Source organism: Delphinapterus leucas, chromosome 18 (assembly GCF_059928025.1).
Source record: "Delphinapterus leucas isolate spDelLeu-1000000601 "Yukka" chromosome 18, BTC_Dleu_Yukka2, whole genome shotgun sequence".
Taxonomy (NCBI): domain Eukaryota; kingdom Metazoa; phylum Chordata; class Mammalia; order Artiodactyla; family Monodontidae; genus Delphinapterus; species Delphinapterus leucas.
This window is the reverse complement of record NC_143146.1, coordinates 67599538-68752970: the sequence shown is the minus strand read 5'-3', so window position 1 is coordinate 68752970 and position 1153433 is coordinate 67599538. Positions and strand designations below refer to the sequence as shown.

Genomic DNA, 1153433 nt, shown 5'->3' with positions numbered 1-1153433 from the left:
GAGAGTAATGACAGTCCACAGCCCGCACGGCGACAGCCCACTTCCTCTGTGGCTGGTTTTAATTGAAACCAACAGAGCTGTGGAGCTGGCTGGGTTTTGCATAAATCATCATCGGTAATACACTTTCAAGGGTAATCACGACATTAATATACCAAGCAGGAAGTGAAATAATTAAAATTCAGCATAGTGAGGTATTGAGGTTTCCAAAATTAATCTGAAGCACCTTTCCTCAGTACAAATGAGCAATTGCTTCGATCCATAGAAAAGGACATTCAAAGAAATACTGCATTACATAGTCCATCAGCACCAAAAGAAATTCCACTCTTCTTCCTATGCTGCAAATCATCTGCTTATATTTTAATCCCTTTTCCTTTCTTCTCTGGTGGTGCAAGGTTTTTGTTGTTGTTGTTGTTTTAAATTTGTTTTACCTGCCTTTAAGCTAAATATGTGTCAAAAAGCCATGTAGATTAGAAATCCCACAAATTTGTGAGTGTTAGAGGGAAAAACTGTCCCCTTATGATCTTTAGGAAGACAGTTCCAGCACAGAGAGTGAACATGGACATGTACAACAGGGAGAAACCTAGGGTGATAAACATCTCACTTCAATATATCTGCTTAGAAGGTAATGAAGTATCCAGGCTGGATCCCATAGTGAGCCACAGGGGTAAGACACTCAATGGCTCACTTGTTCTGATGGAGTAAGCATCTTTAATGCTTGATGCTTTAAAAGATGATAAGCAAAAACCTCCCCATCGTAATATGTAATCTCATATGCAGGCAGCATGAGAACAGCAATATTTTGCAGGGGACCACACCCCTGTGTTCCAAGTCCAGGAACACCTCGACCTAGGAGCACAAAAATAGCAATCAGACATTGAGAAGGGGCTCCCTCCAATGGGCAAGATCCCTGGTACCCAGACAGCATCCCAGCTAAAAGCCAACCCTCCTCTGAGCTATAAAGCAGGTAAAGTCAGCCTCTGTAAGTTAGGAGTGACTTACCTCTTAACTCACATTGGTGTTATTTCTTTTCTCCTCAATATCACACCTTCCATTGGGAGTTAGGGTCCTAGGAGTATCTGGAGGAAAAAGTGGTAATGAACCCCCATCACCCTTGTGATAATTACTTGAACAGGCAATTTCATCTAGACTTCACTGACGAGAGGGGACACAAAGAAGAATGTCCAATGGTGGAATATCAGACACTGGGGAAGGTGAATTAGCAGTGAGACATGGGGTAGTGCCCCATGCCTCTTACATCACATTGTTCAAATCATACTCCCCATGCTGTTTGTATGTAAAGCCAATTCTTAGGACTTATCATTTGAAGCAAACACTGCCATTCCCTACATTAAAAAATTCCCTAGTGGGTTTGGTCATCCTCAGGCGATGGGGTATGCAAGAATAAGAGTAGAGTGAGGAGAGAGGAGAGTTGTCTCCCCTCCAGGAAATGTGCAAAGTGTCCTATTTATAATGGGCAGTGATGATACAGCAAGAGACATTTGCTTCCAGATTTTATTTTGGTTTTGATCAGGTTGAATTTTGATAACTTTGTCATCAAGCATAATTAACAAAATAATGTAATTATGGAATACATGGCACAGGTGAAACTTAATTATTTGGACTCCCAGGAAATGAGCTCTTACAAGCAAAGTAGCAACTTGAAGGAGGATCAGGAAACCGTGTGTCATCCTTCTCTGATTTAGTGGTGATGCCATCTGTACTGGGCTGAATCCAAGCAAGCAACCAGCCAGCCAGGAGGCTAAATGCAGGAGCAGTGGGTTGCAACCCCAGGGAACATCTGGTCCCTTGAGCAGCCAAGGCAGTTCCACAAATGGTGAGAGCGGTGGGCCTTCAGAGAAAACATTAAAAAATGAAAAGTTTAACATTTTCTCCTGCCAGCTAACCTTCCCTACTTTGGCTCTCTCTCTCTCTCGAAAATATAAGGCAGAGCCTATTATAAAATAGTTGCTGTAGACTGTTTGTGTCCCCCCAAATGCATGTGTTCAAACCTAATCCCCAGTGTAGTGATATTTGGAGGTGGGGCCTTTGGGGGTGATTAGGTTATAGGAGCAGAGCCTTCATGATGGAGATTAGTGCTCTTATAAAAGAGACCCTAGAAAGCACCTTTGCCTCTTCCTCTGGGCGAGAACACAGACACATGAGAACCAGGAAGCAGGTGTTCACCAGACACTGTACCTGCCGGCACCTTGAATTTGGACCTTCCAGCCTCCAGAACTGTGAGAAGTAAAGGTCTGTTATTTCAATCACCCAGTCTGTGGTATTTTGTTATAGCAGCCAGAACAGACTTAGACAGTAGTGATTAGGGAGATAAAGTTCTCTAGTAAACAATGCATAATTTGAGAACAGGAACTGGCACAATGCATGACACCAAGTTACTGTTCAATTTAATAAGTGAATTTACTTATTAGTTTTGTGCCAACTTGGGTCTGGACTGAGGACTGACTCCTACAGAGACCAGACCCAGAGATTACAGAGAGTTCCGAGTTTTTCCTCCCCTTAAACCAGGGAATTTTAGAAGCTGCTTCAGAGTCTGAGTCCTCAGGGGATAGTCCCAAAGTAGGCAGCTGGACAGAGATGGCAAATGGGGGATCCCGGCATGTGTTTGCCATCAGATAAAATTAACATTTGTTCACTATGGAGAACAGTATGGAGGTTCCTTAAGAAACTAAAACTAGAGCTACGATATGATCCTACAATCCCACTCCTAGGCATATATCCAGAGAAAATTCAAAAAGATACATGCACCCCAATGTCCATAGCAGCACTATTTACAATAGCCAGGACATGGAAGCAACCTAAGTATCCATCGACAGATGAACAAAGATGTGGTACACACACACACACACACACACACACACACACACACAATGGAATATTACTCAGCCATAAAAAAGAATGAAATAATGCCATTTGCAGCAGCATGGATGGACCTAGAGATTACCATGCTAAGTGAAGTAAGTCAGACAGAAAGAGAAATATATGATGTCACTTATATGTGGAATCTAAAAAAATGATACAAATGAACTTATCTGCAAAACAGAAATAGACTCACAGACATAGAAAACAAATTTAGCATTACCAAAGAGGAAAGGGGGGGAGGCATAAATTAGGAGTTTGGGATTAACATATACATACTACTATATATAAAATAGATTATAAAAAACAAGGACCTACTGTATAGCACAGGGAACTATATTCAATATCTTGTAATAACCTATAATGGAAAAGAATCTGAAAAATAATATATATATATAAAGTCATATATATATGACTGAATCACTTTGCTGTACACCTGAAACTAACAAAACATTGTAAATTATACCTCAATAAAAATAGTTTAAAAACAGTTTTAAAAAATTAACATTTGTGCCAAAATTTCAAGTAGTAACTTCAGTTTATGCAGACAGCAGAGGTACATGGAATATGGAAAAAGAATAAGCAAAGAGCCAGGTATCTTTGGAGCATTCATTGACGCCTACTCATGTAGGATGCAAATGAGTTTTTCTTTGGGTTTTGATCTTAAGTTTCACCTCAAAAGGAAAATGCCTTTTTATTTGGCTTGTTTGCAATTTTTTAAAACTTATTTTGTAAATATTTTATAATATTTAAAACAGTATATAAGGAGGACTCTATGCCTCTTGCAGCAGAAAATAATTAATAGTACTTGGCACTTAATGGCACTTTTCATCATTAAATCTCTTTGTAGACATTAATTAAGGAAGAGATACTTCATCTTTTTAAAGTTGGTGTTAGACTCCTGTCAGTGCATTTCATGAATATCGGTTGTAACCGTAAGTGAAATATGTAGAATCCAAAATACAATCTGCCAAAGTTTTGCTTCAAAGGTAAAAATAAGCCTTTGTATGTTTTCCATTATAGTTTGCCTCTTTGAATAGGTTTGTAAATAACTTTTATTCATAGCTCTGTCTTAAATAAGTTTTTTCTTTGATTATAACTACTGCGATGCCATATTAAAAAACAAGTATTTTATGAAGTATTTTGAATTATTCAAATGTAAAAGCTTCCTGAATAAAGGCACCAAAAGTACTCATGTTCATGGAGAAACATTCGTTCAGTTGGCAGAATCAGAGCAGCTCCCTGCTTTTCTTCCCTGGAAAGTAGAGGTTCATTTGGTGAGAGAGATGATCCGTTTAGTCATTCTCCCTCCTCCGCCTACAGGGACAAATGTGTTCATCTCCAGGGCCAAACTTACGGCCTTGTTTCAGTGGTCCTCTTCTTCCAGAAGTCTTTCTCTCCATTTGTTTCCAATGCCTGGAATATTTAAGATAATCCTTTTATCATATAATTTGAAGCAATAAACATTGCCTCCTACTTCTCATATAAAATAGTTGCCTACAGGCCAGGATCCTCATTTTTCTTCATTTCCATCCTCACTTGTGTTTACGTCCTTCACTTCTATCTTGGAGACTAGCTCCTGTCTCAGCCAACCTCATTCCTCCATCAGCGTTAAGCACTTCCCTTTAATTCCTCCAGCAACCAACTTCTTAAGTTTGTCATTCACATCTATCTCCCTACTCATTCTTTGCAGGCATTCTTTAAATGCAAACCGTATCTGTTGAATGCATCCCCCTAGGTACCATCTTGCCCTCTCTACATGTCGGGCTTCCCACAAGAGCAGCCTTCCACATGAGCAGCCTGCATCGTCGTCTCCGGTTTCTCTGCTCCCAGTTATTCTTGAAATAACATCATCTGCTTTCTGCCCTCACAACTCCACGCCTTGCCACCCCGTGAGGCAAACCAGCCATCACCTACCTGCCAACTCCACGAGGTACCTTCCACCTAGCATCTCCTGCCTGGGCTCCTTCAATATCATTCCTCCTGGTTCTCCACATACATGCTCAAGGCTCCTTTTCAGTCTTTTTCAGGGCTCTCATCTCCCTGAATGTTAGTGTTTGCAAGAATTCTTTCCTATGAATTCTAACCGCTGTCTTCATCCTCTCTGAGGGACTCCATCAATCCTAGGCTGCAACTGCATCTACATGTTCTAGCCCGTTCCACTCTGTTTTCCAACATCCTGTTTCCTTCGCCTGGGGTGTCATTCATTCTTGGTGAGTCTGAAGAGAACTGCTTATCAATCTTCAAGACCCAGTTCAAAGAGAGTTCTCAAATGTCCTTTCTTTCTTCTTTCCAACCTCCACTTCCCCCAACCCTGACAGAATAAGTTGTTCCCTCCCCAGCACTCGCACGGCACCTTATATGTATTTGCCTATGTGTGAATGAATGTGTGTGTGTTAATATGTCTATACCTGAAGATTTGTCAAGGAAAGGGATTCCAGCTTAATTGTCTTTGAATTCTCAGCACATAGAATAGTTGCAATAAGTCAGACTAAGATGACTGTTTCATATTAGAGGATGGGAGAGAATAATAATGTGGATTTGGTTCAAGGTTACTTTTTCTTTGTTTTACTCCCAAAGCAGCTAATGGACAATGCAAAGGTTATAAATAAGACAAGGACACTGGGAGTGAATGTAGCTCCCATTGCTTCTCTTTGTATCTTACAGAGATATGCCCAATTTTTGGTGGTACTGGAAGGCCACACAAAGTAAGACATCTGTCATGTCAGAGAAATGGAGAACTGTAATTTTTTTTATGTCCACAGCCATGTCAGCACCCAGAAATATCTTTTTCCACTATATAAGCAAATAATTTTACAGCTCAACTAAGTAACATCTAGCTTAATAGCCAGGGCCCTAGCCTCAAAATGCTTGCCGTGACAGTACTGGGTCAAACTTTGTCTATACTTGTACATTAGGGCCTAAGAATTTTCATGTTTGTCCATTTATCAGCTTTTCATGGTCAGGCCAGGCCAGGCCTATGTGATTGTCATAAATATTGAATGATTAGTTAGCAAATGAGTAAATGACCACCTGGTTAAAGTAATGCACTGATTGTGTAATCCATTGCCCAGTCACCCAGTGACAGAGGGGGTGTCTCAGACACACTGGGTATAACTAGTAAAAGCTTCTTAGCATGAATTACTTGAGATAAGCAGTTATCTGAGATAACCTAGGGACCTGAGTCCAAGAAGACTGATTGAGTTTGAGGAATGACATTTGCTTTTTCTTTCTCTCACTGTAATTCTGATATTCCATTATATTTTTAGACTGTGGTAATATGAATGATGACTTATCATGATTCCATTAAGAAACCCCCTTGTGAAGGATTTAAGAATAGAGTGGATGAATGTATGTGTGTATGCATATATGTAAGTTCATTCAGAGAAACTCAAAATTCATTCTGTTTACACTGAACTTTATTACCTAAGAATTCTATTTTATATAGTATCTCTTTTGCATACAGAATAGGTGCATAGCTACTGATAACTTCAACAAGGATTTAATAACAACATGGCCAAATATCTCTAGGGATACAAGAGAAATATAGTTATCTAAATAACAAACGTATATGAACAGACTTCTATGTACCAAGTACTATGAAAGACTGGTCTTCAGATTCTAGGAACTTACAAATGTGTTGATAAGGCAAAATATATACATGTGAAACATTAGGGAAGAGTATATAATCTTGTGTTAGATTATGTGATTCAGATGAAATTCAACAGAATAAGAATGATGTGTGAGAACACCATGGACCAGCACATTATTGGAGGAGAGGTAGACAGTTCTGGGTTTAACTCTACTGGTTAATTTTAACCTTAGGCAGGGCTTAATTCATTTCTAAGCCAAATTTTTCTTAACTGTAGGAGTAATTCATTTTTTCTACACACTTGCCCGTTCTGCACCCTCCAGAGTTTTCATCCATGCAGTGTTGGCATCAGTCAGAGTAGGTGAGGCAAAATGAATGCATAAGTATTTGACTTGTTTATGATGGTTATGACCAAACCATAGAAAGATGCACATCATCTCTTCTCAAGAGGTGTGTGTACACTCAGACTCAGCCCAACTCCTGTACGAAAAACCCAAAGTCCCCTTCTTTAAGATCTGCTGCTTTGTCATCCAAACTCCTCCAAAATCTGTCTCTCAACCTTCTCCCAATTTTGAAGGAAATATGACTACACGATTCCCCTTTGATTATTATTTATTTTTCACTTGCAAGTGTAAAATTACGACCACGATGTGGAGCCAATCATGTGAAGATAGGGGAAGTGTTTCTCAGAGGAAGAAGCAGCAAGTTCAAAGCTCTGAAGCAGAAATGAGTGGGGCTTGTTCAAGGTAGAGAAAACAGGCCAGTATATGTGGGATTTGGAGGGTGGGGGAGTCAGTGACAGGGCGTCGGGGTGGGAGAGGCAGGCAGCAGTAGATCAAGCGGACAAGTTAAGACACAGGGATTTCTTCTAGGAGCAATACAAAGCCCTGGGAGATTGAAGCAGTGAGGTGACTTGACTAGTTTCCCAATTCACTCTTACTGTTGAGTCTTCCTAAGGGGGCGAGAGCGAAAGCATGGAACCAGTCAGGAGACTGTTTCCATATTCTCAGCTGAAGATGGTGATGTTTAGCCTGAGGTTATGGCAATGGACTTTAAACAAATGGAAAGACTGGAGATCTATTAAAGAGAGATATTAAAAGCACATTTCCAACAAGTGTGATGCATTTAAGGAATGGAAAGGCCAGTGTCCCTGGGAACTGAGCCAGGAGAAGAGGGATGGGAGGGTGAGGTCTGAGCAGTAAGCAGAGATCCTATCAAAGACACCACGTTAGGAAACGGTGCTGTCACGTTTGGCAGAATCTGCTGTCAAATTAGATGTGGGAGGGCAAAGGGAAAGAGATTAACCAAAGATGGCTCATTTCCAGGTCTGTGGCCAGAGCAGCTCAGTAGCTGCTGATACCATTTACTGAGAAGAGGAAGCCCTGGTGAAGAGTAGATCTGGGGAGGTGGAATCCAGAGTTCTGTTTTAGACGTGATAAGACAGGAATAGTAAGTGCCTTGTATGGTTGTTGGACCACCTGGACGGCCAGAGGCATATACAGCACTTTACCAATGAGTCTTGTATGTGGTAAGAACTCAAAAAGCTTTGATTCGGGCTTTCCTGGTGGCACAGTGGTTGGGAGTCTGCCTGCCGATACAGGGGACACGGGTTCGTGCCCTGGTCCGGGAAGATCCCACATGCCGCAGAGCGGCTGGGCCCGTGAGCCATGGCCGCTGAGCCTGCGCGTCCAGAGCCTGTGCTCCGCAACGCGAGAGGCCACAGCAGTAAGAGGCCTGCGTTCGGCAAGGAAAAAAAAAAAAAAGCTTTGATTGTTACTTTCATTGTCAACATTACCATTCATATAACTGTCTCCATCAACTAAAAAGCTTACTAAAAGGCAGCCCCATTTTTCCATGACCTCACTATCCATCATTTACAGGCAACAACAGTGAAAGATACCTTTTGCAGAAAACGTCAGTTGGTTTCTCTCCCTTCTGCACATGCAATCATTATTTTGTGAATGGATAGGAAGTGGAGCAGAGGTAAACGAAATTTACAAAGCGCCTCTGTCTGATTTCTTTCTTTTTTTTTTTTCATGAAGATTAAGGGTTTTCCACAGATGGATTACATTCTTTCCATCGTTAGTTAAGCCCATCTTAGTGGAAGTTCTACTTAGGAAAATATCTGAGAAAGGCAGACCAATTTGACTATGCAGAGAGCTTTACTTCATATAAAAGCAGAGTATCTGTTTGAAAGGAATTAGAGATGGAAGAACTGGGAATTTCCTGCCTCTGTCCTCATCTGCCCTCACACCCACCCCTCCCCCTGCCAGCTGATAAACAGTCACCCTCTTGACACATCTATATGCCGGGAAGGGAGCAGCAACATAGAAAATAATTGCCACACACAACACATAATTTTCATTTGCCCTCAGGACATAAAATGCACCAGGACACCTTCTGTGAGTTGGTTGAGGGGAAGCAATGATTTAGATCCTCACTCTTTATCAACATCCCTGAAGCAGAAAGCAAAATAAATAACCAGTCCAATGGACATTACTTCCGCACAACGTGCCTCTAAAAATAAAAGCTGCAAAGGACAAACATCTGTCTTGAATTTGGTGCTGGATTTGTCTGGGCGGTGGGTAGACAGATGTGGATGTACTTGGCCATTCTTACCAGGAGCCAGGAAGGAAGCATAGGCTGCGGGGAAATGTCACTGCAACTTTCTTAATGCCAGTGGCTCGTCAGAATGCCTGGGTGCCGCATGCGACATCTCAGATGTTCCTCTGGCTGACGGTCAGTTCCCGGAGTCACCAGATGAATTTTTCAGGCTGATTCTGATTCATCCAAAATCTTGGGTCTTCATATGGTTCACACTGGCTGGCTGATTGTCTGCCCTGCAAGAAGCTTAATTTATCATTTTTAATTGACAAGGAAATGTAAGAAGGGCTGGGAGTCATCGAAAATGCTACTAGGGACAGGTCTGTTCCCCAAAAGGGCATTTGGCTCTTAAGGAAGCACAGATAAGGCAGGCGTATTTGGGAATGTTTGTTGCTTTTTGTGGTTGTGCCTCATTTCCCACATCACCTGTACATCATGCAAAGTGACATTTTCTCTGGTAATTACGCATTTTCTTTCAGCAGCAGAGGAAATGGTCTGTGGAAGGCACATGATTGTCAGCCCCTGAGGTAGTGCTTTTCAGGAAGCTTAAACGAGGACTCCCAGAGTCCACATTTTTTCCCTAAAGGTTATATGTTTTCCTTTTCAGAGGATAATGCATATCCGAAGTACAAGGTTCTATAAGTCGAATCTTAAAAGCTCCAAAGCACAAGTATTGAGCGTGTCAAAGTAGCCATCAGCAAAAGAAAACAGGCTGCAATCCATCCACAATGCTCTGCACATCTCGGCAACACTAGGACCATAAGGGGGCAGGGATTTGCATATTTAATATATTGATATATGATCTGAATACGCACATGAGAACAGACTCCAAGATGTAAGGTTAGGTGCAGTGTGACAAGGTGGACCATAAGCACAGAAAGTACATTAAGAAATCATTGTTCCTCTCTCTTTTTTTAATTAGAAAAATGTTATTCATATTAAAGTGGTAACCTGAGTTAAGCCTTTTTTCAGGGAGCCAACTGTGCCAATCCTCTTAATTACAGTCACACGAATCCTGTGTGAAGAAATCTACAGAGTGCCTGCTTATGCACTGTTCAGTTGAGAGGACTGTATTATGTATGCTTCAGTGTCCTGAACTGCAGGTTTACTTAAGGCTGTAAATAGTTTGATGCTCATATCGCTTTTAAGAAAGGAAAGAAAAAGACCAAATAGGCCTCCTGCCGTGGTCCCTCCCAAAGATTTGTGAACACGACTCTCCTTAAGAGTTCCAAATCTTTATCCCAGGTCCTCCTTTTCAAGGTGGAATCTGTGACAGCAAGTGGCACCAGGAATCAAACAAAAGCGAGATCTCCCTGGCCAATGACGGTCACTCTTCAGGCTGCAATTCAGAACCTGGATGCATGAAAGGAAATCACATAATTTCAGAATCTCGCAGGTATTGAATATTGCAAATTTCTCAAAGATCTTTTAGTCCACAGAGCCAGTGCCAAAGTAAACAGAGGCAAAGGGTGTGCCCCCTATGGGAGCATTTGTACCCTCCTGGGCTCTGCTCACTGTAAACTATGGCCCAATGAGGGTCCTATATTAACCCTATTATCGAGGGGAATAGGGAGGCAGGACCCGACATCCCTGCCCCTGTGCACCAGCACTATTGCCCAGGGATGCAAGGTGACAGGGAGCTGTGTGTTGTTTTATAACCAAAGCCACATGTTTCTCTGCCATGTCTTTACTCTGTGCTTTTCATGAACCCCACAGATCCTGTCACACGCACTTAGTAGAAGAGGGATTAGCAAACTAGAGCCGACACACTCAGTTCCAGAACCAGAGGGACTTTTACAGATTCCTCCAGTCCATCTGTCTCCATTTAGGAAGGGTGTGGAATGCACCTGCATTGTTTTCTTTTTTTTTTTTTTTTAACGTCTTTATTGGAGTATAACTGCTTTATTACAATGGTGTGTTAGTTTCTGCTTTATAACAAAGTGAATCAGCTATACATATACATATATCCCCATATCTCCTCCCACGTATCCCCATATCTCCCTCTCACCCTCCCTAGCTCATCCCTCTAGGTGGTCACAAAGCACCGAGCTGATCTCCCTTTGCTATGTGGCTACTTCCCACATTTGGCACTGTATATATGTCCATGCCACTCTCTCACTTCGTCCTGGCTTACCCTTCCCCCTCCCTGTGTCCTCAAGTCCATTCTCTATGTCTGCGTCTCTATTCCTGTCCTACCCCTAGGTTCTTCAGAATATATATATATATATATTTTTTTTTTTTTTTAGATTTCATATATGTGTGTTAGCATACGGTATTTCTATTTCTCTTTCTGACTTACTTCACTCTGTATGACAGACTCTATGTCCATCCACTTCACTACAAATAACTCAATTTCGTTTATTTTTATGGCTGAGTAATATTCCATTGTATATATGTGCCACGTCTTCTTTATCCACTCATCTGACGATGGACACTTAGGTTGTTTCCATCTCCGGGCTATTGTAAATAGAGCTGCAATAAACATTTTGGTACATGACTCTTTTTGAATTACGGTTTTCTCAGGGTATATGCCCAGTAGTGGGATTGCTGGGTCGTATGGTAGTTCCATTTGTAGTTTTTTAAGGAACCTCCATACTGTTCTCCACAGTGGCTGTATCAATTTACATTCCCACCAACAGTGCAAGAGGGTTCCCTTTTCTCCACACTCTCTCCAGCATTTATTGTTTCTAGATTTTTTGATGATGGCCATTCTGACTGGTGTGAGATGATACCTCATTGTAGTTTTGATTTGCATTTCTCTAATGATTAATGAAGTTGAACATTCTTTCATGTGTTTGCTGGCAGTCTGTATATCTTCTTTGGAGAAATGTCTATTTAGGTCTTCTGCCCATTTTTGGATAGGGTTGTTTGTTTTCTTGTTATTGAGCTGCATGAGCTGCTTATAAATTTTGGAGATTAATCCTTTGTCAGTTGCTTCATTTGCAAATATTTTCTCCCATTCTGAGGGTTGTCTTTTGGTCTTGTTTATGGTTTCCTTTGCTGTGCAAAAGCTTTGAAGTTTCATCAGGTCCCATTTGTTTATTTTTATTTCCATTTCTCTGGGAGGTGGGTCAGAAAGGATCTTGCTGTGATTTATGTCATAGAGTGTTCTGCCTATATTTTCCTCTAAGAGTTTGATAGTTTCTGGCCTTACATTTAGGTCTTTAATCCATTTTGAGCTTATTTTTGTGTATGCTGTTAGAGAGTGCTCTAATCTCATACTTTTACATGTACCTGTCCAGTTTTCCCAGCACCACTTATTGAAGACGTTGTCCTCTCTCCACTGTACATTCCTGCCTCCTTATCAAAGACAAGGTGACCATATGTGTGTGGGTTTATTTCTGGGCTTTCTATCCTGTTCCATTGATCTATCTTTCTGTTTTTATGCCAGTACCATACTGTCTTGATTACTGTAGCTTTGTAGTATAGTCTGAAGTCAGGGAGCCTGATTCCTCCAGCTCCGTTTTTCGTTCTCAAGATTGCTTTGGCTATTTGGGGTCTTTTGTGTTTCCATACAAATTGTGAAATTTTTTGTTCTAGTTCTGTGAAAAATACCTGTGGTAGTTTGATAGGGATTGCATTGAATCTATAGATTGCTTTGGGTAGTAGAGTCATTTTCACAATGTTGATTCTTCCAATCCAAGAACATGCTATATCTCTCCATCTATTTGTATCATCTTTAATTTCTTTCATCAGTGTCTTATAGTTTTCTGCATACAGGTCTTTTGTGTCCTTAGGTAGGTTTATTCCTAGATATTTTATTCTTTTTGTTGCAATGGTAAATAGAAGTGTTTTCTTGATTTCACTTTCAGATTTTTCATCATTAGTGTATAGGAATGCCAGAGATTTCTGTGCATTAATTTTGTATCCTGCTATTTTACCAAATTCATTGATTAGCTCTAGTAGTTTTCTGGTAGCATCTTTAGGATTCTCTATGTATAGTATCATGTCATCTGCAAAGAGTGACAGCTTTACTTTTTCTTTTCCAATTTGGATTCCATTTATTTCCTTTTCTTCTCTGATTGCTTTGGCTAAAACTTCCAAAACTATGTTGAATAAGAGTGGTGAGAGTGGGCAACCTTGTCTTGTTCCTGATCTTAGTGGAAATGCTTTCAGTTTTTCACCATTGAGGATGATGTTGGCTGTGGGTTTGTCATATATGGCCTTTATTATGTTGAGGAAAATTCCCTCTGTGCCTGCTTTCTGCAGGGTTTTTATCATAAATCGGTGTTGAATTTTGTCGAAAGCTTTCTCTGCATCTATTGAGATGATCATATGGTTTCTCTCCTTCAATTTGTTAATATGGTTTATCACACTGATTGTTTTGCGTATATTGAAGAATCGTTGCATTCCTGGAATAAACCCCACTTGATCATGGTGTATGATCCTTTTAATGTGCTGTTTGATTCTGTTTGCTAGTATTTTGTTGAGGATTTTTGCATCTGTGTTCATCAGTGATATTGGCCTGTAGTTTTCTTTCTTTGTGACATCCTTGTCTGGTTTTGGTATCAAGGTGATGGTGGCCTCCTAGAATGAGTTTAGGAGTGTTCCTCCCTCTGCTATATTTTGGAAGAGGTTGAGAAGGATAGGTGTTAGCTCTTCTCTAAATGTTTGATAGAATTTGCCTGTGAAGCCATCTGGTCCTGGGCTTTTGTTTGTTGGAATATTTTTAATCACAGTTTGAATTTAAGTGATTGTGATTGGTCTGTTCATATTTTCTATTTCTTCCTGATTCAGTCTTGGTAGGTTGTGCATTTCTGAGAATTTGTCCATTTCTTCCAGGTTGTCCATTTTATTGGCATAGACTTGCTTGTAGTAATCATCATGATCTTTTTTATTTCTGCAGTGTCAGTTGTTACTTCTCCTTTTTCATTTCTAATTCTATTGATTTGAGTCTTCTCCCTTGATTTCTTGATGAGCTGGCTAATGGTTTATCAATTTTGTTTATCTTCTCAAAGAACCAGCTTTTAGTTTTATTGATCATTGCTATCGTTTCCTTCATTTCTTTTTCATTTATTTCTGATCTGATCTTTATGATTTCTTTCCTTCTGCTAGCTTTGGGTCTTTTTTGTTCTTCTTTCTCTATTTGCTTTAGGTGCAAGGTTAGGTTGTTTATTCGAGATGTTTCCTGTTTCTTAAGGTAGGATTGTATTGCTATAAACGTCCCTCTTAGAACTGCTTTTGCTGCATCCCATAGATTTTGGGTCGTCGTGTCTCCATTGTCATTTGTTTCTAGGTATTTTTTTATTTCCTCTTTGATTTCTTCAGTGATCACTTCGTTATTAAGTAGTGTATTGTTTAGCCTCCACGTGTTTGTATTTTTTACAGATCTTTTCCTGTAATTGATATCTAGTCTCATAGCATTGTGTTTGGAAAAGGTACTTGAAACAATTTCAATTTTCTTAAATTTACCAAGGCTTGACTTGTGACCCAAGATATGATCTATCCTGGAGAATGTTCCATGAGCACTTGAGAAAAATGTGTATTTTGTTGTTTTTTGATGGAATGTCCTATAAATATCAGTTAAGTCCATCTTGTTTAATGTATCATTTAAAGCTTGTGTTTCCTTATTTATTTTCATTTTGGATGATCTGTCCATTGGTGAAAGTGGGGTGTTAAAGTCCCCTACTATGAATGTGTTACTGTGATTTCCCCTTTTATGGCTGTTAGTATTTGCCTTATGTATTGAGGTGCTCCTATGTTGGGTGCATAAATATTTACAATTGTTATATCTTCTTCTTGGATCGATCCCTTGATCATTATGTCGTGTCCTTCTTTGTCTCTTCTAATAGTCTTTATTTTAAAGTCTGTTTTCTCTGATATGAGAATTGCTACTCCAGCTTCCTTTTGGCTTCCATTTCCATGAAATATCTTTTTCATCCCCTTACTTTCAGTCTGTATGTGTCTCTAGGTCTGAAGTGGGTCTCTTGTAGACAGCAAATATATGGTTCTTGTTTTTGTATCCATTCGGCCAATCTGTGTCTCTTGGTGGGAGCATTTAGTCCATTTACATTTAAGGTAATTATCGATATGTATGTTCCTATTCCCATTTTCTTAATTGTTTTGGGTTTGTTATTGCAGGTCTTTTCCTTCTCTTGTGTTTCTTGCCTAGAGAAGTTCTTTTAGCAGTTGTTGTAAAGCTGGTTTGGTGGTGCTGAACTCTCAGGTTTTGCTTGTCTGTAAAGGTTTTAATTTCTCCATCAAATCTGAATGAGATCCTTGCTGGGTAGAGTAATCTTGGTTGCAGGTTTTTCTCCTTCATCACTTTAAATATGTCCTGCCAGTCCCTTCTGGCTTGGAGAGTTTCTGCTGAAAGATCAGCTGTTAACCTTATGGGGATTCCCTTGTGTGTTATTTGTTGTTTTTCCCTTGCTGCTTTTAATATGTTTTCTTTGTATTTAATTTTTGACAGTTTGATTAATATGTGTCTTGGCATCTTTCTCCTTGGATTTATCCTGTATGGGACTCTCTGTGCTTCCTGGACTGGATTAACTGTTTCCTTTCCCATATTAGGGAAGTTTACAACTATAATCTTTCAAATATTTTCTCAGTCCCTTTCTGTTTCTCTTCTTCTTCTGGAACCCCTATAATTCTAATGTTGGTGCGTTTAATGTTTTCCCGGAGGTCTCTGAGACTGTCCTCAGTTCTTTTCATTCTTTTTTCTTTATTCTGCTCTGCAGTAGTTATTTCCACTATTTTATCTTCCAGGTCACTTATCCGTTCTTCTGCCTCAGTTATTCTGCTATTGATCCCATCTAGAGTATTTTTAATTTCATTTATTGTGTTGTTCATCATTTCTTGTTTCATCTTTAGTTCTTCTAGGTCCTTGTTAAATGTTTCTTGCATTTTCTTTGTTCTATTTCCAAGATTTTGGATCTTTACTATCATTATTCTGAATTCTTTTTCAGGTCGACTGCCTATTTCCTCTTCATTTGTTAGGTCTGGTGGGTTTTTACCTTGCTCCTTCATCTGCTGTGTGTTTTTCTGTCTTCTCATTTTGCTTATCTTACTGCGTTTGGGGTCTCCTTTTTGCAGGCTGCAGGTTCGTAGTTCCCGTTGTTTTTGGTGTCTGTCCCCAGTGGCTAAGGTTGGTTCAGTGGGTTGTGTAGGCTTCCTGGTGGAGGGGCCTAGTGCCTGTGTTCTAGTGGGTGAGGCTGGATCTTGTCTTTCTGGTGGGCAGGTCCACGTCTGGTGGTGTGTTTTGGGGTATCTGTGGACTTATTATGATTTTAGGCAGCCTCTCGGCTAATGTGTGGGGTTGTGTTCCTGTCTTGCTAGTTGTTTGGCATAGGATGTCCAGCACTGTAGCTTGCTGGTCGTTGAGTGAAGCTGGGTGCTGGTGTTGAGATGGAGATCTCTGGGAGATTTTCACAGTTTGATATTATGTGGAGCTGGGAGGTCTCTTGTGGACCAGTGTCCTGAAGTTGGCTCTCCCACCTCAGAGGCACAGCACTGACTCCTGACTGCAGCACCAAGAGCCTTTCATCCACATGGCTCAGAATAAAATGGAGAGAACGTAGAAAGAAAGAATTAGTAGAAGTAGAAAGAAAGAAAGGAAGGAAGGAAGGAAGAAAGAAAGAAAGGAAGAAGATAAAGTAAAATAAAAGTTATTAAAATAAAAAATAATTATTAAGAGAAAAAATTAAAAAAAATAAAAAGGAAGGCTAGAACCCTAGGACAAATGGTGGAAGCAAAGCTATACAGACAAAATCTCACACAGAAGCATACACATACACACTCACAAAAAGAGGAAAAGGGGAAAAATCATAAATCTTGCTCTCAAAGTCCACCTCCTCAATTTGGGATGATTCGTTGTCTATTCAGGTATTCCACAGATGCAGGTATATCAAGTTGATTGTGGAGCTTTAATCCGCTGCTTCTGAGGCTGCAGGGAGAGATTTCCCTTTCTCTTCTTTATTTGCACAGCTCCCGAGGTTCAGCTTTGGGTTTGGGCCCCCCGCGCTGCGTGTAGGTCGCCTGAGGGCGTCTGTTCTTTGCTCAGACAGGACGGGGTTAAAGGAGCAGCTGATTCGGGGCCTCTGGCTCACTCAGGCCGCGGGGGAGGGAGGGGTACGGAGTGCGGGGCAAGCCTGCGGCGGCAGAGGCCAGCGTGACGTTGCACCAGCTTGAGACGCACCGTGCCTTCTCCCGGGGGATCCCTGGATCCCGGGACCCTGGCAGTGGTGGGCTGCACAGGCTCCCCGGAAGCGGGGTGTGGATCGTAACTTGTGTGCACACACAGACTTCTTGGTGGCGGCAGCAGCAGCCTTAGCGTCTCCCGCCCGTCTCTGGGGTCCGCGCTGATAGCCGTGGCCTGCGACAGTCTCTGGAGCTCCTTTAAGCAGTGCTCTTAATCCCCTCTCCTCGCGCACCAGGAAACAAAGAGGGAAGAAAAAGCCTCTTGCCTCTTCGGCAAGTCCAGACTTTTCCCCAGACTCCCTCCCGGGTAGCCGTGGTGCACTAATTCCCTGTAGGCTGTGTTCACGCCGCCAACCCCAGTCCTCTCCCATAGCTCCGACCAAAGCTGGAGCCGCAACTCCCAGCCCCGTCTGCCCCGGCAGTTGAGCAGACAAGCCTCTCGGGCTGGTGAGTGCCGGTTGGCCCTGATCCTCTGTGCGGGAATCTCTGCGCTTTGCCCTCCGCACCCCTGTTACTGTGATCTCCTCCGTGGCCCCGCAGCATTCTCCCTGCGCCACCCGCAGTCGCCGCCCGCAAAGGGGCTTCCTAGCGTGTGGAAACCTTTCCTCCTTCACAGCTCCCTCCCACTGGTGCAGGTCCCGTCCCTATCCTTTTGTCTCTGTTTATTCTTTTTTCTTTTGCCCTACCCAGGTACGTGGAGGGTTTCTTGCCTTTTGGGAGGTCTGAGGTCTTCTGCCAGCGTTCAGTAGGTGTTCTGTAGGAGTTGTTCCACGTGTACTGTCGCATTGTTTTCTTAAAGAAGGGAGAGTAGTTCCGGGAAATGGCTGGTGGATTTTAAGCCATGCAATCACTGTTTTCAGTGGGAAGAACTCTCAAAGTCCTTCTCTGAGGCACTGAAGGTGACCAGTATTAATGTCAGTTTCAACTGGATGATCTCTGTGAAGAGTCCTTTCTGGAATGGATTTGTATCATGCCACCAAGATGTGGAGTAACCAGTTTCAGAGGGGAACGTATCCTGAATCAGATTCTGGACATTTTTCGGGGGTGTTGTAAGAGAACCTAAAGGGAATTATGTACTGAACTTAGTGGCTTTGACCTTCTCCACCTTCCTAGAATTGAGGGAATTTGTCCACTTAAATCATCTGGCATCAGCAAAATGGGGAGTCTTAATGAAACTGGTGGAGATACTGGCTTTAAATGACTGAACTAAAGTGTCACTTTCAAAAGTGAGTGTTTGAAATCCATATGGCATTTGTAGCTGTTCATGTCTCTGCTGAAAATGAGAGTTAAAACAGGATCACATTTGCAGACCAACAGGGGGCAGACGGGAGCCAGCTGCCGGGGGAGAGACAACCTGTCTGCCAGTTGGAGTGGCGGAAGGAGGCAACCAGCCCTGCCGTAGGTTCTATTCTAGGCAAGCTGACAGACCATGCCAGCGAGGTGCCACCACGCCTCACTGCATCGCACAGACCATCAGGGTAAACCTGAAACTCTATCGGGAGAGGGACCTCACTCTCCCAGGAAGCCTGAAGGAACACACAGGAACACACAGCATCCTTCCTCCCTGGGTCCCTACTGCTATGGCTAAGGAGAAGGGGAAAACAGAGTGATGTGGGGAGCTTATTCCAGAAGCTACATCTGAAATGGTGTCACGGGTATTGCTATGAAGCCTTATTGAGGCTGTCGAGTATCCACGTATAGTCTTAGAAGGGTAAGGTTGGGGAGGCTTTTATGTACAGACCAAGCTGCCTGGCTTAGAACCTTCTGTAAGGAGGGCCCTAAACTTTGCAGAACACACCAACAAGCCACGGGCCCCCTTGTGCTAAATATTCTCCTACTCTCAATTGTACGGCCATGCAAAGACCTAGAAGTCACTACCAAACCATGACAGGAAGGTCCAAGAACATTCAATATTATTCTTCCTCTTTCCTCTCCAGCCCTAATCCTAGCCTGAAGATTATTTTTCTGTTCCTTGAAGGAGTGAAAAGCATTAAACCAGAAAGCCTCTGCCTGCTACACCTTACACATTTCACTCTTGCACAAGTCAAACCTTTGAGTGTCTGTAGCTAGTAAGGTAGATCTGGGGGCCTGGACCTTTATTAAAAGATCAGACTTAGGGGTGTGTGTGACAAGCCACATAGCAATCCTGGAAACTCTGGGTATGGAAGGAACCCCTGAGAAATGAGAGCAGAGCAACTTGACCCTTGTGTCCGAATGTGCTCACTGGGACCTTTAGAGCCCCCGTGCCTCCTTGGACAAGATTGCCAGAGAGCAGCCCATGGCCAGGACTGAGGGATGTGAGGAAGTGGCCCGGAAGGCATGTGTGTCCTAGAGCAGCGTGGATGCCGGGCAGTGAGGCACCTCGTGGATGGTTTTTACCCAGCAGAACAGGCTGTGCCCTGGAAGGCCTAGGAAGGTTCCTCCTTGAATTGGGTGGGGAAACATGAAACATAGGTGAGCTGTACTCTACAAAGGCATATGTGGTTTTATTGCACTCACTGATTACCAATGTGATTCATTTGTCTAAGCCACTGGATATCCGTGCCCACAAAATGGAGGGCATCCGGCCAAGTGTGGGAATGTTCTGATGAAGTTTGGAATTTGGGTGCAACATTTTCCATGCTCGGCTGAATTGCTGGTAGAAAGCAAAATGCTGCCTCTTGAAAAACACCCCAGAAAGAAGCACAGGATACATTTTCCCGGGATTGCTAGTGACTAAGCAGTTTACCTTGCCTAGTATCATGGCTAGAAAGATAAAGAGAGGACATTGCGTAAGTTGTATTAGCACCTTGCTTTTGAATTGCTTTTTTTATTTTAACTCTTCCAGAGCATCTTTTTCTACCTTCTTATTGTGCATTTACAACTTCCTAGTGAGAAGGGAAGACTGGTATTACATAACTTCCAATGGAGGAAAATCATACATAAGTAGGTTAGAGGTCTTGCTTTAGGATCCCATTACTCCAGTTTACCTGTATATCAGGGAATCCTGGCCAGAAACTGGGATAATTTTAAATAAAGGGAATTATTACAAAGGCATGGGCAAGGATTAGGGAAATCCCTGGGGGGTACTACAAGAGGCTGGGGCTGGGAAAGGCAATTGCTCTTACCATCCCGAGTCATGAAGGGGCAAGCAGAGGTAGAAAAGACCTAAGAGGACCCTGACAGGAGGGTGAACTCAGTCAAGGGATGCAGCCTGCCCAGAGCAAGCCTATGTGGCAGAACCGGGGTAATAAATACCCAACCCGTCTCTTCCCCACACCCCCTCTGGCCCCTGCTTATGTCCTGACCTTCCTCCCCAACCACTGACCAAACCCACCTGAAAGCCAGACGGCAAGGAAGCCTATTAGTGGAATCCAAAGAGTGGCGCCTCCAGGGAGCAATTCTGGGAAGGGAGGCTCTACAAAAGATGGTCTACAGAGTCAGCCTCAGAGAAAGCCAAGGCTTCTGGTTGCTAGTTCCAAGAACCCTCAGTGCCTCATCTTTCACTGTCATTTCCCAGATAAGTAAGGACAGGCATATTATCACCAGGGTTATAACCACCCTTGCTGGTGACTGAATGCATTCCTAGGTGTAAACCTGACAAGCGTGGGCTTTTGCTTTCAATTCAATGCAATTCAGAAAGTGTACTTGTGTCCTGTAGTGAGCTACACACCGGGTACATTCTTATGAGAGATGCATCAATTAATACAACGCTGCCCTTTCTTACTATTCTCCAAAGCACTTTTTATGTCTGGCCTCATCCCTAACACACACACACACACACACACAGGCACACACACTCAGCAGTTCACATAGGAAGATGAGAATGAAGCACAGCTTGTGTTTCTGGCTCAGATGCCACTAAGTTAATTTTAGTTGGAAAACTCCTTGACAGACTTCCAGGAAAATACCACCCTAAACAGCAGAGCTCCTGCTAACATCTGCCTGCTATTTGCTCAGTGACACCCAATGCCAGTCTCTAAGTCTGGATCCTCAAACTTCCTCTGAAATTAGTCACCTTGATGAGACTCATGATGACATAAAAGCAGCTGTTACTGAAAGGAACTGCTACATGCTTGGTGGTGATGGTAGTTGGGGAACAAGTAAATGGAAGTATGGATGGATGGCTGGATGACTGAATGGCTGGCTGGCTGGATGAATGGCCAGATGGATGGCTGGGTGGGTGAATGGATGGTGTCAGCTGGAAGATGGAAGAATTAATGAGGGGGGGGTCTACCTAACTCTTCCCTCACTATTCTTGGTGACAATAAACCTGAGATCCCTCTAAATCCTGAGGTAAAGTAGTCTCTGCCTGAAACCACTGCATTCAGAGCTGGGATATATTGTAGAATATATTTTAGAGAGATAGAGAGAGAGATGATGGATAGATAGATAGATAGATAATAGAGAGACAGATGATAGATTAGGTAGATAGATAGATAGATAGATAGACAAACAAAGCCTGAATTAAGAACTCTGGAGTCCGAGTCTTGGATTTGAATTGTGAACCAACCTCTCTTACTAGCTGTGGAACTTCTCGGTGCCTCTGCAAGGTACTGTCCCTCCCTCTGCTCCTCTGCCTATGACACAGGGATGCAGTGGCAGTGACAATTGCCTTAGGGCATCACAGGGAAGATCACCCCATAACCCCCAAGTCGTAGCCCTCTATGAAAATCAACCTTTTCACTGGAAACTGAAACCACTTTTGGCCTCTTTCTCAGGAAAAAATATTGAAGTAGGAATTGAACTCAAATATCTGTGACCAGATTTGTTAGAAAAGAAAATAACATTTAAAATAATTCTATCATTTACGATAGAAAGATTATGAATGATGCAACCCTGAGGGAGAGGAAAAAGCCTGCGTGCCCTGGAATCCTGAGGAGACAGAACACAGGGCAGAGGAGGGGGAAGACGTGGGAAGAAGAGCGGCCGGGAAGTTGATAACACCTCTTCTCGGTGGTGATCACTGATTTCAGTTGCATTTTGGCCCAAGCGCACTATCCACTGATAGAAACAGGGGGGAATCATGTGCGCCAAGTGATCTGAGGAATTCTAAGAATGTGCACCTGCTCACGCCACCCTGGCCCCAAAGATCTTTGAGCTCATGGCTGCCTTCCAGGACCCCTGAGGTTAGAGATGTTATGGTCACAGCTCCTACGCCCACCACCCTCCCTGCCCCGGGCTGGTCCTGCCTCTCCTGGCCCGTAGAGAGCCCCTTCCATTTGTCCGGGTGATTATACCTATTAGGCAGCTCTTCTCTGGACTGCTTGGAGGCGGCCTGGAAGCAGACCCTCCTGACCCAGTCTCCCCCAGCCTCCTGCCCTTCCTTGTGAAACATCAACACAGAATGATTTGTGTGAAGCATATCTGAGGACATGTTAGGCTGCCCTTCTCACTAAAACCTGGTTGCACATTCACTTGCCAGGTTTGCTTCAGGAAATGAACTGGGATGGCAGGGTGGTGAGAAGCAAGAGAAGCTGGGGAGAGGCACCCAGGCTGTACGGGGAGAGGCAGAGTAAGGAAAGCCATGGAAAGGGGTGAGAGGAGGCAGCAGGCTGGCCAGGGCCCTGGGAACACCTCTCCCCTCGAATCCAAGGAGAAAATGGTCTCATCCAGCTCGGGCAGACTCTGGCTAAGCACCGGAAACCCCGCTGCCAATACCTGCTGAATTGACTTGGATTGAACTGACCTGTATCATAATTCCAGGCACCACACCAGAAAGTACTTCAGTTTAGTTATGTTTTGTTTTGTAATGTTTTAGGAAACAAGCTATATGCAGCCTGAGAACATATTGGTTTCTTTGCTTTCTGCTCTGAAGCCCAGAGATGTCACCCCAGATCTGGAAGTCTGACATCACAGGACCGGCTGGCTCTCTCTGGCGCTGGAGCAGGTTTTTCTAAAGCAGGGTCATTTGCTGCCAGCTTGGGGTCTGGGCATGGACACCAGGACTTGGGAATGTGACTAATAATCAGCAGACAGTCTGCTTGTCAGGTGATCCTCTACTCATCTTGGGATGAAGCTGAGGAGGGACGTGTGAGAGCAACCGAGGGAAGGGGGTGTGAGCAGGCCTGGGGCTCTTCCACGTGACGCTGCCCGCCTACCATCTGCTCTCGGAGCCCTGAGCTGCACCAGCCACAGGGCGCTGGGACCCCGCGTTAGGTCACAGGAGCAGCGCTGTCTAGGTTATTTCCATCCCCCCTCTCACTACCACCACTTATCCTGACCCGCTTTTCTGGACTCAGCTGGGAGGGGTGCAGAGTGTCAGAGAAACTCTGGGCTCACACCCCCACTGGAACCTCTGGGTGCTTTCAGAGTGCCCTGAGAGGCAGACAGCCCCGGAGCCCCCTGCCCCTTCCTCCACCTCAAGCCTTCTTTAGCAAAGTTTTCTAAATCAGTGATGCTCAAACTCTCCTCAGTGGATCAGCAGCCTCAGCATCACCTGAGAGCTTGAAAGAAACATAGGAGCTCAGACCCCATCCAGATCCACTAAACCAGAATGTGCATTTTACAGGATCCCAAGTGATTCATATGCTTGTTACACTGGAGAAGCATCAACTGCAGACGATCTCCTGAAATAAACAGGACAAGTCCCGGTCACAGGATTTGAAGGAGACCAGGAATAGAAACCCACCCCGAGCCTTTCTCAAAATTTCTTTCTCACTCATGTTGAAATGTCACAGTTCATCCTTTTAGACCTTCATCTTTTGTCTAAGCTGTGCCATTTTTATTAAAATTCAAACACTGCCTGGAAGAGAATGGGTCCCTTACTTCTTAGTCAAAAAATTAAGAAATTTTTAATGGGCTTGTGTTATGTGCCCCACACAGCACAGGATGCTAGGGGTTAACGAGTTTAGTGCAAATGAATTACTTTTCCTCAGAGACAAGAGAGCTGGGCATTCAGAGGACAGCAGGCTTCTCTCTGGCAGGAAGAATTATTCAAGGGGCAGAAGAAAGAGCTCTCCTAAGACCAGCCTACCCTTCTGCTCTGTCTTCATGTGACCCAACTTGCCTCTAGGAGCTCATCAAGTCCTTGAGTTGATGCTTCCATTTCCATTCAGAGCCATCCTTTGTCATTTCAACTTAATGGAAAAACCCAACGGCATTTTGAAGACAAAATGTCCAGGTGCATACTTATTTTTAGAAGGAAATGGACCACAACACATCCATCCTGCAAAAAAGAAGCAAGACACAGCTCTGCGTCCTGAAGCAGAAAGCGGTACCTCAAGGGTGGAAAGACTGAACTTGCTGATGAATGGGCAGCTCCCCCTCTTACAGATTCTCTCCCAAGAACCGCACAGTATCCACTGAGTGTCCAGGAAGTGCAGAGTTAGTGCCAATACCAAAGGCACTGGAGGGAAGAGTAAAAGCTCTCCTCAAGCTTTCTGACTTGGTTTGGGTAACTGTGAACAATTAGCAGCTATTTCAATTTCTAGAACACATGGGATACATGATGATTTGTTTGCATTTTCTTTTTATTTCATCAGTCACTGAACAAGGTCATCTTTCATGAGGTGGAACTGTCTCTTTGACCTAATAACAGCAATAATCACAGTCACCAAGGGCTTGCTCTGTGCCAGGTGCTATTATAAGTGCTTTACAAGTTGCGAGTCAAGTTTTCCATGGCTCACTCACATTGCTGTGTGTTCTGCCAGCAGAGACACTGACTGCCTTTGTCCCGGATGATCTTTTTCAAGATGTTTGTCTAGAAAAACAGCTTTGGGAGATAAGATAGATAAGTGTCTCCCTCCAGAGCAAGGAGCAGACTTACTGTCCAATATGATAAACATTGTGTCCCTTTCTGAAGCAAAGGACAAGCATGCTGCTGCCCATCCTGAAGGATTCAGGTTCCCTAAGCTCAGAGTTCTGCAGCACAGCCACTGTGTGCGTGCAGGTGTCACCTGGCCCTCTTTGTGTCGCCCTGTGGGAGCTGGGGCACAAGAGAATGTGCTACTCTGGCTACTACTTTTGCTGCGAGTCAGAAAGTCCCTGGTCTCTGACCCAGGAGTCTCATGTCTTCTGCCAGCATCCATGAAACTTAACTTTGGCAGGATAACTCATTAGATTGGGAGCAGAGTAGAATCTCAGACTCTTCCCCATTTTTGACAGAAGTAATATCTCATTTAATCCTCTGAACAACTTTGGGAGGGTACTATTATTTCCACCATTTTATAAATAAGGAAACTAACTTAGTGTATATTCTCCTAGGTCATACATAATCACAGTTGTTATTACTAAACCATACTGACATGCTCAGTCCCAAGACTGAAATTCCTGACTGAGAGAGACTTTACTTTCCAGGAACTGTTGTCTTTCTATACCTTCTTTTTAAATACTGCAAATACTGCTGAGAATTATACTAAGTTAATTTCTACCCCTAACAATGTATATGAATTAGACATAGTCTAAGAAGTAGAATGCTAAAAGGGGACAGAGGGATACAGAGAAGAGATATGGAAGACATACTTTTGCTTCCCTATTTTTGACTAGGGCTGGCCCAGTAAATGCCCAATTCTCTCTATCACAGAGAGAATAAAGAGCAGCAGAATTCCATACACATGGTTCCCCTGCAGGTTTACAGGGGTCAGTGCATGTCTGAGGAGGGAAAACATATACTTCTCTCCTAGGGCTGCTCTGCTCTTGGCCATTCCACTGGCATGTTTCATGAATGATGACCTATCACTTCATCTGTGACACCTAGTGGCCACAATCCCCTGAGGTGTTGGCATAAATGGGGATCTGCCAGGAAGACATAAAATTGGCCACTACTATTTGTTGTCTGAAATAGACTGGATAGTTCAATGCTCGCCTAAGACTCAGTACAGGGGCACTTCTACACAGATGTAGGTAGGCAAGGCATAATGGGGGGCTTAAATATATACTATGTCTCTCATTTTCATAATCACAGGGCTGAAGGTGAAGGGGGTGTGAGGCCTACATTACTTACTCATTTGATGAGCATTTACAAGTTCCTTGGTATGGAGTTCAACAGGGCATCCAGAGATGAACGAAATATAGGCATTTATCCCACCTAAAAGTTTACAGTTTAATCCAAAACTAACACAAATAAACAATAAAACATTGCAGACTAGGGAACAGATCGCATAAAAGTAGACAAATCAAGCCCTGTCGGAACCCAGATCGGGGAGTAGTTGCAGCAGGCTGGGGAGCAAGATCTGGGTCTTCCTTAGAGGATAGATAGGGTTTTCACAGACAAGGATGAGGAAGGAGGCAGAGAGTTCCATGTTGAGGAGACAACTTAGGCAAGTGATGGGGACCTGATCGTGGAGGGGGAAAGCAAGTAGCCCAAATAGGCCAGAGCATAAAGTACAGAAAACTAATTAGGGACAGATGAGGCTGGAAAGAAGGTTGGGGTCAGATGGAGAACTGTGAATGCCAACTGGAGGATTCAAAGCTTTATTCCAGGGGGATCCAGAAACCACTGACCATAGGTTGGCCAGGGGTGGAACATAATCAGATGTTACAGAGACTTAAGGCACATATGTAGCAAAGATTCTCGTCTATAAAACCAAATCTTAGGGAGAGACCTCAGGTCAGACATCAACAAAACAAAGAATTATTATTTGCTAAACAGAAGGAGAGGAGTTACTCTTTTGAGGTGAGGGTGACAGTGACTTCAGTTTTGGGGGTCATTCACTTAGAATTTACCCATTACCTTAGTGGTTCAGTTTCAAACAACACTAACCATAATCTGTTATATTCTTATGTGGGTTTTTGGCTCCTTCACAGAAGAATTAATAGCTCTTCAATTAACTACCATGTAACATTCTGCCGAGCACAAGGTAGGTGCTCAATAAATATTTTAATAAATTACATTGGATGAAACATAAAAATAAATTATATCTCCAGTAAGTCAAGACCAGATATATCGAATGTCTGCAACAGGTGTAAAAAGTTAACAAAAACATTCACTCTGTTTCTGGTTGAATGTCTTTATCCAGAGCTAATTATTTGAATAGTCTGGTGATAAATGCAAATATATTTTTTTTTCTGGCAAATATATGTGGCTTTTAAAATTACTACATTTAATACCAGAAAACCAAGCTTACTTAACACTTCCATGTGCCTGAGACTTCAATGCCAGACATATGACCTATTTAAACAAACAATAATTAACCTAGTCACACAAATTGTAGTAAACAGAACTAAATTTAAACAATCTGATCATTTTTTCTCCCTGCTGTTACACATTTTAGTTTGCATTTTCCTGTATCAAGAGTACATACCTATATGTGTGTACACAGACCTCCAGAAAAAGATACACAGTATGATTGTAAAGAACCCAAGGAAGCTGTTAAGTCATAAACAAGATTGTGAATCTATAGAATTCATCCTATTGATTAACTCAGAATCATCAAGAGTTGCGTGCCTTTGAATGCTGAAACTTGCGTCAGTAAAATAGTGAAACTGTTCAGTTGTTGCAGACAGGTAGAAAATGTGATTCCTAAAGTAGTGTCTGTTGAAATTTTAAATAGTTTAATGAACTTAAAAGAGAGCAAAGATTCATTCTCATGAGGATTAAAGTTATCCTATCTACTGTGGAGATTTAATTAATGACCTATTTGATTGCCCCAAACTTTTAAAATTGACGTTTTCACCGCTGTTTCCAGTGCCTGCTGACCTTGTCACCTGCAGCAGGCAGACTCCCGAGGGTGTACCACCCGACAGCCTGCCCCAACAAGCCAGGCCCCACCCAAGGGCTCCCAGCAAGGCTAGTAAAGACTGGGAAAGGACAGACGTGTCTAAACTCCTTGTGGTGTAGTTTGGAGGGTGTCGAAATCTCTGAATAGGCTGTGCTTTACTTTGTGGGTGAACATTCCCGACAGGCGCATAGAGGAAGGGGAAAAGTCAGGCCCCCTAAATAATAATTGGCCAGAATCCTCCTTGTACCAGCAGGGTGAGAGTCAGGATGGTCAGCAGATGTGCTTTTGAGCCAGAAAAATCTGGGTTTGCTTACCAGTGGTGTGCCTGTGAATAAGGAATCCCACCTCCCTGCATCTCAATTTGCCATCTGTGAAATGGGGAGAATGCAGAAGCATATGGGAAGGGTCTTGTTCTGGGGTACAAACACCTTCAGATCTCGGTGTTAAAGCATTACAGAGAACACAGCTTGGATGTGCATATTTATAGTGGCAGCAAGTCATTGCCATAACCTGAATTATGATGGAAGAATTTCACCTGATTAATGCAGAGGGTCTGCAACTTGGTTTTCTCCATTAACTATTTGCTGAGCACCACTCTTCTATTTGCTGCCTTCTGAAAATATTTAACGGAAGGAGACAAAGGGAAGATCGGGAAAGGAGAGGAAACTGGGGGGGGGAAGGAAAGGTACGAACTGTAAAAACCTGCTTGTCTTCCTGCATAAACTTCATTTACTCTTCTTCCAAAGGACGAAGGTACATCAGTTATGTGGATTAGAAATGTCCTAAACAGGCATGTACAGTAATTTGAACATTTTATATTAACACTTATTCATGCAGTTCTTTACAGATGAATTGAGAGATCCTTTACAATCTAGATGAGTAAAGCTTAATGCTTTTTCTTGAAGTAGCTATCATTTGGATAGATCTATGCTTAAGTGAAAAAGGACTTTTTCAATAATGTTCATTCCATCATTTCAACATTTTAATTGTATATTTATTTTATATTTCCTAGAATAAATGAATTTATCAATAAAATGTATTCAGTCAAAGAGTACGCTTCACCTGAGCACAACATAAGAATTTTGATAAACCACCATATCTTTGGGGTATATTAAATGAAGAGATGCACAAGAGAACTTTTAGAAGTCTGATCTCCTCTATAATTGGACTTGATAGAACTGCTTTCCTTGAGAAGCTCAATAAACAGAACCACTCCCTGCTGGTGTTCTGTGGCTCCTTAGAAACACAGTGTGTGTGTGTGTTGCGGTGAGAGGAGGTCTCCAGAGCAAGAAATGAAAAGACATTGCTTTAGCACTCAGCAAAACAACAGAGCCCCAGGCAGCCATGCACTGATCCTTGGCAGTGAGAAGCTGAATGAGGACCAACTTTAAATACCACTTTTAATATCACTGAACTGTACCACTAAAAATGGTTGACACGGTAAATTTTATGTTACGTATCTTTAACCACAATAAAAAAATTGAAAAGAAAAAGAAAACAGGCCTCACACAGTTATGTGGTTGGAAAAGGGGGGAGTATTTTAATACCTTTTCAGATAACTATGGATATCCAGTCCACTGAACCAAAACTCAACAAGTGGTTAGCTGAGTTAGCTGCAAATGTAGAGTCTGAAACCTTGTCAGTAAAGTTTTGGTATCCTGGGCAATCTTAAATTGCTCACAAAGGACAGAATAAAGCTGTGTTCTCCAAGATGGTACCACTAGCCACATATGTATGGCTTTTGAGCACTTGAAACGTGGCTTAGGGAGACTGAAGAATTTTATTTTAAATTTTATTTTAATTTATTTAAATTTGACTTTAAAAAATTTAAACTTGATTCAGTTATTGGAAAAATTTTCAGTATGTTTGGACCAACTTGGATATGATCGCCTATTCTTTCAACTGTAACTGTTGTGAAACCTAAATACAGGTCAAGGTATTCGCGGTGAAAATGTAGTGCTCCGATTGAGATGTGCTCTAACTATAAAATGCACACTGAATTTTAAAGACTTAGAATAAAAGAATAAAAAAATATCTCATTGGGCTTCCCTGGTGGCGCAGTGGTTGAGAGTCCACCTGCCGATGCAGGGGACATGGGTTTGTGTCCCGGTCCAGGAAGATCCCACATGGCGCGGAGCAGCTGGGTCCGTGAGCCATGACCGCTGAGCCTGCGCGTCCGGAGCCTGTGCTCCGCAACGGGAGAGGCCACAACAGCGAGAGGCCCGCGTACCGAAAAAAAAAAAAAAAAAAAAAATCTCATTAATAATTTTAAAAATTGAGTATATTTCATATTGAGTATATGTTAAAATAATAATACTTGGGACACACTGAGTTAAATAAAATATATTATTCAAATTAAAAAAAAACCTCTGTAAAGGAACAACTGAAGGATACCTGATTCAGGTGATTTTTTTTGGTTTTTTTGTGGTACGCGGGCCTCTCACTGTTGTGGCCTCTCCCGTTGCGGAGCAACAGGCTCCGGACGCGCAGGCTCAGCGGCCATGGCTCACGGGCGCAGCCGCTCCGCAGCATGTGGGATGTTCCCGGACTGGGGCATGAACCCGTGTCCCCTGCATCGGCAGGCAGACTCTCAACCACTGCGCCACCAGGGAGGACCCAGGTGATTCTTAATTGAAGTAAGGCATCACCCCAGAGGTCTCTAGTTTGTACTCTGCCCAGAAAAAGAAAGAAATGAGAATTGTTTCCATTGGAAAAATGAATCATTAGAGGATGCATAGATAATTGGGTATAGGTGTCTACATCTCAAGAAATACACTAGCTATGATCACTCACTCCACAGAAGTGTGAGGGGTAGTAATAATAGCACTGAAAGGAAGTTGTTCATTTTCAAAGTACTCAGCATATGTTAACACATTTTGCATTGTTACAATATTATAATACAGAACCACAGTCTGCATTTTGTGGATGAGAAATATTAAAGTAATAAAAGAGCTCCTGCCATACATATATAATATACATATATATATATATAATGTATGTATATATGTGTATGTGTGTATTGACAATATATATATCTATAGATTGATAGATTGTCAGCGCCTCAATGAAAGCTCAGAAGTTTCTCCTTCTGGTTTCCTGTTTGTTTGTTAAATCTATTTAAGTACGGTTTTGCTAATAATTTGGCAATTATTAGGTAAATCTGAACAATCTGGATAGTCAAACTGATTTTTTACATCACAACAAAGATTCTAGAGCCTGAGTGATCTGCATTTCTGCCGACATTTATTTTTTAAAAATTGGGGTTTCTAGATGTTTATTTACTTAATCCAGTGTGAACAGAAATCTTTGTGCATATTTATAAGGCTGTTTTCATCAAAGCTGCTGTTTCCAATGGAGCCACAGGCAGCCAAAGCCAAATGATCAAATTACTCACACGGAACTCATAAATGAAATCCATAGATGATTTGCAAACCTCATTTCAGCCAATGGGTTTAGCTCTTTTCCTCGGCAGATCTCTCCTGAAAGCTGCTAACAGGCTGATTGGAATTTCATATCCTCTCCACTCTCTGGTGGAAGCGCTAATTAGCGATGAAAATGACTAGAGCACAGTGCACAGGGGGAGGAGAAGCAAGGGAAGCAAAGCCACTGAAAACCCTCCAGCTTCAAAATCGCACCCTGAATAATCAGCGATTGACAGAAACTCCTCACACAGTGCTTTCTCCACACTCAAGCAAACGGGGCTAAGACTGTGAAACCTTGGTGTCATGCATACACTTGTTCTGAAATTGCTCGACAGACTATATGAGGTTAGATCAAAACCTGATCTGCCATCACAGCCAGTCAGATTTCCCTGGTAGTATTAGCTATCTTTAAAACGTTTCCATGGCAACTAGTTTAAAAACATATTGGACTGTAGAGGCTCTTCCGTTACGAGTGCCAGAAAAACCCGAGCGACCTTTTCTTTTCAGAGCTCTTTTCCACCAGGAGAGCGACTCTGAGGCCAGCGAGGGTGAGGGGAAGGGCCCCTTCAGTGGAGTATCCAGGGGCCTGGGTCCACACCCTTCCAGGTTGCGGGGACGTTAGCTGGTTGGATTTGCCAGGGTCACTGCTTCTTTCCATGAGACAAACCTCCTCCTGTGCTCCTCTTCCTGAGCTCCTCTGAACCCAGCTCTGCTGCTGGACATTCTTCCTCCAGGTCCCCTCTAATTTTTCTCCAGCTCTGCTCTAGATGCTAAGGCTAGTCAGAATATGATGGTTGCAGAAGTGAGAGACAAAACCCTGTTTGCTCTATGAAAAAGAAAAGAGGAATGAATACTCAGGTCTCCTTTGTTTCACAACTATCTGGCCTTTCCATCACTGCCATGTCAGCTTGGGTTGAGGCTTAATGCAGGGACCCTGGCACGCCTGAATTCTTAACCTTTTATTAGGAGAAGTCATTAATTTTCTGTAGAGTCGGCTGTTAGGACCAGACCCACAGTGACCCTCTCTCAGGGCCAAGGTGAGACATTAATGGTTCTTAGCTAGTTCTTCACCTCCAAAAAACTCAGTATTTTCCAAGGTATTTTCTGTAATCTCCCCTAGATGTATATCTAAGTATCACTAATTCTTGTTTTCTCATCTTGGGGTGAAAAACAGCCTGGAAACTTTGGACCAGAGCTAGGTCTCTATGTAGATTGCATTGATAAATGGGGTCTACAATGTGCAGATTTGGCTGCAGCAATAGGGACCACCAATCCAAAGGTATCATCTCCCATACCCCTGAGATGCTGCAAATTCCCACTCCTTCAATTCGAGACTTTATCTTCTAAATGAGATATATTTCTGCAAGCATCAAATCCTTTTTGAATTAAGGCAAGATAGGTATGAAACAATGAATGGACACAATACTCGAGAGAGTCCAAAAATCAGATTTGGGCCCCAAGATTTTGGAGCAAGAGTATTTCACTGAAAGAGAAGTAGGAGACTTCCCTGGAACAAGTCCAGGTTAAGTCCTTGCACTGCAGGATACCTCAGAAGGGACTCTCCAGGACAGTCTTCTGGAAGGTAGAAATATTATCTTGCAGTCTTCCCAGGACCAGGCTTGTTCTGGGTTCTGAGTACACTCTTCTCTGATTTAGGCCACATCAATATGTGGCTGGTGTCCATTTCAGGTATCTTCATGAGGCATATTGATCACCATCTCAGATCACTCATTCAGCAATCTTCATTGATCATTAAATGGCTGGAATTAATAGATTAACCATTGGAAGGGCTATTCATTTAATGTGCATAGGCAGAGACAGTGAGTCTTTGGGGACCCTAAGACTTTTATCTACTACCGTGTGGTGCCTCGGGACTCTCAGGGAGTATTTTTATGTGAGAGTGTATATAGTTCAGTGTTCATATACATAAAAACTGAAATGTAGGGTACCCAGGACAATTGCATTAATTTGAACATCAATCTGAAAATTGTGGCTCAGAAGGAGCCCCAGTGAAACCTATTTTTGGATTACCTATGAAGACTTTATTAATTGTATAAGCAACATTTCAGGGAGAATGTGTAAAATGCTTATGAGAGGAGAAAAGTTTTAAGTAACTTCAAGATTCCAATTTCAAATGATTGATATACCAATTAAAAAGCATTTTCTTTTCTTTTTTTTTTTTCCCCAAATAACCTATTCTTATCTATTTATCAAAACAAGTCTCCTAAGAACATTTACTAAACACATTTGGTTATCTGTATTCTGGTACTATGTGTCCTTGGGTAGTGGGAAACTAAGGGTTCTGCATCCAATTCCAACATGTTTTTCTTTTCCCCCATTTAACATACAATCCTATGCTAATCACAAGTGCAGGTTGTCACCCGTGCTTCTAATCGACTGACTATAGATTCGAGGTTCCAACATCCCCCTCCTTAGGTTCAATTAATTTGCTAGAGTGACTCACAAAACTCAAAGAAACATTTTACTTACTGATTACTGGTTTATTATAAAAGGATGTAAGTCAGGAATAGCCAGATGGAAGAGATGCAGAGGACCAGGTGTGGGGAAAGCTTCTGTGCCCTCTCCAAGCACACCACTCTTCCCAAATTTCCACGTGTTCACCAATCCAGACCCCATCCTTTGGGTTTTTATGGAGGCTTCATTACATATTCATGATTGATTAACTCATTGACTATTGGTGACTGATTCAACCTCCAGCATTTCTCCCCTCCCAGGAGGTAGAGGGGAAAGTGGGGCGGGGACAGAAAGTTCTAACCCTCTAATTACAAGGTTGGGTTTCCTGGCAACCAGCCCATCCTTAGGTTAGCTTAGGGGATTTCCAAAAGTCACCTCATTAACAAAAGAACTTTATCACTCTTATGACAGGAAATTCCAAGAGTTTTAGGAGCTCTGTATCAGAAACAGGATGAAGACCAAATGTATATATTATATATAACATATATTACATATTATATATATTTATATATCATAAATATAATATAAATTTATATTCTTATTATAAATCACAATATCACAGAAACCCAGCTTAAGGCTAACCTAAGTCCACTGCTTGTACGGGGAACTGTGGGCATGTGAGCTAGGCTGATAGGGAGGGCCTACCAGGAGTTCATTTACTTGGGTTGACTCTTTGGGACTCTTCGTTGGAAGGGATCCACACTGGAGCAGTGGGTGATGGGAAAGGCAGCGACTTGTGTCTTTTAGAATTTGTTTCTCTGGCAGCCTCTCGGATGTTATCTGAAGACTGAGGAGAGGGGGGATGATAGAAGGTGAAGGAGTTACTATTTGCATTACTGGTACTGGCAGTAATGACTCTATCAGATGTTGGGCTTTTGTCTCATTAGGTGAGAAAATGGGGGGAAGGGTAAGGAGAAAAGTCTTTCTTCATGAGGCACTGGTGATTTCATATCACTGGTGGTTCTGGAGGGAAGAACAAGGTGGTGGTAGTCAGGATGTATTCCCAGTGCACGGGACTCATATATTTGGGTGTCCCAGATATAATCATGGACAAGGGGCCATATGGGGGCTAGAAAAGGGCTTGGGAGAGCAGAGGAGTGAGGGCTAAGGATTCAGCCAAATCCAAATATGGCTTATTACAATTAAAGTGGCATTGTTTATGTCCATAATTAATATTGCCACAGAAAATTTGATCTATCCCTGAAAATAATAAAACTAAATTTATTTTAAAAAATATTTGGAAGGGGTATAATACAGTGAAAAGAGCATAGGCCTTGGATCAGAACCAAATTCAAGCTCTGACTCTGCCAATTACTACCTGTATGACTTTGGGCAAGTTGCTCAGTGTGGCAGATGGCCGTGTGTTCACTGAAACCTGTGTTCCCTCCCATCTGAGTACACACCTTGACTATGTCTCCCACCCTCTCTGCCAGCCCAGAGTGAACATGTGAGGGAGCTCTGACAAATGCACTGTAGACAGAAGTAAAACATCCCGCTTCCAGGTCCTGTCCATTAGAACTCCTTGTGCCTGGGAAGCTTGCATTAATTTGAGCATCAATCTGAAATTAATATAACTCAGAAGGAGCCAGAATAAAATCTAATGTGGGGTTACCTTTATTAACTATATGAACAGTATTTCTAATAGGAACATGCAGAGTATCCTGCAGTATCCCAAAGGGTGGTAGAGGCTGGACCCTGACTGACCACACGGAAGGCCAGAAACGTTGGTACTGGACTCTGCAGGGGCAAGACATTAACCCTTATTGTCTTAAACACTAAAATTGGGATTTATGTGCTACAGCAGCTAGCATCCTTTACATTAATTAATCTACCTGAGATTCAATTACTTCTCACTAATAAAAAAGGAAATAATATTATCTAACAGAGCAGTTAGAATTAACTATAGAGGCACACAGTAAGTGCTAAATAAAGTAGATACTATAAAATCTCTTATTCAGGTTTGCCCTTCATTTTGATCCTTTTCTTATAATTGGTGAGTTAAATTTATTAGTGGGAAATGAATCATACTGATGAAAGCAAAGCACAGCATCAGGCTTAGGTGGAAGGAAAGAGCAATTTAATGAATCTGTATGGACAGTGGTTGCAAGATATGGGACCTTGGTACTATTCTGGTTTTTTTTTTTTTTTTGCTTTGTTTTTTTTTAACATCTTTATTGGAGTATAATTGATTTACAGTGGTGTGTTAGTTGCTGCTTTAAAACAAAGTGAATCAGCTATACATATACATATATCCCCATAACTCCTCCCTCTTGCATCTCCCTCCCACCCTCCCTATCCCACCCCTCTAGGTGGTCAAAAACCACTGAGCTGATCTCCCTGTGCTATGTGGCTGCTTCCCACTAGCCATCTATTTTACATTTGGTAGGGTATATATGTCCATGCTACTCTCTCATGTCATCCCAGCTTACCCTTCCCCCTCCCTGTGTCCTCAAGTCTATTCTCTACATCTGCGTCTTTATTTCTACCTTGCCCCTAGGTTCTTCAGAAACTTTTCCTTTTTTTTTAGATTCCATATATATGTGTTAGCATATGGTATTTGTTTTTCTCTTTCTGACTTCCTCACTCTGTATGACAGACTCTAGGTCCATCCACCTCACTACAAATAACTCAATATCTTTCCTTTTTATGGCTGAGTAATATTCCATTGTATACATGTGCCACATCTTCTTTATCCATTCATCTGTCGATGGACACTTAGGTTGCTTCCATGTCCTGGCTATCGCAAATAGAGCTGCAGTGAACATTGTGGTACATGACTGTTTTTGAATTATGGTTTTCTCAGGGTATACGCCCAGTAGTGGGATTGCTGGGTCGTAAGGTAGTTCTATTTTTAGTTTTTTAAGGGACCTCCATACTGTTCTTCATAGTGGCTGTATCAATTTACATTCCCACCAACAGTGCAAGAGGGTTCCCTTTTCTCCACACCCTCTCCAGCATTTATTGTTTGTAGATTTTTTGATGATGGCCAAAAAACGTGTGAGGTGATACCTCATTGTAGTTTTGATTTGCATTTCTAATGATTAGTGATGTTGAGCATCCTTGCATGTGTTTGTTGGCAATCTGTATGTCTTCTTTGGAGAAATGTCTATTTAGGTCTTCTGCCCATTTTGGGATTGGGTTGTTTGATTTTTGGATATTGACCATGAGCTGCTTGTAAATTTTGGAGATTAATCCTTTGTCAGTTGCTTCATTTGCAAATATTTTCTCCCATTCTGAGGGTTGTCTTTTCGTCTTGTTTATGTTTTCCTTTGCAGTACAAAAGCTTTTAAGTTTCATTAGGTCACCTTTGTTTATTTTTGTTTTTACTTCCATTACTCTAGGAGGTGGGTCAAAAAGGATCTTGCTGTGATTTATGTCATAGAGTGTTCTGCCTATGTTTTCCTCTAAGAGTTTGATAGTTTCTGGCCTTACATTTAGGTCTTTAATCCATTTTGAGTTTATTTTTGTGTATGCTGTTAAGGAGTGTTCTAATTTCATTCTTTTACATGTACCTGTCCAGTTTTCCCAGCATCACTTATAGAAGAGGATGTCTTTTCTCCATTGTATATACTTGTCTCCTTTATCAAAAATAAGGTGACCATATGTGTGTGGGTTTATCTCTGGGCTTTCTATCTTGTTCCACTGATCTATATTTCTGTTTTTCTGCTAGCACCATACTGCCTCGATTACTCTAGCTTTGTAGTATAGTCTGAAGACCAAGAGCCTGATTCCTCCAGCTCCGTTTTTCGTTCTCAAGATTGCTTTGGCTATTCGGGGTCTTTTGTGTTTCCATACAAATTGTGAAATTTTTTGTTCTAGTTCTGTGAAAAATGCCAGTGGTAGTTTGACAGGGATTGCATTGAATCTGTAGATTGCTTTGGGTGGTATAGTCATTTTCACAATGTTAATTCTTCCAATCCAAGAACATGGTATATCTCTCCATCTATTTGTATCATCTTTAATTTCTTTCATCAGTGTCTTATAGTTTTCTGCATACAGGTCTTTTGTGTCCTTAGGTAGGTTTATTCCTAGGTATTTTATTCTTTTTGTTGCAATGGTAAATGGGAGAGTTTCCTTAATTTCTCTTTCAGATTTTTCATCATTAATGTATAGGAATGCAAGAGATTTCTGTGCATTAATTTTGTATCCTGCTACTTTACCAAATTCATTGATTAGCTCTAGTAGTTTTCTGGTAGCATCTTTAGGATTCTCTATGTATAGTATCATGTCATCTGCAAACAGTGACAGCTTTACTTCTTCTTTTCTGATTTTTTAAAAATTTCTTTTTCTTCTCTGATTGCTGTGGCTAAAACTTACAAAACTATGTTGAATAATAGTGGTGAGAGTGGACAACCTTGTCTTGTTCGTGATCTTAGAGGAAATGGTTTCAGTTTTTCACCATTGAGAACGATGTTGGCTGTGGGTTTGTCATATATAGCCTTTATTATGTTGAGGTAAGTTCCCTCTATGCCTACTTTCTGGAAAGTTTTTATCATAAATGGGTGTTGAATTTTGTCAAAAGCTTTTTCTGCATCTATTGAGATGATCATATGGTTTTTCTCCTTCAGTTTGTTAATATGGTTTATCACATTGATAGATTTGCATATATTGAAGAATCCTTGCATTCCTGGAATAAACCCCACTTGATCATGGTGTATCATCCTTTTAATGTGCTGTTGGATTCTGTTTGCTAGTATTTTGTTGAGGATTTTTGCATCTATGTTCATTAGTGATATTGGCCTGTAGTTTTCTTTCTTTGTGACATCTTTTTCTGGTTTTGGTATCAGGGTGATGGTGGCCTCGTAGAATGAGTTTGGGAGTGTTCCTCCCTCTGATATATTTTGGAAGAGTTTGAGAAGGATAGGTGTTATCTCTTTTGTAAATGTTTGATAGAATTCGCCTGTGAAGCGATCTGGTACTGGGCTTTTGTTTGTTGGAAGATTTTTAATCACAGTCTCAATTTCAGTGTTTGTGATTGGTCTGTTTATATTTTCTATTTCTTCCTGGTTCAGTCTCAGAAGATTGTGCTTTTCTAAGGATTTGTCCACTTTTTCCAGGTTGTCCATTTTATTGCATATAGTTGCTTGTAGTAATCTATTATGATCCTTTGTATGTCAGCAGTGTCAGTTGTTGCTTCTCCTTTTTCATTGCTAATCCTGTTGATTTGAGTCTTCTCCCTTTTTTTCTTGATGAGTCTGGCTAGTGGTTTATCAATTTTATCTTCTCAAAGAACCAGCTTTTAGTTTTATTGCTCTTAGCTATTGTTTCCTTCATTTTTTAAAATTTATTTCTGATCTGATCTTTTTGATTTCCTTCCTTCTGCTAACTTTGGGTTTTTTTTTGTTGTTGTTGTTCTTCTTTCTCTAATTGCTTTAGGTGTAAGGTTAGGTTGTTTATTTGAGATGTTTCTTGTTTCTTGAGGTAGGATTGTATAGCTATAAACTTCCCTCTTAGCACTGCTTTAGTTGCATCCCATAGGTTTTGGGTCGTCGTGTTTTCATTGTCATTTGTTTCTAGGTATTAAGTTTTCTGAGCCTTAGCCTCCTCATTTGTAAAACAGGTATAAGAATCCATGCTTCACAGGAGATATGTGAGAATAAAATGAGGCAACAAATGTAAAAGTATCCCTTACTCTTTGGAGTTCCCTAAAATTGCATCATTTATTATTATAGATTAGCCATTTTAAACTCACAAAACCAAGCAGGTTTTTTGCAAACACTGTCTTCCCAAACAGTGTATGAATTTCCACTGGATTAGCAAAGTTGTTGCTTTATATTGTAATGTTTTTAATGTCGGTGGATACATGTGATTAATATTACCTTTCCATTTTCTAAGGTGTTTAATTTGATGAACTAACAGCAGTAATGTACTTGAAATGTCCCATTTTCCTTTTATTTTAAAGGCGGAAAAAAGACATTGCTAGCTATAAATCATGTAGGCCCAAATTGAATCTGATGGGTCAGGAAAAAGTAAGATCTTCATTTTTCTGCTGTCAGTCATTGAAATTTCCTTTGGAGAGAGATGCATTGGGAGCTGGGGCTTCATTAGAATCAAACCAGATCTTGGCATATGTCAGTTAAGCAAGTTCTGCGGCGGTGAACCTATGGTCTACTTTAAACTTCTCAATACATTTTCTTAATTTTACAATTTATAATCTCTGAAAACACCTCGTATGAATTTTATTACTGTGACTTGAAGGTTATCAAAAAGCCAGGTCTTCCTGGAAGAGCATTTGGTATGTTCCTCACATAGCCACACCATGTCAGCCATGGAGATGCCAATTTTTCTCTAGATAGAAAGTTAAAACTCTGAATATTTAAAGTACGTGTGCCTGGACCCTGAAAAAGAAAGTTGAAGTGCCTAATATCTTAAAAGAGATCATGGACACTATTGAGTGGATGCTGTTTGTAGCTGTGTGAAGGAGGTTGGGAGGAAAATACTTTTGGTTAATAATTCAGCAAAAACGTATGGAACTTTAACCAAGTAATCAGAGTGAACACAGCTATTAATGTCATATTGATATCATGTACTCCCAGATATGATGTCATGAGAGGGGCACTTCACCTCTGTGTTATTTAAACCATGCTCCCCCCAAAATAATAAACCAAAAAAAAAACCTAATGATGATAAAATCGAGGAACATTCTACAAAAGTAAGGAACATGCTACAAAATATCTGCCCAGTACTCACCAAACTATAAAGGACTTGAAAAATAAGGAAAGCCTGAGAAACTGTCACAGACCAGAGGAGGCTAAGAAAACATGAAAACTTTCTGTGATATGGTATAAGGACCCTGGATAGGATCTTGGAATAGAAAATAAGTAATTAGTGGGAAAAGTAGTGAAATCCAAATAAAGTCTAGAATTTGGTTAAATGTAATGTGCAATGGTGGTTTCTTAGTTTTGGCAAATACACCATGGTAATATAATATGACAACATTAGGGGAAACTAAAACTGGGTGAGAGGTATACAGGAGCTCTCTGTACTACTTTTGTATTTTTTTCAGTAAATCTAAAGTTATTTAAAATAAAAGTTTATTAACAAATTAAATATATGTATATAATTTTAATAAATAAATATCACTTTAATAAATTTTTAAATATTTCAATGAGTAAATTTTTATTTTAACATTAAAATTAAACGTTAATAACTAATTGTACATATATTTTTTAATAAATTTATGTATCTAAGGAGAAGACTCTAGCATTCTAGAAAAATGCTGGTGACAGTATAATTTTCGATCTCTTGAATTCACCACATAAAAACAGATGAAGCAAAATAGTAAATACTATAGATTTATAGTAAAATAGAAAACCCATGACAAAATTTACCACAAATCTGGTTGGCGTGGTGTCTCTTTGAATGTCAAAATGCCAAGCAGGTGTGGGTGAGCCACCAAGAGCCACCAAAGCATACAGTTCCAGAATCTGTGCAGGGAGAAGCAGAGGGAGCATCAGATAGATCTCAGGATAGAATCCCCAAATAGTCAACAAGTATTCACTGGAAGGCATGACCAGAGAATGGGAGAAATGCACCTGAATCCGGGAGAGGTTGTGCCCAGCCTACTAGCGGGTGAGTTCAAGAACCCTTCAGGAAGGTGTGAAGGGTCAGGGGCAGTCAGCGTCCTTATGAACAGCCCGGACTCCCTACACAGACCTACCAGGGCTCCTCCAAGACAAGGCCACTTAATGAAGAAAAACTGCTAGAACTGAAATTATAATTGAGCAAAATAAGGACACAAAGATGAAGAAAGAGAATTTCCCAATAAAAGTAAGGAGAGAACAGAGCCAAGAAATCTCAGAAAGAAGGCTGTCCTACTTTTTAATACTATATGACAAAAAAGCATAACAAAACAAGAAGAGCGTAGTCCATGAAGTGAACCTTTGTTTCACAAATCCTTCCAAAAGTTCAAAAAATTAATTTCTCAAAAGTAGGCAACAGAAAACAAGCAAAACAAAACAGGCAAAGCCATGGTGAGGTCAATAATAAGGAGCAGAATACCTATGTGGACATCTCAAAAAGTCATGCTGAGCAAACAGATAAAATCTGTACCTACTATTTCAAAACAAGGGTAAAAGACCTTTAACAACTGACATAAGACATGAAAGAACAACATAAACCAAAATTAGAGAAATTACAAAATGAAGTATAGAACTCAGTAACGAATTAGAAATAAAAGAAAAAAACCATTTCAGAATATTAGACTAAAAGTCATACCAGACTACTGGAGGGAATACAAGAGAAAATAATGTCCTGAGAGAAACAGAAGATGAAAAGAAGAAAATATTTAAAAATCAAAAAAGGAATGAAGAGATAAAAAGAGTTCAAGAGAAAGTGACAAGTATTGACAATAAACAAAGAAAATCCAAAATCCAAACAACAGAAATCCCTGAAGAAGAAAGTGAAACCAAGGAAATATAACAGGATGAAAGAATATAAACCATCTATAATCTTGATAGTGATGGTTGAAGTTGGGCTAGGTTGTAGACAGAATAATGACCCCCAAAGATGTTCACTGCATAATTCCCTGCACCTGTGAATGTGTTATCTTCCTATGGCTAACAGGACTTTGCAGTTGTTATTAAGTCAAGGATATTGAGATAGAGAGTTGAGCTACTAGTGCTGGAAAGGTAGAATGCTATTGTCAGAGATAAAATATCTGAAATTAGGATTATGAAGTATTGCAATCATTGGTGCAGACATTCTCAATCAGAGTTCCTTGAGAGAATTCAGCTTTCATGCCCAACGTATCTAAAATATGTAATGAATTAACCTCACTCCTATGAATTTAGAATGGCATTAGTTATGTACCATCTTTAAGAGATCTGAGAAAATATTTACTCAAATTATCTGCAGAATTCTATGGATCAGACGAAGAGCCCCTTTGGACAAATACTAGAGGGTATGGCCACGGGACTAATTGAAAGAGAATTTTTTTTCTTCTGCACCATGCAGCTTGCAGGATCTTAGTTCCCCAACCAGGGATTGAACCCATGCCCTCAGCAGTGAAAGTGTGGAGTCCTAACCACTGGGCCACCAGGGAATTCCCAGAATAGAAATAGAATAGAAAGCAAGATCATTAAAAAAGTTCAAGGAGCAGAGAGACCAGGATATTGATAGGATCATCTGTGAATATACTGAATTCATTAAGGTTAAGATAAGAATAGTATTGGCGTGCAAATTCCTGGAAAAAGAGTGACCCAGGAGTGGATAGATGACAGCAACAAGGAAGGGTAGTGGGTAATATAATTTCAAAATGGAAATAGAAAAAGAGGGTTTCAGGAAAAAGGAAGGGGAAATAGACAAATGTCAGCAATGAGGAGAAATGAGGAAGGCTAGCCGATCCCTCCTCCAAGCCAGAGACATAAAGGCTGTGGAAGGTGCAAGAGCCACGACTAAGGGGCTACAGTAAACAGGGTCCTTAAGAGAGTTGGCCTTTTAACCAGAGGGTGGAAAAAACATTCAGAAAATAGATGGAGGATAGAGCACGTTGCCAATAATGGACGCTCATTTCCAGAGAGCACAATGGAAGGGACCAAGCCTTGAGGAGAAGTGCTTGAAGGAAACAGAATGAAGCATGTACAAAGCCTGTGGGGCTCCCTGTGGGAGATGATGGTTGACCTGTGGGGGCCGACATACACAGGGATAAATGGCCTAATAAGATTACTTATTATGTAGGTTCAAGGTAAATAGTGCTGGTGAGTGTTGTGGAGGAGGGAAAGGTGGGTTTCAAGGATTCCCTGATTTCGAGAAGGCCTAGATGAGGTGTGGTCTTAGATCCAGTGCACGTAGATAACCTGTATGATTAAAGTTTTAAATTTTGGAGGATCACACACCTCTTTGAGAATCTTATGAAAATGATATTTTGTCTCCTCCAAAAAATGCAGATAAACTCAAAATTGTGAATATAGTTTCAAGGTAGGGTTTTCAGAGCTAAATACACCCACATGTCTGTCTCAGCCACTCCCATTTTAGATCCATGAATTCAAGATAAGAAGAGATGATTTAGACTGCTTTTTTCTGTGACAATCTGATTAAATGACATATGTTACATTTTCAGGGGACTAATTTGTTATCCTTCCAGGGAAATTTATTTGCATTTGCACGTAGACATGGTGAAGACAAGACTTACTCCAGAGACATTTTGGGACAGGAAGAGAGCTAGACTGACAGGGAAGGGCCCTTAAAATCCACCATCACTCACACCAAGGCAAAGCATCATCATTTAGGAAAAACCTACGTGTGTGCGTAGTGGTGGGGGAGTGCTTTAAAGGAACTGTACAAAGCAGCAGAAACAAATACAGGTTCTGCCCTTGAAAAACGGGAAACTCAAGGCCGTGGTTTCAGCCTGAACATGTACCTTCTCGTCTCACCTCTGCCTCCAACTTTCCATGATGATCTTGGCTCAGTCATTCAAATTCTCTGCATTTTAGTTTTAGCACCTGTAAAATAGGAATCATAGTATCTGCCTACAGAGAATTCAGGGAAGTGGTAATCTTGGAGATGTTGGTGTTAATTCCAATCAGGATGGTCTGTACACCTGTCTTCTTTTCTTTCCCAAAGTCCTTGGCTGAGAACAAGAGCAGGGAGAGCAAAGGAATGACTTGTGATGGAAAAGGAGTCACAGAAAATGGCTGGTCGCACAACCCACCTTCATCTTGGTGGAGGAGATGAGGAACGAGCTCCTTTCCCCTGGGACTTGCTTTATCTAGACTCGAAACTTCCGAAGATTTACTCTTCTTGGGCAGCTAAGAGTCAGGAAAACCAGTGTTCGTATTTTAAAGGCCAGTGTTCAAGTAGCAATTTGTGAAATGAAATGTTACATAACAATAAGAAATGGGATAGTTTCTGGGAAGGGAGGAAACAAGGTAGGATATCTTGGAAAATGCTAGCTTCTATTTCATTGAAATAAACTGGAGTTATGTTTCTGAGGAGATATTTGCACCCTTAAGAAACCAAGGAAAAGTTTCAAAATGGCTTTCCGAAAGTGGAATCTGCAGTTTATTCAGGCCCTCAATTATTATTCTGGTTATTTGAATTAGCAATTATAACATCTACTCTTACTAATTTTGCTCTTTTAATATTAAGTCATATTTTTATCCCATAGACTCCAAACAGCTAAAGATTGCAAACTTCATTGGATATCTCACCTAATTTTTGGATGACATGATTGATAGTTGTTTTCTAATGTGGAAAAATATAATTTGCATTTCTTCTTCGGTGTCAAGGTTGGAAAGCTCTTTTATTTGTCAGAATGATAAACTTGGTATGCAAAAGGTTACAAAGGAAGAAGCAAATTGGTAGAGTGACATTTTCATCTAATTTAACACAAACATAATTACAGGTATAAAAATCTGAGATGGAAATAAATTAGAATTATGCTCCTGCCATTTTGGATTCTGTTTCTGTGAACTAAAAAAAAAAAAGAATCCATTGACTTGAAAGGGTGGGATATAATTGGGCTTGGAGACCAATAAATCAAGAGCAAAGCTTTGAGACTTATCTGTATGTATTTTTACTCACCTGAAAGTTACAGACTTTCTGACTCTTGCATTCTTGGGTTGGCCTAATGAACACAACAAACCAAACCCTTTGTCTTCCTCCTTCTGGGTGTTCTTCTTTAACTGGATTTACTTGTTTTTCAAAAGACCCTTACTCCACATAGATGGAGCTTGTGGGCCTTTAGCTCTGACAATTTGTCATGTAGATTCCAGATCAATTTAGGAAATTTATCATAGAAGGCAGGAGGGGATTGCTGCTGAATGGTTACCTCTACTGTTGACACCTGGGCCTCTCCCTAGGAGAGCAGAATTTTGATTTCAAGGTCAGAGATTCTGAATTTCCTCAACCCAAATTTTCTAAAAGCCAGGAAACTCAGTATCCAGGGGAGAAAAAAATTCTAAATTCTAAATCGAATACTCTTATGAAGTAGGTGCATTATCCTCACTTTAGAGCTTGAAGTTCTTTAAAAAGTTAACAGTGAGCTAGTAAATGGCACAGCTGAGATTCTAACCTTGGTGTATTGGACTTGAGTTAAGACAATCTATCTACCTATCTGATACCTGTTATCCAGCCTAGGTGTCAATCATGTATTTATATATCATACAAGTCATCTATATTATATAGACACACCACATGCTTTTTTTTTTTTACATCATATATATTTTTGTATTATGCAAATGCATAACCAAAGTGAACCTTAAGAATCAGCAATAACAAAAATGACATGCGCTGCAAATATTCAACATCAGCTAACTAGATTTGAAACGGATGCTGTACAATTTCACCTTAATGCATTTTCCTGAGCACTATTTTGACTCTAGTTTGTACACGATTTGGGGCTGAACACAGCAGAGAGGCTGGCAGACTGGGGACAGAGCCAAGGCACCAGTGGGAATGGGAAGAGCGAGGGAAGCAGCCCTGCAGAGCAGCTCTTGGGAGCACCGAGCCCTCCTCCCCCTGCCCTCAGGTTCCGGCTCCCATGAAGGGGTAGGAGTCATGGCTGGAGGGACAAAGTGTGATTAATATCCTAACTTACACCTTGACACCTCGCTAAACTGAATCAACTCTAGTCAATTCGGGCCTTCACCTGAAGGTTGAATCATTTTCCTATTAAATGCCTGTGCTCTCTAAGAACTGCTTGACTTCCCAGCAATAATTTGCATACACCAGTCCCTACACACAGTGTGCAAGTAGGAGAGAACTCTGTAGGCACATCGCAGGGCCTCCTTGCTGCCTGACACCGCTGCAGTTGCTGACCTGGGGCAGCAGTGACCTTTGTGGATGGCTGGCCTTGCCCACAGATGCAGACAGAAAACAACCCTCCCTCCTGTAATATCGCCCTGTGGATTAGTCTTCAGCCTCTGGAGTCAGGCTGGCTGGACTCAGATCCCCGCTCTGCCATGTAGCAACTGTGTGACTTGGAGCAGATTATACAAACACTATCTCGGTTTCCTCAACTATAAAACAGTGGGAAAAATAACAGAGGCTGCTTCTTAAGTTGTTATGGGAATTACATAAAATAACACATGTAAAGCTCTTTACAAGAGTGCCTAACACATAATAAGCCCTCAAAATATGTCAGTGATTAGTATGTGCAAACTTTAGAGAATGTTCCCTCTAAAAGTCACAATATCCTACACTTTGGTAGCATGGAGAATCTCATATTCTGTCAGTAAATTCCAGATGCTATTTTCCAAAAAATATAAGAAGCTTGGCAAAATCCAAAAATCACTGTCAAGTGAAATATTTGTTACCTCTTTGCTTAAAATATTTATTACCTGTTGGAATTACCATAATGAGGATAAGTAAAAGAGATCGTTCTCTGTATTAGGCTGCCATGGTGCCGGCAACATAATTATGATTATATAAGCCACATACACAGAGTCTGGGTACACACATTGGCTTTAAAATAGTCATCCTTGCACGTATCATTTCTCACTATACCAACCACATTTCAATCATCATAATTTTTTTTTGGCCTTGCCGCATGGCTTGTGGGATCTTAGTTCCCAGACTAGGGATTGAACCCAAGCCCCCTGCAGTGAAAACGCCAAGTCCTAACCACTGGACCACCAGGGAATTCCTTCAGTCATCGTATTTTTAAGTTCCTACAAAGCAGGAGAGCAGTATTCAAAGGGCATGTAATTTAGTTGGGTAGGAAAAGCATGGATGAGTGACAAGCTAAATAATAAAACAACAGTCCAACAGATGTTAGATTCAAAGAAATATTTAGTGAACATCTATCTGCAAGGCATACATTATAGGAACTCTGGGACCCAATACAGAGAATTCAAATAGAAGAATCTGTGGCCAAGAACTCAGTCTGCTGAAGGGTAAAATCATAGTATATGAATACTTCTAATTCAAGGGAGACTCTGGTGAGTGCTAGAATAAAAAAACGATTGCTGAATGCAGTGGAAGCAATCAGAATACTAAGACCCTTGTTTGAGGACATGAGAAGCATGTGTGGACGAGAGAGAGGTTTGGGGAACAGGAAAGAATGTGAACAAGGACATGGAAACAGGGATGCCCAGGGTGGGTCTGGACTCCTCAGTGACAGCAGGGCATGGGGGAAATGATGATATAGATAGATTAAGCCGCTGTATAAACAGCCTTATACAGAAGGCTGAGAAGGACTGCCTTGACTCAAAATGAAGTAGGGAATCATTGAAGGTTTTTAAAAAGAACAGGAACATAATAAGGATGTCTGTGGGAGTATAACTTAAGCGCAGGGAGTAGCAAAGACCAAAATTTGATTTAGAATATTTGAGTCCTGGCCTCGGTCTTAACATTCTTATGACCAGGGCTTCAATCCCTCTAAGCTTCAAAATGGGATAATCCCTGCCCCACCTTCATCCCAGGGCTCCTGTGAGCAGGAACTCAGAATGAAATAGGGTGTGGTGATTAGGGTCACTTGGTGGTGGGAGAGACTGCAGGTCTTAGGACCCTATTTACTCAGTCCACAGAAGCAGTAAGAACCTGGGCTGGGTAAAAGAAGCACAGGATGTTAAAGGATCGGGCCACTTTTTTTACCCTGTTCCCAGATAATTTATTCATTCATTGTGTTCTTTTATTTACCCAATCTTACAGTTTTCTGCTGGAAGACGTTAACATTACCTCAAGAATAGCATTTTTGTATCATTTTTCGCCACTTCCTTACATGTTTGGGAGTAACCATGGTATGACAGCAGATACCACTTAAGTAGTTCTATGCTTAAATTTTCCTCCGTCATTTCATTAAAAATCAGATAAGTGTTTTCATTCTATTAAAAATGAATATAATTAAATCTTATATAGTATAAATACTATGGTATTTGAAGTTTTTAATTCTGAAACTATAAAATATCCATCTATCATCTATATGTCTACCTATCTTAATCTTTGATATATTCTACTTTTTTATAGTGAATAAATTGTGGATGCAATTTCTTTGGATTCCCTTTTTATCAACTGGACATTGTCTTCTTCCTGTTAGGAATGCACAGAAGTCTTTCAGCACCTCTATTCTTTTCTCTGTCCTTTTACAAATCCTAGGCCCTGCCACAGCCTTTATTAATGGTCCTTCAGAGGGGAATCCATCTCTAGTGACAAGCTCGGGCTCACACACAGTGCTGGTTTGTGCTTCTTGCATATGCTAACAAACACGCTCTTTCTTCCCAACGGATGTCACAGAAACACACATCTCTTAAACGTAAATAGGAAGCTGGCTTTACAAGCCGAGGCTGTAGATTTCTAGGTGTCTGTTTCCTTTATAGTGATCCTATTCTTGTTCCAAAAGGCTAGGGCTTGTCCTGTATCACCTGAATGACTGTAGAACAATTCTACCAGCTCCAGTCTCCCACAGCCCATCTCAGCGCTTCTGAGTGTCCTGTAAAGAACAGTTAAAGATTTCTTCCACATCTTGGGGGAGGGGAGGGGAAAGAAACACTCAGGACTTATTTCTTCTTGAAAATATGCAAAACTAAAAGATTCCTCAGTCTTCTGACAACAAACTCAACAAAGGCATTATGACTTTTTAAATGTAGAGTTTGAAAATATTAATAAATGTCATCAGCAGGGACACAGCCCTCACTTTCCATCCTGAATGTTACTTTACTACAAATAATGTAAGTTGGCAGCTATTACTACTTTATTACTTTGATCACTATGCAAGTTGACAGCTGGTTACTGTGGGATTTTTTGAGGTGTGGGGAAGAGAAAGTCAAGAATACAAACCTCCATGCAATTTGTATCCCCACCCTTGACCCCGCTCATTCCTGTCTGCACAGCAAACCCCATCACACGTAAGGATACAGGCTTGAGCACATACAGAAGCAAGTCAGCAATGGTGCCTTTCTGGAGATTAAGAAAAATGCTCTGGGGTCCCTCTCCACCCCCAGCTCAGTCACTTCTATCTGCAAGTAATAAAAAATTGAGCCAGAAGGGATAAATAAGTTTTCTAAGTTTCAGTCCAAGATCTTATGCTGGGAAAGTCTCCTGTCTCTCTGAACTACGTCAACCCCAATTGTTTGGTAAAGTGAGGAAGAAGTGAGTATGTACTTGGAATACGTTCTGCTACTGAGGACCAGTGAATGCTTTTTCATCAATATCAAATATAAAACTCATCTTTCCTATTTTCAAAAACTGATCATGAAAGAGAAAAACAAATATGTTAACACATATATGTAGAATCTAGAAAAACGGTACAGATGAACTGGTTTGCAAGGCAGAAATAGCGACACAGATGTAGAGAACAAATGTATGGACACCAAGGGGGGAAAGCGGGGGCGGGGGTGGTGGTGGTGGGATGAACTGGGAGATTGGGATCGACATGTATACACTAACATGTATAAAATAGATAACTAATAAAAAAAAACTGATGATGGTATTTTCTCATGAAACCCCTGATGGTCTTCGGTAATTGCTCCTGTTCTCTTGATTCAAGTGCAGTATGAACTTTTCCTAGTCACTAAACACTCTGTACCCATTTTGGCACCTGTTTTTCGTATTTCATCGATATTCTGATATAACCAGAAGAAACACTTCCTGACTGATGAAGAATAGGTGAAGTCTAGATATTCCCAGTTTTAGAGAAGCTTCTACAGAAGATTATATTTTCCAGTGGAAACCTCCTGACCATCCCCGTCAGTGTGCCCTTTCTACCTGGTTAAAACTCTGCTTGTCCTCTGAGACTTATTTCAAGGCTCATTTATTCCAAAAAGACTTCAGTAAAAACACTTCAACCCACAGAGACCATATCATTTTCTGAAAATGTGTTACATACCATTTGGGTCACCATTTGGAGCCTAATTCAATACTGCCTAATAGACTGACTTAACTTGGCAGATACTTGTCTTTGTACCAAGATGGTAACTTCCCCAGAGGAAGAATTGATTTATTTTTTTAATGTCTCAGAGAATCAAGAACACTCCTCTTCATATACATAGGAGATGGATGGGAAGAGACAGCTAATTGTCCCCATGATATCTGTTCTACTCTTCCTCAGTAATGGAACCACAGAGTGTTAGCTGGGCACATGGCTCCCTGGTAGACTGTACTTCACAGCCTTCCTTTCTTCTAGCTATAAAATGTGACTAAATTATTTCCAATAAATATAAATGATGTGTAGCTGATAACGGCTCCGAAAGATATATCCTCATCCTTATCTCCAGAACCTGTGAATATTACCTTATTTGGAAAAAGGGTCTTTACAGCTGTGATTAAGTATCTTGTGATGGGGAGATTATCCTGGATTATCTGAGTGAGCCCTAAATCAAGTCATAAGTGTCCTTGTGAGAGAGAAGCAGAGGAAGATTTAACACATATAAAAGGAAGGTAATATGACAGGCTTTTGCTGGACAAGCTTTTGCTAGTGCTGAAGACAGCAGAAGCCAGCAATAGAGATAAGATTACCCAGGAAAGATCTGCAGAAGACCATGGTTTAAAAATGTGAATCCAGGTGACATACACAGGAGACCCACAAGGTTTTTGAGAATATACCAGAAGAAACACTGCCATCTTGAAGTAGAAAGGGAAAGAAACAGAATAAAATGTAAGAAGGGTGGGTAATTCCTAAAAATTCTACAGAATGAAAAAAACTATTCATCAACAAACATATGCTACCCTTCAAGAAGAAGGGAGAATGACTCAAAACAGAGGCACAGGTGCAGAGGCAGAGGCCAGAGCTGTGGGCACAGAGGCTAGATCTGCAGAAGCAAAGGTGGAGCCTGAGCTGTGGGTGCAGAGGACAGAACTGTAGGACCAGAGAATAGAGCCTCAAGCCACAGGAAATTATTCCTTGAAAACCTAATGGAATTTTCTCTATTAGATTTCAAAATTGCTTGGAAACAGTAACCATTAGACAATGAAGACCATGTAGTATTCCAATACCAGTTTGTGACATGTATATGTTATCATGCAGTTACAGCCAAAAAGCATTAATTTTTTTAGCAAGTCCCATATTTTCTCATTTACTTGTGTTTTTTAGTATTTATATATATTTTTTACCCAAATGTTCATCCTATTTGACTTCTCTCAATATCCCTATTCTCACACCCAGATGTCGTTAAGCAATAGCATTTGTATTTCTCAAATGTTTTACATACATGTCACATTTTTTCATATTCCGATATCCTATTAGAGGTCTTTTTGGCATAGCCTAGTTTGATAAAGTAACTTCTAACTTGTCCCAGTATCTCCAAACTTTCCAATCCTACCTAGAGAACAGCAAGACCTATCTTTTTGAAGCACGATTTTGACTGTCACCTTCAATCGTTTCCCACTAGCTAAACAATAAAGAGTCCAAACTTGAATTTATCCTTTAAGTATTTATGAGATATATATGAAAAATGTAAATAGTGTTATTTCCTGTGGTTATTTAGATGGTTAATTTTTTTCTTCTTTGTGTGTTTCTATAGTTTTCAAATTTTCCTTAATCAATATGTATTATTTTATAGGCAATTTTCTTAGTTCAGGCTGCTATAACAAAATACCAAAGACGAGGTAGCTTAACAGAAACTTATTTTCCTATAGTACTGGAGGCTGGAATTCCCAGATCAAGGTCTGGCAGAGTTCAGTTTCTGGTGAGAGCTCTTCCAGGCTTGCAGATGGCTGCCTTCTCCCTAATGTCTCCACATGGTCTTTCCTTGGTGCATGTACCAAGGAAAGGGGTGTGTGTGGGCGGTCAGAGCTCTCTGGTGTCTATTCTTATAAGGTCAGCAATTTTACTGGATCAGGGCCCGACCCTTCTGACCTCATTTAACCTTAGTTACTTCCCTATAGGCCCCCATCTCCGAATATAGTTACACTGGGGATTAGGGCTTCAGTATATAAATTGGGGGGTGGGGTGGACACAAACAAACATTAAGTCTATAACAGCAATAAAAATAAATTCTATTATAACATACTTTCTCTTCTCTACCTGTTTAGGCTTTATATAGAAAACAGTTCAGTGTTATCTCAACCAGTTTATTCACAACTATGTATTCTTGAATTTGGTTCTGGACACATGAACTTCCAGCAACCAGGGTAACTGACTGCTTACTCAACAGCAGGAATTTGTGGCTTCAGCATCTCTGCTTCACCCCATGATGAATCAGCAACTCTGTCTCTGCCTCTACTGAAAAGTGTGCTGACATTGTCCCCTCCTGTTTTGATCTCAAACTTCTTGAGAGCATCTGATTGGTTCACCCAACCAGTAAAGGGCAGATCTCTACACTTAACAACCTATGATCCTTTGGTAAATGAAGGCTTTGGGCTCACTCTCTGTGCCTGATCCAGTAAGCCACGGCCAGGGTAGAAAGACCACATGCTGATTTGTATGTATGAGGTATAAAAGCATTTTTCCAGGAGAGGGTAGGGTAACTGGAAATCCCTCTGCTTGGTCTGGCCCTTATGCTGTCTTAACATAAATGCTGTCTTATTCCACAACTATTTACTATGTGTGTTTATTAAGTTGTAAGGAATGTTGCTAGTTGCTAGGATACAATGGTAAATATTTCAAGGTCCTTTCCTTATAAGAGCTCTCATTTTTGAGGGGAGAGATACACATATTAAAATGATAACTTTATCATTCATCATGGAAAATGATTCATCGTGAAATATTAGTTAACAGTTATTGATAAGGTGCTTTGGGGCCCCATAGGTCAGAATGATTAACAGAGATGTCAATGAAACCATCACATGGGCAGCAACAAAATAATCAGCTTTTAAAGAATGAATGGCTTCTAACAGGTGGAAAAGAGCATTTCAGGAGAGGGGAACAGTGTGGGCAAGGACTTACAGATGCAAAAGCATATGGCTATTTGGGAATAGAGACTATATCAGGGGAATACTTATATGCAAGTACACAGGGAAATAAGGAGGTGAGGAGTATGAAGAAAAGACAAGGAATCTAAATCTTATCTTGTAGATGCAATCTTTTCCACTAGAAATAATCTTTCTCTTTCTAAATCCCCTTGCAGATTACATGTTACTTGCTATGTTGGTGTGATGTCATTGCTGGTCTTATCTATTCCAAAGAATATGAGCATATAAAGGGCAAAATCTGTTGATTGTTTACTGTGTCTTCATTGTATTTAGCACAATGCTATAAATACAGTAGACAGTCAAAAATTAAGTATGTCAGATGGATAGTGTTTCTTAGTTCTGGATTATAGAGATAGTGTCTTGATAATTCCCCTAAAATACATGTGACCTCAAATGTTTCTTCTAAAGAAAATAAAGTTTCAACTTATTTTGATTCAATTTGGCACTGCAGGCAAAGCCCAAAGAGGAAGGAGAGTCACGTCTTGAAAATGCTGACACAGGGTTAGAGTTATCCAGCATACCATCTTCTTACTGAACCCTGAAAAAAAAGTCTGAAGTTTCAAGCAGTTATAAAAATCTGTATCACTGAGGGAAAGGATTCTTTTTTGTAATGCCCTAAGAGGTTTACGGAAAAGAATAAGTTTAAATATAATGATAACTATACCGAAGTGTGGTTTGGCAATGCCCACGCAGAAATAGCACTAAATCAACAATAGAATAATATCACTGCCGACTCATGTAAGACTGACAAAGGCAGCAGCTGACAGTGGGTATTAGAACTGATGTCAGCAGATGCTGAACTTTTAAGCCCTAAGACATCACAGGTAAGACGGATATATGCCGGAAGTGTATACTTTTAGAGGAAACATTTTCTTCAGCCCTTCCAAATCTCAGTTCACCCAGGCAAGGCCATTCAAGGATAATCAAGGTCTTACTTGCCATGAAAGTGAAAAGAAACACAGCCAGTTCAGAACAATGTGGAGCAAATCACGAGGCGCTTCCTGGGTAACAGGAGAACCGGCACTGAAGGCCATGAGCTCAGGTAAAGCAGTTTGGGGAGGGTCTTAGAAATCAGTTCAACACTCCCATTTTGTGGTTTATTTTCACAAGTCATCTTCAAGGTGCTCATTCTTGCCCCTGTCTTATGAATGAGAAATTCAAGTCTCAGAGAGATTAAGTAACTTGCCCCAGCAATTATTTAATAAGATGCAGATAAACCTTCAAATCATTGTCTCTGTGGTTCAGTCATCTTAGTGACATCCTATTAGAGGTTGTGTTCCTCACCTACTTTCAGCATGTTTACCAGTTTGGGGCCTGTTATTCTAATGACAAAGAATAGAGACAGCATCTGCATATTTGATTAAAATTTTCCATTTCTAACTTAATATTTAGTACCATTATTTTAATCCAGTTATAATACCTGGTAATAAGAAATTGACCTTTATTCCCAAATTTCTTTCTCTTTTCTTTACATATCTTTTCTTTCTTCCTTCCTTCCTTCCTTTTTTTCCTTTCGTTCTTTCTTTCTCTTTCCCCCCTCCTCTCTCTCTCTTTCTTGTAACTTTTTCGTTAACAGATGTTCCAACAGACCTTAAAACAACATTTACAGATGAAACAAGGAGCAAAAGAGAATTATTCCTTATCTTTATTCGCAGTTAATATTTAAATTGTGCCAGTAACAAATAGGTTTGAGCACTGTTCTCATAGAGAAAAGCTATGCTGGGTATGGCAACCCTTTATAACAGACATGCTGTTTCTTGAAACATCAGATCAGCCACCAAGAACTAGTTTTTCCTTCTAAATATCATCAGTGACCAACATCTTCCTTAATTTACTTAACTTCTCCATTTCACCAAAAATTGTTGTCTGTTTGTTTCTTAAAATGCATTTTTCTCTTGACCTCTGCCTGGTTCTTTGCTAAATCTACCATTGGGAGCATCCCATCTTTGTCTAAGCTCTAAATGTTGGAGTTTCTGAACTTGGTCCTGACACTTTTCTTTATATAAAATAGAGAAAGAGGATCTCATTTTACTTCTAAGACTTGAATTGTCATTTATAACATATTTACTAAATTTTTATTTCTAAGTTAGCCTTTCATTTAGACACATAAATGCAACTTCTCATTCTAGGTTTCCTCATAGATATCTCACAGATACCCTAATCTAACCTAGGTGGATCGAAATTTTTGAGTTTTTGTCCCCAAAATGCTTCAGTTACACAGTTTCTTGCAAATGCTCCTGCAGCAGTCTAGCTGTCACACCCACTCCACGCAGCCTACATCTGATCAAGCACCAAGTTCCCAATTTGTGAAGACTTAGAGAACAATCAGAGGTTATTTTTCTCACTTAAAATATCTGGCGGTAGGCGCTGTTGGCATTGGATCAATGGCTTAACAATATCAGGACCAGCATCCTTCATTCTTGTTACCTCATTGCTAAAAAAATGGCTACTTCTACTCCAGGCATTATACACCCGTTAAAAGCAGGAATAAGAGGGAAAGACATCACTACTTTCTCTGCAAGTTTTATCAGGAAAGCAAACGCTTTCCCAGAGCTTTCGCAGTTTCCTTCTGCTGATGTCCCCCCACCCCCACCCCAGAACTTATTGTATCCCTTCTCCCTCACAGCTAAAAGGGAGCCACACATAAGCAGCAAAGGAGAAGGTGAGGTCAGCCAATCTCTACACACAGATGAGGAAGTGATGGGGCAGATGCCAGGTTTGCACTGAAAGAAGGTCTGTTTGCTTTTCTTTTGCAAAGGTCTGGTTTTACATATCTTTCAGCTGTGCAGGATATTCTCTGCTTGCCCTCTAAAACAACTCTCTGCCCTTCTCACCCTGCTCTCTGCCCTGGGAGTCTGACCAGGAAGGTTTGCAGGGGTATGGAGAGGGGAACCAGCAGGATTCCTGAGAGCAGCAAGACACAGAGGTCTGCCTGGGTCCCCTCTATGCCAGACCTGGGGGAACACCACTGCTTTTCTCTGCTCCAGTTTCTGCCGGACAGCCCTGTCCTGCAGCTGAGCTCTCTTTTGGTTTTGGTAACTGCTCTCTCCCCTTGCCTCTCAGGCCATGGGATGATGATGGTGCCCCCTGACCCACCCCTGTTTGCGGCTCTGGAGTAAGGAGCATCACGTGTCTGTTTCCCTAACCAGTGCTGCACCTCTGTAAACAGCCGCTTTTCTCAACCTCTTCAATCACCCCTTTTGAGCGAGCCATCTGTTTCCTGCTCAATACAGTAATCAGTACTCTAACATCATATTACTAATGATAACAACACACCCCATACAGAATGAGACGAAAACTCTGGCTGAACATGGGCGTGGAAGCGGGAACAGCCCGCGGCCCCCATGTTCAGGAGCATGGCGCAAGCAAGGCCGTGAACTGAAAAAAATGCCTTTTGAAGTTCCCTTTCTTCCCACCAAATTCTTCACAGCCACTGAATGGGCGGAAAATGCATCCTCCCAGTAATTTGTCTTCAGTTTAAGACATTAACTATCAATTTTTCTTATGAACCAACCCAAACTTGTCAGATGGGCTTGTGCATAGGAGAAGAAGGAAACAAGAGATTTAACACAATGTGGGTCCTCACAAGGTGCAGCTGGACACACTGGTTGAAGGACATCACGCCTGAAGCCCCCGTTCCTTGGGAGCAAATAAACTTCTAGAATGTGTGTACCTAGAGGGAAGGACTTTCCTCCCAACTCCTCAGGAGTTATACAGTATTCCTTTGGAGGCCCATGCTTTTCAAAATTTCCTGAAGTCTTTATGACACTCCTTTTTACTCTTCTCTGCAAATTAGTTGACCCCTAAATTACTTGATCAGATAACGTGTGGGGTTTTGTCTGGGGTCTCTATTCTGTTCTGGGTCTGCTAATGGGTCTGTCTCCACATTTTGGTTTCTTTCTTTTTCACATCCTTTAACAGTCTCTTGGGGTAAAAGGAGGGTTGATCCTTGTGTTCCAGATTTGAATGTGCTAGAAATAGGGGAGACCAGGGATACTGATGCATTTGCATAATATAACTCTTTTTCCTACACAAACTATTACTGTCAGCTATTATTTAGATCTAGATTTTCTGTTTTCGTTTTTCTCCATGCTTTGTATATTATTGTTAATGCCCATATTTAAAAGTAAAAAATAATAGGTACATATCTGGAACTTCAATGCCTCATCCTCTGGCTACTATGCACCAGACCCTCCCTATTTGTCATATGCTCCCCCTTCCCCAGCCAAAGTTTTAATGTAAAAGTCTGTGTCTTTGTGATTACCCTAGATATAGCAGTGTCCAGGGTTTTTTTTTTGGGGGGGGGTAGGAATAAAATAATTGAGAATCATATAAATGCTGTAATGAGAATTTTCAAAACATAATTACTGTAAAAATATTTTCATAGGTTTCTCTGCCAATGAATAAATAAGTTATATTTCCTTAAGGCATTTATTAATATGCGGATGAAAATTACAGGATACAGTACTGACAGTCACAATAATGAAATACCTGAGACCAATTATACTGTTACACTCCTGCAGTATCTTAGATTTAATTTACGTGACTCACAGACACAAAAGTAGAAAACTTAATGCACTGGTGTGGCAAAGTACAGTTTTTTAAGGTGGAAATGACTTTATTAAGGAAGTCTGAGCATTATTTATGAATAAAGCAGGGTTATATTTCAATATCTGTATCCCATAATCAGGGAGGATTTTATTTTTTATCTTATAACTTTTCTCATGATTTATTTGCAATCAAGTATGACAGATCAAAGAATGCTAGAACCTTGTGGAGCTGGAAGAAATGGTCAAGTACATCTAACCAACCCTCTTGTTTTATGATAAGGAAGAGAGGACCGGGGGGTCAACCGCTTGACTCAGGTCACACACTTAGCTGAGACCAAAGCCTAAGACGGTTTTGCTCAAGGTCTAGTGCAATGATTAGTAATATTAGGCATGCTTTGAGTGCTGGATAAAATGTAGATTCCTGAGACCCACTGCCATACCTATTAATAAGAATTTCTAGGCTAGCATCCAGAAATCTGCATTTGTACAAAACTTCCCTAGGATGAATCTTATCCACATTGATGTTTCAGAACCACTTTCTGGAATTGGGTTCTCCTCCTCCAGCTGTGTTTCCCATGTAGCTTAGAGATTGGTCAGGGGGGTGTACAGAGAAGATACCCAGGGGGTTAAGTGGTGGTATGGGGCAAGGGGATAAAAGCCATAGAATAAAACGGAATATCAACCCACAGGGTCCATATTACTTGAAGATTTGGGACAAATTTTATTTTTATATTAAAGCAAACATTACATATAAAGTGGTACTGAAAGAGCCATCTGCTAATAATGCAAACATTAAGATTAAACCAGAATTTGGGGGGAGGGGCAGAGGATGAGGCTGAAAATTCCAACCCTCTAATCCCATGGTTAGCTTTTCTCAGTCTTCATCCTCAAGCTACCTAGAGCCTCCTCTCATTAGCATAAACTCAGGTGTGGTTGAAAGGAGTTCCTTATGAATAATAAAACACCCCTATGACTTTGGAAATTTCAAGGGGTTTTGAAACTCTATGCCAGGAACCAGAAACAAAGAACAAAAATATATATTTTATATATATATATATATATACACACACACACATATACATATATATACATACAATATATACACACATATATATACACACACATATATACACAAATATGCATACATATGTACGCACACATATATATAGTATTTGTATATTTTATATGTTATTGTAAATATATGTTACATATATATTTTATTGTGATGCCACAATGTGGTAATATGTTTTTCCTAATGTACTTTAAGTATGAAAACATTAAAAATATCAATATGTCTACATCCTCTTTAACTTTTTTGTCCACTATATGTAGACAAATCCTGCTTCATCTCATTTCTATACCAGGGACCATAAATACTCAAAAGAAAAATTTGTAGTTTAATGAATTTTTTTTTTTTTTTTTTTTTTGGTTTTAAGTTCTTATGAGTTAAAGTCCTATGCTAACCAGTATCAGGCTCATCTTCAATTGAAATCTTGATTGTCTCAGATTGGGCTTAAGAATTGTATTAGTCAGGGTTTGCCAGGGAAACAGAACCAATATGTGATATATTGGTTGAGAGAGATTGATTGTAAGGTCTTGACTCACATGTTTATGGAGGCTAAGAAGTCCCGTGATTTGCCTTCTATAAGATGAAGACCCAAGAAAGCCAGTGGTGTAAGTTCAAAGGCCCAAGAACCAGAGAGTAAAGGGTGTAATTTCCAGTCAAAGACTGAAGGCCTTAAACAAGGGCACTGAGGGCAGAAGATTGAGATGCATCTCCAGTCGTCAGGCGGAAAGAGCAAATCCTCCCTTCCACCACCCTTGGGTTCTATTCATGCCCACAGTGAATCACATGATGACTGTCCACATCTGGGAGGGCAATCCACTTTACTTAGTCTACCCATTCAAATACTAATCTCTTCCAGAAACTCCCTCACAGACAGACCCGAAATCCAGTCAAGTTGGCACATAAAATTAACTATCACGAGAATCAAGCATTATTTTTATAAGTTAGGCTGTCAGTACTTTTTGAGAAGGAATGTAACTAATCACTAAGATCTACGCTTACATGTCTGAAATTAAATCTCACTAGACTGAGATCTTTGAGAGCAAGGGATATATCGTATACTTTTTTTTTTTTTTTTTTTTGCGGTACGCGGGCCTCTCACTGTTGTGGCCTCTCCCATTGCGGAGCACAGGCTCCGGACGCGCAGGCTCAGCGGCCATGGCCCACGGGCTCAGCCGCTCCGCGGCATGTAGGATCCTCCTGGAGTGGGGTACGAACCCGTGTCCCCTGCATCGGCAGGCGGACTCTCAACCACTGCACCACCAGGGAAGCCCTATCTTATTCTTCTATCTCCAGAATTTAGCTGAGTATCTGGCACATATTGAATGTATAATTACTATATTATTTGAAAATATATATTTCAGGCTATTAATTTATAAACTCAATACTTTGAGTATTGGTATCCAATACTTTGGTATCCAGACATGTAGCCAAATTCAAACTGCTAAAACAAAATGATAATTGGTCCTCACACAGCACTTAGCTCTTCAAAGGTTAATTGAATTAAACTGGAATAACTTAGTGTTGTACTTTAGATTTCAAATAATAATAATTATTATTACATCCATATTTGACGTCAGATTAACAGGTGTTTTGACATCTTAAATGATAATCACATTTTCAAATCAACTACCCAATAACCCAAATTGCTACAAGTGACCTGAACTATCAGAATGTGTTTTCTCCACTTTCGATTCATTTGTTATATAATAGTCTTGCTTTTGGTATGTGAAATGATAGACCACACAGTTTGAATATTTTACAACAAATTTGAAACCATCTTGTTGACCATGCAAAGGCTCCCCCAGGTTTCAGCTTAAGCGTTTGATTTTTCCAAGTATCTCTGTCCTAGAATTATTTTTGAAGAGCTATTTAATATAAACCAATTTGTTGCAGTATTAGAGAGTCTCAAAATATATCTTAAATTGATTTAGTGTTTGGGATGGAAGCTTGAAAGAAACAGCAAGCAACACAATTTTAGATAGAAATAGTTCTGTGTCTTTTTTAGCTTGAGTAATGTTAGATACAGAAGCGAGAGGCATATAGTTAAATCTAAAATAATAACAGTAAAAATGAGATCGACTACAATTTCGGTTCCTATTGACTGAGTGGTTACTGTTTAGCTTCTAAAGACTCTGCCAAATGGGGATAAACTAGTACCGAATTCACGAGATAATGCACGTACAGGTCCTGGCCACTACCTGACCCATAGTAATCCTCTCATCCATACATTCCTCATGACCTTGGTGAATGCTACCTCCTCTGGGTCTTTTCACAGAAACAATCCTCTGGTAAGTCTTTCAGCCTCACAACATCCCCTGAATGTATATATATTCTAGTGTGCCAAGATCCCTGAGCTTTTTAATCCCCTTATCTGTCATCTGCCATGGCACTCAGGCATTTCATCTTTATCAGCAAAGGTCACCAGTCTCTCCAGGCTTCCTAGACCTACCCTAGCATTGAGTCTTCCCTAGCCTTTGGGCTCCCTGCCTGAGTGTTAAATCCTATATCTCTAAAGAATGCCTTCAGGTCAATGAATTCTTGCTTTGACAGTTTTACTCTCCAGTCCTCTTGATCAAGATCCTTAAAATCTAGGCCCAAGGGTATTCCCTAGATCCTGCTAGTACATGCTAGCTGATCCCTGCAACTCCTTCAGGGTGTAATATCCTTCTGCCCCTCCCATGTCCAGCAGGTTACACTGGGATTTAGCCCTACTTCATTGGCTTGGCATCCAAGAAAGGTGGTGGCACAATTCTTGAGGCCGGGGGCATCTGTTGCCTTGTTGAGAAGCCTCCACAGTGTCTTCCCACACTGGGGAAGTGCCAGCTCCTACAAGGGATGAGGGCCATCTCTGTAACTGTGGCAGGTCCAGAGGAGTCTACAGAGACACAGTCTTCAGGGACATCTGTCCAGATGTCCTCAACCATACTTCAGGGTCTCAAGTGTTTTCAGCCAGTAGCCTGGCGTTCATGTCACCGCCTTCATCTCCTCATTATCCCTCTGCAGGCCATCAGTACAACTTAGTCAGAGCCAGCCAACTCCGCTGTCCTTATGCACTGTCCCCCTAGTGTTTTTCAAATGTGGGAATCATTGAAGGAGTAAGGGTGTTCCCTTCCACCAGGATGTCTCCCCAGACTTAGTGAAAGGTTTAGCAGTTAGGCCACCACCGTGTGCCAGGAACTCTCTGTGCTCCACATGTAACTTACAGTGGGACTTCCACTGAACTTCTTTCTAACAAGCCAAATGGGGAGTGGTCTGGTCCCCCAAATCCTTCTTACCTTCTGCTTTCCTAGTACCAAGTGTGTCAGTTAGCGTCCTCTGGGAAGAAGACACCATGACAGAATTAGAAGTGTAAGAGATTTATTAGGGAAATGCCTGTGGAGGGTGAAGGGGAAAGGGAGCGGGCGTAGGTGCACGAGCCTCAAACCACAATACCAGCCTGGCTTCCACAAAGACAGAGCGACGCAGAATGAGAATTTGGTCGACTGCAGTGTAGCTCTGAAAAGATCATGGCCAAACCTGTAGGGGCCCGAGAGCAGAGACAGGCTGTTAGAGGAGTCCTGCATTGGGCAGGAATGGTCTGGTTCAAGGCTTTGGCCGTGTGTGGTCCTTGGCTGAGAGCAGCCCAGGGAGACAGTTGCCTTGGCGTCAGCCCTATGGTGGATCTGGAAAATGCAGCAGCTAGAGGCTCTCCAATAACTCCACGGCTTATAACAGGTGCTTTTGGAGGGGATCTGAATGAATAGGGCATTTGAGTGCTTAGAATATTCTACATTCTGACCTAGGGGGTGGTCACATAAGTGTGTGCATTTTATGATAATTAATCTAGTTGTGGACACAGAACGTGAGTTCTTTTTTACATGCATTTTATGCAAGTACATTTGTTATGCAAATAAGCTTACTTTAAAGGTGTCAAGTAAAGAATTGAAGCCACCATTCTGAATAATTCTACCTAGACATTCTAGAAAAACTTACCCCTAGAAACAACCACATAGTGAATTATAAGTAGTTTTGCTTTTATGTGTATTATTCAGAGAATCGCCTCATTTCTCCCACCACACTTTCTACGATCTCAATATAATGAGTTATCTCTGCCTGCTATACAGTAACTGAAGACACAGGCTCTTTTCTTTTTGAACCACAATATTCTTAGAACTTCTAAACTTCTTAAATACTATTTTCTTCCTGCATAATTTTAGTCTATATTGAAGCCCCACATTTAATGCATTCTTCCAGAGTTTCTGCCCAGGCCTGTGGTCTGATTGTTGCTGGGATGGAAAGTGAGTAGCTGAGAATTCAAGTTCTCTTGTACAAAATCTGTAGCTGTTCAAGTGCCTTAGACAGGATTTGGATCAGGAGCCTGGAATAAGGGCCAAGGTACCTCCCCAGTCCTGGTGGTGTAGTCCATTGACTGCTTGCTCTGACAGCCACAACTTAAGAGTCTTTATCTCAAAAAAAGTCACAGTAACAAATGGAAACATAAATAGCATAATGTGAATTCAGTACCAGCCAGAAAGCAGTTACTAAATGTGGAAGTAGGCTGCTTTAGTTTTGGCAATTTGGCATTAGGATCTCTGCTTTAGGTCTTAAAAGACACTCTGTTATTCTGGTCATGGCCCTCTCTCCAAAAGCAAGATCAAGACATTCTCACAAAAGTGAGAACATTTTCCCTTTTCAAAAAAGAAGAAGCAAGAAGTACTTTCAGAATTTCCCAACCGTGAAACTCTATGTGAATGATTTAGAAAAATAAAATGTAGAAAACCTGGTGGAAACTGAATAATTGTCCTTTTTAGTACTCTTGGACATCTTGATCAGTCTCTTTTTCAAATTACACAAATGCCTCAATTAATATTTCATTAATAAAACATCAAAAGTAAAAAAAAGAATTAAATTCGTTCTGTCTTTCTTGAAAAATGACCCCCAAATCCCATAAAATGAAGTTATAAGTAAAGAATTGCCCTTCTAAAGTATGTTTTGATGGAACTACTTTTCAAAATGCAATTACAAAGTTATAGATAACTTCATCGTTGTGACATAAATTCAACACAAGATTTTTAGAAGGATTTTTTTTCTTTCTAACAAAGCCACATTATTTAAGATTAATGTGACAGAAAACGTGCTCTATTTCTGCCCTGCTTCTGTCAGAGAGAAATTTTCAAGCTGGCTGCATCAGGTTTCCAGGGCAGGTGTCAGACCCATGTTTTTGGGTATTTGTTAATTAAAGGTTCACGTCATGATCTGGCCCCAGCAGCAAGAGTGTGACATAAGGGAGCTTTCTTCAGTTGAAAAGGGAAGAAAAATTTGGAAGAAAATTTGTAATATCCTAAAAGAAATTTCATACATCACTGAAAACAAAGGAAAGTAAAGCTAAATAGACTGGGATTGGAGTTCCTTTTTAATCATGTCAGCCTAAAGCGTTCCTGCCAGTAGTCTGAACACACCACAGATGAGGACAGATTTACCACTTGACTTCCCTAAAAATCTCAAAGCTTAAAGGAATCTGTGTAAAAGGGAAATAGTGAAGCTTAATGCATTCTGATTTTTTCTAAAGGCAGCATGTTGCTTAAACATGAATTCTCAGAATGTAAAACGTAAAGATAAAGTAGACTATCTTGAATATACAACGAATTTGGAAACGGGAAAAAAACTGAAATAGTGCTCAGAAAAGGCATGGAGTCTTTCTAGAACAAGAATATAGAATAAAATAAACGCCTAGGGTTTTGGCTTGGAGCTATGTCTATATAACAAGACTGATTCAATTATTCGGTGGCTGTTTCCCTTTCTGTTTAAAATAATCCAATCGCTGCAAAAGCAATCTGAGACCTTCATGGTTCACGGGATCCAGTTTTGAAGACAGGAAAATAAATGATAACCAAATTGCATTTGCTGATAAACCATTTCTATAATCAAAATGTCTGTGATTAAGGTAAGTAGGGAAATATTTGTTACTGTTCTTGTTTAATCCAAACTCCTTTTCTATCAAATTTACCTAGAGCGCATGCAAACCAAGTTAGCAAATAAATGATGCCCATCTCTGTTTGAAGGCAACTGCGCTAGAGAAACCGTCACCTTAGACGGCAGCTGTAAAACTGACTACCACCTGGAATTGGTACTTGGTTTTCCATCAACACTTGTAACATAAACTATATATAAGTAGGATGAAATAATTAAGTTGTACTTCTTCCTTTCAATGGAATATATACATTTCATATAACCTGGGAGTGTGGAGGAGGGGAAAGGGTGTTTATGAGATACAGAACCAACCACAGATGATACAGCTTCTGAAAAACAGAATAGATATTTCCAGCTCACTCATAACCAAGCTGCTCATCTTTTCCCAGTCAAAGGTAGGGAAGGCAAGACCATCTTTCCCCAACATCTTGTAAAAACAACTCACAGGTATTTGTGCTGAAAGCACCAGCCCAGCTGTTGAAGGGGAGCCACTCCCCAGTTTTTCCACCATGTAGTCAATCTTGGAAATTAGCCATTAGAAACAGTAGCAGTGCAAATAAAATGTAGTTGATGAGATGCACATGATCTATTGCAAGACAAAAAGTTCTTATATGGAAGAAATACGTTTAGCCATCACAGAAAAAAATTCTTTGCATGAGTATATGAACTCCAAGCTTTGACATTAGTCAACATGGAATGGATCATCATGGTATGTGGATTAACGTGCAAGCAAAAATGATCCAGCAGAACCTGGGGCTACAAAAGGACAAAGGGGGGCTTCCCTGGTGGCGCAGTGGTTGAGAGTCCGCCTGCCGATGCAGGGGACGCGGGTTTGTGCCCCGGTCCGGGAAGATCCCACATGCCGCGGAGCGGCTGGGCCCGTGAGCCATGGCCGCTGAGCCTGCGCGTCCGGAGCCTGTGCTCCGCAACGGGAGAGGCCACAACAGTGAGAGGCCACAACAGTGAGAGGCCTGCGTACCGCAAAAAAAAAGAAAAAAAAAAAAAAAAGGACAAAGGGATCCGGTGGGAAACGCTAGTCAAGCTGTTGGGAACACAGGGTTCTATCAATATCCAATTGAGAAGAGGCTGCTAGCATGGCTGTCATACCCACGCGGTATTTGTAATTGTTGTGAAGATGTATAAACTTGAACGTCCACCTGCCACTCTGGTTTGCTGGTCAGATTACAGCCTCAGCAGCAACTGTACTACAATGTAGCCAGTCCAGATTCCCCATCAGCATAATGTGATATCATCCCAGTCCCTCATGGTGTCCTCAGCTGTTTTTAGGACTTACCCAGGACACTCACTCTCTTACTTGCTGGCCTCATCATTTAAGTTGCTGCCCACAGATTTTGTGAGGTAGTCACCTCCCCTCCACCACTGCTGCTCTATCCTATAGAAGTGAATTCCAGAGGGCATGGCCAGCACCTCTCCCTCTGAAAACCTTCCAGAGCCCTGTGATTGCAGCCACTGTGTTCGGCACAGAAACAGAGAATGTTCTTCTCCTGAATTCTGTGCAATATCGTGTCACCTGGGCCTTCATGCAGCACTGCAGATGCCACGAGCAATCGCATGCCTCTCGTCAAATGGTCCCTGTAGCTTCTCAGGCGTCAGAGCGCATCTCTTGGGCCATCTGAGGAATGGAAACACTCGGCCCTCATCTCCTCACTCATCATCTCTTTCTGTTCAACACCCAGCTCTCCCTCGCTCCTCACTGCCACCCTCAAATACCTCTTTCAGCCAAAATGAGCAAACCGGGAAAAGCTGCCATGCATGGGAATGGCAATCCAGGAGAAGGGATGAAGGGCCACCAGCCTGCCACACCCAGTCTCTATACTGCTGTTTATGCTGTGATGTCGTATGAAGAAATTGCCCTCAAAAAGTTGATTCCTGTTGGGATGAGTCTCAGAAAGGCAAGGCACCCACTGTGACAAGGCGTGCACCAGTTAGCTGCCGGCAGATGCTTCTATGACTCTTGCCCCAGGGATAACGGCTTTCAAAGAGCCAGAGGCCAGCACTGCTGCTCATTTTCAAGGATCTGAGTAGGCTTAGGGTAGACCTGGATGGGTTCACCTGCAATCATCTGATTCCATGGTGCCTGGAAGACATCTAACTGGAGGTCTCCGGGAAGCTTGCTCCTTTTCATTTGTCATTTTTATAAGACACATATCTGACAAAACCTTGAGATCTTGATGTGAACTAAGCAGACCAGGGAGGAGCAGAAGCTCTGGAGACAGACAGTCTTGCGTGTGAACCCTGGCACTGCCACTTAGTAACTGTGAGCTTGGGCAATTTGCTTAACTATCCTATCCAAGCCTCAGTTTTCTCATCTATAAAATGGAGAGAAAATAATAACTAGAGTTGTCCGTGAAGACTAAATGAAATAATGCTTATGAAGGGTTTGCCTTAGGTACAGTAGGCAGTCAATAACTGTTGGTGACCATTTACCAGCACTATAGACTTAAACACAGACAAGCCTGGAACTGACTAATGCAACTGTTAATGTCTCCTTCTGAGAACATGTTCTCTAAAAGTCATCTTTAAATGAAAGTAGGAGCAGACACTAAGCACTGTCACCTACGAAGAGGAAAGATAGATGCTGCAGGCATGGCAGCGAGTCTCCCGAGGGCTGAGGGTTCTGATAGAAGCCTGTAGGAGCCGGGCCAGGACTGCAGCTAGAGTCGCTGATATGGAAGGCATTAAAGAATGTGATAAAGGCTTGGTTCCATGCCATCTTATGTAGTTGACTTAATGCGAGAGCAACAGGAAGAGGTCCGGTTATATCCGGAAGGTATAAGCAGGTCTAAGTTTAAGTTAAGAAGCATACGAAAGTCATGTTAAACACAAGGGGAACTCTTGAGTGGTGGGTGGCTCTGTACTGCTGGGGGCTGAAGGGAAAGCGATTTACTGACACTGCAAGGACCCTCAGAGGTAGAACTGACTGGCTTGGCTGGACCCACTTCATCTCCTGCCGTTGAGTAGGGAGGTGTGAGCAGGACTGTGGAAGAGACCCAGAGCAGGCCTCACAGACTTGCTGAGTGTCCCGAGGCAGGATCCACCATCCTGCTCTCCTGAGGGCACTGCATGCATTGTGCAGCTGCCCAAGAACACAAAGCCAGCCTCATTGCTCACCAGCTCAACTGAACATAAGAAACTGACACCCTACAACCTATGGAAAATGGGATGGCCTGTGTGTCTGGAGGGGGACCCAAGGAGGAGACTCACAAGGCCTCTTCCAAGGCACTTAGAAGGCAAATGGAATAGTGTCGAATGAAAAGCAAGTGTCACTCCCTCCATTTTGCAGATTGCAATCCATCAAGGGTAACCGATAACAAAAAAATAATAATAGAGACAGACATAATGGGGTTAGATTTTGAAACTTATGAGTGTGAATTTTTCTTTGCCTCTCTGAGTTCATGGTCTTTACCCAACTTGGCCCAAGACAACCACCTGCATGGGAAATTGAGATTTGTTCCAGAATGACCAGGGAAAGATTGAGGTTACACTTGGCTTCTGACACCACAGGAATGTTTAGCAGTTTAGAACTTTACTAACGCTCTAAATCCCTTTATTCTTACATTTCTTCTTCCATATTATAAAGAAAATAACCCTGCTGGCTATGTTGTGACGAGGGGAGCAAGGCAATAAGGCCTATGGTTCTACGTAGACCTTACACAGGAAACGGGGTGAGAGACTAGAGAAAAAGAAAGGGAGGAGGGGAAGGCCACTGCATTGTGTGACCGGTACATTGTACAACAAACACTGTCTGCCCTGAGCTTCAGCCTCGCCTGGGTGTGGATATCAGATACCAGGCCACGGACCTTTAGGCCCAGGGCAGCTGGGAGCTCCTGGGAGTGCAGAAAGGTCCTATACCAGCCTGTACACAGCCACACCAAAATCAACTTGGTTGTTCGGCAAAGTTAGGCAGAGACAGGCCTAAGATTTAGCTTCCCTGGACCACTCCTGGTTCCAAACAACACAGACAGGACCCAGGGATACCAGAGAGTCTGGCTTGGGGCCTTGGCAAAGAGCAGCACCTTCCCTGGGACCAGGTGGCCCTGCACTGAGGGCTTTGGAGGATGCGGCCTAGACAGGAGCCAGTTTAGAGTCACCCTCAGAACTCAGAAGGCTTCCTAGCACCCCTGGGAGAGGAGTTGGAGGCTAAGTGTCCTGCAGAGTGTGACAGACATTGACCAAGACAAAGAGGAAGAAACAACAGCCAGAATGCAGCTACAGAGGTTCACAGGATGTGAGAACTCATTCCAGAAGCCAGGGAGCCAAAGGACACCGTGTCTAAAGACCTTGATTTTGCTTATACCATGAGCTCTTTTGAGTCTCACCATTCCTACCACGTACCCAGATGACTTCTTGAAATGAAACTGGGTGCTAAGCAGATGACACAAATCTTAAGAGATAAATAGTGTCAGGTTTCTCTTCCTAAAAGACTGAGTTGAAAGTGCTTTAAGATTGCAAATCAGAATCCAAGATATTATAGTTGTCAATTGTTTTGGTTTGTTTGTCCCCAGGTAACTAGTGGCAAGAAAACCAGATTAGTTACAGGAAAAAAAAAAAAAAAAAAAGAGCCACATATTCTCTGCATATCCTAGCCAAAGCATGAGTGAAATTTGCGTCCTACTCCATAGCCGAATCAAATGAGAAGTGGGAAAGGATAGGTGAACCCGTAGATGTACCAGGAATTTGTACCTCATCAAGGTGAACCCGTGAATGGGGTGATCCATGGCAGTAGTGAGGAGTGACAGCACTAGAGGTTGACAATGTTCTTACGTGCATATTTTGAAAGAATATGTGAACATGGAATGAATGTGATTAATGAGCTCACCCTAAGAGGCGAGGCTGATACCATTTAAAAAATACTGCCCGTGTTGAAGTCATGGTCAGCAACTAAGCAAATACATCTACTGCCTGAATTCAGGAAGTGACATTTCACAGTGCTTCTCAGTCATTATTTATGTGCAGGCACCTACATCAGTTATCTGTTGCGGATTAACCAATCCAAAACTGCTAGCTTAAAATAACAAAACACTTATTATCTTACAGTTTCTGAGGGTCAGGGATCCCAGAGGTAGTTGGGTGGCTCTGATTCAGGGCCTCCCAGTTAAGCTGTCGGTGTGCAGTCTACCGTCACCTAAAGGTTGGGCTGGAGGTTCTGCCTGTAAGACGCTCACTCACATGGCTGTTGGCAGGAGGCCTTAGCTCCTCAACACGTGAGCTTCTCCATAGAACAGCCAGAGAGTCTTCGTGATGTGGCAGCTGGCCTCCCCAGAACGTGATCAGAGAGAAAGAGGCAGAAGTCACACTGTTTGACGACTTAACCTCAGAAATAACGTCCCATCATTTCTGCAGTATTTTATCAGTCCTACAGACCAACAGTAATACAACGTGGGAGGTGATTACACAGGGCTTGAGTACCAGGGGCTGGGATTACTGAGGGAATCTTGGAGGCTGCCTACTACGAGTCCTTGTAAAGGAAAAACAAATTCAACACACCTCCAATAAATTATCTGTGACTTGAACTTGCAAAATAAGTGCTTGAACTTGCAAAAACATGAAACTAAATACAAACCTCTTTGGCATAAATAAGTTGTACAAAAATACACTACTATTTTTTAAAGCTTTGTTTGCTCATTCAGAATTATCAGGCCTCATAAAAATCCAAAATTTTGTCAATCCTGGGATACACATTTTAATAAGGTATCCCTTGATAACTCTGCAACCATCTAGTTTGTTCACTGGAAGATAAGTTTCACATTGCAGTGTTATTGAAACCTGCATTAGATATCTAATCCACTTACTGCTAGAATCAACAGAAAATTCTGCATTGCTTTCTTACTGCTACATTTTTCGCTGATGAATGGCTGCAAGTTTGCCTGTGCAAAAATGGAATCTGCATAATACATTTGCTCCCAACATAAATATGATACTGGCTGCCACAGCACAAATTCTTTGGATTCCAGCATGCCTATATTCTATAGGTCCCAAAATGATTCATTTCCCCTATCCCATTTCTGATCTGAATCACCGTAAAATCTTCCTTTTCAGAATGCTATGATATCATTTGCCTTCACTTGGCATAAAAAAGATCATAAGTGAAAGTGCAAAGCAGTCACTGAAGTCGCGTGGCAATGCTCAATTTGAAGGCGAATCTCTAGATGGTACACAACATGCTTATATTAATTCTAGTCACGGAAATTGAAAAGTGACCACAACTTGTGACCTACTAATACAAATGTTTTCTCAGCATGTAACAGTTTCCTGATGTTTTGGTTTATGCTGAGAAGCCCAATCGAATGAAACAGTGTCAGTGTTCATTTATAGACATATCAGGATGTTACCCCAAGAGAGAGGAGCTAAAAGGTGTCACCAGAGATCACAGCTGTGTCTCAATCAGCAGCACGTCTCCATTAGTCCTGCAGGCATGGGGGTCATGCTGAGACCCAGGGGCTTCTGTTCTGACACCCTCTTTCTCATATTCTGCCTAGACTGTGAGACACCCCCCTGCCGCCCCCCAGGTCCAGCCAGATGACAAGTCATCGTTTCAAAGGCATAACTAAAGGGGCAGAATGACCATGTTGCCACAGTAAAGTTGGCTCGGTATCAGAAAATAGTATCCATATGTTTGAGGAGATTTTGAACCACTTGGCACTTCACTGCCTTCGACCATCCAGAAAATACACTCTGGGCCTGAAAGCTTCTTAACAAAGGATTTCCTAGCATTGACACTGAGCGTGTGGCTTTCAAGGATTAGATGGAGCCTCTGACCTCAGACATCGGGATCATCAGCCACAACCTGTTATGTTCTAAGAGTGTTTCAGGACCCCTTGGCCCTCACCCCACAGGAACCAGGAGAAGGACCTCTGACACTCGCTCCCCAGCGCCACCTGCTGGTTCGTTGCAGCTAACATCAACACCAGCCGTGGAGAGACAGAGCTCATGGGTCCGCCTGCTCACCTCCTCTCTTGCGTGCCGTTAGGAGGTGAATGGCCACTTACTCATTGAAAGAGACAAACGAATAAAATCTCTCACACACAGAGCTTGGCACGCACCCTCTTTAAGCCTCTGTCAAAGCGCAGCTGCAGAAGGAGAAAGGACCCCACCCCCGCTCCTACTTTCTGGCTAATCGGGATGTGGTTTGGGGGCTACTTTTCAGAAGGACTAGAAAGGGCTGTAAAGCATGCATGCGAAGTGCTGATGTCGACTTTGCTCCAGGACCTTCACTGTTTAAAAACATGCTTTCAAAACACTAAACATTTTGGGGTGGGTGGGGGAATGGCTGGAGACCAAGAGAAACGGCTTTGTTATGAAATCCCTTGGTATATTCTCCGATATACTCAGGATTCAGTTCTGGTAGGGAAGTTCTCAGCAATCCATTTTACTGAGGATCATGTTCATTCTTTACTGCTGAACTGATGCAGGGGATTCAAACTAAAGCATCCAAGGAGAAAGAGGAAAGCCTCACAGCAGCAGAGCAGACTGGGGGCGCCCACCGCAAAAACCGACCTGCCAGCAATAATCTCAGGTCCCCTGGGCAAGCCTCTCCATGCAGCTAGGAGACAGTTCGATTCCCCTTTGATTGCTCATGCAAATGCATCCTATCGATATCACAAAAGGGATCACTGAAAATGAACTTCCTGCTCTCACTTTAGCTGCCTGCCGCCTGGGCTGGGAGGAGCCAGCAGCGCCTAGAATCTCATTAGACCTGAAGCCGGGAAGTGGTTTAGAGCATTACATCATGAGGTTGTCAAGGTAACTGGCCAGGCTGCCTCTCTGGAATCCTGTGGTTCGTGATGACAGGTTCTCCCAACCAGGTGAGGAGCAGAGGGGTGGCCTGCAGCCTGAAGCACAACAGCTAGCAGCCAAGGCTTGGAAAGGTGATCGCAGGCTGGGCTGTGGCTGCTGCGCTGCATCTTGGGGGTGTGTGTGTGGGGGGGGCGGCAGGAACAACCCCTATATCCCCTGTACAAGGGGAAAGACTATCCTTGGTGTTACCACTGACCAGAGCTCCAGAAGAGCGCCTCCTGCCCTGTCATCACCCTGACATCTGAAAGAGGCTCTGAAGCTCATGAAGGGAACCCTTCACTCCCCGAGTGCTCAGGCCCCGGTTTCCTGTCCCTTCTAGAATGGGACCCTATGTTAGTTCCCTCAGGCCTTAAAACAAAGTACCACAAACTGTGTGGTCTTAAACAATAGAAATTTACTCTCTCACAGTTCTGGAGCCTAAAAGTCCAAGATTAAGGTGTTGGCAGGGCCATGCTTCCTTCAAAACCTCTAGGGGAGGATCTTTTCTTGCCTCTTCCCAAAGCTCACAGCCCCAGGTGTTCCTTGGTTTGCAGTAGCCTCCGTCTTCACATGGCTGCCTTCCCTCTGTGTGTCTCTGTGTCTTTACATGATGTTCTCCTCTCTGTGTCTGTCTGTGCCTAAATTTCCCTCTTCTTCTAAGGACACCAGTCATATTAAATTGATCTTAAGCTGATTACATCTTCAAAGGCTTTATTTCCAGTTAAGCGTACAAGTACTGGGGGTGAGTATTTCAACATATTTTTTTGAGGAACACGATTCAATCAATAACAGGCCCATTCCTCACTCTGTACAAAGACGGGTACACACATGACTTTCCCAGGCCCACGGCAGGACAGGCCAAACCCTGCTGCCTGACAAACTCACTGAACACCAGGTGGAAAGTCAACCAAAGTAGAGGCGTTAAAATGGAACCACTGAAGAAATGAAGGGCAACCCTGTGGCCTTGGATGTCAAGGTCACCTGATGATACTGAGCCTGACAACAGCTTCTATGGGTGCTCCTGTCTCCTTTCCTGAGGCTCCAGGGGAGAAGGTGTAGGGCAAGGAGCTCACCAATAAAGTCAGCTGGGAGGGGCTGCCCTTTCTGCAATCAGCAGACAGACGTACCCTGGCTTTCCATTCAGTAGTGTTCTCCAAGACCTCTAGATCGGGCAAAGCCTCCTCAGCCCTGTGAATCACTCATTCTGTGCAGCTCAGAGAAAACATTCCAGGTGAGAGGTGCCTGCCCTTGCTCGCCAAATAGAGGCTGTTATTTAGGGGTAGCACAGAGATTTTGCATTGTCTTTATGTCAGGAGACTGCTAGAAACTCTTTAGACAGGTGGTATTCTTGTGAATCGAAGCCACAGGGTGAACATCCCACTCTCAGAAACAGAAAAGACCTGGACACCATGCCTTGCCACTCATTTGCTTTCTCTAAGGTGTTCAGAGAGGGAAGTTCCCATGCTTTTCACCAGAAGCTAATACTGTGTTGTTTGAAACATCACCTTTCATAATTGGATTAAGGCCACGGACTCTGAAACAGCAGTTTTCTTTTTGGAAATAAGGATAGGGTTAATATCAGGTGAGAAAAGGTTAATGGGCAAACATAGGAGAGTTTAGGAGAACAGACTTGCCAGAGCCAAGGGAATGAGATAGAAACACGGAGGGATTTGCTGTTTATCCCCACATTCTGGGATTATTTCTGTCTCACATCCTGAAACCAGCTTGGTCCTCAAACTATTGTGTCCCTTTGCTGTGTGCTTTCCATATATGATCTCACAGACCCCTAAAGAGGTGGTATAACATCACGGCAGTAACTGTGGTACCAGGGCCAGACGGTTAGGCTCAAGTCCATACCCCGGCCTTCCACCTCCCCGCTTGACTCTAGGCAAGCCGGTGAGTCTCTGTGCTGTGAAACAGGAGACCTGAACACCGACTTCATAGAGCGATTGTGACGAGTAAAAGAAATAACCTGTGGAAATGCTCAGTAAATGTTAGCTCCTATTGTTAGCTATTGTAACTATTCCCACTTTATATAAAAGGAATCTGAGCTTTAGGAAGACTGATAATACACTCCGGTAACACAGCTAATTGTGGAAGACAAGATTCAACCCCAGATTTGAAAGCTGTCCAGACCCTCACCATAGCATGACTATTATGCACAATTGCTTCCCTGACAATTTGGGCCAACATCGCCTTTCGGGCTCCCTGACCTCCATTTTCAGTTCAGGCTCCAGCCTTTCAGTTTCTTCCTGAAAGTCCAGTACCCTCCTGGCTTCCCCTTTTGCCCAAAGCCCAGGGCTCCCCTTTGGAACCCATTTTCCCCAGAGAGCACCTCATAGTTCAGACCAAACCTCTCCCCTCAACCAGATGCTTTCCTTGGAATCCCCTTCTGCCAGCACTGCCTTTGAATTTCTAATGCAACAGTGGCCACGCATATCTGCTGAAATATCAACAGCTGATGGTGGTTTAATTCCTTGTCCTTCATTCATTCAACAGTAGTATAAAGGACAGGCTTTCAAGCCACTATGGGCCAGGCACCAATATTTGCACTGCTGACACGACCCAAGCTCATGGCCCCAGTCCTCACAGAGTCTATGGTCTAGAAAGGAAGGAAGACATGTGGACAAGTAACTCACATATAAGTGGTTATGAACTGGGGTGCTGTTTATGAATAATGAGCTATGGGAGTGCCGAGGTGGGGATGCTTTTGTTGGGTCCAGAAGAATGAATCTGATTTCATAAAGAAGGTCCTAGAATTGCAAAGCCTGGAAAAGAAGAAAGTGCAAAGAGAGATAGAATGGGTATAAACTTGAGTAACCATGGGGGTATGGGCCAGTGTGGCTGGAGCTTACTGAGCCTAAGGGAAGATGATGGGATATGGCTGGAGATCTAGGTAGAGTCCAGCTGGAGAAGCACTTGAGTGAGCAGTTCGGTTTTCCTCCTGATTCTACTGGTTCTCAAACTTTAGCCTGCATCAGAATCACATGAAGCCTTGATAAAAATGCAGATTTCTGGCTCCTTCCCAAAGTTTTTGATTCAGCACATCTGAGATGGGGCTTGGAAATTTATATTTCTAACATTCCCAGGTCCCCTGCTCCTGCTAGGACCACACTTTGAAAATTAATGTGGCAGAGAGTGGATTAATGGAAAACTGTCTGGAAACATCTGCGTTGTAAGTTGAGGTGCTGTACAACTCACAGTGCTGTACGTTGTAAGTACAATGCTGGCTGAGGGTTGCTGGCCTCCCCTGCAGCCCCACTCCCACCCCAAAGCAGTTGCTAATAGTTCCTCAATGTTTACGGTTGTTGCTGCATTTAAGGAAGAGTGCTGCCGTACAGCTTTTCTTCTCATAGCTGCTGGGATCAAAATCAACTCCACTGCCTCTTTCCAAAGGGAAGAAACCCATATTCCAAAGTGGGTCTAAAAATTCCCTCGTAAATGCAAAGAAAATTTCTTGAAAGAGATATGTCATTGAGAAGTTGGAAATCAAAATATAAAGGTTGCTGCATACCTCTCTGATCTTATGGCTTTCCCTCTCTTTTTTTTTTTTTTTTCCCTAGCCTGGTCACCGTGTTATTTGTCTCACATACCAGGCAAGCCTTGGGGCTTTTCACTGGCTAGGCCTCCTGCCTGGCGTGTCCTTCCCCCATATCCACATGGCTCACTCGCTTCAACCCTTCAGGTCTTTTATCATTTAAATCTTTTATGGAAAATGGTTTAAAATACCATCCTCCCTCCCCAACACACACACACACACACACACACACACAATCCCCCTAATCCTGCTTCATTTTTCTCCAGAGCACACATCACCGCCCCTCACACTGCATATTTTACTCTTTTCTCTGTTCACATTCCACGTCTCCCCCACGAAAATGTGAGCTTCATGGAGGCAGGGATTCTAGTCTTATTTGTTCGCTATGGGGTATCTAACACCTAGAACAGTACTTGAAACACAGAGTAAAAATACTTTACTATTTCCTGAATGAATCAATCAAATTGGTCCTTCCACACCCTGATTTTAAGACCTGGGCTTGTTCAGTCATTTTCCTGCCCAGGACGGCCAATCAAACTGCTCTATGTCTCTTATTAATAAAATGGGAATAATAACATCTGCCTCACCCAGATTTCAGAGTTCGGGGAAGCCAGACTGAGATCTAAATTATGAAAGGGCCGTAAAACATTAACTGTAATGCAAATTATTTTAAATTATTTTCCAATTCCCACAAAAGAATATAACATACATATGCAAAGAAGCCATTACTATGACCAGTATTTATTTTTCAGGCATACTGAAAAAATAGGCAGATTTCTTTGTTTCACTGTGTGTTCATATATAACTCTTTGTATGTGCTACAGAAATAGAAAAAAATTACGAAAGCTGCTAGCAGTGAGAAAAATAAATAGAAACAAGTCAAGTGTAAGATTACTCAATTGAGTATATTTAGTATGTACAAACAGTAACGAGTGACATTAAGTTACAAGGCAGTTCAGGGACTGTTAACTCAATATCATCTAGTAAAGTAATGGGGAAAAGTAAATGTTCATCAGTTTTATTAATATATATAACTCAAATGTCCCCAGGCCACCCCAAACTATGGGTTCGATTGAGATCACACTGACATGAATTCATAGTCTGCTGGCCTACGTGATTACAGACCCCCCTGTACAACAACAGCCCATCTGCACAGACTGCTCCACTTATCCTGAGACTCTCTGGGGTTTTTCCCATTTGCTTATGATTATTTCTCTCAGGGTTTTCTGAAGCGCCCTGCTTCCTGATGTCCAGCACCCACAGCCCTTAGAAAAGGTGCTATAGGAACAGTGCTTTCGAGACTTGAGAACAATTTCTCATCACCCCAAAGATACATACTCTCCAAAGAGCCTGTGGCTCCAACCCGAACTGGAGCCATGCTGCATCAGCTTCCAGAATGGGGAGGTTGGCCCCTCTCTTTAGGTTTTGCACCTAGACCCTGAGGATGTGCTAGAAAATGACAAATGAAAAGCCAATGGCATTTTCCCTTCCTCCATGTCATTCAGTTTAAGGCAAGTCTTATAGAATGGTTGTTATCAGAAAGCATGTCTTCACTTGACCTTAGAAAACTCCTTACTGTTGTACAAGCCATACATAGGCTTGATCTCACATTTCTTGAAAGCTTTATTGTACTTTTAGTGGTTACTCTGGTGTATTAACTTCTCTAAGAAAGCAGACAGGGTGTTGAAAAACAGGAAAAAAGTAAAATACACTCTCCAGCTTCAACAGAACTAGTCACAATTACACTTGGATTATGAGAGTGGCGCTACACACAAAGCTGTTTTCTAAAGCACTCCTGGCTTCCCCTTTGCCCACTCTGCATTCCAGGCAAGTTTGGCCCAGATGTGCTTATTTTCTGCTTGCTGGCAAGGGGACGTTTGTGCAATTCTCCATTCAAGCAGTAAAGAGTGACTCTCAATTTTTTCACCTTTGATGGGAAATAAACAATCAGGACACTTGTATCTTCTAGAGAAGCACAATGGAGGGAACAGCCCTCGTGATGATACTCCCAACAGGAATGCTGCTCCCACTCCATTTCTCTACTGTGCAGGCGCAATGCCTTTACTTCACGCCAAGCACAGGAAGTCAGTGGGCTTTTGCGTTTATTGTTATGGGGTATTCCACATCTAATAGATGGATATTTTCTTCTCAATTAATAACTCATTGGAAGGATCCTGAAATTCAAATGCTATAGAAACTTTCCCTTGAAAACATGTCTTTATTTCATTTTTCTTGATTTTCACCAAAAAAAAAAAACCCACATAAATTCACCTATGAGCTGTGATCTCTGCAATGCTCATAAACTGAATATTTGATGGTGAAAAGCCCGTGTGTTATCAGCCCAGCCTGGAGGTCAGTATGAAGTGCAGCCACATGCTGCAGCCACATGAGTTGACAGAGTCAGGACAGTCACTGTGAGTTAATGGGAGTTTCCTCTTTCTCTCATACATTTAAGGAGGAGACACAATGCCACTAGCATTATTTACCTCCAGATTTAAGTTCAAAATCTCACTATCATTTTTTGAGAATAACTTAACAACTTTACATCTTGTAAATTAAAAAAAAAATGATAAGACAAGAAAAGGAAATGGCAGAAAATTGAAGTCATCTTCTTTGATTTCTATTTTGTGTGATACTTAAAAGCAAACTGACTGGGCTCAAGGGAGATGCTGGACTGGAGATTAAAAATAACAGCAAACTGAGGAAGACAAGTGGGGAGATAAGATGAATAAGGAACCTTTATCACCCACAGCTTTGTCTTTCCCTATAACAAACAGGTTATTTCCAGTAACCTGTTTGTTTGCTCAAAGGTCTAGCACTTTTTAAGGAGTCCAAGAATGATTTGAGGGAAACTGTAAGCCATATATATTTCTGCTGAACTCCAGTCTGAAATTAGAGGTTTGGGAAAAAAAAAAAAAGACACATATAATGGAATCCAACTCATGGAGGACATCAGAAAGGGAATTTTTAAGTCATTGTTTTACAACCTAGCTATTCAAATTAGCATGCAATCATTTCAACATTTCTGAATAAAAGGTTTTTCAACCTTTAAAAACAAAACAAAACAAGAAAAACATGTTTGTGCATAATTTAGAACTTTTCGCAAAAGTGTAACCTTGGTGCATTTCCTTGTAATTTGTAAACTTATGGAAATTAATGTAATTCATTAATTCTTTTATATCTTGAATATTTCCTTTTAATATTCAATTATTTAATTGCAAAGTAATAAATGATTATTCTTCAAATCCTTCCATTTTTCCTAATTCTTTCAAAAGTAAAAACAAGATGGTGTCAATAAATGTTAATTTTTAAAATTTTTTCTTTATGATATAAAAATGTTCACTAAAAGTAATCACAAAGTCAACAGATGTTGGAAAGCATTTCTGAGATGGGGATGAAGCAGTTTAAAATTTGGCAAAAATAAGCATCAGCATCTCAATTCTAATAGATATCATGAGTTCCTAAGTATTCTCCTTGTATCCAGAGGAATAGAATAGGACATACAGGTAGTGAGAGAAAGGGAAGTTTTAAAGAATTGACTCATACAGTTGTGGAAGTTGCCAAGTCTAAAACCAGTAGGGCTGGGCAGCAAGCCGCAAACTCAGGTAAGAGTTAATCTTGCACTATTGAGGGCAAATCTGTAGGGCAGGCCATTAGACTGGAAACTTAGGCACAATTTCTGTGTTGCAGTCTTAAGTCAAAATTTCTTCTACCAGAAACCTCAGTCTTTGTTGTTAAGGCCTTCAACTGATTGGATAAGGCCCACCTACATTATGTAGAGAAATCTGCTTTACTTAAAGCTTCTTTACTTAAAGATTGTATAAGTTAATCATATCTAAAAAATACCTTTACAGCAACATTTAGATTTGTATTTGACACTATAGCCGAGCCAGTTTGACACACAAAATTAACTATCACAGTCCTGAAGGTAGGCAGTGTTCTAGGAGGGAAGGTAAGAGTTGAAGTCCCCTTATCTTACTTTCCCACAAGAAGCGGCATCTATTACTAATTTGGTCCTCATAGAAATAGACTGCTGTCTTCAAGAATAAGAATGTGTCTGTGTATGTGTGTAAAAGGGAGTTAGCAAAATAAAACACATGATTAATAATGACTTTAAGTTATGATTTCTATTTGATTTTAAATTTAAAGAGAGTATCTTTTATTCACAAGCCCAGGGATTTGACATATAAATAAATTTATATTACCGTTAGAACTGTAAAAATTTTAAAACTGTAAAAAGTAGTTTTAAAATCAAATGGCAGTCTGATAATGGTGGCTTATCTTATAGTGAACTAACCTTCACACAGATAATTATTACAAATTCTATTAACCACAACAACAACCAAAAAATTCAGCTATCTCAAGGTACTGAAAGCATCTAAAGCAGACAAAAACCGGGGACAGGAAGAAGGGAGCCTGTGAAGGAAGGGACTGCACGGTGTGAGATCCGCATTTATATAACCTCTCCTGAGGACACTCCCTTCCCTGTGAAGCACAGGATGGTTACAACTCAAGCAGAAAGTAACGTTCTTACGGTCTGAAGTGTTCTGACATGGTGGTGTTTGAGGCTATCAGAGTACAGTAGCTGGGAATTAAGGGGGAAAATCCTGGAGAGGCTGTAGCTACCAAGACACTCAAAATCTACATATAAAGCACTGGCACACCCTTGGCTGACCTGCAAATGTGCCTGCCCAGAGGAGACTAGAGAGGGTCCGGCAGAAAGCAACAGCTGGAAGGCTAAAAGAACTAGACACATGTTCCAGGGTCTACCCAGCACAGAAGACAAAGAATTTGAATTTGAATCCTGCCAACGTGTTGTAGACTAGAAGGAGAAACCTGGGGTTTTAAAAGATTGCAATCTAGTATAGCCATGTGACTTTGTTGTGGCTTTGATTTTTGTCCAAGAAGAGCAGATCAGTAATAAAGTGGGAAAATGTGGTTTAGACCACTTAAGTGTGGGACTGATGCATCGTCATGGTGAACCATGACGACAGATAATCATCAGTGGGTTCCCAGCCATGATCAGTCTGTGCCAAAGATGAGAAATATTTTCATCGAGATGCTATCTGATAAAATAGGGAGCAGCATTTTTCATTTGTAGAGTGATCAAAAATGGGGGAAAGAGAAATAGTGAATCTTGACTCATAAAGATCCAGATGCAAATGGCCTTGATAAGTTGAAGAAATGGTTATAATTTAATAAAATACAATTCAGTAGACAAATTCTTAGGAAAGTGAACCAAAACACAGAAATAAATATGAAAATAAGGCAGGAGATAGACTAGGAGAATGGTTCTTTAACTTTTTGGTCTCAGGACTCCTTCATTCCCTAAAAAGCTATGGTGAACTTCAAAGTGTTTTATTGGTATAAGTTATATATATTAGAAAGTAAAATTGAGAAAATTTTGAAATCTATTTTATTCAGTTTTAACTAACAGTAATTCCATTCTTTATTAACACGTAACTTTTTTATGAAAAATAAAATAGTAGCTGGTAAGCATAGCATTATTTTACATTTTTGCAAGTCTCTTTAATGTCTGTCTTACTAGAAGACAGCTGAAGTCTCATCTGATTTTATAGTCAACATGTTGAACTGTCACATATTTTGTAGCCCCCGGAAAATACCACCCCATAATCATGAAAGATTATGAGTGAAAACTGCAAATAACGTCTGAATATTATTATGAAAATAGTTCTGAATTTGTGGACCATCTGAAATGGTCTCAAAGACCCCTGAGAATCCTCTTTGCAGAGAATTCACGTGTAAAATGAATATTCTCAGACTCTGGGTCACCTCTGAGACTTCATTTGACATACTTCTTTTCTAGGCCTCCTTATCACCAATCCTTCAGTATCCTTCCTTACAAATATCAGGCCATCCCACAGAGTTACTAACAGCTTCCCATGAATCTACAGTTCCACACCTCTGCTCATCTCTCTTTCTAAGCAAAGTGGACAAACATGTATCATTTGAAATTCTGACCACAGGGAGAATTTCCCTTCCTGGTAACACTTGTGGGATATCCCTCAGGTAAGGTATAAACCTGCAGCATCCCACTTCAGACTGGTTCTAGCACATTGTACACACATATATCTAAATCAGGCTTGAATATTCTCCTCGGTTCCCATGATGCCTTAGTTGCAGGGTGAGGGAGAGGTAGGCAATGCAGCAAAAGCAGATGCATTAAGACCATGAGCCACCTGACCATGCAACATCCTGGTGCCTTCAGTACCTACTCAGACCTAATTTTATAACTGATGATGATCCACTATCCAAATTTATGGCTCAGTGAGTCATATAACACCCTGCTTGTTATAGAAATTCGATTTGCATGGCCATTTGATACCTCTAAGGCTCAACAGCAAACCAGGCATTATTTCTTTAAAAGACAATAAATATTTCTTGAAAAAAAGTACAGTTCTGCTCTGGAGATCAAGAGACTTGCACTGCAATTCTCCTAATGGGGCTTTGCGTGTATCCCAGTCTATCATAGTGAATACTGAATTAGATTCACTATGACATAAAGTCCAAGTAGTAGAGCTTCTTACGATGCAGCAGGGTTTACTTGCTCCCAAATGTGATAAATTATTGCCTTCAAAACCCCCAAACCTCCTTTCTTAAGTGGTGGGAGTTTTGCAAACTATAGAAACTTGTCTTCACTTTGGATGCAATATCTTGACACGCCCTGTATTACAAGAGTACCAGAAATTTCTCTGAGATGACAGGCACATACATTTTCATTGGGTTTATATTCCACCCTGGACAGGTAAATATCTTACCAAGTGTTTGGGGTCTATTGTTGTGTAACATGTCACTCCAAAACTTAGTGACTTAAAACAACAACAATCATTTCATTATCTCTCAAGGTTTCTGTGACTGGGAATGTGGGAAGGGCTTGGCCGGGCAGTTCTGGCTCAGAATCTCTCATGTAGTTGCAGTCAGATTGTGTCTGGGACTGGAACAGATGGGGTGCTGAGGCAGTTGGAGAAAGGCCAAGTATCTCTCCCTGAATGTGGTCTCAGGTCTCTCTGTATGATCCTTCTGTTTCCTTACAGTATAGAGTCTTTCTGCTTATATGGCAAGTGAAGGCTTCAAGCACAAATATTCTACCGAGTAAAATGGAAATCATTTTATCCTTTATGACGTAGACCAATAGGACACATAGCACCACTTCTGATGTGCTCTTCTGATTGAAGCAGTTAGAAAAGCCCACCCAGTTTCAGGGAAGGGAAGATAGAATCAACTCTACTTTTGAGTGGGAGGAGTGTCAGAATCCCATTGTGCAAAAAAAGTATGTGGGATTGGAGACACTACTGCAGCCATTTTGGGAAAATACAATCTACCAAATCAGGTATCAAGGTCATCTACTAATTCTTGCTGCAAAGGTGCTATAACATGGTATCATTAATCAGAGTGAAATTGAATGATGAGATGATCATGGTTTAGAATATGACGGTGAGGAGGACACAGCACAGCCCCACAGAACACAAGTGTACTGTCGTGCCTCTCAGGTGAAAGCAGATTGCTTCTAGTAGTCTCTGTTTATTAGAATCGTCTTAAAAAGTGTTTTCCGGAAAAATAGCTACATAGCATGTGCAGGGCAGTGGTGGTTTTAGAAAATAGACTACACCTAGAACAATAAGTATAATTTGAATCACCACCTGCTGGGTTTACAACAGTCCCCTGTCATTCTCCCAGACCCTTTCATCTTCTGCACAGAAAAACATTTGCCTTATTTGAGAATGTGTGTTGCAGTTCACCCTGAGGTGCAGAACTGCTTACACATAACTTTTTTAGTTAGAGGTGCAAATTCCAGAGCCGTAGCCCTCCTTCCCATAATAGCCTTCACTCCTCTTATCAGACAGTTATTTTGGGGAATCTGTCAGCAGCCAAATTTGTCTGTTACCACTATGCCTTCAGGAACCAGAGAAATAACTATGGTAGAGAAAATGTACATGGACACAGGGACCCACTGTAGGCAGACAGAGGCCAACTCCACTTGACCACTGATCTCCAAAAGCACCCACAATGATATTCTGAGTCTTAAGGGTTTATGTAATTTGAAGTCGGTAGTCAATAATGCCCACAATTTCTCAACTCGGAGTTTTTCTGATAAATGGCTGTAAATCTCTTTGAGAATACATAGAAAGACATTATTCCAATGTCTTAGGGTCTTTCTGTAAGGATTTGTGAACTGGTTCATGTCTGGACATTGAGAGAGTGACCATGACTCTCACCCATGTGACTCAAATCACACCTTCATTTCCAGATTTAGATTTTTTTAAAATTAAGCCTAACTTTACAAGCCTCCCCATTTACTAGAGTTCTAGGGATCCCATGATCAATTAACCACGAAGACCCTTATAGATCAAGCTACTGTGATGATCCCACTAGCCTACTGCTTATTTCAGTAACAGATGACAATTTTCTGCTGATTAATTACTGCCTCTGAGACTCTGCCAACTGGAGATCCTATCATACTCTAAGTCAGGGAACTAGTTTCAAAGCCAGGATCTTTTGAAACTTTCATACTGGGCCTACCAGAGACATTTGTTCCCTAGCATTTTTCAAAAATATTAATCTTTACATAGCTAATATATATTTTAGTACTTGGCTAAGGGAGTGTCCTTGGGGTCCTTTCTTGGTACATGGTAAAAGTGAAGATGAAAGAGTCATAGCAAAACTCAATTAAAAATTCCTATCTCTCTAAGTCTTTGGATTCCCCCTCTACATTATCTAAGGAATTTCTGGTATCTCAACCTCATTTAGTGGAGGCATCATTGAAACTAGCAGGAAATAGAAAAAAGTAGAGTTTTGGCTCCAGAATCTCTCACAGAAAAAAGAAAAAGGTAAAATTTTGGCCCAGGACTGTCTCACAGTGGGTTCCCAGTGTCCACAGACTCATCCCATAATTATTTCTCCAGTGTTATTATCGTATTATAAAACCTGGTAAACCAATATTTAAATTTTCTAGATTCTTTTGATGAATATGAATTAAATACGTTTGCACTGACTAGAAGAACCTATGCAAGACTTAAAGGAAGGGAGAATGAAAGTAGATTATCAACTATATCCAATAAATAGCTAGTTAAAGGCAAATATCAAAATAAAATGAGCTGAGATCCAGACCTTTGAAATTTTTCATTGCAGCTCTATTTACAATAGCCCGGAGATGGAAACAACCTAAGTGCCCATCATCAGATGAATGGATAAAGAAGATGTGGCACATATACACAATGGAATATTACTCAGCCATAAAAAGAAACAAAATTGAGCTATTTGTAATGAGGTGGATAGACCTAGAGTCTGTCATACAGAGTGAAGTAAGTCAGAAAGAGAAAGACAAATACCGTTTGCTAACACATATATATGGAATTTCAGGAAAAAAAAAACGTCATGAAGAACCTAGGGGTAAGACAGGAATAAAGACACAGACCTACTGGAGAACGGACTTGAGGATATGGAGAGGGGGAAGGGTGAGCTGTGACAGGGCGAGAGAGAGACATGGACGTATATACACTAACAAACGTAAGGTAGATAGCTAGTGGGAAGCAGCCGCATGGCACAGGGATATCGGCTTGGTGCTTTGTGACCGCCTGGAGGGGTGGGATAGGGAGGGTGGGAGGGAGGGAGACTTAAGAGGGAAGAGATATGGGAACATATGTATATGTATAACTGATTCACTTTGTTATAAAGCAGAAACTAACACACCATTGTAAAGCAATTATACCCTAATAAAGATGTTAAAAAAAAATTGTTTAGTGTGAAAATTATGTATGTTATGCTTAAATATTACATTCAAAAAATCTGTTGTACTAACTTCACAGAGCAGTAGATATAATAACCAAATGATATAATATTGGAAATTATTTTTATTGGACTCTACTATTTGACAGATGTTGTACAGAATTTTTTTTTCTGTTCCCACATAGCCCATATGATAAGCATTATTTTCCCCATTTAACAAATGAAGGGGCTAAGAACCAGAAGTGTTAAGTAGCATAGCTAATAAAGATCACCTTGACTTAAAAAAAAAAAATATATATATATATATATATATATAAAAAACCGAGATTTTTTTCCAAATTTTCAAATCACACAGAGCAATAAGTGAGAAAGTTTTTCTGCAGTGTTAATAAAATAACCTTTTTAAGTTTTAATTTTTTCTGTCTATTTAGTAATATGCATATTAGTGTAGTAGTACAAAGAATTTATAACTGTGGCAGAAAGGATGTTTGTTTTAAAAATTTACTGATGGTGTGTACATTAAAAAAAATTTGAATACCACTGATCTAGAAGACAGAGCACTAAGCCAAAAGTTATTATGTATAGTACTGTAGTTTAAAGAATAAGCAAAACTCATATATATTTTATACATACATATATACATATAGTAGAAAAAACACACCCACACACAGACACACATATATATACAGGCACATACATATTTCTGTAAGTGTTGCATTGTTAGACTACTCTGTGCCAATGGCCCAACTTTAAAGCCCTCATTATATATAAACATATAATTTGGAAAGCATGTGTTTCCATTCACCTGATCTATGATTTTGGCAACCACTGCCGTGACAACAAGTTAAGAAAAAATTTACCAATGTTCTCCTTCAAAAGAGATCTGAAAGATGTATGTAATGGATATGATGAACAGTGGAACAGAAAGACCAGGTGAAGCTCATCAGATATATTTTAAATCCTATTTTACGTTTTCAGCCAGATTTCTAAATATGCAAGACCCTTCCTGTTAAACCAAGGGCCTTAATCTCAAAGATGAATGCTTTTAACTTCCATTTTACATCACATGGTCTTGTGATAGAGAGAACAGAAGTTCTGCAGATTATTTCTGTAAAAATAATTCTGAAAAGAATGAATGCAGATCTTTTATATAAAATCACTTACATCAATGAATATTAGACAAGGCCAGTTAGTTTTCCTAAGAAATATAAATATAAATTGCCTAATATAAATAGAAATATAAATTGCCTAATAGTAATGCATTAAATTGCCTAATAGTAATGCATTAAGACAGTGCACATAGTACCAAAAAATGTAATACTGTGTACGGTGCTTTTCAGTAGCCTTTCTTATTTTCTTAAAAATAAATGGAAATTGCTGAAATGGAAGAGCAAATCTGTTTCGACTGAGTCATATTTTCTAAAGTCACAATTTAATAGAGATACTTTACCTTAAATCTCTCTGTGCCTCAAAAGTTATATAATATTTTCCTAGACATTTTCATCACCCTATCAGAGTAGAGATGATGAATCTTGAAACATAAAATCATCAGCCAAAATGACCTCATGTAGAGATACTCAAATCATAATAGGATATGGATATTGAATGATTAGGAATTATGAATATCTAAAATATTTTTAACAGACTCTTCCCAACTTTTCCCAACTAGATTGCTTCTTAAAATGCAATGAACAACTAAAATAAAATGCAGAACTGCTAATCTAAAATAAATCAGATACATTGAATATTTAGACTAGAGCAAGACCACATAAGTGGTACCGTTGTCTCCTTAGAGATAACTCACTATATAGAAACCTATGGAAACAAGTTTCTCGAGACTTTTGTTGTTCATAAGCCAATAACCACTTCCACACATCTGAATATTGCTCACTCTGAAATACGCTACTTTGAACGAATCTGCAAGCTGTACATCTCAGTCAGATTGGCTAACCTCTAGACCAGTCTTATGTTTATTGCGCTAACACTATCTTTTATTACACAATATAAATTACATAAATAGAATATATCTGAGTAACAAGGGGCTTTACTAGGAGACAAGTACCTTGATCGTACCTTATTCTGAGTACTGTGATGTATAACTGAATTCAGAATTGCCCTTCTCTGTCAATGATAATGTTTCTAATACTAGAAAGTTAAGGACTCTGTTTTCTCCTATATTTTCTTATAGTTTCTCCTTCATTTTTCCATGGATGATAATGATAACAAAGCAACAGCCCAACATTTTTAAGCAGTTCTTACTAGGTGGTACCAGATATTTTAGTGATTTCATGTATTATCTCATTAAATCTCAGAATAACTCTAGGAGGTAGGTATTATTTCAAGGTTCTATTACAGATGAGGAAATGAAAGCTAAAGAAAGGTTAAGTAAATTACCCAAAGTCGAACAGCTGTTTAAAGTGTCAGATGTGCATTCTGAGCTGTCTGATGCAAAGCCCATGCTCTTAAACACTACATCATACTGTGCTTCCTAGAAATGAAATGTCATATGTGATACCAAAGAGAGAATAGCTTTTTATAGAGTCTGATGTTCACCTCTGACTCATTTTATCTTCTATACAATTCTAATAAGGACATGGAAGGTCCTGGGGTGAATTCTTTCCAGATCTCTCATGCTGCTCTTGATGAGTGCTTGCAGAGATCAGAGATCGTGACTCACTCTCCCTCTGTCATCCTGCAAATGGGGTATATGTAACATAGTGACACCAAAATTCCAGACCCTTTGTCCAAGGTTCATGCAAGCCCTGGACTGAGGAAATACTGGGAGTGGTCAGGAGAGTATGATTGAGGAAAATAAAGAACACGTATAGAGCACTTTTTCTCTCAGGTAAAAGTGGACAGAATGATAGTCTTTAATAAATTATTTATATAATGTACATTTATGAGGCAAATTTGATCTATAAAAATAATTATCTAGGGCTTCCCTGGTGGCACAGTGGTTGAGAGTCCACCTGCCAATGCAGGGGACACGGGTTCGTGCCCCGGTCCGGTAAGATCCCACATGCCGTGGAGCGGCTGGGCCCGTGAGCCATGGCCGCTGAGCGTGCACATCCGGAGCCTGTGCTCCGCAACGGGAGAGGCCACAACAGTGAGAGGCCCATGTACCGCAAAAAAAAAAAAAAAAATTATCTAAAACAAAGGAGTATTTACAAAGAAATTCCATTAAAAATTCCATTAGGACATCTAAAATAAGATTTACCTATGAATATTATTCACTGAACACATAATTTCTAGTATTTTTTAAGTGATAGTGTATTATTTGTTTATCAATGTTAGGAACACATTTATTTTATAAATAAGAATCCCTCATATTTACTAACTCAACCCAAGTAGAATTTTTTATTACCAATTTACAATACTTGTATATTTAATCATTTAAAAGATGAGGAAATTTTTAAATAGCATTTTTCTCAGTGATTGGCAAGGAATTCAGGTAGAGATGCCTATGAAAAATATGATGCCGTTTCTCTGGTTTTCAGTGCAATATATACAAATAAAATAAAAGTAATCAATAAGATTTGTTACTGAATAAAAGAAGTTAAATCGTAAAGAAATATTAAATCTTTCTTGAATTAGAATAACACCATTTGGCAGATGATGCTGACTAAAAATAAACATTTTGTTTTATATATTTCTTGAATTTATCAATAACATGAACAATATCTAAAGATATTTTCACATAAAAGTCTTCTCTATTGCATTTTCTTCATTATCAAACTTCACATAATTATGAAATCAATATGTTTGATATTATACTATAATAATCTCAGGGACAGTCTCAGAGACCTTGGGGACAATGTTAAATGCACCAACATTTGAATTATAGGGGTACCAGAAGAAGAAGAGAAAAAGAAAGGGTCTGAGAAAATATTTGAAGAGATTATAGTTGAAAACTTCCCTAATATGGGAAAGGAAATAGTCAGTCAAGTCCAGGAAGCACAGAGAGTCCCATATGGGGTAAATCCAAGGAGAAACACTCCAAGACACACAGTAATAAAACTATGAAAAATTAAATGCAAAGAAAAAATATTAAAAGTAGCAAGGGAAAAACAACAAATAACATACAAGGGAATCCCCATAAGGTTAACTGCTGATCCTTCAGCAGAAACTCTGCAAGCCAGAAGGGAGTGGCAGGACATATTTAAAGTGAGGAAAGGGAAAAACCTACAACCAAGATTACTCTACCCAGCAACGATCTCATTCAGATTTGAGGGAGAAATTAAAACCTTTACAGACAAGCAAAAGCTAAGCAAATTCACACCACCAAACCAGCTTTACAACAAATGCTAAAGGAACTTCTCTAGGCAGGAAACACAAGAGAAGGAAAAGACATACTAAAACAAACCCCAAACAATTAAGAAAATGGTAATAGGAATATACATATCAATAATTACCTTAAATGTAAATGGATTAAATGCTCCAACCAAAAGACATAGACCAGCTCAATGGATACAAAAACAAGACCCATATATATGCCATCTACAAAAAACCCACTTCAGACCCAGGGACACATAGAGACTGAAAGTGAGGGGATGGAAAAAGATATTCCATGCAAATGGAAATCAAAAGAAAGCTGGAGTAGCAATTCTCGTATCAGACAAAATAGACTTTAAAATAAAGACTATTATGAGAGACAAAGAAGGACACTACATGATGATAAAGGGATCAATCCAAGAAGAAAATACAACAATTATAAATATTTATGCACCCAACGTAGGAGCACCTCAATACATAAGACAAATGCTAACAGCCACAAAACGGGAAACTGACAGTAACACAATAATAGTAGGGGACTTTAACACCCCACTTTCACCAATAGACAGATCATGCAAAATGAAAATAAATAAGGAAACACAAGCTTTAAATGACACATTTAAAGAAATGGACTTAATTGATATTTATAGTACATTCCATCCAAAAACAACAGAATACACTTTCTTCTCAAGTGCTCATGGAACATTCTCCAGGATAGATCATATCTTGGGTCACAAATCAAGCCTTGGTAAATTTAAGAAAATTGAAATTATATTAAATATCTTTTCAGACCACAATACTATGAGACTAGATACCAATTACAGAAAATAAACTGTAAAAGACACAAGCACATGGAGGCTAAACAATATGCTACTAAATAACCAAGAGACTACTGAAGAAATCAAAGAGGAAATCAAAAAATACCTAGAAAAACATGACAATGAAAACATGACAACCCAAAACCTATGGGATGAAGCAAAAGCAGTTCTAAGGGGGAAGTTTATAGCAATACAATCCTACCTTAAGAAACAAGAACAATCTCAAATAAACAACATGACCTTACACCTAAATCAATGAGAGAAAGAAGAAACCAACACCTCCAAAGTTATCAGAAAGAAAGAAATCATAAACATCAGATCAGAAAGAAACGAAAAAGAAATGAAGGAAACAATAGGAAAGAGCAATAAAACTAAAAGCTGGTTCTTTGAGAAGATAAAAAAAAAATTGATAAACCATTAGCCAGACTCATCCAGAAAAAGAAGGAGAAGGCTCAAATCAACAGAATTAGAAGTGAAAAAGGACAAGTAACAACTGACACTGCAGAAATACAAAGGATCACAAGAGATTACTACAAGCAACATACGCCAATAAAATGGACAACCTGGAAGAAATGGACAAATTCTTAGAAAAGCACAACCTTCTGAGACAGAACCAGGAAGAAAATATGAAGAGACCAATCACAAGCACTGAATTGAAACTGTGATTAAAAATCTTCCAACAAACAAAAGACCAGGACCAGATGGCTTCACAGGCGAATTCTATCAAACATTTAGAGAAGAGATAACACCCATCCTTCTCAAACTATTCCAAAATATAGCAGACGGTGGAACACTCCCAAACTCATTCTACGAGGCCACCGTCCCCAATACCAAAACCAGAAAAAGTTGTCTCAAAAAAAGAAAACTACAGGCCAATATCACTGATAAACATAGATGCAAAAATCCTCAACAAAATACTAGCAAACAGAATCCAAGAGCACATTAAAAGGATCATACACCATAACCAAGTGGGGTTTATCCCAGGAATGCAAGGATTCTTCAATATACACAAATCAATCAATGTGATACACCATATTAACAAACTGAAGTATAAAAACCATATGATCCTTTCAATAGATGCAGCAAAAGCTTTCAACAAAATTCAACACCCATTTATGATAAAAGCCCTTCAGAAAGTAGGCATAGAGGGAACCTACTTCAACATAATAAAGGCCATGTAAGACAAACCCACAGCCAACTTATTTCTCGATGATGAAAAACCGAAACCGTTTCCACTAAGATCAGGAACAAGACAAGGTTGCCCACTCTCATCAGTATTATTTAACATAGTTTTGGAAGTTTTAGCCACAGCAATCAGAGAAGAAAAAGAAATAAAAGGAATCCAAATCAGAAAAGAAGAAGTAAAGCTGTCACTGTTTGCAGATGATGATACTATACATAGAGAATCCTAAAGATGCCATCAGAAAACTACTAGAGCTAATCAATGAATTTGGCAAAGTAGCAGGATACAAAATTAATGCACAGAAATCTCTTGCATTCCTATACACTAATGATGAAAAGTTTGAAAGAGAAATTAAGGACACACTCCCATTTACCATTGCAACAAAAAGAATAAAATACCTAGGGATAAACCTACTCAAGGAGAAAAAAGATCTGTATGCATAAAACTATAAGACACTGAAAAAATAAATTAAAGATGATACAAATAGATGGAGAGATATACCATATTCTTGGATTGGAAGAATCAACATTGTGAAAATGACTGTACTACCCAAAGCAATCTACAGATTCAATGCAATCCCAATCAAAGAACCAATGGCATTCTTCACAGAACGAGAGCAAAGAATTTCACAATTTGTATGGAAACACAAAAGACCCCGAATAGCCAAAGCAATCTTGAGAAAGAAAAACGGAGCTGGAGGAATCAGGCTCCCTGATTTCAGACTATACGACTAAGCTACAGTAATCAAGACAGTATGGTACTGGCACAAAAAGAAATATAGTTCAAGGGAACAGGATAGAAAGCCCAGAGATAAACCCACACATATATGGTCACCTTATGTTTGACAAAGGAGGCAAAAATGTACAATGGAAGAAAGACAGCCTCTCAGTAAGTGGTGCTGTGAAAACTGGACAGGTACATGTAAAAGAATGAAATTAGAACAGTCCCTAACACCATACACAAAAATGAACTCAAAATGGATTTAAGACCTAAATATAAGGCCAGACACTATAAAACCTTTAGAGAGGTAGAACACTCCATGACATAAATCACATAAATCACAGCAAGATCCTTTTTGACCCACCTCCTAGAGAAATGGAAATAAAAACAAAAACAAACAAGTGGGACCTAATGAAACTTAAAAGCTTTTGCACAGCGAAGGAAACCATAAACAAGACCAAAAGACAACCCTCAGAATGGGAGACAATATTTGCCAACAAAGCAACTGACAAAGGGTTAATCTCCAAAATATACAAGCATCTCATGCAGCTCAATATCAACAAAACAAACAACCCAGTCCAAAAATGGGCAGCAGACCTAAACAGACATTCCTCCAAAGAAGGTATACTGATTGGCAACAAACACATGCAAGGATGCCCAACATCACTAATCATTAGAGAAATTCAAATCAAAACTACAATGATATATCCCCTCATACCGGTCAGAATGGCCATCATCAAAAAATCTATGAACAATAAATGCTGGAGAGGGTGTGGAGAAAAGGGAACCCTCTTGCACTGTTGGTGGGACTGTAAATTGATACTGCCAGTATGGAGAACAGTAATGGAGGTTCCTTAAAAAACTACAAATAGAACTACCATATGACCCAGCAATCCCAATACTGGGCATATACCCTGAGAAAACCATAACTCAAAAAGAGTCATGCACCAAAATATTCATTGCAGCTCTATTTACAATAGCCAGGACATGGAAGCAACCTAAGTGTCCATCCACATATGAATAGATAAAGATAATGTGGCACATATATACCACATAATGGAATGGAATGGAATGTTACTTGGCCATATAAAGAAATGAAATTGAATTTTTATAGTGAGGTGGATGGACCTAACGTCTGTCATACAGAGTGAAGTAAGTCAGAAAGAGAAATACAAATACCGTATGCTAACACATATATATGGAATCTAAAAAAATAAAATAAAAACATGGTTCTGAAGAACTTAGGGGCTGGACAGGAATAAAGACACAGATGTAGAGAATGGACTTGAGGACATGGGGAGGGGGAAGGGTAAGCTGCAACGAAGTGAGAAAGTAGCATTGACATATATACACTACCAAATGAAAAATAGATAGCTAGTGGGAAGCAGCTGCATAGCACAGGGAAGATCAGCTCGGTGCTTTGTGACCCCCTAGAGGAGTGGGATAGGGACGGTGCGAGGGATCTGCAAGAGGGAGGAGATATGGGGATATATGTATACATATAGCTGATTCACTTTGTTATACAGCAGAAACTAACACAACATTCTAAAGCAATTAATAAAGATAAATAATAAAGATATTAAGATAATAAAGATATTAAATAAAAATAAATAAATAAAATGGATAACCAACAAGGACCTACTGTATAGCACAGGGAATTCTGCTCAATGTTATGTGGCAACCTGGATGGGAGGGAAGTTTGGGAGAGAATGGATACATGTATATGAAAGCCAATTTTTTGAACTGAATTTTCCTAGGGCACAGTAAAATATTTCAAAATCACATAGTAACCTTAAGTAGTCCAAGCAGTTGCTGTCCAGTGAGTAACTGTTGTTGTCAATGGCATGATGGTGTGGGCATTTATCTCACTGGAAAGCATTTTTCAAAATAAGGGCTGAGCCCACATTTCCTCTCTCTATGGAAATTCCTATCTCTTGAATTTCTTTAAAGCTAGAAAAACAGCTCATCTACATTATCAAGAATGTTACTTGGACGTACAGATTGTCATGCTGAGTGAAGTAAGTCAGACAGAGAAAGACAAATATCATGATATCTCTTATATGTGGAATCTAAAAAAAATGGTACAAATGAACTTATTTAGAAAACAGAAATAGAGTCACAGATGTAGAAAGCAAACTTATGGTTACCAGGGGGAAAGGGAGGGAGGGATAAGCTGGGAGATTGGGATTGACATATACACACTACTATATATAAAATAGATAACTAGTAAGGACCTACTGTATAGCACAGGGAACTCAATACTCTGTAATGATCTATATGGCAAAAGAATCTAAAAAATAGTGGATTGTATATGTACAACTGATTCACTTTGCTGTACAGCAGAAAATAACACATTATAAATCAACTATACACCAATAAAAATTTTTTTAAATAAACTAAAAAAAAAAAAGAATGTTACTAAAATAAGACCTCCTTTAATTCTCTCATCTATCACTATCCAAGTAATTGTCTCATCTTGGCCACCCTGACAAAAGAAATTTAGCAGATTACTTCATATTTTCTGCAAAAAAAATTGCTCTACCTCATGACCCGCTTCAAATTAGTTCTCCCAAGTTAGTCTACTGGCCATATACTCTTCTCTATAATACAAAACTAAGAGGGCAGACTTTGAGATGGAAAAAGAAAATATTTTTACATTAACCATTGTCCATGACATATACCACAAATGTGGCAAAGAGATGAAAATGATGTTTCTCAGTATCTCTCACAGTTCTTAATGTTTTGTTGAAATGCGGTATTGGACAGGGCCTTGAATTGATGTTCTGTGACTTAGGTTAAATATCTAAACCTTGCTGAGTCTTGGTTTCCACGCATAGATGGTGATAGATAATAATAGAATGTGAAAAATAATCCGTGATTATTTAGGGGAGCAAATATATGTGTAAAAATTTTAGTAAAAATTAAGAGTATTCAAGTTATAATGAAATCTCTTATTGCAGTTGATGACTAGGTAACTAACTCTGCACTGCAGCAAAACCAGACATGTGTCTAATCCCCTGTTAAGGGGCTATTGCATAAAATTTGAAGAGGAAAATCATCCCTCAGTATTTAGAGAAAGACACTTGTGTAGTTTTATCCTTCTATGGTATATAGACACCCTACTGACTTTAAAGTCAATAATTTTTTTTTTTTTTTTTTTTTTACCACCCTGCATGTGAAAGGCACTGTGAGAGATGCTGAGGGCACCCACATAAATCAGACACTTAGGTCAATTTCCCCTACTGCCCACATTCTGTCCAAAGAGCTCACAATTTTCTGTTTTTTCCTTTAGATTCAGGGTCAGCAAAGTTATGAAAGCCAAGAGAACATGGAAAAAAAACTAAACCAAAATAAGCATTAATCTGGCAGAAATTTGGGGTGTAAAGGGAACTATCTAATGCAAACCAAAGCATGTACTTTGATCAGATTTAAGCAGGTAATGAAGTTCCTCTCCATAGAGAAATGAACAAACTCTGGAGTATTGTTATCTGCAGAGTTGTTCTGGAGGCTAGAAATCAAATCAAGATAATTGGCAGGATCATGTTCCCACTGAAGGCTTTAGGGCAGATTTCTTCCTTGCCTCTTCCTAGTTTCTGGTGGCTCCTGGCAATCCTTGGCATTCTTTGGCTTGTGGATACATCACTGAAATCTGTGCCTTCGTCTTCACACAGGCTTCTCCCCTGTGTCTTCTCTGTATCTCTGTATCCAAGACTCCCTCTCCTTTCTCTTATAAAAATGCCAGTCATTGGTTTTAGTATGACCTTATCTTGATTACATCTGCAAAGACCCTATTTCCAAATAAGGCCACATTTATAGGTTCTGGGAACTAAGACTTAAACATATCTTTCAGGGGGACATAATTCAACCCATAGCACATAGTAAAAGAAGGATTGTACTCAAGCATCAAATATGGGGGAAATAGTGGATAAAACAATGTGAATTAAGAATTGGTGATTAGGGCTTCCCTGGTGGCACAGTGGTTGGGAGTCCACCTGCCAATGCAGGGGACACAGGTTCGTTCCCCGGTCTGGGAGGGTCCCACATGCCACGAAGTGGCTGGGCCCGTGGGCCATGGCCACTGAGCCTGTGCTTCTGGAGCCTGTGCTTTGCAACAGGAGAGGCCACAGCAGAGAGAGGCCCGCGTACCACAAAAAAAAAAAAAAAAAAAAAATTTGGTGATTAAAGATTAGACCTATGTGTGTTCCTTGAAACCTGTTTAATTCTAAGTATGCAATCTTTTAGAAAAAGCACTATATATTATTTACATTTATATCCACAGAAAATATTAAAAAGTTGAGAGAAAACATTAAATGTGAACAAAATAATAGTTGAAATAAAGAACACAATAAATAAGTTAAGTAGTCAGATATATTCCATGAAAAAGGAATTTATGAACCAGAAAGATCATACCATCCCAGAAATCACCAGGAAATGATAAACAGATAAAATACAAAAGAAAAACTGGGAGATATAGAAGATTGAAATAGAGTGTCAACATCCAGAAGATAGAAGGCCTCAAAGGAAAGAAAAATATTTGTAAATTTTGTCAAGTCTTGATTTCTACTTCAAGTGGTAGAGTATTAAAGATTGTTTGGACTGACATCTATTAGTTACGTGTGCATTACAACCAATTCCAAATATGATTCAGCTTGATCAGTCTCTTACTATAATCAGAGGTGGTTTTTTGTTTTGTTTTTTTACCATGAGACTGCACTACACCAATTTATATTCAAATAATTTTATCTTCAATACTGAAATGTTTAACTAAATTTACAATAAAATTTACAGTAATTGCAGGTATTTTATCTTCTCTTTAATGAACATTCAGAGCTTTATGTTGATTGCATAAATTGGTTGAAAATATTGAGCTATGATTGGAATTAATTTGACTGATTTTTCTATTTGAATCATTTGATGGCACTGATATAAAACTCACATTCCTCAATTGTTTGCCAAGTTCTTCTTCCAAAAATATGGCCAATTTACTAAGAGCTATCTTTTACTTTTCATGTATACAAAGGAAACCAAAGAATCTAAAACGGGTAAAAATAAATTTAGAGGAACAATCATTTGATATAAATGAAAATTCATGTAATAAAAATTAAACACGGGCTTCCCTGGTGGCGCAGTGGTAGAGAGTCTGCCTGCCGATGCAGGGGACGCGGGTTCGTGCCCCTGTCTGGGAGGATCCTGCGTGCCGCGGAGCGGCTGGGCCCGTGAGCCATGGCCGCTGAGCCTGCGCGTCCAGAGCCTATGCTCTGCAACAAGAGAGGCCACAATAGTGAGAGGCCCATGTAAAGAAAAAAAAAAAAAAAAATTAAACACACTTCCTGCCACCGTTCATGTTAAATTACATCCTTGGACATTTTTTAATAACTACCAATTTTTGAAGTATATATTGTTGCTTCTTTAGAAAATTTTTATCTTCTTGTTTTCTTATAGTTAGTGATATCACTATGACACCCATAATGGATGGTAAATGTTCATAAATATTTTGTGTAAGTCACACAGTTATCATCACTTCCTTGGGAAACAGAAAATCAGAACTTCATTTTAACTAAACATGCACTTTCATTTTTCTTTTAGCACTTGGCTGTCAAAAAGGTTTACTGGGGGAAAAAGTATTATCAAATTATCAAATAATGAGAAGCAGTTATAGAATTATACCTTAAAATTACTGACAAAACCACTGAAGCAAGGCTGTTCAGATTGTTTTTGATATACTCTACTGCAGAACTTCTCAGCCTCTATTTCCCAGACACATTTCATGTACACCTAAATCATCACTTCCCATGTTTTTAACTGACTCCAACTGTCTCTACCAACTGGCAGCCTGGTATCTTCATGCATCGCACAGGGCATCGCACAGGCCACAGCACAGCTTGCGTCCCCCCCACACGATCCAAGTATTTACCAATGTCCAAGTACACTTATTTTATCAGTAAGTGACCTGTTTGCTGTCTGTAAAATGGAGAAGTTAACTGAGTGCGTCTGGAAAGAGCTGGAAAAGAACATGGATCTTATTCCGAATCCAGCCATGTGTTATGTTAAACTGAGAATTCTGTTTACTGTATATACCTCTCACACATTACAAGATAACACCAGCTGGAAAGACAAAGTGAAGGTCTATCAAGCCCAGCCAACTTTATTCTAATAAAACTATAAATAAGAATACTATATTTAAAAATAATTAATCCATAATGAATGTGAGACAGGATAATGCAGAGCAGTAGATTTAAACCTGTGATCATAGGCTGTCTGGCTACTGTATGTTTAAGGTTCATGTAATAATTTAGTACTAAGGATACCAAAGAGGCTTAAATTATAACTGAACAAGAAAGCTGCGAATATCACCAGCTCTTGGAAGATGAGATGAGTCCCAGCTGCCCTCTTGTTACATTTTATTTTATCACAGGAAAAGTTTCTAAAAAGAAATAAGCAGTCATTTAAAAACTACAAACTCAAAAATGGCAAATCTCACAGTACTAATTTTAAAATAAGCTTTTGCAATAAAAGCAACCTTATTTTAGGATAGCAGGTTAATAACAGAAGTATTAACCATCTAGTAATTTTAAGTCATCCAAAACTGGACACGTTTCAGATTGGCTATCAGTTTTGTTAAAACTGAGGCTAGAGATTTTCTTTGTATCTTGGAGTTTATACAGGGAAATCTGCAGTACAAAGATCCCTTTTGTCAATTCCTCTCAAAGGTATTAGAATCGTGGTTACCTGGCAGCTTTTATGATCCAAAACATCATAATTCAGCACTTCAAATTTCTAATTCAATAGAGTAGACATGCAGGATGAAACATAAGCCATTATTACAACAATAAAATCTGTTTACTAACTAAATGTAAAAGAAAACAAAAGTGAGTTTACTGAGATCAATAGTTAACCAGTTTTTAAACTCAGGCCATTTTGGGGTCATCAAGTTTGTTCCCATATGTCTCTGGTGACATGGGCTTCAGAGGACAGTGCATACCCATAAGTCCCTGAAGCATTTTAAGACTAAAAGATGGTCTTTTGCTGGGACAAGTCTTGACAGAGACAATTAGGCCATGTAAGGCTGAGACTTTTACAGATCCTTAAAATTTTAATTTCTTTTTGGGGAATTTTTGATTTCTTGCTTAGTTTCATCATTAAGAAGTTTCTCTTTAAGTTAAGGTGATGTAGCTTCCAAAAGCTATGCAGTGTCAATAACAACAACAAAATAGGTAAACTTGGGCCCAGAAATAATGAGTTTCTCCCACTGAAGTTAAGGATTACTCAGAAGATTCTGTTTTCTTACTCAGAAGCCACAGTCCTCATAAAAGCATTAGGTGTTCTCCCTGTATGTTTTAAATAAATTTTGCAAAGTGGTATGTGCCCACTAGGGATCCCATCCTGTGAACCACAAGTTCACCTTGTGAGCTCATAGTCACAGCTGAGGAGAGAAGCAGTGGGGTTGAACGCACGACCTCATCCTTCCAGGTTCCACCTTACCCCCAGCCAGATACATGCAAAATGATGTAAGAAATGAAATTTGCAATTGGGGCCTAGAGGACCTATTTCCTTTTCTCTTCTTTTCTTTTCCCACTGTGCCATCTTAATGCTTTTTTCCAGAGAAGTCTGTGAAGTCTCCTGCAGTGAGGGCTTGCTTTTGCCCAGAGTAGAGACACAGCAAACCCTGCTGACAGCTATGGAGGCAACATATTTGTAAGAAACTCCTATACTCTCTATTCATGCCGAATCACATCTCAAGAGACTATGAGTGAAAGAGTCTCTTTCCCACTCAAGAGAAGATGGGAACCTCCTCTGAGCTTGCTACTCCCCTTTAATGGATTGGAAGAGGGAGAACAGGCACTGGGTGCTCCTTTCCTACGTGTAACGAATCTCTCGATGGCTGTGGTGGACCATTGGAAGAGCCTCACAGAGTTTTAGTTCTTTTACAGAGTAGCCAGATGTCTTGCACAAAGAACCAGAGAAACGACAGCCCTCAAAGCATGGCCATGGAATGATGCTGCCACAAAGAGGCAGTTTTCTGACTTAGTTCTGCCAAGCACTCCAGTTCAATTCACTTGGCTGGTGGAACAAAACTTTACCCTTTCTTTAAGCACCCAGATAAGGGGTGAGCAGCTCTATGGGGCTTTTAATATTTCTTCCTTCAGTCCAGTTATAAACGTATCCGAGGAGGCTCCCTGGAAGAATGGAAGGGGCATTCGGGAGTGTGTGCAGCCCAGATCCTGCTGAGCCAGGAAAAGGAAACTCAGACTCATCAGAAATAGAAAGCACGTTCGCTACCTCACGTTTGCTTCCTTTTGTTGTACCCGTATGGAAAGTGCCTTGTAAAGCAAAATACTTTACAAATGAAGAGCACGACTTCTCCCCAGTGTGATCTTTGCACAGCCAACTCATGGGTGGACACTTTATCCTATTTGACTTTTTGAAGACTCTACTGTCAAACGTCACAGAACATCGAAAGCAGCTATACATACCCCATAGGCCTGGAACAAAATCACATGGAACTCCAGATCCATTAGCCTTTAAAGGGCAGCCTCCCCAACAATTTGCTCTGGAAGCCTGACATTAGCGTTCCACCAGTTTAGCCTGAACAGTAAGTTGTGCATTTCCAGAGTCATGGAAATCAAACTTCAACAGGATAGCCCTAGAGCAGGGAGAGGAAAGACCGTCCAGGATTGTGAGACAGATTGAGGTGCTTAAAGCAGTGGCATAGGAGGCATAAAGGAATTGAAATTTCAAATCACAGCCTTGAATACATAATTAACAAGCTGACTTCCTTGTATAGGAATCACCATTCTGCAAGACATTGTGCTAGAAAGGCTTCTAAAGGAAAGGAAGGGAACCAACTTCTACTGAGCACGAGCCATTGGACAAGACTTCAACATGAACTTCTCCTTTAATCCCCATGATAATGTTAGGAGGTTCACTGGAAGTACTCCTAACACGTCTTCACTTAAACTGAAATGACTGATGTTCTTTGTTCTCTCCGTATGCCAGCAGATGTCTGCAGCCAGTGGGAGGCCGTTCTGCATGTTCACTGGCTTCTGCTCTCACTACTTGAGTTCCTTGCCTGCCAAACACCAGTTGCATTTGCTCACAAGCCAGCTGCAATTATAATTAGGTAATCTAGTGAAACAGTAATATATAATGAAATAGAGTGAAAAAGAAAGAGAGCTGTTGTTTCTATGAAAACTAAGTTGCATAATCTGAAAGGACTCATTTTAAAGTCAAGTCAACAACAAAAAATTTTTTTAAAGAATTTAATCAAGTTTGTCACCGGCCAGACAAATGAAAAAAGAAAATAAAAGGGGTGGTGGTGGAAATAATGAGAGTGAGAAGAAAGATCTAGAATGATTGTGTCTAAACTGAAGTCTGAGATTTCACTCCATTTAAAAACAAAACCAAAAAAATGAGATCACTGACAATTCATCACGAGTGCTGCTTTTGCAGGATACAGGAAGGACTCCAACCTTACTCCAAAAAATGTATTAACCCTGCACCAAAATATTGGGTAATAAACATACTTCTCTACATTTAAAAATATCTCAGGTATAATGCATATAACTGCTTAAGGCTGCCCACATGAACTGATTCTTTTTCACCAACCAAATTACTGATTGTGTCACACATGAGGACTTACACTGAATTCTGAGCCCCACTTTACAGATGGGGAAACTAAGGATCCAAAAGAATACTCTGATTTCTCAATAAGCCACAGCTAGTTCACGGCAGAGGTTAAGGCTTGACTTTTTGCTGTTTCTACGATGGAGTTATAATTCTGCGGTTATGCTTTTTAGATCCCTTTTATTCTTTCCTTATCATCTCATCCTGTGTTTCAGTCCTTCTCTGAACCAGCTCAGAGCCTGGCAGGTTTCTTCCGGCCTGTGGGGGGAGGTCAGATGGAACCCAACCAAGTGCCTGAGGAAGCATCAGCACAAAGGGCCTCATCTAAGGCTCCTCCCCTGGGTTCTGTCTGAGCCCTTGGTCCTGGAGTCTTCCCTTCTGCCGACCCTATTCAGGCTGACCTCTTTGGACAGGTTTACTTAGCTCTTACTGGACCTCCCCTGCCTCATACTTCGTAACTGGCAGACTAATCCTGCCTCCCCTTCAAATCTGACCTGGCATCCTGAAAACTCTGCCTGGATCCTGTGCCTCAGACCCCAGCTTGTCTTGGAGGGGAGTTTAGGCTCCCATTGTTTTATCTCATCCACGAGGTTCCTTGTGGAACCTTTTCTTTTATTTCATGGAGGTCATGTTTTCCTATACCTCGATGAGAAGCAAAGTAGAAATTTTCCAATTTTCTTTTAATTTCAAAGCTATGCTTGTATACTGAGTCTTTAGGATATTGGTCCCATCTCCAAATACTTTCATAGCTTCCATGTTAATGTTCTGTGTTATTGCACCCTCGGGAGAGCTTTTCGTACCCCATAAATAGGCAAAGGGATCAGCCACCAACACCTTTCTTCACTCTCTTCTTGACTCCCTGTTCTCACTGCCCCTGGAATCAGGGCAATGTCAGTCAGAACCTAAAAGAAGCCTTAGGGATACTGCTAAGTGACCTCTATTTTGGGCTCTTTGATTAATCTGAATTCACAGCAGAGATGATTGTTCTCTAGGACTCTACATCTACCACACTGAACTCTATTCCACCAATTCATCACTCTGAGGGAGAAAAATAATAATGACTGAGCAAAACGGAGCAAACTTTTTAGTTTCTCTAAAGAATAATGCTGAGTATGATAAAAAACCATGGGATGTCAGGGGTTCATTCATGCACTGGGCAGGCGGAGGGCATCAATAAGCAGCTAAAACAGAAATTGATAATGGATGGCCCAGCCTAACCCTAATATTCACTGGCCCCATGCTGTCATGATGCAGCTGTACATCACAGTGTGAAATCATCAGAAATAATGACTTGTCTGTGAAAATGTTACAGGCTGAAATCCTAATGAGCTATTTAGGTAGGAAAACAAGTATTTCCATTCTTTTAGTGGGAGCTTATAAAAAATGAATTTATGGATATAACTATAATAAAAAAAATAGAAATGTTAACAGGAATATTAAGTGAAGCCTCCTCTTCCATGCATAGCCCCTGACTTGAGTTATCATAACTAGGCCCAAACCCTTGCCCCATATCCCATGAAAAAGAAATGACTTCAGCCCTTTGCCAAGAGCATTGGCTTTTACTGATTTCACATCAACACTAAGTGATTTCTAGGTTCTCATGAAAATATTCTGGAATACAGGACATGTTTTCATTTGGGATGAATCTGAGCTTGTCAGAGGGGGTAAGAAAACTTCCCTTATGTTGAGCTATTATACCTTGAGTCTATGTGTAAGCAGTTTAGCCTACCCTACATAACAGCTATGATTAGAGTACAGTTTGGGATGGGAGCGGCATGGGATGGTGAGCTGAATGAGTTGTAACAGCCTAGGCAGCCCTTCCACCACTGGATACTGTCACCTACCATGACACCGCTCCTCTACAAAATTTCATACTTTGCTCCTTCCCAGCCCAGCCAAGCTCAGGGAATCCACTTGAAGAGGCCAAAGAAGCCACAAGTTACTCCATCCCTGAGTGAACTGCTAGAAGGCTAGAATCCTAGCCATAAAATGGTAAAATTTATCTTATATATGTATACACCATAATTTTAACAATGAAAAACAAATTAAAAAAGGATAATGGCACATATTATGAATCCTTTAAAAGGTACTTTAGACTTAGTTACATATATACTTTAGGATTAAGGGCTTCAAACATCTGAATTATTCAGAAAATCTGCCTGCACAGAACCAGGCTTTTGGGGAGGTGAATTATCTGCTTGGAAATTTTATTCGCATTAAGAAAGAAAGACTGAGTAAATTTGTTGCGGTCACATTTTGGAGTGTTTTATTCAGGTTGGTACTCTTTAACTGCCTTCTTCATCCGGGATGGTTCCCTTTGTCTCGCCTGACTGCTGTGCCCACCTGGCACACCGTCTACACCATGAGTCTTCAATCCCCCTACAGCTCATTGGAACAACAGGCACAGGATTCCAAGCTGGGTCAAAAAGAAGCCTTTGCTAACGACTTTGGAATTGGGAGAAAGACAAAGAGACGGTGTGATAAGCAGTCTCTAAAAGGCTCCGAGTGCTTTCTATATACTGGAATTCCTGCCCTCTTCCCCTTGAGTGTGCACTGAACCTAGTGTCTCACTTCTCACAAGGAGAATAGGCAAAAGTCATGGTATGTCACTTCTGAGATTAGGTTACAAAAAGACAGCAACTTCTTACTCTCCCTCTCTTGCGACTTTCTTTGTATGTAAACCAGGTGCAATATTGTGAGCTGCCCTATGGAGAGGCCATGTTGCAAGGAACTGTGGGAAGTCCATAGCTGGTGTGCCCAACAACCTGCAAGGGACTGAATCTTACCAGCAGCCATGTACGTGAATTGAGGAGCAAATCCTTTCTCAGAAGAATCTTCTGGTAAGACTCAGCTCTAGTTAACACCTTGACTGCAGCCTTGTGGGAGATCTTGAGGAAGAGGCACCCAGCTAAGCCACAGCTGGATTCCTGCTCCCACAAAAACTGTAAGATTGTATATGTTTGTTGCTTTAAGTTGCTAAGTATTGCTTTTATTTTTTATACAGCAGTAAACTAATACAGAGGAACAGAAGTGTTGAACCTTTGGGGGGCAAAAATTAAAACATATAAACACGGCAGTTGAGGATGGCCGCATTATGCCATGTAAATGAAGAAGCAGGGAAACAGTTCTTAAGAGAAAGAAAACAATTAAGGATGGGCATGGAGAGAAGCAGGGACAAGAATCTGAGTGAGCATGTGTCTAGGTTCCCAGTGAATTTTCCAGTTCTCCATTCATTCCTGAGGCTTGGCTGCATTCCTGTCTTTATGTTCTATGAGGTCCCTGTACTGTATAATAAATTGCCTTTATTTACTTTATCTCAGTTGATTTTTTTTTCTTGCGTTACGCGGGCCTCTCACTGTTGTGTCCTCTCCTGTTGTGGAGCACAGGCTCCGGACGCGCAGGCTCAGCGGCCATGGCTCACGGGCCCAGCCGCTCGGCAACATATGGGATCTTCCCGGATCGGGGCACGAACCCGTGTCCCCTGCATCAGCAGGCGGACTCTCAACCACTGCGCCACCAGGGAAGCCCTCAGTTGATTTTTATAACTTGCAATCAGAAACCTAAAATCCTAGGATGCATCAAGTTGTATAGCTGTGATTTTTGAAAGCGGTCAGATACTTGACAATGAGTTTGGCAGTTTAAAGAGGCTCTTGACCTGAGAAGCACCCAGATGTTCTGAGCCACTTGACTTTGGGTCATAAGAAATTGAGCCAGCTTCAAGAGCATGTAGCTCTCAACCTCCTGCTCTAATCAGTGATCAAGCATGGCAACATCTATTCTGTATTAGGTAGTCTGGTTAATATTTGTACAGAACTTAGAGATCCCAGCTGAAACCTGTTTGAAATACACAATATTGCTGTTGATACAGAGCAAATTGTTACCCTTTCTTCAAAGAACACAGTGATATTTCTGGAGCTCTCTTATTATGTTGCACGATGGAAACACATATCCAGAGGAGGCATACTTTAATTGTTAGAAACAGCCTACCTACATAAAATGTACTATTCTTCTCTCTTAATCCAGTTAAATCACTTGGCTGTTTTCTGTTTTAAAGTCGTGTCATTGCCTAATCACTCACTATCTTAACGAAATTCAAAGCAGTTTACGTATTACAAGCTTGGCAATAAAACAGAGACTTAAAAGCAATAAACATCTTTGAAACAATTCATCAAGCCCTAAAATGGTGTCAGAATGAGTTTTGGAATAGTAAGTTTGAATTTAAAAGCCAAAATTTTCTCTCAGGCTGAAACTTAAAATTCACAAATACATTTTTATAGCCAATTTATAAACCTTGAAAAATAGCCTAGACCTGCAAGCAAACAAACACAGATGCACTGCAGTGGTTCTTCAATGGTCAGGATACCCCTTTTGGTTCTATCCAGGTGTGTATCCCCATGTGTGTGCATTATCTGGATTTTTGCCTTATTACTTCTTTCCACATATTTAACATTCATTCTGATGTTGACAGGTGCAGTTTTCACATGATGCAGAAGTGCCTGTTTGTTAATGCTTCCCCAGTTCCACTGGTTCCCAGGGTCCTCAACCATAGCGAGTGTCCCATCTACTCCTCACCTTCCTGAGGACCACGTCTCACAAACTTCCAAGTCCCGGGTGATAGAAATGACTGAAGCATGTGTCAGGGCCAGAAGATACATTAAGAGAGGCTGGGTAAGCTTGTTGTAGTCACATTTTGGAGTGTATTACCCAGGTCCACATGAGACTCTCTAACTGCCTTGGTCCCCCACGATGGTGCCTTTTGTCTTGCTTACTGTTGCTTCCACCGTGCTGGTATACCACGAATTCACAGCCCACTCCAGCTGGCTGCAGTAACACACACATGACCCAAAGGCACACTAACTCAAAAAACGTTTTAAACATTCAACAGTTGATAAATGTTAAGTATCCTCAGGCCAAATAAAACATCCTCAAAACAAGCCCTCAGGCCTATAGCTATCAACCACGGATGGGACTTTTCTTCTCTCCCAACTCAACCTTAAACCATACTTGACTGGTGTCCTGTCCCTCTGGGCCCCATCTGGCAGCTACACTTTGCTGTGTGTCACAACCGTCCATGGGCAAGTCCTTCCTACCTGCCCAGATGATTTTCTGAATAGTTACTATTACTGGGTCATAGAAAGCAGGATCTTGAGTGCAGTTGCCAGTGGGTTCTACCATTTTCAGATATCTCTTTTGGATAATAACATAAAGAGTTTCTTCTGTTCAGACATTTATGATGACAGTAAAATTGAGAATATCTGGATGACAATACTAAATATACACATATCGGTCTCTGCTGGGATGTTGCCTTACCACAGAGGCTTTCTTTGACTGTTCTATAGCAATAGCAGCTCCTGCCTCTCCACCACACACACCCTCCCTCTTGTCCTGCTTTATTTCTCTTCACGACACTCACCACCTTCTGACACGCTACTGTCTTCCTGCACTGGAATCTAACACGCTACTGTCTGTCTTCCTGCACTGGAATCTAAGTGCCAAGAGGGCAGAAACTGCTGAGTGGGCAAAGCCTAGAACAGAGCCCAGCCTCTAGTAGGCTCTCAATAAATATCTGTTGCATGAGTAAAAACATACGTTATATACAGATACTAAAAAATCAGTACGACATTGCAGTAACTTGTGATGCTAAGGCCTGATGAAGCTTAACTGGCACTAGAACCATCTTTTCTTGCTCTTTGGGATCTTTCTCTGAATCAGTGACTCATCTTGTTTCCTGCGTTCTTGTCCCTGTCACACTCATCTCTATCAAGTTGCTGCCTTGTATAATATCTGAAATATTGCTTTACAGAAAGATCTTACTCTCTGTATCACAACTACTCAAACTGCTCATTATAGGTCAAGTTGTGACCAACTCCATACCTCTAATTATCTCCATTACTGTCAGCTGCTACACAGCTCTGCAGTGTGAGAACCAAAAATGTCCTCCCTTCTCAGAAGTGCACTCAGCAAAAGTGGCAGCAGAAATGATCTAAGGTGACTTCCTCAATGCTGTGTTTTATAGTGTATGGTTTACGCATCACCCTAGACCCACACACGCGCATTGGTGTTGCTTACAGTCACGGGGCCTGCTTGCCGCTGCTACATATTCTACAGACCCAGGGCCCTGGGCTGCATGTCTCTGGTTGTGTGGGTGCCTAACCTTACACCCAAGCCTTGCAAGTACCCTGGCACTTCCCTGTGGCTGCTCAGTGTGTACAGATGTGTAACTGAGGAAGGAAGTGTGTGAATGTACTACAGAGGTAAGTTTCACCCAATAGGAGATGGAAGTCAGTAAAAATAATTCTCCTATTCTCCCTCCAGAGAGACTCTTGAGAGATGCAGTAGCAGCGTGCATCCTCCAAAGCTTTCTGGGGCACCAAGCACGCAGTTCATCATGAAGTGCAGGCATCTCAAGAACATGCTCCCTTCTATTTGCTCACTCTCCTTCCCCACCTCACCCCACTTCCTTTCTCACTCCTACATTCCTAGGATTCAGTCTTTAATATAAAGTGTTGGCACATAATCTTTATTTTAGGCTCTGTTTTTTTGCAAATTGTATATATATATATACACACACACACACATATATAAACATACCCTTTAGGGGACAGAAAATAACTTCAGTCTGAGAGCTACAAAAAAAAATGAATAAAGCAAAACAAAATAAAAGCAAAGACAAAACAGAATAAAACAAAACTCATTCTATTGCCTGGAAGTTATTATCACTGTTATTTCTCATGTCACACTATAAGAAATTTCCCCTATGTAAGGCAGCTGGATTTTGCTGTTTAATTATTTGCTCCCTACAGATATGTGAGCTTTAAAAATACTTTATAACATACAACATGTGCTCATATGCATCATCTCATTTCATCCTAAGTTAGTAGGACAGGCACTGCTGGCCACGTTATACTAAAGGGTAAACTCAGTTTTCCCTCCAGTGCCATATAAGAATCCTTTGGCAGTGAAGCACCCGAACCTGAGAATGAAATAAAGATGATGTAATCTCCATCGTGTGCTTCGAGACGGCAGGAGAAACCTGGCCCACTGAAGTTTTGTGGGCTCCTCAAATCAGACCACACTGACAACTAACATTTTAGCTTAAGTGTATTTCTAGCTCTAATGAAAAGTTAATCTGTTCTTTGGTTCTCTATAACCATATTATCTATAACCATATTATCTCTATACTGGTTATTCAGGTTTTTTTTTTTTTAATATAGATACTTTATGATTTTGGTAAAACATAGAGCTTTTCTTAAAAGTCAACTTAGAAATGTCAGTATATACAGTGTATTCAGAGCTTGGCACCAAGAAATCAGAAAGAGTGAAAAATTTATTTAATGAAGTCAAGAGTCTAGAATGATCAAAATCACAAACTCTCACAATTGGAAAGCTTAATATTTAGTTACAAGTTCCTTTAAAAGTGAATGTAGGGGCTTCCCTGGTAGCGCAGTGGTTAAGAGTCCGCCTGCTGATGCAGGGGACACAGGTTCGTGCCCTGGTCCGGGAAGATCCCACATGCCACGGAGCGGCTGGGCCCGTGAACCATGGCCGCTGAGCCTGCGCGTCCGGAGCCTGTGCTCCGCAACGGGAAAGGCCACAACAGTGAGAGGCCCGCGTACCACAAAAAAAAAAAAGTGAATGTAGGAGTAAGCAACCTGCTACTTTTAAAAGTGGCCTCTTTAAGTCAGTCATTTGGAAGTTGGAATTTATTTCCCATGAGAACAAAATTCCACATGGTGATCAAGCCCCAGACCAATTTTACAGTGCCTATTTAACCCATAATGTAGTTGAATCCTATTTCTGGGGGTTATTTGGGTGAAAGGAAGAAAAACAAAAAGAGAAAATCAACTTCCTCTGGTTTTCCTGGGTCAGAGCCATCTCCCAACAACTTTTGAAACAGGACAAATTTGGCTTTAGCCTCATTTAACTTGCCTTTCTTCAGCCCTTTCCTACCTCTCCGTGTTCCTCCTAAAAGACCTCATCAGCAGGGTGCCCACATATCACTCCACTCAGGACCTGCTCTCCCCCCCAGACCTCTCTGGGATCCACAGGATCTGCCCCTGCTCCGAGCTGCTCTCTCAGATGCTTGGGTTGAACATGATCTGCCCAAATAATCCACGTAAATGTGGGACTGCCCAATCACACACCATCACCCTCCCATAAGTGTAGACCTGCTGAAAATAGTCTCAAAAGACTAATAAAATTGAGAGGAAAGTAAAAAGATTGCCCACATACCCCCTGCTCCCACATATGCATAGCTTCCCCCATTATCAACATCAGTCACTGTATTTGTACATTTTTTACCAAGGATGAACCTACACTGACACATCATAATCACCCAAAGTCCATAGTTTACATTAGAGTTCGCTCTTGGCATTATACATTCTATGGGTTTGGGCAAATGTATAATCACATACATTCATCATCAAAACATGATACAGAGTATTTTCACTTCCTTAAAATCTTCTGTGCTCTGTCTATTCCTCTCTCCTCTTCCCCACCCATGGCAACCACTAATCTTTTTACTGTCTCCGTAATTTTGCCTTTTCCAGAAAGTCATACAATTGGAAGCATACAGTATGTAGCCTTTTCAGATTGGATTCTTTCAGTTAGTAACATGCACTTAAGATTCCTCATCACTTGACAGATCATTTCTTTTCATCACTGAATAATATTCCATTACCTGGATGTACCACAGTTTATCCATTCACCTACTTAAAGGCGATTTGGTTGCTTCCAAGTTTTGTTGATTATGAGTAAAGCTTCTATAAACATCCATGTGTAGGCTTTTGTGTGGACATACGTTTTCAACTCCTTTGGGTAAACCAAGGAGCTCAATTTCTGGATTGAATGGTAAGAGTATGTTTAGTTTTATGAGAAACTGTCAAACTGTCCTCCAAAGTGGCCACACCATTTTGCATTCCCTTCAGCCATGAATGAGAGTTCCTGTTGCTCCACATCCTCACCGTCATCTGGTGTTGTCAGTGTTCTGATTTTCATCATTCTAACAGGTATGTAGTAAAATCTCATTGTTTTAATTTGCAATTCCTTGATGACATATGATGTAGGGCATCTTTTCATATTTTATTTGCCATGTATGGCTTCTTTATTTCTGAAATTACAGGGGTCTTAAAAAAAGAAAAGCTTGGATGTGCTTTCCCTGGCCCCCATAGTAATGCCAGGGGCTCTGACAGAAGGAAGAGTAGGCCTGGATGATGACCGTCATCTGCACGCACAGGTGACTGGTAATTTGGGATTGATTATTCAGGACACATACAAATCTGTACATCTGAGCATGACTTCCGTTTAGGCAAATATATAAGCTTCTTTATTTATGAAAATATTTAACTCATTAAAAGAGTCTGACCTTTCTGCATTAAATTAAAAGATTAATATTCAGTCCTTCTCTAAGCCAGTATGGTGAGCTCAGGAACCAGTGAGGCTAGGAATTCCCCAATCCCTGGGGCCCCCACCCCTGCTTCCCCACGTCCAGGGCCTAGAATACCACTTTGAGGATGAAAGATGTTTAATAAGTGAGTTTTATTAAAGTTAAATTTGCTAAAGCTCCTACTTATTCCTCTAAAAGCCACTGAAGAAATCCAAGGGTGGGAAGAAGCAGATGCAGACACCCATTGGCAAAGCCTTTTTTCCTCCTACCTGGCAATGGAAAGGGAAAGAAACAGAACCAAGCATCATGCCTCCAACTCCTCAGGTGTCCAACCTGACAGTCCTTGGACCAAAAATGACTGTGAGTTGAAACCCAGCTAGTTTCTAACTCCCACCACAGGTAGAGAGGTAGAGTACATCAGTTGGGAGCAGGGGTGGGAAAGACGAAGCCTTTCCCGGGTGCCTGGTTAGAATGCTGCAATTCAGCACCTTAGGAGGCTGCAGGGCCCTGGAGAAAGATGAGGGGCCAGATGGAGCCAGGAGCTCGCACCCAGATCAGCAGGTGGATGAGAGAGCATCCTGGATGCCTGAGGAGCAGGCCTGGCAGTCAGGAAGGGCCCAGAAAAAAGGGCTAAGCTTTGAGGCACAATTCCATCCCAGGAGACAGCAGGCAAGGCCCTGAAGAGGAAGTCATCATGTACCAGGAGCCCCTGGTTTTGAATCAGCAACTAGGTTTTCTTAGAATCCTCCAGGAACTGCCTTCTCTCTAGGATGGGTTGTACCTCCCGCCCACATCCATGCTCTCCCCAAACCTCCAGCCTCTCATTCTCATTGTGTGGGTGATCTATTTAGTATAAAATGAAAGCACCCTTATTAACCATGTCCTGAGCACACATGTCCTGAGCACACATGTCCTGAGCACACGTGTCTTTTGTTTCTTCATTGTCCTCTTTTCAGTATTTGATAAAGCCTAGAGGAAAGTTCTAACCATCTTACTCAGAGAAGAACAGTGAGGTAAGAGCCGGGGTGCCTCAAAGAGAGCCTAGCCAGCAACAGCCAGAGCAGCAGCAAGATGCTCAAGAGGAAAAGTGAACTCAGGGCTGCAGCCTGGATCAACAGCACCACCCCACCTGCCACCTGCAGGTTCTCCTACCAGCCCCAGCCTTGGAGCCATGGGGGGGCTTCTAACTGTGCAGTCCCCTGCCAGGTTTATTGGTCAACTGTGGATTATTTTTGCTTTCTTGTGTCTTTGATACATGATCAAAAGATTGGGAGGAGCAGTGTTTATACATTTTTTTTTTTATTGATGAGGAAACTCATGCAGAATGAAAATAAACCTTATAAAATCAAGCCAGAATAAGCACTCAATTTGGCATTTGCTTTTAAAAATGGCTTAATGAGGGGCTTCCCTGGTGGCGCAGTGGTTGAGAGTCCGCCTGCTGACGCAGGGGACGCGGGTTCGTGCCCCGGTCCGGGAGGATCCCACATGCTGCGGAGTGGCTGGGGCCGTGAGCCATGGCCGCTAAGCCTGCGCGTCCGGAGCCTGTGCTCCGCAACGGGAGAGGCCACAGCAGTGAGAGGCCCATGTACCGCAAAAAAAAAAAAAAAAAAGGCTTAATGAAGGAACTTTAAGTGAAATGTAGCTTCATTTAAGAAATCATCTTCTCCAAAGAATATCTGTTGGAGAGACTAGGTATTACTCATCCCAAGTATTCAACACAATGAAGCAACAGAACATCACTGCTACACAGGGGGGCCCAGTGAGCAAAACCAGACCCAGCCCTGCCTCCTGCTTCTAAGGGTGAGCCTCCTAATTGACAGGAACTTGGAGAGAATTGCGTTTCTCTCAGCCCCTGTAAGGAGGTATTATATTCCTACGACAAGAATTCATCTTCCCTTTGAGATGTAGCATGACTTGCTCGGGAGAAAGGCTCTTTTGCACTGGGAGAGACACTGTGGGTCCCCAGCAAGCTTGGGGTGACCGTGAAATGAATAATTGCCAGTTGACCTGTGAACAGATCAGTTCTTACTAAAAACTCGCCAAGCAAATTCTGGAGCTAAGTGACATCTGTCCCTCAGTCCTGCCCCCGCAGCATCACCACTCAACGTGTTGTCATGTCAAAATGCTGCTATGCTGCTTACACTCCATTTCTTCTTCCGGAGGTTTCACTGCAGGTGCATGAAACCAAGGAAGGCCCTTCCTGAAGAAACAAGGGCAGCTGCCCATCTGAGCTAGTCACACCGATGACCTGGCTCAGCAGTGCAGACTGGCGTGGGCAAAGCTGTCGGGACCAATTGTGATGACTAGCCCTTCTGTTGCCTGGCTTATTCACTCACTCCGTCTAGACTCCAAATTCTGGAGCCTTTAGTGACTCATTTTTCAGCAAAATGCAAGTACTTTCACTTTACTTTGCCTTAAGCTCTATATAACCTAATACAGAATGTGCGCTGAGTAATACTATGAGTAGCTGTCAAAAAGCTGTTTGCAGATATCCTAGAATATCGTGGCACTTTGACTTTGATCATAATTAAATATTAATCCTCTTATTGAAAACTTGGTGGAAACGTGCATCCTCTAACCCTATTCAAAGCTCAGTGTTGACCTGAATACCTTCAACAATGTTTTTACATCTCATATTTGGTTTGCAATAGCTTAAAATGCCACAACTTCTCCTTAGGTTGGTTTGGAGTTGTTTAACTCCTGCCCATTCCTCTAAAACGCTAACACATTGTCTTAAGAGACTAGAACCGTCAAATCATAAAGATGATTGTTCAGGGCACCTTAAGGGGTCAGACTACAGAGCCAGCAGCAAAACCTTGGGGGCTTTTCCAAAAGCAGCCAACTCTAACTGTACAAACAATTATGTACAAACAATTATCATGAGACTTAACTATGTCGTGCTTTCAAACAAGCATATGTAGGCATAGGGCTGAAAACTTTAAGATTCTACTTTTCTGGGGCTCTAGGGAGAAGAGTCTACTGGTTTTTTTTTTTTTGTCTATTGGCTGTCAGAGAACCGGAGTCAGAAACAGAAAGCAATCTGGCGCAGTCGTGTTGTCTAGCCCAGGGCAGTGTTGCTTTGTTATATATCCCGACAACTTTAACTGTTCTCTCATGAGAATGGCTCCTTACCTTCACTGTGGAACATCACTCAATAGACTAATAAAGTTAATACTGAAACCATTTCCTGAGAATATACAGAAAGTTTACTTTCCTTCAAAACCCTTATTTCTGCTAATTCTGTAAGGTCGTTTGAAACGTCTGTCTGCCCTGCCCTGGAGTTTACCTTTTCAAATACATGTTTCCTATCATCTAACCAGAATTCTCTTAATTTTCTCATAAACCAATTTCTTTGATACACTGTTTTCTGTCAAGTTTCTCATTTCTATTCATTTATTATTGTCTTTTTAAAAATCAGTTTATTTACTTATTTATTTTTGGCTGTGTTGGGTCTTCATTGCTGTGCTTGGGCTTTCTCTAGTTGCAGCGAGCAGGGGCTACTCTTCGTTGAGGTGCACGGGCTTCTCATTGCAGTGGTTTCTCTTGTTGCAGAGCACAGGCTCTAGGCACGGGGGCTTCAGTAGTTGTGGCACTTGGGCTCAGTAGTTGTGGCTTGTGGGCTCTAGAGCACAGGTTCAGTACTTGTGGCGCATGGGCTTAGTTGCTCTGCAGCATGTGGGATCTTCCCGGACCAGGGCTCGAACCCATGTCCCCTGCACTGGCAGGGAGATTTCTAACCACTGCACCACTAGGCAAACCCTATTGTCTTTTTAATTTATTATTTCAATAACAGTTTGTCGTGGGTCCATTGTAAGCCAGAAACCATTCTTGGACCAAAGATATTTCAGTGAATAAGTCAGACAAGATCCGGGTTCTCATGGAGTTTATAAACTAGGGGATGATGATAGCTACAAGTATCAAGGGCTAAACACTTTACACCCAGTACCCCCTTTAATTCTCAGATCAGTCCAAGGCAGACATTCTTTTCCTTATTTTACAGGTGAGAAGAGTGAAGCTCTGAACAGCATGCCTAGGGCCTCCAAGCAGTAAGGACTGAATCCTGGACAGGCTCCGCATCCAGCCTTTGCTGCCTGTTGTCAGCATCCTTACGGGGAACCCTGTGCTACCTTTCCTCTGCTACTCCAAATTCCTGCACACATGTGGGCCTTTTACTTTCTCCTTTGACATTGCAATCACATGCCTCCAGTGATTTTATTTACTGTCTCTGAGTCTCCTCAGGAGTTCCTATTTATTCTGAACAACTACAATATTTCTATTCATGATTGCTTTCACCACATGATTATCAAATGGGAAAACATCTGTAACATTACAGGTTTCCTTCCCCTCTTAATTATGGGCTTAGCAATCAGACGAACTTCAATATTTAATATCGAAGCAAAACGCTTAATGATTACAAAGTGATGTTCCATTTTTGATGTAAAACCAGAGTTAAAGTGAACTCTAAGCAAACCAACTCTGCTTGCTGACATACGGAAGAAAGAATGCATTTAAACTCATTACAGATTATCTGCAGAACCATTTTGTGCCTCAGCTCTGATCCCCACTGTGCTTTTTTTCTTAAGATTTTTTTTTTTGATGTGGACCATTTTTAGTCTTAATATTTGTTACAATATTGCTTCTGGAGGGACCTTCAAGATGGCGGAGGAGTAAGACCTGGAGATGACCTTTCTCCCCACAAATACATCAAAAATACAACTACATGTGGAACAACTCCTACAGAACACCTACTGAACGCTGGCAGAAGACCTCAGACTTCCCCAAAGGCAAGAAACTCCCCCACGTACCTGGGTAGGTCAAAAAAAAAAAAAAGAAAAAACAGAGACAAAAGAAGAATAGGGACGGGACCTGCACCAGTGGGAGGCAGCTGTGAAGGAGGAAAAGTGTCCACACTCTAGGAAGCCCCTTCACTGGTGGAGATGGGGGCTGGACGGGCTTGGGGTGGGTGGGAGGGAAGCTTCAGAGCCACAGAGGACAGCGCAGCAACAGGGATGCAGAGGGCAAACTGGAGAGATTCCCGCACAGAGGATCAGTGCTGACCAGCACTCATCAGCCGGAGAGGCTTGCCTGCTCACCCGCCGGGGCGGGCGGGGGCTGGGAGCTGAGGCTCGGGCTTTGGAGGTCAGATCCCAGGGAGAGGACTGGGGTTGGCTGTGTGAACACAGCCTGAAGGGGGCTAGTGAGCCACAGCTACCTGGGAGGTAGTCTGGGAAAAAGTCCAGACCTAAGGGGCAGGGGTTTTCGGGGTGCAAGGAGAGGGGATTAAGAGCGCTGCTTAAAGGAGTTCCAGAGATGGGCACAGGCTGCGGCTATCAGCTCGCACAACAGAGGCGAGCATGAGACGCTAAGGCTGCTCCTGCAGCCACCAAGAATCCTGTGTGCAAGCACAGGTCACTATCCACACCTCCCCTCCTGGGAGCCTGTGCAGCCTTCCACTGCCAGGGTCCCGTGATCCAGGGACAACTTCCCCGGGAGAACACACAGCGCGCCTCAGGCTGGTGCAACGTCACGCCAGCCTCTGCCACTGCAGGCTTGCCCCGCACTCAGTACTCCTCCCTTCCCCCGGCCTGAGTGAGCCAGAGGCCCCTAATAGCTGCTCCTTTAACCCTGTCCTGTCTGAGCAAAGAACAGACGCTCTCCAGCGACCTAAAACGGAGGCGGGGCCAAATCCAAAGCTGAACCCCGGGAGCTGTGCAAACAAAGAAGAGAAAGGGAAATCTCTCCCAGCAGCCTCAGGAGCAGCGGATTAAATCTCCACAGTCAACTTGATGTACCCTGCATCTGTGGAATAACTGAAAAGAAAACGAATCATTCAAAAATTGAGGCAGTGGACCTTGGGAGCAACTGTAGACTTGGGGTTTGCTTTCTGCATCTAATTTGTTTCTGGTTTTACATTTATTTTAGTTTAGTATTTACATAAATATATATACATTTTTTCTTTTTCTCTTTTTGTGAGTGTGTATATGTATACTTCTTTGTGTGATTTTGTCTGTATAGCTTTGTTATACCATTTTGCCTAGGGTTCAGTCTGTCCATTTATTTATTTATTTATTTATTTATTTGTATAGTTTTTAGCATTTGTTATCACTGGATTTGTTTTTTGGTTTGATAGCTCTCTGCTTTCTTTTTTTTGTTATTATTTTTTAATATTTTTACTTTTAATAATTTTTTTTTATTTTAATAACTTTATTTTTTTCTTTCTTTCTTTCTTTTTTTTTTACCCCTTTTCTTCTCAGCTGAGTGGCTGACAGGGCCTTGGTGCTCCGACCGGGTGTCAGGCCTGAGCCGTTGAGGTGGGAGAGCCGAGTTCAGGACATTGGTCCACCAAAGAACTCCTGGCCCCACATATATCAAACAGCAAAAGATCTCCCAGAGATCTCCATCTCACTGCTGAGATCCAGGTCCACTCAATGACCAGCAAGCTACAGGGCTGGACCCTCTATACCAAACAACTAGCAAGAGAAGAACACAACCACACTCATTAGCAGAGAGGCTGCCTAAAACCATAGTAAAGTCAGAGACACCCCAAAACATACCACCAGACGCAGTCCTGCCCACCAGAAACACAAGGTCCAGCATCATCCACCAGAACACAGGCAACAGTCCCCTCCACCAGGAAGCCTACACAACCCACTGAACCAACCTTATGCACTGGGGACAGACACCAAAAAAAAAAACAGGAACTACGAACCTGCAGCCGGCAGAAAGGAGACACCAAACACAGTAAGTTAAGCAAAATGAGAAGACAGAGAAATACACAGCAGGTGAAGGAGCAAGGTAAAAACACACGAGACCAAAAAATGAAGAGCAAATAGGCAGTCTACCTGAAAAAGAACTGAGAGTAATCATAGTAAAGATGATCCAAAATCTTGGAAACAGAATGGAGAAACTACAAGAAACGTTTAACAAAGACCTAGGAGAACTAAAGAGCAAACAAACAATGATGAACACAATGAATGAAATAAAAAATTCTGCAGAAGAAATCAAAAGCAGAATAACTGAGGCAGAAGAATGGATAAGTGATCTCCAAGATAAAATAGTGGAAATAACTACTGCAGACCAGAATAAAGAAAAAAAAATTGAAAAGAATTTAGGACAGTCTCAGAGACCTCTGGAACAATATTAAACATACCAACATTCAAATTACAGGAATACTAGAAGAAGAACAGAGAAAAAAAGGGACTGAGAAAATATTTGAAGAGATTATGGTTGAAAACTTCCCTAATATGGGAAAGGAAATAGTCAGTCAAGTCCAGGAAGCACAGAGAGTCCCATACAGGATAAATCCAAGGAGAAACACACCAAGACACATATTAAACTAGCAAAAATTAAATACAAAGAAAAAATATTAAAAGCAGCAAGGGAAAAACAACAAATAACATACAAGGGAATCCCCATAAGGTTAACAGCTGATCTTTCAGCAGAAACTCTGCAAGCCAGAAGGGAGTGGCAGGACATATTTAAAGCGATGAAGGGGAAAAACCTACAACCAAGATTCCTCTACCCAGCAAGGATCTCATTCAGATTTGACAGAGAAATTAAAACATTTACAGACAAGCAAAAGCTAAGAGAATTCAGCACAACCAAACCAGCTTTACAACAAATTCTAAAGTAACTTCTCTAGGCAGGAAAAACAAGAGAAGGAAAGGACTTATAATAACAAACCCAAACTATTAAGGGAATGGTAATAGGAACATACATATGGATAATTACTTAAAAGAAAATGGATTAAATGCTCCAACCAAAAGACACAGACTGGCTGAATGGATACAAAAAAAGACCCGTATATAGGCTATCTACAAGAAACCCACTTCAGACATAGGGAAACATACAGACTGAAAATGAGGGGTTGGAAAAAGATATCCCATGCAAATGAAAAACAAAAGAAAGCTGGTGCAGCAATTCTCATATCAGACAAAATAGACTTTAAAGACTATTTCAAGAGACAAAGAAGGACACTACATAATGATCAAGGGATCAATCCAAGAAGAAGATATAACAATTATAAATATTTATGCACCCAACACAGAACCACCTCAATACACAAGGCAAATGCTAAAAGCCATAAAAGGGGAAATCGACAGTAACACAATCATAGTAGGGGACTTTAACACCCCACTTTCACCAATGGACAGATCATCCAAACAGAAAATAAATAAGGCAACACAAGCTTTAAATGATACAATAAGAAAGATGGACTTAATTCATATTTATAGGACATTCCATACAAACAGAACAGAATACACTTTCTTCTCAAGTGCTCATGGAACATTCTCCAGGATGGATCATATCTTGGGACACAAATCAAGGCTTGGTAAATTTAAGAAAACTGAAAACATATCAAGTATCTTTTCCGACCACAGTGCTATGAGACTAGATATCAATTACAGGGAAAAATGTGTAAAAAATACAAACACATGGAGGCTAAACAATACACTACTAAATAACCAAGAGATCACTGAAGAAATCAAAGAGGAAATAAAAAAATACCTAGAAACAAATGACAATGAAAACACGATGACCCAAACACTATGGGATGCAGCAAAAGCAGTTCTAAGAGGGAAGTTTATAGCAATACAATCCTACCTCAAGAAACAAGAAACATCACAAATACACAAATGAAATTTACACCTAAAGCAATTAGAGAAAGAAGAACAAAAAAACCCCAAAGTTAGCAGAAGGAAAGAAATCATAAAGATCAGATCAGAAATAAATGAAAAAGAAATGAAGGAAACAATAGCAAAGATAAAACTAAAAGCTAGTTCTTTGAGAAGATAAACTAAATTGATAAACCATTAGCCAGACTCATCAAGAAATAAAGAGAGAAGACTCAAATCAATAGAATTAGAAATGAAAAAGAAGTAACAATTGACACTGCAGAAATACAAAGGATCATGAGAGATTACTACAAGCGACTATATGCCAATAAAATGGAAAACCTGGTAGAAATGGACAAATTCTTAGAAAAGCACAACCTTCCGAGACTGAACCAGGAAGAAACAGAAAATATACACAGACCAATCACAAGCACTGAAATTGAAACTGTAATTTAAAATCTTCCAACAAACAAAAGCCTAGGACCAGATGGCTTCACACGTGAACTCTATCCAACATTTAGAGAAGAGCTAACACGTATCCTTCTCAAACTCTTCCAAAATATAGCAGAGGAAGGAACACTCCTAAACTCATTCTACGAGGCCACAATCACCCTGATACCCAAACCAGACAAGGATGTCACAAAAAAAGAAAACTACAGGCCAATGTCACTGATGAACATAGATGCAAAAATCCTCAACAAAATACGAGCCAACAGAATCCAACAGCACATTAAAGGGATCATAAATCATGACCAAGTGGGGTTTATCCCAGGAATGCAAGAATTCTTCAATATACACAAATCAATAAATGTGATACACCATATTAACAAGCTGAAGGATAAAAAATCATATGATCATCTCAATAGATGCAGAAAAAGCTTTTGACAAAATTCAACTCCTATTTATGATAAAACCCCTCCAGAAAGTAGGCATACAGGAAACTAACCTCAACGTAGTAAAGGCCATATGTACCAAAACCACAGCCAACATCATTCTCAATGGTGAAAACCTGAAGCCATTTCCACTAAGATCAGGAACAAGACAAGGTTGCCCACTCTCACCACTCTTATTCAACATAGCTTTGGAAGTTTTAGCCACAACAATCAGAGAAGAAAAAGAAATAAAAGGAATACAAATCGGAAAAGAAGAAGTAAAACTGTCACTTTTTGCAGATGACATGATACTATACATAGAGAATCCTAAAGGTGCTACCAGAAAACTACTAGAGCTAATCAATGAATTTGGTAAAGTAGCAGGATACAAAATTAATGCACAGAAATCTCTTGCAGTCCTATACACTAAGGATGAAATATCTGAAAGTGAAATTAAGGAAACACTCCCATTTACCATTGCAACAAAAAGAATAAAATACCTAGGAGTAAACCTACCTGAGGAGCCAAAAGACCTGAATGCAGAAAACTATAAGACACTGAAGAAAGAAATTAAAGATGATACAAACAGATGGAGAGATATACCACGTTCTTGGATTGGAAGAATCAACATTGTGAAAATGACTCTACTACCCAAATCTCTCTACAGATTCAATGCAATCCCTATCAAACTACCAAAGGCATTTTTCACAGAACTAGAACAAAAAATTTCAAGCTTTGTATGGAAACACAAAAGACCCAGAATAGCCAAAGCAATTTTGAGAAAGAAAAACAGAGCTGGAGGAATCAGGCTCCCTGACTTCAGACTAAATTACAAAGCTACAGTTATCGAGACAGTATGGTAGTGGCACAAAAACAGAAATATAGATCAGTGGAACAGGATAGAAGCCCAGAGATAAACCCACACACATACAGTCTTTAATCCATTTTGAGTTTATTTTTGTGTATGGTGTTAGGGAGTGTTCTAATTTCATTCTTTTACATGCAGCTGTCCAGTTTTCCCAGCACCACTTATTGAAGAGGCTGTCTTTTCTCCACTGTATATTCTTGCCTCCTTTATCAAAGTTGACCATATGTGTCTTGTTAACTTTGTTAATTTGTCCATTTCTACCAGGTTTTCCATTTTATTGGCATATAGTTGCTTGTAGTAATCTCTCATGATCCTTTGTATTTCTGCAGTGTCAGTTGTTACTTCTCCTTTTTCATTTCTAATTCTATTGATTGAGTCTTCTCCCTTGATTTCTTGATGAGTCTAATGGTTTATCAATTTAGTTTATCTTCTCAAAGAACCAGCTTTTAGTTTTATTTTTCTATTGTTTCCTTCATTTCTTTTTCATTTATTTCTGATCTGATCTTTATGATTTCTTTCCTTCTGCTAACTTTGGGGTTTTTTTGTTCTTCTTTCTCTAATTGATTTAGGTGTAAAGTTCATTTGTTTATTTGAGATGTTTCTTGTTTCTTGAGGTAGGATTGTATTGCTATAAACTTCCCTCTTAGAACTGCTTTTGCTGCACCCCATAGTGTTTCGGTTGTCATGTTTCCATTGTCTTTTGTTTCTAGGTATTTTTTGACTTCCTGTTTGATTTCTTCAGTGATTTCTTGGTTATTTAGTAGTGTATTGTTTAGCCTCCATGTGTTTGTATTTTTTACAGATTTTTTCCTGTAATTGATATCTTGTCTCATAGCATTTGGGTCAGAAAAGATACTTGATACAATTTCAATTTTCTTAAATTTACCAAGGCTTGATTTGTGACCCAACATATGATCTATCCTGGAAAACGTTCCATGGGCACTTGAGAAGAAAGTTTATTCTGTTGTTTTGAGATGGAATGTCCTATAACTATCAATTAAGTCCACTTTGTTTAATGTATCATTTAAAGCTTGTGTTTCCTTATTTATTTTCATTTTGGATGATATGTCCATTGGTGAAAGTGGGATGTTAAACTCCCCTGCTATTATTGTGTTACCGTCGATTTCCCCTTTTATGGCTGTTAGTATTTGCCTTATGTATTGAGGTGCTCCTATATTGGGTACATAAATATTTACAATTGTTATATCTTCTTCTTGGATTGATCCCTTGATCATTATGTAGTGTTCTTCTTTGTCTCTTGAAGTAGTCTTTATTTTAAAGTGTTTATTTTACCTGATATGAGAATTGCTACTCCAGCTTTTTTTTTTTTTTTTTTTTTTTTTCAGTACGCAGGCCTCTCACTGTTGTGGCCTCTCCCGTTGTGGAGCACAGGCTCTGGACACGCAGGCTCAGTGGCCATGGTTCACGGGCCCAACCGCTCCACGGCATGTAGGATCTTCCCAGACCGGGGCACGAACCCTGTTCCCTGCATCGGCAGGCGGACTCTCAACCACTGTGCGACCAGGGAAGCCCCAGCTTTCTTTTGATTTTCATTTGCATGGAATATCTTTTTCCATCCCCTCACTTTCAGTCTGTTTGTGTCCCTAGGTCTGAAGTGGGTCTCTTGTACACAGCATATATACCGGTCTTGTTTTTGTATCCATTCACCTGGTCTGTGTCTTTTGGTTGGAGCATTTAATCCATTTTCATTTAAGTAATTATCCATATGTATGTTCCTATTACCATTCCCTTAATAGTTTGGGTTTGTTATTATAAGTCCTTTCCTTCTCTTGTTTTTCCTGCCTAGAGAAGTTACTTTAGAATTTGTTGTAAAGCTGGTTTGGTTGTGCTGAATTCTCTTAGCTTTTGCTTGTCTGTAAATGTTTTAATTTCTTCGTTGAATCTGAATAAGATCTTTGCAGGGTAGAGTAACCTTGGTTGTAGGTTTTTCCCTTTCATCACTTTATATATGTCCTGCCACACCCTTCTGGCTTGCAAAGTTTCTGCTGAAAGATCAGCTGTTAACCTTATGGGGATTCCCTTGTGTGTTATTTGTTGTTTTTCCCTTGCTGCTTTTAATATGTTTTCTTTGTATTTAATTTTTGATAGTTTGATTAATATGTGTCTTGGTGTGTTTCTCCTTGGATTTATCCTGTATGGGACTCTCTGTGCTTCCTGGACTTGATTGACTGTTTCTTTTCCCATATTAGGGAAGTTCTCAACTGTAATCTCTTGAACTATTTTCTCAGATCCTTTCTTTTTCTCTTCTTCTTCTGGGACCCCTATAATTCGAATGTTGGTGCATTTAGTGTTGTCCCAGAGGTCTCTGAGACTGTCCTCAATTCTTTTCATTCTTTTTTCTTATTCTGCTCTATTTTGTCTTCCAGGTCACTTATCTGTTCTTCTGCCTCAGTTAATCTGCTGTTGCTTCCTTCTGGAGAATTTTTAAATTCATTTATTGTGTTGTTCATCATTGTTTGTTTGCTCTGCAGTTCTTCTAGTTCCTTGTTAAATATTTCTTTTATTTTCTCCATTCTATTTCCAAGATTTTGGATCATGTTAACTATCATTACTCTGAATTCTTTTTCAGGTAGACTGCCTATTTCCTCTTCATTTGTTTGGTCTGGTGGGTTTTTACTTTGTTCCTTCATCTGCTGTGTATTTCTCTGTCTTCTCATTTTGCTTAACTTACTGTGTTTGGTGTCTCCTTTCTGCCGGCTGCAGGTTTGTAGTTCCTGGTTTTTTTGGTGTCTGCCCCCAGTGGGTAAGGTTGGTTCAGTGGGTTGTGTAGGCTTCCTGGTGGAGAGGACTGGTGCCTGTGTTCTGATGGATGACGCTGGATCTTGTGTTTCTGGTGGGCAGGACCGCATCCGGTGGTATGTTTTGGGGTGTCTATGACCTTATGATTTTAGGCAGCCTCTCTGCTAATGGGTGGGGTTGTGTTCCTGTCTTGCTAGTTGTTTGGCATGGGGCGTCCAGCACTGGAGCTTCCTAGTCATTGAGTGGAGCTGGGTCTTCATGTTGAGACGGAGATCTCTGGGAGAGCTCTCGCTGATTGATATTCATGGGGCCGGGGGGGGGGGGGTCTCTGGTGGGCCAATGTCCTGAACTTGGCTCTCCCACCTCAGAGGCTCAGGCATGTCACCCGGCCAGAGCACCAAGATCCTTCCTGTGCTCCTTTCTGCACCAGGAGAAAAGTGTGCCCCTGTGCCGATGCTCTTCCACCTGGTTCTTCTCTTTCACATCGCTTTCTGGAGGTGGGCAGGTGGTTTAGAGTGGGTGAGCGGCTCTACTCTATGAAGTCATCCTGGGGCTCTGATGCCTTCTGCCTCGTTCTCACTTCTGTTTTTATGTTTTCGTTTTTTAGCCACGAGGCGTGTGGGATCTTAGCTCCCCGACCAGGGATTGCAACTGCACCCCCTGCATTGGAAGGCGAAGTCTTAACCACTGGACTGCTAGGGAAGTCCCACCACACTTCACTTTTTGCTCATGAATTATCCAGGAGATTTAAGTGATGAAGGTAAAGGAGAACTTTCATTGTCAATACCCCTCCACACCCCTATTTTGCAGATGAGTTGATAAACAGGCTGCTAATTATATTAGCATTTTGCAATGTATAATTCAGTGTTGCTCAGTGTAAAAACCAACTTTCCTGACTTTGAATATTTACCTTCTTGCCTGATTGTGCTTTGCCTCGAGTAAGTGTTGGAGGACTGCCAATGTTATTCTATGATAGGTGACAGATTTCAGGAATTATCAGAGTATATCACTAAGTGATCTCTTATACATTAAAATGAAATACCAGGACTGCCTAATAGATGACAACTTGAAACTGAGGGGGAACAATTTCTATGCATAATAAATTATCAGAAAGATCCCTACGTATGAATATTTATGGAGGGTCACTGAGAGTAGCTTAACTTTACCAAACCTCTTTTAAAACAGGCCACCTAAGGGTTCAACTGTGTTTGGGTTTTGCTGGTGCCATTACCATGTACGGGAGGGAGATTTTGAGATTTCTGGTTGGGTCCTGGAGGGTTACTCAGAGCAACAGAAGATAGAAGAGTCAGAAGAACAGGCCTCCCCAAAAGGTGATGTCAGACTAAAATGATGACAAGCCCCAGGTCTCGTGGGTGGGCGATGGTAAGAGATCAGAAGCTAGAAGGTTGGAGGCTGCCAAGGTAGCTTCAGCTAGCGTTGGAAGCAAAACTAGGAATAATGCAGTGCTGTGCGAGCACAGTTTTACATGTTGCTGGCATAACTGTGCATTGTCCTGATGGCTGTACCTTGGTCTAGCAAGGGAATTTATTTATTTCTTACCAGGTGCCAGGAAACCTGGTTCAGAATTTTGGTTCTCCACCTAACTAGCTGGGTCACATTAAGCTAATAAACTAACTAACCTCTCTGAGTATGTTTCCTACCAGTTACCTGGCAGGGTTGTCTAAGGAGAAAGTAAAATGTTACTTAGTGTCAGGCCATGGAGGTGCCCACTTGTCGGTTTTATTATTCACTTGTAATTTATTATCACTAATATTTATTTTCTGGGGTGAGGTAGTTTATATCATTTTTTCCAGTTGGGAGGATAATACTTCTTTAATATTAGGCTTGGCCACGCAAATTCTTTTAGCAATGAAATGTAAGGGAAATTGGTGATGCTCCTTTAGAGCAGAACCTTATAAAGCCATCAGGTAGCACTTCCATTACTCTTTTCCTACTGTCGCAAGACCAGCATACCCCAGGTGAGCTGAGTCTTTTAGCCTGAACCCTGAAATGAAGAGAACACGTAGAGCAGAGCCATGGTTGACCTGCACCTGAATGTAAAGTGAGTTAGAACTAAACCTGTGAGGTGTAAGTCACCGACAGTTCTTCGTAACTGCAGCATAAACAAGCCGAACTGACTAACACATGGAGTTTCCAGGGTTGGGATAATCTGGACAGTGGTAAAGTTTTCAGCTATGGCCCCACCTACTTTTAGAAGTTCTCCTCCAAGTTTCTCAAGTTGTCTTTTTAATTTCTTAATCACTTCTCATCACCCGCAAGTCACCCCACACTGAAACCCGCAACCATCCTATACTTCTATAGAACATCTAACTGGAACATTGTTGAGTATAGAAGTGAAGTGATACTAAGAATTCTTAAGACAAATTGTTGAGAAGACAATGCTTATGATATGTAAGGAATCCTAAGAAATTAAGCAAGTGTATGGGAGCAGAAAAGAAGGCATTTTCCTCCAGTGAGAAATCTGCAAACCCTTGTTATAGGAGTTGCAGAGAATCCCAACGTGCTTAAGACATATACTCTGTCCTCCATGAGGCTACTGGTGAAGGAAGATGAGACACAGCATAAAATGCCACAATTCAACATTCATGTCATAAATCTCACAGAGAGGTACAAACCTCTCTGCTATAATGTTCTATGAGATCACATTGGCCCTGTGTGACATGGTGTGGCCCCTCCTCTCAGGAAATGTGAGTAACCAAAATCTTCTTTCGGTGGCATTAGCTTCCCCATGTCATCACTCAGTCACCTCCACAAATTAAAATCCCACAGATCCGGTGAGACAATCATGCCGTTATTGATCACCTGGTGCCCACCTTTCCACTGGGGCAATGGAAAGCAGACTTAATAAAGTCATGGGCCTCTGGCTGAAGTCAGAGGAAGCTCATAGAAGCAGATGATCTTTGCCTTGTGCTCCTGCAGCTAGATTGCATTTAGAGTGGAAGATGATTTGAAGTAGGGAAGCATTGTGTGTTCGTGGGGGGAGGTTGGAGAGAACAGCAGAATAAAAGCAAAATACAGGAAGTTAAAGTTATCTTGAGGAGATGGTAAGCAATTCAGTTTGACTGGGGCAAAGTGTTCGTGAGGAAGTAGTGGGAAGCAAGGCTACAGTTGAGCTATTTTTGTACTGAGTCAATGAGAACTGATAAACTAAGAAGGGGTGAAGACCTCTTGGAAAGACATTCCATGTCTTTGAACAGAGACTGACCAGAACTGCATTCATTCCAATTTCTGCATAAACAAAAGAGAATTAAATGCCTTGGCTAAAGAGTAAGAATTAGAATGAAAGAGGGAGATTTTTCTATTCAAGATGGTGGCCCAAGCACACACTTTTCACCCCATTTCCTCTCAAAGAAGTACAAAAGCAACGGATCCGTAATACCGCCGAATGAGAATGAGAGTGGGCCTATGAACCAGCCAGTTTGATAAATTTTCAAAATTTGGTAAAATTTCAGAACTTTAATGAGATCACATTTGTAGATAAGAAAAGAATGTGGAAAGTCCACATTGAGCATCAAAAAATATAGATACTCTTCATGGTAAGCTCAGGAGAAGCTCAAAGCTCCAGACTGGCAAGTGAAAAAATGGGAATGAAAAGTAAGGCCAAAATATGGTGGTAATTGAAGGTCTGTCTATGAAACAACCCTGCCTGTAGTCCTTCTTCCGCCTGCTTTCTCAGGTCCCTACCAGTCATATTTACCTACCTTCAGGCTAAAATTGGGAAAGTGCTCCTTAAAAAAGTTATAATCCAGCAATGCAGGGCTGGAGGTACTAGCCTGTGGGTTGTTCAGGCCCTCCTCATTTGAGGAGAATGGAATATAAATAACAGAATCTCTGACAGTGTAAAAGTAGTGGAACTCTTCTCTGGAGGAATGTATGAAGCCTTATTTCTCCTCCTAATGGGTGTCTGGAGATACTGTCTAAAGTTGATGGATGAAGAGAGAGTTGAGTACATTATTTAGAGGTACAGAGGTAACCAAAACAAGATCCAAACTTTATAACATAAATAACAAAACGTGGGAAGTGGGAGGAGAAGGAAAGAGAAGCTTAAGTATGCTGAATTCTTCATCTTTCATAATGGGAAGTTACTGGGTATGTTAATTTTTTTTAAAGTACAGCAAGAAATATTGCTGTAATTACCTGATTTAGACATATGGGGGTAGCCACTGGAAGAACCAAAACAGACAAGTTTAAAAATCATGCCTCTGAGCAATGAAAGTCGGGTCTGGTGGGATATTTTATTTTATTTCATGTCCTTCTATTCTGTTTGAATATTTTTAATGATGGATAAATAGTTTCTGTTGAAATTAAAAATAGAGAGATCACTTGAATTTTATTCAATGCCCAGATAACAAGCATTACTAGTTAATTCTTTGTTGACCCCAAGAATTCTTAGGAAAACTACAAGTATCACAAGTCTGCTATGGATTTCTCTTCCTTCTCATGTTACTGGCCCAGCAACAGCAGATCTTGTTTGTTTCTCTGCCTTATGTGGTTTTCTTCTCTTAGAAATAAAGTGTTTCTTTTCTGCTGTGTGAACCCTACACTTGGACGTATGCATGCCCATTTATTAGCAATGTTTAGTTTTACAGTTCCCAGGAACAACTGGGCTCAATACAGAATGAAATAAGCTTTAGTTGGACAAGTCTTCAGGAATCTAAGGAAGAAAATGACAGATATTCAGTGTTAAACATGTAGTTATACATAAAAATTACTATGGCATATACCTAAAAATAAAAAAATATTTAATTGAGACATACCTAATTGCTTCAATTTTCCCTAGCATGCTTGACTATACACTGAAATTTGCAGGAGAGGGCTATGAGGGAAGATTTAAATGAAGTTATTTTCCTAATAAGATTTCAAGGAGGCAGATGTTTGCCCCAAGGAGCTGTTCAAACAAAAGAACTTATAGAAGAATATGGTAAAAACCAGAAAAAGAGTACATCTTCAGCTCTCAAATTTCTGCATCATTTTAAAGACATTTCATGGTCCATTTGAATTTCCAATGTATAATTTTTAAACTAGTGAAATTAACCTTTGTTCAATGATAAGTTTTCCACTGAGGACACCTGGAAAACTCTGAATGTTTATCCTGAAAATTCTCCTGAGAATATCACAGCTTTAAAAAATGTTAATTTATACAGATATAAACTACTCAGTTAGGCTCATGCCCAGAACAGTCTTTTCTGACAAGGGCCGCCTACCATCTGTTAAGTCAACTATTTCCATTTCCAGTGATCCCAAGTTCACCATTTCAGTTGCTGAGATTGAAATTCTCAGTCAGTCATAAATATCATTTGTTCTATCCCCCTGCCCTCCTCCTGTGTTCACTTAGGTCATGATATTTTCCCTTCGTTTTCAATCAACAAGTTTGAAGGTGACATCATAGAAAGGATGTGTAAACAGTTTCGTTTTCATGGCTGATGACTTTGAAACAACCTCTAGTTCAAGACTGATGGTACAGAAGGCTGCTATTTTCCTACTCTGTAGGAAGAAACAGGTGACAGGTGGAATAGAAAATGTGCAGTCCAGGGAGGTTTGCAGGAGGACTTGCAATTCTATACCCTTCTCCAGATCAAGGGCCATTTCACACCTGCATAGAGTCACCTCCTCAATTCTAGAAGCTCTGATAATGTCAAAGATCCCATAAAAATCAAGTGTGTAGTTACTGCAGCAGCTAACAATTTTATCAGCACTGCCTGGTCTAGGATTTTAAAATCCAGAAAGTCTCCAACAAACCCCTGAAGAGTTGGTCACCTTAGCTAAATCTCTCTAATGGCTCTTCACAGCCCTTTTTTTCCTCTTATCTTTGTCAGGGAAGTCTAGCAGTTGAGTTGAAGCCCTCCTTCTCTTGAGATTCATTCACCATGTACAGTGTCACAGAACTCCATGGAAGGACTGAAGAGGTCATTTTGTCCAGTCCCCTGACTTCAAATAGATGAGGTAAAGATTCATTTTGAAGACAATCTCTCTTAGGAAGCTTCCCTGCACTGCACAGAATCGAATCAGATGCCTTTCTTTTGCACTTCAAGAACCCAGTGCTTACTTTTGTCATCTCACTTACATCACAGCCCTGATAACTGCCCCCTTGTCTGACTCTCCAACAAATTTTAAGTTCTTTGAAGTCAGAAGTTCCAGAGCCTTCTTTGTATCCATGTTGTATACCTGGCACGCTGTGGCTTTCAGTAAATATGCTCGTCCTATAACAGAAGCCACAGGGGTGCCATTTCTATAGGTGTACGTAGACCAGCACTGCAGGCCCAGAGCACCCAGACCCTGGCGTATGCCTCTCAAAGGACAGATAAGAGGACCCAACCCTTCTCCTGCTTGTGCAAGTTTCCTCTTATCCAATAAAACCTACTTTTTAATCTATGCTTTGTGCTGCGGCAGAATTCATCATACCCCTAGGGCAAGACAATTGGTAAACCAGGTGTGACCCACCTTTTACACAAAGTTACACATTTCATATCTCTTACCGAAAAGTTCTTACTGAAAAGTACTTTTTTAGGCCAAATTGGCCTTTTATTAAGTGTTTAACGACTCCTGCTCAATAGGTGTACCATGGAGGATCCTAAAATGCATATACCTGTTACACTTCAAGGAGGCCAAGTATCATGGTAACTAAACACAAGGGCTCTGGATAAGACAGGCCTGGTCTCCAGTTCCTGATCCAACACTCGCTAGTCATATGAACCTCTGAACTTTCTCTGTAAAATGGGTGTAATAAGAGTGCTCACTTCATAGGCCACGGGAAAATTAGACGGGCTAAACAATAGTAATCAACCCAGTGCCCGGCATGTGCTGAGCCCTCCTTAATATTGGTACTGTAGCAACCTTAGTATCTAGTCACTTTCCACCTTGACCGTATACTCTTCGCCCCTGTTGAGGACGCTGCCCCGGGAGGCTGGCTCTCAAACTTCTGCTTGCTTGCTGTTGCTGATTATACCAGTTCTCTACTGTTATGTTATCTTATGCTCCAGCTCTTCACTGTCCTTCTTTTTAAGGACAGCTGGCATTTTACTGTTTCCTCAGTGAACACTCCAAACATTTATTTTTTTGCCTTATTTTCAAACATTTTAATATTATCCATTTGATACATATGAGCAGTCTTTTTTTGTTGTTTTTTCGGTACGCGGGCCTCCCACTGCCACAGCACCGCCCCGCTCCGGAGCACAGGCTCCGGACGCGCAGGCTCAGCGGCCATGGCTCACGGGCCCAGCCGCTCCGCGGCAGGCGGGATCTTCCCGGACCGGGGCACGAACCCGTGCCCCCCGCATTGGCAGGCGGACCCCCAACCACTGCGCCACCAGTGAAGCCCCAGCAGTCTTTTTTTGAATTAATTTTTCTTGGAGTATAGTTGCTCTACAGTATTATGTTTCTACTGTACAGCAAAATGAATCAGCTATACATACACATATTCCCCTCTTTTTTGGATTCCCTTCCTATTTAGGTCACCACAGTGCATTAAGTAGAGCTCCCTGTGCTGTACAGTTATGTTCTCATTAGCTGTCTACTTTATACATAGTATCAATAGTGTACGTGTCAATCCCAGTCTCCCAATTCCTCCCACGCCCCACCCTTCCCCCTTGGTATCCATACATTTGTTCTCTATGTCTGTGTCTCTATTTCTGCTTTGCAAATAAGATCATCTATACCATTTTTCTAGATTCCACATATATGTGTTAATATACAATATTTGTTTTTCTCTTTCTGACTTACTTCACTCTGGATGACACTCTCTAGGTCCATCTACGTCTCTACAAATGACCCAATTTTGTTCCTTTTAATGGCTGAGTAATATTCGATTGTATATATGTACCACATCTTCTTTATCCATTCATCTGTCAGTGGACATTTAGGTTGCTTCCAAGTCCTGGCTATTGTAAATAGTGCTGCAGTGAATACTGGGGTGCATGTGTCCTTTTGAATTATGGTTTTCTCAGGGTGTATGCCCAGTAGTGGGATTGCTGGGTCGTATGGTAGTTCTATTTTTAGTTTTTTAAGGAACCTCCATACTGTTCTCCATAGCGACTGTATCAATTTACATTCTCACCAACAGTGCAGGAGGGTTCCCTTTTCTCCACACCCTCTCCAGCATTTATTGTTCGTAGATTTTCTGATGATGCCCATTCTAGCTGGTGTGAGGTGATACCTCACTGTAGTTTTGATTTGCATTTCTCTAATGATTAGTGATGTTGAGCATCCTTTCATGTGTCTGTTGGCCATCTATATGTCTTCTTTAGAGAAATGTCTATTTAGGTCTTCCACCCATTTTTGGATTGGGTTGTTTGTTTTTTTGATATTGAGCTGCTTGTATATTTTGGAGATTAATCCTTTGTCAGTTGCTTCATTTGCAAATATTTTCTCCCATTCTGAGAGTTGTCTTTTCGTATTGTTTATGGTTTCTTTTGCTGTGCAAAAGCTTTAAAGTTTCATTAGGTCCCATTTGTTTATTTTTGTTTTTATTTCCATTACTCTAAGAGGTGGGTCAAAAAAGATCTTGCTGTGATTTATGTCAAAGAGAAACACTCCAAACATTTCCTAACATTTCTCTTGTTTCAGTTTGTTTCCTGAGAGCAGGGGCCAAACTTTACCTAGCTCTATGCCAGAAAGCAATAAATAAAAAGCGTTTTATCAGCATTATCATCTTCACCATAAAATCATCACTACATTTAATAAGAGGATTATCTTTTCTTTTTTCTTTTAATGTTTTTATTCCTTTTTTATTATAAAAGTATGAATGTATTAGATAAGAGATACCAAGTGTTGGAGAAGATGTAGAGTAAAAGGGACACTTGTGTGCTGTTGTTAATGTAAATTGATACAGCCACTATGGAAAATAGTATGGAAGGTCCTCAAAAAATTAAAAATAGAGCTACCGTATGATCTAGCAATCCCACTTCCAGCAATGAAAACAGGATCTCCAACAGACATTTGAAACCCATGTTCTGCAGCATTATTCACAGTAGCCAAGACAGGGAAACAACCTAAATGTCTGTCAACAGATGAATCGATAAAGAATGCGTGGTGTGTGTGTGTGTGTGTGTGTGTGTGTATAGTGGAATATTATTCAGCCATGAGAAAGAAGGGAATCTTGCCATTTGTGACAATTTGGATGAAACTTGAAGATATTATGCTATGTGAACTAAGTCAAACAAAGACAAATACTGTATGATATCACTTATATGTGGAATCTTAAAAATAAACCCTAAACTTATAGAAACAGACTGTAGAGTGGTGGTTACTAGGGGCTGGGGCATGCGGGTAAAGGGGAGACATTGGTCAAAGGGTACAAACCTCCAGTTACAGGAGTAACAAGTTCTGGTGATAAACCGTGTGGTGAATACAGCTAGTAATACTGTATTATATACATGAAAGTTGCTGTGGGAGTAGATCTTAAATGTTCTCACCACAAAAAAGAAGTAATTATGTGATGGGATGGAGGTGTTATCTAATGCTATTGTGGTGATCATTTTGCAGCATATAATTGAATCAAATCAACACATTTTAAACCTTAAACTTACTCAATGTTATATGTCTATTATATCTCAATAAAGCTGGAAAAATATGAATGCATTGTTGAAACTAGTCAAGTTATTCTGGAATGTATAAAGAAAAATTTACTATTCACTGCCCCCATCCATTCCCATCCCCACTCCTGACCTGAGGTACCCAGTGTTAATAACACATCTTTCCATAGCTTTGTATTGCTCCTGCAAACACACACACACATTAATGTACATATATATTCAGATGGACAAATGTGATGTTGCTCTTCTTTTTGCTCTTGCTTATTACTCTGTTGCTTTTATCAAAATTGGATTATATTATACACCTTCTTTTACAGCTGTCTTTTCTTACACAATACAGAATAGATATTATTTTAAATAACTAAATAATAATCTATAGAATGGATGTACTATAATCATTTGAAATTCTCATTATTAACACATTAAGATTATTGCCAATTTCTATTCCACTATAAATAATTCTGCAGTAAACAGCCTTGTACATACATCTTTTATGCACTGGGACTCTTATTCCTACAGCATATGTTCTCAGAAATGCGACTGCAGTTCAGAGGGCATGTACCATGGAGGAGGATTTGCCAGGAAGCTAAAGAAGCTTCAGCTTCAAAGCCCCGGTTGCACAGAGCTCTTAAATGATCCTAGAATTCATTTTTTAATTGTAATTTTTTTAAGACTAATGAAAACAGACTAAAATGAATGAAGCTAATAAAATTTAAGCTTTGGGCCCCGTGAAACCCAGAACCTGACTAGGTATTATGTTGGGTTGGTCAAAAAGTTCATTCAGGTTTTTTTGTTCAGAATGAACAGAAATTTTTAGTCAACCCAATATATTTATTTGTAACAAATACTGACAGACTATTTTCCCAAAATGTAGTAGCAATTCATGAATCCACCAACAAGGTAGGGGAGAGCCCAGTGGCTCGCACATGTGACAGCACTTGATGTTATTGTACTTCAACCTTCTTGCCAATTTGACAGGTAAACATACGGTATCTTATTCTTTTACTGTATATTCCCTTTACTTCTGTAAGTCTAAGCATTTGCTATATGTTTATTGACCATTTAGATTTCTTCTGTGAATTTTATAGCCATACTTCCACTAGATTTTAATCTTTCCCTCATCAGTTTATAGAATCTCTTCATATGTTGTGATTCCTCCATTCAAACAAGATTGGGCATTTACTATATCCAGGGCACTTCTGTGGGCTGGGAACAGAGCAGTGAACAAAATCCCTGACTTCACAGAATTTACTTCCTAGTCAAGAGACAAACTAAAAGCAACTAATCAAGAGTAAGAGGAGTACATCAAAGTGCTATCGGGAAAATAAAGCAGTGAAAATGAAGTCCAAGTGGGAGGGGATTGATCTTTTGTGTAGGGTTTTCAGGGAAGGCCACACTGATAACAGGACACATGAGCAAAGGCCTTCAGATGGAGCCAAGGGAGTATCTGTGGGAACAGCATCTCCAGAAGAGGGATCAGCATGGGCAGAGGGCCCTGAGACGGCAGAGGCTTGATGTATCCATGGAACAGCTAGGAGGCCAGTGTGGCTGGGGCCAAGGGAGCAAGGGCAGGGCCCGGAGAGGCAGGTGATGAGGGCAGGAAGGAGCTGCCGGACAATGCTGACCTCCTCAGTCATAGTAGTGATGCTGGCTGTTACTCAGCAAAATCGTGAAACAGTGAAGGTTTTCATCAAAAGAATGTCATGATTTAATTATAAAGATCTCTCTGCTGCTGGATAGCAAGTACACTGGATACCCTGTTCTCTATCACATCTATACCCATTGCGAATAGTTCCCCAATCTGTTGTTTGTCCTATGAATTTATGCTAGCTTCAACTGAGTATTAAAACAATGAAAACATTATCTAATTAGATGTTTTTTTCTTCTTGTCTTGCTTAGAAAAGATTCTCCAAACTGAAAATTGTAGAAAATTCTGAATTTTAATATTTTTGAATATATTTTCCATTATTTAAGGTAAAGATACAAGTGTTAGAGATTCAAAATCTGATCTGACACTGCAAAATACTGTCCCCTTTCTCTATGTCAGATGGTCTGGAATCACACTTAGGTACAAATTTAACTCTTCTCTTTGTTTAATTGTTTGGACCTTCTGGGATGCAAAACTATTTTATTTTAGGAAAGGAAGATAGAAAATAAGAAATCTCTGATTCAGCACTAAATGTATATGAGGATAAAATCTTGCATATAAGAATTTCTCCTCATTTCAGGACTGTGCATGAATATATAAATATATCAAAACTCATGCTTTTTAAGAGATTAAATTGTCTATAGGTACTATAAAAAGTGACTTAAAAGCAATACTAACATTTGGAGAAACAGGAAGGAAAAGCTTGTTTATCATATGAGCAACAAAAGTAAAAAATTTCTTAACACTGGATTCTGTAGTTACTCTTTCAATTATGTATATAAATTTGACTTTGTATTGACAGTATTAAAATTAATGCTTCAATAATTCAAAAAGAGTCATGTACCACAATGTTCATTGCAGCTATACTTACAATAGCTAGGACATGGAAGCAACCTAAGTGTCCATTGACAGATGAATGGATAAAGAAGATGTGGCACATATATACAATGGAATATTACTCAGCCATAAAAAGAAACGAAATTGAGTTATCTGTAGTGAGGTGGATGGACCCAGAGTCTGTCATACAGACTGAAGTAAGTCAGAAAGAGAAAAACAAATACCATATGCTAACACATATATATGGAATCTAAAAAAGAAAAAAAAAAAGGTTCTGAAGAACCTAGGGGCAGGACAAGAATAAAGATGCAGAAGTAGAGAATGGACTTGAGGACACAGGGAGGGGGAAAGGTAAGCTGGGATGAAGTGAGAGAGTGGCATGGACATATATACACTACCAAATGTAAAACCGATAGCAAGTGGGAAGCAGCCGCATAGCACAGGGAGATCAGCTCGGTGCTTTGTGTCCACCTAGAGGGGTGGGATAGGGAGGGTGGGAAGGAGGGAGACTCAAGAGGGAGGAGATATGGGGATATATGTATATGTATAGCTGATTCACTTTGTTATAAAGCAGAAACTAACACACCATTGTAAAGCAATTATACTCCAGTAAAGATGTTAAAAAAATGCTTCAATATGAATCTGAAATTTTCATATAAATACTGAATATATATAGCTGAAGTCATAACAAATATGATTGATTATTCTGATTTATTCAAAAATGTATGATACAAGAAAATTAGACAACTCCTATTATTTTGCATTTCACGGACCTATTTTTTTTTTTTAACGTACACACACTGTGCTAAAACTTTGGCTACAGGACTTACTAAATTTCAGTATGACCCAGTTCTTCTAGGTTCATGTAGACAAAGTCTAAATCATAGTAGATACAGTATTAGATGTAACTATGGTCAATGTCCTTACTAACCGAGGGGAACAATGGCCTGGATCATAAAATGAAGCATGTAATGCCCTGCTCTCTCAGTTGTCTGAGGCTGAATGGAGATGACAGCTGTCAAGTGAAATAGGGGAGTAGGTAGGATGTGCACCAGCCCTATGGTCCCTTCCCTGGGCTGAATATTCTCCTTCTGAATAGCTCCTGGACACATCCAAATTGAAATTTCTACACCATTGCTCTCTTTTGTTTCATTTTCTTCTCAGCTCCATCTTCCATACACTGCTGCTCCTCCCAATGATCTTTGGTTGCTTCTCAAGGGATGTCAGAACGATACCATCACCCGAGGGGGTGCTACTAGGGGAACAGCAGAGTGAACTGTGGCCTTTGCCACCACAAAAAGTCTGAATGAAAAATTATGGCAAAAGGTGATCCCTCTTCCTTCCAGTCATGGCTTATGGGGCAAACTATGAAGGACACTTAGCACCAGGCTTCATAAACGCCCACAGGTGTATTCTTGCTTTCTTACAGAGCTGTGGTCTGCTCTTGAGCTGACTGCTTATTAGTGCTCACGCCCGAAACACACAAGTGTGTCCTTCTGTAGTTAAGCCCTGAGGCCACTTGGATTCACTTTCTTTCTCCTTGTCATGGGTTAGGACTCAGTCTGCTTGTCTCTTCACTTTGTAGCTGACCCTGGGTGTGTGTGTGTGTGTGTGCGCACACACACACACACACACACACACAGTACAGGCAATGCAAAGAGCTAAAGTTTCTGCAGCTTCCTCCCTCTTTGCAGCCTCAAAATCAACCACACAGGCCCTTTCTGTTTTCAGACTTGTATTGTAATTGCTTTAGAAAAACAATCATTGAGAAATCAGTAATGACACAGACTCTTACAAAATGTTTACCCTCTCGGTACCCAAGTTGTTGCCTGCTCCCATTCTATCAAAAAAGCTGAAAAGCCAGATCATCTCCATCTCCCTGCTCTTACATTTGAGCTCCCTGAATGCTCCTCTGTATGTTTTCAGGTAAAGCTATCCTTTTTTCCAGGGTCTTCTTCCAAGATCTTCTCTTATTTCTTGTAGGCAAAAATCAACCTCCTCTGACCCACACAGTAGATATACTTTCATACATCTCACACTGTCCCTGAGCTCTAACTGGGAGGGGAGAAAAAGCCACCAGATTAAATCATAGTGTAATTTTTTTAAATGTTCTTTGATATACGTATCTTTGATATATATCTTAGATAGTTGCATATTTTTGAGAAATAAGAAAAATAAACTTGGCATATTCTTTGTTCATAATCAGACTCAAGAAACTACCCTGATGGGGTAGAGGAGACACAAAGGAAAACTCCAGCTGCTGGGCAGTACCTGAGGTCGTTGGGCCATGGGAGGGAGTGGGTTGGACAGGGGGCTCAGGCTGCCTGGAAAAGCTGCAATCATCAAGTGGGAGGTGGCAATGTGCCTCCAGGGTCATCCTCCTAAGGAAAGTCCCCACTCTGCCCGAGGAAGAAGCCACCTCTGGGAGAGGCTGCACATCACCAGGGCTGACAGGCTAGGGGGTGGTTTGATCCACAATCAGATCAGAAAAGGCTGCTTTGGAATGGGAGCCCCCCCATACCACCACCCATCTGTTCATATCTAGCAGGCATGCTTCTCCCCAGTTCTGAAGACAAACCACAGGGGGGCCTGGGAATCCAGAGGAATTGATGTCTGTCTCTGACATTTCCTTGCCAATTTCTACTCTATCCTTCCCTTTGGAAAATCATTATTTTAAAAGGGATGGGAGAATTTATTTTAAAAGTTCCATAGGTGACTCAATAATAAAAATGAATAATAGTATCTAGCATTTATTGAGTACTTGCTACTTGTCAGGTTGTTCTAAGTGTTTTACAAATATCAATGTGACATTAATTCTCCAGAAACCCTAATAGGTGGTTACTATTATTATTCCCATTTATATAGATGGGATGAGGTGTTTAACTCAAACTGCAGAATTTCTCCCTCCTCCCCAATCACCTTCATTCCTTCCTTCAGATAGTAAACATATATGAAGTATCTACAAGGTATGAGGTCATATTCTAAGCAGTGGAGCAACAGAGATAAAAGACAGTCTCTATCCTCAAGTAGCTGACAACCTAACAGGGGTTTACTGATAAAAACAAATTTTAAATTTTTTGAATTTATTGTAATAGATGAAAGTGTGTAAGGGTGCTATGATAGAAAAAAGGAGGCTCACCCAACCAAGATGAGGGCAGGAGTTAGAATTAGGGGGTGCGGGGTAAGTCATCGAAGATTTCCTGGAGAAGGAGATAAAGGGTGCACTAAGTCTTACAGGACGAAGTGCCCAGCGTTAGGGTCTAGGCCAAGTGACACATGGCAAGCCAGAGAAATGAGCTGGGGACCATGTCACAAAAGACGCATGCATCATGCTAATAAACTGGGATTTCATTCTAAAATTAATGAGAGTCCACAAAATAATTTTTATTATAAAGTATACACAACTTATAATTGTGTATAAAGTATACACAATAAATAAAATTTATTATTTTAACCGGTTTTAAGTTAAGTGGCACAGTTCAGTTCAGTGGCAGTAAACACAGTCACACTGTGGTACAACCTTCAGCACCATCCATCTCTGAAACCTTTTTCAGCTTCCAAAACTGAAACTCTCAACCCATTAAACAGTAACTGCCCATTCCCCCACCTTCTATCCCCTGGAAACAAGCACCATTCTGCTTTCTGTTTCTATGAGTTTGACTACTCTAGGAACCTCATATAACTGGAATCACACAATATTTGTCCTTTGGTGACTGACACTTCACTTAGCATAATGTCTTCAAGGCTCATCATGTTATAGTATATGCCAGAATTTCCTTCTTTTTTTAAGGTTGAATAATATTTCATTGTATGTACAATGCACATTGTATGTAGATATATACCACATTTTGTTTCCCCGTTCATCTGTCAAAGGACACTTGGCTTGTTTTTACCTTTTGGCTACTGTCAATAAATGCTGCTATGAACATGAGTGTACAACAATCTGTTTGCGTCCTTGCTTTTAGTTCTTTGGGGTATATACCCAGAAGTGGAACTGCTGGATTAAATGGCAATTTTTATGCTTAATTTTTTGAGGAACCTCATACTATTTCTGACAGTGGCTAAAACATTTTAAATTCTCACCAGCAATGCACAAGGGTTTCCAATTTCTCCACATCTGCACCAATATTTGATACTTTCTATTTTTTTATAATAGTGTTCCCCATGAGATAAAGAGGTATCTCACTGTGGTTTGGATTTGTATTTCCCTAATAACTGTAATGGTGAGCATCTTTTCATGTGATTATTGCCATCTGTACACCTTCTTCAGAGCAATTTCTGTTCAAGTCTTTTGCCCACTCAAAATGATTTTAAATATGGGGTGATGTGATCTGACTTGTGTTTCAGAAAGAGGCCTCTGGTGCAGGAAGAACAGTGACTAGAGAATAGAGAGCGAGAGAGAGGCTGGAGGTCATCCAGGAGTGACACGATGGCCAGAACCGCACTGGGGTCAGAATGGCTTTGAGAGGATGGACCTGGGACGTGTAAAGAGGATAAGGTTAACGGGATTTAGCAGTGTGGTGAACGAAGGAGAGAGAGTAAAGGTTTGTGCTGCTACAGCTGGGCTGGAGGTGGTGGGCCGGGGAACTCTCCTTGCAAGGGCTTTGCCTCGTTCTGTGCAGTATCTGGTTAGAGCATCTAGAGTCTTCCCCTTCTTCTACCTCTGGATTCTCTTAGTTCTTTCTCCCTTCTCTTCCTACAAGATCCCCTTCCATTATCCTTCTCTCCTTCTCTTCATGTGGTCATGAACCCCTGTCCTCATCTGGTCACAGCCCTGCTGCTTCTCGACACATCTATCTGTATCACCACTGCGTATTTCTTCACATCTATGGTCACCTCTTTTCTGGCTGTTCAGGGGAAATAAGACCCTCATGTACTTCTGGATGGAGGAGTGAAGTAGGCAGAAAAAAACCAACAGCCCCGAGGCCACAACAAGAGAAAATAAGCAAATGAGCATTTCTGTCTCTTTTGACTTCATAAATTCCAATTCCTTCTCCTTTAATGAATCAGTAACATTTCTCATACTGTTACGTAATCATTGGCTTACTTATCTATCATCCTCTCAAAAACTTTTAAACTGAAATTTTATAAATATATATCATACATATTATGTATAAGTGATAGAATGATATCAAATCCAATCTAGGCCGTTGACTGCCAAAATATATGCTGAAGCTATGAGAAAGACAAGATCCTGTATTTCTTCCTAACCCAAGCTTTTTAATTTTCCAAAAGAGAATTTTTAGCAGATATTATAATAAATATAACCAAGGTATCAAAAACATAAAATAAATGGTAAGGAAAATGTAATGAGGAACGCTCAGGTTTTGTGGTAATTAACACTGAGGAAACGAGTTACAACCGCATTAATGCTTCTATATATGGCGGAACAGTACTGAATATTATGCTAAAATGACTCTTGCTTTTTAAACTTCTTTAGATTGTTGATTATTAGGTGGGGTCAAGAAAGTAATAAAAGAGACATTTTTTTTTAGAAAAGTATGCTTTACATATGATACGGGTTATCATTATGAAATCAGCAACTTTTTGTCAGCAATTAAGATTTCATCAGAAGAAAAATAAGCTGAGACTTTTTTGGCTTTTCATAAAAATTTTAACAGAGCAAAGCTTTTTTTTTCTCCCTCTCCTCCTCCTCCTCCTTTTCTTCAGATTGAGATTTCTTTACTACACAGCAATAAAATCCAATGCCAAGTTCACTCGTTCAGCCAATAAAAGCAGGTTTTAAAAACTAGAGATTTTGTACACTTGAATTTAGAAGTTGTTTCCCTATCTCTCATCCCCAGGAAATGATCTAACATCAAAATATGAGGAAACAACCTTTTGAGTTAATAATTGACAAGGTGTTATGCTGTGATTCTGGAAAAAATAATCAACCCTACCCTCAGAAAAGTGTGTGTTCTTTCTAGTAAATAAAGTTGCAAGCTGGTAGATGACAGTTTATGGGAAGAAAGAGTTGTTTCAAACCCTCCAGCAGGATTTTACACTGAATAAATGCGTTAAATAAAAATTGCAACTGTGAGATAAAATGCCACATAATGAATGGTACGCAAGTTTCCTTTATGCAGTTAAATCAGTCATAATACGCAACAAGGCTGAAGTTGTATGTTTTAGCTTTAGATGCCAAACTCACCACCTGACCTCCAGTTTTACAAAAAAGAGTCCATTTGGGTTTTTTGTTTTCAGAAACCAATTCAGTTGCTACTTTTAGGAAAGAAAAATCTATTTCATGGTTAGTTTGGAATTAGGGGAGTTAACAGTCCCAGGACTCTATTTGTGATGCACCAGTGAGTACTAAAACAGCTAACAGTGCAACACTACTCATTACAATTACTGATTTCGAAAAAGAAAAGCCTAAAATCAGTAAGAAAGAAAAGAACTAAAATGCCAATTAAAAAAATGGAAAAGGAACATGAATAACAACTCACAGAAGAAATGGAAAAGATCGATAGTATATGAAAAAATATTCAACCTCCTAGTAGTTAAAATAATTCTAGCATACAATATGAGAGCATTTTTGACTATTAAATTAGTAAATATGAAAAGAAATAATAATGCCTGAGTGTGGCAAGGTTCTTGGGAATATAAATTACTATTTTTGAAAACCATTTGAGATATATATACACACACACACACACACACACACATAGTCTTTAAAAATGCATCCACTCTAGGACCATAATGCCCTTGCTAGGAAACCAACCTAAACAAATAGAAAATTGAACTAAGATATACTTACTAGTAGCATAAACAATCAGGCTTTAGAAAATGAAAATAGCCTAAATGTCCAAAAATAATGGAAAGCTCAAATTAACTGTGGTTTACATGTTCAGATAGACCTCATTTTACTGCACTTTGCTTTACTGAACTTCACAGATATTGTGTTTCTTACAAATTGAAGGTTTGTGGCCACCCAACATCGAACAAGTCTGTCAGTGCCATTTTCCCAACAGCACTTGCTCACTCTGTGTCTCCAGGTCACATTTTGGTAATTCTCACATATTTCAAACTTTTTCATTATTATTATATGTATTTGTTATGGTGATCTCTGATCAGTGATCTTTGATGCTACTATGGTAATTGTTTTGGGGCACTATGAAATGTGACCATACAAGGTGGTGAACTTCCCAGCCCTACCCATCATCAGGCCAGTAGCAATCACGCACCACTGGGCCACAGAGCCAGCCATACAGGGAGCCTGCCCAAAAACCAGTGGGCCTCCAGCCACTGCACAAGGCACGGCCTCACAGCCAACTGGAACAGGAACCATCCCTGAATCCAGAGCAGTCACCCCTGCCACAGCAAAGGGCCCACAGAGCCCACATAGGGGCACCCCTAGAGCATATAGCTCTGGTGGCCAGAGGGGAGTATATTGCTGGGCCACAGAAGACGTGACCTCTACAACGCTACTTCTCCAAGATTGGGAGATGTAAGTGATCTACATGATACATAGAAATAAATACAGAGAATTGGGCAAAATGAGAAGACAGAGGGATATGCTCCAAATGAAGGAACAAGACAAAACCTCAGAAAAAGAACTGACAGAAGAAAATTTTTTAGAAGGAGTCAATAGTAAATGAGACTATACTGAGGGACTGATCAGCAAACTGGAAGAAAGGACAGTGGAAATCACCCAAGCTGAACAGAAAAAGAAAAATTTTTTTTCAATAAGGATAGTTTAAGTGACTTCTGGGACAACATCAAGCTTACTAACATTCTCATTATAGGAGTCTCAAAAGGAGAAGAGAGAGAGAAAGGGCAGAAAAATTATTTGAAGAAATAATAGCTGAAAAATTCCCTAACCTGGGGAAGGAAAGAGATATCCACTTTCAGAAATCATAGAGAGTCCCAAACAAGAGGTCCACACCAAGACACGTTATGATTAAAATGGCAAAAAGTAAAGATAAAGAGAGAATCTTAAAGTAAACAAGAGAAAAGCAACTAGCTCCATACTGGGAATTTCCCTAAGACTATCAGCTGACTTTTAAGGAAAGACGTCACATCTCCATAACATAAAAGTGCAGGTGAAGTAGCACGTGATGTAGAAGTTGTAGCAAGTTATCCAGAAGATCCAGCATTAATGAAGGAGGCTACACTAAACAATAGATTTTCAATGTAGGTGAAACAGCCTTATATTGGAAGAAGACGCCATCTAGGAATTTCATAGGTAGACAGGAGAAGTCAGTGCCTGGCTTCAAAAGACAGGTTGACTCTCCTGTTAAGGGCTAATGCAACTGGTCACTTTAAGTTGAATGCAATGCTCGTTTACCACTCTGGAAAATGCTAGGGCCCTTGAGAATTAAGCTAAATCAACTCTGCCTATGCTCTATAAATGGAGCAACAAAGCCTGGATGACAACACTTTTGCTTACAACATATTTTAAGCCCACTGTTGAGACCTACTGCTCAGAAAAATAAATTTCCTTTCAAAATGTTATTGCTCATTGACAATGCATCTGGTCACCCAAGAGCTCTGATGGAGCTGGACAATGAAATTAATGTTATTTTTGTGGCTGCTAATACAACCTTCATTCTGTAGTCCATGGATCAAGGAGTCATTTTGACTTTCAAGTCTTATTATTTAAGAAATACATTTCATAAGGCTATGGCTGCCACAAATAGTGATTCCTCTGCTGGATCTGGGCAAAACCAATTGAAAACTTTCTGGAACGGATTTACCATTAAGAACATTTATGACTCATGAGAAGAGGTCAAAATATCAACAATAACAGGACTCTGGAAGAAACTGATTCCAACCCTCATGGATGACTTTGAGGGATTCAAGACTTCAGTGGAGGAAGTAACTGCAGATGTGGTGGAAATAGCAAGAGACCTAAAATTAGAAATGGAACCTGAAGATGTGATTGAATTGCTACAATCTCATGACAAAACTTTCATGGTTGAAGAGTTGCTTCTTATGGATGAACAAAGAAAGTGGATTCTTGAGGTAGAATCTACTGGTGACGATGCCGGGAAGGTTATTGAAATGACAACAAAAGATTTAGAATATTACATAAACTTAGTTGATAAAGCAGCAGCAGAGTTGAGAGTGATCGACTCCAATTTTGAAAGAAGTTCTACTGTGGGTAAAATGCTATCAAACAACACTGCACGCTGTAGAGAAATTGTTTGTGAAAGGAAGAGTCAATCCGTGTGGCAAACATCACTGCCGTCCTCAGCAATCACCACCCTGGTCAGGCAGCAGCCGTCAACACTGAGGTAAGACCCTCCTTCAGCAAAACTTACAACTTGCTATAGGCTCAGTTGATAATTAGCATTTATTAGCAATAAAGTATTTTTAAATTAAGGCATGTACATTGTTTTCTTAGACATACTACTACTGCACATATAATAGACTACAGTATAGTGTAAACATAACTTTTATATGCACTAAGAAACCAAAAAATTTATGTGACGCACTTTATTACACTATTCACTTTATTACTGTGGTCTGGAACTAAACCAGCAATATTTCCAAGGTATGCCTGTACCATGGAATATCATTCTGCTATTAAAAGTTGTGTTGATGAAATGGGGAAATGCCCATGGCACAATGGTAGGTAAAAACAAGGATATAAAATTATTAATTAATCTAATTCTAATTCTGCAAAATATGTATACCCATATGCAGAAACATATATGTCCATATATGCAAAAATAATCCTGACTTCATAAACATTAAGATTCTTATGTATATGAAGGGATAATAAAAAGAATGAAAAAACACATCAAAATTGTAATCAAAGATATCTGGTTATACAGATACAAGAAAAAGAATAGGAAATAAATATATCAAAATTGAATCAAAGGTGGTTTTATTTCTTTATTATTTTGGTATCTTTCTGTGTTTTCCAATTTTCCTGTAGTAAGAAATGTATCTATCGGGATTTATTTGACTGCAGCTCAACCCAAGTAACTTGAGAAATAAAGGAAATGTATTGGTTTCCACGATACAAAGTTCTGGAATAGGCATTGCCTCAAGGGTGCTAAATACAGGGGCTCAAAGGAGTTTATCAGGATTCCATTTCTCTTCTCCTAAATTATACTTCCTGTATTGACTCCATCTCAGAAAGACTCTCCCTTGTAGTCCCAGTTCTGGGGCTAAATATTTCCAGTTCAAGTCAATATGCCCAGCAAAACTCCTAAGATGAATTCTGATTGGTCTGCCTTGAATCACGTGCTCAAAATGATCTATTTGCATGTCAGGAGAAGACTAAGCACTTGATCAACTCAGGTCATGTTCTCTGTCCTAGACTCTCTGGGAGCCCTACCCAGACCAAATGGAATGAAAATTAGGAAAAGACAGTCCCAAATAAAAATCCAAGCTGCTGTCAAGAAAGGCAGTTAAAGGGACTTCCCTGGCAGTCCAATGGTTAAGACCCTGCATTCCCTGGTCAGGGCATGGGTTTGATCCCCGGTCGGGGAATTAGATCCCACCAGCCAAAAAGAAGAAAAAGAAGGGGAGTTAAGCAACAACTGCTGAATACAGACATGTATTCCTTACATAAGGGGAAAATGCAACTCAGTTTTTTTTTTTTTTTTTTCAAATGCAGTGCTACTTCTCTTTCCCATTAACTCTGAGTCCTTTCTCTTTTCTCAGCAGTAACATTTGTTAATCTCTTAACATCTTCACAGGATGGAACCGTTCAGTTTGCCAATGGCAAATGTATATGTATATATACTTCGTATGTGATATTTCTCGTGCATATTTAGAATGAGTGCCAAGGTAAAAATCATGTTTCCTGTTAGAATTGAAGGTAAAATTAAAGTTTGTTGTTGTCAACACTTGACTCTATGCCTTTTTCTCCAGTTGTTACATCAGGCCACGTATATGAAGTGACTCTTTTATGTTGCATTGTTGTTTTGAAGTATCATTAGAGAGACAGGGAGAGACAAGGAGAGGGAGAATGATGCCAGGCTATTAGTTTCATCTCACTTCATAGTACTATGCCTTATTCAGTAACCTCGGCAACGTTTGCCAATTTGGTAACATAACTTCCACTAGATTGAATTTGGAAATTATTTTAAATATATTCTTCTAAGTTATTCATTGCTCATTTTTCAGTTGCAGTATTTTTTGAAATGCAAGGCAGACTTTTCTTTGTAAGCTTTTTTTCACTTACCTAAGTGAATGATTTTGGTGGGCACAATTTTACTCTGCCTCATGAAGACAATTTATTCTTGAAAAACCACTTGTTATGTGAATTCTCATAAGTAAAAAACATAATAACCATTAACTTTTATGAACACCGATTTACGCTAAGACAATGCCAAAGCCTATTAAAATCAGTTCAATTACTTCAACAGTCACATTAGTTAAACAACCTAATAAGGCCTTTTTGCTTCATTAATTATACCAAATTATGGCTGTTCACGTGTTCTCATTAAGTTCTTGCAGAGCTATTACGTAATATATCCTTAAGATTATTCTTGCAAACAAAACACACTGGATACTCACTATTTAAATAGTTTAGTCTTTATTACAAAAAAAAAATAATGTCCAGGGCTTCCCTGGTGGCGCAGTGGTTGAAAGTCCGCCTGCCGAGGCAGGGGACGTGGGTTCGTGTCCTGGTCCAGGAAGACCCCACATGCCGCGGAGCGGCTGGGCCCGTGAGCCATGGCCGCTGAGCCTGCGTGTCCGGAGCCTGTGCTCCGCAACGGGAGAGGCCACAGCAGTGAGAGGCCCGCGTACCGCAAAAAAAAAAAAAAAAAAAAAAAAGTCCAAAAAATTACTGAAAATAAGGGCAAATTTTTTCACACTTGCCAAATAATTTGACATCCTTAAAGCATGAGATTATCATTGCTGTAAACTACAAAACACTAGGCCTCTGGGAGAACTTAATGCATCACTCCATCAATGACAGTGAACAAGGTGCTTCTGGTCCGGCAAAGTTCAGCTGCCCATGTGACATCTGAAATCCAAATCTGTGCTTATAAGTGCAAAGAGATGCTCTGTAAGCTAAAGCTCTGAAAACAATAAAAGTCATACCACCTGACTCCATGTTAGCGACCCAGTACCTCAGGGCAATTTTAGATTGCTTACATGACAGACACACCAAGCTATGAGCGTTATCAATATCTTTTGAAATAGTGGGTTTTTTAATGTTTCATTTGCCTGAACTAGTGGAAGATATTTGTTTTCAATCACTCAACAAAGTACCTCTACTTCCCGCCCCATTGTTTAATAAATGAAAACACGTTAACAACACATCATCAGAATCATTACTCTGTCTGGGAAACCTGCTGAATTTGAACGCCTGTGAGGGCAACCGCCACAAGCAGCCACCTTCACTACAGCCGTGACAGCAAACAACCTGTTACCTCATCTATACCTTCCAGTCCCTTTCTTCGCAACTGCCAATGAGTTGTTACTCCTCTGCCCGGCTTTATTACTAAGGACACTATCCTGAGAAAATACAGCCCAAGGACAAAGAACAGCTCTAAAACTGTAGTATCACCAACAACACTTGGATCTTTTCTCCCTTTTAAAAGAAAGTACAGAATAGGAAATGAGCTTTCGCCTTTACTTTTACCTTGTCTTGAGAGAAGTTCAATAAAGAGCTGAAAATGAAGCATGCTTTAGCTTTTAAAGGTATTGATGAAATGGAAGGGAGGGTGTTCTTCAAACACTGTAGAAGCCTCCTTAGCCATACTAATAATATTTTAAAGAAATGGCCCATAATAGCATTAAGCATTCCATGTTTTGTTCAGCCCATCTACAGTGCGTCAACAGGCTTTTTGTAAAATTGTGTGAACAAAATACTTTGAGCTGAGATCTGTAGCCTCAGCCTTCACAAGATGATATCTACAGGTTGTCATGGTAACTCACAGGGCACCATCTTTAAAAACATTAAATTCTGAGGAAGACTACACACAGAGAAATTTCTACCCTAAAAGCTATTCCCCCAGACAAATTGTCTATTAGCCTGCATATCTCTGTTCTTTTAAAGCTTTGCTTTTTTATTTTCATTCCACTGTTCAATGAATACAGAACTCTGAAACAAGTGAAAAAGAGAAAGAGTTTGAAGTCTTTTGCTATAGATTTTTCATGATAAGTTCTACATTAGTTTTGAACTGAATAAGCACCAGTCCCACCACCCCACATTTCTTCCTTTCCATTGATTTTTTATGTACATTTTCCCCTTTTATCAATAGACACAATTTTTGTTTTTTTCCTCTTAATATTGCCCTGTAGCCAATATTAAAGTGAGGGATTTCCTCCCTTACTTTGAAATTGCAAGTTCGAGATGCCAATCCATTTGTCAATAGTCTGGAGACATAGTGACTTCCCCTCTCTCCTATAGCACTTTTTTTTGTGTGCCAGTCATGTAGGATTTAGCAGGTTTGACCTTGAATCTTTAGTCACCTTCACATTAGCATTTGCTAACACTCCAGCTGGATTATAAACTATTAGAAGACAGGGAGGGTACTATAAGCTCTTTGCATCTCTGGAGTTAGAAGCACTACACACAGGGGCATAGTAAATATTCTATGACTCGGAACCCAACTTTAAGAATAATGGTACTAAAAGGACTTCAGGGATCATCAAATCGACCCCCCTTCTTTTCATAAATTAGGAGAGTGAAACAAAGAGAGGTAAATATTTTAGCCCAGTGTTATGTCTAGTTTGAAGTATTATTTTGAGGTCAGCAAAGGGGGTTCTAATTCCCATACTGCCAGTATGGGGAAAGCAGAAAGGAAGAAAACTAAGATTCTTTATTCACAAAACAGAACAGCTAATAGCCATTCCTGGTTTACATACATCATTAGGTTGTTGTTTTGAGGTTGCCATTCAATAATCCTCTGTAGCAGAGGGAATGTGTTAAGCATTGTTCAAATACGAAGCATCATTGAGGGCTTCCCTGGTGGCGCAGTGGTTGAGAGTCCGCCTGCCGATGCAGGGGACACGGGTTCGTGCCCTGGTCCGGGAAGATCCCACATGCCGCGGAGCGGCTGGGCCCGTGAGCCATGGCCACTAAGCCTGCGCTCCGCAACAGGAGACGCCACAGCAGTGAGAGGCCCGCGTACCGCAAAAAAAAAAAAAAAAAAAAAAAAAAAAAAAAAATATATATATATATATATATATATATATATACATGAAGCACCATCAAGAGAAGGGTAAAGCTCACGAGCTCAGATAAAGCTTACGAGGAAAGATGAATGGAAAAAGTAACGAAAAGAATTGTTGGTAAATTGAGCACTGTCTCATTCTTAATTCACACCATAAAAGTGACTGCATTTGGAAAGCTAATAGTAGGGAAAATTCTAATCCATGGGCTTAGGAGAGAAATTGGGATAAAAAAATAACCAGCATAAGGGAATGGGCTAATCAGAAATCTAGAATAGACAAAGAAATATAGGGCAGATTCTCCTTCTTCTCTGAATTTCTCTGTAGTTAATCCTTGATGGAAGCTATACTGGGGAGAATCCCATGTGTGTTTATGTGCCAGGAAGATTCTTGTGTTCCATTTGGTTCATTTGTATCTGTTCCAGAAACAATGGAAGGTAATGATTAAAGGGAGGGCCTCACAGGTAATTAGGGAAGGACCTAATAAAAACATGTAGAGATCACAATGATATGTGTGTGTGATTTAAATTCCTAGTATATTGATTAAAAGGAAAGTTGACCAGTAACAATTTACAGGTACATAAGGCCCTTCCAACGTACATTCTCAATGAATGTCCTCCACAAGTCTCAGAGGTAGAAGAACAGATGTTCCCCCTCCTACTGATTGATGACGCTTAGTGTAGCTAAGTGATTTATACAAGGCCACCCACTAGGAAGTTCTGACACCAAATCCAAAGCTTATATATTTTAGAGAAAGATCATGTTTTTCCTCTCCATTACTTTTGTGGGGCGCCTTCTAGACTATGTCAGTGCCTGAAGATTGCTTCATGAAGACTGGGCAGATGTGAAAAACGGAGATACAACAGCTGTTTCATAATCAGTCAACAGGTGTGGGAAAGAGATCACACCTGACTAGTTAGAACTTGTACAAAGAAGACTGGACTAAAGCAGAAATGACTGTTACATCTAAGCCAAACAGCTTTGGGAGCCATTTTAATACTAATTTTACAAGAGCAATGGCCTCATCTACAAAGAGTGGGAGATTTTAGGTAGTGGGCAGAAAGCTTAGGATTCAGTGGGGCTTCCCGGGTGGGGCTGGCAGGCTCAGAGTTTGAATCTGGAGAAAGGGGTTTTAATCAGGTCTGATCAGTATACTCGGAAGACAAATCCTCGTCAGGTACTCATCCTTTCTCCAGGGCTGACCTTGAAGTTGACAGTGCAGAGGACACTGGGTGCCTGTCCCTTTGGCAGGTTCACCTTTCTCTACTTATATGAAGTGTCAGATGCTCCAAACTTTGGACTGTCCTTCTTATCACTCTATGTTCTCCCTCCCGGAAATCTGACCCATACCCTGTCAGCAGTTATACATATATAAACAGGTAACTCCCAAATTTATACTTATAGGCTACATCCCTCCTCACAAAGTCAGACCCATGAAACAAACTGCCTACTTGAACTTTCCACATACATGCCTCAAAGGAATCTCACTCACATCATGTCCAAAATCAGTTGTGTGGTCTTCACCATAAGGCCTGATCCTCTTCCAGTGTTCCCTGTCTGAATGAATGGCACCCTCCTCCTTCCACATGTACAAACCAGAGACCCAGAAGTCACCCTTGATGCCTCGTTTTTCCTCACTCCTATATCTGATTCATCACTGAGACCATTCCTCCTCAATCTGCACCACAACCCTTCCGGTCCAAGGTCCAAGTCCATCTCTCACCTGGACTCCCAGCTTTTCACAGTTCTACCTACATCAATTCTCAAAGCCAAATCAGGTCATATGATACCACAGCTCAAAGTCCTCCTTTCACTGCCCAATGCTCTCTGGAAAAGTGTTTACACTGTTAAACGTGGCTGAAAGAGCCTGCATGTTCCCCAACCTTCACATACTCGATACCCTCAGCCTCATCTGCTCCATGGTCCACCCTTGTTCTCTCTTCTCAGATGTCCTCCACCTCAGGGACTTTGCACACACTGTTTCCTATACCTGGAAAGTATTCTCTCCCTTCCTTGTCTACTCAACACCTAGTCATCCTTCAGATCTCGATGAAGCCCTCCCTGACCGCCCAAGCTAGATCAAACCCATTTATTACAGGCTCTCTTAACATTATGTAGCTATTTTTCAACTGCAATTACATATTTATTTGCATTTTCATTACGTCAATACCTGTCTCCCCATCTAGCTGATAAGCTACGTGACAGCAGAGCTTATGTCTTTTTTGCTCACCATTCGCTATTTAGCACCAGTGTCTAGTAGTGCTCAATAAATATTTTTTTTAATACCTAACTGGCTGCCTGATCAACCAACCAACTGACTGAATGTATGAATGAATAAATGAATGTCATGGATGTATTCGGTTTCTGTAACTTGCTAGATTCCTAAAATATTAGAATCTTTATACAGAGGCAAGTCTTGACTCAGGGTTTGCCTTAAATCTTACCTTCTCCATGAGACCTACCCAATCATAGTACTTAATGCTGTGATCTGTTAGCATGCCACCCGCCAGCACTTCCTAAGTCCTATGCCTAGCTCTGTTTTTTCTCTTCTTGGTAGCATTTATCACCTTATAACACACTACATAATTCTGCTTATTTATAATTGTTCTGTGTTTTCTTAGATTCTGTATTTGTCTATTTGGCATCCATTCACCATAGGGCCAATTATATTAATTATATTTTCTTATTTTCCGTATTCTTGTTGACCTGGCATTTGTGGCCTCACTGACTGGAGAGAGATTGCCAGGTTTAGCTAATTCTTGGAGCTAATCAAGTCCTCGCCCAGGAGCATGTCTTCCATAGGCAAACTAATCAACCCAGGGTTGGGTACCAGACAATGAGGGAAAGGCCCAAACCCCAAAGCCTGCAGGAACTATTGGAACTAGCCAATTCTAAACTGCTTACCTTGCCCTGCGTTGCCTTTCCCACAATAAAGGCTCTGTCTGGGCTTTCCCCTCACTCCGTTTCTGTCTGTCTCCTGAATGACACCGGTGCCCCCCATGTGGCCCTGTGTGGCATGGTGTGGCCCCTCCGCTCAGGAAATGTGAGTTACCAAAATCTTCTTTCAATGGCATTAGCTTCTCCATATCATCACTCAGTCACCTCCATAAATTACAATTGCACAGTTACAATGTGACAATTATGTTATTATATATCATCTGGTACCCACCCTCCCCTATGGAAAGCAGACTTAATAAAGTCACGGACCCATGTATGTTTTGTTCCTGTTTTTGGTGCCTAGAGCAGTGTCTGGCACATGGTAGAACTTCAATAAATATATGTCGAATGAATGAATGAGTGATTGAATGGATGCTTCTGGTCCCACTTATAACACAACATTATTCCAAGCTTTGAGCTTCCCTGGCACAAAAATTGCATCTTACTCCCTTTTATATCACTAGGCTCTCTCTCAGTATTTGCTTAAAAGCTCAACGACTGGTGTGACTCATGTAAGCTAGTCCACTGCATCGTGCTTAAGTTTTGCTGATCCCCAGAGCTCTCAAGTTCTGAGGCCACCAATGGTTCCTCTTCTCAGTGGCAAGGCATCCTCTTTCTTGCATCTTTTAAGGGGCTTCCTTCCCAACCACAAAGTGTATGATCTGTGACTGAGAGAGGTGAGGATGTGGGTCCAGCACCCTGCCCTGCCCCTAACCCTGGGTGCCCTTAAACAAGGGAATTAATCATTATGGAAGGCATCCAATACTATCTTTCTGAGTACACAAGTGTAGGAAAGGCAAATACAGAATTTAATGCCTTCAATACAGACTACTTTAGTACCCAACTAGTTGACTGCTCAAGATCTCTATGAGTTTTATGAGTTCACAGTCCCTCTTATGATTGCCAAACATGACTGCAATTTTTTCAGTCTCACTGCACTTCCCAGCTCTCCTTCTAAACAATAAGGCACAATTCAGCACTTAACCTTTACCTTTGAGGTTTGTTGACATATATCGAGCTGTGCAACACTTAACTGTTTAGATTTCATTGATTCGAATTCTTTTACAGTTGCTATATTCTTAAAACATGTTTGAAGCCCAACTCTTGTAAGCTCACTGCACAAATGTAGTCTTGGAATTCTGGCATTCTCTCCGCATCTAGGAAGATTTTGCTCTGATGAAAATAGCTGATATTATTGAGCACTACATGCCTTATCTTATTTAATCCTTATAATAGGCAAGTCTAACTTTACAAATGAGGAAAAAAAGGTCCAGAGCAGTTAAGTCATTTGTCCTAGGTCACACAGCCAGTAACCCCTTACCCACATTACCCCTGTGGGTTGACTGAACTCAACTTAATTCTTACTCAAATCCATTCTCTTTCCTAATTGTGTATTTCACAAACACATTATGTTTATGACACATACTAAACTCTCTTGAGCCACATATTGTTGGTTAGTGAGTATAATCATCCTTATTAAAGATCAGAAGACAGATGCAGATAGAGGCTACAATGACATTGGGGAAGCTGATGGCAAGAGGAGGGTTAAAACTCATGGCCTTAGTATCCTGTTATTTTTATAAGTCCGTTGAGACTTCTCATGTTCTATTTAATTTTTTAATTTCATGGAGGTGTTCAGGGCTGAAGGCAGACTCAGATTTCGCTCCTGGATAAAGGCAGTAGCTTAGATGGCAAATTACTTTATAGACATTTTAGAGCAGGTAGCAGCAGGCATGCTTGAGGATTCTAAATTTTGCCCATTAGTATGCCGAAATACCATCAGCTGCCTAAGTCATTTTCTAATGAACCAGGTCTTTATTACGTCCCAATTGCCCAAAGTGTGTTTGCCTTGTCAGACACCGATTTTTAAAAGCAGTGCAGTCTTGAGCCACTTTAGCTAACATGGATTTCTCCCTCCTTATTCATTTGCAGTCCTACTCTCTGGTGCTCTATCTCTTTTTTCAATATATTTGAAAAAGCTTTTATTCCCTTTAATCCCTTCAGCTCTTTTTGGCACAGTCAGCAATTTTGCCGACCTCATCTCTTTCCTCTTGGCTCCAACAGTTTTTTGTTTGCACTTCCACAGTTTATTGGCAGCATGTTTTTTGACAAGCCATCTTGAAATCTAACTGAATGTTTCTTCTTGTTTTAAAATTTCTTTTTCAGAGGAACACTAGCTGGCTGGATCTCCACCACGGTCCTTTTCATTATCCTTCTACCTGCACTCATACTATAATATAAAATAAACATTCAAAATGTGCAAATTAATATATGTTGAATTAATTACAAGAAAATATTTTGAGAATATAGTAACACGTGGGGGAAAATGTTCTGCCACCAGAAGGTAATTCCTTAGATGTCAGTTCAAAGAAAGTATCATCACAATTTTCTAATAACTTTCCCGGGGCACACATATTTTTACTTTAAGTTCTAGTAAATTTCCTAAGTGTACAGGAATAAAAACATTATCAAAAAGTCAAAAATAAAAGAGAGAAAATGTTTTTATATTCTGATATGTCATCCTGATTCAAGCAAAGCAGAAAAGAAATAATTTTCTATTTGAATATCAAATTGAGTGTAAACATAAACAATCGATGTTTCCAAAACTGATGGTCATTAATAGTTAAGATAATATTATCTTTAAGAAATGCATTGGAGTTCTATTTTTTCATTCTTTGACTTAATTGTGATGCACCCCAGATTTTAAGAGCCTTTTTAAAAAATAACTGAACGCAAGCCCCTATGTTTGATACCATGACCATTTATTTAGCTTAAATACGTTTTGTTATCTCCCAGGATAGTCTGACTACATTATAGATAAGACGTGAAGGACTAAAAAAATGGGAGAATCAAACTTCATTATTCTTGTTTTGGTGTTTACTACTTACTCTATTAATAAATATTTGGAACCATTTTAAATATCAGTGCACTTGTTGCTGGTTAATCCAGAATAAAGGTACATAAAAATGAACCTGGAAAATCAGAATTTCCCTTTATTTTAATATGTTTATTAAATAAATTTAATATTTATTTTAATATTAATTAAAATTTAATTAAATTGATTTAAAAATTAATTTAATTTTATTAAATTATTTAATAATTTATCAAATAAAATAAATTAAATTATATTTTCCTACTATATGGAAAATACGCTTCATCCAGTGGAGATATAAACATTGCTTAGCTATTGCCAGAGGAATCTTTTAGAGCTAAATCGGGTTTTATTACTCTGCTCAAATATCCCTATGGTTTTACATCTCATTAGAGGGGGAAATCAAAGATGAAGAATCTGAGGCTTGTAGAAACTGACCTTAGACTGAACATTAAAGCTAGAAATGAAAACCTGCAATGGTTCCCTTCCACCCAGATGTTCTTCCCATGCTCTACAAGGCCTGCATGATTCGGCTCAGTCCTGGACTTCCACTTCTACTCTCCCACCCCCGATTCTCTTTCGGCCACAGTGGGCCACTCTGTCCTTCCTTGAAAACACCAGGCAGGCTCCTGCCTCAGGACTTCTATAATTCTTTTTGTCTTTGTTGGATGCTCTTTCCCCAGATTCCACATGTTCCACGCCACATGGCTCAATCTTCTCTCTCTCTCTCTCAAATATCAGGAAGATCCTCCCTGCAAATCCAACATAAAATTATGTTCCCTACCCCACTGCTCCCTAGCCACCCTATCCACGTTAGCTTACTTTATTTTCCCACATAGCATTTATCATCACCTCATATAGTCTATCTATCTATCTATCTATCTATGCGTGTGTTGACTTGTTCCCTGTCTATAACTTAAAGGTAAGCTCAGTGAGAACTTGACTGCCATGTTTGCCATTGTATCCTCAGAACCTAGAAGGGCCCCAGGCATACAATAGGCATCCAAGAAATACTTACTGAACTAGTGAATGACGTTGTCCTCCCTGATCTCTGGAGCCAAATAAATTGTGAAGACATAGACATACAGGTAAAACAAGCATTTGACCAGATAAAGGGGAATGACAGAGACAAGTGTTGAACTCGTTGTACTCAGCGTGAAATTAGACAACTTTAAAGGTTGAAATTGAAATGCTGAAAGTGTCAGGAGTGTGGCTTATAGTACATTCCTACCTGAAAAATGGGGTCAGGAAAGGAGGCCAGATGCATGAGCCATCTAAAAATCTCTTGCCATCGAATGGTAAAGATGCTTTCAGCAGCACTCACTGCCATCTGAGACAACCATAATTTCAAGCATGTTAGACATTTGCACTGGGAAATCCAGAAGGGCCTGAATGGATTTATGCCAACCAGAAGACATCCATCTTTAAGATATTAAAACTGAAGCAGAATTTTCTAGGCATCCTGCTAAGACAAATTTTCAGAGCAGCCTTTATAGACCCCTAAAAAGTCTATGTGTGGGAAGGACGAGGACTTGGCTATGCCTCTGGTGCTTGGGTTCCCAGGGCTAAAAGAAGAGCCAGAAATGCCACTGGCCCATTCAGCCTCTTTGTGCGGAATTAGAAAAAAGGCATCCCTTCCTCCTGGGGTTGATGAAGGCCTGTGCCCAGGTAATGTGTCCCTTGCCCAGTCCTCCTTACACAGGGGGCCATTGTTTGTGGTGACTGTGAGGATAGCAGGATGCTTTGAGACACACTGAGTTGCCTGCTGGTACTCAAGATTTTTACCCCAGGAGCCTTCCATGGCCTCCAGGGCTCCAGCTTTCTGAGCTCCCCAGCTAAAGTAAAGGACTCTAAAAGCAGCAAGGTCCTTCTCTCTCAGGTCCTTCAACTTCCAGGTGAACATTCTGTCACGGCACCTCGTGTGTGGGATCTTCACTTCCACTCTGGGCTGCCCCCACATGTCTCCTGGCTGTTCACACATCTATCAGGAGGTCTCTGTGCAAACCAAGGCCACAGAGCATCGTGGCTAAACACACTATCATGCAGTCAGACAGGCACAGATTCGAGTGCCAGGTTGGCTCATATCATTGGGAAAACCTCTTAATTTCCATAAAGCTCCATTTCTTCATCTCGAAAATGGGAGTTAGTAAGAATAACTATCTCAGGGGACTGTTTCATCTTTCAACTGTAAAATGTACTTATATAGTGGCTGGTAGATAATGCTTGTTATTACCATGGTCTGTTGGCTATTGTTCTTAGCACTATGTATGTTCGACCATAATTCATACTCAGAGTTGAAATCAAGAAAAAGTCTAAGATTTTTGCTCTGAAAAATGTAATTCCTCACCAGTGCAATATATCCTTAAATGCCAAATATAACATATAACTCTTATAATTGACTTCATAGCATATTATGTACATTTAAGTCTTTGCATTTAAAAAATATGTTAATATAGATATAGCAATTTCCTTTTGATTTAGTATTTTCCTGGTACATCTTTTTTCTAACTTTTCTGAGCCCTTTTGTTATAAGTGTGTGTCTTTAAAGAGCATATCCTAGATTTTTGAAATCCAACTGTAAAATCTCTATTTTTTTTAGGTCTCTATTTTTAATTGCAGATTTAAGCATTAGCACTTACTTTATTTAAAACTTGTGATTGGGCTTAATTTCTACTATTTTATTTAGTGCTTTCAATTTACCACATTTTTTTCCTTCTTTTCTGCCTTCTATCAATTACTGTTTGCTTTACTTTTTTTTTTTACTCTCTACTAGCTTGAAATTTATATAAGCTATTTGTTAAAGGTTACCTTTAAATTTTTAGTTTACATGCTTGACCTAAAAAAGTCTAAATTTGATCATTATCTCTCTTCCTCTAGAAAAGGAGATATCTTTTCCTCCACCTCACATGCTATTTGTGTCAATATTTTAATTCACCTTTGCCCATCTGTCCCCCAGGTTAATCATCACAGACCAATATTTTAAACAGTCAGTGCTTATTTACATTTGCCCGTCTTTACCAACTTCTTGGCTCACGGTTGTTTCTTATCTAGCAATCATTCCTCTGGATTCCATTTTCTCCTTTATGAAGTCCATTCTTCAGTAGTCCTCTCCTGTGCCTCTTGGATTAAAGCCTAAATCCCTTGTTGCTGAGACCAGCACCATCACTCAGAGGAGCTGCAGCATCAACTCGAGTTTTCAGCTCTGGTTTCCCAATCCATCTTTAGTCTTGGCAACTGAGGAATTTCATTTCTCTCTTTAAAAGAATGTCTGTTATATCACATTCTGTATTTCAAAGTATTTATAGCTGGAGTCCATTTTTATGTGATCAGATGTCACCATTCCTATACTGGGTGTACATTAGGTAGCAGGCTGTATTCTAGTGTCGGAAATGAAACAGTTTTGCCCTCCAGGAGCTTACAGTCTAACGGGGATAGTTATGAAACAAATATGTGTAATAAAGTATTTTAGGTCTTATAGATGACATAATTATCAGATCCCACACCATATTAAGCCACTTAAGAATAAATACATTGTCTTAGTTGTCTTTCCAACCTTAGTATCTAGGGAAGTACTAGCACTTAGAAGTTGCTTAATAAATGCTTGTTGCCTGAATATATGAATGAACTATAGAGATCAACAAATATTTTCACTGTTGCTTATTCATGAAAAGTAAGATGTTTATTCTTTTTTAATTACAAATAGAATTTTTATAAAGATTTAATCTTAAAGATGTTTAATTTTTATTGTACTACTAAAAATAGTTCGTAATTAGGTCCTAATTCTGTGTCAGGCGTTGTTTTCAGAACTTTCCAAGCATTACCTTATTTGAACCTCAAGATAACCCTAAAAGGTGGGACTTCTGTGGCAAAGCCTGGGTTACACATTTGAAGCTCTATTAAGGCCTAATTTAAATTAGTCTGACTCTAGCTTCTGTGCTTTGGTACCATGTATGCGTGCATTTGTCAGACTATGGGTTCAGTAGTAATTTCCAATTAGACATTATCCTTTGTTTTTACAGCTACAGTCTCTGTTTGCAGAGCTTAGCCCATTTACAACGTGATTACTGTCTTACTGATTGGTTAATTATCACTGGATTAGAAGACCCCCTTCATTTCCAATGACTCCACACCATGCTGGTTTTACTGTTGCTATGTTGCTCTGAAAGTGTACCGGTAGGACACACTTTTAATCTGTGACCCATCTCTCATCCGTAGTTCCTTTCTCCTACCACCTTCTAGCTAGGAGTCGCACAGTTACTACTACCATCAGCAACCCCAAGTACTTACAAATAAACCACTTAATAATAATCTAGAATTTTAGAATTTAGCCAGGAACCAAAATTTAGTATATTGCTTGGTAGCATTTGCCCTTAAGAATTGGGCCAGTATTAGCCTCAATCTTTTTCCTGTCACCTTTGCTATTCTCCGTGAGTTCTCAAAAAATTATTGATAGTAGTTGTGGAATTATATCCAAAATTATTTCAGCACCCTAATATATCATTTTACAGTAGTCCCAAATATTGAAATTATTGTAAGATTCTAGATGTTTTTTTACTGTCTTGGCCTTATATGCCCCTTTATTGATAATGTTCTACCTTTTCCAGTTTGAATTTTGTCTCATTGGCAGAGAAAGTGTAAACAAATGAGAGTTGAACAGTTCCACAAAGGCATGACTTACATTTGCCATCCTTGGACTAATAGTATTTCATAGTCCCTCGACACACATTTACCCAGCACACACTATTTTCCAGGCACTCTTCTAGGGGCCATGGATAGAGCTGTAGACGAAATGGACAAAAATTCCAGATTTCACAGTACCTGCAGTGGGGTGTTACGTGACATGAATGATCTTTTTCTGCTGTGAACTCTCTGGCGGCTGTCTTTAGGGGCCCCAGAAAACCTTTCCAGCCTGTTCCCACCTGCTTCATCACTACCACCAGCAGATGGACATGTGCAGACATATATGACCCTAAAGACACACCAGATTGCTCAGTATTTCAGGGCCCAATCCTGCATTTTCCTGCCTCTGTGCCTTTGCTTTGGGCATCGCCTCTACCAAGAAAGGTCTTCAACCTCCAAATCCTACCAATAATTCAAAACTGCTCATAATCTTACTGCCAGGCCATCTTTATTCGTCCTGATACAAATACAGGTCTTCGTTTCATGCTATCTCAGTATACTTTGGATTATAGTGATAGTACCTTTTATAATCTGTTTTGGATTGGGGTTACTTGTGTATATAGATAGACCCTTCTTACATTGTAAGAAATAGTCAGAACCTGGAGTTAACAGGTTCTTTTCCCTTTTACGTCTTCGAAATTCACACGGTGCCTGAACAGCACTAGGCACAGAGTAAGTTTTCAGTAATACTTGTTAACTAGAACAATTATGTCACCTTCTCTGCTGTATAACTTAATTTTTATATATTTATTCAGCCTTTTAATTCATTTACTCAAAAGGTATTTAGTTAGTGCCTACTAGATGCCAATCACTTTCTGAAGAAATTGAGGCTGCACAGGTTAGTGAAGCAGACAATAACCTTTTTTACCTAGTTTTGGAATTATTTATGTTAGGGCTCCTGAAAAATCACCTGTCTGTAAGGACTGATAAGACACTGGGGCATATTATTAAAGGAAGTGGCAGAGTTTCTTATGGAGAGTGTTAACTGCAGTCGACTTGATGTCCTGAGGTATCTGAATGAATTCTTCCCTGGAGGCCGGGGTGGAGGCTTTTATCTCAGAATGTTCCCTTCAGGTCTTCAGTTTCACGAATTAATATGCATGAGAGCAAACAACCAAGTGAGGCCATTCTCCCCCAACCCTTAGTTATTCATTCAAACAATGAAGCCAATGAAAGGTTTCTATAAAAATCATTAGCTGTGGGAATTATAGTAGATTTAACACGTTCATCAGCCCTTTAGACCTCATCTAATCTATTTTTCCAGGAGCTGAAAGAGTTTAACAACCTAGAAAGGTCAGTTCTCTGAAAAGGATCTCAACAATATCTGGATTGTTTGCATTTTGTGAGAAGGGAAGATACAAGGTAATTTTGTAAGGAAAAAAAAAATTCCTTGAATAGCAGAAAGAAATTAGCCTTTTATCTCCCACAGAATAGTACTTTGAGAATGTCAGAAGGCTTGACCAAAATGTAAGTGTATGAAACAGACCATAGGAAAGCCTGGGATTACAAAGGGGCCACCCCTAAAAAAGATAGGAAAATATGAAGATATCCTTTATCCATCAACAGCCAAGTTCATAACCCTCTGCTGTCTCTCCTCTCCTCCCCACCACCTCCGCTCACTTGCCACCTCCAAACCCCATGCAGGGTACCCAGGACACGGCCCCCAGAGGGATCCTTTCTTAAACTGACCTGACCACTTGCAGAAATTTCACCATTCATACTTCTGTACTCTCTCGAGAACCCTAACACTATTTTTCCAACTGGATGACTTCTAATGGCCTTTATTTCAGCTGTGCTGAAGTCAGAGGAATTAGCTGCTTCTGACCACTGCTTTATGCTAGGGAGATGCCTGCGTGAAAGGCTGAAGAAAATTATCTTTCTGTCACTGTTACTCAGAGGCTCCTGGAAGTCAGTCCTGTCCGGGAAAAGAGATTCAAGCGTCAGTAATAAAACTGTGTTTATCACTGAGCAGCTGAAGGGTGAACAGCATAACTGGGGATGCTTTGACGTTCCCAGAATTGCAGGAAGACTGGCTTCTCCCCAGAATGCTTCAGGATCTGTCCCTGGTCCATCTCAGACATGCTGTAAGATGTAGAAATACCTCTCCACCTCCGCATCAAGCACAGACTGCCCTCCTCCCGGAAGATGAAGCAGCTGGAAGGTGAACACTACCCTAGAACAAAATATTCCACTTGAGTCTCTGCCTTTATCTGGGCCGTTGGCAGTCAGCCCAGCCATGAAAGAAATGTCACTGGCCTGGGCTGAAGCAAGGAATTCCGTCAAAAAGGATTACAGGTAGAAGGAGCTATGGGGGAGAGATTGCACTGAGGGCTTTTGGCTGGAGGAGGGACTAGGCCTATTCTGAAATGAGAGCAGCTGCCACCCACAGAAGCCCTCAGGCATTCATCTATTTTAATAGGACTTCAGGGGAGGCTTGTCCTGGTGTGGGGTTGTTTTATCATTTATGATAACTCATTCTTCACCATAAATTCAAACATTTCCTTTCAGATTCACTGACATGTGGGGAGCGCGATTTTACACTCCCTTCACTAAACAAACACATACTGAAGGCTTACAGCGTAACAAGCACTAACTACTGCATGCTTTGAGCTTCAGCCCTGAAACCAGAGAGGGCCTGTCACACATGGGCTTTGCATTCTGTTGTGCGGGCTTCTGGGGAAGGGGACAGATATCAATAGAATAAACAAAGATATTAATAAGTCGTTTCTTATACCTTTATTGGGTAAGAAACTAAGACAGTGCTTTGTGATCAGGTAACTGGAATAAAGACAGATTTTGTTTTTTAGGATGAAGGGTCAGGACTGGTCCTGCTGAAGACATGACCTTTGAACTTGGAATTCAACTATAAGAGCAGCCACCAAAGATATGTGGACAGGAGACTGTAATGGAGGGTACAAGAGGTAGAATATTTAAAATGGAACTAAAACTTGGAGTTTAAATATGATAAAAAATACAGACTTATGAAAATGGATAGAAAAGAAAAGCTTGACATTTCATAAAAGTAGCCAGTCAAAGGAGGTAAGATATATGAGAAATAGGATCTTACAAATCTAAAAGTTTACAGATATTTTCTATATAATATATATATCACATAGATAGCTCATATTATATATATCTCAAAGTACAATACATTTTACCAAAAAGTATTTGTATGATTTTTAAGACTAAAATAGACTTTGGTTCACAGTTCACTTCCTTTAACATTTTCAAATTAAAGAGGTCATAACAACGAAGAGAGAATAGTCACCAAATTAAAAGACCTGAGATGATCCTGCCTATGCCAGGATACTGCGTACAAGAGCTAACTCCCAGAAGTCAGCATATATTTACCAAGCCACAAGAACAAATACCATTGTCCTTAAGGAGTTCAAATTCTGTTGAAATGCCTGTTATATCATAAAAAGATATCATTAAAGGCAAGACATAATGGCTACAAGTGAGATATAAACAAAGTATCCGGAAAGCATCAGGATATAGTGATTTATTCCAAAGGAACTGACAAAGGCAAACAGAAAAATATTTAATTTTTAATTCAAAGTCCATGGCAAATGATCTCTGAGAACTGCCAAACTTTTGTTATGGTAAGACATTAGGAGAGCTGAAAATAGTATCAGTAGGAATGAGCTGAAGTCCAATTCCTCCAGGTTTTACTTGTGGAGAAAAGAATATCTGAACTGAAAGAGATGCTGTTAAATCATGAAGGCCACAAGAAAGGTAGGCTGGGTGTTTTGAAGACAATTTCTTGAATTTGACTCTGAGGTGTGGTGCCAATCTGCTTTACACCCAGCTGTGGACAGCGGGCACCCTGGATTTGGGCATCGGGCACTGCTTATTTAACCTAAGGCACGCCTAGACCAAGATAGATATCTTTAGGGAAAAACATCGTTTCTTTTGCCCACCTTAAGATACCACAGTCAAAACATTGTGCAGGAATACCTGATCCTCACAAAGAGTGAGCAAAAGCGAGAGAGCGAGAGAGAGAGAAAGAGAGAAGACACAGCACCTCCCAAGAGTGCTCTGCAGAGCTGTGGTCTCTGCACGAGAAAGATTTATACAAGTAAAGGAAAGACAGATGGCCTGCAATATCTTTATTTTGGTCATTCACAACATCAGCAGAGAAAAGGTACCAAGGAGATCTGCAGAATATTTTGGTCAACCTGGTGTTTTCCAAACTTATCTGGACTCAGTCCTGTTTTTGCAATGGCTGTGGTGGACATTGCTCTTGATCACCAGTACCCAGTTCTCTTCTTCCCAGGCACACAGGAAGATCACACTTCCCGTCTGGCCTTGCAGTCAGGCAGAGTCACAGTCCTGGCCAATGGGGCTGTGAGCAGAAGTGGCACAGGAGTAGTGAGTTCTCTGTGAGCTAAACTTCCCCCTCCATGGAGAGAGTGGAGTCCATAAAACGGAGCCACGAGATTAAAGTACCCTGTATTACTGAGTCACCAGGACAAGCACCTGGAGAGAGACCCCGTCTGCAGTGAACTTTACATGAGTGAGAAGTAAACTTTATGGTTAAGCCACAGAAATGAGAAGTGAACTTTGTTATGAGCCCCGCAAAATGGGGAGTTGTTTGTTATTACGAGTATAGCTTAGCTTATCCTGATTAATACAGGCACTAGAAGACTCAGTGATAATACATTTTTGAGAATAATTTATTAAGGAAAATAATACAATTTTGAAGACTATTATACGTCCTCAGTGCAAAAATATCTGATTCCATGAAAAATGAACAGAAAATCATAAAGAGAAATACTACATATAACAGGATAAGGAAAATATGTATATATAATATATATACCAAGATAAGAAATAAGAAAGGATTCTAATATAATTTAAGTTTGGATGCTAGAAAAACAATCCAAGATGTTCTCCCATAAAGCAAGAGAAAAGGCAAATAAATGAATGGAATGAGAGAGAATATGGTAAATGTAGAAATCGAAGAAGATAGAAAAAATAAACAGTAATCAGAGACATAACTGAAGAAAATGTTTCTCAGTTGAAATTTTTAAAATTAGACGGGCAGATTGAAAGAATTTGCCAATTGATGATGCATTTAGATTTATCTTGTGACGTTCTAAATGAAAGGATAAAAGAAAAATACCACGAGATGTTGACCTGTCTCCAAATCGTGCTTTGGCTAGTGATGAGGCATCATGAAGTTTACTACTGAAAGGGCTGAAAATTTACCGGAAAGAGCACTTTTCAGTTAACTCGTATGTAGTGCTCCCTCTAGCCTGACAACTAGCAGAACAGCTTCCACCCAAAATCTCTTGCCTCTCAACTGATTTGCCAGAGACTCAATGATGAGGCAGAAAATCTGACATATGTACCAACAGAAATACAGTTCCTTCTTCCCCTACCCCATTTCCACCGCCAACTCCCTCCCTGGAACTTCCCCCTTCTACCTAAATGTCCCTCTCTTCTTTGTTATATCTGTCCTTAGTGTTATAATTACTTTACTGTGTATTGTTATTTCTCATCATGTAACATCTCTTTCTCATTATAATCAATAGGGTCATCCGGCAGATTTATTGCAAGAGCTGTTCTAGGTGCCCAGCTTTCTTCTTGGGACACTTGGCTAGTCTATCACTGTACAACTTAGTACAGGGGCTTCTTCTACCTGGTTATTATGTGTGACCCTCAGTCTCCATCAGTCCTTCCTTCCTTTTCATAGTATAAGTTTCTACACTTTTCTGTAACCCTGGTTTATTCCCAATGCCTTATACCCATCCTCCATTATTTGTGCTAGAAGAGAAAATAGTTATCTACACCGTATAGTAACGTTTATACTTAAGAGAGAAAACAGAACCACCATACGCATTGACAAAAGTATGCAAACAGTAAACAGTTAGATGGGCCTCAGAGGTCTCATCTGCTACATGAAAGGATGGATGAAGACAGAGCAAAATACATATAAAACCATCGTGAGGATAACGTCCGGAGCCAAGAATCTCGCGCTCAGCCGAATTGCTGTTCGTGTATAAAAACAGTCTCTGTCACATAACTTCCTAAGAAAAACTTCTTAATGTAATTCATTTGACCAAAAAGCAAACAAAAATTTAAGAATCTCCAAATGGGGAATGTCATGTAACCTATGAACTAGTTAAACAGAGTTAAATCTCAATAACTTTGGAAATGTGGTTACATGTTGTAAAGCAAAACGTAAACATAAAAAATTCTTCCCAAGGAAGAAACATGGTACAAAATGTAATCTTTGGTCCCACACCCGAGATGAGGTTAGCAGAGATTGGGAGTTCCTGGGGTGCAGATGCAATGACAGGCCATAAATTCCTCACTTTATCCATGGGGAGCCAAGAGACACCATTTCACTCTTGAACTTTCATAACCAGAAAAACTTAGGGGTGCATTCTTGGATCTTGTCTATTTCTTTTGCTCATTAGTAATAAGATCTGACACACTGACTTGTGTATCTCAAGTTATTTTACAAGGAATAAAAATGGTACGTAAAGGAATTTCGATTTAAAGCCAAATTCTTCTGACTTCTGGGTATTTTCAGTCTCATGCAAATCTTCTTGGTGACCCCATCCCTGTCTTAGAACTAATTCTCCATCCAGAATCGTCCAGCTTCAAGTATGCGCCCACAGAATCAGCCTCCCTCTGCACTTTTTTTCTTCATTAACCTGAGAAAATAACTTTTCTGCTTACACAGCCCTACCGCTGCCCCAAGCTTCTCAGTTGACAATCTTCCCCATATAGTTTGCATTAACAGGTTGTCTACCAGTCCGTCTAGAATACAAGGCACACAGCACCCAGCAAAACTGCCCATTTCTTCCAGGCACTTAATCCAGAGCAGTAATAAGCAATATTCCACTCACCTGTTTCTGCACCTGTTTTCCATTTCTCCCCAGTTGCTCTGATAGCTAGTTCCCGATGTAAGGCATCCATAAAAGGGATCCTTCCAACAGTTAATGCTCCCCACTCCGTCTCCTCACACTAATAAAAGCAAAAACCAGAATAATGTTAACAGTGAACAACAGCTGCCAAAAGAAACCCAAAGCAGCACACTGGCCACATTTTCTATTTGGGTTATAGTGTCTATTTGCCTAGACCGTTGCTTCTATCAGGCCTAACACCTGAGTTATGTTCTGATCTGCCAAGCTGCCTTGGTATTTAGTGAGGAGCCACAGCCGACCAATAATTTTTAATAGCTTGTCCTCTACTGATTTCAACCCACACACTAAAGCGCCTAATAAAAATTTTAAAAGGATAGGTGAAGGGACACAAGGACAACAGAAAGTTAATAGTCTTGTCCACCTCCATTTGAAGAGACAGAGAGGATTATTTCAACTTATAGGCAGAGTTTGTATAATAAGACAATTGCTGACTGCACCGTCTTTCAGCAATGGTTTTTTCTTTTGATGAGCTTAAAAATATATAAAATATAATCACGGGAAAAAAATCAGCAAGCTCATATCAGTAATTTCTGATGAGGTGTAGATGGGTGGGTTGGTTTACAAATCTGAAACCCTTGTGGACACAGTAATGAAACTGAAAAAGAAGAAAAAATTCCCAACGAGTTAATGGCACTTCTAATGTTGACCAACACACATCCCTCCCACACTTCGCTACACTACTGCAACAGGTAGAGCAAAGATGGGGCCTAAAGAAGGAGGCATAAACTGCAGTTCCAAGGTTGGGGGGGAGGAATAAATGAGGAGGTTGGGATTAACATGTACACACTACTATGTATAAAATAGATGATCAACAAGGACCTACTGCATAGCCCAGGGACCTCTACTGAATATTCTGTAATAACTTATACGGGAAAAAATCTGAAAAAGTATAGATACATGTATATGTATAACTGAATCACTTTGCTGTACACCTGAAATTAACATAACATTGTAAATCAACTATGCTCCAATCTAAAATAAAAATTAAAAACAAAAAAGAAAGGTCAGAAAGAACTGCAGTTCCAGAACCAGACCAGAGAAACTCCCCTCAGCTTGAGGCTTTATGAAAGACAGCAACTGTGCTTGTCCCTGGATTTGACTTAAGGGAGAAAGGAGGTAGCTGAGATGTATCATTTTTGAAGGAAGGGATTCATTCTAAAGCAGCCCTCAACATAGAAAACAAATACCATCAAAGGAGGCTTACCAAAAAAAAAGGGAAATAAATTAAGTCCTCCTTTGGGTTAGAAATTCTTCATAAATTCTCCAATTTAAGCCTGTGCAGTAATTCACTATCTCTTTCCATTCTCACGAGTGTTGAGGTTAGGAGGATACCTAAAGGGTGATTTCTCTTGGGCTGAACACCAGGAAGCTAAGGGGAACAGAACTGCTACAGGCATTTAAACGAGAGGACAGGAAAGGGGCGATACTCAAAGGTACTTCTGTGTCCTTGGTAGCTATGTCAAGTGGCAGTGCCCTGTTTGTGCTGAAAGATGTTTCTGGAGAGATTAAAAGTGTTCCAGGGAAAGGATTGTTCATAACACTGAAGCAGGATTTAACAGGTTGCCATTTAAACCTATATGTTCAGAAAAAGAGGCCATCAAGCTTTCTACTCAGCAAGCAAGCATGCGTTGATCACCTTGCAGGCCAAGCACAGAGCTGGCAGCACAGGGACATGAAGCAAAAAAGACATAATTTCTTTCTCAAAGATAATTATAATGTCATTGTAAAAGCCAAATACACTCATGAACCAATGCAGGGGAGAAAGCAATGTGACATTTCAGTAGAGAACTGTGCTAGGCTTGGAAGACGACACGGAGGAAAGGCCTTGAACTCTGAAATCAAGGGCTTATTTCTAAGACAGCTGGGGAGTCACGATAGGAATGTCTCTTGTATATTCAAGGTGGCTGAGGTCTTGAAAATGTAGTGGTAGGAAGAACAACTACCCCATTTGCCAGGGATCAAGGGGTTTCCCGGAATGTGGGATTTTTCAGTCCTAAAACTGGGACAGTCCAGGGAAAGCCAGGATGAGCCGGCAACTCTGTGTAGTGGATCAAGCACAAGTGTAAACCAAAGATCTTCTAGTACTGTCTCTGAGATCACAGGCAAGTTATGGAAAACTGCTCTATGTTTTTTTCTTATCTGAAAAATAGATTTAATCTATTATAGATTAAAGATAATATATTAAAGCCTCTAGCATACCGTAGCCGCATTATTATTATGGTGTGTTCTATGTGCTAAAGCAGGGCTTTAGTCAGAAAAGTCCCAATGGATTTCAGAGGAGGAAAATAATCACTGTAGTTGGGATAGGAAAGGAAAGATTCATAAGTAGAGTGACCATCTCATTTCTCTTCCAAGCTGGTACACTTTTGAATGACAAAGAGGGTATTCTTACTAAGTACGCTGAGGCAATGGGCATAAACTATGTATGTTCCAGACCAACCGGAAAGAGTGGTCAGCAAACATTTAAGGTTTGAAGGAAGAATGGAAATTAACTGGCAGAAATGTCATGAGATGCAAAGGCCAGGCGCCACGTAGTGTTTTTATGAACTGTGGTGAGAGGAGACTGATCAGTCCTTGTTAAAGGGTTCTTCTGAATGCACAGTGCATGATAAGAATAGGGATAGAAAGAAAGGGGTCAGGCTGTGGGATATTTTAAATAAAAATTAACAAGTTTGGTTTTATCTCTTATACCATAAGGAGCCGTTGAAAGTATCTGAGTAGAAGAGCAAAATGCCAAAGTAGTATATTAAGATCAATTTGGCAAATTGGAATGGAGAGAGAGAAAAAAATCAAATAGGTAAATACTAAAAGCAATATTCAGATATAAGGCTAGGTGGCAATGGTCAGGGACAGAAAAGAAATGTCTAAAGAAATATTTGGAAGAAAATTTGAGAGGGCTTGGTCAGAACTAATTAGAGAGAAATAAGAGAGAACTGAACGTGATTTAATGCATTGAAAGCTATTTGTTTAGAAAGAAAAAAACTGATACTGGTGACAAAAAGTGATAACATATTACATGTCACATAATTTTCAAAAGTATCTCAACATGAAAAATAAAATACTAGATAGATTTCTTTTTCGTTAGTTTCCTTTCACTGAGAAGCTCTCTTCAGGTGATAATATCATCATAGATGAAGATGCTTTGACAAGATGCATCCCTGGGACCTCAACTTTGTAATCTACACTGAATGACAGTTGGAGAAGCGGGCGGGTGCAGTGTTAGGCCTAGGAGTCCGGTTGATCAGGCGTGGTCTGAGACTACACATCAAGCCCAGCAAAGCCAGTTAAGGAAGAGAAAGTCAAGTTTATCTGTGGATACAAGTAGAGTAAGAAGGGCAGGGTTCAATGTCAGGAAAATCAGATCACAGAAATGAGAAACCAAGACAAGGACATTGGGGAAAAGCTATCTGGGCCAAGAATGAAAAGATGTGGGGAGGAGAAGTGAATGGAGCAGTGAAGATGAAGGCTGAATGAGAAGGAATTTGACATCTATTGAAGAGTCACCTACAATTATTCTCATGATAGGGATCGAATATGTCCCCCCCAAAATATGCCACTTTGGCATAAGGATTATTTTGAGCTGAAGGCAATTGAGAATCAACAGATGCAGGAAGTGTTCTCTACCCTCCTCTCACCTGCCTAAAAGCAGGGCATAATTTCCCTCTGAGGAAGGTACCTCCCACTTCAGGCCCCCTCCCCTCACACCCACCCTCCCCAATAAGAGTAGAGCAAAACCATTATCGTTGAAGAAGGGGCAGTTGTCATCAAAATGAGTTTGCATCAACACATCTCACTAAAATAAGCCCTGTTTTCCTTTAACTCCCCCATATATTTCCCAGTCACTTCCCCACAATTCATCCACCCTTTAAGCCCAAACCCCCTTTCTTTTGTTAAAAGGATATATAAGCCCCTGAGTCTGACCATTTCTTTGAGTTTCGCTTTTTCTGTGAGCTTCTGTGACTGTAAAAATAAAGTTTTGTGTTTTTTCTCCTGTTTATCTGTCTTTTGTTTGTTTAATTTGCAGTCCCCAAGTACCAAACTAAGAGGGGAGTGGAAACATTTTTCCTCCTGGACACTCATTTTAAAAACCACAAGAAAATCAAGGAAATTCCAACTTATCTAACTGCAAATCTCTTGCCCTTTCCAACATAATATACTGGAACTCCCTCCATATCATATTTCCTGGCAGAGGCAGAAAATGGTTTCAGAGAATGGATGCCCTTGAGGTCACAGGAGACAAGGGCTCATCAGACCGGCTGAGAGGGAAGGGAGTGGAGACAAGGCAGTTTCTGACTCTGGCAGGACAATTCTAAAGCAATTTGCCGCATAATTCCTCCACAGGTAAAATGCCTGAGGGCCAATGAACTGGCTGAAAAACAGCTAAATGACGCTAATTCTTTTTTTTTTTTTTTAAATTATCTTAATGAGTCATTTCCTTGAGCTAGTACACTGGAGTGATACACACCCAAAAAGACAGAAATATCATGTCTTCAACTCTTGTTATCAGCGGGATATAAAGTAATATTGAAGTAAGGATTCATTATAACATATTTTAAAATGTTATCCTGTCCTATTCATCTCCCCTTGAAAATTGCAAAAATAATTTTTTTTTAAAAATTAAACTCTGGAGAAATTGATGACCAGTGACAGTCTCTACAGAATAATGTGGAAATCAATTAAACAGAAGCTGAAAAATGCCTCCTGGTATAACTGATAACATGAGGAGACAGGAAAAAAATTACAAGTATGAAATTAAATCCAAAACTTCTTAGAGAAAGTGCAGAGGCTTCTCATATCCCACAGGACCAATCTGCAGAAATATTAGTGTTTGAGGAGACGAGAACCAGAGAATAACTGTTGTTTGTTTATTCTTGACAGTTTTAAAGGACAATTTCTCTTGGGGGGAACTTTCTGTTTTCCTCCTTAGAAGTTCCTTCTAAACCCAAGACTGTTCTAGGAAAGTTTTCTGGCTCTTTCTTAAACTTCGGAAATGGATTTTGCATAAACGTCCATAATCTGTTTACTTAATTGCTTCAGTAGATTATCATTTCTCAAATTCAGAGGTTTAAAAACATCACTGAACATGAAACACGTTCAGGAAAAGAAACAAACAAAAAAAATCAATGTTACAAAGATTAGACGCCAGACCAGTGAATGAAAGGCCAGGATTTTGTCCATGGTGGTCTCTGAATTGGACAAGTGCCATTTTCAGCGTTAAAGCCTATTCACTGTTGATGGGATTTTTCATAAAATGTTAAAATGGTCCAAATGCTTTCTTGAATTATAGCCCAGGCACTTTAGGCACTTAAATCTGGTTAAGCCCTGGTTGCCAGACTTTCTTAGTGCATTATCCACTAAGCCACATGCACTGCAAAGTAAACCTTAATTCCTATTAAAATTTTAAAAGTTGATAAAAAGAATTTGGTTTTGCATAAGAACAAAATTATCTGTTGTTTCACTTGCAATACTAAAGGTTTAATAATCTCTTAACATGAGAATTAAAATATAAAAGCATTTGGTACCAACGCTATAAGAACTTTTCTGAATCATGAGGATATTTCAGGGAAAATAACTCAGGAAGGACAGATACCTGGAATGCATTGCTAAAATTAAGGTAAAATTATTGTACCCCATTAAAATTTGTTATCTCCTGTTAATGAAGTTTTAAAAGACAGCACATTTATTGCAGGGGAGCTTAGGGAAAGGAAGTAGTAATTATCAGAATATATGCCCCAAATCATTATTCTACCTCATTCCTTATGCATTTAAACTGTCTCTCTCTGCTACACAAGTCTTTTGTAATAAAAGTGGAAGATTTCGATAGCCTACTTAATGTAAATCTAGATGCAATCCACAGCAAGTATTAAAAGAAGAAGAAAATCTTAAATTTTATTAGCAGAGCTTCCAGATTAACTCATGGCAGAAGGGTTAAAATTCCAAATATGTGTTAGTCTTGTTAACACATAATTGATTCTGTTTCCTCAAAGACAGTTCTTCCTTTTTATGCCAGGCATCTAGGTTGTAAGATTAGGTAATGTTCTTGAGGAATACAGTGTAGCAAGAAGTGTCTATGCAGGTTTCATTTATTTATCCCTTTCTAAAGTTATTTTTAATCATAATAACAACAAACTTTTGTGTGCCTACTATGAACTAAGCACTTTATAAGCACTATCTTGTTTAAGCCTGACCACAATCCTATGTGGTGTAAATTAATATTTTCCTTATTATACAAATGAAAAATTTGGGACTCAAAGAAGTTAAGTAAATTGTTCGAGGTAATTCAGCTGGTAAATTGTGTAGCTTGGATTTGAATCCGGGTTCAGTTGACACTTGAGTCTGTGGTTTATTACTGAGCAAAACTGCAGACATCAAATCATCTGACAAATTTCTTCTGCAGTCAGAAGACTTTTCAAATTGAACAAGCTATCTCACTAACATTTTTCTTTCTTCACTGCCTATAAATTATGAACCTGCCAGCAAAAACAGGCATAAGCTTATCAGCTGTTCCACTTTTAGCAGAATGATACTCTCAAAACATGTGTATATATTTAGAGTCCTGTATCACTTCTTTAGCATGCCTGTAACAGTTTTATGATCTATACGAGAAAAAATGTCCCACTTGCCCCTCTGGCTGACTTGTCAATCCACAGTGCCCTCCCCCAGTAACATCCCTATCTGAAAAAATAAAAAGACCCAAAGACATTTCAAATACCACTTCCGTGAAGCTTTCCTTAGCTCTCCCAGACAAAATGAGGCATTTTGGCCTCTATGCTATCTTAACACTTAGTCCTTACCGCCGCCAGAGAACAAACTACAGAGCGTTCTAAATTATTTGCTGGTGAATCGTCTTCTACCCTAGACCATACTCCAGAACTGTCTTAGTTTTCAATGAATCTGTTGGTGGACACAGTAAATCCATTTCTCAATTAACCTTTCATTTTTCTAAAGCATGTTTAAACAGCTGACTACTACTACAATTTTCTCCTCATGAACTTGCCCAAATTATTATTTTAAAAAATAAATAAAAACAATGCTCTTCACTTTATAAATGGGAAAACCAAAGAATAGTTCCAAGTTCTTTAGCACAAAGTCACAAAGTATCTGAAGCTTCTACTTGAGGAAAGACCCTTGAATAATAGAGAATGCATCATACTGTGTTTCATTTCTTGCTACTTTATACCATGAACATTACAGAGAACTCTAAAAATTGAGAAAGGAAAAAATTAATATTTAGTCTTTTGGAAACTAGTTTTGGAATTAATTTTATGCTAATACCCTAATATAATAGTTTTGAATGAGGAACCCCTTTAGAAATTAATAGTTTTGTTGCTGAAACAAAAATGTGATTAACTCTATATCATCAATTAAAATATATGGTACCACTATATCACTTCCATGCAGAAAAAATAATAAATATCTTGAAATCTGTAAGCTATATAGATCTGGTATAATCTAAAATAAAAAGAAAATTAAATACTACTTAGCAAAAGCAAACTCAGTGTTCCCTTAAGGGAAAACATAAAAATCTTTTAGAAGATTAAAGATTCGTATTTGTGCTTTTTTCTGATAATTCCTATGAATCATTCAGTCTTACTGAAATGCACAATTACATAAATAGGACACTCTCATATATATGTATGTGTATGTGTAGATTTTTATATTTTTGTGTCATCCGTATAACTAGAACTGTAAAATTTGTTTATATTAAAAAATATATTTGAGATTTTAGCCAGCTTCTATTCTGCCTAGAGCTGTGAAACAAAACGAGTGGAGATATAGACAAGATTTATATATCCCAGGAATGGAAGACTCACTATAATACAATATAGTCAGGAAATTCCAGAAACTCTAACCTAACGAGATAGCATTCTCAGGAGACCCTAAGGATGAAAGGCAACTATGTCCAACCTAAACAAGTTCCAAGACTGGAGAACTCCCAAGCTGGATGAGCACTCGGCTACTACACATGCTACCAGCAAAGTGCTTCAGAAGGGAGTTCACTTTTTTTTCAAATGGTGAAGGCAAGTACAGCATTTACTGCAAGCAAGGAAAACAGGCAGGTAATGCTCAAAAGACCCGAAGTCCACAAGGGCTTTTAGGGAAGTGTTTTGAAAAGCAATATTTGGGGTGAGGGTTGCAGCTCATGGACTTTCTTCTGATTTGTTGGTGGTGATGTCTTGGAAATCTTAATCATCAAGCTTCTGGTTCTAACCAGTCTGCGGTCTACGTACTTGTGGTCAGCATGTACTCACTATGCACCTGGTGGGGGTGTCTTTATTTCTGCGGAACGGCTCAAAGACATGCATCAAACCGTTATGTGTATAGAAGAGAGTTCACTTTTGCCCCTGTAGTGATGTCTTGTAGGGCTTGTGCATTCACAGTGGACATGCACACAGTATAGTGCTTGATTATTGTTCACAGCTAAGGAAAGAGAGAAAGATAAGCAAGTGCACAAATAAAATGTCAATATATCATCAGCAGCTGAAGATGCTGGACAACAGGTGACAAGATGAAGAGCGGGAAGCAGGGTGAAATGACTGAGCGATTTACTAACGATCTTCATTCTGTCTTTTGGGAATGCACAAGGTCATATTTCTTACCTACCCAAATAAAATTTTTATTCAACACCAGAAGCAATGGTATCCGTGGTGGATAGAAAAAATGACCCCCTAAAGACATCCATGTCCTAATCCCCAGAACCTATATAAATATGTCACCATATAGTGGCAAAAGGGATTTTGCAGATGTAGTTAAATTAAAGATCTTCAGATAGAGAGATTATTTTGAATTATCTGGGCAAGCCAAAAGGAATCACAAGGAAAGCAGGAGGGGCAGAGATAGAGAAGGAGATGTGATGATGATGACAGAAGTACAGGTCAAAGGGGCATAGCCATGAGCCGAGGAACGTGGTCTGCCTCTTGAAGCTAGGAAAGGCAAGGAATGGATTGTCTCACAGAGCCTTCAGAAGGAATGTAGCCCTAGCAATAACTTGAAATAGGACCCATAAGTTCTATTTAAGAACTCTAATCTTCAGAACTGTAAAATAATAAATTTCTGTTGTTTTAAGTCACTAAATTTGTGATAATTTGTTATAGCAGCCACTGGAAACTGATACAATATCTTTGTTGGATTTTTTTGTTTCCATTGATGTCTTTGATCTAAATATGTATTTTCTTTCTCCAGGGAGTGATCTTTGCCAGGGCCCTATTTTGTACCATAATGTACAAAATATTTATAAGTTAGTGTCAGGATATGCTTTTATACATCAGGGAGTTACCTTCAACTTAAAAGTCTAGAAATATTAAAAAGTCTTGGAAATTCTCATTCAGGAAGTACTATTTGCTAATTTCTGGGTTTTGTAATGCATTCTTCATCCCAGTTCAGCCCTCATTCTCTTCCACGCGCAGAGAGTAGGTAAAGAATTTAGACATTGTGACAGACACGATGTGGGGCAGTGCAAACAGAGTGGCATGATACCTCTGTAGAGGATTGGGGTTGTGCAGGGTTATGTGGCAGCCTGTGCCAGAGAAACCAACTGACAGGCAAAGATTTCCATCAGCCTTACAAAGCCAGTCAGGACACTGTCGTGAAGTTCTGCTGCCTAAGCAACATAAAATGCAATGATAATGAAATAAAAAACTAAACTAAGAATTTCAGCATGTCCTGTAGCAAACTGGCTGAAAAACCATTGCACCAATGTGATCTGCAGCCCAATGGATCTAGTTCCAATGAGAAATCAATTGGCTGCTATCTCTTTATCTTGGAATACTTTCACACCATAGTAGACCAGTTGACTGCTCTACCCAGGTGGGTCCACCCAAGCCTTGAAGTATTCCGTGCAAGTGTCCTCAGTAACTCTGGTAAGAGCAGGTAGATTTGGGAATCCTTTAGGGTATCAACAGTTTGTATAACAACTTGTTCCTCGGGATTCTGGTGCTTTTATTCATCTTGGACTCAGCCCCACCAGCCTCTCCACTCATTATCAGATCAGGAGCCCTGACAGCAAAGTCTATACCAGAGAACATTCCCTATTCATGTGCTCTCCCAGCAATGTGTCAGGGATTATTCTTGGCATGGTGGTGATTGGTTATCATCCCAATGGGGAAAGGAGATTTAAAAAAAAGGTAAATGAATGATTTGAAAGGCCAAGTGGAACTCAGGTGCCAGATAAATAGTTGCATTTTCCCCGGCCCCCTTCTCCCAAAGGAGGTCTCTCCACTGAAATTTCCAACTCTAGGGAAAAAGAAGAGAGGGATCCCATTACAGCTTGGAAGGGTACTTCCTGACAGCCAATAATAGTCCCTATGTATCAGGAGTTAGAACAAGGGACAGAGGATATTGCTGGGTTGTCTGTGTGGGATATAGCTTTAGTCAGACAAGAAACCCTGTTTAGTTTACAGTCAATTACATTCCTTGATGTGGATGAGTCTATTATAGTGGCCACTCAATTACCTGGAGAGCTGAAAACTATCTGTTATCAGTTCATTATGGGTTAGGTGCTCTCTCATCAATGGAGATACAGACATGGTTAGGGCAGAGCCCTTCACAGACAGGGATAAGGAGAGTTACGCTGTCCTGAGTTTAAATCCTGGCTCCATCTCTGAGTAGCTATGAGACTTTGAGCAAGTTGTAGTGTTTCCTTCTCATCTACAAAGTGAGGATATTAAAATTCCTATTACCTAATTACAGAAGTTGGATGCTGCTTCCATTGAGTACTTTATAATCCAGTAGGGAGATAAACAGGCACACAGATGCGTAAATGTTGCAAGAGAGGTGTATGCAGGTATGTGGAGGCACAGGATACCTAGCTGGAAAGGGACGTGAAAAAGAATTTGTAGGTGGTGAAAGGGCCTGCAATCCAGACAGAACACTGATTTACCAGATTTAGGGACTAAGGCTCCTCTATGCTCTTTTAGCCAGTCAGGTTCTAACAGAACATCCTACCTGTACAGCCTAAAAATGCAGGCTGACCTTTCATGGTGCTCTTTCTTATTTGAGAATTAAATTGGTACTAGTAAAACAATGTACACTCATTCATTTATTCATCTATTCATTCAGCTACTGTCTGGACAGAGAAGTAGCAGGCATCAGTCAAGGCTAAGAATTTTACTGAAATGCTAACTAACTCCAAGGCAGGAATTCAGCTGCCCCAGACTCTTCAGGGATTAATTGAGTCTGATTGAATTGATCAGCATGGATTCCTTTCTCCTTTCTCCACATAAACCTGCTAGTGTAGATTCAATGTTAATCAAAATATACTTCAAACAATGAAACTGGGCCAATTTGAATTAAGTAGGGAAACTAGGAAATAATTTCTGTAATTATAATACAATTACAGTCTATTTAAGAAATATAAATTACATTGGGAGTCCCAAACGGGATGCCCTTTTTTGGCCATTTTATTAAATGGCATAATTCAATCTGTGGTAGTAGGCCTACATATATCCAATGAGAAGCTACTGGGAGATTATCTGTTTATATTGTATTAGTGGAGCAGCATTCCTTACTAAATTGTCTTGGTCTTTTGTACAATTAGAGTGATATTCAGAACATATGACTTATTGGAATAGAATAATCGTTGTGGTTTTTCAGAATCCTAAATTCTTATTTCCATGTAACAATTACTTTGAGGGTCAGTTTCTCCTCTCTACCCAACCCTACTTTTCTCACTTTCTAAGACTGTATTTCCCAAAAGTATTCCCCAGTATACATTCTGAAAGCAACTTTTCATCTCAGAAGTCTGTTTCCAGGTAACCCATCCTAACATGGGGTTGTCAATCAAAATGGTCCCTTTGGGAAGATTTACACAAATTTTAATCATTCTGCCCTTGCTCAGAACCTAGTGAAAATTCCATTTGAGGGTCTGTTTTTAGAACCAGAAGCACATTTGAGGGGAGATCTACCCTAAAGTGCCAAATCTTTACCATCTGGGAGGTACGTATGCATATGTTTTGGAAACAGGCAAAAGTTATTCTAGGCTGAGTCTTAAGAATAATGTTTACGATTAAACTAGGGTCTACTATTTAGGGTACAAAATTAGGTGCAGCTAAAATGTGTTGGGCATAATTTGCCTAAATGGTGATCATATTGGTTTGGAAACAATAAAAAGATGCTAAAAGTGTTTTTAACAACAGCAACATCAGTGAAATAAATGTGTAGCATCCCAAGAGAATTACTTAGAATGATAAATCTCATGTCCATGTACAGCTTCTACTATTCTTATTAAAGTACCAGTCTCATCATTTTCTAGTTATGTTGAAGTTGCAACTATAGGATTCTAGTTAGAGCCTATTGTTCCCCCTTTAATTATACTTTCAGGACTAAAGAGCTTCATGGAAAAATAGGACTTTAAGACCTAGGTTGGAGAAATGAGGGGGTTTAAGGAGCATCTGGTATTTTTCCAATACAAGGACTTGAGCATATTTATAGGTTAATGGCAGGAACTGTTTCTTATTCATGTTGTTTTCTTATTCATCCCTAGCTCCTAGTCCAGTGCCTGATACACAGTAAACCATTGTGGAAGTAACTAAATTATTCAATTATAAAAGAAATGCTAGAGATGAGCTGGATTTCTGGGCCCCAGCTAGCAAAAAATACCAGAAACGATAAATAAGATGTTATAAGTATAGTAATTATATCTTGTATTTTGTAGCTTATTTCCTGTATCCATGTGCATACCTTTGTATTTTCCCCCAACTTCATATTTCCTTTAGTTATTAGCTGGATCCTAAAAGTTTAAAGGATCTGTATGCTTGTTTGCACTGATACCAGGGGCTGACTCCTCAGCAAGTAGTAGGAGAACTCAAGATATAAAGTGGGTGGGGGTGATTGCAAAGAGAAGAGAAAGGCTGAGGGATCCCCAGGACCTGAGGAGAGTGGAAGGGGGAACCTAAGGAACCACTCCAGCCTGAGAACAGGACACAGGATTTTCAAAGCAAGAAATGCTCATGGCTCACCAAACAAGAAGCACTGATGTAGCAATAATCAACAGGATATGGTTACGTCGAAAAAACAGTTGACAATTTGTGCCATGCGACATAAGGGCAGAGATCATTATACACTGGAAACATCTTCATGAGAAAGAAAAAGAGAAAGAGAGCTGTGGTTCGAAAGAAAGACAGATCATCAGATCATCAAGGACTGTACAGGAAGTACTAGAGGAAGAAAGCATTCCCAGCAGCAAGAGTGTAAGTGAAGGCTCAGAGGCAGAGGGCCCTGACTTCGGTGGCCGCCCCGTGGCAGCCACATCCTATTCACAAGCCATTGACAGAAGTTACCATGGGCCTGCTGAGCCAGATCTGGGCCAGACACTGGGACAGCTATAGATGTGCATAGATGAGCATTCCCTCCAGAGTCTTCACAGCAGGGCTGCAGAGGGAAAACCAACACACACAAAACCATTAACCCTAATCATTGTACCAATTATCTGGGAACAGAAGTTCACAGATGTGAGCGAGAAATCTGAGAAAGACTCATGGAGGAGAGATCTCAAGCTAAGCCTTGAAAAGTGGTCAGGATTTTGACAGGTTGCTGGGAGTGGAAGAAAGAGTACCACGGGGGTCAAACACAAGCATGATATGTGTTCTGCAGGACAGAAAGGGCATGTTGGATAGTATGAGGAACTACCACCGAACATGTGCATATTGGGGCTGAATTACAGAGGGCTTTGAAAGAACAAGAGGACTTGGATTTGATGTGGTAGTTGATGAAGAATCACTTCACGGATGGGCTGCAGTTGGGCGAGACTAAAGCCAGAACCACCCCCAACAGGCAGCTACATTCACCCAGATGAAAACTGAGGAGGGCCTAGACTAGCAGAAAAGGCAACAGAAAAGGGGAGATGCTAACAGACATTTCAAAAAGCCCAAAAGAATGATAAATTAACTAAGAGGACAGAAATAGAGAAGGATCCAAAGTGATGTTGCCCACAGAAATTAGATTATTGGGAAGAAAGCTCCAGCTAGAAAATATACAATAAGCCTGGTTTAAAATATATGAGATACGGCAAGGGCACAGGCTCTGGAGTAGAAAGGTCTGTATGTTTTTTTCAGTCTCAGAGCTCAGTCACCTCACAGCCTCCTGGAGATCAGAGTCTTCAGCATTTTTCCACTGTGACTTGACTAGTCTCTTGTGCCATTCAGCTGCTCCTCACAAAGCTTATGCATAATTGTTTTTGGTCCAGACGATATATATAGTAAACAATCAGGAAATCGCATCAATTGTTGGATTCATTATAGTACATCCACTCTAGTATGTTCTAAGTACTGACCTGGGCTCCTCTCTCTTATCTTACTTCATTTTTAAACACTAACCCAATGTCAAAGATATTGTTCAGCCACTTTTACAGGAAAGGAAACAAACAAGCTCAAAGAAGTTGAATTTCAAATTCACAAAATCATAGAAATGGAGCAAGAATTCTAACCCAGCTCTTTTTTGAATCCAAAGCCTATGGTCTTCCACTAAGATGCACACACAGAGAGTGTAGGTGAAAACACAATAGGAATAACTGCATGTGTGATTTAAAATATATTCTGAGAACACAGACAAAGGAGAAGTGATAAGTTGATCAAAATTATCAACAGTTCATGAATTGTTCTACAATTCCATTCCTCAGAATTACAAAGACCTAAATGGCTGCTACCCGTTTATTATTAATAAGTTATTGACATCTAATTTTGTAGATTCAGAACATCTGTAATATTTATCATTAACTATTTTAATAGCACTGATCTGTGTTTCAAAAGATAGTTTGAAAGTTAAACCTCTTTACATCTTCATCAGTAAAATCAAAATATATATCCCAATACAAACGGGCAAAGGACAATTTATAAATAAATAAATAAAATGGTCAAATTGAGTAAGTTTACAACATCATTAATAACAAAAACCATTGAAATTAAATGAGATACCATTTTTCATCTTGCAAATAGCACAGAATTTTTTTTAGAATCCAACTGATGAGAGTAAGTAAAAATTATCATTCTTATATCTTGTTGATTAAAGACAAATTGACATCATCTTTCTAGAGGACAAGTTGGTGGTACAAATCAAAATTATCAGAATAAACAAACTCTGACACAGGAATTCGTATGTATAAGAATATTCATCACAATGTTATTTAAAGTACTAAAAAATTTTAAACAGCCTAATGTTCAATAATAATGATTAAACAAAGTGAAAGGTAGCATACAATAGAATGCATGCAGTTATTAAAAAATCAAATTGTGTAAGAATACAAAATGACTTGGACAAATGATTATAGTACGTCATTAAATAAAGAAAAGCATATCTCAAAACATCATCATACTATAATTCAATTTCGTTGAGTCTGACCGAGAGCTTCACCTTAAATCTTAACAAAGATTCTTTTTGAGAAATGGGATTATATTTCCTTCCCTGTGCTTTTCCATGACCTCCAAATTTTCTACAATGAATATATACAGTTTTTATCATCAGGAAAAATGTCATGTAAAAATCTAATTATGTTAAATTATCTGTTATATATTAGCAGGGAAGCCAGGAATCAATCTAGCTCCTGCAGAAGGACATTTGTTTCCTCTCTGCTTTCTCCAGAACATCCCAAACCCTCTCTAATTCCTCTCCTTACATTCCAGAAGGGGGCAGTTTTCTGAGACGTGCACAGCTGGTTTCAGCTACTGTCCTGATCACAAACCTTTCCACAAGAATGCCGTCGTGCCTTGTTCCCTTGGGTCAGATTTTCATCTTCTCCAATCTGATCCATTAACTCATCTGTGAATTCAGCAGTTATTGAACATCTAATTTGTGCTAGGCAATATCAAGATGCCCATAACACAAAGTCAAGTAGGACATAGTTTTGACTATTACAGAGTCAGATGTAAATAAATGGTGTATGTACTATGACTGAGTTTAACGGACGCACAGAGGAGGAAATTCAAAATCAGATACAGAAGGGGAAGGAAAGCAAGGAAGAATGCTCAGAGGCAGTGACACTCAACCTGGAAAAATAGGAGCTATTTAGATCAATAACTCAGGGAAAGACACTCCAGGCAAAGGGAAGGCCTGGATAAGGCACATAAGTGAGGAAGAGCATCCTATGTTCTGAGACCCTCAAGGATCTCCATTTGGCTAGAGTACAGTGTGCAAGGGCAAGTGTCAGGAAATAAGGTTGGAAGAAGATGTTCCAAAATGTTACATGGACTATCAGAACTCTGATATTATCCTTGGGAAAAAGAAGATTCCTTAATCAAACAACTTTGAGAAACACTGTATGGTATATCCACCTTTGGTAGACTGACAGGGAAGAGAACTCTTCTCTCCCTTTCCCCCAGTATTCCTAGAATCACATTTCAGCAAACATTAAACAGAAAAATGAGAAGAGTCCAGAACATAAAGGCTTGTGAATTAAACTAAGGAATTGGCTCTTTACCCTGAAAGCTCTGGGGAACAGTGACTGCTTTCAAACAAAGGAGTCTCAGGAGCAGCTTTGTGATTTAGAAGGTACCACTACAGCATCAGTAAAGAGCACTGCAGTAAACGGATTAAGAGAAGAGACAGACACCAGTTCTCAGGAGGCTGGTACAGTGGTCAAGAGGGGAAGGAATACGTCCTGAAACTAAAGCTAAATGATAAAGAAGAAATTGCGGATTAGAGAGAATGTGACCTAAGGCAGAATATAAAATTTAGTAACAGACAGAAACATGGTGGAATCAAGATAAAGTCTGTGACAGGAAAATGACTAAGATATTTTAAGCTGTTTCTCAGTTTCTTTCTAGAGTCACTGGGGGAGTCAAAAGCAGGTCTGGAGCAAAATGCAATAAAGCTTGGACTTGTCTCACTGTGACGAGGAAATATGAGTCTGGAGGTCAGCAGAAGGATCTAAATAGACAATATGTATTAGGGGGTCATTAGAATATCAGTCAGAGATGAAACCACGGGCTTTGTTGGGCAGTACTTACAAGGAGGAGAGTGCAGGTTCAAAGACATAACCCTCAGTAACACCAAAGTTTGGCCACCGATAGTAAATCTATAGAAATGGTAAAGAGAGGCGAGAGAGGAAGGCTGAAAACCTCAAGAGAGAAATGCCAAAGGAGCCAACGCAGGAGAGTTTGAAATGGAGGTCACGGCCACTTGGATCAAATGCCAGAGAGATCTAGTGAGATATGAACTGGGGCGTGTCTATTGGCTCTGATGAAATGTAGGGTAATCAAGACCCCATCAGAGTCTTTTCAGAGTAGGTAGGATTGGAAGTCAGATCATAGAGTGAGAATGAAATAAAAGAGACAGAGAGCAAGGTGGACCTGTCCTTTACAGAGCTGACAGGGAGGGTGTTTCAGGCTCAATAGCGGGAGGGAGACGCAAGAGGGAGGGGATATGGGGATATATGTACACGTATAGCTGGTTCACTTTGTTATACACCAGAAACTAACACAACAATGTAAAGCAATTATACTCCAATAAAGATGTTAAAAATAAATAAATAAATGAAATAAAAATTAAAAATACAAAGACAGGATCGCTTGGAAAAAAAAATGTTGATGTTTTGAGTTTGGATGTTTTTGCTCTCACCTGGGAGATAACTGACTGGACGTTTCTATGTTAAGAGTGAGTGTGAGGCACAGGAGGGGGGATGTCAGTAGAAGAGGGAGGCTAAAGAAGAAAAAGAGGAGTGGTTGCTAGAGGGGTCTCTGGGGGAGTGGAGGGCATGGCACTCCAGTGCAGATGCTGGAGAACAAGAGAGAGCCCCTAGCTCCTCAGAATCTGGAGGACGGGGGAGCTGATAGGTAGCAGGGAAGGAATTCTTAAAGAATGTGCTCACCTAATGACTTCAACTTACTCAAAGCAAAGTTTTGTGAAAGGTGCTTGGAAGGCATGAAAGGGTTTAATGGAAGAAGGCTGGGTTGCAGAGAAGAATCAGTTCATCACCCAGAATCACAAGAAAAGAAAGACACCAGGAATGTCAAATCTGCCTGTAAAAAGCTTCTCAAATCAGAATCAACTCCATATTTTTTAAAATGTTGATATTAATATTAAGATATATGAGCACAATTATCAAGGTAAATTTCTTCAAACATAAAAATGTGCCTATTTATGTCAGGTGCATGCATTTTTCACACTTTTTTTTAACAAGGACTTTTTCTTAGGCATGTAGACTTGGAGAAATGTAATCTGAGCTTAGTGAACTTCCCCTTTACTCCCCCCACCCCCAAACTGGGATCATTTAAAGTTTAAGAAAACCACAAATCATATCGAGACTATACTTTTCATTTACTACTCTTGTACATTCTACTTTCAAATTCCCATGTAATAAAGTGAAGTGTTAACAGTTATTAGGGTAATAATGTTTCTTCATTTTCACCATCGATTTCCTTTTAAAAGTCTCTCTCTGAGATAATTTAAAAATTAAGCTATCGGCTACGTGGGTGCAGGTACAGGATGCATATCGTCTGACATTATAACAAAATCTAATCAACCAGGTGGATTCTTACACAATGGCCTGAAGACAGAAAAAAACATAAACAACAAAAAATCCACACCTGGAGTAAAAATGCTAAGCCTATTTACAAGTTATTTTTGGTTCTTTGATTACAGTGAAATATCATAAGTACATATGTTTCAAAGAGAAACAAAATGCACATGGTATGAAGGCAAGTCACGTAACGTGGTGCTTCTAGAATTGGCCGTAAACACCACTACCACCACTTCCAACCTATCCTTAGATAACTCAATGCTTCCTTCTAAGGGCAAAATGGTCTTGTCAGCTGAACTGGACAGGTTCAGACCTAGAATGCAAGCATAAGAGGAAAGGCCTAAGGAGCAGTCAGTCTGGGGAGGCCAGGGGCTCCAGAGAAGCTTCAAGGCTCCACAATTCAGATCTTCTCATCCTCCCTACAAACTCAGATTCTGATATAACCCAAAACAGCCATTGCAATCCACATATTTTTTTAACTGAATGTGTCCTCTTGTGGTCTATTTTCATAGCCATATTTACTTAATTTATTATCTATCACTTACTTTATTCAGAATCCACAGGGGAAGTTAACAATTTATAGAAAACCTTTAAGATAAAAGAAATAATCACCATTTAATTTATCAGGTCTGTAAACTTATATTTTCATATACTTTATTAGAGTTGTTTCAAGAGAAGCTTATCTGTAATTATAAGTGTGTAGGAGCTGGGTACCACATTTTCATATTTGATTTGCACTAACACTTTCTGGAAGACTATCTTCCTCTAGTATCAATGAGAAGGCTATAGAACCAGGTTTGAAAAAGTCATGAAAAACCATGAAAGTCCAGGCAGCCAGAAATACAGCCCAATCATGCCTGATTAGAAGTCTGGCCAGGAAGCTGCTGTCATTGCTGCTGGTCACAGCCCATCATTATCGCAGTCATGGACACCATGACCAATACTGAATTCAGAATGCTGCTACCATGGAAGCCTGCAACGTAATCCAGGGTACCATGGCCACCGGCACAGCAAGACATCCCAGTCATTCCCACCTATTTACATTACAGGCTCTGGATTCAATACCCTGGTGAGGACATGGGATGGACCAGGCTTATTCATTTGTTCACTTTATAGCAGCCAAGGAGCTGGGAAAGGGAATATCTGCCTCCCTCCAGCTTGCAGGGGATTCTCTCCAAGTAGGAAAGCTATGTGGATGCCAGGTGGCTAATCACAGCAATATCCACTATGGGCTACTACTTTGCATCCTGTGTGTCTAAAAACCATTCCTGGGGATGATGTAGAAGTGTCTTTTTACATTTAAAACAATAGGTAGGGATTTTGTTGCAGAAAAGGAGTGAGAAAGAATACTAGGTCTCTTTGCTTTTTAATGACTCAAATGTAGTTCCAAACAACATTGCAAAGAGGTGTTGAGTGTATGGAAACTTTTTGGAAGAGAAATAAAGGCCAATTTTCACATTCTAAGCAGTCTTCATAATTTGCACATTAAGGAGAAAATAAAGGCATAGTAACTGCATTACAATAAAGGCTTAATGAGCTAATGTATAATAAATTAGCCCCTGTGGAGCCTGAAGAGAGAAGATGGAGCAGCTATGACACTCCCAGCTCTACCCCTACTCTTAGGAAGCTTTAAGTCCTGATGCAGACTTCTACACAGAGGATACTCAGGAGATGTGCTCCATCTGGCCTGCCTCAGTAAAGGATAGAAAGGGAAGAATCACATTCTCACATTCAATGAGAGAGTCAAATCTTCTCTATGGTCCCTGGATTCATCTGTTCATTCACTCATTCACTTATTCAATGACACACATTAAATGTGTTCTCCATTTGTGCATCATGCTGTGCACTGGTGAGTAAGGGGACAGAATCCTTCTTTTCCTTTTGGCTGGCTTCTTTTGCAGTGTGCCTGGCCCCCTCCTACGGACACTGATGTATGTTTCTTTGGAAGAGTACACAATGCATCCTTCCAGAATGAGTACAGATGAGGCAGAAGGACTGTACATTGATAGATTTGGATCAAGAGGATGCTCAGTTCACCCCTGAAGAACTATCTCACCTGGCATAGTCTTAAACAGGTCTTCTTTTACCTGGTAAGATGATAATCTCACACATCAGATTAGGAAGATGGAAGCTACTTTTGAAATTCAAGTTGCTTACATGAACTATCCTTTTACCTCTAAGAGTTTGCACAGGTTAAGAGGACAAGTAGTCCAATCAAGTCAGAACACTTTCAGTCCCATCTACCAGTAGATACCTTCCTAATAAACTGTCCCTTCTCCAGTCTCCATATGTTGATGACCCTGATTTAAGATGACAATTAAAGCATGTGATGAAGGTGGCATGAGCCATCAATAGTTTCTTTCTTCTTTGGAATCGTTGTTATTAAAGAATTATCATATTTGAATAATATTTTATAAATCTCCCTAAGGGCTTTGTCCTGTGCCAGCCACTAATCGAAACATTGGTGACTGAATTGCAGGAATCACATTCAAAAGTAGTCTACCCTGACATGGACTTGCTATAGAAAAGGACAATTAGACAAAGTTGAAAAAACTGACCTGCAAATACAACTGATCTGTAATGCAAGAAGGAACTGATCTATAATGCAAAACTAAGCCAATAACAATGGCTGCTAATGTTTACTGAACGCTTCCTACATTCCCGCATTATTCTAAACTATTATGTCATGTCATTCCATCTTCATTGTCACCCTATGAGGTGTAGAGTGAAAGTATTCACTGCCTTGTATTTCATTTAGGGAGAGAGTGGTATTTTAGCCAGTGTTCATGGGCTTAGAGGATGGTATGCCAAATCCGGAGACGTGGAAGGCAGGAGAGCCAGAAAATGTGACCCATGAATTGCTGTGGCTGAAAAGAAAGAGAAATACTGTGAGATAAGAAAACCTAGGCAATACAGGGAACTCAACTATGCATTGAAATAGAGGTAAGAAAGAAGGGCCCATGGAGAAAGTGATACGGATTCATCATTTCAACTGAACCAGAAAAGAGACCAGCAAGGCGATAAGCAAAGAGAGAAATGTGGCTGGTGTGGTTCCTGGGGAGGGGTGAGTGCTGGAGATGAGAAGTTTAGGTTTTCATGGGCCAGGTGAGGGGAGTCAGAGCTAAGCATAGATATAAACAAGATCAGAAAAAAAAAAAAAAAAGAAAGAATAGACACAGGGATATATAGAAACAGAACCAGCAGGCTAACATGTCAGATTGGATGTGGGTATAGAGAAACAACAAAAGAAGATGGCTCCAAGGCAAAACTGGCAAGAGGCACTTTGGTGTCTGCAGAAATATGTCCACAGACCTGCCCTTTCTCTGTCCACTACTCTTGTTTTCTGGTCCTGTACCAACAGCAACCAACTGAATTTTCAAACTGTCCTACCAAGCACCTTCTTTTATATATGCTGATTTTTTATTGCTAGCATTTCTCAGCTGTCAGAGCTGCATCAGCAGCCATTTCCTGCCCAATGTTATTTACTTTGAACCCTAACATCCAAAAGTCGTTCAGCCAGATTCTCCCCTCCACAGAAGGGATGCAGACCTCAAGGCAAAGAGTGCCTCAGATAGCTTCAGAGTTCACCGTAAGAGAAATCTGAAGCCCAAGAGTCCAAACATATCTCAGAAGTGTCTGGGAAATCAAACAATCCATCTGGGAAGGACCAGAGAACCTGGAGGCCACGATGTTTATGGTAGAGGCTAAATAACTGTGCCAAAGATATCCATGTCCTGATCCTTGGAATCTGTGATTATTAGCTTATATGGCAAAATGGACTTTGCAAATGTGAATAGATTAAGGATCTAGAGTTGGGGAGATTATCCCGGATTATCTTGATCAACTAAATGTAATCACAAGTGTAGTTACAAGAGAACAAGAGGGAGATTTGAGTACAAAAGAGGAGGCAATGTGATGGCAGAGCAGAAACTGAAGTGATGCCACCACAAGCCAAGGAATGTTGGCACCATCAGAAGCTGAAAGAAGCAAGGACTGGATTCTTCCCTGGAGCCTCCAGAAGGAATCAGCCCTGCCACTACCTTGATTTTAGACCCACTAAGACTCATTTTAGACTTCTGGCCTCCATACTGCAAGAGAATAAAGTTCTGCTGTTTCAGAAATTTGTTAGTGCAGCCATAAGAAACTGATAGTAGGCTCTTTCCTCAATTGGCTAAGGGAGAGAGTTAAGCCCAATTATTAAAGAAAACAAGTACTCCTCCAGCCATGCCAGCTTTCCAATATTGATTCAAAGAAAAGACCACTTTTATGTTTTTCTCGAGAACCTAAAGTAATGCATGTATGGATCTATCTCCTCCATGCTTTCCTTCCCTTCATTCCTATCCTCCAGCCCCAAGTATTCAACTATCTAACTACACCCCAGTTTGCTCTTCCCAATGCACTGCCTGCTCTTCTGCAACTCTCTGCCTCTGCTCATGCAGGATTTCCTACCAGACCCAGAACTGTCCTGTTCTTTGCTCTCCATTCTTAAAATGCCCATCCATCCTTTGAGACAGCAGAAAACTGACTTCCTTTCCAATCCGTTCCTTTATCTACAAAATGAGTTGTTCTCTCCATTACATTCGCATGGCTTGAAATCAGCACAAATCGCATCCTATTTTTTCTTTTTTTTATATCTTTCTTGGAGTATAATTGCTTTACAATGCTGTGTTAGTTTCTGCTATACAACAAAGTGAATCAGCTGTACGTATACCTATATCACCACATCCGCTCCCTCCCACCCTCCCTATCCCACCCCTCTAGGTGGTCACAAAGCACCGAGCTGATCCCCCTGTGCTATGCGGCTGCTTCCCACTAGCTATCTGTTTTACATTTGGTAGTGTATATACGTCCATGCTACTTTCTAACTTCGTCCCAGCTTCCCCTTCCCCCTCTGTGTCCTCAAGTCCGTTCTCTACATCTGCATCTTTATTCCTGCCTTGCCACTAGGTTCATCAGTACTGTTTTATTAGATTCCATATATGCGTGTTAGCACCCGGTATTTGTTTCTCTCTTTCTGACTTACTTCACTCTGTATGACAGACTCTAGGTCCATCCACCTCATTACAAGTAACTCAATTTCATTCCTTTTTATGGCTACTATTCCATTGTATATATGTGCCACATTTTCTTTATCCATTCATCTGTCGATGGACACTTAGGTTGCTTCCATGTCCTGGCTATTGTAAATAGTGCTGCAGTGAACATCGGGGTACATGACTCTTTTTGAATTATGGTTTTCTCAGGGTATATGCCCAGTAGTGGGATTGCTGGGTCATATGGTAGTTCCATTTTTAGTTTTTTAAGGAACCTCCATACTGTTCTCCATAGTGGCTATATCAATTTACATTTCCACCAACAGTGCAGGAGGGTCCCCTCTTCACACCCTCTCCAGCATTTATTGTTTGTAGATTTTTTGATGATGGCCATTCTGGCCAGTGAGAGGTGATACCTCATTATGGTTTTGGTCTGCATTTCTCTAATGATTAGTGCCTATTCATTATCGACTCACCAGAGGCTGAGCTCCCTGAGGATGGAGACTTTGTATCCTCCTTCCCAACTGATACACGAGTGAAGGAAGGCATGAGCCTTTCTTCTCTCCCACTGTGCTCACATTCCACACTCTGCTTTGATTTCTTACTCTTCCCCACTCTAAAAATCAAGTTCATCTCCCCCATTTTTTTATCATTTAACATGTTTTAAGTTAAGTGGGAAACTCTTTCCTTAAATTTAGTTATAGAATTCACACTACATGAGAAAATGAGTAACTGCAGTGACAGCATGTTAGGTTAAATGAAAAGGTTGACAATTCTTTTTGAAAACTTCTTCTAAGTCCAAGTTTTGTTCCAGATGAAATTTGATCCTTCTGGTCACAACAATCCCAACCCACCACCTCTTTCTATTCCCTAGTAGTTCCATTTCAGTCTGACATAGAGATCCAGATATAAATCAGTAAACATATAAATGTGCAGCTATAGATTCTGCATATTAGATGTGTCCTATGTCTAGTACACGTAGTCACATGAGACATATATGCTGGGTATGGGCAGATGTATTTGTGCATCAATATTAAATGGTGAAGGAAGCACAGGTTTAATTTAATGTTCTTTTATTCTTTGCACAACCTTAGATAAATCCTTCAAAATGAGGTTTAGTTTCTACAACTGTAAAATAGGGATAATTGGGGATAAATAGCTACATTTTAAAGTTATTATGAGAACTATCAAGCATAGGTAATAAAGCCTAGCATATACTGAGTGTTCACTAAATGGTATCTATCATTAATATCCCCCCGTTAAATGTTCTCTATTCTTCAGAAGGATGTGTCTATACAATACTACCTTACACATGTCCTCAATACAAATGTGATATTGTGAAAAGATCATTAAGAAGTTGAGTGATTTGCCAGTATCTTCAATCCCTCTAGTACCCCTGACTCTCCTGGACATCTATCCAATGAGATTGAGCCTCTTATTTCAACTTTTCTCTAAGTCACTTTAGATCTATTCTTCTTCACCATCATTTTGATTATTAATAGCTTATTTGCATCACACTGTAAGTAATTCAAAAGTGCCTCATATTTTAGACCTTCTCCTCCAGAAATTTAAAGTTGGGAAGGTCACAGTGATGGGACAGACTATCAGACTATTTTACGGGGGTCAGAAAAGCAGGGCTCATTAGAAACTAGAAAATCGATGTGGGTGGACATAAGAGAGAAAAATCTGAGACAGAACCAAGACTTACTAATGAGCCATTGCCTGCGGCCTTCTGTCCCAGCCTCCTGCCTGTTAACAAGGCTGGGCTGGTCCAGGTCCTAGATCTTTCTGATGTAGAATCTGGAGAATGGGTGGAGAGGGGCTGAACAGGAGATTGAGAAGAAACCTGTAAGAACAAGTGCAAGGCTGCACAATATACATAATAAAGGGCTCAGGCAGGGTAGGGCAGAGGGAAGAAAACCCTCTTAGGCTGAGCAGTGAGAGAAGGTTTGGAGTTTGTTATGGGAAAGGCTGGGGGTGGGAGAAAGGAAAAGAAGGGGCCAACGTGGAATTGGATCCCCTTGAAAATTCTTTCAAAAATGCTGGTAAAAATCGATTTCTTTTTATTTCTATTTAGACACTAATTAAGCCTCTCCAACTTGACCTCCTTAAAAAAACAGAAGGCCTTGGTTTCATCCGGGTTATATAAGAAAACAGAGAATGCATTAATTAGTACTGTGTGTAAGCTGAGCCATTCAAGGACCCTACAAGGCTCCAACTCTCTGATTCCACAAGTTGAGGCCAGCAACCAGCAAGCGTAGACCCTGGGGAGTTCACCTCTTTCAAGTTCAATGTTCTGACCTGGTCCTCTTAAACAGCATTAAACTTAAGTTCCTGATTTAACCACGCCATTTCAAGTTCTCGGTCCCAGCCTTGAAATTGCAGTGAAGTCTGACTGCTGATTTTCAAAACGATCTCTGGCTTCCTTGCCTCTTTGACTGGCTCTCATCCTTCTGGTCTCAGTTGCTCAGGACTGGCCTAGATGTGGCCCCAGAATTCTTCTTCAGATAACCTTTACCCTGGCCCTGAGGATCTCAGATAATGTGGATGTTTTAATTAATCCAGGAAGGCCTCATGGAGGGAAGAGAATCTCATAAACTATTTGAATGAAGGCTTGAAAATTTTAAGGAGAGATTAGGACACAACTCAAAATAATTTCTTTAATCTGAGTTTGAACATCGGTGCTTAGAGGTTAGAATGGATTGAGAATGGGACTCTGTGCAAACCTGCCTTAAAATGAAAGTGAAAGCCAGTGAGGAGGAACACTAAGAAAGAATTCACATTCTGGTCCCTTGGGAACTGGTTCTTTTCCTCCATCGATATGCATTCCACTCCTTTTTGGGAACTTTGCTCCTTGGCTAAGAGAGCAGTAGGTGAGTGAGCCCCATTTTCCTCCACCATCAAAAACAGCAAGTGATTAATTAAGCCAAGAGCTGGATCGTCTTTGGATCTGGTTGAACGAGATAGCAGGCTGGAGAAAAATGCAACAGCTGTCTTCCGTTTCTCTACAGAACTCTTGCTGGAACAATTTTTTTGCCTTGTTTTTCATTTAAAATTTTCCCCAAAACGCTGCTGCTCCTTTAGCCCATCCTTTAGCCAGGCGTTTTGTGCGGGAGTGATTCAAGTGGGCAATTCGATCCTCCTCTTAGTCCCTCCTCATTTCCCTTTGGTAGACATTTATTTCTTCACTGTGCAATAAAAAGGATTTTTGAACAGGAGGGGAAAATAATCTCATTTTATTTTATCCTGTTTGGATTCAGGATAGATCTTGGAAATGTGTGTTTCCTGATACACTGATGATTTTGGAGAGGAAACCAGAAGCAGCATTTTGATTAGGGGGCATGAGAGACAAAACAAGAATATTCCCTTAGTCTTCTGTCCACCTTGTGGGGCTGCCGGCATCCTTAATCATTCTTCCCCACGCACTTTACAAGTGAAAGAGAAAAATGTTCAAAACCACATGTTTCCAAATATCCTAATTATAGGCGTTCTACACTGAACTCTCAGCTGAATGTAAACAGCACATCAAAGTGTATTCATCCATTCATCCCTAACTTTGTCAATAATTATGCCAAAGTGTAACTATGTCTCTCCCCAACCACAGGTGCACAAGTGCTCAATGTTTTCCCCTCAAACTCCACATTTTATCACTTCCCCTCTTGCTCTGTCCACCAAGAACATGCTCCTCTTAATTGCTAGGACATTTAATGAGAAAGGAATGCTCCTGAGTAGATACTTTCAAATGCTGCTCAGGTTTACTAAGGAGAGAATCGGGACTTGGTCATTCCAGCCCCTAAAGCGCTCTGACATCTGAAGCCACACTTCACAGATTTCAAATGCTTTCCTGTTGAGACCAAAACGTATGTTACAAATTTGCTATGGTTTTGTTGCCCTTCATTTCCCAAATCTGCTTGGGGCACCAGCAAATGAGACCTAAATTTAAATCCAACAGAGAGATAGATATTTCCATCTTAAATTACCAGGGCCAATTTAAAGAAATCGTAGAGGAGATGCATTGCTGCTTATTGGTTGGTGTTCTCTTTGTAGAGTTGGCTGGTCATGCCAGCCTCCATTTCAGAAGAGAATCATGTGAAGAAGGGGGTGATCTGGCCAAGTCTGCATATGTCGTTTTAGCACCTGATGCTCCCTGTACACTCACACTGTGTACCTGTCTGTTTCCTTGTGCTCAGTACTCTCTCCATGGCCCACTGGAGGCACCTGACTAAAGGTCATCACTGCAGCCTACAAAAAAGGGCAGTGCTCAGTCACATGGACACGTCCTTCAGGTTCTCTGAGGCTGAAAGGACTGCTCTTGAAGAGCTAAAATATATATATTAATATGAAACTTACCTTCCTTCCTGGGAAGTCATCATTCTACAGATGAAATTACATAGAGTATTGATGGAGTGAATTTTTTTTTTAATTTTATTTATTTTTATACAGCGGGTTATTATTATCTATTTTATACGTATTAGTGTATATATGTCAATCCCAATCTCCCAATTCATCCCACTACCACCACCACCTCCTCCCCACTTTCCCCATTTGGTGTCCATATGTTTGTTCTCTACATCTCTGTCTCTATTTCTGCCTTGCAAACCGGTTCATCTGTACCGTTTTTTTAGATTCCACACATATGTGTTAATAAACGATATTTGTTGTTCTCTTTCTGACTTACTTCACTCTGTATGACAGACTCTAGGTCTATCCACATCTCTACAAATGACCCAATTTCGTTCCTTTTTATGGCTGAGTAATATTCCATTGTATATATGTACCACATCTTCTTTATCCATTTGTCTGTCGATGGGCATTTAGGCTGCTTCCATGACCTGGCTGTGGTAAACAGAGCTGCAATGAACACTGGGGTGCGTGTGTCTTTTTGAATTATGGTTTTCTCTGGGTATACGCCCAGTAGTGGGATTGCTGGGCCATATGATGGAGTGAATTTCTAACCTCAGCCTGACCCCCTCCTGTTACCACTCTACCCTAGGCTACCTCATCTTCTAACATCAGTCACTCTGTGTTTAGGAAATGTAAATCAATTCAAATTTAAGCCCAAACTAAACAATTGCTAGGGTAAACCTGCTGCCAAAATTATTCTGGAACAAATAGCACCCAACACAATTCTTTGCCTGAAGATTTTTGATAAACATGGTTTGAATCAGGAAACATTTTTAAATAAATGAATATTAATAATTTTTGCATCCATCTGTGGTTTGGGTTATCTGTCATATGACAGATTATTTTCACCGTTTATCCCTTCTATTGGTTAGGTAATTGAAAATGCACTATAATCTGAGTTGCCCTAAGAGCACACAAAATGGGAATGAGAATGTGGGGAAGGAAAATGGATTATCTGCGTCACAAAATCTGTGCGTTAGCTTATACGGCTCTCTGCTCTATGTTCATATGCAAGGTTAGATAACTCTAGAGGGCAATCAGAATGTCCTGGACTATTCAGTGGTTCTAATTTTTTAAAGAAGGGATGAAGGAAATAGCATTATTAAACGCCTACAATGTGCCTTTGCTTTTACATATATTATCTCACTTAATACTCAACACATCCTTGGGAAGTATAATATTATTTTCATTTTAAAAATAAAGGACCTGAGACACAGAAAAGTTAAGTAAGTGGAGGAACCAATTTCAAAATAGCCCCCAAACTGGAAAAGCTGGCTACACTCAGCGTTTGTGGAAATTGTTTGTACAGACCACACATGCCCGTGAGAGTTCCTAGTCATATTGTTTATTGGGGGTTTTGTATGGCAAGACACCATTCTCAGTGGTTTATATGGATTTACTCATGAGGTAGGGACTGTGTTGTCCCCACTTTACATGGGAGGAAGTGCAGGGGCAGAGAGGTTATAAGCTTGTCCCAAATCTCACAGCTAGTGAGTATTAGGTCCAGGATTTAAACCCTGGAAACCTAGCTCCAGAGCTTGTGTTCTCTTAAAAACTGCGTTATTGAGCTACTCAGAAGGGACACAACAGATAAATGACTCTCTGTACAGGTGGTACTTGCAGCAAACCCACCAGAAATAAGGCTAAGTATTATAATAATCCCCATTGTACAGATTCAGCAAACTTATTTTACATAGTGTTATTGGCTTGCCCCATCCCATGCAGCATGTAAACTGGTAGGAATAGAAATTAAGGGTTGGAAAAATTGATCTAAGAAAAAAAAGCAAAGACTCTTTGTCTATGAAAGTAATTTTAAAGGGCTGAGGCACATCTGGTTTTGCTAAACATTTTTTCCCAGGGTCTGGCTCTTAGTAGTAGATGCTCAATAAAAACTTGTTGAATGAAAGAGTAAATAAATACAGAGTTATAATCTTGGTCTATTATGCAAAGAATTGTAGCCAATTGTCATTTATCTTTGCTAAGAACAGCCTGGAAGGTTTAGATAAGATGAAAAAACTTCCTGACACTAAAATGTGTTTCTGGAGGATCTTAAAATTTATATTCTGAAAGTACGTAAATATAAGATTTCTTCTGTTCAAAATGCAATGAATTTGATATGCTCCCATCTACAGAATAAAGGATTAAGTTCATCCTTCATCCCTCTGAGATAGCCATTCATTGTTAAATGTAAGAGACCCTATCCTAGCATATAAAGAAATGACAAGCATTTCCTGAAGAAAAGCAATTTCTGAAGAGAAATTCCTGCCAAACGTATTTCACTTGGGGAGTGAGTCACAAAGATGGCACATTTATTCACTAATTACATGTCTGTTGATTAAGAAGGTTACAGCAAATCACTTTTGAGTTATTCAAAACTGTATAAATTTTACACCTCTTTTACTTTCATTTATAAAGCTCTTTGGACTAAAAACATCCATGGTCTCCATCTAGTTTTAATGAGAGCTTTCCACATGCTTTGTGATCCTTAAACGATTACATGGTCATTTACTGATTTGGAAAATGTAATGGATGCTTTGAAGGAAATATAACTATTTAGGCACTGCTGTAGAAATTAGCGTCTTCTAAGTGACTGTGTTGCAGATATCTTTCATCCCCCAGGTCTGTGATGCTCTGGAGCAGGGCTCATAGCTGTCCTGATCGTGATTATTGTCCTCATGGCTGGTATGGCACCTCCACGGAGTAGAGTGTCAACAAAATTTGTTAGATGAATGAGTGAATGAATTCCAACATGGCCAAATACATTACATTTTTCTGATTTTTTTAGGTGAGAAATCTGAGTCTGTGAAGAAAATTAAAGAAAAATTAAAATTAAATTAAAATTTTAAAATTAATTAATTTTAAAATTGAATTAAAATTTTAAAATTAATTAATTTTAAAATTAAATTAAAATTTTTCTTCACAGCCACCAAAAAAGACAATAATAGAATATTAAGTATGAAAGGGAGTGAAATCTCTAGAAACAGACCCATTCCACTAGCTTTTAAATATGCCCTTCTTTGAGAAGCTTCTGAATCAGCCAAGGTTGAGTTGGGAAACAGCACCTGAGGTGTTTCAATGACTTTATTGTTGGGTATGGATTTCACAGGTAATGGAAAAGCCAAGGAGCCTACCGGGAGTTGTGGGGCGGGGAGGGGTGGCAGCCAAGAGACTAGAAAAGGCAAGAACCTTACAGGAAGAAGTCAGTGTTTCCAGGGCCAAGGAGTAGGCCACCTGGAGGAAGCTGGAACAGTAGGCTTACCCAGCAGGACTGACAGCCATGCAGGAGACCCAGCAGTGACTGCTGCAAACGCTACTCCAAGCAGACAGATGATGGAGAAAGACCATGATTTATCTCCTCATCTGGCCCTTCAGTTTTCCATCTTGTCTCCCCACTGGCCTCTTTGGAAGCCAGGAGACAAAGGAACCTGGGAAATATTGCTCCCTGAGTTATAGTGCAGGGAAGAGAAGGGCAGAAAACGCATGTAGAGAAAACAGGCAGACAACTCATACATCTGCACTTACGCCTTCTGACAGAGTTAGCTTCTCCCTCCTGTGTACCCGTACAGCACACTAGGCAGAGAATTACTGTAACCCTCATCATATTACATAGTTATGCTTTGCTTACATATCTGCCCTGACTTATATCTTTTGATTTCTCCAGCACTAGTACTGGGACACTGTAATTCTTGAATAAAAGATTTTTGAATGAATGGATAAATACATGATTGATTTCATTCAATTTCAACAAAGGTTTATTGAACATTTACACTGGGCCACAATGTTCTGGTGGACTCCACCTAGGTGATTTCATTCACAGAATGTTCCGAAAGGCCTAAATGCCTATCACATGTTCCTTGTCCCAAACTGTCCATTCTCACCAACAAGCTAATCGTTGGCAGTGAGTGTGATGACCCATCAACACAGATAGTGAGCTTATTTCCATGGTTATGGATATTAAAATCCAAAATATATTAAGCTGACATTGTACATGATGCTCAGTATTGTGTGGTTACAAGGGTGAAAACTCATGCCCTTGTCTTCAAGGAGTTTGAATTCTGCCAGGGACACAGAAGGACCATCCAGAGATCATTTTGATGCCTTTGCTGAGTTAGAGTTATACACAGGATGCTGTGGAGTCAGAGCTGGCACTTCACCCAGCCTGGGGATTCAGGGAAGTTTCTGGAATCTTGCAAGTGGAGTTAAGAGTCAATCAGTAAAGATAGAAAGGGACCAGCATGAGCACAGGCAGAGTTGTAAAATCGATTTCTGCAGGTTGTTCGCTCTGACTAGAGATGCGGCTAGAGGGTAGAATGAGTCATGAAAAGTATTGTAAACACTTAGTTTGCAGGCTGTGGGGAGACACCGGTGTCTTGTGGCCCACTCTGGCTGCAGCATGGAAGAGAGGTTTAAAGTGAGTAAGACTGGATGCAGTGAAAAGGTAATACAGGTCCTACAGAAACAGGCCGACAAATATCAAAGCCCATATGTAAAAATGTATTCACATCAGCACTGCTTCTAATAATGCAAACCTGAAAACTAACTAAATCGCCACTTTTTAAAGTTTTTGTATGTCAAAAACTGATTTTAACTCCCAAAATCTTATGTCACAATGGAATTTTGTATTTATGTCTGCGTGTGTGTTTGTGTTCTATACTATTTTTGTAAGAGATCCACAATTATAATTATTCAGGAGGATGGATTCAGGCTCTACAATGTTCCAGGTGCTGGATGTGAAAGCCAATCCCAGGGTTGTGAGGGAGACAGACAACCTGTTGGGCACCTCGCCAAGCCCAGGGCATAACGGGAGGGATGATTCTGTCAGCACAGAGACGTCTAACATCCTATGGTTCTCTCTGCTCACAGAACTATAATTATTTTCTCCTTGAACTTTGTAACATCTGCTTCCTTAAAGTGTGAGGCTGTGCCTGATGACACCTAACATTCCTTCTCTCATTAAAAAATCTCTCAATGACGTGGTCACCTTCTTCTAAGTGTTCACTAATTTCCCATCTGATCAGAAGTAAGTTCTTTCCTTATTGCCAGGTAACAGGAGTAAATTCCAGTCACAGTTGCACTATTCTATGTACTGAGCACCCCCTCTCCCCCAAATAAGAAGAATTTATTAGATATTCTGGAGATGGTGACTATCTTATCAATTTTGTATCTCTGGCATCTGGCCCATAATCATGGCCAGTAAATGCTTAGTCCAATTTAATAAATTAAGTTGCATTTTAAAAATTCAATTTTTTCACTGAATAGGCAGACCTCCTTCTGTCCAATCATTTTATTTCTCACCTTTGTGCCAATTTTGTATTTTAAAACAATTTTCAAAATCTATTTTTACTATCCTCCACCAAGCTGGACATCTGTTCTACATGCCACAATGACTCCAATGTTCTCATGGCCTATTATAGGTTGAATTTTATCACCCGAAAAGAATATTGAAGTCTTAACCCATGAATGGGGCCTTATTTGGAAATAGGTTCTTTGTAAATCATTAAGTAAGGCTGAGGACATTAGAACGGGCCCTAATCCAATACAAGTGGCAACCTTATAAAATGGTGAAATTTGGACACAGACACATTCAACAGGAAGAATGTATGTGAAAATGAAGGCAGAGATCACAGATCACATAAGCCACGGAATGACAGAGATTGCCAACAAACCACCAGAATCTAGGAGAGAGGCATGGAACACATTCTCCCTCACAGACCCCAGAAAGAACCAACCTGTCCACACACCTCGATCTCAGACTTCCACCCTCCAGTACTGTGAGCCAATACATTTCTGTTGTTTAAGCCACCCAGTGTGCGGTACTATGTTACAGCAGCTCCAGGAAATGAATACAGAGCCCTTCAGGCATATCATTACAGTTCTTATCACTTCTTACTTTAGTGAAATATTTACATATCCATCTCCACTTGTGACTGTGGACTCTTTGATATCAGATATTAAGTCTTAGACATCTCCATATCTTGATATCCCCTGTACAGACACACTATTGATTTAACTGTGTTCTTGATTTGCCCTGCTATACCCCCAGTCTGTATCAAATGTATTTTCTTGGAACAGTGTGTAGTCTTCTATTTCGGTTCACTGAAACATAGTGATAGCTATGAGATAATCTCTGCTGCTCTGTATTAACATTTCAAGCTCATTTTGCTTGAATTGCTCATTGTTCTGCTCTTACATGTAAACAAGTTCAGCCATAAGTTATTACTCTTGACCAGTTTCCCTGCCATTTTTCTCATGAGAGTAACTCGACACTTCCTGCACTTTAGCTTGTCTTGTTATTTTTTGTTTTTGTTCTAACCTATTATCATTTATAGAATTGTGATTTGTGGTTTCTTTTGCCTAACACTTTCTTTTTTCTACCTCTTAAATTAAAGCCTCAAAATTAAGCTCCTGCTATTTCTAGAGCACTGTACTAGATGCTAAAGATGCGACATGAAAAAAATATGGCCCTTGTTCTCAAGAGATTCATTCAGCTCCTTTCCTTAACAATATTTTCTTCTCAGTCTTCATGGAATGCTACCTGCTCTTTATCATTTTGCTATCATAAACCACACACCAGAGGACCAAATTCATTTATTTTCCCACTTATATCCTACCATCCAATTACTTCCTATAACTTCCTATCTTCTTTTCAAAGTAATGACTTTAGAAAAAGAAATAATATGCTCTATGGCTCTAAGTTCACCTGCTTCCTATTCAGATCCTCCAAATCACTAGAAATATACCCTAAGTTCATTTTTTAAAAATTAATTAATTTATTTTTGTCTGCGTTGGGTCTTCGTTGCTGCGCACGGGCTTTCTCTATTCTTCATCACGGTGAGAGGGGGCTACTCTTTGTTGCGGTGCGTGGGCTTCTCACTGTGGTGGCTTCTCTTGCTGCGGAGCACAGGCTCTAGGTGGGCAGGCTTCGGGAGTTGTGGCACACGGGCTCAGTAGTTGTGGCTCGTGGGCTCTAGAGCGCAGCCTCGGTAGTTGTGGCGCATGGGCTTAGTTGCTCCGAGGCATGTGGGATCTTCCCGGGCCAGGGCTCAAACCCGTGCCCCCTGCATTGGCAGCCGGATTTTTAACCACTGTGCCACCAGGGAAGTCCACCCTAAGTTCATTTTTGTAGAAACATGCATTCGCAAGTGGGTACAGAGAAAGCAAACGCGTCGGGTAGATGAAAATAGGAGGGCCACTGGGTTTTGTCAGGGTCCCTTTCGTTCTTATATTATGGCTTACATATTTCTCGGTATGGATTTATCCACCATCATCCATCACTGTGCATATATGTTTTGGAGGGGCAGGGGAGGGTCACTTCCTCCTGAGGTTATAGCAGGATGCTGCTCATTCACTAAGAGCACTTAGAAATCCTTCTTATTCCCAGAAAAAAAAAGCACACTGTTTCCTCTTCAAGCAGACTTTTATGTCACGTTGTACCGGTGATAATGTTTTTCCTTGTCTTTTACCCCAGTGTCACATTCATTCACTCCTGTACTACTTAACGCTGGTACTGATTTTTCCAGTACTCACTCTTACATCTTTAGAATATATTTTCATTTTTAGCATGCTTCCTGAATTACTTTCTTTTCGTCATCTCCAGGGACTTTTCATTCTCCTTAATAAGCTGGAGCACAGAGGTATGGTCTTGACACCCTTTAACCTTTTCTAAAGGAAAGATTAGTATGCTTTTAGAGCACACATGATTGATGACTATCTCAGCAGAGAAGACAAACATAGCATATATTCTACAGGTCACTGGAACAGGACTCTTAGTTCCCATACACCCTGGATTCATAATAATAATCGGAGGAGGCCAACTTTCAAGGCTCTCACACAAAGAGATCTCAGGATGCCCATGATGAAACAAAACATAAATACATCTGCTTAGCACAATACACCTGGAGGGGAATTTTCAGATAGATACTGTCATGCTCTATCAAGCTGAATAACCCTACCTGAGAAAGGTATTTTAAAATAATGACATCTCAAAGTCAGGATTTGATTAGATAAATGGATTTATAACCCTGAAAGTTTACCTGCAGAACTATAGCATTTTAACCATTGCAACAGTCTTTTCTTGGAAAAAAAGAGATATTTACTGAATATTTATAATTCCCTTTGCACTAAAGATAATGTACAGATTCCTTTCCTTGTCTCTAAATACTTCTCCCTCATTGCCCTAGATTACTTCTTTCGGCCACAGTTGCATTCTAGCCCTCCTTCAATACCAGTTCCCACCTCCTCACTCAGACACTGCCCACTTGTATCTCCCCAAACCATCCTCTTGCTCAGAGAGCTCCTGAGGCTCCACTAGTCCACAGTGCTTTCTGTATTGGTCAGCATGCACAAAGCAATTTTACTTTTTGTGCTGAGTAATTAGTCAAGGTTGGACTCAAAGTATCTGAGCTTCCTCTACTCTTCACTCTTTACTGACTTTAACATTGTGAAGCCATTGGTAGACTTATTTCCAATGCTTTTTCTTTGTTTATTTTGTGTCCTTTTATGTTTAGTATGGAAAAGTGCATATTATACTGTAAGTTCTTTAAGAATAGGGATAATACTTTTCAAATCCTCTCTACTAATATTTGACATTCCCATATAAAATAAATTGTTGGAAGTAATGGTGCCTCCTGTGTGTAGGAATGAGATGGTCACCCATGGCCATAGTCTTTCTTAAATGGACAACTATATTTTGAAGAACTTTTTTAAAAGATTGCATTACACTGTCTCAACTGAACAGTTTTAAATCATTCTACATGACTGTGCATCAGGTGTTCTTTAAGTTAAATCTAATCAGTGTACAAATTGTGTATTATTTATTTAGTGTTCATAGGGTCCTCAACAGTATATTTGGAAAATTTTACATATATATATATATACACAGATATATATATACACACACACACACGTATATATACATATATATATACACGTGTGTATATATGTGTGTGCACATATATATATAATAGATATTATATATAATATAATATATATTATAATATATATAGTATATATATATATATATATATATATATATATATATATATGAATTGAAGATTAGGCAAGGAGCTAACATTAAAAGACTTTATCTTGAGTGCCAAACCCACTGGGAATCTCCCCTTCCTGTCTCCTGAATACCTCAAATTGAACACGGTCATGAAGTAATATTCAGACAGCATCTCCTCTGTGAATCTTTTCCTGACATCCCCTCCTTCCTGAACACATAGAAACTGATCCATCACTGGTGCACTGTAACTTTTTATGAATTCCCCTGTTGGTTCAGCTCTCTGTCCTCCTTTGTCTGTGTTACTTTCGAATGCAGCGGTCTCCTCTACTTGGCCCACCCACACATTCAATAGGTTACTATTTCTTTAGTGTTTAACCATATTCAGACACTACACCCTACAGGAGGAATTCAACAGTGAGCAGGAAAGTGGGTCCTCCTAAAGGAGTGGGGAGGGCAAATAATAAACAAGAAATAATATCAAAGTGTATGATGTCCTCTAGACCTGGCAAATATGGGCTCTCAAAAATGTTATTTTTTCTAAAATAAACACCCAAACTTAGAACAAAAGGTAACTACATAAAGTCGACAGACACATAAAGAAAATATTTATTACAGGGCCTGATTGGTATGAAGTTATGAGAAGGTGATTGTGGTTTCTTGGCACATCTCCTATTTGGTATCAGGCAGAAAGTTAAATAATCAATTGTCAAAAACTTCATTCATATTTTCTTGCTGTTGCCCAACCAATGGTATTTTCCACATCAAAATTTGGAAATGGGAATAGGTAGCACTGGCTCCACCTGAAGAAGATAGAACTCCAGCCAGAGAAAAAGACAGACTCCTAGCCAAAAATAAAAACACTCTAATTAGTTGTTTCATTTCAAGATGTTGAAACAACTCCAACCCAAGGAAATCAAGGCCTTCAGAGTCAGAACAGCTCATAGAAGAGAAAAAAGATGCTTCATTTATTTAGGAGTTTGATCTGAATCCAATTTGGAATGAAAAACCTAAAACCTATTAGAATAATAAACCTGGATAGAATGTTGTTTTCCTTAATATGAAAAGACCTAGGCTTTGCACGAAATCTATTTTAAGATCTTCAATTTTTTATAATCAGGGCAGGTGTTTAAATGGTTGTATTAAATGGTTTAGTTAGTACTCAGCTTTGTTTTCTGTGAAATACTCTGTTTAAGCTGTTTGCATGCTCTTTATTAAAAGCTCAATTTTAGAAATCTTGTGGACAAATGACTTTCTACTGGCAGACAGTTATGAAGTAGAGAATATATCTGAGATAATTTGGAATCAGGTATAATTTTTTAAAATAGTTAAGAAATATGATGAGGGGGAAACTTTTAATTCTTAGGTTATAAGAATGAATTGACATTAATCTAACTAGATGGAAACTTACAAAGAATGGTTTTGTTTTGTTTTGTTTTTAAACATGATCTCTTCCCAGCTGTGAAACCCAAGAGTCTTAACTTTAAAACAAAAAGTTTGGTAAATATTGATCTTTATTATGTTTGAACTTGAAGAAGAAAGGGAAAAAAAGAGGAGAAAGAATAAAATAGACCTGCTTACAGAGAACCTTTCAGGCTACTCAAAAATGTGAAAGCAGTTTATCAAGAGATTCAGATCCTTGTAACTATTTCATCTGCATCCCCGCAGGTATAAGATTTCTAAATTAACTATAAAAAGTCCAAATGCATTGTACTATTGTCTATACTATTCATTACCTATTTAATTTAAATTAAAGGAAATTATATCAAATACTTTATTCACAGCATCTCTCCTTACACAGCCAACACAATTTTCCATGCCAAAATGCACCCTGGGGAATGAAAAAGTCTTCTGATATGAGATTTTCATCTTTCTCAACTCACTCATGACCATCACCCAAATTCTTGCAATTCTCCAAATATGCTGTATTTTTTAATGCCTGCCTACTTTGGGCACACAGCATTTTAACTGTCTGGTCAACCCCAGCTCTTCCTTCGAACCTTCATTGGCCCTTCCTCTGGAAAACGTTCCTGATATTTCTTCTTCTTCTTCTGTGCTGTCATAACAGCTTATGGAAACTTTCCTCAGTAAATAATCAGGTTGGGTTAGTTTCCACGTCCATCTCTTCTAGTAAACTCTAAAGATCAAAGACTGTGTTCCTTTCACATTTATATTTCCAGAACCTTGTGGGGTCCTATAACAGAATTAAGCATTTAATAATGTGACAAGAGAAATAAAAGTGGAGTTGGAAATCTCAGATCTTGAGCAATGTTTTCACCTTGTAAGCTTGTCTATCAAACTTGTCAACCACAAACACTTTCTATACAGATGACCCCTGGGTCTTTTTCAACACAAAAGGGAAAGGCATATTTAGGCAGTATCTAATTAATTTCTTACGTATCAATTCAAGGTACAGAATAGATGGGAAAACAAAATTGCATCAAAATAATGCCAATTTATACTCTTCTGAGGTAGAAATTACCTCAAGTAAGTACAGATCCATTAATTCTCAGATTTTAAAGACTGAATTATTTTTATCCTTTCATCAAACAATTAGGAAAGCACTTTTTAGAGCATCAAATGCCTTTAAAAATTTTTATTGAGATGAAGAAAAATATCCAAAAACTAGAACGTAATTTATACCTTCTGAACATATCACCACATAAAATGGTGCCATGACATTACGTAAAATATAAAATCAGTATTTTCAGTTTCAATCACATAATAATTCATAATGGCCAGTAAATTTTATAAAGATACGTTTTGTTATCTGTATTTGTTTTGTAAAATACAGGGGGGGGAAAAGCCATGTTAGCACAGCCCTGTATATTTTTTCTAAGCACATTCCCAAAAGCAGAAAAACCACTTTACTCAAAGAAAGCAATTCTAGAGGGGAATTGCATGCAAATGTGGCAACTGAGCTTTGAAGCTCCACATCTCACATTTATGTACACGTCTCACAAATCTCCACACGTTCAGGGCAGGGGCGCATCACATATTGTCATCCTTTTATGCACACTCGCATGGCGGGTATCTGATGGGTCATGGTTAGTCTCTTGCACCTGCTGTCAGCACCTGCTGTCGGCTGGAAGTAGCAGCGACACTGCCTCCTCCACAGTTAATAACACGCCCACTCCTCTGTCCTCCCCACACCAGTGCACCTCACGTCACCGCCATCTCAGGCACGAACTTCTACGAGAGCTGGCTTCCCGGGCTCCTCATCTTCCCCAATCTGTTCTCTCCTCTGCAGCAAGAGTGATAATTTTAAAACACAGTTCTGGGGCTTTCCTGGTGGCACAGTGGTTATGAATCCGCCTGCCAATGCAGGGGACACAGGTTCGAGGCCTGGTCCGGGAAGATCCCACATGCTGCAGAGCAACTAAACCCGTGCGCCACAACTACTGAGCCTGCATGACACAACTACTGAAGTCTGTGCACCTATAGCCTGTGCTCTGCAACAAGAGAAGCCACCGCAATAAGAAGCCCGTGCACCTCAACAAAGAGTAGCCCCCGCTGGCCGCAACTAGAGAAGGCCCATGCACAGCAACGAAGACACAACGCAGCCAAAAATAAAATAAATAAAATAAATTTATTTAAAAAAACAAAAACACAGCTCTGACCATGTCTTTGCTTAAAACCTTTTAATGACTTACACAGGACGTTAAGCTAAAAACCAGCGTCTTCGACGATCTTGCAAGCTTCCATATGTCTGTTCCCTGCCCACCTCCGAGCCATAGCCTGCTCCAAGCCCTCCTCATTTTCCACGCTCCAGACACTCAGGTGCTTTCAGCCCCCTGGAGGTGCCACGCGCCTTCCCTCCATGGAGTCTGTGCTACCTCTTCTGCCTGGGAATCTCGTCCACTCCCATCCACCACCCTAACTGCTTTGTCTCCCTCAGTCCTCAGCTTGAACTTCACACCCTAAACCTGCCAGGTGATGACAGGTCTCTCTGATACTCACCCTGTTCCCTTCAGGCCTTCCGCTTTGCCTTTAGATCATTATCACATTTTGTAATTCTACACTGCCCTGTCCATTTATATCCTGTCTTCCCCTCTAGCCTGTGAGACAGGGACTGTGGCTGTTCTCACTCCCCAGTTTTATCATCAATATCCACAGGTCCTGGCATATAGGATGCACCTAGTACAAAATGTGTTGAGTGAAAAACTGGACTTATCTAAGTAAGTATACCAAATCCAGCAGGAAAAGGGCATGACATGCCTAAGTGAACATATCAATCAAGAATTGATACAGTTGATTCTTATTATTTGTATTAATTTTGTTCTATAAAGTCGCTGTAAACAGTGAATTAGTGATACTGAACCATTGCTCCTAAGAGAAATACAGTTAGGTTTCTAGGAGCCTCTAGTCACACATTTTCATCAACCAATCAACACATAACCTTGTTTTATGTGTGTTTAAAACACCTTGTTTAATATCTATTGTTTATTCATTAACGTTGATCTCACAACAATATAACCCATGCCTGAACTAAGCTTATCTAACACACATCCTTTCTCCATAAGGCACATTCCATCCTTCTTGGGCTTAGGACACTTAGCTCCTTGGTACTATATTTGGGGACCTTTTAGACATTGAAATCACCAATAAAAATTACATAAGTGCAAAAACAGGACACTGATTAGACAGTGAAAAGGACACTTGTCCACAGTGAGCAGAAACAAGCAGAGGGTTGTAGTGTCTGGCCTCAGCTGGGACTATGTTCCTCCAGCAACTCAAATTTTTCACTGCTCTGCACATGTCCACAAATGACTGCAAAATGATGCAAATATTGATTGGGGGGTTACAAATAAATCTTAGTGAGTAGGGGAATTTGCAAATACAGGGCCCACAAATGGTGAGAATCAACTATACTCGTTAAAAGGTTTATTGCCTCTGTGGAGCATATATGTACAGGTGCGTATGTACATACATATGTACTGGACATGGATAGTAGACCCTGCCGGTTTATTCTATGCAGTTCACAACCCTCTACAGGAGTGTAACAAATATTTAATTACCATATCCAATTGGAGAGGATTAAGCCTTCTAAGACTCTCATTCAACTGACTTAACCACTTAATAAGATCCTAGCACCTCCAGTTAGGAGAAAACACTACAATATTCGATTCTTAAAAAGAATATGTAAGATGTAAAAGTACGCCAACAGATCATTAATTATATACTTATTCTTTGTAAGAACCTCAATGCTTTCTGGTCATAAACTGTCTTAGAAATAAATGAATGTGTGATTCTTGGACAGTTTCAAAACAACAAAACCAACTCTGAATTTATTTGGTACGTAAATAACCATGCCAATGGATCATATGCAAATACATCTCAAGCCCAAAGGACATTTTAATACCCTAGTTACTCTTTAAGTAAATCCACGTGAGAATTTTAGTACCTAAAGTGAAAATGGCGAGTTCTGGGCTTCCCGCCAATTTCATTTTGGGTGTGACATTTCTGACTTGCAAGATGTAATTCTTGGAATCTTATAAGCAAATTTTTTTTTTGCAGTTGAGAATGGTTTTTCCACTCACAAAATTACCTACTTCCCTTTACTTAACAGTTATGGAGGAGCAAAATTTACAGGCATGAGGAGGACCTTATGAGAGTCAGGACCTCAGCCCATCTCCAGCCCCACACCCCTCTCCTCAATGCTGGATGCTCCTTTGGAGCATGAGCACCCCACAGCCTAAGGAAGGTCACAGTACATAGTAAGGCAGGAAGCCAGTGCCACCAGATCCCCATCCCAGGTTATTTGAGGCAAAGGAAGGAATGAGTATTGGGAGGAGGTGACAGAACCCACTCCCTGCTCCCTCCTCCAGCTTCTCCAAGAGTCCTCCCTCTGGGGTCATCCCAGCCCCTTCTTCCAGAAGCTCCCTGACCTCCCTCAAACTTGCTGCCTAAGCAAACTCCTTATGCTGCTTTTATTTCTTACTTAGGATATGTTTATCCATGTTTGTGAGGAACAGAGAAGAAACAGGTAGTAGAAGGAGGGTAATTTCCCATCGTTCTTTTATCAAAGACTCACCTTCCTCCTCAATGCGGGGAGAGGAAGAGTATTTCGTCAGGGGCACACAGCTCTCTCTCGCCCTGGAGAGCTTGGCCAGCATCCCCTGAAATTTCACAGTGCAGGAACTGACTTCCCATTCTCATTTGAAGAAGCTGAAGATGACTATTGATGGGGCCCAACTCCTGCGCAGGAAATCCAGCAAGGGGGATGGGGGAGGGCCAACACACTGCCCTGTGACTGGGCCCCACGGCCCGCACTCCTAGGCCAGGCCAGACGTGTGGGCCATGCAGGACACAGGATGCTGGTGTGAGTACTCGGGCCCTGTTCTGGCCAATAGAGCTGTCTGGAGGGGCAGAGATGCCTCTGCAGAAAGAGGCTTTTGGGGGATGGGGTAGGGATCCTACCAATGCCTCAACCTGAGGAAGGAAGCACAAATGACCATACAGAATAGAGACTCATTCTTTCTTAAGGCAACTTCAGGTGAGAGGGCCCAACCTGAAACCTACAGAGGGTATGCCCCCTAAAGAGGATCAAACACAGCTTTCTACAAGGCTCAGCGTATGAATCTACCCAGCACAGTAAGAACTTCCCTAGCCCCTTACCTCTCCTCTTCCCCTCTTCCCAGTGTGCAGGAAACAGAAGCTAGTGGAGAGTGGGGGCCTACTCCAGACTGACCCAGGTCTGTGCCAGGAAAAGCCTGATGCTTTGATGTTAAACCAAGGGAGACATCTTGAATAATACTCTGCACTGGACATTAAATGTTGAAATTGAGACTATGTCTGCAACCCCAAATCACTATAAGGTTGTGCTCTTTCTAAAAATAAACAGAAAATTCTGGGATCTGCCAACATCTCCATCCAGCATCTGAGGGAAAAAACCTCCATCAAATAAAGTTTAAAGGGAGAGTGAAAGGCAAAGTAAAGTTATGCTTGTTCTAAACGCAATTCTTGTTTTGTTACATTCACTCACAGAGTTAGAAACAACAGGAAGGAAAAGGTAAGGTAGGAAACCAACTCACGGATTACCAGTCAGAGGTTTAGGAAACAAATTTTAGAGTAGAAGAGCATGTTCAGAAACTCTCAAATCTGTCTCCAGCCAGACTTCTCTGACCTAAAGCCTTGTATCTTTCACACAAAATGCCTTCCAGTCATCTCTGAAGGAACGTGTTCAAAGGGGGAACCTCCCCCAACTCAAATCACTCTCCCCCACAAGGATCCATACTCAGGTTCTTGCAGAAGCTTTTTTGTTCATACTTTCAGTAACAAATAAATGTGAAAAGGCATAGAGAGCAGTTAGTAGTTTGCTGAAGACAAAACACAGCTATCATTATTACAAGCTGGTCAAGGAAAAGAAGGAAGGAAGGGAGGGAGGGAAGGAGGAAGGAAGGAAGCAAGGAAGGAGGGAAAGAAGAAGGAAAAAAAACAAAGAAAGGGGACTTCCCTGGTGGTCCAGTGGGTAAGACTCCGATGCTCCCAATGCTCGGGGCCTGGATTTGATCTCTGGTCGGGGACCTAGATCCCGCATGCATGCCACAACTAAGAGCTTGCATGCTGCAACTAAGAAGTCCGCATGCCGCAACTAAGAAGTCTGCATGCTGCAACTAAGAGTCCGTGTGCCGCAACTAAGTCCGCATGCTGCAACTAAAAGATCCCGAGTGCTGCAAGAAAGACCCGGCACAGCCAAAATCAATCAATCAATCAATCAATCAATCAATCAATCAAATGAAAGAAAGAAAGAAAGAAAGAAAGGGAGAAAAGAAGGGAGGAAGGGAGAGAGGAGGGAGGAAGGAAGAACTGAAGAGGAGGCAAGGTGCCCAGCCCATCACACATACAGGTGTGTGCCAGGCCACGCCCATGCTCATGGCCAAAGATCTTCAGGTTGACCACACATAAGGACATGGAGTTTAATCACAGCAGCTCACTCTAAGAGCAGGCAATTCAGCACTGCAGGTGGAAACTGGCCTTCAACTTAGTAAGGAGGTCGTAGGTGGTAGGTGGATTATGTGATAGATGAAGGAGTGTTGGCAGGACGTGGCATCGGAAGATCTGTTTAAGACTTAGAGGCATCATTTGCAATCTTGAGAATTTGAGTAAGCTTTTCAATTAAGCTTCAGTTTTCCTATGTGTGAGATGGGAAAAACAACCATAACTCTGGTTACCTCACTGGAAGGTGTACAAATAGACATAGTGGGTGTCCAGATGCCTGCTAGAGGACCAAGCCACTCATTCCCCCAGCTCCCAGAGAGTTGACTGCTGGCATTCCTCTCTAAGACTTGCCATTAGCCTTTCCCAAGGTCTGCCTCTGGGGCCTGCCTACTCCAACAATTCCTTGATCCAGGTTCAAAGTATCTTCAGAATCCAACTCCATCTCTCCACCTTCACTGCTTCCACCATGAGTCATGCCTCCATCATCTCTCATCCAGATTCTTGCAATAATTTTATAATTTGTCTCTCTCATTCTGCCCTTGACCCCCTACAGCCTGAGTGATTCCTTTAAAACATGACTTAAGTCATGTCCTCCATTACCTCTCACTCCCTTACATAAAAGCCAAAGTCCTTGTGGATGGCTACCAAGCCCTACACGATGTCCCACCACTGGCTCACTCGTCCTGGGGAACCTTCTGATCTCATCTTGAAGTTTACTGCTCTCCCTCTTATTCATGTCACCCCAGCCATGCTGGGCTCCTTGCTCTTGTTCAAACGTGTCAGGTGGGCTCCAGGCTCAGTCCACACCTTTGCACCTGTGACTCCTTCTGTCTGGAATGCTCTTCCTCTACGTGACTTACTCCCTCACTTCCCTCAAATCTTTGTACAAATGACTCCTGATCCGTGAGGTCTTCTCTTGCCACCCTAATTAAAAGTGCAACACCCCGTCCTTTTTTTCTGCTTTATTTTCCTCCTTAATACCTATTATTTATCAACATACTATATATTTTACTTATAATATTTGTTTATATTTGTCTCCTTGCACTAGAATATAAGTTCTGTGATGGTAGGAATTTTGGTCCTATTTTGTTCACTGCTATATCCTCAGCACCTAATACAGAGCTGGGCACATAGTAAGTGCCCAATAAATATTTACTGATAGAACGAATAAATTAATAAAGGGTAAGGAATTTCCCTAACAAATGGTAATTAACAATTTTGTAAGTATCCAACAAAATTCAGATACGCCTGATCTAAATATATGTGAATACATATCCACACATGTAACATTCTGAACACAGTGACATTATACATCAAAAGGCACATGAAAAATCTGTAGAGTTGGTTAGGTGGTGACAGCAATGCATTCTGAGAATTGACATTATCAACATGTAAGTCCTACTACTCCATCTCATTTCTGTGAGATAGAGCCAAGGAATGACACGTTTTCATTATTGTGACGTTGTTTCTTCTTTGTCAAAGAAACTGGTGAGAAGTCTGAGAAATTCTAAGGGCAGATGTTAGCGTACAGTCTATGTGTTTTTCTTTCCCTACCATTCCTCAAAGCACCAGTGCTCTAAGCATCCAATCACATCATTGTCTTCCATACTGGGTACTAAACCTGGGTGTCCTTTCCAAATGACAAACAGTTCTTGATGGCAGAAACAAATCCTCTGTCTTCTGAAATTTGCCTGGACTCTGTCCCCACTCCAGGTCCAGCTTCTCGGAATTTAGAGTCGACTTCTCACCAAGTTGACAAAAGGCTTTGCTGGATCCATTAACAGAGCCATCTCCAGTTTTTGCTATTAGCCAACAATTTGTTGTATTGTACTTGCCAACGATGTCTTTGCTCTACCAAATTGCTGGAGTTATCATAGTTGGCAGTGGTTTAAAGGGAATGGGTCTCCCAGCAACACCTGACAGGAAAACAAATTTGAACCAGAAACTCTTTGGTTTCGGTGGCACTCAGCCTTTCCCGCTTTGCCAAATCTTTCTGTTTGCTAGCCAGTCACTCTTTGGAAAGGGATAGAGAGCATGAGACACAGAACGAGTCACACTCACTACCTTCCAGGCATTGTGAGAAATGTGACTGGTCCATCACAAGCCCTACTGAAGCTTTTGCATAAACTCCCAGGATCAATCTCCCTCTCGGCTCACAAGACAGCTCTGATTCAGACACTGTGAATAGAAGACACCCACTGACTGTCCTCCCGGATCCTCTCTCAGACCCATGAGGTCTTTGTTGCTGTAGGTCACTAGAAAAAGGAACTCAATGATTTGAATAATGAGAAACTTCAGGCCTGAACATTTTGGTGGTGAAGGGGGCTAGGAAAAAAGGAAAAATTCTAATGCTGATACAGAAGAAGGCAAAGCAATGGAAAAGCATATTCAGTTGCCCCCAAAGCAGGTACAACACCACAGAGTAGGACTTTTGAAGTTGTGGGAAGCCCTTTAGAGACTTCTTTCTAGAATAGTAAAGGGTGTGTATGAAAGACTGAGAGCAGAAGCAGAAATTCTCATGCTGAGAGTCCCTCTGCAATTTCAGAGAGCTCGCTAAGAAGATGGTCATTCTAAACTTGGCAGATGTTCAATGGGAAAGCAGCCCTGCGTTTCCCCCAGCCTCTGGACATGCAGGTTACTTGGGTGCTATTTATGTTTTGATTGACAAGTGTACACTCTGTCTAGATAAGTAGCGAAGCATCTCTTGCAATGATGCTTCAAAGGAGCAGCTGTCTGGAAAGATGAATCAATGCCAGGATAATTCAAGAGCCGATCCAAACACCAGTAACCACGGTAAACATTAACAGATGAGGCAAACACTTGAAAGAGGCGACTTACTCTGAATCCACAGTGTACTAAAGGTAAGACAGAGTGATACATATTTCTTCTCATTTATTTTTCATTAAGAGGTTCTCCAACCAAGAATTATCATCTTTAAGGGATTATCTTGGTTTCTATTATTTGTGACTGTCATATTGCTTTCAAAACTAGGAAGAGACACAGTACCTTATTTCCCATTCTCGTAAATTCTTTAGCATGGCATTCAATGTCCCTAATGATTCTGTGCCATATGCTTTCACATTCCATCTACTGCCACCATCCATACATTCTATCTAGTAAAATCTGAGGGCCCATCAGTCCTTAAATGTGCATAAACCTTTGCTTATTCTCTTCCTTCTGTCTGGAATTGCTTCCCCACAACCCCATTGAATCAAACCCTAATCATTGTCCAAAGCCCAACCCAACTGACATCTTCTTTGGGGAAACCCTCCCAAATGTCTTCCTAATTTAATTTGTTCCTGAATGTGTGATCCTCTAGTATAGTAATGACCCTACTACGGCATTTGTCATACTATGTGCATGTCCATTGGTCATGGGCCTCTTTCTTCTACTGTACAATGAAGTTTTTTGATGGATTGGTCTGTATCTTACTGATACACCTCCTGCTCCTTCATTAAATGTTTTATGAAAGAATGTATGAAGGAGAAAAAGTCAGAATCTCTTTTGCTCTCTCACTTTTCACTCTTTTGTTTACTGAACAGAAAACTACAGTAGTCCAGAGAGATTGAGTCTTGCCCTAGATAACATTATCAAAGCTGAAAACACAGAATAAAATCTAAAGTTCCTTGTTGGAGCCATGAACATGTTTTAATGTTAGGGCAACTATAGTGTGTTTTTCCCAATAACAAGAAGCAAGTACGTAATGGGGAAAGATCATAGGTGATATAAAGAAGAAAGCAGTATTTCTTAACAAAGTTCTGAAACTTTAGATTAAAACTCCAGCGTAATCACCTGCATGGTCTGCAACAGGCGTCAGTCTCTAGCAAAAAAGAGTGTTCCTTCTGGATCTGACCTCTTCTTTCCCCAAACTCTCAACACACACTGAAACCCACAGACACTACCAAACTCAAATGTTGACCATGCTTGAGTGGTACTGATGTCAGCAGAGAGAAGTCAAGGAGTCAGTTTTCAAGAGCTGGGAGCATCATCTCAGTGGAGGTTCCAGGGAGTGGGAGATAGAGGCAGGGATTTTGACTCTACTTTCCTTTATTCCTACATTATAATTCTTTAAGTCCATGTGACTGATCAACACGCAATCTTTAGCAAGTGGGAATCTTCATCCAAGAGAAAAGGAATTTTCTGATGTCAATAATTTATGTAAATTCGCTGAGTGTAAATATCTTGGAGGGTTCTAGTAATACTATTCTTATGTTTTTCATTGAATTAGCAGAGTCAAAGATCAAGGCAAAGGTTACCATCTCTTGGGCTTCAATCCCTCCAGCTCCCAGGGTTCCAGACATTGCAGGGACTGGTGGGCAAGGAGCTTTACCCGGAGGCATCCCCATATAAGTGGCTCTCTGGAAGCTACTGAAAGGGAGAAAGTGTAATTTCATCATTATCACATCAACATGCCCATTGATGTGTTTATAATGTACAGGAGCATTCCTAAAGCATTTGGCCATAACTGCTGGGTCAGTTCGCCGGCAGTCAAGATTCTCCAAGAGTGCTATGGAACAGGATGCTAATGGCATGCAGCAGTAACAGAATGTCAAAGTGATGATAGTTTAAGATACATGAGATATCAGTAAGGGTGACAGCAAAAAGACATGCAGAACCTTATCTCTGTAGGAAAAGAGAATGGCTTAGTTAAGCTAAAACGGCATTTTATTCCATCATCACCATTATTCTACCACTAATCATTATCAGTCACTGGGTCAGAGTTAATTCACACACACACACACACACGCCAATGGATATAACCGCAGACTCTGATCTGCTCAGCTCCCACTTGGTTTTCAGTAGGTGAATTTAGGAGCAGCTGGAAATATATATATATTTATATATTTAGTATATATATATATATATATAGTATACATATAATATATATTTAGTATATATATATTAATATATATATTTAGTCATGGAATTAGGGATTACAGCAAGAGTGATAAGGGTACTCAAAGGTAAAATGATTTGTGTACATGACAGTTAAGGGAATCTTGGAAGAACAAGGGTTCTTCACCAAATATAAAGTCTTAGGACCGTCATCTCACTTTCATTTGTGTTTTATATACTCTGGCTTCCACTGTCTTTTCATTCTACTTGCTTTACCTGAGTGTCGCAGCCATTTCTATGACTTCTATATATTGATGATATCCTAATATCTGAGGTCTAGACTCATAATTTTAAAAGCTTATTGGTATTGAATATTGGTGTTTTCCAGACACCTCAAATTCAACATATCAAAAAATATATGACTACAGTGGGTCAAAGATGGGTAGTTTTGATTCTTAGCAGGTGGATTATATGACTGTATTCAATGACAAAAAATTTAGGGCAGTGTTTCTCAAATTTTTAGAACCCATGGGTTAACTACTTCATTGGTACACATGGACCAATAATGTTTACATTTTTTAGGGATTCATCACAATTTTAAACAATTAAAAATTAAACATTTCATAACGGATTCACTTTGCTGTACACCTGAAACTAACACAATATTGTAAATCAACTATACTCTGATAAAAATTTTTTTTAAAAAATTAAAAAATTAAACATTTCAAATAAATACTAACAATACTTTTATATCTGCAAGAAGGATAATATTTTAAAAATTCTAACAGGTTGTTGAAAAGGAAATTTCTGTTTGTTTCAACTGAGGCCACAAAACAATAGATGCCAGTACTCTCCCACTTCAAAACGAGGTGTAAACTATTCATAAAGGAGTTTATCAAGGCCAAGAAAGAAATCTGAGATGGAAAAGAAAATATCATTGGAAAACATTGTTGGGGTGTTGTGACATTTTCCTTCTCTATCCACAAGGGGAAATGGAGAGATGGTCCACCTACCTTACCTCAAAAATAAAGAGACAAGTTCAAGAAGGTAACTCCTGGAGCTTGATATGTGACTTTGCTTGTGGGACAAAGTAAACTTGTGTCTGACTCACAACAGAAAATATAAAGGGAAGAAAACTAAGTGAAGCAGAGTGAAGATTGTCGTAACACACTTAAATTCCATTTATGATGGATCAAATGTATATGTTCCCAGTAGATGAGAATTTTATTTAAAAAAAAATCCCCAGGCATAAAAGAAAATCAAGCAAAAATCATGAAAAAAAAATGAAACTTAAGTTTTTGCACAGCAAAGGAAACTACAAACAAGATGAAAAGGCAACCCTCAGACTGGGAGAAAATATTTGCAAATGGATCAACGGACAAAGGATTAATCTCCAAAATATATAAACAGCTCATGCAGCTCAACATTAAAAAAACAAACAACCCAATCCAAAAATGGGCAGAAGACCTAAATAGACATTTCTCAAAAGAAGACGTACAGATGGCCTAGAAGCACATGACAAGCTGCTGAACATCACTAATTATCAGAGAAATGCAGATCAAAACTACAATGAGGGCTTCCCTGGTGGCGCAGTGGTTGAGAGTCCGCCTGCCGATGCAGGGGACACGGGTTTGTGCCTTGGTGCGGGAAGATCCCACATGCTGTGGAGCGGCTGGGCCCATGAGCCATGGCTGCGGAGCCTGCGCGTCCAGAGCCTGTGCTCCTCAGTGGGAGAGGCCACAACAGTGAGAGGCCTGCATACCGCAAAAACACACACACAAAAAAAACCCCAAAACAACAACAACAAAAAACTACAATGAGGTATCACCTAACACCAGTTAGAATGGGCATCATCAGAAAATCTACAAACAGCAAATGCTAGAAAGTGTGTGGAGAAAAGGGAACCCTCTTGCACTGTTGGTAGGAATGTAAATTGATACAGCTACTATGGAGAACAGTATGGATGTTCCTTAAAAAACTAAAAATAGAACTACCATACGGCCCAGCAATCCCACTACTGGGCATATACCCTGAGAAAACCATAATTCAAAAAGATACATGCACCCCAATGTTCACTGCAGCACTATTTACAATAGCCAGGTCAGGGAAACAACCTAAATGCCCATCGACAGATGAATGGATAAAGAAGATGTGGTACATATATACAATGGAATATTACTCAGCCATAAAAAGGAACGAAATTGGGTCATTTGTAGAGACGTGGATGGACATAGAGACTGTCATACGGAGTGAAGTAAGTCAGAAAGAGAAAAACAAATATCGTATACTAACGCATATATGTGGAACCTAGAAAAATGGTACAGATGAACCGGTTTGCAGGGCAGAAATTGAGACACAGAAGTAGAGAACAAACATATGGACACAAAGTGGGGAAAGTGGCAGTGATGGGGGGGTGATGGTGTGATGAATTGGGAGATTGGGATTGACATATATACACTAATGTGTATTAAATGGATAACTAATAAGAACCTGCTGTTTAAAAAAATAAATAAAATTCAAAAAATAAACCAGAAAAATGTCCAAATATGCAACATCAAATGACCGAATATCAAGAGAAGTTTAAAAAACAAACAAACTGTTAAGTGATCAGAAATTTAGAATATCAATGATTATTATTCAAGTAGATAGGTGGCAAAATGGTGAGTTTCACCAGATAACATAATCTATAAAAAGAATCAAATGGGAATTATGGAAATAAAAAATATAATAACCTAAATTAAAAATGTGATGAATGGGTTAAATGATAAATTTAAAATGGTACAAGGAAGAATTAGCAAACTGGAGATGAATCAATTGAAAGTACATAGACTGAAGTCATGAAGAGAAATAAGGAACAGCAAGTACAGAAAAGATCACAAGAAAAAAGACCACAAGAAATATACAACACACTGTAAAAAACAAAAAATCTGATGATTATTAGCTTCAGAAGAAGAGGGAAGAGACTATGGGTCAGAAGCAATACGTGAAGACAGACTGGCTGTGAATTTTGCAAAACTGACAAATGACGTAAAATGATAGAGACATAAAGATTCTAGAGCCTCTACCACTGTCAAGCAGTACAAATACAAGGAAAACCATGTCTAGATACCTCATAGTAAAACTGCTGAAAACTAAAGTCTGTAAGACAAGGTTCATTACCTTCAAAGAGCAATAATGAGACTAATAGCTGACTTTTCAACTGAAACTGTGCATTGTCCATAAGACAATGAAATGGCAGTCTTAAAGTGCTGAAAGAAAAAAACTGCCAACCTAGACTCTTATAACTAGAGAAAACAGACTTCAAAAACGAAAGTGAAAACATAAATTTATTGTTCCTATTTCATGCTATACATAAAAATCAATCCTAAGTGGACTGCAAACCTAAATGGAAATAAAAAAGAAATGAAAGAAGGAAGAATGGAAGGGAAGAAGGAAGGAAACTAACTTCTAGAAGTGAATTTAAGAGAATATCGTCATGACATTAAGGGTGGGCATATTTTCTTACACAGGACACAAAAGTTACTAACCATAAAGGAAAAGACTAAAAAGTAAGATTTCATAGAACTGGGAACTTCTGTTCATCAAAGAACACCATTAAGAAAGTGAAAAGACAAGCCCCAGACAAGAAAATATTTGGTATCCACATGTGTGACAAAAGGCTCATATTTATAACCTACAAAGAACTTCTACAAAACAGTGAGAAAAAGACCAAGAGTCCCAATTTTTAAATAATGGTCAGAAGATTTATTCAAGCATTTCACAAAAGATGATATCCAAATGGTCAGTAAGCATTTGAAAAAGTACTCAACAATCACTAGTTATCAAGGAAATTATAATTAAAACAGTAATAAGGTATAAACACTAGAATAGTAAAAATGAAGAAGATAGAAAATATCAAGTGTCACTAGGATAGGGAACCATTGGAATTGTCATCAGTGCATTTAGATGGGTACCATGTTGGAAAACTGGCTGGATCTTCTAAAGCTCAATGCACACATACTCTGTTGCCCAGATGTTCTACTTCTAGGTGTAAACTGAACAGAAATATGTACGAAAAGACATGTAAGGAATGAATATAGCAACATTACTTGTAACAGGGAAAAATAGAAAAGTTCAAATGCAGTTGTTTATGTATCTGTCCCCACCCTGCTCCATCCATACTCCTATTAAACATTGATCTCCATTTAGTCAGAGACTCTACATTGAACAAGGTCAAAATTAAAAGGTCCTTTAAACACACATATTCTAAGTGACCAGCTATCTGGCTCTGTGGTAATCTAGATGTGGGGATATTCTGGTGAGACTGGAAGAGAGAGAGGGGTTCTACATCTCTAACAAATTGATGTATAGCTACGAAAATTTTGTCCAGAAAACTTGGCTTTCTAATGATAACTACACAGTAAATAGCAGATATATTTACCAAGCATTTCTGCAATAAGCATACAAATTATAGGAGATGCACTGTCCATTACTCAGTTTAAAAAGGGTAATAGAAGTTAATAAAAATAATTTAAAAATAAAAATATTATAATATGTAAAGAAGCAGAGTATTTTCTTTTAACTCCATTTAGACTATAGCACACCCTATAGTCTTTTGGAAATAAGGTTTAAGGCACAGATACATTATTAAGCATTGTCACGATTTTCCAAATGTCCTATTTTTTATTTTATTTATTTATTTATTTATTTGCGGTACGCAGGCCTCTCACTGTGTGGCCTCTCCCGTTGCGGAGCACAGGCTCCGGACGCGCAGGCTCAGCGGCCATGGCTCACGGGCCCAGCCACTCCGCGGCATGTGGGATCTTCCCGGACCGGGGCACGAACCCGTGTCCCCTGCATCGGCAGGCGGACTCTCAACCACTGCGCCACCAGGGAAGCCCTAAATGTCCTATTTTTAAAATACAACTGAATAACATTCCTCAAATGCAACCTTCTCCTCCCGCCTTACCTTTGCTCAACACCTATTGGGTGCAGAGCCTACAAAGAGGGTAGACTCTACACCTCTTCTCTCCCTACCTATACAAGTCCGCTCAGAAGCATAGAAAGGATCATAAATCACAAGGAATTCTAAAGCCCACAGTGGCTGAACTTAGAATTCAGACAAATTCCTCATATGCCCCCTGGAATTCTCAAAAACATTTTTCAAAGTGCACATGGATGATCACCCATAAGGTGATTCCTGATTCTCTTCAAGGAAAAGATGTTGTAAGTTGAGGGTGTCTTTCATCAGTCTCCAAGGGGAAGGACCTTTGCACATAAAGACTGAGGATAAAGCTCCAACAGAGGCTTAAATCAGAGGTCAGGCTACGAGCACCAAGGATTTGGTGTAATTACAATGAATTTCACCTCCTTCAAACCCTCCTTCCACTGTTTCCAGTTGTGGAAGCTTAGGCAAGACAACTGACCCTCCTAAATTTCAGAAGTTCTCATCTGTCAAAAGGGACAAAAATGCTTGCCTTGAGAGGCTTCTGTGGAAATGAAATGAGATAACACATAAGAAATGCAGTACTTAGCCTGTTATGGCCTGGTACAGAGTAAGCAATGAATGACTATTAGATTTATTATTTTTATTGTTGTTGTTATTACCACAATAAGAATTATTATCATTCTATTATCTCAGACACCTAAAGGTAATTTCCATATTAAAGCACAACAGCACTATCATTTGGGAAAGAAGCATCCCTCGTCTTATTCTACAGCTGTAAATTTGTTTTGTCCCTCTTATTACAATATCCATTGGATCAGAAATCTTCTTAAATGAATCACAGTAACAACAGCAATAATAATTAATACATACCAAGTGTTTATAGTGAGCCAGACATGCATCTAGGGTTTCACATGCATTATCTCACAACCACCCGACGATGCAGGTACTTCTGTTATCCTCACACGATAAATTCACTAAAAGAATACATGTTATTTTTTCCTTCTATTGCCCAGACCAAGGTTTGTTGTTTGGCCTCCAGGAAAACAAAAGCCCGTTTATATTGCTCTGATGGTGATGTGCACAAGGTACACAGATGACATGAAGGAGAGGGTGCCCAGCAACGACTCCGGAGGCCAGCAAAGGCGTCACACAGAAGAAAAGCGCAAGCCTGGCCTTAAAGGATGATAAAGACTCACCAGGCAGAGCAAAATTAGAAGAGGCCAGAGCATAGAGTCCCTCTGGGGACTGGAAATACTGCAGGGGCTAAAGCTGAGGGAATGACACAGGGCAGAAAGGCAGGCTCGGAGCTAAAGTGACGGCCAGGGCCAGAGTGTGAAAGACCAGCACACCAAATTACAGTGTCTGCATTTAATGCTGTAGGGATTGTGGCAATGGGGAGCTCTGAAAGGATTTAAGCTGGGGTTTTACATGATCCTTTCCCATACAATTCCTCTTTCAAAGACCTCTCACTGGCAGCATGGAGGTTTTTAATTCTAGACACCAGGAATTACTGAATACAGAATGTATGAAAATGAGAAGGACCTGCAGGAAGTCAGTGGTAGTAGAGCTGGGAAAGAGGGACAGATTCCAGAGAGAGGAAGTAGAATGGGAAGGGTTTGGTGGTGATGGGACACGCCTGGTGAACAGGAAGAGAGAGGCCAACAAGACTCCCAGTCTCAACGACTGAATGGATGGTGGTGACGATAAACAAAACAAGAACATGGGACAGAAAATAGGTTTTTGTTTTTGTTTTTTGTTCTTGTTTTGGGGGTTATTTTTGTTTGTTTATTAAGGAAAATAATGACTTCAGTATTGAGCATGTTGGAGAGGAGTGATAAGGATTTGCAAAATTTCTAATTACCAGATTGGCAAATATTTAAAGATTAAAAAAAAAAAGATTTTGGAGGGGCTCCCAACAGACTACAGGAGTCTTTTAGTGGCTGTAACCTTGCCTTGGGTCAGCTGGCCTTGGGTTTGAGTCCTGCTGCTACAAGCCACACAGGGCTATGCAGAATTGTGGGTAAAATGTTAAATGCCTACACATTTTGGCTACAAAGTCCTACTTCTGGGAATTTATCAAAGGGAAATAATCGGGAGGGCTCAGGATGTGTGACCAAGGCAGCTTCCTGTGGCATCGTTTATAGAAGCAGGTAGTGGGATGAAGTGTTCAAAAATAAGAGAAGGAAGTCATGGCACAGCTATAAAGTTGAATCCTATGCAGCCAGTGAAATGATGCATAATCATGTTTCTTACATGAAAAGATGCCCACCCCTCTAAGGAAAAGTCAGAGCACACGTCCGCATGTCCAGAGCAACCCCATCTCATCCATCCTTCCCCTCCATCACTCTCTCCAAATGCTGCCTCTTTCACAAGACTTCTCTGACTCGACCTCCCAAGTCTCTATCATTTCACCCAGTTTATATCCTTATGATTCATCAAGCTTCTTAATCATCATGGGTATCTGTTTCTCTATCAAATGGAAACCATGTGAGAATTATGGTGACATTTAACTAATTTGTGTTAAATGAGTAATAGGTAAATACATAAATATGCCTGGTACAATATAAGTGCTGAATACTTTTCAACTGTAATTATTATTATCCTCTCCCCCTAATAACTCTGTGCTAAGTATTTGCTTTTATCTTCCCAACATCACTTTGAGATCTCTCAAAAGTCCCTTGTATATAGTAGGTAAATATGTGGGGTTGAAAATGATGAAATACACACCAATATTTAGGGAACACCAGATTATTTCTTAATGTAACAAGGAAATGGGCTATTAATTCTCTTTCTATGTGAAGGTATTACTTATCATATATACATACATATATAATAGATTAGAAGTTATTAAAAATAGGATAAGTGATAGAGTTTTTCCCTATTTAAATATTTATAAGTTTGCAAATTCTTAAAGGAGGATTTGGATAACGCTAACGTGTGCTTTAAAATTCATCTGTAAAATACTGCCTGTCAACTACCATATGATCTAGCTAGTGGAATCACTTCTGGGTATATATACAGAAAATATGAAAACACTAGTTCAAAAAGATATATGCACCCCTATGTTCATTGCAGCATTATTTACAATAGCTAAGATATCAAAACAACCTAAGTATCCATCGATGGATGAATGGATAAAGAAGATGTGGCACATATATACAATGGAATATCACTCAGCCATAAAAAGAAACAAAATTGAGTTACTTGTAGTGAGGTGGATGGACCTAGAGTCTGTCATACAGAATGAAGTAAGTCAGAAAGAGAAAAATAAATACCATATGCTAACACATATATATGGAATCCAAAAAAAAAACGGTTCTGAAGAACCTAGGGGCAGGACAGGAATAAAGACACAGATGTAGAGAATGGACTTGAGGACACAGGGAGGGGAAAGGGTAAGCTGGGACGAAGTGAGAGAGTGGCATGGACATATATACACTACCAAATGTAAAATAGATAGCTAGTGGGAAGCAGCTGCATGGCACAGGGAGATCAGCTCGGTGTTTTGTGACCAACTAGAGAGGTGGGATAGGGAGGGTGGGAGGGAGATGCAAGAGGGAGGAAATACGGGGATATATGTATATGTATAGCTGATTCACTTTGTTATAAAGCAGAAGCTAACACACCATTGTATGTTAAAAAAAAAAAAGCCAAAAAATTAAAAAACAAATCAAAAGGTAAAATTAAGTAGGCTCCTGAACAATGTTGGTCCAGAAAAGAAAAAGTGCTAAGAAATGAAATAATGAGAAGTACAACAACCTTAAAGCAGTACCAATCGATGCCATGAAAGAAACACACATACACTGATGTTAATAAAGTGACAAATGCCGCTACCTGACATTCTACCTGCCCCTCTCCAAGTAAAGAGGATTTGCCCTTTGATACTTATTACTCCTTTGCAAATTTCTTTCACAAATTCATTTTGCATTGCCTTCTCTTCTTTTTTTGAAGTGTTAGTTATGTAAAGACTAATATTATTTGAATGCAGTGATTTTGAATAATACAGAAACATTCTTTTTCCTGCATTTTCCTCTCTCATCTCCTTTGTGACTCGCATATTTTTGTGTATCTCTTCTGTTGTATAAGATGAATGCCTAATGTTCTCCCATAAAAGAAATGACATGTTAATGAGAGTTTGCTAAATATAAAAGTATATGCATGAAAAAATGGTATTTCTAGGGAATCTGGGGAGTCAGGAGGGCAGTCCCTGTTAGGTACAGGGGAGAAATTCTGGTTCTGGTTTCAGAAGAGAGAAACTTGCAATTTCAATTCCTTGAAATCTATCAGAAGCCATTTTTTCATGGCCATAGGAAGGCCACCTGATAAGGCTGCAATTGCAAATGTACTCCTTGCGCAGAATTTCTGATACACTATGACAATGGAGTAGTCTGCACACTTAATAGCGTGAAATTTGGGGAAGAACTGGCAGCCAAGTGTGTACCTAAGAAAGTCCATCCTAATTTGAGGACAGGTTTTGTTAATAAACCAGGATATAAAGGTTTATCTTCCCCTTCCAAAAAAATAACTAAATAAATAACTGCAATGGCAATAAAATGCCTTAGGTTAAGCTCTGCTTGCATTAAAGTATTGCCCACAGCACCATATCTTTTATGCTGGTGGGCAGCTCTGCTTCAGCTCCTCAAGATCTTCAGCAACATACATTTAACAGTGTGACACATTAAAGGGAGAGCAAATTTCTTTTCTTCACGCCAGATGGGAATAAGAAACGTGAGTGTTGTGCAAAATGAAATAATATCTATAAATCTAGCATTTTATCATCCCATTTCAGACTATAAAATTAGAAGATTCATCAGTTACACCTCTACTCATGAAATATAACTGCTGAGGTATGAGATCCCTGTGGGAAGACTGATACAGATAACACATTCCAAGAGTGAAGCCATACATCAGTGAGCACCACGGGATTAGCAAGAGCTGTGACCCTCATATCTAGCTGCATTTGCGTTATGCTATAGGATGCCAGGAGTGTACCAGGAAACAAAGAATTATTAGGAATCCACTTATTACCAACTCTGCAACTCTGGGCCTTCTGGAGATCTGACTTCATAGTTTCTCTACATACAAAGATATTCTCGAATGATATTAAGGTAATATTCAAAATTGCCTAAAAGATAGTTTCCTATTATTAGGACGCTACTTCCTTAAGGGGAAAAATAGGCAAGTTTTCACCTGTTTCTTCTCTCTCTCCTTTTTCCCAGTTTCTAATTCTAACCCACATCCAAGCTCTTTGTCCTCATGATTGTGACAATGACACGTGATATCTGCAAGATGATGAAAATGTTTAGAGCTCTTCCACCTTCATTATCTCATGTGATCCTCCAGCCACCCAGGGAGGTTGGAGCAGAAATGGCTTAATGACCGGACTAAGAACTGGGATGAAAACGCAGAGATTTTGACTACTTTTCCAGTGTTTCCTTTTTCTTCCTCTCTCTCTCAATATGCTGTGCGACATTTCCTTTCCCAATGTTCCAGTGATGTTAGCAAACTAGGAAAAATACATATCAGAAATTCTTTGTTTCCTGCATTCTTTTTTTGTTTTTCTTTTTGAAAGACTAGCTGTAGAACCCAAGGAAAATAACATAGGATTCTGTGGCCATTTCCTCCCTAGTTGAGTCATGTTAGATGGGCATTATGCCTACTTCAGGCCTGGAAGGTTCACCCTGACTTACCTTGTTTGGAAACGTACACAAATTAGTTAATCATACATAATAAACTACTCCAAAACCCAGTGGCTTGAAAACAGTAAGTATTTATCACCTTTGCCATTTTTTCATGGTCAAGAATTTGAGAACAACTTAGCTGGGCTGTTGACCTGGAGGAGTCCTTCATGATATTGCAGTCAGGGCTGCAATTATCTGAAGATGCGAGGATCAACTTACAAGCTGACCACTCATGTGACTGGCAAGTTGGTGCTGCCTAATGGTAGGAGGCCTCAGCTCCTCTCCACATAGTCCTCTCCCAGGACTGCGTCAGTGTCCTCACAACCAGACCAAGCAGCCCATGAGAGCAAGTGCAAGCCACAGCGCTATTTATGACCCAGCCTGGAAAGCCATATGCCATCCACTCACTGTGTTCTGTTTATCACACATGCCAGCCTGGATTCAACATGGGGTAAAACCACATGTGTGAAGAATCACTGGGTCTATTTTGGAGGTTGGTATGATTACTGTGGACTTCCCTGAGGGAGTCACCAAATATACATTGCCCCCAAGAAACAAGAATGTCCCGGGGTGTATACATCATGGTAGAGGGTTGATGTCATGTTGGTGGAGAGTTGGCACTTTTTTTCACCACCACCCTCAATCTTCCTTCTCCTGGGAACTATCCCTCCAGTGCATGGCCACCATGGGAACCACTCTGGACTTATGTGTCCCTGACTCCTTAACCACAGTTTGTTGGTTCAACATCAGGCAACTCACCCAAGAGGGAGGAGGGGCATTGAAAATAGCATCCCCCAGACTATACAATTGACTGGTCCACGTGGGACACCCAACTCATAAGCTAATACAGTCATTCCCTGGGATTTTGAACTTGAGATCCAAACAACCTTGAGGGAAATTTCCCTTCCTCTAATGGTATAGAATATCAAACTTCTCCATGTGGAGGACCTAGTCAGTAGTGAGAAAGTAGGTCAGTAGTGAACAAAGCAGACATTAGAAGAAGAGAAAATCTGGGGCTTCCCTGGTGGCACAGTGGTTAAGAATCCGCCTGCGAATGCAGGGGACACGGGTTTGAGCCCTTGTCTGGGAAGATCCCACATGCCACAGAGCAACTAAGCCCATGTACCACAACTACTGAGCCTGTGCTCTGAGAAGGCCACACACCACAATGAAGGGTAGCCCCCGCTCTCCACAACTAGAGAAAACCTGTGCACAGCAGTGAAGACTCAATGCAGCCAATAGATAAATCAATAAATAATTTAAAAAATAAAAACACTTGGAGTTTTTCAAAAAAGAAAAAAAGAAAATCTGAGCTCCTGCCCCCACCCCGGTTAGACTGTACCCTTCTCACAGCTTAGTCTGTGTCCTTTACAACCCTTTGGATTCTGTGAACCAATAAATTCCCCCTCATGGATAAACTAATCTAAAGAGTTGCAAAATTGTTCACAGTTCCACTCAGATGCAGAGAAAATATAAATTTTTTCTGGTCTTTGTGGAGAGAAAATGTACTTGACTTTCTCTAATCTGGGATAATTACTCTCTCCTGTATCTGCAAGCTCCCTCCTAATGGTATTGGGTTGAATAAAGGGAACAGAGCTCACACGGCCCTGGGGCTCTGGAGCACAGAGGTTCTTAGAGCTCCGTGGTTCCTCTGGCCTCAGGTCAGGTGTCTCTTGTCCACCTGACCACTGCTTACACCCTGACAAAATTCACAGCTGCAACCCCTGGAGTGTGTAACTCACGATCTAGCGTCTCTCTGCTTGCACTCCAGTAGCGCCTCCTCCAGTGCCCCTCAACCCTCACTGGCTACAGAGCACACAGAGCCTCAGCTGCATTCTCCTCTGAGACTTCTTGCACCAGGGTGCCTCTCTGGCCCAGCCCCTGAAGCTTCCTGGGGTATCAGACAGAAAACCATTGTCCTCTGTGCTTCCCTCAATTTACCTAACACACCTGCCCCTCTTGGGCACATGTCCAGCTTGGGCTTTTCTCTCCTTTCCATTATCAACCTGCAACAGGGAGTGGTTTCTCCATCTGTCATCCACTTAAGGCTTCTCTCATATAGAACTCTACGATCTCTTCCCCAAGCCTGACTTTCCAGTCTGCTGTGCCACTAAAATGGTGACGAGTTGTCTTCCTCTAGCCTGGGACAATAAAGGAAGACTTAGGGGATCAAGGACTTGAGAGGAAAGTTTAAACTGAGAAGCTTAATATTTGTTTTTGTTAATATGTTAATATTTTTATTTTATTTTAAATAGCCTCCTTAAGCAAGTCTGAGTTCTATAACTTAAACCCAGAGTCCTACCAAATGAGTAGTAAACCAGTCAAGTGGAAATAATTCAGTCACTCGGTCAATCAGTCAACCATCTTTTCAGCATCATTGAGTTCCTGAATCCAGGAACTGTGAGTATAACTCATCAAGTTACTCACAATCTAGAAAAAAAAAGACATACACTTGTATAAAAAGAAAAAAAAATGCAATGAATTCATCGTATGCCCTAAGAGAAGGCTAATCAAAAGGTCCCTCACAGATGGGTGGGTGACTCATTCTGTCAGGGAGGAGCGCAGCTGAGAGCAGACGGCTCGGCTCAGCAACCTGAGAAACTATTCCCTCCCCAGGCTGCCGATTCTGTTTATTAAACTTAAATCTTTGAACAAGGTGCTTCGTTAGACTGAATCCTAAGTGAGACAGGGATCATAAAAGATGACACCACTCCTTATGTCTGGACTGTACAGATGTACAAATGCACAGCAGTGTTCTGCGTGTGATCCTCGTTTCTGTGTACTTCAATGTACAACACACGTGAAATGATATTAGAATATATTGGCCAGGCCTCAGGGGCACAGGAGCACCCGCACACTACTGGGAGCTCTGTGTGGTTCTGCTTGAAGCCCCAGTAGCCTCAGGGTCTCCCCCATGTGACATCCAACACTGCTGTTTACATCTTTAGTGGCTGTCTCTGTGAGGACAGGGTTTATGTTGTTTTGTTCACTGCTTACGTCCCCATCTCAGAGCACAATCCTGACCATAGACTGAGTGCTCAGTTAGTAAACATGTGTTCAATGCATGATGAATGCACACACATTTTTAGGATGGCAATTTGGTTATATGTATCAGAAGTTCTTGATTCTCCTCAGAGACTCATCCCAAGGAAATAGTAATGGATGCATGCACGTAATTATCTACGGAAATGTTCAGGACAATGTGGTTTATGCTAAGAGAAATTCAGAAACAACTGAAATGTCAAACAATAGAGTCTTGTCTAAATAAATTATGGTATCATCTTTGAATGGCTATTATGCAACCATTAAAAACAATGGTTATAATAAAATTATCACATTTTGGTAATTCTACATTTGCAGTGTGTATATGTATAAATGTATATGCAAAGAAAAGAGATCAGAAAAATGGGCACTTGTATGTTAATTGTGGTTCTCTTCAGGTGGAAAGTTTCAGTCCATCCTTATTATCTTATTTCTGTTTCTTTTATTTTCTCAGTGTTCCAAAATGACGTATTTTTCTTTCCTTGTAAGAGTAAAGCAATAATAACAAAAAACGTATTAACAGTTTCTGAGCATGTGCCCTAGAAAGTTGGCTAACAGAATTCAGACTCATCAGTATATACCCACGTCCAGCCAGGCTCCCCCCAGTCTCCAAGGGAAAGTTATATCCAAGTGCTTACCCAGGGTACTTACGCAAGGATTTATAACATCTACTGTCCTTCCAACCTGCTCACCAAAAGATGTGTTGGGTAGCAGTATATTAGGCCAGGTACAAGCAAGTCTTTGCTAAAGCATTCCTCTACTGATGCTCATACTGACCTGGGCTAAGCCAACCCTACTGTCCCTTGTGCACACAACTACCAAAACTCAGATAGCCCTCACTGCTAACAGGAATTCAAAGGAAATAAAAACACCAACACTGGCCCATCCCACCTCTTAACAGCTATACCCACTGGCGTGCCACTGTTCGGCAGGTCTGTTGCTCTAGACCTACAGCTCACTCGTCCTAAGTCATTTCAAGGTGGGTTGGCACGCATAGCCTCTACAAACTCCCCGAAGATTTGTAATGGGTCCAGGCATTTGGTACATGGGCTGAGACTACAGTGTGTCTTCTAAAGCCACGAAAATCAACTACCAGACCGTTCTTCCCGACTCTGTAGGGAGATATTTAAGAGGAAGGAGAAGGGGAAGATGATCATATTTCCTCAGCAGAAGGAATAACTGCCTCAGGTACCGTCACAGGTAAGAGAAGTGCCATGTCCAGCTTGAATCTCTCCTAAGACTACCATTGCTGCTTCCTCCCCAGCCTAATTTATCTATGTATTTCACCTTGCCCTGACCTCAAGGAGTTCTAACTTGGTAACTCATTTTTTAAATTTTTTTAAGTCTGTGTCTTCTGTGAAAGCGCTTTTAACTCATCCTTTTTTTCTAAAGGATTCATTTTTAGAAAATGAAATTAGTGATAAAATTCCTAATGAAATGATTGCTTCTGTAAGTGATAGAAATGAAATGCCCTGACAAATCCTACAGGGTAATTGTTCCTTTGCTAATGTTTACCATCATTACCTATCCTGAATTTCACCCCCAAAACAGAGCAACACAATCTGATTAAGAAGGAACCATTTATAGTTACAAATTTCCTTCATCTTAGGTTGATCAAAGCACTCCACTGACGATAACTTGTTCTGATTCACTATAATTTTTGTGTAGCTCATTGTTATCAAACTGAGTGCTTTAATCCTCATAGTTTTGTTCTTCAAAAACTGAATTACAGGGCTTCCCTGGTGGCACAGTGGTTGAGAGCCCGCCTGCCAATGCAGGGGACACGGGTTCGTGCCCAGGTCCGGGAAGATCCCACATGCCGCGGAGTGGCTGGGCCCGTGAGCCATGGCCGCTGAGCCTGCACGTCCGGAGCCTGTGCTCCGCAACGGGAGAGGCCACAACAGTGAGAGGTCCGCGTACCGCAAAAAAAACAAACAAACAACAAAAAAAACTGAATTACAAGGGACTTCCCTGGTGGTCCAATGGTTAAGATGCCACACTTCCAATGCGGGGGGTGCGGGCTCAAACCCTGGTCAGGGAACTAAAATCCCACATGCCGCAAGGCCAAAAAAAAAAAAAAAAGAAAAAGAAAAAAAAGAAGTAATCATTTAAGGGAGGGAGACGCAAGAGGGAAGAGATATGGGAACATATGTATATGTATAACTGATTCACTTTGTTATAAAGCAGAAAGTAACACACCATTGTAAAGCAATTATACTCCAATAAAGATGTTTAAAAAAACCCTGAATTACCAATTGGGGTATCATGCAGAAGTTGTTGAAGAATCTATTCCTTTCATACTCAGCTTCCAAGTTGATAAACCTTTTTGCCGGGGTTCTCATTACAATTCTCTTGACAGGGTCAGAGCTCCTGAAGACTTGCCCAAGGAAAGTATAACATAACATGGTTTAGGAAGGTAGAGGAGAGGAGAAGGAAGAGGAGGATACTAAATTAAAATCTGCTCTGAATGCCCTAAATATGGATTCCAAGTATTTTTAATAGAAAACGACTGACTCCTCTATGCAGACTCTAAAAAGATGTCTTCTCAGAATAAAAGACGAAAGTACAGAAATTTTCCCCCAACTTAACGTTACATACGTGTTTTCCTTGCAAACTCGATACGTGACTGCCTGGCTGCTGTCAGCCTGCTGCACACAAATTATGTTGTATCAGCTTCAAAGAAAGGGCTCATGATTTCTGGGTATTCAATCTACCCCACAATGCTCTCAGGGCAGTGCCCAGTACTCCAGGAGCTTGACTAAATAAACATTGAGTTGAAAAGTATAAACTAGAAAAATTACTTCTAGCCAACATAAATAAAAATAAGCATCCAGACTTCAGTGCATTTATTCTGCCCCTTACAAATCACCTGAGGTGATTCCATTTTCCTAAGTAATAAGCACTTTCATCCCATGGCTCCAACTCTTTCTTAGAAATTGGCTGCCAATGCAGCTACACTTGGGAATTCTGAGTGATAAGCAGGGAACTAGATTCTCCTTCTGGGCTGAAAGACAGTCATTAACTAATGTAGGACCACAGAACAACAAAGAGCTTCCTTATTGTCTTTCTGGGTTTCCTAACATAGCCTGGCCAGAGCTAGGAAATGCCTCAGTTTCCATCACATTTTGCTATTAAATGAGCCCAGATCAAGAACCACCTTTTGACACACTGATTACTAGTGTTCTAGGGAAATCTCCATAGCTGGGCACTTTGTGAATCTGCCCAATTCCCCAATTCTCAAATTCCTTCAGTCTCAAAAGATTTGGGACAGTAGCTACTAATATTGTTTTACTAATAATTTTATATTTATACAGTGATTTAAATATTTAAAAACCTTTCCAAAGGCACTGCCTAAGTTTGCTGGGTCTGCCATAACAAAGTAACACAGACTAGGCAACTTGAACAGCAGAAATTTATTTTCTCACAATTCTGGCTGGTAGAAGTTCAAGATCAAAGTGTTGGCATGACTGGTTTCTTCTAAGACCCCTTGGCTTATAGATGGCCATTCTCATTGGGTGTCTCCACAAGGTCTTCCCACTGTGTGCATCTGTGTTCTAATCTCCTTTTCTTATAAGGACAACAGTCATATTGCATTAGGCCGCACCCATATGACCTCATTTTAATTACCTTTTTAAAGACATATTTCCAAATACAGTCACATTCTGAGGGATTGAAGGTTAGAACTTCAAAATATGAATTTGGGGAGGAGGGGACACAATTCAGCCCATGATAGGCATGATTTAATTTACAGACTATGAACCTAAAATTAAAAAAAAACAAAAAAACTGTATTACCAAGCTCACCAGCCGTTAGGTAGTGTAGCTAAAATTGGATCCCTGGGTCTCTGATTCCAAAGGCCATACTTTCTCCCTTACAATCTGCTGCCACTATGATGACTAACTTGTGTCTAACTGTTTAACATTTATAGACAACACATTATCTCATTGCATCACCTAAGGAAAGAAAATCAGATATTGCCCAAGGAACCATCTGGCTAAATCTGATACGTCTCTACTTTGAAAAGCCTGGGGGCAGGACAGGAAGTTCTTTTAGAATTCTCAGCAGCTTACTCTCTACCGACAGCCCTTCCCCACTAGCTAGACCTTAACACTGAGGATGCAGGAAGGGGTCACTGGACAAAAGCTTGCCTCTCAAAATTTTTTTTGCCGGGGTTCTCATTACAATTTTTGTAATGAGAACCATTTTGTCCAAGGGATAAGGATGAAGATACAGAACCATTCTGTCCAAGGGATAAGGATGAAGATACATCAGCAATGTTGCTCCCAATTCACCTGAGTCAGACCTCAGGTACTAGCTAAGTCTGAGAGTAGATGAACAGATTAAAAGATGTGCAGGTGTTCCTGAGCCCCCTGTAGAGTCAGCCCAAGAGAAGAGAACCTGTTCCCATCATTCAAAGCGCCTAAATAGCTCTTGTGTTTTAAATTCTGAGAGTACTATTTTTTGGAAGGTTAAAAAGTAAACAAGAGTATTTAAATGACTATTGACAGTTTCTTCTAAAAACAAACAAAGCAAGATTAAAGGTATGTTAGAAGACATACAGATGGCTAACAGGCACATGAGAAGATGCTCAACATTGCTAATTATTAGAGAAATACAAATCAAAACCACAATGTGATGTTACCTCATACCTGTCAGAATGGACATCATTAAAAAGTCTACACTGATGGCGGGAACGTAAACTGCAGCCCCTATAGAAAACAGTATGAAAGTTCCTCAAAAACCTAAAAGTAAAACTACCATATGATCCAGCAATTCCACTCCTGGGTACATATCTGGAAAAAAACTCAACTCTTATTGGTAAAGATACATGCACCCCAATGTTCATAGCAACATTATTTATAATAGCCAAGACATGGAAGCAACCCAAATGCCCATCAACAGACAAGTGGATAAAGAAGATGTAGCATGTATATCCAATGGACTATTATTCAGCCATGAAAAGAATGAAATTCTGCCCTTTGCAGCAACATGGATGGACCTGGAGAATATTATGCTTAGTGAAATAAGTCAGACAGAGAAAGACAAATCCTGTATGATATCACTTATATGTGGAACATAAAAGATAATACAAACAAATATATATAGAAAAATAAAAACAGGGTTATAGACATAGAAAACAAACCAGTGGTTACCAAAGGGGAGAGGGAAGGGGGGAGGGGCAAGTTAGGGGTATGGGATCAAGAGATACAAACTACTATGTATAAAATAAATAAGCAACAAGAATATATTGTATAGAACAGGGAATTATAGCCATTGTCTTGTAATAACTTTTAATGGAGTATAATCTGCAAAAATGCTGAATCACTATGCTGTACACCTAAAACTATTATAGTATTGTAAATCAACTCTATTTCAATTAAAAAAAAGATTAACAAGTGGGTTGCTAGTGACTCTGTTTGGTACACAGAAAACTTTTGTTCTGTGTGTGTCTACATGAAGTCAGGAGACCTGAATTCAAGTACCTTGTACTAACATTAGTGAGGAAATCAGGAGATCTCTCCGGGCCTCAATTCTCTCATCTGTAAAATGCAGGCTGGACTTTTTGTAGCCCTAACTTTTTATGTACAAACTCAGCTTTTGTCTTGTTTTTCAGCTTTGTCTTCACCAACTCCTCAAAGACGAGGTTGGTGCAAGATGCAAAACGTAAAATGTCTTTCCCTAATCCTGATTGAGCCAATATTATCCTGCTACTTCACCTGAATCTCCCATGTCACTCACTGGGGCAACGGGGACTGAGCTAGCAATGTGGGAGAAGGGATGAAGTCCTCTGGGGACAAGGACTAAGGTAGAAAGTGCTCATGCAAAATGCTCAGAGAAACCAGAACACTTACAGGGAGGGGATACCCAATTTCTGAAGGACACAAACCCAGGAGGAGCCAGGAGCAACAACTTCCAGGTGTGGATCCACAAATTCATAACAAGGAAAATACAAACAAGCTAAAGCAGGTTGGGATTAAAAGGATAAGGGCAGAAGAGGTGTAGCATGGAGGGCGTGCCCAACTGAGTGGAGAGGGTGTGGCACGCAGAGGGCACACCACTGTTTTCTTTGCTAGAGCATCTCCTGTTCCTAAGCTTTTCTAGAAATGTGACACTCCCTCATCAAGAGGTCGATTTTCCTTCCTCTCCCCTTGAATCGGGGCAGGTTTGTGACTTACTGGTGACCAGCAGAACACAGTAGAAATGACACTGAATGATGTCTGAGACTATGTCATAAACATTGATGCACCTTGCTCGCCGGAGCTCTGGCAGTAGCCTGAGCCTCCAGGTAAGCTGTCCAACTGCCTTGAAACTGCTATGCGGTGAAGAAACCCAAACTGGCCCATGTGGAAAGACTGCATGAAGAAGCACTGGAGCTGCATCATGAAGAGAGATTGCCCAGCCACTGCTCAGCTGCTCCTGGCCTCCTGTTACAGCTCCAACCACGGTCTGGATGCAGTAGCATGAGAGCTTCCAAACCAGCAGCACCCACTTGAGTGACTCCTGAATTCGCAACTCATAAAAGTTATGAGAGATGATAAAAGGATTGTTGTTTAAATCACTCAGTTTTGGAGTGATTTATTATGTAGCAACGGAAAACCTGTAACATCATTCTTTATTCCCCACCTCCACTCCCCAATTCTGCTTCCAATCTGAGTTCTTAAAGTTAGGTCTACAAATTCAGTTCTTTTCCTTCAATGTAAACATTTATATAAACTCAGGCATCCAGAGAAGCTGATCACAAGGTCTTAATGTTGTTTCTGCTCTCTTCATCAAGAAATAAATAACCCTAATATGATAATTTTTTCCTCCTATTTATATGCAAATTGTTTAAGAGCTGAACTGCCCCAGTTGTTTACAATTGCTTCCATATTATCCCAAAACAATTCAAAATTCAAAACATGCAATAAAATCTGTGATTTATTGGTCTCACGCTTGTTTCCTCTCAGAATCCATCTAACCAACCACGTTCCTTTGAATTTCTCATTTGGAGGAGGGGATGGCTTGCCCTTTTTTTTTTTAAAGTCTCTTCTTTTGTTCTTATCTTGGCTATTAAACAGGTTTATTTGCCAATTTGATAACTGACATCTAAAGGCATTCTTCATTCATTACTAAAATAAAATAATAATGGCTCATTGGTCTAGGACAAATGCTGAGGAAAAGGGATCACATTTTATAACATTAGGGTCGATGTAGGTAGTTGAGCTAAGAGTGTTTATCAAATCTCTGAATACAGAAAGATGCTCTTAGTAGCTAATTTTAAGATGAAGAAGTTGTTGCTTATTCTAATTGCTCTCTAGAAAGTGACTGCATGTGATTAATAAGGGAAGAAGCGGAGGTGGGTTTTCAGTGTGACTCCTCCCTATGACACGCCCAATCTCATTTTCAGTAAAGTCAACTGAAATTATAAGAAAAAAAATCACACCATTTAAACCGGTCCACATTAGCTCTTTATAACTCAGAGAAGCATGACCATTTAATGCAGTATTTTCAGCGTCAAAAAAATCCCCACCTTCCAAAAATGTTCATTTACCCTTGAAATTGTTTTTGCTCTCACCACATGACGAATTCTGAAGCAAGGCTTGAATATTTTGTTGAGTCAGTGTTGATTTAAACATAGATTGACCTCCCACATAGCCACCGTCTCTGAGTTGTTGCCAGAACTGAAAGAAACTTGAGGGAAGTGATCAGAATTCCCCTCAAAGAACTAATCTTCCCTCTGCCCAAATTGCCCTAATGTGGAAAAACTCAGTCCCTCCTCCACAGAATGTGAAATCATTTGGATTACAATGACACATCAAAGGTATTGCTAAGGGAACATTTTCTAATTTTTAGAACTCGTTTTACTTCTATCAAATGCATCGTTCTACAATAAGGAAAGGCCTAAGTTATGTCTTACTCTGCTTGGGATCTTCTCCCTTGGCCTCAGCATTTGGGGCTGGAGATACTATTTGTGGAATGAGGCTGAGGAAATGAGCCAAAATGAATTTCAGGCTTGCCAGAGCTTACAATCTTAATGCAAATTCAACAATTAGCAATGCCTCAGCTGTGAAAGCTGGAAAAAATTCCGCATATCAGATGGTGAGAGAGGCTGGTGGGGAGAAGCACTTCCATTTTACTCTTGTCATCCTGTCATCTCCTAATTCAACGCATAGCCTTGAAAGCAGACCTGGGCCCTATGGGTTATAAACTCACTCAGATAGTTCCAGAAAGGTAACAACCTTACTAATCCAAACTAGAACTGTAAATCTGTAAAAAGGCTAAGTAGGGAAAGAATTAAAAAAAATAAGAAACACTGTATCATCAGCTTCAAAAACCCCCTAGGTTAACGGGTATCACGGAAGGCTAAGAGGATCCAACTACATGACGATTCTTAAAAGAATAAACAGCTCTAATGCATCCTTGTCAATCTGAACCATTTAGCAAGTGTCCTTCTGTAACAAGGCATTTTTTGTTCGTTTGTTTGTTTCTTGAGATGTTTGAGGCAGGCAGGAAAAAAACACACACACATTACACACTCTGGGGTCATTCAGAAACCCAAGAACATTGGGTTTCCTTTCCGTCATTTCCTCGCGTCAGTCTTTTTCTAAAGAGAAGAAAAAATTGGAGCTGTGGATGTGCATGCGAATGTTTCCACCAGTCCCACTGGAAAGGATACAATGATACAGCCAGGTGAAGGAAAAGACCTGAAATTCTAAGGACTTCACGTGCTAAACACACAATTATTCATTCCTTGTGGGGTTCCCCCCAACTCTTTTCTTCCTATTTCCATTGCCAATCATTATTGATGATGCAAACTTTGTGACCATGCCCAAAGCTAAGAACCGCATTCCACTGCAACCTGTCAATCAATTGCACTGCAACCACCCTGGGAAGAAATCTTGCTATTTCCCTCAAATATTTCCCTTCATGAATTCTCCTAACTCCTATCCATCAACATAGGCCCAGCTCCTATTAAACTCTGTTCTTCTGAATGTCAGTCAAGCAAGGTCAGTATTTTTTAATAAAAATGCCCCCAATTTTTCTCTATCAAACATCTATTCAGCATGTATCTTACTTTGGATTCCTTCCAAAGCAAAGCCTGGGAAAAAATCTGAGTACAAGTAGTTTATTTGGGAAGTGATCCCAGGAAGCAGGGTATAACTCGGGGGATGCAAGCCAAGGAAGGGAGGAAAACAAATGAAGGGTGTACCAGTAAATGAGTTACCACCGTGGGCAGCCATGCCTCAGTCCTGCTGGAAGCTTCTGAAATACTGCATCTCACATCCCAGAACTGTCCCACCAAGGACCATTTAGCCATTAACTCATATCCCTCATTGTTTGAAGGTTACTCTGAGACTTTCCTCAACTCTCCAGAGCTTCTGGCCTGCATGGTGCATAGGCAGGACACACTCCGGTGGTCAGAGAACATCCTCTGGCAGAAAGAGCCAGATGCTTGAGGGAGAAAGTCCTCAGTGTGGTCAGGAGCCACCCACCAAAGGTGCAGGTGACCTTTGAGAGGGTGAGAGATGTTGATGCGGCTCCAACTATGGTGCCCGCTGCAGCAGGTACCTGAATTCCACCAAATGCTCAGCTATGCACACAGTAGGGAGCTGTGTTTCCCAAATGAGTATTCAAATATCCTCTCCTTTTATGCTCTAACTTAATTATGATCCTTACTTGTATCCTCTCCCAGATACAACCTTTAACCTAGTCATTCATTTACACATATTTTCATCTGTACATAGAGCTTCCTATCTCCACTCTGCAAACACTTGTTTTGAACCCAATTATCTCAGTGCTCGGCTCTCTCTTATGCACTGTCAAGGCAATTTACTTCAAATGAGCAAAGAGCTCCAGCTCATGGCCCTTGCTTTTGAATCTTGAAAAAGAAACTAGGATATCTTTCTCAACCAGAGGGATATATCTAGGGGTGTTTTTCAGGAGCTTAAAAAATGTTTATTTCAGATTCACATTATTTTCTATATCTTCTATTTACATACGTAAAAATGAAACATGTCCCTTTGTATATCAGCCTCTTATTCATCAGCAAATCTGAGGGCAAGAAATTCTATCGCAGCAAATTCTGTTGGTTTTATATTTAAAACACAATTGGCACTTTGTGAAAGAGCTTATAGTAAAGGCCACACAGAATTAGAGAAAAAATTAAGCATTCCCCCAAAATGTGAACTATTACCTTAAAACTCATTTTATCTTCCACATTAGATATTATCTATTGAATTTTTTTTTTTCTACCACATCATCCTCTTCTTATAACCCAGGATGGTTTACTAACCCCAGTTTTTGGCAACATACCACTGCATTGATCCCCAAAAGATTTTTCCACCCAATGGTGACTTTTTCAATGTTACTATCATTACCAAGAATTTTGAGGTGTAGACATGTGTGTCAGGGATTTGGAAACATCATTTCTCACTTTCTGTCATGCCCAAAGTACCACATATTCTTAAAGGTAGGAGAAATAGCCTTAAGGCTTTTGATGGGAGCATACTGTGGTGTCTCCTGTCTGATTCATGTTTGTAATGAACCTGCTTTTGGATTGCTGGCAATAAAAGGCACATAATCCTTAAGGAGGTCTCTCAGAGAAGCTCTACTAATTTACGTGGCAGGACTCAATCTCATGTAAAGGTTTAATGAGAACCTCATGAAGTATAAGTGTGGCTGGCATGTGTTACAGAAGGTAGCTCAGGAAAAGCAGAGGAAAACCTTATGTGCAGAACCTATATCCAGACTTTTTTAACTGACAAGGATGTCCCTAACAGAGAATGAGGGAAAAGAGCAACAACAACAAAAAAGACGAGTGCAGCAAATACTGATCCATTATTTACTTCCTGGTTATTGTAATAGCCTCTGAATATTCCCCAAAAGGAAAGCACGACATGGATAATTTATGTGCCTATTGAAGGTAATCTTCCAAGCATGAATGGCTGAAGGATTATAATTTCTTTCCCCCAGTCATCATAGGTCTCCCAGAGGTCATACAAATAACCAGCATCCTTTCATCCTAAACAGTACCAAGCCAAGGTTGAGATACGAGCCTATTAAAATCCGGTTTAAAAAAGAATTTTATTTTGCCCATGATCTCGTTCATTAATTGCTGACTGCCTTTTAAAACCTTCTGTGGAAGACAAAGAGGCCTTCAAATCCTTTCTTGGAGAATTAAAGCTTTCATTTAAGGATTCCAGATGGGCTGTATTTTAAGTATTAAAGTTCAAATACTTTAACCACCAACAGATGTAAGGAATTTTACCCAGTTATGTTGCACAATTGCCACCCAGTAGTTCTTCAATCCTGGCCAAATTGAGCATCACTTTAAACTAGATTTAATCATGGGACCCTTGACAATCACAACACAAGATATTAGGGAGTTTAGGAAATGGGTCTATTAAATGACAATTAAAGCTGTCAGCCTTCCAGAGCTTATTCTCAGTTCATTTGATCCCTAGTAGACAGTGGCATTTGACTGCTGTAAACAAAGAGGTCTGCTTGAAAGTGCACGCTGAGATGGGGGGGCTGGTGGTTAGAGCCCTGGTGATGGTGTGTGTTCAACTTTCAGGCTAACTCCAGCTGTTCCTCAGACCAAGTGACTTCAAAATCACTTCCCATGCAGCCATTTAAATCCTCCTGAAAGTCCTGAGAGCCTGAGGAGTGACTGGCTTTTCCTTTTTGTGTAAAGTCTCATGGAAATTCTTCAGGGTCAGGTGCTCTCAATCTGGCTCATACTAAATAGTGCTTTTCACCTAGAATGTGCGTGAAATTGACTATTGAAAGTCTTAGATTGTCCACACCCTTTGATACAGTATTTTTACTTTCAGGGATTTATCCTAAAGAAACAGATATCTGCACAAAGATTTATGAACAAGCGTGCTTGCTGCAGAATGATACGCGGCTAAAACATGAAGCAAGTTTGGTTTTTGCTGTTCTTCCCACCCCATTCTCCTTAACCCTCCTCATATGCCAGACCACCTTTTTCTACCTTGAAAACCTCTTCAGTGCCACTTCCTCCCAGGCATTTGCTTAAAGAGCTGTGACCTCCACCAGCCAAAAGTTTCCAAGACCTGGGTCTTTCTCCATCAAGACAGGAATAAAGACACAGGCCTACTAGAGAATGGACTTGAGGATATGGGGAGGGGGAAGGGTAAGCTGTGACAAAGCGAGAGAGAGGCATGGACATATATACACTACCAAAAGTAAGGTAGATAGCTAGTGGGAAGCAGCCACATAGCACAGGGAGATCAACTTGGTGCTTTGTGACCACCTAGAGGGGTGGGATAGGGAGGGTGGGAGGGAGGGAGACACAAGAGAGAAGAGATATGGGAACATATGAATATGTGTAACTGATTCACTTTGTTATAAAGCAGAAACTAACACACCACTGTAAAGCAATTATACTCTAATAAAGATGTAAAAACAAAAACAAAAAAAAACACCTATATATCTCCCATGCCCTGCAGTCGGCCAGGCTAGAAAATCAGATACATTTTTCCTTCTGAGGTGTTAATGGGTTAACATTACCCTCTACTATGCAGTACTTTATATTTTAAAATGAGATCCCGAAGACAATGCTATCAACTCAAAACGGGATTATACTGGGAATTTCAGAATCCAAGTAAACCCAGTAGTTAGTATGATTCAAAATTCTGTTTCCAATATATTTTCAGTACATGTACATGTGTGTGTATGTGTCTTAGTTTATCCATTTCGTTTTATTATGAAAAGATATTCATGATTATAGAAAGTGTAGGAAACAAGAAAAAGTAAAAGGAAGACGAAATTCAGCCATATTCCCTATCATGCTGAAATGACATTTTTAACATTCTATTGTGTTTCTTCCCAATCATAGTAATATGCACTAATTTATTTTCTGGAGTCATGATAACTGTGTGTGGACAATTTTTGCGTTCTTTTTTCACTTTGCTATTTATTTGAAAAATGTCAAAATAGCTTTCCCAAGAAGGCCGTCAACGGGGCCATACTTTACAGTAGTTCACCCTTTTCTTCACTCATTATTTTTCCTGCTAAGAGTACTTTAAAAACTTGGTTAATCTTTCTGGGTTTCTTATTTACTACAACCTCTACATTAAATTGGAAGCCTTTACCATATCTAGCTGGTAAGTAAATTTCCCAAGATGAAAGCACTCAAACTCAGCTGTGGAACAAGGAAAAGGACTGGTATGTATTAAAACAAAGTGAGTGCAGCCTTGGCAGGAAGTCAGGGTCACAGTCTGCAGTCAGTTGGGGTGCGAGGCTCCATGGCCCCAGCTCCCCTCCTGTGGCTGTTCAGGGGAGTGGGCAGCTGCCCTCACAAGACCCGGCCTCTGCTCCCCAGCTGCTATAAGGCATTTCTGGAGGTACCTATGGTAACATCCAAGAGGGACAAACACTGTTCTCACATGCCCTGAGGAAAGCTCATTCCTACGACCAAAAAATACCTTCCTCTGCTCCCTCCGCCCCCCTCTGCTCACTCAACTCAGCCACACATACTTCCTTGGCTCACAGACAGAATGTGTAGGGAGACTTGGGGACTCATAGTTGTTTATGATCTGGGTAGTACATTCACATCACTACTTGGGCTATTTTTGTCTAGTGTTGCCACTCACCAAGTGGCAAATGCTATATAATCCTACTTGGTAAACGACAATCACTCTTATTACAGCTTCAGATTAAATAGGAAAACTACAGCCAAATTTCTTTAAGGAAATAAGGTGGGGGGATCTAACATTGTTAGAGTCAGACCAATTAGTCATACTTTTTGAATAATGTTCAAAGAGAACATTAAAAGGAGGAAGTGATGAGAAGGGGTGGGGAGAATTATGTAGACCACAGTTGGTTTGAGTATTTCATTTGTAAATAGCATGTCATTTTACTAATGCAGTTGAATTACTTAACCACTCTATAAATGTTGGTTTATATTCAATTTAAACATGTTATAAAGAGCTTTTAGCTCTTTTCGAGCAAGCAAGACAGCCCTGTCTATTAATAAACACTTAGGTGGAGTATCAGATTTCCAGGAACTAGAAATATGATTATCTACCCAGAGACTTGGAAGGAACTAAATTCACAATGTCTGATGATTGGCATGTTTGCTGTCTTTGACATGGGATACTGAGCACATGGCATGGTGGAACACTAGGGGAAAAGGGCTCCTTTTCTCCACCAGCAACTGCTAACCTGCTTAGCAGCAAGCAGGGTGCCCTGAGCTGGCTTGTGAAAGAGGACCTGCTTCTCAAAGGGGATGCAGGGAGATGGGGGCATGAGATTCACAGGAAGTCAGAGCTTTTCTCTGAAGCCTTGGCAGTGACAGTTATGTGAGTCATTGAACTGGCCACCATTATTCTTATTAACTGCCAAACCAGGTCTATTCAGCCTTCTAATAAAAACCAGATAAAGCGGGAGACCAAATCAGAATAAAAAGGAAGAGGGAGCTGAAATGGTTGAGAATATGCATTATTATCCTCATAAATGAGCTCACAGATACGATACGTATTAGCAGAGTAGAGTGAATGGTATATTTCTTTTTCCCATTGTCTTACATCAGAAAACGTTCAAAATGGTATATCACAGTCTACAGCATTGATATTGGTGGAACAAAGGCCAATAGTAAAAAATGACAGTGGGCTTTAGACCCTAAATCTCTTTATTCTCACTTCTATATTCTTAATTTTTCTTGGCATATCTTTAAAATAAGATTACACGGTCCCACTAACACTTTTCTTTTTAATTAAGACTTTATTTTTTAGAGCTGTTTTATGTTCACAGCAAAATTGAGGGGAAGGTCTGGAGATTTCCCATATACCCCCTGGCCCTACACATGCACAGCCTCCCCTATTTATCAACATTCCCCACCAGAGTGGTACATTTGTTATAAATGATGAACCTACACTGACATATCATAATTATCCGAAGTCCACAGTTTACATCATGACTCACTCTTGCTGTTATATATTCTGTGGCTTTAGACAAATGTATAATGACATGTAACCATCATTATAATAGTATCATACAGAGTATTTTCACTGCCCTAAAAATTCTCTGTGCTCTGCCTATTCAGCCCTCTCCATCCCCCGTCCCCTGGCAAACAAAGAACTTTTTATTATCTCCATAGTTTTGCCTTTTCCAGAATATTATATAGTTGGAATCATACAGTATGTAACCTTTTGATTGTCTTCTTTCACTTAATAATATGCAATTAAGGTTCCTCCATGTCTTTTCATGGCTTGATAGCTCATTTCTTTCTAGTGCTGAATAATATTCCATTGTCTGGATATACCACAGTTTATCCATTCACCTATTGAAGGACATCTTGGTTGCTTTTAAGTTTTAATAATTATGAATAAAGCTTCTATAAACAGGTTTTTGTTAGACGCTAAGTTTTCAACTCCTTAGGTAAAAGGAGAACCAATATTGGATCACACGGTATAGTATGTTTCATTTTCTAAGAAACCACCAGACTGCCTTCTAATGTGGCTGCACCATTTTGCATTCCCACCAGCAATAAATGTGAGTTCCTGTTGCCCCACATCCTTGTCACCTTTTGGTCTTATCAGTGTTCTGGATTTTGGCCATTCTAATAGGTGTATAGTGTTATCTCATTTTTGTTAAATTCAAATTTCCCTGATGACACATGGTGTGGAGCATCTTTTTATATCCTTATTTATCAACTACAGATAACAGGTGTCTGCTAAGGTCCTTGGCTCATTTTTTAATTGTTTGTTGCTGTTGTTGTTTTTGTTACTGTTGTTGAGCTTTAAGAGTTCTTTGTATATTTTGGATAAGATCCTTTATCAGATGTGTCTTTTGCAAGTATTTTCTCTCAGTTTGGGCTTGTCTTCCCATTCTCTTGACACTGTCGTTCGCAAAGCAGAAATTTTTAATTTTAATGAAATCTAGTTTATCAATTATTTCTTCATGGATTGTGCCTTAGTGTTGTATCTAAAAAGTCATTGCCATATTCAGGGTTATTTAGGTTTTCTCCTATGTTATCTTCTAGGAGTTTATAGTTTTGGGTTTTACATTTAGGGCTCTCATATATTTGGAGTTAATTTTGGGAATGGGTGTAATGTCTATGTCTAGATTCACTGTTTTGCAAGTGGATGTCCAGTTTTTCCAGCACCATTTATTGAAAAGACTATCTTTGCTCCATTGTATTACTTCTGGTCCTTTGTCAGAGGTCTCCTGACTATATTTATGTGGGTCTATTTCTGGGTTTTCTCTTCTGTTCCATTGATCGATTTGTCAGTTCTTTCTCCAAAACCACACTGTCTTGGTTACTTAAGCATTATAGTAGATTTGAAGTCAGGTAGCGTAAGTCCTCCAACTTTGTTCTTCTTCAATATCATGTTGGCTATTCTGAGTCTTTTGCCTCTCTACATATCTTTAGAACCAGTTTGTCAATATTCACCAAATAACTTGCTGGGATTTTGGCTGGGGTTACATTGAATCTATAGATCAAACTGAGAAGAAATGACGTTATAACAGTATTGAATCTTCCTATCCATGGTCATGGAGTATCACTGCACTTATTTAGTTCTTCTTTGATTTTATTCATCCACTAACACTTTTTGGTTGCAAAAACCCAAAGGTGTAAGTAAATATGATGAGAAACAATATGTTTATATAATCTTGAAGTATCTCTCCACAGCATACTTTTTAATTTCAAAGGGCAAAATAGTCCCTTTAAAGTGGCAGACACTATCTTAAGTGATGAAAGTTAGCATCGCCGATAGTGAGACATATCAACATTGTGATGCACTGAGAAGGACACAGTATCACTATTGTGATAGTCTTACTAAAATGCATAATCTGAATTTGATATAAGGAAAACACAGACAACCACAAATTGAGGGACTTTTTACAAAATAACTGACTAGTATTCTTCAAAAGTCAGGAAAGATAAAGACTGAGAAATTGTCCCAGATTGGAGGAGACTAAGAAATCAGGACATCTAAATGTAATGTGTGATCCTGGACTGGATCCTAGGTCAGAAAAAGGATACTAGTGGCGCAATTGGAAAAATTTTAGTAAGGTCTGTAGATTAGTTAAGAGTATCGTATGTTACTTTCCTGGTTCCAATCATTATACTAAGATTACATAAGATGTTAACATTTGAGGAAGCCAGGTAAAGGGTATATTGAAATTCTTTGTACTGTTTTACTTTTAAGTCTAGAACTCTTTCAAAGGAACAGTTAAATTTTTTAATTTAAAAAAAAATCTGAAAATCTAGATATTGGATATCAGTGAAATCTGTGAGCATTGATGCATTTCTGAGAAAAAGAAAATGGAGATTTCAAAGTTGCCTGCATTTACATGAGATCAGTGGATAACTTGAGCATCTTGGCATTTTAATTAAAGAGAGAATGAGATCCACAGAGGCAGAAAGACAGACAGTGAAAGACATCCCACGTTGGTATGTCTGCATTGACAAAGCATTTCAAAGAGAACCAGGGCTTCCACTTGGAGTCACACCAAGGAGGTGATGACTGTCCTTGTCACAGCCATGTCTGTGCTAGAGAATCAAAGGCAGGCTTTTCTCTGATTGGTTGGGTCAGGCTGCTAATGAGGCAAAGGTCATGGATTGGATCCGCTCTCAGGGCCTGTGAGTGTCACTCTGTCTCTTGGCACTTCTCTGATCACAGGGAGCCAGGTGTGACAGCTCGACTGCACCAGCACGAGGCTGGCTCTACTGTGGGGAAATAATGAAAACACACACCCTCCCTAAGGTCACCTTTAAACATAATGGACATACTTGAATAGAACCCCTGTTATCTAAATATGCTTCTAAAAATATCTGCACCAGGAAAGGGGTCCCTTATTAGATTCTCTTTCCCATATTAAACCTATAATTGGGAGACCTGCAAGGGTGAAGCTGATTGGCCTCTGATGCAATCTGCAGACACACAAATTCTTGTTACCTCTTTAGCAGAAGTATGTGCTGGCTTTAAAGGCATGCACTCTGATTTGATATCACTTAGGCAGCCACCAAAGCACATAAAGAACGAGGATGCTCGCCTCGCTCCTCACAGTTAGACATCTTTCGGTTTTCATGTTCCAAAAATTATTGAGAAGGGGCTTCTAACAGCATGACTTTTCCTGAGTCTCTTGTGTTTATTAGGAGAGCTTTCCTGATGTACTTAGGATTCCAAACTGAAAGGTAAGCATGAAGGTGGAAAATTCTCAGTTCCAAGTATAAGTATGTCTTATAAAAGCAGTTAAGGAATTAGAATAGATTTAAACATATGATTAAAATTTGAAATCATAAACCCAGCAATTTGAAAGTAAATTTACTTGTGTGGTAAAAGTTTAAAAAAATCAAAGTTAGTGGGCTTCAGTCTCTTCCACCTACAGTTAGAAGAATTAAAACTATGCTATGTGAAAAGTTATCCCCTTGAGATTCTTTAAATGTGAGAGTTTGTAAACATAAAATGGCCTGGTAACAAGGAAGTGCCTTTGAATGGCAGTGCTTCCCCACTCCAGCCCTTTCTCCACTGAGCTATGGATCTTCAGGTCCTCCCAGCACTTACTGGACAAGGTGAGGTTTGGAAATAAGCAAACAAACCAAAAAAAAAAAAAAAAATTCTTTTAAATCCCTTTTGCTTCTCCTAATACCAGTGTGCTCAGTAGATGGCAGGAAAATGAGCTGTTTCACTAGGTTGAGACTTGTCCAAAGTGCCTCGTGATAACAGAAATAAAATAAAAACTAGAAACACATTCTCCATCTAAAATTTGTGAAACCACAGTCCACCTGCACTGGGTAGAGCTGAGGACAGCTACAGAAATCAATGTTAGAAAAAACAACAACTGTGGAACAGAAGGAGTAAAATCCCTCAAGACTCTAGAACCACTGGGTTGTAAATATTCTTAAAGCCAGGCTTATAAGACAAAGATGCCAGCCCATACTATGCTAAAATGGTCGTGTCATCTTTAGATGAAGCAATTCCCATTTGGCCACTCCATCGTGATCTATGTTTTCCCACAGGCAGACCTGAATAGACATCCCTGTGTTCCTTTTTATAGACTTTTGCTGTCCAAAGAATAGACTAATTTTACATTTCTATTGCCTGGTTCCTTTACCAGTATACCAAACATAAGGAACAAATAGTTCGAATTATAGTTCTCTCTGGAAATATTTATAGAAGTTTATCTCACCATACATATACATTTTACAAGGAAAGGTGGGAGAAAAAAAATTACCTACAACAAACTGGTCCATGAAATAAGATACAACACTACTGCCTCTGAGAAAAGCACAGAATATGTTAAAGAAAAAAATTTTCATGACACTGTTAAAAAAATGGTGAGGTAGATTTTACTTACGACCTTTTCAGTAGGTGTAAGGATCACTGCAGTGGGATTCTGCAGTAGGAGAGAGTGATCTGGCTCAAGTCAGAATAGAACAAGGAAAAGTAGGGATTTTACAGCCAAGGAGTGGAGTGTGGGTGAGGGTCAGTAAATGGAGAATTACTAAGAGGGTAGTAAGCTTCTTGCTAAACTGACCTAACAGGATTCTTGCTAAAGGAAGGCCAGGGTGATCAGATATTACCTGGGGGAAGGGGGTGGGGAGTGAGGAACCCAATCAGATATAAAGGATGATCGGATAGTGAGGATGGGGGGTTCTGGCTAAAACTGGGCGATGCAAAGGCAAACACAGCATCCCCAAAGTTGAGGCCTGGCTGGGAAGAAGATTCAGAGGAGCCTGACCAAAGTTTGGTCAAGGAGAGACACTTTGTCGATAACGGGAAGTTACCTCCTAGTGAGGACCTGGGCTCCCGGCACTGCAGGCTGAGCCATGAGGACACATGTGGAGGCCCAACTACTGCTTGAAAGACAGAAAAGCAGTGAGGAGCCTCATTCAGGGACTGCACGAACCCCTCCGAATAACTCACTTGACCTCTTTTTTGTACATGCTTGTACTGGGAAATCGTGAAGAATTTCTTTTCACAGTTTATTCAGCACATTTGCACACATTATGTCATTTAAAGTAAAGAGTATGGTTATCGTTTTATAAGTGAGAAAGCTGACACTCAGAAGCTGAGGTGGAGACACGGCCTGACCTGCAGAACCGTCCCTCCACTCCCCCTCTCCCGGAGGAGAGTCTGTTTCCGGTCAGCATCCTCCTAACCACAGGCACACACACCATCTGCTCAGTATTTTCGCCTTCTGTGTGTGCAGGCACCTTCGATCACCTCTCTTTTTCTCTCAAAATCCACAAAATGGACATTTGCCCAAAAGGCCCCTATCAATCTTACCAAAATATCACCTCAAACTGAATGCAAAGCATCCACTGCTTCCTAAATGATCATCTTAATAATTATAATGGCCCTGTTGGAGACAGAAGTGATTTTACAACTTTACTTTTAACCACGGGGACCAACCAGCTAAGAGCTCACATACAGACACAAGTACGTATATTACATTCAAGCTTTGAGAAAACTCGAGAAGCACCAGGACTCCCTGATCAATTTGCAGTCTGAGTGTAACAACCCCATAATGTTCAAAACTCAGGGAACCACTACAGTCCATCCGAGGTTGGTTAAATCTGTGGATGCAAAACCTGTGGATACAGAGGGACGGCTATACTTCAAAATGAAAGCACCTGAACAAACAGCAGCTGAGAAAGAAAATTTCTCTAAAACAGAAAATTTCTCTAACCCCCCCTTGTTTTAACGGAGCTTTCTGAGAATTCAGCCTCCAGTGGGAGGGAGACAGAAGACTTACCCTCAGCACCTCGAGAATGTGAGAATTCTGCTGCCACAAACCCCCCTCCAGGGAGCTTCCAGCCAGGAAGGAGAATGACCATTAGCACCAGCACCTGGATGAGAAACGTGAAAATGTGTAACAAACCTTATCAGAGCCTCCAACACTTTAACCACCAACACCCCCTTACTATGCTGATAGTATATCAACCTTTACCCCTGGCTGTTCAGAGAGCTTCTCCTTAGAGAATGCTGCTGCATGCATGTGTAATAACATTTTCTCCTGTTAATCTGAAGAAAATTCCCGATTGTCAATTTATTTGCAGGCCCTGACCACTACCACTCAGACTTCAGTTAGTCGAGGAAAAGCTCTCCTGTCAGACCTCCAGCATCACCAAGCCACAGACCTGACCCTGCTTCCCCTCACCTCCAAGATTCCTGTTATGAGAGAAAAATAAACCCCAGTTTGTTTACGCCACTATTGGTTGGGTTTTCTGCACCTTAAAGCAGAAAGGAGAGCTAGTAATTCACCCTGTTCATTCTTTTGAGTTAAGACACAAGGTAACTGCCTACCCCCTGCTCCCCAGTATGATGGGAAAAGTCATAGCTCTGACTTGGGCCCCCAAAGAAGCGCAAAAGAAAGTATAGCAACATCTGATCAGATCTATGTTCCAACTCCTACACATCCCTAACGCAGATCAGCTTATCATCTTCTTTCTTTGAACAACCCATAGCAGCTCTGGATTAATCTGGTAAAATGTACAAGAGATTTTTAAAACACTGCCACGGCTTTCAAAAACTCCTTCACCTATTGTTCGGAAGATGTTCAGATTCAGGGAAAACAAAAACTGTGTGTTTTCATAATTAAATGACACTCTCTTTCTGAGTCTCAGTTTGCTGGGGGATGTTTGAAGCGGTGATGGTAAAGGGTGGATGGAGAAATTAAGGGGAGTCCTTGGGCTGAATGTGTCCATGGGAGAGGAGGCGGCAGAGGTGGGAGAAAGCTGAGTCCTAGGAAAGTGGGCTGAAAGAAGCAGGATGAAAGGATGGCAGCAGTGAGCACCACGCCCAGACCTGTATCCCAGTGGGAAGGGTTCGTGAACTTTGAGAAATTAAATAGGAACTTGAACTACAAAGCCAAAAACTTTAAATTAACCTGTCAGTTGGCAAGACTTTAATATCATATTTCCACATTTTAAAAGCTCTGTGAAAACGATTTAAATCTCAGTATCTTCATCCACAAAATAAAAGGATGGGAATAAGTGGGTCCTAAGATTCTCTCGGCTCTGAGATCTTCTAATTCTATAATGTGTCTTCACAAGAGGATTCTGGCCATAGCTTTTTAAGTTAAACCCACACCTCTTTCTTCAGCCTGAAAAAGAAAGCCCATGAGTTTGAAAAAGATATTCTCCCCCAATGGAATAGCTAGTGCATTCATTTCTAGCCCCAAAATTGAGCCTCGTAAATCAGCAGGTTCAGTAATTCATTCTGTAAAATTTTTAAACACCCACCATGTGTCAGAGACAGGGGTTGCATTCAGGATTCAAAGAGGGAGAAGATACAGCATCTGCTTTCAAGTTACTCAGTCTAGCTTGAGCCAACAATTTTTCCAAAATCTATTCCAAATATTATTGAATAAATGAATGAATAATTATTATGACTCTGCAATAATTATTCTAAGGAGAAGACTCTTCCTTCTTCTTAGTACCCTCTGAGGCTGGTACCATAAAAGAGAATATTCTTATTTCTCTGGCTGGGTGTCTGTGTCCTGGAACCGAACAGCCCATAACGAGGGTGTGGACCGGTGTTTAATGAACATCAGAGCAGGGCACCCCTACCCATTCCAAATGCTTTCTTGCACAAACATGACTAGACAGTTATGAAGGGTTAAGTATTTATTTGTTGAAGGGTTCATATAATTTTTCCAAAAGCTGACAGAGTAGGGGAGTGAGGATGATGGATGGAATCAATTACTATGCCAATGGGCACCTCACTTTCTGGAACCTCAAAAGGAAGAGGCTCTTCTTTCAAAGGCGCCCCATATGGATGATTCGTTTTCTCCTCTCACTCCACTTCTTCTTGCTGTCTTTCCCCTTTAAGTTTCATCCCCAGCTATGACCTAACGTCACAGTCCACCCTTATCCCAGGATATCTCATACCCTCTAACAAATAATTAAGTCCCAGTACTCCGGTCAACTTCTGTTTCTTGAAAATTTCACAACCTCAGGCACCCAGTGGATAGCAAAAACTTTCTCCCAGACACAATTTCTGCTGGTGTATAAAGTGAAGAGAGGGTTTTCTAGCTCCACTTAGGAAATGATGAGCTCATGACCTTTGGATTTAGGTTGATGGTGAAGGGAGAGAAATAGCTTTCTCTCTGGGTTGTAGTGACTTTTATCCTAAAGTATCCAAATACAACAGCAACAGCTACCCCCTGACAAGAAATATAAGTGGGTTAACTTCCTTCCACTGGCTGTGTCCTTGTCCTGGTAATATTACTTTAAGAGTTAGTGTTTACATTCATCCGCCACACTGAGAATAAGGAGATATGCAAGTAGATACTGATAAACAGCCAGGAAAAGGAGTGACTCCCTTTGATGAGAGCAAGAAAGCCTTCACAGACAATGTGGCCTATTTCACTTGACATCTGAAGAAGTTCACCAGGAACAGAGGTGGTGTAAGAGCGCAAAATTTGGGGTCATATTTCAGGCAAGGGGAAAACATGAGCGGGGCACAGAGGCATGAATCTGCCTGGTGTGTTAAAGACATTAATAAAAGTTAGTCATTCTGAAAGTATTTTGGGAATCTCAGACCTCTAGCTTCCTCTCCAGTTGCTGTTCTATGAAAAGACTTCTGAAGGCCCACAGAACTTTTGAGAAATAACAATGGGAGACTCTGAGATGGTCCCCAGCTAACTTTATAAACATCCTCCCAGTGTTAAATGAAGCTGTCTAGAGGATAACAGAGGCAGAGTCAGAAAGGGAAGAACAAAGCCATTTGCAACAGTATTTGTACATTCTATGTCCCAAACAAAAAGCAAACCCCAATTATATCTGTCATTCCATGGCTTCTTAAAGTGAGTAATTCAATCTGATCTTTATTTTCCCCAAGCCACATTTAAGCCAAAAAAATAAGTTATCATGGGGCTACTCCATAGGAGGCATGAGATATATACTGCAAGGATAAAGTAATTACTAAGGTCAAGGAGTCTACAGTATAGCAGGATAGCAGGATGAGAGAGATCACTGAACTAGAAGACTGGTAAGTGCCATAAGAAAGGTATAATCTAAGAAATGAGAGATGATGTCTAAATAGAGGCATCAGTGAAGGCTTCCTGATGGAAACAGTAAGCAAGGTCATGAAGGCTGGGTAGGAGCCTGGCAGGTAAAAATGTAGAAAGAAGGCAGTTCAAGCAGAAGAAGTAGCATTGAGGTGGGAAAACCACAGACATGTATAGAATGTCCAATAAAACTTTTGGAGATGATGGAAATGTTCCATGTCTACACTGTCCAGTATAGTAGCTGCAAGCTACATGGAGCTACTGAGCACTTTAAATTAGCTAGTGCAACTGAAGAACTGAACTTTTTATTTTATATAATTTTAATTAATTTAAATTTAACTAGCCACTGTGGAAATAAACAAAGACCAACCAAATGAAAACAGGCTAAGGCTCTTTACTCAGAGTTTGCTCTAACAAGGGAGCCAGCCACTGTCAATTTGCACTCAGCATTTTGCAGGAACTCAAAGGCAGGTAGAGGAGCAGAAAAGCTTTATAGTGGAAAAAAAGGGAAGGCTTCAGGTGTGCCCTGATTGGAGGCCGTTGGCATGAGGAAGGCATAACTATTTAGCAGTGGAGCAACCTATGAGGTTGGTTACGGGTACATCGTTGGCTTTCTCTGATTGGTCCTAAGTTGGGAATAAAGACAAAAATTAGAGAAACTGTCAGTTATGAGTCAAATCCTGGCTTTGGGGGACTGTTGTTGCAGGGGTTATTGTTTCGCTTCCTGCAGTGTTGCTAGGGATAGCGTTCTGACTTCCTATAAGTGTGACATATACATAGCAGGCTGGCTACTGTAGATCATGGGTTGGTGTTCTGGGCTGTCTGCTGCAGACTGTGAGTCAGAGTTCTATTTTCATATGACGTCTCTCATCTGTATATTGATTTGTTCTCTCACCACTAATGGCTAGTGGCTATAGCATTGGACAGTGCAGTCCTGTAGCAACAAGAAATCCACTTCGGTGGAACACAGGATGTGTTTCCAGAAACAGTAGGAAATAAGGCTGAGAAGAGAGATAAGACCAGAATGTGGAAACCAGGGTGCCAGTGTAAAGAATTTGTATTTGTCTGGATATAGAGATAAAGTATCATGGAAAAATTGAGGGCAGGAAGATACATGATCACAGCTTTGCTTTATAAGGATTAATCTAATTTTAATATGTAAAAAGGAACTGAGAAAGAAGTTACTGGAAACAGGTCAACATACTATAATAGTCCAAACAATAGGAGGTGAACCTGCAGGATGCTGGGAACATGGATGGAAGGAGTGAGCAGGGGCAAAGATAATTTGGATGTACTACATGGAGTTCTTGAAATCTGACTGGATATGAAGAATTAAAAGAGGCCTGCCAATGACTTTTGAGCCCAGAGTTGGTGGAAGATTATAGATCTTTTAAGGACTAAGAAAGTTAGGAGATAGCAAGGTGGGAGACTAGGGCAAAGAGGGGGAAAATGATGAGTTTGGGTTTCAGACTATCAGCCTCAACATATTGAAAACAAAAAGTAGGGAAAACAAATCGGAAGAAACCAAAAGGAAATATGCCTTCAAACAAGAGAAAGAATCCCCAAAATTAATAAATAGATATGCCAATCAGAAATTACATTATTTTATTCAATAAACAATTATGTATTCTATGTCAGTCCACAGGTTATGCTTGAGACACAGTTTTCAGATGGTCTCAGTTAAAAGAGTTCTGTTCAACATTAACAGTAATATCAGGAGTCTTTTTTGTTTTTAGAAAAAAGACCTGATTTGGTTCTGTTCTGCCTGAGCTTTATTAGTTAATTAAAATAAACAAATATAAACAAGCATTCTTAGTAACATGCTCTGTTATTAATTAAAACAATCTTTATAAGAAGAGGACCCCCCACTCTTTTCAAGAGATTGTAATCAAGGGAATATTGGCTTCACAGGAGAGACTGAGTGCTCATCAAGGCTTTGGGGTCAACTAGCATCTCCTCTTCCTGGTTAATCAGTCTGACTTGGTTCACAGAAACTTTCTTTTCTCATCTCATTGTATTATTTTTCCTTGATGCTTTTGTGTGAAAGGATATTCAAGTTCAAATGCACCAGCTCCCTGAATAGGTGACACCTAAGCAAGCAGGACCCTTCCTACTACCCACTCCCCCATAGCTGTCATCCTTCCAACATCTCAAGTGGAAACTGATCAGTGTGGGGTCAGCTAGTTCAAAGACAAGTGACAAGATTATCAAAGAGCCTCCTCCCAAGTGGCCACCACTGTGTGAGACCTCAGAAGCCAGAGACTCTTGTTTGGTTCAATGCCAGCTATGAGGTCCCTCATACAAAGGGGACCCTCAAACCACTTTTGCTGAATGAATCACTAAAACAAAAAAGGGAAAAAAAGGCTGGAAAACAAGGTGAAAAACCTGACATATGCTACATCCTTGAGGATCATTACATCACTCATTCATTATTCATTACTCATCATTTGAGCATTTGCTGAGTACAAACTACTGGTCAGAGAGTATACTAGCTGGGTGCCTGAAAAACAGAGATAAATACTATACAGGCCCTGTCGTCCAAAAATACATTAAATTAAAATCTTTCTTATCTATGTTTTCATGTAAAGTTGACAACATATCATGCTTATTCCTATGCTGTTTAATGCACAGCACTGCACTTATACTCAAAAATCTTTATTGGAAAAAAACAGTGTTGAAGGCTATCACTGTCATTTCCCAGGAATGTCAGGCCCATTCTGTTTGTCAGCTCTCTCACTTCAGTGGTTTTTAACAAGAAGATTTGATTGAAAAGGTAAAAATACAACTCAGCTCTTTTATACCCAGAAAGTAAAGGTGCCGGTTTAAAGAACATGTCTTCCAGGCTCATATCAAAATCCAAACAAGCTAAAAATCAAATGTAAGTCCTTTATCTCAATAGTTCTCCCCTAAAAGTAAATCTTTACAGACCAGATTATATAAGTTCACTAACACGAAACTTTCCAGTGTAATTTCTTCTAATTTCATCTTACCTTAAACCAAGATCTTCAAAACCAAAACAAAACAAAAAAACTGGATGTTTAATCAGTTGGTATCAAAAATACATACTTTAAGAAAAGTAATAAAGATAGGATGAAAACAAATGCAAAATAATAAAACTGGGGTCATTTATCTTCAGTTGCCTTTTTTTTCCACATTCTAAGTATGTCACAGATAGCAAAGCATTCATAAACAGCATTTGGTTTGAATCTGTCACTACACATTTCTAGAGCAATTTCAGCTATCACTCTTGTAATATATGCTAATCTGGAGTTGAATATGGCATCAGGTGTTATAAATTCTTGTTCCCAGCCTGAAGGAAAGTATTAATGAACTGCAATTCTGATTCCCAAAGCCAAAGTAAACTATCTCACTGCTGTAGCGATCTAGAAACCAGTAGTTCTATTTGAGCATTTTCAAAATTCCAGAGGAGTCTCTAAAAGTGGGTATCATTATGAAGGCAGTGAACCAGTGCCATCCTCAGTGGTAAACTTCTGTCCCTGGGATTTTCGCCAACCTGGCAAAAAGATCACTACAACATTCAGATAGATTTATTTCCAACAGACAAATAACTCATGTACGGGAAAGTCACTTAATGCTCCACTGAGCTCTCAGACTCCTCCTCACCGCTCTGCTCCCTCAGACTGCATTTCTTGGAAGCAGAACAGGCCTTAAGGGAAGTCTCCGAAGCCCTTGGATACTCCTTCTGCGCCCTGCTCTACCCTTCACGGTGCTCTGCTTCCACTCCCTTGCAATCCCATCGTATGAATAAATGCTTATCTAGCCTCCTAAGGAATGAGGTCAGCACTTTCAGGAAGTGGCATGCCTGATGAGGCCAAGAGAAGTGGACGTTGGGTTCCTTCTCATTTCAAAGAGACTATCTTTCTGAAGGTTTTTGGCAAGTGAAACAACTCAAATTAGGCTAATGTAGTCAGAAAGGAGATTTAATCCAAACACACCACATAGCTCACAGAATCAGGAAGATCATAAAACCAGCCTGGAGGACATACACATGGAAAAGATGCCCTCTTGCATAGGAATGAACCATCATGAAAACAGCAACAAAGGGATTGGAGAAACAGCCCACCACTCCCACCCCCTTAGACTAAGACTGGCCAGCTAACGTGGACCCTGATTCCTTTTGGCTGCATTCACTGTGACCCCAAGCCAGGGTGGCTCTGATATCCATACCAATCCCAGAAGAGAAGTACAGCAACAGTATATATGTCCAAGATAAGGCCCATGAGGGTTGTTCTACGGATCTAAAATGGAAACTGACATACTGACCAGGCTCAGAATTGAAGTTGTTCAAGGCACAAGGACGTCCGAAGCAAAATTAACAAAGGCTGATAATTCATAAACTTGAAGCAAGGGAACCCAGCTCTGCCCTTATTCTTGATTCAGCAGGGGTTCAGGGGTATAAGTTTTATGCAGTAAAAAGAACAAATACTGAGAGTATGTCTGATTGGCAAGCGTTCTGTTGAGGTGGGATTTGGGGAATTGGGGAGATTTTCTAACTGGTCTTTAGGTACATGTAACAGTCCCTGGTTGGCTGCAAGGGGGCAAAGTTTCAATTTAGAGGACATTTCCATAGAGAAAGAATTGTTCAATGTCAGAGGCTGAGGGTTTTCTGTTCTGGCCATTTTGTGGAACAAGACGGGGTAGAGGAAGTCGAGGGGTGCTTTTTACAGCAATGGCCCTTGTGGCAAGCTGAATCCCAGGACAGGCATTTTCTCAAAGTCTAAGAGAAAAACTGGGTCAGGAACCAAGGGAGGCCCCGTGTGGCACAGATACAAACTAGAGAAAGCAGGTGCAGGGTGGAACTGACAACTGTTTTCCAGCAGCTTTACGCCATCTCAGCTGAGTTTTACTAGTCCAGCCGCAGAAAGAGCAGCTATCCACAGGGGAGTCTGGGTTTTCAGATATCCTGAATGCAATATTTCCATCACTTCTGGTCATCAGAACTGCAGATTGCCTTTGCATTGTGTTTTCCTCTACAGAATCAGACTTTAAGAACTCCTTGACACGAAAATAAGGATGCTACAGAAAACATGTACTATGGACTAAACGTGTGTGTCCCTGCCCAAATTCATATGTTGGAACCCTAACGCCCAATGGGATGGTATTAAAAGGTGGGGCTTCAGGAGGTAATTAGGATTAAATGAGGTCATGTGGGTGAAACCCTCATGAATGGGATTAATGCTCTTAAAAGAGTCATGAGAGAGATTGGTTCCTCTCTCTGCTTTCTGTGACATGAGGACACAGCTAGAAGTCTGCAACCTAGAAGAGGGCTCTGACCAGACCTCGACCATGCTGGCACCCTTATCTTGGACTTGCAGGCTCCAGAACTGTGAGAAATAGCTTTCTATTGTTTAAAAACTACCCAGTCTATGGTACTTCTGTTACAGCAGCCATAACAATGTCATGAATATAACAACGTGTTTAGACTAACACATCAGTAAGGCTACCATTAAAAGGATTAAAGACATTGGGCAGCCCCTGAACCTGATCCAACAATGCAAAATTATAGGATTCTTCTCCAAATTGGCCCTACAGCACTGTCTTTCAAGTTAATAGTTTACCCTCTATCATTTCTTCCTATACCTATACTGCTGTATGTGTGTATATGTGTATCATGTGTATGGCTGCACACTGGAATTGAGGATCAAGGTTGGAATGAATAGAAAGAAAAGAAAAAGAAGAACTAAGAGCTTGAGAAAATAGCTGGAAAAAAGTCTGTGTTTTCTACATAGTCTGATGTAAATTTTATGTAAATACACATACTTGGCTCCTATTTAGTTTTCAGTAAAAAACAAGTGATGACCATCACCTTTAACACCCCCATTAGCTTTCTACCATAGTCCTTACGAAATTACAGTCAACGTTCTCATGCAAAACTATCTTAAATGCTTAGTACCAATCTCTTTAATTGCCTCCTACAAATGCAAAGAAGAGAAAAATAAAAGTTGTTCAATCTGTCCGCCTGTTTAAATTAAAATTCGAACTCTGGAGGAAAGAAGTAACTAAATAAAATACTTATCACACTGAGAGCTTTAACTATTAAATATCACTGTATATGAAACGCCCACATCTTTGAGAGAAAGGACCAAAAAAACCCCATATGAATTCATCAGGATTTAATACATACTTTGAATGGCATTTGTATATTTTCTCTGATATTTTCTGAAAATGTAGAAGGGAATGTTAATTTTTCCAAATACATTTTCTTTTGCTGGTAAGCAAAAGTTAGTTTAAACAAAGCAGCTCTTCATCTTTATTAAATTCACATCTGTACACAAATTGTCCTTCTCATTTGGGGTTTTGGTGTTCCAGTTATTGCTGCTTTTTCCTTGTTGTTTTGCAGTTCCATAATGTGATGGTTGCCCTGGTAATAGAAAACTCGGTTCAAACCTTTCCATATGATAACCATCTCTATTCTACATTATGTATTGGATTTCATTCAGGTGTATTCTCCTTTCTATTTTTTCCCTTTGTGAAAGTGAAAGTTACTCCTTCCTTTGTCATCCGGATTTCCATTTTCTAAATACTTCTCTAACTGCCAGTAAGTCTTACGTATTCTATTCAAATGGAAAATTGAGTCCATGATTTTGTATGCAATTGAAAACTACACACTTGCATTTGCTTTTTAACCGTGACTGGGCATCATATTCCACCTGCACAGACAGCCACTCACACCTACTGTGTCTGGGAGCTGCCCTGGTGCAGAGATTCCAGAAGGACTATGGTCTGGGGTGCAGGGCACTCAGGAACCATGCGGTTGGGGAGCACCTGGTGAGGAGACTCCATGGAGCCCTTAGGCAGCTCTATTCCTTAGGCAGGCAAAGAGTTTCTGGAAGCAGGTAGCCTCTGCTTTTAGCTTCTGTGTGGCTGGAAGTAAGGCTGCTGCTGCTCCAATCTCTCCCTTTTCCATAGGTGATTGTGGAAGGAGGCTGTACCTTAAGTGTAAAGTGTAAAGTCTCATAAACGTAAAGAGACACCAGGTGCTGATCTGTAGCCCAGGACTGAGTATTTAGAGTAGATACTGTCCAGAATCAGCTGTATAAACGACTCAGATTATCAGCATACTAGAATGTTGGAGTTATAGAATTTTAATGAAGGAATTTGGGGTAATTTTGCCTAGGAGTTCTTTCTTAATCTAGGAGATCCCTACATTTCCACAGATAAACTGAAGTGGGTTCATGGACCACTCAAATTATATGTAAAATTTAGGGTGCAAGTGTGTGTGTGTTTCTCTAAAAAGAAAATCTAGGGCTTTTTTTTCACATTCTTATTGAGGCCTATGACAAGCAGAGCCCGTCACAGTTTGCATGGGACAGTCACATTTAGGCCCACGTGCTGGCACAATTACTAATAGTGCCCCATTTCACTCTTAAAAGCTTAGTTTAGGTGATAAATTATACGGTCTCCCTACTTTCGACCAACCAAAGGGTAAGAACCACTGATTTGGTCCAACCCTCTACTTCCATACAAAAACTATTATACTATTATTTTAAGGAAGAGGAGGTCAAGGCATAAACATTTATGAGACAGATTTATTTGAAAAAGTAAGGTGCGGTTAATAACACAAAGATTTGAAAACCAAGCAAAATTCTTCGGGCTCCCCTAAGATAATGTTTTAACTATCGGCGTCAGCACTGCTGCAGAGTTAGAAGGTGTTTTTAATCATAAGCAACAACTTGCTCGTGGCAGTATATTCTGGGATTAATTCAAAAATGAGGGAAGTCCACTTTGTTAGTGCAGTTCAGAAATTTTATTCTTTCAAATGTCCTTTTATTCCTATTCATACAGTTTGAAGAAGTAGTAAATTCTATGATCAGCAATAAACAGATTTAGTTCAAGTTAACAGATACCTGTTGAGCTTTGACTATATGCCAGACACTGTGCTAGGTCCTTATGGGAAGATAAGGACGAATAAAACCATAGGTAAGCCTGCAAAGACCTAAGGGTCTAGGAGGGAAGAAAAAAGATGTAAATTATGATCAGAATGCAATCATTTAAAATATAATTATTTACAAAGGATTAGGTTCAACTGAAATGGGAAGAAAATCCACAATAACAGTGGCTTAACAAGATGAAATTTTTAAAAATTGCTTAAATTTTTGTCTCTTTATAAAAATATAGAATTAGGCAGTCCAGGGCTGGAGTGGTTTTCTACAGAGTCAAGGGTCGAGGCTCCTTTTACATAGTTGCTCTCTCATTTATGGCCTCCAATGCCAATGTTATCATAGACCTGGATGGCTGCTCCAGCTCCAGTCATCCCATCTACATTCATGCCAACAGACAGAAAGGAAAAGAAGGAGAAACATACACATCCCCCCTTAAGGATTATTCTCAGAAGTTACACATCTCACCTTCTCTTATATCCTATTGGCTAGACCTAGCTCACATGGCCATACCTAGCTACGAGAAGGGTGGAAATGTAGGCTTTATTCCTGACATGCATGTGCCCTGCTAAGACTCATGGATTCTATGACTATAGAAGGAAAAATAAAGCTACTGTAGGACAATTAGTCATCTCTGCAACATCTACAATGAAGCAGTTGGAAAGAAGATGGCAAATCTCTCTATGCTGACAAGAAAGATGTCCAATAAATATTTCCAAGTGAAAAGGCAAGTTATGGAGTCATATGTTTGTTATCACCCATTTAACGTTTTGTTTAAAAGATATACATTTATCTATGTCTGGAAAAAGTTCTGGAAGTAACACTTGCCATTGGTTTTCTCTAGGGAATAAATGGGATTGAGGAAGAAAGAGAAGAGGAAATATGTTTACTTATTCAATATAATTCTGAATTCTTTAATTGTTAGAATGCCTTGAGAACTTGTATTCTGCCATTTTAAAAACTGATTCACTTTCCTGTACACCTGAAACTAACACAACATTGTAAATCAACTATACTCCAATAAAAATTTTAAAAAACCAAGGGGTTAAAAATACAGGATACAAGGAAGAATGCAATAAGAGTTTTCATATCAAAACAGCAAATAACAGATGAAAACCAACTGGGAATGGCTTTGGGGGGAGAGTGGGTTTGAGTTATCCCTTTAAAATAATAAGCTTTTAACTGGTACACATTTGAGGAGGAGATAATCCTGTCATAGAGTAAAGCAGGAGTTAATTCAAATAGTAAGGGATATTAAGGTGTGTCCACTCCAGCTGAATGCAGTTGCAATGGATTATCATGGACTAGAAGACTGGAAAATGTACTGAGACCAGATTACAGGGAACCTTGAAGGATTTGCCAAGGACTTTGGTTTATACCCTGAAGCTGAGGGAACTTCAAATATTTCCAAGCAAGGGAGTATCAACAACTATATTTGAAAAGATGATCTAGGTACTAATTGGAAGAATACTATGATCAGGGGAAATATTGGATTTGGAAAGGTCTGTTAGAAGGCCTGACACCTGAGGTCATGGATAGTGAGGTTCCCTATTAGGAAAGAAGCCCTGGGAATTGGAAGGACTGGACAAATTCAAAGTACATTTGGAAGATAGAGCAATAGTCTTGTTAACCAGTTTGTTTTAGGAGGTGAAAGAGGACGGTTGAGAATGACACTCTGAGTATCTCAGAAAAATGTTGACATTATTAATACAAAAGAAGAAACAGATTTATTTGAAGGAAAAAAACAATTCCACTTTGCATCTGTTGGGAACACAGGTTTGTGTTCAGCATGGAAGTGAGAACTAGAAATGTAGCATATGGAGACATCGATAATAGGTGCAGTCACAGGTGAGAACAGTGGGAGGGAAGGTGACCCAGAATCATAAGAAGAAGGAGGAGAAGAGAAGGAAAATGAGAACCTAAGAGCACAAATTTAGTCAGAAAAAGAAAATATTTCATCGTGCTCATGAATACATTGATTCTACTAATTCTCACCTTTCTATGAACTGGGAAAAGCTATGCTACTTATTTTACAAGGAAGAAAAAAAATGTCCAAGCATTCATTCATTTAATAAACATTTATTAAGCTCTTACTAGATATGAGCACTAAGCTAGGCTCTGAGGATTCAGTGTGAGCAAGTGGGTCCAAGACTCTGCTCTCAGAGTACTTACATTCTTGTGGGGTAAACAGTCAACAAATAAGAAATAATGAGTTAGATAATCACAGTTTGAGTACAATAAAAGAAATAAGCAGAGTGATGCAACAGAGTACCTGGGGGAAGCTACTTTAGAGAGAGGACTAAGAGAAGTCCTCCCTGCAAAGGTGACCTTTGCCTTGAGATTTGAAAAATAAGAATGAAGAGAAGTGGCAAAAATCATTCCAGCCCCAAGTTGAAAATAAGAGCTCAAAGCACAAAAGGACCTGGTGTGTTTAAGGAACATGAAGAACACAGTGTGCAGTTGCTTAGTGAACACATAGGAGAGTAGAATGAGATGAGGTTGGAAAGATGAGAAGATGAGCAGAACCTTGCAAACCACAGTAAATAGCAAGGGCTTCATTATCTGAAGGAAGAAGGAGCAAAGTGAAGGGTCTTAAGCAGGGAAGGGACATAATCCAATTCACAGGTCAGAAAAGGTTAAGAGTGGAAGATCAAGATGTAAGATAAAATGGCAACCTGATCCAAGGTAGTGGACTAGATATGTAGAGAAAAAAAGAACTTGAGATACACTGAAGATGAAACCCATAGGACTTGCTGTTGGAGAGAAGAGAGGGAAGAGAAAGAATCAAGAATAATTCCTACTTTTGAGGCTTTAGCAACTAAGTGGATGATGGTACCATATATGGAGAACGGAAAGACTGAGAGGGGGCTATTTTGGCACAGGGATAGTGGGGGTGTAGGAATGAGTTGAGGAGATAGCTATCAAAATCTCCATTTTGCAAATCTTCAATATTAATATTGAAAGGAATATTAAGACATCCAAACAAAATTGTCAAGTTGGCGACTAACTATATCTACAACTACAAATTTGAAATCTGTTGTAATTGTTGGATTTAAAGTCTTGGGACTGGATAAGTTTATAGATCAGGAAGAGAGAATTGACAGAAAAGAAAATCTGACCAAGAACTGAGTTCCAAGGCCAGAGGACTCACTTATTCTGGCCCCTTCCAAGAACCAGGGTCGACCTTAGCAAATTTTTTACCTAGTCAGTAGTAACGGTATGGCCAGGGTCATTTCTGGAACTTGGCTAATGGGACGTAGAGTTATGAATATATTTAGTAGGTTCAATAAGCCATATTTCTGTGGTTCACATCCTCTTCCCTGTACAAAGTTACTGCTTGCCACCTCTGTATAGGAACAACTTGCAGGAACACGCTAACCACCATCTTACTGATGGATTCTACACTGGTTGTGACAAGCACAGGTCAGTTGGCAACTATTGTGCCCTACTTTTATAAGGGAAAAACTCTAGGGCAATTTTTAACTTTTTCACCATCAGAAGATACCTGAAACATAAAATGCTTCTAAGAGTCCACAAAGTGAAACAAGTTCTGGGTAGTTGTAACCTGCCATTGAAGTACAGTTCATGGATAGTCATATGGCAATACAACTATACAAAAAGTAAGGACAAAGGGCTGCAAACACACTTTAAGAACTTTAATAAGTATTTATAATATGTGCTTTGCATAGCTTATTCCCTTAATTGCTCTAGAGAAGAAGCTGCTGCCACAGCACCTAAAACTGTTGACTACTCAGTAGGTTGAAACAGTTATGAATACGTCATTTTGATCGCTTTTTAAGAATTTAAGTGTAACAAGATGGTGTCTCCATTACAAAGCTGTTCAAGCCCTACAACCTAGATAAAACGACATTTTTAGGACGCTAAAATATATTGTCGGAGAGTTGAAAGAGGATCTTGAACATCAACAAGAAGCAAAAAAGTTTATTCAGAAAGTTACTAATTGGGCTTCCCTGGTGGCACAGTGGTTGAGAGTCGTTCGTGCCCTGGTCCGGGAAGATCCCACATGCCGCGGAGCGGCTGGGCCCGTGAGCCATGGCCACTGAGCCTGCGTGTCCGGAGCCTGTGCTCCCCAACGGGAGAGGCCACAACAGTGAGAGGCCCGCGTATCGCAAAAAAAAAAAAAAAAAAAAAAAGTTACTAATTTTCCAACACAATTTTAACTACAATTTTGAATGAAAGACATTTGTAACATCTTACTAAAGTAAGTGAGAAACTACACATTGAATTGAGCTTAATATGAAGAGTCCCTTCTTTTGTTATCTTTAAATTTATTTATTATAGAATTGAAAGGTAAATCCAGGTAAAATTATTAATGGACTCTGAAGCAAAAACAATAACGATGAGTGATGAAATCAGTAGAAATTATTCTAATCTCAAAAAGCAAATGGTAACAAAAATAATTTCATACCATCCTAAGAGCAGTTATTCATTAAGAGGAAAAGATAAATTTAGAATAGAAGCAAAGAATAAGCTTCAGATTGTTTGATAATCCTATTACTGACAAGAAGTGAATCTTAGGAGCACACTGGAAAGGAATTAAAGCTCTTGCTGATTTGAGGCAAAATACTGAGAACGTACAAGATAATATAAATCTCATGCTACGCCACTGCAAGGAGGACATTGATGACAAATGGTTAATGGGTGCTGTCGTTCCAGAGTAATTATAATTAATCACTGTACAAGAAGACGTGAAGTGTCATAAAATCTTACAGCTTAAATATGAAAGAAACTTGATAGAAGTTGCCCAAGTTAACCATCCTAAAAGTTTATATGGCATTACCAATAATGTTATAAAGATGGGAAAAAAGTCACTAAGCGAAACATAATATAAAACAATTTCTGTTCAACCAAAAGAAATACTGAACTATTTTTCTAGTCTCTCTATAGAAAATATTACAAAATCATTGTCATATAAAGAGGTGACCAAAAAATATCCAGACCAAATTGTAGGGGAAAAAAGTACTATGAAGGCATGTCCTATAGTTAATTAATAAAAAATGTTTTTAAAAAAATTTCATAATGTTTTTGGTATTTATAAACATTTAAAAAATGATTATACTTTCTCTTTCTGAATATCTACCTTCATACGTAATTTTGTATTTATAATTTTATATCCATTTTACTTAAAGAACGCCCCACCCCTACACTGGATAAGCGTCAGACCTGAAAACATGGACCCACTTCTGTCTGAAGCCTTTGAGCATTCAGATATTGGATAGAGAAAGAGGAACCATGCAAGAAGGCTGGCAACTGTGGTAAATTCTCCTGAGAGTCAAGATGAAGGTAGAGACATGTTCTTTGGAATCAGCAACTTGACCATGTTGGTGATCTTGACAAGAGCTGACTCCCAAGCATGGGGTAGATGAAGCCATACTGGAGCCGGTCGAAGAGCAAATTGGCCGTGTATAATATTCAATTATACTGTGCTGGTTATTTTCTGGTTTCCTCTTTAGATCAATTTTCCACCCTTCCCTGCCCTGTTTGGCCTTGGGAGGCTGACTTCTACCAACCACTTCACTAGCCCTGCCTGCTGACTTCCCCTTGGGTTGATCAGCTGAAGGCCATGGCAAAAAACTGGGCCATGGTTTGAGGCTGGACTCCTCGGCCTTTGATCACACAATCTGTGGGCGGCCCTTCCCTGGGCTACAGCTCTCAGCTGGGCCAACAACACCTTCGCTCTTCAGGCCTAGGGGAAGGAACTGCTTTCTGCTCTGGCTAGAACCTAGGTGCTTCACCAGGCCATACTGTTTCCTGTAACTTTACCCACTCTTCTATAAATAATTCCTTGTTAAATGGTCTTAAATTACACCTTTTAATCATCATTAATTTGGTCAACACACCCTGCCAGGGCCTGAGTGATTCACCCAGTGACATTTCTACTAATAAACCCAACTTGTGTAGCACCAGTTGGGGGCAGGCATTGAAGATCTTTACACACTCAGCTCTTGGAACAAGAATAACCAGGTGTGACAGCATAAGAGCTCCATCAGGGACAAGGGTTGGGATGTAGTCCTAAAAGCCTAAGGCAGTACAAATTTGATATTTCTAGGTGCTGCCACGATTCCTGAGATTTTCTTCTCACCCCTAATCCAAAATGTTGGCTGGACCTCATGGCCAGGGTCTCTGCTGGTTTTGTGAATAAGCTCTAGTTCTCGTGCTTGAACCCCTATCCAAGCCAAGCACCTATGCTCCTTGGACTCCTCCTCAAGAGGGTGCACAGTGCACTGCAAACCCCTGGCCAATGGCAGGGGTCCTTCATGTCTGCAGCCAGACCTTCATTTGGAGTCACAAAATTTCCACCAGTGCAGCTATGAGTATAACTCAGATCAAACACAGCTCCCACACAAAGATGAGGCTCTCTTATAGACTGAACTAAACTGGATCAAGTCAGGGTGATTACAATAAAATTTTGATTTTGGCTACTATGAAAAGGCAGACCCACAGTCAGGTTAATCCCCCAGGCCTGGCTTTCTACATTCCCAGGTGACTCCCTTCTCCCCATCAGACTTGCTGGCCCTCACAGGTACCTGATAAAAGTGATCAATTCTTATCTACATGCAAAAGAATGAAACTGAACTCCTATTTTAAACCATACACAAAAATTAACTTGAAATGGACTAAAGACTTAAATGTAAGACCTGAAACTATAAAATTCATGGAAGAAAATATAGAAAGTTCCTTGATAGTGGTCTTGGCAATGATGTTTTGGATATTAACACCAAAAGCACAAACAATAAAAGCAAAATTAGTAGGTGGGATTACACCAAACTAAAAAGTTTCTGCACAGCAAAAGAGATGGTGAACAAAATGAAAGATAACCTACTGAATGGGAGAAAATATTTGCAAATCATATATCTGATAAGGGTTTAATATCCCAAATATATAAAGAACTCATAAAACTCGAGAGCAAAAAAACAAATACTGGGCAAAGGATCTGAACAGACATTTTTCCAGAAAAGTTATATATGAATGGCCAACAGGTACACGAAAAAGGTGCTCAACATCACTAATCATCAAGGAAATACAAATCAAAACCACAATAAGATATTATATCACATCTGTCAAAAAGGCTGTTATCAAAAAGAGAGGACATAAAAAGTGTTAAAGAGGATTTGAAAAAAAAGAAAAGCCTTGTACACTGTTGGTGGGAATGTAAATTGGTGCAGCCATTATGGAAAATAGTAACAGAGGTTCCTCAAAAAATTAAAAATAGAACTATAATATAATCCAGCATACTTCTGGGTATATATACTTCTGTGTATATATCTAAAGGAAATGAAATCACTATGTCAAAGAGGTATCTGTACCCGATGTTCATTAAAGCATTATTCACAATAGCCAAGACATGGAAACAACATGTGTCCATCAACAAATGAAAGGGCAGAGAAAATGTGGCATATATATATATGTATATACCCCACAATGGAATATTATTTAGCCATAAAAAGAAGGAAATCCTGCCATTTGTGACCAAATGGACAAACCTGAGGGCATTATGCTAAGTGAGATAAGTCAGACAAAGACAAATACTGTAAGATCTCACTTGTATATGGACTCTAAAAGGAAAAAAAAAACTCATAGAAACAGAGAGTATTTGTGGTTGACAGGGGTAGAGGGAGTAGGGGAAATAGGTGAAGGTAGTCAAAGGATACTAAATTCCAGTTATAAAAATGAATAAATTCTGGTGATCTAATGAACAGCATGGTGATTATATTTAATGATACTGTATTGTATACCTGAAAGTTGTCAAAAGAATGGATCTTTAAGTTCTTCCCCCACACACAGGATAATAATGTGAGGTGAAGTATGGGTTAACTAACATTATTATGGCAATCATTTTGCAATCATTTTGCATATATCAAATTATTATATTGTATACCTTAAATCTACACAATGTTGTATGTCAATTATAGCTCACTAAAGCTGGGAAAAATTGATTAATTCTGAGAAATAATGATTTCCACACAGAGCGTATACTCTGAATGAAATTTCCCTGCTGAGGTCAGGAACTGGCTTTGGTATGGTTATTAAAACAGAAAAGGAAAATCTCATTTATACAGCATCTTTGATGTTTCCTAGCACTTTCTCTCTCAAGAAGATTATTAGAAAATGGCTATCTGATCATGTCACTCCCATGCTTTAAATCGTTCACTGTTCTCCAGAGTGTTGGAAGTCAAGTTTAAATTTGCTAGTTGAATACACAGGCCTTTTGTTACCTGAACTCAGCCTACCTCTTCAGCTTCACTTCTTGCCATTCCTGACCCAAGCTCTTGGGGGCAGCCATTGCCAACTACCTGTGTATTTCCCGAGCACTGTGTTCTGAACGCCTCTTTTGCTTACATGTGCATGCGTGATATCCCTGCTATTCAGAATCCCCTTCCTCTTCTTCTCCCTTCAAGATTCATCTCAAGCATCCCCTCCTTTGGGGGAACTTTTTTTACTCTCCAATGAATGAAGTAGTGCTTACTTTTGATATTTGTATAGTACCTCTCACATGAAATCATCATGCTTAATATTATAACAATCAGTTACTTGTTTGTCTTAATTATTAGCTTATAAATTTCTGGAGGAATTGTTCACTTTGATAGTCCCAGCATCTAAGACAGTGCCTGACATGTAGTAGCACTTAAATGTGTTCACATTTTGACTAAACAGATTAGAGGAATGAGGGAAAATTGTGGTGAGGAGAAGGGGAAGCCACAAAGCTAGGAGAAAAGACATGGATTTGTGAAAACATGAATATTTGTGCTGAGAAAGACAGGATACAAGGTAGCCTATTTCCACATATGTAACACATTATCACAATTATAAGTAGGCATATTTAAAGAAATGTGCTAGAATTGTGTCAAGAGTATATTTAAACAAGAAGAAACACTTTTGCCATAACTGGGGCTATATAAATAGACTTCCTTTATGAACTTTCTAAAATGCTATCCCTAGATTGGGACTGACATGTACACACCACTATATTTAAAATAGATAACCAACGAGGACCTACTGTATAGCATAGTGAACTCTGCTCAATATTCTGTAATAACCTAAATGGGAAAATAATTTGAAAAAGAATAGATAATGCATATGTATAACTGAATCACCGCTGTACACCTGAAACTAACAACATTGTTAACCAACTATGCCCCAATATAAAATAATTTTTTTAAAAAGATGCTATCCCTAGAAATATTGAAAAATAAGATGAAAAACAATCTTGCTTAATGGTTTGGGTAGGCATTTGTCTGGAGGAAAAATGGAAATATGGTCATATATCATTTTGGAGCTGCAAATATCAGCTAGTCTACCCGAGGCAGGATAGCACAGTGGTGGAATACAGACTTGCGATCTAACAGCTGTTCTCATCCTCGTTTCATGGCTTACTATTAACTTCTTACTTACAACCTTACTACTTTGCTAGCTATGTCACTTTTGTTACCACCGACATTATTGTTTCACATATAAGGAAGCTAAGGTCCAGGGGAGGAGCAGTGATATATCCAAGGTCCGATAACCAATCTAGGCCTGGAACCAGGTATTCAGATATGCCTCCCACTATGCTTTCCATGACAGGAGGGCTGGGAACTGAATGAACTGAATGCTGCTTGGCTCTTATACAGTACTGTAGACACAGTGAAAAACTGCATTAGGAATTCAAAACTGGAGTCATGTAACCTATAACCTTTATTTACAAAAAGGATTAAAGCTCCATTTTTATTAGGCTTCATTTTTTAATTACAAAAAGCAAAATACTTTTCTGTTGGTGGGTTATTTGAAGCCTTCCTTTCAAAGCCAAAAGCTTTAACATTATTTCCTTCTTTAAAGCTAGAATTGTTTTAAGGTAATTGAAAGTTAAGTTGACATTATGACCTCCACAAGAGAACTAAAAAATTTTGGCCTTCTAAAGTCTGTTACCTACAAGAAGCTTCATATCTATTATTTAGAAAAAGCTGAGTGGTGGAGTGTTTCAGTTTCCACCTGGATGTCTGAGGTCAGGTAGATTGTAGAAAAACCACGTGACTACAGTTCATACCCTCTGCTTAGATATGCGTGCTTTGTTAGGCAGCTGGAGCCCCAGAGCTAGGAGGTTTAAGGTTTAACATTTTTCTTTTGCTGAATACATTTGGAAATTGGTCCTTAGCCATCTTTTTAAATATCACTTTTAATTTTAAATGTTTTCTTCCAGGACAAAATGTAGCTAGAAGTTAGCTAGAAGATGAAAGCTTAAAAGATTATAAATAAAAATTATAAAGATTCATGAAATCATCAGTCCATTCATATTTATAGAGTTTGTTTGCCTCTCGTAGTTTTAAGATGATTTTTTCACAGTAAGGGTGCTGGTTTCCTCTTAGTAATCTCTGCCCTCTAAAATTCAATTCACAGTAATATTTTTCTTCCTACACTGCATAAATTAAGTCTTCTCCTCCAGTGTGATAGATTTTTTAAAAAACCTAATGACTAGGTGATTGCAAATCTTTTTGCTGTTGTTATAAACAATGCCTCATTTCTGGCTGAATATTAAGAATTTGCACTGTGCTTGCTGTTTAAAATATCTTTTAAATGTCCACAATTGAATTAAAGCCTTATGTTCAAACATGAACCATGAAGTTAGTTGGTATAACCAATGTTCTGCAACTCAGCCCTTGAAAAAATAAAAAGATTGCAATTCAAAATTACTAAGAGTCTCAACTGAAACTGGGTCTTTGTACTTTCTAAATGTCTTGATTGCATCACTATCAAAGGATAAGACAAAAAAACAAAAGAACCTCACCCACATACATAATTATTTTTAAAAAAAATTAAGCCAGGTAAAGTAGATTTCAGTGACAGAGAATATCACAAGCTTCTTTCTTTGTTTCAATTTTGTAATGAGAGCTAAGATTGTGTTTACACGTAAGTGTCTGTTTATACTTTGGGTGAATTTCTGGCCCATTCAATCAAGAACTCATCATTTCACCCAAACCACAGGATATTATATAGAGATCAATATAACAGTCAAATAGTCAAACAGAGTACTCTAAGATCTGATCTGACCTGAAAGCCAGCCCATTCCTGCAGCATCAAATCCTTACCCAATGTTGACTTAAAACAATAAAACAGCCACTTATTTTACCAGCAAAATGGATTAGGGAACAGCAAAGACTAGCAATTCAGGAAATGAAATCTATGGCAAATCACAGGCAAGTCTGGAGAAAGGAGGGGAGCCTTCTTTTATAGAGGATAAGTGGAGATGGGAGGGGCTATTATAAACAAAAAGTCCATTGGAGGAAACTGGGTGTTCAAAGTGTAGTGGCTTTTCATTGGCTGAGTTGTGACAGTCTCTCATTGGCTGGGCTGTTGCTGGGCAAGGAGGAAGTTTTCATTCCTCCTGCTGAGTAGTAAAGTGCTGCTGAGTAAACCTCCTTGCTGTTGGAGATGCAAAGGTAGCTCTCTTCCTGTTGGGTCTTCTGTTGACCCCTAGTGGTAGTTCATGAGAGCTTCCCCTTATGGCTTCCTGACTCCGACTCCATTTTAAATAGGGCTTCTGTTTATTAATTTTTACACCAAGGACACTATCACTGTGTCACAAAAGCAGTTACTATGATTTGGCTCTTTGCTACTCAACAGAGGTCTGCAGAATGCAGTGTTGACATTGCCTGGGATTGTGTTAGAAATGCAGTATCTCAGGCCCTTCCTCAGACCTCCTGAAGCACAATCTACATTTTAACAAGATCCCAGGTAAATCAAATGCACGCTAAGGTTTGAGAAACACTGGTTTATTTGATTAGCCTAAAAGTGTAAATTTTCCCCCTAATTGCCCGAAATAATACCTAGGAAGAAAATTGATCAATAGTTTGGGGAGAGAAAATTTTATGGCACCTACCATCTCCAGCTTTAGACTTTACCTCATTTAATCTTCTTTAAAAACCTTGCAAGGCAGGTTTATTTCCATTTCTACAGTGAAGGATCTAAGTACCTCGTCAAAGATTACACAGCTAATAAGTGTTGGAGGCGAGATCCAAATCAAGGTTAGTCTGCCTCCAACACACGCCATGTCTTTTCCATTAGAAAGCACACTTGCTCATTTTTTAATACTACTTAGAACCATTAAATATTTTCCATATAGGCCTCAGATTGAACTTTATCATCAAAATCCACTTATTCAACTTGCTTGGTTTGTCACTTATGTTTTTACATTCTGTGTCCAAGACAGCCCTGTACTGGTCACATCCTCAATATAGTAAGCTGAGCTGTTCATCATATTGCCTAAGGTCCATTAATGGCACATACTTTCCCCTTGACCTCAGAATTTATCTTTTTTGTAATTTATGGATGCAAATATTTTCAAGGTTTACTGCACATAAAATGGTCTCCAAATCTTATTGTCAAACACAGTGGTTAAAAATTACATAGGAATCCTGCAAATGGTGTCTCACTAGCTACATCAGTAAGAATTACCATTTTCATTTCCTTTGGAAGGGAAGTGTATGCCATATAAAATTGTCCATGCTGGTCACCAGTCATGACATTGCCCATCACCACCTACAGATAAATTGTAATTTTGTCACCCACTGAATTAGTCTCTGGATCTGGTTTTCAGAAATCTGTGACATATAAGATAAGGATTTCTTTTAGGGAAATCAGAATATTTCTGGTGACTAGTCTTCATCTTCAATTTAAATCTCTGGGCTCATAATTTTCGTTCTGAAAAAGTGTCAAATTCACTAGTGAGTGAACATAGAATCAACCAGTCAAACCTAGTAAACTCTTTATTCATAATAAAATACTCTATGACGACAAATACATTGTCACTCAAAATTTTACTTTCTTTCTGTAAGCATTTGCTTACAAGAGGGAGTAATTTAAGCAACTGTTTTGCCCTACATGCCATACCTGTGTCCCCTCCCCTTACCAATGGAAATAAGGTCATTATTGCTTTTAAATCTAATCAATTTTAGATAAACCAGAACCGTTATAGAGGCCTCCCCACACTTTCTAAGGTTCTGTTCCTCTAGAACCACTTCTACTACTAATTTCTATATAATTTCAGCTTTAACTAGAGAAGGAGAACAGCTCTGAACGATATTAAACTAAAAGATTTATTGTAGGTGAGTGGATTTTCAACAAAGGTGCCAAGAGGGATGAATAATCTTTTCAATAAGTAATGGGATAACTAGATATTTACATTAAAAAAAGAACACCAATGCTTACTCACAACATAAAAATTATTTCCAAAAGGTTCTAAACTTAAACATAAATCCCCAAACTATAAAACTTCTACAAGAAAATACAGGAGAAAATTCATGCAACTTTTGCATCACAAAACTTCTTAGGACACAAAAATATAAAGCACAAAAAAATTTGGTAAATTGGATCTTATCAAAATTAAAAACTTCTGATCTTCAAAAGACATTGTTAATAAAATGACAAGGAGGCCCAAGACCAGGAGAAGATATTCTCAATACATATTTCCAACAGAGGACTTACATCCAGACTATTTAACAAACTTCATGATACAAAGGCCAAAAATCCAGTAAGATAATAGGCAAAAGATCTGAACAATTACTTCACAAAAAAGATATATGAGTGGCCGATAAGAACATGAAAAGATATTCAACAACATCGTCATCAGAGTTGCAAATTAAACCATGAAATATCACTAGACTGACTAATATTGAAAATGTCTGACAACTATAAGTGTTGATGAGGTTATGGAGCAGCTGGAACTCTCATGCATTGCGGATGAGAATATAAAATAGTTTAACAACTTTAGAAAAGATTTTATAGTTCTTTATAAGCCTAAAATTACACTTAACCATACAACTCAAAATTCCACATCAGAAAAATGAAAACATATTGTCAAAATGAAAAATTTTACATGAATGATTACAGTAGTTTTACTCATAACAGCCAAATTGGAAGTAGTTCAAATGTCCGTCAAAAGGTGACTGGATAAACAAACTGGAGTGTAGCTTTCAATGCGGGACTAGGGTGAGGCATAGATGAAACAGGAATAGTAGAAAGTTGATAGTTGTTGATGTTGAATGATAGATACATAGGGGCTCATTATCCAGTTCCATTTACTTTGCATATATTTTCCATAATAAGTATTTTTTAAAGTAACGTGGCAACCATTTTCAAAAATTATAAAAATTATCTATTCATTGATCTAGTTACTCCCTTTCTGGAAAAGTTATTCTAGAGAACAACCAGAAGGAGGAAATAAGCTATATGCTTGAAAATAATCATCTAATCTGATTTACAATGTTGGAAAAATTGGGAAGACCCCAAATATACAAAAACAAAGAAATGTTCAAGAAATCATACTTTATAGAATAGTGTGCAGAATTATAATTCATTATGATGAATAAATAACATTTATTATGTTCTAGGCCCTATTCTGAGCAATTTAATTGCCTTACCTCATTTATTATGAATAATATGTAGGAACACTAGTTCACTGAACAAATATTATCCACTATAAGAGCCAGGATTGTGCTAGGCCCTACGAAAATAAGTGAGCAAGAAAATATTGTTTTTTAGTCTCATGGAGCTTTGAAAGTCTGTTGGAGGAAATGGATATATAAAGAAATAACTACAATAGAATGCAATTAGTTTACTGATAAGGAAAATAAAATGCTTTTCTTTTGATTTAAGCAGCAAAGTGAACACACAACTGTAGTTCCTATATGATATCTACATAAGGGCACCAGGAGTAAAGAAAAAGGCTTGACTTCTTCAGGTGATATAATTATAAAACAATTAAAATTTTTATCTTGAATTCCTTTAATTTTGCTACAATCTTTTAAGTATAATAAAATCAAATACTTATACAGCAGATTTTAGTAGCGAAAAGGGTTTATTACATAACAATTTTATTGGAATTTTAAAAATTCTAATTAGTTTAGCAAATCTTCCTCAGGCTTCTCCTACTAATCAGTGTAACAGAAAATGTATTTATTGGTCCTAATCCTCTGTATACTGAAAGTCTGATCTACTTACTCTGCTAAAGTAGCTCTCAACCTGGCTCTGCATCAGAATCCCCATGGGAGTTTTAAAAACCTAATGATGGCTGACCCTCACCCCAAGCCAATTAAATTCAAATCTCTGAGGGAAGGATCCACTGATCTATTGGAAGAGCTGTGGATCATTTCAGAAATTTTTACTTAGGTCATTACTGAGCTCTTTCCATTCAGGATGTTTGATATCCATAATTACTATATTTGGGGCTGGGAAGATAATTAAATTTACCGATGTAAACACTTCAAAAAGTAATTAAACAAAATATAGGCCTGCCATTCTTTTTCCGTATTCTAAACGTGTTTGCTCTGAGGAGTGTGAATTTCAGATGACTAACCACATACAAGGCAACGACAGGCACCACGCACAATGAAAACAGCAAAGTTAGTTATTCCCTCTGACCAGTATTTTCATCATTCCTCAATACACAGAAAAGACACCACAAAGAAAGAGAAGAGAGGATGCATGCTACCTGAAATAAACATCAGAGCTCAGACAGGAGCCCAGAGATGACAGGCTGAAATGTGGATGATCTTGCTGCAGATGAAATGACAGCAGTGACAATTCTCTCGGTCCACCTCCTTCCAAACAGCTAGTGTACCAACTTATGCTTCCACACAAAGATGAGATGACTCAAAGGGGAGATGACTCAAAGAGATGAATAGTGTCAATATTTCCTCAATCTTGTGAGCTACGTTCTCTTCACACCTTGACTCTTCCTCCATAGGCTACATGGAAAGGGGTTGTACGGCTACTTACACTCTCCTACGCTTTGGCAGGCTGTCCTGGTAAATTTTCAGAAGGGACCGGGTGGAAGGCAGGGATAATAGCTGTTTAACTTGCCTAATACGGTACTTAGCACAGTAACACATGCATGTGGATGACTAATAAGCCATGGAGTAAAATTAGCCTAATTCTGCTCAGATTTCTTGTTTCATCAGCCTTTGGGGAGACAATGATAATTAGCTGAAATAGCTGGAGAATAACACTTAATCATAGAAAACCAATGCAGAAAAATTACCAAAAACAAGTTGTCGTTGCCTAAGGTACATTTCTATCTGAGAAAAAGAGCAAAATTAAGCAACCCTGAAGTCCTCCAAGCCTTACATCCTAAGATGTTGGGATTTTTTTTTTTCTTCTCTTTTTAGTATAATCACTCTGGGCAGACATTTGACTCAAATTCTCAGATGGGTCAAGCTTTCCTCGACCTTATCAAATAATTAATGTGAGATTTGTACAGAAACCTTCACAGTTTATTTTACTCATTAATGTAAAATATAATTAAATGCACAGCAATGACTCTCAATTAATTGCTCAATTCCTTCAAGTTTAGAGATAATCACTTTTTCTTATACACATACAGACCAATACTGTTTTAGATACACTAACTTGCATAATGTTCAACGAGGTAATTAAAAACAAAAGGAAAGAGAGCAAGCTTTATCTAAAATAAACTGTTTCAGCTGCTTGAGTTCAAATTAAGTACCTTTCTGAAAATGAAAAGTGTGATTAAATAAGGGTATGGTTATAAAGTGTGGGTGGTTAGATAATCCGAATTGCAGAATAGTTACAAGCTGTGCTCTCCGCATCCTGGACAGCCCTTTAAGGCTTGTTAAATACTATTAAGGTGTCAATTAAAAGATAATTAACTTCATAGCAAAACTGACACTCAAGATAGGGAAACTTTTCCATGCACTCCAGCGGTATAACAATACTAAAACAGAAACCCAAAGAACATTAGCTGCAATACATTTTAGATGGTTTTTCTTTTTAATTTCCATGCTATCATTTTGTAACAATGATAACTTCCAAGGGCTGCAGCTCACAATCCCACACAGCCTAGGCGTGACAAGGTGTGAGACATCAGGGCTGTTTCTGACTGCAGGCTCCCTCCATCACCAGGCCTGCCGCTCCCCTCCTAAAGAGAATGAGGTCTGGTGGGTTTGAATTGTTCTCATATTTCCTTTTACTTTTGGAAAATATTTAACCAAGATTCATGACTGCTTTAATATAATGGCTATGCCAAATTATGACTTTGATTCTGCCTCCCTACTGCCTTTTTATATGATATTTAATAAAGTCACATATTGCAAAGACTAAGCCAAGAAAGAAAAACAGTTTGGGAGCACCTGTTACTGCACACCTCTAGGGTGAGAAAGGCAGAAGTAGGAGGCACACCCACAGACTGCTAATGCTAGTGTGCAGTGATGGTGAAGGCGAAATATATTCCAGCGAGCCATCTGCCTTCTGACAGAGAATCTGCAACAGCGTCAGCAGTGAAAATCGTCTCAGAGACACAGGCTGAAAATCAGCTGTGACCTCTTCAAGAGCAAAGATCAGCACCGCTTCTTCTACTACAGCTGGTTTAACATACCCCCCTCCTCCCGCCCAGGTAATGTTTTCACAGCTCTATCCTCTTTTTATTTGGCTTCACACATCCTTTTGCCTTTGACATATGAAATAGGCTGGACTATCTGAAGCCTGACTTTTAAAGGAATGGATCTGAAGCTCTCTCTTGCTCTCTCTCTCTACTGTGACTTGAAATTCAAAAGCACACACACTAGGCTGCTGGGGGATGGCTATGGGATGTTATATTTGGTATATAAGGTATTGATTGTATGAATGAGCAATGCCTTGAACTAGGCTTGACAGATGTTACCCAGAGTGGAGCTAAAACCTAAAACCTGAAATAGTGGGATTGGTTCTGCAGAGCTTGCACAGTATCTGACACACAGTAGCTGTGCAAAAAAAGTTTGGCAAGAACCAATGAAGGAGTGAGTCAGTGGATGAACGAATGAATGAATGAACAAATGAATCTACAGGGGCCAACTAGCCAAATAAGGCAATCACCACCACTTACCATTCCTGCCTGCCTTCGGATTCAGCTTTTATATACCTGTTTCTGCCCAGCTTTTCTTTTCCCTCTATATCTTCATAATACACCCCCAGACCCTCCTGTTTTTTAGGCTCATGGTTTCTCCCAGACTTTTCCTAAAAATCTCCTATTCACCCACTCCCCCTCGTACTTCTCCAAGGCCTTGTGTCCCAGTCCACCTCACATACTGCCTCCAAAGAGACTGTATAAATTGTTGATAAACCCCTGGTTTATCTGACTCAAATCACCTAAAATTATGAGGCCAAATCATAAATCACAGTCCCTGTGTCAATTTTCATCCTAACAATTAATTTCCTCTCATATTACCCCATTTTAAACTATTCTAGGTTGCTTTATGAAATAATTTATTATTTTAGTATTTAATATACCGTGGCATTTATCTTCGTAATCTATTTCTATGTGGTCACTATTACTATTTTTAAAATGCTATTGTCCATCTGTTTCCTGTAGGATGATTCTAGTTCAGAGGGTCCTATCGTGCCTACATGTGGGGCTCCACAAAGTGTTCAGAAAACAGAATCGCTGGAGTATTCAGTGGTGGGGACAGACACATGGCAAGACAATTGCAAAAAGATGCACCTCAACTGTCTTGTAAGTAATGCATTGAGCAGCACACTTTACCTTGATTGAACAACTGCTTTGAGAAAGAGATTTTTTTTTAATGTCAAGCATCAAACTCTTCAAACAATTCCATACTTCCCTGGTTCTCATTCTAATTTTCATCAGAAATCAAACAGAAGAGTCTATTCAAGGCAATACCTTTTGCCTCAAACAAATGTGATCAAAAAATGATATCCAACAATGGTATTATTTATGTTTTTGGGTTAGTTATGATTACTCAGAAGTGAGCTAAAGATGAGAAAAAAAGGAACCAGCCTCCTAGCTTGAGAACGTACATTGCTTGTTCAGTCAACTAAGAATGTTCTATCCTAAGCTTAGCTTTTACCTTGACCTCTGGTTTTCTAGTTGCTTCTGGTGTTGATAGCAGGAAATGTCCCAGCCCAAGCACAAATGTGATTCAGGCATGTACCAGCAAGCCTGGAGTTAGAGGGAAGCCTCCAGGAGACTTGGGCTGGAAATGAGAGTTAACGACAATTAATTTTTAGGGGAAATGGAGAGGAAGTGGGAGGGGCCAAAATTTGACTCAAAGATAAGAGGCCAGTCATTGGACTGAAGGGAAGTACAGTGCCCATCATTCTTATAGTCCACAGGCCCCACTCCCCAAGGACTCAGTCAAAGGACTATGACGGGGTAAAGTAGAAGCAAAAATTCTGGTTTTTTGTGTTTTGATTTTTTGTTTTTTTTAACTGCAATTGGCATGGAGAGGGCAAGATTGTCCTCCATATTTGTACCAGAAGGTACCACTTGCATTTCTGGGCCAGAAATTGATCCAGAATCTTCTATAAAATAGGAATGACAAGAAAAATATTATTTTTTGTGTGCTTATTTGGCTCTAGGCAGTGTGCTGAGTGCTTTATATACATTGTGTTGTCTAAGAGATATCAGCAGTCTCAACTTCAGGAATTCTCAGCTTTAGCCCAGGTACCAAGAGCAGCACCTATGTACAGTTCTGGTCAATACAGGAAGTCTCAGTGGCAAGACATCTTCAGGGAACATCTGTGGCATAGGTGCTGAATTTGGTATCTGTAATAGTCATCCTCCAAGATACCTCCCACCAAGCTCTCTGCCTCCTGGTATCCGTGCCCATATACAATCCCCTCCCATGTCGACTGAATACAATTAATCTGTGAAACCAGTAAAACATTGTGGAAATGTCAGTGTTTGACCTCTCAGGATAGGTCCTAAAAGACATTGCAGCTCTAATTTTTTTTCTTCTCTCTTGGATCATTTGCTCTGTAAGAACAAATGAACACTCAAACCACGAACACTCAAACAGCCCTGTGGATAGGATATGTGATGAGGAACTAAGAGCTCCTGCCAAAAAGCCAGTGACAGATTGAGGCTTCCTGCCAACAATCTTTAAGTGAGCCATCTTGGAAGCAGATCTTCCAGCCCCAGTCAAGCCCTCAGTTGACTTCATCCCAAGCCAAAAATTTAACTTCAGCCTCATTAGTGACCTCAAGCCAGAATTACCCAGCCTAGCTGCTCTGAATTCCTGACCCACAAAAATGGTGAAATGATGTTTATTAATTTAAGCTACTAAGTTTTGGAGTAATTTATTACATAGCAATAGACAGTATTATTGATTTTGTTACTTTGGTACTTGGAAGTGGAGCATCAGAATAACAAATAACTAAAAGTATGGAGATGGCTTTGGAAAAGGCAGTGTGCAGAAGCGCCAAAGACTCTGGGGAGAGTATTGGAGGGAGCCTCGTGTGCAGTGAACAGACAGCAGAAGCCAGAATGCCTTTGAGGAAGGTATGAGTCGGGGCTGAAAGGAGATGTGCGAAAAAGTCACTGGAAATTGGAGGAAAACAGATGCTGCTATCCTGCAGTTATGTGGAAAGCAGAAAAATGTACCATGTAAAATGGGATGACCTAGTTAAGAAGATTTCAATGCAGGTGTTTAAGGTGCTGCTTAGATGCTCCTTGCTGCTTATAGTAAAATGCAAGCAGAGAGAGATAAGCTAAAGGAAAGACTTAAAAAGGAACAAGGACCTTCTGGTTTTAAAAATCCCCAGCCTCTCCAGATGACTAACAAACATGTTATAATTAAGAAATGGCTTTCAGGCGAAGATGAAGTCCAAGACGTTTCCAGGAAAATATCGTCTCATACAGATTTGATATGGTGCCTCAGAGAACTGTTCAGTCACACAATAGGGCTTCTAAGAAACTTTAGGGTGAATTTCCTCAGCAATCTCAGAAGCCCAAGTTAGAGAAGGACTTATCTCAAAAAGATTTGCAGATATGGTTTCTGTCTAATGAGGAGCACACGGAGTTTTTAAGACAATTATTTGGACAGAAACACCACTAGCTTGGACTGAATGAGACAGAAACAGCACAAAATGAAAAAGAAGAAGGTTTTGGTCTCTCAAAATTCAACTTGCAGGGAATAGGCTTGAAAGCTACACAGCTGCAACCCTGGGTTAGGGTTACCTTTCATGGAAAAGGATGAGTGAGTCAGAGAGTAGAAACTAGAGCCTAAAGGGCAGATCCATGAACCACAGAGAAGTACAACTACATCCTAATCTAGCAGCTTCCAAAATATGCCCAGTTAGATTTCAGACCGCTGGTACTTGTGTGCCTCCTGTTTTCCACATTTTTACATAGAAGTGTTTATAGCAGTTATCATATGCCTATCCCACCATTGTCTGTTGGGTGTGTTAGAGGGAAATAATGTGTCTCTCTAGGTTCACAATTGTTCAGATTAAGTGCAACTGTACTCAAGGAGTTATACTTAAAAAACTATACCTGAGGAGGTGCATCTGTATCTGGGCCTGATTTAGATGATGGGATTTGGGACTTCAATCTGAAGTTGTACTGGGTTGAGATTTTGGGGGGTCTTGTGAGGGGTGTGAGTGCATTTTGCATAAGGAAGAGATATGAATCATCAGTAGCTAAAAGGTAGACTAGTTGTCAGCCTCCAAAGTGGTCCCCAATGTTCCCTGACTCCTGTATTTTATATATATATACGTATGCATATTATATATATATATATAATTTTACCATTATAAAGGATGTGTAGGACACCATTTATACTTTCTAAACAATAAATAATACAATAAATCAAGTTCTGATTTGTAGTGTTTGCTGATATTCATAATATAAATGATCCCATCATGGCTGATTTCAAGCTACCAACATAATGTCACTGAATTCAGAGACAGAATGAGATTGAGATGTGCAATAGGACACACCTATATAGTATTCTCTCCATACAGATGCAAAAGACATAAAGAACCATGAGAGTATCAATAAAAGAAAAATGGAGGAAGTGAGGAGTTTTGAGGATTTATTACCTTAACTTTTAATATAATTTTTTAAATAAGGTTTATATAGTTTAATTTTTAATAATGGCTGTGTTTTACAATTGGCTTGCAAAATTCTTAAAGGCTAACAATTAGCTCTCAAAAGTAGGTAAGAGCCAGCTTCAGCCTACCTTGAACTGAGCCTCCTGTCAACAGCGCTGCACGTGAACCATCTTGGAAGCAGACCATTCTGTCCCCACTCAAGCCTTCAGATGACTGCAGCCCCACCTAGCATCTTTTTTTTTTTTTTAATTTATTTTATTTATTTATTTATTTTTGGCTGTGTTGGGTCTTTGTTGCTGCACGTGGGCTTTCTCTAGTTGCGGCGAGCAGGAGCTACTCTTTCTTACGGTGTGCGGGTTTCTCATTGTGGTGGCTTCTCTTCTAGTGGAGCACAGGCTCTAGGTGCGTGGGCTTCGGTAGTTGTGGCTCGCGGGCTCTAGAGCACAGGCTTAGTAGTTGTGGCTCTCGGACTCAGTAGTTGTGGCGCATGGGTTTAGTTGCTCCGTGGCATGTGGGATCTTCCCAGACCAGGGCTTGAACCTGTGTCCCCTGCACTGGCAGGCAGATTCTTAACCACTGCGCCACCAGGGAAGCACCCCCACCTAACATCTTGACTGCAACCTCATGAAAGACAGAAGCATCCAGCTGAGCCATCTCTGAATGCCTGACCCATAGACTCCGTGAGATACTAAATGTTTGTTGTTTAATCCACAAAATGTCGAGGTAGTTTTCACTCAGTAACAGATAATAATATATCAGCAACAGCTGTAGCCATGGGAGAATTTGCCTCCTTAGGCAGAGGAGTGCAGGAGGAAAATGGGGAGTCCTAGATAAGTAAGAGCAACGTTTCATGGCGGTACACTTGGCATCTCTGTAAGCACCCCAAAACTATTCGAGAGAAATTTAAGAGGGAATTGGAGTTTTACCAGGGTTGTTTTTTATTCTCATATTACCAGTGAAGTAGCTGAGGCTCAGAAGGATTAAGTAGCACATCTAAAATCACATAGCCAATAAGCCAGTAAAAGGTAAAACCAGGGTTTAAACCCAAATCTAAGCCTATGCTCTCCCAGGGAGACCTTAAGAAGGTTATCGGTTTTTAGAACATGTTATTGTTTATGAATAATTTGATGCCCACCCAATCTGATGAGGGAAAGGGATTATTTCTACTTTAATTTTTTTTAATTGATATTTGTATAGCTAGTAACCAGAGCTGAAACTAGAAAATCTTCAAACTTCTAGTCTAATGTTCAAAAAAGACTACAAAATAAGTTTATTTGAGTATAAAATATGATCATGTGTATAATTAAATATTAAATGTTGTATACAGAAAAACTTGAATTCAGAATTCAAGTAAAATTCAGAATTCAATAGCCTTGTTATATTTTACTAGTCTTTCTAATTTACAGTTAGAGGCAAGAAAACATGTAACAAAAGTAAGCTTCTATGGTCAATAAATGTAGATGTTTTTAAGATTTATTAAAATTTTTACTTGTTCAAAATCAGATTTCTTTTGGGCCTTCTCCAGTTTGACCCAGGACCTATGGGCCCCTACTAATTTGCATGATTCCCACATACAGTATTAAAATATTTCCAAGCTCTTCAAATTATTCACCTTAACAGCTTTTCATAAGCATTTCAAATAAATAGTAACACGGCTTTGTTTTCCAGATGCCATTTCATGTGTCTAAATAATTCTACCAGACTTTAATGATTACATCAACTCAGGATAGCAAAGAACAAATACCAAATTTAACTTGGAACAATTTTAACGAATTCCACATTTGCTTTTCCTCTTAAGCATTTACTATTTATGACTTGGTACAGTAGGTACAGTGGTGGAAGCTCCATTAAAAAGGCCTAGAACTCTAAAGACTGGGATGCTATCTGGGACTATGTTTGAGCAACATAAACCAAATGCCCACCCCCCAGCCCCGAGAGGTGGATTGTAAGTGTGATGATTAGAGAAACAGGATGCATCCAAAATCCAATCAGGAACACCAGAATATGGCTGCAGTCCAATCAAACCGACTAGGGTAGAATCTCAGGAAGGCATAAAATGACTGTGGTCAAAGGAAATGACATCTAATTAATTGTACTGTAATTTGTAGAAGAATGTGTCAACAGAACTGGGATGGTCTTCATAAGAATCTGGGGAAAGGGAAGCAAAGATTCAGGGAAGCAGGTAAGTATTCTAGGCAGTTTCTAGCATCAAATACCTCCAGACATAAGCTAGAGAATGGTCCCATTCCAGAAATAAAATGGTCCCATTCTCCTGGATTAAACATTCTCAAACAGTTTGGTCTCAGGACCCTCTTACACCTTTAAAAATTATTGAGGACCCCAAAGAGCATTTTTATATGAGTTGTATCTATTGATATTTACCATAATAGAAATTAAAGCTGAGAAAATGTTTAAATGCAAAATACTTAATTGTACATTCCTATTAGCTGTCAGAATGACGACATCATCACAGATTCCACTGTAGACTCATGATGGAGAGTGAAAAAGGCAAATAACCTCTTAATATTATTATAAAAATGTTTTGACTTCAGAGATGCCTAAAAGGGTCTCAAGGACTTGGAGCACACCCTGTGGAGCCCTGTCCTCGATGATTCCAGTTGAACAACTGTCTAAGGGTGCGTTGACTTTCCATGTGAAACTTCCTACGGGAGAGAAAGGAATTTACCTTCTCTGCAGTCTACTCGCCTGCCTCGTTCTCAACAGCATTCTGATTTATATGCCAGACTGGGGCAATAGGCTTGTGGGAAGGGGTTTTTCTCTGAGTCTCCTCAACTGCAGTAAAACCATATCCTGGTTTCTCAAAGTTGATGCAGAACATTTCCCTCTGTAAAGCTCAAATTCAATCTCACTCTCAAACCTCACTGATCAGCACTCTCAGAAGTACTGTAAGCCACATGTTCATAGTTACGGAGCCACAGAAAAAGTTAGAGGTATGAGTATATACACTCACTGAGCACTTACATATTCCGAGTTCTACATTCTCTGCTCAGTACTTTCCATAATATGCCATTAATTCCCACCCTGTGAGTTGGGTCTTTATAATTCTCATTTTAGAGAGGGACTAACTGAAGGGTTAAGACATTACACAAGATCATACTGGGATGTGATAAAGCTGGAATGTGAAACTTTCAATAATAACAATTGCAAAGATAAACAGCAATTGATTACATTCTGAGTGTGCAGAAACACTGCTCTAAATACTTTATGTGGGTTTTTCATTTCTCACAGCAATTCCATAAGATAAATACTATGATTAATTCCCCATTTATATTTGAGGAAACTAAGACACAAATCGATTAAGTGAAATATGCAAGATCACACAGCACATAATTGGTGGAGCTTGAATTTGGCTGAACCCAGGCAGTCTGACTCCAGGATCCATGCTCTTAAACCCTACATTCCATTCCTTTTAGCAATCTTGTTTAATCCCAAACCTATGCTCTTAGCCTCTTATGCACTGCCTCTCAGGAAGTCTTCCAAAGAGATGCTTTGCAAAGAGGCACCATCTCCTGGCTGCCGAGTATGTACTAAGGCTAATCAGTTACAATAAGATCATCTTCATAACACACATTTGTATACAAATGTATATAAACAGTGCAGCTGTAAACAGTTAGGAGTAAATACACTAAATGTCTCTATGTTCTAAGGAACAAACTTGACAGAAAAACCAGTGGTTAACTTTATGGAAGTATTAAAGAATAAAAACTAAGTATAGAATGAGAGAATCCTAGAGTCTCAGAATTGTAAAGGGTCATAGTTACTATACAAGCAGAAAGGGCAGGTTGACTATGAATGGAGAGAATATTTGAATCTACGTAGAGCTTCAGACTCCACATTACTAAGCATGAATAATCTAAGGACTTTGGCAAATAAGGATAATTTCAGGCACTCTTACCCTACCTGTCTCAGGAGTACAAGTGAGGCCACTGGCCAGTTTTAAACATCCATTTATTTCTTGTGTACCCTAATTCTGAATTAGAGTAATAAGCTGCTTAACATCTTTTTTTTTAAAGTATATCACTGTTAAACAGAATTAAAAACCGGTTCTTCAGTAGTGAATTTTATGAATGCAGAATTTTTTTAAAGAGTATGACTGAAATTATTTTTTAAAGATATACCTATCACACCTTGGTTTCATCTATATGGTTATTTATTATCCCTGTTGGCAACTTTGATGATGATTTAGCACTCTGAAATCTTGCTGACTAAAACTCCATTTCCATTGGTAATAGTTCCATTTAAGTTCTTTTACAGACATTTGGGTATAAAGATGAACTTAGAAGTAATTTCTTTGATATTCTTTGATAACTTCAAAGAGGAAGAAATTTGGAATCTGCTTTTCAACTGAAAAATAAGTGCCAGTCATAACTGGTTCAATCCTTCCTGACCTTCTGTGGCATTTAAATACTCTTCTTCCAGCCTAATTCACTTTGTCCTAACCAGACAGACACTGGACTTCAGAGCTGATAAGGAGAGCTCATGCTCCACTGTACTGACTGTAGTACTATTCACACGTAGTCACAAAACAATCTTTCTCTCACTACCCTTCCTTCCTTCACTCCTTCCCTCCCTCCCTTGAAATTCTGGACAGCTCAGGTCTTCTGTTCCAATGATCAACTTGCTTACTGGTTATAAAAATGTTCTACTCCTATTTAGAGAGAGAAGCTGGGAGTAGAATACTATCTTGGATTCAACCAAGCCTGATTCAAGACTTTTCTTACTATAAGCCACATTATCAAAAATTGTTTAATAATGATTTTAAGCTACTTATACTAAAACACTTAAAAACGTGTATGACATTCTAGGCCCACATTTTTTTAAATTGGTTCTGTTTTAGGTTGAAACAGGTATGGCCAGGGTTATGGGAAAATAAAAAAAAAAAAAGATTTTAAAAAAGAGAAGGACTACAGTGAAAGGAAAACTTACATGAAGTTTTCAAAACTAATCGACACATTACGTGTTTTTGTGTGTGGGGGTGTGTGTGTCTTAGACAATGAGTGGCATATAAAACACTGGACAGCATGAACAAGAGAATTCAATATGCAGATCATATAGAGAACATACATTTCAAAATTTTTAACTGAATTTGGTTGTGTAATTAATTATCCAGACAGCAGCAGCCGATAGACTCAAGATAGAAGAGTTCAAAAGAACTAGGATAAACATCTAAGAGTTTATAACTACCATCCATCTGTTATTAGTTACATCTCATAGATGCAGGAAATCAATATGTGTTCCTCATATCAGTTACTGTTTGTCCCCAAATATCTCTTGCCAAAGCACCTTGGTGCACAGTGATGGAAGATGAACAGCGAGAGGGAGTACTCTTCAATTTTTAGTTTTCAACATTTCTACGGGATGGTGTGTTTTCTTTTCTTCCTCCTTTTGTAACAGGCTTGATGTATTATCTTCATCTGAGACCATAGTGCCAACACCAAAGAATGAACTGATAGAAGTAATGGGTCAGAGTCAGGCACTGTTCAATCTGTGATGTGATACTGTTGACAGCAACAGGGCTGCAGAACCCAGAGCACTCAGAGGCAGGTTAATGACAGCAGTGCCTGCAAAAGAACCAGCAGCAGAAGAGGCCATCATGGGACCTCCAGAGACATCAGGGTATGAAAAGATTTGAAAAACATTGATTTCATAGATTCTTTTCTAAATCAGGCCTTCGCCATCAGCTTCTGCTAAGTTTTGGGCCCATGTCAAATGATTATCTTCAATTTGTCCCATTAGTATTGAGACAGGATTAGTGGTGCCAGTCTTCTGCTACCTATCTCATAGAACACTGTTCAGAATAGTTGGTACTTGTAAAAAAGTTTAAGCAGGTAGATAAAAAATACTTTTCTATCTACCTTTCTATCTTGAATTAAGTAGATAAGTGTGAGCACCATGAAGAATCAGAAAGCTAGGAATCTTTCTTCAAGGAGCTTATAGTCCAGCTGAGGAGACAAAATACTATATCTGTCATCTAATGCTACATAACAAATTACCCCGGAATTAGAAGCTTAACATTTATTATTTCACAGTTGCTGTAGACCAGAGAGCTGAGAGCAGTTTGGCTGGGTGAATCTGTCTCAGAGTATCTGAGAAGGTTACAGGGAAGACATCCATTGGGGCTGCTGCAGATTTATCCACTAAGGTAGGAAGCACTTGCAACCTCCATCACATAGTTGTTGTCAGGCCTCAGTTTTTTCCAGGGTGGTTTACCAGAGACTTCAGTTCTTCACCACACAGTCCTCTCCATAGGTTGTCTGAGTGCTCTCAGGATCAGGGCGTGGTAGTTGGCTTCCCTCGGGGAAAATGATCTTAGAGAGAGAATGCACCCAAGGTGGAAGCTACAGTCTTTGTACAACCTAATATCAGAAGTGCTATACCATCACTCCTGCCATAGACTGTGGTCACACAGGCCAACCCTGATAAAACGTGGAAGGGGACCACGCAAGTGTGTGAAAACCAGGAGGTGGGGATCACTGGGGGCCATCTTGGAAGCTGGCTAACACAGAGACATCCTTACAGAAGCACATGTGCAAGTTCATGAATGATAATTCTGAGTGAGTGATTCAGAAACTGCATGCCGTACAAGAACATCACAGGAGGGTTAGGCTAATCAGGAAGGGGTCATGGTGCTGACAGGGCTTCCGATAAGCCTTAAAGGATCATTTAGCATTTAAACAAGCAAACAGAAGCTGGGAAAACATTCCTGTCACGGGAAGTAGCAGGACGAAAGTGAGGAGACAATTATCTACAAGACATGCTAGAGAAGCTAGGAAGGCCAGCTAAGTGTTGCTCTGACAGCCTTCCACTCTGGGGGCCAAACTAGTTTTTCAAGAGACGGTAACACTGAGTTTTCCTGCCTAAACTTCTGATTTGTTTCTCTTTGACTCTAGAAACTGTGATATACTGAATCTTTTGAAAAATAACATTAGAGCCAGAAGTGCAGGAGGAACCTCCAAGATCATGGCATCAACACCTGGAGTACCTGTGACACCAAACAGGGAAAACTCTACATAGCCTAATGCTCCCCATGCATTTTGCGCAGCACAGCGTGTGTTACCAGATGCTGAAAGAGACCATTATTTTTCAAATCAAAAATATCGTGCCGAAAAATGGGATTAATAAAACATTAATGAATTCCGATGAGCTGTTTTCATGGTGTGTATTATCTAATGATTAATTATCAATGAAATATTTCTAATCTCATTTAGCCTCCTAATTTGTGTAGATGTGAAATCAGCAAAGGAAAATGATATATCTATGTTGGAACGTTTTTCTTCTTTGAGGTTGATGTTTCATGGTGAGACGAGTGCTCAGAAGCCGCTGCATTGATCCCTCTCTTTTAGGGTGTGGGGGCACGTCTGTAATTGGCATCTGAATGCAACAGAGGATGGAAAATATAAGTCTCCCCTGCAATCTCATAGCCTGCACGCTGGTGACTGAGGGGAAGTGACTTGTTCCAACTCCTGGGTATTCAGTACATTCCAAATTTCGTTAGTTTTGCCCTTTGCTGTCTTTTTGTGTGTGGATAAAAGTTACATAACATAAAATTTACCACTTGAACCATTTTTAAGTATACAGTTCAGTGTTGTATAATAATTAACACACCAATTCCAGAACTTTTTCGTCAATTGAAAGTGAAAGTCTATTAAACAATAACTCTCCAGTTCCCCACTTTCAAGCCCCTGGCAAACACTTTTCTACTTTCTGTCTGTATGAATTTGACTATTACAGGTGCTTCATGTAAGCAGAATCATGCAGTTGTTGTCTTTTTGTATCTGGCTTAATCACATAGCCAAATGTCTTCAAGCTTTGTCACATGTCTTAAATATACTTTGGCCATGAAGAAAGCCAGGTTCCTTCTTAAGCATGTGGAATTTGATTATATCTTTATGTGAGACTATATGTAGTTTCACCTCCTATTAATATGCAGCATACAAGGATGTCATAGGAGGGGTAAGGGCTATACACTTTTGCCCCTGAAATAGGAACAGAGAAAGAAAAATAGTTCAGTTGACACTGCCTCTTGAGAATGTAGGCAAGAACCTATTATTGGGATCAGAAGTAGTGAGAAGCAGGGGTTGGAGGTGAGGGGTTATGGGTGTTTCCCCTGACCCATCTGGCTCGTACCTTTTTCACATGCTCCTGAATGATCCATTTTCTGCTGAAGTGTCTCTGTTATTGCAACCATATGGCATGAACCTCTTCTAGTCTTATGCATTTCCCTTCATTGATACAAAGTAAGAGAAAAGATTTAAACCTTCACTACACTTCACTGCTTGTGAAGATCTATGGATTTTGTTGCTATTAAATGGAACCAGAAATTGTTTTAAATCTAAGTGTGTCCCAGGCAGCAATGTTACTGAATCATTTCATGACCTGAATATCACAATATTACAATATCAAATACATACAGATAGACAGATAGATAGATCACATCACACCAAGATCATTAATTCATGTATGTCTGTGTGGGTATGGGTGTATGTACGTGTATACAGTGACATAAATAAGAACAATGGGGTTTCTAGATGAATATGAAGGACAGCGAGGATAGTAAACGTCTAAGTGAATATCTGATGAGCTACAATTGGCAAATTGACCAGTCTGATACTGTTCCTGTCTTAGACATCAGAAGAGCAAAGAGGTGTGATCTTTGCAGTGGATGCCACCTCATGGTCCACAGCTGTGAAATACATAAGAATTTAAGCAGAGAGGAAAGAAGCTTTTCAGACCTGTTTGAAGAGATAACCTGAATTCCTTCAATGATCTTTAAGAGATTCAAGTAACGTATAAAACCTCCTTTTAAAATTATTTTGGCTGTTAGACTACATTTTACATGCAGTTCTATGCAGAGGTGAGACCATGTGCAGCTCTATCTTTTACTACGGTTACGAGTTACACTTTCACTTTTTTCTCTCCATCAACATTAGAAGCATCACTATATGGTCTTAATTGAGCACATTCTCAGTGCATCTCTGTTTTTGTTATTCTGAGTAACTGATACCAACTGCTATAACATACAATCTCAAAACCTTAGTGACAACATGAATATTTCTCATGTTCAGGAATTCCTATGTGGATTTGCTGAGCTCTCTATTCAGGGATCCAGGAAAGAGGAAGATGGAGGAGGCACACACTCCTTGACTGCCTTGGCCAGGAAGTGACGTCCGTCATTTCTGCTCACGGTCCATTGCCTCAAACTACGTGTGAAGGAGGATGAAAAATTCAGGGAAGCACATGGATGTTCACTGGGCACCAAGTATCTCTGTGATAACCATGATATAATCCTTGTGTTATACAAAAAGAAGAGAGACTGTACTTATGATCTATACATATAAGGCTCTTGTGTTTGAATACGCACAGGATAACAGCAAAACCATGGAAAACACAAAATACTGTACATGCCTCTAGTCCTTACCTGCAATTCCAAATTCCAAAATGCTCTGGAAACCAAAAGATTTTCTAGTAACTAGTTTGATGGAAAAAAACTGACCTGAACTGAAGTGAGGCTATTTATAAGGATATCTGGACCTATGGTTCTCATTTAAGGAGCTGAGAACCTGAATAAAATATATATAAATAAGGAGTAAAAATAGGGATGAAATTGGAGTTACAGGTTAGATATATTTGATTTGTCCCTAAGCTTTTAGTCATCTGTCATGTAAACCTATTAGCCAACATTTATTGAGTATTTCCTGTGTAACAGGTATTGTTCTAAGTGCTTTGCTTATTTAATGCTCTCAACAAAACGTTGGTGTAAGTATTATTATCATCTCCATTTAACAGACACAGAAACAAAGCCCCAGTAGGTTTAGATAAGGTCTCCCATCTAAAAAGAAGGGAAGTTAGGGAGAAAATTCAGGCAAACTTATTCCAGATGCCCTTCTCTCAACTACTATATGACACTGCTCCCACATAGTATTTAAAATCACATTAAGGAAATCCTTTCCTAGAGTCGCATCATCCAAGTGGCAGTATAGGAGTACTCTACTGTCTATCCACCCAAAGAACACCAGACTTGACAATCGTCAACAGACAAGAGTGCCTTTGTGGAAGTCCAGTGGAAAAGTTCCAGCACATCACTGGAGGAAAAAAAAAAAAAAATTCCAATATTGGAGACACTGAAGAGGGTAAGAGGAACAGTTTCACTTTATTTATGAAAAGGTGCCCCAAGGCGGCAGAACTTCAGTGACAAGAAAGAGCTTCTCTGCCACAGGAGTTTTCTTCTATAGGGGAAAATCAGAGTATATGAGTGCCAGGCTTCCTCAGCTGTGCAGGATGCTGCCAAAGAGGCTCATTTCTTTGTGGCCCAATCCAGAACACTGAGTTGTAAACTGCATGACTGGAATGGGGGGTGGGGCCAATAAGCCCCTGTGAGAGGAGCAGCCAGGGCTTGGAATGGAATTTATCAAAGGGACAAAGATCCTACTAACTGCTTCATGGGCTCCATCAAGAAGCTCGCCTATGAGCAACTGGGGACATCTCACCTGTGGATCCCTCCAGCGGGCTCCTGGGTACCCCCAACACTCTTAGAACCACACCCACATACACACCACACCCCATGGTTGACTCCTTGTGAATGTTTCTGAGGGCAAAGGTGGGAAGAGAGAATCTTTGCAGACAGCTAGTGAGCACATGCAGAAAGTTGGCCCAAATCTGCCCTACTGGTAGAAAACACACAAACTTAAGCATTCAGCACTACCCTAGGGAGAAAGAGAAACTTTACAGCACCCAGCCTGGATTTGCAGGATCAAGAGAAGGCATACAATTTTAAGAATTCCCCTTCAAGAAGGAAGAAATATGGAGCAAGTATCTTACTGAAAAAGTCTGATAAAGCCTCAGAAATCCTAACAGGGCTGATGGAAGGTATTTCTCTTCCAAAGCCAGTCAGTAAAGACTGGAAGAAGTGACTTCTTTTACAAATGCAAAAATAGCAACACAAGGCCCCAAGAAGCATGAAAAATCAATGAACCATGACACCACCAAAAGAGCATAATAATTTTCTAATAAGCAACCCCAAAGAAATGAAGATCTGCAATTTGCTTGACAAAGAATTCAAAATAGTTCTTTTAAGGAAGCTCAGGATAAATTCCTAGAAACAGACAACCTACCAAGACTGAATCATGAAGCAACAAAAAATCTGAACAGACTAATTACTAGTAAGAAGATTGAATCACTAATCAAAAACCTTCCAAAAAATAAAGTCCAGTCCCAGATGGCTTCACTAGTGAATTCTACCAAACATTTAAAGAAGAACTAATACCAATCCTTCTCACACTAAAAAAAAAAAAAAAGAAGAGGAGGGAATACTTCCAAACTCACTTTATGAAGCCAGCCATACTCAGATGCCAAAGCCAGGCAAGGACACTAAAAGAAAAAAAAAATTGCAGGCCAATATCACAGATGAACATAGATGCAAAATTCTCAATAAAAAATCAGCAAACTGAGTTCAAGAAAGCATTAAGAGGATTGTACCATGATTAAGCGGGATTTATTCCAGGGATGCAAGGATGGTTCAACATCCACAAATCAATTAATGTGATACACCACATTAACAAAACAAAGGATAAAAATTTTATGACCATCTCAATAGATGTAGAAAAGCTCAGGGCAAAACTCTATATTCTTCCATGATAAAAACTCTCAAGAGACTGGGTATAGAGGGACCATACCTCAATATAATAAAGGCCATATATGACAAGCCCACAGCTAAAGTCACACTCAACAGTGAAACACTGAAAGCTAAAGGAATCATACTCCTTGATTTTAAAATATATTAAAAGCTATAGTAATTGAAAGTATAGTATGGTGTTGGTATGAAAACAGAAATACAGACCAATGGAACAGAATAAAGAGTCCAGAAATAAAGCCATGCATTATGGTCAACTAATTTTTGACAAAGCAGCAAGAATGCACAATGAGGACAGAACGGTCTCATCAAAAAACGGTGCTAGTAAAACTGGGTATCTACATGTAAAAGAATAAAATAGGACTCAATTTACACAATACACAAAAACAACTCAAAATGTGTTAAATACTTAAATATAAAGTCTGAAACTGTAAAACTCTTGAGAGAAAACAGAGGGAATAAGCTCCTTGACATTGATCTCAACAGTGATTTTTTGGATTTGACACTAAAGCCAAGGTAAAAAAAGCAAAATTCAACAAATGGGACACATCAAACTAAAAGGCTTCTGCACAGCAAAGAAAACAATTAAAATAAAAACGCTATCTATGGAATGGGAGAAAATATTTGTAAATCATATATCTGATAAGGGGTTAATATCCAAAATGTATAAGGAACTCTAACAACTCAACAGCAAAAAATAAAAACCCAACTTAAAAAATGGGAAAAGGACCTGAAAAGACATTTTTCCAAATAAGATATACAAATGGTCAAGAGGTATATGAAAAGATGCTCAACATCACCAATCTTCAACAAAATGCAAAGCAAAACCACAATGAGATACTACCTCAAACCTGGTAGGAGGGGTATCATCAAAAAGACAAAAGATAAGAGATGTTGGCGAGGAAGGAGAGAAAAGGAAAGACTTGTGCACTGTTGGTGGGAATGTAAATTGGTACAGCTAGTATGAAAAACAGTATAACGGTTTCCTAAAAAAATTAAAAATATAACTGTCATATGATCCAGCAGCACACTTCTGGGTATATATCCAAAGGAAATGAAATCAATATCTCAAAAAGATATATGTACTTCCATGTTCATTGCAGCGTTATTTAAAATAGCCAAGATGTGGAACAACCAAGTGTCTATCAATGGATGAATGGATAAAGAAAATGTGGTATAAATATATTCAATGAAATATTATTCACCCTTAAAAAAGAAGGAAATCTTGCCATTTGTGACAACATGGATGAACCTTGAGGGCATTATGCTAATTGAAATAAGCCAAACAGAGAAAGACAAATACCATATGGATACTAATACCTACATCTGAAAAAGAAAATGTGTATATATATATATATTCAAATGGATAGAAACAGAGAGTAGAATGATGATTGCAAGGGGTTTGGGGGTGGGGGAAATGGGGAGATGTTAGTCAAAGGGCACAAGCTTTAAGTTATAAGATGCATAAGTTCTGAGGCTTTAATGTACAACATGGTTATTCTAGTTAATAACACTATATTTTTTACTTGAAATTTGCTGAGAAAGTAGATATTTAAGGTTCTCACCAAAAACAAAGGTAACTATTCGAGGTGACAGATGTGTTAACCTGATTGTGGGAATCATGTCACTATATATATATATATATATATATATAAACACATCACAATGTATACTTTAAATATATTACAATGTATTTGTCAGTTATACCTCAATAAAGCTGGGGTTGGGAGAGACTTCTCTGACCCCATGGCACACTTCCCTTCCCCATCATAACACTTACCTCACAGATACCCTTCATTCAATAAATATCTCCTGAGCACCAATTATACATCAGTCAGTATTGAAAGTATGGAGGTAGAGCATTAAACAAAACAGACTAAATTGTTAAAACTGCCTAATACTTGTTTGCTATTTTCCATAGGACCTGAAGTTCCAGGATTCCAGAAATACAGTCTTTCCTGCCAGCATCTCAATCTCCAATGCTTAGCACTGGATTTGGCACATAATAAGCTCTTAAAATTAGCTTCTGTTTAATGAATATTACTGAATGACAAAAGCATGACACTTTAGCATATAACAAAAACCTCCCGTACTCAACTGAAAATGCTGTCTTTAGTTAAATTCTGCTATTGTTATAAATAAGCCAGTGACCACCAAAAACACCTAAGTGTTCCTTTAAAAGAAAAATTCAAACACCCTTGGTGTTCAGTGGACTTGGGTGCTACATAAAAGGGGGAAAAAGAATGAGGAATATTGTTAGAGAAAATGTACTTTGTATTGATATCTTCCATTCTTCCTCAATTCTGAGGAATAAGTCTTGCAGCAGCCAGCACACAGATACAAAAGGACACCAAAACAAAACAAAAATAAAGCCCAAAAAACTTTCTTCCCACACAAATTGCATGGTACCACATGGCAATACATTTCCATACCCAAGTCCACATGACACCAAAGGCAAGTGTTAACATAGAAAATATGTTTTGGGGCTTGGGTGATTCATCCATCAGGCAGATTTTAGGTCCCAATTTTCCTGAAGTTGCTCCTCCCAGGGATGAAGATGGAAACTCCCCAAAGTGACCCAGCCAGAGCCCTGCAATGGAGAGAGCCAGACAGCACCCTTTCCTGGTAACAAGCATTCTACTTAACACTCACCACTTAAGGTCTTTCCTTCTGGGAGCCTAGTCTCAAATGCCACATGACAAAGATGGCACAGAAATCATGCTACATCCATGTCAGGTGGGCACACACAATGGCTTCCCTGCACCCTTATCATTTTTCACTTTAGCTTTCCCTTTCTTTTTTTTACCTACTTCCCTTCTACCATCCTTGTTTAATGGACCCCCTGTGAGCTATTCATGAAAATTCTTTAAACTAGGAAGAAAACTGATTACTAAGATTTATGAGGTTATGATTTATTTACCTCTTAAGGAAAGAGGCAATCCATCACATTTTGAAAGACTAGACAATCAAGTTCTGCCTGTATTTATATGATATTGTAAAGCTGTTTTCTTGAAGAACAGCTAAGCCACCAACTTAAAGATGATGCTGACTCGCTGTGGGCAGATATTTTGGACAGGAATATTTTAGAGGCCAGTGTATTTGCCACTGAGGACATTTTCAATGGAAAATAAACTCAATAGTGTAATTATTTTGACTGAATATTGCATGGCATTTAAATAAATTCATTTGAACAAACGTATGCTAAACATCTATCAGTACTATGGACTAAGTGCTATGCTAGATGGGATGGGTTTCCTACCAACCAGGGGCTCATGGGAACTCACAGTATAATAGGGAGACAGATAACTAAATAAAAAATTATAACACAATGCTAATTGCTAAAAACAAAGTTGAAACTTGCCCACATTGGAAAGGTCAAAATCTGTCTGCATGAAACCAAAACCATGAGTCATGTCCATTTTTGACTGTTGGCATTAAAGGATTTTCAATCTTTTACAGAAGAAAAAAGGATGTTATAGGACAAACCAGATATGAATAAAAGATCTTTTTTCAGTACATAAAAAGAAAAAAGAGGGTAAAGATAAGTACAAAATGTGAGTCTACTGGTCAACCTTTTCCCTTATTTTATTTTATTTTTTTACAGTAGGTCCTTGTTGGTTATCTATTTTAAATATAGCAGTGTGTACATGTCAATCCCAAATTCCCTAACTATCCCTTCCCACGACCCTTCCCCTGCTGGTAACCATAAGGTCATTCTCTAAATCTGTTTCTATTTTGTAAATAAGTTCATTTGTACTCTTTTCAAAACTTTCCAGTTGTATGTACTATTCCATCTCAGACAACTCTTATGTTGGAAAACAATCTGATAAGTGAATTTTAACTGAGATGCTAATGGCTTGTAGTCTAAGACATGATCATACTGGAAAATTTTACACTAACAGGCCACACTTAGAAATAAAAGCCTTAACTCACTATTATGAATCACTAGAGTATCTAGCATTACATGAGTTTTATCTCCAAATCTGAATGCCCTGCCCTGATTTGTTCAAATCAAAATACTTGGGCATTCATCAACTCCATCCAGATGAAACACTGGTCTAAGCCACATGTATTCAGAAACAAATTACTTAGTAGACTACAGTTTTAAATCAAAACATCTGTGATATAAAATTCACAGTAACAAAAACAAAATGATAAGTCTATATAAAACTATTACCATCAGAAAATATGGTAATCATGGGAAAATGACTCGAGCTATATTTTTTTAATGGCCTGGGCCATATATTTGCTTTCTGTTTTCCCTTTTTTTTTTTTTGCCATACGCGGGCCTCTCACTGTTGTGGCCTCTCCCGTTGCGGAGCACAGGCTCTGGACGCGCAGGCTCAGCGGCCATGGCTCACGGGACCAGCCACTCCGCGGCATGTGGGATCTTCCCGGACCGGGGCACGAACCCGTGTCCCCTGCATCGGCAGGCGGACTCTCAACCACTGCGCCACGAGGAAAGCCCTGTTTTTCCCTTTTACAAGAAAACTCAGGACTATGATAAAGCAACTTTTAAAGGAGTAATTTAATATATTCACATCCTTAACTAGGCATATATTCAAACACCTCAACTGGGTATAACCATTGCATGTGGTAAGATTTCAACCTTGAATCAGCAACATCCCAGATCAGCAGCAAGCAGGTAGTCTGTAATTCATGCAACTGCTGCTAAGAAAAAAAATTAATAAATAAACTCAAGAAGAAACTAATGGAGGAAAAAGCATCTTTTGATTTACAGAGCAGTCTTCCAAATACCACTCAGATTAGAATTTGTACTAGCAGGGATTTTATAAATCACCCAAGATCAAGGGTTATCTGGAAATCCCATTCTAGAATAAGGCAAAGAGAAGCTCTCTAATTCTACCGCTGGAATATACAATGCCTGGCCGTCATACCTGGGCCAGGATTCTGGGAGGTGAGCCCAAGGGTGATGTAGGTAGGTCATAGTCGTAAGCCATAGTCCTCAAAACAGCAACTTGTAGACCAAGATAACTTCCTAGCAAAGTGAGAATTTTAGAAGTCTATATCAAGCATCAGATCAAAGGCGTGGTCACAGAAGTGAAAACCTTGTACAAGGTGGCCCTCCAAGCACCAAGAAGGGAACGGGGAAGCTACGTTGGAGAAAAAGTGAGATTCCCTGGCTTGCCTCTTCATAGTGTCCATTACTTCACTGTATGGGGTGAAGAAAGCAAAGACAGAGCAGATTTAAACAGAGAAGCCCTTCCAAACAGAAGTTGTACTTCAAGAAAAAAATGCACTTCAAGAAAAAAATGTTTCCGAATTAAGATATGGGGTATGCACTAGTGGGTGAAGATTAGGAAGCCCCAAGAGATAGAGTGAATGCTAAATTCCTAAATTCCTCTCAACTTTATTCAACAGATTTCCTTTCCCGAAATGCCAAATTATTTTGGTTTCACTAAACTTAATCCCAAACACAAAGCTTCAGTTCATTAAAATAGCAACACCGAATGCTCTCTGTGGCTAATTCAGTTGGTTTCAAAACTTCAGCAAAGGGCTTTCCTGGTGGCGCAGTGGTTAAGAATCCACCTGCCCATGCAGGGGACACGGGTTTGAGCCCTGCTCCCGGAAGATCCCACATGCCGCGGAGCAACTAAGCCCATGCACCACAACTACAGAGCCTGCGCTCTAGAGCCCGTGTGCCACAACTACTGAGCCCACGTGCCACAACTACTGAGCCCACGTGCCACAACTACTGAAGTCCACACACCTAGAGCCTGTGCTCCGCAACAAGAGAAGCCACCGCAATGACAAGCCCGCGCACCCCCTCTAAGAGTAGCCTCCACTTGAGGCAACTAAAGAAAGCCTGCGTGCAGCAACAAAGACCCAACGCAGCCAAAAATAAACAAATGAGTTAATTAAATTAAAAAAAAAAAAAAACTTCAGCAAAGCCCTTTTAATAGTTTCAAGCAAATTACACATCAAAATTGCTATTGGGGGCTTCCCTGGTGGCGCAGTGGTTGAGAGTCCGCCTGCTGATGCAGGGAACGCGGGTTCGTGCCCTGGTCCGGGAAGATCCCACATGCCGCGGGGTGGCTGGGCCCGTGAGCCATGGCTGCTAAGCCTGCGTGTCCGGAGCTTGTGCTCCGCAATGGGAGAGGCCACAACAGTGAGAGGCCCACGTACGGCAAAAAAAAAAAACAACAAAAAAACCCAAAAAACTGCTATTGGGGCTGCCTAGCAACAAAGCTAACTGCATAACATAAACTCACTGCAAATTGTTAGTAAAACAGATCTTTACTCAAATATAAAAGTTTTTCCCCACAAAAATATTTTCTAAATGTATGATGTAGAAATACCATAGAGAATATTCTACTAGACTATCATATATATGAAAAGTATGAAAAACTCAATATATACGCAAAATCAATTTACCTCTGGAAATTAATGCTTTAATAAATCTCTTGGTTTACTTTCTCCCCCACGTCCTGTATGTCATAATATGTTCCCTGACTTATGAACTAGAGGTGATTTCTTCTGAAACCATGAATATCTCTTTATGGCATCATCCATTGAAGTAACTGTCCTGCTGGTTAGCACTACCATCCTATTCATGGTGCTGAGTTTGATGGAAAGCCTTTAAATTAGTCATGTGAGAATTTACTCTGTCTGACTTGTTCTTATACGGATGAAGAACATAGTCTTATTTATTCCAGAAAAATATTTGTTTACATGCTAACAAATCTACAATAAAAATCAAGAAGAGTATGCATAGCCAATGTCACTGGACTATTTTCACACAAGAACTAGATAAATCCTACAATCTCATCAACCTTACGATCACTAATATTAATAGATTATCCTGTGGTAGTAGTGATTGTGCCTTCATAAATATCAAATACATTTTTTTTTTTTTTTTTGCGGTACGCGGGCCTCTCACTGTTGTGGCCTCTCCCGTTGCGGAGCACAGGCTCCGGACGCGCAGGCTCAGCGGCCATGGCTCTCGGGCCCAGCCGCTCCGCAGCATGTGGGATCTTCCCGGACCGGCGCACAAACCCGTGTCCCCTGCATCGGCAGGCGGACTCTCAACCACTGCGCCACCAGGGAAGCCCTCAAATACATTTTAATGGCATGTTCTCCATCATGAAAACACTAAAGTAAAAAACAAAATTTTATTATAGCTTTCTATAGGAATAGTTCAACCGTAATTAGTTCTTGTATGGAAACTTTGAGGATTAGGCATTTTTTCCTCTAACCTACAAATTTTCCTTCCAATCTATAAGCTTCTGAAATTTGATGATAAATGACTAATGCCCTATCAAGTTACTGGGCTGAGCATTCACTAGCGTTCAATAAATACTAATTGATTATAGTTCTTTTCCTCCTCAGTATATATCAACATCTAATATTTTTCATTTATTCCTTATCATTCACCTGAAAAAGAATGATTATAAATCAATTTATTTTATTCCTCAGAGCTTCAAATACATAAAAACCACTTTAGTAGAAAACCTGATTTCTTTAAAAAAAAAAGTAAGGTTTTAAAAAGTGGAATTTAATGTATTGGTTTTTCTGTATCCTTCATGTTGACCTGTGGAATTGTTCATTCTGCTTATAATCATTTAATTATTTGTTTAAGCCAGTATGGAAGCTGCTCACTTCCAGAAAATCACCAGTGATGTTTTAATTTATTGCCTTAACCTTTACTAAAGATTTACATGATAATCTCACCCTCTAAATCTGTCATGACTGATAAAAACTTTAAATAATCTATTAGGGAAAGGCAACACCAGACACCTGACTAGTGCTTCACATTTTAGAGCCAATTTTGATATGCAGAACTCGGAAGACAAGATGTTCATCATCCCTATGACATTTCAGAAATCCCCAATAACTTGCAATATTTTCTGCCTGGTAAACTGAATGAGGACCTTCTAAGACAATCGCCAAAAAACTGGCTCGACTGTGAAGGGCCAATCTGACCAAGAATAGACAGACCACTTCTGGTGAAAACTCTAAGGAACTGTTTTCAACCGTAATAGTGGGAGAAATAACTAGGCTTAGTGAGCAAATTGGAATTGGCTTAATATTTCAGAGTCATACCATTCAGTAGTGCTTAGATGAACACAGCCACAGCATTAAAAAGTTACAGAATTAGAAACTGAAAAGCCAAAAAGTTATCTCTACCATTCTCTAAAGTTGTAACTATTGATAAACAAAATCTGAAACAGAAAGTCAAAATAAATATAAGCCTGCACAAGAACAGTGAGAAAGGAGATTTTTGTAATCAAGAGAGAATTATTTTGCTTTTCTTTTGGTCACTGCTGTGCTTCTTCCTGCAAACACTGCTGTGTTTCTTCCTGTTGTGTTTCTTCCTGGATGCATGTGATTTAAGGACAGTAAAGTCAGAGGAAGTAGGGTATTATAATAGTTAACGGAGAGGGCTCTAGAGCAAGATGGTTTGGCTTGAAATCTTGGTTTCATCATTTCTTTCTAAAAGATTTTGGGCAAGTGTATACTCAAGATCCTCTTCTGTAGAATAAGGATAAATAACAGACAATACCATAAGTCTGTTGTGAAAATTGAGAGAAAGCACATAAAATTTTTGGTATAGTGGCTACTACATGGTTGATGCTCAAAAAAATTGTAGCTATTATTACTGCTAATAGCACTTTGAATATGTAGGTGCTCAACAGATGCTGATTGGATGGGTAGGTGGATGCACTGTTGAAATAAAAGAGTTGGTGACAGTAGGCAAACAGCTCAGTAGGCATAGACAAAAACAACCTGTTCACCATCATTTAACTGTCTGGAAAGGCTATGAATACCAGAAATGTTGAACCAGAAAATCACAGGTCTGGCAGACCAATGCAGGAGAATTGTGTTAACCAAGCAGGTCAATTGTTTCAGTTCTGGGTCTAATTTTCAATTCACACAATGTTTTGAAATGTCATTCCATAGAAATCCCTCCACACCTAGTAGTTTCCTCTTAGCCTCTTAATGTTGGCGATTTTAAATCATCTAAAAATCTATCAGACTGATAATAATGATACATGTCTCATGTTCATCACAAAACACTGACAGGTAGGTATTATTATCTCTATTTCTTAAGAAACTGAGAGTCAGAAACTTGTGATAACTTGTCCCAATCCCACATCTAGCAAATGGTAGAGCCAGGACTCAAAAGCAGGTCTTAGAGTGCACTTTTGGTGTGATTTAAACATTACTTCAACCAAAAATTACATTCAGCACCTACTACGTTGAGGCACTGTTTAGGTACTATGGATACAAATGTAAATAATATGCCACAACTCCCCTTAAACAGTTTATGATTTAATATAAGAGACAGAAAACACTCAAAACCATTCTACCATGTTCTAAGCAGCTTATGAAAAATGTGGATTTTGGGTCCCACCCAGAGCTCTGATTCAGTAAGTCTGGGATACAGGCCAGGAATCTGTACTTTTAGGTCTTCCTGGGCTAATTCTCTCAGACCACACCTGGAGAAAGGTTATACTAGAGGCAAGTCTAGGAACAGAAAGGGAGACTTCCTGGGAAGATGATTTCTGAATTGAGGGTTGAAGGACCAGTGCAAGTTACCTAAGCAGAGAGAGTAGGAAAGAAGAGAGAAGCATTTAGACAGAAAAACAGAACTGATCAAGGTTCTGAGAGATGAAACTCATTTGGGAAAATATGGCAGTTAAGTATTAACTGTGTAACTAAACTAAAAGGAGGTAGAGGGAAAAGGATTTAGAGGAAATAAACATAAAGGTACATGGGACCTTGATCCCTAGAGGCCATGGGAGCAAGGCCCAGAGTTAGAGAACATGCAGAAGGCCAGGCAGACCCAGGTGGACTTTAAGCAAAAGAGAAAGTGACGTGACCGTGGGCTGCTTCCTCCTGAACTCCTCAGAATCTCAGTTTGTACTATAGAGAGAATTGTGCAAGTTATTCCTGAATAATTAGATTTCCCTTGGAATGACCTGTTTCAGTTAAAATGTGTCTCTAAGGAGGATTTGAGCCAAGCCAGTAGCAGGCTTCTACATACAAAACACATATTTTAAGGTGAAATGGTGAATCTTCAAATTACATTTAACTCAATACAAGTTACAAAGTTAGTGAAAGTGCAGCAAAGGCAAGATCCAATTAGTAGCTCTTAATCTTCTGTGCTTTGCTTTACCAAATCGGAATTTCTTTCCCCTCAGGTATGCTGAGCAGATGTCAAATCATTATGCCAGACCTTGTCCTGCTTATAGGCCTCCTTTATCTAAACTACTATCGATATTCCCCGGGATCTGCGTACTAAGAGCTGGCCTCTTAGACTAAGTCTTCTCCATTTCAGCCATGGGGAATGACAGCTGTGCTCCACAGTCTTTGGTTTGAAGAAAGCGGATATAAAGGGGTGAATATATCCAGATGGATAGGAAAAATGACACAAAAACATGCAACCTTGTAATGGAGCATAGTTATTGATCATTGGAGAGACAGCAGGCTGACCCTTCAAGTAAAGGAGATGGAGTGGCTCAATTCCAGCAATCTGTGAGGCAAAGAAGCAGCACGTTTCACATGTAGCCAAGGTTAGCCTGCTCTGTCAGCCACAGAGGGGGCTGCCATCATGTCCCACCCCCACAGGAAAGGGCTAGGATAGGAGATGCCAGGAAGCAGAAGAAATCACCCCCTGGCTGGCTCTTCCCGTGTCTCATGGTGTTTCCCAGAGGGACACCACTGGCTTTTACTTGGCTCTGGACAACCCTTTCATTTGCAAGCCTTTCCCATTTTCTCTAATGTATTTGTCTTCCCTAGCCCCTGCATAGTAAATGCCAAAAGTGACCCCAAAACTCTCCCTAATGGGGATGGTATCTCCCTGTGGAGAACCACTAAGTAGAACTTTAAACCCTTGAAGGGACCTTCAAGGTCATCAAGGCTCCTTCCACATTTCTATTTTGTAGATAAAGAAAGTGAACTCCATTCCAGACTTTATTAAGTAGGGACAGTCCCAGAACCTGGCTTTCATGACTCTCAGGCAAACACTTATTCCCTATATCTTGGTGCTGCCAGATTCTAAAAAAGTTCCCTACCTTCCCACTGACATTTCTGATTTATACCATGTAAAACCACTCTCTTGACCACAAGGAAAATGCAAATCTCTCTTTGGCAATATGTGCTGGCCTACTTTTTTCCTGAACTTTAAGTACTGGCTGGCACTAAAGCCAATAGGTAAAAACTAGGCTTAGAGCTAAGCGAAAATCCCAGGCATCTTCAGATGGAAAGTGTGGGCAAGATTAATGGATCTTATCCTCATGGAATTTCAGAGCAAGGATACAACAAGAACTTAAAAGCTTCCAGAAAGGTGAAAAAACAAATTTCTTCAAAGAAATAATAATCAGGTTGACACTATAATTCTCATCAGAAACACTGGATTCTAGTACCAACCAACAGTACCAGTAAGCATTGCTATCTAGTAGGTAAAGAAACAAAATCTTCAAGTTGCGGGGAGGGGGACGGGGGGGCAGGGTTTAATTTTTGAAACTAGAATTCTGTATCACTCAAATGAGGAGATAAAATGCATATAGTATATGAATATATAGAGGTATTCATGCATAAATGCAATAAAAAAGTTTATCTGTCATACAAAAAAAAAATTACTTCATTTTTTTCCACCAAAAAAGTAAAAAGTCCAAGAAAGACACTGTTTTCCTAATGTAATAGAACTAACCCCATTTAAAATAAGCTAAATACTGGCTTGCCAGCTGCAGTGCACAAGGAATCCACTGGCCATAGTGCATCAAGAATGTTAGAGGGCTGAGTGTGGGGGAGGCCACACCTGCGTAGAGGAGGAAGGGTGACCTCTGGGTTTGGCCTCTCATTCACGAAGGGCCTCCCACGCCACCTCTAAAACAGGTTATGTGCACAGTCACAGAGATGTAAGGGTGAGGCTGAATTCTTGAAATTTTTGATGGTTTGAACTTCCTTCACAGAAATCTTAAATAACAGTGAACTAAATAATACAGGGATTCATTTTTTCCTCATAAAATAAAAAACTCAACATGAATGAACCTTAAGGGCATTGTATTAAGTGAAATAAATCAGAGAAAGATGAATACTGGATGACCTCACTTACATGTGGAATCTAAAAAAGCCAAACTCATAGACACAGATACCAGAATGGTGGTTGCCAGGGCCTGAGAGTTGGGGGAAATGGGGAGATGTTGGTCAAAGGGTACAAATTTCCAGTTATAAGATGAATAATTTCTGGGGATCTAGTGTGCAGCATGGTGAGTGTAGTTAACAATACTGTTTTAGGGACTTCCCTGGTGGCGCAGTGGTTAAGAATCCACCTACCAATGCAGGGGCCATGGGTTCGAGCCCTGGTCCGGGAAGATCCCACATGCCGCGGAGTAACTAAGCTTGTGCGCCACAACTACTGAGCCTGCGCTCTAGAGACCCTGAGCCATAACTACTGAGCCTACACGCCGCAACTACTGAAGCCCGCGTGCCTAGAGCCCGTGCTCTGCAACAAGAGAAGCCACCGCAATGAGAAGCCCACACACCGCAAATAGTAGGCCCCACTCGCCGCAACTACAGAAAGCCCGCGCGCAGCAACGAAGACCCAACGCAGCCAAAAATAAATAAATAAATTTATTTTAAAACATACTCTTGTATATGCTTGAAAGTTGCTATGAGAGTAGATCTTAAATGTTCTCACTACCAAAAAAAAAAAGTCATTATGTGATTTGATTGAAGTGTTAACTAATGGTACTGTGGCAACCATTTCACAAGGTACAAATGTATCAAAGCAACACATTGTACACCTTAAGCTTACACAATTTTATATGTCCATCATATCTCAGTAAAGCTGGGGCTGGGGGGAAAGAACATTCAAGCCCAAGGAATGACATAAGCAGCTGGAGGCAGGTAAGCAGTCTCAACAGAGGAAGAGTAGAAAATCAGAACAGCAGTTCTCAGCCTGTGGGCCTGGGACCTGGGGCTAAACAACTTCTGCAAGAGGTCTGTAAATCTAGGTGAGTATCACGCTCCTGGCAGACATACAAAATAGTACCCCTACACATAAATAATACTACTGTCTTCCAAATGTGTTAGGTTCCATTGTGATTAGGTAAATTCTTTAAGTATTTAAAAGAACTATTAAATTAATTTCCAGTATCTTATATTTTCTCAATAAGTATTAAAATACAAATTCTCCGTATCAAGAAGTGCACAGTTTTTTTTGTTTTGTTTTTGTTTTTTAATTGTTAAAGTGAGATTCTCATACTTGAAAAGTTTGGAATTCTTGTGTTAATAAATATCAGAGGCTCCATTCTCTGACCACAGAATTTTAAACAAAAGGATGAGAGAGGCAGGGTATATGGAGCAGCCCAGCCACACCACAGAAAGTTGAAAACAGTCTTCTAACTAGTATTTGAATTAAAGAGAAAGTCAAATACAACATTTTGTAAAAATGTATAAAAAAGTTACACATTAAAACCTCTAAACTTACAGGACACTTTGTAGCCTCTTCCAGGAAATACAAATTATCAAAGTTGATTTTAAAAGAAAAGGAAAAAGTAAATGGTCTTTAAATGTAGACAATACTGAAAAAGTTGATAAGTAGCTATATTCCAGAGGGACTCTCTCTTCAAAGAATAGATAATCCTTGTCATATTTAAACTGTTGCAGAGAATTGAAAAAGGTTTTTTCAAGACTAGCATAACCCAGATGCCCAAACTGTACAAGAAAATAAGAAAGAAAAGCATAGGCTAATATGAAAAGAATACAGAACAAATATATAGTATTTTAAGCATTAACATATTAAATTCAGCCTTCTATGAAATAATAATACACAATGACTAAGTAGGGCTTATTTCAGGATGTTTTAGTATTAGAAAAATTTAAATGAACAGATTAAAGGAGGAAAACCCATAGATTATTTTGAAGGATGACAAAAAACATTTAGTAAATTTCACCTCACTTTCATGATGGAGGGATTATATCTTAATTCTAATTGACTGGAAAAATACAGGATAAGACACCATAAATGAATTCAGTAACTTTCAGATGAATTTGACTTTCCTTAATTATAGCAGCTAATTTGATAATGGATGACTGGCAGAAGCCTTCGGCAAACTACATAGTGAAACATTAGAAAGGTTGCTATTACTTTCTAGAGTAAAATAAGATGTTGTGTGTACCCAAGGTCGTGCTGGAGTAAAAAAGAAAATACCCCCCAAATCTCTACTTACAACAATGTAGGTTTATTTTTCACATTTCATGACAATCCCTTTTCAATTCTGGCTTTGTCCCACATCATATATTTGACCTCAAAACTCCACTTCTTTGTTATTCATCATAGAGATATCCCACAAACATATTTGTATGAATATGTTCATTGAAAACTTAAAATCTATCACTAGGAGAAGAGTTTTCAAAATTATAGTAAATCCCTACTAAGCATCAAGGAAGCTTATCTTCACAAATTGATGAGATCTATGAATGCATAAGGAAATGTTCTAGAAGGATACATGAAAAAAAAATGGAGGTCATCTCTGGGCAGGTTGTAGAATTGAGGGATTGTGATGGAGATGTTCTCTTTTCTTACTTTATACTTCAATACTGTTTGAATATTGTGTACAATAATCATATATTACATTTTACTTGAAGTTTTTAAAACACTGAAATATTCTACATCCTTGTATTTTCTTTTCTTTGTAATTTGAGGTATACTTCTGTATACTCACTATGATTGCTTTATCAAGTTGTTCTGTTTCCAGGACATTTCATTTTGTGGTTTTTTGTTTGTTTGGGTGTTTTTTTTTTTTTTTCTGCTTTATTATTTGTCACACAAAAGTTTAAAATAATGATAACATCTTTGTAGGTTATATTCTTTACCGTTACATTATAACCCTCTATACCCCACTTAATTCTTTGAGATTTGAGTTCCACATTCTAGAAAATTGTAGTATCACTCCTGTTTTCATTTTGTTTGCATTTGCTGAGTGTGCTTTCCCTCTCATTTCCTTTGTACTCTTTTTTAGTTACTTTGGTGTGTTTTTCTTAGATCTTACAGAACCTTGGTTTTAAAAGTATAACTGAAGCCAAAAATTTCATGGATTTAATGAAACCTTGAAACAGTGAAATATGGTTCAAACAAGCTCTTCGAGAAGCTACATGCTTAGCTAGCCATTATGTCTTATTAGACAGATAAGGAAAACTTTAGTAGAATTTTACATACTTGTCCTAAAATTTAAAATAAATGTATACGCATTCTTTAACTTGTTATTTTAAAGTTGAATTTCTGTGTCAGCCTGTTTGCTAACAAGGGAAAAGATCTTTCCTAATATGTAAGGGTTTGTTTTAAGAGTTCCAAGAACGGTTGATTTATAACCTTGGCACAAGACTGTTTTCTATAGGAAACTATTTATTTAAACTGTTTATGGTAGAAAATTGTGTATATTCTATCATGTGGTAAACCACAGTTCTCATAGGAGATTACTCTTAACTACCAATTTATATCTCACTGTGATCTCACCAACTAGGGCTAATTAACTCTATTTCTTTAAGGGACTGTGCAGGTTTTCTGAACACAAAACATAAAGATATTTCCTTTGAATATAAATTACTTTAAAATAAAACACAAGTGGGCTTCCCTGGTGGCGCAGTGGTTGAGAGTCCACCTGCCGCTGCAGGAGACACGGGTTCGTGCCCTGGTCCAGGAAGATCCCGCATGCCGCGGAGCGGCTGGGCCCGTGAGCCATGGCCGCTGAGCCTGCGCGTCCGGAGCCTGTGCTCCGCAACGGGAGAGGCCACGACAGTGAGAGGCCCGTGTACCACAAAAAATAAAATAAATAAAATAAAATACAAGTGACTCTAACAGATTGAAAATCAAGGAAAAATCTCAATTTGCCATGTCAGCAAGACTAGTATGATTAAACAAAAATTTAATAAGTTTATCTTGTGGGTTATTTTCAAAGAAACTGCAAAAAATGAAGGATGAAAGTCAGAAAAAAAAATCCACAGATAGAGCTAAACCCCTTTCACCTTGAGACTCACATCTGCTGCCAGTATAACTGACTGGAAGAAGTTCAATGACTATCTACCGTACTTACCAAAAATCTTTGCCCCCCACCATACTGAGGACTTGTTACCATGTCTGGGTGTGTCTCTAAGAGCATGATAAAATGGTGAACTAATTCTCCCTCATGGTCCAGGCACCATGAAAGACACTGGAATATAGCAGTGACACATGTGTAAACCCTGCCCTCCTGAACTTACAGTTTAATATACTTACCTGCTATCCATCTCTGTGCTGTCCAATGTGTTACCATTAGCCACATGTAGCTATTTAAAGTTAAATTTAACAAATTTAGAATTGAGTCTATCAGACATGCTAGCCATATTTCAAGTGCTAAATAGCCAAATGTGGCTGGTGGCTACCTTACTAAACAATGCAGACAGAGAACATCTCCATCATTGTAAAAGTTCTCCTGGGCAACACTGCTCTAGACGTCTGGTACTTACAACTTGGACTGGTTTTGAAAAGGACAGGTTGTTATATATGGTAGCAAAAGAAGTTACATGATGAAAGAAACCTCGTTCCTGAATGATAAGTCTTTATGAAATGGAGTAGCCCATAAACCTGGACATCCACCTTGGACTCTTTATGTGAAAGGGAAATAAACCTCTCTATTCCTTGAGCCACTGTATTTTGTGGTCTCTTTGTTGCAACAAGTTTAAAATTAAGTTTTATCTCAGTTCTCATCAGCCCTCTTCTTCATATGCCTTTTAGTCCTCTTACCTCACTTAAGGCTGTCTTTGCCATCATATCTGTTCATCTACCATCCCGGAGGACAGTCATCCATGAAAGTAATTCACACTGTGGTGTTAATGACTGAATTCCAATGGGTAGCATGTACTGTATTAACACAATACCTCTCTTAGAATAATTTGATTATAAAAGAGAAACAGGGGTGGGGAGGAATCTCTGACGGAGAAATTTCAAGCATTTAGCAACACACCAGCGGGAGCAACATGTTGAGATCTGAAACTTTCTTCTCATTTCTCCACACTCACGGATGATTCCTCTACATATAAGGGCAGCCTCCAAATTCAGAATTTAGAATAAACATTTTTCCAAAGAAGATATACAAATAGCCAACAGGTACAAGGAAGCGTGCTCAAAATCACTAAGCATAAGGGAAATGAAAATCAAATCCACAATGAGATATCACCTCACACAAGTCAGAATGGCTACCATCAAGAAGGCAAGGGGTAACAAATGTTGATGAGAGTGTGGAGAAAATGGAACCCAGGTGCACTGTTGGTGGGAATGTAAACTGGTGCAGCCACTATAGAAAACAGCACGGAGATTCCTCCAAAAATTAAAAACAGAACATACACACAGTCTAGCAATTCCACTTCTGGGAATACATCTGAAGGAAACACAAACACTATGTTAAAGAGTTATCTGCAGTCTCCTGTTCATAGCAGCATTATTTACAATAGGCAAGACATAGAAACAACCCAAGTGTCCATTGATAGATGAACAGATAAAGAAGTTGACAGACAGATAGGTAATGGAATATTATTCAGGCATAAAAAGAAGGAAATTATGCCAACTGCAACAACATGGATGGACCATGAGGGCATTATGCTAAGTGAAATATGTCAGAGAAAGAAAAATACACTATGATCTTACTTATATATGGGCTCTTAAAAAAAAAAAAAGAAAAACTCATAAAAAAAAGAGACCAGATTTGTCGTTACCAGAGGCAGGGGGTGGGGGGAGAGGGAACTGGATGAAGGTGGTACTAACTTCCAGTTATAAGAAAAATAAGTACTAAGAATATAATGTACAACATAATGACCACAGTTAACACTGACGTATGGTATATTTGAAAGTTATTAAGAGAGTAGATCCTAAAAGTTCTCATCACAAGGGCAAGAAATATTTTTTTTCTTTTCTATTCTTTTTTTGTATTTATACAAGATGACGGATGTTAACCAAACTTACGGGAGTAAACATGTCACAATATAAGTAAGTCAATCATTATGATGCATACCTTAAACTTAAACAGTACTGTATGCCAATTACATCTCAATTAAACTGGAGGAAAACAAATTCAGGATTTAATTGCAAAATCTATTAGGTAAAAGAAAGGAAAGGAAAAATCCATTTCTTTGCTGTCTCTTTGTAAATTCTGAGAGATTTAATACTGAAAGGGGTAATCCAACTCCTGTTAAGCATCATCATTCCATGGCTATAGAGGAGGCCACATTACATTTCCACCTTTGTTAGAGCCATGCAGGAATTTGGCTCATGCAGGAATTTCAATACTTTAAAAAGCACAATACCTTCTATACAAGAATTGCTTAATAAATATTGGGACAGTCCCCAAGAAGTGCATGCATCATGCATCTTTGAATTAGTCCAGGCTGCCAGTAATCTCTTTCTTCCTGAGTCAAGGTGTTCTCAGTAACCAGCACTTTTCTCTATAAGCATCTGCCCATCTAAGACCATAGCCGCACTTCATCTTTTATTACCACACCAGCCCATGTAAAATGAGGACAAGCCTTCTCTCCTCTGTGTTATACTTAGGTAAGGTGGAGGGATCAACACAGCAGGGTTACTGGGTCCTCCTTCCTTACCCATATGCCTGTCACTGAGTCTGAGTCTGATTACACAGCTAGAACTCATAGGACAGCTCCCCCAACAGGGACTTTGCCATTGCTTCCTGCAATGTGACTTCTACAGCTCAACTCCCATCCTCACGTCCCAGGTCCCACTTTTAGACCCACCCAATCTATCTTGGATGTGGGTCAAGTTTTATTTTTCCCCATGAGGCTCCTCATCCCCAATGTAAGTCTGACATTGACTGTATCCTGTAAGAACTGCTGGCCAGCCGTGATGGAGCTGCGCTTATACAAACTAGGTCAGAACTGTTCATACTGTGATCTCTCTGGTTAGTGATATGCATCACGCTATAAACACATGAGTTGAACTGTCTTTTAAAATGTCTTCAGGAAGATTATACTATGATTTAGCATTCATACGAAAAGCTACTATATATAAAAAAGGAATGGAAACAGCAATGGAACATAAACTTGATCTTAGTAAAGCAAAAATTAGTCATTAGAAGAATGACGACAATTCCAGATTTTTTTTTTGAATTTTATATTATTTATTTTCTTATACAGCAGGTCCTTATTAGTCATCAATTTTATACACATCAGTGTATGCATGTCAATCCCAATTGCCCAATTCATCACACCACCACCACCACCCCCCCACCGATTTCCCCCCTTGGTGTCCATACGTTTGTTCTCTACATCTGTGTCTCAATTTCTGCCCTGCAAACCGGTTCATCTGTACCATTTTCTTAGGTCCCACATATATGCGTTAATATACGATATTTGTTTTTCTCTTTCTGACTTACTTCACTCTGTATGACAGTCTCTAGATCCATCCATGTCTAAACAAATGACCCAATTTTGTTCCTTTTTATGGCTGAGTAATATTCCATTGAATATATGTATCACATCTTCTTTATCCATTCGTCTGTCGATGGGCATTTAGATTGCTTCCATGACCTGGCTACTGTAAACAGTGCTGCAATGAACATTGGGGTGCATGTGTCTTTTTGAATTATGGTTGTCTCTGGGTATATGCCCAGTAGTGGGATTCCTGGATAATACGGTAATTCTATTTTTAGTTTTTTAAGGAACCTCCATACTGTTCTCCATAGTGGCTATATCAATTTACATTCCCACCAACAGTGCAAGAGGGTCCCCTTTTCTCCATACCCTCTCCAGCAGTTGTTGTTTGTAGATTTTCTGATGATGCCCATTCTAGCTGGTGTGAGGTGATACCTCATTGTAGTTTTGACTTGCATTTCTCTAATAATTAGTGATGTTGAGCAGCTTTTCACGTGCTTCTTGGTCACCTGTACGTCTTCTTTGGAGAAATGTCTATTTAGGTCTTCTGCCCATTTTTGGATTGGGTTGTTTTTTTAATATTGAGCTGTGTGAGCTGTTTATATATTTTGGAGATTAATGCTTTGTCAGTTGCTTCATTTGCAAATATTTTCTCCCATCCTGAGGGTTGTCTTTTCATCTTGTTTATGGTTTCCTTTGCAGTGCAAAAGCTTTGAAGTTTCATTAGGTCCCATTTGTTTCTTTTTGTTTTTATTTCCATTACTCTAGGAGGTGGATCAAAAACGATTTTGCAGTGATTTATGTCAAAGAGTGTTCTTCCTATGTTCTCCTCTAAGAGTTTTATAGTGTCTGATCTTACATTTAGGTCTTTAATCGATTTTGAGTTTATTTTTGTGTATGGTATTAGGGAGTGTTCTAATTGCATTCTTTTACATGTAGCTGTCCAGTTTTCCCAGCACCACTTACTGAAGAGACTGTCTTTTATCCATTGTATATCCTTGCCTCCTTTGTCATAGATTAGTTGACCATATGTGCATGGGTTTATCTCTGGGCTTTCTATCTTGTTCCATTGATCTATGTTTCTGTTTTTGTGTCACTACCATATTGTCTTGATTACTTTAGCTTTGTAGTATTGTCTGAAGTCAGGGAGTCTGACTCCTCCAGCTCCATTTTCTTCCCGCAAGACTACTTTGGCTATTCAGGGTCTTTTGTGTCTCCATACAAATTTTAAGATTTTTTGTTCTAGTTCCATAAAAAATGCCATTGGTAATTTGATAGGGATTGCATTGAATCTGCAGATTGCTTTGGGTAGTATAGTCATTTTCACAATATTGATTCTTCCAATCCAAGAACATGGTATATCTCTCCATCTGCTGATATCATCTTTAATTTCTTTCATCAGTGCCTTATAGTTTTCTGCATACAGGTCTTTTGTCTCCATAGGTAGGTTTATTCCTAGATATTTTATTCTTTTTGTTGCAATGTTAAATGGGAGTGTTTCCTTAATTTCTCTTTCAGATTTTTCATCATTAGTATATAGGAATGCAAGAAATTCCTGTGCATTAATTTTGTACCCTGCAACTTTACCAGATTCAGTGATTAGCTCTAGGAGTTTTCTGGTGGCATCTTTAGGATTTTCTATGTATAGTATCATGTCATCTGCAAACAGTGACAGTTTTACTTCTTCTTTTCCAATTTGTATTCCTTTTATTTATTTTTCTTCTCTGATTGCCGTGGCTAGGACTTCCAAAACTATGTTGAATAATAGTGGTGAGAGTGGACATCCTTGTCTTGTTCCTGATCGGACAGGAAATGCTTTCAGTTTTTCACCATTGAGAATGATGTTTCCTGTGGGTTTGTCGTATATGGTCTTTATTATGTTGAGGTTGGTTCCCTCTATGCCCATTTTCTGGAGAGTTTTTTACCATAAATGGGTGTTGAATTTTGTCGAAAGCTTTTTCTGCATCTATTGAGACGATCATATAGTTTTTATTCTTCAATCTGTTAATATGGTGTATCACATTGATTGATTTAAGTGTATTGAAGAATCCTTGCATCCCTGGGATAAATCCCACTTGATCACAGTGTATGATCCTTTTAATGTGTTGTTGGATTCTGTTTGATAGTATTTCGTTGAGGATTTTTCCATCTATATTCATCAGTGATATTGGTCTGTAATTTTCTTTTTTTGTAGTATCTTTGTCTGGTTTTCGTATCAGAGTGATGGTGGCCTCATAGAATGAGTTTGGGAGTGTTCCTTCCTCTGCAATTTTTTGGAAGAGTTTGAGAAGGATGAGTGTTAGTTCTTCTCTAAATGTTTGATAGAATTCACCTGTGAAGCCATCTAGTCCTGCACTTTTGTTTGTTGGAAGATTTTTAATCACAGTTTCAATTTCATTACTTGTGATTGGTCTGTTCATATTTTCTATTTCTTCCTGGTTCAGTCTTGAAGGTTATACCTTTCTAAGAATTCATCCATTTCTTCCAGGTTGTCCATTTTATTGGCATGGAGTTGCTTGTAGTAGTCTCTTAGGATGTTTTGTATTTCTGCGGTGTCTATTGTAACTTCTCCTTTTTCATTTCTAATTTTATTGATTGGAGTCCTCTCCCTCTTTTTCTTGATGAGTCTGGTTAACGGTTTATCAATTTTGTTTATCTTCTCAAAGAATCAGCTTTTAGTTTTATTGATCTTTGCTATTGTTTCCTTTGTTTATATTTCATTTATTTCTGCTCTAATCTTTATGATTTCTTTCCTTCTGCTAACTTTGGGTTTTGTTTGTTCTTCTTTCTCTAGTTCCTTTAGGTGTAAGGTTAGATTGTTTATTTGAGATTTTTCTTGTTTCTTGAGGTAGGCTTGTATAGCTATAAACTTCCCTCTTAAAACTGCTTTTGCTGCATCCCATAGGTTTTGGATCATTGTGTTTTCATTGTCACTTGTCTCTAGGTATTTTTTGATTTCTTCTTTTGTTTCTTCAGTGATCTCTTGGTTATTTAGTAACGTATCGTTTAGCCTCCATGTGTTTGTGTTTTTTACGTTTTTTTCCCTGTAATTCATTTCTAATCTCACAGCATTGTGGCCAGAAAAGATGCTTGATATGATTTCAATTTTCTTACATTTACTGAGGCTTGATTTGTGACCCACGATATGATCTGTCCTGGAAAATGTTCCATGAGCACTTGAGAAGAAAGTGTAATCTGCTGTTTCTGGATGGAATGCCCTATAAATATCAATTAAATCTTTCTATTGGGTCATTTAAAGCTTCTGTTTCCTTACTTATTTTCATTTTGGATGGTCTGTCAATTGGTGTAAGTGAGGTGTTAAAGTCCCCCACTATTATTGTATTCCTGTTGATTTCCTCTTTTATAGCTGTTAGCAGTTGCCTTATGTATTGAGATGCTCCTATGTTGGGTGCATATATATTTATAATTGTTATATCTTCTTCTTGGATTGATCCCTTGATAATTATGTAGTGTCCTTCTTTTATCTCTTGTAACATTCTTTATTTTAAAGTCTATTTTATCTGATATGAGTATTGCTACTCCAGCTTTCTTTTGGTTTCCATTTGCATGGAATATCTTTTTCCATCCCCTCACTTTCAGTCTGTATGTGTCCCTAGGTCTGAAGTGGGTCTCTTGTAGACAGCATATAGATGGGTCTTGTTTATGTATCCATTCTGCAAGCCTGTGTCTTTTGGTTGGAGCATTTAATCCATTCACGTTTAAGGTAATTATCAATATGTATGTTCCTATGACCATTTCCTTAATTGTTTTGTCTTTGTTTTTGTAGGTCCTTTTCTTCTCCTCTGTTTCCCACTTAGAGAAGTTCCTTTAGCATTTGTTGTAGAGCTGGTTTGGTGGTGCTGAATTCTCTTAGCTTTTGCTTGTCTGTAAAGCTTTTGATTTCTCCATCGAATCTGAATGAGATCCTTGCTGGGTAGAGTAATCTTGGTTGTAGTTTCTTCCCTTTCTTCACTTTAAATATATCGTGCCACTTCCTTCTGGCTTGTAGAGTTTCTGCTGAGAAATCAGCTGTTAACCTTATGGGAGTTCCCTTGTATGTTATTTGTCATTTTTCCCTTGCTGCTTTCAATACTTTTTCTTCGTCTTTAATTTTTGCAAATTTGATTACTATGTGTCTTGGTGTGTTTCTCCTTGGGTTTATCCTGTATGGGACTCTCTGCGCTTCCTGGACTTGGGTGGCTATTTCCTTTCCCATGTTAGGGAAGTTTTCGACTATAATCTCTTCAAATATTTTCTCGGGTCCTTTCTCTCTCTCTTCTCCTTCTGGGACCTGTATTATGCAAATATTGTTGAGTTTAATGTTGTCCCAGAGGTCTCTTAGGCTGTCTTCATTTCTTTTCATTCTTTTTTCTTTATTCTGTTCTGCAGCAGTGAATTCCACCGGAATTCTGTCTTCCAGGTCACCTATCCGTTCTTCTGCCTCAGTTATTCTGCTATTGATTCCTTCTAGTGTAGTTTTCATTTCAGTTATTGTATTGTTCATCTCTGTTTGTTCTTTAATTCTTCTAGGTCTTTGTTAAACATTTCTTGCATCTTCTCAAGCTTTGCCTCCATTCGTTTTCCAAGGTCCTGGATCATCTTCACTATCATTATTCTGAATTCTTTTTCTGGAAGGTTGCCTATCTCCACTTCATTTAGTTGTTTTTCTTGGGTTTATCTTGTTCCTTCATCTGGTACATAGCCCTCTGCCTTTTCATCTTGTCTCTTTCTGTGAATGTGGTTTTTGTTCCACAGGCTGCAGGATTGTAGTTCTTCTTGCTTCTGCTGTCTGCCCTCTGGTGGATGAGGTTATCTAAGAGGCTTGTGCAAGTTTCCTGATGGGAAGGACTGGTGGTGAGTAGAGCTGACTGTTGCTCTGGTAGGTAGAGCTCAGTAAAAGTTTAATCTGCTTGACTGCTGATGGGTGGGACTGGGTTCCCTCCCTGTTGGTTGTTTGGCCTAAGGCAGCCCAACACTGGAGCCTACCTGGGCTCTTTGGTGGGGCTAATGGCGGACTCTGGGAAGGCTCACGCCAAGGAGTACTTCCCAGAACTTCTGCTACCAGTGTCCTTGTCCGAACGGTGAGCCACAGCCACCCCCTGCCTCTGCAGGAGACCCTCCAACACTAGCAGGTTCACTGCTCCTTCCCTTGGCTCCCGATGCACACACTGCTTTGTGTGTGTCCTCCAAGAGTGGAGTCTCTGTTTCCCCCAGTCCTGTCAAAGTCCTGCAGTCAAAAGCCACTAGCCTTCAAAGTCTGATTCTCTAGGAATTCCTCCTCCCATTGCCGGACCCCCAGGTTCGGCAGCCTGACACGGGGCTCAGAACCTTCATTCCAGTGGGTGGACTTCTGTGGTATAAGTGTTCTCCAGTCTGTGAGTCACCTACCCACCAGTTATGGGATTTGATTTTACTGTGATTGTGCCCCTCCTCTGGTCTCATTGTGGCTTCTCCTTTGTCTTTGGATGTGGGGTATCTTTTCTGATGAGTTCCAGTGTCTTCCTGTCGATGACTGTCCAGCAGCTAGTCGTGATTCTGGTGTTCTCATGAGAGGGAGTGAGAGCATATCCTTCTACTCCACCATCTTGGTTCCTAATCTCCCATGTTTTCTTATAAGAACGATAACCAAGTGCTTTGTAGGAACAAAGAAAGAAAGACACCCACAACTAAATGAATCTGTGTTACATTTAGTTACTAAGGTAATGGAAAAGAATTGACAATCACACCTAAGCAACACATGCGAAAGGAGGATAAACTGCTTAGGCCATCAGAATAGATGAAGGAAAATTCTGGTGGTCTGAGCAATTTCTCCTCCCTTCACATGTGTTCATGTATTCAGTGGGACTAGCATTAAGGCATCAAACACTATTTTGTCAGACACTACCTTCTGACTTTGAACAAGAACCACTTAATTTCCAATACAAGTGATTAAATTGATAAAAACGTGAAACTGGATTTAGACAAATAGAAAACCCTAATGAAACTCCAGCATTCTCTGACATGTTTTGAAATTATATTATCAATGCTATGAAATCAAAAAATCAAAATCATGAGTCTGGGTAACAAAAAGTGGTTTATCACTGTGATACTATGCAAAATTGCCACTGGCTAAGTTTGGTTCCATGCTTAAGTGTAAGGCAAAAAAGTCTAAGAATAAGAAATCCACCCCCCCAACAAATAAACATTGCTTCCCCTGAAAAAACATGACAGCTAAGTGGCTAAATTCCATCAAAGAGGCCCAGAAGCACCCAAGTAACCCATCAAGTATGTTAGTTCTTGATGCTTTTGAGATGTGTTTAAACAGTTGTTGCAAGAACAACAAAATGATAGCACTAAACTTATTGGTGGATTGGAGAAAAATTCCAGAGAAAACAGTAGAGCATTCTTTCAAGAAATGTTGCATCATCAAGACTCTTGACAGCATGGAGAATGATACTGTAAAGAAGAACACAGGCATTGATGGATGTGAGTCAGAAGTCATTTAGAGGGCTTCCCTGGTGGCACAGTGGTTAAGAATCCGCCTGCCAATGCAGGGGACACGGGTTCGAGCCCTGGTCCGGGAAGATCCCACATGCTGCATAGCAACTAAGCCCGTGTGCCACAACTACTGAGCCTGTGCTCTAGAACCCACGAGCCACAACTACTGAGCCTGCATGCCACAGCTACTGAAGCCCACACAGCTAGAGCCCGTGCTCTGCTACAAGAGAAGCCATCACAATGAGAAGCCCGCGCACCGCAATGAAGAGTAGCCCCCGCCTGCCGCAACTAGAGAAAGCCCGCGTGCAGCAACAAGACAAAACACAGGCAAAACTTAATTAAGAAAAAAAATGTCACTTAGAAGAGTCAGACCATGAATGGAAAGCATTTTAGGAATACTTTAATTAATCCATTTCATTTACGTTTTCCTTCTAAAAGGAAAGAGTTATACATGATTTTTTAAACTAAGTTAAATAAGTCTAAAGAGGTCTTTACTATCTTTAGGTACAAAATATATTATTTTTTACTCAGAAACAAGCATTGTGCCATGGTTTAATTTGGCATGTTTTATCTTTCTAAGTAGTATGTAAGAAAATCGTGCATTTTACAACTGGTGGCACCTTCAATTCAATGAAATTCTATATATTTGTTGGCTCATTGCTTTTCTGGTTAGCTGTAACAGTTTAGACATAGGTATGTACAACAAAGATAGCCATTTTCAGTGGTGAAAATTCAACTCCAAACTCTCAATCCCGACTTTGTTGAGACCATCCAGCTTCTCCAGCAATCTCCAGTGCACACTCTAAAGGAGGGTCATTTTCCTTCACATCAAACCATGATGTTTCTATTGAGCTCTCCTTAGGAATCAAGAAGAATTGGAATCTTTGGTGACAAAGTAATGTAACAGCCCTTTACATTTGCCACAAACACACCCAAATGGGTGACATTTTTCCTACATTCAACAAGTATTTTGGAGGATATTTACTATGTTCTAGATATTACAGTAGCCAGATCTCATTTGAAGGAAACTTACTTTGGGTAGGGTCTTGCTGTTTTTGCCCTAATTGACCACTAGTCAAAACATTAAACCCCAAGATGTTTAATTACAGAAGCATGTTTTCATAGTTTTGTAATCTGTGTAAGAAATATAATCATGTGAAGGCGTAACAAAATGTAGTCGTTCTTTCATTGAATGTCACAGCAGTCACAGAAGCAGCCTGCTGACAAGCTTGATAAGGCTATTTTTAGCACATCACCTTTTTAGAACATTTGTGATTGTTAATTATGACCATTTGGAGCTCACAGATGGTATATGAAATGGTAGTGTTCTGTTTTAGATAATAAGGGTGGTGGTATAACAAATAAATCACTGTGAAACCAAAGGACAAAGTTGGTGCACAGCATGGTGTATTGGTTATTTATTACACACAGTACCTTGGCTGTTAACAGTGCTTTCTATCTGATTTCTAGTTACTGTTCCATCTGCCATTCTGGTCTCCTGTTTACACAGCTTCTATCATGTTACCTCTCTACTTATAGCCTCTGGTGTCTCCTTTTTGCTATCCCATCCACCCTGAGTTCCTCAGCTTGGATTTCAGTGCTCCATAATCAGACACAATCCTGCCAATTGAAATTATTTTCCACAGCATCCAATAGGCAATAGTCAGTGCATTCTTCATCCTGGTTCTCTATGCTTTCTGCTCATTGCTAGTTATGCTCCCACCAATGATCTCCCACATATAGTGACTATTTTCCTTCCTTCTGCCTATCAAAACTCTGCCAGTCCTTCAAGATACAGCTTAGATCCAAGACTCTCCACACAGTGTGTGTTGACTTCACCAATTGTCATCATTTTCTCCCTTGAATTCCAAGTGCAAACACCTAATTTTATATTAATTGTTCCCTGATTATGTCACCATGTAGGTCTTAGCTCAACAAGATGACAAGGTTACAAACAACAGAAAGCCTGGATGCTCCGCTGTGGCTTCCCCCACCACACCAAATGAAGATTCAGTTGAGTGTCTGACTAATACAGAAATAATTTCCAGCTAAATATCCGGAAGATAACACTTGCAGGTCCATATTCTTAAAGCAGAAGAAGCTGAATCTAGCATCTGGTGTAGAATGTTGACTCTGATCTTGTGATAATCTCAGAAATTTATGATTCTATAAACTGTCAAGGACCTCTCCAAGGTGTGTGTCACAGGATCCTGAAGTTCCAGGGCTCAAATCCTTAATTTAATAGTTGGAGCTTTACAAGGCTGAGGAAACTGTGCAACAGAAGGAAGGAATCTATCCGGGGGAATCATTAGCTTTTTGTTACAATACTCAGTGCCCTGTTTTGTATTGATTCAGGCATTTGGCATACTGTTTCAGTTATATATTATTCACTTAGCATTTTGATACTTCTACTACTGAGATAAATTAAAAAACCTCAGGAAAATGGTATACAAATTTGTATAATGAGATATAAAAAGTTACTTGATAGAAAATTATCAGGAGGTTTGATCAGTACAAAATGATTTGCATTTGGAACACTTAAATTTAGAAAACAAAAGTTTGCTATAAACTAATATAAATTTTAAAGGGAGGGAGAGAGAGAAGATAAAGGGTCCAACCTAAAGAAGACAGGAAATCCTATCAGTGAGAAGGAAAGTAGCTTACAAATTAAGTATTGCATCCATTTGTCACACTCAGTCTTGATAGGTTATCTGTCTCAATGGCCCTGATTGTGTTGCTATAGGAAAGACCTGGAGCTTCATACTCTTCTTTGGGTGTGTGTACCCCTTTTATGACAGTCTCTTATTTTGAACCTGAAATTTAACTGTGTACAAAATACTATGATGATGAAGGAGATGAAACTTCACTGGACAGTTTAAATTTGATAGCCAAAGTGGCAAGTAAAGTCAGCATGGCTTCTGATCTAACAACTCTACTGTCTTAAAGATTTCTAATACTTCAAATTAGATCAGTACTGCCAGGGACCTGACTTTCTAGAAAAGCCATTAGTAAGAGACAGTAGGGCTACCCAAAAGTGCCCTTCTCCATTGTATACTTTCTTTTCCTTCTCGTTATCTACTTTTACCTGTTTTGCTCCTGTTTTTCCAAGTAGTGTGGGTATCTCAAAATAGAAACTGTGTTTTCTATGTCTGTGGACACGTCCTACCATGTCCATACTGTGCAAGCAAACTGAAAGTGTAAAATGCATGCCTGGTGATTACTTGCGTGAGAGAAGTTAATAAATTATGTATGTAAGGAAAAGAAGAGAAAATAATCTGACTATTGAAAATCCAATTACTTATAAACAATCCCCACCTAGAAGTCATCCTAAGACACCCATTTGAGAACTTTGAGATTTTTCCACCTCAGGGGCTTCAGATAATGATGGAGATACATTAGATTTTAAGGTTGGCAGAATTTATTTTATTTTTATTTTATTTTATTTTATTTTGTTAATCCCCTGCCTCTTCTTTTTTTCTTCATGTTAATTCTCTAACTATTCGTACGAATTTTGGTTGACTCCTTTTCAACATTCATACTTTTATTCAGCTTTCAAGAGATATTAGATGAGCACCTAAGTTCTGGACACTCTGCATGGCACTGAGGATACAAACTAACATAAGATTTCTTAGTATATGAAGTAGCACATAAGAGAGTTTTTGTACAGTTGAATAAGGTTAGAACTGCTGTTACAGGAAACTGACTTTGTGCAGAAGCATTTGATAAGTCAGGCAAACTTGAATGCTATTATTTTCCACTATATTCTGTCTGAATACATGTGTATATATATATATATATATATATATATATATTTGTTGTTGTTTTGTTTTTATTCCAATCAATTTTTAGAGGACAAAGGATTCTATAAATGGAGCAGGTGTGTGAGTGTCATGTGTAATTATGTCCTATTAATTATGTCCTATTAATAGAGGTTTCCTTTTCTATAAGGTTTCTGATGATTGAGTGCTTGGTATGTGGTTTGTTTTCTAATTACAATCAATCATTTCTTACTTGAAGTCATTCTGGTAACACGTCTCTGCCACTATTTTTAGACCTAAGACAAATCATATATTCTGTACTAACTCAGAAATGTTTTTCATTGACTAGCTCTCACAAAATACTGCTTGAGAGAAGACAGACGTGGTCTCGTGTGACCCCAAGGGTTGGCTTCACTTCAAACAGAAGGAAAATTAAGCCCATTTTACCAATTAACCCACCGATGAGTAATGTGGGGAGGGCAATCTTATGCCTATGTAAATAAGTCATTTACTGTTGTGTGGAATGGACCCTCATGCCCAAAATGCCTCCCCCATACAGTCATTTATTCTTGAATTTCTTTCAATAAAAGATGATCTTTTATTTCTGAACTCCTGTTAAAATGTAAACAGTTCTGAGAGATCTAAATTCATACCAAAGTAAAAATAACTAATATCAACTGATATTAACTCTTTCCTGAGAAAAATTGTTCTGTTATTCAGCTGACTGTAAGAACCTGGAAGAATTCATCCTGAAAGGAGGAAAGGACAAACATTTGGGAGGTGCTGAGGACACGTTTCTCTTCATTTGCAATTTGCCAAGGATTGACTTTGCCTAGAAAATTGGCAGAATTTTTCCCCAACGCTTTCAGTCTTAAACCCAATCCTTCTACCTGCCAATTTCTTGACTTCCAATGAGAAAGGACTGCAGTTGACATCCAAGCCACGTGTATAATCAAATCTTTATAGAAATCGTAGTTTGCTCTATGTCTACTTATGTTTAAATTAAGTGTTCAGTGAAGTTCCTAAAGTTCAATCTATGATGTAAACTCAATTGTTCTCAACCCAGTTATCTTTCTGATAAGCTGGGAAAGAGAAACCAAGCCTCCTCAGATGGTCTTGAATTCCACTAACACAGTCTGGGCCCTTCAACCTATGGAAGCACTAGAATATTTATTAACTGAATGAATAAGTGAAAGAACAAAGAAACAAAAGAACATAAAATACAGTGGAAGCAACCTGGTAAGCAAACAATCTGTTAAGCAGACGATCTGATTACAGTATAATCATTCTCCGTGACTGATCAACAGCTATAAGCTTTAAATATAACTAAAGATTCTTCCTCTGTCAGATCCCTTCACTTGGTAGGACATACCATGACACTAGGAATGCCTACGAGTGATGATGACAGTTGCATTAAAAAGTGGCACTTCTGGGCTTCCCTGGTGGCGCAGTGGTTGAGAGTCCGCCTGCCAGTGCAGGGGACACAGGTTTGTGTCCCGGTCTGGGAAGATCCCACATGTCGTGGAGCGGCTGGGCCCATGAGCCATGGCTGCTGAGCCTGCGCTCCGCAACGGGAGAGGCCACAACAGTGAGAGGCCCGCGTACCGCAAAAAAAAAAAATTGGCACTTCTCACTCTATCTTTGCTAATGGTGTGGGTACAACTGTAGCATACTGCCTGGTGGTTCTTAGCCTTCCTGTTCATCACATTGAGAAGATCTGAGAATGACGGGGAAGGATTCTGTAGTGGTGTAAGACATTATCTGTAAAGCACCTGCGCTTCACTGTGTTTGCTTTCACCAGCTTGTGAAAAGTGAAAGCATTGCCATCATGCAGTACTCTGTGGAAAAACCTCTCATTTCACAGAATACAGGTGTGTGGGTTTTGAACAAAGTAGTTTCTGTTGCACAAGTGGTAACTACTCTATATGTCTTACCCTTGGATTTATCACACAAGGAATCAAGGTTACACTCTCTATAAAATACAAAGCAGGGGCTTCCCTGGTGGCGCAGTGGTTGAGAGTCCGCCTGCCGACGCAGGGGACGCAGGTTCGTGCCCCGGTCTGGGAAGATCCCACATGCCGCGGAGCGGCTGGGCCCATGGGCCGTGGCCGCTGAGCCTGCGCGTCCAGAGCCTGTGCTCCGCATGGGGAGAGGCCACAACAGTGAGAGGCCCGCGTACCGCAAAAAAAAAAAAACAAATCAGTTTTTGCCAGCTAAAGCTTGTTCTACACAGGAAGAATAAGAGGTAATTTGATAGAATCATAGCCAGAACATTCAAGCAAAACAATTACTCTTGTCTGAATTATTCAGGATAAGGGATTTCTCCCCTTAAATAATGGCTTTTCCAGGGTTATTTAAATAGCCCTATCAGTATCTCTAAGTGAGGCCTTATCTTAAGAATAGAGATAAAAGATTTAAGAAAAGAAGTTTAATTTTTAAATTACTAAGGAAACATGTAGTCGACTGAAAATAATTAAATAAGCTGTCGAAGTTGACTTGTACAGCAGAAAAAATTACTAACTGAATATATGGCTCTTTCAGTACCAAGCAATATAGAATTCTTTTTGGTCCTAATTTACCTGAAGAATCTTTTTGCCATCACTTAAAAGACTTTGATGTAGTCAGAATCAATCTCTCACACTCCCTTGGACTATTTTGTAGATTTTTGACATCCCATATATGCAAAATCATTTACTCAAAGTGACTAGAGAAGTGGAAAAATTAGAGTTTCATGGTTTATGAATTAGAATTTATACAGATTTTACAGCTTTGCTTTTAAACAGAGGAAAATGTTTTCTGCAGTTAAGAAATCACTCCAACAGATGGGCCTATCTCCTCTATTTTTATTTCTAGTTGGCTTACGGGTGAATTACCCTGGACATAGTTATAAATTTGAAATTATAGGAACTGCTGAGGGGTGATTTTTTTTTTCTGGCTATAAAATACAAAGAGGACACAGCTGCAGCATCTAGAAAGTGAGGGAAGCTAAAGCCATAAAAATAATACTGCTTCCTCTTCCTTATTCTGGATGCAACAGTAAGCTTATCTGGTTTCCCATTATTTATAATGATTAATCTAAGGCCACATTCCCAGAAGAGTAATTAGCCTGTCAATTACTTCAGTGCGAATCCAGCATTTCTAATTAGGTGTAACTTTACAATTAGAAGTGGCCAAACATTCAATAAAACATAGTACTGTGTATCTTACTATATTGAGGGCAGGCAGAAATACTACAGGAATAACTGGTTGATGTAACTCTACTGAAAAGAGAACTTGGGACAACTGTGAACCACCTATTGACTATGTGAGCACTGAAATTCTATCTACTACAATTCTTTTTATATATGTGTTTATAGGGTTTTTACATGTGTTTGGCCTACTACATGCTCCATCTGTAACTATCTACTTCATTCTTTATCATTAGCAAGTTCTTCACTAAGAGCTGACTCTTCTGACATTTGATATATTTCAGGCTACCCACCCTTCCTCACTGTCTCCCAATCACCTCCCATATATTGGTGTCAGTAGTAATGTTCTGAATATTAATCCTCTGATAAAATCCTTTAAGAACACATTCCCCAGAAACCACAAGGTCAAGCTGAAGCTCTTTCATATGAGGCTCTTCTTGGCCTGGATTTTGCCTACCCTTCCATGTTAATCTTGCTCCCTTTTTATGCTGCGTGCTCCAGCAATACTAAGAGAAATGGTAGTAGTTGAATATTTGTAGCAATAATATTTGACCATTTATTGAGCATCAATCACATGAGATAAAATATTAAATGTTCTATATCATTTAATGTTCATAATAATACCACAGGGCAGGTATTATTATTCCCATTTTACAGTTAGAAGAAATGGGGCTCTGAGATATTAAGTAACTTGTTCAAGTCTCCACAGTTAATAAGTAGCAGACCTAAGTTTCTTCTCTTAATCTCTGTTATACCTTGAATAGGCCATGTTCTTTCATTCCCTTAGGCTTTTTCACATTTTCTTTCATCTTACTTTAGTACCATTCACTGCCTTGCTCACCTTGTTCACTTTACAAACTCCTGTCCATTCTTTAAGACTTTCTCTATGAAGTCTTTTCCGGCCTGCCTCCCAGGAAAAGGTAATTAGTCTTCCTCCCTGTCTTCTACACTTCTGTCCCAGATGCATGCATGCACACCCGCTATTATACTCTTCATTATGCTTTATAATAATTTATCTATATATGAAAATATCTGTATCCTTATTAAGCTGTGACAACCCTCCATTAATCTTGAAACAACAAAAATTGTACCCAATAAATGTTCACTAAATTAATAGAGAAATGAATGTATTTCAGAGCAATAGAGGCACAGTATTTGTAGTGGGGCTGTGGTCCCTCAAAAGAGTTTGAAAAGCAGAATACCACTCAAGCAGCTTTGCAGGCACTCTCATATGTGATTTCTGGTATCTCTTGCTCTCTCTCTTCACCAGTTCCTACCAAGTTTGATTGCAAATTTTTTCTTAGCCCTCGGTTCTTGCATTTTCTCACGCTTTTATTTAAAACTCCTTTCTATCACCAGATACCTGAAAAGCGTGCAACTGTTCACTTTCCTCTCATTTTACCATACCTGGTTCAGGTGATCTCAATTCCAAGAATCTTCTTTAATTTCTATCAGTGAACAAATATTTATTTTTCAACTAATATTAGCTAGGGATTTCTGGGATAAAAAGAAAACAAAGCCTGTGGTTTTATGAAGCATATGTTCTAGTAATGAAAACAAGGAAAATATAGAAAGAAACAAACAAACAAAAAAACAAATTCCAGGTACACTTTCCTACTTCTATACAATACATCCCTTTCTAGGGAGAGATATGACTGTGCTTGGAAAATACAAAGCAATTTAACTATTGGCGAACTCTACACAAATGTATCTACACCCATGCTTTATTTTATACCACTATCAGCTTCCTGAAAAAAAAAGGAAAGAACAAATAGATGGGGAAATAAAAAGCAAATAGTAAGGTAACAGATCTAAACCTAACTGTATCAATAATCAAACTAAATGTAAAATGCCTAAACTCCCCCAGTTAAAAGGCAGAGATAATGTATGTTGTCAAAAAGAAATGTACTTTAAACATTAAGATACAAATAGGTGGGAAAAGAAAAAACAGAAAAAGACATAGCGTGCTAATTCTAATCAAAAAGGAAGCTGGAGTGACTATGATAATATCAGTTACTACTCTCCTTTCCAGAGAAGAGTTGTATCAGGGATAAATAAGGTCATTTTACAATGTTAAAGCAATAAATCTACAGGAGGACAGAATAATGCAAACAAAACTTCAAGATACACGTAGAAAAACTGATAAAAATGAAAGGAGAAATTCACAAATTCACAATTATAATCAGAGATTTCAATACCCTTCTGTCAACAACTGGGAATAGGGAGATGGAAAATTATCAACCAACTGGCCTGATATATTTAGAATACATCACTCAAAAACAATAGAATACACATTCTTTTCAAGTGCATATGGAAATTTTACCAAGATAGACCATATTCTGGCTGTCAAAACAAGTCTCAGTAAATGCAAATTACCCAAGTCACACAAAGTATGTTCTCTGACTAAAATGGAATACAATTAGAAATCAATAATAGAAATATCTCTAGAATATCCCAAATATTTGTGAACTAAATAACACATTTCTAAATAAACAAATGGTCAGAGAAGAAATCAAAAGGCAAAACTGAAAAGTATTTTTCTGAACTGAATGGAAAGGAAAACACATGATATGAAAATCTGTGGGTTGCCAACAAAAGAAAAATGCACAGTATTAAAACTGTATATTAGAAATGCAGAAAGATCTTAAATCAATGACCTCAAGTTCTACCTTAAGAAACTAAAGGAATAAAGGAGAAACTGAAGCCAAAGTAAGCAGAAGAATGGAAATAATAAAAGTCAGAGTGGAAATCAATGAAATAGAAAACAAAGAAAAATCTGTTTTTGAGATCAATAAAATTAATAAACCTCTAGACAGACTAATTAGGAAAAAAAAAGTGAGAAGACAAAAATTACCATTGTCAAGAATAAGAGAGGTGATATCACTATTGATTTCACAATGTTAAAAGGAAAATAAGGAAATACTATAAATTCAACAACTTAGATAAAATGGACAAAGTATTTGAAAGACAAAGAATACCAAAGCACACTCCAGAAGAAATAGACAATCTGAATATTCCTAGGGTTTTTTTCAAATTTTTATTGTGGTAAAATACACATTAATATAAAATTTACTATCTTAATCATTTTTAAATGTACAGCTGAGTGGATTAAACTCTTTCATAACATTGTGCAATCACCACCATTCTTCTCCAGGACACTTTCATCTTGCAAAACTGAACTCTGTACCCATTAAATAATGACTGCCCATTTCTCCCTTCCCTATTCCCTGGCAACCACCATTCTACTTTCCATCTCTATGATTTTGACTAAATGGAATCACACAGTATTTGCCTTTTTGTGACTGGCTTATTTCACCTAGCATAATGTCTCTAAGTATCATCCATGTTGTAGTAATGTATGTCAGAGTTTTGTTCCTTTTTAAGGCTACATTTGTTGTATGTACCACATTTTGTTTATCCATTTATCCATGGATGAACATTTAGGCTGCTTCCATATTTTACCTATTGTGAACAATGTTTCTTATGAACATGGGTGTGCAAATATCTCTTCAAGATCCTGCTTTCAATTTTGGGGAGTATATACTCAGAAGTGGAATTACTAGGTCATACGGTAATTCTATTTTTAATTTTTTGAGGAACCACCATACTGTTTTCAACAACAGCCGCACCATTTTCGATTCCCATCCATAGTGCGCAAAAGTTTCAATTTCTCCACAGCCTCAACAATACTTGTTATTTTCTGTTTTGTTCTGTTTTTTTAACAGTAGCCATACTAATGGGTGTTGAGTTTTATATATTCTAGATATTAATCCTGTATCAGAAATATAACTTGCAAATATTTTCTCCCTTTATGTAAGGCTTTTTGCTCTGCTGATAAGGTCTTTTGATGTGTGATTGTTTTTAATTTTCACAAAGTCCAATTTGTCTTTTGTTGTTTGTGGCCTTGGTGTTATGTCTCAAAAATCATTGCCAAATCCAATGTCATGAAGCTTCTGCCCTGTTTTCTTCCAAGAGTTTTATATTTTTAGGTCTTACATTTAGGTCTTTGATCCATTTTGCACTAATTCTTACATCATTCTTTTGCATGTGGATGTCCAGTTTTCCCAAGACCATTTATTGAAAAGGCTCTCCTTTTCTTATCGAACAGTCTTGGCATCCTTGTCAAAAATTATTTGACTATATATGTGAGGGCTTATATCTGGGGTCTCTCCTCTATTCCACTGGTCTATGTGTCTCTCTTTATTCCAGTACCACACTGTTTTGATTATTGTAGCTTTGTAGTACGTTTTGAAATCACGAATTGTGAGTCGTCCAGTTTTGTTCTTCCTTTTTCAAGACTGTTTTGGCTATTTCACAGGTGCCCCAGACACTTGACAGTTTGCCTTCCTTTCTCCTTCAGAGACTTGCACAAATGTCACCAACCTCCACTGCCTACCCTATTCTCTGGCTTGTTTTTCAACATAACATTTGACATTATCTGACATGCTATGCATTTTACCTATTTAGAGTACTACATTGATTATACTGATGACCCAAATTATTGGCCTTTAAGTAACTACAAATTTTACAAAGTGACTTAGCAAGACCTCCCATCAAGAGGAGGGATCTATCTCCTCACCTCTTCAACCTACTTCTCTTGTCTTTTGCTTTGGCCAAAAAAGGAAATGACAGTGAGTCGGTTTCAAGTCTTCAAGAAGCACTGTGCACTTCTGCTCTCTTTTGCTTCTCTCCTCTGCCTTCACAATAAGTACAAGCTTGGCCCAGATCAGATCCAGACACAGAAGCAAGCCCAGGTGAAATCAGCCAAGCCCAACCCTCCCAACCCTTAGACACATGAGAAATAATGATAAATAGTGGTAGTTTTAAGCTGTTAGGCTTTGGGGTAATTTGTTATGCAGCATTATTATAGCAACAGACAGCATGTGTTTTTCTATCATCTTTCTCCCCAGTTAGAATATAAACTACATGGGGTGCTTCCCTGGTGGTGCAGTGGTTGAGAGTCCGCCTGCCGATGCAGGGGACACGGGTTCGTGCCCCGGCCTGGGAAGATCCCACATGCCGCGAGGTGGCTGGGCCCATGAACCATGGCCGCTGAGCCTGCGCGTCCGGAGCCACAACAGTGAGAGGCTGGCGTATCGCCAAAAAAAAAAAAAGAATAAACTACACAGAGGCAGTAATATCTCTGTTTTATCCCTCCTGTATCCTTGGGGTCTAGAAGAGTGCATGGCTCAGAACACTACTTAATAATTACTCATTGAATGAATTAATGAATTCACCACAACTCAATAGTCAAAGCTACTACAGCTGCTCAGATGAGGATAAACCAACTGAAGGATGAATTAATGAGCTCTGCTTATCTGTTTTCCCCCAAATGCTGGGCATGCTCTGTACTAGTTACATGTTGCTGCATAATGAATTAATCCAAAAGTTAGCAGCTAAAAACAATAAATATTTATTACCTCATGGTTTCTGTGGGTCAAGGATCTGGGAATGGCCTAAGTGTGTCGTTCAGACTCAGGTTCTCTTATGAGGCTGCAGCCAAGTTGTTGACCAAATATTCTGCCATCTCAAGGCTCAAAACGGGGAGGACCGACTCCCAAACTCAATAATGTGGCCCCTTTTACAGGGCTACCTCAAGACATGGTAGCCAGCTGGCTTCCTCCAGAGTGAGTAATGCAAGAAAGAGCTATAGAGAACCCAAGACATAAGCCACAGTCTTTCTGTAAACTAATCTCAGAAGTGTATTTTATTCACAATATATTCTATTTATTAGAAGTTAATCAAAAAGTCCAATCCATATTCAAGGGGAAATGATTACCCAAGTTCATGAATATTAGAAGCTGAGAATCACTGGAGTCTATCTTAGAGGCTGCCTGCCATACACACATAGAAGCCCTCAAATTCCACTCTTTCAAAAGGTCAAGATTTAAATAATAATTTCTATGCTTGATTTTTTAAATTAAAATTGCATCAGATGCCATTATTGCATTTAATACTGTGAATCCCCAAAATAGTTTTTCAAATTTCTGGGCGTCGGAAAAATCTGGACACTAGATTTCCTAGCATGTCCAAGATTTTAGAGCAAGTATTTAATTTAGGGGTGATCAGAGCAAACAATGGGATTTAAAGGCACTGAGTAGATCCTCTTGACAAAAATTTTATGTCTCTTATGATAACTAAACTTTAAATATTAGACCTTCATTTTATTTGATCTGGAAGCACTGTTTTCAAGTCATCTGTTTCATCAATTTGTAATCCTTAAGTATCTAATAGTAGCTAAGTATAAAGCATTATGAGAGTTTAAAGTGTTATCACATTTGCCTTTTAAAACTTAGAATTTAGTTGTACTAAAACATAAGTAACACCAAGAGGGGAGGAGGGCCTCCTAAATGATCTTAGGCAGAGCAGTCCTTTTCTGCTTAAGAAAGTAAATGACTAGAAGTTATTAAACACATCTTAAATAATTGAAAAGTAACTCTACCATATCTTTACTCTTCCTAGAGTCACACTTAATTGGATCATGAAAACAGAAAAAACAAATTTCTTCTAAAATAGCATTCCCATCTCCATTGACCCTTTTAGCAGGAGCAGGAGGCTCCCCATCACCACCAGGTTCATGAGCTCACGTGAGTTAACTCATGACTGTTCTTCCACTGAGATGATCAGTTACACAGACTGCCAGGAGAGTCAGCAACATCACTAGGATCAACAAGCAAAACAAAGTCTAAATTAATGCTTGTCAGTGTAAAAACCAAAAGGGATGTACATTGCATTTCTTATGGAGAAATGTGAGTCTGCTCATACATTGGTATGAAAACTTTTTCTTCTGATCAAATAAGCTAGTCATGATGGAAACATCGTGTGGATATGTGTCAACATCCTCTAAAAAACATAGCCAGTACGTAGTTGCTACTAGAAAAGATCCTGCAGCAACTAAGATTTATGATCCCTAATGCAAGTTCCACATCAACGGAATGTAGAGTCTTGCGCTGAAAGGACAGGGGCACAGCAGACAGGAAGAGAGTAAGGCAAGAGAGATGGAAGTTACCATCACTAAAAGTGACTTGTTTTACACACACACACACACACACTTCTGAAAATCAAAGAAAGGAAAGAAGAATAATCAAATATATTGCCCTGAATATAAGCGACTTCATTTCTCATAACATGATAAATTTAAGGGGACCCAGCGATGCCCTCAGAAGGACTACTCTACTTATCCCTATTTATTAAAGAGGTGGAGAATCATTAAAATCCTGATCGACAAAGCAGTTATTGAGAGCTATTCTCACTTTCATACAACTTTCTAATACAAGATTGACCAACCAAGCCCAACTAAGCACCTATTTCATAATACAGTCACACAAGTATGTCCTCTTTAACTGAACATAGCATTCTCACTTCAATACAGTATAGTATCTGTGAGATTTTCTCCTTACATTTTTAAAAAAATTTATCTTACATTTCCAGACAGAATGAACCCTTTTCTTGAGAGACAGTAAAATAGAGAAGAAACTTGTTATCTTTGTAATGAAAGCAAAATTAAAACAACATTACATCAATTAACTGACCAGGATAATAACCTTCTTTCTCTACTTCTCCTCACATGTGTAGTGTGTCTATTTTCAAAGTTGTAAAATTAAAAAATAATAACGTATTTAAAATGCCTATCTCATAGGAGTTTATGAAAATTAATGGAATTTAAGATAGAAAGAATGTAATTAGCTTGCCTGGAATTTGGCTAGTGCAGCTAAATTAAACACCATAGCTTTTTCAACACTATGTCACGAGACCCATAAGCTTAGGGAACACAATAGCTACCCATGACCTCAAGTACAAATCGCCTCAAGAAAAGGTCCTCTCAAGTCAGATGCAATCCCTTGTCTAATGCACATGATCAGTCACCAGTTATAGGCCAGTGGAAAGAACAGTCCTTACCTCATTTGCCAAAAATTCCTTCTATAATAAATCAGCAAAAATGTACCAATTGCTTCATGTGAAGAAACCCTGATCAACTGAGCTCGAGGGTCTGTTCGCATGGGATTGCTAAACTCGGTGTTACTAGAAATCCTGCTTTAACAGCCTAACCTTAAACAACATGTGCAGAAACTCTGTAACCCTTAATATTTAGATCAATCAGAATTCCTAAAAACCTCTGCTCCCTCCAACAGTTTGTCCTACAAACTAGCGCTTTTTATAAACCTACATACAACTGCATAAAAACTAGTAATATTTTTGGAATTATCCTTGGTGGATTAGTAAAAGCATTTCTAAGACTCTCTGAATGCTGTCTTTGGACCTCAAGCTTGGAAATCATTTCACGCACCTATAAGTTTAAGGCTGAATTGGGTACTGGTCTCAATCCTGCATTTGAAAAGTCTGTCTTTGATTCCATAACCAGGGATTTTTTACCCTGGGGTTTTCCAGGTATCCATTAACCCTTCACATTTTAAGCAAAACTTGGGATGTTTTCTGTGAAGAGGGTTGTTTTAAAATAAAGAATTCGTCTGGTCTTTGTCCTGGGTTCCAGGCATGGAGCTTCTAAAACTCAGAATTTCCTGAGTGGTGGCAGTGTCTTTGTTCTTTATGAGCCCCTAGATCACCCCTGAGTTTATACTAATGAGATGGCTCAGGATGGGAGCTGTTCACCAGGAAAACGAGCCATGTGATTGGAGGGTTGGGGCTTTGACCCAGCCTGACCTCTGAAGATGGGAGGAGGGCTAGAGAGCAAATTCAGCCTGGTGACCAGTGGTTCAATCAATCAAGCCCACATAATGAAGCACCAGTAAAAACTCTGGACACCGAGACCTAGGTGAGTTTCCTGGTTGTTGAACACATTGATACACCAACATCCAGGAAGTGATGCATACTGACTTCATGGGGAAAGGACAATGGAAACTGTGTTTAAAACCCTCTCAGACCTTGTCCTATGAGTCTCTTCATTTGGCTGGTCCTCATTTGTATCCTTTATAATAAACTGGTGGTTGTAAGTGTAACACTTCCCTGAATTCTATGAGTTGTTCTAGTAAGTTGTGAAAATCCCTGAATTTGTGGCCAGTTGGTTAGAAATACAGGTTGCCTGGGGCCCCCAAATTTGCAATGGACATCTGAAGTGAGGACAGCCTTGTGTGTGTGTGTGTGGGTGTCCTTAAACCTGTGGGGTCTGACACTAACTCTGGACAGTTAACATCAGAATTGCCTGGCAGCACACTGGGGGTCCATATCTGTTGCCAAATTCTCAAAGGGCTCTTTGATCCAAATACTAACATTATAAACCACTTCTCTATAGAGTCCTAAGCAAGGAGTTCCCCAAATGAAAGTAAAGTTCTTAAAGAGAGAACTAAGAAAGGTACTTTAGCTATGAAGAACAGTCAGATGACTTCCACAAACTTGCAAAAGATCAAAAATGCTTCAGATACTTAAAAGTCAGAATAAATCTTAAATCCTTTCCACTCTAAACTTTCAAAACCAAAAATTAAATATTAAAAAAATAAAAGTGGAGCTCAAGTCTTCCCAAGACAGAAAGTTCAATACCTAACTCCTAATCTCTACCCAACCCAACCTTTCCACCCCTATTCCCTCATCACCACCCCATCACCTGCTCCCTTCCCAGTCTTCCCCATCTCAGCAAATAAGAACACCAGCTACACAGGCAATCAATCTTGGAGTCATCCTTGCCTCCTCTATTTTTCTCATACTGCACATCTAAAACACCATCAAATCCTCCAAAATGTATTCAAATAACACGTTGTGAAGCAATTATACTCCAATAAAGATGTTTTAAAAACATGTATTTAAATAGCAGACAATATCTCACTTTCCGCTACATTCCCCAAGACCCTTACACGGTGTCCACAAGATGATCACTAAAGGGACCGTCCAACAAAGTGAGCCTGTCACTTCAGGGGAAAAATCACCTAATACTCAAATATTAATTGACTTCTTCACTGCATTGATGTTTGCAGAGATGGTACAAAAACAATGGCCAATAAAACTGTGTCTTAACACAAATCCAAGCAATGGCACCGAATTGCACAATTGATCTGTATTTCTCACTGCCACACACTCATGGTGGGAGGGAGTAAGGGAGAGGGAGCTCATTTTCACTTAAGAATGTCCTTAATGAAACAGTACCAATTTTTAATTTTAATGTTATAAAATATCAACCTTTGAGTTCATGCTTTTATAATACTCGATGATAAAATAGAAAACATACATAACGTACTTTGTCACATGTTGAAATACACTTGTGCAATTGTTTGTGTTGTAAGCTCAACTAACCACTTTTTTCATGGAACACCCATTTTTACTTAAAAGAATAACTGATAGGCAAACTATCATCACTGACATTGGTTATTTGCAGATATTTTCTTGGAAAATGAACAATGAGCCTGTCACTTTTCAAGGAAAAGGAACCACAGAAAATTGGTGCCAATGATAAAATTGAAAATTTTATAAGGAAATTAGAATTTTTGAAAACTTGTATCTGTCACTGTGGGCTTGAGAGCTTCTCAACAGTTGAAAACTTTTGATTAGATTGGTGGTAATATGAGTGAATGTGATTTTTTTATATTACACAATAAAATGCATCACCATTTGGGAAATCTGCGTAACTCAATATTCAATATTTTCCAAATGACCACTTCATGATGTCATCAAATTAGGCATGAGTAAAGATGTATTCACAGTATGAGACAGACCAATGGGTATTAATGAAACAGAGTACAAAAAGCTTATTGATATATTTTTAATGCAACTATATTGCACCTTGCAAATAACCTTGAGGAACTATTACTTATAAATTTTGGTGGAATATCAAAGAAGAATATCCACTATTATCTGAAAATTCTTCCGTTTTCCAAGTACATATCCCTGTAAAAATAGATTTCCTTCATATACTCGACCAAAATAACATATCACAACAGATTGAATGCAGTTGTAAATATGAGAATCCAACTGTCTTCTATGAAGCCAGGTATTAAGGAGATTCGTAAAACTTTAGCTAAAGCAATGCCAATATTCTCACTAATTTTTTTCTTTTGGAGAATATGTTTATTTTTCATAATAATATGTTAATATATTATAGATTTATTATTGTCATTTTTAGGTGAATCAATAAGTGCATTTTTAAAGGTCTCAGTTATAATTTCACATGTACTAAATATTGATAGATATAATTAACATAAACAAAAACTTTTTGAGGTCTTCAATAATTTGTAGAAGTATGAACAGGTTCTAAGACCAAAATGTTTGAGAAATACTGCTTTATTGTTATTACTCTGTTCCAAGCCATTATCATTACTCTCTGAATTTTTGCATTAACCTCTAATAGATCTCCCTGCTCTCATCTTGTTTCTTTGCATAATATTCCCAAACCACAACTAGAGTGATCTTTTTTAAATGTAAATCAAGTCACGTCATTGCTCTGATCGAAATCCTCCAAAGACTTTCTTCCAAAATCATTTGGGGAAAAAGGTGAAGTTCTTATTGGCCTACTAACATTAGGCATGATCTTTACTGATATCCTGCCATTGGACATTGTGCCCTCACCTCACTCTGTTCCAGCCAGCCTCTTGCTGTTCCCTGAACAAGCTGAGTATGCTTTGAGCCAGCTCTTCCCTCAGCTTAGAGTTCATTTCCCTCATGTATCTACGTGACTGTCTCTTTCTTGTTTTAGGTCTTTGTCCACATTTCTCTTAACTGAAGTCTTCCAGGACCACCGTGCTCACTATTTAAATCCTAAGTATTCCCAGCTCCCTGCCCCGCTCTATTTTCCCCCCTCAACATTTATTACCATCTGGTATACTATATACTCTACCAATGTTTTTTCAGTTTATTGTCTGTTTCCCTCTACTAAAGGAGGAGCTCTTTGAAGACAGGAATTTTGCTCACTTTCTGCTGTATCCCCTGGCACATAGCAGGCCCTCCATGTATACCTGTTGAATGAAGGAATGAATGAGATAGCATGAACATAGAGAAAGAAAAATGCCTCCAAAAAATTCTGAAGAATTGTAGTCTAATAAAACAGATTCTTTGATGATTAAATTTTAAATTTAATTCATTAAATTTCAATAGCCATATTTGGCTAGTGGCTACTGTACTGGACAGTGTAGCACTAAGAATTATAGACTAGCCTCACTCTTAGGGTCCTTCAGAATTTCTAGTCCAGGACCACTGAGGTCTTCCTCTATCTGCCTAAGTCACCTAAGGTGTTCATTTAGGCTTAAAATGCAAAAGCCATCTGCATTTTGATAGTGGCCTCTTAAACAGGAACAAAGGGAACAAAGGGAACCAGAACTTGACACTGAACAAATCAAAGAAGTGGACTATTTCCAAACACACGTGAATCTAGAATTGTCATTAGGAAATGCAAACTTACTTCCTCCATGACCTCCTTTCGCTCTGAATTGGTATTTGCATCAGCTTATTGATCACTATTTGAACCAGAAAAAGTATTTGCCTTATTACTCCTTCTAAATCACTGTTGCCTTTTTTTTTTAAACAACGGATCCTCTCTCTCTAATACTGATGTTTAATGAATGAATTATTACCACTCTTCCAAAGTTAAAATTGATCCAAACGTCTAAAATGCAAAAATCTATATATACTATCATTGGATTGGAGAGATGAAAACTTCTATAAAAATGAAACAAAAATGAATTTACTAGAGGTCATCTAAACCTTATTTGGATATTCAGAGTAAGACCAAGGACAACTCTTCCTTGGAAATCACATTCCAAAGAATGTAAATCACATTCCAAAAAGTTGTAGTTTGTCCTTATAAGATATGTATATACATATATAGGTAAATGGATGAATCTAAACAAAGAATTTTAAAAATCCTTCATGTAAATTATATAAATATATATAAAAATCATGAAATGAGGAGGCCTGGATATCTTAAAAACAAACAAAAACACACAATACTGAAGCTGGTTATATAAATGGAAATCGTAATGACATTGTAAAATGGCATACTGTCTTAACCCACTGATTGTTGAATCCATCAATGGTTTAGACAGTCCAAATACTGGGTGATCTGTTATCCAGTCAGTACTTTATCCCACTGCTTCCCTGGAGGTTTACTGCTGCTGTGGCTACTATTACCACCACCACTCCCATTGGGAGCTCTCTTCTGACCCAAACAGACTGTTAACTAATCTCCTCTGAATCTACAACTCTGGAGTTACTTGATTAGTCTGCATGCTCTCTGAAAGCAATAGTTGGGGACAAGGGTGCATATTAGGAAGGAATACAAGGCCAAGGAACATTTACAGTTGAGCTGAGGCCGTCTAGGGTATTGCTGGCTATCAGAGGACTCTCCCTAAAGGAAGAATCTTTGAGATGTTTCTCAGCAAGAAAGCCCTCATGCATAGCAACAGGATGTGTGTTCATATTTCTCTGTATTTCTCCAGTCCAACGATAGTATATATAGATTCTTGCATTTTAAATGTTTGGATCAATTTTAACTTTGGAAGAGTGGTAATAATTCATTCATTAAACATCAATATTAGAGAAAAAGGATCAGTTGTTTAAAAAAAAAAGGCAACAGTGGTTTAGAAGGAGTAATAAGCCAAATACTTTTTCTGGTTCATATTTCTCTTTGTCCACCAGAGTCACTATTTTTTCATTGAGCACTCTTATGAAAAAAAGAGCTTTACCTCCTAATGTCTTTTGATCCTCACAAACCCAAGGAGGTAGTAATGGTTATTCCATTTTACAGAAAGATATGGAGTCTAAGAACCATGGCTGAAGCCCTCAAGCTAGTAAATGGTAAAGTTAGTTCACAGAGCAAGTCAGTGACCTGGAAACTTATTTCCTCATCTATGCAGATTATCTCACCACGTAGATAATGTGCACAAAAGGTCATTAGAGGTCATCTAAATATTGTGCTTCATTTCCTCCTGCCTCATAGTCTGCCTAAGTGAAGAGAAGGAACAGCTGGGTTAATTCTTGGGCTGCAACACCCAGGAGAGCTTTCAACAGAAGTCTAATTTTATATGAAAATGCTACAGGATCACTTACAGCAGAGATATCTCCCAAACGAATCCATCTTAAAGTGAACAGATCAGCAAATTATATTCATACTTAAGGAAAGAGGTCTTGTAAAGACACGCCCTAAAATATGCCATTGCTTTTCTTTGGAATGTGTTCAGGAGGTGAAAATAACTAAAGAAATCAACCAGCTTCCCTTATCACACAATATTCCCAACCATCTGCTGCATGTGCTTACGAAGACAGAGCTCCGTGCTGAAAACTGTCATCAGAGAAAACGTGAATAACCAGTTTACAACCTGTGAGAAAAAGGGAAAAGAATGCCTTCTTCCCATTGCCACAAGTTCAGATTCACAGTTAACACGTGTAGTTGTGGGCAGCTGGGCTTGTTTCTTAAAAGAGGATAACTGCGCACACCACCAAAAAAACAAAACAAAAGGGGAAAATGTGTGTGGGAGGTGGGAGTGAGATGTTGGAATAATTTAATTACTGTCAGGTGGTTTTCAAGCTGCACTGGGGGAAAAAAGCCTAAACAAGATCTATTACCCAGAAAACAATTTTAGCTACCATCTCTGCTCATTTTTATCAAATGATCTCAGAAGTTTTTAAGAATTTGACAAACTTCAGGTTGATATATGAGCCAGTTGGTATTTGCTCTGAGTGCAAAGATAGATTCAGTTAAGGCCTTAAAAGCCAATAACTTTCACTCTATCTATGACTAATAATTGTGTATTACACACTGATGAACACTGGAAACATTTTTGATAAAAACAACTCTCTGGTCTCATCTGAACAGTATGTGCGGCCCAGGGTTCAGATAGAGACTTTGGAAATTCATCACCTATTTGTGTGAGGCCCCAAGCTTTGGAGAGGAGAGCAACTCACTTTATAGGGGTAATAAGGAAAGCAGAAATGGCCATTACAGAAGGGAAGAGAGGCTTTAAAAAAAGAGAGAGAGAAAAGACATGTCTCCTTGCAGTCTAGCTAGGACCCATGGCCTCTGCCCTACTTTAGTGGCCTTGAGCTTTGAGGATGGCACTGAATTGTACCACGGGTAAAACATGAGGCAGGTGGTCTGTTTCCTGCACTGAAGAGGTACAACAGGGAACATGGTACCTGGGGTACCTCATGAGGCCCATCATGCTTCCAAAGCTCAGAGGCCAGAAGAGGAGGAACACCGGAAAGAGAGGTCCCCATGCACTGGAGGCACACGCAGCTATGAGCCCCTGTAACAACAGTATTCCACGCTCTGGCAGTGGCCTGGAGCAGGTATCAGCATGGACATAAGAGTTCCACGACAGTGACGAAAACTGCAACAATGCTCTGGAGAATTCAGAAATTGAAAGTCCTGGAATAGAAAGGACCTGACATGGAGAGTGGTAACTGGATCATTCAGGACAGGCTTCATGTAAGGAAACATGGTAGGTTGGTTCAAATCATCTTTGTAATGACAGCCATACAGGCCAGATGAAAGTCCTGAATCTGGGGGTACTGGCTTGATGGACTGACTACCCATCTCTCCCCTTGCCTCCTCCACTGCCATCTCCAACCCCACACTTCAGCTTTGCCTCTGAACTTGAAACTTGTTGAGGATTAAATAAACAAAAAATACTCTGTGAAACATAGTAAGTACACTTATCACTGTTAGCTGTCAACATGATCACAAATGTTGACATTAACCATCAGAGTACTGAAAAGATATAATATAACTGGTTAGAATATTGAGGTCTGTCATCTTGACACACTACAGGGCTAATCACACACTAATAAAAGTCAACAATTGTTGTACCGTTACAGTCACTGAAATCTAAATGGCATCATTTTGTTTGTGAATCACTGGATTAAAGATATTAGGGCCAGTGAATTCATCTTTGCATTCTTTCCCTTAGACATAGCACAGCCAAGTGCTTATTTACTTGGCATGCTCCTTGTTACTCAGAGGGAAGCACCTGGGCTGAACGGAGTCCCTTGGTTACAAGTACGTCACCAGCCGCACTTAAAGCAGGAAATACAGGACTCTCAGGAAGTGCACTTGATAATGAAACACCATGAACCAAAATTAGCCAATAGTCGGCATTACTCTTCATCCTGAAATGATGCAATTATATTTCACAAGGTGGTCAAGCAGTGGAGATCAGTCTGGTGGACATATAAGATCCCTTTCCCAGGCTTGTCACCAGTTCATGTGATTTTAAACAACCAGGTTTTAATGACTTCACAGTGTTTCAGCTTCTCTTTTTCAAAATTTCAGAAATAGCCATCAGTGGCAGGATTTATAGTTCACATGGGTGGCAAATTTACTAGACTGTAAGCTCTTCAATGCTATAGGGACAGTGTTTTTATCCTTTCTTGTTCTACTGGGTACAGCACTTGGTGCAGAAGATATTTAATTTTTGCTAAATTACTAACAGTGAGAAAACTAAATGATGAGAAAACTAAATGAGCTCATTTAGAAAACTAAATGAGCCCTATCAGTTAGTCACAAGCTGATTGGACAGGTTTTCTTATTATCTACTGGCACTATTAAGCACAGGGATGGGAAAGACTAGCCCAAGATCGCTTACGGAATCACTGGAAAAGCCTGTATGGCTTCCTAGCTCATGGAGCCATGAGCCTGCCTAAACAGGACTAACTCAGTAACACACATACTCCTTGTACCCACACAGAGAAAAACAGCTTTGTTAGATTCTAGGATTCTAAGGCCCACTTATTCCAGGTTACTTGCTTTCAGCAGGCACTGCGTAAATACCAAAGAAACAGTGCTGAAAGTAAAGAGATTTTTAAAACTTTCATTCCTGGAAAATTCATAATAATTCATAGGAATTATTATGTCTTGTGGTGGATGAACACTGCTGGAATTCTCTTTATCCTGAAAAGCACACAGCAGACAAAAGCATGGGGGCATCATTCCCAGAGAATGACAGAATCCTGTTTTATTCCCCAGTGATTTACAGTGTAACACCTGAGTGACTTTTTAAAGAAAAAGCACCCATGCTTAGCATTAACAAACTGTTAATTAGCGTGCAGGGTTGCACAGACTCTGGAGTGAAAAGAACTGGGTTTGAGATCTGGCACTTATTAGCTATGTGACCTAGGGCAAATCACTTGACCTCTCTGAGCCTCGGTTACTGCAACTATTCCCATCTCTCAGCCTTCTTTCAAGACCCAGATGAGGCCAGGTATGTTCTGAGAGGCTCTATAAACCATAAATCAAATTATATATGTTATTCATTATTGTTTTATAGATGCTTCTTTTTGTATATCTAGAAGATAAAGATCTAAATTGCAGGAAAATGCCCAATTTAAAAGCAGTAATTCAGAGAGATATGACTGCAAATCGGGAGTGAATTTCACTGTGACAGAATGACTAAAAATCAAATCGTGGATTTAGCCAGATGTCCAGGGACATCAGTGCACACCAGGAAGGTAATAATGTCTTTCTGCACAAGTCTGTTTAGAAGACAAAAGAATTTGGCTCTCAGTTATGGTGCCTCCAATATCACAGTGATCTTGGTACCCTAAAATTATAAGAAGTAGCGTTTGCTCAATGTCTACCACATTTATTTAATTTTTTTTAATTTAAACTTTAATACTATTATCTATCACATAGGCAATTAGAGCTTTTTATTCATGTCTAAAAATCTAATTTTAAAACTTTCCAGACATACTTGTGTGAGAAATATTACTGTTGGTAGAAACAAATAAAACAACTGGAATGTCCAAAGTGTAAGACACTGCCCAACAACAGAACTTCAATGATTTTATGCTTTCCTAGAAAACTATGTGCGTCCTCTGTAAAATAAGCAATTTTTCTGACATTTTTAATGGCCCAGTTCCTCTAGTCATCAAGGGACACATTTTTATGGATTTTAGTACGTTTCTATTCGCAACAACTGTGTATTATGGAGGAATATATACACAGTTACCATATTTTTCTCGAGTTTCTAGTTAACCTTTCCCCGGCACAGTTGAATTGCTGATGTAAATTTGTTAGAGAACTCTTAATTTTCTTATCTCTTTTATCTTCTGTCCCTCTCTCTTTCTCCCCTTTGGGTCTTCCCAAAACAATTGTCATGGCTCTCCTGACACTGAAGCAGGGGAAACAGATGGCGCCCCCGCTCTCCTCTCAGGGTTTCATCGAGCTGCATCTGCAGAACCCACACAGAGGGAGGAATTTAGAGTCCCAAACACATTTATGCTCCTCTAAAGATGAGGTAACTTCTCTCCTCTCTGCGCCGCGATCAAACCGAGGCTGATTCACCGTGGGTCCAGTGAGGTGAGCGGCTGCATGCTGTGCTGGGCTCCTCCCTGTGAGCAGTCGGTCTCCATGGAGACAGACGCTAAACAGAAGAATCGCGACTGGGGCCAGGTGGGGACCAGAGCAGCAGGGGAGACGCCAAGAGTCAACAGATGGGGAAAAACAAGAAACTAAAATGGGATACTCAGTCGTTTGGGTGGGAGAATTTACCTTCTAGCTGATTTTTAAAATATTTCATCTCAAAAAAATAAAATAAATAGTAGATTATTTAGGTGAGTAAAACTAAAATTTTAGTTGTTAATTACACATAATTTTCTCAGGGTCAGAATGTTCTATAATCATTTCAGTGTTTATCATTGTAGATCTGCTCGACTTTCATTAAGCAGAATTAGTAAGAAAGTAGTTGACCATGAAAACTGTTGCTTTCACTTGGCAAATAATCACATCCCCATTTAAAGCCCTGATCAAGTTGCACACACAATATGATCTATTAAGCTCTTGGCTTTCTCTAGCATCTCATAAATTTCAGAGAATGATTTCTAATGATCATATTTCAGAAATTGTCAGAAACATTTTTCTACTTTTGTTGCTTGTCGCCAAGCGAAAACAATCTTGTAATGACACCACATGTTTCAACATGCCTTTTCATAATAAGTCTTTGGGGGAAATTCAACTTATGAAAATTAAGAAAAGAGTCTGCTATTTCCCATAACATCAAAACCATAGGAACACAGTTTTGTATGCATAATACCACACGACTATAAAGCCAGCGATGGGGATGGTTGTATTTTACACAGATTAGGAGACATCACCGCTAATCAATTTTAAGTGTAGTATTACTTGCACTTGCCAATACACACACTTTCAAGTCACTGATACCATATAATTTGTTACTATTTCTGAGAACTAGGGAATAAAAGAGAAATGTGAGAGGTCAAAACAAAGTCTCAGCTTTGCCTATCAACAGTTATGCCACACATCACAAAAAGCTAATGTCCTCAATATTACAACTTCTAAAAAGCAGGAATATGTTCATTTTGTTACTTTCCACCACCAGTCAGGATTAAACTTAGTCATTAGTATTGTTTTCAAAATAAAACAGTGAATAATAACCATTGCAGGAAAAAAAGACTACTAAATGAGGTGCACTTATCTGAAATCTTAGAGACCAAGAGTGACTCGAGACTTGGGACTTGAAGAGCAGGTGTGACAGCCAATGTCACCGTAGCCAAAAGTGAAGTGAGAGCAGTGGTCTCAACCACGTTCCCTAGGGGATGCTTTTTAAAGAAATGTTCTTTGAGTTTATGCCAGTAACAGCAATGTTGTTCTGCTACATTGTCAAGAATCCTTAAATACAGAACAAAGCTGTGATATTTCGAAGATATTTCAAAAGGCCTAATAATTCATTTTACTTATGAAGTACTTGAACAACCAGGGCAAGAAAATAATTTTTGTGCTCAATGTTATAGTTTAGCTTAATTCATGATTATCAAAGTCAGTTCTTCTGTATGATTTGAGCCAAGTGAAAAAAATCTGCATGCCCCAAATAAAATTATTTTGCCCAGCTGAAGTCTTATTTGAGTCAACTGTAGATTCTGACATTATTTCCAGAAGAACCTTATTAAACTTAAAATTCTATCATCAAGAATTAAATTAGTAAAAGTGCTTCGCTGAATGAAAATCCTTGAGGAAATATGATGAGAAGAGATAAAATAGGTTAAGAGATATTGAGGTTAAGGGAGAGAGAAATATCAATTTGGCATTTTTTGGAAACATGGGCATGGAACCGAGTACTTTCCATGCATTCTATCTTTTAATCCTCACAATAAATTATTATTGCTCCCATATTATACAGTCAATCACACAGCCAATGAGGAACAGAGCCTGAATTCTAATGACACTGATGAGCGAATAGAGATGGTGGGTGGGTGTAGAGGAAAGTCTGGAGAAGATCTACTGTAGGAGGAGGTCCTGGGACAGTCAGGACAGTAGTAGGCTAGGTGTCAGAGGACAAAGCTCCAAAGGCAAAGTTCACTGAAGAGATGGCTCAAATGGCCATAACAGAATCTTAGCATTTGCTCTACTTTATTTCATGATCATGCTTAAAACACTTGAATAACAGTGGGGAGAATGATTCACATAGAGGAAACCATAAGTACCCCTTAATCTTCCCATACTTCTAAAACAGTAAAATGCTGTTGGCGGTTTATTGTAAAAATTAAGTGGGCTAGTGCTTGAGTGTGGTGAGGGTGTGTATGTAAGTGTGATACGTGTGAGTGTGTGTATGCATGCACATGGCATGTAGTATGCATGTGAATAAGTGTGGCGTGTGTGAGTGTCTGTGTGTGTCTGTGTCTATATATGTGTGGTAAAGCACATTTACCCCATTATTACTTCATGATCCTTTATTCACTCCTGTGGGAAAACAGCCAACTCTACTTGAACTATCCACCTCCTGGGAGCCTGCCCTTCAGAAAATGAGCATAGCGTTGCTGACTGGGCTCTTCTTAAAATCAAAACAGATACCAAAATGTGCCCAGTAAATCTAATGTGTCCTAGAAGCAAATTTTCCCCATTCTCCAAGAGGCCCATTTAACACTTTCTCATCTGTTTTCCGACCTCCAATATTCCCTCTAACCCACTCTAATTTTTAACTGTTGACCTCGTCTCATATTTCACTGAGAAGCTAGATACAATCATATAGGAATTCTCCCATCTTCCCAGCATCACCTCTACCTGTGTCTGTACCCAAATGGTGTGCCTTTCTTCCTGTTACAATGGAAGAAGTGTTTCTCCTGCCATCAAAGACTAACATATTTGTGCTCTGGATCCCACCCTCTCTATGCTTCTCAAGGATTCCCGCAACTCTCTTCTGAATTATTAGTGTTTTTCCCTCTCATTTCCATCAACATACAAACATGCTCTGGGATCCCCCATCTTTAATAAGTGTTCCTGTATCCTGCATCCCTCCCCAAGAACTGCTCACATTTATCTGCTCCACAACACAGCAAAACTTATTAAAGTAGTCGTCTAATATTCACTGTCTCTATGTTTTCACTTCCAATCATCTCTTTGACCCCCTCGGTAGAGCTTCTGTCTCCCCCTCCAACCCACACAACTGTTCATAACCATCAGTGACTTCCCTAATACCAAGAAAATCTTCACTTCTATGACCACATAGAGAAAATCCTAACAAATTCTGTAAAGTACTATTAGAACTAATAAATTATTATAGCAAGGTTGCAGGATACTTGATCAGTATACAAAAAAGCAGTTATTTCTATATAAGAACAGTGAACAGTATGAAAATGAACTTAAACCATTCCATTTACAATACCACAAAAAAGAATAAAATCCTTAGGAATAAATTTAACAAAAGAAATTCAAGACTTCTTCACTGAAAACTATAAAACATTATTGAAAGAAATTAGAGAAGATTTTAAAAAATGGAAAGACATCCCATATTCATGGACTGTAAGACTTAATATTGTTAAAATATCAGTAATCCCAAAATTGGTCATCAGATTGATTGCAACCCTGAATAAAATCCCAACTGTCCTCAGAGACTGTCAAGCTGACCTTAACATTCATATGGAAATCCAAGGGACTCAGAACAAACAATCTTGAAAAAGAGCAACAAAGATGGAAGACTGATACTTCCAACTTTCAAAACTTACCACTAAGCTACAGTAATCAAAACAATATGGTATGGCATATGACTAGATATCTACATTAACAGCACAGAATTGAGAGTCCATAAACGAACTCATGCTTTCATGGCCAACAGTATTTCAGAAAGGGTGCCAAGATATTTCAAAGGGGAAGGGACAGTCTTTCAATGGTGCTAGGACAACTGGATATCCACACACAAATAATGAAGTTGAACTATCTCACCTCATATACAAAATCACTCAAAATAGATCAAAATTCTAAATATAAGAGCTAAAACCATAAAACTCTTAAAAGAAACATAGGAGTAAATCTTCACGTCCTTAAATTAAGCAATGGTTTCTAAAATACAACACCAGAAACACAGATGAGAAAAGAGTAAAACAGATAAATTGAACTATATCAATATTAAACTCTTTGTACTGCAAGTGACACTGTAAAAAATAAGTGAAAATACAACCCACAGACTGGGAAGAAATATTGGCAAATCGTATATCTATTAAGATGCTTATATCCAGACTATATAAAGAACTCTTACAACTCAACAATAGAAATATAAATAACAATATTTAAATAGGCAAAGGATTTGAATAGACATTTTCCAATGAAAATATAAAAATAGCCAGTAAGCATATAAAAAGATGTTCAAGATTATTAGGAAAATGCAAATCAAAACCACAACGAGATGCCACTTCACACTCACTAGGATGGTGATAACAATTTTTTTAAAAAACAGACAATATTGAGCATTGGTGAGGATATGGAGAAACTGAAACCCTTATTCTTTGCCGGTAGAGCTGTAAAATAGTAGGGTCACTTTGGAAAACAGTTTGGCATTCCTCAAATTGTTACAAAGGAATATTTGACAGTTAAAAGGAATGATGTACCGATACGTACTATACAGCATAGATGAACCTTAAAAACATTATACTAAGTGAAAGAAGTCAGTCACATAACATATGTTATGGTTTCCTTTATATTAAATGTCTAGAATCAGCAAATCTACAGACAGAAAGTATATTACTGTTTGCCTAGGGCTAGGGAAGGGGCAACGGGTAGTGACTGCTAACGTGTATGAGATTTGGCGGGGAGTGGTAAAGTATTCTGACGTATTATGGTGATGGTTGCACAACTCCGTGAATATACTAAAAACCACTGAATTGTGTATTTTAAATAAGTAGATTTTCTGGTATGCGAATTATATCTTAATAAAGATATTAAAAAATAATCTGAGGGGCTTCCCTGGTGGCGCATTGGTTGAGAGGCCGCCTGCCGGTGCAGGGGGCACATGTTCATGCCCCAGTCCGGGAAGATCCCACATGCCACGGAGTAGCTGGGCCCGTGAGCCATGGACGCTGGGCCTGCGCGTCTGGAGCCTGTGCTCCGCAATGGGAGTGACCACCACAGTGAGAGGCCTGTGTACCTCAAAAAAATTAATTAATTAATTAATTTAAAAATCTGAGAGCCAAATGCCTCATACTTAAAGAGGGGGAGAGATACAAGATTCCAGGATAAGATGCAAAAGGAGAAACACATGTCACTTAAAAATATTTCCTCTGTTGGCAGCAAGGGCTTTAAGGGAATATTAGTCTTAATTTGAATCATACTGGTAATTCTTATATAGAAAATAATTCATAAATTATGTGAGAGAACTATGTATTCAGGGACGCCCTTCTTGCAGGATTTGTAGTTAGAATGCAAATGAATTCGAGTTACGGCAGCACTCAAACTTTTCTCCTAGGGCTATGCATTGCTTCCTCAAGAGGCATAAAGGTAACATCGCAATGAAGATGACTGTAACAGCTGAGGGAATGTCTGGCTGAGAATTACATCTGACTAGGTTTCCTCAAGACAGTGCTTCCAGCTTCCTGCCAAAAATATCTATGAAGATACAGTACTCCAGGCAAAGTATAGATTTCCTAGTAGGACGTTTTTACTTAAGAGAATTTTGTTTATTTTTTAAATAGACTTTATTTTTAGAGCAGGTTTAGGTTCACAGCAAAATTGAGCAAAAGGCATAGAGATTTTCCATATACCGCCTACCCTACATAGGCACAGCCATCCAGCACCACATGGTACACTTGTTACAATCCATGAATCTACATTAACACATCATTATTATTCTAAGCTCATAGTTAAAATTTGGGTTCACTCTTGGTGTTGTACACTCTATGCGTTTGGACAAATGTATAATGGCATGTACAGTATCATACAGAACAGTTTCACTGCCCTAAAAACCCTTTGTGCTCTGCCTATTCATTCCCCCCCTTCCCCTTAACCCCTGGCAACCACTGATCCTTTTATTATCTTCACAGTTTTACCTTTCCCAGAATGTCATATAATTGGAATCCTACAGTATGTAGCCTTTTCAGACTAGCTTCTTTCACTTAGTAATATACCTTTAAGGTCCCTCCATGTCTTTTCATGACTTGACAGTTCATTTCTTTTTAGTACTGAATAATATTCCATCGTCTGGATGTATCACAGTTCATTTACCATTCACCTAGTGAAGGACATTTGGGTTGCTTCCAAGTTTTGGCAATTATGAATAAAGTTGCTATAAACATTGGTGTGCAGGCTTTGTGTGGACACAAGTTTTCAGTTCATTTGGATAAATATCAAAGACTGTGATTGCCAGATCATATGCTAAGAGTATGTTTAGTTTTTTAAGAAACTGCTATAATTGTTTCAGTACTAAAGAGAACAACTCTAAGATTCGGACAAAAATAAGGCTGCTTTAGAACACATCAGGAAGGCCTAATATATCAATTCTAAATCACATTGTCAAATGACAAAGACCCAAACTCTAGAGAGCTTTAAGAGAGTTTTAAGGCTGTAACTTTAGACTTTCTACAATGTTGTTGGTCATTTATGAAAGCAGAAGACAAATATCCTTAGAGATGCAAGGGCTCTGAAAATCTGTTACTCAGGTAACCTTCTTTCAAAACTTACTTGAAATGACCTCCAGGCTGGATAAAGCAAATTAAGAGTTCAAGCACGGAGACATGATTGTGTAAGAGGACTCGTGGTAAATACAATTTTCCCTGCACTCCCTAATCAGAACATAATCCTGCATTGTAGGTTCTCTAGGACTCTGTACCCTGTAGATGACACTTGCCACAGTTGCTGGTGTACCTGTGATGCTGCAACTGCTCCATCAGCATCTGTCCCCCCATTAGACCATGTGGTCCTCTCGAGCAGGCAGTGTATGCTGCTGCTCACCCTTGCAGGTATCCCTCTCAACAGCATTATGCCTGTGAGGAAAACCACCTAGACACACTTATCACACCCCCACCCAAATATAATTTATTTGTACCACGCATCTCTTTTGTTAATTCTTCAAGGTCCAGGAATAAGCCGCATTTATCTCTGCACCCTAAGAGTCCCTTCACAGTGCCCAGATGAAAGAGTTGCTCAATATTTGCTAAATTATTGAAATTCCCTGCCACGCCCTCTCCCTCACCTTACACCCCTGCCACACCAAACAACCAAAAGGCCATAGTGCACCCCCATGACACTTTTGCCTCATATTCTTTCCCCACCTTCTCCACTTCCTGAACCCCCAAAGCCTCACAGCCAACTCCAACTGTCTCCTCTGTCAACACTCAGGCAGAGCTCACTGCTTCCACAGCAATTGGCCATGTAGTCCGGAAATTATTTGTTCATTTGTTTATCTTGCACATTAGATGGTGGGTTTCTGAGGGCCATGAATTTGACTTTTCCAATTGTAGGTTCCATGTTACCTAACTCATAGCAAATGTTCATTAAATATTTGCTAGGGCTTCCCTGGTGGCACAGTGGTTGAGAGTCCACCTGCCGAGGCAGGGGACATGGGTTTGTGCCCTGGTCCAGGAAGATCCCACATGCCGCGGAGCGGCTGGGCCCGTGAGCCATGGCCGCTAAGCCTGCGCGTCCGGAGCAACGGGAGAGGCCACAGCAGTGAGAGGCCCACGTACCGCAAAAAAAAAAAAAAAAAAATTTGCTAAATAAATGAACCCACTAAAAGAGCCACCTGGGCTTGTAAGTCGTTGCTTATCACAAGTGTTTTTTGTTGGGCCAGCTTGGAAGCAGCAAAATAAAAGTGGATACCATGCATCCAGGGAAGGTGTCCAAATGATGAACAGACATTCCCTAATTTATGTGAGCTTGGTTTCAGTATGCAGGACAATTTTGTCCTCTCTGTGTCTGAGTATACTGTGCTCCCAGGGTTTGGGAAATGAGCTCAGCTCAAGGGTTAGCTCCATCATACTGAAATTACGTTCTGTCTTTTGGTTATAGTCATGAAGTTTTGCTGCCTTTAAGCACTTCTTCAAAATTCTTTTTGGTATATTTTGATCCATGAGTCTATCAAAATTTCCTTCGGTCTACTGTATTAGACTAATTTTCTCTGTAATGTGAAAGTGCCATAATTTTTGGTGCTTAGAGGACTCAAAGTTTTAATGGGAAGATTTAATCCTTTAAAATTTGCTTTTTAAAGTATACTTTCTTAGATGCAGACACTATAGTTAGATTTGCTTGCTCTCTATTGTGAACTTATTTTTGCTGAGGGGTTTTTTTTTCTGTTCTTGAAAGAGTAAGATAATCTAACTCCACTTGCCTATTAATGAGGGTTTTCAGGTACAGCAGTTATCAGCAGCCCACCTGCTGAGAAACTGTTTGCACCTAAGGGAAAGTGAAGTGGACAGCCTTGCCTGAGAGAGTACAAGCAATTTTGGATGGACAAAAAGGTATGAATAAAACAAGAAGCAATATAACCTGATAGACCCATGGGTCAAAATACACTAAGACAAATTTTAAATCACTATTATAAATTACTCTGGAAAATATTCTACAAAAATCAATACTTTCAATCTCACATAAAGACATCTCACTGAAACAGGAAATGCCCAGGTATTACAAGAACAACTGAATCATTCTTTATAGGCTAATATGAATGAGGATGTCCTAGAAAGCAATCTTCAAATCCTATTTTTCACAATGTCAAATCCATTTTGCAAAATTTAAAAAGTTCTAGAAGTAGTCAAGCATTAGAGCAAGGGTTGCTCAGGATACCATTACTTTTACATAAAAGATGTTGGTTCCTGCCTACAGATGCAAGAAATAGAAACTTGAGAAATTAAAGTTCTGATATTAATCAGTCTTACCCAATTAATCATAATTATTCCTGATTTTTAAATACTCTTGTCACTTATTGATTTGATCTCAGCAAAAAGAGAGTACTAGAGTAGGAATCAGGGATTCAGAAGTCTAGTTTCACTATCTAGCTGTGTTCCCATGGGTAACCCCTTTCATCTTTTTGAGTTTCAGTTTCTCTATTTATAAAATTAAGAGGTTGAATAAAATTATTCCAGTTTTGGTTTTGTGACTAAAATTAGTTATAGAAAAATGAAATATAAGACATGGTCTGGAAATAAAAACAAGATAAAAATTTGACAAAATTTAAGGGATGGAGGAGATTTGACTTAAAAGACATAAAACAACATTCCATTTATATACTGCCACGTCATCGTCTATAGATAAGATTGGTGTCAAAGATACGAAAAGAAGAATGGTAAAACTTTAAGCAAGAAGAACAAATAAATTGCTGATGGAATGCCATCTCTACCTGATTGGTAGAGGCTGTCTATAGCAGGATATAGAAGGTCTAAGGCCAAGTCTGAGTTCAGTGGGAAAGAATGCTGTGATTTATTAGTAGTGTCCATCGTGGACTCAGGAAGAGTACTAGCACATGCAAGGTAGTTGCTACATAAACTGTAAAATGATATTTTAACCAAGTGTGTGAAGAAATGCCTGAAGACTTTAGGACAGTCTCTATTCTCAAATAACACAACAGCATATAATCCGTCACATGAATTACAGTAAAATATAACTTTAAAAAGTAAGTAACTCCTTTCACGCCCTTAACTGTCCTACAAATACAAGGGTAAAGCAAAAAGCTGGCTGCAGCTACATGTTCCCCACTGCTATTCATCTTTTCTGTAGTAGTAAGAGCTCTGGAAAATTATCTGGGCACATGGCTGCAAGAATAAGTGGTCTATTTCTCAGCCTCTCTTGCTGATAGATGGGGCTATTTGGCTAAGTGCTGACCAATGAGATAGAGCAGAGGTGATGTGACCAACTTCCGGGTTGTGCCCTTATCCCCTTCCTGCCGGTTCTGAGGCAGACTGGGTGGTGGTGAGCCATGAAGGGGACGAAGATGAGGTGACACCTCAAATCACTATATCAACTATACACTTCTTAGGGCAAGTTAGGTATGACAGAAATAATCCTCTACCTTGCTTGAGCCACTGTAATTTCAGGTCTCTCTTAGAGCAACGAAACCCATGACCTAATAAAGTAGTTACTTTGGGATATAAGAATGTGCATAAGAAATGTGTTTCATTGTGGCAAATGTGATTCAGGAGAAAGTCATTTCCATTACGTGGATATTTCCAAGAACTATCTAAGAAGGTGAAGGTAGCAGTGCAGCTACCCAACAGACTCTTACACTGGGGTTACATGGGTCAAATCCAGCCAAGCACCTGTTTGTAAATAAAGTTTTATTGGAACACAACCATGTTCATTTGCATATTGCCTATGGCTGCGCTCTGAGCTACAGTAGCAGTTGAGTCGTTCTGAGAGACACCATATGGTCCACGAAGCGTAAAGTACTTACTATCTGGACCTTTACAGAAAAAGTTTGCTGGCCCCTATCTTGAAAGATGGCAGTCTTTGCACCCACTAGAACTCTAAGTGAACTGATTTCAGATATCACTTTTTCTTATTTCCGTATGGCAGTTTGTCACATCTATTTATTAATATTCAACATCCTACTTTCAGTTTATCCAAATACAGTATTTTCTGTGTTAAAGAACTATTTAAAACTTTCTATTGATAATTTGTCCTCATTTCTCTCCCTAGTAACTGTATTTGAGTTCCACTTAACCCCAGGGCCATTTTTCACAAAAAGATGTTATCTCTTCGCAAGAATTCGTGCATCACAAAGGTGAGTAGAGAAAACCAGTGGAATAAGGCACAATCTCCTGGTTGTTAGCTGCACTCACTACCAAATTCGTGACTGATTCCCACATTCTGGTCTCACAACCAGTGACATTCAAGTTCACTCCCTGACCTCAAAGTCACTTAGAAGCAGTGTCTTTCTTTCACTTTTGTTAAAGCAAATGTATCTAAAATACTTAAAGAAAGACTGCTTACATTAAATAAAAAATGGTGCGGGTCCATTTTAGCAGAAGTTTTAGGAGATTAGCCAGTGTGAGTCCTCAAAGGTGAATTTGACTTAAAGAGAATTTCAGATGGAAAGAAAAAGTGATGGAAAGAAGAAGTGAAGAATATGCTGCATTTATCTCAATAGCAGTCGAATAATCAAAAAGAAAAGCTAATGATTGCATTTCTAAATGCAAATTAAAAACCACTCCTGTCAAAGCAGGCATCCAACCAACAGTGAGAAGTTTGTAATGTTGGCTCTAAAAACGCTGGGCTCTTGAATTCATTCTTTCAATATATTTTTAACAAGAAAAATTAAGAGAAGAATCTTAGGCCATTAAGAAATAATGAAGACCTTGTAAAAAAAAAAAAAATAGCTATAGACAAAAATTAAGAAAAGACAGGGCTTCCCTGGTGGCGCAGTGGTTGAGAGTCCGCCTGCCAATGCAGAGGACACGGGTTCGTGCCCCGGTCTGGGAAGATCCCACATGCCATGGAGCAGCTGCACCCGTGAGCCATGGCCACTGAGCCTGCGCATCAGGAGCCTGTGCTCCGCAACAGGAGAGGCCACAACAGTGAGAGGCCCACGTAACGCAAAAAAAAAAAAAAAAAAAAAAAAAGAAAAGACAGACAACTCAATTGGTGTATGTGCATAAATCCACTTATGAAAAATAAGTTGTGGCCATATTTTTTAAATGTATTTTTAAATTAAATTCATTTTATATATCCATCATCTATAACATACCTGTCTTAGTACCTGTGAGATTTCAGAATCTAATTTTTAAAAATTTATGTTAAGAAAACCCAACCTTGTGGAAAATATAAAATGTTTTAAAATTATAGTTATGCATATATTTAGAACATGTACTAATTTTATTACTCTTATTATGTCCTAGAGCTGTGCTGTCTAATATGGTAGCCACTAACCACATGTGGTTTCAAGTGTTATTGAGCACTTGAAATGTGGCTAGCTCAAATTCAGATGGTATAAAATACACACTGAATATTGAAGACTTGGTACAATAAAAAATAATGTAAAATATCTACATTTTTAACATTTTATTTACATATTGAAATGATAATATTTTAGATACACTGTATTAAATTAAATATACTATTAATGTATTCTTCTTTAGCTTTTTAAATGTAACTACTAGAAGATGTTAAATTATGTATGATGTTTGCATTGTATCTCTATGGGTCTTGAGTATCTCAGAGTACTTTCTTCCTTAGAGACAATTATCAGCTTTGGGTTTCTGAGAAACCTACCAACTTAACACTGGCAATCAGTAAATGTAAACTGTGTACTGGATATTTCAATGAGATTAAAGCATCATTTTGCGTAAACCCAAAATATGGATTTTACAGTAAATAATTTAATATGAAATACATAAATAAAATGTCCAAATTCTATTGTTCTCCTTGTTTTTTTCATTTTAATCTCATTGATTCCAAAATGAAGCCTATATATGTATATACATAGCAAGATGTGGTGTTATAGTTACAAGTTGGGAGGGAAATAGATGACTAAAACATAGAATCAACAAGAGAATGATGCCCAGGTGAGATACAATAAACTTGGGATGAAATTTGACCAAAATAACCTTTTGTTAAAGAACAAAAATTTAGCACCTTACATTCTTCATTTTTCTAGTGTTGCACTTTCACATTCAGTCTAGGATACTAGCTTGGCATAGATGGAAAAAAGGCTTCTATAGAAAAACACATCACTTCCTAAGATTCTACACTGATATGCCCTCCACAGATAATCAAGATAATATTATTTAGGATGTGAATTTTAAAACACCATATTACAAAGTACTTTTTTACTGTAACAGTTCTAAAAGGCTGACTTAATTTCCTGACCATCTAATTTTATCTTAATGAACTATTTTATTCGATGAATCACTGTTCTTGTAAGGTCTTCTTCATAACAGAACAGAATGTGACAGATAACAACATGTGCGACTGACAGTACCCGCTGCCCCCAGCCCTGTTGTTTTGAATGATTTACTCAGGATAGAGATGCTTGACCCTCCAGAAACGCAGTCCTTTGGATTTTCTTCTAAGGCCCACTTGAAAGCTATCTCCCACTGCTCTTTTGATGTCAAGCCTTGCCAAGAATAAAAGTGCTGTGTCACTCATTTCATCAGTTCTTTGCCCCTAAACAGATGAAAAGTCCTTGTTTTCCCTTCTAAGATGTCAGGGAATGAAAAGAGAGAAAAGTAATTTCAGTGCCCACAAGTAGAAATACCTGTGTGATCATTTCCGAACAACACCACTTGCTACTGAGGTCAACAGGAGAACATGACATCTGATTGTTCTGTTTTTAATTCACAGGTAAATTAAAATACTTCACATGTCCCCCCTCCCCCCAAAAAATCCATACTTTATTTTTTAAATTTAGTGAGAGAACAAAGGCAAAAAGAAGCTATGTTAAGTGTTCAGAACATGCACGTTCATTAATAGGGATCACGATCATGGGAATAACAACCTTGCCTCCTGCCTCTGACTTAACCAACCTGCAGCAGAATCTCCCTGCTACGCTTAACGTACAATTGCATGGGGGCTTTTCATATTTGCACGTTCGGAGGTGAGAAGGGCTTGTGCAGGGGCCCTGGGGAAAAATAAAGTTAGAAAAGACACCCAAAAATAATAGAGAGGACAAGATGGCCTATATCCCAATCAGCCTCTGGGACTAGGTCTAACCTTCTTCAGAAAGGGATGGAAATGCCATTTTGATAAGGAAACTTAATGAGACTCTGCATGTTATAAACTTGAGAGTCTAAGGGACAGAATATGGCTCCTCCAAAATACAGAGGTATGACTATGCGCTAAGACGTGGTGAAGCCAGCCAGGGGCGGCTGGTGTGGTGCTGGGTCCTATATCAGTGGTAGCTGAGGAAGTGAGCAAACATATGAAAAGTACCACGTTTACCTATTTCCTCTATCTGTATCATGGTCTTGTCTTCAATTTCTTCCTCATTTTCCTGCCATCACAGTCTTAAGAACTGCAATGTCAACATAATGCCTTTTTTAAAGCTGTTCATAAAAACACTTTTGGTGAGTGTGATGGGCGGGCATCACTGTTTTTGTCACAAACTCTGTGCAGCAGTGCAAGCTATAGGATAAGGATAGACAACAGCCACCCCAGCATACCAAAGTCTTCACAATGGGTGCCAGGTGCAGCCACTATAGTCGGCTGCCTCCCTCAGCTGAATTGCTGGGGTAGCTAGAAAGGGAGAAGATTAGAAGTCTCGATCAAGGGCAAAAGTGAGACAAAGCGTAGGAGACTTTGAGGAGGGGCTGAGGTCGCCAGCATATTCTTGTGGCCTCCTCATTCATACACAGAGCCTGGAGAGGTCTACATTCATTCAGATCACATGCTACTTTTCTCCCAGAGAATGAGACAGGAGTCAACAGAGCATGAAGTCAGAATCCCCAATCCCAGGAGTGATGTTATTACTGCATATTGGGAACAAGAAGGACAGAGAATAAAACTGGTCCCAAATCTTAGATTGGAATTTTTTATTTGCATATTTGTTTCAATATTTATCTCCTATTACTCAGTAGATGTGCTCACGAACATAACAGTAATAATTTGAAAATTGAATTATATTTTAAATTCTCCAGGAAATATCATATTGAAAGAAATAACACCCCTTGTTAAAACATCACCCACTAAATGCATCTATTTTTTACTTATTTATTTATCTATTTGGTTACACTGGGTCTTGGTTGCAGCAGGCAGGCTCCTTAGTTGCAGCTCACCAGCTCCTTACTTGTGGCATGTGAACTCTTGGTTGTGGCATGCATGTGGGATCTAGTTCCCCGACCAGGGATCTAACCAGTGCCCCCTGCATTGGGGGTACAGAGTCTCAACCACTGCACCACCAGGGAAGTCACAATGCCTCTATTTTGTACAATTGGATTTCTACATCCTGTTTTCTTAAAAAGAAATATAATTTCTATTAAATTCATTTTCTTTTTATTGGACACTTAATATGTGCCATGCTTTGAGCTAGGTCCTAGGAATTCCAAGATGAATAAAACACAGTCCTTGTCCTCAAAGAGGTTATGGATTGTCAGAGAAGATAGTTATGATGCCATGTGGGAAAAAATCAGCACTAAGAAAGAAGTGATTAATTCAGCAATGGTGGGGAAAAGTCTGGAAAACTTTACGACTTTGAAGCTGAATATTAAAGGATGATTAAAATTATGTCAAGTAATTAAGGGAGGGAGTGATATTCGAAACATAAAAAGAACATGCACCTGGGGGGGAATGGATGAAGTATACACAAGACCTCTCCATGTCATTTACACAACTTCCTGTGAATTTATAATTATTTCAAAAATTTTAAATGTTTAATATGCTAATACTCATATGAATGGATATGCATGGTATTTAGGAAAAATTGCCAGTAATACTGGGGGAGGAATTGAGATGGGAAGATGCTGGACAGGAAGTCAGAAATCAGCTTGTATTGTAGAAAAATAAAGCTGGCAGCAAGTGGAAGAGTCTTTTGGAACAGTGGAAACGGAGAGAAGATAAAAGACTGAAGAGGTACTTTTGAGGCAAAAGCAAAATTCTTTGGTGATTCTGGTAAAGAGAGGGAAGTGGTAAAGAGAATTTTAAGACTGAGGTGGAAATTCATGCCAACAATCATTACAGAATAACCAAGGAAGTGTTTATACAGAAAGGTGATGAGTTCAATTTGGAACTACTGAAATTGAGTCTCAACACCCATGTACAACATGGAATTGAAATTCAAGAACTCTTACAATGTGCATTTCCTATATTATTTGAGAATATTCAATTCTGCTATAGAAGACAAGAAAAAAACAGGATGGACTGAATTCATAAGAAGTGTTAAACATAGTTCTTATAACATAAGATATAGGCAAAACTCATAAGATATGTTATGTGTACATAATGAGTAAGCACGTAACTTGTGAGAGATAGGTAGAATTCATGTGATATGTTAATATAGATGGTAAGTTAGCAACCTGTAAGACATGCTAACAACTGATTAATAGAATAAAAAGCATGATAGAATAAACAAGATTTTTTTTGGAGGTAGAAAGGAATGAAAAGACCATATCACGCCATCTCTAGGATGAATACTATGTCACCCTCAAATTCAATCACCCATTGGTGACATCCAATATGGTCTCATTCTGGCCCCATCTGTACCCAAGAGGACCCAGGTACTCTACACCCATTTGTACTCTACACATAAGACCCATGGCTATTTAGCAGGCTAACTGACAATTCACAGTGATGTCCAAATGCCCTTGGCCCCGAGTATCTCCAATACAACAAGTATGTATCATTGGCCCAGGACTCCTATCTGTGAACTCTGCCTTAAACTCTGGTCCTCATAACCACACCATTAGCAGGGAGAACAACAGTGGCAAAGAGAGACAAGAGAGGAAAAGAGAGGATATGTGAGCCTTGTGAACCCCAGGTCTTAGGTACTGTGGTGCTTCTATCTGCTCGCACCCTAATCCAGGAATGTTTATTTACCCCGACTCTTCACCCTTGACTATTGTTGTATGTTTTAAGTTGATTTAATAAACTGTGTGGTCTGTGAGCTTTTCTGCTCTGTGACTTCTAAGATAGCATGCTTCATAGTGTACTTGGAACAGTCAAGATAATTCCCCATATCACAGGTCTGAACTAGAGGACTGCAATCACTGAGGTGGTTGAAATAATCCAACTAGACCCCCATTGCCTTGGTGTGACAGAGGTTTTTGATGTATGCAAGCTTTCAATACATGTAAAACCCCATAAGGCAAAATCAAGGCTCCACCTTTGAAAAAACAGACATTACTTCTTTTTGTCTACTTCCAAAACCTTAATGTAAGCCCTTTGAGGGCAAAAACCATGCTCTGTTTTCCTTTCTATCTCCACACCTAGCCTATTGCCAGATGTTTAATGTGTTTTTGCTGAACTGGAGAACAAGTTACAGTGCGTTTTCATAACTCGAACACTTACTTACTGATATTTATACGTTGACTCTGACACAGCTCATCAGTACAACCAATAAGCAATTTTATTAAAAACTGTGTGGATCAGATCATTTATCCAGACAGAGGCTGTCATGGGAAAATACTGAATTCTTCCTGGGCAGGACTGACGGAATGAAAATGACTCAATCACACAGTGGTTCAAGACTCCTGGGCCAATAATCTCGACGTGGTTTTCAACAGATTATGACAAAGATCCCCAATCCTCTATTCATTGTCAAAGCAAGTTAACAAACAGAATTTGAGACTGTGGGAATGTGGAAAAGTAAACACACGTCATATAGATTTATCTGCTGAGGTACAGTAGAGCAGAGGAGTGATGCAAATGTCAGGACAAGCCAAACCTCAACACATGAAAAAATAAGGAAGGGGGAGAAAAAAATGAAAGTCTTTTCGTTTATTTATCTGGGGTGATGGTTAAATTGAAGACACGTTACATAAATTATGGTTCATTCATATAAGGGAATATTTTGTAGCTGTTTAAAAAGAGGTAAGCAATTTATGAGCCAATATGGAACAATCTAACAGATATATGGTTAAGCAAAAGCATCAAGGCGAGGGGCAGTCTGTATAACATGTTAATATTTTGTGTTTAAAAAAAAAGATGTGGCCAGACACTGGTATGTGCATGAAATTTTGTGGAAGGATACACAGCACATTGATTAGAGTGGTTGATTCTAGGAAGGGGAACTGGGAATTGTGAGATGTAGCACAAAGCAGACTTGTTTTTTGTTTTTGTGTATTTTTACATTTTTATAATTTTACATGCACTACATTTTCAAAAAAAATAAAAATGGAGTTAAATGATTAAAAATAATGTTCTTAATTTAATGTCAGATATTTTTTAAAAATGCTTTTCCATCAAAAATCCCTGGAGGGTGCTGTGCTTAGTGAAATAAGTAAAACAGAGAAAGACAAATACTCTATGTTATCACTTATATGAGGAATCTAAAACAAATGAATGAATATAACAAAACAGAAACAGGCTCATAGAGAGAACAAGCTAGCGGTAGGGAATTAAGAGGTATAAACTACTGTGTAAATATAAATAAGCTACAAGGATAAATTGCACAGCACAGGGACTATACCTTATAATAGCTATAAGTGGAGTATAATCTTTAAAAATGTTGAATCACTATGCTGTACACCTGAAACTAATATAATATTGTAAATCAACTATACTGAAATTAAATAAAGCCTTAAAAATATATTTAAAAAAAATACAGTAAGCAAATATATTTCTACCCATATTTATATCTACAGTGTACGGTGTTCCACTGTGCAGTGGAAGGTTTTTCATTTAGGATTTGCTAAACCTCCCAAAACAGGATAAAAGACTATAATTTCTAATTATGTTGTACATAAGGTTATACATTCAGAGTACTTTTCTTTCAAGTTAATATGTCACAAGACGCTATTAACTCACTAAGCCCTATTCAACTCTTGAGGTTCCAGTTTAACTGATTTCACAAATTTCACAGATTTTAATTTATGAATTTAATTCTTTAAAATTAATTTAATTCTTTAGAAAACGTTTCTTCACAGTAGGAGTTATCACAGTTCTTCACAGTTTGGACTTATCCCCATTAAGTCCAAACTGTGAATCTGACTCTTCAGAAGCAAGATAGAGAAAAAAATGAAAGATATGCACCTTGGTTTCTCCTCTATAAAATGGGAATAATAAGAGTAACTAGCCTGAAAATACCTATAAAGCCCACAATAAATGGCAGTTGTGACTAACACATTTTAAGGTCAAATGAAGATATGCTGGTTCTGTATAAATATTTATTTATGTCCAGAAAATGTAAGTTTATTGTCTTATTTAAGTAAAACAGTAAATGCCTAATGATGGTTGGTGATGGGTACTATCCTTGTATCACAGCTTGGCAAATGTCCCTCCGAAATATCTATGATTACCTGTTTGAATCGGAAATGGCTCATCTCCTAGTGTATTCACAATTAACTGTTTCCAATGGCTTTGGTAAACAAAATAACCAAATATTGTTCAAATTACTTACATAGTTGTAAAATGTACTTCATTTAAAATGGCTTTTTAAAATGTAGGTTTGTTAAAACAAAGAAAAAGATATATTTACCTTTGAGTGATGAAGAACTGGAATTGGGACTATAAAGATAATAAGAATCTACATTTGGGGGAGGAAAAATTAAATCCATCTTCCTAAGGACTGATATAAAACTAATTTTAAAACAGTTCATCCTGATGTGGTTAAATGGACCAGGTAATCACCTGCAGTTCATTTTTTACTGCCTTTGTAAACACAGGCGGGACATCATTTATTTGGAGCTTTAGTGAAGAATCATGTTGGTGTCTTAAACATTCTAAAAAGGTCTATATTCAAATGACTAGTCCTTGAAAATAAAGACAAACCAATAGATGGCCAAGAGGCACATGAAAAGATGCTCAACATCACTAATTATTAGAGAAATTCAAATCAAAACTACAATGAGGTATCACCTCACACCAGTCAGAACGGCCATTACCAAAAAATCTACAAACAACAAATGCGGGAGAGGGTGTGGAGAAAAGGGAACCCTCTTGCACTGCTGGTGGGAATGTAAATTGATACAACCACTATGGAGAACAGTACGGAGGTTCCTTAAAAAACTACAAATAGAATTACCATATGACCCAGCAATCCCACCACTGGGCATATACCTAGAGAAAAACATAATTCAAAAAGACACATGCACCCCAATGTTCATTGCAGCACTATTTACAATAGCCAGGTCATGGAAGCAACCTAAAGGCCCATCGACAGATGAATGGATAAAGAAGATGTGGTACATATATACAATGGAATATTACTCAGCCATAAAAAGAACGAAACTGGTCATTTGTAGAGATGTGGATGGACCTAGAGACTGTCATACAGAGTGAAGTAAGTCAGAAAGAGAAAAACAAATATCGTATATTAATGCATATATGTGGAATCTAGAAAAATGGTATAGATGAACCAGTTTGCAAGGCAGAAACAGAGACACAGATGTAGAGAACAAATGTATGGACACCAGGGGGGGAAAGTTGGGGGGGGATGATTCAAGAGACTGGGATTGACACATATACACTAATATGTACAAAATAGATAACTAATAAGAACCTGCTGTATAAAAAATAAATAATTTTTTTTTTTTTTTTTAAAAAGGCACCTTGAGGAGCCTGGGTGAAGGACCACACCTGGCAGGAGACCTTTATTCCACGACTCAGGGGAAGAATCAGGATAATTTTCAAATGCAATTATTTCTGATGCCTAGCTTATTTTTAGTTGCCTGAAATCCACAGGTGGAGCCAGCCAGCAGTGACATCCATTCAGGTTAACAATGAAATAGTATGAAAAACACATGCTTTAAAAAAAAAGAAACACACAAAAACAACAAAACCCAGAAATCTCATCAAGTCCTCTGGAGTCTAAAAGGAATAAGAGAACAGGTATGTTTGGAATGAGGAAATTATATACAACCATTCTTGTTTCAAATATACTCCCCCAAATGGTTATGTTTTATTCCATCTATTTACTCGATCATTCATTTAATTAATGTTTATCATAGAAGGTGTATATTTAACATGATACAAGCACTGTTCCAAGCTGGGGATAGAATAATAAACAGTTAAGGCTGCAAAAAAAAGGAGAGAAGGCAGGCCACCATTTTCAGTGAGAGAACGAGATTCAAGACACCAGCTCACAGAGCATAGGGAACTTCACCCCATCTCACTAAGCAGCTTAGTCACGCCTTGCTGTAGGGAGAGTGACAGTTCAAGTTTAAGCTACTTAAACTTGAGAAGGTGGATGTGCTGGTGAAAGTCCCTATTTTACAAACTGAACATAAGGAAAGGAAGAAAAGTGTATCCCCTCATGAGCCCTAATTCTAATTACTATGGGTTCCTCATGGCTCACATCAATCTCCCACAAACCTGCAGCCCATTCCCTAAAACATGCCAGGCACTTTCACACCTTAGAGTCTACATTCTGTTCCCTGCCCCTGAATTCATTCCCCCCATTCCCATCCATCTTATCTTCCCCAATTGTTGAAATCCTATGCATCTTTGAGGTCAGCTAGAATATTCTCTCCTTTTAGAAGCTTTCCCCAACTCTCCATCCCCAAAGGAAAGTAAATTCCTGGCACTATTAGTTGTTTTGTGACCTTGGGTAACTGAGGCTCATTTTCCTCATCTATAAAGCAGGAATAATACCACCTAATTCCTCAGGGCTAGAGTGAGGATTAAACCATATTACCCGGTTGATGTTTAATAAATGTTATTTTCCTTCTCCACTCTAAGACTGAAATTGAATTCATTTCCTGTCTCTGTCAAATAATCCTGGGACCAAGCATATTTTCCCTTGCCTGTGTCTCCTTTCCCTGTGTTTTTGTTTGCCTTTGAGATAAGCAAAAATAACTTAGCTGTTTGCTCCAGGAAATATTTGTTCCTGTAAGATACCACTGCAAGCCAACTAAAGTAGTTTACATAACAAGACAGAGTTTGCTCATCAAGACTCATTCAATACTCTCACTCCACTGTGTGCTTACTAACCTGAAGCTACTATGTCAAAAACTCTGCTCGCTGGGAGTTTGTTTAATAAACTTAACTTTGCTTAGTCAACAGATCTTTTCAGAGAATTGACCACTGACACTTCTTTGCCTTAACTGTGATTCATCTGCACTTTGCTTAAACTTCTACTATATCACTATGCTATAACTTTGTTGTTGGTTAATTGCCTGATTATCTGCCTTCCTTTATAAAATGGTAAGCTTCAAGAAAGTAAGGTCGTGTCTTTTCATCTTTGTAATTCTAGTGCTCATCATAGCAGTTTGGCAAAAGCTGAGTTGAAAAAAAAAAAAAAAAAAAAAAGAAAACACACTTTTCCTTGACTGAATGGATGGATGAATGAACAGCTATCCTTGAGGTCACAAATCCACTTTGAATCCACTAACCTAGTGGTTTCACTCCAGGCTTCAATCTGGCTTCTAGTCAGGCTCAGCCAATGGGAAGCACCAGCAAGGGATCAGAGCGAGGCAGGAGAACAGGGACCAGGTACTTACTTCCCCAGCTCCCTGCCTGCCAGGCCATAGTTGGCAGGGGCTGCTCTATCGCGGGTTCCTCTACTAAAGCCACAGCTCCCCAGGGACTTTTCCTACAGCTGTATCTCTCTCCAGGTTCTAACAGTCACTCCCTTCCCTTTGCCCCACAGGCCTTGAAGCAGTAAATGCCCCTCCTATTGCTTGCCTTCACCATCTTTCATTAGTTTCCTAACCCTGCTTATACCCTGGTCCCTCATTAAACCTGGTCCCTCATTAAACCTCTCTCAATTATCCTATTTGGGTGTGCTGTCAGTATCATAAGGAATCCTGACTGATGCATCTTCTAGGGATAGGCCCCACGTAGAAAGAGGTACCACCATCGAGCTGGTACCTCTCGTAACATAAGGGGTAGCAAGTCTGAGTCTAACTAGGTAGCAATGCCAGGACCCCTTAGAAGGGAGATACGTGCCTCTGAAAAAGCTGTTTTCATTTATATCTTCTGGGAACCAAACTGGCCCCTAACCACTGAAACCAAAGGGTGCATTTTAAAGTTGTTTCTGAGGAAAAAAAAAAAAAAAGCTTCCCTTCTGAGTCTTCGTGAAGTGGTTTTAGGGCAGTAAAGGCCATTATACTTCAGCAAAAACAACTGCATCAAGTTATAACATTTGTGCTGAGTGGTGAAAAACATTCCAGTAGCCTCTATAGCATATCTGAATTACAGAGAGAAAAAGCTAAGAAATAAGATGTTTAGTATCCTCCCCTCAATTCAGAAATTACTGAAATTTGTAACCATATGAGGAGAAAATCAACAGAATAAGTAAATTTCTCTCACAAGCAGAAAGAGCCTAAGATTTACTCTGATTTTTAATTCAATTTGATATGTATTATAGTACTTGTTAAGGTCCTTCTGTAAACTAATATTCAGGAAAAGAGAAGGTATTTGGAATTGGAAAGAACATCGTATGTGGTATATGGAACTACAAGTCCAGGTATAAATCTTTTCAGTATTGTCGGGCCTAGAAAGGGGAAAATTATATAATGGAATATGCAAGAGAGGGCTGGAGGTCCTTACACAGATGCAAGTTGATTAAAATTAGCACTTCATGAAATTGCTTTCTTTTTTTTTCTATTAGATGAAAAGTGATTCTAAGTGGGACACAGCTATAAAAGTAAAAAGTCCTCATTTTTCAATCTACACTAAAGGTTCTTTCCAAGTGTGACCTTATTTGGTGTTTTAACCTAAGATTATAATATGCGAAGAACTTTAAGCATGTTTTTCCTTTTGCTAGTTTTGGTTCTTATGAAAAACTGCCAAGATTATCTGAGGGCAGAATAACTAGCATAGTAGAGAATTCAAACCCCAAGCTTAGGACTTACCAAATCCACATAGCTTTGGACAAACTACTTAATTTTCTGAGTCACAGATTTATCTTTAAGGTTTTGTCCTAAGTTGCTGAGAGGATTAGGTAAGCGCACACCTACGTAGCACCTTTTACAGTGTCTGCCACTGTGCACATGGCAACTCAGTAGCAGTTACTGTCACGGTCAGTGTCCATGAGTGACATTAGATTCAGTGGCAGTGCTGTTATTCAACTCTGCAAACTTTGGCTGTACACCGATGAGATGCTAGGTGCCCGCAGGAGTTTCTAATTGTGTAAGTACACAAATAACTTGAGTCAATTTGATTTGAAAACAGTAGAGGTTACAGCCAAGCAGGAATTTTAATTGAAGTTGAAATTCCCCTTGGATTGCTGATTCAGATCTATTACTACCATAATACTGCAGAGCCTGTGACCTGGTACTGCTGAAAAATCATCCTGAAAGATGTAAAGGGCCTGTTTTAAGGCTACTTTGTTCCATTAGTATTTCCACGATAATATACTCTTCTGAGTACCTTCTTCATATTAAGCTAATTGGTGCACCATCCTACCAACTTTGCCAGTTACCCCCGAGTACCTTCTATCATGTGCTTAGGTTGTTTCTATTTAAGCCACATCTGTTCTGCTGACTCACCATCATCAGAAGTACATGCTGCCTATCACTGACGTTTCTTAGAGACACACAAATTGGACTGAAGCACTGGCAATTAATATTTCTACTCTTCCCTGCATGACATATATACGATATTAAAGTGGTACTTTTCTTGTGTAGAAATGAAATTAAACTATGGAAAAAAAAAAAGCAGGATTTTTGAGACCAAAATCAACAACAGGTGCACTTTCCAGACAGGCTTGTAAAGGAGAAGAGACTAAGGCGTAATGTAGTACTTTTTAAAAATCACCCTTTTTTCTCTCCCAAAAGAGCTTAAGGCAGGAGGTAGAATAGGATCTATGACATTATATCATTGTAAAAATCCTTAAAAGAATATAATGATTATTTTATCACTTAAATGTTTTTATCATTTAAAATTAACCAAATATAATTTATGATTGAAAAATCACGGTACTAGGAGCCCCAAATTCATCAGCCTCAGTAAAGCCCAAACCTTAGCAAACCTCTTTAGAACCATACAATAGTTATTATGCATGGTTACGGCATGGTATGTAACCACACAATGGTTATCATGGCAATATAATACCGAAGTTCCTAAATGGCATCTAAGCCCATACCTGACTGTTAGAAGTTTCCCTCTTCACACCCTTCTCTCCTAAGGAGCACAATACGGGCTCCATCCTCTCCCTGTGCCCCACCTTGGCACCCTTCCTCCTCGCCTCCTTCAGATCTTTACTCAGGCATCACTTCCATGAGTGTTTCCTTGGTCGCCTTTCCTAAAAATGCTAACACTCCCCATCCCCCCTTCCTGCTTGATTCTTCTTAGCACTTTCCATCATTGAACACACTATCACACATCTCAACAGCCCTTGTCTCCATCTAATATGTAAACACCTCTTGCTTATAATCTACCTCCTCCTACTAGAATGTAAGGGTAATCAGAGATTTTTATGTTTTGTTCATTGCTATACTTCCAGGCCTAGTGCAGTGCCTGGTACATAATAAATGTCAAATATTTTTGTTGAATGACTGCAAGAGACCTTCTCTTCCTGAATGTGGAAATCTACATTTCCTTGTAAGTTCCCTGGGGCCAATTACAGGAGAATATTGTACTCAGAAAATTAACAAAAAATTAAGGAAAAAGGAAGGCTGCTCATCCTGATTCAATGTCATATTGAATCACTGTCTGACAGACCCATGCAGGAATTATTTAATCCTCCATGGGACTGTATCTTTGTCATACCATTTACTGTTGATTAGGGTTCAGATGCTGTGAAGCTACAGTGTAACTGTCAGATTTTTGTCTGATAGAGATTAAATGATTTCTGTGAAGAAGAAAAAGTAACCCCAAAGGTTATACTTTAATTGCACTTTTGGACATAAAACAACTTTGTATCTACCTGGCAATCTTTTCTTTTTCATTGTCTTTAAATGCACTGTACCTCAAATGAATTTTGAACCAGCTTTACCACTTCGCTGGTTCCCTCATCAATGAGTTAAGTAAATCTTTAACATGTGTTTATGTTTATTCCATATTTGTATGAGTCATATTTTAACATTTTAAAGATAATATTTTGGCAGTTTGGGGGGCCGTACCACAAAGAGCCTCAGATGGACGATGGATATCAGGTGAAAAGCAGAAAATCTGGTTTGTTTGTATTTTTGTTTCTTTTTCGGGTTGTCTGCAAGCTCAAGTCTGTTTTTTAAAGTGCCCACTGTAAAGGGGAATAACTCTTTACAATCTGGGCCACTTGCTTTTTGTGATTTTGAGTTTACTTCTGACTTATGGCTGATGTTATAGAACTGAATAGTCAAGCTGTTTGTCCAGCTGTTTGTCATTGAAAATACCTTTTCCTCTTGTTGCCAGAGACTGAAATACATAACTACACTGGACAAGTATTAATAAAATAGATATAAAGCCTCATAAAGGAGCTCTGTTTTCATTGTGTTGTAAATAATGATAAGCCCTTACATAAATCTAGTATTACCAGAATTCCTGAAAAGTAAACGAAACTTCTGATACTTTAAATATGCTATCACCCATACCCCAAATCCACAAACCAACCACTAGCTAGCATAAAAACTGCTAGCTCAGAAGCATTTTTATAAAATAACCCAACTTTATGTAATCAAAGTAAATCTTTGGACATATTAGACTTGTTTGATCACTTTGGTTTAAAAGCAGCTATATGTCTTCTCCCTGAATTTATCTATGTAGAGTATAATGCAAGAAAACATTTCACAGTAGATCTTTTTTCTCATGAGTAAACAATTTCATCTGAATTCCTCAAAACTCATATATGGGTTTACTGATCAGACAAGCCAACACATTTCATAAAAATTTGGGGTTATGAAAAACATAAAACTATTATTGAATAGTGATTGTGTTCTATAGTACATCAGCTTATACATAATTTTCAAGATCTTAAGATACTATTGAGTTAATAAAAAATCTTTGGATATCTGGATAATTTTTTTTAATTTATCGACGTATAGTAGATTTACAATGTTGTATTAATTTCTGCTGTACAGCAAAGTGATTCAGTTATACAAAGATAATTTCTAATAAGATAAAATACTGTAACATTGGTCTGAAAACATAGTTTATATATATATATATATAATATGAAAAACCCTGCTTAATATAAACTCAAGATAAAGCCACATTGCAACATAAGAGGCAAAGATTATAAATATATATATATATATCTCGTCTCAAGTTTGAGACATGTATATGTATATTTTCATATCTATATCTCATATAATATGTTGCAATGTGGCTATACCTTGAGGTTATGTTAAGCAGGGGGTTCTCAACAGAGGTACTGTTGGCATTTTGGACAAGATAATTCTTTGCTGTGCAGGACTATCCTTTGCATTGTAGAATATCCACATCCCTGGCCTCTATCCACTAGATGCCATTAGCACTACCCCTCCCCTCCAAGTCATAACAATCAAAAATGTCACCAAACATCAACAAACATCTCCTGGAGAAAAAAATTAGAACCACCGTGTTAATGAAAGTGTTTGTTTTTGCCATTTTAACAATGTGATAAAATGATCCACATGACTATTGGAAGTCATATTAGGTTTACTCTTCTGACTTTCTAAAATGCTTAAATTTGAAAGATCGACTCCTCATCCCCCCACCTCGTTCTGTCTGTAAGTAGAAGTTAGCTCCTTCAGCTAAAAGTTGAAACTAATATGAGTGATTAAGAGTCTGGTAGGAAAAGGGTGGCAGAGAAATATCACTGTGTATAAAAGGTAATGGGAGTGTTTATTAAGAAAAAAGGAGAGGAATTTGTCCTAAAACTAAGCATATTATTCCAAACTGGGAATGCAGACAGTGAAGGTTCAAACTTGAATGGATATATAAAATTGAAGAGGAAATGCAGAAAATGATTTTGCCGCCTTGGTTTGTAATAAACACAAATAAGAAACCTAAAAATAAGCAAGGATACATGTTCAAAATTTGGCAAAGTTGGCTCCGTTCTGATGAAGTGATTCATGTTTTAAATAAAGAAATAATTATTTTCATCCTTTATGGCCCAATATTATGTTAATACAAAATTAGAATCTGGTCTTCTTTCCATTAAAATTAATCTTGGAGTATTTGGTCTGCTCTTAACAAGGAGCAGGAAAGGTTATTATTTATCATCTATGTAATCTTCTCTTGATATCAGAGATTCCATATCTCACTAAAATAATTTTCTGTACTTTGGCTGATTTAGTAATGTTCTTTATTATTAAAAAAAATTCTCACTGAAAGAGCCAAAGTCATGATACTTAATATATTCCACTGTCACTCTGATTAAAAAGTAGTTCAGCTAAAACTATTCATGTACTCGAGCATCTATGATACTCTCTTAGTAAACGACCAAATTTCCCCAAACTTTCGATTTTTTTCTTTCAAGAGCAGATTCTAAAATTGGGGGAAAAAAATTCAAGGTGTCTTTTATACCTAAACTATATTTGGGGTTTTCCAGAGGGCTCCTGGAAATCACAAAGATTCGGGTTTTGTTCTTTGTTTTTAAACTTACGTGTCAATTTCCTATTGCCCCTATAAAAAATCACCACAGACTTGGCTTAAAACAACACAAATATATCCCCTTTCAGTTCCGGAGGTCAGAAGTCCAAAACAATAGAATAGACTAAAATCAGGATGTTGGCAGGAATGGTTCCTGCTGGAGGTTCTGGGGGGAGAATACACTTCCTTACCTTTTTCAGCTTCTAGTGCCCACCCATATCCCTTGGCTTATGGCCCCTTGGTCCGTCAGCAAAGCAAACCACTCCGACCTCTGGCTCCATCATCACACCACGTTCTCTTCTCTTTTATGTAACCCTTATGATTATACTGGGCTCACTCAGATAACTCAGAGCAATCTTCCATCTCAAAACCCTTAATTTGTCTTTTAAGGTAACGTATTTTATGTCCTGGGGATTAGGACATGAAGATCTTTGGGAGCCCATTATCCAGCCTACCGCACACCTTACAAAAAGGAGTACCAGAAATAATTAGGTCATCTATTTGCTGACCATGAGCATGTAGCCCCCAGACCTAGTGGAGCCTGAGGATTGACAATGTTAACTCATTATTATTATTATTATTATTTTTGCAGTACGCGGCCTCCGGACGCGTACTGCATAGGCTCCGGCACAGGCTCCGGACGCGCAGGCTCAGCGGCCATGGCTCACGGGCCCAGCTGCTCCGCGGCATGTGGGATCTTCCCGGACTGGGGGCAGGAACCCATGTCGCCTGCATCTGCAGGCGGACTCTCAACCACTGCGCCACCAGGGAAGCCCCGATAATGTTAACTCTTGGGACGCTGCCCTGTTACCTCACCATCAACCAATCAGAGAATTGTTCACGAGCTGATCACACACCCTGTGACTCGACTCCCTCATCTTTAAAAAGGGGAGCTCACGTCTTTTGAGCATGCGCCACCCGCTTCTCCACGTGTGGCCCTTGCAATAAACCTTTCTACGCTCCAAACTCTGACTTTTGGTTTGTTTGGCCTCACTGCGAATCGGGCACATGGACTTGGGTTCACAACACCCGGAAAGACAACCCTTAACTGTCTGCATATCTCTGCCCTAAGACACTTCCTTTTGTTCTCTGTGAGCTATTTTATTTTTTAGGCTCTGAAAGCAAGGCTTTTAGTCAGCTGAAGTCATCTTAGTTAGATCCCTTGAAGCCATCACAGAGACATATGCAAATATATGCAAATACGGTACACAACGGAGTAATTAAAATAAAATCTAGTAGCCTTAAATAGACACCAAATAACAGTCCTAGGAGAGGCAATTAATTCTATTGTTTACAACCACTCCCTTTGTTAGCTGATTTTTTTCCCAAGGGACAAATCATTTTTTTTGCTTCTCTGATAGAAAGACAAAAACCATTGCATTTATTATCTGCTTCATTTTGTCTGGAAAAGCACAGCCAAACAACCCCTATTAACAAGAGGAAAAATAAGTCAGAAGTGGGCCACAGCTTGGAAGGCTTTCAGAGTCTGGCCACTGCTCACACTTCAGCCTCTTCTCATCCCCCGACCCCCTGTCTCAACTCTCAGCTCCTTCTACATGGAATTCCTGGCGGTTCCACAATCCTACCAGCAACTACGTCAGAAGACAGTCCTTGCCTTCTGACGGAGCACAGAACCCAGTCACGGAAAGAGACAAATACGCAGGTAATTATATCACCCAGGATGCTGAGCGCAATGCTGGAGATGTGAACAGAGCATGGTGGGGGCGTGAACAGGAGCACCTGTGGGAGTAGGTGGGCGGGTGGGCGGTCAGAGAAGAGCCTGAAAGATGTTACACTTGAGCTGAGGACTGAAGGAGGTATAGGAAGCAAGCCCTGGTAGAGCGAAGACCTAAAATACATGATTTTATCATCTCTATTTGGAAGAACTACTGGGGGTTATGGGTGTGAAACACCAAGTGTAAGGCCAGGAGGTACAAGAGAATGAGGCTCCGGAGGCAGAGTGGCCAGAGCCTGGGGCGCTGGGTTTGCCACTGTTAAAAGTTGAACTCAGGTATGCTAAAAGTTCAAGAGTTTATCTGACCAAAAATCAGTTCCAATCCGGCAGCACCAAACCAGAAGTGGTTAGGGATGCTCCGCTATCAGGGGCTGGGCAGAGATTTTTATAGAGAAAAGGCAGAGTAAGGAAATTGACTGTCTATAGCTCGGGATAAACTTTTCTTCTAGGGTGGAGATCACCTGTCTGCACTTTCACAGATGGAAAGAGGGGCCAAGACTAAAGGAGCAGATCCCCAATTCAGAGGTTGTTTCGGTAATACCTGGGCGGCACTGTGGTGGCTTTAGTGGAGGCAGCAGCAGTGCATGAGAGAGGGGGTACACATTTAAAAGATACTAAGGATGGAGGGAATTAACTGGACTGATGATTTAGAGAAAGTGCTGGGATGAGAAAGGAGTCAAAGTCAATTCCCAATTGTCACCGGTAAAGCCCATTAACAATTCCCGGGAAATAAAAATAGAATCTGGGTAATAAAGTCTAACCTTTTTTTTCTTCTTGTCCTTTGTGCTCAGTCTACTTTCACTGGCTCGTAGGGTGCTGCATGCAGAGGCCGCGTTCCCAGGTTGCCTCTTCAGACCCGAGCTCCCAGGTGTGAAACGACTGCGCCAGCACCCCAACTTACGCTGTGCGCAGAAGAGCCTAGAACGACCCTCAACCCAAGATGGCGGCAGACGCCGGGCACTGCGATCTGGAGCATAAGAGGCACACCTGGGCCCGCCCAGCGAGAACCCCGCCCCCTGCCCGCTGAAGAGATCCCTGTAGAGCAGCCCCGCCCACAGCCTATTGGGGACAGCATTTAAGCTCACACCTCTCCATTCTTTGATAGAAGAATAAAACTTTCCTTTCCTTCTGAAGCGAACTCGGTCTCACTCTGTTGGCTCGAGTGACACCAGGCAGGAGGACCCTTGTTGGGGCCTGACTTGAAAGGGTTGCTAACAGAATTTTCATGCTTGGCAACTCTATAGGTACTGGTGTCTGCACTTAAAGAGGAGCACAGGGGCTTCCCTGGTGGCGCAGTGGTTGGGAGTCCGCCTGCCAATACAGGGGACAAGGGTTCGTGCCCCGGTCCGGGAAGATCCCACATGCCACGGAGCAGCTGGGCCAGTGAGCCATGGCCGCTGAGCCTGCGCGTCCGGAGCCTGCGCTCCGCAACGGGAGAAGCCACTGCAGTGAGAGGCCCGCGTACCGCAAAAAAAAAAAAAAAAGAAAGAGGAGCACAGGAACAGGATTTGGGTTTGGAGAGCTGTTGAGTAGCATCTTAAATGTATTTAGAAATACGTGCTTAAGGAGCAGAAGGCAGATGGATAGCTAGGTTCTGGCACTTGGATGGTCACGTGGAATATGTGTAAGGGGACATAGCAGTAGGGGCAAAGAGACCCCATAAGGGGCTAGTCAGCAGTTCAGGGGGAAAAAAAAATAGTGATGGCTGAAGTAGGGCAGTGACAGCAGGGATTTAGAAGTGACAGATTCAAGACATATTTAGGAAGTAAGTTGTTTTTTCCCTCTTCATTCTTTAACAGTTCAAACATTATTCATAAGCCCAAGACAATGTTAATTGCTTTTATGGAATGAGTAATCACAAACTAGAAAAAATTTGGATGGTGAAGTCTTTGGCTTGTGTTGTTAATGTCTTTTTTCCATTATGATGTCTAGAACCTTCTTAAAATTCATGAAAGAAATATGCTAAAGGAGTATTCCGGCTACCTTATTTTCTGAGAGTAATAGGCGTGATTTACCGAAGTCACTTAGCTAATTGGTAGCGGAGCTAGAGCTAAAATCCTTCTGGTTTCTAATATGGTACTGATTTCTCAACTTGGTGTATACTTGTAAATATTTAAAACGGCCTTCTAAAGATTTACAGAGCGTCAGAGAAGCTACACTTTAAACAATCCATCCTTATCCCCAAAGGTACATTAGCACTAAAATCACGAAATTAATGGTTACTTACTTACCCAGAATCAATACATTCCTTGGCTAAGATGAGTAACTGTTTTTGGACGTAACATAAAAGAGATCTGGAGAAGCCAATGCACCTGAGTGCTGTTGATAGATGGAAAGAGGAGGCTGGGGAGGCTGCAGCAGGACACAAGGGCTGAGGCCAGCTTCAGCCAAGCCAGGTCTTAAAATTGGTGGCCTGGCCAGCTCCAGGCAGGGGTGGAGATATGAAATTAGTAACTGAGCCATGAGCTTAAGAACCTAGAGTTTGGAAACCTTCAGGACACCCAGTTTCCTCGTCTGGGTCCCCATATTCTAGGTTTCCTCTAAATTCGGACCAACCTCTTCATCAAACATTTTAAAATTGATTAGCCATATGTGAATGTCACAACCTAGGAGTAGAAATCCACCCAAGAACCTGATATTCTAAAGAAAAACGTATAATCAAAAGGGTGCTATGGCCCTAGTTTGGAAGGAAAAATATGTAATGTATATAGGTTATAAAAATCCCTAAAATAGGTCAGGTTTATTCAAATTATTTTATCATGAAATGAGAAAATCATACAGAGGTACTGATATAATGAATCTAAATTGAAATGCCACATTCTTTATGAGCCACTGCCACTTACAAACGATGTCAAGAACAAGTGTTCACTAAATGCTTTCCTTTTAGAAGCTGTCTTAATGTGAAAGTGAAATACCATATACACTCACTGTTCCCATGGTAACTATTTTCTTACTAAATGGACCTGGCATAATCAGCATTTAAGACCTTCTATTTCCTGAAATGTTCATCTTATGTGAATGTCTTTTATATACAAGTTACATGTAGTGTCTTCCCCTTTTATTTTCCTCTTTTAATTAAAACTAATTTTGTTAAATTTGGTGGCTCTCTATAGGAAAAGTAATGTGGTGTATTTGTTGCTCTATTGTTTATAAGATAGATTCCTTTAATACTTTACTGTTTTCTAATGAAAACTGGCATACCTCTTTTCCCATACTGTTGAGAATTCAGAGCTTCTTTAAACATAATTCAGTTAATATATGTCCTAGATGTGCTTGGTAAATACTACAAGAAATGCTTTGTCTGTGTTAAAAGATAAGTTTCAGAAAAAGTAGAACAATGTCTCTCATAAATAAATGAAAATGCATACATGTTTAAAATTTTTATTTTACTCATTATTTGAGAGTCTCTCTCCATGACATCTGAGCCCTATTCTCAACTAGATCTCAACCTCTGGCCCTAGTCCTTGATAGGATGGCACAGACCAATTCTAGCAAGAATCTTGTTATGTCCATTTAGAGAGAATCTCCATCCTTGATATCTGATAACCCTGGCCTGTCTTCAAGAAGAATCCTGTTAAGTCAGTTTAGCAAGAATCCCTTTACCCTTGATGTCCCTGCTTATTAACTTTTCATCTGCTCACCCGCTCACTCAGCTAGTTGGCTATAAATCCCCAGCTGTCTTTGCTGTATTTGGAGTTGAGCTCAGTATCTCTCCCCCATTGCAATAGTCTTGACACCTATCATAATAGTCCTGAATAGACTCTTCCTTACCATTTTAACGTGTCAGAATATTTTTTTTTCTTTAACATAGGCAAATGTTAAAACCAGTTCAAAGGAAAAATCAAAAAGCACAAACTTAAGGGAGTAAAGGAATCAAATTGTAAATGGGGGCAAAACTGGTTTTTCTCAAGGGGCAGGGAAGTCTACTGGACAAGACAGAGTTTGCATATCTGTCAATTACCTACAGTTTGCAAACCCTGCAAAATAGCTCAAAGACGATGATCTAGAATTTGTTGTAGGGCTAGAGGAAGAAAACTGGGAAGACGGATAATACTTCATTTTCCACTGAAGTATAATTTTTGTTTCTGGAGTTGAGCATAGTGACGATAGAACAAGTCACACTGTAAATTCCTATGAGCAACAGCTCTGCAATCATACTCTCCCAGAACCCAAAGCATGACTTCTCATAATTTAGGCTCAGAAACAATTAACTGTGAAAAAGTTGGGAAAAAGTAGATATTTAACTCCAACAGGTCCTCTATGCAGTACAATCTATACACTTTTGAGGAGAGTCCAGTCCCGTGACAATCCTTACTTACAAGGCTGATGTAGTAAAGACCATATAGGATCACTTAATATGACCAAAAAGATACAAAATAGGTTAATATTCTCATTAGTAAACATATTTTTGAATTATAAGAAAAACACATTAGAAGGAAAATGGAATCTAGCTAGATAGAAAAGAAAGTGCTGGGGAGATTAACTTGAGTTCTTAATATTAATTCACTTAAGTAATTATATCATTGCACTTATTCATACTGTCTTATATAAACTTTTTAAAAAATATATTTTAACCCTACTTCATACAGCACAGAGACTGTCTATATCACCATGGTCTCCTCCACAGAACCTAGTGCTTTGCACGTACTATATGTTGGCTGAGTGCCTGAGTTGAATGAAACTCAACGAAGGCTTGTCTGTATGTAAAGTGCCATTTCCCAGACATGTTGCTCTCTATGGCCCTAATTTAATTTAAAATGTCATTTTTAGATAATATTACTGGCTATCATTTTTTGAGCACTGATTATGTGCCAGGCTCTGTGCTAAGCGTTTTACATTTATTATTTCATTTAATCTCTAGAACAACCCTATGAGGTTATTATTCTCCTTTTACCAGAGATATAATGGGATTAACTTTTACTATTGTGCAGACCTACTGAATATACACACGCATTTTGTCTTCTGCACTATCATCATTTTTCTGGGATTAAACCCAGTCCCCCCACCCCCATTTCTAACCTCTACGTTTTGGGCCATTAAAGGGGGGCAGGTGTCTACTTAAGGCAGTGTGAATGGGGCTCCACAAAGTCTTGGGGTGTACCTTCTGCTAAGTGATCCACAGGCAATTATAGCCATCTGTGGAAGGAGACCCTCACACCCAAGTGAGAGACAGCTCACCTGACCCCTCAGCTCAGACACTGTGAAGTGATTATTCCAAATGCAGGTGGCCTGCAGGTGCTAGCCCATCGTCCTGAGAGTAAAGGTCACTAGGTCCTCCTCCTTTTAGGCCCACTGACCTCCTCTAAGGACAGGCCACACACCCCACCCAAGCACAAGCCAACATTTTATTGATCTCCCTGGGCCAGGGTAGAATGAGTCATCTCTTCTTTTTCTAATAAATTGTTACGATACCAACATCTCTCGATTTTTAAGAAGCATTTTTTTTTTCACTCTCAAACAAACTAAGCTCTTGAGAAGGAAAAGCCTTGATTTTAGAAACTACTCTTTCTGATATGGGCTTCAGGTATTGCTTTAGAATTCAAAAATTGAATATCCTTCTTGTGCCTTCTTAAGAGAAGAATCCAAATTCTCCTGAGACCGTTTGGAGGCCTCTGACTGAATTGCAGGGGTGGGTAAACATTTTCTGTTAAAGGCCAGATCGTAATATTTTAAAATTTGTGGGCCACAGAAAGTCTGTGTCACATAATCATTTTTTTTACAACATTTTAAAAGTATAAAAACAATTCTTAGCTACAGTGCTTTTGTAATTTCAAGGGCTTCACTTTGCTAATCTGAATTGTAAGAAGAGACGTGTTCAAGACATTCTTTTGGCTATTTGTCTATTTTGAGCTCAAATCAGTTAAGAATGTCATGGCCATTGAGAAGTGAGTATCTGGACTTGTGAGTTTTGTATTTCTGCATGTTTGACCCATGGCTAAAATTTTAAAATTCAAATAATAATAATTCAATAATAAGCTCTTTTTCAAACATATAAATATGTTTATATATCTTTTCTGAATCTTTGTATGTCTAATTTTTAAAAGAACCTTTACTTCTTGAGTGAGTGTGTAATATTAATAAATTAGATTATAAAGTCTCTTCAATTAAAGGAGCTCTATTCTGATTGGCTTATAGAGATAAATAGTACTTACATGAGTTGAATATTCCTAAAATTCCCAGAAATTAAGGAAACTGCACTAATAATTTCAGTGTGCTAAAAATAGACATTCTTAATGAAACTAACTCAAATATTTTAAGAATTAAAGTTCGTATAATTTAGATAAATTTTTTCAAATGAAACTAATTTAATATTGTTGGTTTAGTAAAAACAGTTAAATCTTCTCTGTGATACCAGCATTAAGTATCATACAAGATTACATTTTGATTTTACTTTGGTATGTTCTTCCTAAATTTATATAGGTTTACTTATGGAAAAAGCTAACATTACTTCTACTAAATGTTTAAGATTATGAATAATGCAAACTTGTGTTTAACTAAATTAAATCATTATTCTAAAAACTTTATTTCAATATTAATTATATCTTATAATATGTCAGCTTAATGATAGTTTCCAAGATTTTTAGATCATTTAAAATCTTGGACTGATACTAAATTGAGTAAATTAATGGATATTCATTAAATACAAGATCATTTCTAAATAAGATGGGATACTGAAGCATTAATTACTAAGCATAATTATAAGTTTATATTCTTTTTATCTCATTTTTTGAGGGTATGGAGAATCTATATATTTGGGGTGTTTTAATGAATGTGTTCATTTTTCTCCACTTCAAAACCTGTACTACAAAGAATATGTAGGAAATAGGAAGTTATAGCGGTTCAATAAAAAGGAACTTTATTCACTCTGGTCAGAGCTAGCTATGGTTTGATGGTTTTATTTGTAAGATTTTCACAAAGAGCTTTAGTATCAAATATTATACTGATGTAAAACTAGAATTTAGTTTTCCCTCTGTTAAAGTGACAAAATTTTTCTTGGATTCTTGGCTACATCTTGGTTAACAGTTAGTTATCAAAGTTTATTCTTGACAGAGGACCTTCAAGATGACAGAGGACCTTAAAGATGGCAGAGGAGTAAGACGTGGAGGTCACCTTCCTCCCCACAAATACATCAAAAATACATCTACATATGGAACAGCTCCTACAGAACACCTACTGAATGCTGGCAGAAGACCTCAGACTTCCCAAAAGACAAGAAAATCCCCACGTACTTGGGTAGGGAAAAAGACAAAAGAAAAAACAGAGACAAAAGAATAGAGATGGGACCTGCACCTCTGCGAGGGAGCTGTGAAGGAGGACAGGTTTCCACACACTAGGAAGCCCCTTCACGGGCAGAGACTGCGGGTGGCGGAGTCAGGGAGCTTCGGAGCCGTGGAGGAAAGCACAGCCACAGGGGTGCGGAGGGCAAAGCGTAGAGATTCCCGAACAGAGGATCGGTGCCAACCACCACTCGCCAGCCTGAGAGGCTTGTCTGTTCACCCACTGGGGCAGGTGGGGGCTGGGAGCTGAGGCTCGGGCTTCGAAGGTCAGATCCTAGGGAGAGGACTGGGGTTGGCTGTGTGAACACAGCCTGAAGGGGGCTAATGCACCACAGCTAGCCGGGAGGGAGTCCAGGAAAAAGCCTGGACCTGCCTAAGACGCAAGAGACCATTGTTTCACGGTGCGCGAGGAGAGGGGATGCAGGGCACCGCCTAAACGAGCTCCAGAGACGGGCGCGAGCTGTGGCTATCTGCGGGGACACCAGAGACGGGCATGAGACGCTAAGGCTGCTGCTGCAGCCACCAAGAATCCTGTGTGCGAGCACAGGTCACTATCCACACCTCCCCTCCTGGGAGCCTGTGCAGCCGGCCCCTGTCAGAGTCCCGTGATCCAGGGACAACCTCCCTGGGAGAACACACAGTGCGCCTCAGGCTGTTGCAATGTCACTTTGGCCTCTGCCACCGCAGGCTCACCCCACATTCCGTACCCCTCCCTCCCCCTGGCCTGACTGAGCCAGAGCCCCCAATAGCTGCTCCTTTAACCCCCTCCTGCCTGGGCAAACAACAGATGCGAGAGGGTGATCTACAGGCAGAGGCAGGGCAAATGCAAAGCTGAACCCCAGGAGCTGTGAGAACAGAGAAGAGAAAGGGAAATCTCTCCCAGCAGCCTCAGGAGCAGTGGATTAAATCTCCACAATCAACTTGATGTACCCTGCATCTGTGGAATACCTGAAGAGACAACGAATCATCCCAAAATAGAGGCCGTGGACTTTGGTAGCAACTGTAGACTTGGGGTTTGCTGTCTGTGACAGACTAGTTTCTAATTTTTATGTTTATCTTAGTATAGTTTTTAGTGCTTGGTATCATTGGTGGATGTGTTTATTGGTTTGGGTGCTCTCTTCTTTTTTTTTATAACTTTTTTTTCATTTTAATATTTTTTTATTTTAATAACTTTATTTTATTTTATTTTTCTTTCTTTTTTTTTCTCCCTTTTCTTCGGAGCAGTGTGGCTGACAGGGTATTGGTGCTCTGGCCGGGCATCAGGCCTGAGCCTCTGAGGTGGGAGAGCCGAGTTAAGGACATTGGACCACCAGAGACCTCCCAGCCCCACATAATATTAATCAGCGAGAGCCCTCCCAGAGATCTCCATCTCAACGCTAAGACCCGGCTCCACTCAGTGAACAGCAAGCTCCAGTGCTGAACACCCCATGCCAAACAACTAGCAAGACAGGAACACAAACTCACCCATTAGCAGAGAGGCTGCCTAAAATCATAATAAGTTCACAGACCCCAAAACACACCACTGGACATGGTCCTACACACCAGAAAGACAAGATCCAGTCTCATCCACCAGAACACAGGCACCAGTCCACTCCACCAGGAAGCCTACACAACCCACTGAACGACCTTACCCACTGGGGGCAGACACCAAAAAACAGGAACTATGAATCTGCAGCCTGTGAAAAGGAGACCCCAAGCACAGTAAGCTAAGCAAAATGAGAAGACAGAGAAATATGCAGCAGATGAAGGAGCAAAGTAAAAACCCACCAGAACAAACAAATGAAGAGGAAATAGGCAGTCTTCGTGAAAGACAATTCAGAGTAATGATAGTAAAGATAATCCAAAATCTTGGAAATAGAATGGAGAAACTACAAGAAATGTTTAACAAGGACTTAGAAGAACTAAAGAGCAAACAAAAAATGATGATCAACACAATAAATGAAATTAAAAATTCTCTAGAAGGAATCAATAGCAGAATAACTGAGGCAGAAGAATGGATAAGTGACCTGGAAGATAAAATAGCGGAAATAACTACCACAGAGCAGAATAAAGAAAAAAGAATGAAAAGCATTGAGGACAGTCTCAGAGACCTCTGAAACAACATTAAATGCACCTACATTCGAATTATAGGGCTCCCAGAAGAAGAAGAGAAAAAGAAAGGATCTGAGAAAATATTTGAAGAGATTATAGTTGAAAACTTCCCTAATAGGGGAAAGGAAATAGTTAATCAAGTCCAGGAAGCACAGACAGTCCCATAAAGGATAAATCCAAGGAGAAACACGCCAAGACACATATTAATCAAACTATCAAAAATTAAATACAAAGAAAAAATGTTAAAAGCAGCAAGGGAAAAGCAACAAATAACATACAATGGAAACCCCATAAGGTTAACAGCTGATCTTTCAGCAGAAACTCTGCAAGCCAGAAGGGACTGGCAGGACATATTTAAAGTGATGAAAGGGAAAAACCTACAACCAAGGTTACTCTACCCAGCAAGGATCTCGTTCAGATTCAACGAAAAATTAAAACCTTTACAGACAAGCAAAAGCTAAGAGAATTCAATACCACCAAACCAGCTTTACAACAAATGCTAAAGGAACTTCTCTAGGCAGGAAACACAAGAGAAGGAAAAGACCTACAATAACAAACCCAAAACAATTAAGAAAATGCTAACAGGAACATACATATCGATAATTACCTTAAATGAAAATGGATTAAATGCTCTAACCAAAAGACACAGACCAGCTGAATGGATACAAAAACAAGACCTGTATATATGCTGTCTACAAGAGACCCACTTCAGACATAGGGACACATACAGACTGAAAGTGAGGGGATAGAAAAAGATATTCCATGCAAATGGAAATCAAAGGAAAGCTGGAGTAACAATTCTCATATCAGACAAAATAGACTTTAAAACAAAGATTATTACAAGAGACAAAGAAGGACACTACATAATTATCAAGGGATCAATCCAAGAAGAAGATATAACAATTGTAAATATTTATGCACCCAACATAGGAGCACCTCAATATATAAGGCAAATGCTAACAGCCATAAAAGGGGAAATCAACAGTAACAGAATCACAGTAGGGGACTTTAACACCCCACTTTCACCAATGGACAGATCATCCAAAATGAAAATAAATAAGGAAACACAAGCTTTAAGTGATACATTAAACAAGATGTACTTAATTGATATTTATAGGACATTCCATCCAAAAACAACAGAATACACTTTCTTCTCAAGTGCTCATGGAACATTCTCCAGGATAGATCATATCTGGGGTCACAAATCAAGCCTTGGCAATTTAAGAAAACTGAAATCGTATCAAGTATCTTTTCTGACCAGAATGCTATGAGACTAGATATCAATTACAGGAAAAAAATCTGTAAAAAATAAAAACACATGGAGCCTAAATGATACACTACTTAATAACCAAGAGATCACTGAAGAAATCAAAGAGGAAATCAAAAAAACATCTAGAAACAAGTGACAGTGAAAACACAACGACCCAAAACCTATGGGATGCAGCAAAAGCAGTTCTAAGAGGGAAGTTTACAGCAATACAATCTTACCTCAAGAAACAAGACACATCTCAAATAAACAACCTAACCTCACACCTAAAGCAATTACAAAAAGAAGAACAAAACAAACCCCCAAAGTTAGCAGAAGGAAAGAAATCATAAACATTAGATCGGAAAGAAAGGAAAAAGAAGGAAACAATAGCAAAGATCAATAAAACTAAAAGCTGGTTCTTTCAGAAGATAAACAAAATTGAGAAACCTTTAGCTAGAATCATCAAAAAAAAAAAAAAAGGGAGAAGACTCAAATCAATAGAATTAGAAATGAAAAAGGAGAAGTAACAACTGACACTGCGGAAATACAAAGGATCATGAGAGATTACTACAAGCAACTGTATACCAATAAAATGGACAACCTCGAAGAAATGGACAAATTCTTAGAAAAGCATAACCTTCCGAGACTGAACCAGGAAGAATTAGAAGATATGAACAGACCAATCACAAGCACTGAAATTGAAACTGTGATAAAAAACCTTCCAACAAACAAAAGCCCAGGACCAAATGGCTTCACAGGCAAATTGTATCAAACATTTAGATAAGAGGTAACACCTATCCTTCTCAAACTCTTCCAAAATATAGCAGAGGGAGGAACACTCCCAAACTCATTCTACAAGGCCACCATCACCCTGATACCAAAACCAGACAAAGATACTACAAAAAAAGAAAACTACAGATCAATATCACTGATGAACGTAGATGCAAAAATCCTCAACAAAATACTAGCAAACAGAATCCAACAGCACATTAAAAGGATCATACACCGTGATCAAGTGGGGTTTATCCCAGGAATGCAAGGATTCTTCAATATATGTAAATTAATCAATGATACACCATATTAACAAACTGAAGGATAAAAACCATATGATCATCTCAATAGATGCAGAAAAAGCTTTTAACAAAATTCAACACCGATTTATGATAAAAACTCTCCAAAAGTAGTCATCGAGGGAACTTACCTCAACATAATAAAGGCCTTATATGACAAACCCACAGCCAAAATCATCGTTCTCAATGGTGAAAAACTGAAACCATAGAAGGTTAAATTTGCATGGGTAAAAGGTAATGAATATAACTGTTTCACTAATTGTGTGCTGTATGGGGAGTTCCTAAAGAATTGCCAATGCCCCTGCTATCTGTGACATGTCTTTATTTATTAGAATCCTGGTGCTGCTTTGCCTGTTATTAGACAATAACAGTACAGTGTGATTAGTCATACTTTCAGTTATTTTTAAAATGTTAACTTAGGCACAATTTCTTTCATTTGAATCTGGCATCTTCTAAGCCAGTGGTTTTCAATTGGAGATTTGCATTATTCACCTATGGTGTCATATTCACATACAGATGTTTAGGACCTACTTCAGCTCACTAAATCTCTTTACTTGATATTCTTGATATATTCTAGGTACACTCTTACTTTATTCTTGGTATATTGCGTCAGGATTACTATATATCACAAGATTTTTCTCTGAAATGATTATGTTTATTCATTTTATAAATTAGATTGTCATGTACACTGTGTTCTTTGAAAATAGGTCTATTAGGTTTATAGATATTTTGTCTAAAGTAGTTTTTGACTGAATTTATGATCTTGTTCTGAAGGCCACAGAAACAACCAAATATTTTTGTCAGTTTCATTATTTTTAAAGTGGACTCTCATCAGATCTTTCACCTTGAAGCTTACCAGTAATAGGTTAACCACAGCAATTTTAAGTCTCCTGTCTTCTACAGAGAGTTTTCTGTTTTACACTTGTGCTTTCCTGAAAGCACCTGCAATAAGCTACAGGCCAGAGTGCTTCATCTTCAATGAAGTAGGAGCATCTCAGAGCCTGTGAAAAGGATTATACCAGGTACTTCAGGGAACAGGCCTCTGATAGCACCATTTGAACAACTTTGATCACGAATCATCAGGGAAATACTAGTCAAAACCACAATGAGATATCACCTCACACCTGTCAGAATGGCTATCATTAAAAAGATAAGAAATAACAAGTATTAGCAAAGATATAGAGAAAATGGAACCCTTGTGCACTCTTGAGGGGAATGTAAATTGGTACAGCCACTATGGAAAACAGTATGGAGGTTCCTAAAAAAATTAAAAACAGAACTACAATATAACACAGAAATTCCACTCTTGGGTATTTGTCTGAAGAAAACAAAAACACTAATTTGAAAAAAATATATGCACCCCTATGTTCATTGCAGCATTATTTACAATAGTCAAGATATGGAAGCAACCTAAGTGACCATCAACAGATAAGTGGATAAAGAAGATGCAGTGTGTATATATATATAGATATATATATACACACACACACATACACACAAACACACACACACACACACACAAAATGGAATATTACTCAGCTGTAAAAAAGAATGAAATCTTGCCACTTGCTACAACATGGATGGACTTAGAGCATATTATGCTAAGTGAAATAATTCAGACAGAGGAAGACAAATACTGTTTGACACTACTTATATATGGGATCTAAAAAATAAAACAAATGAATAAATATATCAAAACAGAAATAGACTCATAGATACAGAGAACAAACTAGTGGTTGCCAGAGGGGAGGGGGTTGGGCAAAATAGGTGAAAGGGATTAAAATGTATGAACTACCAGCTATAAAATAGAATAAGTCATAGGGATGTAATGTACGGCATAGGGAATATAGTCAATAATATAATAACTTTGTATGGTGCATAATCTATAAAAATATCAAATCACTATGTTGTATACTTGAAACAAATATAATACTGTAAATCAACTATAGTTAAAAAAAAAGAAACAACTTTGAGAACCTACCAGTGTGATGAATCAGGATTCCCAGAACTGTAGTCCAGAAGCAGTTGGAGTCAGAAGTCTGCTAAGTGAAGATAAAACAGAACAAGAACTAATGACCCAGGACTGAATGAACTGATGAGAGATAACTGTGATTTTTTGCTGGAATATTGTTACTGTTTTAATTTCCTATTTTTGTATATACAAGGAAGCACTTTTGCTTTCTTCTTAAGTGATGACTCATAACAGTTGAGTAGACTCTGCCTTTATAAAATGAAATAAAACACTTGTAAATGATATCTTACTCTCCCTAAGCCCTCAAGAATTTGGAATCACATATTGAGAACATTTTTAATGTAGCCAGTCCTATCAATTTTCTTCATAGTCATAGTTTGAAAAGCCTTCTCCATGCCAGAGTCAGATAAACATTTACCTAGAGTGATTTCTAGTTCACTTAAAAGTTGATTGGTTTGTTTTTAACTTAACGAGTGTTATGTTTGGGTGAGTTATTTCAGGATGATTATTTAGTTTGTTCAACTTGCAATGTACTAAATTTTTAAGTAGGTAGATACTACATTTTTATATTTATAAATCACTTTCAACTCAAAAAACAGCACTCCCCTCAACATGGAACAATTTCCAGGAACTGTAGGCTGAAGAAATTGTGATGCTCTCACCCTTGTTCTGCCCCTACACTCATATGTCAAAGCCAAACTATAGCTAAGTATATAAAGTTAAAATAAGGTTCTAATTTTTTTGGTGATGAATACATTAATTTTTTTTTTTTTTTAACATGTGAAGTTGCCAAGTAGAGAGTCTTGATGGCCTCAAAGGTCACTTTCAGTTCAAAGAGAAAAACTAAGACCCAGATGTATTATCCTTTATAAGCCTTTATCAGTGGATGGGCAGTTCACAGTTGCCAGAAACAATTCTGACCCTATTTTTATTTAGAAAGAAGTACCAAAAGAATATATAGAGTACGTAATTAAATATTTGTTAGATAATGATGTCCCCCCAATAGCCGATAGGGTGTAAAGGAAAATTTTGGTTTTCTCTACTCACAACACCTTTTACATCAAATATGTGAGTTTTTCTCTCACTTTAAGCAATTTCCCAACTCTCTGGATACCATGGGGTTACCCTACAACTCAGTTCTGACACTAACTATCTAGAGTTAATGCAGACCCCACAGGTTAAGGGCTCAGCTCCAAAAGATTACCCTCCACTTCAGACGTCAATCCCAAATCCAGATTGTCACCTGTACTACTAACCAACTGGCTGTAAATCATAGATTCCTACAGCCTCCTCCTCAAGTTTGCTAATTATCCACAACTGCTCACAGAATTCAGGAAAACACTTGCTTATGTTTCCCTGTTTATTATTAAGGATATTGTAAACGATACAAATGAAGAGCTGTATAGAGATACCTAATTAGGCATCCAAGAGGAGCTTCTGTCCCACAGAGATTGGGTGCATCACCTTCCTGACACATGGTTGCTTTCACCAACCTGAAGTCTCTATAAACCCTGCTGTTTAGAGTTTTTTTGGAAGTTTCCTTTCCTACATAGGCACGATTGATCAAACCATTGACCACCGGTGATTAAGTCAATTTCCAAAAGTCCTTATCTTCTTCTGGGAGGTTGGAAGGTGGGGCTAAAAGATCCAACCATCTAATTACAGGCCCCCCTCCTCCAAGAGTCACCTTATTAGCATAAACTCAGGTGTGGTTGAAAGGGGCTTATTGTGAATAACAAAACATGCTCCTCTCAGCCTTATCACTCAGGAAATTACAAGGGTTTTAGAAGCTCTGTGCCAGGAACCAAGGACAAAATCAAATATATATATCTTTTATATAACAATATCACAGGGTGTGAAACAAACATTTAGTTGAAACAATTATAAAAGGTATAATGAAAACATATGCCAGAGATCACTTCAAGTAAGGACAGTTGATATACTTAATTACTCATACATGAATCAACAGCTTTTCAAATCTTTTCTAGAAGAATAATAAGTAAAAATAACAAATACTACTAGGACCAGGAGCAATCTTCAATTAGTCCCTCATTTTTAATGATATAACTGAGGACTATTCAATCATTGGCGATATAGCAAGAAGTATGTTTCACATCCATTTGAAATAATCCAGAGCTATGCATTGTTTGGGGAACAAAACTTACCATGACAAAATATGTCTCTGTGGCTTGATGATTATTTGGGGCTGGTTGTTTTTAAGAAACAAAAGGGTCTCCTCCCCTTAACTGCCTAAAAGAATTTATATAAAAGGCCTGTTCCAAGAAGACCTATCACCATAGATTACTAAAGTGTAATATGAATTAGGTGTGGTAGCCTAGGGGCAACCTAGTAGTCTGATCAAAGTGTTATATGCGCTCCATTGTCTCTGTGTGGCCCGGAAAACATTTGTTTGCCAAACCTTTGCTTTTTTTCATTGCCAGCTAAAAAGTCTCACTCGTCATTGGGTTCTACAAGAATGGAGTCACTAGCCACTGCAGCCGCTGTCCTTCAACACACCCTGAAAGGTGTTCAGGGAGGAGATCAGAATGAGGGACTCTGTCCTCTGGGGAAAGCTGGCATTCTGCCAGCCTTCAGATAGATCTTTTCAGGAGATTTATGAGTCCGATATCTTGGATCGTCTCATATCTAGAAAAGCACTAAAATCATTAATGGAGACCTCTGCTCCTCGTGACTAGCAGCAACCTTCTGCCAACATGTGTGCTTGATTACATGTATACTCCCTTCTCTAAAATCACATATATACAGACCTCCTCCTATACCTCCTCCTATACCTCTTTGGAGCGGTTCCTCAGAGCCATCTGAGAGGCTGTCTCCCTGGCTATTGTCCTCATTTTGCCCCAAATAAAACTTAACTCACAACTCTTACATGGTGCATGCTCTTTTCGCAATCGACATCTGCCTGTAAATTGCCTCCCTTCCCTTTGAAGTCCCAAACCCACACCTGCTTCTCCTTCTCTCCGATGGTATATAAGTTTCAATTGCCTGACTTGTCTTTGGGCTCATACTCTTATGGAGCCTCTGTACATACATAATTAAATTTGATTTTCTCCTGTTATCTCTCTCATTTCAATTTAATTCTTAGGCCAGCCAGAAGAACCTAGAAGGGTAGAGGAAAGTATTTTTCCTCCCCCAAAGCATGCACTTTGAAAATCTGATGGACAGGAAAACAAAGGGGAGGAAACACTAGTACAGTAGAATGGTTTTCCCAAGACTCCTGAAAGGCTTTGGTGCTTATAAGGAAGTACACCTACCACAGAGTAAAAAAGTAATGGGGCGAATTACTGAAAGGTAATGAGGAGACACCAATGCTATGACAATGCCCTTCAAAGTCACCAATTCACTCCTTGAACTAAAACCTAGCAAGTGAAATAACAGTGAATAGGAGGACCCCAGGAATTGACAGGCAAAATAAGCACTGCAGGCAACCCACAATGAATTCTGCACCAGGAGGAATGTTTGGGGTACTCATTTGCATGTTGGTTACCAGGAAGTTCTTTCAGTTCACAGTCATTTTAAAGCACTCTTTGTCAGAGCCTGGGAATGTGCTGAAGGGTCTGACCAAAGGTGAACTGGCAATGAGTCAGTTCTCTTCTGTAACCCATAGGAGACAACATGCCTTCTATTGGGAACTTATATATTCTTTTTACATGTTTATCACGCAAACAGAGCAGAGCCTCTGACTACTGGACTACTGTCTCTCTTGTTAAAGACAAGTCCTCTGACCACGTTGACCCCATTTCTGCCTTAATCTCTGGATTCTGATGTTGTAGAGCCTCCAACCGAGCTCCCCACCTCGGAGAGAGTGATATCTCACTCTTCTGTTACTGCATCTGCTTCCTATTTATAAAGGGTGAGCCTTCAGAAAAGCAACGTTTCTTCCTTTAATCCACAGCAATATTTATTGCTTCAGGGTAATTCCAGTCTTGTCCTCTGGCAAGCTCCATTTAAACAGGCAAAGCAAATGCATTTTCTCTCCTTCATGTGAAAAAGGTTGTGGCTAACAGGATTCTGTTACTGACAAGTGTAGCCATTTTAATTATTTTGAGACAAAAATAAACAAAAAAGATAATCTTAAAGAGTCCCCTCTAGAAATTTCTTTCTCAGGGCATCTTTGCAATCAGCACAATTTAGCTTCCATCCTCACTGTTTTTTAAGTGCCTACTAAGTGCTAGTTGTGGTTAGAGTGCCCACCTCTGCCCTTTAGTCACCAACACTTACCAGAATAAAGACACAAAGCAGGTCTGTACAATAATTACATTCAGCACTTTCTAAATCTCATAAGTGGATACAGTATTCTCCTTAAGTACAGAGTACCAGGAAGGCTATAGGTTGTGTGATGGAGAATAGAGATGCAAACCAGGATGATGTGCTTATAAATAGGATGGAACAGAGGCAGTGATAACATCTCTTTTCTTTGGACTAAGGGAATGCTTTATAATGATGGCCAGATTTTTGCAATGAATACAAATGAAATAGGAGAGCCCCCAACTATTTGTCTCTGGTATATACAAGGCTAGTTCTTCCAAAATGTGGTCTTAACAGTGGAATAACTATTTTAGGTATGCTGGTATAATGGACTTCATCAGTCTCATTTCAACATGGATCTATTACCAACTATACTCAGAGGATCCTCTGCAGTTAAATTCTGGCTACTTTTACTAGTGACACTCAAAAGGCAACAATGATGTGATCTCTCAACCTCACAATCAAGGACTGTGCAGAGAAAATACATAAAAGTAGCTCAGTAGATCACATGATGATTTTTTATGCACAATAAACTGCAAATAGCCACCTCCTTAGGGAATGCCTAGCTGTGTATCTATTGCTTTTAATCCCACCTAGCTCCTTTTAGTATATTAGTTCTGCTTCACACAGGAGAAATGCAAACATTTTTTTAGCATGCAAACAACAGTAAATCACATCTTTCACTTTTATAGCTCAATGCAAATATTGAGCTATAAAATGCATTTATAGCTCAATGCAAACATTTATCTCATGTTTCTTATTATCAAAGCACCTGCTATCATGTGAGAGACACAGATTTTAGTTTTACTCACTATATAGAGGAATAAATCAAAATACAAAGAGAAAAATAACTTTGTACATACAGTTTACGACACAGTTGAAATTTGAATTCAGAATTTGTAAGGTACATTCTTCTCATAAATGTAGGTACAGCACATAGAACTCTTAGCCAATGAAAACCATAGAATGGGTACTCACTACTTAGTGAAAAGTGTGAACCTTGTAAATGTCTTATCAGTATCTTTTCCTAGAAATAATTTGCTTCTATATTCTTCACAAAATGGCCTGAACAGAAAAACTGATGACATAATTATTTAAGATCTTTGAAACAGTTGAAGAGAATCTGATGAATGGATTAAAAATTCTGTCATCTTTATGAGTATCACTACTGTAATTTGGTTATATGTGGAGTTTTTATTGAGCATTATTAATCATTCTTAAATGCAAAGACAGAAGATTCAAATATTTTTTAAAGTTATCTCTTAATGTTTGCCAGGCCACAAAAACTACTAAAATATCAGGGTTTTTAAAATATTGATGGTAATTAGAATGAGTATACATGTAGATCAAAAGAAACAAAATTTCCATAAAGCTAATATCTTTAAATACTTCACTAAATATCAAAATACTGAGTTATTTGAAATCATATTTCTTGGAAGCTAGTTGTTTACTGAGAAGAAAATCTAATCTAAGACACTGACCATTTAATTTTGGTATCAAATCACCTCCTTTTTTAAGGCAAAGTCCAGTCCAAAGTCACTGTGATTTCAAACTCTAGAGAGAAATCAATCCCAATTGAAAACTGCAGTGTTTTACACTACCTTATTTTGTAGAAAATACATCTTAAATTTTATAGGTTGATCGGAAAGCAATGTGTTTGCGAAAGACCTGGAATAAATACTAGAGCAGATAGAAACAAAGAAATGGGGTTTACTATCATACATTGAATAAGTGATGGGCTTTGACTGCCTTTTTTTTTTTCTGATTCAAAATTTTAAACACATTTCAGTTCAACTTTGACTAAAATAACATAATCAGTTTCTCTGCTTTTATTTTGGTTCCCTATCATTGCCAGTATTTCTAGGTGTGATGAGAAATAGAACTTTACAGACAAATTACAACATGACAGGGTACAGAGGAAATAAGATGGTTGTGGATCCCAGAGGAAGGGTCCGAGTTGAATAGCATGAAGGGATTGGGTTGGGAGAGAAACAAAGAAAACTGAACAAAGGGACATGTCTTAATCAGAGCACATTTAGAAATGTGAATTTACTCAAGGTAGCATAAATAAAGAGGGATCTCACAGGTTCCAAGAAAATGAAATCCAAGTTCACGCAGGGCTGGGAGTTGGAATGGAAGAAGAGGATCAAGATTGCTCTGCATCCCTCAAAGCCGCATGGCTTCCCTCCATTCTACTTCTCTATTCTGGCCTCTAGTTTTCTAGCTTTGTCTTCAAAACTATTATTTACTCTTCCTTGAATCATTTTTTTTAAATTGTTGAATGCTTCATTTACTTCATGTATTTTTTTAATATCTTTATTGGAGTATAATTGCTTTACAATGGTGTGTTCGTTTCTGCTGTACAACAAAGTGAATCAGCTATACATACACATATATCCCCATATCTCCTCCCTCTTGAGTCTCCCTCCTTCCCGCCCTCCCTATCCCACCCCTCTAGGTGGACACACAGCACTGAGCTGATCTCCCTGTGCTATGCGGCTGCTTCCCACTAGCTACCTATTTTACATTTGGTAGTGTATATATGTCCATGCTACTCTCTCACTTCATCCCAGCTTCCCCTTCCCCACCTGTGTCCTCAAGTCTGTTCTCTACGTCTGCGTCTTTATTCCTGCCCTGCCACTAGGTTCATCAGTACCATTTTTTTAGATTCCATATATGTGCGTTAGCATATGGTATTTGTTTTTCTCCTTCTGATTTCCTGAATCATTGACAGGCAGGTGGTTCTGGTTCTCCATGGTACAGATTCCTACCCTGGCTCTGTAAAACTAATTATTTCAATATCCAACGTTACCTCCATTCTGAGGGAACTGATTTCCAAGCCTCCACCCTTTTCAGCTAGCTTGAGTCAGGGGGCAGAATCAAATGGTAATAAGGTTGCCCCTTCTGGACAGTGTGTGAATCAAGATTTATAAATGGGAGTGTAGGAAGGCATGAAATGGACAGCATCTGTATACTATGGAATAGAAAAAAATCCTGGGCTTTCATATAGAAATAGCCACTTCTTTATCAGGCTTAATTGTTGTCTTGGAAGGCTGAATTTGAGACCCAGCAGTGAAGAGTGAAAATGATGAGACTGATGTTACAAAGTAATGAAATAAATTTCTGTACGAAATCAAAAGCAGGAGTCTTTGGAGAATGGCCATAGTGATATAGAATAGAATGTTATCCATAGCTTTATTATTTCTACATAGTGTAGAAATGGAAAAGAATGCCAACAATTATGCCTTGAAAACTGTAATCCCAATATGCTATATTAAAGAAATTACTATTTACAAAATACTATAACTAAATAATAGTATTTCTATTTATAAATGATTAAATGTGGGTCAGAAAGAAGGCATTCATGATGAATAATCATAGATCACAAACCAATCTGTGTCAGGTATAAAAAAATAACTTAAAGTCTGAATCTCTAATATCTCCAGGTTACTATATTTAACGTACTTAGGAAAATGAGTCAATCTCTCTCACATATTTGATACAGAATTCCTTAAATTCTAAATAACAAAATTAGTAAACCTTGAAAGTTTAGAACACCTTTATTTAGTATATGGAATATGTACCTATTTACCAAACCAAGAGTACCTTTACTTCCCTGTTTTACCCAGCATTCATTCAGAGCTAACATGTATTAATAATTCTGCATCCCAGTAGTTTCAATGGTTTTCAATGTGCTTTAAGCAATAAGAAAGTAATTTGGGATAGGTATATTAATGGAAGATCTGGCTGAAGAGGTCTTTATCTAGAACTCTTTTTCCAGATCTATGGCTTTGAAACTTCTTTGGTGTTTTATGTATTCACCTGGTATATACACACATAAATAAGTTTACATATATACATATTGCATGTTACATACATACATACAATATAACGTACAATCAGCCCTCCATATCCACGGATTCTGCATCCACAAATACAGAAACCAACTGTGAGAGACAAGCATCTGCGTATTTTGGTATCCAGAGGGGTTCTGTAGCCAATCCCCTGCAAATACCAAAGGACAGCTGTATATAACATATGTAGATACATATGAAATGGAAGTTTTACAAACCATTACTTACTCTGTCTATATGCAATATTCTCTGCTATTTTCACTACTCTTCCAATTCTATTTCCTCTTTTTTAAAAATGCTGGTCACAAGACACTAAGCTGATTTCACAAGCCACTAAGAGTTCCAATGTGTAGTTTGGAAAACACTGCTTTAGACCAATTAAACAGTGTACTTTATTTCAACTTTCTTCAATTAATTTGATATACCTAGAGACAGACTGTGTCATTTGTGAAGTGATAGCCAAGACCAATATATGACTTCTATTGGTCTACCAACCCATATATGTTCTTCCTAGTATCCATGCAGCCTTCCTCTATAAATTAACGTGGCTGGTTTCACTGTAAATTGCACAGGCATTTCCTTTATTTGCAGAAAATATCTATTTTCAAATGGAGAAAAGAATCCCCCCCAAAAGACAAACTAAATCGCACAGTGAATCTAACAGAAAGTGTTTAATGGGATCGATTGTTGGCATAGTCCAGCTTACTTCCCTCAAGAAGGGTGAATACGACCGCAAATTCATCTTCATTAATATGTTACCACTTAGTGCGGTGCTCTAGAGATGCATTTGCTAGTTAATAATTAATCAGAAAAGTTCTCTAGTGATAGTAGCAGAAGAGAGAATGAATGGGTAGATTTGCTCTGCATAGAGAAAGCTTTCCAACAATGACACCATAGCCTTAAAGACGTAAGAACAACAGCCTTTATGAAATCTGGATGGAATGATAAATTTTTAAAGATGCAATCCTTTTTGGAAAAACAGGTTTAGTCTCACTACACGGGTAATGCTCACTATTCCACAGCACCTCCCCTGTGGCTCATATATCCCTAAACCTTCCCTATCACATAATACCCTAGTTTATCCTTCAGAACGTTCCTCCTGACTGTAATTAATTATTCTATCATTATTTGCTCTATGTCTGCCATCCCCCTTGGACTGGCTAACTCAATATGGAATCCACAATGCCTAGCTCGGTGTGTACCACATCAACAAAACTCAACAAATATTTATTGAATGAATGAGTGAGTGGATGGATGGAAAAAAGTGAGTGAATATTTTATAATATTGATTATCACACTTTTTCTCCTTTCAAATAAGGTACAGACTAACAGTACCAACGGCAAACTCTCTGGGCATTTACTGAAAAGCCTGTTCCCTTCCTCTTATTCACCCAAGCCAAGAACTTTTTAGTTCTGTTCAATTTTTCCACCTTGTATCCCACTCAACTAATGTTTACTGGGTTCCTGCTGCGGGTCAGCAACTACACTATCTCTCTAATCCATCTGCTCTTCTCCTTTCCGTGTGCCACAGTCTCACCATTTCTTCCCTACGTTATTGCAGTAGCATCTTAAATCTTCCCTGTATACTGTCTCTAACAGTGACCGCCCCCCACCCAATCTATTCTACACACGGCTGCCCAAGTAACCTTCCTGAAATATATGCTATCCCCTTGCTCAAAATCCTCAAAGCCAAACTCCTAAGTCCGGCATACAAGGCCCCACCTTTTTTCCTAGGTTCATCTCCCTGACATCAATTATATACTCTCCTTACATAACAAAATTTCTGTAATACTTTGCTGAATGCCCCATGCTGTTTCATCACTCCATAACTTTGAACATCCTGTTCCTTCTTCTTGAAATATCCTTCCCATTTTCTTCACCTGATGTGAAGAAAAATTCATTCTTAAAGATCTAATGATAACTTTTCTATGAAACCTTCCTTGGTCCAATGACCCTTCTCAGCCAATTTACTCTTCTAAGCCACTGTCCTTTTCTTGTGCTCCTCATTCTGTATTTCAAGCCTACAGCAACATTTATTAAATTTTACTGTTATTTCGTCACTAATCATCAGAAGAATGCAAATCAAAACCACATGAGATATCATCTCACACCTGTCAGAATGGCCATCATCAAAAGAACACAAATAACGAATGTCGGCGAGGCTATGGAGAAAAGGGGATGCTGGCGCATTGCTGGCGGGGGTGCAAACTGGTGCAGCCTCTGTGGAGAACAGGATGGAGGGTCCTCAAAAAACTAAAGGTAAAACTACCATATGACCCAGCAATTCCACTCCTGGGTATATATCCGAAAAACACAAAGCAAAACATTAATTCAAAAAGATACACACACCCCAATGTTCACGGCAGCATTATTTACAATGGCCGAGATATGGAAGCAACCTAAGTGTCCATTAACAGATGAATGGGTAAAGAAGTTTTGGCATATATACATATGTATATATGTATGTATATATATATATATATATATGTATACACACACACACACACACACACACACACACACAATGGACCACTACTCAGCCATTAAAAAGAACAAAATTTTGCCATTTGCAGCAACATGGATGGACTTGAAGGGCATTATGCTAAGTGAAGTAAGTCAGACAAAGAAAGGAAATACTGTATGATATCACTTATATGTGGAATCTAAAAATACAACAAACTAGTGAGTACAACAAAAAAGAAGCAGACTCATAGATGTAGAGAACAAACTAGCGGTTACAGTGGAGAGGGGCAATATAGGGATGGGGAGTGGGAGGTACAAACTACTGGGTGTAACATAGGCTCAAGGATGTATCGTACTATACTGAAAATGTAGTTAATATTTTGTAATAACTGTAAATAGAAAGTAACTTTTAACATTGCATTTTTTAAAGTTTTTTTAAAATAATAAGTTAATAAATAAATACATTTTACTGTTATTTACATGCCTATTTTCACCCCCTCCATAAGACTTCAAAGCCCTTCAGGATGAATATCAGTGAGCATGAATGAAGATTTGGGCATAAATCCACTTTTCTATCTACAGTACCTATCATAGATGTTGTCTATCAGATTCCATAGTTTCTGGACACATAATCCAATTTAGCTGGTTTATGCAAAAAGGGAGTTATTAAGAGGTGTAAGACAGCTAACAAAATTTCTAGGAGAGGCAGGTTGGGCAGCTTGGCCGTTATTCAACCAACAACTCTCAGGCACTGGAACACTCTGTCCCTGGAAGGGACTCTCCTAGCTGAAATCTCACTCTCACCAATGATACGACCACTAGTCCCTTTATCAAAGCTTCTGCAGGAGAATCCAACATTGCACCACCCTACCTGCCAGAAGATTCTATCTCCCTGCATATTTACACCAACCACTCAGTACTCTTCCTTCCAAGTCTCACTTACAAAAGCATGATACTCTGCACAACTCCAGAAGTCACCATCACATCACGCAGAGCCTGTAAGCCATATGCTGAGACACTCTTCACACAGGTTATATATGCTTGAGGAGACACAGCTCACATGTGGAATCCTAGCTGCAGAGGAGTCTGGGAAATGTAATTTCAATCTCCCTGCTTCAGTAGTTCAGGCAGTCATGCTAAAAAGGAGATGGAGTGGGCGGTGAGTGAACCACTTTGCAGTTCCTCTTCCATTAATGCCTAATAAATGATGAGGGGGAAAGAACAGATAGAAGGAAGAAATGTAAGGGTCATAATTATCATCTTAATTCCTCCATATTCTGCTGTTTAAGTAATTCAAACTTAACTTTTTTTTTTTTTTTTTGCGGTACGCGGGCCTCTCACTGTTGTGGCCTCTCCCGTTGCGGACCACAGGCTCTGGACTCACAGTCTCAGCGGCCATGGCTCACGGACCCAGCCGCTCCGTGGCATGTGGGATCTTCCCGGACCGGGGCACGAACCCGTGTCCCCTGCATCGGCAGGCGGACTCTCAACCACTGTGCCACCAGGGAAGCCCCAGGGTACATGTTTATCAAACACAGCAACCTGTACCCTACCAACCAGACATCTGATCTTTTCCATCTGCTTTCATGATTCTCTCCAGAATCAATGCCATGAATAGTTAGAGGACATTTTAATGCTTTACTTACCCACATTCATTCTGTATCCAGCTTTGCTACTGCTATTCCTCTTTGCTTTTTAAAAGAGATTTTCTACGAGTACAAGATAAAATAGTATTGATTCTAAAAAGAAATGCCATATTTCCCTATAGCTTAGTTTTAAAATAAACAACCTTTGTTCAGTTCAAAAAAATTTGCATATGACCTGAGTAAGTAACATTTGACAAAATAGAGAAGTGTTCTGTTGAACAATAAGAACACTTTCTTTTAACCCTTCCTTTCATTCAAGGTCATGTGCAGCTTACATAAATATTACATGAAACCTGTTTTTCAAGGAATCACTGTCTATGATGATTTATAGAGACATAAGTCCATTGGCAAAGTCTACCTTTTCAAATATCACAAGCTTTTGTTTTCCAGCAAGAAGAAGAAAGTGACTCTCATTAGGTAAATGGAGCTATTCTTTCATGCAGGATTAAGATTTTAATGCAGTTTATGTGTGCAATTAAGATTTATCAAAGGTTTTTTTGTGTGTGTGTCAGGTGACAAGATGTGTTGCAACTCAGTTTAAAGTCCAGACCTCACTGGTTGGAAGAGCAAAAATAAGTTATGACACAAAGTTTGCATCAGGAAAAGATGGAGAATATTTTCTTTTTTATTCTCATTTAATCTTTTGCTGCAATGTGAGCTATTATAGAATCAAATAGTGAATAGATATTCTTAGCCTTAAAGCTTTTATAAAAAGAGGGCAATTTTGCTGAATATATTTGCTCTGTCAACAAACAGGTGCTGAACAACTATTATGTGTAAAGCACTTTAATAGGTGCTATTAAAATTGTCATATGTCATTGTGAAGCAGAACGTTTTCCTACATATATTAGCTGATTGGTCTGGTAAAATAAAAAAAAAATACGCTGCATGAAAAGATTTAACATGCTTTAGAGAAGTTTTACTTTATTATTAAAAATCCCATAATTACTGTCAGGGGACCTCTTATTTTTATCATTTAGAATTGACCTCAGATAAAGTACTCTAAATACATTACTTAATATAATACTACAAAAAGTAAAAATGACTTTTCATTGCCTTGCTTTTCACAGAATCTCCTTCTACCTCTCTGATAAACTCTTTAGCTTCCTTTTTGCTTATTCATTATTCAACACATTTTTATTAAGTGTCAGGCACTATGGTTGACATTGAGGATACGAAGGTGAAGAAGAAAGGAAACAGTTGTTCTTTTGTGAAGCTGATGGTCTGGTTGGGGAGACAAAAAAATAACATGACAGGTCAAATAGAGGTTACCATTGGGACACACGGTAGGGGCATCAAGACCAACATACGCAGGAGAGACAGAAAAGGGGAAATGATGGGGAAAACATCCCAGAGGAAGAGACATTTATCTCACCCATAAAGCAATTCTCTACAGTCTCATCACTACCAGAGGAAGAACACAATTTTTCAATGTAGGTTTCAAACCCAGTTTTAGGTGACTCCTTTAAATCATTCAGCTAGGTCCGTACCCATTATCCCCAACTGGTTCATTCTTGAATTGAGTCTGAGGGGGCCCTAGCAATTATGCCTCCCAAGCTGTAATGTTACCTCCACCACTATTCTTTTTTTTTTTTGTTGCCTTGGTTTTAGGAGTTTCATTTTCTAGCGAGACTGAAGCACTCTCCTAGATTCCAAACAGTTTGTCCAGGACCTTGATCCCCTGCTTAGCTCTTGCCAAATTCTCCCACACTCATTCCCACTCTTCCCAAAGATCAAAGTGCCTGTTCCTAGGTTACTTCCCTTACAGGATGGGTCCATCTTCCAACTCAGACAGAATTCATAAAAATTGCACCTAGTTTCACCTCTCAAATTGGACTCCAGAAAACAAACACCATCTGAGGAGGAAGGTAGCCAGCCACACCCCCACAAACATTGTGATACAGGAGGCACTGCTAGTTGTCTCCTCACTTGGGGTGAGGACATGTATCAGTAAGTGTTCTTTTGTTGCAAGCAACAGAAATCATTTTGAGCGTCTTTAATGGAAGAAAAAAGAAAACGCATTGGAAAGAAGTTGAGGTCACAGAGTTAAAGGAAAATCTAAAGAGCCAAAGTTCAGAAAGACCAGAAACCAGAGCTGTTCTGGGCACTGAGGCAACAGGAATGAAGGGACACGCTCTCCAGGAGGCCATCACTGGAATGAATCTACTTTGAACACATTCTGCAAGACTTCAGTTCCAGAGAAAAGGCATCAGGTCGGCCAAGCTTGGGGCATGTGCCCACCCATTGGCCAGAGGAAGACAGGTACCACTATTGACTACATCCAATGGAAGAGGAGTGATTCTCCAAAGCACAGTTGGGATGCTGTTACCACCAGAAGGGAGAAGAGACACTGAGCTGCAAAAATAAAAATGTCCACTATAGGAGTCAGTCTGGCTACTCGGTGAGTTCTCAGTGTTCCAGTCTTGTGGGTTCCTAGTCTATGTCCTTCTCTGTATTGTATAAAGTTTCAGCATACCTTCTAACTTGTTCCACGTGGGTTCCAATCTTTCAACATATGAGCACCAGTAGTCTTTTAAGATAAAACTCTCAAATAAAAATGAAATATAAATCATGGAAAAGAAACTATCTTTCTCTAGAACAATTTTTTTAGGATCAACCATGTAAATAACAATAAGAACCCACGAATAAATCTCCTTGCTATATAAAAAATAATTCTGTGTGTTCTTGTCATTTAGAGTAATTCCTTGAAAAGTCATGCCCTATACTTATCCCCTCACTCAATAGTTAATGGCCATATTAACTAATCACCCCTCTTTCTATTGAACTAAGAATTTTTTGAGCTATTTTCCTACTTGCACTTTTGAGATTCCTCCAAATAAGCTGTCATGTGGCAACACTTTAAATTACACCTTTTCTGTTTGACTATCCCCATTAACCACCATGTGAGCACAGTCATCTCGTGGTGTCAGCTCATTCTGTCTTCCTATCTTTTGTTACAAAAAGGAAGAAAATATTAAGACCCCTTTTCTTATCCTCATAATCCTTGAGTGCCTAAATGTTGGTCCTGGTGACAATCTTTGGAATGGAGTTTTTCAAGACTTGAATATGGAAGGCCTGATACTTATCACTATGACAAAGCTCAGTGTGGATGATCCTGAAGAAGAAGAAGATGACAGTAATAATAATACTAATAGATGATATGTACTGAGCCTTTGTTGTTCAAGGCTCTGCCCTGAGTACTTTACATGCAGTATGCTTCCGTACTGATGGGAATGATCTGGGAGAGAGAGATAATCACAGGAGAGAGAAGGGATTATTACTGGAGCCAAGTCCATGAGTAGATGGAGAGAGATGGGAAGATAGGATCTAGAGCTCACGTGGAGAAGCTGTCCTTAGAAACAGGGGAGTCCATCCATTATAACATGGCTAAGAGACTGGTAGATTTGGATTTGGAAAGATGAAGGAGTTGTCTTATGATGGCTTCTACTTTCTCAGAAAAATAAGAAGAAAATGGTAGAAGAGAGAAAGGTGGGTAGTTATTGGAGGTATGAGGAAAATGACAGGCAACAGAGCTGCTACTATCAACTTTAGCAGAAATAAAAGACTGTCACAATAATCTGGAGAAGAGGGGGAAACTGTAAATTTCACGTGGAACAGACGGAAGATACCCCTGAGGTTGTGCAGAACTTTTAGGAGATGACTGTGAGTTCTCACAAAGCAGGCTGGGGCAGGGCAAAGAGAAACAATCTTTTGTGAATAGTATAGCCCTACTTCTATATCCACCCCAGTAGATTGACCTTGAGAGAAATGGATTCCATGTATTTTTCTTCTTCAATCTTACTTAATTCAATAGTTAAGGAAGCTATACCATATACTTCTTAAGATAGGGTGTGTCTATCTTGTTCGCTGCTGTATATCCAGTGGTAGGCAAAATGCCTGAAGTGGAAGAGGTGCTTGATAAACATTTTATCAATGAATTGATGACTAGATAGATGGATGGATGAATAAGAAATTTATGACATTTTACTGATAGTCCACATTCATGGTTTTCCCAAATAAAATTCTGTTGCATGTGTATAGCAGTGTCATACTTGGCTTTTGCCCAAGCTGCTACTCAGAAACCAAAGGAAGTCACAGGGATGTTTTTACTAGGACTAAAAATGAAATAAATATTATATATTTTCTGTAGATACTTATAACCACCTAATGTTCCCCAACGTACTGGAATAAGTGTCCTTCTTTATCACTTGCTGGCTTAGTATGAGAAATATTTTATTTCTTTTTTTTAAGATTTATTTATATTTATTTTTTGGCTGTGTCAGGTCTTAGTTGCGGCGCGCGAAACCATCGCTGAGGCATGCAGGATCTCTTTGTTGCAGTGAGTGGTCTCTTCATCACACGGCGTGGGCTTCTCTCTAGTTGTGGCGTGCGGGTTTACTCTTCTCCAGTTGTGGCATGCAGGCTCCAGGGCACGTGGGCTCTGTAGTTTGCTGCACACAGGCTCTCTAGTTGAGGCGCGCAAGCTCAGTAGTTGCAGAGCATGGGCTTAGTTGCCCCGAGGCATGTGGGATCTTAGTTCCCAGATCAGGGATCGAACCCGCTTCCCCTGAATTGTAAGGCGGATTCTTTACCACTGGACCACCAGGGAAGTCCCAGTACGAGAAATATTTTAAAACTAAGTTCTCCCATGAGCCAGAAGTCTGCTGGAATTGTCACTCCAGGGTATGTTCTGCTCTCTTTTCTCCAAGAAGTTACTCCAGTTGAAGTGTGAATTCAGGTCACATGACTACTCATGTTGTTCTCTGTTTACCTGATTCATCTTCACCTTGGAGGTGTTCTCTTTTGGACCATGAGGGTACCTACCATACCCCTTGGATTGGTCAAAAGGGTCTAGATTTCCCTCCTAATTTACCAAAAATCCTATCTATACAGAGGCCACAGGTGTTGCTACAAGATTTCAAATCAGTGATGTCCTCTTTTAATGCACTAACTTCCCCCTTTCCAGATAATCTTTGCACACACAGAAACTCATCCTCAGAGGAAGAGCTTGTGTCTTATTTGATATCCTCAGCACTTAGCATGGTGTCTGTTGAAGGAATGAACACATGATTGACTAATGAATAGATATTGAATTATTCTAACTGAGTAACCCACCCTCGTCACTGGAACTCACTCTCTGCTCCATGCTGCACGAGAGGCACCAACACAATCTTTATCTCAATATCTGCCCTACCTTGAAAATAGAGTTAAGCATTCTTTCCCTAAAGAATTAGAGAGGCACCGCAATTGTCCTCCTAACCCTATTTATTCCCACTAAGCAGAAAAATCAAATCACTTAGGGACTCTCAGTTTAGCACTGACTGTTTTCAACTAAGAGCAAATACATTCACTGCTTCTCCCAAACTCTACACCCTCTAAAAGCCTACTTTCAATTTTCCTGGAGCTATTCCTTACCAATAATTTTATGGCATCTCCTGTACACAATTCTTCTTTCCAGCGTTTTCTTCTATAGCTTACATTAAGTCTGAAATGCTTTTAACTGAATGCCTGGGGATTGGGTAAGTACAAGCCTTGGAAATTGTGTCTAGCACTACTTCTTCGTAATAGTTTCAGATATTCTTTACTTTCGTTGAATCAAAATCAAAATAAGCATTACCCAGCCCTAAATTATAAAATAATTAAAATTATCTTCTTTGCTATTTAGTTCAAACATGGGCCAAATTCAAGACTTTTCCTATAGAAGTAAAGTCCCAGAGGACCAGATTACAAGTCAGCGAAGACTGGCTCTGTTCTAATATTCAATTTGCTTTGATTTTAAGAAAAGTAAATAACTTCTCTCTCATCTTTTTCCATATTGAAAAATAAGACATTTTCTTCCTAACATCAAGAATTGTGGCGATTGGTGAGATGGTGGGTCTTAATCACATTGAGTATCATTTTACTTAACCAGTAATAGCTTCTTGGCATCTCCAGCACATGGTTCTCCTTTCAAACGTTTCCTTCTGGAGAGACTACATTAAGGATGAAAAGCTGTTAACTAAGTGCACAGAGAAGACAGGCAGCCTTTTAAATCATTTATAGAAAGGGATTAATAACAAACATTTTTAAAACATCCCTAATTAAAACAATTCATGCTCTAGGAAAAAATAATAACACTCTATTACTCTCCTAGGGAGAGAGAGAGAGGCAGTGAGGCAGTTCTGAGCCAATTTCTATGAGTCAAGCCTTCTCCTAGGCTCTGTCCACTGCTTTTCTCATTCAAAGTCTCACGACAGCCTCTTAATGCAATGTTAGTAGCCTCATCTTATATAGGGTAGAGGCTAAATCTTCAAGACACCTGGCATGCTATTTTAATAAAAACAATAGGTTCAATTAAAAATTTAAACCTATTGTTTTCATATGTAACATAGGTAAGATTTTTGGATCTCCTATAATCAGAAATCTCTTCATGAATTCTACCTACTATTGTGGCCCAAAGGCAAGTAGCAGGGTAAGTTCACCACAAGAAAGAAGTTATGATATAGAGAAAGCCACTGTCAGAAAGAAGAAGGAGAGGAACCCAAGGGGTGTGTGGAAAGGGGAAGAAAGAGATGGAGAGAGAGGAAAGCAGTCCCATGATTGTCAGGAGTTTCCCCTCAACTTTCCGCTCCTGTCTCCCCACACCCCAGCCTGAGTCAACAAGCCAGTGAGATCCCCAGGGGAAAACCAAAAGCACAGAGATTATTTTCCCCATACTACGTTTGTAGCCTTAGAAAAGGGACTGCTTCTCTAGTGCCCTCAGCACCCACCTCCTGGAGGCTGCCCCAGGAGCTGGCAGTGGTCGTGAAGCAGAGTTAAGGTGAAAATCTGAGTTAATGCCCCTGGGCTGTGTTTGGCTTCCACGTAGTGTGGGAAAGACTAAGTCCCCACAAAGCGGTGGGAATCAGACCAGGAAACTTCCTAGAGGGAGTTGCTACACCAAGAACAAAGTGATATCATCACCAGAAAGGCCAAGGAGGCCGTGAAACTCAGCTGGGGCCCTTCAGCAGAGAGGGACCACTGAGCCCAGGGAAAAGGTCAACAGCAGATGCCACTAGTGGAAGTGGGAGCTGGTGAAACAAGGGACAGCATCACAGCACAGGTGAGCAGGGATCCAGAGGGTAACACGAAGACATGTACAGAGCCACCATGAAGATGGTCACACAGGGGGAAGAAGTCTGAGCATTTATCTACAAGCTACAGGCTTTTCAATCACTTACAGAAAGGAATTAATAACAAATATTTTTTAAAAACCCCAAATTAAAATAACTCGTGCTCTACACACAGAACTCCACACACTAACCACAATATTGTGTTAAACCAAAAGACATAGAGAAATCACTCCTGGCGGTTTAAGACTTTCTCTGCAGCACAGAAGGACTCATGGCAGTGATTCGATCTGTTTCAGGGAGTAAAGTGTTGAGGAACCAAATTACATTTTCTTTGCATAGTTCAGTCATTGTGTGAGTAAATATACAGGCCAACTACAATATGATTACAAAGACACAGTGCTGAGGGTGTGACTATCCATAAAACAAAGAGACCCCCTGGAGATTTTCCTTCTATCAGCCAAGATCGCTGGCTTCAGACAACTAAGTCAAAGCCACAAAATAAATACATCCTCACTATTTTCCTACAGTGTGTTTTTAAGTTATAAAATTCATTCTCAGTTCTGTGGTCTTAACACTCTTAGAAATTAGACTTTACCATAGAGAATATTTTCTCCAAGATCACATTCTAGACAGCCAGCCCTTCACTTGTGTGCCACCAGATTTGACCATTATGTAAACTTCATTTTTCTTTCTAGTCAAAGTGCTTTATATAAAATAAAATGTTGAGTTAAAGGGATTATGATGCAACAGACTGGACTTCAAGGGTAAAACTTGCTGTGAATAAAGAGATAATAGTTATCATCTAATCACGACTAGAGGAAGATTGTGTGTTTACTAAAATAGGTGAGAATTTTGTTATGAATATATTTGGGACAGGAAATTGTTCTGTTCAAATTGTGACATTGAGCTGAAAGGCAAACCAGTACAAAGAAAGAAAACTGTAGATATTTTTAGAAGTCCTAAGGGACATCCCTATCCTTTGATTCAATAAACATTTATTGAACCCCTACTAGGTTCCAGGTAATTCCCTAGGCACTAACAATGCCGCAGTATAGATATAGAAAGCATCTTCCTTCAAGGAATTTATATTCTGGTGGAGGAAACAAGCAATACATAACTGTACCAAAAAAAAAAAAAACGTCAAAGAGTGGTAAGTACTATGAAAAAAATCAAAATAAAGCAAGTTAAGAGGAAATAGGGAGTGAGCGGGAATTTTATAGAGAGTGGTCGGGGAAGTGCTCCTCATAAGTTAATTTTTGAGTAGAGGTCTAAATTAAGTGGGGAAGAGATTCACGCAAAGATCTGGAATAAAAAGAGCATCCATACATAGGAAATAGTAAGTACAAAGGCTCTGAGGTTGGCATGACTTTGTTATGTTTGAAGAACAGCTAATAGGACAGTATGGCTTGAATGGAACAAATGCAAGGATGATAGAAAATGAGGTCAGAAAGTCACCAAGGGTCAGTTCATGTGAGACCTTTTATGCCAAAGTAAGACATTGGATTATATTCTTATGCCAAAGTAAGACATTGGATTATATTCTAAGTGTGATAGGGAGTCATCAGGAAGTTTTGAGCAAGGAAGTATCCCTGTTTGATACCAGATTGTATCCCTGTTTAAAAAAAAATCACTTCAGCTGCTGTATGGAAAATAGACTGTAAGTGGGACAAAGTGGAAACAAGGAGATCAGCTAGGTGGTTACTGCATTAGTTCTGAAAAAAAAGATAGCTGCTCAGACTGAGGTAGGGGCAAAGGAATTGATGAGACATGGTCAGACTTATGATATATTTTTAAGACTGAGCCCACAGGACTTGAAAATAAATCAATGTTGGACATGAGAGAAAAAGAAATCCAAGTTGATTTTTAGGTTTTGGCCCCAGCAACAGATAAATGGTTCCGATATTTACCAAAATGAAGAATCCTTAGGGAGAGTCTTAGTGTGGGGATAGAGGGAAAAGTGTATGTTTTGAATTTGTTGAGTTAGAGATATCTATTAGACTTCCAAGTAAAAATGTTGGGTTGACTACTGGATAAAAACGTGTAGCATTCAAGAGGACTGGTGCTGAAGATAGAAGTTTGAGTTATTAGCATGTGGGCTGAATGAGATCGCCTGACCAGCAAGTGTAAAGAAAAATGGAAAGAGGTTGAAGGATCCAATACTGGATCATTCCAAATTGACAGATTAGGACATGAGAAGGAACCAGCAAATAAGACCGAGAATACGCAGCGAGGGCTGTAGGAGGAAATCAGGGGATGTTGTCCCCGAAGATAAGTGAAGAAAGTATTTCAGAAAAGGGGGCATAGTCCTAGTTACTGGAACTGAGAGTTTGAGTAAGCTAGGGACTGAGATTCAACCACTGGATTTGGTAACATGAAGGCTATTCATGACTCAGATAAAAAGGTTTCAGTGGCTTGAGGAGAATAAAAGCCTGATTAAACTGAGATTGATACTAGAGGTGTTAACTTGAGTGTAAGGATTAGAAAGAGAGAAATAAAACAGTCTTTACTCAAGATGATATAATTGTCCACCTAGAAAACTGAAAGAATATATAGTCAAAGTATTATAATCAATAAGAGAGATCATCAATACTGCTAGATATCGGATCAATGTGCAAGAATCAATAGGGTTACTATACAGAAAAACAAACATAAAGTGAAAACATATTAAGGGCATTTACAATAGCAACAAAAATATAAGGGTTTTAGGAGTAAAACTGTAAAACTTTATTGAAAGAAATTAAAGACCTGAATAAATCAAGAGATAAACCATGTTCATGTGTAGAAAGAGTCAGTTTTGTCAAGATGCCCATTTTTTCCATATTAATTGGATACTTCAATGCTATTCCAAATTCTCAACAGGGTTTCGCATGGAACACCACAAGCTGATTTTAAACTTATACAGATATGCAAAAATTAAGAAGAGTCAAGGGAGTTTTGAAGAAGAAAAACAGACGGTAAGACCCATAAAACTGTAATAATTTTTAAAAGGTGTGATAATGGTGCTAGAATGGACAAATAGATCAATAAAACAGAATAAAGAGCTCATAAACAGATCCAAACATATGGATACTTGATATATGGCATCACTGATCAGCAAGGAAAGAACAGACTACTCAATGTACAATGCTGGGTTAACTGTTATTCAAATTAGAAAAAAATGAATTGGATTGTTACCTAACTATATACAAAAATCAATTCCAGATACACTGAAATCCTAAATGTGAAAGGCAGATTTTAAATCCTCTGGAATAAATAGTGAGAATATATTTATAATCTCAAGATAGACCAGAATTCCTGAAACTAGACCCATCGAAAGAAAGGAGGGAGGGAGAGAGAGAGAGAGAGAACCATAAAGGAAAAGATTGAAATATTTGACTACATTAAAAATTTATATTTCTGTGATTCAAAAGTTGCCATAAACAAAGTGAAAAGACATGTCACAGCCTGAAATAATATACTTGCAAGGAATATAACTGAGAAAATATTGATATCCAGAATATATAAAGAATTCCAACGTCGATAAGAAAAACAACCTAGTAGAAAAATGGGCGAAAGTGTTAAATAGATATTCAAAGAAAAGGACATCCATAGTGCCAATAAATATATAATAAGATGCTCTATCTCACTAGTAATCAGGGAAATGTACATTAAAACCATACTAAGATACTTTTCATCCATCATATTAGCCAAAACCAAAAAATCTGACATATCAAGAGATGTAAAGAACGTAGAGAAGCAAGAACATCTCATTTGCTGCTAGTAGGTGTGAAAATTGAAACAACCACTTTGAGATCAATTTGACAATATCTTGTCAAGTCAAAGATGCACGAACACTATGACTCAGCATTTAACTGCTGTATATCACAAAGAAAATACAGGAGTATACAATGGAGACAGATAAAAGAGTGTTCACTGCAACATTACAAGGGCAAAAATTTGGAACAACATAGACGTGCATTAATAGGAGAATGAATGAATAAATTATAGTATATTTAGATAATGTATTAATACAGCAGTAAGAATGAATTATCAGTTACATAATTCGACATAAATATTAAACAAATATCATTGTGAAAAAAAAGTTACGAAAGGCTATGTACAAAGCTTAATAACCTAAAACAATAATAGATGAGTATATAAAAGACAGAAATACAGACAGACATGAAAATAATAAACACCAAAATCAGGCTAGTGTCTGTGTTACTTTGGTACTCCATGATAGGATTAGATGGCAAGAAACTTTTAGAGAAAATAGCTGTGAAGGATAAAGGGGAAGAAGCAGATGTTATCAGGAAAACCCTTCACACCCCACAGCAGGATTGTCACCTGTGAAAGGAGAGAGGGAAAGAAGAAGGATTGGGTGAGAGAGATTCACATTGCAGCAGGAATGTAAGATTGTCAAGGCGAGGCTGTTGAGGAGTCCTTAAGCCAGTCACCTTTTATGCAAGTCTCTGCACCAAAGAGAAGTGGGCCTGAACCTGTATCCCCCCCACCATGTACAGTCATTACTGGGAGAAACCTGGGGGAACTTATACAGTGGTATATTCAGAAGAGAATCATCTGGGACCATTATCAGCTATATTTCCCGCAGTAGGAGAACTGAGTATCCCAGTTTTCCCTGTGCCGCATGAGCTACCTCTGGGGTAGGGCATAAGGGAGGGGACTGTGATCCAGGAGAGACAGAAATAAGCTTTAAGTGTGTTTGTAATATTTTACTTCTGAAGCTGGGTGGTGGGGACAGAGATGTTCACTATATTATTCTCCTTAATTTAGTGGGGGGGGGCGGTGAGGAGGAAATGGGAGGTTAAGAAGCTGATACACTGAATGTAGCTTCCCTGAAAATATGCTATGATATAAAGTACAGCAACAGGATTAAGGGATAAAAATATTACAGCTTTCTTCATGCTGATCCAATTTACAGGGAAATTTGACAGATAAAGAAGAGGGAAAGTTGCAGGAACAAAGTCACCGAGTGCTGACTGGGGATGAAAGGAAGGAGTTAGCCCTAGACAGGAGCATAGTAAGTTTATCCACCCTTGAAAAGGGAAGGCTGAATCTACGGTAAAGCTGAAGATAGAATAATAGATTTTGTGGTGGGAAGACGAGGAAGTTCTCTAATGACTGCTTTTATTTTCTCAGTGAAATGAGAAGCGAGCTGATCAGCTGAGAGTAAGGAAGAGGAAAGTGGTTTTGGAGGTTTGAGGAGAGTGAAATCGCCAAGGAGTCTCAAGGGCTCACTTGAGGTTTGTGGTCAGAGATTCAAAATGATACCAGTCAGCAAAGTTGTGTGATTTCTACCAGCCATAAACAGTTGCTCAGAGGCATGCGGTTGGTCCAGAGAATGGAACATTGGGTTTAACCAAAGCGGGGTTTTGCCAGGCAAGTACAATGAAGAAAGATAAGGCCTAGGAATTTGAGGCTGCAGGGAAAGTCACTATTATAGGATGGACTACGGGAAGTGAGGATACAGTATCATTTAACTTGTTTTCCTTTCCTTTGTATTTTCTGTAAGCTGGAAGTTAGAGCTAAAAGCTTGATTAGTTTCAGTTAAGCATTTTTGGCAAGAATACTTTGTAGGTGATGCTGTGAATTTCATATTGCATCACATCAGGTGGCACATAGTGTCTGGCTGTCCCACTATTTTTGATGCTAAGATTGATCTCCACGAGAACAATAAATAACTAAGGTAACACCTTGCAAATATCCCATTTTGAATATGTAAATTTCTTAACTGTGTCCAAGAAACAAGTCTAGTTATCAAAAGTAGGATGCAAACACAAAAGGTTGGAGACCTGCTGTTTGAGAAGGTTACAGAATTTTTGACATTGAAGGACTCACAAGCCAGAGGGAGTTTTCGAGTCATTGTTAGAAGCGCAAGACCTAAGTGTGGGGAAGATTGTCAAGAATAGGAGGAAGTTATGCATTATTTTATCCCTTCCATTACTCTAAGCCTGAAACAAAATGACAGCTAAAATTTTTTCCCCCCAAAAAATATCCCTGGACAGGCTAAGTATAATTTCATAATACCACAGCATGCTGGCAAACCAACTAGTTCTTGGATTGCATCTTAAAAATAACATCAAATGTTTGTAGAGGCTCCTGCTGCTTTTTGTAAAAAGCCTGAGAGGGCAAAGGGCAAAGAAAGAAACATAATTAAAATGCATTTTATATAGCATGTCAAGGAGCTCATTGAGAAGTAGCAGTGGTTCCTTAAATAGAGAAACTGATGTCAGCATTCATTTGGCTAGCATAGATAGCAAAAATTACCTTATAACACATATTTCCTATTTCTAGATTTTTGCCATTGAGCAAGCAAAATTAATTTAATCAACATGGTATAGAGGTGTTCTACCTGCTAACAGTGATTATCTGAAACTGAAGTAGTCTTTCTAACCTTAAGGGCCGCCTGATCCTGTTGGCATAGGTACAATTGTCAACTATCAGGCCAAAGACACCCAGAGTCCCTCACCAGGCCAATGCATGAATATCTACTGTGTATGCCTAAACCAAAGGGCATATTCTGGGGTTGTCAAGATTACTCATGTATAATTCAGGCTGGTGTGTTTCGGTTCTATATTCACTGTACAACACTAACATAGGCTGCATCTGGGCCAAGAGGAATCATTTCTAAACCCAACGGCATTTCTGAATCACCAGGGAGCTTATGAAAATTACAAATCCCCAAACCTCATCTGATTGTGATTATACTGAAAAATCTATGAAGGTGGGAGCCCAGGGCAGAGTGTTCTCTATTAGTGGAATCCACTGACAGAGAAGGTCCCCACAAAAATGAGATAGTTTAACTCTGCTTTTCTCACCTGTAGGAACTCTGGCTAATTATCAGTTCAGGTCTGTACCCTCGAATCAGATTAAATGTTTAGAATTCCCAAGAAAGATTTAGTACCCAGGACTCCTCTCCAAATGGAACTATTGCTGGGGTATCTTGAACTGCTCATGGGAATTCTGTTAAGCACAAACCTTTGGTGCACTGCAAGGGCAAGAAATATTGCATCTTTTTTTTAAAATGAGAGTTTATATTTGACCTTTCTTTGTCACTTTGGTTTAGGTAGGTCCTTTAAAAACAACATATAGCTGGATTTACTGTTTTGTCCCAACTTATTGCTATCCATCTTTTGGTAGGTTAATTTAGTTTGCTTGCAATGCTCTTGAAAATTAATATAGTTCATTTTACTTTCCATCCTCTTTATGTTTTTACTTGTTGCTTTTGTGGTTTCCTTTCATCCACTTTGTTACTTTTGTTGCATGGGTCAATTACTTTTATCCCTCCCCCTCTCCCTACCAACATTAATTTGGAAATTCTCCTATGCTTTTCAAATTCACTGATGACATACAAAGGTAATAATATTACCTTCATCAAGATATTATATTTGCCAACATCTCCCCAAATCCAGAAATGAAACAAGATTGCCTTTACTTCCCACCTCCTGTCCCCTTTCCTTAGTCCTGCCCTCAACTTCTTCCTGGATTTTGCGAAGATAGTTCAGAATTTCACCTGGGGGCTGTCATTTAGTCTTCCATTACATGTCTCTTCTGTTTTAAAGTTTACTTAGCACTTGCATTGTTATTTTTCAGTAATATGATCATTATCCTTTGAGGAGGTAGATAGGTAGGTAGATAGATAGATAGATGGAGAGGTAGTCAATTGACCTTATTTTACTCTTGTTGAGAGAAGAAATATTTACATTCTTCACCATAATGACTAATATCTTCCAGTTTTTCTTAATTATACAATCTATTGAGTGGAATCCATTCTATTTTCTTTTTCAGTAATTTTCTTTCCCAAGAAGTTTTTTCAGATAGTGTCTATGAGTGGTACACTCTCTGTTTGCTCTGTTAGATGAGCAATAACTTATCAATGTATTTAGAGCTTAGATCACAGTCTGTTTCTCCCAGAAGACTGCCTTTCAGCTCTCCTTGTAGCAAATAGAAATCTGATGCTGGTTGTCCTTTCTTTGTTTGTAGCTTTCATTGAATCTAGAATTCTAAAAGATTTTCTCATGATTCTTGAAATTCAGAAATTTAATCAGGATATGTCTAGGTGTGCTTACTATGCATGGACCTTGTAAATCCTTTCGATATATGATATCAAGTCTTCTTTTCATTTTTTTTAAGCCTAGGGAAATTTTCTTCTAGAGATTATTTGTTTGCTCCCCCTCCCAATCTATATATTTTCTACCATTTGAACTCCTTTATATTCACAAATTAGGCTTCTTGAAACTATCTTCCAAGACCCTCCTAATTTATATTTCTTTGTGTTTTTTTCTCTACATAGTAAAATATTTCTTTCTATTATCTTCTGTAACTGTCAGTGATAGATTGTATTTTTTTTTCAGTTTGTTTTTAATTTTGGAAATTACAGAGGTTATTTTTTAATATCTAGAAATGTTCTTCCTATAATCTTATTGCATCTCTGTGACGGTTCTCATTATTTTTTTGATAAAGTTTTTGTACTTGTTCTATAAACTCATGTCACCTGGTTACTGAGCTTGGACTTCCTCCATCAGGTCACCGTAGCCTCTTAAGAAGGGTATGATTTTTTCTTTGCCTTCTCTACCTCCAAAACATACTCTAAATACAGTCTCTTCCCACTGTCCCCACTGCTAACACCCTAGTCCCGTTCATCATGATGTCTCCCCTGGATTTCAGTGACAGCCTCTTAACTGTCTCCAGCCCCACCCTCCCCACAGCAGCCAGCATGATCCTTTTAAATTTGAAGTCAGATCATGTAACTCCTCTGCTCCTTTTCCTGCAAAGGCTTCCCACTTCACTCAGAGTAAAAGCCTACAAAGCCTTACAACATCTGGGCTGGGTTGTTTCCCTCCTCTCCTATTACTCTGCCTCAGTCCTCCGCTGCAAACAGAAGCAATGCGCCTTTGCTTACCTGAAAGATACTAGATGATCTCCTGAGTTGCAGTTTTTGCACTGGCTGTTCCCTCCTCCTGGAAAGCTCTTACATCTTGGCTGATTCCCTCACTACCTTCAAGTCTTTGCTCAAATGGCATCTTCTCAATAAGGCCTGCTCTGACTGTTCTATTTAAAGCCATAACTCATTCTGCCCCGCAGCAATACTTTTATCCCTTTTACACTGGTTTTTTGTGTTCTATTTTCATCTTTACCATCTTACATAAATTGCATATTCTTTTTGTTTATTATTTATCTATTGTCTGTCTCTCCTGCTAGAAGGTAAGCTCCATGAAGCAGAGATCTTTCTTTCATTCACTGATGTGTCCCAAGTGCCTATAACAGTTTCTGGAGCACATTGGATATTTAGGAACCATTTGTTAAATGATTATCAAGTAAATGATTTTTAAAATTATTCGTTGTCCAAGATTTGTCAGTTTCTTTTTAGGCCACTTGTTTTTACTGCTTCTCCTCTGTGCTATTTATTTCCTCAAATATCTGACAGTCCTGAGATATCCATTCATATTTATGAATGAAAGCAGCTGGAATGGCATATCTCTGCAAGTACAAGGGTCTGTTTCCTTCAGTGGGAGGGCTGGCTGCAGGCACGTCTTTCATAGGGGTGCTTGGAGATAGACCAGATGCTTATACTTGGACCACACCCAACCCCCAGTCTCTCTGATCGGGCTAAAATGATAAGGGCTACATCCTTTGTGCCTACACCAATCCTACACCTCAACAGAGCAATTAATTTCTTTAACATACAGTTCTCTGAGTTTAGTCTGAGGATAAACACAGAGACCAGGAACTCTGTTTGTATATTGATGATGAAGGAAAGTAGGAAGGATGCCCTCCTGGCACCCACTGTATGATGTCTCCAAGTCTCTCAATGAGGAACCATTCTGCCCTGCAAGGGATAACTCTCCACTGCAGACTTATGCGCATATGTGCGATGAAATGCCCTCCAGTCTAGGTTGTTCCTCAGTATAATCACACCATTTTCAATCTTCCAGAAATTCTTTGCTGAATTGCCTGGTATTTTGATGCCCCAGCCTACATGACGTTCTTCACTGCCTATAATGACTCTATTCCGTTTTGTGTATTTTAACTAGCATCTCTGTACAATTTAATTAGAAATGTGAATAAAGGGATGTTTAGTCCTCTATCTTGAACCAAAGGCCAGATGAATCTCTGAAGAAATAGTACTACTTCTTAGGAAGAAGAGAAAATATTTACGTGAAGCAGAGAAAATTCTTAAGTTTCACTTCAGTTTCTTCTTCCTTTTTTAAACTTAGGTAAAATTACATTTAATATACTGAACTTTAAGTTAATGCTTTTAAGTATCCAAAGAGAAACTGCCTGTGTACACACTGGAGAATGCAGTCACTATGATTCCTAAGCCATTCTTGCCCAATAAATGATGATGATATTCCATACCACTTTCAAAATGATGGACAGAAAGGTGTGAGAGGTGATTAAAGACATTAGAATGATCCTACCATCCATCTTCAAACTCCATCATCACATACCTGATGCTTGTGTCATACAAATTCATGAATCTGGTTTATCCCAGAATTCTTCATAAAGATTATATAAATCCTTCACTTTAATATGGTCTTTGTATTTGCAATACCCAAAAGACAATGGCAAAATTGATTTCTATAACAAACTCTGCCATTTAAAATTACAGTGTATTTTATCCTTGGTGATAACTACAAAATAATAAGCTGACAGTTTTTAAATGTATGTCAAATTTCTTTTGTGATCAACAAATTGAAAAATATTTCTAAATGTATTGCCTAGTGATAACTGACAGTTACTTTAGTATTCTTAAATCTTTGATTCAAATATGTCAGAAATCTAAAGAAATGCACTTCAGAATAAATTTCTTGAAGATGAAAAATTTCTTATAGACTTAATTCATTCTAGTGGTTCAACTGCTCCTTGTTTCCCCAAGTTAAATGTAAAATAGAATAAACATCAACTGGATTACATTACAACAAAAGTGATACAGGAGACTGTGATGTTATATATGAATAGTTACTGCAGGCAAGTCTCTCTAGAAAAAGCACAGTTGTTAAAATGAAGATAGGGGCCGCTCTTGAAAGAGAATAAGAAGCTCTCCAAGTGATAATTTACAGTGTTTCTTCAAGGCATTGATCTAAATTATACTTACCTTGAAACCAATGAAACAGCAATGTTCAGTAACAAAGTAGGCGGCTGCCTATGTGGCTTAATTTGAAGGTTGCTCGAGCTCTCTCTTTTAATGGAAGGTCACGGTGCTTGGAATCCACAAAATCTGACCCACTCTTTGAGCCTTTCAGGAGGATCCTAGGAAATATTGAAAAAGTCTCTTGGGAGAAAAGATGGAGCTTTGAGCTAGGAGGGATCTGAAAGGTCATGTATGCCTGATTTTTGCACCAATTATTAACTAGATAATCTCCAGCAATAAACTTTCTCTTCCATTTAATGCTGTTGTAAATCAAAAATCACTCAATCTCTCTTAAGAAAGAAAGATAATTTATTTTAAATTCAGTGAAATATCATAGGAAACCAAGAAAAAACACCCAGGCCAGAGGATGGGTTGAACCCAAGGTAACTTTGGGGGGCAGTCATTTTCTAATCTCCATTTCTCCACATCTTAGAATGCCTCTGTCATTCTCCTTTGTATTGTTCAGCTTCTCTATTACCCATCTTAGACATGACCATAAATGGCAGCTCCCTATTTAGGCCTGTAGATCCTTAAGTTAGGGACTCTCTGCTGGATTTTTTTGGTTCCCTGTCCAAAGAGAAAATATCAGATGGTCTTAGCTCATCTTTTTAGGCCAGACCATCCACTCCCATCTCCGGTTACTGGCAAGCAATGAGTGGACCAACCCTGAGCCAGGGGTTCACCTTGGCCCAAAACCTGCAGCCAGGGGGAGCATGGTCACACAGACAGTAGGTCCATTGCAGGGGCCGGGGGGCAGGAGATGAAAGTCTCTAGCACACATTCTTCATCTCATTTTTTTCTTCTGTAAAATACGGGCAAGCAAACAGTTCCTTAAATTTCCCTTAGGATTGAGGTATTTTACTGACTTTTTACTTATATAAACTTAGAATGGCATATTGTCCTTCAGTGCTTTTGGGCAAATGCCACCAACTTAATTCATTAAATATAGTTGACATCTCTGGTAGTGACTGTCTTCAAATTTGATCTTCATTGCAATGTTGGCATACGTAAGCGATGGCTCCAGAAGACATAGATATTGCCTGAACTCTGGGAACACCTTCTTGAGACCAATTTATTTGTAGAAGATTTTATAGTTTACAAAGTGCTCTGTCATACATAGATGCACATCATTTCATGGGGCTTGCCTTCTGAGGCCTGTGTAACTATTGCTGCTGTATCTCCTTTGCCCTAAGGCCAGAGCTCTGCTCACCAGCTCCGCTGATGCTACTTCTTTAAGACAGAAGGCTGCCAGAAATGTGATTCATGATTCAATTTTGATTTTTTAAGTTATAAAAGTAACTCCATAGGCAATACTAGTGTTGCTGGAGGAAAACACTCAGGATGGGGGCACTCTGGGAAGTCAGGAGGCTGGAGGAGCAGTGGTCCAATCCTCGAGTAAAGGAGAAAACTGCAGAGATTAATATAGTTCAGAAACTATCTTGCAGTTTTCTGATGATCCAAAGCTCAAGGGGTTACCTTTTACCCTTCCTTATTTCAAACTTCTTGATTATCTTTCATTATGGATAAAAATCTTGGATAACTATTACCATATTTGCATCACTTCAGAGGTTTTAAAAAAAATAGCCTGATACAATGGGGAAAAGATAGTTTCCTCAGCAAGTCGTGTTGGAAAAGTTGGACAGCCACATGTAAATCAATGAAGTTAGAACCCACCCTCACAGCATACACAAAAATCAACTCAAAATGTCTTAAAGACTTAAATATGAGACATGACACCCTAAAACTCCTAGAAGAGAACACAGGCAAAACATTCTCCGACATAAATCGTAGCAATGTTCTCTTAGGTCAGTCTCTCAATAGAAATAAAAGCAAAAATAAACAAATGGGACCTAATCAAACTTACAAGCTTCTGTACAGCAAAAGAAACCATAAACAAAATGAAAAGGCAACCTATGGACTGCGAAAAAATGTTTGCAAATGATGCGACCATCAGGGGCTTAATTTCCAAGATATACAAACAGCTCATACAACTCAATAACAAAAACAAACAAACAAACAACCCTATTGAAAATTGGGCAGAAGACCTAAATAGACATTCCTCCAAAGAAGACACACAGATGGCCAATATGCATATGAAAAGATGCTCATCATTGCTAATTATTAGAGAAATGCAAATCAAAAGTACAATGAGGTACCACCTCACACCAGTCAGAGTGGCCATCATTAAGAAGTCTACAAATAATAAATGTTGGAAAGGGTGTGGAGAAAAAGGAACCCTCTTGCACTGTCGGTGGAAATGTAACTTGGTGCGTCCATTATGGAAAACAGTATGGAGGTTCCTCAAAAAAGTCAAAATAGAGTTGCCATATGATCCAGCAATACTACTCCTGGGTATATACCCAGACAAAACTATAATTCAAAAAGATACATGCACCCCTATGTTCACAGCAGTGCTATTTACAACAGCCGAGACATTGAAACAGCCCAAATATCCATTGACAGATGAATGGATAAAGAAGATGTGATACACACACACACACACACAAAATGGGATATTACTCACCCATAAAAAATGAAATAATGCCATGTGCAGCAACATGCATGGACCTAGAGATTATCATACTAAGTGAAGTCAGAAAAAGAAAGACAAATACCATATGATATCACTTATATGTGGAATCTAAAATATGACACAAATGAACATAGCTACAAAACACAAATACACTCATGGACATAGAGAATAGACTTGTGGTTGCCAAGAGGGAGGGAGGGAGGGATTGGGAGTTTGGGATTAGCAAGTGCAAACTAGTATATATAGGATGGATAAACAACAAGGTCCTACTGTAAAGCACAGGGAACTCTGTTCAATATCCTGTGATAAACCATATGGAAAAGAATATGAAATAGAATATATATATATATATATATATATATATATATATATATATATATAAACTGAGTCACTTTGCTGTACAGCAGAAATTAACAGAACACTGTAAATCAACTATACTTCAATAAAATCTTTTTTAAAAGAATAAAATAGCCCGTAATCAGTCTTCTCACAGCTCTCTTAAAGAAGTGGGTGCCCTGCAAAAGGTACCTGCTTTAGAGACTCATCCACAAACTATCGCTCTCCTTTTCTGTGGGTCCTTTCTATTCAGAAAAGAACCATCACATATAATAGGACCAGTGAATTTTGTATCTAGGATTCACCTTTAAGTATGAATTTTAGGGAAGCGGTATAAAAGCAACTAATAGCAACTTGTGTTGTACGTGTTTCTTATTAGATTCTCAGTTTCCAGACTCATCAAATATTAAAGTTCTTGGAGCAAAAATCAACCCTCCAGAACCTGAAACATTTACTTGGAACTATACTTAGAATATAAAGAGCTACAACAGGAAAGAAAAACAAGTCAATATAACCACAATATTCTGTTTCTCCCAAAATATGTGTTCTGAAAGAGAAATACCAAGAGGCAGTCAGATAGAGTCTGCTTCGCCTGTCTTTTGTTATAGCCCCTCGGACTACCCCTGCCTTTGTGCAAATGGTAGCAAGTGTTAAATTACCACCCACTAGGGGAAACCATCCTCCGTGGGATCAGGACTAAAGAGAGCCCGATCTAGTACTGCCTCTGCCCTTAGATAACTGTGTGGCTTGTGTTTCTTATTTAACCTCTTGATCTGCTTGTCTTAAAATGGGATCATGCAGCAGTAGCTGATCTACTTACTTCAATAGGCTGCTTAAGGTATAAAATAGAATCATATAAGCAAAACTATTTTGAAAATCTAAGAACTGCTATGCAAAATCAGAAATGCAGTGAAGGTAGGATATTTTTGCTCAGAACACAAAGAGTAACATTATTTTTTTGCTCTTATCCACTGAAAAGAAGACTCAATCTAACTAATTTTCTTTTCTTGGATATAAGCAGTTTGGGAAAGACCACCATCCCACCCAGCCCCTTAGACTTCTGCTGACACTTTCCTCAAAGCCCTTTTGGCTTCTGACCACAGCCCAGTCCCAAAGCCAATGCCACATGTTTTAGGGTTTTGTTATAGATAGTCATCTCCTCTGGGATCTATTTATAGGGAGTCAAACTGTAATATTTGTAATCCATTCTCTGCACACACACACACACACACACACACATCTGAACTGGCAGATTATAATAGCACCCCTTTTTAAATAGCTAATGGGACCACTTACGGTGACAGTCAGTAGCTTCTAATTATTACTGCTGAAAAAAATGTCCTTTAATGTTTTCAATTCTGCTGTCTACCTTTCCTAATACTAAAGGTCCTGAATCCCTGACTGTTCTTCATACCTCAGTAGCCTTGCAGCAAGGCACCAAATTCAAATTTTAAATACATCTGCCAGATTTTTAGTGTGCTTCTGCGGGTGCACGTATGCTGACAGGCAAAAAAAAGTTAGTCTTAATCACAAGCAATCACCTTAACCATTTGGAAGAGACACTATCAGTGTTTATATTTTGAAAAATCAATACTTCTTTCGGTATCAATAGGCAAGCAAAAGCTAGACAACAAAATTCAAACCCTGATTCCAGATCTTTATTCACAGACTGACACACAAGCATCCAACACCACTGTAACTTCATTGCAAGCAGCTTATGTTTAAATGATTAATAAAATTCCAAACACAGAAATTAAGAATTAGAATTAAGGAATTGCAAATACAAGTTTATAGAAAAAAGTCTGTCTATAAATCTTAATGGAATTCTCCAAAGAGGTTATTTAAAGTATAAAATTTAGACTGCTGCCCTACATTTTAAGCAGAATAAACATTAAAGCCTGACTAACTTGATCATCTGCAGGAGTTAGAGCCTCTACAAACATGTGTCTTCTATCAGGCAGACACTCAACAATTAAACAATCCTGGAGTTGGAACGAAATTGGAAGATCCCTTAAGAGTACTAAATGAGATAGACAGTATAGGTGAAATGTATATACAAGAGCCTAATACACAACCTGGCAACTTGTAGGCACTCAATAACTAATCGAATGGAATCTATTTCATTTGTCACTGACTGAAAGTAAATGTTTCAGACAAAATACCTGCAACAAGAAACACTTTCCCCATAATTCAGAGGATACAGATCAGTGAACACATACATTAAACACACAGTAATAGTATCACAGAAGTAGACAGCAGCACTGGCTTTAGAGTCAGAAAAACTAAGTGCAAGTCCCAGCTCCACCACTTACCAGCCATCTGACACTGGAAACTTCACTTAACTTGTCCAAATATCCAATTGTTTACTTGGAAGAATGGGAATAATAGAATCTCTTCACATATTACATAGTGTTATTATAAGCACAAAAACAAGTGAGATAAATTTTTGGAAAGAATAACATAAATCTAAGATACCACTGTCATTTTTGTTACTGTACCAGTGTAGTTTTACCCTCAACATTCTGAAAAGCAGGTTTGAAATATGACAGCTTCAGCTGCAATATTATAGGAAATTTGAACAGAGATGTGGAAATTCGTACATGCTTGTAAAATACTTTCCCAAAGGTATACTGTATTGTAAGAATAATAAGTCAATATAAATCAGATAGAACAGATAAATTTTACACTTAACACAGTAAATCGTTCAGGGTCCACACAGTTTTGATTATAGGCAAACAGCTCCATAGTAGCCTAAATAGAGAGAAATATAACAATGACCTTAAAACCATCCAGTGACTCAGTAGAGAAGTTTATCAATTCTGGAAGAGTTTTGCAAATATTTTTTGAATAATAGATAAATTGGCTAAGCTGTAAAATATAAATCAGCTTAAAAGAGGCTGATATAAATAATTTTGAAAAGAAAGTAAATGTCACCCAATTCACCATAGAATAACTCTCTGAAAAACGTGTAGATGTTTTAAGGTATCTTTATGTGTGATTTAGCCTTTTATTTAAAAATAAAAGGTTAAATCACACATAAAGATATCTTTGCAATAACTGGACATTTTATTTTTCACAATAAAATGCTAAACTATGAAGCATGGTTTCCTAGTAACAACAGTAGTACTAGGTAAATAAAATCGAATTCAGCTTCTAGCAATCAGCAACAATTCAGCTTCCAATGAAAGGTTGAAATCACATAGATGCTTGCTTTTTCATTTCCATTATAGTATTGACTCTCCAATGGTAGAATTATTTTTTTAAAATTTGGAGGAGACATTGAAGTGGTGCCCCAATGTTCCCTGGACAAGCTTGGTCCTTCCTGGTCAGTGTGTACTTACACTCAACAAGGTCGTCTTTACCCAGTGAATGAAGGAGGAGGCTTCCTACATGGCATAAATTTTGAAGGACCAAGACCAACCTCATCTCTACTCACTGATGTCTGAAATTCCACACTTAGAGGGAGTCTTTATTTTTGTTTGACTGGGGTTCTTTGTTTTGTGGGGTTTTTTTTTGTTGTTTGTTTTTTTGCCTTTTATGTAAGGCTTCTGGTCCTAAATTTTAAAAATTGCAAATGTTCCTATATGCACCCTTGTGTCCCAAGTATAAAATCTGTCCAAATTAAATGCTGGACATGTGTAAGAACTGTACTAAGAGAACAGGCAGAAACTGATAGATAAGAGATATGTGTAAATAACTTGGTAGCTGCTACTACTAACATGCTATGAGCCTGTACTGCTCCACAATAAGGAGTTTAATACTCAATTCATGAGAAAATAAGTCTATAGACATAATTTTTCTACCATACTTAAAAAAAAAACTTTGATACTCATAGCCAGTCATCTATCACCAATCACCAGCAGAGAAAAAAATGGTGTGTAAAGAAATAACACTGGAAAAACCCAGAAATATGATCTCTTAAAAGTTTTACATTTATTCCTTTTGATATGTAGAAACAGGAAGAAATACCATATTTTCTCCTAGGAAAATTATTGTTCCTGGGAAGTAATGATATAACCTATGCTATTGTACAAGCCTCATCATGTTATATAGGAGACCCACCATTTGTTCATGTTTGAGAAGACCTATTAGTTATCTACTCAAAATTCATTTCTCTCCAAACATCTTCCTTCCTGGAAGATCCCTGATTTGGTTTGTTTCATTTGTCCACCCTACTTCCTACAGTCAAGTGCTTAGGAAGGATATTCTAACTCCCAGCTGAGGAGTAAATGCTGAGTACTCTATGCTAATTATGGAAACCTCTTGCCAGACTACCTTAGAAATGGGCATTTGGTACAATTTTGATCAAAGAAACATAAGATAGAAGTCTACTCTGGAAATCTCTTCACTGATTTAAGAAACAAAAAGACACAGAAAAAGATACCCTTTTATAGTAGAGTGTTTTGTCTAGGTGTAATTCCTGGAACTTCTGTGGCTGTCTCGTGACCAAGAGGAACACTATACTAAAGATGAGCCAGTATAATAAAGATGGCAGGACATAGAGATGAAAAGAACTCAGATCCTTTATGTCAATGAGCTGCTGAATTAACCAACTCTGAAGCCGATTCATGTCTGGGCTTCTTACTATGTAAGGTAATACATATTTTTACTATTCAAACCAACTGAGCGGCATCCAGTTGCAAATTTTCTATTATTTGCAGTCCAAGAGCAAATGCAACTACTACAGAACATATGTTTATCACAGCAAAACTCTTGAGAAGTCTCTTGTAATATCCTTATGGATTTGATGAAGAAATGTGGATTAAAGGATAATTTATTTTAATTTAATTTAATTGATCGATTTAAAGAAACAGCTTTACTTAATTTGAAGCTGAAGGACAAGAATAAAAGAAACAAAATTGAAAAGTTAATGGAAACTATTGAAGACCAGGAGAAAACGTGAGTCCAGACCCAATACGACAAATTATTAAGAAACATTTTAGGAGGAGGTTTGCTCTCCTAATTCAGCCTCGCTCTCCTTCATTTATAACTTGTTCATATATGATTGTGCACATGCAAAACGCACAACCTAACATTATACACAGCCACAGCATTTCATGCTCTTCAGGACTTTCTTTGCAAGAGCACTAACTAGCATGAATTATGCTTTAAACAATAATCACTGTGCATTTGCAATTACTGTAGAAATCACTGACAGCCTGGACAGAGTACTTCGTACTTCAGCCTCTCTGAAAAGTCCTGTGCCATGATGATGGCAACGTAGAATACTTGGAATTAAAATCTAGTCTCTATATAATTTTCTCACCCTTCAATGGACTGTTTAAGATATTTTACCTCCCAATGCCTTCTCCAATGCCACTCCATGTTCCCTTTTACTAGTCATGCATATAAACATGTTAAAGCATGAGGTGCAAGATTTATGCTTATTCTTAACCATACACAACTAAGTATCTATTATATGTTTTCTAGAAAACTTAGCAATTCAAAAGAAATCATATGTGTTAAGAATTAAAGCGATATGTCCAGTTCGATTGAGGGGGGAAATAGAGATGCATTGTTTTCAGAGTACAGAGAGGAAGCCAGAGTTATGACCTACCAAGGCTTTGTTCAGAGTCAAAGGCCCATTCACTACAAGGCAAAACTGGCTAACAAAACACTGATTAAATAATAAAAACAAAAATACTAGAGCTTTATTTTGTTATCACAACAAGCCTCCAGGTTAACTCCTCCACATGGACTGAGCTCTTCGAAAACATTCTTAAACCTCCTCATTTAGATTGGGTTGTAAAATCAAACTGAGACCTGATGTGAAAACTGAAAGCCTGAAAATTCATGTATGAGCCCTAGAGAAGACAAATTTAAATTATTACTTAGAATTTTAGAAAATGTGACTACAAGCACTTGAGTAGTTATTTTCATCTAAGCTTAAATGATCCAGTCAAGAGGTCACCAACCTCTATTCTCCCAGACTCTAGTAATCACTGCCTCATTCGGCTTTAAGAGAAAATTATTTATAAGAAATATAGTGTTAGAGATATCCAGGATAATAGCTTCTCTGTGTCATGTCTTCTATGATTTATGGGAGATTTGTGCATTGTTACAGTGTGTTAAATACAGAAAAAGGAAGAATGAACATTATATCAAACTACATGTGCATATGTAACGGAATATAGGAAAGTTTCAAATTCTAAATTTTAAAACTCTATTCAATAATAACTCACTGAGCACACACTCTATGTACTGTTGTGTATTTTATGCTGTGTACTGATTTTTTTTAATCACATTTATCAGAGTCCTACGCTCAAAAAAATCTTATAACATCCTCATAAGGGAAATATAATTGAATGGCTAAGAGAAGTGGTTGTCAACCTATTTTCAGCCATAAATATTCAACATGAACTAGTCACATCACATATTTATGGACCATGGGCCTGAGCCTAACACCAAAAACGATACGAATTTTGGGGAGCCTGGAAGTGAATGACTGTATTTTGCATATGGCAGTCAGTCCAGAGGGCAGATGGCAGACTCTGGAGGTTTAAAAATATTGGCTCCAAAGTTTTTGACACATCTCATATCTAGAGATGGGGTGCCCACCCCATGAACCTGGGCAGGCTTGTGACTGCTTCAATTAATAGATAGACAGAACGTGACACTCTTTTGGAGGCAAGGTCTGAAAAGATCACACTGTTTCCACCTGGTTCTCTTTTGAATTCTTGCTCTTTGGATGTGTCCTTTCAGGACGCTCTCTGGGACCCCAGGTGCTACATTGTGAGAAACCCAAGCTCACGGAGAGCTGGCCTGGCTGACAGCCCCCTGCTGACTCCTGCTTTTGAGTCATCCAGCTGAGATGCATATATGTGAGAGAAGAAACCTCTAGATCAGTGGTTCTCAAATTTTAGCATGCATCAGAGTTACCTAAGGCCTTGTTAAAACATGGAGCCCAACTGCTAAAGCTTCTAATTCTGTAGATCTAGGGTAGGACCAGATAATTTGCATTTCTATGTTTTGTGATGATTCGGAGACCATACTTGGAGATGCTGTAGAAGACTGGAGCCATCAACCGATGAGACCCCAACATCATGGGACAGAGACAAGCCATCTTTGCTCTGCCCTGTCCTGGCTCCTGGCCCACAGAATTTATGAACAGAATTATTCCACCTTTTTCCATTGGAGAAGGGATGAATGAAAATGAGTAAAATGACATTCATTATAAGAAATTTTAACTCACTTGAATTGATTTAATTTTTTTTAAAACACCTTTATTGGAGTAGAATTGCTTTACAATGTTGTGTTAGTTTCTGCTGTATAACAAAGTGAATCAACTATATGTATACATATATCCCCATATCCCCTCCCTTTTGTGTCTCCCTCGCACCCTCCCTACCCCACCCCTCTAGGTGGACACAAAGCACCGAGCTGACCTCCCTGTGCTATGTGGCTGCTTCCCACTAGCTGTCTATTTTACATTTGGTAGTGTATATATGTCCATGCCACTCTCTCACTTCGTCCCAGCTTCCCCTTCCCCCTCACAAACTTCAATGCCTTAATGACTGGCTTTAATTATTAATGGGATGCAGCACAGTTCACAAGTGATTACAAAACATCACTGCTTACTAACCACATCTGGGAGCCTCCCCTCCTTAAGAGAATTGGCTTTGGAATCAGTAGAGCTGGCGTTGAATCTCACCTCTGTCACTTACATGTTAACAGGACAGCTGGTGAGGGAGGGGGGGGACCTATGGAGTTTGTGTGCCTGCGTTTAAATCCCAGATCTGCCACCTTCCAGCTCTGCATGACCTGACACAAGATATTTAACCTTGGTTTCTCCATTCCTAGAATGGCATGAGAATGTATCTATGATCATTAAATGTGATACTGCCCTTAAAACAGGCAGACTTCTCAGACACTGAGAAGTCACTCTGTAAATACCTTTTGAAATGTTACATGTTCTTAGATAGGCTTTTTACCACTCTGAGAATAGAGCTTCAGGATATTAGAACCAGAATAACAATATCTAACTCACTAAGGTGATTGTTAGGATTAAATAACAGATGAACAATGTACTCAATAAATGGCAGTTAACTATTATTATTATTATTATTGCTATGAAACAGGATACCACCAGGTACAGAAAGCAAAAGTAAGCAAGTTCTACTCCAATAAAATACAGTTTGCATGTGGGGGTGAGATGATTGATAGAAATACACAAAGTACCTTAGCCTGGCACTGATCAAACAGTAAGGGAGTATGTGTTATTTAATGTTCAATGTAGAATCAAAGGGATCCCTGAAAGTCCATTCACATATGCTCTGAAACTGGATGGAATAAGAACTGCACTAAATCATCACAGATTCTGGCCACTGTCCTCTTAGTGTCAGATCCTGGCAAATGTGAATTAAGCAGCACATAGCTTTGTTGTTTCCAAGCGACAGCATCTACTCCTCTTTCTCTCCTTTGTACCCAAAGTACAGGTTCTGGGTACCATTCCCACTAGACCTTGTGTAATGAGTTATTAGATGGGCAGCAAATCCTTTGGAATATTAACCAATAATGAAGATTTTAGCTAATAACTCTGAGATAATACTTTTCATTAGTGAAGAAGGACTTTAAAAAGCAAAGAACCTTCAGGGACTCACAAAATAAATCTACGGTAATGTAATGATGGTTGAGGAGACTGCCATTTTGAAGCAAGGTTTTCTCAGTTCAGTTAAATCATAGCACAAAGGAGGCTACTCTCTTCCAAGGCTGGCCTACTGATTACAAATTTTACAAGGCATAAACATAGCTTTCTTTAAAAAATTATTTCTTAATCAAGATGTGTTTCATTTTTTATATAACTAAAAAAATGCTAGAAGAAAGTTTAGGTAAATATTTTCCTTCTCTCTGGATGGGGAAGAATTTTCTAAGCATAAAGAAATAAAGGAATCACAAAGTAAAAGATACATAGATGTGACTACATAAAAATTGAAAACTTCCATTTGTTAGGAAACACTGTAAGCTAAATTAAAATGAGAAGTATCATCCACAAAGCATTTATATCCATAATATAAATAATTTATATAAATCACCAACTAAAACTTTATCATCCCAATAGAAATATGGTCTAAAAATATACACAGATAATTTTCCTTATTAGTAGAAAAATAATTACAAATTGAAACTATACACCATTTTCCCCTTAGCATAGTAGGGAAGATTCTGAAATACGTTAATAAATATTTTATGTTGGTGAAGGTTCATTAAGACTGAATTCTTATACCCTCTCATAAAAGTGGTCCAATTTTTCTGGAAAATAGTTTGGCTAAATAAATGAGAATTCATAAAAATGTTTTCAGTCCTTGATCCAGAGAGCCCACTTTTAAGGAAACTTTGGAAAATTTCCCTAGGAAATAATCAGAAATTCAGTGAAAAGATTAGGTATAAAGATAGTTACCACAGCTTTATTTGTAACAGCAAAATGTATAGAAAAACATATACTCAACATTAAGGATTAAATAGAGTACTGTATGTTTAGAAATAACATGCAGTCATATAAAAATTTCAAGTAGTCCTTAATGATTTCAGAAAATTCATACCAAAAAATTAGTGGAGAAAAAATGAAGATACAAAACAGGATTCATCAGGGATAGCTTTTGAAATTTTTTGGTACTGGTGTCTGGAGTGCTGCATTGAAGGGTATTCTGAAACAGCATCTGGGCTGAGCAGGAAAGAAGGCTGTGATCACTAATACCTGCCATGGGCATGAAAGCTGGGGAGTAGCCACACACATGCACTATATCTGCCATCCCTAGTAGTACGTGCACTGTGGTCCCATCATTTATCAGCATATACAGGTGCTGTGTTAGGTGTGTGCATGTGTGTGCAAAATCACTTCATTTTAACCCCATGATGATCTTTAGATTGTGATCCTAGGGTGATTTGGTTTTGTCAAAAAATATTTTGGTATTTATCAAATTTTCTACATTAAGTACATATTGGTTTTGCATTAATTTCAAATTGTTTTTTAGATTTTCAAATTGTTCAAGTGATTCTTAGATTTTTATTTTAGATTTTCAAATTGTTCAAGTGATTTTTTTTAACAGGATGTTACATTTGCTCTGGGGAAAGGGACAGGGGTTGGGGAATAAAAACACAGGCCAATAAATTTTAGAGAGGTTTTGTAGGTGCTTTCGTTTCTTTTTCCAGGAGTTACATGTATTATTAGAGTTTGGAATATCTCTCCCAGTACAGGTGAGCTCTAAATCTCTTGCAACTTGGTTATGAATAAGAATGTGACCTTTTGTCTCCTATGGAAATCCAAGCACTTGAAAGAAGACTTCTGTGAATGAGTTAAAAAAAAAAAAAAGAATCAATTTTTTTCAGTATAAATAGCCAAGGGCCTGGAAATAATAAGACCACATTTGAAAGTGCCAGTCTTATGGTGAGCTTTTAAAATTTTGAAACAGTTAATGACATTTTTCTTTTTTTACTTTGTATACTGCTGAGTCATGCCCACTCTTGAAGCTGGTTTTGATATTTTCAAAGCTCCTGTTTCTTTGCAGGAAGTAATTACCAGGTGAAGAAGCAAGTGAGTGTGGTTTCATGGCTGAATTTCTTCTTCCTCCTGTGGCTGGGTCGCAGAATTGGAAACCATAAGCTTCAGAGAGTCAGGGACAAAGGGCCCAGATACAGCTCTCTTTAATTAGTTCTGTGACATGAGACAAGTCATTTTCTCTGTTCCTTTTAGAATTTCCACATTTGTAATATGAAAATATACTGTTACTGTCCTCCAGGGCATGATATGTGAGAATAAATTGAGTAAAAGATGCAAGATGTATAACCCAACAGGAGGCCATCCTTCCTATTGGGTCTCTCTCCCAGATGACAGTGTACAAATCCCTCCGAAGGTGTTAACTGATAATTAGGATGTTAACCAGCAGCCAGGAAGTCAGTGATGTTTTAGTTTCTAAAAGTGAATTAAGTGGGATTTTCCCAAATTCCAGAGGTGGACAGTGTCAGCAAGATGTCCAGTGCTGACCCCAGGGAGCTGGTGGGGAGGATATCTGGCTATTCCCACAGACTCACCCAATTCCTCCAAACTAAAATCCATTAAGACAATCACATGTTGCCTTTTATTGATTCGTATTCAACCACAGCTGAGTGAATTTGTCACCTTGCTCACAGCTGATGTTTGCATGTCTCTGCTCCTTTAATATGCATTTATGTTCCTAGGAACACAGATACATGTTCAGATAAAATTAAGTGCCAGTGTCAAGAGTGGCAACAGTCTGTTTAAGAACCAGTTATTGGATAGAGTCTATATAACTAGTGTCTTCTTGGGGAAAACCTAAGTATGCCAGGCATATACCCAGATCTAAATCAGGACCACCATATGTCATTGCACAGCTCCCTTTACCTTTTCTTCCTTACTTATATCTGTATCCCTAGTAGCATTTAATAAATGCTTACCCTGTGCATGCTCTGGGCTACACCTACTATTCTTGGATGGACAAACAAGCAAGATGACAGGAGTTTTCATGGGCTGCATTACATCACTTTTAGAAGCATCCCTCTTTCCAAATTGTGGACTTTTAAAAAATTATCTAAGCTCAAATACCCTAAAGCACGAAAAGCCTCACTTTGCACTTGTTTAAATTTCTGATGAAGTATATAAGCTAGATAATTTTACTTTACATACAAAATATTGTAATAGCATTAAAACTACTCCTTGTTAGATGGAAAGTTCCTTCTTTGGAGAGATTTAAAATTTTTAATATAAGAACCCACCAAGATATATTCATGTAAGAAACATGTGGTATGGCATGTTATGTAAAATTAAACATATTGCTGAAACTTGATTCTCTGTCCCATGGGTAACTATTTCTTTGTGACTAAAGTTTAATAATGTCATCATGGAGCATTAAAAAGAAAAAAAAAGCTTAGAAAAAAGGTGAAGAACCTTTTAAAAATGTTTAAATGTTATCTTTGTAGGTGTATCTTTAAAAAGAAAAGACATTTCACTAAAATTGTTTTATTAGATTTTTATGTTTTGTTTGGCATAAGTGACGTCTATCCAGTTGTGCAGTTTTCTAACCAGCGGACATCATTCTTCATAAATGGAATAATAAAACCTAAATCTTTCCTCTTCTTTTATTTTTTTTCTCTTAGCTCCTAGATATTACTATGATTTCTTAGGGAAAAAAAGAGCGCCAAATCTTAAATCATCTTAACACCAAGTCACAGGTGATTCAGAAATTGTTTGATTTACATCGATCACATTGAATTATCTCTGTGATATGATCCTATACTTGAAAGGAGATAGGTGATCCTGTGTAAAGCCAACCAAGCAAGGGATTAAAAACCCCTAGCCCAGGGTGCCAACAAGGCACCAATTAAGCTTAAGGAACAGGAAGAAGATGAGCATAATTGGCAGCAGGCTGCTGAGTCCCCAGAAGACACAGGCACAAGGGAACAAACTAGCATCAGGAACCATAAATGGGATAAACAGAAGGGGTATGGAAGGTGTAAACAGGTTTGAGGCTGAATCTGGGTTTCACTACATGGATTCTTTATGTGAATAGCTTGATCTGGTAGAAAGTGTCCTCCACCTCGGACTGGCAGCTTCTCAGTTGAAGTGGAACAGTGTGCAACACCCTGATATCTGCATAAAGCCTCGGAGGTAGGCTTTCTTTTTTCCATGTGGGCAAATGGCCACTCTTTATAAGGGGCTTCCTTTGTGGCAGACTTGGGACACCAGAAAGGCAGACTGAGGGAATTCTCCCCACCTCTCCCCTCCTCTCTCTGTTCTATTCCCTATTCTGATCAGACCTAACCTTTTGGAGTGAATATAAAGGCATTAGTATAAATATCAGGCTAATGTTAGTCTGACAAATTTGGAGAACATAGTCAATGATTTAGGAAATAGGCTTAAAGGGAATATGGGACAAATCACACATTATTTCTTCACTTACTATATATGTATGTATGTATGTATATACATACATACATATATATGTATAATATTTCAAAACAAGCATTTATTTATTTATTTATTTATTGCGGTTCGCGGGCCTCTCACTGTTGTGGCCTCTCCCGTTGCGGAGCACAGGCTCTGGACGCACAGGCTCAGTGGCCATGGCTCATGGGCCCAGCCGCTCCGCGGCATGTGAGATCCTCCCGGACCAGGGCATAAACCCGTGTCCCCTGCATTGGCAGGTGGACTCTCAACCACTGCACCACCAGGGAAGCCCCAAAACAAGCATTTATTGAGCATCTACTATGTACCAGGCTCAAAGGGCATTTGATGTGGTAAAAGAGATAGACGTGTTAACAAAAATGTATTTCCATAGTGTGTCATGAGTGAAACATTAGAGATAATAACAAGATATAAAGAAACACACAAGAATGAAGTGATCAGATCCTACCAGGAGGTGGGACAGCTCCTCAGGGTGATCTTTGAGCTGAGTCATTACGGTAAACAGAGCTTGCTTTGAAGATGAGGGTGGAATGGAACTCAAGACAGAGAAAAAGGCAGATCCAAAGGTGCAGACGAATGGGGCAGTGATGATGTACTCTGGGACTCCAAGTAGTTCAACATGGAGGAGAGACTGCAGTGTGGGTAGAAGAGGTGGTGCAGGATTCTGTCGGCCAATCTAAGCCTTTGGACTTTTTTCTGTAAACAAAGGATAGCTGTTGAATTATTAAATAAGGATCCAATCTGCAGATTAAAATGAGTATTCTGGAGGCAGAGAGGGGGATAGATTGAATGGGATGTAGACTGGGAGGCTAGTTAAGCAGGCCATTGTTAAAGTTCCTATAGGGGGTGTGGGTGGCCTGAGATGACTTTAGACTAGAAGGTGATTTCAAGAGGAAAATCATTAGATCTTTAAGCTCCAAAATGTGTGGTTCTCAAGCTGAGTGCTGTATGGGATTCAGAGAAAGAGAGTGATGAACTAGAGAGGCTGGGAGGCAACCTTCGTAAGGAGAGAAGAGAGGAGAGGCGGTGAGGGTGGGATACCTACGCAAAGGCACTTACTGTGTTATGTCTAATAGGAAATGATGCCCTTTACCTAGAACTAAAACCTATTACCGTAGCTTGAAACAATTAAGCCTATTACAATGGTTTGAACTGGAAATAATTGTAGCACTATATTATGGTGTTGAAGAAAGAGAAATGGAAAGAAAAGAAAGCAAAACTCATTTTATATAGTTCATCTTCTGTCACTAGGGTTCATGTCCTACTGTTGGGGTACCAGGACTAAATCTCTCTGTTTCCAGATTGCCTTAGCTGCAAAGGCTCACACGTGGCCAGTCTCAGAGGCCAGTCTCAAACCACCTGTTCAGCTTCCCTGTCATTCCTCCAGGGACCAGAATGAGCATGAGATTTTTTTAAGAAACATCCTCACAATCTACCACGCCTTTGTCTTCAGGAATCCTTTGACAACCTTAGGCAACAATTTCTTGAGAAGTCACTGTGTTCTGATCTCCAGCCCTTGGCTCCAGCTTTATATGCCCAAATGGAAAGAAGCCTTGTGTTAACTTTTTCCACCTGAATCTGAAAGAACAAACTAGGCCCCCGCCTGCTTGCTGGTTCCCTCTAGAGCTGAAGTTTAGGAAGCTCATTCTGGATGCTGAATGAAGAATGAATTGGAGAGAAACAAGAGCAGTAAGCAAGCAATGGTTGCCTGGACTGGCTGGTGGCTGTAATGATGAAGAGACAAAAATATATCTGACAACTGTTGATCAGGATCTCAGGGGATGATTGAAAGTGGGTGATGAGGAAGAGTCAAGGAAAACTTCCAAGCTTCTGAGCTAAGCAACTGGGTAGGTAGCAGTTCTGTTTACAGGGGGACATAGGAAGTTTAATTGTAGACCTTGTGAAGTTGAGGCACCCAGGAGACCATTAAGTAGAGATGTCCAGTAGTTTGGACATTCGTGTTTGGCAGTCAAAAGAAAAGTCTGGACTGGATAAAATGATTGCAGTATCATCAGCCTATAGATAGCAATGCTAGGATCTCCCTGGGAGAGTAAGTTGAGCACAAATAACCAGAACCCAGAGGAAGAGCTATATTTAAAAATATTGGAGAAGAAAAGGAGCTTTTGGAGAAGGCAGGGAAATACTACTGGAGAGGGAGGGAGGAGACAAACCAGGAGAGTAGAATTCCTAGAAATGTCCGAGAAGGTTAATGCTATAAAATAGTGCTGAAAAGTGAAATAAGATAATTACTGAAAAGTGTTCATTAGTTTTAAGGACATGGAGGCTACTGGTGACCTTGTAGAGAGCAGTTTCAATGAAGCAGTAGAAAGGAAATGATGTACAGTGCCCGGTGGAGAAAGAGTGAAAGAAGAAAAGGAGAGACCAACTATAGAAATGTATTCACTAAGTTTGCCTGTGAAGGAGAGGTGGGGGAGGGACATGTAATGAAGATAGGGTGTGACTGAGAAGATGAGACATAATAACATTAATCAGAGAGCAGTTCTAAGGCAGCCTTGCATACGAATGTGAACACATGTGCATCAGCCCAGTGACAGTGGGGTACGGAGGAAATCAGAGTAAGGGAGCAACTGTCCTGGGCTCGGGTGACTGCAAAACAAGTACCAACGTGTCATAGGAGTCAGGAGAGAAGAGCTCAAATTCTCACTCTGGCACTGACTAAAGTTTCCTCATCTGTGAAACGGGAATAATCCTTACTTTGGGAGGACAATCTATACAAAAGTGTACTTGCCATCCAGTAAAAAGTTATCATGAATTAGCTTTTTTCTTCCTTTGCAGGTTAGAACAAAGATGCAAGAAGACTTTAACAGTAGAATGTAGATCTGTAAAATATAGAAACCTCACATAGAAAAAGAATTTTTGCATTTTCCTATTTAAAATGCACTAAGCCAATGTTCTATGATAATGTCAAGACTGTATATTTCACACCACTTTAAATTTGTTCTGTTGTTTAATTTTAGTCTCACAATACCTCTGTGAGGGAAGGAGGACAAGTATTATTATCCCTTGTTAAAGAAACTGGGGCATGCGGAGGTCAGGGAACTGCCCATCCTCGACGGTTAGCAGTGAAGGTTGGACTAGTACCGGTCCCTGGAGTCAGTGCTTTGTTTAGAAGCCCGTAATATACAGATAAAATATACAGATTAAAATATACAGATAAAAGCTAAAAGTCTCAGTAGTGCATCCAGAATAATATTTAAGTGGGAAATTTATTTGGTACTTACTCCTGAATTTTCAGAAATGAATACATTAAGTTTTATTCCTGTCATCCCTACGACAACTAATTCCCTGGGAATGAATCCTCTTTGCCTCTGAGACTGAACAAGTGTTTGCCTTTAAAGCTAAGATGACCTAGGAGCAGAGAAGTTTAGTCCTAGTAACACAGCAGCAGGGCAAAGAAAACAATAAACCCATCCAAGGGTGACACAGCAACCCGGAAGAGGAAGCTTGGTTAAAACATCCAGAAGAGAGAATTTTTAGCAAAATGGAACTCAAAAGAAGACAGATATCAACCCAAACCAAAACACTACTACTATTACTACTGCTACCATCACCAGCAACAGCAGCAGAAGTAGCAGCAACAATAATAGTAATAATAGTATAGGGGAGAATTCAATTTCACCACATATCAAAAAAAAAAAAAAGACATTTGGGAATAAAAACCTATGCTTTTCAAACTTAAAAAAAAAAAAAGAAAAGAAAAGAAAAATGAGACCCAAATGAGTAACCTAGAAAATCAAGCGGAACAAAAAACGCAAAAATTACAAAGGGCTAGAAATTATGAGAGAAAACATGAGACTAAATAGATCCAGGAGACATAATTCAAGGAATTCCAGGGGGAAACGTTGCATATTGAGAAGAGGAGTAATTATGCACATAAAAGAAAAATAATGTCCCTGAGTTGATGGAAGAGAATAGATTTGAAGGGCTCACTAAGTTCCAAGCAGGACACACATTTGGCATATGCAGGTAAAATTCCTGAACTTAGGAAAAAAGGGAAAAACTCTTACAAGAGTTTTGTGAAAGAAAGTAAGTTCAAAACAAATCATCAGAAAGGTCTGGCTTCTCATCTACACACAACAGAGGGATCCAGAAAATGACAGACCACTATCAGCTGATGGAGAGAGAAAAGGACAGAACTCAAGAATCCTAAAGCCATCCAAGATGCCATTTACCAACCAGGTTGAAGGAAAAATATTTGCCAAAAAGCAGGAATTCCCAGAATTCCCAATGAGAGGCATACTGGAGATAAACCTACAACCAGACAGCAAATTAATAAGAAGGACCGCAGGAAAAGGAAAGATGAAGATGAAAGGAACAGCAGTGAAGGTTTAACCTCGCAACATGCATATTTAAATTTAAGTAGATAATAACTGCACACAGGCAAAATATATCCTAAATAAAGATTCTTGAAATAAAACAGCTATGCCAAAAGGGAAAAGCTAGTAATAGTTTGGAAAGTAAAATATAGTATGCACATGAAAGGAGCTTTAACCTCTAAAGAACTCAGAGAACTACAAATAACGTAACAATCACTTAATTAACAATAACTTAAAATGTTGATGATATCTATTGCTGTTAAGGATGCTATAAAAAAAGGATTTTCAACCAAATTGGTGAAAATACAAATACAATAGCATTGGGAGGGGACAATTTGTATGTATATTAATTTTTTATTGTGGTATAATTGACATATAACATTATAGTAACTTCAAGTGTACAACATAGTGATTCAGTATTTGTATATATTGTGAAATGATCACTACAGTAAATCCACCACACACAGTTACAATATTTTTTTCTTTTTATGAGAACTTTGAAGATTTACTCTCATAGCAACTTTCAAATATGCGATACAGTATTACTAACTCCAGTCACTACTATAGTAGTATGGACATTTTAACAATATTAATTTTTCCAATTGATGAGCACAGAATATCTTTCTATTTGTTTGTGTCGTCTTCAGTTTCTTTCATTAATGTCTTATTGTTTTCAGTGTGCAAATGTTTCACCTCCCTGGTTAGATTTATGCCTATATATTTTATTCTTTTTTATGCAATTGTAAATGGCATTGTTTTCTTATTATTATTTCTGATAGTTCATTATGAGTGTGTAGAAATGCAACAGATTTTTGTATACTGATTTTGTATCCTGCAACCTTACTGAATTTATTTATTAGTTCTAACAGTTTTTTTGGTGGAATCTTTAGGGTTTTCTACATCTAATATCATGTCATCTGCAAATAGTGATAGTTTTACTTCTTCCTTTCCAATTTAGATGTTTCTTTATTTCTGTTTCTTGCCTAATCACTCTAGCTAGGGCTTCCAGTACTATACTGAATAAAAGTGGTGAGAGTGGAAATCCTTGTCTTAGTCCTGATGTTATAGGAAAAGCTTTCAGCTTTTTACTATTGAGTATGATTTTTAATTACACATGTCTTAAGCCCAGCTACAATGCTCCTAGGAAACAAAAAATTTCCAGTACATATAAGAATATGGTTTTTACACAACATTCTTTTAGTGGCAAAAGATGGAATCAAAGAAAACCCATCCATTTGTGAATAGTTGAATGAATTACAGTATATCTACAACATGGAATAGTACACAGTCACTAAAATGATGAATTTGAATTAGATCTTTACCAATTGATTTGGACTGATTTACATGATGTATAGTAAATGAGAAAAGCATAACAAACTATATATAATAGGATATGTTTTTCTTAAGATGAAAGTGACTCTTCTAAAACCTTGATTACTATATGTTGTGTGTGTGTGTGTGTGTGTGTATGTTTTCTTTCAGTTCCTCTAGATCTCTTCACATGATGTTCCCTGCCTAGAATATTCATCCCTCCAATTCTCTCCTTTTATCAAGTCCTGATCCCACTTCCCATGTCCAAATTCAGTCCACTTTTTCAGGAAGACTTCCCTAGTCCCCTAGCTGAAGTTAGGCCCCTTTCTTATTTGCTTCCTTATAGTTTCTCTCCCTTTCACAGTTCTCATGCGTATTATAATAATTATTTTTAATTACTTATCTTTCCCACTAAGGTAACCAGGGACTGTGCAACCAGGGATTGTCTATTTCATTCACCCTCACCTTCTTGCATAGCTCCAAACATATACTAGGGGTTCAAAGATCAATTAACATTGATCAGATAAATGAACCTTGTAAGGTTCTCAAGGACCCAGTCCATATCATTACTTGATATGTAACTTCTTCCACAACTGGAGAGTGGAGTCTAGACTCTATTGCCTCAGCAAGAACTATTATTGAGTAAATATATGAATAGATGGGAGTAACTATCATAGTTATGATACATGAAAGATCTAACTGCCTCCTATACTAGACTTAAATAAGATTCAAGATACTAGACCACTTATGGATTTTAAGGGAATGAGAGCTAGTAAATAAGACTTTTATGGCTATGTTTTATTTACTAAAGTCTGATTTGAGACAAATTGATTATATCACTTTTCCTCTATAGTTCACTTGAGTGTTGGGGGATGAATATACTTATAACTAGAGCTCTTACTGAAGAGATGGGTTATGCAGCCCTCCACATTTTGTGACAACACATCCCCACCCCTACATGCAGTTGCTTAGATAAGGCATGGACACCAACCCAAATGTGTCTTATTCTCCTTCTTAAATTTGCAATTGAGAAACTGAGAGTCTCTAGAGCCAGAAGAACATACACGACCAGGTCAAATCGTTGCTATAGCAGGGCAAAGCCAATGACAGGCATACATGAGAGAACAGAGAGACCAATGTATAGCAGAGAGTAGCAGATAAACGGAGCAGACATGCAAGGATGATGGATTATCTAGCACCATGAGAGATGAAGAGAGCAATCTCATTTATCTATCCACCCATTCAAATATTTGCTGAACCTACTAGGATCCCAACATTACCATAGGTGCTAGGGATTCAACAGCAAATGGGACAATAAAAGTTCATGCCTTCATAGGCTTGAGTCTTATAAAAAGGACTGAGAGGAACTGATTATGATAAGTGTCACAAATGTTATGATAGGTTAAGTTCAGGATGCTATGGGAACATAAAATTGGGGAATCCAATGTCACCTAGCCTTAGGGCAGACTTTCCAGTTCCTATCCCTTTGTGGCCCTATTGTATCTCATTTCCTGTCTTTTGATACCTATGAGATCCTCTTTATCCCTTCCAGAATAAGGTCTTCTATTCACCTGAAACAGTGCATTAGATATCAGACACATTTTGTTTGCCCATCACCCTTTTTGGTGCTGTCGTTTTAGGAACTGTCCCTTCTCTTCCTGGTGGGGAGGGGGTGTTGCACAAAACCCACTCTGGATGATTCAGAACCCTTTTGTGGAGACTGACAGAAGAATTGAGAGTCTCTGTCCTTCTGAGATCTCAAGCACAAAGGGCCTTACAAGGTTGGAGATTGTTGGGACCATTCTCACCACCATTTGGAGGAGGCTTGCCTGAGCATGAAGACACCACAGAGGACAGCAGAGCCAAGAGATGCTGAAAAAGATGAAGATTCCTGATGACATCTTTTTCAACATCTCTAAGGCTTTCTAGTTATATGAATCAATAAATTTCTTTTTTTTTTCTTAAGCTTAATTAATTGCTTTCAGTCATAACTAAAAGTATCCTCATTATTCAATATCAGCTCATCTGGATAAACGTCTGTGCCAGGAACAAATAATCCTTGACCAAGATGGTTTAGTGGGGTGGGTGGTGGGGAGGACAAAATTGACTCGCCTTGTTTTTCCCTTACTCTTTCCCAGGTTGTAATAACTCATTTGCATAATATAGTTCCTCACATAGTTTCCTATGGCCCTCCTGCCATTTCTGTGAAGTGGCTATTATGACTCCCATTTTGCAGTGGTGTCCTAAGATTGATCAGCTACAAAGTGATTGATTTGGTAGCTGGAATGTCATTCTGGCACCAATGCACACCTCTGATTCCTGCTCCCCCTGAATGCGGTCCCCCCATGCCAATGCCACTATAATCAGCACTAGTCCCTTGGGATGGCAACTGAAAAATGCCCACTGGGAAATTATGAATCTGTGTAATTATCTTTTTGAGGAATTAAAATCATAGCATAAATTTTATCATCCAGCTAGAGTTTAATTTTCATATGCAAATTTTGATAAGTTAATAGTATGATCAGACTTTTTAAGAACCTTAAATCATGCCAAGTTATTTTTTTAATGCAGCAGATAAATGCCTATTTTTTGGAAACTTGGCAAAAATATCTGGAAACGGTTACAGCAATAACCACACATAGGTATCCATCACACGAGAGACAGAAAGATCGCTTTTGTCCAGATTCCTTCGTCTCATAAATATACAGGAGTTCTGAGCTAAAAATAAAATATATAAGACTGCCACCATTTTTTTTTTTTTTTTTTTTTTTTTTCAGTACGCGGGCCTCTCACTGCCGCGGCCTCTCCCGTTGCGGAGCACAGGCTCTGGACGCGCAGGCTCAGCGGCCATGGCTCACGGGCCCAGCCGCTCCGCGGCACGCGGGATCCTCCCGGACCGGGGCACGAACCCGTGTCCCCTGCATCGGCAGGCGGACTCTCAACCACTGCGCCACCAGGGAAGCCCTGCCACCATTTATTTTTTAATGAAAAATTTTCTGTACTGCTATGAGAGTGGTCCTTAAAGCTGTGGGATTTGGGGGACAGAATACGTTTTTGCTCTATTACCCTAAAACAGTCCAAAGAAATATTAAGTTTGGATTGAAACATTTAAAATACTATTTATTTTAAAATTTCACTGATGATTAAGTTTATGTTAAAATAAATTGCTGCACTTTATTTTCTCGACAACTTAATAAAACTAAACTCTCTCTTTCAAACTCTATTATATTTTTAGTCCCTTAGAATTTCACTTGGATACTACCTTGTTATTTTTGTGTCAATTTTTGAAGAATGACATCAACAATTATATGCTTGCAAGCCCTCCACTAAGTAACCTGCTAAAATAAGTCAGAGGCCATCAACACTCAATACTTTTACTTTGGTGAACTATTAGGTAGAGCTTTATTTTAAAATCTAAATCTTGCCATTTGCTATACGTAACATAGTCTGGGATCACATATTAAAGACATTGAAACACAATGTTTTCATTAAAAGATTACTCTAGTTACTATATGAAGCAAAATTTAAAAAATTTAAAAATTCTTTTCCAAGCCCATTCTGAAACTCTTTTTTGGTTATTACAAGAGAAATCTAGTTAAGAATTTTCTGAACTTCTTTTTCATCTCACCTATACAAAGATTAAGCATGAAGTAACACACAGACACAGCGGACTCAATTCTGTCTAAGTCACTGTCTCCACAGTATGATTTTGAAGATTCCTCCTCTCTCAGAATTGAAGTCACTTAATGCTATCTGAAAGCAGGCACCTTTGTACCTCCTTGCAGTGTCATTGTCAACTGCTCACACCTGCCATAGATTAACAAATCAGATTTCCTATTAGAGTGAAACACTAAAGGAATGGAACAGAGAATCAATGAATTTTGGTAGAAGAGTAGAAGAGAGGGAAGAAGAAATGTAGAGAATGACTGCACGGAGCTTTGAGCCGGCCGGGAGCATCAGAAAAGCCCTGGGCCACTAGACTCCTGGGACTAGGGAAGGGACTCAATAAAAGGTAGGAAGTGTTAAAGGACCTAAAGAGAAACCCACAAGAAATTTCCCTGACTTCACATTTCTGAGGGCACTAATTCTATTTAGTAACATTTTCAAAATGTAACATCAGGATCATGACATTGAAAACAGACTCTGCAAGTAAGGGGAAAAAATTATTCCCTTAATTACGCTCACGGAGATAGTTGGCTGACTTCAGCAATGGAAATTAATTTATTCTTTTTTCCATTCTCTCATATGCACACTCTGCTACACCTTACTGAACAAGCTGAAAATTCAATAAATAAATGCATCCATTAATGATTTAGTATAACCCAAAAGGAAAGGAAAGCTGCCGGAGCCATTCCACAGGCCTCCTACTTTGCCGAAAACAATTACAATGGTGCAGGGCGATGGTGTGAACCCGACAGTGGGGGACCAGGGATGCTGGGATAGTGCTGTTCTTGCAGCTGCTGCTGTTAGAGCAACACTGAAGTAGCCACCTCTCTGGCCTTAGAATTTGCACACCCACCGTGACTGAGAAGAGAGGAATTTAAATATATTCATGTTAAGGGTTCTTCCTTCTTTCCCTTCATTATGCACCAAGAGATGTTCTAGTAAAATTCAAGACATCAGCTTGGAATATGTTAATGCTTATAAATTAAATTGTTCACAGAAGGTGATCAATTTTTAATGTTTACACTCAAGATGTTCTTTTTAATTAACACTTAGCTACATCTGTACTCTCTGTTCGCTGCAGAGAATGTCTGAACTTGCAGAGAACTGCAATAAGTTGTAAAACAGACTGCAGTAATTTTCAAAGTTGTACCCTTCAACTAAAGAAAAAGGGCTTAGCTTCAGAGGGCTGACATCATAAAGAGAACTAACTCACTCTTAGGAAGAAGTGGGCAGCTACTCTGTGTATGTATTGATAGATAGTTTTAGAAAGTTCCCTACATTCCTCATATGGAGATGGAAATTACCCATTCATTAATGCCTATGATGTATTCTGAGGCATAAATGTAAAAATGAAAAGTAATTTCCAAATTTAATGAGCAAAAGTTCATTAAATAAGAATCCACTGATTATAATTAATGTTAATTGATCACTTGTTAGCTATATAGGACTATTAAAAAACAGATTGTTTACCAGCTTGTGGCCTTGAGAAATCCACCTACTCATAAATATAGGAATAACACCTGTATGATGATTTCTTATGATGATTAAATAACATATGTAAAGTGCTTATCAAGGCTTTGTATATATTAGATACTAAATAAATACCAGTTTCTCTCTGGTGTTATCACCATGCTTTTTTACATTGTGCTTCTTTCTCTAAAAATGGGAATAAGAGTGTCAGAAAAAATTTACATATATATATATATATATCTCACTGTGGAGAATGTTACTTCTGATACAGTCTGGGGTCCTGCTCCAAGACAAAGAGAATTTAGAGAAGCAGACCTGGGATTCTGAAGTCTTCTGCAAAGAAAAAAGTATGTGTCATTTAAAGAAAAACTAGTCTCAGTAGAAAACAGATATTCTCGACAATAATGAACAGAATGGTTTTCATGGTGGCATTGCCAATTCTATAGAAAGTAAGAGCAGAAGAGTATGAAAAGAGTATAAAAGAATAATTTTTTAAAATGTAATGGATTCTTCTCATCCTTATATTCGATCTGAATTGCATTTTTTTAAGGCTCTGTAAGAATATCTCTAGCAAAGAGATTTCCAAGTTTTCCTAGTTTGATGGGAGAGGAAATTTCAGGCTTTGAGTAGATAGTAATGAAGAAGAATTGGCACAAAAAAGGGTGGGTGGGACCAAAACAGATTTTGCAGACTGATGAAAGTGTGATTTTGGCAAAATGGATAGAAATTTTCATCACTGCATATGCTCGAACTAGCTGTTGGACTGGTAAAACATTCAATTATAAATGTATAATTTTTACTATTGGTGCACTAACCTGCCTAGGAAGTTTTCAAGGTACATCTTTTGGATAAGCATCCTAAAGTGTGAGTTTCTCCATCTATAAATAACTTCCTCCTTTGTGTAATTCCAATAATTCACGTAAGTCTTACTTTCAGATGTCTATGGAAAATTTTGGTATATGACTTATTAAAATTATTATTTAAACCCAGAAAAAGTCAATGGTGCCCTAAGCAGGACAATGAGTGTATATATCCTTAGAACCAGAACTGTGAGGGAGCTTCCTGATCCACTATTTCTGGGATACCCATCATAATTCGCCACATGTTAAACTAGAAAAAATTGTCTTTACCTAACCAAAATTTAATCTTCTTGTAGTCTACCCAATTTTTCAAGTACTTTCTAAGTAGTATTTCATTTCGAACAAAATTTCTAACAGCAGGACAGAAGATGGCTATCTCAGGATTTATTTTCTGAAGTAGATGATTCAAGAGGGTTAAGAAGAAGGCATACAAATAAAATAATTAATTACAAATTAATTTTTGTTAGCCTGACAATTACTTTTAACTCTGCAGATTTGTGGAGGAAATGATAATACTTTACAAATAAGAAACTTGGATCAGCAAAAATTCTATTGGCTTGGGGACTTTAAAATGGTTCACCCAGGTCTTAATTAGCACCGAACATTCCTTAAAATTTTTATTTTCCATTTTGTTAAGCTATTTCATATTTACTTTCTATCATATTTGAATCAGTATAAATCAAACTAGCTAGTTACACCATCTAACCTCTAGAAGAGCAAAGAGCTAAAGTCTAAAATAATAACCCTGATCAATGCTTCGTAACCTTGCTGCACTGTCAGATTCAGCTGAGTAGCTTTCAAAAATATGTAATACCCACATCTCAAACAGGCCATAGCCCAGTATTAGCAGTTTTAACAACTCTACCCAGTTGATTTTAATATGCAGACGGGATTAAACACCACTGCTTGTGCTACCTTTTTTAGGTAGGAAAGAGCCCTTCAAAGGACTATCTCTGTCCATCCCAGTTCCCTGAATATGGAGAGTACTCAATAAGTGTTAGGTCCTTAACCATTTCAATTCATCAGGGGTTGGCAAAATTTTTCTGTAGTAGGTCAGATAGTAAACATCTCAGGTTTTGCAGGCCGTAAGGTCTCCATCACAATTACTCAACTCTGCTGGTCCCTATCGCAACTCTAGATGCTGTCATCCTGGTGCAAAAGCAGCCATAGACCGACGGCTGTGTTCCAATAAAACTTTATTTATAAAATCAAGTGGCAGATTGAATTTGGCCCATTGGCCACTGGCCATAGTTGGCTAACCCTGCAATATATCACCTCTCAATTCAACTCTTACAGCCTTTTGCAATTTTATCATTGTAGCTTTATTTTATAGTTTAAAAATATTATTTATTGCAAAAAAGATTGCCATGGATTAAATAACTAAGTAACCATTATACATGATTATTAAAGAAATTGCATAAATAAGAATGACCAAAATAATAGCCTCTGCACTTTGGATGAGATTACCATCTCTAATGATGTTATTAGTGAATTTTATTAAGCTTTATCTAGGCTAGCTAATATAACTTTATAAACTATGCCTACTGGGTACAAAGTGATTAAACAGAAATTCTCTTGTGCTAGTACTATCAGAGAAAAGGAGCTATTTAATTGTTTTCAGAAAAGTACCATGGTCAATGGTAGGAAATACAATGGTAGATATACATAGGGCCTCTTTCCTCTCCAGGAAAGACACTGCCAATCAGTTATAACTGAGGCTGGATGTGGCCTTGCAATACTTCTTAATATTATTCCAGGCAGTCACCACAAATCAGAATTAGCAGACAAGATGAAATCTATGTGATGTTCTTGGCACAAAAAGAGATGTTTTTCCAGCTCAGACAACAAACAGGAAATTATTCTTCTCTCCAAGAGTATAAATGTCCTTCCCATCACTGCACTGAAGAGTGTGCTGATCTTGCAGAGGGAACACAGAACTACGTGTTCATGTTAGTAAGGCAGAAAACTTCAGCAAGCCACAACTCATCCAAAGCAGGTAGTGAGAAAATTCCCACAGAAATCAATCAATTAAAAGTTCTGTAATTAAAGTTTTGTAATTTGAGCTCATGCAAAAGGAAATAGTAAAAACTTCTCTATAATGTATATAAAATAAAGCTTGAAGCAGAGACTTGCGGGCAGCTGGTATGAGACTAGAGAATGTGGGGCACACAAAAGGTGATCCAGATGGGACCAGAACTTTTCACTTAGCCACAGTGTCATCACTGGTGGTTGGCACTGGCTATCACCTGGGCAACTGTGGTTCTCCTCCATGTGGCCTCTCATCCTCCAGCTTATAGACCAGTTTCCTTATGTGGTGGTCTTAGGGAACATTCCAAGACATCAAAGACCAAAGCTGCAAGGCCTTGGAGTCCTAAGATCCAGAACTTGCACAACACTGTTTTCCACAAATCGAAGCAAGATTCAAGGGGTGGGAAAAAGACTCTACCTCTTGACAGGCAGCTCTACAAAATATCGGGGCTATCTTTCCCAATCTGCCACTCAAGGTGGAGCCGTAGTCTTATTAACACATTCTTCTGTTTCTTCATAAAATCCTGAGTTAAGCTCTTCCAATTTCTAAGCATGAAGAGCAGGACCAGATGGCCTCTCTGACACTGTCTTAAGATTCTGATGCCCAGAGTGGTCAAAATGGATGAGGTTGGTCTAATAAAATTCTGTCATGATGAAGCATATTTCTATCTATGAATGCCACATCTTACACATTTACCCTCATTTCATATTCATTTTGTAAAATCCTATATTAAAAAGAGAAAATTACCTTAAATATTTAATTCCATGGTAAGCAGGATTTCTAATTCAGAAAAAAAATGTAACTTTTACTTCATTAAAATAATAGATTGAAGCCCATGAAGAAAAATTATAATTTTCTACAACTCTGCTACTTTTTTTTTTGCAATGCAGTCCTTTTTAGTCACTAAAAATTTACTACCTGGCTATAATAAGGGAGAAGCAAAGTTAGGCAGGCAACATGACCAATTCCCTGATATCTTAGATGAGAAACAGAAACAGGGAGGCTAAGGGTCTTGCTCAAGGTCCCAGAGGTAGCTAATGGCAAAACTGAAGCCATGAGACAAAACTTTCCATTCCCAAACAGTGTTTTTCCCATTGCTCGATTAGAACAGTTACTTGGATCCAGAAAAAGTCTTTATATCTATAGGCCTTGCTGCTCTGGCAAGATTGGGGATCAGCAAACTTCTGTAAAGGGACAGATAATAATTACTTTAGGCTTTTCAGATCATAAAGCCTCTTGTCAGAACTACTCACCTCTGCTGATGTAGCACAAAAGCAAACAGTACATTAAATGAACATTACTGTGTTCCAATAAAACTTTATTTATAAAAACAGGCAGCAGGCCAGGTTTGGCCCACAAGCCATAGTTTGCCAACTCCTGTGCTTGATTTAAAGTTAAAACTATTAAGACCCCCATTCTTCACCCTTCTAGTATCCTTACCCTTACCATGTCTTCATTATGGGTACATTTTGTAACACCTTTGCTTTGAGCTTGACTGTGTATTATGGATTGAATTGTGTCCCCTCCCCTCACAAAAAAATTCATATGCTGAAGTCTTAACACCCCGTACCTCAGACTTTATTTGAAGGTAGGGTCTTTAAAGAGTTAATAGAGTTAAAATGAGGTCATTATGATAGGCCTAATCCAATATAATTTCATATATATATATGTGTGTGTGTTGTATGTATATATATATATACACACACATACATATATGTGTATATATACACATACATATATATATATATGTTTATACATAGAGAGGGGAAATTTGAAGACAGACATGCATACAGGGAGAACACTGTGTGAGTATGAAGATGGCCACTTATAAGCCAAGGAGAGAGGCCTGGAACAGATCCTTCCCTCACAGCCTTTAAAAGGAATCAACCCTGACAACACCTTGATTTTGGACTTCTAGCCTCCAGAACAGTGAGACAATAAATCTCCATAGTTTTAAGCTACATAGTCTATGGTACTTTGCTACAGCAGTCCTAGCAAACTAACACACCGTGTGACTTGCTTTGCCCAGTGACGCATGGCTAGAAGTAGCAGTGTGCCAGTCCCCAGCCCAGGCCTTAAGAAACTTCACACTTTTTCACCTGCCCTCTTACACCTCTTCCACTGTTACGAGAAGAATATTCTCTAAAGCTATCCTGCTGATCTAAGGAGCCTGGAAGCAGAGCCACTCCAGTCAAGCCTAACCTCCAGCTGACCTGCCAATACAACAATAAAATGTTATTTCTGTTAAGCCACGGAGTTTGGGGATGGATTGTCATAGAGCAAAAGGTAATTGATTCAAAGGTTAAGTTTAGCATTAGATAAGTTCCCAAATAGGGCTATAAACAACTAATTCAAGACTCTGACTTTCTTTTTCCTTGCATGTGCTTTGCCTGTCCACTGAAAATTTGTCAACTACTGAAAACACTGTTCACCCGTTCCACCCCCACACCCGTTTCTTTTTTCCTGTAATGAAGATAGTTATGGATGAGCACCTGAATGCATTAAAAATCTACTTGCCTGTTTTAACTCAGGCCAGCAAAACTGCTACGTAGTTCCATTCCTTAACTGCAGTTGCAAAAATCTGCACTGCTTTCAGCAGCCTAACTTTATCAGCTAGGCCATGTCTTTTTTTGCCAGGTTTATTGATATATAATTGATGAACAAAAATTTTACATATTTAAGGTGTACAATATTATGATTTGATAGACTATTTCTTTTTTTAAAATAAATTTATTTATTTCATTTATGGCTGTGTTGGGTCTTTGTTGCCGCACACGGGCTTTCTCTAGTTGCAGTGAGTGGGGGCTACTCTTTGTTGCGGTGTGCGGGCTTCTCATGGCGGTGGCTTCTCTTGTTGCGGAGCACGGGCTCTAGGCTCACGGGCTCAGTAGCTGTGGCTCGCGGGCTCTAGAGCGCAGGCTCAGCAGTTGTGGCGCATGGGCTTAGTTGCTCCGCGGCATGTGGGATCTTCCCGGACCAGGGCTCGAACCCGTGTCCCCTGCATTGGCAGGCGGATTCTTAACCACTGTGCCACCAGTGAAGCCCCAAGGCCATTTCTTAAGAAATTTTGAGATGTATCTATAAAAATATATACTGTTGTTGTTGTTGTTAAGTAAATAATGCCATCCATTTAAAACAGAATTATAACATATTTTTTGAAGAGATACACAGTAGATTCTTAACCTCTTTGGTATTCTCAGTTTTCAGTAAGCTGCCTAACCTCTTCAGTCTTAGTTTTTGATCAGCTGAATGAAATCAGACTAGTCAGTGTATTAGTTTTCTAAGGCTGCCATAACGTATCCCCACAAATTGGGTGGCTTAAAATAACAAAAATGTATTGTCTCACAGTACAGAGGGCTAGAAGTGCAAAATCAAGGTGTCAGCAGGGCCATGCTCCCTCTGAAACTGAGAGAGTCGAATCCTTCCTGGCCTCTTCTGGCTTCTGATGTTTGCCGGCATTCCTCAGTCTTCCTTGCTTTGCAGCTGCTTCTGTCTCTGCCTCCGTCTTCACGTGGCTGTCTTCTCCTTGTGCTTCTCTCTCCTCTTCTTACAAGGACACCAGTCAGATTGGATTAAGGGCCCACTACATACTGCCCACTGAAGTATGACCTCATCTTGACTTCACTAATTATAACTGCAACAGCCCTATTTCCAAAAAAGGTCACTTTCTGAGGCAATGGAGGTTCAAACTTCCATATAATGTTTTTGAGAGGCCCAATTAAACCCATAACAGTTGATTTTCAGTTTTGTTTTGCATTGTAAACCCAGCACCTTTTCAGATGTGTTTTTGCCCAGAAGTATAAATCAGGAAAATCGTTTGAAACACAGCTGTTCTGGTTAAAGGAACAGTAGGCACTCAAAAGCCTGCCCATTCACCCGCCAAACCCCCTTTTCAAACTCACATCTCCAGCAGTGCCTCAGAAACCTTGAATCATGATTTTAAGACCACTGGTCTATGTCAACTCTGGCTTTGAATGATTTTTCTTACAAATAGAAAATATTCTGAAAGATTACTTTTTCTCTCAATTATTGTGCTGAATAACTCTTTCAATTGGAAAATCAAATTTTATACCCCTCGAAATAGTTACTATATAAGTGATTAAAATTTCTCTAAGAAACTACATTATTAGGTGGCCAATTCTGTTTCATCTCATTTCTGCATATACCTGATAGATTTATTTTAACTGTGCAGTAAAGAGTTAACTTAGCAGGTTTGGGATATTCAAACCCTGTACCTTCCAAAGAAATGAATGGCCCTTGACCGGCTACTGGGGGATAACCTCTAAACCCTTGAAATATCCTGCCTGATAAGAGTGTCTGTATACCTGGGGCTTTGGGACTTGCCTGGTAGTTGAACAATGTCATTTATAGTGGGGGTCTTGGGCCGTGTTGAATCAGTATGACCTCTGCGGGGAGTTAGAGACGGAATAACTAAGGTCGGTCACACGGGCGCTCCATGCCTACGTGACCAACCCCCAATAGAAACCCTAGACAAGGCTTGAGTGAGCTTCTCTGGTTGGCAATACTCTGTGTGTATCGTCACATGTCATTGCCAGGAGAATTAAGCTCTGTTCATATGACTCCACTGGGAAAAGACAACTGGAAGCTGATTCTAGTCGCTCCTCTCCAAGCTATGAGCTTTTTGCCTTTGCTGATTTTAATCTGTATCCTTTGGCTATAATAAACCATAATAGTGAGTATAACAGCTTTTCTGAGTTCTGTGAGCCCTTCTAGCAAATCACTGAAACTGAGAGTGGTCTTGAGACCCCCAAACACATAACTACCTGTGCTAATATACCTGAATGGAAAATGCAAGATTGTGATTAACTTCTCCATCAAGTATATATGTAATCACTGTATACTGCTCTGTTGTACATTACAATCACTTAGGTGTGATATGTATGTGGAAGGTTCCCAAGCCTATGTGTAAGTAGTCAAGTCATTGAAACCAGCGAGATCCTGAGTCAGGGCCCCCCACTTTGATAAAAGGATATCGACATTACCATGGGCTCATCCAGTCTTTTCAGGGCATGGATCTGACCTTAACCAGTCCCACAGAAAACTGCACTCCAGGCTCTTGCAAGACCCAGGGTTCACAATGCCAGCTGAACCATTTAATAGTTATGAGACTCCGAGCAAATTCTATAAAATCTCTGAAACTTTGTTTTCTGCATGTAAACAGAAAAACAATAAATGTCACACTGCATTATTGTGAAGTTTAACAAAGATGGTATATGTGTGATTGAATAAAGTTTAATAACAGAGGATGGCTCTTAACCACTAATCTTGCTAAAGAGGATCCTGTCTTTCTCTCTCATCTACTTCCCCTTCCTTGCCTTCCAAGGAGGATTCTGCCTTTGCCAGTTCATTATTTGGAATTTGATGGTGCAGAATCAGAAGAGAGGAAAGGACAGAAAGAGGAGAGGTACACAGGCTAAGGCCAGGGAACAGGTTTTTGCAGGAAGACTCTGAGAGAAATAGGTCTGACAGACCTGCAGTAAGGGAGAAAGTAGATAGGAGATAAAGAGCAGAATTTTAAGAAGTGTTGAATCCTCTTCATAATATTTGGGGATCACAAGTATAGACCTGAGTAACCTCAAACAGTTTGCTGCCCAATTTATATCAAAACCCTAGTTGAGAGAACTGAAACAGAATAATGTTTGAAGAATAGTCTATTTTTCTGTAGATTAGAGGCCAGATCAGATCATAGAAAACTTCATATGCTTGTATTTATCTTGCTCCCCCAAAATTCTTTCACTGAGTTCCACTTGAGTTCTCTGTCCTTAACTTATATTGAGGGAATTATAGACTCGAAAATATATTGTAACTTGGGGACATCTTTTCCATGTGATGTCACACTCCAGAAATGTCACTCAAAACCCAATGTCACACAAAGTTGTTTCCCTAAAGATCTAATATGTTTCTTCCTCTGTATACTGATAAACACATATGTTTTGCTATCATTAAGATCAGTCAAATTTCTAGTCCAACATTTGTAATGATCTAAACCCTAAGTTTTATCTATTTGCATTTGAACTGCCTTCTTCATCCTTTTATGATGAATAAATCAGGCTATTGCGAGTGGAGGAAGATAATACCACCAGAGCATGAAGATTCTGAGGTTGCTGGAAAAGGACAAGGAGGTTAACAGACTTCCTTTACATGTGTGTGTGGTGGGGGAGAGGATATCAGTGGAAGTAGCCTTCAGACAAGCAAAAATAAATCAACACAAATTTAGGAGCTCCAGGAAGCCAACAAGAATAGGGCATTTTGATGGAGCTTTAAGAGTCAGGGCTATGTTATAAAGCAGAAATTAACACACCATTGTAAGCAATTATACCCCAATAAAGATGTTAAAAAAAAAAAAAAGAGTCAAGGCTAAATGAAAAAAGCTTCTTGTAAAACTTGACCCAGCTTAAAACATAAGTGATGAAAACAAGTATAGCATTTTGGTTTTAGGATCTATGCAAAGAATTCAATTCAGGATCAGTAGCTGCAAAGTGTACAGTTTTGATTTTTAAATACTAGGAGATTGAACCCTGGAGCCCCACCAGAAAAGACTCAACATGCTTAAGGATTTAGAGAGGTTTAACCATCTGGGGGTGAAAAAGTTTGCAACTGAACAATCTAGATGGTTAAGTACTGTGCCACACACAGAAACCATAATTTATTTCTATGATTATTTTAAAAGAAGAATATTCTTGAACCATTACTGACTCTAGGATGCAATACAACGAGCCTTCTTTTGAGGGTCTTTTTATTGGTCTCGTGAACAAAATCCAGCAAGTCCATGTCAGTTTTCCTTAACATGGTCATGTTTATTTAAGTTTAGTCAAATGAACTAAAGATAAGACAGAATCACACCCAAGAAGAACCTTAGACATCATCTAGCCCTACTCCTTCATTTTATAGATTTAAGACTAAGATTCACAGAGGCCAGAATCAAATGTCCCAGCTAATGGCAAAGAGCTGAGGCCTCTGGATTCCAGAGCAAGCTCCCTGTTCTGTGAGTAGAGCATCAGTCTGTTCTGCCCCAAACACGACCAATGCAAGTAATACAATTGCGATTGAAGCTATTTCTGGTGCAAAAACAAAGACTCCTGTCTCTACCATTCCTCATATCATACAACAGTTCACATTTGCCTTTTTTTCATAGAAATTATTTCAACTTTAACTTTTTTAGTTTTTAAATTCCACTATAATTTGCATATTCTATAAAATTCCCAGGCGACTTTATTGAGCATATGTGTTGACAGTATAGACAAATTTCATCTTATGACTTGTTACTACATGTCTTTCTTTATGAATCTCCTCAGTGTTTTTTCATGACTCAATATTTCCTTTTAAATCTCTTTGGACCAGTATTTCTATATTTTCGCTAAGGTTTGCTTAGCACTTTCAAACTCAAAAATATAACCTGTAACTATGAATCTTTTCCTCAGCAGGATAAGCATGCTTTGTAGTTCTTTGGCAACTAACTCTTTCCCTTCAGCTCCTTTCACTCCAGGATATTTGCAGAAAGTTTTATTTGTTCTTATTTTCATTCCATAAGTAACTCTTCTACCCATGGAGCATCCTCATTCCAAGTTGAAGGACAGATACAAAACAGAATCAAAGTTGTATTAAAATATAGCAGATACATTTTTAGGATCATTATAAATGCTTGTTTTGTTTAGAAATTTTGTGCGTTTAATTTTTTAATAACACAATATCGATACCATTTTAAGAACACACTGCCTATGTTTCCTATTGTAATAGAGCCTATTATTTCTTACTTAAAAAAATTGTACTTTTGCTGTATCCTTAAATTCACAAAGAATGATAAATCTTTTTTTTAACATCTTTATTGGAGTATAATTGCTTTACAATGTTGTGTTAATTTCTGCTGTATAATAAAGTGAATCAGTTATATGTATACATATATCCCCATATCCCCTCCCTCTTGGGTCTCCCTCCCACCCTCCCTATCCCACCCCTCTAGGTGGTCATAAAGCACCGAGCTGATCTCCCTGTGCTATGCGGCTGCTTCCCACTAGCTATCTATTTTACATTTGGTAGTGTATATATGTCCATGCCACTCTCTCACTTCGTCCCAGCTTACCCTTCCCCCCCACCCCCCTGTGTCCTCAAATCCATTCTCTACGTCTGCGTCTTTACTCCTGTCCTGCCCCTAGGTTCATCAGAACCTTTTTTTTTTTTTTTTTAGGTTCCATATATATGTGTATATGGTATTTGTTTTTCTCTTTCTGACTTACTTCGCTCTGTATGACAGACTCTAGGTCCATCCACCTCGATAAATCGTTTTTGCAATGAGGAGTTAGTCAAAACAGGTAACTAATTTTCTCAAACTCTAAAACTATGGGAAACCTTTTGTAAGAATTAAATTCACAGAGTCTTAGATGAGCTCAAATCTGGAAACTGATAGCAGATATAGGAATTCCTCAGAATGGCTCTTATCTCTTCCATTTTTTATGTCCCTTCCATGAGATTTATTAACATAAATGAAGCTATTAGATTCTATTTTGTTTTTTCAATACTCCTCTCTCCAAATTTGTCACCATTTAGAATTCACCAAAAGCTAAAATTTGGATTACTGCTTTATCACTAAAAAGTTTCTAAATCTGCTACCACCTGTAAGATCCCTTCATGAGCATGTTCTCTTCGAAGAGATCAAATTTGTGATTAGGATGAATTTCAAGGATATGATTTTTAACCATCTCCAGAGTTTTTCCTGGAGCATTTCAGGGACACTTGTCTCAAGGAAATGTGTTCTGGAGTCAAGCCAGGGTGGCCACAGCCCAAACAGCACAGGAGTTATTTTAGTGCCCTGTGATATTTTCATCCCAATTCTTTGTCCTCCTTTTCTGTAGTATCACTTTCCGGATTGTACCTCATACATAAAGAAAGGAATAGGAAAGTGCCAAGGAAAAATAAATATTACTAGAGGAGAATTTAAAATATGGTTAAACGGTTGTTTACTTATTTTTCTAATCAGAAAATATCTCTTCCTCTATGTATGTGTATAGGTATATACATATACACATATACATGTATATACATATGTTTACCTATACACATATATGTATAAAGATATACACACATATGAATTAAAAACCTATATGTAATTAAGCTACAGTTTCACGTTGCTTCTGAATACCATTGATCTACATACACAGAAGCTTTTAAAATCATGAATCTTATTTAACTTATTTTGCTAATTTATCTTAAAACTTAATTTACATATTAATAGTTACCAAAGTGTGTGCTTTTAATGATCATTTACTGCTTATTTTTTCTTGTGTGAAAACTAGATATTCTTCATCTTTTATTTTTTTTGGCTCCACGCCCTTCACAAACACAACTCATTTCCTTCAACATTTTCTCTCACTGCACACTATGAGTTTCAAACTGCAGGAAAGAATGCTTCATGAATATTTTGAAAAATCTTCTGCTGTAAACTTTCCCTCTCCCCCCATTTTGGGTTTCTGCGTCTTCCTACACACAAAAAGGGAACGTGCCATTACTTTTGGAAAAATTAAGATTCTAAAATCTTTTTCCCCTCTTGACAATTTCTCACATGGACTCTGAGTATTCATATCCTCACATCTAAAATTTGCAGAAAAGTATTTTTAAGTAACAAGCTTGTATCAGTTATCTGAACCACATTTTAAGTTTCTGTTAGTCTTCTCTTAACGTTTATTGTTTTATATTTTAGTTAATATAGCCAAAAACAGTTTTATTGCCTTTGATGATATTTTCAAGAGGTCCAGATACTCTTCTGATGCAATGCTCTTCCAGTTCAAGAAAAAATATTCAATTATTCCTCAAATGAGTCTTCCTACATCATTGAATCAGCTACCTATAATATTTGTATACTAAATTCCCTTAACCTATTTTCTAGGCCTGTCATTTTCTCTTATGTTGTTGTAATTAGTTTATTTGTTCTATCCACAGCGGGAGACGTTGTTTTGGTTCATTCTTAGTTGCTTTATCGCTGCTCTTCACAGCTTCCAGGAATATGTTTAGTTCATCTGTAGTATGAATTGGTTTAGAACTTGTCTTTCGTTGCCATAGCTAATCTTTTTCTGCAACCCTGTTTTCTCCTTTATTACTTCTCAAGAACAGTGCGTGTCAGCTCATTTACATGTTCAGGTCAGTCTTCTGTAATTATTTCAGGGATCACAGGTTTCTTCTCCAGGTTGTTGAGTCCGTTTTCCACTTTGGTGTTGCAATACCTGTTCACTGGGCATGGCGTTTTGAATAGGCCTCATTGCTTTTGGAACTTAAATTCTATTAAATTCTTTGGATTCTGTTGTTTTCCCTTTTTACCAGACACTTTTCTATTATATATGGAAATAAGGGATAATCTGATGCTATGGTGTTATTTCCTCCACTGTACCATCTTTTTACAATGTCATAGACTGGTACCGCCAAATACAGTAATTTTTTTCTATAGTCATGCTTGATTTTTTCATGTTAACCTCTTATGATGATCACTACACAGTGTATTAAAATAGATGCACGCATCATTTCCAAAGTATTTTTCAGTCCTCCAACAGACTTTGCCTGGTGCTTAAGGTTTGGACACTAAATGATAATGATCTATAATATAAAATAATTCATGTTCACAGATTTCTCCAAGTAGGTTAACGAGTAAATTTAGAGGCAATCTTTTTCAGCCTAGCAACGTTTCTTCGTTAGAGCACAGTACAGCTGCCACCCCTTCCTTGCTGTGATGCCAGGAGCTGCAGTTACTGAGGTTAAGCACATTCTTGAACAAGTTAGTGTTCAGCCGTTAACCTTACCAAGGTGCAGCTTCAAGCCCCAGCTACCTGGCCATGTACACAGAAGGGTTAAAATGTCTTTCGTTTTGTCGCTGACTGGCTTTCCTTGCCGTTAAAACTATAGAGAACAGTTGGAGTAACTAAAATATAGACCCTATTTCAGAGGTTAAAATGGGCCACTCCTATGTTTTGATTTGTGTTTTATTTTGTCTCCACAAAAAGACCTCCTGCCTCTGTCTCCTTCAAGCAAAGTGGCAACTCTGCCTTGAACCACTGTCCTTTCATTCTCTTCCCCAAAGCACTGTAAACTCTAAGCTCCTCTGACCCATATCTGTAATCCAAGAAGATTTTCTTTACATTTGCATAACTTAAAGATGTCTATTTCCATCATAAAGAGACAGTTTGCCTGGAAGCTGTATTGGAGTTTCCACCTCCCACCTAATAAAAACTTCTTGCAGTTTTTAAATAATGAAATTTGAGAGACTGGGGAGATTACACTCTCATCCCTGCTCCAGTTTTCTTTGAAGTTTGTGGCATCTGGGAAACCTGATACAACTTCTCATAATCTGTGAGACCTGCATTACTGCATCCAAGCAGTTTTCACACCATTCAACAAATGTTTGTTGAGTGCTTACTATGCACCTGGCTCTGTTTGGGATGCATCAGTGAACAAGGAGGACAAAAGTTTCTCTGCTCATCCAGCTGGTGGAAGGAACACTCACCCTAAATGAAATGAGGAAGCTATGTGTGTGTGTGTGTGTGTGTGTGTGTGTGTGTGTGTGTGTGTGTATATATACGTATATATATATATATATATACATATTAGATTACACATTAGATGTATATATGTATATGTATTAGATAACTATAAGCACTAGGAAGAAAAAGTAAGGAGGAGGGGGAGGTGAGGGGTCAGAATGGCATGGTGATAGCTTTGAGACTCCATGTAAAGCCCTAAAGGAAGAAAGAGTTGCAGGCAAAGGGAGAAGCCAGACAGGCCTTGAAGAACCCAGAAACTACAGCTCTCAGATCTCTCATGACTAATATTTTCCTCAAATCAAGAAAAATGTGATATAAAATTAAAGTATAAGATTTTTCATCTTCTCAAGCTTTCTTGACCCCTATTGCATCTGAGATCCCTGAGCTGTTTTAAGAACTCCTTAGGACACAGAGGGTTTCAGAAGCAGCCTTCAACTTTTCCTGGAGCTTAGGCCAGTTTATTCTAAGAGCCACCATTTCATATCTCTTTCTTCTAAATAGACCATAATCAAACACTTTTTGGACCTATTTTGGTTTTTCTTACCCCACCCCCTACCCCCACCCCTCACTGTGTCCCTAATTGCTTAGAAGCGACATCTCATTGACAGCTGCAAGGCTGCAGACCTCATGCCAATCTCACCCAAATGAAATCATTCAGCACCCGAAGGAATCTTGGCCTTCTGGACTCCGGTTCTGGCTGAGAAATCCGTGCCCTACTTTGATGGCCTGAACCACAGGGGAAGAAGGTCACTTACAGGAGTTCCTACTGCTCTCATTCCTCACCTCCAAAGCTGCCTTAATACCAAGGAAGGCCTACAGATCCTGCCCCTGTGCTTCCAAGCCTGAAAATTCTGGGAGATCAAACAGAGTGAAGAGCCAAGGGCACTTAAGAGTCACAGTAGATCAAGGAAGGGAACTCAAAGGTTAGCATGTAAATGAGCCAAGTTGGATGAATGGGGCCTGCAGCAAAGCTAGAAGCTTGCAATCTTTAGCAGGGGGAGCCAATTCTCATATCCAGCCAGTGGTTGCAACGTGGCAATAAAAGTCCAGTGTGGCCAAATCTGTTTTCTAAAGGAAAGACAGAAATCTGAGTGTTTGTATGAGATTTCCTGATGGTTTTAACATTGGCAACTAGTGATTCAAAAAAACAAACGGAACCACTGTTGAATGAGGCCAGATCAAATTTGTCTGCAGCCTGGGTTCTGCCTGAGGGGCCCCATTCTGTGATTTCTGGATCCCTCAGTCATTGCCTATTTCATGGTGTTCATGGGAGACTGAAATTCAAAAACAAGAGATGGAGAAAGGGTGGTAGGTAATTTCTAAGTTGCATGCCAACTCTGATTTAGTATAGCGGCTGCTCTGAGCATTATGTTTAGGGTTCTGAGGCTATTTCTGGGTCAGCAGAAGAAATATCGTGTTGAATTATCAATGTCGAATGATGGTGCGTAAGACATGTATTTGCCACTCCTCAGCCAGACTATCCACTTGATGGCTGGGGTGAGGGTGGCAGAATAAATGTTTTCAGCTGCCCCCACTTCCTCAGCTTGTCATTTTAGGTGTGTTTCTCTCACATTCCCCAGAGCCTGGGAAAATAGGTGCTGACTTTCAAAGAACAGGGGGGGTCCTGCCAACCATCAGGTGCCTTTGCTTGTAACTCATGACACACAAACCACGTTAACATATTCATCCCTAAAGGAGGAGGGCAACCTCTCTGATCTAACAGTCACACACCTAAGGCATAATTTATTCAGTTTTTGTGACGTAAAAATATCACAGCAAAGTACTACCCTAGACCAGTCGGGTTTCAGATCATCAAATATTTTCAACTTTTCGAGCTGATTTTAATATACCAAAATTAATTGCATTTCAGCATTAGAATGCTCTTTAAGACGAAGTCCAGGTATTTTATTTTATAGAGAACAATAAAAACCAACACTGGAGAGCAGCCTAAAAGACAGTTATTTTTAGCATTTTAATTCTTGATCAGGAGACCAAAACCAAGAAAGTAACTGGAAAATGTTATCCTCCACAAGAATATCTTAGAGGTAAGGGTATTTCGGTGCTTAGAAATATATGTTTAAACATACATCCATTTATATTGAACTCCAGAAGGAATTTCTTTATAGGAAAACAGTAGCAAACCTATCAGATAAGTTCTTATCTGTTAATTCACTCTGTTTTCCATCCAATAAATCCTCTACCAAAACTCTACGCAAAATAAGGGAAGGTCTGTGAACTCCCAGTTTCCAATAATTGCTAACTCAGTACTACAATAAACTCTTGAGTAAATGGAGAAGACGGTAGACGGCCTATGCGGGATTTTATACCCTACATGATGAAGGCGTTTGATATGAGAAAGCTTCTTCCCACAACCGCAAAGTCTCTTTCCCATCAACATGATGTTGATGTCTAAAATTCTGATAGAAAACTATGCATTATCTATAGCATGGTCTTCCACTTATTTGATTCTGATTCTATGGGAGAATTTTTTTTCCAAATCTGTAAGTTTGTAGGGTGCTGACAGCACTGCAAAATCGTGTCTGTAGACATACAAGTGAACTGTCTGATGGAGGGAACCACCCTCCCACCTGTGGAAAACACAGTTTCGTCCCCATAAGTACATTCATTTCAATAGTCCTGATCTAGAAATGTATCTGTTCTTTTTGATTCTTCTTTGAATTATTCTTATAGCATCTGCCTGGTTCTCTGACTGATCAATGAGTTAACTAAGATCTTTAACACGTTTGTTTTATATCTGTCTGAGAATCATGATTTTCCCTCTTTGAAAAGTTTCTCTTGACAGTACTTACCTCTTAGATTAATGTAAATGCAATTCTTGATAAGTAATATCAAAATTTATCCACATTTACAAAAAAATGAAAACTTCCAACAACATTGTACATCAACTATACTCTGAAACATTTTTTAAAAGAAACTTCCACCCTGATTAATTTTTTGTGTGACTTTACTTTATCCTACCAAAACTTTCACTGAGAAATTTGTTTACAAAGAGTACATTTCACAACTAAGCAGATTCCCACTCTGTGTTTTACATGAAATCGGATTTCACCCTATGGTTTAGAAAAAGTAACAAAGAATAGGAATAACTTGTGAAAAATTTTTTCAATAATTAATGAGCATTTGCTCTGTTCTAGCCTTGTTCATTGTTATAGGATGGATTATGTCTCCTCCCTGCTCCAAATTCATATGCTGAAGTCCCAACCCTCAGTACCTTGGAATGCAACCATATTTGGAGTTAAAGTATTTAAAGAGGTGATTCATTTAAATAAGGCAATTAGGGTGGGGTCCTAATCCAATATGAAAAAGAAGAACCACCAGGGGCTCACATGCACAGAGGGACAACCTTGTGAAGAGGCAGAAAGACAATGGACACATGCAAGCCAAAGAGAGAGGCCTGGAACAGATTCTTTATTTATGGCCCTCAGAGGAAACTAACCCTAATGGCACCTTTCTCTTGGACCTCCAGCCTCCAGGACTATGAAAAATAAATTTCTATGGTTTTAAGCCATGCAGTCTGTGGTATCCTGTTACGGCATCTCTAGCAAACTAACACATTCATATGTCAGATCAAGGGATCCAGGATGTGTCTCACTTTTGGAGAGACCTTTTAAAGGCTGCCCAAGAACAAATTCACTTCTCCAGCATTCACTACCCCAGGCAAAAGCCAATCAAAGCACGTGCCCCAAGTCCTCAAAGAGTTTCTCCAATGTAACATCCACTGTTCACAGGGTGACTGAGCCAATGCCTCAGGCTGCCATGCCCAATGCTTCCTTCAGTAAACCTGTCTTCCAATTCAGCTTCACTGAGGTTGATTTGGTCCAATCAACCTCAACCCTGCTATGAGGACAGGCTCTCACTCAGCCCAGTCCTGTCTTCCAGGGAAAAGGGCAATTCCAGATGATGGAGAGTCCATGGCATGGGTTGAAGTAATACAGCGGTAAATTTAGAGGTGAGGACTTTCCATTGACTAGTCACAGGAGAGTTGAAGTCCCCTGGGATAAAGCAGGACTAGAAATGAAGAGGAAGATCTGGAGAACATTCCCATGAACATGGAAGAGTAACCTGAAGGTTGATGCAGGAAATGGAAGAGAGTGGAATAGTCTGGAATAAGCAAGAAGACTGCATTACTCTCCTGCCCTAAAGGTATTATAGTCAGGAGAGGGAGACATATCAGCAAACAGGTAATTAAAATATGCTCTGATGTGTACATGATCAGGGTATGCTAGGGGAGCCCATGAGAGGTATTTGGACCCCAGGCTGGGTCAGTCAGAGTGTGAAGAAGGGAAGGATTAAGGGAGAACTGGGCAGTGTTTGTCCAGCACGATCCAGGGAGGAACACTAAATGTGGCTAAGATGAACTTTCCAGTTATGGAAAAGCATGTCTGCGAGTGGAGTAGAGATGATTGACTAGGCCCTGCCATAGACTAATGAAACGTTTCCCTGTGCCCACTAATCAACACTCTCATTATTAGTTTATCTTACTAAGTGCTCTGATTCCAGCAAAGGAACACCACCTGGGATGGAAAATACATGCATTCCAGCTTCTAGAATTGAATATCTCACACTGTAACTTGCTTCGGCCTCTTGTGAGTAGATTGCCATGAATCATCTTTCCTGAGGCTTTTCAGCTCTGAGAAACTGACAAGGGCTGAGGGCCAGACTGGAGGTCTTGCAAAATTCACCACAGGTAATGTCACCTGTAAGGCCTCCTGAGAGACAGAATATTAGTGTTCTTCTGGCAGCACCCTAACCTGCTCTAGAGCCCCTATGCAACTTTTGACAGTGGGTGTGTTGAATATGGACTGGATGTCACCAATGAGCTTGGTGGAAACATAAAGCCCTTTTATGATAACACCTACTTTCCTCTGACGAGCCCTGTTATTGCTCAGTAGCAGAAAAACTAAATTTGGTCCAATCAGAAAACTTAGTCCAGACCAATAAATTTTCCAATTGCTTCTGACTTAAAATTGAGCATCTCTCGGAAAATATTCAATCCAATGCAGGTATGATTCTTATTGTTCCCTGTCACTGTCCAGCCTCTCTGCCTACAATTCTCCTCCTCTGCAACGGACTTAACGTTTGTGTCCCACCAAATTCTTATGTTGAAATCCTAACCCCAATGTGATAACCCCAATGTGATGGTATTAGAAGGTGAGGCCTTTGGTAGGTAATTAGGTCATGACGCAGAACCCTTGAATGGAGTTAGTGACCTTATAAAAGAGACCCCAGAGAGCCCCCTAACCCCCTTCTACCACATAAGGACACAGTGAGAAGGTGGCCATCTATGAACTAGGAAGCAGCTTCTCACCAGACACCAAATCCTCCAGTATCTTTATCTTGGACTTCCCAGCCTCCAAAACTGTGAGAAGTACATTTCTGTTGTTTATAAGCCACCCAGTCTATTGTAGTTTGTTATAGCAGCCTGGTTGAGCAGTCCTATAAGGAGAACGCTTAGCGGGTAGTCTACCCCATAGACTTAGTATAGAAGGCCTTGTCTCCACTGGAAGCCTCTTGTTGCAGGGTGCCTGGCAACCCAACCAAGACCTCAGCTACCTTCCTTAGTTGACCCCAAGCCCACAGCAGCCTATGAATTTCCCCAGGCTGAGCTTAGCTCCAGAGGAAGCTGACGGTGATCTTTGCCTTCTTCTGCTTCACGTTGCCAGCTCATCAGGGCCGTTCATACTCCAAAGGCAACAGAGGACTCTGCAGTCTGCTCCTTAACAAACTCTAGAAATGGCGTACCTGTTTCTTACTTATTTGCCTATAAATGCAAAACTAAAAATGATGGTTTAGAATATGGTGTCCATGTGTAGACATGTGGTCAGAAAAAAATCTGGGCACTCAGATGCCCTTTTTCTTCTTTTTATTCCCCCTCCCGTCCTTCCTTCCCTTCATAGTCATGCTTCACAAGTGTTTCTGTGCTCACTTTCTTTACTTCCTCTCCTCACATTCACTCTTTGTGCAATCTGGCTCCATTCCCTGAAACTTCTCTCCGTAAAGTCGTCATTTATCTTCATATTGTCAAATTCAATGACAGTTTATGTGCTGGTCTCCTTTGACCTCACTGTGGCATTTGACACTTCTGTCCTCTCCCTCCTTAAAACTCGCCTTTAGCATTAGTGGCACCACACTTGCCTAGCTGTCCACCTCCTTCTCTGATCAGCTTTCAGTCTCTTGCAAAGCAGGCTCTTCCAGTGATGCTCCACTGATGCTGCCACCACTGCTTCAGGGCCTGATTCCTTGTCCTGTGCTCCTCCATCCACATATGATCTCATTGGTCACCATGTTTAAGTCTCTGCTCTCTTTCAACGACCACTTATGACCCAGTGCCTCTAGCCTCTTATGCCCAGCTCAGACACCACTGCTGGGCTCTGGACCCACAGAGTCTGCTCTGAATTTGACATTTCTAACTAAAAGTTGTCTAATCACTTCCTACGCAACATGAATTAACACCCTTTACTCCTTCTGTATTCCCCTCACTGAAGGCCCCCTCGTTCCCGCAATGACCTATTACTCCAGTCATGCTGGACTCTGCCCCTCCTACCCTGAGTTGGGTTTTAATTCCTAAATGTATGTTAGGACTCTTTTCCTGCTTGCCTGCCTGGAGTGTTGCCCTCTCAGCCTCTAGGCTGTACAAACCCTTTCATCTACCCAATCTCCAGAGTGATTTTTCTAAAGCTGTAAATCTGTTCGTGTGAGGTCACTTTCCTCCTTCAAACTCTTCAGGCTCCCGTCACGTTCAGGACAGAGGTCAAACTCCTCAGCCTGGCAAACAAGGCCCATCACAATCCAACGGTGAGAGGTTCATACTCTGGCATCACACTTACGAGCAGTGGGAATGTAGAGAAGTTACTTAACCTGTCTATGCTTTGGTTTCCTCCATCTGAAAACAGAGACATGAATAGCACTTATGTGATAAGATTGTTGAGAGGATTGAATAAGGAGGCATGTAAAGCAGCTATGGCAGTGCCTAGCATATAGCAAGTAACTCACTTCTGATAGTAGCTATCTTTATGACCATCCTTCTAATCCTTCTCTTTCCTTCCCTTTGGTCATACTGGTCTACTTCACATTTCTAAAAATAGCTTGTGATTTCATTCTTTTGGGCTTTCCTACCCTGTTGCTTCTTTTGCTTGTAATGCCTTCCTCCCATTCTTCATCTAGCTAACACATACTTTAAAAACCTATTCTCATGTCACTTCTTCCAGGAAGCCTTCCTTGACCTATCAACTTCAATCCGATATAGCTTCTCCTATCCTTTCGTAGCTCTTTTCAGAAACATTTATCCCAGCACTCAAAACCCTGCATGAGACCTGGTTATATGTCTGTCTCCTATACAAAACTGTGGGTTCCTTAAAGACAGGATACAACTTTGCATCCTCAGTTCTAAGAGCAAGGCTTGACACTGTTGAAACGGGGGTTCAATAAATGATTATTGGGTGATATAAAAAACTAACCATTTCTTTTCATCAGATGCTCAGAGACTCCAGACCACCTTTGCTTCAGAAAAGCAAAATTATTACTTACTGCTTACTCCAAAATTATTTTTATCACTTTCCTTCCTCTATTAAAAATCCCAATTTCTAAGCAGCACTACTAGCTTACTGTCAGTGATCAAACTGAGCTAATCAACTGATAATTAATTACAGTTCAATATACTACTAAAGGGTATTTGTATTTTCAAACAAAGCACTTATTAAGACAACAGAAAGACTTTCCAGTGATGAGAAGTATAAAGAAGTATACTTCTTATACTTCTTATACTTAAAGAAGTATAGCAGGAGGAAGGGGGGTAGTATGATATAGTGGGGAAGATAAAGTTTACCAGGGAATTTCTTAGTACTCTTTAAATAACATCAGGTGGGTGTCCAGCCTCCATAGGTAAGTAAGGCTGATGGTTATTCTATGAGGGGTTTGGCTAGGAAAGCATCAAGAAAGTTTTCATAATTATGCTAATTGCTGAGACACTTGAGTGATACCAGTGACAAAACAGTAGTACGACCATATAAAGGAATAAAATCTTGATAGATGCTACAACATACTAAGTGAAAGAAGCCAGATACAAAGCGCCATACATACATTATTTAATTCTGTTTATATAAATGTCCTGAATAGGTAAATCCATAGAGACAGAAAATAGATTAGCAGTTGCCAGGGGTTGGAGCAATGGGGAGTGACTTCTAATGCCTACAGTTTTCTTTTTGGGCTGATATAAATGTTCTGGAATTAGACAGTGGTGATGGGTGTACAACCTTGTGAATATACTAAAAGTTGTATACTTTAGGTGGGTCTATTTTATGGTATGTGAACTATATTTTAATAAAAATATATAAGAAAAAAAGTAACACACCAAAAAAAAAATTACCAATAGAAAAAACAGCATTAGTTATTTATCATTGCTATTAGAAGGTCCAGAAATACAATCACAGTTTCTAAATATAAAGGATCATGTAGCCAGCCGTTTTAATAGCTTACATAAAGTATTTTTACATTTCTTTTCACCAGTTTCCTGTAAGTCTTCTGCTGTATTGTAACCACTCGTTCACAGACTCTAAAAACTTATTTCTATTAGTTTATAATGCTCTCAATTTAGCTCATTTAATAAAAATAAGCCCTTTTGGATTAGGAACTCACTCTTATGACCTCATTCAACCTTTATCACCTTCTCACAGGCTCTAAGTCTAAAAAAGTCACATTGCGGGTGAAGACTTCAACATACGAATTTTTGGAGAACACAGTTCGGTCCAGGGATGGAAGAACAAGAGAGAAAATAGCGTTACATGGACCCAAGGCCCCTGTGGTGCTGAGGCTGCTGGAGTGCTCTTGTGTTGCAGCTGTGCTGCTTCCACCCTACAGGAAGCTGTGCACCTGCATCCCACGCCTCCACAGGAGCACAGAGGCTCGAGATGCCACCACTGCTGCCGCTGCCGCTGAAGCCGGAGCCTACAAGTGCTGTGCTGCGAACTCTGCTGGTGAAACCACTGCCTGGGCAGGAACCCAGGAGCCTGCATGTGTCTGCTTGCTGCTGCTTCTACCCAGAAGTGCTGCCACAAGCAGGAGAAAATGGTTTCTTTCCCCCTCCGCTTCCCCTAATTTCCCATGTAATGCTTCCCATGAAGCACGGGCAGGACCTAAGTGTAAACTCTCAGGCAAGAGAATCTGGGAAATATCATTTGCCAACTTTCAACCCGCTGTGATTCAAAGGAGACAGGAGTGGGGAGGAGAGCCAACAGCCATATAACCAGAAGAGCTCCTATGATTACTGTCCTTTTTTCATGTGATTTGTCCCACACGGGGCATCAGCTCTGCTTTTTTGTTTTCCAAGCCTTCCTAAAAGAAAGCTGTTGTATGTAGGAAACTTTTTTTGAAGGTTTCATATAATTGAAGATATAATAACATAGGGAGAAAAATCTCAAGATTAGATACTAATTATGATTGTTTCCACAAACCAAGGGGAAAAATAAATACTTTCCTAGGGGTTTTCTGCTGGTCACACTTTCTAGCTTTGCTTGTTTCCCCTGCTCAAGGTCTACCTCTCTCCATCCCCTGCAGCCCCATATCTCTTTTTCTCCAAGTCACACCCCACTCTCCCCACCCCAGCCCCATACTTCCCTTACTCTGCCTCTTGGGAGATGGTAAATCAGTCTTTATTGGACAGAGCAGTCTAGTTTTCTCACTCTTACCCATCAAGGTACTTTTAAAAATAAAATATCCATCCACCTCAGGAATGAATTTTGCCACACCACTCTAGATGGAAAAAGCAGTAGCAGTCCATTTTTGTCCTAAATGATCATTCCTTCTTTCAGTTATTCTTATGCTCTTTCTTTGATGCAATTTTGATAATATCAAGCCTCTTCTTATTTGAAGCAAATTATACTTTGCCCTATACTGTATGGTACCATCCACTCAATTCTGTGTTTCATCTGCAGTCGTGGCTGTAACAGCATGCATCCTTAGTTTTACAGTAAAATAAAATGTATACATTGTTGAAAAGCTGGTGTACCTGGGAAGGTTTTCAGCACACCAACTGAGAAGCTCTGAAGTAGGAGATAATTGCAAGTGTGGCAGCAAATACAATGAATAAGACATTAGTCCTTACTTTCAAGGAGTTTCCAATTCATATAGAGAAAATAAGACCTACAGGTAAAAGCTATAAAATAAAGCAAAATCCGTCAAGGTGAATAAGGAAAAAAAGCAAAGAACCATGGGATTTTGGAAAGGGCTTTGGGAGAAAGTGGCCCCTGAGCTGAATCTTGGGGGATGGGTTTGGACAGACACGAGAAGGAGGGAGAGGAAGGTGTGGGTGGAAGGTTGCTATAGGAGGGAACATGGGTGCAGAAGAACGTGGACAGGTTCAAGAAATGGTGAGTAGTCAATATAAGAAAGTCTCGAAATTCTAAATGACCTGCATGAATTTTTCATTCCTACTTTTATGTAATTTCTCCATAGGGTTAACCATCACTGCTTTACTGATGAGCCAAAAATCTAGATGTATTGCTTTCTTCTCATCTACCTCCTTCAGATACATGAGGTGGAGGATAAAACACAAGCTCATAAGGGATAGAGACTCTTCACAAAATACCTGGCAATCCTCTAGGGGGCAAATGGGTGCTAAAGCAAACAGGGTTCACCAGAGAGTCTGGGTCAGGGTGAAGAGGAAAGTCCTGAGAAATTTAAGACACGCCACTTCTCTCTTGTGTTAGAAATCAGTTCCTCTTACCTTACTCTGTTTGGACCTATGAGTCTCCTCTACCTCTCTCTATTGACTTCTGATCCTCTCCAAATTGGTTAACTTGACTCTGCTTTCCACCGTTCCTGGCCTTGTTTCTCTATGTGATAATCTGTTTGATTTCATATCCTGATATCCATTACTCATCTAAAATGCTGTTTCCAAATGTAACCTAGAAATCTAGAGTAGATTCATGATTGCTTCTCTCCTTTAGAAGTTCTCAGTCCTGGTTGGTACTAACCCTATAGAAGGCAATGGAAATGGTAAGGAATAGTGGTGTTGGCTGGCACAGTCATTACAGGATGCCACCAGCATTTAGTGGGGAATGGGGGGCAGGAAAGCTAAAAGTTTTATAATTCTTGGGATAGCATGACAGAAGAATTTTCTCATCTAAAATGCTAACAGTCCTCCTCGTTGAAAAATATTGCTTTTTTTGATGTCTTTTTTTTTTTTTTTTTTTTGGTAAGCTTATTAAACAGGCCCAGGCACTTCAGCAGAATTGACCAAAATTATTTCCCCTGACAGTCTAGCATCATGCCTAGTATATATAAATGTGTGTGTGTGTGTGTGTGTGTGTGTGTGTGTGTGTATGATGAGGGGCTGAAGGGAGCTTGTGGATGTACTAATGGATTTATTGCCATGGTCCAGGAAGGCAGAAATGCAGGCCTAGATCCCCAGATTAATCACTGCCTGCTCAGCACGTTGTTTTCCCTCATAAAGTCCTCATGGGCGTTTTGCAAACTGTCTTTATCCATCATCAACCTGCTTCCTCCCTGCCCCCCACCCCATCAGGACACAGAAAGAACCATAGCATAATGGGGACCAAAATACCGCTTCATTAATGGCAGAAATGCCTAACACATCAGGGAGAGTCTATAAAAAGTTTAGATTAGAGGCTAAGGTTTATGTGAGGTGGCCCATGCTGAACTTTCTACTCCTATTCAGACTACACTTCCACCCCCAAACACACAGATACAACTTTGCAAGTGGCGGAATTGGGGAAGAAAGTTAGAGAAGGAAAGATACTGGCTATGGAGCTAGGATAAGCCTTAGTTTAATTCATCAACTTGGTCTCACTTATCAGCCAGAGAAAAGGGTAGAAGGAATCAGAAATGGAAAAAGAAAGAAATCTGACTATTCCTTCTCAAAGATGTGATCCTATTGAGTCTACATCCTAGAGAGATGAAAGAGACAGAAGGTACAAGAGGATGAACAAGGCTGGGCTTCCTAACTCTTAAGTATAGAGGTTCCTAATGCGAGCGTATTCCTACTTGGTAGAAAACCATGATCTGAAGAATCACTTTGTCCCTGACACTGCATTTCCTTACTTCCTTTGGGGATATGAAGAACCAAAAAGAGGCCTCGGAAGATGAGTGGAAGAACTCTTCTGCGCTACCAATTAAGCCTTTTTGTGCATTTTGATTAACGGTAACCATAAACAGCATAGTAGGGTGTCTTGAACTGAAATTTGGCTTGGAGGTATGAGAGGCATTCTAGAAAGAAAAATAAATTCATATGAAAAATTATAAGGGATGGGCATAGTAAAGAAAAGAAAGGTCGACTAGCTATCTCGGGATAGAATTGGAAGTATTTGGTTAAGAATCAGACGTGGAAATTGGGGAGAGGAAGCAATCAAGTTGATTACCAGTCTTCAGAGTGGGATTGTTCACTAAAATGCAGAATATCGGATGCTGAACATGTTTGGGGAAAGAAAATTTCTTTCTGGTACCATGTTAAATCTAGATGAAGTGAGATATGCACGTGAAGATGTCCAGGAGGCCACTGCCATGTGGGTCAGGCACTCAGGGAAGAAGTCTAGACCATTTATTTCCCTGTTTGACAGTAAACTCCTACTTACTCTCCAGGGCCCAACTCAAAAATGTTTTTCTTTTCACTGACCCATTTGGGCAGAATTCCAAGTAACTGTTGTTGCCAGCACACTTTATTCCACTTCTGACAAAGAGTTCATCACAGTTTGTTGCTCCTAATTATTTTCATATCACATGAAGTCCTGGAACATGATGGATTCATCTTTATAGCCCCAGTACCTGGCACAACCTCAATAATGCTTTATTGAAACAAAATTAATTGATATTTCGTTAAACGGTTGGTAGACTGTTCTGGGAAATTTGGTAACATGGCTGATACTTAAGGCAATTAGTAGGTTAGTAACTAGACAATACTCTCCAGTCATTGGTCTTCTTTTTTGTTCCTTGAACAAGCCACACTGACTCCCGGTTTTGATCTCGGCACTAACCGTTCCCTTTGCCTGGAATGTCATTATAACAGTTCTTCATATTGTCACTCCTTATTTTCATTTGGTCTCCTCAGAGAGACACTCCAAGCTAAAGGAATGCCATCTCATCCAGAACCTTCTATCTTCTCACCCTGTTTTGTTTTCTTCATCACACATATCACTACCTGACATATTTATTTGCTTGTTATCTGTAGCCCTAAGATACATCAGTTAGGTCCATGAGAGCAGAGAACTCCTAGGGCTTATGCACTAGGCTAGACCCCTAGTGCCCAGAACAAGTAGGCCTTCGATATTTATTGACTGAATAAATGAAGCAGGTCATTGCCAAGGCACAGAGAAGATGTTGCAATGAACATTTGCAAAAACTTTTGGATTTACTCTAATTTGAATTTGCACACTGTGAAATACAGGCTAATGTGGTGACTTACCATGTCTTCATTATTTTTTTCCTTTCTACCTGCAGTTTTCTCACTTAAGCAAATCCTGAGGCAAAAACTCAAGAACGCTGCTGTCCTTTATTTCCACAGCTGAGTTGCTGTGATTACAACTTCAGTGATAATAGACTGGATTTTATCTAGGATCTCTTTGTTAAAGATTTTATCTTATTTAATGCTGCCCGTGAATATTAACAAAATATAGGCACGCCACTACTGCAAGTTCAAGAATCACCTATACAGTAACAGGAAAACAGAACATATGAAAGAACCATATGCACGACAATTGTTGCTGCCTCCAGAAAGATGTGACCAAGACTCTGTAACACCCTAACTGCGCAGTTTGTAAATTGCCTAGTTAAGTCTGGACTCAAACTGTGTTACCCACTTTTAAACTGTGTTAAATTTCTTAATACTTTAGAGTTGCTAGGGTGAGCCCATTTACTGTGACAAAAGGATTACCTTTAATTTGGTCTTTTACTTTAAGTAAGTAATATTTCTCCTTTAATGATTCTAACAAAAGAGGGCTATAGTTTACTGCCTACGAATGAGAAAAAGATATCTGAGGCATATTGGATTCTGAGAGGAGACCATGAGCACATGTACACTGTAGCCCATAGCAAGTATTGGGAGGCTGTATGAACAAATCATTAGGATGATGGGGCCTTAGACACCAATCTCAGATTATGAGTACATATTCATAAGTAGATCCCAGCATTTAATAAAATTAAAGTTGATAATTTGAAAATGTTTTCTCCTAATTTACATATTAAATGTTTACCTCTTAAAAATAATAATAATAATTTCGAAATCAGTATTCATCAAAGGCTTGGCAATCAGGGAGTAGCTATTAAAGGCTGATTTTTTAAAATACCAAAAGGATATATATTTTTTCAAATTGCGTTCATTTATTTGTTTACCTATTTTTAAAGGTTCTTCTTCAACCTTTTTTCTTATTCTTTTTGGCAATAGAGTGCTAATGTTCTCTTCTGTCTTTTTTGTTTCTTTGTTCCCATCTTCTTCAGGAAGTTCGGGTCGATGCCAGCAGCCATTCTCTAAATTTGTCTCCATCTTTCACATTTCATTCTTCAAAGATCTCTTGAGATTTCTGGCATCGGTGCTCCACTTAATTGTGCTTTAGAATCTTTAACTGGTGGTCCAGTCCCAGAAGACCCATCAAACTTCACATATCTTTACTGACAGACAGACATTGGATTTCTCATTGATTTCATTGATCTCTTGGGAGGTGTGCTCCCTGAACGCAGCACTTTACTTTCACTGAAAAAGACACAGTTAGGTGATATTGGAAAGGCATTTCTGAATTATAAGGCAAGTCCTAAAATTGACATTGGGTCAGTACTCTTTGTAGAAAAGATCCTCCTTTATTTACAAAGTGAAATTATGTTATTCCTTACAACGACATCAGAGACAGGTTTGCTGTTATTTACATTCAGTCTCCTGCCCTGAGTCAAATAATTAATTCCTTCAGGAAGGCATCTTGGAAATGAACTTATTCTGTACCCTGTGGACAGAGACTAGGATTTCTTTGGAGGTCCTACAATTACTTCTTTGGAGGCCCTACAATTACTTCTTTGGAGGCCCTTTAGCTATATCTCCCTAAAAACTACCAGGGAACATAATAGGCAACTATAAGATAATCTTGCTTTTTTGGAAAGCTCTCCATTTGCTTATCTCCATACTTCTCTGTGCCTTACTTCTGAATCAAACTTCCTTCCCTCCCAAACTTTTCCACTGTGGCTTCTGGAAACATCATAGGATATTCACTTCATTTCTTTGCTTTCATTAAAATTCAATTTTCTCTATGGAGACATTGCTTCCCTTGAAATGTATTCAAGTGGAACCTGGCCGTTTTCCTAAAAACTAAGTTATCACAGGATTTAAAAGTAGGTTTGCTTTTAGCTCTACATTGCCTATTCTGAATCATTGCTCCTTACCCTAACATAAAAACTCCTTTTAAGGATCTTTCCATACAGCTACATCACCTTCTAACAACAACCACCACATTAATTTCCAGAATTTCCTCTCCACTTAAGTCCCATCAGTGTCTTATTTGGCTTCCCTTCCATACCCACACGTTAACTCATCCAACATCTTAATTTCATAGGTCCTTGATTTCCTCAGCTTTGACAGCCTGTACTTCTTCATCAACTCAACCTCCCACCACCTATATCCTAGACATTTTATGGACCCAACTGTCCCATATCAAAAACCATAAGCTTCAGGATCTTTATTCCCGATTCTTATTTTGATCCTCAAAAATATCTTATTCCTTACTTCTATTTCACTTGCCTGTGACCTCAGAATGATCTAGACCTTTTATCTATTTTCCAAATTTATCAACTGTTCCTGTCTTAATTTTCTTATTTGACTAAATCATGTGATACATGATAAAACACATGACACATCCACACTCAAGCTTGTATCTTTAACTTCCTTTATCATCTGACATGAATGCCCAAAAAAGTCCTAATCCTGCATCAATACTACTGTGGACCTTCTTGTTCCTGTACGCAAGCTGCTGAATACTGCTGGAGAAAAGCCAGCAGCCAAGAAGCTGGTGCTACCACAAGTGTGCAAACTCTCACCTCAGCAGTATCCTCAAGATGACAATAATCCTTTCATGTGATGCTATTCTGCTCCCTCTCCCACCCTCTATTCACACTTTTAACACTACTCGGGGTTCCCCCTCCACCAGACGTTCCTCTATTTTCAGTAGACCATCTATCTATCTCATCTTCTTTCACCTTAAAAGTCCTTATGTAAATATGCACTCAGACATATGAAACAAAATTTTAGCCTCTTCCTACCCACCCCTTCAAAACACTTATCTTCCTGGGCTGTTTTTTACTTCTCACCTATCTCAGTGGAATTTTATCCCACCTCCTGCCTGTGGCTGGTTCTTTTCCTGTGCTTTGGATACCACTTCTGCATGCCACATTTTTTGTTTGTTTCTCCTTTTCTGATATTTAAACTTACTCTTTTTTTTCTGTATCCTATTTTTTTTATATAAACAGGCCCAAGTCTCTCCCATCTTAAGAACAAATTATTCAACCACATGTCCATCTTTAACTTTTACCCACCCATCCATTCTTTCTTTCAAAGTCAAGCTATCTTTAAGATGCTTGCTCTTTCCATTGGTGATAACCCATTCACTCCTGAATCCATTTCTGGTTTTCACACCTTTCATTCTATGGAAGAGGTTCCTGCTCCTTTGCTCAGTTCCATAGGAACAATCCAATGCCTTTTTCTATGTGACTTTTCTCCAGCAATTACAATGTTGACCACTTCCTCTTAAAACTGTTTTCTTTCTTGACTGGCAACACCAGTCTCTGCTGCATTGTCCTTCCTCTGAGTCTCCTTCCAGGCTGTCCTTATTCTCTCCATCCAGTGAATGTTGCTTTTCCCCCAGAATTCCACCCTTAACCAATTTCTCTCGGTACACAACCCCAAGGGATCTCAACTATTTTCTTGGCTTCAGCCACTTGATGGTATTGATATACTCTGACAACTTCCAGTCTAGTTAATTCTTTGAGCTCCAGATTTGATGTAGATAACTGCCTACCGGCAGCTCCACTTGAATATTCCGCAGTCACTTCCAACTTAGCAATATGTGGAAATTATCTAACCTATAAATAAGAATCACATAACCTTCCCAGATTCTATTTCTGGATATGTTACAGCTATGAAAGACACCATTAGTCCAATCAAGTACCCTGTGAGTGACCTTAAATCCTTCCCTTCCCTTATTTCCTCACCACCTCACCCATCCTCTTTAATAAGTCATCAAGTCTTGTTAATTCTATCTCAGTCTATGTAAATTTGCATTTAAGTCTCCATATCACAAGCTCACACAGTCTTTCTACTCTTTCTAATCTCTCATTAGACCTGTTCATAGTCTCCTAACTGATCTGCCTACTTCCAGGCTTGCACCTCCCAATCCAGCTACTTGCTGTTGTCAAACTGATTTTTCTAAAATGCATATCTGAGAATGCTAATTCCCTGGGGGAAAAAGTCAGTGGTTCTCAATCAAAATCATGAATAAAATTCATACTCTTCAACAAGATATAGAGGCTCTTCATCCTTCTCCAGCTTCATCTCTTAAGTACCTCCTCAGGCACCCTGTTCTCAAGTTGTTCTAGCTACTTGTAGGCCATCAAACATGCCTTATTCTCTCAAGACAATGCCTTCACCCAAGTGCTTTCATCACATGGAAAATACCTACTCTTTCTTTAAGACTCAGTTCAGTTATCTTTTTCTTTAAGAAGACTTGCTACCCTTCTCCACCTTGCTCTGACTATGTCTATATGTTCCCTTCAGACTATGCTTGTTTTCATCATATTACTTCTTATCATACATTGTTTTGTAATTATTTATATTCTGTCTCCCCCATTAGACTGTGAGCTCCTAGATGCAAGTTATTCACCTTTGAATCTCTAACCCCTAGCACAGCGTCCTGTATATTTTTGGTGCTCAGTAAATATAAAAGAATCAATTTGGAACAATACTCTTCACCACTGCTTACAACTCAGTATTACTATAAAGAAGTTTAGATAGAATCATGATAAGAAATTAAGAAACGCCAGAAATTGTTTGAAACATTACAATCTTTATCAATTTTACCTCAGAGAGGACAACCCCTCATATTATAAATCTTGGGGTCATTCCCAGAGAAATACAAAAATAGATGACACAAAAAGGCCATTCATACATTTTGAGTTCCTCATTCCTTAATTTACATGAGATTAAGACTGGGATGTTGTCTTTATTTTATCGAGCTCAGTAATATAAAAAATAGATATCCTTTTGAAAGATGTAATTTTTTTATCAAGTGAGCTTATAAACTGGGAAGTAAATGATCTTGTGTCCTCAATTTCCTAGTCTTACCTTAAGTCCAGAATAATACTTCCTCCAAAAAAATCATGGGAAACTTAGTACGAGTGTTCTCTGCTTTGTGATAGGCTTTCCAGTGACTTTTGTTACTTTTAATAGAATGCTTAATTAAACCAGTCATATTAGTTAAGAGATAGCTTTGACTGATGTGTTAAATGTCTAAATTAACAGTAAGTCCATAAAATGGAAGCTTGTTTCTTTTTCACTTAACAGTCCAAGCTGGTATTATGGTTCTGTTTCATGGAGTCATCAGAGGATCAGGCTTCTTGTTATTTCTCTCTGACTAGGGTGTCGCCCTCATCTGCATGTCTTAACACGGCTTGTGACCAGACCCACTAACCACTGGAAAAGGGAGAGGGGGCGTGCTATTAAGGCATGTCTTAGAAGTTGAACACCTCACTTCTGTTCACTTTTAATTAGCTAATAGTCCCTTGGAATAGTAATTGCAAAGAAGCTAAGAAGTGCAATCTTTATTACAGGAACCCACCTAAAAGTTGGGGTTCTATTAGTAAAAAGAGAGACTGGCATAATACTAGAATACAAACTTTTGAGAACTGAGATTGTGCATTTTTGTGTTAGTAGACGCTTTGTAATTCTTCTGTTAACTTAATGACCTTTTATATACTTAAAGAGTTAACTTGGGTGCATACTCTCTCATCTTCCATTTTCATCAGGGCTTGTATCTGAGAAGGGATAATGGGACTCTGTCAGTAGAAGGGAGCTCAGATTATCAAGTTCAATACTTCACAGCCTGTCTTGGTCCTGAACCCAAATGTTCTAGAACTAAAGATGAGATATTCTCACTATTTTTAACCTCCTAGGACTGGAGAGCAGGGACTACAAGGAAAAAAAAAAAAAAAAAGGAAGAGGCTTTCTTTTAATTTCTTACAAGGTTTTTAACTTCTTACAAGGTTTACAATAGCAATGTAATGGATATTTTCAAAAAACACAATAGAAGAATCTTACTGAAGAAACCATGACAGGCAGCTTCATAAGAATTTTGCTCCTAAATCCATGCTTTTACTATATATACTTACAGGTCAGGCTATTCTGAGGAACTGCTATTCATTTCTCAAATAATTCAAATAGTTATGTTTTTCCATAGGTAATTTACATAAAATTATTTTTAGAAATCATGATGAACTTCAATCTGTCACCTGATTATCTATGGTTTAATTCCTCTGGAAGCAATTAAGTCTGTCTGGACTCTAGCGATGATGATCTCTAATTGTGTAGAGCTCTCACTTGTTCACACATTTAGAATTACTTTCTATGTCTTTTCATCTATGACATCTTCTAAGGTTAGATGGTTTGGATTCAAAAGCCCCCAGATACATAGTACTTGAATATCTATTAAACAGGTGGGGAAAAGGAAGAGTATAAGTTGATGCAAGAAGCATAAACAGTGTTCTCAAACACTCCACCTAGGTTGCCTTGTTTCACTTCTACTTTCATATCTCATGATTCAAAATCCTGGGAACCTGTCCCCGGAACACCACTTCTCACCACTTCACTAATCGTAAATACCTAGACCCAATACATCAGGCAATACCAGATGCTTGAAAAAATAAAACAACAAATAGCCTCATAAAAGCAGCAGCTTCAACATATTTGAAGATATATATACATATATATATATTTTATTCCAAGAGTATAAGACTATTAACTGATTTTTTAAAATTACATAATCTTTTAATGTTATACTGGTCTGTGATCAGTACGTGTTTTTTTACATAAAATTTGAGACATACTTAAAGAGATCATGTAGCTGTAAATTTTTAGTCAGAAGGACAAAGTTCTAGATACTATGTGAGGAAAGGAAAAAGTATAGTTGGCATTTCTTTTCTTTGCCAGTTGTTATTTCTTAATTATACTAATTTTCAGGCCACAAAATGAACAAAAGGATTCATGTAAACATGTCACTAGGCATTAAACGTTCATTCATTCATTCATTCATTTCACTAGTGCCTAGCAGAGCCACAGATGAAAGGGGAAGTAGCTTGCAGGCAAGTGAGGAGACAGACAATTACCACCCAGGTTCTGAGGGCTGCAGTGGAAGAGGGTGATAAGTAAACTAATGAACTCTTGTTATGTTCTAGTCATTGTGGGAGATGCATCTCATAAAATTAACGCAGTTAATCTTTATAGAAACTCCCTGAAAAAAATATTATTAATCCCCAAAGAAACTAACATTCAGAGAGCTGAAGTGACTTTCCTAAAGTCACAAAACCAATATGCAACACAGCCATGAATGCAAACCGGGCCTGTTTCGCATCACAGTTGTACTCTGTCCACTAAACGCAGTGGTCTCCTTGAACTTTGCAAGGTGCCATGGGTGCCAAGACTTTAACCCTGCCTCGGGAGACAGAGGGACGGTCATGAAAAAAGGACAGCTGGAGTCAAGTCTTGTGGAATAAGCATGAGTCCTACAGGCAGACACAGTTGGGAAAGGCTTTCCAGACAATGGAAAGAACATGTGAAAGACACAGAGGCTTGTAAGAAATGTCAAGTTTAGGGAACTACAAGTACTTTAGCAAAAGAAAGCCATTGTAGACTCTAGAGGCAGGCTGCCTAGATTCAAATTCCAGCTGCTACACCTCTTAGATGTATTGATATATATTTGGTGAGTCTTTAACTTCCTTTCCTTACCTATAAAGTATGGATAATAATAGGAACTACCTTATAAAGTTCTTGGGGATTAAATGACATAATGTATGTAAAGTACTTTACATAATGTCTGGAACCCAGGGAGGGCTCCGTGAATATTACACATTATTATTCTGAAATAGCTGGAATATAATGTACAAGGGAAACAGCGATAGGAGTCAAGTTTGGGTTGAAAGGTCAAGGCTCGATCATAAAATGTCTCCTATTTTATATCATTGGGGAATATCACTGAAGGATTTAAAGTGTGTGTTTATGTGTGTATGCATTTTTTATAAAATTAGTTTTAGTTCATTTAAAAATACCTTTGTGATGTCAGTGTGAAGAACAGATTACAAGAGAGACTTGGAATCAAGGAGACTGACTCTGATTGCTGCAATAATCCAGGGAAGGTACCATAAAGATCTGAACTTAAACTTGAGTCAGTGGTGATGGAGAGGAAGGACAGGCCTAAAAAAAATTACTTAGGAATTAGTATCGTAGGACCTGCTTAACAGAGAGCAGAGGTAGGTTAGAGGGGTTTGTGGCGCCACTCACAGAGATGAGGAATATAGGAGAAACATGGTTTGAAAAAGCTGCTTATAAAGTAAAGTCATGTCTTCTTAAAACAGTAAAGAGAAATCAGCCCATTCAGTCAGAAATTACTGGTACTATTCTGTTTGAAAGAGCAACCCAGAGAATCTTGTTTAAAGTTAAAAATAAAGAAATTTGTTGTCATTAAGAAAGTTAGTCACGGGAAGATAAAAAACACTTAACATTTTAGTGGATAAAACTAATAACTGGTTTATTCACACTCAACTTTTATATATTATTCCCCAACATACACAAACACAATACTTTTAGGTTAGGTATAAATTCACAGAAAGAGAGCACACACAAAGAGGTTAGATTATATTTATGGTTTTATTAGTAAAGAAGGCAAAACTGGGGGGCCACATTAAGCAGAGGCAGATGCTGCACACCCCACCACAGAGTCCCTTGGCTCCCAAAGTCCCCAAGCGGGAACATAAATGCAGATGACACTGTCAGAACAAGACAGGGTCTCACTAGATCTATAAGGTTGTTTTCTTGCTGTGCCAATGTATTTACTCTGTGCTTACCTACCTAAGGAGAACTTACACCAACACTTTGCATACTTCTATTTACAGGAACATATAAAAGAATTTTGTCCCCTGGTTTGTGACCCCCTACTCAGGATCAACAAAGCAATTCTCTTGGAGAAAGCTCACTTTACCATAATTCTAAGTCATTTTCAGCATTGAATAAGCACTAACTACCTATAATTAAGTGGGCTGTAATACAGTTAGGGAATTTGATTGCAAGTATTTATTTCTAAAACAAATCCTTTAATTTTGACACATTAAATCAAATGCTAGTTAACATGAACAGAGTCAGATTTTTGGTGAGTAGTAACATGTTTTGATATCTGGAACATTAACTGACTTCTCAATGTCCTGTGTGCTAACCTTTTCTTGAACTGCTAATTATTCTCTAGAAAAAAAATTTCCAATAATAAAATGTAGTAAGAATAAGCAGGATATGAAATATTGATCTGATAATTATTAATCAAGATGTTAATGTATTTGAAATTTAATACTTCCTTCTCGATATGAACATTTATCTAGTTCATAATTTCAATGAAAGGGTACGTCTAAAGAAAACTGTTTCATTCTTCAATTACAAGAACTACACAAAGCAGTTTCAGCACCAGGGATAGTAATCTTCCCTGATAATAGTGAATGCCATAAGACAGATGAGTAAACGCGAGATGTCCAACTTCAAATTAATTGCTAGATTTATATGAGTGAGTATAACATGATAGTAAAGAGCACAGTCAAAAGGGAAGCATTCAATGAATGCTCTGTTGTTGTTATTGTTCTTGCATTATTCTTGTTACATGTGAAGTTGATGCAATAAAAATAGTTACATTTCTCCTTAGTCACAGACACCCATAATATGTGGAAAATTAATGACCCCAATTAAATATTTCTTGTTTTATACATATTAATTTAAAATATAGCACAACAATGAATACCATTTCTTGATAGTATCAAAATACAGAAAGAAAAACAATGAAGTCATGAATTAAAGTTCTTTACTCAAATTAAACTTTACTGCAAAAGTTAAAAAGAAAAAAAGCACAAAATTTTAAAGAAAAATTATCTTCGCAAACATAACCATAAGATTCTTATGTATTATAATTTTCCATAGAAATTTTAACCGGTATATTTTTCCTGCATGCTTTGAAGAATAAAACAATTAGTGGACTGCTGATAACCAACTGTAATATATTATTTGACATTATGTGTATTTCCAAATCAGGGTAAAAAAAAATACTAAAATCTCTAGGAAGTTAAACTATATTTAGTAATTTACAGAAATAACCAAAAAGTGTTAATGTCCACTCCAAAAATTACTGCAAATCTATGTATTAGAATTTCCTTACATTTCAATTTTTAAAATATAATTGTTCTGAAAATGTTGGTCAATATGGAAAAAAGACATTCATATGTGAATAGACATATATGAACTAATGTATCATCTTCATTAGAAACCAGGTAATCTGAGTTCTGCACAATTTTGGATATGGACGTTTATTTGTTTATATACAAGCAACAAATATAAAAATTTTGATGTCACCAATGCCCAACCTCTTTTTAACAGGTGGGACCGTCTCTATGTTACATATATGATTATTAGACCAATTTACATTTTAACAGGCATCTAAGTGTGATGCTGGACTTGGGATACTAGAACTCAAAAAACCCGATTACCAGGAATGCATGGTGGAATGGCTAGAATTCAGGAAACATACAGATGTATAAACAAATAGTTAACCCAACAGCCTTAACAGTTCCCATTAACTGAGGACACAAAGTTTTGGGAAGAAGAAATGCATAACACTTGCAGAAAAAACAACTTGAGGCTAAGACCTGACCCCCTCCATGTCATGCCTCCATCCTGGAGAGAACCAATGCTCAGTGAGCCTGGCCTGAGGTTCACTGATGATCACTACAGCAGTTAAAAAGTTAAAACAGGTTAAGAAGTCTGTTCTTACTTCTTTAATGGTTGAGTCAACTAAATGTTGAATTTGTATCACATTGTTGAATTTACTGAATTGTTAAAATCTTCACTTTTAATTACTTTCCTCCTTCTTTCCTTTATCCAAACATTTATTGACTGTTACCATGTATCAGTCAACAATCACGTTATATTGCTGAAGGTTTTATTTGTAAGAAAGACATAGTTCCTGCCTTCAAGTAGCTGCCAATCTAGTGAGGGAAAAAACATATAAGGAATGACTACACCACCATAATTTTTTGCATATAAGTAATTACCATCTAAAAGTATCACCTTCTGAAATCATATCATTTACCTAAATTTTACTAATTTATTGTCTGTGTCCTTTATTAGAATGTGAGCTACATGAAGACGGGAACTTTGTCTTATTCACTGCTCTATTTCCTGTGCCTTGGAACCATCCACACCTCGCAGAACATACTCAATAGTTACATGTAGTAAGGAAGATGTTCATTTTCTTCTAGGCTTTAAAAAAATTATATAGTGTGTGTGTGAATGAAGACTGCTTATTATATACATGAATTCAATGTATTTCTCTCAAAGTTTTGGCTAAGTTGAACTTTTTAAAAAAGTTTTCTACCCTTATCAAATAGGACATCTGTGTCAAATAGGACATCTATGTTATATTATTCAACAGACATACCATCTATTAAATATAGAATTCCTTTCATTTATTTAATAACAAATATGCACTGTTAGAAATAGGTAATGTCTCTTTAAAGTTGTCCTGTTTCATAGTTTCATTATTTGAGACTCTTTGTATGCTTTCTGATGAATCTCTAATGAATATTACAGAGCTGCTACTTGTTTATATAATAATTTTGGAGGAATAAGGTCATTAATTTATTAGTCTATATGAAATTTCACTTCTGGTTAATGCTTACTGAATAGTAGATGGTCATAAAGCTTAAAGGATTGATGCTTCAATTATATTGACTATTTCATGTTTATAGTTCCTATGTTATAAGTTCGACTGCATCGCTTCTCTCACTCTAATCTGTGTTATACATGATTATATTTCCTTTGGCATTTTCCTTATTTAAACATCAAATAGATTGCATTTTACAGTTCTAGAGTGCTGAGACCATGTCTCTCTAGTTCACTTTCAAAACAATTAACAGTACTGTTTACATGTGAAAAGTTAATATATGTTTTACAGTGATTCAATATAAGACATTTTCAGTACAGGCATTAGTAGAGGTATTGAGATAATGAAAGACATTATGAATTCTATAAATATTCCAGGTTAGGACAATTCCAAATAACGAGTAGATAGGAAAAGAAAGTAGAGATACAAAAATATTAGTTGTCAACTCACATTTTAATAACTGGGAGCTATGTGGGTAACCTTAGCAATTGCTAAGAAGTTTATGGCATATGAATGATGCCATTAGAGTTGTGGGTTACTGCCTGTCAATGTCAAAATTAAACACACATAACTAAGAAATAATTTGAAAAAGTTAATCACATGAAGTCCCACTGTCTCTTCAAAAAAGAAAATCAGGGAAAAAAATCTCTGTCTTGGCATCAACTTAAAATACTAAACTTTATTTACAAAGAAAGCAATAACAAAAAGTTTAGTGAAAATGAAAAGTAGAGAAACAGATATTGAAACAACAGGACCAAACTTGGGTTTAAACGCTCAGATGCATTTTGGTAGACTATTTACTTGTGTGGGTTAGTAAATTATAAAGGATTATCTTATTATTTGCTTATTCTTTTGGCTTTTTTATCTTTATAAAGTCTCAGAGAAAAGTTCCTAGTTCAGAATATGCCTTCTCTCCCTATGCCTAGTGAAAAACAAAGAAAAGATATATTGATAATTAGGTTTTATGTACTTAACAGAGATAAAACATTTAAGTTTGAGATAGAAAGGGAAATTGTTAAAACTCTTGTAAATACAGAATATGTATAGCTATTTAACAAAACTAAAGAAGAAAATACTGTTCTATTTGCTCTCTGAAGAAGGGACAGTCAGGTCAGTGTACGAAGATAAAATAAGGAGATATTAGTGTACTCCATTATATAATTTAAAAACTCACAAAATTCTGCTGTCTTTTTGTGTCAATGTACAGTCACAATTTCTACCATCTATTGAGTACCTATTACAGGCATTGTTCTAAATGCTTTATGTGTTTAATCTCATTAAATACTCCAAGTAATACATGTGAGGCAGCTATATTTTACAGGTATACAATGAGGTTCAAGGTCTGTTTGTCCACATTTGAACCCAATCCATCTGATTTCAAAACCCTTCTTTTAGCCACTATACGCTACTTCAAAGGATTATTTGGGATTAGGATGGGAATCTTAAGACAAAAAAAACAATGAAATGTTTGGTAAAAATGTCTTATTTTGGTAGAAATGTTTTATTTTATAATGTAACCACGTGAGCTTTCTGTTGTGTGTACTAAGGAAAACACCGTGGTATGAATTATGAGGGCAAATCATGTGGCCATCATCTTTCTATGCTTCACTGAATGCAAACAGCCCTGAAACACGCTCTGTTATTTCTTCTTGCCACTGCAAAAGAAATCAGGCTGAGCTTGTTTTAATGGAAACAAAGAAACCAGTGATAAAGCTGTAGCCAACATAGGACATTCCATCTACTTCTCACAAACTTAGATTAGCCAAACAGAAATAAAGTTTTATATACACATTCATGTATATGTAACAAATACCCAAACACACTGAATGTGATGAAGTATCTTGACCCTTAAGACATCCTTTAACCTTATGATTATCTGTGCTACTTAAGATTCATTTTCACATTAACAACAAAGAGGCTGTATATAACGAGTTTCCCAAAATGTATAAGATTAAACTCTCAGATAGAAGCTACAGTCCAGGTAGTCTGTTCCACTTTTCCTTTCCTTTTCTTTTCTGATCCTAACTCTTGTGTATAAGTGAAGACAGATATACTATAGCCACAGAAAACCAAAACATAAACCTCAGATTGCCTCCATGTATTACCTGTTAACTGACCAATGAGGTGGTTCCATGTATATAAATAAATAAATCAAGACATTCCTCCACTGGTTAATCTATGGGCTATGGCTGCTGGCACCGTTAGAGAAAGGCTCTAATCCAAAGCTTTCTTCACCAGGACTATGCTCAGACTGAATCTATGCACTGCTTCTTAGTTGGGCTAAAGCTGGTAAAGAAACTCTTTGTTTCTTTGCAGAGATTCTATTAAAGAGATAACTATTCTAAAGAACTCTTGGACACTTCCTCACAGCATTCTTTTCCTCCTTCTACTCAGAGTATGTGCTTTTTTATTATAACTATATAGACATACAATGACAATACTTTCAACAGGGACTAGGAGATTAATGGTTAATTAGACACATAACAAAATCTTTGCCAGAAAAGCATAATAAGGAGTGATATATTAACGGGACTATGTGATTAAATTTTGGTTAATCTAAATGAACATAATTAAAAACTATTTATTCCAAGTAATTTTTGTCTAGAATTAAAATGAATCCCAGGAAACAAAAAGGCTAATGGAGGTTTTTGAACCTTTATAGGCACAGAGATATAAAACCAGGTTGACTCTAGAGATCCTCTCTTGGTGGGCTTTCACCAAAACATGCAAAAAACATGATGACTTTGTTCTTTTTTCCATGAACTTGCCCAGTCTCATTATCTCTCATCTGGCAAATTTGGTAGAAATAAAATAATGGCCTTAGTCTAGGTCCCAATGTGGCCATGTAGGATAGAGAACAAACCTGAGGACTTGACCCGCCATAACCAGGATCAAATCCTAATTTTGTCACTTCCTAAAATGTGAATTGCACAACTGACAACCTCTCTTCATACTGGTTTCCTCATTTGAAAAATGGGGACAATAATATCTTACTTCAAGAACTGAAGTCAGGGTTAGAAATAATACATGTAAAAATGCATGGCAGATAGGAGATGAACAGGCTATGACAGCTTTAATGGTTAAAAATAATCAACTGTAAACCTCATTCTTTAACATACTTGCCTTTCTCTAACACACGTATACCAAACACAACAACAACGACAGTGTATTATTGGCTGTCATTGTGTAAAAGAAAGAGAAATTTACTGGTTATTGTTCGCTAGTATGAAAATAATTATACCTGTACATTTAAAAATTTTTCAGTGAAGGGGGTTTAGGTGACTACATATATTGTCATGTGAGTTTATTACTCTCGGCAAATGAGGCAAAGAGGATGGAAACTATTAATTTATTTAAGTGAAATTATGCCAACTTATATGCTACCTGGGGGGAAAAAAAACAGAATCATTTTTTTTTTTAATGCTGGAAATGCGTAGAAAGTTTCAGATCACCCTTCTCTAGGTGCTACCATGAATTTATTCATGAAGGTGGCATTTCAGCTGGTAGGAATTTCAGTAGGGGAGACGAGGAGGACAGTGCTATGGACAGAAGGAAAAACATGAGTAAGCCAACGAAGTATAAAACCACTATGTATTAACTGGGGACAAAGTAATTTGGGTTGGCTAAAGCATTGTTTCCCAACCTGGGGACCTCAGAATTATTGAAAGTGATCCATGAATACCTATATACTAGGAATTGTTTGTGGACAGAATAAATATCAAACACATTTATGTTACATGCATGTATGTTAGTTTCCTAGGGTTGCTGTGACAAAGTATCATAAACTAAGTGGCTTAAAACAACAGAAATTTATTCCCTCACAGTTCCGGTGTTTAGAAGTATCAAGGTATCAGAAGAGCCATGCTTTTTCTGAACACTTTAAGGATGAATCATTCCTTCTTATAATGAGGTTATAATTCCAGTATAACCTCATCTGAACTTGAATACATTTACAATGGCCTTATTTCCAAACAATGTCACATTCCCAGGTACTGGGGGTAGGACTGGAACATATCTTTTTGGGGGACACAATTCATCCCACAACTGTGTGTGTGTGTGTTTCAAATACATGTAGATGTTGCGGTTTTAAAAAGGTAAAAATATTCAAATAGCATTATTAAATTGTTAATACTTTTCATTACTGTACTTTTCTCAATCAATGGATATTAAAAGAATAAATCTCTCAGGTAAGAGTCTAGGAGTCTGCAAATTTTTTAATGATGAAAAGAGCTGTGCACACACAAAGAGGTTGCAAACCACTGTTACAGGGTTCTTGTCAGGAACAGAATGAGGTAAAACAAGAAAGCAAGGTAAAGTAAAGTATGAAGGGCCTCTGGTACCAAGAAAGGGACTCTGGGTTTAATTTGTTAGGCAAAGGGAATTACTAGTGATCTGAGTGGGTGGCATGTATGCATGTAGAAGCTAATGTGATAAATAAATTAAAAATTATGAACCACATCAATCTGTCCATCAGGGTGGAGCTTTAGGAAAATTACTTGTGTATATGATGGACTAAAGAAGCGTGAGAGTGGAGACAAGGAGACCAGGTATGAAGTGAGCAGGCTCTCACCTGAATGAAGGATGAAATGCATGCTAGACAAATTGCCAAGGAAGAATGGACAGAGGCATGGCTAATCTGATGGTGAGTAAGCATGTGTGTGGTGCATTTGTATGTAGATTTATGTGGATGTTTGAGGGTATATGTGTACATTGGGATGTTTGTATGATGTCTAGTTCTTTTGAAATTCAAGAGTACTTATAATTTCTGTACCATTCATTTGATATTTTTAATGCGCTGACTTGCTGATTAACTTTGTATGTGTAAACACAGTATTTCTCTAAATGGAAAATTTGAAAACATACATTTCAACTAGTTTACTTTCTTGCACACAGTAGGCACTTAGATATTTGTTGGTTGGCAAGCATCAACCAAATTTGTTAACAAATATTTAATTTCTATTGTGTGTCTGTGTTTCCTGTTTAGGAGAAAAAGTAGTGGAGTGAAAAGGTAGTACTAATAGTACTTGGAAGAAACTGAAGTTTAAGTTTGGTGAAGAAATTGTAAATAGGCACTTAGCTAGTCTAAATGGTTTCAAGTCCCTGAGGCAGGACAAATTATATCCATTGATCCTGAAAGAATCTGAAAACTAGATCACTGAGCAACTCTCAATGGTCTTTGAGAACTCATAGAGAAGTAGATGTGCCAGAGGATTAAAGTGCCAAAGGGAGAAAGAGGAGATAAATTCTTGAAAACCCACAGCAAGTAGCTTAATACTGCCTCCAGGTGAGATTATAGAATGGCTCATTCATTAGAAAGGGAGCAGTAAGTCCTGTTATCAAATCAAACACATTTTCTTATTTGTGAAATAGTTGTCAGAAAACTTGATTAACAATTCACATCTATGTATTTTTACTTTAATTTTGCTCAGATACAGAGACACAGTGTATCCAGACTTCAACTAGCCAGTTGTCAATGTCCCTTTTGATATCCTTTGGGACAAATTATACCAAACAGGTACTTAAATCAGTGGTTTTCAAACTTTTGGACAATGACTGGCAGTGAGAAATAGATTTTTCATATTATCTGGTAAGCGCACATGTACATATGTATGTGTGTCTGTGTATGTGCATGTGCGTGCACATAACTAAAATAATGGATGTGCTGTGATGTTTTCCATTCTATATTTTTCTATTATATTTCATTAAAAAAACAAACTGCTGGTTGTAACCTACTAAATCTATTTCATGACTCACTAATGGGTTGGGACCCACAGTCTGAAAAATGTGAATTGATTTCAATCAGAATGTTTCTAGGAACTACAGAGCTGTTTTTATCCTATTCGATAAAATATTTAGATGAAGATATAGAAGGATTGTTCTCAAATTTGCAGATAATAAGGTAATAATAAGAAGACAAAGTTTTTGCATGATATAATCAGGATTAAGAAACTCCTAGCAGATTAAATTTAAATAGAAAATTAAATAGAAAATTTAAATAAAATAAAAATTAAATTAAATCTACAATAGATATGTACAATTCTGCACTTTATAACTCCAAATCTACTTGTAAAGCTACAGATTGGATATGTGCTGCTGCCTAGGAGCAGCATGTCTAGAAACAAAACAAAACAAAACCAAAACAGAACCTTGGTGTTTCAGTTCACAATAATTTTTTTTTTTTTTCCAGGTACGCAGGCCTCTCACTGCTGTGGCCTCTCCTGTTGCGGAGCACAGGCTCCAGACACGCAGGCTCATGGGCCCAGCCACTCTGCAGCATGTGGTATCCTCCCGGACTGGGGCACGAACCCGTGTCCCCTGCATCGGCAGGCGGACTCCCAACCACTGCGTCACCAGGGAAGCCCCACAATAATTTTAAGATGAGAGGGGAATGGAACCAAAATTGTTTGAGAACCTACTACATGCGAAACATGAATCATTGGTGTCATGTTGCTGGAAAACCCAGAACCAAAGCAAAGCAAACTAATTTGACTTGGGGATACATTAACAGGAAATCTATTTCTAAAGATGGAGGTTCAGGTAAGAGTTTCTCTCCATTTTATATTGTCTAAACCTACCTAGGACTTGGAGTACCCTGCTCAGATAAAGGTTAGAGGAAAGCAAGAAACTTGCTCTTTAAAGGACAGGTGAAGGGAATGGGAACATTTAGCCTGGACAACTGCTGTCTTCATTCCTTTTTTTTTTCGGTCGCAGGGCTTGCAGGATATTAGTTCCCTGACCAGGGACTGAACCCAGGCCCACAGCAGTGAATGCACCGAGTCCTAACCACTGGGCAGCCAGGGAATGCCCATTCATTCATTCATTTTTAAAACACCTTTATTAAATGTAAGTTATAAGCCAGACATGTTATGTGCTGAAAACACAAAAATACTTACAGCTTTGTCTTTCCCCACAGCCAATGAAGGGAAACATTAATTATCGACACTTGCTACTATGTTAAGTAACTTAAATGTATTATGTCCTTTCATCCTTTAATCCTATGAATCTCTACTTTGGGATGGCTAAAATAAGGCTTTGAAGAGAATTCATTTGCCCCAGATCACACAGATAAGTGGGTGGTGGAACTGGAATCCAAACCCAGCTTCCACTGAGTCTGGAGCCTGTGTTCTCAACCATTACACAATGTTGCCTCTTGAAACTCAGATTCAGGGCCTTCTTATCTTTGAAGGACTGTCCTTTGGAAGTATGGGTATGCATCTATTAAAGCAAGAATCTATACAAAACTGACATTCACCACATTAGATATATTTTTTTAATCTGGAGATTTAAAAATGAACATTATAGGTAGCCTCTCATTATATAGCTATCTTTCCTTTCAAAATATTGTTAATGCAAATGCTAAGTTACTGGTACATCTGTAAGAAAAGAAGGTTTGTAGACTAAAATGAAACAGACCTGCTTGAATTTTTAAAAGTTTATGCTTTGGGGGGACAGTATCGAAAACATGTAACTGTGCAATTATAAAGCCTTGTAGGTGGTTATAATTGTTCCTACATGTGTTTACAGGTCATTCAACACAGACTGTTCCTGTATCCTAAGGGTACAAGGACATATTTACTACATACTGGCTGCTGAGTTGAAATTATTTCATTGAATTCTCACTTCCTTATGGGATAGATATTCTAATCCCTGTTAGTGAATCAGAAGACTGAGTTCAATAACTTGAGGAGATTGCACAGGTAGTAATTTGTGAGTGTGATTCAAAAGACTGTGCACTTTGCACAGTACCAGCAACTTCGAGGAGCTGACAGGGAACTGGAAACACTTTTTAAAGACTAAAAGTAGCAAAAGGTAGAACCTGCTGCCATATATATGAACAGTGGGGTGAAAAGAAGCTAGTGTGATGACCTTTCAACCTGGATTTACATATGTAAGACAGATGTATCATTTTAAACTTGCAAATGAAAATAGTGCTCGCAAAAGTAGATGCTATTCACCTGGGACAGATAAAATGCTATAGGTGGATCTATGCCACAGGATTTTTCAGTGACAGCATATCTAAGTCACACTATTAAGGTTTAGAGGTGTCATAAATTTCCCATACACTTTTAATCTTTCTAACATTTTATAATTCCCTTGCTATTTAATTTAAATGGACACACCAATCACCACTCCTTTCAGAAATTTTTGCTTAACTATTTTAATAATTCCATTACTTCAGCACAAGTTTAAACAAACACACACAACCAGGAACTAATCCTAAGCACTGGTCTTGAGGAATTTTGTTATACATGACCTGTGGTACTTTAGAATTTTAATGTGCTCCAGTATCCTGGGAGTTAACTTGACTAGCCAATCCAATTAAATATGAGTAATAACAAACCAGATTATGACAGATTTGTATATTGACTGTTTTCACTTGAGATGACAAAATGACTTGGATATACCTCAAGATACCTAACAGTTCTGGTGTCTTCCAACATTATCTTTATTGAAAAGGGTATACCTCATGAAATATTAAAGAAAATTACATCCTTCATTTCGAGGAAAACAGCAGTCATGCCTATATAGTTTTAATTCAACACGAGCAGCAAGACTGCTGTATACATTTTAATTTTTTAAACTAAAAGTAATTTTTTCATTCTATATATGTGAAGACACAGAAATCTACTTTTACCACAAATCTAGGCTGGCAGAGAATTACCCATATTTTAAGATAATTCCCAAATCCTCTGAACTATACATGCCTAAGAAAAAGGGAGGCATCATTAACTGGCATCATACCTGAGGATGGTTACTGATTTTTAAAATGTGGCATTTGTGTATACCACCAAAATACTACCCCACAGTGTCACACAGTGCAGCCTTTTTAGTCTGGGAGGTGAGTTCGAGAACTGTTTGTTGTTCAGAGCTCCATCCAGAGTGGATCACTGTTTGACAAGTTCTATTTTAAGTCGTGCCTATGTGTGCAGGTGTCAGCCTCTTTCACGGCTGTAGAAAAAGAGCCCTATACTCCATCTGTATCCTTCCCCCGACAATGCAGGATCATTCCGCAGAGCGCGTTTGCTTCTGCTTTGCCAGCCACTTTTTCACTGGGAAATTCCAGGGGGGCCCGGCAGGCTGGAGTGAGGGAAGGGCGAAGAGGGGCAGAAAGAGGCCGTTTGCCACTCCCCTACCTTACAAGGCACCTGGCACTGGCAGTAGCAGCTGCTGGATGCGACGACGAAGATGATGAACCTCCTCCTAGCAAGAGGATATTGAGGGAATTAAGGAGGTGGCAGCGAAGGCGAGACACACACTCTGTGTCCTTCCCCGCAGGGAGAATCCACCCTCCAGGGAAAAACTGTGAGGAAGCCACCACCCGCCCCGCCTCTGCCAGCTCGCCCCAGTGTCTGGCAGCGGTCCCCATGCACCTGCTCACCTGTCTATCCGTTCAGGGTGGTTGGGGGAGGGACGAGGGGTGTCTGGCTGGGTGGGTGGAAGGAGAAGGAGGGCAGGGCAAAAGAGGGGGTGCACGAGGGTTCCGCCCCCCGGAGGCTCTGCGCAGGCGCAGTGGCCGGTACCGCAGGCAGGGGGCGGCAACATGGCGGAGTGAGCGGCGGCGTCGGGGCTTCACAACAACAGTGGCGCCCGTAGCGGTGGCGGCAGCGGCGTTAGGAGCATCGGCCACAGCCTGAGCTTCAGCACCGGCCAGCGCCGCGGCCAGCTGCTCGCGCCTCAGGGCTTTTCGGAGCGGCGGCAGCATCTCCGCGGGGGGCGGGCCGGGCCGGACGGACCGGGAGGGGGAGCGAGAGAAGGCAGCGGCGGCCCCAGCGGCACAGCTGCTGGGCGGGCACTGCCGCTCGCCGGGCAGCGGTTAGCGGCGCCGCCACCGCCGGGAATAAGCTTCAGAATAATCCTCCGCCTCCGCCGGGGAGGGCGCCGGAAAGGGCCGGGCTGAGGCGCACGCGGGGAGCGGGCGCGGCGCCGCGGCGCTGGTGGATGCTGGGGCTCCGAGGCGACGGCCGGGGGGCGGGGGCCGAGGCAGGTATAACGGTACCGGCGGAGGCAGCGCCACGGCTCTTTCCTTCTCCTCAGGAGGGGGGCAAATGGCGAGCGAAAAGCCGGGCCCGGGCCCGGGGCTCGAGCCGCAACCCGTGGGGCTCATCGCCGTCGGGGCCGGAGGCGGAGGCGGCGGCGGCGGCGGGGGCAGCGGTGGTGGCGGCAGCGGGATGGGGGAGCTGAGAGGGGCGTCCGGCTCCGGCTCGGTGGTGCTGCCCGCGGGGATGATTAACCCTTCGGTGCCGATCCGCAACATCCGGATGAAATTCGCAGTGTTGATTGGACTCATACAGGTCGGAGAGGTCAGCAACAGGGACATCGTGGAGACGGTGCTCAACCTGGTAAGGGAAAAGGCGTGCTCGCCATCTGCCTCCCAGCCCCCATGGCCTCCCTCCCCAAACGCTGGCTCCCACCCCTCCACCACCCCCGTGGTCACACACGCAGCGCGTCCCTGCGAGCCCAGATCGTCCGGCGGGTATTGCTTAGCGGGTGACCTGCCTGCGCGCTGCCCAAGCCACGCCACCTCCCTGCTCTCCTCCGGTCCTCTCTTGCCACCTGAGCGCAGAGCCCAACTTAACACCGCTTATTATCACTTCTCATGACTATGAGTCGTCAATTGTTCCTTGCCGTGCAGGTTTTGGGTTGACTTGAGAGTTTAGTTAGGGGGAGCGGAAGGTCTCCTTTTCTCTGGGGTTCTTTCTCCGACACTCTTAATTGTCCGTGGTGTGGCTCTCTGAGGATGGAAGCCTTGTCCCTGGAGCCTAAATTCCCCGGTGCTGCTGAAATGCGAGAAGCGCATTAAGTCCAACTTGAGCAGCTGGGAGGTGTTTTCCATTGAGGAGGAAAAATGATGCAGTTTTGCATCTGCCTTTAAATATATTACGAGGCTATGTTGGAGAGTGTTGTGGCTGTATCTCCCCCCCCCCACCCCAATCTCTTTTTAGGTAGCCTTCCTTTCTTTGTAATATTGCCCTGAATATGCTGACCTCTTAAGTAATTTTTTGTGCACATGAGATGTTAAAATGTGAGGACACTAAATCATACAGGTTGATTTCTGTGGTTGCCTTCAGAGAGCATGGCATGTGGATAAAGATTAGAGGAAAGGTGTTAAATTCAACCCTAGGTTTTGGTATCCTTCGTGATAAGAAAGAGTTACTGCAGAACTGTGTATGACTTAATGTTTTGCGATATCTATCTACGGAGAGGCTAAGAAGCGTTCAAGATGTCAGGGGAAGACATGGGGAGGAAATAAAGAGAGGAGAATCATAGATTTCGGATAATAAGACTAGTTCATTTAAGATTAATTCATGTTTTAATGCCTTGTAAGTGCAGTTTTTGCTGCAGCAAAGCTTTTTAAACAGTTTCCTCTGCAATACCTAGTCTTTGACTAAATGTAAGGTTGGGTTTTGGAAGGCAAGCTTAAATCAAGAGCAATCAGTTGGCTATTGTATTTGGTGTGGAGTCACAGGAATATAAAAATTTGCTTGCAAGGAGATTTTATCACACCCATGCAGTCAGAATTTTCAGCTAAGCAATTATTTTTATTTGATCTATTGGAAAACTGAAAGAAAGCTGCAGCTACAGCAGTGGTGCCCTGAGACAGGGACAGGGATTAGATAATGTCTTTGGTTTCTGTACCTCTTAAATTCACAGAAGAGTTAAAGCTGTTTTTTTTTGTTTGTTTTGCTGGGGTGTCACGTCAAAGATAAGAGAATATTTGACTTTTCTTTGTTAGATTTATGCCTGTTTAAATACCAAACACCTCTTTGTACTTCTGTGTACCTATCAAACAAATCACAAAAAGTCAGTGTAAGTTTGGGGGGCTGTCACTGTGTTGGTATAACCAAATTCTTTTTGAGACACTAATAGAAATATTGTTTTCTTGGGTGTTTTAATTATAACCAGTACTTGCCCTTTTTTTTTTTAACGAGATGAAATCTCAGAATATGTTAGTAGGTTATCAGGTACTGTATTTATGTAAATTTGAAAGGAAACATTTAAAGGTGTTTTTTTTACAGATTTCCAATACCATTTTTACCTTAGATGGTGTGATATTAGGTTATTTTTAATAAGTATTTGTATGCTTACTTAATACATTTTAATGTGATAAGAGGCAATAGAGGCTCCCACAAGCTGAAAATTGATTCGAATGTGTAACCAGTTTGGACTCTGCAGCAGTAGCAATGTATGCTGGATCAGTTCTTAACAGATGGGGTTCTATAGATATACAGTAGGTTAAGAAAGGAAGTGAAGCATTTCTTTTGAGGTAAAAAAGAAATTTAATTCTCTTCAGTGCAGTGAAAATCTGGCATGAAGTCTCAACATGCAAACATTATTTTAAAGATTAACTTTACTGTTAAGCTTTATTAGAATAATCAGAAATAAGGTAATACTGACATGGTATATCCCCAAATCCATTTAAGACATTGTAACTGCGTTACAAAGACATTTTAATTTTTGGCATAAAGAAAGTTATGTTTAAAATTTCTTTGTACGTACTTAAAGAGTACAATTGATCTTTAAATGGAAACTTTTGGGGAAAAGAATGACAAAAGGAGCTATTTACTATTAAGTTGTTAATTATATTGATTGTGGAATACACATTAGTCATTTGCAGTGTAGTATTTCTTGAATGGTAGGTTTAGTGCTTTATCTTTCCAATATACTCATGATGAAAATGTCATGTGAAAATTTAAGTTGATTGAGAAAATATTTGGAGATCATAGGCATTTAAAAAATAATTATCAATACTTAATTGTATTTATTTAATGAGTAAATCAGTAAAATCCATTTAGGGCACTCAGTGACTTGCTAAAGGTTGGAAGCCTCTAATATTAATCTCTAAAATGAGTTTTTTCAGTTTTCAGTCTTAATTTAAAACATTAAATTAAAAAGTAGGTGGAATAGTGAAATATTTATCACAGTGATTTCTATGACAGAAAAGAAAGGAAGGAGAACTAATGAAACTTCAAAACAAAACGGTTTCTACCTTAAACAAAACCCTGTCTCAGTCACCTTTGTCAGAATATTTTTTTTTCCTTTTTTTCCTGTACGTTATTTTTCTTTATATGATGAGAATACTGATACTTGGTTGTTAGGTTTCTCACATATCTTGCCCAAAGAATTAAAAGTTTTGCAGAGTAAAGTTGAAGTATGCATTAAAATATAGGACTCCTTTAACACAGCCATGGTTGTAATTTTGGGGCTCTTTTCTTTTGCCAAAGGTAGAGGTCCATTTCCACTATTAGGTGGACTGTGGGAGTTTGTTGAAGAATCACCATGGAATGAGAAATAAAATGAGTAATTTCCATTGTAGATGAACGTATTTGTACAATGATATTATAGTTGACTTGAAACATTCAAATACAAGGTGGACAAGATCAGGAAGATGAGTAAGTTAGTTTGTAAATAAGTTACAGTGAGAGTGTATTGTCAAGGATTTTGCGTTGTAGCTTTACCGATGAAAAAAACTGATCATCAACAAATTTGGCTTTGGGAGGTATTATTTAATGTGGCAGTATAAGAGCATTTAACTGTAGAAAAGGAACTTTGTTGGTTGTTTCAGTTATAAAGCAGGCATACTACTTAATCCATTGCTTCCTTTGTAAACACACTTAACATATGTTTATATAAAGTTTTTCCTTCCTTGAAGTAAATTCTATGTATACATAATGTGTTCTTTGTTGATAACATGAACATGTCTTCTTATCACAGATTTTAATATAAACTTATTTTTAGAAAAGATAAAATAAGGGATTAATATTTACTTAAAGAATTGACAGTAGGACTTTTTTGAATAGCTCTCTTAGGTAGTATAAATCTATAACATTTAATTTGTAGTTATTTTTTCACAAATTGTGCAATATATTAGTGTATCTTTGGCTGTAGAAAATATTTCCTCTGATAATTTTATTTTTTTATGTTCTAAGTGGCATACTGTATATTGTATTAAAAGCATAACAAGATACTTTGAGGGGACTTTGTGGACTAAGGGCCTCTCTTCTCTTGACGTATGGATCATGGTATTATTGTTCAAAGGAAATTTGAAAGTTATTCTTCTATACTTGAATGTGACAGTAACTTTTCTTCCTTAGAGTTTTTTCACTTGCAGCTTGATATAAATATCTTTAAAATTATATTTTCAAGATATTTTAAATTTCACAAACAAAAGATATGTTTTTGAACTAAATTTACTCTAAAAATATGTGGTTGCAGTTTTGAATCATGAAGTCCTTAACATTAAGTCCTTAATATTAATAAAACCACATTTATTTATATTAAAAGAGAATTTCCTACATTTTAATTTAGGTTGACATGTAAGTCTTTTCATATTAATTTGAATTATATTTTATTCTTGTTATCAGGTATTGAAAATTAAATTGAGTGCATGTGTAAATATTGGAAGTTTCAATACCTTAAGGAGTTCTGAGGTTTTCCTCAAAAGTATTAATTTAGTCATAAATGACATTAAGCAGCATATATTCTATAACAAGTCTGTTATCAAGTTATATTAATTTTAAATAAGTATTTTTTATATTGCTAGTCAGTTTTTGGCAAATACTATGTGGCTAATTAAATGTATCTCAAGGTTCCCTCATCTTTTGCTATACATTTTTCAAACAGTGTCAAGAAATTCATTGGTTCCAGCAAAATCAGCTCCCATTTTGGATCACCGATGTAGCGGTATTATACAATTCAGTCATCCACATTTTTGACTATTTACTTTAATATTATTTTGCATCAGTTAGTTTCATAGATTTTTCATTTATTGCCTGTACTTCTGATATTTTGTGCAATGTCAGCATATCTCCTTATACAAAGATATACCTATCATTCTCTAGTATTTTGTATAGTATTTAGTTATTTATACATGTTTCCACTCGTATGCTGTGAACTCTGTGAGAGCAAAAGCCTATATTATGTATATTTATTTTTTGTATTTCTGGCTCTTGGATAAATTAAGTGCATTTTGAGTATGCAGGACACCATTATTAGGCAGTAGAGGACAAGTTTCTGAAATTCTGTTCAACAGTAGGGTCCAGACCCAAGATCTTGAAATAAATTAGACTCCTGTAAGGTTAATGTATTGCCTATTCTTATAATTAGAAATATTTGTTGAATATGTATGATGTTCTCTATGTAGGCATTACTATATATGTAAATATTATTTTGAACTGACATCTTGGAATAAGAATCTGTTAATTATTTTTCAATATATGTATGTCAAGTATATATACATGTAACTAAGATCACATTATTTTAAACAAAGAATAATATATATGGCATTGAATAGAAATTAAAACAAAAATGTAGCCAGTTGTCATGTTACTAGGAATAGTGGGCATTTCTTGTTTCTGTCTGTCTTGCATACATTTTCCCTTTTTGGTAATAGTACCTCAATTTTCCTTTAATGAACCACTCATCCTCCATTCTTAGTTCAGCTGGTTCAGGTGGGTTCAGGTGGGCTGGTGTATAACCCAGACATGTCCAGAATCACCATGATTGGTTCAGGAATGAGCATTTAACCTGAGGGGAGCCACAGGGTGAGTCACAGGACTTGGGAACTCTTCCTGTTGGGGATGTTGAGCTGGTAGACTCATCCTATAGCTGTAGGTACCTGTATTAGAATTTGACCAAGTGTGAAACCAAGAGAGATAAATATATTCTTGATTCTTCTTGAGCACTTGGAGTTCTCTGTGTCTGTGGTTATTATCTTCTAACCATTAAATTCTCTCTTTCAGAGTTTATTATTGTTATTAGCTTTAAGTCAGTTTAAATTGGATTTTTGTCACTTGTAAATAGAAGGAATTCTTACTAGCGTAGACATTAGCAACTGGAAGTGGGGTATTGTAGGAACAGACCTTGAATGTTGAAATGAAGTGCAAGGCAGTAAGGACTGCTTTCCCCTAGAAATTCCTTAAAAGGAATTATGGAACAGCTGTTTCGATTGTCACCTGGGTTGTCTTTGCCCATGGAGCTACTAAAATTGGAACTTTAGGGATCCTCAAGTGTGTTGTCCACTTCTGCCTTATAAGAAAGGAGTTTGCTTTGGTCCAAGCTGGAATGCTTGAGAGCACAGAGGGGAGAAAATATTGTCCTTCCAAGTAAGAGAGGCCTTTTCTGCCTGTAGCTACCATACAAGAGAATCAGAAAATCAAGAACCATGAGGATTGGAAAGCCCAATTTTGTGTGTGTGTGTAATTGTTTTTTTTTTTTTTACCCCATGCTAAAATTGGTAAAAGGAAAGACAGGAGTTTAAAGCCAGGTAAAGTTCTGTTTTACAAGCTTCTCTCAAGCAGCTCATGCATTATACTCCCAACCTCCTGACCAAAATAACAGTCCAGTTACTAAACTAAAAAGAGTTTTAAAAGAGGATGCAACCAGGGAACAAGTGATAGAATAGCTGTGCCTCCTCATCCAGCTTATTATTTCACATTGCTTCAAGGGAAATCATTAAGCAGAGTGTTTTAAGGGATGAGTAATGTGAAGGCCTATTGCTATGAGACTGAATATTGCTATGAAATTTAAAAGGTAGGTTGGTATCTTGACAAGATCTCTGGCTTTGGTTACTAGTTCAACCAGTTGACTGAAATAAATTGACCAAAAGCTTACTGAGCTTTTAGGGAAACTATTTCCAGGGCAACCTCAAGCCTGGTAAACAAAGACCTGTGCTCTTTTTAACTTCTAAGGCAGTTCTAAGCCTCAGTAAGAGGAAGTGGGTTGCTAAAGCAGTACAGCTGCTAGAAGGAAAATCTGAGGCCATAGAGGATAATGGACAAGTGAGGTCTTCTGAGATAGTGGTAATAAGTGCATCCAGATTGGTTGACCAAGAGACTCCATTCCCGTAACAGGCAATTCTTGCTACTCTGACCAGTAGTATATGGACTGTGGTTTGAATTAGTGACCATGGTTTGTTTACTGTTGATTTGCAAACTGGTCCCCGTGCACAGAGGGCAAGGAGAGACTGAAGAAAAGAGGCAGACCACTCCAGATTGGTAGCTGGCAGGTTTATTAAGCAGGGGAGCTTATGAGGCTTGTCTTGGGCAGCCGCAAGATGACTGGTCTCTGCACCTGCCTGCCAGAATCTTAAAAGTTAAACTACAGAAGCCTTAACTAAGTTCAGTCACATATATCATCCTGATGGTTTCAACAACACCTTGCTCTCGAGGCTATTTCCTTGGAAGCGTTCCCACTGTGGGAACAGTAGGCAGAGTATATATTCTAAGGACAGGGGAGGGGGTGAGGAGCCTCTGATTGCCCAGATCCAGCTCATGGGTCAGCTGACAGTCATGTCCTCTTGATTATTTCCTCCATATTTATCTTCTCCACTCTTCTAAGTGGGCATTATTATTATTATTTTTTCTTTTGCCATTGTATATTGATTAACGGGGGATAGTTAAATTTATTACATAGATATATGTTGTCAGATTATGAGGTACCACGAAAAAATGCATGTTTGGAACTGACCAAGAATAATACTAATAGCATAAAGATTTCAGGCTTGTAGCTGGATCCAGTAACTTGGCATTGTCTTTGTTTTCCTCCCTGCCTCCCAGACCCATGGTGAAGTGATGAGTGCATTTTCTGCTGTGGTTAAGATAGTAACATTGTTAAACATGGATATTTAAGAAGTTATATGTATGGAAAGAAGTAATGTATAAGGTGGCTGGGTAGCCGAGGGCTAGAATGTTGTAGATTTCTTTTGGTTTTGGCTGCATAGCATCCATTCCTTCTGCTGTTAGCAGTTCTGAATTTTTTGATTGAGGAGTCATCTCTTCTTGATTCTTGGTTTATATGGTTTGGGGTTTCCCTGGACTCCTTTCTGCTTTCCTGGACCAGGAATAGAAACTGTACTTGGCCCATCAGTAACAGATATTGGTTAAATATCTACCTGTACATCTGCGAAAGCTTGATAACTCCTTTCATTCTGCTGGAGAAAGAAAAAGATACTCATCACTGGAGTTGCTAAGATGTTAGAATGTAAGTCTAGATTTGACTGTCACTCTGCTACCATGAAGGCAGAGTATGCTCGAGGATAGAACTATCACAGAGGCACCAAGAACCAAGAGATTACCGATGACATCTTTGGAGCCTTTCAAGTCACTTATACTGCCAGGCTTTTCAGTGCACTAAGCTAATACATTTCTTGTTTTGCTTAAGCCAGTTTGAATCAGGTTTCTATTCGTTGCACTCCAGTGATTCCTAACTAATATTTAGAATTAAAATTATAAAAAAAACTTTAGGTATTAAGTATCATAGGACAAATCATAAGAAAAATAATTTGGCAAAGGGCTTGAGGCATTTCAAGAAAGAAGAAAGAGACATTGCTAATTATTACAAAAATTCATCTTCACTAAATAAGAACATAAGGTAATAGTGAGATAACCTGAAAAATAAATGATTAAAAGGAAAATTACCAGTGTTTTATCAGCAAGCTAAAATAATCTTAAATGACGTTGTTGGGCGTGTAAAATGGTACAGCTGTTCTGAGTAACATTTTCCCAATATGCGTCAAGAAGTTTAAAGAGGTTCGTGTCATTAATCCTTAGTTCTTTAGGCTAAGGAAAAATTACCTGTGGACAAGTATGAGGGTTAAATGTAGTTTAATGATATAAAAAATTAGCAATAACCTATATGTTCACATTAGGAAAAGGTTATGTAATTTTATATCTATATTATGAAATATTATACAGCCATTCACACTTTATGTGCCTCAGTTTCCTTATGTGTAAAGGAGTTACCTCATAAGGTTGTACAGATTAAATGAATTAATATATGTGAAGTGCTTGGTACAAAGCTAACTTTGTATAGTATTTACTATTGTTATTTATTTTATTTTTTTTTTTTACTGTTGTTATTTTTGTTCTTATCTTGAGCCTGATGACCATATGATCATAGAAAGAAAATAATGATCTAACTAAAACTGAGTTCTGTTTTAGCTTGGATTACCTGAGCTGGTGAGCCTGTCAGAGAAGGAATCTCAGGTGTCCACCTTCTAATGAAACATAGGGGGTCTGTTTTGAATCCCGCATAGTCTTTAACAGCGTCTGGGGTAATTTTTCCTAATGGGAAATTGGGGAACGAATAGGCGTGAGGTGACACAGCTTCCTTTGCCTAGAATTCCTTCTATCTCTTCCTTCCTTGACATGGCTGAATTTCACATCTGGATGTATACTAGGCCATGAAGGGTGATCCTGGGTAAATAATATCTCCCTCTTGGAGTATTAGCTTAAATATTTAGAAAACTACTTGAGTTACAAACGTAAGAGGCAAGTTAGGGGACTGAAAACTATTTTGTGATCAGTTGTTTTAGAAAATTATATTAGTGTATATTTTAATAGCTCTTAACTGTTTCCAGTGTACTTGCAAAATTGTGCTGTGTTAACTAATCCTCAGAATAACTCCCTTTTCAGATGCCATTCCTTCTGTACAGATGTGGAAACTAAGACTGCAGGGAATGTGAAGTATTAGACAAGGTTATCCAGGTATTAAGTACCAGAGCTAGGACTCAGGCCTTCAGATTCAAAGGCTATAATCTTCTCCATTATTGAACAAAATGTAGCTGCTTAGAAATTATCCCAAAGGCTTGCATTATATGAAGAGATGATGCTGGAAAGGGAGGGTCGGGTCCAGCCAGCATCAGTGAACTGATTCTGTGGTAGAGAATGCTGCCCATAGAGGACTCAGGACTTGCTGATCACAGGAAATAAAAATGAATGCAGGACAGTTTGATGGTTTTGTACACAAAATGATCTAATGGCCTATATTGTGAAGTATTAATTTTAGAGTTTTGGGGAATGGTGATACAGTATTATAAATGGTAACTAGCTTTCATTTGTATACCTTTTCACTAGGCAAAGTGTGGGTATTTTAGATGTTACTCTGAACAAGAAAAAAATAGTATACATTGATATATTTATTTTATATAGAAAAAGTAGATTTGTTATGTTTTAGTGTTAATCAGATGCACCACCACATATACCATGTTTGCTTGGATAGAACAAATGAGTTAACTAGAGTCTAGGTGATATAATTTCCAATAATTGTGATTCTCCTTTCAGTTCACTGAAGTAGAGCAAACATTGTTTAATAGAAAATTTTATGGAAGCGTTAAATGTCTAGGTATATTTCTCTTTAGCAACTACTTCCATTTTCTGAAAGAAATAACTTGCAGCTGATTTAAAGATGGTATATGAGTATTTCCAATGTTTTTTAAAAACTTTTCATGTGTGGGGAAGGAATTGGCATTTATAGAATTGGGGTTGATAACATACCTTATGTTTTTAAAATCCTCTACCAACTCCTTTGAAATAAATGTGGGTCTACTTTAATATAAAGTAAACCACGGCTGAAATTAAGGGGCTTGTCCAAGGTTGCAAAGCAGAAATTAGACTCAAAGCTAGATGTTCTGTTCCTAGGTTTGTTGTTCTTTAATCTTTACATGTCAAGCGCTATGTTAAGCATACAATATGCATTCTCTTATTTTATCAACTTGACCTGCAATATAAAATCTTCAATGAAATAAAAATAGTCATTGTCTTTCTAGGTTAAACTAAGTCTGGTATTTTAAAAGAGGAGAAGTATTTTCAGCTCTAATTATATCAGCAATATTTTATTATAAAATGTCATAAAATTATTGTACTTGATTTGTATTTATTTTCTATAACTTAATTACCCTTTAAAAGTCCTCGAATTTAAATTAAGTATTTAAATTATTTTTAAAGCTTATGAGATATGAGTCATCAGTAGAAGAATTTTCTTTTATTATGCTGTCTTGACTGTTACTTGCTGAGTAATCATTGCATTTTTCAAGTTATCATGTCTTCCTTTTTTTGTCTAAAGAACTCCTGTTCATGTTTCAGGAATCAGCTGTTGTCCCTCACTTAAGTGATGCCTTCTCTGATCTCCCCCTAACAGCTCTTCCTCCCATTCTGTGCTCTCCCATAACACTTTGTACATAGTTCAGATTTAGCATAGTTCAGATTGCCTGTCCTATTTTAATTATTTGTTTACTTGTCAGACTACCCTAGAGACTCTGAATCCCTTGAGATCAGAATGTTGTCTTATTCACCTTGGTATCCTGAGTACTTAACATAGAATCTAGAATTTTGTGCTGCTTAGTGAACTTGTTTTGAAAGAGGATTTTTTTTTCACATTTTATATATTTTGCTTGTTTTTGTCACTTCTGGCTTAGTTACAGATCTTGTCTTCTCAGGCTATTCTGGTTCTTTTAATTTCTGTGTTTGCCTCTTCCTTAACATTTCAGTTTTTATTTTTTTGAGGAAGGGGGTGGATAGAGATATTTTGATGTGTTTGTATATATGTATATAAGGAGTCATAGGGTCTTCAGATGTGGTGAATAGCCTGACTCTTATCACTTGCATAGGTGAGGAAAGAACCAGTTGGGTTAAGATCCTGCAGGTTTTCACAGAATTTGAATTATCACCTAGATTCCCTCTTAGTCCAGTGTTTATTTTTTTTTGTTTTTTTTTTCCACTTTATCTTGGTGCCTGGAGTTCCACTTTGCCTCAGCCCATTTGGGGTCATAACTCTCACGGAGAAGCATACCTTTTTTTTTTTTTTTTTTTCTTTCTTTTAACTCAGGCACACTCAGAACACTTAAAGTGATGATTAAATAAATTACTGAGTAATCCTAACCTAGTGTTCTATTGCCAGAGTCAAGATTCTCATTGGGAATATAAAAAGGAATTACATGGTCCCTACCTTCAGTAACTTGAGGTTCAGTACAGGAAAAAGAAGAAAAATCAGACAAATTCCATTGGCAAAAAGTGATATTACAAAGATTTAAACAAAATTCTGTGGAGACATTAATGGTTCCACTACCTTTGCTTGGAGGAATCTGGGAAGGTATCATTGGTTAAGTGACTTTGGATTGGGTCTTGAAGGACAAGTAACTGTTTCCCCGCATATAAAGGGCAGGAGTGGAAAACCTTTCCACACAGAGGGACATGGGTCATGAGGGAGTCTTTCCATGGCTGTGTCCGCTAACGTTAACTACAAACCACATCAGATTAGCTTTATTTCTTCTTGTAGAAATCCCACCCCGTTTTTTTTTTTTTTCATTCCATGAGTGTTCATTGGCTTACTTTTTTTTAAGGTCTTTCAAGCACAGGGGAGGTGATAAAATGTATTAGGTGATTAAATGTATTCATTGAGTTTTTTGAGGAGTTCTGTTTGTGTAGCTATTTGTGGTTCATGATTAAGAGTAAAGGTGGAGGAAGAGATGAAAGGAAAACTAAGGGTGTTGAAAGTTATTTTTAATTTTTTCAGCCTTATAAAATCAGAATTCTTAACAGTAACATTTTATCAAAGTAGAGCTAATGGTTTTCTAAAGTCTAGAAGGAAATTCAAGTGGGCTTGATGCAGTTCAGTATCAGGATCACCATTAGGAAGCCTTTTTTCTCTTAACTGGTCTAGTATTAGTACTGTTTTGTTCAGCTTCTTCCTCTGTAAGGAAATCCTGTTCCCTCCCACCCCCTAAAGGACAGTGGTTTCTCCTTTCTGCAAATCAAATTATAGTTTTTCCATTAGCAGCATTACAAAATTTCAAAGAATGTTCCAGAAAAAAATGTTAGACGCTAGGTCAAATAATATTATATGTAATAGTGCAGCAACTATTTATAAAATAGTATATTTACTTTCATGATTTTTAAAAGTTGAGATTTAATGATTCATCTTTAAAGTGTGACTTTTCACGCTGTAGTTTCTTTGGAGTATCTGTTCCTATGAATAAAATATGCTAAGGCGTCAATTTTGGTTTTTTCTTTCTTCTGGGTGTTAATCTGTTCACATGCTTGTTTCATTGCTATTATTGTTGAAGTCATCCCCCTGGCAGACAGCAGGCCCTAATTGGGTGGGATTGTAGTTGCAGTCTTTTAGCCATTGACTATACTAAGTTTAGATTCAAATGGAAATGTAACCCATTTTTTTGGTCTCATTAGTACCACACAGGGACTGACTACACTAATTGGTCACAGTTCAACCAGCTTGCCTGAGTGGTCTTGGAGTTGTTTTGAACCATTAACATTTTTTCATCCTGGGCTTTAGGATAAAAAGCATTCGTTTTTAGGATGACTGACTGACTTATTTTAGGGGTGGGTGGAGTAGCTGTGAAGAAGCATTTTTCTTTGTGAAAATACTCATTTAGGTACTTTTATCAAAAGTATGTTGAGCAAATAGATTTTAGTCAGATTTGCTGGGTTTTTTTCATTAATTATGTTGGGCTTTTTAAATTCTAGAAATAACGTTTAACCTGATTAGTGATCTACACTCTGAAAAGTAAACTAATGTATTTTAGTTACTGCATGACAAACTGTCATTCACAATGACAGCTGCACCCAATTACATTGAAAAATTATGCTGCCAAACTCTGAAATAAATTAAAGATGACCTGCTTAGAAAATATGGGATATAGACATTTACAACAGAGATTTCACTTCTGGTGAAAGAGTGCTTGGAGTTTTGGATCAATATGATAATGCATTCTGTATCTTAGACCCCAAACTTGTTATCTTTGTATGTAAAAGGAATAAAGGTATATATTAATGGAGAGGTAGTTTATGAGAATAACATTTAATGATTAGATGTATCACATTTGTGGCACATGTTATTAGTTGTTAAAGAGGGACTCTATTAAAGTAGTTTATTCTTGAAGAAAAACTAGAAAGTTTTGCTTTATATAATGATAGTCAGCTATGAATGTTTAATATGCACTGTTACTGAATGATGTAATTTTACAGTTGACTTAATGGTCACTTTCTAATTGTCACTATATTTAATTTGCAGGTTTTCTTGTTCTTTTGTTCATGGTTACTTCTTCTTCCTCCTTCCCCTTGCCCCCTCCACTATTTAAATACTGATCTGTTGGGTCTGAATATATACACTTATTTTCATCCTAATGCCACATATGACCACATAACCATTTTATTCCACAGATATTTTTAGAATCCTCACACCATGTGTGATGCTAAACACTGAGGATACAATGATCAAGACACAATCCCTGCCCTGGAATTTATAGCACTGCAGGGAGTCAAAAATACAGGCAATGAAATGTGTGAATTCTATGATAGAAATAAATTAGGGAATAGTGGGCAACACTGAGGGGAGAAATGTACCAAGGGAGTCAAGGGAGGGCTTCATAAAAGTGGTGATGTTTGAATTGAGTTTTGGAAGATGGCTAGATCTGCCTAGAGCTGTGCAGTCACAGAGTAGCTACTAGCCACATGTGGCTAGTGAGCACTTGAAATGTTCCATAAGCATAAGATGTGCACTTGATTTTGAAGAGCTGGTATAGAAAAATATCACATTAGTAATTTAAAAATATTTATTACATGCTGAAATCATATTTTAGATATGTTGGGTTAAATGAAATATAAATTAATTTCACCTATTTTCTTTTATATTTTTCTTTTAATGTGGCTAACAGAAAATTTTAAATTACATAACATGTAATTTATAGGGATGTCTCAAAAGTAGATTTATAGGGGACGTCTCAAAAGTAGATGAACCATTGTAAGTATAGAAAGAAGCTAATAGATATTCTAGCATGCTCTCTTTCCTTTTAATATGTCTGCTTATGCATGTGTATATATACTGCATATTCATATACTGTATATACTTACACTTACAGACACATATATACATAATCTTTATATTGTTTGAGCCACTTATATTGTGGGTTTTCCTGTTAAGTGTCAGTAAACATCCTAACTAGTGCATTGACTTAATGGCAACAATTTAAAAACCACGTATCTTTGGGGAAAACCGTGTTCTCCCTGCCCTGGTAAAAGTTGCCTAAATAATTCATGGAAATCAATATTGCAACAAATTAAAATGCACTTTATTGTCAGCAGATACTTTGGAAGGCAAATTGTAAGCATTGCTACAGAGTTGAAGAAATAGAATAAAATGTAGTTGTTTTGTAGGAGTTGGATGAAGTGCTGTTATTTCTAACATGTTTTGCTTATAAAATTTGCTAGATGGTTTCTTAATGGAATAAACAACTGCTTTTTGTGAGTTAACTGTTAAAAATTTTATGTGAAAATACACTTTCCTGAAATGCATGTATGTCCTGTTTACCAAAACCAGAAATTGAGAACTAACCTTACCTTTATATAGAGAGCAGAATATATATACTTTGTGAAGATTTACTTGTTTTATCGGAGTAAGAGTCCCCTATTGTATTTAGGTTGCTAATTTCAGTATTAATTATCAGGAGTGCCATATTTTAAATAAGACTCTGAATTGAATACTAGAATACTACAATTCTGCAATGCTAATGCTTATCTTGGTAAGATTTCGAAGATTATCTTGTTTTCAGATACGGAAACCTAGGCAGCAGAGAAGTTACTGACTTAATATTTTCCATTATGCAAAGATGTAAGGATACTTTCTTACTTTGAAATATTTTATCTTTTTCCTTTCTTCTACTTTTTCCTTCTTGTCTCCCTCGTATTTGTATTCTCATATGCCTTCGTATATGTAGTCAAAGGTATTACATGTTTACTGGAGTCACTTTAAGTCCAAGCAGTTTTTACTTTTTTCCTCAGCTAATTACAGTTTTATATCTGTTGCAGTGTTTGTAGAAAATTGAGATCTTCATTCTCCTTTAATAATAGCGATAATAATCATACTTGATGGAGATGAGAGGGAGGTTAATTTAAACATACTTTTATTTATAGGTAATTGTTAGGAGCTGAAGTGCCCATACCTAGGGATAGTATGATCAAACCTGGGGAAAGAGTGAGATTGGAAAGATGATTCTTTTCTTTAAGGATTTCGAATTCTAGAAACAGAAACCACTGTGTAAATTAGAAAAAAAAATACTAAATTATGTGATCAGGCTTTTGTGGAATGACTAATCTGAATTCAGATTCTGGCTCTGCCTTTTTTTTCCTCTTGTGACCGTGAGTAAAAGTATGTATTAGAGTACAGTATCACAGAGGAGGAAGTAATGAACTATTTGCAGGAGTCAGGAAAGACTTCAAGGTGGAGGATTCTATTGAAATTGGCTTCCAAGGGGAGCAGGGGTTTGCTGAGTAGACAGGGTGGAGTAAGGGCATTCCAGCTCTGGAACTTTAAGTCAGCACATTATAAAGTAGTAATGTCTTTCTAGGAGTGAGCTTTCCTTCTGGCAAATTCCTGCCTGTACTTTTGGACTTAGCTTAAGCTTCTATCTCTACTATTGATCCTTCTCTAACACAAAGAGAGTTTTGAGGCAGTTAAGCATTTCCATTTTTGTGCTCTATTAGCACCTTGTAAATACATCGGTTTCCCAGCACCCTCAGGAGTCACATTCTTGAAATGTAATGTGGTTGGCAAAACTGCAGTTGTCAAAGTCAAGGTCTCTAGACAACAAAGTGTAGGTAGATGAGAAATAAAAATAATGCATTAAACATGTATATATTTGTATATAAGTGTATAGAGAAAAGTTCTATAATGCAGCCGTTTCCAAAACAAACCAGGATCATCTGGTGCTTGTTTGCACCAAATATAATAAAAAAAAATACTAATTATAAGTTTTTGTTAGATGTGCTGCTAGGCTGTTGACTGTTACTGATATAATAACAGCTCTTGGTGGGGGAAGAAGAAACACAACTACATTAAATGTACACATCAGTTACGAGTTATATGTTGATTTCAGAAATGTTAAAATGTGAAAAATATTCCTTAGAATAAAGGAAATATAGTATTCTCAATTGATACAATAACTCCATGACAGAGGCATTTCTATCCCCATTTAACACTTGAGAAAAGTGAGTTTGTGAATTTGTAGCTAAGGACTTTGGGCAATGTGGAGCAAGACATTTTGGCAAAAAAGAGACATGAGCAAAGCAAAGTGTTCATTCCATGTAAGCTGATCTGATTAGATAGACTAGTGTTGTCATACTCTTTCAGTAGTTGTGGTTGTTCTATCCTGAAACAATAGGATTGGTCACAGAGGACAGCCTGTTCAGTGGTGAAGTGTATTATTAGTGGGTGCTATTTCTTGCTCCATCTTGTACCTGATTCTTTTAGGACTTTTATAACAATGAACTAACATCTTCGACTCTGTTTTTAGATTTATAAATTAATGCGTAAATGCTATTTCAGTCAAGTCAGTTTTTGTATCCTGGTTTTCTGTAAAGAGCTTGGCTGTTGTGGGACAACTAATTTGAATTCATATCCTGGCTCTGCCTTTTCTTTGGTTTGTGACCTTGAGTATCAAGTATCAATATTTCATCTCTCCAAGGCTCTGCTTCTCTCTCTCTTTCTTTGTATCTATGTGTCTATTTATCTATATCTTTTGTCTATATATCCCTCTATATATACTTCATATGTGTCTGTTCATATGTATCTGAGAAAAAGATGTTATTTTCCCTTTTATTCCTCTTAAGTGGGAACTGTATATATGAATTACATATATGACAGTTCATTATAGTAGTAAGTTTCTGCTACTATACAGAATGTTCATTTAGCACATTGCTATTCAAAATGTGGTCCACAGATCAGGTTTGCATATTTGTGAAGTGTTTCTTGGTCTAAGAGGAGATAAGGAGCTTGTGCCAGAATATAAATAATTTTGTCAATAAACACACTGTTTATTTCAAATAACTTTTTTCCCCCATAGCAAGACTTTCTTGATGAAGGAAGCAGTGTGTTAATTCATGTTCTGATTCAGTTGCCTTCTCATTGGCTGGTACTCTGAGTAGCTTGAATGGAAGGTACTTTTGGGGTACCCTCAAAGCTTAGTTTTAGTTGTGTTATTTTTCATTTGTGGTGTTAGAAAGGTTTGCTACTGTTAGTGAAAAGAATATTGATTTTGGACTTGGAGTCTAACCTTGTCTTTGTTACTAATTAGTTGGGCAAGTCGTTTACGTGTTACAGACCTTACTTTGCCTGACTGAAAATAAGGATTGGGTTAGATGACACATGTGGTCCTTTCAGGCTTTAACATGCTATTACTTTATGATTTTAAATAGTATTTTTTCCTTTTTTTTTTTAAGAACTAGAACATAGGCCTGATACTAAAGTTGACGATAAGCTACACTGGGATAGAAACATGCTTTAAGAAGCTTGATTTTGGAATAGATGTTTTTATTAAACTTCAGTCAACCATATGCCAAGAAGTTGGTTCTAAAGATAGAATGATTAATGAAACTGTTTTTTGTTTATAAGTAGTAATCTTCTAGGGGAGATAGACAAATAAATACAATTGACCCTTGAACAATATGGGGGTTAGGGTTGCCCAGACCCCAAGCACTCAAAAATTGCATATAACTTTACAGTCAGCCCTCCATATCCACAGTTCCACATCTGAGGATTCAACCAACTGCAGATCATGTAATACTATATAGTATTTATTGAAAAATTCCCATGTATTAGTGGACCTGCACAGTTGTTCAAGGGTCAACTTGAACAACTATATACAAGTAAATATATAAACGGAATAGGTGATGTGTTAGTGATATGGACCAAAAATGTTGAACGAGGAGACTTTGAGAAACTAATTATGTAGAACAGGAGTAGGCAAACTTTTTCTATAAAGATCCAAGTATTTTAGGCTTTGTGGGCCATATGGTGTCTATCACAACTACTCAGTTCTGCAGTTGTAGTAGGAAGGCAGCCATAACCAGTACTTAAAAGAAAATACATGATTTTCCAACACTGATTCTCTGGCACCAGTTAGGTGTCCTAGAATTCAGTGCAGTTCTAACACTAACTACCTGGAGTTAGCCCAAACACCACAAGTTAAGGGCTCAGTCCCACAAGACTGCCTCCATTTCAGATGCCAGCTGCAAGTGGGGCTATTTGAATTTCTGCCTGGGTGACAGCAACCCCTCAGGTTCGGTAATTTGCTAGAATGACTCACAGAACTCAGGAAAGCACCATACTGACAATTAGTTTTATTGTAAAGGATACAACTGAGGAACAGCCAAGGTATTGGAGTGGGCACACATAGCTTCTGTGCCCTTTCTGTGCTCAGAAACACATCAATGCATTCACTAACCCGGAGGCTTCCTGAACCTCATTGTTCAAGAGTTTTTATGGAGCCTTCATTATGTAGGATGGTTGATTTAATCACTGGCCACATAACTGAATTCAATCTCCAGGCCTCTACTCACATGCTTGGTCTTCCATTGGCCATCCCCTCTCTTGAAACTATCTAAGGGCCCGCCTTGAGTCACTTGTTAGCATAACCTTAGGTATGATCAAAAGAATCTAATCACGAATAACAAAATAAATTCCTATCACTCATGAAATTCCAAGGATTTTTGAAGCTCTGTGCCAGGAACTGAGGGCAAAGACCAAATATATATATATATATATATATATATTTAATTATACTATAGGCAACCTTAACCAATATGGAAATGAACAGGCATAGCTGTTTTCCAATAAAACCTTATTTACAATAAGGCAGGAAGCTAGAATTGACCTGTAGGCAGTAGTTTGAAGACCCTTGCTCTAGAAAAATAGGAAAGGCTTCTCCAAGAAAATGACATTTAAACTGTATTTCTTAAAAATTTTTTACTGATGTTATACTATTTTATTATTATTTTTAAAGTCTTTATTGAATTTGTTACAATATTGTTTCTGTTTTTTTTTTTGTTTTTTTTTTGTTTTTTTTTTTGCGGTACGCGGGCCTCTCACCGTTGCGGCCTCTCCCGTTGCGGAGCACAGGCTCCGGACGCACAGGGTCAGTGGCCATGGCCCACGGGCCCAGCCGCTCCGCGACATGCGGGATCCTTTCGGACCGGGGCACGAACCCGTGTCCCCTGCATCGGCAGGCGAACTCCCAACCACTGTGCCACCAGGGAAGGCCTGTTTCTGTTTTATGCTTTGGTTTTTTGGCTGCAAGGCATGTGGGATCTTAGCTCCCAGACCAGGCAGGGATTGAACCCACACCCCCTGCATTGGAAGGCAAAGTCTTCTGCACTGCCAGGGAAGTCCCGTTGATATTATACTATTTTATAGAATTTTAAAATGATATGTTACAACCTTAGTGATGTAATTTTAGGAAAATTTTTATAGATCAATGGCACTACCTGTAGAGAGTTTTTTTTTAAGATGCTTGGTGAGTGAGCAGGGAAGTTTTTTGACCTGTGTGCCCTGATTACTAATATGTTTTAATATCAATTGAGAAAGTCTTCAGTTCTTCTAAGACATTAATTCCTTTTAGCTCCTGTGAGTAAGAAGACTTGAATATTACCCACTGGGTAACAACTGATAGGTGTTATTCTCCTGAGTGATCATGATTTTTATTATATTCCTTGATTAGTGATATTTTGTGTAACCTGTTGCTGTTAGAATGCTGTTTTCCTTCTGTCGTTTTTATTTTGAGTTCCACTCTTTTGTTTTTTGGTGAAAGGAACTAGAGCCTTGGGTTTGAGTTTTATCCCTTTGGCTAAGGGGGCCTGTGTAACTTCCACATTATAAGAGCTGTCCAATGAGACAGTAGGAATCTGGCACTTATAACTGTGTAATGCAGTTCAAGGCATGAACATTTGAAGACTTTCAGTTTCTGCCCTTTTTTTTTTTCCTTTTTGCCAGAGTATAAACTGTTTCTTCTTCTTGCCTGAAGGTTTCACAGTGGAATGAATAATCATGCTGATAACAATTTATCAACTTATCTTGTTAATTTTACGTCTCAGTATATATGAAGTTTCAAATTTTCATGAAGATGAACATTTGGGTGGCCTCGAAATAAGGAAAATTGGGAGCAGGCCAGAACTGACTGTTTTAATAGGGATGGAAGGGTTCGGGTTGGATTTTATTCATGTGCTTAGGTGATGTGACTATAAGCTTAGGGTAGAGAGTGAAAAGAATTGCCCTAATGAATCCATGCAGTAATGATGATGAAAATGAAGGTAATGGAAAATTATCTAATACTTTAGGGCTAAAATAAAAGCAAAATTCAGAAGAATCAAAGGGAAGCTCATTTGTTGTTGTCAGTAACCACAGATGAGTTAGTAGTATCATCTTTAATCATAAAAGGGCGGGGACTTCCCTGGTGGCGCAGTGGTTAAGAATCCGCCTGTCAGTGCTGGGGACATGGGTTCGAGCCCTGGTCCGGGAAGATCCCACATGCCGTGGAGCAACTAAGCCCGTGTGCCACAACTACTGAGCCTGTGCTGTAGAGCCTGTGAGGCACAACTACTGAGCCCATGTGCTGCAACTACTGAAGCTCGTGCACCTAGAGCCCCTCCTCTGCAACAAGAGAAGCCACCGCAATGAGAAGCCTGCGCACCATAACGAAGAGTAGCCCCCGCTCACCACAACTAGAGAAAGCCTGCATGCAGGAACGAAGACCCAACGCAGCCAAAAATAAATTAAATAATACATAAATAAATACATTTTAAAAACATAAAAGGACAATTAAATGTATATGTGTGGGTCACAGCAATATTCTGTTAATCAATTACACATGAATAGTTTATTTACTTGCTCTTTCAACTGCATTATTTTTTAAATTGAATACTTATTAAATATTGTTGGTACTTAGTTAGGCTTATATGGAGATAATAATAATAATGGTAATTTTTATCTAGTGGTCCATGCAGGAGGCTAAGCATCATAATCTTCACAATAACACTGTGAGGCAAAGTCCTGTTATCCACAGTCCACATGTGAGGAAATAAGATTCCGAAGGTAAAGTTGGCTGCCTGATGCTCAAGCCTTTTAACAGTCTGTTTCTTCCTAATAGACAAAAATTTCCTAAGTTTTATAAGTGAAATTTTAAAAAATTATATACTTTCTGAGAAGGGATGGATAACATCTTATTTGGGGAGTGGAGCCTCAGGGAAAGTGGTGTAAAGAAGAGACATGCAAGATGATGTGAAAATATAAGTTGAGGCTTGAGCATGGAAGCGTTGAATATTAGGTCACAACTTGAAGAGTTATCTGAGTCATAAAGCTAATCTTTTTATTCATTGTGGCCTGTTGCAAACTATTCCACGCTGCTTTCTTCTCTGGAAAATAAAATTCAGATTTTTGAGACTGTGGTTGTGGTGTTTTCTTCTAGAGGACTTATCTAGTACTCCTCTGCTTCTCTACTCCACCTCTACTTGTTTGCATGCCCATGCTTATGGATTTAAGTGTAAACATAAGTGAGTGTAGATTGTACAAAATTATCTTAAACAGAATAGATGCTAAGATTAATCTGCTTTAAAGACCTCTAATCTACCTTGAAAATTGGAGTCATTTTCCTTTCCAGATGACGGTTCACAAGGTTCAGGATTTTTTGTTTCATATTCCCTGTGCCTGTCATTTAATCACTGTGGAAGGAGAGAGGGAAGTATAGAACGATACACAGTTAATTTAAAGTTGGGTGTCATAGCATTTTGTATAAATGGAATCTGACAATATGAATGAACTCTTTTGAGTAAAGCCTCTTTCACTTAACATAGTGCTTTTGCGATTTGTTCATGTTGTGTCTTTCATCAGTTTATTGCCGAGTAGCAGACCGTCATATGCATATACCATAGTTTATCCATTCTTCTGTTGATGGAACTCTGAGCTGTTTCCAGTTTTTGGCCATTATGAATAAAGCTTCCTTGAACATTCTTATACAAGTCATTTTGGGATATATTTTTCATTTCTTTTAGGTAAATACCTAAGAATGTAATTGCTGGTCAGAGAGATGGTGTATGCTTGGTTTAACAAGGACCTGCTAGACATTTTTCCAAATGGTTGAAACACCTTGTATTTCCAACGATGTATGAGAAACCCCCCCCTCACCAGCATTTTATGTGGTCAGTCCTTTTAGCCATTCTGATGGATGTATAATATTTCCTTATGGATTTAATTTGAACTTCTCTGATGGCTCATGATATCTAACACTTTTTCATGTCCTTATTGGCTATGTGTAAATCTTTTGCAAAGTACCTGTTCAAATCTTTTGCCAATTGTTAAATTTAAAAAAAATTACTTAGGAGTTCTGTATATATCCTAGATAGTGTTCCTTTGTCATATATATGTTTTTTGAAAACTTTTTCAGTCTTTTAATTTTCTATTTACCCAAAGTTGTCTTTTCATGAACAAATCCTTTTTAATTTTGATTAATTCACCAATTTTCTCTTTTCTGGTATTGTTTTCTGTGTCCTTAAAAAAACATTTTATTCACTACAGATCATGAACATATTATTCTGTGTTTTCCTGTAGAAGCTTTATAGTTTTAGTTCTTATGTTTAATCTACGATCTATATAAAATTAATTCTTGTGTGTGTTATGAGGCAGGGGTTCAAGTTTTGCTTTTCCCCCACATTGATATTCATTTGTTTCATCATCATTTGTGGAAAAGACTTTCTTTTCTCTGTTGGATTATTGTGGCACCTTTGTAGAAAATTGAATGATGTGCAAGTGTGAGTCTGTCTTGTTCCATTGATCTATTTGTCTGTCTTTATGTCAGTACTATGATATCTTGATTACAGAAACTTGATAAATTTTGAAATTGGGTAGTTTGTAAGAATTTCTCTGTGTTTTTAAGAGATTTTGGTCTGTAATTTTATTTTCTTGTAATGTCTTTGTCAAGTTTTGCTATCAGGGTTATAAAATGGGGTGGAAGTATTCCTTCCTCCTCTGTTTTATAAATGAGTTTTGTAGAATTCACCAATAAAATGGGTCGGCATTTTTCTTTGTTGGAGGGTTTTTTGATAATAGATTTAACTTTTTAATAAATAAAAGCTATTTGAATTTTTATTTATCTTCTGTCAGTTTGGAAAGTTTTGCAAAGGATTTGTTTTATCTAAGTAATAAAATTTGTTGGTGTAATGTTCATAAACATTTCTGTAATATCCTTTTAATATCTGTAGGATTTGTAGTGATAATCCATTCCAGATACTGATAATTTATATTTTCTTTTTTTCTCTCTCATTCAGTTGAGCTAGTGGTTTATCAATTTTATCAATCATTACAGAGAAACAGATTTGGCTTTGTTAATTTTTTCTGTTGTTTGCTTTTTATTACATTGATTTCTGTTCTTGTTTCCTTTCTTCTACTTGCTTTGTTCTTCTGTTGTTAGCTTCATAAAATGAAACCTTAAGGTCAGTGAGAGCTTTTTCATTTCTAGCACTGTATAATTCTCTCCAAGCACTGCTTTAAGCTCATCTCACAGAATTTGGTAGGATTTTAATCAGATTAGTTAGATGAGTTGTTTTGGGAGGCATTTCTAAAGATTTTATTGTTACTGATTTTTATTTTAATTTCATTGTAAGAAAACTGAGTCTGTGTGATTTCCATACTTTTTTATTCACTGGGACTAGCTGTATGCCCCCTCATATGGTCTGGTTTGGTGAAAGTACCATGGACTCTTGAAAAGAAGGGTATCCTGCAGTTGTTGGTCTTAATGTTTTAAGCTATCAGTTAGGTCAAGTTAGTGATAATATTGTTCAAATACTTTATGGTTTTACTAATTTTTTTGTCTAGTTTTATCAGTTATTGAGAGGGGTATTAAAATCTCAACTATAATTATGGAATTTTCTGCTTCTCCCTTTAATTCTTTCAGTTTTGCTTTATGTATTTTGAATTTTTTATCAGTTATATATACATGTAACATTGTTATGTGTTCCTGATGAATTGGCCCTTTTATTGTTATGAAATGTTCTTTGTTTATGGCAATACTCCTTGTCTTGAAGTCTACTTTATCTAATACTTATATTGTTGCACAATCTTTGTTATTATTAGGGTGTGCATGGTAAATATTTTTCTATTTTACTGAAACAGCATATAGCTGAGTCTTTTTAAAAATTTAAAATTCATTTGATATTCTGCCTTTTAATTGGAACATTTAGTTCCAATATTATTTAATGTAATTATTGATATCGTTGGACTTAAGTTTTCCATTTACAACTGTTTTTTGGCTGTTTGTCCCCTCTGGTTTTTGTTTCTGGGTACCTCCTTTTCTGTCTTCTTTTGGATTAATTGAATATAATTTTGAGTTTCATTATTTTGACTTATTTTTTTTAGGCATACCTCTTTGTATTCTTATTTAAATGGTTGTTTTAAGGTTTGTAATGTGTATCTTTAGCTTTGACAGTCTACTTAATGTAGTACTCTGTTGTTTAAAAAATTGTAGTCTTGCAATCATGGAGATCCATTTATCCTCTTCCCCCATTTTTCTACTGTAGTTATCATATGTATTATATCTACATAATGTATCTATCCCCACCATACAGTGCTATAATTTTGACTTGGAGCATTCATCTATATTTTAAATATATGGAAAATAAATGTATTCTTTGACATTTACCCACATGTATACCATTTCTGGTGTTCTTCATTCCTTCCAGGAATTCTAGTTTCCACCTTATATCATTTCTGTACAGTTTGAAGAACCTTTTAAAAGCATTGCTTTTAAATACTATCAACAAATCCTCGTACTTTTTTTTTAAATATGAAAATGTTTTTATTTGGCCTTCTTTTTTTTTTATGTTGAGCCTTCTTTTAATTAATTTATTTTTTTAAATTTTTGGCTGTGTTGGGTCTTCGTTTCTGTGCAAGGGCTTTCTCTAGTTGTGGCAAGCGGGGGCCACTCTTCATCGCGGTGCGCGGGCCTCTCACTGTCGCGGCCTCTCTTGTTGCGGAGCACCGGCTCCAGACGCGCAGGCTCAGTAGTTGTGGCTCACGGGCCTAGTTGCTCCACGGCATGTGGGATCTCCCCAGACCAGGGCTCGAACCCGTGTCCCCTGCATTAGCAGGCAGATTCTCAACCACTGCGCCACCAGGGAAGCCCTGATCTTCCTTCTTGAAGAGTACTTTTGCTGGGTATGGAAATCAGGGTTGACAGTTTTTCTTTCATCATTTTAAAGATGTTGTCCCGGTGTCTTACGGCCTCTTCTCCGATGAGAACAAAGTAGTCATTCAATCATTGTTTTTCTGTATGTTATGTGACTTTTATTCTCTGGCTGCTTTTAAGGTTCTCTTTATTTTGATTTTCATATGTTTGACTGCTGAAACTTGTTTTCTTGTTGACCTTTTTGAATTTGTTAATTTATGTTTTTCACCAAAGTTTGGAAACTTTTAGTCATTGTTTCTATAAATATTTTTACTTTTCTGTTCATTTCCTCTTCTTTTATTGGGGCTGCACTAACAGTTATGTTAGATCTTTGAACTTTGTCTTATAGCTCCCTGTTCATTTTTTCCCAATCTTTTTTTTCCTCTTTTTTCTTCAGATTAAATATTTAAATTGACCTGTCTTTAATTTCACTGACTCTTCTTTTCCAATCTGCCATTTAGTCCGTCCTGTGAAAATTTCACTTTAAGTACCAGAGCTTTCAGTTCTATATTTTGTATTTGGTTCTTTTTTATAGTTTGTAGTTCTCTGCTGAGATTTCCAATCTTTTCACTCGTTATGACATTTTTAAATAGCTTCCTTGAACATAGTTATAATAGTTGATTTAAAATCTTTTTCAGCATCAGGGTCATCTCATTGTTGGTTTCTATTGATTGTGGTTTTTGTTTCTTTTTTAAGATTTTATTGATGTGGACCATTTTTTAAAGTCTTTTATTGAACTTGTTACAATATTGCTTCTGTTTTATGTTTTGGTTTTTTGTCCACGAGGCATGTGAGATCTTAGCTCCCCGATCAGGCAGGGATCGACCCGGCACCCCCTGCACTGGAAGGCAAAGTCTTAACCACTGAACCACGGGGGGGAAGTCCCGATTGTGTTTTATCTTGAGTATGGACCTCATTTTCTTTGTTAATTGTATGTTAAGTAATTTTGGATTGTATCCTTCACACTGTTAATAATGCCATGTGGACATTCTGCATTTTGTTATGCTTTTCTGAATTTTACTGAAGAAAAATTAAGATGTCAGTTTACTTGGCTGAACTCAAACTGCAGAACTCTGTCTCTCATACAGTTGGCAGCAGTTGAAATCTTATGAACTTGAGTGGTTCATGATTCAGCCAGACATTTGCCCAGAGTGTATTTGGGGCTTCTTCTCTCTAGTGCTCTTCGCTTTTAGAATTGCTTCTCTCATGTTCAAACTGCTGTGATTGTTCCTAACATCTGGTTCGTGAGGTAGATTGGGGCCTGTTCCTAAACTAAAAGTCATCAGAAACACAGAATTTTACATAATGCCATTACTTTTTTACACCTGTCAACGCTCTTCCTTTATATGTCTGGCTTTGGTTGTTCTTCAGTGCCTTCAAATAGCTATTTTTTAAAAAAAAAATATGTTGTCTAGCGTTTGTAGTTCTGATATTTGCTGTGTTAAGAATCATTCCACCATTATCAGACCCTGCCTCTATCCTAAATTATAAAATGAACAAAATAGTTTACTATGCCATTAGTTCACTCAACAAATATCACAGAGTCCCTTATGTGTGCTTGACAAGTGTTGGAAATACAAATATTAAAGACATAGACCCCTCCTCTCAGGGACCTCACTTGTTTATAAACAGAAATATAAACAAGTGTGATGAATATAGTTTCTAGTTGGAAAGAAAGTAGCAAAGAAAGTGTGATTGATTCTCACTGGGCTAGGGAATATGGGCATACTGGTGGGGGTGTGTGGGAATTTAAGGAAGGAATGCATTCTGAAGGAATATTACAACTTTCTTGGAGTCTGAAGGATTAATAGGTGTTTTCAGGTAAATGGGGTGGGAGGATAGATGGACTGTGCTTTCAAGTGTCATTTTTAATATAAAGACAAAAGAGATGATGTGAAGCATAGAGCCAAGTCTGGTTGGAAATTTAAAAATCATCCTTAACTTCTCTTGCCCTTCCTTCTTCTATTATGTCTGACTTCATGATTTCCCCAACTTAAATAATTGGGTGACTGCCCCACTCATTTGCTGATTTATAAAATTCCAATATGAATTGGCCGGTTTCCTCTGTGTTCTGCAAATACTTCAGATTAGCACTTTAATGGCCCAGAAACTGGGAGGAGTGAGAGCTAGAATATAAGAAGTGCTGGTCCTGGAATTTTTCAGGTTTTCAGACAGCTGAGACAGCAGATGTACAATAGCTTGAAACCCATAGATCATGGTGGTAAGCTTCTGGTAAGAATTAATTTTTGTTTGTGAATTGATCAATCAACAGTGTTAAGGTCTGTGATCAGCTAGTTTATTTTAATTCAGCTGTTTGTACCAGAGATTCCCTCCTTGTTCTATTTGTACATAAATTTCAACAGATACTCATTAGAGGCTTGTTAGTACCTTTTAACTTCTGCTAACAGTTACTGGTTCATCTTAATGGCTAGATTAACTGTCTACATTAGTAGTTGCTGGGCTCCTCAGAAAATTGTCCCTGAGAGCCAAAGAAATCTTAACCTTCCATTTGGGGAAGGTTAGACTCAATTTTGAAATCCAGGGTCCCTTAATGGGGAGAAAAAGAGATAGAATGAAATAAACAAATCATCAAGTGTTAACTTTTTGACTTGGTTAAGAGGTATTTGAGAGAGGAATAACATCCTTCAGTGGTTACCCATTGCGCTTAAGGTAAAGCTAGAAATTCTTAGTATGACTTTAAGCCCCCCACATGATCTGATACCTGCATAACCACTCAGTCTCATCTCCTGCTACTCTTCCATTTATTATTCCTTCCTCTTCGCCCTTGCTCTGTGAATGCCAGCCACACTGGTCATCTTTTATTAGAGGCTCTTCCTGTCCTAGGACTTTGATAAGTCCTATTACCTCTGCCTGAAATTCTTTTTCTCATTTCTTTCATCTTCCCTTCATTAATTTCTCTTCTCCCAATGATCTCAGCTAAATTTTTAAGTTTTTCAGTTATTTCATAGCCTCTCCAAATAAAGTTTTAGGCACTAATGATCTGCTTCAGTGCTAGAATTTAAGCTCTATGGCACCAAGAGTTTTTATATTCACTGCTGTATTTTGAGCACCTAATATAGGCCCTTGCATATAGCAGATGCTCAGTAAACATATGAATGAATAACAGTGAATAAATCCAGATATGAATTGATTATTTGGAATTCCGTTTAGCTAATTTTCAGTGAGAAGTAAATTTTTGAAAATTAGTGTGAAGAATTTATTCCTGCCTGTTCTTAATCAGAGTGAGGAGGTAAATCTCTAAAACTAAATAACCAAGATATATGGCAAGTGCTTTTAGAGATTTATTGTCATATTACTTGAGTATGGTCCCTAGTTACAACATAATGAGTAGTGCCTAACAAGCCTTGTGCTTATTATGTAGATGGTGCCTGGTATATACCCTGAACTGAAGTACAGTGAATAACATTATGTCTTAACTTTCACTCAGTTTATTAAAAAGATGTTCGTAAATAAGAAGTATGGTAATTTTTTCTATACTCTTCATTAGGTAGATTTTTAATTTTTTTTTTTTTTTTTTGCGGTACTCGGGCCTCTCACTGCTGTGGCCTACTCCCGTTTTGGAGCACAGGCTCCGGATGCGCAGGCTCAGCGGCCATGGCTCACGGGCCTAGCCACTCCGCGGCATGTGGGATCTTCCCGGACCGGGGCACGAACCCACGTCCCCTGCATCGGCAGGCGGACTCTCAACCACTGCGCCACCAGGGAAGCCCCAGATTTTTAATTTTTTTAGCTGTTTTTATTTATTTATTTAATTTATTTAATTTATTTATTTTTGGCTGCTTTGGGTCTTCATTGCTGCGTGTGGGCTTTCTCTAGTAGTGGCGAGCGGGGGCTACTCTTCATTGCGGTATGTGTGCTTCTCATTGCGGTGGCTTCTCTTGTTGCCAAGCACGGGCTCTAGGTGAGCGGGCTCAGTAGTTGCGGCCTACGGGCTCAGTAGTTGTGGCTCACAGGCTCTAGAGCACAGGCTCAGTAGTTGTGGTGCACGGGCTTAATTGCTCCGCGGCATGTGGGATCTTCCCGGCCAGATTCTTAACCACTGCACCACCAGGGAAGCCCTGTTAATTGTTTTTAGATGTTTGAACCCAAGTTTGATTATGTTCTTTTCAAAAGATATGTAGAAGCCAATATAAGGTCACATAGTTAAAGATATGAAAAATAGGTTGAATGAAGTTGGATGGCTTACGTGAAACAATTCAGAGGGTACCTAAATTAAATTTCAGTGATGTGAAAGGGGTTTATACCAATCATTTATTATCTACTTTAATGAAGGGATGAGAAAAGAAAAATACAGCTTTCAGCAGGAGAAATTTATTTCAGATGAAAAGAAACACATTTTGAGGGTTAAGGGTGAAACAGGCACAGGAATATTCTAGGAAGTGAGGATGTTGACAGTCCATCTTTGAAGACCTTTTATGTAGAAAATAGGAAAATATTAGTTTAAAATATTTATTTCATTTAATAAAGACAACTGGCTTGGGTAAGACCTCTCAGCTATTTCCAGTTGTGATTATGTAATTGCCTAGTTTTATTTAATGTACTTGCTAGTTTCAATGGGTCATATAGAATTAGTCACTTAATCTTTTAAAAAATTTTATATTTTTATATGTAAATAATAACATATTAAAAGTGTCTTATTTATTTATTTATTTGTTTATTTTAAGATCCCAGAGAGCAAATGTGTGCATGTGTCTGTGTGCAGTGCGTAAGTGTTGCACTTTGTCTTTCCCTCTCTTTTTTTAATAGTGCCTTATATAATGGGCTTACTTTTTAAAAATGAGATATACTTTTTAAAAGTGAGAGTTGATCTTACTTGGAATTTGAGATAAAACATTTCATTTTACCGGAACTATTTAAACTTTTCCCCATGATCTATATTCTCTCTAGAAAGTCATAGCAGCGGAGAGGAACCAGTGCCTTTGAGACTTCTGTCCCAAAGAAGAGGCTTTTGCCAGAAGATATTAGTAATTAGGAATGGTTTGGGGTCAGAGACCAATGAAGTCTCAATATTTTTTAATTAAACATTTTTATAATTAAAACAATACATTCCCTTAGTGAAAAATTCAGGGTATTAGGAAGTAATAGTCATCCATAATGCTGTCCTTGAGAGTCAATATTTATAATTTGCAGTAGTTCGTTCCTTCTAGGTTTTTTGTTCATTTGTCTATTTTTTGTTTCTGTCTTGGATAGGCATTAGGCAGAATAAAAGGCAGCCTCTCCCATGTTGGTACACATTTGGGATGTTGCGACCATGGTGTAGTGTTCTGGGTTGAATTTTACACACCTCCCCCACCCCGCAAAAAAAAAGAAGGTTTGTGGGGAATCTTAACCTCCAGTAACGTAGCATATGACCTTATTTAGAGATAGGGTCTTTACAGAGGTAATCAAGTTAAAATGCAGTCATTAGGGTGGGCCCTAATCCTATATAACTGATGTCCCTATAAAAAGGGGAAATTTGGAAACAGACAGACATGCATAGAGGGAAGATGATGTGAAGAGACACAGGGAAGGTAATGTGAAGATGGTCATCACTATGCCAAGGAAAGAGGCCTGAAACATATCCTTCCTTCACAGAGTGCAGAAGGATACAACTCTGCTGACTCCTTGATCTCATACTTCTAGCCTGCAAAACTGTGAGACAATAAATTTGTTGTTTAAGCCACCTAGTTTGTGGTACTTATACAATATGGTATCAATTTGCGTTATAGCAAGTTTATAATTACTTTATGTCTTGATTTTTAAAGTTTTCTTACATTTGTTTTATGCCTATGTTAGATATACTAAATTGTAAATTGTAAATTTTCTGAGATCTGGTTTATATTTCCCTATCTTTTCCTTCTCTATAGTATATCAAATAGGATATAAAAGATGTTTGTGTGATACAAGTAGGCATGCTTTTAATGAAAAGAATTCATGTTATGTAGAAACAATACTATGTACAGTATAAAATTGGAGAGAAAGCAATCAATTTTAGGTGTTTTTCTTTTAGCTGAATGGTTATTTTATATTCTTGGAGTCTAATAGTTATACATACATGAAATATGTCATTAGAATTTTTATTTTAAAATTAGTATAACAGTTTACAAGGAAATTGGGATAAAAAGAAAACAAGAAGACATTGTTCCATCCCTGAAGTACTACAACTGCTAACGTTTTTGTTGTTTTTCTTTTAGATTTTCACCTAATACAGAGAGCATGCTTGTTTGTATAATTATAATTGTGTGTGTTTGTGTATATAAATTTAGATTTTTTTTAGCTAACATATTACAAATATTTATTTCTTATACAGCCTTTGTCAAATTTAGAATGGATATGTAATATCCTATTTAACCGTGTATATAATGTAACTTTTCTATTTTTGGATGTTTAGGTTGTTTCCAGTTGTTGACTATGACAGACATGCTGCAGAGAACATTTTAGTGCATAAATATGTTTCCATTATTAGGATTATTTTTTTGAAGCTAGACTTTTAAAAGTGAGACTTCTTAGTTAAAATAACTGAATATTTTTTAAGACTTTAGATACATATTGAAATTTGCTTTACAGAAGGACTATACAGTTTTCAAAGGAATTATTATTTCTTACATATTCTAATTTGGAGCCAAATTTGCAGTATTTATTGATATTTATAGTAAGTTGTAATGGTTATTTTTTAGCTACAGTTTCCCATATTTTTGTTCTTAATTCTTTCATCTCTTGATTTTGGAGAAGATCCTTCATTTACTGTTATAGATGAGAAAAAGAGGTTCATTATAATTACTCCTGTAAGTCTTGACCACCAGATACCATAGAGTTGAGTTGGCGTATTGAGGGACCTTGTGCAATGGGGAATTCAGGTGAAGTGTGTGAGGTGATAATTTTGATTCTTGGCACATGCCTAGAAGGTCAGATCACCATATCTGAGATTTTGGTGCATTTAAGTTGGTTTCAGATTGGCTCTGCTACCCAGAGTGTCTGACATGGTGGGTAGTGTGGGCAAATGATAATGCTTGTATTTGAGTAGTTGATAGTTTAAGGGTTACAAAATAGAATTATTATACACTGAAACAGAAGTTCAGTCACTGAATGCACAGATCTGGAGATAGGGACTTTTGAGAGCTTGTTAGGTGTTTGGGACCTCAGCTCTAGGTTTTCTTTGCCCCTGACCTTCTGGCAAGGGGACTATAGTTAACTTAGGAAACCAATGCTGAATCCCATTTCCTGAACTAGTTATAAACCCAGTGAGGATTAGGAGATAAAAGTTTATTTTACCTCCCTACCCCGCTCCAGAATATCTGAATTAGAGCACAAAGCAGAAAGACATTCTTAATCTTACCTGCTAGTGGGACCTGAGTCCTTACTACTCTGCTAGGTTTGACCAGGTTTAGCTCCAAGCCTGAGCTTTTGTTACCTGTACTGCTGAAGTTTGGAAAAGCAGGGAGTCAACCATAGATAAGTTAAGTGTCTTGCCCAAGATCATATTATTAATTTGAGATGATGTTAGAACTGGCATCTAGATCTTATGTTCACTTCTAATATACTGTTTTCGGCTGTATAACACTGTCTTGAATGTTAAAATGAAGTGCAGCCTCATAGTTACTTCACGAAGTGTGATTATTGCTAGAAGACCTAAAAAATAACTTGCTACTTAGGGAAACATTCCTGAGTAGTTAGATGAATCTTGACATTATATAAATATAAAATTACATAAGAATTAAAAATAGGTATGGTTTTTATTATTTATTTTACTATGATTTTCATCCCAGGTAATTAACTTGCCACACTATATTGAACTTTTAGCAATATTAGAGTTCAATAAATGTTTGTGGAATGAATGCTGATACCTGAAATGGTAGTCAGAAGAGTTGGGCCTTTAAAAAAATTATGTATTTATATAATCTTGATCATGATGGGATCTATACTAAAGTGAAAATTAACTTGGTTTTAGAAGTGATCTGTAGTAGACTTCTTTTGCTGTTGCTCTTTTGCGTTGTCATAGCAATAATTAGTGAAACATAAAAGTGAGAACCAACTGTTTTCTTTATTTTATAAATAAGGAAATATACTCAAGAGGTTATGTGAGTGGAATATAGGGGCATGTTGGAAAATCATGCTTTTGGACATGATTTGTGTATTTAACAGATTTGGTTTTAGGAAAGGTCACTGTTAACTGTGTGTGCGTGTGTGTGTGTGTGTGTGTGTGTGTGTGTGTGTGTATTTTCTGATTATAATGGTAAATATTCTCATTGCAGATCATTTTGAAAATATATGTGAAGAAGAAATTAAAAATTACCAGTAATCTCATTGCTCCATAGTAATCACTGTCAACACTTTGGTATTTATTAATGCCATTATTTATGTTCTGTATTCAAAGAGGCGTGGACGCAAGACCACTGGACTGCAAATCAGGAAACCTGGATGTTCTACCTGTCTATTCCTATAGCTGTTGATTCCAATTGTAGGAGTTTCATGATATCAACTTTTTTTTTTTAATCATGAAGGATTCCTTTTCTTACCTTCCCTTCTGTCTCATTTCTAATAAATTATTTTTATTAAATAAATATTACTTTGCTTTCCAGTGAGGTAAATAGTGTAACAGCATTGCATTTATCTATACCCAGTGAAGAACAAAGAAAGATGGTGTTTAGGTTAGGTCATACAGTTTTAATTCTGGGGAATATGGTATGTTAGATTTTTTTGAAGTATCAAAAGTAGGTTGAGCATTGCCCATTTGACTCTATAAAGGCCTATGGTCTCCATGAAGGGAGCAGCTGGAGTAGATAGTCTGTAATCGAATACTTTTCAGGTTTAAAATGCTGATACTGATTCCATTGCACATTGGTGTATGAACTCATTCTTCTTCTTCTTCTCCAAATGGTAATTATTTTGCTTTCTAGACCAATAAGCTAATATACCAAAAACTCTTGCCTGTGCGTATAGTTATTTTAATATATTTGTGCTGTATAATGTAAATAATTTATGAGTTACACACATGATATCCCTCAAACTTATCATTATTTTGCCTAATAATCTGTTTTATGAAAAACTAAAGTTATTCTTTGTAATATTTTTACCAACCTTCTCCCAACCAAATATTAATAAAACTGTTATCAAAAAATCTTTTTACCTTTTAAGGTTCTCACTTTTGAGGGTGAGTACTATAAAGCCGTTATTCAAAGTTGCATTCATTGCTATAATTTATGGCAGCATATCCATCTATTCTACTGTCAGATGCTTGTATGTTGTACTAACAGTGGCAAGTACTGACAGAAGGGTTTTCTAGTATCCTGCGAGTTTATATTTTCCTCCTTAGTGCCAATTCCAACTGACCTTATTATAATGAAACCAATGAGATACATCATGGTACCTTTTTCAGAGTGCCATTTGGCTTACTTTTACTCCTTTTTATGTAGACACACTCCAGCTTCATGCTTATCAGATATTTTTCAATGTAGATTTGATGAAGTCATGTGACTTAAAAAAGCACATCTCTTACCTTACTGTAGAATTAGAGCAATATTGTAAATACTTACTCTAACAAAAAACAAAACTCTAATAAAATTTAGTCCTGTATTTATTCTTCAATAATTTCTTTATAAGAGTAACGTGTTAAAATGTTGTTTGATCATTGAGAGTTATTTAATCCATTTTTGAGTGTTTCCTCCATGGCTCAGAGATGACAAAGCTATATGTAAAGTGGGTATACAAACTAAGTTTGCTATTTTAGTAATTTTAATTAATATTTTGCTGATAAAGTAATATTCTAATTAATTTAATAGGTTTATTACTTTCATTTTTGTTAAGTTTAACACTTTAAAATGTGAGTATAGATTTGTGAGTACATTCAATAATTGAAATGATTTGTATTCACTTTGACTGAAATGCTGTTTTGCTGGTAGCACTACATACCTTGAGATTAATTCTAAGGCATGTTCTCAGCTCTTCCAGTTCTGCGTGTCATTCTCCTATGGGCACTGCCCAAGATACAAACTTCTGTGAACAAGTTTCCTCTCCTGTAAACTTTGCGGAGTGCAGTGGTTCAGCATTTGGTCACCATTTATTGAGTGCTTACTTGCCAGGCACTATTATGAGTCAAAGCAATTAAACACATGGTTTTTACTCAGGTCACATTAATCTAGTTGTAGACAGATAATAAAACAATAATAATTACCGATTGATAAATGCTTTCATAAAGATAAGCACAAGGTATATGTGCTTAGGAAATGACACTAAATGGGGGATGTGGGTTAGAAAATGCTCTCCTTTAAGAAACAACTCCTGAGCTGAATCCTGTCAGCCAGATCAAGTTGATTAAAAAGGACCTTTTTAAAGCATGTACAGAGACTTAGAGATGTGAGAAAGCACGGCCTTTTCTTTCTTCGCCCTGTTTCTCCATCATTGGCTCCTTTTCCATAAAAAAATTTCTTTGAATTCCCACCCTTTTCCTCCAGTATTCTTTTACTTCACCTGAAATCTAAGTGCTTTTTCATTCTTTCAAGTCCAGTGTACCTCCAGATGAGCAAAGAACTTGGCATTCTCTAGATATTTTGCTTCCAGATCACTTTCTTTTTCATCACCTTCTTTCAACAATTCCTTCTCACCTTGAAATCTGTGCTATACCTGCTTTATCACAGTTGCTCCTATACTTATTGCCATTATCTGTTAACCTATAGGATATCCGTCGAGGACTTTTATCTCCTGGCTCACTATTTTCCTTTGTAACCTATCTTTTTCCTAAGCATCATGGATAAATTCACCTCACAGGTAAATGTCTCCCACGTAGCAGGCCTCCATTCCTGTTCCAACAACTTGTATTTTCATGCTACTTTAACAGCCAGCATATATGGCCAGACATCGAACTTTGGAATCACCAGAATGGTTGTTTTAAAAATCTTAATGTTATGATTACTTATTCTGATATCAACATACCTTTTCATGTTCCATTCCCAGTAACCTGGATTTTGCCTTCATTGAGACATTTGGTGTCTTAAACTTCTTTTCTTCATTCTTCTTTCTACCACATTCAGAGCTGATTGAATACTGTTCCAGTTAGGCACATATGTGAGAATCTTTGGCTTATTTGACCTTGCCACTCTTATTTTTTTGATAATCCCATAACACATATATATGTATGGTCTCTATACTAGCTATGAGTGTGCCTGGTAGTGCTGGGCAGGGGGAGGGGTGGGGTGGAATTACATATCTTGATTGGGTTATTAGAAATGCATGTTCTTCAATCTTATCTGCCATCTTAATGTCTCAATAATTTTTAAACGTTTTTAATTTTGGTTGTGTGTGCCCTCAGACTTTTTCTAATGCATAAGAAGACTTGTGATCAGATGTGCTGCTATAAAATAAATTTGGATATTATGCATTTGGTAATTATATTCTGTTCCTCATCCAGTCCCCATTCTCAGTAATAAAATAATAACCATGAACCCACCCTCCAACTTGTGATCTAGAATAATACCAATATCATTGAAGCTCCCTGTGTGTTACTTCCCAATCCTGTTTTCCTCATCTTCCTTGGAGTAATTTTGTGACTATTATATTTATCATTCTGTGCCTTTTTACATGGTTTTAAAAAAATGTGTACCTCAGCCATTTCTTATTCAGTTATGATTTTTAAAAAATATACTTTATAAAAATGGTAGCCAAATATAGTGAATTTTTCTTATTTTTCAAAAAATTCTCTATCATGGGCTTGAATTCATTCATTTGACCATCTTCCTTAAACCTCACAATGAAACTGTGAGATAGATACTATTATTATCCACACTTTACAGATGTGGAAACTGAGCACAGATGTATGTTTAAGTAATTTGCCTGAGATTATACATCCAGTAAGTGTTAGTGTCTAGATTTTAACCCAGGCATTCTATCTCAAATTCCAAACTCTTAAACATTATACAGTGCTCACATTCACTAGTAATCAGGGCAATGCAAATTGAACTGTGATGCCCGCCATCCATGGATATGTCTGTATCTGTTTTCGTTTTGCCCCTCTCTCTATTTACATATATCTAAAATACCAACAGATTATCTACAGAGGACTGAGAATCAGATGGATAGGACAGCACATTTCTTGTCAGCAACATTGGGATTCCAGAAGACAGTACTCCAGAACTCACTGATAAAAGGGGTAGGGGAAATAACTTTGAATCTAGAAATGTTTTATCCAGACAAATTAACATTTTATAATAGGATAGAAATAAAGACAATTTCCAGCATACAGGGACTTAGAAACTACCCTGTCCGTTGATCATTGCTGAAAGACTTAATTATGTACTCTAGCATGAGACGCAGTGAACCAAGATAAAATGGTGGGATGTAATGATGCACAAAGAAAGCAGTAAAACATGTTGTTAAGCCTAAATATAATTGAAAAAAAATTACATGGGGATTGGAAGAAGAAGTGTAGAGGAGAACAAAATAGTAATCTATGGTTCTGGTCCTGTTTGAGGAAAGGTTAGATATACTTGCTAACACTAGATTTGGCTAGGAAAAAATTACTACTACTACTAATACCACCTACAATTCACTAACCATTTAGTATGTATTAGATACTTTGTAATCATTTTACAGGTATTATAAGAGGATATATAGGTATACACACATATATATATATCTTGAATGTGAGCACACACTTGTGAAGGTGTGTAAGCAAGCCCTTCATGCCTTTATTTCCTCTGTTTTATACAACCAGTGTTTTAATTGCGCATTCAATTCTCCATCAAACTATCACGCTGAGGAGTATATCTCTCTGCCCATTGTTGGACATTAGGGCTGTAGAGTATATTCTTTAGTCTGAAGAAATGACTGTGAGCTGTACAAATTGGGACCCTGCCCTTTTATTAGTCTTTATTTTGATTAATCTGAATAACCACTGTCCCAAGGTATTGCACATCAGGGTTCTCATTGTAATCTCTGCCTTCCGACTTTAAATTTTTTTCCAAACTGGAGTAAATGGGGTGGATTTGTTTGGGGCCCTTTAATGTTGGGGGACCAGCGGGGGTCTCTATCTCTTTATTACTCAAGAATTGAGTAATAAAATTCATTGTCTGAGTAATAAAAATTGAGTAATAAAATTTGTTGTCTCTGACCCAGTAGCCTCCTGTCTTTTGTCAACATTTATGAAATGGGCAGGCTAATTTGTCAGCTTGGAAGTAGGGCAAAATCTCAGACCTTTCATAGTTCTTAACCCAGTAGATTCTGGGGTTTTGATCTTATAGGATTTGTTTTCTAGTGGAAGAGACAGACTGTGAAACAGCTGATTACACTGTGATAATTGTTGTGATGGAGAATTATAGTTAGTTTGGAAGCATCTAGCAGAAACACTTAGCTAACCTAGTTAAGGAGAGTCAAGGAAATCTTTCTGAGGGAAGTGACATGATGAGAACTAGCGAATAAGTTAGCCAGGCAAAAGACAGGGATGGGAAAGAGTTTATACTTCTTAAAGGGTTTGTGCATGATTGCCTTACGCTTTTCTTTGTTTTGTGTTTATGAATTATTTTGCTATTCACATTTTAAACTCCTGGAATACAGGTACAATTTCATATCTCCCACAGGTTTCATTCTGTTCTGTTCCCTCATGTTTAAGGTATATTTCTTCATTTCTTGTAAGCTGCATCTAGTTGAGTGTTTTGTTCTTAAAAATATATCCAGTTTGACAATCCTTGTCTTTAAATTGGAGGGTTTAATCTCTTTACATGTAATGTAAATACTGATGTATTTGGCTTTAAATATATCATATTACTGTTAGCTTTCTATTTGTCTTGCCTGTTTAGCATGTTTTCCTCACGTTTCTTGACTTTTTCTGGATTTAAATATTTTTTGTTATTTTTCATCCCCTCTATTAACTTTCAGAAGTATGTTATTTTGCTGTTCTTTCAGTGGTTACTCTAGACATTATAACATACATCTTTGATTTATTAAAGGGTGAAATGAAATCCATTCTTTTCCTCTCTTTCCCAAATCCAGTGCTGTTGTTTTCATTTATCTTAATATTTTATATCTTTCTTGACATTGTTGTTACTGATATACACAGTAAATATTTATTTAGATTTACCCATATTTTTACCCTTTTCCTAACTTTTATTTCTTCCGGCACCTGTGTGTGTGAAAATGTTTTATTTTCCCTTCATTTGTGAAGGATATATTTCTGGATATAGATAAAAGTTGGTAGCTTTTTTCTTTCCTCACTTCAAAGATAAAATGACTTCTTTTGTTATCATTTGACTTCTGTAATTTCAGTTTTAAAACAATACGTTGCTGCCTTTTTGAAGGTAATGTGCTTTATTCTCCTGGTTACTTTTTAAGATATTTCTTTGTCTATGTATTTTTAGCACCTTTTCTCTGATGTGCACAGGTATGATTTTCTTAGTATTAGTGAACTGAATGATAGAAGTTATTCTTAAACCTATGGCTTAATTTATTTAAATAGCATTGAAAATTTCTTTACTTTTGTGTGTTCAGATAGTGCCACCTGTCCTCTGGATATCTAATTATCCATATGATAGATCTAGTCATTGCACTTTATATCGTTTTTTCTTCCTCTGTTTTAATCCTTTTTATTACTCTGTGCATATGTCTGCATTTTTGGGGATGCATGTTCCAGTTCACTAATTCTTTCTTCAGCTGTTTGTTATCTGCTATCAGACTCATTGAGTTATTAAATTCATTTTTTTTTTCAGTTCTAGAAAGTACATTTTATGCTCTTATAGTTTCCTATTAGCTGCTGAAATCCTAAATCTTGTTGTTTAATTCCTTGAACACATTAGTTACAACTAGTTTAAATTCCGAGTCTCATAACTCCATTATCTAGTCATCTATGTATTTGCTTCATTATCTAGTTATGTATATGTCTGTTATAATATTTTCTTTGGCTTTCATTCCCATCTTATATTTTAATATGACTGACTACTTTTGTGTGAGGCCTGAATAAAGTACATAAAAAGTTGTGGAGCTTTTGCATGCTGATGGGAATAACCCAGTAGAAGGTATGCTACGGTGATGCAGGGACATAGATGGTTGGGAACAATTCACAGAAAAGAAGTGAAATTCAAAGAGCTTATATACCCTTTTCAACAAAGGAAAGAGGGCTTGGACTCCAAGGGACGATACTGTGTGGGGAAGTGACTAGGAAATATGTGGGAGAACAAATGGAAGATAAGGGTTATTGTAGTAAAGTTTGGTGTGTGCAGACTCATCCTGGGGCCAGCTCTCCATCTTCAGTGACAAGGGTTGCTCTTCTCACCCTAGCACCAGAGTGGTGGGATATTTATACCACTTTGACAATGGTAAATTTATACCATGCTTTCAGTTAGATAATGGGAAAGCAGAAGACTCTTCCTATATCTGTTGATTCTTAATTGCCTTCAGTTTTAAATAACCCTTATGCCAAAGTGGCATATTTTGGGGTGGCATATACTGATCCCCTTCAGTATGAATAAATGATTGACTACCATACACTGAAAGTACATGAATTATTGCTCTTTTTGCTGTGATTTAATTTTCAGACAGTAAAAACAACTGTTTGAATTCTGTGTAACCAAATATATTACATTAGTTGATGTAAATGTGACATAAAAATGCAAACTTTATTTCAAGTAAAAATTGTTTTGATATTGACTTCTGTATATAGTTTAAGCTGTAGATCAAGGAAAACTGAAGTAATTACCTACCCATAGTTGGGAATTCCTACATGAACTAGATACTGCTCTTAATATTCCTTAGGATTTCTAAGAAGTATTTGTGGAAGCTGAGTTTAGGTATATATCTTCATTTTAAGGATTATACATTTTAGGCTACATGATGTTTTACTTAGGCTTAATCCTTCACAATTATGGTATTTATAAGGGAAATTACTAATTTTTATGCCTGTGTATGAACTGTGTATTTGTGTTTTCTAAAAAGCAAAACCAGTACTTTCTTTGTGATAATTTACTATCTCTAAAAGTTTTTGGTAATTTTGTTTTTTAAATAATATTGCAATTATATTTTTAAATAATATTAATCACTTGTCATTTAGATCAGTTGATCAGCACATGGTACTAATGAAGTTAAAGTCATGAGTGTTGTTCCCATGTAAACCAGTAAGTTTTCCTCATTTTTTTCTGGGTGCCAGTCTCATCCTGGAAAAAATAATGAAATTAACATTAATTGGGTACCTGGTCTAAGCTGGTCACTGTTGGGTACTTAAAAGGAATAGCTTCTTTAATCATCTGATGTCCCTGTGAGATAGATGGTGTTACACTGAGAAGTTACTTGTGAAACCATGAATTTAGTAAGTGGCAGAGTCAGGATTTGTTCCCAAGTTGGCCCAACTCCAAGGATTTGTATCATGCTCAATTGTGGGTCAGTAAAAACCACTTTTTACTTAGCATTTAAAAATAAAACAGCGTTATAAAGCAGACACTAACACACCATTGTAAAGCAATTATACTCCAATAAAGATGTAAAAAAAAATAAATAAAATAAAACAGCGATTATTTAGCCTCGTGTTAGTGAATTGTTCCTTTTCTTCTTGGTTAAGTGTCATCCTTAATCAGTATCTCCTTGGACTCTATCACTTCCTTTAGTTACCTTTTATTTTATATTCTGATTAGGAATTTGATAAATTTCCATGTTATGGGAAGAAGAGAAATTGTATAAGGAAGGGACTGCTTAGGATATTATGGAGTGGAACTAGAGGTACAAAGTTGAATGTCATTAGGTTTGCTCCTGATTCTGTACCTAAGGGATAGGTTATTTTCATGGAAGAATTGGCAGGAATTCTTTGATCAAACAGGCCAAAGGACTATAAAGTTGAAAACTCTAAAAATGTAAATATTATTTTAAACCTCATTTTAAATATGCAAATCTCACAAAACTATATTAAATACTTGTTTAATGGATATATAATAGTTTCAAATATTATAGTGCGTCCTGTATAGGTGCTGCTCATGGATTGGTCATTAAGACAAATGTGGGTCCTATCTTCAGGGAGCTTATAGTCTAGTGTTTATATATAACTCCTGATACCAAACGTTATTATAGTTCCCCCCCACTTTTTTTTTCCTCTGATTATAAAAATAAATGATTCTCATTTTAGAAAATTTATAGAATCAGAAAATATGTAAAGATAAAAAGATTTTATAAGCCCACAACTCAGAGATACACTTTCAGAAACATTTTAATTTAGTTCCTTTTTTCTCTATGTAAATTTATTAGCACAGATGGAACATATGTTTCATGAGAAAAAAAGTTTACTTATTTGCTATATCTCATTTTTAATTTTCAGAGTCTTTTCTCTTTTTGTCTGAGGATTGTGTATATTATTCTTTTTTCTGTGAATCACATTATGGATTTATTTACCAAATCTATAATTTTTCTGTTTTCTAACCCATGAAATTCTGCTTTAACATAATTTTTTTCCTCATAATTTACTCAGACTTGCTTTTTAAAAAATTTTCCCAACCTCTTGAGTTAAATGTTTGATTCATTTATTTTTTTTGTTTTTGTTGCTTCCTAATGAAAGCCTTTTAAAGGAGGAATTTCTTCTCATTAGGATATAAACAGTCCTTTGGGAAGTCACATTCCTGTCCTGGTTTGTACTGCCAAAAACCTTTTTATCTCATGCAGCTTCTGTGAATTGTAGGAATCAAAGGTTGATGTTTTATTGTTCTAGTCACATATTTTTTTTATTTCTCTCAAACAGAAGTTTTGAATCAGTGAATCATCTTTTTAGCTTTTACCTCATCAGGCAGTCTTTGCAATTTATTCAGTGCCTTACCTGCAGTCTTTTGCAAATGATTTTACCCCCTTTGAATCTTTAGATTCTAAATTCTGTCCTTGCTATATAATAGACACCACAGCTGTTGTATACATCACAGTTGTCTTCTCAATAGAGGTTGTAATACACTGTATCCTAGAACCAGAAGATTTTAGAGATTGTATAATTTTGGCCTAGGTGGAAACTGAGGCTCAGAGGAGAAATACCCTGAGGTACCTAGAATACTAAATGAATGTACTCCTGCCCATAGGTTTTAGCAGAGCTTTGATTTAAAAGCAGGGATCTAGGGCTTCCCTGGTGGCCAGTGGTTAAGAATCCGCCTGCCAATGCAGGGGACACGGGTTTGATCCCTGGTCCAGGAATATCCCACATGCCTCGGAGCAACTAAGCCCGTGTGTCACAACTACTGAGCCCGCGCTCTAGAGCGCGAGAGCCACAGCTGCTGAAGCCCACGTGCCTAGAGCCTGTGCTCTGCAACAAGAGAAGCCACCGCAACGAGAAGCCCACGCACTGCAAGGAAGAGTGGCCCCCGCTCGCAACAACTAGAGAAAGCCCACGCTCAGCAATGAAGGCCCAGTGCAGCCAAAAAAAAAAAAAGTAGGGATCTAGCTCTCTTCCATTTTACCAGTTCGGGCCTGATCATTATTTCTGTGAGAAGGATTTCAAATAATAAATTCAGATAACTCAGGTAATTTAGATATTCAAATATTAAATGAATAAGAATTCATTCAGTAAAAAGGTTGTAGAGAAACTGTTTATTACGATCTAAGTGCTGTTGTAGAAAGATGAATTTGGTGGCGGTATTTAGTGGTAACTTGAGGTAGGAAGATACTGTGAGGAGGCAACAAAGCAATGTTGAAACTGCTTGGTGTGGGAGCTAGGAAAAATGAAGAAGGTCTGAGTCTGAGATATGAGTAAGGAAGAAATACTAGGGCTTGACATGAAAAAAGCAGAAGAGTCACAGGTAATGTGAAGGCATCAAGTGTTTATGACTGAGCCAAGAGAGTAATTAATTTTAAGGAGATAGTTTTTAGTTTTTTTTAGTTTTTGTTTTTTTGTTTATAAATTCATGATGTGTTGCGGAATGGATGATAGTCTTTTTCCAAGAAGTTGAAGTTTTGAGGGGTGTGTTTCATGTTATATATATATGCATTCTGTTGTAGCTGAAAGTCAACTCTTAGGTTTAGTTAAAACTTTTTCTTGCATTGTTTTAATTTTCTATACATTATATAAATTCTGTGCCATTTCCATTGGAAGGAAATTGTAAAGGTGCTTTCCAGTTTTGGCAATTATGAATAGAGCTGCTATAAACATCTGTGTGCAGATTTTTGTGGACAAAATCTGTGTGGACATACGTTTTTCGCTCCTTTGAGTATTATATACTAAGGAGCACAGTTGCTGGATTGTATGGTAAAAGTATGTTTAATTTTGTAAGATACCACCCAACTGTCTTCCAAAGTGGCTGTACCATTTTCATTCCCACCAGCAAACAATGAGAGTTTCTGTTGCTCCATATCCTCAGCAGCACTTGATGTTATCAGTGTTCTAGATTTTGGCCATTCTAATAGGTGTGTAGTGGTATCTCATTCTTGCTTTAATTTGCATTTCTCCAGTGACGTGGAATGTGGAGCAGGAATGTGAACCAGGAATGTGGAATGTTGAAATCTTCTTATATCCTTCTTTGCCATGTGTATATCTTCTTCAGTAAGGTGTCTGTTAAGATCTTTAGTATTTGTTTCCTTTTCATGTTCAGTGTTTTCTCTAGAGTATACAATATGCATTAACTTACTCTCTACCTTCAAATAATATACTACTTCAAGTATAGGTTAAGAATCTTTTAGAAGTATACTTATATTTCTCCTTTCTTGTCCTCTGTGATCTTGCTGTCATTGGTTTTACTTTCATATGTGTTATAAATCCCTTAATGCCTTGTTATTTTTGCTTTAGATAGTTATCTTTTAAAGAATTTTCAAAATGAGATAAAACAGTCTTTTGCATTTAACAACAGTCTTGATTTTGGCACTCTTCAATTTTTTTGTGTCATTTCAAATTTCCAGCTGGTATCATTTTCCTTCTGCTGGAAGAACTTACTTTAACACTCCGTATGGTAAAAGTCTGCGGGCAGCAAATTCTCTCAGCTTTCATTTGTCTGCAGAAGTCTCTACTTTGTTTTTATTTATGAAATAGATTAGAGTTTTCATTGTTAGGCTAGGAGTTAGAATTTAAAAGCATATAGTGGTTTGGCAATTAACACATTTAGTTTTCCTTCAAATGTCAGTTGGCTACTAGTAGCCAGGTGGATTTGTCATATATGTTTGGTATAGTCATATAAAGCAATTATAAAGATGGTTATACTTGCTTTTGATAAAGTGCAAGTTGTTTAAAATATATTTTAAAGAAGGCACTTATCGTATGATAGTTATTCCCTTTGTTTCCTCCTCCCTTCCGTAGAGTTTTTGTGATAGCAGCATTTGTTATACTCTTGGGTATAGTTATTCCTGTACCGCAGAAAGATTGTCAATATAAATTACTTGTAGAGAAGACTTGTGTAAAAGAAATAGGAAAAAAACCCAGTAATTTTCTATTTTTCTTGCCTTGGTTTGTTGGCTCGGTTTAGGATCATTAACTTATTATGTTCATGTCCAAATTATAAAGTTTTCCTGTTATTTGCTGAACACTTATCTAAAAGTCATTTATTACATATGCTAATGTTTAACATCAGATTTTGAAGGTTAGATGACTGGTGGCAGTACATATTTATGTCTTGTGGGTGATCTCTCTGGTAATGATACTTTTAATTCTTTATGATATTGACAAGACAAATTCTGATGCTGACACTAGCTTAGGGACCTTGGGCAGGTTACTTAACTTATGCTAACCTCAATTTCCTTATTTGAGATACTCATCTCCCAGAGTTATGAGGATTAAATGAGGCTATATGCATAAATTATGCAACATATAATTAATGTTCACAAAATGGTGGTTCTTAATTATCATGTTTTCACTTTTTTGTTTCTTTGTAAAATTACACAGTTATAGCTTTATATTGAAGATCTATTCTTTAGAAATTAATAATTCAAGAGCTTTATAATTAGATTATATCTGCTTCTATAAGTAATTTGATTGGCTAACAGTAGAAGACATCTGTGAACTAATAGAAAGCAAAACATAAGCTGGAAGACAGAATAGAGGAAGGAGATAAGACAAAAGCAGTTATCAAATTTTGAACACAAAATTAATTTTTTCTTTTGATGGGCCATTCTTTCTTGTTTCTTTGTGTGTCTCATAATTTTTTGTTGAAATCTGGACATTCTGAATATTGTAATGTGGAAACTCTGGAAATTCTGTTCTTTTCCCTACTCTTGAGTTTGTAGTTGCTATTGTGTGTTATTATTGCTGTTTGCTTAGTAGCTTTTCTAAATTATATTCTGTATTCTGTATAAGATCTGTATTCTCTGCCACTTTTGGCCATTGAAGGCTTTGTTCTGTTAGTTTGATGGGCAGCAGATGTTTTGACAGAGTTACCTTAAATGCCTGGAGCCAAGGAAGGGAAAAAAAGGAAAGGAAAATGCTCTTCCCCATCTTTTGCTCTGTGCTGGAGACTTCTTCAGTGTTTGGTCAGGCTGTTTACATCTCTGCTTTAGCTTTTACTTCCTACTTGTGTAGAGCCTAAAGGTCAGCTACAAATGAAAGCTTAGGGACTTTGTAGACCTTTTCTGAATGTGCGACCTGCCCTGGGCATGCATGTGGCTTTCTGGATTACCCAGTATACATGAAAGCTTTTGAAAGACCTTATAGCCACATTTATCTCCTTTCCCCATGTCTTCCTTCCCAGGCTTCCAGGTCTGTCTACTGCTTGACCCAAGTGTTGGCTTGCCTCAGGTGCTGCAGCTAATACATGTGCCTTTAAAGGCTTTCAGCACAAGTGTTCTAGCTCTAGGAACGTTCTGAGTTGAGTGAAGCAAAGAAAATTCTTTGTGTCTATCCTTGAGGGAGCTGCCAGTCAGGTTCAGACCTACAACTACAGTTCTTTGAGAATAAGGTCCCTAGTGCTTCCTTTGGAACTAGCAACCCTCACCACCATTGCAGGCTTGCGTTCTCGTGACTGTTGCCAATCTGAGGGATTGAAGGTGGGACGTGCCCCACAAAGCAGTAGCTTCTTCCTCACCGTCTTCCCTTGGTTGTTGTACATTTTTGACTTGATTCCAGAAATCTTCAGAAGTTTATTCTGCCAGTTTTTGCTAGATCATTAGTTTTTTAGGGAGGACATAGCTGCCCACTCTGGTGTTTTTTGGTGACATCACTCCCATTCTTTTTCAAAGGAAGATATTGTAATTGATTTCACTTGAAAATAGTTAGAAACTGGAAGTATATTTAAGCCTGATTTTAACAACTAAAAATTGTGTGTATTGTACTTAGTCCCTTACTTAGACAATAACATGTCTCCCGAATTTTACCTGTGAAACCTTACATATTTTTTAAGTGGTAATAGAAGAAAAAAATAATGCAACCAAGGGGTATAAACAAGAATGAGGAAACATTTTCTTTGGCTTTGTGGTCATCTCTGGAACTTTAGAAAAGTTATATGGCATTAAGAGCAATTCATTGCTAAAAGAGAAAAGTAGAGTATGGTAGAAAGTCTTTGGCTTACAACCTGATGATGGACCATGAATTTGTGAAGCTCTCCTGCCAGCCTACTTACCTCCCTTCTGTCCTCTCATCCTGCCATCTTCCCATTTCCATGTTAAATATTGAATAATTTGCATGGGTTTGTCAGTGTGCTAGTGATGTAGATATGGTTGATAGTTAGAAATGGTCCTTACCCTTACAAAGCTTACTGTAAACTGGGGGTGGAAAGAAATCTGTAAACATCTAGGATATCCTGAAATGATTGCTGTGATGTGGATGGGTTGTAATGCGAGTTCAGAGAAAGACAGTGTTTGTAGTTACTAGGAAGACTTTCTGGATTAAGTGGTATCTAAACTGATATTTGGAGGTTTAATGGAAGTTAAAATTAGGGGTTGGGAGAGAACCCTATTTCATGCATAGGGAGTAACATTATAAAGAGTTTTAGATGAAGTGAGAGATGGCATTGTGGAAATGTTTTTTATGACAGTAGCTAGGGAATGGAAAGTAGAGGAAGCTGAATGTGGGGTGTTGAACTGGGGCTTTATAAGCAATGTTATCTAGTTTAGAGTTTATCCACAGATTTGCAAAGATTTGCAAAGAAATCCAACTGGTTAATAATTATCCAGTTTGATTTAGTCTAATGTACATTGAATTATTCCATATGATCCTAACTAATAACCTAAGATTTCAAAATAAAGATATTTAAAACTCTGTACTTAAAAAATAAAAGACACTTAAATTGCTAGTAATTATAAACCTTAGTACTTTCAGAAGATAATACATTTCCAGGCCAGCATTTGATATTCTAAATTTTTCTACAGTAATTTTTATGCTTTTATGTAAATAAAACTTACTTCATTAAACAGGCTCACCAATATTTATTTTATTCACTTACGACAGATTCTTGAGTAGGAAGGGCCATTGTGGACCGCTTTTCTTGAATGCCAATACCTTTTAGAATTTTAAGGAGAAGGCCTGGAGGAAAAGAAAACCCTTAACTGTGCAAATAGAGTGTCATATTGACACATTCAGATTTACAGGAAGTCTCAATTCATTTATAAATCTCATTTGTACTATGGTAACAGTGATTTTAGGTTTTTTTTTTTTTTTTTTGGTTTAGCTTTCTAGCCTGTCATGTCAATTTTTTTGCTTTTTAAAATGTTTTCCTGTGTTTCCTTTTTTAGTGTTTATTGCTAATTTTCCTGTAATTGAGCCTTCAAAGTCTTAGACATTCTTACTGAAATAATTCATTTAAATAACTTTAAATAAACTGGTTGTTTTCCTTTATTGTGATTTACTACCTCTTGATGTTTCATTTCTTACCCACGGAAATCATTTTGTCTTCCCTCATTTTACCCATACACTGTTCTCAAAGCACTAATTTCTTAATAGAGCTACTATGACACGTCCCATCTCTGTTTTTTAAGTTTACACTCTTGACTTCATAGCAAGTTGTTTCGGTACATTTTCTAGTCTAGATTAGAATCCTGGATCTGCCACTTACTCATGTGTGACTTTGGTTATGTTGCGTAACCTCATTTATCTTCAGTTTCCCTCTCTGAAGACAACTATGCCTTTTCCTCATAGGGTTGTTAGGGAATTGTTTAAATAATAAAGACTGACTGTTTCTAGTTTTTCTTGTATGCTTTAGTTGATAAATATTGAACTGTTCATTACAAGTGAGGAATAAATATTTCCCTAATCTTGGAATGATATTTCTGCAAGCAGTTAGCCTCCTTAATACTAATGTATTAAAAATTATAATAGGAGTTAGAAAGACCATCCAAAAACATAGGTCCACTCTGTTCTAACGTTTATAATAAATGTTTTTACAGCTTCTGGCAGTGAAATCAGGGAGCCATAACTGTGCTTTTTTGTAATTAAATGATGTATAGAAAGGGGCATTGTTTTTTTAACTGTGAAAGATAGAGCCTTAGGCTTCACATAATAGCTTGATTGTTAGAATTACACATTATAATTGTTAATTCCTTTAAAAGCAGACTATTTTTTGTTACCACTGAGCCCATTTCTGTTATTTACTCATTTGATAATGGTTCTTGGGTAGACCAGATTCTACTTAAGCATTTACAACTCATTAAGGAGATTAGTCTAAAAAATTCTTCAGTGTTCTTCCATTTTAGTGTATACTGATTCTTACAGAGATTTATTCTGAGTCTTATAGACTTAAACTTTGGTATCTACTTCTTTTAGTTCAGTCAGTAAGTTGTCATTGTTTTTCAAATCTGTTTATTTCTCTGTGGTTCACTTCTGGAGAACCTCTTCTAAGTTACTAATCATGGGTTTACAAGTTTCATAGTAGTGACCCAAGTCAATTGGATATATGAATATGAAAAAGTAAGCAATGCTTGGTGAGACCATGGCACGGTGAAAATGATGCTTGAGTTGGTTTTGCTAGATCTACAAGTAATATCTAAGAGTACACGATCTACAATAATTTAGCTTTTCCTGGAAACATAAGGTTTACACTGGCTGTTTCATGGTACTTTATAAGTATGTGATCAGATGACTACAGTTTTTAGCTCAAAGTTGCGGTAAGAGAACTGGTAATAGCTAACGTTAACTCCTTAACTGAATGCTAACTATATGCCTGACTTTGTTACTAAGTGCTTATAACCCAATTACTTTATTTAATCTTTACAACAACCCTATTAGGTAGGAACTTTTATTCCCATATTGTAGATGAAGTGACAGGCTTAGAGAAGTAGCATCATTAAAGTGAGTGGTGCAGCTAAAATCAGAATCCAGGAAGTCTGAATTAGAGCGAATCTCTTAACCATTCCCATAGCTATTTTTGTTAATAAACCAGAAATAGTAGGAGGAGTTGAAGTCGTTTCACACATAGAAGTAAAACCAACTTTTAACCAGAGAGAATATCTAGGTCAGTAAAAGGTTGGAAGTTAGCATAAGGGCTTGTTTCTTATAAAGTTGAATTTTGGAGCTGTTACAGAGAAAATATATATACAGAGTATAATATTTTACAATTTGAGAATATTTTGTTTTTAAATTCTTGAATTCTAGAACTTTTAAAATATTTGCTTCTTTGTCATTAGTTGCTGTGAGAATTAAGTTATTTACTATATGTAAAGCACTTAGAATAATACTAAATGGTATGTGAGATTAGGTGGTAGTATTATTACCATTATTTTCAAATTTATATTATACAGTGTGCTCATCCATCCATATTAATGAACACCTTTCATTGATGGAAAATTAATTTGACTTCTTGAATCTAATCTCTAGCCCCTGTCTGAACCTAATTTATGTCTTCTTTTATACTTTATGTAATTTATAAGCCAAATGCAACCCTTTTTGGAATAAAGTAGAGCATACGTAAATACGTATATAGATCTTTATTTCTAGAATTTAGCACTGTTAGTGCATGGACTTTTTCTTGTCCACAGATATACTTCTAGTTCTTAGAACAGTAAGTTCTAGTCTTTAATAAATAAAATATTTGTTGAATGAATGAATGAATGAATGAATGACTTCACATTTGTCACGCATTTTATATATGGCTATTATTTTCTGCCTAAATTTTCTATTCTCTAGATCAAAAAGATATCCAGTTTGTTAATGTTCTTCCTTAAGAATGGTACTTATTACTGAATAAACTAATTAATGTGAGATTTGATCAATAGACAATAGGAGTATCATTGTATCTTTTATTACATGTGTATTTGTCTATTGCTGTAGTAAAGTAGCATTTGGGAGGAGGAATACTACTTTTGACTCACTTGGCATAATGCCACAAGTCAAATATGCTGCCATTAAATCAGCTTTCTTTCCCAGTTCACATGTTTTTTTTAAAAAAATACTACTAGATATTAGGTATTTCTCGTGTAAACATTTTTAACATTAATTCTGTTATTTCAACATTTACTGTAAGTTTGCTAATCTAGTTTCATGTTTCTTCATATTCTATACATGGAGATTAGACCCACCTATTCTTTTTCAGTTACATCTATTTTATTTGTCAGTCTAGTAATATAAAAGAAAATGAATTTTCATGTCTTGAAATTTACCCTTAGTGATCTCTGCATCTTCTAGTAATTTTCACTTTTCAAAGCCAACATCTTTTAAAGGGAATTTGCCCAGAATCCCACCTCTTAGTCATTTGCTCTATTTTACTATATTTTTCGAGATTTGAAATCACCTTTTCAAATTGAAAAAAAAAAAAATTAGACTTCTCTTTGCTAGTTTTAATTTTAACAGCACCTTTCACTTATCTGTAGTGAAATTTTCATCAAAATTAATTTCAGGCTAGAAGACTTGAAATTTTTTAAAGTAGCTAATACTTTCTTGCTAGCTTTGCTGTTATATGTGTAACCTCTCACATTATCATTGGTGATTTTTTTTCTGTTTATTTTTAGCTGGTTGGTGGAGAGTTTGACTTGGAGATGAACTTTATTATCCAGGATGCTGAGAGTATAACATGCATGACAGAGCTTTTGGAACACTGTGATGTCACATGTCAAGCAGAAATATGGAGCATGTTTACAGCCATCCTACGAAAAAGTGTTCGGAATTTACAGACTAGTACAGAAGTTGGGCTAATTGAGCAAGTATTGCTGAAAATGAGTGCTGTAGATGACATGATAGCAGGTATGGGATTATCTGACAGGAAAGTATAATTTAAATGTTTATAAAGATTCATATACTTCTCTTTATGTTCTATAGGTTATATAGTTTTGTTGAAGCTACCTTGTTTTAAAATAGATAAGTAGAAATGTATGGGAAATTTGCCTTTTATGTTAAGGGGAAACCTGAAGAATGAAAGATGACTTCTGTATTAGACAAAAATAATTACTGTTTTGGTTTTCCAGGTTTTAGAAAATCTCAGTAATGTGGAATAAGTGCTATGAAATCTATCAGAAAAATAAACAGTACATTTCTATGTAGAACTTAATTAATAAACCTTTATATAATTAAAATATCACAATACATATTACATTTCTATAAAATTACCACTTTATTAAAAGTTCTGTGAACTCCATGTTCTCCAGTCTGACATATATGGTACTATGACAGGAGGTGCTAAAAGCCTTCGGACAAGCAGGCTGTAGTTTTTGGAAGTGTCGATTTTACTTTGATATTTTTTTGGAGGAACTTTTGTGTTCAAATAAATGCAGATATATTGTTAATTAGAACATACTATTTGCATGAAATTTCAAGATAAAAATAATAATTTGGTGTTTGTTATGTGTTATTTCAAATAATAATTTTCATATCTGTAATTCTTCACTGTCAATCCTTTACCCACCTGCAAGTCCATTCTCCTCTGTAGTTAGATGCACTTCAGTAGAAATGTTTTGAAAGATGGTCCCAGAGCAACAGTTATTTCCCAGAAAATAAGGAGTTTGAAATGTTGATTCTCTTAAGCCATGAATCTTCCATATAACTTTCTTATGACATGAAAAGGTTTCATAATTCTAAAAGTGCTAGTATAATTCCTCACAATATATGATCAATATCTGATCCTTAAAAATAGTTCAGCACCAGAAAATCCTCTATAATATTTTGATCTATGCATAATTAATTTTAATATCAGTAGAACAAAACATTAAACAAGAAAAAATAGAATGAAGAATAAAGATCAGTGCTTTTCAAATTTAAGCAATATTTTGAAATTTTTGTTTTTCTTATAGAGTATATTAAAATCATTTCTAATTGCTTTTGAGGTGGCATCTATCTCTATTTAGAATGATGTAGTATTCTCTATATTGGTTACTAATGGCTAACTTCATGAAAAATGAGAATCAAAATTAAAACATCTTTTTGATGAAAATATGGTACCATCTGCAAATTTTAGCATTAACAGGAATTTATATGTATAAACTTATATGTACACATGTTGTATAGAACATCATGTGATCTTTGAATCCTCATATCTGGATTTAAGCCCTTAAAATTCTTTTTCTTTTCTTTCTTTCTTTTTTTGTAAATAAAGTGCACTTTATAGAATGCACTTTAGAAAATGAGCCACAATTACGAACATACTAGCTTACTGTACATAATTCATGAGCACTGAGAAGTAAGCTGATAGTAAGCATGATAGTACCACAGAGCTTTTCACATTTTCTGTTATACAAAGCTTCTTAATTCCCTTATCCTTTATTCTCATTAATGATAATGTGGATAACACAAATTTTTCACTTTTTGTTATTTAAGTGATGAATAAGTGTTAGAAAAATACCTCTACCTTACTTTTCCATAGAGAAATTAAAATTTAGATGACATACTAATGAAGCACCAGTAACCACCAAAACACTGCTGAGTTTTCACTCTGAGTGTTTTGTAGCATGCTAAGTTCAAAGAAATTCTTTTCATTTAATAATATGAAGATATCATATTAGAAGGTGGTTAAACATCTATAGTAAATTGATAAGAGAATTTCATAGTCTTAGTATTTTTTCTCCTTTAAAAATCTGGTACAGAAAAGACCTTTTTTATAGACCTTTTAAAATTTTATAATAAAATTAAAAACTGAGGTGCTTGGCTATCTTATCTGTATAATAAATAAGAAATCTTAATAATTATGTAATTAAATACAAACGTAATAGGTCACTTTTTGTGACATACATAGGAGATGAGATAAAAGTTTGGAAATAGAATTCTTTTAAAATAGTATTTGTAGGCATACCTTTAAGAAATCTTCTATGAAGGTTTTGTCATTGCAGCTAATTGCTTAAAAATGCTTTATATTAACTTAGGATTTTAAAGTGCTTGGTTTTTATCTAGAATTTTTTCTTAGAAGCAGATATTCTGACTAATATGTAGTAACTATGAACATTTTTATTACTTGAATGATGAATGGTCTTTCATTAAAAGATATCTCTTTAAACTATCCAGTCACAGGTTTATCGTAGAGATTGCTTACTTATAATGGTGTTAAGTAAGAATAAGTCAGTTCTTTATTGATGAAAATAACCATATTAAATTTCTAATTTGAAATACATAATAAATATTTTTAAAGTCTCAAAGTTCAACTAACTAATGTATGATATTGGATAATGTATAGTACATGTCAATAATTATTTCAACTTATCCTAACCTAACCTATTTTATTAATTGATGATAAATTGTTTATAATGTATATTTATTGTAATAACTTGAGTAGTATCTTTAATTCTTAGGACGTGCTTTAGAAATTGAGAAAATGAAGTATAAGTATTTAGATGTTTAATTTCTTGCAAAAAATGATTGATAGAGGTACTATTACAATGTCTAGAGATGAGAAAGTAATCAGAGACAAGAGATTAAATGTATAATTTTTTCTTATTATCTGGTGAGCTGGTGTGTCTCTTATATGAACATAAACACATTATCATAATGGATGTCACTAGTCAGATGTTCAAATGGTACTTCTATTTAGAGACTAGTAAGTAAGAGTGAGGGCTCTGGAGCCATACTGCCTAGGTTTGAATTTTGACTACCACTTAGAGTGCGTTGTTGGGCAGTGTGATTAAGTTATCTATGCTTCACTTTCCTCATTTTTAGAAGGGGATAATAATAATACTTACCTCGTAGGCTTGTTAGGAGGATTTGTGAAGTTAATGCATGTAAACCACTTGGAATAATGCCAGGCAAGGAGTGAGTGCCCCAAATTGTTGTTAATGGGCCAAGGACTATTTCAAGAATGTACTTTATTAAGAGTAGATAATTCTAAAAGAAAATGTGGTTAACCATCACTTTTTCATTTGAAAATAACAAATTTACAATGTTAAATCATTGTACCGTTGCATTTTTTTGCCTGCTTTTCCCAGCATATAGCAGATTTGTGTGTGTGTGTGTGTGCGCGTATGTGTGTGTATTCTGAGAATTTATAAAATCCATTTTATATAATTTTTCAAAGAGAACTTAATTGAAATGGTAATCCTGATGGGGAGAAAATCCTAAAATTCAAATATAATTTTTTGCTTATCTGATGAGTTAAAAATTGTTAATTAGAACGGCTATTCATGAGGGCATTTAGCTATAATACATATCCATATATATGTAGAAATGACAAGATAACTTTTGCTCTTTCAAAAAGTATATTTACCTTGACAGATGGCAGCTCATGACTAGAGTTCAGAATAACTTTATTTTCCTTTGAAGATCTTCTAGTTGATATGTTGGGGGTTCTTGCCAGCTACAGCATCACTGTCAAGGAGTTGAAGCTTTTGTTCAGCATGCTTCGAGGAGAAAGTGGAATCTGGGTAAGCTGTGGTCAGAGGGAAAAGTATTCAATATCAGTGCATTAATACTTAATGTTCAACAGTTCGTCTCTAGAGAGCTATAAACTTGAATTTGTAACGGAAATTGTTCCTCTTAAAGAGTTTATTAAATGATTTAAAATTAATTTTCTTTCAAGTTAGAAAACATTCTGGTGGTTAAGGTGATATATTAGGTATTTTTGTTAAATTTGTACAGTGACATTTCTTTTTCTTGTTTCCTTAGCCAAGACATGCAGTAAAATTATTATCAGTTCTTAATCAGATGCCGCAAAGACATGGTCCTGATACTTTTTTCAATTTCCCTGGTTGTAGTGCTGCGGTAAGTTTTAAATACATATGCTTGTTTTTATTTCTTTTAAGTCAACTCTGTAAAGGTATAATTTACATACAGTAAAATTCCCCAATTTAAAAAGTACAGTTTGTTGAGTTTTGAATAGTCCTGTAACCACCACGACAGTCATGATTTAGAACAATTCTGTCACCCACCAAAATTCCCTTGTGTCTCTTTGAATCCTGTTCCCTCTCCCTAGGCTGTCCCTTGCAACCTTTGATTTATTTTGTGTTTGTATAATTCTATCTTTTCATATAAATAAAATCATACAGTATGTAGTCTTTTCTGCCAGGCTTCTTTTACTTACCATAATGCTTTTGAGATTATCCATGTTGTAGTTTATCAGTAATTCTATTCCTTTTTATTCTGAGTAGTATTACATTTTATGGATATACCGCAGTTTATCCATTCACTAGTTGATGGACTTTTGGGTTTTCAGTTTTTGGTTATTGTAAATAAAACTGCTAGATCTTGAATAAAGGTCTTCTGCAGGTATGTATTTTTATCTCTTGAGTAAATACGAAAGAGTGAGATTGCTAGTTTTTATGTTAAGTATGTATTTCATTTCATGATAAACATGCAAATTGCTTTTTCTCTAGTGGAAAATTTTGCATCCCCATCAGCAGTGTATGAAAATCCCAGTTGATCTGCATCCTGGACATTGTGTCTTTTCAATTTGAAGCATGTAAATGGTTATGTAATGGCACCTGATTGTAGTTTTAATTTTGTATTGCCCTTATGACTGATGTTGAACATTTTTCATGTGTTTATTAGCCATTCTTAAATCTTTTGTGATGTTTGTGTTCAAATCTTCTGTTCACTTAAAAAAATGTGATTATTTGTCTTGTTATCTTAAGAGTTCATTATATATTTGGGGCGTAAGTTAATTTGGAAATGTGTTTGTCACACATTTCTCCCAGTCTGATGCTTATCTTCTTATTTTCTTAACAATATTTCTTGAAGTACAAAAGATTTTAATTTTGATGGAGTTCAATGAAAATTTTCTTTCTTTTATGACACATGATTTTATAATCTAAGAAATCGGTATAAACCAAGGTCACAGGATTTTTTTCTCTTATGCATTCTACTGAAAGTTGTGTTGTTTTACCTCTTATGTTTAGGTCTGTGATCCCTTTTGTATAAATTTTTAAAATATGATGTGAGGGAAGGTTGGAGGTTAAGTTTTGTTTGTTTAACGTATGACTATCAAATTGTTTCAAAGCCATTTGTTGAAGAGACAGTTCTTTTCACATTGGATTGTGTTGGCACCTTTCTTGAAAACTATCTGGCTGTGTTTGTGTGGATGTAGTTCTGAGTACTCCAATTCATGGGACACAATATATCTCTCCCTTTTTTTCATTTTCTTTGATGGTTCAGTGTTTTGCAGTTTTCAGCATGCCAGTCTTAAACATCTTTTGTTAAATTAATTCACAAATATTCCATATTGCTTTATGCTAGTATATAAAAATGCAAATTTTTTTGTATGTTGACCTTATATCCTGAGACCTTGCTAAACTCACTTACTTGTCCTAGCAGGTTTTTTTAGTAGATGCCTTTTTATTTCATTTTGTACCTTATTGCACTGGCTAGGACCTTCAATTAGTAATCGTAACAGTCTTGACTTATTCTCAGTCTTGGGGAGAGCATTAAGTATTTCACCATTAAGTATACTATTAGCGTTAGGTTTTAAGATATATCCTTTATCAGACTGAGGAAATTCTTTTCTATTCCTATTTACTGGGGTTTTTTTTTCATCATCAGTAAGTTAATATCAGTGTTGAATTTTATCAAATGCTTTTTCTGATTTTATTGAAATGATCATATAGTTTTTCTTCTTAATCTTTATTAATATGATGAATTACAGTGACTGATATTTCAGTATTAAATCACCTTTGCATTCCTGGGATAAAAACTACTTGATCGCAGTGTAATAACCTTTTTATACAACACTGGATTTGATTTGCTAACATATTGCTAAGAAACTTTGCAATTATTTCTATGAGTGATTTGACGATCTATTTTTCTTTTCCTGTGATAGCTTTCTCCAGTTTTGATGTTAGGGTAATTCCTCATAAAATGAGTTGGGAAGTATTTGTTTCTCTCTATTGAAGAGTTTGTGTAGAATTGATAATACTTATTCTTGAATGTGTGCTAGAATTCACTATTGAAGCCATCTGGGTCTGGAGTTTTGTTTGTGGGAAGGTTTTAAACTACAAACTTGGGCTTCCCTGGTGGCTCAGTGGTTGGGAGTCTGCCTGCCGATGCAGGGGACACGGGTTCGTGCCCCGGTCCGGGAAGATCCCACATGCTGCGGAGCGGCTGGGCCCATAAGCCATGGCCGCTGAGCCTGCGTGTCCGGAGCCTGTGCTCCGCAACGGGAGAGGCCACACACACACACACACACACACACACACAAATAATAATAATAATAATAAACTACAAACTTAATTTCTGTAGTAGATATAGGGAAATTTTCTGTTTGTTTTGAGTAAGCATTGGTAGTGTGTGTCTTTCAAGTAATTGTCCAGTTAATCTAAGTTGTTGAATATATTGGCATAAAGTTGTTAATCATATCCTCTATTATCCTTTTAATGTCTATGGGATATGTAGTGATGCCTCCTCTTTCATTCTTGTTACTATATTTTTTCCAGTCAGTCTAGCTGGAAGTTTATCCATTTTGTTGTTCTTTTCAACTAGCTTTCTCAGTAAGCTTGATTTCATCATTTCAATATACATGGTAGCATTGTAGAGCGTATGTGTAATTTTTGGCTAGAAGAACCGGTTTTGATTTCTGAATCCTCTAGTTCATTACTGTAGAGGACTAGCCCTTAGTGTTTCTTAGCTTACTTTCATGTAAAATATTAGCATTTTATAATGGAATAGGGTTACTGTGAGCCTGTAATGAAATAATATACTATTTAAGCACTATATAAGTTGTAAAACATAATGTAAATATTTATTGCTCTTTGGTTATTACAGGTACTTAAATGTCCTTTCAATCTCCCATTTCATCAACCATTATCCTAATTTTATATTTTTTCCTGACTATTTTGTTACTAATCTTTTAAGTTAGTTTCTACCAATTGTGAAACAAAAATAGGAACGTTAAAAAAAAAACAAAACACTTTCAAGATGGAAGCAAATCATTTTACATATCAGTTTGTTAGTGTAGAGCATATATAATATGTATGTATATTGTGGTACTTAGCAGAGAAAACACTGTCACTGTCCCTAAGGGGATGAGGGTTATTTTATATGTAATAGTTCTACTTATACACATATGTATTTCTAATACATTTTACAGAGCTGTTGTTGACCTGACATCTGATAGATTTCAGTCTAAGGTATGGGGAAGAAGAGCAAAGTGTTTTGACTGAAACATAAGCAAGTTGCTGTTTTATATATAGAATTAACAAAGTTTAATTAAAACGGAATTAATAACTGTTTTAATAAATTGCCTGAATTGCCTCAGTAAGATGGCAGTTAATCCGTTTTTAGCCATTCGATCACCAATTACCTATTGGTATGCAATGCATTTTACACACACATACACACACACAGAGATCATTTTATTTATATGTTAGTAGTAGTGTATGTTTGAATTGTTTTTGCTCAGGGGATATTGGTGGACTTACACTATCTCTTCCGCCTTTCCTGGTTTTTCCTGCATCACTCGTTTCCATAAGGGGTAGTTTGGATCAAGAGTATATCCTTTGTAGAGGAGGAAGCAGGGAAGGAACTAGAACATTTATAACTATTATTTCATTTGAGTCATACAAGCTATATAAGATAAATGATATTATTGTTGTTACATCAGTTGAGAAAACTAAGTAAGCCTCTACAGTATAACATTGTTCAGAGTCTTAAAGTAGTCACAACCTGAACCAAAATTTGCCTGCGTTTCATTTAACAATGGATTGGCTAATTTTCAGACATGTTACTTCTGCTATTGAACTGCTGAAAAATTCAGATAGGAGCTGATTTTAAAACCCTTACCATTACAGTGTGTTTGATAATCTGCTTCTGGATGAGCATGAACCAGTGGCATCTTAGTAACAAGAGGGTACATACTGTTTGGACCACTGCTCATAGCAGTGGCTTTGCGTGATTAAAATCATGATACAACTTACTTTCCCTCCAAAATAACCATATATGCTAGGCCTTCTGAATTGTATTTTATATTGTGGAGATGCCTTACTATGAGCCGGCTGCCTCTATATGAGCAGTTTGGTAATACTTACAGAGAGTTAGTTGAATTCTGCAGTGATTAGTGTAAAGGTGAATGACAAATGTAGGATGGCATTTTACGTGCTCTGTGACCTTTATGGATATACTGTCTAGATTTGCTTTTCATGATTATGGTTATTTCTTGAATTTGCTTAATTTAAGAAATAGTACACTCTTCTATTGACTGAAATAGTTAACTGAAAGCATCCTATATGAACATCAAAATCATTTTTTCTGCAAATTGCAACAGATAAGAATATAAACTTTGGAGTCAGCTAGTCCAGGAGACAGTGAGGGATATAGATTTCAGGGTCCTATGGACTCATTGGACACAATGAGGGATACCCAATTGTGGATACCAGAATATTGTAGAAGGAAATACAGAGGAAATGTGAAGGCAGCTTAAATCCAAAATCATAGAGATAGCCCAAAGGTCATGCCATTATCGCCATGGGATTAGAAGGAAATATAAAGAGTCTAGAAAATGGGTGATCAGGCACAAACGGTTGGGGAGTAAATGGGCCTGGATTCCACATAAGGCAGTAGTCTGCAAAGTTAGCTTTTGTGCCTTAAGGGAGAGTGTATGCATCAGTTAAACAGTTGGAAAAGGCTAGGAATACAATGTGCACTGTAAGAAGGAGCTGGTTGGTAGGTAACTGGAGCAGGAAGTTGAGACATACCCTCTAGAAATGGGAGAGTTCAGGTCCCTAAAACATTTTTTCTAGCCGTTACATATTGAAGACTATACTTCAGTAAAAAAATAATAAATTTAAAATACATATGTAATAAAAAAATAATTTTAAGAGAATGTCCTTGAGTAGAGGTAACTATCTTGTTGAAGAGATTGGCCATAATAAAGATCCTTATTTATCTATGAAATTTTTAGAAGTCCACAATGAAACTAAGAAAAATGCAGTCCTAGAGCCTCTCAGGTGTTTCATACCAGTTGTAGCAAGACCAAAGACTTATTATTTCATTATCACTCAAGCTTATTAGCTTTTTCTTTTGTGAGATTTTTTCTTTTTTCTGTTGTATTTTGGTTCACTAGTGTTTGCAACTGAATGTGATTTAGGACTCTCTCAGTCCTACTGTGGTGGAAGTGTAGTTCTGGAAAACTTGAAGAACAGCTTGTCTCAAATTCTTTCCTGTATCTCTTAGTTTAATGCAGCGTGTAAGTTCCAATGTAGGGCTCAGTAGACCAGATGATAAGACTGATGATATAGAAAGTGCTAGGGCCACTGGTTGGAAGTAAGAGATCTCTTGGGCATGTGGAGTAATGGGGGAAAAGAGAAGGAATGGGCTGCACTCTGCGTGCTTATTAACGCCGCTATGATAGTGCTGTCATGGACTGCCGTGGCTGGTATGAAAGGGCACTTGGGTATGCTGGTTGTGGCCAGAGGTTGGAAACCATGAATCTGACCCTGTTCCAATTGTGTTCCACAGGCATTATGAGCAAATTAATATATTTGTTAAGCTATTATTATAATTCTATAGAATCACTTCACTTTTCAATGTCCTCAATAAATATTTCTCCTGTTTACCTTGGTACTCTGAAGCAGCTATAGTAAGTGAAGTCTAGTTTAGTGAAACTTATGGAGGTATTAACCAGCAGTAAACTTGGCAAGAATTGCATTTTGCTAGCAAACAAAAAAACAAAGTAAAATATTTCCCTTTTTAAAAAGTCGAAAAAAGGCTGTATTGACAATTAAAGTGCCTGGACTAATTGCTTAAATATTAAAATCTGAGAGGACATTGTATAGGAAAATTTTTATTCATTGTTAGGGTTTGAGTCTTCATTTGAAATGGTATGTGTGTTTATGTGTTTTTGTGTGTGTGTTTTCATTTTGTTTTTATTTATGCAGCAGGCGCTTTGCCACTTTGAGATTTTTCATTGATCACATATTGATTATTTTCGATGTCTTAAGTCTCAATGCTGGGAGTATAAACTATATTTCTTACTCTTTGGGAACTCATTGGTAGACACAAAAGCAGCTTGTTAGAATAAGCTATTGTAGATTTAGGTACTAAGTGCTATGGAAAAACAATGAAAAGAGAAACTAGACTGGGGTGAAGTCCAGGAAAGCTTCACAGGAGAAGGAGATATTAGCCTGGTATTGAGGGTAATTGGGATCTTGTTGGAGGAAGTGTTTTGCACAGAAGTAGCATCATGTACAAAAAGGGGAGCTGTAACAGAACAGGTGGAACAGCTGCTGTGTTTAGATATACTTTGGAAAGTGGGGTAAGGTCCAAGAAGAGAATAAGATTGAAAGGGTTTGTTGGAGCCACAGTGTGTGTGAACAGCCTTGTATAACCTGAAGAAATTTAAACTTTATTTTATATGCAGAGGATTTTTATATGGAAGCTATATGTTATATTTGAGTAAGATCATTATCAGCAATACGAAGGATCTGTTTGGAGGAACAGATCAGTTATAAAATCATAAACGGGGGCTTCCCTCATGGCGCTGTGGTTAAGAATCTGCCCGCCAATGCAGGGGACACGGGTTCGAGCCCTGGTCCGGGAAGATCCCACATGCCGCGGAACAACTAAGCCCGTGCGCCACAACTACTGAGCCTGCGCTCTAGAGCCCTTGCACCACAACTACTGAAGCCCGCACACCTAGAGCCCGTGCTCTGCAACAAGAGAAGCCACTGCAATGAGAAGCCCGTGCACCACAACCAAGAGTAGCCCCCACTCACCGCAACTAGAGAAAGCCTGCGCTCAGCAATGAAGACCCAACACAGCCAAAACTAAAATAAATAAATTTTTTAAAAATCATAAAGGGTACTTATCTTTTATGTGAAGGAATTTAGATATCTCACAGAAAGATAAGTAAATCCACTCAGATGTTTTTTGACTTCAAGTCAAGTAATATACCACTTTCTCATTTTTTCCTTAGAATGTCTAGATTTTTTTTTATTACTATTACCTACTGAATACTATATTATTCCTTTCCTACTTGTGAGTGGATTTGAATCGTTTTTGGTCATAAATTTCAATGGTTCAGTTTCTGAATGATAAATCTCTTACTTTAGTATTAATATCATTTCTTAATACTTATATTTCTTCAGTATTTATTCCATTAACTTCTGTATTGCTTTTGGATTTGAAAATTCAGCTTTCTTTAATCAAGTGAAATATTACTGAAAACCTAACATAAACTATAGAAAACTGAAAATTCTGGAGCATATGTATAAGGGACTGTATATTGGTGAACTTGGAGGTGGACTTCTTGGAATACAGTCTGAACCATACTACGTAACTTAGATATGAAACTTGATTCATTGAATATTTGAAAATAATGCTTCTAGAGTCAACAAACAATATTAATAGATTATCTTAATATGATAATAGTTCCTATTTTTATATTTGTCCATGATTCTTTGATATTTATACCTTCATTGTTTTTTAATCTGTGGAAGCCATACTTGACCTTAGTTACTATTACATTTTCTTTAACTGATACTTTTGTATCTTTTTCCATTACCTTGTAGGCAATTGCATTGCCTCCTATTGCAAAGTGGCCTTATCAGAATGGCTTCACCCTAAACACTTGGTTTCGTATGGATCCATTAAATAACATTAATGTTGATAAGGATAAACCTTATCTTTATTGGTAAGTAATATATTTAATTTTAGTACTTTTGTCTTAAGCATTTCAATCTTGTAAATATGGAACAGTGTCAAGTGTCAAGGCAACATATTAAATAGAATAAGTAAATAAATAAATATATGTTAAAACTACAAAGATACAGTTATGTCAGTTTATTTTATTCACTTTTTGCTGTTGATTCTAGGCAACCTGCCTCACTATTTTTTCCCTCAATTACAGTTTAAGAGTCAAGGGTTACAGACCTCCTATCTCCAGTCTGCATAGTTCAATTGTGTGTTCTTAGTAAAAAAAAACAAAACAAAACAACAACAAAAAACTCCTACCAGATTTCATTCACTTTGCTTTTTGACTTAACATGGTTCTGTGAGCATAATTAAGGTATGCTTTAAAAATATTGATTTTGGTAACCATGTGAGAAGTTATAATTAGATAAGATTAATTATTTGGTAGATAACTAACAGAATGGGTTCATCAACCCAACAATGGGTTGACCTGTAAAGACTCAGAACGTGATGATTTTAGTGTACCAATAATGCCAAGTAATAAGAACATAAAAGTTTCGTTTGTTATTACTATATGTACTAGGCATTATAAGTGCTTACATGTATTGCCTCATTTAATACTTGCAGTGCTCTGAAATAAGATTGCCTGAGTTTAAGTTCTGCCTTTACCATTTACTGTTTATTCTGTGCTTTGGTGTCTTCAACTGTAAAATGAGGATAATAATGGTACATATCACATAGGATTTAATGGTAGCATAATATTTAAAGTGCTTTTTGTACAATGACTGTTCAGAAATGTGAGTGTAGAAAAATGTGAGCTATTAATAACTTGTAAACTCTATTACAAAAGATTATATATGGATAGTAATGAGACAGAGTTTTAACAAGCATCTGAACTTCCAAACATAAATGGGGATGAACTTCAGAAAGGTCATTTTGGGGGCTTCTCTGGTGGCGCAGTGGTTAAGAATCCTCCTGCCAATGCAGGGGACACGGGCTCCATCTCTGGTCCAGGAAGATCCCATATGCCGCAGAGCAACTAAGCCTGTGTGCCGCAACTACTGAGCCTGTGCTCTAGAGCCCACGAGCCACAACTGCTGAAGCCCAGGTGCCTAGAGCCCATGCTCCGCAACAAGAGAAGCCACTGCAATGAGAAGCCTGCGCACCACAACGAAGAGTAGCCCCTGCTCGCTGCAACTAGAGAAAGCCCGCACGCAGCAACGAAGACCCAACACAGCCCCAAAAAAAGTCATCTCTGAATGCTCACTGTGCCATACAAGATATGATACCATTTACGTAAGATCATATGTTGTGTACATTTAAAAAAAGAAAAGAAAGGTCATTTTGGGAGATCATATTTTTATTTCAGTAATACTGTCATTTGTCAAAACATTTACAGGTTTTGTTCTTTTTTTTTTAAAATATATATTGTGATTGAATTCACAGCTGGAGGAGTGCTCCTCTAGAAGAAAATAACTATATTTCATAGTCACATCTTGTTTCTTTTTTTGAGTGAAAATGTATTCCTTTGCTTGATTACCTACGTTATTTATCAAAATTGGCCGTGACTTTTTTTTTTGGTAAAGTTGTAAGCTATTTTCAAAGATATAGTAGAATTAAAGAGCCAGTTGATTTTGAAAACATTAACTGTGTACATGATTTCTGTATTTGTTAATTCCAGGTGGTCATTGAAGGTATATGAAATCTACTTGGTAGGCTTTTGTTGGCTATTAATTTGTTTTTATGTATTTGTGATATTTTAAATTGAAATATTAAAAGGTTCTATAGTCTTCTATTTTCCCAATTTAAATGCCTTCTTTTAGTTGTTCTAAACTTTTCATGTTTTAGTCTTTATTTGGTACATGTAATACCCCTTCTACTCTATAGGGATATAAGTTTTATTTTTATAATTATGTTTTATATTATTTGTATAATACTAATCTTTAGATATCTTGTTCTTTGTCACAGAGGATATTACACTATTCTCAGTTTTCTTTGCAGTTTTCGTACTAGCAAAGGAGTTGGTTACTCTGCTCATTTCGTTGGCAATTGCCTGATAGTCACATCACTGAAGTCCAAAGGAAAAGGTTTTCAGCACTGTGTGAAGTATGATTTTCAACCACGCAAGGTAGGTATAAGTAAATTATCTATTGAGAATGACACAATTCACCAGTCCCACTCTCTTAAAACTCACCTATTATGACTTCTGTAATATTCTCTTTTATTGGTTTTCTCGTGACTCCTACTGCTTTCCTCTTATCCTTATCTGCATTTTCTTTCTACTTTTATATCTGACTTTTGACATAAAAAGATCAGGCTCCTGACCTCTCTCATTCTCTCTCTTGCTGTGATCTGTTGTATGGCATTCTTTCAGTGAACATTCAATATGTGTTTACTGAGTGCCAGACACTGTTTGTTGTAGGCACAGGAGATATGACAGTGAACAAAACAGACAGCATCCTTGCTTTTGTGAAGCTTATGTTTTTTTGGGAATTTTTATTCAGTTTTATGATAGCTTTCCTCCTTTATTCTTATTTCCAGAGCTTTATTCTTATATTCTCATCTCCCTATGAGATATGGCCAAGTGAATGTCTTTCTGGCCCTGCAGCCTCAGAATGTGTAACATTGAATTTGCCATCCCAGTCCTATATCATTCATGTTCTTAAGTCCTCTGTTTTTTTTTTTTTTTTTGCGGTACGCGGGCCTCTCACTGTTGTGGCCTCTCCAGTCGCGGAGCACAGGCTGCGGACGCGCAGGCTCAGCGGCCATGGCTCACGGGCCCAGCCGCTCCGCGGCATGTGGGATCTTCCCGGACTGGGCACGAACCTGTGTCCCCTGAATCGGCAGGCGGACTCTCAACCCCTGCGCCACCAGGGAAGCCCAAGTCCTCTGTTTTGATTAAGAGGCTACTGTCTTCATAGTAGTGGGGACTTGAGTCAGCTTCAGCCCCTCTTTGATCTTTGTATCAGTCAGTTAAATTTCCAAGTCCTATACTTAGTATTGCTAAAATATAGCTTTCACCTTTATAAAATTCTTTACATGTTGCTTAGATTCTTCATATTGCTCTCTTTTTATCTTGTATCCTCTGTCTCCTCCTCTTCCTCCTCCTGATTTATATTCCTGATCATATTATTTCACTGTTCAAACCAATCATTTACTTCTTACTTACTACAGAATAAATTAAAAATTTTAGCCTAGTCTTTCATGATTTGGATTTTATTTTCAGCTTTTTACTTAAACCTTTTATTTTGGCAAAACTGAGCTGATATACATGCTTCACTTTTTTATCTTTTCCTTTTCAAATGTTCGGTCTCTGGCCTGAAATACATTTACTTGTCCCCTTACTCTCAGCTCTAGGTCTTAAATCCCACCCCATTGTTATGTTCCATTTCACATAAGATTTCCGTGGAATCTGTCCCTGATTTGCCTTGCTTTGCTCCGCAGATACAGTCTCTCTTTCAGCATATTATTTCAGTATTTCTTATGGCTGTTATTTCTTTTAAACCTTTATTATTCATTTATATGTGCATTATTTAGTAACTATTGAGACCAAGCTATGTGTTAGATTCAATTTTGTATTTCCTCATATGCCTAATACAGAGTATTGAACTTGGTAGACTGTCAATGATATATGTTAGATAAATAAGTAAAGTATGACTTTAACAACCAAAAACCGTTTTCTTTCCTAAAGGAGTAAGTTACATTTATTTGGACAGCTAATTTATATTGAGCAGTTTATTTCCCCGTAGTATGAAATAAATGGGGTATTACTATTGATACAGTGAGAAAAAGGGCATGCCTTGTTGTGGTCAGTGCTTCTTTGTAGGTAAGTATCCCAAAAACCTTTTCCATGTGGCAGTAAGAAGAAAAGTAGTCATGGCAATAAAGACCGAGTAATTTAGGTTGTTGCTATGTTATACACATTTAAGATCTAAAGCTTACTAGCCTTTTTTGTTGTTGTTTCAGCATAATAATGCATATTGCAAAGCTAAGTTAATTTTTGGAATTGTAGAGAATAGAGCAATATCCATGACCATTAAGAGAGATTTTATGCTTTTTGAAAAAGTGTTTTGCACAGGTTTAATGGAAAACACAGTTACTTCGAATGCCAACAACTGCCACATTCTTAGATCTTCATTCTGATCCTAAAATTTTGGTATATACTATATATAATTTATTTATAATATATTATTATATATAATTTGTGTATAATATGTAAATGTACTATATAATATACAGAAATCATGCAGTATCTTTTAAATTTTCTGCACATCTATGAAAACAATATTAAAGTATTTCAACAATCATTATTCATTCAAAGATTATTCCAAGGCAAACTTTTATATGAGCTTTGTGACTTTAATTGTAGATCTGAGGAATTATGTTACTCTAATTATAATTCTACCTTCTTCTCTCCCTTTCCTCCTTTACCTCCTCCTCCTTCTCTTTTGCTCATCGTTTTCATCTCCCTTTTCTTTCCCCTTTTTCTCCTCTCCCTCCTCTCTCTTTTCTTATTCTTCTTCCTCCTTCTTCCTCTAACCTTATTTGGTTTAGGTAACAGAACCAGTTTTTAGACTAGAGATTCAAACTTCAGAGTAACTGGTTAGTGTATATGTGTGTTTGCTGTCCTCCACTATGGATTTATAGAAGATGAACTCCCTTTCTAAGTCTAATGTTAAACCTCCACATTTGGTAATACAAAGACTTTTCTTGAGGGAGATTCAGCTGATCCTAGCAGCCCTGAATCTTGTTTCCTGAGATTGAAGGTTTCACTAAATTCAGCTTCTTAAGTAATGATGGCTTCAAGGAGAGGGATGTTGCTCTCCTGTTAATGTTTAGACACATGAAATATACCTTTGCTTAATATCCGCTAGAATATGGATATTCAGAGACCAAGTTGAAATGTACTTTTAAAAGTCTGTTTAAAGGTAAAGAATAACAAGAGAAAATGCAGAGAAACATGCAACTGTATCATTAGATATATAGATATAATTCACTCATTATCAGCTGGGGTTTACTAGAGAGATGTTTCTTTTGTTTACTGGACTCCATCTTCGTGTCACAGTAACGAAACATTTGAAAGTCCAGAGTCTAAAAAAACAAGGGACAGAAGTATAGTTCTCCATATATACACTAATATGTATAAGATGGATAACTAATAAGAACCTGCTGTATAAAAAAAATAAGAAGTATAGTTCTCCTTCCCACATGTTTAAGGCCTGGTCCCCCTTCCAGATTCAAGGGTCTTTCTTGGATATAGAGCAGTGATTTTGTTCACCTTCTTCAGGGCATACTCTACCCCTTATCCACAGGAACAACCATAACAGATTTGATGAGCCCATATAAGGTGGTGAGAATGCTTCATTTCTTTTTCTTTCCTTTTTGTTTGTTTTCTTGTTTGCTTATGATCCCATGTGTATTGTGCCACATACTGAAGAAAATATTATTTTGGATGGGGTTTTCAAATATATATTTTTATTTTTACATGAGTCTAATAAAAATCTTTCTCTTATGTAAGGGATAGTTTAATAATTATTTCTATTAAAGAACATCAATTTAACAATAATTCATTAATATATACTTAGAAAATAGCTTAAAAGTAATGATTCTAAATAAATTTATACATTAGAATGGGAGTTATATTTTCTTGATACAAATCCCACTTTTTTTCATATAAATCTCATTGCCTCTCCTCTAGAAATTCTGATTTATTAGATTTGGGTTGCTACCCAGACAGAGTTTGCCAAATGTGCCAAATTACTTAGAATTTTAGTGGAAGCTTGTTAGAAATACAGATTCGTGGAATTACCATTTTCATGTCAGGAATATGAGTTTTTAACAAATGCTCTAGGTGATTTTTCTCATCGGACAAGTTTAAGAAACAGTGGTGTAAAGAGTATAAATAAGAAAACTTAGCGTCAAGTTAAGGATCAAATAAAACTGCCATTAACTAATAAAAAGCAATTTAACCCCTTTGTTCTCTCCCTCTCCTTTTCTTTCTCTCTCTGTCTTTACATTTTTCCCCTTTGAAAAATGCATTCCCAGTTATAGGTCTCTCTCTCTATATATATCTTGTTAGGAGCAGGATCAGGGAGTGATGTGGGTTTTGAAAGGCCTTCTGTAAAGATTTTTATAAATCTTGAAAATCATTAGTATTTGATTTTACTGTTTCATTATTCGAGATAACTCCATTTTTTATTTTTTTCCCTTTCTTTAGTTTTTTCAGGGTATACCCTAGCTAAGTTGTTATCCTGCCTAATAAGGGGTTTAGCTAGACTATCAAAAAGTGCTTTCCTAGTGGTACCACTTAACCAGATGTTTGACCTTGTGAAAGTGAATGTAAACAATTAGCACATTACCTACTATGTAGTAAATTTACTCAATACATGTTAGCTACAATTGATATTTGTATAAATATCATATTACATTTTTCTGATGAATTCTTAATATACATCCTTTTTTCTTGTTCCTGTTGTTGTATTTCTTGTATAGATCTATTTTTGAGTTTCAAACTAAATGTAGACCTCAACATACATGTATAGTATCAGTATGCATATATAATCTCCGAGTTTACTCCTGTTTCCTTTAGTCAAAAAATATCAAGTCAAAACTTGTGCTCTTTGATTTAAAAAGGCACTTGTCTGTTATCTGTAGAGTATATCTTGATTTACTAAGGAAAGAGAATAGAAAGGTTAATTTTCCTATAAATAAGCATTATTCATTCTGAGATCAATTCATTCATTAAATTGTGTATTCATTTATTCACCCATTTAACCTTTAATGTTAGTGTTATGACCAAAAGCAAACTCTGTTTATAAATCCAAACTTAATTATCTGGCTAATAACTGGATAACTATATTAGTTATCTTAAGTTGATGGTACTACTACCCATTTAAGTGAAAAATTGGAAACCATCTTAGACTCCCCTTTTCTATATTAGCAGTTCCAGTCAGTTCTGTTAATTAGTTCCTGTCCCCGCTTTTTAAAATTACCAATGCCTTTGTCTTAGTGTAGGCTCCTATGGTTTTCTTACCTGGACCTTTGCTGTGATTTTCATTTATCTTCATCCACACTTGCCTAACTGCCCCACTTCCCTACTGCTGCGAGTTATGTTCCTAAACTATGGAGATGATCATTTCAGTTTCCTGCTCAAAATTCTTTAGTTATACCACATTATGCAAAAAGTAAAGGCCGATTACAAAAGGTGAACTATGGGTCTCTTTATGATCTGGTCTTTGTCTATTTTGCCTGCCACACCTGAACACTGAGAAAAGTTTTGTCAAACCACTGTGCTCCATGTACCATATTAAGTTTCTTCTGCCTGGAATGTTTCCCCCTTGTTTACTCAACTGTTCTATTCATCCTTCAAGTTTAGCCTTAAGCTTTATTTTACTCTTTTAGTGAACTCTTCTCTGTTAGCCTTCCTTCTCTGTCTTTCCTTTCTACCTACCCTCAGTTAGTCATTACTTCTTTTGCTCCCATATGTGTAATTTAGATATTATCCATTGTTTTATAGTTGCTTTCATGTTTGTTTCTCTAATGAAACCTCCTTTAGGCTGTATATGTTACATTTCTTTATGTGCCTACAATCTGGGGGACACTTGCCATGAAGTAGGCCCACCGTAAATTCTTTGAATGAACGACTTTGAGGAGTAAATAATATCAATTTTATCAGAAAAAATCCCATAATGAAGAAATAGTAGATAAAAAATAAATAGAAATATAGTCCGTGGTATCTTATTTATGGGTGTCAGATATGTATTAGGAACAGTTTTTCATAATTTTCATATATTAAAATTGTCTTTGGGCAATATCTATCTATTAATAGATATTTATTTATGTCTGTTGTATTTAGACATTTAAAATTTCTAAAAATTTTATTCCAAAATATAAAGATTGTATCTCCTATTTTACCCAGATAGCATTCTGGTTGAAATTTTTTAAACTCAATGAGTGTTAGAGAGGTAAATTTTAATTCTTATACATGTAAACTTCTATAAGATTTTTCTTAAATTTATTTTAAGCTCAGTTTCTTTATAATTTTATAATATTTAGAAACATGAGTCACTAAATGACCAACTTTGAAGATTTTCTTCTAATTTTAATCAGGGCCAACATATATGTTGCTTTCAGGTCAGGTGAAAGCCTCAGTTTGCAGTAAATTAAGGATGATCTAGAATAAAACAGCTTTAAAACAGACATGTTTTAGGGGTTAAGTGGTTTGACCTGACTTTTTTTTTTATGTAATTGAGGAAAAGTGTTGCTTGTATTACTGTCTTCTGTGAGTTGTTCAGTGCACTATTTTTATTTTCTAAATCAAAATGAATAAAATTGAATTCTGTTCAAAGTATTTCAGATACCTTGAAATGATTAATATTTTAGTGGTTAAGAATTACTCTTATGGCTTTATATTATGCAAAATATTTATGAAATAAATTGAATAGTGCTTTTAACTAATCTGAAGAACAAACTTTGTACTTTATATTTTTATGTTTTTGGGGAAAACTAGTCTAAATCTCTCTTAACTGATGAAAGCATAATTGTTTAAATATCTATAAATCATTTGTATTTTTCTGTAGTTTAGAAATAATATTTCTATATTATCTGCATTAGGCTATTAACTCCAAAGAGGCCAAGGATTAGATCCACAAATTGTTATAGAACTTAAATCATCTCATATGAAACTAGACTTTAAAATGCTTTTTGTTGACACTGGTAACTATAAAATGAGAGCTGAGTATAAACTCATTCCTTGATTCTTAATTAATAGTCACACATTATTAAGTTAAATATAATTATTCCTGGATTTAATAATTCTAAATTGTGGAATTGAAATGACCTGAATCTTATTATAAATATTAAATTTTTTTTCCTTGACAGATATCTCCTGACCATTCAATCCAAAGTAGAATCCTAGGTTATTCTTTCTCAGTTTACACTGTTCTTATCTCCCCACAGTAATCATCATGATTTTTAATTCTGTATTTGTTACTTGTCTAATGTATGGCTCTTCCACTGCTCCATAAATTCCAGAAGAGTTTGAACCTGTGGTCTGTCTGTAAAAACTGGGTATTTGCAGCGCCTGGCACAATGCAAATGTTATTAAATGAATGAGCATAAATATAATTGTATTTCCACAATTTTTGGATCTTGGTATAGTGGAAGGATGTCAGTCCAGAGCTGAAAGCATTCTTGCTCCATCTCCATCACACATTTATTCTTTATGAGTCATTTTTTTCACCTGTAAAATGAGAAATGGGAAAGGGAATTTGAAAAAATGCTAGTGGATGATCATTAATATTCCTTCAAGCAATTTTTTGTAGTGTGGGATAAATGTTATGGTTGCTTTTAAACAGTAGTAACTAAACATTACATATTGATATCCTAAATTTTTTTTCATTTAAGTGGTACATGATCAGCATTGTCCACATTTACAATCGATGGAGGAACAGTGAAATTCGGTGTTATGTTAATGGACAGCTGGTGTCCTATGGTGATATGGCTTGGCATGTTAACACAAATGATGTAAGTTTTTATTTATCTGTATTTTAATGTATTTGAGTGTTTGATCTATCACTGTTTATAGCATGAATTGAATAATAAAATAGTTTGGTAGAAACAATAGTTTTACTTAGAAATTTTTTTCTATTAAGTGAACTCTTGGTTTAATTTAGTATAATTAAATTGCTAAAAGATATGATTAATGATACAAAAAAAAAGGAAAATTGCTTGGCCAAATTATTAAGTATTAGGTCAAAAATATAAATGCAGTATTCTATTCTTTTCAGAATCTCAAGCATTAAAAGTTGTGTCTTATACCTTATTTTGATGGGAAAGCAAGACCTTAAACAGAACGAATAAGTATAACATGCGACTATTATTTACTAGATAAATGGTGATAAATACTGCGGAGAAAAACTAAGTGGGAACAAATATAAAAGTGTAGGTATAGGGAAGGGAGAAGCCAGATGGTCCAGAGATGGTCTTAGTGAGAAGAGTGGAGGGAGAAAGTCATGTGAATATTTGGAGGAAATACCCCATTCAGTGGAAGCAGTGAGTGCAAAAGCTTTGAGGCAGAAGTAGAAAGTTTATCTTGGTTTTTACTTTTTTTTTAAGGTTTTTGTTTTTTTTTTTTTAAAGACTCAAAACAAAAATCAAAGAAGAATCTGTGATGAAATGAGTTAGAGATTGCAGAGTTTGAAATATTTACTGTCTGTTCCTTTACAGAAACAGTTTGCTTGTTCTGTCCTAGAAACTCATAGTTGGGTCACATTCAATAAATATTTATGAGAATGATTTTTTTCAGAATTAGAATATTCACATGAAATTCTGCTTCATATTTGCCCTCCAAAGGGGACAGTCTTTTCTATTGCAGAGTGATTTTGTTGACTGTCATGACTCTGTAGTCATATTTAAAAAGAGAAAGGGAGAAAAGACTGATTTTTCACTTATTTGCAATAATATTCCAAGAAATGGAGAGGCCTGGACAATAACACATATACACACGTACATTATGCAGTCAGTTCTTTTTCCTACACTTTTAATTAAAGATTGGGTATTTTATGAGGAGTGTCTTTCTTTCTACCTCATTCACAATTTTTTGGTTATTTTACTGAGGCACCAAAGGGATTCCATACATATATAATGTCTTGCTTATCATTATTCCAGTGTAGAATAACCTGTGAGGTTGGGAGGACTGAACTGAACAGTGACTGCACTGGTCTGGATAGGTGGGGCCACGTATTAGGTGAGATTTAAGAAGTAGAGGTGGGAAGGGTCTTGTTAAGTGCGGTTTCTTAGGTGCTGAACTCCCCAGATGGAGAGCACTGTACCATCTGCTTTAGTCAGCAGATTTTGGTGATTATTGTTTATCTGCTTCTGCATAGTTCCTACTCATGTAAGAGAAGGAAGTGATTTTTCTTTGTGTCCTTAAGTTAGTGTAGAGAAATAGAGAAATGTATCCATAGTGGAGAAATTAGGTAGAACTTTTAAAATTCAGTCCAATGTGTTTATGGTTAAATTTGGAATAGTCATTATGTTGATTCAGATGACTTTCTGTGGACAATTACAAATAATTACTGTTTTAAAATTTATTTTACTTTTGTAAATAAATAGTTATAAGCCCTTTTGCTTTTAACCATAGAACTTGGAAAGTTGGTCAGGCGATTATTGAGTAGGTGGTTATTGTTTGTTTGCTTGCCCATAAATATGAAATATTTGACTGATTAACTTTCCCTAAAAAATCTTTAGTTGGTTTTTATTATTTAAATACTCCATAGAGTCTTAATTGTTGCTTTCTTCTGTTATTATTGTTATGCTTTATGGTATTCCTGACAATGAAGGCAGGTATCCTTAAATATTTTGTCATTACAAAGTAAAACATTTGATTTTTTTATGACTTTTTAAAACTAGAGCTATGACAAGTGCTTTCTCGGATCTTCAGAAACTGCTGATGCAAATAGGGTATTCTGTGGTCAACTTGGTGCCGTGTACGTGTTCAGTGAAGCCCTCAACCCTGCACAGATATTTGCAATTCATCAGTTAGGACCTGGATATAAGGTAGTAAAACCATCTTATTATAAATTCTATGGAAAGTTTTAGGTGTGAAATGTGATACAATATAATATATAATGATAGACTTTCTTCAATGTGGTTTAAAAGTCATCTCTGTATTTTGGAACTGAGTTATTATTATATGTTTCATTTTGTTTCAAAGGTGCTTTTTCACTTTTTAAGTGAACTTCTTCACTTAAGTTCTTCATGAACTTCTTTTATTCTTTAGAATGTTTTCTAATGTTGAAGCTGTGGCTTTTCTTGACATAATTCTGAAATAATAAATTTTATAAAACCATATTGCTTAATGTGGTATTTGAAATCTCAAATTTTGAAATATATAAATTATATTATGAACAATTGAAATGTTAGAAATAACTCGAAAAGAATAGTTAATTATTTAGAAGGAAAATGATGTAAAATATTACATGTAGCTGAAATTACTCAATTTTAGCTTCTATTCTTGTTTGTCCTTTGCAGTAGGCAAGGAAGTGGGTACAGTAGTGCATATCCTAATTTTGCAAAACTAATTATTTAATGTGATTTATCATATCCTTCTGGTTTTTTGACTTTAAAAACAAAGATATATTTAAGCAAGATATTACGTTCACATATATGAATTAGTTCTTAATGGGCAGTACACCTGGCTGAGGAAATATGTGAGTTTTGTTTAAGTCACATTAGGAATTGTGATATCCCAAGCTGTTTGGAGCTGAGAGAGAATTCTACAGTGTAAGTCAAAGTATTTATATTTCTGAAGAAGCACGTGTCTTTCATGTAAGAGTTGTTTTTTTTTTTTTTAAATTACTGTTTAAATAATCAATGTGAAGATTGTGTTATAGAAAAGGAGTACTAAACATTAAAAATATTTCTTCTTTGCCTTTGGATTTTTGGATTAACATTTCTTTTTAAATTTTTATGTTCTATATTGGACATATAAGTAACAGTTTGAATTTACCCTTATTAAAAGATATTTCTGTTCCCAATGATTTTAATAACCATAATAATATTGAATGACAATAGTGCTGTCATTTTTATGTCAAGGTGACAGTATTTACTACCATCTTTTGTCCATATCATTTTATTTTTTTTACTATCGCTAGAAATGAATTTGTGCTTGTACAGCCACTTTTTCTTTCATGGGTCCTTTTATTGGGTTTGAGTCCTAGTTCGGCCATGTGTTGGCTTTGCATGGAAATGTTTCTGTAATTCAGATATTTGAGCTAATATGCAACTTGCCTTCCTTTCATACTTCTTTGCCTTGTTCCATATTAATATGTGAAGTTGCTTTCTTCAAGCACTAACAGAGTGATGTTAAGTAGAGTGACAAACCAATGAAATATAAATAAAGGTAGAAAATCAAGAAAATACAGATGTGCACATCATAAATCCAGTATGATTGCTATAGTGAAATTTCAGAGTTGGTGGGAGCTTCTTGGCAGCAAAAAGGAAAAAGGGTTAAACATAAGCAGTTATATAATTCTCCATTCAGAAAGGCGCAAACATTGTTCTGAACCACTTTGCAAACTTAGCAATTTGTCACATGGCTCTTTCTTATCACATTCTTTTATACCAACAGTGAAAATAAGTAGTAACTCTGTGTCACCTTGTTTGTACACAAGTACCCAAGTGATGAAGAATCTATTCCTTGAATCCTAACATAGACAATAGAGTACCTACATCAGAGTCAGAACTTTTAAAAGAAAATGCCTCTAAATTTTGGTCATTTCATGAAAATGTATTTCATTAAGATTTGAAAGTTCCCAGTCTGTAGGCATAGCCTGCTGGGCCCCTTATTGTTAATGGAGGTTGACTGTAAGTCCATGGGTGCATGTATATTTTCTCAACTTGTAAATTTTAAAAGTACAATTACTATCAGGACAGGCATCTGCAAAAATTTTGTCATTAAAAAGTTATTTCTGGAAATTCAGAAAATGAAGGAAAGGTGCAGAGGATGCACATGAATATCAGACTGTGTTATGACAGGGAAAAAGGCTGAGGTGGTTCACACATTATAGTCTCAATTTTCTTGGTAAAGTAGGAGGCAAGGCCACTCCCCGTCAATGAAGCGATAGTGGGTTACAGTGGAATTTTTAAGGTGTGTAGGACATATTAATTAGTTGAAATTTTACAAATGAAGCTTACATCATTAGTTGTTATAGAGTAACACAGTATTTATATTTTTTGCCTCAAAATCTCTGGAGAAAAGAGACAGCATAAAAAAGTTGTATTGGTCAGACAGTATTGTCTGTGGTTCTGAGCTTAATGTAGATCACATGTCAACATCTGGGCTTTAAAATAAATAAAATAAATTAATTCTCCCCCAAATAATGTCTTCAGAATATCAGACAGAAGCCTGTCTCAAGTGATTTTGACCTGTGGATCATGAGAGTGCTAAATAATTTTCTTTATGTGGTTTTGAGCAGTGTAACTTGTCAGTGAATATTTTGTATTTGGTTATCTTTGGTAAATGGCAAATGAGGAAAGATATCACTAATCAGTTAAATAACTCATTAGGTTTGGAAGAAATTTGTAAAATACAGACTTTCTCAGTGTAACTTTCTGTAGTATAGTAAAATTTACTCTGAGTTAAGTTGATTTTGGAGCTCCATTTGGTTGGAGTTATTGAATGTTTACAAGATTATGAAGTCATATATAAGGTGGCCTTTTGACATAAACTTGCAGAACAGATTTTAACAAAGTTTAGATATTTCATAATCATTACTGGAGATTTCTTAATTATCAAATAACCTATGTATCAAGCAGTTAGTCTTCATTGCTTGATATTTCAGTATTTAGCTTTGTGTTCTGTCTTTCATTCAAGAAAGTGATAGCATCATGATGTTTTAACAGTTTATTATATTAGGATAAAAGCCTAACTGATAAGAGGAGATGTTTAAAACAACCTCCAGAACGAAAAATCCACTTTGGAGATTTTCCAAAACTCGTATGGAAGGGAAAGCTCCTAAGAAACTGATATTCCCACAAATAACCGTGTAAAAACGCTGGACATCATGCTGAAAAAATCCACCTGAGGGCCTTGGCGACTGAATAAAAAGCAGGGATGTTTTAGAGGGGAGTCAAAACATGGAACAAGTGGTCAGCATGGGCTGAGTTTCTCATTTTTCTATTTTGATGTACCAACTTCCTAGCCAGAAAAATTAAGGTAACAAGCACTAGGGCAACCAGCACTACAGGTGATTAATGGGCCCCTAGAAAAGAGGCAGTCGGAAAAGGGTCTGAATTCTATATTTAAAAAAAACACAGTTAAAATCTATGGCTGACCCATGAAACCATGTATGATCATGACAAACGGATAGTAGATTGTAAATAAGACTTCAGGAACTGAATTGAGATCTGAGACACCACACATAGAAGGCATGACAATCTGTAATTGTATCTAAACAAGAAAACGACCCCCCAAAACAAAATCATCTGGATTTTTTCAGAATATAGTCTCCACAGGATAATATTCAAAATGCCCAGCATACCATCACAAATTACTCATCCTATGAAGAGCTAGGAAAATGTGACTTATTCTCAAGGGAAGAGAAAATTGGTACATGCCACCTCCAAGATAACGTAGAATTGTTTAGTTATCACATGAAGACTTTAAGGGACTTTTTATAACCAGCAGTGTAAAAAAATTTGCTTGTAATGAATTAACAGGTGGGAATTATCAACCACAAAATAAAGAAATCAAATGGAAAATTTGGAACTAAAAAATATATTTAAAGTAAAAAGAAATCCACTGTTTGCTTATTAGCAGAATGGACATGAACGAAAAATAAATGAACTTGGATATAGATTGAAACATTAGAAGAGAGATAGAAAAGATTGGGGGGAAAGAACTGAAGAGATTTATGGGACAGTCTTGAAATCTAATATGCAAAGTGATGAAATAAAAATTCACATTTGAAGGCAAGACAAGAAAAATTTAAACATAAGGTTTTTCTCTGCCCTTTGGACTCCTTTCTCCCTTCTTGTGTGCATTGTGCATCTGAATTATGCATTAACCAGACCTCCCCAGTGCAGAAATACCTGCTCAACCATAAAGATCAGTTTTTCTCCTTCTATTGCCAGCCATATAACTCCTTAGAAGATAACAATCCTTTATCAATTCTGTAAGGAGTCATGCTGACCCACTACTTGCCTTGTACATGCAGACATGTTTGGTGAACTTTATATACAATGCCAGTATATCATTTCCCTTAAAGATAGCAATTGGTGCAGAACAGACTGGAGATACTGGGCCACAACTAATAGAGGTTTTTAGCTTAAATACTTAGGACCTTATTAATGCTACTAGTTATAATACTTGTATTCTGCCTACTTTACAAGATTATTGTTCCTTGTATTACCAAATGTGTTACTGAGCCTCAGATAAAATTAATGATTATTAGGCGACTTGAAATGATTGACCAAATATACAGTCATATGAGATCAATGATGGTAATAGTATAACTCTAGATATGGGAAAAAACAACAAGAGGGAACCATTTCCTGGACCATAACAGACTAGTGAAACAGGAGGTCCACAGGCTTTTGGCTGCTGTTAACAGGGCCTAGTCCAGTAACAGCACATTGAGTGGCCTGTCAACAAAATCCTCGCCTGACATGGGACTGAGTATTCCTAGCGCCATGGGACAAATTGGTTAAGAAATGCCTCCCAAACTGAAAAGGAAGGGATTGGACAATAATGTTTCCCATCATCCAGTTCTACAAGAATCAATTTGTTAGCCACTGCAGTTGCTGACTTTTAATACACCCTGAAAAAGGAGTTCAGGGCAGAGACCAGGAATGAGACACTCTGTGCTCTGGGAAAACTGGCAGAACTGGCCTTCAGATAGTTTGATATTTTCAGGAGAAGGTTTTATGAACGCAAACTCATAGGTTTTCCCATACTTAGAAAAGCACTAAAATCATTAACTAAAAGCCTGTTCCTCATGACTAGCATCAGCCTTCTACTGAGATATGCGTTTGGTTGCATGTACCCTCTTCACCAAAATCTCATATATACTTGACCTTTCCCCCCTTTACCTTTTGGGAGCTGTTCTCAGAACTCACTAAGAGGCTGTCTCCTGGGTTATAATCCTCAAATTTGGCTTGAATAAAAATTTCCACTTCTTTCTCATATGATTATTGATTAATTTTTAATTGAAAAAAGTGTGAGAGAAGGGGGCAGAAAAAATATTTGAGGAAATAATAGTAGAAACTTTCCCAAATTTGTTGAAAAACTTATATTTATAGACTGAAGGAACTCAGCAAACTCCAAACAAAATAAATTTAAGGAGTACCGCAGAAGGCATATTATAGTAAAACTGCAGAAAACCAAAGGAAAGAGAAAATCTTGAAAGCAAGCAGAGAAAAACTAGACATAAATAAGGTAAAGAATCATTTGAGTAACTGCACACTTCTCATTAGAAATCAGGGAAGCCATAGAGCTGGAGCAAAACCTGTCAACCCAGAATTTTTCATTCAGTGAATATATTCTTTAAGTTTTATAAATGAAAATTAAGATAATTTGTTGCTACCAGATGTACATTACAGACTGGAGAAGGAAAGTTGGATCATTAGGAATGAATGAAGACCATTAGGAATGCTAACTGTATGGGTAAAAATAAAATATCCTTTCTGTTATTTTCTTTAAAATAAACAAAACTGATTAAAGAAAACATTACTGCACTGTCTTTTTGGTTTATAATGTATATAAATGTAATATATATGGCAACTCTAACAGTAGGTTCTGGGGAGGGGATATAAATGGAGCTATATGGTTGCAGACTTTCCATATTTTATAAAGTGTCTGTGATATAATGATATTGACTGAAATTCAATAGCCAAGACAAAAAAAATAACAAATTTTAAATCATTTTCTTTTTTTGAAATGTAAGTATTATTTAATTTCCCTACAGCCTATGCTGTAGACCTCTTTTTCAAATCAAAGGTAACATATATTCAATACATACTTAATAGAAAGGAAAAACAAAATAAATTAATGCAAGCCAATGGAGACTGAATATGAATAAGAATCATTCACTCTTTCAGTCATTCTTTCTTTTAGTAAATATTACTATTAAATGTTGGTTTTTGGCATTGTTATTCTAGGTGTTCAGGGGTTAGGGATATGATAGTGAATAAAACAGACAAGAATCCCTGCTTTGACAGAGAAAGACAAATACTGTATTTTTTTACTTAATATGTGGAATCTAGAAAACAAAACAAATCAACAAATATACCAAAATAGAAACATATTCACAGATACAGAGAACAAACTAGTGATTGCTGGAGGAAAGATGGGAAGATGGGTGAAATAGATCAAGGGGATTAAGAGGTACACACTACCAGTTGTAAAACAAGTCACATAGATGTAATGTACAGCCCAAGAAATATTATAAATAGTATTATAATAACTTTGTATAGTGTGTAATCTATAAAACTATTGAAGCAGTCACTAAACATAGTGACTAATATGTCACTATATTATAAGTACATCTTATAATTATTATAAGTCACTGTATTATAAGTACACTATAAGTACATCTGAAAATAATATAAGTCAACTGTACTTCAATAAAAAAAAATTCCTGCCTTTATTGGGGGGAAAGAGGATGTACATTATCATGGGAGGAGACAGACAACAAAACAAAATAAAAAAGAAAAATATATAATATGCTAGATGTGATAAGTACAATGTGAAAAATAAAGCAGATAAAAAACAGGGAAAGTGGTAGACTGCAGTTTAAAATAGAGTGATTAGAAGAGGTTTTACTAAAGACCTCAAGGAGATGAAGTTGATGCCAGCCACGTGCATCTGGGGGAAGAGCTTTCAGGGCAAATGGGAGGGCAAGTCTTAAGGGCATTAGTTGGATCTGACTTGGTAGATTAAAAACCACTGTGACTGTATTTCCTTGTGACTAGGATAGAGAGAGGCAGAGGGAGAGTAGTAGGAGATAAATTCAGGTATCAATTAAAGACTTGCAGATGGTTGTTCTGACTTTGCTTTTTACTCTTGAGTGAGAGGGAAAGCCTTTGGAGAGTCTTGAGTGGATTGATCTGATATCAGTGTTAAAAGCATCAGTGGCAATAGAGAGACTAGTTAGAAGGCTATTGCAAATATTTAGGTGAAAGATGATGGTAGTTTAGACAAGGCCGATAGCAGTGGAAAGTAATGGGACTTGACTGGATTTTGATAAAGCATACCTAAACTAAAACTCTAAGAGGACAGCTTTTGGATGTATTTTGGAAGTAAAGTGAGTAGGATATTCTGTCACTATAAATATGGGAGCAAGAGAGGATTCAAAGGTGACCCAGTGCTTGAATAACTGAATTGATGGATTTGTTATTTACTGAGATGGGAAAGACTTAGAAGGACTAAGTTTTGGGGAGGAAGATCAAGAGTTTGGCTTTTGACATGTTAAATTTGAAATGCCTATTAGACATCTAAATGGAGAAATGAGATAAGTCTGGAGCTTAGGAGAGAAGTGTAGTTTGGAGATAGAAGTTTAAAGTTGACAGGATATAGACAGGATTCAAAGCCCCAAGACTGGATTTAGGTACCAATAAAGTGAGTTGAGAGACAAAAGATGACTGAGTAATGAGTCTAAAGGAAGAGGAAATGATTAACTTTCAAATGCTGCTGACAGGTTGAGTAAATTGAGGACTGAAAAATGTCTACTGAATTTAGCAGCATGGAGGTCATGAGTAATCTTGATTATCACACCTTAGGCAATTAGTTGAAGTGGGAGAAAAAAACTTTAATGAAACAGTAGTGTCCTTTCAGAATTCAAAGAGAAGCATTAAATGTTTTATAATTGAACGTATAGTTTAGTTTTGCTTGTTTCATTCTATAGTACAGGGGTCCCCAACCCCTGTGCCACAGACCGGAAGTGGTCTGTGGCCTGTTAGGAACCAGGCCACACAACAGGAGGTGAGTGGTGGATGAGCGAGCAAAGCTTCATCTGTATTTACAGCTGCTCCCCATTGCTTGCATTACTGCCTGAGCTCCGTCTCCTGTCAGATCAGTGGTGGCATTAGATTCTCATAGGAGCACGAACTGCCGTGAACTGTGCATGCGAGGGATCTAGGTTTGTGCTCCTTATGAGACTCTAATGCCTGATGATCTGAGGTGAAGCTGAGGCAGTGATGCTAGTGCTGGGGAGCGGCTGCAAATACAGATTATCATCAGCAGAGAGGTTTGACTGCACAGAGACCATAATAAATCAATTGCTTGCAGACTCATATCAAAACCCTATTGGTGAGTGGCAAGTGACAATTAAGCTGCCTCTGGTGGCAGGTTTTATAGTGGCAAGTGAGTCGATGTACTTCAATTATACAGCTGCATCTGGTGGTGGGCTGTAAGTCAGAATCCGACACTTAGTTTAGTCCACGCGTGGCCCGCCCATTATTTTATTTACCACTTCTGTATGTGCCTCTTTCCTGCCCTGCACGCTTGTCTCAGTCACAGTTTTGGTAAGCCCACAAGCTAACCCTAGCCAAAATGAGTAAAAATCAAACGTCGCTGGAGAGCTTCTTTGAAAAGGGAGAAAGACCCAATGATGAGAGAGCAGAAGACTCTTAAGAATGCCAACAAAAAGAAAGCTGCATTTAAAAGAAAAAACCAAGAGTCCTACTTAAATTATGGGTTCATTGCAACAGGTGATTCACATTCTCCAAGCCCGCTTCGTATAATATGTGGCGACTCTCTATCCAACAAATCCATGAAACCTTCAAAATTGCTTCGCCACATGGAGACCAAGCACCCTGCATTAAAAGACAAGACTTTGGAATTTTTCAAAAGAAAAAAAACGTGAACATGAAGAACAGAAGCAATTACTGAAGGCCGCCACTTCATCAAATGTGTCTGCACTGAGAGCATCATTCTTAGTGGCTAACCGCATTTCTAAAGCTAAGAAGCCCTTTACTATTGGTGAAGAGTTGATCCTGCCTGCTGCTAAGGACATTTGTCGTGAACTTTTAGGAGAGGTTGCAGTTCAAAAGGTGGCACATGTTCCTCTTTCGGCTAGAACCATAACTAGATGAATTGATGAAATAGCAGAGGATATTGAGGCACAATTGTTAGAGAGGATTAATGAGTCACCGTGGTACGCAATCCAGGATGACGAGTCTACTGATGTTGACAAGGCAACAGTGCTTGTTTTTGTGCGATATATTTTTCAGGAGGATGTGCATGAGGATATGTTATGTGCACTTTTGTTGCCAACCAACACCACAGCTGCAGAACTATTCAGTCTTTGAATAATTACATATCAGGAAAACTGAATTGGGCACTTTGTGTCAGTATATGCACGGACAGAGTGGTTGCCATGACTGGATGGCTTTCTGGTTTCACTACTCGGGTCAAAAGAGGTCGCTTCTGAATGTGTGTCTACGCACTATGTCATCCATAGGGAAGTTCTGGCTAGACGAAAAATGTCGACTGAACTTAACAACGTTTTGCAGGATGTGATTAAAATTATCAGCCACATTAAGGCACATGGCCTTAACTCACGTCTGTTCATGCAGCTCTGTGAGGAGATGGACGCAGAGCACACACGTCTTCTCTTATACCCAGAAGTGAGATGGCTTTCTAAAGGGAGATCCCTGGCCAGAGTTTTTGAGTTCCGAAAGCTGCTCCAGAGATTTGTTTTAGAAAACAGTCACCACTGGCAGCACATTTCAGTGACACAGAATGGGTCGCAAAACTTGGTTACTTGTGTGACATATTCAACCTGCTCAACGAACTCAGTCTGTGACTTCAGGGGAGAACAGCAACTGTGTTCAAGTCAGTAGATAAAGTGGCTGCACTCAAAGCCAAACTGGAATTATGGGGGCAACGAGTGAACATTGGGACGTCTGACATGTTTCAAACATTAGCAGAGATTTTGAAATAGACTGAACCAGGGCTTTTTCGCTCCCAGCTGGTGCATGATCACCTATCTCAGCTTTCAAAAGAGTTTGAGCATTACTTCCCAACCACAAAAGACCCCTGAACTGGGAAGGAGTAGATTCACTTATTCGTGAGTAAGCCAGGTGAATTGGCTTTGTCCATGCTAGAAGAGGATCAACTGCCTGAGATGGCAAATGACAGTGGCCTTAAAAGTATGTTTGAGACAACTTCAAATCTCCGTACGTCTGGATTAAAGTCAGGCAGAATATCCTGAGATTGCCACAAAAGCACTGTAAAGCCTGCTTGCATTTCCAACATCCTATCTTTGTGAAGCAGGGTTTTCTGCAGTGACAGCAAGCAGAATGAGATCACGGAGTAGACTGGACGTAAGCAACACACCTCGGGTGTCACTGTCTCTAATCAACCCCAGATGAGACCATCCAGTTGCAAGAAAACAAGCTCCCACTGATTCTGCATTATGGTGAGTTGTATAATTATTTCATTATATATTACATGTTATAATAACAGAAATGAAGTGCACAATAAATGTAATGCTCTTGAATCATCCAGAAACCTCCTTCCCGCCGGTCTGTGGAAAAATTGTCTTCCACAAAACCAGTCCCTGGTACCAAAAAGGTTGGGGACCGCTGCTATAGTACATTTCATACCAAGACGTTATCTCTTCTTTTGTGATACTCCACTCCATTTCCATCATTTTTTTCTTTTTGAGGAACTGTTTATATGTAGTTGGTTTTTTCTGGTCTCCTGATTATTTCCTTTTACTGTATCACACATATTTTTATGTCTAGTACATTTGTAAATAAAAATTTTATAGAAATAAAAGCCTCTGAGTAATATGTACTTAATGTGCCTTTGAAATATGGTTATATAAACAACTTGCTCTGTAAAAAGGGAAACTTTATTTTTAAACTATAATATTTTAAATGATTTTCCTTTTTAGCCAGTTTCTTTTGGAAGATATATACATATTCAAAATATGCTAGCATTTTTCAAGTTAATTGCATTTCTTTTTTGGAATTGCCTGCATGGTCAGTTTTTAAGTGACACAAGGAAACAGTTTCATTACTTTAGAGCTAAACTGTATTTTTGATGAAAGATGGTTTTATGACACCTATTAATTCAGCAAGCATGGCTTCAAATCTTTTCTCTTTTTCCAAAATTAAATCAATCCCTTGGGGATGACAGTTCTCCTTCAAAAATATAATTTAAAATGCTGTAGAGTTCAGCTGGTAGTGGGAATGGAGAGCCGACCCCAGGGAGCCCTGAGTAGCACCCCCATCTCCCCAAGGAGCCACAGCTGCCGCAGCTGGCCCCAGTCACCATCACTACAACCGTAAGCATCCAGGCCGAGGCCCAGCCCAGCAGCACCATGGGGAGCAGTGGCCCCTGTGGCTTCACATCTGCAGCACCTGCCTTCAGGGACAAGAAACTCATCACAGTGAAGGTTTTTGGAACAGTAAAATGGTTCAGTGTAAGAAACGGATGTGATTTTTTCAATAGGAATAACACCAAAGAAGATGTATTTGTATACCAGTCTGCCCTAAAGAAGAATAACTCCAGGAGGCACCTTTGCAGTGTAAGAGATGGAGAAACTTGGAGTTTGATGTTGCTGAAAGGAGAAAAGGGTGTGGAAGCAGTGAATGTTCCAGGCCCTGGTGGAGTTCTAGTGCCAGGCAGTAAATATGCAGCAGATGTAACCATGATAGATACCGTCCACATAATAGGGGTGCTCCACACAATTAACAGCAGAATGACCAGAATAATAAGAATGGAGAAAGAATGAGGGATCGGAGAGTGGTCCCAAAGGCCAGGCTCTACAGCAGGCCACTGTGCCCATCTTACTACGTGGAGACCCTACGGGTGTCGACCACAGTATTCCAACCCTACTGTGCAGGGAGAAGTGATGGAAGGTGCTGACAACCAGGGTGCAAGAGAGCAAGGTAGACCAGTGAGACAGAGTATGTAATGTGGTTTATAGACCACCATTCCACAAGGGCTTACTTCACCCAAGACAGCCTAGAGAGGACCACAGTGAAGGAGCTAGGGAAAATCAAGGAGATGAGACTAAGGTCAGCAGTCACCTCAACGTTGTTAAGGACGTAGCTTCAATTACCAGTGCAGACCCCCAGAAAACCCTAAAGTACAAGATGGCAAAGAGAAAAGCAGCAGATGCACCAGCTGAGAATTAGTCTTGCTGGAGGCTGAGTAAATGCACTTTTCCCATCTCTACCATCATCTGATTTAGCTATCCAACAAGAAGAAATGAATGTAAAGTTTCAGCAATAAGGAAAGGAGAGTGGCACTGAAGACCTCAAGTGCTTGCTCTTTGCCCCTTGACCAGATAGCTAGAAGTATTACCTGCACTACCTATGCAGGCTGGAGTTTTTACTATCTCTTTACTTAAAGACTCTTTGATGATGACAAACATTTTTTTTTTTAAGGCTGGTTTTTCTCAATACACCTTTAAACGTTTTTAAATTGTTTCATATTTGTTCAAGTTGAGATTTTAAGAACCTTAATTTATAATATAATAAAAGTTCACAACATGATTTTTTTTTCAAAAAAGTCAGTAAACTGCAAGCACCTGTTAATAAAGGTCTTGAAAAAACCCTGTAGATTCTGAAAATAGTTTTTTAAAAAAAAAATCCTAGATATAAGGAATATTTTGAGTAATAAAATATATGTGAGTAGTTCTAAGAGGATTCTTTGGCAAAATACACCACTCATTTGATCATACTTGTTTAGGTATATTTGCTTTAAAATATCAGGCATATTACTTTATAAGCTATACTATATTTAGAATGCTAGAATTTCAGTGAATGGCAAGAAAAGTGTTCTGTTTTTCCAAAGTTCTAGTTTTATTCCCCCAATGCAATGCCTTTAGCAGAGCCTTATTATTTTATTTTTTTCCGGTACGCGGGCCTCTCACTGTTGTGGCCTCTGCCGTTGCGGAGCACAGCCTCCAGACGCGCAGGCTCAACGGCCATGGCTCACAGGCCCAGCCGCTCTGCGGCATGTGGGATCCTCCCAGAATGGGGCACGAACCCGCGTCCCCTGCATCAGCAGGCGGACTCTCAACCTCTGCACCACCAGGGAAGCCCAGCAGAGCTTTATTTTATTACCCATATTCAAATAATTTTTACCCATTGGTCTTAAAATGGGTAATTCCTACTGGGTTTATCCAGTTAATATACATTTTCTATATACTAACAACTTTCTCCTCTAGCAGCTCTGACTAATAATGTACCTAATGACCACTGGGGGGAATAATATAATCTTAATGCCACTTTCTCATTATTCAGAGATCTCCAATTTTTAAAGTGTCATTATAAACTTTTAGATTTAAATGTATTTGAGGTGTTTCAATCTATAGCAGTTACTGTGTTTTTCTTTTAAAACTTCAAATTGCTCCAACTTTGGGTATCTCTTCTAGTTGGTCTCTTAGTCCATTTGACCTGACCCTGTAGTCTTTGATAGCTTCCTTGCTATTTCCTATGACGATGTTTCTGGCTCATCCTGAACATTTTGTTGTTTCAGTCCTGGAATCAGCCGGTACTCCAAGAATCGCTAGTCTCTATTAATGGGAAATTTAGGACTTGCTGTGTTTTATCTCTACCTCCTCTTAGTTAAATCTGTATCTCCTTTCTTCCACATTGAGACATCTTGTTGGCAAGTACATGGAGGATGTTAGAATTAGAAAAGCCTATAATTACTCATATAACAGTCTAAGAACTACAGTACCAATACTACCCTACAGACATAATTACTGAAAACAGTTTGTTTTCCATATGCTCTCTCTGTTCTCCTTGCCATTTTCTAATTTGTGAGGTATAACTGTTATGGGCTGAATTGTGTTCCCCCAAAATTCATATGTTGAAGTTCCAACTCACAACGTGGCTATATCTGGAGATAAGGTCTTTAAGGAGGTAAAGTGAAGTGAAGTCATTGGGGTGGGTCCTAATACAATATGAATGTTATAAGGAGAGGAAATTAGAACACAGACACACGCAGAAGACACACATGAAGATACAGGGAGGAGAAGTGGGTCATTTACAAGCCAAGGAGAGAGGCTTCAGAGTCCAGCCCTGCTGACAGTTTGATCTTGGATTTCTAGCCTCCAGAATTGTGAGAAAATAAATTTCTGTTGTTTAAGCTACTTGGACTCTGGTACTTTGTTATGGCAGTCCTAGCAAACTAATACAAGGGATTAACTACATTGTGAATGCACGTAGTTATTACATATTATTCTCTCTTATTTTAACTCTTAGTAGTTTTAAAGTACTTATATATTTAAGGTTCATCACATTCCTTACATTGATGTTTTTTGCCTATCTAAAGCTTATTCTACAGTTTATTCTTCAGGAAGGACTCATGGGAAGAATGTTTTTTGAGAACTGCATTTCGGTATTAGTTTATCAGGGACCATTATGTTTGACAGCCATTTGCTTTGCTATAAAGTCCTTGACTAACCTTTCTTTGTACATCTCAAATTTGTTACTAATTTTCTTCTGGCTTAAAGTATTTTTGTTGAAAGTCTGATGACAGTTTAATATGCTTTCTATTGTAAGTCACTTGCTCTTTTTGCCCACATGTTCAAAGGATTTTGTTTAAATTCAGCAATTTTGCTAGGTAGGTCTTAAATATTCTGAGTTGATTTCTCGTTTAAGTGGTATGCACTTTCAGTATGCAGTCTTGTATCTTTTTATATTTCAAGGAATTTTTTATACTGTTCACTGTTTGTTCTATTTCCTTGCTTTGGTTTTCTTCAGAGACTTGACTATACATGTTTGATTTACTTTGCTTATCTTTAATATTTGTCACTTTATCTTGAATCTTCATCTTTTTTTTTCTTTCTCATTTTTTAAATTTAAAAATAAAGTGAAACTTACAGAAAAGTTACAAGCACAGTAGTAAGCAATTTTTCCCTGAGCCATTTGAGAGTATTGCTGACATAATGTCCCATCATCCCTGAATATTGTGTTTGTATTCCTTTATATAATTCCTTTATATAATTATTAACATCAGTGTGTTACTACCTTTATATAATTATATATAACAAAAACATTCCTTTATATAATTATTAATATCAATGTGTTACTACCATGTAATTCTCAGACCCCATTAAAATTTTGCTAATTGTCCCATAATGTCCTTTTTAGGAAAATGATCTAGTTCACAACGTTTATGTTATAATGTATCTTTAGTCTGCTCAACAGAACAGTTTTTGTTCATTCTTTGTTCAGTCTTTGTTCATTCTCTGTCTCCCATGCCTGGCTAATAACCCTGTTGGGTGGACACACTCCTCACCTCTCTAGGAATTTGACACCATGTTGCCTGGTTATGCTCCTGACTCAGCTGAGGGCTCTGCCACCCTGCTGGCCACTGCAGCTCCTCACCTCTACCCCTAGTGCAAACCCGTGCCTTGTTTAGCCCTACCTGTTAGCTTTATGAATTTTCAGGAAGGCAGGAGGAATAGTAAGAGGAAAAGAGCTTCATTTCTTTGTGTTTTATTTTTTTGTTTTTTTGTTTTATTTTTTTGTTTAATGCCAGCTTTATTGGGATATAATTCACATATATTCAATTCACCCATTTAAAATTTATAATCCAAGGGTTTTAGTATATTCACAGATAGATGCAACTATCAACACAGTGAATTTTAGAACATTTTTACCATCTCAGAAAAGAAACCTTGCACCCTTTAGCTCTCAACTTTTTAATCTCTCACTCCTTACCCCATTTCTAAGCAATCACTAACCTTTCTGATTCTATAGATTTGCCTATTCTGGACATTTCATACAAATTTTGAAATTGGGAAATGATGGGTCGCTTTAATTTCCACATAAATTTTAGGATCAACTTGTCAGTTTCTGAAAAAAAGACAACACACCCACACAAAACAACAACAATAACAACAAAACCCAACTGTGATCTTGATAGAGATTGTATTGAATCTTTTATTTGGAGAATCTTACCAACTACACAATATTAAGTCCTCCAATCCATGAACATGGGATGTCTTTACATTTATTTGTGTCTTCTTAATTTCTTTCAAAGAGGATTTGTACTTTTTGCCATAAGTCAAATGCCAGAAATCTTGACTTCTTTTGTTAAATTTATTCTCTAGTATTTTATTATTTTTGATGCTGTCATAACTAGAGTTGTTCATAAATGTTATGTTTGATTTTCTTTGCTAGTGTATACAATGGATTTTTATGTTATGATTCTGTATCCTGCAATCTTGCTGAAAATACTAGCACTAATAGTTTTATCTAGAATCTCCAGTATAATGTTGAACAGAACATTAGCACAGGTATCCTTGTCTTGTTACTGATCTTAGGGGGAACGCTTTCAGTCTTTTAGCATTAAATATGTTGTTATCTGTGAGCTTTTCATTGATGCTTTTTATCAGATTGGGGAAACTCCATTTTTATCCCTACTTTGCTGAACACTTTTTAAAATAAAGGGGTGTTGGATTTTGTCAAATGCCTTTTCTGTGTTTATTAAGATAAGCATTTATTGAGATAATAATATTAACAATATTAATTAGTCTAGGTATAGGTTTGTCAATTTTGATCTTTACAAAGAATCAGCTTTTGTTTTTGTTGTGTTTTCTCTATTGTTTTTCTTATTCTCTATTTCAATAATTTTTCCTGTAATTCTTAGTGTTTTCTTCCTTCTGCTTGTTTTGTGTTTAGTTTGTTCTTTTGTTATCCAATGTCATAAGGTGGAAGACTTGGTTGTTGATTTGATGTCTTTTTTAATATAAACACTTACAGTGTTGCCTCTGAGTACTGCTTTACCTGCTTATGTTTTGGCATTTGTGCCTTTAATTTCATTCATCTCAAAACATTTTATAATTTCCCTTTTGACTTCTTTTTGACACATTTTTATTTAGCAATTTGTTGTTTATTTCCACAATATTTTTGAATTTCTGAAATTTCTTTCTATTATTGATTTCTAATTTGATTCCATTTTGGTCAAAGAAGGTACTTTGTATTATATTTACCCTTGTAAATTTAATCAGGTTTGATTTATGGCTTAACATTGCTCTATCCAATGTTTGATGTACACTTAAGAGTTATGTATATTCTGCTGTTGTAGGATGTAGTGTTATAGAGATATCTTTTAGGTCTGATCACTTTATAGTGTTATTCAACTTTTATGTTTCTTTGTTGACTTCTGCCTAGTTGTTCTATCCACGGTTTGACTTGGGAATTGAAGTTATCAACTATTAATCTTAACTTGTCTTAATGTTTCTTCCTTCATTTCTGTCAAGTTCTTCTTCATGTATTTTGGTGCTTGGTTGTTAGATGCACATATGTTATTATCTTCTTGGTGGATTGATTCTTTTATTATTATTAAATGTCACTCTGCCTCTAGTAACATATTTTGTTTAAAGTCTGTTTTCGCTTAGTACAGCAACTCCAGCTTTCTTGTGGATTGTTGATAAATTTTCCCTTTTACTTTGAATCGATTTTTGACTTTGACTCTAGAGTATGCCTCCTATAGACAATACATTGTTAGATCTTGTTTTATTATCCAGTCTAATAACATCTGCCTTTTGAGCAGACTGTTTTTCCATTCACCTTTAATGTTACTGATATAGTTGGATTTACATCTGTCGTTCTGTCTGTTACCTATGTCTCATGTTCTTTTTAATTCCTTTATTTATTCTTTACTGCTTTCTTTTGAATTAAATGAATATTTTCTATTGTAGCATTTTCATATCTTTAATGAATTTTTTCACTCTATTTCTTTTACTTATTTACTTAGTGGTTGCTATAGGACTTACCATTTAAATTTTAACTTACCAGAATCAACTTCAGATTTATACTAACTTAATTCCAGTGAGGTATAGAAATGTTACTTCTTATAGATGTATTTTGTTTTTCTTCTTTTTTGTGATATAGTTATATGTAGTACATATTACAATGTTGGTTACAAACCCAACATTACATTATTATAATTATTACTTTATATAGTTGAATGTCTTTTAAGGAAGCTGAGAGAAGAAAATCAACTGTATTTTATAGCTTTTGTTATATTAACCTAATTTTCATTTATGGATTTCCTCATTTGTTCATTTATCACCTGGACTTATTTCCTTAGCTCAATATAGCTTTCCCACTCACCTCCTTTGTGTTGTTATTAGCAAATACATTACATTTTTATGTTATAGGCAAAACCATACTTTATATACACATTATCTTATAAAATTGCTTTGAAATCTGTTAAGAGGGAAAAAGGAGAATAAATATGCATTTATACCATCTTTTATAACCACATGACTACTGGTGCTCTTTGTTTTTCATGTGGATTCAAATTACTGTCACTTTTAGCTTGAAGGACTTCCCTTTGTTATTTCTTGTAAGGTAGGTCAGCTAGCAGTAAATGATCTTAGTTCTTATTTATTTGGGAATGTATCTTATTTTCCTTTTAGATTTGAAAGCTAGATTTGCTGGATATAAATTCTTGGTTGATACTTTTTTCTTTGAGTACTTTGAATGCTTTATTCCTCTGTGTTCTGGCCTCCATTTTTTCAGATGAGAAGTCTGCTGTTGATCTTATTATTGTTCTCTTTTAAGTAAAGAGTCGTTTTTCTTCTGCTGCTTTTAAGATTTTCTCCTTGTCTTGGGCTTTCACCATTAATATGACTTTTCTGTTTGTAGATTTCTTTGCGTTTATCCTTCTTCAAGTTCATGGGCTTCCTGAATAGGTAAATTAATGCTTTTCAATAAATTGGGAACTTATCATCCATTAAATTTTTGAATATTTTGCTTTTCTTTTCTCTTTCTTCTCTACTTTTGGTATTCTCATTCTTCATACCTTAGTACAGTTAATTGTTTCCCACATTTCTCTGAGGCTCTGATCATTCTTCACTCTCTTTTCTCTCTGGTTTTTGGATTGCATAACCTTTATCTGTTTATCTTATATTTGCTAATTCTTTCTTCTGCTTGTTCAAATATACTGTTGAGACCCTATAGAGAATTTTTCAGTTCATTGTGCTTTTCAACTCCAGAATTTCCATTTGGATTGTTTTTATAATATCTTTCTCTCTTTAAAAAAAAATACTAAATTTTAATTTTATTGATATTTTAAAATACTAATTCTATTAATATTTTCACAGGTTTATTGAGAAGTAATTGCCTATGTCACTGTATAAATTTAAGGAGTACAGCATGATGATTTGGTTTACATATATTGTGAAATGATTATTGTAATAGATTCAGCTAACATCCATCAGCTCATATAGGTACAATAAAGAAAAGAAAAAAGGTTTTTCTTGTGATTAGAACTCTTAGAATTTATTAAAAAGTTTTTCTTGTGATTAGAACTCTTAGAATTTATTCTCTTCACTTTCCTATATATCAATATCTATCTCTTAATTGATATTCTCTATTTAATGTGACATTGTCATCATAACTATATTTACTTCTCTAATTATGGTTTCCTTTAGTTCTTTGAACATGTTTTTAATGGCTGCTTTGAAGTCTTTTTCTGTTAAATCTGACATCTGATTGCTGTCACTAGCAATTTCTGTTGCCTGCTTCTTCTCCCATGTATGGGTCATATTTTCCTGTTTCTATGTCTCTCAATGTTTGGTTGGGAAATGGACATTTTAGGTAATATATTGCTGCATGTCTGGGTACTACTATCCCCGCCTCCTTGTAGGGCTTATTATTTGTTTATTGACTGGATAGATTACTTTAGTGGGTTTTTTCTTAATTTTAATTTTTTTCTTAAATATTTGCAAGAACTCAGCATTGAAGCTGCAGCCTAGAGTGTTTTCTGAATAAAAATTATAAATATAAATTTTTAAATAGATGTCAGAGAGTTCATATTTTATATTTCTTCTTTGAATGCTTTTAAATTTACTTTTCAAGTAATACATACATTTCATTTATATGATTTTAGTCTTTGGAAGTTTGCTGAAGTTTGTCTTATGAACCCAAATATGTGTCCTCTTTGCTAGTTGTTCCATGTGTTCTTGAAAAGAATGTGTATTGTCCTCTTGTTACACATAGTGTTCCATATTGAAATATTATACTGAAATGTTCTATTTTTAAGAAAGCTGAGTCATGTTACTCCTTTGAGTATAATTAGTACAAAATATGGTCATACACGGGTTTTTCTTTAAAAAATTATAATAGCTTTATTAAAGTATAGTTTACATATCATACAATTCACTCATTTTAAGTATACAAGTAAATTATTTTATATAAGCTTACAGAGTTGTGCAAACATCACCACAATCCACTTCTAGAACATTTCTACCACCCTGGAAAGATCTCACTTGCCAATTCTCAGTCATTCCTCATTCTCATCCCCATCCTATTCAAACCATTTTATATAATAGTTCTCTTTTGGAAAATTCTTCTTAAAATAATAATCCAATAAATATTGATATTTATGCACAAATCTGCTTATTATACCTTAAAAAATAAAAGTTTGAAGATTTAGAAGTGATCTGAATACCACAAATGGGATTAAGATAAGACAATTATGTACATAATGGATTATATGTTTACAGTCATTTAAATTGAATCATATTTTTAAAATATGGTATAATTAATTGTGATGTGAAGTTGTATTGCTACAATTAGCCAAAGTATGGAATAATGATCTTTGTATAACAGACTGAAAAAATTAAGACCATTCTTTTTCCCCAAATAAGACTAGTTTTATTAGACATCTTACGTTATATTTCCCCAAAAAGATTTTATAACTTCCAAGAGAATATATTAAACATTTTTGATTCCTTTGTAAGCAGTATGAACTAAATGAAAGTAAAGTTTTTTTTTTACCTGATAATGGAATGTACATACAGTTCAGCAGTGTTAAAATGTAGACATGGAGAAGCTATTTACAGTGTTTCACAACACACTTCTCAGTATTTTATTCCAGTCCTTATTTTTAGAAACCATGTACTTGGAGTTCTTAAGCATCATAGGTATAATACCCCCAAAAAAAATAAACAAAAAGGGTAAGAAGTATCACTAAACTGCTTCAGACAAATTACTTTTAAAATATAGTAATCATGAGCCAAGCAGAGTGATATCTTTAGTGTTTTGCATGACTTTTTACTTAAATTTACTTAAATTTATTGAATATTATTTAAAAAGTTGTATCAGTAATTATTAGTACAGGACTTTCAGCTCAAAAGACTTGCTTGCAAGTTCAATGTGGGGCAAAGGACATGGGTGATTTCATATTCATACTTAATGGCTGCTTTGCTTCTCAAAACAAACAATTCTTTTATACATGAAGTAAATCAAGGAAAAGTGTGCAGCCTCTCTGAAAAGAGCCAAAGAAAAACATTTAAACAGACAAAAACTGAAAAGTGGTAGACTTTAGCAACAGTAGAAAGCCAGAGTTTTATGATTGGAGTCCAGAAGGAAGACCAAAATCAAGGAAGATTAAATAGGGTAGTGTATTTTTAATCTTAAACATTAGGGGGTAGATGATTTTACTCTAAATCGTGGATTTTCACTGAAGAAGGAAAAGTCATTTAAAAGTAGCTTTAAAATGACTTGGGAAAATGAAAACGATTACATTATGATGAATTTTCTCATACAACTTTACAATTCAGAAGACATTTATTAAAGCGTTTCTGTGTACAGAGCACTATTATAGGTATTATGGAAGATGCAAAACTATAAATTATCTTTAAGGATCTTACAGCCAAATAAAGGAGAAAGACATAGAAAAGCTAAAAAGTAAAGTTGCATGAAAATATAGTCATGGTATAATCTGTGAACACTAAGTCCTATGTGATCATGGAGAAGGGTTCTGATTGTAAGAACTGGGAAATGCTTGGAAGAGAAGACAGCTTTAAAACCAGTTCGGGGCACTTCCCTTGTGGTGCAGTGGTTAAGAATCCGCCTGCCAATGCAGGGGGCACAGGTTCAATCCCTGGTCCAGGAAGATCCCACATGCCACAGAGCAACTAAGCCTGTGCACCACAACTACTGAGCCTGTGCTCTAGAGCCTGTGTGCCGCAACTACTGAGCCTGCATACTGCAATTACTGAAACCTGCGTGCCTAGAGCCCATGCTCGCACCAAGAGAAGTCATCACAGTGAGAAGCCCGCACAATGCAACAGAGTAGTCCCTGCTCACCACAACTAGAGAAAGCCCATGCTTAGCAACGAAGACCCGACACTGACATAAATAAATAAATTAGAAAAAAAAAAACCCAACAAAAAACGTTCAGGGAGGCCCCAGAAGCTTTAGATTCATAAAAATTAAGTGATTTTTGTTTCTTTTGCTGGGGGAAAAATCTGTTTCCCTTTGTCACCTTTCATGAATTCATCCAACAGAAAAACACTCTTTTTTTTTTTAATCAATTGGTATCCTTTAGCCGGTTTCTTTTACTTAATGAGGATGACAATTAGAATTCACAAATAATCTTTTAAAGCCTATCCAGTTTACAAAATTTCTTGCTGAATTAATTCATTTTTAAAACATTCAACCTTCTGATTTTGTCCATAATGGAATAACTGGTACTAGATGTGCCCTACCACTGTAAATCACTATGAAAATGGGTAAAATACACAAAGCATCCGTTTTTAGACATTTGTCAGTACACACAGCACAGGCCCAAGATCCTTGAGAGGAGGAAAACATTTTGAGATGAGCTTGTTAACGACCCCAGCTCTCTGGCTGGGGCTAGTATTTTTATTGAGGCATAAAGGAGGTAGAAGCCAGGCATAGCCGGTTGGGCCTGCTGCTCTGAGGTACTGAAACAGCTGGAACTTGTGGGGCAGGGTACCAAAAAGGAGCAAGCTCTTGGGGTAAGGATAGAAGTCTTTGTCAGGGTTCCCGTGTTGAGATGCTGTGAGCCGTGGGTGGAAGATATTACCAAGAGCAGAAGAGAGATACCAGAAGTCACACAGTTGTTTGAGACTTTGGAGTATCGACCCAATTAGAGAAGGTTTATGCCCACGTCCTCGAGTGCTCAGTAATTATTAAACAAACAAATGAGGGACTTCCTTGGCAGTCCAGTGGTTAGGACTCTGCCCTTCCACTGCAGGAGGCATGGGTTTGATCCCTGGTCGGGGAACTAGGATCCCTCATGCCGCATGGCATGACCAAAACCAAAACAAACGAATGACACTAGTGGTGTAGACAATTCAGGGGTTTCCTCTATTAGATTATAATTATTCACACATTTTCCCCATCAAATCATTTCTAAAAAGTGTATCTTTTATCATTCTATGATATTGATTGCTTTTGCAATTTAATTTTTAAAACTTTCAACCTACAAAAATATCCATTCTTCTGTGCAACTACATGCATGTTAAAAAAAATCTTTGGGGAGTTCCCTAGTGGCCTAGTGGTTAGGATTCCAGGCTTTCACTGCCGTGGCTCGGGTTCAATCCCTGGTCAGGGAACTGAGATCCTGCAAGCTTCGTGGCACAGCCAAAAAAAAACAAAAACAAAAAAAACAACTTTTCTTATATTAGAAGAATGAGTTACATAAAATTACTTGATATTTGTAAATGATTGCTTAATTTGGTATGAGTAGTTTATTAACATTATGTTTAATATTTCTCTTAGATATTGGTTTGTATTAGTGATGTGTTTCTCTTGTTCAGTATTTGAAATATTGCAGTAATTATAGTGCTGGTACTTGGCACTTCTGCTAATTTGATATATGTCATTGTTATAACTTTTTAAGATTTGATTGGTTGAGTCATTTTCAACTATGTTGAAGCACTCACTTCACTTCTTGCATTGAAATACTCTATGTTAATCTGTTTGCCCTTTGTTGGCATGCTTGTGACTGTAACCTTTTTTCTTCCTCTACATTCTTTCTTATCAGGATCTGGTAATAATGATTGTAGGGCATGTGATTGAATAAAATTCAATAATATATTGAATAATTGTTATATTCAAGGAACTGTTCTAAAGCTTTGGGGGTTAAGCTTATACTTTATTTATGAAAATAATTGTATCTGTAAATGTTTATAATTAAAAGTTGACATGTATACCACAAAAGAAACATAATGCAAATACTATTAACGTTTTGGGGAAGGATGATTAATTCCAGCTGCAGAAGATTTAGGAACTCTTCATAGAGAAGGAAATTTTTCAGGGTTCTTGAAAAAACTAAGTAATGGAGAGGGTGAGCAGGACGTGATGATAGAATGTGAGACAGTGGGCATGATTGAAGGGATAGAAGCAAGGGAGTACAGGATGTGTTTATGGATTGATCCATAATCAGGCATGGCTTCATGGGAGAATACAGAGTAGATGGTGTGATTTATGGTAGAATGCGAGGGTGATTATCATAGGTTGAGACCAAGTTATTGAAGGTTTTGAATATCAAAACAATGAATTTGGATTTTCCAGTCATGTGGAATTATCAAAAAATTTGTAGCAAGAGAATGGTTTGATCCTATATATGTATTTTCCTTGAGTAGTTTGGAGATATTAGAGTTTGAATGATTATTTTTTAATGAATTCAGATGGATTATTTATTCGTTTTGAGGAGAAAATCATTGTGCAATATACAAGTGGCAACATTCTCTTAATTATACATCAGAAAATATGATTCCTTGAATATTGGAATGTCATTACTATGTTAATATCAGCATCATTTGTCACATAATGATTCTGGGGAAAGCAATAGCTTTTGTCAAATATATATTATTCTAACATAAATTCAATGAAAAAATGACTATATCCTTGACATTGGTGAAGTTTTCAGAGATTAGTGTTAGAAAAATAACATGCCTCTGCTCATATAACAATTAGATAAACTTAAATTTTTTGAGTTTAGCAGTGTTGTGGCACATTTTCTCATAATTGTGTTAAGTAATTCTAGTTTGGGTAATTAAAGTTCTGCTCAATGAGACTTTGCCTCAATAGCAACTATGTCAGTTATCTGAATTACACCGTCGTCAGTGCAATATGCCATTACCATAACATGTATGGTAAATGTTTTATGAGTAACATTTTAGAAAAAAATTAACAAAGAAAATGTATAATATTAAGTAGAAAAGGAAGTAGTAATAATAGCAGCTACCATTTTGCTTTAAAAGTACCAGGTATTGTTCATAGTGCTTTATTTATATTATTTTATGTGTTGGTTGTGTAGCAGATGAGAGGCAAATAACTTGTGGGTGATTATCTATAGGTGACAGAGTTGGGATACAAACTCAAGTCTAATTGGTTTTGAAGTTACGGCTTTTAACTATATTGTACTGTACTGTTTTTTTAAAATTTTTTAAAGCTTTTTGTCCAGTTTTATTGAAATACAATAGATACATAACATTTCTTAGTTTAAAGTCTACAACATAATGATTTGATATGTGTATATATTGCAAAATGATTTATCACAATAAGGCCAATTAAATCCATCACCTCACAAAGTTATAATTTTTTGTGTGTGTTAAGAACTTTTAAAATATACTTTCCTAGGAACTTTCAAATATAGTACTGTTAACTATAACCAACATGCTGTGCATTATATACCCAGCATTTATTCATCTTATAACTAGAAGTGTGTACTTTTTGACCACCTTCACCCATTTTTCCCACCCCTTCCCCCCTTGTCTCTGGCAATCACCAGTTCTCTGTTATCTAGAGCTCGATTTTTAGATTCCACAGATAAGTGATGTTTGTCCTTCTCTGACTTATTTCACTTGGCATAATGTCCTCAAGGTCCATCCATGTTGTTTCAAATTTCAAGATGTCCTTCTTTTTTTATAGCTGAATACTTAATACCATCTTTTCTTTATTCATTCATCCATCAATGGATACTTAGTTTGCTTCCATGTCTTGGCTATTGTAAATAACTTTTCAGTGAACATGGGGGTGCATATATCTTTTTGAGTTAGTGTTCTTGTTTTCTTCAGATAAATATCCAGAAGTGGAATTGCTGGATCATATGGAAGTTTTGTTTTTAATTTTTTGAGGAACCTCCATACTTGTTTCCATAGTGGATGCAATAACTCACTCATCAACTCTGGGTTTTTTTTGTTTTTTTTTTTTGTTGTTGTTGTTTGTTTTTTGCGGTACGCGGGCCTCTCACTGTTATGGCCTCTCCCGTCACGGAGCACAGGCTCCGGCCGCGCAGGCTCAGCGGCCATGGCTCATGGGCCCAGCTGCTCCGCGGCATGTGGGATCTTCCCAGACCGAGGCACGAACCTGTGTCCCCTGCATCGGCAGGCGGACTCTCAGCCACTGCGCCCAGGGAAGCGCTCACTCATCAACTTTTAATTGAGCTTTCGGGCTTCCCTGGTGGCGCAGGGAAGGGCGTACTGCAAAAAAAAAAAAAAAAAAAAGATCCTTAACTTAATTGAGCTTTCAAAGAAAACAAAGATGGCTATGCCAGCCTTTACCCATGATGGGCTGTTTAACAGGGAGAATAAGTAAAATGTCAGAAGTTTAGCAATATATAACAATAGGTTAGAGTCAATTTGAAATTTGTAAGCTGCTCTTGAAGCTCCTCTGGAAATTCTAGGTGGTATAGCATGGTGAACTGTGAAAATTGTCTAATTGTAGGCATCAATTAAATATGGTTACCTCCAGCATGAATTCTGGTTACAAGCAGAGACTTTGGTGTATCTAAATCTTTGAAAAGAATTTCAGATTTAAATTCTTCAAAATTGTAGATATAACAGTGTGTGTGGTCTAAAAACAGTTTTCATCTACTTTTTTGTAAAGTCTGTTTTACTATCTATGTTGTTTACCTGCATTCTTCTCCAAAGGATTGGATGCTTATATCTCTCTGTTAAAAACAGTACATATGACAGCTCATCAGAATTAGGAAGTTGTGTTATTTGATGCCCTCTCACTTCGACATGTTAACAGACAATTTGAGGATTATATAACATATTTAACGTTTTTACATGCTTCCTTTTGAGAGAAATTCTGAAATACATTTATTTATACTTTTAATTTCCTAGACTTTTTTTTTTTTTTTTTTTTTTTTTTTTGTGGCACGTGGGCCTCTCACTGCTGCGGCCTCTCCCGTTGCGGAGCACAGGCTCCGGCCGCGCAGGCTCAGCGGCCACGGCTCACGGGCCCAGCCGCTCCGCGGCATGTGGGATCTTCCCAGACTGGGGCACGAACCCGTGTCCCCCGAATCGGCAGGCGGACTGTCAACCACTGCGCAACCAGGGAAGCCCTCCTAGACATTTTGATACTAATACTAACAATTATTTTTTGTTCCATAAGCCGGGGGCCCCCAAACCCTGGGCCACAGACCGGTAGCCGTCCGTGGCCTGTTAGGAACACGGCCGCACAGCAGGAGGTGAGCGGCGGGCTAGTAAGTGAAGCTTTATCTGTATTTACAGCCGCTGCCCATCGCTCACATTACTGCCTGAGCTCCGCCTCCTGTCAGATCAGTGTCGGCATTAGATTCTCATAGGAGCAAGAACCCTACTGTGAACTGTGCATGTGAGGGATCTTGGCTGTGCGCTCCTTATGGGAATCTAATGCCTGATGATGAGGTGGAGCTGAGGCGGTGATGCCAGCGCTGGGGAGCTGCTGCAGATACAGATTCTCACTAGCAGAGAGGTTTGACTGCACAGAGACCATAATAAACAGTTGCTTGCAGACTCATATCAAAACCCTATCAGTGAGTGGCAAGTGAAAACAAGCTCAGGGCTCCCACTGATTCTGCATTATGGTGAGTTGTATAATTATTTCATTATATATTACAATGTAGTAAAAATAGAAATAAAGTGCACAATAAATGTAATGCAGTTGAATCATCCTGAAACCATTCCCTGACCCCTGTTCCATGGAAAAATTGTCTTCCATGAAACCGGTCCCTAGTGCCAAAGAGGTTGGGGACCGCTGTCATAAGCATAGAATTTTATTTAGCAAAATAAATCCTTAAAATATAGATTTATTTTGAAAGCTCATAAAAGGAGAGTTAACATTACATTTTATGTTTTAAATTAATATGGAAGACTGTAATCTTAGCATATTTTAAGCAAGGAAGTAATCTAATTTGCCATGTTTTTGCTGGTGTTGCTCATATTTTAGGATACATTTTTAAATTTAAAATGCTTCATTATTAGTGAACACTGTAGCATGTTGTTTAGATTCACTATTTCATGCATTTCACTATTGGGGCAAAAATTTGTGAGTAAACATTATTAATATGAATTCACGTTCGAAGAATGAATATCTGTTGCAGCTGAAAAGAATCAACCTATTAGCAATACCGTATTTAAAGGATTCTTATTACACCAGCATAAAATCATCTAATGGGGCTATTTATATTTGATTTACTAATTGAAGAATAATTTTTGTATAAATTTGTCAGAAATGCCCATATTTTATTTTAAAAAATTACCAATAAGAAAAGTCTGTAATTAGGAAGCAAAATCTCCTCTGGGAAGCGGTGCTAAAATAAACAAAACAAAACAAAACAAAAAAACCAAAAACTGTAGCATCAGAATAATCTGATCGTTGGATACATGCTTCATGAGTAAAATGTTTTATAAGATACTTGGGGATAGTGTTAGGATAGACCTACCTTATATTGACTTATGCTTCATAATGAACAATATTTCTGGTGAAGCCATGAGATATTTCCCACTGGCCCTAGCTACAACAAAACAATTGGAAAAGCAACAGTTATGGATGATAATAAAGATATCTGAAGTATGCACACCCAGTTCAAACCTTTTTGTGTAATCTTAATTCTTCTACTCATGATCTCATCTATAGTTTGCTATATAAATTTCTCTACAGAACTTCCTTTTTTCTTTTTACTTTTTTGACTTTTAAAAATTAAGATATTGATATGTAACATTATATTAGTTTCAGGTGTACAACATGATTGGATATTTGAATATATTGCAACATGATCACAATAAGTCTAGTTAACATTCATCACCATACATAGTTACAATTTTTTTTCTTGTAATGAGACCTTTTAAAATCTGTTCTTTTAGCAACTTTCAAATATATCATACAGTGTTGTTAACTATAATCGCCATGCTGTGTATTACATTCCCATGATTTACTCATTTTATAACTGGAAGTTTGTACCTTTTGACCCCCTTCATCCATTTTGCCACCCCCCTCCTCCTTGTCTCTGGCAACCACCTATCTGTTCTCTGTATCTATGAGTTTGTTGTTTTATTATTATTATTTTTAGGTTCCACACACAAGTGGGATCATATGATATTTGTCTTTTTCTGTCTGACTTATTTCACTTTGCATAATGCCCTTAAGGTCCACGCATGTTGTTGTAAATGGCAAGATATCATTCTTTTTTTTATGGCTGAATAACATTTCAGTGTACATATATACCACTTTTTCTTTGTTCATTCATTTATCCGTGTACATCCTTGCCATTCTCTGCATTTCTATACATCCTCACCAACATTTGACATCTCTTGTTTTTCTGATAATACCCATTCTAACAGGAGTGGGGTGATACTTCATTGTGGTTTTGATTCGCATTTCTCTGATGGTTAGTGATGTTGAGCACCTTTTCATGTACTTTTGGGCCATCTGTGTCTTATGTCTTTTTCAGAAAAATGTTCACATCTGCACATTTCTTAAATGAATTGTTTCTTTGCTGTTGAGTTGTATGAGTTCTTTTTATATTTTATATATTAACCCCTTATCAGATACATGATTTGCAAATATTCTCTCCTAGTTGGTAGGTTTCCTTTTCATTTTGTTGATGGTTTCCTTCGTTGCTGTGCAGAAGCTTCGTAGTTTGATATAGTCCCACTTGTTAATTTTTGCTTTTGTTGCCTTTGCTTTTGATGTCAAATTTAAAAAAAAAATTCCTTAGTTTAAGGTAGCTCTACTAAGCTAGAACATATGTGGCTCTTTTTCCAGTTGCTATTCCCATCATTTACACATTGTTTTTCTTAGTAAAATATCATCAACATAAGGAGGCATCACTTCTCTACTTGATTGTACTACAATTTGCTTTTGGGTTATCCAGCTCCTGTAGTCTTTCATTATTTGGTCAGCTTCCCCTGTGTCTCAATGTTCTGTATACTCTTCCCCCAAATTCCCTCAGCTAAATAATTTTATTTCTATAAATTAACTCATTTGTTTTACTCCTCTAAAATAATTAATTGTGCTTTTGATCATTGGCTCACAAAATAAGTCAAAATTCTAATGTATTTGTGAAATTTTACTTTGAAAAGATTGAGTTAGAAACAAATGTTGGGATTGACATATACACACTACTATATATAAAATAGAGAACTAATAAGGACCTGCAGTAGTATAGCTCAGGGAACTACTCTCATTATTTTGTAGTAAGTGCCACATACGAATGAGTTCTGTTCTGAGAGCTCTTTTGTAAATCTGATTTGTTCATAAGTCCAACAAAGTTAGCCTAGTTACCCAGCTTAACAGTCGGTTATATAGTACTGTACTGGAATAGGTTTATAATACTTTTCACACAAATAATACATAAAAAAACAAACACAAAAAATAAAGAAAACATTTTTAATCTTCCAGTACAGTACCTTGAAAAGTATAGTAGTCCAGTACAACAGCAGACATACAGGGGCTGGCATCGAGTGAACAGGCAGGAAGAGTTACTGACTGGAGGAGGGAGATGGTAGATCTGAAGGATCGTCAACAATAGGAGATGTTTGCTTCCGGACATCCTGGGCTTGAAATAAAGATACTGTACTACTGCACTCCATATGGTACTGCACAGTAAAGTACACAAAAGCACAACCACTTGTAGAGGATGCACCCACGTGACAGTGTACGCCAGACACGTGAATTAACTTACGTGATTGGATATGCGAACACAGTTCACATCTTTGAAAGCTCACAACTTGAAGGTTCATATGTAGGGGACTTACTGCAATGACCTATATGGGAAAAGAATCTACAAAAGAGTGGATGTAGGTATATGTATAACGGATTCACTTTGCTATATACAGCATAAACTAACACAAATTTTTTTTTTTTTTTGCCATTCGCGGGCCTCTCACTATTGTGGTCTCTCCCGTTGTGGAGCACAGGCTCCGGACGCGCAGGCTCAGCGACCATGGCTCACGGGCCCAGCCGCTCCGTGGCATGTGGGATCTTCCCAGACCAGGGCGCGAACCCGTGTCCCCTGCATCGGCAGGCGGACTCTCAACCACTGCGCCACCAGGGAAGCCCTAACACAACATTTTAAATTAAGTATACTCCAGTAAAAATTTTAAAAAATTAGCATCCAAAAACACCCAAATTTTAAACATTTTGAGCATTTATGATTTTACTGAAATACATATTAAAATAGTTGTTTTACAGTACTAAGGCAACCAGTGAAGAAGGCAGTCAGCTGGATTTTATATTGCAGTATTATTACCTAATATAGTAAACTCATAATTTCATTAAAATATTTTTAAAAAGAATTTTTTGTTTCAATTTCCTGTTGTAATTGTCATCTATTCTTTAGGGGCTTAACATGGCCATCATGATTTTTTTGTGGAGTAGCATTGATATTCACTATCTTGATAAACTTTTTATAATAAAGACATATTTTTGTGAATAAACATTTTTTTTAGTCTCAAGTGATAACCATTATAGCCATTTCTATATTAGTAATTCATGTGCCAGCCACTACTTCTATAAATACTTTTGAAACTGTTAACAAGCAAAATTAAGTTTATGTTATGAATTATTAAAGTAAAATTCTATTTACATTTAGTATCATCTGGCTTTATAATCTAATAAAATTATTTTATAAATAATCAAAAACTTAATAAAGATCAGCTCACACTTTGTGACCACCTAGAGGGGTGGAATAGGGAGGAAGGGTGGGAGGGAGACGCAAGAGGGAGGAGATATGGGGATATATGTATATGTATAGCTGATTCACTTTGTTATATAGCAGAAACTAACACACCATTGTAAAGCAATTATACTCCAATAAAGATGTTATAAAAAATAAATAAAATAAGATAAACACGTTCCACACACACACAAAAACACTTAATAAAATGAGAATATGAAGATCTGAGCATGTTTATTAGCATAATAAAATTTAACTCATAGAACTGAAGTGAGAATAACAAAATAATATAATACCACTGACTAGTGCCTGACACTTGGAAGAGTCACAACAAATTGTTTATTATGTTTCTCTTCTTTAAATGTTTCTCTTCTTTAAAACTTGAGAGTTTTATTATGTTGCATTTAAAGAGTGTTTAATTTAGTTTTGTTTTTTCAGAGCACCTTCAAGTTTAAATCTGAGAGTGATATTCATTTGGCAGAACATCATAAACAGGTTCTGTATGATGGGAAACTTGCAAGTAGTATCGCATTTACATATAACGCTAAGGCCACGGATGCTCAGTTGTGCCTGGAATCATCACCAAAGGAAAATGCATCGATTTTTGTGCATTCCCCACATGCTCTAATGCTCCAGGTGGGTGAATAGTAGCTTAGTCTTCATGTTCTCATCAGCACTGTGTCTTTATTTTACATATTAAACATTGCTCATCTAGAAATCTCCAGTTGCTTTTTGTTTTTCTTTTTTGGTTTTCTAGTTCTTTGAATGATGTTTTTGCCTTCTGCTTTTTTTTGGCAATATATTTTACCTTGGACTTGTCTCCTTAGTAGAAAATCTTTTTTTTCTTTTATATGTTCTATATCCTTTGAAATAAAATCAGTGAATTAGCTAAATAGATAATTGCAGATATTAAAAAATACTTTGCTTTAATAATGTATAACTCCCTAACATAAAAATTGCCTGAGTGTCTTTACATCCATGAGTCTCTTATTCTAAAATATGTTTTGATTTAGAACTTCATATTTTCTTTGTAAAAATCTCTCAACTTAAGATTTCAAATTTAAGTGATTAGCAAAGATATTTCAAACTTTTATTTTACATGTGGATCAAAATTATATAATTTTGATTTTTAAATTTTAAAAACAGATTTTAAAATATCTATTTTATTTAATTTTCTTATGAAGCTGGAACAAGCAAATAGTGATAACATTATGCTTCAGAAAATGTAATAAACATTTTTGTTTTTGAACATAGGATGTAAAAGCTATAGTTACACATTCAATTCATAGTGCAATTCATTCTATTGGAGGGATTCAAGTGCTTTTCCCACTTTTTGCACAACTAGACAACCGGCAGCTCAATGACAGTCAAGTGGAAACAACTGTCTGGTAAGTTTTCTTTGAATATATAAGTTATGCCATTTTTTCCTCATTTAGATTATGCATGGTGCACTTGGTGCTGTGTAAATGTATTATAATACTGGTTTTTATCCTTGAGGTGCTAATAAAAATTTCTTTAGGATTAAGGCAGATATATATTTACACAATGTAAAAAAGCCTGACAGTTAGATTTTTATAACCACAAAGGAGTGACTTCCTTGATAATAAATGAAGAATTCTTACTAGGTGTAGCATAGTGATTATAATATGAAGTTGAGGAAAAGTGTTAGTCCTGACCTTACCCTTTGCAAATGCCCATTGTTTGGATTGTCCGTGAAATCTTGTCAGATTAAATAAAATTACTAGGGTAAAGTTTATTCTCAAGAATAGTATTTAATAACACATAATTTATATCTTAAATATTGGTATTATTCTATAATGTTAGTGTCATAAGACTAGCACAATATTAAGTGATATTAGCTTTTTTTATATATAGATCATGTTTGAGAACCTAAATCTAGCCAGTAGCATACCCATGTTTTATGTATTCAGAATCTTCTAATTAGATTGATTTCATGTGCAAATTTTATAGCCTCTCTTTTTTTAAATTAAAAAATACCTCATGGGGAGGGAGGGAGATGCAAGAGGGAAGAGATATGGGAACATATGTATATGTATAACTGATTCACTTTGTTATAAAGCAGAAACTAACACACCATTGTAAAGCAGTTATACTCCAATAAAGATGTTAAAAAAAATACCTCATGTATCAAACTCTGATTTAATCTTATATCTTAGAATCATATATGTCATAAGTTAAATCTGAATTTTAATAACTATTTGTGTACGTTGCTATGTTTGGAGAATTTAAAGGGAAAGTTATATAGGTAAACATTAGTTTACTAAATAGTAATATAGGAATGCTTCATTAGTATGTACACATATACATGAGATTATCGATCATCCAATTTTGAATTTGTAGAAAAACTAGTGAATGAAACTAAGATGGGAAAAATTTAAAGTCCATTGAAGTGTAACCTATGATTTTCTCCTATTAATTATTAACAGAATTCTGTCTTAGTGTTGCTAATAATATTATCCCTGCGTTGGGACCATCTTTATGTAAAGTATAAATCTAAATATAAATGGGACCTGTACCTTTACAATAGTCAGCTGCCATCCATGGGTCATGCTTCTTTTATATCAAGATAATGTAGAGGTTGGAGTTTTGAAGTGAAAAGGAATCTTGAGGCCACGTCCTGCTGAGATATTACTGTTATAAGGTCTTAAATACTTTTATTGGGAGGCAGATCAGCTTAGTGGAAAAGTGAAACATTTAAATTCCGGTCCTAATTTAAATTCAAAATGTTTTGCTCTTTGTCATCTAAGTGAACTAGTACACATTATGATCAGTAATTTTAAACCTAGTAAGTGCTGTGAAAAGAAGTTAGAGATGAAGTAGCAATTAGAAAACTCCATGTGTAATTTAAATATTTCATATGAATTAAGTCCATAATTATTTTAACCTGAAGTATAATGTTTTGCTTTGTGTAGAAAAATTAGAAAGATTATGCAGTTTGAGATGCTATAACTAAAATGATTATAATAATTTATATCATCATGAGTAGTTATTATAAAATCTTAGTGATAAAACCATGTTTAACACGTTATCTGGTCCATTCATCCAAGGCACATGGTTATTTTTCATTGCCTGTCTTTAAAACTCATTTTAGTGTTTATATTATATTTTGATATTTAAATTGTATTTATTTCATCATGGAGATAAAAGGCAGTGGAAGGGATCAGCTTTCTGATTTTGATTTGTTTGTTTTTAGTTCTTTTATATCATTCATGTTAATTTTTCCATGTAATAACTAACTTTTTCAGTGATATATGTGTTCTTAGTTTATGGCCAATAGAAAACATATAATAAGAAATGTACCACTTTCCTTTTCAGTAATAATACATACCCAATTTCAGCCCTACCCTGTGATTCACTTATGTACTTCTTTGAATTCTTATCTAATACTTTTTCATTAATTGCTTCAAAGCCCTTGATGTCTGAGGTTGGCTCTTTAGTGGACAATTGTGTGTATCAGTAATTCAGTCCCTTGTTATATTTAGTTTTGAGGGGCACCATTTTGGTGGTGATACTGTCTCAGTTTTTAAAATGTTAAAGGCAGATTTTTAAATGGGACGTCCCCCTCTACTTGAAGAACATAAATTCTTAGCTTTAGGGCAATGGTTGATAGAATTTCTTATTTTCTGGCTATATCTTAAATTCATATATATGAATGAGAACTTAAAATGGGATATGTTATCTTATTTTTAGTTAGTTTTAAACTCTTCTAGATGAATGAGAATATTTGAACTTTAAAAATCTTGGACAAAATTTTATGTACCTTTTCTGGAAAATCTTTTTGTATAATAAATACATGCCCCAAATTGCAATGTTATCTAATTCTTGATTATTTTTTGGAGAAATTGAGCTAAACTCTAAAACAAGTTAATTCTTTGCCTTTGTGTTTCAAGCTAAAGTGTCTTAGTTTCCATGCACTTTCCTCCACTCAGTAGTCCCTGTTTATGAAACTTTTTATTGTTTATATAAGCCTCACCTCTGTTGGCACTACTTTATTATTGTTCTAATCATTGATGAATTTTACTGTATAGAGGGGGTGTAATATTAAAATAATTTATTGAAGGAATAATCTTATTTTCTGGAGCCTTTAAAAATAGGCTTTATTTGTGCAGGAGAAATTTTGTGGCTTTTTTGTTTTATCATGAAAGCTACATGTTATAGTTGTTACATGTGTAGACTTTCAAGTCAGACAGACTTGGCTTCAAATCCCTCGTTTACTATTTATTATTTACACAACTTTGAGTGTTATTAACTATTTTGTGTTTCAGTTTCTACCATTATAATATAATAATATAGAATATTATATATATATAGACTAATAATAGCTCACTGGATTTTTTAAATTAAATGCAATAAAATATGTAGATTGACATACATGCTGGTTTTGTTATTATGATGACAATGGGTTAGGTAATCTAGATTATCTCTAATACTAAATTTTATATTTTAAAATATATATCATCAATCATAGAGACTGATTGCTATAATAGGAGCCGTGTTACTTTATATTTGAAATTTTCTACCAATAATGTTATTTATAATGGAGAATTATTTAAGTGATGAAGTAGGACTTATATTTTGAATTTCAGTTGTAGTGATGAAAACTGATTGTGAACCATCTATCTATTTTCTAGATATAGTGGTTTAAAATTGAGAAATGTGTTAACTCAAGTTTTGAAGTCAGTACCAAGTTAAAGAAAAAGCTTTCAAGGGTTTAAGATGATTTTTCTTTAGCTGGTTTTTGGATTTTGTAGCTATCCCGTTAGTATTTAAATCTCCAGGAATAACACTTTTTATTGCTTTTTCTTTTAACATGTAGTTTAGCCTTTGTGAAACAAATGAACAAAAAATGAACCACAAAAGGAATAAATGTTTTTGAACTGAGTTGTTCAATAGCTTGTGGCAACACATACAGTATTTTTAATGTAATTTTGTTTTGAGTAAGTAAATCATGCCAATATGTAGTTGTTATAGTGATTTCAGGCTATTCATAATGATTCTCAAGCACCATAATCATCTTGAGTAATTCTGCCAAGTGATGAAAGCTGTTTGGAAGTTTTGTCATTCCTCAGGGATTAATACTATTTTATATTGGACTGGTCGATTGATCCCATTCTGTCCAGCGATCATTGAGAGCAATAATTAAACAAATTACCTTTCACTAGACATTTAGTAAATATTTATTTAATGTATAAATAACAAATGCTTAATAAATGATTTCAAGAAGTATAACTCCAATCTTGAAATAATCATAGCTTTTGCATTTTGTGTTTAGGAATGACTCATTGAATTAGAAATTTCATTTTCCTTTGATTTGGATGATAATATACATTGACTGTAAATGTCCTGTCTTTCTCTGACTTGGCCCCAAAACCCCTTTTGTTTGAGTGTGTGTTTCTAAATTCTATAGATCATAGAAAGCAAAACAAATCTTCCTCATTTGTTTGACTTAGGAAGAATGTACTATGAAAAAATATGTTTTCTGGCACAAGGTATAAATAGGTTTTTATATATCAAAAGATTAAAAATACACTAAGAGAGTAGTTCTCAAGCCTTCTTTTGGTGTCAGACTAAGGCTCAACCTAGTGTCCTATTATGTACTCTCTGTTCTTATGTGATGGGGCTATCTGATCGTATGTAATAGTAGCACAAGGCATTTACTGAGTACTTACTGTGTGCCAGTAGCTGTTTGTAATTGTATTACCTCATTTTATCCTGTTCTGCTGATGAGAGAGATAAAAATTGAGTACCTTGTTGAAGGTCACAGAGATTTAAGTGGTAGATTAGGACCAGAGTTCTAATTCTGAGAGCCTGATTCCAGAGCTCTCACTCTGAACTACCATGATTAACTCTGAGAATCACCTTTGCAAGCTATGGAATGATTTTAATACTGTAATGCTAACTTTATCTGATAGTAGTATGAATTAAAATAAGATAGCGTATATAAACTGTGTATCACAGCGAGTGTCTGGTACATAGTAGGCACTTAATGAGTTTTCTTTATTTCCTCAGTAAATATTAGATTGTCCATTGATGTGATGCAATTTTGTATTATTAGAATGTGTTTTAACTCTGTTAAACTCTGTTAATTTAACTGTTAATACTGTTTTAACTCTGATAAATTAAAAATCAACCACAAGTGATCATTTAAATTAATTCTTGTAATTGCATAAATATCTTTCTCAGGAAAGTGTTCTTTTTGTTTCTAGTTATAATACAGGTTGTTTGATAGACTGCTTGATGGAATGTAAGCTATAAAAAATTTAGAAAATCCCATAAAGCATTTATGTCAATGATCCTATAATTAAGAATCCTCTTGTAATGTGAATATTATGACTCATTAATTAGTTTGTTTTGTGGGCTTAAATCCAGATTTTTTCCTAAAAGCTAGCTTGCTAGCCAAAGTTATTCCAGTAATTATCTTGAATTTTATAGCCCCTTTAATAATTGAATTTTCATTATAAAGTCCTGATTAGCACCACTGTCATTTGTAAACCAACACAATTACCTGGAAATTCCAGCATTTCAGTGTCTAACAACCCAAATTTCCCCTTACACTTCAAAGTGACATAAAAATCCTTTGTGTTTTCTGATTTTTAGTTCAGGGAAAAGTGACTATTATACAGCTAATGTCAAAAATTTCTACATATTTTCACCGAACTGACATAAAAAATGAAATGTGGCTGCTTTTTGTAGGCTAAAGAAGTGAAATTAATACTTGTTTGTAATGATTGTCTCCCTTGTGGAGGTTGTTGTTTGTATATGTAGAATATAAATATTATTAGTTTGGTTTCTCGAAGTATTTAAACATTTAAAAATATATATCTATAGAATTATGTTCTCTTTATTTTCTTTATGTTTTTCAGGAAAATGTACATCTTTCACTTCTTTATATGCATATTTGCTATTTTGCCTTTTTTTTTTAAGTTCACAAAATTAGTAATGAAAGTATTCTTTGAAGTGAAACAGACACAGAAAGTATATTTGACATATGTATACCACTACTTCTATTAAAGGAGGAAAACCAAATAATTTTTTTAGTGAGATTTAACTAGAGTAAAATGGAATGTATATTGAACTCACTGTGCAAATAAATCCATAAATAAAAATTAAAATATAGTATTCTGCCTGAAACATAGGGAAATTATAGTGTAGTGTTCAAATAGCTTTCTCTTGTCAGCCAAGTTCTTTTTACTCCATGGATCCTTTACAGAAGATATCTGATAATAAAGTTTGTGGTACATCTAACAATTTAATGAGTTTGTCAACTGTCAACAAGAAAGGACATTTTGTTTCTTGTAGACTTATGACTTCTGATTCACTGACTTTCCAAATAAGCTATTTTTTATAGTCCATTTTAAAGTGTTTTTCATAATAAGTGATTGCTTTTCTACAATAATTCCTCCATAAAAAGTTTCCTTGAAATTTAGTGAAATCTGTTTTTAATGCTGTATTAGTTTGTGCTGTTTCAATTTTCAACACATAATTTTGCTCTGTGCATTTTCCCTGCCATAAAGGAAGGTTTCTGCTTTATCTTTGACCAAAAACAAACAAACAAGGCATTGTTTTGGCAGAAGGGTAACTACAAATTATTAGTTGCAGGAAATTGGGCAACCATGGACACATCTTTACTGAATTTGTTGCCTTAATTTTCCTCTAGTTTGCATATCAGCATTCTCTGTCCTTAAATATTTTAATGATATTTTGTAACTGAAGGTGCTATTTTATGCATGGAATAGCATTTATTTCTTTAACTCTTCTATATCTTTACGTTGCTTTTGAAAATAATAAGGTAAATTGCTTCATTTATTTTGTTTTTATGATATTCATGCAGTCTAAATCTAAAATAAGTATTATTTGCATTTATGAGGAACATTGCCATATGTGCGAATATTCAGAGTTCATCCTCAAAAGCTCAGAATATTTCTGATGGGAATTGGGTATAAATCGCCCAAGTGTTTATGCTGTCTTCCCTTTCTCTCCCCTGAATGTGATGACCATTACGTGCAGTGAGTGGAATCTTCAATAAAAGAATTAATAAGGCATCATCAGGAAATTCTAGTTAATTTAGTATGGTAATTTTTTGAAAGTTTTTTTTTTTTTTTTTTGATGTGGACCATTTAAAAAGTCTTTATTGAATTTGCTACAATATTGCTTCTGTTTTATGTTTTGGCCACGAGGCATATGGGATCTTAGCTCCCCAACCAGGGATCGAACCCACACCCCTGCATTGGAAGGCGAAGTCTTAACTACTGGACTGGGAGGGAAGTCCCTAGTATTATAATTTTATTGGCCTTTATTTTATTTTGTTTCTGGGTTTATGGTCTTACTACCTAGATGGACAACACCCAGAGCTTTTTCTGTTGTAGCCTTCTATTTAGGCTCATATACCCAAACTCAAACTCAGCCTTCTCCAAATAAAAACTCATAACTTTCTCTTCTGCACATTTTATATCACATTTGACATTATTTTTAAAGTTTTAAATTAATTTTTATTTTTGTTGAAGACTTTATTTTTTAGAACAGTTTTAGGTTTGCAATAAAATGGAAAGGAATAAATAGATCTTTCATATACTCCCCCTCTACACACATACATATCCTCCCCTATTATCAACATCACTCACCAGAATCGTATATTTTTTTAACAAGGATGAACATAAATCAATAGATCATAATCACTTAAAGTCCATAGTTAAGAGTTCACTCTTGGTATCATACTTTTTATAAGTTTGGACAAAAGTATAATGCCATGTATCCATCATAATAATATCATAAAAAATATGTTCACATTCCTAAATATATTTTGTGTTCTACCCTTTCACACTGCCCCCAGGCAACCACTGATCTTTTTATTGTCTCCATAATTTTGCCTTTTCAAGAATGTCATATAGCTGAAATCATACAGAATGCAGCTGTTTCAGATTGTCTCCTTTTACTCAGTAATATGCAATTAAAGTGCCTCCATATCTTTTCATGGCTTGATAGCTCATTTCTTTTTAGCGTTGAATAATGTATATTCTAATATCTAAATGTACCACAGTTTATTTTTCCATTCACCTACTGAAGGACATCTTGGTTGCTTCCAAGTTTTGGCAATTAAGAATAAAGCTTCTATAAATATCTGTGTGCATGTTTTTGTGTGGATATAAGTTTTCAACTCTTTGGGTAGATACAAAGTAGCATGATTGCTGGATTATATGGTAAAAGTATGTTGAGTTCTGTAAGAAACCCCCAAACTGTCTTCCAAAGTGGCTGTACCATTTTCATTCCCAGCAGTAGTGAATGAAGTAATAGATTATTAGTTTCTTGTCAGTTATTTAAGATCTTCTACATAGACAGTCACGCTGTTTGTAACCAAAGACAGTATTATGTCTTCTTTCCCAACCTGTATATATTTTATCACATTAGCAAGGACTTTCAGTGTCATGTTGAAAAGGAGTGGTGAGAGGGGACATCCTTGCTTTGTATCTGATCTTAGTGGGAAAACTTTGAGTTCTTCATCATTAAGTATGACGTTAGCTGTAGGTTTTTTATAGATAGTCTTTATCAAGTTGAGAAAGTTCCTTTTATTCCTAGTTTCCCGAGAGTTTTTATCATGAGTGGCTGTCGAATTGTGTCAAATGCTTTTTCTTCATCTGTAGATGTGAAAGTGATGTTTCTTTTTTAGCCAGCCTTGCATACTTTGGATAAATCCCATTTGGTTGTGGAGTATAATTCTTTTTATCTTGTTTGGATTCAATTTGCCCATGTTTTGTTGAGGATTTTCACATGTCTGTTCATGGGAGATATTGGTCTGTAGTCTTCTTTACTTACTATGTCTTTGTCTAGTTTTGGTATGAGTGATGCTGTCTTCATAGAATGAGTTAGGAAAGTAGTTCCTCTGCTTCTATCCTCTGAAAGAGATGTAGAGAATTGGTATAATTTATTCCGTAAGTGTTTGGTAGAATTCACCAGTGAATCCATCTGGGCCTGGTGATTTCTGCCTATTAATTATTGATTCAATTCCTTTAATACATGTAGGTATATTCAAAATGTCTGTTTCTTCTTGTGTGACTTTTGGCAGGTGATGTCTTTCAAGGAATGTTTCTTTTCATCTAGGTTCCCAAATCTGTGGCCATAGAATTGCTCACAGTGTCCTTTATTATTCTTTTAATTTCCATGGGATATGTAGTTATGTCTCTTCTTTCAATTCTAATATTAGTATTTCTGTCTTCTCCCTTTTATTTCTTTGTTAGTCTGGCCTAGAGGCTTATCAATTTTATTAATCTTTTTAAAGAGCCAGCTTTTGTTTTCATTGACTTTTTCTATTGATTTCCTGTTTTCTGTTTCTTTGATTTATACTCTGGTTCTTATTATTTCTTCTTGCTGCTTAGTTTAGATGGCATTTACTCTTTTTTTTTTCTAGCTTGCTAAGGTGAAAATTTAGATTAATGACTGTTAGATTATATATATATATATATATATTTTTTTTTCATTATAAAGGTCTGAGCATCCAATTCCAATATGTGGAGGCATGGTTTTCCCCCCATACCACCAAAGATTCTCTGTGACACCAGCTGGGTATTCTATCATTTAACTCAATTCTGACACTCAAATCTGACATAGCATCAGATCCCACAGGTTAAGGGCTCAGTCTCACAAGACTGGCCCTCTTCACTTTAGATGCCAGTTGTAAGTCCAGGTTATCACCTGTACTTCTGAACAACTGACTGTAGATGGTAGGTTCCAGTAACCTCCTCCTTGGACTTCAGGTGATACTTGCAAGTCCAGGTCGTTACTGGTGCTTCTGACTGACTGGATATAAACCAGAGGTTCCCGCCACCCCCTTGGGTTCAATTACTTTGCTAGAGTGGCTCACAGAGCTTAGGGAAACATTTTACCTACTGGATTACTAGTTTATTATAAAAGGATGATGAAGGATACAGATGAACATCCAAATAGAAGAGATGCATAGGGCAAGGTATGGGGAGAGGGCATGGAGCTTCCATTCCCTCTGCAGGTATGCCACCCTTCTAGTACCTCCATATATTCACAGACTGGGAAGCTCTCCCAGCCCTGTGTGTTTTTTTTTTAATGGTGGCGTCATTACATACACATGACTGATTAAATCATTGACCGTTGGTGATTGAACTCAATCTCCAGCCTTTCTCCCCTCTCTCCCTGGAGGTAGGTGGGTGGTAGGTGGGCTGGACTGAAAGTTCCAACCCTCTAATTATATGGTTGGCTGTGTTGGCAACTGGCTCTCATCCTTAAGTGAGTTCCAAAAGTCACTTCATTAACATGACAGAAGACACTTTTTATTACTGCCATCCCTTAGGAAATTTCAAGGGAGCTAGCTCTGCCAGACCTCTGTGCCAAAAATGGGGACCAAGAACAAATGCACATTTCTTATTATAAATCACAATACCACAACATTGAATGCTCTAAATTTCCCAGTAATCACTGATTTCATTTTATTCCGCAGATTTTTTTTTTTTTTTTTTTTTTTTTTTTGCCGTTCGCGGGCCTCTCACTGTTGTGGCGTCTCCCACTGCGGAGCACAGGCTCTGGACGCACAGGCTCGGCGGCTATGGCTCACGGGCCCAGCCGCTCTGCTGTACGTGGGATCTTCCCGGACCGGGGCACAAACCTGCGTCCCCTGCATCGGCAGGCGGACTCTCAACCACTGCGCCACCAGGGAAGCCCCTATTCCACAGATTTTGATCAGTTGTATTTTCATTTTCATTTCATTCAAAAATATTTTAAATATCTCTTGAGATTTCTTCTTTGACCCATGTGTTACTTAGAAGTGCACCGTTTAATGTTCACATTGTGGGGTTTTCCAGTTGTCTTTCTGTTACTGATTTCTAGCTAATTCCATTGTGATCTGAGAGTAGACATTGTGTGATTTCCACTATTTTAAACCTGTTAGATATGGTTTATGGCCCAGAATTTTGTCTTGCTTAGTGAATGGTCTATGCAAGCTTGAGAAGAACGTTTATTCTAATGTGGTTGAGTGAAGTAGTGTATAGATGCCAATTACCTCCAGCTGTTTGTTGGTGTTGTCGAGTTCAACTATGTCCTAACAGATTTTCTAACCCCTGTAGTTGTCCATTTCTGAGAGAGGGATGCTGAAATCTCCAACTATGATAGTGATTTCATCTATGTCTCCTTAATGTTGTAGCAGTTTTTGCTTTACATAATTTTATGTTCTGTTGTTAGGTATATGTGCTTTAGATATTGGTATCTTCTTGGAAAATTGACTCCTTTATCATTGTGTAATGCTGTTCTTAATCTCTGATACTTTCTCTGCTTTGAAGTCTTGTCCAAAATTAAAGTAGGTACTTCTACTTCTGTTTGTTTGATTTTTGTCAAAGGTGCAAAAGCAGTGTAAGGGAAGAAGGATAGTTGTATGCTAAAATGAACCTCAACCTCAACCTCATTAAAAATTAACTCAAATATCAGCTGTAAAGGTAAGATATAAAACTACAGAACTTTTAGAAGAAAACATAGGAGAAAACCTCTGCAACCTAGGCTATGCAAAGGCATTTTAGACGTGACCTTAAAAGTGTGATGCATACAAGGAAAAAATTGATAAATTTGACATTGGCTTCATCAAAGTTAAATTTAACCTTTTACTCTGCAAAAGAAACAATGAAAATACATTTTACAGATTGGAGGAAGATGATAGAAAATCAATTTGACAAAGGACTTATATCAAGACTACATTTAAAACTCTCAAACACTAGTAGTAAGAAAGCATGAAATCCAATTTTAAAAAATGGGCAAAAGACTTGAGCAGGTACTTCACCAGAGAAGGCATAAGGATGTCAAAATTGCACATGAAAAGATGTTCAACATCATTAACCAATTTATTTAAAACACTATGAGATGTAACTACACAGTTAGTAGAAAGGCCAAAATAAAAAAAAAAAAATACTCATGATGCCAAGTGCTGGTAAGGATGAGGAGCAACTGGAGCCTATTACTGGTGGGACTGGCAAATGGCACAGCCATTCTGTCAATTTGGCAGTTTGTTATGAAGTTAAACATATACTTACCACGTAATTCAGCCTTTCTACTCCTGGATTTGTATTTGTGAGAAATGAATGAAAACTGTTCACACAAAAACCTTTATGTGAATGTTTACAGTAGTCCTATTCATAATTGCTGTAAACTAGATACAGCTCACATGTACCCATTAGGTAGTCTATTTATTCAAGGGAATACTATTCATCAATTAAAAGAAAAAAAATCTTGATGTATGCAACTACTTAGATGAATCTCAAGAGACAATATGTTGCAGTCAAGAAGAACATATTAAGAAGATTACATACTGTATGACTATCTATATGACATTCTTGAAAAGTCAAAACTATATCCATATAAGAGATAAGTAGTTACCCAAGGTTGTTTTGGCTGTTGAGAGAGTGTGACTGCAAGGGTATAAAGGGATAGGATAAATGAGTTTTTTGTGTGTGATGGAACTCATCTTACCTTGATTGTGGTGGGGTTATACAAATCTATACATCTAACATTCTCAGAATTACATACACACACAAACACACACAAAGAAAAGAAGTAAAGTAGTTGGTTTTACTACATGATCATTTTAAAAATGAAATTAATTATGAAAAGGATAGAGAATTCCTGGATGTATATGAAGCCTAAGTATCAAATAATTATTTCATCTTTTTGTGTAGCTAGCTGTTTTAATATTTATTTCATTTATTATTTTTTTTTTTGGTAATTTCAGTACTTCTAGGGTGTATTTTTAATCCCGCTTTTATCTGAGGCTTGGCTGAAAGTAGACCCAACACCAGGAGAAGGGACTATTTGGCTTCCCTGCTGTGCATGTTTTGATCATGAAGGACATTAGAGTATGCATATATAGTTAAGATCACCTATTTGTCATTATAACCTATCTCTGTTTTTCCTTTGAAGCTTTGAACTTATTAGGTATTAGGGAGTTACATCATTAAATTTCTAAATCATTCATGTATCCATGGATTATACACGATAGTGGTGCTGCCACTAGAAACATGTCCAGAAAGCTCTCATAAAGGTGCTAGGACACTTAGAGCATTGTGATTGTTTGTTGGCTGGAATTAAATTAAAAATGAGTAGGCTTTAAGAGTTATCTCTTTTACAGTGGAGCGTTATAATAAACATCTATTGGTTATTGATAGAGAATTATGAATAGAGATGATCAAAAGGCTATTTGGTTGTCAAACTATGTAAATACTGGTAAATGCTATATGCTAACACATAATGATGTCATAAGAGGTTTGGAGTTCCTCTACCTGTACACATTTTAAAATTTTGTTTCCTTCATAAGACAACTTTTGACACATTACAGTTACAATTTTACAAATGTCTTTTTTTTTGCTATAATATATTTTGTCAGAAATAAAATAGGCTGATGAAACATAAAATTAAAATCTGTTACCAAAGGAAGGTAAAAAACTGTGATAGCCTGACTAACTTTTAATAGAGCCTTTAAAGAATGTTCTTAGATAGCTATGACAGTTATGAGGCTGTCTGCCTCCTTATGAGGCTGAAAGAAAAGGGAGAAGTTGCTGAGGAGAGATTTCATGGCTAAGGGAGGCTTAGTGATTTCATGTGCTACCCAGTGTATTTCATCTGTCCTCACATTTTACTGTACTGCATTTCACTGTTTTCCTTATTTGACTCTGCAGATAAATGTATTTTACTTATTTTGGCATGTATCTCCACTTGATGTTTGAATTGATGAATGTGACAGTTTGTGTGTCAGGGTTTATTGCCTAGGTAGGCAGTTAGGCAGTGGTCTTTTGAGATAGCATCTTCAGGAATACATGGTCTAAAAGTGACTGCTAAAGGTACGTGGAGTTAGAAGCTTTTGGTTTAGAACTTTCTAATTTTGAACTGTGAAGGAATTTAACTCTTCTAACTTATTGTGGGAATTTTTTGTGTCACTGGAAATTAATTGTGTTGAGTGTGAAATTTTCTTGGGTATGGACTTGAGTTGATTTCTTTTACAGTTTTATTCCTGCTATGATCACTCTCATCTTGGAAGAGTTTTGTAGTGAAAGAAATAGCATAGAAACTATATTAGATATTTTATATATGTATTCATCTTTTGCAAGATTTCAGTGTTTCTCAGTACTAAATTAGGCTACATAAGAGATGAAACCTTATGAAAAAGTCAAAAGAATTTCCCCCATTACTGGTACCTTAAATCTTACTGGAACTTAATCTACTTCTGAATTTATTCTGACAATTATTTTGCCTGTAGTGTTTCTTAAGAGATTAAAAACACCCTTATGTAAGTGGATGAGTTGTTGAATTTCAGGGGGAATCTTTAATTTTTACATTATTAATTCCATTCTTCTTAATATATTTAAACAGCCCATCTAGCTGAGGTGCTTTGTTTCCGTACAAAGCAAATTGAAAAGCCAGTTTCCTGTACCCTAAGAACTGCCTTTGAACTGAACTTGGGTTATATATTATATCTTAATAATTTCAGTTATAAATTAAGTCTATCTTTATGATATATTGCATCTTTAATAAAATTCCTCAAAGATAATACAAGTTTGGGGATAATATTACATGAGTTATCTACATCAGTTATTTTTAAAAAATAAAGGACAAGTTGAAATGGATAAAGTTATATTAAAATCAAGTCAAAATCTATATTTACATAAATTTTAATGGCTCCTAAAGGTAGTACGTATTTTTTTCATTAGGAACAAAAATGAGTCATGTTTATACGTAGTTGTTAAATATTATCCGTTATTTGTGGGCCAAGAATATTGTGGTAATTCTTTAATAATGTGGACCAGAAAGCTCTGGAGAGATTATTAATATGCTAAGTCGTTAGAGGTATTGTATTATTTCCTTCATTTTTCTTAAGGTATAGCCCTTTACTAGTGTGACATTTGAAATAAATTTTTCCTAATTTAATTAAAGCTCATTAAAGAATTGGAAGATGGTAATTATTTTGAAGAAATAACCCTATAGTTTATTAGTGTCATTTTCCTTAAAAGGAGACAGAATTAAAAACCCTTAACCATTCCTGAAGTAGAATTGTTACTTACAGAACATACATTATAGTACTGTCTATTGAAAAGTTTAGCAATTTGACTTTATGAGGTAAAAACCAGTTTACTTTTTGTCTATCAAATAAAATATTCCTGTGAAAATCTGTTTCTGGGTATTGCTATACTTTTCAAAAGAATGTTCTGTGTTGTGTATACTAGTTTTGGCTGACACAGATACTTGCTTTTTGGTTTATCCTGTATATTTAGATCCTCTACAGATGAACTGATGTGTCTAGACAGGAAGTGGTATGTAGGAGATATAGGAATGGGCTGAAGTATCCTTTATATTTGCCTTTGTATCTAGGGGAGTTGGAAATAGGCAAGAATGGAGAGAAATTTTGTATGGCAGTACACAGAATTTTGCAAGTTAATTGTGAGCCCTGAAGCAATCCGATGCATTTTAGTTACTGGTAAGTTTGTTAAATTATGTTTGAAAATGTACCTCTTCGAAGATGGCCATCTATTTACTATTAAGTCCACCATGTCAAATATACCTATTTTAAAGATTTTTTCAAAAGATGTAGTATTGCTATTGCATTGGGTTTTAGGTATAAATTAAAAATACTTTTGTTGGTGAATGCATTTGACTTTTCAATTGTTGTCATAGTTAAAATTGAAGTGAAATTAACATATGGGTAGTCTTGTGTTAATATTTTGGAATAATAAAATTAATATTTCTGATTTTGTAATGGAACTCCACTGTGTTTAGAAGTCTGAGTTATTAATTCATTAGATGTTTGAGAAAGAGTAGTCCTTCTGACATAAAAGAATAAGAAAATCCATGGCATCTTTGTAATTTTGTATGGTTCTATATAGAAGGGTGATCTATTGTAAGAAATACTATTTTGCATTTTTTCATGGACCATAGGAACCATAGTGAGGCATTTCTAGTCTTTCTTTTTGGCAGTGCTAATGTTTAGGAGTCTTAGTCATCTTTCCCCCTAAATCACTAACTCAGGTGTAGGTAAGAATTCCAGGAACAGATTAGGAAATTGTGTAATCTCTATGCAATAGTTTTCTTTATTCTTTTCAAACACTTAGGCAGATGTATTATGTATATCAGTACTTAAGCAGTTATTTGTGAAGTGGCTTTGACTATTGATACAATTCATGTAAATTGGATTAGATTGCTTAATAGCTGTTCTTTACAGAAACATTAAAAAAAAAATCTCAAGGGATTCTTTGGTAGTTGTGTTTTTCTTGTAAATATCCATCTTTGACTTTAGGACAAAGTAAAAGAATATCATTGATTTGCAATACTAGTTTACTGTTTTCTTTTTTGTGGCTTAAAGATACAGGGCTAGTTAATGTAATTGAATTTTAATTTCTTGTAACGAAGTAGTTTATTTACATATATACTATATTTTTCTAGCTGATATCATGTAATCCATTAAACTATCAATTTTATAGCGATAAGAATGATGTTAATTTTGCTCTTGGTTCTTTTTATGAGAATATTTCTGATTTGAACAAGAATAGCCGCATTATCAGATAAATGTGTTGTCAATCCTATAGAAACCTGAAGAGCTAGAGTAACTTTAGAAAACAGAATAACTTTAGATTCCTTTTGAGCCTTAACAATTTTCAAGTTTTCCTCATTACCAAATTTTCTTAATTTCATGTAGAAATGAGTATTTGTGCATTTAAAATATATTTAGAAATTTGTGTGAATGTAAATAGACAATTTGGGGTACATTATAAAGCAGTGTAAATGGATATTATTTTAATGCTGATAAAGTCTGGCTTAGAGTCATTTATTGTTATAAACTACAGTAAGCATATATAATGAAGGGTATATAGTTTCTTAGGAATGCTATCATGTATCGATGCTGCTGATTGAAAATTGTTCATATAATTTTGTGAAGTAATACATTATCAAAGCTTAATGTAATGCAATAATTTATTTTTCTTTTGTTTCTTCCTTCATTCCACAGACATATCAAGTGCTTTATGTTTGTCTGGAATATATCTTTGTGTTTTTATGTATTTGTGTATACATTGTGTAATCGATTGCCACTTTTTATTTCAATATGACATAAATCGTCTTATTTTCTTTGCTCTCATGAACTTTCCTGAGGGCATATACGGACATAAGTAACATGTTGCATATTTAAATACATATATATAAGTTGTTTTTAAAAACAGGTCTAAATGAAAAGTTGATTTTAGAAAATAGGTGTATTCTTCCAAAGCAATATTGTGAACATATTTTAAATTCTCTAAGCATGTTCTTCAGAAGAATATTGTGATAAAGTCTTTATTATGGAGAAGTGCAATATTTGTGGGTGTGTTTCTTATGTTAGATTTACTTCAAGCAGGGAATATATATGTGTAACGATAGACTTTGATATTTTACCTCAGAATACAGAGAAACTCCACAGTTATGTTTCTATATAATGTTTAATTTTAAGGAGATAAAACCAGTTTTTTCATTCTTGTGAGAAATATTCTTGCATAATATAATAGTCAGCAAAGTAGAGATTAAATTTGAATATGATTGTTACCTTTTGGAATAATAAAGTACTGAAATGGAACACTGTGTTTATGATCAATATTTGATGATTACGTAATGGAATTATCTGTACTTTACATGCAGTGCTACTCTTTTGGCATTCCTGGTTGAACTACTTAAAAGTTCAGTAGCCATGCAAGAACAGATGCTGGGTGGAAAAGGCTTTTTAGTCATTGGCTACTTACTTGAAAAGGTAAGTGAAATGTATTGATGGTTTTATTGTGTAGCCTTCACAGATGGACCACTGACGATCACTAACTATATTTTTTTTCTATAGTTTCCCTTTCCATTGACTGCAGAGGCCATGTTTTTGGTTAATTCACAAACATTTTTATATTATGTACTTAGATGTATGTGTAGGCATTAAACTAAATTGGGTGTTAGAAATCTATATAATTAAGAAATTTTGAATAAAAGTAGAAACTAAAGAAAAATTATTTTATCTACTTTTATTCAAATTAGAAGTATTTTCTCTTAATTATTTTTTCTAATTTCTTTGCTATATTTATATTCAAACTAAGTTTCTTACAAATTTTATCAATTTTAGTTTCAATGGATTTAATTTTTTGTTTTGCTTTATTTTTCAGTTATAAGGTCAAAAAAATTCTATATTTGATAGCAACAGAAACATTAGTTTTTGCTTTGTCCCTGCTTTTAATATATTTGAATGTTTAAAGTAGTGTTTTTTTCTGATCAGTACACAGTGTAAACAGTACAAATTGGATGGCTTTGATTTTCCTATCTGTGTCATTTATGCCCTGTTTTTTTAATGACCTTCTTTGCTTTAGTCACAACTGTACTATTATGGTAATGGGTGCTGAGTTTCTGATTATGGTCTCACAAGAGTTCGGTTATATCATGTGATTTCCTTCAAAAAGTAAGGTGGTATTTCATAAATAAAAGTATTTTTTTTCTCCTTAAGAAATAGCTATCACCATCACTAGTGCTCCCAAATCTCTCCTTCTCAGTTAAACATTAACATTCATATGACATTCAGCTGCTCTGTAAATGGAACTATTTGAGAAATAATAGAGGTGAGACCTCTACTAAGAGGAATAAACTTATTTTTCTCTTGGGAAATAAAATTTAGAGGACTTTTGGAAATAATTTTTTAACCTCAGATTGATCTGCATTTGAAATCCTTCTGTCTTTTCTTTGAAAAAGTACTTGTCTTTCTTGAAGTATTGTTGATCGTGGAATGATAGATTAAGTAGATCGATCATAGGCAGCATTTTTTTTTCAGTTACATTATAATTTTTTCAGTTACATTATTAAGATTTTCATTAAGGCTATTTGGTTTATATTTTTAATCATGGAAAACGATTTTCTTATATCTAGAGTATTACAAATTTTTTAGAAGATTTATGTTATAGTATATTTTACGTGAATTACATATTATGAAATACCTTTGTGACACTGCTGTCAGCAATCTTTGTGACAAGATTGCTGTCAGGAACTACCTCTTGAATATACTTTTCATCGATTTACTGAGGGTTTATTAGCATAATTTTAAAGTGAGAATTCTTTTACACTTAAAACTTAGCTTAAAGTTAGAAATATTGTGAAAAGTCTTCAAATCAAATAAAAAGAACATTAAAATAATAATAAGGTTTCCATCATTTTACATTCCCATCAGCAGTGTATGAAATTTCCAATCTTTTCACAGCCTTGGAAACACTGTTATTATCTGTTTTGTTTTTAAATTCTAGCCATCCCTAGTGAGTGTGAAATGGTTTATCATTTTTGTATTTGCATTTCTGTGATGTCTAATGACGTTGAGCATCTTTTCATGTACTTATTGGCTATTTGTATACTTTTTTGAGAAATGTTTATTACAAAGACCATTTTAAAAAACTATGGTATTTCTTTTTATTATTGAGTTGTTGGAGATTTTTAGTCTATATGCTAAACCTTTATTAGATATAAGATTTGCAAAGATAGTCTTCCATTCTGTGGATCACTTTATGTCTTAATTTGCATTTCACTGTTGACAAATTAAGTTGAGCATTTTCATATATTTATCTTCCTTTTGGTTGTGCTCTTTTGCTAAATACCTGTTCAGAGTATTTACCCTTTTTCATTTGGGTTGTCCATTATTTTCTTATTGATTCATGGGAATTCTGTATATATCCTGGATATGAGTCCTTATTGGATATGTATCACAAATATCTCTTCCTCTGTGACTTGCCTTTTCACACTCTTAATCATCAAATGCTTTTTATGCATTATTTGAGATAATTATTATGCTTCTACATCTTTTTCTTAGTTTAGTGAGTTACATTAGCTGATTTTCAAAATAAAATATTCTTTATTTCTGGAATCCTGTGTAGTCTTAGATCCATTCCCATTCTAGTCCTTATGCTTCTCTTAAAATGGCTTATATCAGGCGTCCCTGGTGGCGCAGTGGTTGAGAGTCCGCCTGCCGATGCAGGGGACATGGGTTTGTGCCCCGGTCCGGGAAGATCCCACGTGCCGCGGAGTGGCTGGGCCCGTGAGCCATGGCCGCTGAGCCTGCACATCCGGAGCCTGTGCTCCGCAACGACGGGAGAGGCCACAACAGTGAGAGGCCCGCGTACCGCGGAAAAAAAAAAAAAAAAAAAAAAAGGCTTATATCAATGTCACTAATAGCCTTCATATTCTTAAATCTTATGATTCTCAAGTCTTCATCTTATTTGACTTAGCAACATTTTAGTTTAACATTCTTTCCTTCTTGAAATGCTTTCTTTAATTGTATTTTGTGACAGCATTCTTTCTTTGCTTTCTTCCTACCTCCTTGGCCTCCTTTAAGTCTCTCCTAGTAGTTCCTCCTCTTCTTCCTAAAATTCTAAAGACTGTGGTGTCCTGGTGCTTAATCCTGGAAACCTTTTCACTTTTCTGTTTGCACTTTAATTAAGCTTACTATTCCCTTAGTTTTCCTTATTCTGCAAATACTCATTATTCTCAAATGTGTATATCCAACTACAGCCTCTCCTTTGAATTCAGTTCCACTTGGATGTTTAATAAGCTTCACAGATCTAAATTATCCAAACTGTTACTTTTGACTTTCCTTTCAAATCCTTCGTCCTTTACTCTTCTCTGTCTTAGTTACTAGCATTACCATTCAACAAGTAGTTTAGACCAAAAATGTTCATTCTTTTTGACTCTTCTTTTTCATGCACCAAATTCATACTGGCAGCAAATTATGTTGTCTTAGTATCAAAACATATCCAGAATCAATGACTAGTTCCTACTTAGTACTCTACTCCTTTCTATGCCCATTGATACCATCTTTATTCAAACCATCATCATCTTTCACCACTAGTTAGTTACTCACAGTCCATTTTTTGCTTGCAGTCAGACTAGTCCTTTGAAAATGTGCCAGATCTTACTAGTCCATCCTTCTCAAAGTACATTTATGTCTCTTACCTCTGACATCATCCCTTACCATTCTCATTCTTTCTTTCTCTGTTGCAGCCACACTGACCATTCTAAGGCCTCTTTGCAGACCTTTCCCTTAAAAACTAAAATAGTAAGCATGTGCTCTTCTCAGTTCTTGTGCATTTTCTTTTCACATTGCTTTGGTAATTCTTTTTGTAGGTATCCACATGGGTTGTTTCTACACTTCATTGAGGATTTTGCTTATGACACCTTATCAGAGAAGTCTTCCTTGATCACTCTAAGTAGGATAGTACTCCTTTGATAACCATCAATGACTGTTTCCCTACTCTGCTCATTTTTTATGGCATCAGTCTGACATTTTTTTAAACTTATTTTCTGCCTCCTTCCACTAGAATGTAGGCCTCAGCTTCATGAAAGCAGGGACATTTTTTTCTTACCTTATTGCTGTATCTTCTACCTAAAAGTGTGCCTGCTTCAATAAATATTTGTTGAATTGAATTAAATAAATAAAAAGGACTTACATAGTTATTACATAAAGGAATACCTTTTTCATTTTTCTTAGATTGATGTTCACCCGTTTAATTTTTAAATAATCATCTGTCAGGTGAGTAGTATAGATAATAAGGTTCCATTTTTATTTTATCATCAACTAATAACAAGTTAATGGTTAACTGTCACTTAGCTTTATCTCCTTGTCTTGGAAGATATAAATTAGTTATCAAAGAAGGTAGTCTAATGAGAGGCCATCTTATTCATCATGTTTAGACTGTTTCACGAAAAAACTTTTAAGGTATTTTTGTTTTGTTTTATGTTGCCAAAATATAAATTTGAAGAAAACTTAGAGGTAATTTGATGCATTCAGTAGTTTTTGTTGTGGTTAATAAAAAAATGATTCAAATAGCTTAAACATTAAGGAAATAGGCTTGCTAATGTAACTGGAAATCTAGTGATAGATGGCTTATCGGTCATAGTCCTGGTAGGAAACAGATGTCATGCTCAAACTTGGTTACTGAGAGGAGTTTAATGCAAGGCTCTTCACAAGTTGTGAGCATTGTTAAGGGAAGTCAGCAAAGTTTGAAGAGATGAGAGGAATGAGTGTTTAGCATAACTCAAATAGAAAGTTACTGTAACTATAGGAGAAGTGTACCTGATTAGAGTGTGGTCTTTGATAAAGGAATATAGAAAGGAATATAGTATACTCACCTGAAGGGGTGAAGCCAAGGAGATGAATGCCCCAAACTTCATTTTCTTTCTATCCTTTAATTTCCTGCTGGAGTCTCTAACTAGTCAAACCCAACTGGAAGCCAACAGACAAGGGAGCATCCCAAGCACAGAAATAGGATAGGGAAGGTTGGAAAGTGGATCAGTGCGGCCAGCCAAACATATCCAGTAAGTTGGACTTCAGGGTTTGGTTGTCTCAGTCTCAATTATGTCATCAGAGACCCGGGTTTTTTCTGTATGTCTGTTCTGCTACCTATAGTCATGATTTTATGCTATAGCTGTTATTCTTTGTGGTCATACAAGGTTGCCAGGCCGACTTGGTGCTACAAGCCTTCACATCCGGGTGGAGAGAGAGAGAGCTCCTTTCTCCCAGTTACTGAACAAGATCCTTCCCTCCAATTTGACTAGTCAGCTTAGGTCTTGGTCTACTTTGAACCTAATATTATCATGAAAATTTTTATGCTCCATATCTGAGCTAATCATTGTCTGCCCCTGCCAAACAACAACAACACACACACATAAGTGATTCACGTTGGATTAGGCTATTGAGAGCTCAATCTTGGTGTCCTGGGAGGAGCAAAATGGATACTACTTTATGATATACCTCTAACTAATTGACATAATTTCCCACAATTTGCTTAATATATAATGCATATTATATATATATATACATATATATACATATATATGTATATATATATATAATGTTTTCTGTAATAAAAATGAACATTTATGACAATCCATTCTGTTGTGGTCTGCTCTAAGTGTGGGAAAGACCTCTTTTTACTGAGTAGCAATTTCTCTCTGTAACATCCATTGCTCCTATTCGGTTTAATTACTTCAGGAGTAGATGTTATAATATAATTGTTTTTTCTAGCTTCTCAGATTATGCTTCCAAATATGTTTAGTCACCCCTCATATAGTACTTCTCGCAAATTATGTATTCAGTTACCATACAAAAGTAATGTCATATAGTTTAAATTCCAGAGCTTGTATTCTACAGATTTATAACTATAAATTATCCAAGTATATCTCTTTTTAAAATAGCTTTGCTTGAGAAAATGAAAGCAAATCTCAAAATAAACAAATATTTTCAAGCAATCAATCAAAGTAAACACATTAAAACAAAATTGAATGTCCTTCTTCCACCCTCTTCTAATCTGTGTTATATCTTATCTGTTCTGTTCTTAATTTATTCTTGAATTTGACATGAATTCAGTTAAACATTTACTGAGGAATTATGGCAGATACCAGATGGATAAAAGATGAATAAGATAGTATCCTTTTTTATATAAGGAAAGAAAGATATGTGAATAACAGTTACACAAAGCAGAAGGAATAAGTACTACGTACTTATAGGTAAAGGTAACATGCTATTGAAGAGAACATTCATTTTATGCCTGGTAGAATTTTGAGTGGGCTAATAAAAAAATACAATTTTAGAAAAATGTTTCCTGAAGGTCAATTTTATAATGAAAAACTGCTACACAACAGCATTAATTGCTATGAAAAATAAATTGACATTTTATTTTAGTAATATGGAAGGCCTCATGTGATGCTTCTAGCATATCTTTTAATAACATGGAGAAAGTTAAAACTGGTTTCCAGATTATGAATTAGTTCCTCAAATGATTATGTTCATAGTGGTCAATCTGATTTTATATCACTTTAGTGTTTTTATAAACACATGACAGTTTTTATAGGGCAAAATCTGATCGCTAAGACTATTTAGGAACAGGTTCTTACTGTTCTATTTCAGGGTTTTAGGCATAAAAGTAGACTGTATCAGATAATATTATTGAAATCATTATTACTGAATAAAAATAAAATGTATAAGATAAGCTATGTGAAATTATAACCAGTGAAGGAGATGGCTGAAGCTTTAAATAACCATTGCTCTTAATTTTATTCCCCTAAACATGAATAAAATAAAATATTTTAGAATTTAAAAGCAGTATTATTTTTTATTAAAGTTCTTTTAAAATGAGTGACCAATCTGCTTTATTTTAACTCAAATATTTATTTGTCTTTGTCCTCCTCCCCCCCTTGTAATAACAGTTATTTGTTAGGATCATTTCCTCCATCTTATGAAATGTTCATGTAAAGTTATGCTGTAAGGCTAGGTTTGAATTTTGTTGGACTATTGCTGATCTACTCACTGCTGGTGTTTTGTCAAACACATAGACTACTAATACAAAAGCATTGCAAGCCTTATTCAAACTAGCTTAAATGCCACCTTCTCAGTAAAACCTCTTTTAACCTCCCTTCTACAAATTTTCTATTCACTTCATGTTCTTTTCATACACTTGTTATATTTAACATGTTACATATTTTACCTTTTTAGTTTATTTATTGTATATCCTTGTCTTCTCTTAGAATGTAAGTCTATGTGGGCAGGTTTGTTTTTTTTTTTTTCAGTTTTCTTAACTACTCTTTCCACAGTGCCAAGGAGAGTACCTGGCAAACAATAAGTGCTCAACATGCATATTTTCTGAATGGCTAAATGAAAAGCATTGAGCTGTACCTTTAAGGGAAATGCAATGGATGCAAGGGTTTTACAAGTTAAAGGAGCATGATAGAGAAAGCAGGTGAAGCAGTCTGGCGTGCGTGAGAAATTGGCCCAAAGAAATACTTTGTTTGACTCAGTGAAAAGTTTTTAAATTTTATTTTGTTTAGGTACCTTAAGCAGTCCTCACTATTCTTTATTGTCTCCTGTCCTATTCATACATTATTGTTAAATTCCTGCATATTGTAGTCATTTGAGTTTGTTACTCCTTATGTAGAAGTATGAAAAAAATGCATGGCATGTTTAGGTCAAATTTATTGAGTTGCCCTTTTTAAGAGCATGATGAATGTAAGCAAATCATATGGGAAGTAAAATTGGTAAGAGAATTTAGTCGCTTTTAGACCTTAATTATCCTCTACTGATATTTGGAATCAATCATAGAGGTAAAGATGTGATGTGACCTGTGCTTTAGGGTTGAGTGTAGGGGGTTCTTTAGGGAGGATAGTGATACTATAAAAAGTATCATAGCCGACGAAAAAAACCGATTTGCATAGGAAGATATATTTTTTGATATTTGAGTTTGAATTACTAGTTTTTATGAAGAGCATTTTCTCTGTAATATTTTCATCTGAGATTATACTCTAGTGTAACATGTCCAGTTAAAATATAATGCAAGCCTCATATGCTATTTAAAATTTTCTGGTAAGAAGCAACAGGTGAAATTAATTTTAATAATATATATTTTTTAAACTAGTATATCCAAAATATTATCACTGCAACATAGACTCAACAACAACAACAAAAATAATAGTTATTTTGCATTGTTTTTTCATTCTAAATCTTCAAAATCCAGTGCATACATACTTACAGCACCTATCACTTAGGTCTAGCCACATGTCAAAGGCTCAGTAGACACCTATGGCTAGTGGCTACTGTATTGGACAGTGCAGCTTGAAGGTTTGGTTTGAATTTTGGAAGGTTTGTTGTTTATCTAAATACCATTGGTGATAGGTTACATACTGTGATGACACTTGAAAATTCTAGATGAGAGTACTCAGCCTAGAGATAATGTTATATTAAGCCGTGGAAGCATAAAATATCATCTAGGAAGAGTGTATTTATGAAGAGAAGACCAAAGAAATAATCTTCAGCAGTTTCCATCTTTTAAGCAAAAGACACTGAGGAGTCTGAGGGTCATGAAAGCCAAAGGGGGACAGTATTTCCAGGGAAGTGAGATCCTCTTTTTCAGGTACTATGGATTTGAAAGGTTGGGAATGTTTTATATTAAGCAGGATGCATTGCATTTGTCAATGTGCAACTCATTTTTATCTTTTGGAAGAAATGATTCATTGGAATGGTAGGCTCAATTTATTTTCACTTTCGTTTGGAGCTAGTGAAAGCACTTCTCTTTCCCATTGTCTTTGTGTGTGTGTGTGTGTGTGTGTGTGTGTATTATCATGATAGTAATTCTACTCCATTTTAATTTTCTAAGATCTTTTCTTGTTAGTCAATTTCTAAACAAATGGAATGAAACCATTCTTATCCATAACTTATTTTATTTCTTTAGCTTGAGTTGAGAGTGGCATTGTTCAACCTGAGCTATTATTTATCTATAGTTGTCCTAGAATGGGCCACAAATAACAAACTATTATTTAGAGAATTATCTTAAAATCTTAGGTTTCTAAACATAATTAAAATTTGAATAGCAGAGAAAGTATAAAAAGTTATATCTGTATATTTTCAGCTTGAATTTCTGCTTTCTTTCTTTAGTCATCAAGAGTTCATATCACTAGAGCTGTCCTGGAGCAATTTTTATCCTTTGCAAAATACCTTGATGGTTTATCTCATGGAGCACCTTTGCTGAAGCAGCTTTGTGATCACATTTTATTCAACCCAGCCATCTGGATACATATACCTGCAAAGGTATACATTTTAATCTCATTCATTTTATTTTAGTGTAATGTTATAAATTATAAATTACAGTTATTGGATCTAAACTATCCAGTAGAAAGCATTTGTTTTTTTCAGTTTATTTTACAGTCAGTTTGAAGCAGTTATATTAGGTAGTATTAGAAATCAAAACAGTAAATATGTAAATATTAAAATAAATAAAACTGTAGTTAAAAATTTTTTTCTTATGGGGTGATGAGAAAGTTCTGGAACTAAATAATAGTAATTGTTGCTTAAAAAATGTTGAAGCTGTACTTCTTACCCTATACAAAGGTGAAACCCACTTAGATTTAAGACCTAAATTTGAGAGGTAAACTATAAAGCTAATAGGAGAAATCGTTGAAAGATACCTTTGCAGTTTGGGGATAGCCCAAAAGTTCTTAAGTAAGACCTTCAAAACCTCTCTTTTTATGGGGAAAATTAGTGCATTAGATGATATCAAAATTAAAGATTTTGTTAAATGATCTTCAGAGACAATGTCAATAAATAGATGATAGATTAGGAGGTTTTTTTACAATGTCAAAAATTATCGAGGCAAGAGGAAGACATTGAATATGAACCTAAAATTAGATATTAGTATTGCACAAATGTTAAATTTACTGAGTGGAGGAATTGTATTATGCTCTATTTAGGAGAAGGTCCTTATTCTTAGGAGATTTACATTGAAGTAGTTAGTGGTGAAGTGTCTGAATGTCAGCAGCTTCCTTTCAAACGTTAGTCAAAATATATTTATACATCTATATCTGTAATATAATAGAGAGAAATAAAGCAGATGTGGAAAAATATTAACAGTTGATAAATCTATTATGATAGTTACATAACTTTTTTGTTTGAAAATTTTCAAAATAAAAAGTTGGAGAAAATAGCAATTAATAACATTCAGAATGTACAGGGAACTCTTGAAAATCAACACTAAAAAGATAAAAAAAATTAGGCTAGATGTAATGGCTGCATTCTGAAGTCATTAGATGTGATTCATACCTTTCCAAGAAAGAGAATCTGGTACACTGATTATTAAGACTAGGAAAAGAAAAAATAGCATGTAACTATTTCATGATAATTGTCATCATTGTGACGAAAATTCCTTGTATTGTGAGCATAGAGTTTTTATCATGAGTTTTTATCAATATTTTTATCTTTTAAAAAATATTTTTTAAAAGAAATTTATACATAAATTTTTTTTAGATATAAACATAAAATTTTTAATATTTTGCATACCTAAATTTAGCCTCCTTATATTCTGGTAGAAATCAGTAATGAGGGACATTTTCATGAATTTGAGCTGCATTTTATAATTTTCAAATCTCCCACATAACTTTGAAGTTCTAATTTTTATTATGGTTTGTCATTTTAATTATTGTGCTAAAACGCAAACGTGAAGTTTGTTCACTCTTTAAACATGGTGTTTAAACTTATCATCTGTATATTTACATGCTATAATCTGATAATGTGGCAATAGGTAAGAAAATTTGAAATTACATGAACTTTTAGGATCTATGACAACAATATATATATTTTTTCCAAATATGATACAGCTGGCTGATGTCAGGTTCGGTTCCTTTGAACTGCTGCAGTGTACTTTGATTCAGGGCTTTAGTCTAGTTGGCCTTTTAAATAATTTAATCTTCCTATTGGATAATTTCAATGGAACTATTGAATCATTTAAAATTATTTTATTATTAATAACTATTAGATTACCTTTAGTAAAATTTTATTATAATGTGTTGATTCCAGATTATTTTCTTTTTATAATATAAATAACACTTAATAAATAGTTATATTTCACCTCGTAATAAATGGTTCTTTCTTGGCCTTTAATGATTTATGTTTAAATTAGAATAGAATGTATATTTGTAATATAAACACTTGAGGCATTTTAAATTTATTTTAATGCTTTGTTAATATTCTGTACTAGGTTCAGCTTTCCCTATACACTTATTTGTCTGCTGAATTTATTGGAACTGCTACCATTTACACCACCATACGCAGAGTAGGAACGGTATTACAACTAATGCATACCCTAAAATATTACTACTGGGTCATTAATCCTGCCGACAGTAGTGGCATTGCACCCAAAGGTTTAGGTAAGTACAATGCTTCTACGTTGTCTGTACTATGATTGTTCTATATCCTAAGTACTATTATAGTGAACAGATGTGCATGGTTATGAAATTAACACTGAGCTATTGTCTTTCTTGTGTAGTAGACTGGTATATTGAGAGTTTTTTGTGATAAAGAAGAAGCTTATAGCTTTCGTATTAAGTTTTTGGAATAAAGACAGGTGAAAATAAATAATATTGTACCTTTTAGCCTATATGGTTGTTGTGATATAATCATAATATTAAAAACAGATGAATGATATTGCTCATGGCCAGTGTGTTCTAATACAGTCATTTAAACATTTTGAGATTGTTGCCTTCCTTTGTATTTTTACCCCAAACTTCATTCTTTGTTCTAAGTAAAGTAGAAACTAATTAATTCTTCAGTGCATTGTGTTGTTTTAAAAATATTGCCGATTTTCCTAATTATATAAAAAATACATGCTCATTATAGAAAATAAAATAATATGGAAGAAAAAAATTGTTCATAACCCAAACCCCAGGAGTAATCACTGTTACAAGTTGGGTGTGTGATCTTCCACTATTTCTCATTGCATAAATATGTGAAATATATTAACTCTTATACAGAATTCAGGTTTTCTTTTCTTTTTCTTGGATCTACATAGTAATCTAAGAGGATACACCACTTAACGTGTTTCCAAAATTTTGATCCTATGAATAATGCAGTGATCTATTTCTTTGTGTATACTTATTCCCCTCCATCTTTGATTTGTTTACAGTTACTGAGAAAGGGTGTCCTGATAAATATTGTGAATTTTTTCAGAAGTATTGTACTAGCTTACAATTTCACCAGTGGTATGTTAGTGTGCTTTTTTCTCGGCATACTCATAATAGCAATTACCATTTTATAAAAATCTGTTTGATAGGGTAAAATAACATTTTACTATTCTAATATTCATTTATTAGCTTACATTGTCTTTCATTTTACTGATGGCCTTTTAAAATTGTGTTATTCACACTTGGGTTTATATTCTGTCATTTATGTTTTTTTCCCATTGCTTTTAGACTTAAGAATGCCTAAAATTAACTGAATACTTAACATGAGTTAGAATCTATGCTAAGCACCCTACATGTTAATTTTGTTTAATCATTTACATGTAGTGTATTTATATATATATATATACATATTTACACATACACATAGGGCTATATCTATATACAACTACATTGCTAATATCACTCCCATTTTGCATTTTAGGAAACTGAAAGTTGGTACAAAGTAACAGAACTAAAATTTGAATCATGTCTGCCTGACTCAGAGCCCTAGTTTTTACAATTACACTCTGATAGAGTTTTCTCTACTCTAGATAAATCATACGTTCACAAATATTTATTTCTGCTTCAAAAAATTAATTTCTAATTTACAGAAAAGTTGCAAGAATTGTACAAAGCATTCTTATATACCCCCACCGTATTTCCCAATATTTTATATCTTACCATTTACATTTTACCATTTTATTTCTGTGTAAATATAAACATGTATATAAACATATACATTTTTTTCTGAATAAATTATAGGTATGATGCCCTATTTCTCCTAAATACTTTAATATTTATTTCCTAAAAGGTAAGGGCACTCTCTTGAGTTAATGAAGAGCAACCATTAAAATCAGGTAATTAACATTAATACAATACTAGCATCTCATACAAAGCTCCCATTCAAATTTAACCCATTTTACCAATAATATCCATTCTAGAAAAAAAAGTCTTTCTTCTTTCTCTGAATCACAGTCGAGGATCATGCGTGACATTTGGTTGCCTTGTCACTGTAATATTCTTCGATGAGAATACTTATTTTAGTATTTCCTTGTCTTCCATGGCCTTGACATTTTTGAAGAATACAATTTTTTAGAATGTCGTTTAATCTGCATTTATTTGATATTTGCTCATGATAATTTAGGTTTTTCATTTTTAGAAGGAATCACACAGAAGTCATAACAATTCTGTCTCAATGTTATCATTACAAGAGGCACGTGATGTTGAGTTGTCTTATTATTTTACTAGTGATGTTAACTTTTGGTGTCTGCCAGGGTTCTTTACTGTAAAATTCCACTTTCTCCTCTGTAATCTTAAGTATCTGGTGGAGAAATACATTGAGACTATATAAACACCCTGTTCTTCAACAAACTTTTGCCCACTGGCTTTAGTTCATTGACTCTTGTCAGAATTGATCTTTACTGTGATGGCTGCCAAATGGCGACATTTTCTGAGATATTTATTAGTTTGGATTCTGCGGTGACAAAGAAGTTGTTTTTCTCTTCCATTTACTAATTTATTTGTTCATTTCTTAGTGTCAGTGTAAATTTCATGGATTCCTGTTTAATTTGGTATTATATCAACAGTTGGCACACTTCCTCTGCGAAGGGCCAGGCAGTAAAAATTTAGGCTTAGGGAGCCATAGATCTCCACTGTAAGTGGTCAGCTCTGAACTGTATTGCAAAAACACCCACAGACAGTACGTAAGTGAATGGCTGTGGTTTGTTCCGGTGAAACTTAAAGAAAAAACAGTGGCTGCATGGATTTAGTGTAGAGGCTATCCCCTGAGTTGTATCCTTATTTATTTTGATGTTCAAGTTGTACCGGATTTGGCCAATAGGAGCCCCTTCACATGAGTCTTGGGTCTTTATGACAAACGTCCATAACTTTTTTGTACTTCCTTGCTTTCTGGTGTAGGATATTTTTGGTTCATCTTTTATTTTCCTTATCTCAGAAGCCCTGGTTTGTTTTGTAGATATGGTTTTAAGAAACCAAGATCTGGGTGATAGGTGTGCTTATTGTGTTTATTGCTCTTTGGGTATCATTGCTTCTAGGCATTCTTGTTGGACAGATCTAGGAAATATAAGCTTAAATGCAAATACATATATATGTATATGCATACATCTAAACTGATCTATCTGTATTAATAACCATGAGTTCACACAAGTATATTCAATCCCAATCCAAAACCACATGGCTCAGTCTAGCCTCAAATTGATTATTTTTACAACTTTCTTCCTTCAATATTTAGAAATCTGGCTACCATTATCTTTAATAGTTTTTAATATATTTACTTATTCTACTTTATGAAACCCACATTCTTACCCATGCACCATCACCTTCGAAGCTTTGACATCGCCAGTTGGCTCTGACCATCTTCGGTTCTGACATAAAATGGTCCTTTTCACCTCCTTGGCCCTTATTGTTTCTTTACCACTGACCATACTACTGGCCTCTGTTGTCTCCTCACCCTGACCCTGAAAATCCTGCCAGACTTAGTTGCCTCCTTGGCCCTTTCCAGCCCCTTATGTCTCCTTGGCCTCTGCTGCTTCCGCAGGTCCCCGTGCCCTTGGGTCCCACTGGCTCTGGCTATCTCAAGGAGAGGGGAGGGAAGAAAACAAATAAATATAATTTTTAAAAAACTGACGAAGTGGAAGAGTATTTCTTTTTCTTTTTCTTTTCATTGAATTTTATACTTTTTTAAAAAGTTTAAAAAATTTTTTTAATTGAGGTATACTTGATAATTAACATATTAGGTTTGGGTGTATAATGTAATGATTTGATATTTGTATACATTGAGAAATGATCACCACAATAATTCAGTCTGTCACTGTACATCGTTAAATTTGTTTATTTTTTTTCTTGTGATAGGAACTTTTAAAATTTAGTCTCTTAGCAACTTTCAAATATGCAATACAGAATTATTATCTGCAGTAATCATGTTGTACATTACATGCCCCTGATGTATCATTTCTTTTTCTTTATGGTTTAATTTATTCTTTTTAATCTATCTTTTAATTAATTTGTTCTCTTTAATCTTTTTGTTTTGTTTTGTTTTGTTTTGTTTTGTTTGCGGTACGCGGGCCTCTCACTGTTATGGCCTCTTCTGTTGCGGAGCACAGGCTCCGGACGCGCAGGCTCAGCGGCCATGGCCCACGGGCCCAGCTGCTCTGCGGCACGTGGGATCTTCGCGGGCCGGGGCACGAACCCGTGTCCCCTGCATCGGCAGGCAGACTCCCAACCACTGTGCCACCAGGGAAGCCCCTGTTCTCTTTAATCCTTCTGATTTAACTTTTCAATCTATCTGAAATTAATTTTTTTATTTAGTGGAATGTGAGGTTTTGAAACACTTAGTTTTCTATATTACAATTTTTTCAATACTAATTTGACCTAAATAATGCTTTCTTTTAACAACATTTTAAAGATAATATGTACTACACTAGCTTTTCATAGAAGTATTATGCATGTGTGCACTAACCTTGAGAAGTAGAATCTTTTTCCTTTGACTGTGATTTCACACTTTTGTCTCTGAAATTTTCTTTTTTATTTTTACATCTTTATTGGAGTATAATTGCTTTACAATGGTGTGTTAGTTTATGCTTTATAACAAAGTGAATCAGTTATACATATACATATGTTCCCATATCTCTTCCCTTTTGCATCTCCCTCCCTCCCACCCTCACTATCCCACCCAACTAGGTGGTCACAAAGCACCGAGCTGATCTCCCTGTGCTATGCGGCTGCTTCCCACTAGCTATCTATTTTACGTTTGGTAGTGTATATATGTCCATGCCACTCTCTCACTTTGTCACAGCTTACCCTTCCCCCTCCCCATATCCTTAACTCCATTCTCTAGTAGGTCTGTGTCTTTATTCCTGTCTTACCCCTAGGCTCTTCATGACATTTTTTTTTTTTCTTAAATTCCATATTTATGTGTTAGCATACGGTATTTGTCTTTCTCTTTCTGACTTACTTCACTCTGTATGACAGACTCTAGGACCATCCACCTCATTACAAATAGCTCAATTTTGTTTCTTTCTATGGCTGAGTAATATTCCATTGTATATATGTGCCACATCTTCTTTATTCATTCATCCGATGATGGACACTTAGGTTGTTTCCATCTCCTGGCTATTGTAAATAGGGCTGCAATGAACATTTTGGTACATGACTCTTTTTGAATTATGGTCTTCTCAGGGTATATGCCCAGTAGTGGGATTGCTGGGTCATATGGTAGTTCTATTTGTAGTTTTTCAAGGAACCTCCATACTGTTCTCCATAGTGGCTGTACCAATTCACATTCCCATCAGCAGTGCAAGAGTGTTCCCTTTTCTCCACACCCTCTCCAGCATTTATTGTTTCTAGATTATTTGATGATGGCCATTCTGACTGGTGTGAGATGATATCTCATTGTAGTTTTGATTTGCATTTCTCTAACGATTAATGATGTTGAGCATTCTTTCATGTGTTTGTTGGCAGTCTGTATATCTTCTTTGGAGAAATGTCTATTTAGGTCTTCTGCCCATTTTTGGATTGGGTTGTTTGGTTTTTTGTTATTGTACTGCATGAGCTGCTTATAAATTTTGGAGATTAATCCTTTGTCAGTTGCTTAATTTGTAAATATTTTTTCCTATTTTGAGGGTTGTCTTTTTGTTGTGTTTATGGTTTCCTTTGCTGTGCAAAAGCTTTAAAGTTTCATTAGGTTCCATTTGTTTGTTTTTATTTCCATTTCTCTAGGAGGTGGGTCAAAAAGGATCTTGCTGTGATTTATGTCATAGAGTCTTCTGCCTATGTCTTCCTCTAAGAGTTTGATAGTTTCTGGCCTTACATTTAGGTCTTTAATCCATTTTGAGCTTATTTTTGTGTATGGTGTTAGGGAGTGATCTAATCTCATACTTTTACATGTACCTGTCCAGTTTTCCCAGCACCACTTATTGAAGAGGCTGTCCTTTCTCCACTGTACATTCCTGCCTCCTTTATGAAAGATAAGGTAACCATATGTGCGTGGGTTTATCTCTGGGCTTTCTATCCTGTTCCATTGATCTATATTTCTGTTTTTGTGCCAGTACCATACTGTCTTGATTACTGTAGCTTTGTAGTATAGTCTGAAGTCAGGAAGCCTGATTCCTCCAGCTCCATTTTTCGTTCTCAAGATTGCTTTGGCTATTCGGGGTCTTTTGTGTTTCCATACAAATTGTGAAATTTTTTGTTCTAGTTCTGTGAAAAATGCCATTGGTAGTTTGATAGGGATTGCATTGAATCTGTAGATTGCTTTGGGTAGTAGAGTCATTTTCACAATGTTGATTCTTCCAATCCAAGAACATGGTATATCTCTCCATCTATTTGTATCATCTTTAATTTCTTTCATCAGTGTCTTATAATTTTCTGCATAGAGGTCTTTTGTCTCCTTAGGTGGGATTATTCCTAGATATTTTATTCTTTTTGTTGCAATGGTAAATGGGAGTGTTTTCTTGATTTCACTTTCAGATTTTTCATCACTAGTGTATAGGAATGCCAGACACTTCTGTGCATTAATTTTGTATCCTGCTACTTTACCAAATTCATTGATTAGCTCTAGTAGTTTTCTGGTAGCATCTTTAGGATTCTCTATGTATAGTATCACGTCATCTGCAAACAGTGACAGCTTTACTTCTTCTTTTCCAATATGGATTCCTTTTATTTCCTTTTCTTCTCTGATTGCTGTGGCTAAAACTTCCAAAACTATGTTGAATAAGAGTGGTGAGAGTGGGCAACCTTGTCTTGTTCCTGATCTTAGTGGAAATGCTTTCAGTTTTTCACCATTGAGGACGATGTTGGCTGTGGGTTTGTCATATATGGCCTTTATTATGTTGAGGAAAGTTCCCTCTATGCCTACTTTCTGCAGGATTTTTTTATCATAAATGGGTGTTTAATTTTGTCGAAAGCTTTCTCTGCATCTACTGAGATGATCATATGGTTTTTCTCCTTCAATTTGTTAATATGGTGTATCACGTTTATTGATTTTCATATACTGAAGAATCGTTGCATTCCTGGAATAAACCCCACTTGATCATGGTGTATGATCCTTTTAATGTGTTGTTGGATTCTGTTTGCTAGTATTTTGTTGAGGATTTCTGCATGTATGTTCATCAGTGATATTGGCCTGTAGTTTTCTTTCTTTGTGACATCTTTGTCTGGTTTTGGTATCAGGGTGATAGTGGCCTCGTAGAATGAGTTTGGGAGTGTTCCTCCCTCTGCTATATTTTGGAAGAGTTTGAGAAGGATAGGTGTTAGCTCTTCTCTAAATGTTTGATAGAATTCGCCTGTGAAGCCATCTGGTCCTGGGCTTTGGTTTGTTGGAAAATTTTTAATCACAGTTTCAATTTCAGTGCTTGTGATTGGTCTGTTCATATTTTCTATTTCTTTCTGGTACAGTCTTGGCAGGTTGTGTATTTCTAAGAATTTGTCCGTTTCTTCCAGGTTGTGCATTTTATTGGCTTAGAGTTGCTTGTAATAATCTCTCATGATCCTTTGTATTTCTGCAGTGTCAGTTGTTACTTCTCCTTTTTCATTTCTAATTCTATTGATTTGAGTCTTCTCCCTTTTTTTCTTGATGAGTCTGGCTAATGGTTTATCAATTTTGTTTATCTTCTCAAAGAACCAGCTTTTAGTTTTATTGATCTATGGTATCGTTTCCTTCATTTCTTTTTCATTTATTTCTGATCTGATTTTTATGATTTCTTTCCCTCTGCTAACTTTGCGGTTCTTTTTGTTCTTCTTTCTCTAATTGCTTTAGGTGCAAGGTTAGGTTGTTTATTCAAGATGTTTCCTTCTTCTTAAGGTAGGATTGTATTGCTATAAACTTCCCTCTTAGAACTGCTTTTGCTGCATCCCATAGGTTTTGGGCCGTCGTGTCTCCATTGTCATTTGTTTCTAGGTATTTTTTTATTTCCTCTTTGATTTCTTCAGTGCTCACTTCGTTATTAAGTAGTGTATTGTTTAGCCTCCATGTGTTTGTATTTTTTACAGATCTTTTCCTGTAATTGATATCTAGTCTCATGGCGTTGTGGTCGGAAAAGATACTTGATATAATTTCAGTTTTCTTAAATTTACCAAGGCTAGATTTGTGACCCAAGATATGATTTATCCTGGAGAATGTTCCATGAGCACTTGAGAAAAATGTGTATTCTGTTGTTTTTGGATGGAATGTCCTGTAAATATCAGTTAAGTCCATCTTGTTTAATGTATCATTTAAAGCTTGTGTTTCCTTATTTATTTTCATTTTGGATGATCTGTCCATTGGTGAAAGTGGGTGTTAAAGTCCCCTACTATGAATATGTTATTGTTGATTTCCCCTTTTATGGCTGTTAGTATTTGCCTTATGTATTGAGGTGCTCCTATGTTGGGTGCATAAATATTTACAATTGTTAGACCTTCTTCTTGGATTGATCCCTTGATCATTATGTAGTGTCCTTCTTTGTCTCTTCTAATAGTCTTTATTTTAAATTCTATTTTGTCTGATATGAGAATTGCTACTCCAGCTTTCTTATGGTTTCCATTTGCATGGAATATCTTTTTCCATCCCCTTACTTTCAGTCTGTATGTGTCTCTAGGTCTGAAGTGGGTCTCTTGTAGACAGCATATATAAGGGTCTTGTTTTTGTATCCATTCAGCCAGTCTGTGTCTTTTGGTGGGAGCATTTAATCCATTTACATTTAAGGTAATTATCGATATACATGTTCCTATTCCCATTTTCTTAATTGTTTTGGGTTCGTTATTGTAGGTCTTTTCCTTCTCTTGTGTTTCTTGCCTAGAGAGTTCCTTTAGTATTTGTTGTAAAGCTGGTTTGGTGGTGCTGAGCTCTCTCAGCTTTTGCTTGTCTGTAAAGGTTTTAATTTCTCCATCAAATCTGAATGAGATCCTTGCTGGGTAGAGTAATCTTGGTTGCAGGTTTTTCTCCTTCATCACTTTAAATATGTCCTGCCAGTCCCTTCTGGCTTGGAGAGTTTCTGCTGGAAGATCAGCTGTTAACCTTATGGGGATTCCCTTGTGTGTTATTTGTTGTTTTTCCCTTGCTGCTTTTAATATGTTTTCTTTGTATTTAACTTTTGACAGTTTGATTAACATGTGTCTTGGTGTATTTCTCCTTGGATTTATCCTGTATGGGACTCTCTGTGCTTCCTGGGCTGGATTAACTATTTCCTTTCCCCTATTAGGGAAGTTTTCAACTATAATCTCTTCAAATATTTTCTCAGTCCCTTTCTTTTTCTCTTCTTCTTCTGGACCCCCTATAATTCGAATGTTGGTGAGTTTAATGTTGTCTCAGAGGTCTCTGAGACTGTCCTCAGTTCTTTTCATTCTTTTTTCTTTATTCTGCTCTGCAGCAGTTATTTCCACTATTTTATCTTCCAGGTCACTTACCCATTCTTCTGCCTCAGTTATTCTGCTATTTATCCCATCTAGAGTATTTCTAATTTCATTTATTGTGCTGTTCGTCTTTGCTTGTTTCATCTTTAGTTCTTCTAGGTCCTTGTTAAATGTTTCTTGCATTTTGTCTATTCTGTTTCCAAGATGTTGGATCATCTTTACTATCATTATTCTGAATTCTTTTTCAGGTAGACTGCCTATTTCCTCTTCATTTGTTAGGTCTGGTGGGTTTTTATCTTGCTCCTTCATCTGCTGTGTGTTTTTCTGTCTTCTCATTTTGCTTATCTTACTGTGTTTGGGGTCTCCTTTTTGCAGGCTGCAGGTTCATAGTTCCCACTGTTTTTGGTGTCTGTCCCCAGTGGCTAAAGTTGTTTCAGTGGGTTGTGTAGGCTTCCCGGTGGAGGGGACTAGTGCCTGTGTTCTGGTGGATGAGGCTGGATCTTGTCTTTCTGGTGGGCAGGTCCACTTCTGGTGGCGTGTTTTGGGGTGTCTGTGGCCTTATTATGATTTTAGGCAGCCTCTCTGCTAATGGGTCGGGTTATGTTCCTGTCTTGCTAGTTGTTTGGCATAGGGTGACCAGCACTGTAGCTTGCTGGTCGGTGAGTGAAGCTGGGTCCTGGTGTAGAGATGGAGATCTCTGGGAGATTTTCGCCATTTGATATTATTATGTGGAGCTGGGAGGTCTCATGTGGACCAGTGTCCTGAAGTTTTCTCTCCCACCTCAGAGGCACAGCACTGACTCCTGGCTGCAGCACCAAGAGCCTTTCATCCACACGGCTCAGAATAAAAGGGAGAAAAAGTAGAAAGAAAGAAAGAAGGGAAGAAAGAAAGAAGGGAAGGAAGGAAGGAAGAAAGAAGGGAGGGAGGGAGGAAGGAAGGAAAGAAGGAATGAAGGAAGGAAAGAAAGAAGATAAAATAAAATTTATTAAAATAAAAAATTATTAAGAAAAAAATTGTTTTTAAAGAAAATACAAACAAACAAAAGACAACAACAACAACAAAAAAACGGACGGATAGAACCTTAGGACAAATGGTGGAAGCAAAGCTATACAGACAAAATCTCACACAGAAGCATACACATACACACTCACAAAAAGAGGAAAAGGGGAAAAAATAAATCTTGCTCTCAAAGTCCACCTCCTCAATTTGGGATGATTCGTTGTCTATTCATGTATTCCACAGATGAAGGTACATCAAGTTGATTGTGGAGCTTTAATCTGGTGCTTCTGAGGCTGCTGGGAGAGATTTCCTTTTCTCTTTGTTCTCACAGCTCCCGGTGTTCAGCTTTGGATTTGGCCCCGCCTCTGCGTGTAGGTTGCTGGAAGGCGTCTGTTCTTCGCTCAGACAGGACAGGGTTAAAGGAGCAGCTGCTTCGGGGACTGTGGCTCAATAAGGCCGGGGGGAGGGATGGGCATGGAGTGCAGGGCGACGTTGCACCAGCCTGAGGCGCGCCGTGCATTCTCCCGGGGAAGTTGTCCCTGGATCCTGGGACCCTGGCAGTGGCGGGCTGCACAGCCTCCCCGGAAGGGGTATGTGGAGAGTGACCTGTGCTCACACACAGGCTTCTTGGTGGCAGCAGCAGCAGCAGCCTTAGCGTCTCATGTTCGTCTCTGGTGTCCGCGCTTTCAGCCGCAGCTCGCGTCCGTCTCTGAAGCTCCTTTAAGCAGTGCTCTTAATCCCCGCTCCTCGTTCACCAGGAAACAGAGAGGGAAGAAAAAGTCTCTTGCCTATTCGGCAGGTCCAGACTTTTCCCCGGACTCCCTCCCGGCCAGCCATGGTGCACTAACCCCTTGCAGGCTGTGTTCTCGCTGCCAACCCCAGTCCTCTCCCTGCGCTCCGACCGAAGCCTGAGCCTCAGCTCCCAGCCCCGCCCGCCCCGGCGGGTGAGGAGACAAGCCTCTCGGGCTGGTGAGTGCCGGTCAGCACCAGTCCTCTGTGCGGGAATCTCTCCACTTTGCCCTCCGCACCCTGTTGCTGTGCTCTCCTCCATGGCTCCGCAGCTCTCCCCCTCCGCCTCCCTCAGTCTCTGCCCGCGAAGGGGCTTCCTAGTGTGTGGAAACCTTTCCTCCTTCACAGCTCCCTCCCACTGGTGCAGGTCCCATCCCTATCCTTTTGTCTCTGTTTATTTTTTTCTTTTGCCCTACCCAGGTACGTGCGGACTTTCTTACCTTTTGGGAGGTCTGAGGTCTTCTGCCAGCGTTCCGTAGGTGTTCTGTAGGGGCTTTTCAACGTGTAGATGTATTTCTGGTGTATCTGTGGTGAGGAACATGATCTCCGCGTCTTACTCTTCTGCCATCTTCCCCTCGTCCCCCTGTCTCTGAAATTTTTATATATGATTCAGTGTAAAAACATTTATTTATATTAAAAATCTCATAGTAGTACATGATCTTGGTAGCCCGTGAAATAATGTAAAGATTTGTTATTAAAAAGTTAATACTTTCCCAAGGAGCCAGTATTACCAGTCTTATATTTTTTCACCTCTATTTGTCTGCTCAAACACAAACTTACAGATTTATATGCATAGGTAATTCATATTATAGGTGTTTCAAAGACTTATTCTGAATATATCACAAACACAAAGTGGTATTATATATGTAAATGTATAATTTACATTTACATATATTTACATTTACAAAGGTACATTTACAAAGGTACAAAGGTACAAATGTATACATACATTTACAAAGGTAGAATTTTATGGGTATCACCAAGCTTAAGGAATAGAATATTACCATAAGCCTGTATATATCTATCCTTGGTCAGACATTTGTCCCATTTCCAGTCGTAGAGATAACCCCATCTTCAATTTTATGTTTATTATACCTTTTTTTGAGTCTTTATTATTTTTTACTGCACTCTTTATTTTTTACTGTGCTTTACTCCTTTGTTATTTACATTGTGTAATATCAATATATGACAGTAGTAAGTATACTGAGTGCTTACAATTAAAATGGACCAGTTACTATTCTGATTCCTTTACATATGTTGATCCATTTAGTCCTCACAAAATATCCTATCACAAAGAGCTTTTGTCCTCATCCTAACAATAAGAAACACTTATGCACAAAGATAGTATAACACTTGTCCAATTTCATTAAGTGGTGGCCAAATTATAAATAAAAGTAAGGAAATTATTACTGAAATAATGGTGCTGTCTCTAAGGAGATGGTGTGGGGGATGTGATCAGGAGGGGGGGTGTGGCTCAGAGCTGAGAGCTGGGTAGGGTGAGGCTTTATTGTATGCTGGAGCAGACTGGTGCCACCACCAATTATTAGATATTTGATGAGATGGTTGTCAAACCATTGGTGGCGTGAACTTGAAATCAGTCATGGAGGGAGTATTTATTTACTGCATATGATATAAATCAGGACCTCACCCTCCACTCTGCGCAGCTCCTTTACCTACACACCAAGGGTTGATAGGTTTCTCTGCCAAGCTGCTGTCAGTGTTCAGTTTCGTGACCTAAGAAGTTGTTATACAGGTGTTCATCTTATAATAATTCATTAAGTTTTAAATGTATATCTTCTGTATGTGTACTGTATTTCACAATGAAAATATTAAAAAAAACAAAAATAATAGCAAGTTTTGGTAAGGAGGGAAAGAGTACTTTGTACACTATTGACAGGAGTAGGGCAACAAATGTAGAAATGGGAAAGAGATTTCTTTCCCAAGAGTAGAAAAAATGGTTTAAGGGCTAATTTGTTTTGATGCGTAATAATCTACACATAAATATTTGTGGAGTGAATAAGCAGATGCTATAAATTTTACATAAAAGGATTATAGATTAAAACTTATACAGAAGCTATATAAATCTGGGTTGCTTCAAGTAAGGCTTGATGTTTAAGGACTTCATGGTTCTAGCTATGTTTCTTAAAGGTATAATTTCATTACTGCATATTATATATTACATATATATCATGGCATATTCTCATTTTTATTGGTAATTAAATATTTGCACTTATTTACTTTGAAATTTAGGTGTTCTATTGGAAATGATATGTACACTGTAACTGTTCATGCTTATTTCATTTATTGACTCAAGCATTTATTGAGTGTCATAATAATATGTATTTTGTGTATATAAGTGTCATAGAAGAAAAAAGCTTCAAAACAAATAATTACATAGAGTGTCACTTTTCTATGGTTTGTTCTATAATGTGCGGATGAAAATGGAGAATGATTTTAAACATAGACAGGTAAGAAGAAGGTGGAAGAAATATTGGGAAAACTTGGATTTGAGGGGGAAAAGGGAACCTATTAAGTTAATAAAAGTATGGAAATGTATCCATGTAAAGACTTGATATTATTTATTTAATCAATGAATAGTAATATAATTTTTAAAAAGTAATTCTTTCCCGCAAATCTGACATTTAGTAAAAAATTTGAAATTGCCAAAAATCTGAAAATAATATTTGTATTCTCTATTATTGAAATTGTACAGAATTAATACTAAGAAATATGATAATTATAATGAATATAACTTAAAGTATTCCATAATATCACAACATAATTGCATTAAGCTTATTATTAAGTAATAATAATGAGGGGTTTTATTGTTTGTTGTTTCTTTTTATTTTCTGTTTTATTCTAGATGGTCCCCGGCCATCACAAAAAGAAATTGTATCACTACGGGCATTTATGTTACTTTTCCTGAAACAGCTTATATTAAAGGTAAAACAGTTTTATGTAATTCAAAATTGCAGTATATTACATGAAAAGAATGTTTTGGCAGAGTTTAAATCATTATTGTAAAATTAGTTTTACAACCTTTAATTAATGAATTGCTTTCAATATTCTGTAAATCTTAGTATTAACTTTTGTTGAACTTCACTTTGTGCTAATACTCTTTGAGGTCCTCTATCCTAAGGGGTGTAGCAGAAATAGACAAGGAACATATATACATAAAAATTGAGCATGAAGATTTCATTTTAGAAAATGATCTGTGTTCCTGTTTGACAAGACTTATATATTTTTATCACATTAGGATTTTTAAACGATTAAGATAAATAGAAAATAAAGGTAAAATGCACAGCAGTTAATATTGTAAAGTTTTACGGTAATTTGCATTATTTTAAGAAAAGAATACATGTTTAGAAAATAGTAATATTAATATATTTAGATGATCAAAATATAATTTTTATAGTAAAGTCAGTCAAACATTAGCAACTTTAGAAGAATAGGCACAATTTTCTAAATATGTACTTATTTACCTTGAAATAATATAGTCTATGAATTATGAAGTATCTAGATATTTTAATTAAAGCATCACTGCTTTTAAGTTGTCCATATTTTATTTTAAAGTGATCATTTTGATGGCTGTCTTTAATTAAAGTTTTAATTTTAGATTTAAATTAATTAATTTTTTAAAAAATTAGGATCGAGGGGTCAAGGAAGATGAACTTCAGAGTATATTAAATTACCTGCTTACAATGCATGAGGTAGGACATGGTCTGGGTCTTCTATTTTAATAATTTTATTCAATGCGTTAGAAAACATTTATAACTAAATAAATATTGCTGATCCTTATTATGCAGGATGAAAATATTCATGATGTGTTACAGTTACTAGTGGCTTTAATGTCAGAACACCCAGCCTCAATGATACCAGCGTTTGATCAAAGAAATGGAATAAGGTATGTTTATAATATTAGTGCTATTAGTAGGCTTTAATTGAGTACAGTTGTGCTTCCCAGAATAATCCCTATTGAGTTAACTTTTGAGTGTATATAGCAAAATCTTACACATAAGAAGGGAATAGATGGAGAAAGCTGTTATTAATCTTCTAATACTCAAGGGAACTGATGAAGTGTATAGAAAATGGGTCTCAGGTCTCAAGAAGAGTAATTATATTGTTGTTGCTGTAGTAAAGACATTTTAAGTAGTGGGAAGAGCAAATATTTTGGCAAGAAGATGAGGGAGCATGGTATATTTCGACAAAAGAGAGTTCAAGAAAAGTCTATGAGTTTAGGCTCAAGAGCTAGATAGTGGCCAGGTTTGAAAGATCCATATAATGGTAAGAAGTTCAGATTTTATTTTATTGGTGATGAAAACTAAAGAATTTTGAATACACAACTGATTTGCTCAGATTTCCATTTTGCTAGATTTACAATCAGCAGTGTGGAAAATGGGTTGGAGATAGATAAAACTGATGTAGCAAGATCAGTAGAGAGATTATTTTATTCATCAGTGTTAGAGATGACGAGCTAGGACAGTGGCAGTATGATGGGAATGATGGAGATGAAATATTTTGGAACAAGAAGCCAAATTTGAAAACTAACTTTACTTATGGTGATTGTAAAGTCATTATGTAGATAAGTAAAACATAGTTTCTTGGTTAATATTCTTATTAACTTAAACCTAAAACCTAGCCCCTTAAGGAGTCTCCCTTATTATTTTTCTGGAGTCTGAGTTACTTGAATAAATAAGAAATCTAGGTTATGCCATGTGTACCTCAGTGAACTTCCACAGGTTATAAAAAGAGTTTGGAAATATTAGTAAATGTCAAGGGACTTTATTAGTGCTTCTTTTACTTGGCCATTTATATCAGCAAATAACAACTTTCTAGTCTTGAAGGACTTTCTTTTCAAATCAGAGAAGCAATCACTTTATTTCTATGTGGATATCTAACTTGTGACACCACTCTTACCTTTGAGTTTACAACCCATTGGGTTGCTAATCTATTTAAATAAGAAGATTGTACATTTAATTATTAACAACTACAAATATATTTTATTGTGAGGTTGAACTGTATGAAATTGCTGAAAACTTAAGTGACTTTACCAAATAAAGGCAATTTCATATGGCTCAACCTAATGATATAATACAAACAATTACACTCATTCTCCTTAAATTATATTTAGATTGAACACTTAGTATCCTGGAACTTAGATCCTAGTACCTGCTTCTTTTATTATATTAACTGATTAAGAAATCAATTAAAAATATACTCATTACCCTTATGAATGATACCAACCTTCGATTGGTTAATATGGTGAAATGCAAAAATAGAATCCTGCTTTCCTTGACACACTGGAAATAATGATCTTACGAGAGAGAGTGCTATTTGGTAAGCTCTTTAGAGGACTGAAATAGTATCTTAACTGTATAACATGAAAAGATTGATTGAGCACAATAAGTACAAAGGCCTTGTTGCTCATGGTTGACACCAGCTGAACATGTCACATTGTTACCAGTGTGTTCAAAACAATCACAAACATGGAAAATGTGCTACTTTAGTTTTTCCACTTAAAAAGGATGTAGAGGATGTAGGCTCTGGTTTAGAATATGGAAAAAATAGGCTTATTAGATATAAAATTTTAAATTCTGTACCCTAGAAAATAGATACTAAAGGGTGACAGTTATGTATGGGGAAATTTTTGATTAATCATAATTCAAGCATGCTAAGAAATGACCACAAAGAATGAACTTAATTTAATTCTGATAATATTTTAACTGGACTTAAGGAAGACCTTGTGGCGATACCGACCTGAACATAAAAAAATGTAATATTTTTATATCTGAAAATCTTTAGAGAAAACAATAGGTAATTTCTTTTTTCACATAGTTTAGATCATTTTCTGGCTGAATATAGTAAGCTGGGGCAAATGAATTAGGATTCACCTGTATTATTATATTGTAAGTAAACAGTCATTAATTGATTTGTCAGTAAATTTCCTATTCATACTTTATCTTGGTTTTTGTAAGAAATACTTGTCTGGTTGTGAAAAAAATCCTATGTAGCACAGATGTCTGATGGCCTTAGATGATTTCATATTTCAAATATTAAATCATAATTTCTGTTGATCTAAGGTGGATCTTATACCTTTTTACCCCTTTAACTCAGTTATTCCTAGAGAATAGGAATTCTGTGGGAGTTTCTGATTACATATCTGAGTAGAGTCATATTTTTATGCTGTGAGGTTTTGCTTTGGTTTTCAAGATTATTTTTGCTGTTGAATGTTCTTTGTTATGATTTCCTGAATATTTCTTTGACATGTATAATTTTTCTATTGTCATATTTGTCTTTTTTTTCATTACTGTTGTTGGTCCTTAAAAGTTCTGAAAATATATTTCAATGTAAATTTATATTCATTTAAGAACTTGAGGGTTTTGCAAAACACTATCTTCTGAAGGAAATAATCACTGTAGAGTTTACTTCTTCTCATAATGTATTCTTCAGTAGTATAATTTTTAAAAAGTATTATCAACAATATATTATTTTATTTTTTAAAGTCTAAGTTACTTTAAATAAAATAGATGTCATTAACTTTCAGTTATTTGTTCCCCTCTGTTAATGTCACTGAAATGAAAGGAAAATCATGCTGCATCTTCTCTTACCTGTTTTTGTGTTCAGACTATATTACTTCACTTCAAAATATAAAATGGCATTTTAAGTTTTACAAAGATATTTAATAGAATAAAGCACACCCTAATTTTATAGTCACCACAGCCACCGTCAGAGAACCTTCTTAAATTGTAGAATTAGTTGCAAAAGAATGTAGTTATTATTGCCCCCTTCTACCTTATAGAAAAAAATATTTGTTTTTATTTTTTGAAAAAAATGAGATAAAAATTTTGAAGTACATATAAGTATTATAATGAATATATCCCTGCTGTTATATAGGATTTGAAGTGACTGTGTAAGTTAGGTCATGTGTTAGTTTATTGTAGAAACACACTAGGGTAGGAACCAAGAATTGGAAATCTATGAAGAAACAAGTCTGCTTCTTCTGCGACTTCCTGTATAGCTGCTTTATTCCTTCTGTATATAGACTAACCTTTGTGAACAAAACAAGGCTGTCCTATAGTTTCTCTTTTAAATCATTTCCTAATTCAAGAGCCCAACAAAGACTAGATATTGTTTCTCAGAACTCATTCCAAATTCTCAGAAAAGAAAAATAATTCGGCAGGTAGGTACCCATGGTCCGTTTAGCCATAACCAAGAAAAAAGGTCATTAAGTACGAATGTCAGGGGAAACTCAAATAGAAGAGGAAATGTGGCTTAACTAAGCATGGATCTTAAAATTGAAAGTGTTGTTTAGTGTGCTGGGAGGAAATACTTATGAACAACCAATCACACTGTCCTTTTGAGGATGTATTTGAAGTCCAAATTTAAAGAAAATTAATGTGCTTATTTCCAACTTTTTCAAAGAATTTAAAAACCTGAGAGGTCTTTTATGTTGTATATATTTATAGTTTATTTGTAAAGTATACAGTGCTTATATTTTTAATATTCGTAAGTGCTCAAAATATCATTTATTTCTATATATTTTAGGGTAATCTACAAATTATTGGCCTCTAAAAGTGAAAGTATTTGGGTTCAAGCTCTGAAGGTTCTGGGATACTTTCTGAAGCATTTAGGTCACAAGTAAGTTGATGTTTTTCACAATGACTTGTAGAAATATCTACTGAAACTGCATTTCTACTAGGTTTGTAACACGTGAATTTGACTGGAATGATCTTACAATAGAAAATAATAACTTCTTGTGGTAAAAGTTGTAAAAATATTTTGTGAAAGAATCGGTTTTTTTGTTTTGTTTTGTTTTTTGTTTTTTTGCTGTACGCGGGCCTCTCACTGTTGTGGCCTTTCCCGTTGCGGAGCACAAGCTCCGGACGCGCAGGCTCAGCGGCCATGGCTCATGGGCCCAGCCGCTCCGCGGCATGTGGGATCTTCCCGGACCGGGGCACGAACCCGTGTCCCCTGCATTGGCAGGTGGACTCTCAACCACTGCGCCACCAGGGAAGCCCCAGAAAGAATGGTTTTTAATAGTAGTTTATAGAACAAAATCACATTTAAGTAATGTGGTTTATTCCTGTTGGCCTACTGGAAAGAAAATATTGTTCTTTTAAGGATATAATAAAATATTTCATCAAATAAAATAAAACACATAGGGTTATGATTTCAAAGAAAACTTGCTTGACACAGGGGAATTGAGGTCTCCCTGAGACCTACTCTTTTGCTCACATGCTAAGTCAGTATTTAATGTCTGTCTGTATTCTTTTCTAACGTTGAGGCTTATTGTGATTTGAAGATCCTATAATATCTCTTTTTTCACCCAAAGTCCAGAATTTAGATGCTTTTAAAAATCACCTGCTGATATAATGAATGTTTTCCATACTGTGTTGTCCTGTGCATGAATAGTCTTGTATAAATCCATTTTCTATACAAATGAGCCCAGGAAAGTAGTACTGCCGTTTAGTAATGATAGGTGGGGTTCCTCTCAGAACTTTAGAATTGCTAATTTTTTTTGGTATTTTGATTTACCAAGAGTTTATCGGTAACACTGATGAAAACTGCACAACATTCAGGTAAAACATCTCTAACATGCTAAATAGTCTAGAAGAGTAGATATTATTTTCATTTTGGTACCAAATCAGTGGTTAAGTAAGAGAGAACAGAAATATTATATATATATATATATATATATATATATATATGTGTGTATATATATATATGTGTATATATATATATATATATAGAGAGAGAGAGAGAGAGAGTAGTTCAACAAAACCAGGATTGTAGAAAAGAGTAATGTGCATCTGAGGAACTATAAGTGTACTAGGTGATAGAATACTGCAAGTGAGAGCATATGCACCATTAACAAGAAGAGATAATGATCACTCATTTAACTTTGGTTAAGTAAAGGAAATTGATTGGGAATAATTAATAAAGGATTCTAACCCTATATGCAACTTCTTAAAAATTGTCAAGAAAACACATTTTAAAATATAGAAATGTGGAAAAGATAAACAAAACTAACCAGTACATGAAGAACAGTCACTGGAAAATACTGCTATGGAGTACACAATAAGTTTGATTAAAAACTTTACCATAAGTTAAAAAAGTAAGAAATAAATGAATTGCTTCTGAGAAAGGGCAGCTACTAAACAGAATTTCAAGAAGTTGAAAGAACTGGTAGAATATCACTGAAATGTTGAATCATGAGCTAAGAAAATTTTGAAAAAAATTGGTGGAAAAAACTACCACACAAAAATGGAATTGGAAGACACTCAAGGAAGAGAAACTCTGTGGATAACATAGTAAGATACACAGAAGATAAAAATGAAAACAAAGCAAATAATGTGTGTGGATGAATATATGAGTGTTCAGAAGGATTAAAGAGAAAATGATTGATACAGAAGGCACAGAAATTCCAAAAATGGCATAAATGGAGTTTCCAAATAAGAAAAGCAGACAATGTAACTAAACAAATATTTAAAGCTATAATTCATTGAGGTCCTAATATAGATTTTGCCATCAGTATTAAAAGGGCATACTTGTGTACCAGGAAAAATTTTCCTGAAATGGTCAGTATGAAAGTGTATACTATTGGATTTAAATATAAGTAAAAAAAAAAAAAGTTCTTTTTTCAGCAGTGCACAAATTAAAGGAGAAAAATTGTCTGGCCTTAGACTTCTCTATGACAACTTTCAATATAGAAAATGTAGATACTCAAGTGGAGAAAATGGAAGCCAAAGTATCCTTTAAATAAAAAGGGTGCTGCCAAACAATTTTTAACCGTATAAGGAACTGTTTTTCTGAATAATTCTTGAGAAAATTGCTGGGGGATTAAGTTCAGCCAATTAGGATTGACTGGACAGACTACAGCCAAGTACTACTGGTGAACACTGAATTAATTTAACAGTAAAACTAAGACTAAGACAAGTGTTTGAATTAGAGTAACAGACTGGAATTCCCTTTTTGTATGCCCTAATAAGGTAGAAATGCTACCATTATAATGAATTGAGAAAGGACTAGGGAAAGGAGGCAAGTAGACAAAGTTCAGAGAGTCAAAGGATATCCATGTAAGCTGACAAATTAGAAATGCAGGCCTATTGAATAAAATTGGATGGCTTAAGAGAGAGGAAAATTTGAGTAAATATGCTGATTTTATCCTTGCTCAGAGTAGGGAAATACACTTCCTAAACACATAGAGGACTTCTTATTTCTTTACAGTTACAAAGATAAGCAGTTAAAACTGTAATGCTGACAAAATATTAAAAAACTATGATTAAAACTGAGAACAGTACATGTAATGGAAGTTTTAAAAAAATCCATAAAATTTAGGAAGCATAACAAAATGTGACATATCGAGCACCAAACATATCTGCTATAAAATAAATGTAAAAGTACTGAAAATAAAAGGATGAGTAAAACTATACTACATAAATACAAATAAAAAAAAGCAGGAATCATGATCTTAATATTGGACAAATTAGAATTCAAGCCAAAAAAGCAGTAAACAATACAAACAAAGATACTTTATAACATTAAAAGTTGAAACTTTCATGAAACAGAAATTACAGGAGAAATAATCACTAATAATTTAAAACATTAAAACAAATTTTAATTCACCCCAGTCCATAAAAAGGCAAAAGAGAGAGTAATCTAAATAATAAGGTAAATCTGATTAATATAGCTTGAAGTTGGTACCATATTGATAAAGAATATAACTTCAAGTGCTCATGGAACATGCATGAAAATTTGACATGGTGTAGTAGGCATCAAAGAAAAATTCCAAAACATAGAGACAAAACAGGCAAGATTCTCTTGTTAACATGCAGTAAAATTAGAAAATAGAAACAAAATCAGAAACCAAAGTTTCTTCTACCTAGACATTTAAAATTTATTAAACGATTTTTGTGTCAAAGAGAAATGGACACTAAAATTGCAGAATTTTTAGAAAACAACTTCAGAAAACCTGTGGGAGACAGCTAAAGAAGTGCTTAGAGGATTATCATAGCTGTAGACCAATAGAAAAGAAATAGAGAAAAAAAGAATTAAAATGTAAAAGTTAGGTAAAGAATAACAATAAATGGAAATAATAAATAGGAAAGTAGGAATTAATGATTTAGAAGACAATCATTTAAAAATCTGATTTTTAAAAATCATGATAGAAATGGATACATCACCATTAAGCAACTCAAGAAAGGGCAAAAATATTAATGTACAAAATAAATGATAATTTTCATAATATAGAAACAGTAAATCAAAAGGATTTTACATGATAACTTTCATAGCTTTCCCTAGAAATTGGTAAGACAGCCCAGTAGAAAAATAGGCAAGGATATAAATGAACAGCTTGTAGAGGGAAATTACACGTGGCACATAAACATATGAAAAGAGCTGATTTCTACTTGTAATAAGGGAAATATAATCTAAAACTAAAGTAAGACATCATTTTTCACACATTAGATGGATAGAAATATCAAAATTCAGCATCCATCTCTGTTAGCAAGGTTGTGGGAACAGCAAGCATCTCACACATTGCTAACTGGAGCATAAATTAGCATAACCCTACGTGTAGTGCAATTTATTAATTTTGATCAATGTCTGTCAAAATTATGAATACATATACTTTTTAACCCAGTAGTTCATCACTTGCACATATGTGAAATGATGGCTATTTAGAGTTATTCATTGTTGTTTTGTTTATAATAGTAAATGTTACAAGAAATCTTAAATTTCTATTAATAGAGGATTTGTTAATAAGTTATAGTTCATTTATTAAATAGAGTACTATGCAGTTATAAACAAAACCAATGAGATAACTATATATACAGATATCACAACTATATTGTTAAAAGATTATAAAAATAATATAGATGGGTATGTATTAGATGCTATTTTTGTATAAAGAAGAGAATATGAGAATATAATACTTATATTTGTAGTGAGAAAGTCTAGTAGAATTCATAAGAAATAAGAAATCAAGAAGAGTGGCTTCTAATGGGGCGTTGGTAGAAACGAAGATGGATGTAGATCATGTAAATATTTTAATCATGTGAATGTTACATATTGAAACAGTTTTTCAACAAAAAATTGTTTGAAAAACTATAAATATAAAAAGCACCTTTAAAATCTTGGAAGAATTTTCAGTATTTATATTATTAATGGAGTTGGATTAAGTAAAATCAATGACCGATTAGTTAAAATGAGGAGTTATTTATTGGAGCAATGATGGAGCAAAAGGACTAAGGCTAACACTGAAATTTAGTGTTAGTTTAACTGCTTACCTACACAATTCAAATGATTCCTATCAATGTGACTATGAAGTTAAATTTAGTAGTCAAAAAATAACACTTAAAAGAAAGCATGTACATCTTGATGGTTAATAGAGATAACTGGTTGATAAAATACAAGTAGTTCATCGGCTTAAGTTGGGCTGCCTAGGTTTGGATCCTAGATTAGCCACATGTTTCCTGAGTGGTTTAGGAACATCTTTGAGTCTCAGTTTTTAACCCTATAAATGAGTGAAATCATACTGCTTCCCTCATTGAGTTTTAAGGATAAATGATATAATAGATGTAAAGAGGTCACAGTATATTGCTATATGTTAATTTAAATAGTTAACAAAAATGTAAGAGGTACAATTTAATGTGCAGTTTTGATAAAGGTAGAATATTTCTTCATTATAAGGTATCATAAATAGCTGACACCAAATATAAAAATGAAGCACTAGCAGTATTCAAATAGCAATCAGATGTTTCTACTATAACCTAATCATTACTAGTAATTATTATTCAAGATTTGAAACAAATAAAACACACAATCAGTAGCAGGAAATAGGTGTCATTGTTTATAGGTAGTTTGATTATATATCTAAAAACCTAAGAGAAGGCCACCGCCATGATGTCGTGCCAGGATGGCTGCAAGGAGCCCACTGCTCATGGCTCACTGGCCCCGGGAGGGGATTTGGGGGGACATTCCTGGCAGCTGCTCAAACTTTTCGTTTTGGGGATCCTCCCTGTTTCTCCCTGCTTGGCACTGGCTGCCAACATATGCTTTTCCTTGGTGGAACGGAAACATTCATCTGGACGAGCTGACGAGCTCCAAGACTGACTAAAGGCAACATCTGGATGCAGTCGCCAGGAGTTCTCGTTACTTTGACTACATCTAGCAGAGATGCAGAAAGCCTTACCAAAAGCCCAGTGCATTCATTGTGAAGCTGCCCAACACTTTTAGCATACCTGGGGTCAGTTAGGAGGGCAAAATGTCCATGTGAGCAGGATGAGCTCACCCCGTGCCTTTCAATGATCTCAAACATTTGCCATCTACCCCAGGACATGCAAAGTACCACCTACATGCGAATTGGATTTCTTGGATGTGGCGGGAGAAGGGGAGGAGAAGAACATGTTTCTACCATCTTTATATAGTAAATAAGTAATAAGGAAAGACTACAGTCCATCTACTAGGGTGAAGTACAACTCCACTTACTCTGTGACTAAGCAAGTTATATAATATCGGCCTCACTCTCCTCATTGGTAAAACAAAAATAATAATAGTACCTGCCTCATGAAGCTGTTGAACACTGATAAGATGACAAATGTAAAATGGCCACACCAAGTAACTTCTCAAAGAATGTAGGCTAAAATAATTAAGTTATTTTACCATATTCTCTCTGTGTCTTCAACTTCTATGCAGAAAAGCCTCCTCCATTAAAAAACTTCAAACTTGATCTACGGTTCACCCTCACAACTAACCACATCTCCACTTCTTTATTTTATTTTATTTTATTTTGATGTGGACCATTTTTAAAGTCTTTATTGAATTTGTTACAATATTGCTTCTGTTTTACGTTTTGGCTTTTTTGGCTGCAAGGCATGTGGGATCTTACCTCCCCGACCAGGGGTTGAACCCGCACCCTGCTGCATTGGAAGGCGAAGTCTTAACCACTGGACCACTGGGGAAGTCCCACCATCTCCACTTTTTTAAATGTCCAGTTCCTTGAAAGAGGAGTCTGCACGTGTGGTCCTGCCCTAGCTCCCATTCACGCTCACCACCTGCTCCCTCCCACACAATAAGTGATGAAGATCATTCATCAACAGCCCTTGCCACCTGACTTGGAGTGTTTCCCAGGCTCCCCCACTGACATGCTGGACACAGGACTGGAGTGGGTCACTAGAATGCGGACAAACACTATATTTGCCACTTGTGAGCAGAAACTTTGAATGTGCTCACTTCCTTTACTTTGGCCTCTTTCATTCTTGTCTTCTTCCATGAGAACAGCATGGAAAAGAAAGGCTGCTGCTTTAGCCTGAGTCCTGGAATGAGAGGATGCCTTGAGCCCAGGAAAGTCCTCCAGAATTGCAGCCAAATCACAGGCTTCATTTCATTTCAGAAGACAATAAATGTTTTATTCTGTTGGGAAAAAAAACCAAAAAACAAAATCTAAGAGAATCATCTTTAAAACTGTTGAAACATGAGATATCACCCAAAGTCAGCATCTCATTTGTGTATGGAGGAGTCGTTTGATAGTGAATCTGAATTGGGTTCATGGATGAAGCTAACCTGAAGTCTGGGTGGGGTAGTCTCTTCTAACACTGAGTTTATAATTTCTGTAAGTACCTAGGATACAGGTTGGGAGATAATCCATACACTTTAATTGTCAACTGAACTGGAGATAGGCTTGACATCTATCACAAATATTGAGAAGTCTGTTCTAAATAATATATGCAGCTATTCCCACCTCCTGAAGATGGAACTTAAATCCCCTCTCCTTGAGTGAGGGATGGACTTACTGGCTAACTTCCAAAGAATAGCAAAACCTGACTCTTTTTCACTATTGAATAAGGTTAACATCACCAGTCATATGTCATGTTGATATGTATTCCCTGATGTAATATGATGAGAAGGGCACTTCATCTCTGTGACACTCTTCTAAAACATAAATAACCTCAGTCTAATCGTGAGGAAACATCATACACCCCCAGATTGAGAGACAGTCTACAAAATACTTAACCAATACTCTTCAAAACTGTTAAAAGGCATGAAAAACAAGGGATGGGAAACTGCTACAAACTAGAGAAGTCTAAATGTAAAGTGGTACTCTGGATTGGATCCTGAACAGAAAAAAAAGGTTATGGTGAAATCTAAATAAAGTCTGTAGCTTAATTAATAATATTGTACTTATGTTGATTCTTAGTTTTGACATATGTACCATGATTAGATAAGATGTTAACATATGGGGAAGCTGGGTGAATTATATATGGGAACTCTCTGTACTATCTTTTCAACTTTTCTGTAAATCTTAAAATTTTCCAAAATAAAAAGACATATAAAGTTGAGAAACCCTACCTTTGATACATGCTTGAATAGAAAGCCAAACTGTTCCTTCATGGAGGTGGCTTAATTACAGTTATTCGCAGGACAGAATTCTAACAAATGGTTCAAACAGATGATCAGAATGCCCAATGCTATACCATACTAAAGCTATAATAATTTTAGCTTCTAAAAATTTTAAAGCACATACTATTTAATGTTTACTGTGGAAATAAAAATTTCTCAACCAAGTATGTTTGTTTAATGTCTTAACTTCGAACAGTGTAACTTCTGGATGAATTCTCCAAGATAATCACACTCTAAAAGGCACTGTTGGGCTTCCTTGGTGGCACAGTGCTTAAGTGCCTGCCAGTGCAGGGGACACAGGTTCCAGCCCTGGTCTGGGAAGATCCCATATGCGGTGGAGCAACTAAGCCGGTGTGCCACAACTAATGAGCCTGCACCCTAGAATCCGTGAGCCACAACTACTGAGCCCACGTGCCACAACTACTGAAGCCTGCACACCTAGAGCCCGTGCTCCACAACAAGAGAAGCGACCACAATGAGAAGCCTGTGCACAGCCATGAAGAGTAGCCCCTGCTCGCTGCAACTAGAGAAAGCCTGCGTGCACCAACGAAGACTCAGTGCAGCCAAAAATAAATAAATAAATTTAAAAAGCACTGTTGGTAGTTACATGAATAAACATGCTATTAGTTGTTTGTTACAGGCCTGTTACATGTTGACAGCTGTTTAACCTAATAGTGTCTTTCATTTTTGGACTAGCTGAAATTAGTCCAGTTTATCTGGCAGAGCCGGTTGTCTGTTAGTTAAAAGTAGTGGTGTGGATTCTGGGGATACAGCAGTTCAAAAAGAAAGCTTCCTCCTCATCTACTCTCAACTCCAAGCTATTTGGCTCTCTTCTGCCAAAATGTTGGCTCTTGTGTGTACAAATGAGTCTTGATGTTCTGTTGGGGTACCAGTAGAGAAAAATGGCAACTCGTGAGGGATTTTTTCTCTCCCATGGGAATGACAAACAGGTGAAGAATTATGTTAGCAGCCTAAGGTAAAGACTAAAAAGCAGCAAATTTTAAGAGATGTTTTGATCTCAGATATCTCTGCCTCCCATTCTCTCTCCTCTCCTCTGTCTCTGTCTTCCAAGGAATATTAACATTGGCTTCTATTTAAGTTACCACCAGAATGCCAAGAGGTACCTGAATTGATGGGATGAATTTTCCCTGTCCTGAAGTTGTGGGAGTGTAAGGATATTGGAGTGCTAGGATGCTGGCTTCAGGACTTACAGCATGCTAAGTTTTGTACTACAGATCACTGTGCTTAGAGGGATCTTTGCCTTACAACACCTGCAGGGATCTCATCATTTAAAATTCATAGTAGGGAGATCTAAATGCAACAGTGTGAAAATGGAAGATAACAACTCAGTTGAAGGGGCATAGCAACCAGAGACAGGAGATAAGAATCATCAAATTATGTACTCAGTGAAATAGAACTAGTGTGGAAGCTATCATGGAACCTTTGAATTTTACTTTTAAAAAGTGCATCTGAGATTCAAGTGGAGCACCAAAGGTGACATTCTGCCTCTTTATATCATTATTTTTCCCTATTCACCCAAATTAGTGAACTGGAAGATCTCAAAGCATGGACCAAAAACATAAAATGAGAAACTATATAAAGGCATAGGAGACTTAACATGTGACTAATAAGAATAATTGGAGAAGAAAAACAATGGGTAAAACAAGATATCCTGAAACACTTTATACTACTGAGAACTTAGAAATGTTGGGTAAAATATAGCAAAATTCCTTTCAGATGTATAGCCGGGTACACAAAAGTAAGGGACATTCTCATGTCAAAAATGAAGATCAAACATAATAGAAGTTATAATTCTTAAGAAACAAGATCATATTGAAACTAACCATTCAGCTTTTAAACAGATAATCAGAAGTAACTTCTGGAAATGAAAAGGCACTAACTAAAATTAACAGCTCCATGGGCATGTTAAACAGTTTATACAGAAATTAAGAAAGAATTGGTGAACTAGAAGAAATGAAGAAACTATGTAAAAGCGTCACCAAGAGACAAAGATGATAAATAGGAAAGAAGGTTAAGGATATAGAGAAAGAATGAAAGATTTCATAGAATAAAATATCAATACCTAGGAATAAATTTAACCAAGGAGGTTGAAAGATCTTTATACTGAAAACTGTAAGAATTGGTGAAAAAAAATGAAGAAGACACAAACAAATGAAAAGATATACCATGCTCATGGATAGGAAGAAACAATATTGTTAAAATGTCCATACTATCCAAAGTGATCTACATATTTAATGCAATTGCTATCAAAATGCCAATGGCATTTTTCACAGAAATAGAACAAATAATTCTAAAATTTGTATGGAACCACAAAAGACCCTGAATAGCCAAAGCAATCTTGAGAAAGAACAAAGCTGGAGACATCACACTTCCTGATTTTAGATTATGGTCCGAATTTACAGTGTTCAAAACAGTGTGGTCTTAGCATAAAAACAGACACATAAATCAATGGAATAAAATAGCCCAGAAGTACACCCACACATATATGGCCAATACTTTATGACAAAGGAGCCAAGATATACAGTGAGGAAGAATAATCTCTTCAATAAATGATGTTAGGAAAACTGGACAGCCACATGCAAAAGAAGGAAACTGGAACTCCAGCTTACATATTAGATAAAAATTAACTCAAAATGGATTAAAGACTTGAACATAGCACCTGAAAACAGGGGGTAAGCTCCTTGACATCATTCTTGGCAATGATATTTTGGATTTGACAACAAGAGCAAAAATAAACAAGTGATTATATCAATCTAAAAGTTTCTGCACAGCAAAGGAAAGTCAACAGTATGAAAAAGCAACCTACTGAATGGGAGAAAATATTTGCAAATCATTTCTCTGATAAGCTATTAATATATAAAATATATAAAGACTTCATACAACTTAGTAGCAAACAAGCAATCCAATTAAAAAATGGGCAGAGGATCTGAATAGACATTTTTCCAAGGAAGACATACAACAGGTACATGAAAACATGCTCAGCATAACTAATGCAAGTCTAAGCCACAATGAGATATCACGTCATACCTGTTAGATTGGCTGTTATCAAAAAGAAAAGAGATAACAGTGAGGATATAAAGAAAAGGGAATCCATGTTCACTGTTGGTATGAATATAAATTGGTGCACCCACTATGGAAAACACTATGGAGGGTCCTCAAAAAATTAAAAATAGAACTACCATATAATCCAACATTGTCACTTCTGGGACTATATCCGAAGGAATTGAAATCACTATCTCAAAGAGATTTCTGTACCCTCATGTTCATTACAGCATTATTTACAAATAGCCAGGACATGGAAACAACCTAATTGTTCATTGACAGACGAATGGATAAAGAAAATGTAGATACTTAGATTGTAGTTTTCTCTGTTTCTATATATAAAATGGAATAATATCCAGCCATAAAAAAGAAGGCAATTCTGTCATATGCCACAACTTAGATGGACCTTGAGGGCTCTATACTAAATGAAATAAATCAGACAGAGACAAATACTATATCATCTCACTTATGTGCGGAATCTGTAGAAACCAAACTCATAGAAACAGAGAAAAGATGGGGGTTTCCCATAATCTGCAGGATAGAGACTGGGAGAAATGAGTGGATGTGGTCAAATGGTACAAGCTTCCAGTTGTAAGATAAATGAGGTCTAGAGCTGAAGTGTACAGCATGGTGACTATAGTTAACAATACTATATTGCATAGTATTTAAGAGTTGCTAAGAGAATAGATCTTAAACGTTGTCATCACAAGAAAAAAATTTTGCAACTGTGTAAGGTGATGGCATTAACTAAACTTGTAATTATTTTGCAGTATATACATGTATCAAAGCATTATGTTGTACATCTTAAACTAATGCTATGTTATATATCAATTACATCTCAATAAAACTGGGGAGGAGTGCAGCTGATAGGCATTTGTAACAAATGTACCTCTCTGTTGGAGGGTGTTGATAGTGGGGAGAGGCCATAATACATACGTGGCATACATGGGGCCACCCAGGGGAATATGGGTAATCTTTGTACTTTCTGCTCGATTTTGCTGTGCACCTAGAACTACTCTAAAAAACAAAATCTGTTTAAAAGCATGTGTTGGGGGAGAAGCTGATAGGGAAATAAGAAACTAAAACAAATTTTACTTGTTATTGGGGCAGGGGGCAGTGTGAATGAGGAGGAAAGGGTAGAGTTGGGTTTGAAACCTCTCTGTATCTTTTTATGTCATCATTATTTTTTACCCAGGTAAAAGTATTACATATTTTAAAAACTGAATAATAAAAGCTGGCAGGGCTTCCCTGGTGGCGCAGTGGTTGAGAGTCTGCCTGCCGATGCAGGGGACACGGGTTCGTGATCTGGTCTGGGAGGATCCCACATGCTGCGGAGCGGCTGGACCTGTGAGCCATGGCCGCTGAGCCTGCGCGTCCAGAGCCTGTGCTCCGCTACGGGAGAGGCCACAACAGTGAGAGGCCTGAGTACTGCAAAAAAAAAAAAAAAAAAAAAAAAAAAGTTGGCAGAACAATATTTAAATAGACCAAACTAAACTTTAAGGGAAAAAATTTAATGAAGCTAAAGAGGGGCATCATGTAATGAAAAAGATATAATTCAACCAGGAAGGTAAAGCAATGTCATATTTATATATGCTCAACAGCATAGATGAGGTATCGAAAGCAAAACTGAGATTTGAAAGATAAATCAAAACAGTTTAGAGGTTTTAACGTATTGTTTTTAAAAGAGCCATCACAAAGTATATATATATATGTGTTTTTTTTGTTTTATTTTTTGTGGTACGTGGGCCTCCCACTGCTGTGGCCTCTCCTGTTGCGGAGGACAGGCTCCGGACGTGCAGGCTCAGCGGCCATGGCTCACGGGCCCAGCCGCTCTGCGGCATGTGGGATCTTCCCGGACCGGGGCACGAACCCGCGTCCCCTGCATCGGCAGGCGGACTCTCAACCACTGTGCCACCAGGGAAGCCCCAAAGTATAAATTTGAACCAAAAAAATCCATTGGCTTGATTAGCATATACGTTCTCCTCAAGAACAGACAAAACTCTTCAAATGAGGCCATAAAAATTGACTCCATAAATTTAAATAAATTATTATCATATAGATGACTTCTCACCCACAGTGTGATTAAACAAGAAACCAGTGATAAAAATCAAACTAAGAAAATGGGGATATACATATTTTAAATAACCATAACATGACATCATTGTGCAGATAATAAAATACTTAGAATCAAAAGATATTAAAATGTTTGCATATTTATACTTTTGAGAGTTGGCCTAAGTGGTATTGGAGGCAACTTACAGCTCTAAATATTACAGTAAATGAAGAAATATGTTTTGTCTTTTTTCCCCTAGATTCTAAATGTTATGCTGAATGTAAGAGTACTTTAACATTAGGATATCTTTTAATATGGTCTACTTATTAACAAATTACAGAATAGCTATATAATCATAATAATGGGTACAAAAAGCTTTTTGTAAAATTAATTACGCATTCATCATAAATATCCTTAGGAAACCACGAATATAAAATGATTTATTTTACCTGATAACATATACCTACCCAAAACTTAACACAGACCTATTTAGTGGTGAAATGTTAGAAATAATCCTTTGCATAACTAACAATTAATCAAAACCTGTTTTTACCACTCCTGTTCAACATCATGTTGAATAATATAATGACATTTATAGGACACTGTACCTAAAGACAGCAGAATTGTTTTCAAGCTTCATTTGCAACATTCTCCAGAATATAATATAGGTTGGGCTGTAGTACATAAAACAAGTTTCAGTAAATCTAAAAGAATTGAGGTCAAACTGTGTTCTTTGACTACAACAAAATTAAATTAGAAATCAACAAAAAAGAGATTTGAGAAATTTCTAGATAGAGTAAATAGCACACTTCTAAATAACTCCTGGCTCTAAAAAGAAATCACAAAGAAAGATAGAAAATAATTTGATTTGAATAAAAGCAAAACCACAACACATAACAATTTATTGAATCCTAATGCATTGCTGATGGGAATGTAAGATTCTCCAGCCACGTTCCAAGAGGGTTTTCTAATTTCTTAAAAAATGTAGCACTTATTATACAACCAGATATTTCTATATTTAGGTGTCTGCCCAGGAAAGATGACATCATATGTTCACATCTAGACTTGTGCATGAATGTTCTTGGTACCGTTATTCATAATAGGCAAAAACTGGAGACTATCGCAAATTCCACCAATTGATGAATAAATAAATGACATATCATATGCCCATACGACGGAATACTATTGCACAATTGAAAGGAAATGAATTACTGATGCATACTATGGCATGAATGAGTTCCTAAAAACATTATGCTAAATGAAAGAAGCCAGATGCAAAAGACTATATATTGTATGATTCCATTTATATGAGATGTCCAGAATGCAGGTTGGTGGTCACATGGGGCCAGTGATGGAAGTGGGGATTGCCTGCAGGTGGGCACAAGGGAACTTTTTAGGGTGATGAAAATGTTCTAAAACTGGATAGTAGTGATGATTGCATGACTCTATAAGGTCTTTAAGAAAGCACTGGCTTGTACACTTATAAAATTTGTGGATTTTATGGTGTGTATATTATACCTCAATAAAGCTAATAAAAACTTGCAAAGCAAAATTTAAAGCTCTTAGCAAATGTAGAATAATAGTGTTATTGCCTTGGATTAAGGAAGGGTTTGTAAACTACTAAGTAAACATACATAAATCATCTAGGAAAAAGTTGATAAATGTGATCATTAAAATATATCATGTTTTAAAACCATAAAAAGTGAAAAGACGAGCCACAAAGTGAAAGATGATATTTGCAGTTTATTTGTAATACAGTGGGTTTGTATCCTGACCCTATGAAAACTCATGCAAACTAATAAGAAAAAGAAAAACCATTAGGAGAATGAAGAATATAAACAGTTCACTGAAGAGCAAACTTGATTTGGCTAATAAGCATATGGAAACATACTCGACTTCGGTAGCAATCAAAAGTACAAAATTTAAAAGTTACCTTTAATACCCACTAGGGTGATAAGCTTTAAAATTTTTGACAGTATCAGGTGTTGGCAAGGATATGCATAAGAGACTTTCAGATCACTGGTGGAGTTGTATAATTGTTACAATTACACTGGGGAACAATTTGGTAATTTTCAAAAAGATGAAGCTACTCTGTGACTAATTATTAATTGTCTCTGTGACATGGAGACATTCATGTATGTGCACAAATGTTCAGTGTAACATCATTGGTAATAATGAAAAGTTGGAAACAACGTAAAAGAATATCAGTAGGATAACAGAAATGAATTTAGGTATATTCATACAATTGGATATATTCAGCTTTGAAAATGAATTAACAAAAGTTAACTTTCATAGACCTAACATGAAGCAATAAAGCAAGTTGTAGAAGGATGTATAGTAGTGATATCATTTATCTAAACTTCAAAAATATGAAAAAATGAAATAATAAATAGTTTAGGAATAGGTACATATCTAATAAAAGTATAAAGACATGCATGGCTATATAAAAGCAAATTCATGATATCATTTACCCCAAAACATAGTGGAAAGGATGGGCTCATGGACAGGTACCTAGAAGTGCTTATTTTTAATACTTTATTTCTTAAGTTGTAGTAATGGTGGCTACATGAGTATTTATTATATGATTTCCTTTCTTTTTAAAAAGTCAGATCTTAAAAAAATAATGGGTAAGGAAAGGGATAACAGAAAAAGAATTCAGAACTTCGTTGGCATTATAGAAATCAGATGTGATCTGAAAGCACAAAATAGAATCAGTTGAACTTGAAGTTCAAAACAAAAGTTCAAAACAAAACATTAGAAGACATTATACATTGATGAGAAGCACAGTTTACGTAGATGATGTTATGGTCATAAGCCTCAAAGCATCAAATATTGCATTCAAATATGTAAGGAAAACCATTAGAGATACTATAAGTAATTGATAAGAAGCAATAGTCTAGACAGTATTTCTCCTTCAGAATGGGGCCAATTGAATAGATAACATATAAAGATATAGAGAAATTGAGGATATATTCATAAAACTTGACTCAGTAGATATATGCTCAATCTTATATGCTTTAAAAATATACTTTATGGCTATAGGATATTTACTAAAATAAAAAATCATGTCCTTGACCATAAAGTAAACAACGTGGACACAGTAGAGATTTTACTGGCACCATTTTCTGACTGTAAGGTAATAAAATTAGAAATTAAAAAAAAATTGAGCAAAAAAAAAATTCAACTATTTAGAAATTAAGAAATGTTCCCAAAAACCTGCTAGTGAAGAGAAGATAATAAAATGAAAATAAGTTCTTTAAAATTATCTATTCATCATAGCAAAAACATACTCAGAAGTAAATACGTCCAATATTGAAGAATAAAGATAATGATAGGAATGTATACTCATATTGCAGCATTGATTAAAGGACAGCAGAATAAGCTAGGAAGTACAAATTAATAAAGATGAAGACTAGCATCAAGAAAGAAAATAAAACAAAAACTGTTGAAGGGATCACTGACTACAAGAGTGATTTTATTGAAGGAATCAATAAAATGGATAAAACTTTTTCATATCTTGTTAATATAAAATGGAAAAATTTGGGAATGAAGAAGGGCCTTCAGAAGTACAGGCCAGATTATAGTAATTATAAGAAAATATGACAACATACAAGATGTTCACTTCTAGTCCTTGGTAATAACATCATTTTGCTACAAATATTTTTAAATACTTATTTTTTGGGTTCTTTATACATATACATACTACTTCTAGCATCAAATAAAAGGTGGGAAGAGTAAGATCACTAATAAACAAGGTAAAAGTACAGGTGCACAGAACATAATCCTGTTTTGCTTCAATAGTAATCACTATCTGATATTTCAACAGAACCATGCTATGGTCCTTTAGTTCATAGTTGTGTTTTGATACAATTTCTCATAAACACCGACAGATGCATGTATTATTGAGTTCCTATAGCTTATCCATTCTTAACCTCAAAGTAAAAGGCTGAAGAAATTTAGGTTAAAACCTCAAAATATTTTACAGTTCTCCTGATAGATTAAAGGAGTTTGAAAAGTATAATAGTGTCCATTGTTAGAATAACTAATGATTCTTAACTATAGAATAATATATAGAATAGTAGCCTAAAATGATCTTACTTTCAGTTTATTAGAAAGGAAATTGAAAATGTAAATAATATTTTAATGTGTTTCCTGAAAATCATGAAAAAATTTAATAGCTGCAGTAAGGAAGAGCTATACCACGTAGCTTAATTGAAAGACTCAATTAGATAGATTTGTAATGAACTGAACTTATAAACCTAATGCAGTTTTGATAAAAATTCCAAGTTTTCTTTAAAAAATTTCAAAAATTGTTGTAAAGCTAACTCAGGTGAACAAACAAGTAAAAAGTCAGTGAAAGATTAAAAAATAAGTATAATGAGTGTGTATTGTGATAAGTCTAGTAGACCTTATACTAAGGAATGAGCTAAAAAAAGAGGTGAATAGAAACCCCAGGTACACATGCTAATGTATGTATGTTTAGATATGAGGAACATTATTAAAATGTGAATTAATAATTAGCAGCAAAAAACTGTTTAATTTATGAATTGGAGTCTTACCCCAAACCATGCTTCCTCTCTCATCTTTTCTCCCCAAGCCCTAATTTTTGCATTTGACTGTTTTATTATTATTATAATACATAGGATTGGTGAAACTGCTGGTAATTTGTACCTTGATGTTGGAGTATGAATGTAAATATTTTTGGAGGTCACAAACTTCAAAGTCTCATAAAATAAAGTTAAACTTAAAAGTTTTAACCTTATAATTTTCATTACAAGAATTTATCCTAAGGAAATGATCATGCCGAAGGATTTATGTAAAAGGACAAAGTTTTGTTTATGGTAGAAAAAAATTTGAACATAACATAATGGCTAACAGTAGTGAATGGATAAATTATGCTACATTCTAGTTATAAACTATATTTAATAGCTGAAATTTTAAGACACAATATGTTGTTTTACAGGTGACAAGTTACAAATTATCTTATGTAGAATTATTTCCATTGTATTGATATCATCTATATCTATCTATCATATACTTATGTGCAACGTAATTAGTCTGAAAGAACATCAACTGATATTTATAATGATTATCTCTGGGTTATAGAATTATGGGTTTTCTTTTTTTTCTTTGTCCTGTTCCAACATATTCTCTGAATTTGTTACAAGAAGTATTTTTTGGTCATCCCCCCCAAAATACTTGTTTTGTGAAGAAGGAAATTGGGGTGTGTTTTTAATGGAATGGTTAGTAAGCTAATAAATGTGTAATTTGTATGAGATTAAAAGGTTACTCTTTTAAAAAAATCGATTACACTCAATCCAAGTGGGCAGAAATCCTATAAAATTGAAAAGGTAAAGCAGCTAGGCACTAAAGTCTGAAGTCTATTTAGGTCTTAAACAGGTTCAAGTTGTTAGTTTCTCAAATACATACCCTAGTGAAGCCTTTCTGAACTGAATACATAGAGCTGGGTCTTTCATTAGAGGTCCTCTGGGAAACAAAATCATGTGATGTACAGGGCCAGCATGACCATTTTATGCCTGAAATGATGGATGCCACTTTTGGCTATCTCTTGATTGCTATGAGACAGCATTTATTGGTGAGCATTGTTTCAAAGAAAACTGCAAGAGGAAGCTGACTCATCTTTTTCCTGGTATGTGCAGTATTCTTCAAGTCCCCCTAAGAGGTAGAATTAAGCTGCTCTGTAAACATTTACTTTGGAGGAGGTAGTCAAGAGAGCATGAATTTCTTTAGTAGTTGAAATTATGGTGTCCCAGTTAAGGAATTACTCTAAATTCCAGATAGCCTAATTTAAATGACTTTTACCAGCTCCGTGTATCAAAGAGATATATCAAGAGATATACATTGGCATTTGTTTTTCTTGATTGGGAGCAAATGAAAGTGTCAGGCTTCCTTTCCTTAGGTGTGGCTGGAGTTGGAAGAGACTAAAGCCTTCCCCTTCATAATCCCAAAATATCCATCTGTCCTGTTATTTATTATTTTTTTTAAATGACCATTTGACTTTTCCCAGTCTTAAGTGTTTTACAAACACAGCCATTAGACACTTGCACTAGCTTCCTTTTGGATTTAGGTAATTGCTGTTTCCTTCTCTGGGCTGAGGAGGATTGGGTGAGGGGAAATAGCTGTCCTGCCTCTTTTGTTGTGCAGTGTGAAGCTTGAAGGCTGATGTTAGAAGAGAGGATTTCCAGGTGAGTGGTGCCCAGATAAATGGCTCATTATTTGATTTGTGCACTAATTAAGGTAGCAATAGCTCCTGTAACAAACAGTTAAGTTTTAGTAACTTACCAAACTAGTAGTTTCTTTCTTATTCACTTAAAATCCAAATGGGTATCCTCAGCAGTTGATTTTCTTCAGGCTGTGCTTTAGAGACCCAGGCTGCTGCTTTCATCTAGTACCTCTGTGTCTTCATCGTAAGGCTCCTGTGTTGCTGCCTTGAGGAAGAGCATGGAAGAGTACATGAGTGTTTTTTCTGTAGCCCAGGCCTAAAAATGATCCACAACTTTTCTTCTCGGGTTCCATTGGCTAGAACTCAGTGGCCACACATAGCTGTAAGAGAGGCTGGAATTATAGTATAGCTGTGGGCTCAGGAAGAAAGGAACAAAAGTTTGGTGATTACCTAGTCAGTTTGTGTTATAGTTGCCAAATCCACACAGGGAACAATAGAAAATCAAGGTAAGAAATGAAATACTGAGCGTTGAGGGCCAAGAAGTTCCAGACCTTGACTTCTAAGAAAGTGACATGAATGAAAGGCATGTAGTAATTCCCTGGGCTAGAGCTAAGTGTTCCAGGAGGACTTTAATAGAGCTTTCTATTCTAAGTATGGATTTCGTAGGGGAGCAGTTAAATGGGTCAACAGTTAGATGAGCCACAGATACAAGCAGTAATGAGTTCCCTTTGCTTCTGTCGAATTATTTTGCTTTCTATTCAGTTTTAACCATACTTACAAATTTTTGTTAACTAAAGTTTTACATAGATTATTTCATAGACTTTGGACAGAAAGGATTTGAAAATTCTGTTGTCTCTGTGTTAAGGGAAACTAATAATTTAACCTAAGAAAATAACTCCGAAATAGCTATTAGAAATTTGAAAATTATAGCTGTCAACATTTATACACTGTTTTATAATTTGTATACTTAACGTTTTAGTTTGTGCGGACATTTTGAGAAGTGTTTAAATAGTAGTCTTGGTATTTTAGAAGACAGCTATGCTATAAATTGTGATTTAGTAGATGGAAGTTAGTAAACATTACTTATGTAATTCTGTATCTGCTTATAGATTTTACTGCTTATCCTAACATCATGTGATTAGAAAATCCAGTGTGTTTCCTAGTATGATTTTTTTTTTGCCCCTGTTTCTCCAGGAGAAAAGTTGAAATTATGCATACCCACAGTCTTTTTACTCTTCTTGGAGAGAGGCTGATGTTGCATACAAACACTGTGACTGTCACCACGTACAACACACTTTATGAGGTAAAAACTTAAAATGTGTGATGCTAATTTTAAATGTATGCAGTGGAAACCCTCTGTGATTGGAATAGCAGTTGGTCAGTTAATCTAAAAAGGCAGGAATCCTTAAAAAAAAAAAAGATGAACACATACTTACGTTTTAAAATTTTTGTTTAAAACATATCCATGTACATTTATTTGCCAATCTTCTTATGTTGGGCCTAGGCATTTTCTTTGAGTATGGGTTGGCTGATGGGCTTTGCACAGTTTTTCTCACATAAATCACACCCATTATGCATTATTTATTCATTCTTTCCCTCCCCTTACCCTCCCTGCTTTTCCCTCTCTCTGTCTCTGATATGTAGCAACTACTAACATTAACCTAGAGTTGAGACTGAGATAAAATGTAGGTAAGAATTATTTGTAAAAATGGTATCTGGAGAAATTTTAGATCCCATCATCTCAATTCAGAAATCCTTTTCTTAATTATTTCTAACAGATGGCCATACAAATTGGGTTCATTATTTTCTGTGAAATGTGTGTACTACCTCATTTTAAATACCAGTAAAATATTAGGAATATTCTCTTATATTAACCTTCATTTTACTTTCCTGCAGCTAATTTTCAGAGGTCCTACTTCTTTTCTCTAGTGCAAAGATTAGCAAACTATAAGCACCTGTCTTTGTAGGGCCTTGAGCTAAGGATTGTTTTTATGTTTTTAAATGGTTGAAAGTAATCGAAAGGAAAATAATGTATGACATGTAAGCCTTATATGAAATTTAGATTTCAGTGTCCATAAATAGTTCTGTAGGAACATAGCCATGCTCATTCCCTTACATATTGCCAATGGCTGCTTTTGCATTATAGTAGCTGAGTTGAGTACTTGCAACAGAGAACGTTTGTCATCTTTACATTGTTGCTCGGTACAATGCAGTAATTGGACAGTGTTTCACGTACCACCTGTATTGCCCAACCTAATATATATTTTTTAATAACAGTGTATATCCATCATGTCAAAACAAGAGAAAAGTGGACTTCACATCTCACACTTTAACATATAGTGGAGGGTGGGTTATTTTGTTATAGATGTAGATAGCAAAACATTGTGACTGTTAATACAAGGAGACTCTAGTTGTGCTAAAAGCCATAGCAAATGTAAGTTTCAACATATGAATTTTGGGGGGCACAACAAACATTCAGTTTATAGTAGCAGGCTATATACGCTCTCTGTTGCAACTGCTCAGCTCTGCAGTTGTGGCTCAGAAGTAGCCATAGAAAATATGAATCAGATGAATGTGGCTGTCTAATAAAACTGTACTTACAAAACGGTAGGCTGGATTTGACCTACAGGGCATAATTTTTTTACCTCTGGTTTTCTATTCTCATCAGTAAATTTAAGAGCCCTTTAAATAAGGCTACTTTGTCTTTTTCATCTAAGCTTAATTTTCCTACTTTGTGTCAGTCATTCTTCAAATTACATGATTTGTAAACTTTACTCTCCAGAGTGCTGCTTTTTTAAAATTATAGTAATATTTTAGTATTGCTCCAATATTTTGCCTACAGAACTGAATAAGCACTAATAGAAAGGCCTATCCTATGCAGAGCATCTTTATTCTGATATTATTATATTTCCCTAATAATAGTAACTGCCTTTTTTGAGTACTTCCTATCATAATCCCCTTGGTAAGTACTTTACATACATTATCTCAAATCTTTACAATATTGCTATGAAGCTGGTATTTTTATTGCCTTTTTAAACAGACAAACTGAGGCTCACAGGTTAAATAATTTGCTCTATGTCATACCACTAATAAATGGTCATAAAATAGGCATTTCTCATAGTATATGTACATAAGGCAAAAAATATCAGAATCTACCTTCAGTTGACAGTATTAAAGTCCTCCTCTGAATCAAAACTTTGCTGCCATATCAGATTAGGGTTCTGAATCTTAGTGTCAAATGCTGATTAACTTGTATCTTTTTTTTTTTTAAACGTTTTTATTGGAGTATAATTGCTTTACAATGGTGTGTTAGTTTCTGCTTTATAACAAAGTGAATCAGTTATACATATACATATATCCCCATATCTCTTCCCTCTTGGTTTAACTTGTATCTTTACCTTGGTTTTCTTACCTACTAATTGCTCTGGTCAATAATGCCTGTATATGTTTTTTAATCATTCTCTTTCCTCCGCAAATTTCTGACCCTTGCTTGTTTTGACCTATTAGTGTTAATAGAGTAGAAAGTCTTTGTAGTCAATGAAACCTTACATTAAAATAAAAGTTCCACATAACATTATATGTTGAATTTGAAAGATCATCATGTGCTTGTAACCTTTAAATAAAATGTGCCATGTATATATACATGCATGTGTCATTCTACTCATCTTCCTGAAAAGTGGCTCAGCGGCAAGTGCAGCAGCATCTGTACGACCATCTATATTCATCGGCACTCTCTCAGTGTCCGGATTTTATCTCTGATTCCATAACTTAGGTGGAGAAAGTCAGGGGAAGTTTGGATCTTCTGATACTGGACGTTGGATATTGGATGTTGCAGAGATTTGGAAATAATGAAGGAACTAACTTTCAGGGCCTCCATCTGACCAATTTGGCAATAATGTAGGCTTTCAAAGTAGAAAAATAATCATGGTTCATTGGAATGAAGGGCCCTGAGTTAAGTATGATACTCTAAAAAGAAAAGTTAAGTGTACAAAAGGTCAAAAAAGAAAGATGGTTGCGGTATGATTGTTTAGCACTGTTGATTCCACAAAAAAGTAGAAAAGGACTTCAACAGATGGTTTACTACTACTAACAAATCAGATTGTAATATCAGTGACAGGATGGTGGATGACTAATTCTAGATCACCAAAGTTTAAAGATTGCATCATTTTGGAGAGTGGCATCTGGTTGTAAAAAATTTAAAACTCATCCCCAATGACCCCCCCACCCCCCCAAAAAAAATGAAAACTCAAGTGATATGTTCAAACTTAAATTCTCATCAAATAGTAAGTGAAATTTAACTAAAGAAAGAAAACTCAACTAACTTGAGTTTGATTTACTATGTGAGCATCAACCAAGGCCTGTACCCCTAGCAAGAATTAGTTGGTTGATAACCTGCAGTTTGAAAGCTCATTTTATCTTCATTTTCTTTTTTGGTTTGAGGAAATTACCTTAACTCCAGGCATTGTATCAGAACACATATTACTACAACTGGAGAAAGGAATAAATCAAGTACAGAAATAATAAAGAACTCTGTCAAACCTACCATACTGATAAATGATATTTTAGAATGTGTGGTTTTCACAAAGTGTTTGGAAGTTCAGTTATTGTAAAGATTATGTCACTGTGATCTTTAAAATTCTAAATCTGATAAGATGCCTATGATAAAATAAACAGTAAATATTAAAGGACAAAGTAATTCAGAGTTTTTAGCAGGATATGTCAGACAACATTGCATAAGCTTTGAAGATCTAAAAAGCTATTTAAATTATTCTAAAAACAAAAAAAAAATTAATTGAAAAAACATCCCTATCTCCTAGTTTCCTGAGGTGAATTTATTCTTATAGATCATATAATGAAATGAGTTGGCTTTAATGAATCCTCTTTGAAATTACTCAAGGCTATTCTTTATACAAATATTTTTTTGAGAATTATAATATTTGTAAAATTTGTATCTTACATTTTATTTGCTTTATTTTTACTTTGTTACTCCATCTCTAAATTATGGATTATTATGTTTTCTTAATGATTTGTAGCACTTCCTAATACACTTAAATTTTTTTGTTAGATTGTAGAATATGTCTCCTAAAGACAAAACTAGATTTTTCTATTTAATATACTTGTAGATCTGTCTGAACAACAATATATGATTATTGATCCAATGCTTTTTTAAAATATTGTGATATTAATTTTACTTTGTAGGTTTGGATTTACTATTTCTCTTTACATACTATTCCTATAATTCAGTTCAACACTTACCGTAGACAGAGGGAGTCAGGTATGGGATCTTGTCATCTGAAGAGCTGTTTCCCATGGAAATAATGAACTGATTTTTTTAATGTATATTTTGTACTTTATCTTTTTCGGTAAGGGTATAACATTACTGGACACAGTTTTTTTTTACAAAGGGGTAGTAACTTTAAAACCTTTAAGTATCTCATAATAAAACATTTTTTTCAAAATTATAGAATCTTATGTGTAGGTAGTATGTTAAATATCATCTTATTCAAACATTCTTTTCACAGATAAAGAAACCAAGAGTCAAAAAAGTAGTAGAGCTTGTCCAAACTGTATAAATACAAAGGTTTTCTGACCCCCTGAATATCTACAGCGGCAGTTGGATGTAACAGTGGGGTTAATAGTTTGCCATTTTAAGAAATAAACCAGTACTATTCCTGTCTCGTAAGTCGAGCCTACTAATCCAAAATGATTTATGCTTGATAAGTCCGGGAAGTCAGTAGGTCAGAGAGGAAGCTCCAGTAGCTCCTGCTTAAGCCTAAAGTCTTTCTGTGACCCATGAATTACGAGATAATACCATTATAAAATAATGTTTAAATGTATAATGCTGGACTCAGATCTGTGTCCATAAATAGCATATTTATCAAGTTACCTCCATGATTTAATTAATTGTTTCCCAGCCCTGTCCAATATGATAGCCACTAGTCACATTTGGCTGTTGAGCTTGTGTGAATTAAGATGTGTTATAAGGGTTAAATACACATTGGATTTCATGTCCGTATCTGGCTCTGAGCCCTCCATCCTATTTTGTTATGGTGCGGGGGGCAGGGTTAATTTCCTATGCATGTCTCTAACCAAGTCCAGTCAAACTTCATGGCCCATCTTGAATCCTATCCTTTCATTCAGTGTTTACATCTGCATTCGTCTCTCCTTGTCTTCTTATTTATTTCCCTCCCCCTCTTTTAAAACTCACATAGGTTCTTTTTTTTTTTTAAACATCTTTATTGGAGTATAATTGCTTTACAATGGTGTGTTAGTTTCTGCTTTATAACGAAGTGAATCAGTTATACATATACGTATGTTCCCATATCTCTTCCCTCTTGCGTCTCCCTCCCTCCCACCCTCCCTATCCCACCCCTCCAGGCGGTCACAAAGCACCGAGCTGATCTCCCTGTGCTATGCGGCTGCTTCCCACTAGCTATCTATTTTACGTTTGGTAGTGTGTATATGTCCATGCCACTCTCTCGCTTTGTCACAGCTTACCCTTCCCCCTCCCCATATCCTCAAGTCCATGCTCTAGTAGGTCTGTGTCTTTATTCAGATTTGAGCCTGTCTCCTCAATATTGATTAAATAAATTTTTCTAGAAATATAGTTCTATCTAGCAACTATGTTTCCCATTTCAAACATATAGCAGAATGTTGGCACATAACTGGTTCTTATAAATACATGCTGAATTGAATTTCTAAATATATTTTTGTAATTAAACTCATATTTATATAAACTATGACATATAGTTTTCAAAACACTTTTACATATAGAGCCCTATTTGATCCTCCTACTAGCTTTATTAGATAGGCAAGGCAGTTATTACCCTCATTCTTAGATGATCAAATAGGGGTTTAAAAGGACAACAATATAAAACTGAAGGTTCTTTGAGATAAATTTTGTTTTCTGTACAATGAGCTTTCTCCTTTTTGGGGTGAAAAAGTTTTGACAGTTCTGTATCATGGAAGAGTATGGCATAGTCTGTTCCAAGCTTGTCTGCAGTTGTTTTGAATCTCTGCATTTGTAACCAGAATTCTTGGGATCTTGTTGACTGGTCTGTAGGTCTACACCAGGACTTTTTGGGCAGGTTGGTGTGAAAACTCCTTATAGGCATATACCAACCACCGATTGTTCTTTGGTATATGGTTTTCAAAGAAATTTTTACCCCTTTTGTCAGGTCCAACTGATGAGCAGTGCATGTCTCTAGTGCTCTGTTCAGAAAATTCTGAGGCACTGTTTAAACAAGGAAGTGTTTGTTTCAGTAAAAGTATGGCAGTGAAGAAAGGGGTATTTGTGCCCTATATTTATCATTTTAATAATAGTAGGTTAGTTTTTATTTCAAGTCAATACCTTTTTGATATACATTCTTAATACACCTAAGTAAATGTCCTTCCTTTTTTTTTTTTTTTTTTAAGTCTGTGCAGAAAGGTAAGAAAAATGCCACTGCTGGATGTCATGATCTTTTTCTAATCTGAAAGGATCATACCTGTCTCTTGATTAATTTACTCTCCATCCCCAACTTTTTCACAAGTAGCTATGTACAACTAAGCCTCAACTAAGTTTTATAGTTTCCTCAAAGTTTTTGTATCTTACTTCCGGTTAAACTATTTAAAAAGTTTCATTCAGAACTTAGCATGTTAACCTACACAGGAAGTTAAATCATAATATAAAATGATATCTTTATTAAGTATAATCTCATTGGATTTTTAATATATGGAAAAATAGAGGTAAACACAGGCTGTATAGTCTGAAATACAGTAAAGAGTCATATATCCATATTTTATATATAATTAAGTTATTCATTCTTAAATGTAACAAATGTTTATTGACTGCTGGCAGTGTGTTAGGCACTTTGCTAATTGCTAGGAATGTAGCAGTGAAAAAGATGTATAAGAATCCTGTACTCATAGAGCCTGGGTGTTGGTGGAAAAATTAGTAAATGGTTTAGTCTGTCTTTCCTTTATTTGGTCAACTTTTGTCATTTTTTGTTATTTGAAAGAAGTTTAAAAAAAAACTCATTGGTAAATGACAATGAGCCACATTTTTTATAAAGATTTTTCCCATATCACACTTCACTTGAAGTTATTAGGACCCAGGCTCAGACATTATTTTCTTAGTTTTTTTTTAATTAATGATGAAATAACAGTCAAATGTTTACAGTTCACACCTTAAAAGTATTAAAGATGTACACTGAAAAGTGATTTCAAACAGAGTTAATTCTTGGAGCTCCTAATTAATCTTTCCTTCTATAGATATTGGTCCTGGTTTTGTCTTTATCTGTAAAAATCTGAAGACTATAGAATTAAAGAGTTTAGAAGTATGTGGAATTCACTAGAAGACCCTTAGAAGAGATGCTTCTTTTGATTTGAACAAATTGACATTTTTTTTTTGCAGAGTCTTTGTATATCTATAATTTGCAATTATAATTTATTTCTAAATGAAATTCAAATTCTTCATCTTTCAGATTTTGACAGAGCAAGTATGTACTCAAGTTGTACACAAACCACATCCAGAGCCAGATTCTACAGTGAAAATTCAGAATCCAAGTGAGCAAACCAGCAATTCTTTATTGTAATGCAGTAGTAACATGTAACATGGTAACATGTGAAAATAAATCAAAACTTTTGCTAACCACCTCAGTCGGTATGGCGTTCACATAGTTTCATTTATGACACAACTCACCTACCATTGTGCTAAGCATTTAGTAGAAAATCAGTAAATAGTTTTTGAGCAGAAGATATGATGTAGTTATAAATCTTTACTATAATTTTTTTGTTCATTTGCAGTGATTCTTAAGGTGGTGGCAACTTTGTTAAAAAACTCTACACCAAGTGCAGAACTGATGGAAGTTCGTCGTTTGTTTTTATCTGATATGATAAAACTTTTCAGTAACAGCCGGGAGAATAGAAGGTGAGCAGTTTGAATACTATAACAAAACTTTATTTCCTAACTAATCTTATTTTCTCTCCTTTATTTTCAATCTCTTTCAAAGAAAAAATTTTCAAATCTTTCCTATTTTGCTAAATACTTTCAATCATTAGAAAAGGCGTTTGCTTCTTTTATATAATCTGCATACTTTTATTTTTATATGATTTTATTTAACTTTATGGTTATTATATTTTAACTGTATATAAATATCCAAAAATCCTTATTTAAAATATACCATCCCTTTTCCTGATAACTGTCTACTACCAACAGTAGTTTAAATGTAATGATGTTGGATTTGCTGAGATCATCTATGCTTTTCTCAGCTTGGTCTGATAACTGATTATTGTCATACATTCTAAAGCTGGTTAGCTAGGACATGGGGTACAGTATGAAGCCATGGTTGCTGCATGAGTCTTAAATTTAACAACTACTGATTGAATGTCTGCCATGTATAAAGCACTGTGCTGCACAGATTGCCTTGGTGTACAGTCATAGTGCAATTCAGTTGGAAAGATAACAGTGAAGCGATGATTAATTTCTAATATGTTAAGTGCCTTGTGAGTGCTACATGTGATGAGGGAGTAGCGAAACAATAGCTAAATCTCACTAGAAGAGTTGGGAGAGCAATTTTAAATGATAATATGGATTTTTCCAAGTAGAAGAGTGGGAAAAGTCATTCCAGGTTAAATATTAAATATGCAGAATGACTGTATACGTTGCTTTATCTAAGTCAGATCATATTTTCACTATTCATCTCAACTTCAAAATAGTAAATTCTAATATAATTTAGGAATTTTTAATGATTTTCCCCCCCACTAGATGCTTATTGCAGTGTTCAGTGTGGCAGGATTGGATGTTTTCTCTTGGCTATATCAATCCTAAAAATTCTGAGGAACAGAAGATTACAGAGATGGTCTACAATATCTTCCGGATTCTTTTGTATCATGCAATCAAATACGAATGGGGAGGCTGGAGAGTTTGGGTGGATACTCTCTCAATAGCCCATTCCAAGGTAACAAGGGATTTAACATTTTACATCATCAGGATTTCAGCTGTGGATTAAATGCCTGTAGACACTCATCTGGTGCCATCTTGTGGGCATCTTGCATTATGGCTGATTCCTTTATGCCAATTTTCTTTCTTTTCCGTTCTTGTTTTTCTCTCTTGGTTCATACACTTTTAAAGCTTGAAGTATTTTAGGGACCCTATAATTGAAACTTCAGGTTTATAAATTAGGAAGTTTACACTCTCGAGGCACCCCCCACATACTTTTCTAGCAGTTCTGAGAGCTGGCGTCTGAGCCTTTTAACCCAGACATCCCTACTCGTTCTTACTCATGAAACGGAGTCTTATATATACTTTTAAAGCCTTTTTAAAGTAACCAGAACTTGGTTTTTATTAACAAATGAATAATAAATACATTTAAAGTATTTAAGTTTAGTGTTGTTTTTAATTGCATTATCTTTATTTTTAATGATAAGAATCTATATGTTTGTTTATATTTTAAATATGGTCTGGTTTTTGGTAAAAGGAAGTAGTCAATTAAAATTTAGAGTATGTACACCTTAGATTCTGGAAATTCAGAGTTAATATATCCCATCTTGTGGTGTCATAGGAAAAGGATGTGTGTCAGAAGTTGTTGGCTTTTGATTCAGTCTATGCCACAATTCAGTTTCGTGGCATTAGGAAACTCATTTAATCCTTTTGTGCAGAAAAATGTTTTTAAAGATGCAGATAGTAAATATTTTAGACTTTGTGGGCTGTACAGCCTCTGATGCAACTACTCAACTCTGTCATGCAGTATGAAAATAGCCATAGACAATATGTAAAGAATGAACATGGCTGTGTTCTAATAAAATTTTATTTACCAAAACAGGTGATAAGCAGATTTGACCCATGAACCATAGTTTACCAGCCCTGCTTTTGGGACTTGATTTCCTTTTCTGTAAAATAAGGGGGTTTTATATTAAGATAATCTTCAGAGAAAGGTCCCTCAACCTAAAATTCTGTCATAGTATCATTTAAATATCAATATCATATGTGTCTATAGGAAGGATTTTGAACTTTTTAAAATTTTAAAGACCTTTTATTTCTGTTACAAGTTTACATTTTATAATATATTGGCACCTCACTTTTTTTGTTGTTGTTGTTGTGGTACGCGGGCCTCTCACTGTTGTGGGCTCTCCCGTGGCGGGGCACAGGCTCCGGACGCGCAGGCTCCCCGGCCATGGCTCACGGGCCTAGCTGCTCTGCGGCATGTGGGATCTTCCCGGTCCGGGGCACGAACCCGTGTCCCCTGCCTCAGCAGGCAGACTCTCAACCACTGTGCCACCAGGGAAGCCCTGGCACCTCACTTTTATCATTGCACTAATAAGTTTGAAAATAGTATTTTATAGGGAAACTCATTGCAAATCTTTGTGCAATAAATATATATTGATTATTCCTAACTATATACTGATTATTCCTAAACAAGCCTATATAAAAGTAACAAACTAAAGTAGCCTATATAAAGATAGAATTGTAAAGTTTTAACATTTTATAACTATATATTTATAGGTATGTGTTGTCTTTTTTTTACCTCACTTGTTGCAGTAGTCACGCATATGAGTCATAGAAAAATGATGTAGTAATAGTACTTTGGATATTGTATATTATTAGCCAGTTCTCTGTTTTAGCTCAAATAACCCGAATATGTCAGAGTTCAGCTGGCATATTAGCTAGGGTAACATTGAAATACTTCACCTAAAAGAAAATACCATTTTATTTAAAAAACTTTAATAATGCTGGTTTACCTGTGTTTTTGGACAAGTCATATAATAAGTCATATATGACTATTTTGATGCTATTCCAATTACTTGATGAAACTAAGCATTCGTTTTAGGATTAATATGCACTGTGTTTGAAATCTTAAAATTATTTGCACCATTTTTGCTATTATTATCATAATTTTATTTATGTCATTTTTTCTTCTTAATATATACAAAATGCCTTAATGTTTTCTTTATCCATTCCTAAGGTCACTTATGAAGCACATAAGGAATACCTAGCTAAAATGTATGAAGAATATCAGAGACAAGAGGAGGAAAACATTAAAAAGGGAAAGAAAGGGAATGTGAGCACCATCTCTGGTCTCTCATCGCAGACAACAGGAGCGAAAGGTGGAATGGAAATTCGAGAGATAGAAGACCTTTCACAAAGCCAGAGCCCAGAAAGTGAGACAGATTACCCTGTCAGCACAGACAATAGAGACTTGCTCATGTCAACAAAAGTGTCAGATGATATTCTTGGAAATTCAGATAGACCGGGAAGTGCTGTACACGTGGAAGTGCACGATCTTTTAGTTGATATAAAAGCAGAGAAAGTGGAAGCAACAGAAGTGAAGCTTGATGATATGGATTTATCACCAGAAACTTTAGTAGGTGCAGAGAATGGTGCTCTTGTGGAGGTTGAATCTTTGTTGGATAATGTATACAGTGCTGCTGTTGAGAAACTCCAGAACAATGTACATGGAAGTGTTGGTATCATTAAAAAAAATGAGGAAAAGGATAACGGTCCATTGATAACATTAGCAGATGAGAAGGATGAACTTCCCAACAGTAGCACATCATTTCTCTTTGATAAAATACCCAAACAGGAGGAGGAGAAACTCCTTCCTGAACTTTCTAGCAATCATATTATTCCAAATATTCAGGACACACAAGTACATCTTGGTGTTGGTGATGATCTTGGATTGCTTGCTCACATGACCGGTAGTGTAGACTTAACTTGTACATCAAGCATAATAGAAGAAAAAGAGTTCAAAATCCATACAACTTCAGATGGAATGAGCAGTATTTCTGAAAGAGACTTAGCATCATCATCTAAAGGGTTAGAGTATGCTGAAATGACTGCTACGACTCTGGAAACTGAATCTTCTGGTAGCAGAATTGTACCAAATATTGATGCAGGAAGTGTAATTTCAGACACTGAGAGATCTGATGATGGCAAAGAATCAGGAAAGGAAATCCGTAAAATCCAGACCACTGCTACAACGCAAGTAAGTCATCCTACATGTGTTCTGAAGATGCATTGAATAGATATAGAGTTGTTAGCACCAAAGCAGAGTAATTTCTTACCAGTCACACCATGTTTATATTTAATTATGATAGCATAATAATTTATGGAATTGAGTAGTATGGTTCTATATATAAAAGAAATTTAAAATACCTGAATCATATATCCAACTCTGCCACATTCTGTCTGTGTAACTTTGCTCAACCTCTCTGGGCCTGAATTTTCTCATACAGTGCAAGAGGTTGTACCAGGTTGAAATATGACCTTTAAGGTCTCTACCAGTTTGAACATTTTATGGCTCTGTGACTACATTTACACATTTGTATTCGAGATCCTCATTCTGAATACTTGATTAATTTTAACCTTTTGAGCTTCAGGCCCAACCCTGTTCTGTGGATTATAGAAAAGAGGACTTGGAGCCCAGATTGAACTGATAAATGAAATGAAGGGGAAGGGAAAAGGGAACTGTTATTTATCAAGTGCCTACTATGTTCCAGGCACTGTGCTATATGTTATCAGATTTAATACTCACAACAACCCTGTGAGGTAGGTAATATGGCTGAGAAAATTTGGAATTATTAACAGTGAGAATTTTCTTTATAGCCACATGGATAGGGATTCGTATGAGAAAATTAGAGATTCTCAGGCTTGGTGGTGAGGAAATGTTAGTGCTGCAGTTTGGGCCTCACCATACTAAAGCTAAAAACAGATGATGTTTTCTGATACGAATTTTAATTGTTGAGCACTGAGTTTATACTTATTTTCTAGACTAGATAATACCTTATGGTTAAGAACCGAAGAAAACTTTTAGCCTTTATGACTTGTTTTTTGTGTTGTTGCCTTGGTTTTCCATTCACCTTTTTTTTTTTTTTTTTTGCGGTACGCGGGCCTCTCACTGTTGTGGCTTCTCCCATTGCGGAGCACAGGCTCCGGACGCGCAGCCCCAGCGGCCATGGCTCACGGGCCCAGCCGCTCTGAGGCATGTGGGATCTTCCCGGACCGGGGCACGAACCCGCGTCCCCTGCATCGGCAGGCGGACTCTCAACCACTGCGCCACCAGGGAAGCCCTCCATTCACCTTTTAATGTCATCAAAGAATCATTTAACATGTGTCCATTAGAGTTAGGTTACAGAGAGTAAACCATACCTCACTAGTGTCTTTGTACTCAGAATCTTTGAAAATATATTCTGTGTATGGAAAAGATATATATATTTTTCTCTACTAAATACTGCCATTTCCATTTTTGTGGCAGTTGTGTTACAGTGATAATTGGCGGGGGATGGAAATACTGAATTAAGTCCAGGTTTAAAATAAAGGAAAGCATGGTGCATTGTTTACTGAGCATAATAATCTCTAGGCTTGCCTGGTTTTCACTCAAAGTTCACAGGCATTTATCTGGTTTTCTAACATAGAAAAGGCATTTATTTTTCTAAATTGAAGTGTTTTGAGTGAAATAGACTTTGAAGTTAACTTGTATCTGTACAAGTAATATTTCTTTTAATCTTGTGTTTCTGATTACAATTAGTTGATGACATATACCCAGTATTCTTCACTTTGAGTATAGGCTCACTTTTATAAGGAAGAAATGTGGTCTAATGTAAAGACTCATAAAGAGGGCTAGAGAGGATCTGGTTTTCAATGTGAACTTTGGTGTTAAACTTAAGTATTAGGTTACCTTGCCTAGTTTCTGAGGCAGCAAAATAAAAAATAACAATAATAGCCTTTTCTTCTCAAAAAGGTTCCTGTGCAGGGAATCACCAGGTGAATAATAAATGTAAAATGTACTAACCTACTAAAGTCATATGCAAAAGCTTTACTCACTTAACTGTACTTACTATTTTCATTTTGAAATCAGGTGTTTCTTTTTCACTCTACAAATGTTCCCCTTTTCTGTCTCCAGGCTGTTCAGGGTCGGTCTATCACACAACAAGACAGAGATCTCCGAGTTGATTTAGGATTTCGAGGAATGCCAATGACTGAGGAACAGCGGCGCCAGTTCAGCCCAGGTCCACGAACTACAATGTTTCGTATTCCTGAGTTTAAATGGTCTCCAATGCACCAGCGACTTCTCACCGATTTGCTATTTGCATTAGAAACAGATGTACATGTTTGGAGGAGGTAGAAATACTTCTTTTCTATAAATAAGACTAATTTCAGTTGAAAAATGAATATCTTAAAATTGGTGGCGTCGACTGATTAACAGCGAATTATATCATTAAAAATCCCACAGATTAAATTTATTAAAAATAATCAAACATTGAACATTTTTATATAAACATAAATATTTTCATAATGATCATAAGTCCTGGGGTGGGTCAAATTAAAGGCTAACCAAGAATTTAGGCTTAAGACAGTTAATTAGCCAATTTTTGAAATCTGGCATTGCCAGGTTATTATAAAAAAGAGTTTTAACCAAGAAAAGGTTCAGTACTGGTTCAAATAAATTTCTACATTTCTATCTTTCCCTGTTAAAATTAATACCACGTACTACATTTATTCTTGGTGATAAGATTTAACACATAGTGCTAAAATAAAATTTAAAATCAGCTTAGACATCTATTTTTAGATCTTATACCATTTACATGGCAAGTGGATATCATTTCAAATATAATCATTTAAGGAGAACAGTGAAGAAAACAGTTCAATTGTTTTATTTTTTCAGTTCAAATAAATTGAATAAGTTTCAAGAAAGAAAACAAAGTCTGCATAAATTTTAAAATTACGTTGCCTCAATTTCAATTTAATTTTCTAATAGCAAATATGCAACAAATTAATCAGTTATGAGAGTGTCATGTGTTCATGCAGATAAATTAGGTAGTTGATGTCTGTCAGTAACAGTACCCCACCATCAGTGACTTGAACAGTCAGTGGCACAATGGACTATGAGTGAGTTTCTTAACAGTGGACTTAAGTGAGTTTCTCTGCTTCTCCTAGTTATCCTTCTGAGATTCAAGGTGGCTGCTTCAGCTCCCAGAATCAAGTCAACATAGGAAACTTACCCCAACTAGAGGGCAGGACTCTTCTTCCTCTTTCACCCCCTTCTTCCTTCCTCCTCTTCCTTGTCTCTCTCTCTCCCTCCTCCTCTCTCTCCTCTTCCTCTTATTCTCTTCTTCTTCTTCTCCTCTTTTTTCTAACAGAAGCCCCTCAAGAAATTTCCTTCTTATGTCTCATGTGTCAGTAGGATCATATGCTATTCTCTGAGTCACCAGCAAAAGGGAATGGGATTATAATGATTGGCCTCCATGGAACAATACTGGTTACCAACCTAGTAGCTGTGGTGAAGCCAGTCTTTCCTCTACCAGATGTAGCTCAATAATAGAACAAACTCTAGATTGTGTTAGCAGGGAATAAGGAATAACTACCATGCAAGCAATCAGTGTCTGCCATAGAAAGTTTTTAGTTCTGATTTTATTTGGTCAGTTTGTCCTTAGTCTACTTATGTGATAGAAACAATGGTCTTTCCATTGCTAATGTTATATGCTAAGTTACCTAGGGATGGTAAATAAGGAGACTGGAATACCATGAAATATGTTACTACTAACATGAGTATCAGCGTATGGAGAGATACAGTGTAATTTACTAATTGCCATGTTAGTATCCCCCAAATGAATGATACTCAACTATCCGTCCCTTTATACTGTGTGTGTCTTTCTGTGTTTTCTTTCATGGACTCTCATAAAATTTCCCAGACAGAATTTTACATAATTTAAAAAAATGTAAAAGATAGATAGTACTTTAATTTTTAGGACAAGAGAAAACATCCTGAGATCTAAGATATGTTAGATGATATTTTGCAGTTCTTAAAAGGTGAGAATCATTGACTTAAATTTGATCATGGAGTAATCTCTTTTTTTTCTGTTAGAGAATAGTTCATATTCTTGACAGATACCAAACTAAAGCAGTGTATTTCTCTGAGAACCTATAGCGAATGTTTTGTATGGCAGAGCTGCACTGCTGACCTTTGAGGTCTTTTTTCCTTTTTTTATTCAGTAAGTACTTGAATTTTACTGACTCATTTATACTCCTCTATCGTATCACTTCTGTGGCTAGCAGTATGCATTTTCAGTACAGCTGGTCAAAGCCGGAGCTGCAGTCTGGTGATACAACAAATTGTCAGCTAACTATTCACTTGTTCTGCCTTTCAATACCAAACAACCAGCTTTGGCAAAAATAAATTTTTTTAGCCAAATTCATTGACCTAGTCATATGTCTTTGAATCAAGTTAATGCACTGTATTTTAAAAGCAGAAACAAAATAATAAATTATTATACTTGGACACACAAAAAAAATCCATGCTGAAATGAATGCTAAGTTTTTGGTAATATGACATCTCAATTGTAAGTTATTTTCTTTTCTAATAACTCCATTTGAAATTTGTCTAGCTCTTATTTTTCACTTTAAAAATGGCATTATAAATAAAATCTAAACTGCTTATTCTTAAGCCAAAGAAATGTTCATTTCTGCTTTGTTTTTCTGCCATTTTAGCCATTCCACAAAGTCTGTAATGGATTTTGTCAATAGCAATGAAAATATTATTTTTGTACATAACACAATTCACCTCATTTCCCAAATGGTAGACAACATCATCATTGCTTGTGGAGGAATTTTACCTTTGCTCTCTGCTGCAACATCACCAACTGTAAGTACTTTGCCTCCATCTAGTGGTTATGTTTTATAATTACATTACTAGAGTGTGTCAGTGGTGTTCTGTACTATAAACAAGGAAACTTTTTAACCATATAATTTAAAATTATATATATTTATATTTTCACCTCTTTTAATTGTCAGTCTTGGGTTCCAGCTGTGTGCATTTATGAACATATTTCTCTGGTAATTCTGATGAACATGCCTTAGGAAGAGCAATAACTATGAATGATTTAGCTTCATTTTCTATATATTGTTTCTCTCTCCAAATCTACATTATAATAAACTGTTAAAATCTTTGTTCTGTAAATCTTGAAGTTCTAAATACAAGTACATGTTTATTGTATGATAATTAGAGTCGAATCTAAATTTAGAAAAAGTCATCTTTAGACATTCAGTCTCATGACTTGCTTGAAATATCTTTAAACTTAATATTATTTTAAATGATATATAGGAGTATTATACTTCTGATCTCTGAGATTTAATCTTGAAGCCAGTAATTTGCTTCAAAAAGAGAATCGAATGATTGAATTCTTAGAGTGTTTCTTATTTAAAACCTAGGTACCTCAGATAGAAAAAGTATAAATGACATTTTTTCTCTACCTGAAAAATTTCATAATCCTTAAAAACCTCAAAACGCTTTATGTTAGCCATATGGCATCTTTTAGAATTTTCATGTGACATGATTTACTGGTTCAACATTTATTTTTTTAAAATATAGACTTTCTCTAATAAAACATTGAAATGTATTAATATAAGTTTGAAATAATGTTACTTATGTCATTTAAAATATAATAGATAAATAACTATATTTTAGCTGTCTTTTAAAAAATATCTCTGATTCATATTTTAAAAAAAACAGACTCTATAGCTAATTGCTCAGATGGGAAAGAATATAGAATTCTGCTTCTCATATTAACTGTGTTCTTGCTACCACATTGGAAGCTCATCCATTAGCCCCAAATATATCCTTTTTCCAGAGAGAAACTTGCTGTTTTATTAAGATGTGTTTTACTTGATGAGGCAGTGTTTCCAAATTGATCTCTGGCATTATTTCATCATTAACAAGTTTTCTCTACATGACTCTTTTTCTCACTGTCCCTTTGCCACCACCCCTAGAGCAGCACTGAAACTTAAGTATTGGCAGCAAAAAGAATGTATCCTCAGCACACCTCCCCCTCACAGGCACATATACTTCTATTTCATCTATGAATTTATTTGGGTCTCCAAAGGCAAGAAGGCTAGTTCAGCAGGGAGTGCAGCAGAACAGGTCCTAATTAGGGCCTTCATGAAATTAGCAGCTGACCAAGGAAATTGAATCAGGAAGAAAAATAGTTGATGGTGTGTGAAGAGTGCAGGTATCCTGTGAGATTAACATACCATCCCTTCTCTTTAATCTCGGATTTCCTCTATGATTTATACCAAATTCTGATAAATTGAGAGTTATATGTGATGTTAAAAATACATTCTAATATTGAGGCAGGAAGAGGCTTTGTTTTGTTTTTTCCCTCTTCTATGCATTAAAGAGTGACTTAATGATTCATCCTGCCATTTTTCTTCATCCTATAAATATTTTTATGTCTTATAAATTAACATTTGTTGTCAGGAAATTTTAAAATGTTATACTGAAATTTACTTTAAAATATAATATTGTTTTAAAATTTTCTGTAGAACAAAAATGACCTTTATAAAAAAATTAGCAGTAGACATAAAAATTTGTATAGATTTGAAATATTCACATTACTAGTCTTCCAAATTTTAAAACTAGATCTCTATCAAAATAGAGAAAATAATTAATGAAGTTTCAATAAACAATATGATTTAAATAATATGTCACTACCCTAATTTGCTTTTTTTTTTTTACATCTTTATTGGAGTATAATTGCTTTACAATGGTGTGTTAGTTTCTGCTTTATAACAAAGTGAATCAGCTATACATATACATATGTTCCCATATCTCTTCCCTCTTGCGTCTCCCTCCCTCCCACCCTCCCTATCCTACCCCACTAGGTGGTCACAAAGCACCGAGCTGATCTCCCTGTGCTATGCGGCTGCTTCCCACTAGCTAGCTATTTTACGTTTGGTAGTGTGTATATGTCCATGCCACTCTCTCACTTTGTCACAGCTTACCCTTCCCCCTCCCCATATCCTCAAGTCCATTCTGTAGTAGGTCTGTGTCTTTATTCCTGTCTTACCCCTAGGCTCTTCATGACATTTTTTTTTTCTTAAATTCCGTACATATGTGTTGGCATACGGTATATGTCTTTCTCTTTCTGACTTACTTCACTCTGTATGACAGACTCTAGGTCCATCCACCTCATTACAAATAGCTCACTTTTGTTTCTTTTTATGGCTGAGTAATATTCCATTGTATATATGTACCACATCTTCTTTATCCATTCATCCGATGATGGACACTTAGGTTGTTTCCATCTCCTGGCTATTGTAAATAGAGCTGCAATGAACATTTTGGTACATGACTCTTTTTGAATTATGGTTTTCTCAGGGTATATGCCCAGTAGTGGGATTGCTGGGTCATATGGTAGTTCTGTTTGTAGTGTTTTCAGGAACCTCCATACTGTTCTCCATAGTGGCTATACCAATTCACATTTCCACCAGCGGTGCAAGAGTGTTCCCTTTTCTCCACACCCTCTCCAGCATTTATTGTTTCTAGATTTTTTTGAAGATGGCCATTCTGACTGGTGTGAGATGATATCTCACTGTAGTTTTGATTTGCATTTCTCTAATGATTAATGATGTTGAGCATTCTTTCATGTGTTTGTTGGCAGTCTGTATATCTTCTTTGGAGAAATGTCTATTTAAGTCTTCTGCCCATTTTTGGATTGGGTTGTTTGTTTTTTTGTTATTGAGTTACATGAGCTGCTTGTAAATATTGGAGATTAATGCTTTGTCAGTTGCTTCATTTGCAAATATTTTCTCCCATTCTGAGGGTTATCTTTTGGTCTTGTTTATGGTTTCCTTTGCTGTGCAAAAGCTTTGAAGTTTCATTAGGTCCCATTTGTTTATTTTTGTTTTTATTTCCATTTCTCTAGGAGGTGGGTCAAAAAGGATCTTGCTGTGATTTATGTCATAGAGTCTTCTGCCTATGTTTTCCTCTAAGAGTTTGGTAGTTTCTGGCCTTACATTTAGGTCTTTAATCCATTTTGAGCTTATTTTTGTGTATGGTGTTAGGGAGTGATCTAATCTCATACTTTTACATGTATCTGTCCAGTTTTCCTAGCACCACTTATAGAAGAGGCTGTCCTTTCTCCACTGTACATTCCTGTCTCCTTTATGAAAGATAAGGTGACCATATGTGCGTGGGTTTATCTCTGGGCTTTCTATCTTGTTCCATTGATCTATATTTCTGTTTTTGTGCCAGTACCATACTGTCTTGATTACTGTAGCTTTGTAGTATAGTCTGAAGTCAGGAAGCCTGATTCCTCCAGCTCCGTTTTTCATTCTCAAGATTGCTTTGGCTATTCAGGGTCTTTTGTGTTTCCATGGAAATTGTGAAGTTTTTTGTTCTAGTTCTGTGAAAAATTCCAGTGGTAGTTTGATAGGGATTGCATTGAATCTGTAGATTGCTTTGGGTAGTAGAGTCATTTTCACAATGTTGGTTCTTCCAATCCAAGAACATGGTATATCTCTCCATCTATTTGTATCATCTTTAATTTCTTTCATCAGTGTCTTATAATTTTCTGCATACAGGTCTTTTGTCTCCTTAGGTAGGTTTATTCCTAGATATATATATATATATTTTTTTGGTATGCGGGACTCTCACTGTTGTGGCCTCTTCTGTTGCGGAGCACAGGCTCCGGACGCACCCGCTCAGCGGCCATGGCTCACGGGCCCAGCTGCTCCACGGCATGTGGGATCTTCCCGGACCGGGGCACGAACCCATGTCCCCTGCATTGGCAGGCGGACTCTCAACCACTGTGCCACCAGGGAAGCCCTATTTCTAGATATTTTATTCTTTTTGTTGCAATGGTAAATGGGAGCGTTTTCTGATTTCACTTTCAGATTTTTCATCATTACTGTATAGGAATGCCAGACACTTCTGTGCATTCATTTTGTATCCTGCTACTTTACCAAATTCATTGATTAGCTGTAGTAGTTTTCTGGTAGCATCATTAGGATTCTCTATGTATGGTATCATGTCATATGCCGTGACAGCTTTACTTCTTCTTTTCTGATATGGATTCCTTTTATTTCCTTTTCTTCTCTGATTGCTGTGGCTAAAACTTCCAAAACTATGTTGAATAAGAGTGGTGAGAGTGGGCAGCCTTGTCTTGTTCCTGATCTTAGTGGAAATGCTTTCAGTTTTTCACCATTGAGGACGATGTTGGCTGTGGGTGTCATATATGGCCTTTATTATGTTGAGGAAAGTTCCCTCTATGCCTACTTTCTGCAGGGTTTTTATCATAAATGGGTGTTGAATTTTGTTGAAACCTTTCTCTGCATCTGTTGAGATGATCATATGGTTTTTCTCCTTCAATTTGTTAATATGGTGTATCACGTTGATTGATTTGTGTATATTGAAGAATCCGTGCATTCCTGGAATAAACCCCACTTGATGGTGGTGTATGATCCTTTTTTTTTTTTTTTTTTTTTTGCGGTACGCGGGCCTCTCACTGTTGTGGCCTCTCCCATTGTGGAGCACAAGCTCTGGAGGTGCAGGCTCAGGGGCCATGGCTCACGGGCCCAGCCGCTCCACGGCATGTCGGATCTTCCCGGACTGGGGCACGAACCCATGTCCCCTGCATCGACAGGCGGACTCTCAACCACTGCGCCACCAGGGAAGCCTGGTGTATGATCCTTTTAATGTGCTGTTGGATTCTGTTTGCTAGTTTTTTGTTGAGGATTTTTGCATCTATGTTCATCAGTGATATTGGCCTGTAGTTTTCTCTCTTTGTGACGTCCTTGTCTGGTTTTGGTATCAGGGTGATAGTGGCCTCGTAGAATGAGTTTGGGAGTGTTCCCCCCTCTGCTATATTTTGGAAGAGTTTGTGAAGGATAGGTGTTACCTCTTCTCTAAATGTTTGATAGAATTCGCCTGTGAAGCCATCTGGTCCTGGGCTTTTGTTTGTCGGAAGATTCTGAATCACAGTTTCAATTTCAGTGCTTGTGATTGCTCTGTTCATATTTTCTATTTCTTCCTGATTCATTCTTGGCAGGTTGTGCATTTCTAAGAATTTGTCCATTTCTTCCAGGTTGTCCATTTTATTGGCATAGAGTTGCTTGTAGTAATCTCCCATGTTCTTATGTATTCCTGCAATGTCAGTTGTTACTTCTCCTTTTTCATTTCTAATTCTATTGATTTGAGTCTTCTTCCTTTTTTTCTTGATGAGTCTGGCTAATGGTTTATCAATTTAGTTTATCTTCTCAGAGAACCAGCTTTTTGTTTTATTGATCTTGCTATCATTTCCTTCATTTCTTTTTCATTTATTTTTGATCTGATTTTTATTATTTCTTTCCTTCTGCTAACTTTGGGTTTTTTTTGTTCTTCTTTCTCTAATTGCTTTAGGTGCAAAGTTAGGTTGTTTATTCGAGATGCTTCCTGTTTCTTAAGGTAGGATTGTATTGCTATAAACTTCCCTCTTAGAACTGCTTTTGCTGCATCCCATAGGTTTTGGGTCGTCGTGTCTCCATTGTCATTTGTTTTTAGGTATTTTTTGATTTCCTCTTTGATTTCTTCACTGATCACTTTGTTACTAAGTAATGTATTGTTTAGCCTCCATGTGTTTGTATTTTTTACAGATCTTTTCCTGTAATTGATATCTAGTCTCATAGCATTGTGGTTGGAAAGGATACTTGATACGATTTCAGTTTTCTTAAATATACCAAGGCTTGGCTTGTGACCCAAGATATGATCTATCCTGGAGAATGTTCCATGAGCACTTGAGAAAAATGTGTATTCTGTTGTTTTTGGATGGAATGTCCTATAAATATCAATTAAGTCCATCTTGTTTAATGTATCATTTAAAGCTTGTGTTTCCTTATTTATTTTCATTTTGGATGATCTGTCCATTGGTGAAAGTGGGGTGTTAAAGTCCCCTACTATGAACGTGTTAGTGTCGATTAATGGCTGTTAGTATTTGCCTTATGTATTGAGGTGCTCCTATGTTGGGTGCATAAATATTTACAATTGTTAGATCTTCTTCTTGGATCGATCCCTTGATCATTATGTAGTGTCCTTCTTTGTCTCTTGTAATAGTCTGTATTTTAAAGTCTGTTTTGTCTGATATGAGAATTGCGACTCCAGCTTTCTTTTGGTTTCCATTTGCATGGAATATCTTTTTCCATCCCCTTACTTTCAGTCTGTATATGTCTCTAGGTCTGAAGTGGGTCTCTTGTAGACAGCGTATATATGGGTCTTGTTTTTGTATCTATTCAGCGAGTCTGTGTCTTTTGGTGGGAGCATTTAGTCCATTTACATTTAAGGTAATTATTGATATATATGTTCCTATTCCCATTTTCTTAATTGTTTTGGGTTCGTTATTGTAGGTCTTTTCCTTCTCTTGTGTTTCTTGCCTAGAGAAGTTCCTTTAGCATTTGTTGTAAAGCTGGTTTGGTGGTGCTGCACTCTCTCAGCTTTTGCTTGTCTGTAAAGGTTTTAATTTCTCCGTCAAATCTGAATGAGATCCTTGCTGGGTAGAGTAATCTTGGTTGCAGGTTTTTCTCCTTCATCACTTAAATATGTCCTGCCAGTCCCTTCTTGCTTGCAGAGTTTCTGCTGAAAGATCAGCTGTTAACCTTATGGGGATTCCCTTGTGTGTTATTTGTTGTTTTTCCCTTGCTGCTTTTAATATGTTTTCTTTGTATTTAATTTTTGACAGCTTGATTAATATGTGTCTTGGCGTGTTTCTCCTTGGATTTATCCTGTATGAGACTCTCTGTGCTTCCTGGGCTGGATTAACTATTTCCTTTCCCATATTAGGGAAGTTTTCAACTATAATAATCTCTTCAAATATTTTCTCAGTCCCTTTCTTTTTCTCTTCTTCTTCTGGAACCCCTATAATTCAAATGTTGGTGTGTTTAATGTTGTCCCAGAGGTCTCTGAGACTGTCCTCAGTTCTTTTCATTCTTTTTTCTTTATTCTGCTCTGCAGTAGTTATTTCCACTATTTTATCTTCCAGGTCACTTATCCGTTCTTCTGCCTCAGTTATTCTGCTATTGATCCCATCTAGAGTATTTTTAATTTCATTTATTGTGTTGTTCATAATTGCTTGTTTCATCTTTAGTTCTTCTGGGTCCTTGTTAAATGTTTCTTGCATTTTGTCTATTCTATTTCCAAGATTTTGGATCATCTTTACTATCATTATTCTGAATTCTTTTTCAGGTAGAGTGCCTATTTCCCCTTCATTTGTTAGGTCTGGTGGGTTTTTATCTTGCTCCTTCATCTGCTGTGTGTTTTTCTGTCTGCTCATTTTGCTTATCTTACTGTGTGTGGGGTCTCCTTTTTGCAGGCTGCAGGTTCGTAGTTCCCGTTGTTTTGGGTGTCTGTCCCCAGTGGCTAAAGTTGGTTCAGTGGGTTGTGTAGGCTTCCTGGTGGAGGGGACTAGTGCCTGTGTTCTGGTGGATGAGGCTGGATCTTGTCTTTCTGGTGGGCAGGTCCACTTCTGGTGGTGTGTTTTGGGGTGTCTGTGGCCTTATTATGATTTTAGGCAGCCTCTTGGTTAATGGGTGGGGTTGTGTTCCTGTCTTGCTAGTTGTTTGGCATAGGGTGACCAGCACTGTAGCTTGCTGGTCGTTGAGTGAAGCTGGGTGCTGGTGTTGAGATGGAGATCTCTGGGAGATTTTTGCCATTTTATATCATGTGGAGCTGGGAAGTCTCATGTGGACCAGAGTCCTGAAGTTTTCTCTCCCACCTCAGAGGCACAGCACTGACTCCTGGCTGCAGCACCAAGAGCCTTTCGTCCACACAGCTCAGAATAAAAGGGAGAAAAAGTAGAAAAAGAAAAAAAGAAAGAAACAAACAAAGGAAGGAAGGAAGAAGAAAGGAGGGAGGGAGAGAGGCAGGAGGGAAGCAAGGAAAGAAAGAAAAGATAAAATAAAATAAGATAAAATAAAATATATTAAGAAAAAAATTTGTTTTTAAAAAGATAAAAAAAACAAAACAAAAACAGACGGATAGAACCCTAGGACAAATGGTGGAAGCAAAGCTATATAGACAGAATCTCACACAGAAGCATACGCATACACACTCACAAAAAGAGGAAAAGGGGAAAAATCATAAGTCTTGCTCTCAAAGTCCACCTCCTCAATTTGGGATGACTCGTTGGCTATTCATGTATTCCACAGATGCAGGTACATCAAGTTGATTGTGGAGCTTTAATCTGCTGCTCCTGAGGCTGCTGGTAGAGATTTCCCTTTCTCTTCTTTGTTCTCACAGCTCTCGGGGCTTAGCTTTGGATTTGGCCCTGCCTCTGTGTGTAGGTCGCCTGAGGGCATCTGTTCTTCACTCAGACAGGACGGGGTTAAAGGAGCAGCTGCTTCCGGGACTCTGGCTCATTCAGGCCTGGGGGGAGGGAGGGGCATGGAGTGCGCGGCGGGCCTGCAGCGGCAGAGGACGGCGTGACGTTGCACCAGCCTGAGGCGCGCCGTGTGTCCTCCCGGGGAAGTTGTCCCTTTATCCCGGACCCTGGCAGTGGCGGGCTGCACAGGCTCCCTGGAAGCAGGGTGTGGATAGTGACCTGTGCTCGCACACAGGCTTCTTGGTGGCGGCAGCGGCAGCCTTAGCGTCTCATGCCAGTCTCTGGGGTCCGAGCTTTCAGCCGCGGCTCGCGCCCGTCTCTGGAGCTCCTTTAAGCAGCGCTCTTAATCCCCTCTCCTCACGCACCGGGAAATAGGGAAGAAAAAGTCTCTTGCTTCTTCGGCAGGTCCAGACTTTTCCCTGGACTCCCTCCCGGCTAGTCGTGGTGCACTAACCTCCTGCAGGCTGTGTCCACGCCGCCAACCCCAGTCCTCTCCCGGCGCTCCGACACCGAAGCCCGAGCCTCAGCTCCCAGCTCCGCCTGCCCCGGCAGGTGAGCAGACAAGTCTCTTGGGCTGGTGAGTGCCGGTCTGCACCGATCCTCTGTGTGGGAATCTCTCCACTTTGCCCTCTGCACCCCTGTTGCTGTGCTCTCCCCCACGGCTCCGCAGCTTTCCCCCTCTGTCACCCGCAGTCTCCGCCCGCGAAGGGGCTTCCTAGTGTGTGGAAACCTTTCTTCCTTCAGAGCTCCCTCCTACTGGTACAGGTCCCGTCCCTATTCTTTTCTCTCTGTTTATTCTTTTTTTCTTTTGTCCTACCCAGGTACGTGGGGACTTTTTGCCTTTTGGGAGGTCTGAGGTCTTCTGCCAGCGTTCCGTAGGTGTTCTGTAGGAGTTGTTCCACGTGTAGATGTATTTCTGGTGTATCTGTGGGGAGGAAGGTGATCTCCGCATCTTACTCTTCTGCCATCTTCCCGATCCCCCCTGCTTATTTTTTATTTTATAATGAATATACAGTAAAGATACTGACATTTTGAGGTTCTACTGCCGAAATTATTACCTGTGCAGTTTTGATCTCTGCAGTTTGGAATTTGAAACTATGGTACTTATTTCTTAGACTGTTCTCAACAGACTTTGGAATTCATTCAATTGTAGAAACTTTTCTTCATTGTCTCTGTCTCTATATTTCTGTTATTTCGGTCCATTAGCTGATTGTACCTATACCTGGTTGTACAACATAGCTAATTTTACGTTCTTTGAATAAATTGCTTCCTAATAGCGAGAACCTTTTCTCCCACTTCCTACTGGGAGAAAACATGGTTGGTGTCAACTGTTGAGTAATGTCTTCTATTACTTTATTGTATAATATTCTTGCTAAAAATTGTAATGTAGTAGAGGGGAAGAGTTAGGAAGGAAGAGGTTGAATAAAGAAAGAAATGAGAACTGAAGATATGGAGCTTTTTAACTTAGAGTTTAAAAAAAAAAAGTTTATTGGAGCATAGTTGATTAACAATGTCGTGTTACTTTCTTTAACTTAGATTTAAAATATAAAAAACCAAAAGAGAATTTTGGATGGAATAAGTGAAAAAGGAAACACTGGCAATATACAGATTACCAAAGGGAAACATTGTCTTGTAGATGCCTTTAGAATTTCAATCCTTATATGAAGAGAGATAAAAACATTTGAAACTAATGTTTGAGTGATCTGTAATTTTGTTTAGGTTTGTTGAGTTCTTCAGAATATTCATACATTATATACAGATATGTATTTATGGAATATATATGAGTAATGATGGTATGCAGTGGTTGACAAATTTATTCTGTTTATGGATCATATAGTAAATATTTTCGGGTTTGTGGGCTATATGGTATCTAACTATTGAAATTTGCTGTTGTTTGCAAAAGCAGCCATATATCATAACACAGAGGAGCAGGTGTGGGTGTGTTTCAATAAACCTTTATTTATATTTGACTTGTAGGTCCTAGTTTGCTGACCACTGACTTACAGCACCATTTTCACATAAAATACAAATGTCATAGCGTAAAACTTCATTACTTACTCCTGATCATTAAAAATTCAATAGTTAGCGCTTAAGATAAATTCATTTTTCCTATTAAATAAGAGCTTGCATTTGACTTAATGAACATTTATTAAAGTTTAATTTTTAACACAATTTCACTGGTGGTTGTGATCATTATGTTTTATTAGAAGATATGTAACTTTTCCCATGAAGCCATACTAAATATTTTTAGCATTTGACACGTCTAATGTTGAAATAGTATTTAATTTTGAGTAGGTAAGTAGAATGCTAAGTATTCGTTATAATTTCTATTAAAAGCTCAACCCAGGAAAATGTCTTTTCCGTTTTTCAGTATAAGTGTGGATCTCAGATAATTTGCTCATTTTCATCGAAAGCAAACTTTTGTTTCCCAGTAATCAGTGAGACTCAAACTCGATTTTTCTTGAAGTTATGATTTAATTGAAGGCATATGGGTTTTAGCATAGGATAAATGTGTATTTTAACCTGGGTTCTACCACTTACTAGAAATGATGTCAACCTTAATTTTTTCATTTTAATGGTGTTAATTTTACTTATCCCACAGGAAGTTTGTGAAAATTAAGTTAGGTAATGTCACTAGATGGAGATGACTCTTACTGAATGTTTCCCTCCTTTACTTCCTTTTGGAACTTTTTATTCAGAATTGTATTATGGTGGAATGATCTTCCCATTTATAGAGTAAGCCTGTCACACTCAGAATTCTGAAGTTTAAAATAGGATATTTGAACCAAGTTAGTTACTATGGGTGATCCATTTTGATGGCAAAAAACTAAAATGGTGTAGTCTTGTCTGTTCTCTCCATGGCATTGGCATAGTGGTGGTTTATTTTCTGCCCTGGGACCTTATATGAATACAGTAATCCATACTAAGGATGACATTTGTGTATTGCTGTTCCAGTAGCATCACGTGAGAAAATTTGAGCTGTTTTATCTTACTTGTATGGAAATATTTCAGTGGAAACTTTAAGGAAAAAGAGTATAGATATACAAATATTTGTGTTATAATGCCACCTCAAACTTAATATTCATTGAAGAAGCAGGACTTTATTGGAGTTTCAGTTTTACCTAGATTATTTAAAATCTTATGTAGCATAGAAAATAAATTACATAGTTTCAAGTCTCTAAATTAGACCAATAGTTTTAACTTAAGTAGTCAGGGGAAAGAAATAGAACTCTTTGTATGTAGGTTGACCAGTCTTTGATTTGGGGAAGGAGCATTATTTTTGTTACTGTTGTTGAGGTTTTGAAGTTAATGTTTCTGTGACTAGTCAGTTGCATCCTCTCATTTATTTTCTATACATTGTTCAAGTTGGTCATGAATGAAAGCAAGGAATTGGAGAAAAAAATGAAGATAAACAAAACATGGATCAACTGCAAATTGCATAATCATTTAATGATTTTAAGTTGACCATTTTGGTCAACCATCCAGAACACTGAATGTTTAGAATTTCATTCAGTGTCACGTATGGTTTCATTTTCTCTGTTGATAGAAAAATAATAGAGACTGATATTTCTGGCTTTCCTAATAGTTTCATAATCCTGAGAAAGAAGAGGAACTTTTTATGTCAAAAAATGATGACAAGGACTTAATTTTAATTTATATTTTCTTACCATTATTAGAAAATGTAGCTAATAGATTTGGGAAAACTACTAATTTTCTTTGTATTTTGTTTATCTCATAACACTGATTATATTTTAGTATTCTCAGGGTGCTTTTATATGTTCTCCTGTACTACTTGAAAATAGTTTATTTTGAAATTTATGCTCACGTATAATGTCAGAAATCAAAGAATAAGAATAGTTGTTGACTTTTATTATGAAACTTAATTCTATCCAAAAATTTTTAATATACTGAATATAATTCTTAATAATACTCTGAAACTTAGTACAAAATCTATGCAATTGTCTTAGTTCACATGCGACCTCATTTAGTGTATCAGTAAGTTCTTTTCTAGCAAGGGAAAGTGGTTTTTAAGTTAGAATCACTCAAATATTTTATTATCTTATTAATTACTGGGGATTTTGTTCTGTAGGAAGGGCTCCAAATATTTTAGGAAACAAAATAGCATGATTCCTTAATGAAAATTCTAGAAGGTTGGTACAGTTTATTTTCCTCAGTCATTTCTGCTTAAACTGGTAGTGAGCTAGGGCTTTTACAGAGACATTATGTTAGTTTAGTTATTAAAATGTTTCCTTGGTCATCTTCTAGGAAAAAACTTATTTTGTAAAATAGAGCATGCATCATTTCTAATATATGAACTATATTTACATATATATTATTTGGACAGTTACTCTAATAAAAAAAATAAACAGAAGTCTATTTGATATTTAATCTTAATCATACGTAATTTATAAAATGAATATCTCTTCTGAGAATTTTTGCTTTTAATAAAATAATCAAATATAATTTTAATATATTATTTTGTGTTTCAATTTTACATTGTATTTTCATTTAATTTTAATAATTTGCTTTTCTTGTACTTTTTTGGTCTGTTGTCTGTTTTGTCTAATGCATGTCCAGGGTTCTAAGGTTAGTATTACTTCAGTAATTTTCAGGTTTTCAGTTTTAAATTTTATTTTTGCTTATTTATGAAATTTTTGACTTGGTTATATTTTGAGTTTCCATACCATCTAACATTAGGCATATCTTTGGTATATTTAAAAGATTCATTAGAAGGATTATTTTCTCAGTGTACTGATGAACTACTATTTTATTATTCACACTAATCTTTAGACTAAACTATCAGAATATAATGAATACAATAATATTTCAGTCATATGTACAATCAGATTTTAACTGGTTCCAAAGAAAGGAAATTGGTTGGAATATATGTTAAGATTTAATAATAATCATATGTGGGTGATCTTTATTTTTAAACCTATGCCATGATGTTTATATAACATTTCATCATATTTATAAATTACTATTATATAGAATTAATAAGAACTCCCTTTTAGGTTATTGGTTAAGAATGCTTTTTTGTTTAAAATTTTATTTTGTTTAGTCAAAAATAACAGTGGCAAGTTTCATGGATGATTAATAATTCTGTTTATAATTTACTCATTTAAAAATGAAAACATTTTGAAGCTTAAGCCTTGTACACCACAAAATACTTCAAAATAAGATCATTAACTAATAAAATGAGTTAGAGTTCCCGTAATTTTAGTAATTCAAAATGATGAATTTCTTTGAGAATACATCTATAGATATCCTTAAATTCTAATATTTTGAAAAGTTTTCAGAATGCTTAATGGACCTAATCAATGGTCAGATCTTCAATTCCATTATAAAACACTTATATTGATAACTGATCTTTTAAAAGGAGGTTTTATATAAAATTAATTTTTAAACTTTTATTATAAACAATTGTGTTGTGGTCACCGATTTTTAATTCATGCTATGAAATGATGCTGTATATCAGTGAAGTGCTAGCAAATGAGGAATCTTTATTTAAAAAATCCAAGTAACAAATTCATTATTTCTTTAGGTCATGGATACCAAATTGGCATAATGTTGTAAATCAACAATTGAACAAATTTTTTTTGTCTATTTACAAGCTCCTCTTAGAGAGAATGATTTTAGCTCTATTTTGATGTTAAATAGAAGGGAGAAAGGTTGTTACATTTTATACTCCATTTATAATCGTTTAGTTATAAAAGTGCTTGCAGTAGCCAGCTGTCTCTTTTCTTACCCATGTTGTACACAAGAAGTGTTTAAGAGGTCGTTTTTTAATCAGTGTTTCCTGCTGACATTTCCATGTTAATGTGAGTAGGGATATGTCTAGGTAGAATGATGGGTATAAATAATGTCAAATGGAGCATTAAATAGGAGCAGATACCTATGATATATGCTTACCTTGTAGTTGAATTTATCATTTGGTGCAGAAGTAAGGTTAATCCATATGGTTAGTGTGCCCATTTTCAGAAAATTTAAACAGTAGTATTTTTTATTTATAAAGCATTCCTTACTTTTCTCTGATTTTGAGGCACTGAGAAAATGAGGTCTAGTCATAATGAACCAAAATAATTAAAATGTTATGTAATGCACAATGAAAAAAGAGATGTTGCTATTGCTTACAAAATACAGAGTTATACATCTTATGAAACACAATGCTTTGTACCATTCCCTTTCAAAGCAGGAAATTATATTTTACCATAGACAATAGTGTAGTGAAAGTACAGCTTCACCAGTCTAGAATGCTACTGATTCTTCTTATTGCTAGTGTCACAAATTAATATCAGTAGAGGAATTAATGATCTTGAGTATTTTTACCCTAGATTTTTATTGTTCATACAAGATACCTAGTGGTTTCACTTTATTCTGAAATGGATAAGAAAGTGTCATAATTTGACAGTTGTCTCCCTTTGATGTCAAATGAAAGTGCCACATATCTTTCCTATTGCTCATCATACATTTATAGGAAAGAAAAATTAGCACATATATTTTTATAAATGAGAATGAGGATTTTAGGAAAGAAATACGAGTTTTATATCTTTGTTAACTAATAAAGTAGAACAAAACTAGTATAAATATATACATGTGATTACTTCTAAATATCTTTATGAAATGATCTTAAGTTTGGAATGTAGTTTTTACAAGTAATGATATTGAAATCTAACACTGATTTTAAAAACAGATTTTTCCTTTATTTAAAGATAATTCATAGGTAAGCTAATTAAATTTGATAACTAGCTCTTGTGATATATGGAATTAGTTTATGATTTATAACTTGTTTTGTTTACAAAATAACTAAACTACTGTTAACCTGCAGTATGTATGTACATGTATTATATTTCCAAATTTTAAACAAGATTTAAATCTTCTACTTTTTTAAAGACGGAATTGGAAAATATTGAAGTGACACAAGGCATGTCAGCTGAGACAGCAGTAACTTTCCTCAGTCGATTGATGGCTATGGTTGATGTACTTGTATTTGCCAGCTCTCTAAATTTTAGTGAGATTGAAGCTGAAAAAAACATGTCTTCTGGTGGTTTAATGCGACAGTGCCTAAGGCTAGGTAAGTGTGTTAAGAATAACGGTGCATGTTAAATAATTACAGATTACTTTTTGATACTCTGTGATACATAAAGTATTAATGATACAATTTGATGATTATGTAATGTAAAGATTATTTTGTAATTTTTCAGAATTACTAAATTAAAAAATTATAATATCTTCACTTTGGAGATTTCATGGAATTGATCTTTAATGGATTCTAATTTGAAATAAAGTCAAATATATTTTGAGTTTTTTCAGAATCAGTTGGACAATAACCTTTTTCACTGAAGTGCTTTTAATGTAAATATATTTATGAATCCTTATTTTTGGTAAACTAATACAGAGGGTAGTTGTCCTGGGCACACAAATGTATCAGAAAACCAACAACTGGTTTTATACACATAATGCTAAAGGAAAATTGACCATGCCAATCTCACTGTTTCTCAGAATGCACAGTTAGCATTAATAAACATTAGTGTACCTAATAACACTAATAAACATTAACACTAATAAACATTACTATACCTATGATTTTTTTTGCCGCTATCTTGTGTTACAAATAAAATTTAGTCCTGAAAACTCTTAGAAAATTTAGACCAGCTCCTTAGGCAGGAATCATTCTTACATCTCTTACCTTTTTTAAAGGGAAAAATTATTTATATTATTTAGTCTTTACAGGGGACCAGACAACTACTGTTTTCAGACCAAAATGGCTACTATTTTCATACTTGCCTTAAAGTGTGAACAGGGAGGACATGAGAAAGTAAGGTATTTGATAGGGAGGACGTTCTTGATATGTATTATTTTTATCCATAATTTTTAAAATTATGTAAAAAAAAAATATATATATATATAGTTGCAGGGGAGAAATTGTTTCTAATCCAAGGACGGAATAAGAACTTGATTTAAGAATGGTGGAATAAATGTACTTTTTAATGTTGTTTTGTATTTTTGTATTTTCCTGAGAGGAGTCATTTCATCTCCATTATAAGGGAAAGATTGACCACATGGAGATCTCTGTCAGCCAAGAGGTGTGGAATAATTACTGTGGGCCATCATGGCCATTTCCATTGATATTTAAGAATAGCTTACAGATTGAACTTTGTTAGAAAGAGAAATATTTTTTTAAATGCCCAGATATCTTGAAAACTGCATTTATTTGGTTATTCTGAACTTTTATTTCTGAATATATTCCAAAGCTTTACTGCTGATTTCATTTTTATCCTAATAATTCTTAGCAGATCTGTTTTTTTTATCATCCACAGGAAAGTTTTAGAAGTGAATAATAATGAAGCAAACAATTATATGTATGTGCTATTTACTGTTCTAAGCACTTTTCATATATTGATTCAGTTAGTCCTCATAGCAGTCCTCTAAGGAGGTTACTGCGTTTATACTCATTTTACCATGAGGAGACTGAGGCACAGATAGTTTAAGCAGCTGGCCCAGGATCACACAGCCCATAAGTGGCAGAGCCAGGATTCCAACTTAGGGGGCCTGATTCCAAAGTCTGTACTGTTTATTACTATGCTTTACTGCTTCTTAAAATAAGTAAGTGAATAGACAGAATGTACTTATTGAATGCTTGTTGACAAAGGTGATGTTCCCACCATGAAAATAGGTAGATATTGGGACTTGTGAGGCTTGACTATATGGATGTACCCTGTTATTGCCTGAAATGAGGAGCTGTGCTCTATATAGTCACCAACATAGTCAACTTAAGGGCAGGAGACTTATTATTTAAAAAATCATCAAATATGAATAAGTTGTTAAAAAATTTTAATTGATCCATAAATTTCAGAATTTTGAAGGTTGGAAGGGGATACAATAAGGAAGGATATATTGGGAGCTTCAAAGACCCTGTAGTATTCTGTTTCTTCAGCTGGTTGGTAGTTTATGGGTAATTTGTTTTTATTTTTTAACTACATGAATGTTTTATGTATACTTTTCATTACTGTGTTTCCTAATTTAAAACAATATTTATTGATCTGGTTGATTTTAAGAATAATAATGGGATGGAGAAAGTGGAAAGAAAGAAAAAATAGAACCAAGCAATTTTTTAAAACGTCAAGGTCAGCAATTTACATCAATAATATGCTTTCATTTTTTAAAATAGTTTGCTGTGTTGCTGTGAGAAACTGTTTAGAATGTCGGCAGAGACAGAGAGACAGGGGGAACAAACCTTCACATGCAAGCAGTAAACCTCAAGAAGCTCCCCAAGGTGTGACTGCCACAGCAGCTTCCAAGGTAATTAAGCATTTTCTATGTTAAATACAATGTACCTTAAAAATTTCTTTTTTAAGTTCATGAGAACAAAGTGACATGGTATTGCTTGATAATCAGGCAAATGGAGGCTCTGGTCCTGGCTTCTCTTCTTCAGAATTGTATTATCAAGATTACTTAACCTCTCTGAGACTGGTAATTTTTGGTTACTCAATGAAGATACTAATAATTTCTACCTTGTAGGGTTCTTATAAGGAAGGATTATATCAGTTCATAGCACTGAAAAGTTCTTAATTATTACTATTTTTAATAGTTACATATATTTTCAGAGTTCAGTATATGAATAATGCGCTTTTTAAATGGATATGCTTTTGGGGATAGAATGCCCATGGTAGTCAACAAAAATATATTGAATGCCCATGAAATGAATGAATGGTGTACAGTATTTCAGAATGCAGCAGTGATTCTCATTCTAAATTAGCTCTATTTATTGTATGTTCAACTGACCATTTGCATCACTTCAGACTTTCAGTAATGTGACTTAAGGTCCTGCATGCTTGACTGTTGCTTAGTTCAGCTACAACTTGGAATCCCTTACCCTTGCTTTTACTATTTTATCTTGTTTATTTATTACTGTTTTATTTTAGTCACACTGTAGACTTCATGCAGTTCATCAGAATTTGTTTTAACCTTTAGACTTACACATAGCTTCCCCTTTCTTGAAATGTCCGTCCTTATTTTTCACCCCAGTGACTCTGTTCCACTCTTGGCTTTAGCTTAAGTTCAACTCTCTGAGGAAAATGTTTTCTAATACCTTCACTGCCAACCCAGTCTAGGGGAAGTTCCTCTGTTTGATATTTTCATAAAACCTGGCATGTCTCTTGTCACTCACGGTACTTGTAATTAGATGTTTGATACTGAAACAATGAAGGCTCAATAAATGAAGGCATGAAGTAAAAGTTTAATTCATTTAAAAAGTTCTGTGGCTTCAAACTTTTGCAGTTTTCAGGCAGAACAGCCACACATTTAGTTCATCTGTAGTGTAGCGTCTTTCTTTTTCACTACTGTTAGAGACACATTCCTAAAATAATTAGACCATATATTATTTTATTGCTGACAAGTCTTCACAAAACCCTTCATTGCTTAGAAAATTAACTAGAAACATATCAGCAGTCATGCTTCATGTTATTTGTGTAGGCACAGGAGACTGTATGTTACTTGAGGGCATGTTCGTTTCTTATACATCTTTGTAGTTACAGAGCGTATATCGCACAGCACAAACTCTAGAATCAAACAGTTCTGAGTTTGTATCCTGGCTCTACCACTTACTGGTTTTATGAACCAAGACACATTCCTTAGTCTCTTGTGCCTCAGTTTTTCATTTTAAAGACTGGAAGACAGTTTTCCAGGCTTTAAAATGAATATGTATATATATATATATATATATATATATATATATATATATATATATATATATATCTTAATGTATAAGGTGTTTGTATGAATTAAATAAAAAGCAATAATGCGTTAAAGTACTTAGTAATTCCAGAAATGCAGTGAACATTCAATTAATACTAATTTCCTTCCTCTCTCTAGCAGTTAGCCATTCAATATATATATCATGAAATGAATAAATAAGTTAGTATTTTTGAGAGCTTAGATTTTAAAGGTGTCTACTTAATTCAGAAGATAATAGGGAACATTTCAAGCTTGTCAAGCCAAGTAGTACACTGATTGTAGAACATGGACAAAAAAGCGCAGTGAGAGGGAAATCCATAGTAATTTAGTTGAGCTAGTCATTGTGTCTCTAGCAAGAACCTTGGCAATGAAAGATGGATTATAAGTGATGGATATAGAAATATTAGGGAAAAGTTGACTTGGTAAGAAAGCACGTTTCAGAATAGAGAATCAATGGAGAGAGTTGTGGGTTTTTTTTCCCTATTTTTATTCATTTTTAATGTGACACTTGAGTAAGTAAACCTTAGTTAATTTTGGTGTGTTACTAACCTGAGTGAACTTGTATTAGCCACATGGTTTCTTTGCACCTCATTTTTTATACTTTCTAAAAAGGAGCAGTAATACAAGCTTTTCCTATAAAAACGTCTCGAATTAGATTATGGACATAGAAGTACTTTGTAAACTGTAAAATAGTATATAAATTAAAATATATACAAAGTTTCCATCTATGCTATGAATAGTATATTATTTCTTTAATCTTTCTCTGATAAAGATTATTAGCCTATTTTTACATATTAAAGCTGAGGTTCTGAGAGGTTAAGTATCTCACCTAAGGTTATATGGCTGGTTAGTCTTGGAATTGTAATGGAAGCCAAATAATTATCAACCTTCAAATACCATACTCTTCACTATTCTGTGCTGCAAAGGAGTCAGTCATCTTAAGAGTGAAATAGAATAATTCAGGTTTACAGAGAAACAGAAGGAGACTTATTTATTATTAATTAGTTAGAGTAACAGGTTACTTTATATGCAGGAATTGTATTTGGTACTTTACATATATAATCTAATCCACACAATTCTTAACATATTATGTAAGTGAAAAAGTACTAGATTGAGTTTCAGGGATCTTTGTTGTCTTGCAAGTTTGTTATGTGACATGTTACCTAAAATGTGTGGATTTTTGTGTCTTCAGCTATAAAAAGGATTTTGGTGGTAATGATCTTTAACGTCTTTCAGCTTTAATATTAACGCCACGACTAAAGTTTTTTTTTTTTGCTCACCTTTCTAATATTTTGTAGATCATGAAATGCTTTCACATATGAAATCTCATGTAATAATGTAACGTAATAATTTCATACATTATAAAAGCATGATGGATAAATGAACGCGATGACTTAAAGAGACTTATTAACTAGAGGTAGGGAATGTGAGGCTCAGAAAAATTTACTAACAAGCTTGAGGTCACACAGCAGAGATTTGAGCCCAGAGTATAAGATTAATATTTTTTATGCCATAATCTTCTAGCCTTTCTTTGTCTATAGTGGTAGCTATGCTGATAAAGAATAAGAACACTAGTAAGCGAAACCATGACAAGAGTAGAAGAGAACAGAAACAGTGCCTTGTAATAGCATATTGTTGTCAATAAATGTTGTTCAATGAAGAGAGGAGGTAAAGAATGTGGCCAGTTTAATGACTAAATTAAAGGTATTAGAAATTATACTGCTATATAAGTTTCTGTATTATACTATTTTTTCACAATTTTCTCTCTCTTTTTTTTTTTTTAAGACTCCACTAGAGAATGTTCCAGGTAACCTTTCTCCGATTAAGGATCCTGATAGACTTCTTCAGGATGTTGATATCAATCGCCTTCGTGCAGTTGTCTTTCGGGATGTGGTAAGTTATGCCTGCTTGATTTCCCAGGAAAAAACTTTCCACTGTCATTTGTGTAAAATAATTTAAATTTTATAAGAAAGCTTCATATTAAAACTAAATGTCCTAGTGTCAGGGATTGTAGATATATAACGTGCTTCTGTTTGTAAAATGGATGAGCTTAGCTTTATCTGAAAGCTTATTGATATGTTATTTTTTTTAATGACGTTAAATTTTTATTTAATTTTTGTATGGATACTAAGAATAGGGATAACTTTGAAAATTATACTTGACTTTATCTTGAATCACCTACTCCTGTCTTTTAGTATTCCTTGCTCCATCTCTAGGTACTGAATAATTTGCTAATATCAATGTTCCTTATATTATGGATAAAAGGGATTAATTCATTAAGGTGTTATTGGCAGTTACATTTGGGGGGCAATTACTTTTGAGATAAGAATCTGCATTTTAAAATATAGATATCAATGGGAATTTGAGTTAGAAAGGTTGCTTAATAAAGCTTATTGAAAAGATAGCTTAAGGAAACGGTTTCATGGAACCCTCCAATTATATGATCACTTATCTAAAGTAAGGATAGATAAGATTGGCCTTTCCACAAATTGTGTAGAAACATACACAGCATTTCACAGCAGACGCAATATTGGCAGTACTCCTTAGTATAGTTGCTGTTTATCGGCCATTTTGGATTCTGTTTTTCTTATTTTAATTGATGATTTATGAAACATAGAAGGAAGTTTATGTTTTAAACTTACATTTAATAATAAATTGGATAGAGTACTTTGTACTTGAGAAAGTGGTTAAAATATATTTAAGTCATACAGCATAATACTGCATGGTAGGAATATATGATAGAAAAATTCTCACTCTTTAATATACGTCAGTGCTTATAAATCACTAAGAAAATTACAACCATACCAACAGAAAAATAAGCAATGGATGTAAAATATGAAAATAAGGTAACAAACATATGATTTAAAAGTCAGTATAACCAGCAGTCAAAGAAATGCAAATTTAAAACAAGAGTGAGATAAACATTTTACCATTAAATAAACTAAAAAATTTAAATAATAGTACCTGTCATTACAAGGATGCATTGAAACACGCATGCATTGAAACAGTCATGATTGAATCATGACTTATCACTGGTAGGAATAGAAGTTGAATAAACTTTTTGGAAAGCTCTTTACCAACATGTGTTAAAACTTTTATAAATATTGATGCTATTACCCAGTGGTTCTCCTTAAGCTATTTAAGCCCATGTGCTCATCAGAGTTGCCTTCAGGAAAATTGATAACAGTGTAAATATCCAATATAGAGCTTAATAAACCATAGTATATTCATTTAACAAGAAACTGTGCAGCTATTAACATCATATTTTTGAGGGAAACTTAGTGACATGTAAAATGCTCATGATATATTTTAAGGGAAAGCAGCAGTATGCAAAAATACTTATACTATGCAAATATTGCATTTGTATGCCAAGTGTACATACATGCACATGTTCACCTTTTTTTAAAAAGTCTGGAAAAAAGTACCCAAGTGCTACCAGTGATTATCTCTAGGTAAACAGTTTTTATTTTGTACTTTTTTTGTATTTTCATATTTTCTGTAGTAAACCTGTATTGCTTTTATAGTTAATAAAAAATAAAGGAATTTTTAAAAATAGGAGATAAAACATATAATAGTATAAAAATCATGCTGTGAGAAACTCTATAATCTGGACTTGAATTTGGACTTGGGAAAAAAAATTACTCACTAACAGTTTAACCATTTAGAAATGCGAATTATTCATCCTGAAAAAAAACATGTTGTGGAAAGAATTTTTTTTAATGACAGATGATTTAAACATGGAGTATGTCTTCATCTCCAAGAGACCCATTCGAACCTAACATAGAAGGGGTTTATGTTAAGTGTGACATTGCATTTAAATTGTTAGTAAATTCTGAATCAGGTTATTGTGGTGGATTATCATAATTTTTCTAGTATCTATAGATGTTTTGTAACTATACTGGATAACCCAACAGTGGTGCTTATTAGCTTTCTTCCTGAAGGAAGGGAATTAGTGTTCTCAGGTGTACCTTCCAAACATCAGGGAGGTAACATAATTTGTGTTCATTGAGTTTATACTGTGTATCAGACACTTAGTATATATTACCTCAGCTTTCAGTAAAAGGTTAAGAGAAAGCTAAGACTCAAAAACATTAAGATCACACAGCTAGTGTGAGGTCGAGTCAGAATCCCAAGGTAGATCTTTGCAAAGCACTCTCTTTTTTACCACCATATTTCGTAAATTCTAAGGTACACTTTTATTTTCATTTTAAATAATCTCCAAAATTTGGAAGTGTTTTACAATTGCTATATTTTATAGTCAATTGTAGAAATTATAGTAAGATTTCTCCTTAACTTTTGAAATTTTTACGAATCAATAGTCATTTTTAGTTGCCTTAATTTCAAAACCACATGAGATAAAAAATTAGGTCTTTAAAAAAAATTATATATATAAAAGCTATCTGTTACCCACAGCATATGAAATACTAAATTCATAATATTTCAGAACAAATTTAATTGAGTTTGGTCATTTTCTGCATTACCTGTACTAATTCTGTTTCATAGTATTAAATCATCAGTAAATATTTCTCATTGTCTTTTTTTTCTAACAAATGCACATAAATTTTGAATCTTGCTCACATTGCACCTAAATGAAATAGTAATGTAAAGTGCCTGTTTATGGAGTTACTAGACTTTAATGCATGTTTGTTTTCCTTATTTCTATGTTATCTATGGGCCAAGGTAATTACTTGCAGTTTTGGCTTGAGTATCACTTTTAACCTAGCTTAGAAAAAAGGCTTAATAACCATCTATATATGATGACTTGGATATAGTCTAATCTGGAAATAGTATTAGAGGTCATTTAAATTTGTCCATTAACAATTTTCCCCATATGATGATTATTTAGGCTTTTTGGATAGAACTCTCAAGGTTATATGGCTCTTTATATTTTTGCAAAGCATACTTATTTTAAACTTATCTTCTCTACTAGACAGCAATCTGCTTTTTTAAAGCTATTACCGCTTTATCCTAACTTGGTCAGTCTTTTTCAGACCTTTTACCACGTTGCTGCTCTCCTCTGGAAAAATTTCATTTTGTCATTGAGCTTTTGAAATTGGGAGCCTCAAATATTGGCTCCCAATTCTGCACTGGAAAAATTACCTCATTTTTCCAGAGGAGAATAGTGGTGCTGTTACTTCTTTTTATCTGTTATGTGTCAGACGTTGTGTTAGCTTTTTCTTAAGCTGCCATATCACACTTTTAGCTCATATTGAACTTGTAAACAATTCAGGCTTCATGCTCCCCCATTTTTACACCTCCCCTAGTTTACTCATATTGTTTCCTGCTCAGGTAGTGGTATGTTAGAATTGTATATGTATTCCAACTGTAATTTTATTCTGTTAATTTTTTTTCAGTTACTTGAAAGTATATTTGAAACTCTTGCCTTTTTTTTATTCAGATGTTAAATTATTCTTTTCAAGCTTGTGCTATCTGCATATCTTATAAATATGCATTCTCTGTTATGGAAGTAGTAGATACTAGTAGTGGAGAGGACAAAGAATAAAATTTTGTGGCATATTCAGCAAAATCTTAACATTCTCATTTTTTGAAATTACATTCCAACCTGTAAATCAGATGATATATTTATGGAGTTTTTTATCTATACTTAGATGATACTTATTAAATAGCAGTGTATACTTAGCAAGTTTTAGTAAAAGTTAAATGTCATATTTTGCCTCCATAAAGAAGATGAAACAACAATAGTTTCTTGTACTCAAAGAACTTATACTTTAAAAGTTTTGAGTGTCAACACTGCCTTTTCATTTTATGCAGGATGATAGCAAGCAGGCACAGTTCTTAGCTCTAGCTGTTGTTTACTTCATTTCGGTTCTGATGGTTTCCAAGTATCGTGACATTTTAGAACCCCAGCGAGAGACTGCAAGAACTGGAAGCCAGCCAGGTAGAAACATCAGACAAGAAATAAATTCACCAACAAGTACAGGTACTTAATATTTGTCTAATTATTTGAATTTTCATCATCATTTATCTCCTTTTTATTTCATTTTACATCTAGATTTAAACTGGTTCTATTCATAATCACCTCAAGTATTTATAAGTAGGTGGTATATAAATGCCGATTTAATATTCTTTAATTACACAAAAATGTAGAATGATACTTCCTATATTCTCATTTTATCAGAGTTTTGGTTTTAATTTTTCTATTTATTAATACAAATCATTTATACTACTGTTTAATATGCAAATAACTCATATATTTTAAATGTATAATTTTAAACTTTATAAACATATGAAAGTAGGAGGTCCTTATAGAGTAGTTCAATATCAACAATAAGCCAAAGTGTAAATCTTTATACCCAAGATCAAAGATAGCATCCCTCTTTCTTTCCTTCTTCCTTTCTTTCTTTCTTTCTCTTTCTTTCTTTCTTTCATTCATTGTGTATAGTTATTTCAGTATCTAAATATTCTGTCAGAGGTTTATAATAAACAAACATACATTCTAAACTTTATACCAAAGTTGCTTCAACTAAAATCAAAAAAAGACTTCTAGACATCAGTGAACCGTTTTGGATCATGTTGTCTTTCTCATCTATAGAAGATGCTCATGTTGTAGGAGTTCATGCATTATCAGCTTTATCTACTCTGCTTGGAAATGATAAACACATTTTCTGGCAACTAATATTTTAATATCATGGGGAGCCTTTTATCAATTGCATTTCTTGCCGGGTGTTTACATCAAGGTTGTTTCTCTGTTGTTTGCAGTGTGACCTTAGTAACCCAGTGGTTATTTCATGTACCTCTGGATTAATTTGTAATAGAAATTATCTTACCTAAATAAATGCATATGATGTACAAATTAAATGAATATTTTTAAAAGTGAGTAGAAATTAGTGGTCAAATCTCTGCATTTTGTTTTCCATATTCATATCATATCTCATTTACTTTTTATCACTGTTGTGGAAATACAGATTATATTTAACTATAATTCTTTGCTGTTGCATGCTGTATTTATTTTTAGTATGTAAACATGATATTTCTTTGTAGTATACTTTTACTTTTAACTTTATTCTTCAAATTAAATGTTATCCTACCATTGCAGTTTATGTCTTTTGACCATTTAAAACCCTGAGACTCTATATGTTAATCAACTCTTTCTTCATTTTTAATACATGCATAACAGTCATATATGTATAAAGCAAGCAATATTTTAGTGAACCTTCCAGTTCTGATTTTCTTCTGTTTGTATGTCTCTGTTTATGTTGCTAAAATTACTCTACTTAACGAGTATATTATTTCCTTTCTCTTAATACATAACTTCTTTCCTTCCTCCAGAGATGTGGTCTTTACTACTAGTATGTTTGCATGTTGTAGTGATATAGAACTGTCTTGGATCTTCAGTGGACCATGTTGCAGGTTGTTACATGCTGGCTCAAATTTGATTCCATAATTTTCTCCACAGTTGTGGTCATACCATCTATCCCTCATCCAAGTTTGAACCATGGATTCCTTGCCAAGTTAATTCCTGAGCAGAGCTTTGCCCACTCATTTTACAAAGGTAATATTAACCTCATCTCCTGACCTGTTTGGATATTCTTAAATTTCATAAATTGTTATACAATAACCATCCATAATCTAATTGTTTATAAACAATCATACACCTCAGGTTTCAAGAAGATATAATATGTTGTATTTATACCTGGCTATTGAAAGCAAAATATAGTTTTTATATTTATATTCCATTATATTTCTTTAAGTATCATCTGCAAATTAAGGCTGCCTAATTATATGTATAATAATATGCACAGTGGTGGCATTCACTGGAGATTGCAGAAGAGTCACATCTTATTAGTGGGACTAAATTAGCCCTAAAATGAAGGCTACTATGTAATGACAACAAAAAAGTTGAGAAAAACAAGCCTCGAAAGCATCAAACTGATAAGTTACTTAATTTTCTGTCGGAACAAAATTCCAACTCTTTTTAAAGGAATACAAAAAAATTCTTCACCAAACAATGTAAAATTCAACATTAAGCATCTAATAAAAAATCATTAAATGTGCAAAGAAGCAAGAAAATGTGATGCATAAGCAGAAGAAAAAAATCAGTCAATAGAAACAGATTCAGAAAGGATAGATATAGCAGAATCGTCAGATAAGGGCATTCCAACATCTATTATAAATATGTTCAAGATGTTTTTCAATTTAAAGGAAAAAGTGAACATAATGTGAAGAAAAATGGAAGATTTTTGTAAAAGAACCAATTTGCAGTCTTAGAGATGAAAAATAAAATAGCCAAAATGATGTCTCTGGGTAAGATTAACATGAGATTAGTCTGTGCAGAACAAAGGTGAGCCAAACTATTCCCCCCCCCCCAGGATTTTCCCGTGTACACACCCTGCATAATTCCTGGGACAGTGAATATGATAGATTTTACTATTGTGACAGGGTTATGTTAGCACAGTTGCTTCTTTTTTTTTTTTTTTTTTTTGGCTTAAAACAGAAATGTATTCTCTCATAGTTGTGGAGGCTAGAAGTCCAAATCAAAGTGTCAGCAGGGCCGTGCTCTCCCTGAGGGCTCTACGGGAGGATCCTTCCTTGTTTCTTCCTAGCTTATGGTGGGTGCTGGCAATCCTCAGCTTTCCTTGGCTTGTGGGAGCATCAACTCCAATCTCTGTCTCCATCTTCACATGACCGTCTTCCTAGCTTATGGTGGGTGCTGGCAATCCTCAGCTTTCCTTGGCTTGTGTGAGCATCAACTCCAATCTCTGTCTCCATCTTCACATGACCATCTTCTCTCTGTGCCTGTGTCCAGATTTCCTTCTTTTTGTAAGAATACCAGTCATATTGGACATGGGCGCCTCTCTAATCCAGTTTGACCTCATTTTCACTTGATTATATCTTCAAAGACCCTATTTCCAAATAAGGTCATATTCACAGGTTTTGGGGGGACATGAATTTGGAGGGAACATTATTCAATCCATTGTAACTACTCAAGGGTTGGTTCATTGCTTTGTGGGTCTTTTAGTCTTGTCTTTTTTCTTCTCCTTTGATACTTGATTCGCATATTTTTAGCACAGTTGCTTTTAAGAAAAGGTGATTATACAGGTAACTCTGACCTAATCACATGAACCCTGTAAAGGCAGAGAGTTTTCTCTGGCTGGTTTGGAAGAGGAAGTGAGAGAGCCTCAAAGTGTGAGAGGGATCTGAAATAAAGGAAGTTTTTCATTGCTGAGATGGAGGTGACCATGCAACAAAGACCTGAGATCACCTTGTAGGAGCTGAGAGCACTTCCCGGCAAGGGACTGAATTCTGCCAATAACCGGAGTAATTTTAGAGAGGACCTTGAGCTCCAGATGATACCACCGTTCAGTGTACTTCATACATTGGCCAATGATATGGAAGAACAACTTATAGAACAAATAAAGCAGCAAAGTATTTCTTATTACAACTTGATGAATGGACAGATATTTTTCATAAACGTGCAAACTTTGGACATAATGATGAAATAAAGGAAAAATTCTTTTCAGCTTTATTGCTTACAAAGGCATCTAACTCTGAGTTGGATAAACTAAGAAGGATTAGACTAAATTAGATTAGATTAGATTGGAGTGTCGTCTGGAATTTGTTTTGTGTAGAAGTGTGTTCCAAGAGGTTAACTGCAGTGACTAGAATATACTCTGGAGTGGTTAACCTGATTAAGGAGCCTGCATCAAAATATCTATGCTCTGCTTTCTTTATCAAGAAAAGTTTACTATGAAACAATTTTAGCTGAACTGCATAATGGTCTTAGTGGTATAATAAAATTTTGAATTACTTTAAGGCCGATGTGGTAAATTTTCTATTCTTTTTTTTGCAATACGTGGGCCTCTCACTGTTGTGGCCTCTCCCCTTGCGGAGCGCAGGCTCAGCGGCCATGGCTCACGGGCCCAGCCGCTCCGTGGCATGTGGGATCTTCCCGGACCGGGGCACGAACCCGTGTCCCCTGCATCGGCAGGCGAACTCTTAACCACGGCGCCACCAGGGAAGCCCCTCTATTCTTTTAATTATATGATAATATGGAAGGTGATAGTAAGTAACTGTTACTGCGTGCTGTCATGCAGTGGTTACTGAGAGGAAAAGTTCTGTTGATGATGTTGGAAATACAAAGTCAATTCTTAGTGTTTTTACAGGGTAAGAAACCAGTTTCATTCCACTCTTTAAAAATTAGTAGAACTGGCCTCTTTGTCAGACATATAAACTGTGTTAAATGAACTTAGTACTTCCAAGCAGGAAAGGATTGCATCATGTATTTTTAGTGTGAGAAAAGATGAAAGAACAAAAATAAAAGTTAGAATGTTGGAAGTACACAGTTTCTATGATATCTTGCATAATTTAATAAAAATTATTTTAATAATATTATTTATTATATAATAGTTATTAATGAAGTATCTCTATCTTAAGAATGATCTTGATTTTGCTCATCTTGAAAAGTTATCTCCTATCATTTTATGTATTTGATAGAATGTCTTGTATTTTATTTTACATTAAAAGGAGATACGTATAAATAAAATTTATGGATCTGGAATCTATTTCTTTCATTGAAATATAATTTATGTTTGATTATAACTATATGGGATAAATTATTGGAAATGAGTATTGATGAACATTGAGGGTATATTTTGAAGATACAGCATTTCTAGTTTCATTTTGGGTAAAAGTATAAAATGAATACATGTTCTGAGCTCTTGAGTTCTCATTCTATCAACATAACTCTGTGACACGGCTTTCTCCACTCTGTGTGTTATTAAAATAAAACAAAAATAGGCTAGCTATATGTTATTCCCATGAGTAGTAGTATTACCAGTTCTACTTGGATTAGATAAGTTAACAAGCAAAAGTTCATCACATTATAAACTTTAAATATTTATATTCCCAGTATTTGTTCAAAATGTTTATATAGGCATTTCTTTTGGGGAATCACTCTTTGCTTAAAACTTTTTATTTATGTGTACTGAAAAAAGTTACAAGTACAGTAACATTTGTCTAGATTGATCACCTATATCCACACTTTCAGTCAACAACATGGATAGTTTTTGTATTTTTTTTCCCAATTTACCTTTGTTCTGATTGTATATTCATTGAAATTTAATTTTATGTCTATGGAGTCAAATAATACAAGCTTTTATGCTTTTATTTTCTGTTTTGAGAAGACTGATCTGGACTACTCTTCAACTCCTTCACACTTTACTGCCTTTTTTCACCTCGTTATTGAGCCTTTTAAAAAATTCTGAACTAGCTCTTTGGCCTCTCTCTTCTTAATCTTTGATAGTCCTTCAGCCCTTGGAGTATTGCGTAGTTTCTTCCTTGGACTTCTTGTCCCTAGTCATTTAGTCCAGGGGCCCCCAACTCCCGGGCCACAGGCCGGTACTGGTCCGTGGCCTGTTAGGAACTGAGCCACACAGCAGGAGGTGAGGTGGGCGGCAGGCAAGCGAGTGAAGCTTCATCTGCAGCTCCGCTCCCCATCGCTCCCCATCGCTCCCCATCACTCTCCACCGCTCCCCATCGCTCATATTACCACCTGAACCATCCCCCCCACCAACCTTCCGTGGAAAAACTGTCTTCCATGAAACCAGTCCCTGGTGCCAAAAATGGTTGGGGACTGCTGATTTATTCTGTTACTGATGACAAGTTTTAAAATAACATTATTATATAAAATAATAAAGTAATGAAATGTAATTTATATTTAATATAATACATTCATTTAATAAATATTTTATAATATAACAAATAATTTTTCTTTCTAAAAATTTCTAAGGGATTCCTATGGTTTTCAAAACAGTTAAAATGTCTTAACTTATAGTGGCAAGACTACTCTAGTTCTAACTTATCTGGATTACTACAGTCGTCTCCAAAGTGGTTTCCTCGCCTCTTGTCTTGCTGATCTTTATTTGATTTTTTTATAGTTTTGCCGCAGTTTATTTTAAAATATAAATGAGATTATGTCTCTTTTTGACATAAAAATTTCTCATAACATTTAGAGTAAAATATCACTACCTTCCTAACTTCATCTCATGTGGTTCTTGCATCTGCTCACTACAATGAAACTACCTTTTAGTTGTTTAATCATGCCAAGCACTTTCCTGCCTCGTGATGTTTGTATTTTGTTCCTAGTTTTTGGCTCTCTCTTCTCCCTATTTTTTGTATGATTGGAGAGTACTTATCCTTCAGGTGTCTGGTTAAAGGTCACCTCCTCAAAGAGGCTTTCCCTGACTACTATAGCTAAGGAGCTTCCACCCCACAACCACCTTATTTTCTTATCATGGCATCCTCTTTATTTCCCTTCTTGCACTTATACAATTTATTTATTTGTTTGTCTATTAGAATGTGTGCTTGAAGAAGGTAATTCCTAATATCTAGCATGGCACTTGGAAGTACATACAGTAAATATTTGTTAAGTAAATGGGTAAGTTATTGAGAAAGCTAAACAATTTTTAAAAAGCTGAATATTGATGGTAGCCATAAAATATATTTCATTAATAAACATACTTAAAACAGAGAAAAGAAATTTTTATTCATAGCTTGTCCTAGAAGCTGTAGAAGCTTTATGTTAACTTTCCACATTAGGTTTCAAAAGAAGAATGTTAATATGTAGGTGAACTTACAAATAAATATGTTGTATTAGTTTTCCTCTAGCAATTTATTGTCAGGGAAAAGAATTATGTTCATAGGAATTAAAATAATTAAGATATTGTGCCACTTATACGAGAACAGACATATGGCATAAACAGTCTACAAATAGGTAGGAATTTGTATGAGTATTTCATATATAATAAATATAACTTTTCTAATCAAATGGAAGAGGAAGTATTGTTTGGCAAATGGTATTGGTATTACCAAATGGGGTAGCCAATTGAAAAAATAAATTTATATCCTTATTCCATATAACAGGCTAAATAAACTCCACATGTATTAAAATTTAAAGCGAAAAAGGAAACTGAACATAATTCAAGAAAATTAAAATTAATATTTATATAATATAAGAAAAGATGTTTTAAATCATAACATCAAGTTGTAAAGATATGACTAAATAAGTTTTATTTATCTGCATGTCTGAAAATGTTAACAAAATTAAAAGAAAAAATGCAAACAGGAAAAAATTTACATTTAGTGATAAAAGTTAATCCTTAATAAATAAAGAACTCTTACAGATCAATTAAAAGAATATATGACAGTAATGGAAAAATGTAAAAAATAGCTGAACAGTTAATAAGAGAAAGGCAATGTAAGTACAAATAAGGGAAATTTATTTAAATCTACTCATAATCAAATACATTTATACTGAAACAAAACTGTACCAAAATTTTCAAATTGGGCAAAATTTTGAAGGGTGAGAATATAAATAATGTGCATTTTACATAGAATAAAAATATCCGTGATCCTTGTTCTACTAATTTTACTCTTAGAAGTATATATTAAGGGAACAATGAAAGATATGCCAATAATTTTTTTACCACTCAGTTTTTATTTATTGCATACTTAGAAATAAAGCTAACATTTATTAAATAACTTGCTACATTCATATAATCAAACACTATGATTTCAGCTTGCACATTTGTTATTTTATCTTTTGGAGTCATTTTTAATGGACTCGTAATTCATTATATGGGTACATTATAATTTATTTTACGAGTACTCTACACTGTCATTTGTATAATATTTATAGAATTCTTATCGAATACTGATGTCAAATATCCTATATATTTAATCTTATTTATAGCTGAAAATTATGCTCAGTTTTCCCTAACAAATATTTTTTTTAAACTTCGACTCTTTAAAATAAATGTCTGTTTTCAGTATTAGTAAGGGTACCAACAAAAGCCTCCCTCCTCTCTTTTTTCTTTCATCTTCTAATTTGATCTTTTTTCCAACTTACCTTATGATTCATTCATTATGTATTTGCTGAATAAATGAATGGTTTCCTATTACATACTAGGTACTGGAGATACATAATAGTGATCACAAAGTCCCTATGTTTATGAAGCTAACATTCTAGTGAGGAAGATAGACTTTTAGAAACCACACACTTAAATATATAATTGCAAGCTATGTTGTATTCTAAGAAATAAAATTACAGATTATTGTGAGAAGGTACAAAAGAAGAAACAATTTAATTTGGGGGTTGGGAAAGGCCTTATAGAAATGATATTTAAGCTTTGAACCAAACAATGAAGTCAGTTAGTTTGGGAAAAAGACTGGGGATAGTGGAAGCACATTTCTGAAAAGGTAGCCACGTATTCAGAGAAATTCCTTGGCATATTTTGGGAACGTATGTGGGTGGAACATAAGAATCAAGTGAAAGGGAAGCATTCCATGAATTTAGACAGGTAAGCAGGAACCAAATCATGTAGGGCTTGTAAACTATACTAAGGATCTGGTTTTTAAACTAAGCAGAGGAGTGTTATATTAGTGTTCCATTGCTGCCATAACAAAATACCACAGACTTACTGGCCTAAAACAACACAAATTTATTATTTTATAGTTCTGTAGATCAGAAGTCTTACATGGATTTCACCAGGCTAAAATCAAGACATCCTCAAGGCTGCATGCCTTTTTGGAGGCTCTTGAGGAGAATCCATTTTCCTTGCCTTTTCCAGCTTCCAGAGGCCACTCATATTCTTGGCTTATAGCTTTGTTTCTTATTCCTCCATTTTTAAAACCAAGAACTCTGCATCTTTCGGGCTATTCTTCTGTAGTCATATCTTCCTCTGAGCACAGCTAGGAAAGGTTTTCTGCTTTGAAGTTTGATTGAGCTGACCTGGATAATCCATGTCCTTTTTGCCATGTAAGGCAATATTCACAGGCTATGGAGATTTGGACGTGGACGTCGTTGGGAGAGAGGGGCATTAATTCTGCGTGCTACAAGTATACAATTTTACAAGAGTATTCTGGTTTATAATTTTACAAGAGTATTCTGAGTACAATGAGGGAATAGATTTAGAGGGGCATTGAGGGTAACTGAATAAACCATCGGAGACTATTGCTTTCTAGGTAAGAACTGCTATTGCTTAGGACTAAGGTGTAGCGGCAGTAGAGATTAAACAGGAAGATAAATTAGACATACTTTGGAAGTAAAATTGACAGGATATGGTAAAAGATTGGATCTGGGGCATGAGGGTATGAGAAGTTTTCAAAGATAATACCTAGCTGTCTGGTCTGAAGTACCAAGATGATAAGTAATCATTTGTCATAGCAAGCAAGAACGGAGGTAGATTATTTGAAGAGAATGACCAAGACTTCCATTTTTAGATGTATTAATTTTGAGATGTCTGTGGAAATCTTCTAAGCCTTTGGGAAGCTAAATCAAGCAAATACATTACAGGTGATAGCCTGATACATTTCTTAATCCTCATAGCACACATAAGATCTATATTTTTCAAGTGTGGTCCTTGCAGCTTTCAAAGCGTAACTAACTTGTTCAAGATAACATGGAAAACTAGTAAGTTGTGGAGCCAGAATTGAAACCTTTATCAATTTGACTACATTCCCATTATCTTTCTTATGACATATCCTTTTTAGAAAGGAAGGAGAAATACCCAAAGTACCTGAAGGGAGGTGGGAGTAAGAGGTTGTTCTTTTAGGGTGGGAGATACTGACCTGCAGATAAAGGGACCAGAGCTAGGGATGAGAGGTAGAAATTGAAGATAAGTAGAGAGAATAGCCGATAGAGTGGTTGGGATCTGTATTTTCTTTTCTCTTCGGAGTTTTGGTTAATTTTTAATGCAATTTAACTAATTTGCATTTAATATAAACAAGATATACAAGTTATATACAGATCTTTATGTTTATTTTAAATTACTCTAATGTGAATAGTTTGCTTAGTATTACTGTTTGAAAAGCAAATAAGTAATCTTGATGTAATTTTTAGTGCTATACTAACAAGAAGCTGTATGTTCCTTTCATGTTATTCCTTATTAAGGTAGTTTGGAAAATAGCAATTTGAGTAATTTAATAGGTAAGAAATATTGAAACACTTCATAAATTATCATAAAACAAGATTTTTGGCGGAAGGAATGTGTTAAATGAGGTCACCATTGTAGAAATCATGTCATTTGTTGAACTTAACCCCATATTTTTCCAAACATGCATTAGATGAACTCATTAGGTTCAATGAAAAACAGTAAGAAAAAGAGGCATCTGGCACCCAACTGCCTGTTCTGACAAGATTAAGATCGCCCAGGCTAGTAATATTTCTCCTTTGTGTACTGACATGGCCTATTGCTACAGAAACTGTGGAGAACTACTGAAAAGTTGGAAGTCTCCTGTCAGTAATATAACCTGCACAGGTGCAATCATTTATACTTTCTATGCTGCTCATGCTTAGCTTCTATTGAAGTCACTTGGGTTAAATCCTCAAAGTACTTTAGTGTTACAAAGAAGCATTCTGGAAACATGTAATTCATCTAAGCTGAAGTTTGTGCTATCATCTGAGAGTGTGTTCTATAAATGCATAATGGGAAATTAAGGTAGGTTTTTTGAGTATTGACCTGTTTTCTATTTGCAATTACTGTTATAAAATTTTTCATTGGTGTTTATTTTTATTTCTAGGTGAATAAGATCATAAACTTTACAAAACTTATGTATTTGAATAGAATTCTTATTGAAATATCAAAATTACTGCTCTCTTGAAATAATTCTTTTATCATTCACAGTAAAAAAATTAAGATTTTTATTACTGTATAAATACTTTGATGAGGCATTTGAAAATATTTTAATATTCAAATTTAATAAACTTTTAATTGTGTTTTATAATCAAGAGGTCAAAATTTATGTTGAAGTTCCATGTATCTAGCTACTGAGTTATAGATTTTAGTTGTCTACTGAGAGAGTCAGTTGAATAGAAAAGCAAAAAATTGTATAGTTGGTAGAAAAAATCTTTTTATTTGACACCTTGTGGACACAAACCAAAGATTTTTATTTTCTTAGATATTTTGTTTGCTAGCAAAATGCTTATATTTCAGACCAATACAACTTGAAAAGTTTACATTTTTGTGTAGCTCTTAATGTAAAACACATCATAAATAAAGATTCTGAGACATCATGTTAGGGTAAAGCCAAGCCTGTAGACAAGATCTATAAATTAGCTAAATTTAGACTAAGTGCTAGACTTGACTTTATGCCTTTTGACAATTAAACTCTTTAAGAAAAGTTAGCCCATGCTAGTAACTATTCCACTATGATATTTTGTTGATGTTAGAGTTCTTATTTTGTTTATGTGTTTACATTCTCTGTCCTGTTGCCATAAAAATGTCACTACCGCTGTTTAATTCTCTCCTGAGTTTTCTGCTGTAATTGTTTTCTCTCCAAGATTATGTAATCTGTAGATTAAACATGCATTAAGTAAACTCAGTAGTATCTCTAAGAGTGGAAATAACTGGCTTAGCCATCTTCCCATCCTATATTCCTAGGTAATTTCATCAATTTCCAAAATTTGATTATCACCTCTGTTTGAATGTTCCCTAAATATATGGCCATAGTTTCCTTGACTTACAGATATAAATGTCCCAGAGATTCTGCATACTCAATTAATTCATTATTTTCCTGAACAAACTTGCTTCTTTTTAGCTTTCTTCTTCAGTTAGTGACATATCACCGTTCTTTTTTTTTCTTTAAGCTAGATATTTCAGAAGCATCTTGATTCTTTCTCTTCTATATTATTCCTAATGCTATTATTCTGATTTGTCTTAATCTGCTCTCACAAGGTTTTATTTAAAAAATGCCAAATTGTTATCTTTACCTTTTTCCTTCTCTAGTGTTTTGCCAGTAATATTACCGAAATTTTCTGTCTTCTCAAAAAAACTTTATATAGTTATTTTAAGTTTTAGCCTTAAGAACAACTAAGAAAAACCTATTTTTCTTGTTGTTCATCTAGTGTTTGAATATTATTATCATGTTCTACGGAGCAATCTTTTGTTCTTTCAATTCTAACATCCTTGCCCAAACAAGCAAAACTAAAACCTATTTAATAAATATGAGGAAAACTGCCACATGACATGGACTTGTGAGAGATGTATATCTTTAGTTTCTTGTTCTAATAACCTTTCAAATCAAAGAAACAAAGAAATAAACAACAACAACAACAACACCTAAGGGCAGTTTCTGTACTTCCCTGGTGGTGCAGTGGTTAAGAATCTGTCTGCCAGTGCAGGGAAGATGGGTTTGATCCCTGGTCTGGGAGGATCCCACATGCCGTGGAGCAACTACGCCTGCGAGCCACAACTACTGAGCCCACGTGCCACAACTACTGAAGCCTGCGCGCCTAGAGCCCATGCTTCGCAACAAGAGAAGCCACTGCAATGAGAAGCCCACGCACCACAACGAAGACCCAACAAGCCAAGAATGAATGAATGAATAAATAAATAAACAAACAAACCTAAGGGCAGTTTTATAGAACTTACAGATGTTAATTTCGAAGAGATCATAGACATAGTTTAATTTGCCCTTCTTGTATTACAAAGAAGAACTATTAGTTATTAAAGTAATACAAATAGCTGCCATTTACTAAGTATCTACTTCATGCAGGAACTGCAAGTAAATAAGTGTGTATCTTATTTTCTTCTCCAACATGACTTTATTAAGTTAAAAGCTATTATTCCCATTGTACTTAGATTAGATAAATTTTTCAAGGTCATCATTTAGAATTTGGTAACATATGAAAAACTTTATTATAATGACCTTTGTATAATGAGATTTGATAGGAATTTAACATTTTAAAGATGGTTTTCTTTTTATCTATTTTAGTTAGTAATATTATATATGTTTTCATACGTATTTGTGATTCAATTTTCACAAGTTGAAATTTTTATTTATGCACAAAGAATCATCATGAGTATTCCAAAATAATTGTTCTTAAGACACATATAGGTTAAATTTGTGAGGCTCACTATTCTATTATCAAAGCATTTATCCTTTTGAACTAATCATTTGACATGCTTTTTGCAATTAACTCTTTAGAATTTTATGTATTATGTGTAATTTAAAATATATCTTTAACTAGTTTAAATATTTCAATCAGGCATTTCATTATTGGTTACTGAAATACCAAAAAAGATATAAAAGTAACTTAATATTTTTAAGGAGATATTAGAGAAGTATAATAATTTATCTTGCATGATTGGTAGCTAACAATAAAAGTATAAAAGGGGAGCTTTATATAATAATTATTTACAAGCTGCTATAAGCAATTGTGGTAGGAACTATTTCTCCATGCTTATATATCAATTTTGAAATGCCAGATGATTTATAAAAGAAACAGGGTTCTGTTGATGCTTGCCAAACAAAATGACAGGTGTATGTGGTTGATATATTTTAATCAAGTTGTGTTGTTACGCACATCCATTTAGCAGATTTTTTGTTTCTTACAGGTTTTCTTTTGCTTATTCTAATATGTGAGTATATTTTATTAATAATACTAGGTTTTCCCCGTGAAGCTTTTTGTTTAAATCAGTTTCTTTCATTACAGAAACACCTGCTGCATTTCCAGACACGGCAAAGGAAAAAGAAACACCAGCCCCTGGTGAAGATATTCATCTAGAAAGTTCCATTCCTCATACTGATTCAGGAATCGGAGAGGAGCAAGTGGCTAGCATCCTGAATGGGGCAGAATTAGAGACTAGCACAGGCCCTGATGCCATGAGTGAACTGTTATCTACTTTGTCATCCGAAGTGAAAAAGTCACAGGAAAGCCTAACTGAGAACCCCAGTGAAATGTTGAAGCCTGCGCCATCTATATCTAGCATTAGTCAAACCAAAGGCATCAATGTCAAGGAAATATTGAAAAGTCTTGTGGCTGCCCCAGTTGAAATTGCAGAATGTGGCCCTGAACCTATCCCATACCCAGATCCAGCACTGAAGAGAGAAGCGCAAGCTATTCTTCCTATGCAGTTTCATTCCTTTGACAGGTAGGTACTGAATTTATTATTTACAGTGTTCTATGCCTAGAAGGAAAATTAGAGTCTGTTAATTTAAAAATATTAGGAGGGTCTTGAAAACTTTGTATTTTTTACTGTAGATTCTTACTACAAAGACTATCAAAGTGACAGGCCAACTGGATTGATCTCATAGTCAGGCATTTTAATAATATGTTTCAAAAAAGGGGGTTTAATATGAAATGGCGATAGCACATTGAATTGGAAATAGGGAAACAGATTCTGATTATAATCTATCATCAAGTGACTGCAGTAGATTAGAGAAGTCATTATATATATATATATATATATATGTTTTATATATTGTATACATTTATATATACATATATGTGAGGAAACTGGAAAGTAATTGTTTTTTGTTTTAGGGAGAAAAGATCAAGTTAGGAAGTCAAATGTTTCTTAAATGTCAAAATAAATATATAGTCAAAATGTAATATATATTCCATAATGTTTTCTCTAAAATAGCCAAACTGCTTTGTCCCAATTAGAGACAATAATTTTTTTAGAGTTTAGGGGTTGAGGTGTGGCAGTAAAGCCATTTTCAGTTAGGATGAATTATCTTTTTCATACATAAATATGATTTAAAATTTGCCTATAAGCATTTCAACCAGCATCCTACAGATATTTCTTGAAAATTTATTGTGAAAATATGAATGGCATTAGTCATCATGTCAAATATAAAGAGATAGAATCAGGTTTGTTTTCTATGAACTTAAAGTAGTAAAAGGAGATAAAATGTTTACAGATAGTTGTCTATAAGATAAAATGTGTTAAGTGTCAGAAGTTTTTTAAAAACTAAAAAAAGGAGGGGTATAAAAGGTAGGAAATTGTTTCTTTTTTTTAATAGTTTGGAGGTTCATTCATATAGTTCCTTGGATGTTCCTTATGCCAATTCATATTTGGTTTGTGTTCCCAGGATATATGTGTATGTGTGTTTATGAGTTTGTATAAGCATAAGCATGTAAGTATTTGTATATATCTATAAATCTTTATCTATAAATAAATGGTATAATAATTTAACTTGGGGTCATAGTTTTATGTTCCATTTAATTTTTAAGTTCTATACCTAAATTTTGTTAAAATATAAAACAGTAGATACAGAGAATCATCGTAATTTGCATAAGAGAATCCAGTGAAATAAACATTAAGTAAAATATTTCTGTTTTAATTTGGATTATCATTAGAACAGTTTTTTTCATTAAAACTTAATGAAGCAGTCATCTGAGTGCCGATATTCTTAGCTACTCAAAATTTATTACACTTTTGAGGATATTGCTTTACAAAAAATAGAACTTTCCACTTGTTCCTGGTAGCATTTGTGCAAAATGCAATGAGAGTGGAATCATTCTTCTAAATTGCATAAGTAGGAATGAAATCGAGGAGCACAAAGCATATTTCAATTCTTTTTAGGAGCAGGGTCTCCAGTGTAGTTAATATATGCAGTAGCTCAAGTACTATCAAATGTAAATGATGAGGTGATATTGATGAAAGGAGGGGATTGAGGTCTCAGGGGGCGCTGATGACGGATTGAACAGAAGCGGCCTTGCACTGCACGTAACTCAAGTCTGTCGTCTTCAGTGCTCAAAGCCATAATGGGAGGTGGCAGTCTGAAATGAGTTGCCACGGCAAAGAGTATTATTTTTGAAATGCTTTCACACAAATCACTAGGCCCTGCATACAACTTAGTTTCATGCTTTAATGTCATCAGGAGGCACAAATTGGTGTGTCTAATTGTTTGCCACCTGCCAGGAAAATGAGCTGCCAGCCAGCCAGACGGGTTTGATTGTCTGTCAGCCATTCAATAGATTGAGAGTGACAACATCAAAAATTTAACTTCAAACTCTGGAGCTTTTAGCAGCTTTTCTGAGACATCATCCCCACAAGTGCTTCTGGACAACTGCATTTTTCAATTATATTTCCAATATATTGCTACCATTTGCCTTATCTGTCTTAAGGTAGCTATAATCACATTATGAAGTATATAAACATATTTCTGAAGCACTAAAGTCTGAAATTCAAGTTATGACATGTCTTTTAACATCAGATTGAATTCCTTGAAAATAGGATCCAAGAAGACAGGCTTTAGAGGCAAATCTTGAATACTTACAGTTTCAAACACAGAATTAGCATGGGTCTTACTCTACCAATAATGTATTTTTCATTTATATCTTTAGTTGAAAAATAGCTGTAAACTCAGCTGCTCATTTCTTTGTAACTAAATCATACATAATAATATTGTACAATCGCAGTGGAAATCACCTAGGATTTTCCTTTTGTTAGCCAATAGTTTATTTGTTCTATTGAAAACATGCTAACAATGTATATTCTTTATACTTATTCTAGATTGTAAGTTTGGGAATAACTTCCTAAAACAACTGATGTCAATTGAGTTATGTTAACTTATGTTTTACATGTGGAGTTTCTCCTCACTTAGGATGCCACATTGATGAATTTCAGTGTTTTGAAGTTTGTAATATCGTTTTCATTCGGTAAATTGCAACATCAAATTTTAGAAACATTTAGACTTAACTAAAATAAACCTTTTTCTTTTAGTATTAAATCTTTCATCAGGTTGTATTATGAAATATTATATAAATTTTCTTATCTATATATATGGGAAATGCTGATTCTTTTTCTTTCATTTCCTCCAGTCATCATCTATGCAGATTTAAGTATATGTCTTTGATTACAATGAGTGGCCCTAACAAATGCATATTTATGCATTGTAAAGCACTGAAAATCCTAGACATCCGCTACTGTCATTCTATGGATGGAACACACTGTATGTGTAGAGGAAATATGATTACGAAACTACAAGAGTTTTTCTACTGTTTTGTCACTATGAAGCGAAGAGGAATATTTATCATGGTTTTATTTCTAACAGAAGAGTTTAATAATCTCATAATAGAACTTATAAATCTAGTTGCAGAGTTCCCCAACAGTACTGTCTCTTGTGGTAGATTTCTGTGTAGATCTATGGTTTATAAAATAGCCTAGCTGAGCTGTATTTTTTTCAGGTATCAGTAACTCTGTAACTTTTAGATTGAGGGAATGCTTTTCTCCAAAACCACCAATTAAGCTTTACCATATCCTTTAAACTAAAATTTAACCCTGTATATCCAAATGCTTTTAATCTTTTGAGAATTTTGTATGTATCTATGATTTAGCTCAGTCTTAATTCTCCAGGGATTCCTGAGACGCCCCCTTAGTTTGGACAAAAGACAATAAAAAAAGGCAGAGGACAATATGCTTCTCTATACATTTTAACTGTCGTTATATTTCAGAAAATTATCTTAAGTCTGGGATATCACAAAAAGCTAGTAATTGTGTTGCTTCTGTGGCTAGTATACAATGATCTTATTATTTATATTTCATCCTTTTTGATTTTACATACCTGCTTGTGTTTCAGTTACTGAGTTTGATATGTTTGGGCAAATTAGTTTGTATTTTTTCCCCTCAAACTTTTAATATCCTTGCTTCCAAGTGTTTCATTCTCTGAAGAAGAAAATCTCTGAAATAAAAAATATTTTGTAAATATTATGGGACTAAAAAACAATATATATAGCCTTCATATTACTGAACCTAAACTATAAGCTTAGTCTAGGTATTCTCTCTCTAGTTTTTTAACACTAATGTTTTAAATATTAGTGCTAAGGATGACAATTTAGGATAAATAAAAAAGAAATGTTTAGTAGAGATGATGGAACCCTCCTACATTGATTTCTTTAAGCTTAGAATTAAGTCAGAATATGAAAACGTACAATTACTGCTGAGTACTTCAATTTCTGTTCTTACAGTTTTCTAATTTATTTTTAAAAAGTGTTTTGATTATATCACTTAAAGAATGAGCAAGTAAATGTAAGCTACATTGATTAAAACTCTGCCAGCCTTTACAACTGAAAGTTTCTATGATACCTAGCCACTGAAATCCCAGCTTGTATTACGCTCCAAGTACCCTGGGTATAGTATTTTAAGGCCAGTTGCCAGAAGATGCAGTTTTGACCCAGCATGGTTGTATCCTAATTTCCCCAATGTTGTTGCCTTTTTCTCTCCTGGCATTTCCACAGACAGTTCAGTGAGCTGAAAAAAGCATCTCTCTTTAAAGGGTGGACTAATGAAATACTCAGTTATTTTTCATACATCCTCTTTCTCTACGGGTACTCTAAATACTTTACAAGATAGCAATGAATAAATCATGAAAACATCATAAATAAACTTGTGATTTCTAATGAGCTGCAGTAAATTGTAATGTCAACTTAAAAGCAGAAGTAAAATTTTTTTCTTCATAGTTTCAATTTTTTCTTTCAAGATAAATGTTTAACAACAGTAAGCCTTGTTAGATAAAGAGTAATAATCTAGAAATTAGAAGAAATGGCTATCAGTAATGGGTTTCTGTAATTAGTTGTGTGACCCTTATCTGTTCTCTTTGGTTCTCTGGGACTCAGTTTCCCAACATATAGAACAATGCATCATTTCCAAAAAGTCCCATAAAGTTCCAAATCCCTAGAATAAATGAGATGGCCTTACAGTTTGTCTCAAAAGGTGGCAGATAGTTACGAACTTGGTTAAAAGACCTGAAATCCAGAAAAGATTTGACATGCCCAGTCTCAAAGCTATCACCTGTTTCCAGGTGTTCCCCCACCAAATGCACCTTCCACATTTAGGTCAGAGATGTTTTTCTTAAATGCAATACTGATGAAGATTTTGAAACAATTTCTTATTACACAGTAAAGGATGAACTTCTTAGTTTGGAATATAAAGTCCTCATCTTTCACCAGCCGTAAGGATCTATTTGCAGTCCTTCAATCTTTTATGATTTTTCATATCTCTTTGCCTCATGAAGTTTCTAATATTGAACTTTCCTCTTCTTGGCTGATTCCCATTGGTCCTTTTCAATTCAGCTTACTCTTCCCTGATAAAGCTCATCCTTTATGTTTCTGAAAGTTCTTGTGCATAACTCTAATCAGAGTTGTTATCGAAATACATTGCAGTTTTGTCTCTTGTATTTTCTTCAAGCATCTCTGACACGGGTTATGTCTTACTTGTCTTGGTATCCCCTAACTTGTCAGTGTAGTTGTATTCCCTTAACCTGTCAGTGCTCAGCAAGTGTTACAGAAAAGAGGGAGCAAGTGGAAAGAAGAAAGGAATTATTATAGGATCCATGAGTGAGATATAAAACTCACTTGTCTTAATAAGTCACTATTTAAAAGCCATTTCTTACTTTCAGTGTCTCGCTTTACACTTAGGACAGTTCTTGAAGTGTACAGATCAAATAGTATCCTTTTTACAAAACTCACATAACTAGTTAATGGAGATCCCCAAGACTCTGTCTTTGGACCACTTCTCCCATCTCTTTGCATTGACTTCTTTGGTGATTTCATCCATGTTCCTGGCATTAAATAACATATAGTCTGATTACTACCAATTTTATGTCTCAGCCCAAACCTGTCTCCTAAACTGAAGACTCATCTATCTGATTGCTTATTCAACATTACTACTTGGATGATTAATAACAGTCATAAAAAAACAAAAACAAACAAAAAAAACTGTTCCAACCATAGCAGTCCCTATCTTAATTAATGGCAGTTCTGCCCTTCCAGTTGCTTAAGGCAAAAATCTTTACGTAATCTTTGACTTTTCTCTCATACCCACATCCAGTCTTCTGCAAGTCGTGTTTGTTCTGCCTTCTTAATATAGTCAAAATTTGACCCATTGTTCACTTTGCATTTCTGATCCAAACTACTCGCATTTCTTACTTAGATTATTGTAGTATTCTCCTAACCAGTCTCCCCGCCATTTGCCTTTTCCCCCTTGTCTATCCTTAACATAGCAGCCAGCGTGATCCTGTTATAACCTAATGTTATATTGCTCCCCTGTTCCTAAGCTTTTAATGGCTGCTGATCCCACTCTGAGGAAAAGACAGCATCTTTACAGTGGACTATAAGGACCTATGATCTGAGGCCCTGTTACTTCTTTCATCTCATCTCTTATATCTCTGCATATCACTCAATCTTCTCAAGTCACACTAGCCTTCTTCCTGTTTGCTATCCCATGACACTCTTCCCTAGATACCCTCCTGGCTTGTTCATTCACCCTGTCAGTGTTTCCTCAAATACCACCTTTTGAATATGTCTTCTCTTAGCCACCCTTCCAATAATACTCGTTATTCCTGTCCATGCTTATTTTCCTCACAACACTTACCACTTGGTGTACTATATTTAATCATTTATGTTATTGTATTTTCTGTCTCTCCCTATTGAAATGTAAATTCCATGAGGGCAGAGATTTTGTCTGTTCTATACATTGCTATATCTCAGAACAGTCCCTCACACGTCAGAGTTAAATGAGTGAGCAGATCTTAAGACCACATCCCAAATCTATGGCTTTGAGATAGGATGAATTCAATGATGGAAAATTTTACACTTACATGTATTTTGTAATACACTCAATGTATTACAAAACATATAATTAATCACTCAGTGAAACATTTTGTTGAAGTGAATTAGATAGAATAGTTTTCTGGCTTGTGCTACTTTGATGATAATCTTTACAGCCTTGGCACATGTATAGATTATATGTAGTATAATGGAATTTTCCACTTCTTTATAGTTTTCAGTCTTAACGTTGTGGGACAGAAGTGTGAAATTGTATGGGAAAATATGGAAAGAATATTCATAAGATAGAATAATGTATTTTTTTAAATGTGTGTAGTGTAGAGTATTCTAGATATCCATCAGTATGACTGGCAGATCTAGTAGAAGAATGGAGTATGTTAATAGTCTAGATTGGTGGCTCAACTTTTGTGGCTATATTTTTGGAATCCAGATAAAAATTGTATGCTCACCGTAGAAAAATGTATATACTCTAAAAATTTGTGTGTTTTTATGCACCCTAATGGGGTACCCACAATGGGTACATAGACTCCTAGGTAAGCCTTTTGATGTAGGGGGGGATAAGTAACCAAGTGGAAAATGTTGACTAAGATTTTGTAAAAGCTGAAAATTTTTACTTTCATATATAAGTAGTTGCAAATACATAATAACATTCCAGAAAATAACTAATATGTTATCAACACATACTGGCAAGTATAAACATTCAAATAATTTGTAAAATATATTGCTTACGAGAGAGAATGGTCTGAGGTGTTAGGGAATGGGTAGTGTTGGTGAATAAATGATATTAAGGACCAAAATGGACAGTCCTCTGATTCTAGATAAACAATATCAGCATAATAATTAAAGGGGAAATAGTAGTTCTAACAAATGCATAAAATTATGGATTGAAAAAGAATTGGAGAAATCAGTCAAACCAGCTTCCCACCTCTCTCACCACCACTCTTGTGACATGGTCGTCCTAGCCCTTTGAACACATCAGTGTTTGGAAACTGGTGCTCATAAAAATTACTAGAGAGTTCTTTCCCCTGTTGGCCCTAATCTGGTATTTGGAGATATGTGGAAATTTCATCTTGTTTCCTTGTCAAATACCTCCAGATTTTTAAAAATTGGTGTAATTTTTTCTCACGTCTTTACTATAATTTTCTAGACTCTCAGTCTTTCCTGACATGACTTGTGTTCTAGATCTACTGTGATCCTAACTGTTCTTTTATGGACATGATGCTTTTTGTCATTATTCTTGAAATATGGTGCCTAAAACTATACATAGGACTTTATGAGGTCTGACAGTCACAGAGTATATCAGGATTATTGCTTCTTTGACTCTGGATACTGTTGCTGAGGTAGACCCAGATCGTATCAGCACTTTTGGGAGCCATAGCAATACTAATGATAGCTAAAATGTTTGGACCACTTATAATATTCCAGGTAAAGTGCTAAGCATTTTATATGCAGTATATCCTTTTATCTTTGTAACAGTCTTATGAAGTACAAACTATTATGTCTTATTTTAAAGGTAAGGAGGATGGAGCTTAGAGAGATTTATTTGCTTACTACCTTAGACATATATACACTACCAAAGTAAAATAGATAGAGGTAGAATTCTAACTCAGGTCTGTTTGACATTAAAAACTGGGCTTCTAGACACTGTACTCTATTTATATCCCTTGTTGTACTAACTACCAGACTGCTGAGTTTGCTGTCAGTGAAGTGTCTGGAGGCTTTCATGTCAATTGCTATTAAATCAGATGTTTTTAGAAGTTTTTTAGTAGAAAGGCATTTAATGTTGTTTGCATTTATTTACAAGCCATCATTACAGGTTGTTGAGATGAAAAATTTTTTCCCTCATTCATAGAACTAATTTTTCATAATACATATCTCATACCCTCAGTACTTGACAAGATGCCTGTAGTAGCCTGTTACAGAGAGCTTTTGTACAAAGTTGGTAATGATCGGTTAATCAGGAAGCTTTGGTAATATTTTTTCCTACCATCTACAAATTTGTCTCACAGCACTGTCAATCAGCCTGTGTTTCTGTATTTTAGCCATAAGGATTTTAATGAGAGATTTAGGAAAAAATATTGTAGTTTTACTAATGACTTCTTTTCAAATCAAGAATTGATCATTTTCTTTTCTTTCTAGATAGGCAATGAAATAGTTTAGAAGTTTAGGGAAGACTTTTGATGATAAATCCAAAATATTAGTTTGGTTTCTTTTCTGTTGATCTTTATGTAGATCATTGTAACTAAATACCTTATCTTGGAAGCAGAGAATTATTTCACTTTAGAAAATGGTAACAGTTATTAACATTTATAAGGCATTTCATAATTGACAAAGTTCTTTTAAATACAGTCTCATTTAATTTCTCCAGTCATACGTGAAGTGGCATTTGTCTTGCCATTTTTACTGAAAAACTGAAATTTAATATCACATAGCTTGAGAGTGATTTAGTTCTCAAGCCTTAATCTTCTAACTCCACATCCTGTATTCTCCATAATGTCACACCACCTCTCAGTGAAATAAATGAAGGTGTTCGATGAGGAATGATCAATGAAGGGATTGAAAGCATAGTGTGTGCTTTTGGAAATTTAATAAGATAGTTGAAAGTTCAAGGTTGAGTCTGATGAATTTGACACTATCCATTAAGGAAAAAAAAAAAGTATCCATAAAGAGATAATGAAGATTTTTGTCACGAGTAAAATTATTTAAGATTATAATTACTTTGGTCACAAAAAAGTTTTAAATACCCCTAAAATTGAAAATAATAATTCTTATAAATTTAGATTTTTTACATTGACAAAGTCATTTTTCTTTGAAAATCATTGGTATTAAGGAAGTTTAACCCATAGACTTATTTGACAATGAGCCATTGATATAGTTTCCTTTAAGTAGAACTTTTTAATGAGAAAATTATAAAATATAAATACATTTAAAAGACCTAGTTTAGATTGGATATTTTTTACTCTCAGTCATTAGTTTTCAAGCATTATATTTGAACTTAAAATATCTCATACATCTACTTTCTAGATAAATAAGTTCAATGAGTAATGCTTGAAAGTATTTATTAAATGGAGTTGGAGTGCTGTAAACTTTGAGAAAAATGAAGCTTCACTGAAAGGAAGTAAAGATATTTATTATGTTAAAGAAATAGTTTCTTTATCTTTTAAATTGACTACTATTCACATCCATTTATTATTTAGGGTTAACACAGATGTTAAGTTCAGAAATTTTTTTTATGAAATTCATTTAAATATGCTAACGAAACATGAGGAAATTTTCAACTTCTAAGTTCACAAACTTTAGAAGCTAAATAGATCTTTTACCAAATGTCTATTGTATCCTCCCAGTTCTCTTTCATTATAATAGCATTCCTACTATGAAAAACAACTCAATTTTGTTCAGGAAAATAAAGTTTAATTTTATTATGCCATTAGTTGTTATTCCATATTTCTTGGCTTAATATTTAGCTTTACTATGAGGAAGCTTCAGAATTTGGCTTTCAAACGTTTTTATGACTATTTTCCACATTTAGAATATGATAGAGATAGGATGAACATTATATGTATGTATATTTTCACACAAAAAAAATCCCTATATGCATATGAAAAATCTAACTTGAGCACGCATTTTTCCAGTTTTCCCAGATTCATGATTATAGACCACATGCCATCTTAAAAAAGATTTGCAAATTCTAGATTCTACATAAATGTTTGCCAAATGAATTATAATAGTTAACACACTTTACAATATATCCTTAATGTCTATATCCTTTTCACCAATTAAGGTGGGATCAGGAATTAAAAAAAGGGAAAAAGAAAGAAAAGAAAATTTGATGTTGATTACATGTATCTGCCATAGCAGGATTAGAATTCATCTTAGACCTTGTGTTATTTTTCATCATTTCTTGGCAGGAGTGTCGTGGTCCCTGTTAAGAAGCCCCCTCCAGGTAGTTTAGCTGTAACCACTGTAGGAGCCGCTGCTGCTGGAAGTGGGCTGCCAACAGGCAGTACCTCTAATATATTTGCTGCTACTGGAGCTACACCAAAAAGTATGATTAATACAACAGGTATTGTCTTTATCTATTTTTGTGATACCTCATCTTTTTCTTTCTGTTTTCTGTATCTTCATTTCTTCTGCTTATGTGATCTTAAAAATTAAAATACCCTGATCATTTAAGATTACCTTAACCTTTAAGAAGGTTATTCTTCATGTTATCTTTCAGAGTTTATGGTTATAGGGTGTACTTTTTAGTTTGAGAACACTGTGGGTTTTGTTTTGAGTCTTCTCAAAACATGATGCTATTTACTTTCAGAGTGAACTCAGTTTGCTGAAAGATATTTGGGGAGCAAAACCAAAAGATAATTTGAACACTGACATTTGATACATAAAAATTAGTAAATTGTACCAAGAATATCAAGGTATATTAAATATATTAGTGACAGAAAATAGATTTAGTGACATTTACTGGTTGAAACCTAATATGTATTTTTTACCAAGCTCCCCTGAGAACCTTGACGATATGCAAGAGCCTCAACTTGACAAAAAGTGCATGTGAATAAGAACCATTGTTTGACATTGAATTAATTTATATACTTAGATTACAGTTATATCCAATTCATTGTCCAACATTTTCCTAATAATTCTAGAAACAGAAAATTCCAAATCACTACAGATTTTAAAAGCCTGCCTAACATAACTTTTTTTTTTTTTTTTTTTTTTAAATTTCCAGAAATGTTCCTGTTGACTATTAGCTAAATAAATCCTTACCCAAATCTTTGTGATTCCGTTTTAGGTATTTATACAACGCAAGATGATCCCTGACTTTTCTTCCCTGACTATAGTAGCCTTCTCTTCTCCAAACTGTATAGCCTTGAACTTTTACATCTATTATCATTACTTAGATTATTCCCATTTTTATTAATTTCATAGCTCTTCTTTGTGCTTTCTGTATTTATCTTGTTTATCATACCACCTCAGTCTGACATATCATGAACAGCACATTTATGGGGTTGTAGTAAGTAGAATGTACTCTATCAAGCATATTTATGTTAGTAAATAAAAATCATTAATGGAATTGTGTTAAAGGACAAAACATCTTTGATTTATGTATAGATATATATATAAATATTTATATCTGACTTATCTGAAAACTTTATATAAAGTTTTTTCTATCCAGTTTACAGTCTTACTCCTTATACTCATTCTGCTTTCTAGAAAAAGGAATAAAAATGTTTTCCTTTTACCGAAATGTATACTCAGAAAAGTGTTTAAAAGATTTTTAAAATATACCAATGTAGTAGAAAGAAAAAATCTACATTTAGTGTTTATTGACTAAATCCTTACTCTTTAAGAGATAAGTAAATGAAAAAGCAAGTCATCTCTTTTTTATCTTTATTTGAAACAAGGTATGATATTTTCCTTTAATTCCTATTCTATGAATTAATAATAGATATGGGAAATGATGGTAGCTAGAAGTCCAGTGATAGTATAAAGCATATACTACAATAAAAAAATAAGTAATGAACATCCTCCTTAGAAATACATATATACAGATACACAAACACACACACAAAGAAACTGAGGGCCAACATGTAAACTGGACCCAAGACTCATTTAGATTTTGACATATACATGCTGTGTAAGTGTTGTGAAAATCCCAGTTTTATGGGAATTAGTGTTAGATAAGATAAAGATAAGATAATATTTAGGAACACTAGATGTCCCTCAACTCCACTGCTATTTAATATACTTACATGGTGTTAATATAGAAAAATCTGTTCTAAAATGGCGTCTTCATATCGTTGAGGAGAACTCATTATTTTAAAATCGGGTACAAATCTTATACTCATTATACCCCTTCTTAAGCAATCATTTTATCAAAATAAGCACTGATGCTGCAGTGCCACAAATTTATGTTGAGATAGTTTATTGCAAATTATATCTTATATGATGAAAACTAAAAATATAACAATATAGCAATAAAAACATAAATTTTTCACATCTAAATTTGCATTGTTTTATCAGCCTCATTTTCTCTAAAATTATTTTCATTTGTTGATGTCTTTTATTTATATCCCATTTGTAATATGTAGTTTTGTTTAGAGTAACATAAGTAAATAAACTGGATTTTAATGCAATAGCTATTTTTAATAATTATAAAGAGTTATTAGTGTACCGATGGCCAAATGATTTTTTAATGGCCAAATTCTATTTTGAAATTCAGATGAATATTTTTTTCAAACTCAGATAGTAATGATGTAATGAAAATTATTTTGTTAAATAAATTTATACTTAAGGCTAAAAATTATTATTTTGGGAACAGGTGCCGTGGATTCGGGGTCCTCTTCTTCTTCCTCCTCTTCTAGTTTTGTGAATGGTGCTACCAGCAAAAACCTTCCAGCTGTACAAACTGTTGCTCCAATGCCAGAAGATTCGGCTGAAAATATGAGGTATACATAACTATTTGTTTTTTTACTCCTTTTACTGCTTCCTCTCACCTCAAAAATAGTGAAACAGTATACATTAAATACAAAGATATAGTTAAGGATTCTTAAGAATGTTTAATTATGTATTTTGTGATTATATCTCATAATTGCAATGTTTTGATATTTTTAGATAGTTATTCATTATATAAAAATCATTTATTATATTTCAGTCTAAACTGAGAGATCTTGAATGGTTTTCATGATCTGACTTGCCTGAGTTTATAATCCATTGTCATATAGCACATTACTGTTTCCTGTAAGGTAGAAACATGCAAACGTGGCACCATGATAAAATTGGACATCTTTGGGGTGGTGAGTTTAAAATATAGACTTTCAAAATAAATCTGCAGAGTTATATATAACATATATAATTGGAAGTTGAATCACCAAACATTATCTTTTCTATCGTGATTAATAGATAAAAATGATTTGCAGTAGCATGTCAGAGAGAATTCCTAGAAGAGTTTGACCAAAATGCTTGGAGTTAAATTGCACATATACATACACACAGTATGTGTGTGTATTCACATTTTTAATTGAAGTGTAAAAGCTCAATGAAAGAACGATGTTATATTACTATCACTCAAGGCAAGAAATAGAACGTTACAGGTACCACAAAGCCCCCACCTTTTGTTCCTTTTTTTGCCACTATTCTTGCTCCTCTTCAAATTCATCACTCTGACTTAATACTAGATTAGTTTTGTCTTTTTTGAATTTTATATGAGTGGAGTTGCACAGTATGTATTCTTTTTGTCTCTGGCTACTTTTTCTCAACATTATGTTTATGAGATTTATCTGTATTGCCTGTAGCAATAGTTTTGTTCATGTTCATTCCTTAGTGGTTGTGTACTACAATTTATTAATCTATTTTATTGATGATGGGCATTTGGAATTTTCCAGTTTGGGACTATTGCAAATAATGCTGCTTTTTCACATAACAGTGCTGCTTGTACATTACTCTTGGGTATACTACACATTTGTATGCATATCTGTTGGGTAAATAACTGAATGGAATTGATGATTCATAGTGTTTGTGTATGTTCAGTTTTACTAGATAATGCCAGATGTTTTCCAAAGTGGTTAATGCAAGTTTACTAACTCATTAGCAGCGTATGAGAGTGCCTACTTTTTTATATCTTTAACAATACTTAGTATTATCACTTTTACATTTTAGCCATTTTGGTAGAAGTATAGTGGTATTTCATTGTATTTTTAGTTTGTATTTTCCTGATAGTTAACAAGGTGGAGCACCTTCTTATATATTTATTGGTCTTTTGGTTTTCCTCTTTTGTGATTTCCCTGTTGGAACCTCTTACTCATTTTAAAACGTTGAGTTGTTTGTCTTCTTAATTTGTAAAGTCTTTTCTCTTTATGCATTTTGAAAATGAGCCCTTTGATGATTATATATTGTATATATATCTTCTCCCATTCTGTGGCTTTTCTTATTATCTATGTGATATGTTTTGATCAACACAAGTTGTAAATTTTAATGAAACTCAATTTATCGAGTTTTTGTTTTTCAGTGCTTTTTGTGCTATAGATGAAATCTTTGCCTACATTTTCCCCATCTCATCCTCTGGCTGCTTTATTTGTGCTTTTTATATTTAGATACATAGTTCATCTGGAATTGAGTTTTGTGAATTTTATGACATAGGAGTACTATGGATGTCAAGATGACCCAGTGCCATTTATTTGAGAAACTCTCCTGTCTCCCATGCTCTGCCACTTTTGTCACAAATCAAGTGTTCCTGTATACTGGATTCTGCTTTGGCACTCGATTCTACCCAATTTGTCTGTTTGTCTATCCTTGTGACATACTGTCATAATTAGCTTTAGGTTTAATAAGGATCAGTATCTGGATAAGTAATGTCTTCCCATCCTGTCCTTTTTTTTTTTTCCAAGGAAGCCTAAGCTATTCTTGATGCTTTGCATTTCCATTTAAATTTTAGAATCAGTTTATCAGTATCCATATTGAAAACAACTTGCTGGGATTTTAGCAAGGAATGGAATTTATAGATCTGTTGCAACTGGAGTTATATTTCATCTATAGATCTCTTTCAATATTGTGACTTCCAAACTATGAACAGCTTCTATTCCTTCCATTTCTTTAGTTTTTAAAAAAAATTTTTCCAGTAATGATTTTTAGATTTTTTATGTAGAAGTCTTATATGTTTCTTATATGATATATTCTTATAATTTAAGTATTTTGTGTTTGTATCTTCGTTTCTCTAGTTTCCAAAATAAATTTATTGAGATCATTTGTTTATGTTGTTTAAGCTCAATTTAAAAATACTCGATTTGAGTGTACATTTTAACGAGTTTTGAACAGTTTATATGCCCATACAACCGCTACCACAATGAGGATGTAGAATATATTTATCACTCCATATAGTTCCCTGTGCCCCATTTATAATTTACCCCATCCTTCCCCAGGCAAGCATTTATATACTTTTTAATATCATAATTTAAATTTGTCTTTTCTAGGATTTCACATAGATGGAATCATAGAATACACTTTCTTGTGCCTACCTTCTTTCACTCAGATTTTGAGATTCATTCATTTCTTTTTGTTTATGAGTAGTCCATTCCTTTTTTTTCTGTGGAATGCGGGCCTCTCACTCTTGTGGCCTCTCCCGTTGCGGAGCACAGGCTCCGGACACACAGGCTCAGCGGCCATGGCTCATGAGCCCAGCCGCTCCGCGGCATGTGGGATCTTCCTGGACCGGGGCATGAACCCGTGTCCCCTGCATCGGCAGGCGGACTCTCAACCACTGAGCCACCAGGGAAGCCCAGTCCATTCCTTTTTATTCTTGAGTATTATTCAGTTATATGGCTATCCCACTATTTATTTATCTCTTCACTTGTTGATAGACATCTGGGTTTTTTTCCAGATTGGGGCTATTATAAATAAAGATTCTATGGACATTTGAATACAACTGTATTGTAGACATATGATCTTGGGTAAATAGGAGTAAAACAACTGGTTGAATAGGAAGTATAGGTTTATCTTTATAAGAAACTACTGAGCTGTTTTGCAAAGCAGTTGTATCATTTTATACTCCTTTCAACAATGTGTAAAAGTTCCATTTGTTCCATATTTTTGTCAACACTTGGCATTCTCAGTCTTTTTAAGACTTTATAATTTAAGACTTTTCTGGGTATTCATATCTCATTTGGATTTATTTTCCATTTTCCTAATGATTAAAGATGATGAGGTTTTTTTTCTGATATGTTAATGGACCGTTGAAATCTTTTGCTATTTTTTTAAAAAGTAGGGTTGTTTTCTTGTGAAATGCCACCATTCTTTATGTATTCCGATTATATGTCCTGTGTCAGATATTCCATTCTGTGGCTTATATTTTCATTTTGTTAAAATTATTTAGAACAGGAAGTTTCTAATTTTCACCAAGTCCATCATTTCAAAAAATCTTTTCTTTTATGGTTTGTGCCTTTGTATCTTAAGAAATCTTTACCTAGCCGAAAGTCATGAAGATATTCGCATATATTTTCTTCTAAAAGTTTTGTAGTTTTAGCTTTTATGATTAGGTCTATGATCCATTTTCACTTAATTTTTGTGTGTGTGTGGTGAGGTAAAGTTTCAGTTTTGTTTTTATCCATATGTATATCAGTGTTTCAGCACCACTGAATTACCTTGGCACATTGGTATAAAATCAATTGACTGTCTATGCGTGAAGCTATTGCTGGACTCCATACTACTTCATGATCTATATGGCTGTCCTTATGCCAGTTCCCCACTTTATTACTATAGCTTATAGAATATCCTGAAATCAGGTAGTATAAGTCCTCTAACTCTGTTCTTTTGACCGTTGCTTTGACTTTTCTAGATTGTTTGCATCTTCTTATATGTTTTAGAATGGGCTTGCCAATTTCTAAAAAAAAAAAAATCCTGTTGAAATGTTAATTAGGATTGTGTTGAATATTTATTTAAATTTAGGGAGAATTGATATCTTAATAATATTGAGCCTTCTAATCTATAAACATTGTCTATAACTCCATTCATTGAGGTTTTTAATTTCTCTAGCAACTTATTATAGCTTTCATTGTAAAGGTCTTGTACTTAGTTTTGTCTTTTTTTAATTAGTTTTTCATGTCTTTGATGATATTCTAAATTAAAATTTTTACTTTAAATTTCCAATTTTGAGTTAGAAGCCAAACAAAAAAGGATAAATACTACATGTTTCCATTTATATAACATGATAGAAAATGCAAGTAAATTTTCTTAACAGAGAGCAAATTGATGATTGTCTTGTTAATTATATCTCAATAGGACTGAAAACAAAAAAGAAAGAAGATTTCGTGTGTTGGTAGTATATAGAAAGACAACTGACTTTTGTACACTGATTTTACGTATTGCAATTTTGCTTAATCCACTTAAATTTAGTAGTCTTTGTTAGATTGTTTAGACTTTTCTCAACTCAATATTATCTGTAATTTCCTTATTATTTTCTGTGTGAAAGATAATGTCACTTGTAGCTTTAGTGTTATTTATTCTTGTAGCTTTGAGATTTCACCAGTGGAGCCATCTCTGCCTGGAATATTTTTTTTACTGGGGAGGTTTTACAAATTAAATTCTTTCATTGGATAAGTGACTATTCAGATTTTCTGTTTTCTTTTTGCATCTGTGTTGGTCATTTGTGACTTCTAGGAATTTAGTCATTTTATCTAAGTTATTGGATTATTGCCATAAAGTTTTTCATAATTTTATTATTATATTATTATTTTAAAACACTTGTAGGATCTCTAATGATGTTTCCTCTTTCATTCCTGATTTTGTAATTTATGCCTTTTCTTATTTTAGCATTATTAGAGTACCTATTGACTTTTCAATATTATAATTTTCCTCCCAGAAATTAGACATTAAATTCATTAATTTCTTTTCTGTCTCTATTACATCAAATTCCACTCTTTTTATTTCCTTTTAGTTATTTCAGGTTTACTTAATTTTCTCTTTCTAGATTTTTAGGGTGGAAACTTAGATCAGGAGTCTATAAACTACAGCCCAGGGACCAAATCTTCCTGCCATCATAAACTTTATATATAAACTTTGTGTAAATAAACTTTTATTGGGATACAGTCACATCATTTGTTTATATATTGCCTGTGACTGCTTTCACATTACAATGGCAGAGTTAAGTAGTTGCAATAGAGATAGTATGCCCTAAAATCTTAAAATATTTAGTATCTTACCCTTTACAGAAAACATTTGCCAATCCCTTGCTTAGATCTTTGATCTTAGATTTCTTCTTTTCTATTACGAGCATTTAAAGCCATAACTTTTCCACTAAGCACTGTTTTAGCTGTATTTCAGAAATTTAATGTTGTTTTAATTTTCATACAGTATTTTTTCTAAGTTTCTCTATGATTTCTTCTTTGACTTCTGAGTGTTTCAGAGGTGACTTTGGAGATTGACCTTTCTCAGTATAATGCCATGAGGTCCATCCAAGTGTGTATGTATTAATGGGTCCTTTTGTATTTCTGAGTATTATTTCATGGTATGGATGTACGACAGTTTGTTTAACCATTCACCCACTAAAAGACATTCGGGTTCTTTCCATTTTTGGCTAGTACCAAAAAAGCTACAATAAACATTTGTTTTTATGTGAACATACATTTTCATTTCTCTGGGATAAGTGCCCAGAGTGAGATTACTGGGCTAATATGGTAAGTACCTATTTAGTGTTATAAAAAACTCCCACCAGCAATGTATGAATAGTCCAGTTTCTCTTCATTTTCACCAGCATTCGGCATTGTCTTTTTTTTTTTTTTTAAGGCCATTCTGGTAGGTATGTAGTGATATCTCATTGTGGTCTTCATTTGTATTTTCCTAATGGATGATTCTGAACATCTTGTTGTGTGCTTATTTTCCATTAGTGTGTTCTCTTCAGCAAAATGTCTGTTTATATCTTCTGCCCATTTTATAATTAGATTGCTTTTTCACTTTTGAGCCTTAAGAATTCAGTATTCTAAGTAGAAGTCCTTTTTCAAAATTGTTGTTTCCAAGTATCTGCTCCCAGACTGTAGCTCGTGTGTTTCGTCCTCTTAATAAAGTCTTTGGCAGAGGAAACTTTGCATTTTTATTGTAGTCTAGCTTATGATGTCATGTCTAAGAACTCTTCACCTCACCTTAAGTACTGAAGATTTTCTCCTGTGTCTTCTATAAAGTTCTGTGGTTTTAAGTAGTAGTTTTAGTTTTAAGTCAGGGTCCCATTTTGAGCTAATTTATAAAGTGTAAGGTGTGAGGTTTATGTCCAGGTTTATATTTTTTCCTGTGAATGTCCATTTTTTGCAGCACCATTTGTTCGAAAGACCATTCTTCCTCATGAAGCGTTTTTAAGACCTTTTAAGGCAGATCTAGGGTGGCCTTTATTCTTGGGCTAATTTTGCCACTTAGAAAGTGTGCTGGATTTCTCCTGAACGCTCAGTATATCTAAGGAGGTCCCTCCTTTTTGGCTAGAGGGAACGCAGACAATTCTAGACCTGTGTGAGATGTAGAAGATGCCTGTTAGGACTCCTCCATAATTGTTCTTTCTTCAGAAGTTGTTCTACTCTAACCTTGGGAGCTTTCAGGCATCCCATACCTAGATTGTTACTCAGCCAAAGATTACTGTGCTCTCCATACACCTTCCTCTTGCATACTATGCCCTCCAAATTCTGTTCACCTTTGCCTCCTTGAACTACAGTTTTAATCTTGTCAACTGAGAAAGGTTGCTGGATTCTGTATCTGCCCTAATATGGGAAATACCTCCATGTAGGAAATCTGGGTGCTGGTGGGACTCACCTCATTTGTTTCTCTTTCCTCAGGATTTTGTACCCCACATTTTGTATGAAAATAGTTGTTCTCCGTATTTTGTAATATTTTCTAGTTGTTAGCATGGGAGGTAATTGTAGACCATCTTAACCCCTTCAAGGTGAAAAGTAGAATTTGATACTTACGTTTCCTAATTTATCTATAATTCTTTCTAACTAAGCATGTATGGACAGTCATTTGATCCATGAATGTTGGCAGTTTTATCCCCCATTATACAAATACTTACACCTTTTTATTTCTTTTTCCTGACTTATCGTATCACCTAGTATCTCCAATACAGTTTTCTATAGAAGCGGTTAGAAAAGGCATGCTTGTCTTCATCTCAAATGAAAAGCTTTGAACATTTCATCATTAATTATGATGTCTCCTGTCTATTTAATAAAGATACTTTTTATCAAATTTAAGAATTCTCTTGTGTTTATAATTAACCAAGTTACCATCATTATGGGTATAGAATTTTATCTCTAAAGAGAGGGTAAGTCATGGAGATGACCATGTGGTTTTCCTCCTTTTTCTGCTAACATGGTCTATGATATTGACTTTTAATTTTAAAAATGCTAAACAAACCTTAAATTCCTGAAAGAAATCCAGTTTCTTTGTGATGTAAAATCTGTTTTACCTTTTGAAGAGCTTATGTAAGATTGGTATTTTTTATTTGTTTTTCTTTGTTTTCTAAAATATTTGGTAGAGTTCACAAGCAAAGACATCTGATCCTAGATTTACTTTTTGGGGAAAGTTTTTAAGTTAAAATGTTACAAGTATCCCCAGATTTTCAGTTTTTGTCCTGTGTAAGTTTTGGTACATTCTGTTGGCATAATGTAGTTCATAATATTCTCTTATTATTATTTTAACATTCATATAATCTGTAAGAAAGTCCCTCCTTTTTATTCTTTATTTAAAAATAAATTTATTTATTTTATTTATTTATTTTTGGCTGCATTGTGTCTTCATTGCTACACATGGGCTTTCCCTAGTTGCAGCGAGCGGGGGCTACTCTTCGTTGCAGTGCATGTGCTTCTCATTGCAGTGACTTTTCTTGTTGAGGAGCATGGGCTCTAGGCACACGGGCTTCAGTAGTTGCGGCTCACGGGCTCAGTAGTTGTGGCTCATGGGCTTCAAAGTGCAGGCTTAGTAGTTGTGGCGCACGGGCTTAGTTGCTCCACAGCACGTGGTATCTTCCTGGACCAGGGCTCGAGCCCGTGTCCCCTGCATTGGCAGGCAGATTCTTAACCACTGTGCCACCAGGGAAGCCCCCTCCTTTTTATTCTTGATGCTTATTATGAGCTTGTTTCTGCTTTCCTTCCTTGCTTCCAAGTCTTGGCAGTGATTAATCAATTTTATTCATATTGCCATTAAGAAACATTCACTAGAGAGAAGTAAGAAGAAACTGTTAGGTTGAAGTTTATACCTTATTATCTTTTCCTTAGTGCAGTGGATCTTAAACATCAGTATGCAACAGAGTTACATGGGAGGCCTGTTAAAACACATTGCTGAGCCAATACGTAGTTCTAGTTCAAGACTGAAGGCCTGAGAATCAGGAAAGTTGATGGTATAAGTTCCAGTATGGAGGCTGGGAGGCTCAAGACCCCAGAAGAGCTGATGTTTCAGTTGAGTCTGAAGGCCAGCAAAGACCAACTATCAAGTAGAAGGGGTTTTCTCTTATCTAGCCTTTTGTTCTATTCACGTCTTCAGTTGAATGGATGAACACACACACATTAGGGAGGACGGTCTGCTTTATTCAGTCTACCCATTCAAATTGTAATCTCATCCAGAAACACCCTAACAGACACACCCAGAATAATATTTAATCAAATGTTGGGGCACCCTGTGGTCCAGTCAAGTTGACACATAAAATTAACCATTACATGAAGTGATTTTGGTGTGCTGGCTCTAAGAATACACTTTGAGAAATAGTGTTTTAAGTGATCATCTTCTAGATTGCAGCATTAATTCCTGATTTATATAAGTCCTCTTCCCAGACAATGTATGGATCTCAGTGTAGCTTAACTTCATCTACTCCAAATTTGGCAAACACACTTATACATATGTGTATGCATGTGTGTGTGTGTGTGTGTGTGTGTGTGTGCGCACATAAAATTGTAAATGCAAGGGCTTCCCTGGTGGTGCAGTGGTTGAGAGTCCGCCTGCCGATGTAGGGGACACGGGTTCTTGTCCCGGTCCGGGAAGATCCCACATGCTGCGGAGCGGCTGGGCCTGTGAGCCATGGCCGCTGAGCCTGCACGTCCACAGCCTGTGCTCCGCAATGGGAGAGGCCACAACAGTGAGAGGCCCGTGTACTGAAAAAAAACAATTGTAAATGCAACAAGAGAATATAATTACTATTTTATTGGTCAACATATTTAGATTTATCCAAATTTTTATCATTTACTTTTGCTCATCATTCCTTTTTGAATATCTGACTTACATGTGCTATCATTTTCTTTCTTCTTAAAGAACGCCCCCTTTAGTATTTCATTTAGTGCAGGCCTGACACTCCTGAATTCCCTCACTTCTTATTTAACTAAATATCTTTGAAATGCATCTCTATTTTTGAGGAATATTTTGAACCAAAGTAGAGTCTAGGTTGGAAGCTATTTCCTTTTAATGCTTTAAAGATATTAATGGGAAATTCTTAGCCATTACCTCTCCTAATATTGCTTCAGAATCATTCTATTCTTTCTCTGGGACTTGAATTACACATATATTAGATATTTTCTGTATTTCTCATCTATCTATCTATTTCTCTCTCTCCATTATTCTAGTATTTCTTTTTAACCTTAGTCCACTTTACTACTTCTCTTTTTAACTGTTTCTAATCTTCTGCATTCTTAATTTTAATTTTTGTGTAAGTAGTAGAATTTCCATTTGATTTTTTATGGGTTAATATTCTCTTCCAGTTTCCTATAGTGTCTTTAATTTTCATGTATGTGTATATATATAATAGTTGCAGCCATGGATTTTTATGTATTTTTTCTCTAATGGATTATTTATAGTTTTATTCCTACAAATTACTTAGAATCTGTAAACCCCTCTAAATGAGATTTCCTTAATATAGGTAAAAACCAATATATGATTGTGTTTTTTAAACTAAACTCTTGTGTTTTAAGTCATATTGTTTTAATCCAGGCACTAGAGCTGTAGAAATTCATCTAAAGCATTATTATATCCTTTGAGTGTTTAGTTTTCCTATCATTGGTCATTTTGTTAGAGTGGTTGATAAATTTCCCAAGTTGCAACCATAATTGTGTTCATGGAAATCAGTAATTCTCTTTCTTAAAAAAATTTGTACTTACTATCAAGAAAAATAGCCAAAGTCAAAATAGCATCATAAGCATAGTTAGTGTGACTGAAGAGAATGAAAAAGAATAAAGTGAGGAGAGAGGAATGAGTAGCTTAAGAGAATGCATTTCAGCCTAGAGTTGACAAACTCTATATTTAGATCCCAAGAATGTTCTAAAATATTAAGAAGTTATAAACAGATTATTAAGATTATAACCCTCACACTAGACTATGTAGGGCAAATTCCCCATCAAGTCTACATTTGTATTATTTCTCTGCACAAAATGTCTTAGACTAAGTGAATGTTTTTTGAATAAATGAAAACTTCCAAATGAAAAATTAGTACTTGGTGTTTTCCCTAAATTAAGTAAAATACGCTAGTTGTTTTAGAAAATAATTTGCCAAAGGACCTTGTTTTATTTCTGGTAGCTATAGGTTCCTTCCGCTTTTAAAATGAAAATTACATTCAAAAGAAAGAATAATTTATTTATTTTTATAAGCTATAAAGTCAAAGAGTTCTCCCTTATTAAGATTTTAAAGAATTTTTAACATGTTAACAGGTACATTTTTCATGTGCCTTGGGATTGGGAAAAAATAGTTTTACACTGTGTATTTATCTGAGATGATAATTGAAATAACAATATAGGCACAATATATCTTTTAAAAAATTTTTTTTTAGTAATTGGTGGTTATCTGCCAGGTGATAGAGGAGGGAGGGTATAAAGCTAAAATTTATGTTTATATCATTTCCTTTGAGAATTTAAATTGTGTAAGAATGAAGATAACATACTTTACACAATGTTTAAAACACATTATGACGAATCTATATGTCCATTTTCTTCACTATGAAAAAGTGATGATGCAACTTTTCCACTTAGAATATTTTGTTTTTGCTTGATAGAGAAATCTGGCAGTATTATTTGATAATAATCTCCTGTATTTAAAACCTTTAATCTCTTGCTGGGTAAAATGTTACATTTTTTTGCCCTTTATTAGAATATTTAAATTATGGTTGCAGAATGATTTATAAAAGCATCATTTAATGTTCTGTTAACATTTTGTAAGAAAATAGCTGCAAAAAGTCTTATTATAGGGATTCACTCACTGAGAAATATCTTTTTGTCCATTACCCTTAAGTAAAGGTAATTAGTACACATTTACATACACACATGTAATTAGTTGTGTAGATTAATCAGTTTCTATTTGATGTTTAATTTAATCACCAAGAACAGTACTTTTGCAATTCTGAAGCCTCTAAATTATTATACAGAAACCTGTAAAATATGCAAAAAAAATCTTAAACTAGGGAAAATGTTTCTGACTTCAATTAGATAGTAGTATATTATGATCCAATAGTATAACTCTGATGTGAACCTCTATAAATCTAGAATGTTTCTAAAGTAATTTTACTCAGTTAATCTTAAGTAAAAATAAATATTCATGCTTCACTCAGAATTCAGGTGCAAAAACAGTAGTAATTATATCTAGATTTTTCTCCTCTTCATAGGTTCTCTTTTACCATTCTTACTTACCTTTCCTTGGTAGAGAGGATTACTTTAGCTGAGAAGCTTCATCAGACATGATCCTGGAGATTAGAAAGAATGAATGAAATAATGGATCTAAAAAAGAAGTTCTGTCTATATTCTCTAAAATTCAGAGCTAACTCATTATTATGATGATTATTCTGTGACTTCAGGTAGTCCTTCCTTTCCTAGCTGTTTTATTACAACTTAATAATAGTAAGTACTTTCATTGAAACAGTTTTTCTCAAAACGTGTTTCCTGGATAAGCAGTATCAGGCCACCTGAGAATCTTTTAGAAGTGCAAACTGTGTCGGTACACCCAAACCTGCTGAACCTCTAAGGCTGGGGCCCTAGCAGTTTGGGTTTAAACAGGCCTTGCAGGTGATTCCAACCTACACCAAAGATTGAGAACCACTGCCTTAATGTAGGTGTTTGCTCCAGGAGTAACAGAGTAGGGGAGAATATTGAAAACTCTTTGTCTTCAGCAAGTCTGCAAAGCCCCACCCAGGTCCTTTTTTCTTGCTTAAAGTTGTTCCTCCAGAATATTCTCTTTAAGTGTTTGTGGAAGTTACTAAACCTGAGTTTCCTCTGAGTTCTTTCTCTAAAGCTGTTGACCCAAATAAGAGGAAGTAAACTTAAATTGAAGTGTTAATGATGAGGCTTTGTGTACACAAAGGATTCAGATCATGCTCTTTCCAAGTTAGGAAAGAGCATCCTAGATTATTCCCTAATCCCTCGCTATTCACTTAAAAAAAGATGGAATAGTTCAGTTTTAAATATTAATAACACATTGCAAATTATTCTGTGATTAATTACCTTTTTGTCATTTATGTTTTCCTCATACATAACAAAAATGTTGCTTAGCATTGTGGCAGAACTTTTATTACTGTAAAGTATTGTTTAATTCCTTACTGTACATGTCTTCTGTGTAGAAGAATATGTGCTCATCTAAGATTATTATATTGATTTTGTTTTGGTTCAAATATATCAGAGTCACATTTTGTAAGATTAAATACAAGTGTGTTCTATTCAAAGTAGCAGTTACAAGAGCTATCATTGTTGACCTCCCACTATGTGCCAAGCACTTTTCTATGCACTTTACATGCCTTAGCTCATTAACCTTCACCTGGTAGGTACTGTTACCATCTTCATTTTGCAGACATAGGAAGTCTAATGTCCCAAGGTCACCTAGGTAGCATACGATGGAGCCAGCATTCCAGTTCAAGTAGTCTTACTCTAAAGCACTTACTTGTAAGAGAGACAGTTGGATGTTACCAAATTATTTATTTGAGCAGAATTATTTTCTTTATCTGTGTTTTTACTTTTACATATCTTGCTCAAGGTACTTTCAAGAATGTCAGATAGTGCTTATATAAAGTCATATAACTTGAAATTTAATAGCCAGCAATATAAATAATGAATGATACAATGATTGGTAAATAAAAAGTAAGTGGGCTTATGAAATAGAAAACGCCTACTTTGGCAAAGCAATTCACCTGTATCATACTGAATTCAGTTATCCCCTTATTTGTCCTGCTTTTCAGGAAATTTTCAGGGAACTCTTGAGAACAAGAGCTCATTCTTTGTAACTTTCACAGTGACCCGTGTAGTATGTATTTGAAACAGCTTTCTTTGGTGGAAAGAAGGATAGACGAAGCCATACAGGAACTTCTTTTCTTGAAGCTCCTAGAGTTATGGACAGAATCTGTGGCCCTTGTGGGTGACAGGATCCTGATTCCTTTTCACAGTATAATCATTCTGATTTAGCAACAGTCTTTTGAGTAGCCTTATGACTGATGTGAAACTCTACAGTGTCCCTTCTACATGAAGCTGTTATTATTCAGTGGGTTAGAATTGGACTTTTATAATTTTAAAGGTTTTAATTTAGAAGTAAAGTTTATTTGACTTTTTGTATTGAACCATATTTACTAGTCTTTATGTCTTAATTTCAACAGCATCACTGCAAAACTTGAAAGAGCTTTAGAAAAAGTTGCTCCTCTTCTTCGTGAAATTTTTGTAGACTTTGCCCCATTCCTATCTCGTACACTTCTTGGCAGTCATGGACAAGAGCTATTGATAGAAGGTATGATTTCTCTCTCTATTCTAATTATTTTAGTTTCCTACAATGTATCTATTAATCATGGCATAACTTGTGCTACTAGAGGAATATTTATTGACAGAAGAATATAAAGACATTGCTTCCACAAATTCTAGTAAGATATTCATGTATGCTTTCTCCTTATTCATTAAAAAAAAAAAAGTAGCATGTTTGCACAGTCAATGCTAATAACAGAATGAAGAACTTTGAAAAAGTGTTGGAATGGGAGGCTCTGGCCCTTATAATCCCAATCTATTAGGGCTGCTGTATATCCTTCATTAGGGTGGCATGTTTACTAAGCAATGATCTCTAAAATCCCCTTCTAACTCTTAAAGTGATGCTTCAAGTGACTTTTCTTATTCACACATACCATGTGTAATATGAGGATCCTTAACTGAGAAAATGTAAAGAAATACTTAACTGGGAATTGATGAAGCTGTTATCTACTCGTCAGCAGCTTAAATGGAGTGAGGAGGCAAAGAAGATAATTAACTGTTGGGAAGATTTAATATAAGCATCTGTATTAGGAGCTTTGAAAAATATGGTTGTCTGAAGCCTTACTTCTTTAAACAGAAGTTTTGTTCTATAAATATTCATGAGCTTCAGAAAGGGGTAATCAATATCTAGATGATCCTGTACATGAATAATGGCTTTAGGTGCTATTCCTTGAATTTAGCAGGTATATATATATTTATATATATGTTTATATATTTGCAAACATACATACACTCACACTCACACACACACACACACACACACACATATTTGCTTTTTACTTCCTATTTACTGTGGAAGTTTTCCTTACCTGTTCTGTCATTGTCTCAACTGCTTTTACACAATCTGTTTCTATTAGGGGAAACAATAATAGTTAATAACCTGAATTTAAACCCTTGTTTCACTGCTTTCTTAGCTGTATGACCTTTGTGAGTTACGTAGCCATTTTGTAGCTTAGTTGCTTTCTATAAGATGTAGTCAATGATAACACCTCCCTCCCAGGGTTCTTGTAAGGATTAAATTATATAATGCCTATAAAGCTCTTAGAATAATGACACATGGAGGGCTATTCATTTTTTTCTTAATACAGTGTTCTTGCTCTAGGCCAAGTGCTATTAGATACTTGGAATATATTAGTAAATAACAAAGATCCCTGTCTTGGTCACCTTATATTCTATCAAAGAGAGAACATAAATAAATACTGAGCAAAATAAGTAATTAAATTATATAGCATATGAGGTGGTAAGTGTTATGTAAAAGGATAAGTACAACACAGGGGATTGGGATTATAGAAGTGTCAGGGTTAGGTTGCAGTTTTAAAGAGGTGATTAATTTTAAATAAGCCAGTAGTAAAAGTTACATCTCAGCAAAGACTTAAAGGAGGTGAGCCATACAGCTTACTAGAAGAGTGTCCTAGGTCAAGAGAATAGTGTAATGACCCTATAACATGTGTTACCTTTATAATAAGAAAAAAAATTCAATAAACATCATTAAAAAATTAAATCTCAAATGTTTCCTCATTCCCTAAAAGTCTTTTAATTTTTTCAGTATTTATGTATATCTTTTCCAGAAATTAACTGACAAATTTACCAAAGAAATTCATAAATAGTGAACAAATACATGCAAAAATAAACATGGAATAAAGTTAGTAATATAGTAGTGTTAGTAATGGATCCTGTACTGTTATTAGAATTGGGATGCAAATTCAGCACTGTTTTCCAGCAGCCAAAGCAAAGAAGGAATTATTTGAAGTTATATAAAACTTATATTATTGGTTCCTAAATGAGCTTGTGACAATTTTGAGTTCTAAGGAATTACTGTCAGATGACTTTTTAACTGCTGTATGTTGGTCAGTCAGAACCCCATACATGTAGCCCCCTTTCCAGAATTTTCCGTGGCCAGACATCTGGACTGTTTCTTATTTCTTCCCAGCCCTGCAGAGAGAAGGTAGGAGAAATAGCCTGTAATTGAGAGCTATTTTTCTTGGGCTTCCCTAAGTTTACCTCAAATACTCTGAATTGAGTTGAAGCAGCATTAAGAATAATCCTCTTGGATTTTTATAAAGGTGACTGTGCTAAAAAGGAAACGTTAGACCAAGTTATATATTAAGAATTCACTTTGTGTTCCCTTGATAGAATACAATTTTACTTTGTCACTTTTCTGAATCCAAAGAATTTAATTAAATATCCTATTTTTAAAACTATGTTGGTGTAATGTTCATACTCTTCTTTTGTGTTAAAGTGATTTTTCTTAATAAAATGATGATAGCAAATGGTAGATTTTTAAGTTTTGAGTTTCGTTTTGAAAATGCCATTACTTGGCACAATAGAAAGTTGACAACCTTAAGATATGGTCCTCCAAATTTCTGCTAGGCCATACAATCAAAAACTCTAGAATCCTCTGCTGTATTCCAGAACAGCATTAGGTATCCTCACCATTTAGTCATAACCTTCCTTTTCAGACTCAACTAGTCTCTGTCCTCTTACTATAGAGGACATTCCTTTAACATTCAATAAGTTACACATTGTCACATTGCTTTGTTTTTGTACAACCCTTCCTTCTGCATTGGATCTTTTTCCTTTTTTCTTTCCCCCAAATTATTCTCATCCTTTGAGTTCTGCTTCAGGTTCCTTATGCCAAATTAATGCCTTCTCTTCTGTGCTCCTGTGCCATTTTATTTATACAATATTAATAAAATTATTTTTCACTTGTAAATAGGAAGTATTTTATTGGTTTTATTAACATTGCCTAACTTAGATTCCGGTACATAATATTGAGTATTTTTTTCCTTGTACTTGAATACAACATTATTTGTGTTACTGATAATGTTTGGTAGAGGTAAGTTTTGAAAGTAAGGGAAGGTAGATAAAACTTTTGTGTTCTGTGGTGAGAATTCCTAATATTGATCAATCATCCACACCCATGCCTTGGATCCTATACTCACCCAAGGTCCATTCTTGCTCTCTGCCCCAGACTATGGAAATACATATCCTGTCATGTTCTCATTCTTGAACATGTACTCTTGATCATTCTTTCTTTTTCCCTCTCCTCCATTTCCCTTCTTTCCATAATTTGACACACCATTCCTCTCTCCTCTGAGAAGAAAAACTGTCAGACTATTGTGAAGAGCTCAGGAGAGTAACATGATAAAAATATCTTTAGTTATTGAATATTTCTGTTCAGAAATAGTGCTTCTGATGAATAAATCTCAATGCTTTTGATTTCGTCATATGTATAGGTATGGTAGGAACAAAACTGGATTTAGGTAACTGAAGATATTTTAATGTCTTATGAAAAGAGAAGACAATTACTCCTGATTTCAAGTAATCATAAAATATGTTTGAATTGAATCTTTGTTGTTTTATATTCAGTTTTTCTTGATTCACATGTGTATCCATTTAAATCTTTTCTTATAGAATAATTAATTATTGGTAGTTTATACTGTCTGTGTCCTTTAAAACACATGCTAAAATAATGTCCTTTCCTTTTCTTAATTTGTCTATAATTTTATTAGTCAACCTGTGTTAAATTTATTATTGTATGATTCTATAGTAATCAGTGTTGTTCATACCTTTTAAGTTCACTCATTAACAGTAGCTATTTTTGCATAGCTTTTGTGTGTGTGTGTGTGTGTGTGTGTGTGTGTATGTCTTCCCCTTGGCAATAATTAGTATTTTTTAAGATGATAGTTTTGGGGAGCTTAGTGAACTTTTTCTAAGAAAATTCTAGCTTTTCAATGTGCAAACTAATGTGTACAAATTAGAGTATATAATGCAAGTATCAAAATCTACCAGCTTAAGATGGCAAAACAGGGGCTTCCCTGGTAGCGCAGTGGTTGAGAGTCCGCCTGCCAATGCAGGGAACGCGGGTTCGTGCCCCGGTCTGGGAAGATCCCGCATGCCGCGGAGCGGCTGGGCCCGTGAGCCATAGCCGCTGAGCCTGCGCATCCGGAGCCTGTGCTCCGCAATGGGAGAGGCCACAACAGTGAGAGGCCCGCGTACCGCAAAAAAGAAAAAAAAAAAAAAAATGCAAAACAACCTTTGGTCCAAAATTGTTATAGTTATACTAATGGGTTGGTTACCGAACTTTTAAATCTGTTTCACTGCTCTATTATTACATGAGTACACCATTGTTTTAATCCTTGTCAATTTATAGAGGTTGTATATAATCATCACCCACCAGTCCCTCTCATCTTTTTGAATAAATGATCATTATCATTAATTTAAAACAAAACAAAATTGCTTTATTTATTTGGCTTAAGCAACAATGGAGGATGCACTTCAGAGGAGCCGTTGGGCTTCTCTTAAAGAGTTGAGAGGAGCCTATTTTAGAGTTCAGATTTAAGGAAGAAGGTCCCGTTGTAGATCCAGTGCTGACGTTAGATCTTGATAATTGTTATTCAGGAGGTCTTGGAAATACCATGAGCCTAGAGTTGCCATAGTAATAAAGAAGCAGACCCAAGTTAATTAGAAGAGAAGATGTTTGTGTGTGTGTGTTGGGGGTGAGGGCCATGTGTGTGTGTGTCTTAGCCTTAGTGCCCTTTACCTTGTTCCACCACCGCACAGAGTGGCTCTGAATATCACTGCTATGTTCCATGAGCATTACTTGTGTTTGGTTGAGAACTCACAAGAACATTAGAGATAACTTAATTATCATGGGGATACAGAAGATAGTCTCAAAGTCAGGAAATGAAATACAGACAGAGTTGAGGCAGCCTGGAAATGGGAAAGGAGAGTCAGTAACAAGGGCTACTCCTCAAGCAGTTTAACATGCATGGGATTGGAGTCCAAGATGAAGGAGGTTGAGACGATATGTGTGTATGTGTATAGCCAAATAATTTGAAAACTATTAATCCTAAGATCCAAGAAATTCAACTAACCTCAAGTGGGATGGACACAAAGAAAATAATTCCATGGAACATCATAATTAAACTGTTCAAAACCAGGTTTCAAGAGAAAATTTCAAAAAGTAGTCAATAACATTAAGCAAACCAACAACTCATTTAAAAATGTCTTGAACAGATACTTCACAAAAGATCACATTAGGATGCCAAATAAGTTCATAAAAAGATAGTCGACATTATCAGAAGGTAAATGCAAATTAAAACCAGGATGACACAACACTACAAACATATGACAATGACTAAAGTAAAAAATACTGATAATATTGTGTGGGCCCAAAGGTTTGTTCATTTTCTTCCGTAAGATGGCTCTAGTAGCACTTAGTTTTCTTTAATTCATTCAAAACAATTTTGTTAGATTGTATGTGGCAGCTGTCATGTCAGTGTGCATTTACAAAGAGACCTATCAAAATTGGTGAAGTTTTGGGTAGCCATTTTAATATTGAAGATGGAAGAAAAAAAGCAGTATATTTGGCGTATTATGCTTTATTATTTCAAGAAAGGTAAAAACACAACTGAAATGCACAAAAAGATTTATGCAGTGTGTAGAGAAGGTACTGTGACTGATCAAATGTGTCAAAAGTGGTTTGCAAAGTTTCATGCTGGAGGTTTCTCACTGGACGATGCGCCACGGTCGGGTAGACCAGTTGAAGTTGATAGCTATCCAATCGAAACAGTGATTGAGAACAATCAACGTTATACCACCTGGGAGATAGCCAACATACTCAAAATATCCAAATCAAGCGTTGAAGATCATTTGCACCAGCTTGGTTATGTGAATTGCTTTGATGTTTGGGTTCCACGTAAGTTAAGCAAAAAAAACCTTCTTGACCACATTTCCGCATGCGATTCTCTACTGAAACGTAATGAAAACGTTCCGTTTTTAAAACAAATTGTGAAGGGCGATGAAAAGTGGATACTGTACAATAATGTGGAACAGAAGAGATCATGCAGCAAGCGAAATGAACCACCACCAACCACACCAAAGGCTGGTCCTCATCCAAAGAAGGTGATGTTGTGTATATGGTGGGATTGGAAGGGAGCCCTCTATTACGAGCTCTTTCCGAAAACCCAAACGATTAATTCCAAGTCCTGCTCTGGATTCGACTAACTGAAAGTGGCACTGCATTCAATGAAAAGCGTCCAGAAATAGTCAACAGAAAATGTATAATCTTCCATCAGGATAATGCAAGACCATGTGTTTCTCTGATGACCGGGCAAAAACTGTTATAGCTTGGCTGGGAAGTTCTGATTCATCCACCGCATTCACCAGACATTGCACCTTCGGATTTCTATTTATCTCGGTCTTTACAAAATTCTCGTAATAGAAAAAAATTTCATTTCCCTGAAGACTGTAAAAGGCACATGGAACAGTTCTTTGCTCAAAAAAATAAAAAAGTTTTGGGAAGATGGAATTATGAAGTTGTCTGAAAAATGGCAGAAGGTAGTGGAACAAAAAGGTGAATATGTTATTCAATAAAGTTCTTGGTGAAAATGAAAAATGTGTCGTTTTACTTAAACTGAAGGCTGTTTTTGGCCCACCCAATGCCAAGTGCTGGGGAGAATTTGGAGCAACTGGCACTCTCACCCATGGCTTTGAGAATGCAAAGTGGCAGTCACTGAGGAAAATGGTTTGGAAGTTTCTTATTAAGTTAAACAGTCACTTATCATATGACCCAGTAATCCCGTTCCTTGAAATTTTCCCTAGAGAAAATGAAAACTTACCTTCACATAGAAACTTATACATGAATGTTCATAGCAGCTTTATTTGTGATAGCCAGAAGCTGGAGAAATTCAAATGTTTTTCAATGAGTAAAAGAATAAAGGGACTCTGGTGCATTCAAACAGAAGAAAAAAGGAACAAACTACTGATAAACCTTACTGCTTGGATGAATCTCATCAAAATTATTGTGTGGAAGAAAAACTCATCCCAAGGGTTGTGTACATTATGTTTCCTTTTTATTTTTTGAACATTCTCCATACAGATCAGTGGTGGTCAGGGTTTATGTGTGGGAAAGGGTATCACTGTAAAGGAATTTTTCAAAGGATTTCTTGGGATGATGGTGATACATGGATCAATACATGTATTAAATCTCATAGAAATTTACACGCAAAGTAAAAAAGTCAGTTTTAACCTATAATAATTTAAAATTAAAATGTTGAAATCACTGTCAGAAAAAAAACATGAGTTGCAAAAATAAAATTATCATCAGCATTTAGTCAGAAATTATTGCAAACCAGAAAATAATGGAACATCTTTCAAGTGTTGATAGAAAAGACTTCCAACCTGAAATTCTTTGTCCAGTGAAAATATTCCTCAAAAATGAAGGAGAAATAAAGACTTTTTCACACAACAAAAGATGTTAAAATTCATTGCCAACACAGCAATGAGTAAATTTTTTCAAGCAGAGGGTTAATGATACCAGTTGGAAACTTAGATACACACAAAGGAGAATGTAAGAAATAGTTAATATAGGGGTATATATGAAATATTTTTTTCATTTTCAATTGATGCAGGAAAAACATTTATTAAAATTCAATACCCATTCATGATAAAATCTCTGAGAAAAATAGGTCCCAAAGGGAACAAACCTAACCTAAAATTGGTGTTTATGAAAAACTGAAACTAATGTTATACTTAGTGAAAAACCAAGTGAAATTGGGAATAAGGGAAGGATTTTGCCTCTCACCACTTTAACTCAACATTTTACTGTATGATCTTAAGTAGTACAGTAAGGCAAGGAGTAAAAATAATAGACATACAGATTTGGAGAGGTGGAAGTAAAACTGTTTTTAATTGCAGTTGAAATTATCACGTATGTAGAAAATCCTAAGGATCTCGTGCATTGCTGATTCAGAATATAAAAGGGTACAACTTTGAAAAACAGTTTGGCAATGTTTTATCAACAGTCACGTAAAATTTGATCCAGGAATTCCACTACAGTTATCATTCAAGTAAAACACACATATGTCCACATAAAGATATAAATTTTCATACAAAAATTCATAATAAATAGAAATAGAAAAATTATATTCATTAAAAAAATGGGTAAGCAAATGCTTGTATGTCCATATTATAGATTACTGCTCGGAAATTAAAAAAAAAAAGTAAAACTACTGATACTCATAGCAAAATGCATGAATTTCAGAAATATCATGCAAGAGAAGCCTGGCTTAAACGAGTTCGTATCGTATGATTTCATTTTTACAAAACACTGGCGCAGAAGAAATCTTTTGTGTAGAACGCAGTGGTTGTCTGGGGTTAGGGATGCAGAGAAGACTGAGTAGGAATAGGCACAAAGGAAATTTGCGGGGAGCAGGTTGTACTGGTGGCTAAATAGATGTATAAATTTGTCTTTACTCAAAGAAGTGGACATTCAAAATTGTCAAATTGTATTTTATGTAAACTGTCTTTCTATAAAGTTGAATTAAAATAGAAAAATAACTTAGATGTTAAAAATGAGGGCTTCCCTGGTGGCGCAGTGGTTGAGAGTCCGCCTGCCGATGCAGGGGACGCGGGTTCGTGCCCCGGTCTGGGAAGATCCCACATGCCGCGGAGCGGCTGGGCCCGTGAGCCATGGCCGCTGAGCCTGCGCGTCCGGAGCCTGTGCTCCGCAACGGGAGAGGCCACAACAGTGAGAGGCCCGCGTACCACAAAAAAAAAAAAAAAAATGAGGGCTGAAAATTTATTCTTACTACATGAAAGTGGAAAATATTATGCAGAAGTCAAGAGGAGGAAGACTAAAACCAGACCACTTGATTTCATGAAACGTATCCTTTGGTTACCTTGGAGACATTTCAGAAGAATAGTGGAAACAGATACTGGATTGCCAAAGGCGAACATTTTGGGGAAAAAAATGACTAAACATAGACCACTTGTTGGAAAAATTTGACAGTGAAACAAGAGAGTAAAATTGATAGACATTCAAGTGAGTATTGACAATTTTATTCATGGAGGAGAAATCTATGTCTGTTAGGAGACAGAGGGAAAAAAAAAAAAACACGAAACATTGGAGATGTAAAAATAAAGATGCTTGATAGGTATAAGAGAAATAGTGCAGAAAGGACATCATGAATCAAGAAAGGCTCAGACCAAATATAGAAATTCACTTTGGAAGGGAACAGGGACACTTCTGAACTTAGAAGAATAATTTATAGAATAGGAATAGATGTGAGTTGAGGGAAATGTAAATGGAATTTTCTGCATCTGTTAAATTTACAATTTATCTGCAAGGATGTTCTCATTCAGTTTTAGTTGATTCTGTGTTCAAAAGCATAGCTCTTTTTGTATTGCCCTAATCGCTGAGCATCTTTTCCAGATTACTTTTTGCTTACAAATTAGTAGAATTTAAGTTGTCCAAAAAATAACACAAATGTTTACTAAATGTAGATGTTAACAAAGTTTTTTCCATCATAGGTAACTTCTAACATGAAAACAATACCCTCTAAAAAGAGAAATCATACTCTTTCATCACAAATAAAATATTTCAAATTGCCCAGTTTAGTATTTCAATATGGAAATCTCCTTTTAGCCAATAAAGATGATTAAAGCAAAGAAGACATGATTCATCAAAGAGAATGGTTTTACTAAAGTCTTCAAACCAGTATTAGTTTTTCATTCACTAAAATTATTATGACTCTTATCATATATTCTTGACTAGCTGAGCTGGAACTACATTCCAACAACCTAATATAAAATCAAGGAATGATGAAAAGTCAGAGAAACCTTATTTACCAGAAGAATTTCCTGAATGTAGTATATCAAGTATATTAGTATATATAATATACTATATTAAGTGTTCTGTAGTATACTATAGAAATATAGTCAGAGGTAACACATCATATCCTAGGCTCCCAGGAGAGAAATTAGAAGTAAAGCATACAGGAATGAATCTTCTTCACAGAGATAGGAGATATGAATAACAGCATATAAATCAAGAATAGACCATGAAATTGAATATTATTGGCCAAAATGTGTAGCCTGAATTTAAACGTGGGGAAACTTTTTTTAAATTTGGGGGGAGAAAAGCAATCTGGATACCAAAATTAGGAAGTTTTGAGGTGCAGGAAAGCTGTGAACTGTTGTAGATGAAAGGATGCTAATAAGCTATGACAACTAAATGTAGTGCATGATCTTTGTATCTTGGATTAAAAAAGAAGCTTTAAAAAAGTAGACCATGTGTGGCCATCTAAAAGTGGTATATCGGAACTACTTACTACAGGAATAACTCAATATGAAGAATTTGTCATCAGTAGCAGATAAATGTATCCCTAAGAAATGGATTATCTACCTTGATACGGTGTTTGGGAAATATTTTTGTTTCACGAAATAATAGATTGTAGTTACCTGTATCATATATTTCATAACATAATTTTAGAAGGGAACAGTTTTCTCTTTTGTTCTAATAAAGTTAAAATATTCATATAAATTTTCATGCAAACCAGAACGTTTTCAGAAGAGAAAATGTCCATAATTTAGAATTACACTCAGGCTGGTATCAGCTTGCATTATCTGGGCAAATCACTACATATGGATGCTCTAGATCAATTAATAACATGAAGCAAAGGTCTATATATTCCATGGAATATATAATATTGAATAACAAGTCTGTTTTTGGAGGCTACACATGCAGTTTATATTGAGGCAGAAAATAACTTATTTTTATATTGTGAAAATTGCCTGCGTACTGATTTAGATATAATGTCTATACATATGCTAAGCTACATGGGACCTTCCAGAAACTAAGCTTGAAATCACTATAGGCGTTTATTTTTTCACCCTCTCAGATGTTTATGCACATTCAAGAAATAAACAATTGGGAAAGAAAAACTAAATTGGAAAATTTTAAAGAGAAAATACACTGCTGAGTACTTACAGTGGTTATATTTTCCAGCCATTTTATATTCTTATGGACATTATATAGTTATAATATGTAATTAGTTCACAGTGTTTATACTGAGTTCATGTAGTAACTGATGGCCCTCTGTATCCTTAAGTTGCTCTAAGGCAAATCCACCTTTTTTTTAAACTGAATTCTGATTGTTTTAGATTATGAAATATGTTATAAATATTCTTTTAGTTTTATAATATTAACTTACATACTTTAAAAACTTGAGAATATTATTTATTTTTTTCCTTCTGTTTTAATAGATTCATGGAAAGCATGCACTCCACAAGGGCTCTAGGACCTGCCAGAGGACCTAGCATTAACTATGTACCCAAAACTCACTTGTGGATGGTAGAACAAATGAAATTGTTTTCTATACTCAAGTAGATTCTAGTAATTGGTCTGAATGATAAAAGAGAGGGGCTTAATTTATTTAATTTGAAACAAGCAAAAAGCAAAAATCCCTTGGTTGCCTTATTCCAACGTTGTCTGAGGACTTCACGAGTGATGGTTACAGTGACTAATTTTTAATACTGACCATGAAATAATATATTTCAGTACAATACTCCCAAGTTTTGTTTATATCCCAGAAAGCTGATATTTATCCTGATATTGCTTTGTTCCCAACTATATTCCTAAAACAAAATTTTGTAAAATAACAGTACAGCATACACAGAAACAGAATTTGGGTGCATGTTAGTCAGGTTTAAACCTGGCAGGGAAACCAGGTTTGTAAGGGAAGTGAAGGTACCAGGGCCAGAAGAATGTATATCTGTTCATGACCACTGTTGAAGATTGTGGAAAGGCAGAGACACTGACTTTGCCAAATACATATATTCTAGAGAAAAAGAAACTAGATCCTAGTCATCTACAGAAGAATTTTGAAAAGGGAGAGAGAAAATCAAAATATGATGAAGATACTGTCTGTCAGTTGTATACAGCAAGGTTTAATAGGAGAGTCTGGAGGCAGAAAGAGCAAATAAGATTTTATTGAATAAATCTAGTGTTTCAATAAAGGTCTAATGCGAACAAAAAAAAAGATTTTAAAAAGACAGTTGAAAGACAATTTCAACTCAGATAAAGTATATAAAAGTGAGGCTTTTTTTTTTCTCCCCTTAGTGCCTGTTTTATCATTGCGAATTTGACGTGTACATAGCAAAGCGGTGCAACATAATCGTCCATTTTATGTTCAAAACTAATCCCTGTGAAACAACTACCATCCTTTATTGGGACCACTATAAAAAGGAAATACTTAAAGGCTACGAGTGAAAGCCCTATGAACTCACAGGGCAGATGCTGTAAATGATTTTAATCTGTATACTACCACCACGTACTGCCTGTTGGATTACTACTTCTCATTCTTGTTTTCAAGTACAGAATGAAATAGAAATCTGATGCCTATATAACTTACCAAGAACCCATACTTTTCCATATCATTTTTCTCACCATCATGCAACTACTCCGCTAGTCCCAGTTTAGCCCAGTAAGACATAAAGGAAGTACTTAGAATCATGGATATTCAGGCCAGAAAGAAATATAGGTGTCCTTTAGTGTAGGAATCAGCAAACTTTTTCCATATGGAGCCCAAAAGCAAATACTTTAGCCTTTGCAGTCATACAGTTTCTGTCATAACTTCTCAACTTTGCCATTTTAGTGAGGAAGTAGCTGCAGACAATATGTAAAGGAATGAGCTTGGCTATGAAATTTGAATATTGAATATTCAACATTTGAATATTTTATGTTTCAAGTGTCATGAAATATTCTTCTTTCTTTTTTTTTCCCAACCATTTCAAAATGTAAAAACTATCCTTAGCTTTCAGGCCATGTAAATACAGGAGGCAGGCCAGCTTTAGTGATATTCAGACTGCAGCTTGTGATCCATTGATGATATGGCATAATCAGTAAAGCATGCCCTGACAATATTTTTAATGGCATGCCATGACATAGCATAGCAGAGATCAGAGTATCTGCACACAGTGAGAGGAAGTGATATTCTGTGAAACATTTGTTTCAATTATATATAGTAGATCTGGATGTAAAATGTATCGCTTTAGATTGTAGTTTAAAAAAAAAAAAAGTTTCAAAATCATTAATCTGTTGTTTACCAGAGAAGATTTTTAGTGTCAAGAGAGGCAAATGTCTTAGCTTAAGTTTACACAGCTATTTAGTTTGTATTCTGAAACCATGTCTTCAGATTTTCAGTTTAGATCTTCTTTGAGTTAATTAAAAACTTGATTCAGATAAAAGAATTCTGTAATGCTAATAAAATTGCCTAGTTCTGAGAGCTCAGGATAAGCCCTAATATTTTAGAACAAAGTGGGAGAACCAACTGATTTGTTATTAAATTCAGATATTTAAAAATACCTGCATTGTATTTTAAACACCACCACAACTAAAGAGAATATACACAGGCAGACTTTTTCCTGGTCCATGATCTCTGCTGTCCAGATATGTTGTTCCTTGTCTCTGGTTTCAAGGATTGAGGTCAGGCCCAGGGCATGTCACCCTTGACCATCAGTCTCCAGTCTGTCCTTCTCAGGTATCAAAACACAGTTTTCCACATTACAGATGCCCTTTAATTAGGCAGAGTTGCTACAATTTAGGTGGACCCCAGATCACAAGAGAAATAAGCCCTTTCTGCAGTAACTCTTTCCCCAGAAATCTTCTCATTTGCCAAGTGAGCATCTTTGGTTTCATGTAACTATTTCCTAGAACCCACCTTGTACCATCCTGATATTTTTCCTACAAATAGAGTCTATTTCATTATGTCCCTCAGAAATTGTAGTACTAATATAAGCTTATTATTTCTTGTCCTATTATTGCAAAGGGTAGTGGGATAATATTCCATCTTTAATTTTTCTACTGTATAATAATGCAAACCAAGATTGTGTAATTTTTTATACATGGTGAGATTCCGATCAAGTAATAATATTTTTCTATTTTAGCTATTCTTAAGCCAGTTCATAAAATGGTTACCTTTGTGGACTTTCACCAGAGGTCTAAGCTTTTCCCCCTATGCCTCCTTTAACGTTTATTTTCCTGGGTAACTTCTTTGTCCGTACTGCTTTCTTTTGTATATACGTTGCCCCTCCATGTAGAATCAGTGCTTTCAATCTATTTTTGCTTCATATCCAGTAACAGAATTTACTGGATTGCATATAAAATCAATATAAACTCTACTGTACATAATAGAATCCATGAAAGATACAATTTGGACTTGTGATACCAGTTTTAACTGCTAAAGGATTATCTTCTCCTCCTTCTCCCTCCGGAAATACAACCTGTGACTCATGATATACATGTTACTATCTCAAAAATGTTGTTCTCTCTACTCAGTAGGGTTCTAGTTATACTAAACCCAACCAAACGTAATCTTTCTTATTAAGGATATTATTTTGACTTTGAAACTAGTTACTTAAAAAAATTATACAGATTATTTCAATAGCTGTACTTTGCAACATTTAAACTCGAAAATATTCTCACATTAGTTGTGCTTTCTATTAATGTATTTGTTTTGATATATGGAGAAATCTTGCAGTTTTATATTCTGTCAACAGAGGTAGTTTTTTTATGTCAAATTAAACAGATTCTGTTTTACAAGTTGAAATATTCGTGATTGCTGATCTTGGAGTGATCTCTAAGTCAATTTTTCCCAAGAAATTAATAACTGTTCATTATTAGGTTACATGTTTCATTTTGTTATTAATTTCACCATTTTCCATATTTCCAATTTCACCATATTTCCAATTTCACCATATTATAATCACAATAAGAATTACTTTAATTACATCATTTATCTTGTTTACCAAGTCAATATCCTGTAATGGTTCTGAGACAACACTTCTTTTCTTCACACTAAACTGATCAGTTTATCTGTTGTGTCCTCCATTAGAATGCAGGATTCTCTAGCACATGGAACACATCTGTTTCGTATCTGTGCCTTGTGTACAGTAACTATGCAGTGCTGTTTTTAGAACTGAATCATTAAATGTCTTTAATTCTTGGGAATGACTAGCTCCTTACTTTTTGTCAGACATTTTTTATTACCATTTATTTGACTCCACTTTGTAGATATCCCAGTTCATACTGATTCAAAAAATGACTGTTTGCTGGAAAAACTGGACAGCTACATGTAAAAGAATGAAATTAGAACACTCCCTAACACCATATACAAAAATAAACTCAAAATGGATTAAAGACCTAAATGTAAGGCCAGACGCTCTAAAACTCTTAGAGGAAAACATAGGCAGAAGACTCTATGACATAAATCACAGCAAGATCCTTTTTGACCCACCTCCTAGAGAAATGGAAATAAAAACAAAAATAAACAAATGGGACCTAATGAAACTTCAAAGCTTTTGCACAGCAAAGGAAACCATAAACAAGACCAAAAGACAGCCCTCAGAATGGGAGAAAATATTTGCAAATGAAGCAACTGACAAAGGATTAATCTCCAAAATTTACAAGCAGCTCATGCAGCTCAATATCAAAAAAACAAACAACCCAATCCAAAAATGGGCAGAAGACCTACACAGACATTTCTCCAAAGAAGATATACAGGTTGCCAACAAACACATGAAAGGATGTTCAACATCACTAATCATTAGAGAAATGCAAATCAAAACTACAATGAGGTATCACCTCACACCAGTCAGAATGACCATCATCAAAAAATCTACAAACAATAAATGCTGGAGAGGGTGTGGAGAAAAGGGAACCGTCTTGCACTGTTGGTGGGAATGTAAATTGATACAGCCACTATGGAGAACAGTATGGAGGTTCCTTAAAAAACTAAAAATACAACTACCGTATGACCCAGCAACCCCACTACTGGGCATATACCCTGAGAAAACCATAATTCAAAAAGAGTCATGTACCACAATGTTCATTGCAGCTCTATTTACAATAGCCAGGACATGGAAGCAATCTAAGTGTCCATCAACAGATGAATGGATAAAGAAGATGTGGCACATATACACAATGGAATACTACTCAGCCATAAAAAGAAACGAAACTGAGTTATTTGTAGTGAGGTGGATGGACCTAGAGTCTGTCATACAGAGTGAAGTAAGTCAGAAAGAGGAAAACAAATACCGTATGCTAACACATACATATGGAATCTAAAAAAAAAAAAAAAGGGTTTCTGAAGAACCTAGGGGCAGGACAGGAATAAAGACGCAGATGTAGAGAATGGACTTGAGGACACTGGGAGTGGAATGGGTAAGCTGGGACGAAGTGAGAGAGTGGCATGGACATATATACACTACCAAATGTAAAATGGATAGCTAGTGGGAAGCTGCTGCATAGCACAGGGAGATGAGCTTTGTGACCACCTAGAGGGGTGGGAGGAGGGTGGGAGGGAGATGCAAGAGGGAGGAGATATGGGGATATATGTATACGTATAGGTGATTCACTTTGTTAATAAAGCAGAAACTAACACACCATTGTAAAGCAGTTATACTCCAATAAAGATGTTAAAACAAAAAATAAGTGTTATTTGTAGTAGATCTGTTATTGCAAGAAGAATTAGAAGAAATAAAAGCACCATTTAATAAGTGGGTCTAATATTTTATGCTGAAGTGTTATTTTTTTAAATGCAAAGCAATTCACATACTGACTTCTCTACGGTATCGTTATCAGACTGTATTCTGGTACGTATATAACCATATAATTTGACTCTGAATTGTGGATGGGTGTGAGTTGGATATAGAGTTTTCTGGTATAGGCAAAATAATCTTGTTAATTTAGTGAGCTATACTTTTTTGCTTATATAATCCTTGTCAAATAATCGCAATAAACTACTGCTTAGATGGAGTATATACTTAAAATAATTTCTGTGACTTTTGGCAGTATCTTAAATGTTGTTAAAATGAAGGAATTTCTGAGTTCTTTCAAGTTCCAAAAACTTTTTAGTTCATTCTTAAGAATGAATAAAACTGGACTGCTTATTCATCCCTATTTAATTTTTTTTTTTTTTTTTTGGCTGTACGCGGGCCTCTCACTGTTGTGGCCTCTCCCGTTGTGGAGCACAGGCTCCGGACGCGCAGGCTCAGCAGCCATGGCTCATGGGCCCAGCCGCTCCGCAGCATATGGGATCTTCCCGGACCGGGGCACGAACCCGTGTCCCCTGCATCAGCAGGCGGACTCTCAACCACTGCGCCAACAGGAAAGCCCAGTATTTTGTTTTAAATGGAGGATTCAGTAAAGAAAATTCAGCTTGAGTCAAATTGGAGAATTTATTGCTTTGAGCACAGATAAGGAGTTCTCTGAAAGTCTAGCTTGTTTTCTCTGAGTGCTTCAACAATTTAAGCCTTAATAAAGCTTAAACTTTATTTAAGTTTATAGGCTTAAATAACAATAAGCTGTTAGCAACTTTATTGGATAAAGTTAATGTACTCTTGAAAATAAGTGAGGTTCAGCTGACTGACCTCTACTTGAGCTTACTTTATCCTGTAGCCTTTTTTTTCCCTTTTTAGGCTTAATCACAATATTTATCAAATAATTTCCTTTTACTAATTATTTTCTTAGTTTTTATCTTTGACTTTATGAATGTATTAAGAAAAGTGATGCATAGCATTTCCATTGTGCATTATATAAGTATTTAACAAAAAAATAACCAGTGTTTTTCTGAATACAAAAATAAAGAACTTAAAGGTGTGTATTACTAAAAAGCAATTTTAAATTTAAATTTAGTTACGTTTGAGAACCTAAAATTATTAAATGTACTTATTTGAGAATGTAAATAAATGAAAGTCAGCATTTCAGTAGTTTGGAACTATAATTACACAAATCATTCATTTATACACACTGTGTCTAAAAGGAGGATCCCATATCTTATGGAATATGAATTATTGTTTTATTTTTAATAAGTAGGCATTAGTATAGCCATTTTATTCAACTCTATGTGATTTAACTGTATAACTATTTATCTTGCTTTTTTTGATTATTAATATTTCTTGAAATGAAATACATGTTTAAGAGATATATAGTATTCTTAATAATAATTCAGGATCAGAGTCTTTCTTGGGTAATGTCAAAATTTGAACCAGACATAGTTTAGTAGTTTTAGAATTTAATAGAGACTTTTGGAATTTGAAGCAGCGCAGGGAGAATAGAAGAAAGTTGATGCAGAGGAGTGATATAGGAATAGCAATTCGTTCTATAATTAAATTTAACCCAAAGAGAATTGAGGGATCCAGATGATTTATGATAGTGAAAATGTCTCTTATTTCCCTTATTTCATCCTTATTCATTGCTGTTGTGATTAAATCAGGAAGTTAAGGAAAGGGCAAGACACTCAGGTTAATCACTTCTGTAGTGGAAACTTGAGTCTAATACTATGGATAAAAGTTTTTAATAAAAACCTCAACAATAGTTGTTTTAAGTTATTTGGAGGCATAGTGCCTTATTATAATTTCTTCAGTATAATACTCTCCCTGGACACCTTCATATGTTTATTTATGTGCCTTATTTTTATAACCGGGCTTTCACTCCTTGAGATCAAAGACAGTGTCATCTCTGTGACACAGCGGTGGCTTACTTATAGTCCCTAAAATAAATTATTTAAATGAAAATACCTCAAGAGACAGCCAACCCAAAACTTAATCAGTCCCAAGTGATTGTGAAATTATAATCTATTGTTTAGTATGTGTAAATGTAAAATGGTATTTCAATGGAATGTGCAAAGAGAAGTGGAAGTCACATGGAGACAAAAAAAAAAAGTGACATTGAATACCAAGAATTTGCTGGAACATTTTCCTTGATATGACATTTTTGATGGGCTAGCACAAACATGGATTCTAAAGAATAATTTAAAAAAGAGTAAATTTACAACAGTGTTTCACATTTTACAGGTGTTGATAATAATGCCAGGAGAATATTCTCTTCAGCTCAGCTCACTCACAGAGCATGAGCAAATGTGTATGCAGGAACTATCACTGTAACTTCAGTTTTTTATTGTAATCTATCATTCTGTGGAGGAATAATCTATAAAAGAGTGTTAGGAACTTAAGTTCTACCACTGTGCAAAAATTCTTAGCAGAAGCAAAACTATAAAAAAGAAAAAATCTCCACAGCCAATAAGATTCCTAGGCTATATCAACACAATGGCCAAAAACAAACAAGCAAACAAAAATTTAGAGTTTATTTCAATAAATGAGTAAAAATGACGGTATTATGTAACTACAGTTACAGTTAATCTTGTTTCTGAGCAATCTGAACATTCTAGATTTACAATTTAAAAGCACTTAGCCAACCATTCTCATATGGAAATAGATTTTTAGTTTGAACATGTGGAATTTCCATGGGAAAAGTCACAATATCAAATTACTCTGAGGTTGCAGTTAATATATTAGTATTAATATCTTTGTTAATCTTTCAAAATATTTCATGTAAGAGAGTACCACTAATTTCTGACTCTTAAAAAGCAAAGTGACATTTCTTTTATTTTAATAAATGCCTAAAATCCATATTCAAAACCTTAGAGCTTAGGACTTCCCTGGTGGCGCAGTGGTTAAGAATCTGCCTGCCAATGCAGGGGACACGAGGTCGAGCCCTGGTCCGGGAAGATCCCACATGCCGCGGAGCAACTAAGCCCGAGCACCACAACTATTAAGCCTGTTCTTTAGAGCCCGCGAGCCACAACTACTGAGCCCACGTGCCTCAACTACTGAAGCCCGCGCGCCTAGAGCCCTTGCTCCACAACAAGAGAAGCCACCGCAATAAGAAGCCCGCGCACTGCAACGAAGAGCCCGCTTGCCGCAACTAGAGAAAAGACCACGCGCAGCAATGAAGACCCAATGCAGCCAAAAAATAAAATAAATAAATAAATTTATATAAAAAAATAATAACCAGCGCATATTTAAAAAAAGAAAAAAAAACTTAGAGCTCGATGTGTTTCGTAATTCAGATATTTCGGGATTTAAGAAAAGTAATAGGTGCTTATATGTGTATTTCATAGCATCTTCATGGACTTAAATACGTTAATATATTTTCAGTAATACATAGGGATAGTCATGCTAAGTAGAATAAAGTTTGTAAGTAGCATCATATTATTTAGGTGAAATTTTGCTGATGATTGACGTTATGACAATCTTACGAGAAAGCTTTTTTCAGAGCTTTTTGTATTTTGGAATTATAAAGTATCATAGGCATACATCTAAAATAATTTCCCCTGCAGTTTTAAAAATCTGTAGGATGTATGTACAAGTATGTGTGCCCATGTATGTGTTCTCTCCCTCTCTCACATTCACACACACACACACACACACACACCCCTATGGGTGAGGAAATAGTTTTATTGGAAGACGGCCAAGCTCATTTGATTATGCGTTGTCTCTGGCTGCTTTTGCCCTACAATGGCAAGAGTTGAGTAGTTGTGACAGAAATTTATTATTGTCCCCTGGCCCCCATCCCCAAAGCCTACATATTTTATCTGAGTCTTTACAAAAATGTATGCTGACCCCTAATGTATATGATACATCCAGAGACTTCAGTTTTATTCCTATTCTGAAGACAGTAAGACTGCCATAAATTTGTGATAACCTAGTTTTTAAATGAACTAAAGTAAATCAATGAATGGATGAACTCTCACTGTTTCTGCAGTATTTTGAAGGTGTTTTTTTAAAATTTTCAATTAAAATTTGTAATCTAAATACAAAAATAAGCTGTAATGGTTTAATTACATTTAAAAAAGCATTTTTTTAGTAAATGAGCTTAATGTTATTTTAGTTTTTTGAAGATAACATTACAGTTGTTTTCATTTGTAGTGCAGTTTTAAATCAAACTCTCTGAAACATAAAGGCAAATCTTAAAATGTCCAATCAAAATAGTATGTAATACTACTGTCATACAGAGAGAAGTAAGTCAGGAAGGGAAAAACAAATACCGTATGCTAACACATACATATGGAATCAAAAAAAAAAAAAAAAAAGTCAGAAGAACCTAGGGGCAAGACGGAAATAAAGATGCAGACCTACTAGAGAATGGACTTGAGGATACGGGGAGGGGAAGGGTAAGCTGGGACAAAGTGAGAGAGTGGCATGGACATATGTACACTACCAAACTTAAAATAGATAGCTAGGGCTTCCCTGGTGGCACAGTGGTTGAGAGTCCGCCTGCCGATGCAGTGGACGTGGGTTCGTGCCCCGGTCTGGGAAGATCCCACATGCCGTGGAGCGGCTGGGCCCGTGAGCCATGGCCGCTGAGCCTGCGCGTCCGGAGCCTGTGCTCCGCAACGGGAGAGGCCACAACAGTGAGAGGCCTGAGTACCGCAAAAAAAAAAAAAAAAATAGCTAGTGGGAAGCAGCCGCATAGCACAGGGAGATCAGCTCTGTGCTTTGTGACCACCTAGAGGGGTGGGATAGGGAGGGTGGGAGGGAGGGAGATGCAAGAGGGAAGAGATACAGGGACATATGTATATGTATAACTGGTTCACTTTGTTATAAAGCAGAAACTAACACACCATTGTAAAGCAATTATACTCCAATAAAGATGTTAAAAATAAAAAAAAATGGTAATACTACCTAGACACATATTAATATTAGTTGTAGCAGTAACAGTAAAAATTCAAACCATTATTGTTATTTCAGAGGATGTTTATTTAATATTGGTTTTTTTGTTTGGTTTTAGTTTTTCAGTTTTAAGTTAGAAAGCCACAGTTTGCTAATTGTTACGTTTTTGACCTTAATAAGTTTAGATGACTTAAACACTGAAAGTAATTTTTTACCGTCAGGAGAATATCACAGTGATGAAATAGAAAAATAAATTTCATGTTTCAGGTAAAAAAGTAAAAGAAATGTAAAAAACATAGGAAATTGATATTATGTGGATAAAGATGTGTAAGCATTGCAGAAGTCACAAAAGATACACACTTTATAGTTATACACTGTATCTCAGAATGCCGCATAACACAATGTGAAAGCTATACAGAGCAGAGAATTTCAAAGACACTGCCAGCTGCACACCACTGAAACTAAAGCAAGTGAAGGGTAGTGAGCATGCAAACTTTCTTTCCAGGTCTGTAGTTGTTATTCAACATTTATTATTAAAATGAAGCTGTTTCAACTATTTCAGTGCCATTAATGTGTACTAATTTTGGAACTTAGAAAAGTTAAAATCATTAGAAAGTTATTTAAAAACTAAATTGTCCTGGGCAGACTTGATATTTAAAATTCAAATTATCAGAATAGTCATGTCTATTTGATGGAAATTAAATTAGCATATTTTATTATGAGGAGAAAGAGAAAAACTAGATCTTAAAACTGTACTGGTGCTTGCTTCGGCAGCACGTATACTAAAATTGGAACCATACAGAGAAGATTAGCATGGCCCCTGTGCAAGGATGATATGCAAATTCGTGAAGCATTCCATATTTTTTTGTTATAAAGCAGAAACTAACACACCATTGTAAAGCAATTATACTCCAATAAAGATGTTAAAAAAAAAAAACTGTACTGGTAAGATTACTACCGGTAGTTTCCTAGTGGGACTTATAATAACTCCACAATTTTGTCCAATGCCATGTTATCTGTGCAATTTATTTATATCAGGTTTGTCAGGATTATAGCATCCATACCTAAAAAACAATCTTAAATATCAAAATTAATTTTTTTGCCTATATTCTAAATTTTGTCTGGGATGAAACTCACTTTCTTTCTGCAAACCTGCTCCTTCATTTATTTTCCTTTCTCACTTAAAGTTTTTATCATTCACACTTTGCTCCTTTACCCTGTCCTTTAATGTCATATTCAGTTATCCAGAGTATTTTATTGTCTTCTCCAAAATGTCTTTCAAACTGTCTCTGCTTGCATTGCTGCCGCCTTCAGCTCAGGTTTTCATCATCTTGACTAGACAGTTCCTATTCCACTGACAGAAAGAGATCTTCCCAAAATAGATCTAATTCTGTCTGCCCCTGCTTAAAATCCTTCAGTGGCTTCCTGTTGCCGGTAGGAATAGGATGCCATAGATGGCTCTCTTTCCTCTCTTCCTCCATCTTCATTTCACCTCCTTCCATCCTCTGCACTCCGCAGTATAGCATCCCAGTTCCATTTTACTAGCAATGTCATGCTTCTTTATACCTCTGATGTTTCTCTGTCACCTCGGATGACTTTCCTTTTTTCGCCTAGATAGGGTTAGCATCATCCAACTCAGATGTCACACTCGCTATAAATTCTCCTCAGCAGAGCTGCTCACTACCCTTTCTGTGTGTCTAACACTCTGTACTCTCTGTGTCCTTCCTACGATTCTGTGTCATGATTATTTGTTTATATAAACTCCCACTTTCCTCACTTCTTTTTAAACTTAGCACCTGGCGGGGTATCTGGCACATAAGACACAAGTTCAATAAATGCTTTTTATTACTCAGCCATAAAAAGAAATGAAATTGAGTTATTTGTAGTGAGGTGGATGGACCTGGAGTCTGTCATACAGCGTGAAGTTAAGTCAGAAGGAGAAAAACAAATACCGTATGCTAACACATATATAGGGAATCTAAGAAAAAAAAAATGTCATGAAGAGCCTAGGGGTAGGACGGGAATAAAGACACAGACCTACTAGAGCATGGACTTGAGGATATGGGGAGGGGAAAGGGTAAGCTGTGATGAAGTGAGAGAGTGGCATGGATATATATACACTACCAAATGTAAAATAGATAGCTAGTGGGAAGCAGCCGCATAGCACAGGGAGATCAGCTTGGTGCTTTGTGACCACCTAGAGGGGTGGGATAGGGAGGGTGGGAGGGAGGGAGACGCAAGAGGGAAGAGATATGGGAACATATGTATATGTATAACTGATTCACTTTGTTATAAAGCAGAAACTAACACACCATTGTAAAGCAATTATACTCCAATAAAGATGTTAAAAAAATAAATAAGTAAAAATAAATGCTTTTTGAATGAATTGCGCTCTTGTTCTTAAAAAAAACTCTTATTTTTCCTTAAAATCTTTTTTCTTCATCAACTTATATTTATTTGTATAAATATATATCAACTATATATTTCCTCAGTTAGTGATGGTTTTTAATTCATTTAAAGTTTATTGAGAATATACTCAGCACTGCCCTAGTCATAGATGTGTATGCTCTCCTCTTTTGGAAGAGGGCCCTTGCTGAAAGAAAACGTGATGTTCCTTAGAAGATGCATCCCACCTGTAAGTATGATTCCTCGCTTGTAACCGTAACGCTTCATACGCTTCACCTCCTACCATAAGGGGCACCCTGCTAGAGATGGAATTTTTCTACACTAATTTTAAGGGTCTTAATTTGCTCTTCTAATTCTACAGATGCATGAAGTCAGACCCACACATTGAATCAAATGTTTCTGACAGCTGTGTATTAAAACAGCATCACAGTACCTTTCAGTATTTCTTTTATTAAAGAAAGATAGTTTTATCCCAAAGGTCAAGCTTTTAACTTAACGTTCATTTACAGTTTAGTGGGATTTGGTGAGGTTTTGTCGGTGGTGGTGGTTTGTTTGTTTTATTGGCAGAGGAGGGTAGTTCTGAAAGTAGAAACTGACGTTTTACCCCTAGTAAGTGTAAACCCAAAAACACTGCCAGCGATTTATTTGGGTGGCAGTTCACTCATCTGTACCCAGTACGTGTTTGCTGCCTGGACCTGGACCACCTCAAATTTATCTACCTAATTCAACTTCTCGTGTACTTGTATCTTGGCCAGTCAGACAACGTTGAACAACGTTTCAGTGTAGTTCATAGTATATTCAAAAGCTTGTACTAGACAGTTTCCTCACCACTGGAGCACCTCCTATATATTCAAGCTTCTTTCTCTCACATCTTGACTCTCTACACTCCGTGGGTTCACTTTATACTGGTAAGGTAGTATGGTCCACAGTATTGGACTAGTATTTCTAGTCAGAATATTTATTCTGGTGAATATACATTTCCTGGTGAAAGTGTTCTATTAATTGGCCAACACTTCTAACTAGATTTTTGCTGGAGGGGCACATTTGTATCGCTTCCATAGGGAATACTTCTTAATTAACAAGGTAAGAAAAGTCATCATGGAATAGGGATGCCATAACTGATCCTAGTGTCATTCCTCCCATTGTATAACATACTCTATATTCTTCCTCTTAACTTTCAAAAACGTGTAATTTTCTTTCTTTCCATCTTTATCTATCTTTGAATTTTACTGTAGCGCTCCAGTCCCACTTTCACACCCCCCTATATTCTAGTCAGCCAGTCGCCCAAGCTACAAAGGTCTTTTCAGATTTTTTTCGTCCCCTGCTCCCTCTGTACTTTCTGCTTAAGCTTTTGGTCCCCATGTCTGACCAACATATGCTACCTTCTCCAAGAAAACTGTCAAAATCACCCAAGTTGGAATTAACCATTATGACCTTTCTCATTGTCACATGTTGCCATCCTGTTAGTGTCAAATTATTTAAGTAGTGCTGCAGCAAACACGAAATGGCCTTTCAAGTTAAATGACTTGAATTCAGGTCCCAGTTCCACCACTTACTGTATGAAACATCTTGGGCTAGTCACTGAATCCCTTCATTTTTTTATCTCTCACATGAGGTGATAATAACTAGTTCAAAGAGTTGTTAAGAGAATCCAATGAGACAGCATATATAAGTGATTTGTAAATGATAAAGCTCTATGTAGGTCTTCCCTGGTGGTGCAGTGGTTAAGAATCTGCCTGCCAGTGCAGGGGATACAGGTCTGAGCCTAGGTCCGGGAAGATCCCACGTGCCGCAGAGCAACAAAGCCCGTGTGCCACAACTACTGAGCCTGCGCTCTAGAGCCCATGAGCCACAACTACCGAGCCCCCATGCCACAACTACTGAAGCCCACGAGCCGCAACTACTAAAGCCCACGTGCCTAGAGCCCGTGCTCCGCAACAAGAGAAGCCACCGCAATGAGAAGCCCGCGCACTGCAATGAAGAGTAGCCCCTGCTCACCGCAACTAGAGAAAGCCCGCGCGCAGCAACGAAGACCCAGCGCAGCCAAAGCTCTATGTAAATGTTAGATAATCTTAGATTGGAATTAAAAGATGGAGCCCTTGGGAAGGTGTAGATAGTGTCTTATTAATCTCCTGAGTGCTAACACTATCCTTTACTCATGAGGAGATATCAAATGAGTTGGTTTGATTATGAATTTCTTGCCAGATGCAAAAAGGAAAAATAAACTCAACCTGTTTCAGACATAACAATTTTAAATATTTGCCTTGTGCATATATAGCCTGAGTATAGTATCACTAGATAAATTTGGCTTTCTTGAGCTTATGGTTAAAGTTATACCAAACCACGTTTATTACTTGCACCTTAAATTTTCAAATATAGGTGCTTTTATATTTAGAGAATGTGCAAGGATAATGTCATCAGACAATGCTTGTATTTTTCAATAGCTCTATTAAATGTCTCAATATCTCTAGATATCTTCAGTATCTCATATCTCTAATAAAAAATCTATTTGTTTTAGTAATACTTTTGTTAACACTTAGAAATAGTGTCAACCAAAATGATTATATATATAATTTTTGAAAGGTGATAAGTCTTCCAAAATTGCCTCTGCTTGTGTTCTCATTGTCAAATTTAAGTTTTGCTTTTTTGTTTTGTTTCGTATTGTTATTTTGAATAGGATCCATTATCATTCTGTTCATTCTAATTACATCACATTAGTAAAGCTGCAAGGGTCTATTGAGTTGAAATCACAATGGCCTTTTTCAAAGTACCTAGAGTGCTGTTTGCAAACTGCAGTTTTGTTATCCTATCATTTTGTTCTCCTTTCCTTTGAACAAAGCATTGATGGAGCATTTGTTTATGTTTTTCTTATGATGGAATGATAGTATGTGTTTGGAAGAAGCATGAATATTCTTGTTACACAGCAGTTTTTTAGAAGTTCATTTAAAATTAGTCTGTGAGAAATGAATATAATTGCATATTTTTCCTAATTTGTACAAGTTATGTATTTCAAAACTCTAGTAGACAGAATATGTGGTGAAAAATTCTTTATATAATCATTCATCATATAGCCTTGTAGTCTAATCATTCTTTATACAGCTTGACAGTCTAAAATCTAAATTGATATGGAGTACAGATTTTATTTATGATCCTTTTGCTTACTAGTCCTTGGCCTTTTATTTAGTTTTTCTTTGTCAGAATTTCAAGTGGTTGAGTAGCCAACAGGTGATAAATGTCCCATTAATCTTTCTGACTCTCTAGCTCCTGAGCATGAGAATTGCTGATCAGTTGCAACAATTGTCTCTTAAATGAGCTTTCCACATCTGCCTCTTATTTCATTAGTTAACTGTCTGCCCAAAGATCTGATAAAATGGAATCCTAGTGCCTTTTTACAACTTGTTCTGTAGGTCTGTACGTTAAGGATAGAGTTGTTAGCAGAATGGGCACAAAAGGGTATTTATCCACTACCTACAATAAATATACATGCTAGTGTCTGGAAGACATTTGAGACTCTTTATTGAAATCACCTTAAGAAGAAAAAATAACTGGTTTCGCTTTAGTTTGCCATTTAGCAACAACTAATGTAAGATCATGGCATTTCTTACTATACAGGGCTTTTACTGATTATATTTGTCTTCATATAAAAAGAAAATAAAAGTCTATTAATTTAATTTAAAAAACAGTTAGTTAGAGCTTCCCTGGTGGCGCAGTGGTTGAGAGTCCGCCTGCCGACGCAGGGGACACGGGTTCGTGCCCCAGTCCGGGAAGATCCCACATGCCGCAGAGCGGCTGGGCCCGTGAGCCATGGCCGCTGGGCCTGTGCGTCCGGAGCCTGTGCTCCGCAACGGGAGAGGCCACAACGGTGAGAGGCCCGCGTACCACACAAAATAAATAAATAAATAAAAAGTTAAAAATTTTAAAAAATATATTTTAAATTAGCAGACATCATGATGAATATACTCTCCTGATGAATATACTCTCCTCCTACCAGAGATTGTTATGAATCCTTGGTTACATCTTTCTCTATATGTTGGCACTTTAAAAATACTAACGATCATGATCTGCCTTCTTATGTTATACAGCAGTCATCTTTTTAATTGAAGTCTTGATGAATAATCAACATTTAAACTTTTTAAGAAGAATATTTTCTTACCTGTAGAATTGTAATAATAATAGCACATCACAGAATATAAATGAGAATTAAATGAGTTCTTGTACATTAACACAATACCCAGCACAGAATATGTGATCAATGAGTAGTAGCCATTATTACATATGTATTAATACATTTAATTCTTTTTTCTTCTGATGTCTATTCAGAGACTTTGGAAGCAGAACAATGGAATATTTTAGAATTATTGCATAATATGTTAACTGTATGTGAAATTCATTTTTCAATATTTTAAAATTCATTTAACAATTGACAACCTGTGGGTAATTACCTGTTTGTAAATTATTTTAATTTTGTTTTTCGGAAGAAAATTTAGGCAGGTCTTCAATGATTACTGTTCTGTGCTCCAGGAAACAATAACATAGCAAATGTCATTGGAATAAAAAGAGTTCTAACTAGCTTATCCATTTTGATAGCGACCCCACCTTGTTTAAATATAAGAAATGCCTTGACCGAATAAATAGCCCAAGTCTGAGGTCAATTTCTTTAGTATTTTTCACATCTTCTTGAATATCTGAATATTTTGAAATTAATGCTATAAAAATATGTTAATGAATGTTTCCATTCATTTCATTTTAGGAACTTTACTTTAAAGAAAGATTTTATAAGTTAAAACCTATATAATGAATTAACTTAGAATGATGATTTCTACCATTGTAATTTCATTTTGTTTTAACCTTTCTTTCTTGTAGGCCTTGTTTGTATGAAGTCCAGCACATCTGTGGTTGAGCTTGTTATGCTGCTTTGTTCTCAGGTACGAAATCTCAGTCACTTGATTACATTAAACTACATGAGGATTGTTTTGTCACTAACAAAAGAATGTATGTGAATATATATGTATATGTTTATATATTTAAAAAATTTCTATCATTTCATAGATGAAGGAAATAAATTACATAGAGATGTATATTTATGTAAATGATCTTACCATGCAAATATTGATTTAGTCTCCCTTTCCCTTCCCTCCCTTTAGCTGTCTTATTATTTCCCACCTACCTAGCCTTCTGTTGTTCCCTATTTTTTAATCTCTGCAAATATATGTATATATAATTTGTTATAGATTTTTTGATATCCATCTTTACACCCCATCCTTTAAAAATGATACAGTATTATTTATAATTTTGATGTTCGTTGTTAATTACATGGTTTCTTTTTCACTCTTATAGATAATGAAAACTAGAGGTTTTTTTGTTGCAGTAGCCAAAGTATAAAATATAGCTTATTAGTGAGGGGTTTTTGATACGATACCTTGCTGCTTTCCCTTTTTTAATGTAATTTGTATATTTAAATGTAAATTCTAAAAATCTACTTATACTATTTATCTTTAATAATCAGAATTAAAAATAGAATTATAATTGTTGGGTGTTGTTTTTTTAAGCAATTATGAGAAAATTATATGTAACATTTTTCTGATAACTAAAATAGGGACCTAATGGTCTTTCTTCTTGCCAGCTCTCCCAAGTCTCTTAGCGATCCCGATTTTCACATAAGTATTAAATATTTTGTAATATGAGAATAAAAAGACCTTATGTGTGTTTGTAATAAGTAGTTATTACATTATCTCTAATTTCCTCAGTAGCAAGGAAAATACATCTATACTGTTTCTAGTTACTGACCTGAGGTCTGGCTAAAACCACAACTAACTTCCAAATAAACAACAATATGGCTTCAATTGATCCTTTAAAGCACCAGCAGAAACAAAAGAACCAAAAACTTACCCAGTAATTTTCAGTCTCCAGGTTTACTTTCTTCAAGAATATATTCATAGGGACATCATAAGGTCCATTTTCCCCTTTTCATCCAGAAAGAATAGTAATAAGGAAGAAGTTAAAGAAAACAGCATTCCTGGCAAGAGTTCATCTGCAGGGCGTTTGAAAATTGTTACCTAATGCCAGAGTCCTGAGTTCGAGAGACATTCTGTGAGATCTGTCTGGACCTTGTAGGTTCTTGACAATGCACATTTAAAAAAACATGGTTTTATGGGGAAAATATAGTGTAAAATTTCTTCTTCCTTAGCTCTTGGTTTCACTGCAGTTCAGAGAAATAAAGAAGAATGTAGCATTAGGGTCTAGTGTCTTTGATGGCCTCATCATCTAATCATAGGTTTAACATTACTCATTTGCTGGCTCCAGGAATTCCTGCCATTAAGGGCCCTAGAGATGAAACTTTGCCTCAGATATTGATTGAAAGGAAGAGTGAGAAATTTAAGCCCTCTATGCAGTGCACTTTCAGTGTTTCAGCAAAGCAGTATTATAAACATGTCTCTCAATTTGATCTTTACGTTGAATGTTTAAAATAATTCAGTGTGCTTTAAATATTTAAGTGGTTAATTGATTAAATATACCTCATTTAAGTGACTTAAAAATGTATTTGTTTACTGAAAAAAGCTCCAGTTGTTTTATTTTCTATTAAACTGAAACTTTGCTTTCCACAAAAATGTTTTTAAAAAATAAAGAAACAAATGAGTAATCTTCCTTCGATGCAATTCAGGTGGGAGGAGTTTACTATTCTAGTTTACAATTAGCTTATAAAAGCATCTTTTGAAGATCATCCATTGTTCAACGGATGTATACAACCTTGGTTTTTGAGAACACACACAAAATGGACATGTCAGAGTTTCTTAAAATAGTCTGCTCTTTTCTCCACTACTCAACTTCATGATGATTTATACAGTACCCCATTAGCCAGGCCACACAGCAGCAGCAGGCTCCTGACAGAGTAATAATACAGTTGCTGATGCTGCGGAGGTTGCTTCGTGCAGCAGCACTGCCAGTGCCGAGTTCTCTTCTACAGAGCTAACACATCCTTTTGACAGTGGAGCTGGATCCCTGTAGAATTAGCATAGTTCTGTAAGCTATCTTTGCGCCAAGGCACAGGCAATCCTGAGGAATCTTTAAAGCTGCAGAGTTTTGAGTTTTCTTCTGTTTTACAGTCAGCCCTTTGCGGGTATTGATAGCTCAATGTTCTTATGATGAGCAGTTACTAGGACTCATAACAGAGCTGAAAATCTGAATGAGTTACTATCTTGATGAACTGCATGTATATGTTTTTCCCGCAGTGGGAAATACAGCTAAGATATTATCCACACTGTGATTTAATTATTGGTTAAAATAAGTTTTCAATGCAAATGAAATTTTCTGGTTTATTTACTTGCTTAGAATATGCTTTTTTCCCCCTAAATTTGGATAGAACATGAAAGGATAGCATTTTATTTGGATAAAACAGGTAGCTAAGGGCTGAAAATGGAAAGGAAAATGCAACATTTCTCACAGCATTAGTTTTTCTTTCATTAGATGCTTTTATTTTTATGCCTTTGATTTCGGAAATTTCATGTTAACTACTACATATTATTAAGGATATCAGCTTCTCTTTCCTTTTTATCTGAGCTCCTGAATAAACTTACTATTGCCAGTGGTTTGTGTGTAAAATATGGTCTAAATTTACATGAGATCATATTACAAGTGTCTGAAGGTACTTGTCAAGGATAATTCAGTTCATATGGACAGTCTTTTAAACTCTAAGGGACATGCCATCCAGCCTACCCCCCAGTGGAATTTTAGGTCTCTGTGGAAAACACATTTTAAGTTTTAAGATGCTATTAGCATTATCATTATATTGCATTAATTGTTCCACAGATACACAAAACATTTTTTACCATATATGGAGATTTTTCTTTTTCCTGTAGATCTTATGACATAAAGAATTAACTATTCTTCTTTCCTTTCAATTTGTATTTAAAGTGCACTTAGTAGTATCGTTAAAAAAAAATTGGGAGTAAAATGAACTGGAGTAAAATAGTTAATATGTAGTGCTTTGAAAAATCAGTGCTTAATCAGTGAATAGTTTTCTCTGGAGTTCTTCAGTATCTCACCGTCTGCTGTTGTCCTCTATCAATTTTTTTTTTTTTTTTTAAGTTTTACAATCAGATGTGGTTGAGGTGCTTTTCATTAGTCTATATGTGCACCTAATTTTTCCATTACATTATTCTGAGTGTATTGTGTTATTTGATGAAGAGCAGATTTAGTTTTCAAGTAAACTTTTTAAGGTACTATAATAGTTTCTAATTATTTCCAGATTTTTTTTAGGAAGTCTCCATCAGAGGTACTCCAGGAAAAATTGAGTGATGTTATCCCGTAGGATTTCTTTACGTTTTCATAAGTAAAGCTTAGCAGATGTCACTTGCATTTTTCTGTGCCTTATCTGTCAATAAAAAATGTTTTATAAATTGAGAAACTTTTATGTAAAAAAAATAATGTCTCTCAGTATTTAAGTACTTTCTGACTTGAAGCACTGATTAAGCAAATGTATGCTTAATGTATCATTTTTATTCTCAATAAAAACCCAAAAATGTATAAGTAACATAAAGTAGAAGTCAGCCTTGCAAGTCTCTTTAGGATCTGTGTATGAAGTTACTAACATGAATTATTTTGTGGTTTTGTTTGCCTTTATTCTTTTTTTAAATACTTCAGATTCTTAAATAAAAAGGGTTCTAGTGACTTCACTGATGTGATCAAGGCCATCTAACCCAGGACCTCTAAACACAGCACTTACAAAAGTACCACAACTGAAGAACAGTCTTCCTTTTTTAAAATGATTTAGCCTTTGAACTTCTAAATTTTTCATTTTTTCTCCAATTTGATACAGTTTAGTCAGATGTTGCAAAGATAAAGACATACTTTTCTTTTAATTATATTAAACCTAAGATTGAGGTACAAAGACATAGATAAGATGAATATAGAGGCCTACTAAAGAATACTTATTCATAAGTACTCAATATTTAAAGAATTTTTGGTGCTTAAAATAGGAAGATTATAAATTTAAGAAAACTACAGATGAACTACATTTTTCAAGCATCTTTGGAAATATGAAATCCTAATTATCATGGTGAAATTATGTCACATTTAATTATTTAGTGACTACCTTTTTATTTTAGCATTGTAATCTTTACTAAAAATTTATTGATACGTTCTTCTATTTCTTAGAGTCTAGTGTTATCCATGAAACTTTCCTGTTTATGTAGCTGAATTTGAAATCAAGGAAGAATAAAAAGTTGTGGCATGATATTTTAAATTGAATATAATCAAGTGCTAACTATATGTGGTTCAGAAAATTGATCCTGTGAACTAAAAATAAGATTTTCATGGAAGGCTTTAATAAGATGGGCTAAAGATGGACCCCTTGAAGTTAATAGACCTTCTACACGGCCTAAGCAGAGAAGGAGATTCAGTCTAAGCAAAGATCTGGCGAGAAATGAACCTGTTACGTGCTCAGACCAGTGACCAGCCTCATTTGGAGTGCATCAGAAATTAAGTAGCTAGACAGTATATGTATCTGGGTTTATTTGTGATATAGGGAATTACCCATTTCCAGGCAGTATACCTTGAGAGTATTTTCTCATATAAAATGTTATAGTATGTTGATAGCCTAGAATTGAGATTGATAAGAAATTTCTAACTTGTAAATAGTGTTCAGTAGTTCATGATACCCATACAAGATACAACACTTCCATCCTTGTATAATGATTAGTTCATATCCAACCTGAATTATAAACAGAGAAGGAAAATGATGGATGAACAAAAGTTCTGAGTTCATCTCTGTGAAAACAGTAAAATATAAGAGAAACGACAGTCCTTTTCTCATGTTTGAATTCTCATAATTCTACCAAAATTGGGACAAAAAGAAATTGGTAAGATAATTACCAGTTTCTGCAGGATAACCTTTAAGAGTGTTATAGTTTCTGTGGCACAGGAGAAGGAATGTAGTATATTCTGAGGTAAACAGATTTCCCTGAATACTGACAGACCACCTCCCTAGACTAAAGCCCCTTTCCACATTTGGCTGCAATGTCCAGCCCTTTCCTGTCTTCCCAGTTATTTTGATTGTTTGTTTTCCCCCTATTTTTATTTTTCTATATTCACATTATAGAAATTCTTCAGGCACATTACAACAACTTTGAAAAATAGTGAAACCAACGGTATATATTTCATTGTCCTACCACTTGTATATTCCCTCGCTTTTTGATGGATTTTTTCTCTTTAATCCTACATATTTCAACATACTTTGTTTTATAGTAAGTTATATATAATATCTTATAATAGGTAATTTTCTTTGTCCTCTTTTTCTTCCCTTGCACATTTCCTCATGATCATTTTTTTTTCTGTGGTTTTGTTGTTGTTGTTTAAATAATTATAGACTCACAGGAAGTTGCAGAAGTAGTACACAGAGTCCCATGTACCCTTTCCCCAGCCTTCTCCAATAGCACCATCTTATGTAAATGTAATACAGTATCAAGAGTAAGAAATTGATATTGGTACAGTACTTTTAACTAGGGTACAGACATCATTCAGCTTTCCCTATTCTTTGTCTGCATTCATTTGTGTGTATATAGATCAATGCTATTTCAATCCTTATATTGATGTAACCACTACCACTATCAAAATACAAAATACGGAATTATTACTATTACTTCATATCTTCCCAATTATTTCAAACTATTTTCTTTCATGAAGCTTTTCTGGTTTATTATATGATTTTAATCACTCCATCCTTCCCTTCAGCATTTGAAGTGCATGTATCTAGATAGTAAATATAGGTACCTGTTTACATGTTTTAATTGGATGCTCTCATAGGTGATAAAGTATGATTTTCTTTATCCATTACATTGGAGTTTCTTTCAGAGTAAGCATCATGCCAAGTATTTCCTCCTTATCTGAAGCATTTCATTCAACCAGTGGAGAAAATAAGTATTGTATAGTCTCATCAGTATATTTATTTAACATTAATTGAGATATTTTTGAATTGTAGAATTTTTTAAAACTATCCAAAAAGAAAGGCTACTTAAGGATGACAAAGCTTTAGAGTCATTCAGGGTCACATTATGAATGTTGTTCATTTCAATTATGCTACAGATTTACACCATAACAAAATTCATTTTATGTTTCTGTTGCCAGTGAAGTCTTCCGTTTTGCTCCTCACTGTGTCCTCCACATCTTGCAGTGTCCAGCACTTAGTATAGTTATTTATTAATTACTTAATTACTTAATTACTTAATTAATTACTTACTGTGTCCTCCACATCTTGCAGTGTCCAGCACTTAGTATAGTTATTTATTAATTACTTACTGAGTTAATTCATGAGTAAAAGAAGAACGCAGTCCGCAAGATGATTTGATTTATTTATTTTTGTTGTGGCAAACCATATATAACATAAAATGTGCCATTTTAGTCACTTTTAAGTGTACAATTCAGTGGCATTAATTACACTCACAATGTTGTGTAACCGTCATCATTATTTATTTCCCAGAATTTTCAACATTCCAAACCAAAACTCTGCACCCCTTAGGCAGTAATTCTCCTGATCTCCGTTCCAGACTCTGGTACCTCTAATCCACTTTTTCGTCTCTGTGTTTTGCCTATTCTCTATATAGCATATAAAGGGAGTCAAACAATATTTGTCCTTTTTTGTCTGGTTTGTTTCACTTAACATAATGTTTTCAAGGCTCTTCCATGTTGTAACATGTATCGGAACTGAATTCTTTTTTATGGTTCACCAGTATTTCATTTTATGTACAGTAGCACATTTGGTTTATTCATTAATCTTTTGATGGACAGTGGGTTGTTTCCACCTTCTGAATATTGCAAATAATGCTGCTATTAACATTGGACAACAAGTATCTATTTGAGTCTCTATTTTCAATTCTTTTAGGCTTATACCATCAGGTATAATGTATATAATTGAGTAGAATTGCTGAGTCATTTGGTAATTCTGTGTTTAATTTTTTGAGGAACTGCTAGTTTTCCATAATGTCTGTATCATTTTACATTTCTATGAGGAATGAACAAGGGTTCCAATTTCTCCATATCCTTTCCAACATTTGTTATTTTCTCTCTCCCTCTATTTTTCTTTATTTGTTGGTTTTAAAATTATAGCCATTCCTAGTGAGCATGCATTGTGGTTTTGATTTGCACTTTCTTAATGACTAATGACGTTGAGCATCTTTTCACATACCTATTCAAGTCCTTTCTCATTTTTAATTGGTTTTTTGTTGTTGTGCTTGAGTTGAAGGTGTTTTCTATTTATTCTGGATATTAAACCCTTATCAAAAATATGATTTGCAAAGATTTTCTTTGATTCTGTGGGTTATTTTCATTTGTTGATAGTGTCTTTTGATGCACAAAAGTTTTTAATTTTAACAATGTCCAGTTTATCTATTTTTGTTATTGTTACCTATGCTTTTGGTATCATGTCTTTGAACCCGTGGCCAAATCCAAGCTCATGGAGATTTCCCCTATGTTTTCTTCTAATAGTTTTATGATTTTAGGCCCTAAATTTAGACCTTTGATCCATTTTGAGTTAATTTTTATGTATGGTATGAGATAGGGATCCAACTTCATCCTTTTACAAATGGTTATCCAGTTTTCCCAGCACCATTTGTTGAAGAGACTATTCTTTTCCCATCAAATGGTCTTGGCACTCTTGTTGAAAATCAGTTGAGCATAGATGCCTGTGATGATTTTTAATGTAAAAGTAGTCCCCGCAAATTAAAAGAAAAGCAATTTTAGAATAAGTATTACAAGTTTAAATAAAATTTCCTGTTACCTCATAATTTCACTACCCAGGAGTAATAACAATTAGTCATTTAATGTGTATCCTTTTGAATTATATTTCTACACGTAAGTGCAAAATTATTTTTCTTGTTATTAGTATAAGCAAAAATTGCTGTTATAACAGCAATAGTTTACAAATTATGTTTTCCAGTTGATAGTGTAGAGCACTGCTGTCCAATCAAAATATAATGTGAGCCACATACAACTTTAAATTTTCTAATAACCACATTTAAAAAGGTAAAAAAGAAATAAGTAAGATTAATTTTAATAATGTATTTTATTTAACCTAAATATAATTTCAACATGTATGTAATCAGTATAAAAATATTTAATGGAATATTTTACATTCCTTTTTTGGCTCTAAGCCTTTCAAATCAGGCATGTATTTTATACTTAGAACACATATCAGGTCACACTAGCCACATTTCAAGTGCTTGTACTAGCTGCACATGACTAGTAGATGCTGTACTGGTCAGCACAGCTCTTTCTTCCATATATGAACATCTGTGCTTTTATTTTTTTAATGTTAATATGGTCTAAAAGTAGAACAGCGTATTCCAGAAGCCCTGAATATTGTAGGTCTTCAAGCAAAGATCAGCTAATCGTGTGTCAAAGATTCTTGCACTGGGTTAAAAAGAACAATTCCTAAGCTTCTCTACAACACTAAAATTCTCATGCTGGCTTATATGCCTATAGCTGCATGATTATTCATGAATAAATGTAAAGTATTTTAATATAACTGCACATAGCTCTGCTTCATGATAATGTTGCACACAGGGTCTTAACATTCAAGATTTAAACTGGAAGTTCCTGCTGTTCTTAAATGGTAGCATAGATAAGTGGCATAGAATAATTTATTATTTTGCCAAGGCGTAAATTGAGATCATGTGTGCTACGAGTTTGGTATATGAGAGTGTATAAGCCAGGCAGACAACAAAGCATCAACAGCTCAATGCAACATGGTTGCTCCCTATTTATCTTGAAAATAAGGCAGTTTTCATAATGATTTCTTGCTTCTGTGTAAGCATGGGTGGTAGCCACAAAATATTGGTACTTAATAGGTCTCACAAAATACATCTTGAGAAATATTAAATGTCTATTTTATCTTTAGATTATCTACGAACGTTTTTTGACAAGCTAAACTTGCATAGTAGTTTAGTAATACCCAGCACTTTTATGATAGTTGTATACAGTTTAGAGCTCTCGATGCTAATGGTATAATTTCCCTTATATTCATATTTTACTGTATCTTATTCTTAAGTTATAAAGTTTTGAGGATCACTCTCTGATACACGTATTCTTAGCTCTAGAAAAATGACATTCAAAGACCATCATCAAGAGTGATACCAACAGTACTATAAACTTAAGATAAAATAGTTGTACACCAGTCATGACTCAAAGACATAGTAAGCTCTTAAGAAATGTGTTCTGTTATATAAATGTAAATTATATTTTTCATGATAAATCATATAAATTAGAGAAAGACAGCCATTGTTATTTCATTGATTATAGACAAGTACAGGATTTTGTTTTATTGGTTTTATTTTTGTTGTTGTTGTTTTGTTTTTTCTGGCTGCACTGCGAGGCTTGCGGGACCTTAGTTCCCCAACCAGGGATTGAACCCGGGCCCCGGAAGTGAAAGCGCGGAGTCCTAACCACTGGACTGCCTGGGAATTCCCGGTTTTAAGTTTTAAAAGTTCTTTTTCTTCAAAACTACATTCTAAAAACCCTATTTTAGCTTTTACTGTTTTCCTACCTATGTAGATCTTAAAATATGAAACATTTCCTCTATTTTCTTATTTAATAAAGTTATCATTTCCTTGATTTCTTCTGATCATTTCTAGTAGCAGGTAATAAGGAAGGAGTATGCTCTAGAACTCAATATAAATGTGTTTGTATGTTGTATATATTCATAGTTATAGAAAATGCTCTGTTTCAAAAATATATTGTAAAACAATCTAAATTATTTTTAATCATAAGTACAAACATAAATATATGTGTATGTGTATATATGTTCACAAGAATATTTGTAATAAAAAGTTGTGTTAAATTTATTTATACAGTTTAGCCACATACTGAGATCCTGGGAAACCTCACTGTATTTATCTTTATATGATACACCAACTCTTCTTTTAGTAATCAACTTGGTATATTTTCATGTTGTGTAATGATTTTTCTGTGGCTGACCTTCATATCGATAATCTCTTTGTACTGATCATTGATTATTCATTTCTTACATTCAGTTTTTCCTACAATGCTTTTAGTAAGATGTTCATAAAAATAAGCAATGGAAATGAAAAAACTCATACTTTGAATACTTGCATATTTTTTTTCATTAGTTTTATTTTTTGCATACATTGAAAACACTCATCTCTGTTTTTCTCTCTGCATAGTATTTTTTACTTCAGTCCTTGTACTTATTAATTTCTCTAACATTGCAAGAATTTATAAGCATGCCAGTTATAATGAGCATTTGTTATAAAATTTTTGAGGAATATACCTACTTATTTTAGTGGCAATTAATGATAAGTAGACATGAAGGATATAGAAAGTAAAAAATAATTCTGGAGTTCCAGAAGACTTAATATCTCAATTTAACCTCCCATTTTTACCTTGAAATATTTTCCATATTTTCAAAGAATCTGAGATGGATTAAGTCTCTGAGGACATTAAGTTGGTTTACTTAATTATACACAAAACAAAAGGGAATGAGAAGTGTGCACTGAACTGACAGAGAGGAGGAAAAACCAGCGGGGGAAAATATTATGTGCTGGGTCTGATATTTCTACTGGGTTATCTAACTGCCATAAAGTGATTGTGAAGAGAACATAGGGATTTCATTGTCATCCTTCTGGAACCTATTTGTCTTCAAAGTGTTTAGTTTCAAAGGATCCTTAACTTGATATCCAATTCTTTGAAAAAGTCCTTCATCTTGAGGCAATGTTATACATCCATGTAGAAGAGTTAAAAAATTGTGACAAAACTGTCTAAAGACTTGGCAGCTGTCTGTAGGCATTCAAACCCAGTTTAGTATGTTTCCCCATGAAGATAAAAATTTGATGCCTACATTTAATTTACACCTTTTCTTATGGCTGTTCATTTTCTTCAGTAGCGGAGCCAGTGTTTGTGTGTGTGTGTGTGTGTGTCTGTGTGTGTGTGTGTGTCTGTGTCTGTGTGTTTTCTCAAATGGCAGAAGACTTTGGAATGATTTGTAGATAAGATTTTTAAAGATACATTTTTTCCTGTCATTGCCAAGAAATTGACTTTGTTGAAATGACGATGTTATTATTATTATCCTTTTGTATACATTCTCATGTATCCATTTGCCTTGTTTTAAGTAATTTCTCTAATTCTACATGTCAGAATTGTTAGGGAGCTAGGACAGTGATTAAAGTTTCCTTTCCCTGTCCATCTATATCCCATTTCTTAACTCTCAATGTAGTTTATGCCTCAGCAACTACAGCAGACACTCAGTTCCTCCTGTGTGCTGTGTACTTTTCTTGTCACAAAGCTTTGCGTATCTCCCCTTTCAATATTATACCTAATTATTCTTTTGAAACTTCTAGAATCAGTTACATAGTAATATGCATTTAAGAAATACTTTTTGAAACGTGCATCAGTGTAAAGGAATATAATAACTGCATAACCTAATTCATTGCTCACATTTTTTACATGTTCATTATAAGGTAACACTTTCAGTCTTATAAAAATATCATTTATGGTTATAAAATACCATGTCAGAGCTGGAAAGGACTATAGTAATGGCCTTAGTTTAGAGATGTAGACGCTTCAATAATTATGATGTAATTATGATGCAATAGTATACTATTTTACAAATGAGTAGAAGGAATTTAAATAATGGAACAATTTGAAGGGAAAAGTACACATCACTTCATAATAACTAAATTGCTCCATGCTGGCAAGTTAGGCACGTTGAGGTTTGTGTGTGTGTGCAGTCTTGTTGAGAGGGAGAAATGACCACAGTCAGTGGTTCTCAGCACTGACTTCACATCACAATCACTTGGGAAGCTTTATAATAATACTGATGCCTGGGCCCTACCTATCCTTAGAGACTACTCCGATATGACTGGTACTTTCTAACAACATTCCTGTTGATTTTTTTGTTCAGTCAGAATTGAGAGCTCACAGATTTAAGTGATACTATAGATTTTGGAGAAATAAATTCAATTCAACAACAAAGATACATTGAGTATGTACAGTATGCCAGACACTTGCTACTTACTAGATGTGCATAATTAGATAAAACAAGATCCTTTCTTTTATTAACAAGTTTATGATCTAGTGGGGAGAAATCACTACAAGTTATAAATAATTATATTTCAGAGGGAATGTTCCATGAGTAATAAAAGTTACATTAAGTGCTGAGAAAATAATGATGTAGGCTTGATCCCATTTTCCATTTCCAAAGTTTTAAAATTATTTTCTCTTTACACACAAGATTTATTGCTTTGCCAGCATAAATTCTTGTTATAATATTGCCCATTTTCATAGGAGTAAGATCTAAAAATTCATCTACAGAATAGCATACCTGAAGGAGAATATGCCATTTGTTATACTTTGGTTACTTTTTCCTTCACATTTCATTTTTTTCTTTACACTTACGCATATTCTTGTTTACTACCCAATACTGTATGCCGTATTTTGCCAAGAATGTAAAGAGATTAGACTTTTCGACTAAAGATGCCCTCAAAATTGCTTATTTGTGCTACTTGTACAACTGTCATTCAGAAATCATTAAACACGCTCTAAAACCCTCATTCAATCGTAAGATTTTCTGAGAGGGAAAATATACTTTATCTTGTGAGGAACGTTTTGTTGTTTCCCCTTTTTCTCTTTCTCATTTAGCATTTTTTAAAGTAGCTGAAAGAAATACACTGTGTTTTCCTCATTGCCTTATGAGATATATTTAAAATTCACCATAACAATGAGAGATTAAAATATATAAGTCTCATGCAAAATTCCGGAAAACAGCTGATGAAAATGTATGTTTAAAATTTCTAGCTTTACTGCTACTTTTATGTCTTAAGTCATTCCTTCTCTAACTCTTCTATTGAAGCAGCCCCCTGGGATTCAGTGGATGAAAGGGTGATACAGGCTGTAACCCATGCAATCCACCATAACAGGAACATTCTATGCTCTTATGTTTTAAAATTTGTATTTTACTATATTATTCTTATATTACTTATAATTTTAAATTAAATTACATGGCTTTTTTTTTTTTCCTCCCAGACTCCAGGGAGATGAATATGTGTGTCCTGGGACTTAGTATGTCTCCTGTCTGGGACTTTGATCTCATACCACAGTTTGAAAAATAAAAATTTTAAACTCGCTTTCTTAAAGAAAGACAACCGGTAACATTTTTTCGACCTTACAAATTGTTAGTATTAGTTAATGTAGTTAACAGAAATTGACTTGGTAAATTGAAATTGTCCAAACTGATTATTGTAGTTGATGAAGAATTTTGAAAATCTTCAAAAACTGAATTATACTCTTTTAACGTTAGGTGAAATCTACTTGGTCCTTACTTAGGTCAAGGCCTGCAAAATTACGCTTGTACTCCCAGCCATATCATCTTAAAACATAACCAGTAGGCTTCTGTGGTAGAGAAGAAAATATTCATGTTTGGCAAGCAAATAACTAGTAGAACCTAGAAAAAAGATACCAGGAAATATACTACTTTATACACATAATAATATAAATTTTATACATAAGGATTTTTTCTGTGTTTTCCATCTAATGTTGCTAAACTTCTAGAATTGAACTCTTTTTGCCTTAATGCTGTAGTATAGTCACTGTGCAATTTACATCATCTATTTCTTCTGGTTCTGTGGTTACCACAGACAAATAAAATATGGCTCTTCCTTCAAAGATACAATATCTAAAATCGAATCATATAATGTGCATATAAAACATTAAAAAGTGAAGTTGCAGAGACATGGAAAATACTATTAAGTTATCAAGTTTTAAACTCTTATATTAGAAAGTTGGCATTTCGGCTTTTGTTGTCTTAAAATCCTGTATCACATAAGTGTTTGATATCTACTTATGTCTGAGGAAATAACAGGACAGTTAGAGGTGACAGAAGAGCAAGATAGAGTCTGTAAAATTTTTTGCTTGGGCTCAGAGGAGGACAGAAAATTTCTTCCCTCCCTATGGATGGAGGATGGAAAAAAAGAGAGAGATCCTTTCTTCTTTTTGTGATTAATAATGCTCTTTCATGTTTCCACAGAAAAAGAGCCCAGTTAGATTATGCTTCTGTGGGAGTAGAGAAACACTTATGTTCAATTAGTTATGAGCATTCTTAACAGGAACATTTTAAGAGGTTTTATTACCTGTCATATGGCCTCGCATTTCTGATAATACCAAGAGGTGAATTGTACATGAATTGCAGCTTACCCAATAAATCACCAATAATAGTATTTATTGAGTATTACTTATGTGTCTCATGCTGTAGCTGGTGCTAAAAATTAAATATTAAGATTTAAAACCACATTTCATTTCACAAGACCAAGGCAAATAAGATCAGGGAATTTACACTCTTCTGGAAAAGAATTACACTACAGTTTACAATTGTGTTACTTAAGTCAGGGTTCCTTCCTGAATACCGTGGACTATTTTATATGTGAACAAGAAAAGAAAAACTTCTTCTACCCCTAGTTTTACTCTTTTTCTGAAGAAAGAAGAATCCTTATTCCTTCCCAGGACACCCCATTCTTTAATGCCTTCTTCAAGATTTCCCTGTCACCATTTCTCTCTTGTAATCAATGTTTCTCTGACTCTTTCATTCTCTGTGGTCTACAACTGTATTTAAGTCTCTTCGCCCTTAAAAACTATGAACTGATTTTTCTCTCAGCCTCCTATCCTATTTTTTCTTAGCTTTCACCACAGAATTCTTTGAAAGCATATACTCCGGTTACCACCTTCTCTTCCTCAATTCCCTTTCATTCATCAGCCCAGCGCAATGGGCTGCATTCTAATCGCCAGATCCAGGGAACTGTCTTGTGTGTTCGTCATACCTGACTTTTCTGACATGTGGCAACATTGACAATGTAATAATATACAAACGGTGTGATAGGTTTCTAATGCTTAAATTAAAAAATGAAAAATCTGAAAAACTTGGGAGAATAAAGTGAGAAAGTCTCACCATCACAAAAAGTTTCAAGAAAATTCTCTTGGATGAGACTCCAATCCTCCTCCCCAATGTGAGCTCTTCTTTGGTAAGAAACTTTGAGAAAGAGCAATTCTGTAACTTGAGGAAAGAGTTGAACTCAAATACAAAGCCTTTCGATTGCATTATATTGTCATTAAAGAAATTTAGGAACTATATTGCCTGCTTCTTCACAAAAACAATTCTGGAAGAAAAAATATATACATTGCAATGCTAGATTTTCATTCAAAATATGTCTTCCTTATTCAAAACCTCTCTATAATCTGATGAAATTATTTCCTTCTTGACAGTCTGTTAGTGTGCATACAAGTCTCTCCTGATTCTTCACAGAAACTGTGTTAGCTTTACAATAGTTCTGTAAACTGTTTCTTAGATCTGTATCCACCTTTTATATGATTTCTTCCCTTAGAGTCATGTTTTGGGTTGTTCATGTTTGGTTCTTTCCCACATTTTGAGCACTTGGTGGGTTTGCACTCCTTTGCTGCATTGAACTGAAGCTTGGTCATGTGACTTTGACCAGAAATGTGAGAAGTGACATGTGTTACTTCTGGGCAGAAACTATAAGAGCCAGTGATACTTAGACTTCTTTTCTTTTCCCTCCACCTTGGTTGCCTATAGTGTTCCAGACAATGGTTACATTGTCAGTCTAGCTCCCAAAGTGAGGGTGGTGATGAAGCAGAGCAGAACACGGGCAGTGGACTTGGAAATTGAACAAGAAATAAGCCTTTGTTTTTTAAGCCCCTGAGATTTTGGGGCTGTCACAACATTATCTTGTTTCTCCTGTTTGATCTACTCCTCATTTTGGCAGAGCACACCATCAGTAGGTTCTTTTTCTTTCTTCTTGAAAAAGAGTGGTTGAAAAATAAATGTTTATGCATGTCTGAAAATGTAACTCTTTTGTCCTCATATTTTATGGATAGCTTAGCTGGGTATAATGTTCTGAGTATTATGTTCCTTGTGCTGTTGAAGGTGTTGTTTTCTTTTCTACTATCTTCCAGTTTTGCTCTAGAGAAGTCTAGTGTCAGTCTGATTCTTGATTTCTTGTATAGAGAAATGTTTTTCTTGTAAGCCTTTTCTTTAACCCTGTTCTAAAATTTTATGATGACGTGCTTTGCTGGGGATGTTATGTCATGTACTTAATTCCTAGGAAATAATTTAAATTACTTTGATAACTTCCTCTCTTCCATGTTCCCTATTCACTCTTTCTACAATTCCTACTCAATGGATATTGGTCTTTCATCAGAAGATTCTCCACTTTCCTTATTTCTTTATCTCTCTTCTTATTGTTGCAACTCTTTTATCTTTTTGTTCTATTTTCTGGGAGATGTTTTCAACTTTGTTTTTTAAGCTGTCTCTTTTTATGTTCTCTTTTTAAATTTTCAGGTTTCTTTTGTTGTTGTTGTTGTCCCTAGTATCCCTTCTGTACTATTGTCTTGATCTTTGTCTTTCATGTCAGGATGTCAACTCTATGTAATGATTTCAGAAGTATATTAGTAGCTCAGGCACCAGCTCATGTGTCAGCTCTAGCACCTGCTCTAGCACCTGTAGAGCTAGAGCCAGTTCTAGCATAAGTTCTAGAGCTACATACAGCTCTGGGACCTGCTCCAGCTCCAGAGCTGAAGCCAGTAGCAATACTAGAACTAGAATCAGCTTTAGAACCAGCTATATAACTAGAGTCAGCTCCAGAGATAGAGATAGTTCCATTATTAACTGTAGCACCAGCTCTAGCAGCAGCTCCAGAGCTAGAGCAAATTCCAGAACGAGTTCTAGCAGCACCTCTGAGCTAGAGCCAGCGCCTGCACTAACTCTTGGATAAAGGTAGATCCAGCTGTAGAGCTAGAGCCAACTCCAGCACTAGCTCTTGTACCAGCTGTTTCTTAGTGCCAGCTCTGGCTTCAGCTCTAGAGCTGGTATCAGCTCCAGATCTAGAGTCATCCTTATCTCCAGTTCTCACACCAGGCCTGGCACCAGTGCCGGAATTAAAGTCAGTCCCAGAACTGGAGCCAATTCACAACCAGTTCTAGCACTACTGTCTGAGCTAGGGCCAGCAATACACCTAGTGCCAACTTCAGCAACATATCCAGCAGTAGCACCAGAGATAGAGTCTCTCCACAGCTAGAGCCAGCTCAGGCATCGCTTCTGGGCCAGTTCTGCAGCTCGGGCCAGCACCAGCTCTAGTGCCAGCCCCTGGTTCTGGTGCTGACTCTACCACCAGAGCTTTCCTTACCCTCCTCTGGAATGACACCTTTTTTGATTTTGTACTTTTGTTTTTGTGTTTCATATATTTTGTGGTTTACTATATTTTAATTTTGCAGTTCACATACAGTAGAATTTTAACTTCCTAATCATTAAAAAAATGGTATTAGTGATTAAAGGGTCTTGTATTTTTTTTTATTTTCTTGAGCCAATGTACTATACATGGATTATTTTCTTTTGAATAGTGCTATAATATTTTGCATCTGTTCTTAAATTTTTCTAGATCCTTTCTTGTCCCTTTCAACCGCTGCTTTTTCTAATCTTAAAATTGTGAATGGTTCCGAAGAATCAGCCTAGGTCTTTCTATCCTCTTTTTGTTTATTCTTCTGTGGAGACTTTTGCCTAATACTGTGCCTCAATTAATGCAAAATATATGAGGAGAGTAGTAAGTCATTTTGTTAAAATGTGGGAAAAAGCGTTGCCAACAATTGTTTTTGACAAAAATGATTTGCAAGTTTTAATAAGTTCAGTAAAATGCAACAAAGATCTTGTCATTTGGATAAAAGTTATGGCAGCTAAAACACAATGGCTTTGCTAAAAACAGAGTCATTTAGGCTTTTATTAGATCATTACTGTCCCCAGACTATCATGTCCCTTTTTCCAAGTTGTTGATTCTCTCTCCTGGGGAAATATAGATTCATGATTTGTTCTTCTAATTCTTCACAGATTTACTTAGGACAAAGAATGTACCTACTTTTGGGGACCACATTTATTCCCAGCATGTGTGCAAAGCTTTAAAAGGGAAAGTGATCAGGGACAGAGTGAAGGGTTGACATGGAGACTGTGTTTCCTCAAGCTGAATTTGTGGCCAGCACTTAATTAGTGGAAAATCATGGAGGAAAAGTCTATAGATGAGTGGCATGACTGATCAATAAGGATTTTTAATAAAAATATGTTAGGCAAGTATTATTTAGAGTACCATTGAAAGGGATATAATTTTTAATCCAAAAAATTCAATTTGCCAGCTATATTAAAAAGACCAAAAACATTGAAATCACTAGAATAATAACCAAAAAGTTATCTAAAGCATATTCTAAATATGCCGTAGGAAGAGTGTAAAACAAGCAATATTTTACAGTCACAGTGAGTTTTGTCCGTGTGATCTCACTTTCTATCTTAGTCGGCATCACTGGGAATTCAAAAGCACCTTTTTAACTAAATAATACAGGACTGCTTTTAAAGTTTTGATTTCTTGCAAAATAACATTTGTTAAAACTCTTTTAGAAAGATTTAGAAGTAATATCACGTGGAAGTTATTAGGATCAACATGATCCTTAAACCAGATGTTACTTTTGTTTACATGCTCATTTTTCTTACAGTTGGTTTGCTTTCTCCTTTTAGGAATGGCAAAATTCTATTCAGAAGAATGCAGGACTTGCATTTATTGAACTCATCAATGAAGGAAGGTAATTAATTTTACAAATTTTAGACAACTAGTCAGTGTACATTTTATTCCACTGGGTGACTGCTCTTGCCTACCATCTGTTCCAAAAATGTGTAAGAAAATATATTTTAGTTAAATGATTCATCACACAGGTACTTATACTTTAAAGGAGCAAAGTTTAAAATGTTAAACATTTTTATTTGGCGGAGGGGAAGCAGGTATGAAATAAAGGGACAAACTTTATAAGATTTTTGTGAGATCTGAGCCACGTCTTACCAAGTAGTAAAGTTGTTTTACATAGATCAAGTGAACCCAATCTGCAGTCCCATCTGCCACTCCATCTGTTTTCAGAGCCGTGTTCAGTGTTTACTCCCTCACTCAGCCCATCTCAGTTCATGTGAAATAGTTTTATTCGACCATGTCATGCTATCTAGTATCCAGCTAAAAATGTGAGAGAAGTTTAATATAGGAACTATAAAGGTCTGGTTAGGAATCTATTTATACCATTGTTAAAATGATGCTGTGGTAAGATTTTTCACTATGATTTTTCCAATACTTTATTGGCAATGGATACACTAAGACAGATATAACTGTCACCATTTTGACATGTTCAGCTTCTATCAGCTGAAGACCTGCGTCCTTTACAACTTGAGTTTCTTCTGTGATATAGTGCGTTCTTTGGAAAATAATGACTGAAGATTTGGGGTAATCTATTTCTTATTTGAAACCAGATTTAATTAAATTGATAAGGTAATAATGTTACTGTATGTAAAATTTATCTTTATCAAGGGAGGTGTCATGAAAGAATATTTTATGAGCTACTCTTTGAAACTTAGTTTGTATATGCTATAAAAACCCATTTTGAAAAAAATTAAATGCAATTTAGTATTTTTGTTCATCAGTGTATTATATTCTGAGAAATAGCCTTTGTTTTTATAACAATTCATCTTATTGTGTATTTCTCACTTAGATATTTTATGATTGAATTATTTTTAGTCATAATACTACAACTCTAAATATTAAAATAAATTTTTCATTCACTGACAAGCAAAAGATGCAGGAAAATATTAGTTTTCTTTTATAGCATAAATAATCATTTTAAACATAATAATACACTCTACTTCTTATAAAACTTTATGGTGAAAAGAATTGATAACAATTATTATCCATCTTCAGACAATGAAAAAATAGAAAAAAAAAAACTTTTGCCCAGGCGGCTCATTGTCATATCAGTTATAGAAATCTCTCACTTCACATACACCCTAGTTTTGCTAATTTGTTTCAACTGTGAAGTAAAAACAAAAATTATGCTGTTATCAGTAACTCTGAAGACTTAACAAATTGAAGCTCCAACATTTAAGATTAAGATTATAGTTATTGTCTCAGAGAAGGAGGAGAGTGAAAATTTTGCTAATAGAGGTTTTTAGCTTTTGAAACTGTTTTGTTGTTCATTGGTAGTGTTTGGAGTTTATTTTGTTTGGTTTTAGGAAAGGAGTTGGAATTATAGAAAGTAGTTATAATATTTAAAATTTTTTAATCCATGAAAACCTCAAAATACTCATAATGTTCTTTGTGCCATTCTAGATTTGTGTTTCCATTTTTTATACTAATAGTTCCTCCAATAAAGATGATTTTGGAACAAATATTGAAACATTATGGCTAGCTCTAAATATACAAGAACATCTCATGTATACATTAATACAGCACATGTCTATTCAGCACCTACTATATACCAAACACATTATAGGCACTGGGAATAGAGAAGTGAATGAGACAAACATGGTGCTAAATTTTGGAGGAAAGGCAAGCATTAGACTAGCACATACAATAACACAAGGGTGCTGTGATAGGGGTGTTACAGATACTAATGCAAGCATAAGGCAGAGCACTTAACCTAGTCTGGAGGGGTGCATTCTCCAGTTGGTGGGGTTATCAGGGTTTTCAAAAAGTGTATCCAAGCAAAACCAATACCGTGAAACAAAAATAATCTTTCCAACAAATGGTGCTGGAACAACTGGACATCCACGTGCACAAAAATAAATCCAGACAGAGACCTTACGCTCTTCACAAAACTTAACTCAGTGTGGATCACAAACCTAAATGTAAACTGAAAAACTATGAAACTCATAGAAGATAACAAAGGAGAAAATCTAGATGACTTTTTAGTTATAATACCAAAGGCATGATCCATGAAAGAAAGAATTGATGAGCTGGACTTCATTAAAGTGAAAAACTTCTGCTCTACAAAAGACAATATCAAGAGAATGAGAAGACAGCCACAGACTGGGAGAAAATATTTGCAAAAGGCACATCTAATAAAGGACTGTTGTCTAAAATATACAAAGAAGTCTTAAAACTTAGCGATAAAAAAACAAACAACCTAGTTAGAAAATGAGCCAAAGACCTTAACAAACTCCTATCCAGAAAAAGTATACAGATGGAAAATAAGCATAGGAAAAGATGTTCCAAAGCATATGTCATCAGGAAAATGTAAATTAAAACAAGGAGATACCACTACATACGTATTAGAATGGCCAAAATCCAGGACGCAGACAACAGCAAATGCTGGTGAAGAGGTGGAGCCACAGGGGCTCTCACTCACTGCTGGTGGGAATGCAGGGTGGTGCAGCCACTTTGGAGGACAGGTTGGCGTTTTTTATAAAGCTAAACATATTCTTACCATGGAATACAGTAGTCTTGCTCCTTAGTATCTACCCAAAGGAGTTAGAAACTTATGTCCACACAGAAACCTGTACATGGATGTTTATAATCATTTTATTCATAATTGTCAAAACTTGCAAACAACCAGGATGCACTTTAGTAGGTGAATGGATAAATAAATACCCACTTATTTATATGATGCATCCAGACAATGGAATATTTACTAATTAGTGCTAAAAAGAAATGAGCTATGAAGCCATGAAAAGACATGGAGGAACTTTAATTGTGTATTATGAGATGAAAGAATCCAATATGAAAAGGCTACTGTATGATTCCAACTATATGACATTATGGAAAAGGCAAAACTATGGACACAGGAAAAAGATCCGTGGTTGCCAGGGATTAGGGGGAGGGAGGGATGAACAAGCAGAGCAGAGAGGATTTTTATGGCAATGAATCTACTCTGTATGATACTGTTATAGTGGATACATGTCACTTTACATTTGTCCAAATCCTTATAATGTTCAACACGAAGAGTGAATCCTAGTGTAAACTATGGACTTTGGGTGATAATGCTATGTATTAATGTAGGTTCATCATTTGTATCAAATGTAACCACTCTGATGGTGGATGGTGATATGGGAACGAGGATGCGTTGGGGGAGGGGGGTATCTGGGTCATCTCTGTATCTTCTGTTCATGTTTGCTGTGAACCTAAAACTGCTCTTAAAAATCGCCTATAAAAAGAATGAAAGGAGGAGGTCCCCTCACCACAAAAAAGTATATCTAAACAGAATGTCATCTTAGTTGAGAACTGAGAGATGATTAGGACCTAGCTAGGTGAAAGAAAATGAAAAATAGAAGAATAAAATTCTGGGCTGAGGGAATAGTGTAGTGCAAAAGCCTGGAGGGAAGAGATAGCAAGACATGTTGCTGGAGAGCTCTTTTCACTCAGCCAACAGCTATTTCAGTGCATGTTGTGTGCCAGCCACATAGAGGCAGGCAAGGGCCATCCCTTCATGGCAAGGGTCATGCCATGGAGGGGTTTGAAAGCTGTGCTAAGGGTACAGGGCTGTAGTTGAAGAGGTTTGGCATAATCTGCAGAGTGACAAATGGATATCTGGGGCTGCAGACTGGAAGCGAGATACCGATCTGAAGTTTCAGAATCCTTTTGAAGAGAATGGTGTCGTAGAGCAACCAATAGTGGCTATGAGGATGGAAGAAGTGTACAAAGTTGAAGTATCTTTTGGAAATTAAATCTATAGAATTGCTGATAGATTGGATGGCAAGAGGAGAAAGAAGGTACTTTGATTTCTGGCTTTAATAGCTGGATGATTTATAGTGTAAGCATAGTTTACTTAGAACAATACAGAAGGAAGGGCATGAATTTGGTGAGAGATATTTTTACTTTCGGTTACACTGAATTTGTAGCACCTATGAAAGTTCGAAGTGGAAATGTTAAATTGACATCTTAGAATTTGTATGTCCAGCTCCAAAGAGACAGCTAATATGGAGATTTAAATTCAAGAGTTCTCAGTTTTTGCATGAGGTAAATGGGGGATAAGGATACAGGTGTGATGCTCAGGGAGAGTGTGTGGAGTGAGTGGAAACAAGCGGCCAGACTCTCGCTGCTGTTTCTGCTGGGAATCCTCTTTCCCCACACCTTCACGTGATTGGCTCTTCCCATCATTGAGGAATCAGCTTAAACGTCACACTCTCAGAGAGGCTCCCCTGACCATCTTATTGTGTTATCAGACTTCCATTACATGACTCTACTTTAACATTCAATAACATTGTCTCAAAATCTTTTCTTGGTTTACATGTCTTCCCGCTAAAATGTACTTCCCTTCAGAACTCGTGTCTTATTCTCTGTCTTATTTGCTGATATATCCCTGGTTTCTGGAATAATAATGCCTAGTACCTATTTTGCAATCACAAATATTTGTTGAAGGAATGAAGAAAAGAATGTTGAGTAGAATGTTTGAGAAGGAATGAATAGTCAACAAGAGGATTTGTAAGTCAGGATTAAAGGCACCACTGGAGTCATTGACAAGAGGGACATGTTGATTTCATTCAAATTTATACTGGTGAATGAATACCTACGTGCTAAAGATGCTGGGTATAGACCCAGGCACTGCTCTAATAGAGCTTTCAGTCCAGTGGGAACAACAGTGTTAGGTTAAGTAATTACTGATGTAATAAATGTGCCAAAAGGCAGATAGAGGATGGGAGCAGATAACTGAGGGAAGTAGGGAGAGTAGCTCAGATGTTTTCAGGTGAGAAGTGAGCGGGACGTGAGTATAGACAGTAAGTACTTACAACTATAAGAAGGTTGGCCAAGAAGGGGAAAGGGTGGTTGCTGGTGGTGGATAGGGTTTTAATTTGAGGGGGAGGAGGGGAGTAGAAGGAAGGATTTGAGTACTTTAAAATGCTGATGGAAAGAAGCCAATACGGTGGGAAAGAAAGAAGAAAAGTTTCTACTCAATTAAAAGAGTACAGTCTCTGAGAGGGGTGAGGCAGAGGGACAGGGGTTAGCCTTTTGTGGATGAGTATTGAGAAAGGATGCAGGCAATTAACTTGGTGGCAGAATTCAGAGAGTTTTTGTAATGATGCCTTCTATTTTCTCTATAAAGTGGCAGTTAGGGCCATTTTCTGAGAATGAAGGAAATCTGGGGAGTTAAGTGTTATACTTGAGAAGAGTAGAAAATACTGAAAATAGCCAGTGTAGAGAAACTGGGGAGTGAAATGACTAAGGAAACACAGGAGACTTGCCAGTGTTTGGGGGACCGGATGGAGGATGCTGTCTTTGCTATTGTAGTGTTTTCCCCAGTAGTCCACAGGACAAAGACGATGGGCATTGCTTTAAGACATTCACTTCTCTAACTTCGTTGAAAATAATCTCTTCTCTGAGCACCAACCCCTCCACACCCCTAATCCGGATTAGGTGCCTTCCCATGTTCTCAAACCACCTTCCATTTTCCCCTGTTTTATACTTACCATAGTGTTAGTGCCTGTTTATTTGTGGTGTATTTTTTATGGCTATTTCCACAGTGCCTATTATAATGTGGAGCATGTGTGTATTATTTGTAACAAGTTTAAATACCAGTTCTCCTAATGATAAACTATTAGATTCTAGGCATGTAACATAATCTCCCTCTGACATTGTTTCACATCTTACCTAGTTTCTCTGAAGGTTGGATGTAATATATGACATTTATTACAACTACAGTAATATAGACACTTTAAAAATGGAAGATTATTTTGGGCTTCCCTGGTGGCGCAGTGGTTGAGAGTCCGCCTGCCGATGCAGGGGACACGGGTTCGTGCCCTGGTCCGGGAGGATCCCACATGCCGCGGAGCGGCTGGGCCCGTGAGCCATGGCCGCTGGGCCTGCGCGTCCGGAGCCTGTGCTCCGCAACGGGAGAGGCCACAACAGTGAGGGGCCCGCGTACCGCAAAAAAAAAAAAAAAAAAGGAAGGTTATTTTGTTAGTTTTTCTTACTACATACAGTATATATTCAGAATTTTGCCGACTCCTATCTTTAGTTTGGTCCATTTCCTTTCAATTTAGACCTTTCTCTTTCATAAATTTGAACTGGGAGTTCCAGATTAAAAAAAAAAAATCATATTGAGATAGTTCGGATGTAGTTACAGTAAAGACACATTACTCAGTTTATCTGGCTTCTATTTGTTGATGCCGACTCTATACTAGGCACAAATTAGATTCTTTACATACACTTTTATCCCATTTGCATGGACATACAACATGTTTCTTAACTTTTTCTGATAGTGTAAAATGAAACATACAAAATATTTTCTCTTGGTTGTTAGAATATGTCTTTAATTTTCCTTGTGGGAATGAAGATAAAAATCTTTAAGTGGAAATTGTTATAAATGTTTATCCTACTTAACAGCTACATTCGTGAATATAATTCATCAATCATAGCTGGAGAAAGCAATTGTGCAGTTGTCTACAATTAACGACAAAAACAGTTGATGAATGTGCAGCTGAATTAAAGTACTCCCTAGGACAGGCTGAAATTATAAACTAGATCATTTAAAGGAATCTAACAAAGGATCTTTATAATTAAAACAAAGCAAGGTTAATGGGATGTAAAATTGCCTATAATATCTTGGCAATAATAATTGGATTTTAAATTATTAAAATATGAATTGAACTATAAAGCAAATAAGAAAGACTTCCAAATTATAGAACTTGAGTGATCTTTTGAAATAAATTAATCATTTGCCTAAAATAAACCTCTATCACTCTTTTGGAAGCCTATAGGATATAATTAATGAATATTCATAACAAGATGGAATGTATTCTTGTTTAGCACTGAATTTGACCTATGATTCACAAGATTCCAATTTTTTGTTCTTTAAAATAAGGAAAAATATATAACCTTGCATTTCTTATGTTTTGAAGAAGAGAAGCACATCGTATTCAAGTTTAATTATTTAGTGATTTTATGGCCCAAATTTGAATATCCTCGTTAATTTAACAAATGCTATTCAGTAATTAAACCAATAAGCTTTGGTTTGCTTGAGTTTGTTTCATGTCCTTGATTTGGCAAAAACTGTGTTAAAAAAAAAAAAGCACCTTTTAACACTATAAGAAACTTTTTTCTTAGAGTTGAGAATCTGATTTAAAGTTGAACCAAGAAACCCTGGAAACTCCTGGAAAACAGAAGTTCCTCCATATTTTTTCATGTAGTACCTAATTTATTCTTTTTTCATACTACTATGTTATTCATTTTACACATGTAGTAAGTTATTAAACATATTGAGGTTTGCAAACGAGGTAAAAAAAAATCTGTGCATTTACAAAATTAATTGTATAGATCTTAAACAGTATTGCTAATTTATAGACTTAACTTTAGACATTGGTGATAAATAATATATTTACCTGAAACTAAGATAAACAAATCCCATTTAATAATGGCTAGATTTCAAGTAAAAGTATTTCAAAATTAGTAATCATGTATTTTATTTGAATTGCATTTTTAACCATGTTTAAGATATATCTGCATATGTATATATATTGAGATTTTTTTTTCCTTCTGAGAACAACTTTAAATATACTTTCCTTCCAGGCACTATTATTTTAGCTTTGGTGAGAGTTAAGTAATATTTCATAAAACACTAATAGTTCTTTGTATTAAAAAAAAGAAAAAAGGGAAAGGTACCCTGTTTTTGGCATAATCATTTCTGTGCCATATTTCTTCCTGTTTCTTATTTCTTAGAGACATAAAGTTTTGTTTTTGTTGTTGTCCTTAGCTTACATATTGCAAGCAAATGCCAGCCTAGATTCAAATGATACGTCTTTATTAGAAAACTTCGATTTAGTTTCTGTGCCCATTCTGACACAACCAGGATCACTTGGTAACAGAGGAGACTAGCGTTGGCCTTTGCATTTGTGGCTGGTATGTTGTTTAAAAAACAGACACAGGGAGAAGTGAACTACCTGGTTACAGGAGAGTCAATGCTGCCATGAAGATATAGTGTGTGTGGTCAGTCCAAGGATACACTAAAGGTGAGAGGTAAAAGAATAGAATGAGCAAGCCAGAGTACGGTCATGACCTGAGCCATTAGTTTTAGTCTAGGAACTCTTCCCAAGGTGCCCAGGGAATTGAAGCATTGATTATAGGCGGATTAGTTTCCATGTTCGTAAAATGAGAACACACAGACAATTTATCTCTCTCAGTTGCTGTGTACAGACGACATGTGAAAAAACAGAATACTTATTTTATAACATGGCTGTTATGAAGAGTCACAGTCCAAGCTGGACAAGGATTAAGAAAAAGTTGTTATTTTCTAATTACCAAAAGTAGTGTAATACCTGTACAGGTATTCCTGAAGTTCTTAACACCTATGTAAATAATTATAATACATACAGAAAAACAAAACAAAACTGAATACTTATAGAATACTCATTATATAGTTTTAGCAGTGATACAAATACATTTTACATCTGGTCTTCATCTCAAAGTAATTTGTAATTGAGAAGTTAGGTTTTACATGCACAAAAAATTAAACAGTTCAAAGTGTCATAGACAGTATATAACTAAGTGCAAAAAATTGATATAAAAATTGCATTGACTTAAGAAGAAGGACCTATTTCAGTGGACAGTAATGATTGGGGAAGGCTTCTTTTAGGAGACAGAACTGAAACAAGTATAGGCACACTGCGTGGGATCAAAAAAAGAAAAAAAAAAAAATCAACCCTAGCTTTTTTTTGTGAAAATTAAGATTTAAAACAACAGAAAATACTTTTATGTTCTTTATTATCTAATAAAGCAAATATGGGCATAATTCTATGTTAAAAGTTATAATCTGTCTTTGAGCTCTATATATTACTCTTTTTCTGAGCTCTATATTATTTATATTAAAAAAATTATAAATGTTTCCAGATTTTTTAATAGTCTATTAAACAACTCTAGCACAGGAAGAAATTGAAATTTGCTGATACAGCCAGCCTCTTCCTTGCAGTGTCACTAGAAACTCTATGCCTAATTCTTTTAAGGTTTTGAGGCAGGAGGAAGTGACACTGAGGTATTACATCTGCTCCTACACTGTGTGGCCACTTTACTTCCAATCAGGGTCTGTTTTCTTGACTAAATAAATCAGGATCTAAAATTTAAGCTGTAATCTTAGAGCTTGGGCATGCACTGTTTCTTCCAGTTTATAGGATATCTGAGACAGTGCACACCCATTTTCTAATCAGAAAACTAAAACTCAGACACAAGGAAAATTTATTTGTCCAAGTTTATAACACTAATAAAAGACAGAACTTAAATATAAACTAGTTCTGCCTTCTGTCCCCTCGCTCATCTAGAGATGATGAAAGACTAATTTGTCTGACCTCTCATATTGCCTTTCCTATTGACATTTTTTTTCTTTCAGTCAAATTACAGGAATTATTTGTATTTAAAATTCAGGATCTCAGGGTTTCAGGTCAATGACAAGCAATTTAAATTATAACAAACTGCATAAAATTAGAAACTTCCTAGAAAATCGGAACTTGCTGCAATGATATCTGTCCCATTTGGAAGAGAATATTTTGTTTTGTCTCCTGACTTCTTTCCTGTATCCATGACAACTCTGTTTTAGGACAGGAATGAATATAATTGAACAAATTGTTTTCTTTTTCTATTTCCTTTGAAAAATAAACTTACAGTAGAAGATGAAGACCACTTCATTTACTTCCTATCTTGTACAGATACTCTGAGGAAGAAAATGTTCCGTAATTCCCAAGTTATCTGATATTTTTATTTACCTCTTTTTTATGTGCTAAATGTATCATAGAATTTTATAGTGTTAAACTGCCTTAATCATTAAAGTTCTGTTTCTTCTTTGCCCCCCCTTCCCACATAACCTGCTCATGTATTCATTCAGTCATCTTTCCATTTAGTCATATGTTATTGGTGAGTCCATATTTCATGACATGTAAATGCAGATCATGTTGGAAACAGATGAATAGTGATTGTACCTCATTTAACGAACTTCACAGTCTAAGATAGAGAGACTTATTAAAAGGAAAAGAGAGGGGAAAAAATCCATAAGACAGTGGGATAAATATTATAACGCCCAGAACATTTGAGAAATTGGGAGATCTCTTACTCGTATTGAGAGGAGGGAATGACAAGAATTACAGGAAGAAGAAATGGCACATATAGAAATCCTGAAATAGCATGAGTCATTAAAAGAACTAGGAAGGTTTTTCTAGAACATAGAAAAAGTATGCTAAAAAGGCAGTAGATAAGGTTACAGAAGTAGACTGATATCTATATATAATGTTTGGCTATTATCCTGTCTATTAAAAGGAGCCATTGAGGGCTTCCCTGATGGCGCAGTGGTTGAGAGTCCGCCTGCTGGTGCAGGGGACACGGGTTCGTGCCCCGGTCCAGGAAGATCCCACATGCCGCGGAGCGGCTGGGCCTGTGAGCCATGGCCGCTGAGCCTGCGCGTCTGGAGCCTGTGCAAAAAAGTAGCCATTGAAGAAATTTAAGTGTAAATAACAGTAATGGCAAAGCGAAAAATGTATCAGAAGGATGGAAGATTTGAGGGAGGCAGAGAAATTAGGAGGCTATTGTAATTGGATGAGAGATGATTAAGGCTTGAATTAAAACAATGTTAAAGTAATGAACAAACATTAAAATATATTATGGAGGTAAAATTTACAAGACTGGTGTAGGATGATCTTAAAGTCACATTTCAGCAGATTGAAAAGTGAATAAAGCTGTATGGGTAACTCAGTGATCTGAGGTTATCTTCTGCTACAGAACATTCACATCCTACTTAGGATATACTCTTTGAGGCAACATGCATCTTATAAATGGTTTAGGCTTCTCCAGGGCCACATCTCCCCCCTTATAAATTGGTGTCTCAAGGAGTAGGAATGCCCTGGGGACATATGCCTAAAACAGCAATGCTGTTAGGATTTTAAATCTTTAGCCAGGAATTAAGTATAGAACCTTGCCTGAAACTTTCATGCTAAGCCAAGATCCTTAAGAGAGGCTGACATGGTTCTAGTGGGCTCTCCTTGGTATCAAAAGAAATAAAAGCAAATACTTATCCAAGTTAGGTCTGTTGGACTCCTGATTAAGACCAGAAATGAGGTAACAGTCAAAGAGTACTAAATATATGAGAATGAAAGCCACTATGTATGGGAATCAACAAGGAAGAAACAAAAAATTTAGATCCCCGGGGACTACCAAGATTAGAATTGTGAAATACAGGAAATAAAATAGCACAAAATTGAATGAATAAGAAGAGACCATCAAAATGAAGAGGAAGATTTGAAAAATCAAAAATTATAGAATTTAAAAATACAATTTGGAAAAAACTCCATGTATTAATGATTCTTCAGATTAGACAAAGATAAAGGGAACCAGTGACTTGGAACATACATTTTGAAATTTTTCCCAGAATGCAGAAAGAGAAAGAAATGAAAAATGAAGTGATGTTAAGAGATATGGAGGTAAACTAAGAAAGTTTAGTTTACAAATCATCAGAATTGAAAAAGGAAAAAAATACAGAGTAGGGGAGATGAAATATTTTAAAAGATGATTGTTGTGAATTTTTAAGAACTGATTGAAAATAAGAATACAGTGACACAGAAGTCACAATGGACCTCAAGTAGGCTAAATAAAAAGAAATCCATACTAGATACATGGTACTGAAACTGGACAATGCCCAAAATAAAGAGACAAAAGCACCCAGAAAGAAAGAACTGATCATCTACCAAAAGGGAAAATTAGAATAACAGCAACAGGGACTTCCCTGGTGGCACAGTGGTTAAGAATCTGCCTGCCAATGCAGGGGACATGGGCTCTAGCCCTGGTCTGGGAGGGTCCCACATACCGCGGAGCAACTAAGCCCATGTGCCACAACTACTGAACCTGCGCTCTAGAGCCCGTGAGCCACAACTACTGAGCCCGTGTGCTGCAACTACTGAAGCTTGCATGCCTTAAGCCTGGGCTCTGCAGCAAGAGAAGCCACAGCAATGAGAAGCCTGCCCACTGCAGTGAAGAGTAGCCCCTGCTTGCCACAACTAGAGACGCCTGCGCACAGCAACAAAGACCCAACGCAGCCAAAAACAAAGAAAGAAAGAATAACAGCAACAAAGAAAGCTAGAAGAAAGTAACATAATACTTACAACGTGTGAAAAAAAAATTCTCAATAATTGTATATGCAACAAAAATATTTTCAAAAATTATTGGTGGGTGTGACGATAGAGTAATTTTGTGACATTTTAACTCACTCTGGTCCCAACCTTTGCTCCCCATTTCAAAGGAAGCCATAAAAATGCAGCACACATTATAAGCACTGTACCAGAGGGAGCATAATAGACCTCATTAGCAAAGAATTTTAAATCACTTACTTGTTCTGATCTGCCTGATGACTCCCTGGAAGAATGGCTTAAAAGATTTGTTTTATTTTACCTAACCTGGAAGTGGCCCTGAGTGGAAAAAAAAAACAAAACTGATTTCCTGAGGGCATTTGTTGAAGACATTTATAGGCTAATATCTTAGACCTCACTGCTACTGCCTGAGGTGATAGGCACCTCAGCTGCCTGAGGTGATAGATTAACAGTTGAGGCAAATGATAGACACACCAAAAAGCTTGGGAGGAGCAGCTGGGGAGTGAAATGTACACAAGGGCTTTGAAAAGCTCTGACATATTGCTGGAAATGTAAAAGGCCCTGCACATGCTTAACGTTGTGTTCATTCTCTGGAAAGACCTGAGAAGGCCCCAAACTCTCATCTTTTGCTGATGCTGGGACTCTATGGAAGCAGGAAGTAAATGCAAAGGTAGAGTTGAAACCTGCCTGGCTGAGTGTTCAAGGGCTGTCCAAACACACACACGGCTGCTTGAGAAATTCTGGGAGATTTTTTTGGATTCAGGCATTTAAAGAAATCTCTGTCTAATCGTTAGCTGACACTAACATAATGAAACAGAGACTTCAGTGACCACACATGACAAGGAATACAGACTTAACAAAATTATTTTAGAAAAGTCAACTCAAGTTTCCTCAGAGGTCCAGATGTAGGAATGAGGGGGGAGACCCACGTCTTCACCTAGGATTATGTATTTCCTGAGCAATTACAGCAGGCAGATCAGGAATTGAGTGAAGGTGCTGGAAAGAGAATGGTTAAAGTGTGGACTGGGGGGGATCCTTGCTTGGGGGGGAAGGAGATAAATCTGAGCAGTGGTTGAAGGACTAAGAGAAGAGAGGGATCAAAGAAGTGGAAGTTGGAAGTGAGCTTATTTTTGCCTGGGGCCAGAGAGGGACGAGTGAAGGGGAGAGAAAGCACTTAGGCTAGGAGATTGTGACCAGAGAGTAGATTGTTGGCATAAAGATTTACGATGTGAAGCTGATTATGGCCAGTGAGGTGATTTCCTGAAGTGAGGTAGAATTGAAGATTCTAAAGGAATCTTAGATTTAGGGATTTTTGGTTCCCCGTTAAAAGGTCAGAGAATTGTGAGGTACTGTGGTGAATGGTTTCCCATGTGGCTAATGAGGTCACCCAGAATGACAATAAGATAAGAAGATGCATGGAAATAAAACATCATATATTAGTTGCTATATGACTCATAAGGGTCAGAGGTAGGAGGACAGACTTTCGGACAATTGATGCAATTTCTCTGGTGTGTCTGAGGCATGAGTCTCCCCCACCCCACCCCCTCCTCTGCCACCATGCCTCTTGGCTTTGCCCATCCACTTGTTCTGTTCCTGAGAATAGTACCTATTAACCAGCCAGACACTGAGTCTCTCCTTTCCAGCTGTCTTCTGTTAATCTATTTAAATGTAATCTGCACTAATTTGCACATATTAGATTTTTTCCTGGCTTTCTTCAGCCTTCATGCACTAGACAAAGCCATTGAATGAAATACTCTAATCTCTCACATCTCTTTTCACTTTTGAAGACTATCTATAAAATATAGACCAATGATGTCATCAAAAGTTAATATTTGGAGTTTAGTCTTTCTTTAACTTCTTTTATTTTTCCAGCTGCCTCAGTGATTAAATTTAAGACTATCCATATGATTGTTTGCCCTCCAACATTATTTACATAGGAGTTTGAGCCTTTTTTCCCCAACTATTGTGGTTTCTAGCAGATTCCCCTAACCGTTGTGTCTTTGAATAATTTATGTTGTCGTTAACTTTCATGCTGAAGACTAGACCATATTCCCATTGGAATGTGCCTGTGTCCCTCTTATGTGATTGAAGAGAATACTGCTACATGTTTCCAAGTGATCTCTCTACCTGTCCTGCTGCTATGCAAGATTTTAGTGGTGCTTCCGTGATACTGCCAGGAAGTTCCCGCTGGTCCTAGAGTGACAGTCATAATTTAACCGAAATCTCATCGTGGAGTAACAAAATCTGTGTCAGAACACACATGGATTTTGGAAAGATTCCTACTGAGAACTATCTTGAATTGAGTGCTGCTTGGAACTCATTTCAAGGTAGTTCCATCTTAGAATTAAGAATCTGAGCATTTAAGTGAATTTTAGGTGTCAGTCCTATTGTCTGTATTAATTAAAGAAAGAATCCAGTCTATAGGTTTCCTAACATATGGTCATCCAGTTTTGTGTGAAAATTTACTTCCATGGCAGTGAATTTTGTTGTTCTAGCCATTTAAAAAAGTGTCAAAAATCCTTGGTTTTTAGTGCATTAAATAACTTAATTGAATTAACTGAATCATTTGTTCACAAGGCACACTATATTTAAGAGGCATTGCTGCAAAAATATAATAGCGTATTTCTTAATTATATTATTTAGCTTTATCTAAAATTTATGCATAGTTAATACTTGCAATACTGAAATTTGGTTATTGAAAAAAATTGGATTAAACAAAGCTATTAAGAATAATAATTCCAAAGGTATTTTTCTTTTCAGATTGCTATGCCATGCTATGAAGGACCATATAGTTCGTGTTGCAAATGAAGCTGAGTTTATTTTGAATAGACAGAGAGCTGAGGATGTGCATAAACATGCAGAGTTTGAGGTAAGGTTTGGGGATTGAGTTAAATTCTGCTTTTCTGTTATAAGTCGGTTGTCACCAATGGTAACCTTACATAAGGTTTTTTTTTTTTTTAAGAGAAGAATTTCACTGAAGTCATTTCAGTAGTTTTTAAAAGCTTTAGTAAATGTCAAATACAGGGCACTTATTTCTTTTTACCTCATTTACAACATGAAGAGACCCATCCTGCCCTGTTCCTAACCAGTTGGTGGACTGAAGTTGTTCTGACTTATTCTTAAAGGCAAATACAGTTTTATAATGCAATTCCTTTAGTAATTTTTCAGCATAGTTTACACCCCATTAGATATGGGTGTAACAGTGGTTATATGGAGAAACAGTTTTACCATTCAGTAATTTATTATTTAATAACGTATCTATCTTTATTTAGAGTGGCCAAAGATTATTTTAGTTCATATTTTATATTTATAATTATATTTTAGTGACAAATGAAGCAATGCCATTATATATGATATAAATGTAGATCTGTATGTATCGATCTATATATGGAAATGTAATAGTTGAAAAATCCTCATAAGTACAATTAACTATCATTTGAGTAAAGAACAAATAGCTGTCATTTCTATTTTGTATGCAAAAACTAAAGGATGTTCAAGCACTATATATTACATACTAATAGTTTTTTAAGAACATTATTCTTATATTCCTAGCATGTCAATAATTATTTGACATTATTTGTATTGTCCTAATTCAATAACATTGGTTTCAGAAATATTGAGGTGACCTGGTGTTTGGCTTAGGTTGGACTTCAGTGGTCTTGAAAGTAATATATAACTCCACCAATTTATTCTCCTAATACGACATGCGAACAAGTGTGGTGTGGCTGGAAGCCAGAGCCCACGGTTTCAGTTTTGACGAGGTTTTTATCTCAGTAAAGCAGCTCTCTTAGCCATGCAAGTTGATGTCCTAGGTCTAGTGATCTCTGACCTACCTAGGTAAAAAGCATGAGGCAGGGGGCTTCCCTGGTGGTGCAGTGGTTGAGAGTCTGCCGGTCGATGCAGGGGACGTGGGTTCGTGCCCCGGTCCGGGAAGATCCCACATGCCGTGGAGCGGCTGGGCCCGTGAGCCATGGCTGCTGAGCCTGCGTGTCCGGAGCCTGTGCTCCGCAATGGGAGAGGCCACAACAGTGAGAGGCCCGCGTACCGAAAAAAAAAAAAAAAAAAAAAACATGAGGCAGAAAAATAGCTGTTGTCACTTTAAAACCCATAACCTCTGCTTTATTTGTCAGATGAGACAGCACACACTTGTCATATGGGATTACACAACCTTATTTTGCAAAAAACAAACATTTTAAACTCTGGTAAAAGTCCATTGACAAGTGTTTGTCAAAATGAAGTTTTGTATCGCTTCAACCGTAAATAGCATCTGATGTTTATAACATTGGGTATCATGCTGTAATTTGGATGACAAGAAAAGATTGAGTTCTTTGAATATAATATGTTTAGGTATAAGATATGTCAGAACTCTAGACAAAATAAGAATATTCAATTAACTTCTGACTTCTGTTAGTAAATAAGGCTTAGATTATTAACTGAATTCCCTGCAGAATCAGTTTTGAGTTGATCATATATCTACTAAGAAAATCAGGATATTTTGTGGGAATATAAGCAGATCAATATTTGTCATGTGAAAGCATTTAAAATAGATTTTCAAGCAGCTAGATATTAGTTACAAGCTCTAACATATATTTAACCAAGGTGATGTTAAGCTAAGGGAGGTGTTTCTCGACCTTTTTCTTTGTTGCTCCCCATAAGGACAATTTTTAAATAGTTGTCATCCTAATCAGCCCCCACCTTGATTTATTGTATTGTCATCAATATGCTGCATATCTGTTTGTGTACCGTATATGCATCTGTGCTTTATACATTAAAAGAGTAAGGTTTTTTTCACGCAACCCTAATACCAGTTTTTACCCCTCGGGGATGAATGAGATCACTCTTGTTGATGATGCATGGCTAAGAGAGGTGTAGAGGCTATGAAGGGGATATGAAGACTCAGCGTTTTTAGATTGTGTACACATAAAATAAATTACTAATGTAAACCTAATTTTGAGAGTATTGTCATTGTTACTTAACGAATGTGCATTGTTTTTTAACCGAGATGATTCGATTTGTTCTTTTTAGGTTAAAGCTGTATTAGTAAATGAATTGATTACGTGTACGTTTGTGTGTGTGTGGTTTACCAAACTTATATCACTTTTAAATTGTAAAAGATTTTGTAAAAGTCATAATGTTTTATACTAGGACTTTTTGAGGAATTTCTGTATCTCTCATATAGGCCTGTAATTAAGAGAAAAAATGTATTTAATTTGAGGTGGGTACTTCACAGTTAATTTTTTTTGGTTAACCACTGTAATTGTTAAGGAAGAAAAATGAAAATTTAATTTTACTCTCCAAAGAGCTAATGAAATATTAACCTCATTATGGAGGCAGATCATTGTACTAATTGGTGATTCCCTGTACAAAAAGATGAATTGGAAAATGAATTAATCCTTCTTAGGTTACTGTAGGGTTATTTCTCTGGAAGAGATGACTTGTGGTAGTAGTCTGTATCAATAGATAATTGAAAGGAATATGTTCAGATACCTTACATGAAAGATTTTTACTTTGTAATGATGAATGTGAACTCATTATATGTATTTTTTTAGATGTACAAAACTTTTTTTGTAGTTATATGACTTGTATTACATACATGATAATGTTAAAATCTGCAGTCACTCTACCCTATACAAAAATTATTATACAAAACAAATCAAACTTATGGTTAAAGAGATATTCATCTTCATGTTTGTATTGAGCCTTTTTTTTTTTTTTTTTTTTTTTTGCGGTACGTGGGCCTCTTGCTGTTGTGGCCTCTCCCGTTGCGGAGCACAGGCTCCGGACGCACAGGCTCAGGCGGCCATGGCTCACGGGCCCAGCCGCTCCGCGACATGTGGGATCTTCCCGGACCGGGGCACAAACCCGTGTCCCCTGCATCGGCAGGCGGACTCTCAACCACTGCGCCATCAGGGAAGCCCTGTATTGAGCCTTTTTGATACACAATGAGATTGATTACCTGTGTTGCTAATACCAATGAACTTGAATACAGATAGCTGACAGGACAACTGATTATTAGGGAAGATAAGATTAAGGTAGTAGTTATCATGAGAAACTTTGAATACATTAGATTCTAGAGCTAGGAGACACTGTAGAGAAAACCTTGTTTTAGCCCTTCATTTTACAAATGTAAAAATACAGTGAAAAAAACAGAATTTGCATAAAGTGTGAAATTAAATCCAGGTCTAAATTCCTAAACTACTGCTTTCTCTTCTACACCACATTGCCATTTACAAAATGGAACACTATATATTAAGTGGCAAGTTTTTGATCTATATATAATTATCAGGAACATAACTCTTATTTTAAGTGAGATATATACTATATAGGTTAAAATAATAAGTAGGTTTACATTTTTAATAAATCATTTTGTTTTTAAAATGCTTATTTTTAGAATATGTTAAAATCAGAATTTCAGAATTGGAAGGAACCTTAAAAGTCATTAATTACTTGATTATATTACTTAATAATATTCAAATTACATATACTTTATGTATAAACATGAAGAAAGAACATATTTTTACCAGTTTGAAAGGTGATTATATATGTGTGTGTGTGTGTGTGTGTGTGTGTGTGTGTATATTTTAGAATAAACTTTCAAAAGATTACATTATCTGAGTTTTTTAAATTGAATCGGTAATTATTACCCTATAACTCAAGGTTAAATATCATTTCTTTCTTACACACGGTAGTGGTTTATTATCATGCACTGTTTGTATTTCTTTGTAGTCGCAGTGTGCCCAATACGCTGCTGATAGAAGAGAGGAAGAAAAGATGTGTGACCATCTCATTAGTGCTGCGAAACATAGGGACCACGTGACTGCAAATCAGCTGAAACAGAAGATCCTTAACATTCTCACAAATAAGCATGGTGCTTGGGGAGCAGTTTCTCATAGGTGAGTTATAAAAAACTAGAAGTAAACAGTAACTCATAGGTTAATTATAGTAGTTATAAGTAAAAAAAAAACTATAAACTTAAAAGTTCCTTACAAAATATGGTTTTAAAGTGTAAAAAATGGCTTAATTTTTCTCCTGAAATCTTTAGTAATGACTCTTGAGAATGGTTTAAAAGAAAATCTAAACTTTTAAAAGTAATCTAGTGGAAATTTTTTCTAATTCATAGTAATATGTAACATAATACAAAATTTGTTTAGGCAAGTATTTTAGACTACCATCTCTCATATATAACATTGGTGTTAGTTATAAGAAGTGACTTGTTTTTAATCTTTCAGAGCCAACTCTTCAAATTATTAAATTTATATCATTCTTAATTTTTTTATGCACAAGTAATAATAATATAAGCATTCACTATGAAGAAGTAATACATTCTTTTAAAATTTTTTCTTCTATATTTCTCTATGGAGTCTTTCTTAGGAAAGGTTTCATCTCAAATTAGGGTATTTATGGTATTATAATAGAAACAAAACCAAAATTGGTTGTTTTTGCATTACAAGTGTTTTTCTTCCTGAAGTTTTGTGAGCTTAAAATTGTTTCGTTTTGTTTTGTTGTCCTCTGCACAGTGCCTTCTAGAAACATAGTAGTGAAGCAGGTCACTATATTTAGATTGCTAATGTTCTTCATTTGTATGTCTTCGTTTTATCTTATCTCATTGACTGTTTTTATTAAGTCTCTGTCTGGCAGAGTTTAGGGATTGAGTAAATGTGGACGAGACACTAAGAAAAATTCTGGTAGAAGTGATTCTGTTAGTTAGAGAAGAACATCTAGAATATGGCCAGGATAGTATTTGACAGACTGTCCTGGGGTCTCAAGTATAAGATAGATTTAAGAAAACTTTATTATTTGAATTTAAAGTAAAATTATAACATAATGTCTTTAAAAATAGTTAACACTCTCCTTAAAAAACTAAAAATAGAACTACCCCATGACCCAGCAATCCCATTACTGGGCATATATCCGGAGAAAAGCATAATTCAAAAAGAGTTATGTACCACAATGTTCGTTGCAGCGCTATTTACAATAGCCAGGACATGGAAGCAACCTATGTGTCCAATGACAGATGAAGAAACGAAATTGAGTTATTTGTAGTGAGGTGGATGGACCTAGAGTCTGTCATACAGAGTGAAGTAAATCAGAAAGAGAAAAACAAATACCGTATGCTAACACATATATATGGAATCTTAAAATAAAAAGGTTCTCAAGAACCTAGGGGCAGGACAGGAATAAAGATGCAGACGTAGAGAATGGACTTCAGGACATGGAGAGAGGGAAGGGTAAGCTGGGACGAAGTGAGAGAGTGACATGGACATGTATACACTACCAAATGTAAAATAGATAGCTGTTGGGAAGCTGCTGCATAGCACAGGGAGATCAGCTCAGTGCTTTGTGACCACCTAGAGGGGTGGGATAGGGAGAGTTGGAGGGAGACGCAAGAGGAAGGGAATATGGGGATTATATGTATATGTATAGCTGATTCACTTTGTGATACAGCAGAAACTAACACACCATTGTAAAGCAATTATACTCCAATAAAGATGTTTAAAAAAAAGTAGTGGGGGCTTTTCTGGTGGCGCAGTGGTTGAGAGTCCGCTTGCCGATGCAAGGGACACGGGTTCGTGCCCCGGTCCGGGAGGATCCCACATGCCGCGGAGCGGCTGAGCCCGTGAGCCATGGCCGCTGAGCCTGCGCGTCCAGAGCCTGTGCTCTACAATGGGAGAGGCCACAGCAGTGAGAGGCCCGCGTACTGCAAAAAAAAAAAAAAAAAAAAAAAAAATAGTGAACACTCAATATTTGTTTCTTATAATAATAGCAATACCACCACATCTAACATTTATTAAATATTTATTGTGTGCTAGGCACCATACTAAGAACATTACATGGGTTATTTTGTTTAACATTCAGAACATCTCTATTAAGGTTGATACTGAAATTTTTTTTCATATTACAATGAAGAAATTGAAGATTTCAGAGGTTAAGTGAAACTTAGATAGTATCACACAACTTGTACAAATAGAAGCAGAGTGTGTCAATCAGGGTTCTCCAGAGAAACAGAAAAGAACCAATAGGATATATGTAAGACATAGATATAGATAAGATATAGCTATGGATATGAATATGGATATGGGAATAGATATATATAGATTTATTTTAAAGAATTGGCTCACATGCTTATGGAACCTGGCAAGTCTGAAATCTGTAGGGTGGGCTGGCAGGCTGGAAGCGTAGGCAGGATTTCTGTCTTGGGGCAGAAATCCTTCTTCTCCAAGAAGCCTCAGTCTTTTCTCTGAAGACCTTCAACTGATTAGATGAGCCCCACCCACGTTATTGAGAACAATATCCTTTACTTAAAGTCAACTGATTATAGATGTTAATCACATCTACAAAATACCTTCACAGCAACATCTAGACTAGTATTTGATGAAACAGCTGAGCACATAGCTTAGCGAAGTTGACGCAGAATTTAACCTTAAGACAGTACAATAGCACGAGCATTTTGCCCTAGCTATAGACCTTGTCTCTCTTTTTGTGTCATCCGAATTGGATTTATCTACTCAGTTATATACAGTGAGGACTATAACATTATATTGCTAATAATTCAACTGGTATAATATAGGATATTACCTTAAATGTATAAAGCTGTACATGGTTTGGTTTTAATATTTCACCAGATAATTAAAATACAGCTAAAGGACAGAGACTTCCATAGTGACAGTCATGTGGCAACGTGTCGAATGCATCCTCTGCTCAGCTTTCCCTTTATGGTAGCTCATTAGATAGACGGGAAGACTGGCAACAGGACCCCTCAGAAGAACAGGTATCCTTTGTCCTTTTCTGCACATTAACTCCCAGTGCTGATTAACTGAAAAACACACAGTCTGTCTATTATCATCCTTTACTAAGTGGGACACTGAACTCTAATCTTTCTTAGTATTTAATTAATAAGGCTCAGTTGTTGGACTGCTTCTCCTTTTTGTCTTATTCACTCTCTAGGCAATTTTATCTAGTCTCATGGCTTAAAAAAATACCAATATGTTAGTAACTCCCAAATTCTCCAGGTCTCTCTCCCTTATCTCCAGACATGTATATCTTCCTACTCGGTATCTTCCATTCGGATATCTAGTTGTCATCTCACACTAACGATGATAGAACTGAGCTCCTGAGATTTTCTCCCAAACCAGTTCCTCTTGCAATCATCTCCTTCTTAGACATGGAGAACCCCAGTCTTGCAGTTGCCCAGGCCATAACTGTTGCTCTTATCCTTAACTACTCTTCACACATCCCATATTGAGCCCTTCAGCAAATCTTATTGATTCTGCCGTAAAAAAAATCCAGCATTTGACTGCTTTTCACCATTATCTTTGGTATCGCCTTGATCCATGACACCATCATTTCTCACTTGACTTATTGCAGCATTACTTTCAACAGTCTTCCTGCTTCTGCCCTTGTCCTCCCAAAGTCCGTTCTCAGCATAGCAGTGTGGGTGATTCTTACTAAAATGTAGAACCCTTTGCTCCTCTGCTCAGGAACCTCCAGAATTATACTGTGCAAGAAGGTAACCACTAGTCAGATGTGGCTATACAAATTTAATTAATAAAAAAATTAATTTAATTTAAAATTTAGTGCCATAGGTGCACTAACCACATCCAAGTACTCAATAGAGGCATGTGTCTCGTGGTGCCCATATTAGACACCACAGAACATTTCTGTCATTGCACAAAATTCTACTGGACAGTGCTACTCCAGAGACTTTCCATGTCACTGAAAGAAAAAACCTGCAAGGACAAAGAAATGTAGAATGGTCAGAGAAGTCCATTCTGATGAGGAACCATTTGAACAAAGAGCTGTCTGAGCATTTCAAGCAGAGAGAACAGCATACAAAAGAAGGAAGTGCTTGGCCTGTGCATAAAGTAGTCAGAGGCCAGTATGGCTGCAAGGGAGCGAGCCATGGGGAGGGAAGGTACTGTCATCTGGCCTCGTTAGCTCTTTGACCTGCTTCTCCTACTACTCTCCCCTTGTACTTTTTGTCAGTCACTGTAGCTTCCTGCTGTTTTTCAAGTTTGCAGGATATGCTTGCTCTGTTTGGAATGCTTTCTTACAAAAAACCCATGTGGCTAGCTAGCTCTCCCGCTTTGTTCCAGCTTTAATTCAAATGTACTTTCTCAAAAAAGTCTTCTGTAGCCACCCTGTCTAAAATTCTCCTTCTTCCTCCAAATATTTAGTACTACATTCCTCTGCTTTATTTTTCCTTTTTCAAAATTTTATTACTAACATACCGTATATTTTACTTATTTAGCAGTTGCGTTGTTTTGTTTACCACTAGAATGCAAGCTCTGTAATGGAAGGGATTTTTATCTCTTCTGTCCACAGTGTTATCCCTAGCACCTAGAATAATGCCTGGTGCACAGCAGGTGCTAAATAAATGTTTGTTGAATAAATTCATAAATGAATGCTTGGTATATATCCTTTGATACAGTGCCAGCTACTGGTAATGGAATGGAAAAACAACTTAGTCTATTGTCTGTGACACTTTTTTATTTTAAATGGAATAATTTTATTAAATGACAAAAAGTACTTACCCCTGCATGAAATGACAGCTCAAGCTCATCTAGAAAACAGGATGAACAGTTCCTACTTCATTGGGTTATTTTAATGGTAAAATGAAATGTTATGTGCAAAATGCTTAGCACAACGTATGGCACGTAGTAGATGTCTCGTATTTGTTAGTCACTTTTTATGTTCGGCAGCTCTTTACAAAGAGCCTTTTCTTAAAAGACTTAATTTTTTTAGAGTAGTTTTAGGATTAAAACAAAATTGAGTGAAAGGTACAGAGATTTCCCATATACCCCCTCCCCCACACATGCGGAGTTTCCCCCCATCAATGTCTCCCACCGGAATGGTTCGTTAGGGATGAATCATAATCACCCAAAAGTGTAATCACCCAAAGTTCATAGTCCATCTTAAGGTTCACTCTTGGTTTTGTATATTCTATGGATTTAGACAAATGTCTGATAACATATATCCATCATTATAATATCATACAGGGTAGTTTCACTGTCCTAAAAATCCTCTTTGCTCTGCGTATTCATCTTTCCTCTCACCCCATCCCTGGCAATCACTGATCTTTTTATTGTCTCCATAGTTTTGCCTTTGCCAGAATGTCATATAGTTGGAGTCATATAGTATGTATCCCCTTCAGATTAGTTTCTTTCACGTAGTCATGTGCCAGTTTCTTCATGGCTTGTTAGCTCATTTCTTTTAGTGCTGCATAATATGCTAGTGTCTGGATGTATCAGTTTATTTATCCATTCACCTACTGAGAAGCTTCTTGGTTGCTTCCACATTTTGGCAGTAACGAACAAAGCTGCTGTAAACATCCATATGCAGGTTTCTGTGTGGACATAAGTTTTCAACTCCTTTGGGTAGATACCAAGGAGCGCAACTGCTGGCTTATATGGTAAGAGTATGTTTATTTTATGAGAAACCACCAAACTGTCTTCAAGGTGGCTGCAAGGTTTTGCATTCCCACCAGCAGTGAATGAGAGTTGCTGTTGTTCCACATCCTCACCAGCATTTGCTGTTATTGGGGTTCCAGATTTGGGGCATTCTCATAGGTGTGTTGTGGTATCTAGTTGTTTTAATTTACATTTCCCATAATGTGGAATATATTTGCTATGCTTATATCATCTGTATATCTTTTTTGGTAAGGTGTCTGTTAAGGTCTTTGGTCCATTTTTTAACCAGATTGGTTGTTTTCTTATTGTTGAGTTTTAAGTTTTCTTTAATAGTCCTTTATGTCAGCAGTCCCCAACCTTTGTGGCACCAGGGACCAGTGTCGTGAAAGACAATTTTTCCATGGAACCGGGGGGGGGGGGGCGGGGGGGGGATGGTTCAGGCAGTGATGCGAGTGACGGGGAGCTGCAGATGAAGCTTTCTCACTTGCCCACCGCTCATCTCCTGCTGTGCGACCCCATTCCTAACAGGCCGCAGACCAATACTGGTCCACAGCCTGGGGGTTGGGGACCCCTGCTTTATGTCATGTGTCTTTTGCACATATTTTCTCCCAGACTGTGACTTGTCTCTTCATTCTCTTTACAGTGTCTTTTGTAGAGCAGAAGCTTTCAATTTTAATGCAGTCCAGCTTATCTGTTATTTCTTTCATGGATTATATCTTCAGTGTTCTAGATTTTCTCCTATGTTATGTCTAGGAGTTGCATTTTACATTTAGCTCAGTGATTCATTTTGAATTAAGTTTTGTGAAGGGTGTAACATCTGTGTCTCGATTTATTTTTTTGCATGTGGATGTCCAGTCGTTCCAAAACCATTTGTTAAAAAGACTGTCTTTGCTCTGTTGTATTGCCTTTGCTCCTTTGTCAAAGATCAGTTAACTCTATTTATAGGAGTCTACTTCTGGGCTCTCTGTTCTGTTCCATTGACCTATTTATCTGTTCTTTCACCCATACCACATTGTCCTGGTTACTGTAGCTTTATAGTAGTTCTTGAAGTCAAGTAGCATTAGTCCTCCAGCTTTGTTCTTCTCCTTACAAAGAGTCTTTTAAAGTAGTTTCCCATGCCACTTAGTCACCCTCTAACTTGAAATATACAGTTATAATTTATTTATTTTATTCATTTAATGAACAGATCGCTCTTCAGCTCCTATATGTGCTAGCATAGTGGTGAGCAAAACTGACTTGTTCCCTGCCCTAACATAACTAAATTATAGTCTAGTAGAAGGGGCTGATGCTAAACAAATAATTATAGAAATAAAAGATGCTAATAACAAACTTTGGCAAATGCTAGGAAAGAAAATATAGGGTACTGTGAAAGAGAGAGTATAGCAGAGGATCTTTATTTTAGATTAGGGATTCAGGGAAGACTTTTGAAGAAGGTCGGTTTAAGCTGAGTGCTGAAGGGATGAGAAGGGGATCGTCAGCAAAGGATAGGGTGTAGAACATTAAGGAGAGAAATATTACAAAGACTCAGAGTGTAGAAATAATAAAATGAACAGAAAGGGGGCTAGTATGCCTAGAGCTTAGTGAGCAATGGGGATAGTGGCTTGAGATGAGTCTGGAGAACATATGAGCCAGATGATTTAAAGCCTTGTAGATCATGTTAAGGATTTGTGACTTTATCCTAAGTGGCATGGAACACAGTGAAGGGTTTTGAGTGGAAGAGTAACATGATCTGATTTATGTTTAGAAAGATTAGTCTGGCTGCTTTATGAAGACATATGCTGGAAGAAATAGGCAAGTACGGTCACCCAGTTTATAGCCGAGTTCACATGTCGCCCTTGCTGTAGCATTTCCTGGGTTCTCTATCTTTCCTAAGCCTGCCTCCTCATATTTTGTTGTTATTATCTGTATTGCAATTATCTATAATATATCACTTAATATTTTATTAGCAATGTGATGTGCCTGTCTCTTCCAATAGACTTGTAGCTTCCTAAGTTGAGGGATTGAATAGTACTTATATTTACACCCTTGTTCTTAAATATATGTTAAATCTGAAGTAATTTCATCTCTATCATGTTGTACTTCCTGTTTTTCAAAAAAATGCTTAATTTTAACATACAATTCTTTTTAATTTTATCTTTTGACTCAATGATGCTGCTGGCTCTAACATATTTTAGCTTTTGAATTAATATAATGTTATTGATCTATATTTCTTCTCTGAGGAAAAACTAGAGTGTGATAGCTTTTTCTTTTTTTTTCTTTTTTTTTTTTTTTTTTGCGGTACGCAGGCCTCTCACCGTTGTGGCCTCTCCCGTTGTGGAGCGCAGGCTCAGCGACCATGGCTCATGGGCCTAGCCGCTCCGCAGCATGTGGGATCTTCCGGACCGGGGCACGAACCCGTGTCCCCTGCATTGGCAGGCAGACTCAACCACTGCGCCACCAGGGAAGCCCTGATAGCTTTTTAAAAATGCACATTCAAGAATTAATTCTGTTACATAATACTTAGTATTTACAAACAGTTTTCCCTTATTTATTTTATGTTTTTGGATCATACTTCCTATGTCTTAAACTACATAATGCAAATTTTAAAATGGGCAAAGGACCTGAATAGACATTTTTCCAAAGAAGATATACAAACGGTTAACAGGTACATGAAAATGTGCTCAGCATCACTAATCATTAGGGAAATGCAAATCAAAGCCACAATGATGTATCACCTCACATCTGTCTGAATGGCTATCATCAAAATGATAAGAGATAACAAATGCTGGAGAGGACAGGTAGAAAAGAGAAACCTTGTTCAATGCTGGTGGCAATGTAAATTGGTGCAGTCACTATGGAAAATGCTATGGAGGTTGCTAAAAAAATTAAAAATAGAACTATCATATGATCCAGCAATTCCACTTCTGGGAATATATCTGGAGGAAACAAAAATACTATGTTGAAGAGATATTTGCACCACCATGTTCATAGCAGTACTATTTACAATTGTCAAGACGTGGAAACAACCTAAGTGTCCATCAATGGATGAATGGACAAAGAAGTTGTGGTATACACATATACAATGGACTATTATTCAGACATTACAAAACAAGGAAATCCTGCCATTTGCAATAATGTGGATGGACCTAATACTGTGCTGAGTGAAATAAGTCAGACAGCGAAACACAAATACTGTTTGATCTCATTTGTATGTGGACCCAGAAAAAAAAGAAAAAAAACAAATTCATAGAGAAAGAGATCAGACTTGTGGTTACCAGAAACAGGGTTTGAGGGCAGAGGGAATTGGATGAAGGCAGTCAAAAAGTACAAACTTCCAGTTATAAGATAAATAAGTACTAGGAATGTAATGTATAATATGATGACTATGTTAAGACTGCTGTGTGGTATATGGGACAGTTAAGAGAGTAGATCCTAGGAGCTCTTGTCACAAGGAAAAGAAAAGCTTTTTTTTCCATTTTCTTTTTTTTGCTTTTTGTATATAAGATGATGGATGTTAACTCATTGTGGTACCATTTCATAATATATGTAAGTCAGGCTTCCCTGGTGGCACAGTGGTTGAGAGTCCACCTGCCAATGCAGGGGACACGGGTTTGTGCCCCGGTCCGGGAGGATCCCACATGCCGCGGAGCGGCTGGGCCCGTGAGCCATGGCCGCTGAGCCTGCGTGTCCGGAGCCTGTGCTCCGCAACGGGAGAGGCCACAACAGTGAGAGGCCCGCGTACCGCAAAACAAAACAAAACAAAACAAAACAAAAACAAAAACAAAAACATAATATATGCAAGTCAAATAATTATGCCATACACCTTGAACTTACACAGTGCTGTTTGTCAGTTATTGATATATCTCAATAAAACTGGGGGGAAAAAAAACTTCATAAGCCATAACAACTTAAATTAAAATCAGGAGATTGTCAGGACTTCCCTGTTGGTCCAGTGGTTAAGACTCTGCGCTTCCATCGCGGGGGCATGGGTTCGATCCCTGGTTGGGAACTAAGATCCCACACGCTGCGTGACTCAGCCAAAAAGATTAAAAAAAAAAAATGAGGATGTACTAGGCCCTTGAGTAAAAAAATACCCACACAGCACACGCGCACATACACACGGTCACAATTTTTAGTGTGCATTTTCATATAAGCATTACTATTGAGATTTTGTTTTCGTTAGGATGTTGGTAGAAACTCACATTTATTTAGTGCAGCTATGTATCGGCAGTAACTTTGCTGTTACTTTGCATCTAATGCGTTATTTTCATTCTAACAACACTGTAAGGTAGATATTATTTTTCCCATTTTGCAGCTAAGAAATGTGAGTCGCAAAGAGAAGTTGAATAGCTTTCCCAGTGTTACATAGCTAAATAGTAGGGACAGGATTTGAATCTAGATCTGCCTAACCCTAAAGCCCATGGTCATTCCAATGATGAAATTAATTACTAGTTATTAGTTATAAATATTATCAGTTGGAATAATGAAATAAAGAGAACTTAAACAGGAATAAGACTCAAACCTCTGAGGTTTTAGAAAATATTTTTAATGTTTTACAAGTTCAAGACCCGAACTGAATTAACACTGGAACTTCTGCCCACAGAGGTCAAGATATCACCTGCAGTCTGAACCTAAGAGGGTTGATTGGCCGGAAAAACAAAAACAGACAGACAGACGTTCTCCATAGGAGATTAGCAGGATGCAATTCAAAGTTATTTAATATACAAAGAACCAGGAAAATCTTGACGTTTCTTAAGAAAAGACAGTTAACAGATACCAATTCCAATTCCCAGAGGTTGGAACTATGAGATAAAGATTTAAAAATAGCTGTTATGACCATCTTTCATGAAGTAAAGGTAAATATTCTTTAAATGAATGGAATGATAGAAGATCTCAGCAGAGTAATAGAAAGTATAAAAAAGAACCAGATGAAAATGAAAAATATAATATCAGAATAAAAAGTAAGTAAATAAAAATAAAAAATTTTAATGTAATATCTGAAATTTAAAAAATACACAGACTGGAAAAAGTATTTGCAAGTCACACATCTTACAAAGGACTTATAAAAGTATACAGGTATAAATATCTATATTTATACAAGTATAAAATTATACAAAGGACTTACAAATATATATATATATACACACACACATATATAGGTATATATGTGTATGTGTATGTATAAAGGACTTTCAAAACTTATTAAGAAGACTAACGTTGCAATAAAAAAGCGAGCAAACATTTGAACAGACACTTCACCACAGACAGTATACAGATGGCATAAGCATATGGAAAGATACTCAATATCCCCAGCTCTTAAGGAAATTAAAATTAAAACAACAATCATATACCACTACCATTAGAATGAATAAAATTAAAACAAAACAAAAACCTGGTACTGCAAGAGCTGGCAAAGACGTGAAGCAACTGGAGCTCTCATACATTGCTGGTGGAGATACAAAAGGTCCAGAATCTTTGGAAAGTGGTTTGGCGGTTTCTTATACAGTTTAACGTACACTTACCATATGACACAGCAATCCGCCTACTCCTAAGTATTTACCCCAAGAGAAATGAAGATTTACATTCACACAGAAACATGTACATGAATGTTTATAGCAGCTCTATTAATAATTGCCAACAATTGAAAACAGCCCAGGTGTTCTTCAGCTGATGAATGGATAAGGACCTGTGGCACATCCATATTCTGGAATGCTACTCAGCACTGGTAAGGAATGGACTGTTGATAATGCAGCAATCTGAAGGCATCTCAGATGCTTTCTGCTGAATAAAAGAAGGCATAACACATTGTTTAATTCCATTGATACATTCTGGAAAAAGCAAAACCTTAGGCAAATAAAACACATTGGTGGTTTCCAGGGGTTAACAGTGGGGGGAGGATTTGACTAGAAAGGGCTAACGTGAGGGAGCTTTCGGGGGGGATAATTAAACTATTCTGTATCTTGATTGTGGTAGTGGTTTCACGATTCTATGCTTTTGTCAAAATTTATAGAACTGTACACCCCAAAGACTGAATTTTACTGTACCTAAGTTAATAAATTTTTAAAAACTTAAAGGCCCCATATTTATAGATGATTCTTGAGCTGTGAATACTAATATTTAACAAACTATATTATATTTTTAATATAGAGAATTGCAATCATATTATTTATTGTTTAAAAGTTAAATAACAAGTCAGATTATCTCAGTTATATCCATGCCAACACAGGTATATCGGAACAAAATTAGATTTCCCTACAACTAATACATATAAGTGAATTAATTTTTACTAGATGTATTTTTTTAATTATACAGTTTTTAAAATCCTTATGTATATGTACTAAATATGCTGTTCTCTAATAAAGATTATGAAGTACTCAGAAGGGAAAAAAAGAAAATTTTTCCAACAATTTTCAAGTAGTTTAAAATGTCAAGATTTAAATGAGGAATGTGTTCTATAGTCAATGAAAGTTGTTGTTACAAGTTGTGTTGCCAAGATATTAGTAGGTACTGGGTTAGACTAAACAATCTACTAATTGTGAGCTCATTAACACTGTGAGATCTTAGACATGGCCAAAATATATATTTCAAATCCCCAACAAATTTCATCTCTCCTATGTCAGCAGTACATCTATATGCTTTCTTCTTCCAAGCACTGAAAATGGTTAGAATATGGATTCTTCCAGGGTTGTATATTGCTGGGTAGTTTCATCAAGGCAAAGGAGCAGGAATATTAAGATACAAGTAAGAAAATGGTTGAAGTGATAGAGTGGTAAGTGATAGACAATCTAGGATAGTTAAGGAAGAGAAGTAAAGAAAGAAGGGGATTGAAACACAGAAAATAATGGAGTCAAGAAAACAAGAGTTGATGAACTGAACTTGGGAAGCTCTAGGATGTTTGAATTTAAGACTTATGAAATACATCAATAAAAGGTTAACAAATCTAGAATGTGGTCATGAAAATAGTCAAGTGGAGTCGAGTTGAAAATCATAGTAATGAGGAGGTCAATAAACTGAAAGGATGGAATCCTGCATGTGACACTTAACGTTGAATTACCCAAGATAATTCCAGTATTTGGGATGGAAAGGAAGATTGTGAGCATCTTCTAAGTCTTCAGTAAATAAAAGGAAAAGCCTGAGAGGCTGATAGTGTACTCCAAATGGGGAAGGGACCAAGGTGGTATTACCAGATTCCGCAAAGGTCTTAAAGGAGTCTCAAAGTTCATCTTACCTTAAATTTAAAAAAAAAAAAAAAAAAAAAAATATATATATATATATATATATAGAGAGAGAGAGAGAGAGAGAGAGAGAGAGAGAGAGAGAGAGAAGGAAAGAGAGGGAGAGAGAGAGAGATGATGGCAAAACTTTAACAGCCTGTCAGATCATTTTCCCTGATAGAATTCTAATGCAGACCATAAAGGTAAGTACAATGAATTGAAAAGACTAGATGATTTTAGATCAATAAGGATTGTATGGGTCAGGACCAGAAATGCCTGTTATTTGGATGCGAAGGTGATCAAGCTGAAACCTATGTGACCCAATTGATTACCAATATCATTCTGCTGCTTTTTTTCCTAAAATATATAGATTTTTAAAAAAATTAGTATGATTATTTTAGTAAGTCTCTTCAAAGTAAGACACTGTAAAATGCTTAATATAGCAGTAGAATGACATAAAATACACAAATGATAATAATGAAGAAAATCAATAAGCAAATATAAAATAACAAATCTCACAAAAATTAGACTACTTTCTCAGGATGGAAGTCATTACTTTTAAAATAAAAATTAGTGTTTTGGATCTCCACAGTAATGAAACTTCTCCTTGGCTAATAAATGGCATAAAGTTTAAAATTTTTGACCATTTGCAGCAAGTGCCTAGAGTTAAAGTGAGATTATCACAGTCTCTCAGTCCTTTATTTGGCTGCTAATTAAAATATCCGTATACCAAACTGTAGAAAATATTTTTCAAGCAGTAACGTCTGGTATCTTGGCAGATGGCAATTTTGTTGGAATCATTGGAGATAGTACATTATTAGGCCATTGAGAAAACTTTCTGGACTCCTTTGATGTGATTGTTTTTATAAGCTTGCTTTTTGGGTTAGACATTTTCACTTAAATATCATTACATTCCCTAAAATAATATGTTCAACTCATTGACTGTTTAAAATGCATAAAAAGGCATAACAACATTTTTACAAACATTAGGAATTTGAATTCCAATAGTATTTTTCTCAACAAATATCCCCTTTTTATAACCGCATCTTTTTTTGTTGTTACAAATGAAATGGTTTACAGTGATATTGCTCTATATTGTATGCATACTAAAATTTTATGCATTAGAATGTGAAGTATTTTTTATATTTGTGTTTATAAGTAGTTTAGTGTCTTTTGTCAATTATAAGGGTTGCCTGTTTAGTTGGAAAGTGCCATTGCCCTAGAGTGCTGTATTTTGAAGTCATCTGTCATGGATACAATGTAGAGAGAGAAGACTATTTATGTTTATGGCATTTTAAGTAACTGAGTTAAACCCTTTGGAATATAGAGAAGGCGCTTATTTACTGTCATCACTGTTCACTTAATCTTGTGACCCTGACATGATAGCATTCCCATAAATCTCCCTGTGGGTAGTTCAATAAAACAGATGAACATCAGAATGTAATGATTGTCTCAGCTTTAGGAATTAACTGTGTGATGGAATAAATATGGCCCAGATAGTGATACTACAGAAGCATTTTACCACTCCCTTTCTCTAACAGGTAATACTAGAAAATAATTATTTATTATAATTTATATTCTATTTTCAGATAGCATTTGTAGTATCTAATAGTCACTGAGAGAAAAAGAAAATAGATACAAATAATATGTATATTGTGACTTTTTAAAAAGCAGTTAACATTTTTTAGCATATTTAAGATTATTAATATAATAAAATTGGTTTTTACAACGATGTTTTAATATAGCTTGATTTTATATTGTGTTTTCATTGCATTACATCCCTGTGTTAATTTTTTTCTGTATGCACTTTTTAAGTATTTGAGATTATATAACTCCTCAAACATAAAGTCTCAGCGTCAGTAGTTTTTTTATCCCACCCTTTTTATAAGCAACTAGTGTCGCATTCCAGGAAAAAGAAAACTGAGGACATTGAGGCATTCAAGAAAAAAATTAACATGCCACACTACAATAAATTAATGGAACAAACTAAAAGAACCTAACACTTCTCACTGTACTGTATGTCAGAGACCATCTCCACAAACCAGAAGAAAATCCACCTTTTCTTCAGCATTTTGAAAAAGTAAATGCTATTAATGCTCTCATTGCTAAGATAATAGATCTATAGAATAAAATGATCTTAAAGAAGTTATATTTGTCTCCCAACAACTTCCATATATAAAAAACTTTTTGTCTGTTTTGTTTGGTGTGGTAAAACCTTTAATCCTCTTTTCAAATAGGATTTCATACTTTGGCTACTATTAATCCAATTTGTATGGTAATGATAAATTCTAAACACCAAAAGTGTGCTATATAATGTAAAATCTATGGGAAAAATAATATTTATGTTTTTATACAAAGATTATTTTAGAAATATAAAAAATCTCTGAAACAAACCCTCATAAGCATTTTAGTAGCAATACAAGAAGGAAACAAAGAAAATGAAACTCTGAAGCCTGTCAGAAAAGAAGACCAATTACTAATACGATACAAGTCCCCAGAAAAACAAGATGAATCATATATCTTTACTAATTGAATCTTAGACCACTAGGATCAGGTTGAAAACAATCTTCCATGAAGAGAAGGCGGATGTGTATCATTAAAGAAATGGTCAGCTCCTTTACTTTAGGTGTAGACAACTGAGCCCTAAGAAGACTTTCTTCTGTTTTAATAGCCTTTCAAGCTAATATAAGCCCTAAAAACTTGGTTCATATGACTTTTTTTTTTTTTTTTAATTTGGCTGCGTTGGGTCTTCGTTGCTGTGCGCAGGCTTTCTCTAGTCACGGTGAGCAGGGGCTACCCCTTGTTGTGGTGCGTGGGCTTCTCATTGCGGTGGCTTCTCTCGTTGCGGAGCATGGGCTCTAGGCACGTGGGCTTCAGTAGTTGTGGCTCGTGGGCTTCAGTAGTTGTGGCTCGTGGGCTCTAGAGCGCAGCCTCAGTAGTTGTGGTGCACGGGCTTAGTTGCTCCGTGGCATGTGGGATCTTCCTGGACTCGGGATCGAACCCATGGCCCCTTCATTGGCAGGTGAATTCTTAACCACTGTGCCACCAGGGAAGTCCCCAGTTCGTATGATTTTTTCTAGAAGCTACAAATGGTAATGTCTCTTTGTAGACAGTCTTAAGACAGAAACTGTTTTCTTTCAGGTGAGGTTCTTTTCTGTTATCATTATTCAGTAAATAGTTACCAAATTGCAGTCAAACACTATATATGAAGATACTGTTCAGAGCCAGGGAATGGGGTGTTCCATAAAGAGGATTTTTATGCCTTTTGAGTTTTAACATAAATCTTAAAATTGCGTATGGCTGGCTTTTGTATGAAGAAAGACATTTGAGGGCTAGGCAATAAAATATGCCAGATATAAGCCATCAAATAGGCATTTTTAAAGCTTATAAACTAGATTTATCCAACTGAAAAGCTGAGCACGTTTTAGTGCACTTTAAGATACATTATTAAGCAGTAAGTTAACAAACATACGAAAACGACAAGCAGCAAAATACCTTGTTAACGTCTTTAGGAGCAGTCATTACGAATATGATAATTAAATAGATAATTACAATTTTTACCTTTCAGTAAATTTGATGGTGTCATGGTCAGAGTTATGTGAGCAGTATTACTAGTTTAAGGGCACTTAACTGATGAGGACCTTGTAATTGTTCCCTTGAGGAAGAGATGATATTTAGTTTAAAATAAACTTGATAAAATCAGTTGGTTTTTATGTAAATCTGTGTCATATATAGGTCTTTTTAATCCATATCAGAAGTCAGATTTTTCTTCTCTGGTTTAAGCTAGTAACTTCTTATTTACCATCTCCCAGATGACTTTCATGAAACTTCAACTTTGGCCAACTCGGATTTGATCTGTAAAATAGTAGTCATCTCACAACCTTACACACTCTCCTGACCCAAACTTTGTGACTACTCTGCTCTTCTAATTTTGGCATATAATCCAGGACCTAGAGAAATAAATTTGTCAGATTTGTCAGATTTGTCACTTTGTATTTCTTAAATTTCTTCAATATCTATTCTGTCCAACTTGAAACCATGCCATTAAAATGGTTTTCACTTTGGAATTACAGTTTCATCCATCTTCCTGCAACCCAAGATTACTTGTTTTTATTCTGGATATGTATCATTGGGTTGGCCAAAACATACATTCAGTTTTTTCCGTAAGATGGCTCTAATAGTGCTTAGTTGTCTTTAACTTCATTGAAAACAATTTTCTTAGATTGTATTGTGACAGCTGTCATATCAGTGTACATTTTAAAAAGAAAACATCAAAATTGGTGAATTTTTATGTAGTCATTTTAATATTGAAGATGGAGGAAAAAAGCGACATTTTCAGCATATTATGCTTTATTATTTCAAGAAAGGTAAAAATGCAACTGAAACACAAAAAAATGATTTGTGCAGTGTACAGAGAAGATGGTGTGACTGATCAAACATGTCAGAAGTGGTTTGCAAAGTTTCGTACTGGAGATTTCTCGCTGAACGACGCTCAGCGGTCGGGTGGACCAGTTGAAGTTGACAGTGATCAGATTGAGACATTAACTGAGGACAATCAATGTTATACCACGTGGGAGATAGCCGACATACTCAAAATACCCAAATCAAACGTTGAAAATCATTTGCACCATCTTGGTTATGTGAGTTGCTTTGATGTTTGGGTTCCACATAAGTTAAGTGAAAAAAATTTCTTGACTGTATTTCCACATGCTATTCTCTACTTAAATGTAACGAAAACGTTCCGTTTTTAAAACAAATTGTGAAAGGCGATGAAAAGTAGATACTGTACAATAATGTGGAATGGAAGAGATCATGCGGCGAGCGAAATGAACCACCACCAACCACACCAAAGGCTGATCTCCATCCAAAGAAGGTGATGTTGTGTATATGGGTGGATTGGAAGGGAGTCCTCTATTATGAGCTCCTTCTGGAAAACCAAATGATTTATTCCAACAAGTACTGCTCCTAATTAGACCAACTGAAAGCAGCACTCGACGAAGAGTGTCCAGAAGTAGTCAACAGAAAACACTTAATCTTCCATGAAGATAACGCAAGACCGCATGTTTCTGTGATAACCAGGCAAAAACTGTTACAGCTTGGCTGGGAAGTTCTGATTCATCTGCCGTATTCACCAGACATTGCACCTTCAGATTTACATTTATTTTGGTCTTTACAAAATTCTCTTAATAGAAAAAATTTCATTTCATTTCCCTGGAAGACTGTAAAAGGCACCTGGAACAGTTCTTTGCTCAAAAAGATAAAACATTTTGGGAAGATGGAATTATGAAGCTGCCAGAAAAATAGCAGAAGGTAGTAGAACAAAAGGGTGAATATGTTGTTCAATAAAGTTCTTGGTGAAAATGAAAAATATGTCTTTTATTTTTACTTAAAAACTGAAGGAACTTCTTGGCCAACCCAATATAAATCCCTTTACACTGGTATTCTTTACTTCATTTTTTGAAACATTCTGTACTCCAGATATTTTAAAGTACCTCTCTGATCTATGTTTAACATTTTAAATTTACATTATTATTAATACACAGTCCATTCCTCTTAAGTAGGTTGTGAAGATTAAAAACATAGTAAGTGAAAATGTTACTTATTATAATTCTTATGATTATTTCACTCCTTGCTCCATATTTCTCAAAAGAGGTAACTTCTTAACTTTATAAAAATCCAAAAATATTTAAATTACACCTAAAACATAGTATATCAACTCATTTCAGTGTGTTTTGGGTTTCATTTGCTGGCTCTAGAAAGTATTGTTAAGAAGAGCCTACTATTCCAGCCTTTGCCAAGAAACAAACGCTTACACTATCCAAGGCACATATTTGTTGTCCACTGAATGACCTTTGTTGAAACCTCACGTGGTCAGATGAGAATTTCCAACTGTTCACTTGACGTCTTTAACTAGGTATCCTATGACATCTTAAAGTGAAGAAAACGGAACTTAGGTGTTAACACTTTCGGTTTAGTTCCTTCCCTGTGTCTGCTTCTTTAACACATTCTTACTTGCTTTATATCCTTGCCATATTGTGTGTGTGTGTGTGTGTGTGTGTGTGTGTGTGTGTATTTTTTTTTTTCTTTTTACTTTATTGCCAAAACCCTGTGTTTCTCAGGAGTTGAAGTTCTTGATGTGTATCGGAGTCCCTGACATGTAAGAGGTGGTCTGTAAATAAATATTGCTAAGTAAGTAAGGAGGTGAATGAATGAAAGAATGAATGAATGCAGGAGTTCAAAGTACCTATAACTGGTCCCAAAGAATTCTGAAATATTACCAAATGTACCCAAAAAGAAACTTCTACTGTTTTATTTTTCTAATTTATATATGTACAATATTATAATTGATTATTGGAATATTCATCAGCATATTTTAAGCCCACAACATTTACAGAAGCTTAAAAGTGTCTTTACCGTTCTGATTTCTAATAATTTACCTTATGGCTTTCTTTTATACATCTCACTGTCATCTAGGCTAAAGCATTTATTAATTGGTGTTGCATTTTTACAAATATATAGAAATACATGGCTAGAATATTTAGTAGAAATAACCTTCCGAAATAAAACTGGCAGAATACTGTTCACTAGTAAAATTTTTCCAAGAGAAACAACATCAACTACAACGCTGTAAAGTCAGAAATTCAGCCTTTGGTTTTAAAACTTTAAGGCAGCATTTTAAAAATTACTAAAGTTAAAATGTGTTTAGTTTTTTTTTTTTTTTTTTTTCTGGGTAGCTATTATTAATCACCTTGGCATTACTTTCCTGGCCTTTCAAAAAAGTACATAGACAACTTTTGGGTACTTCTACTAGGTTGTGTTTGTTTACCTAGTTTAAATCTGATTTAAAACTCATGGTGTACATTCATTTCTTTTGATTTTTTTAATTAGCATCTAAAATATCTCTTTTGATTCAAAAGTTTTCAGTCATGCCATTTTCAACTTTAGGTCATTTCATATCTCATATTCATGTGCTCTTTTACTTTTCAGCAGGTTTTTATTTAATGAAATTTAAGATTGTTATGCTGTTTTTGTGTAATTGTTTAAAAAAAGGAAATCTTAGGAAATCCTCTCCTGTTCAAAGAATAAGATTATATCAAGCTTCATCCTCTTTGACTTTTTGTTTTTCCTCCCTCCACCTTAAATGAATCATAGTTAAACATACACATTTTCATGTTTCATTCTTTACTTCCACTACGTAAAAGACATGAGCAACAAAGTTTTTATATAATATAAACAAGGGATACACACCTTACTATGTCTCTGTTTTGCAAATACCTAGAAAGGTGGCACGTTAACTTATGTTCCCAGAAACTACATGAAATTATAGCATTTAGGAGGTTGAAATTTATAATAAATGAGAGAACTTTGGCTTTGTAATAATAAATTATCTAGAATATATAAATTCATAAAATTTAAGGAATTTTAGGAGAAACGTTAGGCATGTTTCCTAAATTTTTTTAATTTACAGTTTAATATGAGTGATATGTTTATTGTTTCCAGTTATGTTACTTAATAAATTATTGATTCTTGAATATTTGAAAGGCAGTGCTTCTTTGTTAAATATTTTTACCTTAGAAGTCTTTTGAGGGGAAACTGTCTAACTGGGATAGGATTTGTCAGGGACTTATTGGATAGTATAAACCATAAATCTTTGTTGTTGTTGTTACTTTTTTAAAAATTCCTTTTTTTTTTTAAGTTTTGTTTTTGGTCAAGAATAGGGAAAGAAAAATGACCCATCATTTCCATGCTCTAGAGGTTTTACTGCAGCAGCTGAGCAGCTCACTTTTATTCAATGCTACATTAACTTTTCCATTAAGGGTACTGCTGTAAAGCACAGAGCCTTTAAGCATTATGAAGTTGCTGTCTGGCATTTGTTCATTGATATGGCTGCTGTATTTGAATGTTGCAATCCTTCCAGAGTGAAAGCCTTCATCACTTTTTAAGAATGTTGCTTCTCTCATTTTAAATTTAGTTAAATTTCATTTCACTGCTGTGGTTTAAGAGTCTGTAAACATTCTTATAAGCCTGAATTTTTTCCTTGTTTAGAACTTCTGTCACTTTAATGACAGTATAATTATAGTGTTACTATTATTCATAAAATTCAGATTTGCAAGAGACAAATGTTATTTTAGAAGAAAGGCAAATACTTTGCTGTCACGCATGTCCTTTAGTTCATTTTTCTTTTTTTTTCCTTCTTTTCATTCATTCTATAAATTATCCCACTTGTCTAGCATTACACAGGACCTGAGGAATGGTCTCCAGGAGGCTGAAGTCTTAGGGGGGAGGCTGATGACGGAAGGAATAGGATGTCCTCTCTTCTGGATGGTTAGACTGCTGAAGGAGAGGGAGATTTAGAGTAGTGGAGAGGTTAGGAAAAAGGGTTGTGAAGTTGTGGGCACGTGCTCCAATAAAGGGAGAGAAGTTGTGATAGGCCTTCTTAGGGTTAACGGTGTGGTTCTCCACTGAGCAGCGTGTCTCCTGTATTGAGGGACCCTGTCCAGCATTTCTTCCTAGCAAATGCTTAGACCTCCTTGCTTCCTGGTGAGAGGATAAATTCTATAGTAATGAAAAGGTTATGACAATCAGTTACCCTTTGTTTCATATATAGTGCAAGAGTTAAGCGATAGGGAAAGAGCTGATAAGAACCAGGTTTATGCTGTGTGATGTTTTGTTTGTTGACAGGTTGGGGGTCGAGTTGTTTTATTTTGGTATTGGGTTTGGGGTTTTTTTTGGAGGGGGTGAGGAAGGGTTGAATTTTAACTAAACAGAGATTAAGAGAAGAGATGGACTTCCCTACCAACTGTGGGAGTGAGCTACAGTGGTGGCAGGATTGTTGATGTTGATCAAAAGGAGTGTCAGGCTAATGAGCCACAAGGACCAGCAGCAGAGATGGTGAAATGCTAGGTAGAGGAAGAAGCTAATTTAAATACTGATCTGTGATTACGGAGGAAGACATAGGGCAAAACCCAATCCCCTGCCAATGAAGGACTAAAAGGTCCATTTAGGTTGAACTGATGAGGCTGGCAGTGTGAAGGAACTATCCTGTGGGGATTAGGGTTTGCAGGATATCCCTTTCTTGTACAGTAGTAATGTCTGGTCTCTATAATTTTGATGGTTAATTTCCCCCAATACAGATACTTCCAGGCTTTTACATCTGAAGTGTGTAACTGTCGTGAAGCAGCAGAGTGTCGTTTCTCATTCCATAGCTTTGTTAAAATTTACCTCTTCCAGTGAATAAGCCTCTAGCTCAGATCCCAGTGATAGTTACTTATCCCTCCCAGATATTTAGTCTTCCAGTTGTCGTGAACTGATTTTAAATTGTTTTTTTGGCCCAGTGCTTGGAAGCCATTTGACTTCTGTCTTCACAGTAACTTCACTTAAATTCTTATACTTTCCACCAGTACAGCTCTGCCTTTATGACCTCTGTTATACCTGTCTTTCATTTACCCAGTTAAAACAACAACAAGAAAAAAAAAAAACCCACAAACATACACACAAGTACACAATTTCACTCCCTGCCATAAACAAAAACACTGATTTGGATCTTTTCATTGAAATCTTTTATTCTTACTCTGGTTGTTTCAAGCTCTTTACTAATCACTTTAGGATAGCAGCTTAGAGGAGACAGTGCCCTGTCATAGTATCTTTCCAAAGAACCATCATAGTTATTCTGATTACAGTGTAGCTTTAGGATTAGAAAAGCAAAATTGAATTGGCATGATATATTGATATCATGTCAATAATAATGATAATTTTGATAATATTATATCACAGTTGAATTGATATATCATTGAATCTTACTATCTTGGGAAAAAAGGAATTTAGATGTACAGAATGAGGAATGTGCCTGTGTATATGTATGTATGTGTATCTAGGAATAGGCCTATGCAAACTAAAGTAAACCTATTTTTATTTCATCCCACCTTGTATTTCAGAGGTCCCTGCTTCCAGAAGTCTCTTTGGCCCAGGTGACTGGCATGGCCTCTGAAAAACAAACCTTAATAAAACCTCTTTCATTCATAGGCATAAGTCTGTTTTGCTAGTGGAAACTAAAAGAGGTTCATAACTAATAAGAATGAATGTCTGTGGCCAAATTCCAGGAAATACAATTGGTCATTCTAAATATGTATTTTGGAGATTTCCTCCTATGTTTAAACTATATCATGACATTGGCTGGCCATTAAACATCCTCTGCTTTGTATTTAGCTTTGTAATTTTCGCTTGTGTATTGGTAAAGAATGCAAGTGAGGTCAGGATTTTGGGTCAAGGGTAGATTTTATTTTATAGGTAAATCAAATTGTTAGATTTGAATTTCAATAAACAGTGAAATGGACCACAGATTACCACAGTGTGAAAGAAGAAGGCAAACAAAAGGCATTAGAGGAATTAGCACTTTAAAGTATGACACATATGAAAAGTGCATATATCATGATGAAAAAGATCAATGAATTTTCAAAAGCTAAAAACGTCTGTACATTTAAAATGGATAACCAGCAAGGACCTACTGTATAACATAGGGAACTGTGTTCAATATTATGTAACAAGCTAAATGGGAAAAGAATTTGAAAAAAGGATAGATACACTTTCACTTAGCTGTACACCTGAAACTATCTCAACATTGAGATAGTTTACTAAATCAACTATACTCCAATATAAAATAAAAAGTTAAAAAAAAAAAAAGCAGTTGTCTGATAGCCAGGTCAGTTAGATATAAGAAGTTTCTTACTACAAACCAGTCATTTGGTTTTTTTGAAAACTAGAAGCTTGGTGGAATAAATACAGAATTGACATTCAAAGAAATAAATAATGTTTTTAATAAAAAGGTCTATGCAGTTACCATTCTTGATAAAGAAACAGAGCATTACCAACACCTTAGAAGCCCCACTTGTACTCTCCCCATCCCTCCAAGGTAACCACTGTCCTAAATTTAAGAGCATATATTACTTTTGACTACTTTTTATTTACATAACTAAAAGCATATAATATGAACTGTCTTGTCTGATTTCTTTTACTTAATATAACATTAATGAGATTCATCCATATTGTTGCATATAATTCTAGATTGTTTATTCTCATAGCTATATAGTAGTCAATTTGTGAATATACCCGAACTTAGTTATGAATTACACAGAATTTGACTATTATGAATAGTGTTGCTATGAACATTTTAGTACGTTTGTTTCTGATTCCGTTATTTTTTGATAAGCAAATAAGTATATGTCTGTTAGGCATATACCTGGAATTGCAATTGCTACGTCATGGTATAGGCTTATGTTTAGCTATACTGCTTAACAGTTTGCCAAAATTTTCAGTTGTTCTGCATTCTCTCCAACACTTGGCATTTTCTGTCTTTTTCATTTTGGCCATTCAGGTGGAAGTAAAATATACTGCATTATAGCCTTAATCTGCATTTTCCTGAATGCATACCTTTTTGTTTGTTTGTTTTACTTTAATGAATAGGAGTTCTAGTACAACGTTGAATTGAAATGCGATAGCGGGCATACTTGCCTTGTTCCTAATGGCAAGGAGAAAGCTTTAAATATTTTGCCATAATTGTGATATTTGCCATAGGGTTGTTTGTTTGGTTTTTGGTAGATATTCTTTATCAAGTAGAAGGAAGTTCCATTCCTTTCCCTTCCCTTCCCATACTAGTTTGCTAAAAAGTTTTTATCCTCAATAGGTGTATAATTTTGTCCATGCTTCTTCATTTATCATAGTGGCCATGTGATTTTTCTCCTTTTTTCTACTAATGTAGTGATTCAGTTGATTGGTGTCATAATATGAAGCTGTTATATCAAAGGGTGATTGTTAAACTGGATAATGTCTTTTCAAACTAAAAATTTCTCAAGAGTTTAAGTGCCTGACCTCTAACAAAGTGTTAGTACATAAATTGTTGTTTTTGTTAGCTAACTAGTAGTTCAATTAGTATGTCATTTGGGAGAATATATACCTTCTTCCATCCAAATTAATACAACGTTAAACAACTATTCTATGATATGAAACACAGCAGGCCACTGTGCTATGGTAGAATACAAAGATATATAAGAATCAGTCTCAGCTCCAAGGAGCTACAGTCTAGTTTGTGAGATCATACCGATTCTTAGGTAATTATAATATTAACATAAAGCAATACTTAATAACAGTTAAGTGAAATATTAACTAGATTGTATACTTTATAAAGAAATAGGTGAGTGTTCAGACTTTCCAGTCCCAAGGAATAGCACAGGATTAGAAACAGCCAGGCTTCTTTCATTACATTAAATGAACCAGAATAAAGTATGAGGATGTTAGTAGTTAAAGATAAGACTACAAAAGAGAGTTCAAATTCAATCAAGGAAGATCTCAAATGCCCAGTAAAGATTAGACCTGGTTGTGTAGGCAACTCAATTTTACAGATAAGAAAATAAGTCTCCCAAGGTCATGACCTGCCTGTGGTGATACAACATCAGAACTGGAGTTCTTAAGGAAAAAAATGTAATCTTCTTGATCCTTAATGAAATTTTCCACCCCTTCCAAACTAGTTTATCTGACTAATTATTACAATGGTGTTACTTTGTATTCATAAAAATAGTTTATTTCTTGTCTTCTTTAATTGTATTCTTCTATGTCTAATTATATTTAATATTCCATTGTAAAACCAAATTGATGAGAATTGGGGGGAAAAAAAATTATTCTTTAGCCATGGCAGATAGAATAGGCATTCATGTCATATGATACTGAATGTTAAAACGAGGTCACAGGGCACTAGAGAAAAAGGAAACAAGCAATATAGTACCTCTGGGTGATGAATGTGAGGGGAAACATCTTATACAGGGCACTAGCCAGGATATTTATCATTTAGTGCTGAAACTCTGGTGACATGGTAACTAGGTTTTTCTATAGTAGTCATGATACCAGAAACCCATAGAATCTCTTCATGATGACTTCTTTATCCCATTAGTTCAATACTTTCTTAAACAAGAGGCAAAGGGCCACAAGTTTCACTGGGAATGATGAAAATGCCGTTACCTATTCCCTTTTTTGTACTGTCCTTTTTATTTTAGTATTCAAAGCAAATTATGTAATTCTATTTTCTTTAACATGTATTTAAGCACCACAAGGGTTAGCCCTTATTTATAGTCAGAAGTACAGGAAACATAAAAGGAGAAAATACTAAGTGGATTTTGGAGTTAATAATTTTGTTGTTATTTTTATGTAGCATAATGTCTTTTGGGTAGTAAAATATATATTTCAGAAAACAGTAATACATATAAAAATGGTCAATAGATAGCTGTAAATGAATGAATTAATGAAGAAAATAACTGAATTGTTATTATCATTCCTTCATAAGCCTGGAAGTAAGGCATTATTCCTTTCTCATTCACTCTCTTTCTATCTCAACTTTGTAATAGGCTTACATTTTCAGAAAGTGTTGTAGTTATTTATAATATTATCCACTTTAATAATAAATCTTAATTTTGTAACATGAACTAAAAATTCATAAGTTAAATTAAACTGAAAATGAAAAGGCTTAACTTTGGCAACAAAGGAAACTTTGGTTCAGTTTAGCCCCTAGTTTAGACTTTTATGAGCTTTATTTCAAGTTTGAACTTGTACTAGAAACAAATGAGTAATCGGTTTGGTATGAACAATGCCGCCTTAGCACATGATTCTCTCGTGCCATCTGCCTTTATGTAATCTGGGGACCAGCAGTTACTGATGTGTAATGTAACTGCTTTGCCCTCTGTTGTTAAACACATTAATACCGGCAGGATGTACACCTCATTATAAGTGACCATACATGCCAGTACCTTACAAGTTTGGAAAGATTTGAATTCTAAGAGAATTCTGTAGAAGAGAAATTTAGACATAGCCTATAGAAGCGATAAGTAAAGCATTCATCAAAATTGCCCACCTAGGAAGACTCCCTGAATTAGGTGAATCAGGTGATGTTAAAACGAGGGAGGTTAGATGACTGGTAGAATTTTTAAGAGCAGTCACGGTTGAGAATCAAAGAAACTATATTGTCTAAAGTCAGAAATTAAAATGTCAGTCGGAAACAAGTTCTGTCTAATCAGAGTATAAACTGTAAATAGCATTACTTAGGGGGGATGAGGAAATAGAACAGAGGTCATTCCTTAAAGCGGAAGTAAGAAGGTGAATCTATTTCAGAGAATTACAGGGCTCCACATGTTCAAGGGAACCATCAAAGTGTGTAGTACGAAAGAACGCCTTTAAGTGAACTTCTGGGCTGACTGGAAAAGACAGAGAAGAGCACTGAGGGACCATTGCCGGTGAGCAGGTCAGGGTTGGCCAGGATATGTGATTTGTCCTCGTGCAGTCACTCTCCTAGCTCATGGACAAATTGGCAGTAAGCAGGACATATTTTACATGGCTCTGTTAATGGGGAAGACATGGAAAGAAATAGTAAATATATAAAAGTTGGTGACATGGAAAATTACTAAAATTATTCATAAAATTTGACCTTAATGACAAAAATAATATTGATAAAATTTCTATTAGTGTTTCAAAAGATAAATAGGGAAAATAATTTCAGGAAATGGTACAAATTTGTGCATGTGCATGTTTAAACATAATCTTTTATGTTGGAGATAAATGGATATTTTCTTCTGTGTTTGGGACAGTGGTGAAACAGCGAGGCAGATAGGTACTGGACTCTGATATGTTGGGCTAGCCATGTGAGAGTCCCATCTGGAAGGGTAAATCTAGCACAGAGGCCTAAGTGGTTTCTAGAGGTAACGAAGATAAAGACTGAAAAGAAAGGACATTCTAATACCCAGGCCCAGTCACGAACATACTGATTGGGAGAGCATGCAGTGGCTTACTGACTAACGCAGCAAGCAAAGGCCAGAAAACAGAAAAACCATGAATGTGATGAGTATCGATTTTAAATGTTAATGTTATATTAGCACCTTATTATTGAGCCATTTGTCATGTTCTAAAGAGTATTTACATATCCCAAACTTCCATACCTAAATAGATTCTTCCTAACTTTAGTAAAAATTACTAAGTGGTACATTACATCTCTAAGGCATTAAGTAGTACCCTTGAGATATGTAAGAGTAATATGTCTCCAGAAGTGCTTGATATATAATCAAAGGAGTAATAATTTAATCACTCAGCATGTTACAGCCTATTTTTGTCAATGCTCTCTTATTTATGCTGTTTTTTGTCAAATCAGAGTATTTTAGCACCTACAATCTAGAATTGTAAATTATTTTTAAATTATTTATTCATTTTCAACCATGTCCATTTTGCAAATGGACTACCTTTCCTAGAGAGATAAGAATATAATATTGTACCATTCCCAAAGTTAATTATGAGGCTCACTTAAGGATCGCCAAACAGAATTCAGTTTGAAGATTTTATCCACTTTTTTTAACCTTTCCCTTTCAAAAGTATATTCCTGACACTGTTGGCTCAGATACCCTAGGTTTGAAACCCTGCATTGATTGAATTACATTTTTTTCTTCTTCAAGCATTATTTTTTGTTCTTCAGGTAAACCTTTTTGAGTCTTTGCTGTATTAAAATTTTTAGTAAGGTCTATGGGAGCTCAGTTTTATTAATTAAACTTTGGTAAATTAAGGTTGACATGAGTGTATTTATGTATGATTTACAGAGTACTTTTTGATGATGGTATAAATTTTAAATATTGTTGTTTTAACTTTACAGTTCTTTTATAGTAACTGATTTTTTGTCTTGCTTTTCTTTTGTTTAACCATTTTACTTCTACCTGGCTAAAAAATACGAATCATATGTTTCTGTGTTTACAACTTTAAGAAATTAATATTTTCTTTGACTTACGTTAGTTGGAAATGTTTTATCTACGGTATGTGTCTACTACAGTAAAATCTCTTTTGATGTTATCAGTTTCATACCGAATAGTCAGGGACTGAATTCATTTATCTGACTTTGTATAAGACTCACCACAATGATATGCACATGTGGAAAGGGAATCTTAATAAATAACAGTTAACATGTATGATTTACATCATTTCCCGCTCCTTTCCATTTTCTCATTATGTTTTATATAGTTTTCTATAGAGATCCACAGTAAATGCTGTGGTATTTCATGTACGCATAAATAATTATATAAATGTGATAAGTTTTTAATATATTTTCTAAATATAAACTAGAACGTATATATTTCTGAGTATAAAATCTAAATATGTTTATAAAATATATGATATAACTTGAACTTGAATGTTTCTATTTTGGAAAAAATTTTAAAGGCAGGATTATTCCATAATAACGTATCCTTCTGCTCATTTCCTCTAGATACTTAATAGCATTTATAATAAAATGCTAATAATGTGACAATAAATACTGACCTTTTGTTTGAAAAACATATTGATTTTTACTTGATCTACTTTGAATCTTCTAGAACACAACGGATGACTCTGAGCAAAATTCCCATTTTACTAGCAGAATTTTCATTCATACAGTTGTGAATTAAGAAATACTTAAGTCTTCTGTGCCCCCAAAATATTTCTACTGCACGGCCTGAAATTCTCTCAAAATGTTTTTGTCACTCTGCTGTCACTTTCAGTTATTGATTAACAAGTAAAAGTATGTTTTACATTAAATAATAATTCACAGAGATAATTTTTATCTCTGTTTAATTGTAAATATTTAGAATAACTTAGGATAGAATAACTCTGGGATAAATTGAACTAGGACTAAATAACTGAGAAACCTAGGAGATAGTACTGCACTAGTTAAAATTGAGAACAAAGTGAAAGTAACAGTCATTTCCTAAAATATAAAAAAAATTAACTCAATATCTTGATTAAACAATTTTTGGTAACAGTGATTAACCAACAAGGCAAGTAAACCTGAATTTCATTTGATCGTTTTATTTTCTGAACCTTTGTTTAAAACTATATTGAGTTTTTTTATGATTGTTGATAAATGTGGCTGCCCTAAGCTTATAGCAGAAGATCAATGTTTTAAAAATTGAAACAGTATAGGTTTGTATTGATTAATGTGGCTAAATCAAAATGAGAGGTTTTGTAACAGCTTTCTTAGACAGGCTACTCCCCAGTAATGGCAGCCTATCAATTTTAGCTTTCCACTGATAAATCAGCTTGAAAATTGGTTGTCAAATTTTTTTTCACTGAAGGAGTGATTTTTCCATGCCCTTTAACCTTTTCTGATACATTAGATTGGTTTATAAGACTAAGCTCTATATTACAGAAAGCAGTTGTCAAATTGACATTCGGATGGATTTTCAAATGATTGTAACTCCTATTTTTATCCATGTATATAAAATAAGCATATGTACAATCATCTGTGATCTGCCTCCCTAATTGTAAGGATTGTTTATCTTGAGAAAAATTCAGCCACACATTATGAAATTATAGATTGTTCTCCTTATGGCTCTCAGAAGTTCAAAGAAGGTCAACCTCAACTGCAAGATTAGGAAACATGCTTCCAGGGAGGTACTTTAGTTTTCATTGAGTAAGGACATTGATTGTTTTTTCCTCGTGAATTGATTTTTTTCTTCTTTTTTTTTTTTTTTTTTAATTTCCTTGAAAAATACTAATGGACTAATGGGTTAATTAATGGCAACTCTCCTATGTTGTTATGTGGTTAATAGTAACTTGGTATTCTTTAGTAACAAAAAACAAAAACAAAACCTGACAATATTTCTAAGGAACCAGTATTGAGGACTTGAAATAACACTAGGAAAGATTTGATTAACAGCACAGAAAAACAGGCTTAATTTGGATTTAATGGGGTAGACTTCAGTGACAGCTGACACTGCCATACCTTCATGCCTTTATAGCCGACTTTAAGTTAGCCTGAGAAGGTATTGATTGTGAAGTTTCTGTTGTATAATTACTTTTTGCTTGGGGAAAAAAAAAAAAAAAGCATGGCATATTGATCTTGATGGGAGCTTTTGAGTAACAGTTTCCCTTGGCTAACAGTGAGTGTCATCTTTCAACAGTGATAAATGGTAATGTTCCAGCTCAGCATAATTGCTTTGTGGTGAAATGAACCTCCTATACCCTTCTCTTTTTCCCATCAAGGAGGTATAGCAATCATCTTTATCTCAAAGCCATGATTTACTGAACTAATCATCCTCTTAATAGAGTAAATTCTCCCCCCGCCCCCGAGTATGTCCAGTTTTTGCTAACTGAAACAGAAATGCATTATGAAACAATGGAATTTTTTCATATTTTAGGATCCCAAAATATACACGTTTCTAACCAACTCTCAATTATTCCTTACCTATTCTTTTACTCATCCCTCCATTCCTAGTCTACTAGGTAGCCTTTGATCTTCCTCTGAATGTAAATTAAAAAAGAAAAGATAGAGATGGTCAAATCTTATACACTTATTTTGACAATAAGAGGAATCATTAAATAAATAAATCTGTTACTTTTCTGAAATTTACTACATTTGGCAAGTATAACAATTTAGTTAATTTAGTTAAAACATGTTTTGGAAAGCCTTCTCTGGGTATATCACTTATTTTTTTACAATTTTAAGTATTATTAATCTATTTTTAGATTCTTTTTCTATGATTGTTATCTTCATTAAGACGCAAATAAATAAAGTAGAAACTAACACACCATTAAGAAAAAGATGCAAATAAGATGCTTTGAATGTGAAAAACGTATATTCCCTACCAATTCTGAAAAACTGAGATATTTGTATTATTTTGTTAGCTTTTTGACAAAGATGTTTAATGTGTTATCAATTTTTCATTAAGCCTATGTTATATTTTGCTGAAAATAGATCTGTATTTACTTGCCAGTACTTTAATATTGCCCCTGGGTAATAACTTTTAGTTAAGTAATGTTATTTAAAGAATATCTGGCAGTCATTTCAGATCATTTTAAGACCGCTGTGAAGGGTTTGGATAAAGGTCATTTTCAATGATTGTGCTTAGTTAAATAAATGTGAAAGGTTTCACAAAGGGAATCTTGCTTTTCAGTGTGCTGTCATAAATTTCCTCCTAGCACATCTGGGAATACCAAGTAAAATGTAGTTGTTTCTGCCTTGAAGGCAGTCTATTTTATATTTTCCTTCCCTTTGTTTATTTTCTCCTCATAATTCTGTTTATTCCCACAACTGAGCACAAAGGTTTCATTTTGTCATAAATTAGATTTACCACTTTTGACAGTTTGTGGAAACCCCTATATATATTCCTCCAAATGTTTAAAACGAGTAGATTTTTTTGCCTAAGACTTATTAAAAAGTATTACTTTTTATTTTTTTAAACAGTCTCCCCTCTAGTGTAACCCTGGTTCACAGTTTGCTCCCACTCTGGGCACAGCTGGCCTCTTGCTGTTCACAGCTGAAAAGTGAAATCAATGCTTGGTCTAACAAAATGCAGATGAAAGCCATTCTGATCATATATAGTCATTTCCCGTAACTTTATCAGCCATCAGTTACTTCTGTGCTCTCTGGAAATCATTGTTTATTCAAGTAAATACAGCCCCAACTTCTGTGTTGAGATGTGCTGTCTTCTAGGAAAATAATACTTCCTTAAAGCCATAAGCATTGTGAATAGCTCATCATTCTAGTTTTCTAAAGTAACTATTGCTTTTGTTCCCCCGAAGGAAACAAATCTAATCAAATCATTTATCATTTAAATGCTAGAAATTTATACTCTAAGCAGAGATGCCCCTTTATTCTTAATGTTAACACAATTTAAAATTTGGAAACAAAAAATGCTGAAATACCGCAATCCAAATTATCATTGATCTAGTATTTTCTTAAATATTTATTTGAACAGGATTGGATAGAAAGCTGTATTGTAGCTGAATGCTTCAAAGGTCACAGAACTACAACGAGTTTGATGGAAAACAGCCTTTCTCCTTCCTATTTTAAATGGTTCCTTGTTTGATTACAAGCATTTATTATAATTATCAAGAGATTAGTCTGTTGTTATAGAATCCTTGTAATGGAACCATTTAGAAGGAATATAATGGCAGTTTATTGGATTCTGCAAAAGAAAAGAGCACAGATAAAGTGGTCCTTTTTGATAAATGGTTCAACTGCTAGCTAAGATACTAATTTTATTATTCTATCTCAGTTCATTTGCCTTAGTACTTTTTGTGACTCAGGGTACAATTTTTTCTAATAAATAACCTGTCCTCTAGTCTTTTCTATGGTTTATGTCTTTTGTAGGGTTTCTGTATGTGTGTGTGTGTGTGTGTGTGTGTGTGTGTGTGTATGTTCTGAAAGAGGGAAGTTTCAGAAATAAGTAGCATTCAATACTGTTGATATGTAGTCTTTGTTTTAGAACTTATATTTGTACAATATCTTTCCTTAGATGGCTTTTTATTATTAATTTATATTTTATTTTTTAAATTATTGGTGTATAAGATGAGTCTATTAACTTATCACTTCTAGTTCATGTGTGCTTATTCTTCCAATTGCAGTAAAAACAGTCCCAATGAAATAAATACCTGAGGGGTTGTCAGATTTAAGACCAATTCAGTGCTAATGTCTTTTCTATAAAATTCAATACAGTTAGCGCTCAGGGTAGATGTATTTTTGGATTTTTCCTAATTCCTCAGAGGCAAAGATACAGGCCTTAAAAACACTCTTTCTGGGCTTCCCTGGTGGCACAGTGGTTGAGAGTCAGCCTGCCGATGCAGGGGACGTGGGTTCGTGCCCCGGTCCGGGAAGATTCCACATGCCGCGGAGCGGCTGGGCCCGTGAGCCATGGCCGATGAGCCTGTGCGTCCGGAGCCTGTGCTCCACAACGGGAGAGGCCACAACAACAACAGTGAGAGGCCCGCGTACAGCAAAAAAAAAAAACAAAAACAGACACTCTTTCTTTTGAGACTTTTTTCCATTTGAAGCCAGATACAAGAAAATCCAAGATACAATATTTTGAAAAATGCTGAAATTCAGTAAAGTGGATTTTCCTGTCCTTTTCCAGGCTAGCAACTAGAACTGCAGTGTTTGCTAAAATATTACAGTAAACAAACAATTAGGGAATCCATGCCTACAGAGAAAAGGAGCTAAGGCACTAAATGAAGTGCCAGGGTAGGTAGAAGGCTGAATTTCAGAAAAACTGGTTCTTGTGAAGTCAGAGACTAGGGTGAGGGATGGTAATGTTATTTTAGAGATTTTAAACTTCCAGAAAGCAAAGATCACCACACAGCAAGTACCTTGCACTGATAGGTATCTTGAGCATAATAAGTCTTCAAGAATATTTTTTAGAAAAAAAAATTTTTTATCAGAGTACCAAAGGAAGCACCACTTTATATATATATATATAAATTTATTTATTTATCTATTTATTTTTGGGTGTGTTGGGTCTTCGTTGCTGCACACGGGCTTTCTTTACTTGCAGTGAGTGGGGGCTACTCTTTGTTGCAGTGCACGGGCTTCTCATTGTGGTGGCTTTTCTTGTTGTGGAGCACGGGCTCTAGGCGCACGGGCTTTCAGTATTTGTGGCGTGCGGGCTTCAGTAGTTGTGGCACATGGGCTCTAGAGTGCAGGCTCAGTAGTTGTGGCGCACGGCCTTAGTTGCTCCGCGGCATGTGGGATCTTCCCAGGCCAGGGCTCGAACCTGTGTCCCCTGCATTGGCAGGCAGATTCTTAACCACTGCGCCACCAGGGAAGTCCTGGAAGCTCCACTTTTTAAATTTTAGATTTTTTATTTAGTTGGAGAATTTCAAACATATTATCTCTACTTTTTTATATGCCATGTTATCAATGTTCATATTGTTATTTTGTTAATATTGTTGCTATACAAAGTGCCTCATTAAGTTGGAGCAAATGTTTTATTCCTGAAGCTTACCTGAAAAGCCTTAAATCACTTATTATTTACCACAAAAAGCTTTATGTGTCGTTTAAAGTTTTCTAGAGATAATAACTTAGTATAAGGGTGTGCCTAGCCTTCTTTTCTTCATTACTGAGTTTCGTGTATGTTGTACAAATGGGGGAATTTGAAATTGCAGCTATATGCTATGTAAGTAATATAAAAAGGATATATAAATTTATTTATTTATTAAATATTTATTTTGGTTGCGCCAAGTCTTAGCTGCGGCACACGGGATCTCCATTGCTGTGTGCGGGATCTTTACCTGTGGCACGCGGGATCTCGATTGCTGCGTGCGGGATCTTTAGCTGCGGCACGCAGGATCTCCGTTGCTGCGTGCGGGATCTTTAGCTGCGGCACACGGGATCTCCATTGCTGCGTGCGGGATCTTTAGCTGTGGCACGCGGGATCTCTGTTGCGGTGTGCGGGATCTTTATTTTTGGCATGTGGGATCTTCATTGCGGCGTGCGGGATCTTTAGTTGTGGCGCGCGGGATCTTTGTTGCTGTGTGCGGGATCTTTAGCTGTGGCACGTGGGCTCTTAGTTCCCCGACCAGGGATCGAACCTGGGCCCCCTGCATTGGGAGCACAGAGTCTTACCCACTGGACCACCAGGGAAGTCCCAGGACAGACATAATTTAGAAAAGATTTGTGAATAATAAGGATAATTAAATGTATAAAATCATTATACATTCTACAAGTTTACCCTGTTTTTTTAAATTTAGGTCCATATTAATTTAATATTAAGCATTGCTTAAAAGAATAGTATATGTGTGTGTATGTGTGTGCACTAATATTTTACATAGATGTATATTGATAAATAAGAATTGTAGTTGCATGGGGTATATATAGATAAATAAGAAGTGTGGAAATGTGGAACATGAAGGAATTTCAAAAGGGAAATTTCTGTTCTCCCCATAATTCTTGTAAGAAGTATACTTAAAATATCCAGAAAAGTGAATTCGAGGAATTGGCACATATTAGTTGAAAACTTTATCTCTGTCATTAATTGTCAAACTAGGCCATCAGGAAGTTATTTATTAGTTCTTACTAAATCTTCTTCAAGTATAATTATGTATGTCAGTTTTGTAAATTAATATTCTATATGACTGAATTTAGTTTTTCCACAGGTCTCAAATGCATCCATATCACTTTTGATGTGACTTTCATTAATCTGACTCTAGTCATTGCTGGTGCTAGAATCTATATGTAGGAAAGACAGTAGAACAATAGCAGTCGGTTTGGTAGGAGGCATCACAAGTACATGTTGCTCTTGGATGTTATGTACCGATCAGTAAAAATAAACTTACCTGTAAATACCATTATTCATATTTTATATCCAGTATTTTTATTAATTTTATTTTGAGGAACTCTAGTGAGCTAATAAGATTATGATTTCATCGTTTATGAAATAAAGCACACAAAATATAAGGTTTGCATTTACTTGCTAGGACTATAACATGGCAACTGAGTAATACTATTGAAAAGTAAAATACACTAAAGATACTCTGCATTTGCTTAGTATTTGGAACAAATGGGAATAGGAGTTTCACTTCTAGGATTTATTACAGGTCTAATCCTTTTAAAAGCCATTGAAAACCATAATTTTTTTCATATGCTTGTGGAAAACATACTGGCTGACAAAACTTAATTTAAACTAATATGTGGCTATTTGTTGTCTTTATCCAATTTAGTGTAAATATTTATACATTTCTTTGCAGAAATACTAATTTATTTGATTATGGAGTACTAACCCAAATGCTACCAGGAGTGATACATAATACAAAGTAGCTGCGCCATACCACTTTTCTGATATCCAGAAAATTATGGTTTGCAAAACATATTCATTCAATCCCAAGGGGGTCGATAAGAACCATACGAACAATAAAAATAGTAAATTAAAGTTGCCATGAGACCCGGAGAGATGAGAAGGGAAATAATAAAGCCAGGTGTTTGGATAAATGGAACTTTCTTTTCCCTAGATAATTTCAAATTAAGAATGGTAACCTGGCCCAGAACCAAAGGTGTCGAGGCACAGAAGTTAAAGACTCGGTAGAGTCAGCATTATTCAAAAGGAAGGTCTAGATAGGGTGCAGTGTGACTGTTAATGACCTTCCAGGTCACTGTTGAACGTTCCATTGGGAATTATTTCCTGTTACAGTTGTATTGGTTGATTCTCCAGAGCCAGGACTTCTAGCTGAATCCAATTCATAATTATAATCCACATTCTTTCTGAGAAGCTACTTCTTTACAGCCTCACTGGACTAGTCCTACCACTGCGACTAATTGGATTCAAATTGTGTTTAATCAGAACAGTTTGTCCAGTTAACCTAAAGTTGAAGGCTAGCAGTTGCAGTCAGTAACTGAGCCCCGCACAGCACCTTAGAGCATTAACCTGGATCAGTGGTGGATACGTCCTGTCAAAACACATGTTTAGCACGTAAGAAAGATTTTGAACATTCTCCGGGTAGCCTACTAAACTTAAAATTGAAGAGTTCGGGGCTTCCCTGCAGGCGCAGTGGTTAAGAATCTGCCTGCCAATGCATGGGGCACGGGTTCAAACCCTGGTCTGGGAAGACCCCACATGCCGCGGAGCAACTAAGCCTGTGTGCCACAACTACTGAGCCTGCACTCTAGAGCCCACGAGCCACAACTGCTGAAGCCTGCGTGCCTAGAGCCTGTGCTCCGCAACAAGAGAAGCCACCACAATGAGAAGCCCACGCACTGCAACAAGAGTAACCCCCGCTCACCGCAACTAGAGAAAGCCTGCACACAGGAATGAAGACCCAACACAGCCAAAAATAAATAAGTAAAATAAATAAATTAAAAAAAAATTTTTAATTGAAGAGTTCCCACTAGAGTTTACTTTCATCCTAACTGAAGCGAACTGTAAATGCAATGCTACAAAAATTAGGATAATTATGTCAGAGTTTAAGAAGTAAACGATAACAGGCTTCATTACCAAACTTAATATCCTTTGGTATGCTTTTTTCTTTGACCTTTTTGTTTGGTAAAAAGTTGGAATCGAAGGCATCATCAAAACAATCATTTATTTCAGAAAATTTTCTAATTATCATAGTTAGATAATTGAAATGTAGAGGCCCTTTTGTTTATTCAGGTTCAAACATTTATGGAAAATTCTAAAAATCTTTTTCCTTATTGGAAATTTTTGTATATAAATTCTACCAGCGTATACTGATTTGCAGCTTTGAAGTACCTAAAACACTGAGACAAGTGGAAATACAAGTTTAATTTCATATTTTCCAAGTTGAAGGAAACAGGTATGAAAATACCTTATCTATCCTCGAATTCAGCTTCCCTTCCATTTAGATTTGTTTTTGATTACACAGAGCAAACCTAGACTCCAGTTATGCACCTTTAGGAAAAGTCTGTCTCATTGGCTCATGGTCCCTGTGGATATTTGTTGAACAGTAGTACACTTATCAGGGGTTTTATCTTCAACACCAGGAGCCCATTGTAGATATTTTATTGTAAGATACAGCCTATCACAGTAACTAAGCCTTACCTTTTTTTTCAACTATTTTGTATCATCATACCTAGACAGATGTACTAACTGTAGGGACATAGCATATCTTGCCCTTCTGTAAAGGAAGAGATTGTTTATTTAACTTATTTATATGTCTTTGTATAGCCAAGGACCAAAGAGTTAATTCCAGAAAATGTCTTACCTAGTTATTTTCTATCTCACTCCTCATCAATAATGGATTGATCTGTCTCCACCATACAATGGAACACTTAAGTGGAACTCTATACAGATCAGAAAACACTGCCTCTAGGAACAGAAACTTACGTATTTCTTTCTTTTTTTTGGCTGCATTGGGTCTTCATTCCTGCGTGCAGTCTTTCTCTAGTTGCGGCAAGCAAGGGCTACTCTTCGTTGCGGTGTGCAGGCTTCTCATTGCAGTGGCTTCTCTTTTTGCAGAGCACAGACTCTAGGTGTGCAGGCTTCAGTAGTTGTGGCGCATGGGCTTAGTTGCTCTGTGGCATGTGAGATCTTCCTGGACCAGGGCTCGAACCCATGTCCCCTGCATTGACAGGCAAATTCTTATCCACTGCACCAGCAGAGAAGTCCCAGAAACTTAGATATTTCTTTACCAATGAAGAAAAGAATTGTCACCTCGGGACACAAGGGAGGATGTAATTCTGTTGTGTCCTTTCTTCCTTCCCCTCCTTCCTTCCTCTTTCTTTCCTTATTTATGGTCTTACAGTAGAGCTTAAATTATGTATATAATTGATGAAAATTTATGCATCACAGTAAAGCTGTAATGTTTTAAAACTTTAGTTTTTTCAAGTTGTTATTGTAAAGATTTTCCAAATTAAATGAAAATGGTCTGATTCTAATTTACCAGTAAATTCAAAGAATTGATACAAATTTATTCTTCTTGCTATATGAGCAAGAGCTCCTATTAACCAAACTCGTAAAACTGGGAATTAGTGGCTCTAGATACTGCTGTCTACTCTGCATAACATGTGCATACACATAAACACAGAACACAGACTCAGTCTTGGGAGATTTCCAGACCTATGCTAGCTAGATTAACAAATTCTCTGCTAGATAATAATTGTGATTTCTGCTCTGACCTTTATTATTTTTTTCTGCTTATATTAGGTTTACTTTCCTCTTCATTTACTAGTTTTTTGAGATGCAAGCTTAGGTTATTGGTTTTAGACTTTCTTCTTTTCTAATATAAGTATTTAAAGCTATAAATTTATTCCTGTTCACTGCATTAGCTGCATCTCACATTTGTTATACTTTGGTTATCATCAAGTTTGAAACATTTCCTACTTTTTATTTCTTTAATAACCTATGTATTATTTATGTGTGTTGTTTAATTTGCACATATTTGGGGTGTTTATAGATACCTTGTTATTTATTCCATTGTAGTCAAAGAATATACTCCTTGTAATTTCAATTATTTTAAATGTAAAGGTTGCTTTATGACCTAGTATATATGGCATATCTTGGGGAACATACTATGTGCACTTGAAAGTGGTGTGCCTTCTTTAGTCGTTGAGCATACCCATCTATAAATTTAAATTAGGTCAAAGTGGTTGATAATATGTCTCATATGGCCTATATCTTTACTGATTTCTTGTTTACTCGTTTTGTCTATTGAAGAGGGGTGTTAGAATCCCCTGGTATCATTGTGAGATTATCTATTTCTTCCTTTAATTCTGTCAGTTTTGTTTCACGTAATTTGAGGCTCTGATATTAGCTAAATACCAGGAATATTATATCTTCTTGAAGAATTGACCCCTTTATCAAGATTTAATATCCCTCTTTATTTCAGGTAATACTCCCTGTTTTAAAATATACTTTGCCTGTTAATGACATAGCCACTCTGGCTTCTTCTTTTTTTTTTTTTTTAACATCTTTGTTGGAGTATAATTGCTTTACAGTGGTGCATTAGTTTCTACTGTATAACAAAGTGAATCAGCTATATGTATAAATATATCCCCACATCCCCTCCCTCTTGAGGCTCCCTCCCACCCTCCCTATCCCACCTCTCTAGGTGATCACAAAGCACTGAGCTGATCTCCCTTTGCTATGCAGCAGCTTCCCACTAGCTATCTATTTTACATTTGGTAGTGTATATATGTCCATGCCACTCTCTCACTTCGGCCCAGTTTACCCTTCCCCCTCCCCATGTCCTCAAGTCCATTCTCTACGTCTGCACCTTTATTCCTGTCCAGCCCCTAGGTTCGTGAGAACCATTTTTTTTTTTTTTAGATTCCATATATATACATATGCTTTAGCATACGGTATTTGTTTTTCTCTTTCTGACTTACCTCCCTCTGTATGACAGACTCTAGGTCCATCTGCCTCACTACAAATAATTCAATTTTGTTTCTTTTTATGGCTGAGTAATATTCCATTGTATATATGTGCCTCATCTTCTTTATCCATTCATCTGTTGATGGACACTTAGGTTGCTTCCATGTCCTGCCTATTGTAAACAGAGCTGCAGTGAACAGTGTGGTGCATGACTCTTTTTGAATTATGGTTTTCTCAGGGTATATGCCCAGTAGTGGGATTGCTGGGTCATATGGTAGTTCTATGTTTAAGTTTTTAAGGAACTTCCATACTGTTCTCCATAGTGGCTGTATCAATTTACATTCCCACCAACAGTGCAGGAGGGTTCCCTTTTCTCCACACCTTCTCCAGTATATATTGTTTGTAGATTTTTTGATGAGCCACTGTAGCTTCATATGCTTATTGTTTATATATCCTTTTCCATCCATTTGCTTTCAACCCATCTGTGTCTTTGTATTTTCAGTGCATCTCTTGTACACAGCATCTAGTTGGGTATTGCTTTTTAATCAATTTTGATATCTCTTTTTCAATTGGAATATTTAGTCTATTAGCATTTAATAATTAGTAATTGTTATATTAGCTCTATAATTTTAATATTCGTTTTCTGTGTGTCTCCTCTGTTTTTTTTGTTTCTTTGTTCCCCTCCTTTTGCTTTTCTTTTGGATTATTTGACTATATTTTGGAATTTCATTTTAATTTATGTATTGGGTTTTTAGCTCTATTTTTCAAGTGGTTTATCTAGGGATTATTTTATATACCTTAATTTTCAATCTACATAGATATAATAGTGTACCACTTCATGTAAAATTTAAAAACCCTGTAACCATGTGAATCCATTTACCTACCACATACCCCGCCGAGAATCCTTTGTGCTCTGTTTCTTGTATAATATATTATTACACCTGCCTACCTTAGGAATCCCACAAGAGCATATCATAATTTTTGTTTTGGCATCATATATATGTTTAAAAAATTAGGAGGGAAAATATTTATATTACCCATACATTTACCATTTCTAGTGCTCTTTGGTCATTTCAGAAGATTCAAGTTTCCATCTGGTATTTTCCTTCAGACTGAGAATTTCCTTTATCATATCTGATAGTGCAGATCTATTGTCAGTGAACTCTCATACTTTTTCTTTTGCTGCAAAGGTGATTATTTTGTCTTCTTGAAGGATATTTTCACTAGATGTGGAATTCTGGGTTGATAGTATATTATTTTTCTTTCAGAACTTTAAAGATGTTTTCCTACTGTTTTCTGTGCTCCATTTTTCCCCCCTATATGTAATGTGTTTTTTTCTCTGGCTGCTTTCAAAATTTTGTCTTTATCTTCGGTTTTCAACGGTTTGACTATGATGTTCCCTAGGTGTGGTTTTCTTTACCTTTATCCTCTAGGGAATCATTCAAATTCTTAAATCTGTCAATTTATATCATTCCAAATGTGGGAAATTTGGTGCCCTTTTTTATTTAAATAGTTTCCTGCTGCACTCTTCTGTTTTGGGAACTCCAGTTGCATGTACAGTAGACCTTCTGATATTTTACTACAAATACCTAAGTCCCTGTTAGTGTTTTCAATCATTTTTCTCTTTCTCCGTCAAGCTGGATAATTTCTACTGATAAATCTTGAGTTTAACTGAATTTCCCTGTATTTCCCTTCAGCTATTAAACCTATCCAATGAATTATTATTTCCAACATTTTACTTTTGCATTTTAAAATTTTGATTTGCTTTTCTTTCAAAATTTTCTATTTGCTGAGATTTCCTATTTTTCATTCATTATGATTGTGTTTTCCATTACTTCATTATAATAGTTACTTTGAAGCCCGTGTCTAATAATTTCAACACTTGAATCATTTTTTGGTTGACATCCATTGATTATCTGTTTTCTTGAAAATGGGTCGTAGTTTCCAGCTTTTTGTAGCTTTCTATTGTATCCCAGAAATTGTAAATGTTATGTGGTAGAAACTGGATTCTGTTATATTCCTCTAAGGGGTATTGATATTATTCTTTTAGCAGGCAGTTAACTGGGTTAGACTCAAACTGTGTAAAGTCTGTCACATCTACAGTGGGTTGTGGCTCAGATCTTAGTTCAGACTACTTTTGTCTGTCTTACTCATGCATAGTTCACAATCCAGCAAGAGACTTGAAAAGGACTTAAACATAGAATTTGGCATTCCCCTTCTCAGGCACTCTGTTTTTCATGGTTCCCACCTCACTTTCCAGCGTTCCTATCTACCTCAAGCTCCTTCCCTTTGTTCCTATGTCCAGAAGCAGGCTTTCTATCAGAGTTTCAGTCACCTGCATCATTGCCATGATTGTAGCTGCCTTGGAGACAAACCCTCAAAAATTAAGAACTTGGGCTTCCCTGGTGGCGCAGTGGTTGAGAGTCAGCCTGCCGATGCAGGGGACACGGGTTCATGCCCCCATCCGGGAAGATCCCACATGCCGCGGAGCGGCTGGGCCCGTGAGCCATGGCCACTGAGCCTGCGCGTCTGGAGCCTGTGCTCCGCAACAGGAGAGGCCACAACAGTGAGAGGCCACAAAAAATAATAATAAAAAAAAAAATAAAAGAAGAACTCAACCTGTATTGATCACTTCCTTCAATTTTAACACCCCTGCAGAATCACACTGATTTTGTTTACTTTGCACAGCCCTCAGGTTGTTGTTGTTTCTAGTTTGCTCAGGTTTTATGGTTTTTATCTGTGAAAGATTCAGTTTATTAGGAGCTTATGCCTCCAACTAGGAGTGATTTTTCATTCCTCTCTTTTCCTCACCACTCTTCCAATACGCCTTTCCTCTGCCTCTGTATTATATCAGCTGTTCCTATTGGCTCTGTCTATAAAATATATCCAAAATCTGATGTCGTCTCTCCAGCTCCAGTGCTATCTACCACAACTGTTTCCATCTCAGCTTCTCCAGCATCCTCCTACCTAACCTACCTTTCAGCTTCCACACTAACCCTGTACTGTTTTTCTCCTCACACAGCAGCCAAAGCGAGATAATGGATAAATCAGATCTTATTACTACTCCTTTCTTAAACTCTTCCAAAGACTCCTTCAAAATCCTAAATGATCCTGCACCTGCCTAATTTCAGAGCACATTTGATCCTCTTATTTTCTAAGCTTAAGCCACACTAACATCCTTTCTGTACTCAAACATACCAAGCTCATATCCAGTGTAATGCCTTCTCAGCTAGCTCTCTCTACTGTCTAGAATGCCTTTACCTTTTGTCTTTGGGTGACAGGATTCTTCTCATCACTGAGATATCTGCTCATATGTTACCGTCTCATAGAGGCTTTCCCTAAATACAGTGTATGTAATACAGTCACTCTATATCCCTTAACTAAGCTTTATTTTCTTCATAACTCTTATTAGTATCCTTTTTTAAACTTTTTTTTACATACTTATTGTCTGTTTCCTACATGAAACTGTAAATTCCATGAGGGCAGAGATCTTTTCAGTCTTGATCATTACTGTATCCCTAGCTCCTAGAAATAGTGCCTGTTCTAGTATAGCCATTAAATAAGTATGTGTTTATTGAATACTGAACCTGCTGGTTGGGCTTGGTGTATGAGTTCTTGACCATCCTCTCCTTATCTGTGAAATTTGGGGTTAATATACATCTCATACAACTGTTATAAGGATTAAATGATATGTTTATAGAATATAATATGATGCCTAATTCATATTTGTTACTCAGAAAACATTAGCTCAAAGAGTGTCACAAAAAAGAAAACAGAGACATCTAGCATGCCCTGATTTTTTCAGAGCACGAGAAATGGTAAAGTTTTTGAAACATCGTAACAAAACCTTGGGAAAGACAAAGAGGGAAAATAACTTTAGAGTTCAGAATATCAAAGATAATCAAAAAACTTCACACAGGCCTGGATGTTGTCTGTAGTCTGACTCAACCCTTCCTCCTCCTACTGCGTCAGTCCACAATAGCCTTTCTTTTTCTGTATTTTACCATTTCTAGTCTGGAATTTGTAGACTGGAAAGTTCCCTGGGAATGTTTGGATGGGACTCAAACTATGGAATGCTTGATATAACCACAAATCTCACTGAAACAAAATTCATTTATCCATTCATTTATTTATGGAGCACTCCAATGTTAGAAGAAAAGAGAAAATCACTATAAAATCAATGTTATTAGAGTTAGAAACTTTAGGGGTATAGTTTTTCAGTGTGGCTGTAGCACAGGGTCCATACCTCTTCTTTCCTCCTTCACCTGGTACATCCTTCTTTATTCTTTAAAGGCTTATTTCTAGCATCATCTCTTCCTGACCTCTCCAGGCGAATTCATAAGTCTTTCTCGTTTGCCCTCAAAGCACTTTATTCAAACATCACTCACCACATTTTATTGTAATTGTTTATATGTTGTCCTCATCTTCTCAAGTAGAAAATACTCCTTACTAATCTTTATTGGCCTAACTCCTAACACAGGTACTAGAGGATATTAGTCACTGAAAACAGGTCCTCAAATAGAGGTTATTTCTAAGGACTGGGGTACAGCAATGATCAAGACAGAAGAGGTCTCTGCCCTCATGAGCATGTGGGAGGTTGCATGAGTGAGCTAACATACTGATCAGCCCCTGGCTTATAGTACCTAATGGTTTGGGTTTTTTTTTTTTTTTAATTTCTTTATCTTTTTTTGGGGGGGCTGCGTTGGGTCTTCATTGCTGCACGCAGGCTTTCTCTATTTGCGGCGAGCAGGGGCTACTCTGCATCGTGGTGCGCGGGCTTCTCATTGCGGTGGCTTCTCTTGTTGCAGAGCATGGGCTTTAGGCACGCGGGCTCAGTAGTTTTGGCTCACGGGCTCTAGAGTGCAGGCTCAGTAGTTGTGGCACACGGGCTTAGTTGCTCCGCGGCATGTAGGATCTTCCCGGACCAGGGATTGAACCCATGTCCCCTGTGTTGGCAGGCAGATTCTTAACCACTGTGCCACCAGGGAAGTCCTACCTAATAGTTTTAAATGAAAAAATCAGCACATCACTGACAACATATTCCAAAGTATGATCCAAGGGCTGTCAATAAGTGTTACTTGGGTAAAGTATTACATGGTCAAATGAGTTTGGGATGTTGAGTTGGGATGTTGAATTAAAGAAAATTAAACAGTTTTGTTTAATGCAGATTTCCACTTGCATACAAGACTCTTCACTAGAGCCCTGTTTAGGGGCTTTGTTAATTGAGTTTTTCTAGAGGACACAACAGTGAGAGGCCCGTGTACCGCAAAAACAAAACAAAACAAAACAGAAAAAACTTCCATTAAAGGTCAAATCAATATATATGGATTGGTGAATTTTGAGCTGTGTGCTTAGTTTTCCAGTCATGTCTTTATGTCATTGTTTTAAGCTTATAAGCTGTCTTTATGTAAAAGAGGAAATATGAAATTGATTAAATACTGAGTAACAACTGTCCATCTGTAATAAAAGGATGTGTATACGTGCAGAACAAATCTTCTTTCATTGGTATGTCCTAATTAGTATCAAATTTACATGAACTATTTAAATTTTGAAAGTTGTGTCAAAATAAAAGTTTATGCAAGAAACTTATCTAAATTGGGAAAATAGTTTAAAGCCTCTCAAAAAGTGAATAAGAAAAAAATTTAAATATTACATTTTAATATAAAACTTAATTTAAATGTAACTTTAATAAATGAGGCATGAATATTGAGGTGAATATTTAAATATAATTAAGTTATATAAGCACATGTTATGCTACCCTTTGGAAAAACACTTTATACCTGAACACTAAAAATGAATTCAAAATTAAATGTTATTTTTAAATACCAGTTTTTAAATAATGACAGAATTATTCCTCTATTGTGAATACAGGTTTTTTAAATATTTATGTACATTAATGAGAATTAGGGGTAAGTATATCATGAAAGGTTTGCTGTATTCATGCTTAAGTAGTGGGTGTTTTCCTTTCTTGTCTGTTAGTGTAACAAATATAAATCAGGGAAGGAAATATATATATATATACATATATATATATATATATATTTTTTTTTTTTTTTTCGGTACGCGGGCCTCTCACTGCCGTGGCCTCTCCCGTTGCGGAGCACAGGCTCCAGACGCGCAGGCCCAGCGGCCATGGCCCACGGGCCCGGCCGCTCCGCGGCATGCGGGATCCTCCCGGACCGAGGCACGAACCTGCGTCCCCTGCATCGGCAGGCGGACTCTCAACCACCACGCCACCAGGGAAGCCCCCTGGTTTTATATTTTTGACATATTTATCGGAAAAAAAAAAATTAGAGGGGGTGTAGGATTTGGTTGTTTTCTGAATGGACAAAATTGAGTGTCAACAGAGTTAAGAGCTTTTGTAAATAGAAAGTTAATTGTGAAACAAGTAAGCATACTTTTTCAATTAATTTAAAATAAATGTGTTAGATAACTTGTTTTGGACAGAAACATTTTTCTTTGGCATGCCTCACAAATAACAGAAAGAATCAAATACAAATGGACCAGCTTGCATTTGATCACTGAAATGATCGTGTAGCCTAAAGCACACTTCACAAAGGCTGACGAAATTGTCACCATGTTCCTAATTTCCTGTTGTATTTTCCTATTTGGGTTAAATATGACACTGGCGAATCATTCCTCTACAAAGGCATGATAAGCTACTAAGAAAGTGATACTTTTAGTTCCATTGTTAGGAGTTTGATAACTACTTCCACCCCACTTAGTGTGTATTAGTGTAAAAGCTGAAAAGGCCATATATGGTTTTGTTAAAATTCATTAGCATGTCTAGTAATTAGTAGCGTTGCTCTGCCTTTCAAGACTTGTCTCTGTCATAATTTTGTTTTAAAAGTTAAATCTAATTTTATTACATGAAAATACCATGAGAGAGCAATTAAATTAACAAGTATTATTGCATACCTGTTTGCAAACTGTTCTAAGTACTGTGGGGTTGCAAAGCTGTGTAAAACAAATACCGTGATCACTAGTTTATAATCTAGTAAGAGAGTCAAAGTGTAAATGCATGATTAAATGAACAGTTGAGATCTACCAGAATATAAACAAATGTTTAGTTGCCAAATTTATAATCAAGGATGTTTTAGAGGGAAGACTGGCATGTGATACAGAACAAACATAGAAACATCGCAAAGAGTAATACACGATTAATTGCTAATTGGATAAGCATGAACATTTTAATGAGAGGAATAGCACATAACTAGGAATGAACAGCGCAAGTTTGGGGGACAATCTGAGGGGAATAGAGGTTCTAAATAATGCAATAAGGGTGATGATATTGGAAAGAGGGGCACTCCATGGACCCTGCAGAGCAGACTAAAACATTTACTTCTGCGTATCTGTCACTGCAGTTAAATGTTGCATTAAAAAATGTTAGACCTTTCAAAAATATACCTGAATTTCTGGAAAACTTCTTGTTTTAGTTTGATAGAAATGCAAAACTGTATACACTTAAATTTGTATAACAGCTGATATAACTACTATTTATTGGTGGACTTGTAGCAAGCACTGAATGGAGAGCATTAATGAGAACTATTACTCCCGTGTAAATAAAAAAACTAATACTCAGACAGGTTGTCATTTACATAGTGAGTGTCAGGGCTGGGATTTGAACCTTTCTCTAACTATGCTGCCTCCTGCTGCTGCTGCTGACTTCTGTGTACCATGCATTGGGCTGAACACTCTAAATACATTCCTTACAACAATTCTATAAGGTAGGCTTTATTTATCCCCATTTTGTAAATGAAGTAACTGAGGTTTAGAGAATGCAACAGTGAAAATCATAAACTTAATTTTAAATAATACCAGGCAGGCATGTATCAATAAATGTTATATAACTAATAAGATACATTTTATATGAAATATTTTACGCTATTGAAAAAACATTTACTTTGCAGTAATAGATATAATTTTAAAGATAATTGAAAATTGTGCTATGTAGCATAAGGATATTCCTCAAAGTTAAGCAAATCCTTTCCTGTGATTTCTTATAGTGATCAATTTCTGTCTTATGGGGAAGAATTTTTAATTATAATTTCTAAAAATAATTAAGCCTATTCACCACAGCAGTAATTTTTAGGATGAAAGAATATCTGCTTTCGTCAAGTGGGATAGAATTGCTGTATAGAATTAAGTGTTTCACAAGGAATTTTACAATTTTCCTAATTAAGATAAAAGTAATTATTGCTGCCCTAAGACTGCTTAAATTGAGAGTAGCTCTACTGGAAAAGGAAAATTTAAAAAGGAGTGTAGCTATTCACTAAAAAGCTTTGTGTGTTGCTGCCCAAAAGTAAATAAATAAATAAAGCCTGAGCCAGAAGAGTAGTTGGTTAAAGATGCAAAGACAAAGAGTGAAAATGCAATTCAGCATTTGCTAATCAGGTGGGTCATAGAGAGCTCATTGAATAAAGTTATTTGTTTTTTTTCTTTTTGGAAACTATTTCTCTTTTCTACTTTCCAGCCCTGCCTCCTTATTTAATTGTTCATGATTTGGAGCCACTACTTCTTTTCAAATGTTAATAAAGTGAAAGAGTTTAAGAAGTGAAAGTTATAAAAAGGAAGATGTCCCGTAAAGTGTTTATCATTAAAATCTTTCCATTTGCTGGAACCAAACCTTTTCTGATCCTACCAGGCAACCTCGTTAGTAAATGTAACTGTTACAAGAAAGGAGTTAGTGGAATTCTTGTTGGGAGGCTCTTCCTCTTCAGCTCTAGATTAAGGAAAGTTCGAGAACCAACTCTACTGATCTCTCTGGATACTCAGCTTCTAAATTTGTTCCTCCTCCTTTAGTGGAGATTCAGAATTTACAAACATGGTAGAAAAGTATTTTGTAAGAATTGAGCCCAGTTTCCTGCACAGCACACAATAGCTGCTCTGGTGTCTTGCAGTAGCGTGTAGAACCTGACCAGATGCTTAGGGGATTATTTTTCTCATCTATCATTTTCACATGGAAAACTATCCCTTAAATACTATAAAACCACTGTATTCCTTACAATACCAGAAAACCAGGCTCATAGGGAGTGGTGGTGCACCCAAAAAGCAAAAGGAGTCACCTAAATATTTTTTGTCCCCAGAAAACTGCTTTCTATAAGAAAAGAGAAGAAAAGAAAAAGCAAATTAAAGAATCGAACAAAACATCCAGTACTCTATTAGGAGAATTTTCATTCTGCAACAATAAATAAAAAAGAAATATAAGCCCTCAGATATGATTAGTTTAAGGACGCAATGATTTTTTTCTTGAATGATTTGCTCTGCCCTTTATCAAATATACATTTGTCTGCCTTCAAACTTACAGTATAAATATATCTCTCTTTAAAATTAATGGACAACATCAACATGGCTTTTCAAAGGTCACCTTAAATAAACTAAGAATTTTCTTTTGTAGTATATTTTATTCTGAAAGGCTTTATTTTTCATGCACTGTGACTAAGATTATACTATCATATTTTAACCAAATGATATTGCCTTTTCCTTTTTTTGATAAAAAAGGAAATTAGGAGCAAATGTGATGCAAAGAAGTACAATGGATCGCTGCTGCAGTAAACAATACAAGGGGAAAGGAAGGGAGAAGGTAGCATAAGCTACACATGGGACCATCCAGAGAGAACAGAAACATTAGCAGAAAGTTAGATCACAACTTGGGTCAAAATAAGAAACCTGTAATGGAAACAAAATTTTAGACAAAAAGTTTACTTTCCTACCCACTTTCTTTTTCATGCCTTTAAGATGTTTGATTTGGCTGCTAACAAAACTTTTCTCACTATTAAGTATGGCTTATGCAATCTAACACACACTTTAATAATATTCACTTATTGTTTCATCTAAAGCTTCATTATAGTTAATTGGAAACCTAGTTTAATTCACATACGTTCATCAATCACTATCTCCCTCTCTGTGAATCCAAAATGTTTCATAGAGTTTCTCAAGAATCATCATTCACAGTAACTACTCCCCACTGATATGCATGGGAACAAATGATAGAGACAGACAGCTGTAACGCGTCCCCAGTGGTGTGTTTGGAATCCTATCTTTCCTTCCAGGTTCAGTAATACAGGGAGAGAGAACAAACTAGCCTGACTTGGAAAGACTGGCCTGAAGACTAGGATTTGGCTTTGTGAACTATGACTTTACAGTGTCAGGAGGTGAGAGTACACTTTTCAAAGACAGGAAGAATGCATCTTTCAGGAGCTTCACAATCAATTTGTAATTAAATTATCAGATATAATACATGACCTCAGGTCAGAGAGGATGTAAGTGTGTCAGAGAAAGGAGACTGGGAGAAGTGCTTAGTAGTACGTAAGAGAGAACAGCATTAATGGCTTAAGACATATATCAAATGTGGATGTGTAGATATATCCTTTAGATGAGAGTGCGCGTACACACACACACACACACACACTTACAGCATTGAGGTAATATATGTTACTAGGAATTGACTAAACAGCCCGCAAGACCTGTTAATAAAAGGCTGATGATTTTTCTTATGAAGGAGAACTAAGAGTGCCAATAAATACAGAGTTTGTTTTGCCAACATACTTTGTAACCATGTTTCCTTAGCATACTCACACTTGTTTACTTGTACATTCACTTATGCAGTAAGTTGGTTCCCCATTTTTATTAGAGTATCTCATCTGTTTCCTTCTTAACACTTACAAAAAATTAACTATAAGTTTATTTATTTAAATTATAAAATAGACTGAAAGCTGCACAAAGGCACGAATCATGTCAGTTTATTCATCTATGGAAGTCTAGTACTTAGCCTATCCCTGGCTCTTAGGTGTTCAATAAATATTTGTTGACTAAAGGAATGAACATATGCAGTATACACAGAGCATTCTGTCTACTTCACAATTATCATTTTTCATTCAGAATAATTAGTTCTGGTTATAAAGAAGCAGGAATCAGCTGTGCTGGTGCTTTAAGTGTAATATCCTCAAGATATTTTGTTTCCTTGGTTGCTCTCTTTACAGTTAGAGGCAGTGTGGCATGAGCTAGAAAGTCAGCCAGCCTGAGGACAGATACTTCTTCTGCCACCTACTGGCTGCTTAATCTTGGGCACATCACTTAGCCTTCCTGTGTCTCCATTTCTTAATTTGTAAAATGAGTTCACTTACCTTAAAGGGAATTTATGAAGAGTAAATGACTTAATACATGTGCAATGCTTAGAAAAGTACCTGGAATACAATAATCTCTCAGTAAATAGTAGTCCTTCTGTAAGTATTATTATTCTAGGAAGTTACTCAATTCTGGGGTTATTTACTACAGTGACATGGGACCTTCAAATCTTAGAAGTTCAACACAAGAAAAGTTTATTTCTCACTCATACTACATGTTCCGCGTGGAACCACGGGGAAGCTCTGCCCCTCGAAGTCACTCAGGGATACAAAATGATGGGGACTCCACATCCATGCTTATTTTCTTCATTCCTACAGCGGAGGAAAGAGAACATGGCAAATTTTCATTGGCTCTTAAAACTTTTGTCTGAAAGTGACTCACCTTTTACATTTTATTAGCTGAGGAAGGTCACATGGGCATGCCTTATTTCAAAACAGATAGAGGAGTGTAATCTACGGTGTGTCCAGAGGAGGAGAGGATAACAATTTTTAACTATTAGTCTCTCAGTTAGCATTTGTGTTTTTGGTCGTTCTTGGTAGGATTAAAAGTCATGCACAGAAGTCTTGACCTCAGTGATCACCACCAGTGCTTTAGCCAAGCAGAGATTCGAGTTCTTACTGAATTTTGTGTGTATGTTTAGCAAGATATTCCTTTGTTCCTTTCACTCTTTTCTCTATTCCCCTGGGTAGTTTTTGTTATCAAATATCAAGTAACCAATTAACAGTTCAGTTATGCTTTACCAGGTAAATTCAGTTTTCCCTCCAGCTTATGAAGGTGATTGATTCCTGGAAGGGGAGGAGGGACCCCTTTTAAGAAAATTAAGTGCATTCTCGTAAGTCTAAAATATAACTATCAAAAATTTCATGGAGGAAAATTATGACTTCCTGAACCCTGTTTATGCTAAAAATAACACCAAATTCTAATTAATGAACACCATTACATCAATAGTAACATTAATTATCATAATACAACCTAACTGGGAATCTTCCCTTCATTAGTTACTGGCTCTTTACCTCCTCTTTTCTAGCAATTATGTGCTATACTTGTAAAATCACACTCCTGAACAAAACATATATATAATACTCAATGTTTCTGTAATTCAGTCATGAAAGGCAAAAACATGGCTGTAAGGACCAAAATAAATAAATAGTGGGAAATAATACATATGATATCACATTCATCCTCCCAGGTGACATCATTAGAGGTATCACATATGAGATTATCACTGCTAAAAACTTGCAATTCCAAGCAGAATTTCAGTGCAGCATGACTACCTGCACAACCATGGAGATGATGGCACAGTGGCTTCTGTATGTGTCCACCTGGATGCTCTCCAAGTGCAGGAAATCTAAATTAGCCCTCCTTCAAGAAGAGAAATGCTTGTCAACCTAACTTAGGGTATTAAAAGAACCTCTCAGAGTACTCAAAGTATACTGACCAAAATAGGCATATCACAGAGTAAAAAATTTTGATTGTGCTTACAAATTATTAATAACAATCACATCTGGAGTTAAAACTTATTAGAGTAGTCTCTATTATTATCTTTTTTCCTGGAATGCCTCACATATTACAGAAGAATATGGCAAAGTGTATCTTATTATGTTGAAATATTAAATAGGTGGAATGGTAGAGGAGCGATTTAGATAAAGGGTCAGTAATATATATTAAATTTCAGTGGGAAAGCAGAGTGAACAATGTGTGAGTGAGAATAAAAGGAAAGGAATATATCTTATTATACATATTATGCTGTTACATCTTCAGCACCAAGAGCATTGCCTAACACAGGATAAGTACTCAGTAAATATCTTTTTGAATGGAAACGTTGAAGGAAGGAGAGAAGGAAATAAGTGAGTATCCATTTTAATGAATGATACTGTTTAATGTTATTGAGAGTTGAAAGCACAGCTCTCAGTACCTATTGTTATTTTATCTATACTCATTTCCACTATCTTTAAACTATAAATAGAAAAACAAGTGTGGTTTGAAAGAAACAAAGTTTTTTTTTAAGAATTTATGTCTGTTCAAATATTGAAAACCCCAAATATTATCAAAGACTGGACTCTCAGCAATATTAGGTTAATTTCCACATAGAAAATGGGGAAAATACTAGAAGAACAAATCAGAGAACAAATATCTAAATTTTCCCAATCCTTGCTTCCTTCAAAAAAAAAAAAAAGAAAAATGGATTTTAGATTTTAGAAACTACAGATGAAAATTTTTCATTGTTGTGGTCTATTCAGATCCTCTGCCCACTTTTTAATCAGGTTGTTTGGTGTTTTTGTTGTTGTTTTTGAGTTTTATGAGTTCTTTATACATTTTGGATATTATATTGTTTATCAGATATATTGTTTGCTAATCTTTTTTTCTCATTTGGTAGGTTGTCTTTTCATTTTACTGATTTTTTTTCTCTGCAGAAGCTTTTTAGTTTGATATAATCCCACTTGTTTATTTTATTTTTGTTGCCTTTGCTTTTGGTGTCAAATCCAAAAAAATCATTGCCAAGACAAATGTCAAGGAGCTTACTGCCTGTGTTTCCCTCTAAGAGTTTTGTGGTTTCAGGTCTTATGTTTTAAAGTCTTTGACCCATTTTTAGTTGAGGTTCATGAATGGTGTAAGACTGATCTAGTTTTATTCTTTTGCATGTGACTGTTCAGTTTCCCCGACACCGTTTTTTGAAGAGACTCTCCTTTCCCCATTGTATATTCTTGGCTTCTTTGCCGTAAATATCAAAAATAAGTGGGTTTATTTCTGGGCTCTCTATTCTGTTTCATTAAGTTGCGTGTCTGTTTTTATGTCAGTATCATACTGTCTTGATTATTATAGCCTTGTAATATAGTTTGAAATCAGGGAGCGTGATGCCACAGCTTTGCTCTTCTCTCCCAAAATTGCTTTGTCTATTTGGGCCTTTTGTGGTTCCATACAAAGTTTAGGATTCTTCGTTCTATTTCTGTGAAAAATGCCATTGGAATTTTGATGGAGATTGTATTGAATCTGTAGTTTGCTCTGGGTAGCATGTACATTTTAACAATATCAATTCTTTCAATCCATGAGCAAGGACTATATTTCCACTTTTTTATGTCTTCTTCAATTTCTTTATTCAGTGTCTTGGTTTTCATTGTACAGGTCTTTCGCCTCTTTACTCCTAGGTATTCTTTTTGATACAGTTGTAAATGTATCAAATTTCTCTTTCTGATAGTTAATTAGCTATAGTGACTTTTTGCACATGTCTTTGTATAGCTTTTTTAGTGGTTGCTCTAACTATTACATCATATCTACATAGCTCATCACAGTCTACTACTGGTGGTGTCATTTTACCACTCCAAGTGAAGTATAGAAACTTTACCTCCCTTTACATTCCTTTACCCTCCCTCATTTATATTTGTCTTGACTATTACCTCTACCCACAATTAGCACCACATCAGACAGTGTTATAATTTTTGCTTCAACAGCAAAACATAATTAACAAAACTCAAGAGGAAAAGGAAATCCTATTATATTTACTTACACTTTGCTTATGTCCTTTCTTCCTTCCTGATGTTCCAATGTTCCTTCTTTTATTGCTTCCCTTGTGTTTACATGATTGCTATTAGCCATTTTTTTAGACTAGCTCTGAGGCTGACAAATCTTTTTCATCATCTGAAAATATTTTCATTTCTCCTTTATTCCTAAAGGATATTTTCACTCGTTATAGGATTCTGGGTTGACAGCTCTTTTAGCACATAACAAAACTTTTACACTTCTTCTGGCCACCATAGCTTTGAATGTGAAATATGCTGTCATGGTTCATGGTATGACAAGTAATTTGAGATCGAAACCTGGATTTTTTTTTTTAATTTTCTGAGATATTTTTATCTCGTTCAAATCTTCTATTTTAGTTGACTTTTCTCTGACATTACTCCACCAGGACAATGGGGTGCACTGCCTCTTCAATGCCAGGTGGAGATAGAAATCTAGGTTCCCCGCTTCCCTTCTGCTGACATCCAGAGAGTGGGTAGCTCCTCATGATGGCTTAGCAGGGGTGGGAGTTCCAGCTCCCCACGTGGTATCCACTGATGGGGGTGGCCTCATTGCTGCTGGTTAGTAGTAAAAGTCCTGACTCTCTACTATGTCTCCTCCCGACCCACCCCAGTGGGAAGAAAGAAGGATGCCTCATTACTGACCACAGGGCGTGGGAATCTAGGCTCTCCATAAGGTCTCGAGTGACTCCTTGAGGGTGAGGTACCTTGTCATCAGCCAGCAGAGATGAAAGTCCTGGCTCCCTATATGACCTTCTCTGATGCCACCCCAGTTTGGATGTTAGGGCACCTCGTTACACCATCATGAGGCTTCAGATCTAGACTCCCCACTCATCCTTTGCTCGTGTGTGTAGGGGGGAATGAGAGGCATAGTTTTTCTGTGGTGTTTGGCTAGAGGAAATAATTGTCTAAAAGTTTCCTGTCTTCCTAGGATGCCCTTTTCCTGGTCTTTCGGCTAGAGAAACGTGCTTTTGTTGAGGCTTTTTTTTTTGTCTGTACCCGTTGGTCTATCTGGGTTGCTAGCTTCTTTTGCCTCCAAATCTAGGGTATATGAGACAAAAAGATAACCCAGGGAACTCACCACTTTGTTGTTCCTTGGGCCCTGTGGTCCTTAGCCAGTCTGCCTTCTGCTCCCCACATTTCAGAGTTTTGTTACATTTGTTTTATATGTAGCGTATAAATATTTTTTTTAGTTGTTCTTAATGGGAGGAATAGAGGAAAGTATGTCTGTGGTCAGGAATTTGAGAAAACATTAGATCTCAGGTCTCTCCTACTGAATTCAGTTACTTAATTTTAACATACTTTTAAGGAAAATCATTATAGCAAGATTTTAGCATTTTCTTCTTTAAACTACTAGGATTAATCTGTATTTGTACGGATAGAAATTTTCCTATTTTAAATTAATGACAGAGGTATACTACTCATAATAATTAATCACCAGATAATCATTATTTTGACAGAAAAATAAAATTATAATTATTATGTTTAGAAAAACAAGTATATTAAATTATACTTTAAATGATTATAATTTTAATGTTCTTTTTATATATCCCTTATATTGATATATTATTTTACAATTAAGCTATAGAAAACAAAATTAAATAGCCATAAAATCTAAAATTTTTTCAAAAGTAAATTATTGTTCTCACTGACTATACTTCTCTGTAGATTTGCAAAGTAAAAAAAATTGTTTTAATTAATTCATTGAATATTTATTAAAAACATAGTATGTGCCAGACGTTGTGCTAGAGAGATAATGATGAGCAAAATATATAGTTTCCATCTTAATCAAACACAGTGTTCTCCTACAGTAAAGTATCAAAATAAAAACTGAAATCAAATCTTCTATGAAAGCATTTTATATGTTTTTATGAATAGTGCTGCTCAAGAAAATTAGAATTTTATCTTTTGAGTATATTACTCCAGATACTATACAGAAAAAGACAGACTTCTCAAGCAGTAGCATTTATCACTAATGTTTATTAAAGTTAAATTGAAACAAAAATGATACCATGAAATGTTCCATTGGTATACAACGAACATATTTCAGTAGTTTCTGAAATATCTTGTAGATTTTTAATATTGTTTAAAGTGTAACATAGTTTAGACAGTGTTACCAACGATGGCCATGGCTGTTGATGGTTTATATTAACTGAAAGCTGTAAAATCATCCAAGGACTCTGTTAGCGTTAGAATAATAATTTACCAAGACAATTACCACATACTGGCATTTTTTTGCAGCTCTAATTCAGTATTATTAATAATGGATAAAATTGCACTTTTCTCATGTTGCTGTGGGCAGTAGGGAATTATTTCAATGAATATTTCAGCACATTATTTTAATCATTCTTCCGCCAAATCCAAGTGGGCAGTATTTTATAGTTCTTAATTCAGTGTACTAAGAAACCATGGTCATTAAATTGCGAACTGTTTGTAGTGAGGTCTATCCTGTGATTTACAAGCCTTGTTAAAAACAGTGTAAAAGAATGCAAACTGTGCCATTAATACTTGTAATTTGATGCTGCATTTGTTACTAAACTCCCAGTGATGAATGTTTTCAGTAGAAGGAAGAACATTGTAAAGAAAGCAGAGCTGAATGTTATAATGCCTAAAATATGAGAATGTTACTATTTTAAGTTTTGTTCATTTGTAGAGGAAACATATGTATATAAACACAGTTGTAAAACATAAATATCTCAGAAGTTATCTTAATTTTCCAATGAGACCAAAGAAATAAAGATTTAACTGTATTAGTTATGAATTTAGAAGAGTTAAATTTACCATAGTTTATAATATGTAATGCCATTCATGTTCTTGATGAATTGAATAGAGAAAATATTTAGTCCTTATAAAAAGAAAATGTGCAAAGCTTTTAAAATTTATTGTGTAAGCAGTCTGTAAATGTATATAACTTGAAAAAATGTACTTCCAGCTATACATCATTATTATTAGTTATTATTGTTTTTTATCTTCCCATTCTTAGCCAATTGCACGATTTCTGGCGTTTGGATTACTGGGAAGATGATCTTCGTCGAAGGAGACGGTTTGTCCGTAACGCATTTGGCTCCACTCATGCTGAAGCATTGCTCAAAGCTGCAATAGAATATGGTGAGTACCAGTGCCTCTCACACAAAAATACTCCTGGATGTGAGGTGACTCTCTGTGGTTGATAATTCTTTTTTTTCACTAGCATTTAAAATTCTCCATGTCATAAGCCAAAAATGTTATGTTCTGCTTCATCCTTCAGCATCATTTAAGTTATACTCATTCAACCCAATATTTCTCCCACTTGATGTATGTTAGGCTCTTCAGCTTCTTTGTGATAGATTAGAAGCCTCTACATAGTTGGTTATTACCCAGCATCCTTCTCATAGAGCCTAAAACAAGAGTAAAATCATTTTCCTTTTCAGCATCTTTCAAACTTTGATCTTTTAAACTTTTTCACCCAACGTGGAAAAAAAAATGTACTACTGTAAGTGTGTATTCAGATTTATATATTTTTATGTATAATTTGTGTGTGTATGTGTATATATATACACATATGTATACTGTGTGAATATAAATATATACATGAAATATATAGACAAATATGTGTACTGTTATGTATATACATATACACATGCACATACTTGTGTATTTAACTGAAACAAATGTCTTACTAATAACCTCATTACATGGCATTCTGTATTTTAACCCTATTCTATTCTGTTATTTTCAGTTTAATAAATAAATCATGCCTCAGTATGCCCATTAGGTTCCCAGTCCTCCAATGGATTGCAAATAAAGTTTGAAAAAGACCATCCAACATTAAAGATATCATCCACTATCACACTACAGTAGAACTGCACCCTAAGTTGTCCTTTATAAAATGTACAATAAATAGTAAATATCAAAATACTTTTTTTAATTAAATAAAAACGCTGCTACTTTAGATTGCTGTCCACCAAGAAGTATGCATAGGGCTATTCTCTCTGTTCACCTACTTTTTTTAAATTAATTAATTTATTTTTGGCTGCATTGTGTCTTTGTTGCTGCGCGCGGGCTTCCTCTAGTGGCGGTGAGCGGGGGCTACTCTTCTCATTGCGGTGGCTTCTCTTGCTACAGAGCAAGGGCTTTAGGCGTCCGGGCTTCAGGAGTTGTGGCTCGCGGGCTCTAGAGCACAGGCTCAGTAGTTGTGGCGCACGGGCTTAGTTGCTCCGCGGCATGTGAGATCTTCCCAGACCAGGGCTTGAACCCATGTGCCCTGAATTGGCAGGCAGATTCTTAACCACTGCACCACCAGGGAAGCCCAGTTCACCTATTTTTAAATGCTCTAAAAAGTTTAAGTTTGATTGATAATATAATTTTATAAACCATATACACTCAGAAAATAACGTTATTGAACACTGTCCATATGTTTTTGTTATTGACTACTTTTGTTCTCACAATCACTTGGGTTTTTATTATTTTAATTTTTATTTATTTGAGAGTAATAAATGAGCCATATGTTTTAAAATTTACCCTAATATATAACACAGATTGCCATTCATGTTCTTGATGGATTGAACAGGGAAAATATTTAATCCCAATAGAAAGAAAATGTGCACAACTTTTAAAATTTATTGTGTAACTAGTCTGTGAATTGGTATTACTTACTAAGGCTGGAAACACAAATAAATATGTGAGGATTTCATATGAAACATACCTAAGATAAAGTTAAAAAGTAACTTTATACAGTAAAAGTAACTGCAGGAGAGAATATGCTTTAAAAAAAAATTATAGTTGACTTGTACTGTAGGGGATTTCTTTAATCAACTCAAAAAAAATCACCTAAGGATTCTAGCACCTAAGGATTTAGCACCAACTTAAAATGAGTTATTATCTTTATGTTCTACAGAAGAGATTCTTAGAAATATCTACTTAAAGTGGCATGCTTTATAATATGAACTTAAAAATTTTTAACTTCATTTCATATTCCCAACCATTTAGGCATTTTCATCAATTCATCTTGAATTCCTCTCATTAGAAATTAGAAACATCTAAAGACAACTTGTAACAGGGGTTAGGCTAGAGTGATATTATTAGTGACACTGTGTTGCCAATACCTTAATTATATAGGATTCACATTATACTACATTCAGTGTTCTACAGGTTGCTTTTAGAAAAGGTCTGTTAGAAAAATATTTCTTTTGGTTCTCTATAAAAATGGATGCCTTATTTTGTATGTTCAATTTTTAAAATGTCTTTATTATTAAACCAGTGTCAAAGCTTATAAGAAACATATTTAAATTTTTTTATATTGACCTTTTTTTTTTTTTTTTTTTGATACGCGGGCCTCTCACCGCTGTGGCCTCTCCCGCTGCGGGGCACAGGCTCCGGACGCGCAGGCTCAGCGGCCATGGCTCACGGGCCCAGCCGCTCTGCGGCATGTGGGATCTTCCTGGACCGGGCCACGAACCCGCGTCCCCCGCACCGGCAGGCGGACTCTCAACCACTGCGCCACCAAGGAAGCCCCTATATTGACCTTTTTTTAAGACTGTCATGTCATGTTTTAGTAACATAGTAACCACTGTTAATGAACCTAAATTAAAAAATAATATTCTGATTTTGAAACAGATGAAAGATGTAGGTGATAGTAAACATCCTCTGTGTGTCGTATGAACGTATTTTAAAATATGTAGTGGTTTATGAATTTGAAATAGTGGATCAGCAGCAGCATTCCAAACCTGTTATCCCTCCTGAGTTGGGTTCTTTGATAAAAGGAAAGTAGGGTATGTTTTTATTTTATACGTATCTAGAACAAAGACCACTCGTATGCCATAAAATATTCAGGACATCTACATGGTACCCGTGCCAGATTTACTTCGTGGTCATTCTCGGGGTTAAGGTCGGGTAGTGGAAGACAAAAGAGAACAGAAACAATTCTACCTCCAAAAACAACTCTAGAGCACACCTCTGACTTCACATTTGTGAACTTCTAGAAGTGGGTAGAGAGTAGGGAGTAAAATATGGAGGATGTGAAGAGGTGAGTGGAAAGTACTCCCTGGAGTGATCCGTACATAGAAGTAGAAGGAGGAATTACAAACTGCCAAGAGAAAAACATAACATTGTATCTTCTTCCAAACTCTTAATGTGCCTTCTAACCTATGTTTAAAGTATTTCCTCAGAAGAATAGGAAGTAAATGTCAGTAATTATTACAAAGCACTTTATCCAATGAAAATAGATGTTGAAAGACTTAATTGAAAACATATTTTGTATATTTTAGAGAAAGGCTTTTATATGCACATATTGCCAGAACATTCATATAAAACTAACAGAACTCAGCCCATCATCTGGTCACTCTGCCTGCCATTAAACATTTAAATGTGTTTTAAGTACCTTAAAGTCTGGCAGTGTATAGACTAACATCCGAAAGATTTAATGTTTTGGTTTGTGTAGGCATAGATAAAGGGTATATTTATAGCACAAACCTACTAATTTTGAGAGAGCTTCTAGAACAAATTGAAATTCAATTTATTTCTTCCTCTTTATTAAATAATTAAAGTATTTCAAATTCTATCTTGAAAGTTAAATATTAAATGCACAGAAACTCTGCAGTAATCTATGGTCAAAAATTTTTTTCTATTCATCTACATTGTGGCAACAAAATTGTTTTAGGAACAAAAGATTTAATGAATGGAACTTTCAGTATGGCTAGAAATATTTGAATCAGGGATCAAAGTTTTCAGAATTTTAACCAAGTTGTACAAGCTGAGGGAATAACCTAAAATTACTTAAATAGGGAATATTTACATGGCCATCAAAGCAATCCCTGAGATTTGATCACTGGTCATGTCTCTCTGTTCCTGTAGTACACTATGTTTCAAGAATGTGAGCCTCTATTAATATATTGTAATAGAAGTGAAACTGAATTTGCAAGCTTAATGTTTTAACAAAAATGTTTTGAATCACTTGACTTTTCCTTTAATTCAAACAGTTTAGCTTAAATTATAGTTAAACTTTAATGTGATGGGCAGAAACATTTAGCTGTAATTTAAATTTCATGACATTCTATTTAGGCAATTTATTTGGAGCCACAAAACAAATATATTAACAATACTTGCTTTTAAATGAGCAAATAATCAGAATTAGATATATTTCCAAGGAGACAAAAAGGACAGTTATTGTACTTCATATTTGCTTTGCAAAGCTTTCTCTTCCATTTCATTATTAAAACTTTTGGTTGACCTTTTTCAGTTGGAAAACATCCTTAACACTGATGGAGTTTTTCATGCTTCTTAGTAATACTAATGAGTTGAATAATTTATGAGGTTGTCATGTGCAAAAGATTTGGTGTGATTTGATATACTTTTCAGCCTCTAGTGTTGGAATGTGATTAATAAAAACCTAGAGGCATGTAATTTTTTTTGCTGGTGTTTAATGCTCTAATTTCATATGTATTGAATGTGTTTTTTGGGTGTTTTCTGATAGTAAAATCTCATACAAGTGCAAATTTAATTCATTACCGGGAATTTTACAGACCATAGCAGTGGAAGAATATAAGGAAAATATTTTAAACTATAAATTCATTTTCTGATCTGCAGGGCTTTCTTCTTCAGGGCAAATTAGCTAATAAGGAAATGATTGAAAAAGGAGGATTTTGTATATTGTTTGTATGTTTAAATAAAACCTAAACCAGACAAATTTTGGTCCATTTCTGATGCTGAAAGATTATGGTGTCAAAGAATAGTTAAAATCTTAATAAGTTTGGTTGTCTTTGTTGATTGTCAATTACCATGTAGGACTCTGTTCCCTTTCCATGAAATTATAGTGGAGCAATGTTTCATCAAAGCCTAAGATCTCAAGCTCCCTGTCTGCGATCAAAGCCATCACCCTCAATAGGTCTGATCAGGCATCGCAGAGGAGGGCAGGCTGTTTTAGCCAGAGGAAAAAAAAAACATGGAGCAAAGATGACAAAATTAATCATTCATTTCTTTGGCAATAAATAATAAGATATGCTGAGAACTGCAAATGAGAACATCCTTAGGTTCCTCAGAGATGTATCTGCTTAACACCCAATTTATCTAAGCTTGTGAAGCCATCAAGATATGACCTTGATGAATAAAAAGCAGCTCTGTAATGAATCTGGAATTAAATTAGTTTTGATGGTGTATGCATGGCTACTGTAAGGTGCTACTTGCAGTCATCAAGAAATAAGAAAACACTGAGAATAAAAAAGTACTAGTGCAGCTATATACAGTTGTTGAGACAGGAGCTTCAAATTATCTGACTTCATTTTTTTCTGACTTCAGTTTTTTGAAGAGTTTACATTTATAATGGAAATGATGATTTGATTGTTTTACCGAGTGGTTTATTGTTTGTACCATGTAGTCTCTAGCAAATGTCTTCTTATTGTTCATTGATATGTCCATTTTAGTTGGTGTATTATTAATTAAATCTTCATATCTGGAATGAAATAGATGATATGATTATTGTTAAAATAATTTATTGAAAAGTTAATGATGTAAATTTTTTACAAGCGAGAGAAAGGCATACATGGAGTCATCTTTCAGCTCTTTTTTGATGCCAGTGTCATATTTTAATACAGTCTTATCTTCACCCTATGGTTTTACAGTCTCTTAAAATAATTTAAATGGATTATATAAATGCTGACTTATAAAATATGCTTATAAAACACATTTTAAAGTTTTTGTGTAACAGCATTTTCATATCAACAAAGGTTTTAACAACTCCCCTGTTTTTATGTGAAGCTTCAGATGGAAGGCTTTAAACTGATTCAGAGGAATCAAGTGGCTTCATTAATTTAAAAGCATTTATTGAATATCTTGTACATGCCATGCATGCACTAAATGTTGAATACAGAGGCTGAGGCACAATTTCTGCCTTCTCACAGCACATAGTTTAGTGCAGTGTGTCCCAGCAGGGGTGGAAGTCAGCGTGTGCTACTGGCATCTAAAGGGTAGACACCAAGAATTCTGCTAAAATACCTGACTATTCACTGGGCAGCTCCCCAGAATGACAACCAAAATCCAGCCCAAAACATCAGTAGTGCCTAGGTTGAAAAATCCTGGTCTAGTGGAAAGAAATAAGCAGTTCTCGTAGAGGGAGGTGGTACTTCATAAAGGAACACAGGGAAGGTGACTAACGCTGGACCTATCGGGTTGGAGTCAGCTTCACAGAAATAATTACTTATGAACTGACTTGAGAGAAGATTAGGAATTTACCAGGTGAGCAGGGAAGAGCAGAGTTAATAACAGAAATTTCCAAGACATGGAGGCATAAAAGACCCTAACTTCCTTCTTTGAATGACCTCAATATTTTGCACTTGGTAATAGGTCACCTTGTAAAGTTATCAGAAAGTATTTTGATTTTAAGTATTTTATATTCTGAGATAAAAGAAAAACCACTTGAGGACAGGAATCATATCTTTCACCTATTCCATTTAAAGCATCCACATTAATACAATTTTTTGTACTTTGTTGCTGTCTTTTATTTAATTGATAATTCATTCATTTCAACATACACAGTATTTTAACCACATTCATTCATCCTTCTCAATAACAGCATTGAAGTATGATAGTCTACATAATAGGTCTATAAGTACGGCATTTTCAAATTCTGAAATATGTTTTTTATGTCTGTACTTTATTTCCAGTTAGAGCATCAAAAGCCACTAAAGATAAGGAGCTGACAAAATTATATTAATAGATCTATTGCTAAGTGGCATGGAACTGCTCATAATCTTGCTTATATTTTTAGACTAATTTTTATAAAGTGTACATAAAATTACATTTATAAATAATTAAAATACAGTATGATAGATATTTTCATCAAGGTGTATTAAAAATGCTATGCAAACTCAGTGAAGAGGGCTGGCTAACTGAAGAAATAAATTTTAGCTAAACTTGAAAGGATAAATGGATATCTACCCAAGACAGTAAGTGAGGTGGTGGTAACATGGAGGAAGGGACCACACAACATGATGTGTCCAGGGAATGAAAGTGGTGCTGCTTGATGGAACACAAGATAGTGTGGGGAGATCGTACAAAGATGAGCTGAAAAGGCTGCTTGGAACTATACTGTGAAGGGATCTGTCAATAGAGCTATTAAAGGATTTTTATTTGGGAAAATGACAGACTATAGAAATTAAGTGGCATGCTAACTAATAAATGGTAGATAGAGCAAAATCTCAATCTAAATACCATGATCTTCCTATACAGTGTGTTGCTGTAGATAAATTTGGAATTTTCCCAAGTGTATGAGCATTATTGAACTTCCCCTCTCTAAAAGTTTACCTGCTAAATTTTGGCCCACTCATACAGCCTGTCATCCACAGAGATTTATCAGTACAGGTGAACTTAGAGTCGTTCACAGACTGTGCATTCAATGTCATTTATAAAAACATAATTTAAAATGTCTTTAGGGCTTCCCTGGTGGCGCAGTGGTTGAGAATCTGCCTGCCGATGCAGGGGACGCGGGTTCGTGCCCCGGTCCGGGAGGATCCCACATGCCGCGGAGCGGCTGGGCCCGTGAGCCATGGCCTGCGCGTCCGGAAAGTCTTTAGTGTTTTTAAAAGTGCTTTCGATAACCTATACCAGCACCATCTCTTAGCTATCCCAGTTTTTAATAATTAAAGAGAAATTCCTGTTAAATTACGTCTTCCTTCCATGTCTCTGAACCAGTTGCTTATCTATCCAAAACATCTCCTACCCCCCATTTCTCAGAGTTTTAAAGTAAATTTTCCACACTGCATTTTGTGGCAGGCTTAGAAAAGAAACACCAAGCATCATTCCCCAGGTTAATGCCATCCACTGCCAGGGGAAGTCTCCCCACCCTTTAAGCCCTCATTCAAGCTGTCCAGTTCATCTTTTCTTTCATTCCAAGAATGCCAAAACTTTCTTCCTTCCATTCTGCTACTCATTGGCTATCTACCCCTCTTGACTCAGGATGAAAGGTTTCTTTCCTTTGTTCGTTTTCCCCTCCCTCCCTCCCTCCCTTCCTTCCTTCCCTCCTTCCTTCCTTCCATCCTTCCTTCCTTCCTTCCTTCCACCTTCCCTCCCTTCTTTCCTTCCTGAAAAGAAACATAGTCATTGTGGAAAATCCAGAAAACGCAAAACAATTTTAAAGAAGGGGGAAAAAGTCACTCATAGACAGCCGTCAAGATAGCTGCCTTTACCATTTTAATGTATTTATTCCTGCTGGTCTTTTTCTAAGCATACTTTAACGTAAGGACCAAACACTATGCTATGTACTCAAACAGTCACGAAGATGAATAATGCATTATCTCTGCTCTTCATGATATTTAGAGGGTTCCAAACTAGCCCAAGTTTCTATATGTTTTAGCACTTTTTTCCACAAGTAAAGTGTGCCATGTGATTTTCAATGTAATGAAATCCTATTTAAAATATTTTAAAATCACCCTAACTTAATGGCTAATCAAAATCCTACCACATAATATTCTCCTACCACAGAGATTCTACGTTTATCATCATGTATATTTTTAAAATATGGCTTATCAAATTTCCCTTAAAAAGCATAGAATGCAGTTTTCTACATTTACTCCATTAAGATTATTAAGTTAGCATTTCATAGTTATATAATGCTGTACTTAAATTCAATAATATTTTCTTGTACCTTTTTTAATTGCATTTTTACTGTTTAAAAATGCTATTTATGAATATCCCCTTTGTTGGTCTGCTCTAAGAAATATTGCTTATATATGAATATTTTGAATTAGGAATAAATGAAATTCCATTTTTGCTGTCAGAACCAAATTGTAAAAATGCATTGCATGTCTTTGAAAATCAGTATACTCTATTAGCAGGCCTGTCAATATAAAAAGTGCATTCCCTTTCCACCTCTTGCTCTAATAACCTCTTCTGTGTTACTCTGAGGCAGTTCACATAATCAGAGTATATTGTCAGCTTACTGGAGTTGGGGAAGCATGAAATGAAAATCACGTTAATATTGATCCAATTCTTTTACTTGCAAGTGTCCTTGATGTCCTTCTCCACAGAGCAATAACTGTTGATGTTAGGTAGCCATTTTCTTTTATTTCTTATAGTCCAGTAAATCATTTACAAGCATAACTAATGTGAATAAGAACTTACCACTTAGAATAATAATCTGTGAACATTCCATCTTAATTAATGTCCATATTGCTAATTCTGGATATTTACTCTGCCGTTGAAATAAGTTCTTCAAGCTTTTCAGAGAACAGCCTACCTGCAGATGTAATGTTTATGTCTAGTTTAAAACAATCAAAAGTCTGTACAAGTTACTCATGCTGTACTCTAATTTTATGTGATATAACGATGTATTAAAATGGACCATAAATAGTAATATCAGTTATTGATTCAGGTAAGCATTACCATTTCTGAATCAAATTCATTATAAATTTGAAGCTGGTATCTTGGTAGTTTTATGGTGATATAGATAATATCTATTTTGAATTACAAAATATATTCTCTGTCAACAGAAATGAATTGAAGTGAGAACCATGGTTAAATCCAATGCATTCAGACTAAAATACCCACAACTAAGAAATGAAGAATTTGATGTGTAAACTGTCCAGATTTTTTATCTGTATTAATTAAATTTAGTCAATAACCATTCAGATTTTTACGTAAAGTGTGTTTGAAACAACAAATAGAAATTGTTTATTTGAATAGAAACAGTATTTCATTTATAGAAATACTTACTTTCATAAAAAGATTTTGTATTGATAAAGTGAGGCTCCTGACTCAACATCAAATATAAAAGAGCAAAAAAGATACCTGAGTTTTCCAGTCATTCTTTCCAACAGTGTTTTTTTTTGTTTTGTTTTGTTTTTTGCGGTACGCGGGCCTCTCACTGTTGTGGCGTCTCCCGTTGCGGAGCACAGGCTCCGGACGCGCAGACTCAGCGGCCATGGCTCACGGGCCCAGCCGCTCCGCGGCACGTGGGATCCTCCTGGGCCCTCCCCACACGAACCCGTGTCCCCTGCATCGGCAGGCGGACCCCCAACCACTGTGCCACCAGGGAAGCCTTCCAATAGTGTTTTTATTCTGTATCACTAACAGTCCTTACCATTAGGATTTTTCTATTGCAAAGACTGTTTTTTCTTTAATCCTGTTCTATACAGAAGATGATTTTTTTTTTTTTTCAGTCCTTGGCCTTCAGCAGGTCTTTCCTTCTATGTCATCATCATTTACGTTACTTAAGAAAGGAAATACTATGTCTGTGCTATAAAGTCAAAGGCAAAATTTAATTTTGAATTTAAATTATTTACAAAGAAAAATACTTACTTTTCAGTAAATGATTGTTACAGTGAAGTTTGTTCTATGTATGTACTACTGCTTTTATCTCACATTAAGATTGACATAAAACATTTTTGAGTGTTAGGTTTCTCAATACAACAAAAAACATTCTTTCATCTTGTTTAAAATGTTCAAAATTGTAAAATTCTCAGTAATAGATTGATTCATACGTATTATTGCACAAGATCATATCACCATATTTAATGTAATTAGTTGGGAGTATTTATCTTAAAATCTTTTCCTTTTAGTGGAAATTAAATAATATCATCGGAGTTACTAAAATCGCTGTTCTGTAAAGATATTTGTTGCTCTGATTTCAGTTTTAATGAGAAGAAGTGATGTCTATTTAAAATTTCCCAAAGTATTTATGTGTCATTAATACTCCTAAAAGAAGTATTTAGGTTTGAAAATGAATTGCAGCATTTTCTCTTACGTAAGGGGAGATTTTTGTCAAAACACATTTCCCAAGCTAAAAATGTTGTGAAATGGTGTATATTGAAAAGAATTTCTCCTCCAAAAAAGACTGCCATCTTAAACTGATTTCAAGATGTTTAGAAACATTAGAATTTCCTGATATTACATTTAGATAAAATTAAAATGAGACTAAATTTCCATTCTTCCCATTTCCTTCCAATGATGGAAGAAAAGTATGTATTAAATAGCTCATCTTTATAATTCTCTAAAACAAATTGCGATATCAACTTTGTTGAGAAAGCAATTTTTTCCTTATCCAAGATATTAAGAACACTTATATTCTTAAGATGCCTATATACAAAATCCAAAATGCATGTCAAATATATTGATGCTTATGTAATTTTATTTAATAATATCTTTAAATGAATAATATGGTTATTGAGGGAAAATCAGTTTTTAATGTAAGCTATTTACACTCCATTCAGCTTTACAAACACTTCATGGTACCTGCCTACACGCTATCCTTGCTGTCTTCAGGAATTATCTGATCTAGGGGAGGTGTTGAAGGCTCGTATTTCCTTGTAATGAATATAAACAGTGTTACAACAGCATGATGGAAGGAAGAAGATTAATCCCAATTGAAGGAAAGGAAACCATTATTTGTTGAATACTCATTATTGACTAGGTATTGTGCTAATAAGACCTTAGACGCATCCGTTATCTTATTTGAGTTTTTAAATCCTCACATCAGCCTGCTTTTTCCCCCTTTATATAAATCTTAGGCAGCATTATTGTAAGCAATAAAGCATTGGTTGTATTCTTGTTCATTTTTAAATTATGTACTTAGTAAACTTTTAACACTCTTGTTAGTTTATCAACATTTTAACAAACATTTTGAGAGCTTATTATATAAATAATATTCACACATTTCACAGTATTTCAGCATTCATTGTCTATTTCAACATTGCAATAATCCTGTGAGAGTTCAGTTAAAAAATACTTGGTTCTCTTTCAACGGGGTAGGAAACTGAGGTTAGGAGATTGGTCTGGATATATTTGTAAAATACGTTTTTAATGGATGTTTGCAGGAAAAATAAAGTAAGAATTGCAAATCACACAGTCCACCTTACTCATTTATGAGGAAACTGTAAAGGACATAAAGAGAAAAGTAACTTTTCTTAAGTACTGTACATATAAAATGATTAATATGCAAATTATTATTGTATTTTCATGTGCTCACTCAACAAATATTTATTGATTGCCACTTTTTTTTGACACTCGATACACTGGAAATTAAAATCTAATACAAGAATACCTAAATAAAAGACTTAAGAAAAATATCAAAAAATAGTATATTTTGACTTACAAGATACAAAATTTATACAGTGAATAGAATACTCAACTAAACTGCATTCTGAACGACAGAGCAGGTAAGAGAATTCCTTGTAAAAGAAATTACACATGTCAGACTTAAAGGTTTGAAACAGTGTGCCATGTTTGGGAACAAAAGCATTCAGCTCTTGGAGAATATAAAGTGTGAAGAGGTCAAATCGGTAAATTAGTGAGATATTAAATAAGCAGGGGCCAGCTCATGAGTCTTACACCATGTACTTAAATTGTACAGATCAAATAACATGGAAAATGTGTTCTTACAGAGTAGATATACATAATATAGGTAGATAAGTAGATAGGTAGGTAGATACACATGTATGTTCATGTATCATTTTAATAAATGAAAATTAAAGCCATATTTCCATACTCAATGGAAAATAAATGATAACTATAATATAAAACTGGTAAGAAGCCCCTGCTACACTAAAATTGGCTTGTTATGGGTTTATATCTTTTCTCTTCATGCGTTAACCACACAGACATGATTTATTGTTTCCCTATTATTAGAAATTACTTTTTTCCTTATTGGTATAGATGTTTTGGAGTTGTCTATAGAATAATTCCTTAAACAGAAATAAACTACTTTATAGTATTTTTCTTTACATTAACTGTTTATGTGTATCGATAGAAAAAGACATGATGGGCAAATGAAATTTCTTTGCCTTAATTGCCCAGACTTTCCAGTTAGACATATTCTCTGAATATTATCAAGATAAGTTAATGTCTCTTAACTTATCACTTCTATATTTTAACTTACCCTTGTTTAAAATAACAATATAATTTTTAAATGATAATTAATAATTATTATTATAGTAGTAATAATGCTAGAGTATAATAACAGTACTAAAAACAGAAACATAGTTTTCTCGTTATTTCACTTTTAAAATATACTTTGTTTCACATGGATCCTTATTATTAAGAGAAATATTACAAAAGAGGAGCTTCATTTAGGTTCATGTAATGCAGTATTCTATATTAGATGGCATTTTCACATACAGAGCTTTAAGCATATTTACTTACTAAGAAATCTAATGTGTATAGGATGTTTTCCTGTATTTGTTATTTGTAACATGATGTGGAAAATAAGTATAATTTTTGGATTTGGCTTCATTAATCTATAATTTGGTGGAATTTTTTATTCTGAAACCTTTCAAATTTTATGGCATTTTAATGTTTTCTTAGAAAATAAGGGTGTATGTCTAGCCTATCCAGCTTAACACATAATTCACATTTTCAAAGCTAAGGTATTCTGGTGGTTTGTGGTACTCGCTTGTTAATTTCCTGATGAATGGCTAAAGAGGCCAAGAAGTGCACTCAGTCCAACATGTCTTCTGAAGATAGATGATCTCAAATAAATTCTCTTCCCAATCAGATTTTGATTTGCTGGGTGTTAAACCAATTCTTTCTAAGGACAGTGTTTATAAGCCTTGTAATGAGACAGCCCTTTGAGACCTTACCTCTTTTTGCCTGTAATTTTGATAAATGAAAGTCTAATTCATAAAGGATATTGTGATTGAAAAGCACCTTTGGATCTCATACACTTTCATTTAGATAAATGTTTGGTGCAGTATCATAAAAATCAGGAAGTTTACTGAGCTGCAAACTGATAACACTTCAACAGGGACGATAAGTTCGGTGTGTTGGTAGGGATTAGTTTACTACATATCTTTTGAAGACATAATTGTTTTACTGCTTTAAAACTAGAGGGGGTAAAATTGAATATACATTTCTTAAATATAATATACATTTGAGAGCTCACATTCCTTTGACTAAATTTTCTTTATTGGAAGATTTTAATTTTATTTTATATTTTTAATAACACAATAGTAATGTAAAGCCTTTTTTAAAAAAGACAAAGCAGAATGCACACAGTTGTGATACAAGGAAAAACTTGCTTTATTAAGCTGACTCATGCATAAAGGGCTTTATTGACTATTTCATGTAAAGAACCAAGTTCCCTTTCATGTGAATTCATAGATTCTTCAATAAGCGCTCAAACTGAAGGCAATTCACCAAGAATCTCTGAGATATCATGGAATCTTCAGGTTAAGAGATATCCAGAGGTAACTACTATGTCTCAGGTTATTCATTTATTCAGTATTTATGAGGACTTGCTGTGTCCCAGGCAGTGTGCTAATAACTGGGATTACAAAGACAGAAGGATGTTTCTAGTCATCCAGGAAGGAGCTTCCAGGCTGTGTGGAGATAACAAGCGCACAAAAGATTATAATACATATAACTACTAGAGTAGCAGGATTTACGAAGCATAAGGGATGGGACTTCCCTGGCGGTCCAGTGGTTAAGACTCTGCACTTCCAACGCAGGGAGCACAGGTTTGATCCCTGGTTGGGGTCTAAGATCCCACATGCCGCGCTACACGGCCAGAAAAAACAGCATGTGGGAGAGTGCACACAAACCTGCCTTAAGAAATCAGAGTGGGGAACTCTGGGTGGGTAGACTTGAACTTCCGTTCAGCAAGTGTTCATGGCACACCTGCTGAGTACCAGGCACTGAGGCTGCAGAATGAGGCTATAGCCCAGTGGAGAAGACATACACATAACAGATAGCACCCACTCAGTGTGGTTGAGTTCTGTGTAGACTGTGAAAGTATGGATTGGTTAGGAAAGGCACCTGACGGAGGTGAGTTTTGAAGGTTAAGTAAGAATTAGCCGAACAAAGGAGGAAGGAAGGGACATACCATATTGAGGGAATACTTTTAGCACAGGTAAAGAGGTCTGAGAAAACATGACATAGTTTGGAAGCTGTAAATGGTCCAGTATTGCTCATGGGGGAGTAAGAAAAACTAAGACAAAACTGGTAATGAGAGGGTAAAAGGCCTTAATCAGTCATGTTAAGGGGTTTAGATTTGTATCCTAGAGTAGAAGCCTTGCACTGAGTGTTGTTGATTGGGAGGGGTTAACACACAATATTAAGCAGGAAAATATTCTCAACTTATTAGTGTTTAATAATAATACTCTGACAAAAGTATGGAGGGTGGTGTGAATAAGGGAGCTATTAAGGCCTTCTAAACCAGAATGATGATGGCTTGAGATGGGTCGAGTCCGTCCCCTTACAGAATGAATCCTGTGTCTGTGGCTTAATTAAGTGGGTAGATCAAAACAGGAGAAGGTGAAGAAGCAAAAGATAATTCGTTCAGTTAGGGAAATGTGGAACTAGGAATATCCAGCTGAAGATGCCTAGTAGAAATATGGCTATAAAGACCTCAGGAGAGATTTCTTGGTTATTAATCACTGGATTTGCCTCTTTGTTCTCAGATGATGCAAGCTCCGAGTTTCTCAAATTAAGTTACTACCCAAGAAGCAAACAATGTATAAAGATAGCTGTCCCCAGAAGATTACTGTTGTGCGGGCTTTATATCACCAAGAATCCAAATGAAATTAAGATAAGGTTCTGGAGCATTCAGTAATCAATCCTCAAGCTTTTATTCCAGAAATAAGAATCCTCTGTGGGCCAGTGAAAGAGGAATACACATATAAGCCATTTAATTCCCCTCACCTTCCATGTAGCATTGATCTGTATGTCTCTGAAGTATTTATTGAAAGACATATTTAACAATCTGTTACTTTATATTGTTAAGCTATATTTAAACCATGCTCTCTAGTTGCTATTGTCCAGTAAGAGCTAGGATGACAGACGGTACCTCTCAGCCAGTGACACTCTACAGTGCTGTCATGACATGCTGTGTTCCTCAACATGTGTTTTTTACTCCTCTCTGGGCTACCTTTGCGTCAATTTGTTAATGTTTTAGCAAACAGAATTGGCTCTGAGTCACTAACAAAAAGAAATGTGAAAGCTGCAAAGAAAGAAGCTAACAGTCTGGTTTACAATGCAAGTTTTACCACAGCTAGATGCACGTCCAAGAAAATGGTTGAGCAAATATCCACAGGCAGTAAGGGACTGTTGGAAGTCCTGTACTGGGCCTAGGAGAATTGACTGGAAGTATTCATTGTTCACTGGAGAGGATTTTGGCCAAAGGCATGACAAGATTTGCAGAGTAATTGCATGTGTACACAATACCATAACATCCCCTAAAACTATGATACAAAAATACTGTGTAGCAGTGATTTATTAGGCTCCCATATTCAGGAATATATCCACTATACCAAATGAAATGTGAAGGTGTTTTTCTAGTTAATGCTGCTCCTTGAAGCCTATATCCTAATACTAAAGCTAGAACACAGTAAATTACACCATTTTCTTCCAGGTTGAATTCCAACTTCAAGTGACATGAAATAAAGGTATTTCTTAGCTGTATACATATAATTTACTTGTAGCTGAGATAATTTCAGATTCAATGGCACCTGCCAAAGCAGATGTTTGAATGCAAATATTGAAATATTTGTTAAGCAGTCAAATCCATGAGAGATTTAAATGTGTTGTAATTTCTAACCTGCACCTTGATTAACAAGTTAATGCTAGGTCAACTCTTGCTATATTTCAATTTTTCTGAGTTATTTTTTGTGTGTTTGAATTTTGGCATTTTGTACTATTTTTTATATCAAAATAAGGATATCACTTTAGAAAGCCATTATTTATTTCATCCATTGCTAGGAAATAGCTGTTTTGATGTACATTATACGTCTACATCATTCCTTACTCTGCCTTGCTGTAGCTTCCTAGTAACAATCATTTCTCCCTTCAGATGTGAATGCTTTCTTCATACTTACCTACTTTAAAAAATGATCTGATCAGTTGATTATCTAATTCACACTGAAGTATAATTGTGTAAAAGTGTTTAATTTTATGGATCAGAAAACCAGGTTTGTGGTGAAGTACAGATTTTTGGTAGAAAGTGCAGCGATCTTAGAGTCCCAAGTCCTAGGTTCCCCATGTAGCTTTCTCAGCCTGTTCCTCATCTGCAACATAAGAGCAGGCGATTACACCCCTTGCCTTTCTCGTGGCGTTACTTAGGCCAAACAAGATAAAGAAGGTAAAAATCTTCTATAATTGAAAGTAGTATGTAAATGCAGCATATACTTATAAGAAAGTAATGGATTTATAAGAAAGTAAATCACAATGACCTAAATTATTATGTTTTGGTTGTGATTAGGCACTGAAGAAGATGTAGTAAAGTCTAAGAAAACATTCCGGAGTCAAGCAATAGTGAATCAGAATGCAGAGACAGAGCTTATGCTGGAAGGAGATGACGATGCAGTCAGTCTGCTCCAAGAGAAGGAAATCGACAATCTTGCAGGTAAATTTTTAAATATTTTTTTATTTGTTGTAAGTAATAAATGCACACAAAGTTATTGAATTTAAAATCTATCTCCTGATGAATAAGCTAGAGCCAGTGGTTGGAGCAATACTCAATCATGTGAATGTTAATAATTTATCTCATTTCTAGTATTGAAAAGAGGAAAATACATATCAAACTAACGATAAATGAATAGCATCTACTTTCTGTGTAGTGAAGAGCAACTTTTAATATAGGAGAAATAATGGATAGCATAAACTGTTCCCATCTAACTGCCTAAATAATTGGGGGGCTGGCGGGGGGAACGGGATGGTAGACTTCACATATGACTAACATGCTAACAGCTGTGGAAAATAGCCACTTCGGGCAGGTGACCATTGAAATAGCCATTTCCTTCCTACTGTCACTCTTGGGAATGTCCCTCCCCATCTCTATTTTTTTCCCTCTCTCCCCGCACTGCTAATCCCCACTACTAGGAGACATACTTTCACCTGCCCACCCTCAGTTTTCACTTTGTCCTGGTGCTCGTCTAAGGTCAGTTCAGAGCAGCATCTACAATGGCCCAATGGACTATATATACCTTAGTGTTGGCATATAACCATTTTTGGTTTTTAAACCACTTTTGAGAATCTGGTGAAAGCAGATTGTTTCATGAAGTTACGCAGACAATCTTGTACACAGTATCAGAGGGTTCACTGACCCCTGGAATCCAGTCCGTGGAATCATATCCTAGATCTCAGGCTAAAAACTCCTGCTTTAGAGTCTCAAAAGTGGTTGAATCTTACCTCTATTCTATATTTTCACCCCATACAACATTGGAGTGGCAGATGACAATAGAGAAGTGGACTTACATTCATCATTATGTTTACAAAACAGCGCTCCTGTTTCCAGAACTGAGCTGAAAATTACCTGGCATGCATTAGGAAAGTCTCCAACAATATTTCTGCCAGTTAGAAATCTCTCAGTTTTACCAAAGAGAAGATGTTAATTGTAAACTGGAGAGGAACGTTATTCTTCCTCTTTTAGAAAATGTTTAATAAGGTTATTCTAACACCAGCTCCTGGATATGCCTATGTTATTAACAATTCTGTATCATGAAAACGATTTTTCCTATTTAAAACTAATCTTAAGTCCATGAACAAATGTTTGCCTTGAATTTCTGAGGAAATGTTCAAGTTTTAGTATTGTTGTTTTTGTGGGTTTTTTTAGTAGTTCAGAGATTTTTATCTGAGGCCACTTGGCAATTTAAGCAAATGAAGTCCATTATTTCTTTTTGCCACAGATTGTTTTCTCGTTTTCTGGTCTTATTCTTGATCCTAAAGAACTAGAGAAAATTCACAAACACGATTTCTGACCTTTTGAGGTAATGTGTTGCCTTTCTTCATTCACATATCCTCACAGATATGTTCAATAATTATACAGTTTAGTTTAGCATCTCTGGTCTTTAGTTCCCACTAAAGGTAATTAGTTGATACAAATTTGGCTAGTACCTTGAAGTTTATTATGATGAGATATGCCCACTAATACCAGAAGCAAAATCTGGTAATGATTAATGACTCCTTTATATTTCTGTCTTTTAATGGTAGCTTGAGTAATTATCAATATTAATTTATGCTTATAAACAAAATTCTCAAAATAACATTAAGTTAAAATATGTAAAGAGCAATGAAAGCAGGCTTGAAATAAACTGTTTAAAAATCGAATCTTAGCCAACGGTCTCTATCAATACAACTTCTGTCTTTTAAACAGATTTTTCTTTGAGCAGATTTGCTCTTTTCCCTATCCACCAAATCTAACTCATACTCTTTCTGTGGAATCCTCGTGTCTGAAAAATCTTATAAACTGTCCTAAAATATTGATCTTCTACTTAGTCTACAGTGTTCATGTTTAAATCAGCAGTGCACAAATGTGACCCTGAACTTTGAATGCAGTAGAAAAGAAGTAGGGGATGGATATTTTGTGAATGGAGAAGTAACAGTCACAGAAATAGTCTGCATAATATATAGGTGTCTAACAGATTCATTCTGTAAATGCTGAAGCCTACTTACTAATCTGGACTGCCATGATAGTGACAATGTCACATAAAAATAATTTTGGGGCTTCCCTGGTGGCGCAGTGGTTGAGAGTCCGCCTGCCGATGCGGGGGATGCGGGTTCATGCCCCGGTCTGGGAGGATCCCACATGCCGCGGAGCGGCTGGGCCCGTGAGCCATGGCCGCTGGGCCTGCGCATACAGAGCCTGTGCTCCGCGGCAGGAGAGGCCACGGCAGTGGGAGGCCCGCATACCGCAAAAAAAAAATAATAATAATAATAATTTTGGAAGTTAATTATGAACCAGTATTCTTAGGTTTTAAAAAAAATCAGCTATAAGTTTTAAACCACATAAATACATAACTTTTTTTGTTGCTCTAACAAATTCTTATCCAAATAATTGTTATCTCTGTCTCAGAAGTCAAAATTTGCTAAATAATAATGTCTTTCTTAGGATTAGTTTCTGTTTATAAAAAGAAAAAAAAGAGGAAGAAGTACAGCCAGCATGTCTTGCTAGGAACCAGGTGGTGTTTGAAGGGCTTCATGTGCAATAGCCTATTTAATAGTCACAACAATCCTGAGAGGTAGATACAATTATTATTACCTTAATTTTACAAATGAGGATATAGAGGTCAAGACAAATTTAAGTAGCTTGCATAAGGTTAACAAGTGTATAAAATAATGTATTTCCTTAAAATTATGTAGTATATGGCACAAGCTAAAATACACCAAATAGTGTCTTTAAATAAATATGTATATATACTTAGAAGTTTATGAATAAGCATAATAATTCATTTTAGTTTTATATATGTGTTCCCCAAAATCATCTAGTAAGTTAAAAAAATCTGACAGGGTATTTTCAGCACAACTGTATTTAAACATTGACCCTTTCTCATGTTTTCCCCATTTTCCTTGGAATTTTCTAGTTTTAATAAAGATACGATGTCCACAAAGTTCTACAGTTTTAAGTGTCATACAATTTTCTGTTTCACTTTTAGTTCCCTTTCTTCCCAAGCTGTTCATCTCAAGAGGCAAGTTAAATATGTGTGACTAGTACTTACTCAATTTATTATGTATTGTTGCAAATGGCTAATATGATTATAATATAGAACTATGCCAATCAATTATTACATTAATAACACCTAACTTAATTTATTTTAATTGCTTTTTTAGTTTGTAGAGATTGACCAAAGTGAATTAGCACCTAAGATTTCATATGTAATTAAAAATTTCAACTTACTAATTATATTGTTACTTAAAACATTGAAATTAATTTGTGTAATTCAACTGATTTTAATCTAAAATCTCAATTATTTATTTTAATTTGAAATTTAGCTTGGCAGGTTATTTCTTCAAGTAATTATTGAGTAACTAAAATTTAAAATTAACTCAAATTTGTGTGAATTGACAAGTGAATGATTTAATTTAATTGATAGAAAGGCTTGTCTCCCACTAATAGAATGTATTTCATTTCTTTTAGAGTAGTAGTTCTGTCACATATGCGGGTAACAATAGAAATATTTTACATAATAGAATTAGAATTCATACGGATTCCTTTATTGTTACTTCCAAATGTTAGTAATTTTGCTAATTTAGAGAATTCTGAGTTAATGTTAATGATGATGGTCCTTCATGCTTTATCAGTTCTGTAAGTTGTTAAAAATGTTTTGTTTATGTATATGTAAGCTGTTATTACCAACAATCCACCCATGTATTTAATGTCAAATAACTTAAACGATTTTCTACAAGCCCACACCGCCAATGTCCAAACTTCTCTTTTTACCTGAAATATCCTTCACACATCTCTAATCTACACCCTCCCTTATCTCCTCCTATCAAAATCTCTACCCTTTTTTATACCTATTTAAATAAAATAGTTTGTGAAATATTCACTAGCCAGTCTTATCACCCCATAACTTTTTTTTTTTTTTTTTTAATTGTGATACACGGGCCTCTCACTGTTGTGGCCTCCCCCATTGCGGAGCACAGGCTCTGGACGCGCAGGCTCAGCGGCCATGGCTCACGGGCCTAGCCGCTCCGCGGCATGTGGGATCTTCCCGGACCAGGGCACGAACCCGTGTCCCCTGCATCGGCGGGCGGACTCTCAACCACTGCGCCACCAGGGAAGCCCCCCATAACATTTTTTGACAACAACTTTATTGAGATACAATTCACATACCATACAATTGACCCATTTAAAGTGCACAATGATTTTAATGATTTTTGTATATTCACAGTTATGCAACCATTGCCACAATTTTAGCACATTTCATCACCTCAAAAAGGAATCTCATATTCTTTGGCTATTCCCCCCAACTTTCCCATTCTTCCTCCACAGCCCTAGAGGACCACTAATCTACCTTCTGTCTCCATAGATTTGCCTATTCTGGACATTTCATATCAGTGGAATCATATAATATGCAGTCTTTTGTGACTGGCTTCTTTTAGCTAGCATGATGTTTTTAAGGTTCATCCATGTCATAACATGTATATCTTTTTTATGGCGAATAATATTCCATTGTGTGAATGTACCACATTAGCCATTCTTTGTCATTTATCCATTCAAATGTTGATGGACATTTGGTTCGTTTCTGCTTTTTGGCTGTTATAACTAACAATACTGCTATGACTTTTATTTACAACATTTTATTTGAACATAAGTTTTTTCTCTTGAGTATATGCCTAGGCATGGAATTGCTGGGTCAAATAATTACTCTATTTTTAACTTTTTGAGGAACTGCTAGGCTGTTTTCCAAAGTGGCTTCATTATTTTAATTGCCATCAGCAGTGTGGGAGGGTCCAATTTCTCCACATTCTTCCCAATGCTGGTTATTATCTATCTTTTTTATTATAACTGCCCCCCAAATTTTGATTATATTAATTTTAAGACACTTATTACATAAAGTCTTGTTTTGTAGATGCTGTTCTATATGTTATATCCCTCCTTTTAGACTGTAAATTCCTTAAGGCTATCAACCATATCCCATGTACCTTTGAACCATGAAGAAATCTAACAACATTACTTGCCCTTAAAATGTTCCCATTGAAAAAGTTTCATTATAGGTAAACTGGAGAGCTGAGATAATTATCTGGTTAATTTATACCAAAACAAAGAGAGAAAATAAAACTTTTGAGCTCTTGAAATTAAGTATTTGGGGGCTTGAATTATCAGATCATATGTTCATACTAATTAAACCATTCAAATAATGACTCAGTTCATTACTTGTCTTTTCCAGTGTATGAACATCTAAAGTTAAGCTAATCTTGGTTCCATCCCAGTTTCTACTAATTATGTCATTTTAACTAAATGTCTCTTAAGGTCCCCATTTTTAACATCAAGATACCACTGTGACTCTTAATCAAAAAAATAATAACTCTCTATCACATGGAAAAGGTGTCCTATAACCAATGGACTATAATGTTATTTTGAATATTTTAAAAAGAATAATTAGTATAGGGAACTAGCAACATGGGGAAGAAGTGTTAGAGTGTAAGGTTGGATTTTTTGTGGGGGTGGGTTTCAAAATGGTAGATTTACAATCCTTTACACACACACACATACACACACGCACACACACACACGCACGCACACACACACACACACATACATACTCTAACCAAAGTCAAGAATCCGAAACTTAGAAGAAATGCATTATGTGAATTTAAGAATGAGAAAAATACAGAAATAAGGGAGGTCTACTAAGAGAAATAGAATGTGGTCAATGGGAGGTTCTCCTAAATGACAATCACTTTCCCCACGTGACTCACCTTTGAAGCTCATCACAGTTCCCATGCACTTTCACTGATGTTTAGAGGGCAGTACCTGTTCAGACTGTTTTTCTTATTGTTTAACCAGTCAAATTCTTTGCATTTCGTACAATCTCTGTTCTACCAATTCAAACTAAAAGCAGGTATCAAATGATAGGGATGGAAGAGGAAACTGTTGCTTAGAATTTTTTTAAATTATGAAAGTTTCAGGCATACAACGTTATAATTCAACATCTGTATAAATACAAAGTGATCACCTTCACAATTCTAATTACCATCCATCACTGTACAGTTGGCCCCCTGCACTTATTTACTTAGAATTTTTTTAAGGATGACCATTCCTACCTCCCTAAATCTCTATTTGACTGCATTTCACGTACTCATTTACTTACTCAGTAACAGTTTTTGAATACTTAGTGACTATGTAGAACTCTGGGGTTCGGAGACTGATAGGAAAAAAAAAGTCAGCAGGAGAATCAGTTCTGCTACCCCTACTCAGCAACTCAAATAACCAGGAATTATGGTATAGAATATGCGTACCCTAATAAGTGAAAGTAGACAATTAAGATGATCAGATAGATAATTTAGGCCTTTAAATGTTCTAACTTGAAATATTCATCTACCAGAGGCAAACTTGTTTATTTAAGGAGTGAATGTTACCTAAAAACTGAGCTAATAAGAAAGGAAGATAAAAGCAAAGTATAGGGCATACAAGAAGGAAGAACTCAAGAGTCTAGAAAATTATAATAATAAAATGAAAGGAACAACAGAATTCTAAAAACTAAGAGTTTTTCAGGGAAATGTGTTATTTAAAGAAGAAAAAGGAATATAAGCCGAAAGCACAGAAAAAAATTACTATAATTGTTTAATGGAATAAGAATATAAATACTATAGATGAGAACAAGGTCAGTTGTTTCATAGATGCAGATAAATTCTGACTCAGATCATGTCAGCTTGAGTCAGGCCTAACTATTCCACACAGTCCAATTCTAATATGATTAATGAAGATTCTTTTCCTGAAAAAACTAGTATTTTAAAAAAATTCCTTAACAGTTACACTTAAGATGTTTTAATTACAAAGTCTAACTAGACTGGAATCAACCTGATATTTGTATTTAGGGGAAAATATCTTTTAAACATTCTGGATTCTCTGAAATGCATTTTGCTCAGGATTTTCCCCTTAATTTTTAAACCCAAATGTGTTTTAATGGAAATTTAATCCATATGTCCCTGACTCACTCACACTTAACTCATCAAAATGTTGTTTAGTAAAAGCTATTTGATGTTGAAAAAGCCTTATGAGTCTTTATAAGTCTTTTTTCTCTCTCTTTGAATTAGGAAGTTGCTTTGCAGTCATAAATAGTATACCCAAAGGGTTCGTGTTCAGCTTCAAACAGAATTCGCAAAGCTCTTAGAGACAACATTAACACATGCCCATTTCTTACAAAAGCTAAAATACTTAAACTTCTAAGTTAAGTTTTTAATTCAGCTGAAAAGTTGTGAAAATCAATAAAAGCTTCACCTTGAATATCTAGCCTTCTTAGCCTTTCTTCATTATTTTTACAATGTCTACAAGGCCATTTTAGAGTCTGCAAATACTTTACTGTATCCATCTTTCTGTATCTCCAAAAATGCATGTCCTCTCCAACCATGGATTCTGTAGTCTATAAAAACACTTTTAAGGTACTTTTAACTGTAACAACATCCCACTAACCAAACGTTGTAAATTTATAAATTTATAAATAAATTTATAAATAAAATGACATAATTCAACTACGTTCGTTAGACATCAACCATGATTCAGCTTATATATAATGTTCTTACATCTTTTTTTAATTTTAAGAATAAGCCATTCTTTGTTATGCTGCAAATCTTTCACAAACCACAGTGATGAGGTCTGTTCTTTCTAATACAGTGTTCTAGTTGAAACCGGTTTTTATTTTTTACTGTTTTCTCTGTATGGAGAGTTTCCCACAAAGTAATCCCTCTACAGATTTATAGTTATATTTACTACCAACCTGAAAAGTAGTGGCAATGAACAACTCAACTCACTTATCAATAGACCATCTCTCTACTATATGTAGGCAGCTAATATTTCAAATGTCATGTTTTTTAAAGAGGATATGATGAGGATATTATTCACCTGTTGAAAACATGTGGGTCACCACATTTGTCACACTTGGAGGGAAAAAAAGTGTGAGATAACAAAACTGTTCCTAATGCCGAACTCTGGGCGTTAGCAATGTGGAGGAGAGGAAGAGGTGAGGTTTCATCACTGCCTCACCTCTGAGTGCTCTGCCCTCCCTCTGAAAGACTTTGGCACTAATTCACAAACAGGTAAAAAACTGATTTTGCCACTACATTTAGAGCAGTGCCATACAAAAAGACAAATTAGTCTTTCTGCATACTGAAAATATTTTATTTATTTAATTATTTTGTTTCGATGACTTAGTGCTATGGAGCCAGAGCAACAGCCTGCAAGGGTACCTCAACATAAACAGTCAGCACTAAGGACAAGTTTTACATGGAAATCCATTTATAAGTAGTTGTTCCAGTAGAATCTGCTCCATCAGATCAATCATCAGTCCAATAAATATAAATCTAGAACAACTTTTTATCAGCAAAACAGAAGAGAAAGTCAGCCTCAGTTTGCTGGCTAAATATTGTTAAATATCTTCTTTCCAGATAAAATGTTTAGGCAGTTTTATTGATCAGAAGATGACAGATAGTAATGTTTTTTCCTCAAAGTGCTGTTGAATTTTTCCTTCATTTTAAGTCACTAACAGATGAAACAGCTAAATGCAGTTGTAGTGCTATTTCAGTTCAATTTGTATCTAAAACAGGAATGTTAAGAACCAAATATCACAGAAAACTTTCTTTAAAAATAAATCTTTCATCTAAGGTTGGGTTGTATGGATGAGTCTTCATTCACCAGCAAGTTTTCGGGGTGGAGGGGGTGGGTGGAATTAGCTAGTTAAAGTAGTAAAGAGTAAATGTGGTTGAGCAAATGATGCTGGCAGATAACTTTACAACTCTATGAATTAGGTATTATACTTCATTCTAAGATGTGGAAACTTAGGGTCAGACGTTGGGGTATTTATTTATGATCATATAACAAATGTCAATACATGAGCCAAGAAGTGATCCCACTTTTCTTTCTCCGAAAGCCCTTGTTCATTCTACTACATCAGTGCTTTATTTTGGGTTTTATTTTTAAATCCTGAATTATAACCCATTGATGTGTTAGCAAATCAATTACTTGGACTATTACCAGCATTATTTGTAAAGGAAATAAAATGCAAAGAAAAGATTCAAATAGAAAATGTCAAAATTCATCACACACAATAAAGATAAGAGCTGGAAGGACCTGTTGGGTCCTTATTCTCTGTTTCCAGATCCCAACTTGACTCAGGTTGGATGTGGTTATCCAAACAAAACACACATTGAATATCTACTGTGTGCAAGACATTACGCTGGGTGCTTGGAGCAAAAAGACACATATGATTAAAGTTCCTGCTTTCAAGGAGTTTACAGTGAAGAGGGAGGACAGATAATGAAAAGAAAAAAAAAAAATCCTACATCTACAAAGGAAGCCATGATAACACAAAACAGGGCCCTTGACCGCCATGTGGATTCTGGATGGGTATTCCTTTTAGTTAATCATAAGTAAAAGATTTGGAGTTGTTACAGACGACATGTAAACATAGTATGCTAAACTACCACCTTCTCTGTGAAACTACAGTAGGTCTAAATTATTCAGGTAGAAGTATGAGACAGAAATCTCTGAAGGTTACTAGGGTGGGAGGCATTTTGTGCCATGAGGTACCTGTATTTTATCCTAAAGGCTACAGTGAGACAATGAACAACTTTTAAGCATGAAAAGATCTAATTTATGTTTTTTAAAAAATTACTCAGGCCACTGTACAGATTATGGTTTTAGGATGTCCAGACTTGAGGCAGGAGGCTGTTGTCCAGATCAGAGGTGATGAGAGCCTAAACTAAATTGGTGATGGAGGAAAGAGGAGAGGAGGGCAACTTGTAACAACACTTAGGAGGTAAGATGTGAAGGACCATGATAATTGACCAGTTGTGAGGAGTAAGAACGAGGGGAATCTGTCCCGGGAGAAGAAATGATGTGGAATCTGTTAAATGTGTTTGGGAATGTAAAGATGCAGGGTTTTAGGGGAGAGAAGAATGAAGATGACTGGTCAGATTGGTCTGTTGGGTATCCATATTTTTCAAATGTATAGAATGGTTTGAAATTTGAGAACCAAGTTGGGCGTGGAGCTCATAATTTAAACCTCTGAGATCACCCAAGGAAAGTGAGAATATAAAAATAGAAGAGTAGTAGCCCAAAGTCAGATCCACTGTGGAGCAACAAGGTTTAATTGGAGCAACAAGGTTTAATTGGCCAACAAAGGACAGCTCCTCAGGGATACCCAGAAGGAAGTCAGGCAGAAAGAGAACAGGAGAGAAGACAGGCTTACCTTGGAGATATTGCAGGTTCGGTTCCAGACCCCACCACAAAGCAAGTATTGCAATGAATTTTTTGTTTTCCCAGTGCATAGAAAAGTTATGTTTAATGTTTATATCATATTGTAGTCTGTTAAGCATGCAATAGCATTGTGTTTAAAAAAATGTACATGCCTTAATGTAAAAATACTTTATTGTTAAAAAAAATGCTAACTGTCATCTGAGCCTCCAGCAGGTCAGAATCTTTTTGCTGGTGGAGGGTCTTGCCCGGATGTTGATGGCTGCTGACTGATCAGGGTGGTGGGTGCTGAAGGTGGGGTGCCCGTGACAGTTTCTGGAAATAAGACCACAGTGAAGTTTGCCACAGGGATTGACGCTGCCTTTTACGAATGATTTCTCTGTAGCATGCAGTGCTGTTTGATAACATTTGCCCACAATAGAGCAGCTTTCAAAATTAGGCTCAGTCCTCTCAAACCCCACCACTGCTTTATCAACTAAGTTTATGTACTATTCTTAATCCTTTGTTGTCATTTCAGCAGCCTTTACAGCATCTTCACCAGAAGTAGATTCCATCTCAAGAAACCAGTTTCTTTGCTCATCTATGTGAAGCAACTCCTCAACTTTTCAAGTTTTATCATGAGATTGCAGCAATTCAGTCACCTCTTCCAGCTCCACTTCTAATTCTAGTTCTCTTTCTATTTCCACCACATCTGCAGTTACTTCCTCCAATGAAGTCTTGAACCCCTCAAAGTCATCCATAAGGGTTGAAATCAACTTCTGCCAAACACCTGTTAATGTTGACATTTTTACCTCTTCCCATGAATCACGAATCTTCTTAATGGCATCTAGAATGGTGAATCCTTTCCAGAAGGTTTTCCATTTACTTTGCCCAAATCCATGAAAGGAATCACTATTTATGGCAGCTATAGCCTTTTGAAATGTATTTCTTAAATAATGAGACTTGAAAGTCAAAATGACTCCTTGATCCATGGGCTGCAGAATGGAAATTATGTTAGGAGGCATGAAAACAACATTAATCTCCTTGTACATCTCCATCAGAGCTCTTGGGTGACCAGGTGCATGGTCAATGAGCAGTAATAATTTGAAAGGAACTTTTTTTTCTGAGCAGTAGGTCTTAACAGTGGGCTTAAAATATTCAGTAAACCATGTTGTCAACAGATGTGCTGTCATCCAGGCTTTGTTAGTGCATTTTATAGAGCACAGGCAGAATAGATTCAGCATAATTCTTAAGGGCCCTAGGATTTTCAGAATGGTAAATGAGCTTTGGCTTCAACCTAAAGCCACCAACTGCATTAGCCTCTAACGAAGGAGCCAGCCTGTCCTTTAAAGCTTTGAAGCCAGGCATTGACTTCTTCTCTCTGGCTGTGAAAGTCCTGGATGGCATCTTCTTCCAATAGAAGACCATTTCATCTACGTTGAAAATCTGTTGTTTAGTGTAGCCTCCTTCATAAATTATCTTGGCTAGATCTTCTGGATAAGTTGCTTCTGCAGTGCAGCTTCTACATCAGCACTTGCTGCTTCACCTTCACCTTTATATTATGGAGATGGCTTCTTTCCTTAAATCTCATGGACCAATCTCTACTAGCTTCAGACTTATCTTCTGCAGGTTCCTCACCTCTCTCAGTCTTCATAGAATTGAAGAGAGTCAGAGCCTTGCTCTGGATTAGGTTTTGGATTAAGGAAATGCTGTGGCTGGCTTGATCTTCTATCCAGACCACTAAAACTTTCTCCAGTCAGCAATAAGGCTGTTTCCCTTTCTTATCATTCATGCGCTCACTGGAGTAGCACTTTTAATTTCCTTCAAGAACTTTTCCTTTGCATTCACAACTTGGCGAACTCCTTGGCACAAGAGGCCTAGCTTTTGGCCTGTCTCTGCTTTCAACATGCCTTCCTCACTAAGCGTACTCATTTCTAGCTTTTGATTTTAAGTGGGAGACCTGTGACTCTTCCTTTCACTTGAATACTTACAGGCCAATGCAGGGTTATTAATTGGCCTAATTTCAGTATTGTTGTGTCTCAGGGAATAGGGAGAGAGAGAGACAAGAGAATGGAATGGTCCATGGAGCAGTCAGAACAAACACAACATTTACCAACTAAGTTTAGTCTTATATGGGTAGGGTTCATGGTGCCCCAAAACAATTACAGTATTAACGTCAGTGATCACTGATCACACATCACCATAGCAAATATAATAATAATGAAAAAGTTTGAAATATTATGAGAATTGCCAAAATGTGACACAGAGACTTGGAGTGTGCAAGTGCTATTGGGAAAAAAAAAAAAAAGCTCTATCAAGCTTCTGGATGCAGGGTTGCCACAAACCTTCAATTTGTAAAAAACACAGTCTCTGCCAAGTGCAATAAAATGAGTTATGTCTATAGTATGCTTTAGAAGTCAAGGAACTCTGGCTCAGTCACTTTCAAACTGGTATTCCTTGGAACACAGTTATGTTGAAATATGCTAATGAGAAAAGAGTATAGTTAAAGGTATTTGGAAAATTCTGAGTTTAAAAATAAAATGTTACGCAGATTGTGTGTTTTTTTTTAATTGATGGAAGGACTTTTCCAAACTTTTAGCATATTAATTAATATGTATGTCCCTAACACCTTGGTCTAAGTAGAGGATGAGGGTGAAGCCAAAAGGAGTGAATAGGAATGAGGAACTAAGAGGTGAAAACTGAAGTCCAGAAGCTTAACAAAGGAGAGGAGACCAAGATAAAAGAGCAGCTAAAGTGGAGGAGGGTAGGACCTAATGCCAGATGGAGAGAGTAACTGACTTGAACAGGAGGAAAATTACATTTTCTGGAGAAAAAGGGATAACGATAAATGCAGAGGCAGAAAAGTCTTTAGATAGAGGAAGACATTAAGATAAATAAACAAATTTCATTTTCTCCAAAATATGAATACTTCATTTATTACGCGGTCCGGATGGATGAATGTTCATATGTGAATTTTTCTAGGAAGGGGCCATATATTTAGTCATCTTCTCTAAGAGATGTGTGAGCTTCCGAAAAAGGACAGACACCACTGCTCCACACTGTAATACCTGAGCTTTAATCTTTGGTTCATTGACCTAAAAAAATCTGACATTGGAGGCTACGTGTGTTTTCAGTCCTGTCTCACACTGCTCCCCTTTACACCTCCTAATCGCTGGCCCATCTTATTTCCTACTGTCCACATCCTGCATCTGTTTGTTCAAACTCTTCTCCTACTTCACAACACTCTTCCCCGCATGTGCACCAGTCTGACTCCTACCCATCCATCACAGCTCACTTCAGTTCACTGCCTTACCCTGACCCCCCACAAAGGCTGGAAAGCATCACAGTTCTGTGAATGCCTATAGAATTTTTTTTTCTGTCCTTCTCTTGGTGGGAGGCAGTATACATAACAGTAAATACCCTGGAGTCAGATCACCGGGTTTGAATCCTGTCTCTACCATTTCCTAGTTGTGCGACCTTCCCTAAGTTACTTCAGCTCCCAGTCTCATTTTCTCTCTGTAAAATGGAGATCATAGCAGTACCTATCTCCTAGGTACATTATGAGGAACAAATGAGAATCATATACGTCAAGTGCTTTAACAATGCTTAGCTAAACCCTTTCTCCCTTATGCCCTTTCTCCCTTATGCTATGCTTATTCCTGTGTATTTCTTATCTTTACTATGTATTTTAAGCTCTTTGTGGGTAAAATCCATGTCTTATACATTATTGCATTCTCTCTCAGTGCACAAAACAGTGTATAATTTTTGTCGACTACATAAATGAATGAATGAATGAATGCTGCGTTAAATGTCTCTCTAAGCATTTAATTTACGAAGAGGAAACAACTTACACACTGGGAAAAATATGGCAGTTATAAAATTACGTCATTAAAAAAATAATAGTATGCATGTAATATAGCTGGACTGACCAATTACATTATAACTCACTGGTTTTCAGCATATTTTAAATTGATCTCTTCTATAAAATGTAATGTTTTTCACATTTTTAAAGAACGATTTGAAATCAATTCCAGAAAAATATAAAAGATGTAATCTATTATTTTAATTGACCTTTTTACTATGACATAAAAATGCAACAATGGTGTACATCGTTTTCTATATTCTATATTCAATTCCGTCAACACAGATGCTTACTTACTGTGTGACAGAGCCGGTGTTAGATGCAGAAGATAATGCCCCAGTCTTCAAGTAGCTTATGCCAAGTGGGAGAAACAGCCTTCTAAACACATAATAGTTGATATAAGTGCTGCAATAAAGATGTGCCCAGGAAACCATGGGAACTTAAAGACAAGGCACTAGTCCAACCAAGAGGTGCAAAGACCTAGTCCTCCTGGTACAGTAGATTTAAGTCATCTCCCCTGGTTTATTCACTCATCCAGTCTAGTAGGAACTTAGTCTTCTTGATCATTAAATGATATCCTAGTGCTATAAAAGAGTCAATACTCTTCCAGAGAGTGAAAAATGGATTCCATATGTTGAACTGAATGTGATATAACTAGAAACACAAATCTCAGCTGGCTCACTTAGTGCATCAAAAGGCAGAGCAAATTATCACAATGAACATAAAAACTATCACTGTTTTTAGTATATTTGTGTGCTGGTAAATAAGTCAGTAATATTTTACTTAAGAGTGTATATGCTTCATAAGCTTTTTCTTCTATAAAGTTTGTCTTTGTAGAAAATGCGCTAGTTTCTGTTGGTTTCTTTTTAACATAAAGTATTATCTGTCCTACAAGGGAATCAAAAAACATAAATGGTATGTTAAAGTTAGAGCCTATCAGATTCTCTCTCAGGACTTTTAAAAATTATTTATTGTAAACACATTAAATGAAATATTAGATAGATGTTCTACCATGGTGAACAGATATTTTGTTAAAATGCAGCCTTCAATTGTTCTTATATAGACGGCTCCATTCTTTCTGTTTCAGACTCTGGTAAGCTGAGTTTTACCAGAGGTAGGTTTGCTCAGATCTGAAAAGATTCATGGGCATTCTCAAGCACCTGTCTCATTTTGTACAGTAGTAATCTAAGGAAACCACTGCACTGTGGGGATGATTGATTATTGTTCATCTCAATCTAAGGATAGATTGTGTTCAGAAAGTCACCAGAGAGCACAAAGAGGCCACTTCTTGGGCACAGTGAGCTTGGTATAAAATTTGGATTTATGCAGTGTTTATATAATCAGTAGTGTGGTGTGTGTATGCTAGGGAAGGAGATAATAATGCTGGAAGTTAAATTTATAACTCTTGGGTTATGTATTTTATCAGTTGTTCAAGTTATATTTTCCTGATTTAAGCAAAAATATTCTGTAACTCTTTTCATCACAAGAAAAGTTTTTGAAAATTTCAGAGCATCATTGTTCTGATAATATATTTGGACCACTAACAATATTCTCTGTACATAAAGGAAAGCGTCACTGGTAGAGATTTTGTTACTATACTTTCTTTTTTTCTGAGGCATTTCAAATGCTTGAAATCCAGGGAAGTAAGTACTCTGGGTAAAAGGAATCTCAGATCTTCTGCAGCATTTTCCTCCTAACTTTGCTCTCCCTCAGGCTCATACACAGACATCTCCATTTTCTTAATGCCTAAAGTTTTCCTAGGATTCCAAAACAAAGTTCCAACTTTCTCATATTCTTCAGTTGCTTTGAGATTCAAACATTTTATTCTTTTAATTCTGTGGGGGAAACATTTTCTTTAAATTGATAGTACCCTACTTAAAAATAAGTCCAAAGCAGTGATAAATATTTTAGATGTGTTCAGTCACTCATGCTGTTAGTTATTTTCCTACAAATTTTATCACATTATAGAGCTGTAAGTTTTTACCCATTATATTTTCATCTTAAAAATTTTTTGGAATGATATCATTTTTCAGTAAACATAAAGGATCTCAGATTAGTTTTATTTCTTCTAAATAATGCAGGATTTTAAGTTTAGTAATTTTACAAAGATTAGTCAATGCTTATTATCCCAAAATAATGGTCTTTTACATGTTCCAAAAGCAAATTGAACATGTGGTTTCAAAGTGAGTTTGGAGTAAATCCATACAGCTGATAAAATTGTATTAATGTTAAACTAAGGTTAGAGAATATTCAAGTGACTCTAAAATACATCATAATTTCATGTACAGTAAGTATAGTTTTTGCCAACTGAAAGTCATCAAATAATTGTAACGATGCCAGTTTTAATTAAACTTCAGCTCCTTGTTCCTATGTATATATTCTTTGTCGTGCTTTATATTGAAACTTGTAAAGAATTTTAGCATCGTTTGAGAATTTAATCGCCATAATTTACTTTTAATAGCCAGAATGCTGTTGACCCCCCTTAAGAAATGATTAATTCCTGGATCTGAGGAAGAGAAAAGCAGCCCCTGACCTCAGGAAACAAATGGACCTGACCCTTACAAGGAGGCCTCGGTATCACTGGGAGCTGGCCTGGGGCTCACAGCTCCGCCATGGTGCTCTCCTGTTGGACATAAACAACCTCACAGAGTACCAGCATCAGACAAGGCCACGTGATGATGTGAGGCAAAGAACAACTTTGTAATTTTGTCTAAGCACAGACAAAAACAGGGTCACTCTGCACAGCGCCCTAAACATTAACATCCCCCTTCCGTCATTATAGGAGTGACTGCTACTTCTTTGTCAATTACAGTTTTTAGCCTAGGTCTAGTCCTAGATAAGATTTATTAAGATCTCCAATCACAGAATTATTGCCACTCCCTGACAGAGCCCAACCCAGAGCAAAGCCCTGCTTTCCCGAACCCTTCCCCAAATCACTTAACAAAAGCCCTGATCCTACAATACAGTAAGTCCTTTCTGATACCCTCTTACTTAGTCATCTCATGGTTCCTTCCCATGTTTCCCTCACTGCAAGTGAGCAATCAACCCAACTTTCTACACTACAGTTATGTTCCTGGTGGTCTTTGGGAGGAAGGTATTGACACATCCATAGCCCCAAAATTGTGAACACTGAACTGGTAGTTAAATAAAAATGTAAAAGAACTGTGTAAAGCTCTGTTTAAAAGTTGATGTATTAAGACTTATAGGCTTAGAATTATGTTTTCAGTAGAATCCTCCAAACCCACAAGTGGTTTTTAACATTCTAACTTTAAATTATATTTGATGAATAGTTCCCTTCCTAAATATAAAACATATGTATTTTCTACTCTAGGTTTACCCTCTCAACTGATTAAAGATCCCATGGCTCTAAAGAGAAGTTTATTCTTCTAAAGAATCTTTCCATTATGCTTGGGTGATCTTTGTTCTACTTCAGATTTTAAATTAGCATTTAAATTAATGGCAAGTAATATCCCTATCCTTTCAAAAATAGTAATGGATCAATATTTCTTAAACATTATAGTGCCAGTTCTAAAAGGTAAATAAAATTATTTTTCCTTTAGTTACCACTTCAGATGGTAGAATTTTAAACTATTGTATGCAGCAATACAAGGGGAGGAGGTTTTGTCCCATCCATTTGTTTCACTGTCTTTTAATATCTGTCACCTTCTGTGTGTGCTTGAGGACATTGATATAATTTATCCTTTTATTGCCATAGTATTGATTAGAATGAATATATCTATACTGAGTCCCCAACTCACTACACCAAACAGTTATGAGATTAAATTTGTACCTAGTTATCGTCTAGAACAGAATCTCCCAGATCACCATCTCTCTGACATCTAGACTGCCCTTTCTAAACTACTTTTATTTGGAAAGGGATCCAAGGTTTTCAAATAACAAAATCTTCCATATGGAAGATCTGCTGGTTTGTGATTGTGCCTTATGTAAACATTTTAATATCGGATCCAGAGGCTCCCCCAAAGGGGATTAAAACATAATCCCTCTCTGTATTGCTGTAGTGGATTAACTCTGTTCTCTCTGCGGCTGGTTTGCTCCCTGAAGGCTACAACAAAAAGACCCAGCGCTCCTTAAACATGCTATGGAATTGGAAGTTGTAATTGGAGATTTCCAAAGGACAAGGGTAAAAATGACACACTATTAAGGCTGAATATTTCATGAGTGTCTTTCTTAAAGAGGGACCAGTTCGAAGCCCTTTTATAAACCCCCAGAAAATCTCAATTCAGTAGAATGAGACTGGAGTAAAATCAAAAGGAAAACGGGGTCGCCTTTCAGAAACGCAAACAGGTAGCGAAAATGTGCTCCCCGTTAAAAGTTCATGAAATTGTGAACTTAAAATTCGTAATACTGTATATCTCGATAAATTAGTTTGTATGGTTTTGATAATGTGTATCATGATTTGTTAATTTTTTTCCAATTTGATTGGATATGTTAAATTATATTTTAAGAGAACGCAGCAGTTCGCCATTTTTAATGTTTTTGACCACTCATCGTCTCCAAATGCCAGAAATCTCTGTTAAACCAGAAATCACTAGCTTTCTGTGTTTAGAATGACGACTTTTCTGAGGTTTTATCAAGGCCCAACGATGTGTAAGAAGACACTTTGTTTCCGATGTGAATCAGGTCACCTTCTTTCTCACCTCACTCCAATCAAGAGTACACCTCCTGGATTTCTCCTGAAGGGAAATATGAAAAGTGGCATCCAGAGGAGCGTCCCGGTGGCTTAAGGGTTAAGGGAGCGGTTCGAACCGGCCCGAGCGTTGGGGGCTTCGGAGGGGGCGCGGAGGCAGGAGGGGGCGCGGAGGCAGGAGGCGCCGCAGAGCGCGCGCACAGACCCTCCAATAAACACAAAGGAGGGCCTGGGGAATAGAAACCCAAATCCACTTGTAATCGTACAAGAGATTCGGGCATAATTACTTGAGCAACCTAGATTAAGATTGATGAGCCTTTAAAGTGGCGCTTTAGATCGACCGCTTCGCCCTTTGGAAAGAAAAACCTTATGGATCCGAGGTGGACCCCGACTCCGCTCGGCTCAGGCGGGAGCTACCCGCCCGACACCCAGGCCGGGAGTCCGCGCGCCCGGGGGCCGGGCCCCCCGGAGCGGGCTCGTCGGGGATAGAAAGCCGTAAAGTCAAAGCAGGGGCTTGGCGTTAGCCTGACCCGGGCAGGCGGTCACGGTCGGCGGTGCGGGCTGACACTGACACAGTTTGCTCCATAGCCACCCGTTTAAGCGCGACAGCAGCCGACCGATTCCTCTCTGGTCCTCCCGCGGCAGAAACGCCCGGCTTTGTGCAGGACGGTCGTGGATTCGGTGTGTGCTGCTCCCTGGAAGCGCGAACTCCGCTGCAGTCCCCGCGCCGCCGGGCCGGGCCTGCTCGCTGCGGCCGGGGCGGTGGCGGTGCGAGCCGGTCTCCCCGCGAGGAGCCACCGCCGGCGGGGGGGGAGGCGGGGGGGGGCCCGGGCCTGGGCAACCGCAGGGGGCCTGCCTTTTCATTGCTTTCCTCCTGCTGTTACTGTGACTCATTTGTCTGCATTTGGGGGGGCGGGGGTGGAAGGGAATATGATGCACCCTTGCTACAGAAAAACAAATACATTTTTTTTTATTTCTAAGTCTTTATTTTAAGTCGAGGGTAGAGAAGAATGTACCCCCTTCGGGGAACCTTAAAGGAGCAGTTAAGTAATGCCACTTTGAATTAATATTCTAATATGTGAAATTTGTAATTTTCGACTTTAACTCAGATGGAGGGAATTCGAAGTCAGCGCCTTAGTGGGCACACTTTCTAAAACATTTCTTTTACTGAAGCTTAGTCTCTCTCGTCCCACAAGTTGAGAAACAACACTTTTCAGATGCTTTTCTGAGAATCGTTTTGTTCAAGTGTCTTACAATTTCATCATTTTTGACCTATGCTCGGTGAGAAAAATCACTGCTACAGTTTTTCTTTCTTTTCTGCATAAAAATGTATTTCATGTCCGTGTTTGCGTGTATATCGGTGTGCGGTGCGCCTTAGGATGTCGATATTAATCTGCCTGCAAGATGCAAACCCGTCAGCGGAGTGGAATTTATATATTAGACCCTATACCCCTTCACGTCCTCCCGCCCATCCTGGGGGGACGCTGCTGCCTAGGGGGACGGGGTTTTCACGGTGGCTCGTCTTTGGGGACGGCGCTGACTGCCCAGCGCATATCTCGGAACGCCGTTGATGCTCAGTGGAGAATCGGGGCCTTAAGAGAGTCCGTTCTGCACTTTTAAGCTGGTTAAGGTCAGCGCCTCACTAACCATGTAGGATTTCTAAGCAGAGGTTGCAGACTCGCTTACTGAAAGTCACTTATTCGATATTCTGATCCCTTGAGATTTTATAGAATTATTTGTCTCTAGTCTCGTTATAAGGTAGTGTGTAAAAGCTAAGCAGACTTATCTCACGTGAAAGACATAATATAGACACTATTTTTTCAGTGCATATCTAAAACTAGAAACCTGTGGTACCCTTCTGGGAGGGAGCGGGAGAGGGGCGCAGAGGCGCAGCCTGACTCCCGTACCCTCTCTTTCAGGCCCAGTTGTTCTCAGCACTGCTGCCCAGCTCATTGCTCCTGTGGTGGTGGCCAAGGGGACTCTTTCCATCACCACGACAGAAATCTACTTCGAGGTGGATGAGGATGATCCTGCCTTCAAGAAGATCGACACGAAAGTGAGTTTGAGTGATTCCGTGTACAGCACTGGTGGCTTTGTGGCAGGAAGTGGTTTTCAATTTTGCTTGGTTTTGAATGACAGTGGGGGAGGGGAGCACATTCTCATCCTTATAGAAAATAAAATGAATGAAATAACACATGCTCTATTTTATGGGATTGAAGAATATATTAACTTTAAATCCTGTATACCAGAGCATGCACATTTTGACGGTCTCTCTATGAGTGCCTTTGTGTACACTTGGGCAGATTTGGTAGTGAAGCCAATTGCTCCCAGGTTCCTGGGGTACAGCATCTCAGGCTCTCTGGGAAGACTGGGAAAGGTCTCATGACATTTCTTACTAAGATCACTTTTAATTTCCAAAAGTGTACATTGCAGTATGAATAATAATTCATTAAAAGGTTGTAAGAAAACTGCGGAGCACATTTAGCTCTAAATTCATCTCCGTTATTACATCCAGTTTTCATCTCCTGAAATAAGAATGGGTTTTATATGTGATTTTAAGGGGAAGAGAAATCAATTATCTGAGAAGCTTTCATTTAAAATGTGTATACATAGTACATACTGGCGCTCAGATGTTTAAAGTTTGTATTCTTCTGTGGGTGTAGTGCCAGACAATATATATTCAGATGATTTGAAATGCATAAATATTTGTTTATTATATCTTATTTTGTAAATTTTAAAACCTGAGTATTCAACAGCTCTATACCTCTACAGTTCTTCTGAAATCAATTTTATTGTTCTTTTAACTTTTATATTATCGTGCAATTTGTAAACTTTTTTCCTGAGACTAAGAATTCAAGAACATAAGTGTCATGCTAGATAATCAAGCATCATTTTACAAAGATCTTCCTTTGAAGTATTTTTCAGAGGCAGTTGTTCTAAAATAGCGAAAGGCAAATGCTCCCGTAGATCCAGAACCTTATTATTTATATTTAATTTATATATAGAAGTAAAGCATTCTAAAACACTATTTGTAGAGTAGCCATTGAAAGTCTAAAATGTACCCCCACCTGAGTTAACTAACTACCCTAAGGCCCACAGGTGATTAGCCCCTCCCGCACTTGTTGACTCTTAAAATACTCTGAGGGATAATCACAGGACTTCTTTAACTTCTAGCTCCAGAAGAATGGCATTTTGAAAATGAGTTTGAATGTAGTGCATATGATTTTAAATAATTTAAAATTTGTCTTTATGCTTTTATCATTGGCTTGCCCTATGAAGTAAAAAGTAATTTTGGATTTCTGATTCATTTATTCTGCCAGTGGAACCCTTACTGCATAAAATAAGGCTTGGCATAAAATAGGTCAGAAATTATCTTCATTTCATTAGCGTAGTTAGTTTTCATATACAAATTTTAAAAGGTTTATTAGGATTTTGTTAAGTTCATTTCCTCTGAGTTGGTCTGATTTTTAACTCAGCAACCTTGACTGTCATGACATATTTCATCATTATATTATCAAAAATTCTACAAAAATATTAACCCAGAAGAGCAAGCTTTCAAAGGTAGATTTAAATTGCATCTGTTGTAGAATGGACTAGTCTTATAAGTAAGTCAGAAACTGACAGTAGATCACTGTATTCTGTAGCTATACAAAAAGAGCTTTTCGCCAATATTTTAAGGTTTTATTTTTAATTATCTCATTAGCATATTTCTCAAAAGGTTTAAAATATTCAAGTGGGTTCAGTTTTCAAAGTGAAGCATACATCTTTTGACAGGAAAACAATTTAAAGTGAGACACAACAACTTTTATTTTACTTCATTTATTAGCTTCTAATTAAATAAAAACCAGCAACAGAAATTAAAATCTAAATCACAAAAGTAATTATCCAGTGTATTTCAAGTGCATTTTTCAAATATATAATTCAGATATTCAAGCGTTATTATATAAGCTGAATTCAAATTTCTTTGAATATATTTAAATAACATTTCAAGTATATTTATGGAATGTTAGAAATAGAACAAGCAATATATTTGAAACAAAATGTAAACTTTTTAAAGTTCAGACACTTTCAAAGACAGATAAAAGTACCAGGAGGAAATCTACCTTTAAATTATATCTTTGTTAGTGGAAAATGTCTGGAAGTATCCAAAATGGCCATTTAACTTCTGTTCACCAAATCACAAAACACCAACATCCACACTTTCAAAGACAACGTGAGATCACAATATTTGTTACAAATTAAAATATACATTACACTTTCCTTCAGATGGCATACCCAAATCGTGTTTACTCACAGCCAGATGCACCTAAATCGCCAGGATTGCTATAATCCTTTGATAGTTAAGCAGTGTTCACTGTGGTCTTGCATTACAGCCAGGCTGTTTTCCGGGTGTTACTGTGTCCTTTTCAAGGGAGATACGAAATCCTTTGTAAAGAATTCTTCTAATACTTGTGAGTTTGGGGCGTTCTCCATCCGCTTTCCCTACTTCTTTTTCTCCCCTTGGAGGGGTGGGTGAGATGATGCCTAAACGTTGTGTTAGTACTCCTTTTTAAGGAAGAGATTGTTTGCACTGTCCAGTGGAATATTAGATAGGAATCGAACAGGAAGTTTACACTTAATGAGAACTTTAAGAATAGTATAATCACATTTCGGCTCTCGATTAAATTGTCCTCTAAAGTTTTTCCAGACTTTTCGGGTTGGTCAGGATCTCTCTTGCCAGTCGCCACGTTTGTTTGGCAGCGTTCTCGAGAGCCGAGTGAGGTTTGCCTTGAAACAGATCTAAGTTCGGTAGGAAGTAGTGAGGACATCGCCGGCACTGCAGGCAGGAGATAAGTTGCAGCAAAATCCCGTTAAGCCGGTCACCCAGGCAAGACTCGTCCCAGTCCGACTCCCGGGGATGCTTTTCACACTCATAGGAAACCAGAGTCTTCATGTGGTAATTGTTCAGGGGCTGGCCTGGCAGCTCAAGGTGACGGTCCCGTAAGGTTTTGAGGATGGAGAGGCATTTCTTCCTGCAGCCCCCCATCTGCAGTCTGTTCTCTGCCTCCGCGAACTGCAGCACCCAGGCGTCGCTCTCGGCCGAGCTCTGCTTGCCGGCCAGGGAGTGGCACTCCTTGGACAGGAGATTGAACCCTTCCGCCTTGACCTCCGCCACCCGGTTGGGTCCCGGCCAGGGGATGTGGGGAAGTGGCCAGTGGGCAGCACTCCGGGGCCAGATCCCGGTGCATTTAAAAGCCGGGGTGATCTGCACCACGTACCTATCTCGGATTCTCAGTTTCACTTCGCTGGTGTCTGCCACCATCTTTACCACATCCCTGTAGCTACATTTGTCTACCGCTTGAGCCACCAGCGTCTGAAACCTGGACCGGATTTTGCGCGCCGAGAGGTAGCCGGAGGCGGTAATGAATTCCACCCAGAGGGACATGCTTCTCTTGCGCCCGTCGCTCAACTTCAACACCGCGCAGCCGGGCAGCGAGCCGTCGTCCACAAAGTTGAACACCCCCATTTGGTTAAGGTAAAGCACCACTTCAAATTCGGTGGGGGAGATGACCTCGAGGCCCTCGTAGCGATTGTCCATCTCGTTGAGAGAGCTGATGAACCGGGGCTCCTGCACTTCCACCTCCTTCAGGACGTCGGAAACTACTTTGCAGACTTCCCGGATAGTTTTGGCAATGGCAGCTTTCCTGGCTTGGCATTTTTCGTTGTAGTATTTATTCAGATGGTAGACCAGCTTGGCCTGGGCCGCGATCATGTTGGGGCAGAGATCCGGATTGTACACCGGAGTCTCGCAATAAGCTGTGGGATCCAATGCGGCTGCTAGAGCTGGAGCCAACTTCGGTGGAGAAACGGGCCGCCGCGCTCAGAAATGTATCAGAAACGTCTTTCCGAAGTGCTGCAGCGGTGGATTCCTAGCGCCGCTTTCCCCTTCCTTTTATCTTTGAGCCCAGCCGGTCTTAAAGTGAAAGGTTGTTCTCCCCCCTCTCTGTCTCTCTTCCTCTTTTAAAGAATCCTTGTGTGAGAGAAACACATGGAGAGATCACCTTCTCAGTCATAAAAACAAAAGTTGCGCTGAGACCCAGCAAGGCTCTTCCAGTAGTCAAAATAATCAACCCTTTCCGTATTTATTTACGCTTTCCCGTGATCATGGTGTGTGCAGGACTGTTAGTCAGATGGAGGAAAAGTGTGCTGAGTGTGTGTCGGGGGTGAGTGTGCGTGTGTATATGTCAGAAGAAGCTGCGGTTGGTTTGTCTAAGAGCCCAGATGCACTCGTGTGGAAATTATAAAGGCAGGGCCAGGCAGGCTGGCGGCCAATCGCCACTGGGCTCGTCACCACAGCCTCTGTCAGCTCCAGCCCGGCTAATTAATCCCCCCTCGTGGATAGAGGCACACAAACTAAAGGTGGGAGGCTGCTGCCGGGCAGAAAACCACCCAAGCCACCTAGACAGTTTTGGAAATCAAGAGGAATCTCTCAGCTTTGGTATTAATTGAAGCATATTGACATTTTGAAAAGACTTGGCAAAGTGGTTCTCTTCTGTGCTTGAAAACCCTGCTTGTCTTTTTACTGAGGAAATGCAAATACAGGTGTACTAATGGTCATCCATCAATTGGTGAACTAGATGGGGTTTTCTAAAACAAAAGTCACTAACTTGCATTTAGAGGAAGATAATTAATGCCTGTTAATCCTCGAGGTCTTTTTGAATGCAGGGTGGGAGTTTGCTCTTTCATGTACATGCAAGTTGGCTTTAGATAGACTAATACCTGTATAATTTTCTGGATGTTCTATGTTAGAATGATTTTTTTTTAGATGTTATGCGGTGTTTTACCTATGTTTTTTCTCATTTGCAGTTGTTGAAAGGAATCTGAAAATTATTGCTGTTAGATATTGTCTACCTCAGTTTAAGTTAGGATGTTTCAAAAACGTTTAGTACACCCCTCCCCCCATCTGCAGTCCTCTTTGTACTTTGCCCAACATTATAACCAGGACACTAAGTTTTGTACGCATTGGCAGAAATATTTGTGAAGTAAACTATCTCTGTGATTCAGAGGTTATTTTAATGTGAGTCCCTAATGAGCTGTATTTTAATACGTGAAAATTGAGGAGAGATCATCTAACCTACTGGCAGATACCTAACCTGAAAATTTGTAGGTTTGGGGTTTCTGTCTTGTTTACAGATGCATAATTAAGGGTATATCTCCTCTCCTAAGGGTCCTTAGTGGTCACCTGACAGCAGACTTCTGATTTTATACTATTTCATGTGACTTGATTAAGGGAAATGGTTAAGATTTTTAAAGAAAATTAATTTGGAGTCATCGGGGTTTTAAATTTAAATATCATTTTTGAAAACTTTGAGAGAAATCAACATTTCTAAATTTGGGAACCTTGAAAAAGGAGGGGGAAATGGATTTATGTAGAACATTTTTTTTCCTGGTGGTACCAACTGTGTCCTTAATGTACAGGAAATGGAAGAAATACTACTTAGGGGTTCTGTAGTTGTTTTTAAACCTAGGCAGATTTTTAATTCCCTGCCTTTAATTTAGATGCCATTTCTTTCAAATTAAGAATATTTCCAGCAAAATCCTATAATTCCTGGAACAGGTTTGTAGGCACTTCCTTTCAGAGCCACTTGTAACAAGATTTTGTTCAGGGCTCCCTCTTTTTACTCAAGCTTTTGATTTTTTTTTTCTTCTTCTTCTTTGCACAGGTACAGCATCATACTTTCTTGTTATCCAGGAGTGGGAGATTTCGATTTAGCTTTAAATAGTACATTAGATTCAGGGCTCACGGCATCCACCTACTCTGTTCCCCAAGAGCCTTTCATTCCCTTAGGAGCAGGGATTGGGCGCACCCGCCAGCCCCTCCCCACTTTGCCAGCGATGCGGGTGAACGCGTTGCTACCTTTTGGCAGTTGGAAGAGGAGGAAGAGGAGGCAAATCAGAACCGGAGAACCTGCGGCCAAGAAGGCGAAGATGTGCCCTGGTCTCTGGGGAGAAGCCACCTCTGTCCCCACACAGTGCAGGTCCTGAGTGCTTCCCGCTGGTCCCCTCTCTCCCGCTGTTCTACACTCCCGGCCCATCCTTCCTTCTTCTCTCTGCTCCATGTCCCATAGGCAGGCTTTGGTGTGTGTGCGTGCGTATGGGTTATTTTAAAACCCTTCTTAATGTCCCAGGTTTCTCCACGTCCGCTCCAGGCCAGGTTCTCTGCCCTCGCGCCCCCCTGCCCGGCCGAACGCCCGGGCCCACGTGTGGTCGCGGCCGAGCCCGCGCTTTCTGGTCGCCGGCCGCGGGCCCCTGCGCCCCGCGCGCTCTTCCTTGGGTTCAGGTCAGAGTGGCTCGGTAGAGACCTGGCCCCTCGATTTCTTGGGCCACCTGCAGGTGCCCCCGATTGTCTAGGAGGGGAGGCAGCCTGGGACGCAGAGGCCCCAGGGCCGTTCGGGGGACCGTGGCGCGGCCGTCCGGGTGGGTCTAACTGGAAGGACGCGAGGGGCGCCGGGCAGCCGCGCTGGAGCCAGGCGCGCAGGTGGCGCATCTTCGAGGCTCACTGTGCGGCTTAATTGGGTTAAAGCAAAGCTAAACGCCAGAGCACTTCGTGCAAACTAATTGGTGTAACCAGGGCCTTTTCACTAACGATTTGCACTTTGAAGAAGAAAATGGATGGTGAGAAAAGGACTAAGAAAACTCGTTAGTCCTAGAGGGTTCCCGGGAAGCGAAGTCATTTGGTTTCAAGGACGCTGGGACTGTGTTTTGTGAGCCGATTCCTTCAGCACCCTTTACGCAGGGAGCTGACAGTGATTTACATAACATAGGATTCAGGCACCCGTCCTTATCACTGTGGGTGAACTGGGCGCCCTAGAATAATATTTCAGCGCAAGTAGCGCTTGTTGCTGCAACACAGTGATTTTCTATTACACTGAACACGTGAAACGAATTGCCTTCTGTAGCTGATCCTTTCAGCGATGTCAGACACCTCTCATTGTTGAAGGGAAAATTAAACTATTCTGAGTGTGCTTTCTATCCCTTAATTTTTTTGTTGTTGTCGTTGAAATGACCTACGGAGAATATACAGTACATTTTTGTGTAGTTCTGCTGATTTTCATCTAGGCTTTGGAGATAGACTTGTTTTGTGGGAGCAACTTATTTAACTATTTTATAGTAATTTTTAAAAAATATCATTTGGCCTATTGAACTAGTTATTTTATATGATTGTGTAATACATGGAGATAGCTTTAAATCACTTTATTTACTTCTGTGAAGAGTTCATAAAACAACTCTAATGACACCAGTCTTACTTATATTATTTTTTTTTACTATAAATATAATCATAGTGGTTAGTACTAGAATGAAAGCTTGCGTGTGTCCCATGCTTTAGGATATAAATGCTTAATTGTTTTCATTGGTACGCTGTTCAGACATCTTTGACATGAGCTAATAATAGAATGATAATTGAAGAAAACTGACCTAATTGAAGGAAAAAACCCCAAGAATCTCAGGATTTAATGACAGTATGAGATGCTTACATTTGAATGGTATTTGGGGTTGTAAGGTCTAACCGACTTGACTTTTCCATTCCATTTATTTAGTTTATTAGGAAGCCTCAATATATATTTTTAAGACATCTTTACTGGAGTATAACTGCTTCACAATACTGCCCTAGCCTCTATCACACAACAAAGTGAATCAGTCATATGCATACATACATCCCCATATCATACATCCCCACATCCCCTCCCTCATGAGGTTCCCTCCCACACTCCCTACCCCACCCCTCTAGGTGGTCACAAAGCACCGAGCTGATCTCCCTGTGCTATGCGGCTGCTTCCCACTAGCTATCTGTTTTACATTTGGTAGCTTGTGTATGTCAAGGCTACTCTCTCACTTCGTCCCAGCTTCCCCTTCCCCCCAACCCTTATCCTCAAGTCCATTCTCTATATCTGCGTCTTTATTCCTGCCCTGCCACTAGGTTCATCAGTACCATTATTATTTATTTTTAGATTCCATATATATGCGTTAGCATACGGTATTTATTTTTCTCTTTCTGACTTTACTCTGTATGGCAGACTCTAGGTCCATGCACCTCACTACAAATAACTCAATTTTGTTTCTTTTTATGGCTGAGTAATATTCCATTGTATATATGTGCCACATCTTCTTTATCCATTCATCCGTCAATGGACATTTAGGTTGCTTCCATGTCCTGGCAATTGTAAATAGTGCTGCAATGAAAATTGTGGTACATGACTCTTTTTGAATTATGGTTTCCTCAGGGTATATGCCCATTAGTGGGATTGGGCAGCCTTGATTTAAAATGTGCAATTATGAAAAAAATTGGAGAAAGTCACAAGCATACCATTATCATAAATTTTAGGAGTATTAATGCATATAAAATAATTAACTATTGTGATCCTTAACACTTTCAAGCATTCAAAATAACAATGGCAAAATAATTTTTCCTGAAGTGCTAATTGCTAGGTAACTTATCCCTCCCTTCTGTAAACCTACATAATTTATATGAGACACAGAAAGTAATGTGCAAATAGGCACCTCATTAGGTTAAAGAAAAACTCTATTATGTTGAGAAATGTAGGAATGCAAGGTTTCTGTGTTTTAAAAAACCTAATTTAAATGTGAATTGCCTGTTCATAAATTTAAGCAATTGTGACCTTTCATCTGGAAAAATGTATCTGTTAGTTAGAGGATATGTATGCACACACATGTTAAATGCTCACATAGATATTGTTTTATGTTTTTTCATTATCTGCTGGCTGCTATTCTATTCACAGGTATTCATGAATTTAAAGTTTTATTTTTTTAATATGTGCTTATTACACTGGGGAGATAAAAAGAATATGAAGTTGAGTTTATTAAATTATTTATCCCTACTGCTGGAGTGGCTTTGAAGGCTCATTGTACGCATCTGATTTCTGCCCCCGTCTTCTTTTTTTTAAATGCACCCGGGCTATTTCATCTGTTTCATTCTGCCAGACACAATATATTTCTTCTTTTACACTAGAGAAATTAAAGACAGATATTTGTGCAGGGTTTTCTTTATGTGTCACATTAAATAAAGTAAAATAGAGGGAGTTTTTCTGGTAATCTAACTTGATGGCATCTATACCTTTCTTCCTGTTGTGACTCCTTGTATAAGACCGCCTAAAACAAAATAGCTTGAAAGCTTCCAAAGTTTCAATGAGTTCTTAAAATAATTATTTCATATTTTAATATCAGGTTTATGACAAAGTAGAGCAGAGAATTGAGGTCACTGTTTGCACAATTTAAACCCTATTTTATTTCTTTAACCAGAGCATCCTGATAATTGTGGTTACGTTTTTAAAATTATTTTCTTAATTCTTCACTTGAATGTTCAAGACTGTTGCCTCAGTTTTCCTCATCCCCCTAGTACATGATAATATAGTCACGTTGGTAGTAAGGAGTTCTTTTTTTTTTTTTTTCCTACAGTGTTGCTTAGTAAATTTGTTATTGGTATTAATAAATGTTGAAAAGAAAGTAACTTTGAGATTAAAAATGGAAATTGGAAGGGTACTTTACAAGAATTATCACCACTGCTAGATTTGCAGATTTGAGGTGATTCTGGATAACTCTGGCCAAAACCTTTCTTTTGGTAGAAAAAAGAAATTTAAAGCCTGGGTTATTTAGATAATTGTCTCTCTTTCCTCACTTCATTTGAATGTATACACAGCGGTGCAGGATATTTTAAGTTGCATCTGTAAACTAACAAATTTGAGGGGCAAGGTTGTCACCCGAAAGATTTTCTTATTCTTCACAATCATTCGTGATCTCTAACCCTTTCCAAACATTTAAGGATATTGGGGTCAATCAATCATTTGTTGAGTATTATGGCGGAAGTATGGATTCCAGTATTCCAATTCCCCACTGACCCTTTAGAAAGTCACTGTTATCTTTATAATCTGTAAAATTTAAATTCATTTTACTAGATTTCAGCTTATGTTTTTAATTTGGATATTATAGACATATTGTGACAGGATAAATGGGCTCATGTGATTCTTTTCTATACGAATATATGAAAACTAGGTATTCCTTAACCCATTACTAACACGGATTTATAGACTTTTGCGTATATGACTACATCTTTAGTACTCTTAGTACGGTACAGTTTTATTGCACTTAGAGAAAACAATGGAATCAGATGTGATTAGTGTCTGTTAATCTGTACGTCTGTAGTGGGTCATCCAGGACTGCATAGCTCTCATTACTATCCCAGACTGTGTGTGATTAAGCCACTGAAAGTGTTCCACGTAACCTTGAGACTAGAGTACAGAATGTAGATAATCAGCTTCCAGTGACTACATGTCTAAAGTAACATTTCCTATTCCTAATTTACAGTTTCAGAGCTTATTTTTTAATGAGCAAAGCAATTCCTCTAAGCTAGGATTTATTTTTTTAATGATCAGTAACTGGAGTAAGTAATAATTTAAAAGGATAATTACACTAATAAAAACCTATTACCTTTATCACATATATGCAATAAAATAAATACTTTATAGAAAAGGATGGAAATCTGTTTATGAATAGGAATTTCCTTTATAACTTCACATATAGTTACAGATTATAAACATTTTCTGAGAATAGATCACCTAAATAATATTTAATTTCCACTTATGTATGATTATTTTCACGATTCTAATAATACATTTCAGTGTACCTATGTGTACTATTTCTTGAAAGTGCAATTTTCCCATATGATTTGTCAAAAATGTCAAGTCAAAAGTACTAATAAGTTAATACTTTTTAATCTAGATATGTTTGTTTATTTTATCCTAACATCTAGATCAAATTAAAAGCATGAAGAGCATAAAGAGTTTGTAAGACATAGTGTCTCTGAAAAAAACTTGTGAACTCAGTGGAAAAAAAAGGTATAGATTTATTATTTTATTTTTATGTGAAATCTATTTATTATTAAAGTCAGGTTCATTATGTATGTTTTGCATACAGCACTGATCTAGTCTATGATTTTTCAATGTGAATGTTCCAGTCTATGAATTCTGACAAATGTGTACAGTCATGTAACATCTGGGACATAGAACATTTCCATGGACACAAAAACAGTTTCCTTATGCCCCTATTTTACTTTTTAATTTGTAGATGTTATGATTCATTTATAAGTGTGTGCTTTAGTTTTATATCCAAAAAACTTCAGACTATAAGCACCTTTAGTTATTCCCCTAGAACTTACTATTTTATCATGCTTCTAATTTAAGACCAGTTTTAATCAGAGAGCACCAAAGTAGAGGCAAAATGTAAAATGCTACTTCAGATGTACAAGCAATAGGTTCACAGTTTTTATTTTACATGAAAGTTGTTTCATTTCAGTATGTGACATTAAATGCTTGGTAAAGGATTCATTTTCAAAGGAACTGGTAATATTTGTTATGTTCTCATGAATAAATGTATTAGATTTAGGAATATAGTTTACAGTTTGCACATCAAAATACGTATTAAGAAACGGGGGTTCCTCATGTAAGTTAGCAATATTTGTAATGTTACTAGCTTTATGTCATTAGAGAAATAAATCTCCTCTCAGTATTTAAGTTACATTTTACTTTACATTTTCAGTAAATTAATCCTCCCTTTGAATGGTGGCGGGGGGGGGACAAGGCCAAGGAGTTTATTAGAGCTAATATCAATTAATATGTACACATTCTTGGAACATATGCTCCGAATCCTAATTTTGTATAAATATACATTGTCATTTAAATTTAGATGGTTATAAATACTCCAAACGAAGAACTCTTAAATTGTAGTAGTGCAAACATATTCATTGATAATGAAGCCCTTTCAAGTATTTTGCCTTTTTACAACTTGGAATAGTACAACTAGTCTTCTCTTTTCTTCCTCCAAGATATAAAAATACAAAATTATTTAAATGCTTTCTGTTATATATTTTTATTTGGCAATTATAATAGGAATTTTAATGTTATGCATGCTTACAGGCCTATTAAGAGAAGTTATTGTTTTCTTAATAATCTTAAACCATTTTTAGGAAGTACACTCTTTTTATGGTTTGCAAAATAGCCTGTGCATGCAGGCTGTATGTACACACACACACACACACACACACACACACACAGTGTTTCAGATAGTAAAAGATTGAATTGGCCTCCATACATTTTTTATGTTAACCTGTTAAAAGGAAACATCCACTAAATATAGGATTCTTGTTGCCACCAGGATTTAATATCACATCTGCCAGATTGTTCTGTAATAACCCTTACAGTTTTCAATAATACCTTAAGAGATTGCAGCTAAATGGATTTTTAAAGTAGTAATAACTAGAAGTTCCAACAGTATTTATCCAGTCATATATACTATGGCAGTTTTGAATGTCATGAGCTTTTAATTGCAAAATTGAGAAGTTTAAACATTACTTGTCATTCTGTCCGTATAAGTAAAAATATATTGCTCAGTCACTCACATACATCATATGCATGTGTATACATAAAAAACGCCTTCACTTACTTAAAACTGTTTTCACTTTTTTTGCGACAGGCCAAGGTTAAATTTTTTGCAACGTGAACCCGTATTTGATAAGCAAATTGCATAACTCACCGGGGTGGGGGGGGGAGTGTGGGGTTTTTTGGTTTGGGTTTTTTGTTGTTGTTGTTGTTGTTGTTGTTTTTTCCCCTTTTACTAGCAAATTCAGTTCTTCATTTGTTTTGCCCTCCACGCTGCATTAGCACAGTTTTCCCCTGTGTGCATCTGCCAGTGTACAATTTAGCCACGGGCATCTGTAGACCTTGTGGTGATCAGTATTGCAGGCAAAAGCCATATGTGTTTAAATAAAAAAAAAAAAAACTCTTTATTTCATTTGCTGTTTTAACTGGATGGATAACTTTTGTGCCTCAAGACAGAGGAAGAAAAAATACAGAAATAATTAATTGCCTCTATTCTTGAGGCAGTTTCCTTTCCCCGTCCAATATGGAATGCTTGTCAGCTTTCCTGATAAATGACTGCATGTATTTGCATAGATTTTACATTAACACAAAAATTAGTTTTATTTGTGGAAAACTAGTTTACATAATAATATAAAGCCTAGTGTTATTGATTATGTTTCCAAGCATTGATGATTTTCTAAAGGGATTGTAGTCTTATTTTTCAAAGATCTGGTCAACCTATTTCTTAATTTAAACTTTCTTTTGCTTTATATAGTTTTGCACTATACGTTAAAATGTTAAAATTTGAAAAATTATTTTCTAGATATATTAACCACCGCTGTTTCAGATCCATGGTGGGTAGCACTCATTTGGTAAAAAGATTCTGATTTTAAACTTTTGCCGAGGAATATTTTTAAATACATATTATCAACTACATACACCTCCAACAGTTGGCAGATTGCATCTGTGCCAATGATTTTAATTTTCATATTCATGTTATCAAAAGGATGTGTACTATATTGACTGTGTGTACTTGAGTTCACTCCTGAGACATTATGCATTGTTTACAACCAAATTTAAAATATGTCTGAGAACTATCCTTTCTATCTTCAATCTGTTTCCTTAAATGTACTTAATCAATTGATCACCCTAATGCAGCCTTGAAAAAAAAAAAAAAACACTCTGCTGGAGCTGTTTGGGTGCTGAAAACAATTCTCCTCTGAGTGGTAGGCAGTAGATATTTATTCATACTGTAATCTGGCATCTTGTTGTCTAGAGGCAACCTGCTAATTATGTGCTATCATTGTATTATCCATGTTATGGAAAATCCAAATATGTTCACTGTTGTTAGTTAGATCACAAAGCTTTTCATAAAATATACTTGATCCTCAAGAAACCTACTACACTTAATGGCAACCTAAACCAAGAGTGTCTCTGCTACTCCTTGATTCTGGGACACCCTGGGTGCCAGCTGTCACAGCTCAGCTAATGATGACAAATGCCCCTCTCTATGCAGATTGCGGAGCTTGCAGGCTGCCATGAAAGGCAACCAGATTACCTTTCTTCAGATAGTAACTTAACCTTTTAAACTCATGTCAGAATAAAATCATCAGCTGTGATAGTTTCAATATCTGTGTCTTTAAAAACAAAAAATCAGAACAATATCACATTACACTGACTTTTTAAAAAAATGTTTCCAATTTTTGTAATTTATGTTGCTTTACCATTGAATGCTATAATCTTCTTAAATCAGAAAGTCTAGGAAAGATATACTTCACAACCACACTAGAGTGTGTATTTGAACGCTGAATATAACTCAAGTAGTGTGAATTATTGAGAAAATTATCCAGATTGTTTGGGCGAGAAAATAGGCTGGTGAAATTTTGAGGGAAATTTTTTTTTTTTCCTTCTCTTCAGCTGCGCGGTAAAGCCTCTGTTCTCCTGCTATGTGTATAGGCCCAGCCTGTTCCAAATAAATGGTAAATTATTTCTTTAAAATTCTATGGATTATTCCAAAATGATTTAGGGGGTAGTTGTTTACTGATGATAGTTTTCTCTATTTTCAAACTTGAGCTTTTGTTTTAAGTTGTTAATTTGTGCTGTAGAAATTTGTGATTATATTATGATCCATATACTATACAGATCATCATATACTACACAGATTATTTAAAACATTAATGAACGCTGTTAGCCGTAACGTAATACAGGGAGATAAGTTGCCTTAATTATTAAATGAGATAATACTTTACAATTGCAACATTCTTTTTGATTTCCAAAAGACTTTTATATGCATTTATTCATTTGATACTTATAATTCTGTGAGTTGAGAGATGGGTGATAAGGAATGGGGACCAATACTTAATGAGCATTTAATTTCCTTCAATCCTCACAAGTAGTATTAGTTCACATTCACAAATAAAGAGACTGACGTTTAGAAAGGTTAAATGTCTTACCAAGGGTCACAAAAGTAATTGCGAAACTAGGTCTGTCAGACTGTGACTCCTGTTGGCACTATAGTATCTAGACTGTATATTGCAGAGCTGTATGTTTATGTGTAAGTATGTATGCATGAGTGCACACATGCGTATGTTGTCTACACCCAGAAATAATTTTAGCAACTGCTACTAGGATGTAAGTGTTATTCTGAAAAGAAACTATGGGCTTACATTTACATTAAGAGTATGATTGATGAGTTCTAAAGATTGTGTTCTTTACAGGAGGTTTTTAATTAAGTAAATATTGAGACACTTTATGTTATCAATTTTTATTTTATAATAATGTATCGATCTATCTCATAGGGAGAAACTACTTAGGAAATATACATATACTATTTAATAAATATCAAATTGGACTAATTCACCTACAGAACCACTTCATTGCAAAACCTAAGTTTAATGGGATATACCTCTATAAAAATGATGAGAAATAATTCTTCCACAATTACTTGAAGTATCTGTATACTTTTTTTATACATACAGTTTTACTCTGTGACATTAATGAGTTGTATAAGCCATAATGCTATACATCTTAGCTCAAGACACATCAAAAACTCCCTTTTATCCTGAATTTAAATACAGTCATTTCCAAGAAAGCTATCTGAACACCAACTGTTTTTATGCCTCGCTAAACTTTTCTTTGGTACAGATACTACAGTATAAGGATTTTTATCAGTGATACATCTGATTATGTTATAAATGCTTTACCTTTATGTATTTTAGTTATAGAATTATTTATAATTACTAGTCAGTACTAATGCTTAATACATTGTGAGTATTCCCCTGTATATAGAAACTATAAAGAATTTATAGTGAACATTTTATTTAAATGTACCAAGCAGTTAGTGCTAGGAATTACAAACTAATTCTACCTCATATGAAGACATTTTATGTCACAGCAGGAGAAGACTTTAGAGGAGAATGTAATGCAAGCCTCCTCATTAACTGTCTGGATCTTCTCTTTGACATTCCTAAGGAATGCTCATCCAGCCTCTGTTTTTATCCCCATTGATGAGAAATTCATTATCTACTCAGATGGATACTTGCACATACAGACAGTTCTAATTGTTTAGAAAAGCTCTTCCTAATACTGAAATAAAAGTCTCTTTTTGACACTTTCACCTTTTGGTGCCGTCTGTATAGACTTGCCCCTTTAACAGAAATAAGTCCATTAAATTCAGAATTTAAGATACCAAATTGAGGGAATTCCCTGGTGGACCAGTGGTTAGTACTCCGCGCTTCCAATGCAGGGGGCATGGTTCGATCCCTGATCGGGGAACTAAGATCCTACATGCTGAACGGCGTGGCCAAAATAAATAAATAATTGAATAAATAAATCTTTGTATAAAAAAATAAAAGACCTTAAAGTGATCTTTCCAGTCTTTTAAAAAAATGATACCAAATTGAATACGCTCTGGCCTTTTAGACGTCACACCTACAGCACGTCATCATTCAGGATCCATTCTTGTACATCATTTCCTTCAAGTGTGGTGCCTAGAATTCATAACTCCCAAAGTGGACTGGAGAATACAGAGTAGAGAAAGGCCTCTGTGAAACAAGGCTGTTATTCCCTTTTTGGGGGAACCTCCGTAACCCTGTTGACAGTTGCTAAGCTGCGTGTCAACAAATATCTCATCTGTTTAAACATATGTTACTGGGGTCCTAAGTACATGACTTCTTTTAATTTATCCAGCTCATTTTATCTTACTATTTTTAGCTATTTTTTCCATGGTTTGACTTACAATAAGTTATGTGTTATTGTTTTGAATATGAATTAACAAGCATAACAATTCTTTCTTAAAATTTGTCCTAGGCCACACATAGAACATCCATAGCCAAACAGAATTTAGTTACAATGAACTTACTGTTTTTGCTCAGCCTAGGTATACTAAGAGGTTGATCTACTTAATAAGATCTGTGGATAGATTTTTTTTTTTTTTTTTTTTTTGCGGTACACAGCCTTCTCACGGTTGTGGCCTCTCCCGCTGCGGAGCACAGGCTCCGGACGCGCAGGCTCAGCGGCCATGGCTCACGGGCCCAGCCGCTCCGCGGCATGTGGGATCTTCCCGGACCGGGGCACGAACCCGCGTCCCCTGCATCGGCAGGCGGACTCTCAACCACTGCGCCACCAGGGAAGCCCCGTGGATAGATTAAATCAATAGATTACATAGTCCACAGCCTTTGGATAGTTGTTTTTGTTTGTTTGTTTGTTTGTTTTGCCAAACACTTGAAATTCTAATACTAGTTTTTCATGCCTTATCAAAATATATATCTAATAACCCCCATTTTATATTAAGTTCATGCTTTACATATTTTGACATATTTATCAATTTTGCTTTGTCAACAAAATTTTTGTCTACAGATGGAATCTATAAGTTTCCTAAATGTATTTTACTATGAGTTGTAAAAAAATATATATCTATTAATTTTTTGGTGAGTGTGTTATTTTAAAGCCTTAAATTTCTCTAAGTATAGGCACAGGTTTTTGTTTGCCAACTTTTTTTTTCCCAAATGAGGATATTTTATTAATACTTTACTTACTATTGCTGTGACATCTAAGCAATAAAACAGAAAGACAGCCTGCCTCAGATTTAGCTTTCTTGCAGCTTGTGTCTTGAATGGAGAATAAGAAACTCCGGTGCTTTTACAAAAGAAACGTTCTCAAGTGCAGAGCTGCCCCATCTGTTTCATCTGGTGGCTTATGCAATAAGAGGTGTTATCACATGAATCTAAATGCACAAACAGTTGTTTTATGAACTCTTTCTGTGCTTTGAGGAGTTTATAAGTTGCCTGCTCTATTGTGTGTCGGTCCCAGCTGACCCAAGTGCATTCTGCTGAGCATATTTGGGGGATAATTAGAACTAATGAAGCCCAGAACACAGCTAATTCTCTAAATGATTTATTCTCATTCTCTTGTCTGATTCCAAAAAATTCTCCAAATCATAATCTATGCATTGTGTTGATACAGCTACTCTATTTTTGTCTATTTGACGGACAGTAAAAATAAATCGGGTATTTGAAATGCTAAGAAACATGTTTCAGAGTAGAAGTTTATATTATTTGTTAGTCCCCAGCATTGAGTGGAATGCCATTTCTTGGCCGTCTTTTGTTTTGTTTATATCTCAGTATATTTATGGTGCCTGTGAGTAGATACTAGGATTGAAAACATCAAGTGATAACAGCCTCTTAAAAAAATGCACCACTGGGAAATAAAACCAAGTAAAATAATGGAAAATCATTAATGGAAGATTCCTATGTTTGAATTAGATTTCCCAAGGAAATCAGAAGATTTTAAAAAATCCTTATGAATAGCCTTCGTGTTTCAAAACTGTTTCATTAATATGGCTTCACTGTACCAGCGTTGTTGAGAATGACATTTCTCTACATGCCCTCACCAGGTAGTTAGTGATTCAGTGGCCTGCAACCCTTTAAATCCCATCAACTTGCTTGCCTTTCCTGTTATAACTGTTTCAATGAGTGGCACTTTTTTTGTGCAGGTTAAGATCTGGTAGCTTACTGAGGGCATACTAGAATGAGGACAGACACAGTTGCCAACACAAGAAGGCTACAACTTTATCAAAGCCTTATACTCAGTATATACAATACTAAAGTCTCTTCAGGGAGGTAGTTTTTGTAGCCTATGTCCTATTCATTCTTCTGTTTTCTAGAAACGATAGAAGAATGTGTTGTTAAGAATTATTACTTTTATCTATTGATCTCAGTATTTAATATTCACCATACTCTAGAGCCCAGGTAATAAATACCTTAAGGGCAAGTACCACTTGATTAGATGCACCGAGATACCTAAAATACCAACTCTATTGCCTAAGTATTGACCTAGGAACCAGTTGGAGATTCCCTGAATCTCATTACAAGATATTTAGTGCTGCCTCTTATAAATACTAGTCTTAACTGTATGCCTTGACCTTGGGCATTACTGTTTCTCATCTCTAACCCTCTGCCTGAAAGCCAGTTAAACATGCAAGCAACATGTTTTAGAACCTTGAAGGGAAAAGTTGCAGGTCATTGTTTTTGCTTGGGATTCAAGAATATCTTTTTTATTTTTAATTTTTCAAGTATTTAAAAGAGAGGGAATTCCCAGGCGGTCCAGTGGTTAGGACTCGGGGCTTTCACTGCTGTGGGCCTGGGTTCGATCCCCGGTCAGGGAACTAAGATCCCACAAGCCATGCGGTGCAGCCAAAAAAAAAAGACAATGAGTTGATAAAATTAGTTAATACTGAGTTTTTATTATATATTATGACTGTGCTAGGTTCTCATTCTGTGTTACTGCACCTTCATCCTCTCTACAGCACTATGCAGTGGCTATTGCTACTATCATTTCATTGCTCGGAAACTGAGCCACAGAGAAGTCAAGTAACCCCTCCAGGTTTACAGCACTAGGAGTTTTCAGAGTTGAGATTTTTCAGCCAGCCCTCCTGAATTCAGACCCTAGACCCCACTTTCTTAGTCGTCCTTTTAAACTTATCCTAAGTTTGTTCTCTCATTGGTAAAATAGGGATAATAATATCTACATCATAGATTGGGTGTACAGATTAAATAAATTAATACACATAACAAGCTTAGAATATTTTTAACCTTATTACCCAAGTCCAAGTAGTAACTGCAGAGCTAGGGTTCAAACCCAGCTCTTTTTGTCTCTAGATCCCTGAGCTTATCTAGCACAATGCTTAGGTGAATATTTGTTGAATGAATAATTAAATGAGTATCATCTGTCCTGTACTTCCCAGTGGAAGAATTTGTTAAGTTAACTGGTTCTTTTGATAGCATGCAGCAGGTACTCAGTGGCGGCTGAATGAGTGGATGATTACTCATGCTGTATTCCCCTGTAAAATACACTGATCACTCCCAAATGTATAGCTTCAGCCAAGACCTCTCCCCTCAACTCCAAAGCCATGCATCCAGCTGCCTCCCCACATCTTCTCACACACGCAGGCTGCATATCAAACATAACATAGCCAAACTGAGCCCCTGTTCGTCAACTCCATCCGCCCTTCCTGCTGTCATCTGTGCCCCAGTAAATGGCAACTCCTTTTACCCGGTTGCTTAGGTCAACAACTTAACTGCCATCCTTGACTCCTCCCTTTGCTTTGTCTCCACACCCAGCAGGATCAGCAAATCCTTCAGAATCAGACTACCTCTCCCCAGCTTCCTACCTTCAGTCCTGCTCAAGTCACCATCATCTCTTAGGTGTGCTATTAGTTATCCAAAAGGTGCCCTGGCTTTCTTCCTTTTCCCATTCCTGCCGTCCCCTTACATTCTTCTCTCAAAAGATCCATGAAAAATAAAAGGAAGTCAGATCATGACATCCTTAAGTTCAGAATTCCCTAATGGCTTCCCACATCAGAGTAAAAGGCGAAATCCTTAAAATGACCTACTAGCCCTCCAGTCAGCACCTTTCCACTGTTTCTCCCACTTACCTTTCTGACATCGTTGCCGACTAATGTCGCCATTACAGTGTCTTCACCGAGCACACTGGCAGCCACTCACATTGGGGCCACGGCATGTGCTGGCTCATCCGGCTCCCAGGACTGGCATGACTTTCTCCCTCAGGCCCTTCGGGTATTTAACCTAAAATGGCAACACACCCCCACGCGGACTCTCTGTTCCTCTTCTCTGCCTTCTCTTTTCCTAGCACTTACCACTATCTAACATACATTTTCACTTATTTATCATGATTAATGTCTCTCTCCCACAATTTAAATCTAAACTCTAATGAGGGCAAGGATTTCGTCTCTTCGTTGCTACCATACCCATAATCTAAAACAGTGCCTGGCTTATAATAAGTGCTTAGTAAATATCTGTTTAAATGAAGGAAGGGAGGAAGGAAAGAAGGGATGGATCGAGGGGAAAAAAAAACAGGAAAGAGGGAAGGAATCATCAGAGATAATCATTTAATTCTGCTGAATAGTATGTTTATAATAATTCCATGGGGGAAAATGTTATCACAACCTCTTAATTCACAAATCTTATTGGCCTCTTGACATCTTTTTGGAAGTTTTCTTCTCTTGACAAAAGAAATAATATCAGCTATTGAACGCTTATTCTGTGCTAGTCCCTATGCTAAAAGCTGGATGTGTGCAGCACGTGGTTGAGTAGGATTTCTCCTGTGGCCCCAGAATTGGCATCTGGGGCCCAGAGTGGAGAGCAAAGAAGCACCCAGTGTCTCATCTTCTAAAGAGCTGAAAACAATTGAGACTAGACAATGGAGCTTGCATTCTAGTGGGGAGACACCAAGTTAACAAACATATAAGCAAGGAAACAAATCTGTAACATGTCAGGTGGTGATAAGTGCTCTGAGAGGTAGGTATTACTGTCTTATTTTTGGAGATGAGAAAAATGAAGCTGAGAAAAGTTATTTAAGGTCCTCTGGCTGGGCCTTAGATAACATGAACATGAAACCATTCCTTGTGACGTCAGCATCCATGCACGTGACTATTATGTTCTGCTCGCTACTTCCATTCATTATACTGTTTTGGCTCTTATCCCACCAACTGACTTTTTCACCATTAACTTGACTCCCTTCTCTCCTTCTTCTCTAACTTCCTAAATATGAGCATACTGTTTGTCCTCTTCTCCTCTCAAGGTCATACCGCCAAATATGAGTACGGTTGACCCTCGGGCAGGACAGGTTTAAAGTGTATGGGTCCAATTATACATGTATCTTTTTGGAAAATACATTGATGTACGGTAAATGTATTTTCTCTTCCTTATGATTTTCTTAATAACAGTTTCTTTTCTCTTTCTTTATTGTGAGAATACAACATATAATACATATAACATACAAAATGTGTGTTAATTGGCTGTTTACATTATTGGTAAGGCTTCTGCACAACGGTAGACTATTAGTTGTTAAGTTTTGGGGGAATCCAGAGTTATACATGGATTTTTGACTGTGCCAGGTGTCAGTGCCCCTAACCTCCACGTTGTTCAAGGATCAGCTGTATACTGTTTAACTTCATCTCGCCCGATGGTTATACAGCTTGACACATCTGTGGACATGTGTCACAAATCTATACCTCCAATCCTGACCTCTCTATTCATTCATCATCATCATTTTCTATGTCCTGGTGGACATTTTCCAAATTGATGCCCCTGTCCTCGCCGTTTTATTGTACCTTCTTCCTCTCAAGTTGAAGTCAAAAGCTTTTCTTGAGGATTACTAGCTCTCATTTCTTCCTTCGTTTCTGTCATTGACTTGAGTCATTGTTATAATTTCAAAGACTTGACATCCTAGTCATTATTGACTCCTCTCTTGCCCTTTGCTCCTTCTCTGCCACCTCTGTGCTCTATCAGTCACCAAGTCTTATGGATTCTACTTCTTACCTAGTATCTTTCACATGTATTCTTGTCATGCCCACCACCATCATCCTAGTTCAAGGTCTTTATCACTTTGTTATTGGACTGTGGATCCCTGCTTCTGTCTTTCCCTTCTCTAGTCCATCATGAAGAATGCTGCTGGGTTGACTTTCTCACAGACCAATTTCTGTCATGTTACACCCCTTTTCAAAAACCTTAGATTGGGGCTTCCCTGGTGGCGCAGTGGTTGAGAGTCCACCTGCCGATGCAGGGGACGCAGGTTCGTGCCCCGGTCCGGGAGGATCCCACATGCCACGGAGCGGCTGGGCCCGTGAGCCATGGCTGCTGAGCCTGCGCATCCGGAGCCTTTGCTCTGCAATGGGAGAGGCCACAACAGTGAGAGGCGCGCGTATCGGAAACAAAACAAAACAAAACAAAAAAAACCCTTAGATTGGCTCCCAGTTCTCATGAGAGGAAGAGAGGGAGGAAGTGAGGGAGGGAAGGAAAAAAGCCTCTCTGGTATTCAAAATACTTCACTATCTGGCCACAGCAGCATTCTGGTATTAATTTCTTGACAAGCATCCTTGCATTCTCTACTATAGATTTATTGTTTTCTAAACACAGTTCTTCCATTTCTTTCTCTGCCTTTTACCTCTTACTCTTCATCTATCAGACTTGCATTCCTTCTTTAAAATCAAATGTATCCTTTCTATGATTATCCTAATTAAAAATGGTCTTTTCCTTCTCAGTAATCTTATATCAATTGACTTTTCTACCTTTGGTGTAGTGTAGATGAGAGCTGTAAAAAAAAAAAAAAAAAAAAAAAAATAATTAGAATTTGTAAATGTCTTTTGGCCCCAAAAGGGATTCAGAATTCCTGGATGACAAGCAAAAATTTACCCTTCTTTTTACCCTTACCCCAAAATGCCTAGCATAGGACTATATGCATAGATGATCAATACATATTGTCGAGTGATAAAACTTAAGGCATAAAAAGTATAGAAGGAAGAAGATTAGGGCAGATTTAGTGATTACAAGAAAAACTGATGACAGAAAAACTGATCATAGTAGCCGTTTCATCTATAAACTGATTACAAATAAACTGGACAAACTTTCATACATTATATTTCACCCATGATTATTATATGCATATAATAATATATTTGGTGAATTGGACATACAGGCTGGCTTCTATTTTCTTTCCTGATAATTATTAAAAACCAGCATTTGGTAAGTAGGTTGATATTGTGCACAGCCATCTCAAGCTGCCACTGTTATCTCTGCGTCAAAAGACTATACAAAGAAATAATTCCTGGTTTTCTTTTCTGCCTCATATTGCCACATGTGGCAGTTCTGAACCTCCTTTTATCATCACATAGTCTTTCCTGAAGACACTCATTCCACAGCACAATTCAACTAAGTGTCTTCTTTCAGGAGAATTTAGAAAGACTTGAAATGAATATCTTCAATACTCATGAATTATGATATCTCTAGTATTAAATATATATGTAAGCAGTTTTTGAAAATTATAAAATTATGATCATCAGGCTGCTGAACGCAAGGGAGAAAAATGCAGTTGTAATGCTTCCTAAACATTAGGTCAGGAATGTGGAAAACATTCCTTTAAAATTTCTTGCAGAGGGCTCGAGCAAAGAACTTAAGTCATTCAGCTATCATCTCCTGAGCTCTGATGATACCAAAGCTAGCTCTGTGAAGGCTAGCTTTCAAGCTAGTAGGAAATTATAAACAACTGAGCACACAATTACAATTCAGAGGGCAAAGTACTAAGTGATCAGAAAAGAGGAAATTATTAGGGATCATAAAGAAGGGGCATGCAAACACAGTCCAAGAAAGCTTTCTGAATGAGAAAAGGGAAGGACGAAATTGGTCCTATCGGCAAACATTTATTGAGCATAATTTTTTTCTCTTTCTATCCTGTTCTCAAGCATTGTGCTAACTAATGCAATGGATATCTAGCTCATACCTCCACTGTGAAAACCATTTGCATGAGAAGGGTAGAAAAATCATAAAATGGTATTTGGGTACTCTCAAGTTTCTGCCTTGAGTGACTGGAGTACAGAAGCCCTACCAACTGAGATACAGAAATATTGGGGCAAGAAGAGGTTTTTCGGGGAGCTTATGAGTTCATTTTTAACCATGGAACTGCAGGTTATCCAGGTGGAAAAGTCAAAAAGGCAGATTTATATACACATGCACACAGACACACACACACACACAGACATACACACACATATATAAGCTTTCTCTAAAGCTTAATAGAAAGATCTGGGATTCACCATAATATTCTCTGTAGTTAGAGCATAATATTTTTGTAGTTAGAAGCATGAGTGCTTGAAAGTGGCCAGGAGACAGTATAGAGTGAGTACAGGCACAAGGACATTATCCTAGGGATCACCAACAGAGGAAGATGACCCAGGAGAGAGAAATGAGAAGTAATGTTCAGAGAAGTAAGGAGGAAAACAAAGAGATAGGACTGTCCTAAAAGCCCAAAACAAGAGAGTTTTAATAAAAAGATAGTGGACAACAGTCCAGCTACCACAGAGAGGTCAAGTAAAATGAAAAGTTTCTTTTCTTTCCACATCAGTTTCAGCAGAATCACAGAGACAGAAGGCAGATTACAGTGGGGTTGAAGGGTAAGCAGGAGTAAGTGAGGTGTAAAATATGCTTTCAAGAAAACTGGGTATATTGATAAATGAAATGTAGGAGATACAGTGGCAATTATGGGGTGATGCAGGATAAATTTTAAGAGAGATTTGCACATATTTAGGGCTTTGAGAGAGGAGCAATAGAAGAGAGGTTAAAACTGAAAGAGAGAGAACTAATCCATGGAGGCCTATCTCCAAGACTAACAGAAGGAAATGGTATCCTTCTCTTGAGGTCACAGTTGAGAGATGGCTCAGTTTGCCTTGAAGGTAAACTCTGCACAGTTGTTAGCATTGCATTTCATTTCCCGTATTCCGTATGTAATAGTAACAATAGAGAATGAGGGTCTTGCTTTGAGACAGACTGGTAAGGTCTAGAATATATGAGGAGGAGGCTGCTGCATTGTGGAAGGTAGCTGTGGGTAGAGATAAGTTTATAGATGGAGGTTTAAACAGTAGGTGGAGTATATAAATGAGGCCTCAATTTTCTCTTGGCAGTAGAAAGCACTGGGCCTTAGGTAAGGGTTAAGGAGGAAATTGTATGTTTAAATCATCACGAAAAGGAATGGAGCTAATACACTGATCAAGAGCAAGTAAAAGATTGAGGAGGAAGAGTAAAGATCCACCATGATAGAAACCATAAATTTGTAATGGTGTCAATTTATGTAAAGTCAAAATGATTCCTATCACTCAGCCATCTAGATGTGGAAGAGGAGAGAAACTAAATTGCAGAATATATCTGAGATAAGGATTTGGGGAGAGCTTATGGCTGAAGGATATGGATGTGAAAGAATTTAAGGTACTTATGTGATTAGACTTATGGACTACTCATTCTAGACTGGAGGGAAAAAAAATGTAGTTAGATTGATAAATTGGAAGAAAATGGGATGATGAAGAAACTGGAAGTCGTGTGGGGTTTAACATATGGAAATACAGGACTCCCAGTTAGCTCAGGAAAAGGTTCTTCTTTCCATCTCCACCCAAAATCTTAGCATATGAAAATACAGCATTTCCACTAGAGAAAGAAGAAAAAACAATACCCAAAGTTAGTAGAAGGAAAGAAATCATAAAGATCTGAGCAGAAATAAATGAAAAAGAAATGAAGGACACAATAGCAAAGATGAGTAAAACTAAAAGCTGGTTCTTTGAGAAGATAAACAAAATTGATAAACCTTTAGCCAGACTCATCAAGAAACAGAGGGAGAGGACTCAAAACAATAAAATTAGAAATGAAAAAGGAGAAGTTACAATGGGCACCACAGAAATACAAAGCATCATAAGAGACTGCTGCAAGCAACTCTATGCCAATAAAATGGACAACGTGGAAGAAATGGACAAATTCTTAGAAAGGTAGAATCTTCCAAGACTGAACCAGGAAGAAATAGAAAATATGAGCAGACCAATCACAAGTAATGAAATTGAAACTCTGATTAAAAATCTTCCAACAAACAAAAGTCCAGGACCCCGATGGCTTCACAGGCGAATTCTATCAGACATTTAGAGAAGACCTAACACCCATCCTTCTCAAGCTCTTCCAAAAAATTGCAGATGAAGGAACACTCCCAAACTCATTCTACGAGGCCACCATCACCCTGATACCAAAAGCAGGCAAAGATACTGCAAAAAAAGGAAATTACAGACCAATATCACTGATGAATATACATGCAAAAATCCTCAACAAAATACCAGCAAACAGAATCCAACAACACATTAAAAGGATCATACACCATGATCAAGTGGGATTTATCCCAGGGGTGCAAGGATTCTTCAGTATAGGCAAATCAATCAGTGTGATACACCACATTAACAAACTAAGGAATAAAAACCACATGATCATCTCAATAGATGCAGAAAGAGCCTTTGACAAAATTCAACACCCATTTATAATAAAAACTCTCCAGAAAGTGGGCATAGAGGGAACCTACCTCAACATAATAAAGGCCATATATGACAAACCCACAGCAAACATCATTCTCAATGGTGAAAAACTGAAAGAATTTCCTCTAAGATCAGGAACAAGACAAGGATGTCCATTCTTGCCGCTGTTATTCAGCATAGTTTTGGAAGTCCTAGCCACGACAATCAGAGAAGAAAAATAAATAAAAGGAATACAAATTGGAAAAGAAGCAGTAAAACTGTCACTATTTGCAGATGACATGATACTATACATAGAGAATCCTAAAGATGCCACCAGAAAACTACTAGAGCTAATCAATGAATTTGGTAAAGTTGCAGGATACAAAATTAATGCACAGAAATCTCTTGCATTCCTATACACTAACAACGAAAGACCAGAAAGAGAAATTAAGGAAACACTCCCATTCACCATTGCAACAAAAAGAATAAAATACCAAGGAATAAACTTACCTAAGGAGGTAAAAGACCTGTACTCAGAAAACTATAAGACACTGATGAAAGAAATCAAAGATGACACAAACAGATGGAGAGATATGTCGTGTTCTTGGATTGGAAAAATCAATACTGTGAAAATGACTCTAATTACGAAAGCAATCTACAGTTTCAGTGCAATCCCTATCAAATTACCAGTGGCATTTTTTTTACAGAACTAGAACAAAAAATCTTAAAATTTGTATGGAGACACGAAAGACCCTGAATAGCCAAAGCAACCTTGAGGGGAAAAAACGGAGCTGGAGGAATCAGACTCCCTGACTTCAGACTATGCTACAAAGCTACAGTAATCAAGATAATATGGTACTGGCACAAAAACAGAAATATGGATCAAAGAACAGGATAGAAAGCCCAGAGATCAACCCACACACCTGTAGTCAACTGATCTATGACAAAGGAGGCAAGGGTATACAATGGAGAAAAGACAGTCTCTTCAATAAGTGGTGCTGGGAAAACTGCACAGCTAAGTGTAAAAGAATGAAATTAGAACACTCCCTAACACCATACACAAAAATAAACTCAAAACGGATTAAAGACCTAAAGGTAAGACCAGATACTATAAAACTCTCAGAGGAAAATGTAGGAAGAACACTCTTTGACCTAAATCACAGCAAGATCTTTTCTGACCCACCTCCTAGAGTAATGGAAATGAAAACAAAAATAAACAAATGGGACCTAATGAAATTTAAAAGCTTTTGCACAGCAAAGGAAACTATGAAAAAGACAAGAAGAGAACCCTCAGAATGGGAGGAAATATTTGCAAATGAATTAACAGACAAAGGATTAATCTCCAAAATATATAAACAGCTCATGCAGCTCAATATCAAAAAAAAAAACAACCTAATCAAAAAAATGGGCAGAAAACCTAAACAGACATTTCTCGAAAGAAGACATACAGATGGCCAAGAAGCACATGAAAAGCTGCTCAACATCACTAATTATTAGAGAAATGCAAATCAAAACTACAATAAGGTATCACCTCGTATCAGTTAGAATGGGCATCATCAGAAATTCTACAAACAACAAACGCTGGAAAGGGTGTGGAGAAAAGGGCACCCTCTTGCAGTGTTGGTGGGAATGTAAATTGATACAGCCACTATGGAGAACAGTATGGAGGTTCCTTAAAAGTCTAAACATAGAATTACCATAGGACCCAGCAATCCCACTACTGGGCATATACCCAGAGAAAACCATAGTTCAAAAAGGCACATGCACCCCAGTGTTCATTGCAGCACTATTTACAATAGCCAGGTCAGGGAAACAACCTAAAGGCCCATTGACAGATGAATGGATATAGAAGATGTGGTACATATATACAATGGAATATTACTCAGCCATAAAACTGAACGAAATTGGGTCATTTGTAGAGATGTGGATAGACCTAGAGACTGTCATACAGAGTGAATTAAGTCAGAAAGAGAAAAACAGCTATCATATATTAATGCATATATGTAGAATCTAGAAAAATGGTACAGATGAACCGGTTTGCAAGGCAGAAATAGAGACATAGATGTAGAGAACAATCGTGTGGACACCAATGGGGGAAAGCCAGGTGGTGGGGGGGTGAGGGGGAGGATGAATTGGGAGATTGGGATTGACACGTATACACTAATATGTATAAAATAAATACCTAATAAGACCCTGCTGTATAAAAAAAATAAAATTCAAAAAAAAAGAGAAAATACAGCATTTCCAGCTAAATGTATATTTCAGATAAACATTTCATTGTTTGTCTGAACAAACATCCTGTACTTTTTCTGGCAACCCTAGATCTGAGTGAGGAGTAGATGAAGTAAGATTCCTAAGTAGATGAGTTAATAAGATAGTTTAAAGTAGGAGGCAGAGTCGATCAAACAGAATATGGCCATAGACAGGAATAGACTGTTGGAATTCAAAGAAATCAGATAATTTTACAATTAAACTTGGAATAGATTGAATATTGAATATAATGAATCTTGAATTCTCTAAAAGTGATGACAAGATTTTGGATGGAGAGGGAAAGAAGAACCTTTGGGAAAGAAAGCCCAGAAGGAATAAAATGAGTGAATGGAGAGGAAAACAGGCTGAGTCACCATAACCTGCACAGATGGAAACAAATTCCAGGGGTTGCTGGAATATTGGAAGCCAAAGACCACCTCACAAAATCATTTCTAGTTTGATGCCTTGAATTCTTTTTTGCTGTACGCGGGCCTCTCACTGTTGTGGCCTCTCCCATTGCGGAGCACAGGCTCCGGACGCGCAGGCTCAGTGGCCATGGCTCACGGACCAAGCCACTACGCGGCATGTGGGATCTTCCCAGACCGGGGCACAAACCCGTGTCCCCTGCATCGGCAGGCGGACTCTCAACCACTGCGCCACCAGAGAGGCCCGCTTTGAATATTTTTAAGATACTTAATTTTAAAAAAATTGTCATCAACAGCTGATGGTATTTAAATGTATTCCTGTAGCCAGGGCAATCATAAGCTTTTAAAAGACCTTGATATTTATGAAGGTCTATTTAGGGGTCAACCCAAGTCTTAGTCCACAAGCATATCTGTTTCCAATACTACCAAAGTGTGTCTCAGGATATTTTTATAGGAGTCACTCATACCTGGTTCGTTTTAGGTTTGTAAAACTGCCCAAAATACTTTTCCTTTAAGTCTTTGTTTGTCACATAGCTTCCTTAGTTTCACATAGTTTCACAGTAGAGTGAGTAAAGCCCTTGACTACGAATAACAACACTCGGGTTCTAGGGGTTGATCTTTTTCAAATGAACTATCTGACCTTTATTAATGGGTTTAGTTAATCTCTCTGTCCAGTTTCTTGCCCTGTACGGTGAAAGCATTGGAATGGATGATCTCTAAAGCTTCTTATACCCATCCACTTCTAAAATCATTCAGTTCTCTATATTTTGTTTAATTTTGAGGTCAGCACAAAACATCAGCAGATTTATCTTTGAAGGTATTACTTTATCACATGCAACATATATATACTCCTGAAGAGTTAGCAGTAAATCATAGTTTTATGATTTAATTTTAGTCAAATCTATTTGAGTTTATTCTTCCAAGGACCCTTATAACAATTATTTTATAAACAAGTTGTTTTATATGTTTAATGATTTCTTTATGACATATCATTTTAAAATTAAACCTTTAGCTATGAAGTATTCTTAAAACACAACTCTATGTATTTTTCTTTATATCTTTAGGAAGAATATAATGAATACAATTAAGAGTAAAAACAAAACTGATGCAAAGTAAGAAAATGATAAGAAAGTAATTAATCACTTGAAATGAATTCATGACTTCAGGGTACTGAAAAAACTTGTAAGTTTGATTGAAGAATCAATCACTGTTGAGAAATTACAGAGAATGTGACATGTGTCAGAAGAGCAGAGAAGAACAAAATATTAGGAAATTTTGAACTTGGCACCTTGTTATTCAACATTGTTAACAAAGTTGTGTTGAAGACTTAGGGAGAAAACTTAAAAGTGCCTCAAATCTTTTTGGTAAGCAAGTAGGATCTAAATTTAAAAAAAGTAAATTTGTATTCTGATAAGTTAAAATGTATATTGTAAGGCCTGAAGCAACCTCTAAAATATATATAGTTTTAAAAATCATTAAAGGAATTACCGTGTTGTACTAAAAACTATTTACTTAATACAAATGAAGGCAGTAAAGGAGAAATAGATGAAGAAAAAAAAGACACGAGACATACAGAAGGCAGATGTAAATCCAGTTTTATCAATCATAGCATTAAATGTGAATGGGTTAAACCATCCAATCAGAAAGTAGACCATCAGACTGAGTTTTTCTTTTTTCTAAAGCAACAGGATCCAGCTATGTGCTGTCTACATAAACTCTATGCTGTCAACTGTATGCTTTGTCCCAGTTTAGACTCAAAGATACAGATAGGTTGAAAATAAAAAGATGAAAAAATTATATACCATGCAAACAGCAATCATAAAAGAGTTGGAGTGGCTATGCTAATATCAGAATGAGGGGTAATGAGATTTCTCTTTAGAGAAATCTAAAGTCTTAGGTATACCTAGGAGACTTCAGATTATTTATAATCTTCTCTAGTATTATATAATTAAATATATTTATGCTTTTCCATTAATTTTCTTTTTCTTTGGTTTCTATTGATACTTTTTTTTAATACATCTTTATTGGAGTATAATTGCTTCACAATACCGTGTTAGTTTCTGTTGCACAACAAAACAAATCAGCCATGTGCAAACACATGTCCCCATATCCCCTCCCTCTTGAGCCTCCCTCCCATCCTCCCTATCCCACCCCTCTAGGTCATCACAAAGCACCGAGCTGATCTCCGTGTGCTGCATTAATTTTCTACCAAATATTTAAAGAGAAGTCTCTTTAAAATGAAATCCACTTTAAATGAATATTTATGTTTATAGCTTACTAAACCTTCTTTGTAAGATTGGCTCTTATTTTTACCTTGAATATGTTGTTTTATTTATTCGTACTCTTTTTCCTGCACACAATTGTTATTTTAGAAGCAAAATTATTTAACAATAGATTTGTAACATTGTAGATCTCAGCATATTTTGATTTGTACAAAAACTCTGTTCTTTAAGGGTCATATAAATAAAATTTCATGAAGGAAGCGCATTGGAGATGCTAAGCAGACTTTTCCCTGGGTGTTAAGAATTACTTGCTTATGTGAATATTTACTATTATGTATGAGTTAGATACATGTAACATGCAGCCCTCCCTGGGTTGAAAACTTTTCATTGCTAATCTTGTCTTTTATGTGTCCAAGAAGAATTACCAAAATATCTTCCATGAGGTGTGGCAAATACTTGCTAATTACTATTCAGTTTTTTCTTCCCTCAGGCAAGTTGGTTCCTATCTGGTACCCAGAGCAATGGGCCCAAAGCAGGAGTCTCTGGTGTTGATGCCTGGTGAAATAAGCCACAGTCACACATCACTGCTCTACCACGTAAAGACATCGTGGTTCATTTATTTTAGAGATGGCTGTAGCAATGTTAGATGATGAAATACTTTTCTTAAAGCACTAGGAGAGCAGGGATTACACTTAGCAGTTTAAAAAAATGTCCTTCCAGATAATTTGAAGAAAAGAAGTTGAAAAACAAAGTGCTCCCATCTCTTTAATAAATAATACTTTCTCCTTGACTATTTAACTTATCCAAATGCACACTGAAAATATTTTTGCTTCAAATCTGAATCTTCATAAGAATATTTATATTTAAAAATAGTAAAAATATATTTGTCAACTAGCTATACTAAATGTTTAATTCCTGTTATAGTTTAATTAAATGATATCTGTCTTCACTAATAGAAACACAGCATGCCAAACGCTCCATTAATTTTTTTTTCCTCTAATATCTTATCGTCAGCCATGCCTGGTGCAAGAGACATACAGACACATACTTTTCTGATATTATTAATGAGTTGTTTGTGACTTTTTGGTTGAGATTTGTGTGTTGTTCTGTTGTTTAAACAGATATGCTTGGTGGAATTTATGTGACCACACCAGGCAGTTTAGGAGTAGGTATTATTCCTTGTTTGGATCTGTAGCCCAAGTTAATCATAATCACTTGTAGGAAAAAAAAAAAAAAAAAAAAAAAGTCTTGCCATAAGCAAGCAGTTTTATTTTGGTTTTGTTTTTCCCAAATAAGAGAAAATTGATGTAATGCTATTTACATTGCTCTTTACCGAAAAGCATAACATCTGTTTACCTGGTTGAAATTCACATTATTTTATTATGGTGTCAATGCTTGGGTTTTGGCAGCACTTCTAAAGTGTCTGTTCACAAAAAGACTACCGTAGTGAATGGGTGCTAGTGTTGACACCACCTAACAAGCAGGGATTATGTGTTTACAGAAGAAGTAATATGATAGGTCAAGTCTAAGAGGCACTTCTCAAGAGCACTTCAGCACATAATGAGTGACTGACTAGAAAGCGCAGAGCTGCCACTCTTTGGCTTGAGGTCCGTGGTGATGCCTGCCTCTCTCCTCCAAAGCTCTCTTGATCATGTTCAGCTGCTCTGTTCTCATGTGAGGAATAATAGTAGAGTAAAGCTGCTTTTCTGTCTCATTTTTCTTGCTAATTTACACATTCAAGTCATTTTTTGTTTGCTACCCTTATTTGCTATTCTCTTTTGTCAAGGCACTGTTCTCTTTTTTGCCTCCGGCCTAAGAACTAATTTGAGCTTCTATAATTACTTCATGTTTTACACCTGTCTGCATATCCTGCAACCCCCCCCCCCCCCGCACCCCGTCTCTTTACTTAAGCTGTATATTTCCTTGCAGGAAAGCGAGTTTTCACATACAAGGACTCCTAAGTTTCTCCACTCAGACTTATTACAGAAGAAACACAATTAAACTGTTGAGATGTCCTCAGCAATGCGGCTGACCTCGGGGGTTCATGGAGGACAAATGAACGCTGTCTGCTCAGACAGTTTGTGTTAAGACATTGTGAGCAGAGAGCCCGAGCTTTGTTCCTCTTGAATGAAGCAATGGTTGTAGTCATTTTAAAATCATTAAGACTGAATGCACAGTATCATTCGACAGTGTTTGCACTACAGCTGCTCTTCTGCTTTAATAGCAGCTTATTAAATTTGGGTCAAGCGTCCTCTGAAGAGTATCACAATGAAGAAACTGTTCTAAAAGTTACCTGTTTAAAAAAGGCAATTGATTAGATTTTTAACTCAAGTGACAGCTGCAATTCATTGCCTGTTCTTTGTGATGTCCTGCAACCAGAGCAGCCTTTTGTAATTTGGGCTTCATTTTGTAAGAGCTTTCCCGAATAATCCAGGGTTGCTTTCCACTCAGAGCCTGCTTCAATCCAATTAGGAGTTTAACAAGGGTCAAATTAAGGAGACTTTACACTTCACGTTTGCATCATTAGCCATAAGACTGTTATGTGAGGGCATGACTGTGTGTCAGGGTGGAGGGGGAAAGGCTGCGGATGGGACGGACACAGAGCCGTCACCCACCCTGGGCTGCGCCCCTTCACTGACGGAGGCTCAGCAGGCGAGCAGCGACATTTCCAGTTGTCTTTTGAGGTTGTTGCCTTGCCACATCTGCTGGTATATAGTTGTTTGGAGGTTACAGGTGCTAGCTGAGGCTGATGGAGGAGAGTGTTTCCTCACCTCCTCTTTTCTCTTCAGTAGCCTGTTGTGATTGGACCAATGGCTGGGAGACAGGAAGTTGAAGCCTCCTGAGCATTCATTATTTTTGATGAGATGACAACTATCTAGGTTTGTGTTCTCACTCCTCGAAGCTGTTTTCTGCTTCTTTTTTTTGAAAACATAGTCGTTCATTCTGTAAAATATTATCAGAGAGAGTGGAAACTCATTTTTTAGGGGAGTAGTTTGCTAGAGGCCTTGCAAAGATCAGTTCCCTCCTATTCAAGGAAACAAAGAGCCTATGATAGTCTTCTCAGGATGGCAATACTTAGGATAACGTTTTGTTTTGGTTTGTCTATACCATCGGGTTACGTTTATATTAGTTAAAGTGCTCTACCTATAATACGTCACTGTAAAGAAAACGACCTATTTCTAAAAAGAGAAGACAACAGAATTCTGCTCATCAGCGCCCCCACGCGTGGGATATTGCTAGAGAACTACTGCTGTGCCCTTCAGCAAAGCTTTGTGCTGCTGTACAAAAAGTAAAGACTTATCTAAAAATAACACTTTCATTGTTCCTTTCTTACCTCCTCAACCCACTAATAGGTACTTCAGTATCATGAGAGTTTTCATAGTTTAATCCCCTTTCAAAAGCTTTTCAGAATAAAAGCTCTAAATGGTCCTCAGTATTAATTTGATGTGACTTCTGTACAATATGGTTTAAAACTCTCAGAAGCACATTTTTACTGCTTACCCTTTTGCATTGGAGCAATGTGTGGAAAATACCAGCTAAATGTTTAGTGGAAGGTCTAATGTGAACCATTTTGCTGCTTTCTAATAATATAGTTTTCCAACCTAAAAAAAAATTTTGTTAGGATGATGTAATTCTTAATCCTCAAGAATTTTATTTTGGGTTCTCCATTAATTTTTTACTTGTAAATGTCTTCTTAATGTTGATAGTTTTCAAAGCTGTATTTTCGTCTCTGACTTGCTAAGAATTAAAAGCCAGCATGGTAAATAGCAATCAGGCTAGATTATATGCAGTCGGTTACATCTTTGTTTATGTTTGGACCACAGTGGCCTCAAACACAGAGCTTCCAGCACTGATACCCCACTTTACCCTTTGTGTGTGTTTTGTGGCTTTTGAATACACATCTCTCTTTCTTAAAAAGTGGTAGATGGTGAATGCAATTCTTGCTGTCCACAAATCATTTAAGACTGGACCCATGTACTCCACGTCAAGTTCCATTTCCTCAACTTCTCGTTCATCACCAGAGCCTCCAATATGAGAAAGAAAACCTATTAATCCCTTTGAATTCCAAATTCCTTCGCTGAGTTTTAATGTTGACACTTTCCAAAGGGCTGAGTGTATTCATGTGTGTATGCTCACGCATATGAATGTGTACCTGTAGTCATCTTCCCACAGTAAAAAAGTTATTTATGTATTTAATTAAAAACGTTTTGGATCCCCTGCTAGTGCAGAGACTGTGCTGGTGAACAGTGGAGAGAGCTAAAACAATACCACCCTGCCCTTTGGAGTTTTAGTGTAGTGGGGAGACAGGAAGAAATCAGATAAGCACCCAAATATATGTAAATTTATGACCATTGAATGAACTCTTGTTGGGGAATTTGATCCGGTCAGCAAGTTCAGGGAAGATTTTCCTGAGAAAGTGACTTTGAGTTGATTTGTTGAAGACACCGTGCTATAAAAAGTATTTGTATTTATTCATCTTCATTCCAAAGACCTGAAAACATTTGCACATACACTTCTGATTCAACATTTATAACCATAATGAAACTTTCTACTGATAATACATTGAGAGAACATGTAGAAAAAGGCAGCTGAAAAGAGTTATAAATAATTATAATATCAAAAGGAAGTGTTAGGCTAGTTTTAGGCTATGTTCACAGACAGGAAAAAGCAAGTGAAGGGACTTCTCTAGAAGTGTGTCTTTCTTGGTTACGTTTTCTCTGGTATTTTGTTTGTCTCTTCTTTCCACGAGGTTTATTACACGGGTTTATCTGCTAACTATGTAGAAACAGAGTGGAAATCTCCAGTGTGGAAGCAGTGGTGCGCTGGAGCTGGCTCCTAGAGGGTTCTGAGAGTGGCATGTGCTCATTTATTTCCAGCTGCATAGCCGGTGACCGCACCTCGGGGGATTGAAACCCACAGTGGCACATACAACAGGAACGGGCAAGCCCTGCAGATGAGCCTGGCCACCCCGCTGACTTAGCCGCGCACTCTTGGTTATATCTGATACCCTACGTGGGGTCTCGGCCTACAGATAGACTTGGGAAGAGTCCATAAATTCTCACAGCTTCCCTCCCTTCCTCTATAGGAGCTGGAAACGTAAATTAGAAAACATGAAGTCAAGTTGTGGGTTGCTTTTCTAGTTACTTTAAGTTTTATGAGCATATAAAACTTAGTTAACAAAATTCAGTTTGTTAGTGTATAAAAATTTAACTAATGATATCATTTAACTTTTGAGGTAACAATCAATAACAACTTTTCCCCATGGATTCAATGATGATTCCCTTTTTAAAATAATCCTCTTTTGCATGTAAATATTTACTAGCTTCCAGTGTAATCGCAGACAATATAAATTTAAAAGTATGTTGTTAGCCTACAGACTAATGACCTTTATCAGTCTTTATCTTTAACCTATTATAAATCAAATTTCTGTTTTGCTTTCAAAACTAATGCATTTATTGCTTTTAATGCATACAATGTTAATACTTGCTGAATGTTAAAATGTAGGTAATTTAGAATAGTATAAAAAATAAAATTAAGATTACCTATCATCTAACAGCCCTGAGATAAAAATTGGCATTTATAATCCCTTACGTTTTCAGTGTGTGTATCCAAATAAAGGAAGATTTTGTTTTTTGTTTTTTTTTTGCGGTACGCGGGCCTCTCACTGTTGTGGCCTATCCCGTTGCGGAGCACAGGCTCCGGACGCGCAGGCTCAGCGGCCATGACTCATGGGCCCAGCCGCTCCGCGGCATGTGGGATCTTCCCGGACCGGGGCACGAACCCTTGTCCCCTGCATCGACCAGCGGACTCTCAACCACTGCACCACCAGGGAAGCGCAGGAAGATGTATTTTTACAGGTGATGGTATGCAAATAATTTTGTGACTTGTTCATGCAACAATGTAATATGGGCACATTTCAGTAAGTATAAATCTTCATCATTCTTTTTAGCAGCTACATAATTAATATTCATTGTATAAATGCAGTAGAATAACCAATCCTCTATAAATAAAACTTTTAATGTTTCTGTATTTTAAGCCATGAATAACTTTGCAAATACCCCTTTGTACATTTGTTCACTTATTTCTTTAGGATAAGTTCCTAGAAGTAGACGTGCTGGTATTGAAAATTTGTCTTGTCTTTGCTTTTGAAGCTTTCGTACGTATTGCTTTCAAAACTTGGCTCCAGAAAGTTTATACAAATATATAGAGTAGCATATACAACTATACATGTCATTGCTCCCCTGTCAACATCAGATATTATCATTCTTACTAATTTTTGTTAACCTGATTGATTGTCAAAATGGTTTTAATAATATACTTTAAAATCTTTAAAATTTCTCCTTAATTTATAGATTTAACCTTGAAATTGTCCAATAAGATATTAATGCATTGTCCAATTATAGTTACTCCCTCAGAGAAAGGAACAAGAACCAATTTGGAACGTGCAAATTTGAAATAAAAAAAATGAGACTGCTTTCAGTTAAAGAGCAGGAAAGATGTATATTATAACTACACTATGTAGGAAGAAGGCAACGAATATGAATATTCAATTGGATATTGGGATATGTCACATTCTTTATATGTAATACAATCCTGAGTGAGTATTCATTTTAGAGGAAATATTTTGGATGACAAAATCAGAATGTGGAACATCTCAGCTATAGAATGTTACCAGCTAATTGAAGTTAAAAACAACAAGACAACCAAAAGTACTGTGCAAGCCAAGAAAAGCATATCTGTAGCAAAATATGGCCAAAAGGCTGCCAATTTATAAACTCTGCCAAAGGTTTTGTGGCCCTCTTCCCTGTAAAATGGTATACATGCCAATTCTTAACGGAAACTGTTTTCTCATTCCTTTACCAGAGATTTTATGAAGTTTCAGATACACACGCACACACGCACACATACACATACACAATTTTCTCCCAAAATACAACCATTACTCTCTCATGATGCTGGAGCTGAATAGCACCTACCTCCTGTATACTGAGCTTGCCCGACGTGGAGGCTGCCGCAGTTCAGACCCCTCCCTAGGGTGTCACACCCATCACACCTCACTCGTTGACTTGCAGTTTCTATTTTTAAGTATGTAAAAATAAAATATAAAAATTTTTTTATTGATATACGTTTTTTATTTCTAAATGGAATCTTGCTTATTTTTCGGTAGTAAATACAAGTATTACTATTCAGAACATCATTTTTATCTCAGTAAATTACTGGCTTGTATTAATTGACTTTTAAAAGTAAATGTATATAAGTATATACATATTATTGTAAAGAAAGTAAATGGGGGCTTCCCTGGTGGTGCAGTGGTTGAGAGTCCGCCTGCCGATGCAGGGGACAAGGGTTCGTGCCCCAGTCCGGGAAGATCCCACATGCCGCGGAGCGGCTGGGTCCGCGAGCCATGGCCGCTGAGCCTGCGCGTCCGGAGCCTGTGCTCCGCAACGGGAGAGGCCACAGCAGTGAGAGGCCCACGTACCGCAAAAAAAAAAAAAGAAAGAAAGAAAGTAAATGGGCAAAAATCAGAATTCAAAATAACATTTCTAGAAGTTACTTTTGTAATGAGACTGTATTCCACTACCATACATACCAAAATATACATCTAAATAAAATATACATAGTCTTATTTGGAACCATGATAAATTCATATTGAATTCAAACATTCAGGTGAAAACTGAATTTTTATAAGATTTAGTTTATAAAAGATAGATAGGATTTGAGTTTAGATTTAGAAATAGCAAACTATTATTTCATGAGTAGATATTTGGCCTTTGGCCTTTGACCTTTGTTGCTTTAAGACTAACTCACTGTGCTCTGTGGTTACTCTGAAATTTTAGTTACACCAAAACAATTTCTTCTGGAATTTGAGGATTGGGAGTGAAAAAAATGGAAGTAAGAATTCTGAACCGGAAGTATAATCACTTAATTTTCATTGCTTAAATACTCCATTTTTACCTATTAACTCTTCATCTCCTCATCTTTTTCATATAGTGTGCATAAAAACAAACTTCTTGTTTTCTTATGTCAGGAATACATCTAACCCTAAACTGGAGTTGAAGCTATATTCTGAATTTGTGATTGCATCTTAGAAGGGATACCCAAAGTACAATGTTGAAGAAACAGGTTAAAAATATATGGCTGTCAACTTCCTTTGTCTCTTGGAAAAATTTCCTTAATAAATATATTTTCTTCATCCAAAAGGTTAATGTAATAAAATAAATAATCTCAGAGATACTGGTGAGTTTTAGCATCTGGGAAATCTTTTATGATGGGAGAAATTTTAAAAATTAGTTGTGTTTTAATTAATATTCAATTAATTAATTGTTTTAAATTAATTAGCTTTAAAGGTAGAAAACTTTCTACTTTAGTCTTTAAGTTCACCTTACAGGTTTTATTTTATTTATAAATGTTTTAAAATAACATTTACTTTCAGTTGCTCTTTAATTCAAATTTAAATAACTGGTAAGTTGAAAAATCAACTTACTTACAATAATCATTTAACACCAGATTCATATTAATTCTTCAGATTATTTTAGATATTTCCAATTTTATTAAACTTATGTCTGATTTATTATTATTTACAGCAGTTATTAAATGATTAGAAAGGTGTGTAAGTCTGCCTTATTAGGTTTTGCAAGTGTTTGAGAAATCATATATATTAAGTTAGCTATGGTAATTTGAAATTCTTACACAGAATTGTGACATCAGGATGATATGGTTACACAGCTCACGCTGTATAGTTAACCAGACTTGGATATAAAGCCACTTAACTTTTCAGATCTCTAGTTTCCTCATCCAGAAATTAGAACCATTGAGACCTACCTCATAGGATCTTTGGACGATTTAAATAGTAAGGACTAGCAATGCCTAGCACCCAAAAATTATTAGTGTTCTGCTACTCCATCACTCATTCCCTGCAGCATAGTCTAAAGATAAATCCTTAGTAAATCACCTCTTAAGTGTTTAGAGTTAGAATTTGCAATAAATTATTTCTTTCCAATTTTTCAGTACAAATAAAGCCCCCAAGTAGCTTGTTGATGATCATACATCTAGTTAGAAGAACTAGAACAGGCCACTCTTTTGATTCCTAGCTCAAAGTTCTTAACTCCAAACCATTTCTTAAATTATAAAACTATTGCCATAGAGTTAGAAAGAACTTTGTAAGTCATCTGGTCTAATTTCACATCGCAGGACACCTTCTTACTAACCACCCAGCCATTTTGGGTGTGTATAGCAATAAGGATCTCCTGTTAATTTTTCTTCTTCTAGCTGCTGTACGCTTTTCCGCCCTTAAAACTGTCTCTAGTGATTGTTCCTTTCTCTCTTAAATCCACCCAAAATAGGCTTTTGCTTTCTCCACTTTACTGAAAATGCTTTTGTCATGGTCACCCATGGCCTCCATTTTACCAAATCTGGAGACCAACCTCAGTTCTATTCAACATAATTTATCACATCCTCATCCTTGACTCACTTTCTTACTTCGACTTCCAGAACACCCTACTCTGGTTCTCCTCCTTCCTCACTCATTTCCCCTTTGTTGAATCTTCTTTTCTCCTCAACCACCTGCCCTTGGAAAGCCCCAATGCTTAGTTCTTGGACTTCTCTTTCTTTTTACAATTACCTCCTTGGTAATCTCATTCAGTCATATGGCCTTAAATATCATCAATATGCTGAAAAATCCACAAGGTATATTTGTGTCCTGGATCTCTGTGTGGAACTCCAGGCTCTTACATTCAACTGCCTAGTAAGCATTTCTACCTGAGTGTCTGGTAGATAAATCAAACTTACCTTTTCCAATTTTGAGCCCCTGTTTTCCTTTCCTTTCTGCCCCGATCCAAAAAAAATTGCTCTACCCACAGTCTTTCTTATCTAACTTTCTTGTAACCTCAGCAGTCCAGCTGTTCTAGCCAAAGCCTTGGAGTTATCCTTGACTCTTCTCTCGCTCTCATATCTCACATATATAGTCTCTTAGCAAATCGTTGTGTCTACCTCCAAATATTTTACCACTTCTCACTGCCTGCACAGCTACCACATGGGCCAGCCTCTTCTGGGCATTTTTTAATTTTAAGTGTACTTCTTATAATGCTCAGAAATGGCCTGATTGAACATGTTACAGTTATGTCCCTTTTCATCATAATAATTTTTCCCAGGTTTGCAAGGACCATTCTAGTAGTTATATTAAAGTGTTGACTTTAATATAACCAAAATTCCCTGATGTTTGACCAAAACTCCCTGATGTTTGTTAATATTAATTGCTGATAGATTGGTGCCCCATCTAACGTAATTATAGTGACTATCATTTGTTGAGCACCTACTTACACAACTTTATCACCACAACCTCTTAAAGATAGATATTATGATCCAGATTGGTAGATGAGGAAACAGAGGTTCAGAAAAGTTAAGTGATTCGCTCAAAATCACAGACCTAAAGATTAGTAGAACGAGAACAGGCAATAGTATTGAAGTCTGTGTGACTTCAGTGCTCATCCTTGGACTTCTACGTACGAAGGCCTGGAGATGAGAGAGATCATGATACATTCAGGGATTTGAAAGTATATTGGGAGAGTATGAGGGATAAGATGCTGGCAAGAATCAGACAGAAAGGGTAGTGCCAAATTTTGAGGGAGATTATAGACCATATTGAGAAATTTACACTTTACTGTCAAGTGTTAGGAGGAGGAAGCTGTTAAAATACTTTAACCAGATTTACTTTTCTCAATAATAATTACTCTGACTTATATCTTATGAGAATGAATTAAAGACAACAGTGCCAAAAGAGTTTTCAATGGCCTAACCTGGAATAGTGGCAGTGAAAAGGAGTTAACTAAAGGGTAGTGTTTGCAAATAACTACTCTAGTAGGGTGACTAAAAAGCGATCATGTTTGAAATTGCACCAACTGTGGAGACCTTTGCTGCAAGTGATCTTAATGCCCAACATAGACATTTTGATATTTTTATCTGCCTCTAGTTTGTTACTGGTTTGTTTTAAACAAAGAATGTTATGACTATTAACTATGGACTAAAAATCTGAAGGTGAGATTTTTGTCGGTCTGTGCATTAGAGGCAACTCAAGAGTTATTTTCCCAAATCTATCTTAGCCCTCTCCTGGTTCCCCATAGCAGAAATGGGCGGTCTTCCATTCAGGCAGGCATTAAACACCCTAGATTTCCAGAAGAGCTTGCCATACTCACCCCAGTCTTGAACTGTCAGTTGAAAGCATATGGTCTTGCTTTCAGTTTCTAACACAACTATAGGTACATGACAGGAAGAAAAATCTTCACACACTGCCCAATATCAATTAAAATTTTGGCTGAGTGAAACAGTGTTTATAGAAGATTGCCTGAATGTTAAGGAATCTGTTCATTTCTAAATATTCTATTCTCCTCGTTGAAACCTGATTAGCAGAAACTGTGAACCTGGCCCGTCGTGTTGACCTGGTCAGATTCTTGGGTTGCATGGAATAGACTTTATTCAAGTTACCTCAAGAAATAGGGACGTTATTGTAAAGATATATGTATTTATGGTCTGGAATATTAAAAGTCAGGAAGTAAGTCAGCTCTAGGGACTGGTCTGTCTATCCTTCTTTCATAAACCACTTGGTCTGCTAATCTCTGGACATTCTTTTCTTCTCCCTCAACACATAAGCTTCCTGTATTTGGTCATAGCTTTGGTCCACTTGAATTTTAGGCTTGCCCGTGTCCCATCTTGTTTCCCCTAGCTTCTCACTACATCATGAGACATTTCAGCTTCAGTTCCTACTACCAGTTATACAGTTCATTCTGCGTTTCCTCTTTCCAGTTCTCTGCAGGAATCTGATTCGCTGAGCTCAGATTTATGAGCCAGGCCAAACCACAGAGTATTGGCAAACCTGTGGATTAGCTGCCATTGATTCTGCCTGGAGGAGGCACCTCCTGGTCCTCGTAAGTCGGCCCCTTGCACGGAAACTCTGGTTAAGCCCATTTCTCTCAGAAGACAAGAGTAGGATCTCTCGTACTAGCTCTCTTGCAGGATTCATTTTTCTAAGTTGTGCTTTGGGAGATACTAGAAGCGTTGAAATTCAGTGTGAGGCTATTGTTGAAACATAATTTATTACACTATACAGTGCCCTTTTTGTGAGAACCCTTGGCGTAAATTTATTTCTAGCTTTAGGATTAGAAATAATTGTGCAGTTATTCCTAAATTGGTATGATTTTGTGTTATTAACTTTATGGTGAATTTACTACTTCTTTTGTTTTACATTGGTTGTTGGGAGTTCACGAATTTGTGGCCTAAACAATGGAAGTTTAAATTACTCTGGTGTGCTTTTTCACTTTTATTATTAATCTTATGTCTAGATTCATGTTCTATTTTTGACCTTGTCTTTCATATATTTCCAATTCAAATAATACTTTATATATTCCTGTAAGTCACTTTATATCTTTTCAGAACCAAAATTTATATACAAAAATTATATAAATTTTAACACACTAAGGGACATGTTAAAATTCCTAGGTAGTTTTGAGTTAAATGTGACCTAATTTTAAAGAAATGGACAAATAATTTGGAAATATCAATATCTTATATTTTTCTATATTTATGTAATTTTCAAATCATCCAGCCACTTTTTTAAAACATAAAAATCCCTTTGGAATGGAAATATCTTTCAAATAAAGTTAGCGATAGAAAAGATTTTATTACACATTCATCTTTTTTTTTTTGCATTCATCATTATTTGTAACATATTCTTGTTATGGAGAAGGTAGATGTGTAATAAAATTAATATGCATTTTAAACTGTTTTCTTTCACATAAACCCTGTTTCAAAACAGCAGCCTCTACGCCTCCAACAATAACATACTCCTAATATTATTTCTTTTTTCTCCCAGATTTTACTTCTCGGCTACTCCTTTTTCAAAAAAAGAAAACTGACATCAAATTTATATAAAAGAAGCCCTTGAGGTGGAAAGTTAGGGAAGGCTGCCGGAGTTTAGAGCAGACAAATGTCGCTTACATTTTGCTGCTCCGTCATTTGATATACTCATTTGCTGATGTGAAATGACGAGGGCTTACAAAACAGGGTTTTGTTTTTTAGCTGCCTGTAGACCTAGTGGGGCCTAACAGAACCCAGTCAGCAGGTCATTAACTCTGGAGAAAACAGCTTGCATTAATATGCTCTAATCCGGTATAATTAGTCAAATTACTGCACGCCGACCAGCTTGTCATGTGTTGTCAGACTTGGCACGCACACTGGATTGCCTGGGTCCCTCTGGAATGCCACCCTCAATCAGGGAAAACTGCTCATTTGTAGTGGTCTTGAACTCTTGATAGAAAAGCTAACTAAAACAGCAGTCGTGGAGGAACTTCTGCTAATTCTTTAGGTTAAAATATATTTTTCATCAAAAATAACTTAGTACTAGAGATTGAAATGGAATCTTCATTTCTGCTGTTTTCCATAGCATGTCTATATAATATTCCAAGTGAAATTAACATGAGTATGAAAAAAAGATTGAAAATAAATAATTACCCGTTGATCAGCTATCTTTCTGGTATATGGGAGTGTGAGTTCATATGTGTTTGTGTATGTGTGGGTCTTTTTCTAGTAGGGCAAGAGGTTATTAAACTCTAAAAGGGCCATATTAGCATAAATTTACAAGAGCCCTTATTCTGGCTGCAGGATAAAAACCTGTGTTACCTTTGCATTAACACTGAATTGCTTGTTGTGCTTTTGGCAATGACAGATAAGTCAGTGTAATTCCCCATTGCAACGGAAATGATGCTTCAGATTCCAAACGCATCCTGAAGATGTCACTGACAATAATCTTCAAAGAACGGCCAGTGAAAGTGGGCTGTATGTTTGTAGGATGATATACTGCAAATGACAGGAAGAATTATGTGAGTGAAGACGAATCTGTAACATATTATTAAGCAATTTCACGAGAATAACAGGGATAAAAGGATAATGGATGAGGGTGTCATTATTACCTTCATGTAGAGGGAAAGCAAAAGCAAAGGTAGAGAGACAAGATTAATTGAGGAAGGGTGAAGCATTCATTGCTCATCAGCTCTTTTGTACTCTTTGGTCCTGAAATTCCAGACTGAGGGAAAAAAAGGTGCTCGGAGCTGCATTTTAATGCAGCTGGCAAGGAGTGGAAAACTGACAAGGCACTTTTTAGTCACCTCCCTTCTTATCAAAAAACACATAATCACTATTACCTTTTGAATGTTCTGAAGCCACAACAAAATCCAGCAGAATACTTATTCTTGTATTTTGTACAGCTTTCATTATTAGTTATACCTTTAAAAAGCAAACATTTTTAAATTTCAAAATGCTTTTTTCCATGCATTGCTCTTTTAAATTTAGAGATTCACATTCAGTGATGAAACATTTCAAAATCCATTGAGTATTGTTTTAATCATCCTGAGATCATTAGGTTGAGGAAACAATATATTTTATAATCAGTTTTAACTGTTAACTTCCATTTTCTAAGCACATTTCCCATTCATGTAATACCTTTCTTAATAGTAAATATATTTCCTTCTATCAAATGAAGGTGTGAGTAATTGAAACTTTAAAATACTAAAGTCTTTATGTTTTCCTCTATTACTTATTTCTTATAACTTCTCATTTGGCCAGTTATTCCAAAGTACACATTACATCATGCACAGTAAGATGCAATTATAATATAGCAACCAACATCCTGTTTGCAAAATAGTAACAGAGGTGTTTTGCTAGAATCTAAGAAACCTTTAGGGACATGAAATTCCCTTCTGATTGTAATTTATTCCTGCTATGGAGTTAATCTTAAATGTTGCAGGAACATTAAAAATATATTTCTATGTACGTAAAGCTACATAGGAAGTAGGAGAGTCAGATGATCAAATTACAAGCTTAAATATATACTCAGTGGAGATACTGACAGTTGAGGATTAATTTGGGAACCTGAACCTAAAACCTAAGCTTCATCCTTGTCTACATAGTAGGTTCATATATTCAGGAAAGGTAACAAATGGTTAGGATTCAGGTGTCAGTGAGAACTGAGAATCATTCAAGGTTAATATCCAGCTAACAACCAACAGTTTAATGTGTACATAAGTATGCAGACAAGGATAACAGTAATGTTATCAAATGCTAGATGTATATACCATCCAGTAATACTATCTTTTTACTGTGTAATGGTTTGTAAACTGTCTTCTTATACATCTTATCATATTTGATCCTTAAAATAGTCATTTTTTGATGAGCAGAACTAGAGTTCCTATTTCAGTTCTATAAATAGGAAAGCTGAGGAGTAGAAAATTAAATGAGTTTATCCAAGTAATTCCATAGTGAATGATGTTTCTAGGAATAAAACCAACATCTTCAGACACATGGTCCAAGGTTCTTTCTATTCGCTATTTGAATTTTAAATGTATTATTCATGCCACACTCTGATTTTTGATATTTTACTACTTTTCATGTGTGTCTTTCTGATTGTCTTAAATGTTTGTTCACTGAAGGAGCATCTGCTGCCTTATGTTTTCCATGGAGTAAGGGAAAAGAAACTAACATTCGTCGAGCACGTAATATATACCAGACACTGTACTAGGCACTTTGCATACATTATCTAATTTAATATTCACATCAGCTAAGTGAGTTAGACATCATTATCACCACTTTGCAAAAGAGGAAAGTAAAATTCAAAGATGTCATTTGCCCGAGCTCACACTGAGGAATGTCAGGGATTCAAATCCTGGCTCCAAAGCTCATGTTCGTTCAAACACTATAACCTGTTCCTTTTGTCTATACTGTATCTTACATATTCAGTCAAAATTCTACTGTCTTTTTACATCTATTCCATATTTTAGATCTCTGAAGGTCTAAATTCAATGGCTTTTCCGTCTTAGTATTCTCCAATTTCTACATAACATTTTACACTGAGCTTCCAGAATCCTCAAAGCACTTCTTTACTCACTGGCCCTGAAGTCTTTTTCACTGGCCCCTATTCTTTGTGCCATGCCCTCAATATAGATTCTCCCATCCCCAAAGGTGTGTCCTTCCAGCCCCCTTGATTCTTTAGCATAGAGATCTAATCCCTTTCCATGCTTTAAACTCTCTTTGTATAAAAAAACGGCAAATATCTCCTAGTCTTTTCTCTCTGTTGCTCCATATTCTTAGCTGCCTGCTCTGCTCAAGAGCCCTCTCAGGATGCTTTGCCTACCCCAAACCAAACTCATCATTTTCCTTTTCTTCCTAAATTTTTTCTTAACTTCCTGATCTTAAAAGAAACCATTCTTCTTCTAAGCACCAAGGCCTTGTTGCCAATTTGAATTAGTTTGACTTTTTTTTGACCTGACGTTAAAAGCCTCTCCTGCCTTTTTAGGCTGCTGAATTCCATCCCCCATCCCTTTTCCACCTTTTACAGACCAGACATCCTTCAAAGCCCATATCAAATATCATCTTTAATAGGAAGTTTTCCTCAAACCCGTCAAATGTATCTGTTTCTCTTTTCGTTGAATCTCCAGACATTTAATTTGTACCCCAGTTTTCCTGGCTCCAAAACTGACGAAACCTAACAAGAAGCTAAATTAATATTTGTTGAATAGAATTAAGTCAAATTCTCTAACAGTCTCAATCAAGTACATTTATTTATTTACTTATTTAGTTAGTTAGTTAGTTAGTTATTTTTGGCCATGCTGCATGGCTTGCAGGATCTTAGTTCCCCAACCAGGGATTGAATCCAACCCACAGCAGTGAAAATGCAGAGTCCTAACCACTGGATTGCCAGGGAATTCCCCAAGTACTTTTAATTTATACCATTCTTCCTTATACGTGGCTGAGCTTTGACTTTCCCATGTCAAAATTTAATATTAACCTCTTGATTATTTATTTGACATTTCAGTGTATTTTTTTTTCCTTGCTGATTTGTACATCCCAATTTATCATCAAAGAGTTACCATTTGTGGACATGCACTTACTATGTGCGTTTCATAGACCAGGCCCTTTGTTCAGTCCTGGGGATAAAGAACCTGCCTTTATGAAGTTGCCTGCGTGGTTGGGAAGATAGTGCTCTTTTCATATGACGTTTGAATCAAATTTGTTAAATACACCAACATTCTCTTACAGTTATATTTATGGTAATAGGGAGATAAGGAAAGAGAGAAACATAGAGCACTTTATTATATTTATGTATTCCTCATAACAACCCTAAAATATCGGTATTTTTTTATCCCCATTTTACAAACGTGGAAACAGACGCTGAGAGTCCAAATTACTTTCTCCAAAGCACAAAAGCAGTGAAGTGACAGAGCCAGAAGTGGAACTGAAGTTTATTTAATGCCCAAGTCCGTGCTTTTCCACTGCGCCACGAGGCTGTGCATGTCCTTGTCTTAGTGAGAGAGATGTTACACGACAGGCATTCTTAACTCTGATTCCTGTGTTTATCCTGTTGCCTCAATTTAGGGAAGGCAGGAAGCATTAGTCATAATTATGCCAGGTGATGGCTAGAATGGTATTACTTATTAAACGTAAAGAAAGCACACCCCTGCAGTTTTATGAGAGGAATGAAAACAACATACTATTTTCGCGCACAGATGCCCAGTCAGGGTGAGTCCACATGGTTTCCCTGCTCATTTGCACTAGTCACATGATTGCAATTATTGATATAATTTGGGTCAGGGAGAATGCCTGCTGTATCCTACATTTGGGGGAGGAATGCTGTGGGCTAGCTCATAGAGCCTGATCCTTTCCACTGCACATGTTGCCCCTCGCATGACTGTAAGGGAGCAATTCTTCAGCAACCATTGGCCCAAATCAAGCATAGAAGATGACAAACGAAGCAGAATTAGCTCCTCTCTCACCTTTACGTTTAGCAGATTTCGATACTTGATTGTGGAGATGAGAAGTAAACATCAACAGATTGACCAGGACAACTTAGCCTTTCAAACTGCCTGTTAACCTGTTATACCTAGATTTCTTTTTCTTTCTTTCTTTTAAAATTCAAACTTCCCTTAACCTATTAAGGCTTCTTTTTGTCTTCTCTTCTTATAAACTGTTTTTGAATCCAATCTTTTCTGGGGGGAAATGTAGACATTTTCTCATAGTTTCACATTACACAAATTTCAAAATTTTAGCCTACTTCCTAGTGCACAGAATGACACTCCTTAGTATCAGATAAGCTAGGATTTTAGTCAACTGTGTGCACCTGTTTATTCTAATGTCATATTTCAATTTATAGTTTTTTAAAGGTAGGATCATTCAAGTGTCTTTAACTGGCTTTATATATAGGGCTTATCACATTGACACCCCCAAATATTTATATAGTAATGCTTTTGATAAGGATATTATCTCATTTAACTTTTTATTTCCTAGGCATTCGTGAATGAAATATTAGGTTCATTCATTTTTTTGTAATTTATTTATTTAATTTATTTATTTTTGGCTGCGTTGGGTCCTCGTGGCTGCGCGGGCCCCCTCCAGACGTGGTGCGCGGGGTTGGGTGGGGGGCTACTCTTCATTGCGGTGCCCGGGCCTCTAACCGCCACGGCCTCTCCCGCTGCACAGCACTGGCTCCAGACACGCAGGCCCCAGCAGTTGCGGTTCGCGGGCTCCAGAGCGCAGGCCCAGTAGCCGTGGCGCACGGGCTCAGCCGCCCTGCGGCACGTGGGATCCCCCCAGACCAGGGATGGAACCCGTGTCCCCCGCATTGGCAGGGGGACTCCCAGCCACTGCTCCACCAAGGAAGACCAGGTTCATTCATTTTTAAAAATAACTTCAGCAAAAGGCTGAAAATAGCATTGAGTATAATGTAGACAAGAGTCAGTATGCTTTAGGGGGCCTAACATAATCTAATGATTTGTTTAGATGGAAGGCAAGCCTAAGGTGCCTCGTAGTGATACAGTTGCCATGCAGAACAGTGCCTCAGTGATAAAATCGCTGTGGACAACACTCCAGTGGTGAAAATGCATCAGGTGCCATGTCTATCCTGTGCCGGACAGATTGGAATTGTTCTTCCTCCTGGCTCTGGTGGCACTGAAGACAGGGACATGTAATAGAATAAGGGCCTGAGAGAGGTCGGGAGGGAAGATGTGCCAGTGGTGACAGTAATGAGGAGTAGGTAAGAGTATCCGGGCTTATAAGAGCACAGATGCCAGTAAACCTGGCGCATCCTGACAACAAGACTCTCAGGGACACCAGCCAATTGACCAGCTGCCTCTTTTTTCCTGAGAGCTCCAGGTTATCCAGGAATTGGCTCCCCCTTTTCCAGTACTATTATGCGTTGCTTTTGCCCTGATTTTCTTTCCTTCCTGACCCCACAGGGGAGAAGAACACGGTCTTTTCGCTTCTTACGACTTTCCTTTAAACCAGAGTCAAGCCCATAGGAGGTTTCTAAGTGTTTTTATTGCTTCAGTTGGAGAGGTTGCTCCTGAAACTCATGATTTATTTATGACATACCATAAACCCAACTTTTTCTTTCTGGATAATTTTTACTCATGAGACTTCTGTTGAGGAGAGATCCTTTTGTTTATTTCCTCACAACCCTGCTTTGTCCATAGAGAAGAAATTACTGTTGCTTGCTCTTCTCATGGGAAAGGAATTTCTACTCTGATTTTCCAGAATCTGCAGTGTATTCGTTGGCCCATAAAAATCCACTCTTGGTAGGGTCAGTATACTGTTAAATTGTCACTGTTCCCATGAGGTAAACACATCTGGACAGAACTGATCCCTCAAGGTAGGCTAGGCAGCCTGTTTTCTTCTATCTTGTTTGGTAGAATCATCGAGTTGAGTTAGGTCCCTTGTGAAGCCCAGCCATTTCCCCCTCCCCTCCCGCCGCCCCGGAGTTATCCAGGTATTTGTACCCCAGCTGGGTGGTGGAAGCCTTGCTTTGGCTTCAGATCCACTTAAATTCTTCAGTCCAACTCTTGCCAGAATAGCCTTGCAGTAAGAGAGGATAGTATCGGCCATTAATTATTTTAAAGTTCTTAATTTTGCATCTGATCATTATTATTTGTTGTGTATTTTTTAGTCAAGAATCCTATAGAATATGATAGGATTTAAGCGGCCAAGTGCCACCCGCAAGTTCTAATCTTGATTCCACTATTATCACAAGTATGAAGTTTCAGGAATCACTTGGCTGCAAGAAATAGAACTCAAACTAGCTTAATCTAAAAGATCATTTATTTTACGTAGTTGGGGTGGTTCATACAATCCAATGGCAAGTACAACCGGAACTGAGAATTGGAAAACCTAAATTTCTAGAATTGGAGAGTCTAGAATTCTCCCTTTCTTGGCTACATGGTCTCTTGACTCTGCTTCTGCTTCACTGTTGTTTCTCTCCACAGATTAGATTTCCCTGAATCTCCCTGCTCAAAACCCAGGAGTAGCCATTCTGGCTCCCTACAATTTGTCGCTGCTCCAATACCAACTAAAATTCCAGTTTCAAATTTCAAGAAGAGGGAATCTGATTGGCTAGCACCTGCAACAGGTGTTCACCCTGGTCTTACTCAGCTGTGATTCGGGAAAAGTGGGTGCAAACATATACATAATGTGCAGGGTACACCCCTGAGAATATGGGGAAGTTTCTCAGAGATAAGGGGGATGACTCCAGAAAGTCTCTCCTTTTTAGCCATTTTGTTGCTTCCTTCCCTCAGTAATCCTATACAGGAGGAAAGAAGGAACACCCAACTAAATTCTGAGGATAACAGGAGGATTCTCAGATGGTAGCCACTGGACAGGAGGTCAGACAGAGGGAACAGAACATTCCATACAGATCAAAGGAGCAGAGTGCAGAAGCATGGGGAGTGGGGCACAAAATACACAGGGGGTTCTGAGAACACAAAGCTTCGGCGAAGTGTGGGGGACAGTGGCCTGGGGGGAACCTGGAGATGGAAGCTGACATCCAGCAGCAGTGGAGCTCTCAGGTGCTGGGGGCTGGAGGCCAGGGCATTGCTAAGGCTGGATAAGAGCCCATTAGAGACCCAGTTAAGAGACTTGCGGTAGGCCAAGTGAGGACTTTAGCGCTGGCAATGGAGAGGAAAGGGCAGATTTGAGAAATATTTTGGAGCTAGAATCAACAAGATTTAGTCATCAGTTGGAGATAGGAACTGAAGTAACAAAAATGTTTATAGATAAGTCCCAGATTTTCAGCTTTACTTCATGAATAATGGTGCCATTCATTAAGATGATAATAGGAACTTTACCACTGTAATAGTTACCACATTTTCTGAATAATTATGTTACACAAAAGCACTGTGCTAGAGGCCTTCCTAGTCATTGTTTATTTAATCATCATAATGTCTCTATGAATTTTATCTTGTTTTCACTGTTTTATAGACGAGAAGCACGCACCTTCAAGAATTTAGGTACTTTGCATGTAATCACATAACTCATAAAGTGCAAAGTTAATTTTCACACTCATTTCTGTCTGACCTCAGAATGACTGAGCACTTGTTTACTTTCCTTAAGAAAGAAGAGCAAGTTTTAAGGAAAACATAAGTTTCATTTTGGACCTATTGCATTGAGTTTCCTGTGAGACATTCAGCTGAAGAGGTCTGGGGGACAGTGGGCAATGCGTCTGTGACTTGTGGGAGGTCTGGGCTGGACCCTCAGATTTGAGAGACAGTAGCTTGAAGTGGGAACTCTGTGGTGGAAGAGATCTCTCCAGGACACCGATTTAGTTACTATCTAAGCAATACTTGTCTCTCCTGGGAGCTGCTTAACATTGTATAATAGAAATTATTTTAAAATACATACAGTTTTTCAGAGTATTCATTTCTAATTTTAAGCGCCTTTCTATATCCATTGTTACAGCCCTACTCTTTAGATTTGTATACTCTTTTTTTCCTCTATTTTAAAGATACTTACCAAGTGATTTTTTTTTACTTGTCTTTTCAAAGAACCATTTTTTAGACTTTCAAAATTTTTACTTTTTAACTTTCCAAAGATTTTATTTTTATTCTAACTATGTTTCCTTCTTTCTGCTTTTTTCCTTTGATATGTTCTTTTTTAAGATTAAAATGAATGCTTGATTCATGCATTTTCTTTTTTGATAGATGAAAACATTTAAAACTAAGAACTTAATAAAGCAACTATACCCCAATAAAAAAAACACACACAAAAAACTAAGAACTTAAATTGCCAGTCTGTTTTCATCACATTCCATGGTAATGTTTTAATATTCATTGTTTCATTTTTTCCTGAACGCTCTGTTGCTGTGCTCATTCCTAAAAAAGTGATAATAACCCAAATGAACCTTGGTAGGATGTCTCTGGTGAAACACTGTTTCCTTGGGGCATTGCAGAGAAGAGACTGCAGAGCCTCACTTGCTCCCTCCAAGTCTACACCACAGTTGCAGCCAACTCGGAATCCATAAGGAAGAACTGTGCTAGAGGTTAAAAAAGAAAGAAAGAGCCTTCTCTTTTTGACTATGCTCCAAAGGAACAAGTCAAATCCTTTGGCTATGGTCCAAACAACTAGTCAGCAATGAGCAATGTAATGTGAGTGAGGAAAAGGGTACAGGGAGTGCCCCCAAAGCCCTTCCCTTATCCCATCTCCTATGACTCTCTTTCTTCCACTCCTCCAAGTGCCTAGCAGTGTTTCCTATAAACTCCATTTATGGGACCATCCTCAACGTATTAAATTCATAGATTATTTATTCCAGTTAGAGTAAATTCTGTATCAACTTCTATGTCATTGAACAATATTGTCACTTTAAAATTCCTTTCTTTCTTTTTTTTTTTAAAATATTTTGTTTATTTATATATATGTGTGGCTGTGCCGGGTCTTAGTGGCACAGTTGCGGTGTGCGGGATCTTTTAGTTGCGGCATGTGGGCTCTTAGTTGCAGCAGGTGGGATCCAGTTCCCCGACCAGGGATCGAACCCGGGCCCCCTGCATTGGGAGCGTGGAGTCTTAGCCACTGGACCACCAGGGAAGTCCCTAAATTCCTTTATTTCAACATTGACTTTGTCATTTTTAGCCAGCAAACCCAATAAAGTAACTATTTTCCAAGGAAAACACAAATGCCATAATACATCACTTGGATTTTATTTTTATATTATTAAAAATAACATTAATTAGGGCTTCCCTGGTGGCGCAGTGGTTGAGAGTCCGCCTGCCGATGCAGGGGACACGGGTTCGTGCCCTGGTCCGGGAAGATCCCACATGCCGCGGAGCAGCTGGGCCCGTGAGCCATGGCCGCTGAGCCTGCGCGTCCGGAGCCTGTGCTCCGCAACGGGAGAGGCCACAACAGTGAGAGGCCCCCGTACTGCAAAAAAAACAAACAAACAAAAAAAACCACACATTAATTAGTGCATGTAAATGTGAATTTTATAATTAAACGTATTGATTTCTATATCACGGAAAAGTATAAAACAACTCTCTTCCCAATAAAGGTTTGTTTACACAATGTTGAAGAGTTGAAACTGCAGGCGCTTATCTGGATGTTCCTAATGAGCAGGCAAGGTACTATTTTGAGAATAGCTGCCTGGATGAATGATTAGGAGGCTTTTATCTAGACAGCATTATAAACGTAGGGCACAGTGTATTCTGACCCTTGATGTGGACCTTTTTTTTTTTTACATAGAGAACTAAAATTGATGTCATTTATTTAGAATTACGCTGAATCACGAAATTTATTTATTTATGTTTTTACATATTTATTTAGTTATTCATTGGCTGTGTTGGGTCTTCGGTGCTGTGCGCGGGCTTTCTCTAGCTGTAGCAAGCGGGGGCTACTCTTCGTTGCGGTACACAGGCTTCTCATTGCGGTGGCTTCTCTTGTTGTGGAGCACGGGCTCTAGGCATGAGGGCTTCAGTAGTTGCAGCATGCGGGCTCAGTAGTTGTGTCTCTCGGGCTCTAGAGCACAGGCTCAGTAGTTGTGGTGCACGGGCTTAGAATCTCTGCGGCATGTGGGATCTTCCCTTCCCAGGGCTCGAACCCATGTCCCCTGCATTGGCAGGCGGATTCTTAACCACCGCGCCACCAGGAAAGTCCCTGAATCACAAAATTTATTAATTACTCTTTACTTTTTGGTGTCCTACTGTGTTTCAGAAAATATTTAAGGCAAATTAATGCTTATCAGAAATGAGTTACTATCCAAGCCTACTAAATGTTATTGCTTAATATAGCTGCTTTGCTTTAGTGCCTTATATATCAAATCATTGAATGTTTACCAAGATACACATTAAATGATTATAGAGATCATTGCAAATGTTACTGTATTAATGAAATAAATTTGAGAAAACTGGACCATATTTATGGGAAAGTGTATACTATATGGAAACTCTGAGGCTCTAGTCTCAGCTCCACCAGCGCTCAGGTTTTTTTTACCTTGATGGAAATACGCTAACATCATTAATGTCTTTTCCATCTCACTGGTAAAATGGGAATAAAAATTCTGCCCCTACCCATCACACAGCGATTTTGTGATGATCAAATAAAGTTGAACATGTGAAAATGTTTGGTAAACCTATAGAGAGATAGATATGAAAGCATGTATTCAGTACTTTTAATGTTGTTTTGTTAATATTTTAAATTATCTTATTATGAAATACATCAGCAGAGAAAATCAGAGTAATATAACCAATGCCATGTATCCAATGCCTAACTTTAACATACTGTAAAATTCTGCCATATTTGCTTCTGATCATTTTTTATGAAAGAAAACATTACAGATGCAAGTTGTACTCTACCATGGTTCTGTTTTCTTCCTTCTTTCCCTAGGAATTCCATGTTATTTTTATGGATGCTTTATAGTAATTCGATCATGTTCAATTTAGACTTCCTACTGAACTTTTAGTCTTTCATATATCCAACAATTTTACTCCAAGAATAAGTACATCCATTATGATGGCTTTTAACAGAAGGGTAGGCCATAGATTTCCAGAAATAGTGTATCTAGTTATCATCAAGAAAACCTATAATCAGACTCTGTTTGCCTTGTTTTGTTCTCTTTCCAGATGTTAGTTGATGCCAAACAGAAATAAAAAAGATGTTTTTAAGTGCATTTACAGAGTAGCAAAGATAATTCATTGAAAATATTTATTTTTCATCTTTTCTTTGAGATAGGTAAACTAAGGACAAGCAATTTCATAACTTGATTAAAGTTGCAATTGTAAGCAAATCTGGATGAGAAATATGAATATTTACTGTAATGGGAATAAGATTAATATTTTAAAACAAGGTTGACAGGAGAAAAATTGTCTTAGTTTGCAAAAAAGAAATTTGTTTCTTTAAGTGAAAATTGAGGTCAGTAGGCCATAGCTCTCCTTACTCTCCTACATGACTGAAAGGAATTAAATAATGCAGCAGGAAAGCAGTACTGAGCAAACTAATGATAAAATTATACATGAAAGCTTGAATAAAATCATTATATGTTAGAAACTTGTATTTTGTGTAAGAAAATATGAAATTTTAAATGCATGTCCACTTCACCTCAATTATCAGGACAGAGAAGCTATCAGTAAGTCCTATTCTCCTGTATTCATTGAGGTTGTTATGGTCCTTTTTGGGAGAGTAAGGGTGATAACCATAGTTTGGACATATTCCCATCTTGGGTACTGCATTCTGTTTACTTACTGTGGTTTCAGTGTGATTGGGTTATTATGAAAAACTTGTCCTTTATACAGTAGAAGCAATATCTAGCCCCATATGCTCTCCAGAGGGAGTATTATTTTTAGGGGGTAAAACCCAATTTTTAATGGTTTGTGCTTTGGATTCTCTTAAGTGAAATATGGTAGTAACTTTGTTAATCACGTATTTTAGGCATTGTGCTAGATACCCTATGCCCGCTATCTAATCCACAACAATCCTGTGGAGCAGACATCATTTCCACCATTTTATAGATGAGGAAACTGGCTCAGAGAGGTTGCTTAAGTTAACCGAGTTGGCCAGACTAGTGAATGGCCGTTCATAGATGGCAACTCCATATTTTCAGTAGTGACATTTTCAGTAATATATTAATATTTAGTGTAATTTTACTACCATTAAATTGAATCTTGTGACTCATGACTTTAAAAATAAGTGGCAGGGGCTTCCCTGGTAGCGCAGTGGTTGAGAGTCCGCCTGCCGCTGCAGGGGACACGGGTTCGTGCCCCGGTCTGGGAAGATCCCACATGCCGCGGAGCGGCTGCGCCCGTGAGCCATGGCCGCTGAGCCTGCGCGTCCGGAGCCTGTGCTCCGCAACGGGAGAGGCCAAAACAGTGACAGGCCCGCGTACCGCAAAAAAAAATTAAAAAAAAATAATAATAATAAGTGGCAGTGGGAGTCTACTTTTAGCAATCAGAATAAATAACACTTTCAACCTGTTCTGTACATTTATATACACACAAACACACACAGAACCTTGTATTTGACTTTTTTGTTTTGGTGCCAATGCTTGCAGTTACTCCTTGGAAAATGTGACTGAAAAGCACTACTGAGTGTAGGTATATTTTGTATATGATCATTTATTTATATGTGGTCATGTCATGAACAAAGTGTTGACCTACACATATTACATGTAACTTCAGTTACGTGTAAACTGAGCATACTTATATGATGAGCTACCTGCTGCTGAAACAACGATCTGATTCACGGAAATTAATCAGATTGTGATTTTTATCACAGTGCTTCACTTTTGAGTCCCTTGTGTCAAGTTGTATAATATAAACACAATCCAAGTCGTAATGTCTTCACTGGATTGTGTTTGTTCATAATGACACGTTTTCCCGACATCACAAATGCAGGAAATATGCCATGTGAAAATACTAGTTTTACCCTATTACTCTCTTCATACATACTGGTTTTCAAAACACAAGAAATAAAATCAGTACCACTGTTACCTGGTGATCTTTACAAGAAAATTCTTTGAAGATAACCAATTATCATAACAATAAACGGAACTGATAACAATGTTAAATTTCCAATATGATACAGCATATGTATGGAAAGAGACAGAGGTGGTCTTACTTCCCATTTCTGTGTCCATATTATCAAAGTAACCTTTATATCTGTTTCTAATAATGACATTTACATTTTGTTGCATTAATATGAAGTAACATGGATCGTGTGTGTCAGTAGATTCCTTTTAATTACTGTGTAAAAATGATATGTAATTGAAACAAAAAGCATTGTTTCCAACCCTAATTTTTTTTCCTCGAGTCCATCCTGTCAAGCTGAAAGCGTGAAAGTTATTTTCTGGTGGTGTGATTAGATTGGGGCTGAACTCTCCAGCTGGCAGGCCTGTCTATGACTGGCGGCGGCCTGTCCCCAGTGCTTGTCATTTCCTGACATGCCTGACAGGATGGGGACAGCCGCCCCAGACAGGTTCATTAGATGGTGTTTTCTACAGCTGGGCTAAAAATAAATAAATAAATAAATAAATAAATAAATAAATAAATAAATAAATAAAAAGTCTGTGCTTTGTCAAGTCCCAAGCTTTAGGGGCCTTTTCTTGTTGGTTTAAACCAGGGCCTTGTTTTGACAAATTTTGATCTGTGCGGTTTTTAGATTTTCTGACACATTTTTGTTTCCTTCCCTCTTGGCCTGCACTTTGTGCACTCTGCCTTGTTGCCACTTCAAAATCCTAACAGAGTCTTCCCAAGAGAAAAAGAACCCCAGGTATTGAGATCTTAAAAGCAAAAAACAGCACAGTACTCTATAAAAGAGCAATAGTTCGTTTATTTCCACAGTGATCTGCACAATGGTTGGAAAAACAACCTTAGGACTTGCGATAAGCCAATTACAAGAAAGGTTAAGAGTTTTCCCAGTGCCAGAGACATGCCATCTACATGAGAACATAGTATCATTAGTAGCAGCTCACACTCTCAAATACATTGCTCTTTAGAACTGCCAGAAATTTAAGCTGTCTTCATTCTTGGGCTTTTAGGGAGCTGACAGAGTTTTCCACCCATGTTGTTAGGCTTTGATGTCAGGAAAAGAAATTATAGAAGATTATAGAATACCTGCTAATTAAAACCAGAAATAAATTCCAAAATCAAATTTAGAAATACTTTTGTTTTTTTAATGTCAATGATAGGGCGCTTTTTAAAGTTAACCGGGTTTACCAAAAATTGGTGTGCATTGGAAACATACATGCATACAGGTCATAATTTATCATTTCAACCCCAAATTTAAACTTTTAAAACTGTGTTGTTGGAAAGGAAGAAAAAAATCTTTAGCCAAGAAATTATTCTTTCTGGGTTTACCTGCAATTAAAAAGTAGATATTGACATCTTTACTTTATAGACTTGCTGGCCACAGGCAGTCTCTTTACTCTCATAGTGTCTGATAGCTGCTTTCCATTGGGAGAAACAATTGATTTTAATTTTTAGTAAGCAGAACACGCCCAAATAGGAAACATTTGGCTGTATATCTTGACATAATCGTAATGCTACCGTTAGCTATCGTTCCATTCACATGCAAGACACAAAATGTAACACTGTTTGTGTCTCTTGTACTTTGTCATTGGTGTAATAAACTGTGTTGCTGAAAAAAAACAAGCTCCTCATTCACAGAAATCTTAGCCCTTACCTTTCCTTTGTATTGTTAGTTTCTGCTGCTTTAGTTCCCCGTCTCTATGACAACTGTTTAAATCGGGATGGGCAACTGTCATCTGGAATATTACTGAGAGAAAAGTGTTAGTGAGCACACAGTTCCCATAGATAGAGCATTTCAATATAATCCAATTTTAATTGAGCTCCTGAGACTTTGATGTGCTGCAGAAGGTTGGGAGAGAGCTATTCCAGGGAGAAATTAAAGCAGCCCAGCAAGGCTTCACCACTCCAGACTGTCACCATTTTAAGTAAGCATTAGCATCAGACTTAACCTGCCCCTATGGAACATCTCACTTCTTTTTTCAGCTTTTCGCTGATTTATTTTGCCATATGTAAAAGCAAAGTACTTTCATCTTTTTATGTATGTTTTTACACCCATTTGATTAGGCTTGAAAAGCTTGTACTGGACCTGAGATTCATCTTCTGCTGTCTATTGGACTTTGCTTCAGTGGTTCAGAAAAGAAAGAGAAAGTAGAGTAGGGATTAGTTTGAAATTGTCAGCCATCATATATTAAACTTTCTTTTTAATATTACTTTGTAAAACCCTATCTTGGAGCTAAAAAGTTGAAGGAAATGTAATTTTTATTTAGCTTTGATTTACTGTTGAATTTCATTTTAATGCTTAGATGCTTAGGTATTTATTAGAGGTTAGAACTTTTATTTCAAAATGCATTAAAATATCTTTTTCCTCATCATGTGAAAAATACCTTTCAGGCAAAGCTAGTTTAAAGCAGCTGAACACAGGCACATCAGTCCTTAAGCAAGAAAGCATTAATCCTTTCTTTTTTTTTTTTTTAAATGGGGAAGAAAATAGGTATTTTTCCATGTATATCCAAAGATCTTTTAAATACTTTGAAATATAACGTTGAACATACATTAGGTATTTTACTACTAATAAAAATGACATTAATATATTATTTTAATGTTAATTAAAATAAATTAATATGCTTACTATTAAATATATGCTTAATATTAATACTAAATATAATGCTTGTGATGTCAAAGAGCTTTGTTATAGGTATGGTAAACTTAAGGAAGTTATTACCTCTTTAAGACATACCTGACATTTCTGATCTGTATTGGCACATTTATAAAAAGAAATTTAAAATGTATATTGAGAAATTAAATTTAAAAATGGCAATAATTAGAAATTAGTTTGAGCATATGCATCATCATTGATGCACCTAGATTTACTTGTAGTTTTACTGTAATCTACAAGCTAATGAAGCTTCAGCATCAGGGCCCCTTACTCTACAGGGCCTTGTGAGAGATAAGAGTTGCCAAGGATTGTGTTGTCATCTCGCTTTACGCAATTGCCTTAAGAGACTTCAGGAAAAAAACAACCTACATTTTCTAAGCCTCCAGTATTTGTTGTAATTATTTTCTTTCTCATTCTAAATATTCACTTACATAGCCAATTTTTATTTGTAACTTTGTATTCTCTTTTTAAAGCCACCTCGAGTAATGTAAGCTTAGTCCATACTTAAATTATTTTTAAAATTTTTTATTTAATAATTTTTTGATTTAGCACCTTCCCACTCCCTCCCATTGATGGGCATTTCCTTCCATTCCTTTTTTTTTATATATAAACAATTCTTCAGTGAAGAATCTGGTACATATTTCATCTTGCTTTCTTGGGCGTATATCCACAGGATAAATTCCTAGAAATGAAAGTGCTATGTCAAGGGGAATATGTATTTGAAGTTTTCGATAGGTAATGACAAAATTTTCTCGATATAAGTTATATTAACCTGCACTTCCACCAGCAGTATTATGATTGCCCGTTTTCCTTACAAGCTCAGTATTATTAAACTTTTACATATTTGCCAATCTTGTGGCTAAAAATAACATCCCCATATAGTTTCACTTCTACTCTGGGTGAGGTTAATCATGTTTTTAATCAAGAAAGAGCCATTTTGGGCTTCCCTGGTGGCGCAGTGGTTGAGAGTCCGCCTGCCAATGCAGGGAACACGGGTTCGTGCCCCGGTCCGGGAAGATCCCACATGCCGCGGAGCGGCTGGGGCCCGTGAGCCATGGCCGCTGAGCCTGCGAGTCTGGAGCCTGTGCTCCACAGCGGGAGAGGCCGCAGCAGTGAGAGGCCCGTGTACTGCAAAAAAAAAAAAAAAAAAGAGCCATTTGTACAGTTTGTGACTTTTCTGTTTTACTTTTTTAAAAAATAAATTTACTTATTTATTTGTTTTTTTTGGCTGCATTGGGTCTTTGCTGCTGTGTGTGGGCTTTCTCTAGTTGCGGCGAGCGGGGGCTACTCTTCGTTGCGGTGCGTGGACTCTAGGCTCACGGGCTTAGTCGTTGTGGCTCGCGGGCTCTAGAGCGCAGGCCCAGCAGCTGTGGCATACGGGCTTAGTTGCTCCGCGGCATGTGAGATCTTCCCAGACCAGGGCTCGAACCCATGTCCCCTGCATTGGCAGGCGGATTCTTAACCACTGCGCCACCAGGGAAGTCCAGTTTGACTTTTTTTTAAGCAAAATTTTAATGTCTGTAGGAGGAGATTATTGATAAATAGTACAATTAATCTCAGGTATCTATTTTTGTGTATTAGACATCATACAGACATATATTATGGAAATTATATACATATAGGTATATCTCCTTTTCTCCCTACTTCCCATCTAGATTATTCCTCTATGGAATTCCCCCTGCCCAAGTCATAGGGGCATTAGTTATAAGGATAAGAATCACTTTAATTTACCTACCTACCCAACAAGAATCTTTCTGCTCTGGCATAAAAAAAAAATTGTTAACTATATGACATAACTTATAATTAGCTAAATATACTTACACTTCATAGTACCTCTCCCATGTAGAATTCTATAACACAAGAGCTACCTTATTTATAAATTAGTTTGTTATGTGGATGTCTCTAGTATACATTTTTATTTATTTACTAAAACATGAATATTGGAGAAACATGCAGTGGAGCTCCATGGAACTGCCCTCACTGCTTTGTGCCAGACACTGTGGCGAGCACCAGGGGAAAAACACTCAGCAGTAAGACGGGGTTAAGGCTGAGACCTATAAATAACCTCCATATCTGGAGAAAATAATATTATTAGGTTTATTTTTAAAATAAATTTATTTATTTATTTTTGGCTGCTTTGGGTCTTCATTGCTGCGCGTGGGCTTTCTCTAGTTGCGGCGAGCAGGACTACTCTTCATTGAGGTGCACGGGCTTCTCATTGCAATGGCTTCTCCTGTTGTGGAGCACGGGCTCTAGGCACGTAGGCTTCAGTAGTTGTGGTGCGTGGGCTCAGTAGTTGTGGCTCACGGGCTCTAGAGCGCAGGCTCAGTAGTTGTGGCACATGGGCTTAGTTGCTCCGCGGCATGTGGGATCTTCCCAGACCAGGGCTCGAACCCGTGTCCCTTGCATTGGCAGGCGGATTCTTAACCACTGCCCCACCAGGGAAGTCCCATTAGGTTTATTTATGTTATTAGTGGAGAGCAAAACTTTAATAACAAATTAGATACTTAATTTATTAATATTTTATTTACTTGTTATCGTCTCTTTAAAGTAGCCAAGTGTCGATAGGTTAACTGTTTTTGTGGACAACACATTTTCTTTGCACAAGTTCATGCTTGTGCAAAGCATGACCATCAGTCACAAGTGGAGTGATGGTCATATCTGACGTCTGGACTGAACCTCTTATCTTTTTCACAACACTCGTCATCTGCCAGTAACCCTAATCCCAGAATGTGGTGGAGAGTACCACTCACGTAGTCACTGGAACCAGAAAATCTTACAAGTTTTAATTCCTTTCATTTCTTTACCTCAACATAAAACAAAACAAAAACATTCAAGTCCTATTCATTCTGTCTCATAAATATCTTTATACTCTTTCCCTTTCTCTTCCTACCTACGGCAGCTGTCTTAGTTTAGACTTCCTTCATTTCCTACTGGCACAATGCAGATTTCCAGTTTAGCATCCTTCCAAGTCCTCTCCCTCACTGCTTCCAAAGTGGCCTTTCTAAAATGCAGATTTAATCTTATAACTGCGCTCCTTTCAATGGTCTCAGTGGCATCACAGTGATCAGCAGAGCTACCATTCATTGAGAGCTAAGTTTGAAATCAATGTTTCAGTTAATCCTTTCTTCAGGGAATGCTCTGGACAGCCTCTTGCCTATAGAAAGGGGATCTCTGGTACTTATAGTGGAGACACTTGTTAAATACAGTAACCAATTTAATTTTTGTCAACATCCCAGTAAAATAGAATTATTATATCAATCAATTATAAAGACATTAATAGACAGTACAAGCTTCGTAAAAGGAGGGACCATCCTTGTCTTATTCACCAGTGTTTTCCCATCACCTAGCACGATATCTGGAACCTAGTAGGTGCTAAATTTTTGTTTGGTGAGCAAATGATATGTGCTGCTGACAGCCTTTGCCTGGGGAGAGGTATTTGACCATGATAATCAGGTAAAACAGATAAATGGCAAGTTCTCAGCAAAGCAGTATGTTGCTGCAAATCCACAGGTTTACGACCAAGGAATATAAAGTAAACAGAAGAAAGAAAAGTAGTCTTAGGACATTTCAGTGGTGTAGAAGAGTCCTTTGGGGATGCCTAACCCTGGAAATACTATTTTCATTGCCAACAAAAGTTGGGAGATCTCTAAATCTCCTTTTGCCTCCAATTACAGATATTTGTGGAAGACGTTCATGTAAAAGCAAGGGGTGTTTACCGAGCTGTTTACATTTAAACTGAGTTGCATTTTTTGAAGAGCTGTTAATTATCCTCTAATATAGAAATTTGAGAGTGGAAATAAAAATAACAGGGAATTCAGTAGCTGAATTGTCTCTAGCTGAAGCAGTAAGATTTTTTTTTAAAAGCTTAAACTTCAAACACAGCAGAAAGAACACTCAAAGTCATCTAGGAAGTAGAATACAAGAACAAATTCTTGCAAATAACCAGACAGTTGAACCAATGTGAACTGCAGAAGCAGAGTGTGGATCAGAGAACAATGCACACAGGAAAAGGATCTGGGCTGAGACCACAGGAGGGGGTGCTCTTGTCACTCCTGACTGCAGGTTTCACTTAAGGTCCTGGTGGGGAGGTTGTGAGTTCATTTGTTCAACACACTTATGTAGCACTACCTTTGTGCCAACCTCTCCACTCGACACTTTATATGTTTTTTCATTTAATACCACAGTGGATGTGATCATTCGCATTTCATGTAAGTGGAAACTGTGTCCCAGTTATGTTAGGGAACGGTCCCAAGTTACACAGCTCGGAAGTGGTTGATTCAGACTTCAGTCCATATATCATCCTCTAATGTCCAATACTTAAAAAATGAGCCTAGTCCACCAAACTAAGTGCTAATAAAGTGCATGCTTATTGCTACATACTGGTAGTATGAAGAAATGTGTCAAGGGTAACCCTCATCCTGTGGTGAGCAGATACACATTAAAATAAGACCCAATCTAAAGGACTTTCCAAATGCAAATTCCCTGCATGAAGATTGGGTTTCATTCTATGGCTGCTCTTTGGGAGATAGTAATTCGAGAAGAGATCTCGCTTTGAGAGAAAGAAAAACAGATTCTTATGAACCCCAAGGATGCACCGGTGAGTGCCCAGGAATACTCAGGTTTTCAAGTAAAAACACACTTTGAAAACTTTGAACTGGTATTGTAGGAAAGTAGTCTTCAATTACTAATTTTCACTGAAAAAGAGAAGTCTTTAAAACTTGAAAAACTGTTCACATCCATACTGTCTTCCTGGTTCCTGATGAGCCTGGCACCCACCTGGCAGATCCTTGATAAATGGTAAATATTTTTTGAGGAAATGTTTTTTGAACAGCAAGTTTTTATTACATGGTAGGGCTTTATCAGGCAGACAAGGAGGGGAAGCTATTCAAGAGTATATACAAAGTATGGAAATGTTTAATGCATGCATATATTTTTAAATTTTATTTATTTTATTTTTGACTGTGTTGGGTCTTTGTTGCGGTGCACGGGCTTCTCATTGTGGTGGCTTCTCTTGTTGCGGAGCACGGGCTCTAGGCGCGCGGGCTTCAGTAGTTGTGGCTCGCGGGCTCTAAGGCACAGGCTCAGTAGTTGTGGCGCACCGGCTTAGTTGCTCCGCGGCATGTGAGATCTTCCCGGACCAGGGCTTGAACCCGTGTCCCCTGCATTGGCAGGCAGATTCTCAGCCACTCCGCCACCAGGGAAGCCCCACTGTCTGCATATTTTTCAAAATTTTAATAGACTTTATTTTTTAGTTTAGTTTTAGTTTAGGTTCACAGGAACATGAGCAGATGGCACAGAAATCTCCTATTTTGTGGGGTGTGTGGGTGTTTGTGTATTAGTCAGGCTTTTTCCTTCTTCAAATAACAGAGGCATGAAAGTTACATCAGGTAATAAGAGTTTGCATCAGAAAACTTTCAGCGGCAAGTAATAGATACCCTAACTCAGCGGCAAGTAATAGATACCCTAACTCTAATGGCTTTATACGTATATATGTATGTATGTGTGTATATGTGTATTTATCATAAAATAGTAAGTCCTGAATTATATTAGTGTCTTGGGTTGATTGATTCAGCTGCTTCTGGATGTTTTCAGGAACCCAGGTTCATTCCCCATCTCTACTCTGTCATCCTTGGTTTGTCCTCATTCTCACACCAATAGCAACGTGGCTTCAACACTCCTCGAAATCAACCTAAGCACAAGAATGTCTAGAGGAAAGAGGCAGCATCTCTTTCATTGGTGCCCTCTTAAGAATGGGGACACTTTTCAAAGCCTGATCACCTCTGGAACTGTCCATGAGGTCGGTGCACCCTGGCTCAGAAGTGCATGGAAGAGGTCACTAACTGAACACCATCAGGGTTCTGTTAGTCAGGAAGGTGGAGGGGAGGGGAAGCCAGAGTAGATCCTGAGTGGGTGAGCAGTAGTGTCTACTACAGAGTTTATGGTAGGAAATCATAGTAAAGTACGAATGGGAATGTCTCATCAGGCCTTCTTCAAAACTGGAATTCCATCTGAGTTCCAATGATTGAGTCTTTTAAATGTCCCTTCAACCTCAGCCACCCATTAACATTATAGTGCTGGTTACTCTCTGTCTTTGTTTATATTTTTGCTACTACAGACCAACTGACTTTAAATATACCTTAAATTTATTCATTCAACAGAATGTTTATTGAGTTTCTGTGATGTGCCAGGCACTGTGCCAAGCAATACAGTAGTGAGCAGAAACAAATGGCCACAGAGTGAGGGAGATTACATTAATAAATTACATAATAAATGTGCAAAATTGCGTTTGCGGTAAGTGCTGTGAAGAGACCTTCTCTCGTGTGGTGCTATGAGAGTGTGTGTTAGGGCGATTTTACCTAGCGGGAGAGGTCGGTTGTGAAAATAGGAAGTCAGGAGAGCTCAAGGATGAGTAGAAGTGAAGTAGGCAGATAGGGGAGGGGAACTGTTTCCAGAGAGGGAAGAATATGTGCATTGGCCCTGTGACAGAAAACAACATGGTATGGACAGAAGACTGGAAGAAGACCAGTGGGACTGGAGCCAAGAGAGCAAAGTGGTCCCAGATGTGTTTGGAGCAGGAGATGGTTGCATCTACCATTAGGCTCATCTCTTTATGTCTTGGCTTCTGCTTCCTCAGAATTCCTGCTGCCTTATGATTTCTGGTGACTGCCTTCTCCATCTTTTGGCTTCTTCCCACCCTCCTGCTTAAAATTTTCCCTGAATATCTCACATTGAAATCATTAAGAAAGATTATCTGATGGGGTCAGCCTGCCAGCATTCATAATAGCATGGCTGTGATGGACAGGATTCTCACGGCCACTAGTTGTGGCTACTCTATTGATACTTAGATAACTACTTTATATGAGCTGTCCATCCCGGTTCTGTCCACCAAGGCCAGAGTGGTGGGGTCAGGTAATCAACATGGTAAAAAGGAATTTACCAGGAGGGGACACTTTCCATGTCCTGTCCAGTACATAATAAATTGGGAATCAACTCTGGACGACCTTAATAGGATGGCTTTTAATTAATATAGACCTTGTAAATTGATAGCTTTTCTGTACATGAGTATTACTAAATATAGATCAATAAAAGCATTCATAATTAATCACTACCAATAAATGACTGCTCTGTGCTGGGCTTTGTGCTACGTATGAAAACCGCAGAGATGCATTGAAAATTCTGGCTATCAGGGGGTTCACAGGTTTGCAAGTAAACCAACCGTGGTAATAATGGTTTGGTGAGTGTCAGAGTTGGGTAGAGGGTTCTCAGAGGGAGCAGCAGGCTCTTCTTGCTTAGTCGTTAATAGGAGTTAATCAGAAGAACAGAATAGGGAGGGATCTGCCAGGCGGAAGAAACACTGTGTTCAAGGGCACAGAAGCGTGACAGAGTAGAACATGGCACATTTGGGAGCTGAAAGTGATCGGCATGGTTACAACGTAAGAGCTGGGTGTAATGCACCTTGTGGTTTAATATGGGGTTTTCTACCACTATTAATACTAGTAGTGGCCACTTCTTAAATACTTATATACCATACATATATACGCTTTTTAAACTGTATTAGGATTTTCATTGATGTGCTGAGATCCAAACTTTTTTTAAGTGTTTGAAGCTGTAATGGGTATGAATTAAAAAGTGCACTAGTGTTTGTATTGCATGCCGTTTTTTTTCAGGAAGATATAAATAAATGTTAACTAGAGAAAAATGTTTCACCCTTAAATTAAAAAAAATTCTCTCTTCATTATGCATTTCTCACTACTTTTAAATTTTTTGTTTTACATTTTCTAAAATAAAAATTGGAAAGTAAAAAAAAAATTAATATTCTAAAAGATTTCTCTCCTTACCATAACTAGATCTCTAGTGAAAAGCAATTCTCCATTATGTCTGCTCTGTTAAGACTGATTTCACTATTGCAGCAATAACTACTGCAACTCCCCCGTCTAATCTTGTATCATTTCTTACTATATCTAAAACTTTAGTAAGAAATATTTCCAAAAACAGAAAACAATTTGTGCTGGTAATTTATAGTATCTACACAATCAGACCCTATTACCAAATTGATTCAAAGAGAAACCTCTCACCCAGAAACCCAAATAATCTGATAGGATTATTTGGAGATATATAACGATTTGTCATTTTTTGTTTTAAATATATTTGTCATATTAAATATATATGTCATATTTGTTTTAAATATATATTAAAATTCGTCACTATGCAGAATAATACAAAGGAAAGTGTGGAAGTGAACGTGAGTGTTAGAAACTAGAAAATAGTTTCCTTCCAATAGTGTAGCGTTCTGCCTCCCCCATCCCTTCCCTTTGTAAAATTACAGCAGAGGGACAAATACAAGATTTCAGAGTTTGCCAAATTTGAGAAAATGAGGAAACATAGCCAAATACATAATATTTACACATGGGAACATTCACGAGCAGGACAAAAATGAAGCAACCTTGCCAATATCATTTTTTAATTTTGAGAGTTTTACTGTAATTTTGAGAGTTACATGCCTTTGAAGATGAAGTAGGCACAGAGGACTCCAGCTGCAAATCAAAGTTTGTAAGTTAAATTTTAAAATATTCTATTCCACAAAATTGATTGAGTTCCTTTCATGTGCTGATTCTATAAGGACTACAAAATGGCATCAACCTAGTCTCTACACTCATGAACTCTACAGTTGGGAGGAAGTATGTAATAAAATAGATCATTTTTAAAGTACTTCCCACAGTGTGAGAGATACTATTGGAGTGGTACAAATAATACTTTTTTTTTGAAAGAGTTCATGGTTTTCTACTAGTGACTATAAAATAGCATTTGCATAGATTATTGAAACAGTATTGCCCTTCTCCAGTCAAAACAGGCTCTACACTGTAGTCACAGCAGTGATTTCTAAAGCGTGAATTTAATCATCTCACATCTTTGTTTAGCACAGGGGCTCATCATTGCTCTCAGACCAAACTCTTTTAACTTGAATTACATGATCTAGCCCCACATCCTGTCTTCCTATCCACTTTTTATTATTTTAATGTTATTTTTCACCTCTCTCCTCTTTATAATCTATGTTCCAGACTTCCTGGACGCATTCCCCAAAGCACCATATTTACATACATGTTCCTTCTGCTTGAGACCCTCTTCCTTCCCTGCTTTCCCCCACCTTCCCCACTGCTGGTGAGTCTCCAAGAGACTGAACTCTTTGAAGTCAGGGACTCTGCCTCTCATTCGCCAGCGGCTCATGGTGGTAATTCAATAAATACTTGTTAAGTGAGCGTCGCTAAAAAATTAATTGATAAATCATGAGGGCAAGTTTGGTAGCAAGAGCTGGCCCGATTATAGGCTGTTTCTTAGATAGGAAGAAACCTTCCTAGAGTTATCACTACTAACAATGGGAGTGGTAGCTGACGTCCCAGATAGTTAGGCTTTCTAGTTAGAGGTTAGTACTGTGATTTCGGAAAACTTCTAGAATGCAAACTGCCACCAAGGAAGCAAGAGCTGTGGCTGTTGGTTTTAAAGGTCATATGCTATGGCCCAGGTTTTCTCCTCCCTTGCTGGCAGTGTCATTAATGAAAGTTAAAACCGGAGACGCGCTGAGTGAGTGTTCATGTGTATGTCTGTACAGATACACCCAAGAAAGTAGACACTAATTAGAGTAGGAGGCTAACGTTTGTTAAGCACGTCCTGTGTGCCAGGCACTGTACTAAGCACTTTTTAAAGAGTTATTTCATTCAATTCTCACAACTACCCTGGGAGGTTAGGTACTATCATTTCTCCCATCTTATGATATGGAAACTTAAGAATTAAAAATGAACTAACTTGCCTGAGGTCTCACAGCTAGTAAGAGAGGCAGACCCTAGGGAGGCTTCAAATCTGGGAGAAGCAGGTACATAAATTCATGAATTAGAGCAAAATGCAAGGTTGTGAAATAAAAAGCTCTCTGTAGGTGGGCTGCCTAAATTTTTCCCAATTATACGATATTTTGACCCTGTAATTTTAAGCCATATAGTGATAGTGGCTGTGTTTATGAATATTTAACCTCAGAAGTATAGCAATATAGTACATATTGTTCAGTTTTCATTGAAAATGTATTTCCTGAAAACCATCATTTTGCCAGTTTAATTTCTTTTCTTTTTTTTTTTAGATTTTTAAATTTATTTTTGGCTGCGTTGGGTCTTTGTTGCTGTGCATGGGCATTCTCTAGTTGCGGCGAGCGGAAGCTACTTTTTGTTGCGGCGCACGGGCTTCTCATTACAGTGGCTTCTCTTATTGCAGACCACGGGCTCTAGGCGTGCAAGCTTCAGTAGTTGTGGCTCGCCGGCTCCCTACTTGTGGCGCCCGGGCTTAGTTGCTCCGCGGCATGTGGGATCTTCCCGGACCAGGGCTCGAACCTGTGTCCCCTGCATTGGCAGGCGGATTCTTAACCACTGCGCCATGAGGGAAGTCCCTAGCTTAATTTCTTGATCGTTTTCATTTACTTCACAGTTAAGCCATTTTCAGTTTTTTCCATTTCAATTTTATATTACATGAATTATTTATTTTCATCAGGATTGATTCTTTTCCATCTAAGTTTTAGTGAAAAGCTTTGATTCAATGATCATTTTTTGGTCCATTTTAGATTTTACTGATTATAGTGCCTACCCCTGACAGTTTTATTTTGATGACTGTATTCATTATTGATTGGATAAGAGGCTAAAGTAAGACTCTTCCATCAGATATTTGAGGTTTTCTTTATTGTACAGGGTGGGTCCATTGTAATTGTCCCCTTTTTTTCACCTACCCTGTAAAGTATTTTATACCATATTACACATGTTTAAGTTAACATTTAAATTTTTTCGTAAGTTTAAAACTTTTTTAAAGATGTGGTATCCAACACGTTCCTACACATTGATATTTTAAAATAAAATTCTTATTCACTTTTCAGATATGCCCAATAGAATCAAATATATCCAAAAGAATAATGGTTTGGTTACCATCATCATGCGCTTTAAAATGTACAAATAACCTCTTTTTTCAAATGGACATTTTATATAATTCCTCTTTCTCACTCAACAAATATTTCCATTTGATTCCCTCCCCAAAATGTATCTATTCTAAAAATATTTTATGCTTGAAAGTCTTATATTGATCATTATATTCTACTAATATGCAGAAAGCATGTACTAGTGAATTAAAATTTTAATATTTTTAACTCCTAAAGCCATAAAATTCGACGTGCTTAACATTTTTATTCTGGAACAAATTATTATTACAAATATTATCAGCTTACAATCATACAACATAAATATATTGTGAGCTTTGAAAAATAATTATTAAACATGAAAAGTAAAATGCTACTGGAAATTCATCTCTTAATGAGATGAATGGTTAGTATATCCACCATTCAATAATATGAATATTATTTATTGCTAGAACAGTACAGGAATCAATATTTAAGCTACTCCTAATTTTCTTTTTTTTAAATCGAAGTATAGTTGATTTACAATGTTATGGTAGTTTCAGGTATACAACAAAGTGATTCAGTTTCTTTTATATATATATATATATATATATATATATATATACTCTTTTGCAGATTCTTTTCCCTTATAGGTTATTACAAGATATTGAGTATTGTTCCCTATGCTATACAGTAGGTCCTTGTTGGTTATCTATTTTATATATAGTAGTGTGTAAATGTTAATCCCAAACTCCTAATTTATCCCTTCCCCCTTTGGTAACCATAAATTTGTTTTCCACGTCTGAGTCTATTTCTGTTCTGAAAATAAGTTCATTTGTATATATATTTTTAGGTTCCACATATAAGCCATATCATCTGATACTTGTTTTTCTCTGTCTGGCTTACTTCACTTAGTATGATAATCTCTAGGTCCATCTGTGTTGCTGTAAATGGCATTATTTCATTCTCTTTTATGGCTGAGTAATATTCCATTGTGTATATATACCACATCCTCTTTCTCCATTCATCTGTTGATGGACATTTAGGTTGCTTTCATGTCTTGGCTATTATAAATAGTGCTGCAATGAACATTGGGATGCATGTATCTTTTCAAGTTATAGTTCTCCGGATATATGCCCAGGAGTGGGATTGCTGGATCATATGGTAACTCTATTTTCAGTTTTTTAAGGAACCACCATACTGCTTTCCATAGTGGCTGCACCAATTTATATTCTTGCCAACAGTGTAGGAGGGTTCATTTTTCTCTACACCCTCTCCAGCATTTATTATTTGTAAGCTTTTTGGTGATGGCCATTATGACCAGTGTGTGGTGATACCTCTTTGTAGTTTCCAACTTTATTTTTTGTAGATATCTTGAAAAATCTTGTTCACAGTTTTAAATTGTAAATAAATAGAAGGATGTTGAAGTTTTATTACACCGTATTCATATAGCTTTTTGTACCACTTCTAAGTTGTATGCTAGAAATCACCTAGTGATCTATCGTGAAAAATTATTTTTAATTATCTCCCAACTGACAGCCTGATTAGATCCAACTTCAACTCTTTGAAAGTAAAGAATTAGGAAACCATTTAACTTGCAAAAAGATTTTTTTTTAATCCAGTCATTAAGGACATACAATTTTCCAGCACTTCCATCAGAATTTTGAATTGTCCGTTATTTGAGGCTCCTAGCCCCTCAACAGATTTTATACCCCAGATAATACACCATAGAGAGCCCCCCACCCTTTTTTGTTAATTGGAGAAGGGCAGTGGGAAAAGAGAGATGGGAAAGAGAACCTGTATTTCCCTCACCTGTTCATTTTCAGGCAGATAGATTTTAAGAAGTTAAGGATCTGGAAACTTACTCTTAAGTTATGCGTACCTAACTTACTTCCTGGAGAGTTATTCATTGCCCAGTTAGAAGAGGCTAGTCCATTGTGTTGCTATTTCCTTTTTTCCATACGCTTCTAAATAATTATTTCTTGTATCTTATGCTCTCCGTGCCTTTGGTGAGGAAATAGTATCACGAAGGCAGGTGGAGAGAACTGGAAGCAAGGAGTTCCAAACGTCTTGCTGTTTTTGCTGCTTCCCACTTCCTCACCCCATGTACCATGGCAGTAACTGACAGCCAGAGGTGATCTTCCACACGGTCATTTTAGAGCCCAAACTTCTTCCAGTTTGTGGTTCTGCTTTCCTTCTGGGCATCAGACTCCTCTTCGTTCATCTGGCAAAAGGGCAAAGAGCAGGGATGATCACGTATGAACGCAAACCTCAAATTACTCTTGAGCTATTCCGTCCTGAATATATTTGTTCCATCCAGAATCATTGATAACTCGTACAGAAGTATAAAAGTAATGGGGGTTACAGCTTTCTGTTGCACTAACAGCCCTTTAGTTAAACTGTTCAAGCTGCAAGTGTCTGTTGGATATGACGGCCTCAAGAACACTGAACAGGGCATGTCTCTCCACCCGTTCACACCATTTTCATCAATTCTTAACAGAAAATATAACTTGAAGCAAAATTTAGTTTTTTCATATCCAAATACTTGTTCTAATATATGCATCAGATGATTTGAGATCAGCAAAGCTCTCACTAAACAAGTACTTTTTAGGTCACACAATATTAGCTGACTTTAAAAGAAAAAAAGATGAAACTGATTTGACAGCCATACCCATGTTTCTGACAAATGTGCATGTCTGATACACATGAATGCACGACAACCCTATTTTTCTTCAACACAGTCATCAAATAATATGTGTTAAGCACACATTTGGGCAAAGTGGTTTACAAGGGGTCTCTATTACATTTGTTTTATATTATGTCCTGTGTGCTTCAGTTCATAAGTGAGTGGGACAGACCTCAGGGTATAAAGCCAGCATGATCTCTCTCTCCCTTCACTTCTTTTGGATATTAAGCCCTTAGCTCAAAACAGCTCAGTGGTCGCTTAAGACAATCACAGAAGTTGCATAAAATTCGTGATCAAGATGCTTTAATTTTCTTATTTACGACCTATATGATGTAATAAAAGTTATCTTTATTCAATTGTCATGAAATGAAACTGAGTAGGCTAGCTAGCATTTGTTGATTGATTTCATAGTATATTAAATAATTTGGAGAGACCAGCAAGCACAAACCAGATGATATGGGAAGGTCGACTTAAGAAAGAAAACAAAACCACAAACCTCAAGTATAAATGAAAGTACTTATATGGTTTAGAAAAATACCTTGGACTATAATGAAAAAGTAGCCTAAAGAGTTATTATAGAAGGTCCTGAAACTTACAGAACACTATGTAACTAGTAAAGGTATAAATAAACTACAGGCAATTTTAGAGTATCAGGTCATATTTCAGATGTAGGCTTCATGCCCAGATTTTTATATAAACATGCCATAAACTCAGTATTTAATCAACTATAAATGATATTCCTTTGCACTTTTGAAGCGTATACAAACTGATTAAACTCCTCATCACTTGCCCGAAGCAGCGTCCTAACCGATCACTCTGCCTCCAGTCTAACAGCTTTCTAATTTAAGCCTCCACGAGCCGCCAAGTGTGTGTAGGTGAGCTCTCTCTTGGTTACCCTCTCGTTGCATATGAGGAGAGGAGAGGAAAGGGGACTCGGGGTATGGTCCCAGGCGGTCATGGCAATCACAAAATTTGTTTGAATGCTAGTGGTTTGTCTCAACCATTCATCATTTTTTTTTACTTTTTATATTCCATCCTATCTATATTAATTTCACTACAAAAAAAGTCTAATTACTTATCAGGAATAAAATTGTTGCTCAAGAGAGGTGTCAGATGATATTCTGCGACACACCTCAGTATACATTTTTCTTAAGTGCGAGGCGTAAGTCTATGAACTAAAACACCTTAGCGCAACCCTCTAGAGTGAAGGAATCCTTTTTATGGGGACAGAGTCTTCCGAGGTGGGGCATAACCCAATCTAGAGTTCCTTGTGGGTACAGATTAAACTACTAGAAAAGAGAAACCAGTTATTCTATTTAGATCACTTCGTTTAGATCTTCATTAAATCTAAAGACAGAAGAGACCTCTGATGGGCTCCACCAGTAGGATAATAAACACGAGAAGTCTGAGGCGAAACTGGAAAGCTTTTTCCAGTTCAGCAAAGGAGTCAGAGATGCACGTACTTTGTAAGATCTCTTTGTAACCTTCCCCATATGTATTATCTCCGTCCGTTTCTCTTGCTGATTTATTCAACAAACAAATGTATATGGAGCACATCTGTGCCAGGCACTGCTCTAAGCTCTCTGTATTGAGCAGTAAATAAGATAGATGAGGGCCTTGTTCTCGTGGAACTTTCACGTCACAGGGAGGGGACTGACAAAAACAAGCAAAAAAATAAATAAGTGCCAGGCACAGAATTCAAACACAGTGATGTCATAGAAGAGATATTGGAGGTTAGTACATGGTAACTCTAAGCTGGATGCCAGCCAAAACTTTTTTAATAAAAAAATTTAGGAGAGTTTCATTCCATAATCAATCTTGAAGGAAACAAGAAGAGAAAGTAGGAGGTGGCTTGCTGTAAAAAAAACAAAAGGACTCTAGGCTCTGTTGGGTTTCCCGGCAGGGAATTATGAACATCTCAGAGCATTGTCTTTTATCAGCCTCTTTAAAGGATTTCAAAAGCTGAACTGTCACATGGGTGACTGTAAAGTAAAATTTTCTTTCCCTTGGCCCCTCTGGTAAGGACTGTACCACTCGTTCAGATGATGCTGCCCTTGTTCAAAATAGCTTGGACCTTTGGGTCTATCTTTTGGAATTTGCCTCCTGAGCTGTTTATTAGCTGCTAGCAAAATAATTTTCTTTTAATTTTATTCTGTCTCCTTTTACCCTTTGCCTCCAGGCTTTACTGAGTTCCTCTGATTATCTCAGTTTCCTTTTTTTCTTGCTCCTGAGGGTCCCTGAGGACCGTTGTGGTCCCAACCTGGAGCTGTGAAAGCGGTGGTAGGAGAACTGATTGAGTTCCTGTATCAGTTTGGATCCAGTCAAGAGAAAGAGGCCACATAGCAATTTAAACAGGGGAAGTGTTATAATTTATAAAAACAGAAATAATTATAAATTATAACGGGATATTGGAGAAACAGGGAATGGTTAGTAAGAAATAAAAAGAACTCTAAAAAATATAGGAAACAGCACATATGAGGAGCAGCCACTGTCTTTTGAGCTGACATTGAACCCAAGAAGAGGCCTCCTGGCTTTGTTAGGGAGGACATGGCTATAGTTCCCTTCGTGGTATAGAAGTCACTCTGGTGCCCTGCTGAGGGAGCTCGCTGGAGCTCTGCCTTTTGGAACTTCCCCGAAAACCACCCTCTAGGGAGTTGGTGAATCTGTTTATGGGAGGGTTCTCACCAGAGCACTCTGTTACAAAACTGTCTGGGGCAGGGGGCTACTGGAGAAAACTGCTGGTCACTGGGTGCTGTCAGCCATCACACACTGCAGGAGCCGGGCACTGGAGAAGCCCACGCTCTGCAGGGACCTGCTAGGTGAGCACACGGAACCAGGAAGAAAACCCCCTTTCTTCTGCATCATCTCTTCAGAGTCCTTTCCTGATAGACCTCGACATGGTGTCGGCTAGCAAAGGAAAATAAAGGGCACAGATTCACTTTCACAAGATAAACAATTAAGGGTGAATTTGGAGCTGGGAAGCAATAATTTGATAACTGGCGCAGTTGGTAAGAGAGTTTTGCATGGGGCACTTAAGGAGTCAAACCAACTTCTATGTGTTTGAGAGCCACCTGCCTGCTAGAAGTAAAATAAACTGATAACATGCTTAATGGAAAGGAATACTTGGTCAAATGTTCACTGCATCATGGTTCCCAAAGAGAAAGATAATATTAGTGTGTGTATATATGTGTTTATATATATACCCACACACTAATATATCCCTATATATATTGTATACAGCCTAATATGCATATTATATATAAATATTATACATATTTTATATATAATATAATATATAAAATATTATATATAATATATATTATATATATATAATCTCCATCCATCCTCCTGGCATACCAGATTTAGTATAAGGGTGCCAACACAGCTTTCATGGGAAGATCTCTCCTTTTTTCTGAGATTATACTCATTTTACTCTTTGGGTTTTCAAATGGCCTTTATATATATATATATATATATATATATATATATATATAAAATATACATATATTAGTGAAATAATGGTCATAGTGAAAGATAGTTTTTGTTGTTGTGGCTGTTCTGTCTTAAAATTATTCCTACCTGACAAAATAAGAGTTATCAACCCTGTATTAGTACTCTTTCCATTTAAAGAAAATTATGCTAGTCTATGAAATTCAAATCTGGAAACTGTTGCACCCAGGTAAGAATGTATTAATGTAAATTGTGGCAAGTCACTGTAATCCTTTTGTGAAATGTATAAAAAGAAGTTTTACATGTAGAAACTGAAAAACAGTTGTCACTTTATGCTCAACAGAAAGGACATATAAACAGAACTTAAACAATAGCTAGGCCATGCACTTTACATTCCTTGTCTCCACTTAAATTAACCAGTAATGAGTATTATTATCACTGTTTTTCAGGTGACAAAAATCAGATAGAGTTAAATAATTTTTCCAAGTTCCTATAGCTAGTAAATAGCAGAGCCAAGTTTTAAATAGGTCTGTGACTGCCTTCAAAATGTTTCATGATTTAAACAGATGTCTGACTGCCTCCCAAAACCTTCCAGTGTGTAGAGAAAGACGAAAACTGAATTAAGGAGCTAGAAAATGGAATTTTCAAACAATAAAAAGATGAATAGATTATATATAATTATAATTATATAATATATAATATACACACAGAGATATATAATTCCTAGAGAAAGGAAATGTGAAAAAGGACTTCATAACTTGTTCTCAAACCTTAAGGAATATCATGTATGTAAAACTCAGTAACTAGTTTCTGCTTTCACCGAAGCAAATATAAGTGTAGTAGAATATACAGGGTACACCAGTGCAAGTAGAGAATGTGTTTATGTATTGTTAAAATACATTGGTGTTATCAGGAAGGAAAGTGTTGCAGATTTGATTGCAGTGGGTTAATCAAATATGGATTTATCTGTATCATGGAAGAATAAGTCCAGATATGGATAGTTGCTGAGACTGTTTCAGTAACAATATTAGCGCCAACCTTGCTGGGATTCCCTTGGCCTTCCTCTAATGGCTACACAATTGCTGCTATAGTTTCTGCCATTATATCTCCATTCAAGCAAGGAAGAGAAAGGAGTGTGCCAGCTACATATGACTCATTTTATCAGCTTTTCTGAAACATCCCCAAATGACTGGTTTTGTTCTCATTAGCCAGTTCTGGGTCAAATGTCCTTGCCCCTAGATGCAAGGGAATTTGGAAAAAGCAAAGAATAACTTTATCATGATTAGCTTAGACCATGGATCAGACAAACTCTGACCTCAGAAACAAATTCAGGCCATTGTTATAAATAAGGTCATGCCCATTTATTTGCACACTGGCTGTGATTGCTTTCACACCACAGTGGCAAAGCTGAATAGTTGTGAGAAGGACAGATGGCCTGCAAGGCCTAAAATTTTTACTATTTGGCCTTTTACCAAAAATGTTCTTTGACCCCTGGCTTAGATCAGTCATGGTCCCTTGCCTGGGGCTGACCACATGGACACTTTGGGGCTAAGTGGGCTTTCGTTAAGCAAGGAAGAGGGAGGAAAAGTGACATTAGAAAAGAACCAAAAGTGTATGTCAGGCCACGTGGTCCAGAAGACCACAAAAGCATAACACGTTTTCTATTTTAAGTCACAGGGTCACCTTGAACATATAACTTTTATGTTCCTTCATTTCTTCATGAGCCAACTAAAAGTTTAGAAAGGTAGAAAATTTGCAAATATACAGAATCAAATGATTGGCAATATTGTGATATATCATGAATTCAGGAAGATAATCCCTAATTTACTGAGTTTTATACAGCACTGTCTAAGATATTGTCACACTGAGCTTAGACACGTATTTAACTGACTGACACTTCCCTTTAAACTATTCATTTTAGGTTCTTGCATACACTGAGGGACTTCATGGAAAATGGATGTTCAGCGAGATACGAGCTGTATTTTCAAGGCGTTATCTTCTACAAAACACTGCTTTGGAAGTATTTATGGCGAACCGAAGTAAGTCCCCTTAAATATTTTGAAAGAAAATGTGCTCGTATTTGGATGTTATTCATTTACATGGTGTGATACTGACTTGATACTTTTTTGTTTTATTTCCTTCTTTGATATGCCCTCGCTAAAGTAAAAATACAAAAAGAATTAATTTGCTTGAAAACATTAATCCTAGATTTCTCATGGATAAAGTTACACAGAAATCTGATTTTCCATGAAGATTCATTACCTTTACCAATAAATCATGAAGGGCACTTTGAAATGATTTCTGAAATTGATGGTTAGCTCTCCTGTGGTTTTCTAAATCATGTTTTTTCTTCTTACCACAGCCTCAGTTATGTTTAATTTCCCTGATCAAGCAACAGTAAAAAAAGTCGTCTATAGCTTGCCTCGGGTTGGAGTAGGGACCAGCTATGGTTTGCCGCAAGCCAGGTAATTATATCACATTACACATTATCTATGGTTTGTTAACATATTTCAATCTCAATATGACGGAAATCTAAATAAGTTTATACCACTATAATTATTTTGAAAATCAAGGAATTGTCTTCCTCTGCAGGTCATTTGTAGGGAAAGAGGTTATGAAAACAGCTATTTTAAGAATGACAGAATAGGGCATAATTTTATTTAACACATATATAAATGAGGAAGTAAAAAAGTTGATTGCATATTATAGCTGGCACATAATTAAGACATTTTTGCTGAAGACCTTACAAAAGATATAAATTGTTTTTATAAATGCTATGTATAAATGCTTCTCCATTAAAGTAATAAAACTCTCAGAGTTTGAGATTAATAGTCATTAATTATGATGTGATTTTAATCATTCTTAAATCTCTCATCTTGGTATTTTAAAAGCATTATTTTGAAATCTTATTTTATTGAAAAATACTATTCTAAGTAGAAAACATAGTAATTATGTTTATCACTAATATCAGTTAGCTGGTTTTCGGCTCCAAGTAACTGAATACCTAACTAAAAGTGGCTTAAGCAATAAGGGTTTTGCTTCGGGGGGGTTGCTTTATGAAAGATGTGGAGTTAAGAAGGAGTTGCTAGTATTGGCTCAGAGGTTCAGTGATGTCAGGACTCTCAGTTGGCCTCATATTCACAAAATAACCACCACTGCTCCAGACACCACATCTTCACACAACTGCCTTCAAGTAGGAAAAAGACACAAAGGATTTCTTCTTGAACTTCTGTGTTTTAGGACGGAGTATATTTAGAAGCCTTTAGCAATTTTTATCTCAGGTCCCTTTGGCCAGAATGGGGTCACCTTCCTGCCCCTAAAACAATCACTGAATGCTGAACACGAAGCCAAACCATCCCCTAGAATTCAAGGAGAAATATATCTCAACTCCCTGCCACTTCCTACCTGAAAAAAATACATTTTCTGTGTGGGCTTTGGACAGACAAGCAACAGTGTCTTCCACATAGATCATTAAGTCCCTGGGAATTGTTGCAGAGCACTGCATGCATGGAAGAGAAAACTAATCTTTGTCTATCTTCTCTTAAACAGGCTACAGACATGTAAAAGACAGGGACTGTGTCTCATTTATCTTTTAATCTACAATACTTAGCACACTGCCTAATTGCAAAGGTGCTTTTTAAGTGCTACTCAACTGGAGTTACCCTGCATTACAAAGTATCTATTCTCGTATTAAGTTTACAGTGTAAGACCGATTCACTGACGTGTATGCACATGCCTAGGATATTTGCTAGTTGAATGACAATATTAAATTAAGACATTAGTAGATAATGAAGTACTTATATAAAATACAGGTCAAAAGAAAAATGCATTCAATCTGTCAAAAAAAGAAAATGAAGTTAGTTTTGCAAGACTTGTTATTGAATCTAAGCTGACTCATAGTAATCACTACTTCCTTTCCCAAGTACTTACAAATTGTTTAATCAAGTCTAGAATTTTTCCAGGAATTGACATTAGGAACTCACAAATAGGCCTAACTTTTTCCTTTTAAAAAATAACCATCTGGGCTTCCCTGGTGGCGCAGTGGTTGAGAGTCCGCCTGCCGATGCAGGGGACACGGGTACGTGCCCCGGTCCGGGAAGATCCCACATGCCGCGGAGCGGGTGGGCCCGTGAGCCATGGCCGCTGAGCCTGCGCGTCCAGAGCCTGTGCTCCGCAACGGGAGAGGCCACAGCAGTGAGAGGCCCGCGTACTGCCAAAAAAAAAAAAAAAAAAAATCATCCGCCTCCTGGCATATTTCTCAATGATCATGATTCTTCCAAGATTACCAATAGAGTCTTCTAATTTCCTTTAGTACTCTTAGACTCGTCCAGACCTGAATTCATTAAAAACAACCAGAAGCTCTTGTACTATATTCCTTACCTTCTATGAACATTATTTTCCTTTTAACCACATTTGGTCTCTCTTTAATTTTTGGAAGATCATTCTTCTTGATAGAAAAACTGGAAACAAAATAGATGTTTAGTAAGTTTGGAAATTCTATCTTAAAACACTCTTTTGTTGTCCCCTTGGCTTTCCCCCCAAAGGCTCAACTCATTATTAGTTTCCTAATAAAATACTTAAAAATTCAGTTTTGTATACTTCATGTGATATATAGACTTAGAAGTAGCAGATGGGGGTAAGAGGAACACTGAATCTAGGCTTAGACCCGATACAACTGGCAGTGATAGAGCCTGATACTTAGTAGGAACTCAATACGTATATGTTGAAAGAATGAATAACATAAGGCAAGGGGAATGACACTTTCATCTGCTATAAAATGGGAACAGTATCTTTGCAAAGAGGTGTTTTACGAATGTCTTGAGATCATAAAATGAAGGCACTTTGTGAACAGTGAACACACATATACACTATACACATACATGCATGCATACACAGATATAGATAGGTAGGTAGGTGAGGAAGTAGGTAGGTAGGTGGGTAGGTAAATAGACGTAGACACATACTTGTATAAATATATGTGTGTGTGATATGTAAGATCCTGTTACACTTAGAGAATTGTCAAAGGAAAGCAATGATGCCTGGCTCCTACAAGTAGAAACCTTCCAGCTGAGAGTATCTTGGTAAAATCACCAAGGGATCCATTCTTTGCTTTGTTTTTTTGACATTGGGTTTTGTCAGTTTAAAGCAGAATTTATCAAACTCTAGGGTACTTCCTCTAAGCTAAGCCCATAGGAGACTGCTTTAGAAACAAACAAAAATGATCAAACTCCAAAGCAGGTATACTGCCAGAAAATTGACTTCGCATATCATTTAGGCCACTTTTTGGGCAAGCCCACCGAAGAGATCGCATTCCAAAAATTTAGAACAGAAGGAATATTTCCACTAAACTAGCATAGCCTAATGAATGCCCCTTTAACTTATATCCATGGGTCTCATTTGCTGAGCACTCTCCATGTGCCAGGGACTATACTTTGTGTTTTAGTTTATAAGCGTTATTTCCTTTAATTCTTTTTTGTTTGTTTGTTTTGGGCTTATAAACAACAGATGTTTATTTCTGGCAATTCTGGAGGCTAGAAAGTCCAAGATCAAGGCACCAGTAGATTTGGTGTCTGGTGAGATCCCAACTCCAGGTTCATAGATGGTTACCTTCTCAATGTGTCCTCACATGGCAGAGGGGCTCTCAGCCCTTAATTCTTAAAACAACCATGTTCTTAATGTGGTTTTTTTTGTTTTTTTTTTTGTTTTTTTTTTTTTTGCGGTACGCGGGCCTCTCACTGTTGCGGTCTCTCCCGTTGCGGAGCACAGGCTCCGGACGCGCAGGCTCAGCGGCCATGGCTCACGGGACCAGCCGCTCTGCGGCATGTGGGTTCTTCCCCGACCGGGGCACGAACCCGTGTCCCCTGCATCGACAGGCAGACTCTCAACCGCTGCGCCACCAGGGAAGCCCCTTAATGTGGATTCTTAATGGTATTCTTATCCCATTTTACAGATAGGAAATTTTTGGTTAGGGAAGTTACTTATCTTGCCCAAGATCATAGCCCACTCTCTTAATTTCTATTTTGTGTCTTCTATCAAAGTGATCCGCATTGGTCAAAAGAACAATACCTTTACCCCTGCATAACAAAAGAAAAATACTGACAAAAAACTTGACCATTTTCTAGACTCCATAGTGATTGCCATTATTTGGTTAATGTATTTTCTATTCAGACAGTCATTACAATCAATAAATTTTGGATTTAGTTAGATTCTTTACTTACTAAGAATATACCTGGTTGCATACATAGAGTTAATGATTTTAAATGGTCACCGTTTGTTATGGTACTTAATATTTTTTTCCACAGGGCAATTTTATCTTCTTCTTATCCCCCAATTCTAAAAGCATTTTACCGTAGCCCAAATATGTACCAACTACCCTCATTCTAATATGTAAATTTTTATAGGATATTTTGAATAGCCCTACTGATTTACTGTTTCCCATTTTGCTTCTCCTTATGATTGAATTATTTAATTTTTTTTTGAATTTCATCTCTCTTTAGCCATTTTTTAATTTTAGGATAGATGTCCAATAATTCAAGTCATTTGGTATACACTTATTGAGACCCTAGGTCAAGCATTGCTAAATGCTAAGGACATAACAGTATGTAAAACAGTTCCTGCTCTCAGTGAGTTTATAGTAGAAAAGAGAAAGCAGTAAACAGGAGAAGCTGATCCTTTCCCTGAACTTGCTAATAGTAATCTGATTTTCTAAATTCATTTCGTTTGCCCATATTTTTCTTCACCACTGCATACTCTAAGAATGACATGATAACTTTCTCCCATGATTCCTTGTATTTCCCCTTATCGGGATTTGTTTGGTCTTGGTTTTTGAGCGTTTTTGGTGCTCAGAATTATTTCCAGATCAGCAATTTTCTTCTTAAGTTGTCTAGGTTTAAAATGTCAACAAATAAATGTACAACTTTATTATATACATTGCTTTTAGCAGGCTAAGCACGTGCTGCAGGTAAGGATTTTAGTCAGATTAGCAAGAACATGCTTATGATAGTAGTCCAGCAAAAGTTGGACTAAGCACATAATTATAATAGTAGCAAATAAAAATTGGATAAACATAGTTTATTCTTTGATAATTCAGAAAATATTTTAGCATGTTGCATGACAAAGTCAGAATCAAGGCAAAAGTTTATAACATAAATAGTTGTATGAATGAGAATGTATCTGGAAAATTTTGAAAAGTGGTGCCAGTATGGATCAAAATCTGGAAGCCCTTTAAGCAGCCCTGTGAAAATCATATCACCAATTAATTGAAAAGTACGCTGAATTATGGAATTGCAGTATGAAATATATATACCCTTTACTATTGCAATGAAGTGAATCATTAGACTTACGTAGTTCTTATGGAGTCAGTAGGATCTATTATCTCAAATATATGTAACTAGGAAATTTCTTCAAAAATGTTAATATGTGACCAGGCTGCTACAACATGTTACGTTAATATTTTAAACATTGAGTTACACATAATTATTTTTAAAATTCTTAATTCAGATTTGAATTTGAGATAACAAGTTTCTTCCCATTCTTCTTTCCTCCCTCCTTTACCTCAACTAACATATATCTTAGCTCCTGCCATGCCTATTAAGATCCCATGTGAACAGAAACATATGGTAATAATACATGGGTGACAAAAATAGTCTTAGGTCCGCAGTTCCCAAAATAAGCACCATGGAGCCCTGAGATGTCACAGTGCACTCTCAGGGCTACTGCAGGGCATTTAATATTTTTTAGGGAAACACAACAACATCTATTAGACGCTGCACAAACTCTTAGCTTGAGTTAGTTCTAAGTTTCAACATTTGATAGGACTGCATTCTTGCATTCTTTTTGATGCCATCTTAGCTATGTGAAACTAGTTTATAGGGGTTGCTCTGGTAATAAAAAAAAAAAAGTGCTGCATGAAAATTCATGTGGAACAGGCATTGAAGGTGGTGGTGTCAGATATGATTCCAAGGTTTAAGTTGCGCAGTGACCAACAGGTGTGCAATACATTCCTTTAGTTAAGTAATTGTCGTTAGTTAAGAATGAAATAAAATATTATTTTTCTTTCAATTTTTGAGTATTATATTCTCAAACAGCTACTAAGTTGTTAAGGCTCAAGTATTCTGTTATTTAGACCTAACTACGTAATAAACAGAACTGTTAGGTGTCTCTCTTGGGCTAGGGGCGCCATGAAAAAATTCCTGAGACCCTAAAGGTGGCATAAATACAAAAAGTTTGGGAACTTCTATTTTAAGTGATGAATGTTTTAGAAACTCAGTTAGCCTTATCATACTTCTACAAATACAGCCAGCTTTCATTATTTTTTATAGGAACACATTGTACCTTCAAAAGTTCATAATTTACACAAATTATCCTGATATACTCCCTTACGATATTCCTATGTCCCTTATGAATTTGTACATTTTCAAAGTTCCCAGTTGTTTGTTTCTGACCTCATAGGGAGATGGGTGTCGTGTGGTTAGAGGCTGTGCACGTGTGGCACAGGCAGGCGTGGAAGGTTCAGTGGCAGCATTAAGTATATAAGGGTTAAGTCAAATGCCTTTAAGCTACCTAGCTGTCTACCTAGCTTTGTAGTATGGAGTATGTTTGCTGTAGTGTTCAAAAGCTACTTTGACTTATTTTGAGCATAGTTTCACCTTTTTTTGTTATTGACTTATAAAATACCCACTTGGAGCCATATTATACCAATAGGTGCTTTCATATTGGTTTATCCTCAGTAAATAAATATATCTTCTCTATAACAGATTTTTCAAATATTGCTAATATCTACAGCTAAAATATATTTTGTAATTTATCTCAGAAAGATAAACCACAAATTCAATAATATCAAATCAATACATTAGTTATTATTGGACTTTTAAAAGTCATGAGTTAAAAGAGACTTTTTGTTATGGTTTGCTTAATTGCTAGGAGGATATCACTAGCCACTCCTCGACAGCTTTATAAATCTTCCAACATGACTCAGCGTTGGCAAAGAAGGGAAATTTCAAACTTCGAATATTTGATGTTTCTTAATACTATAGCAGGTAAGACATCTTATTCTTTAATCTCATAATATGTTTATGTTCATCAAAAATCTTTGGTAATGTGACTTGATGGAATGCATTGTTCGCCTTAGAATTCAAATACAGCCTTAGAATAAATATTGAAGCACTCACATTAAATTGCTATCAGAAACTATACAAGCTAGTACCAAGGTTTAGGTGCATTTATTGTTGAAGAGGCTTTTTCTTGCTCTCCTTCTGCCATTTCCTTTGCTGACAGCTTTGTCTGACGGTTTATTAGAGTCAACAAACCATTGCCAGAGAGTGTCTGGAAATAATAATGGGAAAATGTAATTTCACTACTTTGTCATTCTCAGCAGTAGCAGCTAGACAGGAGAATAACAACAGGATTCTGCCTAGTACAGATGTCACCTGGATTATGGCATGATTGGGTTACAGCACTTTTTTTTCTTAAAATCTTCAAATGGAAATATAAAATCAGATTACATTTCTAAATGATGAGTAACTGCCATCAACCTCAGCAGTATCATGCTTGTAAATTAAGAGAAGGTAGTGGCTTTGTTTTTCTGCTAAATCAGTGGTTGTCAGTGGCTGAACCTCTCTATGAGATTTAAGTACCTCTTTCTTTTTTACTAAATTAAGCTCCAAAGCCCTTATTCATGTTGAATTACAAAGAGTTTACTTCTGTAAATCAGGCTCTACAAAAACTTTTTACAATCGGATGAATTTAAAACTACATAAATGCATATGCTTACCTATGATCATTGTTCTTTTTTGAATGAATGCTCAAAACTATGAATTGAGAGCCCTGTTCTCTGAATCATTGCTTAAAAGGATAACTGTAATATTCTTCTTTTTAATCTATCATATATGTGTGAATATGGATGCTATGGCATATATTAAATATGGATGATATAGATGTATATTACATAGACAAGAGAATTTTATTTGTCAACAAAAAGGGATAAAAAAGTTGCTTGAAATGGTTTTGCATTTTAATCATTTAATACATATTGTAATGTTAATTCCTTTGCTAATAGGATGCTAGAGCTACAACCAAAGAACTGTTTTATTACATATATTAATTTTATTCTGTATTTTATACACACATCTCCATTATATACATATATCTTCATGACATATTTCATATATATTCACATATCAGTGTATACAATGTATATATCTTAAAGAAACCTATTTACTTCCTCAAAGATAAAGGAAGTGTGTTATACTATTTAATTAACACATTTACATATAGAGATAGAATGAACTTAAACATCTGAAATATAAAGAACCTTTTCATTAGCATATTTAGGTGAACAGCATGATGTAGCATAAGCTTCATTACCAAAGTGAAGGGGATAGAATCTCAGATCTGCCAACTCTGTGTCCTAGAGCATAGGTGGAATTTCAAGTTTTACCTCTATCTTGTACTTTAAATCTTTCAGTAGCCATGTTTGATATCTGTTTCCATCTGTCTTTTTAAAAATTATTTATTTATTTAATTTTGTCTGTGTTGGGTCTTTGTTGCTGAGCAGGCTTTCTCTAGTTGCGGCGAGTGGGGGCTACTATTCATTGCGGTGTGCGGGCTTCTCATTGCGGTGCCTTCTCTTTGTTGTGGAGCACGGGCTCTACGCACACAGGCGTCAGTTATTGTGGCAGGCGGGCTCAGTAGCTGTGGCGCACAGGCTTAGTTGCTCTGCAGCATGTGGGATCTTCCTGGACTAGGGCTCAAACCCATGTCCCCTGCATTGGCAGGCGGATTCTTCACCACTGTGCCACCAGGGAAGTCTCTCCATCTGTTTTAGTAACTGATATGTTTGGTCTTATATCATCTTGTATTATACTATTGCTTTCAATATTTTCTTGCCTTTCACATTCTTTTGTTTGTCTTTGGCCACATAAATAAATTTTGCCTACTTTTTTTAGTGATTTAGAACATAGGCTTTTTGCTATTAATTCTCCTAGAGAATTAATATTGATATGTTTAAATTTTTAAAAAATCCTCTAAAATATATTTCTCTTCCTTTTGAACTCAAAAATGAATCAACATTTTAAACCACTCCTACGCAAAATAAGAACTTTAACTCAATTTACTTCTCATTCATTGCTTATCTTTGTCAATACAATTTACTACCAGAATCCATATTACTATGAAACGCTTATTTTTTGGAGTCCATATACTTTTGCATATTAGGAAGGATTTCAACTCTATTAAAATTTTCTTCTCTTTAATACAGTATATTGTTCTTAGCTACATGGATCTTTACCTGATTTTTCAGGATAATGTTCTTTCTTCATTCTTCTGCAGTATTCTTCCATATTCCCTCTGTTAGGTTTTTCTATTATCTATCTTGAAAGATCTATCAAGACTCATTGTCTACCATATGTCATAGATAAGCACATGATTTTTTTTTTCCTTGACTGTGCTACCCCTTTGGAGCTTTTGGAATTAACACTGGAAGACAGGGTGATGTACCTCATTTGTAGTTCAGTTTCCAGTGGAGCTGGTATTCTTACTAAAAGGTTCTGCTACTCTAAGATGGAATTCTCTCTGTCTATCCTCTGGACGGAGTGTTATCTAGTTCACTGTGTTAAAGGATTATTCTAGTCTCCATCCCTTCTCACTGCCTTTTACTCATGTCAGCCACATTTCCCACAATGTGGTATACTTCCACCTATAACCACCACCCACTTCATGCCTGCTGCTTTCTGGGGGTTTGTTTCTCTGTCTATCTCTAGAAAGATTGCAGTCTGGTAGAGATAACATCATGATCCCTTCTAAAAGCTGCCCCTGAGCAGTATAGACATGGCTTTTTTTCTGTTTGAGACAGGTGGGTTTCTGAGCCAGAACACGCAGGTTGTAAGGGGAATTTGACTGTCTTCCTGTCTTCTTTTGAGTACTTGGGGTCTGTTTTATTTTGTGACATAAAAAATATATAGACCACTGGGTTTTTTCTTTTAAGAATTTATTGGGTATTTTCTTTACAATGATTATAACTAAACATTAAAGTCTGTCTGTTGTCGACAATGCGATAAAAAGAAGTATAAGGTAGGAACTAGGAACTCAGAGCGCTTATAACTAGATGGGTGAATGAAATGCATAAGAGAGCATTTTAAGACAGCTGATGGTAAGTGCTCAATAAGTGCTATAAATGGTGAATGCTGCCAGAGCTAAGCAGAGTACAGAAATTTTATGAATGTGTTTGAGGAGAAGAAAAAGAGCGGAGCTTTACAAATTTCTCCCAGTTGAATATGTGTTATGTGTTCAGTGGACATGAGTATCATCTCTTGGCTGTAGCAGAGAATAATAGGAGATGCTATTGGAGCTATAGGTAAGAGCCAGACTGTGAAGAGCCTGAATCCAGGAGTCTGTACAGTTCTGTAGTAGAAGGCAATGCGGTATGGAATTTCAGGACAATTAAACTGCTAGTTATATATGGCATGAATCAGAAATAAAATACCTTAAAGTTAGGGAGAGCTGTTAGGAGAGCCTTACAGGACTCTAGATATGAAATCAACTTGTTCATCATTTTAATAAATAGTTACTGAACACTTTACTATGTGCCACACACTCTATTTCACACGGACACTTCAGAGGAAAGCAAAGTATGTTTTTTTGCCTTTGAAGGGGTCATAGTATAGTCAGGAAAATAGACATGTACACCAGCAATTCCAGCAAAAAGTTGTAATTATTATAATGAGAAAATATACAAAGCTACTTGAAGTCTTAGGTCCAGAAGGCATTACATTTACAGGAAAAGCTTCTCATAGTCTTTTCATAGGCTTCTCACAGGCAACATTTAAGTTGAAAATTGAAATATGAGTACAAATTCACTGGAAAGTAAGCAGAAGCCACTCCAAGGGGGGAAAAAAAATGTGGAGGCAAAAATTGGATTAAGAGTAGTGACAGCAGGTATGGCAAAGAAAAAAAGTAAGTAAAGGATCTAATGCACGATGTCATTATATAAAAAGTAGAAGTCACTGTAATATGCTCTAGTTTAGTGGTTGACAAAGTGTGGTCCCCTGACTGGCAGTATTAGTATTGCCTGGGGACTTGGAGATGCAAATTCTCAGACCCCTCAAACCTGCTGAATCAGAAACTCTGAGTGGGGCCCAGCTCTGCATTTTAGCGAGCCTTCTAGGTGGTTCTCATGCACAGTTTGAGTATCATTGCTCTAGCCATTTAGGATCTAATTATCAGAACAAGATTTGCATATGAAAACATCTAGAACATACAAGAAAGCATGTGATTAAGTGTCATTAACTGTAGTGAAAGTTTAGAGAAGTGAAAGGTTAGTATGAAATAGTCTAATCAAGGGAGGCCTCATAGAAAAGATGGGCTTTAAATGAACTCTAAGAATTTTGTCATACGTAGATGATTATCCAGACAAAATGAACCTTCATACAGAAGTAGAATGACAAATTGGAAAAAGTTATGAATATAAATACCCTGAGGTACTCCCCCTGAATATATGTATCCCTGCTAATTCTTCCTTTGCCATCATCCTGAAGTTCTAAGTAGGGGTGCCAGTTTATACTGAGCACCAGCATTAAAGATATGGGTGATGGTATTATAGAGAAGCTTCACCAAAGCCATGATTGAGTACTTATTTAGGAAGCAGTTAGAATTGTCTGTTTTCCTGATTTGTGGAGAATATTATATATCCATTCATCTCCTCTTAATGGAACACTTTTCAGAGTTCTCGAAAGAAAGGACTCTGAAGGTTCCTAGAATAAAGGGAACTATAAAGATGTTAAATTGTACCAATACCACTTTTACTAACCTGGGTTCCACTAAATGATCATGTTGTTTCATAGCACAGTTTTAGGGATACAGTTATTGTTCAATAAATACTTATAAGTCAATTGATTGAAACTTTAGATTTATCATTTCTTGAGAGAATGTTAGTGTTCTTATTGACAAATTATATTTAATTTCCTGGGTAATCCAAAGGCAAGAAATGGTTGGCTTATATCTTATCATAGTCTTCTTTAAACATTTCTTTAATTATTATTATTTTTTCTTCTTACTGTTTTTTTTTTTCGGTACGCGGGCCTCTCACTGTTGTGGCCTCTCCCGCTGCGGAGCACAGGCTCCGGACACGCAGGCTCAGCGGCCATGGCTCACAGACCCAGCCGCTCCGCGGCATGTGGGATCTTCCCAGACTGGGGCATGAACCCATGTCCCCCTCATTGGCAGGTGGACTCTCAACCACTGCGCCACCAGGGAAGCCCTCTTTAATTATTCTTAATATCAAGATTCAGGAAAAACCTTTTTATTATTTGTTTAGTTTTATCATTTCTTTTTGATACAGTTCTTTAATATTAATATCAACATTCAGAAAAAAAAAGGCAAATAATGGTTAATGTTTACTGAGCAGTTTACAGTGTTGCAAATATGGTTCTAAGTGTTTTATGTGTATTTACTCATTTAACCCTAACAATAACCCCAGAGTTCCTATCCCCATTTCACCAATGAGGAAATGAGGTGCAGAGAACTAAATAACTCGCCCAAGTCACAGAGCTAGTAAGTGAAGAAGTCAGGATTCTAATGTAGGTAGTTTGGTTGTAGAGCTTCACTCACTTACTATACCATACTGCCTCAGGATATCATGGCACCATTCAATTTCACCTCCAATCATTGGCCTTAATCTGTAACTACTTTTAAGACTGAAACAATTAACGATTTTTAGACATTTTTAATTTATATTTCATCAGAAGAACTTTTGAAGTTTATTTACCATCATGACTTTTGTCCACAGGCATATTCTAGTACTAGATCTGGGCCTGGAATTATCATCTCTAACGTAGACCCTAGTACTGTGTTCACCTAGGTCTCAGATCCAGAGAAAGAGTCTGAGGCAGAGATTTGCTTGCAGGAAGTTTATTGGAGAGTGTCCTTGGGATCAACATCTGTGAGGGGAGTGAAGAAAGTAGAAGCGGGCAGAAGGAGAAAAATGAACCCCAGAGTAATTGCAGCAAAGGCCTCAGCAGATCCCTTCAGAGGTGTCTTGCCCTGAGACAAGGCGGCCAGGCCTTCATTACCTCCACTTTGCAGTCATTGGATGCAGACTCCTGGAAAGGAGACATGACCTTGCATGAAAGGGCTTTCTTCTGATCATGGCAACTCCTGGATAATCCTGGAGAAGGCCACCAGCCATGACATGGGTGACACAACCACCATCCCCCCATCTAGGTTAGAGTGGTTCTCAGAATCACCTGGAGGGCTTGCTGAAACCAACAGGTTCTGATTCAGTAGGTTTAGGGTGGGCCTCAAGAATTTGTATTTCTAACAAGTACCTAGGTGATGCTGATGCCACTGGTCCAAGGTTTGCACTTTGAGAACCACCTCCTCACACATATATTCTTAAAAGATTTACCTTACGATAATTGTCTTAATCTCCTGTAGCGTTCACACCTTCTATAGCGCTGTCTGTGCCACCCATGTTGGCACTTAGATAATGCATCCTTGGATTTTATGTCTGTATCTCTTCTTTCCAGTAAGATTATGAGGTCAAAGTTTTGCTTGATAAATGCTCATCAAACTGAACTGACTTAATATTTATGCTCTGTGTTTGCATGATTTTACGATTATGTGAATTCACTAGAATTGCTGGATGAGGGATGCTTTAAATTTCCTGGATTAAAGAGAAGAGTTATAGAATAGAATCTGATTGAGAAGATGAAGCAACCCTTTCTGGCTTCTGGCTTCTGGTTTTTAAAAATATAGGTCAATGTGGCTTAATAAATTCACATTTTCAATAAAAATATTCTAGTAACTCTCTTACCCTCTCAGATGTACTTTTTTCTCCAAAATATTCTTTTAACATGAAATGTGAAATACATTTTATGACCCATTTCTTGTTCTCCATTTCTTGAGGTCTCTCATACTTGGCCAATTTGTCTTTTCTCCTTTTTAATTGCTTTTAAAAATAAGACTCTCTACAAAGCATACAACAGCAGTGTCCTAGTATTAATACAATACAGTATGTAGATTTTTAGACCCTCCTGTGAGCATATAAATAAACACATTATCCTATATGTATGTAAGTTTTGTAAAGATACTTTACATAGTAAAAGAAGCTTGTCAAATATTCAGAAAACATACTGTTTTGAGAGGACACCTAAAGGCCCATAAATTTTTTCATGGCCTTTCTTTTGTTATATTTATATATTTAATAAATACTCATTATAGGAAAGTGGAAATATAGAAAAGTGTAATTTAAAAGTTTAATTACTTGAAGACTAGCCATAAATATCATAATTAACGTTTTGGTGATTTTTCTGTTTTTTTCTTTTTCTGTGTGTGGTAATCTTTGGGAATCTGCTACACATACACGTTCATTCTTCTTTTTCCATCTCATTAAATAGCATTTGAAATCATGATCTTAAAAACTGCATGAAAGTCTAGCTTAGTACTGTGGTATAATTTAACTATTTTGAAACAATTGGGTTTTGTTTTCTTAATTTTTGAAGAGCATTAAGTTTTGGAAGATTTTTAGTGATGCATAGAGTTTAACTAAAAATGTGGGTTCAGCCTCTAATTTCCAGAGTTGACCTAATTTCTGTTTATTGTGTTCCAAAAGATACAGCCTATGCCTATTTTACGCCTTATTAGATAATACTATGAACATGACTTAAAATCTGGCATTCTTACATTAAAAAAAAAAAAATAGCACATTGACTGCTAACATAGCTTAGTGTAAATGATCCCGTTAGGTTTGGGAGGTTTTTTAAAAGGTTTTTGAGTTGTTTTTCATATGATCGGCTAATGAATTCAGCACAGCTTCCTCAACCCCAACCTTTTTCTCCTGTTTAGCATTTTCTACTTTTTTTACTCTGTGATGTACAAGCCCTCCCTGGTTAATTATGTATATATTTAGCTACTGCATGTGTTGGGCTTATTATTGTCATCTAATTAAATGTAACTTGAACTGCTTGCTTCTAGAAAAATCATTAAAAATTCTTTCCTAATGACCTAGAGATGACAAAATGTCTGTAAAGTGCGAAGAAGCAGACAAGCACAGGAACATCGCTCTTAAAGAGTGCTAATCCAGATGCTGCAATCATCTAATTAAACAATATTTTGCTGTCATTAACATTTTCACCAAGGAATTGCAGTTATAATTTCTTTGTCAGCTGTCTCTAGATCACTTTACCTTCAAAACTAAAGTGCCATATAAAAACATTAAATTGGATGGTTTAATTAAAAGTTTTTTTTTTAAACGAAGAAACATATCTAGTGTTTCTGAAATCTCATTTACTGTGCTTCACTTTTATTGTTTGAGTAGATTAGTGTCATAGGCTTGTGATAATTAATATTCATCTTCCAAGTTAAGTCCTTAGAAGCATAGTTAGTAAAAAAAATTCTGCACCTATTACTGCTGGAAAAGGAAATAACAGCACAAGGTTATTTACTAAATTTCAATTATCCTAAAAAAAATTAATAAGTACGTAGATGTGCCAGAACTTAACAGATATTATTTTGGAAATATTTCACTTTTTTGGTTAATTCAGTACACAGCAGGGTTTTTTTTTTTTTCATTTCACAAAGGTGTTCAGTAAAATAATTAAAGTAATAATATTAATTCATGGCTAAAATTTATAAATGCAAAATCCCAGAGTACCAACTTCATCCATGTGAGTTTTAAATACATTGTGAATTTTTAATTCAAATGAAAAATAATATATTAACTGTCCATGTTGCAAAGCTTTTATGTGGAAAGTTTTATATAAAAAGGTTTTAATGTAACTGTCAGAACATCTGTTTATATAGTTGATTGTATTTGTTAGATTTAAAATGTGCTATAAAGCTCTAGTAATTTAAAACTTACTAAATTTTTCTAAGCATTTATTTTTAAAGAATCTTCCAAAGATTATTAAAAGTGAATTAACAAAAAATGCAGGATAGATTAATTACCATGAGCTGTGACTGTAGACAGCAATCAGTTTGTGTGTGTGTATGTGTGTGTGTGTGTGTATGTATGTTAAAGATACCTTCCTTTCTTTGTAGTTTTTCCAAAAATAGCATTATATCTTTTCTTTAATTAGAAAATCATTTCTAGTGAAAGGCTAGTGTCTTCAAGTATAGTCTCTATTTTTATGCTGTTACTGAGTTAATGTAAATTGGCTTTTTATTTATTTTAGTTTGACAGTTTTTCCTTAAGTTATGAAACTTCATCAGAAAATTTAAAAACAGTTATTATGTCTAATTTTCAGCCATTGATTTACATAAGTAATAGAAAATACGTTACATAAATAACATCAAATTATTCTCTTAAAATACACATATATTGGAAGACCTCTTTTTCATTAAAATCTATAGATTTTTAAGTAGAATGGTAACCCAGAAAATGGCCGAGCACTAAATATGCCACGGTCCTACTTACAATCCCAGAAATAGCTCTGCCCAGCCAGTCTAGACTCTCTGTATATATACATGCATAGAAAAAACACTGAGAGTAATCAGGTGTCCTAGGTTAACATAAACTCTCAGTAATAAATTTAAAATTTTAGAATTTTACACTGTGCATTTTACAGTGGTACTGCTTTAGCAGTCTATTTTCATATACAAAAGACTGTAGTTAAAAGGCTCCAAATTCTCATCACTATTTTTCATCACAGTAGACTTACAAACATAAAGCAGGTGCATTCGTCGGCCACAGATATTTCCGTCTGGTGGTTTAACACGCACATTCACAAGGCCGCTCTCTCTCATGTGTACTTCTGTGCCTTGGCATAGTCCTCTTCCTCCAACAAGACTATCCTGCAATTTTCCTTTTTTATTTGGCTTATGGTTTGTTCATCTTTTAAAATTTGGCTCTCATTTTATCGCATTTTTATCACATATGCATTCGTTCTTTCAACAAATATCTATTGGACAAACAAAATATGCCAATATACAGAGGCATTTTTTTTTTAAAAAACTCAAACCCTACATTCTGGAGTTTATGGACTAGTGGAGAGGCAGACAAGTATTAGCTAGAACACATCTGCAACAGTGCTGTGGCAGAGAACAAAGAGGAAGCCCTAACCTTACTCTCACCTTGCTCCAGGAAATGCAGAGTGGAAGCAACATTCTGCTTTCTATCAATTGCCTACATTTATAATATACACCCACATTAGTTTACATATTTAAAACAATAAGTAATTGTGTTGTAAAGTGCAGAGATTCATATAAGAAACAGATAAAATAGTCACCGAATAAAATGTTTACTGAGTGAATTAATTAATTTGGTTTCATGCTTATAATAGTAGCAGATTTAGTTCTTCCTCAGATTATGGGGGTTTTTTTGCTTTGTTTTTTTTTTTATTTCACAGTCACAGTTACCAGTTGCTACAAGAGGTAGGTATCATTTAATTTCAGTTCTTGATGACGAATAAGATAATGTATGCATAGCTGTGCTACTGTTATGCTAACACGGTGTGCAACAAGGAGCACAAGATGAAATCATATCACTAATATCAGGGAAATTGCTAATTTGTATGGATTTGAATGGAAATTTAGAAAGTCCTGTGATCAGTTCATAATGCATTTTTACAAAAAAACAGTCTTGTCCAACGGAAGTTTTCTTTGGACCCTGTTTCTTTAATACTGCTCCTCTTAATTTCACCTGATCATATGTTATTCAGTGTCAGTTTATCAGGGTAAGCCAGCCCTGTGCTCTCCCTAAGCTTTGCCACGGTCCCACGGGCTTCAGTGTCCTACCTAAAATGCTTAAGTCATTCTGTCAAAAACTAACGAAAACCAACAAACAAAATTCAGCCTAGGGCTTCCGTGGTGGCGCAGTGGTTGAGAGTCCGCCTGCCGATGCAGGGGACATGGGTTCATGCCCCGGTCCGGGAAGATCCCACATGCCGCAGAGCGGCTGGGCCCGTGAGCCATGGCCGCTGAGCCTGCGCGTCCGGAGCCTGTGCTCCGCAACGGGAGAGGCCACAACAGTGAGAGGCCCGCGTACCGCAAAAAAAAAAAAAAAAAAAAAAAAATTCAGCCTAACATTCAGCAGCTCTCCACTAAAGTGAAACAACATAATACGAAAAGAAAATTCATGAACTTAAGGGAGTGAAAAAAATGTGCATAACATCTGCCTCGGTGCTTTTTCGTACTGGCTTCAGGGTACTTCTGTTAACTTGCAAATTCTCTACATTGATTCTTAATAGAAGCACAATGTAGTATGCTGTATACTGGCAATAGAATTCTGGATATATACTAGTTATAGTAGAACACCATCACATAATCTGCAAGCGTGCAGACCAGCAGGTGACCTCCTCCATGATCACTTTCAGGGACCCCAGCTTACCAGGCTCTGCTTCCAGGGTGGCAATAGCATCTTCATCATAGTCAGCAGAAGAGAGATGGAGCACGGAGCACCTATGCAACAAGCTGCAGAGGACCAAGGCTGAAAGTAGCAGATACCACCTCTGCTCACATTCTGTAGATTAGGACTAAGTCTCACAGCCATAGCTACTAATAAGGGAGCCTGAGAAATGTCGTCTAGCCCACGAAGGAGAGAAATTGATTATGACGAACAGCTAGCAATCACTACCACAAGTTACATTCTAAAAAAGTAATTCTAGTTACTCACTTCTTAATTATTATTGAGTGAGTTCACTTGAAACACATTGTTATAAGTGCTTTTGATTGAATAAAGGCATAGTTCAGTAAACAAAAGAGTTACTTTTCTTCTGCAATGCAATAGTTGCCTCATCTATTAGAAGGACAGGAACACTTCGATAAGCAATTAGTGTATACAGATTTTCATTTATCTTTTTCTTTACTAGGACGGACATATAATGATCTGAACCAATACCCCGTGTTTCCGTGGGTATTAACAAACTATGAATCAGAAGAATTGGATTTGACTCTTCCAGGAAACTTCAGGGATCTATCAAAGGTAACTTTTAAATATATAGAAGTCAATTTTCTTCGTAAGGCTATATTCTAAAAGCATTTCTACCAGAGTATATATGTTCAATTAATGTTTGTAAGAAAGTAAACCTGAATGTCTTCTGTTTTTGTAGTCAGAATCTAAATTTCATCAATGATTAGCATAGGAATTAAGCTACAAGAAGATAAATCAGTACTAGTATGGCAAAATGAAATGGATATTTGAGAAAGAGCATATGTAAGAAGAGGTTGTTCAGATATCCTAGGTTTTAAAGGTCAAGGCGAGAAACTTGAAATTAGTACAAAATTTGGCCAGTAATTTCTGTGGTGTATTTCTTCGGTGATAAGACATGTTATCTTGACCATAATACATACACACCTACTGTAGGAGAGCTTGATACTGGAAAGAAAGTAGGGCACAATAATTTATCAAGGGTCTGTTAAGATAAAAGAGCGAAGATTTGGCCCAAAAATGGCAAGAAAAAAAATACACAATGGGTGATAAGGATAAGAAGCGAATTTCTGGTTAGTTCGCCTCATTTGTTGAGAAGAAACCTAAGTGGGATACTAAGCTCTTTGAAATTCAGTGAAAAACTAGATACTAAGGCCCAAAAGCTTTTCTCTAGCCTCAGCTACTATCAGAGCCAAGCCCTAAAGTTTATATCAATACTTTAGCCATATTAAGCCTCAGGCCATTCACTCTGAATTTCCTTCCCTTTTCTATTCTCCTTAGTTGTCTGGTTTAGCATGCCACAGCAGCACGAAAGGCATATAGGCACATGCTTGTGGTTGGGGGAGAGTTGAGGAGCTCATGAACAAGGGCAGCAGAAGTTCTGCAAGGCAGGGAAGCATGAAATGCAAGCAATTTAAAATTAATCCCACAAATGGTTTTTAACTCTGCACACCTTCTCTTGCCTTTTTTCTTGCCTTTGAAAACTAGACCCACCTAAGTTGAAGTTCTCTATGCCACTGCTTACTAGCTGTGTGACCAGAAGCCACTCTCTTTTAGCCTCAATCTCCCCATTTGTAATACGAGAATAATACTGTCCTACCTCATACAGTTGCGAAGGTCAAATGACATGTGCATTTAAAGAATGTAACATAGTACTTGGAACATAGAAGCACTTCTTGAATATGAGCTATTATTACACGTGGAATATTTCTTAGCCTGTTTTTGAAGCCTGTATACTAATTTTTGCATGTTCTTCTCTGTCATTCACTCTCTATTTCTTATATTTTATGTGACTGCCTTATCAAACTTGCTAGCTCATTGCTAATTTTAGCTATGCTATTATAGATACTCAAGGGACCTAAGGAATCAATTAGCCATCATCTTACTGAGAGTCACACAGCTGGTTAAAAAAAAAAATGCTAGCAAGTGAATTTCAATATGGTTGCAAATATAGTAATTGTTCCAGTGAACAGTTATTTGAACTGAACAAAAATCTTTAACCATCTACTATGTGCAAATAAGGATTCAGGCTTAGGTAGATATAAGCACTGTAATTCATAAGGCTTGCCCTCTGGAAGCAAAATTAAATAAGATTAAAATTATTCTTATTTTATATAATAATATAATTATTAAAATTATAAAATTAAAAATTAAATAAGATAAAATCATTTTCTTCAAAAATTAAATAAGAATGTACTATATTTATAGAGAACTACATGAAAGGCAATAAATAGCAGTTAGGAACAAGAACTCTGGAGCTAGACTGCCTGGGTTTAGATCCTAATTCTGCCACTTACTCGCTTTGGGGCCTTAGACAACTATTTCACTTCTCTTTGCCTTAGTTTCCTCACCTGTATAATGGCGACAATAATAGTAGGGTTGTTATGAGGATTTGATGAGTTAATAAGTATAAAAAACTTAGAAGAGTACCTAGCATATCAACATTAGCTATGAATATAAATATAATGCAGTAAATCATCTATATGCTATATACTTTGAATTGTGTTTCAAATTTTAAATAATGATCATAAATATATGCTGCTGTATCTGTAATGGGATTAGAATGGTATGAATTTTTTACATGAATTGCTAAGGTTGAGGTGTAATCTTTGGGTGTAAAGAGAAACCAAACTAACTTATCAATATGAAGGTGAAAACTGTTAAACTAGTTCTTTAACAAAATCTTATCTACATGTGTTTTATTTAACATTAATTCAATAGGCACTATATATTAGACACTACTATATATATACATATATACACACAGTAACATGTATAGTGTAGATTCTCAGGTAGCATGATACGTAGTCTTAAAACCTCATGAGCTAACTACCACTGTAGCTATTTTAGATTATTTGTAGAACAGGGAAGAAGGTCCTTTTTCTTTGAAATCAACTGGGATATCTTGGTGAAAGGAAGCCTACAGACCAAAGTTCCCTTCTTCCTCCATTTATGTGTTCATTCTTTCAGTCATTCATTCAGTCAACAAATATTTATCACAGATTTGCTATTGTATGTCAAGCACTGTATTAGGGGGAAGAGTGTACAGGAGTTAATAAAACAAACATATCTGAGCCATCTTGGAAAAAGTCCAGTCCAGAGCTGAGACGAAAAAACCAGATAGTTACCAGAAATCTGGGAGGCCTACATTATGACAGTAGGTATAGTGGGGACTGTAGCAGCTTGGAAAATGCAAGCTCAAGTACACTAAGACATTTGGACTCAAATGTTCTTGAAACACTAACCCAACCAAAGAAAATATGGCCTTCATTATGATTAATATAGATTATATAAGGCATATGGTAAAATATTTGCTAGTAATTATAGATTTTTAGTTTATTCATGTAGAAAAAATGAGATAAATTAAATGAGGAAGTCACTGTTTCTAAAGTAACTAGAATATGTAAACATTCTTCAGGTTTTTAAAGCTGATCTATTTAATCTGTATGCCTTTTGGCAGAACTTTTCCCTTTCTGACCCACATGTGCTCTCCTAATTTTGTTTAGTGTTAGATAAATAGAAGAGGTAAACAGACAGCCTAAATAAATTAGGCAACGTGAATACTAACTGTGCTTTTGCAAACATAGAGTCCTTCATGTTGTGAACATTTGAACCCATGGTTCTCTAAAGATAGATAGCTTTTCTTCCAATTCTGCTATGTCCCATGCTTTAGCAATTTGTTCTTTATTTTCTGTCAGAATAACATGATAGGAAAATGGTAGCAAATTAAAGCCTCTTGATGTGTTAATAAATTACTCTTGCATTGTTCCCATGCTTCATTGAATTTCTTAATAGGAACTTCTTACAAATGGGCTAGAAACCCGAGACTGTCCTGATAAAAATCATTAATAAACAAGTTTTTAATGTATGAAAATATATCATATTATATGCCTAATGGGAAAAATGACATTTGAAATACAATAACTGGAAGGAAAAACTGCTAATAATGCAATATTATTAAGAGTTGACCATTGAGAAGCACATGAAATTCTTGTAGTTACAACCAGTACTACAAATGAAATTTTTAATGGAGAGTTTGGTAATCTTCAGAAACTCAAGGGAGATTTCGAATATTTTAATGATGTTATTAACCAGAAACATTCTAAAAGATCTCCAATAACAAAAGAAGTTTTTCCTAAACAGAGATTAGGACCCAAGTAATAATTCCTTTAAGTGAGTAATTCTAGAATTTGTCTTAGTAAACAACATTTGGAGCCCCAGATAATTTTTATATTCTTTACTGCATAAAAGTTAAGAAGTTAAGAAATGTACAGTCCTAAACAAATTGAAGATTACTTCTCTTTCTTTATAGCTCTGCATTAAATTAGCTTTATGAATTCTAGTTATATCAGGACTTTTGAATGAATATTTCAGACAGCCCAGCTTGAGCAATTGGCTTAAACAATAAATCAATATCATTGGTTCTCACAACTAAAAAATTCAGAGGAAGGTTTAGTTTTCAGTCAGATTTATTTCCGGTGATGCAGATAATGCCACCAAGCAAAGTTCTTTCCATTGTTCTTCTCTGCCTTCCTATCTGTGGACTTCACACTCACCCTCTGCTGGATGGCCTCCAGTAGCTCCCGGCAATCCCCTTTTAGGAGCAGAATGGCTGCAACAGTTCCAGACCTCACATCATACTATCCAAAGAAAGAGAGAGCATCTCACCAAGTAGCTCACATGGAAGACAAAAGAAACTTTCCTTTCCCAGAAATCCCGGAAAATGTCTCCTCATGCACTAGGCTAAGAGTTGACCGGAGGAAATTTGGATTCCTGTTTCTGAAAGATACGGGGGTTAGTTGGTGAGCAACAAACAACTCACTATTATAAAGTGTCAAATATACTGTATCTGAAAGTTTCTTCTTTATAGTTTCTATAATCTAGGTAATAGCAAATAAATTACAGGTTTGTATACACATAGCTACTATGTAAAAGGAACTTTGCAAGGTGCTAAGAGGACTTCAGAGTCCTGACCGTCAAGGAATGTTCATTGGTTATAAAGGGAAAAAACCAATAGGCAGTAGGTTGTTTATTACATACATATAATTATAATATATGACATTCAATGGAGTCAGAGATAAATTTACCATAATAAATTAAGCTAATCAGGCTTAAACTTCAAAGCCCCGCAAGTTTCAGGGGCTTCTTTTTATCCCTTGCCCCTAATTTTATGTTCATAGTTTTATGCTCATTTTCTTAAAGAACCCCTATGCTACAAATTGCTTGTCTCATAAAACCCAGATCCACCCTCAGTGCAAAGGAAGGAGCTGTCTCTTGAGGAATCCTGGATGCTTCACTGAAGCAAATGAGAGGGGTACATAAGGGTTTTAAACATCTAGCTACTCCTGGATCTATTTCTTCCCATATCTGATCTAGGTCCGTAATTCAACTGTTACATGCATTTCTTACGTACTTCCCCAAAACGTTCTGACAATACTGACAAAGCAATGGCTTTCTATTTCATTTTAAGCAGCATCTAATACTTAACAAAAGAATGTTGGAAAAATTAGTAGCAATATTCTTATAGTATTATGCAGATAAGAACCAAAAATGAGAAACAAAGTAAATAAAGATAATGTCTCTGCCCCAGACATACTTTCCCCAGGACTTTGATGCCATGGACAGGATGGCGATATGAGCTGGAGATGGCTTTCTTGCTCTTCACAAAGTCCCTGCTACAGTCAGGGCTACAGCAAGCATTCAGCTCTCAGTTACAGAGGAAGGTGAATCCTGGAGGTTTCTGTTCTCTGTATTGGATGCTGGGAAAGGTTAATCCTAGAATTATCAAACCTTTTCAGTTTTTCTTTATGTGTATCTATTAAAATTGAGAGGAAAAAAAGGAGAGGTAGTAAACAGAACATGAAAAGAATGTCACCTCTGTTCAAATGTAGCTCTCTCACCTGCTGTACAGACTTAGGCATGTTTCCTAAGCTCTCTGAACTTCTGTTTCCTCTTCTTTAAATTGAACACAATAGTATTTACAAAATAGAGTTGTTGTGCCTAATGGAGGTAAGGCACCTAGTATAATGTCCAACACACAGTGGCATTCAGTGACTGGGGGCTACAAAACAAAGTTCCGTAATTGTCAGTTGACAGTTCACCTTTGGTGTGATTGAAAAAAATCTAGTGAAAAAGATCAATTTAATTTTGTTTTAATAAAATTAAAAGCAACAACTTTTAATAAAATATAAAATATTTTTCATGCAATAAATAATTGCTTTTTCATCTCTTTAAATTTCCAAGTTACCAAAACCTTAAACATCAAATTATTGAAGTTAAATTAAACATTTATTGAAACTGGAGATGAAATATTTATTTAGATGAAATTTATTTAGATGAAATATTTTATTATATTTATAACATTCTTACTCCTTCCTTTGCCCATTTAACTGAACAGTTGAAGAGCACAGGAGCAATGAAATTTCCTGATCAGTAAAATTTATTAGACCCCTCATTTGATTAGACATCACAAGTTCAAGTTTTATTCATTACATGTACAGGTTAGAGGTCATATGTATTGTTTGACATGCTGGACAGCTAATGAAACAATCTGTCATTGACTTATCTTTTCAGTACTCAACCACCAGTGGGTATAGAGATTTTTCCCCCAATTTATGCAGGTTTTCCTCATGGAGATGTGATTTTGTGGTGAAATCTATCTTAAAACATGATATATGCTACTGCTTCAGTTATTTACATACGCTCATATGAACTTTACTCTGAAATTACAGTGGTTACGTGACTTTGACATGAAGCACAGCCCCTTGCTCATTAAAGTGTAAATGGAATTTTCCTATTTCCCAGTCATGCCCTCTGATAAGTGAAATAGTTTCATCACAAAGCCAAGTCTTACTAATATTGACATGAGCGTAGGACATCACACACACAACACCCGTTCACTGAATGGAAAAAATATGTTTTGTTAACACAGGAGTTGTTTGACTGACAGATGATGATAAGCATAACCATTTTCCCAAATTATTATGCCACTTAAAAAAAGGAAGTGATAATGCCTTGAGGCTTGGAAATGTGATAATGCAACTGGATGCACTGAAGTGTGAATACTCTCAACTGTCCACCCTTGATACTGCCAAACGCCTACATACCACGTAGAAAAGGGTTTACCTCAACTCGGCAATGTGATGCAAGTTTCTACAGTCATTTTACCTTTCTCTCTCATCATAAATTAACAATATCTAAAATGAAATTAGTTTTATTTGCTTTAGTATATAATTTACCTAATGCTTTAGTTTTAACAACAAAACGTGAAGAACGGGCAAAACTACTAAGTGTATTGGTAGCTGACTCTGATGATATAAAACTTATTAGAAGACAAAAATGTGAATGTGTAAATTTAATTATATACCATCTGCCAAAAATCCTACTGCCAAATATGAATTTTTTTCTAACTATACATTGAAGGTCGCCTTAACATAGAACCCAACTTGAAAATCGTTTTGTTAGGCTGGCTTCTATTGCAATGCTGAAGGATAAGTGCTATTTTAAGACAAGGTATGAATTGGCAAAGTCTGGATACTGTTTTAAACTCATGGAATAATCCAAGCTGAGGGCATAATTTGCAAGGGGGGATATGCAAAAGGGCACCAATTTCAAAATTGGATTTATTTAAATTAATAATTTTATTCACTCACTTATTCTTTCATTACACAAGCATTTTTTGCACAGCTACTCTGTGCCAGTCACTGGAGACAAAAAGACAGTAAGAACTGGCCCATACCCTGAGTTTACAGTCATTTTTAGTTTACTATAGAAAGGAAAAGGGAGCCTGCCCTGTACGCTTTTGTTTTACCGGCCACATGTCACATCTAAAATATAGCATCATTGTGGCAAAATTAGACCAAAGTCAGTTTCCTTTAACCTGGCTTCCCAGCTGAAGCGGAATATTCAGCAGTGATGATCTCGAAACTAATTTATGGGCTTATCATTATCCTACTACTTAACATTTAGAAAACTTTTAGAACTGACAAATGAAGATTTAAGATACTTTATTTTATTTATACCTCCATTGTTTTTTTGTAAATATACTTTATTTTATTTATACCTCCATTGTTTCTATGTAAAAATGGTTACTTTTCACTAAGATATTTAAAACTAATTTTCTTAGGAATTTTTCTGGGATAATGATAACAATAATAGCCAACATTTGACATGTATTATTACATGCGAGGCATCGTGTTAAGCATTGTACATAGATTTTCTCATTTTATCCCCACAACCCTATGATGAATTGCACTAGTTACATAGGTTCTATTTCCTTTCATTTCTTACCTATTATTTCTCTACAATCATTAGGTAGAATATACTTTTTTTTTAAAAAGCCTAGTGATTAAGTTATCTCCTAGGTGCCCTCCACCTTTCCTAAACGCCCTACACTAAGGACAGTCATGTCAGATATGAGCAGAGGCAACAGAAATGCATGGAGTGAGCCACTCTACCTCTCCAGAGATTTTGGTTCTATGTGGAACTGACATACCTACTAACGTGCTCATAAATTTTGCTAATCAAAATGCAACTTTGGCTCAAAGTTTATCTTTCTTCATAGTATAATTAATTGTGTTTCTTCATCCTATGAAAAAGTATTAAAAGAAATACACTTAATTATAGCCAACAAAATATAATTCCTACACTTCCTTTTATTAATGCTTCATTACTTCAGGCTCCATTTCTGATGAATGTATGTGGAAACTGTGTTGTGATTAGCTGAAGTTCACCTGATGATGAAAGGCCATGTTAAGCAAATTAATAGTGTGCATAAAATTGCAAAGGGGAGATTTAATCTATTTAAGAGAACAAAATTTTCACACATTTTACGAACATAAATTTCCAAATTAAAAGGATTCTTATCAATAAGAACAACCTAAAACATAAGCACCATATGTTTTAAAATTTGAATGCTTTTTCTTTGTTTTTACATTCAATTTTTATGTTATTTTGACTTTTTATTATAAAATTTTTCAAAAGAAAAGTACCAACAATAATTAATACCCATTTACCCAGTGCCTAGATGTTACAATTACTAACATTTTAGCTTTTTTTTGTTGTTTTACTGAAGTGCTTTAAGGTGAATTAAAGATATCATACTTTATCCCTAAATCCTTTAGTATGAAAAATACATTTTCCTACATTACCAGAATACCATCATCACACCTAACAAAACTTATGGTAATTCCCTAATATTGTGTAACACTGTGCCCATAATCAGGTTTTCCCAGTTGCCTACCATATGTCTTTAAAAAATTAGTTTGTTCAAGCCAGGATTCAGTCAAGGACCACACAGTACATTTTTGTTGAAATAAGCAATTTATTTTTTCTTGTCCTTTTTTAAATTGAAGTATAGTTGATATACAATATTATATTAGTTGCAGATGTACAAATCGTGAATCAAAATTTTTACAGATTAATTCCATTTAAAGTTACTATAAAATACTGCTATATTCTCTGTGCTGTACAATATATCCTGTAGTTTATTTTATACCTCTTAATCCCCTACTTCTATTTTGTTCCTCCCCCCTTCCCTCTCCTTACTGGTAACCACTAATTTGTTCTTTATGTCTATAAGTCTGCTTCTGTTGTGTTTTATTCATTTGTTTTATTTTTTAGATTCCACAAATAAGTGATATTATACAGTATTTGTCTTTTTCTGTCTGGCTTATTTCACTAAGCATAATACCCTCCAGGTTCATCCATGTTGTTGCAAATGATGAAATTTTCATTCTTTTTATGGCTGAGTAGTATTTTATTGCATGTGTGTTCGTGTGTGTGTATGTATATATATATATATGTGATATATATGTATATATGTGTGTATATATATGTGATATATATGTGTGTATGTATATGTGTGTGTATATATATGCGATATATATGTATATATGTGTGTGACTGTATATATATATATATATATATATCTCACATCCTGTTTATCCATTCATCTCTTGATGGACCACTTAGGTTGCTTTCATATCTTGGCTATTATAAATAGTGCTCCTATGAACATTGAGGTACATGTATCTTTTTGAATTAGTGTTTTTGTTTTCTTCAAATTCTACCCAGAAGTAGAATTGCTAGATCGTATGTTAGTTCTATTTTTAGTTTTTTGAGGAACCTCCATACTGTTCTCCATAGTGGCTGTATCAATTTACATTCCCACCAACAGTGCACGAGGGTTCCCTTTTCTCCACATCCTCACCAACAATTATTATGTGTGTGGTGTTTTTGATGATGGCCATTCTGATAGCTGTGAGGTAATATCTCACTGTGTTTTTTTCTTTTTTAAAATTAATTGATTATTTATTTATGGCTACTTTGGGTCTCTGTTGCTGCCCACAGGCTTTCTCTAGCTGCGGTAAGCGGGGGCTTAGTTGCAGTGTGCAGGCTTCCCATTGCAGTGGCTTCTCTTGCTGCGGAGCACGGGCTCTACGTGCGCGGGCTTCAGTAGTTGTGGCACGTGGGCTTCAGTAGTTGTGGCATGTGGGCTTCAGTAGTTGCAGCTCACAGGCTCTGGAGCGCAGGCTCAGTAGTTGTGGTGCACGGGCTTATGTGCTCCGCGGCGTGTGGGATCTTCCCAGACCAGGGCTCGAACCCGTGTCCCCTACATCGGCAGGTGGATTCTTAACCACTGCACCACTAGGGAAGTCCCTCATTTTGGTTTTGATTCATATTTCTCTGATGATTAATGACGTTGAGTGTCTTTTCATGTGCCTGTTGGCCATCTATATGTGTTTTTTGGAAAAAATCTCTATTCAGGTCTTTTGCCTGTTTTTTAATTGGGTTATTTGTTTTAATATTGAATTGTATGAGCTTTTTGTATACATTGGGTATTAACCCCTCGGTCATATCAGTTGCAAATATTTTCTCCCATTCCATAGGTTATCTTTTCATTTTGTCAATGGTTTCCTTTGCTGTATAAGTCCCATGACCACATAGTATGTTTGATTCTTATGTCTCTTAAATGTCTTTTAGGTTAGAATAGTTTCTAACCACTACCTTTTTTTTTCATGATAGTGACTTATTAAAGAAACCATGCCAGCTCTCCTGTAGAATATCTCATCTTCTGCATTTGTCTTTTTTACCTCATGTTGTCATTTAACTTATTTTAAATGTTTGATATATGGCAATTCAAATATCAGTGAAGATTGATAACAGGAATTTATATTTGGAAATATATGATATTTATTGTTTGCTAGCTAATATATAAAGTTACCATAACTTATTAAAATTTATGAAAGTTAAAATGTTCACATTTGAAAGATATTCCTGGGTCATATAATTTAAAAAGCCATCTAAAATTCTATACACGGGATAAACCAAATAGTAAAAAAAGGTGATGGAAAACTAAAGATTTCCACTATTCTCACTCCCCAGAGGCAACTATTATTATAGTTTCATGTATATTCTGCAAAAATTTTTCTCTGAATATTTAAGCAAAAATGTATTACATATAGACTATATAGGATTTTTAGAGAAACATTGATAATGCTAAATGATGCTGGTTTTGCAACTGGCTTTTTTCAGTCCTAGTACTAGTCATGATAATTTAATATTATCTCTAATCCATTCTCCACAGAACCATTGGAGGCACCTTTGTAAAGCCTAACTCAAATCTTGTTTCTCTCCTTCTTAAAACCGTTCAGTGACTTTCCACTGCACTTACCATAAAATACGTTTCATCGCTCTGGTCTACAAAGCCGTATGATATGCCTCTACCCACTTTCTCACCTCATCTCATAAACTCTTCCTCTCGTCTATTACGCTGTAGTCACACTGCTTTTCTTTCTGTTCCTTGAACACACCATCACGCCCCCCTTTGAGCCTTTGCACTAGCTCGTCCTCCATCTTGAATTCTCTCACCCCAAAATTTCTTATGACTGGCTTCTTCCGGTCATTCATGTCCCTGCTCAGGGATTCTTGAGAGATGCCTTCCCTTTCCACACAGTCGCTGCTATCCTATTACTCTGTTGTAATTGTCAACAGAGCACTTATTGCTGATAGTTTCCAAATTGCTTATTTATATTTTGTCTGTCTCTGTGTCTACAGACAGACAGAAACATACACACACCCATACACACACATTCTCTTAAATGCACAGTTACAAACCTACATTTAAACGCAAACTTCATGAGAACAGTGACCTTGTTTATCTTATTTTAGGGTATAATTATAGGCATAATTTCTGACATATAGTAGGCACTCAATATTTATTGAATTAATGTGTCTTGGAATTTTTTCTAATCAGCCTTTTTGATTAGCTGCATAATATACAGCAGTGTGGGTGTTTCATCATGTAACTACTCCTCTATTGGAAATTTAGACTACTTCCAGTTTTAGTTTGCTTGGTTTTTTGCCATTTCAAGCAATTCTGTGAAAACTACCCTGCATCTTATTCTCTCCATATTATAAATTCCTCAGAGTGGAATTACTAGATCCAAACAAAGCATGTGCATATTTTTTAAAGTATTACCAGTTTTCCCCACAAGAAATTTATACCAATTATATTCCTACCAACCGTATTATGAGATATCGTGTTTGTTATACCCTGGCCAACGAGTATTACGAAACAATAATTTTTGACAGCCTAATGAATAAAAATAATTTTTGTTTGACATTTTAAGAATTGCCAGTGTACTTCTGATCTTTGATTCCAAATAATAGAAAATCAACTTAAACTGACTTTAAAATATAAAGTTGTTTTGGCTTATATCACTGAGAAATACAGAGATGGGTCAGTTCAGGTAAACTGGATCCAAGGGCTCCCCAGTGTTGTGGGATGCAACATATCTGTTACTTTTCTGCATTGGCATCATTCTCAGTCTGGCTTCTCTATGTTATAGCAGTGATGCCTTTGTAACAGAAACAGAAAATCCTTCTTTCCCAGGTAGTTTCAGCAAAGTTTCATTGGAATAACTTGAATCATGTGCTCATTTCTGTACCAATCTTACTGGCCATATAGATAGAATATGCCGATTGACAGGTCTGGATCACATGACTACCCAAAAGGTCTGGTAATAGAGTCAGCCCATCTGAACCAGGTAGACCAAGAATAGGGAAGGAGTGGTTCACAGAGGAAGAAGGAATAATGGATGCTGAACAGAAAAAGAAGAGATACCATTACATTGTATGAGCTGGTGATATTTTTCCTACATACATTTCATTCATTTTTCTGTGAATTGCCTGTTCATCTCATTTGCTCATTTAATTGGATCATTCCTTGGTTTTTACTGATTTTTAAGAGTTTGTTTTTTGTAAAGGAAACTAGCTTTTTATCATATGTGCTATAAATATTTCACTATTATGTTGTCTTTTGATTATGCCTAAAAATTTTGTCTAAAATTTCTATATGGAAATCTAAACTATTGTACAATCAGATCAATTTGTCTTCATTCATTCAGGATATATGATGCATCTAAAAAGAGCCAGGGTACTGTATTAGGTACTGAGGGTGCGGGGATGAATAAAACATAGGGCATTCCCTTGAAGAGCATATCTTCTGGGTAAAAGAAGTTATAAACTTGCCTAACTGTTACCAGATGGTAACATGTAGGGCTTCATAGATGAAATTTGAGCTGCTTCCAGAAGAATGATTTGGAACTCCCCCAGTCAGATAAGAGAGAGGCAGGGAATTCACTTGAGCACAGAAGGGTCTATAGGTATGATTTCTATTTTGTCATAACCTAGAATTTTAAGAATGATATTATGTAGCTCATGACTGACAAAACAAGAAAGGCAAGACGTCTTGAAGCTTCTTCTAAGGATTTCCAAGCCCTCAGTTATTATAATGAAAGATAACAAGATAACCTAGATATGTTAGAAGCTCAGATGTGTTGAGTGTTGAGCTAATAATTAAAGCAATACTCAGAAGCCAAACAAATCCATCAGCTGTACCCAGCTTCAAGCTGTCTAGCACAACGCTTCAGCTGGTTCTGTAAAATGTACAGCAATCAGCCACCAATGTGATCTTGATTGGACTTTTCTTCATTATCTTCATCTATAATGTAAGGGAGTTGGATTACTAGGCCTATAAGGTTCGTTCCATTTCTGAGGATCCATGATGGATGAGGAATCTCATAGTCAGCTAGAAGAAAAAAAAAATGACATCAGGATCAGAATTTCATATTTAGCAATGAAAAAGCAATGCAGTGTTGTGGAAAGAGGAGAGACCCAGGCACCTGTCTCCTTGTCATGAAATCAGGTTCATGATGGAATGCTGTGTCCACCTCAGAGACTTTTGAAAATCAATCCAGAAAATGGATGTGAAGACATTATCTTATACATAGTAGTATTAGCAGTTGTAGCAACAATAGTGACCTCTTGAACATTTTTTAATGTATAACTAGAATCCTAATGCCATGAATATCATAAGCATTTTCAAGTTTTTTTGATATACTAGAATTAAATTTTATTAATATTGATTTATTTGGACCTCTGATTTTCCCTTGAAAACCCTTTTTATTCTTACAATTTCTAATCTATTTTAATGACATTGACCATACCTCAGGTGAATCCACATTTATGTTTTATTTATTTACTGAAATCAACTCTATGCTCAGATTTTATATTCTCTAGAGTCCTTTTAGTGTCTCATATAGTACCATTTACCCAATAAGTATTTTTTATTTAAATAATTTTTGTTGTTCATTTTTACCTATTTTATTCAATATATATATCTGTTCCATATGAAAGAACTGATAAAGCTTGTAAGGTTTCATGAAATAGAAAAACATTGATGGATAAAGGCTAAGAGAACAGAAAGGGAAAGAAAATAGGAAAATGAAACCAAAGAAAAAGTTGGCACTCAAAAATATATACTATGATGATTCTAACCAGAATTTTTCAAAGTACCGTTTAATGGACACTAGTTCTATAGCATGTTAACAAGAAAACAAAAGGAAGAATGAGGTTCTAATAAAAATAGATAGATAGATACATAGATAGACAAACACTGGAGTGAACAAAATTAAGCAATGCTGTTTACAATAATATTTCTCAGAGCCTTTAATAATGTAAATCTCCATAAGGATCTGTCAGGATTTTTGTTCCATATAATAAAATAACAGTTTATCAGGAAAACAAAGCTTTTTGTGGTACTTAAAGCTGAGACAAATGTCTCTCTTTGGTATTCAAAACAGGTAAATTGAATGACAGGGTAGAGAAAACCCTCAACATCGTTTCTTCAGTAAATTCAATAGTATTTCATATAGACATGGTAATGTTACACGTGTAATTTTCCATCAATTGTATATTGAAAATAGTACTTTTTACAAGCTATACAAGCTTTATATCAGTTTTAGAAATTGAATTATAATAATGTGTTATAGAGGTAGAATTACTTTTTAATTTTGCGTTGTTCTCTGCATCATTTTCTGCTTATCTGTTAGATTGTCAACTTGTAACACACAAACTCACAAGGACAAAAGAACAACAAATCTAATAGCAAACTCTAAACTTTCAGTTATAAATTTCGTATGGGAATCCCTAAAAAGCATAGAGGTGGCTACGTCTAAATGCCTACTGTTTAAGAGAAAATGAAACCAATTATTGCTGTGGTGGTTATAATAAAAATTGAAAAAGATTGCAAAATAAATGTATAAATTTCATTAAGTGCAATTTTAGTTTTTTACCAGAATTCTATCTTATTTATTTACTAAATCCAAGTGGTATTGACATTGCATTATTTGCCCAATCTTTAAAAGGATAACAAACTTACAACCTTATCAATTTATACATAGGTTAAGTAGGTAGGTATAGATAGGTGAATAATTGATTGATAGGTAGGTAGATAGATAGTTTGGTAGGTAGGATGGATGGATGGATAGATAGATAGATAGATAGATAATTATATTTATTTGGATCCCATAAGAAAATATGCCATCTGTGATGAAACTCTCTTTTCCCAAAAAGATATTTTGAAGTATTTTTCCTTTGAATGATTTATTGCCTCTTAATTGAAGCAAAATAATAGAAAAATAATAAGTACAAACCGAACTATTTACATTTGTTTTATAAAATTTATGTCTAAATGTGTCAGATGAAAATTCAAAATTAGACATGTATTTTAGGAAGTTACTTATGGAGGCTTCTATAGGCTTTAACTCAGGACAGCTGTTTCCTACAAAGTATTATTCTGTAAAACACTCCAATAAAATGACTTTGATGAAACTTGAGTAAAATAAAAAGTGTAAATATTTATTTTATCCCTTTTCCAGTAGTTGAGGAGAAGCCTGGAAAAGATTAGGGGAAGGGCCATGAGGCCCTTTGTGGGGTTTTGTTTTTGTGGGGTGTTGCAGAACAAACAATATCAGGTAAGGTCAATCCTGAGGGATTGTGCAGACATTTTATGTATGTGAAAGATCTATGAGCATATTCAAGACAGAATAAAGTACTCAGCATTTTAAATGCTTTGAAAAGATATATACTTATAATACTGAATTAGAAAAACACATATTTTCACATCTAGAAAAGTATAAAATATATAGGCCATTTTAAATGAAAAACTTACTGTATCAATTCAGTAACAGAACTCACATTCATTTCATTGTAGTAATTATCCTTTTATCAAAAATAATTATGTTTGTTCGAAATATTATTGATATTTTATGTGACATTTAATGAAATTACATTGCCTTTTTATATCCAAGTAAAACACATTTGAGAGATAGCCAGTGATATTTAACACAGAATAAAGTTTAAGCCTTGAAATATTTAAAAAATATGTTTAAACCAGAGTTTTAAAAAATTAAATAATTAAATTATTTAGTCTGTTAAGTTATAATTAAGTTTAAGGAAAAAGAACATAATTTATAAATAATTTTAATATTCAGGATAAGGATCCTTGCAAATAAGAGTTTATTATGGAAATTCTAAGAGACTTTTAACGGCTGACATCATTGTATTGTTTGAATTAGTCCCATGGGACCAAAAGAAAAAGCTTACAAGCAATTCATAGATGAATTTTTCTCTCTTGTGTAACATTATTTGTCTCCCATTGAAACACTAATTTTCTTTTTTTTTTAATTAATAGATCTTTATTGGAGTATAATTGCTTCACAATACTGTGTTAGTTTCTGTTGTACAGCAAAGTGAATCAGCCACATGCATACACATGTCCCCATATCCCCTCCCCCTTGAGCCTCCCTCCCACCCTCCCTATCCCACCCCTCTACGTCATTGCAAAGCACCGATCTGATCTCCCTGTGCTATGCTGCTGCTTCCCACTAGTTATCTATTTTACATTCAGTAGTGTATATAAGTCGATGCTACTCTCACTTCGCCCCAGATTCCCCCTCCCACCCCGTGTCCTCAAATCCATTCTCTGTGTCTACATCTTTATTCCTGGCCTGCCACTAGGTTCATCACTACCATTTTTTTTTTTTAGATTCCATATATATACATTAGCATACGGTATTTGTTTTTCTCTTTCTGACTTACTTCACCTGTATGACAGACTCTAGGTCCATCCACCTCACTACAAATAACTCAATTTCGTTTCTTTTTATGGCTGAATAATATTCCATTGTGTATATGAGCCACATCTTCTTTATCCGTTCATCTGTTGATGGACATTTAGGTTGCTTCCATGTCCTGGCTATTGTAAATAGTGCTGCAGTGAACTGGGCAGAATAGTGCTGCAGTGAACTGGGCATTGTGGTACATGTCTCTTTTTGAATTATGGTTTTCTCAGGGTATTGTGGGCAGAAGAGATGCTTGATACAATTTCAGTTTTCTTAAATTTTCCGAGGCTTGATTTGTGACCCAAGATGTGATCTATCCTGAAGAGTGTTCTGTGCGCACTTGAGAAGAAAGTGTTTTCTTCCACTTTTGGGTGCAATGTTCTATAAATATCAATTAAATCTATCTGGTCTGTTGTGTCATTTAAAGCTTGTGTTGCCTTATTTATTTTCTGTTTGGATGATCTGTCCATTGGTGTAAGTGGGGTGTTAAAGTCCCCTACTATTATTGTGTTACTGTGTTGATTTCTCCTTTCGTAGTTGTTAGCATTTGCCTTATGTATTGAGATGCTCCTATGTTGGGTGCATAAACATTTATAATTGTTATATCTTCTTCTTAGATTGATTCTTTGATCATTAGTAGTGTCCCTCCTTATCTCTTGTAACAGTCTTTATTTTAAAGTCTATTTTTTCTGATATGAGTATTACTACTCCAGCTTTCTTTTGATTTCCATTTGCATGGAATATATTTTTCCATCCCTTCACTTTCAGTCCTTATGTGTCCCTAGGACTGAAGTGGGTTTCTTGTAGACAGCATATATATGGGTCTTGTTTTTGTATCCATTCAGCCAGTCTGTGTCTTTTGGTTGGGGCATTTAATCCATTTACATTCAAGGTTATTATTGATATGTATGTTCCTATTACCATTTTCTTGATTGTTTTTGTGCGTTTTTTCTTGTGTTTCCTGCCTAGAGAAGTTTCTTTAGCATTTTTTCTAAAGCTGGTTTGATGGTGGTGACTTCTCTTAGCTTTTGCTTGTCTGAAAAGCTTTTGATTTCGCTGTCGAATCTGAATGAGATCCTTGCTGGGTAGAGTAATCTTGGTTGTAGGTTTTTCTGTTTTATCACCTCAAGTATATCCTGCCACTACCTTCTGGCCTGCAGAGTTTCTGCTGAAAAATCAGCTGATAACCTTATGGGGATTTCTTTGTATATTATTTTTTGGTTTTTCCTTGCTGCTTTTAATATTTTTTCTCTGAATTCAATTTTTGTTAGTTTGATTAGTTTGATTAATATGTGTCTTGGTGTGTTTTTCCTAGGGTTTATCCTGTATGGGACTTTCTGTGCTTCCTGGACTTGGGTGACTGTTTCCTTTCCCATGTTAGGGAAGTTTTCAACTATAATCTCTTCATCTGTTTTCTCAGACCCTTTCTTCTTCTTCTTCCGAGACCCCTGTAATTCAAATGTTGGTGCGTTCAGCGTTGTCCCAGAGGTCTCTGAGATTGTCTTCAATTCTTTTCATTCTTTTTTCTTTATTGTGCTCCTCGGCAGTTATTTCCACTATTTTGTCTTCCAGCTCGCTTATTTGTTCTTCTGCCTCAGTTATTCTGTTATTGATTCCTTTTAGTATATTTTTCATTTCAGTTATTGTGTTGTCCATCTCTGTTTGTTCTTTAGTTCTTCTAGATCTTTGTTAAACATTTCTTGTATTTTCTCAATCCGTGCCTCCATTCTGTTTCTGAGATTCTGGATCATCTTTACTATCATTACTCTGAATTCTTTTTCTGGAAGATTGCCTATTTCCTCTTCATTTATTTCATCTTGTAGGTTTTTACCTTGCTCCTTCATCTGTGACATACTTTTTGCTGTCTCTCTCTCCCTTTTATTTTTTACTCTTTTTTTTTATGAGTGGTATTGTGTTCCTGTCTTACTGGTTGTTTGGCCTGAGGCTTCCAACACTGGAGTTTGTAGGCTGTTGGGTAGAGCTGGGTTTTGGTGCTGAAATGAGGATCTCCGTGAGAGCTCACTCTGATGAATATTCCCTGGGGTCTGAGGTTCTCTGTTAGTCCAGTGGTTTGGACTCAGAGCTCCCACCGCAGGAGCTTCAGCCCGACTCCCAGCTTGTGAACCAAGATCCCGCAAGCTGCATGGGGTAACAAAGTAAAAAACAAAATTAGACTAGGAAACTAACAGATATGTTAGAAAGACTATAAAAATAAAAATATAGATGAATCAACAACCGGAAGGTACATCAGTACTGGAATGGTAAAAAAGAGGAGGACGGAAAAGGAATAAAAAGAAAAGAAAAAAAAGGGGGGGGGAAGACCTTGGCTGTGGAGGGCAGGGCCGAAGCAAGGGTGATGTTTGGGTGGCGGGCAGGGCCTATGCTTAGGACCCACGGGGCTGGAAAAGGTCCTGGGGGCTGTGTTGGGTGGGGCTTAGGCTCAAGGAACAGAATGGGCCCAGTTGTGCCCCCTACCCCTGGTCTCAGAGGGCAGGGGTACCTCACCTAGGAGGCCAACAGGCTTCCTGGTCTCAAGTGGGTGAGACTAATGCCCTCCTCTCCTCTCCTGCTCCTCCCGGAGGGCCCCTCCCCCCTGCCTCTCCTGATCTCTCTCACCTCTGTCTATGCCCCCAGGACCCACGCAGCCTCAAGGGGGCTTTGGTGCGGGGCGGTGGCGGGGGTGGGGGGTACCAGCCTGGGAACTCAGCAGGCTCCCCGGCCCAAGTGGGCCAGGCAATCACCCTCTGCTCCTCTGCCGCTCCTCCCAGAGGGTCCCTCCCGCTTGCCTCTCCTGATCTCCCCAGCCTCAGTGGCGCCAATCCTGTCTGGCCTCCACTTCTCCTCCCCTCTCAGTCCCCCCACATCCTACTGGTTCACTTGGGGGTTCCTCCTGTCTCCTTGGGCATCAGGGTCCCCCACCAGTGGCCAGCGGGTGCCCTAGCTGTGGGGAGACGCTAACTCGGTGTCTTCCCACACCGCCATCAAAACACTAATTTTCTACTACTTCCTTGTTAAAATTAAGCCTTGAGGGGAACTTCATAGTTAACTAGTAATATTAAATTTTGAAATAGAGGAATTATATATTTTACTTAGTATTCATCTTTTGTTTTCTAAGAAACATTTATTTTTTATAGTATGCAATCTAAAACAAAATAATGTAGCTATTAGGTATCATATTAATGGATTCCATATTCCATTAAACCAAAATCAGGCAAAAGCTTAAGCTAAGCCAGTTTGCTATTTGAAATTGTGAGGACTATATGCTGGAAAATCTTAATGATTAGGTGTGCTAGGAAGTTTGAGACAGTGATCAAACTAACACATGCTTTGTTGAAAAAAATATGTATAGTATCTTGAGCATTTTACCATGTGCTCCACTGTAGGGATTAACATTATAATTGGTAGTGTGGTGGTATAGATAAGACAAGTGTTAGTGGCCTTAACAAAATGCTTTCCAAGGAATCTGAATTGTCTGGATTATTTCCATCAGCCTTAGATTTGCAGTTGAACTTAATAGAAAGGATACTTGCCCCATCTGTATAATAATAGAATGGGACTAACATTCCAACAGGGTTTCCCTATAAGTGACTATTGTCCTTCACACTCTGGGTGACAGCCTATTAAGACAAGGTTTCTCTAATATGGTTTTCACATGGTCAACTGCTACACTTTCTCCTCACTGGATTTCCTATGATCAAGCTAAATGTTCACTATGGTTGTGGTTAAGTAGGCAAAATAACATCAAAATACTGGCTTTGCCTTAACAATTTAAACTGAATCATCTCTGGTAATCTAGTTTATGGAAACTTTTAATAAAACCTAGAAACCTTGCATACATAAATCATCTTCTTGAGTGAATTTTAGCAAGTGTGGTGATTATCAAAATCAAATATCAAAATCAAATTTGGTAAAAATAGATACAAAATAATTTATTTATATTCTATGGTTAAAATGAATTCACAGTAAATACTTTCAGGTAAAGAGTTATATTATTGAATATCTACTATGACTGTATTAAACACAATGCTTCTTTTTCTCTTTTTATAGCCGATTGGTGCTTTGAACCCAAAGAGAGCTGTGTTTTATGCAGAGCGTTACGAGACATGGGAAGATGATCAAAGTCCTCCCTACCATTATAACACACATTATTCAACGGCAACATCCACCTTATCCTGGCTTGTTCGAATTGTGAGTGCCTTCATTAAGTTACAGTTTGCCTTTAATATCTCGAAGTACTTAACATAAGGAAATTAAATAAAAATCAAATATATTTATTTGTTTTAAACAAAGATTAGACACCAGTGAAGTAGAGATTCCAAACTCTAGCAAAACTTGAATGCTTTCTGTTAATGAGTTGCCTTATTTGCGAAATTGGGTTAGAAAGATAGATTAGTGTGAGTTTCTTAAACGTAAACCATTTATAAAAGGTACCGAACTCCTGAGTGCATCCTTAACACCCACTGTTTCCTTTCTCACTGATTGTTATAGGCTGGCACTCTCCCCAGCCTTCCCAGTCTTGCTTCTGGGGTAGCATATTTTAAAAACAGTTTTCTAAATGTTTTGAAGACTACTTTCTCTTTCTCCTAAGACATAAATATATTCAAGTCTCTGCAATTTTTAAAATACATACATTCATACATACCTACATATACGTACATACTTCCTTCCAGCCCCTACCCACTCTGCAGTGACTTTCCACGTCTACCCCTGTGTAGTCAAATGTACGAGAAGCACAGCCTCCACTGTCTTGCTCTGCACTGTGCTTGTCTCCACTTTATCACCTGCCATTCAATCTTTAGCCTGCTTGATTTAGGTTCCACACCCATCACTTTACTGAATTGTCCCTGTGGAGGTCACGGGTTATGTGGCAGAGCTTCATGATATAGCTGAAGCATTTGTCACCATTGCTCACTTCCTCCTACCTGAAATTCCTTCCTCTCATGGCTCCTCTGACAATATGCTCTCCTGGTTTCCCTCCTGTCATCCTAACTGTCCTGCCCAGTCTCACGCTCATATTTCTTTTTCTCCATATTTCTATTCCCCAGGATATTTCTACATACTTTATCTGGACTACATCATTCAGTTATAAGCTGGTGACTTCCAGCTTCTGTCTTCATTGCAGACATTTCTCTTGGGCTCCTGACCTATATTTCTAATATATAAATATATTTACTTATTTCTATATACTACTGGATTTTTCTACCTGAACACCTCACAATACCATAAACACCATTTCCAAAAATGAACTCCTCATCTCCCTCATAAACCTGCAGGGGTGCCTACTGATTTCTTATCTAAACAATCGGCATGATCTTGCACCCAGTTACCCAATCTAGATATTTTCTCTATTTTATCAACCCTTACATCCAACCTGACATCACATCTGATAAGTTCTACCAACTGCAGTCTATCTCCTTTTCTCTATCGAGTCTGGCACTTCTTAGTTCAGGTTCCCGTTATTGCTCATCTAGATCATTGCGAAAGCTCTTAGCAAATCTCTCTGCCTTTAGTCTTGCCTTCTCCAATCTAGTCTAGTTAAGACCAATTACTGGAGTCAGATGGTCTGACTTCTTTTAAAAACTATAAGCGACCGGGGAGTATTACAGAATGCTAAGTCAAACCTCTAAGTCAGTGCAATCAATAAAGTTTTCTCCTCTTACCAAAACATACTTCAGGCCATTCTGTTGCATGAGGCTGACTTGCCTCAGAAACACATTGATAAAGCAGCACATGAAAATGTGCATACACAGGAATGCATCTCCTATTTTCAAAGGTATTTTTTCCCACTGCCTGAATGACAATTTGGTTTGGAGTTCTTCCTCAAGCATTCTCTCCATGATGGGGAGAAATTGCACTTATTATAAATATATAGTATGCGTATGTTTTAAGTAACTTGTAAATCACTGATAGATGATATACTACAAATAATTACTGTTATCAAAAAAAAAGTTTGTCAGAATTAGGATTCAGTTTAACTGAACACATACTTTATATTTTTCATAATCCTAAACCAGCATAAGAAATAAAGAAGTTTAGATTAACTATTCTGTAAGAAAACAAACTCAAATCTTATTTTAAAAATACACTGTGTAATTATAAAGTAAAGGAAAAGACATAAAACTTTCTTTTTTAGACCAAAATTGTTAGTCTAATTTGTTGAAAAATTCACCTTAACTATGTGAACTTGTATCCTTTTATAAAAATGTTTCTGAGCTAGCAGTTTCTTAAGAAATATTTTTTAACTCTTAACACTTTTTGAGTATAAGAAGTTCTATTTCTTTATTTTCTGTTAATTTGGGGGAGATATTAGATTTATATAACTGCATGTTTACCACTATAAACCAATCAGCACACCTTTAGTTTATGGGTTGTAATAATTTATTAATACTCTCCGGGTGTAAGAAAATACTTCACACTCATGCAAGAAGTAAAGGCTTTTCTGAATTACAGACACATGTATATAGAGAGAACTTTGTAGCTTCTATCCTGCAGTTTCAGCCACAAGTCAAAACTAAATACAGAAACACAAAAATTTACCAGTCAAGATCTCAAACAGTTGATGTCCTTTACAGTGGACCTAAAATATGTTCGTGTTCTATATGGGCTCACAAATAAGCAAACAAGAAAATGAAAAGCAAGAAACAACCATTACTATAGTGAACCTCCACCATGGGAGGAGTAAGACACTTTTCTTGGGTATTTTGGGGATTAAAAAAAACATTATCAAGTGGGTTGTTTTGAGAATTATATGAGTATATTATACATATATATATATAATTGTATTTTGAAATATATAAAATGGTATTCAATGGCTGTTGTATAATCAAATTAGTCTGAAGTCAGACTTATAAGAATTTAAGTGTGAGTTCATAAAAATACTTATTATCACCAGCCTGATTTAACACTCTTCTATCCCTGATAAACTAAACATTTTATCAAATAATAAATCATAATTCATCCCTAAATTGATTTCTTATTCCAGTGAAATGGAATACAAATTTGAATCTCTGCAAGGGTACGGCAGACATGCTATCCCTATTTATGCTACACATGCCCTTTTAGTATTGTCTATAGCTGTGCTGCATGGTAGAAACGTAATGCAAGCCACTTATGTATGTAATTTAAATTTTCTAGTAGCCATATTTAAGAGTAAAAAGAAACAGGTGAGATTAATTTAATAAATACATTTGTTAGCCCAGTATATCCAAAATGTTATAGTTTCAACATGTAACCAATATAAAAATTATTAATGAGATATTTTACATTGTTTTGGTATTCTTTGAAATCCAGAATGTATTTTATATTTATAGCACATTCAACTTGAACTAGCCATATTTTAAGTACTCAGTAGTCACGTGTGGCCTGTGGCTACTGCATTGGCAAAAGAGATCTATAAGATTGCTTTTATGGGGACTCATTTAGCCAGCACATCTTAAGTCGTGCTGTTATAAATAGAAGTATCACGGTCTAATAGTTTACTAAGTGTTTAACCTAATGGCCCAGGGAATTGTGATTCCCTCACTCCAATCCCAAGGAGTTTATGAAGTAGAAAATGCATTAAAATTTGTGCCACTAAGAATTTGTTCATAAAAACAAAATACAGATTAAAATAAGCATCTGCCCTTTACCTTTCAGGCCTTTTAGACCCAGCCATTAAACTCATTAGTTTCAGTCAATATGTTTAGTATGACAATGATAATAATTGCTTTAAAATGCTAATTAACTACATACCTCATTATTTTTTTATTATATATATATTTATATTTTATTTATTTATTTATTTATTTTTGGCTGCGTTGGGTCTTCGTTGCTGCACGTGGGCTTTGTCTAGTTGCGGTGAGAGGAGGCTACCCTTTGTTGCGGTGTGTGAGCTTCTCATGGCGGTGGCTTCTCTTGTTGTGGAGCACGGGCTCTAGGCGTGCAGGCTTCAGCAGTTGCGGTGCGTGGGCTCAGTAGTTGTGGCTCGCAGGCTCTAGAGCGCAGGCTCAGTAGTTATGGCGCACAGGCTTAGTTGCTCTGCGGCATGTGGGATCTTCCCTGCCCAGGGCTCAAACCCATGTCCCCTGCATTGGCAGGTGGATTCTTAACCACTGCACCACCAGGGAAGTCCCTACCTCATTACTTTAAATTAAAAATATTATTTTAGACACACTACCAGTGAAGTCACTTGTCTAAACTACAAGATTCTGAAAAAGTTGTTTCTTTGCTAGCTGCTGTTGGACAAATGATGAATAAACTATTATAGAATAAACTATTATAGAATTTTGGAGTTTGTTCAGATATTAACTAGTATAATAGGACACATTTTACTTGGAATGTTTTTACTTTAAATCTTACCTTGAATATATAGCATATACACAGAAGTAATTCTGAATTACTTTGGAATTCACCTTCCAAATTCAGTATATTCAACCTACCTATTCAAAACTCACTTGTCAAACATTTAATTATAATTCTTAGGAAGTTAAATAGGTTGTACAACAAAAGTTAATTTATAAATCAGTTGTTTAGAATTTGGGATTTACTTTATAAATTATGGGTTGCTTTGAAAGCCTACCCAAGAGCCTGTTTAAACCATAATATATCTTTAACAGTATATATTTGTAATGAAAAAGTAGTAGAAATACTTATGCAAGTACCAAAAGATAATGCTACTGAATAAAATATTGTCATTGTGTTTCTCTTGATACTTACAGACAATGCATATATACTTAGAGGAAGGTGAGGGATTCTTAACAAAGAGACTGGTGTATGGTAGGCGCATAAGTTTCTGAAGATTCTAAAAGATATTTCTGTTTTCTTTTGAAAGCGATGGGAGAAAATAAACTTGTGAAGTTAGCCAAAGTACAGAAGAAATAATGGTTCCTCCACTTCCTAGAATGCGATTACATCTACTTGAAGGACCATAGTGAGAATTGCGTTAGTTAACTGAGATAATACAGTTCCAAACACAGAAAGGTGCTTAGTAACTTCAGTTCCCTTCCCTTTGGTCTTTATTATGCTTTATTTAACTTCAAAGTATACATTTTTTCTTTGATAGAGTTATGTCACAAGCACTAACTATTACCCAGGGATGGGGTTTGTTTCAAATGAAATGAAGAGAAGGAAAAGAAGAAAACTAAAAGGGGAGGGGGATGTAAGAAAAGATCCTTATGAGATGACTGAGCAAAGTCATATAAGACAAAAGAATAAAGGAGTTGTCTAAAGAGAAGAGGGGCAGAGGCACAGAGTTCTGTTGCCCAGGAAGGGTGAATTGTCTGTGATCATTGGAAGGCAGGACAGGTTGTTAGTGTCCTTGCAGGGATTAAAGGTTATGACAGAATTCAGTAGGACAGATACTTCCCATGCAGGACAGGTTAGTTTGATGTTCTAGCCCTGAGAAAGGGTTGGAAGGTTGGGGTAGATGTAATCAGGAGAAGGAAGTCTGCCATCAGCCATTTATATTGTATTAGCGGACCAAACCTGAAGTTGTTTTTTTTTTTAAAGCTGAAGTTTTTAAAGCCCAAGTATTTTAATTTCTGTTTAACATTTATTTATTTGTCCGTCTTATCTCCCAAGCCAAAAGCTTTTCTAGTAGAATGATAAAATATCTAATATGGTGATATACATATAGAACATGGTTTGACCATCATGTGTCAGGTGACTAAATACAGAAGTTTCTTAAACTTAATACAGCTCTTGATCCTCTGTGTTAGTCAGGCATGAGTCAAATGAAAAAGAAAGTCCTTGTACTGTGCCTTGAAGGTAGTAGAGAAACACATGGTAAAAGGTAATCTCCACAGTAATCAGAGCTTGAAGATCAATTCCCACTTATAAACAAATAGGTTATCCATTTCTGTTAGTACTCTACCACTGTAGCAACTGGAGGCCTTCAGGAATAATGAGAATAAATGTCAATAGAGCAGTATGTGACCCTCAAACAGTTGTTAATCACATCTTTATAAAGGCTACGTAGGACAGTGAAATGTGGAATTCTTCAATATTCTCCACTTTTAGGTGCCACCAGACTCATAAACTTCACGACCAGAGATAATAATTCTTCAATTTCAGATTTATTTTCACTGTGCCCATCTGCACTATTCTTGGCATGCCTTTGTTAAGGGTTGAAAACTAAGGAAGGATTTTATAATTTAGGCTGGGGTAGAGATCAGCTTTTAGTGGTCGATGATAAGAAGTAAGACTTTACATGTATAAACGGGTCTTCACTCACATGTATTTAGTAGGTTAAAAATCATGAAGACAAGTCTGATCCCTCTAAATTATTCTCTGCCTACTACCTACAAAGAAAAAAATAAATGCCTTACATCAGCATCCTAGCATAATGAAGAAGTGGATTCTGAAGATGCAACTTTATGGTCAAACTAGTGGTTAAGAACTGACAAGAAAAACTACATCTTACTCTTATCCAGCCATACCCCACCCGCTTCTCCCAACAGCACCTTGTATGTTTAGGTGAGTTTGAAAAACATTAATTAAACACTAACTATGAACCAAGCACTTGCTTGGTTCTAAGAATAGAGGGATGAATTAGGCCTAAGGAACTGAGAGTCTGGTCAGTGTCTAGGGAACTGGCAGTCAGGGTGGAGCCCAGCGTGAGTACTTGACACAGTGCATGAAGCTGGTAGTCATCTTCATCACTGTGTGTCAGCTAAGATACTTCAAGCTTTCTCAATATTATTTAATCTTAATTACCCACAAGGTATTGTCATTCCCAACTAACATAGATGAAAGAACTGAGATACAGTTACTTCACACCGCTACTTACGTGGGCGGGGTTAAGTAAGGTGCCTAAGAGAAGTAAATGGTTCCACCAAGACTCAAACTTAGATCTGTCATATTTCATTCGATTTACTGTTGCTACTTCTAGAATTTTTATATCCCTACTTTAATTTAGTGATAAGATATACGGCCTTGACTACCTTCAGTTTAATAGGGAGTTAATTTTTTTTTTCCTAACTTAATTTTGGTGACATCTATTTGTCTCTCAAGTCGCTTAAAATCTTAAACAGCAATATGGACTTACTGGATGCATATTTGATTTTCAGGTAAATCAGTAATACCCTACTTACCTATATAGTGTTAGATCATTCTTCATCTTATCTCTTTCACCATAGTTTTCTGTCATTCAATACTAAACATGAGACTTGGTGATACATTATAAACATAAAATTGATGTCATCTAGCCACACTAGATTTCAGGAACATACTGAGGAATATGAATATTTATAGCTGTTGCCTGACAACTGGACCTTATGACTAGTGGCAAAAAGAGGAGTTTAAAGAAACAAAGTAATGTTTTATGGATATAAAAGAATGAACAGAAATTATATATTAAAGAAAAAAAACAATATTTAGGAAATATTTCTTAGCATTATTGAACCTAGGAGTGACATGTCATTTATCCTAGTCTTAAGAGAAAAGGATTGAACCATAGGAAAGTAACTATATACTCATCTTTGTTATATTTGAAATTTCCTAAGAAATCCTTAGTAAGAATGAATGTTATTTAATCCTTTTAAATTTGGAAGCAAGTTTAATGACATCAGAAATAATGCCTCTCTCCTATCATAAAAACTATTTTAAAAAAAGCATTAAAATTAAATACATTAGGACCTTGTGATAAAGTTATTCCTAGGTTTCCTGCTATGGGAACATGTTCTTGATGACAGACACCAAGCTTTGATAAGGTAATAGTTACAGAATACTATTGAATAGAAGGACTAGAGTTTATCTAGTCTGATTTGTATTAACTTCATTTCATTCTTTCCTTCAACAGATTATACATTGAGCAACTTGGGTGTACCAGGAGTTCTTCTAAGCGTTGGAGATAAAACAGTGCATATGATAGATATGGAACCTATTCGTGTAGTGGGGAAGATAGACAAGTTAAAAATCAGTTACAAAACAATGTGACAAATGCTTCAGGGATGTGTTGTTTTGAGAAAATATCTGTTGCTATTCAAACACACTGGAGAACTTGGCAAATCAAGGAAAGCCTTTCAGGAGAAAATGATGTCTTGGCTGAGACTTAAAGGATAAGAAGAACTTAGCCAAGTCAGGATGGTGAGGTAGAGGGATAAGTTTATACCAGGCAGAGGAAACAGCACATACAAGGGATGAGAAGGGAGACCAGTGTGGCAAGACCTTAACATGTGAAGATGGGGATAGCGAGAGATAAGAGTTAAGCAGGTTCCAGATCACTCAGGTTCTCTTAAGACAAATCAAGTAGTTTAGACTTTTCCCAGAGAGCTCTGAAGAGCTATGGAAGGATTTTAATCAAGGATTTGCATTTTAAAAAGATCATCAGACCATAATATGGTAACTTTAGGAGACTTTCACAGGTAGCCTAAGATGGATATTCCCTACCTAATTTCACACTGTGGTGAACAGTGTCGGAGAGATTTTCTTATGAATGTTACTATGTGTGGCCTTAGTAATGAGAAAGAAGATCTGAGTTATATATTGACAGTTATGCAAAATCATTCATCATAAAATCCCAGAGCACTAGAACTCTATCCTTTTATAAATCAGAAGACTGAAGGCCAAGAAGCAAAATGACCTGCCGAGGTTGAAGAGTGACAGGTGACTCAGTGGTCCAGACTGGCTCAGACCAGCACCTCCTGACTTCTGGGTGTGGGTGTCCTTCCAGGATCCTGCACCATTTCCCCCTCAGAAGGGTTTCAAAAAACGAAATATTTTACAAAGGAAGAGGACAGTTGTGTTCAGAAGGGTCAAATTCTTCACTTTTTTTTCCTTTAGGAACCTTTCACAACCTTCTTCCTCAATGCAAATGACGGAAAATTTGACCATCCTAATCGAACCTTCTCGTCCGTTGCAAGGTCTTGGAGAACGAGTCAGAGAGATACTTCTGATGTAAAGGTAGGCCCTTTTATTTGTTGATATTAATTTCAAAATATGTTGAAGTTTTGATTTGTTTATTTTTTTAAGTGGGTGTATAAGATATTTTATTCCACAGCTTTATTCCATCATATTTTAAAATTATGTGGCATATCTAACCTAAGAGGAAACTAAAGGAAATAATTTTGAGCACCACAGAAAATGATTAGGATTCTTTTATATTATTCAGTTAAGGTGTTTTTGTTATTTCAAAAAATTCCTATCTAATTTAGATCGAACAATCAGGAGCTGGAAAGAAATTGCCTTTCCTGCTGTTAACTCAATATTTGGCCCATTCCATAAAACACAGCAGGAATTGGATTTGACCTTAATGTGTCATATTGTTATAGCTTGCCCAGCTTTGGGTTTACATAGCCTGGGGCAATTAATAAAGCATTAATGACAAGACCCATTTAAAATGTAGGCTTTTCTGTACAGCCTTAGCTTTTACTTGGCTGTGCCTGGGGATACTATGCAACAATACACATTAGATTAAACCAGCACACACACAATATCCAGGAACAGCCAGAGAGCGGAGTCATTTTACAGTTGGTACTACTCAACTATTGTTAAATAGAAAGATTTGTTTTTCATTTATATGGGCTTTTGTTTTTTAAAGAATGGTTGTATTTAAAACATTAAAATATATTTGCTCTCTCATTTTTCTCATTTTTTCCTGATAATAAGATTATATGATCAGGTTATTACATAGGTATATGTGTTTCTTATTTTAATCCTCTTTTCTTCAAACTTTTCCCATCACTGCCACTCATGCTGTTGAATATACAAATATTATAGTATCATTCCATTTAGTGTCTTAATCCAACAAAAGACAGTGAATTAAAGTCAAAATTGTCATTTACATATTTATGCTTATCTATTGGCAAATATTTTTAAAAGACAATTACAGTGCTACTGAACTGTAAGAAATTGGATGAATACAACTTTTATTTAGTTTTTTTCAAAGCAGAAAACAAAGGGAATGAATCCAAGTAATGTGTAGCATATCTGTGTGTCTTATTCGTTGCCATCAAAGTTTGCATATAATTTATACATACAATGTATTCACATTTGGAAGTAAGATAATGTAACATGCATTCTTGCTATATTAAACTCTTAAGGCCCATATATTTCTCCAAACAGACTTATAATTTCACTGAGAAATTTTTCCACTTTAAAAGATCCATAAACCACCATTTAAACTGACTTACAACCAATGAAATCAAGAAGGGAGTCCATTTCTTACTTAATAACACTTTGGACATAAAATGGGGAGTCCATAGGCTTCTAGAATTAGCACAGTGTCTTTAAAAGGCATTCAGTAAGTATTTTATATGTGAATTAAATATTCTTATCTATATTTTAAGATTTCCTATCATATGTAAGACTATTTATATCTCAATTCAGTATCCATATTATATCAAACTCTTTCAAGTGAAAATGCCTGTTCACTCTTGACATCGTCATAAAACAGAAACTCGGCTTTTCAACTTAACTCAAAGGTTCACCCTCACAAGTCCACACACATGAGCCAGTCATCCTAATTTATGTCGCGTTTTAGGCTTTACCTTCTATCCTGAGAGCTTTATTGATGCTTCCGATCACCAGATATCTCCCCTAGTTACATGTCAGTCTCTGAGGACCAGTGCCCGTAAAGCCGAATTCAGGCTTTTCCCAAGAATTCTCCCAGCAGTTTTCCTTTTCTGAAACTTTCCAGAAACATTTATATTTTGTTACCCTTTGGCTCCTGGGGGCACATCGTCAAGGACAAGGACCAATGTGGCTATCACTAATTCAGGACATTTTAAGTTTTTTATCCCAGGTAGCTGTACTTAATACAAACAGATACCGTCCTCCAACCCCCCAACTTAATTAGTTCATAAGACGCTCACTTCCTCAGCCTGACATTGCATGGATTGCTCTCATTTTCAGTTCTCTCCCACCACCACCCTGAACCTTTTATATTCTATGATAATATACTTCCCATGTAGACCCCTTCTTTTTGAAGCCTGCACATTGTCTACATATACAATAATTTATACACGCAATCTTCTATTGATGGATAGTTTGTCTTTCTCTCTGATCGTTATTGTTAAACACAGGCTGCCGTAAATCCTTGCACAGATATCTTGATGAACTTTGTGTGTATATGTGAAGATAATTCTTGTTAATGGGACTGGTGGCTCAAAGGCTATATACATCTTTAATTTTGAAAGATACTGCCAAACCTTCATTCCCAAAGATGATCATTCACTCCCTTCACAGCATCGTGTGCGGATGCCACCTCCCCCATGCCCCCTGCCCCGACCATCACTCTTATAATAAACAGTGTAACTTGTGCTAATCTGGTGAGTGAAAAATGGAGTCAGCTTTGTTTTGGCTTACACTTCATTAATTATGAGTGAAGTTGAGCATTTTTCATATAATTATTGACGTGTAAACTTGCTCATATCTTTTGCCCATTCTTCAGTTGGGTCATATGTCTTTTTCCTATTGATTTGAAAAAGATCTGAAATTGACTGCAGAAAGTTGCATTGCAAGTATGGTTTCTCAGTCTTTCACCTTTGCTATATCTCAATTATATTTTTGTGGTTTTGTGTATGTGTGTGTGTGTGTCCAAATGTATCACTCTTTCCCTTTATAACATCAGAATTCGGGGGTCCTCATTGAGGGAATGTTAGAGAGAACTTTTTTGGTAATAATGATGGTTTTATGCTTGAGATTTTCTAAATTCATGTTTAAATGTATTGATTAATATGTACGGTATTTTTCCCTCTACAATAATACCTGATTTAGCAGGGAAGAATGTGTTACCAAGAGTAATACAGTTTTAAAGCCTAAACTCTTGACTTCTTATCACTAAGCTGTTAAAACATTTTATATGTAATTTTAAAGAAATGTTTTTATATTTCTGAAGAAAAGTACATCTGCAATATCTCCTAACTTAGGTAAGGTCTCATATAAGGGAGAACTAGGACAGAGTAGATGGTTTTATTCTGTCTTTTCTTTGTTACCATCGGTCTCTTCCTGTGGTAATGAATACAAGCTGGGCAGAGAAGACTTGGTGATCTCTCAGGAGAGAGGCCTCCCGAGTTAAGTCAGACCAGTTCGTTTTTACTTTATTTTTTTAATTTCCCTCCTCCAGCATAGTCTTGGTAACAATGACATTCAACTTACTGAAGTTCTTATACTAATTTTCCTTAATGCCTTCCAAAGTTGTTGTATTACTTTTGAATAGCTATGTAGATGTCAGAAAAGGGAGCTGTGACAAAATGTCATTAAGGTGACATAGTGTAAATTAATACAGTTAATGGAGGTGCTCACCACTGACTCATTGACCCATTATGAGCTCTTGTGGAATCAACGAATGCCAGGGCATCAATCTTTTGAAAAAAGGAAGAAAAGAGATGGCAGCTTTAAAACCTTGCAGTGAATTATATTAGAAAAGTGAAAACGTCTGGGTTGGATTTGATTTCACTAGGCAGCCATAAAATGGTATGCTCTCTCAGCAAACTATATTAAACTGAAATGTCAAATTTGATGCAGTTGGTATACAATTATGATAGTGTTAATAGTGGTCTTCTATCATTCTAAGACACACTTTCAAGTCCAATTTCTCAGCAGCTTGAACTTGTCATAAGCTTGTAAATTAGAAATTGTGTTAGAGGATATTTTCTTATTATTGACGGGACGCATATAATACTATTAACTGTACCATGGGGTTTTAGTATAGCTGTTAAAATAAACTAGAAATCACATTTACAGACACAAAATGCCTGTTTTAATATTCATCTTGCCATTTCTTTAATAATATTTGGTGCCTTTCTGCACTATTTTTCATTTAGGAAATTTTAAACTACTTGGACTCTTTCCTTAAAGAGAAGCTGATTAACAGAAATCTATCAATGGGAAGAGAGTAAACAGAAGAGCTGTTATTTTAAGTGGGCAAGCTAGTGCCGGAGCTACCTCTATAGAAGCACACTTACAAGTTATAATAGAAGAGTTCATTCTTCTTGAATAATTCTCAATAGTTTTCAAGCATGCTTTTTTCTTGGTCATTTGATGCAGTCCTCAAAACAGTCCCCTGAGATAGAGATCATTATCCCTGTTCCGTAAAGGAAGTTCACAGATATTAAGTGGCTTGCCTAAATTCACGCAGCAGGTCAAGAGGGAGCCAGAACTAGCACTGAGGGCTGTTCAGTTATTTCCAGTGCTTTATTCATTGGATACTTTGCTGCTTTCATTCTTCTGCATGATCTCACAATTATATCCAGCCACGTTGACTAGCTTGGAGTAACTGACAGACCAAGTCATACTCTAATAATTTATTGCTATGTACAAAGCACCCTCCAAAATTAGTGACTTATAAAAACACAGCCATTTATTTTCTCAGAGTTCTGCAATCAGAATGGGGCTCATCAGGTACTTGTCTCTTATCCATGTCAGGTCCAAGCGGGTGGCTTCTCTGGGTCTGAAAGATTTAAGATGACTTCATTCTCATGTCTGGTCCCTTAGCAAGGATGGCTGGAACATCTGGGGACTGGCTGGCCCTCTATCTCTTTGTGTCTGGGAAGATCATCACAATTTTTTTCATAGTGTCTGCCTACCAAGAGGATAAAAAAATGGGAACTGCAAAGCTACTTAGCGCCTAAGCTTGGAAGTCACATAGTGTTACCTACCTCCACAGCATTCTTTTGGTCAAGCAAGTTACAGGGCCAGCCCAAGTTAAGGGGGAGGAGAAGTGGACTCCACTTCCCCATGAGATGAGCAGCAAAATCACATTTCAGATGGACATGGGGGTCAGGGGGATTGTTCTGGCCATCTTTGAAAACAATCTACTGAAGTCCTCTCCCCAGTCACAATTCACATTCCTCCTACAAGCAAAATATATTCAACTTGTTCCCCACAGTCTCATCCCACTATTGTATCAGGCTCAAAATCTAGTAGCTCATGATCTATATCAAGTCCACATAGAGATGAGGTACAGAAATTCCTAATTTGGAGACCTGGAAGCCAAAAAGATAAGTTATCTGTCCCACGTATAATTCAGCTCCCAGTGGTAAGACAGGAACAGGTAAACATCAACAGACATTCTGTTCAAAAATGGGGGAGTGTGGAAGGTACATAGCAGTCATTGAGTAGCTTTCTCCATATGCTTCCTGATCATAGAAAGTTGGGGCCAAGGCCTCCTTTGCCCAAGTTGGTGCAGCAACTTAAAAAATTTGTGGATTTTCTATGTATCAAAGTATAGTTCACTGTCAGAAAAAACTCTTTCTCACAAGTTCTTTCAAGACAGGATCCTCCCTACTTCAGGCTGTGATTAGGATGCCCTTTATAATGCTCATAAGATTCTTGGAATCCCTTCGTGTGGCCGAGTGAGTCTGCAAACCTCTATCTTAAGTTTTTCTGAGCATTTATAAAAGGTTTTACAGGCACCCTTTTCCCTATGGCCATATTTTACTTACAGCACCTTAGAGCTGATCTTTGTCTGAACCTTTTTTAATTTTGAGAATCTGACAAGACTGTCCTAGGCCCCTATGTCTCTCTAAATACTGCTTTAAATCTGAGCAGTTTCTTCCTTAGCTCATAATACCTTATCCATATACCTTTGAAAGAAACCAGTGGTCACTTTCAGCATTCTGCCTGGAAATATCTATAACCAGAAGCACAATTTCATTCGGTACTTTTTCTGTCTTTGAAATGATTGCAGGTACTAGTCTTATTAGTTTATCCCACACTACGTATCACGCATTGATTTCCTCCTGCTTCCAATAGCAACGTCCTTACTGATCTTCCACCAGCAGTGTCCCCAGCATCCTTCCAGCCTCTGCCTACTGCCCTGTCCCAAAGCCAAGGCCACGTGTTTTAAGTTTTTATTACTTCAGGACTCCACTCCCAGGCATTAATTTCTGTTTCAGTTATCTATCACGGTGTAACAAATCACCCAAACCTCATCTTAAAACAGCATCAATTATTATTTGTTGACAATCATGCAATGGGAGTTAAGGCTCAGAGGGGACCACTCACCTCTGTGCTACAGTGACAGCTGGAGAGGCTTGGCTGGGTCAGAGAAGCAAGATGGCTTCACTCCCATGTTTTGCGCCTCGTCTGATGGAGCTGATGGAGCGGTCAGGGACTGTCCAGGCCTGTCTGTCTGTCCACATGATCTTTCCAGCAAGGCAGCCACACAGTTTCATGTGATGGTGACTTCTAAGGGAACAACCATGGAGGCTGCCAAGCCTCTTAAGACTTAGGCATCTCTGCAAGCCCTGAAATGTCGTTTTGTCACATTCTGTGTGTTGAAATAAGCCAGCCCATATTCAGAGAGAAGGGAAATAGACTCCACCTCTTTATGGGAGGAACAGTAAAGTGGAAATGCCAGACAGCATGCAGGATGAGAGGGATTATTATGGGGATCGTTGAGAAAACTCTGTAAGTTACTAATTTAAAAAAAATTGTTAAGTTTCAGTTTGGTTTATACATCCAGTTCAGTCTGTGCATTTGGAAAAACCAAAATCTGAAGTGCAAAAAACTTATAAAAATATATCTGATTAGCCTAGGTAGCATGTAAGCTAGTCCATATGTTTGATAGAAAACACTTAAATTGTCTGAAGTGTCTACAGAGCTTTTTTTTTTTTTTTTTAACTGATTATGGGATATACTTTGATACTAAGTAAACTCTGTTGATAGAGTAAATAATAGCTTCAAAAAGTATTTTGCATAAAGCTATGAAATGCATTGTTTCACACACATTACCCCCATTTAATCCTCACATCCACACTGTGATTTAGTTGCTGTCATCATCACAATTTTGCATATCAAGAAACTGTTTTTTTCTTAAAGTTTAAGAAACTTACCCAAGCTGGTGAGAAGTCTGTATTTCAACTCAGAACCATTTGATTCCAATGCACAGAAAGCTGCCCTTCCCCGGTAGAAGGGGTAGTCCCAGAACTGACAGCCTGACAGCCTCCCCCTTCACTACGACTAACTGGTAGCCCTGCGGTAACTCTGCTTTAACTAATACTGTTTGAAAACCTGTTACCGCTATTCCATGCCTGAAGTTCAGGATATGATAAATATATAGTAATGATCTGTTCATTTTTCATTCCACAAATATGTATTGAGTACCTTTTTTATATGTCAGGCACCATTCTTACCACTGAGTGGTGAGCAAGTGAGATCCCTTATTGATGGGATTTCTGGAAGAATGAGGATACATACCTTAGGAAGCTTTTGTGAAGATTAAGAAAAAGATGTAAAGTACTTAGAACAGTGTCATGACACAGTAAGATACAAATAAGTAATTCCTGCTGTTTTAAGATTGAATGGCCAGATGTGACATTTCAGCTGTTTCCTTGTCTTGGAGCCCAGATACAGTAATTGTCATCTTCTTGTACATAACATTTGAATCTCAGAGGTGAAACTCTCTTAACTCATTAATTTTTTTAGAATAAGCAAACCTTTTAAATAATATAAATGTGAATATTAATTATATATGAATGCCCTATATTTACATACTAACTTTAAATTTAAAATGCCATTTGAAACAAGATTTTAAAGCAATAAAATTAAGATATAAAAACTTGCACCCACTCTGCTGTTTCAGCAACTTCTCCCTAGACTTTCTGTGATTTTACTCTCTTTTCCTTCCCCTTCAAGGAAAAAGACAAAAACAAAAACAAAAAAACCAAAAAACTTAAACTTCCCCAGCTCAAGACTTCAGGGTTCAGACTGCTTTAGTCACTTACAGCTCTGGTCTTTTGAAGCTTCGAGGGGCTTTGCAAATATGCTGTACTTCAGGAATTTCTTCATATTGCTTTAAAATGTGTCTTTTTTTTTATCTGCATCCTAAGAAAACAAAAAATATTGTTAGAGTAAATCTGGGGGAGTTTCTTCTTCCCGTCAAACGTCAGGCCTCCAGCGGCTTACACCAACATCTTAGCTAATACCCTAATTTATGACCACATTCTGGTCGGCCAGATGAGGACCAGAGTGGAGAAAATGTCTCACTTAGGATCATCCCGAAGGCCCTGGTAATCCTACTTTTTCATGATTGGCTGCGATTCAAGCCTTCAAGGTCCCCACCCCCCTCCCGCTGTTCTAAATAACCCTCAGAGGAGAGGTTCCTCAGCCTCGCTTTGTTCTCCTTGGTGGTAGCAGGCTTTCAGCCCCTTCTTTCTGGAGAGCTTAAGTTAAAACGAAAAAGACTTGCTTCCTTCACTTCTTCAGTTTGGGTACAATTTTGCTGGCAACGTTAAAACCAACTTTTTCTAAATTTAAATTGAACTCTTTTACACCTTTGAACCTTCTAACAAAACTAGAATAAGCAAGATAACATTTTTTAAGCTGCAAAAGTTTCCTCTCGAAAGTTACAAATTTTATTTCTGGGTGCATCCTTTTTCTTTTATTTAATAAAGTACTTTATTGGCTCTTTTCCTATCTTGAAGCATTCTTGCAACCATCTCCATAGTCCCCAGAAGATTTCTAGTGATATTAAAATGATTTTATCTCATATCTTCAATAGTTTAATATTTAATGAGTACCTGCTGCATACAAAGTATAGCACCAAGAGCTGTGGGGGATTTAGCAAAATATAAACCTACAAAATTAGGCTCAAAGTCTGCTTTGCCCAAACTGTTATTAATATAAAATCCTAGGCTTCTTATGCCTTTGTGAGTCTAATTTAATGACATTCAGTGAAATAGTATTACAGTGGCAAGTAGGTTAATAATAACCACGTATTTTATATGCCCCTATACCACAGGAAAGAATGGGAAACAATATATATGAAAAACATTAGAGCACCAAGACACTTGAAGATAAACCGAAACTCTTTGGGCTGTCTAAATAAAAAATAAATCCATGTTGCTATATCCATGTGGATGTATATCCCTCTCAGTCCTCAAGGAAGCTTACATAGGCTAGTTCTAGAGATAGAACATGGACACAAATAACTGACGAAAGACAGCTCGGAAATCCCTGACTTATGTGAGCTTATTACACATAAATCACCCTCTCCATGGAGCAACTGCACGAACTTACATTCCTCTCCCCATTTTGGACCGTTTGGGTTGCTATTGATACTCATTGTCATATATAAAATGGATAATGTGCAAATAGCAATGTGCTTTATCTTCTCTACATCTTATACTAATTTCCCACATTTTCCCAAGCAATGAGAACAAGATCAAAAGAAAATTGTGTGGTTATTGTCTTGGTCAGCTCAGGCTACTGTGTTTTACCATAAACTAGGTAGCTTATAAACAACAGAAATGGGTTCCTCACAGTTCTGGAGGCTGGAAGTCCAAGATCAAGGTGCCCACATAGGTTCTGTGTCTTGTGAGAGCCTGCCTCCTGGCTCACAGAAGGACGTGTTCTTGTATGTCCTCACATGGCAAAGAAAGGAAGCAAGCTCTCTCAGGACTCTCACCAGGACACTAATCCGTTCACTAGGGATCCACCCTCATGACCTCATCTAATCCTAATTACCTTCCAAACACCCTACCTCCTAATATCATCACATTAGAGGATAGGGTTTCAACATTTGAATTTTGGAGGAATAGAATATTCAGTCTGTAACAGTTACACATTTCTGATTGAGTACAAATACATGAGAATAGCAATGATACTTTACTTCTACCTTCTAATCAGTGACCACACACCTTTACCAAATTGGCCCCTCAGTGCAACATGGTATATACACTGTCATGCTTGCCCAGCCCAGAAGTCAAACTCATGATAGTCATTGCTGATAGATGTTGCTGAAGCACCCCTTAGCCCCTGGTTTATCCACCACCTAAGCTGTATCATTATCTGCAAACAGAATGTTTGTTTACCTATTAGTTTTTCTTTTAGCCCCTTCTCAATTGCCCCCTCACATTCAAGTCACTGAAAAATTACATTAACATATTAATTTCACTGTAGTTCTCCTTTCCCACAGTTCCTTGTGCCCCTGATATCTTGTACGTAGTTCATTATTAATATATATTTGCCTCTCCGTATGAGCCATCTAATTCCCTCTCCTTTTTGCATCCCCCGGTCCACATCTTTGTTTACTCATCCTCACGTGTGTTGCGGATGGCCCTCCCTGGTACAGTCCCACAATATGTCCCCTTACTCAACACAGCCGCAGCTTCCCGTCCCTCTTCCCTCCCGTTCTCCTTGCTGCTGCTGGTTCCCCCTCTCCCCCTCCCCACCCACACATATTCCTAGTCTCTCCCCTCTCCAGTTCATTCTTTACTTTGACACCCAATGTCTTGCTTTAAAATAAATGTAATCATGTCAATAGCTCTTTTTTTTTTAAAAAATTATTGCCAGTATGACAAAATCCAAAGAGCTTAGATTGGCATAAAACTTCCTTTGTCATCTGACTCCATACACCTCCCACCATCTCATTCCGCCCCATCTTGATCTGTCCCCCAATATATCCTACACTCCACCCATACCCGGTTCGTACCACTCCTTGATAATACTCTCTGCCAGTCCCCCTGCCCCTTTCCCCACCTTTATCTTGCGATGGTTGAACTCAACGTCTGATCTCCAGTGAAGTCTTTTCTGACTTGCCCAGAGTTCCCTGCTCTGTCCTCTCTGCTCCCTTGTGCTCTGTTTATACTTTCACAGCTATTATTGTTGTGCATTATAACCATCTGTTTATACATTTTCCCCATAGACCAGACTATGAATTACTTAAAGGTAAGGCCATGATTGTTCATTATTTGTTTTCTTAGTACCCATTACAATGCCTGGTACTCAAACTTTACTACATGAATAAATAAATATCAGGGAATTATATAATGGGTTTTAGAGAGATTTCTATTTAAATGGTTTAAATAGAAGAAAAATTATGATTCTTAAAAAACTAAGCTCTGCTTATCCAGAAAATTCATTTACACAAATCTGTTCAAACTCCCATAATGCTGGAGAAAATAAACATGATTATATTTTTCTATGGTTCACATTTGTTATCATAAGAACGGATAATGATCAAATTCTCACAGAGGATTGCTAAGATAAACACTTATGCTATAGCAGATAAATGTTGGCTTTAGCAGGAGAACCCATAAAGAGAACACTTTTTTTAAATTAATTTTTATTGGAGTATAGTTGCTTTACAATGTTGTGTTAGTTTCTACCGTACAGCAAAATGAATCAGCTATACATATACATACATTCCCTCTTTTTTGGACTTCCTTCCCATTTAGGTCACCACAGTGCATTAAGTACAGTTCCCCATTTGTTCTCTATTTTATGCATAATATCAATAGTGTATTTATGTCAATCCCAATCTCCCAATTCCTCCCATCCCCCGCCCTTTCCCCCTGGGTATCCATACATTGGTTCTCTACATCTTTGTCTCTATTTCTGCTTTGCAAATAAGATCATCTATACCGTTTTGCTAGATTCCACATATATGTGTTAATATACGATATTTGTTTTTCTCTTTCTGACTTACTTCATTCTGTATGACACTCTCTAGGTCCATCCACGTCTCTACCAATTACCCAGTTTCACTCCTTTTTATGGCTGAGTAATATTCCATTGTACATATATGCCACATCTTCTTTATCCATTCACCTGTTGATGGACATTTAGGTTGCTTCCATGTCCTCACTATTGTAAATAGTGCTGCAGTGAACATTGGGATGCATGTATGTGTCTTTTTGAATTACAGTTTTCTCTGGGTATATGCCCAGTAGTGGGATTGCTGGGTCATATGGTATTTTTAGTTTTTTAAGCACCCTCCATACTGTTCTCCGTAGTGGCTGTATCAATTTACATTCCCACCAACAGTTCAAGAGGGTTCCCTTTTCTCCACCCTCTCCAGCATTTATTGTTTGTAGATTTTTTGATGATAGCCGTTCTGACCTGTGTGAGGTGATACCTCATTGTAGTTTTGATTTGCATTTCTCTAATGATTAGTGATGTTGAGCATCTTTTCATGCGTTTGTTGGCCATCTGTATGTCTTCTTTGGAAAAATGTCTGTTTAGGTCTTCTGCCCATTTTTGGATTGGGTTGTTTGTTTTATTGATATTGAGCTGCATGAGCTGTTTTTATTATTTTGGAGATTAATCCTTTGTCAGTTGCTTCATATGCAAATATTTTCTCCCATTCTAAGGGTTGTCTTTTCATCTTGTTTATGGTTCCCTTTGCTGTGCAAAAGCTTTTAAGTTTAATTAGGTCCCATTTGTTTTTTGGTTTTTTTTCATTACTCTAGGAGGTGGGTCAAAAAAGATCTTGCTGCAATTTATGTCAAAGGGTGTTCTACCTATGCTTTCCTCTAAGAGTTTTATAGTGTCTGGCCTTAAATTTAGGTCTTTAATCCATTTTGAGTTTATTTTTGTATATGGTGTTAGGGAGTGTTCTAATTTCATTCTTTTACATGTAGCTGCCCAGTTTTCCCATCACCACTTATTGAAGAGGCTGTCTTTTCTCCATTATATAGTCTTACCTCCTTTTCATAGATTAGTTGACCATAGGTGCGTGGGTTTATCTCTGGGCTTTCTCTCCTGTTCCATTGACCTATATTTCTGTTTTTGTGCCAGTATCATACTGTCTTGATTACTGTAGCTTTGTAGTATATTCTGAAGTCAGGGAGCCTGATTCCTCCATCTCTGTTTTTCTTCCTCCAGATTGCTTTGGCTATTCATGGTCTTTTGTGTTTCCATACAAATTGTAAAATGTTTTGTTCTAGTTCTGTGAAAAATGCCATTGGTAATTTGATAAAGGGAACACTTTTGTGTATGTTTTTCTTGGGCTGAAGAATCCAGTTTATTTGAAGACCTCAGTGTCTGGTGGTTTTTTTTTTTTTTGGTGGGCATGGTTGTTTATTTTTTAGCTTTTCTATTTATCACTGTGTATTCCAAAGTGAGATTCAAATTTCGGGTACTATGCCATCCATGTCAGACATGTTACACAAATAAATGTTCTTATGCTTTTCACAAATAAAGTTAATTTAACCCTCTTCTTGATATTTGAAAAGATCAGTATTTTTCATAGTATTGATGGTAAACATAAAACTACCATGTTTTTTGTTTTCATTTCCTCTATTTGTTGTGTTTTTTTTTTTAAAAAGGGCAACAAATTAAAACTTTTAAGGTCATAAAATCAATTCATTCCTGTATCGTATTTATTCTAAAGTTACATAAACCACATATTAGATGTGCATCAAACACAAGTTTGCCTTGAACCCAGTTGTTAATGCCATACTTACATACAAGTAACACAAGTTATCTTTGCATTCAAGTTAAGAACTTAGTATTCAAGTGGCATGCATTAAATATTTAAACTTATTATGTTGCATATCATCTCTTATTGTATTTAGTGGTAGGTATAAAAACAATTTATTTTGCCAAATTATAAAACAAAACAATGAGTCTCTTCATAAAAATCATGTATTGTAATTGCCAGTGGAGTCAAAAAGAAAAGTAGAAGACATTACATGATTTTTAACCAATACTGGCAACACCTTTTTTGAATTTGGATATTTTATTAATAGCATTTGGAAAAGTTTGTTGAACAGCACAGACTTGTAGGTATAGCCTTATATATTTGTTCACTGACACTATTGGGAATATTGTTGATTCTGTAACCCATTTCTCTTAACTAATTTGTGGCAAGATAAGATTGAAAATCTTATAAACATAAATTATCAAGCATATTGTTCAAGAAAAATGTTTGCCTTCTTTTCCTAGACTCCTATCTAAAGAAAATTAAATAAAGAATGGAACTAAGTAATAAAATATTGAATTTAAGTAAAGAAATTAATTCTGTTTACAGTTGTTATAAATTAATACTTTCATTCAACTGATTTTTAAAATGGTTTAATATGCTACATTTTTATTCCTGGCAGGAACTAATTCCAGAGTTCTATTACCTACCGGAGATGTTCGTCAACAGTAATGGATATAATCTTGGAGTCAGAGAAGATGAAGTGGTGGTAAATGATGTTGATCTTCCCCCTTGGGCAAAAAAACCTGAAGACTTTGTACGGATCAACAGGATGGTAAGAGCGATTTTGTTTTTGCTTGAGCAGTCACAAGGAAGTAAAAAATATTCTGTAGTTTAGTTTTCAGCTACTAACAAATCGTCTTTTAACATCTATAAATACAAGGCTAAATTTTTGAGAAAGAAAGCATTTTACTGTTGTCTTTTGACAGCAGTTCTTTGTTGTAGAGTGGATTTTCCTTTCATGAAGACTAATAAAGGAATGGTAATTCAGTTATATTTGCTCCCTTAGGAGAAGACAATCAGATGAGCATCTGTTGACTAATGTATTCTAAAATGGTCGAAATTGATGCCCATTCCTTATTTTTGTCTATTGGCTAAATCTGCACTCTTTTTTCACTCATAAAATACTCAAAACAAAATAATGTACATTTAGAACATATTTGTATGTAGGAAATTATAAGCTGTGAAACATACCTTAAAATGTAATATACTTGACTAAGAGAACACCCATCTTGTAAACATTCTTAGATAGAAAATGTCATTACTTTTTGAATCTGTATGACAGATGTCTGGGTGTCCAAATAGAAAATGTGTAAATAGAATGTTTGCATGTGGTTATTTTATAGATCTTAATATATTTTATCCATATTTAAGGAGATTTTAATCTCAATGGGGTTACGGTACATGGAAATGAACCACTTTACCAAAGGTCTCTAGTGCACTATTGTTCTTGGCCAATTGAGGAATTATATCAATAAAGCCTATGACCCCAAATATGTTTTTAACCCTGTTTCACTCCCAGTTTTTCCAGCTGTCCCATAAATACGTTTTATTACATTTTGACAGCTTATTTATTTGAATTAGAATCCAAATAAGGTCCACATATTGCAGTGGACCTCACATATCCCTCAGTCTCTTCTTTAGTAAGAGATGTATAATTCACATATATCACACAGATACAATTCCCATACCATACAAGTCAACCATTTAAAGTAAAGGGAAAAAATCAGTGGGTTTTAGTCTATTCACAGAGTTGTGCAACCATCACCACAGTCACTTATGAACATTTTCATTACCCCATTAAGAAACCCAATACCCTTTAGCATCTCCCCCTGCCCATTTTCCCCATTCCCCCAACCAGCCCTAGGCAACCACTAATCTACTTTCTGTCTCTAAAGATTTGCCTATCCTGTTTATTTCGCATAAACAGGATCATACAATATGTGGTTCCTTCTTCTACCCCTGATTTTATGTCTCTTTTCGTCACTGTCAGTCACATGCTCCCTTCAATTTTAGAGCTATTTTTCTGTCTCCAAGAAATATTTTACTTTTAATACACTTTATTTTAGAAAGCTGGTACTGAGACAGTAGACCTATGTTTAAAGTTACTGTATAGATAATCTGTAATCTAGTCTCCCCCTGAGGTAATATCATGTAGTACATAAATTTTATATAGGATTTCTCTCACTTCTCGATCTGGAAATTGGCACTTTCAGGTATATGGCATAATCTCACACCATCTTCTTTAACAACAGATTATCTCTTCAATTTATCTTTTTAATGTGAAGGATTTATACTTTAGTGATGCCTACTTCTAAAGTCTATACTTATTTTTAGAACTGGTTGTTTATTATTACCACAATACCCTTACATACTTGAATACTGGCTATGATATCCGTGTAAGGATACCAGATCCACAAGCTCAACCCTGGAACCCACTACATACTGAGTTGTGTCTGAGATGTGTCTCTCAGTCACATCATTTCACTGTATATTTCTAGAGCCAAGAACTGTGCCTGCAAGAGTAGTTAGTCACCAGATATTTGCTGTTATGAATGATTGAATGAATCACATGGGGTAATAATCTTAATGATTTTAGCATGTTGTCTAGTTAGGTCCAAACTAGTGTAACGAAATGAATCCTTCACTCAGGCAGGCAAAGTAGCAAAAATTGTTGGACCAAATTTTCTCTTGCTCTGATTAAACACAGGTTTTTATGTGGCTGCTAACAATTAATAAATGCCAGGTGGTTTTATTGGAAAGAATACTTGGGGTTTAAAAGTTTCCTGGCTCTTGAATCTGAGCTTTGCCATTTACTAGCTTCATTGCCCTGAGTAAATTATGGAGCATCTCTGGTTCTCATATTTCTCATCTGTAAAGTGGGACTACCTTACGAGTGTTCTTAAAAAATCATTATTTGTGATAAAATTCACTTGTACAATTTTAATTATTTTTAGCAAATTTACAGAGTTGTGTGACCATCACCAAAATCTAATTTTAGAACATTTCTTTTGCCCCAGAATTATCCTGTGCCCACCTCCAGCCCCAGACAATCATTAGTCTGCCTTCTCTCTCCATAGGTTTGCCTCTTCAGGACATTTTTCTTAAATAGACCCATACAATATGTGTTCTTTTGTGTTTGATGTCTTTCACTTAGCATAGTTTTTGAGATTCATCCATGTTGTAGCGTATATCAGTTTTTGTTCCTCTTTTTACATAATGATAGTCCACTGTATGGATATACCACATTTTGTTTATCCATTCATCAGTTGATGAACTTTTGAGTTGTTTCCACTTTTTGGCTGTTATGAATAATTCTACTATGAATGTTCACATAGAAGTCTCTATATGGACATGTGTTTTCCTTGCTTTGGGATATATACCTAGTGATAGAATTTCTGAGTCATGTAGTAAATTTATATTTAGCTTTTTAAGAAATTAACTCTTTTGCAAAGTGACTGTGTATCTTACATTCCCAATAGCAATGTATGACTGTTCCAGTTCCTCCACATCTTCACCAACACTTGTTACTGCCTGTTTTTTTTTTTTTATTATTACCATTATTGTGGATGTGAAGTACTATCTCATTACAATTTTAATTTGCGTTTCCCTGGTGACTGATGATGTTGAGAATCTCTTCCTGTGTTTATTGGATGTTAAAACATTTTTAGATATATTTTAATAAACATCAGGTAATGATTCATTATAGATACAACTTCTGTGTTCCTCATTAGTGAAAAAGTTTAAACGCCCCAGAATTAGTAATTTTATTAATGATATGCCTAATTGAAAAAGAAAAAGCAGTTGTGTTTCTAAACACAAATCCCCAGGGCAGCATCATGCACAGAATTTTTTTAATGTAGGGAAAGATGGTTATTATGCATGAGAAATTATCAGATAGTTATTACTGATATAAACTGGACAAGCAGGACTGTACAGTCTTGACTAAACCTGCAGAAAAATCACAGTGCTTCGTTCATCTAGTATGTTGGGTACTAATGCAGTCCAGCTAAATAAACTTACCAAATAAATGAAGTTTCTAGATTTTTATAGCTAAGTGAGAACTTTTTTGAACCCTGTTGTGGTTGTTGTTCTAAAATGTATTACTATTTGGTTTTCTACCCTCTTATACAAAGGATGAAACTTCTCTTTATTACTGTAAGTACCCATTATTCTGTGAAGTGATATAATTCCATATCTGTTCTTTTTCTATTTTCTTCTTTAGATTGTTGCTATCATCACACTTTCCTTTAATGGCCATAGTGATTCGAATTTTTCTTATAATCTCTAGTCTGCAAAATCAGACAGTCAAACTTATCAAGGCCTTATGATAAACAAGAGTCAGTCGAGTGCTAACAGAGGCCCTAGGGGAAGTGTAAACTTTATAGCTTTGGAGGAGAGTGACTGTCTTCTACCTCAGGTTTCATTGGCCATTGTTAGATCAATTCCAGATCTGGGAGTTGGTACTCAAACGTGAAGTGACAAAACCCTCCCTTAGTAAGTGGAATGTTACTCTAGACAGCACCCAGTTTATACCTCTTTTTACGTATAAAGAGCTACATGATGGGGCTAGGACACTCTCCTTTCTTCCAGAGTGTAGTTGCTTACAAGTTTTATCTCTGCTTTCCTCATTCCAAGACTTACAGCTGACAACTGCTGCACAGGAGGTTGGATACCCTAATCTTAGTCACCATACCCCGTACCCAGTGGTGGTCCTGAGTCATCCCAATATGACGGCTGACCAAGATAAAATAATGGCAGTAGTGCTTATAACCTGTGCCATCTATTGACTGTTTATTATTTGTCAAATACTGTGCTAGAGCTTCAGGTGCAATATTCTTTTAATCCTCAAAAAGTGTTCTGAAATGAGAATTATACTGAAACTCAGTGAGGTAAGTTACTTTGTCAAAGATCACCTACTTATCAGAGTGGAGTGTTCCAACCCACGGTCTCCAGGCTCGAGTGAGTAGTGACTTGAGGAGCTGTGGAGAGGGAGAGGGAAAGAAGGAGGGAAGGAAACATGTCTTCTAACTAGCAGCGAGTACCTTGGGGCCAGCAGAAGAAAAGACAGAGATAAGAGGGAATTGACCCCAAACCAGCAGCATGTTCCAGCCTCAGCAGCTCAGCAGACCTGACTTTCTGTGATCCTGTTTCTAACTCTTTATCCCCAAAGTCCTCACCCCATAAGACTTCCTTTCCCAGCCAGTAAAAGCTCGGTTTTAGAGCTGAGGAAGTCCCAAGTCCCACCACCCATCGAGTGTTGGAAGAAGGCTATCTTCCAACTCTACAAAATGGAGGAAATGTCATTATTTTACATGTTAAACTTTATAGTCACACACAGGATTTGAGACCCGGAGCAGACCTTTATTTGAATAAGCAGACTGAGACACAGAAAGGCAAAGTGACTGACCCCAGGTCTGGACCCAAGTGCCTTTTCTTACTCACCGTGCCTGGCATCACAAGTTGGCACTCTGAATGTCATGTCCCCTATACCCATTTACAGACTTTAAAAGTTCACCTATATTTTAAACAAAATATGGCTTTATAGATCGACTTGAGAATCAATCCAGATTAGACTAATACTGTTTCTACTGCAATATATGTTCCAAACACCAAATTAGAAAGCACTTTGAAATACAACCTGTGTGTTATTTGCAAACTATCTGTATCTAGCTAAGCATGGATGACCTCCAAACACCTAATTTGACTCAGACTTATGATTCAGATTTAATCAGTGACACTCTGGCCTGTCTTATTATTCATGCAATCACCACATAAGAGTTTTTAGAAATCCCTTTTCCTTAGAAATACCTGATTCTCACAAAATGGTCTCATATCATTTGGGTTTTAAGAGAATTAGCAGATTATTCATTGAAAGATACAGCCTGAGAAAGGATAATAACACTGTAAAAACAATTTAAACTCTAAAATAGATTTTCCCCTCTTATTTTAAGAGAGAATAAAATACACAAAGGCAAATTTTGAGTAATAAATTATTTTTTATATATTTATAGTTGCTCAGAGTACTTCTATTGCACATAAATATAATATAATAAATAATTTACTCCTGGTCCTAACATTACCAGTTCAAGAACTGACTTCTGTTTACGCACCTCTTAGCTCTTATATTTTGTCTTTCTAGGAGCTGAAGCACTGCTGAGCAAACTTTAAGTCAGAACACAGTGCTTCTTCAAAATAAATCTCACTATTTAGTATCACTGTAAACACATATGCATCGACCTTTGTGTTCAGTGTACTAGGAACTATAAGGATTGCATATGATTTGGTGAAGTAACTGTTCCTCAAAGATTTGCTTTCATCTGTTCAAAAGAATAAGTTTTTATAACTAAAGTATGAGAGATAAACACTTGTGCATTTCTGAAAATGTCATAAAACATTTTCAGAAATGAATGGTACATTTTTATTGTAAGTAATAAGTTCCAACTTGGCTCCATGAAGAAATGAAAGAAGCAAGGCACTTTTTTTCTCTATTCAAAACCAAATTCTTGGTATCTTATAGGCATTATGAATTTGGTAAGACTTGTGAACTAAACCTTTACTCCATGGAATGAAAGGTTTTACACAAAATTCTGCTTAGTTGGGAAAATCAAACTGCCCCAGTCTTGGTTCCCTGGGACACCAGGAGGCAATGACAGGTTAAACTGATCCTATGTAGCAAGTGCCTAGCCAGCACGTAACAGGTGGCTTGAGAAGTGGTTATTCTTTGTCTTCTTTCCCTGGGTTTTCCTTGAAGGGACTCTACAGAATAGAAAGGGAAAGCTACCATGTGTATCAAAAGATTCTATGTCTATAGCTGCCGTTCTTGGTGCATCAGAATTGAGCTAAAGGGCAGACCCGAGCTATTGCCTCTGGGAAGAGTGTTAAAGCATCAGAGCTATCAAAAGTCACGTTAGAAAATGTAGCCGCGTGTGTCTACAGCTGCTCTCCTGTCTCAGTGTCTCCTGTACTTTTCTTTAACTTGAAGTTTTCCTTCACAGCACCCTATGTATGGTTTCCTTTGCTCCAACCTCTGGTCCATTTTCCCGTCATACTGATGGGAAATAATCATACTGATGTTATGAAGAAATAAGGTCAGCCATCTGTGTTAAAACTGGAAAATGTAACCAATTATCTACCTATCTTCTTTTTTTGCTGAAGAAATATTGACTTGATGAATATTTCTATAATTACCTGGGTGATAATATAAAATATAGAAGTCTTTAAATTTTCATAAGCTTTCCATAAATTCCATGAATACAGCATCCACCTTTTATTATTATTTTGTAGCATTGAAAGTTTCTAACTTTATACTGGCTGGGTAGCTCACACAGGATTTAGTGCTTATGAAATGGAATGGGTTTAGAGAAAATGCGCTCTAGTATATTTATAATTTGGACTGGGATTATCTTCAGTTATTTGATGGAGTTCTTTGTAATGAGCCTAAAGTATAAAATGAAAATGTCATATAGCCCAAAGAAATGACATTCACAGTGGTAAAAAAGCCTTCGGCTCTTGTGTGGATTAGTATTCTGTATCCATACAAAGGAGCATTCCCTCCTTCTTCTCTCAAGCTGTCATTAAGAAATTCAAGGCAAAGAAGACAAAAATAATGTTATAAAAAGTGATGGTATCATTGATTATAAATGATCAGCTTCATTATCCCGTGCCAGCAATTAAAAAGGCATTTGTAGACGCCTTTACGTGCTGACAGCCTCATTCACTTTTCTTATTTTTTAAAATGAAACAATACTTTGAATTTTTAATGATGTACTTCTTTTAGTCTGTTGTTATTTTATTTATAGACAACAATATATATAATTGGTTAGAGTTGTTTGTATTTTGTAAATATGGTGACAAGGTTTGTGTTTCACTGAAGAACTGTGAAATTCAAAATTTGGTTTCATTAGCAAACCTAGAAAGGTGATAGAGACACTTTTAGTAGACATTTCAATAAATTCTCAGTGCATTGAGTTCATACATCAAGAACAGGTTTAGTTTATCCACACGAAGCTAGGCTGATTGCGACCGACTCAGTCATGAAACATTAATAAAGCACTGTGTTCAGTTCTAACGTGATTATAATCTGACCCCCTCACGAAGGGCAGAAATAGAAAGTATGTCTGATAGCATTACCTTAATGCTGGGTTCATCAATCATAATCTGCCCTTTTTAAAGATTTGTTTCAGAAAAAGGCCTGTCTCGGATGTGCACAACTAATCTCTCCAGCCCTCCGCCCGGCATGTTCCTGGTGCCATGGGACCAGGCGCAGACCGTTCTGTCCGCAGGGCGGGACGCAGCACGCTGAGCAGAGAGCACAGTGGGGTGTGGTTTTGCTTTGACTGTATTACACCCTTTATTAGATTCTCACTTTTTAAGGAAAAAGCCTCTTTCGTGATAGGCAAAAATGTGCGTTTAGGGTATATTGTACTGAAAAAATACCTTGCTCAAAAGCGAAGTTTAAGCAAATAGCATAACATAAGAATTTTTGGAAGTCTTTGGCAGCATCTTAAAATATTGAGATGGAAAAAGTATATATACTGCAATAGATATCTTGTATGTGGGTGCCTGCCCTGCCACCTGTTGGCCGGGACACTGGATGGATAAGACAGCCTTATCTCTTGGAGCTTCACAGTCTCCCTTATCTCTGAAACTGGGGATTTGCTCATTACATAAACCTTTATTGAGAGCCAGTTCTGAGTAAGGTATTATGGAAAACACAAAGAAGAGTTGGCCATGAATCCTACTCTAAATAAGGCTAGAGTAAAGCAGAGAAATCCCTTCATTTACCCCCATCATTGAGGGCCTGTTACTGTCTTCAGACCGCTCTAGGCTCTGGAGACACAAGCGTGAGCCACGCAGCCAGTGGCCTTCAGGAGCTCACACTTCAGTTAGGAACACGCATGAATAAACATACAGCCTCAGTCAACGCTCAGTCAACAGATCATTATCGAGCGTTGCAGGCGCTATTTTATGTGTTTGGAGTATACCGGTGAAACAACAGACAAAGATCTCGGCCCTCATGGAGCTTACTTTTGATCAAAGAGAGACAGACAATCAACAGAAATTAATAAGTAAAATATCTAGAACGTTAGCAGGTGATCAGTACTGTGGAAAAAAGAAGTGCAAAGCAAGGGGATCAGAAATACAGGGGTGGATGGTCAGGATCCCCTCACTGTGACGGTGAGACTTGAACTAAGACCTGAAGGACGTGAGAGAGTGACCCAGAGACTCTTCCTGTCCTGGGAAAAGAGCAGTGAAGGCAGAGGGAACTACCGGGCCAAGGCCCTGTGGCAGGGCTGTGCTTGGCAAGGAAGCCAGTGGGCTGGGGTAGGATAAACACGGAGCGCACAGTAGGAGGAGAGGACTGAGTGGTAACAGATGCAAATCACATATGGCCTTGAAGGCCATTGAAACACTTTGCATTTTTACTCTGAGTGAAATCAAGAGTTGTTGCAGTGCTTTAAGCAGACGAGTTCTATGATTTTTCTGTGCTGTGAAAGGATCACTCGGGCTGCAGTGATGGGAATGAACTGTTGAGGCACAGGGTAGCATCAGGCACGTCTGTCAGGAGGTATTGTGAGAGATGATGGTGGCTTGGACCAGCATGGTGGCAGTGAAGGTAGTAAGAACTTAATCAATTCTGGATGTATTTTCAAGTTACAGACAACAGTTTCCCTCTGCAACTTCCTAGTAGTGACCTTTTTCCCTTAGATTTCTCTAGTCCTACAGAGCCAGGTAAAAGGAAAGGTGGGGGCAAGTGTGCTGAGTGGTGATGGCTAGAGCAGCAGAGATGGATTACTTTCTAGAAGAAGTAATTCTTCTGGAAAAAGAATGGGGTGGGGAATAACTCTAATATCATCGTATTAGAGTTTTAGCAGAAATTCGAGCAGCAGGAAAAGCCCAAGTCAACATGTTTATCTTCCACCAAACTGTGATCTTTTTGAGGATGTGGCACACTTATTCATGTGTATATCCTCCAAAGCTAGCATCTGACATGTGGTAGGTGGTCAGTAATTTGGGCCTGGAGAGAGTTTAGGCTGTATTCACCTTGATTATTTGCATTTCAGTGGGATGTGTTCCTGGAGATCAGAGATTTTGTCTTGTTTCTCACAGTATCCCTGGGGCCTAGAATAATTCCTGGCACATAGGAGGTGCTCCATATTGAATGAATGAATGATGAACGAATGAACAAACGAATGACTGATCCCTCTGTTTGAGATCATCTTCCCTCAGATGTCCTTACAGTTTACTTCCTCATTGTAGTCCTTAATTGTCACAAACTCAAGGAAGCCTTCTCTCACTTCCTCCTCTAAATTAGCAATCCCCTCCCCATCCATACATACCTCTTAACTTTCTTTCCTGTCTTTCTCCTTTCCTTAGCATTTATCACCTTCAGACATACTCTCTTACTAATTACTATTACTAGTCTCTCCCCACTACAATGTAAACTTTCTGACAGGGACTTTGGTTTCACGTATTCACTGCTGTGATCCTAGGGTCTAGAATAGTGTTTGGCACATAGCAGATGGTCAGTCAATATTTGTTGAATGAATGAATGAATGAATGAATGAATTTCCCACCCCCACCCTCACTTCCTGACATTTATTTTCTTCCTTCTTGTGACCAACACATCTTTCCCATTGCTTAAATAATCAGCCAATAAATATTTATTAAATATTTATCATTTAATGCTGAGTTAGGAGCTATAGGAAATGTAAAAGAAGCATTAGGTATAGTCCCTAAGTTCCAGATGCTTGGATGCTAATTGAGAATATAGTATGGCATGTTTGAAACAATTAAGTGTTAATTGGTAATAACCCCATTCCCTTTGTCTAGCAGTTTACAATTTATATGCAAATTGATTTTCACAAGTAAATTTGTATACATTATTTACTACATTAAACAGGAGGGTACTGATGGTAAGTGTCATAGAAATTCATAGAAGACTTCATAGACTCTGAGCTGGAGAACTCAGGAAACAGACATTGGGCTTGAGTGAGGATGGCTGGGACATGAAGAGGAAGCAGGAGGATGAAATGCTTTCCTGTTATGGTGAAAGGAGCAACAAAGGTTCAGAGGTCATACCAGCTACTAATGTGCCGGGGCTGTAAACTGTGCTGCTGGAGCCAAGAATTTGTATCTAGAAGCCCAAAGAAATCATGGGGTAGGGTCGGATCAAGGTTTGAAAGTCCTTAGGGGTCAAGTAAAGTTTACACTGAATGTGTTATGCTAGGAGGAACCTTGGAAGATTTGAAATCGAGGATGACAGTAAGAGCATGATGGTTTCAAAAGTCTGTTCCACCAGCAGGGTGCAAGCCCCTGAGTAGAGGAAGAGGTCAAAGTCTATTGCAATAGCCCACGTGGAGAGCAATGAGAGCTAAGACTAGGATGGTGCTAGTGGGAATGGAAAATAATCCACTGTATTATACACCCAGGAAGCAATCAAGTAAGAGAATAATTTAAGCCCCCCAAAATAAACATTTAAAACAACTATGTTACCTTTATTTAAAATAATTAAATCTTTCACTGGGTAATAGCTATAATTTCAATTTAATCGTGAAGAGAAGCCAGTATAGACACTACAGAAGAAATAGCAATGTGATTTTCTAAGTGTCCACTGGAATATATGCAACTCTATTTGGAGAATTTTTTCAATATCAGAAGCAGATTTTTGAGGCAACAAGAGAAAGGGCTTGGAAATGTTCTTGGTATGGTCCAGAAGGAGAGAGAGAAATGCAGTATTCTTAAATAGAAGAATTCTGGAGAAAACAAAATTCTCTCCTCACAGTTCATTCCACTAGCCTAGTTCCCTTTTTCATAAGTTTCTGAGCTGCTTTGTCCTAAACCCGTTAGAGAAAGAATTCTCTACGTTCTAATACCCATGGGACAATATTGAAATTAGATACTAGGTAACTATTATTCATCTAAGAGATATCCTCTCAGGTTTAAATCTCACTCTTTATTTCCTTCCTCCCAGATCCCCAGGGTAGAATTATGGATTGGGAATTGGTTTATCTAGGCTTAAAGCAATTGCTTCTGCTTTTAGGTATGCAAGGAGAGGGTAAAGCAAGCTATTAAGACCATTATAACCCTAATAGCTTAGTAATCAAGTATTTCTTTCTATTCTTCAGTTGTGAGTGTTTGCAATAAAATCTTGTTTCAAAGTCCAAAATAGGTTTGTGCATGAAAACATAGTTCTAAAAAGAACAAATAAGCAGATAGCATGCATTTACTAACAGATTAATACTGTTTAGAATACAGTTAAGTCTCAGTGTCAGGTTTCAGCTTTAGATAGGTCTTTATGCTTTAATTATGTGAAATCTAAAATTCAATTCTTAGATATGCATTTGATTTAGAACCAGATTTAGCTTTTAAATGTTATAACTGCAGTGATTAGCAAGACAGTCTCTGTAAGACTATCTGTTTAATCTACTACCTTATTGTTCCTTTGTCATTTAATTTTATAACCCCCCCAAAAAAAAACCTGAGGCAAAATTATTTTTTGATTGTTTGTTTGTTTGTTGATTCACTCTGCTACCTAACATATAGAATAGAATAGGGTAACTGTAGACATAGAAATTTTTAAATTTAATTAAAGATTATTATAGATAGCCATGAGCTAATAAGTTTTAAAACTGAGATGAAGTGGATAAATATCTAGAAATATCTAGAAAAATATAAAACATCAAAATTGACACCAGAAGACTTATAAGCCTTAAAGAAATTTAAGTAGTAAATCTTCCCAGCCCCCAAAATATCCAAGGACATATTATTTTACAGGTGAATTCTACCAGATTTTCAAGAGGTAAGGAATTCATTTCTTATGCAAATTATTCCAGAAAACATAATAACCATCCAGCTCATTTTATGAGGCTACTGTGATCTTGATTCCAGAGTAGAGGGAAGTAAAGGAAAAAAGAAATAAAGCCATTTCAAGTATGGATATAAATACAAAAACTGTAAATAAAATGCTACCTAACAACCCAACCGTTTGTTAAATACATGGGGTGTGTGTGTGTGTGTGTGTGTGTGTGTGTGTGTGTCTTGACCCTTTTAAGATCAGGAAAAAGACAGTGATGTTCCATGTCATATCACCACTGTTGTTTAATATAGTTCTCAAGGTTGAGAACAATTATATAAGAAAAATAAAGAAGTTAACTAGTAAGAGTTGCCAGGAACACAATCAACTTATAAAAATCAGTAGCATTTTTCTACATCATTAATAATGGGGTTTAAAATATAATTTTTAAAATATTATAGTTGCATCAAAACTTATGAACTGCCTGGGAATTAATCAAGAATACCCATGTCCTTTACAGTGAAAATATTAATTTTTAAATCTAATATGGTACATAGAAAATTCTGAGACCTTCGATGGGAAAACCTAATATCACTTTTCCCAAATTAATCTATAAACTTATTGGAATCCCAATCAAAATTATTTTGATGTATCTATACACTTATTATAAAAGTTATAGGGAAGAGTAAAGGTCCACAAATAGCTGAGTTGACTCTCAAAGGAATAAATCTACCAGATATTAAGATATATAAGAAATAAAGATAACAATAGAAATAAAAGGTGCAAAGATCTGGAGGCACACACACATATCTAGATAGATGATAGATAAGAAGGTAGGTAGGTAGGTAGATAGAGAAAGAAAGCAGAAGGGAGAAAGGGAAGAGGGGAGGAGGGAAGGAAGGAATGAATGAATGAATGAAAGAAGGGGGGAAGGATTGTATTGCTTTTTCTAGGTAGATTATTATATTATCTGTAAACAATAGCAGTTTTATATCTTTGTTTCAAACATATATTCACACACTAAAGATGACAGCACACATCACTCAGGAAAGGTGTGTTTATTTAATAGATGGTATTAGAAAAACTGACTTACTATATTAACAAAAATTATACTGGATCTCTATCTAATACCACATATGAGTGAAAGTGGATTCTAGATAAGGACCAGTATATGAAAAGTAAAACCATAAATATAAAGCTGACACATCAAAATACAGAAAGTTACCTTTGTTATTTTAAACCTAAATCCAAAAATCATAAACGTAACAAAAAAAATTTTGATTATCTCAAAATTAAGAATTTCTCTTCAACCAAGAGTGACATGGATAAATTTAACAGACATGGGACATTTGGGAGAATGCATTTGCAATGTTTAAAACCAAGAAACAACTATCTAAAATATATAAAGAACTCCTGCAAAGTAACAACGTAAAAGACAGGAACCTCCAGAAAAGAATGGACAAAGAACCTGAACAGGAAGTATACTGAAGAGGAAACCCATATGGCCAACAAGTATATTAAAAAGCTGTCAAATTCCTCAGTAATCAGAGGAAAACATATTAGAACAACAATGGGATATTGTTTTGTATCTGTTACACAGGCTAATATTAAACGCTGGGATAATACCAGTTGTCAATGGAGATGTGGCCATGTAGAAACTTCCAGGCACTGCTGGAGGGAGGGGAGACAGGGGCAGCCAGTCTGCACTGATGACTCAGACTCAGTTTATGCACATCTAGTGCAGGGACATATCAGTCCTACTCCAGATTATATGCCCCAAAGAAATTCTCACAAAGAGCCAAACAGGGATGCAAAAGAGGACATTCATCTCAGCATGGTGTCATGGCGAGTTAGAGGCAGTCTAGTGCTCTTTACTGCGGGAGTTCTGAGCAGCCACTGGAAGCAGTAGACTACCTATACACAGGTAGATCCTAAAAAGCAAGGCTAAGTGAAGAAAGTAAGAAACAAAATGAAATCTGTAACCCTATTCCATTTTTATAAATCAAAAATACATACACACAGGAATACATTACATGAGTAGTGTTTTATAAAAACACATGTAAACAAAAGGAGAAACATTAAACAAATTATACGCACTGCCCATGGCAGAGGAAAATGAAAGTTAGTGGTTGGAGATAATAAATAAATGTTTTAAAACTCATGTTAGTGAAAGATGATCATTCCTTCCAACCCTCATCATTGCATTAGGCGTTTAGTTCAGTAACTGTTTTATTCGAATGGAATACATTTCATTGACCCTTTCTTTCCAAATATGTCTAGTGGTGTCTATAAGATTGATCTGAAATGGTTGCTGCTGAGCTGATTATGTGATTATGTTGGTAAGATCTTCCCTTAAATAATATTTCTGATTTCACTACTATTTTGAATTCCAGTGAACAGACTTGGGCAATAGCGACTCTCTAGTGAACTGCCATTTATTCATTTTTTTCATCCTCTCGTTTATTGTACCATGCACTGAAAACATTACTGAATAATTACCAACTTCTCATTTATACAGATTGACCAAACCGATATGATAGACTTAATCAGTATAGAATTTTAACCAACATCTCTTTTGTATTTTAGTCCCTTTTCCTGTGTTCTAGTCCAAACTATTATGTCAAGACCAATGAGATACAGAGTATAGAAATTCTGTTTAGTTTTAGTATGAAAACTAGCCTTTTATAAAATCTAATTGTTTATATTTCTGAATGAGAAACGTCCACAATAACTGGTGTAAATAAAATACCAAAATTTTTAAAAGGAATAGATAAAAAGGGAGTTTGAGGGGAATAAGTTACTAGTTAAATGTCATCACGGGAAAAGTTGAAATTATCACTCAGATATTTTGTAGATTAAAAAAATGAAATACTGATATAATTATCAGAGGGTTAATTTAAGAAACCATTTATTGATTAAGTGAATCCAAGCTGGTTTCAGCACCTTAGAAATCAGGGTCACGCAGCCAAAGAATGACTTCATTCACATATTTAGTTACAGCTGTAATTTCAAAAATTGTTTTCTACAGCTTTGCATAGTTGAAATTTAGGAAGCTAGCTCTACAGCTTTTTCCTCATGCTGCTGAAATCAGTGTGTCCTTAAAATCAATAAGAAATTGATGATGAATGAGTGCAGGAGGTGAGAGGCACAGTGAACTACACTGTGACTGTCACTGCTCATACCACATGTGTGACCAGAACTCCTTGCCTACCTGCCAGGGCCCCTCTAGGACGTTTATGATGGCTTCTTAGGAACTGAAAAGGTCTCTTTTTTTTTGACTCTTTATGGAGGTTTTGTATGGTCACTGACTCTCAGTAATTTCCATTCATTTCCCACTGGCTAGCAAACATCTAAAATTACCCACTGGTTCCTAAACCGTGTAATAGCAGAGTTCATTCATAACAGAAGGAAGGCATTCACTTTTAGTAGTTTTAGAGGTAAATTTGAAGACTTCAGGCAGGAAAATAAGTACGTATCAAAGTTTCTAATAAAATTGTTTAGCTTCAAACTAATATTTAAAAATTAGAAATGAAGTTGTTGTAAATGGCGTTAAAACAGGCATTTCAAATTACTTTTAAACATGAATGTGTCTTCTTTTTTTTTTTTTTTTTTTTTTTTTTGCGGTACGCGGGCCTCTCACTGTTGTGGCCTCTCCCGTTGCGGAGCACAGGCTCCGGACGCGCAGGCTCAGCGGCCATGGCTCGCGGACCCAGCCGCTCCGCGGCATGTGGGATCTTCCCAGACCAGGGCACGAACCCGTGTCCCCTGCATCGGCAGGCGGACTCTCAACCACTGCGCCACCAGGGAAGCCCCCATGAATGTGTCTTTTTAAGAAATCTATTTAATATTAAAATTCACATCACATATACAGTTAAGCCAAGAGAACATTAAGTATTTTAGAAAGAAAATTTTCTTTTAGGTCTCTTTTATTAGAGGTTGTATTTTGTCACTCCTAAGAATAGGTCTTAATAGGTACAGATAAAATACAGGAATGCAAAGAATGTGTTCTACTTATTTATATAGAATATTTCAAAGTAAGAGAAAGGGAAATTTGCATGGTGTCTTATTTCTGTCTTGACTGATTTCAGGCCCTGGAAAGTGAATTTGTTTCTTGCCAACTCCATCAGTGGATTGACCTTATATTTGGCTACAAGCAGCGAGGACCAGAAGCAGTCCGGGCTGTAAATGTTTTTCACTACTTAACCTATGAAGGCTCTGTGAACCTGGACAGTATCACTGACCCTGTGCTGAGGGAGGTAGGTAATAAGTTGAATATTGTTATGAAAATTTCTGTCATCCCTTCAGCAGAAATGTGGCTTTGCATCTCTTTCTGTATAAATTTCCTTTCAATGTAAATTTTTAGAAAACATAGATTTCAGGTTCTTGACAAATGTGGAAAAGTGAGTGTTATATGTCAAAAACAAGTAATGAGACCACCATGTAGTTCCTTTTTGAAATGCAGATATGTACAATGCACTTCAATATTCCTATTTTGTTTGTTTTACTTCAGCATCTTCACTAAAATGCTTGATGCCTTATGTGTGTTATTAATTAATGAAACCTAGTTGAGTATTTAAATATGAATAGTTCACATTAAAATAATCTGCCAGTATCTATTTTTTAATAAAAGCAGAATTACAGTCTTCTAGACAGAATACTTAAAAAATGCATCAATAAAAAATAGATAAGGTTACAGTATTTTATTCCTATATGTTCTCAAAAATGCATCAGTAAATAGAGGAGGTTATAGTATTTTATCCCTGTATGTTCTCAAAAATGCATCAATAAAAAAGATGAGGTTATAGTATCTTATTCCTGTGTGTTCTCACCCTGAAATTTTATAGCTAACATTTGGGAATTATATACTATAGTATGTGTATAATTATTTTTTATGAAAATATTCATCAAATATATTATTTAAATCATTTCAACGTTGCACAAAATTATTTCAGATAGGTGAAAAGAGTGAAGATGCAACAGCTGCTAGATGAGTCTTGCTTCAAGGAAGCTGTATCCCAGTCTTCCATTCTACCAGATATCTGCCATCTGCTTTATGCAAAAGAAGTAATCACTTCTCCATTTCCAGTCAGTGGAATGCTTTTTTATTTTTTTATTTTTAATTTTAGAGGTGAAAAACTCATAGATTTGGGAAATAAAGCTCTAAAAGAAAAATTTACATCCATAAAGTTATTTCCTATAGACGTCTATAAAAACAAAATGACTCCATTTGTATGGCTTCAAGCAGAGAAGAGGAAAGGGAAGAGAAGAGCCTCATGATCATTGATCATTGGATCCTTAGGGCTAAATATTTGGAGAACACATTGCAAGCACATTATTAGGTGCAGTGTTATACCATGTTGTGTGCACAAGGAAATGGGATTATTGCCTGAAGCTGGAAGAAAGAGATAGGGACAGAGAATGAATGAATGAGAGAGGAGCCAGATATTATAAAATTAGTTGGTGAAATAAGGGATTTTCTCTACAAAATAATGTGATTAGTTTGTACACAACTGGGGATTCTAATTCTGAGCTTAATTATTCTCTTAACAATACACCTTTGTTTAACACATGGCCCAGTTTTAGAAACATCTTACCAACTATATTCTCCTTTCAGAACCAATACCTTTAGAATCAGATAAAAAAGAAAATAATTGGAATAGCTTATCCTTTTATTCCAACTCCAAATGGTTTTTTGACTTTTAAATGTCATAGACATTTTTGCTCCTGAATATTTTAGCATACATTTTTGTCCATTGTAACATGCTGTCCTTATAAAGAAAGTTACAAGTTAATCCTCTTGGGCAAAATAAAAATATTTTAAGTATATTGTACATAATGAAAGTGCAAGGCAGCATTAAAATTGACTGAAAATAGCAGATCTTTCATATTTAAATGACAGTAAATAAAGAGATAAATGAGAGAATAGAAGGAAAATGGAATTAGAATTGAGACTTTCTTTACACGGATATAGTGTTTATTACTCGAATCTTATAAAAATACCTGCTTCTACAAAATAGCACACCATTGCTTTGGACAGTAATAAAAACTATGTATAACTGTCAAACTCTAGAAATTCCTAATGAAACATTACATGAAAATGCATAATTAAAAAAATATTCTGTTGGAGAGGAGCGGTTCAGCCACAATGTTTGTCATTATATAGGCAATCTGAACAATAATACATTACAGCTCCTGATTACCTCACAGTGAGGCAGACTGGGAGTGCCTTACTCCAGGACTCTCCTTCCAGCATTCCCAGCCTGAGGGCATAATTGCTGAATGCTGAGGTTCCGTTAGAGAAACTCCCAGAGTCATTCTGTGGCATATATGTCCTCCCTCCCCAAGCCCCTCACCCATCTCTCTCACCCAGAAACTCTTCTGTCAGTTCTCAGAATACTAGGTGAGGGAGCGCATACCTGGAACGCTGTTACCTTCCTTCCGCCAGGCGGCATGGGCTCAAGCACATACCAGCAGAGGCATTCACACTGACCCAGTGGCCCTATGTCAACTCAAGATTGCTTAGGAAGATACTTAGGTGGTCCTTAAGACCACTAGGTAACCACTTAGCACATTGTAGACATAACAGATTAAATGACCTTCCAAGGAATATGAGTTAACCGTCCCTCTCCCCACTCCCCACCCTTACCTCCTCTACCCCACGACTAACATATTTCCATACAAAAAAGTTCTGCATTAACAGGTAAGAACCTGCAAAGGGTGAGAATCCACTTAAATCCTGTGAGCTTCCTCATGTGGCCAAGTCATTTAATGTCCCTCTTCCTCCATTGCTTTCTCTGCAAAGGAGGAATAGTACAGAACATACGTTTGCCAGCATAGAAGCATCTAGCATCTGTTGTCACAAGAAAGAACCCTGTGGATAAGTGGAACGAAGTATAGCGTAGTCAATATCTCCTGGTCATTTATTCCCCTTTTCATTTACACTCCCCGTGAGGAGGTGCTGTGCAAAGCACACCGCCTTCCATCAGAGCATCAGCGTTGAGCTCCCAGAGGTCTGCTCTGCGGTGCTGTGACTTGAGAGAGTTGCTGTCCACCTAAATGGTCAGACAGAGGCTCTTGGAAAAAATAGCGTTCAAAATGTCAAGCCTTTTATTGAGCTCGGTGCATTCCTTTTATTTGATAATGTTTATCTTAGTATTTTTTAAATGTGAAGATCACTATATTTCACAAAGGTAAAAAGGAAGTCTACAGTTATACTAAACTCCAACTAGCCTAAGGAAGATGATTTTTTAATGCCTTAATCAAACACTGATTTAAAGGGGAAACATTTAATATACAAAAATCTACATATGTCCCTTTTGTAAAAAAAATATATATATATATACACACACACACATATATATATATATATATATATATATACATACATATATATCCCATAATCTGCCTAGAACTTTGAGCTTTGAAGTTAGTGCTAAAATTTGAGAAATGGCTTGAGGTTATTGATTCATTCTTCCTTGACAGGTGAAATCATGGAGCAGCACTAACCACAGCAATTATGGCATTAAAATGTCAAGAAATTAGAGGTCAGAATAACAGATAATTTTCTTCTCTATGTCAGATTTAAAATTGACGTTCTTTGACAGTTTAGGATCTCTGGCTGAGAAAAATATGACAGCTTAACTTATTTTATACTTGTACAGCAGTAATTGATAATAAACTTTATCATGACAGCCTCTGGGCAGAAACATGACAGAACCGTTCTGGTACAAAGCTCTTCGTAATATGTAAACACTAGATCTGTTGGATATTAGATATTATTTAAATTGTCTTAAGTCTTAGCTTTTATCATAATCTTCTAGACACTTTTTTTCATAGATGAGCTCATCTGACTATTTGAGCAGCATTTTTTAAGCATGATACTGAATATCTTTCTTATCCATTCTTACATATTAATAAAAATTATGTGATTTGCTTTATATTTCTACTTACCAAATGATGGCCAAGAACTTAATCCTATGACCTGCTTGGGGAATAAGCTATTCTGGTTTGTTAAGTGTCTGGTCCCATGGTTTTCTAACTCCTTGCTACTCACATATGGTCCGTAGACCAACAGTATCAGCATCACCTGGGAACCTGTTAGAACTTCAGACTCTACTCTCAGGCCTCCCTGACCTAGTAAATCAGCATGTGCATTTAAGGAAATCCTTGGGTGACTTGTTTGAGACATTACAGTGTAAGAAGCACCGCTCTACTAAAGGTGTGTTAGAATCATCTGGAAAGCTTTTTTCTTTTTTCCTACAAAAGTAGAGAGAATGATGCAACAAATCCTCTGGGTGTTCTCATCACCCAGTTTCAAAATGTTTACCTCTTATTTCACCAATACCGTATCGCCACCCCCCTTTACTATCTTCAGATACACATGCCATATCCATCTAGCCCCATCCACTCTCCATTCCCCCCTCCTCCATCTAGAGTGTATCTCAGAATATCCAGGGAGAGGGTTCAAACAGGTTTATTTTGAAAAAAAATTCTCTAGGAATTTTAAAACAACAGAACACTTACTTAGCTTTAGAGATGATATTCTTCTTACTTCTAAAATAATTTCTTTAAATCTAGGGGACTTTTAATGTGCATTTCCATTTTACTAATTTAAGCTGTAAGGTTTCCTTTCTATTTCGTGTATGCTTTTGAATTTGTTAAAACTTTCAACTCAGTAAAACTTCCAGTAGCTATAGGGAAAATTTTAAGGTAGCTTTAAGAAATCTTTATCAGTCATTTTTTTGGATCATTTGTTCTAATCACTTTCCAGAAAACATAAATTTTATCAATTTCTGAGAGTTCCAAAGGCACTACGAGATTATGCCATAGTTAATAGTTGGTTAGTAGAGATTACAAATTAAATGCCACAACAATTATTTACTGTACTCTTACGATGAGTGAAAAATATTTTATTCTAAAATTGTTTTTAAAAATTATCACTCTTACCGTCATGGATATAATTACTCAGCCTATCTGCCTCAGAGTATGATTCTGTGGTACCTAGCAGTCAATAAAAGATGGTGGAAAGATGGAAATCAGATAATAGGTTATATCACAGCTCCAACATTATTATTTGAGTGACATAAGTAAGTCACTTTAATGGACCTTTGTTTAACCACCTAAAATATGATAACAGAAATGATATCTACCTCATAGGACTGTATTTGAGGATCAAATGAGAAAAGATATGTAAAAATACTTTGTAAAGTATAAAGCACTACCATGGACATTGATTATTACTACCCTAAAACATAATTAAATGAAGTATCTTGGAAGAACTTCTGTTTTAATAATTTATTTCTCTATACCGTCATCTCTATAGTCGACACTGCCAAGTTGAAAAATGTTTTAAATGACTTTTCTTTGACCGTGAAAGGTATACACATAAGCCTACCATAAAAGGCTGTTTTGCTGGAAAATTATTAGAACATATGGGCAATGCAACGTTTATTTATTTATACATATCTACTCATTTATCTATTTATGCTGGGAATATCAAAACATTGAATACATTTTAATGTTAACAGTAGTCATAAAAATGTGGTATTTTTAGTCTGATTTTCTGTTACTAATATTTCTTAATCTTAGGCTATATTTTCTTCATTTATCTCTTTCTTTGATCTGACAGGGATAACAAAGTAGTCCTTTGGATCTGCTATGGTGAAAATATGGCCATAGGAAGTAGAATAGATCACTTCAGTTTTCACTTTATTTTCTTGCTGAAACATTCCTTGCTACTACAGAGAACTGACATGATAGGGCTGTCAAGAACCAAGAAGACAGATGTGTCTTTAACCAAAACATCTGCAATGCTGGCTTTCCTAGAAGATGAACTCATAAAATTCATAAGGAAAAAAATTAACCCACTTTTCATCTTGATGATGTAAATGAAGGTGTTTATAGCGACAACATTGATGGCCTCTACAATCACTGCTTATTCTTTCTGTGAATTTGTTATCCCTCTTTCCTTCCCCCATTTCTGACTTCTTTCTTTGATCTGACAAGGGATAACAACACCCCCTCCTGCATCGCTTGAGTGGGTTGTAGCACAATATTGTCTATTTACTGGTGCCATGATGCCCAATTGTCTTCAGATGAGGGAGGTTCAGGGTTCTTCTCCTAGGCAATTATTCTGAGACGTGATGGCAACAAATGATCAACAAAAGGGCTGATAAAGATTTCTTAAACCATCTTAATTTTCTCCCCTATAATTACTAGAAATTTTGCTGAGCTAGAAATGTTAACAAATTCAAAAGCCAAATTAAAATAGAAAGAAAAACCCTACATTTTAAATTATCGGAGTGAAAATACACATTAGGTATTATTTAACATTTAAAGAGTCATTTTGGAAACAATAAGAATATTATGATCCCTAAAACTAGTAAGAGTATAAGTTCAAATATATCTGTTAATGTGCTTCTCATCCACAGCAATAAGGCATGCATTGAGATGATTCAATGAATAAAGTTTCTATATAGAAATTAGTATCAAGGAAATTAATGACACATTTAATTTCGATAAGTGAATTAATCTTTAATTTAGGTTTATCTTTTCTCCTAATTACTGCAATCCTTAGCTAGTCCATGGTCATCAATCATCCATAGAGAAGCATAAATAATTCAGTTAGTCAAAGAGGGATGTGTGTCATTTATGTGAGATATGCTTTTTCCCCTCATTGTGTTATTTTTATTGTGTGGTGCTGAGAATGCTAATTATTGATTTTCAGAAATTAACAGCAAACGCTTTTACAAGCATCTAAAGTCATATTTTACACAAGGAAGAAGGGTGAAAATTGCAGCCTGCTGTTTGTAATAGAAATAGCTGGAAGGGCTTTCCTTATCTTCTATTAACATAGATTTCAGTTATATTACACAGTTGTTACCTTAGCATAAATTAACAATTATTCAAAACATATTGCATGCTTCAGTTTGTTGAAGTGGATATTACTCAAGCTAAGTACATAAACATTTCAGTTAGATGTTTAGGACTCATTTTTAAGTGTTTTAAACATATTGATAATGAGCCTGTTTAAAGCCATTTGATCTCAATATAGTATATCTAAATTACTGTTTCCCATTTATGTCAAAATCAAAGAAGAGCATTTTGTTCTGCCAAATACATGCAATACTATTTTTAATTTGAATTTAGTTTAATAAAAGTGAATGATTTCATTTTGTAATGTTTATACCAGCACCTGGTGAACCTTTGTCTTGATATCTTCCCGCATACCAAATAAATCTATTTCAACTTTATTATTTTCTTTCCATAATCAGACACTCCAAGTGAACTTATTCCATGTAGTGAAGAAAGGTCACCACCTGTACTACTGCTTCTCTCCCTCCCTCCCTCCCCCTCCACCACCACCCTCTCCTCAACCTCCTTCCCTCCTCCATTTCCTGAATCAGCCAGCATAGAGTTTGCTTTATATAAATTTATTCATCGAGGGAGAATTTGGCAGGGATATTGTACTGTTTCCTCTCACATATCATTAAGCATTTCTGGGCTGAGTCTTCTACTAAGTACTATTGAATGATCAACCCAAAAGTGGGCAAAGAACCAAAAACCTGGAAACATCCTTAAGATATCATCTGCTAAAACCCTTGCTTCCAGGTAGGTCAGTCTCTAAATCATCCAGAACAGAGTGTTTTAGTTTCTTTTTTCTTTTTTTGAGGATTAACAGGTATAGACTGTAAAAAGACTCCATGGCCTCCCCCAAGAAGCTTATGACAGTGTTTATCCCCCAGATATTCTAAATCCTCTACGAAAATGTCTCTTGCTTAGATGTAATCACCTTTTTGTCAGTCCTACCTGGAAATGAAGGAAAAGCTAACCAGCATTTTTCTTATGTATTATACCTAATACCAATCCTAGTTGTATCAGTCAGGATCTCAGCACATTACCCTTTCAGAGGGATAATGAAGACCCCAAAAAAGATATCCAAATGGTCAAGAAGAACAGGGAAAGATTCTCAACATCACTAATCATTAGGGAAATGCAAATCAAAACCCTAGTGAGGTACCACCTCACACCCATTAGGTTGGATACTGTCAAACAAACAAACAGACAATAGCAAGTGTTGGCAAGGATGTGGAGAAATTGGAACCTTTGTACACTACTGTAAGAATGTAAAATGGTGCAGCGTCTCTGGAAAACAGTATGGAGGTTCCTCAAAAACTTAAAAAGAGACCTACCATACGATCTAGTAATTTCACTCCTGGTTATATATGCAGAAGAATTGAAAGCAAGATTTCAAAGAAATATTTGTACACCCATGTTCACAGCAGCATTATTCACAATAGCCAAAGGGTAGAAGCAACCCAAGGGTCCATCAGCAGATGAATGGATAAAAAAATATGGCATAAACAGATAGTGGAATATTATTTCACCTTAAAAAGGAAGGAAATTCTGTCACATGCTGTAACAGGGATGAACCTTGAGGATGTTATGCTAAGTGAAATAAGCCTGTCACAACAAGACAAATTACTATATGATTCCAGGTACCTAGAATAGTCAAAATCATAGAGACAGAAAGCAGAAGGGTGGTTTCTTGGGGCTGGGGGAAGGTGAAATGAGCAGTTGTCTTATGGGTGCGGAGTTTCAGTTTTTCAAGATAAAGAGAGTTCTAGAGATTGGTTGCACAGTAATATGAATGTATTTAACACTACTGAACTGTACACTTAAAAATGGTTAAGATGGTAAATTTTATGTTGTAAAATTTTATGTGATAAATATTACCAAAATTCTAACAAATTTTAAAGGGATAATGAAGAGTTTAATAATAGTCCTATTTACAAAAATATGGGGCAGGATAAAGTGGATGACCAAGGGAAGGAGAAGCCTCCAGGGGTTAACATCTGGGTACCGCACCTAGGCCTGAGGGTATAGGGGCAGGGGGCTATTGCCAGAGTCTGGCAGGAGAAGTAGCCCTAGGTGGGTGGTCACCCATCAGGATCTGTGGCGTTACGTAGAGAAATGCAACCCAGCCACTGCCAAACTATGACTTGGCAATGAGGGAACATACAATAAATACTTCGCCTTCCTATCTTTTGTCCTGACTTCTCAGTGGCTAAACCCAGTGGGAAGCCAGAGAGCAAGGGAGTACCAGTGATGCAGTCCCTGGAGACCATCTCCCAGGGGCAAGGATGCTGATCCAGCTCACTTCTCTGTTCCCCTGAGTTAGTCACCACTCTAGGAGGAGTATATAAGGCATCCAGGGGAGGAAAACCACTACCTGCTACATTAAAATACATCTACTTTTTCTACCTGACCTGACTTATTTTTAAGTAGAAAAATTGAGTGAGCTTGCCACTACTGGCACTGACCTAATATTTTTTTTTTAATGTTCTAGACAGAGCTTTTTCTGTCTAGAGGATATGGTGCTTGTTTTTTCACATTCATTTGTTAAGTCAATTATGTAATATCCTTATAATTCATCATTCCAAGGAGGAAATAGGAATCAACAGGAGGATGTCTCCTCTCTTTTTTTTTTTTTTTTTTTTTTTTTTTTTTAGTTTTATACCAAAAGAATAAAACCAAGCACTGAGGCAGATAAATGAGCAAACTAGAAGCCCCCTTCCTCAAATATCATCTAACATAGTCTGATAATTAAAGCAAATGTGGTTCTTTTTTACTTGAGTCACCAAATATTTGTTTAAATATTCTCATAATTTTGCTAGTATAGGCTTAGCCTTAATGCAGTCAATTGTTAAAACAAAGGAAACACCTTGGTTCTTTTATTTTGTAATTTCTATGAAAAACTAGAAGCAGTTGAATATAAAATAGCATTTTAATTTTTTATATAGTTAAATGTTTATAAGGCAAGAAATAATAAAGTTCAGGTAGCATTTGCTTGATTTATTTTGCTCCTGCTTTTCCAGCATTAAAAAGTAATGCTTTATATGATCTCGTTTTATTACAATAATAAACCAGAAGCAAAAGCTTATCACTTAAAATACATTCTGCCATTAAGCAATCTTTCTTTTTATTATTTCAGACTTCTCAAGATTCCATATTTTTTCCTATTTGATATAGGATTGGTAGAATTGGAGGTAGAACAGAAGGGATAAAAATCACATATATTTTTAACTGTATGTCAAAGTTGTATTTCTGGTCAAACAAAAAGAAAAGAATATCCACTCTCAAGCGTTAAAGTAAAATCATTCTAAGTAAGAGCTGTACACAGAGATACACACAGTACTAAGGAAATTTTTTTTGAAAATCTTTCTGTGTGTTCCCAAGCTTTTACTATTTTTTTTCTTCAATTTTCTGAAACTTGTCGATAATTGACTGGTAATTTGGACATAGTCTGATATTTTGCATTGTGGATAGCATAGCCTGTAGTACTTTATAAAATGCCGATTTTTTGGAAAACCGTTTAAAAGATTGTACAGACCAAGAGAATTGGATGAAATAGGTCATTTGACAGCCTACCTTATTAGCTTCCTCACACTGTCTCTCTCATGGCCCTTAGACCTGATGGCATTTCATCTGAAAAGCAATACTAAATTACATTTGCAAAAAAAGACTAGAAGTTGTAAAGATTCTATGGGAGAAAAATGTATCTGGGCTAAACTCACCTGCATTGAGGAAAAGAGGACGTTAATCAAGTTTTTAGCTTGTGCATACAAGGGAAGGTGTAAATAGATAACTAGTCTAACACAGAGGGAAGGAGAAAGCACACTTGTTCACCTCATTTCTGTCTTTTAGAATATTTTGAATTTATCATTAATTTGAACGTCGTTCTAAACTATGACTTAGCTGTCACCACATTTACTTTACCTTGGCTGTGAAGTCTTTTGTATTAATAGGCATACATATAACACACATACACCACAGCATGTTCACTTCCTTTTCTGAGAATTTAATCCCAAACTTGTATCTTTGTTCATAGAGGAGGTAGAACTTTCTTGGGAGGGAAGGTAAGAAGCGGGGGGAATAAAAGCAATTAAACAAGAGCTGCAGCAGGTCAAAGAAATAAGGTGTATGTCAGAGCCATTGCGAACACATATGGCCTGTTTGTGCAAATTTAAAAAGCCACCCTCTTTAGAAGGATAATTACAAAAGGTGCTCCTTCCTCTGGCAATTAGGGTTGATTCTATCACTCATTTGTCCCCCAACTGGGCACCTTTGTATGTGACAGCAATGAAACAGCCATACACAGTGCCCCTGACCTGTGGGGAAGATGAAAAACTAGAGAGAGCTCCTTGAGAATAAGTGAGAAAAAGGAGAGCTGAATGAAGGCGTGGGTAATTTTGTAACTTGGCAGGTGGGTCCTGGAGGATTTTTCAAAGCGAGCCTAACAAGGCTAAGGAAGGGGACAATCAGAAGGTAGGGAAGGGACAAGAGGGAAACTGTCCCTAATGGGAACTTTCCCTAGTAGGAGCTTTATATTAAATATAAGCAGGTGAAACTGAGTTGTGTGTCATATATGTGTATGAAATCTGAAAATCACATGTACTGTTCAGATGTGCTTATATTGTTCCCCTAAGCATAATTCACTTCACATTTTCTTCACTTCTCTGCCTTCCCCTGCAAAACTCTGTGTTTTGGAACTTCCTCCAAGGTGTTAAAAAAAAAGTCTTTTTTTTTCCCTCTAATTTTATAACCTACCTATTTCTTTTCCTTTTTTTTAAATTGAAGTATAGTTGATTTATAATGTTGTATTAGTTTCAGGTATATAGCAAAGTGATCCAGTTATATATACATGCATATATTTTTTCAGATTCTTTTCCATTATAGGTTATTATAAGATACTGAACGTAGTTCCCTGTGCTATACAGTAGGGCCTGTTGTTTATCTATTTTATACGTAGTAGTGTGTATCTGTTAATCCCAAACTCCTAATTTATCCCTCCCTCCCTTCACCTACCTATTTCATGACAGATTTTAGCTGGGAAGAAAAATAAATGCTAAATACATGATGACGGCTTTAATTAAACATTCACAGAATAATTTTTATAAGAATAAGCAAGAATCGACACAACAATTAAAATTTAAATCTCTTGACTAACTTTCTCTCTGAAAAATTCCTGGTGAAGAAGTAAAGTGGTATTCTTTATAATAATTATCAGACACAAATGAGTTTGACATGTAAGAGTTTCAGCATATCAGTGCCCTAAAAGTCCACATAGTCTAAATCATTGCTCTATTTACAACTTGACCTTTGCATTCTGCGTTCACAAACGCTTACAAACACTCAAAATCAGCACAACCCTTTGGAGAACAATTTAGCAGTAAAACTAAACATTCCTACCCTATGACTCAGCAGCCCCATACCTAGGTATACACCCAGCAGAAATAACTACTCACCTCCTTCGAAAGACATGTACAAGTATTTTCTAAGCAATTTTATTCATAATAACCTGGAACTGTTAACAACCCAAATGTCCGTCAACAGGAGAACTGATATATTGTGGAAGATTAATACAATGGAATACTAGATAGCAAAAAAAAAAAAAAAACCCGTTGACACACAACAACAAGGAAGTATGTCACAGACTTTATGTTAACCCCCAAAAAAAAGGGTAGACACAAAAATATATATTTTACGATTCCATTCGTCAGAAGTTCAAGAACAGAAAAAATAGTCAGTGATGATAAACATCAAAATAGCGATCAGCTTGGCAGATGTTGAGGAGTGAGAAGAATTGGCTGGGAGGGGAAAGAGGAATCTATATACTCCCATGTAGCTGCTGCTCAGATCAAGATATGGAACCTGCCCATTTCATTCCAAAGCTCTGTCTTGATCTGGGTGGTGGTTATAAGGGGGAGAAAATACACACACACATACACACACACACACACACACACACACACATTCATCAACCTATACACCTAAGATTAGTGTACTTTATGAATTTGTCTTCCTTGAACCTCAAAAAAAAAATAAATAGCAAGTTCAGCAATCGCAAAGGCCTAATGTTATTATTTAAGTATAAGCAGATCCATATTTTCATGTTATCCCACCAAAGAGTTGTCCACCAATGAATACATAGTCTTTCCTTTTATAAATCAGCAAAGGTTTTGTCAGTCACATGTTTTAAAATCTAGTGTTTAAAGCCTATTACTTATGTTAGATTTGTATGAAATATGTAAGACTTATAATATCGGTGACTATTATATGTAAAAAGTTACTGTAACTTGTTGATTCTAAGATGTACATCATTGTTGTATCTCAAAATCCAAATCACAGTGTGTCTTACCTTCAATGGTGCATCATCGTTTAATTGGCATCATTTTGTACTTCTTCATCGTATATAAAATAATGATGCTTCAATAATGGATAACATCTTAGATTCAATGAAGCGAGTTAGGTTTACAGACTTATTTCCCAAGGTTTACAACTCATGAGCTCCCACATACAATGTTAGTTCATCCTTTCTTCACTGGAAAGTGCAAAAGATACATAAAGCAATAGATTTCTTGTAACTCAAGCTAAAGTTTTAGTATTAGATTTTAAAAGGATTCACAAATGCTGATGTCTATAGAGGTCAGACAGGGGATAAACTAGTGAAGCTGGCCAGATGGCAGTGCGTGCATGGGTCACATGAGTGGTGGGTGTTAAAAAAGAGTCTGTGCTCCTGACGAGTGTTGCCATGAAGGAATGCTAATGAGGTAATGTCAGATCTTCTGATTTTTTCTGAGAGAAGCCAGAAAATCCAAATTACTGTATGAAATTTCCCAACCTATAAATGTTGGCTCAAATAGAAACCATGTCTGTGAGCTGAATCTAGCCCATGGGACGCCGTTGTGTGACATCTGGCTGAATGTAAGCCCCTATGGCATCCTGGCTAGAATGTAACCTCTACGAGAGCAGGAATCTCTATCTGTTTTGTTTGATGAGTATCAGAGATCTGTAGAAGGGTACCAGGTACTAGTAGGTACTCAATAAATGTATGTTTTATGAATAACATTAAGTCTCTCTGACCCATGCAGAACAATATATAGAGAAATAGAAATACGTAGAATTTTCTAAGATACGATTTCTGATAATATAGAAAGAATCCACCTTATAATTAACTGTAAGTAGTTGTTTAGGTTTTTTTACTTGATATATTTGGAAAAATTGTATTAATGGAAAATGTGTGTGTGTATTGTGCCTCAGTCCAAAAGGATCAGAGGCAGGACCTACTGAAGAGAACTGTACAGAAGATTTCTGGAAATTAAATCTGTTTCAGAACATTTTTTAGTGTAATTTTGATATTTCCCTTCCAGAAAAAAAGTCAAGCAAAACATGTTTGTTGATTCATTCTTTCTGTGAACATTTAAAGGCTACCTACTAAATGCAAGGCACTGATCTAGAGATTTAAATGTGCTTGATTTTACTTCTGTCTCCCTACCCCCAACCTGGTCCTCTATCTGGAGGAGGAAAAACACAAGCAATGGTATCTATTGCTAGACAGATTTAGTTCATGATACATTAAGCTAGGTATTGGACATTTTCTAACTAGGGCAGCTTTAACAATACAATGAGTACTTTTTTTGATTTTCAAATAATTCTCAAGAGTTTATTGTTCAGAATGTAAACCTAACCAGAAATCGTCTCTTCCCCCCTTTCTAATCATAAATCTTGCATTGGGGAGATAAAGTATGATGGTATCTATTTGAGTACAATTTAGTGAAATAGTCACACTTCGCGTATGAGTGGACACATGCAAATAAATGTATACATTAAAACTGGACAGCACGTAAAGAGATTTAACAACTCGTCCTGTTGCCTCTGCAAGTAAAAGAACCAAAGCTCCATTTATGCAATTGCTAAAATATGGCAGATAATGATGCATTCATGTTTAATATTGCTAATAAATTTGAAAATTCACATTTTTATTGATAAACATTTTCTTGAAATGCAGTCTAGGAGGACAGATTATTAAATTTAAAGACTTTATAAATGAGAACTGTAGATAGTGATGGGATTAGTAGCAGTGCTGTGTCGAGAGCCACCTACCACCTTACCTGGCTCCCAAGCACTCAGCAATGACTTTCGAATTTCACTTTTATGTGCAACCACAGTGCACACAATTTTAGGGGGAAAATTAGCATGGTAACAGAGTAATAATCATAGTAAATATTGTGCTTCTCCTTGTTGACTTAAATTACATACTTAAAGTATTTCAGAAAAATATTTCTGTTAGTCTAGCTTAATATATTGAAATTTTTCCCTGTAGAATTTATGTATAGAAGAAATACTTAAATCTCTTATAAGAGTATCTCTTTAACATACACACAAAAAAGGCATATTTTACACTCCAGACAGTCTGAGATCTAGAATTATTTTTATCTATTGGAAGTCACAAAATCTCATTAATATTTCCATCTGCATAGGTTTTAATGACATATTGCATAGGTCAGGATGCCCCAAGAATTATTTCCTCTTTGGTTTAGTTCTTTCTAAATTTTCAGGAAATTTTTGAGAGAAATGAATTCATACCTTATAAATAATATTCCAGGATTCATCTTAGAATAGTATAGCACACTAAAATGTATTTTTTGTGGTGAAAGTCTTACCATATTTGATTATTATACGAAAGTCTTAATGTTCTTTCTAATGATCGCCCTCTGAATTGATTAGAACACATGATTATTTGATTTTATTTTGTATCATTAGTGGACTTTATGTCTCATTCTTTTTTTTCCCATTAAGATTCCAGAAGCTTATTTCATTAGAGATCCCCATACGTTCCTTCTTACAAAGGACTTTATTAAGGTATATGTGTTGTATTTAGTGTTCAGAGTGTCTTTGGTCTCTAGCTGCATGCATGCACTCACAGGATAACATTTCCACATTTAACCCCTGCTTCTAAATAAGAATAGTGACTTGGTTAATGGAAGCATGTTTGGAAGGAGAAGCAAAGCTTGTCTACAAAATACTAACACTTGGATGATTTTGCACCCTGCGAGAAGAGCACCCGGTGAATATTCTGGACTTTTTTCATGGCTGACTTGGGATACACTTGCGTTGTCAGAGTGTGTTGACCTCTCTCGTTGATGCATATTGATTATGACAATTACTCTCCTTCCCCTGCAGGCCATGGAGGCACAGATACAGAACTTTGGACAAACGCCATCTCAGTTGCTTATTGAGCCACATCCGCCTCGGAGCTCTGCCATGCACCTGGTAAGACATAGCAGCTTGCGGAACATTTTGGACCTGAGTACAGATCAAATAAAATAGTGATTTTTAGCAGCATTTTAAAAGGCTCTTCCTTTATTGGCTAACTCTTCAGCCTCAGTATATACTGATTACCCGAGGGAGAAACAGAGAAAGGAGTAGAGTTCTTACCTTTATGTTTGGCTTCAACTAGCCCAATTTTGGATTCACAAAAATAGCCATCCTCTCTGACTATATATGCATCTACATAAACTCCTTCATACACATACAGGCTTACAGACACACACCAGCACCAAAATTAGATTACATTTACAAATTAGAATGTAAATATAATATAAACACGATATGATGCTGCCTAATTTAATCTTTTTGGGCAGGGTGGGGTAGGGGAAGTAGTTCATGAGAAAAGGAAAGAAATATAATTTACAGCCACTTCAGGGAGGCTGTAGAGAAGAGGGGTTAAGAATAAGGGAAGCAGCCGCATAGCACGTGGAGATCAGCTCGGTGCTTTGTGACCGCCTGGAGGGGTGGGATAGGGAGGGTGGGAGGGAGGGAGACGCAAGAGGGAAGAGATATGGGAACATATGTATATGTATAACTGATTCACTTTGTTATAAAGCAGAAACTAACACACCACTGTAAAGCAATTATACTCTAATAAAGATGTAAAAAAAAAAAAAAGGAATAAGGGCCTCAGAGCCAGACTTGTGTCAAACACCGTCTCTTGCCATGAACTAATGAATGAATTGGACAAGGTATTTAAGCTCTCTGTTTACATTTCAGCATCTGTAACTGGGGGTAAAAATAGTACCAACCCTGAAAATGTAATGACTCAATACTGAATATTGCACTTAGACCAGCCCCTGGCATACAAGTGCTCAGTAAATGGTAGCTAGTGTCAGCACCCACAGCAGCTTACATTAAAAGGTTTATTCTCATCTTTCAAAGGAAAAGGTAATATTCTTTTCATTTTAATCTGAGTTTTAAAAATCAGTTTTCATAACAAAACAGTCCTTTTTTCAGTTTTTAGCAAATGGTGAACATTTCCCTCTTTATCTAATTTGAAGAAGGTAAAATTTTTTCCTAGAATTCACTTTTTAACTGTGATTTTCCACTAAGTTTTGACTGAAAAAAAAAAAAAGTTTAAAGGTAAAAACGTGTTTGCAAAATGAATTACAGTTCATCAGTGTTTCTAGACAGTTATCAAGGCACCAGACACCTTAGTATTGGAATAAAATGCTCCTGAACATCGTCCATAATATATGTGTAAACAAATGTATCAGTTGTTATTTCCTGACGGAAGTATTGTTCACACCTTTCATTTATTCTATCAGTTACTTAACAAGTTAGTATTGAGCCCCTTCTGTGTGCCAGGCACGACCTTAAGCACTGGCGACACAGAGGTAATACATCCTCTACACCTTCAAGGAATTGATAGTCGAACACCTACTGAAACACATAAATGAATGTGTGTGTTTGAAAACATTTCTTTTCCTCTGCAATAACTCATTTCAGCCCCCTTGATTAGTCACTAATGAACTCTGCTGCTTGAAGTGGGTCCTCGCATGCGGCCAAGCAAAGAGGCTTTCACCACATGCGCTGCTCCCATCCAAACACCCAGACACAGTGTAGACGCGGAGCCTCCACACCTGAGATGAAGCATTTTTAATAAACTGTCCAAGAGAATATCTCTCACACTTTATTTTATGAAATGCTTTGGCAGAAGAGTTGTATTCCCCTGTTAGTTTTCTCTGTTTAATAATGATAATAAAAATATTTATCCTGGAGAAATGCCCAGTCAGAACTCATTACTTTCCTAGGGGGAATTGTTAGAGACTAAATTGGCATGGAACTGTTTATAAAGAAAATAAGCTTTTTAAGTTTGTGTAGCAGGGGATTCATATATATGTGTATATATAATAGTGAACAATTACAAAACATGCATGAAAGCTAAGTAATGGTTATTCCCAGCATCCCTATTTTGTGTCTTTTATGTAATCATGTTTATAGTATTTTATAGTACTAAACAGTAGTTCTTATAGTGTCTACTTTCTATCAAGTCATATGCTAGATGATTGAGAAACAAAGATTAAAAAAGAAAAGAGAGTGTTATCCCTCAGGAAGCTCACCATACAGCAGGGGAAGGAGACCATAGTCATCAGAGCCGCAGCAGAAATGCACACACAGCGCTGACAAGGGAGGCTGTGATATTTTAATTATTTAGACTGTAGCCATGACCCCAGATCAACCAGGTAAAAAATGAAAGAATCAGTTCACTGCATATTTCATGTAAACAGTGTCAGTAACTGACTTGACTGATTTTTCCACCAAACTGATGTTGTAACTGCACTGAATAATTACGCTCCATCATGTGGACGTATCTCCAACTTCTCATATCGTCTGGCGGTACCTAAGTTGCGGCTGGTCTTTAATAAGCGGGTGTCCTCCCGGCGACTTCGAGGAGTCCCTGCTCGCTTCTCTGTGCCACCCTCTCAGACCAGAGTGCCGACTGCTCGGCTCTTGGTTTGTGCCCTTGCTAGCCTGTGTTAATTCCATTCTCCCCCAAGCTTTCACTAACTGTGTCATTCCTTTTGTTTTCTTTGCTCTCTTCCCTTTCTATTCAACAGTGTTTCCTTCCACAGAGTCCACTCATGTTTAAAGATCAGATGCAGCAGGATGTGATCATGGTGCTGAAGTTTCCATCAAATTCTCCAGTAACGCACGTGGCAGCCAACACGCTCCCCCACCTGACCATCCCTGCGGTGGTGACCGTGACCTGCAGCAGACTGTTTGCAGTGAACCGATGGCACAACACAGTGGGTATGTGTACCTAAGGGAGCCCCTTACTAACGGGTTCTTAGAAGCTGCGCTTCAGGTAGGGTAGGGTAGGTGTGCTGCGGGCTAGCAAGGGTGCCAGATGAGCTGCAGAAAGCGGCAGAGTACGTAATTGCCGAACCTAACTGATTAACTCTTGTCTGTCTTATTCACTGCTGCTGTCTTTCAGTGCTGCACAGAATGCTTGGCTAATGGTTAAGTACCCAATAAGTACGTGACAAATTGAAGCAGTCCTGCAGATAATTCAGGTCCTCCCACCCTGCCCCACCAGGAGATAAAAACAAAACAAAACACTTTTATCCCATATTAAACAAAAGTGATTTTGAATCTAGATTTTCTAGATGATGGTTTCAAATCCTCTTTCTTCCACTTCATTAATTCATTTAGGAAATATCTGAATGACCACTTTGTGTCAGTGGTCCTGGGCACTGGGAGTACAACAGTGAACAAGACGAACAGCATGGCTCTCTCTGTGGAGCTTAGAGTCTTTGAGAAAAGACAAAATCTAAATTGTTCAGTGATTTCACGTGTGTTTTCTCCAAACTCATTCCTGAAGTTTCCAGCCAGTATATCTTGAAGTAATATAATTCTGTCATAAAAATTAGACATATTGATACTTATCTAGCCAGGACAGGAATGGATGTGACTAATTGATTTAGCTGGCCCAGTTCATCACTTAAGATCTCCCTGGAAGCCCAAGGATTCCCATGTCTCTAAGACTGAACGATGAGACATGCCGAATTCACCTGAATCTTTCTATTCTACTGACTTCTGCATCACTCTGAAAAACCAAACGACTTTTAGCTTAATCTCCTAAGAGTTTCTAAATGCCCCTATTTTATGGTTATTGGCGATATTTTCAACATGAGGTAGAACGACTTCCATTCAATCAGAAATATGCAGCAGACATCTTTTAAAAATAGGACTTTATTCACAGGAGTCTTAGCCTCTAGAAATGTTTTGCATTGAAAGAAACTATAAAGAATTGATCTTTCTTTAGAATTGTTTAAAAGTTTTATATGTTATATAACCCCATGTAAAAAATTATGACTAATGAATTCAGTCAAGCTCCAAATATTAATCCTCTGAAAGTAGCTTTTAGGTTAAGATTTTAGGTGTGGCTCAATTTTGTACCTTCAGTTGACTTGTCATCTGTTGAAAGAAGGTCCACTTGGATGGGATCCCCATCTTCCTCTCTGCCTTGACCCAGGTGGGCCTGTGCCCATACCCATCCCTACTTGAAGGCAAGACCTTTTCTTAGATTTCAGCTCTCTGATGGGTTCAAGAAATTTTGTAATCTTCTACTTTATCCAGCTTTTTCTTCTTGTTAGGATAACACTCTTCCCAGCTTTCTCCATCTTAAGTGGAGACTAGCAGTCCCTATTGTGATGATTTTTTTAAGACTGTCTACAAAAACGTAGTGTGACTGAATCATTCTTGCAGTAATTTACCAAATAATTTTAAGCAAATATATATATATTGTATAATCATTATAAAACATTGCTTATTAGGAAATTCCTTTCTGAGAATTTTATGGTCATTTTCTCTTTTAATTAATCTTTAGGCCTCAGAGGAGCTCCAGGTTACTCCTTGGATCAAGCCCATCATCTTCCCATTGAAATGGATCCACTCATTGGTATGTTAGCAACAAAAATATATTTTCATGGATGCTGCCTCTCCACAGATACCTATGTGGCTATTTATCACAAATGATAGTTGAATAATAGTTTTTTTCTGCCACAAATTAATGTGCAGATAACATCAAATTACCATCAAGGAGCTGTGCAAATCATAACATGCCATCTAAGAATTTGTTGGTATTAAAATAATTATTTGTGGCATTTTCTTGGTATTTTAGGAGGTCACTTAGGTTGGTTCTAAACAATGCAAATGATTCCAAACTGTTCTTTCTTTCAGCCTCAACTCTTCCTTAACAACTTTATATTATTTGAAATATATAAGGACTCAAAGCTATTACTAAAGAAAACTAATACTAAAGAATTTCTTTTCTGGAAATCTCCATTCACTAGAGCTAAACCTTTTTTTAATTAAAGGTTTCATATGAATTGCAAACTCGGGAGCTATAACTATTTGCAGCAGATATTCCAAGTATTTTAAAATAATCACATACACATTTATTAGCTGTGTGATCCAGAGCAAGTGCCTTAATCTCTCTGGGCCTCAGTTTCATGTCTGCAAGATGGTTCCTAATCATGTTTGTTCTGCCTGTCCTCATGGGACCTTATGAGAACTAAATTGGAAAAAAATTGAACATGATACAAAAAATTATAAAGCCATACACAGGTTACAGTATTTTTTCTTAGATTAATCCACCCTACATCTTTGAACCCAGAAAGAGGATGAGGAACAGACGTTTGGGTTAGTTTCTTATACTCCAACACAAAATAGCACTTAACATTTCTTTGGGAGAATATACACTTAGGACAAGGAATATTTTTAGAGTTGAGGTCTAGCTGTTTCTCTGCTGAAAAGACATCGACAGTGTCACATACAGCTGGAGTGTAACTATGGAAAAATTAATAGCTGTATTCTAATTAATCAAAGACCAATTACATAGTTTTCAAGTGACTCAGGATGTTTGCTTTTCTTTTCCTTTGCTGTTTTTAAAATTATTTTTTATTTTTTACCTTCTCTAGTAATTACTATTTTAGTGTTAGTAGATATCCACAAATAGTAGCATTTAGATTTAATTGGTGTTAGAAAGTGATGTTGATCTTCTACATCTGCATTTCCTGTTTAAGAATTCAGCCCAGGGATTTAGCCTGAAAGGACGGCGTGGAGTAAGGGACAGGCTGGCATACAGACAGGCACCAGGGAAATCAGATGGTGTGTCTGAGTTCCTGACTTTATTCAGATTCAATCCCAGTGCTACCCACTGATTCTCTGCCTGTCTCTTTCCTCCCCAGTCCCTCTCCCATCTTTCTTATTCCTCTCCTCCCCTGCCAGACCATTCTGGAAAGGTTTCTGTTTGTTGACAATCCAGGTCTTTAAAGCTGCTGACCTAAAGTTCCCTGAGGGGCTGCCTACATAACAACACCCCTCCCACAAATCCCTACTTTCTTCTTTTCACGTGAATTGTAAATGCCATCAGAAAATGACAGATGGAGGCAAATATTAAGACATTTTTTTTCCTTATGTAACACACTTCATACAATATTTATTCCTCAGTATTATTGAACTTGTTGGACACCAATGAACTTGTGCAGGGTGAACATCTATTGAATTTAGTGCATTTAAATATTTTTATTATGTTGTAAATTCACATCTTGAATTCCTCATATTGGTGGAGAACTTAAATTTCCAACAAGTTTTTAATATATAATACAGTTCATAAATAATCACTGCTACTAAAGAGTTTACATTTCTCATGGGGAAATGTTAAAATCTTAATAATCTTATAGCCTTAAGAACCCATTTCTAGGTAAATGAAGCATAAAAGTATTCCTTCTATAAGTGGTTGGTGAAACTCTTGTGGAATCTTTCTTTAAAGTTCTTTTTCCATTTATGTTTAGCCAATAACTCTGGTGTGAACAAACGGCAGATCACAGACCTTGTTGACCAGAGCATACAGATCAACGCCCATTGTTTTGTGGTCACAGCCGACAATCGCTACATTCTTATCTGTGGATTCTGGGATAAGAGCTTCAGAGTTTATTCTACAGAAACAGGTAAACTGAGCTATGAAATACCTTATCCTCTTCAAAATGCCAATTGTGACACCTAAAGCTTCATATGAAATCATACTTAATAACGTAGGCATTTTCATCTTGGGTGCCGAGATTCAAATTAAATGCTCACATTGTAAGTAAATGACTACTTATAATTTTATCCACTCTGAACTTCAGTGTGAGCTGAGCCCTGAGTTCATAGGACAACTGGCACTACAGTCCCCTTCCCACAAATCAGGTCCAATAAAAGACCTTAAACCTCCCCTTAGTCTGGCCCAACCCTGAAAAAAAGTCAAGATTGTGTTATTTTATGTTCTTTTCTTGAGAAGTCCCAAGTGACATTCTTGTATCACTTTTTCAGAAGCAGCTCAAGAAACCAAATCTGTAGCTAGATTTTGTTACAAAATTACCTTGTAAGTTTGCGGGTCTATAGGTTCACTTTTCACAAATCTAGTAAAGTTAAGCTTATTACCATTTAAAGAAAAATAGCCAATGAATTTGACCTACGATTTCTGTGTTTCAGGGAAGCTAACTCAGATTGTATTTGGCCATTGGGATGTGGTGACGTGCTTGGCCAGGTCTGAGTCATACATAGGTGGGGACTGCTACATCGTGTCTGGGTCTCGAGATGCTACCCTGCTTCTCTGGTACTGGAGTGGGCGACACCATATCATAGGAGACAACCCGAACAGCAGTAAGTATTTGTCTAGAATTGTCCTACCAGACTAAGAACTCATTTAAACATGTTTTGCTCGTTTTAATTTTCCTAATAGTTTTTGCTGGTTTTGTAAGGGTTTTAAAATACGAGAGCTTAAGCAGCAAACATCTACGTTGGAATGTGGCTATATTCAAGGTGTACAAAAGAGCGACCACTATAACCTTCAGCCTGAGGAAACTCCCAGATCCCCTCACATTGACCCTGTGCTCAGCAGCCCTTCCCCAGTCTCCAAATGTCCCATCCTTCCGAAATTTCCTTCCGTGTCATCGGGTCCATTCAACTTCGTATGATTTCTCTCAGCTAAGTGTAGTCTCTCCCTTCTCTGAATTTCCATATGTTTTATTTGTGCTGCAAGAGGACACTTACTGCTTTCTACCATGGGGTGTAGTAAATATCTGTGTATTTATTTGACAATGACTGAATACCCCCTTCAGATTAGACCCTGGTGAGGCAAAGCTGAATAAGATGATTTCTTTGCTTGGTATGATTCCTGAGTGTTTTTTATTCAAAAGTGCTCCCGAAAATATCCTGTAGGAGGAAAATGGGGGGACTCCAGAGTAAAACAATTTTAGAAAACACCGCATATACTCTTACTTTCTATGTGAGCTCTGAAAGCCTTACACAAATAAAGCTGTTGATAACCCACAGTTTCTCAAACATGTTTTCCATGGAAGAGCAGTTACTATCCCTTGGAGCTGCTATTCTGAGGAAACACTGAAGTGGACCGTGAGTCCCTCTCTCTGCATCTTTTCTGTGGTTCCTGGCATAGTTGCACAAATAATAGGTTTTCAATAAATATCGTTGAATGACTGAAGAACTGGATAAGACATTTCCTGGAAATAATTACTGTCTTTAATTACCAAGCTTTCAATATTTTACATACACATGTTTCCTGTAAAATAGAGAATGGTTTCTGTAAGGTGTTGATAATGGCAAGTACCTAAACCAGGATTATTCTAATTATGATTTGTACATTGGGCACAGCTTTAACAGTACTCTAAAATAAACTGAAACATGAGTTTGGGAATATTTGTGATGAAACAGAGATAGGAATTTTCCAGGAATGCTGTGCACCTGCCACTGAAATACTATAAAAGTAGAGAAGAAAAGACGTGTACAGGATGCTGTGTTGTAACTACATGGCTGGCCCCCTTCCAGCCTGTGAGAGAGCTGGGCATGGAAAGCTTCATATATATATATGTGTGTGTATATACATACATACACACACATACACACACATATATATGTATATGTATATACATATACATATATATATATATAAAGGTGGTAGGAGAATGAACTAGATGACCAGGTGACTTATTCTTGTTGCCCACAGCTAGATGTGAAGAACAGTAAATGAAGAAACTAAAAGTGTATTATGAAGTAGTGTCTCTTAGTGTAGATACTGAATAAGAGAAAGTGCCTCTGCTCTAAGTTGTGAACTAAGTTGTGATATTGGTTTGAGGAAAACACATATTCAGTTCAGTGTTGCTTGATTTCCAACCAGCTCAACTAATTAGCTACCAATTGTACATTAAACCGAATATCATACTCTAAATACTAGTAAGTTAACCTCCTTATTTACTCTCTTTTTTAAAACCATATCCTTAAAAAAGGCAACTTCATTTTTAGCAGGATATGTATGTGTTTGTGTGTGTGTGTGTGTGTGTAAAAAATGTTTGATCTACTTTATTATTATTATATTTTATTATTTTTAAGCATGGTACATTATCACATGTATTTTATCTAATTGTATTTTTACGTATTTCCCAGTTTCCTTTTTTCCTTTTAGATGAGTGTAGTGTTCATAAGAAGAAAAGTTGAACTGAGCAGCAGGGCTGTGTGGTATCTTCCATCCATTAGTGACACAAATTAGAAGTTATTAGACAGAAAAAAAATTTAAAGAAGCAGAATAGGGTTTTAAATCCAATTAATTAACATCTTCAAAGTGAAGCTCAAAAATGATGAAAATGATATTTCCAAAAAGAGAATTCATTTCTTAAATGCTACCATTTGGTAGCAGAGAAGATAATACAGTGTCCTGCTATGAGGTATGCGTATAGATGACTCACTTTGTTGTACAGCAGAAACTAACACACCACTGTAAAGCAATTATACTCCAATAAAGATGTTTTAAAAAAAGGAATTTTAGGGCTTCCCTGTTGCGCAGTGGCTGAGAGTCCGCCTGCCGATGCAGGGGACACGGGTTCGTGCCCCGGTCCGGGAAGATCCCACATGCCGCGGAGAGGCTGAGCCCGTGAGCCATGGCCGCTGAGCCTGCGCGTCCGGAGCCTGTGCTCCGCAACGGGAGAGGCCACAGCAGTGAGAGGCCCACGTACCGCAAAAAAAAAAAAAAAAAAAAAAAAAATAGGAATTTTAAAGAAAAACGTTAAATTATAGTAATTATCTGTTAACTACTTTATTTTCTAATGATCTTTTCAACCAAATGATGGTTAACAGTTGATTGTGTCTTTGTTCCATCACTTAGCAAGGAAAGTTAAATGTAATACTATTTAGAGTGTTTAAAGTTCCTTTCAACAGGAGCTATGTAAATAGAAATGTTTATGTTAATCCTTAAGAACAAAACTGTGAATACTGGATTTGTTAAAATGTAGAATTTTAAGTTTTAAATAAAGACAAGATTATCCCTAAGACATTATTGCATAATATTATCCATATAGTATTGCCTCCATTTAGGGGGATTTATTTTTTGATTAAAACTGTTGTCATCATTATGAACCTTAAGGACTTCCGTAAAACCCACCCTGCCAAGACTTTCCTAGGCATTTAATGTGGGCATATGTAATTTGGTTCCATTTGATCCATTATCCTTAACATAAAGGGAGAAATACGCTCTTTTAGATTAAACAGGATGAGTAGCTCAAGTATTAGTCAAGCAGCAAGCATGTATTAAATGCCTGCTGTGTGCTGGTACTACCTTAGCAGCTGGGAGTGCTGGGTAGTCAAATTCTGACTTTCTGGGGTTTGCAAAAGCCTATATTATGACCACGAAACTGCCTGTCCTGCTTGGAAGTACTGAATATACTAAGTATTACATGAGTCTTGAATTGCTATCAGATAATATTTAGTGTCATAAGTATTTGTATCTACAAAATGCTTAACATTACATCTTGGGCACAAATTGATGATTATGTAAAAACTGGTTTCAGCTTTTTGCCATACGGATAGTAAAAATCATAATAGTAAAACACAGTAAAAAATAATAATTAGTCATATTTAGCATTTGATTAACTTGACTGACTTATGACTCAGTCTGTGAAAACAGCCAACCTAGCAGCTCATGTAGGCATGCCTAGAGAGACCATATATTTTGGTCAGTTCAGTTTTTGCAAAGGCAGTCAGAGCACACACTGAATTGACTGTCACATCAGGGATCAGCCGTGGGTGTTGACACAGATTTAGTCCTTGCGGTCAGAAAACTCACAAAATGAAGGGAAAGGGTTTTGGGGTTTTTTTTCCTGTTTTATTTTATTCTAGCTACCAATTCACAGGTCAGAGAATCAGGCTATATGTTCTTTCTGTCTCATAATGCATTGCTACAAAAGACCGAAAAGCTAGTTATGTCTAAATTCATATTAAAGTGTGTGACACAACGCCCTTAGGTTTCAAGGGCTGTATATATTAACCTCGACTTGAAGGGAGAAGTCCTAGCATGAAACGTAATATCCCAGTAGCTGTTAGAATTCAGGACTTGGTGTGGACATTGAATTTGCTTTGTGTGTCAGAGGCTGAATCATATTTATCCAGCACAACACCATAACGTAATAGGATTCATTTACTCACCCTATGTGCACATCACTAAAACTTCCTCAGGATAAACTCAGGTGCTTTAATATATGTATGTTTCTTTTGCATTGTCATCCTTATTTTTTAATGGCTAGCTCTGTTAGTGCCACAGAGAAAAAATAAGTAATGTTTTTGAATTTTTTTAGGTAGGTTTGAAAGAGTTAATGGTTTCATTGTGTGTCAAATATATTGCTGTGACTAACTTGGACATCTCATAAATAAATCTTCTTCTAATTATCTTTATAGTTTTAATGAATTTGCCGCAAAGACAATGAAAATGTGTAAGCAGATTATTATAGAGTTTTAGACCATAAAAGAAACAAGCAGAGGCTACCTGGCAGAGGTTCCAGTTGAATTATAGTAGTTTTATTAATATATTTAATGCTAATATTCATTGTTACTCTTTCAAACTTGTGACTTTGAACATAGACAGTTTTCTTGTAGATGTAAACTAGGTCCCTGACTACATAACAGAATTGCAGAGATGTGAGGGACAGATGCTTTCATCTGAAACAGACTTTTACACAAATTCTGAAACTAATTTGGAAGTGATAAAAATTAATTTGCGCACTTTAATTGGAAGCAGGCTATCGCATGAAAAGAAGGAGAGCAGAGCAGGCAATCTGTGCTAAAAGCTGATTGAATTTTTTGTCAGGTAGGTATCTTGGACTTGGCTGTTTATCCTCCTGAGCCCTTCTTTGCAATATATTACAGCCCATCTCTGACTGGTGTTCTTTAAAAGGATCAATGCTATTCCTGTTGAATCCCTAGAGCCCCAAATTTCATTGATCTTGGGACTTGACATTTCTCATTACGTGCTGTAGCTTCCAACGAGATAGTCACAAGAGGGGCAAGTCAACATTGTCTCTTCAGCAGACACTTATAATACATTGGGACCTCGGCTCCAAATCCAGTCGGCTTGTAAAGTGTGTGGTTTTAATGTTTATACCAGATGTAACATGCCTGATAGAGAGTTTGTTGACATTTTTTAAATCATATCATAGCCACAGGAAACTTTGAAAGAGAATTTACTGTTCATCTTTTCAAATGAAATCTACAAATATGCATTGAGTAATATGTATGACATTGTTTTCATGCTTTTTCTATTTCACTTTTGAAAAACAAGTCTTCAGCTCACGTTTGAGAATTATACAAACTATGAAACAAGAAGTCCATTGAAAAGGAGACTCCAGCTGCGCACACATCTCTTCCCTGGGCTCCCATTGTGTTAGCTTCAACTCTGGACACTGACCCTCCCGCCAGCCCCAACCTGTCACTAAACATCTGCCAAATCACATCCCTCGCTTTGTCTGCGTCCAGCCTTCTTTTAAAGCAACCATCCTGGTGCCCAGCTCCACAGCCACCACTGACCAGTGGTGTTATAGGGGATGAAGAAAGCGTGAGCAAAGAATAGCCTGAAGATATTTTCTATATATAATATGATATATATATATATATATGATGAGTGTCTCACTTCTCAGAGCAAGGAATCTTAACTAGGGTTTAGTAAATGTTAAACCTCTTCTCATTAACTTTGAGAGGAAGCATAGTTACATGTGTAATAATTCTTACCTCGTAGAGCTTTCTGAGGGCCAAAAGATAATGTCTATAATGTAGCATCCCTAACACGGGGCCCATTCTGCAGGAGACCTCTCAGCCCTCCCATTCCCTCAGCCCAATGTTAGGAGACATTATAGGGTTCCTGACTAAGAAGGGGGCTGCTTGCCACTCAGTTTCTGCTTTTCCTTGCCCTTTACGGAACCGAGGCTGCAAGGGTCTTTGTCCTGGGTCAGAAGCAGTATAAAAAACAAGAGTGACTAATATGTTCTCGTGATCAGGGAGCCTCGGATCTATACCAGCGGGCTCTCTGGGCGTCATGCAGAAACCTCTACCTCCTTGGGAAAGGCAGGTGGATTATACTGTTGATTGGGGAAGGAGATGGTAGGACAGTAAGGTACCGTGGCCTAGATCCAGGTTCAGGACCTCAAGGGAAGAGATCTGCCCTGAAACAGCAGGGCTCAGGGGAAAATGGGGTCAGCGTCCTCTCTGAAGAAGAAAAAGAACAACTTAGAGTCAGTGAATAAATAGGTTTGTATCGATCTTCTATTTTTCATCAAGTACTCTGTGATTGTGTAATAAAATGAAACCACATCATGGGACGTTTTCCAACCCATGGAATGTTTTTATGTGGATTACCTTGTGACCTGTGGAAAATGCAGGCCCAGGTGTTTCTGGTGCTTGGGCCAGAAACCTCTGCAGCAGCCCTCAGGTGGCTGAAGACACAGTACCTCAATAGGAATTCCTCACAAACTAAGTTTTTCTGAGCTACCCCAGCAAATGTCTAACATAATTTTTTCAAAATAAATTTTGAAATCAGAGTAGTGATGAAACTGCTGCACCCTTTGAAATCTTTTGTTCTGGAATTTCAAGTCAAAAATCCATCATTTCTGTATAGTATAAATGTGAATGAAAATACCTTCTACAGTGATTCTTCAGTGACTCAGCAAAGGTCGCAGATAAAACCTGAATGTCATACATCATCAAGAGGTTCATTTTCCGACTCCCCCAGAACTGCACTGAGGTTCACAGAAAAACTCTGCTGTTTTTGTTTAGCTCCAATTCAGAAGGACCAAAGCTTCCCCTGCATATTAGTAATCCCATAAATGAGGTTGAAAATAATAAGAACCATAAGCAATCTTTACTTTGATCTTTTCTCTGAAAGCCACAGACTATCACACTGACAATGCTCTCCTTGTCAGTTCTCTGTGGATAGCAGCATCTATAACACCTTTGCACTTTTTTTCATCATCCATTTTGAGAATATTGAAATATCTTGTGATAAAAATGAGGTGGAATCTGTTTACTATAAGACTTTTATATTTGGAGTTTCCAAATGCTTGTCTATAAGGAATCTCAAAATTGGACATGTTTGTTCATCATTCATAGTAATTCCATCACCCAGAAAGCTCTTCTCCTGAGGAAATGACTAGGGAAGGAGGGCAGTGGTGCTATGGTCCTTAGAGGAGAGGTCTCACCTGCACCTCCCTCTGCGCAGGGCCCTTTAACCCGTAGCTACATCCATCAATTGTGATGTGACAGTGACAGAATATTCCTAGGATTTTGAATGATTGTTGGGGTGTGTGACATCTGTCCCTGACAATGAAATGAAATATAGGAAATACGCTTTCCCCCTGCTGCAGGTTCTCCAACTCAAAACCCCTGAATAACATTTTATTTACTTTTCTATAGTTGAAAGAGGGAAACAGTGCTTTCAGGGGCCCTACAAAATCCCCTAATAGTTAAGTTTCACAGTTTATCCAAATGATCTGGGGGAATTGTAATGAAAAATAGAACATTTTAAGCTTTCTAAATCAGAGGTAAACCTTTGAAAAACTTTATTTTCTAATATAAAATATATTACATACATAAGGAAGATTTTTAATATTTTTATACATTTTTTAAATTCCCTGCAGTAGAACTAGATTGCTTTTTACTTTTTCTGTAGCATATAAGGGAAAGGTTTAGAAAACTCTATATAAATTGTATTAAACATATAATAGCAGGATTTTTAATTCATCAGTCTCTCCAAGATAAAATAATCACTTAGAAAAATTAAGGATGATATTACACATAAAATCTTATCAATAATCTTCATTTTGTCAGGGAACTCAGGGCATCTGTGAAGCATAAGTTTATAAATTATATAAATATGTTTCGGACAAATCTAGGACTGCTGACAAATCTAAGAGGATACTCTGCCAATACTCAAATGCGTTATAGCAAGATACATAAATTTAGAATAAAAAGACAAACTAACGTGGACTTTCAGCTCTCCCTCCCATACTCCATCTAAGTAAGAAGTGCCTCAAAAGCAAAATGGAGGCTCACATGATGGATCTGAGGAAACTCACAGAAAACTGTGAGCAGTTCCTGGAGAGACAGAAGACCGGTGGGTCTGAAGGAGGAGATATTGGCAGAGGGGAAGAGTGTTGGGTGCCTTGCTGGGTAGGGCGTTTTAGTTATGTGCCGTCTTCCCAGAATTTTCCACCATCTATTGATGCCTTCCCTCCTGCCACTGTGGGGCAGGGAATCGGAGCACCAGTCTAGCTGCTCAGGGCCGTGGCATCACATCAGAGTAAAGGGAGGGGCTGCCCAGGAGGCGGGCACAAGTGCCATCCCTTTGACATTCACTTCCCCCACTGCCCCCTCTACAGTGGGGGCCGGGGGATTGCAACCCAGGGGGGCAGCTCTCAGAAAGAGCAGCGTCGCCGAGACCAAAGCATAGGATGTTTTTCTGAGAGACAAGATGAGGGAGCGGTGGTTCAACCCCATCCAGAACATGAGCGCACAGAGGAAAACAGGCCAGCATGCAGGGTCTCAGGCACCATAAGGGAAAGATCACAGACTCAACAACCAGGTGAAGCAGAATGAACAGAAGAGAAAAACACGGAACTCTTTAAAAAGGCACAATATTCTCTAAGATATAAGAAAGGGGGTCAGAGAGGTTTAGTAACTGGCTCATGGTCACACAGCTAATAAATGCCCTTACTAAACAATGATTGCTATTTTTAACGTTCAATTTAATGGCATAGCTCTTCATTCCCGCCATTGGTCTGTAGTGACTCACCGCTGCTGTTCCTCTACAGGTGACTATCCTGCACCAAGAGCTGTCCTCACGGGCCATGACCATGAAGTTGTCTGTGTTTCTGTCTGTGCCGAACTTGGACTTGTTATCAGTGGTGCTAAAGGTCAGAAGACATTTCTTTCATTTTCGGTCTTTAAACACTATACGATTTTCACAAGTTAACCATGATTTATGATTTATTTCCTTTAGGAGGCTCTCCATAGACAAATGTAATCCCTAGGTTTTTTGTAGCCGTTTAGTTTTATTATTAATACTTGCTAGTACTAATATAAAATAGATATAAAATATTATGTAGTACTTTGTGTTCACCAGCATTCGAGCCAGAACACTAATAAATTAAACTGCAGCACACCCCTATGATGCAGTCATTACAGATAACATTTAAAAGACAAGGGGAGGGGACTTCCCTGGTGGCGCCGTGGTTAAGAATCCACCTGCCGAAGCAGGGGACACGGGTTCATGACCCAGTCCGGGAAGATCCCACATGCCGCGGAGCGGCTGGGCCCGTGAGCCATGGCCGCTGAGCCTGTGCGTCCGGAGCCTGTGCTCCTCAGCAGGAGAGGCCGCAACAGTGAGAGGCCCACGTACCGCAAAAAAAAAAAAAAAAAAAAAAAAGACAAGGGGAGGAGACTTCCCTGGTGGTTAAGAATCCACCTGCCAATGCAGGGGACACAGGTTCGATCCCTAGTCCAGGAAGATCCCACATGCCACGGAGCAACTAAGCCCGTGTGTCACAACTACTGAGCCTGCACTCTAGAGCCCACAAACCTCAACTACTGAGCCCATGTGCCACAACTACTGAAGCACGCACGCCTAGAGCCCATGCTCCACGACAAGAGACGCCACCGCAATGAGAAGCCCGCACACGGCAACAAAGAGTAGCCCCTGCTTGCCGCAACTAGAGAAAGCCCGCGTGCAGAACGAAGACCCAATGCAGCCAAAAATAAAAATATAGTAAAAAAAAAAAAGAAATAAAAAAAATGAAAGACAAGGGGAAGATATCCGTGATGGTGGGGTCCATGGGGGGCTCAGGCTGCTCATCAGACACAGCCTTGGATCCAACCCCCTCCACAAGTCATTTTCTTCTCAAGGCTGGGGACTGTGTAGTGGTAGATGGGAAAGGAAATACGATGACTTAATTCTTTTGACTTTTTGTGGAAAAAGTACTGTTTCGGGAAAAGTCAGGAAACTTGGATTCTAATTCTGGCTGAGATACCAGTTCTCCACGGGAGGCTCCGGGGCAGTAAGGAGCCTAATGCTTTGGAGAAACTGAAAGAAAACCAAAGGGGCCGAGTGTGGTGAGGACACCGCGGACGTAAGGAGACAAAGGCTGAAGAGGTGAGGGGCCCCCGCGGCACAAGTATTTGCCATTTGTATTTTGTTTTGAGTGTAGTGGGAAGCCATTGGCGTCAGCAAGGCGATGAGGTGATCGCCATTGGAGTCAGCAAGGCGATGAGGTGATCGCCATTGGCGTCAGCAAGGCGATGAGGTGATCAGGTTTGGTTTATAGGAGCTTAGTCTGGCCGCTTTAGAGATAATGGGTATAATGTCTGAAGGCAGGGACACTGCGTTTTTGTATTTAAGAATAAATAACCCCGGGAGGGACACATAGGATATTTTCACTAAATGTCTTTTAATGTCTGTCTTAGAAATAACATGTAATATCATTCTGTTCTGTAAAGCAAAAAAAAAGAAAAAAAGGAAAGGGAAGGAAAGCAAGAGACACAATATGCATAGGGAGAAACATTAATTTTCTGTATATGATGGTTGATACTAGAAGTGATTGCTATTTTTTTTCTCTAACTCTTTGTATTTTCTGGAATGCACATCTATTACTTTAGTAATCAGGAAAACATTTAGGTATAGCCTTATAATGTCACTTGTTTTGTAAAATATGTATCTACTGAAATCAATTGTTTGAAACATAAGAATGTAATTCATGCATGGTTTTTTGCAGTTTTTCTGGGGGTTTTGGGGGACAGGTAATACCAAACTACATTAACCAATTATTTGTCTGAACTTGACTACTGAATGTTTTATCTTAAAATTTCTACCTGAGAAAAAATAAGTCACTCCCCATACTACTTTTACATTCTCGCCTCACTCTTCATTTATTTAAAAAAGAAAAAGTGTTCCTACAGTCTGAATTACTGGATTCCTTTTCTTAATTTTGCCTTTTACATTTTATGTATAGACTATAGAATGGTAAAACTTATTATTTGATAGTATTGTATTTATGTGGTACAATTAAAATTTTGATGATACTAAAGAAAATTAGTGATTGTTTTGATAATTCTCCTGAACTTTCTAAAGAAAAAGTTCTAAACACATATTAAGAGAAAACTTTGACATACAGTCTTTTATTCTCATGTAATGTATGAACTGTATCCTTTTTTAATGAATATTATCTCATGAAGGAAAAGAGCAACTACTGACCTAGATAAAAAGTTTGGAAGACACGTGTGTGTTATGTAACAGTTTTCTGTACTTGTTCTGTTGAAATCTAACATCAGTGCTTTGCTCTTGCCACCATAGTTCTTTTCTTTTCTACCTTCTTTCAACAAATCTGAGTGTATTATTCAGGTACGGTTTGCAGGTGTGTGGGAGCTAATACGTGACTGGTCGTCACCAATGACTCTGGCCTTTCTGTTCCCCGCTCTGCAGAGGGCCCTTGCCTCGTCCACACAATCACTGGAGATTTGCTAAGAGCCCTCGAAGGACCAGAAAACTGCTTGTTCCCACGCTTGATCTCTGTCTCCAGTGAAGGCCACTGTATCATCTACTATGAACGAGGACGATTCAGCAATTTCAGCATCAATGGGAAACTTTTGGCTCAAATGGAGATCAACGATTCAACACGGGTAAATCTGCATGTTCCATGCTAACTGGGGACCTAGCCAAGAGGTTATAGATTGACTATTTTACATTAAATGACTCATAATAGAATTTCTCTGGTATCCAGGTAAATGTGTGTTGGTTTGTAAAAGCATATAAATTCATGTTGATTGATGCTTTGAACAAACCCAAAGTTCATTTAATCCCAAGTAACTAACTCAGTGAATTAGACTTCGGAGGTGATGGCTGTAGTTTGATTAGAGGTTAGACCCTTAAGGAGATTTTTTCCTAATCTCCTCTTACAAACAATTGTTCCTGCGTTGCACTCCCCTGACATTAAAACTGAGTTTATTGTCAAAGAATCTTATCTTCTGAACCCTAGACCAAAATTACATACCAAATTGCCCATCACTCACAAATGAATTATAATTGCTGGTTTATCATTATTAAAAACAGCTTTTAAATATGCTTCTGCCATTTGTTCTAAAAGTCTTGACATAGCTAGTATTCAGAACTTAACAAAACATCATGTTACTTAATTCTCAAGTTCTTTCTGGATTAGACTGATAATATTCTCTTTGGGACTTCTGTTATTTTGTAACCTAAATTGGTTTTAATAAGATGCTTTGTTTATGTAAGAACTTTGATGAATTCCACATTGGAAAGTCTATGGATTGGACTTTAGAAAACTTGGACTAGTGGCTAAAAGTAGAAAATAATGACAAGGGACTTGTATTAAGTGCCTTCCAGTAGTGCCCACTGATCTTCTGGGAAACACTGAGAGAAATGGTTGCTTTTCTGCCTTGTCCAAAGGCCATTCTCCTGAGTAGCGATGGCCAGAACCTGGTGACCGGAGGGGACAATGGCGTGGTGGAGGTTTGGCAGGCCTGTGACTTCAAGCAGCTGTACATTTACCCTGGATGTGATGCTGGCATTAGAGCAATGGACTTATCCCATGACCAGAGGTGAGCCATGTTGGGGAGAAATGTAATCGCTCAAGAACTGTCATTGAAAGTTCTTAACATTTTACCAAGGGTGAAACGTGCTGTGAAGAAGATTCCAGCATGCAGATGGAAGAAAGACTAGTGCAGAGAAGGGTAAATTGAGGAGAGGAGTAAGTACTGTAAGAAAGGATTCTGGTAAGAAGAAAACAGAGGAAGAGAATAAGGGGGAAAAAAGAAAGAAATGGGTCTGAAGAAAAACAGGCGCATCTAGACACTGCCCAAAATGTAGAATTATCCCCACCAGCTTCTCTGTTCTCACATCCTTACCTGGTCTCAGACAGGCCTGCCTGGCTTACATTATGTGAAAGAAACACATATTTTTTAGCAGAGTCTCGGCTTGAGGCATACATCTAGCTAAATGCAGCCAAATGCAACGTACAGACTACAGCTGGCCTCTGTTTTAAAAATACGAGGCACTCGTTACTTGAAATAATCTCCAGCACCACCCCCCCCATTTTCTTATTCACATACCTGCCATTTGTGTTATTTTGCGGTATTTTATGTATTTCCCTAAGACACTATAATCTTTTCTTGGAAAGAATTGACAGGAATGTTAACAAAGTAATATGATTTTCTCCTGTTCCTCAATTTGCAACAAGATTTTGTTATTTCCTAAAGTTTGCCTTTGGGTTTATTATAAAGTGAAAAGAATAATTGGAATATAAAGTCTAAATTTCTAAATTTAAAAAATAAAACAATAATCTTAATACGGTAATTTCTCATTTTTTGCTATATATTTAACAGAAATAAGAAAAGCTTATTAACCAACTTATTTCAACTATGTGTATATTCTTTATAAGAGTATTGGTTTTAAAACAGTATGAATGTTAAGGCTTGTATGGTAAATTTAACAAAGCATCTTCACACTATAGTAAAACGGTACTGAAGTCATCAAGAAAAGCAATGGAATTTAAGTTAGTTTGGGGAAGGGGTATTTGATCTGCAGCCCAACCTGTTTTAAAGAAAATTTAAGCAGATTATTATTAGAGTGTTCCAAAATGCTGTAGTCCGTATTCATAAATGGGAATGGTTTACCGTGTAATTATTTTATATACATGGGTGTTTCTAAAGTATTTGAAATGACCTGTGTTCTTAAGTAGTTTAAATATTCTCCCAGATATTCTTATTCATTCATGTATTCATGTTGCAAACATTTGCTGCCACCATCATAGATTAAACACTGTGCACAGTCCTGAGGATACAAAACAAGATCACTGACCCCAAAGAGCTCAAATAATCATAATAAATGTATATGAGGGAAGCAGGAGCAGAGGAACAGAAGAAGGAAGTGATTAGCTCTTCTCAAGGGGTGCAGAGGGCAGGAAAGATTTTGTAAGATCTTTATCCTTCACTCGGTATGGGGGAGAGAGTAGATGAGAGAGCATAGGCAAGGCTGTAGTCGTCTTAGTGGTCTCCCAGGAGGAGCAAGGAAAGATACTGTTTCTGTTTCTTTTTCAATCTCATCCTTAATTTCAATTATTATTGTTGTTTTATGATGTCCTTGATACGTTGGAGCAGTAGCATATGCACATGAGTTACAAATTGACAGATAAACATACAGTGAGGATGCCTACTCAGAAAGTCTTTATCTGATGAGTTGTCTGATCAAAAGTTAATCAACACATGGTCTGGCAGTCCAGGTGTTTTCAGAATTGATTCAGCTTCTCCTAGGAGAACCAAGAATAAATTTTAATTCCATCTGAGGGCACACAAGAGTAAAACCTGGTGAACTTTGAGATCGTGCTATTGTTTAGTGTAAAGTAGCACCACATCAGTGATTTTGTGTCTCTCTTAACTACCGCCTCTGCTTTTCCAGGACTCTGATCACTGGCATGGCTTCTGGTAGCATTGTAGCTTTTAATATAGATTTTAATCGGTGGCATTATGAGCATCAGAACAGATACTGAAGACAAATGGAGAGCCAAAAGCCAAGTTAAAGCTGAGAGCACAAGTGCTGCATGGAAAGGCAATATCTCTGGTGGAAAAAAACTCGTCTACATCGACCTCCGTTTGTACATTCCATCACACCCAGCAATAGCTGTACATTGTAGTCAGCAGCCATTTTACTTTGTGTGTTTTTTCACTACTGAACACCAGCTGCTACCAAGCAAGCTTATATCATGTAAATTATATGAATTAGGAGATGTTTTGGTAATTATTTCATATCTTGTCGTTTATTGAGAAAAGGTAGTAGGACGTGTCACAAGAGACTTTTGACAATTCTGAGGAACCTTGTGTCCAGTTGTTACAAAGTTTAAGCTTTGAACCTAACCTGCATCCCATTTCCAGCCTCTTTTCAAGCTGAGAAAAAAAAAAAAACACGTTTGATACTTTGTACATCAGATGCATCTTATTTAAAGGGATACTTTTGTAAAAGTAAAACCTTGTATAAAGAACAAAACATTTCTTAATTTTATTGTGGAGTTACAACTTGCATGTTCTTTAATCCTGAAGTCTTGATGGAACAGGTGCATTGACACTAGGAAATAGTAAGATCTGTGCAAGGACACAGCTTGTATGAAAGGATTGAATTTGGGCTCAATCAGTAATTTTTGACATTTTCACCAAAATTCATAGTTTTGCACTTTTAAATCTAAATTCATCCCTTCTAAGTGAAATTTGCTCATAAAGCATTTGAATACTAAGCCATTATTTGCCATTTTGGTACTTGATACAAAGAAAATTCAGCCCTAACCTTCATAATTTGAAGACACAGCAGAAAGGGGGCTTAGGGATGAGGTCCTGGTTTTATTGTATAAATAGGAGTCCCGACCATTTAGTTCCATAGTAATGGCTTCCCAACTCCTGGACAACTCTTCCAGAATCATCCTGCTGGCTTAGCGTGTGTACATTAGGGGAGGAGAATCTGATGCTAACTTTTTTGCTGTTTTTTTTTTCCCCCTCTCTCTCTCTCTCTCTCTCTTTGGTTCTTGAATAGCTTAGTTTCTTTAATAATAAGTCAGACTTTATTATAACAATAACTGGCGTTATTCTTTTAGGTTCTTGTGAAATTTTCACCTAAAGCCACATTCTTAGCCTAAGGCACTTCATCTTTTATGATATACAATGATGGCTATCAAATGATTTTCCATACATTGTACTGATCAAGTTATACACCCAGGGGTATATACACTTTATTCATGTTTCTTCTTTGTATATTTGGTGACTGTATCGTCATAGATATGTACATATTGTGTCGGTAGGGCTATGAGGCATGTTACAGGAATGTAATTTTCTCAGAATTTACACTCACTTGCAGTCATTTATTTAAAAAGATAAAAACAAGATAATGGGTTCTTTGTATTGGCACTTTGCACCAGAAACATATCATTATTTATTGATGTGATTACTTATTTGTTATCCACCTTGTACTAGTAAGTTTTAGCACTGAATTCCTTCTTCACTGTTGTTTGTATTTATGAGATTCTGAAGTTCTGGGGAATCGGCGTAATGATTAATTTATTCATCACCAGGCTGTAAGCAATATCTTGAGTTTGTAGCTTAGAATTGGGAGGATAATGAACATCTGGAAGACAAGTTCATTTCATCTTGAGATCATGGTGAAATATTTTGGATATATAAATTCCTTAAGCTATTGTAACCATGTTTTATTGCAAAGATGTAAAATATGCCAGATGTGTGTGAGTTGGAAATCAAAAAAAGACAAATAAAATATGCAAAGAATTCACCGATTTTTTCACATTTCATTGGACACTTCACTTATGTGCATTCATTATGTTGTCATACAAGTTTAAGAAATCAACGTCACCTCATATAAAGGCCTAGAGCATCTAAGAACATGAAATAGAGTCCTAATGAGGTTCTGTAATTTGCTGAAACATGAGCTTCTCTGCTTGACCATCTGGCAGGGATTTGGGGCACCGGTGACCAGAGGGAAACAGCTCTTGTTATTTCTTCTGCACAGTCCACTTTTGGGGTTATTTTTGTTTCATTTAAAAGAAACTAAATGCAGGTGAAGGGTGTAACAGTCCATTACATGAAAGTTAGCAAATCGTGCTATTTTCATTTGAACCACGCTTTCTAGAATTTATCGTTGACCAGGCACGACGCAGGCGGGAGTGGAGGAGCTGCTGACCAGAGCAGGCAGGTAACAGGAGCTGGGCTGAGGGGGCTCCAGACGGGCCCAGGGAGCAACAGAACCACAGGTAAGCTTCCATCTGCATTCTCGGGACAAAAAGGACACAACCATATAGTAGCCTGAGAAAGCCTTGCTACTGTCACTCTCCCTCCTGGCCCCAAACCAGACGTCTGTCAGTCATCCTCAGCCCGGCTGGCTCCCTCAACCCAGCCCTGCTAACAGCCCATCCATCACTCCGCAGGCTGGTCATTACCTCAAGGCCTCTTTAAACCGACTGCCCCACTTCCAGAACCATTGCCTGGACTGTCACCAAGACCTCTTGACCAGAATCTGGGCCTCACATCAGAACCCTCCCACCGTACTCCATGAGACTGCTGCCCGAGGGTCTGACTACACCACCAGCCCAGTCATCCCACTGCCCAGCACCCTGCCATGGCTTCCTTGTGTTCCTAAACTCTGGTGGGTGAAAAATCACCTGGGGAGCTTATTTCTATGAGCAGAATCTAGGGCCCCATCCACCCAGGTGATTCTGATGTGGGTCACCCCTGGGCACATTGTTGACAACATTAATGTAAGGGATGAAGCCCAGACTCAGGAGAGCACAGAAATCCTCCAGGAGGGAAACAGTCTCATCTACCCCGCCCTTTGACACCCTGCACCTCAGGCAAACCCACCTACTACCAGTGGCTGAGATCTACCCTGTGCCTTGGTTCTTAGTGTGTTCCCTGCCCAGAGAACTCCTCTTTATCTGCACCACCTGGTGGCACTCCTTGCTGCAAATTGACCTAAACCAATTTGCTCATTCACAGGCTTTTTGGCAGGTGAAGGTAGTCCCCAAACCCCACATCTTCACTATGTTATAATGAAAACAATTTTCAGGATCAATTTCTGCCACATCGTAGAAACACATCTTCAGCAAACACGTTTTAGCAAGCAAGCAAGCAAGCAAGCGTGAGACCATTCACAGAAGTCTTCTGTGAGCTTGGGAAGTCCAGCGCCTTTTTCGGTGATCTGACAATCATTGTACATGGAAGATACACTGGAAGCAGATGCACTGATCATCTGGAAGCAGGATCCCATTAGTCTTGTAATGCCATTGGCAGCCAGACTCCTCCAACCCAATCATTTAGGAATCAAGCCTTGGGTACCACCCCAAGAGTACAGGCTAAAGACCTCGGTCGATTCTTATACCCTGGCTATGGAGCAGTAGGAAAAGTCTCCAAAATACTGTAGCCAGTGTAGATTGAATTCACATCTATGAAATACCATTAATTTCATCAGTGATGCTAATGAAGGAGTCAGTAATTTCCCCACTGAAAAGTCAGTCTTATCATTCACTATCCTAACTAATAAAGCTTCTGGTCTCCTTCGGGATAAGGAAGCTGTAGCTCTGGCCCTTGACTTTACGTTGAGACTCTACTATTTAAATGATCTGGAGTGTAAATTTCTGATCAGGGAAACTGGCCCCTAGCGTGCAGAGAACATTAATACATACTATCACATTGCCTATACTGGGTATTTTAAAGTAAATTACAACATCATCACACTTCTACTTATTGTCATATTTGCAGCTCAAGTGTCCCCTCCTCTATGAGGCCTTCCCTGACCCCTGGGTTAGCTTCCTCATACCTGGCATGTCCCTGTCACTGCAGAGCAGTGTATTGTCATAGCTTACTAGCCTCTCCTGCCTTGTGACTGTGAACTTCTTGGCAATGGAACTCTTTTATCTTGGATCCTTAGGGCAGTGTTGGATTCAGAGTAGATTGTCAGTAAATGTAGCTTTAACAAATGTATAGATGAAGCCCAGACCCCTGGGCAAATTTGGCAGGAATATTCAGGGGTCCTCCCTCTTCCCACTGCCCTGACACCCAAAGCCGCAGGTTGCCTCTCCCGCCCTGCACTGTGGTCCTTCCAGAGAGCTCCATTCTCCAGTTACTGTCACAGCCAGTTCTAGGTATTTTTGCCATAAGTTTCTTTGCCGTAAGCATCTTTGCCCCAAACATTTTTGCCACATAACTAATTGGCCATAAGGCAATTTTGCTGTAAAAGATAAAATAACTAAAAATATAAGAGGGACATTAAAAAGGACATCGTGAAACATGAACAATGAGTAACAAAATTAAGAGGACTTTATTGCAAAATGCAAATAGTTGAATACATTTAAAATGTGCATAGATTCATGGCAATACTGCTCAAATAACTGATTTTACTTAGGAGGTTTTACCTAAACACTTGTCTCCCAAGTCTTACATTCATAGTATTTTACACTTTTTTTTTTTTTTTTGCTTTTTGGTTTATCTCCTTCAGCATTGCACTTTTTCCATAAAGTGTCTTTTTTTATATAAAAATTTATTTGATTTATTTATTTTTGGCTGTGTTGGGTCTTCATTGCTGCACGCGGGCCTTCTCTAGTTGCCACGAGTGGAGGCCACCCTTAGCCGCAGTGTGCAGGCATCTCACTGCAGTGGGCCCCCCTGCCGCTCCGCTGTGGAGCACGGACTCTAGGCGCACAGGCTTCAGGAGTTGTGGTGTGTGGGCTCAGCAGCTGTGGCTCGCGGGCTCTAGAGCTCAGGATCAGTAGATGTGGTGCACGGGCTTAGTTGCTCTGCGGCATGTGGGATCTTCCCGGACCAGGGCTCGAACCCGTGTCCCTGCATCGGCAGGCGGCTTCTCAACCACTGCGCCACCAGGGAAGTCCCCATAAAGTGTCTTCCTTCATTAAAAGATGTATCAGCCATCAGTTTCTAAATACTAGGATGCTATTTGTCACTGAGCTTTGTACTGGGTAGTGAAAGCCTTCTACATTGCTGTGTGCGCTGCCGTATTGTCACGTGTCACACGTCCGCTGATAGAAGTTCCAGAGTTCTGTGGGAGATGTGGGTCCAACTCTGCACCTTCCAGGCCCTCGGCCTCTTTCTCCTCCAATGTAATGTGTTTCAAAATAAGAAATGCAACTCTTGGGGCCAATCATCATCATCTGTCATGATTTTTGTATTACACGTGTCAAACCAAAGGGTCAGTTAGTTTATCTTTTACGACAAAATTGCCTTACGGTCAATTAATTATGCAGCGAAAATATTTGCGGCAAAGAGGTTTACGGCCAAACTAAGGGACCCGGTCATAGCCTTGGGCCTTTCCCGTCAAGGTTCAGGGACTCACGGATGATAGCAACGCTCAAGGCTACAAAAGAAGGAGTATTTAAGTGTTTAAATTTCTGCTCCCTACCCCACCTTCATCCCGTCGGGAGAAGCGGAGCTGACAGATGATTTGAGGTAAGAGCTTCTCCTCATATTCTGGGCCTTTCAGGCCGCTGAAGGGCAGGGTCCCGTTACAGGGCTCCTCTGGAAGTGACTTTTTAGTTCTCTCGTCAGTTAAAATGGGGATAATGGTATCTGCATTGTGTTGTTTACAGCATAAGTCAAGCTTCAGTAGACCTCGCTCGGCAGGTGGCTGTCACCTTCCACGGTCTAGGGCGTGTTTCGTTTCCGTCTGTTTGGCATCCCTTTCCCTGTTTATCTGCTGTGGATCTTCTGGGGGTAACTTTTCCTCCTCTACGTGTCATGTGACTTTTTTTTTTTTACTGGGACTCGACCCCTGGCGACCTCCTGGACCCATCCCGGTCCCACCATGTCACCTCCTTTCTGATGACCCTAGTGATTGGGTCACCCTAGTGACCCAAGTTGATCAAAGCTGTATTTTTTGGTGCTTGAGATCAAATCAAAGCATCCTTAATTAATACAGTTCCCTGCCTCTAGCTCCCTATCCCTGCTTAGAAAAATGTGACAAATTCAAGTTTGGTAGTAAAGCTAAGAATATTCCTTGCCTGTGTATGACCCCATGGTCTCATGTTTAGATAAAGATCCAAGGGAAATCCCTGCTTCCATCCATCAGCAAGACATGGAAAAGAATGCTCTTGGCAGCTTTGTGCCCAGTAATCAAACATAGATGTTGATTTAAAAATACCAGCACAAGAGAGTACGTGTTCCATGTTATGTAAAGTACAAAGACTGGTGAAACTGATATGTGCTGTCAGAAATCAGAATTGTGGTCACTGGATGGGAGGTCATGACTGGTGAGGGCCACGCCAGGGCTCCTGAGCGCTGGAGGTCTGTTCTGCCATGTTGGGCTCCTTCTCAGGAGCTGCGTGTGTTATGCAGGTCCGTTCACCTTGTGAACATTCACTGAGCGGCCCAGTGAAGTTTTGTGTCCTTTTCTGTGTGTATGTTATACTTCAGTTAAAAAATGTTCTTTTAAAACTTAAAAATATGCCTGGCCTCACACTGGCTCCTGCAACCACTCTGAATTTGTCAGCCCTGAGCCAGTCCTGTGCTCAGAGCCGGTGACCGCCATCTCTGCTTGCCCCTTTCTCCTGTGGTTTTTAGGTCTTCCATCTTGGCTGCCCTGTCTTGATGAGCACTTTTTTTTTTTTTTCTTGACTCCATATCACCTCCTCTGCGAAGCCCCCCTCCCTGTGTAGTTGGTGCCCATCTCTCAGTGCACGGGGTTGCTTGCACACACCCCTCCTTTTGCACCATCTCCCTGTATTCTCACGGCTCACTGACACACATCTCCCTTCCACTACATGACAACAAAACTGCCAGGGTTTTTCCTTTTGGCGTTGCAGGCATTTAGCACAAAACTGCGTTGTCACTGTCATTTATGTGTCTGTCTTTTCCACTGGACTGTAAACCGACATGCTAAGCCCTTGAAACTGTTGATTGAATGAATGAATAAACCAATGAGTAAGTAAATGCGTCGGTCATGTGGGAAAAAAACAGTAAGCTTGAGACTTGAAGACTTGGGTCGGAGCCCTAGCTCCCCTGCTCGGTGACCTTGGGCAGGTTATGGAAACTTTGTAAGGTTTGGCTCTTCAGGTGTACAATAGAGAAAGCCCTGTGCAGGCTGCATTTTTTCCAACTCACAAAGCGCTGCCTCTCTGTGAGGTATTCCCTCGAACAGAGAAGTCCTCAGGTGCCACGATGAGTGTTTTGATGACGTGGCCAAAACTCACAGGAACAGCTGTGCGTGTTTTTGAATGGAATCTATGCTCTCTGTGGGAGAGGCAGAGCCAGCAGCTTCCTGCCACCACCTGCAGACATAAATCTGGATTTCAGTTCTGGTTAGCACCTAGTAAGACAGAAAGATTTTGTTTGTTTGAGTTCTGTTCTTCTGGGGTGCCCCTTCCCGATCACACAGAAACAAAACGGGAAGCCGCTCAACACGACTGGGAGAGCCTGCTTCTCAGCAGGGCCTCCTCTGAGTGTTCATTCTTTTGGATGATGAGCTGTTTTCCCTGTTGGTGATTAGAGCCAAAACCCTGGTAGGAAAACCTGTGGTTAGAAGCTCGGAGGCCTCTGTACAGACTTTCCTCCCCTCTGTATGGCAAGAGGTTCCCACGGGGATTATTCTGAAGGCAGAATAGCCCTGGGCTTCACGGTCTGAGCCAGCGCCCCTCAGGCTGGTGACCTCAGGAAGAGTCAAGCTCTCCATGCCCAGAGCAGGGGGTAGGGCTGGGGGTGCCAGGCCACGGGCCCAAGGGGAGGATCCCTTAAGGGTGTTGTTGAGGGGCTGCAGAGGTCATCTGGTCCTCTCAACTCCTCTGTCCTACTAGGTTGTTGATGGCCAGATAGGTCATGACCTCTGCCTCAGTTGGCCACACAGGCAGTAAGTAAGGAAGTGAGAACAGGACTTGCCGATGGGGCCGGGGTTTGGGGCACTTGTACCCCCTCTGCCCAGGCTCAGCAAGCCCTTTCCCTGACTCTCAGGACTGGATGGAGGGAATGTGAGCAGGGGACCCTCCCAGGAGCAGCAGGGGGTTTTGAGGGAACCTGTGTTCTCTGTGGGCGGGGCTGAGCCCGTGGCTTCCCCTGCCTCCAGTAGAGACATATGTTTGGATCTAGTGCTGTTTAACCACCGGGTCCTCCTCCCCTGCCCTCCACCCAGCACCCAGGGGTGGATAGTCTGGGATGAGGGAGGCCCTGGGCACGTACTGCCAGTATCATCAACTGCAGGCAACCAGGGTCTGTCCCCGCCATAGGGCAGGGGAGGGGTGGGCCCTGTGCCCTCCTACGGAACGAGGCCAGCACTTCGAAAGCCGATCTGAAGGCCCAGGATGAAGATGTCATTGGTCTAAAGTGAAATCAAAGGCCAGAGATCGAGCTTGTCCTAAAGCTAACATTGCTCAATTATTCTTATTCTGAGATGATGTCTTTTATATGGGCTAAACATTTCCTTTCAAATGAAATTATGGAAACTGTAGATAATCGTTTTTCACGTCTTCCTTGATCAAGTAAAGTTACCGCCTGAAATGTTTTTGAAATATTGTTTTCTGAAATCCTAGCAGAGGCTGGGTAGAGGGGGTATAAGTACCCCAAATCCTGGCCCCATGGGCAAATCCTGCCCTCACCTCCTTCCCAGGGTCACCAGAAGGAGAGGGAAGCCCCAAGGGTCTTGGAGAAGGGCCTCCCCTCCATCAGTCAGGTTTCTTACTTACAAGCAGAGAAAACCAGTTCTGGGTAATTGAAACAGAAGAGTGATTTGTGGGAGAGGTACCGGAAAGCCATCTCCATTTCAGGCTGGATGGTAGACCAGGCTCCCTGAAGGCCCTTCCCAAATAGAACAACTATGATGTTGGATCAAATACTAAAACCCTGTTTTAAATGCATTGCTGAGCTGGCACAAAAGGAAAGGCCCCACCCCCCCCACCCCCCCAGAGGCTAAGCACCAAGGGAAAGTGGAAGCCCAGGTCACCTGCAAAGGGTTGTTTCGGGAAGAAAGGAGATGAGGCAGCACTGCCCCTGGCCCAGGGGTGGCCCAGAGACCCCCAAGCACTCAGCAAGTGCAGGTTCTCACCGAGAGCATCGTGGGTGTTGCAGGGTTTTGTTTGTGTGCTGGTTTGTCATTCTTGCTTTTCGTTTTATGTGAGAAAATGGGAGACCTTTGCCGTCCTCACGGAGATGGAGTAGTTGAAATGACTGGCCGAGGGTGAGAATGATAACATTCACAAAGCACATGTCCATACGCAGGGATTTAAAAATAGAGAACAGTAGGAAGTAGGAAGAAAAGCAACTATGCTAACCAAAATGATGATCACAGCTGCTGTGATTGAACTTCAAATTCCTCTGGAGTTTCAGGCAGCGCCAGCCAAAAACAAAAGAGGGAAGCAGAGCACCTACAGTGACTGATGGCTACCAGCCCCGTTGAGTGCCCACTGGGTGCCCCTGTTGTTTGGTGACTGAAACGCACTGTTTCTTATCATCAGAACAGCCACATAAGGTGGACATCATCATTCCTATTGTTCACAGAAGGGGCCTGAGAGGCCAGTGATCTTGTCGAAGGCCACACACAAAGCTTTCCTCGCAATAAACTTGGAATTAATTCCTCTTTATATGTGGGACACCGAGGAATCAAAGGAGCAATGGTTTCATAGCACACGCAAGTGCAGTTTTTATTTGACTTTTTCTGTAGTAGCCAAGTTCTGTGCAAGAACCTGGGTTCGGAGCAGGGGTGACAGTGCGGTGGGGAGACTCAGGGGCCACTCCCCACTGCGGTCCCAAACATGACAGTTGTGAGGAATGCAGGAAGATGGCAATCCAGGTCTCTAATTCCATGGTGCTGCAGCGTGGGGTCCTGAAAAGGCTGTGTTGACGCTCATGTTTTATTTTTAAATAAGCTATATTCAAACGGTTGCACCTGTAGTTAAATAACTATATTCCAAACTAGTCCCCAGTCTCTGTTCTTGCTAAGAGCGGTGTAGGGCCCAGCTGAGGCTCCTCAGTCCTTTCAGCTGCTTTCTTCACGTAGGAGGATCAGGAAAGAAGGTCCAGGCTGATATAATTGTCCCGGGCAGGAGACGTCAGGCCCGAAGGAACTGGTTTCAGTTCAGAAGGAAAACAGACAGGGGTGGAGTAGAGAGGGGAGGGGAGAGAAGGGACCCCCTCTGGGAGAAGGGCAGTGTCTGGCTCCAGCTGAAGGGCTGGGAACTGAGTCCGGGAACTTCCCCCTCTTTGCTCCCCTTCCTCTCCTCCCCCTCCCCCTTTCCCCCTTCTCTTTCCCTTCCCCCCACCATCCTCTCTCTTCTGATCCCCTCACCACATCCTTCTCCTATTTGCTTAACTGTGTCTTTCCACCCCACCCTTATTCTACATGATTCTGTAGCCTATTGAAGTAGATTGGAGCCCAAAACTGCTTTGAGGAGACATGAAAAAACTAAAATGACGGGAATTAAAGGGAGATCTTCTGGGAAGGGTTTGAAACCAAGAGGGGAGGTGATCAGAGCACTTTCTAAACATAAACACCTGCACTTTTGTTCAACTTGAGACCTAAAGACAGTATGTCTCTATTTTACTTAAGTGCATATCAACGTATAAATGAATACGACTTCAGATTGAATTCTGAAAAGTCAGTATTATACCAACAGAAATACCACAACCCTGTTTTTTAATAGCATACGGGAAGCCAGAATCCCAAAGCCAGCCGGCCTTGTGATCACCACTTCAGTACAGTTGCGGGCACAGTGCAAGGAGCAGAGGGGGACCCCTGTCCAGGGCTGGCACTGGGGTAGGCTGCCTGCAAGAGGTGGTGACAGGAAGCTGAGACCTGAAAGATGGGGGTTTTAGCTGAGAAGAGGATGTGAGGAAGGAGAGGCAGTAACCTCCCACTCTTGGGGAATTGCTACACCTTGGGTGTCATGGTCTCACACAGGGCGTGTGCAGGCAAAGCCAGGGGCTCCTCAGGAAGCACGTGGCTCTTAGCAGGTGCACAGACAGTCAGAAGAGGTAGCTCAGTTGGGCAGTTCTGAAAGCGGGTATTACATGGTGCCCAACTCGGCCCTCATAACTTCAGGAGCATCCCAGGGCACGTGGGATTCAGGCAGCAGAGTCTCTGCTGTGTCCCCCAAATCTGAACATATGGGTTTCCTTTAGGGACTCAGAAATGAATATTGGAGCCTGCAGGTGCCTGTGTTGAGTTGTTGGTTTCCTCTTAAGTTTCACTAATAGGTTGTAATGAAGGTGGAAACAAGCCTTGTCTTTCTGGTTATGAAAGTGCATTTTCCTCCTTGTCACTAGCATGGACTTCATGGGCCTCCTGACAGGAGCCTCCTACCTGGTCCTGTGGGGGGATGGCAAGCACAGAGCTTTCCGAGGGAGCTTGCCCCGTGGTTGGACAGATCTGAAATGTTTCACTCTTCTTCTTACAAAAAAAAAAATCTACTTCATTGAAACCTACAACCATACCCCTGGCTCTGACCCTGGAAGCAGAACAAACTAGTACTGGATAAAATGAACAATTCCACTGGTACCAGAAGCCCCAGTTTTCCTTAGAGAGTATCTGTTTCTTACGGGAGGGACCTCAACATCAAAACCGTCCCAATTAATTAATTAATAGGAGAATACCATCTTCCTACTTAATTTGACAAAGGGGCCTCCAACCAGTTCATCTAAATGTGAGACCAGATCATCTATTTATGAACTGAAAATGAGGGACATAGAAAGAAAAAAATAAATCCCTATTTCATAGAACCTCAAATATCTATCTACAGAGTAAGAGGATCATGAGTGTTTACATTGATTTTTGTAAGTAGAATGCAGATTTTATAAGAGCATTAATGTTTGATCCATAGACAGGCCAAGGAGAAATGCAACGTTGTTGCATTATCCGCCTCAGATTTTCTACATAAGGTGAAGGGCAGTGTGGAACTTCTCCGTGTCTGGGAATGAGATCCAGTTGTTCCTTATATGCTATGATGAGAAATCCAGACCTGAAGTTCTAAGGAGAAAACTGGCACAGATTTAGAGTGGGAGCTATTGAAGTAAATGAAAAGGCATGTGAGATATTGGCATATGGATATTGGGGTAACCCTTTGAGAAAATTGAGTAAAAGATTATACTTTGAGCTTATAAGGAAAGGCACATAATTGAAGGAGTAAACAGAAGTAAAAATTTGGGCAAAAATCAGAGCAAACCATTTCGACTCTTTTTTGGCAATATGGAGGCTTAACTATTCAAAAACCATGCTGCTACAAAACATCTAAAAATGTTGGAGTCGACAAAAACCTAAGGGAGGTCACTACAGGCCCAAAAAAAACAAAACTGAGTCATGAATCCACAGAGCTATATTTTATGAAAAATGCTACTACTCTAAGGTCATTTGCCAATTCCCAGTTTCCAAAAAAAGAAAAAGAAAGCGAGCCAGTAAACAGTTTAAATACAAAATTTCTTTTCTTGGGACTTTGTTCAGTTTTAGGCGGTTGATCAGATGGGGAAAGTGACCAGGTCCCAGACTGGACAGTTGTCCTGGATCAGTCAGCCTTCAGGATTGTCAGCAGGGAATCTCTCCTTCCACAACATCCATTACTAAAACGTACCACAGCCCCCTATACCCCTAATGCCATCTTGTTTATTAGCTGAAGAAACTCAAACTCTAGGTTTCCCTTTGCCATCTGTTGTACATTGTAAGTTATGCTTAGGCAAAAAAAAAAAAAAATTAGATGTAGTAAACTCAGGAGAAGCTTCTTGGATGTTGTATTTGATGTTACCTCCAACCTGCTCAGACTTGTTTTTGTTTCTGGTCGTTACCAAACCAAGAACTGGAGGATTGAGACTCATGTACACGGAGGGAAGTCCTTTTAGGACCAGGGAAAGGAAAGTGCTTATAAAAGCACCCCTGAATGCCTGCAGTTGGAGAGATGTGAAATGGCATCACACAGGGAGGGTTTTGGCTCAAATAGGGGATCTGTTTTCTGATGGACCCCAGTCAGGAACTGCTCTCATGCTGAAGAGCTAGTGAGGTAGAGCAGACTATCAACAGGCCAGAACAGAGAATCGTCCGGCTGACTGAGAAGGAAACAATGACTAGCCAATTTTAAATGTTCAGCAGAAAATACAGCAAGGAGGAAATCCCCTTAGAAATAATGTTTATAAGATGGCATTCTGAAAATGAACCCTAACAATTACACAACTATGGACTGAATTCTCATGCATGAAAAAACATCCTGACGTACAAACCTGCCATTGCGATATGGGCTGCACTGGGACAAAAGCAGGGGGACTTACACGAGGGTGAAGGTGGCAGAACTTATGTCTCATCAGAGTAACACCCTAAGTCTCACCTGGTGAAGGGTTTCGACCCATTTTTTAAATCAAGCAAGAAATAGAGGCTAATTTTATAATTCCACTGCCTTATTAGTAGTATTTTTTATGTTATGTGACTATGGTTTTCATTTCCAAGTGTGGGTCCAGCCATCTAATCTTTCATTTCTTACCTAAAGTCTTAAGTTCAAGAAATTCTCCACATTTTGTCATAGAGGCCTCTCTGTACAGACAGGAATTTATGGCACCATTAAGGACAAGCATCCGGTTTCCTAGGTGGGGTAAAACTAGGGAAGTATCCCCCAGCCAGGAGTCTCCAACAGAACTGTGTTAGTCAGCTCAGGCTGCCATGACAGAATACCCCAGACTGGGGAGCATAAACAACAGAAATTAATTTTTTCACAGTTCTGGAAGCTAGAAGTCTAACATCAGGGTTAGGGTTGTTTTCTTTCTTCCTGGCTTGTAGACAGCCGCCCTCTTGCTGTGTCCTCACATGGCCTCTTCTCTCTGCGTGCTGGGGGGAGGGGGTGGGGGATGGATTTCTGGCATCTCTTCTTATTCCTATAAGGACACCAGTCCTACTGGATTAGGGCCCACCCTTATGACCTCATTTATCCTTAAATGCCTCCTTAAAGTCCCCATCTCCACATACAGTCACATTGGGGTTAGGGCTTCAACATATGAATTTGGGGAAGATACAATTCAGTCCAAAACAAGACTATTGCTGTATGGAAGGTCATTTGTGACATTCAAGCATATGACAAAACCCCAGACTTGTATATACCTCCCAGTTGAGAGGAAAAAGCATTGCCTTCGCCTTCACAAGACATGGCTTTGAATCGTCTACAACTTATCTGCTGTAGTGATCTTGGGCAAGTTCCTTAACAGGGTTTTTGTGAGGGTCACGTAAGATATGTGAAAATGTATAGTCCTAAGCCCTACAAATGGAAGAAAACTAATACATTATAGTTCAATAGGACTTTTTGATCATTCTGTATGCTCACAATCAAAATAATGTGACTGGGTAGGGTCAAATAAGGAACTTATATGGCTACAGTATGGGTCATTTTAGGAAAAAGCAACTTGAATCGATTTCCAGAGTTTTTCAGGGTTAATTTTCTCATTTTGGTTCCCTTGTACCAAAATATGAACAGCTCTACTGCCAAAAATTATGTCCTTTGCCCTATTTTCCAAAGCTGTCTTCCTTCTCCTTCCAAAAGTGAAAAAGGATTAGGATTAACAGTTAGACAAACTAGTATGTATGTGTCTTTCATGGAGAAAAAGCAGAATTCACTTACTCAGTTAGTCATTTTTCTAACAATCAAACACTCTGTCCTGAAGCCCTTTAAACTGGATATTGTGTTGAATGATGTCACTAATGTTAATTGACAGTTTGCTGGAAACTGTCTCTTAAAAACTTTCAATTTCTGTTCAAGACCTGTTTATTTTGTTACAGAATTAGAAATCAAGGAGAAACTTCCAGAAAGAAAAAGTGTGTATGTGTGTGTGCATGCATGTGTTTTGGCTTTTATACTAGGAAGGTCATTTGCAAGAGAGAGACAAAAAAAAAGAAGAAACAAGTAGAAATGAAATTAGACCTGTGTTTATACAGTTCTCCACGTTGGCCCAGGACTTATTTTTGAAAGTTTGTAAACTAGCCTTCCAGTTTAAATTGAATAAGTAGGTGCAGCTGAGTAAATGGGGAGACGCCAGTTTGCGACCATGTGTTTTCACTTTAAAATTACATTGAAGAGGAACAGAGGGGGTTAGAAACGAAAATAAGAAAGGGAGATATAAGACAGGCTGTGTTTAAAGGGAAAATGTGAGAAAACGAAGAGTTAAAACAGAAGTACTCTTTGCTTGGCCCAAGGGGCCCAAGGCTGCTCCACCCTGATAGCAGAGAAAGAACAGCCTTCTCAGAGCCCTCCCTCCAGACCTGGCAACGGATGCAGGAACCTGCCAGGCAGGGAACCCCACACACCGAAAGGTGGGGTGCTGGCACGGGACTATAAAAGGTCAGGAGACATTCTGGATGGTCTGGACTAAAGACATGTCCATCCAGGAGGGAGTCTCCCCCTAGTATCCCTGGGGCAGAACCAACCCCCAGTATCCGAGGATGTAACCATATTTGGAGATAAGGTCTTTAACAGGGCAAGGTCTGGAGATAAGGTCTTTAACAGGGCAAGGTCTTTAACAGTGATTGAGTTAAAACGAGGCTGTTAGGGTGGGTCCTAACCTGATTGGACAGCATCCTTATAAGAATAGAGCCAGGGGTGTGTGCTCACAGCCGAAAAGACCATGTGAGGACACGGAGGGAAGAGAGCCATCTGCAAGCTGAGAGAGGTGTCAGGAGAAACCAGCCCTGCTGGCACCTTGATCTTGGACTTCCAGCCTCCAGAACTGTGAGAAATAAGTTTCTGTTGTTTAAGTCACGCAGTCTGTGATACTTTGTTAGGACATCCCCAGCAAACTAACTGGGTGCTGAAGAAAACCACACCCACAGCACCCATTAAAGGGGGGTTGTTTTCTTGCCAGTACCAACATGGAAAGAATCATGTGGCTTCTCACTTTAACACCAGGGGAATTGCTTAGTTTCTGCCTCCTTAACTGTCCAGGGCACATTGTAAGAGCCATCTGGACACTGTAATCACTTCTGGGAGATTCTAAAAGACTTCCTTCAACTTATCCCAGTAATCTGCAACATCCCTGTTAAGGATTAAATTATGCCCCCCCCCGAATATGTTGGAGTCCTAACCCCCGTACCTCAGCAAGTGACTTTATTTGGAAATAGGGTATTTTTTTTTGTTTTAATGGTAATTTATTTGTCATTGTAATTTATGACAAACCAAAGTACAATTTATTCTGAATGTTTTCCAGAAGTCTTTCTTCCAAAAAGAAAAACAAAGAGCATTTAGTATTATAAAGAATTATATTTAAAGGCAACCAATGTAAAATCCATTGACCTCTTGAGGGTACCTGAAATATAATTAAACTACAATCATCAAGGCTTTTACAATTCATAATTCTAAACAAGAGTATTATTTATAAAGAAGTGCAAATTGACTTCTACTTTCAACTTTAGTTAAATGAAGACACTCAGTATTCTTCCTGAATAATAGTTTTTCACATTCATGCTTTCATCTATTAACAATCATTTTGTAATGAAACAGTCTTCATCTACTCTTACCCCAGCTCTTGTGATGATTTCTAAATGTAGGAAGGCCTGTGAAACATAAGGTGCTACACTTAACCTGGTTGGCCTCAGTACCATGAATTTTTCTTCTGCTGAAGTTTTAAGTGAATATATGTTACAACCCAGTTCTTTTGAGATAAAGCTTCAGCTGCTGTCAGGAACCATAAACGTTACTCTGGAACAGTTACTCTTCTGTTTGAACTTCATTACTACAGAGGAAAAATGTTCCACCGTGGTTTTGATGTTTTGGAATGTCTTAACTTCTGGGTCTCAAAGCTCGACAGGGTCTACCTTTTAGAGAATTGGCACCCATAATGCCACTAGTGAGCTGGTCATCTACTTCCACCTCAATAGTCACTGTGACTTTGAGCTCCTTTGTAGTGATATACATCAGTGTCTTCATAAATAGCTTCTGTGGTGACAGCAGGAGCTAATGGATCAAACTCCATTACCTCGTAGTAATTGGATGGCTGAAAATCATTCTTTGTCATCGCTGGTTGATTGCTGGGCAAGGATGGTGGTCTCTGCTTTGTTGGTGTCGCTGGAATGGTCTGTAGACTAGCCGGCTGTAGCAATACTGAATTTGAATATTCCAGAGAACTCTCATATGTATGACCTGAGGCAAGGTTTTGGCTGGTCCTTTGGGCAAACGGGTGTTTCTGTATTTTCCGAGGCTAGCAAATCCACCTGTGGATGAAGACTGGGTTTCAAGTTGTTTGTTACAACAGGACTTGGAGAGATGAAATTTAAGTCTGAAAGCTGAGCATTCAGGGTGCTGTATTCTCCCAGAGTGGCCCTATGCGTTGGAGGGCTGGGACTTAGGTCAAGGAGATCAGAGGATGGGGCAGAAGGTTCACTGCTAGTATTGGCATCTTCCCCCTGGTTCTTATTTTGCTCCAAAATCCTTTGTTGGTTTCGAGTAAACCTCTCATATCCAAGGGTGGTGTTACTAAAATCCTCATTCACTTGAATTAGCTCAACAGTGACATCTTCATTCTCCACCACCACGAGCAGGTCCATGATCCTCTCTTGCATCTCCCAACCCGTCTTATAAAGTTTCTGCAGAAGCTCTTTGTCTTCACGGTTTTTAGACCCAGCAATATTCTCCATCAGTATGGCAGACATCACTCTCACATTCATTTACACCATATCCAATTCACTGTGCAGTTTTCCAGTCTGTTCTGGAACCAGTGTAATACTGGAGTTCTTGGGAACTACAGAAGAAAGAGCTGGTGCAGTAGGAACAGATGGTGGTGGATTCGGTGAGATCTGAGCAGTCTCTTGTCTGGCTGTTTCAGCATCTGATGGAGGAAACTGAACATCTTTCTTAAGGAGATCCATCTTCCTTACACTTCTTTCACTTTACTTACATCCATACCTCCTGGGAAACCCTGCAACCACATCTTAATGAAATTCAAAATTCTATTCTGAATGTCTCTTGGCAAAGTATATCTGGGATTCAGCAGCTTAACTAGACTATCTTTAACAAATTCCTTCTTCACAATCAGAGACTGGAAACTTGGACCACAGTTCTGTATGCATATGTCAATAAGTGACAAGGTAAGTTGGATTTATGATTGTAGTTTTTGGAAATCCTTTTCTTCAAAGCTTTTATTGCATCTTTTGGCCCATCGTGAACAGTGTTAATTATGTCACAGATGTGCATAAACTGGCCCCAGTGTTCAGTCTGAAGTCCAGCAACTGTAGCATTTTCTATGTGCTGGCCCATGGAGGTTGCAAACGGGTTCCGGTGACTCTTCCCGAGCGCCATGGTAGCGCAGGGAGCCAGCCCGGGCCTCCGCCACTTTTCCCAACCGGAAATAGGGTCTTTACAGAGGTAATCAAGTTAAGATGAGGTCATTGGGGTTGGTCCTAGTCCAACACGACTGGTGTTCTTATAAAAAGGGGAAGTTCGGACATAGACACACACAGGTAGAACGCCATGTGAAGATGCAGGCAGAGATCTGGGTGATGTTTCTTTAAGCCAAGGAATGGCAACAGTTGCAGGCCGAACACCAGAAGCTGGGAGAGAGGCATGCACAGATTCTCCCTCACAGCTCTCAGAAGGAACCAATGTAAAATGGTTGTTGCTGTTGTTGCTTTGATCTCAGACTCCTGGCCTCCAGAACTGTGAGACAATACATTTTCATTGTTTACGCCATGCAGTGCGGGGTACTTTGTTATGGCAGCCCCAGGAAACAAATACAGTCCCAATTCAAAGTGTTTCTGTTCTCAGCTCCTGGAATCGTGTGTGGGGATTGAAAATTTGGCATATTTGGTCTACAAGGGTCTGGCTGCCCAAGACAGAGCCTAAGATGGCAGCCACAGTGTTTTGGGTTTTTAGCTTTTGGGTGGTATAATTGACGAATTAAAATTGTACATATCTAAGGTATACAACCTGATGTTTTGATACACATATACACTGTGAAATGATCACCACAATCAAGTTAATGGACACCACCTCACATAGTCACCTTTTGTACGTGTGTGGCGAGAACACTTAAGATCTACCCTCGTAGCATATTTCAAGTGTACAATATAGTATTGTCAGCTGTAGTCGCCGTGCTGTACATAGCTCTCCAGAATTCGTTCATCTCGACAGACTGAAACTTTGTACCCTTTGATAAACACCTCCCTTTTCCCCCACCCCCAGCCCCTGGCAACCCTCATTCTGTTCTGAGCCACAGAGGCTTGTAACCTCATCTTGGAAGTGATATAAAGTCACTTCTTTGTATCTATGGATAACAGTGTGTGAGGGGATTACTCAGGGTGTGAATCCCAGACAGGGGGATCATATGGGCCGTCTTGGGAGCTGCCTACCTCTGACCTTGGCAGGCCTTCCACTGACTGACTCTGGGCAAGGCTGTGACCTTTATGGGTCTTCCTAGTTGGCTTTTATCTGCATAATGACAAATAAGGATTGCAAGGTGATGGACTATTCAAGTGGCTACATATGTTGTCCCATTTAATTGGTACATCAGTTTCCCAAGGCAGGGATTCTGTTTCCATCTTCATGAATGGGGAACTGCTGGCTAATATTCAGGAGGTCTTGAGCTCAGGGTGGCCTCTTCCTCTGAGCTGCCATGTTTTTAATGAATGAACAGAGAGAGTTGGACTCCGGAGCCCCTTCCAGCTCTAGTCTCCAGGAAGCCTTGGGCTCTGAGGAAAGGCTTTCACCCTGATGATGGGGGGCCTGGATTCTGGAGCCCCTGCTCTTCCTGCGGCTGGGAGCAGCTCCACCTCCCTGGGCCCGGGGTGCCTCAGGCACGCACTGCTATCCTTTGGGGAGACTCTGTTTCTGAACAGAGGTGGGCTGTTGTGTCTGTTTCTCTGGCTAGACCGCAGGGATCACCCCTGACCCGACCGTGGGGGCCCCTGGTGCCGCTGGGCCAGCTGGCTGTGACACATGCGAAGCCAGGTCACGAGCTGTCATTCATTTCACCTTTCTTTCCAAACATTTATTTCTGCTATTTTGAGGAGAAGGTTCTAGACCAAACAAGGCCATAGCTTGTGGCCATTTGTTGCAGGTCTGGGACACCTCCTGACCACAGCGGGCTGGTCGGCAGAGGTCTCCTTCCCCCAGAGGCCCTGGGCGCCCGCACCGAGGGTCTCATTTCCTCTGTCCCTCGGTGGTTACATTTTGGGACTCTCTTGATTTCTTTTCAAGATCCACCCCGTCCACTCCTTGGTGACCAGAGCGGGCAGGGGCTGGAGCTGGCCTGCAGGGCACGTCTGCTCCCATGACCAGGCCTCCAGGCCCCCGTTACTCCCACTGGCAACCACGGAGCCACGTCAGCATCCCTTCCGAGCAGCGTTTGGATGGTTTTCTGTTTTGACACGACTGCTGAGTGCCCTCCCTCCTCTCCCTCTTCTGTCTTTCTCCCTCCTGGCCCTGCTTATTATTATCAGGAGAAAACAGGTCCACATTTAAACTTCAAAGGCAAGTGGGAAACCCATGTTTCGAGACACTGCCGAGGCCTAGGCTTCAAGAGAGCTCTGTCACCCCCCCCTTCCCACAGCCATGGGGAGCCTGTGCTCAAGGTCAAGGTGAAGCCCAGTCTGTGACCCACCTGAGGAATTCTGGAATGTCATGGGGCTGACAGGACTCTCAAGAGCACCCCTGGCTCGGCGGGAGGCCTGAGGAAGGGGTTTTGGAGGGCATGGCGCTGAGTTCCTTGTATGAGGGTACTGCACCCATGAAAAGGGGACGGGCCCAGACAGGCAGGTTGAAAAGCTTCAGGGCCTGGGGCTTTTCACTCCACAGGTGCGTTCAAATGTTGGCAAAGCAACTGATCATCAGCCAGTGTTAAGTGTTATAGTGCAGCCAAGCCAACCAGTGGGGCCTCCCTGAGCTGATCACCAGCAGGCGCTGAATCACTGTCCTCCTGTCTTTTATCCAGTGAATTAGGGAGCCCCTAGGACTGGTCCTGTTCTGCCTTACCCCACAGTAACTGGAAGGCAAATTTCCTATTCCCCAAATGAGTCCTAATGTATTGTTTTTACTCCTGCCCTTTGAGTACATTCACTCAGTCTTTTGCTTTCCCTTATTTAATAGGGTGTGAGCTGTGGAGGGAAATCGTTGTGGCCTTTATCCTGTGATGCTAAATGGTCCTTTCAGCCTCCACCTCACGTATGAAGGCCACCTGGCGGGAAGGCAGTGCAGCAAAACCAAAAAGAGCTTGAGTCTGGTAGCAGACAGGCCCACTCCACCACCAGCTGTGGCACTTTGAGCAAAAATATTTGAAACTTTTTGCTTACCTCTAAAATTGGGACAATAATCTCTTTTGCAGACTTATGGTGAGGGAGACCATGCGCGTAAAACGCCTAGCATGTAGTAAATGTTCAATTGAACAGTTTTCTCTTTCTGGCTTCCCCTCGAACCCATCCACCCAGGTGGGGCGAGGAAGGCTCGTAGCCCAGAGATCACATGAGAGATGACAAGTGTAGACAGATATCCGTGCAACTCCTGTTCTCCTGCTCCTGCTGCGATCGAATTCCACAGTCCCAGCCCACACCCTGGGAGGCTCGGGACACCCGAGAGGGAGCTTCTCTGAAAAATAAAGTTGCCACTTGCCTGCTACCCCAGGTTACACTGGATCACCACATAATGAAATGATTTTCCTTCCCCCTTTTATTTCCTCTCTTTCTTTCTTTCTGAGACAAATGGAAAAATAATTTGATCCCCTTGAATCTTTTCACCCTGGGTATTTCCCCCTTCACACCCGAGTGCCGCCCCTGGATAAACGGGAACACATGTGCTGAAAGGCCAGCCTTCACCCTCCTGACTCAGGGCCGTCCTTCTCTTGGGACACGGGTTTCCTTTCAAACCTCAGAATAAATTCATCACAGCAGGAAGAACATTGTTTTTCTTCAAAACTTGAAGGAAAAAAAAAAAAGCAAATCCCATATCACAATTATTCCATTTCAGAGGGAAAATGTTGCCCTTTAATCTCAAAGTTTCTTCTCTCCTGAAGGCTGTGGCCGAGGTGACTCGCAGACTCAATACAGCTGCTTTATTTTGCAGAATCTGCACTGATTCATTGCTTCGGGGATCCAAAGGGTGACACATACATATTTTGAATATTACCCTGGGTGTAGATCTGCATCGTGGCTTGACTTAAAACCCTTCTGCTTCTTGAGGTGTTCACACGTGGATGCTTTCAGTGGCGTTTTTACTTAAAAAATAATCCTCAGTACAGGTCTTCCATTTGCAAGTTGAACTTTCTGAAAAATATGCTGTGAACCTTAGTATGTTTTTTTGTTTGTTTGTCCTTTTGTTTGTTTTTTTACTGTGGCTCCTCTGACATCCTAGCCCATCAGAGAAAAACCCCGTTTTCTTTAATGAAAACACACAATGACAAATGCCCAATGCCGTGGACATTAAGCTCTTCGGTTTGACCATCTTCTGTAGCACACATCAGAGAAGCAGGATGTCTTCTTGAACTGAAACGTTGGCTCAAGAATTCCTGTAAACTTCCTTACACTTCATTTTAAGAAAAACTCCCTGACCCTGAGCATACTTCTCCTTTGCTGCCAGGCGTCTTTCTGTTTATGTAGACTTTGTTTACATGTGCCCCCTGTTAATAAAAATCTGTATTTAACAGATGCACTCAAGCACCTTGGAAACTAATTTTCTTTCAAACTCAAGCACTTTCTGGGAAGGAATAAAAGGAGCGGAGAGTTGGGTTGGCAGCTCTCCATCGCGTGACCATTTATCGTCAAGGAATGTAGCAGAAGACGGCTCCTGCTATTTCCTTTTGATTTTGGTGTGTAAATCTGCTCTCACCTAAAGCTTGACCATATGATGGTGCAGACACACATTAAACTGATTATTTCTGTCTGAGCTGTGCGTAGAATGTGCACTCTAAATTGCACATAAAAATGTTCCCCAAAATAGTACCACCTGCCTGCAGAAGTATCATTTTCTTTCCCAAAGACAGACCCAAATGTGTTTCTGGCATTCTGCTGCCTCTGGCTGATGAGGTTGTCGCCCTGTCCATGCTGGGTGCAAGCCTGGCCTGGGGCTTCCTTCCCAATGAAGGCAGGGACTCCAGGGGTCTCCCCAGAAGTGCCTTGGACTCTTGCTCAGAAGACTGTCTCAGGTATTTAGGGAGCAGCTCCTCGCTATCAAAGGGGTAAGAGAGGAAAGTGAGTGGGGGTGGGGTGGGAGGAGCTGGAATAAAGAGAGCAGAGAACAAAGGAGCAGAAGGAGGTGAAAGTACAAGGCAAACCATCACAACCCAAGAAAAAGCTCTCCCAGAACAGGAGAGATAAACAAACCCAGGGAAGAAGAAAGAGAAAGGAATGTAAAATTAAAAAACGAGAACTGTTTCAGTTTTTAAAAGGCACAATGAAAACTAAGCCCAGAAAGGCAAGATCAGATTATTGTGATTTCTCCTGATTAACGAGAGAAGTTTAATATCCTATTATCTTTCAAACATCTGCCATGCCCTCCCTAATTCAAAGAAGGGAAGGGCCTTTGGAAGGAGAAAGAAAGGTGTTTTGCCCATATAGGGGCACACTGAGAGCTTTTATTCTCGAAAGAGCTCTTCCCTGACTTACTAACTTCTTTGCCCGGAGAAAAGGGAGTTTTCATCCTTTTGAGGTGAAACCGCATCCCGTCTTTGGGAGCCACGCTTGCAAATGCTCCATTTCCTAATTATCCGGGGCTGTGCAGAGGGTACCACACAAAGACCTGAAAATCCTCAGAATTTTCATGGTCATTTTATGCTCTGGTTACAGACCTTTTGAATCTAAACATGGAAGATAGTCAAATGTCTTAGCAGTAAGGGTAGAAGTTTTCAGGACCATAACTTGTCCATCAGTGTCTTTGGCAGCTTGGAAGGCTGAAGGCTGGGCTGCCTGCTCACAGGCTTTGGGGTTGTCTCCATCCCTAACAGCCTGGGGCCCTTCATCCTCCTCCTGACTGTGCTTTGTGCTCCTATGTTCATGTTAGCCAAGTTCCTCAGAAATAATCTCTGTCCCTGTCTCCACGTCCTCACCTCGTGCTCCCACGCGGGCCTCTGTAAGTGAACTTCCCTGAGCTGCACCCTGCTATTCCCCCTGCCCTGGTAGTTTATGCATGACCACTGACCACCAAAGGCAGTGGGTTCTTTTCAGTCCATCGCTTGTCCTCTCTGTGGTGCCTGATGACGTTGACTCTTCCTTCTAGAATCTCCTTGCACGCTGAGCTTCACCACACACTCTTTCCTACTCCCTTCTGCCTGTCGTGACTGCTGATTCTCCCCCTCCCATGCAGACCCCTGATCCTTAGTCCATCCTCAGGGTGTGGCATCTCCTTCAAGGTCTCAGATGAGCCATCCAGACTGGGCCCCAGCCACATGTTAGTCCTCTGCATTCTGCTGCCACACCCCCAGCTCCTGCGGGGAAATATTCTTGCCAAGGTCTCTGCAGTAGGCTGAGTGTTAGCCCCCAAAGATATCCACATCCTAATCCCTGGAACCCGTGGGTGTGACCTCACATGGCAAAAGGGACTTTGCAAATGTGATTAAGTTAAGGATCTTGGGATGGGGAGCTTATCCTGGATTATATCTAGGTGGACCCTGGATGTCATCGCATGTGTCCTCGTAAGAGCAAGGCAGAGGAAAATTTGACACAGAAGAAGGAAAAGCAATGTGAAGGTGGAAGCCGAGATGAGAGTGATCAATTTCACCACCAGCCAAGGAACATCAGCAGCCTCTAGAAACTGGAGGAAGCAGCTCCCCACCCCCAGCCCCAGAGATTTTCCCCTTAGAGCCTCCAGAGGACGCAGCCCGCTGATACCCTGACTTGACCCCAGTGAGACTCATTTCAGACCTCTGGCCTCCAGAACTTTAAGAAAATAAATGTGTATTGTTTTAAGGCACCAAGTTCGTGGCAATTTGTTACAGCAGCTACAGGAAACTAATAAAACAGTCTCCAAGAGCTCCACTGACAGATCTGTTGGACATCTTTCAGTCTCCATGTCTCCTGGCAGAAGTATTTGGTAACACTGGTCTTTCGCTCTGGAACCTCCTCTTCCTTTGACTCCCATTTACCCAGCTTTCAACAGCCAATCAAGAGCCAGGTTCTGGGGATTCCACCCACCAAGCAGATTCAGCCTCAGTTCAGGCTCTCACTGTCTCTTGCCTGCATCCCTCTGTGTCCTACCTGGACCATTTCTAGTCTTATATTAACATCTAATCGCCCCGACAACTCGCTGCAGCTGACTTGTCCATTTCATATGGTTCAACCCAATAGATATGGTTGAAATGATACCGGTGGAAAAAAAAAATTATTGGATGTAAATATTTTAAAATACTGCTAAATGCATGTAAGCTTGTTTCAACCTTTTCTCCAGGGTCTCTGAAACTCCAGGGACCTGGCTGTGTGGGAGACACCCCCTTGCTCCTTCTCTTTCTCCCTGCCCAGTCCTTCCCGTTACAGGCTCTGATTCCCTTTGGCTTCTTAGTTCTCTAGTCAAATTGTTTTCCTTGAAGTTGCCGCAGCCCAGACTTAGTTTACCTCAGTTCTTCTTTGACAGAAATTTTCTCAAGTCTCTCCTGGAGGCCAGCGTGAGGCTCCTCCATCCTCAATAAAAGGACTTTCAGGTCCTAAAAACTGGATCTTCAGACCCTTCAGTTCGATCTCATTAGCATGGTGAAGAAACTCCCCATCTTAGCCCTCCCTGTGGTAATGCATTTAAAGCCCACATTTCATTTTTTTTGGTCTTTTTGTCTTATTTTTTCACTTTTAAATTTTATATTAATTTTTATTGGAGTATAGCTTCTTTGCAATGTTATGTTAGTTTCTGCTGTACAACGAAGTGAATCAGTTATACGTATACATATATCTACTCTTTTTAGATCTCCTTCCCATTTAGGTCACCACAGATCATTGAGTAGAGTTCCCTGTGCTAAACAGTAGGTTCTCATTAGTTATCTATTTATTGACATATATACACATTTCATTTTAACTCTTTCCCCTAGAGTAAACCCCTCAATTCTCTGAGGTTGAATTGGGGGCTGAGCATTGCTATTGTTCTAGATACAAAACTTGGCCTTTTAATTTTCCTTTCCAATATTAGATTTTTTTTAAATCTACAAAAAAACTAAGGAGACTATAACATCCCTGGGCAAAATTTCTCTTTGCAAGTTCACAAAAAATCTTTGTAACTCTTTCCATTTGTATTACTTTCTTTCCCCAGTCTCCCCCCCGTCTCCCAGTGCCCAGTCCTCCCACAACTCCCCACAGCCTTCAGGATGTCCGCACTGCTATTGGTCCCATCCCCTTCCCCACACATTGTATTCCAGAAACACTCAGCCACATGTAGTTGCCAGAAATAGTAAACTCCAGACCTTGATTTTCATGCTTCCCTGCTTCTCAAATACATTCTTTCTCTCATTGAACCAAGGACACCAGAGACACATATGCTTAAAAAAATTTTTTGATAATTTTTAACTCTTCATTTTGTAATAATTTCACACATAAAAAAGTTGGGAAAATGGTACAAAGAAGTCCCCAAATGTTAACATCTTCCATAAACTCTGCAATTATCAAAATCAGAAAAATAACACTGATTCCATGTTATTATCTAATCTACATACCTACTTCAGATTTCAGTGATTATCCCACTGATGTCATTTTTGGGTTAATTTCCAATCTACTATTGTACGTTGCATTTAGTTGTTATGTCAGTTTACTGTTAATTCCATGTTATTATCTAATCTACAGGCCTACTTCAGATTTCAATAATTGTCCCACTGATGTCATTTCTGGGTTACAGTTTCCAATCTACTATTATACGTTGCATTTAGTTGTTATGTCAGTTTACTGTGGACCACTTTTTTCTGGCTTCCTTTATCTTTCATGGCCTTCGCACTTTTGAAGAGCACTGGCAAATTGTTTTATGTAGTCATTCTCAATTTAGGTATGTCTGATGTTACTTCATCATTAAGTTAGTTATGCATTTTTGGCAAGACTGCCACAGAATTACTCCAGTACCAAAACCAGCCAAAGATATCACAAGTTGAAAAAAAAAAAACACAGACTAATATTACTTATGAATAAAGATGCAAAAATCCTAACAAAGTATTAGTAAACCAAATCCAGAAACATATATAATTATACACCGTGACTAAGTGGGATTTATTCTAAGAATGCAAGTTTGGCTCAACATATAAAAATCAATTTATGTAATAAACCATAGAATAAAGAACAGAAAACACATCATTTTGACAGACATAAACAAAACATTTGACAAAATCCAACACTCTTTCATCATAAAAATAATATACAAAAACCAGCTGCATTTCTATACACCAGCGGTGGACAATCTGAAAATGAAATTAAGAAAACAATTTCACTTACGATAGCGTACTTAGGTATACATTTAATGAGATGGTACAATACATATACACTGAAAACTGCAAAACATTGTTGAAAAAAATTAAAGAATATTTAAATAAATGGAAGGACATGTTTATGGATTAGAAGGCTTGACATCATTAAGATGGTAACATTCTCTAAACTGATGTACAGTTTCAATGCAATATCTACTGAATCCCTCATGGTTTTTTTTTTTTTTAAGACTTTATTTTTTAGAGAAGCTTTAGATTCACAGCAAAATTGAGGTGAAGGTACAGAAATTTTCTATATATTCTCTGCCCTTCCCACCCCCCATATATAGCCTCTTACATTGTCAACATTCCTCACCAGAGCAGTACCTTTGTTATAACTGATGACCCTACATTGACGCATCATAATCACTCAGTCTGCAGTTTACATTATAATGCAGGCTTGGTGTTGTACATTCTGTGGGTTCGGACAAATGTATAATGACATGTATCCACCATTATAATATCATACAGAGTATTTCCACTGCCCTAAAAATCCTCTGTGCTCTACCTATTCATGCCTTCCCACCCCTACTCCTCCAACCCCTGGCAATCACTGATCTTTTTACTGTCTGCATAGTTTTGCCTTTTCCATAATGTCATATAGTATGAAGCCTTTTCAGATTGGCTTCTTTCACTTAGTAATACACATTTAAGGTCCCTCCGAGTCTTTTTATTGCTTGACAGATCATTTCTTTTTAACACTGAATAATATTGCATTGTCTGAATATATGACAGCTTATTTATTCATTCATCTGCTGAAGGATACTTTGGTTCTTCCAGGTTTTGGCCATTCTTAATAACGTTGCTATAAACATCCTTATGCAGGTTTTTGTGTAGATACAGGTTTTCAACTCCTGTGGGTACATATCAAGGAGTACAGTTGCTGGATCGTATGGTAAGAGTATGTATAGTTTTGTAAGAAACTGACTGTCCTCCAAAGTGGCTGTACCAATTTGCATTCACACCAGCAATGAATGAGAGTTCCTGTTGCTCCACCTCCTTGCCAGCATTTGGTGTTGTCAGTGTTCTGGATTATGGTCATTCTAACAGATGCATAGTAGTATCTCATTGTTTTAATTTGCATTTTCCTGATGACAATAGGAAGTGAAGCATCTTTTCCTATGCTTTTTTGCCATCTGTATACCTTCTTTGGTGAGGTGTCTGTTTAGGTCTGTGGCTCATTTTTCAATTGGGTTATTTGCTCTTTTATTGTTGAGTTTTAAGAGTTCTTCAGATATTTTGGATAAAAGTCCTTTATTAGATGTGTCTTTTGCAAATATTTTCTCCCAGTCTGTGCTTGTCTTCTCATTCTCTTGACATTTGTTTTTAGCAAATCAGAAGTGTTTAATTTTTTTTTTTTAGATGTTGCGGGTAGGAGTTTATTTATTTATTTACTTATTTTGGCTGTGTTGGGTCTTCGTTTCTGTGCGAGGGCTTTCTCTAGTTGTGGCGAGCAGGGGCCAGTCTTCATCGCGGTGTGCGGGCCTCTCACTATCGCGGCCTCTCTTGTTGCGGAGCACAGGCTCCAGACGCGCAGGCTCAGTAGTTGTGGCTCACGGGCCTAGTTGCTCCACGGCATGTGGGATCCTCCCAGACCAGGGCTCAAACCCGTGTCCCCTGCATTAGCAGGCAGATGCTCAACCACTGTGCCACCAGGGAAGCCCAGAAATGTTTAATTTTAATGAAGTCTAGCTTATCAGTTATTTCATGGATCATGCCTTTGGTGTTGTATCTAGAAAGTCATTAAAATATTCAGGGTTATGTAGTTTTTTTCCAATATTATCTTCTAGGACCTGCTAGCTACTTTGCTGAAAGTGACAAGCTAATCCTAAAATTCATATGAAAATTCAAGCTACCCAGAACAGTCAAAAAAACCTTGAAAAATAAGAAAAACATTTTAGGACTCATGCTTCCCAACTTTAAAACTCACTACAAAGATAAAGTAATCAAGATTACTCATAATCAAGATCAATGGAATATAATCATCCAGATATAAACCCATACACTTATAGTCAATTAATTTTCAACAAAGGTGCTGAGACAGTTCAAATGGGGAAAAGAATGAAGTTGGACCCCTACCTTGTACAGTAAAGAAAATCATGGACCTAAATGTAAAAGCAACTGAAACTATAAAACATTTAAAAGAAAATACAGAAGTAAATCTTCATGACCTTGAATTAGGCAATGGTGTCTTAGATAGGACATCAAAAGCACAAGTGGCAATAATAAATAAATAACTTAGCAATACTCAAAATTTTTGTGCTGCAAATGATACAATCAAGAGAATAAAAAGACAGCCCACAGAATGGGAGACAGTATTTATAAATTGTATATCTGACAAGGAACTTGTATTCAGAAAATAAAAATAACCCTTACAACTCAAAAATAAAAAGACAAGCCAATTAAATAAGTGACAGAGGATTTTTAAAATAAATTTATTCATTTATTCATTTATTTATTTATTTTGGGGCTTCTTTGCTGTGTGCGGGCTTTCTCTAGTTGTGATGAGCGGGGGCTACTCTTTGTTGCGGTGTGCAGGCTTCTCATTGCAGTGGCTTCTCTTGTTGTGTAGCATGGGCTCTAGGCACGTGGGTTTCAGTAGTTGTGGCACATGGTCTCAGTAGTTGTGGCTTGAGGACTTAGTTGCTCCATGGCATGTGGGATCTTCCCAGAACAGGGCTCGAACCCATGTCCCCTGCATTGGCAAGTGGATTCTTAACCACCACGCCAGCAGGGAAGTCCCGAGAGAGGATTTTAATAGACCTTTCTCTAAAGAAAATATACAAATGGCTAATAAACTCATAAAAAGGTGCTTAACATCATTAGTCAGTGTCACTAACACCCATTAGGATGGCTAAAATAAAATATAAAAGACAGTAACAAGTGTTGACAAGGGTATGGAGAAATCACAACCCTCATTCATTGCTGATGGAATGTGAAATGGTGCATCTGCTTTAGAAAAATATTAAAGATAAAGTTATAAATACCATATGACCCAGCGATTCCACTCCTAGGGGTGTGTGTGTATGTGTGTGTTATCTATATCTATATCCATAATCTCTTCAATATTAATTAGAACATGTCTACATAAAAATAAGTATGTGAATATGCAGAGATGCATTATTTGTAATAGCCAATAATTCACTTGCATGTGTGAATTATACCTCAATAAAGCTGTTAAAAATTTTAAAATTAAAAGTAATGCCACAGAAGAGATGTACCTTTTGAGGGCATCATATCCTCAGGAGATACATAGTGGTAATATGTCCCATCATTGGTAGTACTAACTTCGATCACTTGGATAAAATGATGTCTGCTGGGTTTCTTAACTGTAAAGTTATTATTTTGTCATTTGTAATTAAAGTGCCTTGTGGGGAGATACACGGAGAATACGTAAATATCCTGTATCTCATCAAATTTCATCCATAAATTTTAGCATTCATTGCTGATTCCTGCCTGGAACAGTTGTTACTTTGGGGTTCCGCTGAATGATGATTTCCTATTTCCATCATTCCATCTACCTTTAGTAGTTGGAATTCTACCATAAGGAAGAGCTGTCCTTTCCACCTATTTATTTTTTTATCCAATTATTTCTTTATGTCAGTAGGAACTCCTGGATTCTTAATTCTATGGATTATAATGCGCATACACACACACGCTTTTTTTTTACTCACTGGCTCATCAGATATTTAAGGAGCACCTACCACATACATGCCAGACACTTTCTAGACTCTTGGACCTCAGTGTTGAACAAGACATCTTAGCCGGGAGAGTTTCCACTCTGCTTTGAGAAGCACCCTTACTCCCCGAGTCTGTAAGCGCATTATCCGTGGTGCATCTCCCTTGTCTGCATCCGTTGAGCACCCTTGAGCTTGTCCACACAGGCAGTTATCTCGTTTCCAGGTCTCTCTGCCGCTGGCAGGGAGGACCGTGAAAGCACCAGCCCGTGCTGAGCACAGTACCAGCCATGGAAGACATTCAGCTCTGGTTTGTGGCTGGATGAACAAGTGAGGGAAGGAATGAAGGAATGAGCGAACACTACAATGAATGTTCAGATGCAAGTCATAGGATAAAAATATTGCTTAAGAAGCTCAAGGTGTCATCTTGTTTGCCCTCATGTGGTGGCCAGCTATCTTGTGTATTAGTTTTCTGTCCAGATGGGATACAGAAGGAGAAAGAGGGAGGAATCAAATATACTCCTGAGGTTTCTGGTTATGAGCCGTTGGTAGAAGGTGTTGCACATACTGAACCAGGGGACCTGCCTGGAGAAGATCTGTGGGTTAAAGCTGTGCTGGTTTGAGGAACCGCCCCCCATCTGGGATGCTCAGGCGGCGAGTCTAGGAAGCAGCTGGGTGTCTGGGCTGGAGCTCCCAGGAGAGGGCTGGCTGGATGACACTTTGGGAGTCATGGGCCTGCTTGGAAAGGATTAAGCCCTGGGAGAATGAGCATGAGCAGGAAGAGGAGGGAAGAAGATGGAGCTGACCCTTGACAATGCTGAGGGTCAGTCACTCGTGGAGGAACCTGAGAGAGAGCAGCCTGAGAAAGAGTCTCAAGGGAGAACAGTCAGCAGAACCAAGAACTGGAGCGACACCAGTAACGTGGAGATGAAAATGGGCCAGGATTTAGACATCGCTGGGAAGTGGTGGCAGCAGGAGTTGTGTTTCTGAGACTTGAATTGTAGTTGGAGGACGTGAAAGTGGACGCTCGAAGTGTCACTTATTCTCTTTGGGAATGTGAATGCCAACAAGACAGAGACCTGGTGGCACTTCTTGGAAGTTTAGGGTCCATTGATCATTTATTTTAAAGCCATAGAGGGTCTTGTTGAATATGCTTGTACATCAGAAAAGACAGAGCCAGCAGAAAGGAAGTGATTTGGTGAGACAGGAAATCATTAGCAGGAGACTAAAGGCGTGGAGGAGAGAGGATTGGAGTCCAGATGGAAGGTGGAATCTCACACAGGGAGGGCCCTATCTTCCTCCAAGACCAGAGGGAAGAGGCGAGGATGGCCGAGGTGTGGGTGAGCTTGAGGGAGCCTGGCAGGAGGCTGAGGTGTCTCCTTTGAGGGCCTCCACATTTTCTCTGTAGCAGCAGGCGAGGTCGCCTGGGAGGTGGAGGTGTGGTGGGCAGCAGGGATTGGATAGGTTCTTGCAGGAGTGAGGGGGAGCGCCTCAGGAGGAAGAGGTCTGCTGAGGGGCTTTGAGAGAGCAGCCAACCATGGGGGCTCTGACTTTGCCATGAGATCTGGCGGGCTTTCCTCCCGCAGCCCCCAGCAGGCCCGGGAGAGGGGAGGAGGCAGGTGGGTGGGTGGAAGAAAGAGGGGTGTGGAGGCTGAGGTGAGACCGTGGCTGAAGTGATGAGCTGTGGTCTAGGGAGGGACCCAGGCCACAGGCTGAGGGAACAGGCCCCGGGGAGGAAGGGAGGGAGAGAATGGAAAATCAGGGCTTGCGGCCAGCGAGTGGGAGGAGGGAGTGTGGGGTGTCTTTGAGGAGCAGCTTGGTGATGACAAGACCTGGGTGTGGCCGGGGGCGTGAGTGGTGGACCCAGCAGGGGTGTAGGAAGCGAAGCAGGGTATTCCAGGACGCCAGAGGAGGAGGCGCCCCCTCAGAGACCTTAGCCAAAGCCAAGCCAAAATCATGTCCAGTGTGTCAGAGGACAGGTCCTGCCCAGAGCGTGGGAGCCAGTGAGCAGCAAGGAAGTGAGTGGGTGGTGGGGCTGACACAGGAGGAGGGAGGGGAACGGAGCAGAAGGGGGACAGGGTGAAGGCACCGGGATGGGGACAGGCTGGTGCTGGCAGAGGGGTGGGGGCCACACTTCCAGAGAGAAGCAGTACCTGGCATAGCCCACTGTGGTTTTCAGCCTTGCTTCCGGATTGGACCGTGAGCTCGGCACGCACCTCTGTTAGAGGGAGAGGACTCTGCTGGAGCCCAAACTCCGTACAAAGCTTTAGCCTTACAATTTTTAACTAGCGTAAAGCAAAGTCCTCGCGCACAATTTATTCCCATGTTATGACTGATTAGGGTGTTGTGCTGAAACAAAATCATTGTTTCTGTCACAAATATAGTCCAGTCTGCTGCAGTGCCGTCTCTTTTCACTCTGGCTCTTGCCCTTTGTCCTCATGAGGATTCGAATTCTCCTGCCACTAGTTGCTGTTTGATCTAGGGGAACCCTTTGTGCAGTTCCAAAGGCACCTGATTTCCACTCGAGGGACGTGAAATTTACATATCTCAGCTCCCAGCTGAGCCTCCCAGGCATGGATTTTCTCCTGCAGAAGAGCCCAGCCTTGCCCAAAGTCATGCCTCCTTCCAAGGTCAGCCCACCGCCAGTGACTTGTCAGTTTGGGAGAATAAAGCCCCAACCACCTCTCCTACATGTGGGGCAATTCTGAAGGATCATCCCAGCTCCAGAGCTCCCCGGAGGGTTGGCTGAAGTCTTTGTTGTGACTGCCTCGCAGCTGAACTTTTTTCTCTGTTCTCTGCCCAGTTCTGCTGGCTTCACTCCCCCACAGTGTTGATCCTGAGAACCCCACCCCCACCCCACCCCCCGCAAACTTCCTTCTCCACCTCAGTTTGCTTCTTAGTACAGTAGCCAGATTTAGCAAATAAGACTGTAGGATGCCCAGGTAAATTTGAATTTCAGGTAAACAATGCATAATTTTTTAGTATGTCTCCAGTATTGCATGGGGCATACTTATGCTAAAAAACGGTTGTTTTTGTGAAATTTTCAAATTTACCCAGGCATCCTATATTTTATCTGGCAATGCTGCTTCTTTGGAAGCCCAACCTGGATTACAAAATGAAGTTCATGGCCGTCATAGGTTGTGGAAGAGGAGCCCAGTGGTTTCCATGCTATGGAGGAGCACAGAGGTTATTGGAGGCACAAGAGCCAGGGGCATTTCAAGGTCAATGGGACATCCCATCTGGAGAATGGGTGGGGAGCAGGTATTGCTGATGAGGCTGAATGATTCTCAGAGATGGAGGTGAAACTGAACAGTTCTCCGGGAAGAACCCCTGCACTGCCTACCTGGAGGTAACCACCTTAGGTGAGGGCGCCCGCAGTTCAGACAGGACCAGACTGAGCTACATGAGGCCAGGGGCACATCCCCATGACAATCACCAGGAGAGACTCTGCCTCCCTCCTGCTCTGATGGGGGAGGGGAGCCAGCTCTCACTGGAGAGGAGGAGTTTCAGAGCCAGATCATATCCCCTCCTCCACTTAAAGCAGTGATAGCCCCGGTTCAAAAATGAAGACATTTTAAATGATAAAGACTGAATCTTAAATGGCAATGTTAAACTATTTTAGTAACTGAGAATGATGGAAACTTATGCAATCTGGTCCAAATGGTGTGAGGAAGGGACCTGGCCCTTAGTGAGAAAGGAGGATTCAACATGGACCTTATCAAGGGGGAGTTACTAGGAAGAATAAGATCATTTCATGCTTATATCCAATGAGTTATACCTCTAATAAATCAGATAATTATTATTATCACACCAAAGGGCTTTTAAGCCTGAGAAACAAAGCCTCCTAATATTCTGAGCAAAGATGTCTGTTATTAACTCTTACCAGAGAAAGAGGAGGAAGGGCTGTAGTTTGGAAGAGACCCCCAGCCCTACTCCTTATCCAGCCCACCCCATTCTCCTGGCTCTTGGCCTCTTCCCATTGCACTCACTCTGGGGAGGCTGTTTGTTCCCAGAAATACATTCAGGTCTTCCTAAAGAGCTGCACTCAATCCCACTACTTCTTCGAGCTCTTCTTCCTTCTCCTGTGACTCCACAACTCTGCAAGTCATGGTGGTGTGGTGCAGCCAGTGGGGCTCTCTTGGGGGACATTGATGACTTGGTTGGTTCATGCCCTTGTTTACTGGTCTGGATCCTCATTGACCTCTTGACAGCACCTGAAGCAGCTGTCTGAGGACTTTTCCTTCAGAGTCCCTCCTCTTCTGGAGTATAAAGGATCTCCTACCTCTGAATATTCCCTACTTCTGTTGGTAACCCCACTTCTTTCTGCCTTGGGGAAGGTACTCAGTTCCCAGAAGTTCCATTCTCAGTGTCTCAACATCCTTGTCAACACTTGTTATTGTCTGTCTTTTTTCTTTTAGCCACCCTAGTGTATATGAAATAGTATCTCGTGGTTTTGATTTGCATTTTCTAATGACTAATGATGTTGGTCATCTTTTTACATGTTTATTGGTATTTGCATATCTTCTTTAGAGAAATGTCTATTAGAGTTATTTGTCCAGTTTTTCACTAGGTTACATGTCTATTTTTGAGTTGTAAGAATTATATAAATATTCTGGATACAAATTTCTTATCAGGTATATGATTTGTAAATATGTGGCCTTTTGTGACTGGCTTCTTTCACTTAGCTTTTGAATGATTTTGAGATTCATCCATGTTGTTTTGTGAATAGTAGTTCTTCCTTTTTATTGCTGAGTAATACTGCATATACAGAGGTACCTGGTCCATATATCTGTCTCTACCTGATGGACAATTGGGTTGTTTCTAGTCCTTAGCTACTGTGAAAAAAGCTGCTACAAATATTAGCATAGAAATCCTTCTATGGCTATATGTTCTTATTTCTCTTGGGTCAGTACTTACCTTTTGAATTTTGAACCTCTGGCTGGCTATGAGCCTAGCTAAAAACCAGGAATTCTAGTATAAAGAGAGAAAAGAATAGACACATGGGACAGCTAGCAGACTCTGCAATAATAACCGAAACACAAAACCCTGTCTTTTGTTGTACCAGTCAGGGTTCAACCAGGCAAGCAGAAACAGTAGGGGACACACACACACGCACGCACGCACGCATGCGCGCGCACACACACACACACACACACACACACACACACACACCCTTTAGAGATGTATCATGAGGAATTGGCCTTTAGGAAGGGAAATCAGAAGCAGGCTGGACCTACAGGCAACAGGTGGAAGTTGTCCAGGTCCAGGGGAGTTTTGAGTCTTCTTTTAGGGCCTTCGATTAGGTTAGTTAGGCTAACCCAGGACAATCCTGAAAACCACAAGATTCATATCTACATCTTGGATATCCCATAGGACTGAGCATCATGCCTGCCGCTTAGAAGGCATTCATAGGCACAGCTGAAATCCTAAGGACCAGAGTTGGACACACGGGGGATATGAACTCTACTGTTTGTCCAATCACTGCCTTTGGCTGGACCTGGCTGAGACCCAAGAGAAGGGCAGGTCTGTCAGGCCCTGTGACTCCCACAGAGATCCTGGCTCCTGCACATTGGGATTGGCTTCTCAGCATGTTAGTACCTTTCCAATTTTCTGAAACAGTTGTTATTTTCCAAGACATATTACCTATCTGCACAGCAGCACTGCTGCTTGTTCACACAGTTTCCTCTGAAAGTCTCTGGCAAACACCATCTGGCTTCAGGGAGGGGACTGATCATGGGTCTTGTGTTGCTCCACGGCCTCCTCCTCCAGGGGCTTTAACCTCTCCATAGGGACCCCAAGGAGAATGCCCTCCATGTATGTGGGTCCCATTCAGCCAAAACAGCATGTTGGTGCTGTTAGTCTGTGTGTGGCATCATCCCATTGATAAATCTAGGCCAGCAGAAATGGTGCTTAGCTGCCTCTCTCGTGGATTCATCAAAGTTTCATGATCCTTTTCATCAGAACAGTTCCAGCAGGAAGTGGAGCTGTCGCTGTGTAGTCATCCCCGTCTCATCCCCTACAAGACTGTAAACTCCCTGGCAGGAGAAGTAATGTCTGGTTCCTGTCTGTATATGTCCTGCGTACCTGATTCTAAAGGGCGTTCGGCAAACGTTCGCTGATGATTAATGAGTGAAGGAGGGAAGGCATGAAGGAGGTCAGGAGGGGCTGATCTCCGTTTCCTCCTATGCAAGGTCAGTAACTGAGCGGAATTAGAAGCTATAAAGGGCTATCCCAATGCAAGGCAGGGCTGGTAGTTGCACACTCAGCCCCTGTCCTTTTCTTTCGTTGAGCTCATTAGAGTTTGTACTCACATGTAACACACACCTTTCATTCTGCCTGCCTCTCCTTCTAGACTGTAAGCTCCATAAGAACAGGGACTGGGCCTGTTTCTCTCACCTGGCACTCAACAGGTACTCCATGAATATGAGTTAAATGAATAAACGTATTTGTCGTGTCATCTGGTGAGCATATTTGATTCAAAATAGAGCTTTCTAGGAAGACAAATGATCTCTGCTATAATCTCTTTCAGTTTAACTTCTAGTTCTGATTTCCCCCAGACTTTAGATAGTCATTGTTTATTGAGTACCTGCTA

The 1153433-nt window shown here is 37.3% G+C and overlaps 2 protein-coding genes, 1 non-coding gene and 2 pseudogenes across 3 annotated transcripts; 3 read left to right on the top strand and 2 right to left on the bottom strand.

Moving 5' to 3' along the window:
- Positions 1-498165: 498165 nt before the first annotated feature.
- On the top strand, positions 498166-1118915 carry NBEA (neurobeachin). The gene is made up of 58 exons (XM_022574654.2): positions 498166-498666; positions 550896-551127; positions 554623-554723; positions 554965-555060; positions 562794-562915; positions 564916-565042; positions 572320-572439; positions 574327-574473; positions 606548-606745; positions 607364-607497; positions 624785-624893; positions 633576-633728; positions 635671-635839; positions 649629-649708; positions 650413-650475; positions 650572-650669; positions 654311-654403; positions 674659-674767; positions 681930-682011; positions 682252-682375; positions 683213-683405; positions 685410-686429; positions 688347-688564; positions 690932-691085; positions 704146-704154; positions 706462-706642; positions 708740-708870; positions 712090-712197; positions 716077-716245; positions 717722-717817; positions 729758-730196; positions 740527-740681; positions 742938-743064; positions 756687-756814; positions 785392-785453; positions 804092-804156; positions 819200-819308; positions 823166-823332; positions 881252-881376; positions 898424-898567; positions 919266-919402; positions 999434-999551; positions 999875-999977; positions 1006435-1006550; positions 1018314-1018426; positions 1039387-1039527; positions 1048099-1048218; positions 1062087-1062239; positions 1078352-1078519; positions 1094289-1094378; positions 1097000-1097192; positions 1098772-1098843; positions 1100741-1100896; positions 1101420-1101590; positions 1110068-1110169; positions 1112731-1112927; positions 1113715-1113866; positions 1115722-1118915. The coding sequence occupies exons 1-58, from the start codon at positions 498373-498375 to the stop codon at positions 1115810-1115812; spliced, it is 8844 nt and encodes a 2947-aa protein (XP_022430362.2). The 5' UTR covers positions 498166-498372; the 3' UTR covers positions 1115813-1118915.
- Positions 585747-587653, top strand: LOC111175236 (Y-box-binding protein 1 pseudogene; annotated as a pseudogene).
- Positions 778881-778987, top strand: LOC115803189 (U6 spliceosomal RNA). The gene has a single exon (XR_004023855.1). It is a non-coding gene; the product is annotated as a U6 spliceosomal RNA (small nuclear RNA).
- MAB21L1 (mab-21 like 1) lies at positions 920917-923742 on the bottom strand. The gene has a single exon (XM_022574663.3). The coding sequence runs from the start codon at positions 923096-923098 to the stop codon at positions 922019-922021; it is 1080 nt and encodes a 359-aa protein (XP_022430371.1). The 5' UTR covers positions 923099-923742; the 3' UTR covers positions 920917-922018.
- Positions 1118916-1132595: 13680 nt separating the features above from the next.
- Positions 1132596-1134137, bottom strand: LOC111175068 (TOM1-like protein 1 pseudogene; annotated as a pseudogene).
- Positions 1134138-1153433: the final 19296 nt, after the last annotated feature.

Bases quoted from the DNA above. Each gene is read 5' to 3' on its own strand.
- NBEA (XM_022574654.2), top strand. From the start codon at position 498,373: ATGGCGAGCGAAAAGCCGGGCCCGGGCCCGGGGCTCGAGCCGCAACCC. The intron at 551,128-554,622 runs GTATGGGATTAT...TTTCCTTTGAAG, and splicing joins TGTAGATGACATGATAGCAG to ATCTTCTAGTTGATATGTTG. The intron at 565,043-572,319 runs GTAGGTATAAGT...TTTTCATTTAAG, and splicing joins ATGATTTTCAACCACGCAAG to TGGTACATGATCAGCATTGT.
- MAB21L1 (XM_022574663.3), bottom strand. From the start codon at position 923,098: ATGATCGCGGCCCAGGCCAAGCTGGTCTACCATCTGAATAAATACTAC.